We start from the raw sequence: 817,806 nt of genomic DNA on the forward strand, positions 1-817,806 counted from the left end.
ATGAAGGATATAATTTATTTGTAAACTCAGGATGGTCTTGTTTTATAGAGTTGCTTGTATTTTATAATTTATTTACACATCATGGTTGGAAATGCTTATCTAAGTGCTATGCATTGAAGTGTATATTTGCTGAATCCATTTCATTCTGTCTGTGGCTATGTTCTTTCTCATAGTGACAGTGTTATAAACCCAGGTTGCGGACAAGCTGATAGAAACTGAAACTATACTGGGCCTAAGAATAGAAATGTCCATAGGAAGATGGATCAGTAGCAGATATATATTTTATCAGCTAAATTTTATGAGAATGGAAAGATGAAACAGACAGCATGAGGACACGTTAAGAATCCAGAAAGTCGCAGCCATTTGCAAGCTGATCATATATGAATACATTGAGCCATTTGCCATTAAAAATGTAAAGTTTACTGTTTTGCTGGCTAAAAATCTCTTGCCTTTTGTGGTATATGAGGTGTGAAACATATTGTCAAAATAGAGTGGCATTAAATGTTTACTTTTATCTTATTGGTACTTGTGCTTCCCAGGCCAGGAAATCTTGCTTGGAATGAAAGGCTTCATTATGGAGTGGGGGGGAATGTTTGTTTTTTAACCCACAAGACGCTGTGATGTTATGGTGAGAGAGAGAGTGAAAGCACCTTTCTCAGCTCGTTCTACCACCTAGATGCTCTCTAAGAAACCGATCCCTCAAGGCTGGTGCTGGAGGAACTGAAAGAACAGAAAAATAACTACCTAGTACAGCACCATGAATAGCAGCAGAAGGAAAGTACAACCATGGGGCCTAACCCCATGAGCGTTGCTCACATTAGTCCCCTCCAAGTCAGTTGGATCACGCACAGAGATAAGACTCCTCACGTAATTAGGGGGCTATGGAATCAGGATCCACGAGGAGCAAAGGAGAACCTACAAGAAAAAAATAGCTTCATGGCTATACTCCTCCTCCTCTTTCTGTGTTGGTCATGTCAGTTTCCCTTAGGCCAAAGAGCAGATGCCTGCTGTACAGTATAAACGCAAGTGTGGGTTTAGCGGTCAAGAGCCCTACTCCTCTGAGCGATGGAGGTGCCAGGCGCAGCTGAATGTGCAGTGCTGACAATTAAACACTCTCCAAAATTGCCTTTGATAACTCAGTACCTTTCCCTCAATGTCCTTCAGGGAATGTCTCTCACACCCAGCAGGAACGTGCTTTAGTTTTCTGGAGCAGGTTTTGAAGCAGAGTCACTGGGTATTGTCTAACGAATGCACCCCAGGTTGTGTGGTCATGCACTTCGAAAATGGGAAGGGAAACAGCCTGAGACTTGCTTGGTGACATGTATACACTGCTGTTGTGAGCTGTTTAAATAGTCTATACTTAAGGCAGGACATTTTTTCATTTAAATTATTTTGCTAACGTCTTCCTCTTTCCTAAGGGCCTGATCAGTTTTCTGTGCTATACAGTAACTCCTCACTTAAAGTCGTCCCAGTTAACATTGTTACGTTGCTGATCAGTTGGGAACATGCTCATTTAAAGTTGCGCAATGCTCCCTTATAACACTGTTTGGCAGCCGCCTGCTTTGTCCACTGCTTGCAGGAAGAGCAGCCCGTTGGAGCTAGCTGCTGGGCGCTTGGAACCAGGGTGTGCCGGCAGCCCCGCTATCAGCTCCCTGCTCCCCTAAGTTCCCTGTGCAGCAGCCGCCCAGCAGGCTACCAATTGCCAGCAGTTCAGCTGTCTCTCCCTCCACTGCCATGTGCTGCTCCTACCCTCTGCCTTGGAGCTGCTCCCAGGAGCCTCCTGCTTGCTGTGCAGGGGAGGGGGGAAGAATGTCAGGGCATCCCCCTCCCCCCCACTTACCCCTTCTCCATATAGGGCAGCATGGGGACAGGACAGGGCTCAGGCCAGAGAGAGCTTGCTGGCCGCAGCTGCTGTTTCAACTTCCTGATCTTTTTAAAGGCAAGGTACTTAGAATGTGGTGTCAGCATACTTAAAGGGGCAATGCGCATCTCTCTCTCTCCCACACACAGTGTGTGTCTCTGCCTGCCATGCTGTCTCCCCTCCCTCCATTCGTGCTGCCTTGTAGAGTGTGAGGTTACATTAACAACAATGTGTTAACCCTTGAGGGCTCAGCCGAATGCTAGTTCATCATTTTGCAGTAAGGCATTCCCTGGGAAATATCCCACCCTCTTCTACTCTCTGACTTCACCACGTCAACCAAGCTTCACAATCATCATTGCTGTGTACAGTATTAAATTGTTTATACTGTATCTGTGTGTGTGTGTGTATATATATATTTTTGTCTGGTGAAAAAAATGTCCCTGGAACCTAACTCTGCCATTTACATTAATTCTTATGGGGAAATTGGATTAACTTAACATCATTTCGCTTCAACGTGACATTTTTCAGGAACATAACTACGATGTTAAGCGAGGAGTTACTGTACCATTGCATACAGGTTGGAGAGGCGGTGGGGGCTAGTTTACAGAATAACATTCAATTGTCAGGGATTGCAGTCACGTACCAGGACCACATATTCAAAGTGACAAGCCAGGGGTGGCCATATAGAGGCCAGATTTCAAAGATGCATGAGATGGTTTGGCAGTTAGAGAGGAGAAAATGTTTCTACTCCCACTTGTACTTTTTGGTGGACACAACCCACAGCTCTGACTCTCCAACGCTACCACTGCCCTGGGCCAGTGGATTTGAATGTTGATGCTTCTCCACTGTTATGGCAAATGATGATAAAGAGCCATTTATTTGTTCTTTTGGCTGTTCAAAATAGTTCTGATTTGCTCTAAATAGCTAAAAGGCTTTACTGCATTTTTTAAAAGGAACATGAGGTAATTTATCTTCATTATTGCTACCACACATCAGCATTGGTAGCAAAAGGCCTGAAGTGCCTAAAACAGAGGCAGAGGTTTTATCACAGGTATCTTCGGCTGAGCTCTGGGAACATAGTTGCTTGTCTAGCTAGACATTTGGGCTGAAAACAGGCCCCACATTTAGGAGAATTAGTTAACCATTTTCCCGTTCTAAGTCACCATAAGGCTAGGCTAACACTTAAGGGCTAGATCAAGGCTGCTGTGACAGTGGGTGGGAGAAGGGAGGGTACCTGTTCCTGGAGGCAGAGCCAGGCTGGGTGAATGCTCTCACCTCTGAGCTATAAGGCAGAGAGGCATAACCTCTCTCTCTTTTTTGTGTGAGAGAGGGTTGACATGGTTTAGGTGCCTAACTCTAGGGGAAGGTTCATGGCTGTGAATCCCAAGTGGAGAGAGGCACCTCCTGTTAGGCCCCAACTCCCTTTGAGGAGTAGGGTTTAGGTGGCATGTCCCACTGGCTAGCTCAGGTGATTATCATATTGATGGATGGGCTGCCAGATAGAATTTCAGTGACTGGTGTTGAGACCCCATTCAAATTTGGCCCAACCATCTCTCTGTCCAGATGGAGAGGCGGCTGGGCACCCTGGTACACGGGGTGTCGGTTTCTGTAAGGCAGAGAATGGGAGTCCACCGATAACTTGACTGCTGGCAGCACCAGAGAAAAGGGAGACCTGGGGTCCGGAGAGGAATGAGCAACCAGAACGGGGTCCCTACCGGCAGAGGTCAGGAATCAGAATTTGCCCTGCCAAGAAAGATCTCACTTGGTGCCACTGCCCCACTCAGCTATGGAGAGAGGAAGCCTGGCGCTCCCCACCTACAGGAATAGGGGCAGGGTCTTCTCGCACATAGTTCTTAGGTAAAGAAGAACTGGGGAGGTGGGAGTGCATTGGAGGTCAGGAAGGAGCTGGAGTCTATATAGAGCGGATGAGAAACAGAAGTGGTTACCTCAGCTCTCATGGCACACCATAGAACCTGAGAGCTGAGCACATACCACTGTAGAGTTTTAAAATGTTCAAGTCCCCCAAACAGCTGGCAGCATCAGAAACCTTGGAGCTACAGGAGGAGGAGACAATCCGCTCTACATGAAAATTAACTCCTTTACAAAAAGTTACGACAGTGTTTTGGTGCTGTTATTTCCCAGTGTGAAATGATTTCATTTACCAGGAGCCATTTCATGAGAAGGGTAAGTCTGACAGCCCTGGAGGATGACATCTACCATCTAGCCACGGAGCACTACAGCTTTGGCTGAAGTAGGGCACGTTTCATGACCTCTAAGAGAAAGGGGAGAGTTCCTGTCCATTCAGTCCTCAGCTATTCCAGCAATGAGCCCTTACCTGGGAACTGCCCTCAGGACAGCAAACCTGGTTCATAGAAGAATGGGTTGGCAAGGAGGCTTCACAGTATTACTCTCTGTCTCTCTCTCTCCCTTCTCACTGGAAGGTAATTTTATGGGTTTAGAAACCTCATCCAGTCATATGGCAGATTTCATGCCAGCCAACTGGCAAGAGAACACATGCAGCTGTATGTGTCTGGCACACACCAGTGTTTTCATTTTGGATCTCCTAGCTACCTTGGAGCAGCCAGACATGGGTGTGTCTGTGTCTAATTCCTAAATGTGCTGCAGAAAGACAGCAATAAGGCGGCCTCACTCCTGTGCCAGTGGAAGGTAACAAAGAGGTTTTCCATTAATTTTAATGGGGGCAGCCTCCTGCCTCTCTCTGTTCAGCTCTAGTCTCTACCTGTAAGACACAGGGAGCGTGGAGACAATGGGAGATGTCCTCTTTGTTCAGCGGTAAGAAAATGAGTTGCTCAGCAGTAGTTGCACTGAGCAGGCCATTCAGCACATATACCGGCCCATCCCAGAAGCACGGCTTTATGCTACCAGGGATTCTCCTGACCACTGTTGTCCCTCGCGCCCCCTTGAGGGGTTGGTGGGGAGCAACAATGCTCATGACCCTTCCATTCCACTTCATATATTTTGAGCCCCATCTCAGAGGGGTCCCTCCTGGGGCCAAGGTAGCAAAGGACAGAGCGGCGGAGGAGGCATACCCCATCCTTCAATTCCACATCCACCGTGGCCCAGTTTTATTAAAGCTTCAGCTGCTCCTACCTCATACTTGATGGAAAACCCAGTATCCTAAAATGGCATCATAGGAGCCCAGCATTGTTGCTGCAAACATTGTTAACACCATTTTTAGCCTAATTTTCCATGGACCATGGTGGGCATCTCAATTATATGAACAATGAAAAAGCTAACAGCCCCTGCACTGGCGTAGTGGTTAGTGACTCACAAGGCGGTTGGACAGGCATGGAGAGAAACACTTCGATACAATACCAGCCTGGTTTTCATGGGCAGGGAGCAGTGATGTTTGTGTTCTGAAGGTTCTCTGCAGAGCCGGTTACAATGTTGGCGCGTACAGTGAAATCCATGGCAAATCTGCAGGAAAGCTGCTAATCTCTGGAATCTGCATATCTTCTGAGTTCATTGATCTCTATTGTTTCTGTTTAGAAGCTGAAAAAAATGGTGACAACTGGCAGCAGCAAATCCTATTTTGTTGGCATTCAGGAATAGTTACACTTAATACTGAAGTGGCACAAAGTGATTTACAGGGAAGGTTGTCACAGAAGCAAACTATACTTAAAAGAAAAACCTAGCCCAGCAAGAAGGCACCCTGCTCACACTCCAGTTATAGTTAAAAAATTGGAACTATAAAAATATTTATTTCCCCAGTAAAAAAAAAAAAATGTCCTAGGTACCTTTTACTCCTCTCTGTGAAATTTCCTAGAGCTCCTTAACTTCTGAGGACAGGACAAGAAGCAATGGGCTTAAATTGAAGCAAGGGAGGTTTAGGATGGACATTAGGAAAAAGCTTCCTGTCAGGGTAATTAACTACTAGAATAAATTTCCCAGGGAGGCCATGGAATCTCCAACACTGGAGATTTTAAACAGCAGGTTAAACAAACACCTGTTAGGGATGGTCTAGATCAGGGTAGGCAAACTACGGACTGCGGGCTTCAGGCGTTTTAATCCGGCCCTCAAGCTCCCGCTGGGGAGCAGGGTCGGGGCTGCTCCCCACAGCTCCCAGAAGCAGCGGCCTGGCCCCCCTCTGGCTCCTACGCGTAAGGGCAGGCAGGGAGCTCTGCTCTGCTCTGCACACTGCCCCTGCCCCAAGTGCTGGCCCCACAGCTCCCATTGCTCAGGAAACGCAGCCAATGGGAGATGCAGGGGCGATGCCTGCGGACAGGGCAGTGTGCAGAGCTGCCTGGCCACGCCTCTGCGTAGGAGCCAGAGAAGGGACATGCCGCTGCTTCCGGGAGCCACTTGAGGTAAGTGCTGCCCAGAGCCTGCACCCCTGAGCCTCTTCCTGCACCCTAACCCCCTGCCCCAGCCCTGATCACCCTCCTGCACACTAAATGCCTCGTTTCTGGTCACCCCGGCACCCACACCCCCAACCGGAGCCCTCACCTCCTCCTGCATCCCAACCCCAATTTTGTGAGCATTCATGGCCTGACATGCAATTTCTATTCCCTGATGTGGCCATTGGGCCAAAAAGTTTGCCCACCCCGGTCTAGATAATATTTAGTCCTGCCATGAGTGCAGGGGACTGGACTAGATGACCTCTTGAGGTCCCTTCCAGTCCTACGATTCTATGATAGGTTAATCTCCTGTGGGCTGTAATACTTTTGGTGGGTTTAGCGTCCAGGTGCTGGTGGCCTCTGATATACAGGAGATCAGAGTAGCTGAGTGGGTGGTCCTTCTGGCCTTAAACTCTATGACCCCCGGAGATGGTTTGAATCCTTATTCTTTTCTAAAATCATAATCTATCCAGGACATATGCGGGTCCCCTGCCTTACGTCAACTGGCCACAGCAGCAACAACAATCAGAGAGTCAGGAAAGTAAGAGCTAGAAAATACCTGTTAGTGGGTCTGAAAGCCTGATGAGCTCGTAGCTCATTCATAGTAGCTGCATCTACTGGATTCTGAAGGATTCAGGCACAAAAGCTGGCAGTGGCTCAGCTCTTCCTGGTTTGCCTGGAATCAGAATCTGGTTTTATGGAACCAGAATTGCTCTGCCCTCTCCAGGCACCCATAGTTACACCACCCTCCGGGCTTTGAGACAGGATGCTTGAGGTGCCTTCTCAATGTGTTTTGGGGGCATTAAGTAGCCCCGCCCTCATTTTCCTTTAGGGTGGCACCAGAGAGGGGTTTGGGTGCAATCACAGGGTTTTCAGAGGAGCCAGGAAATGGCCTGTCCCCCCACAGGCAGTAGGAGAGAGAGGAAGTACTCCACCTTTGCTGCCATCAGCTATTCAACTTCCAGGACGCATCACACTGCAAAGTACGCACAGCAGCCAGCGGAAATGCATAGTCTCCTCCCCTCTTTCTCGGTCTGAGCAGGTTCCAGCAATTAAGCCATTTTCTCTCTCACATATCCCAAAAGAAACAGGGGATTGTGGGCCAACGACTCTACCCATTAGTCCCTCCAAGAAGAAAGATGGTAAAAGGGGCCACCTGGTGCATCTCAAAGACCCCAGGAAGGGGGCACCAGATGCTACCAGGGAGAGGGACATGGAGGGGCATTCGACAAACACAAGAAGAAATCAGTGGTAAGTGGGATGGGTGGAAGCTCTGCTGGTTGTAAGAAGGCATCCACTTAGTTCCACTCAATGTCCAAGTGTGTGGGCTGACGTTTTTAGGTTTGGCTGGAATTTGAACCTACTCAGATTTCAGGTGATTGCACAGTCTTGGCTAAATGTTTTACACAAGCCACCTGTTGTGCATCAGTATGGGATGGGATAGATGGCCAAACACTTGCACTGTCATGACAGGGAGGCACGTCTCATTAGTCTTTCTAATTTTTTTTTCCCGTGGGGAAGCAGCAGGAAACCAGCTGTGAAATAAAACCTCCCCAATCCAACAGCAAAGGTCAAAACTAGAGAGAAATATTTTTTTTTCCAAACAGGAAAGTTTGTGTAAAATTGACCCTTGGTCAAAGCAGTTTAGATTTCTTGGTAAGGTACCCCCATAAATCCTGGCGGCCGGCCGTTATGCTGCTTTATCTTGCTGGGCTTGTAAACCTTTGATCTTTAAATTACCACGATGACCCTAGAAATTCTTGCTCATGAAGGATTGAGTAAACATCTTTAGGGCCTAGGGATTTTTAAGCCATGTGCTGATTTGGATGATCACGGACCACTAAGGAATCAAAAGAGTTTCAGACGGTAAAGCTATAAAACACAGCACTTATCAAATCACACAACAGGCCAAATCCTAAAGACTTTCCTCAATTTTACTCAGTCCTTACTCAGGCAAAAGTCCTGCTTGAAGTCAATAAGGAGCTGCACCATTCATTTATTTTGGTCCACTGCATTGAGCATGTTCAGTTACAGATACAAGACAATCTATACCAGTGGTTTTCAACCAGGAGTACATGTACTTCTGGGGGTATGCACAGGTTTTCCAGCGGGTACATCAACTCACTAGATATCTGCCTAGTTTTACAACAGGCTACATAAAAAGCACTAGCGAAGTCAATACAAACTAAAATTTCATACAGACAGTAAGTTGTTTATACTGCTCTATATACTATACACTGAAATGTAAGGACAATATTTATATTCCAATTGATTTATTTTATAAGTATATGGTAAAAATGAGAGAGTAAGCAATTTTTTAGTAATAGTGTGCTGTGACACTTTTGTAATCTTATGTCTGATTTTGTAAGCAAGTAGTTTTTAAGTGAGGTGAAATTTGGGTGTATGCAAGACAAATCAGACTCCTGAAAAAGGTAGAGCCGTCTGGAAAGGTTGAGCGCCACTGAAAGACAGTGACAATGTACAATAGTGGTAAGAGAGTCAAACCATCAGTTGGCCTACCTGGGGCTGGGATAGCACCAGAGGTAGACATGCAGGAAGGAACAGATGTCAGTTCCTTTCCAAAGACTACACGACTAAGCCCAGAACGTTGAGCTAGGGAAAAGGGTCGTCTTGATCCAAAGTCGATTTATGAGTTTAAGATTTTATTCTGCCTAACTGCAGGTTAAAATTTCATTCTCTGACACTTGCCAAGAAGGGAGCAGCAAGCTAAACAATTTTGTGCCTCCACAGAAGCGATTATTTTCAGCACATATTTTAAGCGCTGAATTTTGTTTTTGTAGCCATCATTCTGTCCTTCGCCTCCTCTCCCACACACACACACACCAACATCTCATATTTTTACAAGGGCAGAAGCACCGACAGTTTCCAGCATGAAGGCCCTTGACTAGAGTTTGTTTAACTTTTGGGAACAACATCATCTTCTGGCAAAGCTGAAGAGTGCATTAAGCAAAGCTGTCATTCTTAGGTGTGGAACACTACAAATGGGAAGGAACCTGGCATTCACAGAACAGTCAATACAGCATGAAATTCAACGCTTTGGGCAGCTTTTTTGTTTACTGTGAAAGGTACAATATTCAGCATTTTGTTTTCCCCACAGATCAATGGGAGGTGTTAACTGAATCCGTCACGTTAAGCAGACTGAACAAAATTTCCCATTCCTTTGGCTGTCTCTGCACTGGCTTGTCAACTAGCTAACAGCGTTTAAACAGTCCCAGGTAAACTGCTTTCCAGCAGGGTTTGGCCACTCATTGTGGGTGAAACCAGACCAGGTTAGAGCTATGTTAAAAAGTCATGCCTGAGGCTCTGGGCCACATTCAAAAATGAGTCTGTCTAGAGCACAACTTCCAAACAGATGTCTTTTCTGCTCCCCAGCCCTGCAAACAAAGCCCAGGATCTGAAAGTCAAACAGAGTTCTTTCTGGCTCACACAACAGACAAAACTCCTCCATTGATTGAGCAGCATATCCCCCAGAGAGGGTATGTTGGCCTTTTGATGAGGTTTCTCACCAGAGAACAAAAAATTGGAGGTATCAACTGTGGCAAAGCATGAGACTCAAACCTCAAAGAGAACAACCTACATGACCTGAATGCTTCACCATGACACTACAGCGACTGCATGGAAATTGTTGAGACTGTGATGAGATTAACTTGGACAATGTCCATCTAACGTTAGGCATTTTTATTAACCAGCCTTATTGCCACTCATAAAGCAAAGATCTATCCCTCACTGATTATTAACAGCCCAACCTAATTCAGTCAGATCCTAAAACCAGGCAGCATTTCCCGCAATGTTCCATTGCATAGGGAGATCTTCCACTGGGGGCTTTAAGGAGTGTTTTCCGACCCTCTTAATCTCCATGTTGAGCTGCCACTCTACACAGTGGGTCAAAAAAATTTACAAATTCAGATCATGCCTATGTTTTTTCCAAAAATTCAATGAGAATCCCCACAGAAACACTTGGTAAGAGGCAAAAAATATTGCTTTGTATCTTCTCTTTACATTGACTTTATTATTATTATTTATTGCTGCCTTTGGCCACTGATTATTCAGAAACAAACAATACTGCTTTGCAACACAGAGAACAAAGAATTACTTGCAGTCTACAATATGTCCCGTTAGCGTTCAAGGGAAGATTACTACCCAGTAATGGCATTTCGATCATCGTTATAGGATTGAGACTGGTGAGAGGATCCTAATGCCACATGGGGATTTGCTTCCAATAGCAGGAAACCAAAGATAAAAACAGTGCCTCTCCCAGTAGCCTCAGTACCTCTCCTTTTCTAAAAGCCTGAAGCAATTTTGAGTCGGAAATTGAATGGGAGTAGGAGGTCAGATGGGCAAAGGGGAGAAACTAGATTAACAGAGAGGCATATAAAGAAAAGCATGACCAGTAAATGATTGCTCCTTTTAATAATACAGACCCTCTGCACCAGTGCAATTCCAGATCCCAAAGCGCCATCCTCTTCTAAGTTTTGTGCCATTACTAGGGACATCGGGGCTGATTGTCCACTGCATAGCACCTCATGAAGTCATTTCAGGCTAGATTCACAAGGGGAATTCAAAGGAAGTTAGGAGCCTAAATCATTTTGAGGATCTGGGAGTCAGAGTTTCTCCATCAGCTTCAAAGAGCTTTGGATCTGGCTCATGTTCCAGTACAAAATGGCTGTAAAACTCTGCCAGTGGAGTGAGGGACGGGCCAGGGGTGGGAGGGCCAGGGGTGCTGATTTAGCAGCATTACGTATGCACTTTGCTCAAATGGCTGCAAGGCAAAGAAGAATCAGGCTCATTGCCTCCTCTTGCTTCTATTCACCCCAGGAAGTGCAGCCTGTCTGCCATCCAGCACAACACCAACAAGTCTATGAGAGCAGCAGTACTGGGAAGGCTTTAAACTGTTCATTAAATGTAAACCAGCAAGGAGGGATGGCAGTAGAAGACAAAGGGCAGGGAAAAGAGAGCGGGAGAGGAGAGCCCTTGCTAATTTCCTCCTCCCATCCCCTCTCCGTTACGGACTGCCACACTCTGAAAGTCAAGTGGACTTGTGAAGAGGAACCACGTGCAATTTAAAGTGCAGCTTTCCCCTGAGAGGTATGTGAAAATGCCACCGTCATACTTGCTGCCTATGGGAATTGGGAGTCAGAGCCACTGGAAAAAAAGCAGATTCTGCTCCATTTTTACCACTGTCAACAATGAAGACCCAACAGTGCTTAAAAGAGATTGGAACAGGAAAGCAAGCGCTCCTTGCACTAGCCAAGGAGGAGGGGGAGAGCATGGCTTACCCAAGCCAAGTAGAGGTGGGGAAGCACCCCCTCTTCTTTTAGCAGAGGAAGTGAACTATGCTTTCCCCTTTGCCAGCCCTTTCTTTAACGTCCGGAAGAAACACAGCACTGGGAGAGTGAACTGGGTTCTTTTCTGAATCATGCCTCATCGGAGCTCAACAGCACTTCAGGCAGGTTGTTGGAGCCCTTTTGTTCTTCCCCATCAGAATCTGATTAACAGGGATAGGGAGGTTCTGTGACTTCTGAGAAAGTGTTGGTGTATGTTTATATAGATATACTTAAAAGAAGGTTAATTGGTCTCCTGGGAGCTATAAAGAACTTGTTAGGTTCCTCTATGTGAGCAGTGACTGTGTGGGGCATAATTACTAAGCCTAAATTATTCTCTCTCTTTGCGAGCGGAATCTCTAAGGTCCTTATTAAAACCTACAAACATTCTGAAGAATGCTAGCATTAGAATTTGACCATGTTGCTCACAAACTGGGCCAAGGTGTTGTACTCAGCCCCTGAAATACCAACGGGCGTCACCTAGGCTTGACTTAATTGCATAACACCCCGCTGTTACGAGGATAAATAGGAATCATTGTGTTGGATACCTACAGCTGGAAATATGATACACCAGATTCCTATCTTAAACATTGGTGTGGCTTTTGGAGAGAAAAATCTGCAGTATACTGGTAGTGGCCATTTCACAAAAAGCCCAGTTTAAATACACTATTCAAGATGATCAACTCTGTAAAATCAGACAAGAAAGAAACAAGGTGCTTCCTTCTTGGGCACTGTGGTATATCGAAAACTGTGTAAAAATTACAAGCTCTCACAGCAAGTTTTATGGGGTTTCCCGGTCCTGTTTGCAGGCTGGAGGGCTCTGTAGGGAAGCATGTGATCTTGTTTCTCAGTCAGTCTGCAAAGGGCCCGCCTAGAACAAGATGGGGTGTGCTGCACCCCTCTGCCATAGGCAGCAGTCTGCTTTCTCTCTCCGCTTTTGGCTCTTGTGTGCTAAGGTTCTGGACTGTAAGAAATAAAGTGGGGTTGTTACGTTACAACCTTTCTGAAAGAGTATTTTGTTTTTTATCTAATGTCTCTGCTTGAATGTGGTGAACGTAACAGGCAGGACTACCTATTTGGAAGGACAAAGAAACCTGAGCCATAACAAATGGATTTCAAACTTGATTAACCTGGGTTTGGCCTGAAATGATGTGGTGCCCAAGTGCACGTCTGAGACTCGATACTGGCAAAAGGCTTTTCTGCTAGGAAAGGAGTTCCTCTGGCTTAACCAACATCCCGTCAGTGGGGCATGGGGCCTGCTGAGTGGTGCTTTTTGCGGTGACAAGCTTAGTATCATTTTGTTTGACCAATATTCTTTTCTTAACTTCCTGTGTATTTGCTCTCACAAGACAGTCTGAACTGCAGGTATAGCCTATTAAACCAAGGTATTCCTCATTCAGGCACCTTAGCGAAGGAACCTGAATGTCAGAGGAGGATGAGTCAAGCGTGAGGCTTCAGCATCCCATCAAAGGCAAAGGAGTTGCAATTCTGCCTCCCGAATGAGACACAAAAGCGGAATGGCTTGGTCTAGTGTGGGCTCAGAGTGAGCCAAATGACCTGAGCACCGCTGGGCTTGGCTACAGCCTGAGTGTTGGGCGTTTAGTTGTGGGGTTTGTTGAAATGACATCCATAGAGAATGAAGCCCTCTATCCACAGAGCAAGCACAGCATAGGCCAGGGCAGCTCAGGAATCTATACAGTGCGCCATTAATGTGTCTCAACTCTGATCCACAGGAACCAGAATTCAGTGGTGCAGACAATTATTAAAAAAAAAAAAATCACATAATGCTTCTAATTAGAGCTGCAAAAACACCTATGAAGTGATCTCACTCATCCCACAGCCAGTGAATGTGTGTTGACTAGGATATAGCTTAGGCCCCTGTATATACTTACAGCTTTCAATTCATTTTGTAATCAGACTCTGTACATGGTTTACATCCATATGCAACATTTGGTACTTGGTAAATTACCATGGCAGCCAGCCACGGTTTTGCCCTTCCCAGAAGCCTTGTGCCTTCCTATGACCAGTTTCTAATAGTTATTTTGCTCAGTGACAAATCTTCCTAATCATGCTTGTGTAACTAATTCAGATGGTCTTAAATTCCCAGAGTGCATTGGCCAGCATGCTGCTGATGCCAGTCCAGATGCTCTGGGCCTTTTTGTGGTCCAATGAACAAGGCACTGGACTGGTAGTTCAGAGAGCTGGGTTCTAATCACAGTACGATACTGGGTGATCAGTTGAGTAAGCCAGTTCATCTCTTTGTGCCTCATTTTCATGATCTCTAAAGTCAGGGGTAATGATACTCTCCTTTGTAAAGCACTCTGAGGTCTAAGATCTCTACCTTACTGTCAGTGAAAATTCCTGAACTCCTGATGGTGGATTTTGTGGAATAGTAATGGGGAGTGAATTTCACATTTCTAATTGAAGGTTTTCACTAGAAGTCTGCTGTCTAAGCATTATGCTCACCCAGCCACAAAACACAAACATTCCATCTTTTATGTGTGTCCAGTCAAAGCACCCTGAATATCAAATTGTGACTACTGAGTTTTCAAAGCGATACACATTGCAATAAATGGACACAAATCAGACGTCAAGAATTATAACATTCAAAAACCAGTTGGAGAACACTTCAATCTCTCTCTGGTCACTCGATTACAGACCTAAAAGTGGCAATACTTCAACAAAAAAAACTTCAAAAACAGACTCCAACGAGAGACTGCTGCATTGAAATTAATTTGCAAACTGGATACAATTAACTTAGGCTTGAATAGAGACTGGGAGTGGATGGGTCATTACACAAAGTAAAACTATTTCCCCATGTTTATTCACCCCCCCGTCCCCCCACTGTTCCTCAGACGTTCCTGTCAAGGTGGAAATGGCCCACCTTGCTTATCGCTACAAAAGGCTTTCTTCCCCCGCCCCCAGCTCTCCTGCTGGTATTAGCTCATCTTAAGTGATCACTCTCCTTACAGTGTGTATGGTAACACCCATTGTTTCATGTTCTCTGTGTATATAAATCTCCACACTGTATTTTCCACTGACTGCATCCAATGAAGTGAGCTGTAGCTCATGAAAGCTTATGCTCAAATAAATTGGTTAGTCTCTAAGGTGCCACAAGTCCTCCTTTTCTTTTTGCAAATACAGACTAACACGGCTGCTACTCTGAAACCTGACATTGCAGTCTGTGTCTAGCCAATAGGATGCCATATGTTAGTACAAAGCATGCAAATGCAAACAATTAAAACATCTGTGGAAATTGTCATCTCTTCAGAGATGTTTTTCATTGGAAAAACAGGCTACATTCAATAGGTACATTAATTTCCTGCAAATAGTTCTCTGAGCTCTCAAGATCAATAAGTTTGTAGATTACATATAGGTTCTAAACATATCTAGAGCCACATCTTGTTCCTTTATTTTTTCCTTCTTTGGCAATGAAGGGAAGTGTTCCCAAGAGTCAGCAGTGACTAGAACTACCTTCTGGGCCCCGTTGTGCATGCATCGGGGGCCATTCACAACCTAACCCCAAGTGATTTGCCCCAGAATTCCACATTCTATGACTTAACCAGAAGGCCACCTCTTCCTTCCCATGTACAGGGGGAGAATTATTTCGGAATCCAGTTTAAATCCTCTTATTGGGCACAACTTCCATAAAAACTGGACTGTGCCACTGATGAGAAACTCATCCAAATAAATTGCAGAGGGAAATACCCTTTGTATTTTGTGAATGGCTTTATATGCTTTTTAAATGCTTTTTAAAAGTAATGTATAAAAGCATCAACATGTTTAAATGAAGTTGGCTTTTTTAAAAACATCCATCATAGAACAGAGAAGCTGCTGGAAGTAAACAATGGGCAGAACACTGGGAAAGGTTTTGGTAGCAAAAACCAATTCACAATCATTAAATACTGTACAAGTGCCCAAGCTGCAGACAACATCAGACATCACATTTAAATTCCAGTATCAATTGCTCAGAGTTGTGGTGCTCCATTTGGGTCTCTCAAGCTATTTTTTAAAATAAGAACAACACTGCTCCATCAGCAGAACTGACCCAACTGAGGACCCGGATCAAATGCACTGCACTGGACTTTAAAAAGCAACACATTTTAAAGTATAAAATTATCTTCTGACCGTTAGAAATTTCCCTCAATTGCAGTCAATCACTTTGGCAAAGCAGTAACACACCCATATTTTTTTCCTATGTGCTGGTGCTATGCAACCTTCCAAAAAATCAGTTCCAGTGACTTTGTACTCCCTTAACTGCTCTCTAATATCACTGCTCAAGCACTAACTTAAGGAATGCTGCCAAGTCAAAATTTAACCCTACATTTAGTTTTAAACCTTAAAGTGACTAGAAATATTTTCATGGTTTTTGAAAAGATTCGGAAGTACCTTAGGTATTAAAGTAAGGAAGCAGGCTTTCCACACTTCAATCTGCTTCCTTCATGAAGCCCTCTGTCCCCCAATAGCTTTGGCTTGGAAAATTGACTTAGCCAGAAAATTGCCACATTTACTCTGAAGTCAAAGAAGATGGTTTCTACAGAGATGTGTGATTATTACAGCTGCTCAGGCTGGCGTACACCAAAGGCCTAAGGTACCAGCTGTATCGCAACTCAGAGGCAAGGACTGTTGGTGCTTCAGCAGCTGGGCCTCATAGGCCTCACTAGCCTGGCTGAGTCCCAGTAACCACACACATAGCTACGAAAAAAGGTCTTTTACTAGGCCTGGCAGGAAACTAAATGGTTGCAAACAGCCTAGATACTGTGGCTTCAACGGCTAGAGTTCAAAGTGTGCAGTAGCGGTTCATGTTTGGGCCCCTGAGGCTGTTCAACTGAGTAAGGGCTCTTCAAGCCTAATCCCTAGAGCACCTTCTGCAGTCCAGTCTCTAGTCAGTCAAGGAGTTTCCAGGCCACGCTTAGCCAGTGTCTCTCATTGGGATCCCTCTGCACTGGCTCCCTGCCCCAGAAGCCCCAAAACAAACCTGCACCTAGGTGGGACGTCTGACAGTCACAGCCTGTGCCATGCAGGACTCTGCAGATAGTTCCTGGGGATTCCTCTCTGCTTCCAGCTTCCTGCAGCTCCTAGGTAGCCATTCACCTGCTCCTTCCCAAGACTGCCCAGTCACTTCCTGGGTTAAGGAGGGTCCTTCCTCCTACCTAACCTGGGGAAAGGGAAATACAGTGGGGAGGGGGCTGATGGGAGCTGTAGTCCCCCTGCTTAGCAGGTTCACCGCAGACTGAAGGAAATGCAAACTGTTTTTGAGTTACAAATGATTTTAAAAGTTATCTTGATTTGAAATTTCAATTGTTGGCCAGCATCTTTTTAGCTCACTTAAGTTACTGCACCTTCTAATTTTCCAAGCTCTCTGAAAACTCATATGCCAGAAAATATGTTTGAAGAAAATAGGTTGGAATTGAAACTGCGAAAGAAAAACAACAGCAACAACATGCCTTGCCGGTAACTAGTGCTGTGCATGTGAACTTCAAAGTGAAATTGCTCAGCAACTGACTATAAAACACATAAAACTGGGCTATTTTCATTGTCCAACCTGAGAGACATGTAAGCATTATACAAACAATAAGGAATGCAAAGCACTGACTACATTCCTGCACTAAGGAAGTGTGGCTGGAACAATGCATGGAGCATAGACTGTATAGGAGTACTGATGTCATCCTGATCCTAGGGCCTGATTCAAAACCTATTAAAGTCAATGGGCTCCTTCCCATTGCTTTCAGTGGGCTCTAGTTTAGGCCCACATGTGCTGGAGCGTATGCCTTCATGCCTGCTCCACGGTAAGCATAATACTTTTTTAGCCTATTCCTTAGCCATTTTGCTGTGAAAGATTCAGCCTAATGCGGTCTCTCCCCAGTCCATGCCACTCCACAATATCAAACGTGCCCACGTGCCTGGCTGTGGTCCCAGGGTGCATGGGAGCGGCTTGGAACACAGATGGGGAGCAATAGATGGGGAGTGTTGGTGCATATGCAGAATGCACATGAGTGTGAATGCATCACAGCTGGAATGCACTCACCCAGCACATACTATATAAGACATAGCCGGCTCACCCCTAAGATTCTCACAAGCCTTTCAGTTTTACACGTATAAAGTGTTAGCAACACAGATAAGGCTCATTTTTATATAACACCCTGTGCTTTTTAACATGGCAGTGTCCCTTTACAACCATGAAATAGGTCTTGAACTCCGGGTACGTCTGGACTTTTCTGATTGGCTGTCAGTGATGCCCTTGCTCTGTCACTAATCCCCATAAATGCCTGGGGCTGACCTTTCCCCCATATAATTTCCTGTTCATCATAGTAATAAAACCCCACGAAGCTATGAATTTCAGTGGGGATTATTGCACTTCTTGGGAGGCTGAAGCAACTTGGCCTGTGGCCTCATGTCCTGCTATGCACTCCAGAAATGCTCTGCATTTTGAATATTACTGCTGGGCAAGTGGATGCTTCATACTTTGGAACAAATTCAAACGTCTTGACAGGCGAACTTTCCCAACGTTGGCAGTCATGTGCCATGCCTATAAATTATGTCCAGGGTGTTCATGTTCGCTTTAAATGTGTTCTCATCTCATAGTAACTAATGGTGCCAGGTTACTGGTGTGAAAAACCTGACTTTACGACTATCGATTAATTAAATGACAGTCACATCTACAGTAGCCACAATAAATTATTAGTGAGGAATGACACACCTTAAGTGATGTTTTCAAAGCCTTGAAATTATTTCGATTTAAATGCTCCTCGTAAATATTTGGCTTTGTTAACATTTGTTTCTGTGTTAAAAATTAAAGTCAGCAGCACTGGCAATAACAGCCGACTTGCTGACGAGCTTGGGGAAAATGGAACGCATGCTCTCCAAGAAATGCTCTTCTCCCCCCAGTGAGCACTATGTGAAATGATCTCTTCATTCAGCACCATCCTTACGTCCTAAATGACTCTCTGCACACTGACGTGCAATCATACCAGCAGATAATTTTGGGTGGGTGGAGGGAAGAAGTGTAGTTGCTGCTTAAAGAAATGTGAAATAAGTGTATTGAAGTATGCTTACAATGAATGATTTGTAGGAAAAGCAAAATGTATAGGGCCAGACTCGCTGGTCCCTTTGTCCTGCCTGAGTTGTGCAAAGGGGACAGAATCTTGTTGCACATGCCAGGCTGTGAATTCTCAGCTGGTATAAAGCTGGTAGAGTTGCCAACCCCCAGCCTAGGAGGTATTGCAGGGAAGGAAATGATGTATTAAGGCAGGGCATAATACATCTCCACTCTGCCAGTTTACAGCTGGCATATGCTCCTTTAGGGACCATAGCCAGCTCTCGTAAGTTAGAGTAGCCCCCGTCTGCTCTAATTTACATCTGGGCAAGGACAGCCTGAGAATCAGCCTGAGAAACTGAGCAGATCTTTGAGATGCTGAGCAGATCTTTGCACGGGACAGATTTGACCCATAACATTAGATAGGACAGACTTACAGAAAAGACCTAAGGTAACATTTTCTAAAGCACCTTAATAACTTGGGCTCCTAAGTCCCATTTTCAAAAGTGACATGGGCATTTAGAAGCCTAAATGTCACTGAAAAACAATGGAATGTGGACCAAGTGCCTAAATCACTTTTGAAAATGGGACTTAGGTGCTTTTGAAAATGTTTACCCTTTGTCTGAAAGAAAAAAGAAGAGAGCTACTACGTACGCATTGGATGTATTTAATTACCTTGATGTTAAACGTCTCAGTTTATTCTAGAAATTAAATACATTGTTAACAGTTAACACAAGAGGTCCTCAAGTAGCTAATATATCTAACAGAAACACGGGCTGAAACCTATTAGCCTCTGCATCAAAAAGTTCAAATTCAGGCTTAGTGTAAGCAGGTGCAACTCCACTGAAATCCAGGAAGCTGTATCTGTTCTTAACCCCACCCACGGACAAGAACATACAACTGGTGAGAGAAAAATGGAGATAGTGGGTGAAGTTTCTCCATAATGTAACTGCATTGACCTCACACAAGGTCTGAATTGGAAGTTATGGTCTAAGGCAGTACAGCTCAACCTTTAAGAAAAGCCACTTCATCATAGAATGACTTTGTAAAGAGCCATCTGTGACAAAGTTCCTCCTCTGCCTTGGTGGGTCCTGCGTTTATTGGTGGATTTGCTCGCCTCAGAGGTCCACGGCAGCCCTCAGTTTGGCCACTTTCATGGCTCAAATCTGCCGATCACTCAGTTAGCCTCACCACTGGCCAGCATATGGAAAAGGAAGAAGAACAATCCCCACAGTCTCTGCTGATCCACCTAGTGGATCGGGGAACAAGCCAGAGACCTTCCCCTCTGGTGGAACCCACAGTCCAGGTCAACTCCTCCGGTATCAGGTAGGGAGTGGGAGGGATGGGGGGAACCCGGGCCCACCCTCTACTCCGGGTTCCAGCCCAGGGCACTGTGGATTGCAGCTGTCTGCAGTGGCTCCTGTAACAGCTGTGTGACAACTACAACTCCCTGGAATACTTCCCCATGGCCTCCTCCCAACACCTTCTTTATTCTTACCACAGGACCTTCCTCCTGATGTCCGATAATGCTTGTACTTCTCAGTCTTCCAGTCATATACCTTCTCGCTTTCAGCTTCTTGTGCCTCTTGCTCCCAGCTCCTCGCAGGCACACCACAAACTGAAGTGAGCTCCTTTTTAAAGCCAGGTGCCTGATTAGCCTGCCTGTCTTAATTGATTCTAGCAGCTTCTTGATTGGCTGCATGTGTTCTAATCAGCCTGTCTGCCTTAATTGTTTCCAGAAAGTTCCTGATTGTTCTGGAACCTTCCCTGTTATCTTACCCAGGGAAAAGGGACCTACTTAACCTGGGGCTAATATATCTGCCTTCTATCACTCTCCTGTAGCCATCTGGCCTGACCCTGTCACAACTGTTTTCTTTTTGAGTGCAGTTCTGTAAACAAATAATAATAATTCTACATTTGTAAGCTGCACTTTCACGATAAAGAGATTGCACTACAGAATTTGTATGAGGTGAATTGAAAAATACTCTTTATTTTATCTTTTTTACAGTTCCACTGTTTGTAATAAAAATGATAATGTAAAGTGTGTACTCTACACTTGGTATTCTGTGTTATAACTGAAATCAGTATATTTGAAAATATAGAAAACATCTAAAAATGTTTAGATAAATGGTATTCTATTGCTGTTTAACTGTGCAATTTAAAAAAAAACAAAAAAAAAAAAAAAACCTTCCCTGTTATCTTACCCAGGGAAAAGGGACCTACTTAACCTGGGGCTAATATATCTGCCTTCTATCACTCTCCTGTAGCCATCTGGCCTGATCCTGTCACACACCATACCAAAACATTGTGATGACCCGACAAAGTGTCTTATATTCAGAATCTGGGACCCTGTACGAGAATGCAGGGCTCGTCTGTTGGATCAATCTGATGTCTGGTGCTGGAACCCTGCATAGAGAGTCAGAGATTTTTGCAAAGTCACTCTCAGCTCAGATCAGGTGTGTCCAATTAATTCCAATCTAGGAGAATGAGGGGTTGCAGTAACTTTATAAGGCACAGAGAAGAGCGTCTCCTCAGCTCTTTTCCACCTCCCTCTCTTTTACATGGAAAGGAGGGAAAGGTTTTCCTTTGCTTGGTTCTCTAGTGGCAGGGAGTGGTCTCTTCTGTTTTCCTGACTCCCCTGACCCCAGCCACTACTGGCTGTTGAAAGGGAAAGGGCCCTTCTCCCCCTCACCTGCCTCCCTACTGGCTGCTGCTAGGAGTGGGATTACATTTGTCCTTTCCTTCCTTCCCTTCCCACATTGAAAATGCATGGCTCCTGCACTATCAGTGAGTTTGATCAGTGCTCCTCATTTTCCCTGGCCATATATAAATCAGCCTGGCAGCAAATTGATAATCTACAGTCTTCTTGCTCTGCCTTGGTCTGTAACTGACCATGTATCACAGCCACAGATCTTGAAGGAGTTTCATGCACAGCCCTTAAAAGCTGTGTATGTGGACCTAGAGCAGAAGGCAAAAGGATCACTGATCCGGAGAGGTCTCTGAGGTCATTTTTAAAGCAGTTGGAACTGAGGAACCCCACAATCATAATGATGTCCCTTAAAGAAAACAGAGATGGGGGCAAAATTCAGACCAGAATTTCAAACATTTTTAAATGTAGCCATGTTCTGATCCAGTGCTTCAGTTTAGTCCATTATAAAGACAGGAGACATTTGTAAAATATAGATATTGTTATATTATCGGGAAGTGCTATACATGTGCTGGACCCCCTTCAAGACACAAACTAAAGACAGGTACTGCCTTGAAGAGCTTACAATCTAGAGGGTAAACTCACTCCGCTCATCAGGAGTCTTTCTATTGACTTCCATGGGCTTTGAATCAGGCCTTCAGAGACAAGATATGCTGGGAAATCAAGAGGAGGGAATAATTTATGTTTTTTATATATCTATATGATTATGTATCTGGGGCCAGATTCTCAGCTGGTATAAACTTGCATAGTCAATTAGCCATTGATACATGGATTTACAACAGATGAGGATCTCTAACTACATATTTACTCTTTTATTATGAATTCACAAACTGTGGGCATGGCAGAAAAAAAACAGGCTTAAGGAGGGATTTGAATAAGCACGGAGGACGGTGGTGATTTGGCAAGCTGGGATTCAGAGGCCATTCTACACATAAAGAGCAGCCTGGAAAGAAGAACTCAGTTTAGAGTGTGAGAAGGAAACCAACAGAATGGTGAGACAAGTACTGGCTGGGTCTGACTTTAGATTTCAAACTCTTCCTATGTCCAGAGCCATTTGAAACTGGGCTTTTATTTCAAACCTATTTATTAAAAAATAAACATAGAGAGGGACCATTTAAACCCCTCATAAACAGCCAAAGAAGATGCTGATTTGTGCACAGCAGCATTCTGTATACAGGTATGATTTTTATTACCAACGTGTAACTTGAACATCAATTGCTAAGACTTATTTGCTTCCCAGAGAGTAGACTCTCTCTCAAAATGGCCTGTATTTCTCCACATTTGAATTCAGTGAGGAAAATTACACTGTAGAACAGCAAAGCTAATAAACATTTAACATTTTAGCAAAGGAAATAGGGCCTGATCCAAAGCCTACCAAACTCAATGGGAGTCATTCCATTGAATTCAGAGGGCTTTGGCTCAGGTCATAGAATGTCAATACAAAAAAGATTTGCTTTCCTTCTCCCCTGAATGTTAGTTTTCCAGTCTGAGATCATCCTCACTGTGCTCACATGCCAGCTTCACACTGTTCCTTAAGTTTCATAAGGTCTTGCACCAGGCTGTGATCTGCTCCATGTGTAACTTTCATAATGTTATAAGCCTTGAGAAGAGAGGAAAAGGGACAGGTTAGTTCACCATTTCTTACCTTCAAGTTCACATCTGCAGCTTTACTTTAGGGCAGTGATTTTCAACCTGGGGCATGCAGAGGTCTTCCAGGGAGTACATCAACTCATCTAGATATTGGCCTAGTTTTATGACAAGCTAGATAAAAAGCACTAGTGAAGTCAGTGCAAACTGAAATTTTATACAGACAATGACTTGTTTATATCACTCTATAAACTATACACTGAAATGTGAGTACAATATTCATATTCCAATTGATTTATAATTATATTGTAAAAATGAGAAAGTAAGCAATTTTTCATTAATAGCAAGCTGTGACACTTTTTTATTTTTATGTCTGATTTTGTAAGCAAATAGTTTTTAAGTGAGGTGAAACTTGGGGGTACGCAAGACAAATCAGGCTCCTGAAAGTGGTACAGTCGTCTGGAAAGGTTGAGAGTCACTGTTCTAAGGAACACAGTCTACATGTGGACTTGCCAATGCCACCTACTCTGCTGCTCCCTGTCTATTGTGCTGGTGATTCCCTGCCTTAGAAATTCCTGAAATACCCCCATCTTAAGTCACACCAAGGTCATTACATCTCATAAGACATTTCCCGATTCATTCATACTGCTTTTGACAGATTCCTGCTCTGGTTCTCAAGTCTGAGAGACCAGATTTCAATCATTCAGCTGTTGGGGAAGAATCTTTTCTTAAACAGTGTTTGGAAATTCACAGTATTCTTGCCAGCAACTTAGAGAAGTATGGGCTGGATGAATGAACTATAAGGTGGATAGAAAGCTGGCTAGATTGTCGGGCTCAACGGGTAGTGATCAATGGCTCCATGTCTAGTTGGCAGCTGGTATCAAGTGGAGTGCCCCAAGGGCCAGTCCTGGGGCCAGTTTTGTTCAATATCTTCATTAATGATCTGGAGGATGGCGTGGATTGCACTCTCAGTAAGTTTGCAGATGACACTAAACTGGGAGGAGAGGTAGATATGCTGGAGAGTAGGGATAGGATACAGAGGGACCTAGACAAATTAGAGGATTTGGCCAAAAGAAATCTGATGAGGTTCAACAAGGACAAGTGCAGAGTCCTGCACTTAGGATGGAAGAATCCCAGGCATCGCTACAGACTAGGGACCGAATGGCTAGGCAGCAGTCCTGCAGAAAAGGACCTACGGGTTACAGTGGACAAGAAGCTGGATATGAGTCAACAGTGTGCCCTTGCTGCCAAGAAGGCCACTGGCATTTTGGGATGTATAAGTAGGAGCATTGCCAGCAAATCGAGGGATGTGATCGTTCGCCTCTATTCAACATTGGTGAGGCCTCATCTGGAGTACTGTGTCCACTTTTGGGCCCCACACTACAAGAAGGATGTGGAAAAATTGGAAAACATCCAGCAGAGGGCAACAAAAATGAGTAGGGGACTGGAACACATGACTTACAAGGAGAGGCTGAGGGAACTGGGATTGTTTAGTCTGCGGAAGAGAAGAATGAGTGGGGATTTGATAGCTGCTTTCAACTACCTGAAAGGGGGTTCCAAAGAGGATGGCTCTAGACTGTTCTCAGTGGTAGCAGATGACAGAACAAGGAGTAATGGTCTCAAGTTGCAGTGGGGGAGGTTTAGGTTGGATATTAGGAAAAACTTTTTCATCAGGAGGGTGGTGAAGCACTGGAATGCGTTACCTAGGGAGGTGGTGGAATCTCCTTCCTTAGAGGTTTTTAAGGTCAGGCTTGACAAAGCCCTGGCTGGGACGATTTAGTTGGGGATTGGTCCTGCTTTGAGCAGGGGGTTGGACTAGATGACCTCCTGAGGGTCCTTTCAACTCTGATATTCTACGATTCTATGAACCTTATTTGGAACTGAAATAATATACATAATCTGGTGGGATGAAACGGCTCCTCTTTGTAGAACATACCAGAGCAGTCAATGGGAACAAGCACGATGGTCTCTAGAGTGAGGCGGTTAGGGTACCCACCTGGAAAGAGCGAAACCTAGGTTCCAATCCCTGCTCCAGCGTGGAGATTCAAACCTATATCTCCCATTCCCCTGCTGAGTTCCTAACGATGGGGCTAAACATTACAACATAGGCAGCGTCTCCTGACCATTTTATGAATTGAGCCCTTTAAAAATGCCCAGAAACAAAACATTTTGGGTCAAACGACCTGTTTCATTTAATCCAAAATGGACGTTTTCAATTTGCAACTTTTTGTTCGGCGTTTTGGTTCAACCCAAATCACCTTTCTTCCCCCTTGATTTGAAACTGCCAGCGAACTAAAAAAATCAGTGATTCGCCCAGCTCTGGTCACCACTAATGAACATAACACTTCTCTTCCCTCCCAGACACCTAACCGTTACAATGGCAAATATTGCATCTGGTCTCTCTCATTTTCTCTTTCCAGGGTGAACATCACCTTATTGCAGAGAGCTCCAATTAAACCCTGCATTAAGGGTCCTACCCTGGTTCCATTAAAATCAATGGCAAGTTTATCAATGACATCTTAAACCCTAATCCTGGAGCCACTGGAGGGCTTAAGTGGTGCTGAGGGCCTTATGCAGGCCTGCTATCCTGGCGTGATTTTCAGGCAGTGTAAAACACTTTCTACCAAGCTGAAGCTCAGAAAGGCAAATGCAGTTTTTGTTTTCGGAACACTAGCCTGTTCTCTTAAGCTTTTCAGACTTCCCACAGTAAGTAACAGAGATGAGGCTGGATCTTGTGGTCTCCCTCTCAGTTTAAGGAATAAATCTAATTATGAAGAACTACAGTAATCGTACCGCTGCAACACAGGGCATGGTGTCATCAGCCACACAGTTTCTCCCTCAAGAATATAAAAACCCATTAGATGATTGGTATGAATGTGCCTCTATGAATGCAAATGAAAGCACAGCACATTCATTTGTGTCTGATTTTCACTGGGATTGGACGAGGTGCTGAACATCAAAGATGCATGTATCCGTATGCAAATGTATTGACGCATCACTCCATCATGATGAAGGAAGAAAGCAAACTGCATTGCACTGATGTGGTACAATGTGAAGGCCAGTGTACTGGAGAAATTATTTTTGTTTCACCTGTGTCTCTTGATTAAAACAAATGCTTGTTACACAGGGTAAAGGAAGAACAAAAGCCTTTAGATTCAGCCTCATTCTACAATAACCACAGCTACTGTTGCTCACACAGAATGGAAGCAGGGTCTAGAACAAAAATCTGTTTATATAAAGGGGGATTTCTGAGGTGTTGCATGGCAACTGGGGTGAGAGGGTTTACCCCGCTTTCTCTTCCACCTACCAAAGGGTAATAATGGTGCTGGGTTATGCTAGGAAAGGACACAGCTCAGCATCTGGATAATGTGTCACCATAGTGTGTATAAAAAATTTCTTATTTGCATGTTTATAAACATCATGCCACTACCTCAGCTACTGGGATTATAGTGAAGAAATTGATCCCGCTCATTTATAGTGATGGGCACACTAGAGTGGAGGGACAGGTTAGTGCTGTAACAGGGGACTCGTGAGCAAAACATCCAGGCAGCGGGGACTCTGCATTGAATAGAATGGCATGGCTACGATGCCGGGGACAGGACCAGTTACACACTGAGCATCTGCTCACAGAGCTGCACCTCCTCAGGAAGAGATCCATGGTTCACAGGGAAGCGAACCACGTAGTGCCACCTGTTAGTGGGATGCTGTGTGCTCTGTCCTCCAGGGTAAGTGAGCTGGGTGAGAAACCTAGTCCTTCTTCCAGGCCTTTTAAGGGGTGATAACTGCCCCAACAGGTCCCAGAAGCAAGTAGTTCCTGTGCTCAGGTAAATGCAGGGACTGAACTTTGCCCAGCCATTCACTGCCCCAACCTGCCTTGTGCAGCCAGTTAAAGGCCACATGCCATCTGGCCTCAAGTGTCACAAAACCATGGAATGATGGAGCAGTGGCCATTACCCAAGCCCCAAGGATAGAGTAAAAGCCGAGAAGGAACGGTGCTGCAGCCCTACGGAACAGCCATGGGATGGAAGATGAATTCCAGCCCTCTGCTCCACTTAGTTCCCCAAAGTCCAGCTGTGCACAAGCTTTGAATGGTGAGGAATTACCTTTCTGAACTGTGATAGGTGATTACTATTTAAATCAGTTTTTAATGCTTTGGTCAACAAGTGCCCTAGAAGTCAATCATACCTCTTTCCTTGACAGAGGTTTCCCATGTGCTCTAGGCACACACTTCTGCCGTTGACCTAATATGACAGTGCTGCTCCTTCAGGTATCTTTTCTCCTGATAGCTCACTAGTGCACTTCCATTATTGCCAATTTATTAGAACCATTCCTGGCTCCTCAAAGCCAATCTGCAGCTCAGCTACAGCTATTTGCTGGCAAATGTTTCACTGAACTATAATCTTACTCTCCCGTGTTCATTTTTTTTCAAACTTTTTAGTAAGGCAGAGTTATAATAAAACATTAATATACTACATCATAGATCACCCGTTCAGGATCAGGTTAATATTCAAAGAACCTGGCTAAAGATTCTGGCTTGCCAGCTGGGCAGCCCTCCTCTTCTGAGTATGCTAAACAGTGTGACCAAATTTCTAAATACTTATCCTCCTTTTGGCAGTTCTCTTGTGCATATACTTTGTGTGAAAGCTTTTCCACTACAAGGACAGTCTATATTTTACTATACCACAGTTCCATAGTGGGGTCACATTTTTTCAAATCACGAGCAATACAGAGTCTAGCTATTAACAATAAAAAAAGAAATTAATTTGCCTTTGTTAAAATGAGCCAGTTTCAGATTGTATTCCAGAAGTACAGTATTGCCTCCCTGTAATGTGGCCATTTCCTACTGGAGGATCTAATGTATTCTTACAGCCAGAAATTCACTATGGTGGAGAGGGCCATTACAAGGTCCTTTGCATCATTTAACCCCCAATTTGGAGCTGCGGAGACAAGAGGTAAATGGTGCAGGCGGGCGTTGATAGTGGGCTGACATGGAATGCAGCAATAGGGGCAGCCAAGGGGAAGGGGCATGACATTTGTTTATTCGGGGGTCTTAATACACTGCACACATAATGCAGAGGGGGTTGTCAACCCACAAGCTGGAGTAGTGGCTGTGGAAATCAGATTACATGGGATTTACATGAGTGATGTGAATCTCACTCAGATCCCAATTCCTTCTGTCTATCCCAAATCCTTCTCCTTAACACTAACACTGCAATCAGTCTGGCTAACGTTCCAGGAAGGATGATATTCAGTGTTGGAATGCATTAAACAGAGGACTAGAGTATAGCAGTTCCGGAACACAGGGAGGGACTCTAACATATCTAATTGCAAAGGGCCAAATCCAGCCCCAGTATAACTCTATGACTTTATGTGAGTTACACCAGGGAAGGATTTAGCATAAGAAGCCACATTCTACTCTGATTTACAAGGTAGCACAAGGCAGCCCGTTAGTCCCCTTCACAGGCTACCTACATTACCGGTCTCCCCAGTTTCATGCAGGTGGATGAGGGGAGGGCGGGCCGCATGGGGAATGGGTGGACCCTCAGCTTTGGCTTCCTCAATACACCAACCAGTGCAGCTGAGCTGGCACAGATGGGGAAGTAATTAGCTAAGGTGAAGATCAATAGCAGATTACTGATCCATGAAAGAAAGAGGGGAGCAAGGCTGGAGATTGTGATTCTGTGATTCCCTGTTCCCTCCCTGGTCAGTTCCTGGAGAAACACTGCTATGTGCCACCCCTTACGGAAGGTTTCAGAGTAGCAGCCATGTTAGTCTGTATCTGCAAAAAGAACAGAAGTACTTGTGGCACCTTAGAGACTAACAAATTTATTTGAGCATAAGCTTTCGTGGGCTACACGAATTTGTTAGTCTCTAAGGTGCCACAAGTACTCCTGTTCCCCTTACTGAAAGCAGATCTTAAAGTGGCAAGCTGACCCCAAACTGGCAATATAGTTTAAAACAACCAAACACCCCTTTAGTTCATCCAAATCATACATTCAGCCAGTTCTATGGGGATTCTCCTGATGACCATTTCTATCTAGTTTCTTACAATAACATAAGAGAATCAGAAAAACTAATACCAGGCAAGATGCATGTACACCCACTAGAATGTTATAGTAACATCTATGAAAGCTGAACTCGGACTGAGGACTCATTCCATCTCCTGACCAGTGAACTGCGCATGTTCGCAAGCTATAAATGTCATAGGGGAAATGGCAACGCATATTAGCTGGCACCAGACAGCCATATGGCTCATTGCTGAATAATGAAAAGGAACCAGAATTTATTACTTTCTCATCAGCTTTTTTAATAACCACAATTGGACACAATTTAAATTAAACCTATCAAGTGAGGATTTAACTTACTAAGACTAGCTAGGACAGACATCACATTAAATACTAATTTATTATTAAAAACATGGAAGTTCTCAACTATTCAACATACATTCATAATCAATTGTTAAACCTCAATCAATCTGTAAACAATTTTGTAAGGAATATAAAATAGTAATTTACACATGTAGTATATGGATGTTAAGTAATGGGAATACAAATATACAGACAATGTCTGCATTGAAGGAGACAGCTCTTAAGTTCCTCAATTGTATCACTGCTAAACAAACATAGAAGATAAATGGAAAAGAAATAAAATAATATCAATCTATACTTTGGGTCAGAGCGTGCTCTCAGTTATTCTCATGGAACTGAGAAAAAAATCAAGCCCATTTACAAGGACCATCCAGGGAAAAGGAGGAGAAAGAGGCAAAATGATCTTATGGGTTTCAGAGTAGCAGCCGTGTTAGCAGCCGTGTCTGTATTCGCAAAAAGAAAAGGAGTACTAGTGGCACCTTAGAGACTAACCAATTGGTGCATCTTAGTGCATCTGCATCTTGAAATTCAGGGTGTACAGAATCCAACCGCATAACGTTAAGAAGAATGGGACAAACTCTGCTCTCCATTACATCAGTGCAGCTCCACTGTCCTCAGGGGCAATCAGCAGGTGACCATTAATACACTAAGCCTGATGTTGCTCATATTGCTGTCAGTGGCTGCCATCTTCACCTGTACCATGCTGTTGTTTAGTGCTTGTCTCTCACTCTATGTCTTACAAGTGGGGAACTGCGGCACGGAGGCAAAGTGACTTGCCCAAGACCACATAGGAAATCCGTGGCAGAGCAAGAAACAGACCCCTCGGAAAAGAAGGAGGGTTCAGTGTGTAGGGCACTGGATTGGGACTGTGGAGACCTGGATTCAATTCTTTGTTCTACCACAGCCTTCAAGTGTGATGTTGGGCAACTGACTTCACCTCTGTGTGCCTCATTTCCCTACCTGTAAAAATGGATAAAAGTGCTTCCCTATCTCACTGGCGTGTTGTGAGGATAAACACATTAAAGGTTGTGAGGTGCTCAGATACTAGGGTGATGAGGCCATAGAAGTACCGTAGATACAAAGAACCCACATCTCCTGAGTCAGAGGGTAACCGCAAGGCCATTCTCGCTCCCCAGCCCACCTCATTCAGTGTAGCTTGGGCTCCTTTGTTTCAGTAACAATCATCAGATGCTATGACATTTTCTATTGCTCCTTTCTACTGAGCTAAGAAGCTTTTAGGAATCATTTATCATTTAAGAGTACAACAAGTTCTGGAGGGAAAGGAGTCTGAGCTCAATGTAAATGATTATGCAGCACAGAAGGTGATGATTTGGGGGTAGACAGCTATGAGGATCACTTCTTTTAATTTGCTAACTTACACACATGGGGAAAATATAATGCCCAGATACCTGCATGGGACTCCCATTCACTTCAATGGGAGCTGTGCATATGCATCCAAAGCCATGACTCTGGCTGTGTATGCTAGGGATATGGAAATGGTGAATAGGCTTTGTTTCTTTGTGAGAATGAATGTCCTTGCCCCTGGTCTGATGGAGCCATAACCTTATTGATATATGGCTTAAGCTGATGAAAAGGCTTGACATTTCCCAGAATTCCACAGAGCCGTGGGGTGCAAATGTTCTCTACACCCAAGTTTCCTCCCACTTACACAATGTATCTCCACTGACTTCAGCAGAGTTACTCCAGATTTACACTAATGTAAGTGAGAGAAGACTCAGGCCCCCGTGTACAGCATCAGCTATTTCTGCTTGCTCGGCTACACGGTAGCAGCTTCTGGGTAGCGCCAAGTCTCACATGAACGTGAGTCCCACAAAGAACATGACAGGAGTGAGTGTAAAATGAAACTGCTGCTTCAGCCGGCCTTGTAGCAAAGCATACCAATTAGGTGCTGTGTAGCGCTTGTGTTTTGTGATACAGTTTCAACAGAAAGCCTTGCCTGGCGTCAGTGCTGAGCCCCATCCTAGCCCAGCAGCAAAAAGACAAAAGGATGGAGCAGATGGCTTTCTGAGGCAATGAGCAGAGGAAAAAAGGAGAGAGTGTCAGACACCGGAGATGGGGAGAGAGACTGGTATAGGACCTCACTGTGTGTAGCTCCTTCAGGCCTGACTCTGAAATGGGCAACATCAATATTACAAAGTAGTAGCCAGAAGGCATTGGGGCAGCAAGTCTTATTGGGAGCTTGGGATGGGAGAAGACTTATAACCTAATGTCCCAAAAGCTGCTGTGGAATAGAGATACAAACCGCCTGTGTGTGTGTTTTCTTCAATATTTTTTAAATGGTAATAATGGTAATATAATGGCAGAGCAGAGCCTGGAGTGGAAGGAAGTGAATATAAACTCAGTTCAGGCACAACAGGGACGGCTTAAACCTGGAATATAACTAGATAGGAAGCATCTGCCAAAACGGATCCCAGTGAGAGAAAGAATTGGAATGATAAAAAATAGCATGGATTAACAGAAGCTGCTCACTGATTTGAAGTGGGGCTTGTAAGAAAACACAAGTGTTAAAACAAATTGAGCTCCTCTCTCAACTCACAGAGCCCAGAACCTGTGGAAATGTGGGGCAGGGCTTCTGTTTGGGAGCAGGAGGGTGGGGAATGCAGCGCAACCATTGCTATCCTCCTTCCACAGTTCCCATTGGAATTACACCCACTTTTCCTCCCTCGTAGGAGAAGAAGAGCATCTGGCCATTTAACATTACCAGTTTCTCCTTCTTTTTTACCCTTCACACCCACTCCGACAAGGAACAACTCAGGGCATAGTCAGAAATAAGAAGAAGGGGGAAGAACTGCATAAGGCACTGAAATATTTTTACCCTTCTCCAATTTAATAGCTGTTTTCCATTCAAGGTTAGGGGGTGATTAATGGCACCTTTGTGCTACTGACTAGTAATTAAAAATGACTGATATTAAAGGAAGCCTGCACTTGAAACACTAAGCAACAATGACCCATCACCACGCTCTGCAGTTATTGCCTGGGGAGTTGGCACTGAGAGAAAGACTGGGGAATGGTATTCAGAAGCATAAGGTGCAATCAGAGCTGGAAGGGGAGGAAAATATGGAGGATTCATGGAGAATATGGGAGGGGAGGAACACAGTAGTCAACACTGACCTGCTTCAAGGTTTTCAGTGCTTGAGGAAACATGTCTTGAGTATGCTGCAATTTGCCCACTCTCATCAACTGGACAGCCCTCAAGGGATGAAAGCTGGAATAATACAGTCTGTGGAGAAGAGGAGGAAAAATATAGTGTCACTCTGTCAGCTCTCACCTTCACAGTCTCTGCCTCCGTGGAGAGCTATTAGGGTGGGACTGCAAAATCATTGTGAATTTTAATAAAGTACTCAGAGAAAATTAGCTGCACTACTAAGAAGCATGAAATACTGAGGGGAATTAACAAATTATTATTGTCTGTCTCTGTGGAATACCTTTTACATTATCCTGTTAGAAAGTGACAGGGGATGGGATTATCTCATACACTACTGTTGGATAGTACAGTCACATTTACTGTACTTGGTGTTCAAAAAAAGAGAGAGAGAGACATTCAGTCTCAATACCACCAAAGCGATTTCATTTTCAAAGGGAAGTTTCAGCATGGAGCCCAACCCTGGATTCCTCATTCAGGGTAAGCCCACAGGAGAGGAAATGCCTGGAAACCTTATGACAAAAACAGTGTGTGTGCTGATTTTGAGAGCTGCCTGTGGAGTTCCCTCCCATAAAACAGTTGGGAGAGAATATGTTCCAGGAAGCTTCTAGTCACAGGGCTGGGCATTGTCTGGACAAGGTATCAAGAGCAAGTAGGACGTATTTGATCTCTCACAAATGCTCTCAATTATCTCAGTTTTACACAAGGCCAACGCTCCATTTCACTCCTGACTTACATTAGTTTAGGCGGATGAAAGCAGAATCACGATTCACGCCCTCTTGTGTTTAGAGCAGGGAACACATGTAATGCTGTGGTACCACAGTACACTGTGGAAGTGTCAGCATTGTATGGCAACCTTTCCGCATTTCCAAAATTGCAGAGCATATCTTTATTAATCATGCACGTTGAAGATTAAGGACCAAAGCATATGATTCCGCAAGGATAAGCATCACCTCTGATCAATATAAATAATCCATTTTCTCCATTACACCAATAATGAACTCTTAAAGGTTCTTTCTGAGTATAATCATTGGAGAAGCGCTGACTATAAAATCCCTGGGAAGAGACATGTCCTCTTTTACAATTCAGTAGGAACATTTTCAAAATGGTGGATTAGATTCTCCTTTCACTTATCCTGTCCTTACCTACGGGATTCCACTAACTTCAGCAGATTTATTTCTGATTTACACCATTGTAGGTGAGAGGAGAATTAAGCCCATTGTCTGGAGAAATTAAAAATAAATAACCTGATAACAAATTAAATGATTTGAACAAGTCGGATGTGCAGGAAATGCGCAGAAAATCCATATGAAAGGGGGATAAATTACCTTCCCCTTTCACTCTATGCTGAAAATGCAACCCTGAGTAAATATAGGCATCTATTTCAATAGCAATGAAGTAGAAAGTTCCCTGATTACAAATTCCAAATGAAGTATGGAAATATAAACATCATGTAAAGTAAACACAAAGAAAGTTTCTGTTGATTCCAAAAAGCTGCCACGAAGATGTACAAAGATACATAGGTAACGTATTTCTGACACATGCACAATATGGATGAGACCCAGCAACAACAGCCTCTTCCCCCAGAAAGCCCCCCTTCAAGCAGCAAAAGCCAACTCATCCTTAAAATAGCCAAAAAAATTATCCCATGCCTTCAAAATCTCCATCCTTTGTAACCACAAAGCACTATGGGGATGCGTTAGATTGCAAGATGATTTGTTTGGCCTTTTCTCTGACCAAAAGGAATTGAGAACCACTAGACCAGAGTGAAGAAAAAGATCAGCAGTAGCAGTGTCAGTAGCTAGTGAATATGGCAGTCAAAGTTTTCAAGAATCCATGGCTCCGAACAGACAATTGGTTTGAACACTTGAAAATAACCAGTGAGTTTATTTTTAATTTTCAGTTTCGGTTGTTACATCTATTGGCTCGGGGACATCCATCCCCAGTTATACTGGAGGAAAAATGTAATAGAAGCTGAGTAGGTCAGATTCCAGTGTGATTACAGAGGAGTAATAGTAACTTCAATAACGATGACTTAGGGGGTAGACATGGTTAGCTGGCAATCAATTACAATACCTCAGTAAAACCTTCTAATATCCATATAAATGGTACATATCTGATTGTATGCCTCTATCCCCACCACCTGTATGTCAGTATGACTGCTACACTGGAGGACGGGCTAAAATGGGGCCCAGCTGGGGCCACCCCCTGCAGCACCCCACAGATCCAGAATTGTGTAGGGAAGACCACCACCCACAGCTCTGGGATCACTAGGACCCGATGGTGCCTCCCCCTTCCTCACCATGTGGCCTTGGGGGAAACTGCAGAGAGGAACCAGCCAGAGCTGCTGCAGAAGCAGCCAAAGACGGGACCTCCAGACATTCCGAGAACTTTCTACACTTTTGACTGCACTTCCTGTGCCCTATGCTGATTGCCTGTTTGTCCAAACCTCTCCCTCCCCTTTCCTCAGTTTCATCTTAGCTTCACTCCAGGCCTGCCCCTCCTATCCTCTTTCCCCCCTGCCCTGTCTCCTTCATCCCCCCTTCCTTCCCTTTTCTTTCAATTTATCTGATGCCCTCCTATTTAAACCTACCTAAAAGAAATCATGGCACTAACATGACATTTGCTACCATCACACGGTTCACTTTGCTAGTGTATTCTACTCCTCTGCTCATCCTGTATCCATCTGTAAACTCTCCAGCTCAGGGACTGTCTGCTACTCTGTGTTTGTACAGTGCCCTATTCTTGGTTGGTCTTTAGGCACGACTGTAATAAACATGAATATAACATAATAATAATAGGCTTCTGAGGCCCTGATCCTGCCATGTCTAGCATGCATGCAGGCTGCTGAGCCTGTGCAGAGCCCCTCTGCCTTCAGCGGGGCTGTGTGTGGGCATAGCAGTTTGCTCATGCGCTACTGTGGCTCTAGCTTGTAAGCTTCTCAAGGCCAGAGCTGTCTCTTCCATTGTGTCTGTGGAATGTCATGAACGGTGGGGCCCCAATCTTGAATAATAACAACTGATGTCAGTGGAGCTAGACCAGATTTCCTAAGGTTTATCTGAGATAGAATCTGTCCCTGTATCTCAATGGATATTTGTGTCCAGTTCTTAAGATAACTGGAATCCAGGAAGATTTAGGATTATGGTATATACGATACTAGACAAAGCAGAAGGCAATTCAACAACATGTCAGGCACACAACCAAGAACACTTCCAGCCATAAACGAATGCAAGTGGAAATTTCCGAGGAGGCGGTAGAGGAAGCAAGCGTGACACTGAGCGCGCTGAGTACATAAATATTTACAAAACTGTTTTACTGTGCTGATTTATGTGCTGATCTTATGCATGTGTTTAGTTACATTTCGCAAGCCTCAGTGCTAACATTTGAAATAGCTATTTAATCACCGTTCTCTGGAATAAATCTGTTGAACCATTGGAACGTCTTTTGTGTAGGCACGTCCATGGGGCCACCTTACAGGACGAATCTGAACAACATGCAGCTCTTCCGGGAGAAATGTGAAGAGGCAAAATACTGTTGGCTTCTTCCAGGCGTCCTCATTCCTGTGTACTGTCAAAAAAACTGGCGCATGGCAAGGACTAAGAAGATGCCTCAGGTATTTGTGAACCAATATGTTATCCCCAACAGTTGCTCTGATCAAAACAAGTGGTTAAAATTAAGACTCAGGAACGGATTCACCAGCCAGGGGATTGACATCTAAAGATCATCACTAAGAGGCTAAAGACCCTTACACAGAAACACATACTTTAAAAAGCACTAAGGCTCAAAGAATCTTACAGCCTCAATCTAGGAAGGATTTTCATGGATTTATCTGGGCCTAAGGTATAGTAAGAGCAGAGAAACTTACTGAGAACTGAAATAAAGGCCCAGAGTTCCATCGAGTCCACCTTTCCGGCCAAAGTCTGACAGTGTAAAGGAAAGTTAACCCCATACTACAACTAACAGGTAAGGCAACACTGTAAATGAAGAGGTTTGGGGGCACTGAGAGGATGTAAGGATCCATGGGACTAGAACCCTGGTCAGTGGAGCCTGATGGCTAGCATTGCCATGTTGTCACTGGGAGGGCAGGCAGAGACATATCCAGGGAACACTGTGGAGACTGGGCACTGCAGGAAGTACTACCTCAGTAGTCCTCAACCTATTTACCATTGTGGGCCGCATATGCAGCTCTCTATGTGCTATGTGGGCCGCAGCCACATGTTAGGATATAGATATTCAGGCCTGTCTGTAAAGGCCTATACTCTAAGAATTTAGATGTATTCTTATCACTTAGCTAGTTATAGAGGTATAAAAGAAAGAATCAAAATCACTGTCTGCCGGTGTAAGGGCTTTCTCTTATTGTGACAGTCTGAGGCCCTGTTCTTAGGCTAAGATCTCTGGCTAAGCAGCAGAGGCAGCCATAAGCTGGGAAGCGAACGGACACATCCTCACATTCCAAACTAGTCACATTGAAATAAGGTGCTATTGGGCTGTTAGGAATACAATCCTGTGCTGATAATGCCTATCACCTCCAGAGAAAGGGAAGTGCCTAGAAAATGTAAAAGGAAACTTAGTTTGATAGCATCCTGTCTGGCAAGAACTCACTTATCAATAGCTGGGATGTGAAATCCTAATTTCTGTGGTGTTCTATCACTGTAGTCCCCATTTCCCTACTGTTTGTCTGTATAATCTCTGTCTGGTTCTGTGATTGTTTCTGTCTGCTGTATAATTAATTTTGCTGGGTGTAAACTAATTAAGGTGGTGGGATATAATTGGTTACATAATCATGTTACAATATGTTAGGATTGGTTAGTTAAATTTCAGGAAAATGATTGGTTAAGGTATAGCTAAGCAGATCTCAAGTTTTACTATATAGTCTGCAGTCAGTCAGGAAGTAGGCAGGGAATGGGAACAGGGAATGGGGGTGGGGAAATTGAAATCATGTTTTGCTATGCGGGGGAATGGGAACAGGGACACAGATAATGCTCTGTGGTGTCAGAGCTGGGAAAGGGGACACTGTCAAGGTTCCTTCCCCACTCTGAACTCTAGGGTACAGATGTGGGGACCTGCATGAAAACCTCCTAAGCTTACTTTTACCAGCTTAGGTTAAAACTTCCCCAAGGTACAAACTATTTTACCCTTTGCCCTTGGACTTTTGCTGCCACCACCAACTGTTTAACCGGGTTACTGGGAAAGAGTTGTTTGGAAATGTCTTTCCCCCAAAATCCTCCCAACCCTTGCACCCCCCATTCCTGGGGAAGGTTTGGTAAAAATCCTCATCAATTTGCATAGGTGAACACAGACCCAAACCCTTGGATCTTAAGAACAATGAAAAAGCATTCAGTTTCTGAAAAGAAGAATTTTAATAGAAGTAAAAAGAATCACCTCTGTAAAATCAGGATGGTAAACACCTTACAGGGTAATTAGATTCAAAACATAGAGAATCCCTCTAGGCAAAACGTTAAGTTACAAAAAGACACAAAGACAGGAATATCCATTCCTTTCAGCACAGCTTAATTCCTCAGCCATTTAAAGAAATCATAATCTAACGCATATCTAGCTAGATTACTTACTAAATCCTAAGAGTCCATTCCTGTTCTGTCCCCAGCAAAAGCATCACACAGACAGACCCAGACCCTTTGTCCCCCCCCACCAGCTTTGAAAGTATCTTGTCTCCTCATTGGTCATTGTGGTCAGGTGCCAGCGAGGTTATCCTAGCTTCTTAACCCTTTACAGGTGAAAGGGTTTTTCCTCTGGCCAGGAGAGATTTTAAAGGTGTTTACCCTTCCCTTTATATTTATGACAGACACTAAGGAAGGAAACTGGAATTATTGGAACTGGAACTTGCTGAAAGTTCACCCCAATAAACATCGAATTGTTTGCACTTTTGGAGTTCAGGTATTGTTGCTCTCTGTTCATGCGAGAAGGACCAGGGAAGTAAGTGGGTGAAGGAATAAGCCCCCTAACACCACACACTATATATACTACCTGTATGGCCCTGAGGATGTCACATGGGCCACAGCTGTGTGCTGATTGGGCCAAAAGCAGCCGTTGGTTGAGAACCACTGAGTGATAGTACCCTGCAGGCCTCTGACTGGTCAAGTGCACTATTTAACCCTGGATGGGGCCCCAAGAAGTGGTCTGGGCAACTATACAGATTTCTGGCCTGCTGCAACTCCAGATATCACCTTGCTTTCTGATCTCTGATCTTCAGTCCTATCCTGACTCTTGCTTTCTGATTCCAGCCCGGTACTACCTCTGATCTCTGGTCTCTAAACCCGGCCTGACTGTGACCCTGACTCTTCCTTATTGCATCTGGCTCTAGCGATTCCTCAACTCCTGCTCATGGATTACCATCTTGTGGCCATCCTTGACATATGGACACCAGCCCAGCTGGGAGTTTTAGGCCAGATTGCCTATGTCCCAGTCCCTTACAGAGGAAGACTTTTCAGTTCTGTAGACTATCACGTTATGGGACTGCACTTGCAGCTGGTGAAAGCTTTCAATGGAACTATGCCAATTTACACCTGCTTAATATATGGCCCGTATTCTAAAAAATGAGATTTAATTATCTTTGCTTCCATAGCTACAAACTACTTTGAAATAATCAACTCCTTTTCCAGTTCAGCCATGATTTTTGCCTGGATGATCTCCTGCAACAGTAGCTGACTATATGCTTTGTGGAGAAGTATTTCCTTTGCTTTGTTCCAAATATATCTGCTGTTCATTTCTTTGAGGGACCTCTTGGTGTCCTCATATTACAGGACACCATAAAATAAAAAAGCAAGGACTGATTTGTTTTACTTATGCACTTCATTTTCTTTAATACTGTATCACAATCAAATCCATTCAATTTCTACCCTTTCCTGGCTAAATAATCAGAGATTTTGCATTCTCTTATGAGTTTAGCTAGCATTTGGTATTAAAAAAGAGAGCATCTATACCCACTATCATTTCTGATACTTTACAATTTAAAACAGATTAATAGATTTGCACTATTTTCTGTAATTCAATTTGCGGGGCTCACACTTACACCTCTGTCTTCAGTCTGATCTGATTTAAAACTCTCAGGATTTATAAACCCTGAAATGAGGGTTTATAATGGAAATGTTAAAAGACCTTTTAATTTGGTGACACTAAGGGCTGGTGCTACACATGGTTTTAATATGTTCTCTAACGTCTCTTGGTGTAAGTTAAGTAAATACAACAGCATAGAAGACCCGAAGTAGTTTAAGGATCTCTAGCAACAGAGAGAGAATTAAGAATGAGCTACCAGGCTACAGGAAATATGATGAGCAGAATGCAGAGGTGTCAGCATCAGCCTTCTGAAGGAAATGTATTATCTAAAGCTGGTGGAATTCATTGTAAATAAATTATCCAACAAGTTTGACCTAATTTTCTGTTTTGACTCAATCTTGATTTCTTTGACTATGCTCATTATTCATGATTTCAACAAAATACCAAATTTTACCAAATTTCAACCTGTCGGTTATTTGTAAACTGTTCTCAGCTATTTGCTCTTTGTTATACAATGTGTGATTGGTCACCTAATTCACATATTTTTTCTGCTCCTTGATTGAATGGCTGAAATTTTTTAAACAAAAGAATTATGGGAAACATATTTTCAGCATAAATTTAAGGAGAAATAATGATTTGTGCTAAAATACATGAAATGTGTGGTATCTATTATCATGTCCACAAATAAATCAGTGGTTGTGTGAATACTCAAACAACAAATTCTATGACCTCAACAATAAAAGTAGTCTGAACTATATTTAGTCATAGATTCGAAGGCCAGAAGGGACCATGATCATGCAATCCTCCTACACAACACAGGCCATAGAATTTCACCTGGTAATTCCTGCATCAAGACCAGTAACTTGAAGTTGAAGTAGAACATATGTGGAAATTCACTATTCAGAAGAAATAGTCTGAAATCACTTTTTTATATAATTCAACCAACCAGTTCTAGTGCTTTTAACATAATTTAACCAGCCCCATGCAAGAGCATTGCCCGGCAGCTAGTGTAGAAATGGCACTGGCATTTAGTGTAGAGACAGTCTCTCCACCAGTCTATTGACTGGAGAGCTCAACATATTCAAAGTTGAAAGAAAATATGAAGGGAAATATTTTTGAAACAGGACTAAAGCATTTTGCTTTGTACTTTAAATGGTAAGGGCAGAATATAATCCGCAAGGTTCCCCTATGGAAGCCTTTAAAAGCAGTACCGACTAACATGCTATTGTGTCTGTGTTTGGGAAGGTGGGCTCAGGATTATCTCCTTTTTTAAAGTCTTATTCTTTCTAGCTTTTTTTTATTTCATTTTGTTCTTAACAACCTCCCATTTATTACTGTGGATCAGATAAGATTAAACTCCTTCAGGACGTGACATTACCCTACCCCTCTATGTGGCAGGCCTGTCATTTTAGAACAGCAGACTGAATCCTTCACCTGGGGGAGAGGTGATATACTCCAGCTGCCCTGAAATGTTTATTGTCCGTTTTATTCCCCTGTCACAGTGTCTTGCTGAAACAATCAGAACAGCAGTGAACAATTTAATGCAGGCCTCACCCTTTTTTTAATCTTTCCCAAACTTGACCTCTGTAGATTAGGAGTGTGAAATTGGCTCCTTGGCACCAGGAGTCAGGATTTTCTAGTGCTAATTGCTAGTGTAATGTCTGAGTGACATGCTCAGCTCACCAGCACTCAGAAGGAATGAAAGGGAAAATATCCTAAGATTTTTGCCCTTTAAAACCTCTCACACAATGAAGCAGTGAATGGTGACTTGCTGCTATATTACTGTAACACCTAGATTCAGGCCCCACTATTCTAAGCACTATACAAGTACAGACTGAGAGAGTCCCCTGCCCTAAAGAAATGGGAAACTGAGGCACAAAGAAATTAAGTGATTTGTCTCAGGTCACAATAGGAAATCTCTGGCAGAGCCAAGACTTGAACCTAGATCTCCTGACTGAGCCCTGAGCCAGTGTTTCAACCACAAGACCATCCTTTCTGCATGCAGAAGGCCTGAATCTCATTTAGCCAAGGGCTGTTTTACACAATTCTGACAGTGCAAAAGGGCCTTAATGGGATTGTAAATGTAATTTATGTCTTCTTTACACTGCTATAGTGATGTAAAGCAGCCGTAGTGGAAATAAAAATCAGGCCCAGAGCATTCAGTTTAGAAACTCTTGTGCCAAATCCTGAACTTCTTTTTGTTCCTTCAATGGGACTTTTGCCTCAGTAGGAAGTTCAGGATTTGGCACTACTAAATTATGGATCAAAATTCCCCTTCATCATATACAGATCTAGCAATGTCCCACTACACCTTGTTTCAGTAATTTAACTAACACGACCACATAATCAAACGCACGCCTAAATCAACTGAAGTCACAAGAAACATTAGATACCCATTGAATAAATTATTTCCTCGGTCCTTTGGTCCTTTTGCTGTGTTCCACATGTGGATAATTTGTATCAGGTTAATCAAATGGATAGCATCTCAGGTGCTGGCTCTGCTAAAATGTGAATTATAACTTAACTAAATGGCAAATCAGACACAAGTAATATCTACTGCAATTTTCACTTTCATTCGCCATCCATCTCACTCACCAATTTAAAATCCTAACACAGCAGCTGAGCTGCCCTGCCCCCAAGCTGCCAGTCTAAAGTGTCCACTTTGAAAGCTCTGCCTTTTTCTGGCATCAAGCTATTGATTTCAGATATCAAGGAAAGAAGATGCTGATTCAGAGCTGGCAGTGGGGCACGGTTTTCCAGAGATGGTCATGCATGTCCTGCTTGATCCCTGAGGAGTCCTTACAGCACTCCCATATTCAAATTCCTGCCTTGTGGCTACCATCTTTCTGGCTGAGGTGGACAGGCTGGACCAGGTCAGTGTCTCTCACTTATTTTGAACAGTGCCGGGCATTCATTTCTTTCAGTTGATGAGCACATTGCTTCAGTCCCCTAATAGCCAAAAAAAAGCAAGAGACCAGGATGGCAAAGAGAATGCATCTCCCACAGGGCAGGGCATTACCACAGGGCCACTAAGTCAGCAATGTAGCAACCTATTTCATAATATGTGTACCAAAGAGGCGGGGAAAGGGTCAAAAGGAAAGTGAAGAGGAATGGGTGAAAACGGCAGGGAGGAGGGCAGTAGGTAAAAGGATCAAGAAAAAGAACGGTAATGCAAGAGTAAAAGATAATAAAGGAGAGCAGGGGGAGAGGGAGCTAAATTACAAGAGAACGATGTACACTGGAGACAGTGTAATTTTGTGACAGTGACCTTGGCATTCATTATCTTCTCCAACAGTAGATCAATGAGCAGACACCCATCTTCCACTCTAAGTATGTTACATCCCCTTGGAGTGCAATTAAAAGGCTGACCATAGGCACAAGTCATGCAAGCCTGGGCCTCTGCATTTTGTGAGCGGACCATTTTGTCGCTCTGACTTGGCAACACCCAGTGTGGCTTGATCTTTTCTTCCCAGCAACAGTATCAAGAGTGCCTGGAAAGAACTGAATCTCGCTGCTCAATCCCTTACACCCTGGGATCCAGGAGTGGAAAGGGAATTTCATCTACTCAATTTCTTCTGCCCTCTACTGCAGCTTGGGGTCCCATCAATTACAATGCCAGCCCAGCACACGCATAACTGCCACTAGTGTTAACAGAAGCTTCAGGCACATATTGAGGGGAGACCATATCCCCGGCTCTCAGAACAACCTGCAGCCAGGGCTCCACTCCATGGATCACCTGGTAGGACAGTACTGTCATCTTCAGCCCACAACCCTCAATGTCCTCTCTCCATATGCCATCGTCTCAGGTCACCTCAAAGTACAGATTTCCTGCAACACAGGAAACTAGTGGGGTAGAAAGTAGAGTACTGGTGATCCTGGTTAACTGCAGTGCAGAGAGATTCAGAATTCCTGTACTATGGCCCACATGGCGGTGAAGAAAGTATTTTTCCCCTTCATGATTACATCAAGCATAAGTGTCGTGGAAGAGCGACAGCTGCCTTGTCCTTGCTTTCGCTCTTAAGAGACAGGACCAGTTATTTTGTGCTGTGGGGAATTTTCTATTTACGTCACGGACAAGCCAGTTCAGAAATAGGCAGGCTGGGATGTGGTGATTGGTAAGTGTCAAGAAGGAATAAATGCAGCATCTTGTCTGGCTGGATTTCAGTCAGTCCCCACTGCTGGAGGCTATGGCATTATTATTTAATATTATTTCAGTATATAGAGCGTGGATGGTATGCTACCAATAAGCATTTCCCAGAGACAAATGAAGGCTAAGGCCTGGCCCAAAGCGTGTACGGAGTGAGGTTAAGATTGTAGCAGTCTTGGTAGAGCTGCTACTCTCCATCCTAGGTAGGTGAGTGGGACTTTGACTACACCTCTTCACTGCGCTATCCAGCACAGCTGAGCTGGCACAGAGGAGGAAGTAATCCTTGACTGGTATAAGGCTAGGCAAGATTATTTCCTCCTGGAAAGGGTGAGGAACCAAGGAGTGAATTATGACTCTGAATCATAGTTCAGTCCTTGATCTGCTACCGGGGCAACACAGCTACATGCTGTCCCTTTCTCAGCGTACATTGGATTCTTACAATCTAGCCCTAAATAAACAATATACAAACAAAGGATGGGGAATGAGCTAAACGAACTAAAGTGGCTGACAGTAAATTTGAGCACCAATATTGTTGGCTCCATGATTTTTGGTTTTTATTCTATGTATTGTAAATGCTGTTATACTTCCCTTGTAGTGAAATCCTATACAAGCGTAAAAGAAAATAATCTTTCCACAGATTTTTTTCAACCCACACGATCAATTTTCAGGATGGTTCAAAAATCCTATAGAACAGATCTCATTCTCTATTACTTTCTATAGGTTTTTAGGGAAACTTGTATAGAAGCCTATTCAAATTCTATGAAATCCTGTTGTTTTCACTGTGACACTGTATGGAATCTGGGGGACCCCTGAGGATATTATGAATATCAATATTGTAAAATTGCAATGAGTTGTGCCTGATATGCCATGTAAGGCATTTGCAAAAATGTTATAATTTGCCAGATATGATAATCTGGTCTATATGTTTGTATCACCTTCATATTATGGGTTATAGATATGTATGTAGGTATATATTTCAAAATTTGTGCTATGCTTCTGAGTGACACCCCCAGAGAGTTTGGCATCAGCACTGCCTAGCCTGTTTGATGGCCCATTAAGTACTCCTGAGGGCATTCTGTGCCAAAAAAATTAAAAATTCTGTGCACAATATTTTAAAATTCTGCAAATTTTATTTGTCAAAAAAATGTCAAGGCTCCAGCATGGCATTGGGGAGCACAGGCCACTGGCTGCACAGAGGTAGAAGATCACTGTGCAGCTCCCCACTGGGACATGGACTCAGCGGTGAGGCTGTACCCAACCCTGACACAGTGCAAAGACCCGGCCCGCCTCAGAAACAACTCAGGGTCCTGCCACTCTGTGTGGGCAGGCAAGCTCAGCAAGGCAGGATCCAAGTGTGGAGGGGCTTAATGTGGGGGGATCCAGGTCTGGGTTGAGGGGGTTCTGTATGGGGCAATCTGGGTGTGGGCAGCTCAGTGGGGGATCCGGGTGCGGAGGAGATCTGGATGCACAGGGGCTTGTGGGGGGTTCTGGGTGCAACAGAAATGGGACTCTGCAGGGGGGTCTAGGAGAAGGTGCTTGAGGCTCAGCGGGTGGGGGTCTGGGAGGGATAGAGCTCGGCAAGGGGGTCTGAGTGTCAGGGGTTCAGTGGGGGGTCTAGATACTGGGGGAGTGGGGTTCAGTGAGGTGGGGATCCAGGTGCAGCTGGTTGGGGCTTGGTGGGGTGGGGATCTAGATGTGGGTGGCTCATTGGGGTAATCCAGGAGCAGGGGGAGTAGGGCTCATCGGGGGAGGGGTTGTCAGTGCAATGGGGGTGAGGCTCAGTGGGAGAGTCTGGGTATGAGGGGGTCTGGATGCACAGGGGTTGGGTGGATGGGGGAGCAGCTCCCTGAACAGGGATCTCTCCCCCTGCAGCTGAGGAGCGATGGGTCCAGGAAGAGGGGGGGAGGGTTACATGACCATTCTTGTGGCTTCCCTTTGCTTCCCCATCAAAAAGTCATTTTTCTGCAGGGAAGCAAAGAAATCTGTGGGGAAAATAAATTCTGCACATGTGAGTGGCGCAGAATTCCTGCAGGAGTAGTTAAGGACCATTAACTATACAAGTGATCCATTGAGAGAAGGCAAAGGATACACCTTATGACTCAGCAAGGCATGCAGGGACATGCCTATGGACAGAACTCTAAGGCTTCCAAGCCATGTGCTGGGCAGCTTGTGTTTGGAACAAAGGAAGCACAAGCCGCATTGCAAAAGACTAAAAAAGACAGCTGCATCTTCTCCATTTTGTCTTAATTCCTGCTTCTTATCTCTGGAGTAACTTCGTTTCTACAAACAAAGCTCTGAACAAAGGACTGAATGACCTATCCAAGCTGTGGCTGTGTCTTCTTGTTCTTTTTTCTTTATAATAAATCTTTTAGTTTTAGATACTAAAGGATTGGCTGGCAGCATGTGTCATAAATATAAAGGGAAGGGTAAACCCCTTTGAAATCCCTCCTGGCCAGGGGAAACCTCCTCTCACCTGTAAAGGGTTAAGAAGCTAAAGGTAACCTCGCTGGCACCTGACCAAAATGACCAATGAGGAGACAAAATACTTTCAAAAGCTGGGAGGAGGGAGAGAAACAAAGGGTCTGTGTCTGTATGCTGGTTTCTGCCAGGGATAGACCAGGAATGGAGCCTTAGAACTTTTAGTAAGTAATCTAGCTAGGTATGTGTTAGATTATGATTTCTTTAAATGGCTGAGAAAAGAATTGTGCTGAATAGAATAACTATTTCTGTCTGTGTATCTTTTTTGTAACTTAAGGTTTTGCCTAGAGGGGTTCTCTATGTTTTTGAATCTAATTACCCTGTAAGATATCTACCATCCTGATTTTACAGGGGGGATTTCTTTATTTCTATTTACTTCTATTTTTTATTAAAAGTCTTCTTGTAAAAAACTGAATGCTTTTTCATTGTTCTCAGATCCAAGGGTTTGGGTCTGTGGTCACCTATGCAAATTGGTGAGGCTTTTTATCCAACATTTCCCAGGAAAGGGGGGGTGCAAGTGTTGGGAGAATTGTTCATTGTTCTTAAGATCCAAGGGTCTGGGTCTGTAGTCACCTAGGCAAATTGGTGAGGCTTTTTACCAAACCTTGTCCAGGAAGTGGGGTGCAAGGTTTTGGGAAGTATTTTGGGGGGAAGGACGCGTCCAAACAGCTCTTCCCCAGTAACCAGTATTAGTTTGGTGGTGGTAGCGGCCAGTCCAAGGATAACGGATGTAATATTTTGTACCTTGGGGAAGTTTTGACCTAAGCTGGTAAAGATAAGCTTAGGAGGTTTTTCATGCAGGTCCCCACATCTGTACCCTAGAGTTCAGAGTGGGGGAGGAACCTTGACAGCATGTATTTTGGGTAAGATCCAAAAGATCCAGAAGTAGTTTGTGACTAGTTGGGGAGTTTAACTTCAGTGTCACCCACCAGTCTTGGGAGTATCTGCTCTCCCTTTTGCAGCCTGCCCTGATCTTGGCATTTCCAGTGACTGTTACCCTAGGCATACCGGGTCACATTCACTGCCATTAAATTCAATAGGATTTTTCCATATAGTTTGTCTTAAAGTTCAGATATCTGGTTATTCAGCAGTCTTGGTTCTAGAGGCCTTTTCAGAAGAAATGCATTTTAGAGGAGAAACAGGAGGTGTGCAGAATGCACAGAAGTAGCTCTAGCATATGGAGTCATGTGGAAACAGGATGTGGAGACAGGGAGAAGGATGCAATAGAGACAAGGAGTGAGATGTATTGATTGGACAGGGCCCACGGTGGGTTGGAAATGAATTTGGTTTTCAGGATGCTCTGAGGCCATATTCAAGTTGCAGTGGGGGAGGTTTAGGTTGGATATTAGGAAAAACTTTTTCACTAGGAGGGTGGTGAAACACTGGAATGTGTTACCTAGGGAGGTGGTAGAATCTCCTTCCTTAGAAGTTTTTAAGGTCAGGCTTGACAAAGCCCTGGCTGGGATGATTTAATTGGGGATTGGTCCTGCTTTGAGCAGGGGGTTGGACTAGATGACCTCCTGAGGTCCCTTCCAACCCTGATATTCTATGATTCTCGGCTGATATAAATTGGCATTGTACAGCAGCTGGAGCTCTGGCTCCTAATATTGCATAAAATCATATGGAAATGACATTGACGGTGTACCTGTATCTTGAGTTTAGAAAGCACATTTTATAAATTATTAAATTAAAAACAACAGCATCAGCACTCACTTTCACTGGTCACTATTCTCAATACAACTGTGAAAAGAGCTGTCTCCTGAATGTGTGCAATAGACCAGCTGGATTAAAGATCTCCTCTAGCGAATGGTCAGCAACAGTGACAAATTTTGAGTTCAACAATTCTCATACAACGGGGTAATATTTCATGCTAACCATAACACAGCCAATATGCCTAATTTGTGTCATCATGTTAGAAGACCTAGGAAACCCTGACAACTGCAGTCAGGAACAGGGCCGGCTCTAGGATTTTTGCTGCCTCAAGCAAACAAATTTTGGGCTGCCCCTGCTTTTTTTCGTGCCGGCTCCGCCCCAACTCTGCCGCTTCCCAACCCCTTCCCCAAATCTCCAGCCCCGCCTCCTCCCCCGGTCGTGCCCATTCCCCACCCCATTGCTTCCTACGGCTCCCCCCCGCGCAACCCCCCACCCTAGCTCACCTCCACTCCGCCTGCTCCCCTGAACACGCCGCCGTTCCGTGTCTCCCCCCTCCCTCTCAGGTGAGGGAGAGGCAGTGCGTTCAGGGGAGCAGGCAGAGCAGAGGTGAGCAAGGGTGGGGGGGAGAGCACAGGAAGTAATGTGGGGGGTAGAGGAACCGCTCCCTGCCCCAGCTCACCTCCACTCCACCACTGCTGCCTTCCCCGAGCGCTCCGCCACTCGGCTTCTCCTCCCTCCCTCCCAGGCTTGCCGAGGTGATGACACAAATTAGACATACTGGCCGTCTAATTGACACATTGACCAGACTAGAAAGAGGAGAGGAGTGCAGGGGTTGGACAAAGACTGGATGGGCGAATTGGTGGGAGTCTACAGTGGGAGAGCTGAACCCTGTAGAGGAAGGGGGTGCTAGAGAGTGAACCGGGGGATGGATGGGAACAGCCAAGGGAAATGGAACAGGTAGGCAACTTTGTGTAGAAAGGGAACATGGAAAGAGAGAGGGAGAAGAGGGGGTAAGTTCCCAAAATCTAACACCAGGTTTGTGTTCAGTTTTGGGGCTGGGTGAAGGGGCCCTAACAGAAGCAGCCAGCCCTTTTTATCAGCACATTCTTATTTAGTCCAAATCGGTTTGCCCACCTTGCTTCAAATTGTCTGCTAAGCTCAGGCCTGCTGTGTTGAAGCCTGCTGTGCTGTCATTTGATATCAGAGTAGCTAAGGCTGTTTCTTTCAATTTTATTAAACAGTCATAGTCCTTGCAATGGGGTTTTTATATCCAAATAGACTATGAAACGAGTTCAGGGTGTAACCTGCATATCAAACACAGACCTGAATTGGATTATTTTTACTGACAGTCCAGCATTTCTACTGACACCAAAAAATGACTCTTAAGCCCTGTCCAATGATCACACTCCCCATCTCAATAAACGGAAGCTGTAACACACCACTCCCCTGAATAAAAACAAACAAACAAACAAAACCACGTGGGCCTGAATGCTCAGCTGTGCCGAGCTCACTCTCAGGGCAGCTGAGAGAGATAGGGCAGGCAACTGTAAGCTTCCCTGATCCTGGGACAGGCCAAAGGAATGCTCTAAATCATGCTGACAGCATCAGTCCTATGTTGGCTGAACATCAGCCGGAGTGTTCTGTCCTCCAGCCTCCTTCCCCCTCAAGCCAACGTGTTCTCATTGTGTAGTGGCGAGCAGATAGAGCTGGCTACATTTGCTTTACACTACCCACGGATTCCACCTATGTCATTATTAATAATTATTATTTGTGACAGGTTTCAGAGTAGCAGCCGTGTTAGTCTGTAGCCGCAAAAAGAAAAGGAGTACTTGTGGCACCTTAGAGACTGAGATGTTCAAATAAATTTGTTAGTCTCTCAGGTGCCACAAGTACTCCTTTTCTTTTATTTGTGACATGTTTCCATACACTTCATTGCCTACGTGCATGAACAGGAATGTCAAGGCCTAACTTCAGTCACCCACATTTGGGTATTTTGGTCTTAATTGTTCCATGCCTCAGTTTTCCCATCTTTATCTACCCTGCATGGCTGATATGAGACTTAATTAATTAAAGTTTGTACAGAGCTTTGAGTGCTTCCGGTGGAAGATGCTGTAGCAGTTCAAAATAGCAGCAGCAGTAGTAATCAGAAATTATACATTTTTTGTAAATTATGCAATTATAATGCAATGGCTGAACCAAGACCATCTGTCTTATTTGGAGAACTTTAACTTGCATGCAGTCATTTAGCTGGATAGAAAATTTCCTCCATTGCCCACATGGAATTTCTCTGCTAAACTGTTTGAAAGAATCTTAGGGAATTAAGAAAGCTGGGGAAAGAAGAGGGGCAGGGGAAATCACATTTCGACAGGAAGAAAGGGGACCTGTCAAGCACAGTAATAGTCTTCAGTAGTCCCTCTTGGGTTCTAAAGTGCTGTCTGAAATACTTATCAATGCAAAGGATAGATTTATCCAGATAACTCCATTGTGTTGCCACATGACAAACAGGAGCTGGGCAGTAAGTAGTTCAAGAGACTGAGGCACTCTTATGCTGTCTGTCTGTAATCAGGAGTCATATGTTCAGCTCCTAACTCCTAAGTATTTTTAGAGCAAGGGGCTGTCAGCTGGTACGCTGTACACCTTGGTTAATGAGTGCTTCTACCGCTTGGGAGGACAAAGTGGGGAGGGACTCTTAAAAGGACATTTGTTCAGTGGGAATTACATCCATGAAATGAAGATTTCAGTTCTTCCAGGGTAAAGCAGTTTTCAAGATTTCATGCTTGGCATGGTAATTCATATGAATAGCCAGCTACATCTGTGAGCTACTCTCCCTAATGGCTGAAATTATCAGATGGCAAAATACCTTGGGCAATATCCTCAGCTAACGTAAGTTGGCATAGCTCCATTGACTTCAATATTCAGTGTATACAATATTCAGTGTATTAAAGGGGGTTATGTCATTTTATAGCTGAGGGTCTGCCTTGTTGCATACAAGTTACACCTAATGTTAATAGGAAGATCGCATAATAACAGTGTAAATTTCCAGAACAATACAACTTAAAAAACGTTTTACAATATTTTGGGTTAAAAGATTGATCTTCCACTTTTTTGAAGGAGTGCTGCTTTCCTTGCAGCATGCATCTTTCTACAGCAAGTACATTGCTAAACATAATTTCATTTGCATGCTATGCATTCCAGATGGGTTCACAGCGGGCTTTCAAACACCCCAAATTTCAGAGAGGGGTCAGATCCCGGTTATGATTCAGGATCACTGTCTAACATCTAAGCTATTTAGAAAGAGAATACTGCTGTTCTAATGTATATCAAAATGTTCTATTAAACATCTGATGATGTCTGGTTGTTAGTGTCCCTGCCCAAGATGTAAATAACTTGTTTAGAGAAGCGTGAAACAGGAAGATGAAGGACACAACCCAAGTGTTCCACACAGAATTCCCACTGAAGCCAGCCGAGCTTTGTGTGAGCATCAGTTACAGAACTGGGCCCTTAGAGGGCTGAGTCTAACTAATGATGTATTTGCATAGGCAAGATAAGGGATGAATAATTCATTTGTATAAGCTACTGTGCTATGAATCTGGGGACCTACTGAATTTGCCTATTCGGTAAAATAGAAATGGAGGATTTGCAGAATAGCCACTCCAAACATCTTTAAAAGTGTGGGATACAGCATGTGAGGATATAGTTCATCAGGACTTGGATGGCCTTCCTTCTGTCTAATGGCTGCTATTGTAGCTCTCGGGATAGACATACACTGCAATGACAAGGTGTTTCATTTTAAGGGCCAACCGCTGGTTGACTTTTGGTTGTTGGAACTATAGGGCCTGGGATGGAGAAGAGAAGCTGCAGGTGCTCAGCACCTCTCAGAACCAGACTCATAGCTGAATTCTGGAAGTAGACATGCAATGAGCAATAGCATGACCATATCTAGCATGGGCCCACATGCTACCCTGCTCGGGAAAAAACAATGGGTGGCTCTAAACCCCAGAGGAAATCCTATGAAACCACATATTGGGCCTGATCCAGCACCCACTGAATTCAATGCAAGTCTTACCATTTACTTCATTGCATTGGATAGGCCCAACAACTTCCAGCCTGGCTTCTCTGTCCTGGAGTCAGTGGGATGGACAGCTTTGCAGGTCAGAAGCCTGCAAACTCTACTGCTTCCTAAGGTCTGTGGTGAGAGCCAGGAATAGTCCTGTGGATCCCAGGCCATACCTGCAGAGGGCTGTGCCTGTTGCTCATGAAAGCTTATGCTCAAATAAATGGGTTAGTCTCTAAGGTGCCACAAGTCCTCCTTTTCTTTTTGCGAATACAGACTAACACGGCTGCTACTCTGAAATCTGATTCCTTGACACTGGCAGCCCACTTCTCATAGCAGCCTTACTGCTATTGGTTAATGCCCTCTAACCATACACTCTTTCGAATGAGGACAAAAGGCATGAAGAGGGAGTTACTGACTGACTGAACTGAATTCACATTAGAACTCTGCTGTTCCTAAGGGGAGCACAACTACAGAGATCAGCTGCTCCCTGGCTCTGCCCAATTACAGCCTTGGTTTTGGGCTCCTGAAGCCACGCCGCCTTTGCCAGGGCTGCTAGAGCTTCCAGGGTGTCTATAGACAGGACAGATCAATGCAGTGATGCTACTGATCTCTTCTTTCTGCAGCCTTGGGGATTTTTCTGCAGCACACAGAGGTGGTAATGTGAGTTTCCTGTTCCAGCTATAGGAAACACAGCCTGTCCTCACTTAAACATTGTTTTAGTCTGTTAAATTTCCATTTTCCAAAGCTGAAAACAGTTTTATAAATTGAGATTTGAAAAAGGCATGATCAGATTCTGTGCTTCAGAAGCCGAGAGTAAGACACAGTGTCTCCTCTAACTCGAAGGCACTCGAATAGAAGAGTTGTCACATTCTCTGTAAAAATATACAACTTGAGGCTACCACATTTTCTCTATTAGAGGGTTGTAGGTAGACAATTCCTGCTCATTCCCACTCTCTCCCCTTGTGAGACTACCCATTTTATTTTAATCCATGTCTTCCTTCTCTCAGTTCTGCCCAAGGGACCTCTTTGGGTTCATCCTTCTTAGTCTTGCTAGCTGTGGTGCTCACAAACCACTGGTTCAATCCTCTTTAGAAGTCTGAGGACTGAGTGGAGAGCTGAGCACTGATCAGAAGAGCACTCCCATACAGAAAGTACATCAGGGTGTTCTCTTCCATATTCTGCCTTGCTATTGCACTCAAGAAAGAACAGAAGGTGTGGGAACAAGGTGGATCTCTGCATTGCTAGTGGCAGAAGAGTACTGAGTGGCAAGCGTGGGAAGACTCCTTCATTGGTGGCCCAGTGTACCAGAGAAAATTACGATAGATGGTGCTCTTCTGCTCTGGCCTTACTGCACCCTGTATTTAGTTATAGTTCAATGAACTGGTCCATCGTGGGGGTGGTGGTCATATTCTCCAACAGAAAAAAATATAGTTCTGGTTAAGATCTTAACTATTTACCCAACCCTGTTTTGCAGTTTCTGTTATATTAAATGCAATTCCCCTCACTTTTCATCTCCCCACCAAAAAACCAAAGAATACCAGAATCTAGTCAGTTTAACTGTGCTTTCAATTTTTAATGTCCTACTTGTTATTTTTAAAGAAAACAATTAAACGAAAAATAAAAGAAACTAAGAACGATTCAGTTTGTGGAGCTTGCAAGCTTTGTTTGCTCTCCAATGGAGTTTGTTAGTTCCTTAAACCAACCAATGCATGAGTAAGGTCCAAGCCTGCAAAGTTTTGAACATCTCCTAGGACATACATTTAACTCTCTCAATGAGAACTGAAGGCATTCAGTGTCTTCCAGGAAGCAATCAGCACTTTGTAGGTTACAACCCATAGCAAGCTGCAGATGAATGCCCAAAGAAGCTATCTTTACATTTGTCCCTATAAATTCTGCACTGACTCACACACATGCATATCCAGGACATTTACATCCCAGTTCAGGTGGACTGCACAGGATGTAATTAAGCTTGGAATCTGGACCAGGGAACTCTTCTATGGTGCATTCATATGGTACAGTTTTCAAAGGAACATACTTTTGGTAAATCAAATCCAATTATTTTCAAATCAAGAGAAAAGCACCTGTTCCTCAGAAAGGACTCTGTTCATGCCAAGTTCCACATACGACTCACTGTTGCTGTTGTTGTGTCTTTAGAAAGTGTTAAAGAAGTGTTAAAGCTTTTTTTTTTTTTAAACAGTGAAGTATAATTTACACTTTTCCATAACTCAAAAATAGATAAAGTGTGTTTGTCCAAACTTAACTCTCCCCACTCCCCCCCCCCCGAAACCTTTAAGGATGAAAAACCATAGAAACATTCATTCTAAAAGATTAATTCTTTGAAGACTTATAAGGGTTTGAAAACAAGCATTTGAATCTCATCTCATGCGCACTAGCGTAAATAAGCAGTAACCCCGTGAAGCAAATGAAGTTACGCCGGTATAAAACTGGTGCATCTGAGATCTGAATCCGGTGCAGGGGCTTAATAACAAAATATGTTTTACAACCTTAATTATAGTGGCTACCAACAGAGACTGCTAAAATAATAGCATTGCACTTTTTTCCTGCTAAAAATTGTTAGCTAATTTTGCTATACATATGTATTGAACTAAATAAGAGGGCTTGATTCTAATCTCACAAGAGTGTAAAATTGGTAGTAACTATGGAGATCAGAATAAGGCTCACTTCTCAACGGACACTTAATTAGTTGCAATAAAACAGAAGGGCTGAATAGTTTGTTTATGCAAATAATCATTTTTACATGTTGCAATAAAGCATAAATTATGTTAGCTGTGCCAGTAAATTTTGCAAAGTATTATTTTCTTGCAACTGCTGGTTTGAGGCATGATATAGTAGGCTGTTTAAATGGCATGGCATTAATTTCTCGGTGACATTTGTTTATGAATAGAGATGACCCAAAAGGGAAATGTTGCTGCACCTCTGAACATGGAAGTGCGCTGACGGCATACACACTATTCTACAGCATAGGTATTCCCACTATGGCTCACACAGTTGGATGGGCCAAACAGGAACATAAGCAGACATACCGACTGCATTAGCATTTACAACTAAGAACCCACGACAGATGAAATATGACAGTACTAGAAAATTTCCCCCATCCTTTCATTTATGATATAATTTATTTTAAACCAGTTCCAAGTGGACAAATATTCACATTAGGAAAACCACCACTATCACCACATCTGGCACTAAACTGACACCGTTCTTGTTACTCTCAACAGAGAGGCCAAAAATTGAAAGGCCTTAGAGGCGAAACTGCTCTCTCACTCCTAGACATGGTCCTTCCCGGTCACTCTGAACAAAGCTCACGGCTGAGGCCTGCTGGGCCTGTGCTACACAGAGGTCATTAGTCTCCAGGGCAAGTCAAGGAGGCACTTTTCTTGACTACTAAATTCACAAAATAAATATACATAATGTTTATATCATGTAAATACAGTTAATCTGGTTAAACTAAACACAAGAACTATCTCATTTCTAACCTGCAGCTCCAGTCTGCACGTGCAACAACGCATGAAATCACATGATGTGGTGCAACTAGTCACACTGTAGTAATGGGTCATGACAACAGCAACAACATACAAGTTATACACGTTCTGTTATAAAGAACACTTTAAGGATATCAATTTAGCTATATGTTTGGGACCTTGGCACCTTTCCTACTATGATTGTATTACAGTAGCACCCTGTGGAGACTGAGGCTCCATTGTGCTGGGTGCTATATAATCATTCAAATTTCAATTTCTAAACATTACCCTTTTTCCTTATTACTATTACTCAAACAGCTGGGAAGACAGCTGCTCCTTTAATTTTTTCCCCTACATTAATTAGCCTTAACAAATACCCATTATTTACATTTAATAACCTACCTTGTGTTCACTTAACAATGAAAAGCCTGTCAGAGGCATTCCAGCTATTTTCTTTTCTTTTCCAGAAATGTGAGTTTGAGCAGAATAAAATAAAAATCCTCAGCTATAAGTTATGGTTCTGATACCTATGTGACACCTAGCTTTTGGTTATCTGCATTCTTCAATCAGGCCACTGTTGTGGTCTATTGTCAGCTGACTGCTGGAATACACTGATCGCTTTCTGTCCCGCTGTCCAATTACTCTCCCCTTACGCTTGTACTTTTCTTTTTGGCGTCCTTTTCCCCCCTACTTCCACCACCACATCCTCTCTAAACTCCCCGCCATACAATCTGCCACACTCTCCGGCTCCCTGGTCTCTAATTTCATCACTCCCTTGTCCCCCTCACTACTCAACTTCTACTCCATGTCTGAGGTTTGGCAAAGAGAAACTGCCAAGATTTCCAGTCTCTGAAGTGATCAGAGATCTTGTCTATTTAGTCAGGAGTCTCACACATGGAGCACAGCAGCAAAGCAGGGAAAATGTGCTGGTACACTCTACTGAACCACTTCAACCCCTACTTCCCAAATGTCAACACTTTTGTAGTCTGACAGGTCCTAAACCATGTCTTTTAGTTAAAAGATTTGAATGGCCATATTACACATAAGCAGATTATGCATATCAGATTGCTGTACAGTATCTGGAAAACATTCAACCATCTGATTCATATGGTGTAAGCTAATCAGGATGTCCTTACCACCAGATAATCAATTCATAACTTTGATATTAATTACCGCACTGTCTGAATGTCACTATATCACAAAACACTTCAGAGTATAAACATTTTTAAAAATTTTACACTCCATGCCTCCCTGATTTACTGTTCTAAACAGATTTTACTGCTTTGGCTGTAATCGGCCATTTTTGCAGAAGAAGGAGAGGCTATCTAGTTTGCAGATATGCCAGGCTATTCAGACTGAAATACAGCACATGGTCACGGAAAATGGATATTCAAGCCAGAGGGCTTGATTTATAACTTTTTATTGTACAAGTGGCTATTCCAGTATGCACGCAGATTTAGCACACAACTCATCTGTTACATATTACTAATCTAAACCCAGTCTGAACATATGATCTAAATGTGAAAAAATGTCATCGTTTCAGCTTTTTAACATTTAAAATGTCTGGTCATGCACTGACTTTTAGGAGGAGTTATCATCAGTTATGAAATGTGGGTAAAAACCTACTATGTAATAAATGCCCAAAATTTAGTTTGGATTAGATGCTGTGAATAAACAGAATAATCTCTGCAAAATCATTTGTCCAAAACATGGATGGTACCCCTTGAAAATAACAAGGGTACTATATCTTGGAACGCAGATCCAAAATGTGTTTGAAATCTAAAATCCCATACTATTTCTGCAGGATGCTGTATACTGAATTTCTGTCGTTTCATTATTTTTGACAGAAAAACACATTTTATTATTCAATATTCAACTATGAACTCTTGTATTACATATAAAAATAATGCCCGCTGTCTGGTTGCTTAAACTATGACATTTGAATAGCTGTTTAAGTGCGACCAAGCCCACTACTACAACCAATTTTGTGAAAGGAACCTCTGTCCACTAGGAACTAGCTCAAAACCACTAGCCCATTCTTTGAAATCAATGAAAAGCCTTTAGAATGTGCATTTGATTACTACCAACTTGGGCTGGATTTGAACAGGCGACCTAGAAGTGAAAGGTTCGTATCCCATTGCCAATTTCCAGAACCATTCAATTACCAGATTGTGAAGAAAGCATGCTTAGCCCTTTAGGGCACAGGAGAGAATGTTATGCATCTCACAACCACCACTACCCAGCTGACTTAGGAGTGCAGAGGGGCTTTGAAAAGTTTCCTTTGTATTTTTCCTTAAAGGCAAGGAAGACTGCTGCTTTTAGGGTGCCTTCAGGATGGAAAATGACAAGTTAACATGGAAAACAATTATTGGGTCTCCAGAAAGTTCTACCACAGACATGGGGCTCTCTATCCGAGGGTAAATTGCAATATGCTCAAATTAGATGTAAGAATAACTTTTGCATGATTAGGTTGGTAAACTGGTGGTTTTCTATTTTTATCCAAAATAAACGCTACACTAAGTATGAATTATTAAGTATGAATTAAAAATAGCAGATTGTGCTTAATGTGCTAGCAAATATAGAGCTACCAGCAAACATCATCAGTTGCTATAGTAATATCATGTCTTAGTCAGTGCCTTAAAAATCAAGGACTAAGGTGAATTTAGTCCATTACAGAATTTGTGTTTTCCCATTACCTTATCAGTGTTAACGGATTTTCTGTCCAATCCCCTTGTAGATATTATATAGATTGCATAATGACTACAGAGCATGGGACAGTTCAAAATATATGATTTGAATTGTTATTGAATATGGACCTTTTCCAACACACATTTCATTTGTTTGGTATCTAATTTACATCACAGTACCGATATTTCCTTTATGCTTATGCAAGGCAGACAAATGACAGCATCACCATTAGGAAACTTGGAAGTAGATCCAAGCAATACAAGATATTTAAAGCAAAATACAATAGTTAATTATTTCAAGTCAGCAATCTGGATGAAATTCACCCCTGTGCGGAGGGGCAGCACAAGTCCTATGTATCAATTGGTCCCACTTAAACCCTATTTTAAGGACTTAGATAAAACTTAAGAGGTGCATAAACCTTGAGCTGCATGTCTTTATGTGGGTGAATTTTATCTACTGAGAATATACCTATCAATATGGCATTGAATTTTAAGATGTTAATTAGCAAATCAAAGTCCGAGTTCTCAGGCATTAGCACCCAAGATGCACTTGTTGACTCTTCCCCACCCAAGAAAACAGGGAGTTACATGCACAAAGTGAGCAGTTACAGTCAAATTCAGCTACATTCCTGGAATCTTAACATTTAACCTGCCCTGAAGGAAGATGGTGTGCTTTTTCAATTAGTCTTTTTCCCCTTTCCTTTTTAAGATTTCAGTTTTATTCAGTGGAACTCACCCTCCAGGTCAGGAAATCCACAGCAGAACAAGTGCTGGTTCAAGGCTCTGGGATGTTGTATGTGTGCACAATTACCTGTTTTGCTCACACAAATGCAAGCCTTTAAATGCATGACTGAAGCAGCAGTGACTGAAATTCTAGTCCCTTGTATATAAAAGTGAGCAAGTATTTGAGATTCATGAATCATTAGTAACCATAGAGATCTCTACCCCTGCATATATCTAATCTAGCTCGTCATTTCCAGGGATGACTGATTCAAGGATCTGGTTTGGATAAAATAAGAACAGAACCAACATCCCTAGACCTTCACCTATTCCTTGAATTGAATGTGAAATAAACTTTTTCTCTGAGAGTCAAAAAAAACTGATAAGCTTTTTCCATTTAAAAAAAAAATCATCCTTTGGGGTTCTTTGTTTTTCCTAGTTTTGGTCAGAAGAGGCAGCAGAAGTGTGAGAAAAGCATATCCATCCTAAATTGTGAAATACAGGAATTTGGACAGAAAACCTTTTCCTCACAATTTCCAGGAGTTTGGATATGCTTAACCTTCAAAATGAACATGAGTGTATGCATCACTGGGACTCGACCCTGCAAAGTGCTAACAAGCACTTTCCGTGGAAGTTGGGGGCACCAATCATCTTGAAGAAGGTGATCAGGGACCACAGGATAAGTCCTACAATGTTTAGCTAAAATACAAACTTGAAATATGGGGCTTGCATTCAAGGCCCTGAACAATTCATAGCATTTCTCCTATTGTGTTCTCCCCAACCAGACTCCTCCTGATTCACCAAGGATACCAATCTTGATGCCTCATTAATTTATTTCACCCAATCTTATCTCTGTGCAGTCTTCTGTGATGCCTCCCATGACCTCCTTATCCCAGTCTGACAATCCATGGCCCTTTCCTCATTCAAATCCCTTCCTAAAATCTCACTTCTTCTACAAAGCGAGATTATAAAAATTACAACAGGAAAAAAACCTCTACATTACTCCCACTTCTGGATTTTCCAGTAAGACTATCTTCTGTGCCTCTATCCATCAGGCTGTAAGCTCTTAAGGCACGTGCTCTCTTTATACTACTGTGTATTCTGTAGTGACAGGTAAGCACTTAAGCACAAATTCTATCCCTGTTCAGGAAAGCACTTAAACAGGTGTTTAATTTCAAGCAAACGTTTAGGTCCTATTGACTTCAGTGGGACTTAAGTACCCACTTACGCGCTTTCCCAAGTCTAGACTCACTGTTGGTGCTAAACAAACAATGAATCATACGTTCTGCTCTAAATTATATGTTAAGCCTCACTGACTTTTACTGGGCCAAGCACATGTCAGAGAGCAGAACTTGGCCCAGTATTAATAATTCAAGAACATCTTGTGGACTCAATTTTCAGCTAGGTTGAGTCACAACCTCCTGATGGTGGGTGTAATTTGCACCATACTTTGATCCTCCAAAATGAAGTGTGGGCACAAATCTGATTAGTAGGGCTTTTAATTAAATTATCTGTGCCACTCTCAAGTAGCTACAGGTACAAGTCATCATAGTGCACAACAGAACTCCCACCCCAATTCTGTGGAGATAAACTGCACCTAAAAAAGAGAGGCCACCTAGTTGAAAACATGCCCCTGTATGTGTTAAATTTTCAAACATTTTCAATGATTGCATTTAATAAAAGCTGTAGCAGTAAATGTCTATAGATTAAGAGCACAATTCTCAAAGGCTCATAGCTTCTAAGTTATTTGAAAAACAGACACAATCTACACCGTGAAAAATTTAATTGCACTTCAATTACCAGTTAGCGGAATAGCATGAGATATGTATGCCTTCAGTTTTTAATAGCTTCTGCCACTTCCAGCAAATCGTAGAGAGAAATAATGATGCTTTGAGTATTCTTTCCTTCTGCTCCTTCCAAAATTAAAAAGACTTTAGAATCAAAATGAAGATTCAAATTCTTCTGGATCATTTGTAATCCAGGAGGACCACTAGCAATAATGAATATGAACACACAAATGCAGCTGCAGTGCTCATGTTAGCAGCCATCTAATGCAAAAACTTGCCTCTTTGGTCGAGTTCTGCAACATTAAACTGATGAAAAGCTCTTGGCTGGACTGTTTATTTTAACACACTCAAGACTACTGCTTTGTTTTCTAACGTCCTGGCTTTAACTCTTAAAAAAATCACTCCGAATATTGTAATAGTTTGCATACTGTCTGCATTTGGGACACTTTAACTGTTCAGGAAGAGCACAAAGTATTGTAAATACAGACAAATCCTAAAATATTTAGATAAAAATATATCCATGTTCCTATGGCTTTTATCAAAAAGTCATTTAATATTTCAGACATGTAAGATTGGCTAGAGCGCTGATCCAGCACGGTTTTTACACTACACTCATCACATCATAGTACCTGTGTAGCAGCATACAAAACTATAATGATCCTCTGAGCAGTCTACGAATAGAACTGAATTTCCTCTCCCTCTTTCCAGAAAAAAGATGAATTTTCAGGAACTTCATTTCACTGGCCTTGTCCGTCACTGCTTTCTCTTTAATCCCTCCCATCCGAGAGCACATTAACTCTTTGTTCTTTACATGTGTTTCTCATATGGGAAGGCTAAGGCAAAGAGGTAGTCCTTGCGTTTTGGCTTGCAGTCTGGTGGAGGGGCGTTTCATAGCTGTGGGCCAGCTGACTGTCTTCGTAGTAAAAACATCATTCCACGGGTCACTTCACTTCATGCAGTACAAGACAACGGAGGAGAGAGTGGAGTGTGTGTGTGTGTGGGGGGGGAATGTTTGCCTACTCTTACCTTTAGGAAGGAAAGAGTAATAAAGAAGAAACATGGAGGAAAAGGATGTTTGAGAGGTTTTGCCTCATTGCCAGAAAAAAAGGGTCTGTTTTTACCATGGAACAATTAATGCTTGTTAGCTATGTCACTGCAGCCTCCTCCCCCCACCGTTTTTTCAGTGAAGATATAGCTTCAGAGTAGGTTTGGCTTTATTAGAAATCAATATACAAAGGTGCAGCATCCAACCTATTTTAACAGACACGTACATACCAGAGCTTTCCTTGGCCCTAGCCCAAATAAAGAAATATTCTTAGCTCTCACTAATACTCCCACACAGACTCTAAATAAAGTACCTGGACAGGCACAAAATAAGAGCCTTTAACTCACAGCATCTTTCAGCCAGCACACTTTCTCTAGGGTCAGTGCCACAGTTCTTCCTCAGTCTCTGGACCGGTTCCTGGGCATAGGATCCTCCTACTCGTGTCCTTTCCCAGAAAGGAGGAAGGGAGAGAGGTTGTTTCTCCCCCTGGGAACACACAGCCTAGCACTCCTTCCTGTATTTAGTGAGCCACCAGTTTTTGAGACCTTCCTACCTAGCAGGTTAAGCAGGCTCTGGCATGCTGTTAATCCCTTCCTGGACACAGTGTGGGGTATGTACACTGTGTCACAAAAAGGAAGTGAGAATAAGGCTATGGCTACACTACGAGGTTTTTAGCGACGCAGCCGTGCTGCTGCAGCCGTGTTGCTAAAAGCCGTGCAGTGTAGCTGCTGTTTGTTGGCAGGAGAGGGCTCCCCCTTCCATCCCCCACATGTTGCATCGGCTTTGTCGGCAGGAGAGCGCTCCTGCCGACAAAGCGCTGTTCACACCGGCGCTTTTCGTCGGTAAAACTTTTGTTGTTCGGGGTTGTGTGTTTTTTTAACACTCCTGAACGACAAATGTTTTGCCAACGAAGTGCCAGTGTAGACAAACCCTAAGACATACAGGAAGAAGAGAGGAGATAGGAGAGGGACATACCATACAAATCCTGTTAGCAGAGTTCTCTCTTAACTTAGGGAGACTCATCAGAGAGTGAAGTTGTTTTGACTATTTTCTTCTGGACTCAGCTACATGAGCTGTCCCAGCCAGGAGTGTTATTAAAACTCACTGCTTCACTGACGAGCTCTATGAGATACAGCATTTGAGTAGGAGGCTGCAGCAACATTTGTGGGTGTCCCTCCTGGAATCTGATCCGGTACGATGAGTCTATGTGCTCATATTTATGTGGGGCGGCGAGGGCCAAGATTGCTTCTCAAAACTATTTTTTCACAAAGGCAAAAACCCATCCAACGTAATTAGTTTGAGCTAAGCACAGTCTGGCTAATGTAAATTATTTGGAGGCTGAGAGAATGAGACTTCCTTGCTGTGATAAGCTCTCTTCTCTTCTTTGGTATGACGATATAAATAAGATCGGGAGAGGGTTGGCCCCAGTCCTGTAAAAGCGCCAGAGCGTGACATTAGAGGTTAGTTGAAGTAAAATGTTCCATTTTGTTACCATAAATTTAGGAATCAATACTATATTTAGAGAGCATCACTGAGCCAGAACCATACATTTTCATCTGAAATCATAGAGCACACTAGTGATTTTGAAAGAAGCACTTCTACTTGTCTCATTGTGTCATGCCACACTACTATGTGTGGCCTCTCCAATGCCCTGCTGAGATGAAAAGTAAGAATGAAAGGCAACTAAAAGAAGGACTAACATTTAAAAAGCACACACTAATTTGTGGATAAGATATCTTCTATCAATGCACTTGTTATCCAACTTGAAAGTTCAGCAGACGTTGGATGTCCCCTGGAAGCAAGTAATTTTTAAGATGCATTTCACACGTACAAATGTGTATAAAGCCCACATATGTATGCTGTAATTATCATCATACACACAGACTGCAAAATAAAAAATCTGTTATGCTTATACTGTCTGTTTTCCCTGACAGGTTTAAAATGTTGACAATCTTTAGTTTATTAATAGCACAATATTATTGTTTTCTTTAAAAATGAAGCACTGAGAAGCCATGACTCTCTAGTGTTTTGAAATCCATCTGATAGGTGGTTACAAGGAGGTTAATACTAGTATGGTCTATTTTATGATTCTACTCCTCAACTTACGTGGCTTTTTTATATACAATATAAATATGCTCCTTGTACTCACTAGCGAACAACAAAATTAGAACATCTATAGACTGAGGAATGCTGTTACAGAGGATGGAAACAATAGCCTATGGAGCTCAAATATTTGAGTATTTACATCAGAGAATAATACAAATATTTTTCCTGATCTAGCATTATTTCCAGTGTCCTGGATGACTAATCAAAGCAGCATTGGTATTAAATCAGTTAGAACAGTTGAAACCTAGCAAAATGTGTCAGTTGTAGATGAATTTAACCTTGCAGTATTCAAGGAATGGAAACGATACCCTGGGGCATATAAGAGAAGAAAATAGATAGTAATTATCTAAAAGGAGATAACCAGCATGGATTTAGAAGGGCAAGCGCCTGCCTAACTAATCTACTTGACCTTTATCATAAGGCTAAAGACAAGGTTGATAATGGCTCTGCATATAAAATAGTTTATTTGTATATACAGGAAATAGAGGGAAGGGAGAGAGATCTGAAAGTGGAAACATATCTGGTTTAAAAAAACCTCTGAAAACTCATACTCACAAGGGACCCTATGAAAGGCTATGTCATCCGATGTAATATAGATGTGTAGGGAGAACAGGTGCAATAAAATCACAGTAGTATAAAAACACTTCAGAGTTGCCTCAGAGCGAGGTGAATGCAAAGTAATGCAAGCAGCAGTCAGCGGGTGTGGTTTTAGTGAGAACGGAAAGTCTAAGAAAGTTTGTCTAAGGTAGGAAAAATTTTTATACCCATAGAGGATCCAACATGCTCTAACATATTAATCAGCTGTGGAATGGCAAATGCCTGTTATGATAACCAAAGAGATAATGCAAGGCAACAGATAACATTAATGCATGGATAGTGGGAGTACAAAAATGGGTGTTGAGGGTAAAATGTCATGTGCAACTCACCATCAAGGAAAAAAGGATAATGGAATCATTTTAGCTAGAGACAGAAAACTTCCATTACCGGTCCATCATCCTGGCAGAGCCAGATCATTCCTTACAGTATTTATTCTAGTCGTCTTTTTTTGCTACCCCTTTCAGAATCCCCTTTCTGCAGCGGAACTGCAGCTGTTTTCCTAGGTCAGGACAACCTGCAGTCACAGAGGATGGGGGACATCTTGGCCCACAGTGAAGCAGTACTCCTCTCATGGAGTCTGACCCATACCCACTGAAGTCAATGGGAGTCTTTTCATTGACTAGAATGTTTTCTTGGCTCAGGCCCCTAGTGAAGTTTCACTTAACCATAATTGAGTTCCACCGTACTAGGAGCATTCATCGCCAGGACCGGATCGTGCTGCATTGCTCTTCCCACTTCTGCTTTGCCTGAGGAGGAGGAGGGGGAGGAGATAAGAAGTTACTACCCCCAGGGGAGGTGGGGTAAAGAATATTCTCTGGCCTGGGCTACAGCAACAGCAATTTCTGAAAGGAGGATTAAGGTTGGCAGTAGTAACCTATCCTCAGAAATGAAGAGAGGAGAAGAGTCATTCGGGTCTTCTGTTCACTCCTGCCCCAAGGAGGCTGGCTGAAGGGGAAGGGCTCCCATGAAATAAGGCAGCCACTGGTGACAATTAGTTTTTGGGTTAGATTGTCAAGTCGTTAGTCAGAGCAATAGCTCATTATAACACCTTGGAAAATTACCCTACCTCAACTCTGCCACAAATTTAGCTCACCTGGCATCCTGATCACATCCTTACCCAGCTGAATGGGAAGAAAAGTGGAGGAAACAGGTTAGATAGCCATCAAGTGAGCTGAAGCTGGGAGGAACTGGAACCTGGGAGAAGAGGGAAGGGCATGAGCTGTTCCAGAGTTGCCCTGTATCAAGCCACCATGACAGAAAACAGAGACTACCATGGGAGAAGCTGGCAGACACTGCCTGGGAGAAGTGCTGGTAGAGGAAAGTGATCAGGAACAGTCAGCATGGATTCACCAAGGGCAAGTCATGCCTGACTAATCTAATTGCCTTCTATGAGGAGATAACTGGCTCTGTGGATGAAGGGAAAGCAGTGGACGTGTTGTTCCTTGACTTTAGCAAAGCTTTTGACACGGTCTCCCACAGTATTCTTGCCAGCAAGTTAAAGAAGTATGGGCTGGATGAATGAACTATAAGGTGGATAGAAAGCTGGCTAGATTGTCGGGCTCAACGGGTAGTGATCAATGGCTCCATGTCTAGTTGGCAGCCGGTATCAAGTGGAGTGCCCCAAGGGTCAGTCCTGGGGCCGGTTTTGTTCAATATCTTCATAAATGATCTGGAGGATGGTGTGGATTGCACTCTCAGCAAGTTTGCAGATGACACTAAACTGGGAGGAGAGGTAGATACGCTGGAGAGTAGGGATAAGATACAGAGGAACCTAGACAAATTGGAGGATTGGGCCAAAAGAAATCTGATGAGGTTCAGCAAGGACAAGTGCAGAGTACTGCACTTAGGATGGAAGAATCCCATGCACCGCTACAAACTAGGGACCGAATGGCTCGGCAGCAGTTCTGCAGAAAAGGACCTAGGGGTTACAGTGGACGAGAAGCTGGATATGAGTCAACAGTGTGCCCTTGCTGCCAACAAGGCCAATGGCATTTTGGGATGTATAAGTAGGGGCATTGCCAGCAGATCGAGGGACGTGATCGTTCCCCTCTATTCGACACTGGTGAGGCCTCATCTGGAGTACTGTGTCCAGTTTTGGGCCCCACACTACAAGAAGGATGTGGAAAAATTGGAAAGAGTCCAGCGGAGGGCAACAAAAATGAGTAGGGGACTGGAACACATGACTTACGAGGAGAGGCTGAGGGAACTGGGGATGTTTAGTCTTCAGAAGAGAAGAATGAGGGGGGATTTGATAGCTGGTTTCAGCTATCTGAAGGGGGGTTCCAAAGAGGATGGCTCTAGACTGTTCTCAGTGGTAGCTGATGACAGAACAAGGAGTAATGGTCTCAAGTTGCACTGGGGGAGGTTTAGGTTGCATATTAGCAAAAACTTTTTCACTTGGAGGGTGGGGAAACACTGGAATGTGTTACCTAGGGAGGTGGTGGAATCTCCTTCCTTAGAAGTTTTTAAGGTCAGGCTTGACAAAGCCCTGGCTGGGATGATTGGGGATCGGTCCTGCTTTGAGCAGGGAGTTGGACTAGATGGCATCCTGAGGTCCCTTCCAACCCTGATATTCTATGATTCTGTGATTTCATATGGCGTGATCTGACAGATCTTCTCTGTGGGCTTGTTTGCACATACCTAGTTCTTCCCTGAAGAGTCACTGTCACATAATAATATCTATAGCCAGCTCTGATCCACAGATTTGCAGTTCTCCTGCTCCACCCTCAGGGGCAGGTTGGCTACTGAAATATACCAGTGTCCAGCTCTTTGATCAGAGCAGACAAAAGGAAGAGATGGTGTGACATGCACACATGCAACCTGTGAACCGAAGCCACCACCGCTAGCTCAGTGTTAGATTTAGCTGCCTTGAGAGAGGGTCCCTTTATAGCAGTCATCTTGCTTACAAGTTTACAAAGGAATTATTAATGGTTGGACTTTGACTCTAATCACCGTTGTTAGCAATGGGTCCAGCACAAACACATCACATCACCATCCTTCCCATTTTTGTTTCAGAATTAATTCTACATATTGTGTGTTTTAAGGTTGCTAAGGGAAGCCAAGAATCATTCTGAAAGTACTGAAATATAGAGGTATCCACGGTAGGCACTCTGAAAAGAGGTAAAGTGAAATTTGTATTCATATGCAAATACATATCTTTTTCAATAACATTCATCCATAAGCATAAATGCTCTGTATGTAAGGAGAGTGATCACTTTAGATAAGCTATTACCAGCAGGAGAGTGGGGTGGGGGGAGAGAAAACCTTTTGTAGTGGTAAACACCCATTTTTCATGGTTTGTGTGTATAAAAAGATCTTCTGTATTTTCCACAGTATGCATCCGATGAAGTGAGCTGTAGCTCATGAAAGCTTATGCTCAAATAAATTGGTTAGTCTCTAAGGTGCCACAAGTACTCCTTTTCTTTTTGCGAATACAGACTAACACGGCTGTTACTCTGAAACCTGTGTATATATACCTGCCTACTGTATTTTCCCCTCCATGCATCTGATGAAGTGGGTTTTAGCCCATGAAAGCTTATGCCCAAATAAATTTGTTCATCTCTAAGGTGCCACAAGTACTCCTCGTTGTTTTTTCTTAAATTCGGTGTCTCTCTTCATTCCATTGTTGTATGTCACCAAGTATTAAGGGGCCATTAAGAAAAAACAGGATAAGACTGAGCACTGGTATCTTAGGCCCTGAGGTTTTGTAGTTTTGAAAGCCCTAGAGTCTCTAAATGTACAATACACATATGGTACATATCTGTGGCCAACTTTTGCATATGCTTGTGTGTTTTTGGATAGTGCTTCAGGGAACCCTGTGGCTTACAAAAGGCAACATTTTAAATGTAAAGAAGGAAAACAGATCTCTTGAGAGCTTGTTGCTTCCTGGCTGGCTTTTCAAGTGGGAAAAAGGCAAGACAAAGTTCTGCAGAGCATGTTTCTTTAATAACACTTTTCTGCAATAATGTATTTTTTTATTAGACAAACAATGCCAGATGCAGCCTGCAGGAAGAGGATGCATCTCCAAAAGAAATCTCTCAACCAAAATCACTGCTGACCTATATATATGTATATATCAGTATAAGTGACAGGTCAGCTGTAAATTGGTCAGAAGATAGGCATAAGTGGTTGCAAATGGCAAAGTAAGGTACCTTTTGCCAACTTGGTGATGTGCAAGTTGATGTGCAAAATTAGAACGATTTGCATGTTAAGGGAGGGACAAAGGAGGAAGCAATCAACATCAAGATAAGATAAAGCAGCCCTCCCTTCTTAAAACTATGCTGCACCATCTCCAACATCCCTGAGGCCAAATGCAACTCTGCTGTAAGCAGGCACATATCTGATATTCACCTGCTTATGCCAAAGGCTGAACTGTATTCCCACAGAACATCTAAGGGCACGTCTTCACTGGCAACGTTAAAGCGCTGCCGGGGCAGCCCTTTAACATGGCTTGTGTAGTTGCGGTATAGATTTCCCAGCGCTCTAAAAAACCCACCCCCATGAGGGGAGTAGCTACCAGCGCTGATCCACTGTTTACACTGCCATGTTACAGCGCAGAAACTTGCAGAACTCAGAGGGGTGTTTTTTCACACCCCTGAGCGAGAAAGTTGCAGCACTGTAAAGTGCAGCGCTGTAAAGTCCTAAAAGGTGTAGGTTACACTCATTCCGCACATCCACTATGTGCCAAATCAGTCCAAAACTGCTTTCTGACTGACCAACAAGCCAGGAGACTCTCACCCTCCACAGTGAATATCAGGAGTAACTTCTCTGAAGCCAGTGAAAGTCCATCGGTGTAAAACTGCTATGAGAAGAGGATCAGTCACCACGGTGTAAGTTAATTACACCACTATGTTATCACTGAATTCTGCATACAGTCTTTTGGTGGTTTTTGGCACTACCTGTTAATTTGTGCGTCTGATCTCGACAGAGTGCTGAGACAGAGTTTCTCAGAGAAAAAGGTTTGTGATGAGTTTTATACACGTACAGGAATATCAGCTTGCTAAGGACTGCCGTTTGGAAAAGGATCATAACTTCTGATAACCTCCTGTAGTGCACAGTGTGCCTTTGAAGCAGAGAAAAATAATATGTTTGGACAGCTTAAAGATAATTAATTAATTATAAGTTCTCTTTTCATTTCCGTGATCTCTCAGCTTAGTATCTTTCTCCTTGCTACGCCTAGCCTAGAGAGATAATGAGGAAAAAAGATTTGATGATGCTTTTTTTGCATTGTCCAGAATCCCTTTGCTTGTTCCAACTGCAAAGTACATTCTGATGCTGCCTAAGGAAATCTTAACTTTACATTTTGTATCATTGTTTCATATGGGTTACACAGTATAAAACTTTGTAATCTTCAGTAGGCTATAAAAAACAGATGTCTTCATCCATAATGAGTAAGATTCAATTGTAAAGTGTGGCTATGCTAATATTAAAGAGCAGATCATGCCTCATGGACCACATGGAGAATTGGAAATATCTGTCAATACATTACAAAAGAAGCTGCTGTAGAAACCAAAGGTGATGGGCTTGATGCTCATGTCACTCAGAGCAATGGAGTTTTACCTGTGTAAAATCAGTGTAAGGGAAGAAAATCAAGGCCTGATTCTATAAAACTGTCCTTAGCGATAAAGAACAAATGGATAAAGTACACCAGACACTTCAATATGACTTATCAGTGACAAGTGAAATCCTGGCCCTACTGAACTCAATAGAAGTTTTGCCTTTAACTACAATAGGGTCAGGATCTCACCTGATGTTTTCACTTAGATATTAAGAGGAAGATCTTGCTTAAACTGGCAATATAATATGATTTAGTCCGGCCTTGGTATCGCAAAAGGTCTCTGAAGACAGGCATACTATGTACAGCAATATTTTCACACACAGGGATCAGATAAAGATGAAGCTGCTGCTTTATCTCCAAATTTCCCTTGTTTTTAAAATCAGGCCCTCATGACCACTTTTATTACATGGATTTTAGTAAGAAGCAATTTGGTAGGATAAAAACCAGCAAGGAAAGCAAAATATCTCCACAGACACTGTAAATTCCATAAATCCAGTGCAATACAAACCAAACCATTACCTATCTTCCATTGAGAAATGCAATAACTGTGAGCAGTCATATCAATAAAAGTATAGAAGATGACCTTTGATAACATTGTTACAAAGAGGAATATGCACGGATCTGAGAATAAGTGAGAATTTGGGACCTATCACACTCAGAACTGGCTGCTCTTGCTTGCTCTCCTTCTCTACTCCCACTTCTTCCCTGTACTGTGGGGGAGTGGATGGAAACGGGGTTTCTTCTCCCCCTACAGAGGCGACAGTAAGGTGAGCAGTGGAACAATATAATAAAAACAAATCTTTAACTGAAATGTCAATAATTCATTTGAAGCTATTGCCATAGCAAGCACGTACTGGGTCTTCAGTGGCATACTATCTCTATACGCCTTAACATGTTATTCTGTTTGCCTGATTTGGGTAGTAAGATTATTATACATGATGCAGAATTCCAGGGCAAGAATTGTTTGAGCCACAGTGTTTTGTATTTAACAGCCCTACAATCTAAACTACACTTACGGCATATGCGTGTAGCCAATTTTCACATATGCTTGAAGAGGACCAACCTTTATAGTATCTTTTAACAATTACAGTCGTCCCAGGACATTATCCACAAACACACTAAAACATATGCAAAAGTTGGCTCAGTACAACTACATCAGGTAGTGTGCATAAAATGAATTGACTTAAGGGTTTTCAGAAAAATCAATACATCACTCTTTCCACAGTACACACAATTCAAACAAATACAATGATATATGCTGACATGCTATTCCATGCTATGACAATATGCAGTATTTCTAACACAAGCCCCCTGCAAATCTTTTGAAATCAAGTATATGCTGTACTACATGGAACGCAAGACATACTAAAAATCCACATCCTCTCGGTCTCCAAAATGGAACATTTTGACCTTTGTTGTCAGGTTACAAAACCAGTCTTCTCCGAATTTGATTTTTTTCTTCCATTAAATTACTGAACTAATTCAATTCAGTTTAAAAAAAAAAGCAGAGATGTAGTTGCACCTTCAATTAACAGCTTGAGGCCGCTAGGACCCTGCAAGTGATGAAGTTGTCATTGGAGCTCTGTTGTCATAGGGGTCTGTCTGAGTGCATCACATTGTTTACTGTGCATCACAAATTTGTAAATGGTAGAACACAGATCGTCTGCATTCAGGATGAAATGCCCAGGTCTCTCCTTTTCAGATACACCCCTTTGGAGAAGCCCTATCGATTCAACACATAATTAGATCCACTTTCTATAGAATTCTATAATATAGTTAGAAAAAAAGAAACCCTGTAGAATGGTCAGCCTTAAATTTAATTGGTGTGTTGAGTGATTTCTACAGAACCCCACCACATTGCTACAGAACCCTATTTGTTTAGGGTAGGATTTTAAAAGAGCTTAATGGAGTTAGGTGCCCAATTCCCTTTGAAACTCTACTGAGATCCGGGCACCAAATTCCATTTGGTTGCTTTGAAAAATCACATCCTGCACCGACATTCAATTCTTTAAGACATTTCCATAAAGATACTGTAGTTTCCCCCCAACTTTTAATTTCAGGACCAAGATGGATTTCTTTTAAAATACCCTCTCCCAATAAAGTCTTGTATATTATTAATGCTTTTTTTCCCAAAAGCAGAGCTTCTGATACTTTACTGAGGATCCCAAAATCTCTGTCCTTTGTTTATATAGGTTAAAACAAAGAGGCATCTAATGAAGCTGATACAGGCTATGCACTTTGATGAATCAGTCTATTTTACGGGTTCCATCTGCTCTTAAATGCTTCCCAGCGAACAAACAATGTGTCACTATATTGCATATTTCCATTGCACTATCCCAAACACACTTGAGCTGCTGACAGATTAATGCTTAGTTCACTTGTGGCATACATTCTTGGGTTCTTACACAAGTTCTTATAAGGAAATGGAACTCAATAAGCACTTAATCACAAGTTGGGATAATGTTATTGTACTGAATACAATGCTGTAACTTTGTTTCAGATACAGACTAAGGTATCTCTATATAAGCCATTGCTGTCACCAGTGCCGCCAAGGACCCTGGAAAGCAAATAGCTTTTGTAAACCTTGAGTAAACAAAGCCAAGTGAAAATTTGCCAAAGGGTAGCTACTGAAGCCAGGAATGTCAAGGTGAGGAACGTTCAGAAGTCACCACATGAACTGTCTGCTCTGTATACTGAAATGCAGTTTGTTTGGCAGCATCTACTTTGTTCTAAACAACCCAATATAATGGGACCTCAATTGAGTGTGTACTAATACAATGATTGGGTGAATTATTGGGAGACAGATAAAGCCATTGCCCTGAGCAATCTGCCCTGATGGGGATCACTTATTGAGTGGAAAGGCAACAACAACAGAAGCCTGCTGCATGTGGTTATTGTGTGCCGCATGAATACTTGAATTCATGCCCATTGAGACATGCTGTTCCACTGAAAATTTTTCAACTAGATCCTCATCTGATGTAAAAGGGCATTGCTCCATTGAAATCAATTTGCACCACCTGAGAAGCTGGCCTTTTTTATTAATTTGAAGTATTTATTTAACTAAAGCACACTCAGCTTGTGAAATATTATTTTAGAAAAAGTGAACTTGAGCAAGCAATAAATCATTTTCTGTGACATTTTCCTCTTATTTCACATCACTTTTAATGTGATGAAAACCTAGGAAAGTTATTAACCAATTTTTTTTTGTCCTTTGGCATATTTTTTTTGTCACCATAATCAACTGTCTTTCATGTGTGAAATGAACTACATTTATATGCCACTGTTCCTCTATATACTCCGCTTCACTTGCCATACAAATCTTCTAAAAAGTGAAGCAAATTCTAGCCCCAAAGAATCTGACCAGACACATCAGAAACAGTGCACTCTGCTCCAAAACCAGCCCTGACTACATACTGAGACATATTCACCAATGGTGAAGTCCTGACCCCACTGAAATCAATGAGAATTTTGTCACTGACTTCAGTGCACCAGGATTTCACCACAAAAGGACACTGACTTCAGTGGAGTTGCAACCATTGATTCTAACAGTGAAGTGGGGACATTACAAACTAACTGGTAGAAAATACCTTTTTCCCACTCAGTTAATACAGACCGTACACTTCATTTTAATACTGCCAAGAATTAGGCCATTCAATCCATCCAGAGATAAATGGAACAAACTGATACTGGATGGTGATAAGTATTAGGGTCAAATTGTGTTTTGGCCTCTTTTAAGGTATGTGAGGGATCAAAGGATGCAATCAGTGGTACCCTCTGCACCAGCTCATAGAGCCAAATGCGTGCAGTGTGAAGCATACACTGCTCAAGAAGATGCAACAGCTGCCCTCTCCTTTCCTCCTCAAAGTACCAGGAAATGTAACTCCACCATGAAACTGGAGCTGGCTGTTGGGCTGTGCATTGTCCCCAGTGTGGGGCAGGGATTTGAAGGCACTACTGAGTCCATAATATTTTGAAAATCTCCATTTGTCTAGGAAACAACATACTTCCATTTAGTTCATAATCTTGTCTATGCCTTACTCCACAAGGAAAGAAAAGCTGGTCTCTCTCTGTCGACACAGAAAGCAGCCTTGCACAACTTGCTAGCTAATGCGCACCTCTTGATAAATTCCAGCATTGGTAGTGCTCACCTGTGCTGCAAACATGCCAACAAGACAATACACAGATCAACAGTGTGCAGACAGACAGCAATAGATAAAGGTAAGGGGAAGTATGCAGGATGTTATCTCACCTCAAGTACGTCACGTGCTTTTCATCGGAAAATTCTGACATGCTAAATGAGGAGAAGTAACTTTACTCAACGTGGCTTTACATTTTGAAATCCTTTGAAACATGCAAGGCCTACTAGACAACTACTGTACAATGGTAAGACAAGTGATCTAAGATAACTTATCTGTAACTATTCCTGAAAGCTAGCAACTAACATGTCATACATTCCCGTGGTCACAAGCTTCACGACCTCTTATAAGATCTCCTGGGAAACTGCACCATATTTCATAGGGTACAAGGCATATGTGATGGGCCGTCTTGTACGCTGCAACGTACCGCAGTTAATGAGTAGGATCTGGCATGATTTAGAGCAAAATCTTACAAAAACATATCGTGCCATTACCTGAAAGGGAATGATCTAAAAAAATTTGTGGTAAATGTTGCAAATTCCCTTGGTAACTATAAAATTAATCTCCTAAATGGTTTTCCTTTTCATGAATGTGTGTGTTGAGCCTTTTGTTTCATAGTGGTCTAAGATATAATTCCACTTTTCAAAGTCTGCCAAGCATGCTTCTGCACTAAGAGATTTTCTTTTCTTTTCTTTTTTCTTTTTCTTTTTTAATTTGGTTGAGAACAGATTGAAAGGAAAGAACTGTCTATCATGCTCCTACTTGTTGGCTGTCACTTTCATCAGTTACCTAGAGACTTCTGAAATGCTGACCAGCCTTATACGTATATTAAGTTTTCAGAGTGCATCGTTCTTGGTAAAGTACTGGAATTAATATGGAAATGTATTCATGATGGGATTGTAATAAGTATTCTTTGATCCTACAACTTTATCTTCACTTTTGGCAGCTTGTCGACCATGTCTTCCAAGAGTGCATTAAACAGCTGGAGAAAGATGATTTTCCTCTTAGGCAAGTGTTGCAGTTGTGACAGTATTTTGTTTTCTTTCTTTTTTTTTTTTGCAGGGTCAGAGTGGAGAGGGGAGAAGGGGAGATGAAAAAATTTTTCTCTAGACCAGGAGTCTTTTTCTCTCCACTCCTTTTCTGATATTTTCATTTTGCTCGTCATTCCTGCTGCTCCATGACCCCCCACCTCCTTCCAATTCTGTCTCTCTTCCCAGCAACTTTACCTGCACTCCACTTAGCATCACTGGAGAAATTCTACTCCCCCAACCCACACAAGTTTGTTCTTTCCTGCCTCAACTTTATACTTTCTCTTGCTAAACTACTACAACTTCCCCCTCTCATCAGCTTCCACTCCTCCACTACCAGGAAGTCTTCATTACTTCTGACTGCCTTCTTGGAACTACTGCCAGCTCCCCATTCTTCATCTCCTCTATCCAAGATTTTGTCAACTTCTTCAAAGGAAAACTAGACACTGTCTGACCACAATTGTCCTCCCATTAACTCTCTGCCTACTGCACTTTCTCCCACCTTAATACTTGTCTATGGTAACTGCTTACTCCATAGTCTGACTTCTCCTTTGTCTCTCTCTCTCTCTTCAACCCACCAGAAATGGTGCTGCTAAATTCATCTTATTTTCTACAGCCTTGACAGTGTCCCCTCCATCTCTCCTTCTATCTCTTCAGTGGCTTCTTTCACACAAAGTTCAAAGTTCTCCTCATTTTCAAAGTAATCCACAAGTGCACCATTGCCTTAATCTCCTACATTCCTCCTGCTCCCTGCTCACCATTTCATCATCCTGACTGCTCCCTTCCTCCTACCTCTGAATCCTGTCTTTAGATCACCTTGTATCCCAACCCTTGTGCTTAGAAAGAACACTGCCTGCCATGAACTCTCTCATTCTCCTTAGCAAAACTCCTACAAACCCATCTATTCTGCAAACCATTCCCGCTGTAGGTTCAATAGCCACTCCGTATATGTTCTGAAGTGTACATTATATCTGCTCATGTCTTTCTAGATTGATTTATCAGACCAGAGAATCTGTTGGCTATCTATTGTGCACAGTTATAGTACTTTATCATCATTTACATTTTGGGCATTTTGTCTCCTTTTATGGGTGTCTGCATACAAGTAGGTTGATGCAAAGAGCTTCAATCAGTACCATTTGATTAACATTTCCAGTACAACACATGACGGCTCTAATTACAATACAGAGACCTCCAACTCATCCTTCTTAACTGCAACAAAAGAAAACACTGCAGCTCTTAAAAGGAAGAAGATAGATTGGGATTACGATCCCTATTCTGAAGAAGTCCTGAAGTCCTAAACGGCCTACCTGAAAGAGGTCCTACAATGCAATCAAAGGAAAGCATCTAAAGACATTTTGAAACTCTAAATGACATACAGCCCAAATTCTTCCCATAATTAGCGCCTGAAATCCTATGCAAGCATTGCACTGGAGGTGGAGAAAAGTGTACACCTGTGGTTGTGCCAGAGAAAGATGAGTCTCTGCAAGCCTCTGTGATCTAGTTAAGAAAAAGTTCCGTTCAAAAAATGAGTTATTTAGAACTGGACTACAAATTACTATCCACCAATAACAGAGTCAGGATTCATATAGTTCCTGATACATGTCTCACCTGAAATCGGGGAAGAATACGAAGAGTCTAATGTCTAAAGTGCTAGACAGAGACATACAGAAAGTAAACAATGAGCCAGAAAACCTGTTTCCTAGGAGGACATGTGGTTAGGACATAGAGAGTTAGGCCAGTGGTTCCCAAACTTGTTCTGCTGCTTCTGCAGGGAAAGCCCCTGGCAGGCCGGGCCAGTTTGTTTACCTGCCGCGTCCGCAGGTTTGGCCGATTGCAGCTCCCAGTGGCCACGGTTTGCTGCTCCAGGCCAATGGGAGCTGCTGGAAGTGGCGGCCGGTATGTCCCTCGGCCCGCACCGCTTCCAGCAGCTCCCATTGGCCTGGAGCAGCGAACCGCGGCCAGAGGGAGCCACAATCGGCCGAACCTGCAGACACGGCAGGTAAATAAACCGGCCCGGCCCGCCAGGGGCTTTCCCTGCACAAGCGGCGGAACAAGTTTGGGAACCACTGAGTTAGGCAGTGACTATCAACTTACTTCATATAAGCCACTAAAAAGGCATCAGATTGGTAACTTTTGGTCACCAGTAACCTGGGGTGAGTTTGTTCTGGTGCCTTACATCCTGAAAGCTCTGCACCGTTCTACCAGTTCTCAGCCATTCAGGCCCTCTCTTTTCTTACCTTTCAGCCTCACCTACTCTGCTTTATTGTGTTTATGGCAACTGCTCAAATGCTCTAATCAGGATCAGTACTCAGGGCGCTGCACATTCACGTAGGTAGATGCAGCCCCTGCCTGAAAAAGTTGTCCCTATTCCTTTTATACAGCCGTGTAACTTAATTGCTCTTTTATCTTTTATCAATCCAACGAAATCATTCCTGAGTCTCAGTTCAAGTTCCAGTCATGACTTCATTCACAAATACCCTTTACGGTGGATCTATTTTTACACATTTATTAACTCCAGCCCCAAAGTGATCAGTTACATCACGAAGGAATTTACCATATGCATGTCTCAATGATTGTGTTTTCTGAATTTTTTGATGGAATGAAAGCATACCCACCGTGCATGCCTTTTCTCACAGACTGTATTATTTTAGGCAGTTTTTCATTCATTACTTTTTTGTTGTAGTTATCAGTTTCTCTTCTTCCAATGAGCATTTGGCTCTAACTATCAAATATACACATATGCTGCCATGTTGTACAAACCATAAATAAGAGAGGAAAGCTGCATATCATTCTCCATTTCTTTGTCTCTTACAGTCTTTGTTTTTTACTTTCACAATTATTTGTTCTAATCTAGGGTGAACAGAGAGGTATGTTATGTTTACTCCAGAGGTTATAAGATCAAGACAATACCACTGAACTTTGTTCACTGAACTATCAATATGTTCACATATTCTCCAGTCAATCACAACTCTCTTTGGAACCTCCCACATTCATGAGATGCCCATTGGCTGCTAGACTTAAACCCTTAAACACCAGCATCCCCTAGTGGTGCTATGTATCACAACAGTTTGCTTCATTGCAGTATTCTTGGAGGATTGACTTTTAGTAGAAAGTACAGGCAGTGCACCTCTTAATGCCATGTTATACTGGGGAATCTTTGCCTCTCAGCTACAAATTTTGTAGAGTACATCAATAGAAACACAGTTTTATTTTAACTGTCTTTAGCCATCGCATCTATCAAACACTTATTACAAAAGACACACACATCAAAGTGCAGGGCTTATTTGTAAGACACATTAAATGAAGAGAAAAATCAATCAAATAAAAAAATGACATTTTTACCATAGAGCCTTCTTGGAGGCTTTAAAAGAAAAAATAAACTGAGTGACTATTTCTAGAACAGGATGTTCCACAGCTACTCACTTCTACTCAGCTTTTTACATCAAGATGGTTTGTGGAGAAGAAACTGTAGCAATCACAAATTAATTCATCTGTCTGCTGATTTAGTTGAGATATTTAAAGACCAGGATCTGGCAAACTTGCTAGATGAGAATTCTAAATGAGAAGTACCTGCTCTACATTTCATTAATACTTCATGAAAATTCAACAATCTGTTCAGAAAATATTCGGAGTCCTGCTGTGCTCTGCTCTATGCTCTCTTGTTTGTGTGTCTCTTGTTCATGTGCATAGACTCAGTGCCAGTTTAATGCAATATTCTCCAGTCCAGCTTTGAAGTAACAGCTCTCTTTAGACAGACTTGAAATCAAATTGAAATCCTCCCTCCTCATTCCCCACAAAGACTGAATCACTGGCCTTGGGACAAAAGGTATTTCCTCCCCTCAACCCTGAGACTGTACAGCCCTTAGTCTGCAATAACCCCTAATGTTGCTGCATAGGAGACCAAGATAGCAGCAGGTCCATCTGCAGGGAATGTGTCCTTAAAGTTAAGCACATGATTAAGTGCTGATTGTGACGAATAGGGATGAACATAAGTATGGGCATAAGTGCTTTGCTGAACCAGGGCCTCTGCAACAGAACATCACCAATTCCATTGCAGCTGCAGCCCTCTCCAGACTAAGAAGGGGAAACAAGATTTTACTCTGCGTATCTTACACCTTAAGTCCAATATGTCCATGACGTCACCAAATTTCCCCATTTAGCTATAGCCAATGTCGTGTAGCAGATTTTTATACCAGGTCCTTATAGGCACTGCTTATATTAGATGCATACTTCCAGTATTTGTCTGGAGTTAACGACTGGATGCTTGAGGTAGACAGAACTGAGCATATGTGATTTGATTGTAGTTATGGGCCAAATCCTATTTAATTTAGTACGAGTTTGCCTGAGTAAGTACCTCAGCTCAGGCTCTTTATGAGTAGGAGTGAAAACTGAGAGTGAATGTGTTAAGTGAGACATGACAAACCTGACTAGCACTTCTTGTTGATATTCTGTTATTTTTGTGGTTAGGCTCATGAGGATTTTTGTAAGGAAGTTTATTTTTGCAAGCTGTTGAGTGCTGACCATGATATGGGGTGGTTTTCATTTAAGTAAGTATCTGTTAACTTTTGTTAAGGTTCTTGGACAGACAAATTGTTACTCTGGAATTTACAAGAAAAGCTGTGTAAAATTGTTTGGTTTAGACTATTCAGTGAAAGTATATGTTGTCGGTTTCAACAAATTATGGACAATTATGGTTTAGGGCAAACGAATCAGTAGCTTTTCATTTTGACAGCTGTCAGCTCTCCTCTCTCTTTTCAAAGATCTAGAAATATTCAGCAGCACCCAGACACTATTTTTCATAAACTATTACAATTCCTTACAACTTGAAGGTAGCTCTTGAATATATAAGTTTGATAAATCGTTTTTTATGCAAGTTAGCCAACTGTCTGTGCCAGTAACATAAACTGGATGATTCTGAAAATTAAGTAACTATTGTAGTGAAAATATATATTAAAAACAGCATCGAGCATGCAGCAGCGAATATTAATCCTGCTAGTTAAATTATGGGGGACACACAATAAACACATTTCTTAAAATTAAAATTGTTTTTGACCAATTCTTTAGAGCCTTTCACCATTGTAGCAATCATTGCCCATATATACAGACTGCTTGAGTGTTTCAGTGATCCCTGTGGAGAATGGTATGAATATTTTTTCCAGAGCTGAAAAAGGAAAATAAATAGCTGTAATGGAACTGCAGGAGCAGCCAAGCAGTAGATTGATTCAACAGGAGAAAGTCAATGTATCCCAGAAGATTTCCTAGGATTTTCTCTCCTACTGCGTTGGGCGCAATTTGTTGTAATGAGAAACTGAGGATTTTTTGTCAGGTGTGTTAAAGCTTGTCGTGATGGCTGAAGGTAAAAAGAAATAAAGTAAAACTGAAAATGTCTCTCTTCAGAAAATGCTTTCAGATCTAGAAAGACTAAGGGCAACTTCCTTGAGGTACAAAAGAGGTCAAATTTCTCATGCATGTAACATTTCACAAAAGACACTTTAGCTGAATGTACAGGGTGGGGGAAAAAACAACCCTACCGTATTAAGTGGTTTGAATACAAGAGCATATCCCAGAAAACAAACAGGGGAAGATTTATGAAAAGACCCAATGAAATTGCAGTCTGTCTTACTGTAATCTTTATGCTGTGAAATACATGGAGAAACCCACTTAGTATGGCTGGCCTGACAGTCATTGTTAATAGGTTCAGGGGGAAAAGACAAGGGAGGATTTTTTAAGTGAACATTCAAATGGGCATTGCATTCAGTTGGGGTAAAATTTGCCTCTGCGCAGAGAGCTGATACAATGTCTATGCCTTACTGAAGTTCCACATAAGCCCTATTTTGAAAGGTGAAGTGGGACTTGTGTGGTCATGTGGTTTGTGCTGGCCTATTGAATAGGGATGATTTTCACCCTTAAGGAGTTTGGGTGTTTCAAAGCACACATGCCCTCTCGTTATAACAAGTCATGGCCATTACAGATGTATGGTTTCTGCCACTCTTGCCACCCACAACTTATGCAAACCTTTTGCTTCTTATAATATGGTGGAAGCGCTTTTTACAATATGGAGCTGTGATGCACCTCAAGTCCCTGTCTAAGGCTTTGTCTACACTGGAACGTCATCAGCAAAACTTTTGTCATTCAGGGGTGTTAGTCCCCCTCTCCCCCCAAATGACAAAAGTTTTGCTGACAAAGAGCACGGGTGTGAACAGCGCTTTGTTGGCAGGAGCGCTCTGCCGCCCGTAAAGCTGCTGCCACACAAGGGAGGTGGAAGTTTGTTTGTCGGCAGGAGAGGTCTCTCTTGCTGACAAACAGCAGTTATACTGTGGGCCTTTGAGCAGCACAGCTGCTGAGGCACAGCTGTGTCGCTAAAAGGTGCGTAGTGTAGACAAAGCCTCAGCTATTCAGAGGTAGTATGCTACTGGACAGGTTCCCAAGCACAATGCCGAACACTGTCAGCAGCCTACCAAAATCAAAGATGTGCTGGGTGTGAGATGTTCATGTTCACAGCAGTATGCATTGTTTTGCATTTCCATGCCCCCTGCATTTCACTGCAGTCGCGGAGCCTCTTTGTGTGCTGCAATATCACATGATGAGGCAGGACTAAGAGAAGAAATAGATACTGTAATGAAAAACTGCATTTTCAGTTTACACAGCTATCACGCATTACGCCACGCACAGGGCCAGCACAGACGGTGTCGTGTCTATCAGGCACTTCACTTACTTGTGAACTCTCCACACATTCAGAATCAAAAGACCTGGCATCAGCAGAGGAGCCACAGGCCAATGCCAGCCATGCTACCTCCTTCCCCATCTCTCCTCCACCAGATTGCCAAGAACTGTTTGACAGTGCTGGGACCCAGTGAATCCCAAACCCTACCCACAGAAAGCAGGATCATCCATAGCACCTTCCGTTGGCTTATGAGTGTATGTCTGCACTGCAGCTGGGAGTGAGCCTCCCAGACTGGGTAGACAGATGGTGTTGTGTCTGCACTAGTGGGGGTGGAGCTAGTGCACAAAAAACAGCTGGGTGGATATTGCAGCTGCAGCAGAGACTCAGGCTAGCCTCCTGAACTCAGACCCAGAGGGTCGGATAGGCGTGACAGCCAGAGCTGCTGCCAGAGTCGCAAGGTACCCATAACCTACAGGGCTAATGCCCTCAGAATCTCCCCCTGCATTTAGCACAAGAACCAGCACTGGCAACCAGGGAGGCACGTTCCTTCACCACCTCAGCCTCTTGATGTTAATTAAATAAACATCAATAAATAAATGATTAGGGGTTTGGAACGGGTCCCATATGAGGAGAGATTAAAGAGGCTAGGACTTTTCAGCTTGGAAAAGAGGAGACTAAGGGGGGATTTGATAGAGGTATATAAAACCATGAGTGGTGTGGAGAAAGTGAATAAGGAAAAGTTATTTACTTGTTCCCATAATATAAGAACTAGGAGCCACCAAATGAAATTAATGGGTAGCAGGTTTAAAACAAATAAAAGGAAGTTCTTCTTCACTCAGCGCACAGTCAACCTGTGAAACTCCTTGCCTGAGGAGGTTGTGAAGGCTAGGACTATAACAGGGTTTAAAAGAGAACTGGATAAATTCATGGGGGTTAAGTCCACTAATGGCTATTAACCAGGATGGGTAAGGAGTGGTGTCCCTAGCCTCTGTTTGTCAGAGGGTTGAGATGGATGGCAGGAGAGAGATGACTAGATCATTACCTGTTAGGTTCACTCCCTCTGGGGCACCTGGCATTGGCCACTGTCAGTAGACTGGATACTGGGCTGGATGGACCTTTGGTCTGACCCAGTATGGCCATTCTTATGTTCTTAAACATTGGGCTATTCATTACTATTTTCTTCACACTTCATACTAATTCATTTACATTAATTCTATCACGGTCTGTGAACTCTACACACTGTACCTGACTGCCCCACATACACACTCCCACCCTCAATTTCAAACACAGGAGCTCCCACAGTGATAGTCTCTACCAACAAGTGATTTTTTGGTGATGGAATGATGGGTGTGATGTGCTTATAAAAAGATCAGATGTTGACAACGGCTACTGTGGATAATCAGAGCTGCTATTGTGGTTTCCATTAATATTTCACATCCTGCTCTATTGACTATCCAAGCAGAATGGATATTTTATTTCATATGCTAATCCAGAAAGCACACTGGGAAATTGCGGTTGAAGGTGTGCACCAAAGCACTTTCAGGAATAACAGTGATAAGCCTTAATTGAATGGTCTCCAGGGGGGAAAAATTCTAACTTTAATAAACAGACCATCCCTGTAGGACACTTGAATAAACCACAGTCATCACAGCTCTTACCTGTATGGTTTTAGCGTCCTTTTGCCATAAAGCAAGGCTTCCCCCCACCGTCTGAGATTAATACAGGCATCCATGGCGCAGTCAAGCAGTTTCAGCAGATAGATGTTTGTGTCTGGAAGACTATCTGCATTGTTATTTAGAAGAGCCTGGCACATTGCCAGAACCTGCTCCCACTCTGTTATTAACCTCAGTTAAGGATTCATCTTCTTCATCAAACAAAAAATACAAGTTTCAATGTTGTTAGCAAGGAATAAGAGCCATGGGGCATAAGATAAAAGAGATCCCATTATTCCAGGCTCTGTTTCAACTCTTGAAAACATACTTAAAAAAACATAAGTGGTACCTCAGGTAACTAAATTTTGTTTACAGTAAACAAACCATCTTCTAACGAAGGCTGCATTTTGAGTGGTAAGGAGTAAAGGAAAGGTGACAAGATGAGAGGATATATTATTATTTTAATACATAGCTGAAGCAAAACCCAGCTACTATTATTCTTTGGCTTTTTGAAACATTATTATTTTCTTAAACACCTTTCCTAGTTTCAGTGATTTCTTCAGTGTTCTTGTGAAATTAAAACCAAGCCTGCAGATACCTAATTTTCATTTTATTTGAAACAGTTCTGGAGAGCAAGGTTTTGTCAGTGATCTAATTGGCTGTGTCAGAGAAGCAGCACTGCGGGTTTCATGGATAACAGAGAAAACATTGCAGTTCCACTGTCTGATTGTTGCTTAGGTTTAAGGATCTTGGTGAGAAAGAATATTTTAATCTCCAATACAAGCAGGTTCTTTTGTATGCTGGGGAGAGAAGAAAAGTGAATTGGGGTTCACATTCAAATGAATGAGGCATTCACTATTGCAAACCACTCTGATCTTCACCATGTATTAAAGTTACTTAACCTATTTTCCTTTCACTTACACTGGTGTAAATCACAAATAACTCCTTGAGAGTTAATGGACTTACACTAGCGTAAAGCCCATGTAAAAGCAAAAAGAGAATCAGACCTAGTTTTCAGCTTTCTCATCTGTAAAATGGATACTATGGCCTTGATCCAGTAAAGCACTTAGGCATATTCTTAGCTTTAGCATGTGAGCAATCCCACTGAGGTCATATATACTAATATATGCCCTGGCAAATGAAATAATAATACTGTGCACTTATATAGCACTTTCCATCCAAGAATCTCAAAGTGCTTCACAATTTATTTAACCTCATGTAGCCTTTGATTAATTCAGAGGGCAAATTGCACGTCACTAATGACAGGTTCTTTACTCAGGTGGAGACATAAAGCTTTTATAATAAGTGAGGTTGGTGAGTAACATAAATATAGACTTGAAGACTTAATTTAAAACCCAAATAAGCCAAAGTATTAATGCAGTTCCAGAAAAAGAAACATACAACATAAAGAGCTGTAGTGTTATCACATTCACAAACTCCTAGAGACCTCTGAAAACAAATACAGAAGAAAGTAGTCAGTGGAGTACATTATGAGGGGAGGTGACAGTCCAGCTTGCATCTTCTTGTCAACCCCCATGTGCTCAACTAGGGTCAAGCAAACACCATTTTTATACACCTTTTCCCTTACACCCATGCATATCTGGGACAATGTTTGATCAAGACTCAAGCCCTGTCCATGTGTGGGATTCCAGGGAACCATAATTAGGGTTCGAGCTGCTTACACAAAATACTTTAGTCAATACGCTTCCCATTGGTCTTGATACATCAGTGCACTTAGCTCCCTGATTACATATACTTATAATCCCCCAAATCTACTATTTTAAACTTCCTTTTGTTCTTCTGTTGGTTTACTTATCAAAAGCTATATATTTCTAAATCTTATGAATGTCAAGCATTCATGCTAACCTTCAGGTCTACAGGCCTCAAACCTATTGCATAAAGCCTACTTTAAATATTAATATGTATACATTTTATGTTTCCCTACTGTCGTAACAGCTTTAATGGCTTCCATTTTTACTATTTAAATCATTTTAGCATTGCTTAGCACATAATGTATAGTTTAATCTTGCAAAACAAACTCCCCTAAAATCAGGTCACGGGGGTCATAGGTCCACACTCATGCCAATGCTGAAAAGTAGCACAGGCCCCAATCCAGCAAAGCACTCAAGCATGCCATGAGTACTCCCAGGGTGAGGGAATGAGTTTTACCTGACCATGGGAACACTCATGTACTTAAATTTAACAACATGCCTAAGTGCTTTGCTGAATCAGGATCAATAATACTCACTATAAGGCACAGTTACTGTGAGGTTAAATTAATTGTTTGTTATGTGTTTTGAGACCCTTAGATGGAAAGCATTTTATTAGGGAAGAAATTTATCATTATTTTATTTGCCAACAATGATGTGGTTTATGAATATTGATTTCTCACACACAATTCAGGAACTATATTGAAATGTTAATTAAAAAGAGTAACTATAAAACAGGTATAGCAAACAGTAATTTGACAAGAATTCTTACACTACGCCTGTTGAGAAAAGATTAGTATAATAATAATAATGATATTAATTTAACATAGAATTATAGACTCCTTTATAAAAACTCTTTTAAAGGCCGTATACAGTCATTTCAGATATGTACCTTAGGCCTTGTCTACACTGCCACTTTACAGCGCAGCAACTTTCTCGCTCAGGGGGGTGAAAAAACACCCCCCTGAGCGCTGCAAGTTTCAGTGCTGTAACGTGGCAGTGTAGACAGTGCACCAGCACCGGGAGCTACTCCCCTCGTGGGGATGGTTTTTTACAGCGCCGGGAAAGCTCTCTCCCAGCGCTGGTGCCGCGACTACACAGCCACGTCAACGTGCTGCCGCAGGAGCGCTTTAACGTTGCTAGTGAAGACATACCCTGAATCTTTCTCTCTCAGGCTATTCTTTATGGCTGATTAAGGATCGATGAACAGGAGAAAGCAAGATTATTTTCACTTGATAAAATGTTTGTAGTAAGCATAAAGCATTGACACTCCAGAGAGTTCAACATCTTAGCTGATGTTCAGCATCACTCAAGATGTTTTCATGTCTCAAGATATTGTTTCATACATTCTGTAGCATCTAATATGAAAAGTGTAATATTCCAAACCTCTTGAGGCCAAATTCTGGCTGGTAAGGTACATAATCACAAGCTAGAAAACCTGCAGTCAGCAGTTCGAATGCTATGGAGAAATTAGCTGTTCCAGTTGTAACTTAGGCTCAAGTCATTGTAACTTAGGCTCAAGTCACAATGACTATGCGGTCTTCCATTTCCCTCAAGCCAAAGGAAGACTAAGAACCCACTCTAATTTACACTGATTTGTACCTTATTAGATAAGTAATCCCACTGAAATCAAGGTACTATGTGAGCAAACGTGCCAGAACTGTGCCCAGTGTTAGATCAAAAAACTTAGTGACCGTTCTTTGTGCTAATAAATTGGTTTCTCTGATTAGAAGAAAATCCTATGTTTTGGCAAATGGAGGTCAGCTTCTCTGGAAAAAAATGGTACAAAACTGATCTGCTCTTTTCCAGCCTAGGACATCTCTAAACAAACAACTTTTTTTGCAAGGCCAAAATGGAGCGCTCAGAGATTCTGACCTATGTAGCTCTAGAGCTGTACCAAGATGCCAGAAAACAGCAAGTCATCCTGCCACAGTTCATGAGCCAAATTCATGGCCGGTGTAACTCCACTGAAATAAACGGAGTAAGTGCAAGGAGGAATACAGACCAATATGCCTATCGTTAGCTACAAAAATCTTTGTTTCTCCTACGCAACGTTTCTTGGTCATTTTGATGGTCTTTAAATGCTTACAAGGCTGCCATTATGCCTTAGCATGATTTATTAGTACCAGGCAGTCTCATTAAGTTTTGGCTTAACAATTGTTTTGAGTATTATAATGACTCATGGATTATATTAGGGTAGTGCCTAGAGGCTCTGCTTAGGATCAAGGCCATGTAAGTGCTGTACCAAGAGGTAGACAGTCCCTGCCATGATGAGAGTATAGGCTAAGAACCCTAAAATGACATAATCATTGGTACAATTAAAATATTATTTGGTTTACAATTCAAATGAATGCAGAGTATGTTAAAAAAAAAAGAAAAAAGGGAAGATTAAATAAAAAATGTTTTCTACCCCAAACGGGGTGCAAAAACTTACAAGGTGGGCACTATGGATTGTTAGTAAAAGCAAGGAAGATTAATTTGCCATTGACTGTCACTGAAAGGATACCTTCTTGTGACCTTGGGTCTCCCACTTTAGTTACAGCATCTTTGATTTCTTTCCAGGCTTTCTCTTCACCTGCCAGCATGTCAACATCCTGTTTTGACAGAAACAAAAGCAAGAAACAAAAGCGCTTGATAAGAAAAACAGAGTTGACTCTGAATATGTAAGAACATGCCATAATGATGAACAAAGGGTTATAAAAGATTACACTGGCACAAAGAGTGTTGGGCCCGTGTATCAATACATTTTCTCCCAAATCATATCTGGAATGAATAATGGAATTCACTGTTGGCCTGTGTTTGTGTCTCCTCTGTATTTGGTTTCCATGAATTTTCTAATGAATGAGATTACTCACTGGAATGTTCAAGGATAATGAAAATGTTAAGGAATATTAGAACATATCAAGGAAGGTGAATTTTGAATTCATAAGCAGTGAGTTTGCAGACCAGAAAGCTGATTCTAAGAATTATGATCATCTGAGCAGGGAATAGAAGCAATAGCATGTCTCGTGTTTCCTATAAATACAAACCAAACAGTTCAGATATCAGCTACTCACAAAGAACTTCTCACTAACAGTCTACAGACACACAAAACTATGTGTAGAAATGACTCGGCTAATAATTTTGAATGACTTCAATAAAACTAAGCTGAGCACAGATAGTTTGCAAGCAGAAAGAGCCTAGCTTCATTCAATATTCAAATTATAAACACGAGTCCAGTGAATTAGTTTGCTGCTCAGAAAAGGTTACTGGGGGGGGGAGGGGCGTAAATCACAGTTATCCCCGTTCCTGCCAGTAAACCGTACCAACAGTCACATTTTCACATCACTCTTCCATAATGCGGTGTATGGAGGCACAATGCTTAATGGTGACAGTAAGGGACTGGACATGAGGAGACAACTCTGCCAGTGACTTACTGCATAACTTTAGGCAAGTCACTTAGAGCCAGATTTTTTAAAGATATTTAGGTGTCTCGAACACAGTTAGTGGCATTTCCAAAAGTGCTTTTAACCCAATTGTGCTTCAATTTCTCCACCTGTAAAATGGGGAGAATAATACCCATTTTTGCAAAAGGCTTGGGTACCCTCAGATGAAAGCTGTTACAGCAGTATAAATTGTACTTATTTCCTAATATTTCAAATAATCTCAAAAACAGCCCTCTGGGGAAAATGATTACATGAAAGAAATTGGGTATAAGGAGCGAGCGAAGCACTTTTGAGCCAATACACACGCCATAGGTACGACAAGAACACTGCTGTTGAGAAGTTTAAAATCTATGTCTCTCTTGCACTACATAAATGGAGAGAAATCGGAGAAGAAAATTAATGATTGTAAATTCAAAATAACAGAAAATATTTGCAGGGCACATGTGCTCACTTTCATGTTTAATTTTGCAGTTATGTCTTTCACTCTGTCCAACAAAACAGTTGGACTCTTGCATTGTCCACGAGATGGTTAAATCAGAATTGGTCTCAGCTGTCTTACAATTCTGTAACATTCTGGATCAGAAAGGTATGAAGAGGGCAGCATTACCTTATTGCAATCTGCAAATGCAAAAACCAGTTCTCCAATTAAAAAAAGCTCACATGGAAATAATTTTGTACATGGCTAAATCTGCCACCAGAAAGGAAAAGGGTCAAAGTTGGGACAGAAGAGCTCATGTTGCTGTAGCTATGTTAGCACAGCTAATAGTACAGACCTAACCGTGTTAAGTTTTGTACCAGACTTACACTGAATGACTCAAATTCAACCTTGATATAACGCCACTGACTTTTACGGCATTGCATTGCTTACAACAAGGCTGAACTTGGTCTGACAAACTGTCCTGAATATTGGGCCTGATGGTGCTCACTGAATGCCTCTGTAAATCCAGAGTTGGTCCACTGATTTTCACTGCTATAAATGAAAACAAAATTTGGCCCATAAAATTAAATAATACATGACCACAAAATTAAGGTGGGGGATGGGGATTACATGAACAAAAAGGAGGAAATTTCCACAGCCACTGTAACTCAGCCACTTGCCCAAACACAGTAGTCGCCTTGCTATATATGTATATGCATTGTGTTAAAATCCAGGCTGATACACCTACAACCAAGTGCTCAGAGACCACTGGAATAACAAGCACTGGGCCAGATTTAGAGGTGAGAGTAAAATGGTGTACAGGAAATTACAGGTCACTCCAAAGATACAAGGCAGTGTTAAGGGGGTTAATTTACATGTTGTGGGACTAATGGATGGTATAAGTTTAAAGCATATGTCAAGGTAGGATTTTAACTTGCACCTTCTTAGACCTATTGGGAGTTGCTTTTCTTGCCGCATGCCTCTGTTCCAGCATCTCAAGACGCAAGCTGCAGGGACATAGAATCAGATTTTCCCTAGCCCTTACACAGCAGCATGGGACACAAGGATACAAAGAGTCTCCCCGCCCTGTATGTCCCCTGCAAGACAATCACAGGCACTGTGTTTGGTGGAGCACAGAAACTGCACCCTGTGCACACATCACACTAGAGGGGGCTGGAGGCATGGCCTTGACCACCATCCCCAGGAGCCTGTGGTGCGGAGGGAGCTCTGGCCCTGATAAAGACTTCAAGATTTACATCACTACTTCAGTAGGAGATTTGCCTTTGTTCTCAGAATTACGCTGTTGGAGGACTTGCTTAGGTAAAGATTTAGCTCATTAAACATCCTTGATTCTTGGAAGAGGGTTCTTCCTATATTTTTGTTGCTAGTTCCAAACTTCAGACAGGACAGATTTTTTTCTGTCCTTTTCTGTAGGACTTTGCCCAGGGGATGCTGGCTACCCCTTCAATAAAGGCAGTCAATCGGAAGCAGCAAAATGACTGAGTGATCACTGTGAAAATACTTCTGCCTTACAGGCTAATAAGCTTTTCCCAGTAAGTTGTTTCTTTCACTGACTTAGACTTTGCTCTGAAAATCTTGGCCATATGATATGACTAAGACAGCTAAAAATACAAAGCTGCCTTGGAGTAGGAATTATAAAAATAATTGAAATGATTAATAGTTACACCAAACTGTTTAATTTCATCTAAGAGCATGGCAGTAACAAGATCTAAATGTCCATGAAATAATCCATTCAAAGTGACTCTTCAGAGCATGTTCCCAGCCAAACCTCCAGGTGTGCAGTTGCCAGCAGTAAAGAGGAACACGTCTTTTCATCTGTTGAAATGAAGAACCCAGCCTGTAGCAAAGTCAGCAGCCTTTGAACAACAATGAAAGTTTAGTGACACCGGTCTAATTATTTCCCCCACTGGCAATACTGGTGTTCAACACAAGGGTTTAGTCTTCAAAAGAACAAATTGATTTGATTATTTGGATCCAGTGTTGTTCTGAAAAAATAATTAACTGCATCACAGGGATACACGACGAACTTCCAGCGGATGAGGCCGGCACATTGACAGATTCATGTTTCACATGTGGAGGTGTGCTGATGAGGGAAGTGCAAGCAGATACGTTGAGTGGAAAGGTTCTGAGAGAAGGAGCGCACTGAGCAATGGCCCTTGCTGTTGCAGTACGTCCTGGTCCTACAGTATGCTTGTTGCCACATGCCAGCAGGAGAATAGGGTAACACAGACCTGGCAACACCGCCAGTATGACTGGCCACATTCCCTTGGAGTCATGAAGTGCCACTGGGCATGCTACTTGATCCAGTAGTCAAGGGAACCCAAGATCTGTGTTGTAGCTTACCCCAAATAGCTATCTTGAGAAAGAAGATCCCTGCACCTTCCTCACTTCCCCATGCATAGGGGATGCCCCCAAATTTAGCCCTTAGCTTGTCTCCTGGATGGTGACTAAGATCTTACAGTAAAACTTCTGTCCTGCTGAAGGCACAAGAAAGCTCTGCATTTTTCCCCTCCTTCATCCCTCCTTGTGGACAACTTTGGTAGCAGTGTGCAGCTTTCTAACCGCAGGGTGCCTGAGGATTCATGGTCTCCACCCAGAATATCTCTGGTACTTTGCGGGGACTGCCTACTCTTTCAATAGCTTTCCAGTTCAAAATATGTTCTTTCCCAGAGCCTAACTTGGCTTTTGTAGTAAAACGAGCCCCAACCTAAATCCCTCCCAAATGGTCTTGAGCAGTGGTAAATCCTGATACCCCAAAAGAGAAAATACTGTGCAATTTCAGACATTTTCCCCCCAACTCACTTTAGGAAATTAAAACTCAAAGATTCTTGTGTATAACTACAAAAGGGCAGGATTTTACCCTTCAAATTAATTTGGCAGTTCACACTGTTTACAGTGAGTAGTGTACAGAGGAATATGTAATACTATTATAAGCAGAATTTTCTTTTGGTAAAACTCTGGGGATTTTTCCTTCCCTAGCTAAGGCAGATGTACAGTTCCATAAAGGATTTGAGAACTCAGGACTAGCAAATCCCTTATGCACTTGCTTGAATATTATGAGTCCTACAGATTGTAAATCAGGACAGCATTGTTTGTTGTTTTTCCTTTAGAATACCCTGCTTGTAAATCCAGTTATCTTCCTGAGCAACTGTGAAGCTTGAGGTTGTAAGTGTGTAGATAGATATTCATCATCAATTTAAATGTAAGGAACTTGTAAGTGGTGTGCCCAGCTGTGTTCACTGAAAATGCTCATGAAAACAGTCTGCTGCACAACAGGCGTTATTAAAAGTCAACATTTGTCATAAGCCATCACAGTCTCTCCCCAGTGCAGGGTTCTTTTAGCCACAATTGTTGAAGTGGAGCTGAGACCACTGATAACAAGAACAAGGGGACAACATTGAAGAAAGAGGGGGAAACATTTGATGATGATGATTTCTTTGTATTGTGGTCATACCTAGAGGTCCTAGCCCCATGGTGTTACACACTATGCAAACATATAACGGAAAGTTGGTATTAGGTATCAATAGACACCATTCACCATAGGTACGGGACATGCTCCAATTTTTTCCACAGGTCACACGAGTCAACATCTGTCCTGTCATTTCTGCTACTTCTTGGTGCCTTAATAATTCCTGAAAGTGGTTTCTCTCAACTAGAGAGCAGTGTTGTCTCTGGGTACAGGATACATATTGTCTTCTATGCTCTGATTTTCTCTTCCTCCCCTGTTGTCTTTGACCTCCCTCTCTTGTCTTCTTTCTCTCATCTTACTCCCCATCTCCTTCTTTTCACTCTTCTTTGCCACTCACTTTCTCACCCTTTGTCAAAGCGCTCCCTAGCCTGTTCACTCCAAGCACTATCATTGTTATAGGTGATGTGTAATGCTGTTAGCACACCTACTGACTAAATCAATTACTGTTTCTACTAGAATCACATTTAAAATTTTGAGTGTTAAAACACAGCCCACATGGCCTGCTATGAGAAACACCAGTCACCTCTCCCCTGACCAAAGCAGCCTGATCTCAGTCAGTCAGGGACACTCAACCCCCTTGTCACATTCACAAACACACCAGTCTCTCACCACCATTCTGCCTACCCACCCAACACACCTGTCAAAATCTTCTCTCCCCAGAAATGAGGTTGCTGAGGATTTCTTCATGTAAAAAAAACACAGGAATGTAAAACTAGAGACAAAAACTCAGAAATTAAGATTGTATTTTTTCTTTTTTTCAAGATAAAAGAGATAGGTGGACAGATGCAGAGCAAGCAATATTCCATATCTCTGACCATTATTCAGGATATCTGAGTCAACAGTGTGCCCTTGTTGCCAAGAAGGCCAATGGCGTTTTGGGGTGTATAAGTAGGGGCATTGCCAGCAGATCGACGGACGTGATCGTTCCCCTCTATTCGACATTGGTGAGGCCTCATCTGGAGTACTGTGTCCAATTTTGGGCCCCACACTACAAGAAGGATGTGGAGAAATTGGAGAGAGTCCAGCGAAGGGCAACAAAAATGATTAGGGGACTGGAACACATGAGTTATGAGGAGAGGCTGAGGGAACTGGGATTGTTTAGTCTACGGAAGAGAAGAATGAGGGGGGATTTGATAGCTGCTTTTAACTACCTGAAAGGTGGATCCAAAGAGGATGGATCTAGACTATTCTCAGTGATAGCAGATGACAGGACAAGGAGTAATGGTCTCAAGTTGCAGTGGGGGAGGTTTAGGTTGGATATTAGGAAAAACTTTTTCACTAGGAGGGTGGTGAAACACTGGAATGCGTTACCTAGGGAAGTGGCGGAATCCCCTTCCTTAGAAGTTTTTAAGGTCAGGCTTGACAAGCCCTGGCTGGGATGATTTAGTTGGGATTGGTCCTGCTCTGGGCAGGGGGTTGGACTAGATGGCCTCCAGAGGTCCCTTCCAACTCTGTTATTCTATGATTCTATGATACTGTTAGAAAGGCTAAATTAATTTTCCCAGTTACAGCTACTAGGACATGGCATTCATACAGCACTTTCCATTTTCAGAGTGCTGACGCTAGTAAGCATTTGGAAGCACAGGCTAATGTTCTATATTGTGAGGCTATAAAAATATTTAACAGTGTCTGATGAGACATTTGGAATTGTGTTCTGCTTACTTAGAAGCCTAAAAGGAGGCAGCAATAACATTTCTGGGAGAAAAATTATTCAAAATTAGATTTGTATTTACAGAAAATATAGATCAACACGCAAATTTTCACAGGCCAATTTAATTCAACAGAATGCAAAGGGAGCAGGTTAACTGTGTTTCAGTAACACTATAATATTGCAGAGATCAGAAAACATCATGTTAGCACTGCACACAATTGATGATTATAGTGATTTTATGTTTAAACCTGTTGTTAAATCAATCTCCAGGGCACAGAGGTATAAATCTTTTTACAGAAAGCAAATACAAATGAGCTCCAAAAATTCTTTTCATTAGCCCTAAACCACAAAGTACAGTTGACTTTTGTTAATAGCATAAACACTCACAGATCAAGTATTAATATTAAAACCTTTCTTCTTTATGTGTGCACCGTGTAATTAAACACTAAAACAATTGTATTGTGGAAAGGCACCCCCCCCCCCCCGCAACCAAACAACAGCATTTAAGGGTATTATCAAAAAAAGAAAAGGAGTACTTGTGGCACCTTAGAGACTAACCAATTTATTAGAGCATAAGCTTTCGTGAGCTACAGCTCACTTCCTCAGAGGGTATTATGTTACCTGGCGAAGAAAGAAAGATAATATCTAAAGACATCTGTCAGCATTAAAGCAATATATAGTGCTGACACATGTAAACTTCACAATTGCATCCTAAGCAGATCTGGAGACTCTTCAAATGAAAGATTACAACTTAACACATTCTGCAGTAATTCCACCATGTCCACATGATCACAGAGTTTTTATCCCAATCATAGCCCTGGACTTGTCTCACAGCATTTCATGCAGTAGTTCAGTCATACAGAACTCATGTCAGTGGGAGCGGACTGTGCCCAGTACCTCTCAGGATCAGGCCCCGTAGGTCCAGTCCTGTTCCCATTGAAGTCAACATAAATTCTGCTTTAGACTCCACGAGGAGTAATTTTAGGCCTTAAGCCTGTGGCAGTATTCCCATTGTAAACTCCCTATTTCCAGGAGCTTAGATACTGTAAAATTCCAGTCCAAACTGTATATCAATACAGTGTTTACAAACTGAAATAAAAATAGCACTGAACCTATCTGAAGTGTAATAAATAAAGGTTAATTACTTATCAACGAATAAAATGAAAAATAAACGTCTCTACATCTTAGGAAAGGAGAAGTGGGGCTTTATGCCAGACCCACCCAAAAAGACTTTGTGGCTTTGGGCGTTCTAGCACAGCTTCCAACATCAGCCCAACAGGTCTATGGATACTTGGCCAACCTGGCATGATGCTGTTCAGACAAGTCACTCTAGCATGGGGGGTTGCCTAGCAACTATGTGCTAGGTATTAAGGGCTGTCTCAGATATTTAATGCCAGTTGTTCCTTATCAACCAAACTAGGGATTATGGGACAACTATTTCCTTGCATTTAAGGCAGTGTTGTTACTGTGATATTCTAGGCACCTAAAAGTTAGGTGATGCAACGCTTGGCATTGCAACACCTAAGTGCCCTTGTGGATCTGAGTTGAGGCCCCAAGTTGTCAAAGTACTTAAGCATTCACTTAACATTACGCACCTGAACAATCCCATCAGTATTCAGCAATGTGGTTACCTTTAAGGACATGCATAAGTTTCATTGAAGTCAACAGTATGCAAGTATCAGAGTAACAGCCGTGTTAGTCTGTATTCGCAAAAAGAAAAGGAGTACTTGTGGCACCTTAGAGACTAACCAATTTATTTGCGCATAAGCTTTCGTGAGCTACAGCTCACTTCATCGGATGCGTATGGAAGTACTTGATTAAGTACTCTGCTGAACAGGGGTGTGTTTATTCATGTGCTTATAGTTAAGCATATGCTTGAGTGCTTTGAAGAGTTGGGGACCTATGTACATTGTAGGGCTGGGTAGTTACTGAAAATATGCTGGCCTCAAAAGCTGAACCCCATCTATTTTAAACAACAATAATATCATAATGTGGTATGTGTGTGCTTCTCTGTCCTAAAAGCAGCATGATACAGTGGTTGCTATGGTATCTGTAGTATTTTTATCTGTAAGTGTTAAGTACAAGGTAAAGAGAAAAAACATTACACTGGTACATATTGTTTTCTGAATATATTGTGTTCACCAAATACAGTGACTTTTGGCTTTACAAAGCGCATATGACACAGTCCCATAATTTGTTAATCTATTCTGTATTCAAAAGTATTTGACAAATCTCACAAGTGAAGAAATGTCTGTTTCTGAAGTGTTCACAAAGTCTCCTACCTTGGTATTTGGCATTCATGATTTGAAACTGATCACCCAAGTCACCAGTGGGTTGAATACACATATTCAATGTCGAACATATGTATTTGCCTGAATTATGCAGACCAGTTTCAAAGTTTTGGAAATTCATGAACACAAAAGGGTTTCAATCCAGTTGGATCAAACCAAAGCCCTTGTATGTACAAAGTATGTGCAGCTTTTCCCCCCAGGAGTTGATCTGCTTCAGTGAGAACTTTGATATTTCACAGACTGAAAATTATTTGGGTGCAAACAAATAACAGGTCTAAGGTCTATGGTGTCTCAAATAGAGGCAGCACAGTGAATTACAATTAATTACAATGAAGCACTTTTGCTTCGGAGAATCATTACATACTATCCTCAGCAATTAATACCAACTACAGTTGGTAGGTGTTCTAATGTTTAAATGAAGCTGCCAGAAACAGTCTGTAAGCAAATGAGTACTTGAAACATCCTGTTTCCTGTACTTTCCAGTATACTATTATTCTGTCTCAATATTGATGACATTTTCGTCATTATTATGTAAAAGAGGAAAATGGCTGCGTCCTGGAGCGTGAAGAAGACATTCTCTAAAAATGTCATAATGCCATGGAAACCACAATAATGACCTTGAATATTTCTCAGCGTCTGTATTTAATGTTTCAATAGCTGCAGGCCGCTGGCTCCTGTTGACTGCCATTATTACAACATGCTGTGTGGCTTAGCAATCAATGGAGATAGGGCAGAGTGATGCAAAACGGCAGGGGAGATACAGCTCAAATTTTAAAACTTGAGTGTTTAAAGTTAGACACCTCAATTCACGTTTAAGCACCTAAGTATGTGGCCTGCTTTTCAGGGGGGCTGAGTACCCATAGCTACAAGAGGACTTTCTTAAGAGGTCCCTATGAAAATGAAGCCAAATTCAGCCTCAGTGTATGCACAAGCATATCCAGTGAAGTCACTGGAGTTGCCCCACCAGGGCAGAATTTGGCCCATAGGCTGTTTCTGTTCTAAAGCATGAAAAGCAGTTTGTGCCTGGGGCTGTGAAAACCCTACTGGATTCTAGGGATGGATTTACTTGGAGTTTGGTTTTAGGGGTTGGGAGAAAACCATAACTCGAAGATTAGGGATTGAAGCCCCTGCTACTGCCCCTCTATGCCCTTCCATCATAAAGATGGCAGAGCAGTCACAGGGAATTTCCCTAATGCAGGGGCAGCTCAGAGCTGGTATACAGAGCCCTATGCCTCCCACGCTGCAGCCTCAGGCATAGGGCCATGCTCGGAGTAGTAGGGTGAATAGTTGGAGTGCAGGCAATTCTCGGCTGCAGAATCCTTTCAGTACTGTTTTAACTTATACCAGGGGCCACACTGGCCCATAGAGCAGCCCAGAATTTGGGAAGGGAAAAGGTAGCTTAACGCTACCTTCACGCCCCTCTCCCCAGCCTCTAGGCTACACCTTCTATGCTCTGCCTCCTTAGAAAACCTGACCTTAGACTTTGATAAGCTTGAATCTATCAGGCCCTGCAATGGAGCATGCGGCACACGCACACCTAATGTGGAATGGACATGAGCAAGCTCTTGAAGAAGAACAGGCATTTGCCTGTACAACGGGCTTCATCCTGCCACCCACTGCTGGTCCAGTGTTTACCTGTTTCTGCCTTCTGATCCTGACCTCCCAGTATTCTGGCTTGACCTGACTCTTGATAACTGTCTCCTGGCTCCCGCCCTCCACTCCCTCAGTTCGCTCAGCCCCTGTCCCCAAGCCCAAGCAGAAAGCAGGCTGCCGCTGCCTCCCAGCCAGGCTCTCAGACAGAAGTGGCTCCCCGCTCCCTGCCAGCTGCCAGGGAGAGTGGCCAAACATGCCGGGGGGAGGTGCAGGAAGAGAAGGAAACAGGTCCCCACCCTGCAGGTATAGAATCATAGAATATCAGGGTTGGAAGGGACCTCAGGAGGTCATCTAGTCCAACCCCCTGCTCAAAGCAGGACCGATCCCCAATCATCCCAGCCAGGGCTTTGTCAAGCCTGACCTTAAAAACTTCTAAGGAAGGAGATTCTACCACCTCCCTATGTAACGCATTCCAGTGTTTCACCACCCTCCTAGTGAAAAAGTTTTTCCTAATATCCAACCTAAACCTCCCCCACTCCAACTTGAGACCATTACTCCTTGTCCTGTCCTTTTCTACCACTGAGAATAGTCTAGAACTATCCTCTCTGGAACCACCTCTCAGGTAGTTGAAAGCAGCTATCAAATCCCCCCTCATTCTTCTCTTCTGCAGACTAAACAATCCCAGTTCCCTCAGCCTCTCCTCATAAGTCATGTGTTCCAGACCCCTAATCATTTTTGTTGCCCCTCGCTGGACTCTCTCCAATTTCTCCACATCCTTCTTGTAGTGTGGGGCCCAAAACTGGACACAGTACTCCAGATGAGGCCTCACCAATGCCGAAGAGAGGGGAACGATCACGTCCATCGATCTGCTGGCTATGCCCCTACTTATACATCCCAAAAAGCCATTGGCCTTCTTGGCAACAAGGGCACACTGCTGACTCATATCCAGCTTCTCATCCACTGTCACCCCTAGGTCCTTTTCCGCAGAACTGCTGCCTAGCCATTCGGTCCCTAGTCTGTAGCGGTGCATTGGGTTCTTCCGTCCTAAGTGCAGGACCCTGCACTTATCCTTATTGAACCTCATCAGATTTCTTTTGGGCCAATCCTCCAATTTGTCTAGGTCCCTCTGTATCCTATCCCTGCCCTCCAGCGTATCTACCACTCCTCCCAGTTTAGTATCATCCGCAAATTTGCTGAGAGTGCAATCCACACCATCCTCCAGATCATTTATGAAGATATTGAATAAAACCGGCCCCAGGACTGACTCTTGGGGCACTCCACTTGACACCAGCTGCCAACTAGACATGGAGCCATTGATCACTACCCGTTGAGCCCGACAATCTAGCCAACTTTCTACCCACCTTATAGTGCATTCATCCAGCCCATACTTCTTTAACTTGCTGACAAGAATACTGTGGGAGACCATGTCAAAAGCTTTGCTAAAGTCAAGAAACAATACATCCACTGCTTTCCCTTCATCCACAGAACCAGTAATCTCATCATAGAAGGCGATTAGATTAGTCAGGCATGACCTTCCCTTGGTGAATCCATGCTGACTGTTCCTGATCACTTTCCTCTCCTCTAAGTGCTTCAGGATTGATTCTTTGAGGACCTGCTCCATGATTTTTCCGGGGACTGAGGTGAGGCTGACTGGCCTGTAGTTCCCAGGATCCTCCTTCTTCCCTTTTTTAAAGATTGGCACTACATTAGCCTTTTTCCAGTCATCTGGGACTTCCCCCGTTCGCCACGAGTTTTCAAAGATAATGGCCAATGGCTCTGCAATCACAGCCGCCAATTCCTTTAGCACTCTCGGATGCAACTCGTCCGGCCCCATGGACTTGTGCACGTCCAGCTTTTCTAAATAGTCCCTAACCACCTCTTTCTCCACAGGTAATGTGGGGTAGGGAGAGAGCAGCGGACCCAGGCTTGGCGCAGGGCAGGGGGTGTTTACTGGGCAGAGAAAACACATGGGTGATCTCGTTTCCTCCCCTTTAGATTGTGCCCCCCCCCAGCATGGGGAGGCATGAGTTGTTTTTGATCCTTACTTTTGGTCCCTGCCCTCCAGTTTGGCTCTCGATTCTGTTCTCCTGGCATTACAACCTGGCCTTATTGCTGGTAATTGGCTCCTGGACCCTCGGCCCATGCCCAACTCTAGCCCCTAAGCCAAGCCACCCATACTCTGGCCCTGACACAGCCACACACCTGAACCCTCTTTATTTCCCAACTCAACTGCAATTTAAATAAGCCCCAGGGCAGGGAGGATAGGGTAAACAAGGGAAGCCAGCTGGAAACAGAGAAGGTCAATGGCATTCCAAAGGGGTGAACAAACTTTGGCCATAAGATTTGCCAAACTTTATGTCCAAAAGGCTGAGGTCTGTGAAGGCATCAAACCTATCACCTAAGGCTCAGTTTGAAAGTGTGTCCATTTTGATGTGAAAGATCTCTATTTGTGACAAGGATGCAAGCACTTTTCCGTGATGACTGTTGGAGGGTCATGTTTTGAGTGTTTTATTCAGATTTAATCAACCAAATTCATATCTGGTACCTGAACTAATTACCAATGTTCACGGTCAAGACTACCACCTTGTAGGTAAAACCATCAGGTAAAATACAGTGGTACATGAAATGATACATTGTCAGCTAGAATACAACATAGATACTGTATGGTTCGCAATGGCCAATCATGAAATGTTTTCCATTTCTTTCACTTTAGCCTGGTATTTTATTGCCACAGTGATTAAGAAATGCTGTCAAAGCAAGAAATGAAGAAAAGAAAAAAAGAAATGAAGAAAAGAAGCCATTCACAGAAATTGGAGCAGAATATTTTGTTGTGATATCATTTAAATTGTGTTTCCAATTAATGCCCTAATTAATTGAGCAATGCACTAACAATGTATTTCTCTGTATTCTGATTACCTTTAAGTAACTGACACCTACCTTAAACAGTCTTCTGCGTCTATCAAAACATTTACATAGTTAGATGGATGTGTTTCATCCCTCTGAACACCACCGTAACTCTACCTTTGTTTTGTTTTTTCTTTAGATTAGAGCTTATCGTTTTCACTTTGCACTCTGCACATGGCTCCCCATCTTAATGAATTAACTACAATCTAATGTTCCAGTTCAGCAGCTCAGCCTATCAGTATTTTTTCTCTCTATCCTTTTAGTGACTATGCATTCCAGCTCTCACACTATTAGGCAGTAGATGGAACCACATCAACAGGTTGCACAGCTCAGAGGAGTTCCTCACTTGTCCTGGAATGCCACCTCCTTGGGTAATATTTTTCATCAGAAAAATGAGAAGAATGAAAGCTTAGTTCCTTGCTATGGATACAGAGGGCTGGGAAACTTGCATACTGCCCCTCACTTCTCAGCTCTGGTTAAAACAAAGCACCACTCCTGATGTCTTTCTAAGCAACATGACGTAGCAACAATTTTTTCTTAATGATTTTGTAAGATAAATCTTGGGCAGGGTGTTGTGAGACCCCCTTTTATGTTACCATTAACACACCCCAAACTCAAATCAATGCAGACACTGTTCTGAGTGAAAACAATAGCTTCGTAACCCAATCCATTCAGCAATCTTGTGGAAAATAATAGGAGATCCGGCAATGGGTCAGCAAATTACAACATTCCACCCATGTAACTCACATGGCTGGAGTTAATTTAGCCTCTGCGTGCCTGCTGCTCTTTAAAAAACAAAAAGTTCCTACTTATGGCAAAAAATAAATCTTGTAAGCGAATAATTTATAGCTATAGCTTTAGTTACTGCTTTGTTTTGATATTAATTAAGTTATTGGCAAGAAATGAATATCCCACAATGCTACCGTAACATTATTAAAGAGTCAGCATTTCATTCCAAAGCTGTCTGCCTGCAGCTTTAAAACCTCTGAAGTTATAGTCTCGCTATTCAAATAACATCACTCTTGCTTAGTAAGAACTTGGAGGATATTAGTTAAGGAATGGAATTGACTTGGGCAATAAATCCTCAATTTGTGGAACTTCTGACAAAATCCGTGAATTTTCTGTACCCCAGTTTCCAGATGGCAATGGGAGTTGCTTCTCCATGGGCACGGGGCATCACAAGTTGGTATACTGTCGCTGCAGCTTTGGGGTCACCTTTGCACAGATCTCAAAGAAGTTTGCCTTCTCCATCCTGAAATTCTCTCACCACTGCTGATCATCCCAAGTCTGTAAAACAATCCTCTCCCACCAATCCACTGTTTTCGCAGGCCCATAAATGACGCTTATGCTCAAATAAATTGGTTAGTCTCTAAGGTGCCACAAGTACTCCTTTTCTTTTTGCTGAATACTGTGTAACTGATCCAGGAATTTGCTAGAAATCTCCCGTCTCATGAGCACCGTGCACCTGAGATGGGAGATTTCTAGCTAGTAGTGTCTGTTGGTCCACACACTGTTGTTCTCCTCAGGCTCCAAACAGAGGGTATAAATGGAAATGTGGACTGATGCTCTCCAATTCCTCTTCTTACCCCAAATCCAGCCATGATCTGCACAGGGGATGGAGTACAGATAGGGTCCACATAGCTCAAAGAGCTGTAGCACACGAAAGCTTATGCTCAAATAAATTTGTTCGTCACTAAGGTGCCACAAGTACTCCTTTTCTTTTTGCAGTACAGGTAAGTAACTTCATTTCTTCTTCGAGTGCTGGTCCCTATGTGTATTCCACATGTGGGAGATTGGTAAGCAGTAGTCAAACAAGAGAAGGGGATGAGGATGAGGGTGTAGATGTCTGTAATACTACCGTTCCCACAGTTGCATCTGCAGAAGAGGTCTGGACTAATGCATAATGTTTTGTACTTGCCCTACATATTTTCAGTAGAGATGCCACAGAAGTAGCCTGTGCTCTAGTGGAGTGGGCTCTTATCCCATCTGGGGAGGAATAAGCACCAGTTGCTAACAAAGAATAATGCAGCCAAAGATCCACAAGAGTTTCTGAGCAGAAAACGCTTGTCCTTTTGACAGCTCTGCTAACGCGACAACAGTCTAGGTATTTTCCTAATTGGTTTTGTTCTCTGCAAATAGAACACCAAAGCCTGTCAGACATTGCAAAAGAGTGACGTTTTCTCTCCTCATCAGAAGTACGAGATTTTGGAAAGAATACCAGTGAGTGAATAGGTTGGTTCATGTGAAACTCAGAAATTATTTTAGGGATTAATTTTGGATAAAAGTGAAGGGAGACCCCCTTTCGTTATGAAATGTGGTATATGGTGCATCTGCCAGTTTGCTTACCCTTTTGGCTGATGTGATGGCGACTAAGCAAGAAACTTTCATGAAGAGATAGGTGTGACATTCTAAACCTTGGGGGAGTGCCCTGTAACCTCCATATTCCTCATCTGTATATAATTGTGATTTTGCATATAAAGCATGCCATGTGAGGTATCAGGGAAAAGATTATGATCAGCTGAAAGCTACTGTTCTACCTAAATATGTGTATCTTTCGTGCATATGAAGTTATGTGATTGTGTTTTATGGTTGTCAATAAAACATGCTATAAGTTGGGGAATCAGCCAGATATTAGCTCCCCAGAGACAACAGCAAGGAAAGTAACCAGTGCCTGGGCAGGGTGTCAAACACCACATCAACAAGGGATGATGTCCAGCAAGGGAGCTACAATTCAATGACTCACCTGCCTAAGGCCACACCAGGGGAACTGCTCAACCTTGCCTGGAGACTCAGCAATGCCCACCAGACATGCCTGGACTTGTGTTCTCCAAGCACATGGGTCTGAGGGTATAAAACAGAACACAGGAGACCTTTGCTCCTGCCACTACCTATGCTGCAAGCAACAAGGACACTCATAAAGGAATGAAGACTCCAGCAGAGCAGACTGGTCCAAATTTAAGGGACAAAACCTGTATATTAAGTTCTGCAATATCCAGTGGGGTGGGAAAAACTGCTTATCCTAGATGTTGCCTAGTTTAATAGGTTGAGAGCTTAGACTGCGTGCTATTTTATTTTGGTAACTAACTGACTTTTTGCCTATCACTTATAATCACTTAAAATCTATTTTTTGTAGTCAATAAATTCGTTTTACTGTTTATCTTTACTAGTGAGTATGTATGAAGTGTGTGGCAAAACTGCTCAGGTTTGCAAAGGCTGGTATATATCCACTTTCCATTGATGAAGTGGTGAACCAATTAATAAATCTTCACTGCCCATCTTGAGCAGTGCAAGACGGTATATTCCTGAGGTACAGTGCTTGAAACTGGGGGGATTTGGCTGGTGCCTTTCTCTGTGTGATTCACGAGTGGCTATGGGAGCATTCATGCCATCTAGCTGGGTGTGGGGCTCCACATGCTGTTGGGCTAAGTGGTAACAGGGCCTGGAGGGGTTTGCTGCTTGTCACTAGCAAAGCATTGTGAGAGACAGCCCAGGCTGGAGTGTTAAGGGGGGGCACAACAGTCCCAGGCTACACCCCAGGGACCCCATCATAGTAGGACATGGAGCTGGCAGTCAGTGATTCAAAGGAAGGTCTGGGAAGTATTGAAAGAACAAGATTAAGGTCGCACTGTGGTGCTGGTTTCGCCACCAATAGAAAGTTCTAATGAGCCTCTTCAGGAATCTGGTTATTGTTGGGTGAGTAAAAATAGTATAGCGGATGAAAGGCTCTGACTGCAGCAAGAAGCACCTGTAACAAGCTAACGGAAAGGCCCGACGTCTTGAGAGTGAGTAGGTAGTCTAACTAATAGGAGTTCCTGCAGATTCTGGGGATAATTGTTTCTGCTGCGTCCAGGTAGAGAAATATTTCCAGATAACCACATAGCATTTTCTTATGGAAATCTTTCTGCTTTGATTGCGAATAGACTGAACAGCCACTGAACATAAATGCACTAGATCTGACATCCATCTAAATACCAAACCATGAGATGAAGAGGGCCTGGGTTGCGGTGTCTTGTCACACCAGTTTCTTGAGTCAGCAGCTACAGAAAGGAATGGAAGTGAATAGGAGGATGGGCTGATATCCTCAGAAGATCAGAAAACAAAAATTACTGGGGCCAGCTGGGCATGATGAGAATGATTCAAGCTTTGTTATAGCAATTCTTTTGTGGTATCAGTGGGGCTGGAGGAAAGGCATACCTCAGGTGGTCTTTACAAGGTAGAAGAAGGGCAGCACCCTTAGAGTCCTGGTGCAGAGTTGCTCTGGAGCAGTACAGGGGAAATTTCTTATCTGTTTGGGAGGCGAATGGGTCCCAGAATGGCATTCCCCACTGGGTGAAGATCTCGTTCAGAATGGAATTGTGCATCTCCCACTGTTGGTCTGTGGAGAAGTGCCTGCTGACACTGTCTGCCAGGGAATTCTACACACTTGGTAGATATGCTGCCGAAAAAGTTATGTGGCTCCTGATGCACCAGTTCCATAAGTTGATTGCTTCTACACAGAGAGGAAGGGATTTTGCTCCCCCAACCCTGTTTGTTTATGTAGTCATCAGGTTGCCTGACACTATTTGGGTCTGACAGGATCAAATGAGTGGAAGGAATGCATTGCTTAGATATATCATTCTTAGCTCTGGTAGGTTGATATGCATCCTGGCCTCTCGAGGACGGGCTAACTAAGCTATACTAACTGTGCTAAATACTAAAAACTATCAACGCTAAAAACTATTTACAATACATTTAAAGGTTAAGTTGAAGAAGCACAGAGAGAGCTGACACTTTTTGCCAGACACAGCTAACTAGTGTTATTTGGCTTTGGTATTTAGTATTTAACCCTTAAGGTACCTCAATGCTTTATAAAGTTCAATATCTTTTTAAAGACCAAAGCCGTGTCTGCAGCAGGGCACTCAAACCCAGGAGAATGGGAAGAGATACTGGATTTGTTTTTTTGGTAACAAAATAGCAGATAAGAGCTGTAGTAAAAGAATAAGAAATTTAAAAAGAAAATAGTGCCCCTCCGGAACAACAGCAGGGGTAAGTGGCACAAAATAAAAAAAGCAACATTAGGAAAACTGAGCCATAAGGTTCTGAGTAATCAAAATGTCACTTTAATAAGCATACATGAAAATTCTGTGAGCACAAAAGAAACAGTTACACCTTATGTAAAAATGTATATGGCTAATGTTATAGAAGTTAAATTATTAAAGGAATGTGCATTTTCCCCCAGGACATGTGCAGTAAAAGGGGTAAAAAAAATGCAAACAAAACATGCTACTGTACTTAATTAAAATCCTATTAGGGCTCCTAAAAAGAGCCACCATAGGTTGTGTTTTCTTTTTCAAATCACTGTGTGTTTTGGAAGCAGGAGTTGAAAGTGGAAAGAAATCAAAACTCTGGTGAAAGATGATTGTGTCCCTTTTAAGACAGAGTCTCTGAGCTGCTGATGGCTTTGGATCCAAAAGCAAGTCAGAAAGCATCTGTATTGATGCAAATTACCTAACTAATAGAGGAAGGAGAGAACTGCCCATAAATGGCAGCACAAAAGAGCCACAGATAAAGGACATACCATAAAGCTCAGCAAACAAACTACCTGAAACCAAAAGACTCAAATTATGACCCTCCAGAGGAAGGTGGAAAAAGAAGTCAAACCTAAAAATAAGAGAGGGATAGGTTAATCCTAAGTAGAAAAAAATGTTTTGTGTGTGTATGCACAGTGCTAAAATCTATAAACAAATACAAAAGGGGTCTGGTTATATGCATGACACCCCTACCTTTTAATTCACCCAAATACCAAGAATATAATTAAATTGAAAAGCCTATGCAAAGATTTTAAGAGGATATTGAACATACTGGCCTCAAAAATAAATTGCCTACATAAAAAGCATGGTATAACAAGATACTTTCCGAGAAAGCTACACCCTAAGTTCGCCACAACCATGTGTTCACACAATGCAAACTGAAAACAGAACAGGCGTACTGTGGGCACACAATTGGTATGATTTGCATACTGCAAGTTACCTGACGTACATAAAAGGCTGTGGATTAAATCCCCCAGGTAGATACTCCCTAAGAAAGGCAAGGGGATAGATGCCATCTATGCTGTTTTCAGAGTAACAGCCGTGTTAGTCTGTATTCGCAAAAAGAAAAGGAGTACTTGTGGCACCTTAGAGACTAACAAATATATTTGAACATAAGCTTTCATGAGCTACAGCGCACTTCATCGGACACTCCCTCTAGAGTACACCACAATCATGGAATATAATCACAATGTGCACCTTTATAGTAGTTTTCATCCAAAGCAAACTCCAAACAATAATTAATGCTCTCAGCACCCTTGAGTGATAGGCATTGTTATACCTATTTTACAGAAGAGCAAACTGAATCACAGAGTGTATTTTATTTGTTCAAGATCACACAGCAAGGCAGTGACAGTCGGGTAAACAGACCCCAACCACAGGATCCCTTATGCTATTACTTATGGTATGTGCCACTCATTGAACGAGGGATAACATTTTTAGAACTATCATAGCGCCTGATCCATAGCCCAATGGGACTATAGTTCACATAATTCACCTTCCTCCCTCCCTAGCCTTCTAGATAGTTCTCTGTTCCATCTAGATTAAGAACATATTCCATTTCACCATGAAGAGTTGTTGCAATGAAAATGATCTATCTGGACCTAGACTGTATTGTTTTTCCTTGACAAACATAACAAAGAGATTGGATTGTTCATGGACTTGGTAACAGGCTAGAGTCTTGAGCTTTAGGTTGCTGGTTCACATCTGGCCCATTAATAAAAGATGTTACCAGCTGATGGCTTTTACTGTACTTGACCTATGCAAAATGAATCAGTGGTCTTACTTCAGATCGTAGTGAGCAGATGTCTGCATTCCAAAAACACTCCTCAAATTTGTAATTATTGGGAAAGAGACTCCATCCAAAGATTCCCAAGCACATTTACAAACAGTAATTAACCTCACAATACCTGTGGCAAGGACTGCAACTTTTAATATCCCAATTTTATAGGTGAGGAAACTGAGACACCGAAAGGTTAAGTCCCAGAATCTCAAAGGTATTTAGGTGCCTAAATGTCTTGCCCAAGATCACAAAGGAAGTGTGTGGCAGGGATGGGAACAGAACCTATGTCTTCTGGTACCCAGTGCTATAACCATAAGACCACTCTACTGTTTTGTTCATGGCATACACAGAGAGAAGTTATACAAAAACATAAAATATACTTTCTGGAAGACTGCAATATAACACTACTTTATTTCTTACAACCCAGAACCTGAACATACAAGAACCAAAAACAGAGACATAGCAGGCAGAGAGGTACAAGTCAACCCACCTTGCTAAAGACTGACCCTTTACAGGCTGACTACTGAAGACCCAGAATGCATGTTTCCCTGCAGAGCCTCCTAGACTATAAGCAGGACCAAGAAACCTCTTATACTTAGTGACAGTGTTTTTTCCCATAACAGATTTGATCAGTGGCTCAAACTTGCATGACCACTACTATGTGCTGTACCCCTTTTATGGAAAACAGACATCTTGAGTCTCAGCACTGCTGCAAATCCAGCACCTTTCACAAGCATTAGAAAGCCACTTCTGATGTTAAGAGAAGAAACAGACATTATGAAATGTGTGTTTTCATATAAATGTTGCAGTGTTTCATAAGAGAAAAACAAACAATAGTACACTGTATGGAAAAGGTGTGAGAAACAGCTATTTCCTAATGCAAACGTTGATTTGCAATTTTAAAAAAATCTGTAAACCTCCAAGTTTTGTTAATAGTAATGTTCTCAGTATTAGCACTCAGTATTGTAATTATTACTTGTAATTAACCCTACTTGTGCTGTAAAACTCTGCACATTTCTTTACTAGAAGCTATTACTTAGGTAAGGAGGGATTTTTCAATAGTGTCTAAGAGAGTTATGAGCACAAGTTGCATTGAATATCAGCAGAATTTGCCCTCTTGAATCACATACGTGTTTTTGAAAAATCCCACCTGTAGAGGATAAAGCAAGTTGACAGGAACTAGCACTGAGGAAAAGTGAATAAGAAATTAGTGTGAAAGTGATTTTATATGGTAGATAGAGAGTTTCTTGGAATTTTGTGGAGAGCGGAATGAAATGTCACCACTGATGCTTGAATTAATTAGTAGTGAGTTTGTGGCCAGAAAGATCTGATATTTGTAATTAGCTTGACTGCTCTTGCACTGTAACTTCACTAACCTAGTGAGCTTTTTTTTGTCACAATGAAATATGGAAGAGCCAGGAAGTTAGCCAAGAATATGAGCCTTATATCCATATTTCTTGTTAAAGATTATATTAAATGAAACCCTTCAGATCACATGAGTATACTATATTAAACTGTCCTCTTGTGAACACATATATACACTCTCTAGGTAAAGCTGAGTTAAAAAAAAGTTTGCATCACTAGAGGAAAAAAGAAACCATGCTTTGCCAGTTACTCGACAAAAAAAAAGACATTTTGCCTTCATATTTTCATTGCTTTCCACAAAAATGGAAAGTGATTTTTTCCTCAGGTAAAACCTAGGGGACAGATGTGGAAAATACTTTTTTTTTTAAGTGAATTTTCAACCAGAGCATATGTGAGAAATGTTGTGTTTTGTGATGGGATTACATTTTGATCATTTTCATCATTGAAAACTGGTCAGTAAGGAAATGTCATATATAACCACATTCTGTTGGTTAATTCCTCTGGAGTTTACAATTTGTTATCCTAATTTAAATACAGTCGCTATTTGTAACAATGGCTTCAAGACAAACTGCCCAAAGACTCCTGACTGGATCAATGGTTTAGACTCCACCTGCCATAAACACAAATGCTAGTTTCTAGTCTTGGACTGGAGCAAAAAAGCACGTGGCACTACATAAACTCTGCCTTCTCCTCAGACAAGAGGGAGACTCTGGAGGGAAGTGTGCAGGACCCGCAACAGCTAGGAGTCTACAAGCAACCACAGCTGAAGGTGGTGATATTTCTTGAAGGAAAAAGGTTCCTTGGGACAGCAGCTAAGGTTTTGGCACTGAAGTGAAGATGGCGGAAACAATGCAAACTGGTCTTTATAAGTAGAGACTTTACTATCTTCAGAAAGATGGGGGGAGGGAGGAATAGAGAGAGGTTTTCTTGTTTACTGCAACTACATCAACAAAAGCAAAGGAATTCCACAGTCATAGCCCTTTGTTTGGTTTGACCTACCAGAGCCACTCTCAATACCACTCCAAGAATTGGTCACAATTAAATGCTTCAAAAGCAGGGCAATCAGCTTTTCTCTCCCAGGCAAGAAATGCATCAATTCTGCAATGTCCCTATCTACAACTACTCCCTGGAGAAGGAGATCCTGAACCCAAGTGACCAGCTTAGCTGCATGAAGACTAATTGACCCTGCAATGTTTCTCAATGAGATTAAAATTGAATATTAATTAAAATTAATGTCATTGGTTTAGTATCTCTTTTCCTGTACCTCCTAGGAAAATACAGCGCACCAAAACATCCATTCTACTGCAGACTACCAGAGAATTAAACCCATGTTATTAGCTAAGATTCCTCTCACACGGTTTTTGGCACTCTGTGTACTGTATTTATTAGTAACATATGTATTACTATAGATTGTAAGCTGCTGGTTACATGGATAAAAGCAAATATACACTGCAAAACTTCTTCAAATATGATAGATCATAGCTACCATATTTTGCAGTCAGCTGAAAAATCATACTTCAGGATTTCTTCCTCTTAATGCTCAATCTCACCAGAAGTGAGTATTATTAATTATTTTGTATTATTGTAGCATCTAGGAGCCCTAGTCATGGACCAGCACCCCCTTGTTCTATGTGCCGTACAAACACAGAACAAAAAGTCCGTCTCTACCCAAAGCCACATGCCAGCTTGCTGTGGGCTCAAATAAAGTTCATTTTAATAGGTTTATATTAATCTTAATAAGAAAAATCTGGTTTATTTACATTTTACACTTACTAGTACTCAGAACTTTAATTTCTGGGCTACTAAAATACTTCTAAGCTTGATAAGAAATTAATTAAATATGGACTTCTGTGCTCAGTAATGTTCATTGAACCATAGCTGAGTTACAGTTTGGTCAACCATTATTTGACAATTACTATCTGGCTTTACTAAATAAATTCCTCCCCTTTAATTCCTCATGCATGCCGTGCTGTGATCTGCCAGTTTGGCATCACCCTTCTAAGTCTTCCTAACAAGTATTCTCTGAAGAAAATTAAGTACCTTTCCCTCAGCTGGAGACTTACACACCTCTCAAACAATCCCAGACTCCTCTGACCCAGGACCAGATATTCACAAAGTTGGCTTTGAAACTAGGCATCTCAATTGATAGGGTACTGCACTATCATTCCGCAAAGATGTGGGTCTTAAAGTATTGCTTTTAGAAAAGAACTGCTTCTTTATCATAATTACAGGAGCCTCAAACTAGATTTGCAACTCAAGTGCTCCGAGATTGTACTGGTGCATTCTGTAGATTAGTAAGTGGTTCCAGCCTCCAAAGAATTCCCTTATCCGTCAAATTCATGATGTCAGTAGATTTAAACGGCTAAAAATATCTTTGTTTTCTTTCAGCTCCACTTTTAGAATATCCTTCTACTTACAGAACTACAGAATCTTCAGTATGGCAACTAAATTCTGTTTCAACTTGGACTCCATCTCAGCTGTGTCATTTTTATTTATCTTCAATAATTTTCAGTTAGGCTAACTAAAATTCATGCTATCTCAGATTACTCACAAATTTGCTGGTAAGAAATGCTTTCCTATAATCCACACCGTCTCTCAGTGTGTGTTTGTAAACATTATTATTGCTATTATCTATACTGCAGTAGTTCCAAAACCCCAGTCAGAGCGGGGCTTCTAGTGTTTTAGACACTGTACAAACTCAGTGCAAAAGAAAGTCCTGAAGAGCTCACAGTCTAAAAGGAGAGAAGCCAGACAAAGTGTAAAGGGCAAAGGATACAACATGGTAGTAAGTGTTCAAGTGTTCTTCTGGTGCATGTATTGTTGGTGCTGTGGTTTTGAGTTTTAAATAAAAATTATCTCCAAGTGTTCATCCGCGTAGCCATTAATGTGTTTCTTAAACCAATAATTTGCATGGTCATTCAGTTACACAATACAGTGTATGCACTAATGGTGATTGGAGAGTTGAAGACATTTACTGAAAAGCATATCTGTTACTTATGGCAGGAAAGATGGCATTATATGCATGGACATTTAGGCCTATCTGCATTACAATCTGTATTCTGGCTAAACCAGGCTGGGTGCAATGTAGGCAGGATGTAAATGTCAACAGACCATCTTTTGACTGTAGTAGAGGCAGGGATTTACTATAGGTGTGCTACATTAACATTCTTGAAAAGAGAGCATAATATATTGTCGACTGACATCACAAATCGGTGTCACTTTGACTTTATAAATATATAGACTATAGGCTTGATAATTCAAAAATTATTTAGACAGTAAGTCCCAAAGAAACATATAGAACTACTCTAGACTTGCAATAGTACCTCAGAATTGATATATAGCATGACCATGACGACACTGGTTATTTATATCCATCTAGGTAAAAGTGTTTTATTTTGTAAATTGCAAGGATAAATTCAATTAACTGAATTCATTCATTTCTAAAAAGTAACTTATTTATACTATATATACCCTATCTCCACTAGTCTTACATAAGATAGTAATGCAGAGAAAATTAACTATTCTCTTACATCACAGTACTATACTCAAATCAGAATAATACTGAACGTGCAGCAAGACATACACATCAACAAAAGAGAACAAGTAGATCTGAAGTCCATCAGAGGGCAGAAGAATAGAACACCTCTGGTCGTATCAGATGAAGAGGCATTTACAGGGTAAAGGGAATTATTTTTGACTGGTCAATGCTGGCTGACTCTGAGTAGCGGTGTCCAAATAAAGTCAGAGAAAGATGAACTTAAGGAAAGCAAAACTGCTTGCAAAGTCCTGAGCCCAATGGTGGCATAAGCTGAAGCAAAGTAATTAATTCAGGAATGCTTTAAAAAAATTACAAATAGTGGACTAGACTACAGCCTTGCAGATTTCCTCCACTGAAGCATGATCTCGACTCTTTCATCCCATTAAGATAAAATGTCATGGCTCTCTTAACTTCCAGGGAGCTGAACTTTCTCTCAAGGGATTTAGAGGGATTTGGACATGAATGGGGAGCACACTATTACAGGAAAAACAGATGAGTTGCCCTTGGCAAGAAAGGATGGGGAACCACCTTAACTTTGTGAAAGAATGGGACTGAAATAAGATACTGCACAATTCTCCAGTTCTCATGGCAGAAATTATAGCTAGAAGAAGCAGAGCTTTAAGGCTTACTGGTTTCAGAGAAATGTGAGAAAGTGGTCCATAAGGGGGTTGGCATCAGGCATTATAAACCAAATATGAAGTTCAAAGAAGAGGAACATTCCTGATAGATTGACAGATATTAATAACCTTTCCTGAGGTGCCTTCACCGAGCAAGATTAAGTTCTCATGTCAAACCATCAAATCTATGAACTGGAGGTTCAGATGGAGTATTTGAGTTTGTGTTAGGCTCAGAATCCAGGAAAGCAGCCACAGGCTTCAATGCTTATTTGGAGGAGATACGTGAACCAAAATATCCTGGGGAACAGTGTCCAGAAGATTGTTTACTAGATCTAGTGTTGTCTTTCAAATAACAACTTCTGGTTTTCTCACTGCACCCTGTTCTCTACATGTTTGTTTTGGACTCTTGGCTCCCAGGGTGGGAGCCTGTCTTCATCTCTGTGTATTGTTCAGTGGAGAATGCATGGTTAACACTATACAAATAATAAATAAAAACAAATATAAATAATAATTAGTGCTGACTGCAGTGCCATGGGAACTGGACATTCAGAAAGGAACCAGACTACCAGGTGGGAGCTTACCTCCCAAAGCGTGAAACTCTGATAGAACTAGGCTCCATTCCCCTGGCAGGAAAGAGTTTCTGCTTAAAGCATCTGTCAGAAGATTTACATTTTTTTCTAGATGGCTGGTTCTGAAAGTAATGAGATTCTGTTCTTCCCAGATGAGTTAAAAGGGTTGGACTCCCAGGAGACAACTACCCTCCAACTCCTACTTTGGCAGTACAGAGACCCTATGACTGTGAAACTGTCAGACCAAATTGAAACTGGTTTGTGTCCCTGAATGTGAACAGATTCTGGCAGACTGCTCTGAAGTCCAGCCTATTTATATGAACTGTAGTACATTTTCTGTGTCCTCTGGCAACCCAAGCGAGCCTCCAGGATAGTCCAGCAGACCCATGCCCATTGTGACCAAAGCCCACGGAAACAATAGTCTTGAAACAACCAGGAGAGGTAGGCTTTTGTGATGAGAGGGATCAAAATCCATTTGTCAAGGTCTAACACAGTCTGCGGGCCCAGGCTTTTATCAGGAAAAACTGTAAATTCCAAATATGGATCAAGCCCAAGGAAACTTCACACCAGAGGACTCTGAAAGGCTGAAGAGATTAAGTGTTGGTTGAACCAACATCTGAGATTAGAAATGTTTGCCTTTGTTTTCAGTGTCGTTTCTGGCATTAAAAATACTCTGTCCGTGACTGCTTTGAAATGCATCCCAAGAGGATAAGATCCCCTCAAAGGAACGGAGCACTATTGGATTAGTTGTCAAGTTTCAGGAACATATTCAGGGTTCATGTCACCACCACATGGCTCTGCAGAAGGGAGTAACTGTGTTATCAGCTAGTCATCTAGATAAGGAACCAGTGATATGTTTCAGTAACTTGTGATTACTTCTGTTAACATCTTGAGGCTAATGTCAGACTGAAGAGATGGGTGGAATATTGAAGTGTTGATCCCCAGGACAAAATTTGGGATATTGTGTTTCAAATTCTGGGGTGATCTTTAGCTGATCTGAAGTGGCATCTTGAGATCAGCTAAATAAATGGCTCTCTTTTTCCCCTTGCAAAATTCATAGCTCCAGCAGACCTCTCTCCCTCCCAGACTTGTAAAAGGAAGAAGAGAAACAAACAGTTATCTGTTATATCTTCTGGAACTGGATAGTTTTGACTAGTCTTGTGTCTTTGACCATACCACTAGCAGCAACGCTCACAGAATCTTGCAAAGAGCCACAGATCTTCCTCCTTTGGGTCCCAGTTTGTTTCATGCGCCTGTCCCCCACCCCCAATATATTTTGGGATGATTTTGAGATTTCACCTTTAATATTGTGCCTGGAGAACATGCTAAGTCCAAATATATATAAATGCAAAATAAATAAGTAAACCTGAAAATATCGATCAGGATAGAACGTCTCCTGGAAAGTCTGGACACTGACTTCTGGAAGGCAGCAGCAACACAGTTAGCAATTCAAAAAGAAACCTCACGATACGTTATATCAGTGGTGGGCAACCTGCGGCCCGCACGTAGCCTACAGCTCCCATTGGCCAGGAATGGCAAACCATGGCCACCTGTAGCTGCAGGCGGCTGTACCTGTGGATGGTTGATGTAAACAAACTGTCACGCGGCCTGCCAGTAGATTACCCTGATTGGCTGCATGTGGCCTGCGGGCTGCAGGTTGACCACCACTGCATTATACTGTATCATTTGGGTTTATCTGGAATATATGCTTCATGAGGGAGGGATGGCATCTTTCCCTATATTTTGTAGAGTACCAGCAATCTAGTGTTGCTACTGCAAAGTCTTTGCATGACAATCCACCAGTGATGAACATTCAACAACAGCAATTATATAATAGGTGGAATATGCCTTTGTGTGTTTTAAATAATAGATGAAATCCTGGCCCCACTGAAGTCAATGTCAAAACGCCCATGGGCCCTGATTCCATGCAACGTCTCTATAGTAACAGGGAGAAAATGTATGGAAATACAATCCCAATTAAACATTTGCAAGGGATATTCTAGCTCAGATGCAGATGGATTGGCCATTGTGCAGGAGACCCAATTTTAAGAGTACCTGAGTGAAAGAGTACTAAAGGAAAACAATAAAATGAGTAAACAAATAAAACACTTATGCCATTACATTTTAATTAGCTCTGGCAACTTTCAAATGCTGGCCAAATGGAAAAATGACTGGGGATTCAAATTCAAGTTCATTGCTTCTGACCTTGACAGCACCTACTACTAAATAAAGGATTTCAAAAAACAAACTAGGCTAAAACATTAAATCTTGGCTCCCAATTAGAAGGACAACTCATAGCAAAGAGATTCAGTAAACACAAATCTCTCTGAAATCCTTGGCTGAAAATGTAGAACATTAACAATACCTTGGATTATGACAATGGAAAAAAACAGTCCCTCATTTAAAATGTTTGTCAACGCTGTAATCCCATCTTTAATTATAACTGATGTTAGGGACTTTCGTGTGCTGGAATGGTAAAACGCTGCCAAGAGTTCAGCTTCTAGGAAAGAACAGTTTCCGAATCATACTGAAGATTGATCTTTAAATGTCTGCAACAGATAATAATGTATAAACCTGTCAGAGGTACAATGAATTGAAGACATTACAATAGTAATACCTTAGCTACTGACAGTCAGCAAGCATCCTGTGAGCAAGTTTTCTGAATGTTTTCTTATTACATTTACTAACCTGCCCTTCAGTGTAGATCAAAATTGATTATTTTTATCAGTTAGAGTTGTGACCCATGCCATTAAATTTGGTGGTAACCCAACTTTCTAAAGAAGAATCTAAATTTTACTTTTGTTGATCTTACAATGAGACTATGTTAATTTTCCATTTTCAAACATCCAATGTCTAGGTAGTGAGCTAGGCTAACAGTCATTACCGAATGTGATAGGACAGTGGTGTGTGGTCTTTACATGCATATGTATTTATAGTTAGTTAGACAACTGTTAATACATACTGATGTGCAGCAGCCCCAGCTAGGATCAGGGCAGCATTACACTTGGTGCTGTATAAAAATATATGAAGAGACAGACTCTGACATGAATATCTTCCAGTCTAAGGCCTAGATAATGGAAGCCCTTTGTAGGTGAACAACAGAGCTCACCAACCATGGTTAGGGGACTGTTAAGGAGGATTATGCCATTGGAAAACTGGAAGCCTCCTCTTCTAAGCTGTATGAAGTTCCCTTATCTAGTCATGAAGAGCCATGAGACATTGGACAATGACACTGGTGGAATATTGCTGTTCTATGCAATTTTGGGGAAAATACCCCATTTGATGGAAAATAAACAAATATTCTGTGGTTTCCTGATTGATATATATATTAAAATAGCAGCTGTGTGAAGTTGTTCAGAGGCCTGGCACCTTAGAAATAGACCTGGCAGAGATGGATAGTTGAGGAAGTCAACGGTGCACTTCAATCACATGATTCTGTGGAGTCAGAATTAATCATATAGCCCTGCAATTTATCACATGGATACCACTACCTCATACATGTGTGTATGTATATTATGGACCAAATGCTGTCCTGACTTGCACCCTTATGACCCAACTGAATTCAGTGGAGTTCCCCAGATACAATGGAGGGGCAGGATCTGGCCCTGTGTGTATATAAATCTAGTATACACAGTGGTTAGATTCTGAGGTCTATTATACCAATGTATATCTGGAGTAATTCTGTTGTAGTCTAATGACTGCAGGCTAATCCATTTATTCATTTCAGATGGCTGTCCCTGAGAGAAAATATGTTTGTTTCAATTTTTATTAGAACTCTAAGATACCACACTACAATAGGCACTACGTAAAATACATAATTAAGTCATACAACTAATAAATAATAATAGCTGCAGATACTTTCCAAGGTACTGCTTCAAGACAGACTGGAATGGGGAAGAAGATCCAACCCCATATAGATGGGAAAAAGGATAGAAGAACTAATAAATAATAATGCCTTACAATGGAGTGGGTGCCATTAAAAAACCCAACATTTACAACACAGGGACCTCAGAAACTGCAGGATTTTCCCATATGTAGAACAGGAGAAAACACCATAAGTCATACATTTTGGAGCAGCATCCATATGCTGAGTTTGTAAGGGAATCATTATCTTATATGCATATAGTCTGTTTTCTCCTGCAGATGTCAGAGTGTTTTATATAGGTGATTAAGAATCACCATCTCCATTTCAGTAGTGAGGAAACTGAGGCAAAAAGAGGTTAAGGACAAAATCTGCAGAATTCTGGACGCCCAATTAAAGACACCTTGGGTTTGACTTTCAGAAGTACTGAGCACACAAAGCTTCTATCAACTTCGGCTGGAGTGGTGGCTCCTCAGCAATTATGGAAATCAGGCCCATGGTGTCAAGGAGAAACTGAGGCCACATTTGAACTAAGTAAATTGTCCAGGGTCACCTAGCAAGTCAGTACTGGAGTTGTAAACAGAATCCAGGTCACCTGACTACCAGTCCTCTGCCCAATCCACCGGTCTACTAAACCGACTAGAAATACAGCATCTTTTAACATACAAAAGAAACAACATGATTTTCCCCCATAAAGGACAGCTTTTGCCAAGTGTTGAGTACTCTCAATACACAAACTTCAATTTGAACCTCCCGAAAGGTTCTGAGCACCTCCTAGCATTAGCTTCTCTGAAAGTAAAGTGTCATAAAAAAGTACCAGGTAAAATCCTGGCCCCATTGAAAAGAATGGTAAAACTCCCATTGAGTTCAGTGGGGATTTCACCCATGGTTTTACAGTAAGTTGTTGGGTGCCTCCTGTGAGTGTATCCTCCACACCCACTGACTCAAACGCAAGCAGCGAGTGCTCAGCACCTCCCAGGAGTGCTCAGCGCCTTGCAATGCTGGGTCCCTAAAGTGCTAATGAACTAAAAATTCTATATAAAGGAGATGCTGTAGCTTTTTCAGGGTGATAATTACAATGGAAGAAACATTTAAGGACTTATCTCAAGACATAACAAAGCATTCCTCAGCTACTTGGGATTTGCATTTTTATTCATAATGAAATTTTACAAGCTAAAATGCAATAATACTGTCTTGGACTATGCCACTGTATTTACAGGGAAATCCTTCTGTTCGCCAGCAATATGGTAATTTACTGTTGGTATTTGTTATCACCATACAGGACTGTAAAGAGCTTGTCACCCTTGCTGTCCCAGAGGCACAGCAGTAGCATGTTTTCTTGCTGGAGATTTGGGCTTGTGAAGACTTTTGGGACAACCCCCACAAAAGCTGGGGGATAGCAGGGGCATTCTAGAGGTGACACTCTTGAGCTTCACAGGGAGAACGCACACTGTACTACAGATTGCAGCACTTTTCAGCACACGTATCCAACCATTCTAGAATTTGAAAATGACTGCCTCTAGAATAAAGAGGCCTGACACTTCCAGTTCCTTCATGGCTAACACTGGAGTGTTAGCATATCTCCTGGCTTACCAATAGCAAGAAATACAAGAGTAACACGGAGGACAGAGGCTTCCAAGTTTCCTACACAGACAAATATATTTATAAAATCTTTCTCTCACAAAGCATGTGTTCCTTCATGGTTATATTTAATAATCTTCAGAGATGTTACTAGTACTGTCTGTAATGTACCTTGCAGTTTTGATCGGTTAGTCACCCTGAATCCACAACTCATGATGGTGAGTTATGACTAAAGAATAACTACTGTGTTCAAGAAAACTATTTTCACCAGAAACTTTAGATAATGCTTACACGAGTGACACACCAAAAAGCAATGGAGCAACTGGCTAATGCAATCATTCTCTGAATTCATATATAATTAGAAAACAGAGGTGATGGAAAATTGGTTACCACTTGATTTTCTAAGAATCAGAAAATATATATCAATATATATCTATCTATCTAACTATAATGTATCCCAAAGGAGGAGAAGATGGCTAAAAGAACACAATAAAACTATTGTCATTGTAAGAAAGAGTTTGAATCTGACATGTAGTTCATGGATAAAAATGACTGGGGGCTGAAATCCAGGTTCTATTGAGTGGCAGTAATAGAAAAGTGAAATCACAATTACTAAGTCAGCACAATTTACCAACAGTGTTCAAAAGAGATACAGATATTAACCATGGGACTACAGCAGGACACATCGAAAGGTGTTAGACCTGATCCCAATAGGAAGATGTCTTCCTAATAGACAATGAATGGCATGCCCTCAATTCCCACAGAAGTCAATGGGAATTGAGACCACCCAGAAGTTGGCATGAGGCTCTTAGCATCTCTCAGGGCTGGGCCTTTGGTCTTTACATTGTAGTAATACAGAAACATTGGGGGATTTCAGAATGCTGCCAGAACAAGCCTTCCAAAATATTTTGCAATAACATTTCCCCTGGGAAATTTGCCATTACACAAAATTAATTTTCTCCTAGAAGTCTCACTCTAAAAAAGATTAAGGGAAAGAGAGAGACTTTATCACTGTCTGAAGGGCATTTACAGCACTTTATTATTTTCATCAAGGTGAGTACACGCAACTCCTCTTAAGATTTAGTGGGTGTGATACATGGGCTCTTGTGGTACAGCATATTCCACAGATCTTACTTCTTAACTCACTCACCATTTTTCAACATGCTGAGCACTCCTCACAATAATATCGCTACTGTGCTACTTCACAGCCTCTGTTAAAAGACCCCTATTTGATTTTTAGGTAGAATTTGGATGCTCAACTTTCTTAAATGTGGCTGTACCCATACTGAGATGAATGTGTTGGATGCAGCGCACCCAAACAATCCTCAGATGCTATGGGACTCAAGAAAACAGTTAAAAAAGCAGGCAGAAACCCAGCTGCTTCCCTTTATTCTCCTGTTTACAATATTAGACCAACATTACAGCTATACATTGACATCACTTCACATGCCAAACTCCCACTGATATCAAAGAGTTCTCCGCATGAACAGAAAGCAGTTTACGGCCCTTAGTGTGCAAATAATTCTGCTATGATCCCTTTTCTTTGAAATGCTGGCTGCAGTTCCATAGGATTTGTTAGACTTTTCAAGGACTTGGCATGCTTTTAGGGGCATTGTACTCACCAGCACCCCTACCCTCCCTCACACCGAGTATCCAGAGGCAGTACATAACTGAAATGGAAATTCTGAATTTCTCTCTCTGTTCTTTGGAGTAGAAATTACATCTTGGATCACACATTATATCATCTCGTTCCTTAGAAGCATGTTTGCATCACTTTATGTCATGCACCTCTGTGGTCTGTTGGCAAGGCACAGCTACATTAAGCGAGGGACCCAGAGCTGACATTATCAATTTTAAAAAAAAATTCTACATTTAGTTTGAGGAACAAATACACACTGCTACAGAGACAGACTAATTCTGTGTATTCCACAGGATCTCACAACGTGTTTTGAAAAGTAGCTAACCCAGTTTGTGTTCACACTGTACAGCTATTAAACCATGCTTGAACCAAACTACAGGGGCCTGTTTGTGCCCTGCTAGGGAGCAGTCTTGAACACAGTTCTAATGCTGTTACAGCTTAGTGACCCAATGCTCCACAAACAACTTCCTATCTTCTTAATGGAACTTTCATGCAGAGTGCAGAGGAGCGGAGTGAGCTGGGAATAGAGTTTCACAACACTGGAGCAAATTCTGCCTCCAGTGGGTGCAGCAGGTGATCAGTATATCTCAAGATTTTACTGTTGTATATATTTTTCAAAATTGGTTTAGTTTTAGAGCTAGTGTGGATGGACATAGTTTTTCCTAAAATCATACAACTGTTTTCAGTTAAGAGCAATGATTTTCCTTTTGAAATAATGGCTCAAAGTCACATTAACCCTCAAGTTCAGAAGTCCCTGAAACTCAAACTGGTCTGACCTACAATATTTAGGACTGAAAACAAATTCTGGTTCAATAGGCATTACACATTTTAGCAAGTAAGGCTGCTCATCAGGTAGATTATTTGGCCTGCTTTTCTTTCATTTACACTTGTCTTTCACAGGAGCATCAACAGCACTGAGGGCAAAGGCCATTTGGTTCTGGATTCTGGCAGTACAAGTAACAAAAGATAAGTTCCTACAAATCGAGAAGGCAATTGGTCACAGGCCTTGGGAAATTATATTTCAGTGGCCAGAGATTTTACTCAACTTACCTTTTCTTGTGTCTGGCACAGAAGACAGTTGCATTCAAAGCAATACTGGCGTTTCAGATGTTTTTGACGCTCACTGCTGGGCATCAGTGATTCAATATAGCTGATAGTGAGCTATGTGAAACAAACAGAAAAAACAGAACTCTTATACTTAAACATCAATTCAGTATATAAGTAGAGCTGGTTGAAAAAAAACATTACCAAAATACGTCCCAGTCACAAAATCTGATTTCATATAAATGGATACATCCCACTGAGAAAATCTAAATACTTTTTGCATGTTAACACTGCCATTTCAAAGCATTTTTCGAACTTTTAATTTTGAGAAAACTTTTAATTCTTCAACTTTTTGTCCTGATTTTGAGATGAAAGCAAATGTTGAAGTATCCAAATTTCCTATGGGATGGAAATTCCATTTTCTGACTAACTCTGACTGTAATCCTGGACTCCAGCACCATCCAAGTGTCTAAAAATATTTTGACTTAAGGATACCACTTTTATTTGAGAATATACATTCTATTCTATATATGTCAACCAGGTTAGTTTTATTTCAATCCTATCTCACTATTTTAAGTATGTCTATAATACCAATCATTGGAATATTTAAGTGCTGTTTTGTTGTGACTGAAAAAACATAAGACCCTCCTATCTAGACTTGCTAAAAATATTCCCAAGTACTTGCAAGAAGATACACAACAACCCCAATTGAAACTAAATAATAATACCTGCATTTCTAGCCCTTTAAAAACCCTAATGCCATTCAGGTAAATTCCAGTGAATAACAGCGAATTCCTTGTTAAAAAAACAACAGAAAACAAACAAACAAAAAAATTCCACATCAGCCAGAAGAAATTTTGAAGGGCCATAATCATGGCATTTATATAATGCTTTATATCAGGGGTGGCCAACCTGAGCCTGAGAAGGAGCCAGAATTTACCAATGTACATTGCCAAAGAGCCACAGTAATATGTCAGGATACCCAATGACCACTGAAGTACTCCAAAAAGGGCAGAACTAGACACCAGGTCACATTACTACATCTTGACCCTAGATACTTCAACTAACAGGGAGACGTTTTTGCATGGCTCCTAGTTAAATCATGAGACTGCATTCAAACAGAAATGACAGGGAAACCTTACCAATTTTCACTAATGACTGGGAGACCCAATTGTCAGTTACTGAGTTTTGCAAGTTACTGGGTAGTGTGAGTAAACAAACAAATAACAAGCAAGCATAATGCCTCTACTTTGTTCATTTGTTATTATGAATATAATTTCATATTTATTACACATATTAACATAGAATAACTATGTTAAATAACATTGTTAAGGTTGCAAAGTCAAGCATCCTAAATTTCCACAGGTTGGGGGGGCAGGAGAGGGGCAGGGGATAGTCTGTAGTTGTGTAATTAAAGAGTGTATCATAAGGCATACACATAAAGGGATCAAATTGAGGATGCCCAAGCAACTTTTACTCTGGCATTTCCAAAATTCTGAGTGCCTGACTGCAATCTTAACAGGGTGGAAATATGATGCACCAGGTGTAGACCTGGCACCAGGTATTAGCCCCTTAGAGCAAAGAGGAAACCAGAAAGCAGATTATGACTCTCAGCTCAGATCAGATCAAGTATACTTCACGAGCATGTTTCTCCACACTGAGCTACCCATAAGCCTCAGTCCTAACTGGGAAAAGGTGCGAATGTGTATCAGCCTCCATTAAATAAAGACCCAGAAGCTCAAATCTGAATCACCTTCCCCTAAATCTTGGTGGGAGTTGGATTTGAATCACTGGATCTGATCCCCTTCCTATGATTTTAGGTTTAGGTTATATCCAAAACCAGAAGAGACCTAATCTGGCTAAAACATGGTCCAAGATAGCAGAAATCTTGTGGGAACATTCATGTGTGATTCCTCCATTCAGGGCCAAAATATTGAGAGAAAAGGTCATAAGCTTTCAACACTGCTGAATCTAAGCATTAGAGGTGGTTGAGTCTCAAACCTGAATACAAACCACAGCCTAGATCTAACAGAGAGTGAACAAACCCCCACTTTGCCCATTTCCAGTCTCCAGACCTGTTCAATCCTTGTTTCCTTTCTGTCTGTGCTCCTGATAAGAGTACCAAGTATGATGCAGGAAACTTCATAAGAGGAACTAAACTGAAAGCTATTTCTTCTAGGCTACTAAACGGCTATCAGATGATAACAGTCACTAACAACCTGCTCTGAATTTGAACTTATGACCAAGAAGTGAAAGGCAACACATGATTAATAATCCCTACGATGTGGAAATTTACAACCCCTTGATTTTTTTTTTTTTTGCAGTTAAACGGTCTGATCCAGCTCCCATTGAAATCATTGGGCATGTTTCCATTCATTTCAGTGGGAGCTGCATTGAGCCCTAAGTGAGCGGAATATTTTGTTGTTGCCAGATTGAACGGGAAAATGTAAATGTAATGTTCAAAAACATGACCACCCTCCCAGTGACTAAGTGTGTACTAATCATTTAATCAGTTATACACAGAAGCTCTTTATTAAAGTCTGTCTCTTACACTTGTTTTAATTTTGGATCTGTTCATTAGATGCAAAGCTCGTTTAACTTGTACATAATTATGAAATATTTACACTCATCAAATATTCCTTTAATAGTATTTTGTGTGTAGGATGTACAGTATTAATTACACCATTAATTCAGTTGACCAAAGCTTTACTGCATCCAACTGCACCCAATGATCCCTTTGAGGATCTGGGCCCCAGGTCCCATAATTTAATTTCATTTAAAAACTGCACTGTAACAAATACCCGTTAACGGGTGTTAATACTATAAAGACATGTTTTAAACAACAGATATTCTGGTTGAAAATCTGTACATACTGTGGACCAGTTATAAGAATTTCTAAAGTATACTTAGCATAGACAAGCAACCAACCACCCAAATTGGTTGTGTACCAGAATTGTTCTCTAATAGTAGGTCAGACAAAATTACAATGGAAACCCTGCAGCTACTTTAAAGTTGTTACTTAAGACAGGGGCACATTGGACGCCATCTTCAGAGCAGGTTTCTCTGCGTGTTTGAAAAATGTTCCTGAATATATATGAATTTGATAGTCCAGCTTATCCCTGAAGGAGCCACTTTAATCTCCAAGGAAATGATTTCTATGTTCTAATCTCTTTTCCCCACACCCCATATTTAGCCTGTATTTTCTTTCTTTCAAAAATGAAATTAAAAAGAAAAAAAACTTTACATAATGCTTAGGGCCTGTCCTAAGGTAACAAAAACCAGGAAAATCAATGCTAAGACTGACATTATCTGAGCAGGAGAAGGAGGAAGGTCTTATAATTGGGTATGAGTGACTGGAAGCAAATTTGAGAGACTCCTGTATCCTAAGTTATCATTAGAGACACACAGACTGCAATTTCCACAGCTGACTTCCATCGTTTCCTTCTTCCTCTTATTAGACTCAATTATGCTCTGAAATCTGGCACAAATTAGGGTCAAGAGAGCAGTAGGAGATCCTCTCTCTCCTGCTTCAGCAGAGGGAGATCTGAAGTTGCTCCCAGCCCTCGTTTGTTTTCTCTTCACCTCTGCTTCTTTCACTCTGCTGCTCTGCTCTGCATATGCCAGATCCTGTTCTCAGAGGTGCTCATCTCCAGCATTTCAAACATCAGGATTTCAGTCAGTTTCACTGTGCTGCTAGTTACACCCCAGGTGAAGCTGTGTGCCCTTACAGCTCAGCCCAACACAGGGAAAGGAGATGAGGAAAACAATAGGGGAGAAAGGCCATAAGGGGAAGGTAAAAGAGTTCTACTAGGACCAAGATTCACAAGGGAATGAAATACAAACTCCAAGTTCCAAAACTGGAGGAGGTTCTTCCACATGGCTCCATTTCCGCCAAAGGGATTTTTTCTGTAAATGTCTTCAATACATTGGATGGGTACATAAGAGAGTAGAACTTGGGGCACAGGCCAGACACTGGTTTTTAATGTCATATCCAAAAGGACCTCACATACTGTATGCAACCCAATTGATCATCCTCATCAGAAAGGTTGTCAGCGATCCCTTGAGGAGGAGGAGAATCTCTTTCACGGGTTTTATTTTTCATGGGCCCTTTTGTGACTGAGGATTCTGATCCTTTAGCCACAGGTTTGTTGACAGACATTGCAGGTGGTGTTGGAAGACAGGGTTGGGCCATGATTGCTGCATGACAGTTGTCTTTCCTTTCTTTTCTGGCATTTTTCTGCGACCAGGGCAAGGCGATTTTCCACAAAAGTGGACGTTCCCTCTCTGACAAGTCTTCACCAGTCATCCCTATCCTGGGCTGCTGTCTCCCAGTGTGCAGTGTTGATGCCCCATCTCTTGATCTTTATCTTGAGGGTGTCTTTAAAGTGTTTCTTTTGGCCTCCTCGTTTCCTTTCTCCTTTGGTGAGTCGGGCCTACAGTAGTTTTTTTGGTAAGCGTACATCAGGCATGCACACACAGTGCCTGCCCCACCTCAGCTGGTGCTGGATAATCAGGGGCTCAACACTGAAGATGTTGGCCTCTGTGAGGACACTGACATTGAACTGACCCTGCTGGGATTCAAACCTATGTTTCCAAGGAGCCTAGGAATTCCATATCTGCCACTTAAAACTCTAAGGACTTGACTACACAAATATTTAGTTTGCAGCAAGCTGTGGTGTGAAGCTATGGCACAACTGTTCATGTACACCCTGCTGATACACATTAACTGTTTATCAATGCACTTTGATCTAGTCCTCTTTGAAAGGGGACCAGAACAAAGTGCATTAATGAACTGTTAATTAACGTCAGCAGGGTGCACATGGACAGTTGGTGCACGGCAAGCTAACATAGGGTAGATTCACACTCTAGCTTGCCACCAACTAAATATCTGTGTTGACAAGCCCAAAGTGTGAGGATTCTGGAATAAATGTTGTTGTAGAAATTGCTTTAAATTGCAAAATTCTATATTTGGTACTGATTTTTAATGTGTGTGTAAATATTTATCGTTCTATTCGTATTCTCTATATGAAGTGAGCTGTAGCTCATGAAAGCTTATGCTCAAATAAATTTGTTAGTTTCTAAGGTGCCACAAGTCCTCCTTTTCTTTTTGCTCTAGATTTCTGTTACTAGGGCCAGGTCTACACTACAGCGTTGCTCCTGCTGATGTAAGTGAGCTGTAGCTCACGAAAGCTCATGCTCAAATAAATTGGTTAGTCTCTAATGTGCCACAAGTCCTCCTTTTCTTTTTGCGAATACAGACTAACACGGCTGTTACTCTGAAACCTACTCCGTCTTAATAACTCAACCACCATGAGAGGCGTAGTGCTTAGGGAGATATACTTAGGGCAGGGGTGGGCAAACCTTTTGACTTGAGGGCCATATCAGGGTGCGAAACTGTATGGAGGGTCAGGAAGTCTGTGCCTCCCCAAACAGCCTGGCCCCTGCCCACTATCCGCCCCCGACTGCCCCCCTTAGAACTCCCCACCCATCCAACCCCCCCTCTCCTTGTCCCCTGACCACCCCCTCCCGGAACCCCCACCCCTAACCAACTCCTCCCCCTATCTAACTCCCCCCGCTCCCTGTCCCCTGACTGCCCCCCAGAACCTCCGCCCCATCCAACCATCCCCTGCTCCCTGTTACCTGACTGCCCCCAGGGACTCCCTGCCCCTTATCCAACCCCCCCGGCCCCCTTACCATGCTGCTCAGAGCAGCATGTCTGGCTGCTGTGCTGCCCAGCCAGAGCCAGACACGCTGCCGCGCTTCCCTGCATGAGCGTACAGCCCTGCCACCCAGAGCATTGCCCCCGGGGCGGCACAGCTGTGGGGGATGGGGGACAGCAGGAGAGGGGCTGGGAGCTAGCCTCCTGGGCCAAGATCTCAGGGGCCAGGCAGGATGGTCCCGCGGGCCATAGTTTGCCCACCTCTGACTTAGGGCAATGCAGTGTCTGTGTAGACACGGCATTACTTACATCACCCGTCAGCACCACACTGAGCTCCGAGCCCAGTTGCCTGGTGCTGAGTTGGGCTGTGCCACCAGTTGGAAGTTCCACGCTGAACTGAGAGCCCAGGCTCTCAGCCCCCCACACTGCTCCCCTTAAGTTGGTGCAAGTGCTCCTGGTGAGGATGCCAACACCAGCAGAAGGAGGGTAGTGTGGACATGAAATACCGCACTAATTACTGTGGCGGCAGTATGTCAGCTTAACACAGATTGTCTTAATTGTGTAGTGCAGACAAGGCCTAGGTGTACCAGTTATGTCAGTATAGAAATAGGAGCTGCCCCTCTGAGCACTTGATGGAGTGTGCACTGGCAGGAACCTGGGAGAGCAGAGGATGTTTGTGCACTGATTCCATAGAACTTCACAAGTGTAAAACTGACATAACTGAGATCAGAGCCCACTATGGAACGTTTGGTTTCCTAAACAAAACATAACAACCAAATAATTCTCCATGTTGCTAACTCTTGCAATTTTATTATTAGCCTTGTGAAATTTCATTTTTCCCTAATGCCCCAGGGCTTAGAAACAGGTGATTATATGAGAATCTCAGTTTCTAATCTAAAAAACAGTAAGATTTTAGCATATGTGGTTGTGGAGAAAAGCTTGTAAATGTGAATCCTTAATGGCACATACCCCAGAAGGCAAAGAAAAAGATCCCCATATTTATTATTATTTTTAAGTCTGATGATTTTAAACTAATCTCTTGAGTTGCTGGTGGCCTGATTTGTGATTTTTGAATTCTTGGGGTAATCTATATTAAATTCTTCATAAACAAGATGCATTTATTACCAGGATATTTTGTATGTGATGTTAAGAGTGATTACATTTTCATCAAATTCAGAGTCACCTCAGACTCAGCAGTTTCTCTCTACGGGGATTTGTGCAAACATTTTTTTCTGTTTTAACCTGCCCAGTTTCACAGCTCCTGAGATTCACCTTGGTTTTGAGGTTTGAAAGAACCCCAAAGTTCAACGCAAAATGAAATCAAAACTAGTGTCACATGGTTTCACATCAAAAACATGCAAACCAACAAATTCCCAGTGGATGAGAGAATAAAACCATCAAACCGCTCCAGTTTGCTCAAAACTGGCAGGGAAAAAGAAAGCTGCACCATTTTTAGATGGACCATATATGTTTATCACTGACCTGATCAATATCATCCAATTCAAATGATAAGCGCTTTAGAACCTAATCTAGGCCTGATTCTGATCTCAGTTATAGCTGCTCCACTAGAGCTACACTGGGCCTTCCACTTTATATGATACTGAGATGAGCACAACAGCAGTGTCTAAAACCAGTGACCAGTGACTTAACCTCTCTGGATACATTTACACAGCTGCAAAGAGTGAGTCTTGCAGCCTGGCCTGACTGACTTACACGAGCAGGGCTCGGGCTAGCATACTGAAAATAGCTGTGTACACATTGTTTTGACATTTGGGCTTGAGCTGCCACTTGGGCTCTGAAGCCCACCCCTATCAATAGGCTGCAGAGTTCTATCTTCAGACTGAGCTGGAAGGTCCACATTCCTATTTTTAGCATCCTAGCGTGAGTCCCACTAGCACAAGTCTGTCAACCCGGGCTGCAAGACTCACTCCCAGCAGGTGTGTTGACATACCCTATGTCTCCATTTCCTCACTGGTAAAATGGGGATCATAAATCACTGATGACTGTAAATTGCTTTGAGATCCTCAGTTGGAAGGTGCTATAGAAGTGCAACATTATTTTTATTTCTCACTGGTCTAATGAAAATATAAAATTCTAGTGCTTCGTATTGCCCTGGCAAGGGTCTGGAATTCCCATCGAGTTTGTTCCTGTATGGATAACTACACAAGAGTGCTCTTTTTATAGCCTGGCTTTGAGTCACTACTGTGATTCTTTTTCCCCAATAAGTGTAATTGATTACTCAGACTTTTATTTGCCATTACCTAAGGTGCCACATTCTGCCTATAAATGGCTTTCTAATCCTTAAAATTCTTTGAACTTTCTTGTTGCTACATGACTTGAAACAACACCTTATACTTAACCTTAAATCCATTTTGGAAGCACTGTTTTTATACTGATACAGGGCCAGATTCTGCCCTGACTTGCATGTTGTACTGCCCCATCGGATCAGATTCTGATCTCACTTATACCAGAGAGAAGGTCGAAAGAGGCAGAGATATAATAGGAAAACCAACTGACATGAGGACACAAAATAATGCAGAACCCCCTACCTTTCCTTACCCCCTTCTAATAGATTATTTTTCTTTTCCTTTTTCCCGCTCCAAGTGTAAATGATATGCATTTGATATATTCATACCAAATATCACTTTATCATTTATATCCATTTTTTCCACTAACATACATGAATGCATAATTAACTGGCATGTAACTCAATCCACTATTTTTGGGTTAAATGAAGGGTTACCTGTATTACCACAAACCCTCAATGTTAGTTGCTTTTTCTCTATCCCACAACATCTGCCCTCTTCAGGCCAGATTTTTAAAAGAACTCAGCTCCTATTTAGGCATCAAAACAAGCACAGAACATAAGAACGCCATCCTGGGTCAGACCGATGGCCCATCTAGCCCAGTATCCTGTCTTCCAATAGTGGCCAATGTCAGATGCGTCAAAGGGAATGAGCAAAACAGGACATTTATCAAGTGATCCATCCCCTGTTGTCCAGTCCCAGCATCTGGCAGTAAGAGGCTTCGGGGTGGGGTTGCATATCTGATCATCTTGGCTAATAGTCATTGATGGACCTATCCTGCATAAATTTATCCAATTATTTTTTGAACCAAGTTATAGTTTTGGCCTTTACAACATCCCTGGCAACAAGTTTCACAGGTTGACTGTGCGTTGTATGAAGAAATGCTTCCTTTTGTTTCAGACCTCATGACAATTAATTTCATTGGGTGACCCATAGTTCTAGTGTTATGTGACAGGTTCGATAACGCTTCCTTATTGACTTTCTCCACACCACTCATGATTTCATAGACCTCTATCAGATCCCCCCTTAGTCGTCTCTTTGCCATGCTGAACAGTCCCAAGGTTTTTATTCTCTCCTCATCTGGCAGCTGTTCCATACCCTAATCATTTGTGTTACTCTTCTCTGTACCTTTTCCATTTCTAAAGTATCTTTTTTGAGACGGGGTGACCAGAACTGCAGGCAGTAATCAAGCTGTGGGTATACCATGGATTTATATACTGGCATTATGATATTTGGGATTATATTTTCCAATATGCATTACTTTGCAATTATCAACATGGAATTTCATCTGCCATTTTGTTGCCCAGTCACCCAGTTTTGTGAGATTTCATTGTAACTTTTCGCACTCTGCTTTGAACTTAACTATCTTGAGCAATTTTATATCATCTGAAACTTTGACACCTCACTGTTTACCCATTTTTCCAGATCATTTATGAATATGTTGAACAGCACTGGTCCTAGTAAAGACCCCTGGGGAACACTACTATTTACCTCTCTCCATTCTGAAAAAACCTTTTTCCTATCTTTTAACCAGTTCCTGATCCATGAGAGGACTTTCCCTCTTATTCCATGACTGCTTAGTTTGCTTCAGAGACTTCAGTGAGGGACCTTGTCAAAGGTTTTCTGAAAGTCCAAGTACACTATATCCACTGGATCAGCCTCTAATTGCCAGGATTGCCTCTGGATCAAGAAACTGAAAATAGCTCAACATATTGAGCTGATCTATTTTGAAAATCTAGCCTTTATTTCAATGCCTAAATGGGAGCTGAGAGTTTTTGAATATTTGCTCCCACATGTGAAAGTTGCATTCATTTTTAAGGTCCTGCGGCTGCCAAAGTCACTGCAAATTACATCTGTTTTCTGAGCAGCTTACAACCAGTGACTAATAAACACCATACTTATCTCACCACTGATTTTCAGCCAGAGGCTTCCATAAGTGATGCATTCACTTCCAAATTTAGACTTGGTGTGTCACAGCTTCTTAGGTCAAAGTCATAGTAGCGTTAGTGCACTGGTCTTACAAATCAGGAAATCAGAATTCTATTCATGTTCTCGTATTAGGCCCATCATTGTGCTATACTGAGTGACGTTCATGTTTGGTGAAATTCAACTGGAAAAAAATCCAAGCATGGAGAAAAATGAAGTAGCTTCAGAGTTTAGGATCTGTTCTTGGATACTGTGGAGACCTCGTTAAAGTTTATTCCACTCTTTTTTGTAATAAATAACTCACTTCAGTAAATTGGTAAGAAGGGCATGTAGTTAAAAAAAAAAAAAAAGGAAGAAAAATAAGTATATACATTTCTGGCCTGAATAAGAATTTTAGGCAGAGTGAAGTTTGCAGTTGATAACTGCAGAAAAACACACTGAATCCTGAGAGAGTGTTCCTGGCAAAAAAAGTATGTACTGCAAAGATGTTTTCCTTGATTTTCCTAAAGAATCTTATTATTATGGCTATGAAGGATTTTCACCCTTTACTTATCTCCATTGCATCGTTGTTTAGAGGTAGATGATTTTAAAAAAACAAAAAAATAGCATTAAGACGATAGAACATCAGATATTGCAAAGTTGTAAATGTCGAATCTATATGCCCTTCAGATCCCCAAAGACTGAGACACATAAATGCATTGGATTGAAGATAGGCCCTAGTTCTACAAAGACTTACACTGGTAAGTATTGTGATCTTAGAGGGGCTACTCGTGTACTTAAAGTTATGCACATGTATCAGTCTTTGCAAGATAATGGCCCTACTCAGCAAATTCAACACCAAGTCGGTGTGATATTTGTTTACCTGGAAATATTTCAGCCATCACAACTGATTTTAAAAGTAGTACAAATGGCAACTAAAAAACAAGTTGAGAATTCCTCACATCAGAACACATAAATCACTTTGAACGGGATTTCTCCAAGTCATTTTTAATGAAACTGACAAGCAAACAAATCCTGTCTTGCTACTTTCACTGCCAACGAAAGGTTTACTGCTACAGTGTGGTGGCAGCCTGACAAACTCTTATTGTTGTGATGACTTAGTGAGCGTTGCAATCGTCCCAGAAATATCATGCATTTCCATCAGGGTAAAGGCGTTCAAATACAAACAAAATTAAGTGCCTAAAGGAGGAATGGAGGAACAAGAATTTATCAAGGCTGCCTGTGATTTATGAGATGTAATGATTATGGGGCCCAGCCAGTGTGAAGAGATGATTCTATTTATCATCTTCTCTTTGATAGCTATGTGATAGAAACTAGCATCAATATATCAACAAAATATTAAACTGGTGACCCTGCAGTCTGGCATTTATTTAGGGAGATGTCACTGCTGCAGGTGTCAGTGATGGAAGGGAGGACAAGTTAATTACCTCTTCACCAATCTGGATCTCCCGGACTGACCGAAGTAGAAGCTGGCGTCCCTCAAAAACGATCACACAGTTTGGGTCACAGCTGTGGTTCAGGAGAGACATGCTGGGGTGGGAGGGGGGAGAGAGAGAAAAACAGAGAACATTAGAAAGAAGGATCCTCCACTGCCAGTACCTCCTGAATTATTTAACATGAGCTCACTGAGTTACATCTAATGCACCAGGCAATCAGTTTATCAAACAAGGAAAATCCCTGGTAATCAAGTGTGGTCGGTTAGGTGAAGAAAATGAAGGTTTAGAAGATTTATATTCATTAATAACAGGAGCCCCGCCTTGATCATTCTCCTTGACCTGCACATTTGCTCATTCCTCCTTCTCACTGTTCTGCATGGAAAGGGCGGGGGGGGGGGGAGAAGGGGGCTGCTGCCTCCCTGTGAGGGCTCTGTGTGAGGGAGAGGGGTGGGCCAGGGCAGAGTATATAGGCTGGAGACAAGGGAATGTGCTTCATTCCCATTGGTCCCCCCACCAGAATTCAGGGTAGAAATGAAATACATCCTAGAACTGTATATTTCTGTAGGTGGTACTGAAGGCATCAGGGATCCAACATCTCCCTTCGGATACTCTGGCCTCCAGAGGATCCATAGGATTTGTGGGGCGGCACTGCAGCCTGCTCCATGGTATGTGGGAATGGGGAGTAGTACACACATGCACAAACACATATGCCCTTCCATAGAACAATTTGGGAGGAAACTCTGAGGGGAGCCTCACTGAAATCTTCTCTCCTTAGTCCCCTCTATCAGAGGAGATGGTTTACAGTAATTTGTCTCTCTATATGTTTCGTATTTCCATGTGACGATGTCTTAGCACTGAGTGTGACCCTACCAGGCAGCCCTCAATTGCATAGCACCCAGGACAGAAGCTTGCCCTGTCATGGTGATGAACCCTTCATAAAAGAATTCCAGTATCGTCAGGGTGGAATCGGATTTTGGCTCACATCCGTTGTCCCCGTACTAACAAGTAAATTTAACCCAGCACCTTTGTGTAACAAAATGTGGCTCTCTGCCCCCTTCTAGCAGTTAGACTGTGTACAGAGGTTTGTGCTACTGCCTTTGAGGTAATGGGTCCGGCCTGTTAGCTCAAGCAATATATGCTCATGATTTTAGATCCACAAAGGCTGTAGTTCAATCCCGGTAGAAAATTCTACTAGGATGGTTCTTATACTGAGTATCTCTCGGATAACTTGCTTTTTGATTGCTAACGGGGGATATCTACCACTTAGCCACAAACCACCACTCTGCCAGTGTCCACCTTTGACTAATAGCCTTCAGGCAGACATTACCCAGGGACCACGGAGGCCTGGATACTGAGAGAAGGTATGGGACCAGAGGAAATGGGATGTGATCTCTCCTGGAAAAAAGCTGACGCACTGAGTGCCAGATCCTGCACAGTCACTAGTTATTAAAAACACCTCTTTTCCCATTGTCTTAATATTCTGGAGGACATGAGAATGAGAGGGAGCGCATAAAATACATTCAGCAGATCTCCAATCCCGCTAACAAAGGAGGAGACACCAGGAGGGAGGAGCAGCTGTGTGACGTGGAACCCTTTAGAGACAGCCCCTCCAAAGCTGTACGTGAAAAGGAGCAAGGAGAGATTGGCCACCTGCAGGGCTCCTTTCTTCCTTTATCATACTCAGCTGATTCAGTGTTGATGAGAGTGACCTTTCTGTCACCCAAAATGGAAGCTGTTCTGGTAAACCAAGTGGAAGGCTTTGCCAAGGGCTGCACTGAACCATTTCTGGACCCAGTCCTGCACTGAACCATACAGAAGCCCCTATGAATCTTGAGGAGGTCAAAGAAACCTATCTATGCCCTGGGCAAGGGAGATTTCATCTGACCATCAGCCCCTGTGCACGAAGGAGATAGCTGGCAACAGGAGGACAGAACACCAGCATCTGAGATTTGTACCTTATCCATTTCTAACGTATCTTTTCTGAGATGAGCGATCAGAACCGCATGCAGTATCAAGGTGTGGGCATACCAAAGTGTCATTATAATATTTTCTTGATTATTCTTAATTTTCATATCTAAAATCCTATATTCTCTTTCAATGTGACAAAAAGGAAAGTGGTGGGCTGCAAAAACCCTATTCTTTCAAGGAACTATTTAACCAAGCTTCTTGGTACTTTCTTAAGAAGCCCGAGTCTCATGTTTTAGTGGCAGTATTTATCCTTACCACTGCCAGGAAGAGATTAGGGTCTCCATGAGAACAAGAATTCAGGTATAAAAAGCTGTCCTATCTAAATTATGTTAAAACTCTGCAATTAGGAGTTTAAAAATATTTTTAAACTCAATAATGTTTTTCATGTTCTTGTAATTTATTTGCATTTCCTAATTTCTTATTTAGCTATGGTACCTGCTACTTCAGTGACCCCTCTAACTAGCTAGAAATAAAAAACAATAAAATAAAAAATAAAAAGCCACACACAGAGTTTTTGCCTGTGAATGAAACAGTGTCCACAGTACCTGGGATACAGGCCAACACCAACATCCTGCATTTCTCCATTACTGATGGTGAAACAGTTACAGGTCACCTGTAAAAACAAGGGAAAAAATCCAGGATTACCAGTGTCATTTAGAAATGTCATAACTAAGTGAAAGAAACTTTCAAAATAAAATGTAAGGGCATTTTGGTAATTAGATTGCAGATATTCAAGCCCAACACTGATACTCTTTCATTTTAGAGCAATCACATCTGGGACACACTCCCCTGTAAAACTATAGTCAATTAAGACCAGAAATATTAGTATCCTGCAAAAATGTGAGGTTAAACACATGCAGAGGCCCTATTTTCCTGTCCGGGGGGCTGGGGGGGGCAGGAAATACATGAAGCCTGCAAAGCACAGCATATAGACAATATAGTGGGGAACAGTGGCTGTTGTGGCTATACAGAGTAGCTGTTTCAGATCAGATTTGCGCCAAACTGCCACAGTACAGTTTATGAAAAACAGTGGAGCCCCAAGAATGAACCAGAGCTTTGAGGTAAATAGCTACACTGACTGGGGAAATACGGCTTGTGCCTGTGTAAACACAGAGAGTGACTACCTGAAGGGTGATCTCTTGCATGGCATTTATTTTCATAATAAGTGGGGAAAGGAGGGATAACTCAAATGGTTACAAGCTACAAGACATCTTATATTAATTATTCTCACAGGAAAAGAGCAATATCTTCTTCCATTTTATATTGCATACCCAACTGTAGAGTGTGTTTTTCTCTTATACAGTTTTCAGGGCTGAAATGGATTTGGAACTGAGATGAGAAAAGAAATAATTGCTTGCAACTAGAGAAGGGCCCAAGCTAAAACCCTGGATCTGAACTTTGGTGGTGGTCAAAATCCAAACCGGGATCCAAATTTTGCAAATGGCCACTGTTATTACAATCTATTGACCCAAAAACTAGAATGCAAAAACGTGCTGCATTTTGAAGTATTCCAAACCAGGATCTGAATTCTGTGTTAGAGTCCATCTGACTTTATTTGGAATAAAGGAGGAGCAATACTTTGTAATTTTTGATTACATGTGGGGCATGTCATGTCATCAGTTACATACTAATAAATAGGGCCCTACCAAATTCACAGCTGAAAAACGTGTCATGGACCGTGAAATCTGGTCTCCTCCCATGAAATCTGGTCTGTTGCGTGCTTTTACCCTATATTATACATATCTCACAGGGGGGACCAGCGTTTCTCAAACTGGGGGTCCTGACCCAAAAGGGAGTTCAAGGTTATGTTAGGGCGGTCACGGTATTGCCACCCTTAGTTCTGCACTGCCTTCAGAGCTAGTCAGCCACAGAGAGGCAGCTGTTGGTCGGGCGCTTCGCTCTGAAGGCAGCGCCCCACCAGCAGCAGTGCAGAAGTCAGGGGTACCCTAATAATACCATACCCCGCCACCTTTACTTCCGTGCTGCTGCTGGAGGCGGTTCTGCCTTCAGAGCTGGGATCCTGGCCAGCAGCTGCCGCTCCCCAGCAGCAGCACAGAAGTAAGAGTAGCAGTACCGCAACCCCACCCCACCCAATTACCTTGCGACCCCCCCCCTCCCCACAACTCCTTTTGGGGTCAGGACCCCATCAATTACAACACTGGGAAATTTTAGATTTAGATAGCTGAAATCATGAAATTTATAACTTTAAAAATCCTATGACCGTGAACGGTTTCAGAGTAACAGCCGTGTTAGTCTGTATTCGCAAAAAGAAAAGGAGTACTTGTGGCACCTTAGAGACTAACCAATTTATTTGAGCATGAGCTTTCGTGAGCTACAGCTCACTTCATCGGATGCATGCCGTGGAAACTGTAGCAGACTTTATATATACACAGAGAATATGAAAAAATACCTCCTCCCACCCCACTGTCCAGCTGGTAATAGCTTATCTAAAGTGATCACCAGGTGGGCCATTTCCAGCACAAATCCAGGTTTTCTCACCCTCCACCCCCCCCACACAGATTCACTCTCCTGCTGGTGATAGCCCATCCAAAGTGACAACTCTTTACACAATGGGCATGATAATAAAGTTGGGCCATTTCCTGCACAAATCCAGGTTCTCTCACCCCCTCACCCCCCTCCCAAAAACCACACACACAAACTCACTATCCTGCTGGTAATAGCTCATCCAAAGTGACCATTCTCCCTACAATGTGCATAATTAAGGTGGGCCATTTCCAGCACAAATCCAGGTTTTCTCACATCCCCCCCACCCCCATACACACACAAACTCACTCTCCTGCTGGTAAAACCCCTTCAAAACTGACCACTCTCCAAGTTTAAATCCAAGTTAAACCAGAACATCTGGGGGGGGGGTAGGAAAAAACAAGAGGAAATGACCGTGAAGTTGACCAAAATGGACCGTGAATTTGGTCCCTTTTCTTTTCAAACATTTCTGTTTAACGGAACACGACTAGTTATAACAGACTATAAGGGTATGTCTACACACCAAAGAAAAACCCAAAGCTAGCCCCTGCCAGCAGATTCGGGCTCGCAGGGCTCAGGCTGCGGGGCTCTCTCATTGATGTGTAGACTGCCGGGCTTAGACTGATTCCCAGGCTTTAGGACCATGAGGGGGTGGGAGGGTCCCAGAACTTGGGCTGCAGCCCCAGCCCAGAATTCTAAACACCCCTGCAGCCCAAGCCGGGTTTTTTTTTTTTTTTTTGCTGTGTAGACATACCCTAACATAAACAAGAAAAATGTCTGAATCTTTTATTTTTAAGTTTGATTTTCCATTGGCATCATGAATTCTCTGCAGAGTGGTGAAAAGAGTTAGTGAGGAGATTTGGCAGGTGTGAGTTTTGAAAAATCACTGAGTTTTTTCATACAATATAATCGCCCTGTAATCATACCTAGTTTAAAGAAATACACTGAAACATAACATATTATATTTTACCTATGGAACTCACAAATTAATATTTGCCAGTGTGTTAACCATAAAGAGAAAAATAAAATTCTCCTTCAGAATTTTCTAATAAAATCTGATTTAAATGAACAAATATGCAGTAAGGTATGCATTTTAATGGTTTGATTAGTCTGTTATTTATGTAACCCATTCAAACATTCCTGATCACTTACAAAAACCATACATCTTAATTACTTCTCTCCTACTGATATTAGACATAGAATACCATACAACACTTCTGAATTAAGATTAGTGCTTGTTAAGTAGCAATTATATATCTTACAAAAATATTGTCTTGACTTCGGTATACAGTGAAAGAATAGATTGCCAAGTTTCTTCTCTGTACTGGATTATGCAATAAAATAAGTCATTCATAGTAGATCTAAATTCATCCCCTCTCTTCAGAAAATCTGCTATGGTATCTCACTCATTATTACCATGAAGTATTTACATTAACTATGTTGACTCCTGAACAGTGCAGATTTTGTCGAGAACTTTTACTGTTTCCCAATAAGTCTAGTTATTTTTGTAGTCTCGGGTGAAAAATGTTTACAGGAAAAATAACAAATTTTATTTTCCCCTCTTTTTGTAAACATGCACAAGTTGTGGATTTTCATTACAAAATGTGTTTTACCGAGGTGAAAAGAAGATATGCTCCTAGACTCAACCATTGTGAACATTGGGAAATTTAAGTCCTGATAAGAAACTTGGTAACTCCAAGACAATTGAAACACACTTTTTTCAGGGCAGTTAGTTATAAGAAGTAGTTACAAGAAGGAAGTTTAGCTATACTGTTCACTGAGAGGAAATATACTGTATATATTCATTCATAAGCCAAATATTTTTGGTAAAAAAGTGAGGCATCGAAGAGCGGGGGTCAGCTTATAAACAGGTCTACACCAAAATTTGATGATTTTAAACACTATTTTAAACACCCTGGCCAACACAGGATTAATGAGCAGGTGGCCCCACTCTGCCACATCAGTGAGAGAGATCTGATTTGGAGGGAGGAGCTTAAAAGAGAAAAGCACACCAGAGTTGGCAGCAGAGCTAAAGGTGCTGTAAGAAATGAAAGGATATAGACAGAAATTTCCTTGAGTGAACAAAAGGAGTACTAGTGGCACCTTAGAGACTAACCAATTTATTTGAGCATAAGCTTTCGTGAGCTACAGCTCACTTCATCGGGTACAGGCAATTCTCGGCTGCAGAATCCTTTCAGTGCTGTTTTAACCTATACCAGGGGCCACACTGGCCCATAGAGCAGCCCAGAATTTGGGAAGGGAAAAGGTAGCTTAACGCTACCTTCATGCCCCTCTCCTCAGCCTCTAGGCTACACCTTCTATGCTCTGCGATGAAGTGAGCTGTAGCTCACGAAAGCTTATGCTCAAATAAATTGGTTAGTCTCTAAGGTGCCACTAGTACTCCTTTTCTTTTTGCGAATACAGACTAACACGGCTGCTACTCTGAAACTTGAGTGAACAGGAATTCAAAAGCCTAGTACAGAACAATTTTAAAAAGAAATGACAAAAAATTTAGATCAACAAAAAAAGAGGAGGAGGATTTTTTTGAATTGTGTCCTAGAGTTGAGGATTATGATATACGTCACACTCCAGAAAGGAAAAATGAAGTGTTTTTGTTTCGAGTTCTTACAGAGTACGAGCCTGCACTGTTTCTCACAGCTCCCATTGGCCGGGAACGGTGAGCCACGGCCACTGGGACCTGCGGGCAGCCATGCAACTGTAAACAAACTGGCGGCCCGCCAGCAGATTACCCTGATGGGCTGTGTGTGGTCCGCGGGCCGTAGGTTGCCCACCGCTAATGAAGACCATCTAGTCAAGTCTGCTTCTCCATGAAACAGAAAAAAAGAAAAGTTGGTGGCAGATGGGAGAGAGGGCTGGCTAAAGGCAAGTGCCCCTCACCTAACTGTTCCCTGATGGCCCCTCCCTCAAGAAAGAGAGGACCCCGTCCTCATACATCTTTTGAGACTATTTCTCCATATCAGTCTGTGAGCTTAGTTAACTCAACAAAAGCCTCTTTGAAGGCAGAGGGATGAACCACATCCCTGGGAATATTCATTTGCTTTTCTTTTGTATTTGTTAGGAACCCTGGAAAGGGCAAGGCTCACTAGCTGTTCAGGGCTGAGGCTCTTACGATTGGATTGGTGTGTTGGAACATGCAGTGTTACAGGGTGGCTTGCCTCTTAAGGGCTGGAAGGCTGGAGCTAGTCAGTCCTGATTACAGAATAAGGCACACCTGGGTTGAATCAGGTAATTCCCTGTAAAGGGCAGCAGATGCCTCCAGTGAAGGGAGATGTTCAGGGAGATAAAATATTCCTAGGCATAAGCAGGCTCCAGCAGAGATTCCTGCAACTGAGACTCCAGGCAGGGAGGCGCTGGGAGTGGCCTGCTACAACAGGAAAGGTTCCAGGCAAGAAGGCCTGGGAGTAGCGTGATCAGAGACTGCTAGGAGTAAACAGGCTCCAGCAGAGAGTCCCGGGACATGGGACTGAGACAATAAGCAGGAAAGGCCTGGGAGTGACCTGACAAGAGGGTAAAAAATGGATTTTGATTTGGGACTTTGAGTTTTACTTTTGAGTTTGTTTTATCTGAATAAACTCAGACCCCAAGAAGGGATGTTGTGGATGGACAAAAGGAATGTGCGGAGTTTGTTTAAGCCCTTTGAGGGAGAAATTGTTAGCAGGGGACTGCAGGGACACTTCTGGCCACGACTGGGTGCACGGGAGGCAACTGACCCAGCTATGCCCAGACATCACCGACCAGAGGCTCAAGTGAGTGCCCTGAGGAAGGAACCCAGTGACAGTGGCCTTCAAGAGTTGCCCAATGTAGGGCAAGTTACAATTCTATCCTTTCCATCTCAGATAGTGATCTGGTCCCCATTACAATACGAGTGCCTCACCATATTTGATGTATTTACTGTCACAAAGCCCTGTCAGGTAGTGAAATACTATCCAAATACTAACTATCCCCATTTTACAGATGAGCAATTGAGGTCAGAGAGTAAATTACTTGCCCAAGCTTACATAGGAAGTCTATGGTAGAGCAGAGAATTGAACTCAGGTGTGCTGAGTCCTAGGCTAACACCTCAACCATTCGACCATCCTTCCTCTCTCTTTAAAAGGAGGAACAGAAAGCATAGACAACTGTGGAGAGATGCATGTATGAGTAGGCTACAGGTACAATTGTGACAATAAAAAGTTAACCTTTGCCAAGACATACCACTGTTATTTCCAGGTCTCAGTTTAGGGGGAAAAAACCTATGGTAATCTCACATGTGTGGTAACTGTTGGCAAATTCTCATTTAAGGATGATCAAGCATGTATTTTAATCTATAGTCTGCTGCTATTAATAGGTATCAAACAGGAAACCCAAATGACCCTCTTATGGTTGGTTGGTTGTTTTTGTCTTTTAGCCTGGTTACAAAGATTTTAAAAGTCTATGGAAAAACCTCTACATTAAAAACATTTAATATTAAACAAAACTTTAAGGGGATCCACAAATCAAAGGTAAATATCAGCACCTACCATTTAGAATTCTGCCTAAATATTCACTACAAGAGAAGATGGCAAAGACAAGGACTAGGCAAGTTTGTCATGCTTGTCTCTCTCAAGGAACAAAACCAAGAATGGATTTCATTACACAGCATTTGAAGAAAACCCCAGCTCACAAAAACTCCTCAGAATTTCCAGACTTTTGTAAAGCCTAGACAATAGCTCTACTTGGTAAATCTACATGCTGCTGCGGAAGCAGCACAGTTGAGCAGCCTGTTGAGAGAAGAAGCGAGGGAACAGTTACAGATCAACCCCTACCGTGGATAAAAACAACAAAGCAAACCCTCACTAATTACTACAGGAGACATGGTTTCTTGCGGCTTTCTTGATCACGCTGTTGAGAGTATGTGCGCACACACTAACGACTGTATTGGTTTTCAGCCTTTGTGGGGTTTTTTAGTTAGCCATGGTAATCCAAGGACAACACACATTACTCCATATGCAGTCCCTTTGAGTGAACATCAGGAGCTCTACCACTTCCAATTTAGACATTGTAAGCCACTCAGGGGTTCTGGCTAACAAATCTTACATTTAGAGAACGGGTATAAAGAAAGTATGCATCAAATATAGGAGAAACTCCAAACTGCAGACAAAGTGAGAAAGCTTTTTCATCACACCATGAGACAGTGAAGTCAACTTCATTAGGGAGAAATTCAAAAGACATTTCTTCAGAGCGAAGAAAGCTTTCTCCCCTTAATTTCTCAATCACCAGTTAACCACATTGATTTCCACATAATGGTTATATGGCCTACACGTAAGCAGAGCTCAGACAACATGAAAACTAAAATGCAAACAAGATAGGCATGTGATATATTAGATTGTAACCTCTGCAGAGCAGGGACAGTCTCTTACTATGTGTTTGTACCATGGCTGGCGCTAGACGTCCTGATCATGAGAGGGTGTCTAATTGGCTTTTGCAACACAAATACATAATAATTATAACAGTAACTGTACTTAATCTTTTAAGTTTTCCTCTCTGAAGCCATAGGAGACAAAGGGTTGACTTCTTCATATATCAATTTCTTGCCTCAAAAAGAATCTTCTACTAACAGTTTCAAAGATGCACCTTGCAGAATGCTCTATAAGAAATTTTGTTCCTGGAATATTAGAAATCTATTGAAGAGCCAGGAAAATTATACATGACTTGACAACATATGGGAAAGTCTCTGTTGGATGGATTCAGAGGCCTCATTCCAGCGATATACTGAGCCAGATTCTGCTCTCGATTATTCTTTTGTAAATCTGGAGATACTCCACTGACGAATAGAGATTGTGCCCCAATTCTGATCTCACTTTTTCCAGTTTATATTCCAGATTTGCAGTGGTGTTAGGGAAACCAGACCACCCAAACCCTGATAGCAGAATTTAGCCCATGGTATTTTGGATGTCAGCTGTAATGAGATGTTCAAGAGTAGAAGAAAAAAATAAGTAAATGAATTCTAATTTGTTCTGGAGATCAGTTTAGAAACACGAGCAGAACTAAGTTCTGGTTGTGTTTCTACATGCTTCTTATAGGATCACAATGATATAGTCCTTAGGATATAGCTCCTCAAGGCTGGCAGGTGGGATGAGGTTAGTCTCTTCCTCTGGTGTACCAACGTCCCAGAATAGAGGTGGTCCCAATAGAAGGCGTAAATATGGATAAGTAAGAAGACGTCCACCAGGAAGAAATAGGTCTCTGATCACCTTGGGGTACAAGGAGAGTCCATTGGTGGAGCTGGCAAAGCCAGAGCTTCCCTGGGCACCATGGTGGTTGGAAGAGAGCACCAGGAACTGCTTATTTGAGCACCATCGGAGCCAATGTCAGAACTGTCAGACCCATACCCTTGCGCATCTCCTTCTCCTGTCAAGAAGATTTACTCAGGCCTAAGCCCTTAGCATCCATGCATGTGGTCAGGGAGGGAGCCTTTCTCCTTGGAGCCATTTTACATGAAGACTTATGTCTATGAGAATGCCCTTTGCTCTCATGTGAAGCCTTCTCTTGAGGCTTAACAGTTTTAGCCTCCATTCCCAAGCTTGTGCTCGGAGGGGTACTACTCACTGGGAGAGACTGATTACGGGGCGGCCCCTGGCCTGGATCTGATTGGGGCTTCATCGCCTTCCCCATGAGACATTTTCTGAGTTTCAGTTCTCTACCCTCACAAGTTCTGGTGGGAAAAGAGCAGCAGATGTCGCACTTGGCAGAAATATGAGCCTGACCCAGGCAGTAAAGGCAATGTTGATATTCATTGCTCACCCAAAAGAAGCGAGGGCAGAAAACAGTTTTTGAACCCTGGGACCCTGGGCATAATCCCAGACTTCTCAGTGAGAAGGGGAAAGGAGTCCCTGGGTGGGGAAGAAAATGGGGAAAAACTCCTATCTAACTATACTGTGACAACTACTAAAATTAACTATATACAATATATTACAGCAATAATGTAGTCAATAAAGGAGCTGAGGACACTGAAGATTCTAACTCAGACCATGCGGCAGTAAGACGGAACTGGAGAGTCATCAGCCTGTACCACATTTTATGTCCTTGGTTTGGAGCTCAAGGAGAACTATGCCACATGTGCGGACGAATGGTCATGGCTTGCAAAAAATTCCAGACTCAGGCACATGGTATGCATGCATATCCACAGGTGGAACACACACAGGGACCATCACTCAAAGAAGACTATTTAGACAAGAACCCAAATTTCAAAGCCGTAATTACTAAAACAAATATTCTGTCTGCTATGGGCATTCTAGTAAAATATAAACTGTTTGCCTTTAGCATGTGCAAGATGTGGTTAAGAATCAGAGAAGTGCAAAATTAAGAAATACAGATGTGCAACAGTAGTACATATTGGAGATGGAATTAAGTTTTTTTTAAAGTTCTGCAGAACTTCCACAATAAGGAAATTTGGGGGAAAAAATGATGCAAGCTATTTTCCACAAAAATGCTCCCCCAGCTGCAACCCACAGGCCTCCTGCTAGCTTGGATGAAATTCTAGCTCTTGCCATCCCCCAGGAAAAGATTTTTCTTTTCAAATGAGAATTCAAAGTTAGTTCTCTCTCTGAAGGAGAGTGATCACTTTAGATAAGCTATTACCAACAGGAGAGTGGAGTGGGGTGGAGGGGAGAAAACCTGGATTTGTGCTGGAAATGGCCCACCTTGATTATCATACACATTGTAAGGAGAGTGATCACTTTAGATAAGCTAAAAGAAAAGGAGTACTTGTGGCACCTTAGAGACTAACCAATTTATTTGAGCATAAGCTTTCAGTGAGCTGTAGCTCACGAAAGGTTATGCTCAAATAAATTGGTTAGTCTCTAAGGTGCCACAAGTACTCCTTTTCTTTTTGCGAATACAGACTAACACGGCTGTTACTCTGAAATCTTTAGATAAGCTATTACCAGCAGGAGAGTGGGGTGGGGTGCGGGGGAGAAAACCTGGATTTGTGCTGGAAATGGCCCACCTTGATTATCATACACATTGTAAGGAGAGTGATCACTTTAGATAAGCTATTACCAGCAGGAGAGTGGGGTGGGGGGGAGAGAAAACCTTTTGTGGTGATAAACACCCATTTTTTTTATGGTCTGTGTATATAAAAACATCTTCTGTATTTTCCACAGTATGCATCCGATGAAGTGAGCTGTAGCACACGAAAGCTTATGCTCAAATAAATTGGTTAGTCTCTACGGTGCCACAAGTACTCCTTTTCTTTTTGCGAATACAGACTAACACGGCTGTTACTGTGAAATCTGATCTCTGAAATAGCTAAACTTGATTTAGGCAGCCACAAGGCACCCACCTAGCCAAAAATAAATTGATTGTGCAGTTGATCAGGTTAAATTTCACAGTCATTCAGTAATATTTAATTGCCTTTTTGCTTTTGTCTGTCTTTAGTTTTTTTTAAATAAAGACCAGCATCTATCTGTTCTGTATTGCAGTACAAAAAATTTTGAAGGAAAAGGGTTAATTGTGATAAACAATGCTTTTCTTTTGTCTGCATTATTTTTACAGTTTTGGTCATAGTTCTTCTTATTAAAGGCTCAGGTTAAGTAAAGGACTTAAGCACCTACTTAACTTTAAGCACCTGCTTAAACAATGTTGTTTCAGTTTTTGGAAAATAAAAAAACGTTTTCCATTTTTGATTTTGGGGATTTGTCCCTTCTCTCTCTTTCTTTTTTACTCTCTACCCTTCCACTCTCAGGCTCTTTCCACTGGAAAAAAGGAGGGAAAGTTGAGAAAGTTGGGGAGGGACACTTTTCACACTCTTTTACTGTTTTCCTATTGGAAAAAAAATGGAAAACAGTAAGTGGGAGGGGAGGGGAGTTCGCAAATCTAAAACCTCAAAATAGAAAAACAATATTTTTCAGTTTCTAAAAACTGAAATGAATATTATAAGTTGAAATTTTCATTTAGAAATGTGATTTGAAAATGAAATCAAACAACAATTTTCATTTTTATTTGTTTAGGAATTTCTTGTAAAAAACAAAAAAATTTCCACCAAAAAACTACAAATGGGGATTTTCCCCGCACAAAGTTTTCCACAAGAAAGAGCTTGGTTTTCCAACCAGCTCTTGTCTCAAGTTACTACTTAGTTATCCCCTAGCACATGGATGGCCAGAGAGTTTTAGAACTAAGCATGATATCACCTTCCTTCTTAATAAAGTGATAGAATGAATAGAGAGAACTGTAGGTGCCAGCATGTGATGTTCCATCTAGACTTGAGTATACTAGGACCCATGAAGACCACAGGCTGCATTAAAGGTGAGGCTAGCTGTAATTTGCTCCTTTCTATATAAATTAGGAATGCTATGACCACTGGAATACTGGCAGATTACAAATGCGGATCTTGTGTACAAAATTCAGGTACCTGAACCCTAAAATTATACTGAAACCATAGTTGTTTTTCATAAAGAAACACTGTGGCACAATCATTTCCCCTACATCCCTTTCCCCCAACCCATCTCCACATATAATTTGGCTATTGCCACTTTTTTTAAAAAAAGACAATCATTGTTCATTTTATTGGTTCTTTAAAGCAAAAAATAAACAAATGCTGTGCAACCTATTTGTACACTGCTTCCTTTTTTGCATGTTCCTTTATTACTTCCCCACAGTGCAAGTTACCTACCATTCAAATTGGACTATATCCTCTAATATATTGTGTATTAGTTCCTAACCTCAGTGGGTCTGATTCATCCCTGATTTAACTCTATCAACACCAGTGGAGTTAAACAGGGAATGAAATTGGTCCAATTTTTTTCCCCTAAGAATCCCTTATTGGAACCCTTTACAAAATAATAAATTGGTTATATATAGCTGGGAAAAAAATGGTGTACAAGTCTGCTAATTGGCACATCGGATACCAACCAGAAGCAGGTCATTTTAATTATGCACAAAACAATATATTTAAATTGTACAAGCTGCTCATAAAACAGTGATGAGGAATTTCATAAATAAAGCTGCTCTCATCCTAAACTGTTACACACTGATTTCCATATGCCTGCAAAATTCCTTTGAGCCCACCCCAATTCCTTTTTTCAGAGGGCTTAGAATAAGGTCAGCAAATATGAAGATTGACACTGTACCATATATTCCCAGACGTTTTGTTATAGAATTCTATAACCAGTGCAATAGATTGGCTTCTAAAGCCAGACAGTAGTCATCAAATCCATAAGAGCAGGTGGTAATTAGAAGTTTAATAGGAGGAGGGAAAGATGTGAAACAAGAGAGCCTGGTATGTACGTAATCACACAATACTCAAATATGCAAATGATTGATCTAAATAGGGATCTTTCAAAAAGTGTATTAGCGCACAAAATCCAGGCCAGAGATGGTTAAATCCAGACCACAGTTCTAGAACCTAGTTTCATTCACTCTGATAAAAAAAGGAAAATTGATAGAGGTCTGGCTCTGCCTTCTAGTATTGCTGGATAAACTTAGCCTTATTAGGAACTGGCAAGATCACTAATGCAAGAAACATTTGTCAAGTTCCTTTTCCTTATGAGGGTAGATTAGAGCAGATGTGTGCAAGGTAAGTAGCAAACACAAGGTAAACAACACATTAAAATCAATAGTAATGCTGAGGCCTGCTTTTCAGAGGCTTTCAACCCACAACACTCAGCGAAATTAACTGGAGCTGTGCACATCAACTCCCAAATATTTCCAGCCAGTAACTTTGGTATTTTTTCCACAACTCAGTACTTCTTGGGCTATCTCAAACTTTGGGCTGGTCAAGCAACAGTTTAAACAAAAGTCATTGCTGGAATTCCACAACACTGGACATGTTTAGTCTCAAAGCAATACATATCCAGTTAGTTGGTGTGAGGTACAGCTACAGCTTTCTTTCCTACTGGTGCCGCCAGTATTTTTATCCTTTCATAATCCAGTTCTGTCATTCTTGGACAATCTGATTTGATGATTAGATAGAGAGACAATCAATGGAGCCTCTCAGTGCCAAAAACATCACCCCCTTTCACTGAACAAAAATCCAAAATAACTTCTTCCCACTCTGCTATATTGGAGCCAGTTGTGTATTTGAGGGTAGTGCAGAGCCTTCCCACCCCATTTATAAATCTGGGAGGGATTTTGCCTCAGGGGGCTTTAGGATGGTGCAGCATGCTCCTTTGGGATTGCCTGGTTAACTCATCGAGCAGGTGCGAAGGGGTGCCATGGCCCAACTTCCTACACACCGTTTGGGGTAGTTTGTGCCCCCCAGAAGCACTAGGAGAAAGCAGCCCCTGTGCTCCCCTGATGGTATTGATTGTGAATGGCCCTTTTGTGGAATTAAAGGGGACAAAGGCTCCTTGCACCCTTCCCTTCTTCCTTCCATGAACTCATGGAAGAACAAAGTACAATCAGGCCTGGTGACTTACTGTTAAATGTGCCTCCTTCCCTGATGCAGGATGAATTCTAACATCCAATTACACTGTCCCTAATTTGTTTTCATATTTGTGTAGAAACTAGGGATGTAAACATTGTTTAAAAAGTTAACCATTTAAACTATTAAAATTATATCGTTTAACCAGTTAACCAATTAAAGGGATTGGGGGCTGGGGCTGGGGCCGCTCCGGCCGGCCAGCCTGGGGCTGGGGTCAGCCGGCTGGCGCTGCTCTGGCCGGCCCGGGGATGGGGGTTAACGGTTAGGATGGGTTAATGGTAAGACTAATGCTTACACTTTAACCATTTAATATTTTATACTCCTAATAGAAATGTTATTTTTAATTCTCCATTGCACCAGTATTTTGGTTTATTAATGTTTCAGATCACTAATATGCTAATAATAATATCGCTAATATCGGTTCATAATACAATATTGTGAAGACTGGTCTGTCTCGTAGCCATATTCTGTGTCATCAGTTAAGGAAAACCACTAGAAAGATAACTATGAGCCATATTTCCCCATAGGAATAGGGGCCACAGAGTGAAGAAAATGTATTGACTTACTACACAACCAGCCTCACATGCTAAAGCCTTCTACTTGGTATGATGCCAAATCATGGGACAACAATAAAAATACAAAATAGCTTCATGCCGGAGAGCCTCTACAGGCACAAATAGGGTTGTGGAATGTGGAAATGTGGGAGGACTCTGGGAAAATCCAAACTACTTTGTGCAATACACTGTTAACCAAACAAAGCCTATTACAGAATATGCACTGTAAGTTATTGCTGCACTGGGCAACGGTTATCCACTATTGGCAGAAATCTGCCTTTAGGGGTACAATTATATAATCATTTCACTGATTCCTAAGAATACAGGGAAATCTGAAAATGGCAGGCCAGATCCTCAAGTAGTGTAAACTGGTGTAGCGCCATTCCATTGACTTTAGCTAAGAAGAGAGCTTTTTCAGGCCCCAACCGCCTGACATGCATGCCACACAGACATGCATACATCCAGGCCTCATCAGCTGATACAAATTGATGTTGTAACATTAAAGTCAATGGAATAGTGCTACCCCAATTTACGCTACCTGAGGATCTGGCCCACCATTTCTAGATCGCCCTGTATGTGGTGGAGTATAGCTCTTCCCCAACAAGTTTTCTGATTTTGCCTCTCTTCAATGCCTGGTTTTTTGTTATGCCCATGGCTGATTGTTCCAATAACAACACTCAGAGAGGTGCTATTATTTAAATTGCACTGCCCATTTTTGCAGTAACATTTTCAAGCTCTATGCTTTATACATACTGTGACGGGGTGTACTCACCCCACACTGGACAGGAAGGGGTTAACACTTCCTTGGTAGCTGAGGAAACCATGCCCCCACAGCCCTACTGGGCATGCTCCAGGTGCAGTGGCTGTATAAAGGCAGGCTGCCCAGTTCAGTTGGTGCTGACTGCTGGAAGCCCAAAGTGCTGAGGCCCCAACCAACGCCCAGGCGCTCACTGATACCCAGGAGGCGTCGGAGACGCTGGGAACAGCCCCATCCGAGCAATTCAAAGATGCCCCAACTACTGCCACCAGAATCGCGGTAGGAAGTAGCCTGGGGGGGACTAGCCATAGTCCTGGACATAGGCAGCATGTTGTGGTTGGATCCCCGCTGACCTCAGTGGCGGAACCCTCTGACACTACTAGGGCCCTGGGCTGGGACCCCCTACCCTAGGCTGCCACCCTCCCCCTGGGGGTGGCCCACTACCCTGTGAATCAGGGATGCCTCATTGACTCTGGCCACTAGGCCTGCAGCTCAGGGACTCCTCATTGACTCTGGCCACCAGGCCTGGGTACCCAGCAAACCAGGGAACCACTGCTGACTGTGGCCACTAGGCCTCGAGACACTGCGAATCAGAGACCCCCTATAGACTCAAGCCGCTAGGCCTTGACCCCACGAACCAGAGATTTGCCACTGACTCTGACCAGTAGGCCTTATTGCCCTGTCATGTAGGATAATCTTATCAGTGTAAGTTCATCAGGCAACCTACCCCAAAGAAACAGGCGCTAGAGGGATGGGGTGTACTCACCCCTCACTGGACGGGGACCCCCCACCCCGTCACACACACATTTATTGAAAAGGGAAATGCATGGACCTTCATTAAAACGTTACTACCCCTAAGCTAGATTGCCACCTCCTGATGAAAAATCGGTGTGAGGGGGTCAGATGGAAGCTAGGTGTGTCTCCTTATGGAGTTACAGTGTTCTGAAAGTTTTATTTTATCAAGTGTCTACCTAATCATTCCATTTGGGGGTGGGTGGCAGAGGATCACCTGCCAATGTAAGGAGGTGGAGCAAGGGGTTAGGAAACCAAACATTCAAGGAGTCCACTAGAGGCCCAGGCTGTCCCCAAGACGGTGCTCAGCTGACAGGGCTTCCTCCGCTGGCTGTTGCTCCTGGAATCCCTCCCTAAAAAGGGGTCTATTTTATAGTGCTGAGGGATCCCCTGGAAAAAAACAGCCTGACATTTTTGAGAGGGTTCATTACTGGTATCCAGGGGGTGTTTGCACCTAGCACATCCACTTCCCCATAAACCGAGCAGGAGTGGATGTGCAGTGGAGAGAGCTCTCACTTGCCATATGGACAGGAAGGGGCATCAACACAGAAAAGAAGGCCTTCTATGTGTGTATCCAAGTGGGACAATCCAGCCTCCTGTACTTCCATTTAACAGAGACTGGTCCCCAATGTGGCTCAAATCCTGAAAACCCAATTTAGACAAAACTCTCACTGAAGTCACTGGGAAAATTCACTGAGTAAGGACTTAGGATCTGGCCATCTAGTTGTTCAGCTGAGAAAGCAAAAGAAGGAGTTGAGCAGAATGAAGTGGGTATACCTTTAGCTTTGGCCATATCCAGTCACAGTCATGTCCAAAGGAAATAGTGAAAAGGATCCTGTCTATAGAATTTTGAGAGGAGAGGAAAGAGAAAAGATGGGCCGATCAGATACAGTACAGGAATTTACTGGAGATAATAAGAAGTAAAAGTGGAGATGTGCAATAACTTTGAGTTAAACATAATATATTTTATAGTCAAAAGAAATAACAGAATTCTTACTCATCTGCCTAACCTTTTAGATTAACATCAGCTCATAAAGTTAAAAATGGATATTGCAAATAATAAATAATAAAAATAAAGAACTTCCACCACCCACATAACTACATTATTAGATCTTTCCCCCTCTAGGAAAGAAAGCATACTTCATTTGTGACGGGCGTCTACCAGATGTCTTGGAAACATTACCAAAAGAAGGCAGAGTTAGACAAACACTCTGTTAAGCTCACAATTCAAATGTTTGTGGGTAGCCGACCAAAGTTCAGAGACCTGTACATAATCACTGCCTACAGGAAACAGTCTAGTTAAAGAAAGAATTTCTCTCCCCATTTCCCCTACCCTTACCCTTGCAGAAAGAAATGTCCTCAGATGCAACATTTTGGAGTTGAACAGAACTACCCCTGCTTTATAAGAAAAATTAAACTCATTACCTCACCTCCATGAATACAGACTGCCAACTTTCAGAAATCTGATTTTAGCAACTGGTAAATGAGATCTTTTTAAATAAAAGACATAACCTTAAAAAATATGATCTATTTTCTTGTTAGTTCTTCCTGTTACGACTCCATAAATACTAAGTACCCTTGTCCATTAAGACATCTAGGGCTTGATTTTCCTCTTCCTTACACAGGTATTAATTAGCAGTAACTTCATTGAAGTCACATAAGTTACAATGGCATAACACAGATGTTAAGTGAGGAGATAGTAAGCTGATCATCAACAAAAGTACGGATGATATTTTTTCAAAATTCTGAAAGTGGAATACTTCAGCTCCCTGTATTTACCCCTGTGTCTGTTTCAGACAGAACAAAACCTTGCTTTTAAGTACCCCCACATTCGGGATGTTGGAAGTCTGGACCTGAATACTGCATCTCAAGCTCATGTCTAAGTGCTAGCAGTAAAAAACAAAATAAAACAATAACAACCCAACGTAAGTGGTATGAATGTCATTGGCTACAGTTTAGTAACCTGACAATCAACTTGGAATTTGGGCCAAGATTTTAAAAAGTGACAAGTGATTCTTATTGTTTCAATTTTTTGGTGCCCAACTTGAGAGACCTTAAAAAGGTCCGATTTGCAGAGGGTGAGTACTCAGCACTTTTTGAAAATCAGACCCTTTTAAGATGTTTGAAGTTGGAAACCCACAAACTAAGGCATTCAAAATCCCTAGTCCAATATTGCTAATTTATGGTTTTATCATGAGTCTCATTATTTTAAGGGTTCTCACTATACTCTGATTTTCTGCCTGAAAACTTACCAAGTTCTGCCTCTATCCACAATGGTCCCAATCTCCTTTTACTGTCAGTAGGACTGAATCCACAAGCTGCCATCAACAAGATGGTTGCCATACCCCTTTAACTGCTGCAGGGGAAAGTCAGGGTGCCCCAGAAAAGATGGCCACCACGTCTATTTGTTTCCAACTGGGCTGAAGTCCTACTGCTCTCAGGGAAGATGGTACTTCCTTAGTCACTACATGAAGGCCAGGCAAGAATGTGGAGGGGCCAAAATGAGACTGTGGGAGAAGGAAGGAGTGGGGCTGTGTTAGGAAATAGGATGCAAAACTATGAAAAATATGGGGAAGGTGAGGAGCAGGAGGCAGACTGAGGGGGATAAAAGAGGTTGTGTAATCACACACAAATTAGGGGCTGATGGCTTCCCTCTAAAGATGAAAAAAATCAGAAGACAGGCGAATACCAACGTGATTGATTATTTTTAATAACATCTCGTGATGCTTAAACCAATCATGTCTTTTTTTGCAGATCTGATTCATGATTTTTGGATAGCAGGGGTTGACAATACTGCTGTTTGCTTTTGAAAAACTTGGCTTTGGCCACACTTATGTAGAGATGATATTATTTACTTTAAACAGACAAGATGTCTGTGCTAGCTTTTCAAAATTAAAATGCCTTTTGATTCACTGCATTCCTCTTTCTCCCTGCGCACCAGTTTTCATTGATGTACAGAATACTTCATTTCACTGTCAGCAAATCTTTATCTACCATTCCCGACGACCTTGACTTAAGGCCTTATTTCATCCTGAACAAATCTGATCTTTGCAGATACCCTAGGCAAGCAATCCAGCCAGACTAATAGCATCAGGGAATAGAAAACACAAATGCTGCCTTAAGCAGCCTACATTTTTGTCTTTGTGAACAGGTAAGAGTCAATGAGGACAAGAAAGTACACACTACTGTTTGGTCACAACAGTAAAGATGTTGGCTCTAGCTCAAGGGAAGAAGACCATGCTCCTAGCAGGAGGAAGGAGTGTCAGCACCTGGAACAGAGCAGTGCTGCAAGCAGGGACTGGGGTAGCTAGAGAGACCTAGAGGTGAGACCCTGAGGTAAGGGCAGAAGAGGGTGCTGGAGCCACATGGGAAGCTGCCCCAGGGACAATTGACTGCAATTGCCACTGGGGGAGTGGCCGGACAGAGAATGCAGGTCCCCAGGAAGGGGGGGAATACAGAGTGTGACACAGATGGAGGGCAGTGTCAATGAAGAGGACTCCGCAGTCCTGAGAATGGCCTGGGTCCTGGAACAAAAGTGACGGCCGCAAGGCACCATCGGAAGAGGGCACCCTGGCGAGTAGAGCCAATTCTCATCACAGCCAGCAGGACGCACCAGGGTGGTAAGTCCCACCCCATCATAGTGTCCTTAAGCAGCCATCATCATCTAAACTAAACTATTGGATCTGACTCTGAGCTCTAGAGATTCAATTATACCACTGAGTAATTGAACCTGAGGTCCCTATTTCACTGCATAGGCTGCAGCTGTACTCTATATTCTTAAACTTTCCATTTATTTTTTTAACAGTGTATAGTCACAACGGTAGCAGAGCATCAAGGTGGTTTATGGAACTATTAGCACTTGTTTTATCATTTGAATCAATTATTTGATTGACATACGATTTTTTAAAGCAATAATCTTGCCCTCTTTTTAAACAGAAATTAATTGTTCAGGTCTCTCTCCCTGAATTTCATTGTCCATTCTCCAGTAGAAAACTCCTGTTTTTAAACATATGGTTACATAGAAAACTATAAGGTCAAGAGCAGTAGGGCATGAAAACTATAAAGTGAGTTAAATGCAGGTGAACAAATAAAAATACGAAGAGTAAAACTACAGAGGAGAACTTATTTTAAAAACAAATTCAAATAGGCACATTACTTTTTAATGGGCTTCTGATTTACAGGTTGTTTTGGGGAAGGGTTTGGTAGGAGAGGGTTTGGCTAATACAGCAAAACCCATAAACAAGTCAAACATTGTAAAATTCCCACATAATATTTTCCACAAGTGGTGCGATATGTGGATCACCCTAAAACACTCCTGTGAAAAACAAATAGAATTTGTTCTAAAACTAGTTATCAACATAACTTCTTAATATTGTAATTGGAGGTAAGGAGCAATCCTCCTCTACAAACTGCAAGTCACTCATAAAACGCTGTTAAAACAGAATGAAAGTCAGTGGAAGTTTTGCCTCAGTAAGGACTGCTGAACTGGACCCAATCCTGTGAAGTGTTGAGCAAATCACTATTGACTTCAGGGAGTGCTCAGTATCTATCAAAATCTGGGTCCTACTAGATAAAGTCTGCTTTATAGAGCCTGGGCTGTTGTGAAAATGTAAACCACGGAGGGAAAATAATTGACCTTACAATGAACTCTGCAGGAGTGGAGGGATGTATTTACACTGAGCTCACTGTAGGATCAGGGCCTGTCCAAATCAGGAGAATGTACTCTTAACTGTAGGATGCAAAGTATCAGTCAGTTGCATGAATGAATTCCTGAATAAATACCAACCCTTTTCTTCTGTTTTATAAAGATTACTTTAAAAACACCACAAGCTTTTTTTTGTCACACCACCAAGTCGTCCTTCTCTCAGCATCCTATTACCTATAGGAGAATTTACTACCTCTCCGAGTTGGCTATCTCTAAAAGGTAGTATTTTGATGTCATTTACCACAAAAGCTTTTAAGATTCTAAGCAAATGCCAAGGTTCCATAGGAACACTCAGTTGTACCAAAACTACTTTTCAGTCTACACAATCCATTAAAACCCTACAAAAACCCACCCAAGACATTAATAAAAAGAAACCATCCCTGTTCTAACAGAGCTATAATTTGTTTCTATATGAGGTGATACGTATTTAATCCCAGTTACTCAGAAAACTCCACCAGGGTGGCCTACAGATCATTCAAAGTTAAAAAGTAAGGTCTGTGCTCAACAGAAAAGCAGATTCTGTCTCAAAACTCTCCACAACCTAGGAGGTCCGAAATCTGAGTAACTTGGAAATAAAGCTTTCCTCCATGCTCTTGTAACAGTTTGAGACATGAGGCCGTGGTTCTGCAGACACTTACACACCTGTTTAGTTTTAAACATGAGTAATCCCATTGATTTGAACGGAGGGGGCAAGGACATGGTCCTGCCTTCTCCCCATCTACTTTGGGGGACTGTGCACCCCAAAGGGAGTGGGAAAGGAGAAGTTAATGCACTCTACTGAATTCTGAGACTCCTGTTGTGTCTGGCCCTTACAGAGGCCCCTGCAAGAGGGGGGGGGCAGGAAGAGTGTCCAAAAAGACTCTCGTACCCTCCTCTCCACTACAGAGGGATCATGGGTCATGCAAAAGCTGTCTCTTGCAAGGACTTCTCTACTACAGAAGCTCCTGATATCTCTACATGAGATGGAGCATGGGTGCCATAGCCACACATGGCTGCCTGTGCATATCCTGCATTCTCAGAAGACAGTCACTGAGTGGCACATGGCAATACACAATAGCTTATATGCAACAGTCTTTCTCCTTTGGACACTTGTGTTCAGTTGAGGAATTTCATGTGGTGGGCATGTCATACCATCTACAGGATGACTTGTTCGTAACACAAGACCTCCATGCAATTTGATAGGACTGAGCAGCTCTGACACAAGAGAATCAAGCAGCGAGGTCTGTTGCAAATCAGGAGTGAGATGCATTAGCAGTCATGTGAAGAAACTGAAGCAGGTATGACTTTGTTAAAACAGTGAGTTTATGAACTCTCACTATAAAAGCTGATATTAAACAAGCCCTATTTATGCAAATCAGGTCAGGAGACATACAAAGAGATATATGCAAACTAAAACTCAGGGGTACTTATGCAGGATGAATTCTGTGAGATGGAATATTTTTTGTACTGTCCTGTAAATTCATGCATTTTGGCAAAAACAACAAAAACCCATGAAAAACCTTGTTGTTTATCAATATGGCCTTTAGCAGAAATGTTAGTGAAGAAGACACACATCCTGAAATCCAAGTAGCCATAGTAACTGTCTATATAGTAATTGAACATTACTATTTATCAGTTTCAAAATTATTCACAAATGAAACTAACTGCTGCAGATTTGAATGAATAAACATCTGAGTCTGCTCGTTTCCTTGATATGTATGAATAAAAATGTTTATCCGAATTAGAGCTGAGCAAATAATTTGCACCAAAGAATTTACCTTACAAATTCCACTTCTTTTTCTGCCTGTGAAATGTCTGCAAACTGATTATAAATTCTTCAAATTTACTCAACACTGTTTTTGTGTGTTATTTTTTACTCTTTGATTATGAACTTGTTGTCTACTCAGATTCACTATTCAGTGTTTGAAATCTGAGTGGTGTAGAGCCCTTATCCTTCAAACATACTTAGTTTAGGGCATGAAGGTCTGATTTTTATTTATTATTTGTATTGTGGTAATGCCTTGGACCAGCACCCCATTGTGCAAAGCATTGTACAAACACAGAACACACACACAAAAAGCTACAGTTATGAATTGAAACCAGTGGAATTATTCATATACTGAAAGATAAGCATGGTTTTTTTTGTACATCTGGGGGCTCGGTTAGTAGTGATCGGCCATGACTGTTATGATGTTTGGATTTTGGGGCCAGTTGTTTTTAGTTTTTTCTTACCTCTTTGGATGAGCTTAGATCTTGTATTGAATGTATTTAATCAGGAGAAAGGTTTGAAGAAGACATTGGGGCTTTGGCTCTGTCAGGAAGAAGTATCAGTTTAAGTAGAGATATAGCAGGAATATGGAATTTTAGGAACTAATAATCCTTTCCCCTTTGGGCCCATGCAGTCATTAATTGAGGGAGAATTCCAGGAAACATGATTTTAACTAAGTTCTGTGGGATTTTTTTTTTATTTAGTCTCCCATTATACTCTCAATAAGTCAAAGGATTCCATATATGTTTCATAATAAAAATTCTGAATAAAAAAAAAATTACAGCAAGTAAATTAAGTAATATTACAGACTTCTTGATGGAATGGGGAAAAAACCCTGTTTTTTCACCATCTTTTATTATGACTGGTACATACCAAAGAATTTCTCATGACTATACTGTATTGACTTTACAGTTCTTGTAGCTACAAGTTTGAGACAATAGTTCATTACAGATAATAATATTTGCATAAGTCCTTTGCATTTTTATAGCTCTTTTCACCCAAGGACATCACATCCTTTACAGCCCTATGAAGTACAGAAGGGTAAAACCAAGTCATGATGATGTTGAATGTAATGCTACAGTCACAGAATGAGTCAGTGACAATCTAGAATACAACAGAATTTTGTTTAGTGTCTTGTACACACTGTACCCATTATGGTATCTAAAAAGCTGAACCTCACTAAACTGTACTTTGGTAAATAACAAAACCACAAAATCCATAGTCAAATTGGATTTTTAGCCTTGAATTTCACGGAAGCACAGACCAATGATATTCTGCTGCCGTACTAGAAAACGGCCAGTGTTGGTCATGGTATGACAAATAGGTGCATTCTGTGCTTTTTGTCCTGGCTAAGTAATGCCCTGACATAGGCTGATAGTTCTGGGGTTCTTCCTCATGCATCTGACCAATCCACTTCAGGACCCTCCCCCGACCATGAGTGCAGATTAGTGAGGATCTATTGTGCTACCATGCTGAATTCATATATACATAGGCATGAGCGAGAAACAGAGGGAACGGAGGTGGATTATATTGGGGGTGGGAGGGGTGAGGGGTGTAGAAATGTATGCAAAAACAGTGTGGCACGAAAGGAGCATTTTTTTTAAAGGAACCTAGTATAATTCCATGAAATCCATTGTAACAGCACTGGACAGGTGGAATTTTAATGCTACAGACTACTTTAATACAAATTCCTGTTATTTATTTGTCAGAAGCAGCAGTAATGGAGGGCTTGGGTGCATAGACCCTGGAACTCCTGCATCAGTGGTAGGAAATGGCTTCAAAACTCTTAGAACGCCTCAAATTGAAGGGAAAGAAGGACAGACTTGTGGGTAGGGTGACTAGACATCCTGATAAAATCGGGACCATCCCGATTTTTGGTTCTTTGTCCCGCGTCCTGACCGATAGCAGTGTCCTGATATTGCAGCCGGCGTTTTTTTTTTTTTTTGCTTCCCCCATGTGTCCCAATATTTTGTCCGTCTCATCTGGTCACCCTACTTGTGGGGCCGTGCTGTTTCCTTTCTAGGCCCTGGAATTCTAGTAGCTTTGGTAGGATGTGGTGTGAACCCTTCTGGAGCTCACAAGGGGGAGTCATGAGGAGCAGGGTAGCTGTAGCTGAGTTAACTTCAATCCCCAGTTCAGCAATGAATGTGCCATCTTTAAGCACATTAGCAGCAATACTGCTAAGGCCTGCTTTCAAAAATCACAATTCAGGCCCCTGAAATCATGAGAATCACTTAAAAATCATGTGATTTAAAAAATAACATTTGGGGTCTTTTTAATTTGCCATCTGGTTTATGAACGGTTAGCTTTTCTCTGCAACCATGAGGGCTGGAAACCTACTCTTTTTTTAAATAAAAGCTGAGACCCTCACATAACTACCTGAACTTCTGGAGCTGGAGCTTTATGAAAAACACTAAATACCAAGAGACTTGTGATAAAAATCACAAGAGTTGGGAACACTACCGGTCCTCCCACTGTAGTCAATAGGCATATTCATGTGCTTAAAAGTTAGGCATATCCTTAAATTCCTTGATGAATCAGATCATGTGTTTGTGTTGATGGCAAAGTGTTGCCAAGCAAACATCTATTATAACATTTAAGACATAATCATAACAAAAATTAAGCCGTGCCAGACTGACAGCATAGATTAAAGTGAACCTTTCAAAATCTCTTCCCTCTCTATACATTCACATCCGAAATATTTCAGGGGAATAAATGCTTGAAAGAAGCTTTAATTTAAGATTAGTTCGTAAACAGCTGAACCAAAAACAGCTGTCACAAGCAAACCACTTTAAGTACAAATGCTTAAGGTATCTGAACAAAATATATTTGCAGATCTGAAAGGCTAACACGCCCCCCTGCAGTGATTTAAAAAAAAAAACCCATCATCACAAAGTTGTTTTCTAGAATGATACTTTTCTGTTAATATTGAAAGCATATGCAACTTCTGGCTCCAATATAAGTTGCTTATGATTGAATTTAGAAAAAGAAAGGATTCTTTTGTTTGGAAAGCGATCACACAACTACTTATTGCATATGACAAGAATTATCCCTATTCATTTTTACCGGGTAAGTAATATGAGTTGATTTCTATGGACAGATTGATAATACACAAACCTGGATTCTGCTCCCAATGAAATCTGTGTTTTGCCACTAACTTCAGTGGGAGCAAGATTGGGCCTATGGTGTGGTTTACTTCTGTAGCTGTTTTTACACCATGCCCCAAGCGTTGGTTCTTATTCAAACCCACATGCATATCATTTTCTCTCATACATTCTCTCATGTTCAAGAGACTTGTGCTGAAGTTCATCAAGAGGTTATGGCCTAATTCTGATTTCATATCATACCTCTTTTCGCTATTTTACTTCACTTCATACCTTGAAAAAATACCTACAAGTACGAGGATTTAGTTCAAATGATGTGTTTAGTTTGTGCAATTCACCTGTTATCGCAGTACTGCACATAACATTTTGCTTAAAAGGCCAACCCACTCTGGCTCTTTCAGTAAACACACAAGGCCTCGTTCTCTATTTAGTCATGTTGGGATGAATGCTCAAAAGGACCATTTAAATCAATGGAAAGTAGGCGCCTAAAGAGAAGTTAGGAACCTAACTCCTTTTGGGGATTCAGCCCACGGTGCTGACATGGTGCTCACTTGGCATGTAGTCCCATTGAAACTAACAGAACTCCTTGCTCAGTAATGTATTTCTCAGTGCAAGTAAGAGATAAAATCAGGCCCATAGAAAGTAATGAAAATTGTTACAACACCAGGACACTACTTTTCACTGTTGTGGACGGTCTTTAGTGAGCCTTGATAGCTAGAGACCCCAGTAGGAGTACAAACCACCCATGTCAGGCATACACAATCCTAGGAGCACTGGCATCAAAGCCTCAGTCTGACCATCCATATTAGCTTTAGAACACAGTTAGCAACAACTTTGCTGGGACCGTGAGCTGAAGCAGCTGGAAAGAGTTTTCACTAGCAGGCTGGGAGCTTAACTTTGTAAAAAACACAAACACACTGTAAGTTAAATTTATAATGCCTTATTTGGACGGTAGGGGATGCATGTCCACACATCATACCCTGATGTAACTTGTTTGGATACTAGCGCCACTTGGAGCTGTTAGGAGACAGAGGCCATGATATGGCCAAGTCATAGCAGAACATGCTCTGAGGAGAAAAAAAAAAGAACAGAAAACCCAGCTTACCAGTGCTCAAGGATAGGAGCGTGCCTCACTAAGAAGGAAGTGCACTAGTACTGTAATGCTAATGCAGATATAGTATCATGATGATTGTGACTATAGATACAAGCAAAGGTATATTGTAAATAAATATTAGTCACAATGTTGCTGAAGAGAATGCGTACCATGTTATTGGACATATTTTAGAAATGAAAATGATGAGTTGAAGGAGGAGGACAAGAGTTGGTTAGAGTTGCTTGTTTCGTTTGAGCTGCTTAGATCCTTTCCCCAGACTCTTTCTGTCCTCTCTTTTGCTTCCCATCCCTACATTAGGAATGCACTGGAGTGTCTTCTTTACCTCCCTTCATCTAGCTACTTTTCCTTCTCTTCCAGAGCTGCATTTTCCTCTTGGATTCTCTTCTCCCTTCCACAGCTGCTACAAACTATTCTCTCTGTCAACTCGCCTCACTCAGATATTACCAAGTGGCCCTGAAGTTGTATTTCACTTGTTTAATTTCAACAAAGTTTATTTAATCCGTGACTGAAGTTAATTTAACAACATGGGGCCAAATTCTACTCTCAGTGTAAATCCACACTTCGGTGGAGTTTCAGTCTAGATTCACAGTCTAGATTCACGTATAACTGAGAGCAGATTCCTGAGATAATGCATGTAAAGTATGCCCCGTTCTACATCTGACAGCAAATGGAGGCTTGTGATGTTGGATCAGTTCCTTAGTTGATGTAAATCAGCATAGTTCTATGGACTTCAAATGGAGCTATGCCAATTTACACCAGCTGAGGATCTGGCCAGTAGTGCTCAGGGACTAACAAAGACAAAGTTTTTCTTTCTTTCTGTTGTTAAATATCTTATTGAGGCCATTGGCATTTGTGGAATTACTTTTGTCTGAGACTCACGTTAGTCTTGCTCTCCACCGGGAACTCTGTTAAAATGAGTATAAATTAAGCTTTAAGAAAAAAAGAAAACAAGGATAAAAAATTAATTGGCAATGACAATTAATCCATTATAGCACTTAAAAAAAAAAGCACAGTCGTTCATTTGCCAAAATACTGTTACTTATCTGAGAAACAGAGAACATTTAAATAAAAAACCAAAGTGGCTCTAACCCTAAATGCCCTACAGAGTAATACTGCTGAGCTGATCAAAGAGAAAGTACAGAAGATATATTTTAGAGGCCCATGACCTGATGTCCAAAGTGGCTTTTAAAATCAGTTTGCTTTTTTCTTGAAATATAAGAACCATTTTTCTTGCACTCATCTCAGACTTACTCTGCGGGTGTATCAATAAAATAAAACATCTGAAAATCTCTCACTAGTATAATGTCTCCACTCTCCGATACTTATATTATCTCTTAGTTTTTAAAGATTCCTCATAAATACTTGATGAATGTTGCCATTTCTACAATCATTTTAAATATTCAAATTAATATTCACTGTTGCTTTCTAAAATTATACTAGACACAGTCTCTGTCTAGGTTCTTAAACTGTCTCATTATCTAGCTAGGGCCTTATATTGGCACCCATCATTGCAGAATCTGAGTGCCTCCCAAAGCTCCGAGCACAACTGGAGATTTTGCAGCTGCATATTGTCCAAGAAGATTTTTGAACAACTAAAGGTGGTTATTCTTTAAGTCATGCAGTCTGATCCACGTGGGCAGACACCTGTGACCATGTTGTGCTTCACTGACTTCAGAGAGAACTCCACTTGGCTATAAGGGCTCTACTCACGAGACTTAAATTGCAAAATTAGGTTTTAAATGAGCCCTCTGTGTGGTGTCATGCCCCTTCTATTTGAAATGGGGGGGGGGGGGGAGAGAGAGAGAGCCATTTAATTCAAAAATGAGTTTATGAGGCAATTCCCGAGCAAGCTCTGAATCATGGAGTGGAAGGAGTACCATGACCTTGAATCAGTTGGCAGCTGACAGTTTACAGACAGAGGGATGAAAATGCAACTACTGCTGTTTAGTACAGCTTGGAATATTTCCCTAAAAGCCACACGTACACTGGGGAGATTGGGAAGCAGCAGCAGTGGGTGGAAGCATCATTTTGCATACAACAGACAAAAGAATAATGCCTAAAGGGCCACTGAAAGAAGCATCCTTACCAGTGGCCCTTGCTCCACCTTTAGAAAAGCTATAACATGCTCTGCTCCAGCCATTGGTTGGGGCGATAAGGACAGGACCATCACCATTCCCCCATCCCACCCTGGCACATTCCGTGGGGGGCTTTGACCACTGCTGATGAAACTAGTGCCCTCCCCCTCACTTTCAGGGCCTGCCGGAGGATCTGCCTCTCGTGGCGCAGCTGAGGGCAGTAGGTGAGGGAAGCACCCTGTTCCGGCATAAATGCACTAACTCTGGAAACCCATAATTTGGCTTTCTGTTGTTTCCCATACATTATTTACCTGTACCAAGTAACAAATACTAAAAGATACCAGCATCGGTAAGTTAACATAACTGGAAATATAAAATAAACATATGATTGGACGCCTGACTCTAGTCAGCCAGAAAAGTTCACAGGCACATACCAAATCCACCAGCTAAACTGTGATTTGTCACTGCAGCTGGCAGCATAGGGAGTGCAGAGCACAATGGCCCTCTGGCTCCATGAGAGTTTGGGACAAAGCAACTCTTGCAATACACTTTTACAGGGTGCAGCAGGTGTTGCACCTGTGCTGGCTCAATTACACAGACTAGTAGATGGCCATAGCCTTGCGTTTGCCCACCTATCCTCAACCCAGGAGTAGGATCTAGGGCCAACAGCAGTCATTTGACTCCAGTATGAATCCACATATGAGCTAGCCTCCAAGAATCACAGACTCACGTGTGACCTTCCACTGCAACTCATTTGAGACATATCTGAGTTAACTTGACCCTCTAAATGGTTTGTAAGGCAAGTTCAGACTTCATCATGGAAAAAAGCAACTGGGAATTTCTAAGGAAAGGTCTTAAACCTACACGACATTACTTAAATGAATAGATTATGGAAGTTGGTAATGATCTCCCGGGATATTAGTTATTAGTTAACATTTTAATAATGCAAATCAGGAAAGGCTCTTGGCTATATTCAGACTGTCACAGAGGATTATTCTAATGGAACTGATCACACAATATATACGTGGGCTATAGATGGTGTGGTACATCAGTAAGTCCACACCACATATCTCCTTCCTAAAATAAGCTTTGTAGCCTAAGAAAATAAAAAATTAACAAGTGGCAAATACAAAAGGAGAAGAGAAGTAAAGGCACAGCATGATTTAAATTAGTTGGAGTTAATATGGTTGTCACCTGCATTAGCAATCAATAACGATCATTGTGAGACTAGCTTCTAGCACGAATGATGTTCTCATCACGGTGAAAGAAAGGGACATTTCTGTGGTTAAGAAACAGCAAAAGGGAATTAGGAGACCCACATTCAAATCCTGACTCTGCCACATACTTCCTATGTGTCTTTGGGTATTTCATTTAACCTCCCTCTGACCCACTGAATTCAATGGGCTTCAGCTCAGGCCCTCTGTTTCCCTACTTGTCAAATGAGGATAATAGCTTTTTTACAGGGGTGTTGTGTGACAGTAAAAACTCAGACCCTTAGTGCCCACTGGAACACAAAAGTCAAAATAATAACCATATTACTAGGGCCCTACCAAATTCATGGCCATGAAAACATGTCACAGACCATGAAATCAGACTTCCCCTGTGAAATCTAGCTACTGGAAGGGAAGGGGGGGCAGGGTTGGGAGTGCCTCAGCCCAGGGATCCTGCCATGCCCCTGGCTCCAGCTGCTAGTCCCATCCAGTTTGGGGAGGTACGGAACTTACTCTTCCCCTGCACAACTGCTCTCAGGGGGCGATCAGAGCCATCTCTGGACTCCTACCCAGGCTGCAGGAAGTTCTAGGTTTGGGCAGCAACCCCAGAGCTTCCTGCAGTCTCAGGAGGTAGCCGGAGGTTGGCCTGATCTTCCCCCGAGAACAGCCAGGAAGAGCAAGCCCTGACCCTCTCCAACTTGGGCAGGACTAGCAGCTAGGAGCTCCTGTCTGGGGCACTCCCAGCAGCACAGGGGAGATCAGACCCGCCTCCAGCAACCTCCTGTACCTGCAGGAAGCTCCAGGGGCTGCTGCCTTCACAGCCCAGCTCTGAAGGCAGCGCAGAAGTGAGGGTGGCAATCCTGCAACACTCCTCCCTCCGTCCCTCCCCCATGACCACCAGTGTTACAACACCATGAAATTTCAGCAGTAAATATCTGAAAAGGTGAAACTGACTAATTTTCAAGTCCTATGGCCATGAAATTGACCAAAATGGACCCTGGATTTGGTAGGACCCTTCATATTATCATTCACAACATACATTATGAAATAAAGAGCTAATATCTCATTCACATGAAGAGAAAGTAAAAAATGCTAAATGATTAAACTATGTTCTTTTAGCAAAGAATGAGCAGTGGTTTAAATGAATCCAGTCTCATGATATTTGTCAGATTTCTAACCTCATCCCACCCGTGCCATAGTTACCTACAATGTGGTAATACCTTGTTGGCATACAGAGTTACTTTTAACCTATTAGCTATAAAATTCTGTTTCCGGCAGTAAATAAGCCCTGAGTCAGGCTAAAGTGAATCCTTTCTGAATGCGAAACCTGTTCATCAAACAGAAAACCAAGTGAGGGAAACATCAGTCTTTTCAGATGTCTGTGAACGGCTATTCAGCATTCCCTCGCAGGTGGACTTTCACAGGAGGGAGACTCTCGTTATCCTGTCTCCTATGTTTGATAAACAGACACCGGATTTCTCACACAATATAAAGATTTACTGCTATGTAAAAAAGTGCTGCCACTGTTTCTTAAACAAACTGTGGGCATCTTGCACTCCCTCCTCTGCATGACTCTTCCTAACAGCTATACCCTTTGTGATCCCACTTAACCAAATGTCATCTCCAATGAGACAGGAAAAGAGAAAAGCAGTGTTTACTGAATGTAGGTTTAGAAGGGAGCAGCCGGTTTACATGGTGACACTTTAAATGACAGAAAAAATGACTAGAGTGGCCCCTGTTTACTCCTATTGTAAACAAAGTATTCATGGGTGAAAGATTGCTTTAATTTAATTATACTTCTATATGGAAAAAACTCTACACATAAAACTTCACAGGATTTAAAAGATTCCCAGTTGTAAGATGAATTACTATGGTAAGGTAAAGGCTCATAAACTTCTAAATGCAAGGCCTGGTTTTGCTCTCACTTGTACCAGTGTAAATCAGAAGTAACTCCATCGACATCATAGAATTGCCCAGGTATAAAAGGGGTGTAAATGAGATCAGATTCAGGCACACGTGGTTTGAATTTTTTTGAGTGACTGCAAGCCAGTAAGAAGTGTTGGGCTGTGGATTCTAAATAACTAAACAACAACCTTGGCACATAGCGTGGGCTTCCTCATGCTACCGTTACAATTTGCCTCAAACATGACCCAGAAGAGCCAGCTCCATTGTAGAGAGGGTAGCTTGGTTTCCAGGGCCCATTTAGTTCTTGGTCTCTCTGATGAAACAGGCACAGTGCCTCCAGAGCATTCAGGAAGAGTACAGCATGCACAACCACAGACAAATGAAATGTCGAGCTTCCTCATGGCTCTGATCGCATCCTACCTTTAGTGCGGGGGCCATAATCCCCCAGACCTAATGTACCGAGGGTGCAAGGACCAACATTGTGCCTAGTCCCCACAGGGGCTCTGCCCATCCTTGCTCACCAACACAGGACCAGGCACAGTTGAACTACTCTGAAGTTTGGGACAATGAGATAAAGGCAAATGACACTTTTTTCTTCATTTTTTGTTTCAAATATTGCAAAACCGTGAAAATATCTTGGTGCAACAACGGCCTGATCCAAAGCTCACTGAACTCAATAGAAAAACTCCCACTGATTTCAAAGAGCTTTGGACCAGGCCCCAAATAAGTCTGAGATTTGATGATTGGCAGAGGATTGAGAAAAAAACAAAAGCTGTATATATTTTTATTTATTTGATAACATGGTATCTGCTAGGATTTCCTCCCTGAGAGGCTAATGTTCTTCCCCCAAGGATTTTTCCTGTTATCTTCTATGCTACTTCAATGTACCCCAGTATTTTAATACAAGGGACCCTTGTAAAATATAGTGATGGTGGATGGTCATTTATAAAAATGTTTGTTCCATTTCTAATCAGAATTCCCACCACTCATGCTCTAAGGAGCATTTTATTATTTTAAAAAAATACCCACACATAAAACCCCAAGAGAGTTCAACACTTGCTAGGTTAAAATCATTTTTAGCTCAATTTTTATGGCAGTTTCAAAATTCAAGTATCTTCTGATTATGTAAAAGTATATTCAATTACTTGCATACTCATCGTCGCTGTCTTGCTTATTCTAATGGATTGTCCATGCAAATGCATTGAACTTCAGCACAGAGCAGAACTGGAAAGGACTAGAAGCTGCGGCATGTACATGATCCTGGAAGGGGGACCTGAAAAGAGTTTAGTCTGCATGAAGTGTCGCCTGATAAGCTGATGGAAGAAAAGATCAGAGGATTGGAGATGCAGGTGGAAACTCTGGTTGAGTTTAGAAAAGGATTCGAGCGGATGATGGAGCAAAGACAGGAGGAAGCTGAAGAGAAAAACTCAGACTTACAGATGGAAGCAGGACCAAAGAACTCTGAGGGGATACTGCTGGGTGAGGAAAGTGGACAGTGGAAGCATGTGATTAAGAGAACCAGGCAGAGGAAAAGACGGGCTAGTGAAGGAGAAACAGAGCTCAGGAACAGGTTTGGGGAGTTGGAAAATGAAGAAGGGGCACAGCAGGTGGTCACTGAAGGTGAGAGGGCAAGGAAGAAGAGAAGAGCAGCTACTCCTATAGGAAGAGAGCAAGAGTCAATGGAGATAACAGCACCAAATTTGAGCCCCAGGAGGATACGGGATGGGTTGCAGAGGATTGCAAGGGACAATAGGAATCAAGAGGACTTGCAGCCAGAGGGAACAGGGGATAGACTGGAGAATCGCGCCATTGCCAGGAAAAGGCAGGTCTACATGATTGGGGTCTCCTTACTGAGAAAGAATAGACAGGCCTGTAACAAGAGCTGATCCAGAGAACAGAAGGGTGTGCTGTCTGCCGGGTGCTAAGATACGAGATGTGGAACTGAGGCTGAAGAGGATCCTAATGGGAGTGGGAAAGAATCCACTGATTGTCCTTCATGTGGGAACAAATGATACGGCTAGATTCTCGCTGGAATGTATCCAAGGAGACTATGCCAGACTGGGGAAGACGCTTAAGGAAATTGAGGCTCAGGTGATCTTCAGTGGGATTCTGCCTGTTGCTAGAGAAGGGCAACAAAGGTATGACAAGATTATGATGCTCAACAGATGGCTTAGGCACTGGTGCTATAAGGAGGGCTTTGAGATGTATGGCCACTGGGAAGGATTCATGGACAGAGGACTGTTCTCTTGGGATGGACTTCACCTGGGTAAGGAGGGAAATAGACTTCTAGGATGGAGGATGGCACAACTGATTAAGAGAGCTTTAAACTAGGAATCTGGGGGAGATGGTTGGGAGTTGTCCAGGTAATTTCCGTGCTGGATTTTAACATTGAGAAGGAAGAAAACGAAGTAAGAAAGGATACAGCCGTTGGTAGGAGAATGGACATAAGGAGGAAGGGTAGTGTACATACCAGTCTAATGCTGGTGATACTGGCGGTAGAATGTCTGTGCCTAATCGGGTAAAGAATGTGAGCGAGGCCAAACAGCAACAATTAAGATGTTTGTACACTAATGCGAGGAGCCCAGGTAACAAAATGGAGGAACTAGAGCTACTGGTGCAGGAAGTGAAACCAGATATTATAGGGATACAGAAACATGGTGGAATAGTCGTCATGACTGGACTACAGCTATTGAAGGGTATGTGCTGTTTAGGAAAGACCAAAATAAAGGCAAAGGTGGTGGAGTAGCATTGTATATCCATGATGAGGTAGACTGTAAAGAAATAAGAAGTGATGGAATGGATAAGACAGAGTCTGTCTGGGCAAAAATAACATTGGGGAAGAAAGCTACTAGAGCCCCCTCTGGGATAGTGCTTGGGGTGTGCTATAGACCCCCGGGATCCAATTTGGATAAGGACAGAGACCTCTTTAATGTTTTTAATAAAGTAAATACTAATGGGAATTGTGTGATCATGGGAGACTAACTTCCCAGATATAGACTGGAGGACGAGTGCTAGTAATAATAATAGGGCTCAGATTTTCCTGGATGCAATAGCTGATAGATTCCTTCACCAAGTCGTTGCTAAATCAACAAGAGGGAATGCCATTTTAGATTTGGTTTTGGTGAGTAGTGAGGACCTCATAGAAGAAATGGTTGTAGGGAACAACCTTGGTTCAAGAGATCATGAGCTAATTCAGTTCAAACTAAATGGAAGGATAAACAAAAATAGATCTGTGACTAGGGTTTTTAATTTCAAAAGAGCTAACTTAAAAAAATTAAGGAAATTAGTTAGGAAAGTGGATTGGACTAAAGAACTTGCGGATCTAAAGGCAGAGGAGACCTGGAATTACTTCAAGTCAAAGTTGCAGAAACTATCAGAAGCCTGCATCCCAAGAAAGGGGAAAAAATTCATAAGCAGGAGTTGTAGACCAAGCTGGATGAGCAAACACCTTAGAGAGGTGATTAAGAAAAAGCAGAAAGCCTAGAAGGAGTGGAAGATGGGAGGGATCAGCAAGGAAAGATACTTTATTGAGGTCAGAACATGTAGGAATAAAGTGAGAAAGGCCAAAAGCCATGTAGAGTTGGACCTTGCAAAGGGAATTAAAACCAATACTAAAAGGTTCTACAGCCATATAAATAAGAAGAAAACAAAGAAAGAAGAAGTGGGACCACTAAACACTGAGGATGGAGTGGAGGTTAAGGATAATCTAGGCATGGCCCAATATCTAAACAAATACTTTGCCTCAGTCTTTAATGAGGATCTTAGGGATAATGATAGGATGACAAATGGGAAGGAGGATATGGAGGTAGATATTACCACATCCGAGGTAGAAGCCAAACTTGAACAGCTTAATACGACTAAATCGGGGGGCCCAGATAATCTTGTTCCAAGAATATTAAAGGAACTGGCACGTGAAATTGCAAGCCCATTAGCAAATTTTTTTAATGCATCTGTAAACTCAGGGGTTGTACCATATGACTGGAGAATTGCTAACATAGTTCCTATTTTTAAGAAAGGGAAAAAAGGTGATCCGGGTAACTACAGGCTTGTTAGTTTGACACCTGTAGTATGCAAGGTCTTGGAAAAAAATTTGAATGAGAAAGTAGTTAAGGACATTGAGGTCAATGGTAATTGGGACAAAATACAACCTGGTTTTACAAAAGGTAGATCATGTCAAATCAACCTGATCTCCTTCTTTGAGAAGGTAACAGATTTTTTAGACAAAGGAAATGCAGTGGATCTAATTTACCTCAATTTCAGTAAGGCATTTGATATGGTTCCACATGGGGAATTATTAGCTAAATTGGAAGAGATGGGGATCAATATGAAAATTGAAAGGTGAATAAGGAACTGGTTAAAGGGGAGACTACAGCGGGTCACACTGAAAGGTGAACTGTCAGGCTGGAAGGAGGTTACTAGTGGAGTTCCTCAGGGATCGGTTTTGGGACCAATCTTATTTAATCTTTTTATTACTGACCCTGGCACAAAAAGTGAGAACGTACTAATAAAGTTTGCAGATGACACAAAACCAATACAAAGAAGGACCAGGCTATCATACAGGAAGATCTGGATGACCTTGTAAACTGGAGTAATAGTAATAGGATGAAATTTAATAGTGGCAAGTGCAAGGTCATGCATTTAGGGATTAATAACAAGAATTTTTGTTATAAACTGGGGACGCATCACTTGGAAGTAACAAAGGAGGAAAAGGACCTTGGAGTATTGGTTGATCACAGGAGGACTATGAGCTGCCAATGTGACATGGCCGTGGAAAAAGCTAATGCGGTCTTAGGATGCATCAGGCGAGGTATTTCCAGTAGAGATAAGGAGGTGTTAGTACCGTTATACAAGGCACTAGTGAGACTTCATCTGGAATATTGTGTGCTGTGCTGGTCTCCCATGTTTAAGAAGGATGAATTCAAACTGGAACAGGTACAGAGAAGGGCTACTAGGATGATCCAAGGAATGGAAAACCTGTCTTATGAAAGGAGACTCAAAGACTTGGCTTGTTTAGCCTAACCGAAAGAAGGCTGAAGGGAGATGTGATTGCTCTCTATAAATATGTCAGAGAGATAAATACCATGCAGGGAGAAGAATTATTTAAGCTCAGTACCAATGCAGACACAAGACCAAATGGATATAAACTGGCCATCAGGAAGTTTAGACTTGAAATTAGACAAAGGTTTCTAACCATCAGAGGAGTGAAGTTCTGGGACAGGCTTCCAAGGGAAGCAGTGGGAGCAAAAGACACATCTGGATTCAAGACTAAGCTTGATAAGTTTATGGAAGGGATGATATGACGGGATAGCCTAATTTTGGCAATTAATTGATCTTCAACTAGTGGTGGTACATATGCCCAATGGCCTGTGATGGGATGTTAGATGGGGTGGGATCTGAGTTACTACAGAGAATTCTTTCCTCGGTGGCTGGCTGGTGAGTCTTGCCCACATGCTCAGCGTTTAGCTGATTGCCATATTTGGGATCGGAAAGGAATTTTCCTCTAGAGCAGATTGGCAGAGGCCGTGGGGCACGGGTCACTTGCCGGAGGATTCTCTTCACCTCCAAGTCTTTAAACCACGATTTGAGGACTTCAGTAGCTCGGACATAGGTTAGAGGTTTGTTACAGGAGTGGGTGGGTGAGATTCTGTGGCCTGCGTTGTGCAGGAGGTCAGACTAGATGATCATAATGCATAATGCCCCTAGATGATAATGCCCCTAGATGATCATAATGCATAATGCCCCAGCAGACCAGGCAGCCCCTGGGCCAGCCCCACCAGCTGCTGCTGGTGGGGGAGCTGTTTGGGTGTGGGAGGGAGCTCAGGCCTGGGGCAGGGGGTTGGGGTACGGGGTGGCGCTTAGCTCAGGGGGTGCTCTCAGCAGCAGCTGGTGTGTCCCTACAGCTCCTATGCAGAAGGACCAAGGTGCTCTGCCTGCTGCCCCCCGCCCAAAGGTGCTGCCCCAGCAGCTCCCATTGGCTGCCATTCCCGGCCAATGGGAGCTGCAGAGCTGGAGCTTGTGACGGGGCAGCACACGGAGCCCCCCTGGCTTTCCCTTCCCCTAGGAGCTGCAGGGATACACGGAGCTGGATAGGGAGCCTACCAGCCCTGCCAACCCTCACCCCCAGCACCAGCGGGGGTCCCAAGCTGTGCGCCGCTGCCCGGCCCCCGTCCAGAGCACCCGCGGCACCCCTGTCCCACCCCTCCAGAGCACCCACGGTCCCCTGTCCCAAGTTTTAGTTAGGTGTATATAGTACAAGTCATGGACAGGTCATGGGCTGTGAATTTTTGTTTACTGCCCGTGACCTGTCCATGACTTTTACTAAAAATACCCGTGACTAAAACATAGCCTTACTCATAGACAATCATACCATGGTTCTAGCATACATTAAGTGCCTCTCTTTTACACAATCTCTTAATAACTGATATACTTGCCTCCTTCAGAGCAAGTATATTAACACGAACACCCAATCCACATACATATATATTTTAAATTTAAGTATTTCATTTATTCTCATGCAAGAATTTAAAAATCTTTTTTGAATAAAAAGTAAAAAACAGGTGCAAACCCACACCCACTCAAATCAATATAATTCCCATGCCTGTACCTTGGTGTCTGTCACCCCTAAATGTGGGATTCTACAATTAATCCAACTACAGAGAAAAAGATCTGTCTTGGTGTAAGCAGATATAACCTAATGGATGTTGATGGTGCGGTTCTGTTTACACTATTGAATTTGATGGAGATTTTTAGTGTAACCATGTCAGAAATAACATTTCTGTTCTTCCTGGGAGTTTGATATTTTCTTCACACGTGACCATAATAAATATATAGGAGGAACAACTCTACCACTGTTGTGACAAATTCTGTGGTAAGTACCCTGTTACGGTGCTTTGAAAATCTGTTGTTCCAATATCAAAATTTTCCCTACAGTCTTGTTCACTTTAAACAGATTTTTATCTTATAAATGTACAAGAAAGGTTGTTTTGTGTTTGATGGAAACTGTGCAAACCTTTTATGTTACTGACTTGTACTATACAGTGTGATATGGCTAATTAAATGACTAACACATTCTTTGTATAGTTTATGATATAACATTTAGAACTAACTTGCAAAAGTCCGAGTGAGGTACTGGATGCTTAAAAAGAAAAAGCATTTCACATCTTTCTTCCCTTCCATCTAATCACTTATATCAGGCAGAATGGATCAAATTCGTCAATGGAGTTACAATAGGGTTGGGGTTGGTCCAATATATCAAACTGAGGGTTACATCAAGTAAACAAATGACAATTACTTAATTCTATGTCACCTGCATGTCATTAAATATTATCTATCCCATCCTAAGCTTTCTTATACAACTTATTAGATACAATTGTTCATTCTCACTGTTGTGACTGCATCACCTCCTCTTCAAAGTCTTTACTGGCTCCACCTCTTTCTGTGACAAGGTCAGATTCTCCATCTTCACTTTCAAGAACCTATGCAATTCTACTTTGTTTATTTTTCTACTTTTATTTTTCTCCCTTTGGGCCTCCCAAACCTACCTCCTAGCATTTCTCTTTATCTCCCTCTCCCATGCCACTTCCTACCACGTAGAACTGCCTCATGCTTCTCTCTCATGGACTGTGTGACCTACATTTCTTTCTTCAAATTCCTCCCTAACACATCCTTCTTTCACAAAACTTTCCAATGATGATCTTTTATATTTTTCTACTTTTATTTTTCTCCCTTTGGGCCTCCCAAACCTACCTCCTAGCATTTCTCTTTATCTCCCTCTCCCACGCCACTTCCTACCACGTAGAACTGCCTCATGCTTCTCTCTCATGGACTGTGTGACCTACATTTCTTTCTTCAAATTCCTCCCTACAACATCCTTCTTTACAAAACTTTCCAATGGTGATCTTATTTAGCATTTTTGCATCTCTTTCCATTTGAACTATATTGTACTACACTGTATGAATCTAAGTTAGGTTGCAAGCTACTAGAGCCAGGAACAGTGTCTATAATGTGTCTGTAATATTTTACATATTTATGACACTTTTAAATAAATAATAATAAATAATAAGTTGGTACAATAAGCCAGATAAGTTTTAATTGAATAAAAGAGGGGCCTGGACTCAAAGCTCTGAGGATGGAACCAGGGAGCAGCAATGCTAACAGCATTCCACATAGTGATTTGGGCTTAGCCCTGCAGACACAGTATGTGCTAAATGCAGAAGTTCCAAACATTTCCAGGCAACTAGATCTATGGCCATGAAAAATGCATCATAGAACGTGAAATCTGGTCTCCCCCCATGACCTTTGTGTGCTTTTACCCTATACTATACAGATTTCATGGGGGAGACCAGCATTTCTCAAATTGGGGGTCCTGACCCAAAAAGGAGTTTCAGGGGGGTCACAAGCTTATTTTAGGGTAGGGGGGTTTCACAATATTGCCACCCTTACTTCTGCACTGCCTTCAGAGCTGATGGCTGGAGAGCAGCAGCTGTTGGCCGGGTGCCCAACTCTGAAGGTGGCACGCGGCCAACAGAAGGGCAGAAGTAAGGGTGGTAATACTATACCATGCCACCCTTACTTTTGCGCTGCTGCCTTCAGAGCTGGGTGGCCGGAGAGTGGCAGCTGCTGACTGAGGGCCGAGCTCTGCAGGAAGCAGCACAGAAGTGAGAGTGGCAATACCATACCACGCCATCCTTACTTCTGCTCTGCTGTGTGCGGCGGCTCTGCCTTCAGAGCTGGGCTCCCAGCCAGCAACCACCACTCTCCAGCTGCCCAGCTCCGAAGGCAGCACTGCCGCCAGCAGCAGCACAGAAGTAAGGGTAGCAGTACCGCAAGCCGCTCTACAATAACCTTGTGACCCTTTCACAATTCCTTTTTGGGTCAGGACCCCTACAATTACACCACAGTGAATTTTCAGATTTGAACAGTTGAAATCATGACATTTAATTTTTTTAAAATCCTATGATGGTGAAATTGACCAAAATGCACTGTGAATTTGGTAGGGCCCTAACTATATCTATTTAGTAACCAATGCCTCTGCTGTACAAGCCAGCACCCATCACCTCTCATTCAGTTGTCATACTCTTACTTGCAATGGGGCTTAGGCTGCTCCAAAGCATTTGCATGGTGAGACTAACAAACATTTGGAGCAACTAAGCCATGAAGATACAGTTTAGAGCCCCAGTTTCACATGTCTAAAGCATAAGTACAGAAACATATTCAAGTGATTGGGGATCACTGTGCTAATCTGTGGCAGAAATCCTATAGTCACATCGAGAACAGACGGTTAAGAGGCAACTTGATCACAGTCTATTACTACCTAAACAAGGAGAAAATATTTGATACTAGAGGGTTCTTCAGTCTAGCAGGCAAAGATGTAACAAGATCCAATGGCTGGAAATTCAAGTAATCGAAGTTCAACTTCTAACTATTAACCATTGGAACAGACTACTGAGGGATGTGGCAAATTCTCCATCACTTGGACAAGTTACATTAAGCATGGATGTTTTTCTAAAACTACAATAACTTGTGGTTCAACTACAAGTTATTGTGCTCAATGCAGGAATCACTGGGTGAAATTCTGTGGCCTATGTTATGTAAGAGGTCAGCTCAGATTATTACAATAGTCCAGTCTGACTTAAAAATCTATGAATCTGAAAAACAAAATCTCAAACTACTTTATCCTGCTTTGGCAATTGCCTCTAAAATAAATGTATTAATTGCAGTTAAACTTTTCTATCCTTAGCATATAGGTTCCTAACCATTACGTCAATAGCAATATCAGTGTGAGAGAAGTCTGTGTTTTAAACTGAGAAGCAATTTTTCTGGTTGAGAGGTGTGCTGTCAATTAAACTCACCTTGTGCACTGATTATCAAAACTCCTTTATTTCCTTTATTCTCGCTTCATACACTTTGCCTGGAGTGATCACCATTAAAAAGTCAACATTTGCCACAAAACCCACACCATTATCTGACAAACAACAGTATTTCCCTATATTTAGTATGATCAATAAATATAGTACCTCACATACCACTGTATGGTACTGCAGGCAAAAGTTGACATTTAAAATGGTGATTGTACATCTTCCCACATCAACTGTGTGGTTTCTAGAAAATGGGCCAAATTTTGCCATTAGAATGCATACACAGTTATTACTCAGATGTATCTTAGGATGGAATTTCATCCAATGTATTCAAACACATTCCCATATTTTATGCAAACACAAAATAAATTACCTCTTAGCTGTTACATTCCTTGAAATGTATACACCTTACACATCTGCTTCCCATAGCTACCTTCTTCCTTCCTGCAGTCTTAGAGTTGTTTTTCTTTCAAAAAGAATTTGGCATTCTGAGGCATGTAACTTATTTTTGTCATTGACTAACTAGTGGGTAGATAATGACTTTGAGACTTTCTTAGGATCTGTGCTTAGTCTTGATACATTTTTTATATAATAAATGCTTCTATCATTTGTACATCTTTTGTCCCAAGATATTTTAAAGATCACTGTACATCAGATACTCTAATATGTCTTTTGTCCAGTGCTGAAATTTGTTCCATGACAATTTATATAATGTTGAGCAGATTCATTTGTCTCAAAGAATTTAAAAATTCCATCCTTACAGCCCTGAGTTCTAGCCAAGTGGCCACAATAATCTCCACTGTAAAACATTCACCTCTTCCCTTGCACACAATCCTTCAATCATACTGCTATTTGCAGACTTTGATTAGATTATATAATACTTCTCCTTTCCTTCTTTCACATTCTGCCATCTATTCACCAGGCAAGTCTTGACAAGATAACTTTCATTTACGCTGATATGAACTTGCAGCTCTTTTCACCTATTTCTTGCTATCATTATCCCAGACATTTTCTTCCTTAGAAGTACATGTGGATCTGGAGTTCAAGGGCACGATCCAAAGCCCACTGATCTCAGGAGACTTTGAATGAGGCCCTAAAATTGTAGACCATAGAGAAAGATAGGCCCAAAGCAACGCACTGAATTTGAACACCCTGAAATTCTGGGTGGTTTGTATCAGAAACAGGTCTGTTAATTCCCCTGGTCCTAAACAGCAAGTGTTCCTTTTGACATGAAGGTCATTGGCCTTTCCTGAGAAGAGTGTGAGAATGATGACAAGTTAATCCAATATATCTCATGAGAAATAATATTAATAGTCAATATGGGCAGGGCTTGATTTAAGGTGGTCTTGAGCATTAACTGTGGTCTTAGAAAAGTTGTTAGAGGTTCTGGAACTGATCGAAGGGAAGGATCTAGAGATACACAAAAGCAGGAGTGTTTTAAAACAAAAACAAATCTTACTCAGCCTTTGGAAAACCCAAACCAGGGATAGTTCAGTGTTTGATCCCATTTTGTCCAAACCCCCAACATTCAAACCAAGGGAGCGGGTGGGGAAAGTTTCAGTAAATGATTCTGGTTTCAGACGATCTCTATCAGGTCAGTGTAGAACTCAAGAGACATTTCTTCAGCAAATGGAGTGAAAGAGCCAAAACAGCTATTCCAACAGTCCACTGTGACGCTTGTATTGTGATGTGACATCCGCATGGCACAAAGGACCAGATCTATGACATCAGCTTGTGTAAGTCAGGACAGCTCCACTGAAGTCAATGAAGCTACACTGATTTACACCAGAGCTTTGTAATAAAATATTTTACATTTTCCTCCCAATCATTATTTCTGTTGTGTTACTGGAAAAATAAGGATGCAAACCCTAATGAGTGCTTCCATGTGTGGCTTAAGGAACTCTCAGGGGAGCCAACTTAGTCAAAATTATGCCTTGTTTTGCTTGAATCTCTATACAGGGCAACAAAAATGATTAGGGGTCTGGAACACATGACTTATGAGGAGAGGCTGAGGGAGCTGGGATTGTTTAGTCTGCAGAAGAGAAGAATGAGGGGGGATTTGACAGCTGCTTTCAACTACCTGAAAGGGGGTTCCAAAGAGGATGGCTCTAGACTGTTCTCAGTGGTAGCAGATGACAGAACGAGGAGTAATGGTCTCAAGTTGCAGTGGGGGAGGTTTAGATTGGATATTAGGAAAAACTTTTTCACTATGAGGGTGGTGAAACACTGGAATGCGTTACCTAGGGAGGTGGTAGAATCTCCTTCCTTAGAGGTTTTTAAGGTCAGGCTTGACAAAGCCCTGGCTGGGATGATTTAACTGGGAATTGGTCCTGCTTCGAGCAGGGGGTTGGACTAGATGACCTTCTGGGGTCCCTTCCAACCCTGATATTCTATGATTCTACAGCTAATCCTTCTGGAGAGTGGTTGTTTCTATACATATAACACCTCTGGGTGGCTGAATGGTTCTTTGTGTCACTTGGCTTTTGTTTTTTTTCTTCACATGGGAAATGTTTTAATGAGATACAATCTTCCCTTAGTGCAGATTCCTCAACCTTGACAATTGCCAGTTGCATGTCTTGAGCAATAATGGAATCTTATTCACCCTGGTTTTGTAATGTATCTTTTTTGTCTGCAATAAATTTCCTACTATAAAGATTACAATCCTCTAAGTTATTGTTATCACTACTGACTTCATAAAAGAACATGACTAACTAGTAACTGTGATAGTCATAACATCTCAGTCTCTTAAAGGTGAACTGCAAAGCTGCTTCATAAATTAGGGAGGTTGGTGGGAGGAAGGTGTTTAAGGTGCCAGTTTCAGTAACACAAAGTATTGTGAGAAATGTGGGGATGTTCTTTAATAATGATTATTTCTGGATCTGTCATTAGCAAGATGTTCCTGTAAAATATTCTTGATTAAGTACTTCCCAATAGGGGACTGTCTGGAATACTCTAGCAGTAAAGAAGAGCCCCTTTATAAAAGTTGCTTAACAGCTTCCACTTAGGGGTTTTCAGAGACAATACCAGAGGCAGTAGCCTTAATGGCTCTAGCCTCTCTTAGGCAGCCTCCAAACGGATTTGAAGGAGAGGAGGTTAGGAGACTCCGGTACACTTGGTCAAGAACCCAGGAGTACAAAGGAAGGGGTATGTGATTGATATAAGGATGGGGGGTGGGGGTGGGTGGGAAGGGGAGCGTCAGAAAGAACCAGACAGATACCCACAGACACATAGGAAGATCTTTGACTTCTAAAAGAATGAGAGTTGGTTCCATTCTGTTCCTGTAACTGGCGAGGAAAGCCAATCTAACTTAGCTTGTAATGAAATACAAGATTAGAGCACAATTTAATCCTCCCCAGGCGCAGAAAAAATGAATTTCACATAAGATCAAACAAATGGTCCAAAACACTCCATCCAGGAACCAAGCAGCATGGATACTTGCATGGCTAATTTGCTGTTCTAACAGTAGGAAAGCATTAAAGTATATGGCCAGCCTTTCACAATTTATCCCCTCTTCAACATAATCTGGCAGCACTATGGGCTAAATCTTGCACTTCTAACTCTTTCAAAATTCCTATTTAAATTAACAGGGTAAGCAACTGAGTAAGTACTGAAGGGTTTGGCCTGCTACATATAGTGGGTGAAATCCTGGTTTCATTAGAGTCAATGGGAGCTTTGCTACTAACTTCAATGGAGTCAGAATTTCACCCAGTAGTTCTGTATGAAATCTGAAACCCAAAAGTGTTACTTTAATTCTGCAAACGATTCCTGTCATGGAATAGCTGTGGTTCAATGTCTGACACAAGAAGAAATCCACATACCAATGACTTAAAATCTATGAGTGACCACTGACAAATATGGTCAGCATTATTTTTATCATCTTTGTGATTGGAAGAGTGCCCATGTGGAGTTTATTGCACAGATTTGTTAACAGTAATTCACCAAACACACACACACAATTTGTTGTTTCTCCTATTGCTTATTGCCTGAGTTCTTCTCTTCATACCTAAATTTATTCCACAGTTGTCAGAATCAAAAATATATCTCCAATCTCTTCTTTTTTTACTCCATCCATCACCAGGGTCCTCCTCTCACTTCTACCCTCCCTTCAAAAGCCATTCTCTTTGGAGACTATCATCACCAATCTGTTTGTACCCACTCAGGGAAAGTGCAAAAGAGCAACTTGGAAGTTCTCCTTTCCCAGGGAATGAGTGGGTTGCTTCCACAGCACACCCAATGCCTGTAGACCCAAGATCAAGGGACTGGTCCTGGAACCTACAAGTACAAACAAAAATGGAGCTGGAATCTTTTTGTGGGGACCTTAAACCAAATCACTATTGGAATAGATACTGTAATACTTTTATTTCTTGTGCTACACAGAAACCTCTGATCACCTCAGGAAAGTCCATCTTTTTTAGGAGATTTGGACTTAGGGTAGAAAGAGGGGATTTGGATATTCTGTTCCTTGTTGAACTGCATGACCAACTTTATAGTGAAAATGAGCCCTGTTCTCAGAGTCAATTTTGTCAGCAGAAAACCACCACTGGTTCAGTGATGGCCACAAGACAATCACCTCGATAGTTCTCCAGTACAAGGAAACTGACTCCAACGCTGCAATTAAAAACAAATGTCTTAGGATGTCTTCTGGTTTTCTACTGAATTTCAACAGCCATTTACTCATTGCAAAAGAGGAAACAGATTAGCCCTTACATCATTCCTTCAGGTCTCTACCAACAATGAGCCAGACTGTCTGCTATCCCCAGAAAAAGATGAAACCAAAACACCACCACGTTTAAACATCTGTTTAATATCCAGTATATGTATGTGCTCCATTAGGGGATAAACATGGCATTTTGCAATCATGGCTGTGGTTCAGTTTCAGACAAACCTAGTAAAAAGAGCAAAGCACAAGTTTCTACATAAACTTTGCTATACATAGTGTAGGATCATCTGACTATTATTCTATTCTATTACAGAAATAATGCTAGATAATGTTACAGATCCAATATCAACCCACAAAAGCTTCTTGGTGAAATACTGGAGCACCGTTGTGTGGTATCAGTCAAGAGCAATTAGAGTGAAATTCACCTCTGTGCAGAGAGACAATACAAAGTTAGCGCACCACTTGAGTCCCACTTAAGCCTTAAGAATAAGCCATAAATAGGACCTTCTGCACAGGGGCAGTTTACAGATGTTCACTTGAAGGAGTGAGTGTATGAAGGATAAATATCCTTGTTTCTGTGGATGCAAGGCATTTAGGGTTACATTCTACTCTCAGATACACACACACAGGGTGAAATTAATCAATTCAAAGGAACAGCACAAGTCCTATGCCCCACTTAAGCCCCATTTTAGTCTTAATTCTGAGGTCTTAAATAAGACTTAAATGGTGTACAGACCTTGTGTGGACTCTGCACAGAAGCGAATGTCATCCATGCCGCTGAGCCCCTAACATTATAGAGCAAGTTCCTTCCTGGTTTGAAGCCAATGAAATTATACCAGTGATGAATATGGCCCTCTATCTATACCATGAATACTTTGAGCCAGATCCTCAGCTCATGTACACCAATTTAGACCAGTTGGGCATCTAGCCTATTTTGTTTTTTATCAACACAAAGTCTCTCTCACAGAACAGCGAAGGCCTCTTCTTAAGTCAACAACTGAGACTGAGGGATGCAAAAATCCAGAAGAGGGCGGGTTGTTTTTTCGGAGTGCTGCTTCATCCTTCTTGCCCACCTGGTTTTTAGGAAAGCAATCATCCTTAGTGGGCTTGCCCTTTAGGAAAAGAACAGCTTTCCTGCGCTGAGACCTTTTAATCAGGTTTCACTGCAGAGGAAAAATTATTTTCATATACCCCTGAAAACTGAAAATGATGAATGATTCCGAACTACAGAGGCACTAGAAGTAGATACATAACACTCCCTGTTTTACAATTTTACGCATTTCATTTACTGTTGGTGGACCCAGAGCAGTTCAGTGACTAAGTGATGTCTACTCCATATGCTGAATAGTCAAATATACCATGTTAAGAAATAGTTATCTGTCTGTTGTATTTATAATGCCCCATCAGTGTATTCTCTAGACTGCAGGGCACCTGTACGACCACTAACATTAGTACTTAGGTACAGTAACTAATAAGCTTATATAAAATCAATTTCTTGCTAAATAAAATTAGACATTACTCAGTACATCCAGGTGCTTATATTCAAGTGACACTCTGCACGTCAATACTTTTGGCATATTGCCAGTGCTTTTTCAAATATCATTCCTGGAAGGTTCATCTTCTTATAAAAGAAAACAGTATTACTTCCAGGAATGAAACAAAATACCCCATGGTGTCTCAAGTGGGCAGCTGAAGGAAGATACTAAATTGTTTTATCTCCCCTATATTAAAAAAAATCCTACATTATTCTACAGTAACGGTCCAAAACACTTCATCTTAAAATAGTGATTCTGCAGACGTCTCCGCTATGGCACATGAAGAGCTTTGGCTCTTGACGTGTGACTTAAAAGAAATGCAGTGTTTGGCAGGTCATTACATCTACACTATGACTAAAGCTGCAAGTCTGTCACGGAGGACACAGATTCCGTGACTTCTGCAGTGGCTGGTGCGGCTGGCCCAGTGGCCACCTAAGCATCTGGGGCAGCCCCTGGGCCAGCCACACCTGCTGGGGCAGTCTCAGGGTGCTGTGCCCCGCCACACCAGCACTAGCAGGGATCCTGGGCCATACGTTGCTGCCCACCCCCCCAGAGCTCCCTGCCTCAGAGCACCCAAGGTTTAGTCAGGGGTATAGACTATAAGTCATGGACAGATCACGGGCCATGATTTTTGTTTACTGCCCGTGACCTGTCCATGACTTTTACTAAAAATACCCGTAACTAAAATGTAGTCTTAAGTATGACATATTAGTGCTGAATGCAAGTTGGCAATTCAGTTTAATTTACTGGGATTTTTTTTAAAACTAGGTTTCAGAGTAACAGCCGTGTTAGTCTGTATTCGCAAAAAGAAAAGGAGTACTTGTGGCACCTTAGAGACTAACCAATTTATTTGTATCTAAAGTGATCATCAGGTGGGCCATTTCCAGCACAAATCCAGGTTTTCTCACCCTCCACCCCCGCACACAAATTCACTCTCCTGCTGGTGATAGCCCATCCAAAGTGACAACTCTTTACACAATGTGCATGATAATCAAGTTGGGCCATTTCCTGCACAAATCCAGGATTTGTGCTGGAAATGGCCCACCTTAATTATGCACATTGTAGGGAGAATGGTCACTTTGGATGAGCTATTACCAGCAGGATAGTGAGTTTGTGTGTGTGGTTTTTGGGAGGGGGGTGAGGGGGTGAGAGAACCTGGATTTGTGCAGGAAATGGCCCAACTTTATTATCATGCACATTGTGTAAAGAGTTGTCTCTTTGGATGGGCTATCACCAGCAGGAGAGTGAATTTGTGTGGGGGGGTGGAGGGTGAGAAAACCTGGATTTGTGCTGGAAATGGCCCACCCAATGATCACTTTAGATAAGCTATTACCAGCAGGAGAGTGGGGTGGGAGGAGGTATTGTTTCATATTCTCTGTGTGTATATAATGTCTGCTGCAGTTTCCACGGTATGCATCCGATGAAGTGAGCTGTAGCTCACGAAAGCTCATGCTCAAATAAATTGGTTAGTCTCTAAGGTGCCACAAGTACTCCTTTTTTTTTTAAAACTACTTCTCCTATAAATGTGCACATCTCCTTACTTTTCTTTTTTCCTTTGAATAAATATAATGCTTATGAAAGGTACCAGACTGACAGACATGGAGAATGAAGTCCACTCTTTATCAACAGACCATCTACGGCACACACAATGGATCTGGGGAAGGAACTGTGATCTAACCATTACTGCAGCAGACTGGGAGTCGTCCAGTCTGGTTTCAACACCTGACTCCCAAGTGAGTTACTGCATTACCTCAAGCAAATCATTTGTGTCTTTGCTGCTCTGAGCAATGCAGGCACTGGAAATTAATGCCAATAGAACCGTTATACTGCCTTTATGTACTCTCTCTCTCTCTCCCTCTCATATATTATCTCCTATACACACACAACAATATAATATATAGTTAATGTTGTGGCAGCAATTGCTATAACCCACATGCAAATTACATAAATAGAACATTACAACAGAAAAAAAAACTTAAGCACTTAACATAATGGCAAAGACCAGCTAAAGTAACATAAATAATCCATTACTCTTACAATTCATACATTCAGTCAACAATATTGTCATGTTAACACTCACCTTTCACGTTTCACAAACAACCTTCATTTTGACCTATAGCACATATTTACAAACCCTTTAAACGTACACATCGCAAACAGATATACACACATCAGTGCTTAGCTGGCTCGGCTCGAAGTTGGTTTCCTTCTAGTAACATATAACTTAAGGAGATTAATAGAGTCCAGTACCCTGGGCTACTTGCCCACATGGAGACCACTAGTTTATAGTTAAGTCAGTTAAATACTTATGTGCTTAAAATTTTAGCTCATAAAACACCACATAAACCTTTACAAGGTGGCTCTGCTGACAGTGAGCCAGTCAGGAATGATGAACAATACAAATAACTATTATTTCAAAAGCAGTTACCCAGTCTACTTTACTATGCAAATGTGTGTTTGGAGATTTATACCCGGGCAAATCTGTGTGTGTGTAGCAACTGTGAGGATCAGAGGGCTAAAAAATTGTGAGAGGTATGAGATCAGAATTTGTAGAGGAGTCAATTTTGGAGTTCCTGTCATTTCAAAACCATTAATTCTAGATTTTTGAAACTCTATACAAAATTCTCTCCCCCTTGGAATGACCTCATCAAAATTCACAGTAGTCAAAGCTTCTTTTGCTATTGAAAATGAGAGGGGCATGGAAAGAATAAAAATGATAATGGATCCCTTGTTGCAGCATGAACTATGGAGTCACACCAAGTACCTCTATAATAAATATAGAGATATTTTTATCAAGCTCATTCCAACTTGGCATATGGTACTCACCTGTATATAGAGAGGATATTCATGCATATCTTCAACAGAATAATGTAACAGTTACAATTTCATAAGAGTTATTTTTTATGTCTCAGTAGAGGTTTGGCTGGTAAGGAAAGTGGAGGGAAAGGCAGGAGGGAAAGTAGAGCTAAACTCATGGCACAACAGGTATCTTCATGCTACCACATGGCAGATCACACAAGCTGGGGAATGGCTAGGATTCCTGTTCTATGAGCAGGAAAAGACCAGAATCCTGACCAAGACTGTGACTCCTTCTGTCTTCAAGAGATGACATAATACCCTCTGTCAGTCTTCATGCACCTCCATGGGCAATAAGAGTGTACTGCAGGTGCAGGATGGAGTTATGCACAAATGGGAACCTGATTACTGTTTGTCTGCTCCCTCTGGCCACGCCACTCTTAACTATTCATTGTTTGTGGAGGATGTGAATGAAAACCCTGATGCCTCTGGCCTAATTTGTCAGAATAAAAGAAGAACAAAGCATTTTTGCTGAGTGGATTAACGAGGCAGCAAATCCCTGTTTGCTGATAATCTTTTACTGGGTTATTCAGGCAGGCTTCTTTGAAAATGTAATAAAACTGGATATTTCCAGTAAATAAAATCTCTCTTTTTCTTTTCAACAGACATTGTTCTTCAATATGGTTATTTGAATTGGCGTACGTGGTTTAGATCCAGGCCCCCTTTTATTAGAGCCACCAAAGCTCTGTGGGAAGGAGGTGGCAGTGTGGATGAAGGAGTTTCGGATTGGTCTGTCTCTAATTATTATAGTCCACAATGGTCAACAGGTTTTACAAATGCAAAAATAAAAAATAAAAACTACCTTACGGGCCTAATTGTGCATGATAGACACCCTCTAGCCCTCCAAATAAGGATTGATGAGGAGATGGAGCTTGGAAACACACAGGGGAGCATGCCTACTGCCAACAAGTCTATGTTTTCCTGTGGGGTATATTTATATATTTTTAAATCTTCACTCCTTTGATTTGCCTTATCGTCATGGAAGCTCTGCCTTCCACACTGCAGTAGCAGACGGGCAGCATTTATAGCCTGCAGTGGTGACACATAATATCCAGTTGGGGGCCTGTCCTGAATTCTATCCTGCCTTTTCTATTTTATTTATTTATTTATGTTGAGGGGTCAGCATTCCTCCAGTTTCCTGCAAAGGAGCTAAGACCGCAGACCGAAAATCCTGATGTGCATTTTAAAAATCTCTAAATGATATTGATTCACGTGTCCTTGACTGTTGAATGAAAGCTTCAGTGTTCTCTTCATCTGCAATTATGCAGATCACCTTCTGCTCTACCACAAATATTGATTTATATTCATATTTATATTCATCCTGGAAACTTCATGGCTTGCAGGCATGAAAGAAAACCAATTCAGAAATGTTTCTGTTGGTTTTCTGTTAGCCAGCACGTTTGTTTGGCAGAATAGGGCACACAATGAAGCCCTTAGGCAAGTCTGTAGGTACACAGATGAGAAATTTAAAAGTAGAAATGCTAGCAGTAATTGGGATATAGATTTTTTTTAAAACTCTAACACTGAACTGAATACTGATTTCATTCTTCTGTCTCAGAAGACCATATTTGGCATTCAGAATAAGAGAACAGCTCCAGGAATCACATTTCTACTAGGAATCCTCTAGGATTCAAGATTGTTATTCAGATGTTACAGAAGGATAAATTATATATTGTGCTTTTCACATGAAAACTCCCATGCTGAAGATTTCTCATTGGGTACCTACAGCATGCTGTTATTCATATGCACTGTGCAATTTCATTGTATGACAAATGGTACTACAGGACTTCCTCACTAATGTAACAATTTGCTTGAAATATTTCACTTCTTCAATCGGAATTTTTTTTTAAAAGTTGGTGTCTGTTTGAACAGAATCTCTGTACTCGATGAAAATTGGCAGTTCAACAGAATAACCTGATACACAACTGTGAAAGAAAAGTCCAGGTGCTTAATATATTGCACATGTGTTGTTGGAAGTGGTACACTTACATCTATTTATATGAAAGCTGAAGAGCGGATGATGATATCTAAAACGTAATACTGTTTTGCAATTAGATTTGGTTCTCACACCAACTGTGTTGTGATGTGCCAGCAACTTTGGCTGATTTGGGGTGCTGTTGGGAGTTCTTTCTGATCTAGTGGACTGTAGTTACAAAGTATCAGTAACAGGCAGGCACAATCCCACTGCAGTCAACGGGGTTACTCCCACTTATGCTTGCAGTGACAACCTTGGCTCTTGACAACTAAATCAGCATGCTTCTATATCACAATTACTACAACATTTGGCTGCTAGTGCCTAAAAATGCATTAACAAATACACTTTAATCAGAGGTAACATAATTCTGCAAACCTTTACCCAAGTCCATGTCCCTTTTGCAGAGAGGACAGTGTATGGAAGGGGGTTATGCGAAATCACTGAGCTGCCTCTATTCCATCTAGGAATTTGCCCTACATAGAGGAAGTGGAGAAGTAGAGTGGAGTGGTATACCAGAGTGATGTAACGCAGGAGGAATGCAGGTCAGAATTGTGGTCTGGGTCTTCGCATAAAAAATAAATCCACCACCACAATATAATATGGTTTTATTTGCAATCTTTTTCTTAACCTCAAGAAGAAGTTTGTGCCCCTCCCCTGTTCATTCAATCAAAGTCTTTTCACTCACTGCTATTGGTCTGATAGAATAGTTTATGATTCATCTCCAGCTGTTTAATTGTTAAAACCTAGGCATTTCACTAGCCTCTGCAGCTAAGGAAAATGATGTCTTACCTAGTCTTTACCCCTGATCCATCTAACCATGATTATATCTTGCTGACAGATCTGACACTTACTACCACTTGGACTCTAAAAAAGCTAAACTAAGACAGTTGAAAGTAACTAGGCTCAGGTATACGATATTTAATCTGCCCTCTTTATTATACAGTATACTAAAATAACCAGTCACTCCAGCAAACTTTATAAATTAGTAAATTATCTTATACAAAATCCATTAAACCAACATGTAATGCACTGCTCATGAATGTTGATCACCAAAGCCTCAGCCTTGCATCAAGACCTGCTAACAGGGGCCCCTGACCCCAGCAATGTCCTATTGACTTCTATGGGACTGCACCCTAGGGCACAGGGGCCTGCACTAACAGATCCCAGTGTAGGACCAGGGCATAAAGTACCAGAGTAGGATCTATTAAACACCACCCACTGTAGCTGCAGACCCACAAAATCTGCAGATATCTTGTGACAAACCATTAGGGAGGTTCCTCATTGTTTCCTTTCTTTAGTTGGACACGCCTACCCAACTGCCACAGGAATAGTGGCACAAGTATAATGAGGACTCAAAGGAATAATGTCTTGGGAAGGAATGAACAGGTCCAGTGAATCCCTCAATTTACTGCAAGGGATAGGTTCTTCCCTGACTGACTGATTTTAAGTGTTGTTAGAGCTGCGTCAGTCCCAGGATATTGGAGACAAGTTGGGTGAAGTAATTTCTTTTATTGGACCAATCTCTGTCGGTGACAGAGACAAGCTTTCAAGCTTACACAAGCTCTTCTTCAGATCTGGGAAATGTACTCAGAGTGTCACAGCTAAATACAAGGTGGAGCAGATGGTTTAGCATAAGTATATGTGTTAATGCCTTATGCCAAACAATCTGTTCCACTTTGTATTTAGCTGTGACACTCTGAGTACATTTCCCAGACCTGTGTAAGCTCAAAAGTTTGTCTCTCTCACTGGCAGAAGTTGGTCCAATAAAAGATATTTCCTCACCCACCTTGTCTGACTGATTTTAACTCAGCAAGGAAGGAATTATAAGGAGGCATTGTGGTCTAAGGACATGTCCTTGAATGACATTCCCACTGGGGATACTCTTTCTGAGGGCCTGATTCCAATTCCCATTGACTGAGCATTCAGCTAGGCTGAATAGACCAAACCTTGGATGAATGTAGTGGATTTTTTGTTGGTGAAATGTCCAAAGTAAGTTGTTTTAAAGATACAGGCAAAAAAGATATTTCCATGAAACATGTTAGGGCCAAATTCTGCTTCCAGTTATAACAGGAGAAACCTAAAGGAATTAGTATAGTTACTCCAGCTGTAGACCCTGTCTTGCAACCAATAGCATATGGGCAGAGTGCTACAATTGTATGGAGTTCTACGCAGGGCTAGGAGTCCACCCAGCCACTATCAATTGCAGTATCAGGACCTCACACTGAAGATAACTGAAAGCAGAATTTGGCCTTTGCTAACCAGAAATTATGAGAACAGAAAAGTTGTAAAAATGATAGTACACACTAATGGTGCTTTAATGACATTTTAAAGTTAGCCTATATGAAGGGCCCTACCAAATTCACAGCCATGAAAAATGTGTGATGGACCGTGAAATCTGGTCTCCCTCCCCGTGAAATCTGGTCTTTTGTGTGCTTTTACCCATTATTACACCAATTTCACGGGGGAGACCAGAACTTCTCAAATTGGGGGTCCTGACCCAAAAAGGAGTTGCAGGGAGGGTCACAAGCTTATTTTTGGGGGGGGTCACGATATTGCCACCCTTACTTCTACGCTGCCTTCAGAGCTGGGCGGCCGGAGAGCGGCCGCTGTTTGCCTGGCACCCAGATCTGAAGGCAGCGCCCCTGGTACTGGGTAGCAGTACCACACACACCCCCATAACCTTGCGACCCCGCCACAACTCCTTTTTTGTGTCAGGACCCCTACAATTATAACGCTGTGAAATTTCAGGTTTAACTAGCTGAAATCATGAAATTTACTGTTTTTAAAATCCTATGACTGTGAAATTGACCATGAATTTGGTAGGGCCCTATCTTTATGTAGCCAAAATCCTTTTACATTAATTTCCAATATCAGTGAGTAGAGATGAATTTCAGTCAGGATAATTTACTGTAGAAGCTAAATTTAATTTTAACATTGTGACCTAAATATAACATTAAAAAAGGAACAAGAATGTAGAGTCTTTAAACTGTTCAAACTATTTTTTGTTGTATAACCTTCCTTGTTGGAAAGGATTAATTTCTGAGGCGTTTCTGTGCTCGTTACAGTTTTAAGGATGTGCAGGGGAAAAGGCAAATACACCTGTCCCGTTTCTCTTTTAGTAATACAAGAATGAACTGTTCTAAAATTTGAACATTTTATCTGCCTAGAAAAAGTGAATGTAGGAAACACTGTTAGTATAACAGTAACTATGATTCTCAAGACAAAGCTGGCAGTGAGAAGGGTAAATGGCACACAATTCATTCATTCTGATGCCAGTCCTAGAGTGGTGGAAGTGCAAATTCTGGTTTTAAAAAAAACTGAACTTGCCACAAGGACGAATAATGCAAAATAAAGCCATTTTTGTAAGCATTTTAAAATACTGAGCCAAATGCAGACTGAGCATTAGTACATCTTACTGATTTCAATGGATGACAAGTGTACGTATGTAGAACTCATTTTTGTAACAACTAACTTATCTGGATTGTTTAGTTTCTCTACAAAACCCTAGGAAGAGAACAGAGGTCATAACTATAGTGCAGCTATTGAAACATCACAGACATTTAAACACAATAGGTTGAAGCTGTAGGTTAGCACTGAAGCTATAACACAGATCAATTTCTAACACCAAAGAACTAGTGAGAGAACAAGTGTGCAAAATGTAGTGATACCGACCTAGCAGGCACAGATTTTAGTAAGAGACCTGTGAACCTGCGCATCATGGGGAAGGGAGAGGAAAACATATATGTTACGACTGTGTCCACTACACAGAGGCATCATACGAAGAGAAATTACAAATTTTTACATTTTAGATTCCATTGTCTAAATCAAGGAAGGAAATAAGTTAAGGTCTATAAGTATGTGCCACAAGGAAAGTGATTGGTTTGTTTATAGACATTTTTGGCTGAATGAAAAATTCTGAAAATTCACTTTGGAAATGTCAATATGTCTTCTTTTGACATTTTCAATTAAAAAAAAAAAGTTCCAGCATTCCCGAATTGAAATATTTTGGATTGACACTGAACTGCGTCTGCCAGAGCTTCCATGGAGCCTTCTGAGAGTTGTTTTTCAAGTACTTATCACTCCCGTTCTCCTTTGTGGACCAGGCTTCCTGACGGGACTACATCTCTCATGATGCACGCGGTAGTTCAGCCAGAGGGGAGACTGTAAGGGAGATGTAGTCCAGGTAGAGAGCCTGGCATATAGTGGAGAACAGGGGCATGAGGCATTAGAACTACAGGTCCCATGAGTCACTGTGACGGTTCTAGCCAATACATTGGTCAAACATACCTGAAATGAAATTAAATGGATTCAGTTCAGTTTGACACACCAGAATGTTTCCATTTGGTTTGATTTGGCCCAAAATAGAATATTTTGTTTCTATTTCCTGACAGAAAATAAAAAAAATTCAGTGAAAACAAAATTTTCGCAGTGAAATGTCTGATTTTGTGGAAACCACATTATTTACTGAAAAAACATTGACAGAAATTTCCTGAACAGCTCTACTGACCTTTAGTGGGACTTAGGCTCCTGAAATGCCAAGACACTTTTGAAAATTTTACCCAGTAGCTACTAGTAAGAACTGTTGGAGTTCAAAAGGTTTCTGCTTTATTTTGTATTTTAAAGTCTATAAGCCTGATCCTTCAAGCTGCTGAGCCTCACCCAGAGGTGGTAAGTATCTCATAACCCAGATTCTTTGCTGATGAAAAATGGCACTGTGCCACTGAAGTCAATGAAGATGTACAAATTTATACCAGTAAAAAATGTGGCTCCAGTAGAACAGGCCTTTACTTCAGAAGAATGGGAGTTGGCACTAGTTTTAAGCGATCCTTAATCTTGATAAATAGTGAACACATCCATTTATCTTATTTGTTCCTATGTCAGAAATGTATTTATGAGAGTTCTACCTGAGATGTAAGAATTTCTTTCCCTGAAATGCTACATGGCACAGCATAGTAATTTAAGCATTTATTTCTTTTCAACAATTCAGATAATTACATTTAAGAACTTAGAACAAGCTTACATAAAGTAGCTCTACTCCATTTATTATGTGATAGAGACTGTATTATTGGTGAGTAACTGGAGCCTGTCACTTTGGAAAATTTCATGAAATAATATGTCCTATATTATGCATGCATGTGTAGTTCAGCATAGTCAAATGTAACCAAACAATTAATAAAACAAACCAAGAATGCATAATTGAAATGCTAAATCTAAGGGCTCAAAACTGAATTCTGACTAGGAGAGAATTATTCATTTCCTAGAAAAATACCCATTTTAAAGTAATCAAAATGCAGTCACTCAACCAACCTACAGCCTTTTAAAAAATTAAGTAGTGCTATTAGAAATTGATTATAGTTTTTAATAGCAATAAATCCCCCTAAAATTAGTTATTACTTACCATAGCTACAGCATTAACCTTTAGAGGCAAACAAACTAATGCTAATGACTGATTTCAAAGGAGATTATTGCTCAGTTAAATCATACCACATATACTGTACTCATAACACAGCATCATTTTCATTTTAGCTTCATTTTAAGGTGAGGCGTCTGTGTTGTGATGAACCCCATTAATTCAAAATCAGCATTTAGGCATATTAGGAGAAGCACGTATGCTACTTCCATGTCTTTCTTCTAAATGTCCAAAACTAAAGGTGTTTTTCCCGTAAATGCAGAGCAAATAAGCTCTCCAAAGTTGTTTTAATTCCTTCACAGCTTCCATAAAAGCCGGTGTCCTCTAGCAGCACCAGATTGGCTTTTCAATGTGACTCAAACATCAGGCCATCTGACAGACCATGGGAGGTGCCCGTTTGCAGAATGGACCCAGTTTGTCACTCAAGGCTTAAATTAGTCACCAAACATTAAAAAAAATAAAGAAATAAATCTCCTTTATAATCTATCCACTGTATGTATAAACATTATCCTACAGCAGCTACCGCTGTAGTCTCAAAGCAATGTTACAATGGAAATTTCAGCACATAATTTCAATGTATAAGATATTTGTTTCCAAAAGATTACCACCAGTCTTGTTAGTGCTTCAACTGAAAAAAAGTGGGTGGTGGGGGGTTGGATCCCAATTTCCGTGACCTCACCTCTTAATATTTTTAATGGTTTCTTCCTTTTTTAAAAACTAGTAGCAGTGAGAAGTGAGAGTATTGCATTATTATCCCCCAACCCCAGCAATCTGTGAACTTAACATTTCTCAGTAATAGCACACTACACAATTTGCAAACAAAGGTGTGAATCTTTTCTTATCAAACCCCAAATCATGAGAAACTAACGTGGTTTCAGTTTCAGACTGGCCTAAATGATAAAGACAAGGTTTGGGTCTGGATTTGAAACATCCTAAAATCTGGGAGTGTTTGGAGCTGGTTGGTTTCTTAGTTTGACTGGGTTTTTTTGTTTGGTTTTCACAGTCATTAATTAAAGATAAGTACCATGTAAAAAAATAGGATATAGAATCATAGAATATCAGGGTTGGAAGGGACCTCAGAAGGTCATCTAGTCCAACCCCCTGCTCAAAGCAGGACCGATCCCTGACTAAATCATCCCAGCCAGGGCTTTGTCAAGCCTGACCTTAAAAACTTCTAGGGAAGGAGATTCCACCACCTCCCTAGGTAACGCATTCCAGTGTTTCACCACCCTCATAGTGAAAAAGTTTTTCCTAATATCCAACCTAAATCTCCCCCAGTGCAACTTGAGACCATTACTCCTTGTTCTGTCATCTGCTACCACTGAGAACAGTCTAGAGCCATCCTCTTTGGAACCCCCTTTCAGGTAGTTAAAAGCAGCTATCAAATCCCCCCTCATTCTTCTCTTCTGAAGACTAAACATCCCCAGTTCCCTCAGCCTCTCCTCATAAGTCATGTGTTCCAGTCCCCTAATCATTTTTGTTGCCCTCCACCGGACTCTTTCCAATTTTTCCACATCCTTCTTGTAGTGTGGGGCCCAAAACTGGACTTCAAACGTCTGGAATTCAAACACCTCCTATGTTTGAAGAAGTTGTATTTGAGGTGTGGCCTTAGGTTTACCTCTAGGTTAGTTAAAACCCAAATGTCATCCTAGGTTCATTCAAAGGCTTGCAAACCTTTGGAGTAATCCTAGGCCAACTTTTAACCCAGCTCTTGCCAGATCATGCAATCTTGGCCAGTCTAGAGCATGTGAGATATACTGTATGGTTTCATTCAAAGCCATCTTGGCATGCTATTGACCCCAAATCAGGCAAAGCTGCATGGTGTTGGCTGTCTTCTGCTCTGGACTTTGTCTTGCTTCGAAGCTCAGCACAAACCTTGTACAGGGTGGGAAAGGACAAGCAAATCTACTCAAATTAAAACAAACAAACGAATTGTGTAATCTCCTTGTTAATGAAAATCACTAGGAGTTTTGCAGCACTCTATTTGTGAAGTCAGATATCTTCTTTGTTTAATTTTGTCTTTCATTTCTGTGCATATTTGAGATAAGTGCAAGCCATTCAGAGAACTGAATAGGGAAGTTTAGATCCGCATCTGAATTTTGTGGCTAGACTTATTTGTATAATGTACTGAATCAAAACCCCAGTTACCAAACAGCCCCAAACTTGATATAGATGAGAACTTATACTTTACTGTTGCTTTCATGCGCCCTGGAATTGTGACCATCCCCCTCCTCACAGAACCTTGGCTGCAAATCCGGATGAAGCCCAGTAGTGCAGAAATCCACCCCCACTCCTTTTTTTTCCTTCCATTTTTTCCTTTGCCGCCATTGGTTGACATATGTTGCAGAGGACCACCAACTAATTCCACAAAGTTGTAATCTGCGCTGTCACTTACAGCTATTAAATTAGGCAATGGAAGCAGAGTTGTATTTTTTTTTTAAATCCCACCTTCCTCTTCAGTTCTGTGTCTTGCTGCTGCTACTGTGGCTCTACAGTATTGTCCACACTAGAGCTGCACCCAAAGGAAAGCATGTAAAACTTATATGGCTAAGCTCCGATCCTATAAGGAGCTTCATGTGGATGGACCTCTGCAGATGTGAACAAGGCTACTGATTTCTATGGGGCTCCATGTGGGTGCAGGGGTCTGATGCCATGAAATTCCCTTCAGGGTTGGGGATCTTAGCCTCTGGCAAGAATGCTCTTCTATTACATGCATATACTTTGGCTAATACAATGGGGCTATGTCTCCTGATTGGGGCCTCAGCCTTAAATAAGTAATAGTAAATAATAATAGTAATAACAACAACAACAACAGTAAAGAAAAATTAGTGAATTTTGCCTTCTAATACAGGGGAAATTATGCGGTTATTCTTTGTGCTTATGCTACAATAGAATAGAAAGGCTGCTAAAAGTAACAGGAAAGTGTCAAAGGTGAATATACAAATTCCTTGCACTCACTATGGCCAAAAGCCCGAGGTGGCATCAAACACCTGCTAGCTGAGTTTTACAAGATTCATAAGTAAAAAGTAGCAATTTGGGGAGCAGAAAAGCACCATGATCTAAACCATATTCGATGAATAAACTCAGACCTTTCATTTTTCTTTCTTAAGCTTGAACTCTGAGCGAAACTGAACTGCTAAGTTTTGGGACACACAGTACCTATATTTTTATGATAGAATCCCATACTCCACCCTACAGGAGGGAACTGAAACCAATGCCTAAGAGTATAGCATTTTATGCCATTAATTCATAAAAGGTATATGGAAGACAAGGGATTTCAGAAGGCTTACACTAATAAATTACATCAAATACTGTGCTTCCGTCAAGAGACACTGCAGCCATCATAAATTTTAAATGATATATGCTTATGCAGATGTGTGGAGACTTACCCTCTGTGTGTAAATTCCTATGGAAGAGGATAAGGATACACCTCAAAAGGTGCATGCATTTGACAAAGGAGGAAAAGATTTATTTTTTTAATGAAACTTTCCCTACCCAAATTATATATTTTTCATATGTTTCCTTGAATATGTATATTGATAGGAACAGATCCTGCAGTCCTTGCTCAGACAAATCCCACTGACATCAGTGGGAATTTTGCCTGTATAAAGAGTGAAGGATCAGCCTGATAATTAGGTTCCAAGTGCCAAGTTGGCCCTCTGCTGAACAATGACATTTTTCCTTACATGCTGCTATAGAATCACATGTGGATGTTTAAAAATTTATAATTCTAAGCACTATTTAAAATTGCCCAGTCAGCAGCAACATATTGTTAACACTGAGGCTTGACTGATTCCCAAAGGATAATGAGTAGGAAATGTTTCTCCACCAAAATGTGAACACATTTATTCTTATTTGTTCCTCTAAGCTATGGCTGTACTTATGCAATAGCTGTACTACTGTCTTAATTGACAGGTTTCAGAGCAGCAGCCGTGTTAGTCTGTATTTGCAAAAAGAAAAGGAGTACTTGTGGCACCTTAGAGATTAACAAATGTATTTGAGCATAAGCTTTCGTGAGCTACAGCTCACTTCATCGGATGCATGCATGCAGTGGAAAATACAGTGGGGAGATTTATATACATAGAGAACATGAAACAACGGGTGTTACCATACACACTGTAACCAGAGTGATCACTTAAGGTGAGCTATTACCAGCAGGAGAGCGGGGGGGGGGGGGAAGGGGGAACTTTTATAGTAATAATCAAGGTGGGCCATTTCCAGCAGTTGACAAGAACGTCTGAGGAACAGTGGGGGGTAAGGGGACGGGGATAAACATGGGGAAATAGTTTTACTTTGTGTAATGACCCATCCATTCCCAATCTTTACTCAAGCCTAAATTAATGGTATCCAGTTTACCAATTAATTCCAATTCAGCAGTCTCTCGTTGGAGTCTGTTTTTGAAGTTTTTTTGTTGAAGTATTGTCACTTTTAGGTCTGAGTGGCCAGAGACATTGAAGTGTTCTCCGACTGGTTTTTGAATGTTATAATTCTTGACGTCTGATTTGTGTCCATTTATTCTTTTACGTAGGACTCGCCTTGCTTACAGACAGCCCCCCCAACCTGAAGCAAATACTCACCAACAACTACATACCACACAACAGAACCACTAACCCAGGAACCTATCCTTGCAACAAAGCCCGTTGCCAATTGTGTCCACATATCTATTCAGGGGACACCATCATAGGGCCTAATCACATCAGCCACAATATCAGAGGCTCGTTCACCTGCACATCTACCAATGTGATACATGCCATCATGTGCCAGCAATGCCCCTCTGCCATGTACATTGGTCAAACTGGACAGTCTCTACGTAAAAGAATAAATGGACACAAATCAGACGTCAAGACTTATAACATTCAAAAACCAGTTGGAGAACACTTCAATCTCTCTCGTCACACAATCACAGACATGAAGGTCGCTATCTTACAACAAAAAAACTTCAAATCCAGACTCCAGCGAGAAACTGCTGAATTGGAATTAATTTGCAAACTGGATACAATTAACTTAGGCTTGAATAGAGACTGGGAGTGGATGGGTCATTATACAAAGTAAAACTATTTCCCCATGTTTATCCCCCCCCCCCTTCCCACTCCCCACTGTTCCTCAGACGTTCTTGTCAACTGCCGGAAATAGCCCACCTTGATTATCACGACAAAAGGTTCCCCCCACACACACTCTCCTGCTGGTAATAGCTCACCTTAAGTGATCACTCTGGTTACAGTGTGTATGGTAACACACATTGTTTCATGTTCTCTATGTATATAAATCTCCCCACTGTATTTTCCACTGCATGCATACGTCCGATGAAGTGAGCTGTAGCTCACGAAAGCTTATGCTCAAATATATTTGTTAGTCTCTAAGGTGCCACAAGTACTCCTTTTCTTTATACTATTTTAATTGTTAGACTTAAATCAGATTTAGATTTTCTGGGAAGTAACAAGAAGAGACCGAGAGTAAATGATCTGCTTATTGGGATGCAAATGCAACCAGATCATTTTGCACATTTGTGTTTTTCTCATGTTGTTACGGTCTCTAGAATAAATGTTGTGCCCGAATTAAGCAGTCTTTTAAGGTGTTAGAGTGACAGGAATGGAGAATGAAGTCTTTTGTTTATCCACAGAGCAGGTGCAAACTTACCTCACACTGCTCCACTAAAGAGTCTCAGCCCTGATCAAGAGGAAATATTCAGGTTATCCTTTTCAGGACCTGCTGAGACTGCCAATGAGGGGATGCCAATTAACAGCAAATGTGGTTATGGCGTTTGTGATTCACACAAATATCCACTGGGAATGGACATACCACCTGGTTTGCTTTGGGAGAAGAAGCATGGTCTAGTTGTCAAAAGCATGATACTAGGCCTCTCTGGAGTTTATTCCTTCTCTGACCTTGCACAAGGCACTCACTGTATCTGGATTAAAAAACAGTGTCTCCTTGCTGGGTCCTTCTTGTGCTTCCCTGTCTGTTTTTATGTAAGCAACTATAGCCTCTTTTTTTCCCAACTATATCCAGATCTTGGATGAGTTTGTGTCATAAATGGAGAAATGAGAGTCTTGTTATTCTTACTTCCAATTAAGCCTTGACTATTTTATTTCTTTTGAGGACCACAGGTCTTCAGACATTGCCCCATGTGTGCTCAGAGTGTCCCACTGAAGCCCATGTACATCTTTCTGTCAAGTTTTTATAGTCCGATCTGAGCATTACCCTGACCAAAGGACATAGCTGGAGAAGTGTCTTAAAATCCTTCAATTCCTCTTCATTTGGGAGAGAAGAAAAGATGGAGTCAAGTGGAAGAGAGACAGTCAAAATACTATGGACCATTGCACTTGAAAGCAATCTGACACTGCGACTATTCAAGGATGTAGGAAGGCTTGTGCTGGATAATATAGCTTGTGACGGATAATATAGCTTGTGGCATTTGTGCAGGGTTAAGATTCTGCCTTCCTGTATGTCAAACCATGCTTCCAAGTACATCGGCTTTTTCAATAGTGTCAACAAGATCTTTTCTCCACTGACGTTCTAATCATGGTTTTCTAGGAATTTACTATTGTAGTAATACGTTGTTTTTTGCCAGTGGGTATCCTCATTTGTTTCAGAGCTAGTATAGAGTACTCCTGTGATAACTGGGCTTACACATTTATCCTAATTGTGAGTTCAACTGTAAAAAGTACATGCAAGTTCATGAGTGTCAAAATAACCTATAATAATAAATATTGGTAGTAAAAGACACTGCCTGAGAAACTAGGAAGGCAACGTTTACAGTCAGCTTTAGGATTTGGTAGCCTCCGGTGAAGCTATTCTTGGGAATCCTCAGTTCTTCAGCCTTTTCTTTCACCACAAAAATTACCTCAATCTTTCTGTGCCCATCCCTTACATCTCCTCTCAATCTCTACTCAACATTTTTCCTTCCCCAATAAGCAGTACCAGCTTTTAAGTACCGGGCTGAGACCTTCAGAATCAATCTTCTATTATGAGTTCCACATTATTTTAAAATTGATGCTTTTTTGTCAGAAAAATTATGAAAGAGAAAAGCAGGCACAATGAACAGAACTCTCAATTTTTATGTCTTACAAACATTAACTATTCAGCCTGGGGTTTTGTACCATACCCATTGCCATGGTATGCAAGTACCATTCTTTCAAAGTTAAAAAATATACAAGGTGAATTTCATTACTAAAGTTTTCTCTCCACAGCACCCAACTGGGGAAGTATGTTACACAATTATTATTATTAGTTTTATCTTTGTGCCTGGTTTTGTTGGTTTCAAAAGTGTCAATAGGTTATGAGTTGCTGTGTGGGACACAAGGTCGAAAAAGTGAGATTTGCATTGTACCTGAAGGTGGTTAGGTATGATAATTCTTAGTTCCTGCAGGAGCAAATTCCAAAGTGTGTCAGTCCTAGCATCTAAAAAGCCTGAATATTTTAGCCTTGCCTAGGTATACTGCTTGTTGTTCTTGATGAACAGAGCAGTGGCAGGTAGTCAAGATCCCACAGCGTGATGCTGTTTCTGAAGTATCATGAGTTCAGACCAACGACAGCCTTGCAAACAAAAAGAAAGACTTCACAGTTGATTTGATGTTCAATAAGGAGACAGTGGAGAGAGCAGGATTCAAGGCTGGCATGCACTTTGTGACCCCCTTTGCTGAATTTTACTTTTCAATGCAGATGCCTTAAAAACAAGTGTATTTCACTGCATTAATCTAATCAGGAGGTAAGGAAGGTACATATGGCAAAGCCAAGCGATTATCGGAGAAGATTAGATGATATACCCTGCCTAGTCATAGATAGTGCATTTTTATAGGTAACGTATGATTTAACACTTTTTACTGCAGATAAATGCATCCAAAATATTCTCCTGTAAGAAAGTACAATATTTTAATTCTTTAATAACCAAAATACTGACTGGGTACCTCAATAATCCTGAAAAATAAAGAATCTGAAATAAATAAATCTGCATATCCAATGACAAAACAATCCTGTATGTATTTTAATGAATATCTTCCAAAGAGACTAAATTATCATTTCCATTAGATTTATGAATTGTGTGTACATCTGTGAGGAAAATGTATCACAAATCTAGCTCCACATCTGTGCATCCAGAATGCTAAAAACCCCTCATGTTTGTTTACAGTCCTACTGCTCAACCCAGGCCTACTACACGTATATCCAGGGAGCACGATGTATTCAGGAATTTGCACTAAAGATGTTAAGTTGCCAATCTGTTTTTGACTGAACATATATTTCTAAAAGGTACTCCATGGTCATCTGGTTTTCCTATATCCTAACTACCTCTAATGGCTGCTCTGAACACATTTGTAGCATCAGATGCCTGCATCACTACACACACTGCAGCATGGGCAGCGGGTGAATGTGCCCTTGGGGGATGCTAGCCCCTGGCCCCTTCCTCTCTGCCCAAGGCCCCGCCCAGTCTGCTCCCCTGCTGGAGCCCGGAGCACACCACCCACCCCCCGTGTGCCCCTAGCCTCAGCGCTGGGCACGTGGGCGGCGTGGGCGGAGCGCCCCCAACCCCAGCATGGTCTCAGCGCGGGGCAGGCAGGCAGCACAGCCGGACCACCCCCAGCCCTAGTGTGGTGTCAGCACCGGGAGGACGGGTGGTGTGGCGTCGTCTCGTGCAGCATGATCCCCAGCCTGCCTGCCCCAGCCTCAGAAGGGAGCAGCAGGCAGCAGGGGGCCTGTGGAGCATGCGCGTGGCCACGCTAGGCTGTTTGGGGAGGCATGGCCTTCCCCTGCCTATGATACCTGCCACCCATGCACTGCCATATTGTTTTTGCTGAGCTACTTGCCTTCACTTACACTTGCTACAATTCCACTAGAACTGGCATCAAACTTGGTAGGGGAGGCAAAATAAAACAGCACAGAAGTCACAAGGTCATGGTAAGTATCAGGGTGACCGGATAACCTATGTTTTTGACCACTTTGCTATCCCTCCCGAGTGCACCACTCAGATGACAGGCTTGGCTTCCTTTACCTCTCTCAAGGGTGGAATCCTGCAGTTCAGTCTCTCCTATCCTACATCTCTGGATCACAGCTCACATTTCCCAACTGTGGTAACACAACAGCCCCAAATGTATTTGATACCTGCAAGAAATCTTCTCTCTGGGAGCTTGTAACATGCAGTTGATTAAAGTGACCCAAAAACTGCTTCCTCAAAACAAATGTATTGTCCATTCACCAAAGATACACAGCTTGCAGAGAAAAGCGATAAAACAACAAGTCCATATGCCTGGGTCTTACATAAACCTTCTCCTTTCCTTGCAAGTTCTGGGTAAGTTCTACTCAGCCCAGGCCTCTTTCTTCTGAGCTGGGAGAAACAGACGGTGCTGCTGCATTCTTTCAGCATCTCTCTGTCAGAGTCTCACCTCTAGCAGCTGCAGCCTGCTCCCCCGCTCCCTTTCTTCTTTAGACAAGGGTCTTTAATGCATTTGTGTCCCTCTGACCCTAGGCTCTGGCATTGGGACAATAAATGTGTTAGGCATTTCCCATTTACACCACCTCACCTCATTGTTCTCTTAGGGTATGTCTACATTGTAATTAAAAACCCATGGCTGGTAGGCAAGCCGGTAAACTGAGGTACATATATCATATCTGTAAACTATTATACAGATATTTCCTTTGTTCTTCACAATAAGTTTAGTACCTTCCATATTCATTTTAGAAATGGAAATCTATTCTCACCAGGACTGATAACACAATAGGGCCCTTTCTAGATCTCCCATTTCCTGTGAAGTTAAAGATTTCATCAGCGTAAGAATGATGAGAGAATGTTCAAAGCCAGCTAATGGTGACAGGAGAAATTTGGCTTTGTGTCACACAGATATAAAGCTGGAGTTAATTCCACTGATTTCAATGGAGAACTGAGTGTGGCCAACCTGGGGGTAGTCAATTATTTTTTTTTTCAAAGTCCAAATTTCTTGATCAAGATATAGCCAAAGTCCAGACTCCAGAGAAAATAATTTTAAAAATAATAACAATGATGATAATAATAAGCAAACAAAAATATTTCAGGATCCACTCAAAAGCATCTGGTGATCCGGATTCGGTCCACAGTCCGCGTGTTGATAACCCGTCATAGGCCATGGAATGAGGAGATGAGCAGCTGCGCACACTCCTAAGCACCTCACAATGGTAAAACAATATCTATCTGCATGCTACTGTATAATCACCCAGGACGGTATTTAGAGGATTTTTTATATTTATATAAATATGAACAACTTTCATTAGGAAAGAAATTTCAGGAAAACGCAAGCATTTTCCAAAGTTTAATAAAATTCAAAGGACTGTTATAACCTGAAAATCATGACTGTTGACAAATTGCAGTGACTGTCTAAGATTTCAGACATAAAAATTAGCATTCTTAGTTCAGAACCTGTCATACACCTGTGACACTCTGTATCTCAGGGGAACATCCTGCACTCCCATGTTCATCCTTATAATATGATTGTGTGGTATCCAATGCAAAGTTTGTCATGTTGGGTGTCTTCAGAAGGCTCATGATGCACTAAGCATTGTTGTTATAGTAATGTTATAGGTTGTAATTTCATGTATATAGTTATGAGGCTGAAATGTGTCCTCGTAGCTTAAAACAAGCCCAGGCAAATCTTTCCTGGAACAGAGGGGCAGTTCACATCTCCTTAGGGCATGTATGGGACAAACCCAGCCCAGCCTCACAGGAACAAAGGACACTGGCCTAGGCAGCAACAAAGGATCTGTTGGACTCTTGAAAGAGTCACCCCTTTCCCTTGGTCAGTCAGGGACTACGATGAGGTAATGCTCACCTGACCCTGAAGGGGGGAGCAAAGCCAAGAGGGAAAAAAGAACATGATAAAAGGGAGAGACGTTTGCCATGCACAATCCAAGCAGTTTACATGCCAGAGGCTGTGCGTGAACAGCCCAGGAGTGGAGGTTCTCACAGCAGAGCAGGGTAAGGCTGGCTCCCAGAGTCAAGGATTGGCGTGACCTAGCAGATCACCGGTCCGGATAACACCAGAGGGGAACGTCACAATGCCTCTTATAGATAACTATATAAATGCCATGAAATAGGAACTGACATTACTAGGACAACTAGGCTCGAAAACCATGCATGGGCATTTGAGGGCATAGTTTGGCATTTTGAATCTTGTGATCCCAACACCAATAATTTTGAATGGCACAGTAATCTATTAGTAAGGTGCATGAATAATCAGATTAGTTTTGTGAGTGTATCCTAGGGCAGAAAATGTTTAAATGTGCACAAAAACACTAAATTGTAGTACCGGAGAGGAAGGGAAGAAACACCAACCCTAGCCATTGTAAACTATTGATTCCATTTTTTAGCTTGGTTCTTTTGTTGTTGTTTAGAAAGAAATTCTATTTGACTTTCATGCAATGGACAATGAATAGATTACCATGAAGAGATAGAGTCAGAAGTTTTTATTTCCTTTAGCATGCAATTATTTGCACCCAGAAGCTCTGAACTTCACAGTTGACTTCAGAATTCAAACAGAACCTCCATTTCCATAACCACCCACTGAACTCAAGTGAAGTGACAGCACATCTTAAACACAGGGTTACATTATTTTACTTTCCCCTGGTTGATCTAAACATCTTCATATGAATCACATGTTTATGTCTGCATTTTGCCTCTTTTAGTTTACAGATTACACAGAATCCACAAATATTACTGTCCATGTAACGAGGATGTCTTTCCAAAACCCTGATATTGCTTTACTTATTTACAAGACTGCCTTTGATATGGCATGACCTTTGGTTCTTTGAAGTCCTCAGGATGTGCTTTCCAAAAAGCAAATGTGTTTTTTCAGTATAAAATTACAAAGTACTGTAGGAGTCGCAATGTTCAAAAGATGGAACTCCCAAGTGCTGATTTTGAAATTTGTAGTTTGCATGGTTTTTTCAAAGAAAAATACAATGTGGAAAAATTCACCTCTGGCGAAATGCCATTGGCCCATTCGCGGGCTTACACTCTTGTTGATTTTGGCCTAATGTTCTTCCATTTGGTTTTACCATAAAGATCCATAATTTTCCCTAGAATATATGTCAGAATGAAGAAAAAAAACAATGGGCCAAAATATAACTCTATAATATCTTTATAATTCAGCTGCAATAAAGCAAGGTCTATCAATCTGTAAATCCAGATTTTTTCAGACATAAATTTGCTCCAGGCTGAAATCTGACAGATAATATTTTTAAAACATTTTTAGGTATATATATATAAATATGAAAAAATAAAATATTCTCTTTGAACATTTCTTTTCACTTGCATAAATCATATATGACTTCGATTTATGAATTCACATTGGGGAAGTAATTAATCTATAATGTAGTCTAATCAATTTTGGTGTTTAAAAAGCCTCACAACAAAAATAACAAGGATATTTACATATTTAAATCTGAAACATTACGGAGAAGCATGCCTGTTTTGAAGGCTCCTGCAAGGACCTTACACAGAATGGATCTGAAACAATGATGGAAGTTAGGAAGATGCTCGCTGCTATTTTCATAGAATCATAGAATATCAGGGTTGGAAGGGACCTCAGGAGGTCATCTAGTCCAACCCCCTGCTCAAAGCAGGACCAATCCCCAATTAAATCATCCCAGCCGGGGCTTTGTCAAGCCTGACCTTAAAAACTTCTAAGGAAGGAGATTCTACCACCTCCCTAGGTAACGCATTCCAGTGTTTCACCACCCTCCTACTGAAAAAGTTTTTCCTAATATCCAACCTAAACCTCCCCCACTGCAACTTGAGACCATTACTCCTTGTCCTGTCCTCTTCTACCACTGAGAATAGTCTAGAACCATCCTCTCTGGAACCACCTCTCAGGTAGTTGAAAGCAGCTATCAAATCCCCCCTCATTCTTCTCTTCTGCAGACTAAACAATCCCAGTTCCCTCAGCCTCTCCTCATAAGTCATGTGTTCTAGACCCCTAATCATTTTTGTTGCCCTTCGCTGGACTCTCTCCAATTTATCCACATCCTTCTTGTAGTGTGGGGCCCAAAACTGGACACAGTACTCCAGATGAGGCCTCACCAATGTCGAATAGAGGGGAACGATCACGTCCCTCGATCTGCTCGCTATGCCCCTATTTATACGTCCCAAAATGCCATTGGCCTTCTTGGCAACAAGGGCACACTGCTGACTCATATCCAGCTTCTCATCCACTGTCACCCCTAGGTCCTTTCCGCAGAACTGCTGCCTAGCCATTCGGTCCCTAGTCTGTAGCAGTGCATTGGGTTCTTCCGTCCTAAGTGCAGGACCCTGCACTTATCCTTATTGAACCTCATCAGATTTCTTTTGGCCCAATCCTCCAATTTGTCTAGGTCCCTCTGTATCCTATCCCTGCCCTCCAGCATATCTACCACTCCTCCCAGTTTAGTATCATCTGCAAATTTGCTGAGAGTGCAATCTACACCATCCTCCAGATCATTTATGAAGATATTGAACAAAACTGGCCCCAGGACCGACCCTTGGGGCACTCCACTTGACACCGGCTGCCAACTAGACATGGAGCCATTGGTCACTACCCGTTGAGCCCGACAATCTAGCCAACTTTCTACCCACCTTATAGTGCACTCATCCAGCCCATACTTCTTTAACTTCCTGACAAGAATACTGTGGGAGACCGTGTCAAAAGCTTTGCTAAAGTCAAGGAACAACACGTCCACTGCTTTCCCTTCATCCACAGAACCAGTAATCTCATCATAGAAGGCGATTAGATTAGTCAGGCATGACCTTCCCTTGGTGAATCCATGCTGACTGTTCCTGATCACTTTCCTCTCCTCTAAGTGCTTCAGGATTGATTCTTTGAGGACCTGCTCCATGATTTTTCCAGGGACTGAGGTGAGGCTGACTGGCCTGTAGTTCCCAGGATCCTCCTCCTTCCCTTTTTTAAAGATTGGCACTACATTAGCCTTTTTCCAGTCATCTGGGACTTCCCCCGTTCGCCACGAGTTTTCAAAGATAATGGCCAATGGCTCTGCAATCACAGCCGCCAATTCCTTTAGCACTCTCGGATGCAACTCGTCCGGCCCCATGGACTTGTGCATGTCCAGCTTTTCTTAATAGTCCCTAACCACCTCTTTCTCCACAGAGGGCTGGCCATCTACTCCCCATGTTGTGATGCCCAGCACAGCAGTCTGGGAGTTGACCTTATTAGTGAAGACAGAGGCAAAAAAAGCATTGAGTACATTAGCTTTTTTCACATCCTCTGTCACTAGGTTGCCTCCCTCATTCAGTAAGGGGCCCACACTTTCCTTGGCTTTCTTCTTGTTGCCAACATACCTGAAGAAACCCTTCTTGTTATTCTTGACATCTCTTGCTAGCTGCAGCTCCAGGTGCGATTTGGCCCTCCTGATTTCATTCCTACATGCCCGAGCAATATTTTTATACGCTTCCCTGGTCATATGTCCAACCTTCCACTTCTTGTAAGCTTCTTTTTTATGTTTAAGATCCGCTAGGATTTCACCATTAAGCCAAGCTGGTCGCCTGCCATATTTACTATTCTTTCGACTCATCGGGATGGTTTATCCCTGTAACCTCAACAGGGATTCCTTGAAATACAGCCGGCTCTCCTGGACTCCTTTCCCCTTCATGTTAGTCCCCCGGGGATCCTAAGCATCCGTTCCCTGAGGGAGTCGAAGTCTGCTTTCCTGAAGTCCAGGGTCCGTATCCTGCTGCTTACCTTTCTTCCCTGTGTCAGGATCCTGAACTCAACCAACTCATGGCCAGTGCCTCCCAGATTCCCATCCACTTTTGCTTCCCCCACTAATTCTTCCCGGTTTGTGAGCAGCAGGTCAAGAAAAGCTCCCCCCTAGTTGGCTCCTCTAGCACTTGCACCAGGAAATTGTCCGCTACGCTTTCCAAAAACTTCCTGGATTGTCTATGCACCGCTGTATTGCTCTCCCAGGAGATATTAGGAAAACTGAAGTCACCCATGAGAACCAGGGCTAGTAGCTTCTGCGAGTTGCCAGAAGAAAGCCTCATCCCCCTGGTCCGCAGTTCTTATGATTTTAAATCATTGAGTTTTGTTACATAAGCTTTGCATGCAGCCATTCCTTCTGACAAGGAGTAGTATTTTCAAATTCACCTAAATGATCTAGAAACCTACCTCTCATATGCAAAAGTGACTTAGGTACTTAGACACTTAAGTGCCATTGACTTTCAATGACATTTAGATTCTTATGTTCCTAAATCAATTAAAAAGCTGGACTTAGGATAATATTTTGAAAAGTGCCTGAGTGACTTAGAAGCCTATGTTCAACCCTGATCTATACAAATTATGAAATTCTAAAAATCAGTGTTTCCCAAACTTGGGACGCCGCTTGTTCAGGGAAAGCCACTGGCGAGCCAGGCTGGTTTGTTTACCTGCCATGTCCGCAGGTTCGGCTCATTGCGGCTCCCACTGGCCGTGGTTTGCCGCTCCAGGCCAATGGGGGCTGCGGGAAGGGCGGCCAGCATGTCTCTTGGCCCACTCTGCTTCCTGCAGCCCCCATCGGCCTGGTGCGGTGAACCGCAGCCAGTGGGAGCCGCAATCAGCCAAACCTGCGGACACGGCAGGTAAACAAACCAGCCCGGCCCGCCAGGGGCTTTCCCTGAACAGGCGATGTCCCAAGTTTGGGAAACAATGTGAAAATGATAGCAATCCCTCAGCTCCTAACCACTCCCACCCCCAACCTCCCATACCCTGTATCCTTCAGCTCCTATTGAAACCAGCTTGGCCTCTCCCTCTGTTCCTTATCCCACTTTGAATTTGAATCCAGCTGCCTCCTCCTTCTCATGTGTTCTCTCCTGGGTACTAGGAAATGGGCTGGAGAGTTCAGGAGATATTCTCCCTGCTCTCAGTTCTGATTCTTGGCAGCCTGGAGGAGCAATTGCAGAAAAAGTTCTCCCCAGCCCCTGCAGGGGCGCACAGGCACTCTGTGAGGATAGCATATGCAGTCTGGTGGGCATGTAGAAACTGTGGAAGGAAAGATCATGCTCAGTCCAGATGGAATCTTCAGAGGATAAAGCTGCCAACCCCAACACACCTCTGTTGAGTACATAAGCCACAGAAAAATCGCAGTTCTTATAAACTGGCCAAGTTTGAGCAGACTTTCTCGGGGATGGAAAAGACACACCCTGACACTAGGGCAACCCCTGTGGCCACATTTCGTGTCCTACTCCAAAGCATGGAGCCACTAGAGTTTCTCAACAAAATGACCCTAAGAATTTGCTAACACAAGCAAAACAATGCATCTTTTCCCGAATCTCATTCTAAGAAATGGCTGGACTGCTTTCAAAGAGACAGAAAAAAAAAGAAAAAGAAGTCAGCCTCAGGCAGGCACTCGGCATTAAAAATTTCAATGTTGTAAGTAAGGCCCTTCATTTTTGTTATTTACAGATTTTTCTCTGAAAAATTCCAGTTTTGAAAAAGCCAGTATTCAGGTTATACCAATTTTCACCTGAATTCTGACTTTCTTAGGATGTGGGAATTTTTCACAGGGGAAGTGGACAGGGCTGTGCTTAAGCACAGGGGTCTCCAGGGGAGGGGAGGCTACAGTCCATGAGTACTGCCACCATCCCCACCAGCCCCCCATCACTGAAAAGAAGCCCCTGCTGATCTTGGCACCTCAGTGCAGCCTTAGCCACTTCCGGGGGACATGCTGAAGGGCTGGGGTCAGCAGGGGGCTCTGTCCAGCAGGGGAAGGGAATGGGGCTCTGTGCAGGGAGTATCGCCTGCCAGGACTAGGCTCCCTGCCAGTCTCACTCTTCTGCTATACAGCTGCAGCAGCCACCAACCAGCAGTTACCCTGCTCTGTACAGGTGCACTGAGGAAGCCAGCAGGGACTCTGCAAGTGGAGAGTGGAAGGCTGCAACCCATGAGGAAACTCCATCTGGCAAAGGGGGGAAGCAGACAGGACTCTGTGACCTGGAGAGTGAGATGGGCAGGGAGCCAGTTCCCAGCGACCGAGACCATCCAACTATTGCATCCTAAGTAACTTCTCTGGCTGTTGACCCCCATGAGTTACCGAGCATCCCTCCCCCAAATTTTTGAATACTTACAGATAAATTCCTAGGAAATCTTTTAAAAAATAAAAATAAAAAATGAAGGGCCTTAATTATAAGCCATTGATAACCACGTGTGGTTGGGCAACATTTACAATAGGTGACGCAATACACATTATAGATTAACTTGGCAGCTATGCCATTTTACCGCGGCCATTGGCAAGATCTCATTGTCGTGCCCTTCAACTACCGAAATGGAAGTTGTACTAGACGTGTTGGAGCACTGCAGGCTTTGCAAGCTTGCCATTAGTAGGTGTCAGAATATTAACCTACCAGTACAAATTACAAATACTCGCTCTCTCTCACACACAAACACACACATTACCATATCAATGATGAGACAAGAAAGAAAAAACAAATTATGTCCTCATTTTTCCCATCCGCGGCTAATGCCAAATAGAAACATCTTAATCTATTATCACTGACAATTTGCTTTTAATAGTAGATTTCAAACTCAACAAAAAAAGGTAACTGTAATAAGAGAACCACAGCCAATCAGGATGAGAGCTGAAGTTAGCTGCAGTAATTAGCAAAAGCATTGAGCTCCCATGACTGACCTTCAAAACAGCAATTTGCTAAGCATATGTGCTACCATAAAATAACAACAAACAAACATTTCAATGCTGCCACTGCTAAATTAACTCTGGGGCCACTCTATATTGCCTCACAGTACTGGTCAGAGCTTTCCACTACCAACCCAAACACAGGACGATGATCCTATACAGTTGCCTAACCCTTACTAGTGAAGGAGATTTCTTGTATCTGACTTATGCCTTTTGGATTTGCTCCTAGCAGATACATATGAAACATGAACCAGGCCACTTTGCTTACATTCTCTGAAATGAATAAGTTCCCAGCCAGCTGCTAAGCTGCAGGCTGTAGGAGAGCACGGTGATTGGTTTCTGTTACTGAGATCTTGTCTATCTCGTCTTGCAATATGCCCAGAAACCACAGTAATGGGCACCAGACCAATGCCGATAAAAGAAATAAACAGCCACCACCACCACCAGTTTTTTAGTTCCAAATACATGAACTTTCTAAAAACCTGATGACAGTAAGCACAAAAAGTCAAAATCCCAGATGACATGTTCTAGAAAGACAAAATTCTGCCAAATTAATTGCAGATTTAAACAGCCTTGGTTTTTTTAAGTCTATCTGACTTTTAGGGCTGCTGAGTTTAAATAATACCTGAAACCAAAACACTTCCATTTAAATATTGTTGAAAAATATAGTACATATTAGTTTACTTCACAGTAAACAAGTTCCTCAAAGTGTAAAATGCTATTTGTTTAATATCTCTGACCAAGTTTAGGTAAGTGAATTTATATACAGTACCTTATTATGCACCTCACATCTGCCATGACTACCAGCTGCCAGCACTAGTGATTTGCCTCGCTCTAGAATTAGGCTCCCCTTTGAGTTTTAGCCTATTTCTGTTCAACATTTTGCAATATGAGCAGCAAATTATGGTTGCTCTTGTGCGGAAGAGGTGGGAGTGGGAATGGGACCCCCTTCTAGCAGTGTGCCCATGCAGCAGGCAGCCAAAATGTAGCTTCTTGTGCTCCTTGAGTACAAAGGGGACCTGGCGGTACTGCATGTCCAAAAGGCTAAGTGGGTGAGGGCGTGGCTGCGGCCCTATTCCCCTTGCGCCTCACTGGCCACTGCGTGGAAACCAATGTCGTCAAGGGTACATATACTACACCTTTTTTATTGGTGTAGCAACTGCTGCTACTGAGGCCCACTCCCACCCCAGCAGTCTTGAAGGCAAAATATTTGCCTTCCACAGGCTTAAATACCTCTTTCCACCAGCGGTCAGGCATGACAGCTCCTTAGCCACTCTCCAGGGCTCTCTGGCTCAAAAAGAAACAACATTAGCTTTAAATAATCCAAACTGGTTCAGATAATCACATTTCAATTGCTAGATACCTGCACAGCTGAATGATCAGTTATATCAGAAAGGGATTTCCATATGCAACTGTTTGCAGGATTACAAGAAGGAAAGAAAGACCCTAATGATTTTACAAGAATATCTCTCACTGGTTCTTTACAAAGAGCCCAACCACAAACACAGCCATCAAATGCTGAATTAGATATCTGTAATTAGGTCATAAACTACCGCACAAAAACGGCTGTATTATAAACGTGCCCCTGAAAAACTGTCAGTAAAAAATATTTCCCAAACTGTCCATTTGTATTGCTTTTTAAGCAGAGACAGTAGTTGCTGCTTTAAAAGGTGTCCTACAATTCCCATACCAGACTCAACTAACAACTGAAACACAAGACTGCCATATTCTGGGAGGTCTTATGCATAGAATAAAATTATCGTATCAGTTGACTACACACATCAGTGGGATGGCACATGATTAGACAACAGTGGGGAATCCTAATGATCCCCGGTGAGGATTCTGATAGTGCATGTCTCTCATTTTCTGCTCCATGATGTGTAGATGAAAAGTACACCAGAATAAATGTAAGACTAATTACAATTCATTGCAGTGTAGATCCTAACATCATTTTCCTGATTACATGGGAACATAGGAAAGGGCTAGACCACAAATATCAGTTTGAGAAAAAGAAATATTCTTTTTTAAATGGCTCCCTTAAGATCATATTGACTTTTCCACTTTCTTGGCCCAATTTGATCTGGTGTTTTTAAAGCAACATACCACAAACTGTCAGAAACATATAATAATAATAAAAAAAATCTGTTCCTTATTCTGGTCATGCAAATTCTTTTCTTTTTTCTGAATAAGATGATTTTAAAATCCATTACAAACCACTTAGATGCATCCTACCAATTACAGCACAGGATATAACAACAGATCTCACTGTTACCTTGGGCTGCACCTTCGAGTACAAATTGGAAGAAAAAACTGTAAGGACACACACACAGGAAGAAAATATTTGTGGCATTTCAGTACAGCAGTAATGGTGCCAATGATGGGAAAGAGGTTGGGGTGATTAAAGTAACTTTTTTGTTTGGCCTATTCATAGCAATAAATGCACTTTCTGATGACTGTATCTTGTCCTTGTTTGATTTCTTTGGTATATTTTAAGAACTCCATGTCTTTCTCTTTCAAGAATTATAAGGTACTTTTCTTGCTAGTCTGACAGTTCCAAGAACCACTACCTTACCATTTGTGACATTTCATAACTTACAAACAGTGCTCTTCAGAACACTTCAGTTTTAGAAAGACAGGAAGGGGAGCCCTTCTTAATATATGCAACATGAAGCAAATTCAGTAATCACAGGAAAAGCTGGCAAACTTTTGTCAAATGCCTGTTACCTTTGTGAACACACACTACATGCTGAATATATTACATTTCAGTGAAGAACTACTGCATACACTCAGGTGATCAGGTATCTCCTGACCACTCGAGATATTTCATATCACACTCCAAAAGGAACCAAGATTGCTTCCCTCTTCTGCTCTGCACAGTTGATTCTGTGAGCTACATGCCACACTGTAAATAGGAATGGTCATACTGCATTAAACCAGTGGTCCACCTAGTCCAGTACCAAGTGATTTATATACTGGCATTATAACATTTTCAATATTATTCAATCTCTCTTAATATAACTTTACTTTTTGCTTGCTTTTTGATGACAAATGTGCATTCAGCAGGACGCTAGCAGCATAATGAGAGGTCGCTTTAAAGTTAGCTCAATTTTCTCTTTCTGTATGAAACATTAACACCTCACCCTCCACTTCTCCAAAGCTTCATTATCTATCTAATCACCACCTCACTGGTAACTTCTCTTTTTTCCTTAGTCCTCTAAATAGATATGATTCAGTCAATACCATCTGCTCACTCCTTATTGGTAGCAGGTTATCGAGTTAGCCTGAAACATTTTTCAAGCTGTCTAGCTTATGGCCAGATCTGAGGCAGCACTCTGGTGGTGCAAAGCATCCCTAAAGCTGACTAAATGGCCTAAAGTACATTGGACTTAAAGGGAAAAGGGGGTGTGGCTGGAGCATCCTTATGCCCTGCAAATTGTCGGCTGCTGGAATGGTCCCTTGCGTGCTATGGACAACTGAAGTCCAGAAACATGGCTTACAGCACTTTACTTCCCTCCCACTCCAGTCTTGGTTACACAAGAGGATCTGGTCTTATATCTACCTCTGTCCATCTAGTATTAATATCATACTCATTAACAGGGTACCTGAACACTTAACGAGAATGAGCACTGTGCAGAAAGAAATGCATTTTTCCAACCATCCCTGAGGACACTGATCAGGCGAGGTGAGGTCCATGACTCTTTTCTTTTTATTTTGGGGGTGTTTAATCAAACTTTTGGGGTGCAAAAGCAAAACTTTATTTATTTCATTTTTACAAACTGCATTGAATGAGAGCCCATCCAATGCTCTGGGGGCCCGGGACAGTTTTTTTTAAAAATACCCCCCGACCCAGTGCTGATATGATGTTGTTCTGAAGTAGCACAGAACAGAACGCTGCTTCCCCCTATGTTATTTTTAAGTACATTCAATTAAAAATAATTTCAAATGATTTTTGTTTCTCTTTGCCACTGGCTTGCAATGCCAAAACTATGTTTCTAGACAACAGGCATCATTAAACAAAACCCATTTATTGGGTAACTGAAGGCATTTCCAATACTAATATGTGAGTTAAAAATAGAAGACACTTCAGAGTGCTTAAACTGCAGACAAAAGCCTGTTTAATTTCAAAGGTGGCAGGGTTACTAATGCATCAGCTACTTCAAAAACAGCAAAATAAACTGTTTTTTTACACAACTGGCAGCTCTGTCCAACACTTATCGGAAATATATTAGGCTTACCAAATATAAAAGTTCATGAGGACAGTTTGTTTAAAAGTTCCCTTAATTTCCATGAGTGAGGAGAGCAGAAAGGCATAACTTAGCATCAACCATGGCTCAGCTATGAAAATTACTGTTCAGTCATGAAACTCAAATGATCAACCCATCAGGCCAACTTTTCCTGTTTTATGCCATATTAATAGCACTGGAAAAATAAAATGATTAGGGGTCTGGAACACATGACTTATGAGGAGAGGCTGAGGGAACTGGGATTGTTTAGTCTGCGGAAGAGAAGAATGAGGGGGGATTTGATAGCTGCTTTCAACTACCTGAGAGGTGGTTCCAGAGAGGATGGTTCTAGACTATTCTCAGTGGTGGAAGAGGACAGGACAAGGAGTAATGGTCTCAAGTTGCAGTGGGGGAGGTTTAGGTTGGATATTAGGAAAAACTTTTTCACTAGGAGGGTGGTGAAACACTGGAATGCGTTGCCTAGGGAGGTGGTGGAATCTCCTTCCTTAGAAGTTTTTAAGGTCAGGCTTGAGAAAGCCCTGGCTGGGATGATTTAATTGGGGATGGGTGCTGCTTTTGAGCACGGGGTTGGACTAGATGACCTACTGAGGTCCCTTCCAACCCTGATATTCTATGATTCTATAACTAAACAACAGTTGACATGCTGCATCCAAACTAGAACTTTTTTTTAAATCTTTCTATATGTATCAGCGATCTCTAGGTACATTTAAACTAGGGTTGCCAACTTTCTACTTGCACAAAACGGAACACCCTTGCCCTGCCCTCTGCCCCACCCCTCCCCCAAGGTCCCACCTCTTCTCCTAGGCACCACCCCCTGCTCACTCCATCCCCCTTCCCTCTGTCGCTTGCTCTACCCACCCTCACTCACTTTCACTGGGCTGGGACAGGGGGTTGGGGTGCGGGAGGGATGAGGGTTCCGGCTGGGGGTTCAGGCTCTGGGGTGGGGCCAGGGATGAGGGGTATGGGGTGTAGGATGGGGCTCCTACACCCCAGAACACCATGATTATTGATTTTTTGTGTGGACTCTATTTGAGAGGGGGGGTGAAAGTATTTTACAACGCCCTATTAGCATTTAAGAGCAAATAAATGTACGAAAGCATCCTTTTACCACATCCATGTTTATTGTATAATACCTGTGTCAGTTTCTCCACCTGTTATCAAATAAAAGATGTCACTGGAACAGAATGACTTTGTATGAATTAAAATACTCCATCTGAGGACCCTCCCAATTTGTAGGGATACTGAGCTTCCTCCCCTTCTCCTTTTACTTTCATGTTCTCATATTGATATCCTAATGAACAATAACTTTTCTGAAAAATCCTAAGCTCTTTACCCCGTGTGTCAAGATTTATAACGCTGCTTTTTAGGGGCCCAATCCTGAGAAGCACTGTGCTGAGGAGGCACTCAGCAACTCACAGGACCAGGTACAGAGATTTTAAATTGTATTCCAAACTTTCTAGCAAAGCTTCTCAATTCTATGAAGGATTAGGCAATATTGTTCTGCAGGGCCCTCTAAGCATCTGAACATGGACTATAGCCCAGATATGCTAAATGGAGGTGACAATGCTGCTAGTCATGAATGTAGTAGAGTAGATCATTTTAATTAACAAGACAATTATCTAAATTACTTGATTTAAATCAGCCCTTATTATTTTGTCTGAATTCAAAGCACATGTCCACAACAAACCTCTGGTGCAGGGCAAATGGGAAACAACTACGATTTTAAAAAGTGGTTTACTATATGCATAATGCTTCTATAAGTGGTCAGCTAAGTGAGTCATGTGATAGTAAGGCAAATATGCTACATATTCCGTCACTGGAACAGCTGGTACTTAGCAGAGCTTGGAAACATTCACTAGCAGAAAACAGAAACTGTGACGGGTAAGTGGCATTTCTGAACATCTACTGGTAGGTATTAGCTGGTTTTGCATGCACTGCCAGTCAATTTTTTATATTATAAATCGATCACATATGTGAAACACTGCATTAGGGCAGTCAAATTTAATAAGTTTCAGATGGGCTAATAAATGAAAAATAATCAAATTAATAAGCACTGTTTCTTCCATATGTTTGGTTAAATATAAGTTGGGAAAACATAAAACTATTGCACACAGCTTCTTGGATTGCTCATACAGTTGACATAAGGCCAAATTCTGCCTTCAGACATATTTGCCCAACTCCCATTGAAGTCAAGGGGTCCTACGCGGGCATATCTCTTAGAAGCCCAAACTGCCAAAGTTCAGAACCATATTTGGATTTGAACTTCCGCAAATTGTGGTGGTGTTCAGATCTGGGGTTTGAGTCTTTTGCTAAGAGAGTGAAGGTTCCTTTCTACTTGGCAGTCTTCTGAAGATTTCTTCCCAGCATGAGTCAGGATGGAAACACATTGCCAACGTAAATCCATGACTTTTGAACACTTTGGGTTGATAATACCATGCCTGCTTCTTCCTTCTAGTAGTGGGCTCGCAAGATATTGGTCCTGAGACAGAAACAACTGAAGCTTGATAGAGGGCGAGACAGCAATATGGTGTTCTCTATCTGGTTAGGAAAAACAGTTATACCAAAGCTAGAGTTAAAGATTGCAGAACTCCAGCCAGAATTGACTTCACCCAGAAATCATGCACATGGAGAGCTTGCAGTAGTAATTTGAATCCAAATGTTGCAGCAGACCAGAAAAAGCACACTCCAAAGTTGCAAACAGGCAATCATGACATTTGACAGTTTTTGCTATCTGGCCATATGTGTCTGTTTCTAATAACACTGACAGTTCATGCAGGCTGGCAGCTTTCCCCAGTCTTTGACAGCCCTTCATGACATTTCTTTTAATCTAAATATGTGGATCTTGACGTAGACTCTACAAAAGTGATCATGCAAAGGTGTTGCCATCTGTACTACCAGGAAAGTAATACCTGTAGCAATAGACTCTTTTCACATTTCTATCCATCTTTTTAGGCTAATAAGATTTGTGCATGTTGTTGCAAGCTAGGTTTATTTTTAAGCCAGGTCCACTGTTGCTTATGACAAATCCTTCATGCAGATCTAATAGTTTGATACGGTGATATTTACCACGTTGAGTTTATGTACGTTTTTTCCTCTGTGTTTTGGCTACTGTCATCAGGCAGCCCTGGCTGGAGCACCCACCAGTGGCAGGCCATGGCAGAACAGGTGCACTCCCTCAGTTCCCTCAGTAACTCCACGCCAGGTTCTCTTGCCTCAGTAATACCCACCCCCCGCCCCCTTCGGGTTTATTACCAAAAACATGCTGCAAAATAATCCACAACAAAAGACCAAAACATAGTCCATTTGTCACCCCACTGCATGTAGTTCTTAAAATCCCACACCATCTAGTCCGTCAGCATAGCACATGCCACATTCTGGCATCTTCTCCACTCCTGGAGAAGATCTTTGTCAGTCCTCTCCTGTCCTTCTGCCAGGAAAGCCACCCAGCCTTTCCAGTGGGAGTGCAGCCCAACTCTGCCCAGAGGGAACCCCCCCAGTCTCTTTACTGGGCATTCATTCTTACCAGGAGAGCATCCATCTCTCCCTACTGGCCTTCATCCTTCCTCAGCTTCAGCTCTCTGGCTTCAAATCTGCAGGCAACTCCCTCTGCTGCTCTCGGCCTTCTTCTCTCTCCAGCCCTCTGGCCCTGGCTCTCTGGTTTGGGGAGGTCATCAGGCACACCCTTCTGCTTCTCTCTTGCCTTCAGCTTTCCCCCAGGGACCACCTACAGCTTTCTTCAGGGATCTCCTGCAGTCTCCTGATGCCGGGCAGCTCTCACCTGCTGATCTCTTACCCCCAGGCAGCTCTCATCTGCCCTTTTCCTGACTGAGCCAGGCAGCTCTCACCAGGCCTCTCCCCAGTCATATGGCCCAGTGGTTTCCTTTAAGCCCAACTGGGGGTCAGCTGATGATGATGTCCAAAATTTGGGATTTTTTTTAAAACAAAAGTTTCTCAACTAATAATTCAGATGGCAAGAAACATCAGACTGTGAAACATCTGACCATCAGATGTTTCTGATTATGAAAGAAACATTTGACTAAATATAAATACTATGCTTAGACCATAAGATGTATTTGATGTCTTTTTAATTAAAATTACCCATTTTTGAACCTACTGCTAATGTTCTTGATGATATCATTTGTGTCTCCAATAATACAGAAGGCCAATATAAGAATGTAAAAGCGATTTCTAAATGAAGAACTTTACCATCATCACTTTTAGCAAAGGGGATGGCATCCCTGTCAGAACATACAACTACTAACACCTAGGAAATCTGTTTCTGACATGCAAGCCCTCTTTTTGTTGACCATGGGCAACTGATATCAACAATTGATATCAGCTGGAGATCGGCTGTGCTTCAAGAATGGATGTGTGACCCTAATTTTGTGGTCCCAGCCCATGGACCATAATATTTGAGACCAAAGGCTCAGACCATCCATTCCTGCAGTAAAATCCAGGCGAGGAGGACCTGGAAAAGAAAGTCCCCAGGAAGATCCTATCAGAGAGCAAGGTTTTCAACCCTGACAGAAAAAACATCGGGGCTTGTCCCTAATCCTAGAAAGATTCCCAGGATCTAGGAGATCTACAGGCAATCATTCACATGGAGGCCCCACCAGTTCTGGCCCTTGGCTGATCCCCTGCCTGCCTGACATGACTCAAGTGGAAGCTCTCTGCTCTGCCAAGGACTCCTCCGAGCTGCAGCTGACCTCAATGCATGTGGTTGGGAGAAAAAGGGAAGGGCTCCATGGAAAAAATAATACATCCTGGAGTTATATTATCTTCTCCTGTGGTTCTCAGTTGAGTTGGCAGGAGAGAGAACAATATGCATCCCTTGTTTCACGCATTACTCACCCCTGGCATATCTGGTCTATCCTTTTTGCCAATATGGAACCTAACTAGTGGAGAGGGTCTGGAAGGGAGTGGGGAATGGTGCCGCAGAGGCGGCTGAGCCCCCACTGTGACATTGCACTCCATATGTTTTATGGAAATATGTTTATAAGTGTGAATATGATGTAACTGGAATATGCTTCAAGCAAAAGGTCTCTTGTAAGGTATCATTACAAAGCTTATGATCTACTGAGTGTGTTCATCCTATTTGTTTGCATGTATTATTTCTATGTCTGGAGTTAGGAGAATAAGATATAAACTCATATTACTGATGTAAACATGTTAAGTGGAAGCCATTAACAGTGCTTCAGAATCAGTGAACGGGTTTGTTTACCTGCAAGCCTTCCTATGTACGTGTCTTCCAGCTAATAGGTAATGAAGGAGGTGGTCTTACAGTGACATGTGACCATGTCACCTGAACTGGAATCCATCTTACACCTGGTGCTTTTCCATTTAGAAGGGGGGTGGGGATCCAGAGAGACAAAAGTTTCCGGCCTTGTGTCAAAGCTCTAAAGAGGGTGGAACAGAACAAAGGGGGCTGCCAGTCATGAGAAATCCCGTAGTTACCACCTGAGCTGGAACTGTCAAGAACTGTACCAGGGGAACGGATTGGGCCCAGACTACGAAGGAGTCTAGTCTGTGAAAGAAGCTTATTGGAACATCTCTGAGGATGAGACTTACCTGTATTCAGTTTCTTAATGTATTACACTTAGACTTGCGTGTTTTGTTTTATTTTGCTTGATAACTTACTTTGTTCTCTCTGTTATTACTTGAAACCACTTAAATTCTACTTTTTATACTTAATAAAATCACTTTTGTTTATTAATTAACCCAGAGTAAGTGATTAATACCTGGGGGAGCAAACAGCTTTGCATATCTCTCTATTAGTGTTATAGAGGGCAGACAATTCATGAGTTTACCCTGTATAAGCTTTATACAGAGTAAAACGGATTTATTTGGGGTTTGAATCCCATTGGGAGGTGGGTGTCTGAGTACTGGAGACAGGAGTACTTGCTGAGCTGTTTTCAGTTTAGTCTGCAGCTTTGGGAGCATGGTTCAGACCCCGGAGCTGTGTTGCAGCAGGCTAGCGTGTCTGGCTCAACAAGACAGGGTTCTGGAGTCCTAAGCCATCAAAGAAAACAGGCTCAGAGGTAGTTTCAGCACATCAGGTGACAGTCCCAAGGGGGTCTGTGTGATTGAACCCGTCACACCACCTTCCACACAGAAATGGGGAAGACCAAGCAGCCTTTGTGCATGGATTTTGGGAGTGATTGGGATGCAATCTTTAGGCCATAATTCTGGTCTCTCCGCAAACTGAGTCTGACTTCAACCAGAGCCTTTATTGGAGTTGGGAGTGATCTCTGGTAAGCCTATTAGCATCATGTAGTTTCTTCTATTGGTTTTAATATGTTTTCTCTGTAATATTTTTATCTCTTATAAATGTGCTTGCTTACAGAGGGCTGTGTGGTAACTTATAACAGCTGATAATTATAGCTGTTCATAGCCTTCAGAGAGAAAGTAAAGCTCAGATCCTGGCCTGTGTAGGCAATCTGGGTCATTGGGGATATCACAGTGTAGACAGGGAAATGTGCAATCTGGAAAAGCCCGAGTCAGGAGCAAAAGCGATACGGGTCTCTACCCAAAAGAGGTGATGACTGAGGAGCCTAGAGTGGGTTTCCTCAAGGGACCGCAGAGGGGGAATACAGATGCAGTTGTCCCATACTGTGACAATGGGTAAAACTGATTAGCTATGTTTCAAATTATGATGAAAAGCTCCAGAAATGGGCTTGGGTAAATATAGTACTAGGCACTTGAAGACATTCTCATTGTTGATCCCTTAAAAAACAACCTTTTCTAGTACTGGAGGCCAAATTTAGGAGCCTTAAAGAAACTTGAGGAAAACTCAAATCCTACTCCTAGTCCAGGGGTCGGCAACCTTTGAGAAGTGGCATGCCAAGTCTTCATTAGTTTAAGGTTTCGTATGCCAGTAATAAATTTTATATTTACAAGGGCTCCCCAACGGAACCCCAGACTAACAGCGGGCTGAGCAGTGCCGGCGGCCAGGACCCCAGCTGGCAGGTGCTGGCAGAAAGAACCCCAGACCAGCAGCGCGGGCAGCAGACAGAACCCCAGACTGGCAGCGGGCTGAGCGGCTCAGCGCACTGCCAGTCTGGGGTTCCGTCCGCCGGCCTCTGCCAGCTGGGGTCCTGGCAGCCAGCCCCGCTCAGCCCGCTGCCAGCCCAGGGTTCTGTTCATCCAGGCCAGCAGTGAGCTGAGCGGGGCCAATGGCTGGGACCCTGGCTGGCAGCAGAGTGCCACTAAAAATCAGCTCGCATGCCGCCTTTGGCACGCATGCCGCAGGTTGCTGACCCGTCCTAGTCTATTGTTGGGGAAATGGCATTGTGCCAAATATAATAATGTATTCACAGAATAGATATGGGAGGAAAGACAAAGGAGGAATTATCATTGAATTCCATAACTACTTTATTATGAAGCTGATAAAATACTGTAAGGGAAGGTTCTATACAACGCTACTTGTCTGATAATAAAAACAGCTGGCTTTTGTTAATTGTTTAAATGACAAGTTTCACTAATACTGTATCTGATCCAGCATTTAAAGAAGTTAAAGATTTTCCAATTCTGTGCCTTGATTCTGCTGAGTGTTTTGATGAGAGAGAAGAGGAGCTACTTCAAAGTATTTATTCATTGTCCATTCACTTTTTTGACAAAAGGGAGATTTAAAGGCGTATCTGGCTGCCTGTTTCTGCACAGCAGTACTCAATTACTTGTCAGCTGGGATTAAACAAGCCAAATAGTGCTGAGTCCCTTCTACTTTTCATTCCTTTACAGGATTAAATTTGGAGAGTAGCCACACCATCTCTCCACTGCCTGCATACACCCATATATGAACAGCCATATCATGAGAAAACTCTGTTTTTCATGTAATTTTGTGCTCCTTTCTGAACAGTGATGCTATAGCAGCTGCAGATCTTGGATGCTGCAAGTACAGTAGCTGTCTGAGAGGCAGAGCCAGATCCTGCAAAGCCTTATGGATAGTCTTTATTCATTATCCATTTAGCCATTAACTGCAGGGAGGGGGGGGGAGGCGTGAGAAGCAGAGTCACACAGAGGTGTAGGTTGTTATTCTGAATGGTAATTATGACTTCTGGGTGTCACAAGCTGACAAAGTGTGACATGAGCTACAAAGCTGTGTTATAGAATAACTTTACTCACTTTCGTTCAAGTATCTTGAATTTGTAGGGAATGAAGAAATTTCAAACATTCAAACAACTGTCAAATACATTTTAAAATAATGTTTTAAATTAGTATTGGCCTCTGTGAGCCTACTGCTGTTTGGCAACCATCTTGTAACATGATTTGTGACATTGACAATATGGGAGTACAATGTATGAGAACTTTACGTCTCCAGCCTGCTTTAATAACCACTTGATAATCCACAGAGTTATTGGAATACTTTAAAATGTCTGTTTAATTTTTTAATAGTTGTGTTGTTTAAAGCAGGTATTATAGCAGCATGGAAATCACCAAAGTCACAGAAGACCAAATCCTGAAGTCCTTACTCAGCAAAACATCCAATGATTCAAATTCTGAACCCCCAATGCTTATTTGCAGACACACTCACAGATAGACAGAAAACTCTCACTGAAGTCAGTAGAAGTTTTGCCTGAGTAAGAATTAGAGCTGGATACACAGAGGACAAAATTAGCCATGAATATGCAATCAGATTTTTAGGTGAATTTGCTTTAGCTTTGTTCTCACCTCTCAAATGTTCATTTCTGCAAATATTCCATGAACCACACTCTCAAACAGGAGTTTTCACAGAAACAGGGATTTTAAATGAATATACCCTGTAGGCAAATTCTGAATTTATAATTTGCAAAAGAAACTTGATTCTACGAGCTACTTGCATCCACTCAGGGAACAGAAATATGTTACCTGCATGACCAATCAAATCAGCTTGAACATCAAGTTATAAATAGAGCTGGACCCAAAAAAATGGAATTTCCATCCCAGGGATATTCAGAGATTTAACATTTTGGCTTTGTCCTGAACGAGGACAAAAAGTCAAACTCTCAGAATTACCTCAATACAAAATATTACAAAATATTTCATTTCAACCATATCAAAATGTTTTGTTTTGAATTTATTGTTTCAACTATCTTATAAAAGTTGAACCACTGAAACTTTTATTTTAGAAATTATCATATAACACAAAAGTAAAAATAATTAAGTCAAAACATTTCAATCTTATTACAACAAAATGTTTTGATAATTTCCCACTGAAAATTTCTGTGACATTGAAATGTTCTGATTTGGTCCATTTTTCAACAGAAAATGTTCTAGCAAACATTTTTTGACCAGCTCTAATTATGCATTTAAAATACTTGAAGCAGCACATGCAAAAACTTTGCAGCCAACCCATGGGCTGAAGTATGTTCTCACAAAACATTATTCAAATAAGATCAAACCACAAGATGAGTAAAAACTTGGCTGTTGCAGATAATTTGCTAACAGAAAAAGAGGGCTAAGTATATTCAGTAAATTATTTATTACAATTTTATTCATGCAGCTCTGGTAAGGGCTGAGTAAAAACTGAAGATCAGGTCCTCTAAACATTTATGCATGTGCTTAACTTTGTTCTTTTGCACATGAGTAGTCTCATAGACTTCAAGCACTTACGTGTTTGCAGGATTGGAACCTGAGTAAGGACTTTCGGTTTTGGCCCACTGACCTCAGTGAGAATGTTTTCTATCCAAACATATGAGCAAATTTCAAAAATCTTAATGCCTACCATAAAAAAGGTATTCTAAGAAAGAAAAAAAGGAATGAAAAGTGTGATTACAGCTCTACAGGTTTTAGGAAATCTGGGGTCTATTCCCAACTTTACTGTTGACCTGCTATGTGACCTTGGGCAAGTCTACACTTCTCTGTGCCTGTTTCCCCTCCCACACTTTGTCTGTCTTGTCTATTCATATTGTGTCTTCAGGGCAGGGACCATCTCTATATATGTGTTTGTACAGTGTATGGCACAATGGGTCCCCAATGGGGTCCCCATGCTGAGTTAGGGCTCTCCAGGTACTACTGTAACGTACATAATAATGAGAAGGAATGTAGAGAACAAGATCTAAAATGTCTGTTCGATGTCATGATTTCTCTCCTGACATTTCCAGCCCATTACCTCACTATCCAATATGCCATATTGTCTCTAAGATGAAAATAATTTTAATTCTTTAATCAATTTATTTTTTCTATTTCTTCATAACAGCCATTTTACATTAATGTCATTCTTAGAGAAAACGAATGTTAACAACTCTAAATATCTGTTTGATGGATTACCGAATATAATCTCATGAACCATTCAAAGAAATTAATGATGTTGGTTGAAATATTGTACAATAAATAAAACCAAAGTCATGAGCTCTGCTTTCTTCTGTCTGTTTATTTAAAAATACCTCCATCAGCATCAGTGACTTTCTTTGAGGGCTTCCATATGCTTTGGTAAACCTGTTTACATAATTATTCTCCCCCATGACCAATCACTTGTCTTGGGATAATATTTTAAACGAGAATGTGTCTTTTTCTTAAACAAGAAACATTCACCTTGAAGCAAAGGAACTGAGATCATAGAATCATAGAATATCAGGGTTGGAAGGGACCCCAGAAGGTCATCTAGTCCAACCCCCTGCTCAAAGCAGGACCAATTCCCAGTTAAATCATCCCAGCCAGGGCTTTGTCAAGCCTGACCTTAAAAACCTCTAAGGAAGGAGATTCTACCACCTCCCTAGGTAACGCATTCCAGTGTTTCACCACCCTCTTAGTGAAAAAGTTTTTCCTAATATCCAATCTAAACCTCCCCCACTGCAACTTGAGACCATTACTCCTCGTTCTGTCATCTGTTACCATTGAGAACAGTCTAGAGCCATCCTCTTTGGAACCCCCTTTCAGGTAGTTGAAAGCAGCTATCAAATCCCCCCTCATTCTTCTCTTCTGCAGGCTAAACAATCCCAGCTCCCTCAGCCTCTCCTCATAACGCATGTGTTCCAGTCCCCTAATCATTTTTGTTGCCCTTCGCTGGACTCTCTCCAATTTATCCACATCCTTCTTGAAGTGTGGGGCCCAAAACTGGACAGAGTACTCCAGATGAGGCCTCACCAATGTCGAATAGAGGGGAACGATCACGTCCCTCGATCTGCTCGCTATGCCCCTACTTATACATCCCAAAATGCCATTGGCCTTCTTGGCAACAAGGGCACACTGCTGACTCAGATCCAGCTCTCTTGCCTCCTTTCTTGTCCTCCTGGTTTTTAATCAAAATACATTAAGTCGTCATTTTAAAAGGCCATTAAATCACTTCAAATACTTAAGAACTGAGAAACTAGAGAGAGTTTGAAGTAGGAGGGGAGGCCTTGACATTGACATCCTATTCACTTTACATGAGATGTGAAACTGAAATCAATGGGCAACCTCATGTGAAGAAGGTGAACAGGATTTGGGCCATTAACTCCAAATATCCATGAAAAAGTCTTGATCCTGCAAGGGTCTGAGTGCTCTGGACCTTATTCAGCAAAGCACCTAAGCACATGTTTAAAGGCATTACTGGATCCGGACCACAGTGCTCACTCAGCACCTTGAATGACTGAGTCCTGGCCACTGAATTACCAAAACTTTTATTTTCAAATATGAAAAAAGTAGTTTCCCTCTTTTTATTACAAAGATATAGACATCACAATGTAGCTAACAGGCTGCTGGCCTGGTAACGTAGCCTTGCTGAAAACTTGAGATGAGCAAAATGTGGAATTTTGGTCTTGCAGGAAATTCCAACATTTCAACATTTGTTTTCATCCCATATAGAGGCAAAATGTTGAAATGTTGGAACTATTCACAGAATGGCAATTCCAAAAACATTTTATTCAAAAATGTTGAAACATTTTGTTTAGATATTTTAGATCGACAACATATTTAGATAGTCCCAAAATCAAAAAGGTTTGGTTTGTTTCAAGTCATTTTCTCACAGTGGTGCATTGCCTTCTGGGAGTTGTAGTTCAAAAGCCTGATCTCTCCATTCTCCCCTATGAGCCAGGCTCACTGTTCAGAATACATCTCCCCCAGTGCACCTAGAGTCATCTGACTCCCTTGATGCAACACACATCTTGGTCAGAGGAAAGCCATGTTGCACTATGGAGGATGTAGTCCTCTAGGAAATACAGTTCAAAGGAGACAATGGGGGCCCAAAATACAACTCCGATAAGTGAATGTGCCACAAAAGAAAGGCAGTTTAATGGGGGCGGGGAGGTGGGGTGGGGTGGAGGCGCCTTAACTGATTTGAAACAAAATACTTGGGTCAGTTTAAACAACAACATATTCCAATTCAGGTTGAACCCACCTGAAATGAAATATTTCATTTCAGTTTTCCTGATGGAAAATGAAAAGTTTCCAACTGTATTTTCTATCAGAAAGTCATTCCAACAGAAAATTCCCAACCAGTTCTATTGAAAACAAACTAAGTGGGAAGTCACCTTTCTTCTCCCCTACTTATTTTGATTAAGTCTGTTCTATTCAAAGTCTCACTGTGACAATTTAAATACTGCACTGTTAAACACGGGCAATTTTTTTAAAAATAAAGACATTAAATGCACAGTGCTACCTTAAAGCAATGTCTAGATTGCAGTTAAACATCACAGTGTGTGAAATGCTGGTCCCACTGAAGTCAATGAGAAATTCCCATTAACATCAATGGGGCCAGAATTTCAGCCAGAAATTATAAAGGCTAGCTTCCAACAGCAATAGTAAAGCCCATACCTGCAAACCCTTATTCATGTGAACATTCCCATTGGAGTCAATGGAATAGCTCACATCAATAAAGAACAGGTGCATGAGTATAAATTTGCAAAATCCAGTCTTCAACTCAATTTCATTATGTATAACTTGTATTTTCCAGTCATATTTTGCAGGTTACATGTATTTGGATATGTAAAGGATATCCAGTTATTCAGTAAGCCTATCCTATGCTCTGGGCAGCCAGACAACAATTAAAATCACATCAATATCATCGTAGTAAACAATTAACTGTTCACCCTGCTATACAAAACATCAGACTCCTACAGTGCTCCAGTAACAAATAAATTCCAAAGCATCCCCTTCTTCAAATGATGAGAAGAAATACATAACCTAATACCACATTGCAGAAATACATTGTTTACTACATATTACCATTTATATGTTAAATTCTATACCATATAAAGCATAAGCAATAGGAATGAGTCCACACTGCATTTTGTGGTTTTGTGATTGTAACTTTGATGTTGCATTGCCTTAATTTTTTGTGCTTAATTCATGTTTCATATGTATTCAGCACCTTACGCCCTGCTTACTGGCTGCAGTGATTTCTTACAGCTCTGTTGTAATCCACAAAGACTTGCAAGGTCAATATTATCAGACATTGTGCAGCTGCTATCTGAAGCCTTTTGAAGGCGAGGTTTGTGTTAGTTTTCACAACATGAATGTGTCCTTCAGTTGTCCGAGCCCTGTGAGAGTCTCTCCCATCATTAACTCTAATATAGATAATTATAAGTGATATGAATATCTCCTTTCAACAAGATAAAAATCCAACTCCCTATATCAGAAATGCAAAGGTCTCAGTGAAGTCTGGAGTTCCTTCCTCCCTCTCTCTTCCATCTTAAAAGCTTTATCTAAACATTTTCCCCTTTAATTCTTATGTTTCTTTCACCTGGATTCATCAAATCGTCCTCTTTAATAATAGGGGATGAAGTCTGCTGAGAGAGATATAACCATAGTACAGCATAATTCAGCATTCTCTAGTTTCAGACTCCACTTTTATTTGTCCTTCCTTCCATGGGATAACTACTCCAAGATGCTGCTATTAGAGAAAGGCTCAGGCCACAAAGCCTTGTCTGGATATCAGCTTTCCAAAACTTCAGGTGTGATGAGATCCCAGTTTTTAGATTGATCCCTTACAGAGAGAGGAGTAAGTCATGAAGTTTGAATCTGATCCAGATCCAAATTAAGAGTGAAATTTTTCCAAAATGGAAGAGTGTTTGGATCCAGAATGGCAGCGGGATTTGTTTAGTTCAAAGTCTGGTTACTGTTTTGCCAATAAAGATCAAGATAGTTAATGTGTGTGTGAACTAGTTGGATATTAATAAATAACCTTAGACCAAAAACTGAACCTGACCCTTATTTGAAATTCGCTTATTTTCTGGCTGTTGATTTTGATTTTTGTGCACTTTGCAGCTCCTGCTCTTAGCTCGGACTGGGAAAGGGAAATCTGAAATACCATGAAATTATTCCCGAAGTATTTCCATCCTGAACTCCAGAACAAAGAGATCTTCAAGACATCTTCAGATAAGCATCCAAACTTTTTGTGGTTTGCCAGCTGCACACTTGTGTCTGAAATTCACACAATGGGAGAGCACTTGGATGTACACTCCAAAATCTCATTGCAGTTTAGCGAGCCAGGAAATTTAAAAACAAAAAAAAACAGTTTAATGGAAAAAAAAATAAGATTTATAAAGTAAACTAAAAGTGAACAGATGTAGAAGTTTCCTGCTCTGCAGGTGACAGAATTGCACCTCACTATATTTATTAAACATTTACAATGGTCCATGTACTACTGGATATTATGAGAAATTAATATAACTGGCTAGTAAAGTCTTGTAATTTTCCAGGTGTCTAGAAAACTAGGCCAGATAATTTAAGTGGGATAACTGATTCTACTGTAGTTGTGCTATAGACTGGGAGAGGCACGTACTGGGTGGCACTGAGCTGTGCCATTTGCTCTTGGGTCTTGGCCAGGCCTATGGGGAAGGGGTTCAGGAGACTGGCAGGGCATAGTGGAGTGGAAGGTGAAGTAGACAGAGCGAACTGTGGTGCATGGAAAGGGACAGGGAAAGACAGAGGTTCTCCTGCATGTTAATCTTCAAATATGCAGACATAACATTACAAGCACTTGAAGTTTTCAATGTGGACAAAAGGTCCACTTCTCCCCATCCACTACCATTAACCCCCATATCTCACCCTGCTACAGCTTCTCCTCCATCCCTACCATCCTGGGACCCAGGGACGCTTTGGTGCCAACTGGCAGAGGGCAGTGAGGGTGGATAGGGTTTTACAGGGATCCTCTGGGTGGGCCGTCTATATAATAGTTCACCAAAGGATGTGGCATGTGAGACCTGAGAGTCCATAGCCCTCTAGTCATCATAATCCTTGTGAAATTTCTATACCGATAATATTTAAGGAGTTATGTGTCTACAGTAAAATTACATTCTTAAGATCTTGGAGCTAGGAAGGTGACATACCTCAGACAACTCTCTTTCAGGCAGGAGATAACTAACACCTTTCACCGCCTCTCTGGCCATTGGGTATCATGTTTTGTATGCCTCACACTGTATGCCTGTTTGCATACTTAGCCATTTGTGAAATGAGAGCTTGTGAAATCTATAAGATAGGAAATCTACAGGATGAAATAAACAGCAGTGGGGGGCCTGTTTATGAATAAAGATATGGGATTGTTCTGGTATAGCATGGAGTGTAAGAAAATCATGGAATCCTCACCTAGGAGACAAACAGAGTGTGTTTCTCTCATGAAAGGAAGATCACAGCCAAGCCTGACTCTAAAGCACTGCAAGGATTTTGGTTGTGCATTACTTTACAAGACAAGAGAGTATTTTGTTATTTAAGCCCAGGCTCTAGAACAGAGGTGGGCAAACTACAGCTCACAAGACCCTCCTGCCCGGCCCCTGAGCTCCTGGTCCGGGAGGCTAGCCCCCGGCCTCTCCCCCACTGTCCCTCTCCCCCACAGCCTCCGCTCACTGCGCCGCACGCTCAATGCTCTGGGCAGCGGGGCTGCGAGCTCCTGGGGCAACACAGCTGCAGAGCCCAGCCTGACCCGGTGCTCTGTGCTGCGTGGCATGTGGCTGGCTCCAGCCAGACTGCATGGCTGCCTGTCCTGATGCAGCCGCGCCGCCAGCCAACGGTGCTCCAGGCAGCACAGTAAGGGGGCAGGGAGCGGGTGGTCAGGTTGGATAGAGGGCACGGGAGTTTGGGGGGTGATCAGGGGCTGGGGGTGTGGATAGGGGTTGGGGCGGTCAAAGGGTGGGGAGCAGGGAGGTTGAATGGGGGCAGGGGTCCCGGGGGGCAGTCAGGAAGGAGAGGGGGTTGGATGGGGCAGCAGGGGGCAGTCAGGGGCAGGGGTTCTGCAGGCGGTCAGGGGACAGGGAGAAGGGGTGGTTGCATGGGGCAGGGGTCCAGGGGGGGCAGTCAGGAAGGCAAGGGGTTGGATGGGGCGGCGGGGGACAGTTAGGGGTGGGAGGTCCAGGGGTGGTCAGGGAGAAGAGGTGGTTGGATGGTGTAGGGGTCCCAGGGGGGGCAGTCAGGAATGAGAGGAGGGATTGGATGTGGTGGTGGGGGATCCGGGAGCGGTGAGGGGACAGAGAGCGGTGGGGGGTGGATGGGGCAGGGGTCCCAGGGGGCCATCAGGAAACAGGGGGGGTTGGATGGGGCAGGAGTCCCGGGGGGGGCCGTCAGGGGGCGAGAAGCAGGAGGAGTCAGATAGGGGGTGGGGGCACAGCCTCCCCTAACCAGCCCTCCATACAATTTCGGAAATCCGATGCAGCCCTCAGGCCAAAAAGTTTGGCTGCCCCTGCTCCAGAATGCATGTTATGATTTTATTTTATAGGTAACCATTTGTTTCCAATACTTCTGCTTGCTACCACTTGAATCCCTATGCCTTGTTAAATCAAGTTATACTTGATTTCACTATGAACGTATCTAAGTGCTGTGAGTTAGGCAGAGCAGTGATCTGAGGGGGCACTGGTTCGCTGTGGTGTACTATTTCTTTGGAAGCAGCAAATCTGTGAATACTGCAAGTGTCCAGTAGACCAGGGGCTGGATACTCAAGGGAGACGCTCGGAGGGCTTGTGGGCTGGGTTTGCCAATCACTAACCTGTCGAGTGACAGTGGGGCCTGTAAGGACCAGAGGGGAACATTTGTGTTGCCCGTAGCCGTTGGAATTGGGGAGCTGACCCAAGCTCAGAAGGTTTCTTCACGCTAAAGGCAGGTGGTTGCATGATGGGGTATCCTCGGGAAGCGTCACACATCCCCACCCACAGACTTCATAAAGTCTGCAGAAAGGGAGCTGTGCTTTGATCTGTCTCATATAATGTCAGAGCAGAGTTTCCCTCTTTGACGCATCTACAGCAAGCCAACTTAAAATCCTGGGGCTCATTTTAAGACCTGGGAAATTTGCTGACAAAATGCTTTTTTAGAAAAGAGTTCCGGTTGAAAGTTTGTTTCAGTGGAGGCCAGCAAGACCCGAAACTAATATTATACAAAGTCTATAATGTTCTAAAAACAAAAATAAACATCAGAAATCTTTGGCAATGAACAATGACGGGATTCATCCGGTTCCCCATTGCCATATAAGTCAATCTCAGCCCACCTATCTTACAGTGCCTACTCAACCCCCAGAAAATCTATGGAATATATATTGCCAGTACAATACAGCATTCAACATGTGTAATTTGGAGTGGAGTGGAGTGAAGACCCTGTATAAGAGCAGAACAGCATCCTTCCCTTGGAACATTTCTAAAAAATACCTTCCTGCTCTTCCTAGTCAGTTACAGTGGTAAAAATAGGGTTCTTCACAAATACCCACAAGAGCCCAGGACTAAGTTATCTCTGGTGGGGATAGATTAGCAGTGTCCCCCGAGGAAGAGAAACAACTCTACTGGAGGCAGGGAAACCATCCCAACCCTCTTAAATTTGTGGATTGAAATTTTAAAAAGGGGGCTCCTAGTAACCGTATCCACTACTTCGCTGTCACTGTAGCATTTAAGCTGACAGTTACAGGGGTGGGGTATGGAGCTGCAGTTCCTTCAACAGCAGAGTAAGCACATGCAGGAGCAAATGACTACTACACTCTTTACAGAGATGCCTCCTGCTGTCTGACCCCAGGCGGCCCTCTAGTGTGGAAAGGAGTGGGGCAGTTGTCATGCTCCCATCCTGCCCTGCCACTAGCAATATGACTATCTTCACCTTGTGCACAGGGAGCACAAGCGTCTGGATTCTGGTTGCTCCCTGTGCTGGGGTGGGATGGTTCTGTTGTCTCCTAGACCCATGCATATCTTCCATGAGCAGCTACAACCAGCTTGAATTGTTTATGGTGTTGTGATTCTTCATGAGACTGTGGGATGGTCTGAATAGGGTGACCAAATGTCCTGATAGTAGGGGTTTTGTCTTCTTTGTCTACTACCCCCCCCCCCCCCGCACACACACACACACTTAATTCACACTGTTACTGGAAAACCTAACAGTCTGTAATGAGAATTAAGGAAAATAATCAAGCATGTAAGTAATGTGCTAGGGTATCTTTATGAACATAACTAAAGGTTAGCAAGGCAGCATAAGATCATTATAGACCCTCTGCATGGGCAAAAGAACTAACCATTTATTTAACCATAACATCTGCTAGTAACCTACAGTATTTCATTACTGTAGTATCTGAGTACATCACAATCTTTTCAATGTATTTATCCTCACAACTTATCTGTGGGCAAGGAAGTCTTACTCTACCCATTTTAGAGATGGAAAACTGAAGTATAAAGGGGAAGAAATGAGAAGGGGGTTACAGCAGAAATTTTCCAGGCAATTTCGATTAACACAATGCAACAAGAAACTCAGTGAACTGACTGACCCAAGTCTAGATCTCAGCCTCCAGAGTGTCTCCTCTAATTATTTCCTGGAAGAGCACATCAGAGGCTCACCAAATACATGGAACTAGGCCCAAATCCTCACACTGAGTTAAATTAATCCTTGCACGGAGATCTAACACAAGGCCTATGCACCACTTTAATCCCACTGAGTGGAATAGAATCCTCCAAAGGCCACATCGCACTAGCAGAGCCCTTCTATGGCTGTTAACTATACAGGTGGACTGTGCTATTTTCACAGCCCCTGCAGGTCTTCCATGATGTGCCACTCCATGTGCATAACTATACCACTTCTATGCCCATTGACATTGTATACAGCCACATGTGGCATGGGGAGGCGGCATCTGGACTATCTATGTCTCTTGGGAGGAGAGGCCATTTTTGCACATCACCAAAGAATGTAAAAAGGATGAGTGCTTTTTTTTAAGGAGTTGAATATCTTCAGTACAAACATAAATCAACAAACCAGCTTTCTGAGTGTCACTTGAAGAGAGGTTTCAGAGTAGCAGCCGTGTTAGTCTGTATTCGCAAAAAAGAAAAGGAGTACTTGTGGCACCTTAGAGAGTAACCAATTTATTTGAGCATAAGCTTTCATGAGCTACAGCTCACTTCATCGGATGCATTCAGTGGAATGCATCCGATGAAGTGAGCTGTAGCTCAGGAAAGCTTATGCTCAAATAAATTGGTTACTCTCTAAGGTGCCACATGAAGAGAGGAACTTCGTGACCTAGAAAATACACAAAATCTAATATCTTTTGTTTGCTCAGTATGGCATGGGCTGTAACCATGCACAGAAACAGCTGACAAGAAAATATACTGCACAGAAACAGCTCTTTTCAGAACCCGTGACAGGCCAAAGCAGCAACATTCCTGTCTCTGTGCATTTCTGTTTTACAACATTAAACAGCCTGTTTCTTCATGCACTGATGTCAACAGTCAGTCCAAGTTTAGTCTTAAGTGGGATCAGAATGAGGACTAGATTTGCAATGCAATAGCCAGCCTCTGTTCTATTATGTTCCAAATGAAAACATTTGTTTTTCTTGAAAGTTAAAAAAAACCCTGCACCACTCCTGGCAAATGGATGCAATTTGTTATAATCATTACATTGTAGCCAAGACTGACTAACAGTCTAATTTTTCAGTCAAATCTCAAATTCTGCTCTTGGATGTGTGTGGGGCTCCCAATGGAACAGCTCAGTTGGTTCTGAAGGTGGAATTTCGCCTTTAATGCAAGTCAGAGGATATAGCATTGACAAGTGTAGGATCGGTTTCAAGTTTTTCTTTTAATTCATCTCTCTCTTAGGACCCAGCTTTCTTTGGGCTCTATAAAAAATGCAGGTTATTTAATGTTTCAGTAAAGGTGACAAAATAAATCAATTGTATTATTAATTTTGCATCAGACCGATGATTGATCCATGTAGAGTTATTGTTGAATTTAAAAGCTTATTGGAAATGGCAAACTATCACTAATTCCAGTTATTTTTTGTAGCCTGTTCATCTACTCCTTGAGGGATTTGAAGTTACATTTAGGATTTCAAACCTCGAGCTTCACTTAGGTTGGAAAATATTTGAAAGGAAATAGATAAAAACAACTTGGTGGACTACATTTATCTGTGGAATTGGCGGTAAAGAAGTGCTCAGACATTTCACTAATTCTACAATTCAAATCTATGCCATTCAATTCTTGTGGATAAAAGAATACACTATTTACAGTAACTACATTTTAATTGGTTTTCAACAGAGCTGAACACCTATGATCTTGGCCAGATTTTCAAAAGAGCTCAGCATGTTGGGTGATGAGCCTGTTTGAAAATCTGTCCATAAGTGTCACAATGGAAACTGCTGAGGGATAAGCATTTGTGGAAATATGGCCTTGTTTAGGCACCTAAATGGGAGCTGAGCACTTTGGAAAATCCAGTCCTATCTGTGGGTGCTGAGAACTTGAAAATTTGGCTCTTAGGCCAAGCTTTTAAAAAGAATTCAGGCATCGCTCCACTCACCGCTGCAACATCTAACTGATTTAGGTGCTTTAAGTCTTACTTTTAAAAGGATTTAAGAGCCAAAATCCCATTTTCAGTCAAATCCCATAGACAATCCTAAATCCCTAATCTCCTTTTGAAAACGAGATTTAGAGTTTATCTACAAGATGGGGTTATGCACTCTACAGGGGTGTGATTTCTAAAGCACACTAACATGTTATGCATTAATTGGTCTCTGTAGACCCTGCCAGTGCGCGCTTTAACACAGTGCTGGTGTGCTTTAACATAGTGTTGGTTCTACATTAAAGTGCACTAGGGAACCATTAGTGCGCATCAGCGGGTCTACACAGACCAATTAACATACAGCACATTAGTGCGCATTAGAAATCACACCCCTGTAGCACACTGCTGCTCCACGTAGACAAACCCTTACACTCGTGAATCAGTCAGGTGTTGCAATGGTAAAAATGTAGGCCTTCATGCCTAATGCTCACTTCAATGGGGGTGGCACATACCACGTAACAGGATTCCTTATTTTGTATATCCCATTATGCTCTGTTGTAGCTCAATAAAACAAATGATCATACTTTTGTTAAAACTTTTTATAATGCCAAAGTTACAATGAAACACAAGCACACTGTATCACACATTACTTATTCAGAATCAGGTTTGTATTAAAAGGACTGGCTAAAGATTCTGACTTGCTGGCAGGGGAATCCCTCCTCCTCTGAGTATGTTAAAAAGGGTGAGCAGATTTCTAAATACCGATTCTCTTTTAGGCGTTTCTCTTCTATACATTGTGACACAGAAACTTCTTGGCAAAGGACCCCTTGTTGTTTGTAAATAGCTCTTACCCAAAACTTGATCAACTCACTACACCAAACACATGTATTACAGGATATTTATCCATACAGAGTAACAGGTATGATATCTACAGAAAGCTCACAACTTGTCAAGACTCATAACCATTGTGAGATGTATGGATGGATAATATTTAAGGAATAATGTATTTATATTAAAGGTATGCTTTACGGATCTGGAGTAGAAGTTAGTCACCACGTTATAAGGTGTGTTGATGACCCATTCAAGTTAGAGGGAGTTGTCACCACTCCCATGTCAGTCACCAAGCGAATACAAGGTTCTGTTGTCTACCCTTGCCACAGTTAGTGGAAAGCCATCAGAGACAATGACAAAAAACTGAAATCAATTACAGGTAGAAAAGGAACTCTACAATAAGGCTGGGGTTTGCCCTGCCTGTGCAAAGAAACAAATAACTGTTTTCAGTATAACAGAGTATAAGGAAAGGCACTCTGTATTCATTCACTGGGGAAAAGAGGGTGTGCTTTCATGAATATTAGGATCCTGGGTCTTGTGAAACCATCCAACTCTGCAACGGATGGAACTTTGGTGATAAATCTGCTTTATTAGATAGGAAAGGGAACTATTGATAAGCGGACGCCCAGGTTGGTGTTTTATGAGTTTGTTTTGTACTGTAAATACTTGTTTCCACCATGCTCTCTCTCGTTTCTAGTTAAAGCCGTATCCTTTCTTACATAAACCTCGTTTTGTTCTATCATAAGTGCTCACAAGTTCTGTGTGGTTTAAGGTAAAACTGGTAAGCTGGGATCCACTGCACCTTCAGGTGCAGAGAATCTGGAATTTCTGTGAGTAGCCAGCGTTAGGGGCTGGACATCACAGGGGAATGATTCAAAGGAATTGGGGTGCACCTACCGCTAACCTGCAAGGAGAAAGAAGGGCTGGCATAGCCCAGAGGAGAGTATTTTGAGTGGCTGAAGGGCTGGCAGTGTCGGGATGCTGACACCCAGCTACCACATGAAAGAGTTCCTCTCACTAGAGGCAGGGAGTAACAAGGTGACTCACAGTCTCAGGTACCCCCAAGAAATTTCACTGAAGTACTTGGTGTGAAAGCTTTTCTGTTATAAGGACAGTCCATATTTTATTATACCACAATTCCATAGGAGGAGGAGTCACATTTTTCCAGTAATGTGCAATACAAAATCTAGCTGTTAACAATGAAAAACCAATGAATTTGTCATTCTGTTTAAAGTGCAGAGCCTTGACTGGAGAGTTAAGTAAGCAGGTCAGAGGATCTCCAGGAAGCCAGCATTTTGCCTGAATAATTTCTTCCCAAAACTGACTAATCCTAGACACAACTATAACATGTCCAAGTATGTTCCCCCCTCCCCTCACTGCAACCCCTCTAACAGAGCATCTCCCTACTAGCAAAAATATGATGGCTCTTAACTGGAGTCAAATGTAATCTACATAATAATTGATAAAACTTTTCTTTCTGAGCTACACAAACTGAAGGTGTCTATCCCCCTTTCCTCACACAGAGACCGACTCACTTCAGATTAATTTCTTTGGCCATTCCCATCTTTTCATCCGGGTTGTTTTCTTATCAACTCTTCTTCAGTCAAAATTGTATACATCTTTGTGCTAGTCCGCCACTGGTTCAACTCCTCAAATGTGATCAAAGGTCTAGACAGAGCGGCCGCGTATCCAGATTTCACAATAAAATGCTTGACAACAGGATAGACATGGCCACACATTTTTAAAGGGCCTGGTATGATAAGGATTTAAACTGGCTGTAGATTCATGGGTGTGATTCACCACTGCCTGTAGGCACCGCCCCATGCAGCTCCCATTGGCTGGGAACAGGGAACCGCGGCCAATGGGAGCTTCGGGGGAGGTACACGCAGGCGAGGGCAGCGCATGGAGCCCTCTTCCTCCCCCTCTCTTAGAGGCCACAGGGATGTGGTGCCGGCCACTTCTGGGAGTGGCGCGGGGCCAGGGCACGTTGGGAGCCTGTCTCAGCCCCGCTGCGCGCTGCTGCCACCCCAGAGCCGCTCCAGGTAAGCGGTGCCGGGCCAGAGTCCGCACCCCTCTGCACCCCAAGGCTTGCTCTGATCCCCCAACCCCATGCCCTGAGCCCACACCCCTTTTGCACCCCAACCCCCTGCCCTGAGCCCCTTGCTGCACCCTGCACCCCTCCTGCACCCCAACCCCCTGCTCTGAGCCCCTGCTGCACCCCGCACCTCCTGTACCCCAAGCCCCTGCCCTGAGCCCCCTGCTGCACCCCAAACCCCTGCCCTGAGCCCACACCCCTCCTGCACCCCCACCCATCCTGTGCCCCACCCCCTTGCCCTGAGCCCCCTCCTGCACCCTGCACCCTCTCCCATACCCCACACTCCCTCCTTCACCCCAACCCCCTGCCCAAGCCCTACATTCATGGCCCTGCATGCAATTTCCCCACCCAGATGTAGCCCTCAAGCCAAAAAGTTTGCCCACTCCTGATCTAGCCCTATCTCAGCTGACAATGTTTGGTCATTTTTATTAACCTAGATCGTAGAGTTGGTTCTCTTATTCAGAAGCTGATGTGGTACAGATCCTTCACTTGCTTTATTTTCTCTTTTCCAAATAAATGCAATTATTCAGAAATGTGCATGAGAAACAGGATATTGCTGATATGATCGCTCATTGCCACGACAAGAACATAGTTTTTGTGCAAACCCAAGAAAAAATGACTTTTTGTTTAGTAATTTGCTAGTGTATTTTTCTGTCCATGCTTTCTACACAAAATAGGTAGTTTCCATAACCTTGTCTGTGTATTAAATCCCTGTTTATTCACTCATTTCCCAACTCTATATTTTGCTCTACATTATTTACAATCATGAGACTGTTCTATTTTTATACATTCACCACTTTGAATCCCATGTTTTGGTCAGCATGTTATTTCTTCTGAGAACAGGCACAAATGTGATTTGTGTGGCACAGAAGTAATGAAACTACAGAATCAGCAGCTTTGATCTGTCCCTGCCAGTATGCCATATACACTAGGCATAACAAATACAAATGGAGAGCTCCAGTACATCTATAGTTCATGAACTGTTCAGGCAATGTAAGCTTTGAGCATAACCCTTGCTGGGGCCCATGTTTACGTAAGCTAGGAAGAGAAATGAAAAACATGAAGAGCACAAATAGATCTATATGCAAGACACCTAATACTGCCTATGGGATAAACATTCATAACAATCAAGAGTCCACTGGAATCCAAACAAATCAAATACATATTCTGGAACTATAATAAATAGAAAATGTTTTGCAAACTAACAGCCCATCTTAATAAGGGCAGAGTATAATATCCTTAAGTTATATAAGCTATCAACACTACAGCATTATCTGTATATTCTCTGACTTCAATAGATGTGTTTTGCTTGCTTTGCCCTCACCCACACATATTATTCTACATGCATCATGAACGGAACACTACATTACTGGATGTGTATATTGCTTTTTTTCAAGCAGCTCCCACCGATTTTTGTCTGTTGTTGATTGATTTTTCACTAATGCACTGAAGCAGGTGGGGAAAAAAAAAAAAAGCTAGATTCCACCTCCACCGGGTATATGCTGGTTTCTGCTGATATACTATCCTCTTGGCAGAAAGTCTATTTCAGCAGCACAAAATGGCCACAACCCACAAAATGGCTCTAGGGGATTGGCACAGCCCAAGAACTTGGTGAAGTTACCTAGTCAGGAGGGGTGGTGAGAAAGGGAACCCCAAAAGAAGTCAACATAATCACCTGCCATCCTCCAAGCTTAATAGCTGTAGGACAGAAGGAGCCTCACTCACTCAGAGAATTTGAACCCATCATGCCAGCTTTAGCAGACTGATTCTACTCTTGCTTACAGCAGTATAAATCAGGAGTAACCTAGGTTATCTTTACACTACCCACCACTTTTGGCGGCATGTAGCGTACCTGTAGCTATATGCTGCAGTGAAAAGCCTACTGCAACTGCAATGCGGGGTGCAGCTCCATGTGCCCTGCTGCTGGAACCTTTCACTGAAGCGAGAAAAGGCTCTGGCTTTCCTCACTGCCGCCCGCTGACAAAGCCTTTTTCTGCTGCTGGATTTTTTCCCTGTGGCAGGGAAATGCTCCAGCACTGGAGAAAGATTCTGCCAGCCTTTCCCTGCTGCCGGACTCTTTCCCTGCAGTGGGGAAGCAGCCAGGGGCTGGCAGAACCTTTCCCCTGCTTGAGTCTTTCACTGTGGCAATGAAAATTGCTGGAGCCTTTCTCTGCTGCCTCCCTCTGCTGTTAAAGCTTTTCCAGGAAAAGCCTCCAGCAGCAGGACACTGCACTGCTAAAAATATCAGTGTAGAAAGGGAGGCACAGCTTGGGCAAGTAGAGACCTGTGTAGGGTGTTGTTATAAATATAAAGGGAAGGGTAACCACCTTTCTGTATACAGAACTGTAAAATCCCTCCTGGCCAGAGGCAAAACCCTTTCACCTGTAAAGGGTTAAGAAGCTAAGGTAACCTTGCTGGCACCTGACCAAAATGACCAATGAGAAGACAAGATACTTTCAAAGCTGGAGGGGGTGGGGAGAACAAAGTGTGTCTGTCTGTCTGTGGGATACTTTTGCCGAGAACAGATCAGGAATGCTCTTCATAACTCCTCAGAACTTCTGTTAAGTTAGTAAGTAATCTAGCTAGAAATGCATTAGATTTCCTTTTCCTCCTCAGCATGCTTCCATTCTTTTTCCTTTACCTCCATAGCTCTCCTGTGGGCAGCTTCCATTTCATTTTCCTTTGCCTCCATTTCTCTCCTGTGGGCAGCCTCTTTGGCTTTTTCTGCCTTGGGTTCTGTCATCTTAGCCTCTCTGTTTTTAACTAACTTTACACCCGAGAGTTAAAAAAAAAAAAAACTGGCTTGTAAAATTTAGTTGTGCTGTAACCTGATACCTATGTTCTGTGATAGCTATTCTCAGCCTCCAGAAAAATCCTCTAACTACTCTTAGCTAAAAAAAAAACTCTTCAGGTCTGTGAAAAACTGGTAAATTTCCCTGCAGGAGGTTAACTACCCTGCCTTTAGGTAGAGAAAACTCCAGCTCAAAAAGAACGATCCCTTTTGTTATGCCTGCTGCTTTGGCCCCCAGGCAGAGACAGAAAAACTCTAATTGCTTTCAGCTTAAAACCTGCTTCCAAGCAGCCCAAAGGAAAAAAAATGTCCTTTTAAAATCCTACTGTGCTTCTGCTTCAAAATGATCTAAAAAAAAAAAATCTCAAAATGATCTCACCACTCTGCCACCATGTCAAGGTTCCTTCCCCACTCTGAACTCTAGGGTACATGTGTGGGGACCTGCATGAAGGACCCCCTAAGCTTATTCTTAACAGCTTAGGTTAAAAACTTCCTCAAGGTACAAACTTTGCCTTGTCCTTGAACCCTATGCTGTCACCACCAAGTGTGTTAAACAAAGAACAGGGAAACAGCCCACTTGGAGACATCTTCCCCCCAAACCCTACACCTCCTTTCCTGGTGAAGGCTTGATAAAAATCCTCACCAATTTGCATAGGTGAACACAGACCCAAACCCTTGGATCTTAAGAACAATGAAAGAGCAATCAGGTTCTTAAAAGAAGAATTTTAATTAAAGAAAAGGTAAAAGAATCACCTCTATGAAATCAGGATGGGAAATACCTTACAGGATAATCAGATTCAAAACACAGAGAATCCCTCTAGGCAAAACCTTAAGTTACAAAAAGACACAAAAACAGGAATATACATTCCATTCAGCACAAACTATTTTACCAGCCATTTAACAAAAGGAAATCTAACGCATTTCTAGCTAGATTACTTACTAACTTAAAAGAAGTTCTGAGGAGTTATGAAGAGCATTCCTGATCTGTTCCTGGGAAAAGCATCCCACAGACAGACCCTTTGTTTTCCTCCCCCCTCCAGCTTTGAAAGTATCTTATCTCCTCATTGGTCATTTTGGTCAGGTGTCAGTGAGGTTATCCTAGCTTCTTAACCCTTTACAGGTGAAAGGGTTTTGCCTTTGGCCAGGAGGGATTTTATAGTTCTGTATACAAAAAGGTGGTTACCCTTCCCTTTATATTTATGACAGGTGTGTACTCAAGTAACACACCCACACCATACAGGCATGTCTTTGCTCTCCTAAAATATGTCTCATCACAGTCTACACTGCTATTTATTCCAGTGCTAGAGGAGCTACATGGGTATGTACATTAAATGCCACCCAATGAGGCACGCAATATAGATGCACCCTCACGTTGTTTCACAGATATAAGTGAGAGGAGAATTACACCCAGGGACTATTACCCCAAAAATGCAACTGCAGAGTAACCTTTCTCAAATGCAAAACTCTAACCATTTTTGCACTTGCAATACACACAGTGCTAATTACAGCAGGATAAACATTGTTTACCCAATAACAAAAGCAAATATAAAACTCTTTTTTTTTGAAACTCTCCTATTTTAAAGTAATAAACTAACTCTCTAATGTCTCTGAGATACCATCTTTCAAGTCTCGTGGCACTTGTTCCTTCACCCATATTTTGTTAGAGTTTTGTTAGCTGTTCAATCAGAATTTCACTTCTCACCTTTAGGACCTCTGCTTAAATTCTGTCAACCCTAGGAGCTTTCCCCTGTTTGAGGCCTTTGATGGCTATTTTAATTTCATTGGGTGTTACTGGCCCCTCTTCTGTTTCTAACTTAGCATTGCCATTTCTCTCAAACCTGTGCATGACCATCAGCTCTGGACAGTTTAATACGGAATGGCTTGTCCTTCACACGTTTTCAACATCTGTCCATGAGAGTCCCCGATGGCCATGACATGTGACAGTTTGGTTCTTCCTGAGAGGTCTTTCACTATTCTGTAAAGCTGCTTAAAGTCTCCCCTCTGTGCTGCTTCTTCCATCTCAACAGCCTCTTCTGAACCCAGGCATTTCTATTTTGCATGACTGGTAAAATGAGCAGATCCCCAAGAATCTGCTGGGAAGTTTATAGAGTATCATGTGGACATAGCCCTAACCCCATGGAGAGAAATACTTTTCTTGTGAGTCTTTTGGTCCATCCATTCATAGTAGCACAACTCCAGCACCCACACCTGTGCTCTACCCTGATTCTCCAAGAGAGGTTACCGACACAAAGGGAAATTACCGATGGCCTCAATAGCAGTAACTACGGTGCAGATTTCCACTGGGAAATCCATCCTCTGCAGAGGAAAGAATGCTATGGCCACTCCCTGAAGTTCCATCTCCTCCCTGGTTCCTTCTCACCCTGTCCCTGGATCATACCCCAGATGTAAAGGGGCTTCTGCAGAGTCTGGAGGTAGAAGCTGGACTAGCTCCTTAACTTCTGCAGATTTGAAGGCTTTCTACATGGCCTAGCAGAACGGAATATGTACCTTAAAAATGTCGCAAAGCACACACAGACGAGTTACCATCAGCCAAACACTGATGCACATACCACCTACTCCACAAGCAATCTCATTAATTTAAACAGGACTTCTCACAAAGTAAGTATCTACTTTGCTCAATCTATTCAGTTTATGCAAGCTGTTTAGTTTACCCAAAAGAAGATTAAGAGGTGACTCAATCATGGTCTACAAGTACCTACATGGGGAAGAGATTTCTGATAGCAGATGGCTCTTTAATCTAGCAGAAGAAAGGCATAACACGATTCAATGGTTGGAAGCTGAAGCTATACAAATTCAGACTAAAAACAAGATGCAAATTTTTTTTCTCCATCACTGGTTTTAAATCAAGACTGGATAACTTTTTTAAACATGTGCTACAACTCAAACAGAAGTTAAGGGCTTGACTCAGATATTATGGGGTGAGTTTCTTTGCCTGTGTTATGCAGAAGATCAGATTAGAATATTAGATGATGATAATGGTCTCTTCCAACCTTAAAAATAGATTAATTTAAAGTGCTCCTCAGTGTGAATGTGTCAGCATCTGTACTGAAATAATTAAAACAGTACCGTTAACTTGTAATCGCCATCTTAAACATATAAACTGAACTGAAGAAAGATCTCAAACTCTCTTCACTTTAACAGATTGGTTCCAGGGTTTTCTAGCATCATTGCTATATGCATGATGTGGGCTTTCTTTGGGGGGAGGGGCAGGGTGGGTGGTTTGGTTTTCTTTTTTGGAGGGGGTTTTTGTTTTTTTGATGAGAGTGACTCTAAATAATTGACACATCTATTTGTAATCAAATGCTTTCAACAGTAAAGTGGCTAGTGTGGTGTGGGTGGGCGTGTACACATACACCATACTTCAGGAAAAATCCTGCCTATTGAAAAACACCAAAAGGTTAGAAGATTGTTCAAGATGACAACTGGATAGCTGCAATCTTTCAGAATGATTCAAGCTTCTTGGAGTTGAGGCAATGTCATATCCAGGTTAGAAATACTTTATAATAAATAAATATGCAGAGATGACAATGTTCTTCCAATAACCTTCCCGATATGAACAAAGGCATATAACTAGAACTGATTTAAATGGTTTACTAAATTAGGCACGTTGTTGTGATGATGAACATCCCAGAAAGGTTTGGGGACTGAAATTAATGGTCAGCTGGCCACATACTATAATGTTTCTTACTTTGCAGTTGTTTTCTTCATAGATGTGGCTCATTGATGGCACCGATGCCCATTCTATGGAAAAAGACCGCTCAGAGTTTGAAAATGTAGCTTTTTTTTTAAAATTACAAGAAGATTCCAAAATATTTTTTCAAAAATTAGTTCAATTTTCATTTGCATAGGTGACTTGCAAATCGTATCTAACTTCCCCCCTTTGATAGCTTTTATTTTTAGAGCTAGATTGTGGCTGACCCCTGTATGAGCGTACAAGTAGGGAGGGGGGAATGACAGGAGCCATCAGCCTCCCCCAAGCCTTGCTCCTTTATGCAGGAGCCAGGAACAACTGCTGTTCCTGTTCTCTTGAATTAATATTTCTTTTAAGAAAGTTTGTGGATAGCAAGTCTCCCAAATCTCCTGTGTTTGTGCAAAAGTTCTGCTAAAAGTGATTTGTGGAAGGCGTTTGTAATTTCAGCCAGGCAGTGAGGGCCTGGAAACAACATCATGTACTAAGCTGACCAGTCACACAGCACCATTAGCAAATAACTAGTATAGCAAACAGCTTGTAAAAGTCCAGCTGGGGAGATGTTATTTGCATCATATATACGTTGTATAGTTTCAAATGGTGAAAAAACTTATAATACTCTGAAAAGAGTACACACAATAAAGTCCAAACTCCCTCTCTCTCTGGATTTGGCTTCATTAACCAGGTAAATAATAAAAAAACGTAAATTCCAGCTCAACAATTCTCTCCAAGACTGGCTGTTCCTAAGGGTCTTCCTGCAGGACATCTTAGGCCTTATCTGCATGGGGAAGTCAGTGAACAGTAAGCTAGGGTGTCAATTTAAAGCACAATAGCTATTCCATATTAACTCCCCAGGTGGACACTCTTACTGTGCCCGCATGCAGTTTAACTCAATGAATTTTCAAAGAGCAGTAAGCTGTGCACAGTACAAACGCCCGCACAGGGAGTTAGTACGAAGTGTTAGTGCACACTAACTTAGCCCCCCATTCTGGTTCCCTCTGCCCAGAGAGCCACTTCAACCGCCCTATACGCAGGGAAGCATTAATGGGCTGCACTTGCCACCGTCGGCCAGCAGGACTCAGCCAGCCACTTCATGCAGGGCTCGAGCACCTGCTAACACACTGGGTTACCAGAAGACACTGCCTGTTGTAATCACAGTTTCTGAGCAAACAACTCATGAAGTGAAGTGGAAAAAGTGGCCAAAATCATGAAGTAAATTAATTATTATCAATACTGCACCTGGCTCTAGCGGCAACAGGCATATCTACAGGTGTATATGTAGAAAAGGGGCCCATTCTCATTTCAGTCAAGAAACTGAAACCTGCTCCCACAGGAAGAATCTGCTTTGAATCTTGCTGAGTTTGTTTTCTATGTTGGTCAAAGAAAATATGTTATTGATTTAGCATTGGCATTTGCATCTTGCACTGATAGACCCCCTTGGCTACACATATGCTTTAGTGGGTTAGAGAAAACTACATGAAGATGCTAGTCATGCTAAACATATTTGTCAAAAGTATGAGCCCACTGCACTAAGGATCTGATCCAAAGCCCACTGAAGTCCATGTGGGAACTCCCACTGACTTCAACAGTTAATAGATCAGGTCCTCAGAGCTAGAATTAAGGATCTGATCATTCCACCTGGTTCAATGTACAGAGGAGACTCCTTCCTGTGTGGTTCACCCCCTTCCTTTGCAGAATGCAGGACTGCCATCTTCATCTCACTGCCCCACTGTCATCAGACCCTGCACAGGGCTTTAAATTGGGGTGAGGTTCCATAGCTGGGGAGGAAACTTGCTGAGGATCTGAGCAATCTGAACCATCATACTCATCACCCTCCATGCCAACCAGTGGTGAATCCTCTCAAAAGTTAACACTGCCTCAGGCTTAGAGCTGTATTGCCTAATTTTATTTATTCCAATTTATATTGCAATAACAGAAGAGCTGCCTCCCAAACTCTGGGTGCCATTGACAAACATTTTAAATGACATATAAAATAAACAGACTCCATTCATAACAGCAACCTGGAAGCATCATAGGTAAACAAAAACATTAATGCAGCCCCCTAACAAAAGCACCAGCTGAGTCTCCCTACTCTCCAGGGCCCAAGGAAAACAGACAAGATGGACCCCTACGAACAGGGATGTACATAAAGGCTGCCATGTTACACAACCGTCCTATCAAAGGCATAAACAATGTGTGACCCCAGACAAATCAAACACTGTAATAAAAGAAACTGCACTGAGATGTCTGCCCGATTTAGCCATAGTACACTTATACAGTACCTTAAGCTAACTGTGTGATTTTGTCACCTTTGAGACTGTCAGCTATCAGCTTTAATCCAGACCACACCACACAATCCATTGTCTACAGCCAAGCTCTGCGATACAACCACAGTTGCTCCAACCCCTCAGACAGAGACAAACACCAACAAGATCTCTATCAAGCGTTTTTACAACTACAATACCCACCTGCTGAAGTGAAGAAACAGATTGACAGAGCCAGAAGAGTACCCAGAAGTCACCAACTACAGGACAGGCTCAACAAAGAAAGTGACAGAACACCACTAGCCGTCACCTTCAGCCCCCAACTAAAACCTCTCCAGCACATTATCAGGGATCTACAACCTATCCTGAAGGATGATCCCTCACTCTCACAGATCTTGGGAGACAGGCCAGTCCTTGCTTACAGACAGCCCCCCAACCTGAAGCAAATACTCACCAGCAACCACACACCAAGCAACAAAAACACTAACCTAGGAACCTATTCATGCAACAAATCCCGTTGCCAACTCTGTCCACATATCTATTCAGGGGACACCATCGTAGGGCCTAATCACATCAGCCACACTATCAGAGGCTCGTTCACCTGTACATCTACCAATGTGATATATGCCATCATGTGCCAGCAATGCCCTTCTGCCATGTACATTGGCCAAACTGGACAGTCTCTATGTAAAAGAATAAATGGACACAAATCAGACGTCAAGAATTATAACATTCAAAAACCATTTGGAGAACACTTCAATCTCTTTGGTCACTCGATTACAGACCTAAAAGTTGCAATACTACAACAAAAAAACTTCAAAAATAGACTCCAATGAGAAACTGCTGAATTGGAATTAATTTGAAAACTGGACACAATTAAATTAGGCTTGAGTAAAGACTGGGAGTGGATGGGTCATTACACAAAGTAAAACCATTTCCCCATGCTTATTTTTCTCCCTACTGTTCCTCACGCCTTCTTGTCAGCTGTTGGAAATGGGCCATCCTGATTATCACTACAAAAGTTTTTTTTCTCCTGCTGATAATAGCTCATCTTAACTGATCACTCTTGTTATAGTGTGTATGACAACACCCATTTTTTCATGTTCTCTGTGTATATATCTATCTTCCTACTGTATTTTCCACTGCATGTATCCGATGAAGTGGGTTTTAGCCCACGAAATCTTATGCTCAAATAAATTTGTTAGTCTCTAAGGTGCCACAAGGACTCCTCGTTCAGATTGTTAAATTTATGGATTTGATATAGTGCTAGCTGCAATTATTTCCAAAATAAAGCATTAACGAGACATATCCTGCAGTTTGAGTTTGCTTAAATAGGATCTTTTGACTGCATTAGGACTTCACAATGGCTTCACCGTTCAGTCCAGAATTTCTTGTTTTTAAACACCCCAAAGAAAACAATGCATGCAATACTCACAAATTACGAGTCATATCCTGCCATCAACTTTTAAGCAGATTCCATCAACTATTTCAATTAGCATTTCTGCTTAAGATGAAACAAATAGCACAATACAGCCTCAGTCCTTTGGAAGCCACAAAAATCTATTTTTTTTTAATCTGAGGCTTCTAAGGAAGGACAGGCTGCCTCTGTCATCATCTTATCTATGATAATGAAAGTTGTATAGAACTGTACATATATACAAGTCCTGAAGACGTGGAATAAACTCATACAAAGTAATTAACAGTATAAATTAAGTTTTGTTATCACATTGAGAACCAAGTCATTATCAAAAGATGGTATTTAGCTGGCTAAGCATCTGGCAAGGGCACAAAAAAAGATTATAGACTCCAAGTACAAGGTTTTATTTACCATTGTCATCCAGTTTTTATTTGTTGTGTCCTCTGGCCTTTCTACTGAAGATGTCTAGAGTGGATTAGCTCTTAATGAGAGAGAGAGAGAGAACTAGGAATATATGAAGTGAGCTGTAGCTCACGAAAGCTTTTGCTCAAATAAATTTGTTAGTCTCTAAGGTGCCACAAGTCCTCCTGTTCTTTTTAGGAATATACTTGTAACTAAACAAATTTGTGAACTAAATTCAAGCCTAATGTAAGCAGCATAATTCTCATTTCAATGCAGTGATGGTGCACATCATAACAACTACATTTTCCCCACCAGCCTTTATCAGCACATTAGGGTGATCACCACTCTATATCAGGCTACCTTTATTTTTGCTCCCTAAATCACACTGTCTACAACACCTGCATTTTTCTTGAGCTTTCCAACAATGTTTCTAAAGAAGTATAACGTAAAATAATTCAGGCTGCTGGGAATGGTGCTACTGTACTACACAATAAGTATATATGCAATGGGGAGATCTAAAGGGGCCTGGGGAAGGGCAGGGAAAGGGCAACCTTCCTGCAGGCTGCAGAGCTTTGTGGCAACTGTTTTTCCACACAAGATTTGGCTTCCCCCATTTCCACTCCTCAAGATTCCCGCTTGCTTGGGTGCAAAGATTCCTTACATTGCTGCTCTTTGCAGCACACAAAGAGTGCAGACCCATTAGCTGGGCTATCCACATCCTGCTCTTCGATCACAGTCCAGCAGAATCACTGCACTGGTTCCAAGTGCACTTCCCTGAATTGGCCATATGAATTGGCCTTAAAGGAGTAGCTGGGTCAACGGGAAAAGTCTGAAGCCAATAACAGAAAGTGCTTTTCTTTGAATTTGTCAGTCATTCCCCCATTAAAAAGTATCTGGTCCGGATGTGTCTATCTACAGCTAGCTTTCTAAAGGGTTTATTTGAAAGAATTCGGCAATGGGGTGCAGTTGCTAAGTGGGAAGAGGAGATAGTGCTAGATGGGTTTCCTGGCCTCTTGTCTTCCAAAAATTTCCCACATCCCTAAAATCAATCAGTCTCTCTCAGGATACCACTGCAGCCAACACTACTAAGAGACAGAGGGAGCAGTGCTATCTTCTGGGCTTCAGAACCAAAACAAATGGCTAAATACCCCAAGGGAATAAAATTCCCAGGTGGCACAGGAAGCAAAGAAACATTTTGTGCTTTCTCCTTTCTTTTTGTGCTTAGAGATTTGTTCAGGACTAAGAGTGACGCAAGCTGTTCAGTTATTCCTTTTAAAAAATTATACAGTTCTGTTGCTTTTGTTGGAAATGGAAAGCAACATGAGTTACACAGAATGTGCCAAGGTGCTCAGAAATCTCTTTGAAATCAATCTTTTACTTCTCTGAAGGGGTATTTAGAAAACTTAGAATATTTATCAAATGTTTACCAATTGTTGGAGCAATGCTTAATAGCTATAATGTACACTATGGGTAAGACACTATGCACTTGTGTCTCTGCGTAGCTCTAAAAGATTTTAGAGGGACATCGACAACTTAAAAATCACCCTTCTGTCTGAAAATTTTATACATACCATTACTACACATAACATATAAGGTTATGTCTACACTACCACTTATGCCGATATAACTTATGTCGCTCAGGGGTGTGAATAAGCCACTCCCCTGAGCAACATAAGGTACAACAACCTAAATGTGGGCCGTGCTATGTTAGCAGGAGAGCTTCTTCTGCCAGCATAGCTGCCACTGCTCGTTGGGGCTGGATTAATTAAATTGATGGGAGAGCTCTCTCCCTTCATCTTAGAGTGGCTAGACTACAGAGTTTACAGCAATACAGCTGTGTGCTGCCGTAAGCTCTCTAGTGTAGCCATACCCTAGGATTACTGTAAGGGATAGAGATGAAAGAAGTAACAAGTGTTTTCCTCAATTTATATTTAATTTGTTTAATTTCTGCATTTAACAGCACTTCTTGCATAGTCAGTTTCACTGTTCTCCCTGCATAACTGCTCTTATATTTCTGTGAATCTTTCACCCAGCAACAGGAGAGAGAAAAACTATTGGAAAGGAAGTGTGGAGGAGGGGGACCCACAACTGGCAGGGGCATCTTTAATACTTCAAACTACTTTTAATTCTCTTCTATTTTTAAATTGACACCATGGTGTGTTGGTGGTGTCCCTTTAACAGTCCTCTTCCTTCACATGTATTGCATTTTGGGATATAAAATATTTATGCCTACTCACTTCTTTGTGATAATCGTTTTCATATTATTCCATAAATAATTATCATTTTGCACATGAACTGTGAGTAATATTTTTCTCTGAATCCCAGCATTAGAGTTTAAGGTGAAACCAAATAATTATTCTAGCATTCAACATTAGTATACTGTAAATCAATAGGAATTTGTTTTCACCTGGCTAGTATTCAGTTTGATATTTATTTTGGCACTAACGGTTATGGTAGGCCTCAGCTGAAATAAACTACTATACACAATCAATAAATGGACAACAAAATTCCTTCACAGCATCCATCCGCTTCTTACTGTTGATCTAGTGATTTATATTCTGCACTTGTAAAGAGCAAAGCATCCTGTTTAAAAATGGAAATAGCAATTATCACACAATATACATAATACAAGGATGCAATTACTGAGACTAAGCTAAATCTTCATTTGTCCTGTAGGCTGGGTAAATCAAAATAGTATAATCGTGTCACTCATACCTAAGTAATATTCTGAGTCCCATTTCCACATCTTGAGAGCAAGAAAACCACATCCACATAGAACATGCATAGCAGTATCTTGAATACAACCACAAGGATTTAAAATTATTCAGAGAATTATGGCATTATAATAATTTCTTCTTTCAGAAAGCTGATTAGAAAATCTTAATGGGAGGTCAACATTTCAACAACAAAAATTCTCTGCATAAGCTTAATGAGATCTTCAGAATGAAGAACCATCAATTACAGTTTTAGGAAGACCCGCTCAAGTCCCTTTAATTGCTCTTTCCTATTCCAATTAACCCCTCGAGTACCATGCCAGTCCTCTTTCAGTCATGTGCATAACCGAGTCTGATCCACTTAACCGGTGTAACTGCATGATGTACAGCACATGTCATTAGGACCTTACATGAGGCCCTGTAAAGGACATATTGTAAATAGGAACCTTCAGTGTATGTTTTAGAGTCTGATGAAATATCACACACATAAGGTACTCTATAGGTATTATATATTTTACTCTCACCTTTTGGCAAATGCTGTACAAAGTCATGCAATAACCGAAAGGTCTATTTTATTATTTAAATTCTTAGATTTCAAAGCCTTGTTACCAGTAGGAAAAGATCTACCCAGGAACTGTGCTTTTGAAAAAACTGACTTGAAATCCTCTTTGGTTGTTTGAATGCAGCTAAGTTCTGCAGTATCTTGTCACTAATCTGCTTGCTCTAGAGAAGACGTATTTGTTTCAAACTGCCTTTCATTGACCAGCCTTTATCTATGATTTCTGAGGAAGCAGGCAACTAATACTATACTTGTGGGTGAAAAATTTGTTTTAAAAACAATCCAGGAGTTTAGCTCTAGCATGCAGCTAGAAATGCTCAGACTGAGGAAGAGAAACCCAGCTCATTTACAGGGAAATGTCGAGTATAAATGTTCTTTGTATTCTTTTCTCTAAGACAGTTGATCAAGCTACTATTCCAGAACAGTGATAGCCACTGTATTGTAACAGAAAACTGTGAAACATAGCAATGGAATGTCAAGGAGGAGACGTCAACAAAGGTCCATACTATAAAGATTCTTCCAGAAGGCAGCAGGGGAGAAGTAGTTGAGAAAATGTAACCAGACCTAATACCCTTCATGTCAGGGGTTCTTCACATGCCTCTCCTACTTCTTTCCAGTATCCTTTGGCGATGTTTAGGAAGGAGGATCTCCACACACATACTTGCAACCTGTGACCCCTTGCACTTACCCACTTCTTATTCTAATTTCTTTGAGGTCAGAATTCATTTTCTCTCTGAGGAAACCTCCCTAACAGTATCTATCATCCAATGCCAGTTACCTTCATTAAAGACAGATTTCATTGCCAAATTGCAGAACTAGAGAAAGCAAAAAGGACAGCTGCAACACACACTGGCTTAATCAAATACTATAAAAAGCTCAGCAGTCCGTAAAACTAAGTTACCAGACACGGTTTAAGGAAAATCTTTGTATGAGTTGACCGAACAGCAGCAACACTGCATGACTCCCAGCCTTGTGTGTCACAGGTCCCTAGAAAAAATGTCTCTTTCTTCCTCCTTCTCCCCTCAACAGTGCAAAGCCATTCTCAGAGTATTGGTGAGGGGGAAGAGAAAGAGTCCAGCAACTCAGAGTGGCTCTTCCTCTTCCCCCCTCCTCTACTGTGAGCAACAGGGACAGCGCCTCTGCTCCCTACCACCACTTCCCTCTCTCTTTCTTCGCAACACCAGGCTTGGGAAGATACAGGAGATGACCATGCTGCTGCCCCCGCCCCCTTGGAGGCCTGGGGAGGGAGGGGAGAAGCTCCATGGGGAGCGGGGTGAGGCTGGGTGGGAGCCAGGGCCGGCTCCAGGCACCAGCTTTCCAAGCAGGTGCTTGGGGCGGCATTCAGAATGGGGCAGCAGTACGTGTTCTGCGGCGGCAATTCGGCAGCAGTTCCACCGCTGTTCTGGGGGCGGCGGCAATTCGGCAGCGGCTGCTTAGGGCGTCAAAATTGGTGGGAGCTATTCTGGTGGGGGGGCTGATATGATGGTGGGAGTGGGGGTGGGATAGCTATGGGGGGCTGGTTAGAACTGAGATGAGCTGGGAGGCAGTCCTAATGCAGGGACTGTGCAGGACAGATTTGGGGGGACAGGACTGATTTGGAAGTTGGGGGCAGAATACATCACTGGGCAGGGAATGTGCATATGTGGGGGTGAGAGCTCCTGCAGCAGGGGCCAAAATCACATTACCCAATAAATTTGGGAGAGTGGGCGACACTTATTGTAACTTACACACTGGGGATGGGCATGGGGAGCTCAAAAATCAAAAGACCACGAAACACAACATACTCTTTTTTTAATGGTGATTTTGGGGGAGCCAATCTCATGATTTCTTCTCTCTTCAGGGGGTCTGACTCATGATTTTTGATCTCTTGAGGTTGGCAATATTGTATCTTTCGTTCAAATAAGCAATGTTTGATCCACACCTCTGCCATTTAGCCTGGAAATGTTTTCCAAGCATAAATCCAAATCTAGCAGTCTGTCAAAGCAGCAGTGATGAGAACTGATCAGTGAGAGGCCAGGGCTCCAGAGACCAGTGGCAGCCATTTAGAGCCAAGCATAGTACTGGACTATCTGAGGGTGTGGCTAAGATAAGTACCAACCCCTATGTAAGGCCCGGGACAGTGCAGGGAGAAGCCTGGGCTTATCTGCACTAGCTGGACTGTAAATTCTAATGCGCACCAGTATGATGCACCTTAACTGGCTTGTGTGCACACTAAAATTTCCTTAGCATGCTTTAATGTAGTACTGTTTGAAACAAGACAACATTAACACGCACTAGAGAAACTGATTAATCAGGCCATCCACGTCTTGGAACAGTTCTGCTTTCCAGGATATCATGGTTACTATGGTGGAGGCCAGAAACAATTTTTACCTCTTGAGCAACCATCGCACAAGGCTTCAAAAACTCTCTATGTCACAATCAATCAGGCTCAGCCTAACTGCTGGAACTGGTATGTTAGCCATCTTCTCTCTACCTTCACTCAGGATGACAAGATATTTAGAGGTTAAGGTTTAGCTGCAGATCTCTTTGATGGTCTGCACTTTTCCGGGGTGGGAGCAGAAGAACAGCAGGCATGGCAGCATGTTTTAAACATCTGGAAAAGTAAATGGAAAAAAGACCAAGAGAGTATTTTTTGTTTGGGGAGAGAGGATGCTCTTGTGACTAAATCAGAGGACTGGGATTCAGGAGATCTGGGTTGGAGTCTCACTGTATTCTCAGACTTCTTGTCCTCCCCTCCCCCCCGGCCCCTAACTGCCGAACCATCAGAAGGCTCACTGCATTCCCCCAGAAAGACCGACACTCTCCCCCGCTGCCCCGGGTTGAGAACCTCTGTTCTAGAGAGTTGGAAGGGGTGACACACTGAAGTTTTGCCTAGGGCACTAGATTGTCTTGAGAGGCCTCTGGGAAGACATGACTCAATTCCTCTAAATGGAGATCCTCAGAGCTCTGTTGAAAGCCCAGGGAACACTGCATGCCTGATCCTCCCAACAACAAAAAACAACAAAGCAGAAATGTGGCAGGTACCAGTGCAACAATTTAGTCATCTCCAAGCATGCACTAGCTACAGACTTTTTGGGCAAAGTAGGTATTTTAGTAGAGTACCTGCCCGTTGGCATGTCCTCTGCAGCACAGACACCTTAGAAGCACAGCCTTGGCCCAGACTTGGCATTTCTGGAAATGACACTAGAGCTAAGTAAATGCTTATTCACTCAAATGGTTCTGATAGTACCACCTTCCAGAGGGTTTGCTTTGGCACATGGCTTTTCACTGTGGCATCCGCTGGTAATGCCAGGAGTAAACGGAAAGTGCACCTGCAGACAACTGTAGATGGTACTAGCAGGCATTTTGTTACCCATAAAATGACTGCAGTAATTCCAAGTACTGGATGCACCTTCTTCTTCAACACTACCTTTTATTTTTGCTCCACTGCCAACTCGTTTAAAAAACATCCACAGCTAATCAAACTTTTTTTGTTTTGTTTTGGCTGCTTCCTTATCAAAACTTTACAAAACTTTAATTTCAGCCTCATGAGCCCTGCAGCTGTAAATTAATTGAATAAAATTTACAAACATTATGCACTGATAAAGCACTTTAAAGGCTTTGCCCTATTCAGTTGACTTAGCTGCTTGGCATGACAGTTTTGCTTGACATGAGTTCAGAGCCTCTGGAAATCTTCCTAATCCCACTCTCCAGGCCTTGTGCCTATTCATGGAACCATGTTACCTAAATCCAGAAAATTAATAAACCTCAAATGGGCTTAAGCACTCAGAAACATCCCCTGACACTGCTTCCACATTCATTATATGGCAGGCATCTTTTTGCACTGGAAAATTCTAGCTCAGAAGACCTAAATAGAAACGGAGGAAGTCCCCAAAGTTATTAACATTCAATGAAATATCTAATTTAAGATTAATTGTGGGTTGAAACATAAGTGAGAAATATGTTTATTGCAGTCAGCCAGTCTGCTTATGTTTTAGTGCAATATTCCAATGTCGGTTTTCAACTTGAATGTTTTCAGTACAAGTGTGGGATAGAATTTTTACAATTAAAAGAAGAGCAAAAAAGAAAATATTTTCCCGATAACCACAAATAAAATTCCTGATCCTGCACATTTCTGATAACTGTTCAAATTAGGCCAGCAGAGCAGCACTTTTTCCACTTCGCTGCAGTACCTTGGCACTGATAGCGAACTAAACATGATCCTTTACCCTTCATGCTGAAACAGGAATGCAGTCCCAGCTATACCATTCGTTAATGATTCAACTGCATACCAAAGGGGATTTTTTATTTCTTTTATCTGTTTAGCTTTTTGAAAGCAATTGTCAAGCCCTTCCTTACGGACTATTCCTACACTGAAGTGCAAGGGATTTGGGGAGGCCCTACGCTACCAGGACTCCCAGCTATCTTCGAGACACCACTGACTTCCTGAGAAAACTACAATCCATCGGTGATCTTCCTGAAAACACCATCCTGGCCACTATGGATGTAGAAGCCCTCTGCACCAACATTCCACCAACATTCAACATGGACTACAAGCCGTCAGGAACAGTATCCCCGATAATGTCAATGCAAACCTGGTGGCTGAACTTTGTGACTTTGTCCTCACCCATAACTATTTTACATTTGGGGACAATGTATACCTTCAAATCAGCGGCACTGCTACGGGTACCCGCATGGCCCCACAGTATGCCAACATTTTTATGGCTGACTTAGAACAAAGCTTCCTCAGTTCTCGTCCCCTAATACCTCTACTCTACTTGTGCTACATTGATGACATCTTCATCATCTGGACCCACGGAAAAAAAACCCTTGAGGAATTCCACCATGATTTCAACAATTTCCATCCCACCATCAACCTCAGTCTGGTCCAGTCCACACAAGAGATCCACTTCCTGGACACTACAGTGCTAATAAGCGATGGTCACATAAACACCACACTATACCGGAAACCTGCTGACCGCTATTCCTACCTACATGCCTCCAGTTTTCATCCAGACCACACCACACAATCCATTGTCCACAGCCAAGCTCTACGATACAACCACGTTTGCTCGAACCCCTCAGACAGAGACAAACACCTACAAGATCTCCATCAAGCATTCTTACAATTACAATACCCATCTGCTGAAGTGAAGAAACAGATTGACAGAGCCAGAAGAGTTCCCAGAAGTCACCTACTACAGGACAGGCCCAACAAAGAAAATAACAGAACACCACTAGCCATCACCTTCAGCCCCCAACTAAAACCTCTCCAACGCATCATCAAGGATCTACAACCTATCCTGAAGAACAACCCATCACTCTCACAGATCTTGAGAGACAGGCCAGTCCTTGCCTACAGACAGCCCCCCAACCTGAAGCAAATACTCACCAGCAACCATACACCACACAACAGACCCACTAACCCAGGAACCTATCCTTGCAACAAAGCCCGTTGCCAACTGTGTCCACATATCTATTCAGGGGACACCATCATAGGGCCTAATCACATCAGCCACAATGTCAGAGGCTCGTTCACCTGCACATCTACAAATGTGATATATGCCATCATGTGCCAGCAATGCCCTTCTGCCATGTACATTGGTCAAACCGGACAGTCTCTACGTAAAAGAATAAATGGACACAAATCAGATGTCAAGAATTATAACATTCAAAAACCAGTTGGAGAACACTTCAATCTCTCTGGTCACTCGATTACAGACCTAAAAGTGGCAATATTTCAACAAAAAAACTTCAAAAACAGACTCCAACAAGAGACTGCTGAATTGGAATTAATTTGCAAACTGGATACAGTTAACTTAGGCTTGAATAGAGACTGGGAGTGGATGGGTCATTACACAAAGTAAAACTATTTCCCCATGTTTATCCCCCCTCTCCTACTCGCCACTGTTCCTCAGACGTTCTTGTCAACTGCTGGAAATGGCCCACCATGATTATCACTACAAAAGGCTTTCCCCCCACCCCGTACCGCTCTCCTGCTGGTAATAGCTCAACTTAAGTGATCACTCTCCTTACAGTATGTATGGTAACACCCATTGTTTCATGATCTCTATGTATATAAATCTCCCCACTGTATTTTCCACTGAATGCATCCGATGAAGTGAGCTGTAACTCTCGAAAGCTTATGCTCAAATAAATTGGTTAGTCTCTAAGGTGCCACAAGTACTCCTTTTCTTTTTGCGGATACAGACTAACACGGCTGCTACTCTAAAAACTGAAGAAAACTATAAACCCTGTATATGATGGAAATCACACCCCTGGTAGCCTTAGTTCCAGCACCCCTGGCTAGGTGTAAATTTGGCCCAGTAAGTCTATCCCATCATCAGCCTTCCTTCACACTGTCCCTGTGTTCTGTGAAAAATTAACTACACACTATACCAAATTAAAGTGACTGAAAACAACAGATAATATAATTCTTTTATATGAACAAAAAGATTTCGGAAAGTGTCAGGTGCTTAATGAAGCTATTTGTGATAGTATCATACCACAGGAAAACTGCATAAAATTTTTGGGCAAGTAGTAAAAATGTAATTCAAACAAAATCCATTACATAAATAAAATACTGGAATTTATTTAGCCAAAAGCAGATGGAGTGAATATAAAACGTTGATAATGTTTTGGCAGATTAATCATTCTTGAAAACAATATTTGTATCAGCCCACTAAATCTACAGCTAGACCATCCCACTCCAAAAGAAATTTTAAGTATATTTTTTAATCATACCAGAAATATGGAGGGCCAAAAACTAAATAAATGATATTAAAAGGCAGTGCATTCTTTTAGCCCATCACATATATAATTCAGTCATGGACAACATTCATATATTGTAAGCAATCAAAATCAAAACTGAAATAAACTTTCAGCCGTAAGAAGAAGGACTTTCAAAGGCACAAAAGACAGGTAGATGCCCTATTGCAATAGAAAGTCAATGGGAATTGGGCGTGTGACGGCCCTCTCAGCCTTTCAAAATGTCCCACAAAATCTTCTACATGAATCAACTGTACCCAAGGTAGCAACTTTTCAAATACCTAACAATACATTTCAGGAAAAATATCTGCATAACCTTTTGGCGTTTAATGCAGTAAGAGACAATCCTGATGGGACTCTGAATGTGGAACATGTATGTATTGTTGGAACAATGAATAGCAAAGTCAGCAGTTCCCTACAGGGAGTATTATAGTAATTCGACTCAGCCATATCTCTGGTAAAATAAAGAAGGCAGGGCCAAGCAAAGAGAAAGTAACAATTTAAAGATAATTGAATATGGTCAAGGTACAAAATCCAGCATTATTTAATACAGTCAATTTGCTGCATGAAAGCAAATAGGCCCTGGATGATCTCTCCAGTTGCTGTAAATCATCGCTTAGATTCCTGGCAAAACAATAACTAACAAGCCTAATATGCAATTCTTATGCATTTGATTATCTTTTAAGGTGGAGTCTATTAAAACTCCACCTTTGTCAACAGTTACCACTCTGGAAGCTGAGATACTACATTTATTTCCCATAGTAAATATAGGGGGAAACTGTTGGACTATGTTAAAAAATGCTGACCGTTTAGTGTGAACACTGTAATTGTATTTATATAAATATAGCCTTGATGGATCCTTGGCTTTTATATATAGCATCACTGAAACGCAGTCACCTCATTGGTGCAGGGCAGGTTAGCCTCATTTGCAGTACTTCTCATAAAATCTACCACCCTTTCTGTCTGAGGCACAATGAAGTGTCATGACATGGAAAATAAGATTAATATTGTTTAAAAACACCTAGTGTAACATTTATAGTTTTGACATTTATACATTTAACATTTATAGTTTAGCTCAACCGCAAACTGTTCTAAAAATGGAATCATGCTGCACCCAAGTGTATCCCCCTGTGTATCTCACTCCTTCATTTGAAATTCTAATCCCCTGTCCACCACTTCAACAGCAACATAAACCAAAAGAAAAGCTCTGTGTGGCCCGAAAGCTTGTCTCTTCCACCAACCGACGTTGGCCAAATAAACAGCGTGACTCACACACCTTGGCTCTATAATATTTTCAAGCAGGTACAATTTGCTTCATTATCTCTTTATTATAAGTTATATGCTTCAACATGCTGAGAAAACTTTCAAAGCATAACTGCTGTGTTTCTCAAATATATGGGACTCATCTAGGTTCTCTAATTGCTTAGAGAACCTAGATGCATCTATAACAATGTACTGTTGCATCTATAACAATGTACTGTTGCCCTTTTGCCAAGAGGTAGCAGATTTGGGGGATCTGTAATGGGCAAGTTTCCTTTTGGATATTTTCTCCTAATTTATTTTTATTCACAAAATGTACACAAGTCATGTGTACTTTGAAGAGAGATGGTGAAAATGGCAGCAAAGCCGCACAGAGACAATTCCATTTGCCAAGATCCCCTAGGTGATCCCACTGTGCCCATCGTTGTAGCCAGAAAACAGTTCTCTCTCTGGTCCTTGGTCCCTCCCCTCAGCACAGTGTCTGTGCCGCTGTATTTGTACCAAGTCACATGGCCCTCATCATCAATACTAAGCAAAAGCTAGCTCTAGTAAACCTAAGCATTAGCCTTTTGGGGCGGGGCGGGACAGGGCAGGTATTTTTCCTCCCATTCTCAAAAGTTCAGTTCTCTTGTTCAGAGCAAAGTATACACACCCCATTAAAGTATGACACAGGATATTTTCAGAAAACACTGCCTGGGAAAGTATGTTATGGTATAATCTTTCAGATGTACTGCTGTGACCTCTCTCTTCAAGCTCAAGCACAAACGTGATTTAAGTGTTAGTCTAAATTAGTTAGGATGATAATCACTGAACGTTGCTGCAAGGAGAAACTAAGAGGGGGGGAGAACCACGTGTTTGGCTTGCAGCCAGGGCTTGAGTCAAGAGCACATGTATAAATCTAGCCCCCGATACGTGATTAATGCTGGCTATTATATATGTTAGAAATATGCATGTGAAGGCTCCTTCCACAATCAAATCCACAAGCGGCAGGAGAAGAATGAGAATCATCCATTCAAAGAGTGAACCACCACACTGCTCATGTGCAGAGAAGGGCAGGAAAGAGGAGATTCGTCTAGTGATCTCTTGGAATGGATGATTTTGCTCTAACTTATCAGAGAAGGGGCCTGATCCAACGTTGGAGCCGTTCCATTTATTTCAGTGGTGCTAGATTGAGATATTTCCCAAATCAGTCACTACTTTCAGGCACGTGCCAGTCCACAAGGGTACTTGGGAAACCTTTCAAGATGGCAGCTTGCACCAGAACTTGAAGGAATCCGACCTCTAAGACTAGCAAAGAAAATGTAAAACTCACTTTATTTGCAAAAAGAAAAGGAGGACTTGTGGCACCTTAGAGACTAACCAATTTATTAGAGCATAAGCTTTCGTGAGCTACAGCTCACTTCTTCAGATGCATATCGTGGAAACTGCAGCAGGCTTTATATATACACAGAGAATATGAAACAATACCTATTCCCACCCCACTGTCCTGCTGGTAATAGCTCATCTAAAGTGATTTCCAGCACAAATCCAGGTTTTCTCACCCTCCACCCCCCCCCACAAATTCACTCTCCTGCTGGTGATAGCCCATCCAAAGTGATAACTCTTTACACAATGTGCATGACAATTAAGCTGGGCTATTTCCTGCATAAATCCAGGTTCTCACATCCCCCCCACCCCCATACACACACAAACTCACTCTCCTGCTGGTAATAGCTCATCCAAACTGACCACTCTTAGGTCAGTTTGGATGAGCTATTACCAGCAGGAGAGTGAGTTTGTGTGTGTATGGGGGTGGGGGGGATGTGAGAACCTGGATTTATGCAGGAAATAGCCCAGCTTAATTGTCATGCACATTGTGTAAAGAGTTATCACTTTGGATGGGCTATCACCAGCAGGAGAGTGAATTTGTGGGGGGGGGTGGAGGGTGAGAAAACCTGGATTTGTGCTGGAAATCACTTTAGATGAGCTATTACCAGCAGGACAGTGGGGTGGGAATAGGTATTGTTTCATATTCTCTGTGTATATATAAAGCCTGCTGCAGTTTCCACGATATGCATCTGAAGAAGTGAGCTGTAGCTCACGAAAGCTTATGCTCTAATAAATTGGTTAGTCTCTAAGGTGCCACAAGTCCTCCTTTTCTTTTTGCGAATACAGACTAACACGGCTGTTACTCTGAAACCTGTCACTTTATTTGGTCCGTCTACTTTCCTATTTGCCTGGAGCAAAGACTGGGAAAACAAAAAAATGGGCATATGTATTTAAGGCAACATTTTAAACCCTGAGTGCTTTCAATTAGGCACCTGCTTCCATAGTTAAGCAGCTAAATCAGTGGTTGGACTGTTGCAGGGTTTGAGCGCCAACTCCCTGACTTCAGAGCTGTACCTCTGAAAATCAAGTTGCTGATTTAGGTGCCTAATATGGATTTGAGTGCCTATCTTTAAGCACCCAAGGATAAAAAACAAAATTGGCCTTTATTCCTTGACGAACAATGCAATGTTCATTCCAGCTTCCACAACTGTTATTAATTTCAATTTAGGCACAGATGAGAGTTGAAGAACTACAATATAACCAAGGAATACTTTGTTCCTCCTTTGGAGGGGTGGGGCAGGAATCACTATTTTATAGTCAACAATTTTAAAGCGGGAGAGGGAACCCTCTGTCTTCTCCCTATCCACTTTGTGATAGTAATACCAGGAATAACTGCTAACACTTGGTTTAAAATAGGCTTAATTAAAAGAGGCAATGCTGTTATATAACTGTAAATGCTGCCGAAGGGAATACAAATTTAAGGATCACGGTCTGGTGCTGTTGACAGATCACCACCTATTTAATTACTGAGGACTGTACAAATTATGGAAAGGCACGCAAATTTAATTAGGAAGATCTTTTTAATCAACTAACAGGAAGTGCCATACTCTTGTAAGTTGGACTCTTACTCGTTGCTACCAGAAACACCAGAAGCTTAACTTGTTAAAAAAGTTACACTTTGTTGATACACTTGTTTTTCACAAAGTGGTGAAAAATGCCTGTAGGAACCCAAAATGACTTCAGTTACTGTTGTTGCTGATTGTTAAATCTCTCCTTCTCCCACAAAAATGGCAATTGCTGTTCTGCTTCATTACTCCTTAGAACATGGACCTAGAGTATAGAAGCCATGTCTCCCCAAGAACAGACAAAGCCAATGCAGTGCTAATCCAGTGAACTCTAGTATCCCTATTAAACGTCAAGGCAAGCTCCATTACAAAGAGTAAAAGCAGAACTGGAGACAAAGTGTGCCAGTAAGGAGCCCAAAACTAGATCTGAAGTAAAGCAGATGGTAAAATGTCATTTCCCACCCAGCTCAACCATGAATTGTAATATCCATGATGTTACAGTTCTCTCTCTTGAGCCAGAGTTGTTTGTAACATAACTCAGGCCCTGATCCTCCAAAGGCTTATGCATCTGCTTAACTTTATATACTCACAGAAGTCCCACTGACTTTGTTGCACAAGTCTTTGCAGGATCAGGGTTAAGAATGAGAACCCCTCATCTATTTTCTTTTGTGTCCCAAAACAAGACTTTTAACTAAGTCTCCAGAAGTGGAGGATGATTTTACCAATTAAATGTACCCCTTACTGGGCCAATTTCATTCCCAGTATAACTCCAGTGAGGCAAAGAAATTACATCAAGGATTAATTTGACACATCAGCTGCAGCTTCAGTAATAAAACAGGAATACAGAAAATTACTGGCAAAGCTAATTGCTTTGTGTACACAGTAAGCAAATTTAATGCGTTTCTAAAGCTGTTTCAGTATGAAAATCTCTTTTTAAAGTTATTCATGAATAGCACTGCTTCTTGATTAATGAGATGTAATTCTGTAAATCAGCTAATTTTAAAACTACCAGAATAGGAACCTACTTTCTCGACATTTTTTTGTTTCTCATCTAAATAAAATGATATTTTTTCACTGCTTTATAAATCATGAACTGGTTACCATTGTACTTTGTAAATTAAGTTGCAGGTAGACGTGTATGAAATATTCAGCATGAAATTAAAGATAATTAATCTGTCTGGTTTTGAGTTCATGGGACTTCCATGAACATGCAGAGTATCAAACAAAATGCAAAGACTTTAGCAGCATCTGTTTCCATGTCAATACATTTCTCTTTGGCTAGACCCTGTGCACTTGAAAGCTACCCCACAATTACTGTGTATTTCAAATGTACAGCTGTAATGCAACATTCATATCATCTTCCAGTAATGTCACCTGCATTTCAACACCTGGCAAATAATAACTTAGTCTTGATTTAGATTTGTGTATTCATATTATTTTAGCTTAAATAAGTAAACACACTATTTTAATTTTATTAAGCTATATTTGAAAATAGTTTCTCTTTTGTCTAAAATAAAAACATAAAATTGATCTGGAATTTTGCCATTTAACCCAATCTCCTTGCTTCCCCATCTGTTTAAACACAATATAGACCATGTGCAGACCTCTACATATACAACGATAATGTAAAAACCTGTGCAAATACTAGTGCATAACAACAGTATCAGGCACCTGTATTCTTACCTATGTACAATAATACCACATCAAAACTCTGCATACCTCCCCCTGTGTATTACAGATGTATCCCCATAAAACACAGTTTTTAAAAAAGTTCTTTGCACTAGTCTATTTTCTATTTGGCAGGCATCCACATCAGACACAACAATTGCCACAACAGATACTAATCAGCACAATTTCTAGGACATTTACCATAAAGTGAACTATCTAGTCCCTTCCTTTCAGGTTTGAAGTACACTGGCAGGGCAATGTGGAGAAACTTGCACAGCTGCTACCCTAGCCAATTGTACAATGCCTTACATGGAGAGGAAATACCTTTGTGACCTCTTACATCCCAGGCAATCATCTTACTTCCCAAGGCAAGAGGTTAAGTATTCATATTGTTCTTTGTTTGATTAGTGAATATACAATTATCAAACCCTGTTTAAAATCCAGTATTTGAATCTGTGGTAATAAGTGGGCCGACAAATTTACCTTAATAGTGAGCTCAACTGTAAAACGTATGTAAAAGTTCACAAGATGGGGGGAATCTTTTATCATTTTTACCCATTCTGAGCATACAGCCAAAAAAGTAATAAAAGCCAATTTGTTCTTAAACATCTTACAAACATAACAGCAGCAGTTTTAAGTTTTGTTTCAGCTACAAATAAAGTTGTAAGTACAAATAAGTTGTAAGTTTTTGTTATCAAAAAAGTGTAATTGTAATTTTTTAAATATTTAATTAAGTAAAATCTGTAAATCAAAATTTTGGAATAAAAAATTTACAAACCTTAAAATATAATCAAGTAACTTTTTCTTTTCCTTTTTCTAAATGCTTAAACTAAAATAAAGTTTTTTGTTAGGTAAAGTAGTTTTATAAATAAATGTCCAGTCTTAGGCGGATTTGGTCCATAAAAGAAAAGAATTATGTTTTAATTATGTCAACAAATTTACTCTATGTATAAGCTCTACTGTAAAAAATATGTAGAAGCTCATAAAATGTCACAGTAACCTATAGTAACAAATGTTAACAAGAAAGTACAGAAAAGCAAAAAAAATTTATTAGTCTAAACAAAAAGCCCCACTAATACAGTATAACTCAAAAATTGTTAAAATCATGCTTATTAAACAAAAAATGTAAAGTCCAAAAATCAGTATACCAAAATTGGTGTATCAAAAACGAAACCGATTCTACCCATCACTCCCTTTTAAAGTGCTTAAAGAAAAAAGACTTGGGGGAAAAAGACAGAAAAGCAGACGAAAGCTCCTGGAGCAAGTTTCATCACCATGGTTGCCACCCACACCATTCCCTGGAAACGCAGGCCTTCGTCACCCTGATCCTAAAAAGTGTCCTGAACAGACCAAGCTAAAAGGAGAGGGATCTAGATAACATAATCACCTCTACCAACTCCTGCTAAATCCAGACCACCACTTGAAATGAAATGGGAGCAGCAGTAGCAACAACAGCAGCTCCTGTTCATCTCAACGAACTGCTTCTCTTTACGCAAAGGAAGCATATTTACTACCATCTAAAAGACTGTCAGACAAAGGGATTTTTTCCTTCTAAAACTCTCTTCAGCTAAAGGGAGAAAGAACAAATATTGTTGTTAAAATAAAAGCCTATTTAATACTTTACATTTCAAATGCTGGAACTGTTTTTCTTTCTTTCCTGTATCTTTAATAAAAAGTTTAAAAAAAATTAATGGTGGGTTTTGCCAGAAGACTAAGCAACTTAAGGTCTCTGTACACTAAACCCCAAACTTTGTTTAACACTGTTTGATGTTGACCAGTAACTAAGTTATATGAACACATTTTGCCCATTTATTTCATCTAAATTAATACAGCCCCTCTTGCACTGAATTCCACAGGTTGCCTAAATGGAAAAGTTTCCAATGGCTTCACTGGGAGCAAGAGCAGGCTCTTGGGCACTAGGAAAATACTCCACCAAAACCGGCATGATGACGACTTTAAAAATCAAACAAAAGTTTTCTACGGTCAGCCTCCTTTTCTGCTTGGGAAGAGGAGATGAAAAGTCCTGGAAGTCCCCTAGGGACCTCAACATACAGATTTCATTTAACTGGGATGACTTTGCATACACAGAAATAGGTGGCACAAGAAATCTTAAAATAGATATGGTATGATAGACACCAAAGTGTTGAAATGCAGAAGTTGGAAGTTGTAGAACAAATAGAATCTTCTTTATATCTAGGAAGTTTAATCACTGCTGATGGTTCCATCAAGGATGAGGTCAAAAGGAGATTTGCCTTAGCCCCAAGTGCTGTGCAGAAACTGACAGAATTGTGGACTGATAGAACATTATGTATGGTACTAAAGTGAAAATGTATCAAATCACTGTATTACTTTATTGTCTGGAAGGAGCTGCATTAAATGGAGAAGGCTGGAGGCAGCAGAGCTGAGACTTCTTTAAAAGATGGCAGGTGTAAAATGGAATGATTTCAGAAAAATTAAGAGGCGAGAAGGAGAGTTGGATGTACAAAAAGCAGCAAAATCATGATGGAAAGACCATCCAGGGGGATTCTGCACCCATAAATTCACAGATTCCAAGACCAGGAGGGACCATTGTTGATATTCTAGTCTGACCTCCTGTCTACACAGGCCAGAGAACTTCCCCAAAATAATAATTAACAGTGTTCTATAGTGGCTCGAAGGTAGTCTTTTGGGGCCAGGCTGGAAGAATGGCTAGTGTGTGACTAAGTATATCCACTGACCAAACCTTTCTGTCCAGGTACAAGGAAGGTTTGCAGCAAGTGCATATGCTATTCCCATAGTCCACAGAATAGCAGCAGCTGAACTGATGCTCTGTACTTCACCTCTGCAGCAGGGCTGAAGTGGGAGGGGAAAGTTTCATCTTCTCAACCTATGTGCAAGTCCACTGTGCATACTTTGTTTACTTGGCTTTGTAATTGGGACTAGGATTTGGACAGAAATCTCCTAACACGTGTTTTTGTTACTCTTGACAATATATATTTTTGGAACTGATTTTTTTTTAAGTTTTGATAACATTTATATCATCCAACATCAACAACATTGAAGAAAAGCTGAGTTTCCTCATTATTACTCACCTCATTCATATTTTGAAAACAAAGAAAGCTGAATACCATGGTTAGCAGGTAATTAAGCTAAATGTACTTATCCATTCAGTATTCCTGCAGTAAGATTAGCACATACTGCTTTGGAATAGAAAGTGCTTTTCTGAATGAGATGTAATATATAACATTTTATTTATATTATGTTGACAATAGAGCCAGTTGAAAAATTTTCAGTGGAACATTTTTCCATCTGGAAATACACTTTCATCTAAATCAAAAAGATTTGTGGGAACATGCCAATTTTGATGAATTTTCAACAAAAAAAGTTGAAATGAATCATTTCTCATTTTGTTTTAATAATGTTGAAATATTTTGTTTCAATAAAGCAAAAAGGTTTTGTTTTGGCTTTACTGCTTTGATTCATTTTGTTTTGACTTTATATTATATTAAACATTATTTGTATTATATTATGTGCATATATATGTAATATTATATATTGTCATATTTTGACATTATCAAAACAAAATGTCTTTACCTTACCAAAATGTTTGGATGCTTCCAAACCAAAATATTTCATCATTTCCATTCTGTGAAAAATTCTGACTTCTCATTCTGATTCACAATACAAACAAATTTTGAAATGTTGAAATTTCCCTGTGACAGGGTCAGGCCAGATGGCTACAAAAGAGTGGTCGAATGTAGATACGTTAGTTCCAGGTTAAGCAGGTCCCTTTTCCCTGGGTAAAACAACAGGGACTATTCCAGAACACTCAGGAACTTTCTAAAACTAATTAAGGCAGGAAGGCTAATTAGGACACCTGTAGCCAATTGGGAAGCTGCTAGAATTAATAAAGGCTAATCAGGACACCTGGTTTAAAAAGGCTCTCACTCCAGTTAGTGAGGTGTGCTCAAGGAGCTGAGAATGAGAGGGTGTGCTGCTGGAGGACTGAGGAGTACAAACGCTATCTGGCATCAGGAGGAAGGTCCTGTGGTGAGGATACAGAAGGTGTTGGGAGGAGCCCAGGGAGTTGTAACTGTCACACAGGTGTTACACAAAACACTATAGACAGCTGTGATCCACAGGGCCCTGGGCTGGAACCCGGAGTACAGGGTGGGCCTGGCCCAGGTTCCCCCCCATCCCCCTATTGGATACAGGAGGAGTTGACTTGGACTGTGGGTCCCACCAGAGGGGAAGGTCCTTGGCCTGTCCCCTGACCCACTAGGTGGACCAGCAGAGACTGTGGGGATTGTTCTGCTTCCTTTTCCCCATGCCGGCCAGTGATGAGGTTATCTGAGTGAACGGCAGATTTGAGCCATGAAAGTGGTCAAACTGAGGGCTACTGTGAATCTCTGAGGCGAGCAAAATCCGCCAATAAGCGCAGGACCCACCAAGGTAGAGGAGGAACTTCGTCACACCCAAAGGAAGGAAACTCCATTTTCCAACCTGCTCTAGTGAACAGTTAGTTACATTATTGACAACCTGTTCAGGTCTCAGTACCTTCAACAGTAATTAATACCAAGCTCTTCTCACTTGAAGATCAACGCTTACAGTTCTGGCTGCCAACTTCAAAAGTGAACAGGTGCATGAGATAAAAGAAATATATTCTATAATGGATTTGATGGGATTATGATGGATTAATAAGCAATTGTTGATTTGGTTGCATGATATTGAGAACTTATCAGAGTTGCCAGTAACCCCATAAGGGATATGAGCATAAATGCTCATAATAAAAGTGGATCAACCAAAAGAGCCCTTGTTTCCAACCAAACTTTTTTTTTTCTCTTCTTTTCGATGCTGCAAATTTATGAAGTGAAATACCTCTAAAGAGCATTAACACTGTAGGGCTATGTGACAGAGTGCTAGGAGCCTAGAGTCAACCCAGCGCTCTGGTCACTAAGATACTAGCTAGTCCCCCAGAAGTGGACTTAAAATTGGGAGAGGAATGCTCAATGGCTTAATTAGGCAGAAGGCTGACGAGCTAATAAGAAACCAGTTGCATGGACAACTTCCAGTTCCAGTGCTTGGTTTAAATAGAAGCAGGGAAGCAATCAGGAACCCCAGAATTGCACCGATCAGATCCCAGGACCAGAGTCCTCTGTTGGAGTTGAGTTTTTAATTCTGGCACTTGTTAACAGGTCACTGGATGGCAGGTTTGAACTCACTGGCTCCAAATAGCCCTGTGGATTGTGGTTCCTGACAGGTATTTCTCTGGGGTTGTTTACCTGTCCCATGGTCTGCAGAATTACACTGTCCCCTCTCCCACCACTGATTTTAGTTCCTGGACAGAGCTCTGTTCCCCTTCCCAACGAACCTACAATCCCTGGCTAACAGAAATACAGATAACATTCAGAGAGTATACAATAATCTCAGATATGCCTGTGCTCATCATATCTTTCACAACAATAGGCCAGGTCACATTTGTGAGAAAAGCAATTATGGCCGTAATCATCATCAAGATTTTAATATAAAACAAAATAAAAGGGTTTTGCTGTTTTAAATTTTAGCTTTCGCAACAGTTTCAATATATTTTATTTTTCCTCTGTATTTTCTAGAGCTTAATATCATACAGCAATAATTGTGTATTAATGGTTTAGTTCATAAGCAACTCTGAGTAGCACTGATTTTCCGAGCTACCATTCCTTAAACATATTTTAGACAAATGTTTATACAAATAAGGACATTTCTGATATAAAAAATCTAATATTTTTTCAAGTACCCAATATCATATTTTGCAGATAACTATCAATTATCTCTACAATACACACATTACAGACAGCAGATGAAAAGTATTAAAAATCTATATTTTTAAATAGGTTAAAGCCATCAGAACTTGAAACTCTAAGTTGTAAAACTGGGAGTCATCTTATTTGCTGGTAACTGATAAATTATTATGGATCAACACATCTGCTATGGATTTCCATGAGTAGTTGCTAACCATTAATCCTGTTCAGTGCTAATGGAAAATCCCTAAGTGCCATGTAATTTTCCACAAATGTATAGAGTCACTATTAACTTATTCTGTATGACAGTTAAAATTGATGCATTATCTTAGCCAAAAATATATATGACATCTTGGCCACACTGAAATCAAAACTTCCATTGACTTCAACAGGGCCAAAGTTTCACCCTATATTTTTTTTTAATCCTAGCAAGGTTATATTTTGTAAGCAGTTTTTGTAGCATCCTGAGAATTATATAACCAACTCTAAGATAGTACAATGAGATATTTCATAGGCTAATTCAGCAGAGTCAACCAACAAAACAATTAAACAGAAGGCAGAAAACTACATATTCTTGGAATTTTTACAATTAAAACAACGGCATGCAGTGCAACAACCAGTATCATTAAAGGGGAGAGCAGCAAATAAAATATCTGCAGTATGAAAAGGGTAGGTCTGTGTGGTCGTCATAACAGAACTTGGTTGAGTTGCTTTGCTCCCCTAAATCATACTGATATTTGAAAATGTGTAAGGCAGGAGCCAAGTAGATGCAATACAATGAAATAACTGCATCAAATAAAATAAAGAAGAAACTGCAGTGAGTACTTGCTATAGCTCTCCAGAAATGTAAAAAAAATTAAAATTCCTTTGGCAGCAAAGGAGGTGTTTGAAACCATAGAATACTAGAGTACTTACAGGAGACTGATGTTGGAATTACAGTAATTAGTATTTGTAAAGCACTAAAAGAATTCTCAGTATTATTATTACACTATTCCCAGTATCTGGGACAAATACAGCCAAGCATAGACGGAGAGAAGAGATTCTTAAATTAAGTTGAAAACAATTTAGTGATCTAAATAGAGGTCTAATTATAACTCCAGTGTGGGGGGCAGGATTATAAACGACACCTACATATGGGTGTCTCAATTCTTTGTGAAAAGCAGCATCAGGACACTTTAAATCTAATTACATTTCCGTATAGGAAAGCACCATGTCTAACTTCTTGTCCATCTGCAATTGTTTTTGGCCATGTACATTGGCCAAACCGGACAGTCTCTACGTAAAAGAATAAGTTGACACAAATCAGACGTCAAGAATTATAACATTCAAAAACCAGTCGGAGAACACTTCAATCTCTCTGGTCACTCGATTACAGACCTAAAAGTGGCAATTCTTCAACAAAAAAACTTTCAAAAACAGACTCCAATGAGAGACTGCTGAATTGGAATTAATTTGCAAACTGGACACCATTACATTAGGTTTGAATAAAGACTGGGAGTGGATCTGTCATTACACAAAGTAAAACTATTTCCCCATGTTTATTTTCCCCCTACTGTTCCTAACATGTTCTTGTCAACTGCTGGAAATGGCCTACCATGATTATCACTACAAAAGGTTTTTTTTCCTCTCCTGCAGGTAATAGCTCACCTTACCTGATCACTCTCGTTACAGTGTGTATGGTAACACCCATTGTTATATGTTCTCTGTGTATATAAAATCCCCCTACTGTATTTTCCACTGCATGCATCTGATGAAGTGAGCTGTAGCTCACGAAATCGTATGCTCAAATAAATTTGTCAGTCTCTAAGGTGCCACAAGTACTCCTTTTCTTTTTGCGAATACAGACTAACATGGCTGCTACTCTGAAACCTGTTTTTGCAAAGTGTTCTGGAAGTTTTTCTTTGAACAGTTACTGACAGATGACCTGACAGTGAGTGATATTACTATTATTAGTGCTTCTACTACAGTCACTTTGGGCCAGATCTTCATGGCACTCAACAAAGATCAAGAGGGGAATGGGAGTTGCTGCGGTGCCAGGCCAATCTACGGGAGTAAGAGAGCAACTGCAATGATTGTACTGACCTGTGTTGGGTGCATTGAACCCAAATTAGGTACTGTGCAAGGAGGTAAGGTTCAAATACTAAACTCCCCATATAAAGAAGAACCAGAACAATTCTACTGGAACTGGAACTGCTGTCTTCACAGGGAAAAAAGAGTATTTGCCCTGCAATTATTATTGTAACACATAGTGGGTATTTTGCATCTTCTCCTCACATCCACATATTATACAATTCTCTTGAAAATCTATTTTCTGTTTCCCAGACAAGAAAAATACAAAACTACCTGAGAGATAGGTAATGCTATCTCAGGAACAATGGAAAGCCCGTTATCCTAGACAGACAAAAGGTGTGCTTAGGGCTATGGAACAAAATAACACCAGTAAATATCCTGCAGATTGATTTTTGTCATTCACTTTCAGACACTGAAAGTTGTGACAAAGCTACCCACCATGTAATTTGAGCTTAACAAGATTAATGCAAAAAATCGGAACTTATCTCATCATTATCTTCATTATCTTACACTTACACTTCAATAAGACTTTCTGTACATTAATGCCAATGGCCAGAGACCCACAGGATCAGCAACCCAAACCTCAGCAGGCTGTTGAAAGGTAATCTTTTCTTCAGAGTACCCCATGCTGTACATACTTTGTTTTGCTCTTAAGCAGATAAAGATGGGAGAAATAAATTTTCTCTTTCCTAATTTGAAGCTCTATATTACTACAATGCTTGTGAAAGGATGGGCAAGAAGAAAATACCTTCAAATCCATGGGGCTGATAGACCAACTTCTGAAACAGCAATAAAGTATCTAAAGCAAGTATCTCTTACGGACATTTAGTCTCAAGGTTAATAAAACCTGTCCTCAATAGCAAACCAAATGATTATCAATGACATTAGAAACAAATTGGCTTCTGCACTCAGCCATATTTTTAAAAGCTTTATTCGGGGGAAGTGAAGAGTGACAAGAAGTCATAACATTTCAGTATACCGTGAGATGCCTTTTTATAGTCTTTATAATCAGCTTTGTGCTGGCATGGAACAAAGCAGGTCATGTTGTGCGTCCAGTTTCAGATAAATGCATTCATAAATGTGGTCCTGCAAACCTTTGTCTGCCCCAGGTTATCAAGGCTTGAACAACGCAATAACTGGATTCAGGGTCAGCTCACACAATTGTGTGGTATTAGGAAGAATGTGAGATGTCCCTCGTTCCTTTAGCGAGACTGCCATTGCCCAAAGGAGACGTTCTGAATGGGGGAAGCAGGAAGGAGAAGAGGATCTGGTAGAAGTAAAAAGAAAAGGATAAAGATGTGCTTGTTGCACAATTTCACTGTCTGTGAAGGCAGTGTCGCAGTCTGCAACTAGGTTAGTTTTAGAGGCTGGGGGCCTGATTCTCCTCATCCTTAAACTGGTGTCATTCAGGAATAATCTAATTGAAGTCAATGGAGTTAAACTGGTGGAAGGAAGAGGGGAGTCAGTTCCTGAATGTGGGAGGTCAGGAACCAATTGTCTTTTATTCGCCAGTTTACGGCTGTATCACGGCTAGAGTTGGGGGGGTTGGTTCAACAGTATAAAAATATCACAAGCTGTTCCTGTGGCATTTCATCCCAAAACGACGACAATATCTTTAGAACAGAAGTCAGTGTGAGATTGTCCACTCTCATGAGCTGCATCAAAACTGGATCCAAAAAACAGGCCCCTTCTGCATTTGGATCTGACTCCCGAATAAAACTGTAGGATGGCAGAGAGGAAGTGGAGAGGCTGGCAGCTGTGGGGATTCCAGTCCAGCCTCTCTCCTTCCCCAAAACATAAAGGTGAAGAGATAGATTGATGGAGGTTGGATCTGAACCTCCCAGTTCTGCCAGCTTCCTTCCCCCACCCTACAGTTTTGTTTCAGGGTCAGATCTGAAATCCAAAAGGGGATCTCTCCAATAAGAGAGTATGTGCTTGTTTTTGGAGCATTCCAACCATTTCCAAATAATGAGTGACTAAGTAGAGGATGAACCAGGATTAAATGGGAAGAAGGAATTATAGTTGGCCTCTGGCATTATTCAGCTCCAAATTCCCATTGGGAGCTGATCAGCCAGGAGAGATCGAGGCTACATCTACACTACGAGCTAGGGGTGTGATTCCCCTGCCCACGTACGCATACTCGCAGGAGCTCAATGAGAACTAGCATGAGCAGAAATAGTAGTCTAGCGGCAGTAGCATGGACAGTAGCAGTGGAATCACGGCTGAGCTGTGCCGAGTACAAACCCGTGTGAAAACGTGGGATACGTGCTTGGGTCAGCCATGCCTCTGCTGTCACCGCCTGTGCTACTCTGGCTACACTACTATTCAGACTCACACTTGCTCTCGTCGAGTTACCACAAGTAGGTGTAGAGGAGGCGGGGAGTCACACCTCTATATCGTGTGTAGATCTCCCCTGAGACACAGTTACAAGCAGTGGCAGTAGGAGATTTGATCCCAAACTACACATGGCAGGTTGTTTTCCAAGAATATTGAGAAAGAATTCTGTTGCCAGGCACAGCCTGGTGAATCAGATGTCTCCTTCTTGAAAGACAGGAATATAGCGAGGCATACAGATTATCTGGTGATTTTAGTGTGTATAAAGAAGGCAATGCACACAGTAGGCAATGTGAGCCTGCTTTACCTCCAGACACACTCAAGGAGTTCAAAATCTAGTTCTTTGGCAGTTCTCCCTTCCGCATAGTATACAAGGAGGAAAAGGTCCTCTCTCTTTTCATGTGCATCTCTGCAGGAGAAACCACAATTAGCCTATACAGTGATGCCATATTTTTTCTAAACAGAATGGAACAAATTCTGCCCTAGATGTAACTGAAAGTAGAATATGGTCCATTTATTTCAATGAATGTTGGGCAAGCATATCCCAGGGCAAAATATGCTCCTTTGTGTTTAGAAATAATACTGACTGCACAGTACAAACTAGATTTTGGCTTCAATGGGGTTGGATGAGTGTCAGGGCAGAATCTGGCCACAGGGAAGAAGTTATATACATGTAGCTGCAGAAAGAATTTGGGCTGAATTTTAATGATCTCTTGCAATATTTGTTAACTCTTTTTGCTTAACAATCTGTTCCACCTTGTATTTAGCTGTGATACTTGGAGTACTTTTCCCAGACCTGAAGATGATGTCTGTGTAAACTTGAAAGCTTGTCTCTTTCATCAACAGAAGTTGGTCCAATAAAATATATTACCTCACCAACCTTGTCTCTCTAATAAAATGAACATGGTACATATTAAATGGATTAAAAACTGGCTAACTGATAATTGTAATTGTAAATGGAGAATCATCATCGAGCACGTGTGTTTCCAGGAGAGTCCCGCAGGGATTGGTTCTTGGCTACACACTATTTAACATTTTTATCAATGACCTGGAAGAAAATAGAAAATCATTACTGATAAAGATTACAGATGACACAAAAATTGGGCAAGTGGTAAATAATGAAGACAACAGGTCACTGATTCAGAGCGATCTGGAATGTTTGGTAAACTGGGCCCAAGCAAAAAATGTGCATTTTAATATGGCTAAATGTAAATGTATACATCCAGGAACAAAGAATGCAGACCACACTTACATAATGGGGGACTCTCTCCTGGGAAGCAGTGACTCTGAAAAAGATTTGGATAATCTTGTTGCGGTGGATAATCAGCTGAAGATGAGCTCCAAGAGTGACTCTGTGACCAAAAGAGCTAATGCGCTCCTAGGATGCATAAACAGGGGAATCTTGAGTAGGTGTAGATGAGTTATTTTACTGGTGTGACTGCTATTGGAATACTGGGTCCGGTTCTGGTGCCCACAATCAAGAAGGATCTTGATAAATTGGAGAGGGTTCATTGAAGAGCCAAGAAAATGATGAAAGGATTAGAAAACATGCCTTCTGGTGATAAACTCAAAGAGCTCAATCTATTTAGCTTAACAAAGAGAAAGTTAAGCAGTGACTTGATGAAAATCTATACGTATCTATGTGGGGAACAAATATTTACTAATGGGCTCTTTAATCTAGCAGAGAAAGGTATAATGTGATCTAATGACTGGAAGTTGAAGCTGGACAAATTCAGACTGAAAATAAGATATACATTTTTAACAGTGAGAGTAACTAACCATTAGAACAACTTACTAAGGGTCGCAGTAGTTTCTCCATCACTGAAAATTTTTAAATCAAGATTGGATACTTTTCTAAAAGACATGCTCTAGAATTTATTTTGGAGAAGTTCTATGGCCTGTGTTATACAGGACATCAGACGAAATGATCACAATGATTCCTTCTGGCGTTGGAATCTGTGAATCTATTTTCAAACTCCTAGCTGCACTCCTACTGATCAATGTTGACACTTCTCTGCTGCTAGAAACAATAGCTGCAAATTAATGTTCACTGTTTTTCAAAGCATTCTTCAGCCTAAATAATTACATACATAGTATCATTCTTTTCTAGCAGGTAAATAATAAGGCCTGTTCTCTGGCTACTGATGTGGATCCAAGGTTTCTGATTATTTCAATGAGAGTTATGCTTTGATCCAAGTCATTCTGCACCCACCATTCCTTATTTATAAGATCGATGATTACCTGTTCTGATCATTCCCTCTGAAGCATGTGGCATTGGCCAGTGTTCACAGACAGGATAATGGGCTAGATGGACCACTGGTCTGACCCAGTATGGCCGTTCTTATGCTTTGTTCTTATAAATATTTCTTATTTGTTGATGGATGATGTTAAAAAGACAACTGGTGGTCCTCAACGCAAACTACCTTTTTTCCCCTCCTTCTCTCTTAATGATTATTAGTTTCAGCTTTCTGTTAGCACAGTCAGTTGCGGGAAATATTTCAAAATAGATTTCTTTATTTCTCTTTTAACAGGCTGATATCTTATCAAGGACTATCTTCATCATAGGACTACATATTCTCACTGCAGACTCCTTCCCTACAATCTCACCCCCACAGAGGTCAGCTGGGATGCTGCTCCTTGTTGTCACCAGTGATACTAGACACAATGGAGGAGGCAGGTGGGGCCCTGGCCCTGCGCTCCTTGCTCCACACTGGTTGGTGGAGTGGAGTCAGCATAGGAGTACATCTCCATAAAGAAAACACTTCTGAGCATGGTCTTCCCATCACTGGAGAAGCATTTTGCCTGTCTGTGTATACCTCAGGTAGCCTGACTTCGGGGACTGGCACTCCCCAGCCCACCTCACAAGGCTGTACTAAAGACTGCAGAGTAGTATGAGCACTGAGATATAGTCTCTATCCATTGTCATGCAAGGGCCGGTCTTTTAGTGTTACCAGGGCTCTCTCTAGACTGTATTTGGTCTGAAGCCCGATTCTTCAGCATCTGATATGCTGGAAGGAGTCACATGTTGCTGGAGTTTGGTTGTCGATATTTTCCATCATGGACCAAACCAGTAGGACCAGCTGCCGGCCTGTTCCCTGACTAACTTTGCTGCTAAGCAACCATTGAGCCCAGCTGCACTGCCTTGGAACTCTCAAATGGCTGCAGCCCTGTTTATAAGCCTTCCCCAGAGCAGTTCGGTGGCTGCTCAATGCATACCACGCCCGCAGCTGCACTTGCCCTTGTTCCAGCCCCAGCTCTAGTCTACTTCCAGCCCCGCAACTCCATGCTTGCTCCAGCCTGTTCCAGCCCCTGTTCCCCTCTGGCTTCAGACTGGCTCTAACCACTGCTCAGTCTCTGGCTTATGATTCTGGTTGACGTCTCTCCTTTACTAATCCTGGTCTCCGCTCCTGTTTTATGACTGGTTTAACTCCCCTCTGGCATTTGGCTTCTGCTCTCCTGGTACTGACCCTCGTCTAGTTTCCTGGGATCCACCCACCCTGAAGCCAGCTTTAACCAGCAGGCCAAACTCTAGATTCACCACTAGGCCTGACTGCCGACACTTCTCTATGATTTTGCCTAGGTATAGGAAGTTGGAGATAGGAGAAGAGTTGGGAGAAGTCATCCGCACCAAGTATTGGCTTTTTGAGTACCAGGCAGATAATTACCCCCTCCCTTTTTTTTTTTTTCCTAGCAAGGCTGGTAGGTTGGGTTTTGTAGGCTTTCAGTAGCCAGGAGAGGCACAGATTTGTTTTTAAGGTGATAGTTTGGGTTTCCACATCTCCACTGTGTGTGATGAAGCCAGACTCTACTAGGGTGGTTACTGCTATATGGCCCAGCTTACAGTCTACCACCTCATGAAGTTCTCATAGTGGGCTGATACTTTCTGCAAAAAAATATTAAAGCTCTTCACAGCAGGCAGCATTTGAGTACAGTGTTTGGATTAGCCAGTTCACAATGTGGCACAACTTTACCAAATATGAATTTGCAGTTGTGACGGTGGAAGGGAAGACATTGCTTTGCTTCGTTTAGCACAGTCTTAGAGGAAGTCTTATGCTGTTGGTGAAAATATTGGGAGCAAGCAGGTCTTCTTCCTATGTGCTTCATGTGTCATGATTCATTGCTGAAGCATAGACATCTTGTGCTTGATGGAAGGGTTGAGGAGTGGAGTTGCGGGGGGAGGGGGAGGAGACCTGGGGCCAAGATGTCCATGATTGTGGACATCTAGCAATTACTCTGCTCTACCAACTCATCCACTCCTTGACCTTGTGGTTTGGTAGTTTATTTTTCTAAGCCATTCTGAGAGCGACATGGATTCAAGAGTTGTCAAGGATGAACCAGTTTTGTTGGCTCATTCTACTGGTGAGGGGGAGGGAAGGCCGTGATCTTCTCCTAAAATAATGTGGCTGTCAGAGAAGGAGAGTGTTACATCAGAAATGTCCAATCCTACCTGAAGCTCTGGTAAACATTTGTCCAGATAAATTTACGGACTTGTACAAAATCTGTATTTTTCCATGCAAGGCAAGAGATCCTTCATATTTTCTGTGTGGATGTTAAAGTCCTGGGGAATTCTAGCACCATGCTGGGCAGCAGGTCCATTAGCTCAAAATCCTCATTTGGAAGTCTGTGACCCTCCATTTGTATTTATTTATTCATTTTCTGCACTCCTGATACACAACAATCATTTTTCAGTCACAAGTACCAGTTTGGAGTTTCTGACTTTTAAAAATGACAGTGTTCTTCAGAATAATGGATACAGTACCACAGCATCCATCACCTAGCACACAAGCTGGGCTCTCGATCTGCTTGGTCATTTAGTTAATGGGTTGAAGTAATGAGAACTAAACAACAACAAAAAAGCACCATAATAAATACACTAGGTTAAAGCAGCTTTTCATATTTTACGAGGGTATTTTTTCTAATTTAAATAATTTGCATATAAGAAGGGTTTAACAAATGCATGTCTAGCTTGGGGCTACTGTGTACAATAAACACTGGCAGAGCTCTCTCTCTTACACACACACACACACGCTAAAAAAAATTTAAAAAAATCAAACATGCCATCCTTTGCCCCAGAACAAAATCTTCTCGCTTATTTGGATTTCACATTGTACTACTAAAATAGGCTCGATGCTGCAACTGGTGTTTTACCAAGTAAAAAGTGCTTGAGTATGTATGGCCCTATGCATTATGCAAGTGTTCTGGTTAGAAACAACAATTAAGAGATTTCTAATAGTGTTCTTTAAAATAGAAGTGTTGTATAAACTAACTAGAAATTTTGTCTAAATGTAATCATTACATGGGGAAAAAGAATTCTTCGTCAATTTAAGACGAATCCTGCAAACATCCACATAAACAAGTATATCTTACTCATGCAAGGAAGGACTGCTCAGGTGAGCAAGCAGTTTACAAGAGCACGCCCTTACTGCCCTGCTGTGTGAGCTTCAGAAAGACCTCAACTCCCACTGACTTCAGCCCCCTGCACGATCAGACTATGAGGTTGTAAGGAATTTGAGGCGGGAACCTTTCTTTCTGATCCACGCCTGTAGCATGGTGCTGCAGAAATATATGAATGAAGACTACAAAGATTCGATAATACGTTCTCCTTCTGAAACATAAACCCAGAATATCAGGTTTCAGAGTAGCAGCTGTGCTAGTCCGCAAAAAGAAAAGGAGTACTTGTGGCACCTTAGAGACTAACAAATTTATTTGAGCATAAGCTTTCGTGAGCTACAGCTCACTTCATCGGATGCATGCATGCAGTGGAAAATACAGTGGGGAGATTTTATATACACAGAGAACACGAAACAATGTGTGTTACCATACACACTGTAACCAGAGTGATCACATAAGGTGAGCTATTACCAGCAGGAGAGAAAAAAAACCTCTTGTAGTGATAATCAAGGTGGGCCATTTCCAGCAGTTGACAAGAATGTGTGTGTGTGTGTGTGTGTGTGTGTGTGTGGTGGGGGGGAATAAACATGGGGAAATAGTTTTACTTTACGTAATGACACATCCATGCCCAGTCTTTTTATTCAAGCCTAATGTAATGGTGTCCAGTTTGCAAATTAATTCCAATTCAGCTGTCTCTCATTGGAGTCTGTTTTTGAAGTTTTTTTGTTGAAGTATTGCCACTTTTAGGTCTGTAATCGAGTGACCAAAGAGATTGAAGTGTTCTCCGACTGGTTTTTGAATGTTATAATTCCTGACGTCTGATTTGTGTCCATTTATTCTTTTACGTAGAGACTGTCCGGTTTGGCCAATGTACATGGCAGAGGGGCATTGCTGGCACAGGATGGCATATATCACGTTGGTAGATGTGCAGGTGAACGAGCCTCTGATAGTGTGGCTGATGTGATTAGGCCCTATGATGGTGTCCTGAATAGATATGTGGACACAGTTGGCAATGGGCTTTGTTGCAAGGATAAATTCCTGGGTTAGTGTTTTTGTTGTGTAGTGTGCGGTTGCTGGTGAGTATTTGCTTCAGGTTGGGGGGCTGTCTGTAAGCAAGAACTGGTCTGTCTCCCAAGATCTGTGAGAGTGATGGGTCATCCTTCAGGATAGGTTGTAGATCTTTGATGATGCGCTGAAGAGGTTTTAGTTGAGGGCTGAAGGTGATGGCTAGTAGCGTTCTGTTATTTTCTTTGTTGGGCCTGTCCTGTAGTAGGTAACTTTTGGGTACTCTTCTGGCTCTGTCAATCTGTTTCTTCAACTTCAGCAGTTGGGTACTGTAGTTGTAAGAACACTTGATAGAGATTTTTCAGGTGTTTGTCTCTGTCTGAGGGGTTGGAGCAAATGCGGTTGTATCATAGAGCTTGGCTGTGATGGTCACATAAACACCACCCTATACCAGAAACCTACTGACCTGTATACTTACCTACATGCCTCCAGCTTTCATCCAGATCACATCACACGATCCATTATCTACAGTCAAGCTCTACGATACAACCGCATTTGCTCCAACCCCTCAGACAGAGACTAACACCTACAAGATCTCTGTCAAGCGTTCTTACAACTACAGTACCCACCTACTGAAGTGAAGAAACAGATTGACAGAGCCAGAAGAGTACCCAAAAGTTACCTACTACAGGACAGGCTCAACAAAGAAAATAACAGAATGCCACTAGCCATCACCTTCAGCCCCCAACTAAAACCTCATCAAGGATCTACAGCCTATCCTGAAGGACGACCCATCACTCTCACAGATCTTGGGAGACAGACCAGTTCTTGCTTACAGACAGCCCCCCAACCTGAAGCAAATACTCATCAGCAACCACACACACCAAACAACAAAAACACTAACCCAGGAACCTATCCTTGCAACAAAGCCCATTGTCAACTGTGTCAACGTATCTATGCAGGGGACACCATCATAGGGCCTAATCACATCAGCCACACTATCAGAGGCTCGTTCACCTGCACATCTACCAATGTGATATATGCCATCATGTGCCAGCAATGCCCCTCTGCCATGTACATTGGCCAAACCGGACAGTCTCTACGTAAAAGAATAAATGGACACAAATCAGACATCAGGAATTATAACATTCAAAAACCAGTCGGAGAACACTTCAAAATCACTTCAATCTCATGGTCACTCGATTACAGACCTAAATGTGGCAATTCTTCAACAAAAAAACTTCAGAAACAGACTCCAATGAGAGACTGCTGAATTGGAATTAATTTGAAAACTGGACACCATTACATTAGGCTTGAATAAAAAGACTGGGCATGGATGTGTCATTACGTAAAGTAAAACTATTTCCCCATGTTTATTCCCACCCCCCCCCACACACACACACACACTGTTCCTCAGACTTTCTTGTCAACTGCTGGAAATGGCCCACCTTGATTATCACTACAAAAGGTTTTTTTCCTCTCCTGCTGGTAATAGCTCACCTTACGTGATCACTCTCGTTACAGTGTGTATGGTAACACCCATTGTTTCATGTTCTCTGTGTTTATAAAATCTCCCCACTCTATTTTCCACTGAATGCATCCAACCAAGTGAGCTGTAGCTCACGAAAGCTTATGCTCAAATAAATTTTCGTCTCTAAGGTGCCACAAGTACTCCTTTTCTTTTTCCAGAATACCAGGCCTATCAAATAAAACAAATGCAGTAAACTAATCATTTTAAGGTTTTATTGATTTAATTTGTGATAATTTTCTAAACAATTGCATGAGAATTGTATCATTAAGAGTCATACCCTGCATTTACTACGCAACAGATAGTACAGTACGAGCCAATTAACAATTGGCTAACAAGGCAAGGGCATACAAAGCCTATTCACACCAAAGCAACTGTATAATATTGCACAGCAAATAATTCAAAACCCATCATCCCAATGTCCCTTAATATGGCTGAGATTGTGAGATAACATCAGGGGCAATTCTAGATTCACAGGTGGATAAACAAAAAAAAAAAAACTGGAGAGTAAATCTGGAAATAATTTCAGCATATTTTAAAAAGCATCCAATTGTATGTTTGTGTGTGTGTTATATACTTTTAAGAGATATACAAAGTGGCCAGCAAAATACCACCTAAACACATATCATGTTTATTTGCTGCAAACCAAATATTTATGTTAAAAGGAACCACAAGGAGATACGGCTAATATAAACCTAGAAGCAGCATGGGTCTATATTAGCCAATGAATACATGACAAAGGACATATTTTCAGTAGTGAGTGAAAAAACAGAAAAGTGTTAAAGTTTTAAATTTACCTATATAGATCCATACCATCTCTGCATGAGAAACTGTTAAAGCCCTAAACTTCTGCTTCTCTACCATATAGTCCTTTCTTATCTTTAAGAGGGTAGGAGTATAATATGAATGAAAATATTCTTAGTATCTTGGTAGATAATGGAGGTTTTGGTTCTAATAGCCTCAGAGGATTTTCAAGGATTTTTTTAAAACAGAAGTAGCAAAGACAACTTTTGTCAGCAGATTTTTATATGTTGACCATCACTCAGATATGAAGCTGATTGACTCTGAGAATAATTTAACCTTGAGAAGTTCTATAGTACTATTACTACAGTACTACATTGCCTGTTTCTACCCTCTTTCTTCACAGTGGTTTCCATCAGTTTGAATGTGTGAATTTTAGTTTTAATTTCAATTGCATTCTTCACATAAGTAGAACATTTGGGGACATATTTCCAGCTATGATTGCAACTGGGATAGCTGTAAATCTCCACATTTTCAAATGCTTCTTTGGGTATGAATATTGGGTAACTTTGTTCTTAAATACCTGTTTGTCGCAATTGCCTGATTTGTAAGGCACAGCACTGTTGCTGAAATGTTGACCTTGCTGTTCTTGTTTAATTGAGAGTGGCCTCCTAGCCACTGTACAAAGTTCTCCACTTCCTAAAATGGCCAGATTAATTAACAAGTACCTTGAGTTGAAGACTCAAACATGCTAAGTACAACTAGGTGAAATAATGGTTTCAAGGAAAACACCAACCTTAGTGATAGAATTGTGCCCTATATTGTAAAGATTAAATTAATCATAGTATTTGTATGACATTACATTTATTAATTCACAGAAATTTGTACATAATTTAGAAATATAACTCTCATTTAGAATTTAGACATATAACTCTCAATAGTGTCAATGGAAGTTTCATCCATAAATCTCTAACAAGAAGGGAATACATATTTCAGTAATCAAAAGATAGACAAGTGAGACATTAAACTGCAAAGTACAGTGTAATTTCGATAAGTGAGAACCCTTTTCCATCAGTTTGCACATAAATACTACAGTCATTAAAAAATTTTATTATAAATGTTCATCTTTTAGTCACTTTAATATCACCTTGCCACTATTAACTGTTAAAGACTCATCCAACTCACACGGAGTTCACTGGACATAGAATTGAGTCACTGATAAGATCAAAATAGATATTTCATTTTGTAAGCTAATCATGCCAAAAGTTGTCTTTTTTATGTCAAACACTCCTTCTGATTTGAACGTTTCTGGATATTTTCTCAAATTGGATACTGTAAAATAATTTACTAAAAAATTTAAATTATTCATAGCAAATTATGTAAATAAGTCATCAAAACTATGACTACTACAGTACTTTTAGGGTGTATTCTTTGTTCTTGGTGTTTTTAGATACAGAAGGGGAATAACTGTCAGAAATGATCATTCCCTGATACAAAAGTTCCAAGAAGAGTTGTGAGGGTTTTGTGATTTTGTTTTGTGTTAATAGGATATAAAACCACTTATAAAAGTTCAGAGTCAATCCAGTCCCTTCGATAATAATTAGAGTTTCTGCAAAGAGCATTCAAGAAATCAACATTGATTCTCTGGGATTAAAAGCTCTGAGAACATTAAAGTCAGGTGACAAAGTGAACAAAGGAAGACTAAAGTCGAGGAGAAACAGTTTCATACCTTTTAGTACTGTAAAAGACTCTGCCTTGAAAACATTAATCTTCATTACAGTGATCCTGTTTGTTAGCTTTGTTTTTAAAATGGCTGATTGACAGTAGTTGACTCTGAGTGAGCATCACAGTAGGTCAAAAGCTGAAGCCATGGCCAAATCAGGTGGGTGGCATGAATTATACAATTCCAAAATGCTGAGAGAGATGTACATGATATTTTGTAGGACTGAAATGGTTTTCTGTAGCTCTACTGTCATGAGACTAATGAATATTTGGTACTAGTATCAACAGTGACCCAATCAGGGAAAACGGAACTAAATATTTCAGGGCTAAATGGTCCTAGTTCAACATAGGAGAAGGTGCCATCAGCAGCAGCAGTGGGGTGCAGAAGAAGATCCCCATGGGGACAAAGTGGGTGGCTTAGCAAGACATAAGGGATTGCTCAGTGAAGCACAATGCCTCCATGGTCAAAGTGGGAGTATGGCAGGGGCAGAACCCAGCAACTGGCCTCCTTGTGCCCTGCACTTGTATGAGCAAATCACAATCTGGCCCTTAAATCAGAAAGGTCAGATTTCTGAAGATGAAGATCCAGAAAAGCATATCAAACTGTGTGGTGGCATGTGTATGTGATAGAAGGGGGGAAAGTCACAAATTAAATAGATGTTTCGTTAGGTCACTATCGTTTCTTTTCACAGCTGAATGTCTAGCTAAAGGATTTTTTAAGACTGTTTCCACAGTAAAGAAAGATTTACCTAGAGATGGAGCATCTCCATGGTCACATTTTAGATTAATCACTTTAATTTCTTCCTCCAATCATGTTCTCAAAGACTTTTCTATTTCCCTTCACCTTTAGGCTATGTCTATCCCTGGAGGCGGAGGGAGTGATTCCCAGCTTGAGTAGATATAATCATGCTACCTCTCCTTGAGCTAGTGTGCTAATTGTAGTAGGGTAGCCATGGTAGCATGGGCAGTATAGGTGCAGGAGTCTCACAGTGTAGAGGACTGAGGTCTGAGAAGAACAAGGTTTCTAAAAGTCTTACATAACAATCACACTGACTTCAAAATAATGGATACCTGTAAAATGGGATGCAATTTAGGAATGTAGAGGTGACTACACATTACAGTGGCTGCACTTACAATGTTTTCAAGACGAGGTGGGTGAGATAATATCTTTTGTTGGCCCGACTTCTGTTGATGAGAGAGACCAGCTTTTGAGTTTACACAGAGCTCTTCTTCAGGTCTGGGAAACTAACTCAAAGTTCAGTTTCAAAGATTCTACTGATTTGACAGCTATTCCCTTTTACTTAAAATGGAGAGCACTGTTGGAAATGGAAATCTTTCTCGAACCAGAACCAACTCTCTCTCTCTCTCAAACCAGAATAAACATTATAGGATTGTAGATTATTTCCACTTTTTTTTTTTGTGGTAAATTTACTATCTTAAGGATCATTTAGGCCCAGATCAAGGGTGGTGCTAGCCTCTTCCCGGGGGGAGGGAGGAAGAGGGGGGGCCTGTGGTGGGCCTTAGCTCCTGCTCGCCATGAACCCCCACCCCAAGGCCTTGCCCCGCTCCTCCTGTCCCCGCCCAAGGCGCCGTCCCCTGACCAAGTCAGAAGCCAGAGCCAGGCAGTGCACGGCACCAGCCGCTCTCAGGTAGTAAGAGTCACACAGGTGCGGGGATCAGGCTCCACAGCTGGCAGATCCCTTGCAGCAGATCCCTTTCAGGGAACAGTGACCATAGGGGGTGGGGCCAGCGCGGGTCAGTCCGGGCCACTGTGGGGAGCCCCCAACCCTCCATCTGCCCTGAGCAGCACACCCCGGTGGGTGGGGAAAATGGACTGGGGACTGCTCTCGAACACCCTGGCCCTTCCCGCTGCCTGGGCTTACTCCTGTACAGCTGCTGGAGCTAAGTGCCCAGACAGCAGCTGCCGCTCTCTCCGCTCTGCCTTCAGAGCTGAGAGGCCAGAGAATGGCAGCTGCTACGGCGGGGGGCTAAGGCAAATTTTGGAGTGGCTATAGACCCTGCTTGCTCCCCCAGCACTGTCCCTGGCCCAGATTCTTGCCATTAAACATGCAAACACCTAATGTGTGCACACAAATGTGTGCAGCCCTGTACATATGCAGATCATTTGCACACCTATATTATGGAATTGAACACATAAGCTAGCTATGCACAAATGTTTGTCTACAATTACACATACCTATCTTTGAATACCTGTCCTTAATGTCCCTTTAATATGCAAATACTTTCAGACAACACTATAACTGAAGTTAAAATAAAACTTGTCATAATTCCCCAACTGTAATAACCTCAGTTTGTTCCTTTTGGCCCTAAAGCTATACAGAAGTTGTTTTTCTGTTGTAGTCATGACTGATACTGATATGGTGCACAACAATCTCTGGCATCAGCAGTCAGAATCTAAGCTTTATGATTGATTTTTCTTTTGTGCTGGACTCGGTGAAACTGAAGAATAAATCTGAGCCATCCTTGCTAGAATAAGGTTCTATTTTGCTAATTTCAAAATGTGACAATGCTCCAAGCACAATGATGGGGGAGGGAATGTTGCCTTCATTAATTTTTTTATTCCAAGAGCAGCTGAGAATTTATAACTTTCAATAAAAAAAACTGCTGAGGTTTTATATTTGCACATTAATAGCATGTTTCAGTATAAAATAGGATTCTTAATTCTCTTCACAGAGCAGTAAATCATATTTAAGAAAAAAAATAAACCCTAGATCAGCTATCTGTAGTTTTTCTCCCAAAAATTCTATTTTTCTTACTTTAATTGTTACAGCCCCACGATGACAACCTATAATAGCAAAGACTGATTACAGAACATTTACTTAAACTTTAATACAAAATTAAAATAATAGGATCAGGCTACACAAGACATGTTCCCCATTCATTCCTTCACTCATTCATTCCAAGCACTGCCAGGACAGCTGAAGGGCCCTGTCCTCAGGTCAGTGGGACTGCTTGTGTGAGTAAGAATAATTCATGAGTAAAGGATACAAGACTGGCTGCAAATTCCTTTCAGCAACCAGAAAAAAACCTTTAATTTATTACTTATTTCATCCACAGTCTCTGCTATCTTTTAATCCCTTTCCTTCCTCTCCAAGCCTCAAAGATATGTTAAGCCTCTTCTGGAACCTGGGTATTTTTGTCTTTTAATTAGGGAACAGTCCCACTTCAAAAGATTGAGTTTTGAAGCACTGCTAAACTCTGAAAACAAATCAAAATAGAAATGCATTTCTTGGGCTTGAAATTAAGGACGGTCAATAATAGTCTTCTGTTAAAACTGTGAATGGATGGGAATAAGAAACTGTAGTGCAGTTCATGCAGTCCTCAAGGCCAGACATTTGGCTAAATTCTGGCCTTATTTACACCTCAGGTAAGATTTTGGGACTGCACATGGAGTAAGTCAGGTCAGAATTTGGCCACTGGATTTATCTCACTGTCTAATGGATCAGTAGAAATTAGTTACAAACACAGTATCTTCATATGATCATTTTGTTGACTCCCCTTCTTTCTCTCTTTTCTGCAGGTAGGATTTGGTTCTAGGTTGATAGAACAGTGCAGACGTTATAGTCCCAACTGAACGTAGCAGTAGCACAGAAAAGATCACCAATTAATGACAACTGGTGTGGTGTTGGTGTTTTTATGCTAATTAGACTCCTCTTCAATAGCAATGTAACTAAGACCAACAATCTATTTTGCACAAGCCAGTAAACAACTAAGACAGCAAAAACTTTTGGACACTACCAGCCTGAGCTGTGTTTGAACCAGTGACTTACAGGTGTCTTGGTAAAGCTGTAATCTAAATAACAACACTGACATCTAGCTGCTCATACAGCCAAATAAATTAATACAAACCCTACCACGTTTAGTTTCCAGTGTCCCACATTTGTGCTTCCAAAAGCAGGCAGTTCAGTAAACAAAGACTCCTTTGCTATGGAGAAGGAATGTAGCTTTTTTTCTGCTCTGATTTTGCAATTTCTAACCATCCTCCTTTTCTCTTTGCAGCCACCTCAGCACAACATGAAACTGCTGGTCAGAAAGGCAACTGTTACAGCTTCCCTGGTGAGCTAACCTTAGTGCTGCATCAAGCCTCGGCCAGAATACTGCTGAAGGTGCAATTTGTATGCCTCTCCGCCCCTCTTTGAAGATTGAATATATTACACTGCCACTGCAATCCACTCAGCCTCCTCCCCCTCCAATTCAGGGTCTTGGATCAGCATCTGTTCTCAAAACAAGGTTTCAGAAATGGCAGCAATACTAAATTACTAGGCTAGCAGCATCATTTCAATTCAAGTCAGATTATTGATGCAAAAAGCCAATGACTTTAAACAATGTGTGTTTAGCTTCTAAACGTCTTTTAGAGACAATGACAGTTTGATTGACCCATTATTATTGAACTAGTTTTTAATGAAATGCTACTACTGTACCGTTATGTCTATAACATATGCAGCTCCAAGTGATTAATTATATCCTGGAAGAACATAATAACAGACTTACCATAATGTACCTTAACAAGGTAACTATTAATTTATTCCTCCTAATTCTCAAAGTAGAGATGGTGTAATGTACTCTCCATCTCAGAGAGCGTTGCAACAATTTTCTTATTTTTTTTATTTTCCCTCCACCCCCCCCCCCCCGCCTTTCTCTGGCTCCACTAATGGTAAGAGCACATCATAACTTAATTAGCTGACACTGATTTGTAATCTACACACTTCTTCTTAACTGGCATTTTTTCACAGCACCAACACTAATCGTCTGTTTTGCATAACTAACAGCTTTTGAAAAAGAGAGACCTTTAGAAAAAGCTGTAGCTTTTAAAGAGATTCGGGGGGGGGGGAGAACGACGGACGACACACACCGTGCTCTTGCGTCACTGGCAGCCAAGTCGATAACTGCCCTCAGATCCATAGGGAATGCTTAATATTCTAGGCATTAGAATTAAACAGGAACGCTGGGCTGCCTCACTTTGTGTAAAAAGTAAAAACCCAGGAACTTTCTTTACACTTTTGATGCCATCCATTCACACTTGGTCCAGTCCTAAGGAGGAGGATGTTGGTGGACTGAGCAGTGTGAATTCATAATTCCCAGAAGATCACATCACAGGAGCTTATATTTTTACTACTTTGTCAAAATACCTGTTACAAAAATTTTAATTTTTACAACGGTCTCTTTAAGAAACAAGAAGGATGAGCCCGGATAGGGCCAAATGTCCAAAGATAGGAGAGCTGGTCGGAAAATTTTCCACCATCACGTATTTCTGTAGGAATATGCTGATTCATCAAAAGCAACCTGTTTTGCAGAAATTTAGTCATTTAGACAAAAAAAAATCATTTGGAAAGAAAACTGCTTCAAAATTGTTAGCATAGAGAGCAATTAGGACGCTTCCTGGGTAAGACCATTGTTGATGGCTTTCTCCAGCATTCTAACCAAGAAATACTGATCAAAAACAGAATTTCACCAGCTGCTTCTAACTGCTGAGGAAAGCTCGTGCATGGTTATGGAAACTTTCAAATCGATCAAACTTAACACAAACCCATTTAACCTTTCACTAATTTTAATACACTTGCATAAGACCTCAAGGCACATTACACATTATTACTACTGAGCAATGAAGATGTACTATAAAATGGAACTCAAGGTATCCATTCACTTAGCTGACATTTCTGAATACTAGCCACTTGGTTTATAGCATTGCTCAGTTAATGTTCCTATCTGAAACCAAAGTGGCTCTTTGCCCAGGGTCTGAAAGGCTAGGAGATGATAGTGGCCGGGGTAGAAGTAGGGAACTTTTAGGAGTGCAGTCACTAGGACATTAAATTTATTAACATACGTACCAAAGGAAGAGAGGAGCAAAAATGTGGTCCTTGAGGATATATAATTAATATCTAAACAATAACAATACAGTCTTAATGCATGAAGTTCATTATAAACATTTAATCTAAAATTATAGCCCTAACAAGATAATTAACTGGGACCATCATCTGGGATCTCAGATATTCATCAGAGCTGGTCAAAATTATTCCACTGAAATTGTTTTTAATTAAAAATGATTTTCCACTACATAGAAAATTTCATAAGAAAAAAATCATTATTGTTGAAAATTTTCAGGTTTTCCACTTCCATGGAAACCCCGCAATGTGATTTTTTTTAAAAAAAGGTTTAAACTAAAACTTCTGTTGCTGAAAACCAAAAATTGCTGTACAAAAATTTAAAAAATTAAATAAAACCTTTTAAAGAAATAATTTTAAAAATATCCCAAACAGTCCTATTAGATATCCCTACTTGTTTAGGAATGAGGTCTTTTCATGTGCTCCTCACTTTGTCAGTACTGCCAACCCCACGCATTCAAAAATCATGAATCATGTGTTCCAAAATCCTGAGATTGGCTTAAAAATCATGAGGTTTTAAAAATAAAACATGATGGGGGAGGTTGCCCTCTGGACATTTTTTAATACCACAGGCTCATTCCCACCACACTAGTGACATCTATTTGGGATGCTTTTACCATACATTTTTTTAAAATGGAGACTGTAAACTAAAGAGTCGGAAAATAGGTTGCAAAATGCCAGACCTACGTATTGCATTGTTACCAGTAAAAAAAAAAAATTTGCAATTATTTTAGGCAATCTTAAAATTATTTTCAAGTCAAGTTTCAGGTCTACAGAGCTCTGCTTTTAACTGCTGAAGCATAATAACGACAACTGGCTCAGCAGACGGTTGTGTGTCATTTGCAGAATTATATGCACCATGTTGTCTGGTTAATTTGCACATGAAGGTGTTGCTGGTTGGCACAGGACAATCTGTTCAGGAACAATTACTTCCTATTTTGCCACTTATGTTGGTGGTAGCTGCATCCAAGGTACTTAAAATATCAGGTATTTGGTTTCAGCTAAAGTCATATGTCAGGATGCTCAGGTTAAAACTAGATCTGCACAGAAGATTTCTATTGCAGATACATTTGCCTTTGCAAAGCCCAGGGATGTTTTTGGGGAAAATTAATAGGGTGAAATCAGCCATTTCCTCCCCCCAGAACATAACTCTCAGGTAAAATGCTGCATCTTCAGGAACGATGAGTGTAATGATGCTTCATTGTTTGAGAAACCCACATGCCCCCAGAGAATTTCTGTCAGAAGCCCACAAGACAGGCTAGTGGAGCAGTCTTTATTTAAGCTCTAATGAAAGAGGTGGAAAAGAGGAGCTGAAAAAACACCAAGACAAAAGATGCTTTTATTAGAGACTGAGATGAATCTGAATCAAAATGTGCTCACAGTTATATTTTCTTTTACAACTGGGAAAAACGCCAGCAAGAATAGCATGATTCCACCTTCCACTGCCAATATAATTCCTATTCTTATCAGACAAAGCTAAAAAAAATTGCCCAGTTATTTCATTAGGAGAAGCAGCTAATTTACAGGCACAGTAATTGTTCCCCCACAAAAGCGTATAATGAGCTTTAAACTCACAAAATTAGGGTCTGTTCTTCTAGTGATTATGCTTAATTTACAAAGGAATTACTGTCCGTCCGTCCCCCTTCAATTTACCTTTATAATAGCTACACTGACAAAATAAACTTCATCAGCTCTGAAGATGTCCTTACAGTCTGCCAGGTCAATAATACTTATTTTAAAAAGTCTATACATATACACGTCTGCATGAATATGTTTTATTAGATAAGATTATAACAGTTCCAGAGTAGGTATTATGGGTTAGCAAATCAATAATGCCAATCTAAAAATTCAATCTCATATGCAATTGCTTATTTAGATACTCTGGTGATAGGGTCTATAGAAAAACCTTAAGATAAGCACATTTTTAAATAGTCACTATTTAAACTGATAAACCATTAAACTGATATTTGCAGATTTGTGTGCTTAAAGACTGGGCACTTACTTAAATGAAAATTGGGCTACTTTTCTCGGTGCGTAAGAATTAATGGAAATGGGAATTGCAAGTGCCCACCTCCTCTAAAAATTATGTTGTTTATTTAGGTGCCTAAATACAGAACTAGGTGCCTTTATTGAAGTCATTCTGTGCCTTCAGTTCCACTAAAGTAATGGGAAATGGTGGCCATTTTGAATAGGGGAAAAATTGTAACACTGATGCCAACAATTTATCATGAGAAACTAATAAAACTCACCAAATATTGCAAGACTCATGATAAAAATCTTAAGAGTTGTCAAGTTCGAGGTAATGAATGCTGGGTTCATATATTTGAAATTTCTCTTTAGTTCAGGAGTTCTCAGAGTCATGGCAATTTTGCCTATTTTATTCTAGTGTTGGGACTTGGTCCTAGTGATTGTTTCAATATATAAGAAAATGGCAGTAGCTAGATTTTAAGCCCAAAAGGGACTTCTGTGATGATCACCCTAAACCTAGGAGCCGGACATGCTGGTGGCTTCCTGGGAGCCGCGTGGTATGGAGGTTAGCAGGGAGCCTGCCAGGTCCGCTATGCAGAGCTGCCAACCGGACAGTCAACAGCCCAGTCAGCATCGGGATCCCCTATCAACCAGGTGTTCTGGTCGAAAACTGGACCCTTTGTCACCCTACTGTGATCATTCAGCCTGACTTCCTGTAAAACACAGGCCAAACAATTATAGAGATAAAACACAGTTAAAAAGTTACATGTGTTAGAAATGCCAAAAAGTAGAGGAAAATGATGCAGTGAAGGGCACCAAGCCTGGCAGTCTACTGTAGTTATGTGTTTGGAATTGGAGCAGCAGTTCCTCCAGTCAAAAAACAGATTAAGCAGCATTTTTAATACATCATTGCCATCTACTGGACACTGTAGAGAACACAGTTCAAAAACCTGGAGCTTAAAAAATAAGGATAAACTGAACAGCAATCTGGTGTTCAGACCTACTGGAAAGAGTGGTTGTGCTTCCCCTCCATCCCTTCTAACCGCACCTGCCACTCTCACATTCTCGGACAGCCCTCTCAAAATCTGAAGAAAGCTCTGTAAAATACACTTTCAGGCTGAACCCAGCAGAAGTGAGTAAGAGCTGCCTGGAGCCGTCTTCCACATTATTCCAGAGTCATCAGCTGTCTAAATCTGAACCTGAACAGCGGAGTAGTGAAGCAAAGGCTGATGCATGGCTAGGAAACCATGTGAATCTTCAAGCAGCAAGAAGCTGGGTGAACCCTTTGACTTGTATTCCTGACTAAAAGCTATGTGAGCTTCCTTGAACTGTCTTATCACCTCTCCTCCAGCTTGGAGTCAGTGGTGCATTCCAGACACAAAAATAGAACCCCTAGTAGACAGAGGAACTTTGCCAAATGAAGGAAGTTGACAATGACAATGGTGTGATCTGATGTTAAAAAAATCCTACTTAGAAGTAACTACCTAATTTCCAACTAGGGTTCCAATATATACTGTTCATTTAGGCCCCAATCCTACAAAATTTACACATGTGAGCAACTTTATGCATAAGATTAGCCCCACTAATTCAAGAGGACTATCACCAGTGTGAAGAAACTCCACACCTGAGTGTTTGCAGGATCAGGGCCAACATTTATTGAGCAGACATGAATCATTAAAAATAAACTAGCTAGTAAACAGTGAACACAAAATGGGCTTACTAATACACAAACAATGATATTCAAGAAAATGTAGATGCTTTACACGCAGCAGCATTTGGACACTGTAAATTATTTAAAAAGAAAAGGAGTACTTGTGGCACCTTAGAGACTAACCAGTGCCACAAGTACTCCTTTTCTTTTTGCGAATACAGACTAACACGGCTGCTACTCTGAAACCTAAATTATTTAACTTGTTCAATACACAGGGTTGGCTAATGCGTGAACTTGCACGACTGCAAGAAACCTTTGCTAGCAATCCCCCTATAGCCACCCCAAGGAAGATGGGAAAGAGGTGGGGCCGTAGTTCTCTCCCCGCACCATACGAAGCCAACAGAGCATTTCGTACTGCAACCTCCTAAAGAGTGCAACAGCGGGTATGCTACCTCTGCATGCTGAAGAGCTCCAGGAGTCATTGTGAAGTTCAGTTCCTCCCAGTGAATGTCCTGAGTCATAGGAGCTCCTTGCTGCTTCTTACCCTACAGCGTGGACTAGTGGATAGAACACTGGAGTGGCACTAGGTTATGTTCCTGGCTCTGTTACTGGTCTGCTGTGGATAACCTTGGACAAGTCACTTCACTGCTCTGTTTCTCCATCTGTGAAATGGTGATAATGATACTGAGATCTACTGATGACAAGTGCTATTAAGCTTATGGAAAGGATGATATGATGGGATAATCTAATTTTGGCAATTAATTGATCTTCAACTATTAGCGATAGATATGCCCAATGGCCTGTGATGGAATCTTAGATGGGGTGGGATCTGAGTTACTATAGAGAATTCTTTCCTTGGTGGCTGGCTGGTGAGTCTTGCCCACGTGCTCAGGGTTTAGCTAATCACCATATTTGGGGTCGGGAAGGAATTTTTCTCCAAGGCAGATTGGCAAGGCCCTTGGGGGGGTTCGCCTTCCTCGGTGGCATGGGGCACAGGTCACTTGCTGGAGGATTCTCTTCACCTCAAAGTCTTTAAACCACGATTTGAGGACTTCAGTAGCTCAGACATAGGTTAGAGGTTTGTTACAGGAGTGGGTGGGGGAGATTCTGTGGCCTGGGTTGTGCAGGTCAGACTAGATGATCATAATGGTCCCTTCTGACGTTAAAGTCTACGATTCTATGATCCTATGTATTATTGTTATTAAGCTACAGAACCCTCACTACCAATCTGAATGACAATGTCCCAGAACTAGGTGTTTTAAACACATCTTTAATATGTTTCTTTGGGAATACAATCCTGCTCTGAACTATGAATGCCCTTCTTAAGTATGTTCATCTCTGGTAATTTTATTAATGTTTTTCCTGTCAATTTTCTTCTCTCATTTACTAACAGCCTCTCTAGTACTGCCATTCAGAGTTAGCGCTTGTAGTCCTAGCCACATCATGACACTCTCCTGTAGAATTCAATACTGGCCTTTTTCCAGAAATAATGTGCCAAATGGATAACACAATGTTACTCAAATATCCTCCATTCCTGTATGGAAAGGTCCTCAAACGCTGGATAATGTCTTGAGCGGAATGACTGAAATACGCACAGTAGACTTACTTCGTGTTCAAAAGTACAGAAAACTCTAAGACACTGAGCTACAATTAAACAACAGCACTAAGCTACACAGTCTTTCCTGGGGATTCATGCTCATCTGGGAGGAGATGATGGTACAAGGCTTACTCACCACTGGCCCTAACCAGCACTCTAATCAGGTCATTTTGGCTTTAGGGCTTGAATCCCTGGGTCTGCACGAGAGACTCTGCATGTGTGCACAGCACCTCCTGTGGTGCTCAGCACACTGCACCTGAAGAAAGAGATGTACATACCTCTTGCATTGGAGCATTACTAGGATACTGATTAATGACTGCAGGAACATCATTAACCAATTAGATTGGGGAAAAATCCTACCACAGGTTTATAGAGTTCCCAGTAGTGATTGTTCTTGGTTTATAAATCTGGGTATGAACACTCCCACTGTGTAATCCCCAGCAATGACCTATCCCCCCGCTGCAGGAAGATGCAAACATGTAACAGCATAGTACTCTCTGTCACTACAGAGTAGTAGTGTATGCATGCGACTCTACAGCTCCAGACACATAGGTCAGTCACTGTGTTCTGGACTGTGCTGACAGCCTGTTTTGACTCTGTCAAGTAATAGGTCACCAAAAGCCATACGGTCACAGCGAGTGTGTGGGCATTTTGAGGGCATTCAGGCTTAAGAAATGCCAGTTTCTCAGCATGAACCCCATGGCAATATGCCTGGAGGATCACTGCATGAATGTAATTTGCGTTTTGTTGCAGCCACACGAAATACAATTTTTAAAAGTAGAACATTTGATTTAAATTGTAAGTTGAATTTTTAGTTTCCTCTGCACTATATAAAGTCAGTTTCAGTTTAAAAATACCTTATGGTATTATTGTTAGAGTATGCATACAGGATTAAGGACCTGTCAGCATGATCACTGCAAACTATGTTCTGGAGTATATATATTCAAGGATGTTTACAAGAGGGACTTGAAAGCTTTCAGCATCGATCCTGCAAGCTGGGAAGATGCAGCCAGCAACTGGCCACACTGGAGGGCTGCGCTGCACCAAGGAGCGAAAGAGGGTTGAGAGTGAAGAAGAAAGAGCAGCAAGCCTTAAGAGCTAGTAGCGCCCTGGCTTCATCTTCTGGCCCAGGGCCTTACACCTGCACTATTTGTGGTAAGAATTGTCACTCAAGAATTGGACTTTTCAGCTACTTGCGATGCTTCAGCGTGACACACTGAGCTGCTTTGGCGCTTACACCACGGTCTTTTGAGACAGACAGTTGCCATGACATAGGTCATATATGTTGGTTGTAGGTTGTAACTTTTATGTAACAAGCATTTTCAGCTTGGAAGATATGTTTAAGTGGTTATTTTCAAAGACTTAGGAAGAATAGATAGCTCAGGGAAAGCATCATGGGAAATAGTAATTCACCCATAGGTTGCTGATTAGAATCCAGCCCGGTTTGGCAGTGATCGATAGGTATCGTTCTCATCCAGTTGCTGTTCTATATGCAATATTCTTGGTAGTCTCCACACTGTCCCAAGCAGACAAGTATCCAACATTGCACAAACCACCATCATAGTTGGCACTAACTGGAAACTTTGTTGCCAGTGTCTGCAGATAGGCCAAGGAATGAAAGTCACAGAGACCAAAACATCCTCTTACTTCTAGCTGTGGCCCTTCCAGGTCAGGGTTCTTGAAGCATATTGTTACAGCAATGGGGGACAGAGCCTTCACTGGCGTTGCCCATGGTGGTACCTGCTCTGCGGATAAACAGGGCATTTTACTATAGGCCTGTCTGCGTGCCTTTCACCAGCACCAAATTCATCCTCTTCCCTCTCTCCCTCAGAAATGTGGAGATTTTGTTTGTCGGGTAATATAAAAATGGAGGGAAAATTGCTGTTCTCTATTTGGGATGAGATTTCGTATTCATACAACTCAGAAACAATTTTAATGTTGGCAGGACACCAGATCATAAGGAAATATTCAAACCAATGCTAGACATGATTTCTAAAAGCCAAAAGCTTGTCAAATTTCCATAGTTTATACTTTCAAAAGGCTTTGATCACTTCCCTGAAGTTCTCACCAAAAAATAAAAAATAAAACAAAATAATCATCTGGTCTGAGACTTAGGAATTGAAATTTTCAGAACAAAAGTGTTTAGTTCCTGATCTTCTTCTTCTTCTTTAAGAAAGCTGAGTGAAACTGAGAGCTTAAAATGGAAGAATGGTTGGAACCTTAACTGTAGGGTCAAAACTGGGTGCATAATAGGACACCTTGGAAACCATCTATATAATACTGTAGCACTGAAAAAATTGATAAGGTATATATGTGTTTCATATACATACAGTATGCCAGTAGTGAATTTGGCCCTTAGAGACACCATCCAAATGTCAACTGGCAACAGAAAATGCTCTTGTGGGGGGACGGATTATAATTGAAATCCAGTTTATTTCACAGCTCTACTGTCAGAGTGGCTTTGTACAAATTTTGGGAAAATACCGTATAATTTTATACTCATGTCTGTGAAATATAATTAATTCATTTAAACTACAGTAGTTGGCAATGGGATTGAGGCCATATTTATTAAAGGTGAACTTCATTTTTAAAAAACCCATTAAATGTATTCCTGTAGGTTGAAAGACCCAAACAACAAAGAGAAGAGGGGGCAGTATTCTGTTTTTATTTATTTCAGCTTGCCTGAAGTAGCGAAGGGTAGACTTTGTTCTTCTATGACACTCTGGAATGCAGAATTCTTTGACATCACTGTTACTACCAGAAGGCCTCTGGAGCATGGAGCCCACCCACAGATGTGGAAATAAGTAGCTGAGAACACATTGTCTAAAGACCTTACCTCTTTCAATGCAGCCACAGCCATAAAACAGCAGCACTTGCTCTCCTAGAGCTGGCAACAGGGGGCGCCATCTACCACAAGAATTCTGTTTCAGGTCTCATTCTCCCAGCCCCTCCCTCAAACCACACCCACCTTCAACCCTGCCAGTGGGATCGGGGAAGCCAATTACATGATTATGAAACACATTGCAGAAAACCATGCTACATAACAGACAAAAAGCAGTGTACCTCAGCCCCTACGGGTGGGGTTCCACAATGCAGCAGCGCTCAATATTTTCTCTAGCACGGTCGTGAGCTATAGCTCTCTAATGAGAGCTTACGACATAAAGCTTCCTACTTAAGATATTTTTATTCACAGCAATTATTCAAGGGGGAGGGGGACAATCCTGTAAATAACAGCAGGTAAAAAAATCCATTTGGCTACAGTTAGGCAATCCAATATCCACAAAACATGAGTGCCATTTAAGAATACATAAGAACATACAGTTTGCCTAGGGCAGTGGCTCTCAACCTTTCCAGATGACTGTACCCCTTTCAGGAGTGTGATTTGTCTTGTGGACCCCCAAGTTTCACTTCACTTAAAAACTGCTCACTTACAAAATCAGACATAAAAATACAGAAGTGGCACAGCACACTATTACTGAAAAATTGTTTACTTTCTGTTTTTTACCATATAATTATAAATCAATTGGAATATAAATATTGTTCTTACATTTCAGTGTATAGTATATAGGACAAGATAAACAAGTCATTGGCTGTATGAAATTTTAGTTTATACTGACTTCGCTAGGGCTTTTTATGTAGCCTGTTGTAAAAGTAGGCAAATATCTAGATGAATTGATGTACCCCCTGGAAGACCTCTGTGTACCCCCAGGGGTACGTGTACCCGTGGTTAAGAACCACTGGCCTAGGGTACTTCTAAGAGAAGAGAATCACAGCGATATAACTGGGGAAACCATTTTTAAAAAAAATCACAGAATTCCTTCTTCAGCACAAGAAACTACAATTACCTTCAGCAGCAAAGGGGTTATTAGGTCCGGAATGTGACTGAAACATATTAAAATAATGAGGGAGACAAAGATGAGCAGCTTTTTTTATTATTATTTTAATAAGTTCATAATCTAGCTGCTTTACTGAGATGAGGCCTGAATGGGGATGCACTGATCCAGTGTAATGATTTTTATGGAAGCATCCTGCTTTGGGTTTTGCTGCTATATCAGAGTGAATCCTAGTGAATCCTAGTGAGCAGACAGGAGTTCAAAATTAAGGCCTGAATTTTGATTGCCCATGTCAGGGAGAAAATACACAGCTACTGGAAGGGAAAAAATATATAATTATTTCCACTGAAATTCAATATTTAATGTAACCAATTACGATGAAAACAATATTGACAGTGCACTTGGGAAAATGTAAAGCCATATTCCTGATCATGTTGCTTTTATGCCGTTTTGAGAATGAAGAGTACTGGGGCAGCAGGGCCTATTATTTATTATTGTTGTCATTATTTATTATTTGCATTACCATAGTGCCTAGGAGCCTAGTCATGGACCAGGACCCCACTATGCTAAGCGCTTCGCAAACATGGAACAAAAAGATGGTCCCAAATTAAGATCTCATACTGATCAAAGATAGAATAGCTAAGGTATATAGAGCATGAAGTTGTACCATTAAAGCAAAGATGGTCACAGCTTTCCATTGATTCCGGTAATGCCAAGTTGCCCTCAGGCAAGATGGTGATAACCCATACTGTCAAGAGACTAGGAAGCACTGTGAGGAGCAGTGGGTGGACGAACACAATTTACCATCTCTGCTAAGGGCATCCTAGTGCCTCAATCCAGAATAATGGGAAACAGTGGCCAATTTGAGGAGACCAGCTTAACTCATGAGTAAGGCTAAGTTTTTATCATGGATATTTTTAGTAAAAGTCATGGACAGGTTATGAGCCATAAACAAAAATTCACGGAAGCCCGTGACCTGACCCTGACTTTCACCAAAAATATCCCTGACAGAATGGGGAGGCAGGTTCAGCACCGACTGCTGCTGAGGCTCTGGGGTCCCCCACCACTGCGGTGAGTGGGAGTTCTGGGGTCCCCCCTGTGCAGTGGCTGAGCAGCTCTGAGAGAGCCCTGCCATGGACAGCAGCAGGGAGCTCTTGGGGGGTCTCCACCACCTGTGGCAAGTGGAAGCTCCGGGGTCCTCCCGCCTATGGGGGCTGAGCTGCTGTGGGGTTCCCCTTCCACAGCTGGGAGCTGCAGGGGCATTCCCCAACATGGCTGGGCAGCTGAAGAGGGTCCCCCTGCCATCTGTTGCAGCTGGGCAGCTGTGGAGTCCCCCCAACCAGGGCAGGGTTTGGGAGCTGCGGGGAGGCTGGCAGATTCCGTGACTTCCCTGACCTCTATGACATAATCGTAGCCTTATTTATGAATGTAAAAAAATTGCTTGAGCGTCTCTTTCATTACAAATTAAGCATTGGATTGGATTGGATTAGCTGCCAAGGATTTACTGTAATTTGAGCTACTGCGTCCCCATTGCATCACTAGTTCGAGCATTAGCATCACTTGAGCAGTCAAGTTTCAACTTGTCACAATATAGCTGCCCTGCCCAGTGGGTCCCCTGGGTAAACACCCGCCTCATATGTTGCTAACGCTTTTGTATGTATTGGAAAAAATTTCGGGAAGGGTTAAAGGTATGAATTTGGAACGAAAGGTTTGTTTATAGGCGGTGAAAGGCCGGAGGGGGAGGAAAGGAGAAAAGAACAGGTTAACTTGATGTTCCAGCTAAAAAAGAAGATAAGGAGCTGACTCCAGCCCAAGGCCATTGCACACACTATGCTACCTGCCAAGAAAGAAGGGGGGGAGTCCACCACCCTCCCCCCCCGACCAGCTGTGAGAAAAGAGAGTTGCTCAACAAAATTGCAAGGGCCGTGAAAAGGAGTCAAACAACAAGGTCAACGAGGGAAAAATAACCGTCTCACGGCCCTGAAGCCGATATGTTTTGGGAAAGCTGAGGAAGCTATGGAAGGCCGGTTTGAACTGTGATGTAAAGAGCATGGGGAACAAAGGTCCCTGGACGAAACGCCCCCAGAAGAACCCAGGACTTAAAACCCTCCCAAGAGCTGAAGCAAGTTGGAGATCAACAGCGGACCCTGGACGATCCATGCACGGGACAGAACTCCCGTCCAACCTTCCCCCTCTTCTTCTTACGTTACACCCAGGCTTGGCCAGCCTTGTGTAGTACGTGTGTGAATATGAAAGTGGGTTAAGGCTTGGGGCACTAACGCTTTCTTCCTTCCCCTGAGTGATGTGGGGAACCCCCAGCACTCTCCACTGTTATTTTAATATTTAATAAAGGTTTATAATTTAGTCACTTGGTGTGCTCTTTCATCTCCTCCCCTAACAATCCTGCGGACTCAGCCTAATCACCTGATGCTTCAGGCAGATTGGTAACAGAAATCTGTCACAAACTCACCCACCTGAGGGTACGTCTATACTCCCAGACCAGGTACACAGACATGTGCTAGCCGGGCTCAAGCTAGCAAACTAAAAATAGCCATATAGATGTTGCAGCTCAGGCTCTGAAGCTCACGTACCTCCCGAGGCTTGTGAGCCTGAACTGCAATGTTGACACTGCTAACTCGAGTTTAACCACTTTACATGAGCTAGAGATTTTTGCATGTGGATGGGAGACCAGTTAGGGGTAACACTCAAGTTAAAACTTGAGCTAACTGTGCTGTGAAGAGACACTTTCAGTCTCATACCATGGTATCACCTGAATAATACCTCAATGGAAGTTTTGTTGAACCTGTGTATGGCACCATAATTTTTTTACAGCTCCCCTGAAAATAATGCTTCTAAAACAAAATGCTCATAACTGAGCACAACATATTTCTGAGAAAGCAATAATACCAGCAATGTCTGCAAAAGAGTACTAGGGCTATCTTTGATATTTCTTTCTCCTGGAAGAAAGAAGTATAATGTACTGAAAATATATATCAGAACCTCATTCAGTTGTGAACAAAAGTCATTACTAAACTAATGTACGTTCAAGTCAATTAGCACAAGCTTTTTCTAGATTTTATGCAAGTAACCTATGCATACAAAAAGGCTGATGATGTTCTGAGATAGAAGAGCTATTTATGTACCTGCCAACCCTTCTCAATCTAGGTCAGGACTTGAGATCTTGAGTACTTAGTTTGGAAGCCAGACAGCCAAAGAGAACTAGTGTGTCCGGTGGCCTCAATAAAGAATTCCCTTTATTTTCATCTGTACTCTACCATACAGATCTCTATACCAACTATTCCCTCTCTATTACACAGACAGACAGACTCACTCCTCTATACAGGGCCAGCCCACAACACTTTGGCACCTCAGGTGTGGAGCTCAAATGATGCCCCCATGTCCTCTCGCTTGGGCCAAAACTTTGAAAGGTCTCAATTCTGCCTTCTTCCTGGTCTACTCCTCTCATGGTACTGCTCCGCTACCTACCCCAATAAAGGAGAACTAACAACTTAAAATGCCTTGTTCAAAAATTTTAAGTAACACTTAACTTTCAAAAGCCTGAACAGCAAATGTAACTTTTCTTCTCTGCATAGTAAACACTGGCATTTTTATCTGTTTGAATAATCAAAGTGGTGCTTTCCGTGCCTTCTTGGCTGCAAAATTTGAACTGCTTCCTGCTGAAGGTCCACAGTCTGGGCCAGCTCATGCTCTATTGAGATGGTTGCAAGACCAACCAGCCTCTCCTGTGTCACTGTGGAGCATAGATGTGTTTTTATTAACTTCAGCTTGGAGAAGCTGGTTCTCCACTGGCAACTGTTACAGGAAGTGTCAGAAGTATGCCCAGAGCAACAAAAGCATTTGGAAAGAGGTTGTCATCTTATTTGTGCATATATATTCCAGAACAGCCTTTGGAGTTGATCCTGCTGAAATGTATCCTGAAAGGGCTTTCAATTCATCAGCTAAATCACTTGCATCAATATTGCGCATGTCATCAAGTGTCAACACTGTCTCTAGTGCCCTGCATTGCTGGTATAGGTCTTCTTCAGATATAGTGAGGAGTTTTGGAATATCATACAATATCCCAAATATACTGCTGTGCTCCTTGAGGTGCCTGAAACATTCTTCAACTGACTGTACTGCACAATCTAGCACCTGGCTAAAGAATTCAACTTTGAATTGTTGTTTGGGTCTCTTATGGGATTATCCTGTGCCTCATAATCAAAATGTCTTCTTCTTCGGTGACTCTTGTATTCTTGAATGGGTGGGAAAATAGCTTCAGTGTGAAGTTCCTCTGCCAACTTCTGTGCACTCTTCAGAACATTTTGAAATCCCTCATCTGACCGGTAAGACTGTAGGTAGGACTTTGCTTTCTCCAGTTGTTCCATTGCTCCAGATATATCAAGGTCAACACCTTGGAGTCTCTTCCTTACAACATTTATTTCAAACAGTATACCATGCCACAACACTAAGCCACACAGAAATTTGAAGTTATGTATGTTTCTGTTGATTCCATTTCCCTCTGCCACTGTTCTCCCACGAACAGTTCCTGTCATAGCATTATCCTCCATAATGGCAACTATGGCATCATCTATCTTCCCAGTTTGGTGTTTGATAGGCTTTACCGCCTCCACTCGACTTTCCCATTGTGAGGCACTCAGTGGTTTCAGTGTCAGAGAGGATATTTCCAGATGTTGCTTCAAAATTTGCCATTGATGAGTTGATGCAGAGAAAAATGCTTTGAATTACATTAAAAAATTCAACAGCCTCACTAGAAGCTGATGCTGCATCACTGACCACCAAGTTCAATGAATGAGAACTGCATGGGACAAAAAAAGCTCAAGGGTTTAACTCTCGGATCCATGTCTGCACTCCTCTGTTCTTTCCTCTCAGGTTGGCACCATTATCATAGGCCTGACCTCTCATGTCAGCGATCGCAATTCCCGTATCTTCCAGCTTTTTAAGAAGCACATTTGTCATACCAGCTCCTGTAGTATCATCAATGTCAATAAATTCTAGAAAATGCTCTCTGACAGTCACCATTGCAGGGACATTTTCCCTAGGTTCTGTTGTTGTTACAAAACGCACCATTAAAGTAATTTGTTCCGTATGGCTGATGTCAAGTGTGCAGTCCAGAATAACATAAAAATAACATAATAATCTTGCTGACTTCAGATCTGCCACAATCTTCTGTTTGACTTTTGTTGCCAGGAACTGTATAATCTAATTTTGAATTGTTTTTCCAAGGTAGTGGTGTGTGTACGTTTCTTGGGTGATGACTCTTCTTAGATGCTCCTGGAGTACAGCATCAAATTCAGCCATCAGCTCCACAATTTTAAGGACTGTTTGGCACATACAGCTGATCTAAAGTGCCACGCAGTGCTGGGTTTTGGGTAGCAAGCATTCTCACAATGGCAATGAGCCTTTTTAGAACATTTTGCCAGTAAAGAGACTCTGATGCAATCTTCTCTTGATGCTGATCATCTATGGTGGCCTTTAACCTTCGTCTCATCTCAAGCTCTTTCCACCTATGGAAGGCTCTCTGGTGATTTGCTGCCTTCTCATGGCATGCCAGATTTCTAGCCCGATTTTTCCAGTCCTTTGTTCCTGTAGAACCCAATGTGGCTGGAACATTAGACTGGAAGAGTTTGCAACAAAAACAATATGCAGCATTCTGGGTTTTTGAGTACATAAGCCATGGCCTCTCCACTTTGTCACCATTGGGAATTTCACGCCAGTAATGCGTTGCATGGAAACTTCTATTTTCATTGTCTTTGGGGAACATGAAGTTTTTCCCTTGCTGTGGCCCATGCAGTACAAGGAAGTCCCTCAGGCTACTGCTCAAGTGGGTCCACAGTCCTGGATCTTCTTGACTTAAGGAATTAAATTCAGCAGCAGCTGTTTCTTGCGCCTCCACCACACTCTTCTCTGATCTACACTTTTCTTCAGGAATGTGCATGGTTACATCCATTTGAGATGGAGATATGGATGCTGCAGTAGCTGCCGGGTCACCTACACTCTGACTAACTGGAAGATCAGGCATCTCCTCACCACTCACATCCTCACTGGGGCCGGAAGGCTCACTGTGAACATGTGTGTCTATGTATCTCAGGAGAGCTCCTTCCTGCTTAGACAGAAAAGCTTCCTTTGCTTTCTTTCTTTTGCTGAATGCTGCCTTCTTTCACTCATGACTGCTGTTCTGTGCCAGCTATAGTGGCTCTCAACACTCAGCTGAAGGGGACAAATAAGCAGGCCGGTAGCAGGGCCTGCGTGAGGGAAGATATCAGCGTCTTAAGGGCCTAACTGGTTCCTACTACTTCAGTTGACTGCCTGTTCTCCTCAAGTGGGTTCAGGGAAGCAGCAGGAAACAGGAAGCTCCCTGAGAAGCTGGCGTTAATCAGTCCAGCCTCCTGGGGGTGCTAGAGAGGTACATAAGAGGCTCCTCCTCCTCTCTCTCCCTGCAGCTCCCACTGCTTTCTGTTATTCCCTTTCACCTTTTCGCCTGCCTGCCTGTTATGTCTCTTGTGCCCTCCTTCCTCCAGCACAGCACTGCACCATCTCTGTGCATCTAGAGCAGAGAGAATACATATGCACCAGCAACAGACACAATTTTCTATATTCTGGGTCCTAGTGGCGCCCCCCCACAGTCTGGCACCTGAGGCAGCCGTCTAAGTTCACCTCATGGTAAGGCCAGCCTTTCCTCTATACAGTAACTTGCTTTGAATGAAGGAAAGCATCAGCTTAGCTGGGGAAGAGCCCAGTCCTTGTGGGTGTCTCATCATACCGGCATGAGTTGTACCACATCACCCTCTCCTAACAATGCTCCTGAAAAGATCCACAAAAGGCCCTTTAATATGTAGTAAGGCGGTGGCTCTCACCCTGATCTGCAGCAAGACTCAATGTTATAACTGAAAAACATTCAGGATCCTCTCCCCGCCATCTAGACATACAAAAAGAAGACTATTCACAATCCCCAAGTTGAGAATGCATGCTAAAAGCAGAGCACAATTTCTCATTTGTTCCCTCTCTTTCTGCTAATCTTTAAGTCCCACTGCAAAACCTAAATCACTCTTGCACACACACACACAAAAATTATGAAAATCTTTGGGAAGAAACCCATAGCTGATCCAAGAGTCAAAACCAGGTGAAAATATGCAGAGGCAGACCACAAAAGATCACAAAGCACAGGCAGTGCTAGAGACAAACACCTCTGGAAGAGGTCACATTGCTACCACCTACCCATCAAAACAACAACAACAACACAACATCAAAAATTAAACTACTTAAATTACTGGTCTGGCACATACATTTGAGAGACTAGAACCAGAAATAGAGGAGATTATAAACTTACAGATGTTGTCCGAGCTACGGAAAAGATGGAAGAAAGGACCACCATGACTTGAGAAGGGGACTTGAGAAGGATTGAGTTGTCTAATCAGCTGAGTGGGAATCAGAAAAATCCAAAGAAAAATGCTCAAGGAGAAAACAGTGGACCTGAGAAAATAATAAAATAAAATGCAGTGAATTTTTTTAGGCATTCAAACATGCAAAATAGCATCCCTATAAAGCACTGAAAGGGCCCACCATGATGCTGGGACCACAAGAAACAGCATATTATGTGCAGTAATTAGAAAATTCCAAACCTTTGGGGAACAGGAAAAAGTGTTACATGTCTCTGGAGAGACTAGGGGTTGGGTGGTGGGGAAAAAGCTGATAATGGATGTTTCATTATCAAGATTGCTTGGCCAATATTCAAAAAAGACATGCAGAATCCACACAGGTGAGACAGCGCTACATATTGGACATCAGTTTTATTTTAGGATAGTCTACTATTATACAGGGTCATCTATCAAGTCAGAGCACAGCAGGAGCAGAGGAGATTCTGAGAAATTCCCCCCAGACTACAAGCAACAATACTTCTAAATGTTAGAGAGACACGGGTGAAAGTAAGTTAGAGGACTTACCGGTATGCCGGAGTCCTGAGCAGGGGGCATGGCCTCAACTAGAAGAGGCATGGCCTTAACCGGAAGACGCAGGGCCTTAAATCCCCAGGCCCTTTAAATCTTGATTTAAAGGGCCAGGGCTCCAGCTGCGGTAGTGGCAGCTGGGAGCCTGGGGCCCTTTAAATCACTCCCGAGCTACCAGCTGCAGAGGTGGCTGGGAACCCTGGGGCTCAGGGGTGATTTAAAGGGCCCAGAGCTCCAGCTGTCACTACCGCAAAGGAGCCCTGGGCCCTTTAAATCACTGAGGAGCCCTGGGGGATCCCGGCTGCCACCGCTACCCCGGGGCTCTGGCAGAGCTTTAAAGGACCTGGGGCTCTGCTGTGGTAGCGGGTGCCGGAGCCCCGAGCCCTTTAAATCCCCACCTGAGCCCTGCTGGCCGAGCCCTGGGGTAGCGGCGGCCAGGCTCTGTCGGGATTTAAAGGGCCCCGGGCTCCAGCCGCCGCTACCCCAGGGCTTCAGCAGCAGGGCTCCGGCGGGGATTTAAAGGCCCGGGGCGGTAGCGGCAGCTGGAGCTCCGGGGCCCTTTAAATCACCACCAGAGCCCCCCACCCCTACCCCAGGGCTCGGGCAGCAGGGCTCAGGCGGGGATTTAAAGGGCCCCGGGGGGGTAGCAGCAGCTGGAGCTCTGGGGTCCTTTAAATCACCACCTGAGCCCTGCTGCCCGAGCCCTGGGGTAGCGGCGATGGGGATTTAAAGGGCTGGGGCGGTAGCGGGGGCTGGAGCTCCGGGGCCCTTTAAATTCCCGCCAGAGCCCCGTCGCAGCTACCCCAGGGTTTCGGCAGCAGCACTCAGGTGGAGATTCAAAGGGCCAGGGCAATAGCAGCGGCTGGAGCTCCGGAGCCCTTTAAATCCTCGCTGCAGCCCGGCCGCCACTATCCCAGGGCTTTAAATTGCTGTCTGGGAAAGCTGGTCCCGGTAAGGCGCACTGGCTCTTACTGGTACACCGTACCGGGGCGTACCAGCTTACTTTTACCTCTGGAGAAACACCAGGAGATTACACATACCTGTCTGGCATCCTCATGTGCTACAGTTACAAGTAACCTCTAACATTACTATCGGTAGAGGAAACAGGAAGGATGGAAATCTCATTTGACGACTTTGTGAATAGTCAATTTCAGTGTTTCCTAGAGCTGGGTGAAAATTTTCTGCTACATAGTTAATTCACCAAAAATGTGTTTTGGGTTAAATTCAGAAAATAGTTTTGGCTGACTCAAAACTGAAAACAACAATTTCACAAACATCAAAATGGTCTGGCTTGACATTTTCAAAATGTAATGTTTTGACCTTTTGTTTCAAAACAACGTTTTGTTTTGAAATTTAGATTTGTTTTTTTTTTTAAAGATTTAAAAAACACCCAAAACCTGACAAAACAAAAACCTAAAACAATAAAACTGTTTCAGGTCAAATGAAACATTTACTTCCATCTGAAACATACATTTTTTTCTTTTTATGTTTCAGTGAGAAAAATCAAAACATTTCCATTTTGATTGGAAACAGATTTTTTTTTTTTTTTGGTTCAGCCACCAAACCGAAAAAAATTGTTTTTTCATCAGCTCTACTATTTTCTGTCTCCTTGGCTCATTCCTTTTATTTGTGTGGGCCTTTCACAAAGAACTAGGGGGAAACACTTTGAAAAGTAGGAAATGTGATTTTACAACAATTTAGAGACAGGTGGATCATCTGAAACCACTTTTTTAATGGCTAGATAGATGATGCCCTTTTAAAGACATAAAATAGCAGATCAATTTAATTTTATGTAATATACAGGATATACTTACCAGCAATGGACTGACAAAAAGGAGGAAAACAGCTACTTACCTACAAAGAAAGCAAAAAGTTAAACGCATGTTGCATTTCATAAAATACAGGAGTGAATGTAGTTTATGGCATTTGATTACACAGATCTACTTTTAAATCACATGCAGCATGAAAAGTAACACATGCTCAGAATGGGATGCAAGGATGGAGCAACCCGGTACTTAACACAAGAAGAACATGATCAATTACAAGGCGCTGGGTTGGGTACCATGATGGAATGTACAGAGTCTTCACTGTCCCATGGGAGACCCTGATTGACATGATTTATGTTGCCCCTAAAAGAAGGGCCCTCCAAACCAAACAGTAGGATGGAGAGTTTGGGATTAAACTCAGCGGTGGGTTCAAGACTGGGTTTCTCAACTCCCATCTCAAACATATCCTTGAGCTGAGGGTAACTGAGCAAACCTTAGGTTTCTTACCTGCACTCGAGGTAATGAAGCTGAATATTGGTACATTTAGAGCCTTAAAGAGCCTGCCCAGAAAGCCAGGACACCGCGTCCTGGAGACACAAGAAGAGCACCCTGTTCAGACTATACGCTTTGGCATGTAAAGACTGATCAGCTACATGAAGCGGATGGCCAAAGAATTTTATTTTGGCTGTACCAAGAAAACTTGTAAATAAACCCTGAGACCCCAGAGAGGGTTTCTTTGCTTAATTTTGCTTTCTTAGCCTGTGGCTCCGGCCGAGTCTGAGTCTAGCTTGGCAGACCCTGGTCCTGCCTTGGGCAACTTTATTTTTCCATGTGTAATAATAGAGGCATGGCTGTGTTCTGACTCTCACAAAATCCCCCACAAAAAAGGCACAAAAGCTAGAACTTGGTAGTAGCGCAAAATAATTTAAATGATTTGCCCCTGCTGCTTTCTAGTATATATAAGAACATAAGAATGGCCATAGTGGGTCAGACCAAAGGTCCATCCAGCCCAGTATCCTGTCTACCGACAGTGGCCAATGCCAGGTGTCCCAGAGGGAGTGAACCTAACAGATAATGATCTAGTGATCTCTCTCCTGCCATCCATCTCCATCCTCTGACAAACAGAGGCTAGGGACACCATTCCTTACCCATCCTGGCTAATAGCCATTAATGGACTTAACCTCCATGAATTTATCCAGTTCTCTTTTAAACCCTGTTATAGTCCTAGCCTTCACAACCTCCTCAGGCAAGGAGTTCCACAGGTTGACTGTGCGCTGAGTGAAGAACTACTTCCTTTTATTTGTTTTAAACTTGCTGCCCATTCATTTCATTTGGAGGCCCTAGTTCTTATATTATGGGAACAAGTAAATAACTTTTCCTTATTCACTTTCTCCACACCACTCATGATTTTATAGACCTCTATCATATCCCCCCTTAGTCTCCTCTTTTCCAAGCTGAAAAGTCCTAGCCTTTTTAATCTCTCCTCATATGGGACCCGTTCCAAACCCCTAATCATTTTAGTTGCCCTTTTCTGAACCTTTTCTAATGCCAGTATATTTTTTTTTGAGATGAGGGGACCACAGCTGTACACAGTATTCAAGATGTGGGCATGCCATGGATTTATATAAGGGCAATAAGATATTCTCAGTCTTATTCTCTATCCCTTTTTTAATGATTCCTAACATCCCATTTGCTTTTTTGACTGCCGCTGCACACTGCGTGGATGTCTTCAGAGAACTATCCACGATGACTCCAAGATCTTTCTCCTGATTAGTTGTACCTAAATTAGCCCCCATCATATTGTATGTATAATTGGGGTTATTTTTTTCCAATGTGCATTACTTTACATTTATCCACATTAAATTTCATTTGCCATTTTGTTGCCCAGTCACTTAGTTTTGTGAGATCTTTTTGAAGTTCTTCACAGATTGCTTTGGTCTTAACTATCTTGAGCAGTTTAGTATCATCTGCAAACTTTGCCACCTTGCTGTTTACCCCTTTCTCCAGATCATTTAGGAATAGGTTGAATAGGATTGGTCCTAGGACTGACCCTTGGGGAACACCACTAGTTACCCCTCTCCATTCAGAAAATTTACCATTTATTCATACCCTTTGTTCCCTGTCTTTTAACCAGTTCTCAGTCCATGAAAGGATCTTCCCTCTTATCCCATGACAACTTAATTTAAGTAAGTGCCTTTGGTGAGGGACCTTGTCAAAGGCTTTCTGGAAATCTAAGTACACTATGTCCACTGGATCCCCCTTGTCCACATGTTTGTTGACCCCCTCAAAGAACTCTAATAGATTAGTAAGACATGATCTCCCTTTACAGAAACCATGTTGACTTTTGCACAACAATTTATGTTCTTCTACGTGTCTGATAATTTTATTCTTTACTATTGTTTCAACTAAATTGCCCGGTACTGACGTTAGACTTGCCGGTCTGTAATTACCAGGATCACCTCTAGAGCCCTTCTTAAATACTGACGTTACATTAGCTATCTTCCAGTCACTGGGTACAGTAGCTGATTTAAAGGACAGGTTACAAACCATAGTTAATAGTTCCCCAATTTCACATTTGAGTTCTTTCAGAACTCTTGGGTGAATGCCATATGCAGAGAATTTTGGTAATAAAACTTTAACAAAAAAGAGGATCATTTCCTGATCTTGAGTCTATATTGGAAATTTCACCTTTCAGACAGTTCCCAGGGCCACCTCCTCCAAAGCAGAAAACATCCAACATCAAAGACTAGAGAACAAACTAAAATACTTAGCAACTTCACTGAGCAGGTATATGAGAAAGGGAGGATTTTCACACCAAGAGACCTCACTTCTCATTGACAGGCTTCAAGAACAGCTTACTTTTAAGTGTCCAGAAACTGGGTCAAGCAGATTTTATCCTCAAAACACAAGGCGTATTGTAAGGAGGGAGCAGGCATCTGTGTATTTAGTACTAGCCTCTCTAATAAAGAAATTTTAACTTTAGAGAGGTAGATACTAACGAATTACTTTACAGCACCCAAAAGTGTGCTCAAGGTTTCACAGAACAAACAAGACTTGATCCTTGCCTCAAGAGCTACAGACTGAGTTCAGACATGATGCAATGAAGGGGTACCAAAACATTAAGCAGGGGCCTGGGAGAGGAAGAACAAGAGTGACCAATACAGTTATGGGTGTGTGTGGTAAAAGCTAGGGCATGGCACACGAAAGCAAAAATAAATATTTTCTCATTAAAAATTAAACGCCTTTGTTGACTCATTTCTTCCAGGCACTGTAGTAGAAATGGCTCTCAAACAGAAATTTGAAAGAGCAGAGGCCTTACAAAGCAGAACCCTGATCCTGCAAAGTCATATGCACATGCTTCCTGTTATGCACTGTGAGTAGCAGTCTCTGTCATCATGTAAAGTGAAGCACATGCATAAGTTTTTGCAGGACTGGGGCCCAGTTGAGAAAGAGGGTTGCAGATTGTGTAGAAAAATAGCCCAGAGTCAGTTGTGGGAAAAGCAAACAATTCGGGGCATCAACGGTTCTCGGTGTTCTATCTTTTAAATGCATCACTATAAATAAAGCACAAGAATATTTAAGTCAAAACAAAGACAGTGTCTTGTCTTCCATATTATGGAAGGTAATTCTGAGAGAAGACAGCTATGTATTTTTCTCTTTATAAAACAAACATAATATGAAGAAACCACACAGACATGGTGGCATTCAATTAACCATGTTTACTGAATATATAGGACACACAAGGACTTGTTACCTATACACAGGTGCAGTTGGATACTGGCAGTTGCTAAAACAGAGTGTTAGGATATAGATATTCAGGTCTGTCTGTAAAGGCCTATACTCTAAGAATTTAGGTGTATTCTTATTGCTTGGCTAGTGATAGAGGTATAAAAGAAAGAATCAAAATCACTGTCTGCCGGTGTAAGGGCCTTCTCTTACTGTGACAGTTTGTGGCCCTGTGCTTAGGCTCAGGCCTTTGGCTAAGCAGCAGAGGCAGCCATAAGCTGGGAAGCGAACGGTCACATCCTCGCATTCCAAACTAGTCACATTGAAATAAGGTGCTATTGGGCTGTTAGGCACTATCAGGACAGGATTGTATTCCTATCACCTCCAGAGAAAGGGAAGTGCCTAGAAAATGTAAAAGGAAACTTAGTTTGATAGCATCCTGTCTGGCAAGAACTCACTTATTAATAGCTGGGATGTGGAATCCTCACTTCTGTATTGTTTTGTCATTATAGTTCCCACTTTGCTATTGTTTGTCTGTATAATCTCTGTCTGGTTCTGTGATTGTTCCTGTCTGCTGTATAATTAATTTTGCTGGGTGTAAACTAATTAAGGTGGTGGGATATAATTGGTTACATAATCATGTTACAATATGTTAGGATTGGTTAGTTAAATTTCAGGAAAATGATTGGTTAAGGTATAGCTAAGCAGAACTCAAGTTTTACTATATAATCTGTAGTCAATGAGGAAGTGGGGGTGGGCATGGGCACGTGTGTGGGGGGGAGATGGGAACAGGGAATGGGGGTAAGAAAATTGGAATCATGTTTTGCTAAAGGGGGAAATGGGAACAGGGAATGGGAGTAAGGAAGTTGGAATCATGTTTGGCTAAGGGTAGGAATGGGAACAGGGACACAGGCGTAAGGCTCTGTGGTGTCAGAGCTGGGAAGGAGGATAGTAAGGAAGGAAACTGGAATCATGCTTGCTGGAAGTTCACCCCAATAAACATCGAATTGTTTGCACCTTTGGACTTCGGGTATTGTTGCTCTCTGTTCATGTGAGAAGGACCAGGGAAGTAAGTGGGTGAAGGAATAAGCCCTCTAACACAGAGAACACACTGAGTGCCGCTAGAGAAGGATCCCAAACTATTTAAAGGGTACTACCCTACTGCTGCACACTATAGAGCCATAATCTCTTCCCCCCCCCCCTTAGGAAAAAGTAAAAATCAGACACCTAGAAATGTAGGGCTGGAAGGGACCTTGAGAAGTAATCAATTCCAGCCCCTTGCATTGAGGCAGGACCCAGTACACCAGAGGTGGGCAAACTATGGCCCACGGGACCGTCCTGCCTGGCCTTGAGCTCCTGGCCAGGGAGGCTAAACCCCAGCCCCTCCACCGCTGTTCCCCCTCCCCTGCAGCCTCAGCTCACTGTGCTGCCCGTGCTCTGGTGCGCCGCTCCTGCCGGGTAGCGCAGCGGTGTGGCTGCGAGCTCCTGCCACTCTGAGCAGCATGGTAAGGGGGCGGGGAGTTGTATAAAGGGCAGGGGGTCCTGGAGGCCAGTCAGGGGACAAGGAGCAGGGGGCGGTTGGATGGGGCAGAGGTTTGGGTGGGGGGCAGAAATGGTCAGGGGATGGGGAACAGGGCAGGGGGGTTGGATAGGGGTGGGAGTCCCAGGGGGCCTGTCAGGGGTGTGGATATGGGTCGGGGGGGGGCAATCAGGGGACAGGGAGCAGAGGGGGTTGGATAGGGGCTGGGGCCCTCAGGGGGCAGTTTGCAGCGTGGGGTCCCAGGAGGGGGCGGTCAGGGGACAAGGAGCAGGGGGGGTTGGATGGCTCAGGGGTTCTCAGAGCGGCAGTCAGGGGGTGGGAAGTGGGAGGGGGAGGATAGGGTGCGGGGGCCAGGCTGTTTGGGGAGGCACAGCCTTCCCTACCCGGCCCTCCATACAATTTCACACCCTGATGTGGTCCTCAGGCCAAAAAGTTTGCCCACCCCTGCAGTACACGTAGACTATCTTTGACAGGTGTTTGTCCAACCTGTGCTCCAAACTAAGAAAACACTGACAATCCTAATACAAAAATGTTAAAATTGCTTAGCCTTAAGAAAGCCTTAAGATGCAATAATGTTTCAGAAGCCAAGTTATAATGATTGTTTTGTGAAAGATAACTAGCATGAGCCTGATAAAAGGTCTGGGAGAATACTAAGTAGTAGAATATTGAATAGCTGAATAAACAACTGCAAAGATAGAGTACAAACTAATGTAAAAGGTACTTTTAAAAGATACTTGATTGTTTTCAGAAACACTGCAAAGCACCAAAGTTCATACTTCTCCTTTTTGGATAAACTAACCTTAGAACAAACTACACAGAAAAACCAACAATATCCTATTGGATTTAAATTACCTAAGCTTCAGTGAAGCTCGAGAGGAAACACTGAATGAAAATATTACCATAAAGGAGATTAAATCAGCACTACATTCTTTAAAAGCAGGAAAATCACTCAACCCTGTTGGCTTTACAACTGATTACTGCAAAACTTTCACTGATCAACTCAGCCTGACTCTTATTAGATAACATTTCACTACAGCTTAAAATCAGAAATAATCTCTGATGTGCAGCCCAAATAAAACTGGGAAAGGCTCCATATCTGTGTTCTTCAGAGAAGTCAATTTTGTTAGTCAGTTGTGGTGCAAAAGTAAGAGCCGAAAGTTTGGTCTAGGTTCTCTCTAGATTGATGGCTATAAACCAAATAGGCTTTATTACATACACAAAGCCTCTAGTGATGTAAGGAGATTATTTCATGTAATACATTATTCACATGATGACATACCATGCTGAAATTAAGTACTTGTGACACTTAGAGACTAACCAATTTATCTGAGCATAAGCTGTAGCTCACGAAAGCTTATGCTCAAATAAATGGGTTAGTCTCTAAGGTGCCACAAGTCCTCCTTTTCTTTTTGCGAATACAGACTAACACGGCTGTTACTCTGAAACCTGTCATGCTGAAATTATCTCCATGGATGCCAAAAAAAGGTTTTTGACTGCTGTTATGGCCTGGGAACTAAGCTGAACAATACTATTAAATCAATGGTGTGGGGATTTCAAAATATATGAGTATGGTTTGCTATCCTCCGACTGAAAGCATCCCTTTGTGGCTGTGGAGGCAGGATCAGGATTTCCCCTTCAGATTCTGGCGGTGCAAATGCACCATTCCATGGAACAGAGGCACCTCCTATGGGGCAACTACAAAACTGCACCTCAAGTGGCTCACTACAGCAACCTGATACCCCCAAGGAATTATTTAAATGACTCTTTTGACTCTTAAATTATAAATCCCTTTCCAGCAAACTGAAATACAATACACAGAATGATTTACACAGAGCTGAGGAAAAGCATTTCCCAGTCCCAAGAAATGAGCAAAAGTTACACTTTTACTAGGTTCAGAAAAAACACAGGCTTTTCACCTGGTTTTGAGGAAGGCACTAACTTGCTGCACGGCCAACCAGAGGAGCACCTGATGTATTCAGCTGAATGGGGTTGCCAGATGTAGGGTACTTACAGTTGCCAACTTTGTAATATTTAAAAACCGGACACTTCAGCAGGAGTGCCAGAACCCCCTGCCCTGCCTCTTCCCCCTGAGGCTCCATCTCCACCCCACCCCTGCCCCCAAAGCCCACCCCCATTCACACCTCTTCCCCTCTCCCCTCTTGACCCCAGGTCAGGAGGGACTTGCCTGCGGAGCCAGGGCTGGGAGCTGCAGCTGCCTGACTCAGGTAGGAGGCAGCCCTGGCTGAGCAGGGGCTGGTGATGGCCCAGCGCCTCCCCGGCACGCAGTAACCAGACTTTTGGTGTCTGCTGAATAGATCTGACTGGACACTGTCAGGTCCCCTTTTCAACCTGCACTTGCAGTCAGTATGCTAGAGCTCATTTGTCACCCACAAAAATCAGGATGTCTCCTTAAGTTTTTAATAGACACTGAAAGCTGACATCTTCAGTTGTTAACCTCACAGAAGTTGGCTTCCGGCTTTCCACACACACGAGTTAATGAAGTTAACACCGTCACTGCCTAACAATATGAAAAGAAAAGGATGCACTTCTACTTGCACTGCATTGCCTATTTAAAGAGATGCTTTCTCTGTGTGAGCACATGACCCTGAAAATCTCATGCAAAACTCCCATTGACTTCAATGGTTGTACTGACTAAGGTTCTGTAGATTTGGGCCTCTACTGAAAATCTCTGATTAAAAACTATCCCTTCTTTAAGCCTGTGTGGGACACAATAATCTGTACATTTAATGGAAGAATCTCTTAGGCAATAACTAGGAGCAGTACCTAAAAAAAAAAAAAAAAAAAAAAAAAAAGTTAAGGCTAAACAGTCCTATGGCCCAGTAGTATAAAGAAGCTCCAAGAAGATGTAGCTGGACAAATGAAGGAAGGGATCCCTGCACCTTGACCTCAATCTATGGACTATCAGTTGCAAAATCAGGACCTTAGATTGTAAACTCTTCCTGGCAGGAACATTGTCTTCATTCTTCCCTGTAAACCACTTACCATTCTTTAAGCACTATGGCTCCCATTCAGGAAGGTAATCAAGCACAGGCCTAACTTTAAGTATGGTAGTAAACTGTGAATTCAGTGGGAATCCTCATTCAGAGCCTGATCCAAAGCCTACTGACATGAATAATCCACTTTTAATTGGGCATTGGATCAAGCTTCCATTGCGTTAAGGTCAGGTCTGTGATTAAGTATCTTATTTAACTGGGATCTATACAAACAAATATTAATGCTAACAGTACAGTAAACACAGTAAAGGTTTGTTTCCCACAACATTTAAAAACTCCTATTAACGCTAGAAATATTTTTTTAACTTTCCTACCCTAATGTCTGACTTCATCTGCACAGCTCTCAGTTTTCTTGCGATATTTACATTACAATACTAATTTTAATACTGTACTTCAATGATTGCCTCATCTGATCTGCTATATGAAATCTGGCATCCCTTCTCCCTATTCACAGTGTTCTCCTTCACTGAAAAATGCCATCAGTGTCAGGATGAAAGCACTTACATGAAAGCAGCAACATCTCTGATCTCATTGTTTTCACCTGATCTCAGTCTCCCTGCAACAGCTCCATGTTTAATTTTCCTGATTTCCTGTTCTCCAAACATCTAATAGCTTAATCAACATTAAAAGTTAGCGTTGCCAAACAAATAAGAAACTGCTGGGATTACTCCTACAATTAAAGAAGGAAATATTTGTGATAGCTATGTGGCAAATACTCCCCCCCCCCCCCTTTTTTTTTTTTTTTTTTACTTCTAGGTCTACTACCCTGTTTTTAGAGTAGCAGCCGTGTTAGTCTGTATTCGCAAAAAGAAAAGGAGGACTTGTGGCACCTTAGAGACTAACAAATTTATTTGAGCATAAGCTTTTGTGAGCTACAGCTCACTTCATCGGATACATTCAGTGGAAAATACAGTAGGGGGATTTTATATACACAGAAAACATGAAACAATGGGTGTTACCATTCACACTGTAAGGACAAAGAAAAGGAGTACTTGTGGCACCTTAGAGACTAACCAATTTATTAGAGCATAAGCTTTCGTGAGCTACAGCTCACTTCCTCAGATGCATCTGAGGAAGTGAGCTGTAGCTCACGAAAGCTTATGCTCTAATAAATTGGTTAGTCTCTAAGGTGCCACAAGTACTCCTTTTCTTTTTGCGAATACAGACTAACACGGCTGTTACTCTGAAAACTGTAAGGACAGTAATCACTTAAGTTGAGCTATTACCAGCAGGAGAGCGGGGGTGTGTGTGTGTGTGTGTGTGTGGAACCTTTTGTAGTGATAATCAAGGTGGGCCATTTCCAGCAGTTGACAAGAAAGTCTGAGGAACAGTGTGGGGGTGGGGGTGGAATAAACAAGGGGAAATAGTTTTACTTTGTGTAATGACTGAGAGACTGGGAGTGGATGGGTCATTACACAAAGTAAAACTATTTCCCCTTGTTTATTCCACCCCCACCCCCACACTGTTCCTCAGACTTTCTTGTCAACTGCTGGAAATGGCCCACCTTGATTATCACTACAAAAGGTCGGTGTGTCGTTTCCCCCCCCCCCCCCCCGGGCTCTCCTGCTGGTAATAGCTCAACTTACCTGATCACTCTCCTTACAGTGTGTATGGTAAAACCCATTGTTTCATGTTCTCTGTGTATATAAATCTCCCCGCTGTATTTTCCACTGAATGCATCCAATGAAGTGAGCTGTAGCTCACGAAAGCTTATGCCCAAATAAATTGGTTCGTCTCTAAGGTGCCACAAGTCCTCCTTACCCTGTTTTCATCATGTTCTTGGATAATTTAATAGCGTTTCTCCATAAACTTGTTCAGAGTCTGAGCTCTGGCTGCCTCTTCATTTTTCTAATTATATCAGGTTGCTCAATATTTCCCAAGCTTTGTCTTGCTGATTGATAACGTGGGTTGGAGTAAGTCGCGCATCCCAATGAGTAGTTTCAGCAATTGATGATTTCGTCTGGCTGGCAGAGACTCCGAGCGTGCGCCTTTTCTAAAGAGTCAGCTTTGCCAGTACTACCTTTGGCACTGTAGATCAATCAGCAGGCTCCCCAACACTCCCAGAGTGAAAAGTGCAGGAATATTGAGATTCACTGAACAGACGAGGCGAAAGAGAGGAATAAATTCATCCAGCGTACAACTCCAGTAAATTCCTCAGGTACACCAACAATGAATTTGGTCCAGATATTTTAACTGAAAATATCCAGAAGCAGGTCTGCGCTACAAATTTACATCAGCACAGCTGCACCAATTCAGCTACACTGCTGTAGCATGACTGGTGGAGATGCTCTAAGCCAAAAGAAGAGAGCTCTCCCATCGGCTAACACCACCACTTTGTGAGAGGCAGAAGCTCTCCCACTGACATAGCGCTGTCTACATGGGGAGGTTAAGGTCGGTATAACGACGTCACTCACGGGTGTGAATTTTTCACATCCCTAAGCGACGTACTCATACCGAAGCAAGCATGCTGTGTAGACACACTTTTGATACACTTTAGTCACAGGTTGTGCTTGGCCCCTCCCAATGCAAACTTAAGTCTATTTCTCAAATCTGTCAGACATCCTCTTTTGTGAACAGTCAGCTTCTGTTTCTCTTTTAGCAGCATATACCTCTTCTGTCAAACCATTATGCATGCCATCTCTTATTTTCTACCCTCCTCTTTTGTTTTATATATATATATATATGAAAATGTTCTTTTGCAACCTCTTCTTCCATCTATTCATTCTCCATTTCTCCCTTCCCTCTTCAAAAAAAATATTTGAAACATCACTCTAATATTTCTTTTCTTCTTTTATGCTTGAAGTTTCATATGACATTCACTACCTTTGAATTATTTCTTCTGCTATTTCCATGTTCTTCTACATTGGCATTTTCTTTGTTGCTTCTAGTACATTTATTGCTACCTGGCAAACACAGAATAACCTTTTGGCATACATGAATACATGTTTACTCATCTTTTCATTTCACCCCATCCTCTTCTCCATTGCCATATCCCATTAATTTTCACAAACTATCTAACACAGTTTCAAAATTAACTACAAAAAACAGAGATGTCTACAACAATTGAGAGCTTCAAATCATGACTTATAAAATGCAAACACCAGAAGTGACTCTCTGACTAATCTCTCCACTCCTAGGAAGCCTTATCTTTTGTTCCTGCCATATTTTTAATCACAGTTTTGCACAAAATTCAATTTCATTCAGTTTACATAACAAGCGTGACTTCTAAACATAAATCTACAGCAGATTTACAAATGCAAACTCAATGTTCATGTTCATGAATACAATTTAAATAATTTTGGAAGGGAGTACAACACAGCACCATAAGACTTACAACCTTACAGAACTCCATTTGATGTTCTAAGACAAATGGCTCAGCCTCAGATTGGTCCCTACAGACAATCTACCTGTCAAGAGCTCAATCCTGCAGAGAGAGTGAAACTGGAGACTCACTAGAAGCTACTTAGCTTGGTGTTGTGCTACTTACATTCCAGGAAGATGAGCAGTGGAGCACAACTGATCTGACTGTACTTTTGCTTGTAGCAGGTTTACAATTGTCCTGGACAATGGCATCACTACCATACTGTTAAGCAGGGTTTAATTCAACGGCAATCCTGGTCCTGAGGGGCGTCTACAAATCAGAGCTGCAAATGCTCAGCACCCTTCCCCCACCCCCCGGATTAGATGGGAGGTGTGCCTCTCCCCTCTGCAACCTGCAGGATGGAAGCCTAAGACCCTTCCGCACAACTCCCCACATTTTAGCCTAATTGTGTGCCCAAGGAAGTGTGTGATAGGAAAGACACTGATTTACCTTGCATGCTCTGAGAAGCTGATAATGCCATATGAGAAAAGAGGGAGTTGTAAGTAAAGCAGTGCAGCCTTGTTATGGACTCAATAAACCCTCACAATGGCACAGGCAATGGCCAGTTTTCTGGCTCTACACCAGTAGGGGCTACTGTGCTGCAGGAGAAATTCACCACTGAGGGAGAACAGGTTTTATCTGTACAACCACCCTTCACTGGGGGCTCTGTCTGGAGAGGGTAACTTTAATGGATGTCCATGGGAGGCAGTGGAGGCTGTTGGGAGAATGCACTGAATCAGTCAATGCATCTCCCCAGGGTCATGCCTTTTCAGGGCTGGGCTGGGATCCTGTAGGTATCTTGTACCACCACAATTCTCTCTGGGTAGACTTTCCACAACTGGGAAACCTGCTCCGTAGGTTCTGAGGTTTGATGTAACCCACATCAGCTGAACTGATCCCTGCATTACTTTACCTGACCTATTTCTAGTCCACTAATTTAAGATTCATTTGCTTCTGGACTTTGTAACTTTTAGGAATGTATATATTATTTTAAGTTTGAATTTTTGAAACCCACTATTCTAAATCACTATGCCAAAGGAAACATCTGCCCAAGACACCGCAAGCAAAGGGCAAAACATGGCATAGCCTTTGCCTTTTATGAATGAAACAATTGCAATTGACAGTGTTTTAATGCTGCCTAGAACACTAGAGCACACAGGCACTTTAAAAATACATGTGCCCATTCATTTCTGGAACTCCAGGTTATAGCCACCAATGGTAGAAAGTCCATTCAGAGGAAAGGGATTTGCATTGGCACAACTAAACTCGTGCTCCACCAGAGGAGGCCGAGAAGAAGCTGCTGCAACCTAAAAAGTGAGCAGAACCAGCCTAATTGTGACATGGACTCTACAGAGCCCTGGCCAAAGTTAAAGCTGCCCTCACCTTTGGTGGAAGCTCCAGGGATGGGCGGTGGAGAACTGAGAGTGAATGACTACTGTTGCACAGACTGCAATGGCCTGAGCCCATGGAGGTGAATGAATCTCCACAATGCCTTATTATACTAAACCATTTTATGGAAATGAAGGCTTATGTTAATTCATTAGTTAATGTGTGTACAGGGCTTTGAACATGTAAAGTGCTAAGTATCAGCATGAGCATCAGTATATTGTATCAGCTTCAATGCATTCAAGAGGATGGTAGCAAAAAGATAATGCACATTAATCAGAAGTGATACTGCCCCCTATAATGTTCAGCATACTGGAACTTTGCATAAACTCTGAGCTCGAAAATCAGTCAGGAATGTACCTGACTCTCCAATATATCAGCAGATGCCATGACATTTTATAGTTTCCAAAAGGCCAAAACAAAACATGTGCCATTGTCACCACATTGGTGTGCTGAACATGGCAAACTGGCACATTTTGAAATTGTGCGGTCCACTGACTACATTGCAGTTTAAAAAAATGACTTTAGCCATATTCAATGTAATTACTTTGCGGAGTTATATTGTTGCTGTAATTTTAAACTTCTTTCTTAAATACAGTTTAGGGACCCAATCCTGCAAACCTTTACAGTTGTCGGGGCAGATTTAAGAATAAAGGCCCAGTGCTCAAGTAACTAGAGAGTGGGGCTCAATGATGGACCCTAATGAGTTACGAGACAGTCACATAGGAAATCAGGAGCTTGAACAAACAAAATTTGCTCTATTTCAGCATCCCATCTTCAACTTTATTTCTTTTTAACTGTCTGATTTTGGCGAGAGAATGAAGGTAGACCATTTCCTAGAAACATTCTTTTAGGTTTTGTTTTCTTTTTGTAGTGTATGTGAAAACATCAACAGTTTATTTGCCCTATCAATATAATGCTGGTTTGAGTCCCTCTTAAGTAACAATAGTAGCTGAATTGTCCAGTAGAACAAATTTGAGAGTAGGAGACATGAGTTTTAATCTTGGCTCAGCCAGTGATTTGCTATGTAGACATGGGCAAGACTCTATGTCAGCTCTCTGCCTCAGTGTCCCCATCTATACAGTGAGAATGGTAAACTGGTGAGCAGTTTTACTTGTACAGTATTTAGAATATGAAAAACACAGTATGTGTTATTATTGGACCAGGGCCCAATGTCCTTATTCTGTTGCTCCTGAGGCCAAACTCTCGTTGACTTGTTTTTTATTAGTATTTTTTGGACAGTACTGGCAAGTATTTTTCTTTTACCACCTTTTACCTACTACTTTTCAGGTAGTTATTCCTCGTTTTATACCAGTGGGGGAGCAGCATATACAACATACACCATGGTGTGTGGGTGACTGCTGAGTGGTGACCCTAACCAGCCCTGGTGTGCCCCATGCTAGCTTTCTCGGGCAGAGGACAGTAGGAAGGAGTTGCTGCACGGCTGTGCTTTAGTCCAGCAGCCTCCTCTCAGCTGATTGCCCCAGTATTTTTTCATTTTAAGTAATATTGCATATTCATTCATAACTTGGGCTGTCTGCCCCACTTTTCCTCTCCCGTAGCCTAGAGGGATACTTCTGAGCCAAGAGGTCGAACCAAGATGCTGAGCGCAGAGGGGTGTTCTGTTCCAAGGAGAAACTGCTGTGCTGCACAGAGCAGCCACCTGGAGCAGCCGGCTTCAGCCATGGAAGAAGTGGCTCCGTCCTGCTTCCCACCTGGGCCTGGCTGCCAGGGCAAGCAGCCGAATGTGCCCCGGGGGGGGGGGGGGCGGGGGGGCGGGGGGGAGGCGCAGCGGGAGGAGAACGAAGCACCCCACCCCCACATAGGTAATGTGGAATGGAGAGAGTGCAGTAGCCCCAGGCTGGATGCGGGAAGAGGGGAGGAGAAGTCTCTGGGCAGAAGAGACAAGTTGGGCAGTCCCTTGTCCTCCCCTTTAGATTGTCCCGCCCTCCCCCTCTACCAGTGTGGGGAGGCACGAGTCGTCTACGTGTGTGAGGGCTTACCGGTGCGGGCAGAGCGGCATGCTCTTCCTGATGGCATCCCCTGATACATCTGGTGTTGTCTCCTACCGTGGGGGACAAACCACCCAAGAAAAGAATTCTCCGGTTTGTAACTGGACAAATAGCCTCCCTATCACAGGCCCTACACAGTGAGTGCCTTGTCTGAAGTCCCTAAATATTAGAGCTGGTCAAAAAAATTTCAGTGAAACAGTTTGTCATTAAAGAATGCCGTTCCATTGAAAAACAAAACATGTTGTGGGAACGTGTCAATTTCAACAGAATTTTTCAACAAGAAAAAGTCAAAATGTTTTGTTAGTATCATTCTTGTTCATTTCAATTGGACTTTTATATTAAAATATTAATTTAAATATATTTTAAAATATGATGTTTAATTTTAACGAAATATTTCAATACTAGCTAAACACAACATTTCAATGGTCCTGAATCAATATATTTCAGAATTTTCATTTTGTGGGAAATTTTTAATTTCAGCTTTTCATTCTGAACTGGAAGTTTTGGGGGTTTTTTAAATGTCAGAATTTCCGGTACCTAAGCAACTCTCCCAGATATTCAAATCTAGGTATTGTTGAGAACAATGATCTTAACAGGCACACTGGTAGTTTGGTAGAGAATCAGGCTCTCATCTAGCCAAGACCAAAACCACAAAGAGCTTCACAGACCAGAGTCAACACCCTGAATTGCACCCCGAAGCCATGTGTTACACATTTCTACAGCAGACAGTAATAGAGAAGCACTGGTCCCACCTTCGTTTTATAACTGTAGTCGCAGTTATCAAACTCCCTACGATATCTTACAAGGATTGATTTATTTTGCAACCTACAATCCAATGGCCTCTCTTTAAGGACGAAATTTCACCTGTTCAGAGCTCTCTCCTGGAACTTTATCTATTAACTATTTACAAATATACACACATCACTCTTTCATGGAGCACTTCTCTAATCTTCGTATTGCACAACCATGCAGGGATACAATGGGGAGTAAAGTCCCTACACCTATCTTCCTGTGTAGCCATGTAGACTTGTATGAACCTTGGGTCTGGAGTGCAGCAAAGAATTTGAAATACAGGTACTCCTCCCAGCAAGCAGAGTCAGGGCAGACCCCAGCTCAATCTGAGCATGTGTTTGTGCACTCTCTCTCTCACACACACACACACACACACACACACACACACACACACACGATGAGCTGGGGTGGGCAGTGAGTAGGAACAATCTGTATCCTTTCAAATTACTTCCTCCCCCATCCTGCAGCAAGAGAAGAGGAGGGAAGGAATTGTAACTCTGATACACAGTTTCTCCCTGTGGTTCCTCCTAGGGCAGCAGAACTACGTGCTGTCCTTTACTCAGGGCTGGGCAAAAAGGCTCAATCTAATCTTAATTAATAGCAGAAACTTTACTCCAATTTTTCATGATTTCTTTGATAAAACTGCTAAGCTGGAGCACTTTTACTTGTTGTAGGGCAACCATTTCAATTCCAAAGGCTTTACAAATTTCACGTATAAGAACTACACTGCGAAGGGGAGAGACAAAACCTCCCCTTCTTCAAGGTTCCCCACCAAAAATCAACCTTTTACAATGACAGCCTATTAGAAAAATGAAATCATTGCCAATATTAACATTACACTTAGACCACAATATGAATTAATGAGCTTGCTTTCCACCTCCATCCCCACCAAATAAATGAGCCATGTTCCTAATAAAGTGTTTGAAAGGAAGGCTGAGAAATTTAATAATAAAATAATAATAAAAGGCTCTCTGAAATTAACTTCCTGGCAGTGCTTTTAAAAAAAGAAAATGTGATTACTTGGCCCTTTGCTTTTTCCCAAAGCAAATTTCAATCTTTTGAGGACAGCACTAATATAAAGCATATAATTTACAAACCTTTTATTCTGCAATTTGCCTGGTTCAAATAAGCAACTAAAATAGCAATTGCCAGTTGAGTATTTTAAAAGATTGCGGTTATAGAAGACAAACAGCATAATGCAAAAAAGAAAGTCTGTGTTGAAACTATCAAATATTAGCCTTCCAGTAAAGAGCAAAATGCAAAACATGCTAATTTACATAGGCAACAGAAGGGAGCATTAAGGAATGAAAACCCTAACGATAATTGCTGGAGTTTTATCAAACAAGTTTACTAATCTCAGCTCTTTTGCATTTACTGTTTTGAAGGAGACAAAGGGGGAAGAATGCCAGTGGGTTGTCTTAAACTACTCATTTTGCCAGCATCATACATGAGTATAATGTTGGTTAAATGAAGATAGTGGTTCATCAGTGCTGCTCCTTATCAAGGAGTCGTCATCAAAGTAGTCTTAACTACTTTAAAAATGGGGGAAAAATAAAAAGCAAAAATCCTACCAAACTAACAGAAAACAGCAGCAAGGCTGTTGTAATCTTTCCAGTTTTACCAAAGATGTGATATTTAATTTGGCTGCTTTTACACCTCACAGTCAAAGAATAATGGGTGAAATCCTGGCTCCATTAAAATCAATGGGAAGTTTGCCATTGATTTCAACAGCATCCTGATTTCACCCTTTGGCCTGGTGTACACTACTTGGTTAGTTTGTGCTGAGCCACCGACATGCCGCTTTTACAAAGAGCTGCAAGCCATCCTCAGTGGAGATCCCAGCACTACCCTCAGTAGCCCCGTGGATACTTTGAGGAGCCCGAGTCACAAGCCCCTGCAGTGAACAGTGAGGAGTAGGAGATGGATGAGGACGAGGAAGCAGCATATGGGAGACAGGTGATCAGGGGGACCCAGCTGTCAAGATGGCCTGCTTACGGCTTCATAAGCCATGGGAGTAAGGCACAGGCTGGGTCTCCCAGGATCAGTATTGGCATTTCAACATTCCCAATGGTAATTCACCAGTCGGGAAAGAAAGTTCCTGCTTGCAGCTTTCTGAACAGTCCTGTATCCTTAAAGATGCACCTGTCATGCACCCTCTCTGACCAGCCCACTTTGCTGTTGAAGTGTTCCTGGTGATTCACCAGCGCTTGCATAACCAAAAATAGCCCTTTCTGTTGATGTACTCTGTGGCAAGGTGGGCTGGTGCCAAAATAGGGACATGCGCGTCATTCTATTTCCCCACCGAAGTTGCTGCAAAGCCACCTACCATGTTCTGCACGTTGCCCAGTCACAGTCCTGCGTAGCACGAGGTAATGAATGGTCCTGAACATCTGTCTGACAATGGCCTCTCACTCCAAATTGATTCCCAACTGACTGGTAGCAATCTGGAGTTGCAAATTTCCACAGTGCAATTGCCACTTGCTTCTCAACTGTCAGTGTAGCTCTCGTTTTGGTGTCCCTGTGCCAGAGGGCCGGGGCGAGTTCGGCACACAGATTTAGCAATGTGACCTTGTGCGTCTGAAAGTTCTGCAGCTACTACTCATCAACCTACACCTGCATTACGTTGCGATCCCACCAGTCAGTGCTTGTTTCTCGGGCCCAGAACCGGCGCTCAACCATGTCCAGCTGCTCCGTGAATGCCACCAACAACCTTGAATTGTTTTTTTCCATGTCACAGCAATCTAGCCTCCAAGGAATCGTCGTGCTCTTCGCAGCTCCTCTTGTGGCTCTGCAAATACCGCAGGATCAGGTGACTCATGCTCACAATACTCACGACAGCAGTGCAAAGCTGTGCAGGATCCAAGCTTCTGTCGGAGATGGCGGACAGCGAGGAGGGACGTGCAAGTTTGTGTGGGTTTTGAAAAGAAGGTGCAAAATATTATAGGATACAGATGAAATTATGGGATGGAGAGCACAGCATTATGGGAAGTTGACCCCATGCTCCCAGTCACCCCTGCATGACTTGTTTTGGCCCCATCAGGGATTGCAAAAACTTCCCCAAAAGACCCTGCACTGGATGGTGGGATACCTACAGTGTGCACTTTCTGCATCGATAGAAGCCCTCCTAGTGGGGGCATGCATCGCAGACACAAAAAGCCAAGCATGCATGCACATAAGCAATGTACTAACTGCGGTAGTTGTATGCCGACGTAACTTAGGTCAACATAACTTTGCAGTGTAGACATGGCCTATATCTCTATACATTTTTGTGGAATCATTCAAAGAGTTGTGAGATAGAATGTGATAAACTTACTCATATTTAGCAGTACTTTAGGGCTTGACCCTGCAATGTGCTGAGCACTCAGGCCCTAATCCAACAAAGCACTTAACCATGTGTTTACTTTTAAGAATATGAGTAGTCTCATGGGACTACTCATTTGCTCAAAATAAAGCACACAGCACTTTGCTGGATCAAGGCCAAAGGGCGAGACCCACTGCAGAACTGAGACCTTACTCTCAGCCAAGTAGTCCCACTGACTACTTGGGACTATGTATGGAGTAAGATATAGATCTTTATAACAAAGGGTATCATGATCTATCCCTATATAATTAATATGGCTATGTCAAATGGTCAATTCCATCAGTGTGTTGGTATGTGTGTGTATTTCTATGTTCGATATTTTTTAAATGTATGTTTTTATAAATCTTATCTACAGCAGATCTATACAGGAAACGAGCTCTTCACTTTGGACTACATTAGTGCTCATGATTCACACATCAGCTTAATCATACAGTAGCCTACTTACTTTCTTAACACAGTATCATTTATAGAAATGTAATTCAGCAGGAGTCAGTGCTTCCACTATTCACCCTCTTAAGTATAGTAATTTGCTTTGCTCTAAAATGTGCCACCCAAGTGGTCAGAGAGGAAGCAAATTTAGGAAGTTTAGAAAAGCTAAACACGGGGCCCAAGGTGCAAGGGTTGTTGTGAGCTGGGGATGTGGTTTGGCGTTTTATGTAGGAAAAGGCAAGCCACATAGTTTGGATCCAGATAATCCTAGGGTATTTGGATGTGGGGTTTTCATTGAGGCCCACCTCTGAAAAAACACATTTAGTTTGGTTTGTTAAGTAATAAAGTGACATGGATTAAAAGGGCACCTCTTGCACATCAGTGGAGTGATCTTCTAGATCAGGGTTGAGGCACTGTGGTCCATGGAAGTTTGCATTGCACTTGCCCATTCCGCACCATTTCTGTGAGCATTAATCTGTAAGACTGTCAGCCCAGCACCTTCCACAAGCAATTCACTATAAAAATATGGCATGTGAATGGAAGTGCCAGCTCACCCATAATAATAATGAAAGCAGTTCATGAATAAGCACATTTGAACAAGATTAAACATAAAAACTGCAAAGCCCGGTGCAGAGCATCCAGAATACATCCAGGTAACCAAGTGAGTAAACATCAAACAAAGGATTATCTTTCTTTGTAAGAAATTCATTACAGCAAGATATTGAACTGGGGACCTCTATGTCAAAAGGTAATAGGGGCATCTGTTGAGCTGTAAACCCATCTGCTTTTTCTGTCAGTAGTAGTCCTACGTGAGACCTTTCACCAACAGCAAGATGTACAAAAGATAAGAAGAAATTACTTGGAACACTGACTAGCCTTTGCCAGGCTGCTATTCTCCTTAGGTCATGTCACAGCTCTGCAGCTACTGCCCATGAATTCACAAAAAGGGTGTTGAGCAGTGTTTACCCTGAGCAGACGTTCAATACCCTTCGAGGGTATATATTGTAAGTCTGATATATGATACCGAGAGGTTTCCTGACTTGTCAATCAGCATGACCTACATCCTCCCTGCCTCATTCCTTTCTGATTGATTGTTTCACCCACCAGTTGCATCCTGCCTTCAACTAGACTGTAAGCTTTGCAAGGCAGAAACTCTCTCTCTTACTGTGTGTTTGTACAATGCCTAGTACAACTGGGCCCTAAAAATAATGACAGTGATAATCACTCATGGTTATAAAAAAAAAAAGAGGAGTCCTTGTGGCACCTTAGAGACTAACAAATTTATTTGGGTATAAGCTTTCGTGGGCTAGAACTCACTTCATCAGATGTATGAAGTAAAAGATACAGGAGCAGGTATAAATACATGAAAGGATGTGGGTTGCTTTACCAAGTGTTAGGTCAGTCTAAAGAGATAAATCAATTAACAGCAGGATACCAAGGGAGGAGAAATAACTTTTGAAGTGTTAAGAGAGTGGCCCATTACAGACAGTTGACAAGACGGTGTGAACAACAGTAGGGAGAACTTACTATTGGGGAAATTAAGTTTAGGTTTTGTAATGACCCAACCTCTCCCAGTCTTTATTTAGGCCTAATCTGATGGTATCCAGTTTGCAAATTAATTCCAGTTCTGCAGCTTCACCTCAGAGTCTGTTTTTGAAGTTTTTTTGTTGAAGAATTGCCACTTTGAGGTCTGTTATTGAGTGACCAGAGAGATTGAAGTGTTCTCTGACTGGTTTTTGAATGTTATGATTCAGATTTATGTCCATTTATTCTTTTGCATAGAGACTGTCTGGTTTGGCCAATGTACATCGCAGAGGGGCATTGCTGGCACATGATGGCATATATCACATTGGTAGATGTGCAAATGAACGAGCCACGGATGGTGTGGCTGATGTGGTTAGGTCCTATGAGGGTGTCCCTTGAATAGATATGTGGACAAAGCTGGTACCGGGGTCTGTAGCAGGGTTTGGTCCTGGTGTTTGGGTTGGTGTTTTTGTTGTGTGGTGTGTAGTTGCTGGTGAGTATTTGCTTTATATCACCCAGTTCAACAAGGCACTTAAAACACATGCATGAAATAGATAATATATACGCCTGTGAACATGTGGGGACAAATCTTCGGCTGGAGTAAATTGGTATAACTTTATTGATGTCAAAGGGGATATATCAAACTATTGAGGATCTAGTTCACTATGTATTGCACTAGCCATAAATCAATAAGGAAGGCAATATGCTAAATATGATTTTCTTTTTTTCCAAAATAAAAATGGGCTGAAGGTATTGTATGTGGATGGCTCCAGTATAAGTTTAGGCTAGAATTCAAGCAGGAGAGCAGTTCAAGTTTGGATTTGGAGTGAATAGCATCAAAATCTTGAAATCTCAACTCATGGGACTTTGGTCCCAAATGGGGAGATTTCTCTCTTTTTGAATGGGAGGAATCTTGAAACATCAGCTGCATCCAAACCAGAAAGCAGAACCTGTCCATTTTGGGCTATAATTTGGGTGAGGGTGGAGAGGTGTTTCAGATCTGGGATCTGAATGCAGTTGAATAAAAGGGGTTCTGACCCAAGGTTCCTATTTTGACCCATCTCCAGTTCCTCATCCAAGATGGTTTTACAGCAGAACTGTTTTTTCAAATTACACAAGCATTAAATAGTAATGAACAATTTCCAAACATTTTTATTTTCAAGATCAGATAACTCAAAAATGGACGAATGGATTTTTTTCAAATATCACTTTAATTCTTTTTTCTAAATGAAGACCATACATGAAAAGTTTCAATCTACAGATTTTTTTTTGAAAGCCATACATGGCAGAAAATGGGAAATTTAAACTGAAGTGCCATCTAAACCTTCACCATGAAATCACTTCTATGAGGCTCTAAAGCAAAATAATCTCTCTCTTTTCCTCATATTCTTACTGTGAATATTATAATCACAACCTATACACAAAGCCCAGCAATGAAACGTGTATAACTGATGTTACTGAAACATCCTGCATCATCAATTTCCATCCTGGTGTTTTCTCTCACAATCTTTTATGTATGTTTTACACCACTCTGCATGTATCTGTGGAGCTGCCTCCAACAGAAATGCTAAATGAAGAGATCACTGAAATCTATCTGGAGGCTTATGGAAACCTCCCCCTCAGGGGAACGTCACCAATCTGCAAGATACCATTAAGAGCAAGATTTTTGCATATGAATTTCTGATTCAGCTGAAAGTGGATTGTAACCACATGTTGCCAAACAATTCCCTTTGGTCTAACAACTGGTGGAGACTAAATTAGAGCAAAACCCTGCCCTGTGCTGCAAAGTTGCACTAAGACAGAAGGAAGTATAGGGAACTTCTGCCTCATGCAGGCAGCAGGACAGGATCCTTCCATAATCGTGCTAGGGAACTCTATAAGAAGAAACCGGTTACTGTTGGCACCAACTGATGCACCTCATTTTCAAGGGGGAACTGTCTACAAGCTAGGAAGCGTCCAAGCTCCCAGATTGCTAAATGCAAGGATCAGCCATATGCACAAGCTGGAATCAGTGTTTGAGGGTTTTTTTGTTCGGGGGATTTTTCTTTTTGCTTATTTTTCCCCCCTACCGTTACTCACACCTTCTTGTCAACCGCTGGAAATGGGCCATCCTGATTATCACTACAAAAGGTTTTTTTTTCTCCTGCTGATAATAGCTCACCTTAACTGATCACTCTCATCACTCTCCTTATAGTGTGTATGGCAACACCCATTTTTTCATGTTCTCTGTGTATATATCTATCTTCCTACTGTATTTTCCACTGCATGCATCCGATGAAGTGGATTTTAGCCCACGAAAGCTTATGCTCAAATAAATTTTAGTCTATAATGTGCCACAAGGACTCCTCATTCTTTTTGAAGGGTTGTTGAGGGACTGAAAAGGGGTTCTCAGTCAGTAATCCTTTATCCCCAAATAGCTCCCCCAGAACTATCCTGTCCAGCAGTCAAACCACCAATGGGTCTTAAGCCAAGTACAAGGCAGACCCCACTCCTCTCCCTGCTTAATTTAAGCAGTTCCCTCTGATAAGGGGCAGGATTTTAAGCACTTTAAGCACTTCAATTATTCCATGTAATAGGATTATATTTTTCTCTGGACAAGTGCACCTAAAACTCCTTTTAACATGAATGGGAGTTACGCCATGTATGTACCAAGAGCAAGAGAGCTCAGTGGAAACTGACAAGGTGTGCATAATCCTGGGATGAATTAAGAAAGCCAACATGCATGGGCAATTGCGTGGAAAACAGATTCCCAAAGGAAGAATCTCATCTTGAATGCTCCTACTTTGGGGGGAGGAAATAGACAGATTATCCCCCTACATCTTTTGCATCTGTGATGTAAAATGACACAGCTTTTCCTTGATGTGCACCTGATGAATGCTGAGCTAAGCAGATCCATAAACTGTCACTGTAGGAAAAGAAAATCATCTTAACATGTAAAATAGCTCATTTAGCATTTTGATGCGGTCTGGGGGGAAGTTGGTTTTCTGCATCTGAGGAGGAATCATTCACAGCTTCTAGTGCCAGAATGGAATAAAAAGTCCATTACATTACCTTGAAACATTGTCCAGGACCTGGCAATTAACAGGAATCCTCAGATTTAGTAATCTTATTGTTTCCCTTTACTGTGACATAAAAATAATCCTATGTAGTTTGCTCTTTATTTAGAAAGGAAATAGCACCTATCCTAACTGAAGGGCCAATTCTTTTGTTAACATTGTGAGGAAAGCACAAATAAAAGGCCAAATCCTGCTCCTACTGAGGTCAAAGACAAGATTCGAATTCAAGAGAAGGAGGCCCTCATTCTGGTTTGGGACCCAACCCTGCATTCTTGACTCCTTACAGACTTCCTGGGGAGTTGTGCCTGAGTAAGGAGGGCATGATCACAGGCTTTGTTAACAAGGGCTGAATTTCACATGGACATGAAATGCAGCTTCATTTAAATCCTCTGCGATAATATTCACAGAGTTTGGAGCAAGTTGTAATATCTCAATTGATGTATCTGCAATACTGAAAACCTCTGCGACAGAAGGCAAGCACGTTAGCCCACTGACAGCCTTGGAAGCAGCTACCCACAGGTAGATTTGGCATTGGTTTGGATCTCTTTGTTGGAAAGGAGACCTTAGGGGATATTAGAAAGGTGATGGTGCATTTGGGTGCAAGAAGGGGACAGCTGCTTGTTGTGTGACCATACGTTTCAGTATTTCTGATGTGTCTCTATCAGGGCCATGCTACAGAAAAGCTCTTTAGTTATCACAATCCTTTCAATATTTTTCTATGCACTTCCTAGTAATATTCTCTTTAATTTGTCCAAGTACAATATGTAAAATTAAGATTAAAAAAACTAACCAAAAAATTAAATCCACCATAGGAGAGAAGAAGGGAGAAAACAGCAATGCTTTCAAGGCTCAATTCTCAGCCGATATAAACCGGTGCAGCTCCACTGATTTCAATGGAGTGGCACCAGTTTACATCAGTAGAGAATTGTGCCCTAAAAGTGTTACTGTTTTCTCTCTTCTTTAAGCATGTGTTTGAATTTCACAGCTAGCACGTCGTCTGTTTATTCACAGAACAGGTACAGCGCTATCCAGAGCGATGAAATCTTTCCTCACACTGCCATGCCAATCTGCCTCCACCTTCACCTGGAAGGACTCCTGTCTGGGTGGGATGGCAGAGTTGTTCAGCCTTCACATCCATCCACTCAGTGCTTGGCCTTTTGGTTGAGATTACCCACAAGGGTATGGGAACACAAAACCTGTTCCCTAAGAAGTAAACAAATGTTCCTGTTTTTAACACTGTGCGTGGTTTGGGAATGTTGCAAAGTGCTGATAACCTTTTCACAGGGTTTTATTTACACTGGGGTGGGCAAACTTTTTGGCCTGAGGGCCACATCAGAGTTCCAAAATTGTATGGAGGGCCGGGTAGGGAAGGCTGTGCCTCCCCAAACAGCCTGGCCCCCACCCGCTATCTGCCCCCGCCCACTTTCTGCCCCTTTACTGCCCTCCGACTGCCTCCCTCAGAACCCCCAACCCATCCAGCCTCTCCTGCTCCTTATCCCCTGACTGCCCCCTCCCAGGACCCCCCGCCCCTAACCACCCCCCAGGACCCCACCCCTTATCCAACCCCCACCCCCGCTCCCTGTCCCCTAACTGCTCTGACCCCTATCCACACACCCGCCCCCTGACAGGTGCCCCAGGACTCCCACGCCTATCCAACTGCCCCCTGCTCCTTGTCCCCTGACTGCCCCACAGAACCCTCTGCCCCTTATCCAACCCCCATGCTCCCCGCCCCCTTACCATGCCACTCAGAGCACCAGGACTGGCAGCCACGCCGCCCAGCAGGAGCTCGCAGCCCAGCTGCCCAGAGCGCTGGTGGCACGGCGAGCTGAGGCTGCAGGGGAGGGGAGACAGCAGGGGAGGGGCCAGGGACTAGGCTCCCCAGCTGGGAGCTCAAGGGCCAGGCAGGAGAGTCCCACGGGCTGGATGTGGCCCGCGGGCTGTAGTTTGCCCACCTCTGATTTACACATTAAAAAATTCCAATTGGAAATAAGAGATGAAGAGGAAAAATCAAACAGCTTTTAGGAATGTTGTTACAACAGCCTAGCAAAAAGGGGAAATCAACCAATCCCAGCGTGCGTGTCAGGAGCAGTCAGCTCATCCATCTGTATGATAAATGCTAGTGTACTTACTTGTATAGTTCATGTGACAGCTTTTGTGCAATTTATATTGGGGGTTTTGTAGCTTTTCTCTGACTCCTAGGAGGCTACCATCACTAGATGATTACATTTTCCTGCTAGTTCAGGTAATGATACTGAGTTTCTGAATAAGCAGCATTATCATCACCGAAGGGCACAGGATGGAGCTACAAACAATGGGTTCCTCCCTCACTAAGGAGGGACCACCAACAGTTGCTATCAGCAGGTTCTTACACTGTAAGCACTGGCACTTGTGTGAAGGGGGAACAATGTCTCCTATATAGCCTTTAAAGGAGAACTACAATGATTACATCTACTTAGAGATGAGTCTCAGCCACAAAATTCCATTTCAACTTTTGACCTGGATTTCATACATCCTCAGATTCCAGGGATGTTTGGGTTTGATTAGTTAGAGACACAAACCATAAGCCAAAATCTGGAGCGGGTTCAGGTCCAGAGTTTTATCCCGGCCAAAAATCAGAGGTGTTTTGGATTTGGGAATCAATGATAGTCTAGTTATATTATTTTAGATCTAGATAAATAGTCACTGGAAATTATGCTCCATTTATTAGGGCTGGTCTACACTGAAAAATTACATCGACATAGCTACCTCTCTCAAGGGTGTGAAAAATGCACACACCCCGAGAGACACAGTTAAGCCGATCTAACCTGCCATGTAGACAGCACTAGGTCAACAGAAGAATTCTTCCACCAACCTAGCTATTGCCACTTGGGGACGTGGGTTACCTAGGGTGATGGAAGAACCCCATCTCATTGCTGTGGTAAGCATCTACACTGAAGTGCTTCAGCAGTGCAGATGTCTACAGTCTACTGAAGTGTAGACAGAGCCCTAGATACATAATAATCTGCTGCACTCAACTTCCATCACTTGCATACCAATTCATACTCAACAGCTAGGTAATTTAAACCATTGAAACTTAAGGCCAGTGTTCCGTTTTGCATCCATGTTGTATACTAGCCAATACTCAAAAACTCTGCACTTTGATTATTCCCCTGCAGAACCTGCCTATTCGCCCACATCACTTCATGACTACAAATACTTGTGTATATTATTGTTCTGTAGACTTGATCCGTTGCTCTGTCTCTCTGTAAATAATCTTATGAAATACAAATAGACAGTATCTAAAAGAAAGAAGGAATTGGAGGAAGCAAAACCATTCCCATTGTAAAAGATACATCAATAGAACACTAATATGACTTTTCCAAACAGTTTTTAGAACTTACTTTCATTAGGGAATGGTGTTGAAGTGCCCCTCAGCAAATAGAAGATGACAATTAAGAGAGTGAGCCTCTGACGAATGAAAAGCAAGGAGTGTCTGAGATTTTTAGCAATATTTATAAGCTCTATTTTTAAACACAGTTTAACTATAAACACCAAATGCTTTAAACAGGATGTCACTTATAGCAATTTCGGGGGGAAAAAAATCAGATTTCCCATTCATTCCAATGGTGAGAGAGATTCTCCGTGTCCTAAGATACATTGTTGCACTGTCAAGATAGCAATTTTTTAGTTCATTCTTCTTTATTTATATTTAAGACCTGTTTTAAAACATTTTTAAAACATAAATCTCAACACTTTTGTTTTGCTGGTTTGCCTTTCTTCGCAATTAGCTGGCGTGATTAGAATATCTTTTATATTATGGGTGGAAGCTACATTGTAAAAGACTTTGTTCCCCTGCTATATTATTCATATTTATGCAAATAGCAGCCTGTCCTTTGTGAAGATCACTACAAGGATTATGAACATGCCTGCCAAAGAGAAGGGTGAGTTCACTAAAATATATGCCTTTGTAATTCTTGCATAGTTGTCAAGCCGACACTATAGCTCACTCAGGAAAAAAAAAGTCCCTTCCTTTCCTCTGATTTAACCCAAGATGACATTCTGTCAGACAGAGACAGCTGGTAGCAAGATTGTCTGTCAATGTTTTGCAGATATTTTGAGTTGCCAGCTATTTGGAACTATTCCCAATCTTGTCGTACAGCAACTCTAGTTGTGTACCTGTCTGGCATCCAGCCATCATGGCAAACTGTGAAAGATTCAAAAGGAGCAAGAGATTTTCACAAAGAGGCTGGATTTTGGTGTGAAGTATTTAAAAAGTACAAAGAGTGAAATCCTCTCTGGGAGAAACATCCACTTGTGAGTCACTCCAAATGAGACCAGCCGGTGTGCAATCTTCTGCTGCTTACCCTTTCAATTCAAATGGTACCAATGTGGTTGAGGGAGGGCTATGTAGTCCCATGCTCTGAGTGATTTTTAATATATTTATTCTTTATCTGAAAATGAGGTCGTCACCAGTTAAGTGGCAAAATTTGAAAATGACACCTTTTTTTAGGATACTGAAAACTAAAGAAAACTGTGAAGAACTCCACAGGGACCTAACGAAGTTCAGTATATGGGCAACACCATGGCAAATGAAATTGAGGGATGATAAATGCAAAGTAATGCGTGTTGGAGAGAATGATTTAAATTGATCTTACACATTGCTGTTAACTAGCTGACACCCTGTTAATATTCAGGGGAAAGATCCAGGTATTACACTGAACAGCTTAATAAAAACCTCAATGTGAAGTGATTGTGGAAAAAAATGTTAGGGTGTAAAAAAACAAGAGGGAAAATGACATTGAAAATATTATTTGTAACTGGGTTGGTCCCAAGATATGAAAGAGACCAGGTGGGTGAGGTAATATCTTTTATTGGATCAACTTCTGTTGATGGAAAGAACAAGCTTCACAGATCTCTTCTTCAAGTCACTGAAAATATTAGGCTTTTATATGTACCACCAGCATGCCCTCACCTGCAGTACTGGACTAGATCCTCAACTGGGATAAATCCACAGCCAATTTACACCAGTTGAGGTCCTTGTCGAATGTGTTCAGTTCTGGTTACCCCTTTTCAAAAAAGATATCGTAGAAGTCACAGGGGCTTTGTTTGCCTGAAACACCTGACCCCACTAGCAGGCGTAGATAGTGATAAGAAAGTATGAAATGGGTTCTGCCGACTCACTGAGGCAAGGAATGCAGCAGTGGCTCTATAGTGAGAGAGGATCTGGGGTGAAATCCTAGCTCCACTGAAGTCAGCAGGAAAATTCCCACTGACTTTATTGACTTCACCCATGGGTGTGGGCCAAGCAACCCTGAGGAAGATAAACTTATGAAAGAAACATTTCACTTTTTACACAGCACATGATTAAATTTGTGGAGTTCATTGAAGAAGATTATTAGCGAGGCTAAGAGCATAAGACAATTTCAAAAGGATTAGGCATGGTAATGGATAAGGAAGACATCCCCATTTACACTAGAAAGCACTAAAAAGTTTTGAGGCATAATTCAGCCACTAGCTGACAGACATTAAGAAGAAATTTCCTCCCTGGGCAGGGTTTTTCCTTAGTATTCTTTCCATAAGGTTTGTTGTATCTTCCTCAGAAGCACCTGGTACTAGCCACTGTCAGAGGCAGGATACAGTAGAAGACTAGCTGGACCGCGGGTCTGATCTACCAATTCCTACTTCCTCTGCACTGGTCAGTGCACCTGAAGCAGTGCTCAACAGGACAACGGAGTACACACTGAAAGAGACAGAGTTCTAAGAGAACCAAGAGGAACCCTGTCTCATTCTGGGCTTCACCCACGTCAAGTGAAGTCAATGACAGTCTTTCCACTGACTTCAAAGGACAATGAACCGGGGCCTCCCTGTGTACTGGCTTGTGCAGTTGAAAAAGCATGTTTGCACAAAAATAAATTACACACACACACACAGAGGGAAAGACTAAATTATTTTCTGCTGTGGGAGAAAGCATTTATCAGTATGAGAGTTTGGTATGACAGAGCCACAAATAATTTAAGCAGGTCATCCTAAATGAGTGCTTCAAAGCAGAGGCAGGAGTGAAGCAGCAGTGTCCCCATAAAGCACACACAACCATTCCAGCAGTAACAGGAAGTAAAGAGTAAGAGAACTGTGTGGTTTTCCACCTCTATAATAATGATGAAGTAAAAAATTTAAGAGTGAACAGAACTAAAAATATGGCCCCTAATGCTTATTCACGTGTCAAGCAGCGTCCTCTGAAGTTTAACTGGAACTCATAGAAAGTTATTTTTAAACAAGGAACTTGCAAGATGGTACAATTATTCCTGAGAGTTTCCACTACTTGCCAAGGTACTATATCGAAACCAATCGCCACTATGGAGGGTTGTGTTCAGGTGCTGTTAATTAACTGTCCCATATCTTTATTTACTTATTCTACCCACGCTGGCACCTGTCTGAAATTAAACTAATTTAAGAACTTCAGTTTAATATATAAAATGAAATAAAAATACAGAAGTATTGCTGTCCCCAGTAGCACGAGAACAAGGCAAAGACTCCAACTGCACATCCACCAATGTGATATATGCCATCATGTGCCAGCAATGCCCCTCTGCCATGTACATTGGTCAAACTGGACAGTCTCTACGTAAAAGAATAAATGGACACAAATCAGATGTCAAGAATTGTAACATTCATAAACCAGTCGGAGAACACTTCAATCTCTCTGGTCACGCAACCACAGACATGAAGGTCGCTATCTTAAAACAAAAAAACTTCAAATCCAGACTCCAGCGAGAAACTGCTGAATTGGAATTCATTTGCAAATTGGATACTATTAATTTAGGCTTAAATAGAGACTTGGAGTGGCTAAGTCATTATGCAAGGTAGCCTGTTTCCTCTTGTTTTTTCCTACCCCCCCCCCCAGATGTTCTGGTTTAACTTGGATTTAAACTTGAAGAGTGGTCAGTTTGGATGAGCTATTACCAGCAGGAGAGTGAGTTTGTGTGTGTATGGGGGTGGGGGGGATGTGAGAAAACCTGGATTTGTGCAGGAAATAGCCCAACTTGATTGTCATGCACATTGTGTAAAGAGTTGTCACTTTGGATGGGCTATCACCAGCAGGAGAGTGAATTTGTGTGGGGGGTGGAAGGTGAGAAAACCTGGATTTGTGCTGGAAATGGCCCACCTGATGATCACTTTAGATAAGCTATTACCAGCAGGACAGTGGGGTGGGAGGAGGTATTGGTTCATATTCTCTGTGTATATATAAAGTCTGCTGCAGTTTCCACGATATGCATCTGATGAAGTGAGCTGTAGCTCACGAAAGCTTATGCTCTAATAAATTGGTTAGTCTCTAAGGTGCCACAAGTACTCCTTTTCTCTTATTAGAGTCGCAGGAGGGCAGACATACTTTGAGTTGGGGCAGAGCCCCGTATCTGGACCTAGCTGTTTGAACAGCACTATGTTAAAGCATGTTAGGGAACCTTTGGTGTGCACCAGCAGGGTCTACACAAACCATTTAATGTGCAACATGTTAGTGTGCTTTAGAAATCACAGCCCTGTAGGGAACCATGTAGACAAGCCCTATGTATATAAATCTTTGACTTGAGCAATCCTAAAACTGTTTCTGGCTGTATAAAAGTGAAAGGATTAATCCATGCTTCTGTATTACTATATAGTCTAAACTGAAAGAGCCCAGACTTTCAAGTTTTCTGGCTGATCACAGCCAAGACAGACAATCACAGTTACAGAATGAGATAAAAAGGCACTTAATGAAAAATAGGAGCAGATTCTACAGTCCCAGGCTATTTGACATTCTCAGGCTTGGACTGATTTAAAAAAAAGAACCTTAAAGATAATGAAGCTCACAGAATTGTAAGGCTGGGGCTCAGTGAAGTATAACAACATGTTCATGTCTCCACAGCACTACTAAATAGTCACAGCAGAACAGAATCCCAGCAACCTTTGTGCCCAATTTACACTGAAACCATTTTATGGTTTTACGTTTATTCGTTATATAACCAGCCCATCTTCAGCAAATTCTCAGTTTAAAAATACACAGGAAAATTGGGACATTGAGCTATCACCAAGGTTTTCAGGGGCATAGAGGGGACAGGAAACTTATGCTGGAGTCCACTGAAAGGGTGTACTGCATGTACTCTGCCTGCTCCAGCTCAGCCAACGCTACTGGTATGTAGGAGGATGGGGAGTGCTTTTGGGCAATGACCTCTCCCTCAACCCAGGTCCCTCCATCCTCTTTTGAGGCCAGATTATAAATTACTGTAAATCAGTTTAGCTCACTGAAGTCAATGGAGATGCACCAATTTCAGCATGGCCAAAATGAAGCATTCAAAATTCATGAGTCAGCCCCCCGCCCACTCCAAAAGAGGAGGGGGGGAAATATTGGCTTTAAAAATCATGAGATTTTTATATACACCATGTCTTTGGGGTTCTTTTTGTTTGTCCTCTGGTTTTCAAGCCTTTACAGTTCACTTGGTTCAAGTTTTCAGGTTTTCCCTGCAATCACAAAGGCTAGAAATTTACTTTAAAAAAAGAAAGCAAGCTGGGATTGCCATGTAATTATGTGACTGCAGGAAGCTGGGATTTAAGAAAAATACCAAATATCGTAGCACTCCCAGTAAAACTCATCAGAGCTGGCAGCACTGCAATTTACACCATCTGGCCTTTGGGATAGCTAACTGCTGTTAGCACTGGAGCTGAGCAGTGCTCACACTCAAGAAATACGAGGAGGACTGTGTTCAGGGTTGATGCCTGCCAGGAGGGTATAATACTGGGGTGAAGGTCTCCTTATATTTGACCATTCCCCTTCCACATTTGGGCACAACATAGTCTACCATTTATTATGCAGACACCAAACAAGAGTTAGCAAGATACAATGGGTCTATATTGATTTTTTTTAGCTGATATTTATATAAAATGCTCTCAGTAGAGAATCAGATTAACTTTCTTTGTTCGCTATTTACTATTGTTCTACTTGTCTTAAAATAGAAACTGCAAACACTCTGATTGACAATAGATTGCCATGTCTGTGTGGGGGAACGAAAGAGACCCTGAATAAGTCTGGATAAGTAGTAAAGATATAGGGAAGTCATCACTATTTAAATGAAAACTGCACCTGTTTACTTCAGTCGAACAGTGTGACATTTCATAGGATAAAAAGTGGTTTTCACAAGGCAACAATCACCCCATTGGAGAAAGCTCAGGCAAGGTTCAAAATCCTATTTGAATGCCACTCAGGTTATGTCTACACTGCAATAAAACACCCACACCCAGCTGACTCAGGCTTAAGGGGATCAGGCTGTGGAACTATAAAATTGCAGTGTAGATGTCCGGGCTCAGGCTGGAGCCAGGGCTCTGGGACCCTGCACGGGGGACGGTCTCAGAGACCAGCTCCAACCCAAGCCCAAACATCTGCACTGCAATTTTACAGCCCTGCAGCCTGAGTCCTACCCGTCTGAGTGAGCTGACACAGGCCAGCCCTGGGTGTTTTATTGCAAGGTAGACATACCCTCAGGCCCTTAATGCAGGGCTTTAAATGTAGTTACACTCCAAAGAGTGGCTGTGAAAGTGGCACCTACTCAGATCTCTTCCCTGTGCGTATGCAATCAGATCTGCTGACTTAGGGACATAACTATGTTTTTAATTCCATTACCACTGCAGAGACAACACAGTGCAGAGCATGAGCTCAACTCTATTGCTTCTCAGGTATGAGGAAAATTGGTAACGTTCTAGTTGCAGGGCCTTCTTTTACACCGGCTGCAATCCCTACTGCAACCTCCCCTCTGCTGGGGGATGGGGCGAAACAGAGGAGGGGGCTACAAAGGCAGCCCAAAGTCAGTTTGATTGGCTTTAGACTGGTATGTGGCCAGGGTGGCTGGGGAATGTGCTGATTCAGCCTCTGCAATACTCACTCCTCTCTCCTACAGGCACTACACCTGTCTGAAGTCAAAAGACCTCTAAATGTAGTTACTGCTGGGGTGGGGCACCTCAGCCCAAGCTGTGCCTTAAAGATACAACTGAGCACTCCAAGTGCAGCAGCTCACTTTTAATCTGGATAGGTCACAATTTAAACACTCTGGTTAAGTACGGATATTTTGTACCAGACTTTTGGAGGTCCTGTAAAGCATCTAATGACAATTTTAAAGGTTTCATTACATGATCTAGGAAACAAAGTTTAACAGTAGTTTCAAGTGTTTTTAAAGCTTCCCCGAACTTCCAAAAATTGTTACAAAATCTTTTGTTCTGAGGTGTTTCAAATATTAACTTGGCATAAAACCTAAAATAGAGAGAGCAATTTACTGGCATAAGTAATTGCTTGGAAGTGTAAAGCCTATTTTATGTATGTCAATCAGATAATTAAAAATTGTTCTTATAAATATAGTGTAAATGAAAATTCATTATTTAGCTACACACTTCAAATGAGTTCTACAGAACGTATTAAAAAATAAATCGAGTTCAAACTATAGTCTCCTTTAAATCCATTTTATCCATCTATAAAAAGAGTGACAATCTAATTCAACATGAGTTACCGTTCATTCCGTGATAGCATATTTGCCCCCTAGCAACATACTCATTTAAGATGATGGCATTATCGCTAATTTGCCAAGACTATCCTTTTACAAATGGGGAGTTGGATGCTCGCAGTCTGCTCCTTGGTCTGCTCCCTGGGCAGCTCAACTGTTCACTGCCCGTACATGGGGCAGATGATCATTTTACAATCATATCAATACTTGGTAATTGTTATCATGAGCAGAACAGCCAGGGATAAAAACAGTGGAGACGAAAGGCATGTCTGCAGTGTAGACTACAGGAGTGCGAATTGCTGAGTGCACCAAAGCGTTGCAATCTAACTGCCATGTGTGGATGCTGCTGGTGCAAAATCCTGTTTGAAAAAGCACTATGTTAATGTAAACTAGGTACCTTTAGGTTTCAGAGTAACAGCCGTGTTAGTCTGTATTCGCAAAAAGAAAAGGAGTACTTGTGGCACCTTAGAGACTAACCAATTTATTTGAGCATAAGCTTTCATGAGCTACAGCTCACTTCATCGGATGCATACTGTGGAAAATACAGAAGATGTTTTTATACACATAAACCATGAAAAAATGGGTGTTTATCACTACAAAAGGTTTTCTCTCCCCCCACCCTACTCTCCTGCTGGTAATAGCTTATCTAAAGTGACCACTCTCCTTACAATGTGTATGATAATCAAGGTGGGCCATTTCCAGCACAAATCCAGGATTTAACAAGAACGTCTGAGGAACGGGGTGGGGGAGGAATAATAAACAAGGGGAAAGAGGTTACTTTTTATAATGATTCAGCCATTCCCAGTCTCTATTCAAGCCTAAGTTAATTGTATCCAATTTGCAAATTAATTCCAATTCAGCAGTCTCTCGTTGGAGTCTCTTTTCAAAGTTTTTTTGTTGAAGGATAGTCACTTTGAGATAAGAAATCGAGTGACCAGAGAGATTGAAGTGTTCTCCGACTGGTTTATGAATGTTATAATTCTTGACATCTGATTTGTGTCCATTTATTCTTTTACATAGAGACTGTCCAGTTTGACCAATGTACATGGCGGAGGGGCATTGCTGGCACATGATGGCATATATCGCATTGGTGGATGTGGAGGTGAACGAGCCTCTGATAGTGTGGCTGATGTTATTAGGCCCTGTGATGGTGTCCCCTGAATAGATACGTGGGCACAGTTGGCAACGGGCTTTGTTGCAAGGATAGGTTCCTGGGTTAGTGGTTCTGTTGTGTGGTATGTGGTTGCTGGTGAGTAAACCTTTTGTAGTGATAAACACCCATTTTTTCATGGTTTGTGTGTATAAAAACATCATCTGTATTTTCCACAGTATGCATCCGATGAAGTGAGCTGTAGCTCACGAAAGCTTATGCTCAAATAAATTGGTTAGTCTCTAAGGTGCCACAAGTACTCCTTTTCTTTTTAGGTACCTTTAATTCGCACCAGCAGCATCCACACATGGAAGTTCTATCACACAACACTTTGGTGTGCTCAGCAATTCGCACTCCTGTAGTCTGCATTGTGGTGCAGTGCAGATGTAGCCTTAGAGAAGCGGAGAAAGAAAATATGAGGATATTTTCTAAATAAATTAAGCTGATTTGGATTTACAAAGAAAAAAAAATAAATGTCACCACAAGCATAAAAGATGCAAGAATTAAAAATAAAGTATACTGTGTGTTAAAAGTTGAACCCAGAACAAAACCCCAGATCCGATGTCCTCTGAACTCTGAGAAAGTTCAGATCCATTGCTTTTAGTCTGCCTTTGAAGAAATAGAAGTAAGAAGAATCTGTTGGGTGTTTTACCCCCTTATCTATCAGGCACCTGCAAAGACTTAAAAGGGCACTTGTCAAACCATTAACAGCAGGACTCCAGTTTAACCTACTTCTGAAAGTTGTGTTATCTCATTGAGAATGTGCTTATTATTCCAATCTAGTATCTTCCCTAACAAATCTTTCCCAGACTGATTCTTTTAAAAATGCAGCACTGGGCATATGGCTTGTACATCCACAAAGCAATGCAAACATGCCATCATTAAGCATATATCAAATTGTTTATATTTAAGTACTATGATAATTACCATTTTTATTCTTTATTTATTCAGTTGTGAATCAATTACGTAAAATACACTAATAAACACAAAGAGAATGTTCCAAATTCTGCCTTGATTTACATCTCATGTAATCAAGCACACTGAATGGAATGGTGGAAATTATGACCTGTAATTGGCCTCACTTATACAACTATAACATACAGCTTTTATAATTTGACAGTGTGTTTAAAGAAACAGTAGTTAAATAAAATTCATATGTAATTTTAAAAAATTCTTACTGCATCTGTGTTACTAGGACAATTTTTGATGACATTTAAACAATTTTAGCAATCCACTTTACTACTTGTGATTCGTGCTCTTTATCTTTTGCCTTTCACTCAATTTGGACAATAAAACTAGACTGTCAATTTCATGTTCTGATTCTCACGCTAGTTTCAGTTCTGATCAGCTTCTCTTTTTGATTCTCTTCCACTGGCGCAATTGCTAGTTTTGGGGTTCATGGCACTATGGGACAATGTTTAAATAGAGAACCAAAAAAATCCTCTCTCTGAACTTGCCTTTCTTTCATGAAAACATACTTATTCACAGTGGGTGAAACATACCCTTCTGCAAAGAGTCCACACAAAGAGTAAGAGGGATTTAAGTGGTGCATGGGGCTTCTGCAGGACCTCTGTACACCAGTGAATTGCACTTAGCCTTACCACAGCCATGTCAAAGGACCATGTCAAAGTGCCAGAGTGGTGGAAAGGGGACCTAAAAGTCCTAGTTCAACCTGGGGGCAGCCTTACAGCTGTCTTCCAAAGACTTCTTCACAAGCTCTGGCATAGGTGTGGCCGGCCCTGCAGCGATTTTGGGTAGCCGTGCAGCCACTAGGGCCCCTTACACCACTCTGGCATGCATATATCACCTCTGAAAGACAGAGTGCTCCACACACTCCGAACATCCTTTTAACTGAAATATTCCTTATTTCTCAACTATCTTCTTCCAGATCCACAAACATGTAGACTGTGCATGTGCCAAGTCTGGAGACACTCAGCAGGATCTCAGGTCCAATCCCGCTTCCAACGCCTCCCAGAATGATCTACTCCATTTGGCCAGCCCTTATCCTGAAGTTACAGATTCCGACGGCTGACTTTGTCTGCTTTGTTGCTGCTCTGGCATGGCCAAGAGCTCTTCGCTTTGTGTCTTTTGAAAGTCCGTTGAGGAGATGAGCACAACCCAGCAGGAGATTTACACCAGCTACCCTTGATTTTCAGGGGGCAGTAAGAACTCACTGGACTGACTGCACTATATGAATGCACTATAACGTGGGTAGAAAGTTGGCTAGATTGTCGGGCTCAATGGGTAGTGATCAATGGCTCCATGTCTAGTTGGCAGCCGGTGTCAAGTGGAGTGCCCCAGGGGTCGGTCCTGGGGCCGGTTTTGTTCAATATCTTCATAAATGATCTGGAGGATGGTGTGGATTGCACTCTCAGAAAATTTTGCGGATGATACTAAACTGGGAGGAGTGCTAGATACGCTGGAGGGCAGGGATGGGATACAGAGGGACCTAGACAAATTGGAGGATTGGGCCAAAAGAAATCTGATGAGGTTCAATAAGGATAAGTGCAGGCTCCTGCACTTGGGATGGAAGAACCCAATGCACAGCTACAGACTAGGGACCGAATGGCTAGGCAGCAGTTCTGCGGAAAAGGACCTAAGAGCGACAGTGGATGAGAAACTGGATATGAGTCAGCAGTGTGCCCTTGTTGCCAAGAAGGCCAATGGCATTTTCGGATGTATAAGTAGGGGCATAGCGAGCAGATCGAGGGACGTGATCGTGCCCCTCTATTCGACATTGGTGAGGCTTCATCTGGAGTACTGTGTCCACTTTTGGGCCCCACACTACAAGAAGGATGTGGATAAATTGGAGAGAGTCCAGCGAAGGGCAACAAAAATGATTAGGGGTCTGGAACACATGACTTATGAGGAGAGGCTGAGGGAACTGGGATTGTTTAGTCTGCAGAAGAGAAGAATGAGGGGGGATTTGATAGCTGCTTTCAACTACCTGAGAGGTGGTTCCAGAGAGGATGGTTCTAGACTATTCTCAGTGGTAGAAGAGGACAGGACAAGGAGTAATGGTCTCAAGTTGCAGAGGGGGAGGTTTAGGTTGGATATTAGGAAAAACTTTTTCACTAGGAGGGTGGTGAAACACTGGAATGCGTTACCTAGGGAGGTGGTAGAATCTCCTTCCTTAGAAGTTTTTAAGGTCAGGCTTGACAAAGCCCTGGCTGGGATGATTTAGTTGGGGATTGGTCCCGCTTTGAGCAGTGGGTTGGACTAGATGACCTCCTGAGGTCCCTTCCAACCCTCATATTCTATGATTCTATGACATTCCTGGAGCAAAAATACTTTCCAAGGCTCAGATTCCTGTCCTGAGTTGAATCCATTTTAAATCCCAATGGTTTTTGAATTATCCAAGCACAAAAAGAAAAAAAACTGGGCTCCCCTGCACCTTTTTTTCAATGGGAAAGGCAGCATTTTCACACACACTGAGCTCGCTACATTCATCCACGTTTGGTGGCAGAGGGAGTGGGGGGGAAGACACACCTTTGGGCTGAAAGCCAGAAAAATGTCTGCTTAAGAAGAAAATTTTAGAAAATTATAAGCAATTTAGATGAGGTGTTTCGAATGGAATGACTCTGTCAGCCTTGACACGAGCATCTCTGCCACAGTGCTAGGATTTCAACACTTTCACTACAATCAACCACACAGCTGAATACTGACCTCAGTGCAATCGTTTTTTTTCTTTTTGTGCTTCAGCCGCCTCAGTTCCATAAACAGCCAAGCTCTACTGAAAATTTCACAAACCTGACCTGTATCTGGGGTTTGTAAAGAACCTTAGACACCAGCTGAAGCCACTTTGGCACAGTTCTAATGTATAAACATATTAATATTTTCAATAGCCTAATAGCTTTCTCAAACATTTTAAAAATGGAAAAATAAAAGACTTACTAGCAGAGGTGAAAGTAAGCCGGTACGTCCCGGTATGGCGTACCAGCAAGAGCCCGTGCACCATATCAGGGCAGATCGGCTTCCCCAGGCAGCAATTTAAAGGGCCTGGGACTCCCAGCAGCAGCTGGAGCCCCGGGCCCCTTAAATTGCTGCCAGAGCCCTGCTGCCAGAGCCCTGGGGAAGCGGTGGCGTTTGGGCGGCGATTTACAGGGCCCGGGGCTCCAGTAGCCTCGACCTGGATAGCCTTGACCAGTAGCCTGGGTCCTTTAAATCGTCCCCGGAGCCTGCCAGAGCCCTGGAGTAGCAGCTTCGGGACTCTGGCGGCTATTTCAAGGGCCCAGGGCGGTAATGGCGGCCGGAGCCCCGGGCCCTTTAAATAGCCGCCAGATCTCCGCTGTCGCTTCCCCAGGGCTCCAGGGACAATTTAAAGGACCCGGGGCGGTAGCGGCAACCAGAGCCCTGGACGCTTTAAATCACCGACCGAGCCCTGCTGCTGGAGCCCTGGGGGTCACGGCAGCAATTTAAAGGGCCCGGGGCTCCGCTGTGGTAGCAGCGACTGGGAGCCCCTGGCCTTTTAAATCACTGCCGGAGCCCCCAGCTGCCACTGCTATCCCGGGGCTCCAGCAGCGGGGCTCGGGTGGCGATTTAAAGGGCCCAGAGCACCCACTGCCGCTACCCTCCGGAGCCCTTTAAATCACCACCAGAGCCCTGCTGCTGGAGCCCTGGGGTAGCGGTAGCGGGGCTCTGGCAGTGATTTAAAGGGCCAGGGGCTCCCGGCTGCTGCTCTGCCAGAGCCCGGGGCAGCAGTGGAAGCCAGGAGCCCCCGGGACTCGGATGGTTATTTAAAGGGCCTGGGGCTCCGCTGCGGTAGCGGCAGCTGGAGCCCCGGGGCCCTTTAAATCACCGCCGAGCCCCGGGGCTCCCAGCCACCTCTGCAGCTGGTAGCTCCAGGGTGATTTAAAGGGCCCAGAGATGTAAAGGCCCTGCCTCTTCCAGTAGAGGCCACGCCTTTTCTGGTTGAGGCCCCGCCCCCCCGAAGGACTCTGGAGTACCGGTAAGTCCTTTAAGTTACTTTCACTGCTGCTTACTAGCATAATTAATGCAAGAAACAAGGATCCATGTGAGGTGTTTCCAACTGAAATATGCAACTGCAACTTCACACATTTTAACAATTGTTGTTGGGGCGGGGGATCACAACTTGATCTGACTTTGTAAATTTAAATGGCTGGCTCACAGAAAAATAAGGGACATATTCCTACCCACAACAGGAGCTCTTCAGTGGTAGAGGCTTATCTTTTTGGAGCAGCAAGGCAAAGGTTCTGATTCCTGCTCTGTGGGTGAGACATTTATCTAATAACTGTGTTTGTTGTCTGTAGGAAATTATATTGTTACACACCCCTCCCTAAAAATTCAGATAACATGTAATGGACCAAAGACACCAGTTGAGTAAATTGGCCTCTATCCCGCAATCCTTATATAAGCACAGCACCCAATGACATCAGTGGGAATTGTACTTGCATAAGGATTGCAGGACTGGGCCTATTATTGGCAGGTACTGCAGAATAAAAGCAAGGAAAGAATTTAATTAGGAAGGGCTGAGCTGCTTTGATACCACAGGATGCAGGTTAATGTGGCATTCAATAGCAAATACAATATTTCTGACTTGGTAAAGAAGATTAATTGTGAACTGGGATTACTGTACAGGTCTAGTGCATGTAAGGATAAAATAAGAAAGAACAGTTCAGCAAACAAACAATCTGCCAGAATAGATTACAGAGATGTATTGTGCATAGATTATCCTCGTCAAGGGCTCTGACAGCTGTAAGATCTCTTTGTAACAGAATATGCAGGTTAATAAATCCTCCTAAAACAGCTCATCGCTGTTGGCTGTACATCACATTAAAATAGCTCTCCCAGGGTAGGTTTGAAACATATTAGCTTTTATTTTTAAATATCACATTGATATAGTAGCCTCTTTGCAAATGTATGGTTTATTCTCCTCTGAAACAATTACAATAGTTTCCTAAGACTTGTTGAAGCCAGGAAATTAGCCTCGCTTAGCAAACACAGTGAAGAGTATCTAGAAAAGCTCTCCCTTTTTGTTGCTCCTAGGGTTAAAATGTGCTCTGAGAAGAGCTGCAACACAGTAATAAACTAGGTAATTTCAAAAATAAAGGAACACTCTCAGAGTGAACTGTACAACACGTATGCTGGCCTATTGTATTGCAACCTGGCCTGCAAAAGCAATTCCACAATCTCACACCTTTAAATTTGTGTACAAACCAAAGTTTGAAGTGGTGCGTGCAATGTAACCACAGACATCTTGATCATCACTAGGGAAGAACCGAGTGCCTCAAAAGCTAGAGCACGAGCCTCGGAAGTCTGTGCTAAAGGAATAAGTCCCCTAGCTGGAAGCTGTAGCGGACTATTATCTTCTGGGGATCAGGTACAAAAGGGGACAACACACACTGAACACAGCTTTCAGATATATGTATGCAAAAACTTGGTCATGAAAACCCGAAGCTCATTTTATAGTTGATTATCATCATAATTCTATTACACACAACTCACATCTTTCTCATACTTCTCAGCAGAATGTCCAATCTAATGGTTAGTATTTGATCCAGATAATGCACTTCCAATCTGAATATGACCAAAACTTTTAAAAAATAAAAATATAGTTTATGATACACCAACCCTGAAAATCTCCTGCCTTTTTATGCAGGCAATAGCAGTTGGATTTCCATTGTCCTCAGCTATGACACATTAAGATAATTAACAATCACACAAGTGTGACAAAGCTCTGTCCTTGCCTCCGTGGATCCCGCATTTCCTGGCGGATTTTGCTAGCCTCAGAGGCTCACTGTGACCCTCCATGTAATCCTTCTCTCTCTAGAGACAAGGGTCACAGTCTACTGAGCCATTTTAATCATAAGCCAGTGAGGGAGGTGAGGAGAAGTTATCCTTCCTTGCACAGTCTCTGTTGTCTCCCAGTCTCAGTGATTAATCAGGGGGCAAAGGTGGGCGGGAGGGAGAGCCCGGGCCCACTCTCTACCCCAGGCTCCAGCCCAGGGACCCTATTAGTATCAGCTATGGTAGCTGACTTTTTAGAAACACAACATGTACAATTCCCTGGGCTACTTCCCCCACACAGCAGCACTCACTTCCTCAAGCTCCACTTCACCCTTACCTCAGGGCCTCCTTCCTTGTGCCTGATAATGGTGTGTACTACTCAGCCTCTCCAACAGCGCAACTTCCTCCCACAGCTCCTGACATCCACACTCACCTGACTAATTGGGAGGCTTTTAACTAGTTTCAGCCAGCCCCTGATTGGCTTCAGGTGTCCCAATCAACCTAGCATTCTCCCTGCCTTCTGGGAAGTTCTTAATTGGCCCCAGGTGTCTTAATTGACCTGGAGCAGCTTCCATTTCACTTATCCTGGTACCAGGGATTTGTTTAGCCTGGAGCTAATATATCTATTTATCTCCCACTACTTTTCTATAGCCATCTGGCTTTGCCCCGTCACACAAGTTACTATTTTATTCAACTTTAGACACTTATGAGCTCCATTCTCTTTTTAATTAGAAAGGGTGATTAGAATATGTTCTATAGTATACAGCAGTGTTCTTTTAAATATTCCAAAGTTGCATTCTCTAATCAACATTAGATATTTTGCATCTCTCGCCCCCGCTTCCCCCCCACATATACACTTTTTCCTAACACAAATTACACTAGGGTCCCATTGAAAACGAAACATTGTGATCTGACCTATTCAAGTTCACAAATCTTAAACAGCAAATTCCACACTTCAGTAAAAATTATCACAGAAAAACTCTTTGTTGCATCTGATATCCCCTTGAGCACTGGGAATTCTAGTTTTTCTGTTTATGTAGATGTTTTTAGTCTGTTTTTCTATCCAAGAATGGCTGTACAGGGTAGCAATCAGCAGCCAGTTTCCTATTTGGGACGTGTTGCCTTAAATGCAGTCACCAATGAATTACACAACTAGATCTGACATAAATAGAGTCTGAGAAGTAAGGAGCCATAAACAAGATTTCATGGGCTCTAACTGCAGCCTAATACAACATGAAGAACACATTCTGTTTTAGAATGTACATTGCATGGGTTCTATTTACTCCCTGGTGATAAAGTGGTGACTTAAGCTGTGAAAATTACTATCATCCATCTCACCCCATGCATTCCCATGCTTGGGAAGAGGACATGAATGTGAGACTACGTGTTTTGCAAACAAAATGCTTCTGCTAAGTTGAAAAGAAAATGCTTTTATACGTTTCTCTAGGAATGATCAGACAGCATACCACTGAGTCCAGCCCATCCCAAATATAGTGCTACAGTGGTACATCCAGGACACTGCATCTTTTGGCATAATGGGCCAAATTCAGACCAGCTGTACACAGGTACAATTCCTTTGAAGTCTACAGAGTTACAACAGACCTGAATTTATTCCTGTAACTCAAAATGGCCTCATGTCTAACTTAGTAGACATGGCACATTCCCTTAGAGCTATTTTTAGTTGTATTGGGGTATTCACTGGGCTCCCCTTCTCTCCTCCATTGAGTTATACTGTGTAATAGAGAACCAGCTGCATGATGCACACTGAGCTATGCATCATACGATCATCACTGTGAGAGATTGGAGAAGCTCAATTGCATATGTTCAACAAAATACATTAAAGTCTTGACCTTAAACTAAGGAACATAGAAGTGGTATACTAGGTCAGACCAAAGGTCCACCTAAATCTAGCATTCTGCCTCACAATAGCCCGTACCAGATGCTTCCTAACAAGGTGCAAGAAACCCTGTAGTGGACAATTATGGAATATTCACCCATAAAGGAAATTTCTTCCTACCTCCACTCCCCTCAGTTACTTGTGTCACGACAGGTTTCGGAGTAGCAGCTGTGTTAGTCTGTATCCGCAAAAAGAACAGGAGTACTTGTGGTCTTTTTCCCCTCAGTTAGGGGTTGGCATACGCAATGAAGCATGAGTGTTTACATCTCATATTTTTAATTTTGTTTTTAGTCTTATCAAATATAACCAAGGATGTTCTCACTCCCCAATCCTTATTTGAATTTTGCTAAGCTCTTTGCCCCAATATCATGCGGCATTAAGTCCCACAGGACAATTATGTGCTATTTAAAAATGTTTTAAATCAGTGTTAAATTTGTTGCCTTTCAGTTTCATTGAATGCCATTTTGCTTTTGTATTAGGAGTTGCTAATTCTCCTTCTCTATACCACTGAATATTTTCTGTTCCTTTATCATGTCCCCACTTATCTGTCTCCTCCCTTAACTAAACAGTGCATATATATTTCAATCTCACTTTCACACAAAAGTGTTTTCATGCCCCTAATCATTTTCACTGTCTCCAGACTTCTAAAGCCCTTCTCTTTCTGATTTGCCACAGAATGCTTATTATATAATCCCAATAGGTCAATTATTTAATGGTAATGCTGCAGAATCAACTGCATAATTAATGTTACTTTTACAATGGGGAACTAAGACCAAATTTACAGCAGACGTAAGCAGGAACAAATCACTGACTTTTATGGAGCTGTGCCCACTTACTCCATCATCATATTTTGCCCCTAGTCTTTCTGTATTGTATTATTTCAGAAAAGCTTTTCAATTCCCATTTATATTTGGAGATGCAGCTTTTTAGTTAAAAAAAATTAATTCATAGGAAGAGTTTTATGAATCACATATGTAGAAATGTAGTTAGACCAAAAAATATTCAAGGTTAACTAAGAGGTCAAATGTGAGGTCCCAAATGTTACCTTCTTTAACGTAATTATGTTATTGGAAGGTCCAGTGACCCAAGATATCAGCAAGCTGAAATCAGTGCAGCTCCATCAGCTGGCGAACTAATTTTCCTCCCAGACTCCAAATTAAAATATCAACATGGCTCAACCTAGACTCCAAATTAAAATATCAACATGGCTCAACCTAGAGCCACTGACACGATGTTGGTAAAATGAAATAAAGAAATAAAAGAGCATACATCAAGTAATGCTTGTTGTCTCACTCTAATGGTTAGTCTGTGTCACGTCTCTCTGGGGACCAAAGAGATGACAGCCTTCTTCCAGACACCCTATAAGGAGAAAAGGAAGCAGTACAACCAATATTGCTAGGTATCCAAAAGACAGATTACCAATTGTCAAAACAATAATAATATTGCTATTTACATTTCTACAGCACCTTTCATGAGAGTATCTCAGTGTGTTTTACAAATACTAATTAAGCTTCACAACACTTGTGCAAGGTAGTTTAGTATTATTATCCCCATTTTGCACGTGAGGGAACTGAAAAGTTAAGTGATTTACCCAACATTACACAGTGAATCAATCGAAAACCTGGGAATAGAACCTAGATCTCATCTCAGGCCCCAATTCACCAACATACTAATGCACATGTGTATCCTAAAGAACATTCACTTCAATAGGGTTACTCACATGTTTAAAATTAGGCATGTGCTTAAGTACCTTGCTGAATCATGGCCTCAAAGCAATGCATTAACCAGGGGTGCTGGAACAATTTGTACAGTGGGAGTGCTGAGAGCCACCGAACCACGCTGTAAACCCTGTATATGTTGGAAACCACTTCAAGCCAGCGGGTGCGACAGCACCCCCAGCACTCCTAGTTCTAGCACCTATGGCCTTAACCATAAGACCACAATTCCAGCACACCTAGTAAGTCCAATACTAGCCATTGTGAATTCGATAAAAACATTTTTAGTGGTGAAAAATAAACTCTTTAACAATGAATAAACTGCAAAATGAAGTAGTAAGAATAGAGGACTGGAAGATAAATTCCATTTGCTAGAACTCCCAGAGGAAGAAGAAAATAATGTTATTCTTAATAAGTGGCTGGAAAAAATGGGGACAGTGTACTGGATTTTGAAAGAGTGAGAGCATGCAAGTTTGCAGTCCAAAGCATCATCATGAATTAGGTTGCAGGCAGCTAAAGTAACAAATTTTAAAAGCTTCAGAACCAAGACATATTACCACGTCTAGAAAGTGGAACAGAATCAAAGAAGTAAAAGGGAAACGACTTAATGCATTTTCCTGATGTAAGCACGGAGACTCAAAGCAAAGGGATCCACGTTAAAACGCAGCTGACGGATATATGTGATCTAAAATCAACCTTTGGTATCCTGCCAAGTGGAAACCCATATAAAGTACAACAGGCTACGTACAGTAAAGACCTCTGCAAAATTCTTCTTATGGTGGGGAATACCATGATTTTCTCAGAACTTATCCCTGGGTCCCAGAAATCCAGCATGAACAGTGGCAGGAACAAGCTGCCCCACGCAGGTAAGAGAAGGAACGATTTAGCACAGACTATCCTTTCAAGCTTTTTACACCGCGTTTATCATCACTGTATCTGACAAGGCAGAACAGATATATTTCAATTAAAAAGAAACTGATCTTTTGACTCAGAGTATGCTGTTTTTAAAAGAGCTCATTAAAAGTTTTTACAACTGAAAATTGGGGGGAGTGAATGGGATGTTAACCCTTACTGTGCCCATTAGAGCTTTTGTTTATAAAGTATGTACCACACAACCTTGATTATACCAAGATCTTTTGCCTGCCTGCTCTTCGGGGCAGGGATTGCAGCTTCCTTTGTGTTTGGAAAACACTTAGCACATGTTGAGCATCACCATAATCTAAGTCATTAATAGCAAAATTTATCTTGGAGGACACCAGAAGTCTTCAGATATGTTTAAATAACAGAAGGCTCCAACAAGCATTGATGTCTATGCTCAATGTCATCAGACTTAATTCAGATTTCAAAGCCTGCTGGCTGGCTCCCCTGATTATGGTCATACAGAGGATGTTCCAATGGTCTGGGACAGTGCCTGGTGGAAAGGAAAGGGAATTCCAAGAGGAAGACACCAACTGGAGGAGAACATCTCCCAGCATCACAGAATCAAAGCTCTGCTCCTGCAGTGCTTCTAAGCATCACAAGGGTGAAGCATCAAAGACACTCCTCTAGCTCACTGTGGTTCTCCTCCTTGATCTTATCTGAAGCACATCTCCAGCTAAAGTTGAGGGGCACATGACAAGAGTTATCCTTGTTGAGATAATAGGGGATTTCAAAGGAGTGAGGTTTGGATAATTGAGACTGCACTGTATAAGACATTTGGAGTCCTAGATTCAAGGCGAAGCTGTGAGAGAGCATGTCCCTGCATAGGGAGGAAAAAAGTAGGTATGTGAATGGAGGAGGAGGAGGGGAAGCCATCCACTGGCTGACAGTATATTTCATACAGAAAGATCTGAAAATATAAAGTTTTCTGAAGTCGGAACATGGACTTTGTTGAGAATTGTTAAGTTAAATAACCACAGGAGAGAAATAGGAGAGAGAAGAATGGCTTGTAGAAGGATTGCTACAAGTCACTAGGCCTGGCTGATGTGTGCTTTAAATTAACATACTGGAATATTAACAGGTTAAACAAACCTATGCAAAGACATCAGGGAAAGCAATTAGAGTTGTAACATGATTATACACCTTTGAAATGAAAGGTATTATTGGGAAGATTGACATTAATATGAAATTTATTGAACTGTTAACTTGGTTTAATAAAGAAGAAAAAAGGCATTAGACATGTGGATGGAACCAGAGGGCTCACTAGAAAAGTACAACTAGAGAAGAAATAGTTCTACATCAGAGGACTGCATGTGAGTCCAACACAAGATAATGTGCAAGTTTTATTACATCCCAAGCAGATCTCCAGCACTGAGACTAGTGACCAATAAAAAATGCTGCACATTGTGAAAATGAAGATTCAATGGAACATGGCACACATTGGATGGTTTTGTCCAATATTTCACTCTTTCTAGGCAACAAAACAATCCCAATGACAATTTCTGGGGGACCAGCAGCGAGACTGCAAAACTCCCAAAAGCCACATTGAGAAGACCAAAAGACAGAACGAAGTTAGAGGAGGAGGGACATTTCTTCCTCTTCACTCCCAGTGGTCGCACACCTGCTTCTGGACCAAAATCAGAAATACTCTTAAAATATATAATAAGAATCAGGATTTATGTGTAGACAAGGGCCTGAACCAAAAGCCCATGTCCAAAATCCTCAAATTTAAGGCACCTGGAATATAAATCTGGATTCAGATCTGAATTTTGTTAATGGCTCCAATCTTCATAATGGGCTTTGAACAAACTGGCAGTGCCTGAAACACTCCACCCACTCAGCAAGTGTTGTTCCTGCTGGGAAAGTGTTAACTGGGTTCTGCTGAGTCAAGTAAGTGAGTCAGTCCTCCCAGCTGAATAAAAGGTTATTTGAGTGGCTCTGTTAGGAGAGAGGATCCAGGGATGTGGGCGGAGAAGTCCTAAGGAAGGGACCCCAGGAACAGCCATGCTTTGAGAGTATTTTGGAGCTGATCTTTCTGTTATCTTCTTTTTGCTTTGTTCGTTAATAAAGTCAAACACCAGCAAGGGGATAAGCGCAGACTTTACATACCCTGTGGGCTGAATTAAGAGAAGTAGAGTGAGGAAAAAATGCTGCTTACAGGGCTGAACCAAAACTCCAGATCCAAAGAAGGTTTGGAGTATTCAAAATCAGGACTGGCATTTTGCAACTTGGGCACATCTCTTTTTATGTATTTGTGTCCCAAAAAAGAAGACATAAGCTCTGATCCTACAAACACTTATGCATATGTTTAACTTTCCTTATGTGAATAGTGTCATTGATTTCAAAGGCACTATTCCTCTGAGAAAAGGTAAATATGAGCGTAAGTATTTGCAAAATTGGGACCATAATCAGGATAAACTGAAGGGTTGGGGAGAAAGGATAACATTTTTCTGCTAGGAAAATAACCACATTCAGCTGAAGGTGAAAGAAGGTATTCCCGCTGAACTACTGATGTTTAATAAAACCAGCTCATTTCTAGTTTCTTCCACCACCTGCAGAAGTGAAATTTTGGAAAATTAATGGAGGAGAAAAAAATAATTCGTAAAATATTTGAGCACTCATCTGATACATTGAGAAAGATGCAGAAGGACATACTGCCTCAAGTTTCCTAAATATTTTAATGTATATTTTTGAACATTTTCCAGATTATATTGTTAAAAGATTCAGACTAGAACAAATTTACTATGTAGGTTTTATTTACTATACTTTTCCTGGAAAATGGCATCACTTTCCTATATATAAAAATCACTCTCCAAATGTATACTTTAGCAAACACTGATATTAAAAATCTTCACTTTTTGCGATTTTATAAGCTATAAAGATTTTTCTCTCACTAAAAGCTGCAAACGTAAGCACAGTTTACTAAATGCATTCTCTCTTCTGGTAATAAGTATCACTATATTAGACTCACTCAGGAGCTATTTATATCAGGTGCTTTTAAATAAAATAAAATATAACCCACTTTTCTCCTGAAACTACATAAACTCCCCAATATTTCTGTTGGAAGTGGAATAAATTGAACATAAAACCATAAAATAGCAAAAATGGTCTGTTTGAAGCAGCATGTAAGACATGTTCTATATAATAAAGAAATGAACAGAGAAGTATTATATCATTTTAACAGCAACCTAAATGTGTTAAATCTTCACAAGTGTGATCTATACAGAATTCTGGAATCCTAAATTAGGCAAAGAATTTTTATACAAAATAATGAATTTGAAATAATATAGGAACATAAAAAACTGGCAATCAAAGAAAATGCAGGAATCTGTATCTAGACAGCAAAAAGATATTATTAAATATGACTTTGAGAGGGGGGAAACAAGCAGCAATTTCAAAGCTAAGAACCATATTCTGACCCAAAATTCTATTCTCAGTTATACCGATATAAATCTGGAGTAACTCCACTGACCACAATACGTCACGCAATAGAGTTATTCCAGTTTTACTATACTGAAAGTACTTTCCTGAATCAGAGTTTTTAAGTACATGCCTACCTTTAAACACATCATAGGGTATGTCTACACTACGAAATTAGGTCGAATTTATAGAAGTCGGTTTTTTAGAAATCGGTTTTATATATTCGAGTATGTGTGTCCCCACAGAAAATGCTCTTAGTGCATTAATTCGGCAGAGCGCTTCCACAGTACTGAGGCTAGAGTCGACGTCCGGAGTGTTGCACTGTGGGTAGCTATCCCACAGTTCCCGCATCTCCGCTGCCCATTGGAATTCTGGGTTGAGATCCCAATGCCTGATGGGACTAAAACATTGTCGCGGGTGGTTCTGGGTACATATCGTCAGGCCCCCGTTCCCTCCCTCCCTCCGTGAAAGCAAGGGCAGACAATCGTTCTGCACCTTTTTTCCTGAGTTACCTGTGCAGACGCCATACCACGGCAAGCATGGAGCCCCCTCAGGTAACCGTCACCGTATGTCTCCTGTGTGCTGGCAGATGTGGTACTGCATTGCTACACAGTAGCAGCAACCCATTGCCTTGTGGCAGCAGACGGTGCAATAGGACTGGTAGCCGTCATCGTCATGTCCGAGGTGCTCCTGGCCACATCGGCCAGGATCGCCTGGGCAGACATGGGTGCAGGGACTAAATTTGGAGTGACTTGACCAGGTCATTCTCTTTAGTCCTGCAGTCAGTCCTATTGAACCATCTTATGGTGAGCAGGCAGGTGGTATGGATTGCTAGCAGTCGTATTGTACCATCTTCTGCCGAGTAGCCATGAGATGTGGATAGCATGCAGTCCTTCTGCACCATCTGCTGCCAGCCAAAGATATAAAAGATAGATGGAGTGGATCAAAACAAGAAATAGACCAGATTTGTTTTGTACTCATTTGCTTCCCCCTCTCCCCCCGTCTAGGGGACTCATTCCTCTAGGTCACACTGCAGTCACTCACAGGGAAGGTGCAGCGAGGTAAATCTAGCCATGTATCAATCAGAGGCCAGACTAACCTCCTTGTTCCAATAAGAACAATAACTTAGGTGCACCATTTCTTATTGGAACCCTCCGTGAAGTCCTGCCTGAAATACTCCTTGATGTAAAGCCACCCCCTTTGTTGATTTTAGCTCCCTGAAGCCAATCCTGTAAGCTGTGTCGTCAGTCGCCCCTCCCTCCGTCAGAGCAACGGCAGACAATCATTCCGCACCTTTTTTCTGAGCGGACGCCATACCAAGGCAAGCATGGAGGCCGCTCAGCTCACTTTGGCAATTAGGAGCACATTAAACACCACATGCATTATCCAGCAGTATACGCAGCACCAGAACCTGGCAGGGTGATACCGGGCGAGGAGGTGACGTCAGCGCGGTCGCGTGAGTGATCAGGACATGGACACAGATTTCTCTGAAAGCATGGCCCTGCCAATGCATACATCATGGTGCTAATGGGGCAGGTTCATGCTGTGGAACGCTGATTCTGGGCTCGGGAAACAAGCACAGACTGGTGGGACCGCATAGTGTTGCAGGTCTGGGACGATTCCCAGTGGCTGCAAAACTTTCACATGCGTAAGGGCACTTTCATGGAACTTTGTGACTTGCTTTCCCCTGCCCTGAAGCGCATGAATACCAAGATGAGAGCAGCCCTCACAGTTGAGAAGCGAGTGGCGATAGCCCTGTGGAAGCTTGCAACGCCAGACAGCTACCGGTCAGTTGGGAATCAATTTGGAGTGGGCAAATCTACTGTGGGGGCTGCTGTGATGCAAGTAGCCCACGCAATCAAAGATCTGCTGATATCAAGGATAATGACCCTGGGAAATGTGCAGGTCATAGTGGATGGCTTTGCTGCAATGGGATTCCTTAACCGTGGTGGGGCCATAGACGGAACCCATATCCCTATCTTGGCACCGGAACACCAAGCCGGCGAGTACATAAACCGCAAGGGGTACTTTTCAATAGTGCTGAAAGCTCTGGTGGATCACAAGGGACGTTTCACCAACATCAACGTGGGATGGCCGGGAAAGGTACATGAGGCTCGCATCTTCAGGAACTCTGGTCTGTTTCAAAGGCTGCAGGAAGGGACTTTATTCCCAGACCAGAAAATAACTGTTGGGGATGTTGAAATGCCTATATGTATCCTTGGGGACCCAGCCTACCCCTTAATGCCATGGCTCATCGAAGCCATACACAGACAGCCTGGACAGTAGTCAGGAGCTGTTCAACTACAGGCTGAGCAAGTGCAGAATGGTGGTAGAATGTGCATTTGGACGTTTAAAGGCGCGCTGGCGCACTTTACTGACTCGCTTAGACCTCAGCGAAACCAATATTCCCACTGTTATTACTGCTTGCTGTGCGCTCCACAATATCTGAGAGAGTAAGGGGGAGACGTTTATGGTGGGGTGGGAGGTTGAGGCAAATCGCCTGGCTGCTGGTTATGCGCAGCCAGACACCAGAGTGGTTAGAAGAGCACAGGAGGGCGCGGTACGCATCAGAGAAGCTTTGAAAACCAGTTTCATGACTGGCCAGGCTACGGTGTGAAAGTTCTCTTTGTTTCTCCTTGATGAACCCCTCCCACCCCTTTGTTCACTCTACTTCCCTGTAAGCTAACCACCCTCCCCTCCTCCCTTCGATCACCGCTTGCAGAGGCAATAAAGTCATTGTTGCTTCACATTCATGCATTTTCTATTCATTCATCACACAAATAAGGGGATGACTACCAAGGTAGCCCAGGAGGGGCGGTGGAGGAGGGAAGGAAAATGCCACACAGCACTTTAAGCACAGCACTTTAAAAGTTTACAACTTTAAAATTTATTGAATGCCAGCCTTCTTTTTTGGGGGCAATCCTCTGTGGTGGAGTGGCTGGTTGGCCAGTGGCCCCCCCACCGCGTTCTTGGGCGTCTGGGTGAGGAGGCTATGGAACTTGGGGAGGAGGGCGGTTGGTTACACAGGGGCTGTAGTGGCAGTCTGTGCTCCAGCTGCCTTTGCTGCAGCTCAACCATATACTGGAGCATACTGGTTTGATCTTCCAGCAGCCTCAGCATTGAATCCTGCCTCCTCTCATCACGCTGCCACCACATTTGAGCTTCAGCCCTGTCTTCAGCCTGCCACTTACTCTCTTCAAGCCCGCCACCTCTCCTCCCGGTCATTTTGTGCTTTCCTGCACTCTGACATTATTTGCCTCCACGCATTCGTCTGTGCTCTGTCAGTGTGGGAGGACAGCATGAGCTCAGAGAACATTTCATCACGAGTGCGTTTTTTTTTCTTTCTAAGCTTCACTAGCCTCTGGGAAGGAGAAGATCCTGTGATCATTGAAACACTTGCAGCTAGTGGAGAAAAAAAAAGGGACAGCGGTATTTAAAAAGACACATTTTATAAAACAGTGGCTACACTCTTTCAGGGTAAACCTTGCTGTTAACATTACATACATAGCACATGTGCTTTCGTTACAAGGTCGCATTTTGCCTCCCCCCACCGCGTGGCTAAACCCCTCAACCCTCCCCCCTCCCCGTGGCTAACAGTGGGGAACATTTCTGTTCAGCCACAGGCAAACAGCCCAGCAGGAATGGGCTCCTCTGAGTGTCCCCTGAAGAAAAGCATCCTATTTCAACCAGGTGACCATGAATGATATCTCACTCTTCTGAGGATAACACAGAGAGATAAAGAACGGATGTTGTTTGAGCGCCAGCAAACATACACTGCAATGCTTTGTTGTACAAAGATTCCCGAGTACGTGTAACTGGCCTGGAGTGGTAAAGTGTCCTACCATGAAGGACGCAATAAGGCTGCCCTCCCCAGAAACCTTTTGCAAAGGCTTTGGGAGTACATCCAGGAGAGCCGCGAATGCCAGGGCAAATTAATCCTTTCACATGCTTGCTTTTAAACCATGTATAGTATTTTAAAAGGTATACTCACCAGAGTCCCTTCTCCGCCTGCCAGGTCCAGGAGGTGGCTTTGGGTGGGTTCGGGGGGTACTGGCTCCAGGTCCAGGGTGAGAAACAGTTCCTGGCTGTCGGGAAAACCGGTTTCTCCGCTTGCTTGCTGTGAGCTATCATCTTCTTCATCCCCAAAACCTGCTTCCATGTTGCCTCCCTCTCCATTGAAGGAGTCAAACAACACGGCTGGGGTAGTGGTGGCTGAACCCCCTAAAATGGCATGCAGCTCATCATAGAAGCGGCATGTTTGGGGCTCTGACCCGGAGCGGCCGTTCGCCCCTCTGGTTTTCTGGTAGGCTTGCCTCAGCTCCTTAAGTTTCACGCGGCACTGCTTCGGGTCCCTGTTATGGCCTCTGTCCTTCATGCCCAGGGAGATTTTGACAAAGGTTTTGGCATTTCGAAAACTGGAACAGAGTTCTGATAGCATGGATTCCTCTCCCCATACAACGATCAGATCCCCTACCTCCCGTTCAGTCCATGCTGGAGCTCTTTTGCGATTCTGGGACTCCATCATGGTCACCTCTGCTGATGAGCTCTGCATGGTCACCTGTAGCTTGCCACGCTGGCCAAACAGGAAATGAGATTCAAAAGTTCGCAGTTCTTTTCCTGTCTACCTGGCCAGTGCATCTGAGTTGAGAGTGCTGTCCAGAGCGGTCACAATGGAGCACTCTGGGATAGCTCCCGGAGGCCAATACCGTCGAATTGTGTCCACAGTACCCCAAATTCGAGCCAGCAACGTCGATTTAAGCGCTAATCCACTTGTCAGGGGTGGAGTAAGGAAATCGATTTTAAGAGCCCTTTAAGTCGAAATAAAGGGCTTCATCGTGTGGACGGGTGCAGGTTTACATCGATTTAACGCTGCTAAATTCAACCTAAAGTCCTAGCGTAGACCAGGGCATAGTCCCATTAAAGTCAATGTGGGAGTAAGGTCTCCATAAGAATGTCAAGCTTTGGATGATAATTTGTGTTTGCCCTGCAGTCCTCAAACCTTGAGCTGAAAAGCCGGTGGATTATACAGTGTTGTTATAGTCGGATAGAAGAGGGACAAGGTGGGTGAGGTAATATCTTTTATTGGACCAAAATCCGTTGATGAAAGAAAGAGACAAGCTTTCAAGCTTACACAGAACAACCTATTCCACCTTGTATTTAGCTGTGACACTCTGAGTACATTTTCCAGACCTGAAGAAGAGCTCTGTGTAAGCTCAAAAGCGTGTGTCTCTCACAAACGGAAGTTGGTCTAATCAAAGATACTTCCCAAACCACCTTGCCTCTACCTGTTGGACTGTCATTCTGGACTACCAGGAACCATATACAATGGAAAGGCCAATATCAACACTAAGGGCCTGGGCTTGCTAGGGGCTAAACTCCTCGGCTCCCACTGAAATCCTAGAATTGAAGGTGCTGTGTACTTTTCAGCAGCAGACCCTCACTTAGACTGCCTGCATTGTATACTCTTATTGAGGTGCTCATTGGCGGAGTCAATACAGCTATGCTGATTCATGCCAGCTCAGGATCTGGCCCTAAGATGTTTTGTTAGGGGAACTTGTAACATGGTATTATTCTAGTAAATTGCCCTGTAGCCTAATCCATTAAAAATTAATCGACTCTGAGTAATATGAGAGCTCATTACAACACTTTGCTTTTACCCTTTTTCTAGGAAGTGCCATTTTTATAGTGTATGTTAATTAGCAAATAAGTCAGGACGTTTTGTTTTTCAAGTGTACGAGCACATTCTATTTGCTCTTTCACACCCACGAATGGACAAAACCACATCTGCTGTGCACGGGTTGCCCATTCTTCAGAACTTCTACAGCCACCACTGGACTGCATAAGTGGGAAATTGGATAGGCCTTGGTCACAGTAGGTCAGTGCACTGCATGGCTTGCTTTAGCCATAACCACTGTGTAGAGGAGTCGCTCATACTTGCGCTGCAATAGACACCATTACTCAGCACCATCATATTTTTGTGGAGTGAAAACCCGTTTTAGTCTTTTGCTCTGCAAAGCTGGGTTTGTCCCATAACGATTAGGCCACAAAACATTCCTTTCAAAAATGTAACACTTATGGCTTGCCCTTTCTTTTTATTTTTTGAATTAAGTTGCATGTTCTTTGAGAGCATGATTTTCTCTCTTTCCTTCTACCGACACTTGTTTTGCTCCTGGACCAATGCTATAGCAATAAGCAAGGTTTAAAACTTGAGAGAAAGAGAAGACAGACAAGCAGAGACAGACGGTCAGAAAGGTCTTGGACTGTTCTTTTTTTAATAGCTTGTGGAAATCAGTGTTTGTAATGGAAATGCTGAGACAACTATAACTACACTGGTACAGACTGTGTTGCTATGAATGTAAGGGCAATTAAAGAGTTGCTGTATTTCGTAAGATGCCAAGAGAGAAGAAAAACAGAAAAAAGAAGCAACCGCAGCATATGTCCTTTTCTTGATTTATTAGATGTTGGCATTGTGATGCCCTTTGCTGTTTTAAAAAATAACGTGCACCATCATTCCCTGCTGTTTCTAAAGCATGATGATAGAAAGCAAAGCTCACAATTATGGTAAGCTACAAAACCTGTCAGTCAAGGTGTTGAGTTGATAACACCAAACAAATCAGCAGGTTTACACCTGGAAAAAGAAACTATAACATACGAAATAGGTTTTCTTTGCTCTTGTTTATAAAGGGAGTGGGAGACTCGCTACAGGAGGTGTTTAGCATATTTACAGGATACCACAGGAGGAATTTAGCATATTGAAAAGCAACAATGGCAGTTTTATATGCAGAAGTTTAAACATTGTAAAATATATTCTTTCTTTGGCACTTCTGATTTCAAGCATCTGCATCTACACATGTCAAGATGAAATTTTCAGTCAAAGAATTTCTGCCATGAAAATTCCATGCCTTATTAACACTTCATGCTTACAGATGCTCTGGCATGAACTTTTTACTAGGAATCTCATGTTGGGGATTTTCTGCACAAAAAAACATGCATTAAGTAATGCTTCAGAATAATGGGTATGGCGGGGGGTAAAATGGTTTTGAATTCTGTATTGTGCTGTCACTTACACATTCATACATACCCACAAACTCAAAATTCCTTCTAGGTACCTGTTAAACGCTGTTGGAGTAATGGCATCCTAGGTTGCTGGAGCTATTGAAATCTTTGGCCCTTTTCTGGGGAAGACTAAAGAATCCATTTTTTCTGTTTCCCTCCTTCGGCCTGGGGAGGTTGGGAGGAACAGGCTGTGGAACAGGAATACTCTGGGCCAGTTGGGCAGCAAAAAGAGAGATGGATCTGACTCAAAGGAAGGAGACTCTGAGGCATGCGCTCGTATTCACTCACACTCCCCATGGGCCCAGAATAGGGAGAGCCCAGAGGGAACCTGGAGCCTGCAGGATTTAGTGAGGTTGTTGCTGCTTATCCCTCTATTCCTCTCAGTTCAGCTGCAGAGCCAGCTGTGCTGTAAGCAAGAGTTCTGACATCATCCAGCAACACTCTTCTAAAAATAAAAGCTGAGATTGTGGAGAATTTGATTATATTGATCATACTTCTCCAGAACAGCTTTCTACTTGATCCAAGAGGGAGGGATTTTTGCAAGATTGGTTTGTGTACTGGTATCCAGGATCAGAGGGGTAGCCGTCTTAGTCTGGATCTGTAAAAGCGGCAAAGAGTCCTGTGGCACCTTATAGACTAACAGACATATCGGAGCATAAGCTTTCGTGGATGAATATCCACTTCGTCAGATGGATGTAGTGGAAATTTCCAGAGGCAGGTATAAATATGCAAGCAAGAATCAGGCTAGGGATAACGAGGTTAGTTCAATCAGGGAGGATGAGGCCCTCTTCTAGCAGTTGAAGTGTGAACTACATGCATCTGACAAAGTGGGTATTCACTCACGTAAACTTATGCTCCAATACGTCTGTTAGTCTATAAGGTGCCACAGGACTCTTTGCCGCTTTTACAGATCCAGACTAACAAGGCTACCCCTCTGATGCTTGACACCATGCAAGGCACTGCATTTAGCCGTATGGAGTGGAAATCCATCAACCTCATGAAGAACTTGCACAAGAACAGACAGATATCATCTTCCTTTCCAAATGCAAACGGATGGACATCATACAAAACGGACTGAAGGTGAAAAATCCATTGCTATCTACATACTACACAGACCACAGTGAGAGATTACGCCATACACTATCAAAGAAACTGAGGAACCACATGATCAGCATCTTATACAGCAAACTGGAAAACATAAAAAAAAAGCACTCCAACCTGGAAACGGTCATAAATAACCAACCTTCCATACAAACGGGACTTTAATAAAATAAGACAGGAGATCTACATTACACACTTCACCTCTCTACGAAGGAAAAAGGACTGTAAGCTATCTAAAATCCTACCTGCCACATAGGGACACAACAGTGGTACCCCTAACTCACCCAGCAATATCGTCAATCTATCCAGCTACACACTCAGCCCGGCAGAAGAATCTGTCCTATCTCGGGGACTCTTTTTTTGCCCCACCACCCCCACAAACATGATACAGTTCTGCGGTGATCTGGAAGCCTACTTTCACCGTCTCCGACTCAAAGAAAACTTCCAACACTGAATAGTGCATTGATACACAGATACCTTCCCACCAACAACACAAGAAGAAGAACTCCACAAGGACTCCTCCTGAGGGTTGAAATGACAGTCTGGACCTATACATAGAATGCTTCCGCCGACGTGCACAGGCAGAAATTGTGGAAAAACAACATTGCTTGCCTCATAACCTAGGTCGTGCAGAACGCAATGCCATCCACAGCCTCAGAAACAACCCTGACATTATAATTAAAGAGGCTGATAAAGGAGGTGCTGTTGTCATCATGAACAGGTCTGACTACCAAAAGGAGGCTGCCAGACAACTCTCCAATACCAAATTCTAAAGGCCACTTTCCTCAGATCCCCCTGAGGAATACACTAAGAAACTGCACCACCTACTCAGGACACTCCCTACACTAACACAGGAACAAATCAACATACCCTTAGAGTCCTGACCAGGGCTATTCTATCTACTACCCAAGATCCACAAACCCGGAAATCCTGGATGCCCCATTATCTCGGGCACTGGCACTCTCACTGAAGGACTGTCCAGATACGTGGACTCTCCACTCAAACCCTGCGCCACCAGCACTCCCAGCTATCTCCGTGACACCACTGATTTCCTGAGAAAACTACAATGCATTGGTGATCTTCCAGAAAACACCATCCTAGCCACCATGGATATAGAGGCTCTCTACACAAACATCCCACACACGGATGGAATACAGGCGGTCAGGAACAGTATCCCTGAGGATGCCACAGCACAACTGGTTGCTGAGCTCTGTGACTTTATCTTCATGCACAATTATTTCAAATTTGGTGACAATATGTACCTCCAGACCAGTGGCACCGCTATGGGCACCCGCATGGCCCCACAATATGCCAACATTTTTATGGCTGACCTGGAACAACGCTTCCTTAGCTCTCGTCCGCTCACACCCCTTCTCTGCCTATGCTACATTGATGACATCATCATCTGGACCCATGGGAAGGAAACCCTGGAAGAATTCCACCACAATTTCAACAGCTTCCACCCCACCCTCAACCTCAGCCTGGACCAATCTACATGGGAGGTCCACTTCCTAGACACCACGGTGCAAATAAGTGACTGTTACTTTAACACCACACTATATCGAAAACCCACCGACCGCTATGCCTGCCTTCATGCCTCCAGATTCCATCTGGGACACACCACACGATCCATTGTCTACAGACAAGCACTGAGGTACAACTGCATTTGCTCCAACCCCTCAGACAGAGACCAACACCTACAAGATCTTCACCAAGCATTCTCAAAACTACGATACCCGCACGAGGAAATAAGGAAACAGATCAACAGACCCAGATGTGTACCCAGAAGCCTCCTGCTGCGAGACAAGCCCAAGAAAGAAACCAACAGAACTCTACTGGCCATCACATACAGTCCTCAGCTAAAAACTCTCCAATGCATCATCAGTGATCTACAACCCATCCTGGACAACAATCCCTCACTTTCACAGGCCTTGGGCGGCAGGCTGGTCCTCACCCACAGACAACCCGCCAACCTGAAGCATATTCTTACCAGCAACGACACACCGCACCATAGTAACTCTAACTCAGGAACCAATCCATGCAACAAACCTCGATGCCAACTCTGCCTACATATCTACACCAGCGACACCATCATAGGACCTAACCAGATCAGCCACACCATCACTGGTTCATTCACCTGCACACCCACGAATGTAATATACGCCATCACGTGCCAGCAATGCCCTTCTGCTATGTACATTTACATAGGGACCGTCCAGTTTGGCCAAAGGATAAATGGACACAAATCAGATATTAAGAATGGCAATATACAAAAACTGTAGGAGAACACTTCAATCTCCCTGGACACACAATAGCAGATTTAAAGGTAGCCATCCCGCAGCAAAAAAACTTCAGGACCAGACTTCAAAGAGAAACTGCTGAGCTTCAGTTCATTTGCAAATTTGACACCATCAGCTCAGGATTAAACAAACACTGCGAATGGCGAGCCAACTACAAAAGCAGTTTCTCCTCCCTTGGTGTTCACACCTCAACTGCTAGAAGAGGGCCTCATCCTCCCTGATTGAACTAACCTCGTTATCCCTCGTTATCTCACTTGCATATTTATACAAGCCTCTGGAAATTTCCACTACATGCATCTGACGAAGTGGGTATTCACCCACGAAAGCTTATGCTCCAATTCGTCTGTTAGTTTATAAGGTGCCACAGGACCCTTTGCCACTGGTATTCAGAAGGCACCCTTAAAGATATAGGGGCCAAATTCTGTTCCTCTTACTCATCTGAGAAGTACCTGTATCAAAAGCCACAGGAGTTAGTGGACTCTGATCCCTGCCATCTGACAACCTATTTATCATTGTGGGCCACATATGCAGCTCTCACTCAGTTATGGGGGCCACATCCACACAATATATAAATTAGCTGTATGGCCCCAAGGATGTCACAGGGGATGCACCTGTGTGCTGATTGGGCTGCAGGTTGTGAACCACTGTGATAGAGCTATAACCTTTTGTATCCCTAACTGATATCATGTGACAATAGCCCGCCAATAAAGAACAGTCTCTTAGCAGCTCTATGTCTCACGCTCTTATTTCAATGCCCAGTAATTTCAGTGGGACTATTCACATGAGCCAAGAAAGCAGGATCTGACCCATAGACATTAGTTGTCTTAATTCTAGATAATAATTAGGTTAGATTTTGAATGGAATTATTTTGTAAAAGTATTTTGCTGGTTTTTGACCAGCCTATGGGGTGGTTAAAATTGAAAAAAAAAAATTTTAATTTCAACAAAAATTATCTGCAAAAATTGTCCTACATTTTTCAGTTAGCTCTAGTAAGACTTCAGAAATATTTATACAATTTTCTGAGGGTTTCTAGTAATGTGGAATCTTAAATACAAATTTAATTTACATTACTTGTGAAATACTCTGTATCGGGAGACACCGATAAAAATTCCAAATTCATATTTTCTAGATTTAGGTCTCTTTCGCCAAGATAAGGATGTGCTCTCCTTTATGTAATAAAAAGCACTTCAGAAGATAAAACCAGAAGCAGCTTTGTTACTTCTAGCCAAATTATAACTCAAATTTGAAAGAAAACTTTGTTAATGAATCCCTGGAGTTATTCTGTGATGAAATGAATAAAAGAGGCTGACAGAAGTTCAAAGGCTGAGGCTGAGAATTCTGGAACTTAACACAGACTTGTTATTTCTGGTCTTTCTCAAAACAGAACTATTTAAACAAGTTAAAATTTATGAGGAAATTCTCAAACGTACAAATAGGATTTAAATGTCCAACTTCCATTGACTTTTAATGGGAATTGGGTACCCAGGTAACCTTTTCAGCCTTTGAAAGTCTCCCCCATTAACCAATAGGTTGAAGTGTTCTTAAAATGATGGGCCAAACTCAGTCTTGATTTACCTCTGCCCACTTAAAATTGATTGATGTTTACATAAAACTGTGGATACAAATGATGGTATCATATGCAGATGTCTAGCCACTTGAGTTGTATGTCCAAGCATGCAGGTAGATACCAGATCAAAATGTATTACTAAAAGTAATAGCGATTACAAAATGGGAGATTACTTTTAAAAATCAGGCCCTTAATAATTTGCTTTGCCTGATACAATACATTACTGGTTGTGTGACTATGAAAGAAACCATTTTCATGGCTTTTTCCTCTATCACCTGCTTTATTTCCCTTCCCCACACTGTGTGTGTGTGTGTTGTGGCAAAGTTACAAGACTGCCGATTATTATACCATTTATTTATTAGCTCAGTTTGAATGACTTAATACTCCCCTTTGACATAACAGTAACTGCAAATGGAGAAGTCAAAACCTGGCTCCGCCTATAACAGTTACTACAATACCACTGCTGTATTATTTGATCTATCAGGATATATGGCCCAAACTGTGCTAAATGAGTGTACCTGAACAGATAAACTCAACTGTCTGGATTATTTACTACTGTAATATTTAACACTTTGGTAAGGTTCATAGTACTTTGATTTCCAGAGTGTACATTTCATAATAAATAAAAACACATTTGAACAAATAATTATCTGTACATCTCCTTATACAGAACAATACTTTGATAGCAGATGGTTTGACATGTAATTGTTATATCTGTGATTTATTAATATGATCTGAAAATCTTTAGCAAACACTTATGAATTATGAACCATAGGAGTTTGTCACTATTATTGTTTTTATTCAGGAAATTAATGTTATATATGATCCTGTCTCAGCTGTGTTGTAGCCTTACATAAGAATGGCCCTACTGGGTCAGACCAAGGGTCCATCTAGCCCAGTTTCTTGTCTTTCGACAGTGGTCAGTGCCAGGTGTCCCAGAGAGAATGAACAGTACAGGTAATCATCAAGTGATCCATCCCCTGTCACTCATTCCCAGCTTCAGGCAAACAGAGGCTAGAGACACCATTCCTGCCCAGCCTGGCTAATAGCCATTGATGGACCTATCCTCCATGAATTTATCTAGTTCTTTTTTGAAACCTGTTATGGTCTTGGCCTTCACAACATCCTCTGGCAAGGAGTTCCACAGGTTGACTGTGCGTTATGTGAAGAAATACTTCCTTTTATTTCAGAGTAGCAGCCGTGTTAGTCTGTATCTGCAAGAAGAAAAGGAGTACTTGTGGCACCTTAGAGACTAACAAATCTGTTTGAGCACAAGCTTTTGTGAGCTACAGCTCACTTCATCGAATGCATGAGTAGAAAATACAGTGGGGAGATTTTATATACACAGAGAACATGAAACAATGGGTCTTACCATTCACACTGTAACAAGAGTGATCAGGTAAGGTGAGCTATTACCAGCAGGAGAGAAAAAAAACACCTTTTGTAGTCATAATCAAGGTGGGCCATTTCCAGCAGTTGACAAGAACATCTGAAGAACAGTGGGGGGGGGGGGGTGGGAGGGGATAAGCATGGGGAAAGTGTAATGACACATCCACTCCCAGTCTTTATTCAAGCCTAATGTAATGGTGTCCAGTTTGCAAATTAATTCCAATTCAGCAGTCTCTTGTTGGAGTCTGTTTTTGAAGTTTTTTTTTTGAAGAATTGCAACTTTTAGGCCTGTAATTGAGTGACCAGAGAGACTGAAGTGTTCTCTGACTGGTTTTTGAGTGTTATATTTCTTGACATCTGATTTGTGTCCATTTATTCTTTTACGTAGAAACTGTCCAGTTTGGTCAATGTACATGGCAGAGGGGCATTGCTGGCACATGATGGCATATATCACATTGGTAGATGTGCAGGTGAACGAGCCTCTGATAGTGTGGCTGATGTGATTAGGCGCTATGATGGTGTCCCCTGAACAGATATGTGGACACAGTTGGCAACAGGCTTCATTGCAAGGATAGGTTCCTGGGTTAGTGGTTCTGTTGTGTGGTGTGTGGTTGCTGGTGAGTATTTGCTTCAGGTTGGGGGGCTGTCTGTAAGCAAGGACTGGCCTGTCTTGCAAGATTTGTGAGAGTGTTGGGTCATCCTTCAGGATAGGTTGTAGATTCTTGATGATGCGTTGGAGGGGTTTTAGTTGGGGGCTGAAGGTGATGGCTAGTGGCGTTCCGTTATTTTCTTTGTTGGGCCTGTCCTGTAGTAGGTGACTTCTGGGTACTCTTCTGGCTCTGTCAATCTGTTTCTTCACTTCAGCAGGTGGGTACTGTAGTTGTAAGAATGCTTGATAGAGATCTTGTAGGTGTTTGTCTCTGTCTGAGGGGTTGGAGCAAATGCGGCTTTATTGTAGAGCTTGGCTGTAGACAATGGATCGTGTGGCTTGGTCTGGATGAAAGCTGGGGGCATGTAGGTAAGTATAGCGGTCAGTAGGTTTCCAGTATAGGGTGGTGTTTATGTGACCATTGCTTATTAGCACTGTAGTGTCCAGGAAGTGGATCCTGTCACACATTTTTACTCAAACATAGAGCCCCATTCGTTTTAGTGGGACAGGCTGCATAAGTCAGGATTACTTAGACAAATAAAATTTGCCAGATGAGGACATCTTCTTCTGGGGGCTCTATTTTGAAAACTCCAAGTAGTTCTGATACATGGCTTGAACTAGGAGAAAGAAAGGCTACTTACCAGGAACTGTAGCACTTTGAGATGATTGCCTGTATAGATCACATTTTTGGGGATGCACATGTATGCTTGCCATTGAGTCAGAACCCGCTTAAAAACAGTGTCTGCTGGGGAAGTATATAAGCTCCTTTGCAGATCTGAATGTTCAGAGCAAAGGGTACATAAAAAAAACACATCTTCAACCCCACCCTCATTTAAAGTATCACAGCAAAGCTTCTTTGAACACATGCCCTAGTGACTATGAGGGTCAATTAGTGTAATTGCCCCTTGCAGGATTTTCAGCGGAGTTCCTTTCACACTTTCAGCATAATGAAGCTGCAAACCACCTCCTAGGAAGAACAGCTGCGCTCATATTATATTCTCTATGTATTTCTTAATACTGGCTGCCTGTAAAGTGGCAGACTCACTGTCATTATTTAACTAACAGAATTGCATGCATGCTAGCTATATTTGAGACCTCCTGGTCCCAAAAGGTCTCTGTTCTCCCACAGCTCTTGTATTTTACAGGTTCCACCATCACCCCAAAGATTATATGATTCATAACGTCACAGATTTTATGGCCAGAAGGAGCCATTAGATTATCCAGTCCGACCTGCATAACACAGGCCATAGAATGTCCTCAATTACTCCTGTACTGAGTACAATGATCATGTTTTAGCTGTGCTGGGTCTGAAGGTGTGGCATACACAGTTCCAGGCTAATCTGATCCTCATCTCCCAAAAAAACTGAACACTCTTTTTTTCCAGATATATTTTCAAATTTTAATTGTTTTGGCCCTTTGTATTAAAATGGCCCCTTCCTTCCTTTTTTTAAAAATGATCATCATTTGGCTTGTACTTATTTTTATATTCATTATTTAGGATATATGTGATTTACTTTAAATTGTTAGTGAAATGTCTTGTACAGCATTGTGATGTGGCATTGTTATTCAGCAGTTACAAAGACAACTCAAAGAGTGACTTGCAGAAGCAATTTTATTATCTGTTGGATAATTAATATCACTAATGTTTTATCCATTGCAAATATAACTACCAATACCTCTGAGAAACCAATGCTGTCTTCTAGAATTAATTTTAAATACATTTTAGATTAGTTTCAAAATCCTCTAAGAAACTGAAGGTTGCATTTCACTAATAGTTTTACTGTGTTATAGGAACATGTCCAGAATCCTCTCCTCTTTACATCAGAAAGTGTGTACAAAGAAGAATATACTGTATAATAGCAGACATTATATGAATATTGAATGGGCTCACATAACCCATGGATTATTTGCAGAGAAAACTGTTCAACCATTATGCTGGGCATGTAGCTTACCTATTCTAGACACTTACACTTTTAGATATATTTCAAACAAGAAATCGAGTAACTACAGCAATAATCTTTTAAGACACTTTGATATCAAGATCTATTTGATAAAACACTATAGATCATGGTAAACTTACAAAAATAGTCCTTAATTAGAAAGCTATTGACCCTGATCCTGTATTTCCTCACTCATGTGAAAAATCCATTGAAGCCAATGGGACTTCTCACATGACTAAAGGTTTGCAGGATCAAGATCACTGTTTGTAAAGCCTGGGTGTTCTGTAACAAAACATTTAACAACAAAAAATGGTTGCAAGTTTGCTCTCTTTTGAGAATTCTTACTTAAACTATACAAAACACAAACAGAAGCAAAAAAAACTAAAAAAATAAATATCAGCATCAATGCAATAGCAGCTGAACTAGTCACATATCCTGAGCACAATATTCAAGACATTTAGAACCATGGGTGCCGATTTTGTAATGTGCCAAAGGGTGCGCCCCTGACCCCACCCCAGGCCCTGCCCCCAAGGCCCCACACCTTCCCACCCCGCTCCACCCTGTTCTGCCCCCTTCTCCCAAGTGTGCCCCACCCTCACTCCTCCACCTCCCCGCAACACCTCCTGCACACCATCAAATAGCTGATCACACCAGTGGGAGGCACTGGGCGGGGAAGGAAAGGCACTAATCAGCAGGGCTGCTGGGGAGCAGGAGGCACTGGAGGGGAGGGGAGGGGAGAGGCTGATGGGGGGCTGCTGGTGGGTGCTAAGCAGCCACCATTTTTTTTCCATAGGTCCTCCAGCCCTGGAGCACCCATGGAGTCGGCGCCTATGTTTAGAACCTTCACTAGATATAAGATAAACAAAGCTTCAGAAAAATGGGCTTGATTCACCATTCAACAGGGGGTTGCAGTTTACATTTTCCCAGTATAATCATTTAACCCCTATACAAGCCTACATTTTCAAAAGTGCCTCGATGTTTTCATTATCTATTCCTCTCATTGAAGTCAATTCAATGAGCAGATGCTCAGCTGCTCTGAAAATTAGGCTAAAGATGTCTCACATTCAGCAATCAAAAATTGAGGCACCCAATATTAGTGAACATTTCATAGAATCATAGAATCATAGAATATCAGGGTTGGAAGGGACCCCAGAAGGTCATCTAGTCCAACCCCCTGCTCGAAGCAGGACCAATTCCCAGTTAAATCATCCCAGCCAGGGCTTTGTCAAGCCTGACCTTAAAAACCTCTAAGGAAGGAGATTCTACCACCTCCCTAGGTAACGCATTCCAGTGTTTCACCACCCTCACAGTGAAAAAGTTTTTCCTAATATCCAATCTAAACCTCCCCCACTGCAACTTGAGACCATTACTCCTCGTTCTGTCATCTGCTACCATTGAGAACAGTCTAGAGCCATCCTCTTTGGAACCCCCTTTCAGGTAGTTGAAAGCAGCTATCAAATCCCCCCTCATTCTTCTCTTCTGCAGGCTAAACAATCCCAGCTCCCTCAGCCTCTCCTCATAACTCATGTGTTCCAGTCCCCTAATCATTTTTGTTGCCCTTCGCTGGACTCTCTCCAATTTATCCACATCCTTCTTGAAGTGTGGGGCCCAAAACTGGACTCAGTACTCCAGATGAGGCCTCACCAATGTCGAATAGAGGGGAACGATCACGTCCCTCGATCTGCTCGCTATGCCCCTACTTATACATCCCAAAATGCCGTTGGCCTTCTTGGCAACAAGGGCACACTGCTGACTCATATCCAGCTTCTCGTCCACTGTCACCCCTAGGTCCTTTTCTGCAGAACTGCTGCCTAGCCATTCGGTCCCTAGTCTGTAGCTGTGCATTGGGTTCTTCCGTCCTAAGTGCAGGACCCTGCACTTATCCTTATTGAACCTCATCCGATTCCTTTTGGCCCAATCTTCCAATTGGTCTAGGTCCTTCTGTATCCTATCCCTCCCCTCCAGCGTATCTACCACTCCTCCCAGTTTAGTATCATCCGCAAATTTGCTGAGAGTGCAATCCACACCATCCTCCAGATCATTTATGAAGATATTGAATAAAACCGGCCCCAGGACCGACCCTTGGGGCACTCCACTTGATACCGGCTGCCAACTAGACATGGAGCCATTGATCACTACCCGTTGAGCCCGACAATTTAGCCAGCTTTCTACCCACCTTATAGTGCATTCATCCAGCCCATACTTCCTTAACTTGCTGACAAGAATACTATGGGAGACCGTGTCAAAAGCTTTGCTAAAGTCAAGAAACAATACATCCACTGCTTTCCCTTCATCCACAGAACCAGTAATCTCATCATAAAAGGCGATTAGATTAGTCAGGCATGACCTTCCCTTGGTGAATCCATGCTGGCTGTTCCTGATCACTTTCCTCTCATGCAAGTGCTTCAGGATTGATTCTTTGAGGACCTGCTCCATGATTTTTCCAGGGACTGAGGTGAGGCTGACTGGCCTGTAGTTCCCAGGATCTTCCTTCTTCCCTTTTTTAAAGATTGGCACTACATTAGCCTTTTTCCAGTCATCCGGGACTTCCCCGGTTCGCCACGAGTTTTCAAAGATAATGGCCAGTGGCTCTGCAATCACAGCCGCCAATTCCTTCAGCACTCTCGGATGCAACTCGTCCGGCCCCATGGACTTGTGCACGTCCAGCTTTTCTAAATAGTCCCTAACCGCCTCTATCTCCACAGAGGGCTGGCCATCTCATTTCAAAACAACTAGTCCAAAATCTGCATTTCATATAGACAATGTGAAGACTTCTACTCTTATTTCTGTTGCAAAATTTCAAGTTTGGAATAATTAATTATTAGTCCTCTGGCTTGTTTATTTTGAACTAGGACTACTTTTCTAAAGGCAATGGAACAAACAGGACCACATTTGGCACAAATCATAATACACAATTAGAGAAGATAAGAGCATGAAAAGGCTGTGCTCAAGTAACCCACGTACCTCCTGGGTGAGAGAGAAATGAATTTGCTCTACAGCCTTAGCTAATAGCCAGTTGCCTTTTAGCTCATGCCATAGAGGCTCATGCACTAAGCTCCAGAGGTCCCTGGTTCGATCCTGCCCACCGACGACCAGGATCTGTCGGCGTTACACTCAGAGCACAGAACCACCAATGACACCATCTTCCCAAAGAAAACTCTTGTCAGGGCCCATATTGTGGGCTGTCTGACCTAGTGGTCAGAGCCAGGAGTAAAGTCAGGGTCATGGTCACACCAAGGGTCAAAGCCAGAGTCTGATACTGGGGTCGGGGCAAGGAAGCAGAAACCAGACAGGGACTTGGTCTCAGGGATCTGTGAAGCAACAGGCCTAGCAACTAGTTGCTCAGACAAGGGATGGGACATGAACAGAAAGCTTTATGCCTAGTGGTGACCACTCAGCAGTCTGCAGTTAGTCATCTGACCCCACTGAGTCAGGCCCGCAGGCTTGGGTTTGAGACCCGTAGTGCCTGACCGCTCTAGCCAACATCCTTCAACATAAAGAAGTTTGATCCAATATTAGTCAAACTATCATATACCATGTAGTTCTAGTTTCAAAAGAAAATTCTAATTTACTTACCACAGCACTCTGAAAATCCACATAACATGATAAGACCCTCTTCCAAATATAAGCTATAGGGGGCCAAATCCTACAGATCTTACTCAGAGCCTGATCATCCATGTTACTGCTTCAAACAAATGATAATCAGATTGGGTTGATATGGATTGGTATGTCCGGTTATTGCCCCATTTTCTCCCCTCCTCACCTGATCGCAGTGGGGATCAGGGGAAGATTGGCTGCAGCTGGAGAGGTGGATGCACTATGTGGTAATGCCCTCTTGGAAACCCATGTTTTACTCCAAGTAACATAATGCTGAGCCTATTCTCCCCTGATAGGTGAAACCTTGTGAGGGACAGTTGGCCAGACAGAAGGTATTGGGTAGCATTGCCCTGGAAGGAGCTAAGCTGCCATGAGGAGAATGGGGAAGCAGTGTTGAGGAACCGGCCTCTGGGTGTGTCCTGAGATCTGCAAGGGCAGAGAACAACTGCAACAAATGGGATTTGCAGTATGCCCTCAGTAAAGGACTCTGAAACACGTTCTCCAGGATGGAGTTCCACAAAAGACCTTCACCGGAACAAGTGCTGTCCACATCCTAGATGTGACTGAACATAAATAAAAGGTTCAGCGTAGGCAACTGTAAGCACCCACCTTCAGCTGAGGCACTCACTCAATTCTAAGGGCTTAAGTTATGAAGGGTTTTAGGTACTAAGACCTTGGATATAACAGATATACTAACTTCAGAAGAACTGGACTCTTAAATAGTAAGCATTTACTTTTTTAAATAAATAAAAATAACACAAACTAGTATTACAGCAGAAGAGAAATCGGCTAACAAATTGTTACATTAAGCTGCCATTCAGCTGAAGTCACAAATACAATTTTTCATCTGCTTGCCAATTCTCTTAAAAATACCATCCGCCTGCATCAATGGGTGGGGAAACTTGAATCATAGAATCATAGAATATCAGGGTTGGAAGGGACCTCAGGAGGTCATCTAGTCCAACCCCCTGCTCAAAAGCAGGACCAATCCCCAATTAAATCATCCCAGCCAGGGCTTTGTCAAGCCTGACCTTAAAAACTTCTAAGGAAGGAGATTCCACCACCTCCCTAGGCAACGCATTCCAGTGTTTCACCACCCTCCTAGTGAAAAAGTTTTTCCTAATATCCAACCTAAACCTCCCCCACTGCAACTTGAGACCATTACTCCTTGTCCTGTCCTCTTCTACCACTGAGAATAGTCTAGAACCATCCTCTCTGGAACCACCTCTCAGGTAGTTGAAAGCAGCTATCAAATCCCCCCTCATTCTTCTCTTCTGCAGACTAAACAATCCCAGTTCCCTCAGCCTCTCCTCATAAGTCATGTGTTCCAGACCCCTAATCATTTTTGTTGCCCTTCGCTGGACTCTCTCCAATTTATCCACATCCTTCTTGTAGTGTGGGGCCCAAAACTGGACACAGTACTCCAGATGAGGCCTCACCAATGTCGAATAGAGGGGGACGATCACGTCCCTCAATCTGCTCAGTATGCCCCTACTTATACATCCCAAAATGCCATTGGCCTTCTTGGCAACAAGGGCACACTGCTGACTCATATCCAGCTTCTCGTCCACTGTCACCCCTAGGTTCTTTTCCGCAGAACTGCTGCCTAGCCATTCGGTCCCTAGTCTGTAGCTGTGCATTGGGTTCTTCCGTCCTAAGTGCAGGACCCTGCACTTATCCTTATTGAACCTCATCAGATTTCTTTTGGCCCAATCCTCCAATTTGTCTAGGTCCCTCTGTATCCTATCCCTGCCCTCCAGCGTATCTACCACTCCTCCCAGTTTAGTATCATCCGCAAATTTGCTGAGAGTGCAATCCATACCATCCTCCAGATCATTTATGAAGATATTGAACAAAACCGGCCCCAGGACCGACTCCTGGGGCACTCCACTTGACACCAGCTGCCAACTAGACATGGAGCCATTGATCACTACCCGTTGAGCCCGACAATCAAGCCAACTTTCTACCCACCTTATAGTGCATTCATCTAGCCCGTACTTCTTTAACTTGCTGACAAGAATACTGTGGGAGACCATGTCAAAAGCTTTGCTAAAGTCAAGAAACAATACATCCACTGCTTTCCCTTCATCCACAGAACCAGTAATCTCATCATAGACGGCGATTAGATTAGTCAGGCATAACCTTCCCTTGGTGAATCCATGCTGACTGTTCCTGATCACTTTCCTCTCATGTAAGTGCTTCAGGATTGATTCTTTGAGGACCTGCTCCATGATTTTTATGGGGACTGAAGTGAGGCTGACTGGCCTGTAGTTCCCAGGATCCTCCTTCTTCCCTTTTTTAAAGATTGGCACTACATTAGCCTTTTTCCAGTCATCCGGGACTTCCCCCGTTCGCCACGAGTTTTCAAAGATAATGGCCAATGGCTCTGCAATCACAGCCGCCAGTTCCTTTAGCACTCTCGGATGCAACTCGTCTGGCCCCATGGACTTGTGCACGTCCAGCTTTTCCAAATAGTCCCTAACCACCTCTTTCTCCACAGAGGGCTGGCCATCTATTCCCCATGTTGTGATGCCCAGCGCAGCAGTCTGGGAGCTGACCTTGTTCGTGAAGACAGAGGCAAAAAAAGCATTGAGTACATTAACTTTTTCCACATCCTCTGTCACTAGGCTGCCTCCCTCATTCATTAAGGGGCCCACATTTTCCTTGGCTTTCTTCTTTCTTGATGGGGTCCAGAGGTGAAAGGGGGACAGTCCTAGTGGCAAGGGAGGGAGACACTTGCCAAGGGACAACAGGTAGCTCCTCCCTTTGGAGTCCCTGGTACCCATTGGCTAGCTAGGGGACAGGGGTGCTGATTGGCCAGCATTCCCCAGCTCCCAGGATTTAGCCCAATGCAAGGGCCCTGTGCAGCCCCTTTTGGCTCTGTTCCAGCAGCCCACCCTACTCACCCAAACTAGGAATGGGAAGCCAGCCTGACAGATACTACGGGTCTAGCCAATTACCTGTTTGGGGGTCAGGAAGGAATTTATTTTTTTCTCCCATGGGCCAGTTGGCAGAGGACCAGGGAGTTTTTTGCCTTCCTTACAGCACCTTCAAGCCACAGTGGATTGAGTAGGAAAGGTGCCTGAGGTACTGGCGTGGAGTCGTTTATTTGTCACAACTTGTGGTCAAGAGAATAAAATGAATGGTTCCCAGAAGTAAAAGGCCTGAAATTTTGGTGTTAGGCCTTGGGCACATGTGATGGGGTGAGACCTTGATGCCTTCATGGGCGAGGTCAGACTTGTGGCCTTTACAGGCCAAGATCCCCACCTTGCTGCACCCTTTATCCTCCTCATTGGGAGGGGGAGGATGCTAGGACTCAGAGAGAGCTGAGTCCTGGGGGGTAGGCTAAGGAGAGCCTACCCTGTGTTATGGGTTATAGGGTAAGGAGCCCTGTAACCCTGACGCTAGTTACAGGTATATGGTAAGGAGCTCTGTAACCCCACACTGGAACCAATTAAATTTGGTGTAACAGAGTATGGGTGATAAACGGGTAGCGCCCCTTTCCTGTGTTAAAATTTAATAAAAGTTGCAGCCTGCCATTTAATTACATGCATGTGTCTGTCCTCATTTTGCTGCTGCATCCATATCAAACCATTTTACAGTTTGTTTGGGGGGGGCGGAGACTATTTCTTACCATAAGAATTTTCAGATTTCTATGCTGAACAGAATGGGCACAGTTTTCTTTGAAAGAGTCGCTCTTCTACTGATTGAAGGAAAGACAGCACACCATGAAAAAATACCACACAGTAAACACAAACGGAATTATTGATTTTTTTGTGATGAATGGCCAAATATCAGTAGCTATGCAGAACGGACTTCTGTGCTTCATACACCCAGAGACTTTGTCATATGTTTTACATTGGAGTTACATAGGTCTGTGGACTGTAATATGTGAAAAGGGGCCACTTTCATTTAAGTATATACTTGACTGGATAGAAGTCCAATAGGAAAAATAGGGTACTTATATAACAACAGTGTATGTGTTACCTATGTTTTGTTCCATGTGGGAATCTACTCAGGAGAGATACTTTCTCCTCTCCTCTAGGCCCACATTATTAAAAAGATTTACTAATTAGTAAGTGAAATTAATAGCATGCCTTTGGTAATTTTTTTTCACACAGAATGGAAATCTTTCATTCCCTAGAGAGGAAAAAGTTAAATAGAAAACAAATGTATAATGTTTATATCCCATCAGTGTAAGAAGTTAAAATAATTGATATGCAAAGACAGTTGTCCTAACACCTATTATGCATTAGCAAACACCCACTTTTTTTCTAAGGATTTTATAACCCAAGCATTGCATTTGAAACTGATGGTAGAAGAATTTTTTTTAATCAAAATCTATTTTTTGAAAATGTATGTAAAATAAACAGCAATGGTTGGAGGAAATTTCCCTGGAGCAGGTTTAAAGAACTAGGGAAAATCCCTAGATCAAACCAGGATGATAAAAAAGATCACCACTAACTGCTGCATTTAGCTAACTATAAATTCTATTCTGTTTATTTGGTTCACGGATTAGTAGATATGGAAAAAATACACAATGCACAAGTGGCTGCTTAATACAATAATTTAAACCACTCAACAATACACAGCATTATAGATGGATGAGCTGGTTTGGATAAAACAAGAATACACAATAATCTTTGCCCAGTACTCCAAAAAGTTTGAGGTTAAAAAAAAATTCTTTTCACATTGTTTTGCACCTCCACATTGCTTGATCAGACAGAACAGAAAGCAGAAATGGCAAAATACAGAGACAGAGAATGTTCTCATTGTATTTCTGACAACACCAGAAGTGTCAGAAATTTCATAAGGCAGCCTGTTCTCAGGAGATCAAGTTTTGCAAACTGAAGAGGTCTGCAGAATTCTCAGAAAGTTTGGGTAAACATCTGCACTCAAAACAAAACAAACCTTCTGAAGTTTACCCATCAATTGTATACACAAGCATAATGCTCAACAGTTGGTGCTATGAAAGAGAGGGGGGGTGTGGTGTGTATCATATAAACAAAGTTTATATTACATATATACACACACACACACACACACAATCATTATTACTTCTGTATGTTTTGTCATCTACTTTTTCTACAAAATAATATTTTTGTATGTGTCCTTGTTGTGATTTTTCCCTGTCCCTGCTCCTTTGCTCCCCCTCGCGCCTTTTAGATTTGGCTTTACACTGTTTTTATCAGTGTCTGTTTCTGATAATTAATTTCTCTGTAATTATTTATGCTGGTTCAAATTTCCTGTGTTTCCTCCCATTCTACAAACCCAAAACTTTATTCTTCTCTCCAAGACATTTCTTCCCTCCTCTCTTTCTGTCTCTCCCTTTACCTTCTTATTTTCCCCTTCAGTTTTTCTTCTCTTATTTGGTGGTACTTTATGTCAATTCTTTCTGGTTTTCCTTTTTTTCCTCCCCTTACTGTCACCCTCTTCCTAATTCTCTGCTGCCTTATCTCAATCTTCTCCATTCCCAGTTATCCTTCTGTTTTACTTCCCTCTCCTCCTTCCTCCACATTCCATTCTCTTCCTTGCTCCTTTTCCCTTAATTCCATTTCCCTCCCTTCATTCCCCCTTAGTTCTATTCCCTTCTACTGTCTCACTCCATTCTATTTTATATTCCACACAGCACATTCCTGCCATCCTTAATGGAGATAAACAAAAATATCCAACTCTTCCCTCTTAAAAACTTGTTTTTGTTAGCATGTACTCTGAAGCCCAGTTTACTGGTCCCAATTAACATTACGATGACAGCGCTGCCCTTTCTCATAAAACCTGTTCTTGGAAAACCTGTTGGATTGAGAATGATACTGCAGAGCATAGTATAGCAGTGATTATTACAGTAGTTACTGGACATAGGTATATTTAACGTTGGCGGAGCTAGTTCTCATTTTTAAAAGTAGCCTGTTTTCATATAGAAAATTGCAAGCTGTGTTACAAAACTTGAAGATCTAGATTAACTGCCAAATCAGAATTCCTGTGTAGCGTAAAGGAAATTTTAAAGGAAAAGAATGTACTTCCCATGCTTTCAACATTTGGTTCACTGCTAATGAATGTATCCCTTAGTGGACTACCTTCTTCAGACTGCATTTCTCTTGAAAATTCTGCATTATGTAGCTAAATACAGGAGCAAAGTTGGGTATAATGAAGTTTACTGCATTATTATAATGCCCCTTCAACATAAGATGAAGGTTGGACTGCTTCACCTGAAGTCAGTGGGCAAGCACTGACTGCAACCTGCCCACACTGCACCTGGCTTGCAGAGCAACAAAAAGTTCTTTACGTGTGCAGTTGTTAGCCCTACTGACCTCTTCTGAATGTGCAGCACAACACAAAGTCAAAGAAAAAAATTACAAAGAACATGCTGATACTCCAGAGTTAATCAAACCATATGACTGTGTGTGTGCCCCAGCAAGCACTGACCTCAATAATACTATGGCTTTAAGGTTATTCATTGATTTCTGGGAATCAAAAATGCAATGAAAACAAGGCATTGCTAGTCAATTAATTTTTATCACAGACTAGCAGTCTGTGGTAATGGGATGACATGCTGTTCTGCATAGCAATTGAAAACAAGCCTTTTAGAGCCAGGTATCTGTCCTCAAAGACAAAACATGTCCCCTTTCCCAAGAACAGATGTAGCCTGCAACATGATTAATGCCTTTGCACATGGTACAGGACTGATTTTAGCAGCTGTCAGCAATTTCAGATGATATGGGCAGTACCTGTCCACTTATCATACACACATGATGCTAATGTGCTCTCAGTTTTAGTCTATAAGCAGAGGGAGGGCTTGTTTTTTTGTTGTTTTAAGAAAAATTATCATTGTCAGCTGAATGTAATGAAACTATTTGGAGCTTCTTTAAATAAAATGTCTACAGTTTACAGTATCTTAATTTAATTTTTAAGAGATAGGTTCACCCTTTCCATGATTTACTATTATTTGCCTACCAATGCATCTCATTACAATGAATATTCATACAACACTTCCAGTGGCTCTCACTGAATATCAAACCTACCCTAGTCATTAAAAGGCCCGTCATCATACCCCATCAGTGCTTCTGGCACTTCTAAATTATCAGGCCGTAATCTGTGGCTGTCAGCATACAACAGAAAAATAAATTACTGGTATCAATTATCAAAGGTCATAATTTTCATCAGTAAATTTGAATTTTATGGTATCATGTAGGGCAGTGCACACTTTCCTTTATTAAGTCATTAATAAGCTATTCTTGATCAATCTGAGTAAACCGAAAATCACATTAAAATAGTTTTATTTTTATCTCACTGATTCATGAAATCTCCACTGTCAGAAAACAGATATTCTTAATATACCAGAATGTATATTAGTTTAAAAGAGGGAGGGTGGAAAGGAAGCTAGCATGAACTAGTTTAATTATATTCCCTTTGCGTGAAAATCCCTGTGGCAAAAAGGCCAAGTAATCAAGCTGTGCAGGGGGTACTAAGTGGGGTGGGAATTCAGGGCCTGATCCAAAGGCCATTAAAGTCAATGCGAGCCTTTCCATTGACTTCACACAGGCCTATGCACACCAGCAGCAGGGCCCACCTCCACTGTCGCTACTCTAGCCCACAGATTGTTGTAGCAGCTTCTGCCACTCTACACCCACTATACACAGAGTGTTAGGGGCACTATAGTAATAAACCTCATCCTCAGTCCACCCCACACCTCCCTTACCCACTCTCCTGTTAAAGTCGAGCACGGAGCAGGCAAGATTTAAGCAGCGCAAAAGACCTTGTGCCAGCCCTCGACACCACAGACGAATGTCACCCTTTCTGAATAGTGCTTATGAATACAATCCTACAGAAAGAGATTTTGGACTGTCTCCGAGTATTTGTAGCATCTCTGTTATGCACACAAATCTATTCTGCACTCTACGGGTTACGGTGCCAGTAAACTGTCTTACTGAAGTATGACATCCTGAAGGACTCTGCTGAGCATGCTATCCAGCTTTCAATCTTCAGACAGTCCTGCCCTGTATTATTGTTTTTATTAACACTGTGAACCACATTTTACCACTGTAAATACTTGAATTAGATATGGTGCATGAACTTCTCTTAGTGAGACAAGCTGATCTATAAAAACAGGAGAAAAACAATAACCCTGTATAAAAGAGAATTCCTTTATCATGTTCTTAGCTGGACATTTTAATGCACCTTGTTCACACTGCTGTCTCCTTTTCAGTAACTGTCACAGATCCTCTGGAACAGTCCCTGGGAAGACCCCTTCAGTGGACCAGACCCCCTTAGGGTCTCACTCTCTCACTAGGGTAAGCCATTTGGCTTCACAGCCTCCTGGGACCGAATCTCTAAGCTTGCAGAACCCCTGATTCACACCCTGAGTTCCCTTCAGCAAGTTCACCTGAGATGGGGACCTCAGGGAGACTTGTACCCTCAAAGGGAGCAATACACCCTCACCTTTAGCAGCTGCAGCGACTCTCAGCCAGCGTCCTAAAAACAGTAGGATTGGAACACAGCACAGAAAGCCCTTGATGAACACAGAGAAAAAAAGTTACAGCATAGTCCACTTTGGTTAGCCCAGAGCCCCAGCCAAGCAGTGACATCCCCCCACAACTCCTAAATCCAGAAAGAGTATCTCCAGTATTTGTCTAGACAATTTGCCTAGGAAGCACAAGACCATCATCAGGGAATCTAGGCTTGCGTGCCACTGCACTGAAAATGCATTGGACCTTTGACTAATTCCTAGCAGATGGAAACCAAGATGTTGATCTCCTTTCCCCCTCCCTGCCCCACTTCCTTCCTTTCCTTTCCCTCCCTGTCCTTTTGTCCATTCTCCCCTTAATTTTACAAAAGAAAAGAAAAGAAAAGAAAAGAAAAGAAAAGAAAAGAAAAGAAAAGAAAAGAAAAGAAAAGAAAAGAAAAGAAAATAGCACTTGGTGCATAAAGTTGTTAACTGTGCCAGGTCCCCACCATCTCATGTAGAAAACCATAGGTTAAGGAGGACAGGGCTTCTGAAAAGCCTTTACCTTCTTTAGGCTATGCACACTTAACTGTGCAGCAGCGGTGCTGGAACAATTTGTAGAGTGGGAGTGCCAGGGGGTGCAGCAGCACCCCAAGCACCCCTAGTTCCAGCACTTATGCTGTGCAGTGCAGAAGGAAAGCATTCCTCCCTCATTCACTGCACAGTAAGGCCAGAATTCCCAGAAGTGCTCAGCACCCATCATCGAGAGCTAGATTTCATAAGAGCTCAGCTCCCTTTTAGGTACGAAAATTAGGGGCCAGATAATCATAAGTTGGTGCATGTTTGGAGCTGAGTTCTGAAAACCTGGCCCTGACTAGTGGGTGAGTGCAAAGACTCCCCATTCCCACAGGGCTCCTGATCTCCACAGTAAAGGACTATGAACCTGCTCTCTTGAAGAGTTCCTGAGCTTGCTTGTATATGAAGTTCCCTTGCACTGAATGAGGTAAGGTGCATTTTCACTTGACAAGTATGTGTGTGTACTTTACAAGTTCTGGTAAAACATTAAGATACATTACTGAAAAGCATTTGCATTGCTTTAGATCACCATGCATGCACCAACTAGGATTTTGAAATCGTGATAACTCAGCCAAATCAAACCCAATTTTTACCTGGCCAAAAAAGGGCAGCTTCTCTCTGTAAGATCCATTTCCATATCAACTCTCTACTTCTTAGTCCCCTCCATTTTGGAACAAAAGCTATTCAAGGAAAAGTTGCTAAAAAGAATACAGAATGTGGTTTTACTTCCCCCGGGGTCATCGTTCTCAAAACAGCTCAGGTGTTTTAAAAAAAAAGAAATTAAAGTTGGTCCAAACGCATCCTCGGGTAAGGATCATGCCTGGAAGAGTTCCGTGTCAAAGCAGAACATTTCCTAAATGCATAAGCAATTGAAAATGGAGATTTAGAATGGAAATGCTTAAACAACCTTAAGTACAGGTGTTGCTAATATAGGGGGATATTTACGACCAGCCCTATAATGGACCTTTAGGTCACCCCTGTTATTGACCTCTTTCCACACTGAACATTAACCATTAATCCCCAATCAAATTAAACACAGCAGGTTTGCGGAGGTGCTGCAGACTCAAAAGTGGGCACATGATGAGTGCTTTGAATTTTCAGCTGAATATTTTGCACAGCCCTGGCGTGAATCCCTTTGTTTCAGCCATTGTAATGGTAAACTAAGCAGATGGTATGGGAGCATTATGAGAAACATTACATTAGGCCAGCGACAGGTACGGTAGTATCAGCTGTTCTAGCCGCTAGCCTTCATGGAATCTCAATAACTGTGGAGGAGTGATGCATGTTATTGTTGTTTTTTTCTCATCTCTACAAAACAGTGGTGTTTGATTCAGCACAATGTTGTATGTAACATGCTGTAATTAAACACATACAGACACGAGTGAATATATTCCAGGCTATGTAGGTCACCCAAATGGTGTGTTTAACGTTTAAGGGTAACTATGCAATGCACTTTGGGGTGATTTAGCCTATCCCCACCCCATTAACTTTGATGGCAGTCACTTGCCTAAATCTGCACATTCTGTATTGACTATTCCCTCCTAAAAGGGGGTTGGACTAGATGACCTCCTGAGGTCCCTTCCAACCCTGATATTCTATGATTCTATGAAAAGTTCCATAAAAAATAGTTATGTTAAAGGTACCTATCCATAAACATTAAGGACCAGATTGTTGTCCCATCTTGTGTGGCCAAGTCCCCCCTCTCCATTTTTGGCCTGGTAGGCAAAAACTGCAGCCCCTGTGCTTGGGTGCAACATAGGGCCGCCTTCTGTGTTTCTCCCCCTAACAAGCAACTCACTGGAAAGAAGGCAGAGGAGAGGTAGGCAGAGCACTGGTCTCCCCCTCTCTCCCAGGTCAGATTTGCTAGCCAGATGCCCAGGACAGAGCATGCTGTGCCATTTAAAGGGATGTAGCAGATTGTTCTCCCCACCCAACCTGCACAAATGCAGTGTTGCCAACTCTGACAACGAGTCTTGCAATATTTCGTGTTTTTCTTGAAATCCCAACTCAGCTTTCATTTACCTATGTAATCTATCTAGCTACAGTTTCTAGTCCTCATGGCTGCAGAGAAAAACCTGGAAGTGGGAAATAATTTTAAAGCCAGTTTCATGATTTTTGGGACCCCAGGTCATGATTCTGGGGGTTGGCAATACTACAAATGATGTACTCTCAATTCTGAGCCTGGGGTGGAGCTGCACTACCCCCACTGCAGGGATATAGCTGGATGCCAACTAGTTCTTAGATTTTATTAGCAAACCTTTACAGAGCTTTAATGTAACATATACAGCTATTTGCAATGAGCCCAAACCGTGTCACAAACCCTAAACTGCTGCAAATAAGCGTACTGTAATGCTCTCAGTAAATGCAGGAAGAAAAATTCTGCATAAACCCACTCCCTTCACTAGGCCATCCTTTCAGTAATCCTTAAAAAATCTGTAATCCAACAAAAAACCCTCATTCTAGCATTCTTGTTAATCCAGACATTCTCGTTCTGAGCCACTACGTCTCCATTAAGTTGGGCTTTACTTGAGTTTATTTTTAAAATTATGCAAGCAGCACATGTTCTTGTGTATTAAAACAATAAGAGGCTTATGGCAATGACTCTCTTTAATAATTACAGTATTTCATATTTTTATTCTGCCTTTCATCTCACAGGATCCCAGAGAATTTGACTAACTATAGTCTCCTGCAAACAATCCCAAGCCATAGCGCCATTGACCCCCAGGTTTTTAGTGGAACATACAACTCCATTAAAATGGAAACAGTGGGAGACTAAATTTAGGCCAAGGAAACAGGAGTAAAATCCTGTTAATGAAATTGTTTGGGAACTAAAAATGTTTACACAGACCACACACTACCTTAGTTTTTAAGGTCTCACTCAAGAGAGCCCTACACAGTAAGCATGTCTCTTAATATATTCGTCTTGAGGAGGAAGGGTTGCATATAGCCATTTCAAACCTGATGCTTGGATGGATGAGCTAACCCCTTCAGCTACTGGGAAGAAGTTTCAGAAGTCCCTAATTTATTTAGGGCTCCTCTATACTTAAAAGTTTTATGGCATAGCTATGTCTGTTAGGGGTGTACACTATAAATGTACATTGGTATAATTACGTCGCTAAGTGGTGTGAAAAATCCTCACCCCAGAGTGACGCAGTTACACTCACCTAAGCCCCGGTGTACACAGCGCTATGTGGACAGGAGGGCTTCTTCCATCAACAGCTACCGCCTACCACAAAGGTGGATTAACTACACCAATGGGAGCGGCTCTCCTGTCGGCGTAATAGTATCTTCATTGAAACGCTACAGCGGCGCAGTTGCAGGGCTTCAGAGTGTTAAGTGTAGACCCACCCATAGTTACTCTACTAAAAGTCCTAATGTAGGTCTACTTTTAAGGAAAGATGCCTTATCCTGAAATCTAATCAGAGCACAAGGCAAACAACAAATTCTCCTGCTGATCACACAGCTCCCTCTCCCAAAGTTGCCTCTACACAAACTCTTGCATAACCCAAAACTAAGAACAACAACACAGTGTGTCTTCCAAGAAATTAAACTTGCTCCCATGTTTAATAAAATCTTGGAAGACTGTCTAACAACACCACCTGGTTACGTGCCTCACCAATCTACTAGAATTCTTTGAGGTGGTCAACTAGCATGTACACAAGGGGGATCCAGTGGACATAGCGTACTTAGATTTTCAGAAAGCCTTTGACAAGATCCCTCACCAAAGGCTCTTAAGCAAAGTAAGCTGTCATGGGATAAGAGGGAAGGTCCTCTCATGGGTGACTGGGTCTAACAAAACTGGATCTCACAAAACTGGGTGATGGGGTCTAAATTAGCTGTTACCACTCAAGAAAGAGATCTTGGAGTCATTGTGGATAGTTCTCTGAAAACATGCGTGCTGCAGCAGTCAAAAAAGCAAACAATGTTGGGAATCATTAAGAAACAGACAGATAATAATACAGAAAATATCATATTGCCTCTATTGAAATCCGTGGTACACCCACATCTTGAATATTGTGTGCAGATGTGGTCACCCCATCTCAAAAAAAGATATATTGGAATTGAAAAAGGTACAGAAAAGAGCAACAAAAATGGTTAGGGGTATGGAACGGCTTCCGTATGAGAAGAGATTGGTAATTTTCAGCTTGGAAAAGAGACGACTAAGGAGGGATATGATAGAGGTCTATAAAATCATGACTGGTGCGGATAAAGTAAATAAGAAAGTGTTATTTACTCTTTTTTATAATGCAAGAATTAGGAGTCTCCAAATGAAATTAATAGGCAGAAGGTTTAAAACAAACAATAGGAAGTATTTCCTCACACAATGCACAATCAACCTGTGAAACTCTTTGACAGAGGATGTTGTGAAGGCCAAGACTATAACAGGGTTCAAAAAAGAACTAGATAAATTCATGGAGGATAGGTACATCAATGTTTATTAGCCAGGACGGTCAGGGATAGTGTCCCCAGCCTCTGTTTGCCAGAAGCTGGGAATGGGTTACAGGTAATGGATCACTTGACGATTACCTGTTCTGTTCATTCCCTCTGGGGCACCTGGCATTGGTCACTGTCCAGAAGACAGGATACTGTGCTAGATGGACCTTTGGTCTGACCCAGTATGGCTGTTCTTATGTTCTTCCTTAAGGCACACCAATAATAGTAATTCTCAGCATGTGTCCATTTTCTTTCAGACTTTTTATTACACAGAAGGAATCACTATTTTGTTTTGTGCTAAAGACAAAAGTTCCATCTCCCTCAAAATACTCCAGTCCTTCAGACCCTGCTCCTTTCAGTTGATGCAGAATGACAAAATCGGTCAGGGAAAATTATGGTTTTCTATTATTCTGTTCTATTCCAACTAGGACTATAAGGGAGCGCTCATCAATATAATGCCGGATTAGTCCTTCTACCAGTCATTCTACTGTCTTGCACATTTGAAATAGAAGAAAAGGAAAAATGCCACCATCACTCTCTGTATATCGAGTGAGCCTCCCAGCCTTCGTCGACAAACTTGGGCTAGCAAGGTTCGCTCCAGTGCTCTAAAAATAGCTATGTAGACAGTGCTGTGAAGTTGGGCTTTGGAGCCCAAGTTGTAGCTCCAGCCATGACTGCAGAGCGCAGTCTACACAGCTATTTTTAGAGCGCTAGCACGAACGCCACTAGCCCAAGACTGTTGACCTGTATCCGGAGGCTCGCTTCCGCGAGCTGTATAGATGTACCCTTAGAAAGAGAAGAGACATCTGCACTGGGAACTTCCTCCTTTCTGGCTTTCCTGACTCCACCTTACTCCCCCCCAGGGTCCACATAAACAGACACTGGTGCATCATTCTCACCATGTGTGACAATGGGATACCGATCTTCACTGGGGCCTATAGGCTCTACCAAAATAAAAATAAAATATAATAAAGTCATAATCAGGATTTGGAACGGAACTTTCCTAAAGGCTGGAGTAATTCAGAACCATGGTTTGAGTTAAAGCCAATCTCTATCTATGATAGGAATAGAAAAATACATTAACCAAGTCATCACTGACACCCTCCCCCTCCCACCTCAAAAAAGTATTATCTTTCTAGCAACTCCACATTTATTTTGGAAAAGAAACAGTTGTTCCAAAATGGAGATAAGAGAGCCAACAAATATTAATTGCTGGTGCTTTATGGTGGGGGAATAAACTTTCTATTACTCTCTAGCACTGACAGCATGACATCGTGTACCAAAGTCGACACAACAACTCAAGAGTAAGGATCTCTGCAGTAATTCATAGCTCTGAAGAAAACAAACCACGCATGAAAATAAAAATTGAAGATTCAGTCCTTCCACGATCCAAAGGAAGTTCCTCCAAGTAAGGATTGAGTAAAACTGGGTAGGGACTTCAGGATTTGGTCATGGAAGAACAAAGAAATGTAACAGCTTTAACAGAGGATTAAATGATTTTGTGCTCTGAATTAAGTAAATATAATACCTAAATATAATATAATACCTAAATACCTGCAAAAGTGAGTTCTTTACAACTTGTAAAAAAATTTAGTATTAAGAGAGTAACCTATTTTTGAGGGAAGCAGAAGACAGATTTTTGATAGAAATACCAAAAAATTAGGAAAAAATCAATACTCAATTCTATTTCTAGATTTTCATCTACTGTAGTACACAAAGGCAATTTAGGTACTGACTGCATTGAATCCTTTCCTCTGGATTTTCCTAGACACGTAGATTTGTCATTGTCTCTGACAAACTATTAGTTATGTGGCAAATCAAGATCACTTTATATCTAGTGCATTACCAAAAAATGAGAAAAAAATGGACATACTGAAGAAATAACTTTACCAGAAAAAATATATTTATGTATTTTAACATTTGAAAGTCATGCACAACATGCAGGATGCTTAAAAGACAGTACTAGAAGCTAAAATAGCATAATCAATCATCAAATTATAGCTGGAGAAATCTGCACAAGAGAGTTCAGGGGCTTTCTAGAAACTTAAAGTAAAGGGCTTAGAAACTAGAAAGAAAGGTTGGCAACATGATTCAGAGTCTGAGACAACTTGACGTGCCCTCTACCTGTTCCATATCACTGCATCCAATATTGCTTCAACAGCAGTGAATCTCGGTAGTTCATGGAATGTTAATATTTTGGAGAAATTAGATGGTCAGTGGGTCAGTTCTCTTATGAGTAGAACGTGAGATATTGAGATGAGCTCCAAACACAAAATCTGGATCTAGATTTTTAACACTCCAAAGTGCAAGGGGGCTTGAATGTGGGAATTTGAGATGGCTCATTATAAACATAATGCAAAATTCAAATACGGATTTTGAAAGCAAACATACATACATCAAAATTTGAGAGGTGTCTGGGGTTGGCACTTCAATTTGTCCCTGTCTTTATTTAGATATGATTAATTCATGTAGTCCAGTGCATGGATATCACTTCTGCTACTACTAAGATGTTCACAACTTACTGAGTCCTTAAATAAAGTCTCAGGCCCCAGTCCTTCAGCCAGCTCCATATTGACACATTCCCACATCCATGTGGGGCCCCAAAGAAGTCAACGGAGTTCAATATGGGCTCCAGTGTCAGAGTTTATTGGAGAGCTGGGGTCACACCCAGCATCGGTGTGAAATGTTCAGCGGTCCCCTAGACAGTCTTTGAGGATTTCATTTTTTCTTAAAATGTTTTTAATCTTTATTTGCTCCCTTGTATACTTTTCTTTACTTTTTTCGGCAGCACCAAGCAGGCTGTTGGTATTCAGCAAATAATTCATAAATAACCACAGACTGTTCAGCCCTCCTTTTTGCCTTTGAGCTTGTATAATCTTTGTGAATTTTTTTCAATTATTGTGTTGGAGTAATGTGTTTCTTTGCTCCTTTATTCTGCGTGTTTAGCAGGGTACAAATGAGGTCCCCACATCACTGAAGAATATGTTTTAGGTCTAATTAAAATTTCAGCACAGTGGAAGGAAAATGAGCGAAGATTACAGGACTCAGCAAAAACAGAAAGAAAGCCATATCCAACTGCAAGAAAAGAACAATGCAATGATTGGGCTGACAGAGAGACATGGTGGGATGAAAGACATGGCTACAGTGTCAAGAGGGTAGTTTATAACCTGTACAAGAGGGATCAGGAGGGGAAGAAAGGAAGGTTTATTGCACTATGCATCAAGTATATCTGCATGCTTGGTAAGGTTCAGAAGGATGAGAGAAGGAGTAAAAGCAAAAAATCTACGGGGGGGGGGGTCATAGTAGAGTAGGGGTGAAAGAAGACACAGGAAACAGGGCCGGATTAACTCTCCTTTGGGCCCGGGGCTATTAGATTTTTGTGGGGCCCCAGGGGTTTGGAGTGTGGGAGTGGGCTCAGGGCTAGGGCAGGGCTTGGGGTGCAGCTCCAGCTGGGGGGGTGGGCTCTGGGATAGGGCCAGAGATGGGACAGGGGGTTGGGGAGCAGCAGGAGGTTCAGGGTGCAGGCTCTGGGTGGGAGTTTAGGTGCAGGAGGGGCCTCAGGGCTGGGACAGGAGGTTGGGGTGCAGGTAGGGGTGTGGGGTCTGGGAGGGAGCTGGGGTAAGGGATTGGGGTGCAGGAGGGAGTGCGGGGTGCAGGCTCCGGCCAGAAGGCGCGTATCCCAGGCAGCTCCTGGTCGGCAGTGCAGCAGGGCTAAGGCAGGATCCCTGCCTGTCCTGGCTCTGCGCTGCTCTGCTCCACGAGGTGGCTCCTAGGCAGAGGGGCCAGGCCACTCTGCACGGTGCACTCTGCCCATGCCCGCAGGTGCCGCCCCTGCAGCTCCCATTTGGCCAATGGGAACTGCAGAGCTGGCGCTGGGGCAGCACAGAGATTCCCTGAACGGGGATCTCTTTAGGGGCTGCAGGGGCACATCAGCAAGCTGGTGCTTGCGGCTCCAGCCCCGGGGTGGGAAGGGGGGAGGCTCAGGGACCGGTATCTGGCCCACGGCATAGAGACTTGCCGCAGGACGGATGAAAATAAACAGCAGGCCACATCTGGCCCGTGGGGCCCCCCCTTCGCCCAAGGCCCTGGTCTGCAGCCCCTAAAGCCCCTGCAGTAATCCAGCCCTGAGAGAAGAGTAGATGCTCAACACAGCAGTGGGGGAAAGTGGAAGTGGCTCTAAAACCATATTTCCATTCTCTTGATCCTGGGACGATTAAAGGCTACAGCAACCCTGTGGTAACTTAAAGCAGCCTAAGAACAGCTCTAAGTTATGTTGGCTGGAGCAACATAGGGATGACACCAATGACTGAGAACTGGCCACAGCTCAGTGCTTCAGCCCTGCCTCCTTACTCTTGTAGCTTCCCTCACTTCTACCTCCTCCACAACAAGAGGGAAATCTTCACTTGCCTTTTGAGGTAGTTTTAAGTCTGCTTTGTACCAAATAAGTGAAAAGGGAACTAAGGCAGGACCAAGGATCTGCCCCAGTGATTCTGGAGAATACATATCAAGAGTCCAAAGGACAAATCCCTGGCATAAATAGGTGCCCCTCTTACTTCAAATCCATGTGACTTGCAGCTGTCTATGCCTGCAATAAATGAATGCCTAAGCAAAACCAAAAAATTACAGAAACTAGTAATTATTGCAATTTTAATTTTAGTTATTAAGATATGTATTGGAAAATGAATACAGCAAAGCAGAGAGTATGACAGTTTCTTCTCTCAGAGACCAGAGAATTGAACAAGGAGAAAATTGTTGAGAATCTCAAAATGAATATAGGTTTCAGAGTAATAGCCGTGTTAGTCTGTATTCGCAAAAAGAACAGGAGTACTTGTGGCACCTTAGAGACTAACCAATTTATTTGAGCATAAGCTTTCGTGAGCTACTGGCATCCAATGAAGTGAGCTGTAGCTCACGAAAGCTTATGCTCAAATAAATTGGTTAGTCTCTAAGGTGCCACAAGTACTCATTTTCTTTTTTTAAAATGAATATAGGTAATTCTGGTGTAAACAATCACAGACTGGTAGGATATTCTGTATTAGGAATGGACCTAAGGGATCCTACAACCTGACACCAAATTATAAGATGCGATGATATCAGACAGTACATAATATTAGAGAGTAGTAAATTACTATAATCAAGGTACACTGGCACAATAGTGATTGTTCTAAGAGGGAAAATTCAGAAAATAATTAGATTACACAAAACTGCTTTAGAAGCCAAAGTTAAAAAAATTCATACAATAAGAAAACAGAAAAGCTGAAGTGCAAGTGCACAGCATGTAGTGCCCACTAAGGACTGTAAGGATAAAACTAGGGACGTACAGTGGAGAAATTAAGTACTATTAGACAATGGCTTAAAATTGAATTTTTCCAAGTTCAATAAAGAAATCGGAGGCAAAAGGAATGCACCATAAAAAAAATAACACATTTTCAGATGTAGTGATCACATTGCTTCATTGATCCCATGCCTAACAATGTACACTGGCAAGCTTTATTAATTCATAATACACTGCCTGCCATATCCCAATGTTTAAATATGAAAGGTCTTGAAAGCTCTTTACACAAGTGTAGCTTTATTTACACTAATTTGCTTTATTTTAAAGTGAATTTAGGATCAATGAAAGTTGGTAGATTGACATCTGTAGAAAATGGAGCTCTCTAGTTATGTATAGAACAAGCACAGCAGCATAGGGAGCGTCAGTTCCACGTTTCTTGCCTCACCCCATTGATGTGTTCAGACACATCAGATCTAGGGATAAGAATACATTTACCATAATTCACTCTCCATGCCCATACAAACTTGGACCTCTGCCCTCAGTACCAAGAAAAAGCTGCCAATTAATTCGTCATAGTGCTGTGTGGTGGGGGTGGTTGTTTTTGTTTTCTGTTTGTGATGTAGAGACATCTGTGCACTAGAAACTGGACTGAGACAACCAACACATTTCACATATGCCACTGAACAGCTGTTAAATGGTGATGACTTTTGGGGACTGGGAGAATTGCAACTGTGGGTTTTTCAATATAACAGCTGATTCATAATAGAAATAAGACATTGAAAACAGTCATTTTCTGAGTGACTCTTGCATTTCTCTGGTGTTCGAAGTCATTTGTGCCTTTCAACCCACTTGAGCGTTAAACAATAATCACCTCAAAATTCATTGCTTGTCATGTCTAAATATTTTACCCTTAATCCACATGTGTAACTCTCAGTAATGTTAAGGGAAGTTATATGTTTGCATCAGAGGAGAACATACATCTTGAGACCAAGTGCTGTACTGGTCCAAATCAATCATATCTTCCTCTCGCAGTAATTAAAACTCTATTGCCATTCATGCCTAACCACTGAAGTGTTATGTACATTTCCATTATATCACACCAGGATTACATTAAGAAACACTGTTCTAAGTTGTTTTTTGAGGGCATCATTCATGTTGATTTCATAAGGTTTAAACAGTTGGGGCGGTGGAAACTTACCACTGAAAGCCCCTTTTAAACTCTAACATTACTCATTTTGAGCTTCACTACTGAAGCATGTTAAAGGTCTATTTAAATGAAAAGATCATTTATTTCCATAAAAATATACCATATTATTTTAATTGTACAGTAATTTCTTTGCCCTATCTTGAAGGAAGTTAACTGAAAAAAAATGGAAGTGATTTGTAAAATATAAATGTAATATAAAACATCTCCATTACAGAGTACATAAATTAATTACTACAATTGATTAGTACAAACATTTAAACCCCTATTCTTGATATTGCTAGTGACTTTATGCGCTACCTAATTTCTGTTATATTACATAATATATATTCATTTAACGGACCTCTTATGAGGAATGAAGAATAAGGTCAGGAGTAATATAAGCAATAATAAATTACTGGGATCAATTAACAACATCTTTAGGATTTAAGTATATAAACCACCTGCACAGCCAATTCTATGAGTCTGATGAATGAATAATAATGATCCGTAGAGTGAATTAATAATCTGTTGTGCGTTGGCCATTATTTGGATCTTAAGAAAATTACATTACCTGTAAGCAAAGATGTAGCTGTGCTGAAACCTCATTTCTCATTACCATATTTAGTTCCATTTAAAGTACACAGACATTCTACAAACTAACATAAGAGGTTGAATCTATTGCCCTCAAGCTGCTTGAATTTTAGGGATACTATCATAGACTGGTTAGTAAAAGATATCAGGAAAGCCAACAAAATTCTTCTTTCAAAACACTCAGTACCCTAATTTTAAACTAGAGGTAGTCCCCAAACAAAATAAAAGATTACAACATCACAGAATACTGCGGGTATTCCAAACCTGAATTCTGATCCAGTCTCCATCTGGTGTATAGCCCCAGTCTTTATAATGGGCCAAACCAAAATCCCAGATCCAAACTCTCCATGACTGGAGTGTTGGAAACCTGGATCAGAAGTTTGCAACTTGAGCCTAGAGTTCAGTGTTTGTGGATTATCTTTTGCTAAATATATTGTAAGAAGCCATCGTGATCAGATACAATAAGTAAAGAAAGGAAAGGAAACTCAAATTTAATACACAAGTTTTATACTATGTAAGAACTGTGAGTGGGTGAGTATACAGACTTTTATTCCTAAAATTCCTAATGGTTGCCACATCAATGCAGCTCCATTTAGTGTAGAAAAATCACCATTTTGTGCTCTAAAAGCAAAGCACCTTTCTTTGACCTTGCCTTCTCTAGCAAATGCATAGCAACCTGTGTGTGTATATATCTATTTATAAAGATAGATTTAAAAAATCAAAACAAAACACTCCATTGCACACATTTCTTCTTCTCGGGAGAAGATGAGAGAACACACACATGACAGATGTTAGTCACATTGTTTAATGTGCTACCAGAAGTCATTCAGATACTACGGTGATGAGTGCAGCCTAAGAACGTGGACAGACTGGACTAAATTAGGATAGAAGGGGATATAGGAAAGATGGATGGGAGCACAAAGGATGTCATCCTACACCCTCCCCTCCCCCACCACCAGTTCCACATTATATGCATACACCCACTCACACACCTTAGTTTGACTAGCTATTGGCCTGCTTGAGGACAGGGACTCTTTTCATACTTTTATTACTTTGCCCCCATCTTTTTCTGAATGCCATGTCCCCTCACACGAGATGATGCAGGCAAAGAGGGCAGAAATCTGATTAAATTTACAGTGCATCATTCAGGATGGTGGAAACTTTTTGAGATCAGCTAATCTTGCAAGAATTTGTCGCTCTCAGTCTGAAATCTTGGGAGCACAGCTCACCAAATTTCAGCACCATCAAATGTGAACTTTTAACCTTCACCTAACCCTAATCCAGCCCCTAACACTGCTTTCTTGGTCCATCCAATATAAATTCAATTTAGTTTTTAATTTGAAACATTGTCAGAGTGCACAAAAATGTGCTGGGTGCCAAGTACAAGTGATGAAAAGAGGTTGGGGGTTTAAATAAATGCTTAACTTGCAGCTCTTCAAGGGTAAAACTCATCCCCGTGTATGGCAAGCCCCATGCAAGGCAGACAACATCTACATGGACACTTTAAGTCCTTCTTAAACTTTGAGCTGGCCCTCTGCACACAAGGGATATTTCACTCTAAAGCTATGGTTCTTAACCTTTACTGCAGCCTGCATCCCTTTGGTTCTCAAAATGTGTTCTCGCACCCCTTATCAAAAATTGTTGACGTAGGTCAGTTCTTTAAACCTAGATATATTTTTGTTTGTATAGTACAGTAATTGTTAAAAATGTATAATGTTAATAAATACATAGGTTTGATGAAACAAAGTAGTTGTACTTACATGCCTGTGCTTAATTTGTGTTTTTGATGATTTACCTTCTAAAAAAATCTGGCATGTCTTGCACCTCCAGAAAGGGCATCTCGCACCCCCAAGTGGTGCGTGCACCCCAGGTTAAGAACCATTGCTCTAAAGGAACTGCCACAATATTATGCTCAATAATATTAAACAATTCCCAAGTTCTAAGTAAAACTGTATGCTTGGGTTCCATTCCCAGCTCTGTCACTGATTTACTGTGCAGGTTTGGTGCAAGTCCCCTAACCTCTCAGTAAGTCAGTTTCCTCTGCAGAAAAATGGGGCAAATTGTACTTGTCCTCTTTGCAAAGTGTTTTGAGATCTATGGGTGAAAAGAGGTATGTAACTAACTATGTATTAATGTTATTACTAATTGCTACATTTTCTCATTGGAATCCACTTTATACTATTCATCCTTAGGAAGAAGTAAGGGGAAGGTACTATAGGATTTTAGTTCTTGAATTAGGTCTTGTTGCAACTTCCTTCTGCTGCTGTAACATATTTTGTTGACAGACTCCAGTACTGTTGGCGTTAAACAATCAGGAGCCCTATGTACATCTGCTATGAAAAGGTTGCCTAGCAACAGCAATCAAAGTGCATTTTGCCCTCACAATTCTCCTGTAGATTAAGAGAAATCTCTCCACAATATTCTAATACCTTATGTTTCAATAGCTGTATATATTTGAATTTTTAAAATTTTATTTATTTATTTTGTGACCTAAGACCGCTTCACATCCAGAGAAGGTCATTGTCTGAAGCACAAAAAGGTTCAGAGACTCGTTTGATGTAGAAATATTCTTTGACAGCTCATTGAGTTTATTTGCTATCCCCCGTTCTTCTGCCATTTCAGAATCTATTCCAGCTGCCCCATGGGAGCTGGAAGCCATTAGCCTGAATTATCATTCTGAATGCAAATTTCACAAGGTAACACAAAATTGTAGTGGTTTTCATATCCTGTAGTTATAGTGGTGCATCCTCCTTAGAAAGGTAATGAGTCCCTTATGTGCTTGGTTATTAATAGCAATGATTTTCAATATGCTTCCTCATTGACAATATATTGTAACAATTTGTTAAAAATATGAAAACCAATATTTCTAGAGACAAAGGTATAGTACATAACATTTAGCACAGAATAGCTGCTGTACTTTAAGCATGTACATACTTAATATATTCACATGAATAGGTCCATACCTATTCAACAAAATACATACACTTGTGCTTAACTTCAAGCACATGCTTATACCCCTATGACTTCCATGGACAAACACATGCCTCAATGCTTTGCTGAGTAGGGACAGACTTAAGCACAAGTTTATGTACTTAGATATATCATGGCTAAGACTGGACCCTTGGTTAGAGAGATCTGAGTGCCCAGACTATAATTATAAATAAGTGAGGCAGCGGGAATGCTTGTCCCTGCCTGTCTTTCTAAAACCCTACTCACTTTCCAGTCTCTCTCTCTCATATAGACTGCTATTTAGCCAAATGTGTACGTTCTCTTACCCCACCTCCCCCACACTAGCACGTAATGCGGACCTCTCTCTATGTTAATGAACTTTCCTCTGTGAAGTCCAATATCAAATATAGCCTTGATTAAAACAATCAATAGAGTTTTCAGCTCCACTGGTCTTTATTCAATGGATGAGCAAATTAAAATGAGAATACCATTTTATCCCAGGTCAGGAACTTACACAAAAGCAGCAGTGCACTGGATGCAAGACATAATTTTGTACACTCGGGGTATTACTACAGAAACATACCACGCAGTACATTCAACTTATCATCCTTGAGCTGTGTCTACACTACCACTTGTGCAGTTCCATTAGTGGTAGCAACAGGGGCGCAGTTTGAGAAAATAAAGTGTGACATTGGCATGGACTCTGGCAGCAAATATATCTTAGCGACAGTTAGCAAATCCAGATCATGTGAACCTGGGATAGTAAGATGCCTGTTTGTAGAAGCAGCATGAATACAGTAAACAGTTCTCGGGGAAATCGACTTTAAAGTCACACCAGGATTCTTTAAGAGAGTTAAACATAACGCACCACTTATATTTTTGATGTGGAAAAATTTCAATAGTAGTTTCCAGCAAAACAATATTTAGAAATATATTTTGTACTACTTCTTTGGTGTGGTAAATCCAGGACAAACAGCTACAAAAGGGGGGTAGTAATTAGTCCCAGGGGATTAAAAGGCCCCTCCCTATCCACTGAGGAGAGAGAACCACGGGGCAATAAGGTTCAGCTGGAAAAGGGGTTGCTAGGGAAACAATTAGGTTCAGCTGACTCCAACTACTTGGGACCTTTTTAAACCCTCCCCTGGGTGGTAGGAGGGGAAGAGTGAGGGAGTAAGAGGAGCAGGGAAGCTGCCAGTAGGCTGTTTGCAGCAAGACACCAGACCTTCCCAGTAAGGAGGCTGCACTCACTCCCCAGAAGGGAAGGAAAACAAGCACAAGGGACTGACTGAGGAGAGGAGTAGCAGGACCCTGTGCCACCTATAAGGATTCGCCTTGCCCCGAACTTGAGTCTCCAAGGCTAAAAAGGACTGAGCCTACTGAGGCGAACAAGGTATTTTGCCACACTTGGTGTGAGAGGTGGGATGTGGTGAGTGAGTAAGGCTCTGTGGCAAGCCATCTCAGGGCAGGAGATGTAGTGAAGGCGTTGGTACAGGCCACTGCGGCCCAACAAGAGGCTACCAGGGTGCAGGTGGCTGCCCAGCAAGAGTCAGTACGTGTCCAACAGGAGACGAACCAATTACTGATGAACCAGGCGGCCCAAGATCGAGCCACCCTGAATGAAATAGTGAACCAGCTAAAAGCCCTGACCATGCTGACACACGGGCCCCAGGGGATCCGGCCGCTGCAGACAAGCAACTATGTACAGAAGATGACTACAGTTGACGATATAGAGACATATCTCCTCGTCTTCGAGAGGACGGTACTGCGGGAGGCCTGGCCCCAAGACCAGTGGGCAGGTATCCTGGCTCCAGTTCTGTGTGGGGAGCCCCAGAAGGCCTATTTCGACATGACCACAGAGACAGCTATGGATTACCCCCAGCTGAAGGCGGAAATCCTGGCAAGGTCAGGTGTGACGTCAGCCATACGCGCCCAGCGCTTCCATGAGTGGAAATACCAGGACAGCAAACCGCCAAGGTCCCAGCTATTTGATTTAATCCACCTCGCCCGGAAGTGGCTCCGCCCCGAGAACCATGGGCCGGAGAAGATAGTGGAAATCCTCGTGTTGGACAGGTACATGAAGGGGTTGCCGCCGGACGTATGGGAGTGGGTCCGGCAAAACGATCCCTCCTCCTATGATGAACTAGTTGCCCTCGTAGAGAGACACCTAACAGCCCAAGAACTTTCGTGGACCACCAGGGAAGGAAGGCGCCAGAATCGGAGACAAGACTCTGTGCCGAGGCCCCGGTTTGCCCTACCACCAGGCCGGATTATGGAGGGGAAGAAGGAGGCCGAAGAGCAGCCAGAGGTCCCGGAGAGACTTGAGGACTGGGGAAGAAAGGCTCAGGGGATAAAGCCCAGTAGCCCAAAAAATCAGGGGCTGCCCCAAGCAGGGAACCAATGTTATGCATGTGGCAAACTGGGGCATATCGCTGCCCAATGCCCAAATCTAGAAGAGCCCATACAATGCAAACTGGGAGATATGGGGGACCATGTGATCTAATAAGTCTAGTAGGGGTTGCAATGGTCCCTCATAGATGCACTAGACCTGTTAAGATGAATGGTATAGAAACCACTGCGTTAGTAGACTCGGGAAGTGCAATCACGCTGGTCTTGGGGAAGCTGGTTGGGCAGGACCAACTATCCCGGGCCAAATGCTCAGGAATATCCTATGTGCATGGGGATGTCAGTTACTACCCAACCATCTCCGTAAAAACAGACGTTCTCAGAAACCCCACTAAGGTGATGGTGGGAGTAGTTCCGAAACTCCCCTACCCAGTCCTTACCAGACAAGACTTCCCTGGATTTGATAGCCTACTCCCTGGGGAGAAGGTGGAAGAAAATAATGAACCCGGGACCCAGGGGGTGGCCTAAATAGGTAACACCTCCCCAGCCTTCCACGAATTTGGCCAGGATTTGTTCTCCCCACCGGGAAAGCCTTGGAAGACTCAGAGGGAATGGAGGGCGGATAAAAGGAGGGGAATGAGGATCTTGACCCAGTACCAGAAATCTACGTTTGTAGGGGAAAGAGGTGGCTCAATGGACAGCGGGGCGGGGCAGGAGATCAACGACCCAATAGCCGAACCTTGTTCCCCAGGGGTTTTCCCCGAGGGGAAGGCAGAGGTAGATCCCCCTGGTTTTGGACAAATGGGGACCTCACTCGGGAATTTTGGTCAGGATCAGGCCAATGATCCAATATACAGCAATATTCGTAAAGAAGTAGTCGAGGTAAATGGGGTCCCCATGGAGGGGAGAGTCAAGGGCGCAGGGCCATATTATGTGATTAAGTGTGAACTGCTATACAGAGTAGTCCAGGTCCAAGAGCAAGTCGTAGAACAACTCTTGGTCCCACAGAAGCATCAGAGGGGTGTGATGGATCTGGCCCACAGCCATCTGTTTGGGGGCCATCTAAAGGTAGATAAGACCCTTGATCAGATTCTGCAGAGGTTTTTTTGGCCTGGCATTTATGCGGCTGTCCAGCGATATTGTACCTCCTGTCCAGAATGTCAGTTACATGCGCCCTGACCACACCTAAGGGCCCTTTTGGTACCTCCACCAATTATTGAAATCCCATTCAAGCGAATAGCTATGGATCTAGTAGGGCCACTGAAGAAGTCAGCCCGGGGTCATCAGCACATTCTGGTAGTACTAGATTATGCCACCCGATATCCCGAGGCCATACCCCTATGGAACATCATGTCCAAGACCATAGCCAAAGAATTAGTCTGGATTTTTTCCAGAGTAGGGATACCTAAAGAGATCCTGATGGACCAAGGGACCCCCTTTGTGTCCAAGTTAATGAAGGACCTATGTACAATGCTCCATAAACGGACCCTCCGGACGTCAGTCTATCATCCCCAGACTGCTGGTCTTGTCGAACGCTTCAATAGAACATTGAGGAACATGCTACGGAAAGTGGTTAGTCGCGACGGGAAAGACTGGGACGCCCTGCTGCCTTACTTCCTGTTTGCTGTACGGGAGGTTCCCAAAGCTTCCACTGGATTCTCCCCATTCGAGCTGTTATATGGTCGCCACCCCAGGGACATATTGGACATGGCCAAAGAGGGCTAGGAAGAACAGCCGAACACCGGGAGAAACATAGTTGAACATGTATTGCAAATGAAAGACAGGATAGCCCAAGTCACCCCCCTTGTGCGCTAACACTTGGAGAAGGCCCAAGGGGCCCAACGGGCATACTACAATCGCCAAGCAACAACCCGGAAGTTCCAGGTGGGAGACCGGGTAACGGTGCTCATACCCACGGCAGAGAGCAAGCTCCTGGCCAGGTGGCAGGGGCCATATGAGATAATAGAAGCCATAGGAAAAGTCGACTATAAGGTCCGACAGTTGGGTCACTGGAAGCTGGAGCAGATCTACCATATAAACCTGCTGAAACCATGGCAGTATAGAGAAGCGCATGTGGTTGCGCCAGGGGCACCATCCCCTAAAAGCAACCAGCCCGACCAAGTGGAAATATCCCCGGAGTTGACTCCGGAGCAACAATCTGAAGTGATCAGCCTGATTAAACGCAACCAGGATGTGTTCTCAGAAAAGCCAGGCAGGACTACTGAGGTTCACCATCACATCCTCACAGAGCCTGGAGTGAAGATGAATGTGAAGCCATACCGGATCCCGAAGGCCAAAAGAGAGGAGATCAGGACAGAGGTCAGGAAAATGCTGGCCTTAGGAGTCATTGAAAAATCTCATAGCCAGTGGTCAAGTCCAGTGGTTTTAGTGCCTAAGCCAGATAGCAGCGTGAGGTTCTGCAACGACTTCTGAAAGCTGAATGAGGTGTCCCAGTTTGATGCGTACCCTATACCCTGGATAGATGAGCTAATTGACAGATTGGGAAAAGCACGGTTTGTCTACCCTTGACCTGACCAAGGGCTATTGACAGATCCCCCTGGCCAAGGCCGATAAAGAGAAGACGGCCTTTGCAACTCCAGAGGGACTATATCAATACACCGTCCTCCCCTTTGGGTTGCATGGGGCGCCCACTACTTTCCAAAGGCTCATGGACAAACTGTTGCGACCACATGGCAAGTACATGGCAGCCTATCTTGACGACATTATCATATATAGCCCCGACTGGGAGACACACCTGGAGAAGGTGGAGGCAGTGCTGGATACCCTGAGGAAGGTGGGGCTGACAGCAAACCCCTCTAACTGCTCGCTCGGGCTAGCTGAAGCCAAATACCTCGGGTATATAGTGGGGAGGGGCGTGGCAAGGCCCCAACTCAACAAGTTAGAAGCTATACAGAAGTGGCCCTGACCACTCTGAAAAAAACAGGTCAGGGCATTCCTGGGACTAGTGGGGTACTATAGACGGTTCATTCCCCACTTTGCCACCAGGGCATGCCCATTAACAGACCTAACGAAAGCTCAGGGCCCAGACATAGTAAGATGGATGACCACGGCTGAAGATACTTTTTCAGATCTATGGACGCCTTCTGCACTGACCCCATACTCGTGGCCCCAGACTGGGGGAAGGAGTTTATCCTACAAACCGACGCCTCTGATGTAGGGTTGCGGTGGTACTTTCACAAATGGTCGGGGACGATGAACACCCCATCCTCTTCCTCAGTAGGAAGCTCCTGCCTAGGGAACGGAAATATGCTGGTGTCGAAAAAGAATGCCTGGTGATAAAATGGACCGTAGAAAGTCTCCGCTACTATCTACTGGGACGGAGGTTTACCCTTGTCACAGACCGTGCCCCTCTGCAGTGGATGCACCAAAATAAAGACAAAAATGCCAGAGTGACGAGATGGTTCCTGTTGCTTCAACCCTTCCACTTCAGAGTACAACATAGGTCTGGAATCCAACATGGCAATGCGGATGGCCTGTCGAGAGTGCACTGTTTGCCGACCCAAGTAGCCCAACCCCGTACTGTTGGGGGGGGGGGGGGATTTGGTAAACCCAGGACAAACAACTACAAAAGGGGAGTAGTAATTAGTCCCAGAGGATTAAAAGGCCCCTCCCTATCCACTGAGGAGAGAGAACCACGGGGCAATAAGGTTCAGCTGGAAAAGGGGTTGCTAGGGAAACAATTAGGTTCAGCTGACTCCAACTACTTGGGACCTTTTTAAACCCTCCCCTGGGTGGTAGGAGGGGAAGAGTGAGGGAGTGAGAGGAGCAGGGAAGCTGCCAGTAGGCTATTTGCAGCAAGACACCAGACCTTCCCAGTAGGGAGGCTGCACTCACTCCCCAGAAGGGAAGGAACACAAGCACAAGGGACTGACTGAGGAGAGGAGTAGCAGGACCCTGTGCCACCGATGAGGATTCACCTTGCCCCAAACCTGAGTCTCCAAGGCTAAAAAGGACTGAGCCTACTGAGGCGAACAAGGTATTTTGCCATATTGGGTTCAGTGTGGAATAAGGCTATTAGATGTGGTGTACTTAAAAGATGTGTTAAAATCTGTAGGCTGGCACTTTAAATGTCAGGGCTTATGGTAGTGGGCTTTGTAGGAAAATGTGCAAAGTGGCACAAGCTGCAATCAGTTTGCAGGTAGACAACCTAGAGTTAGGTGGGGTAAATTGCACCTTTCTGTCTTAGGGAGCAGCCTGCCTTGTCTCTCTCGCTCTTTCTCTGTTTGTGGGTTCTTATATGCTATTCTGAATTCTAAGAAATAAAGCAGTTTTATGTTGCAACCTTCCAGCAATAGTATTTATGTTTTTAGTTAACTCCAGTCTTTGTATCCCATGAAAACATAACACACCAATGCAAGGAGCAAAGCACATGCAATCCCTCTGGGACAACTCAGGCTGGGCTGCAGCTACGAGGGAAGAAGGGAATACATGCAAAACAGTTTAGGACAGGCCACTGTAGCCACTGGGACCTTGTGGGGACACTGTGGGAAAGATCCCATTGCTTCTGCACTCCAGCAAGGCCTGGGTGAAGAGATCACGTTGAGCAAAAGTGGGAGCTGCTGGATCAGGTCTTCTCATAGAGCAGAGGTGAGCAAACTACGGCCCGCGTGCCACATCCGGCCCCCAAGACCGTCCTGCCCAGCCCCTGAGCTTCTGGCCTCGGAGGCTAGCCCCCGGCCCCTCCCCTGCTGTCCCCCCCTCTCCTGCAGCCACGCCACTGCGCAGGCAGCAGGGCTGTGAGCTCCTGCCACTCTGAGCAGCACGGTAAGGGGGTGGGGGGGTGGCGGCGGTGGCAGCAGCAGTACACGTGCGGCGGTAACAGGATTGGGTAGGGGGTCCTGGGGGCAGTCAGGGGACAGAGAGCGGTTAGGGGCAGGGGGTCCCGGGGGGTAGTCAGGGGACAGGGAACAGTTGGATGGGGCGGAGGTTCTGGGGCGGTCAGGGAACAGAGTGGGTTGGATAGGGTGTGGGAGTCCTGGGGGGCCTGTCAGGGGGCGGGGGTGGGGACAGGTCGGGGCAGTCAGGGGACAGGGGGATTTGGATAGGGGGTGGGATCCCAGGGGGAGCGTTTTGGGGTGGGGGTTCCCAGGAGGTGGCAGTCAGGGGACAAGGAGCGAGGGGGTTGGATGGGTCAGGGGTTCTGAGAGGGACAGTCAGGGGGCGGGAAATGGGAGGGTGCGAATAGGGGATGGGGGTGGGGGCCAGGCTGTTTGGGGAGGCACAGCCTTCCCTGCCCTCCATATAGTTTTGCACCTCGATGTGGCCCTCGGGCCAAAAAGTTTGCCCACCCCTGTCATAGAGGAAGCTACCAAAGCCATCTGAGCAGCTATATCAAAGCTCCCTGCTAAGAATGGGAGCTGACCTGCTATCCGCTGCTGCTGGACAAGGAGGAAGAGGGAGTAGCAAAGAGGCAGGATGGAATCAAATAGTGGACAAAGATCAGAACTGAGACAGAACTGCAGCTCCTTGCTGCTAAAAGCAGAAGACTGGGGCAATGGGATCTAGTATGTTCTTGAAGGGCCACTGTTTGGGTGCCAAAAAAAATTTGCCTCCGGCTGCCTCTAGTGTTTGGAGTAGATATGGTTCAACCCAGTAATGCTGACCATTCATGGAGAATGAGTCATTTGACTGAGAAAAACTGGCAGGAGAACACTGATGAGAATGTCTTGGTTTGGCACTAGCATGTTGTGATTGACCTAAGCTACTACCAGAAACATCTTTAATTTTACGCAAACTTACTGCAGCAGAAGTAAAATTATATGTGCTGAAAAAGTATTTTGGGAAGGGTGCTTTACTTTCTGGCTAGTCCCACCAGATTTATGACTTCCTTATTAAGGCTAGATTGTGACTTGTAATATGCACCTGCATAAGAGTATAAAGCGGAATAAGAACAGGAGTAAGCAGGTGCTGTGCACCTGTTGCTTTGCCCCAGGATCATGAGGGTGGGAAGGGGTGGGGAGTTGGCAGAGCCTTGGCTCCATCTGTCCAAGTAACTAGCCAGCACAGCTGACCTGCAGTGGGGGCATCATAATCGTTACTGGTACCGGCTATCAACAAATTATCCCCCCCACACACAGAGCCAGAGGAAGTTGTGCCTCAGAGAGGTGGTGGTGGTTTGCCTGTGGGACAATGCTTCCTGGGGCTACTACTAGGCTGGTGCAGCTTGTGACTAAGAACTGTGCTAAAAGCACAATCTAGCCCTTCATTTTCAATGAAAAATGTTCCGAGACGTTAGATTCCACCTAATGATTACTAATTTGTTTATGAAGCTGACAGGATGAATTTCTTTCTATTTCAATCTACATTATGTGAGGCGTCACTTTGTCAGTTCAGGGGAAAGGCAAAGAAGTAGGAGCAATTCTCTATTTTAATTTTTTTTAAAGAAATAAAACCATTATAAGAATGAAATGAATGAAGGTTGTTCCTCATCGGTAATTTTGCTTCCCCCTAGGCTTGACAGTATTTACAAATGAAGTATTTTCCTTCAAATATAAAACGTGAGCTACCTAGAATTTTAGTTGTCCATTCTCTCCATCCCCACCCCCCTCAAAAATCTGCCAACTAATTTTCCTACTGTAATTAAATATTTACAGATGTTACCGTGCAGTATTTTATTTCTACTTTCTCACCTACGGCCCTGGAGGCATTTTTACATCTCCAAACTGTTTGCAATTGAAAAACTGTCACTAGCAACATCAATATCCTAAAAGTTTGTTTTTGGAGTGTGTGAGATGACTGAGCAAGCATCTTTTAAAAGTAAGTGAAATAGAGAATGCTTTCTACAGTATTTTGACAGCCAAGCACAATGGGGTCCTGGTTCATGACTAGGGCTCATAGGTACTGTAAAATAAATAAATAAATAACAGTAATAGAAAATGATAGGCCAAATCATTGTATCACTGGTGTAACTCCATTGACAGCAATGAAGTTATGCCGGACAAATGTGGCCAATTACAGTATTCATGCTTTGAATTTAGACTCTGACTAGTAGGGTTAAGTTTTGCATTCCAAGACTGAAGCAAAAGTCACAGCTGTTTAATAGGTGCATAATACTTCATTTTGTAAATTAAGTGTTAAAACAAGTTGTAGTTTTTCACCCAGGGCTGACTGAAGACAAACAGAGCCTGTAGAGAAGTGAAATTTGAAGTCCAACTAGTCAGAGTCCTGTATTTTAGATATTCAAATTCAAGTCTCTTGTCTCTGTGAATACTGGGCCACCTTCTGAGATGGTGTAATTCAGCAGAGCTGCATTGCAGAGTTATGCCAATTTACACCAGCTGAGGATTTGGACCTCTAAAATCCTATTAAAGAAAGTGATTTAGGGAGAGTCTGTTCTCCTGGACTGCTAACAGGACTGAGAGCCAGGATTTCCTCAATTCTAATATTAGTTTGGACACTGATATGTTGGACAGCCTTGGGACAATCAGTTAACCTTGGTGCACCTCATTCTGTGGCCTGTGTTATGCAGGACATAGCACTAAATGGGCTTAATAGTCCCTTCTGGCCTTAAAAATCTGTGGTTCTTTGCTAATTTTACAATGGAAATAATAGCAATTTCTATTTCACAGAGGTGTTGCAAGAACAACTTTGAACAGGGAAAGCACTACTGTATATAGTGTTAAGTGATATTATTCAGTGATTGAGACAATAAACAATGACCAAAGAGAGCATTAGGGGATGAATGAGAATCACCTAAGAGTTGTTACTCTTAATTTGCTTAATCTTTATGAATAGATATTTCTAGGGAAAAGAGGGTGAAAGAGCAAGCAATCCTTTTTCCACCCTATCACTGTGGAATCCCTCCACCTCAGACATCACTGTCTTTGTCATTCTCCACAGGCTCACTCCTCTTATTTTCTGTCAGTAAAGAACTTAAGTATGCGAATGGACCCATTGCTTTCAGCTAGACTCCTCACTTGCTTAAAGTTATACATGCGCTTAACTGCCTTGCAAGATTGGGGCTAAGCATGGCAAAAGGCATTATGCAGCTGCATTACATTTGCACTAATTTCAACACCATGAAATTGCATGTATGGATACAAAGTATATCTTTTGGGCCTCATATCTGATCTAGTGTAGCCCATTTTCAGTTAAACGAACAGTGAATTTGAAACAGATCTTCATTGCAGAGCCCCCATTTGTTATTCTGTTCTCATAAATAAAGTAACAAATATATTCAACAAAAGAAATAAATTAGCATAAGAATGGCCATACTGGGTCAGACCAAAGGTCCATCTAGCACAGTATCCCGTCTACTGACAGTGGCCAGTGCCAGGTGCCCCGGAGGGAATGAACAGAACAGGTAATCATCAAGTGATCCATACCCTGTCGCCCATTCCCAACTTCTGGCAAACAGAGGCTAGAGACAGTATCCCTGCCCATCCTGGCTATTAGCCATTGATGGACCTATCCTGCATGAATTTATCTAGTTCTTTTTTTAAAAAAATTAGCAACATCAAGAGAATGGGATTCTGCAACAAGTTAATGTATTTATATATCATACTAAACCACTAAAATTTTTTGCGCAATTTAAATTGTACATATTCCCAAATGGTATATATTAGGTTATAATTTCACACAATGAGTTTATTCTTGAAATATGTTTTCTTCTCAAAAATACTTTGCATAAATTCATATTCACTGTTTCCTCCCCCTTCAAACACATACACCACCAACTTTTTATGCACTATTATTTTCTCACTATTACATGACTAGTTCTATCTAGAAGATACGTTACTGAGTTATTTCCATGTGATTTGTGTTTTCCTATTGATTCACTGTAGCACTTATATTAATTGCACTATAAACTGACTTATTTGCATCAATAAAATACTTTTTACACATCTCAAATACAAGCATGTTTTCTTTACCCTTGCTAATTCCAACAAAATTCTGTTCTGGTTTATTTCCACACCACTGTTTCTTTTTTGCTCTTTTCAGAAGAGCCATTAGTACCCATAAGATCCTCCTATGTTAATGCCCAGGTGGTCCAAATATTTAGTCTCTCAATATAAGTTTGCATCCCAGGTTGTTCAATAAGGTCACTTACCTGTCCAAACACACCAATGGGGGAGAGGGGAGAGAAAAGAGCCTCCTACAAAAGGCCTGTGAAATACTTAAGTCCCAGGTAAGCTCTATTCTAAGAACTGCAGTTGGAATTAAGTGGCACATAGACCTTGTGCAGGCCCCCAGCATAGAGGTAAATTTCACTCAGAGAAAACACCAGAGTTTCATCAGTCACTCTTACAGAGTCATGCTACCAGAAGGGAGTGCCACTGGGGACCCTCAAAGCTGGTTCAGGAGCTGAAGTCCTCCACATGGATGGCCCTAGTCTCTCACTGGATCCACTGGATGTGAAGGAGGGGAATCCCATTCTCTTTGATGGGAGGAATCTCTGAGAAGGAGTTTCTATGAAGATCCTCTCCCAAAAAGTACCAGGCAGTAGCTTTTCAGGTGAAAGGGAATAAGCTGGCACTGAATTTTAGAATACTTACACAACAGAGATCATTTGGTTCCTGACTTCAGTAACACTCAATTCCAAATATCGATCAGTAAACAATTTTATACCTAAATAAGCAATTTAGTCAGAGCACAATAGAACATTATTTGGCTGCATTCCTTGTCAGCGGCATTGTTTAATCTGAGCATTTATATTATCATCCCTTTGTTCTAAAATTATTGATCTTATTTGTGTAAGTGGAAGGAAAACTTTTGGATACTCTTCTGCAGTGGATGTTACAACACTATCTAATTAGGTCATCATCTCCCAATACGTCTGAGCATTGCTTGTTTTAGTAAGACCTGATATTCTTTGAAGTTTTAGGGAGTTGAAAAATGCTAATGTTAAATTGAAAGTATGCACAAAGTTTATCTAAATTAAAAATGCAATGACGCAATTGCTAATGTAAGATCTGTTAAAATGTCCAAGGAAAACATATTTTTGTAATTTACACAGACAGTGAAAAGTAGGTAGCTTAGACAAACAGAATTTCAGAGAAGCATCAATCTTGTTCCCAATGGAAATGGGTAATGAAGTGAAAATAGCAGTACACTTTCAAACTAATTTTGCTAAGTGCATGGACACAAATGATACTCAGTTAAGGCTTCAAGTGATGTATATGTACTGCCTTTAACTATAAACATGGGAGTTGCTAATTCAAGACATCATTACAAGTTAACAACAAATCAAAACAAACAGATAAGTGTATTTAAAGACTAAAAATATATACATGATTCTGATGCCATAACCTAACTACTCATATGGTTTGATACTCACATGGGAAAGAAACAAAACAAAAAAATTCACAGCAGAACAAAAGCAAGCATATTGTCCTCTGCAGTCCATTGCACGCAATGGGTATACAGCGGAGACTAAAGGGTCACCTATGTCTCGTATCACTCAAGAAGTTTTTTGGGGTGCAAGGTCTTAAAAAATAGTCATTGTTTTCTGGTGTCCATGGAAGATCTGCATGGACAAAGGAAAGAAAAAGGAAGGTAAAACTGTTCAGCTTCTATAGACAATCACCATGCATTATTCTTTTAACATACTATATGTAGTCAAGAGAGCTGAATTGTCAATGAAACATTCTGATCCTTGCCTCCTAGAAGCTCTAATGGTTTAAGGAGCTACATTTTTTTCTTTCTTACTCTCTTATCAGAGCCCTTGTGACTTGTTTGTGGCATGTATTTTTTCTTCTCTTTCCATTTTCCATTATTTACTATTTTCAGCCTTTTACTCTGATTACTTAATACATCTATTTCCCTGCTGGCCTTTTCTGTCAATGGTGACTCTAAGCAGAAATAGCAGTAAGAAGCTGTTTGAAATCTAGGGACTTGGAACCGTTGGTGTGTAACTAGTAATAGCAAACAACATTCTTTGATGGCAGCCAATGCTTACTGAAGAGCTGACAGCACCATTTAGTTACAGTTTGCAAATGTGCAAGTCAAATTGTCTACAGACCAAAATCATCCTTAGAAACAATCAAAAATATCAGTCAGAGGCAGAAAATGTGTCTTAGATCTGTTTGTAAAGCACAATGTTGGCATTTTTAAAATGGATTTTGAGAAGAAGAAAATACAGTGAAAACCCCCCAAATCTATTTCCCTTTGATGCAATTATTTACATGTATGGATCAGCATTCAGAATTGTATCATACCCCCTGCATCACACAGACATAAATCATGCCCAGCTCTAACCTAAAGACAGTTGGGACAGATTCTGAATGTGAAACATTTGCACAGACATTGGCAGAGAGCTCTTGTGAAGATCCATTTGACCCTGACAAACATACATCCTGAGAGTATTTCAGCCAAAACACTTCCCAGATTGTTCTGCAGTAGTCTCAGTGGGTAAAATTCACCCCGGGGCAAAAGATCAAAGCCCTATGGCACTACTTAATTCCCACCTAAGGCCTATACTGACTTAAGAGGTGTGCAGGGGTGAATGTCAGCCAATATCACCAACGCACTGAAGAGACTGGGAGAATGTATTTAGAAGAGGGGTATGGATGGTATAAGCTAAACCAGGGGCTCTCAAACTGTGGGTCGGGACCCCAAAAGTGGGTCAGGACACTGTTATAATGGGGTCACCAGGGCTGGCTTAAGACTTGCTGGGGCCCAGTGCTGAAGCCCGAGCCTAGGGTGACCAAGTGTCTGGTTTTCGACTGGAACACCCGGTCGAAAAGGGACCCTCGCGGCTCCGGTCAGCAGTGCTGTGTAGCCAAGGCAGCCTAGTCCCTACCTTTCCTGGGGCACCGTGCTGTGCCCCGGAAGTGGCCAGCAGGTCCAGCTCCTAGGTGGAGGGGGAGGGGGGATGTGTGTCACAAGGCTCTGCGTGCTGCCCCACCCTGAGCACCAACTCCACACACTGGGAGCTGATGGGGGGGCGGTGCCCGTGGGCGAGACCAGCACATGCTGCGAATCCTCCTGCCACCCCCCCGCCTAGGACCCGGACCTGTTAGCCGCTTCCGGGGCACAGCACGGTGCCCCAGGATAGGCAGGCAGCCTGTCTTAGTGCCCCCGCTGTGCCGCTGATCACAAGCCACCCAGTAGTGCCCCAACCCTGAGCCCCAACCCCCCGCCCCAGCCCTGAGCCCCCCGCAACCCAGAGCCCGCTCCTGCACCCCAAACCCCTCATCTCTGGGTAAGACCAAGGTAAGCCCATACACCCAGCCCAGAGCCAGTACCCCCCGCTGCACCCCAACCCTGATCGTTAAGCCCCCTCCAAACCTGGAGTTTTCTCCTGCACCCCAGAGCCTTCACCCACCCTGCACCTCAAAACCCTGCCCCAAACCAGAGCCCCCTCCTGCACTCCGAATCCCTCATGCCTGGCCCCACCCCAGAGCCAGCACCCCCAGCCCAAAGAGCCCTTATCCCTCCCACACCCCAACTCCCTGCCTCAATCCACAGCCCTCTCCCACGTTCCGAATCCCTCGGCCCCACCCTCCCCAGCCTGGAACTCCCTCCTGTACCCCAAACCCCTCATCCCCAGCGCCTGCACCCCCAGCCAGAGCCCGCACCCCAACTCCCTGCCCCAAACTGGAGTCCCCTCCCACACCCTGTACCCCTCATTTCTGGCCCCACCCCAGAGCCTACACCCCCATTTAGAGCCCTCACCGTCTCCCATACCCCAACCCCATTCTAGCCCAGTAAAAGTGAGTGAGGGTGAGGGAGAGCAAGCCCCGAGGGAGGGGGAATGTAGTGGGAGGGGCGGGGCCTCGGGGACAAGGTGGGGCTAGGATGTTCAGTTTTGTGCCAGTAGAAAGTTGGCAACCCTACCCAAGCCCCACCACCCGGGGCCAAAGCCGAAGTCTGAGGGCTTCAGTCCTGGGTGGCAGGGCTCAGGTTACAGGCCCCCTGCCTGGCACTGAAGCCCTTGGACCTTAGCTTTGGCCCCCTGCCCAGGGTGCTGGGGCTCAAGCTTTGGTCCCGGCCCCCGAACCCAGGGCGGCAGGGCTCGGACAGGCTCAGATTCTGCCGCCCCTCCTAAATCAGTCAGTCATTTCTTGACCAGAAATTCAGCAGTTTTTTTCTATTCTCTCATGTTCCTGTGGCTGGTCCTGAGTTACAAACTCAAACCCTCCCTCTACCATTCCCACCCCCCAGCACTTGTATTTTTCCCCTGGTTCTTGCATTCCTCTTCTGATAGTGATTTTCTCCTACTAGGCAATATTGAATTGGATCAGTCTTTAACGTTCCTGCCTTTTACCTATTCACAATTTGGATTTTCTTGGGATTTTTTTCAGTCTTGAATTTGAAATTTCCAGAATCATAAATTTTAGGATCTGTGTGCATCCCTACTTAGTAGACTATACATTATGTTCTCTCTCTCTTTCTTTTATGTTATCTTGCACCTTGTCAAATCATGCATCATATTACATCACAGCCTGCTAATTTTGAATGGTTTAATGTTTTGGCTGAGATTTACACAGATGGACAGTTTTTGTTTAGCTTGAGTATTTGCCAACAATTTGAATGGTGTAAAACTGATCCCAAATGAAGCCCACACACAGCCAAAGACAAAACTGAAAGCAGAAGGAAGTATTTTATTTAGATTAGATCCATTCTTGTCGACATCAAAATTGGAAGGATGTCAAATTCCATAAGACATCTAGGTCTTCAATCAACATGAGTATACACTACCACACAAAAGAATGCATAAAATCCTCCATTCTAAATTACAAGGAGACAGGGGGAGAAAGCCAGAGTGTAACGTAAAGGAAAATGGTTTTTTTTTTCTTTTTAAATTGAACATAATGCTTGTGAAAGTTACCAGGTTGACAGCCTGCAGAGTGAAGTCCTGTAATTATCCATAAAAATAAATATAGCATTGGTAGCCAATCTTGACACAGAGGAACCACCTCAAGGGACCACTCTTCATGTCCATTCAATCCACTGCCACTCCGCTTTAATTGCCCATGAAGGTACCAATTGTGATGGTAATTTTAATTATGAGGAATCCTGTCTACTAGAATTTAAACTGGAAAGATCATCTATTTCTTATAGGGCACTGAAAAAAGCTGTTTCCTATTCCCAAACCAGGCTGATTTCGTATTCTACTGCCTCTGCCTTAAGGCTGTCATGCAGTCCTACCTACAAAACATCATCATCTTTTTTAAATTCAGAACTGACATTTATGGACAAAGAACAATGGACTTAAATTGCAGCAAGGGAGGTTTAGGTTGGACATTAGAAAAAACTTCCTAACTGTCAGGGTGATTAAGCCCTGGAATAAAATCCCTCATTGGAGGTTTTTAAGAGCGGGTTAGACAAACACCTGTCAAGGATGGTCTAAATAATACTGAGTCCTGCCATGAGTGCAGAGGGCTGAACTAGATGACCTCTCAAGGTCCCTTCCAGTCCTATGATTCTATAGGAATTGTTTCATTTTATACCAGTACAAAATGCAAGAGTTCAGTCACTTATACAAGTAACATTGCACACAGCCTACCTTTGTAGTAATGTTAAAAACCCATAAAGATCACATTAATTTTAATTAAGATTTTTAAATAAAAATTGACAGACTTTTAAAAATACATTCTGTCATTACATGTTCAATTATTTGAACAGGTTAAAATACTGGTAACAAGGGTAAAACCTGCCATGAGCTCAAGCCAGGCTCATACTGAGAGGTGGCACACAACACAAAGGGGTTCATACTCTAAGATCTGGATGGAAGGTTTTTGGCCTCCTGAAGATTATTTTATTCAGATGAAAACTGATTTAATTCAGAATTTTATTTTGTGCCTCTGGGATAAACACATATGTCTATCTCTTCTTGAAAAGAAACTTGAAAACGGTTGTAGGGAATTATTTGATGGCTTTACATTTCTCAGGCTTAGTGTACATTTCTTTCCTCTTTCTCCAAATAGGATAAGGTTAAACAAAACAGAGCAAGCAAAATTCCTCATGATGGCTGCCTAAGGTCAGGCTTTCAGCCTGAGACTCAGGCTCTTAAGGGAGAGTTCAAGACCTCAGGACTGTTTCCAAAAGCTCAGGACAGTCATGATATTTGTCTCCATAAATTACATGCTGAATAGAATAAAGGGAAAACAGAGTCCAGGCAAGCTACAAAGACAACCATTCTTATGAGAAAAGAAAAGGACTTGTCGCACCTTAGAGACTAGCAAATTTATTTGAGCATAAGCTTTCATGAGCAGTTCACTTCCTCGGATGCATTTAGTGGAAAATATAGTGGGGAGATTTATATACATAGAGAACATGAAACAGTGGGTGTTACCATACACACTGTAACAAGAGAAAAGAAAAGGAGGACTTGTGGCACCTTAGAGACTAACCAATTTATTAGAGCATGAGCTTTCGTGAGCTACAGCTCACTTCATCAGATGCATACCGTGGAAACTGCAGAAGACATTATATACACACAGAGACCATGAAACAATAACTCCTCCCACCCCACTGTCCTGCTGGTAATAAATCCGATAATGTCATGGCTAACCTGGTGGCTGAACTTTGTCCTTACCCATAAATATTTCACATTTGGGGACAATGTATACCTTCAGATCAGCGGCACTGCTATGGGTACCCGCATGGCCCCACAGTATGCCAACATTTTTATGGCTGATTTAGAACAACGCTTCCTCAGCTCTCGTCCCCTAAAGCCCCTACTCTACTTGTGCTATATTGATGACATCTTCATCATCTGGACCCATGGAAAAGAAGCCCTTGAGGAATTCCACCATGATCTCAACAATTTCCATCCCACCATCAACCTCAGCCTGGTCCAGTCCACACAAGAGATCCACTTCCTGGACACTACAGTGCTAATAAACAATGGTCACATAAACACCACCCTATACCAGAAACCTACTGACCGCTATTCCTACCTACATGCCTCCAGCTTTCACCCTGACCACACCACACGATCCATCGTCTACAGCCAAGCTCTGCGATACAACTGCATATGCTCCAACCCCTCAGACAGAGACAAACACCTACAAGATCTCTGTCAAGCTTTCTTACAACTACAATACCCACCTGCGGAAGTGAAGAAACAGATTGATAGAGCCAGAAGAGTTCCCAGAAGCCAACTACTACAGGACAGGCCTAACAAAGAAAATAACAAAACGCCACTTGCCGTCACCTTCAGCCCCCAACTAAAACCCCTCCAACGCATTATTAAGGATCTACAACCTATCCTAAAGGATGACCCAACACTCTCACAAATCTTGGGAGACAGGCCAGTCCTTGCCTACAGACAGCCCCGCAACCTGAAGCAAATACTCACCAACAACCACATACCACACAACAGAACCACTAACCCAGGAACCTATCCTTGCAACAAAGCCCGTTGCCAATTGTGCCCACAGATCTATTCAGGGGACACCATCACAGGGCCTAATAACATCAGCCACACTATCAGAGGCTCGTTCACCTGCACATCCACCAATGTGATATATGCCATCATGTGCCAGCAATGCCCCTCTGCCATGTACATAGGTCAAACTGGACAGTCTCTACGTAAAAGAATAAATGGACACAAATCAGATGTCAAGAATTATAACATTCATAAACCAGTCGGAGAACACTTCAATCTCTCTGGTCATGCAATCACAGACATGAAGGTCGCTATCTTAAAACAAAAAAACTTCAAATCCAGACTCCAGCGAGAAACTGCTGAATTGGAATTCATTTGCAAATTGGATACTATTAATTTAGGCTTAAATAGAGACTGGGAGTGGCTAAGTCATTATGCAAGGTAGCCTATTTCCCCTTGTTTTTTCCTACCCCCCCCCCCCCGACGTTCTGGTTAAACTTGGATTTAAACTTGGAGAGTGGTCAGTTTGGATGAGCTATTGCCAGCAGGAGAGTGAGTTTGTGTGTGTATGGGGGTGGCGGGGATGTGAGAAAACCTGGATTTGTGCAGGAAATAGCCCAACTTGATTGTCATGCACATTGTGTAAAGAGTTGTCACTTTGGATGGGCTATCACCAGCAGGAGAGTGAATTTGTGTGGGGGGGTGGAGGGTGAGAAAACCTGGATTTGTGCTGGAAATGGCCCACCTGATTATCACTTTAGATAAGCTATTACCAGCAGGACAGTGGGGTGGGAGGAGGTATTGTTTCAAAGTTCAGCCACCAGGTTAGCCGTGACATTATCGGGGATAGTGTTCTTGACGGCTTGTAGTCCATCTTTGTGTGGAATGTTGGTGTAGAGGGCTTCTACATCCATAGTGGCCAGGATGGTGTTATCAGGAAGATCACCGATGGATTGAAGTTTCCTCAGGAAGTCAGTGGTGTCTCGAAGGTAGCTGGGAGTGCTGGTAGCGTAGGGCCTGAGGAGGGAGTCTACATAGCCAGACAATCCTGCTGTCAGGGTGCCAATGCCTGAGATGATGGGGCGCCCAGGATTTCCAGGTTTATGGATCTTGGGTAGTAGATAGAATATCCCAGGTCGGGGTCACTTGCCCCATAACCTCAGCCATGCGGAACGCAATGCCATCCACAGCCTCAAAAACAACTCTGACATCATAATCAAAAAGGCTGACAAAGGAGGTGCTGTTGTCATCATGAATAGGTCGGAATATGAACAAGAGGCTGCTCGGCAGCTCTCCAACACGAGTTTCCACAAGCCATTACCCTCTGATCCCACTGAGAGTTACCAAAAGCAACTACAACATTTGCTCAAGAAACTTCCTGAAAAAGCACAAGATCAAATCCGCACAGACACACCCCTGGAACCCCGACCTGGGATATTCTATCTACTACCCAAGATCCATAAACCTGGAAATCCTGGGCGCCCCATCATCTCAGGCATTGGCACCCTGACAGCAGGATTGTCTGGCTATGTAGACTCCCTCCTCAGGCCCTACGCTACCAGCACTCCCAGCTACCTTCGAGACACCACTGACTTCCTGAGGAAACTTCAATCCATCGGTGATCTTCCTGATAACACCATCCTGGCCACTATGGATGTAGAAGCCCTCTACACCAACATTCCACACAAAGATGGACTACAAGCCATCAAGAACACTATCCCCGATAATGTCACGGCTAACCTGGTGGCTGAACTTTGTGACTTTGTCCTTACCCATAACTATTTCACATTTGGGGACAATGTATACCTTCAGATCAGCGGCACTGCTATGGGTACCCGCATGGCCCCACAGTATGCCAACATTTTTATGGCTGATTTAGAACAACGCTTCCTCAGCTCTCGTCCCCTAAAGCCCCTACTCTACTTGTGCTATACTGATGACATCTTCATCATCTGGACCCATGGAAAAGAAGCCCTTGAGGAATTCCACCATGATTTCAACAATTTCCATCCCACCACCAACCTCAGCCTGGTCCAGTCCACACAAGAGATCCACTTCCTGGACACTACAGTGCTAATAAACAATGGTCACATAAACACCACCCTATACCGGAAACCTACTGACCGCTATTCCTACCTACATGCCTCCAGCTTTCACCCTGACCACACCACACGATCCATCGTCTACAGCCAAGCTCTGCGATACAACCGCATTTGCTCCAACCCCTCAGACAGAGACAAACACCTACAAGATCTCTGTCAAGCTTTCTTATAACTACAATACCCACCTGCAGAAGTAAAGAAACAGATTGATAGAGCCAGAAGAGTTCCCAGAAGTTACCTACTACAGGACAGGCCTAACAAAGAAAATAACAGAACGCCACTAGCCGTCACCTTCAGCCCCCAACTAAAACCCCTCCAACGCATTATTAAGGATCTACAACCTATCCTAAAGGATGACCCAACACTCTCACAAATCTTGGGAGACAGGCCAGTCCTTGCCTACAGACAGCCCCGCAACCTGAAGTAAATACTCACCAACAACCACATACCACACAACAGAACCACTAACCCAGGAACTTATCCTTGCAACAAAGCCCGTTGCCAATTGTGCCCACAGATCTATTCAGGGGACACCATCACAGGGCCTAATAACATCAGCCACACTATCAGAGGCTCGTTCACCTGCACATCCACCAATGTGATATATGCCATCATGTGCCAGCAATGCCCCTCTGCCATGTACATAGGTCAAACTGGACAGTCTCTACGTAAAAGAATAAATGGACACAAATCAGATGTCAAGAATTATAACATTCATAAACCAGTCGGAGAACACTTCAATCTCTCTGGTCACGCAATCACAGACATGAAGGTCGCTATCTTAAAACAAAAAAACTTCAAATCCAGACTCCAGCGAGAAACTGCTGAATTGGAATTCATTTGCAAATTGGATACTATTAATTTAGGCTTAAATAGAGACTGGGAGTGGCTAAGTCATTATGCAAGGTAGCCTGTTTCCTCTTGTTTTTTCCTACCCCCCCCCCCCAGATGTTCTGGTTTAACTTGGATTTAAACTTGGAGAGTGGTCAGTTTGGATGAGCTATTACCAGCAGGAGAGTGAGTTTGTGTGTGTATGGGGGTGGGGGGGATGTGAGAAAACCTGGATTTGTGCAGGAAATAGCCCAACTTGATTACACAATATGCATGACAAAGAGTTGTCACTTTGGATGGGCTATCACCAGCAGGAGAGTGAATTTGTGTGGGGGGGTGGAGGGTGAGAAAACCTGGATTTGTGCTGGAAATGGCCCACCTGATGATCACTTTAGATAAGCTATTACCAGCAGGACAGTGGGGTGGGAGGAGGTATTGTTTCATATTCTCTGTGTATATATAAAGTCTGCTGCAGTTTCCACGATATGCATCTGATGAAGTGAGCTGTAGCTCACGAAAGCTTATGCTCTAATAAATTGGTTAGTCTCTAAGGTGCCACAAGTACTCCTTTTCTTTTTGTAACAAGAGAGTGATCATTTAAGGTGAGCTATTACCAGCAGGAGAGTGGGGGGGGACCTTTTGTAGTGATAATCAAGGTGGGCTATTTCCAGCAGTTGACAAGAAAGTCTGAGGAACTGTGGGGGGTGTTCTTGTCAACTACTGGAAATGGCCCACCTTGATTATCACTACAGAAGGTGTCCTTCCCCGCCCCCCCCCCCGGCCCGTCCTCCCCTTCCCCGCTCTCCTGCTGGAAATAGCTCACCTTAAGTGATCACTCTCTTGTTACACTGTGTATGCTAACACCCACTGTTTCATGTTCTCTATGTATATAAATCTCCTCACTGTATTTTCCACTGAATGCATCCGATGAAGTGAGCTGTAGCTCACAAAAGCTTATGCTCAAATAAATTTGTTAGTCTCTAAGGTGCCACAAGTACTCCTTTTCTTTTTGCAAATACAGACTAATACGGCTGCTACTCTGAAACCTCTCATTCTTGTGAGAATGAGCCCCATTATTGTCTGGCTTCAGATGAAATAGGGAATAAATTATGCACCTGATTTTAAATAAAATGTTTATTTTTTCCCCCAAATGGCAGAGAAGTCAAACAAAAAAAAAAAAGAACCTCAGGCTCTTCTATTGGCCAGCAGAACTTAGTATTTCTTCTGTTTCTGACCACTGATTACAGAACAAATTAGAAACATTACAGTGTGAAACTATAAACTAGTTTTCTGGTAAATTTCCCCAAAAAAAGGTTAATGTTATGTTTTCAGTGATTTTGCATCTCTCAAGGTTTGTCCTTCTGCAAGCTTCTGTAAAACAGCAATTTTCCTACTGAAAACATTCAAAATTCCATTTTTGGAAAACACCTTTCCCCAAGAACATGGTCATTTTCTCTCAAAGATGGGCTGATTTTCACTGGAGAAGGAGCCCATTTTTAAGTGAAAAAAAATTGTGAAACATGGCAATTTTTCAGTGAAAAAGCCCTATTTAAATACTTAAATTACTAGTACAGTACTTTCATCTTATATTGTGAATATTTCCTTCATCTATATTCAGAGTCTCATTTACGACATGTAATTTTTCTTTTAGGTATATGCTTTTCATAAATTATAGTAGCTCTCTGTGTTACATTAAGTATACAATTGCAACTCTACTATTCTGTTTTACCATTATCTGTATTTCTGAAACCATGCTCATCACCATAATATCTAAGTGCTTTCCAATAGCGTATTAAGCAACAAGATAAACATCTGTCGTTTGTTCCTTCATCCTCTCCCAGGGGACAGATGTGTGCAGTGGAGTGTTTGTTTAATAATAATATATAGCAACACTTTGCTATATGTTTATGTTAAAGAAGGCAAGATCAAAGAAAGGTGCCTTGTACATGTACTCTTTCTCTTCTGTTTCCCCACAACTATAATTCTGTTAAAGAATACTCAGCAATCCCCAAAATGTCCAAAATGGGCTATTAAAAACTATGGCAGAAAATATAATCATATGGAAAAGAATGCTCTGTGTGTGTGTGTATTTACCTTTAAATGCTGCCATTTGGATTAAATGGATGTGCCTGGAAGAAGATATGCTGTATTTCACTGTTTATTACTATGCAAGTATAGTGAGGATAGTGGTCAGTTGTTTTCTAGCTCCACCGAAGGTAGGACAGGAAGTAACCTACTTAGTCTGTAGTTGGGGGGATTTGGGTTGGATGTTGGGAAACACTTTCTAACTATAAGGATAGTTAAGTACTGGAATAGGTTACCAGGGGTGGCTGTGGAATTTCTGTCATTGGAGGTTTCTGAGAACAGGTTGGACAGATACCTGTCAGGGATGGTCTAGGTTTCCTTGGTCCTGCCTCAGCACAGCAGGCTGGACTTGATGACCTCTCAAGATCCCTTCCAGCCTTACACTTCTGTGATTCTAAGTCAGGTGTACAGAATGTCTATTCAGTAATGTCCAGGAAACTATAAGAAATTTACTTCCAGCTCCTGAAGTCTTGCACATAAGGACATATGACCAAAGAGTGGAGCTCTGTAAGGATACTTCCTTTCAAAGGAGGTTTGTAAAGAACCAATTAAGGTCTATAAGTATAGAAGAAAGCAATGAAAAATTGAACAAATATTTTGGAATGTTTAAATGACCCATTTATGATTACCAAGTTCAGTCACAGCTATGTGCTGGAAGTGCTAATTTTTACTATTTACTTTCAATGAACTAATTAACATCATAAGCTGCTGTAGCAGAGCTTACTTCAAAAAGTAGTTCTGATTTCGGAGCACGGAGAAATTAAAAATTCTCTTGGTACAGCTGCGGAGATCCCTTATCTGGGAAATGAATGGAATTAATAAACCCTTTTAATTCCAAAAATGTTAAAAACTAGAAACGGTCTCCTAGACTGTGGTGATTTAGCTACATGCTGAAAAATACTTCTACAGTGGCTTTATTATTATGTCAGCTCCCAAAAGTGCACTAGGTGCTTTATAGAGCAAATAAAAATGCATCAAACTGATTCTCCTCTCACTCACAGACTATCAACTAGTTTCATATTGATGTAGCTCCATAGACTTTAATGGAGTTATTCCTGATTTACTGTGGAGTAAGCAAGAGGTGAGTCACTGCCCCAAAGAGCTTAAAGAACAAACAGGATAATAAACAATGAGGGTAACAACCGTAGGGATGGAATGAGGCGAAAAAAGGCAAATGTTACACCAATAAGCTACACACACCCTTTGGGGGAAATCATACATATGACCACCCACCACAAAACTTTAACCCAAGGTTTATTACTAGTTATTTTCTACTAACAATCTAATTCTGCTCCCATTAAAGCCAATGACAAAACTCCCATTCAGTTGAATGGGATCAGGATCAGACTTGCTTTGTGACTAGATGTCTGCTAATTGCTACCAGAGATTCTTCATGATTTCAGCACTTAAAAGTGAACTGAATTAGCACCCCGGTATAATTAGGATATAGCTACACTACAGCAGTGAGTCTTAGAGCCCACATCACCTGACTTGGGTTTGGTACGGGGCTAAAAATATCAGCATAGAGATTCTCACTCAGGCTTGAGCCCAGATTCTAAAACCCAGAAAGGGGGGAGTGTCTCAGACACCGAGCTCCAGCCAGAGTACATCTATATCTACACTGTCATTTTAACCATGTAGCCTGAGCCCCATGAGCCTGAGTCAGTTTACCCAGGTTCTAAGACTCACTGCCATGTTTTGTTTGGTTTGGTTTTGTTATGTGCAGCGTTATATGTACCCACGGCTTCCTAAAGCAAGAGAGGGATTTCAGGCATAAGGAGGTCTAAAGGAGAGGAAGGGGAGGGCTTACTCGATTTTGTTGTTCATTTGATTGTTCCCTCCTCTCTCTGGTGATCTCCTGGATATTTCCTAAGCTATAAGGGATAAATGAGTGTCCATGACATTATGCATATAATTATGCACTAGAGCTGTCTTTCTTATATTATCCTATTGTATCCTTTTGACCACTCCCATTGTGTGAAAGACACTCACTGTACATATTAATGGCCACAAAGGACTCTATTACGGAGAGATTCTAGTGACTACCTTCAGATTGTTTGAATCTTGTTACAGGAAGAGTGGCTATTCTGAAAGAGAGGAGCGATGTGGGATTCAACATCCCTCTATCCACTCCTCCTAGCAGGATCCGTGATTCACTTAAGGCAACTCTTCTACTGAGGGTAGGGGACTATCAAGAGCCAGGCCTCATCTACACTGAAGATTTGCCCCAATTTCAATCATGAGTGGCCAGCCACTGGCCTTGCTGCACCAGAGCACGCCCTAGTGTAGAGCAGGAAAGCCACTATTTATGCTAGTGGAGCTTTCTCCTGATTGACTCTAGAGTAAGATGCATGGATGTGAAGAACGGTTTGCCTGTTCATACCGGTAGTTGTACTAAGGCAGCTACACCAGGGGCTGTAGTGGGGGCAAATCCATTATGCAGACAGGAATCTTATACAGTCAACTCTGGTGGAGCTTTTCTAATCCCCCTAATTGATGCTCGAACAGCTGAAGATTTAAAGCACAAAATGAACATATCTTTATTTTCCTGTTTGATATGCCCATTAGCAGCCTCTATAGGCAACCTAACGATAGAAATTAAAATACTAGCCTTACTAGTTGCATTTTTGGGTCAGTCAGTTACTCTGCTTTTCATAGTGACCATTTCAAACAGCCAACCCAGTCACAGTTTCTATGCTTCTCAGGGTGGAAAAAAATCTTTGGTTTGTTTTTCTAATTGTTACAAACCCTTGGCTCTCTTTGGTGAGGCTTAACCATTTACAGAGGTTACCCTGTGTTAGGTGGTGGTGGTGGTGGTGTCTACTTACTTATCAGCACATGGGACTAGATTGTAACAACACAACCGATCCTTAGGAGGTAGCTGCTCTGCCGCAAGTGCAGACCAGGAACCTGCGACTCTGAGGGGCCATGATTCAGTCCCTAGATCCCTCCTTGCTCCACGGGGAAAAACAAACTGTGTCAGCCTTTGCCAGGTGCAGGTTACTCTCCTCCCACCGCCACTCCACTGTGTCAGTTCAGGGGAGGAGAGGAATTCCAGGACTCCACCCTCTCATGCATGCCCTGTCCGTCTATGTGGGAGGCGGAGCAGCAGCCCCACAGAAGCCCCTTTGAGATGTGACCCACAATGCGGGTCGCCAAAGCACTTGAGGTTGGAAACAACTTACACCTTCAATAGGACAAATCTCAGTCAGTATCTCCAAGCTATGCCCTCTCCATTTTCAACAATCTTCAGCAGGCCATTTTTGCTAAGTGTCTAATGTCATGCAGAATGAACACCTAAATCTCTTCTCCAAACCATGGAATATTGGAGAGGTTGCTGGACAGCAGGGATGGTTTGGGGTAAATGGACACTCTCGTGGTTTGGAAGCAGTAGTTCATTACCTTTCATCAGCCTTATTGATCATCATAGTCTTTACCCTCATAAATAACTTCCAATATTTCAGAGCAGGAAACCATCTGACTGCTAATGCATCCCCAGAGAGAGTTAATACCATGCAATGGGAAAGCAGTGGAAAACAGAAATATTCATGGGGAAAACAAATGAGAATCTCCTCCCCATTTTGCTTAAACTGCCACACTCTGGTGCCCAACATAAAGGGAAAAGGTAATCAGAATTCAAACATCTTTCACATTAGAGATTGTCAAAAAGACAGGGAGGAAATTGTAAAAATTTCAAAAACAGTTTTGTTTTTAAGTTTTTGAAAAGCACCAATATGGAAAATGTTCACAATGTTTCCCACCTTTTATTACACAAGGAGGAAAAAGAGGAAGTCCAAAAATGAAGAATGTTTCAGGTTTTTTCACATTTTTTTTTAAAAAAAGAACATTTTTCATTAATGTTTGTTATTTTTAAAAGGCCATTTTTTGACCAAAAAATTTCATTAGAGAAATGTTGACCACCTTTACTCAGCATACACCTTAAAATCCAGCCTCCCATCATCATCTACACACTTGTCCATCTAGCTAGCTCACTAGCCATGAATGGCAATGCACCATCATAGTTGTATCTATGTGCCAGGTACAGCAGCTGTACTGTGGGTTTAAAAGTTTCTACTGGTTTGAGAGTTACCACCAATGGGCCAGTATTCCCTGTTGTGTGAATAGGGAATCTCTCCAGAGGTACAAACTTTCAAAGTAGTGGACACATTTTAAATACTACCACTGCACAAGAAAGAAAAGAGACTCTGAAATAGAGGGCACTGCCACCGTGCCAGAAATTACAGAAAAAAACCTCAGGTAACTGCAATGCCACATAGCCATGGAACCAGGACAAGAAATGCCAGTCAATCAGCACTATAGTAGCTTTTACATCCTCTTCCAACCACTCAAAATCACTTCTGCCATGTCCTTTAGCCCAGCTTGAGTGACTGCAGAAGATATTTTGCTTCCTTATGTTTAAGCTTAGAAGGATCAGATTTGTATTGGTAAATGCTGAAAAATGTCAATTTCACCACACATACATAAACAAATGAAAAAAATATTTCTATTGATAATAATCTAAATTTGCCAGATAAGAGCAGTAAGAAAAATGCTGCTTGAGAATTGATCACAGTTTAAGGCCATATCTTTTGCATACTTTGACATATGATGTTGACAATGTGTATTTTAATGGTTATAAAAACTTTAACTTTTTGAATCTCAACTTCTACTGTCACTAAATAATTGACTGATACCCCCCCCATAATTTAAATCAATAAAAATTGGAAGAAAAATTGTTAAAACCCATAATGTTGTGCAACTGTAAAAATGTAAGTCAATAAACATTTAAAAATGCTTAAAAGTCAACATCGATATTACCTGTCGAAATTATTAAAAAATAAAAACCTAATTCTATCAAGCCCACTTATGTTCTATGAACCAAATCCCAGTTCCCTTGAAATCAGTGGCAAAATTCCCAATTATTTATAATAGGATCAGAATCTTACCCTATATTTTGAAAGGGAGATACATGTAGCATTCATTTCCAGTCTCTTTGGCCACAGAGGGTTATAAGTATAATGTTTCCCCATCTGGGTGTTTGTGTTGGGTTTCCTCATAGGAATTTGGCGAGTCTTTCCTACATACCGTATATAGGATCTTCTGCCACATGAAGATTTAGAACTGATGGCATAACAGCATTTTATAAAGGAAACGAAATCCATCTCACCTTCCTCATTTGGGGCTCAAGAGAATTCTTATGTTTCTGGCACAAAGTTGGTTTTCTAAGTACTCCAGACAGGTTGTCTGCAACAAGCTTTTACATCAGTGCAGAGTGAGCTGTTATGCAGGTATCTCATGTTTTATCTTTATTGCTCAGAGTTTCCACTTGTGTATCTGGTTTTTCTCATCACTCCTCCAGTTTAGTTAATTTAGAAGAGATGCCCTTGATTTTTGTCTCAAGGGAAAATAAAGGTGGTTGTTGTTTCTTTATAGGTCATGTTCTTCTGCAATGCATGAAGCACAGGGTGTTGCAAGACCTGCAAAGCCAAAGGAAACATGCAGCTGGAAGAAACACAACTTCCCATTCTTACTTTTAGGCACAGACTGTATTAAAAATCTTCACCTACACACTGTCTAATCAAAGGTATGGCTTTTAGGTTCATTACATTTTAAATGAGAGCACATTTTCACAATAAAAAACTAGCCTATAAACAGCAGCTCTAGTTTATAGATATTCCTAGTTCCCTGGCACAAGTCCATTCCCACCTATAGCTTTTCAGCATCTCTCCCCCTGCACCCTGAGAACAAGCCCTAGATCTAAATAAAATTATCTTCAGGAGTGGCTAGTTAGCCCACTCCACCCCACCTCTCCAGTTTAGGCCATTTCTGGAAATGGCCTAAACATGGCTCACTACCTATCTCTGGAGGCAGGAGTTAGTCTGGTTCACCCACCCTTTCTTTAGCATACATAGCCAGGTGGCAGTACTCCTCTGTCTAGCTCTGTCCTGCTGTTCTCATCTAACCAAGGAGGCCTCTGGGACTGCCCTACTCTATATCACTCAGAATGCACCATTCACTTCAATAAATACAGAAGACAGGCTGTATCACTTAACGTTTCTGTGATGCGGCCACCAGGGAAAGGAGCATTCCCCTCACCCAACAACTTGACACTGAAGCAGAGTGGGCCACCTTACCGCTGACCTGCAAACGATAGAGGTAGCGTGATATCGAGGTGCCAGTGGGTTACCTCACCTTTCCTGAATGTCAAAAGCTCAGGCTCTCTTGAAGGAATAGGCCAAAAGTTGGTTTGGTTCTTACAAGTAAGAAGTCACCCATCAGTAACAAAGATGACATTAACCTTTACTATTAGCCTTACCCTTAAATCATGCAGTTTTCTGTTTTCTTTCCACAAAGCCAAATTCATCACTGGTATAGCACGACTGAAACCTGTAAGGTTTTGTTAGGGAAAAAATAAGACCCGAAGTTTTTCCCAGCTGATAGGATAGGAAGAAAAAGCCCACAACAGAATTACAGTATTGTTTCCTACTAGAACAGATTTTTTTTTAAATGAGTATATTTGGTATCTTTAAAATACAATCTGCATAATGAAGTTACATCAGACCCTTTGATAAAATGAACTTTTGCACATCATCACCACTCAAACTTGTAAAATTGAAAACATTTCCATGTACTTGGGGTCAGATTCTGATCTGGTGCCAGTCCAGAGTAACAATAATTGATGTTAATGGAACTACTCTGACTTTACACCTGCATCACCGAAATCAGAATCTGACATTTTGCCATTGACAAGGTACAAAATCCGACTCAGTTTCCTGAAAAGAAAAAACAAAACAAACAAGTTCACTTGAGTTTTTCTTTACTGGTAGTGAGGAAAGAACAGACTTCCTGCCTTTTTGAGCTGATGAAACTGGAAAGGTAGCCTCTACATGGCTGAGGTGCCACTCTACTAGAACTGAGCACACTAGTATGGTTGCAATGGTAAAAACAATGAGAAATAATGAATGAGCTCATTATAAATACAAAAGGGTTTATTTTACAAGTTATTGCCACAGAGTGCCATAAAGAAATGCTTTATACGCTCTAATCCATCGCTAACAGTCAATAGTCATCACGATATATGCTTGTTAATCAATACTATGACGTCATTTAAATTTAGCTGTCAGCCATTCCGTCACCAACTGTCTTGTAATCGCAAATTCACTAGCGTAGCCATTTTTGGCAAATGTTTTAAAAACTGTAGCTGTTAAGTGACTTGCAAGACAGCAATATGAGGGGATGGGGTGGTACTCTGCCACACCCTAGCATAGCCTAAGTAACTTTACACATTACATTCTAATAATGTATTGAAGTGGGAAATCAAGCCTGTTTTAATGATGGAGCATAAAATTACTGTCTTAGAAAATAAAGGCCCAAATACACTTCGGGCCTACAGTCGCAGTGAATTTGTCCTCTGAGAAAAAAATAGAGGGCATCTCTTCTAAATTATCCAAAACTGGAAGAGTGATGAGAAGAAACAGATATACATGTGGAAACTTTGGACCATAAGGATAAACACGAGATACTTACATCACAGATCACTGTACACTGATGTAAAAGCTCGAGAAAGGCAGCCTACTTGTAAACAACCATCTGGAGTACTTAGAAAACCAACACTTACATCCTAAATCTCATTTCACCCCATTAGTCCTGGTGCAAATCCTGAAGACCTTATTCAAAGTTAGTGAAAGTGACTTTTGCCTGCCGAAGGCCTCAGTAAGGACTTCAAGATTTGATTTAACATTCATCCCCTGGCTACAAAAACTTTGTGTTGTGATAGGATGTAGAGGTTGTGATAAATGAAGGAGGAGGGGGGAGCTCCCTTTGATGGACACCCAGCCAGCCAGTTAGCTGTAAAATCCCTCTTGGTAGCTGTTCTCTGCTTGCTTTACCTGTAAAGGGTTAACAAGCCCACAAGTAAAAGAAAAGGAGTGGGCACCTGACCAAAAGAGCCAATGGGAAGGTAGAACTTTTTTGAAATTGGGAAAGAAACTTTCCCTTTGTCTGTTGTTCTCTGGGCTGCAGGGACATGGAGCAGCAATGCTATATGCAGGAATGCTGTGTAAGGTTTGAACCAGGTATGAAAAAGTATCTTCCATACTTAGAAGAAATTATTTGGATAGGGAATGTTTCTTATTTTGGCTTGTGGATCTCCTCTGTGCTAACCCCAGATGCTTTTGTTTGCTCGCAACCTTTAAACTGAACCCCCAAGAAAGCAATTTTGGGTGATTAATTTGTGGAATTGCTCTTCTAAAATCCAGCAAAAGCCTAAGTTCCAGATGTATTTTTTCCTTTTTTTTTTTTAATAATATTTACCTTTTTTAACAACAGGATTGGATTTTTGTATCCCTAAGAGGTTCGTGCATATGTTGTTTAACTAGCTGGTGGTAACAGCTAATTTCCTTTGTTTTCTTTCTCAGCTCTTCCCTGAGGGGTGGGGGTGAAAGGGTTTGACGGTATCCCATAGGGAGGAATTCCCAAATGCGCCTTCCTGGATCCAAGGGTGTTTTTGCATTTGGGTGGTGGCAGTGTTTACCAAGCCAAGGTCAGAGAAAAGCTGTAACCTTGGGAGTTTAATACAAGCCTGGAGTGGCAAGTATTAATTTTTAGAATCCTTGCAGGCCCCCACCTTCTGCACTCAAACTAACAGAGTGGGGACTCAGCCTTGACAGAGGTCTTGCACCGTTTGTCAGCAAGAGGGTTAAAACTTTAACAGATGCCTTTGGTAACACAGCTCTGCCATTAGGAGAACGGGGCTGGGTGAAGTTGATTTCTCCATCAGAAATGAGAAGCGGAAATATTTACCAGTCATTTGCTGTAAATGAGTTGGAGTGAAATGGGAACAGATTCATTCCAAGAAAAAGTGTATGGAAAAGCTTTGCCTGCAGAAATCTTCCTTGCATGTGCAGACTTAGGTAGCAAGAGACCTTATTCTTTTGTTCTTTATGAACTCTGGCTCCAGAAACAAGACCTTTTCTCTGGCCTTGACAAAGGGAATCTCACCCTGCTCATATCCATTCCAAATGCTGCTGCAAAGATCATTCTTCTAGCCTGTCAGTCTGACTACATCACCCTTCTCTTTGAATCCCTCCACTGGTTCCCCTTCTCTGACAGACAACACAGAATGAGCTCGTCTTCACCGTCAAGGCCCTTCACGACCTAGCCCCACCCTACCTATCATCTTTCATTTATAATAGAAATATTGATTCCTGCCTTTGAATTGGCCCATGACACCAGCCTCCACCACCCATTTGTTAAATTTTCAAACAAGCACCGTCATGCTTTCTCCCATGCTGTCCCTCACACGTAGGGTATGTCCACCCAGTAAAAACGGTTCATGGGCTAGCCCACCCAAGCTCACTTGTTACCCACACTGGCTGGATTCAACAGCCGTGAAGATGATGCAGTATGAGCTTCAGCACAGATAATACAGGCCTGGCGTGGACCCTGGGTATATACTTGGCTGGCTTGCTAGCCTGTTCTGAAGCCCGCGCTACTCTGTCTTCACTAGTACCGTTACCCCAGCTCGCTGAGGAGGCTAACTCATGCACAGCTTTTGCTGTGTAGATGTTACACTCCCAGACCCGTTTTAAAATTGGAGTTTTATTAAACTTAGTATCCAAAACCAAACACACACAGCTTGCACACGCCCGTTGCTGCTGAGTCTTTTCAGAGCGCACCAAACTCTGCTGCTGCAGCCCAAGACATCCCTTTTGACCCACTCAGCAGACCCTCAATCCTTAATGGGACAGAGTTCAAGTAAATCTAACCCTCTCATTCCCTTATGAGTGCTATGCTGACATTCCCTTCGGAGGAGCTCCATGTGAATATCCAAATGGCGACTTCATTACCTTCCTTCAAATCCCTCCTGAAAACTCTCCTGGGTATCTTCAAAACATTCAACATAGTTAAGCCGCTAGTGCACAGTTCACCACTTAGAACACCAACCAATACTGCCTTATTGTTTCCTTATACTCCCACTTTTTGTCTCATGTCTTACATTATAAGCTCTTTGGGCCAGGGACCGTCTTTTTGTTCTGTGTGTATACAGCACCTAGCACAATGGGGTCCTTGTCCATGACTAGATCTCCTAGGTGCTATGGCAACATAAACAACAAAAAGTAATAGAGGGCTGATTTTGTATGCTACAGCTCATCAGAAAAGAAAGTCAATCAAAGATTTTCACTAGCAGGGTGGTAAAGCACTGGAATGCTAGGGAGGTGGTAGAATCTCCATCCTTTGAGGTTTTTAAGATCAGGCTTGACAAAGCCCTGGCTGGGATGATTTAGTTGGGGCTTGGTCCTGCTTTGAGCGGGGGGTTGGACTAGATGACCTCCTGAGGTCCCTTCCAACCCTGATATTGTATGATTCTATACCTCTCCGATGTCCCAGATTTCGCAGTATGTTCTGCATTTTGGGTGAATCAGCTGAGTCAAGGCAGGCAATGTTCTGCAGACATAAAGGGACAGATTCTCCTGAAGAATCCCCTTTCGCTTAGGTGCCCTGGACTGTGAACCAGGCAGCCAGGGATTCTAAACTCACCTCTTCCATGCTGAATGCTGTTGATATTTCTGTGCACTTCACAACCTTGCCTTGAGCATGGCCTCATATGCTTACACTAAGACACAGGCAAGTATCATCCCCGTTTTATAAATAAATGGCCTGAGAGGTTATATTTCTGCAAGAAATGACCATAGAACCCAAGTCTCATTCATTCAGCCAAACTGACTCTCAGGCAAAATGTGCCAAATCTAGGTACCTATAACCACGGTATCACATACCAGCCTTTTCCAGGGCAGGATTAGAACCCAAGAGTCCTAATTCAACAGTTATATAACCCATTGACAAAGCGAATGCCCCATTCTCCACTAGTGGCTGGCTGGTCCATCTGAAGGATAACACTTGCTTCTTCAGGTCAAATGGTAGAGGTCTGTGCTGGGGCACTGAAGTTCCAGAGCTCAATCATTGCTGCTCAGACATTTTTCTGTTTTCTCGGTTGTTGCTTTCCTAATAACTGGTTTATTGCTAGGGTTGGTTCTGCTTTCAGAAGGGGGTTGAACTAGATGACCTCCTGAGGTCTCTTCCAACCCTAATCTTCTATGGCTCTATGATTAACTCACACAATTAAAACAACATCCTTAAAAGCAGATTTATAGTTATTAACCTTTAGTGTCTGTCAACTATGGTGTGAGGTGCCACAAAACACAGGTGCTCCACATTTTGATTGTCACATATTTTGGTTGCTTCCATCACATAGTGGCAGATCTGACAATTGAGAGATATGCAGTCAAATCCCATTGCCAAATGACAACGTGCTGGCCTTACCCTTAGGAAAATAAATGTTCAGTACAACTGAAAATTACATATACTGTACTCTAATTAATAAATGAATTATTATTCTATAAGGTGTGTGTGCTATAGCTGCATATTATTCTAGAACATCAAAATAAAGCAAACACAGCCATCCAATCATGACTTTAAAGTAGTGGCGACATCCTGAGTTAAAGGCGTTGTCTACCCTAGAAAGGATTTGGCAGTACTGGCAAACCCTTCTTTTGACAGCACAGCTCATACCAGTTCCCTGACAAAATAAGGACATTTTGGCTGATATAACTATTTGTGCATCTACACTAGGAGTTTTGCTAGCCTAGTTATGTCGGTTAAGGATATGATATTTTTCATGCCTAACTAACATAGTAATGGTGACAAAACTTTTTAAGTGTAGACCAGGCCAAAGTCTCAGGCGTCTGGAAAGCCATCTTTCAAATTCAATTCCTGTCACAATTTAAATCAGTTCACTGGTCAAGTCTTTTAGAGAAGCCTTAAAACTTTTTATATAAAACACCTATTGTAAAAACATTGTTTTAAAGGCATTAGGTACATCTTTATCCTACTTTCTCCTTTTCTAGAATAAAAGCATGGAATGAATTCTAAAGGTGATTTGCAAAGGGGGGGGAGGTTATGTTTGTGCCCACTTTTGCTTCTTTAGGGTGTATAAAAAAGGCCTGACCCTTTAAAAAAAAAATAAAGGCCTCCAGGGAGACATGTTTCTTCTAGTAGAAACACTGGACTTGATTGCTTGGGCACACTGGAGAGGGCACATGGGAAATGAAAGAGGATGATCTTGTGGCTAAGACTCTGGAAGGAGACTCAGGAGTTCCCTGCTCTACCCCAGAATTCCTGTGAGACGCGGGCAAATCACTTAATCTCTCCACTCATTGCCTCAGTTTCCCATCTGTAAAATGGGGATAACAATACTTCCTTTTACTGCCCTTTGTAGACTGTAAGCTCTTCAGGGCATGGCCTGTCTCTTACTATGTGTTAGTAAACACCTAGCATAAAGCTGGGTCTCTGGGCCCTACAGTAATACAAATAATAAAAGAAGATAATTGGACACAACTTTTCCTTGACTGCTGGTACCACAGAGACAGATTCAACAGCAAGTTGAATCACAGATTTCAAGGCCAGAGGGGGCCATTATGATTATTTAGTCTGACTTCCTGCATAACATTAGCTATTGAATTTCACCCAGTAATTTCTGCATCAGGCCCATAACTTCTGGTTTTAGCTCTCCTTTTTTGGCAGAAACAGGCAGGGCAGAGCCCTCCTGGGAGCAGATACTGATTACACCTTTGTGGGGCCAATGGGACTGCCTGGAGCTGTAGGAAGATGTACTGCACAGAAACTGACCATACAGCCTGCAGTGTTTAAGATGGCATATGATCACTTGCAGAGCTATGGAGAGTTGGCGCCAGAGGTGTGATACATGAGTGGCAAAACAGACATCTCTTGAACAATCCCCAACCCTCATGTTGACCCCAGAGAATTTGCAGACCACCCACAGTTTGCCGATGCTTATTCATAGACCTGGAACTTCTGCCTCTGTTGTGGGAGAATAGGAACAAATGTATATTCCCACAATTGGTTTATTCAGCCCGTAGTTTAGGAATGCTCTTGGGTTACTCACTGATATTAAGCTCTCCTCACACAGTAGCATCTGTGAGTAGTGCTTTCTGCCATCTCTGGTTGGCTAGGAGATTCCATTCCCACCTGGCAGATGATAATCTAGTCTCAGTTACTCATGCCTGACTCACCTCTTGTCTGGAACTTGGGCATGAATCCATCAGTGCTAAAGAAACTCCTACAGAACACTGTTGTATACCCAATATGGGACACCACAAGCACATAAAACCTGCCCTCCAATCTCTACACTGACTTGACAAAGAAAATGCTCACCTGGAACCTTATATTCATAACTTTGCTAGACACTACAAATCATGGACTGAATAGAGACACTGGATTTATGGCTTATTACAACAGTCTATAATCCACTAATAATTCTCCCCCCCATTACTTTCAACCCCTTCCTTTCCCCTCTATGACTGGAGGAGTGTTAACAGGTCACTCCACCTCAAATAGTACCTTGAAATGTGTGTTGAACTGTTACACCTTGTATTTAGCTGTGACACTCTGAACACATTTCCCAGACCTGAGTAAGAGCTCTGTGTAAGCTTGAAAGCTTGTCTCTCTCACCAAAAGAAGTTGGTCCAATAAAAGATATTACCCATCTTGTCTTTATATAATATGGAGTCATGTTCAAGGTCTCAGTCCTTATCTTAAGGGTGCTTCATGGCCTGGACCTAGGATATCTAAAAGATCCCCTAAAGCTCCAACATGAGGACCAAGGTCAACAACTCTGTTCCTCTGGCACAATGGTACTCTTTATGGTAAGGGTAAAACTTGTCTGTGTAGGAGACTGATCTTTCATGGGAACCACTCTGAGACTGTGGAATGAACTGCAACAGAAACTAAAAACCATCGCAGACCTCACCACCTTCACTCCAAGTGTAAGGCGAACTTCTTCAACCTGCCTTTTCTAACACAAACACAGAGCAACAGGGATATACAAACTAAACCAGCAGTCCTACCAAAACAAAACACTCACAACATGTACAATTCTCCCTAGGGGGAGAGGATGAGAGCACAAACCACACAACAGATGTTAGGTGTGTCATGTAATGCAGTACTGGAAGTCGTTCAGATCCTGTATCGATGAGAACAGTATAAAAACCTACATAAAATAAAATATAGAAAGGGGCAATGTAATGAGCTTACCCTCCCCTATTACAGTGTTAGAAGGTGGGTATGTTTTCAGAGAGAGGTCTGGGGAAATGATAATGAAACTGAGGGCTTGTGAGGGCTGCACTGTAACTCCGCCACTTGGCTGGAACTACATTAATGCGAACTAGGAACCTTTTTGTTCACACCCACAGTGTCCACATGGCAGAGTTACAGTGCAGCACCTTGGTGCACACCGCTATTCATACCCCATAGTTTCAACTGTGAGGCAGTGTAGACGTAGCAAAAGTGTTCTTTTGGTGCTGTTACCAGCTTTCAGGGAGGCAGGCACTGCTTTGTGTGGGCTCTGGTAGCATTAAAGTTTGTTTAAAACAAACAAAAAACTCCTAACAATGTGGCAACACTTCATTAATTCAAATACCCCTGGTGCTACAATATGTTTTTAACAGAACCACTAAGAAGTGCAAATACCAAAACTGAGTAACTGCATCGTTTTATTACTATATCCCTGGTATTTCATTTACCACATCCTTCCTATTGTTTGTTATTCTCACTCAAGGTCATGTCTAAAATTAGACTGTAAACTCTTAGGGGCAGAGACCATAGCACGTGATTTTATTCACTCTCTCAAGCACCCTAATATACATATTTTGTATAATAATGTTATCCTTTAGCTGCATTTTAATATGCTAATGACTAATAATTTATTTCTGTAAAAAAGGCAGGCAAATATCCCTATTTGAATTTTGAAGGAATTTATTAACATCTAAGGACACCAATCATAATATTCTAGTGATAACATTCTTTGCATTTTAAAACTGCATCAGTTAACTGGGGACGTGATTGTCTATCACACACTTGACAAGTGAAGGTGTTTCATGAATGACTTTTTTTTAGTAGAACATATGAATTATTTCTGAGACAGATTATACTCCAAAAATATTCCCCTGACTTTCCACTGGTTCTAATTATATTTCAAAAAACACTAAGTCTCCCTAAATTTTATTTTATGTCAAGGAGGGAAATGTGATGGGAATCATTTTAAAATAATTTATCCTGCTGGTTTATTTTTTCTCAGTGGTGTTGACTGGAGTTCATTCAGTTTAATATAATTCTACTATGGCAACAGTTGCATCACTTCAGATCTCACACTCTAGGATGAAAGACAGCATCCTTGCCCTATCCCAGCACTTTGATCTTCTTGGAGTTGGACTTAAAAGCCCCAGTTTTCCAGATTTTCACGTCTGCAAGACGACGAATATAAAAGATTTCTAGTTGATTGCAAAGATTTTTCCCATTTATAATTAATCTAGTGAAAGCCTTTTCCTTTGAAAGCGCATTTGTGTTACACAGTGTACTCAGTGGGTAAGGGGTTAATGCATGAAATGGATCACTGGGCTGAAAATAAAAATCATGTTAAAAAAATGCTACACCAGGAGAATTAGGCACAACATAATATTGTAACCTGTGAGAATTCTCAACAGTAAAATAAAGCCTTGTACTCCCAGCATTTTCATTAGTTTTCCAGTAGTTCTGGATGTGGTGTGAATTACAATGAGCTGGAAAGCGGTGGCTGCTCCCTTTAAAGAACATGTACTGTATAGAGAGAAGTCATGTCTTCAAATCACACTGTTCAGGTTACTGGTTTGTATTTGCTGGTATGTATTTTAGCACCTAAAATTACATTTTCCCCGCTACTGAATGTTGCATATAGCCTGTAAAACAATAAATGTCTAGCAGATTACAAAATGAACCACCCTGTAATGTAAATTCTTGTTTAAAAGGCTACAGAGTGGTTTAAATCTGCTAAAGCAGAATTATGTCATAAATCTTTGACTGGGAGAGTGCTGTTAAGTCCAGACAGTAGGTACTGTGTACTCATTAGAGCAGCTGAATAAAAGAAGATGACTAAAAGCCAGAACAGGAAGAAAATGCAGGTTGGTATAAGGTCCTAAAGTATTAGTGGTGTCCTGGACAGAAGTAGTTATTGATCAGCAGAAAAAATAAACAACAGGGTTACAAAAGATACCACAGTACAACATATGTCACAGTAATGTAACACAGGACACCACATATAGGAGACCAACAAACGTACATGGACAGAACCACTATTCCCTCTGAAACCACTATTTCTAAAGCTATTTTAGAGCTAAGTATTCCATCTGCATTTCATAGAAGGGCTTGAGTCACTGAGTTCAGATCCAGGTCTCAGCCCCAGCTTCCCCAAACACTCATTTGGGGACTCTAGTTAAGGCCCATTATAGAAATAGACTGAACAAGCAAAGCTGAAATTTAGGTCTGTATCCAAACTTCACAGTTCAGGTCAGATCTGGTGTTCGGGTTAAGGACCTATTTTCTAATAAAAATATGAAATGCAAATAACAGTGGCAAGGAACCATACGATTCCTTGTGGGGTTCTGATCTCATAAAAAATTTTCCCTTGCTGCTCTGTATTCACTGACATTCATTCCTCCTTGACTGACAGATGATAACTGGCTGGAATAAGGACAGAAGGCGGCCCAAACAGGGGAAAACCTGAGCATACTGAGTAAAGTCCTTGGACCTCATTTCCAAGCCCAACTGGACTAGGCAAAGTCAGATACTCTGCTCTTAGGAGGAAATCAGCATGGATTTCCATAATTCTGCAGCTACGATTGCAGAGCAAAGTTATTACCATCTCAGAGCCATGATTTCATTCTATGACTTTGGATCCCAGAAAGTCCTTAGACCCACAGAGATTCTGTGGACCAACTGCCTGATATCTTAAGGATCAATTAGGTTGTATCATGGACACCCTCCATTTTCTTTCAATTTAATGTCTTCTAATTTTATTAAATTCCATACAGACTACAGAAATCCCCTGTTCCTGAAAAGGTGAAAGAGCAACTGTTTATATTAGCATGGTTTTGACACCAGATGACAACTTGTGTGGATAAAGAAAAACATTTTTTAAAGATTGTTAAAAAATCCTGAAACACAGTAGGTTGGGGCACTCTGCGTACATGTGAGACAAACAGCAGCAGTAATTTTTTGGTTTTTTCCCCCTTTTTGCATGGTACACTAATGTGCAGAAATGATCCACAGCTTCCACATTTAGATCTGGACCTGAATTTCCCCAAAATGCAAGGGTATTTGGATATGGAGTTTTCGTGCATGCCCATTGATGATCATGCATTTGCAAATCTATGAACTAATTTTTATAAACACGGGTATTCTGTAATGTACTCCAACAATCAGATGGTCTACATCAATCCTTAGCTCCCATAAATGAATTTGACAAATCATATTAAAACCATTTTTTGATACATGATGTCAAGTGTTCCTATTATTACAACAGTTCTGTGAAGTCCTCAGAGTTCTGTGGACATGGAACTTCTCTCTCCAGTACACTATTCACAAACGCTACATAAACTTAACAAAATTAAAAAAGAGGGGGCAAAATGTGCCCTGCACTACCCAGAAACAAGGCTTAGGGTACCATGGAAATCACAGTGAATGCCTTCCCACACATCTCTGAGCACAGCACTGAGTCAGATTGGGAAAAAGGAGGAAACTTTCGCTATGAGTTCACTCATAATTGCCTACCGCAGGGTTCTTGCACCTTCCTCTGAAACAAATGATGCTGACCGCCACAGGCACAGCCTTTGTGATTTCCCGGGGGGTGCCTGACCCCCACTTTGCCCCGCCCCTGCTACATCCCCTTCCCGCCCTCGCCCCACCCTGCCCCATCTCTTCCCACCCCATTCCACTTCCTTCCCAGAATGCGTCCCGCCCCTGCTCCTCCCACTTCTTCCCAGCACCTCCTGTACACCGCTGAACAGCTGATCACCGGTGGGCAGGAGGCGCTGGAGGGGGGAGGAGCTGATTGGGGCCCGCTGGCAGGTGGGAGGCAGGACTGCTAGTGGGTGCTGACCACCCACTTTTTTTTTTCCAGGAGCTGAAGACAGTACCTTATTGTGGTTCAAGAGCTCCCTTGAATTGACCCTGCCAGAATCAAGAAAGTTATGAATGTTTAAGGGAAGGTAGGTCCTGGCTGTAAACAAGTCCAAAGTTGTCCCTATAAACAGTATCTTCTGTACATGGGATAATGCGGATTTTTTTACATTCAGCTGGAGACCCAACTCCTGGAAAAGAGCAAGTGCCATATGAGTGGAAGATAGCATTGCTTCATAGGAACACCCTTGAGTAGTCAGTTGTCAAGATATGGGAAGACTAGGATTGTTCTTAGTCAGAGGTAAGCAGCCACTACTGCCAGGACCTTCTCATCTAGAGAAAAGGATGAAATAGGTGTTTGAGGGGTGGCTTTTTTATTTTCCCTGGCCTCCTGCTCCTCAGACATCTCCTCCTTTGGTGGGTGTCATAAATATAAAGGGAAGGGTAAACACCTTTAAATCCCTCCTGGCCAGAGGAAAAACCCTTTCACCTGTAAAGGGTTAAGAAACTAGGATAACCTCGCTGGCACCTGACCAAAATGACCAATGAGGAGACAAGATACTTTCGAAGCTGGAGGCAGGGAGAACCCGTTCTCCCTGTCTGTGTGATGCTTTTGCCGGGAACAGAAAAGGAATGGAGTCTTAGAACTTAGTAAGTAATCTAGCTAGATATGTGTTAGATTCTGTTTTGTTTAAATGGCTGATAAAATAAGCTGCGCTGAATGGAATGTATATTCCTGGTTTTGTGTCTTTTTGTAACTTAAGGTTTTGCCCAGAGGGATTCTCTATGTTTTGAATCTGATTACCCTGTAAGGTATTTACCATCCTGATTTTACAGAGGTGATTCTTTTACTTTTTCTTCAATTAAAATTCTTCTTTTAAGAACCTGATTGCTTTTTCACTGTTCTTAAGATCCAAGGGTTTGGGTCTGTGTTCACCTATGCAAATTGGTGAGGATTTTTATCAAGCATTCTCCAAGAAAGGGGGTGTAGGGTTTGGGAGGATTTTTGGGGGAAAGACATTTCCAAGTGGGCTCTTTCCCTGTTATATATTTGTTAGATGCTTGGTGGTGGCAGCAATAAAGTCCAAGGGCAAAAGGTAAAATAGTTTGTACCTTGGGGAAGTTTTAACCCAAGCTGGTAAAAATAAGCTTAGGGGGTTTTTCATGCAGGTCCCCACATCTGTACCCTAGAGTTCAGAGTGGGGAAGGAACCTTGACGGGGGACTGGTTGGGGAGGAGGGGACTTTGACTCTAGCCTTCTTATGGTACCAGTGATCTGGAAAGTGGCTGCTGATAAGCAGTCCAGGGGTCCCAGTATGGTAACTGGTATGGAGGCCACATCAGAGCAGAGGTGGCATGCAGGGTTGGTTCCACCACCCTTGTTAATGAGCATGATCTTTCCTGTGACTGTTGAAGAATGGGTTCCATAAACAATACGTTGGAGAAATCTGAACAGAAATAAAAGACACTGACTGGAAGTCTCCTTCATCCTTCACAATATCATCCAATGGAGGAGCTCCCACAGAAAAAGGTGGAGAATCCTGTGGTACCAGAGGACAGTGGTGGTCTGGAAATCGGGGTCTCTGTACCGAGAGATGCTCAGTATCCATGAGGAGTGGGGACTCTGGTTCATCCGTTACAGACAGGTCCTTTCTGTATCTGAATTCTTGAGGTACAGAGTAGAGGATTAGTACCAACCTCACAATTGAAGACATGGTAGCCGAAGCTGACAGTATCATCAATGGGGCACGTACCAATTCAGGTGCCAGTGATGTCTGGCATCATTGCTTGCTCAGTACAGAAGGTGCCAAATTGGTAGGTCCTGCTGGTAGGGCTGAGCCTGATGGGACCAGTCCGGAATGCTTGACCTCCTTGTCCCGCATTGTGGGTATCAAGGCCCTGTCAGAGCTGTCTCTTTCTTTTGAGCTCTGGGACTTTCTGGCCCCGCTGATACCAAAGAAAGAGCCCTTTGATTCAATAGTACAGAGTCAAGAGGTCAAGGCTTCAGAGACTGTAGATATCATAGGCCAGGGGATCTGGGCTTTTTCAGAGCTGGTTCCTTAACATGAGAGTCCTGCTTCTCTTTTTTGGCAATCTTCCCTGAAGCCTCTAAAGTAAGGGATCTTGCAAAGAGGCTGAAGGGGCGCTGGAACTATCCGGACCAGATGTTCGGGGAAGAGGGGGTGTCACCTGACCTGACTCAGAAGCTGGTTGAAGGGAATGTTCCATCATTAACAGTCTAAGTTTAATCTTCCTGTTCTTCCTTGTCCTGGACCTAGGGCCAGGCAGAAGTTGCACTTGTGGGAGATGTAGGACTCCCCCAAGCAAAAGACACACTTAGAGTAGCTGTCGCTAACAGATAAATCCTCTTGGCAGGAGAGGTAGCGTTTAACCTGGCAAGTCATGCCTGCCCTGTCAGGAGAATAAGGCTCCATGAGGGGAGGGAGAAGAACCAAACAGTCTTCTCACTACTTATTTCTAACTAACTAACTATAACCATCACTAACAACTGACTATACTAACTAATCCTAAACAAACGACTAAAGAAACACTGCTCAAAGAAGAACCTGAAGTGTTTCCATCTATCAGTACCAAGCAGAGCATTTCAGGACATGTTTTTCACAGAGTCCTGATCTGCAACCTGAAACTGTGAACTAGGGAACTTTAACACATTCTTTCATTCAATACTCTTTTTTTAAGAGCAGTGTAAACTAGTGGTGCTACAGTTTTTGCATATTATTTTCAAATTTTAACATTACCTCCACTCTCTTTCAGTTCCCCATTATCCTGTTCTCAGTAGAAGCATTTAGTAAGGAAAGGAGTGTAATATACATTTTTCTTCTGAGGCTTAAAGATGGACACTTGCTATTTAACAGTATGTGCTAATACTGGAAGACTCAAACACACAGTTAACATGCATTAAGGCTTTTTTCACTAACAATCATTTGATATTTCTCTTGTGGATTTTTTTTAAACACAAACAGCAAGCTATTTGCAAAGTAATTAAAATGGAGTATTTACTGCAAAGAAAGGAATACTAATAAACTAGACCAGTGTTATACTGTTACTTGCTGTTTTTTTGTTTTATTTGGTTTTCTGTTTTTCCTGTTTGTTTAGTATTTTGGTTTTTTTAATGTTAGGACTTGATCCTATAAAGCTTTACTATAAGAATAGTCCTGCTCTAGTGAATATTTCTACCAGCTTCAGTGGGACGACTTGTGGGCTTGATTATGACCTGCTTAGCACAGTGATGGAGGGGCATAAAGGGGTACAAGAAGATGCCCCCATCTGACCTCATGTCAGCTACCTGCACCACAGGTCACAGCACAAAAGTAGGTTTCAGAGTAACAGCCGTGTTAGTCTGTATTCGCAAAAAGAAAAGGAGTACTTGTGGCACCTTAGAAACTAACCAATTTATTTGAGCATGAGCTTTCGTGAGCTACAGCTCACTTCATCCGATGAAGTGAGCTGTAGCTCACGAAAGCTCATGCTCAAATAAATTGGTTAGTCTCTAAGGTGCCACAAGTACTCCTTTTCTTTTAGCACAAAAGTAGAGCAGCTACTTCCCCACACTCCAGAGCAGGTGGACAAGAGGGGATGGAACATGGCTGGGAATGGGCATCAGAGCAACACATGCTGTGTCAAGTATCTTTACCTCCACCTCAGAGTAGCAAAGGCACAGGTGCTGGAACCAGGGGTGCTGCCACACCCCTGGCTTAAAGTGATTTCCATCATATACAAGGTTTACATTATGGTTCAATGGCCCCTCTATACAAATTGTTCCAGCAGCCCTGAGCAGAAGAACTGTCACAATCTGCCTCCTGGTCTGCTCCAAGAGTAGTGGCTTACTCAGGACCAATCATTATGTCAGGATTTAGCCCTGTTTGAGTAAAGTCACTACTTACATAAGGGCTTAGCAGGACTGAACATTTGTGGTGCTCATGAACTGGTCCATAAAGCCATTACTCTCTCCTCCTTCAAAATCCTATGGGTATGTCAACCCTGCAATGTAAGCCCACGGTTCAAACTCAGGCTCAAGCCTAACCCCTCTTCCATCTACACACAAATGGTGCTAACTCAGTGCTCGGATCAAGGGTCCCAGAACCCCATGGGGTTGGAGGTTCCGAGCCTGAATCAAGCTGGGATCCAGAGTTCAAGACCTATTGTTTTGCAGTGTAGATGCAGCACCACTGGATTCGTGCTCTGGAAGTCCACCGAAAGTATCCCATAATTTTACTGCCAACTTTCTTTATCCTCTGGACAATCAAGTTTGGTGGACAGTCAAGTTTTCCCACACTGCACCATGAATAAAGGGCTAGAGCACCCACATTTTGGGAAGGCGCTAGGAAGTCTGGGATATAGGTGGTTGGACTCAAATCTGCATAATGGAATATAGACGCTGGAGCCCCAGGGTTCAACAATTACTAATCTCAGGTTACAAATAAGAGTAGATGCTCAGCCCTGGGTTAACAAACCCAGAGTCTGCTAACTCGAGTTATACTAACCTTGGGCTTACATTGCAGTGTAGACATACCCTTAGGGACACAGGGTCTCATAGCCTCGGCTCCAGCCCAAGCCCGAATGTTTACACTTCAGTTTTATAGCTCCACACTGTGAGCCCAAGTCAGCTGACCCAGGCCCGCCGTGGCTGCTTTCCTGCAGTAAAGACATACTCTAAATGACGTAGATAAATGTTCACTAGCCTGAGACCATCCTAATACCTCCCATCATTCATACAGCACCTTTCATCCCGAAGAATCCCAGTACATTTTACATAGCTAATAATAAGATCTCTTCAGCCACCCCGGAGGGTAACATGGCAGCTGTTTAGCAGTGCACAGTAATACTAAACAACCATTTAGGACAGGAAGTAGAGCATTGCATATACACATCTGAAATCACAGGGGAAATTTACACAGACAGAATGTAATTATCAGATCTGGAGTTTGGCCAGCACTCCAATGGTAGCACACGTCTCACTCTTAAAGCAATAGCACAGGACCTTTAGTGACTACCAAAAGCAGGAGTTGGACCTTGGTTTACATCTCATCTGAAAGATCCATCAGTTCAAAACCAAATTTGAGCCCAGAAATTATGACATGAAAACTAGGGAGGGATTCTTCTCTGACACTGTTGTTACTCCCAATTTAAGTGAAAGGAGAAGTAGACCTCAAATACATACACATATTGTGTCACAGCCTTTCAAAAGCTCGCTCCTGTCAGTTACAAAGGATAGAAAATGTATTAACTGCATAATATGTACATTATATTTCAATAAAACCCATTGCCTAGAACTTCACCTATTTTTACAAATGTTAGGAATAAAAAAATTACACGTTACGGTAAGCTGTTAAGAGCACTTATTATGTTTTGCCAGGTGTTTGGTGTGATTGGAGTGCTACAAATTTGCATAACTTTTGGATTACCTAGACATTGAGAAAGAAGCAAGCAGAAAGAGAAGCCTGTGATTTATCAAGTGGTTTTTCAGGAAGGAAGAGTAATTTTCCTACACAAGCCATCTGTACAGTTTACCATGTAAATAATTCTTCTGTTCAAGACTACAGATTCATATTTTATTTGTGGGTTTAACGTATACAGCACATTCCCACTTCAATTCTGTTCCACCACCAGAGGCCTCATTAAGAAAGAGCCATCAATTAACACAACAGCTACACTAACAGGCAGACAAATGAAAACACATTTATACCTAGCACATGATCTTTTTTTCTCCTTTAATGTTTAACTAACATTAGCCAAAAAAATAACCACCATAACAGATTTAAGGTCTTTGCTACAATTGGAACTCTAGTCACAACCAAACTCCTTAAAAGAAAATTATGGTCCGAAAACTAAGTAAAAATGGGTTTCAGAGTAGCAGCCGTGTTAATCTGTATTCGCAAAAAGAAAAGGAGTACTTGTGGCACCTTAGAGACTAACCAATTTATTTGAGCATAAGCTTTCATGAGCTACAGCTTCTTAATAAACCTCTCAAGGATTTATTTATTTGTATGGCCTCCATTACCACAGTGTCTGGGAACACAAAGAAAATAAATTTGCTCCCCATATATATTCAAAATCTTATCTTCTGACTTTACCAAAGAGAAAAAATGTGGTTGTACTGCTCTTCTTAGCCCTGCTAACCCTACAGAGCCAAAAGAGCTAAGAGACAGAGAGCTGGATTCTATTCCTTCTGGTACATAATCAACAGAATTATTTACTAAGTTCCAAACACAGAACTGGGTGATGATCGAGCTGGAAAGAATCCAGCTGGACTTTCAGATCTCTGGCTGGGTTTGTACAAGACTGGCAGTCAGAGAAACCATCTTCTTATCAAACTTGACATGAAATAATGGACAACTGACAGTGAATTCTATGATACCACTTTCACAGAGTCACTTCTTCAAGTAAAACTGTAACTTAAAACACTGCACTGTGAGTTTACAATAGATACACCTCTCTTCTGCAAAGTCAGCATCTGATTCAGGGCCATAAAATTCCATTTTGTCTTCCCCCTCTAATTAGGTTCTTGTAAGCATTAAATTTCCTTTTCATGACTTGTATTGCCATAGTTTGGTAACCTAGAGCAATACAGTTTAATACCGTCAGACACGTGTTCCTCAGATATGCAGAAGATGTAAAGCAATCCAAGAGATGATGAAGCCATAGAAGAAGATAGGAGAAGAGAAATCTTTCCATGGAATTCTAATGCCTAGTTTATTAATTAATACACAAATAAAATGGTGAGGTCATAGACCTATCTCTAACATTTCTCTATGAGAAGGAAATTCAGTGATGTGCCATCCCACTTACTGTACATTGCCTGTTACTGACATTTATTTTTCATAAAAGATACTCATTAAAAACCACAGCTATTTCAGCAAGCAAGTAATGAATTGCTAAATAATTAGGTAGTTCAGGTTATACTTTAGTAACTTAGGAGATTTAGGGCCTTCACCTTCCTCAAGAAGATGTCAACACCTATGTCATATAAGAATTACATAGTAGCTTAGTGTTCTCATTTGTGTTTAAAGATCAATATTGATGACAGTCTGCCTTGAAGCAGCCAAACATACACAAATGTAATTCCTGAATACAAATTTACAAATAGAATGCACCTTTAGTCATTTTTACTTATTTTTAGGATTTTCAGGATCTTGCTCCTGTCAGTGATCAGAAACGACGAAGCCTGGCTAAAGGCAGTAAAAGACACTTTGCAAGTAGAAATCAGTCACATGTAGCAGCTAAATTCATACTAAATTCATCCCTTTTTAGCATAGGAGGAAAAAATCCTCCTTGCCAGACTCATGTGAGCCGTACTTACAGAAGCAGCCCCATTTTACTAACAGTTGTGGAAGCATCCCAGTCGGTGTGGCTCCTCCCCCTAACCTCTTCTTTCAAATGGCCAATATGCCATACAGGCTGCTTACAGATGTTGAAACTGGTGGCCATATAGAGGAGATTAGCCTCCTGCAAGAATGCATTTCCTCTCTACCTGGCTCCATTGTGATTACTTCCATGGGAAACTCAGGACCCTACAGCTTGGCCTACACTAGGCATTTATGTCGGTGTAAATACACCGCTCAGAAGTGTGGAAAATCAACACCCCGGAGCAACGCAGTTATACCGACCTAACCCTCGGTGTAGACAGAGCTATGTTGACAGGAGGGCTTTCTCCTGTCGAGACAGCTACCACCTCTCTGGGGGATGGAGTACCTACCCTGGTGGGAGAAGCTCTCCCATCAGCGTAGGGCACAGGTGACATCTTCATTAAGCATTACACCAGTGCATCTGCACTGCTACAACACTATACAAGCCCTTACAGAAGTTTCTTTTTATACTATTTTGGTACTGCTGGGGATTTGCTATTCGCTTAACAGGAAAACACAAATATAAATACATTTTTGCTACCTAGGGAAAGGATATGGAATCCAACCTTAAAAATGGTCTCCCCTGACTGGCGCCCAGGAAGCTGTTGATGTTACAACCTAACATTCAGGAGACCTAACATTCTACCATCCTCAGAGGAATGTCTTTTTTGACAGAAATGCAGTATAATTTAATGGAATTTGCCCCTGCAAGCAGAAAATTCCCTGCAGGATAGACAGGATTTTAATGGGGCAGGAAATGCTACGTCAAATAGTCTTCCAACTGATGCATCTGATTGCTCAATTGGATGAAACACAGCACATGGTGAGAACTTTTCAAATAACATCTCTTCCATAGCAGTATTGGGGGAGGGTGTTAATTAAGAGGGCTATTAAACAGCAATTCTTCAATTATTTGACTAAAATGGACATATTACTCGTAGTACATTAGTAAAGAATGGAAATTAGTCTAATCTGTAGTAGAAATAACATTGTTCCAGTGAAAACACTGAACTACTACAGTGAATAGACGCTTACTACTGCTGCACAAGAATGTCCCGACGGCCTGCAGAACTGAGTGATACAGTCAGACGAGTACAGTCTTATTATTGGAAATAATTATGAATTTTACTTGTCAAAATGAGTTACATATTACACTGAATCATCCCCTGATCATGCTGATCTCATGAGAACAAGCTCTGAATTCTAGGGACTTCCTGCTTCAAATTGGGCTAGAAATAATGTGAGAACATCCTTTCAGCACTTCACTTCTGGTCTTATATGGAACGAAAAGAAGGGGTTTTTAAATGTGAAATAATGGGAGAGAGGGAGCATATACATTTTATTAACCCCCAAAACATTTGATGCGAGTTCAGTTCAAGTTTGGTGATGATGTAGGTTCTTCTTATTTTACATGAAATTGTCCACCCAAGCCTATCCAGGTATCTAGATACTTATATGACCCTTTCCATCACAGTATTATCTGAGCACCTCAGAAATTAATAGATTTATCCTTTTAACATCCCGATGCAGGGAACTGAGGCTCAGTAAGATTAAGAGACTTGCACAAGGTCCAATCAGGGCATCTGTGGCAGAGAAGAATATAAGAAAACCCAGGCACAGATAAGAACTTGAACCCCTTAAAAGCCCCGCTCACTTTGTGGCCATGTATGTCTTCCTTTCCATAGGCCACAGACGGAGAAGCATGTTGAGATCAGTCAGGACCCTGGGAAGAAGCCAGGAAAGAGGTTCAGCAATTGTCAGTTGAAGAGATCCAAGAAAAAGCAAGGAAAATAAGGATTCAGGTGTGTGTTTGAGGGGAGAGTGAGGGGGTAGGAGTACAGACAGTGAGAAGGGTTGAGGAACAGTCTGTGTCTGAAGGTTTAGGCGGGGGAACAACAGCAGAGTTGTAGAGCGGATCTGGACTAGGGAACTAGGAAGCCAGCAGGAGAGGTTTCTGGTATCAAGTCTGGAGGTTCAAGAGAGCAGCAGCAAATGAGATTAGGTCTCTCAATCCAATTCCGCTCTTCCAGAAGCTGAACAGGAATTATGTATTTCAGGAGCTGCCAAGACACTGAAAATTCCACATACCTCCTCCAATTCTGTGGTTGTCTGAGTGTACTTTGAAAGTGGATGGTCATTGTACCTGATAAGTAGGGCCTCAAAGTTAATATGCCATTAAGAAGAATGGAGAAAGTTCACAGATTTCTTGATGTTGTTATTACTATATTCAATCAAAGTGCAGAGCCAGCAAATCTATACTACATAGGCATACATTGTCACCGCTATCTTTGAACCCAGAAGGGCATGAGATGTTGGTTTTTATAAATGAAAGATGAGATTCTAGACAACACAGCAAAATTCATGCAAAAAGCTTAATTCCACAGCTCTGTTTGTGTTTCTGAGAACACAGAGCTCCACTATTCCTATTTCAAGTTGTTCCCTAACTGGGATTCTCTTCAGTGTCAGCATGTCGCCAAGTCACAAGGCTGCCTTGTTTCAGCTCTTTTTTATGCTCTGTAATGTCCAACAGCAGCAGCAAAGAATTTCATTAATTTGCCAAACCTGGCTCCGAAAACACCTCTCCTCCTATGTCGTTCAGAGCATTGGTCGTTTCACTGCCGAATGTGATTAAGACAGCCGGACTGAGGTAAAAAGCTAGCTAATCAGATACAGTAGACTGTTTATGGGCTACACTCAATTTTCCCTCACTGCATATGCTCACATAGGTAGAGAGTAGAAAGCACTGAATAAATTAGAAGACAAAGTAATTCTGTAAACAGCAACGTCACTGGCCCAAAGGTTACAGGAGATGGAAACTGATAGGGTACCTGATCTGAATTCAAGTTGCTGCACTACTATTGTAGCAGTACTGAATTGCTTTGCACTATGCCCCAGTGGAACTGCAATGAAAAATTAGCTGTTCCACATAACAAATTGCCTTGTGCTCAGCTACAGCGGGTAATGGCACTTCAAGGTGCATTTGCAGCCTGGAGGGGAGAAAAAAAAATAAAAAGATGCCCAGTCTATACGCCTCACAATCTTTTCCGTGTACTTCCTCCAAATTCCAAGTTAAAGTTTTAAAATAATTCAGACTAGTTTTCTCTTCAGCTTTCGTTTTTGTTTAATTATTTATTACTTTGAAGAATAACAAAATAGGTGAGAGAACAAGCAGATGAAAGGCATTTCCACTGTTTAATATTCTGTTTCCTTCTACATTTTGCAGCAAATCTGTTTGACTGAGGCTCACCTTATTATCCAATGATCCATTTTATCGTCCCAAAACACAAAATCTGCTAGCCAAACAGAACAGCAAAAGCAGACTTTCCTTCCAAAACATTAGCTAGATAATGCTATTTGTATGCTGCCCAGAGTAAGGGGTTTTGCATAAACATGCTGCACCCAGGGCAATATTGGGAAGCTATGTGCATTGGAGAGATACAATACCTCATGAGCTCCCCTGTTATGTTTGTGAGGTGAGGGGGAAATAGTCTGCAAGATCCATTTATGGAGTAGCATGCCCCCGTCCATCAATGGCTGGGCATCAATGGCTGGGTCAAAGCTCTGACTACTCCTCACCCTCTTGCTCCCATGGGAAGATGGGATACATTTGGCCAGAAGCCCCAGTGCTTTCCCCAAATGCTCACAGACATGATCCAGACAGCCTTGACCTGGACTGTGTAAGTGACAGAGAGGAATCCTTACTCCCTCCTGCCTGCCCACAGGATGAGTCGGCACAATCTAGCCCAAAATTCTTATGCAAGCCACAATTAAGAAACTTCCTTCAACATGGGCAGCAACCCTCCCTGGTACAACCCACATTGGATAAATTCCACTACCTATGTCAAACTTGACCTGGAACTATTGTTAATATCAGCATAAGTATTGTATCCTGGCCTGCAACCCATAATTAGCTCTAACTATGGGCCAGATACTGTAACCCCTCCTGATATGCGTCGTCCCGTTGGAGTCATTGGGATTACCCACATGGCTGGGTGCTACTCATCACGAACATGGGTTGCAGATTCAGGCCCTTGATCAGTGTCGTTCAATGTAAATAGCTTATTTCCTTCAGTAGTGTTTCTTTCATGTTGTGGCCAAACTGTGACCAGCCCCTGCAGGAGTGTACAAGATGGGGAGGGGTGCAAGGAAAGAACCTTTCCTCCCCTTGCATCCCACCCCCCATCTCCTCATCATGCAGAGGCTGGCCACAACTAGTTTTTCTGCCCCACCCACCCTCTCCCCAAAGGATGAGGCGGCGGCAAGGCCAAGGCCCTTTACCTCCTTCCCCACCCACATATACACAGGTCAAAGGAACTGACCAGCTGCAAAGAGATGTGCATGCTGAGGTCTCCCAAGAGTATGCACAGCAGCTATGTTTCTCAGGTGCTGCAGGAGACCCTATGCCTTACTGCACTACATATTGCCACCCCGAGCTCTTCCTGGGTCAATGTGGATGCACATCACCCCACCACCCTGAGATGTGCCTTAGAGGCACAATCTGTCTTTGTGTGATTAAATAACATTACTATAGCATCCCTTAGCTGCTTTTGCAAGCTAAATAAATGCAATCCCCTTAATGTTTGCTTTATAACCAAGTATTAATAATAAAATAAAACATAAATAACAAGTATTATTTGTTATATGTCATTTGTATTATATCCTCTGTTAACTGCACTCTTTTGTCAGCTCTGCTTTGAGCCTTTTTTATCTCGATATCTTTTTAAAGAGTGGAGGATCAAACTAGAGCACGTTATTCCAGATGTGCTCTTACCAGTGCATTGAAGAGAAGCAACATTACTCCCTTTGTCTTGGAAGAAAAACTACTGCACAGTCCTCTCAGAACTGTATGGTCTTTTTTTTTCCCCCCAGCTGCACTGTGCTGAACATTCATATTCAGTTTGTTATCCTCCATTACCACAATCCTTTTACTTCACAAATGTTTCCTAGATAAGATTTATCACTATATCAGTAAGTAATCATCCTTAGTTATGTTAATTTTGCACTTCTTTACATTAAATCTCATTGCATTAGCTGTGCTCATAACCAGTCTTTTTCTTATGGCTTCTGACAGTTTAAATTTCAATATTTATACTGAAATGTTTCACAGTACAAAGAAGCTTGTGAACTTTTTGGCCTTTGGGCCAGCCATGTGACAGCATCTAAACTGCCATAGCATATAAAGTCTTTGCTATACAACATATATTTGGTGAAAACATATGTGTGTTGTTTTTGGAAGGAAAACACATTTCCAGCCAATTTATTCAATAGAACAAAGATACTGGTCACTTGCACAAATGACAATTACAATCACAATCTACCTGAAAACTGTTGTAGCCCCTGTTTTAAAAGGAATAAAGAGATAAAACTAAGTAAAAATAGGTTGAGGTTTTTATGCAAGCCTATCTTAAATGCTATTTTTTTTCTATTTATTATCAATCTATACAAAATTACACCATAAAGACTAATAAATCCTGAATTCTCCTCTTGTTACGTCTGATCACAGTTCATAATTAACAATGTCATAAAAAGTCTAGTTTTTTTATTTACTTATTTATTTTTGCTGACGCCACTTAAATCTTATAACTAATACAAGTTTTTACAATATACAAGACTTTTTTACATCATGCCATATGGTTCCTTTCTGTGTGGAAACTCATGCTGAAAAAAAAGCTCCCTGTGTTACCATATGTTTGCATTCAATTTCTTTCATTAGCAAAATTTACAAGCGGAAAGCATTTGACCAGGTCAATAAGACAATTACAGAACAAAAGGAATACTTTTTACACAGAAAAATAGCCATGATAGTACCAGTCCTGAGTGACTAAACTGCAAGATGGCCCTCCTCTCATGTGTAGCATGCTCACACTACTGCCAAATCACTCATTATGACTAAGAGACATGTATAGTTGAGCACACTGGTCTCTCACACACTTGCCAAATATAGTAAGGCACATTTGCTGATGACATTCCAATGCCCCAGACGCTGCGCAGTGCTTACTCCCAAAACCACAGCTACTTTCTACCCCCTCTACACAGCACCAGTATATAGATCAGAACAGAGTTGGCAGTCTGGGAACACAATGAGGAAACACTCAGGCTGCTGGGGGAAAACTGAATGGTCAGGATAATCAGAATGATCAGGATTGTGTAATGAGGTTTAGGACCAGGCTCAGGCAGAGCCATGTGTAGTACAAAGTACAGGGAGGAACAGAATCACATAAGAGGAAATAATGGCAGGATCCAGGAGACATGATGGCAATAGAAGAGCAGGAACGAGCAGAACCACAGAAGGGAAAATTAAAGAGCCTTCAAGTGTTTGTATTGCATTTACATGTGAAGGGGAAAGTGGGAGGACATAGACAAGAGAATGGTTGCTGCTGGGGTGAAAAGTCAAGTCACAATGAGATGCAGAGGGGAATGGGGGGGTAGGGGGGGTGGAAGAGGTCGTTTCTTCATCCTCCTCCCCATACAGGACTGTGTGGCTAACATCTTTTGGTTATCACTGTGGCTAAGATGCCATGCCAATTAAAGATTTTACATCCCTAGTGAAAAATATGATAAGCTCCAATCACAAATGGTCAAGACCTTGGGTTTACAGTGTGTCTCATCCAAAACAGAACACCCCAACAGTGCAGCTTCCCTTACATTAGCTCATTAGGGACACAGAGGTAAGACTGCCAGATCAAAAAATCTGTTATCTCACATTACAGGGTTTCTCCTCATTAGGGAAGGGGCAGGGGATTAGAAAGAACAAGTTTGGATAAGTCTCAACAAATGTACAGTGGAGACAATACATCAAGACACCAACACACAAGAGGTGGTTGAGCTTCACTGTGAAGGGCCAAAATCTACTTGCTATAGATGTAAGATCTTAATTACAGTTTCTGCTAAGAATTTTTCATATAGGCCCAGATGAGGACTAGCTAACAGAGAACTATACATGGCTAAGAGAAAGCTGGGGTAAACAGATAGCCTTGTGTGTTTCAAGTCAGTGAGCAGAGTCAGCATAACTCTGAATGTAATTGGGTGTCCTTATCGCGAGTTATAGACACATGAACCACTGAGAAAGGCCTCACGGTTACTCCCTAATGCAGGGAGGAGATAGTGGTACAATACCCCTCAGATCCCAGACAAAGTTCGGGGGGAGGCCTAATATGATTGACATGAGTTATGACACCCTCCCCACACAGATGTATGCCAATCCTAGCCCACGGAAATGCAAAGGTAAATTTATAAACCATTGTTATTGTTAAATACTAATTACTGCTTTTTTGCTTTAAATCTCCAGGAATTGTTGGTCAACAGGGAGAGCTGCTACCTCATTCCCCTGGACCCCAAAATTAGGATTTAACCTATATACTTTAATAGACATAGTTTGGGGGTAAATTACCTGTGTGTCAGCAATATGTTAATTTGAGCCATGGGCAGAGCTATTATTTAATCTTTTAGACCATTGGCTTATTGTGCTTATCTTGTCTTGCTGCTAGAACCTACCCAGGGGCTTGAGAAAACCTATCCCTGTCACTTCTCTCTGCCCAGTGAGTACCCTATATAATCTATTGTAATCAATTGTTCGGCAGTGTCTCTGAGCCTAATAAGCAAAGTGACACTCCACCAGCGCTGTGCGTAATAAACTCCTGTGCTTGACTCTACACGGTGTGGATTACTGTTCCTTTGACTGTCTAACTGCCTTTGCATGGAACAGGACATCACAGACTTTTGGAGAACAGAGAAGTTGTCAGAGCCAAAGAATAGCTATGAACTGAAACAAAGCAGAATGTAAGAATCCCATTCCCTTAATCTTGGAAATATAGTTTCCTGACCCATAGCAAGAGCATCCTTTCATAGCTATACTACAGTATGTGGAAATAGAAAAAAATACATCTCTATTTTTTATCTGTTCTCTCCTCTTTTTCTTATACAACAGTACTTGATTTCAACGCTAAGTATAAACTAATTTGTCTCTTGATTTAGGGGTTCCAGCAGCTGCCAGTCCCTTGGAATGAAGGATCATCTAGATTTGGGAAAGAAGAAGAGACTAGGTGGGATTAGCCAATTCTGATCAGTTAGAATGAACCCAAAAGGAGCTGCAATCTACTCTCATATTTTGCAGCTGTCAGACAGGGATCTGCAGTAATGCAACACGAACGTTTTCAGTGGTGCCAGGGTACAGTGACCCCTATAATGGGCCTATATTCAGACCACAATATGAATGAAACCAAGATGGCAGAAATTTCATGAGGACAGCTTACCATCTTGCATGATTTCAGCCATGAGACAAATATTTCAAGAAACACAAAATTTGATGCCATCTGAACCCAGACTTTAGCTCGAATTCCACCTTGAATCTGAACTCATTTAAACCGAACCATTATTCAAACACAACTTCCTTGACCCCGCTCCAATTTTTATTTTACATTTTCTAGAATTAACCTCTAGTTTTCAAATCCCATAATTCTGCAAATTCCACACTTTCCATATTCTCCCCATCTCCAAAGTTATTTAATTTATTCAAACACAGCAAGAAATCCTGACCCTTCTGAAATCTCATTTTCATAGCTCAGTACTCCTCACTTCAACTGTTGCTTGACAAATCTCTGCTGTTACTGTATATCTATTTAAGAAAAAACAATAGAACATGAAAGGTTGTTTGCAATTACTGTAATTTTGTAAAACACAATGCAAACAATCATTCATGCAAGATAAATAAGTGCACATAATGTATACACTTCATAAGATACATAATTCATGTTTATATATATTTCATTAGAGAAAATAATCTATTGAAATGTGCTAGCAGAATTAATGCCAACATACAAAAAATTCTCTAAATTATGTTCCACAGATTTTGGAGCCAATAAGGTTAAAGGTGCATACCTTTGAACTGCAACACAAAATACTTTAAGATGACAATGCATTCTTTGGGGAAGGGATTCTAAGTGAAAGTAATGAAGGGAGGAGGGATTTAAAAACTGGCATAAAAATTAGCTGTAGGACACACTGCTACAATATTACATTTAACTATTGCTTACTACGCCAAATGTGACCATTTCAGTATTACCTTGTTCTTTCCCATATATGGTCTCTTGTCATGTGTCTAGACTCTAAGCACTGTGGGGCATGGACTATCTTTTTATTATGCGCCTAGTGCAAGATACAGGCCTTGAACCCTGGTGGGAGCTTTTACGTACTACCCTCAATACAAACAACAATAAAGATTCCCTCTTCATTCTCTACTTACTCTTTTAAATATGTTTAAAGTGAGAACAAATGTTCTGATTGTAACTATAACCTTTCTTCTGTTGAATACAAAAGTCAATAAAAAACTAAAAAGCATCTTGAAATTACAATTTTCACAGTAACAACACATTTTGCTAAAAACAACTGAGTTTTCCAAACTCAGGTTTGACAATAAACGTTGATTCAATTGTGGACATGCTGATCACGACTCTTTAATTAAGATTAACTTTCATTTTGCATTTAGAGCATGGATTCATGCTCTTTATTTTATATGAAAAATTCAATGTATAATCCCCAAATTTACGTCACTTACTCGGAGTACAGAATGAATTTTCTGAGAATTCATAAGTAAATCCATTGATTCATTTAGAAGTTAAAATAAAATAAAAACAGGCTCCTTTAAGAAATCCAGTATCTGTGTCTTCTTTGTCCTGAATGATCTTAAGAAAAGACTAACATAGACTCTTTGAACTTTCTGTATAGTTAAAATTAACTGAAAGCTTGCACATAAATTATATTTGAATAAATTAGATTACAGATAAGCTAAGGTATTAACAATTGTTGTATCGAATTATTATTATATAGACTACAGACAGGCAAAGGTCAACAGCTCCCGTAAATCTTAATGTCATTGAGATAGCTGAGTTAACTCAGTCACCATCCTCTACAGCATGAGAGTTAGCAGTTTTTACTTGGTTCAAACATCACTGCTATTTAAAGATTCTGTGACAGCACCTGAAATGCTCCCATGGCCCTGCTGCCTCAGTTCCAAGGCCATTGACATAGCACTGCAGGAGCACACGGGCAGCTTTTAAAGCTTGGAGACATTTGGACCCAAGAATCGAGCTCTCCCTGCCTTCCCTTGACATAGCGTCAGTCTCATTAGCACAGCCTTCTATACCACAAAGTCAATTTCAAATTAACGGCCAGAATCACCAGTATATTGTGGCTGCTTTGCACTGTTCTGGCAAAGCAAGACAGCTGTCAACCCAACTTAACTGGCTGATCAGCTGTGGCTGCTTTATGCTGCTTTGCTGCAATGGCGAATCTGCTGCCCTTAAAGGTAAACCGTTTTAAAAACAATTTAAGAGGATATTACAGATCTTCAAATAATTCAAAATTTTGCATGGTAGTAATCTCCTTGAGTTTCTTGTATGAAATTTTAAATAACTTTTTTAAACTGGGGAATTAGGTTGAGAGTAATTTAAAAATAAAATAAATTATAGGGTTGTTGTAATTATCACAAAATCAAGCATTAAAAATACAGGCAATTGAGAGTTGCTCTAAAAGAAACCCAAAGCATGTTAAGGTTAAGCAGATAAGGGACACAATAAAATCTGACCTGTAGTGATGCCATGACAGAACAAATAATATGAAAAAAAAATCTACTGTGTCTTTAAAAACTACTTTATTCTAATCTTGGATCACAAACACTGAAATGCGTGAATAATAATCTTCCATTACTGTATGCAGTGTTGTAGCCATGTTGGTCCTAGCATATTAGAGACACAAGCTGGTGAAAAAGAGCTCTGTGTAAGCTCAAAAGCTTGTCTCTCTCACCAATAAAAGATATTACCTAACCCACTTTGTCTCTTTAATCATAATCATATGTTTTCTGCATGACATTTTTGCAGGGATGAGTTAAGGTGAGAAAGCCAAACAACCTTAACATCTTTTGATTTCTTTAAAAGTGTAACCTTAATTCTGAATTTCCTGGGTCTGTAATACTTAGTTTTGGGATAATTATATTTTTTTAATTTTTAAATTCTGATAGATACCTAAACCTGAAAGTAATTTCTTTTCTGGGATATACAGTACATTTTCTTCATCCTGATTCCCCCCCACACAAAAAAACATTAAGATTATTTTGTTAAATGTAAAAAACATCTTCTAAGAAACAGGGAGAAGTTTTCAGATTTCTTAGACTTGAACAAACATATATCTGTAAAGTCTAGTTGAACGTGTTACATGGGAAATGCAGACATATTATTTAGCACTGATATTTATCACAAACCCCCATCAATTAACATTAATCTTGCTCAGCTACTGTACCAGCAGATCAATCCTTAAATTTCAGTTCAACATTACTTAGCAACATAAGGGCTCACAACAGAAGTACCTAGGATAACATCTCTTTGTTATCAATATACTAAGAACCACAAAATTCTCACAAAAGGTGATAAATGTCCTTTGGCCATCTTTGAGAACAATCAGCTTTGCTCACTTCTGACTTGTACTGCCCATCCATAACGAAGAATGTCTGTTAACAGATATATTAAGGCTTTGTTAAAACATATGGCAGCTCATGAATGCACAATAACAGCAGCAGCATGACAACTAAACTTAGACAGCCATCCACCTGATAAAGATTTTAGAAAAGAAAGGACAGAACATATTTGCAAAGGCAGCCTGATTTGAGTTTTACAGATTTTTTTATACTATCTATCTAGGATGTAAGAAATGCATTTCAGCTTGATGCTTTTAATAATAGCACACGTTCGATTAACTTTGATATTGGTCTTCCAGAGGTGACAGTCTCAAAAACAATCTTGAAAGAATGCTCTGTTTTTCTAAAAATGGCGGACATGTCGCTACTTGTGAATGCAGCAATGATGTTTTCCATTAGAACCAGAAAATACTCATCCAACCAAACCTCCAAGTAGTAAATTGAAAGACTTTACAGTGGAGACTTGTCACCCCCAATTTTTGTCCTAAACTCCTAACTCATGTTGGTACATTTACAAAAACAGTCCCAATGAGAGTAAGCACTCAGCAACATGACTACCCTCTAGCCCGCAATGCAGCATTTAATAAAGTTGCAGAAGCAAGGATTGGTTGGAGTGCACTGGGTTGGATGACTCACTGTGCTCTTCACCTGGTTTTCCTACAGGAAAGTTTTAGTGACATTCTTTTAAGTCACCTCCTCATTCCCTCTTAAAATCAGCCAGGAGGACCCCTATAATGTGAGGCAGCCCTCCATCTAGCGGTTAAGTACCCTATCTCCACAGTCCTGTAAGCAAAAGACAGGAATCCAATTTGGATTTCTCATCTCGCACGGCAGAGAGCAACCACTGAATTATCACACTGGTGCATAACCAGAGGCTTGATTTTTTTCAAAGGCAGCCCTAGCATAGAAAAGGTGTCAGCAGCCACCAGTGTTTCAACCACCTTACCAGGGTGGATGAAAGGGTATTTAAAATGCCAGTAGCCCCGGGCCTCTTGTACACACTAGCACTCCCATCGTAGCCACTAGCAATGGAGATGACAAGCAATGGTGGAGATTTTTCTAGCATAAAAGCCTAGAATAGTAAAAAAAAACGAGGAGTAGTAGTGGCACCTTGGAGAGTAACAAATTAAGTACTCCTCGGTTTTTTTGCTGATACAGACTAACACAGCTACCACTCTGAAACCTGTCACCATAGAATAGTCAAAGCTCTCATAGCACACCCACTGTGGTTGTCCAGTTGGAGTACTCTGCTGTGCAATCTAAGCAACCTGTGCCTTATTCTCTCTCATATTTTCTGGGGCTTGCTCTAATGCAGCCAAAAGTCTCATGAGAACAGCTTATTTCACGTTTTGGGCCAAAATCTCACATAAACTAAATCAAAGCCTTTATTCAGTTTCAAACCCAAACCTTAACCTGACGAGAATCTAAACCCAAATACCACCTGCTCAACCCACCTTCTATTCTTAATGAAGAGCAGAAATATAAAGTATTAATGCACAAGGAAATCTAGACATAAATTTAACCCTGACATTTGTTTAGGAATAATTTTGTGTTCATTTATGCGCAAGTTCTACAAGCACTGTACACAGCCAATATTCACTTTTCAACTGTCAAAACAAGCCACAAGCTCTTATAAATCATTTTGTTTACCACAAAGCTTCCAAGTTTTTATAGTGTGTTCATATTGTTAATAATAGGAAAATGTCTCCCCTCTTTTTTTTTTTTCTTTTTGTTTCTATAACTGGTCACTTGTAAGATCAATCAATTAATACCACAGGGGAGAAAACAGTATCCAAGGAATGTTTACTTTGTTACCATCAACCATATTTGGTGGTTCTTTTAAGACCAGTTTGCATTTTATAGCATGCTATGTACTGCACAGGGGTCTATTATGAAGTCTGAAGTCAAGTCACTGTACAGTATCTTAACAACTAGCTTTACAGCAACTAGCTTTGCACAAATAATACACTGTAGTTATGGGAAATCTATCACCACCTAGGGAATCTAAAAGTAAGTAATATTGATCATTGCCCAAATCAGTGGTCAACTCTTGAATGAACAATATCAATCAGGGAGGTCTTTATCGACACCAAGGCAGACAGCTTCCACACCCAAGATAAACCTTAGAATTTGACCTGGAGGTCTTGCAGCAACATGATTTTCTGTGAAATACTAAATTGGAGCTCAGCAGGACATTTTATGATATTCTTGAAAGCACAGCTCCTCATAACGTTTATAACTGTGATTCTGAATATTTAGTGTATTTGTAGAGAGACTGCTAATAAATGGTAAAATCAAGAGTAATTTTTGAGAGTAGATTTTGAGTGGTCATAAAAAGTACATGCCAGTTTCTTTATTATTATGCTCTACCACAAGCCATCTCCCTTTTAAACCAAGGGATTCTTCTGACTGCAGCAGTGGCAGCATCACACAGGGAGAAAGGTAATCTTTTCAGGGAAGTAGGTACCAGACCATTGAGGACTTAATTGGTCAACACAAACACTTTAAATCTCACTAAGAAATAACAGCCAACAAAGGCAGACTACAGACCATTTGTGCAATGTGCTTTTGGTGGGATGCACCACATCAGAAGCAGGCAGACACATTCTGTTCTAGTTTAAGTTACAAAAGAGTCTTAAAAATAGAGCTGGTTGTAAATTTGCTGATGGAAGTTTTCTGTCAGAAAATACCGATGGTAGAAATTGAAAGCTTTTATAAGAATGTATTGATTTCTCCAATTCTCACTGAAAAGTGCTTTGTTTTGACTATATTGCTTCATTTTTTATATTTTATTATGCAAGTCAAGACAATGAATCCGGAACAAAGCATTTTGACTTTACCAAAACAATGTTTCAATATTTCCAAATTTTGTTTTGTGGGAAATTTCCAAGTTCTGACTTTTCACTCTAGTTCAGAACAAAAGGAAATTTTAAAATGTCAGAATTTCCCATGGAACAGAAATTTCAAGTTTTGACTGGCTCTAAAGTGCAATCCCATGAACAGTGTATTACAATAATCTAATCCTGAAGTGGCAAACACACAGATAACAAAAGCAAGATCCACATCTGAAAGAAAATGCTGTACGCCTTTACTGCCATTATTTATAGGGGTTAAAAAACAATCAGCCTGACTACAGCTGCTACTTATTCGTCTAAAAGCAGCCCACGATTTTACTAAACTCCAAAGTTGCAAACCCAAGGGACAAAAGGCAGGTGTGTCAACCAAAGCGCCAGATGTAAACTCTGCTATTTCTTAAAACTTTTACCTTCAACCTATCAACATTACCCCCATCCTATCTGTATTGAGCACTAGCCAGATGATCCTCAACCCTGCATTAGTCTCAACTAGACACCAGGAAAGAAGGCTCAGCTGCACCACCTGGGAAAGATGTCATGAATATATAAAGCTGGGCATCATTAACACACTAGCCAATGTTGCCTCACTAACCCTAACAGCTTCAAGAGAGACAAAAAGAAACCTTGCGGAACATTGGAAGAGAGAGTTCTAAAGGGAAAAAAAAGTAATTACCCTGTTACATTTTTCACTAAACAATCAGTTTCACTAAACAATGGTTTGCAACAGAACCACCACCACCACTGGCATTCATAGGCACCCTTGTTGACACTCAGAAGGGCCATAGAATATCAGGGTTGGAAGGGACCTCAGGAGGTCATCTAGTTCAACTCCCTGCTCAAAGCAGGACCAATCCCCAATTTTTGCCCCAGATCCCAAATGGCCCTCTCAAGGACTGAACTCACAACCGTGGGTTTAGCAAGCCAATGCTCAAACCACTGAGCTATCCCTCCCCCCAATGGAATATATGACTGTGGAGCGTAAACTCTTTCACCACTAGGGCAGTGTTCAGAAGGTCTTACTCCTACCTCTCCACATGCTAAAGTGCAAATTTGAGCTGCAATGTATGACAAATATCCATGTTGGATCATATTAAAGAAGTTCTGTATTAAAATCACAAATGAGTTTGATTCCCCAGAGTTTAAATTCCAGGGTATTACTAATTAAGAGGTCTCTTGGTTTTTGGTACTGTTTCTCTCCCTCTATGTGTGAAACTTGCAAGCTGCTAATTGTGTTAGTACATTCTAAGACAGAGTCTGTTCTCAAAGCAATTCACACAGAGAGAAAGACTCAAAGCAATACTCTGTAACAACAGAAACAGCACCCAGAGACTCCCCGCCCTTTTGTTGTATTAACAATTGTGATTAAAATAGAGATAGAGGATGTATGTGGATGGATGCTTGGTGTAGATAATAACTGAATGATCAGGGAGGTGCCAGCCTAAGAATCCAGTGTCCATCGGCTGAAGAAGGCGTCAAGTGGAAATAACCAGAGGACCCCCCGGAGGGCAGACTGGAATCCACCCAACAGCCTCAAGAATGGGAGAACCAAAGAACAAGATAACATCTTGGAGCCGTCAGGAATGTGCTATCTGCTGATTGATTCAGCAACAGCATGATGAAGCAATTTCCATAGACTGGCATAGGAAGAAATTCCTATAAAAATAGACTCTAAAAAGTGAGAACTTTGGGGTCTGATTCTGCAAACCAACTTCCAGGAGCATCAGATGAGCATCTGACAAGGCCCTGCTCCCTCCTCATGTCCAGGCCACCTGGCCAGTGGCTTGGCATGAGCAACTCTAAGGCTGGTAACTATGATAACAACCTTGCAGAACCTGTGTGTGTGGGTGTGTATGTGTGTGTGTGTTTGTATGAATGAATGTGTGAATAAATATGAGATTGAATGGAATGTTATAACTAGAACTAACTGCTTACTATGATTCTTTCTGTATTCACAATAAATGTGGTATTTTGCCTTTTTCCCTTTAATAAGATCCTGCTGGTTTTTATTTTATTGGTACAACGTCCACAATGAGGGAGAGACAAAAATTATGAACGTAGGGAGCTTTAAATGCACGGGGATTGACTCTAAGTGGAAATAACTCTCCCTGAAATGTCAGTTTCATAATTCTGCATTTTTGAACTAAATAATTTAAGTGTGGTGTTGTAGCCATGTTGGTCCCAGGATATGAGAAGTAATTTTTTTTTTATCACTTCTGTTGGTGAATGAGACGAGCTTTTGCGCTACACAGAGCTTTGTGTAACGCAAAAGCTGGTCTCTTTCACCAACAGAAGTTGGTCCAATAAAAGATATTAACTCACCCATCTTGTAAGTAATTTAATACAATCATCATAAGGGGACACCAAATTGTTTGGAAGGCAGGCAGACTGGGACTAAAATGAGAAACACCCCTTAAATTGAAGAACATTTGAATAATATCCTGGCCCGGCTGTTGTCTATGATGCATCTGTTATGTAAATAAACCAAAGACGTTACTTTCAAGTGCCAAAAAACAGCACCTTTCACAAGCATTACAAAACATGCCATAAGTGCAGGGGACTGCACTAGATGACCTTTTGAGGTTCCTTCTAGTGCTACGATTCTACGAGTCGAAAAGGAATGCTTAAAAACTAAGACGTACCCATCTCAAACTTACATGTATTATACAGAGTTTAATATTAATCATGCTCTTCAGGGGAATAGTATTTCAGGGCTTCAGAACCAAAGTACAAGTTACTATAGGATGAATTCAAATGGGAAAAATATTAGAATTGGTATAATAGAAAATTTTCTGGAGACAAGAGACATACTGCAGAATTTTATATACCCGCTAACTGAATTTTAATGACAAACACTCTAGGATCATTCAAAATTCAATTAACCATGTAACAAGGAAACTGTATTAAAGCTCTACTGGATACCTGCCACTCTCCATCCGGTTCCATATCTCAGGCTCTCTTTCTGACCATTTGCAGTGGATGTCCGGGTGACAAATCTAGCTCAATATGGACCAAACTGAGCTTCCCTCTCAATCACTGTCAATAACACCATCATTCTCTTAGTTACTCAGCCCTGTAATCGGGGCATAATCATCTTTGCCATCATTCTTGACCCACACATCCGGACTACATCCAAGTCTTGCCTCCACTTATGTGACATTTCAAAGATTTGGGCTTTTTTCCCCTATCCAGACTGCCAACACTCTAGTTCCAAGATTCTCAACCCGTGGCCCGATCAGCACACAGCTGCGGCCCATGTGACATCCGCAGGGTCATACAGGTAGTATATATATTGTGTGGATGCGTCCCACATAACACAGAGAGCTGCATATGTACCCCACAATGATAAACAGTTTGATAACCGCTACTCTAGTTCAAGCCCTCATTACTTTTCCCCTTGACAACTGTAATTTCCTCCTCTCTAGCCAAGATTCTAGCCACATTACCCTCCTCAAATCCATACAAAATGCTGCTGCGAAGTCATCTTCTTGACTCATCTGCGTAGCCACATTATCTGCCTCTTTGCAGCTTTTCCTCCTCCACTACATTAAACAAACTATCTGTCTTTGCCCTTACAGCTCTTTATCATTTAGCCCACTCCTATATATCACATCTAGTTATCTAGTTGTTACTGACCCATGATGGCAGCCTTGATCACCACCTGTCCACTTTTCCAGAAGTCCCTCTGTGCCTTCTGCCTACTGAGCAGCATGCATGGAGAAAACTACCCATCCACATTTATAAAGCTGCTACTTCAACCTCCTTTAAATCCTCATTAAAAGTTACCTCTGCTGTATTGCTTACAAGCCACACTGATCTGGCATAGGTTAGGCAAGTATTCAGCTAAACTCTGTTTTATTTTTACCTCATCTTTCCAACCCACCAAGACACATCAGTGTGTTTTGTCTGTTGCATCCTGTCTGACACCTAGACTGTAATTTCCCTGGGCCAGTCTCTCTTGTTACTGGTCTTTCCAGTGCCTACCACAACATGGCCCCTATCCTTGTGTGAGATTTCTAGGTGTTACCATAGTACAACAATTTTAACAACAACAGCAGCGAAGTGCACAAAAGGGATGGGGAGTTGAACCCTTATGTGCTTCGGTAAGATTTCATTTTTTTAAAGAATTACGTAGTTGAAAGCATTATTTTAAAAGACACCTGTTAACGGAATTAATAATGGTCTAGTACCCTTAACATTATATGCTTGGTTTCCCCCACAACTAGGCTAAGAGGAATATCGCACAGAGCGTGTTCATCCCCCAACATAAGCAGCCTTCATAGGCTACAGTAAGTGCAATTTTTGCAAGAATTTTGTCATTGAAATCTTTATTCTTTTATTATTTTACACCTTTCAAAATACATACAAATTGTAAATGAAAATTTGTAAAAGCCAAATCTAATAGTAAAAAAATGCACTTATTTAACTCCACCCTCAAAGACTGGCTTAATGCTCCCACATGATTCTTTGTGGTAGACAGGATGTCACCAGAATGGTGTCTGATAGGGCATCATGGAAAAGTGAGACAGACAGTTGCAAGCATTAAATGAACCGTGTATTTATAGCTGGTAATGAGCCAAATCCCTCTCTCTTAGCCTGATTAGTGGGGACAGCCAACAAATTCTGCTGAAGATGAAATAATTTTGTCAGGTATGTTTTCAGTGTGACCTGGAAATGAAGTTCATAGGTGATTTACAAATTCGGTTTAAAACAGCTGTTCACGGAGAAGAGCCTGCCAACATGTGATAACTACCTTGATCTAAAACACAGTTACAGATTAGAAATGAGACACGTTTATCACTTATAGCATTTCAAAACACTGGAACATTGCAATAGTAGCAGTATAAAAACAATTATATTTTAATATTTAATACCATGGTGATTTTGGAAGCAAATTGATAATATTTTCATCTGCTATGTATTTTGGCATTACAGCTTTAATTTAAAAGTGATTCTAAAATCATTTTAAAATGTGTGGACTAGAGCATAAGCTCTAATACAATACATTTTTGAAAATCATATTTCGCCAAGAATTCATCACTTGATGCTGATAAGGCCAATAAGGCTACTTATTGAAACAGTTTTTCTATTTTCTCCCATCAAAGATATAATAATCTTCAAAGAAAAATATTTATTAAATCATACAAGGTCATCAATCTGCAAGTTTAACAAACCTGTACAAAATGATCTAGGAAGAGATGAAACAGATCAAGAAAAATGGAAAATGCTGGAAATAGCAAAAAATGCATTAGCAAGGCAGGACTTGACCCTAGGAAATGCAAACACAGGTCTCTCCTTTCCATATAGTACACACTTTATTTTTCTGTTAACTGCAACAGAGGTTAAACCCATGAAGCACCCTATTGAATGGTACCAAGAGCAGTATTATACTCCCACTGCTGTTACTTAAAATGAACACTTCATGCAGTTCATCATTATCTGCACTCTACATAAAAAATTAAAGGGACATTATGTAAAGACTTGTCAACCAAATGTGTGACCAAGCAGGTGTGCTCTGGATCACAGATGTCCACATACTCACAAAACTTTCTTCATAGTCTCTTCCTGTGTTGTTCTTGTATGTGGCAGAAATATGAAATTTACAGTAATCCTGTTTTGAGTGTGCTGCATATACCGGAAGAAAGAGAAGCAGGTAAAGAAGACATAAAATGTTTCCTGCTACATCCCAGAAAACTCTGAAAAAATCTCACTTACAATTGTCTGTATTTCTCTAACTTTATGTAAGTATTTGTTTTGCTACATTTCCATGAAAACAGAATCTTAATTGTTGCTTTGAAGCACTTCTGTCCCGCAGACTCATTCTTCACCTAAAGTTGCAATCCTAGTTTGACTGAGTAACAGCCGTGTTAGTCTGTATTCGCAAAAAGAAAAGGAGTACTTGTGGCACCTTAGAGACTAACCAATTTATTAGAGCATAAGCTTTCGTGAGCTACAGCTCACTTCATGCATCTGATGAAGTGAGCTGTAGCTCACGAAAGCTTATGCTCTAATAAATTGGTTAGTCTCTAAGGTGCCACACGTACTCCTTTTCTTTTTGCGAATCCTAGTTTGGGATATCACAATGAAGTGCTGCAGAGATTACGGAGATGTTATAAATAGAGGATTTTGACTTGAGGTGCGAAATTAGCCTCAGGAACAGATGAACTCCTAAGCCACAAAGATCCTGTTTTCTAGCTAAATGTCTTGGACCAAAACACCCTGAGCCTGTTAGCCAATACTGTTTGATGAAAACCTCATCTCTTTTGCTGGGTCTTTAGGATTGAAGAGGTACAACAAAGGCTGTTACTTGGGAGACATTTGGGAACAAAATTAAATACCCTGAACTAAATTAAAATAAGAAGCATCTCAAAAATGTGACATGTAAAATTACTGACTTTTTTTTAAAATGAGTTACAAGCACAATGCCAGACTTTTAGTAGAAAGTCCCCTGAAAAACCCAACATTTTTGTCTTCTTCAAAAATCACAACACCTTCCCCGTTCCAAAAAAAAAAAAAAAATTAGTTATGAGAATACATATATACTGAAATATGATACTGAAATATAAAGAAGAATTGCTAAATGGTAAAAATAAGGGTTTTTTTACTTTAACAGATTATAATTATGTATAGTGAATGAGTTTGGATGAAGTAACACTTGTGCCAAGGCCTTGGCCTAACTTTGCCTGGCAACTTTGCCTGCCTTGGCCTAACTTTGCCTGAGTGCTGTTTTGCCAATTTTTATAAGCTTGCATAAGTAATGCTCACAGCTGACAGGGCAATGATGATGTTTTGTTCATGGAATGTGTTGCTTTGGAAGATTTTGCAAAAAAAAAGAAAAGTTAATTAGTATAATAAATACACATACGTAATGCTAAAAGTCCCTTTACTGGGAAAAATTATAAGCGACAATAATACTGTCTGAAAGTGAATAAATAAAGGCAAAAACTGATTAAAACAAATGACTTTGCAGTTCATCAGGACTAATAATGCTAAAACATTATTTTCTCTAATTAACCACAGAATTCTATCATTTTTAGCAATCTACCAGGCTCGGTCCCAGTCTACAAAAGGTCACTCTGTCAGAGAATTGCAAATTATTATTATATTTATACTTATTTGTTATCCTACATCCTCACCAATGTGGTGCTACTTTCCCTCTCTCCCAAGCATTACACATTTATTGTGTGGTGGCATCACTGGCTAGACAAGCATGTAGCTTTTTTTCCCTATTAAATTATTCCATTACTGGAAATAACGGATTGGTATAATGTATGTAACAAAATTTCTTTAAGTCAGATATGTTTTTGCTTTGTTTAATTTGATATTACATGTATATTGATAAAATGTTGGAAAGCACAAGGTTATCCTAAGTACTGCCAGTAACTAAGTACTGTCCTATTGATTTTCTTCTGAATATTTCCCATAACACAACTTACAATATTCCACCATCTAACAGAAATTTGGTCTTTTTAAAAATATACTTGTGCCCAAAGAGACACCCTTTTTAAGCAGTGTCTGTAAATAATCAAGAATAGATTTGAAAAATATATTCTAGGAATAAACATTGCACTAATCATTTAACAGTATTCCTGGTAAAAGAAGAAATTAAAGCCTAGTAAAATGTATTTGGATTTACAGAATTCATATTAGAGCTTTACTGTGCAATCCATCTCCTTATCATTTAGAGAAACTCTCTCTTTACCTTCAAAGGGCAAGTCATAATTCAAAGATTTCCATAAAGGCTTTTACAAGTGTGTTGAGCAGAACAGGTACAGCATTTGTCAGCATTTCAATTGAAGACCCTTTACTGAATGGATTTGAAATCAACCACTTATAATTCACTAGCTAAATCTCATGCTAAAGGACATAGGTCTGGGTAGTAGTAATTCTCTTATTAAATGAGCATTTAATTTAAATCAATTTGGCTATTTCCTTGAAGAGGGATGAAAACAGAATGTTGACCATGTTCCTTTAAAACGCACTTTCCTAATGACAACAATGACAGATCTGAAACCACGAGGATCCAGTCCTTAAAGGAACTGAACTCCCTTTACCCATCCATGAGTTTCTCAGCATCACACAAGTTAGAGTCCTTACTACTTAATGTGATTTGATGTCTTAGCATTGGGGGGGGGGGTAATTTTAGAGCAAGAAAGCTATTGAGAATTAGCTACTATGATCCATCCTTACTTTATTTAAACTTTATTTAACCCTTTGCCATCAATCACTTCCAGTTAAAAATGTCTGTTGTTCCATAGCGCTTTGAAAAATGTGTGTTCTCAGGAGGCTCTCTTTTTGTACTAAAGCTGATCATGAGAAAAATCTGTCAAGGTATTAATGAAAGAGAAGAAGCAGAACTAACATTTAAACTTCGGCCTCTGATAAGAGGCATGCTGACTACCTTTTCAGATAGAGAAGGCCAGCAAAAGAAACTTATACTCCTTAAGAGTGGATTCTGATCCTGCCTTTATGAGAACCTACGTTTTAGCAACTAAACCATTAACATTGTTTAAAAGTAAGTCAGAAATCCTGAAAAAAGGCCATATCACATGGTCAGCTTTTAATCAGAACTCCCTGCTGAAATAAATGGGGAGTTCTGGTTACAAACTAAGAGCTCACTTTGGCTCAAAAGAAAGCATAATACTTTGACTAAATGCAGTTAAGTGAAGACCCCTGTGCTCATTAGAGCAGCCACAATTATTTTTTTTAATTTGGGTATGTTATACTTATGTGTGTCTGGGTCCTCAAGGAGACTGGCTCCATTGGTAGGGTTTCATAGGACATTAGTAGCATTCTTGCTAAGGATGAAATTGCTACTTTACTAAACTCGACTCTTATACCTAAAATTGGCCGCACTACTTTGGGAAGTGCTTTGTCAACCAACATAGAAAACACACAGTTATGCCACCAATACCTTCCCCTCCTAATTTATTTATTTATTTCTATTGACTCCAAGCTCCTCGTATGGCTTCATTTTTTAGACCATCAAGTCCACTAGAAAGCAATTTATTCTCAATGTATTAAGCATTTGTGCCTGTGTCCTGAAGGTTTCCTACCAGGAAATCGTGAACTTTGCTAGAAATCTGCTTAACCTTCTATTAATTAGCAGTTGAAATACTTTTATAGAATGCAGTGTCTAGGCTCTGATTAAGAGTATCTAGATTTCTAGTCAGCACATCTTTCATTTCTATGAATGCAGAATTTCATATTAGCACCCTGCATGGGAACAAGGACTGTGAAAGTCATTATGAATAAATGTTCGTGATGTTATAATGTTGCTTGACTTTTCCAGTTTGGACACAAGTAAAGGATTTTCAGGAACAAACTAAGGGCCCGATGCAGCAAACATACATGAGCAATTTTATTTACATGAACAGTTCTATTAATGTCAATGTGCTCACCTGAGTAAAGTTGTTGATACGTATAGGTGCTTATAAGAATAGGTCCTAACAGTCTACTGAAAATGTTAATTTTTTCTAACCATTGCTGACCCTATTTTCCTGCTCCCCACCACAGAGAATGGATACCTCACTAATAGCAAAACCTGATTAATTATTAGGCTACAGATTACTGATGAATTTTGGGGACTGTGCTTTTTAATGAGCCTAGAGTACCAAATTACCTTATTGGAGGCCTGAGGTACCACTGCTTCTCTGACCAATAGGAGTGGTCCAGATTCCACCATCAATTTCAGTGGGAGTTGGAATAGGCCTTTTGGGCTGTGAAGTGTATGGAGGGTATTGTGTGTGTCTGTGTAGGTAAATAGAGTTATCTTTCTATTGCTTTTGTACAACATATTTTTCCTCAGAGCAGTGCAGGTTTTTGTACATTTCAGCTCTTCTGTACACTCTGTTGTATAGAAAGACAAACATTGGGCTCCTGAGAATCCTCTGGCCTTCAAAGTCTCCAGCAAATCATTACTCAGACCACCTACCTTGTGACAATGTATTTCAGAACAAATAGTTCCCTACTATTGCCTCTCATTCTGTGGGCCATTTTATACACTGGGGACATATTTTAAATGAACATTTCCATCCCCACTTACAGTCATAGTGGTTCCTGCTCTGTCACTACATGTTATTAGCCTTAAAGTGTGTAATTATAATGTGATTGATAGAGAATACTCACTGATTACAGTAAATTACTTCCACTCTTTTGTAGTTTTACCACTTTTGTGATATATTTTTCATTTTCACCATCCCCCCCTCCATCCCCCATCTTACAGTTCAATGTCCCCACACCAGGTGTTTGGCAATCAGTGTCAAGTGCCATAGTGCCCATGTGCAGTAAGGAAAGAGGCACTGGAATAAACCATGGCTTGGAACACACTGAGCTATGCAACACCTGTGCAAAATATTACAATATAGACACAGTAGACATATGCCTAGGGCCCTGGCTCCCAGAGTTGTTTGATCAGGTCAAAATCAAAGCTTTAATTTTAAAACAAATTAGGTCTCCAAGTCTCACAGTTATGAAGTAACCCCAGAAATGTGAATGGAGCGTGATGCAGTGACATTTGTTTGAGTCTGCAGACGGTCGAACTCTGAAAGGTGTGAACTGCCCCATTCATCTTAAGAGGCTGTTAACTCTGAAACCATTTCTTGGGGTGAGCATCTTGCTGCCACCACCCCATCCTGGGCACAAAAAACACACAGGGCTCTCTGTTAGAGTAGGCTGGGGCAGAGAACCCTTCCTCAAGGGTGGACCCCTACCACCTGAAGTCATAGTGGTGGGCCAAGGTCAGGAGAGGCCTCAGCCTGTGCAGAAGAGCAATAAGTTGTCACAGAGCCAGAAGTTGCCTCTCAGGGAGCACCCCTGTTGCTAAAACTCACACAAGGGCACAGGTGGGTGAAATTTTTTGGACAGATAGTTTATTCCCCAAAAATGCCGTTTGGGTCAACCTGAAACTATCTGTGAATTTCACACTAATTTGCCAAATAGTATCAGCCCAACAAACAAAAGGTTCAGGCTAGATTCACAAGGGGTCACTGAGCTGCCATTCTGGCTGATGTGAAGCAGAGATTTGAAGTTCGGTCTCCCACCTCCGGAGAGAGTGCCCAAACGACTAGACCATGGGATATTCTGGGGCAGGTTTCTCTCAGTTTCTCCTATTGAAGCTGTTCCAGTTTGTAAAAATAATTAAGTATTCATTGGAGCAGGGACTTCAATTTGGGTCTCCTACTCCTAGGTAAATGCCTGAACCATTCGGCTGCAGAACCATTCTCACTCTGCCTCTTACCCAATGACTAGTCAAGTATTTTGTACCAAGCAGAACAGCTTCAACAAGAGAGACCAAGAGGCCTATCCCTGCATGCCCCATAGGGTATTCTCCTGGAAGAGGGGAGACGCAAGCTCAAATCCCTACTCCACATCAGGCAGAGGAGGAGAATTGAACCCAGGTCTCTCACATCCTGGGTAAGTGCCCTATCCTCCGGGCTAAAAGTTATAAATACAGCACTGATACCACCACCACCTTCACTTCCTCCTCCAGCTGTTTTGTCACTCTTTCCCTTTAAAAATGCCCAGAAACAAAAAGCACTAGAAACAAATACTGGGAAGAACTGACAAGATACTATTGGCAGGGAAGAAATCGTCTGTAAACTCTGTTCAGGGACTGGACTGGAAAGAATTATCAATGAGTTATGACTTCTTTCTGGACTTGTAGAACCATCACAGGAGAATTAGTCTTTACTCTGTGTATGTAGTAATATTCACTACACTATGACTAGCCACACTTCACACACATACTGCACTTCACTTTCCACTGTATGGACAGTTAGGAACTCTGAAATCTAGAATCTTAAAATATATATATATAATATACTTGGCCATGAAATAAAAACATTTAATTTACATTCAGTTGTAAACAAACTCACATGCAATTGTATCGAAGAATACTGTGCTCTAATCTGGAAATAGTTCCCTTTCGAATACTTGTTCCCAATATTTTATATGCCCTAAAATTGTCTCTCAGTTCATGGTCAACTTTGTAGAAAATTGGATAGGTCCTCAGCTATTTGCTGTATTAATTAGTGGTTATACAATGGTAGATATACAATGACTTGAGATATGAGTATTAATAAAAATGGAAAATATTTTGCCTGTTTGAAAATAAACTTTAGTCAAGACACATTTACGGAAAGAAATAAAAATAGAAAATTATGTGTAAATATGGTTTAGTATTATGTAACATAATTTAACTATATGCTTTTCTAATACATCAAGTCACATCAGCTTTAGTTACCTCATCTTAAAATTATAACATAACAGAAACAGAAGAGGTCTAGAGAATGGCAGTGAATTTGATTTAGCAGCCTGTAAGGATGGGAGTGTCTTCCACAAGAAGAGAGATTAAAATGTACAGATGGATCCAAGCTGCACTATTTGAACCTGGAGCCAGACAGGAATCTGAACCCTCCCAAAGCTTAGGGCTGTTTGGATCTGGGGTTTTGGTTTGGCCCACTATAGAGATAATTGCCAGGCAACAAATTTGGATCCGGGTCCACCTCTGAACATTCCCAGTATTCTGGGTGTCCAGATTCAGGTTTTGATTTGAGGCCAAAACATCTTTATTAAAAAAAGAGACCTGATTCTGATCTCATTAATACTAATGTGAATCAGAACAAACACTATTAAAGCCCATAGTGGTCCTTCAGTATGTTAGCTTGGCTCTAGCTACACTAAAGAAGATCCAAAAGAGAGACAACTAAATTGAAGGGGAAAAAAAAAAAAGAAAACAAAAAAGAATGACTAATATTTTTCAGAGCATTAAATTTCCTTAAATATCCTCTTTCTACAGCTTGATAATTAAGATCAATCATTAGCACCAAGCAACATAAAGCAATTAAAGTTCAACAGCCTTTTCTAGCTCCCACTTTTTATTTTATCTAATGCTCAATACCACTCAAACGTTTGTCATTAGTGTAGGAATAGCCTCCTACATCCTCCTCTGACTAGTTAATTTTAAAGGTGAGTCTAGAGTTACTTGCAGATCTCACCACTGACCAAATAAAAGTGGTTAAACTTTTGGGACTAAATGGCACTGTGTAAATTGGTCTAAAAATGAAGGTGTGTAAACATAGGGTGACCAGATGTCCCATTTTTAAAGGGACAGTCCTATTTTTGGGGACTTTTTCCTTATATAGGCACCTATTACCCTCCACCCCCTGTCCCGTTTTTTCACAGTTGCTACCTGGTCAACCTATGTAAACATAATTGTTCAAGCAATGTAACTTGAACCAAACTGGTAATCAACTGTACAAAAACTGTAATGCTTACGGTGAGACGAGGCACGGGCTAAAGAAAATGCAACTAAAAGGAAGATATGAGATAGGGTAGTAGGAACATGCTTTGTCTTAAACCCTCTTATTCGTTTTCCTGCTTCATTCTCCTTCTGCCGCCTCAGTGTGTACGTTACACTGATTTTGCATACCCTCTCAATGTCAAAGGCCATATTCTGATCTCAGGCAAACCAGTGTCAATTCAGAAAAACTCCAGTGGATCTAATAGAGTTACTTCACATTTACAAGGTGCAACAACATCTGATCTGAAATTGGTGCAAGCTACAATACTTATACCAGACTTTGTCACCCCAGAATTTGACCTAGAGACTTCCATCCACTTGCATCAGGTCCAGACTTTCTGATGGATGTCAAGTGACAGTTATCACAGAAATTGTGTCTTGTTCTTATCTTGTATTTAGTATCACTATTTAGCCAACAACAAACTATGACCGTTTTAATTCACATTCATTTCATTTACGAAATCTGTACATCTCTTTTTACTATTTCACTGAAATAGTGGCTTTAGCCACTATCTAGGACACTACAGTATGTCCTATAAAGAGAGGACCTGCATTCAAAAAACCTTGATGGAAATTGCAGTGGTAATTTTACCAGCTGTCTACCAAATTTTATTATATACATAGTTCATTTCTAGTCTCTAAAATACAAGCTTCACATTTATTCTAACTACCGAAGTGTATAAATACTAAAACTGCAACTTCCACTGGTATTAAACTGACCCCTGCTGGCATGATTTCTAGTTCATGAAAATATCTGAATTTTTAAAAAGCTCTGAGAGGATGGTAACATTTTAATTAGCTATAATTGTAATGGCACCCAAAAGTGTGCTAGATAGCTCCCAGTACAACAATCCCTGCCCAAAGGAACTCTCAGCTAGTTTCAGATATGACTCAGAGGGGAGTAACCAAATGGTAGGGAAGAAAGACAAGGAAAATATCCACAAGAGGATATGGCTACCCAGCAAGGCTAGTGCCAGGAGTGATAGAACACATTGTTCAACTGTATGAGCTCTTCTGACCAAATCCAAACTTTATTTTTAAAAGAAGCAGGGTATGCATAGTCACAGGTTACATGAAGGGCTTGGCTACACTTGCGAGTTATAGTGCATTAAAGGAGCCCCTGGCGTACTAGCTCACTACCCATCCACACTGGCAAGGCACATAGAGCGCTCTGACTCCACGGCTGGTCTGCTTCTGGTACTCCACCTTGGCAAGTGGAATAACGTTTTCTGCACCCCCGCTGGAGCACCACGGCACCAGTGTGGAAACCCTGGTCTGTTAGTGCGCTCTGATCGGCCTCCAGAAGTGTCCCACAAGGCCCGGTCTAGCCACTCTGGTCATCACTTTGAACTCTACTGCCCTGCCCTCAGGTGACCAACCGTCAGACCTGCCCTTTAAATTCTCTGGGAATTTTGAAAATCCCCTTCCTGTTTGCTCAGCCAGGTGTGGAGTGCTCTCAACAAATCCTTCCAGGTGACCATGCCTCCATGCGCCAAGCGATCCCCAGTATGAAGCAATGGCGAGGTGCTGGACCTCATCAGTGTTTGAGGGGAGGAAGCTGTCCAGTCCCAGCTGAGCTCCAGCCATAGGAATGATGATACCTTCAGGCAGATATCAAAAGACCTGATGGAAAGGGGCCATGACCAGGATGTACTGCAGTGCAGGATTAAAGTGAAGGAGCTGTGGAATGTCTACCACAAAGCCCATGAGGCAAACAGCCTCTCCGGTGCTGCCCCTGCAACCTGCTGTTTCTACAAAGAGCTGGATGCTATGCTTGGGGCCGATCCCACCTCCACTCCGAGTACCACCATGGACACTTCAGAGCCCAGTTCAACAAGGTGGGAGGAGGAGCACCAAAGCAGGAGCAAGGGTGCTGAGGCGGAGGAAGACACCCCGGAATCCCTAGATGCATGCAGCCAGGAGCTGTTCTCAAGACAGGAGAAAGGTAGCCAGTCACAGCGGTCGGTGCTTGGGTAAGGACAAACACCAGAGGAGGTTCCCAGTAAGTGGCTTTTATTTTGGGAAGGAAGTTATTCGGTGCGGGCTCATGGGGTGAGGAGGGTTAGGGCTGCATGCGTGCCTAGATGCAGAATAGGGCGTTGATGTGCTCTCTCATGTCATGGTAATCGGCCTCAGTGATCTCTTCAAAGGTCTCATCCAGAACTCAGCAATGCGCTTGAGCAGGTTTCTCGGGAGAGCCACTGTGGTCCTTGTCCCAGTAAGGCTAACCTGTCCGCGCCACTGTGCCTTGAGGGACCGGGGGGGGGACCATTGCTGCACACAGGCAAGCTACATATGGGTCAGGGTGGAATCCGCATTGCAGTAGAAGACCCTGCCTTGCTTCCCAGGTCATCCTCAGCAGCGAGATATCTTCCAGGATGAACTCCTGTGGAAAATGTGGGGACAGTGTTCAGTATAGGGGCCCCTTGCCACTCTTGGCTCTCCCCAAGGCACAGTACAGCCGTAAAACAATCAGTCACGCTTGACCCTGTCCTTACTCACCATTTTGGGGCTCCCGTGGGTTATGTGCGCTCACTTTGGGACGGGCAAATTATGCTATTGTGTAGACTGTGCTTGCCCTTAAGTACGGGGGAATCATTGCTCTGTCTGGTGTGAATAATGCTGCTTCTTATAAGTGTTGCATTTTGCCTTAACAGATGCAACCTTGAGATCTCAGCAGTCTGTGTTATCACGGGCCGAAAGACTCCAAAGAATCAGAAAGAGGCAATGAAGACATGTTGCATGAAGTAATGCAGCATTCAAGTAATGAAAATCAAAAAGTGCAGGAGTGGCGGGACAGCGAAAGGAGGATTCGCCAGCAGAATGAGGCGTGCCGGCAAAAAAGTGCGGTGCTGCAGCAGCAAAGCACGGATCGCCTGATAAGCATAATGGAGCGCCAAGCGGACTCGATCCAGGCACTTGTAGCCATGCAGGCAGAGCACTACCGTGCCCGACCCCCACTGCAGCCCTTGTCCCAAAACTCTTTCCCTTGTGCCCCCATGTCACCTCCAACCCACTTTCCCCAACATTCGGGTTCTTACTGCCACCGGCTGCCTCCAACACCTGTAGCTTCACCACCCAGCCCTGAAAACTACAATCCACACCCACTCCACTCAACCCCCCTCACCACGAAGTACAGCCATCCTGAAGTGCCGCACTCATTGCACAGCACTCCAGACAGGAAGGCTGAGTATGATAACAGGACATACGCAAATCTGTGATTGTACCGTTCTCCACCCCGCCCCCTTGCCCTTTCTGTTTCCCAAGCAGTTGGGTTTCTTTTCAATACATGAATTTTCTTTTCAATTCATGGATTTTTTGGCTTTGAAAACATTCTTTATTATTGCATAAAGTAAAAGATACCTTAGCCCAAGAAACAAACAGGCACTGCAAGTCAGCATAGCAAACACAGATTCCTACTAACATTGGAACCACTGCTCTTCACTCCCATGCAGAGCACCAGACATTACTGTTGGCTTTCAGCCTCAAATTGCTTCCTCAAGGCATCTCTAATCCTTGCAGCCCCAGGCTGGGCCCCTCTAATAGCCCTGCTCTCTAGCTGTTCAAATTCAGCCTCCAGGTGTTTAACTTCCGAGTTCCATGCCTGAGTGAATCGTTCACCCTTCCCTTCACAAATGCTATGGAGGGTACAGCAGGCGAATATCACTATGGGGATGCTGTCATCGGCCAGGTCCAGCTTCTGATACAGAGAGCGCCAGCGGCCCTTTAAAAGGCCAAAAGCACACTCCACAGGTCATTCTGCATCGGCTCAGCCTGTTGTTGAACTGCTCCTTAGTGCTGTCAAGGCTCCCTGTTCAGGGTTTCATGAGCCACAGCATTAAAGGGTAAGCGGGGTCTCCAAGGATCACAATGGGCATTTTGACTTCCCCTATGGTGATCTTCTGGTCGGGGAAAAAAGTCCCTGCTTGTAGCTTCCTGAACAGGCCAGTGTTCCGAAAGATGCATGCACCATTCACCTTTCTAAGCCAGCCTACATTAATGTCAATTAAATGCCCACGGTGATCCACAAGCGCTTGGAGAACCACAGAGAAATACCCCTTCCGATTAACGTACTCTGAGGCTAGGTGCGCTGGTGCCAGAATTGGAATATATGTGCCATCTATCGCCCCTCCACAGTTAGGGAAACCCATATGTGCAAAGCCATCCACAATGTCATGCACGTTACTCAGAGTCACGGTTCTTCTGAGCAGGATGCGATTAATGGCCCTGCAAACTTGCATCAACACGATTCCAACAGTTGACTTTCCTACTCCAAACTAGTTCGCAACCAATAGGTAGCTGTCTGGAGTTGCCAGCTTCCAGATTGCAATAGCCACCCACTTCTCCACCATCAGGGCAGCTCTCAATCTCGTGTCCTTGTGCCGCTGGGTGGGGGTGAGCTCCTCACACAGTCCCATGAAAGTGGCTTTTCTCATCCGAACAGTCACTGCTTGTCATCCCAGACTTCCATGATGATGTGATCCCACCATTCAGTGCGGTTTCCTGAGCCCAAAAGCAGCGTTCCATGGTGGTGAGCATGTCCATGAATGCCACAAGCAAACTCGTGTCATATGCGTTACTTGAGTTGATATCGTCGTCAGAGCCCTCACTGTCACTTTGGATCACAAGGAATAACTTGACTGCCAAACGTGACTTGCTGGCGAGACTCGTCAGCATACTCCTCAGCAGTTCGGGCTCCATTCCCGCAGACCAAAAGGGAAGACAGAGCATGCAGTACAAAAAATGTTCAAAGATGGCGCCAAATGTGGACGGAAGCACAGGGATTGCTGCGATGCGAACCGATGTATCACGGGGCTATTAGGATGACTCTGGCTTTGTGAGTCCTTATTTTCCATATTACTCTGGGTAGTTATGGTATTGGTGGGAACACAAAGGAAGTGCTTTGTTCCAACTGGTCAGGAACACATCCCCCATCGATCGTTTCCCCAATCCTGCTCTCGAGCAGAATTTCAGACACTTGGTGTTGTGGGAAGTCGTGAATAGATCTATTTGTGGGTGGCCCCACTTTCAGAATATGCATTCCAGTATTGCATAGTTTAATTCCCATTCATGCTCATGGGGAAAACATCTGCTGAGTTTATCTGCTGTGATGTTCTGTCATGCAGGTAGGTAGGAAGCTGAGATATGGATATTGTGTTGGATGCACCAATTCCAGAGTCTCATAGCCTTGGTAGATAGTGAATCATAAAACATACAAGCAATGCATTGGTCATTACTCTGATGTTTTGGTTTCTTATGAACGGTAGGAAGTGGAGGTAGGCATTACAGATGGCACAAAGTTCTAGGAGATTTATGTGTAGCCTTATCTCGATTGTGGACCATAATCCCTGAACTGTGCAATGTTACATGTGTGCTCCCCACCTAATGAGGGACGCATCCATTGTGATAATCTGTGATGGACGATCTTGTGTGAATGGGGTCCCCGAGCACAAGTTGTGCGGTTGAGTCCACCAGGTTAGTGAGTCCTTGACCTTGAGAGGCATTGTTAATCATGTTTAACCTGTGTTTGTTTGGCCTGTAAACAGTTGTTAGCCATCCTTGTAGCAGTGCATGTGCGTGTTTAACCACAAACATTCATGCAGCCATGTGGCCCAACAGTTGTAGACATTCGTGGATTGTGACCTGTGGATTGTTCCGTACTGTGGATACGAGTGTCTATCGTATAGAACCTGTTTGGTTACAGATTTATAGCATCCAAAGACAGTCTACAAAGAAAAACTAAATGCAACAACACAATTCAGTTGAGAAGCCTTAAATGGACTCTGTCTAGTCAGACCTTACACTTTTATTTTGGCATATTTTCTGCATTGACTATCCTGCTTGTGTTCAGCTCTTCTTGAATAGTCTCTGCTTTCATTTAATGTTTATGCATGGACAACATTATCTTTGCATTATCTTTGCAAAGGGATGACCTACCACCAAGCACCTTAATTCTACATCAACGTAGTTTTTTTCCATTGACTAATATTATTCACATGCAACCTTTATTTATCTCTTTTGATGACTATGTTAATATCACAAAATAAGCTTGTGTACCAGTAGGAATGCAGGAAATAAGAACCACCAATACTTGCTAGGCAAAAGAGTTGGCCTTTCAGGCTATATCTATACAGCATTTTGGAGCGAGCCTCTCAGCCTGGTCAACAGACTCAGACTAGTAGGGCCCATCCCCATCCCTAGACTTCAGAGCCAAAGTTGCAAATTTAAAGCACTATCTATATAGACATTTCCAGAGCATTAGCATGAGCCCCGTTAGCCCAAGTCTGTTGCTCACTCCCACGCACTCCAAAATGCAGTGCAAATATACCCTAAGAATGGAGAGACCTTCATTCTTGGTTATAGATAGGGCCTTACCAAATTCGTGGCCATGAAAAACATGTCATGGACCATGAAATCTGCTCTTTTGTGTGCTTTTACCCTATACTATATAGATTTAATGGGGAAGACCAGTGTGTCTCAAATTAGGGGTTGTGACCTAAAAGAGTTCCCAGGGGGTTGCAAAAGTTATTTAGGGGGGTTGCGGTATTGCCACGGTAGCCCTTACTTCTGCGTTGCCTTCAGAGCTGGGCAGCCAGAGAGAGGTGGCTGTTGGCTGGGCACCCAGCATTGAAGGCAACGCCCCACCAGCAGCAGCACAGAAGGAATGGTGGCAATACCATACCATGCCATGCTTACTTCTCCATTGCTGCTGGCAGCGGCTCTGTCTTCAGAACTGGCCTTGCTCTCCGGCTGCCCAACTATGAAGGCAGCACTGCTGGAAGCAGCAGTGCAGAAGTAAGGGTGGCAGAACCGCAACATACACACCCACAATAACCTTGTGACACCCCACCCAACTCCTTTTTGGGTCAGGACCCCTATAATTACAGCATTGTGAAATTTCAGATTTAAATATCTGAAATAATGAAATTTACCATTTTAAAAATCCTATGACCGTGAAACTGACCAAAATGGACCCTGAATTTGGTAGGGCCCTAGTTATAGAGCTGGTTGGACCCCACGCTGGCATTGTCTTTATTTGTTTTCTGCTTACATAAAAGCATTCACACACATACACAGTAATAAATACAATAAAACTAGGGCTGTCGATTAATCGCAGTTAACTCACGCGATTAACTCAAAATTAATTGCACTGTTAAACAACAGAATACCAATTGAAATTTATTAAATATTTTGGAAGTTCTTCTACATTTTCAAATATACTGATTTCTATTACAACACAGAATACAGTGTACAGTGCTCACTTTATATTATTGTTGATTACAAATATTTGCACTGTAAAAATTATAAAAGAAATAGTATTTTTCAATTCACCTTATACAAGTACTGTAATACAATCTCTTTATCATGAACATGTAACTTACAAACTTAGATTTTTTTTTTGCATAACTGCACTCAAAAACAAAACAATGTAAAACTTTTAAGCCTACAAGTCCACTCAGCCAATCGCTAAGAGAAACAAGTTTGTTTACATTTAAGGGAGATACTCCTGCCTGCTTCTTATTTACAATATCACCTGAAATCAAGTTTGCATAGCACTTTTGCAGCCAGCGTTGCAAGGTATTTACGTGCCAGATATGTTAAACATTCATATGCCCCTTCATGCTTTGGCCACCATTCCAGAGGACATGCTTCCATGCTGATGATGCTCTTTAAAAAATAATGTGTTAATTAAATTCGTGACTGAACTCCTTGGGGAGAACTGTATGTCTCCTGTTCTGTTTTACCCACATTCTGCCGTATATCTCATGCTATAACAGTCTTGGATGATGACCCAGCACATGTTCATTTTAAGAACACTTTCACAGCAGATCTGACAAAATGCAAAGAAGGTACCAATGTGAGATGTCTAAAGATAGCTACAGCACTCCACTCAGGGTTTAAGAATCTGAAGAGGGATAAAGTGTGGAGCATGCTTTCAGAAGTCTTAAAAGAGCAACAATCTGCTGCTGAAACTACAGAAGCCGAACCACCAAAAAAGAAAATCAACCTTCTGCTGGTGGCATCTGACTCAGATTATGAAAATGAACATGGATCAATCCACTCTCCTTTGGATCATTATCTAGCAGAACCCATCATCAGCATGGACGCATGTTATATGGAATGGTGGTTGAAGCATGAAGGAACATATGAATTCTTAGAGCATCTGGCACATAAATATCTTGCGATGCTGGCTACAACAGTGCCATGAGAATGCCTGTTCTCACTTTCAGGCGACATTGTAAACAAGAAGCAGGCAGCATTATCTCCTGCAAATTGTTTGTCTGAGCGATTGGCTGAAGTAGAACTGACTGGATTTGTAGGTTCTAAAGTTTTACATTGTTTTATTTTTGAATGAAGTTACTTTTTGTACATAATTCTACATTTTTAAGTTCAACTTTCATGATAAAGAGATTGCACTCCATTACTTGTATGAGGTGAATTGAAAAATACTATTTCTTTTGTTTTTTACTGTACAAATATTTGTAAACAAAAATAAATATAAAGTGAGCACTTACACTTTGTATTCTGTGTTGTAATTTAACTCAATATATTTGAAAGTGTAGAAAACATGCAAAAATATTAAACAATAATAGAATACCATTTATTTAAACAGCCCAATTTTTTAATTGTTTGACTGCCCTAAATAAAACCTCAACCACAGAATTTTGAGTAGAAAAACTTGCTGACTGAAAGAGTGTCCTTTTGTTACTGAACAAGCTGTTCCACTCTGCCATCTTGCAATTTTTTATGGTGTAGCCATTCTTTTAATAACTGCAAATATTTCTCAGGCCTGTTGGCTGTTAAAAGTTGCAGTACATTGCTCCAGCCATATATGCTTTCATATCAAAGGAAACAGCCTATTAAATTGTTGTGTCATATATATTTACTTTGGAATGCACAATCTTTGACAATCATTTGTGTTAAGATACAGAGCCTGGTTTGCCTCTCAGTTACACTAGTGCAAATCAGGAATAACTCCATTGAAGACAATTCAGTTACATCTTATGTAAAGCTGGTGTAAATTGGTGGAAAAAAATCAAGCCCTTAATCTGAAAATATGATGCTGACAGACTGTCTGATTAACAGAAGTTTATATCAGATTTTAATGGCAAAACATATTTCTACCCAGCAGTCCAATAATTGTTAACAGATTAATTCAGCTTTATTTTTGGACTACATATTTTAAAATAACGTGTGATGAGACTATTAACCACTCAGCAGTAAAATTAAACACATTTAATCATTCATGAAAAGCATTCATAAGAACTCAACATCACTGCGTGAAAGCTTACTCTCCAGCACATGGGTATGTCCTTCAAAGCAAACTCCTCATGAAGTCATACAGCATACCTTTCCCAGAGCACCAAACACACTTGAACCTGTCCAGGTAAAACAAATATCTAGTCTTCTCTGAGAATCATATGTCAGTAGATGGGGGGACTTCACAACAAGTCATTCAAAGAATTGGTCAGTTATCCACAGGAAAAATAAGTATTAAACTACATTCATCACTATGTGCACAAATTAGTGCTACTTGCAGATTGAACTCACTAATAAATATAGTTACCTGACAAATACGGGAAATAATCCCCTTTGGCTCTTTTTTTGACCACTTGCAAAATAATGCTGCCACACAGATTCACAATTCAAATTTGATGTCTTGTAAGTACGTTTAACAGATAATGTTCAGAGCAGTGAGATGCCATGCTAGAAGTTGCATTGAAAGCCTAATTTGTTGCTGGAATTTAGCCAGAAGCACTAGACCACATGTTTGGAGACCATTAGGAGGCTAAGAGGCCCACTGCATCTGGTTCTCTTTATGATATAGTTCTCACTGCTCATGTATATGTGAACTTCGGCTCAATTTCAGATAAGGTAATTTCCTAAATGAAAATGAATAAATAATGATTCTTTAAAAATGTAGCAATTTTCTTTACACACGGTGAGAAAGGCAGAGGAATGCTGAGAAACTTGGAATGCTACCACGGTAAAAATATGTAACCATTTTGCTGACAGAGTTGATAAGATCTGTACTAGCTTAGTCAACACAAATGTCCATATGTCTAGACCACTCAGTACAACCATAATTTGCTCATACAGAATGAGTAATTTATCTTACTTCCAAACTGAGCAGACATGGAAAACATTTTTGTTCAAATCCAGTTCACTTTTTTCACACAAGCAGCCCCACTAGGGTCAATGAGACTACCCAAGTGAGTAAGGCAAGAACGTCTTTTAAGGTCTTTTAAGGTTGTCAATGGATTCTATTATACGAACAATTTTTAGCTTTCTTAGAACCCTAGCTTATAAAAGTGACTTGGTGTGCAAAATGGCCAGATATACTCTAAAGGCTAAGGAGAAATTTTTCTGAAAACTTTGAAAAAATATTATATTAAAAAAAAAATCAAACTGAAGAAGTTACTCTGATTTGAAATTCTCCCTTATTTTTTCTGTCTCCCTCTAGTTCTACCCCTCAAGTCATTAAACACAGTTAAACAGCCGCAAGAGGTTTATAGTCAGTATTTGATATGAGCAATTAAATCCACTTAGATTGGATACATCAGTCAAATGGTATATCCCTGACCCTTGATGGGAGGAGTATAATTCTTATGTTTTTCCTAGAATTCCCACTACAAATTCAAAATTTGCTGTCTGAAAAGATTCTGCAACATCTGCTTAAAATGTCCTGGTTCATCATTCATGAGAGTATTAACAGAAATTGAATACAAAAGGGATATGAACACAGACAAAGTGAATTAATCTGTACATTCAATCACATATCTGAGGAAGACCTTTAGCAATATTCACCCAACTCTAGAATTTATAATTTTAATATGAACTTTACACAAGATGTAATCAATGGATAGCTCATTTCTTTCCAATTAACTTTTAACAGCAGATAAGCTGGAAGAGTAATATATAATTAGTGAGCTGAGTAAAGTGTAAGAAAGTGTATCTAAAAAAGAAAAAGGGATACATACAGGAAATGGAAGGAGGGGCATATCACCAATGAAGTATACATGGGAATAGCATAAGTGTGTAGGGACAAAATCATGAAAGCCAAGGCAAAGAATGAGTTACAGCTGCCAAGAAATGTTAAGAGACCACAAGAAGGGATTCTTCAAATATATCAGACAAAAAAAAGAAAGATCAAGGACGGTGTGGGTCCGCTGCTCATTGCAGAAGGTGAGCTGGTAACGAAAGATGAGAAGAAGACAGAGATACTCAATGCCTACTTTGCTTCAGTCTTCTCACAAAAAATAACATGTCCGGACAACTAGCGAAGCCACCATAGACAATAAATGGAAGGGAATGCAGATTGGGATAAGTGAAGAACACGTCAGAGATCTTCTGACCAATTTGAATGGATTCAAATCAGCAGGTGGGATGCTATTCACCGAGGGTACTGTAGGAATTAGCTGAAAAAACGTCAGAGCCACTGGCAATAATATTTACAACTCATGGATGACAGGAGAGGCCCCGGAAGACTGAAGAAGGGCTAAAGTTGTGCCCATCTTTAAAAGGGGGTGAAAGGAGAAGCCGAGGAACTATAAGCCAGTCAGCCTGACTTTGATACCTGGGAAGCTACTAGATAAAACATTCCATTTGTGAATACCTGTAGGATGAAGGGGTAATCATTAGCAGCCAGCATGGATTTACCAAGAACAAATCATGTCAAATCAGCTTGATTTCCTTTTCTGACAGGATAACTGACTTGGTGGACAGGGAGAATGCAGTGGACATAAAAGTCTTGCTTTATATAATTCCAGGTATATTGACACAGTCCCACATGATATTCTGTTAAATAAGCTGGAGAATAAGCTTGACAGAGCTACTGTTAAGTGGATACATAATTGGTTAAAAAACCACAAAGAGTAACTATTAATGGAATTATGTTGAATTGGAGGGAGGTCTTAAGTGCGGTTACACAGGGATCTGTTCTGGACCCAGTGTTGTTAAAATCTTTACTAATGACCTGGATGTAGGTAGAGAGAGCATAGTGATCAAGTTTGCAGATGACACAAGGCTGGAGAGGGTTGCCAATACTTTGGAGGATAGAGCTAAAATTCAGAAGGATCTTGATAAATTGGAGAACTGGGCTAGAGATAACAAAATGAAATTCAACAAAGACAAATGTAAGGTGCTACACTTAGGGACGAAAAACCAAGTGCATGAATACAGAATGGGGGGAAACTGGCTTGGCAGCAGCACTGCTGAGAAAAATCTGGGACTTGTGGTGGATCACATCTTCAACATGAGTCAGCAATGCAATGCTGTTGCAAAAAAAGCAAATGCAATCTTATGCATAGCATAACAGAGGCATAGCATGCCAGTAACAGTAGGTGATAGTACCACTCTACTCGGTGCTGGTTAGGCATCAGCTGAGTACTGTGCCCAATTTCAGTCACCAGTGTACAGAAAGGATGTAGAGAACCTGGAAAGGATCCAGAGGCAAGAGACAAAGATGATCAAAGGGATGGAATGCAAGCCATATGTGCAAAGGCTGAAGGAACTGGGTATGTTTTGTTTGCAAAAGAGGAGATTAAGGGTGGATGATAGTGGTCTTCAAATACTTGAAAGGCTGCCATAGAATAGACAGAGAAAAGTTGTTCTCTTTTGCCACAGACAGCAGGACAAGAGGCAATGGGTTCAAACTACAACCTAGCATATTTAGATTAAATCTCAGGAAAAACTTTCTAACGGTAAGAACAGTAGCGCTACAGAACAGACTGCCTATGGAGGTTATAGAAGCTTCTTCATTGGAGGTTTTCAAAAGGAGGCTGGACAGCCATCTGTCTTAGATAGTTTAGACACAACAAATCCTGCATCTTGGCAGGGGGTTAGACTAGATGACCCTTGTGGTCCCTTCTAACCCTATGATTCTATGAAATCTGTGCTTCGTATTGTAGGACAATGCAGTATAGGGAATACAAATCAGGGTCACCTTTCCCAAAATATTAGGTTCTACCACTAGCCTACAGGATAATTATCTTCAAAACAGACACTGCCAAGAAATACGACGAGCTCTTGTGCACATCTGAGGACAGTGGAGATACAAGCCCTGGCCAATACGGTACTTTACAATAAGTTTGAACTCCTCCTCACCTATCAGATCAAAATCATAGATTAAGGAAGCTCTCACATTCAACCTAATAGCCTGTCTTGGAAAGGTAATTGGATGCTTTAAGTTTTCACCTGTTACTTAGGGTTATTTGAACACAAAGCTATGGTAACTAATTTCTGTTTTCCAGATAGCGTTAGACAATAAATCAGTGGGGGACACAGCATCTTTGTCTGATAAATTATTGATACACACAAGAGTGCTTTCACTTAAAAATCACTGGAACACAAGCCAGAATAAGGAAAGAAAATTTAGAGAAGTTACATGTATACAAGTTGGCAGGGCATGACATAAATCACTTTATGATACTTAAAGAACTACCTGAAGCAATCTTGGAACCATTAGTGAGTATCTTTGAGAACTTACGGATGATGGGTAAGGTCCCAGAGGACTGGAGATGGACAAATAAGTTACCTATTTTTAAAACAGGGGACAATGACAGCCCAGGGAACTATAGATTGGTAAGCCTAACCAATTCCTGAAAAGATACTGTAACAAATTAACAAACAATCAATTTGTAAGCACCTAATGATAACAGGGTGAAAAGCAAGAGCCAATATGGATTTGTCAAGAACAAATCATCTCAAACCAACCTGATTTCATTCTTTGACAGGGTGCCGGCCTAGTAGACAGTGGGGAAGCAGTAGAGAGGATATATCTTCATTTTAGGAAATCTTTCGACTGTCCCACATGACATTCTCATAAACAAACTAGGGAAATTATGTCTATGTGAAATTATAATAAGGTGGGTGCACAACTGGCTAAAAAACTGTAGTCAGGGTAGTTACCAATGATTTGCTGTCAAACGTATTTAGTGGGATCTGATAGGGTCTATCCTTCGGCCAGTTCCAGTGTTCCCTCTAATTTTTCCCACCCATGTGCTGAATGAATTTTGTTATGTGCACCAATATGAAGATGTGTCATCATAAACTTCATGTCTTGGGGGTGGGGCCGAGGGATTCGCAGTGTGGGAGGGGGCTCAGGGCCGGGGCAGACGGTTGGATGCAGGGTGTGAGGGCTCTGGGCTGGGGGTGCAGGCTCTGGTTTGGGGCCAAGGATGAGGTGTTTGGGGTGCAGGAGGGTGCTCTGGGTCTACGGCGGGAAGAGAGGACTCCCACCAGCTCTCTCTCCCCACATCAGCACCTGTGTTGGGGAGGGAGAAGCGCCTCTCCCCGCCGTGGCAGCTCCAGGGCTGGGGCTATAGGATAGGCACCCCTTCCCCAGCCCCAGCAGGACCGGGCTGGGGCTGGGTTCAGGCCGGGGGAGGGGCACTCCAGCCACACCTGGGACCAGGTCGCTCCACTCCAGCCAAGCCTCGGGCTAGGCTGGGCCGCTCCAGCCACACCTGGGTCTGGGCCGCCCCGGCAGCGACTGGGCCCAGGCTGGCCAGGCCGCCCAGCCACGGCAAGCCCATGCCACAGCAGAGTTGGGGCTGGCGGAAGGGAGCCCCAGCCGGGGCAGGTCTGAGCCGTCCCAGCCATGGTAGGTTGGGAGCCGGGATAGGCTGAGGATGGGGGAGGTGCACCCCTCCCCCAGCCGGTCCCTGGCTGTGGCAGGTCCCCTGGGCGGGTTCCCTGAGCACCTGCACTGTGCTAAATAGGCTGCTGCGCGGCCATGCAGCTTACAGGGAACTTAGCGAGAGATGTTAAGAGTAACAAGAAGGGTTTCTTCAGGTATGTTGGCAACAAGAAGAAAGCCAAGGAAAGTGTGGGCCCCTTAATGAATGAGGGAGGCAACCTAGTGACAGAGGATGTGGAAAAAGCTAATGTACTCAATGCTTTTTTTGCCTCTGTCTTCACGAACAAGGTCAGCTCCCAGACTGCTGCGCTGGGCATCACAACATGGGGAATAGATGGCCAGCCCTCTGTGGAGAAAGAGGTGGTTAGGGACTATTTAGAAAAGCTGGACGTGCACAAGTCCATGGGGCCGGACGAGTTGCATCCGAGAGTGCTAAAGGAACTGGCAGCTGTGATTGCAGAGCCATTGGCCTTTATCTTTGAAAACTCGTGGCGAACGGGGGAAGTCCCGGATGACTGGAAAAAGGCTAATGTAGTGCCAATCTTTAAAAAAGGGAAGGAGGATGATCCTGGGAACTACAGGCCAGTCAGCCTCACTTCAGTCCCCGGAAAAATCATGGAGCAGGTCCTCAAAGAATCAATCTGGGAGGAGTGGTAGATACGCTGGAGGGGAGGGATAGGATACAGAAGGACCTAGACAAATTGGAGGATTGGGCCAAAAGAAATCTGATGAGGTTCAATAAGGATAAGTGCAGGGTCCTGCACTTCGGACGGAAGAACCCAATGCACAGCTACAGACTAGGGACCGAATGGCTAGGCAGCAGTTCTGCGGAAAAGGACCTAGGGGTGACAGTGGACGAGAAGCTGGATATGAGTCAGCAGTGTGCCCTTGTTGCCAAGAAGGCCAATGGCATTTTGGGATGTATAAGTAGGGGCATAGCGAGCAGATCGAGGGACGTGATCGTTCCCCTCTATTCGACATTGGTGAGGCCTCATCTGCAGTACTGTGTCCAGTTTTGGGCCCCACACTACAAGAAGGACGTGGATAAATTGGAGAGAGTCCAGCGAAGGGCAACAAAAATGATTAGGGGTCTGGAACACATGACTTATAAGGAGAAGCTGAGGGAGCTGGGATTGTTTAGCCTGCAGAAGAGAAGAATGAGGGGGGATTTGATAGCTGCTTTCAACTACCTGAAAGGGGGTTCCAAAGAGGATGGCTCTAGACTGTTCTCAATGGTAGCAGATGACAGAACGAGGAGTAATGGTCTCAAGTTGCAGTGGGGGAGGTTTAGATTGGATATTAGGAAAAACTTTTTCACTAAGAGGGTGGTGAAACACTGGAATGCGTTACCTAGGGAGGTGGTAGAATCTCCTTCCTTAGAGGTTTTTAAGGTCAGGCTTGACAAAGCCCTGGCTGGGATGATTTAACTGGGAATTGGTCCTGCTTCGAACAGGGGGTGGGACTAGATGACCTTCTGGGGTCCCTTCCAACCCTGATATTCTATGATTCTAATCCTGAAGCACTTACATGAGAGGAAAGTGATCAGGAACAGTCAGTATGGATTCACCAAGGGAAGGTCATGCCTGACTAATCTAATCGCCTTCTATGATGAGATTACTGGTTCTGTGGATGAAGGGAAAGCAGTGGATGTATTGTTTCTTGACTTTAGCAAAGCTTTTGACATGGTCTCCCACAGTATTCTTGTCAGCAAGTTAAAGAAGTACGGGCTGGATGAATGCACTATAAGGTGGGTAGAAAGTTGGCTAGATTGTCGGGCTCAACGGGTAGTGATCAATGGCTCCATGTCTAGTTGGCAGCCGGTGTCAAGTGGAGTGCCCCAGGGGTCGGTCCTGGGGCCGGTTTTGTTCAATATCTTCATAAATGATCTGGAGGATGGTGTGGATTGCACTCTCAGCAAATTTGCGGATGATACTAAACTGGGAGGAGTGGTAGACAAGCTGGAGGGCAGGGATAGGATACAGAGGGACCTAGACAAATTGGAGGATTGGGCCAAAAGAAATCTGATGAGGTTCAACAAGGATAAGTGCAGGGTCCTGCACTTAGGACAGAAGAACCCAATGCACAGCTACAGACTAGGGACCGAATGGCTAGGCAGCAGTTCTGTGGAAAAGGACCTAGGGGTGACAGTGGACGAGAAGCTGGATATGAGTCAGCAGTGTGCCCTTGTTGCCAAGAAGGCCAATGGCATTTTGGGATGTATAAGTAGGGGCATAGCGAGCAGATTGAGGGACGTGATCGTCCCCCTCTATTCGACATTGGTGAGGCCTCATCTGGAGTACTGTGTCCAGTTTTGGGCCCCACACTTCAAGAAGGATGTGGATAAATTGGAAAGAGTCCAGCGAAGGGCAACAAAAATGATTAGGGGTCTGGAACACATGACTTATGAGGAGAGGCTGAGGGAACTGGGATTGTTTAGTCTGCGGAAGAGAAGAATGAGGGGGGATTTGATAGCTGCTTTTAACTACCTGAGAGGTGGTTCCAGAGAGGATGGTTCTAGACTATTCTCAGTGGTAGAAGAGGACAGGACAAGGAGTAATGGTCTCAAGTTGCAGTGCGGGAGGTTTAGGTTGGATATTAGGAAAAACTTTTTCACTAGGAGGGTGGTGAAACACTGGAATGCGTTGCCTAGGGAGGTGGTAGAATCTCCTTCCTTAGAAGTTTTTAAGGTCAGGCTTGACAAAGCCCGGGCTGGGATGATTTAATTGGGGATGGGTCCTGCTTTTGAGCAGGGGGTTGGACTAGATGACCTCCTGAGGTCCCTTCCAACCCTGATATTCTATGATTCTATGGGCCAGTATTATTCAATAATTGCATTAATGACTTATGAATTATAGAGCGGAAAAATTCACAAAATTTGCAGATGACACTGAGCTGGGAGGGGATGCAGGCACTTCAGAATTCAAAAGGACCTTGATAAAATGAAGAACTAGTCTGAAGACAAGTGCAAAGTACTACACTTAGGAAGGAAAAATCAAATGCACAACTACTACATAGGGGACAACTGGCTAGGTGATAATACTGCTTAAAAGGATCTAAGTGTTATAGTAGATCACAAGTGAATGAGTCAAGAATGTGATGCACTTCTGAAAAAGGCCAATACCATTCTGGGATGTATTAACAGGAGTGTCATATCTAAGACATAGGAAGCAATTGTTCTGCTCTACTTGGCACTGGTGAGGACTCAGCTTGAATACTGTTACTAGTTTTGCTTGCCACACTTTAGGGAATATGTGGAGAAACTGGAGAGAATCCAGAGGAGAGCAATAAAAACGATAAACGGTTTAGACCAGCGGCTCTCAGCCTTTCCAGACTACCCCTTTCAGGAGTCTGATTTGTTTTGCGTATCCCCAGGTTTCACCTCACTTAAACTACTTTACAAAATCAGTCATAAAAATACAAAAGTGTCACTGCACAGTTACTGAAAAATTGCTTACTTTCTCATTTTTACCATATAATTATAAAATAAGTCAATTGCAATATAAATATTATACTTACATTTCAGTGGATAGTACCTAGAGCAGTATAAACAAATCATTGTCTGTATGCAATTTTAGTTCGTACTGACTTTGCTAGTGCTTTTTATATAGCCTGTTGTAAAATTAGGCAAGTATCTAGATGAATTGATGTACCCCCTGGAAGACCACTGCATACCCCTGGTTGAGAACCACTGGTTTAGACAATCTGGGTTATGAGGAAAGGTTAAAAAACTGGACATGTGTAGTCTTGAGAAAAGAAGACTATAGGGGGACCTAGTAACAGCCTTTACTGTCCTCTTTGTAACAGCCCTTAATGTCTTTGATCAATTGTTCTCTATGCCCACCACACGTTGGACAAGAAGTAATCAGCTTAATCTGCAGTAAGGGGGACTTAAGTTAGATATTAGAAAAAAACTTTCTATAAGGATAGCTAAATATTGGAACAGGTTACCAAAGGAGGTAGTGGAATCCCCAAAACTGAAGGTCTTTAAGAACAGGTTAGACAAACATCTGCCAGGAGTGGTCTAGGTATATTTGGTCCTGCCTCAGCATAGAGCATGGACAAAATGACCTCTTGAGGTCATTTCCAGCCCTACATTTCTATGATTCTATGATTAAAAATGTGTCAAACAAAGTGACTGCTATATTTCACATTCTTATACAACATGTTAAAAGCTCCATTCACTATTCAAAAATAGCCAAATAGGGTGAACCCCTCTCCATCTACATAAAGCCCAAGTATTCAGGCTCTATGCAGTGGAAAATGGAGAGGCTGAGAAGGTAAAATCCAGGACCATAGCTAAAATCCATAACAGACCCCTATGTAAGCACATAAATACTTACAGAGGTATGAAGGGAAAGATCATCACTATGATTATCACAAGGAACTCTCCTATAATGGAGTTACACCAAAACTAACTTTTCATACATTGGTAAAAAGGTGTAAGGCAGCACAAGAACTTGTGGAAAATGAATCATCAACTTTCAGGAGCAAATTACCTGTGTTCCAGTATCTTTCTAGGTGATTAAATTGCCTCTTGTCTCTTGCTAAGAAGTATATAGTTTATGTCTACAGACATACTATTCAATTTAAAGCCTGTAATAAGAACCATGTTTAACTCTTCATACTCAGTGGAAAGTCTTTAATGTCATAATCGTTTTATTTTAACAAGAAAAGTCGAATATAAAATCTGTAAGGTTGCCACAGTGACAACCGATTTGAAATCATGATGTTTATAGCCTTCTAATGTTATATTTCTGCCAAGGAAACCGACAAAATATAGCCAACTAATTCAATAAAGAAACTGACAGACATAAATGTAAGACACTGTCATTCTGAGAAAACTAACAGGTTTTAAATGTACAGCAGCAGATGCTAGGGTTATGGTACCAACTCTACCTATAAAATTAAAGATTTTGACCTTGACACCAACAGTGGATGAAGCCACAAGACCTAGACAGTTAAATTCTCTGAGCAGCAAAGATAAATCATGAAACTATTGAGATTGAGGGAGGGACAGAGGGAAGTCTGAATTCACAAAGACAGAACAAAGACAGTGCTCAAAGGAAGCGCAGAGGTTTTAAACACAACTCCTACATAAAATTCAAACCATAAAGTTTATTTCTGCCATCCAGGATGTGCTTTCAGCTTTAAATCTTCCCCAGCTTTCAGGTACATTTTTAAAGATTCAGAAGGGCACTTCTAAATGCACTGAGGTATTTAAACTGCAAGTAAAGAGAGGGCAATTAAATTACATTTACAAAATATGCCATTCAAAAGCAAATTGAGCGAGTGAACAAGCACAACTCTATGTATTTTCAAAAGGTCTACAAAGAAATCTGCTAGGTATTCTCACAGCTTCCACGTGAATACAGCAAGGAGCTGCTCCCCAATTTATCTGCACTGCAGCTGCTAAAACTAAATCATATTCCTCTCTGACCACATCATCTTCCCTCTCTGCCAGAGTGACTTTCTGCCCCTTTACAGATCATCTTCAAGGGTTTACATAAAGCTCTTCCTCTATATAGAATCATAGAATATCAGGGTTGGAAGGGACCTCAAGAGATCATCTAGTCCAACCCCCTCCTCAAAGCAGGACCAATCCCCAATTTTTGCCCCAGATCCCAAAATGGCCCACTCAAGGATTGAACTCACAACCCTGGGTTTAGCAGGCCAATGCTCAAACCACTGAGCTATCCCTCCCCCACATATCTCAGCTCTCTCCTTTTTACTTCCCACTTCTTGCACCTTGTGCTCTGCATCTGTTTTTCCTTTCGCTCCATCGCCAACTTTGTGCTTTCCCCCCCCTACATCACCAGCTAAGACCTCAACCAGTCCCTACATTCTTTTGCACCAAGCAACCTCCCCTCCTTCCAACACCTCCTCAATCCCACTCCATTTGGCTAGCGCTCCATCACTTTTCTCCACTCCACTGCAATCTGCTCTTACTGTGCTGCCTGACCTTAAACAAAATGTTGGTAACTAGGATGAAATGTACGACAAGTAGCACACCTCATGCAACCTGCTCATCCAGGATTGAACCGGGTTGCAGCAGCTCAGCAAACAACTATATCCCCCTTCCAGCTGCATCTTTTTGCCCCACGATTTAAGCTTTCATTTAAAAATAAACGGGCCTTTCTCCATTGCTTTCCAGCCCCTTTATACCATTCTTGCACATAAAGACACACAGCCTCTGGGGAATGTCTTTAGTTGTTAGGGTTCCATGCTCAATCCCCTTGCAACCCCAGCACAGGGGGGTGCAGGAAGCAGGAAAGGAGAAGAGAAAGAGTTGGAAGGGATATGGCTGGAGCACACTGTGCTCCAGCTATTCTGGCGTGATGGGCACCCCACTGAGAACCGCTGCCACCAATACCAAATTCAGCCTTAAGGCATGAACTCCAATTTATGTTAAGGGAAGGGCAGGCTCGCAGGCTGCCTTAGAATATGGAGAAAGCCATGCTGGCTAAAAGCCATCTTCGCCTCTTGCTACGCTGTAGAAGGGCTGTACTAACTTATTCAACAGGTGATGGCTCCCAAGTGGAAGCCCACAAGCAGGGTGTAGACAGAGTGTATGCTATCCCCCATGTCTGACGCACCCCATATGAAAGGGGCTCTGGGGGAGGGCGGAACTTCTGCACTTTTAAATCACAAGTGTTGTGATATTTAGAGGTGGTTGCTTTTCCCAAAAACTTTTATTTAGTCTTCCTAATAGTGATTCCTGCTTCCTGTTCATGAATTTTCCACTATGTGAATTGACTGCCATTTCCCCTTATTCTCAATGGGGTTGAAGCCACGAAAGACAACTATCAAATCCCATTTTTTTTCATATGGTATGGAAACAAGGCTTCCCACAGTAAAAAATGGCTGCTGCTCTATGCATAAGGAGCTTGAGAGAACTTTGAGGAGACAAGAGAATGTGACGATCAGAAGGAAGCTAAAGAGGCACAGGGGGTTAGGAGGAGCAGGAGAAGAATTGGAGTGAAGGGCAGAAAAAAAGAGGGGTTCAGGGGAGAAAGAGGGCTTGGAATGTGATGTGCAGGAGGGAGCCTGAGGGGGTTTGCAGGAACGTGTGGAGTAAGAGTGGACACTAAGGGGAAAGGAGGAATAGGATGAGCAGAAGCAAGACTGAAGAGGTGCAGTGGATAGTGAAATAAAGATGATGACTGAGAGGGATAGAATGACAGCTCCCTCAGACCACAGGTTAAGCAATGGTAAGTGAAGTCCCGCTCTGGGCAGCTAACGTCAAGGCCTGTATTTTTTCCCATGTGTATTTAACATTGCTTTTTGAACGTGAAACAATCACACACACTGTGTAGGTATGTAGAGTCTCTCTAAAAGCTCAAAGGCAAGAAAGCAAATTAAACCCCAAATACTGCATGCAGGTGTGGTCACCCCATCTCAAAAAAGATATATTGGAATTGGAAAAGGTTCAGTAAAGGGCAACAAAAATGATAAGGGGTATGGAAAGGCTGCTGCATGAGGAGAGATTAATAAGACTGGGACTTTTCAGCTTGGAAAAGAGATGACTAAGGGGGGATATGATAAAGGTCTATAAAATCATGATTGGTGTGGAGAAAGTAAATACGGAAGTGTTATTTACTTCTCATAATACAAGAATTAGGGGTCACCAAATGAAATTAATAGGCAGCAGGTTTAAAACAAACAAACGGAAGTATATTTTCACACAACGCACAGTCAACCTCTGGAACTCCTTGCCAGAGGATGTTGTGAAGGCCAAGATTGTAACAGGGTCCAAAAAAGAACTAGATAAGTTCATGGAGGATAGATCCATCAATGGCTATTATGCAGGATGGGCAAGGATGGTGTCCCTAGCCTCTGTTTGCCAGACGCTGGGATTGGGCAACAAGGAATGGATCATTTGATGATTACCTGTTCTGCTCATTCCCTCTAGGGCACCTGCCATTTGCTACTGTCGGAAGACAGGATAATGGACCTTTGGTCTGAACCAGTATGGCAGTTAAAAAAAAAAAGGAATGGGGAGTGCGCAGCCGGTGCTCGGGGCGGGGGCAGCGTGCGGAGCCCCATGGCCCACCCACCTAGGAGCCAGATCTGCTGGCCACTTCCAGGTAGGGACTAGCCTGCCTTAGCCCTGCGGCACTGCCGACCGGACTTTTAATGGCCCAATTGGCGGTGCTGACTGGAGCCACCAGAGTCTCTTCTCGACCAAGTATTCTGGTCGAAAACTGGACACCTGGCAACCCTACTCTTCACCAGCTGGCTTAAGGAGGTCTCACCAAGTGGGAGAATACAAACAGGAGTAGCAGGAGTCACTGTGTTGTCTGAATATATGAGGCCACAACCTTTTTTCCAGTAGAGGGAGCAGCAGCACCACCAACTGTAGGGATTATAAAAGTGCCTACACTGATTAGGTGCATCTTTAGGCATCTTTTAAAACAGGGGAGGGCAAATCACGGCCCTTCAGACATTTTAATACAGCCCTCAAGCTCTTGCCAGCAAGTGGGGTCCAGGGCTTGCCCCACTCCAGCAGGGGAGCGGGATCGGGGGCTTGCCCCACTCCACATGTGCCATGGCTCTGCACAGCTCCTTGAAGCAACAGCATGGCCGGGAACCAAGGCCAATGGGAGCTGCAGGGGCAGGGCAGCACGCAGAACCACCTGGCCGTGCCTCCATGTACGAGCCAGATTGGGGACATGCCACTGCTTCTGGGAGCTGCTTGAGATAAGCGCTGCCCGGAGCCCGCACCCCTGCCCCCATTCCGTGCCCCAAACCCCTGTCCCAGCCCTGATCCACCTCCCACTCTCCAAACCCCTCGGTCCCAGCCTGGAGCACCCCCTAGCCCCATCTCATCCTCATCCTCAGCCCCACTCCACAGCCTACACCCCCAGCCAGAGCCCTCAGCCTATCCTGAACCCCAACCCCCAATTTTGTGAGCATTCATGGGCCGCCATACAATTTCCATACCCAGATGTGGCCCTTGGGCCAAAAAGTTTGCCCACCCTGTTTTGAAATCTGGCCTTTTGTTCAAAAAAATGTGACCAACCCTAGTTGGGAGCTCACAAACATCCCCCTACACAGCTGCCTGCACTGTCTGTATGTGCATGTGACTGGAGTCTATTAGGCCTTCTCTGCCCCCTGACACTCCACCGTTCAAGGAAAACCCACTCAGACTGGGCTACCAGTAAGATTTAGTCCTCCAGAGGCCTAGAAGGGCCAGCAGGAGACACTGACCAATGTGGAGCCACCAGATGGGTTAAAAAGGCTTTCCTGCATCTTCTCAGGGGCAGTGCAGGGTGAGACTGGAACAGAGGAGGAGCTCCTCAGTGCTAGCCCAGAACCCCTAGCCAGGCCAGGGGCTTGCCTTCAAGCACTAATGCTTGCTTTTTAGTTTTGATTGATTGTTTAAAGGTGCCAAACAACAAATTCTGAGTTTCATTATCATTAGTTAACTATTCAGAGACTGATGCTGAGTTAATGGCACAGGTCTCTTGGCTCCAAGCAAACAGCACAAGTTATGGACTAAGACAGGGAGTGGCTGCAGCACCATGCTTGGCCTCGCTGGGGCACTACAGAGCAGCCCCAGCTGTGACAGTGCACACATACAACTTTTCTTAGCCCTGGTCTACACAAGGAGTTGAGGTCGAATTTAGCAGCATTAAATCGATTTAACCCTGCACCTGTCCACACGACAAAGCCCTTTTTTCCGACTTAAAGGGCTCTTAAAATCGATTTCTGTACTCCACCCCAGACAATGGGATTATCGCTGAAATTGGCCTTGCCGGGTGGAATTTGGGGTAGCGTGGATGCAATTCGACAGTATTGGCCTCCGGGAGCTATCCCAGAGTGCTCCATTGTGACCGCTCTGGACAGCACTCTCAACTCAGATGCACTGGCCAGGTAGACAGGAAAAGGCCCGCGAACTTTTGAATCTCATTTCCTGTTTTGCCAGTGTGGCAAGCTGCAGGTGAGTGCAGAGCTCAGCAGTAGAGGTGACCATGCCGAGCTCATCAGCAGAGGTGACCATGATGGAGTCCCAGAATCACAAAAGAGCTCCAGCATGGACCAAACAGGAGGTACGGGATCTGATCGCTGTATGGGGAGAGTAATATGTGCTATCAGAACTACGTTCCAGTTTTCGAAATGCCAAAACATTTGTCAAAATCTCTGCATGAAGGACAGAGGCCGTAACAGGGACCTGGAGCAGTGCCATGTGAAACTTAAGGAGCTGAGGCAAGCCTACCAGAAAACCAGAAAGGAGAACGGCCGCTCCGGGTCAGAGCCCAAAATATGCCACTTCTATGATGAGCTGCATGCCATTTTAGGGGGTTCAGCCACCACTACCCCAACTGTGTGCTTTGACTCCATCAATGGAGAGGGAGGCAACACGGAAGCAGGTTTTGGGGATGAGGAAGATGATGAGGAGGAGGTTGTAGATAGCTCAGGCAAGCAAGTGAAGAAACTGGTTTTCCCGACAGCCAGGAACTGTTTCTCACCCTGGAACTGGAGCCAGTACCCCCCGAACCCACCCAAGACTGCCTCCCAGACCCGCCAGGTGAAGAAGGGACCTCTGGTGAGTGTACCTTTTTAAACAGTATACTTGGTTTAAAAGCAAGCGTGTTTAATGATTAATTTACCCTGGTGTTCACGGCCAGTACAGCTACTGGAAAAGTCTGTTAACGTGTCTGGGGATGGAGCGGAAATCCTCCAGGGACATCTCCATAAAGCTCACCTGAATGTACTCCCAGAGCCTTTGCAAAAGGTTTCTGGGGAGGGCACCTTATTCCAACTACCATGGTAGGACACTTTACCACACCAGGCCAGTAGCACATAGTCGGGAATCATTGCAGAACAAAGCATTGTAGCATATGTTTGCTGGCGTTCAAACAACATCCGTTCTTTATCTCTCTGTGTTATCCTCAGGAGAGTGATATCATGCATGGTCACCTGATTGAAATAGGGTGCTTTTCTTAAGGGGACATTCAGAGGTGCCCGTTCCTGCTGGGCTGTTTGCCTGTGGCTGAACAGAAATGTTCCCCCCTATTAGCCACGCGGTGGAGGGAGGGGTTAGCTACACAGTGGTGGGAGGCAAAATGCAACCTGGTAACGAAAGCACATGTGCTATGTATGTAATGTTAACAGCAAGGTTTACCATGGAAGAGTATACCCATTGTTCTATTGTTCTGTGTCTTTTTAAATACCACTGTCCCTTTTTTTTTTCCTCCATCAGCTGCATGTGTTTCAAGGATCACAAGATCTTCTCCTTCCCAGAAGCTAGCGAAAATTAGAAGGCGAAAAAAAGGCACTCACGATTAAATGTTCTCTGACCTCATGCTGTCCTCCCATTGACAGAGCACAGACGAATGCATAGAGGCAGACAATGTCAGAGTGCAGGAAAGCACAAAATGAACGCAAGGAGAGCTGGCAGGCTGAAGAGAGTAAGTGGCGGGCTGAAGATGATAGGTGGCAGCAGCGTGATGAAAGGAGGCAGGATTCAATGCTGAGGCTGCTGGAGGATCAAACTAATATGCTCCAGGGTATGGTTGAACTGCAGGAAACGGAGCAGAAGCACAGATCGCCGCTACAGCCCCTGAGTAACCAACTGCCCTCCTCCCCAAGTTCCATAGCCTCCTCACCCAGACGCCAAGAACTCAGTGTGGGGGCCTCCGGCCACCCAGCCACTCCACCCCAGAAGATTGCCCAAGCAACAGAAGGCTGGCATTCAATAAGTTTTAAAGTGGTATGTGGCCTTGTCCTTCCCTCCTCCACCACCCCACCCGGGCAACCTTGGCAGTTATCCCCCTATTTGTGTGATGAATTAATAAAGAATGCATGAATGTGAAGCAACAATGACTTTATTGCCTCTGCAAGCGGTGATCGAAGGGGGGAGGTCGGTTGGCTTACAGGGGAGTAGAGTGAACCAAGGGGGTGGGTTTTCATCAAGGAGAAACAAACAGAATGGTCACACCGTAGCCTGGCCAGTCATGAAACTGGTTTTCAAAGCTTCTCTGATGCGCACCCCACATCCTCCTGTGCTCTTCTAACCGCACTGGTGTCTGGCTGCACGTAACTGGCGGCCAGGCAATTTGCCTCAACCCCCCCCCCCATAAATGTCTCCCCCTTACTGTCACAGATATTGTGGAGCACACAGCAAGCAGCAATAACAATGGGAATATTGGTTTCGCTGAAGTCTAACCGAGTCAGTAAACTGCACCAGTGTGCTTTTAAACGTCCAAATGCACATTCTACCACCATTCTGCACTTGCTCAGCCTGTAGTTCAACAGCTCCTGACTACTGTCCAGGCTGCCTGTGTATGGCTTCATGAGCCATGGCATTTAGGGGTAGGCTAGGTCACCAAGGATAACAATAGGCATTTCAACATCCCCAGTGCTTATTTTCTGGTCTGGGAATAAAGTCCCTTCCTGCAGCTTTTGAAACATACCAGAGTTCCTGAAGATGCGAGTGTCATGTATCTTTCCCAGCCATCCCACGTTGATGTTGGTGAAATATCCATTGTGATCCACCAGTGCTTGCAGCACTATTGAAAAGTACCCCTTGCAGTTTATGTACTCACCGGCTTGGTGCTCCGGTGCCAAGATAGGGATATGGGTTCTGTCTATCGCCCCACCACAGTTAGGGAATCCTATTGCAGCTAAGCCATCCACTATGACCTGCACATTGCCTGGACTCACTACCCTTGATATCAGCAGATCTTTGATTGCTTGGGCTACTTGGATCACAGCAGCCCCCCCCACCCCCTCCAGTAGATTTGCCCACTCCAAATTGATTCCCGACTGACCGGTAGCTGTCTGGCATTGCAAGCTTCCACAGGGCTATTGCCACTCGCTTCTCAACTGTGAGGGCTGCTCTCATCTTGGTATTCATGCGCTTCAGGGCAGGGGAAAGCAAGTCACAAAGTTCTATGAAAGTGCCCTTACGCATGCAAAAGTTTCGCAGCCACCAGGAATCGTCCCAGACCTGCAACACTATGCGGTCCCACCAGTCTGTGCTGGTTTCCCGGGCACAGAATCGGCGTTCCACAGCATGAACCTGCCCCATTAGTACCATGATGCCCACATGGCCAGGGCCTGTGCTTTGAGAGAAGTCTGTGTCCATGTCCTCATCACTCTCGTCGCCACACTGACATCGCCTACTTGCCCAGTTTCACTTTGGCAGGTTCTGGTGCTGCCTATACTGCTGGATAATGCGCGTGGTGTTTAATGTGCTCCTAATTGCCAAAGTGATCTGAGCAGGCTCCATGCTTGCTGTGGTATAGTGTCTGCACAGGTAACCCAGGAAAAAAGGTGCAAAACGATTGTCTGCCGTTGCTTTCACGGAGGGAGGGAGGGACTGACAACATGTACTCAGAACCACCTGCAACAATGTTTTTGTCCCATTAGGTATTGGGATCTCAACCCAGAATTCCAATGGGTGACAGAGACTGCGGGAACTGTGGGATAGCTACCCACAGTGCAATGCTCCGGAAGTCAACGCTAGCCTTGGTACTGTGGAAGCACTCCTCCGAGTTAATACACTTAGAGCATTTTGTGTGAGGACACACACAATCGACTATGTAAAAACGATTTCTAAAAAAACACTTCTATAAATTCAACCTAATTTCGTAGTGTAGACATAGCTTTAGGCTAGCCATGTGCCTGCTTGGCTCCATGGATTCCTTTCACATACACTTGTTCAGTTGTATTAATTCTTTCCTTCCTCCGTGGCACATCCCTACACTCATGACAATGAAATATCATTTCAACACGTGACATCAAATACAATACTTTACAATCAGTAGAACTGGTGAGATCCCAGTCTTAATTTGATTAATTAACTATTGGTGCTGTGTCAGCAACATCACAGTAAGGTACTTTCATCTTAATTCAGCAGCTTAAAAGCATAGAGTCAATGAATTAACAAGAGACCTGTGGCTTGTGTAACCTATGCTAACAACGAGGCTCTGTGTTCTCCTCTAGTGGCTATATCATCTTCCGAGCTAACAATGGACTTTGTCCTTCAGTTCAATGGTAGTAAAGGCTCATGCTTTCACATCCAGAGGTCTCCAGTTCACCTCTGCAGATAAGGGGCATCCTCACATGTGAGGGCACATAATGGGATTTTTAAAACTGCTGTAGACCTCTGAAGCTTTGGAAAAGCTTCCCCAATTAGGGGGAAGTGCGTATCCTAACAGTGTGGCTCTTTGTCTACCTCAACTGGCTAAACCACGTACAGAGGTTTTTGAGTCTGCTACTACATCTAAGGGTATGTCTACACTGGCAGAGTTACAGCACCGCTCAGAAAGCGCTGAAGGGAAACTGCTGTTGTATGTTCACACTGTCAGCTGCCTGCGCAATAGTATGTTCATACTATATGTTCATACATGTTCGGCATTTGCAGAGCTATTCAGAGAGGTGCACTCTGGGCAGCTATCCCACAGAGCATCTCTTCCTCTTCTTCCGCTAAGAGTTGTGGGAAGGAGGAGGGGGTCACGGGGCATCCTGGGTCCTGTCCCAATGCCCCGTGATGCACTGCTTCGCATCCCTCTGCCTGCATTTGGTGCCATCTTTCCACAGTTTGTGTACTGCGCGCCCTGCCTCTTCAGTCTGCAGGAATGGATCCCACACTGTTGACCAATATGCTACTCACTCTCACTAACACGACACAAGTGGCAATGAAGTTATTCCCTAAACTACAAAGGCAAGAGCAATTTGCCGTTGATCTCGCCACGCGTAGTAGCTACAACACGAGATTGCTTTTGGCATTCACGGAGGTGCTGACCACAGTGGAATGCTGCTTTTGGGCTAGGGAAACAATCACTGAATGGTGGGATCACATCGTGATGTACATCTGGGATGACGAGCAGTGGCTGCAGAACTTTTGAATGAGGAAAGCCACATTCCAAGCTCGCCCCAGCCCTGCAGCACAAGGACACGAGAATGAGAGCTGCCCTGTTGTTGGAAAAACACGTGGCGATTGCACTGTGGAAGTTGGCTACTTCACACTGCTACCGATCGGTCACTAACCAGTTCGGAATGGGAAAGCTGACTGTTGGACTCGTGTTGACAGAAGTGTGGAGGGCCATTAATCGCATCCTGCTCCGGAAGACCGTGACTCTGGGCAAGGTGCGTGACATTGTGGATGGCTTTGCACAAATGGGCTTCCCTAACTGCGGAGGGGTGATAGATGGCGTGCAATTCTGGCACCAGACCACCTAGCCACCGAGTACATTAATTGGAAGGGATATTTCTCAATGGTTCTCCAGGCGCTTGTGGATCACTGTGGGCATTTCACTGACATTAACGCAGGCTGGTCCAGAAAGGGGCATGATGGACGCATCTTTCGAAACACTGGCCTGTTCAGAAAGCTGCAAGCCGGGACTTTCTTCCGAGACCAGATGATCACCGTAGGGGAAGTCAAAATGCCCATTGTGATCCTGGGAGACCCTGCCTACCCCTTAATGCAGTGGCTTATGAAGCCATACATGGGGCACCTTGACAGAAGCAACGAGCGGTTCAACAACAGGCTGAGAAACTGCAGAATGGCTGAGCGTGCTTTTGGCTGTTTAATGGCCCGCTGGTGCTGCCTATATAGGAGGCTGGACCTGGCCGATGACAATATTGCTGTGCTTATAGACGCATGCTGTACGCTCCATAATATTTGTGAAGGGAAGGATGAAAGCTTCACTCAGGGCTGGACCGCTGAGGCTCAGTGCCCGGAGGCTGAATTTGAAGAGCCAGAGACCAGGGCTATTAGAGGGGTGCAGCACGGGGCCATAAGGATCAGGATGCCTTGAGGCAGCAATTTGAAGCTGAAAGCCACTAATATTTGTTGCTGTGCTTGTAATGCTAGGAAGTGATTGTGATTGGTGCAGACAATGCACTATGAAGGTTTAAGAAAATTGCCTGTTGCTTTGCAGGGCTCTGTTTGTTTTCAAGAATAAAGATTGCTTTCAAACCAAAACAATTTGGTTTGAAAATTGGTTTGAAAACCAAAACAATTTGATTTGATTTAGTTAGGGATTGGTCCTGTTTTGAGCAGGAGGTTGGACTAGATGACCTCCTGAGGTCCCTTCCAACCCTGATATTCTATGATTCTATGATTCTAATTCTTTTATTAAAAAACAACAACCGGAAGACCAAGACAAACAAAAAAACACATCAGCACTGGGGGGAATGGGGGAAGGGTAGGTCCCAGGAGGATGTGGGGTCCTGAAACAGTTGAAGGTTTGTGTATGTCCAGGTATCATATCCAACCTTCTCCTTTGGAATACAGTGCAGTGGGTACTGTACTTTAGCAGGGCTAAACTGAAGAGGGACAGGTGTTGAGTGCAGTGGGTACTGGGGAGTCGGCGGGCTGGACTTTGACAGGGGAGGGGTGGAATGCATGGGGAGGGGTATAGACTGGAGCCAGGACATTGATAAGAGTGTGTTGGAGGTGTCTATGGGGCGCATGGGAAAGAGTTTCGCAACAGCGGCTAAAGGGGAGGGCAGGCGCAGAGCTGCTCAGTTTGCAGTGCTAGTAGCACCTGGAGCATGTCTGTATGAATGGCCATACTGTCAGATCAATGGTCCATCTAGCCCAGTATCCAGTCTTCTGACAGTGGCCAGTGCCAGGTGCTTCAGAGGGAATGAACAGAACAGGCAATCATCAAGTGATCCATCCTCTCTTGTCCACTCCCAGCTTCTGGCAATCAGAAGCTAGGGACGCCCAGAGTGTGGCGTTGCATCCCTGATCATCTTGGCTAAGAACCACTGATGGACCTATTCTCCATGAACTTATCTAATCCTTTTTTCAACCCTGTTATAGTTTTGGCCTTCACAACATCCCCTGGCAACGAGTTCCACAGGTTGACAATGCATCCTGGGAAGAAGTACTTCCTTTTATATGTTTTAAACCTCCTGCCTATTAATTTCATGAGGTGACCTCCAGTTCTTGTGTTATGTGAAGGAGGAAATAACACACACTTATTCACTTTCTCCACACCATTCACAATTTTAGACCTCTATCATATCCCCTCTTAAGTCATCTATTTTCCAAACTAAGAAGTCCCAGTCTTTTTAATCTCTCTTCATATGGAAGATATTCCATACCCCTAATCATTTTTGTTTGCCCTTCTCTATACCTTTTCCAATTCCAACACATCGTTTTTGAGAGGGGGCGTCCAGAACTGTATGCAGTATTCCAGGTCTAGCGTACCACTGATTTATATAGTGGCATTATGACAGTTCCTATCCTGTCTATCCCTTTCTTAATGGTTCCTAACATTGTGAGCTTTTTTGATTGTTGCTGCACACTGAGTAGATGTTTTCAGAGAATTATACATGACTCCGAAATCTCTTTGAGTGACAACAGCTAATTTAGTTCCCATTATTTTGTATACATACAGTTGGGATTATGTTTTCCAATGTGCATTACTTTGCATTTATCAACATTGAATTTCATCTGCCATTTTGTTGCCCAGTCACCCAGCTTCGTGAGATCCCTTTGTAACCCTTTGCAGTCTGCTTTGGTCTTAACTTTCTTGACTAATTTTGTATCGTCTACAAATTTTGCCACCTCACCAGTTCTGGGGTAGTGTAACTCGTGGGCAGTGTTCACTGTTATTAGTCTCTGAAGAGGAAGCAAGCAGGTCTGCTTAGGTAGTCTATCTTTTGCTGGGAATAACACAGCGAAGGCAGAGAACTTTCCAGCCTGGAAATGCCCCAGTCAAGAAAGTGAGAAAGAGAGAGAGGCAGGTCTCCAAGTAAGAAATGCAGTAATATTTAGGAAGCCCGAAGCCTGAGAATGAGTGACCTCACTGAACCACTAAGGGGAGGTACAGTTGCCCTGAAACCATGGTGGAGGTCTCTTGACATCAGCCCAGATGCTAGAGGTACTGAACCAATGACATCATAAAAGCCTGTGTCTTGGCATCATCTCAGCAAGAAAGAGGTGCCGAACCAGTGTAAAGTAAGGAGTGCAGCTCCTCCTCTGCTGAAGCCCTGTCCCTCTCCCTTTCCTGGGTTGGGAGCTGGTGAAATGAGGATTTGTCAATCAAGAAAATCTTCAGTGTAAGACACTTTATTTAATATTCTCTGTTAAAGCCCTGTGGCAGTTACCTTATTTTATTAATTAGGATTAATATTTGTCCAGGACTTCGAAAATGTAGAGCAATATTAAGTGCTAAGCATTACCTTACTACTATTCTAGTTCTATTTTAGCTAGTGTTTGTGAATTTGCTTTTTAAAATGCCCAGTGAAAGCACTGGCTGTGATGGAATATTATGTAACTAATTGAACACAGTGTCACCATTTATGGTTTTCTCTTTACACTATAATATACAACATTTTACTATGGGAAATCCAAAAAGTCTATCAGAATGCAAGCCTGTCTGGGAAAAGTTTTATATCACTAACTTTTCATTATTAAAGGCAAGGTTTTGAAATGCCTATTTTATTCTTGCCAACAGAGTGACATTTAATCTCTTTCTAATTCTTTCTCCATCAGATAAATTTCTTGGCAAAAAAGATTTTTTTCATCTTTTAAACGTTAAAATTTCATTTACTTTTTGGCCTGTAAACAGTGCAGGTCCATTATAGCTAACTGTAACAGGTTACGAAATCTCTCTAGCATTAATTACACTTTTAATTAAATTAAAAGATTTCTCCTGATGTGACCTCCATATCAGTCCCAAATGCATGTTATCTCCACTCAGACTTGTCTCATAGGACAGCAGTCTCCATATTACAGAATTAGACAGCTTTGCTTTTCTTGTGCCTGCCAAGAGACTCTTTGGAATTTAATTGCTAGTGTTATTTATGAATTATAACTGCAGAAACAGTTTGTGTGATTAATATTACATGATCTTTAATCTTTACTAGGGTGGTTATTATGGAAAAAATGGTAAAGAAATACTGTATGATTTTTAAAAGAACAAATAAGGTTGGCTTTGTTCTTCCTTTTTTACCTAATAATATTGCATGTCCAGAGATGGCTCTTGCGTTTGAAGGCCAAAAAATGTAACAGAACTTTCTGAGAAGCTAAATGTTCATGGTAGGTAACAACAAATTTATCTAGATAAAAATAATTGGCAGTTATGCCACTGGTCACGAAAATAAGAAACAAACGACAGCAGCATTGTAATATTCAGCACTGCAAACAGAGCAAGTGGGAAAAAAAAATTTGTGTATTAATCTTCTACTCTGGTGGAGGCTGAATACAAAAAAATAAAGCTCCAAAACTAAATCTGACATGGTCTGCTTAAAATGCAAAGCACATGGTAGAAAATGAAAACTGAACAACATAATGGGTTCCTTCCATGAAAGCATTTTTGCTATATAATTCTAGATAATGTCACTTTTTCCACTTTCTGAGCAGTCATAGCAGCAGCATTGGTTTTTCTTATGAATCTGTCATGAAACACTAGGGAACAGAAATGGAAGAGTTGCATACTGATGAAATGAAAGATAGGTTCCTGCCAAGAAGCTTGTTTTCAGACCTCAGCACTGCTTTTCAAGGGCTGGGGGCGGGGGGGGGGGGAGAGGGATGAGTCAACTCCTTTGTTTTCCTGAGCTTGGTCCACGTTTCTCTACTTCAGTTCTGGGCTAGTATACTCTGCCCGATTTATTTTAGGAGAATGAATAACAGATAAGTTTATGAAGGTGAGCAATGGCATCTGAAATGCAGGCATCCACCTTCCAGTATCGCTCCAAAGAAGTTACAGAACATGTTCAATGATATAAATAACAATACTAAGACACTATTACTTTTCCATAAAGAAAAGGAGTACTTGTGGCACCTTAGAGACTAACCAATTTATTTGAGCATGAGCTTGCGTGAGCTACAGCTCACTTCATCAGATGTTTACCGTGGAAACTGCAGCAGACTTTATAAACACACAGAAATCATGAAACAATACCTCCTCCCACCCCACTGTCCTGCTCGTAATAGCTTATCTAAAGTGATCAACAGGTGGGCTGGAAATGGCCCACCTGTTGATCACTTTAGATAAGCTATTACGAGCAGGACAGTGGGGTGGGAGGAGGTATTGTTTCATGATTTCTGTGTGTTTATAAAGTCTGCTGCAGTTTCCACGGTAAACATCTGATGAAGTGAGCTGTAGCTCACGAAAGCTCATGCTCAAATAAATTGGTTAGTCTCTAAGGTGCCACAAGTACTCCTTTTCTTTTTGCGAATACAGACTAACACGGCTGTTCCTCTGAAACCTGTCATTACTTTTCCATGGGGAAGTCCTGCTGGAAACATGGGGGGATGATGCCTGTTCCCCTGCTCTAATCACTGTGTGCTCCTTCCCCCATGCAGACAATCCAGTTCATAGACTGCCTTCCACGGGGTCCAGCACCATGGAAGCAGCTAATGCCACTTTCTATACAAAAGAAGCAAAACCTGGATACTTAGGTCCTTTCCATATGCAGGTTAAGGTGTCATATGATATGGCCCCAAATTAAACCATCAGATAATTTGAAAGTATGACAAGTATGGGAGCTGAGGGATCATAAATTCATACATACTGATGCCTCTTGTGATACAAATGTTTTCAGTGAGGTGGCATGGATGTCTAGACAATTTAGATTCATTTATTATAAATAAAGTCTCTTTGTAGATTTACTGGTCTGAATATCTCTTTAAAGTGAAAATGCCCTTGATGGGATTATTAGTGGAACGTCCATCTAGGAGAACAACTAATGTAAGAGAATCCCCGCTATTCTGAGAACTGCACGATGCACCAGCCTGAACAAAATGAGAGCACTTCAAATGAATGAGGAAGCATGTCCTGAGTGCTGAGAAGATAGTGACTAGACTGAAAATTAGTTTAAAGGAGTGTCAATGGAATTCAAATCCTCACAGAATAATAGTTCCTCACTGAAAATCAAACAACAAGGCATTTGTGGGAAAATTGATGAGGTGAAGATGATCCATTTAATTCTTAAAAGAAAGAGACAATTAGAAACCTTCCAAATCTCACTCTTTTGGGGGGCCATTCCCTCATTTGGACAATTAATTTCAAGGCAGTTTTAAAGCATCTCCCACTGATGAGGAAAGGTTTTGCAATGTGTTCAGTGAACCTAATTTTATATCTTACTCATAACTTTTTGCAGTCTTCCTCATTCAAACTGTCAAAGCTTGACAGCCCTGCACTGATCCTGTGACAGTGTTCCATTACACTAACTTTATTTCTGTTATACCAAATGATTGATGTTTTAATTTAATCTGATGAATACTGGTGCAATGGAGTGACAGTTGCTCTTTATACCACTAATTTCTGACTCAATTTTGATTGAATTAGGGCCATATCCGATCTATGTGTTTCTACTACTATTTTTACCATTGTAGCAAGTAGGCACCTGCTACACAAGTGAGAATCACACCGATGCTGCCTCAAGAGGCCAAAATTCTCCTCCTTTCCCTTAATTTCCCTGCTCTATTGTGTGAGATCATTCCTTGCTGGTCATTTTCCGGGAGGAAGTTGCCAGTCATTCTGAAGTTCAGTTGCTGGGGAAAGGCCTGCACTAAGAGGTGACTCTTGCATTGTGCCGTAAAGGTATCAGGATTCCAGGTCATCCTGATCTTCCATAGTAGTGAGTTCTAAATCCTAGGGCCCTCTGCTGAAAATACTCAACCCCCAAGGTATTTGTATTGAGGACCATCAGTCACTATGTGTATATTTACCCACCTGATTCAGCGGGGCACAGAGAGAAAAAGACAATCACAGGAAAGGGTGATTCCAGCTTTCTACAGGGTTTGAAGTTAAGGACCAGAGGATCCCTAAGTGGATAGGGAACCAATGCAAAGTAGCAGTGTGGTGATGGACTTACCGCCCAAAGCCACTGTACTCCTTGGTGGCTCCTACAAGTTTCCTGGCATCAGCTACACCTAGTCTGGCTGTCAAAGTCTTTCAAAATCAAAATTATTTTTAAATCAAACCTTGATAACAAAAGTTCTTCCTCTCACTGTCCCCTCTGGGTGAAGTGGCTTCCTGCTCCTCTTCCACGTTCTCCTTTCCGGGCCACAGATCACCCCTTTCCCTTCCAGGGAGCTGAAGTTTTTCTGACGGAGCAGTCTCTCCCTTTGGTCACCCCATGAGAACAGGGAGCCTTGTGTCCTGCTCTTCCCCAGGGATTTATTTTAATTGGTTGGGGGACTCACTGATTGATTGGAAAAGGAGGTAGGGAGTTCTTAACTATAAGGCTCCTGACCCTGGGCCTTTCAGAGACAGTTGTCTCTTCTCACTGACACTCAGTGTTATCCCAGGACCACTTCCTCTCCCGCTATGTCTGTCCCTGCTGCCCCCAAGGCTTTTTCTACAGTTGGGGCTACTTGAAACATGGTAGCTTGGACCCGTTCCCTGCTCTGCCCACCCCATTCCTCTTTCCTTAAGGGCCAGTATACCCTATTACAACATGTCTCTGTTTTGTCCCACTCTAGTGGTAAGCCACAGCATGATGGACACGTTTCCGCTTCCATACAGTCCCTGGGGGTCAATCTTGGATTACAGTAGCATAGCCTGGAAGTGACAATCATGAATCACTACAGTCAGGTCTTGAGCAAAGTGGGTGGGGGTGCGACTTGTTGGCTAGCAGAAGATGGAAGCCACCATTTCTAACCACAAGGGCTATCTGGGTGCCTAGGAATAGCAATGAAACCAGCAGTACACCAACACTGCTCACTGTCTTGACAGAGGGCAGATGCCTTCAGGGGAAGGAGAAGATTCAACTCCCTAACAGTTACTCAAAACACCTTGCCATCCCAATTATCACCCCCTCCATCATTTAAGGATTTTGTTTGACCCAATTGCTTATATACAGGCTCCATCTTCCCACAGATGTTAGTATAGCGGGGAAAGCTATACAAACACACATTAAGGAAATTTAGGGCTGACTGTCATCAGCATATTGATGGTGCAGTAAACTGTAGGGGTCACACGGTCTCCCTCAGTTATTTTAAATTGATGCCTTATATATTCTCCCTCCACAGAAGAAAAAACAAACATGGGAGGAGAAAAACTGTATGAGGAACTCTACAGATGTTAAGTCACAGGAGGCCAGCCGGATTCTCCTCAATGAAGGGCTTGAGGGGTGGTGAGCATATCCTCTAAAGTCCACAGAACCTGAGAATCTGCAAGGAGATCCCATGACCCTAGGAGCCTCCTCATGGTTTCCCGGCCAATCCATGACTGTACAACCTCTCTCTCAGACTTGGCAACACAGCTCTCGCATGACCATTTGGTCTAATACATATTCAGTTTAGTATAACGATACAGACACATCACCATTATTCTAAGCTTACCATGACGCATTGTTAAAATATAGGAAAACTTAAGAACACATTTTTAAAATAAAAAGCATAAAACCCAGTTGTCAAGAAGGAATTTCAGCACAAAATAGAGCTGCTGTTTTATCAGCAATAAAAGAGGAAGCACGTTTTTCACTTTGTTGTAGTAGAGGCTATAGCACCTTAAATGTGATGCGATTATGAACAAAAAGAAAAGGAGTACTTGTGGCACCTTAGAGACTAACCAATTTATTTGAGCATAAGCTTTCGTGAGCTACAGCTCACTTCATCTAATGCAATAGATGCAAATACAGACTAACACGGCTGCTACTCTGAAACCTGTCATTATAAACAAAGGAGATCAAGCTACTGTCTAGGTGAGCTACTTTTTAAAGTAAACGAAGTAGTAGTGAACAAACAAAAGAGAAGGCCAGAAGAGATAGAGAAATGGAAAAAAAATTAAAACATCTGTATTCTACTTAAAGTGCATTGATAGACCATAGCCTGCAACAATAAATTTCAAGGATCTAATTTTTCTACACACTCTACTGGAAAATCTCTGAAAACGAAAAGTTTTTTAAAAGAATTGAATGGAACAAATGTCTACAGAACAGTTCACGTACTTGTTTTCACATGTGTGTAGAAATACAGTATGCCTGTTTCCAAAGCAAGCAAGTCCTATTTTTAGGGCTACTATTACTATAAAACAAAAAAAAATTACGCAGTTCTGTCTCCTAAGATATAAGAGGTTGAAAAAGCCAATTCTCACTTTTAATGTACTCATGAAATTTCACCCAGAAGCAGCATTCAACCGTAACAAAGCCAAATTACTGAAGCTCTCATTACACTCAAGCTGGTGCAAAGTCACAATTGATATATGAGTCAGTCACTCTCAGCATTGATTTGCAGAGGCCTCTGAATGTCTCTCAACAGTACTGTACCTTAAAAAGCATTTTTCCCCTCACTGCCATTCATCACAACTCAAATTGTCAAGTTTTATTTACATCTCTTTGTTAGGTTAAAAATATTCAACAATACAATTCATTAAATTTTAGTTATCTATCCTATTTTTCTCCCCCCCCCCCCAGTATTAAACAGAAAGTAAATGAAGAGCAGCAAAATAGCTGATGTAGTTTCACTAATCCCTCACCACAGTCATAACAAGACTTTAAAAAAAAAATTGCAGATCTCTTTTTGAGTCATGCCAGTTTATATCTACTCAAAGAGCCTGTTCTGATCTCAATATTGCAATACACAATGGATTTCCAGCAGTTATGCAGCATATATTTTTAGCAGCAAGACAGCAACACACACAAACTACAATGGCTTACGCCATTTTTCAGACAATAACCGTTAGGTGGGCAATTCATGAGAATAAAAAATGGCAAGCAGGAAAAAATCTACATCAATCAACTTTTAAATACTCAGTTTAGAGCACAGCTAATAAGGAAAACAAGTCATGTACACTAATCTGGTATAGGAATTCACTGGGGACTTTGAAGGGAACTGAATATTTAGGGACAACAAGAGGGAATACAAAATGTAAGTGTAATGTTGCTACAGAGCTGGTCACCATGCTTTAGAGGAAGATCATCCCCCCACCATCTTCCATAGGGAGCTGGGTGGGTGGCAGGGTGATGCAAATGGCAGGAAGAAAGGATTCCTAGGGAGAGAATGGCTGGCGGGGCAGGCTAGGGAAGAATTGGATGCAAAATGGCAGGCAGCAGACAGGGATCTAGTGTGGCTGGCTGCTCCACAGAACAAGTGCAGGCGAGAGGGGTATGCAGGAGTCAACATCATTCCTCCAGGGGCCTCAGAGAAATTAAGAACTATGATGACAGACCCCAAAATTGGTAAACCCTCCCTCCAATTCTGAACTACTACACAGAAGATGCATTCCTTGTGACCCAATATGGACAGGATGGGGGATGAGATCAGTGCATATTTGACTAAATAGATCCAACAGACTTCCCCCGACAATCACCACAGACACAGACATGGATGCTGCAGCAGCCACAAGTAACACGTATGAAAGCTATATAATCCCACAGCTTCTATCCCCCAAAACAAGTTACAGTATTCCAAATGTTCTCTTTTTCCTTCCAATATTAATATTTTTATGGGGGCAAGGGGGATGAAGTATTCAATACAAAGACCAACAGAAAAGACAACATACTTCTAATATCTACGAAATACTGTAACATGACAGATACTAGAAATAAAATATATACTCTATTTTCAAAAGAACATGAATTTGAGCATGAGAACACTTAAGAAAACTTTACATAATAAAATACAGCATCTTCTAGAAATGGTTGCCCTCTTGCGTAAACAAGTAAGCACAACTATGTTACCAATAAAATCATTTATTTCAAAACTACAGCAAGTAAATTCAGACATACAATGAATCAGTTGGTAAAAATTCCCTATTGACAGAAATCACATCACTTGTATTCTGTCTAAAGTCAGTTGTAAAGAGGCATGGTCCTCATGGAAAGTAATGGAGATGCCTATTCAGCACGTTTACCAAACCTGTGTGTGCCCACACTGAGTTTTGAATGGGTAATCAGATTTAACAGGCCATGTCAAAAGGCCTGACGTGCAGCTGAGCAATTGTTGGAAGACAACTAAGGAAGGAAAAGCTGGTGTTATTCTTTTCATTGGCATGTACAGCATCTTGATAAAAGAATCAACTTATGTCAATAGGTGTTCTTGCCAAACTTCATAACCAAAGTTTATCAGAGGGGTCCTACAACAACAAAAATCCTAGACAACTAGGTAAAATATATTGTCATGTCTCCAGTATATTATTGTTTATAATCTTCCTCACAATGAACTTTGGACACAAAGATTTTTTTTTCCTTTAGAGTCAAATATCCTTAAACTTTGGTATAATTATGTGACACTTCATGGGTAAAAGAGGACAGGGCTGGAAGATAGATTTCTACTTGCAGCCAATGCTGTACACCTATTGTGCAACAACAACATCAAAAACAAAGCTAAGACAGAAACTTGAAAGACTTTATCTGTATAACTATTGCTTCCTTACATATTAGTTTGAACTAATCTTAATTTCCATCTGTAGCTCACGAAAGCTTATGCTCAAATAAATTTGTTAGTCTCTAAGGTGCCACAAGTACTCCTTTTCTTTTTAATAATTTCAGTATCTTTAAATTTATTCAAATCCTTCCTAAAAATTAACTTCCCACAAAACAAACATACAATCCAGACTCAAAATGTGCACATACCTAACATGATTTATCTTATACTAGAGTCATTATTCTATCTCATTTCTGACACACATCCCCCCCCCCTTTTTTTTTACCTCCATTTGCTTCAATGCAGACCCTGAGTCTCCACTGACTTGCATCTTATATAGCCACCTGTGCAGAGTGGGTGTGAAACACTGCCATTTTGATTTAATAACGTTCTACTTCTGCTCTGCACAGGTGTTAATGACAGTACAATATGGACGGCAGTGAAGAATGAGGCCCTCAGATTGTAAATTCTTTGGTGCATGGACCTGTTTATTAGATTAAGGTCCTAACAAACTTTGGGGAACTGTAAAAACACTAATGAAAGCAAAAACACCAACAACGTGAACAAAAGCCTCTTTCCACACAAGTGTTTTAATCTCTTTTAATTTCCTTTACATATTAATAAAACGTTCATTAGGCAGCCTGACAGGGTCCCTTTTTTCATTTAATTAAATCTTGAGCCTCTGTATTTGTAGTAAAAAAACAGTCACTGGATGAGGAGGATTCTTTGAGTAAAAAGTTGAGATTCAAAAAGTCCTTTAGAGCTTTGTCTAACCCTTCTCTAAATAAGTAACTCCCTGAAAAGAAAGGCGAGAAGTTTCTGACTGGGTGGCTAAACAGTTTGAATGAGACCACAGGATTCTCCAAGCTATAGGGTGGAATCTAAGTTTTTTGAGAGAAGTAAAAGAGATAGTGTTTAATTTTATTAGCGGAGTATTTGTTTTAAGATATTTGAGAGGGAGTAGTTGGGTTGTGTTTGTTTTTGGGAGAAAACAGCATTTCTTAAAGCTCTTAAAAACACTGTGATAATAAAAGACAGAGGTGCTCCTAAGCCAAGGGTGGAGATTTCAAATTCTGTCCTATTTTATTTTTCTAGCATTTCTTTTAAAAGTATGAGAATTTCACAAGGGTTGGAAAGTTAGCCACTCAACTGCCATTAAGTTTAATAAAGGTGAAATGAATCTGAATTGAAAACTAAAGTCAACAGCTTCCATTTCCCTTTTAAATTTTTTCACTGGAAAAGGGGAAAAGGTGAGAAAATGGCATAAGCATAAAGTCTAAGGGCAAACTTTTCAAAAATGACTAAATGACTTAAGATCCTAAATTTCATTTTTAAAAGTGACCTTGGCATTTAGGGGCCTAAGTCTCATTGAAAGTCAATGGGACTTAGGCTCATAAATCACTTTTTAAAAATTTACCCTATTGCTAAATCTACCACTGTGCAAAGCAGATAGAGCATTGCCAAATGGGAAAAAGAGCCATTGTCTCTCAGTGTTTTACTTTCCCCTCCCTTCTTCCAGTGAAAAATGTTGAGACACAGTAAGGGGTGCGAGCGCGCCAAAAACCAAGAACCTTAAAAAAATTCCAAAATGAAAATTGTTTAGAAATTATTGGGTCAAAACACTGAAAAATATCTACTAAAATTATTTTTCCCCCCACAAAAAGTTTTGTTCTGGTCAAAACGTCATTTTTTGTTGGAAAAACTACCCAAAAAATGTTGACCAGCTTTTCTTGTAACTACTGTTATAGTGGCCTCACCTCCTGGAAACAATGCAACCATCCCAAATTTAACACAGATAAAATCTGTATATCATACCACATCTCTATATCTCCCATTGATAGACAGACAGACAGACAGACAGAGGTGTATGATGCGTAAACACACACACACACACCCCGCCTGCCAGTGTTTCTGCAAGAGAGCACAGGAGCAAAAAGATATCACCTAAGGTATCAAGACACCTAAAGCTAGTCCTGCTTTTGACCGATACACACCCATCATTATTTCCACATTTGATTTACCACGCCTCCCAACACTTCGGTGACCATTTCTTTTCTCTTTCAGAAAAAAATATGACTGTAATACTATGACTCAAAAGTTCACAATATAACAGAATCTCAGACTTAGCACACCACACTGCCAGTAAACTACCACAATGCTACCTCAAGCACCACACCAGATGCCCAGTTTGTGTAGCATGAATGCAGCAACATGAAACAAATGTATCTGTTATGATGCTTAACAGTCAGAATGCCTCAGATACAAAATTTATTAACAGAGAAATGTTATTAGCTCTATATGTATTCTGAATTTTTATTTTAAATCTATTGAATACAAAGTATATGCTAGCAGCATGCAAATTAAATGTTGGTGTGACATTTAATCCATCTTTCAGGGCTTTGGGATTTTACGGTCATTGGAGGAAAAAATGTGGCCTCAAATAGGAAGTCACAACTGTGATGCCATTGCTAGACTTCAACAAACACTCACATGGAGGAGGCATACACTGTTTAATTAATCCCCGGTGATCAAAGTTATTTTATCCCTATAACAAGTTAATTGAACACTGTCAATTCAGCTCTGATATAATTAAACATTAGATCTTTACCCAAAAATAATATGCATTTGATAGTTGATTGGCATTTTTTGTAATATGTGCCGCCATTAAAACCTCTCGGGATTTCTCCATTATATTGGATGCATTAGAAGTCTAATAGGAAATTGTATTTTTCAACAGGCTTACACTTCATTTGTGATTTAGAAAGAAATCAGGTTTCAAGTGGAGAACATACTTTGATGTGTCTACTATATTCAAAGTCATTGATCATGTTTACTTGGAATATGATATCCGTACAGCATGTCCATAATTTACAACAGGCAAGAAATTTCTAAGAATAGTTATTTATGAACCACAGGAAATAAAGCCAATATAGACAGCTCAAAGTGGCACAGTTTGTTGATTTGGTTTGTTTGTTTGTGCGTGCACAGACAATATACTAACAAAAACAAAAAGATTGTCATTTATCTCCCAAGACCTGATTTCAATCATCTGTTTTTTCCCCATAAATCTATCTGCTCTGGTATTACATATTCCCAGTGCATTGCATACCCCTGGGTACCCAAAGTTTGGATTAATCACAACAACGACCCATCTAATATGCACCCAAAAGTGTTAGCCACCAAAACATCTTCAATAAAAAGTATGAGGATGGTGGAAGTCACAGGGAATGGGTTGGCGGTAGGGATCACAGGGTGGCCAGCAAGGTCCCAACGCACAGTCAAATGGAAATAGCAGCAGCAAGTGCAACTGAAGGGAGGGCCGAAGGAACAGCCAGAGGGAAGAGGGATCCTCTCCGTCTCTTTCTATCTCTTTAGGGAGTAGAAGAGAGATGTGGAAGGGTAGGGGGCAACTGAAAACAGAGAAAGGAATTTTTACAACCAATATTTTCAGACCTTTCAGTTAGATCAAAGTGATATACTCCAGCGTATGGTTGAGCTGCAGGAAAGAGAGCAGGAGCACAGACCACTGCTGCAGCCCCTGTATAACCGCCTGCCCTCCTCCCCAAGTTCCATAGCCTCCTCACCCAGATGCCCAAGAGCAGGGGGGGGGGGGCACTCCGGGCACCCAACCACTCCACCCTATGGGACTGCCCAAGCAACAGAAGGGTGGCATTCAATAAGTTTTAAAGTGCTGTGTGGCCTTGTCCTTCCCTCCTCCACCACCCCTCCTGGGCTACCTTGGCAGTTATCCCCCTATTTGTGTAATGAATTAATACAGATGCACGATTTTGAAACAACAATGACTTTATTGCCTCTGCAAGCGGTGATCGAAGGGGGGAGATCGGTTGGCTTACAGGGGAGTAGAGTGAACCAAGGGGGCAGGTTTTCATCAAGGAGAAACAAACAGAACGGTCACATCGTAGCCTGGCCAGTCATGAAACTGGTTTTCAAAGCTTCTCTGATGCGCACCCCACACCCTCCTGTGCTCCTCTAACCGCCTTGATGTCTGGCTGCGCATAATCAGCGGCCAGGTGATTTACCTCAACCTCCCACCCCACCATAAATGTCTCCCCCTTACTCTCACAGATATTGTGGAGCACACAGCAAGCAGAAATAACAATGGGAATATTGGTTTCGCTGAGGTCTAACCGAGTCAGTAAACTGCGCCATCGCACTTTTAAACATCCAAATGCACATTCTACCACCATTCTGCACTTGCTCAGCCTATAGTTGAACTGCTCCTTACTACTGTCCAGGGTGCCTATGCATGGCTTCATGAGCCATGGCATTAAGGGGTAGGCTGAGTCACCAAGGGTAACTATAGGCATTTCAACATCCCCAACGGTTATTTTCTGGTCTGGGAAGAAAATCCCTTCCTGCAGCTGTTGAAACAGACCAGAGTTCCTGAAGATGCGAGTGTCATGTACCTTTCCCGGCCATCCCACATGGATGTCAGTGAAATATCCATTGTGATCCACCAATGCTTGCAGCACCATTGAAAAGTACCCCTTGCGGTTTATGTACTGGCTGCCAAGGTGGTCCAGTCCCAAGATAGGGATATGCATTCCGTCTATCACCCCACCACAATTTGGGACACATCGCAGCTAAGCCATCCACTATGACCTGCACATTTCCCAGAGTCACTACCCTTGATAGCAGCAGCTCAGTGATTGTGTTGGCTACTTGGATCACAGCAGCCTTCACAGTAGACTTGCCCACTCCAAATTGATTCCCGACTGATCGGTAGCTGTCTGGCGTTGCAAGCTTCCACAGGGCTATCGCCACTCACTTGTGAGCTGTGAGGGCTGCTCTCATCTTGGTATTCTTGCGCTTCAGGGCAGGGGAAAGCAAGTCACAAAGTTCCATGGAAGTGCCCTTACGCATGCGGAAGTTTCACAGCCATCCAAGACCTGCAACACTATGAGGTTCCACCAGTCCTCGCTTGTTTCCCGGGCCCAGAATCGGCGTTCCACGGCATGAGCCTGCCCCATTGCCACCAGAATGTTCAAACTGCCAGGGACCGTGCTTTGTGAGAAGTTTGTGTCCATCATCACTCTCGTCACCACACTGACGTCGCCTTCTCGCCTGCTTTTGCAGGTTCTGGTTCTGCACATACTGCAGGACAATGCGCAAGGTGTTTACAATGCTGATAACTGCTGTGGTGATCTGAGCGGACTCCACACTTGCCATGGTATGGCATCTTCAGGAGAGCAGAGTTGCAGCGGAAGCGGTGGATGACTATGGTTAGCACGTCTACTGCACCGTCTGCTGAAAGCAGTATGGAGTCCGCATGGAATAAAGGTGCAAAATGATTGTCTGCCATTGCTTTCATGGAGGGAGGGAGGGCCTGATGACATGTACCCAAAGCCACCTGCGACAATGTTTTTGCCCCATCAGGCATTGGGAGCTTAACCCAGAATTCCAATGGGCGGCAGAGACTGCGGAAACTATGGGATAGCTAGCCACAGTGCAACGCTCCGAAAGTCGACGCTAGCCTCGGTACTGTGGACGCACTCCACCGACTTAATGAGCTTAGTGGGAACTCACACAATTGACTGTATAAAATCGCTTCTATAAAAATCAACTTCTATAAATTCGATCTAATTTCATAGTGTAGACATACCCCAAGAGCCCTCACTTCACCCCTTGTGAATCTTGTAAAGTGTGCAGTGAATGAGGCAAAAACTCTCTTTGGAGACATGCCTCATTCCTTGCACATCTTCTAAGTGTACAGGGACTGATGCAAGGGCTTTCCAAGGCTCTGCTCTTGCCACTGTCTGTGTATCTTGAAGAACAGAAGTGTGTGGCAGACAAAGTGCTCTGGTAAGCGGTTTCTTCCTAAGCAACTGGTAAAGCATATGGTAAAGCATATGACTGCTCAGAGCTCCGGTACGAAACTGCAGAAAAACCTGAGTGTCTCTGGATTAAGTTTAGAAGTGTGTGCAACAAGAGTGATGTAGTGGTGGGAGTCTGCTATCGACCACCGGACCAGGGGGATGAGGTGGATGAGGCTTTCTTCCGGCAGCTCACGGAAGCTACTAGATCGCATGCCCTGATTCTCATGGGTGACTTTAATTTTCCTGATATCTGCTGGGAGAGCAATACAGCGGTGCATAGACAATCCAGGAAGTTTTTGGAAAGCGTAGGGGACAATTTCCTGGCGCAAGTGCTAGAGGAGCCAACTAGGGGGGGTGCTTTTCTTGACCTGCTGCTCACAAACCGGGTAGAATTAGTGGGGGAAGCAAAAGTGGATGGGAATCTGGGAGGCAGTGACCATGAGTTGGTTGAGTTCAGGATCCTGACGCAGGGAACAAAGGTAAGCAGCAGGATACGGACCCTGGACTTCAGGAAAGCAGACTTCGACTCCCTCAGGGAACGGATGCTTAGGATCCCCGGGGGACTAACATGAAGGGGAAAGGAGTCCAGGAGAGCCGGCTGTATTTCAAGGAATCCCTGTTGAGGTTACAGGGACAAACCATCCCGATGAGTCGAAAGAATAGTAAATATGGCAGGCGACCAACTTGGCTTAATGGTGAAATCCTAGCGGATCTTAAACATAAAAAAGAAGCTTACAAGAAGTGGAAGGTTGGACATATGACCAGGGAAGAGTATAAAAATATTGCTCGGGCATGTAGGAATGTTATCAGGAGGGCCAAATCGCACCTGGAGCTGCAGCTAGCCAGAGATGTCAAGAGTAACAAGAAGGGTTTCTTCAGGTATGTTGGCAACAAGAAGAAAGCCAAGGAATGTGTGGGCCCCTTACTGAATGAGGGAGGCAACCTAGTGACAGAGGATGTGGAAAAAGCTAATGTACTCAATGCTTTTTTTGCCTCTGTTTTCACTAACAAGGTCAGCTCCCAGACTGCTGCGCTGGGCATCACAAAATGCGGAAGAGATGGCCAGCCCTCTGTGGAGATAGAGGCGGTTAGGGACTATTTAGAAAAGCTGGACGTGCACAAGTCCATGGGGCCGGACGAGTTGCATCCGAGAGTGCTGAAGGAATTGGCGGCTGTGATTGCAGAGCCACTGGCCATTATCTTTGAAAACTCGTGGCGAACCGGGGAAGTCCCGGATGACTGGAAAAAGGCTAATGTAGTGCCAATCTTTAAAAAAGGGAAGAAGGAAGATCCTGGGAACTACAGGCCAGTCAGCCTCACCTCAGTCCCTGGAAAAATCATGGAGCAGGTCCTCAAAGAATCAATCCTGAAGCACTTGCATGAGAGGAAAGTGATCAGGAACAGCCAGCATGGATTCACCAAGGGAAGGTCATGCCTGACTAATCTAATCGCCTTTTATGATGAGATTACTGGTTCTGTGGATGAAGGGAAAGCAGTGGATGTATTGTTTCTTGACTTTAGCAAAGCTTTTGACACGGTCTCCCATAGTATTCTTGTCAGCAAGTTAAGGAAGTATGGGCTGGATGAATGCACTATAAGGTGGGTAGAAAGCTGGCTAAATTGTCGGGCTCAACGGGTAGTGATCAATGGCTCCATGTCTAGTTGGCAGCCGGTATCAAGTGGAGTGCCCCAAGGGTCGGTCCTGGGGCCGGTTTTATTCAATATCTTCATAAATGATCTGGAGGATGGTGTGGATTGCACTCTCAGCAAATTTGCGGATGATACTAAACTGGGAGGAGTGGTAGATACGCTGGAGGGGAGGGATAGGATACAGAAGGACCTAGACCAATTGGAAGATTGGGCCAAAAGGAATCTGATGAGGTTCAATAAGGATAAGTGCAGGGTCCTGCACTTAGGACGGAAGAACCCAATGCACAGCTACAGACTAGGGACCGAATGGCTAGGCAGCAGTTCTGCAGAAAAGGACCTAGGGGTGACAGTGGACGAGAAGCTGGATATGAGTCAGCAGTGTGCCCTTGTTGCCAAGAAGGCCAATGGCATTTTGGGATGTATAAGTAGGGGCATAGCGAGCAGATCGAGGGACGTGATCGTTCCCCTCTATTCGACATTGGTGAGGCCTCATCTGGAGTACTGTGTGCAGTTTTGGGCCCCACACTTCAAGAAGGATGTGGATAAATTGGAGAGAGTCCAGCGAAGGGCAACAAAAATGATTAGGGGTCTGGAACACATGAGTTATGAGGAGAGGCTGAGGGAGCTGGGATTGTTTAGCCTGCAGAAGAGAAGAATGAGGGGGGATTTGATAGCTGCTTTCAACTACCTGAAAGGGGGTTCCAAAGAGGATGGCTCTAGACTGTTCTCAATGGTAGCAGATGACAGAACGAGGAGTAATGGTCTCAAGTTGCAGTGGGGGAGGTTTAGATTGGATATTAGGAAAAACTTTTTCACTAAGAGGGTGGTGAAACACTGGAATGCGTTACCTAGGGAGGTGGTAGAATCTCCTTCCTTAGAGGTTTTTAAGGTCAGGCTTGACAAAGCCCTGGCTGGGATGATTTAACTGGGAATTGGTCCTGCTTCGAGCAGGGGGTTGGACTAGATGACCTTCTGGGGTCCCTTCCAACCCTGATATTCTATGATTCTATGGGACAGGACATCCCAGTGGTGTGTAGCTTATTTTCTTTCATTTTTAAAGCTAAAAAATTCCACCCAAGAAATAAGTTAGAGAAACATTAAGGCTGCATGGTTAAGCACTCAAACATCAGGAAATACCAAGTTAAGATTGTTATGCAACTTTAATTCTGCCCGCTTGCGCATATGCATTGCAACAGTCTTTAATTACATGATCACATACTGTTTCTCAGATATAACACATTATACCATTTTTCCTACATACATCCTTGTAAAATGCCCTTACATCAATCACTGTGCATCTTGTATATAAATGACTTTCATGAATTCTGTTTGCCTGGTACTATATGTACTAGAGGTACAGGATGCTGCACTTACTCATGTAATGTTATTTAAAAGTATATATTCAGCCAATAGTAAGTGATATCTGAAACTGCTAAATATTATTGAATACTGCTAGTATTCATGCACAGGGTGGAGAGGGCAGAGGTTTTGCTGCAAATACTTAACTGTGCTACACTTAGTGGAAGAGCTAGGGACAGTCACTCCTTGAAAAGACTTTTGTTAGAATTGACTGGTATGATCTACAATCATCTGGAATCCCCCTCTACTACACTTCTCCCTAGTGGTTTCAAAACAGGAATTGGGCTATTTTCCCTGTTTAGGAGAGTGATGGAATATCTGAAGTATTGAAGGTATTAGAAATTTTTTAAAAAAGATTTAAAGAATTCACTTCTAAAGCAATCCCAGCTCTGGAAATTTACCACATAGAAGATCTCTTACAGAATTTTGAACTTCATCTACTGCTTCAAGCTACATTTTTTGTTCTTCAGTAATCTGGAAGATTTTCAAATTCTCAAAAAATACTAATTGTATTATAGAGTTCCTGAAGGTAAATATATTCTTTACAGAATTTGAAATGTGTCAGATATTCCTTGGGTTTTTTAAACCAGTTATTGCATTCTGTTGTTACAATTGTGGGTTCTACATTTGGGGCATTAGTGGAATGGCATATTTTTAAAAATATACAAGTTTCATATTCACATACCACTTTTTTCACAGGAACTCTGCCTAATTTAACATGCACAAGGGGGCAAAATTAAGGATGTGAGGACAACCATAAATCTGGCATTTCCCAGCTATATGGTGCTTGACTTTGCAATCTATATAGCATTCTTTCAACTTAGTTTTTTTGTATGTAATTATATTTAGATTTGTAGAACAAATACTAACATGGGGGTGGATTCCTTTTATAAAGAAACGGTACCTACAAAATGTCATAGCGATTCCTAAAGCTCGCACACAAGCAACAAGGAATCTGACATGAGGGGGAAAAGAATGCCTCAGTTCACTGACATTACCCAAAATAAACGTAAAAGGATTAAAGAACTAGCAGGAATTAAGAAAACGTCTGCAAGGAACAGCATGGAGACAGGCAGCCTGTATCTTGCTAAACTGCAATTTTGGTATAAGTAAAAGCAACAGTCGAAGGCATATATCTTTTAGGAGGAAGGAAATACTTTTTGGACAAAATGTAACCTGAAACACATGGAGCTGAGACAGAGAGTGATGAAAAAGATTAATTTTCTCTTGTGGCTGGGTTCACAGTTATGGAAATAGAAAAGGAGTACTTGTGGCACCTTAGAGACTAACCAATTTATTTGAGCATGAGCTTTCGTGAGCTACAGCTCACTTCATCAGATGTTTACCGTGGAAACTGCAGCAGACTTTATATACACACAGAAATCATGAAACAATACCTCCTCCCACCCCACTGTCCTGCTGGTAATAGCTTATCTAAAGTGATCAACAGGTGGGCCATTTCCAGCACAAATCCAGGTTTTCTCACCCTCCACCCCCCCACACAAATTCACTCTCCTGCTGGTGCTAGCCCATCCAAAGTGACAACTCTTTACATAATCAAGTCGGGCTATTTCCTGCATAGATCAAGGTTTTCTCACATCCCCCCCACCCCCATACACACACAAACTCACTCTCCTGCTGGTAATAGCTCATCTAAACTGACCATTCTCCAGGTTTAAATCCAAGTTAAACCAGAACATCTGGGGGGGGGGGGGGTAGGAAAAAACAAGAGGAAACAGGCTACCTTGCATAATGACTTAGCCACTCCCAGTCTCTATTTAAGCCTAAATTAATAGTATCCAATTTGCAAATGAATTCCAATTCAGCAGTTTCTCGCTGGAGTCTGGATTTGAAGTTTTTTTGTTTTAAGATAGCGACCTTCATGTCTGTGATTGCGTGACCAGAGAGATTGAAGTGTTCTCCGACTGGTTTATGAATGTTATAATTCTTGACATCTGATTTGTGTCCATTTATTCTTTTACGTAGAGACTGTCCAGTTTGACCAATGTACATGGCAGAGGGGCATTTCTGGCACATGATGGCATAGATCACATTGGTGGACACCTGCACATCCACCAATGTGATCTATGCCATCATGTGCCAGCAATGCCCCTCTGCCATGTACATTGGTCAAACTGGACAGTCTCTACGTAAAAGAATAAATGGACACAAATCAGATGTCAAGAATTATAACATTCATAAACCAGTCGGAGAACACTTCAATCTCTCTGGTCACGCAATCACAGACATGAAGGTCGCTATCTTAAAACAAAAAAACTTCAAATCCAGACTCCAGCGAGAAACTGCTGAATTGGAATTCATTTGCAAATTGGATACTATTAATTTAGGCTTAAATAGAGACTGGGAGTGGCTAAGTCATTATGCAAGGTAGCCTGTTTCCTCTTGTTTTTTCCTACCCCCCCCCCCCCCCAGATGTTCTGGTTTAACTTGGATTTAAACCTGGAGAATGGTCAGTTTAGATGAGCTATTACCAGCAGGAGAGTGAGTTTGTGTGTGTATGGGGGTGGGGGGGATGTGAGAAAACCTTGATCTATGCAGGAAATAGCCCGACTTGATTATGTAAAGAGTTGTCACTTTGGATGGGCTAGCACCAGCAGGAGAGTGAATTTGTGTGGGGGGGTGGAGGGTGAGAAAACCTGGATTTGTGCTGGAAATGGCCCACCTGTTGATCACTTTAGATAAGCTATTACCAGCAGGACAGTGGGGTGGGAGGAGGTATTGTTTCATGATTTCTGTGTGTATATAAAGTCTGCTGCAGTTTCCACGGTAAACATCTGATGAAGTGAGCTGTAGCTCACGAAAGCTCATGCTCAAATAAATTGGTTAGTCTCTAAGGTGCCACAAGTACTCCTTTTCTTTTTGCGAATACAGACTAACACGGCTGTTCCTCTGAAACCTGTAGTTATGGAAATGTGGCCTTTAAGGAGAGAGATAAATCTACAGAGGTGTTAAGACTTTACGTGTCCGAGAAGTCAAGTGAAGTGATCTATATTTAATTTAGATCACTTAAGGAAATATCCCATTGTTGTTTCATAGGAAAAGTTCATGTTGTGACGTTTCCAAATATATGGCAATAGCTGACCCTCCGGCTTTCTTCCCACTCACCACAAATTTAGTGGATGAAAAGGTAACAAAGTAGAATGTACCTGGAATCAATCTTTAAAAAAAAAAAAAAAAAAAAAAAGTTGTCTTGAAAGTCTTGTATATCCCTCTGTGAGGGGTCTGCAGAACATAAGACAAAAGATTAATGTTTTACTCAAGAACTTGAATAAAAGAACAAATGGAGCCAATTCAGATCCATATAGAAGAAATATCTTAAAGGAAATGTTAAGTCAAGTATGTAATCGAGAATGCATTATTGTTGACATGTCTACAGTCCCTAGAAGAGGGTGAACAGATTTGCTCTTGAGAGACCCTGCTCCTTTCTTTGTGAGAAGTCCCAGAGGGTAATTGTGGGTAATTGTTCATCTTCCCTGAAGGACTCTTTCAGATAGCATACTGCCTGGTTGTGACACTCCTTCTGTTCAACAAGCATGGAAAACTAGTAGGAGGGTTTGAAAGGAGACACAGGCAGCTCTTCGCTTCCAGCTCTTCACTTCCAACCCATCAGACTGTTATGCAGGAGGGCAGATGAGATGATAATTACAGTCCCTTCCGGCATTAAAAATCTATAAATCAGACCTGGTTGATTCATTAAAATTGGTGACTCAGTATACGAATGTGATTGGAAGCTGGACAAGATCCATCTGGCTGCGGACTGATTCAGACATAACAGGCAAAGCTAGTAAATTGAGGGAAGCAACCAGAACAGTTGTTGATGATTATATCAGCAGTGCTGGTTATCAGTAAATCCATGATTCGTTACACAACGTAACAAGCCATTACAAGTGTTGGCATCTCTTTCTGAAGCAGAGGAATCTAGATGCAAGGCCAGACAGGCCCTGTGGGGAAAAACCCTCACAAAAGCCAACCTCAGGAGAAAGCTGAGGCTGAGGGTTTCAGTAGCATCCTTGGTATTTAGCCATTGGAACAAATGACCATGGGCTGTGGTAAATTCTCCATCACTTGGAGTGTTTAAATCAAGACTAGTTGTTTTGGTAAAAGTTTTATTAGAGCTGAGGTGCTCTTACATGTTCAGCAAGCAACTATGGCCAAGAGCACCTTTTTCTGATCAGCACCTGGCGAGAAGAGTAAAACCTGTTTTATTATGGATATGATCCTCAGAAATATTATCCATGCCTTTGTCACATCAGGACTAGACAATTGTAACATACTCCAACCACAGCTAAAACTACAGACCGGGTGGAATTTGAAGTTAAGCAGGCAGCAGTATTCTTAACTATTAAGCATTGCTGAACACTGACAGCACAATAAACCTATCATCTGTATGACATTTCTAGCTGTGTACTACTTTCCAGATGGTGTTTAAGGTGTTCATTTTAACTTTTAAAACTTTAAATGGCTGAAGAGCTAGCTATCTAAGAGATGGCATCCCAGCTAGAAGCCTTCTGGTTTAAAGCCAGGGCACCACTGGAAGGACGCTTTCCATCAGGAGTCCTTGATTCTGGAACACACTCCTTCCCTTGACCCAGCAGAGGTCAGACACACTAACCTTCAGGCACACTGTAAAGTTAGGCCTCGATCCTGTCAACAACCGCGCCCACGCAGGGGTCTGCATGCAGAGTCAGCTGCAATTGTGTATTTGGCAATCGGGCCATTAATCTTTTGTCTAGACTGGTCCAGATGGACCATTGGTCTGACCCAGTATCGCCGTTCTTATATTCTTATGTCTCAAGTTTTTGGATCTGGGGTGGGGTGAAGGACAAAGTGGTCATATTGGGATTATTATGGTTTATTATTATTATGGGGAAATTATTAATTAATTACTATTACTGTGGTAATGTGCAAGCCCTTCATTGTGTATTTTGTGGATTTTCCTTAGGGTATTTTTTTAAAAGCACTTCGAGCTTTCCCTTGCTGGATCCTTAAAAGAAATATTCTTAAGATTTGTATATTACTAGTTGGGAATCCCTTCCTGAAACCCAAGAAATGACTGTTTTAATTATCTGCATATTACATTTTCTGTTTCACCAAAATGACTCTACAAACATAGATTTATGATAATACAGGAAACGCCCAGAAAGTTTGACTATCAGGAAAAATATCAAAATTTGATTTGTGTTATCTTGCATATATGACCGAAGCATAAATGTAGTCTATCAGTCATCATCAAGAGATAGTGTTAAAGGGGTGGGAGATTAAAAGCGAAGGGGGGAGAATAGGACACAGGCCAGAAAAAGTCTGAGATTATTAAGAAGCTGTGAGATAATATACTTATCCATGTTATCTTTCCTATGCAGCCAAGATTTCCAAGTGCATTCCAAACAGGTATCTAATTAGTTTTGTATCACAATTACGGTACTAACCTTTCTTAACTATGTCTGTGTTTTCCTGGCATAATTTTTATCCTTACACAGCTTTTGATAAAAAAAAACTATTTCAGTAGAATTGGGGAACATAAGAATGGCCAAAGGTCCATCTAGCCCAGTATCCTGTCTTCCGACAGAGGCCAATACCAGGTGCTTCACAGGGAATGAACATAACAGAAAGTGACTGAAATATTTTGGCGAATCCTCTGTTTGCTAGAGATGCATTTTGTTGGACCTTACTCCAAAGCAGGGATGTAAAAAATATTTTTGTTATAAATTTTTTTTTGTTATAAATGTTATAAAATTGTGGGTTTTTTGTATGAATAGCAAATAACAGACAGCAGTATTCAATGACTAACAAACACAAATTATTCAGGGAGGAGGCAGAGTAACCACATTGTGGAATGTCACTGTAGAAGCAGTGTCATGACAAAATGATCATTTATAGTATATATGTTATTACAACTACAACTTATCCACATCGGAATCTATTTAAAACATACGCACCAAGAATAATCAGAATGATATTTCAAATGCACAAAAATGTGCAATTACTACATGATTCAAATTCTTGTTAAGTTTAAATACACCAAACCTGCTGTGAGACACTATATATATGCTTAATTTATCATATGGTGTATGTAACTAAAACCAAAAGAGGCCCCACCTTCCTGTAAGAGATGCATCTAGGTGATTTGTTCCACCCTACGCCCAACACCATCATGGAAGCACCTTCACAGAGCTCCCTAGGGTTGAGGCTCAGAGGACATGGAGAGAAGGCGTGGTTCCTCTACATTCTCTCTCCACTCGACTGTTGCAGCAGTTCCACTTTATATAAATAAATATTCATTGGAAGAGAGAGAGAGAGAGAGACTGACTCGACAGCCCAGTGGTCAGGGCACTCACCTGGGATGCAGGAAACCAAAGTCCAAATCCCTGCTCCAAATCAGGCAGATAAGGTACTTGAATCTCAACTATTGGATATCCTGAGGTTGGTGTGCGTGTCTGTCTCTCTCGCTGAAAATTTTCACGACAGGTACATCTACACTGTAAAAAAAGAACCTGCAGCAGCAAGTCGCAGAGCCCAGGTCAACTGACTCGGACTCACACTAAGGGGCTAAAAATATCAGTGTAGGCATTCCCACTGGGGTTGGAGCCCGGACTCTGAGATCCAGAGACCCCCGCAAGCCTGAGTCAGTTGACTCAGGTTTTGAGACTCACTGCTGCAGGTTGGTTGGGTTTTGTTGGCAGTGTAGACATACCTACTTTGTCCCTATGTGGGAAAGTGTTCTGAAATCTTGAAAGTTTTCACAGGACTGGAAAACCATTTTGACTGACTTCGGGTGCTCATTCTATTCTTGTCATGATACTCTGAGCTCTGACTCCTTGCCACAAACTCTTCAGTTATCCAAAACTAGCAGCATACATGCCCTCCTCTGCAGTCTGTAAGAGCCCTCCAAAGCAGTGTCGTGCTCTGGATTATCCTCCCTTTCCTAGTGAGTGAGTCAGTAATCTGAGTTTACTATGGGTGCTGATAAAAGATCCATGGTATCGTATCAGGCCACACTTTTATGCAGTCTACTCGCAACCGGGAAGCTCATTTCTTTGCTTCGGAGGCAAAGTAAAAGGAAGCTGGCATGGTTTAACGGCATTTGGAATGTCTGATGAATGCCAGAATCCTAAAATGGTTATTCTGATAAGCAAGTCTACTATAGACCACAGGACTATATTATAGTCTACTATAGACCACCGGACCAGGTGGTCTATATAGACCACCTGGTATAGTATAGTCTACTATAGTATAGTCTACTATAGACCACCAGAGTCTATAGTATAGTATAGTCTACTATAGACCACAGGACCAGGGGGATGAGGTGGACGAGGCTTTCTTCCGGCAACTCGCAGAAGTTACTAGATCACACGCCCTGGTTCTCATGGGAGACTTCAATCACCCTGATATCTGTTGGGAGAGCAATACAGCGGTGCACAGACAATCCAGGAAGTTTTTGGAAAGTGTAGGGGACAATTTCCTGGTGCAAGTGCTGGAGGAACCCACTAGGGGCAGAGCTCTTCTTAACCTGCTGCTCACAAACCAGGAAGAAATAGTCGTGGAAGCTAAAGTGGATGGGAACCTGGGAGGCAGTGACCATGAGATGGTCGAGTTCAGGATCCTGACACAAGGAAGAAAGGAAAGCAGCAGAATACAGACCCTGGACTTCAGAAAAGCAGACTTTGACTCCCTCAGGGAACTGATGGGCAAGATCCCCTGGGAGAATAACATGAGGGGGAAAGGAGTCCAGGAGAGCTGGCTGTAATTTAAAGAATCCTTATTGAGGTTACAGGGACAAACCATCCCGATGTGTAGAAAGAATAGTAAATATGGCAGGCAACCAGCTTGGCTTAACAGTGAAATCCTTGATGATCTTAAATACAAAAAAGAAGCTTACAAGATGTGGAAGACTGGACAAATGACCAGGGATGAGTATAAAAAGATTGCTCGGGCATGCAGGAGTGAAATCAGGAAGGCCAAATCACACCTGGAGTTGCAGCTAGCAAGAGATGTTAAGAGTAACAAGAAGGGTTTCTTCAGGTATGTTAGCAACAAGAAGAAAGTCAAGGAAAGTGTGGACCCCTTACTGAATGAGGGAGGCAACCTAGTGACAGAGGATGTGGAAAAAGCTAATGTACTCAATGCTTTTTTTGCCTCTGTCTTCACGAACAAGGTCAGCTCCCAGACTACTGCACTGGGCAGCACAGCATGGGGAGGAGGTGACCAGCCCTCTGTGGAGAAAGAAGTGGTTCGGGACTATTTAGAAAAGCTGGACGAGCACAAGTCCATGGGCCCGGTTGTGCTGCATCTGAGAGTGCTAAAGGAGTTGGGGGATGTGATTGCAGAGCCATTGGCCATTATCTTTGACAACTCATGGCGATCGGGGGAAGTCCCGGACGACTGGAAAAAGGCTAATATAGTGCCCATCTTTAAAAAAGGGAAGAAGAAGGATCCTGGGAACTACAGGCCAGTCAGCCTCACCTCAGTCCCTGGAAAAATCATGGAGCAGGTCCTCAAGGAATCAATTCTGAAGCACTTAGAGGAGAGGAAAGTGATCAGGAACAGTCAGCATGGATTCACCAAGGGCAAGTCATGCCTGACTAATCTAATTGCCTTCTGTGACGAGATAACTGGTTCTGTGGATGAAGGGAAAGCAGTGGACGTGTTGTTCCTTGACTTTAGCAAAGCTTTTGACACTGTCTCCCACGGTATTCTTGCCAGCAAGTTAAAGAAGTATGGGCTGGATGAATGGACTATAAGGTGGATAGAAAGCTGGCTAGATTGTCGGGCTCAATGGGTAGTAATCAATGGCTCCATGTCTAGTGGCAGCAGGTATCAAGTGGAGTGCCCCAAGGGTGGGTCCTGGGGCCAGTTTTGTTCAATATCTTCATAAATGATCTGGAGGATGGTGTGGATTGCACCCTCAGCAAGTTTGCAGATGACACTAAACTGGGAGGAGAGATAGATATGCTGGAGGGTAGGGATAGGAAACAGGGGGACCTAGACAAATTAGAGGATTGGGCCAAAACAAATCTGATGAGGTTCAACAAGGACAAGTGCAGAGTCCTGCACTTAGGACAGAAGAATCCAATGCACCGCTACAGAATAGGGACTGAATGGCTAGGCAGCAGTTCTGCAGAAAAGGACCTAGGGGTTACAGTGGACGAGAAGCTGGATATGAGTCAACAGTGTGCCCTTGTTGCCAAGAAGGCCAATGGCATTTCGGGATGTATAAGTAGGGGCATTGCCAGCAGATCGAGGGACGTGATCGTTCCCCTCTATTCGACATTGGTGAGGCCTCATCTGGAGTACTGTGTCCACTTTTGGGCCCCATACTACAAGAAGGATGTGGAGAAATTGGAAAGAGTCCAGCGGAGGGCAACAAAAATGAGTAGGGGACTGGAACACATGAGTTATGAGGAGAGGCTGAGAGAACAGGGGATGTTTAGTCTACGGAAGAGAAGAATGAGGGGGGATTTGATAGCTGCTTTCAACTACCTGAAAGGGGGTTCCAAAGAGGATGGCTCTCGACTGTTCTCAGTGGTAGCAGATGACAGAACAAGGAGTAATGGTCTCAAGTTGCAGTGGGGGAGATTTAGGTTGGATATTAGGAAAAACTTTTTCACTAGGAGAGTGGGGAAACACTGGAATGCGTTACCTAGGGAGGTGGTAGAATCTCCTTTAGAAGTTTTTAAGGTCAGGCTTGACAAAGCCCTGGCTGGGATGATTTAATTGGGGATCGGTCCTACTTTGAGCAGGGGGTTGGACTAGATGACCTCCTGAGGTCCCTTTCAACCCTGATATTCTATGATTCTATGATTCTAAGTGACTGTTATAGTCTGGTCTGCCTTGGAATCAGCAATCAGCCTAAGAAAACTCTTATGTGTTTCTCTAATAATGCATGTTCTGCTCAGAATTTAACAGCTCTTCCATGTCAGTTACTAGGCATTCATATATGGGCAGAAGAAGGGTCATATCTGTGGGCATAACAGGAATCTGAGAATATAGTCAAAGTTGGGTGATGGAAAGCAAGATGGGAGGTTTTCATCCCCTTGAATCTAGATTAGGCTGCTGAACTACACCAACGGAAACAGAATTTCTACTGAAATGGGGCTAAAGAACCTGGGGGGGGGGGGGGGAGAACAGTAATGCTCCGCATTCTTTGTAAAGAAGCCATTAAAGGAAACTTCAACTTTAAAAGTCACTAATATAAAGCTTCTGACCTTCATGTCCTTTTTATAAAGAAAAGTAACAATAGTGTTGTCAGACTGGTATAAAACCAGCTACATTGTAGCATGGAAGATATTCCAAGGCTACAGAAAGCAAGAACAGACATAAGGTAAAACAGTCTTAAATTTGTTCTTATTTTGGTGGGGCGGGGGGGAGGGGGCGGGAAATGTCCTCCTTCCTATTAGTTTTCAACACTGGAAGAACTGATGTATTATCATATTGTTATCTTGTTTAAATACTAATTCATTCTTTTAATAAACCCTTCGGCTACCTATAAGTTTTCCATTAATGAAAAACAAGAACAAAGTGAACATGCCTAAGCTTTGAGAGATGAAAGAACGATAGGGCTGTTCAGAAGAACGATAGGGCTATTCAGAAACAGTAAGGACACGCTTGGGAACAAGGCTGCACCCACGCAGGCTTCACTCCTCAGCGCCATCTCATCAGAGGAGTGGAGCAATGAAGATTTAGGCCCTGATTCGGCAAGTATTTATGTTCACTCTTAACTTTGCACCCATGAGTAGTCCCACGGAAATGAAAGGACTACCTTCATGTGTAAATTTGGACATGTGTGTTTGCAGAATCGGTGCCTTAAATACTTGGTTCTCCATCCTACACTTGGATGTACATGAGAATAAGGGTCTTCCCTCATGGATCTGATTGCAGGACTAGGGGCCTAGGTATGCGTGTTCCTCTGTCTCAGACCAGCTAACAGGAGTATAGATTCAAAAATGTATTAAGAGCAACTTTTTTCCTTAAGAAAACCACAAAAATACAGCATTTTGTAGATTTAGGGCTCGTCCACAGTGGTCATCCGTAAAAAATTACCATTTGCTTTAGACAACTAATTTACTGCAGCATCTGAAGTATTTCCAGCTATAAGCATAGGATAGTGTGAGGGAATATTATGGGTACCGAGGTGTACTTATCTATTTATCCAACAATATATTTACGTTTACTAGAAACTGCTATAAAAAAAGAAAATATCTTTAAAATAAAGCAAATACCAAGAGGGAGCCACATTTTCAAGATTGCATTTGCAAAAATGTGCACTTTGATTTGTGCATGCTAGTTCCTTGATTACACAAACAACAGTAAGTGCTGATAATACTTTAACAAGGGCTTGTACATTTCTTGCTCTCAGCCAGTGTGCCAGATGTGTACATGCTTACCTACAGGAACAGCAAACTGAGGAATGTATTAATTCATTTTCCCATTTAAACGGAACCAAAAATATTTCACCTCCATAACTAAAGAGTGAGGCATCATCACTATAAAATCCAAACTTATATTAAGGAGCTGCAGTGTTGCTGGAAGTGTTTATACTTTGTTCCTGAAAAATATAATGGGATAGAACCTCAGCTGGGGTAAATTAGCATAGCTCCACTCTAGTCAATGGAGATATGATCATATACACCAGCGGGAGTATATATAGTACATTATATTCCAACCAAAGTCCAGCTAGTGCAATATGACAAGAAAGCTGGGTGAAGATTCTGTAGAGCAGTGGTTCTCAACCAGGGGTACGCATACCCCTAGGGGTACACAGAAGTCTTCCAGGGGGTACATCAACTCATCTAGATATCTGCCAAGTTTTACAACAGGCTACATAAAAAGCACTAGCAAAGTAAGTACAAACTAAAATTTCATACAATGACTTTTTTACACTGCTCTATATACTATACACCTAAATGTAAGGATAATATTTATATTCCAATCTGTTTATTTTATAATTATTAGGTAAAAGCAATTTAAAAGAAAGAAACTAAGCAATTTTTCAGTAATAGTATGCTGTGACACTTTTGTATTTTATGTCTGATTTTGTAAGCAACTAGTTTTTAAGTGAGGTGAAACTTTGGGGGTATGCAAGACAAATCAGTCTCCGGAAAGAGGTACAGCCGTCTGGAAAGGTTGAGAACCATTGCTGTAGAGGGCTCCAATTATCTACACTCAGAATGTTTTTAAAATAGCCATCATTGTGTATAATATGACCCATTTCAAAGGATACAAATTTACTTTTCAGACCATTTATGAGTCACAGAAAGATGAAGTTCCCTAGTGCAGGGAAGATTTATCAGTAACCAGACAAATGGTGAATCCAAGAGAGGCAGAGAAAATGATCCCAGACTTCCCTTCGGTTTGGTGGAAAAAAATATACCATGTGGCTTCCAAGAACCCAATTCCAGCACATGAACAAAATGCAGGTACAGTAGTTATATGCACAACTGATCAGCTAGGCACCAAGATCCCAACAGAACAAGGAGAACTGCTGACCATTTTATTTGGGTGCCTAACTGGGATACAAGTGCTTTTGAAAATCTGGTTGTAATAGCCTGATTTTCATAGGTGCTGAACCCCCATAACTCCCACCAGAACACAGACAACTGTAGAATTTAGAAGCCTAGTTCACTTGCCTTTTATTCTCCTCTTACAAACACATACTATGTGACTATCAAGGCAGAGAAAAGCATTTGAGCCCAATTATGTCGGAATTTATTTTTGCCATGTCGAAAATGAACAAACAAAACATTCTCTTACACAATAACAGTGGGGGAAAAGAAAAGAAATTGCTACATTTGTACAAACTATTAATACGATTACATCACACAATGCTGATCCAGCTCAACTTAGTTTATATCATTTTAACAGACCAATAGAGGTGCCAGAGCTTTGATGTGAAGTAATTAGTCCCACCCCATTCAAAGAGGCTGATTGTTTAGAAACAGAACAAGAACAAACAAAGCCTTCTTTAACAAAGCAGTTTCTGGAGTATTTAAATACTGGTTATATTATTTAGAACAACCCAAATTGAGCTGTCAGAAGTAAATACTGTCCTCTATAATAAAGGCAAATGAGCTTGAAAACTAATCTTTGGAATGGACTGTTTTCATTAAAAAAAAGTCAGTGTGGTTATTATCATCCCTTTGAAGAAATCCAAAAAGTCTGCCAACTTTTAACATTCACACGTGGTAATCTGCTACATCCAGATTTTCAAATTTAATCACATCCCTGTAATTATCCAATAGTCAGAACTAGCTTTGCTGACAATGCTCAATGTGCACTAAAATACCAATTACAATTATTTTGTATTGAGACTCTTATTCACTCTGTTTCTAGTGGTATCATGGGGAAATCTTTCAGGGAAGGGGTTGGAAGAGATGGGGCAGAGGCAAGGCCTCACGGAAGGGGTGGAGTGCGGGCGGGGCCGGGGCAGCGGTGTGGGGGTGGTCAGTGGTGCGGACCTTGGGCCAATGTACTAGTCTTCATGTGGCCTCATGGTCATTTGAGTTTGAGACCCCTGCCATAGGGCATAATCCAGCTTCCACTGAAGTCAACAGAAAGATAATAGCACTGATATTAAAAAAGGAGAAGGAACAGACCCATACATTTTGTCCTTCCAGGTCCAAAGTTAAAAGGTCATTTACCCATTCATTAGGACATCATCGCCTTTTATCCTTGTTGACCTTCAGCTAAGTACTCAAGTTGTGCTGTGGGCTTGGCTAGTTAGTAGGAGGTAGTTTAAGATAGAAAAAATTATACCTGCGAATACCCTTTTCATCATGTTGTCAGCTTGGAGTACCCAACTCATCTACATATCTGCCAAGTTTTACAAGTTAAGCTACCACTAAAGATAAGTGTTATATTTCACTTGGGTTATTGCAGGCAAAAAACAAGCATGGCTGGTATTATTTTAAATTAACATCAGAGACCAAAAAATATTAATAGGTCTTCCTGCTGCTGGGTCCTCTTTACATCACAGACCAGTTTACAGAGGACATGAAGGACTATAACATGACTGTAAAATCCATGAAGGCCCCTGCTGACAATTTAACCTCAAAAATTGTTCTTTCAGAATTTATTCACAAGGCAATGGGTAAGCATTCCTGAATAAACCTTGTAGTAGAGAATGACTGAATGAAAAGAGAAGAAAGTTGGGACTTCGTAACTGAATATTTACTGTATATGTTTCAACTTGGCATAAATGCTTCTCGGCTTTTGTTTCGCTGCTTTCACAAACCTACCGGAAACAGTAATAGGAAAATACCTGAATTCACTTTTCCATGGTGTCATAAATATAAAGGGAAGGATAAACCCCTTTGAAATCCCTCCTGGCCAGAGGAAAAATCCTCTCACCTCTAAAGGGTTAAGAAGCTAAAGGTAACCTCACTGGCACCTGACCAAAATGACCAAAGAGGAGACAAGATACTTTCAAAAGCTGGGAGGAGGGAGAAAAACAAAGGGTCTGTGTCTGTCTGTGTGATGCTTTTGCCGGAGACAGAACAGACACGGAGTCTTAGAACTTAGTAAGTAATCTAGCTAGGTATGTGTTAGATTATGATTTCTTGAAACGGCTGAGAAAATAGCTGTGCTGAATAGAATGAATATTCCTGTCTGTGTGTCTTTTTTGTAACTTAAGGTTCTGCCTAGAGGGATTCTCTATGTTTTGAATCTAATTACCCTGTAAGGTATTCACCATCCTGATTTTACAGAGGTGATTCTTTTCTTTTTACTTCTATTAAAAGTCTTCTTGTAAGGAAACAATTTTTTTTCATTGTTCTATGATCCAAGGGTTTGGGTCTATGGTCACCTATGCAAATTGGTGAGGATTTTTACCAAACCTTCCTCAGGAAGTGGGGTGCAAGGGTTGGGAGGATTTTGGGGGGAAAGACATGTCCAAACTCCGTTTTTTCAGGAACCCAGATAAAGTTTGGTGGTGACAGTGGAAATCCAAGGGCAAAGGGTAAAATTAATTTGTACCTTGGGGAAGTTTTAACCTAAACTGGTGAAAGTAAGCTTAGGGGGTTTTCATGCAGGTCCCCACATCTGTACCCTAGAGTTCAGAGTGGGGAAGGAACCTTGACACATGGAAAAGCTCAACTGTGCAAAGAACTGTAAAACTAAATCCTATTTACAAGGTGTCTTCCAGTCCACCTGACCATTGTATGTGGATGCATGATTGATCCAAAAACAGTGAACTCGCTGAACTTTATGTTTCCTTGTAAGAGTCTTAGGACTTACTCTAAATATTTAGAAGTCAGAACTGCAAACCACTTAGAATACTAAATGCATCAGTGTCAATTTCAGAACAAATTTGGGCAATGTTCCAACATCAGAATGAAGCTGTAGATTAGTAACATCTCTTGCTTTGCTATTCCTCTCTCAGAAAGTGCCTTCAGGGAAAGCATGCTTGGTAAGAGGACACACGGCTGCAGAGATTTTAACAGTTAATCAAAAGACAGATCTTACAAGAGAGTGCTAGAACTGCCTTTTAAATCTCACTGGAATTCCAAGCATATCTTACCCTCTTACAAATAAAAATACTCAAACAACTAAAAAATCTGACATATGTTGGAAGCTGAAATACAGTTTGTTATACAGAGAATCTTTTTGTACCCTACTTATAGATTCCCCAGGATTATAAGAAAGCATAGGGTGATCGTCAAAAACCACAAGGAAACATCAAGAAAGCAACAAAGGTTTAACTTTTATTTAAATATAGCTCTCACCCTAATTTCCAAAATACAGGACCAACCCTGCAAGGGGCTGAAGGCTCTCAACTCCTATGGAGAGCTTTGCATATCCTCAGAATGAATCAAGGGCATCTAAAACTTCATAACATCAACCCTTACATTAGGTCGAAGACCTTTAAGAATTCAGAGTACAGAGTTCAGAGATGGGAAGATGGGAGGGATTAGCAAGGAAAGCTACCTTATTGAGGTCAGAGCATGTAGGGATAAAGTGAGAAAGGCCAAAAGCCATGTAGAGTTGGACCTTGCAAAGGAAATTAAATCCCATAGTAAAAGGTTCTATAGCCATATAAATAAGAAGAAAACAAAGAAAGAAGACGTGGGACCGCTAAACACTGAGGATGGAGTGGAGGTTAAGGATAATCTAGGCATGGCCCAAGATCTAAACAAATATTTTGCCTCAGTCTTTAATGAGGCTCATGAGGAGTTTAGGAATAATGGTAGGATGACAAATGGGAATGAGGATATGGAGGTAGATATTACCACATCCGAGTAGAAGCCAAACTCGAACTACTTAATGGGACTAAATCAGGAGGCCCAGATATTTTAAAGAAAGAAAAAAAAATGTACAAATGCCAATTAAAGCCACGTTTAAAGTTTATATGTAAATTTAGAACAATCAGAAGATAATACAGCAAAATATTCCCAATCCCAAGCCTGGAGGTATCAGTTCTGGAGCTTTAACGCAGATATCAGAAACGCATGTTTGATACTTTGTGCACTATCTTCAGTAGAGATAAATAAAAATAATTAAATTTTGAAGGAGAAAGTAGTTAAGGACATTGAGGTCAATGGTAATTGGGACAAAATACCACATGGTTTTACAAAAGTTAGATCGTGCCAAATCAACCTGATCTCCTTCTTTGAGAAGGTAATAGATTTTTTTAGACATAGGAAATGAAGTGGATCTAATTTACCTCGATTTCAGAAACGCATTTGATATGCTTCCACGTGGGGAATTATTAGCTAAATTGGAAAAGATGTGGATCAATATAAAAATTGAAAGGTGGATAAGGAACTGGTTAAAGGGGAGATTACAATGGGTCACACTGAAAGGTGAACTGTCAGATTGGAAGGAGGTTACTAGTGGAGTTCCTCAGGGATTGGTTTTGGGACCAATCTTATTTAATCTTTTTATTACTGACCCTGGCACAAAAAGTGGGAATGTGCGAATAAAGTTTGCGGATGACACGAAGCTGGGAGGTATTGCCAATACAGAGAAAGACCGGGCTATCATACAGGAAGATCTGGATGACCTTGTAAACTGCAGTAGTAGTAGTAATAGGATGAAATTTAACAGTGAAAAGTACAAGATCATGCATTTATGGATTAATAACAAGAATTTCTGTTATAAACTGGGGACGCAACACTTGGAAGTAACAGAGAAGGAGAAGGACCTCGGAGTATTGGTTGATCACAGGATGACTATGAGCCGCCAATGTGATATGGCCGTGAAAAAAGCTAAAGCAGTCCTGGGATGCATCAGGCGAGGTATTTCCAGTAGAGATAAGGAGGTGTTAGTACCATTATGCAAAGCACTGGTGAGACCTCATCTGGAATACTGTGTGCAGTTCTGGTCTCCCATGTTTAAGAAGGATGAATTCAAACTGGAACAGGTACAGAGAAGGGCTACTAGGATGATCCGAGGAATGGAAAACCTGTCTTATGAAAGAAGACTCAAAGACTTGGTTTGTTTAGCCTAACCAAAAGAAGGCTGAGGTTTGAGATATGATTGCTCTCTATAAATATATCAGAGGGATAAATACCAGGGAGGGAGAAGAATTATTTAAGCTCAGTACCAATGTGGACACAAGAACAAATGGATATAAACTGGCCATCAGGAAGTTTAGACTTGAAATTAGATGAAGACTTGAAATTAAATGAAAGTTTCTAACCATCAGAGGAGTGAAGTTCTGGAACAGCCTTCCAAGGGAAGCAGTGGGGGCCAAAGACATATCTGGCTTCAAGACTAAGCTTGATAAATTTATGGAGGGGATGGTATGATGGGATAGCCTAATTTTGGCAATTAATTTATCTTCAACTAGTGGTGGTAGATATACCTATTGGCTTAGGATGGGATGCTAGATGGGGTGGGATCCAAGTTACTAAAGAGAATTCTTTCCTCGGTGGCTGGCTGGTGAGTCTTGCCCACATGCTCAGGGTTTAGCTGATCACCATATTTGGGTCAGGAAGGAATTTTCCCCAGGGCAGATTGGTAGAGGCCCTGGGGGTTTTTCGCCTTCCTCTGCAGCGTGGGGCACGGGTCACTTGCTGGAGGATTCTCTGCACCTTGAAGTCTTTAAACCACGATGTGAGGACTTCAATAGCTCAGACATAGGTTAGGGGTTTGTTACAAGAGTGGGTGAGTGAGATTCTGTGGCCTGCGTTGTGCAGGAGGTCAGACTAGATGATCATAATGGTCCCTTGTGACCTTAAAGTCTATGATTCTATGATTTTTGTGTGCTGTTCTAAATACTCCAGAGTTGGAAGCGCAGCTACATATATCATGTGGAGTTTAGAAAGATCCAGTTTAATTGAGTTACTAAATGTATCCTACGTGATTCCCAAGCTAGAGCTACAACCCCAAGCAATTCTGACTTAATTTACCTTTCTTTTGCACAATGACACATTCCAGGATCCATTCAACTGTTACGCAAAACAATGACTGAGAGCTTATTATAATGTAAAATTACTGCAAAAAATTAGTTATACTATAATAGTAATGCTAATTATTTCATCCTAAACCTAGCCTATAGCAATACCAGATGAAAAATGCTATTTGTATTAAATATGGTGTATGTTTCCTATTCTAGGTGTTCTCTTGTGATTCTTGTACTAGTTAAAATATGATCTTTTCCAGAATGCACAGACCAGTCAAAAGTAAACACACTTTGTCTTTGTATCAGTAACAGTTGCAAACCTGTAAAACAGGTGGGGGCAAGCTGCCAGTCTACTAGCAATGTAAATCAGGATGGGGTTCAAGTGTTGGTTCCTCACTTGTCCTAACCTCAGAAGCAGTGCACTTCGGTCTTGGCTCCTGCATTAAGTCAATGGAAAAACTTCAATAGCGCAGGAACCTGATCTTCACAAGTGTGGAGCACCTGCAAACGCCACTGCAGTCAGTGGGAGCTAAGGGTGATCAATATTTCTTAAGATCAAGCTGTTAGCCTCTGGGTAGGAGAAAGTACTTTAGCTGCATTTTAGGGAGACAGAACATTCAGCTAATCAGATCTCCAGCTGTATAAAGAAACCTTTGAAGATGTGGGTGAAAAAGGGAAATCACAGAGATCACTCTGACCTCCCAAAACTCAGGGGAGCAAATTCTGACCTGACTTACATTCTGTGCGGTTGCACAGAGCGCAAGTCAGCGCAGGATCTGGCCCGGAATGTTAGGTAAACATAGCTATCTGGTTAATGTTATAACCAGCTACCCTTGATTTCTACAAACTTTAAGCATTTTGGATGTAAAAATAAATTTATTTTCTTTGTTTCCATTCAAGTTAAATGAGAGTAAAGGGACTGATGGCTGAAGAGGCAATTTTGTAATTTATATGGTGGTTAGGGGTGGGATGGAGGAGCAATAGAAGCTATTAAAGTAAGGCTAATCACACTTTAAAAGGGCAAAATGAACGTTTTAGCCCTGAGGGACCCCATGCTTAGATCTTTTACTAGATTTCTTCAAACTCAGCTTTCTTTGAAACAATAAACCAAAAGCCACTGTGTACCCCAGTATTGTAAAGCCCACTATTTATCATTGCATGGATTTAATAAGCACCATTTGTTTACATGAGTTAGAACAGCCATCTTGTCCTTTCTCTTGAACTCTTCTGATAGCTCTGTGCAATTTTAATCCTGAAGAGCAGAGAGACTATTCATTGAAACATACTCACTGCTTCTGACTTGTTGACTGATGAAATTATATACAGAAGCACTGTAACTAGCCTACCTGGGAAAATTTTATAGGTCAATAGTAGCACTGGGTGCAAATCCACTGGCTTTAATCAAGGTTCTGGAAAAAAGCAGCTCAAGCTGTTGCAGTGCATTAATGTTTTACAAACAAAGCAAAAAGGGCAGACAAGTTAGGACCAGGAGACGATCCTCTGGCCCAATGTGTGTCACATCCTTTCAATCAAAAAAATGAGCTACTTTAAATTTTGGACATATCTGAAAACTAAGCCAATTGGTAAAACAAGGTTTTCAGTGTATCATGCAATGAAAGATTCAATGAAACACTGCCATTGCCGGTCACCTGCTAGAACTATTCTCTCGACTGCTGCTGGCTGCTTGCTGCCACTATTCTCTCTCCTGCCACTCAGCTCTGCAGCTGCTATCACTGCTGCTGCTTGCCACTCATTGCCACGTCTGCAATGCCATGTTCTGAGGTTCCACCAGTTAGCCCAACCTTTCCATGATTTCGCTGGAGAGTGGGGAACCCCTCAGCTGCTGCCTTTTCATTGCAACACTGTCCCCGCACCAGGTCTAAGGATTAGCCACTAGACCTGCTCATCAGCTCTTGTAGTCACTGAACAGAAACAAGGACTGTCAGTTGAATCCGATGGGCTCTGTCTTGAAACACTGAAAGGCAAGAGACAAATGGTGTCTACGACCCTTTAAGCAGAGTCCAAACCATCAAGTAGGAACCTATCCCTACACCCTCTAACTTTCGCTGGGATTTGGCATCTGTGCCCCTGGCTTGGTGAATCAGGTTCAGTTTAGGGTGACAACCTCAGTCAGGGCATGCTGGATATAGTTCTGCTGCCCTTTACAGATTCAATACGGATAACAACATTTCATTACCCCTGCATTCCATACTGAAGTGAATTTTAACTCAAAATAGCCAAAACGGATCACTTTGGCAAAGTAGCTCTGTCTGCTGAATACGTACGAAGAGTAGTGTCCCCATTCAAATGTGGTCTGCACCTGAAGTCTTTCCCTGCCAGTTCATCACTAGATGCCAGGGAGAACTCATTCAGACCCAGATTACATCAACATAAGGAGAACCTAAATGCATAGGTGTGGGAACTGCTGGGGGAAAGTGGCTTTTTAAGCATGACCACGTCAAATCTCTCTTACTTTTTTTAAATGTACAGTATTACAACTTGTTTGTCTGCAAATTCAAGCCAAATGGAGCAAAGAAATCATGTACTAGATATTGATATTATGAATAGGCCACTGTGTGGTCTAACTACTATTTTAAGCAAAACAAACACTTGTTCTTCCAACATCAAGAGTTAAGACAATCAATATATTTTCCTACTGAAGCAATGGATGCCATATAGCAGATGAGCATGGAAAAGATTGGAAAGTCTGGAGAAAACTTGTCAAATTCAGCTACATATTCTATGTGTAAATATATCACAACAAATCATTAAATGAGACCCAAGCAAAGTCCTAATTATTCAGGACAGCTGACACAAGTTAGTTGCAGAGTTATTAAACATAACCCACATAATCCTTGACATTGCAATGCTTAGTAACTAACTATATACTTAGTAACTTAGTATTTGACAACTATATACTGTGGTGGTGGGTGCCATATAGGTACCTAACAGATATGCCTCCGTCCCCACCTGATTTAGTAAAAAAGTGTTTCCAGGAATGCTAAATGGAAAATAAAGGAAGATGGCAAAGGGCATACAAATTTGTGGCTATTTAAAAAAGACAGCATTTTTTTAATTTGGGAATATACAAGAGAATATAGATGGTTAACCATGGTGATTTTTGCTACCAGGCACATGGTGGTGTTGATTGTCACATTAGGACTGGGAAAGAATTGACCTGGACTGCACATTGGCATTGATGTGGAGGGTGAGTTTGCGTTCCTCTTTGGATAAGACAGAGCATATTGACAGACTCATCATTTTGCAAAGCTTTACTCTGGGCACTATTAGCTCTTCTGTCTCATTTAAGTACAGCAAGGAAACTGAGAGCAAGACTTGGCCAACTATATCATCTTGGACAAACAACCAAACGTTGGTTAAATGATAGTGGGCCTGCCACACAGTGGGAAATAGAAGGATGAAGAATAACCTTGTATCACTAAGCCAGCAAAAACTGCTGGATCCATATTTGTCACTGATACAAAGTTACTAAAGAAAAGCAAGCTACATCATTATATTATCAGTAGATGTTCCAGTACAAATATAATTTAATTTTTGTAAACATAGGCATATCTCTTTCTTAAGATATATGGGAAATAATACATTCATCACCAGGAGCATTAAAAGTGAAATACAGAGGAAGCAGAAACAACTTTGGACTCTTGACTGATTTCAGATATTTTCAAAATTACATTACTTAAAGACCTGGATGTCACTTTGGAGGGGGAAATGAGGGGAAAGCTGAGAGATGAAGGAGAAAGGTGTACAGCATTATACAAAGGAAAATTATTGCAGTCACAAATGCACAACAGGAGTTTTCCAGGATCACTCTCTTTATGGATTCTTGAAGTACAAATGCATGCACAATGAATGATCTTGTTTTAAAACAAGGATCTTTCATTTGCAGCCATACTGAGCAAATGGATGCAAAAAATCAGACACAGATCAACATGATTTTACTCTGTACAATCCTCTGCATTGTTGAGAAAATTGCTGCCATGGCCAGGAGCCATTCCCCCTACTGCCATCACTACCCACCCTGGAGAACCCAAACTTGCTAAGCGTCTTTCTCAGGGTCAAAATAAAGGATGATGATGCCACGGAACTGACCCTTGCAGTTTGATTTTGTGATATGTAGAAATATCCACAATGATTTTGTGATGTGTAGAAATATCCACTACTGAGCAGATGCCCAATCCTGCTCCCTTTTAAAGTCAGGGAAAAGCTTTGCTGTGGACTTCAATGGAGCAGGGGGAAAAAATAAAAAGGTCATCATTTGTGACGAGAGATAAAATGCAAAGTTCATCCCAGATTAAAAATTAAACAATAAAACACAAAACACCACTCCCCACGCACACACATTTTCTATTAGAAAACTAGAAAAGAATATTTCCATTGGTATCCAAATACACAAAAATATATAAATAAAATAAATAATGCATTCAAGTGAAAACCAGAAGTGAGTCACAAATGTCAATGCAAAAAATATCATGTTTATCCTCATTAATTAAGTCTTTTTAAATTGCTGCCAAATGAAGCCACATTGCATCTTTTGATGCTCTTTACAAGGGTCCACCGGGCCTGACTGATCTCTTTTATACCAGCTTCATGTTGAAAATATGCGGTGTCCACACTGGAGTTTTTGCCCCATATTTCCAGTTGGTCCCGCCACTAGTTTGGATGCACCATTGGTAGCAGCAGTGGGAGTGCAGACAGGATCGAGATGGCCAATGACTTCTTAAGCACTATGTCACCTAAACCCTGCTCAGAGCAGGTCTATGCAATACAGTGCATAAAAAAGATGGTGGTCACTGACACCTTGCCTACATTAACACGCCTATCACTGCTATCACCAGAGGAGCTAAGCCAATGGTAACAATGGTAAGAAGTTTGGGGCAAAAAAAGCCGTTTGTACACAACAAGGCCACAGCCTTCTACAGTATTACTTCTGATTAACAACAATATGAGAGGAGAAACAGCCCCACTGCAGACAGTGAGAAATACTTTATACTTATGGCCCTGCCATTCAAGACATTAACTTTCATAAGGTTTATGGTTTTCAAACAAAACTGATTTTACTTCCCTTAGAAAAATACTTGCCAATATTTTTTCAGGTCTCAAATGCATAGTTTCTACTAACAAAATGACCAATTTGGCCCACTCCTAACTCCCCTGGTCTTGTTGCTGTTTCATTTTTTGTAACACTTCTATTCTCGCATCACACTGCTCTCTATTGAGAAGACAGTGTGTACAATGGATAGCGCAGAGCACTGGGAGCAAGAAGACCTAGGTTCTACTCCCAGGTCTGTCGCTGACCTGCTGCGTGACCTTGTGCAAATCACAACCTCTCTGGGCCACAATCAGCTCTCACAGTTACACCAGTGTAAATCTAGATTTAATCGCATTGGAATAAATGAAATTAATCCAGATTTAAATGTGAGCTTCTGTGCCTCATTTTCCTCACATGAAAACCAAGGATTACAATACCTTTGAGATAAAAGATGCTATATAAAAAGCAGAGTGGATAAAAATCAATTATTTTAAAAAAATCAGATTTTTTTTTTTATAAAATACTTTTGGGAAAAAACCTATCTAAAGATAGCTTTAATAAGATACATTACAGCTCAAAGATATCTCATCATGGAATATGGATTATAAATTCTAATTCTATAATATGAGACAATATATTCATGCAATGTTTATGAAAAGTTTTGTAAATGAGTTCCAATAGTTCATGGATTAGGGACCCAATCTTATGGGGATCCAGGGGCTTCTGTATAGATTATTTAAATTAATCTTTCTATCTACCCAATGAGACTCAGTGCTCTGTCTAGAAGATACCATCAGAGGTGCTTAGTTTTGCAGTTCTCAAACCAGGGATTTGTCTCTCCAGAGATAACATGCTTGTTATCAGCAAAAATGTTTTAAAATAAATAATACATATAGGTGAGCAATAACAGACCTCAACCCTACTGTCCCTCAGCAGATTTGTGTACAGAGAGTCAATCCCTTACATCTCTCTAAAAGTGCAAAGTTTCAACAAATTCAATGAACAGAAGATTGTTGGGGGCAGAATAGATCTGGACAAGGAGAAGAAATCTGGAGATGAATGTGAGAAGAGAGGGACAGGAAGTAGAAACAAAAGTGAAACTGTTTGAGCAGCATATTCCAGAAGTCTTGAGGTCTTTCTGAGTGTCGCCTTCATTGATTTGAAATCTACCATACCATTCTCTCACTAGAAGGGAAAACCTATAATGACAGCAGGCCATAAAAGAGACCCAGTTTGGGAATATTTTAATGAAGTTCCTCTACCTGTGGGTAAGACAGGCATGCGTGCAAAATGCAAACAGTGCAACAAAGAAATGCAAGGCTTGGTTGCCTCAATGAAACAACATCATAAGAAGTGTTACTTCTCAAGAGGAAGCTGTGTTGAAGATGATGAAAGGAACATGTCTGAACATGCAGGATCTTCAGGTTGGTCAACTTTTTTATTTCTTACTTCTTTCTTAAGGACTGCCTGTCTTCCTTCTGGACTATACTTGAATTCTCATGTTTGAGCAAAAAATATAGTTGTTACTCTATGGTACTATCATTTTAGATGCAGTTGTGATTAAAAATAAATAGCTGAAATAGGCAGATCTTCCTTTTACAATTTCACCTTTAAACTAGTACTGAGTGTCACTGAATGCAATGAGTAATACTAAATGAGCAGTATGGTAATAATAATTAAATAAATGTATTGACTTATTTTGTTTAGGAGAATCCACCCTCAACATACAGGATTCTGAAGACTATCCACCTTCAAGATCACCACCTCATTTTCTATAGTTTCAGAGTTCTCTGACAATGATAGTGATTCACTCACATAATGTATGTCATGTAGCCACAGTATATCAGCTGTAGCAAAAAGAAAAAAAAATCTCCATCATCCAGAAACGTCCATAGATAAGTTTGTAATAAGAACCAGCAGAATACAAAAATTGCCCAGTTTGTTTATTCAACAAACTCTCCTTTCAATACGATTGAGAACCCACACTTTATTAACATGGTTCAAGACCAGGATACAGTCCACCCAACAGAGCAAATGTGGCAGGCAAATTGCTGGTTAAAGTGTATGAAAGAGAAATTGAGCAGTGTGCAAAAGGTCTAGAGCGTGAAATTGTTAAGCTGAGTCTTGATGAGTGGAGCAATGTCCACAATGATCCTGTTGTATGTGCTTGTGTGACAACAGAAGAAGGGAATGTCTTCCTTAGAGAAACAATTGCTACATCAGGAAATGCACACACAGCAGAATACTTACAAGAAGTAGCAGTAAAAGCTATAACAAACTGTGAAAAAAAATTCAAATGTCTAGTACACAGCTTGGTCACAGACAATGCTGCAAATGTATCCAAGATGAGAAGAAATTTAGAAGAGAGTCCCAAGCTAACAACATACGGTTGCAGTGCTCATTTGATGCATCTCCTAGCCAAAGACTTCCGTGTTCCAGAAATAAAGGCTAATGTTGCTGAAATTGCAAAATTATTCCGTAACCAGCACTTTGCAGCAGCTGCTCTGAAAAAATTGGGAGGAACCGAGCTAACTTTCCCACAAGATGTGCGATGGAACTCAGTAGCGGACTGTTTTGAGCACTATATCAAGACCCTAATGTGATGACAGTTTGTGAATAAAATTGTGAAAAAATAGATGGCACTGTCACAGCCAAAGTTCTCAACATTGGGCATAAGAGAAATGTTGAACACATGTTGAGTACCCTGAAGCCTATTTTTGTAGCCTTGAACAAAATGCAGGGAAATAGCTGTTTTATTGCTGATGCTGTTGAAATCTGGAAAGAACTGACTGAGATCTTAAAAAGAGAAATATGCAGTTACAGAGTTAAATTACAAGCATTAAAAAACAGATGGGACAAGCACTATCTCCAGCTCATTTTCTTGCAAATATTCTCAATACTCGGTACCAAGGTCAAACCTTAACTGAAAAAGAGGAGTAGGCTAGGACATGGACTTCCAGCAGTCATCCCTCCATAATGCCAACTATAATAAACTTCAGCGCTAAGGGTGAACCATTCAAGAAATACATGTTTGCTAATGATGTTTTAAAGAAAGTCACACCAGTGAACTGGTGGAAGTCACTTAAGCACTTGGATTCAGAGACTGTTGAAGCGATAAAAGTGAGATTAACAGCAGTAGCTTCTTCTGTTAGCGCAGAAAGAATATTTTCTTCCTTTGACTAATTCATTCCAAATTGAGAAATTGTTTGGGGCCTGAAAAAGCAGGAAAGCTTGTGGTTTTTTTCCCCCCCAGATTATGAACAAACAGGAAAACGAAGGTAAAGACGACTGAGTTAGCTGCAGAAGCCAGTATTTTAAGTTTCTCATGTTGACCTGGCTGACATAGTCTATTTACTTTTTGGTTGTTTTTTTTTTTAAATATTTCATTTAACTATTTTAGTTAAAAACAATTTTAACAAAAACAAACCTAATTTTAAAAAACTTGAATGTTTAACTAAATTCAAAAATGTATATGCTTGTTTTTTAAAATATTATATGTTTGCTGTTGAAGAAAAAAATCCAGAATACATAATGTTGCTGTTTTAGTTAAATAAAACAATTTAAATGTCTGTCTGGTGATGTTCTCTTCCTAATACAGCATGGCAAGAAAATCCTCCAAATATTAATGATTAACCTGTTGACCTCCCAATGACTTCATAAATATCTGTTTCAATTAACTTTGGTAAATGAAGTAACCGAACAATCATTCATTTTCTGATATAGCTGTAAAACTAATCTGAAAAGTTTTTAAGATAAATCACTTTAAAAATGTATAGTCCTTACCTTCTAAAAATGAAACCTACATCTATCTCTGAGTTGCGAAGAATATATGTATTAAGGTTATAAAAACCAACAAGAATGCACTTTTATGTAGAAATCCAAGATTAAATAGAGTCTTCCTGATTAGTGATTTACATCAAATCCATCCTGATAAAAAGCATTCATCTTCATGAGAGCATCAATAAAAAACACAAACATACTAAGAGCTGAGCTGTGCAAAAATATAAGTGAAATAGGAAAAGTCATTTTTAAGCTAACCTGCTAGCCCTACTGCTTTCCCAAAAACAAACACACTGCTATTAACTCCATTTTCCTGCTACGCAGATTCTGAAACCCAAGGCTCCGACAGAAAGCTATTCTGTTCACAGAAGCCTGCCTACCTTATGATTTCTTTTATTGCTTAATTTTTAATTGAAGTCAGCAGTGCAAGTAGGGTGGAACGGTCTAGTCCACCGTACCAGCAAGGTATTTATAGCAGGTATGACGCACCGGAAAGAGGAGCAGCAGAATGTGGGGCCGCTGGTTGGCCCCACAGCAGCAGGTCCTCTGCCCCCCAGCCCTTCCACACAGTGTGTCCTCTGGCTCCCAGCAGCAGCCCCGCCAGAGGACAGGGCTGGGGGCGGTACAGCCGCTGCCGGAGAAGCTGTCAGCATTCTGCTCCTCTCCCTGCTGTGAGTCCCGGGAGAGGCCTGAGCTGCAAGGCTCTCCCGGGAACCACAGCGCGGAAAGGAGAAGAATTTAGGGCCACTGGCTGGCTCCATGCCAGCAGCTCCTCTGGTGTGGCTGCTGTACCGCCCCCAGCTCTGCCCCCCACCCCCAGCCCTGTCCTCCGACGGGGCTGGCTACTGTACAGATGGAAGAGACCCAGCTGGAAGGGCTGGAGCGGTAAAGCCACGCCGGAGGAGCTGCAGGCATGGGGCCGAGCAGCGGCCCCACATTCTGCTCCTTTCGCCGCTGCAGTGCCAAAGGCGCAGCGGGAGGAGGACAGAGCCCCCATGCCCAGGTACGGGGGGTGGGTCATGGGGAGGGGACAGAGGGAACGTGGGGTCCTGGGCTGGGGGTAGGGCGGGGAGGAGTCACTCCCCTGTCATCATCCCCTGTAAGGGTAAGAAATGGATTCCACTTGCACCACTGATTAAAGTTGAGGAAACAAGTTCCCCCACTGGATTACTAGCAGCAAATACTTTTTCATGTAGGAAGCCATGGCTGACTGATTCTGAAGCAGACAGTGCTTTGGCATGCCACCAATATTACCCATCAACAGTACGCTGCTGTCATGATGTTCTATTGCAGCATTTTACCAATTGCCTGGCATGAGAATAACTGCTAATCCTCCATGAAATCAACTGCTTCCCAAAGCCACCACTCTACTTGATGGTTTTCCTTCTACTGTGAGGTCTACATTTCTGGGGGTTTGCATTCTCCATTCTCTGTGCAATAGCCTCCCGTATGCCGTCTATACAAGTGTCTGCTCAATTTGAAACACAGGATTCTTCTAGGCTTGTCTTTGCCACATCAGGCTTTAATGTGTCTCACAGACTCCAGAGCAAACATGGATACAATTAAAATCACATTTTATTTTGAGAGAGCGGTTAAGATTTGCTTCTATTATTTTCTGGTACAACATGCCATGGTTCCTAAGAATAGCTATTGTGGCTAAAAGGTTAAGAGCAATGGTATGGAAAATTCTGTCTCCCCTGCTGTAAATCATTGGGATAATACGTGGAAATAAATAATATGAAAAAGTCACATACAAGATTAAACAAACTACAGCTATATGAAAATATATGGCTTCCATTCAGTAAAGTACATGCAGCGTACTCCTAAGGGAGTACTTACTATAGTTTTAGATTATTGATACCATATTTCTTCCAGTCTTAGTTAGCATTTTTACTATTTTATCAACATCTATTTAGATCTTTGCTTCTATGGCTGATGCATAGGGTGGCTTTGCCGCCCTTGGGAATCTCAATTTAAATAAAAAAACTCAGCACATAATGTAAGTAAATATTGCATGAATCACAGCAGCACTATGGAGTAATTCTTGAAAAATTAAGAAGTTACATACTGTAATAGCTAATATATAGGCTGTTACTCAAGCTACTCCTATACCAATTGTTTCTATGCTTGCTTAAGGCCACATTATCCATGGTAAAAAGGGTAGCATTGCCTTGTGATTAGAGTGCAGAGCTGGGAGTCAGGAGAATCGGGTTCTATTCCTGGCTCTGCCACTGACCTGCTAGGTGACGTCACCTCACATCTCTCCGAGACTTAAGTTTGCCTATCTGTCAAATGAGAGAAACAATATTTCTCTCTCCCCCTGGGGTTTTAGTCATTAATCTATAAGGTGCGCCAGAATCCTCAAATGGAATGCACCACACAAGTGTAAAACATTACCTTATCTTCAAAACCCATTTGTAAGAACAAAAGGCCCAGGAAATGCTGCAATTTCAATCTCAGACTTTTTACTTAATGCCTCTTGCCCAAGGGTGGCAGAGCTGGGGAGGGAGGATGCCAAGGGGGCAGGTGTATAGCTATTCAGAGCCAGAGAAATGAATCTTTACACACAGTGTAGTCCAGCTTCCCCAATCTCCTTTGCAGCATGACTCCCCTTAAAGCTGCCATTGGCTCTTCTTTCTGCACCTACTCAGTAACACCTCTCCCCAGTAAGGTATAAAATGCAAAATGGGATTTATGCCAAAACAGCATCTGGACCATTGACTTATGTTTACTGTCATCCTGGGCTTTTTTCAAATCAATGGCTCAGGGTTGAATAGTTCCACATTGTTATCCAACCCTGAACCATCCAGCCCCTAGCCACTGCATCTAACAAACCCAACTAAACGTATTCAGCAACTATTCTGTGCAGAAGTGATTAAAAATGTTCAGAGTTTCTGTAAGTGTCTACACAAAATAAGGTTCAAGTATTGAAGTCAGAAAATGTATAAGCAGAATATTCAAGTACATCATGGATATTATAGAGCAGAAATAACTAACTATATTTCATTTCCTCTTGCTGCAGTTACTATCACTCATTTGTTTTTAGTTTTATTTACAGCCAGTAGATTTGGCTCTACCTGTAATCTCAGTGTCAAGACAGCACGTCTCAGAAGCGAAGGTAAATGTTAAAGAATTGATAATTCATAAAGACTCATCTCATCTGTAAACAAACCTGAAGGTCAATGGTGGAAGTCAAATTCCAGTTGGATTACAGACAAAGTCCATTAGGTAGTAACTGAGCAAGATATTTCAGAGGATCAAAAAGGAAGCTAATGAGTTTAGCGTTGGGTCTGGTCCTGACACTGCTGTCAATATGGAACTCTCATTGACTTCACACGCACACACACACAAGGCATTATGTTCGCATTCTGACCAACCAAAATCAGATTTTTCCAGATAAGCCAACCGTGCATCTGTAGATGAAAGCTAACTACAAATCATTAAAAAAATCTCACACGCTGGACAGGAAGATGACACAAACTGGCTTTTTATTATTTGGGGGTTTTTCCTGCCAAATTGAGTGAAATGAATGGGTAGGAATATGACATTACTTTAAATTCCTAAAATCCTTCTGATGCTAGAAATGTAGGGATGGTAGAAGAGGTGTAGAAAGATGTACCTAAATGAGTTAATTTGGATGTAATTTTCTGTTGAATTTTTAGCCCAACTTAATGTTTTGTCAACTGTAATGATCTTTTCAAGTTACATGCTATTATATTTGCATAGCATTATAAAAACCAACAGTGAAGGAGGCATTATTTTTAAAATACCTTAATATACAAATAAAAACGAAGTAGCTGGCATCAGCCTAGTCCCTAACAGCCATTTATCAACACCATAAATCCAATACATAATTCTGCACGAGTCTCAGCAGTGTGGCAGATTAGGCCTGAGTTACACTTACAGAGCTATTTCATAAATATACAGCTGCTTATACCACTATGGTACCAGAACTATTCAGACTTCTGTGACCACTCGAATTATGGGGAGGCTGAAGAGAGATCTGTAGAGTTAGTGCTGGAAACTTCATAACAGCAGACGACACTCCACACTGCCACTTCCCTTTTAAAAACAAAATAAAATTGTAACCTTACATTATTTCCCCACATCTCATATCCTATTAGTCCTCCTGACTTTGTTGGTGTAAATGGGTGTTCCTTCTCCACTAATATGATTACCAAATCTAGGAGCTTTTTCCTCAGCACAATGAAGAGGGCTGTATCTATGTTGGTGTTAAAAGGAACATCCTGAAGTGAAGGTTTGTTTGCAATGACCCCCTGTCAGAACCAATGTCCACAATCTGGGGCAGGGAGGACTGAGAGGTAGCATGAAGATCAAACCCGTTTTTTCCGCTCACTCTGCCCTTAAATAGATTATCACAATTTAAGACTCCCCATTCCTGTTCACTTCCCCTGTCATCAACAACCCCCTGTGAGGGTCAAGCGAAGCCTCTGCCATCTCCCCTGCGTAGGCAAAAGTAGTATCAAAATTCCTTCAGATAAACAGGATCTGACCAGTGATTTTTTGGAAATTGTTTGTTTTAATGAAAACAGAACTGTACAAATTTAAAAATCTTAAAATTGGCAATGACTCGATTTATGTTGAAAAGAATTCCTTTCAAGAAGCCAAACAAAAAGAAGTCAAAGACTAAAGGTACTACTGAAGTGTATTTAAACTTTCAGACTTGAAGAATGAAAAAAAGGATCCTGAGGACAGCACATCAGGAGGGAGCGGTCCTCCTTTACAATTCACAATATATTTTTTGCCTCCTTAATGTATAGGTTGAAGGATACACTTTAAGCAAGCATTGCTAAAGACTACCACCTCAGGCAGCCATTTTAGTTCTTTCCAAGATAATCAACTACTCAGACTCTACCTAAGGAGCCAGAACATCTTTCAGTTAAAAGTGAATGCTCTTTGCATGAGGAATCCCATATAACAAAAACCTACATATTTTACTCTATTTCACCTCATGGTCCAGAATAAACCTCGAAAATTTAAAGTGGACAAAAAACTTAGCTTGATGCACTTCAAAGATGTCTATGAAATTCTAATTTATATGGACTTTTCTCCTCTTTGCTGTTCTTTTTTTTTTTCCCCCTTACATGGTTGCAAAAAGAACTTATAATATTCCAGGTTTATTCTTATTATCAGTCTAGACTGAAATATAGAGGAAAATGTAAGGCAACGTTTGATAGGAGACTGGTTGTTAGTAACCTATTATCAGATAAAGAGGAATGCATAGCTCCAATGCTCATAGATGTGTATGTCTCCTATTGAAATCAACAGAAGCAGAGCATCTGCTTCCAAAGGCAGAATTTGCCTATGAGTAAGAATTACAGGATTTAGCCCATTATGAGAATAATAGTTCTCTCTCCTCTCCACGCCATCCCACATTTAGAATGAAAGCACCAGAAATAATGGGCCAAATTCTGCACTCATTTCAATTGATATAAATCCCGGGAATTTTTGGAGTATAACAAAGAGCAGAATCTGGCCCCACATTTTATAAATGTAAGGATTTGAGAATAGGGAGGGGACCATTTAAAAGGTCACGGTTTTGTTCAGTTTACTCCAATATTAGTTATTTCTATTTCCTCACCACCTAAAAACACTTTGAAATAAACACTGGTACTTCAGACGAAAGGCGCACAATCTCAGAATACCTTGCAAACATTAAGAGCCAAATTCAGACCTGGTGTGAGCAGGAAACTTACTGAAGCTCCAGGTCTGAATTTGGTCTAATATGGACTCTTCTGAGGGCCAGTTTTATTTGTGGTGTAATTCTTCAGTGGAGTTACACCAGGTTTGAATCTGGCCCATGTTTTACAGATTTCGATAAATGATGTATGCAGTTGCTTTCACTACTACCAATACCTCAAAACTGTATACAATAAAGGCTTGACCCTCCAGCCCTCACTCACTTCACAGAAATCCAACTGACTACTTAGTGGGACTATCCACGTTAGCTAGGAAGGGTTGAAGACTTAGATCCTAGGACTAGTTCCAGCTCAAGGTCATGGAGACACCGGTAAACCATAAAACTCGGTTTCAAGATTTATCTTGACATTCAAATTTCTCAATGGAATTAGAGCCGCATCATGTAATTAATTGTACACAAATCTGTGGTTAATATTGAGGATCAGAAATTAAACAAAATCACTATCCAAGTGTACATCAGACAAGCTCTATTTTAAGTATACTGGAGTTCGCACAGGGTGATCTAATAACCAAACTGCAAAACTGTGACACCTGCTCTGAGGATGGTGCCCATGAGAAGGGTTTGGCAGCTTCAGGAAGAAAGAAAACTGCATATACATGATAAGAGCAAGTTTTGAAACATATCATTAAGCCCATCTGCTATTTTCCAAAGCGAGCAGTTAAACTTTAGAACTGATCCCACAGAAACAGACAGAGTAAAATTCTTCTTCCACTGAAGTCAGTGGCTTAACTTCCATTGACTTCAACGGGGCCAGGATTTCACACTTAGTGTAATTGCTGTTTTTAAGTTGTCACGAGTATTTAACTGAAGGTATGTCTGTACTGCAATTAAACACTCCCGGCCGGCCTATGTCAATTGGAATTCGTGTCAGCTGACTCAAGCTTGCAGGGCTGTAAAATTGTAGAGTCCCAGAGCTGGGGCCCCAGCCTGAGCCCGAACATCTACACCACAATTCCCAGCCCCGCAAGCCCAAGTCAGCTTACTTGGACTAGCCAAGGGTGTTTAATTTAGTCAGACCTTGAGTTAGCAACAAATTTTCGCACACAGCAAAGATCAGAAAAGGAAGAGGACTGTTTAAAGCTAGCTTCTTGAGAGTTCTTTTGACCTGCAGAAGCTGTCTGGAATTCAGTCATCTCAGTGCAGGACTGTTTTTCTCTTTTGTTTTGCTGTCTGCTTATTTTCCTTCTTGAAGTTCTAGCATCTATCAGAATGAAAGTGACCTTTGACTGTATTCTTTTGCAGCATGCCGTTAAAGGATTGGTTCCCCCCAAAAAAAAGAGTTTAAAAAAAAAAAGAAAAGAAAAAAAGAAGGGGAGTTCAATTTAAGAAGGAGCACTTAGTGAACTTTAAAGAAATGTGGGGAAAACAACCAGGTGGGGAAAACAATATTAGGACCTGAGACTACATAGATGTAGTATTTCTTTATTCTGTGACCATGCATATAAGCCATGACAGCCAGTCTCTTTCAAAGTCACTCTTGTAGAGAAGAGGCCACATAACCTTCTCATCACAGGATATACAGTGCTAAAGCCTTAAAATTTCACCTGAAAGAAAGGAGTATCCTCTTGTTAGATTTTAAGAAGAATTCAATGTTTTTCCACTGGCATTCAGCCTGTATGGCAGGAAATCCCCTGTAGCACAGGTAGAGTTTTGAGAACATTGGCTGCCTTCTCATATATGAGACAAAGATTGATATATTAAATATTAAACATTTAAATTTAACTGGAAAGGACAATATGTGCAGGTATATCACATGCTGTTAAAAACTGGGTACACTGTAAATTTATGTAAGGGAAATTAATTACAGTTAATTACACTACCTTCCAAAAAGATTGGTATATACAGTATTATAACTACACCTGAGAGGTGATATTGTTCTTAATGCAATGTGTATGGTTGGTTTTAGCTAGTGAGTCCCCAGTCAGTACAATTAGTCATTCAGATTCCTTCTTTCTGTAATTGCCGTTTTTATAATAAATGATAGAAAGTAACCATAGCTGTGGTAGGTCTGTGCCAGCTACTTTCCATGCTTCTAGAACCATCACGTGTGTTTCAGTAATGAGTCCACATAACCAGCACTACAGCTGATGGCATGGTCAGCCCATGCTCCCTATATTCCTCTTTCCCCTCACAATAAGACCCCATGAGTGGGGAGAGTTTCGACCTAGCACTGTCTTGCCAGTGACTAGATTATTCCAGAGTGGTCTCTGGATTCAGTTCCTATTTCTCTTTTTTATTCTTCTTCTTCTTCTTTTTAAAACTATACATATATATATATTTCCATACTCCTTTACAGAACCCAGCTGGGGAACGGAACCTTAAAATAAAATTGGAGGAACAGCAGCAAAGGAACAAGGGAACAGAAACAAATTAAAATGGACTGAGGGCCTCCTGATGTGCAGAGGAAAGACTGGAGAGGCAAGAGGTCCACAGCTCCAGCCACCAGATGCCACTAGTGGCAGAAATCGGGCAATTTGACAGTAAAAGCATGTTCATTGTCCCTACTGCAGTAATAACTACAACTTAAATAACAGAAGTAGCTTAGATACATTCAGCACAATGGTAACAAAATCATTCTTAAGACAGGGACATATTGCATTAAAAATATCTACATTTCTCATAGCATATCAAAACTTGCTATGATACACTTCAAGAACGATTGGCTATTTCACGTCCTCTAATAAACATAATATTGAGCTGGCAACCCCTGCCTTCGCTCTACCACTGATGTGAATCTCCATCACCCAACTGGGAAATTTTCAAACAAGCACTTTTGTGCTTTCTCCCACACTGCCTCAACTCGTGGAAGGAGATCCCTGTTAACTTCCATACAGCCACCACATTGTCCACCTTCAAATTCCTCCTTAAAACTCTCCTCTGCTACTTTGCCTATAAAAAAAACTCAACAGTGATTAGGCAGCTCATGTGCTATGACTGTTGCTTGCCAAGTAGTTCATAAGCATCTCATTGTTACCTTGCAATTCCCTCCCACCTACTGTTTGTTGTACCCATGTGTTGTATCCATCTGTTTAACGGAATGTAAAGCTCTTCAGGGCAGGGACCACTTTTCTGTCATGGGTTTGTACAGCACCTGCTTCAATGGGGCCTCACTCACAATTGGGGCCTTTGGGTGCTACTGAAACAAATAATTTGCTCCTTCTCTAGGCAATGCCACAAATACAAATAAATAAATATATTAATAAATAATACAGGTTTATCAAGCCACATAGTTGCAGGCCTTTAGTACCAGTTTCATAAATGTTAGTAAAGCTTTTTTCTAATCTATTTGTTTTCATATGAACTATAAGACACTAATATACAAGAACTAAAAGCAAACTCAAAGAGCCTTCATTTTCAAAACCAGAATTTTAAAAATCCCAGAAAATATATTGTAAATTCACTCCAATTATATGAAGTCTCAGTCCAGGCTGGAAGCAAAAAAAGAAATATTGTAAAAATTCTCATTTGGAACACAGGAAAGTAAGAATGTAGGAACTGTCATACTAGATCAGACCATTGATACAATTAGGCCAGTATCCAACAGCGGCCAGCAACTGGCAGTTGAGAAGAAGATACAATTAAACCTATAGGGGAAAATTGATGAATAATCTGCCTACAGATAAAATCTCTTAGCTTATTCAGTTAAACCATGAAGCATGAGGGTTTATATTCTCTTCTGAAAAAAAACCCTGCTTCCTATTTAACGTACATCTGAACTTTTCCATCATCCAGCTAATCCTTCTTTGAATTGGATTAGGCACTAAGTTTAAAAATATACAAATACAACACTAAGTCACCCAGGAGTTTCTGCTAAGAAATCCATGCTCTGCACAGGGGTGCATGCCAGCTCCAGTGGCTACTCCCCTCTATACACCCATACAAGGAATTCCATAGTGTTAGAAGGCAGGGGAGGACAGGCAGTGGAGGAGCAGTTCTGTCCTTAGATAGGAGCAGGGTCATTTCTGCCTTACTTGTATGATATATATACTTCTATACGCTCACCATTATATCTGCATTTTGTTTCTTTCTGTACCACACAGCAAAGAGGAACAGGTGTCATAATATTTGCCAATTACTAGAAAATATAATAGAAATTACAATTTTTTCCATAGTGGTTTGCTCATTCTCCAAACTATGAACATCAAGTATCTACACAGTTTTGCCAAGCATGGAATAAATACATATATTTTAAAAGTCCTAAATAAACAATTAAGAATCCTCCTAATATCTTACAAAGACTTAATTTATTTCAGCCACCTTATATTTTATAAAGAATTTGGTGGTCACTGTGATGGGGTGTATAGATCCCAACATGGCAGCAGACACTAAAGAGTTAATAATGAGAGCAATCTCTTCTCCAGCTGCAACTAAATGGCTGGTTAGCAACTGCTGGAATAACAAGCTGCAACCCAGATGGAGCAGGGCAGCTACAGGAGGGGCTAGGAGCCATCACTGAAGAGCTCCACAGCATCAGACAGGGGAAAGCTGCCCAGAGAGACCAGTTTCCTGGCAGAAGCATCCAGGGGAAGATTACCATGCAGAAGATGCCTGCAAGAGATAGCAAGCAGCCCAGGGAGGCAGCAGGAGACATAAGTAAACCGTCCTTGACTGGCCAACTCAGAGATCCCAGGCTGGGACTCAGAGGAGAGGGCAGACTTGCATCCCCCTACCACTCTTCCCAGGGAAGGGAATAAAGACTGCTGAAGCTTCAGGGTGGTGGTCATAACATAAGACTATTTAACTTGATTTTTGTTCCTGCTTCAATTTCCTCTGTCCTTCCCCTGACAAGGGAGGGAAAGGGACATATCGGGCCTGAGACTACCAACTGGAGGCCCATTACAGGACATTTCAGCACTCACCTCTTACTACCCCAAAAGTGGAGGGAGGGCTGAAGCCACAGAGAGAGGCTGAGCACCACAGGCCACATTTCTAAACTGATATAGATGGAAACCGAGGCAAATGCCCAGCCACGAGAGGATGCATTAAAGGGGAGAAGCCAGATGACAGTCCGAGGGCATTACCCAAGGGACAGAAAGTGGGAACTATGAAAGGTATGTGCGTCTTTTAAAGGCTGTATTTTCCAGCTACTTCATAGGAATCTCTCTCTTTTGTATTCTATCACTACTTATGAAAACCTAAAAAAATTTTTAGAAGATTTACAATAACTATTTTTCATTTGTAGGCAATAGGTCCAATACTGCTCTGAAAGAAGTCCATGGGAAGAATAGAGACAGGCCCAGTATCATTACAGCCTCTATTTCATGGATTACTATTATGTACAAGGCCACACAGCACGGCAACCTATGACTTGATTGATTCCACTACCCAAGGCTCATCTTCTAAGCCTCAGATTTATTTGCCGTGATGCCAATTCTCTTCACAGGGTTAATACATATGTATATTTCAAGTAACAGCCACCTGGTAAAATTCATACCAGAATAGAGGGCTTGCACAAAACAACAAAAGCCTCTTAGTGGAACTTAAACACACTACATAGAGGGTTTGAGTGACTCATTGGGCTTTCTGTGAGCTTTCTTCACTGCCATAAATTTCACCTTTTGTAATAATCATGGTTTGCCAGAGAAAGTTGCAATTGACATTAGTCACCAAATTCAGAAATCTGTAAAAATTCAATCTAGACAATATATTTGATAATGAGGCTCATATTCCCTTTCAATTTTTCTTCCATTTCAAAAACATTCAACCCATCGTGCAAACAGACAAAAAAACCTATATACTGCAACTATTAAGAGACTCTCCCTTTTACAGGACTAAAAAAGTCTAAGGGTTATTTGGGTAACATCATAATGTAAAAACAGTTGACCACAACGTGTGTGTGAAGGTGAGAATGAGAAAGATCAGTCATGCTGGAGTATATGTAAATGTGCTAGCAACCAATCAGAAAAAAAAAACCACCATCTAAAATTCTTAAGTAGAAATGTAAGTATTCTCCATGTACAATACCTCTAAAGAAATTGTTTAATGAAACTTCCTAGAACAAAGGCAACAAAATACGTACTGGAAAAGTCAATGGTATATAGCACATAATGTATTGAACATTTAGTAGATGTGGAAATGAAACTCCAGTACTTCTACCAGATCATTTATGTCTACCGTCTCGTTACAGATGGCCTCCGACACCTGAAATTACCATTTGAGGAATGTAATAGTGTTATGGAACACGTTAACACTTGTTATTAAAAGGACAAAACAGGAACATGAATATATCTCCAACTACAGGATGTTATGTTTTGCAGAAATATTCCGAAGTATGAAACAGAGTATGGTGTACTCTTTAACATCTTTTTCAAAGGACAAGATAGTTGGAAAATAAATAACTTATTAATCATTCCAAGTCATTTTTCAATCTTTGTCCCTTATTAAATTACACCAAAAATGTCGTGTTCATTTTAAAATTCCCTTTTCATGCAATTCCTTATTTTAATTTAAGTAACAATCATATCAAAAGAAAAACTGCTGTTCAAGGGATGGGAATTTGCTTAAATAATTACTGAAGTGGAATAGACTTTTCTGGTCATTCTGACATTATGTCATATATCACTGCACTTTCTGAAAGCTTTCTGGATGGATGTGTTGTACACCCAAAAACTAAATCAAGAAGAGAAGTAGATAATTTATAGAGTTGTCAGGAATCAGTTTAAACACTTACTTTTGCGAAGATCTGAAAAATGTCTATTGCAGGTAGCAGCTGAAAAGCATCCTGGATCTCCACTCTCAAATAAAGCTGCAATGTCTGTGCCAAGTGCCTGAGACCCTCTTTCATTTCTTCACTTAACTCTTCAATATCTTAGGGAAAAAATACAGCAAAGCATGAATAAAACCTTCTGTCAACATCTTTAAGAAGCCCAATGGCAGCAGTTCAATCTAGACACCTCCAATCCCAAATTTTATTTTGACAGAAAGTAATTATATACCACTATTTTTGACAGCTACGTATCACCACTAAGCAGAGTTTATCAAGTGCTACTTCCAAATCACAAACATTATGGTGAATGAACAATCAAAAGCCTAAAGATAAAACAGATGTGTAAGCAGATACAATATGTTAAATACTAAATTAGTCAATTCAGTTTGTTACAATTAAAATGTGTTGCATATTATCCTACAGTTTCATCCTCCTTACAACCAGATGCATTTCTATATCACATTCTTCTTATGAAGTGTCAAAAATTGCTTTATGCTGACAAATGGAATAAGCAGAGTACAAGGACTATGGTACACACAGAAAGGGAAAAATACCACAAAGATTGAGTTAAAGAAAGCTGAAATTTAAAACCAGTACTAATGCAAGTAAATATTATTCTGATATTAAATAATAAAATCACAATTTCAAAGGAGGACAACAGGAGCTGCATGTGCTCTGCATCTCTGCAAATCAGGCTAGGTGAATTGCCAAACAAACAAACAAAGAGCAAATCAATGTCAGAGCTGGGAAAAGAACCCAAAATCTCCTCTCAGTTCACTGGGCCACACTTCCTCCCTGTCTCCTCCTTCCTTTGAGTGTAGTTACAACGAAGGGAACAAGGAGTAATGAAAGAAAGGTAACGTGGATGAGTTTAAATGTCAATCATAGAGTAAAACTAAGAGGAAAGTTTCAAAGTGAGTTTATTATTATATGTTACTGATTAAATTCATCACTGGCAGAACAAGCAAAACTCCAGTGAAATTGCACCCATCTGCACCAAGGGTCAACTTGGTTCTGTTATTTTTAATGTTGAGCTGCACTAGGGAATAGAAATGACTTTCATAAGAGGTGGTCAAATCAAAATCCACTGAAATCACAACCATAATTCAGCAGGCATTTATTGGAGAAAATTAACAATATTAGACACCTGTAGAATAGATAGGGAGTTGGAGTAAAATAAATTAGTAGAGATTCCATCACCAAAAACACTAAATTAATCATCCAAAAGAGGTAGTGCTTTGGCATTCTACTCACTCAATTATACCTCCATAAACAGACTCTTCCACCTCATATGATCAAAGACGTACAGTAGGGCCAACAAATTGCCACTATCAGAGCACTGCCTCAACACACACAGTTGTGCTAAACCCTTCCAAATGTGACCCGCTTTATCCATATGCTGTGTGGCCTCAATAGACCATTAGATTGCTTATAGCTTCAAGCTTTATAAAAGATCATAATACTTTGCATTTATAAAAAAACATCAGTTCCAAATAGTCCAAATGCACATTACAGAATATTATTATTTATTATGAAGACGGACAGACTGGAATCACTTCACCCCCCACCACTGAAAGGAAACCAACTCTGTGACAGAATGCAGCAGTAATTTAACAGCCCCCTGCAGAGCGACACTACAGTTAGGACAGATGTGAACAAGAATATTGCATCAGCTGAAACTTCAGGGAGTATTTAGAGAGGCTGAAGCAGAATGTAATTACTCAAATTGGAATTTATCCAGGACACCAGCAATTCTTGCAAAAAAGTCCCATGAGATATTTAATGGCAAATGATCAGGACCTTGTTTTTCCCCAACTCATCATGAGACCAAAAGCAAAAATCAAAGTGAAACAGAACCTGTAAATACCTTAATTCTGTGTGCTTAGAAATATGCTCAATTGTGTCAGACCCTAGTCTTGGAGAGACAATGCTATATAAGGTTTGTGACAACTTTACTACATTATGCACAGGGATTTAGATATGCAGCTCCTGCTGATACTAGCAGGAGGCAGACAGCAAAGTATTTGCAAACAATGTTGTAAATATACTCCTTTCTGCATGCATTACAACCTTTAAAGAATAATATAGGATTTGAGTCTTGATAAATTTAAACACAGTAGAGCTATAGCCTGTAGAACCTTCACCGATTTTAGACCTTTAAGTACTAATGCATAAAGAGTAATGCAGAAGTAGCAAATGCAGTAGAAGATCAAGGTGACATTCCAGACCATTAATCTCAGATTTAGCATGTGCAACAGATTCTGGGTGATTATGAAATTGGCAGAGTAGATCTTGAAAAGAGGAGGGGGAGGAATATATTGCTCCTCCCAAAGGAGAATGCATATATACAGAGAGAGAGAGGGAGAGGGAGAGAGAAGCAAATGGGTGAAGTGATATTGGGGGTGTATAAACCACACACACAGTAAATCAAAGAAAATAATTCTCATTCCAAAGAAGTAGTACATAATAGTATTGAAAAGTAATGATCTGATGGACAGCAAATTAAGGTAGCGGTACTATCAGTCCATTATACAGATCCCTTGCAACTCCTAGTGGCAAACAAAAATGGCAGCAAAAATATTAACTTCTGTAAAAGTATTCACTTGCAGTTGTGACGTAGATGTCTAGACTAGATGCCTCTGTGATGTACTGAAGATTCCTGAAAATGGAGTGGTCTCCGGTAACAAAGATGGAAGCCAGCTTGTGTTGTGCAATGCCTGGATTTTCTTAAAAATGAGAATTTTATTGCAAGTTTTCTGGCAGCGGTTCGCAGGCTCTTTATCATTTTATTCACACTCAGCCTGATCCTTCAGCTACTTCAGCTCCTAATACTCCTGATTCCCACTGACTTTGATGAAGGCAAGGTAAGTTCAGGACTCTCAGCATCTCAGGAGATTTGTTTTCTATACCTTACCAGACTGTGCCCTCAGTTAATATGCAAGAAATTAAGACCATAAAGTAAGACTGTACCATAGCAGCAGCAGATACCCAATGCTTCAAAGGAAAGTCACTGCCCACTGTGCACCTGGTCAGACGTATACTATATTACGAAGGGAAATTTCTTACTGATTCCAGCAATGTCCTGAAGCATGAGGATCAATCGTTTTTAACTCTGTAATCTAACTAGAGTAATTGTAAATGCTGTTTTTATTCACGTGTCTAATCCCTTTTTAAATATTCCTAAACCATTTCATTTAAGAATATCCAGCACTGCATTCTACTAGCTGATAAAAGGAATCATTTTAATTTTGAGTTATCACTTTTAAATTGGTTGCCTTACTAATGTTCCTTTGCCCTTGTATTATGCAAAAAGGTGAATACAATGGCAAGCACTACAGCAGAAAAAGAAAAATAGCATAAGTAGTAGTTGCGGCTTCGGGTTTTTTAATGTTTCAGTGAAGCTACATATATGAAGTTACTTAAAATCCAGACCATGTTTCCTTGTCAAATTAGAACAGTTTTAAAAGGCAAGCAAAATGTTTACATTAATCTACACAATGTCCCTTTTACTATTAATTTTCTCTTGTGCTGCAATAAATTGAATTAAGTGTACTCTTTGCCATTTAAGTCAGACTGACAGAGACTCTGAGCTATTAAAGACTTGAAAGGATCAGTATTGTCTATTTTAGAAGTAGCCTAACTTTGAAAGACTAGAAGGCAGAACCATTCCACGAGTACCTGAAACTTATGGAAACACAATCTGATCTTTTTGTCCACACTGAATTTTCAGAAAAACATACATTTAATAAGAGCTTCAAACAGTCGCATTTTTCTCTTATTAGAAGTTCCGTTGAATCTTTATGCACAAAGGCAATATTAACAACAAACTAAAATAGATAAAAAGAGTTTATGACCAAAAAGTGTGTGGATTTGTTTTTTTAAACTAGATTCACTCAGAAATTTCTACCTAATCTAGCAGATATGATGTCATCTTAAAGAAACAAACCTAACAAAGAAGGTGCATACTCTAAATCAGGCAAAAGTCCAACTGAAGTCAATGAAAATTTTGGTTGTGCAAGACGTGAAGAATTGGCCCCACACTAGCAGTAGAAAACTGTAACTAATTTCCCACTGCAATTTCAGCAGTTCAAAGAGGACCTTTCATTCCATTCTACAGTTCGATTTTTTTCATTTACAATTTATTCCACAGAACAGAATTTCAGAAGGGCGAGCCAGAAGGAAACAAACCAATCATACTATGCATTTACAGCCATGTGGATGGTGATTACTTACTTGACTGAAGATCAGAAAAAGAGTAGAGTTTCTCAGAAGGACATGCTGCTGATTGTCCAAGCTGAAGAGAAAAAACAAAAATAATGAATGCATGATAATGAGCATTTATAGAGCACATTTTATCTCCAAAGCACTTTACAAACCTGAATTACTCATTACCATGAAGTAAGTAACAGCAGTGACATAAATCGCTTGTGTTGTTCATGTCACATATTCTATAAACTATCATAAAAATACTAAATGATTTTTTTTTGTAATGAGACTTCCCCACTAATTTATTTTCTTGGCTTTGGCAGTTTATCTTTAGTAATTTACTTCAGCCCTGCGTCCCTTAATAAGGAACAATTTATAAGACTAGAAGGCTTCTTTTACTTCATGTAATTAATATAAAGGGAATGGTATGTGTTTATATATATATATTCTCTTTAAAAGCATTGCCAAACATATATCCATAACAGTGTACAAAAGAATATAACAAATCATCTTTTAAGTCCTCAAACTATTCCAAATACATATATTTTGGTCTGGGAATAAGGGCATTAGGACTAGGGCCAGCAAAAAAGGCAAAATTCTTTGCTGATTTACAACCTCTTAGTCATAGGGTAGTTGAAGTAAGCATAGCATTTAGTCCATGAAGATTAATATGAGAACCACCATTGCTGAAAGATTGTAAACCCAGAAATTTCAGGTGAGTTCAAAAAAAATCTAACAGAGCCTAAGCTAACAAGTCTGCAGAGCACAGCATCGTACACCCCAAAAGAAAATATCCATCAGCATTCAATCCTTATGCAAAATCTTGTATATTCACCTCTACTCAAAAGGGGCTTGATCCTGCTCCCATGAAAGTCCATGCCAAAACGTGCATCAACTTCAATGGTGCAGGATCAAGCCCAAAGTGATATTCTTCCCTTTCCATTTCTGAGGGAATGAGTTTTGGGACTCAATTACATAGTCACTGCATAAGAAACTTCCATTGACTTCAACAGACATTGCTCTTCTGCAACAGTTTCATGAGCAGGCCCCTGCAGCTTAATTACGTCCATTTTCATATTTCCTGATGTTTCCAGTGTTGCTGGGAATTAATCAGCGATTTTGTAATGCAAAATGCATGTTCCATTTTGTTCATCCACCCAGCCACTGCTGCTTTTTAGTCTTTAATTACATTAAAAATTTACAGTGCAATCCTGTTTCTGTGTAACTCTAGAATGGGATATGTTTAACAGAATGTCACTTACTAGTTTAAAAACAATCCTGCCAACAAGTCTCACCGAGTCAGGAGGAAAGTTAGGCTCAATACTCTTAAGACACTTGCATTCTTGCTTGTGCTCCTGCCAGGCTTCTTTCTGTTACATTAAAAAAAACAAGATCATACACTTTATTTCAGACCAACACATACACTAATGATATAGATTACAGAGGGAGCTGGGGTGCATGTATCAGTGTTCATGTCGTGCTCCCCATCAGTACCTGGCCTGGAGCAAGAATTAAAACAAGGGAGCAGAATTAAAACTGCACAGGAACCTTATATTCAACATTTCAAACTTTTGAGTGCATGACAATGCAGTGTAAACAACCTTCTTTTAACTTCGAATTTTTTTTTTTAACACTATAACATGTTATAAATGCCATCATTGCTACTTGAGCTTTCAGTGACTGGGAAAAGTGAAGTTATTTAAAATATTTAATTATATGATAAATAAATGGAGCCTGATTTTCTTCTCATTTACCTCGTGCTTTTGGGTTTTTTTCCCCCCAGTACAATTTCATTGAGTCAGTGGCGTTACTCCTGATTTACAGCAATATGAAAGAAGAATCAGGCCCAGGACATTCAGTAGTGTTAATGACCTATATATGCACATCAGTATTCACCAGTTATGTTAGGGCATTAAATAACTTTGCTTCAATTTAACTACTTAATTCTTCTCTTCAGTTATTATCTGGCTGATGAAATCTTTGCAAGGTGTCATTAGAACTCAGTTATAAATCTTTTTAAGATCTCAATTTAAAAATTGGGGTTTCTCATTTATTAATTGTCATTAGTAGGCAAGTAAAGGGATTTTAAAAGCAGGGACGCTAACTGCTCACAGTTTTAAAAAATGTGAAAATTAAAAGCAGCAGGAATGATAAATCAGAAAATCAAGAACCTGAATGATTTATATTTGATCCTTTATAGGAACAAATCAATAAATTAGAAGCACTGGGATAGGAAACAATCAAAAGAAACCGAAAATAAAGTTCCGTTTCAGATCTTGAGATTGCAAACATTTATATATGGAGTTACTTTACACATGAGCAGTCCTATTGAAATCAATGTGGCTACTCATGAGAGTAAAGTTGCTTGTGTCTAAGTATATGCAAGACTGGGTCCTTAATGAACAACTGATAAAAATAAGTCTAGTAGAAAGCTATTTACCGAATGAACAGATTTAACGGGATAGAGGAATACCGGGGGGGGGGGGGGGGGGGGAGATATAGGGAGGATGTGCACATACGCAGAACTGTGGCACTTCGTCCTTAAAATCACTGGGGAGCAGGAGCAGCAATGAGTCTTTAAAAGAAAAGGAGTACTTGTGGCACCTTAGAGACTAACCAATTTATTTGAGCATGAGCTTTCGTGAGCTACAGCTCACTTCATCGGATGCATACTGTGGAAACTGCAGAAGACATTATATACACAGAGACCATGAAACAATACCTCCTCCCACCCCACTCTCCTGCTGGTAATAGCTTATCTAAAGTGATCATCAAGTTGGGCCATTTCCAGCACAAATCCAGGTTTTCTCACCCTCCGCCCCCCCCCCCCCCAAACTCACTCTCCTGCTGGTAATAGCCCATCCAAAGTGACCACTCTCCCTACAATAAGTTTGTGTGTGTATGGGGGTGGGGGGGGGGTGAGAAAACCTGGATTTGTGCCGGAAATGGCCCACCTTGATGATCATGCACATTGTAGGGAGAGTGGTCGCTTTGGATAAGCTATTACCAGCAGGAGAGTGAGTTACTGTGTGTGTGTTTTTTTGAAAAAAGGGGGTGGGGGGTGAGAAAACCTGTATTTGTGCTGGAAATGGCCCACCTTGATTTTCATACACATTTTAAAGAGAGTGGTCACTTTGGATGGGCTATTACCAGCAGGAGAGTGAGTTTGGGGGGGGGGGGGGGGCGGAGGGTGAGAAAACCTGGATTTGTGCTGGAAATGGCCCAACTTGATGATCACTTTAGATAAGCTATTACCAGCAGGAGAGTGGGGTGGGAGGAGGTATTGTTTCATGGTCTCTGTGTATATAATGTCTTCTGCAGTTTCCACAGTATGCATCCGATGAAGTGAGCTGTAGCTCACGAAAGCTCATGCTCAAATAAATTGGTTAGTCTCTAAGGTGCCACAAGTACTCCTTTTCTTTTTGCGAATACAGACTAACACGGCTGTTACTCTGAAATGAGTCTTTAAGCGCATCTCTCGTTATGCTGGAAGGTTGGGCTGTTTTTGTATTCCTTCAGTTTGCTTTTGTTACTTTAGTCAATCCAGATTTTTTTTAATGTTTCATATAAAGTCTGTGTGATGGAATTTGAGATTTTTAAGCCTGTACACATCTAATTTTGGCATTCAGAGCAAAGTCTGAAGCTACTGGGCTGCTTTACAGATGTCCATATAAAAGTGAAAAGGAGAAAAAGAAACAATTAACAAAAAGATACGATAACAGTTAAAACAAACATAGGACTCCACAAGGCAATTTAGTTTCTGACAGAAAGGCTGTAGGAGAAACGAAACAACCAACTGTGTAAAACCATTTCTGTCACGTATCAGCTATCAGTATCAGACTGCATGATGTCTGACACAGAAATAGCTCTTCTACAATCAGCAGTAAAATAGGAAATGATGGGTAGGAGAAGTAGGGATGCTATAATGCTTGAACAGGGGCAGGTGCACACTGCCCTCTGGTGAGGTGATTTAATAGTTTTAAAATTCTAACGCTGGAAGAATCCCCATCCCTCAGATGATAGGAACAAAGACCCCAGCAGTAGGAATTTATCATAGAAGACTATGAAACTCTTACAAGAGACCACCATCCCAGACAACTTCTGGCTGTAAGAGACATCCCAGAACACAAAACACAATGGTCCTGAGTCTCAGCTGGTGTAAAGTGACTCACGTCTGGCCTACTGAGTTCAGTACTATTCCACCACTATTAGACCTATATTAAGCAACCAGTTGTGGTCAGTCCCTTAAGACAGATGTCACTGTATTTTTTGTTTGCAGAATTCCAATTGCTTGGCTATATGAATGGCCCCAGAAGGAAGGAGAGAGTGTATCAAAAATTGGAAGTGGCAGTTCATGGGAATCTGTGAGCTGATGGGTTGAAAATAAATATCTAATTTCGCGTTCTGTGTGAGTAATCAGATGATTATAAACCAGTGGTTCCCAAATTTGTTCCGCTGCTTGTGCCGGGAAAGCCCCTGGCGGGCCGGGCCAGTTTGTTTACCTGCCGCGTCCGCAGGTTCAGCTGATCGCTCCCATCGCTTCTAGCAGATCCCATTGACCTGGAGCAGCGAACCACGGCCACTGGGAGCCGCAATCTGCCGAACCTGCGGACGCAGCAGGTAAACAAACCAGCCCAGCCAGCCAGGGGCTTTTCCTGCACAGGCAGCAGAACAAGTTTGGGAACCACTGTTATAAACAATATAACACTATGAATAGCATCAGATGGATGATTTTTACTTTAAATAACAAGGTGTCAGTATCAGGTAGCAGTTATTTTACTTTGGACTATCTTTCTTGTACCTACAAGTAATAAATTAGTCAATATTTTTTTCTTCCACATGGGAAACTTGTTCTTATATTTCTTTATTTGTAACTCTACAAGTGAACAAAATGACCCCAACTAGACATTATAATACAGTTAGTGTCACTAAGTATCAGACAAATACAAGTTAAGTATCTACTACTAAGCAGAATTACTTTTGTCCCAAAGAAACAAAGGTATGCTTGTAAGTGTCCAGACATCGTTCTGTGTAATATAATTATACTGGCATTTTTATCTTGCTTCAGCTAAAATTGCTCTTTGGAGTCAGCCTTTATGTGTCAAAAAATTTCCGAACATAAATCCTGCATAGGATTTTAAATATGCTAACAGTGACATCAAAATGATTAATAGCTTACCCAACCAATAAAGCGCTAATGAGACGAAATATGAAGTATCACATAGCATCATATGTCACAGTCTCCTAAACTTAGAGATATGTTTTCACACTAGAATGATGTTAAGATTGCATCTTTTCCCTATCATTGCAGTCAAACCAAAACTGATCACAGAGTGGTTGCGTTTATTTATTTATTTTGCTGAGGGAATGCTGGAATGAGGAAAACCATTCAGACCTCAGAGACTGGCAAGAAAAGGTTGCAACTGCATTAACATAACATGATCAAACAACATTAATAGCACCCTGCCACAAAAAGGAAAGAATGGCGGGGGCTGCTGTCTCCCCCTCAACCATTCACTACCCCCCACCAGTGATGCAAGTTATATAACCAAGCAAAACCACCAAGATTTATATCATAAAACAGAACCTACCCATAGATCAATGTCCAACAAATAAAGTAGTGCTACTTTACAACCAGTAAGAGTATTTTATGTTTTTATCTAATTTTATCTAATTTCTCTGCATGTATGCCAGGAAACACAACAAGCAGGTTTTTCTGAGCAGGTAAATCCTAACCATCAATTTCAACTTCATTTTGTTTGTTAGTTTATTTTATTGACTGTAAAAGGAGGTGGGGGGTAAAACCAGGTAAGAAAGTTAGCCTTAGATCTATATCCATAATTTAAAAAAAAAAAAAAAAAAAACCCACACAACCCAACATGAAAGAAAGTGGCATTCAAATTCAAGAACCTTAAAGTCAATGAGAGTTGTAAGTATTCAAAAGTCAGGCCTCTTATTCAAATAACTAGCTTTGGGCATCCAGTTTTGAAAGTGTTAGCCTTAGTAAATGAGAGGAAGAGGCAAGCTGTGAAAAAGTTATATATCAACATTGTCTGCATTAGTTATATTAGTTAGGTAAATTAATAAGCATTAAGCAAAAGCTGCAATGAGAGGGTGATTTATTTATTTTTTTTGCTCATTGTTAATGACTTGTTGACTTAATGGATTCCATAGATGTCCAGAGACCATTAATGAGTAATGGCAACACAACATACTGAAAACCCCACAGCTAAACGGTTATTTTTTTTCTTTAGTAGCTTGTCATTATTTTTAAAAATGATCATTACCTGACAACGTGTATCACAGTATCTGGCAATTTTGCACTGAGAGCATCTAAGCAGCCGTTCATTCCTGTAAGAAACATCCTGTATTAGTTATATAGGAAAAATAAAAATATTTCCAAATATCTGAAGGAAAAAAGGAGCCACAAAAAGGACAAATTGTATTTATTTTTACATTCAAAGTCAAGGCAAGAACCTAAGGGCTAGAGATTCTGATTTCCTTACTCATATTAAACAGTATCTTACCCTATGAATAGTTTATTTATTTACTAGTGTCAATGGGGCTGCTTGTGTGTTAACAGTAAGATTATCGGTGTCTAGACTTAAGAGGAGTCTCCCTACTCTCCAGTGAGATAAAACAGGAATCATTTGTTTTTCTTGCTTTGCTACCATACTGTCAAGGAATTAGATTTTGTGGTTAATGCAATAGAGTCTCAGACTATGGTGCAGCACAGCTGGATGTTGTCGTCTTTGGAGCCCAGCAACGTGATAATATGTTGCAAGGCAGAATTCAGGACCCTACTACCTGTCTTAAGCAAGATTCTTGCTGTTAATCTGCAGTTGTGACACTGAGTTATTTGCAATGTGAAGATGACCTGGTAATGGAAATGTATGCCTTAAAAAAAGGTTGCTTGTGATTGGTAAACAATGTGACTAAAGCAAAAACTCCATCTGAAAAAGACTACTGGTGGCGCACGGGGAGAGATGAGAAGTTTGAACCAGAGATACATTTGAACATTTTAATTATGATTCTACAAAGCACCTCTTGGCTTGAGTGAGATTCCCGATTGCTGGCTTAATTTAAGTCATATGACAAGCTGAGAACTTGACTTGGGGAGAAAATATAATTTACTAATAAAAGTTTTGTAAATTATTAGATGGTGAGGAAATATTTAGCATGAAATTATGCAGAAAATTAATCAAATTTACATGTCATAAATCAAATTCTGTTCTCAGCTGCACTGGCATTCGAATATGCTTTGTAGTAACATTCTTGCCAATTTCTTAGCTGTCACAGCACCAGCAAAAAGCCCAGAGGTTTTAGCTTTATATTTTAAAACAAAGTTAACCATATGCTTTCCTAGCATATATTGACACTGAGAATATGGTGTTATAAACAGAAGACTCAAGAGAAAAGAGACTAAATTAAGGACATACTAGCTAGCCAGACGGTAGGATTGTCCTTCCTACATTGTGGAAATACTCCTACTAATAGGCAGCTGGACACATTTCTTACACTAATAAACTACAGACTTATGCATAAAGACACATAGCCAGTCTGACAGATGCTTATGTTTGACAACCACTATACACAACATTAATTATTATATTAATACCTTTTTGCACTCCTAAAGCACCTTCCATTTGAAGAGCTGAAAATGGATTGCAAACATCAAGAGTATGTCTACACTGCAAGTTAAGGGGTGATCATAGCATTGGTGGGTATACCATACTAGCTTTAATCTGCCTGGCACAGGTAAGAATGGCAGTGTAGAGGTAGTGGCACGGGCTTCAGCACAGGCTAGCATTCAGAGTACTCCAGACTCCCTGTAGGGCTTGTACTCTGGATAGTTAACCTGTACTGCCACACCTACAGTGCTATTGTTACCCAGGCTAGCTATATGAAAGCTAGCATGAGTATACCTACCCGTGCTGCAATCACCCCTTTGCTTGCAGTGCAGTCATACCCTAAATGACCTTTGCAAGACACATGAGGCAAATAACTGTCCCAATTTTACAGATGACGAAAAGAAGGCAGAGGGAGAGAATAAAATGATTTGCTCCTGTTTATACCTTAAGGACCTGACCCTGTAAGATTCCTATTGTCTTTACAGGCATTCTATGGGGGCATAAGGGTCTGCCATGTGGATCACTTTGCTGGCTCAGACTTTAAATCAATAGCACAGCTCTCAATAAAACTAGACGTGATATGCTGGGCCCACTGAACTCAAAGAATTTAGTCATTGACCTCAATAGGGTCAGAATTTTACAGTAGGTCTTCTGCTATCCAATCTAGTACTTCTGATTTTCAATCTGGTACTTTAACCACGGAACCATTCTTCTTTCCTTTATTTAAATCAATATACACTCAGTTACCCCCAACTTTTACTCCCTATGTTCACTCTAAATTCACAGCAAATGCCTCGAAGAGTCATATGTCCAAATAAAGTGAGATGGCACCAACTTGGTCACAAACCTTAACCAATAACTTCTGAGCAATGAATTTGGTCCATTGATTCCATTAATTTAATTTATGACTAAGAATCTATAGCTATCCAAAACAACATAATAAATACAGAATGCCAAATAAAATAGATCCCTCTTGAGCACAGACTAAGTCCTTTGTGCAGAATTTACACCAGTGAGAATTCCACATGTGGAACAAAGTTATTGTATCAATGTGCACTAAATGTGCACTAAAATGCACCAGTATTTGCATATTAAACTCATTGCTGATTTAACTTTGCCTTTTTTAGAATTCTTATAAGAGATGGAGGAGAAAACAGGGAATCTCAAACATACACTAAATATAAGAGGAATTAAAATATAGCCATGTACTTATGTGGAAATAAAGAAATACAAGTTAAGTTATGTAATATACAGAAATATTTAGAGAGAATTCATTATGGTGAACTGTGGTATAAAAGTATGAATTTGGGTTTCCATTATTATTTAAATGTAGTGAAGCCAATGATTTCAATATACAGTGTATAAAACTACATATGATGGTGTGAAGCAGCTTAAAAATTTTATCTACATCAGGTCCAATAACTGCATTGGTTACAAGTTGTGAGGCCACGAATGAATCAGATGGATCATTCCAAATGAGTGCCAATCTTTGCGCATTCGCTTTCTTATTCTCCAACCCCTTTATAATTGAACTCATGATACCAAGGCCCTTACAGAATATGTTGTGTGATGTGCTGAATACCATACAACTAGCAGAAAGAAAATATTTTAGAAATGTCTGAGATTAAAATCCTGTTATTGCTCCTGTCTTTCACCCTACCTACAAAAAGTAAGGGCCTTGATATCATGAGTACAACTAGAAAGGGCTTGGAGAGTAAAAAAACTAATAATTTTAAAAATCTTCTAAATAGTACCTAAAATATCTTTCCCATACAAAACAGTGTTGTGATTTTAGAATCCAATGTCTGGGGACAATCCAAAGCTAGAATCAAGTGCTGGAAATCTCGCCTCTCCAATTGTATAAAGTTCTCATTTCTAGGGCCCAAAAATATCAGAACTCTAACAAAGCTACTGGTGAAGAACTGAATATTTCTCATTCTGGATTTGGATCTCAGATCAGTATAATGTAGGAGGAAAGAATTAAACATTTTTGTGGTAGGTTTATTTAGTATGAAAATTAAAGGACAAAATTATTGCTCTTTGGAGCTGCTCAGATATCTGAATGTCAGAAATAGTCTAGGTGGAGACCATTAACGGATGTGCATACGCACACACAAAATTATCTCCATCTGGACTACGTCTGAGACATACATTTTGTAATACTGATCAACATGTTCTGTCAAGGATACAGGATAATCTTCAGGAAATCTACCCTTTCTTTCTAAAAATGGGGCAAATCCTCCATATTTATTTTAATTACATACATTAATGAGATCTTTTCTCCAGATCTTTCAAATCACAGGCAGCACACGCTACAAAAAGTTCTATTTCCTGGGTCATCAACACGTTATTGTGGAAGTCAGCCATACACAACAGATTCATCATGCTCAATGCTACCTCCTGCAAATGTGTATGGTAACATGGAATGATATAGAAAAGTAGAGATCTACGAAGATCGTTTTCTATGTCATCATATAAAATTCTTGAGATTGTCACTTTCTGGAGTTTCCCCAAGTTGTTCTGCATAGTTGCATCATTACACAGTTTTGCAGGAACAGAAGCAGATCACAGGGCCTTTAGGTCTTCTTTATTTTGGATTATGGAAATGAGGAACTCTGTATACAACGTGTTCTACATCAATGGGTAAGAGCCTCTGTTGAACTTCTCTCTTTAGTCATTCAAATAATATTGTTTGACAGAGTGTGATCAGGCAAGCATTTTGTAAACACTCAGATTTAATTCTATCCATGCAAGTTCTACCAGGAGCTACTTAACTAAAATATCTGTGCATCATTTGAAAGTTAACCCCTAATTCAGCCAGGTGCAGAAGGACTGAGCAAAAGAAGTTTTTGTGCAGACCTTCTGTGCTAGGGTAAATTTCACTCTAACGGAATGATGATGAACTAGTATTTACATTCGGCAACATATCCATAGTTACAGTAACTGAAATGAAACAAGATCTTAAAGTACCAAAAAGTAATACTCAAATCCATTATCCACCACAAATATGACCCTTCAAGAGCCATGATTTATATGAATCCATCCCTTAGCAATTTAAGAACTTTCTAATACAGATCCAAAATTTAGGTCTTGCATCTATACTGTTTAACTCACAGCACTGTATTGTACGACCTTGACAGACCGTTGCAATATCTTCTCTCAGTATTTTATTTTCTTCCTAAAAGATGCAAAGACTTGCTGAAATAACTGAAGTTAAGTACAGCAAATATTTTATTCTGCCATCTGAAAACCGCACATAGCTTGGACCTGATTGCAAGGTGCTAAGCTCCTTCAACTCCCACTGAAACCAATGGGAGATGACAGTGATCAGCACCTGGCTGCATTGGGTCCTTTTTTACCAACATTTAACAATGAAGTGGTAACAAAGATACAGAACATTACTTCAAGTTTATTTCCAACATCTGACACTAGCAGCCAAAGTATTTGAAGAATCTGACTCCCTGCTGGCACTGTATAATGAATGAAGTATCCATTCATCATCTTCCTCCCCACTCTCATCCCCCAAATGATGAGCAGATTTAGGATATTTGGTGCAGCTGCATGTATTGACAAAACTGTTGCATTTTGCTTTTCTCCCAACTCCCTCCCAAACCTCCATCTGTAGGATTTATGGCATCAATTAATATTCTGACATGGAATTTTACAAAAGTAAACAGTATGATTTAAAATACTTAATCTGAAATTGAAGAATTCAGGAATAAGACTTCTTACAGGATTTATATATTTTGAGGTATTTAAAAACACAAATTGATGACAATTTGCATAGCTTCTACCCATCAGTATCAACACTATATTAACTTAATAGAAGCCGTTAAATATTTATAAAATTGTTATCAAATAAACTTTTGTTAGTTTTGATATGAGCAGAAACAGTTACACTCACTGGGTCAAATACTGCTTCCCTTACACATATGACTAGTCTCACTGGTGTCAACTCATTTGTAATGTGTATAGCATTTGGCTCAGTGTATTCAGAAATAATATTTTCTATCATCACTCAAAGGGTTTCCTATTTTCTCAATCCAAAGAACAGGGAAAGGAAATATAGTAATTTCACAAATATTACTGGAAGGGTTCGTATTTAAACAAACAAAATACATAGCCCCAGGTTTCTGGAAGTATTTGTTTTGATTTACTTTAAAAAAATCCTCAAAGCACTGAAATGAAATATTCTAGACACATCCAAAAGATGGAAAAGAAAATTGCATTAGAATGTCCTTTCTCCAAGAGAATGGACTATTAATAAAAGCATTCAGTACAGTCAGGTCTTGATTGTGCTGTACAAATGCAGGAGAGTAGGGGGCAGTGCGGCCTACCAGAGGCCCCTAGATACAGTGTATCCCGGTAAAGCAGCCCTTCAGAGTATGCTGGAGCTGGCAGCAGCTCCTCTTAGAGGTGGTAAAGCATGTGCTTATCTCCATGGCTAGCCAGCAAAGGTGGGGAGTGGGCCCATTTCCCTGCCTGCTACAAATTTGGAGGGGTTGGGGGGAGAGGAGAGATATTTGTGTCCTAGGAGCTGCAAGCAGGAAGGAGTCATCATGCTGAGACGAACAAGAGAACTGCAGCTGTTGCTGGTCTCTGCAAATTTTTCAGTACCTCTGATGAGCCCGTCCATCTCTAGACCCCTTATCAGAGAGATGAAGCCTAAATCACAATTTTAAAATAGCCCGTACTTACAAAAATGAACAGTACACTAATAGAGAATTGCCAGTCAGCACTGAAGTGTATTGATACAGCTTGTGCAAAGAAACTTACCCCGTGCTTGCCCGCACTGTCTGGCTCCTGCCAGTGTCCCTCCCTCACTATCACAATGTACAAAAATCACCCTTAAAAAAAAAAAAAATCAAACTAACAATTTATTGAACAGCTGTGATTATAACATGGGCACGATGAAAAAAACGGTGACTAACCTTTCATAACTGTTGTTCTTTGAGATGTGTTGCTCATGTCCATTGCATACTAAGTGTGTGTGCACCACGCACACTGTTGCCGGAGATCTTTGCCTTAGTGGTATCCATTGGGCTGGCTCTGGCGCCCTTTGGAGCTGGGCACGTATGTGCCAGTAAAAGGCATGTACACACCTAGCATAGAATGGACATGAGCAAGCTCGCAAAGAAAGAGGATGGCTTTCTTTAATGAACGCTCTGACAGTGTGATATCCAGTACACATGAAAGGGTCAGGACACAATTTTAAAACATTAAATAAAAGCAACTATACCATTCCATTGATAACGGATAATGCACCTGCACTTCTCAGTGACTGCACGAACTTGACTTTCAGCCTTGTACCTCACAAGGTAGCTGAGACACCCAGGTGTGACGCTCGTAAGCCAAGTGCCAGCTCTGGCCAAAGCTGTGAACTGACAACCAGGCCCATTCACTTGTGTATTAGTATAAATCAAAGTGATTGTTAAATATATAAGAATGTATTTCATGTCTAAACTTCATGAAAAGCAATGGAATGCTACATAAATTGTTTTCACTTATTTGAATTCTGTTAGAATGTAATAATGAACATTTACATTGTATATAACTCTGTAACTAAATTACCCATCAAACGAGAAAGAAGGCTTGTGTAGGCTTGTGTAATACAAATGAAGAAATAAAGGAAGAAAGTACCAACTCTTGCACATTTGAAGGCAAGTGGTCATTGCGTTGATGTTCAAAGATTCTATATGCATTCCTCTCAATAGAATCGGCTACCAGCGTTGTCTGGTGTGAGATCTAGGATGCAAATTGACCTGGGTGAGTGACTAGTCTCTTGTGACTCAATGTAACCTGATGTTTTGTGATTTTTGGTGTAAGTGACCATTTGTCACATAGTCCAACTTGCCTGGGCGGCAAGACAGACTGGAGTGTCTAAGGGGACTCTTCGTTGCTCCATGATATACTCCTGGGGGAATTCTGCACCACTGTGCATGCACAGAATTTATGTCCCCCACAAATATCTTTGCTTCCCCACCGAAAAATGACTTCCTGATGGAGAAGCAAAGGGAAGCCACAAGAGCAGTCATCCGACCCTCCTCAGCAGTATGTGTTGGGTGCCCAGGGCAGCTGGCAGAGAAGTACCTCATGGTGGGGCAGGAGGTGGGAATGGGGAAGACCCAGCTGGTGGCTCCTACCCTGTGGAGCTGGGCTGGGGAGGACAGGACTTCCTCTTCCCCTGCATGGGATCCAGGGTTAGGTCAGAACCACCCCAGATTTCTCCCCCAGCTGCAGGAAGCTCTGCAAACTCCCCCCTCACCTGCACCCATTGCTCCTCAGCTGCAGGGGAAGGGATCCCTTTACAGGGAGCTGCTCCCCCATCTGCCTACCTCCCATGTATCCAGACCCCTCATACCCAGACCCTCCTGCCAAGCCTCACCCTGCCCCGATGAGCTCCACTCCCCTTGCTCCTGGATCACCCCAACAAGCCACCTGCACGCAGATCCCCACCCCACCGAGCCCAAACCAGCTGCATCTGGATCCCCACCCCACTGAGCCCCACTCCCCCAGCATCTGGACCCAGCACTGAGCCACCCAGACCCCCCTGCCAAGCACTATTGCCCCCAACACCCAGACTTGCCCTGCTGAGCCCCAACCACCTTCCCCTGGACCCCCCCCACAGTCCCATTACCATTGCACTCAGAATCCCCCCAAAAAGCCCCTGTGGATCCAGACCCTCCCCCACACCCAGATCGCCCACTAAGCCGCCCAAACCCAAATTGCCCCACACAGAACCCACTCAACCCACACATGGATTGCCCCACATTAATCCCCTCCACACTTGGATCCTGCCTTGCTGAGCCTACCTGCCCACACAGAGGGGCAGGGCCCTGGGGTGTTTCTGGGGCAGGCTGGGTCCTTGCGCTGTGTCAGGGCTGGGTGCAGCCTCACTGCTGAGTTTGTGTCCTGGGGGGAGCGGGAGAGGGGGAAGCTGCACAGTGATGTCCCATCTCTGTAGCCAGTGGCCTGTGCTCCACAATACCATGCTGGATCCTCCACATTTATCCGACATATAAAATCTGCAAAATTTTGCAGAATTTTACAATGTTGTGTGCAGAATTTTTTGACGCAGAATGCCCTCAGGAGTAATTATCAGACTGTTGTACTTTGGGAGTTCATATTTGGTACTGGGTTGATGAAATCTAATTATAGAATATACTACCAATTGGGGGTGTATGCCCTGCTTTTCAAAGTCTACCTTCAGGTAGACACTCACAGTAGTGAGCCACTCCAGGCAGCATGACACCAGGTGTCAGATAAACACTACCCACAACACTGTGTGCAGTTATATCAAACATATTGGTGCTTTTCCTGTGATTCAACCTATTAACACTTTTCCCTTCCTATAAATCAGAGCTCACCCCCCCCCCTTTTTTTTTTTTAAGTGTGATCTCATTTTAAAACCATGCAGGATCTTTTTACTTGCTGTTTTTCATTTCAGAATCTAGGTTTGCTCCTTCAACTGCATGCCACATTGCACCAATTTTCCCAGCATTTTTTTAGCTGTTGCTGTAAATTGGTACTTCAGTCTGATACATGAACTGTGCAAAACCTACTCGGGTTTTGTTTTGTTTTTAATTTAAAGCCCTGATGCAACTGTGAACAAGCAACAACTGTTTTCACTAAACTTCAGTCTTTCATAGTGTTACCAACCCATTTCTGTCCTTAAATAATAATAAAACTTACAATAATAAATTATTAGACAGACAAGGTGGGTGAGGTGATGTGTTTTATTGGACGAATTTCTGCTGGAAAGAGAAACAAGCTTTCAAGCCTCACAAAGCTGGTCTCTTATTGGACCAACTCCTGTTGGTGAGAAAGCTGTTGCCTTACCCACCTTGTCTCTAATATCCTGGGACCGACACACCTACAGCTACACAGCATACTATAATAAATCATTAACATTTATGGTCCGGTTTGTCCAAAGACAGCTGAATACTTCGTTAAAATGCATTTTTTTAAAATTCATCACGCCACCAGAGCCAGTCCGAAGACAATACACATCCCCAAATATACAGTAAGGGGTAGATTATGACTTGATTCTGTGCAGCAACATGGTGCCGAGTGGAAAGGATGCAGGAAATTTTCCACTTCCTCTGGAGCTCCTGCACAGTGACAATTCCCAGTCTTTGCATTACCAGATGGGCTAATCCCCACAAGTAGGGTTCAGAGGGGAGGGGAAATGATCAGACATTGGCCAAAGCAGGGAAAGAGGAGCACATGCTTCATTCTTTCAACAGATATAACAGGGTCCTTTCTTGTCTGCAGTCATGAAAACACTCTGCCCACATTCCTCATTCTAGCTCACTCAGTATCTAACGCCCACCCAGATCAAACTCCTTTTCAGTACTGACGCATTCATGCCGAACCGTCTCACCTCAAGATATTTTTAAGTCCTGAATAGTTCTTCTAACACCTATGACTCTGTTCTTTTTCCAATGCACCTGAGTAAGCCACAGGACCATGAAAAGGAGGTTAGACACGAATCAAGGAGAAAAACAGCTCCTTATAATTACCTTCCAAGACCAATCTGCCCTCTGCTAGGCTCAACATAATAGACAAAGATGTACTGATGTTCTTGCGATAACAGATATCAGAGTAGTGAGACAGCTAATAGAACAACTACAAAAATACTGTCTAACACATATTCAAGTTTATAAATTGTACACTGAAGCCCTAACTAAGAAAAATCAGCACTTGAAAGTCCCTGATAAACCTCCCAAAATCTAGAGTAGCCACTCTGGATTAAAATTCTCTTTATTTACTATCACAGAGTATGCTATGCCTTGTATCCCTCTACAGTCTCTTGTGAGTGCACCTTTCCTAGGGATACGCCCTGAGCCTCCAGTTCATTTAAGAGGCAGTACAGTGAATTTACCACTCTTAGAATGAGTCCGCAGGCTTCAGCACCCGTTATTCACAACGGTGCCTTTAGCAGAGCCAATTTGGCTTGGTTCCCTGCAAGCATCTTCTCTCTTGGGAACTTTGTAACCAGAAAATGTAGGCAAATACACAGTTCAGCCCTTTCAAAACAAAAAAAAATATTTATTAGTGAACAGGAATACAACTGTTTGAGAAATGGGGTTAAACTAACAGAAGAGTCATATACACATAAACCCTACCTAACCTTTTAGGTTCTCCTTGCTTAGATAAATAGCTCTGACCACACCAAGCTGGGTGGGAAGAGAGCCCACACACCCGCAAGCCCTACCTCTATTTTCCAATCAGCATCTCCCAGAGTAGTCCTTCTCCATGTGGGACAGGGGCTGACCTTTAATCCAATTAAAAGGTCTTTGTTCCAGAATTCCAAAGCCTTCCCCGTCCAAGTCTCTTTGTCTGTCTTTGGTCTGGCCAGAATTGGGTTATGCTTCTCTCTAGGGGTCTTATTCCTTCCCTGGGTGTTGCCAGCTAGACTGTGGTTACAGAAGAGGCTTCAAAGGAATTCACACATATATTATCTTTGGAAGATAGCCATTGGGCTTATCTAAAGTGATTGTCTGCATCTCCTGCATACTACCAAACAACAGGTATGACTTAACCTTTAGAGTCCAATTAGGCAGCAGTACAAAACTGAGCAAGCAAACTTGATTGTCTCAATTACTCCATATCAAATATGCTCATTTTACAAATAAAACAATATTTCCCACTCTCCTTCACCTCTGCAAATTGCAAACTCAGCCTGGGCTCAGAAAGTCAATCAGCATTCTTTCCTTTTTACACATCAAGAATAATGAAGGTTCTACAGTCCAAATTAAGCCCTCATTTTCACCTGTGCATCCCTACGGTCTGCAGATTATGCCCTGTATTATACCTATGCCCACCCCTTTGCCTTCAGTCGACTTGCACAAATGTAATTTATTGGGATTTGATAAACAATTCTGCTGCTGATGCACAAGAAATAGAATTCAGTTCAATCATCTCTCTGCACACCCAACACAGTTGGGAAGCAGGAATGAAATGCAGAAAATCTTCTCTCACAGTCATCCGACATGACTGATGACACATAAAAGTGCCAGCACAAACTGGCTGCACTGACTCAGGGGCAGCTTGTTCCTCCTGTACTCAGGTTTGGTCTCATTTTGTTAGGTCTTGGAAGATGTCATCCAGAGAGTGCTGGGAGCCAGCTTGATACTCAAAACTGTCTTCTCATGACTTTTACATTAACAGGATGACATGTAGAATTATAGAATTTATAGATTAAGAACTACATTAGGGTGATGGACTAATTAAACTTATTGGTGCAGGAGTGTCCCCTACTGTACATTTACCAGTGTCTGGTTAAGTTTTAAATGCCCCAACACTTTCTTTGGAAGATAAATCTATGTTGCCTAATAGATCTGTGTTGGAAGTTTTTTCTTGATAGTCTAAATGTTCCCTTTCTTAAATTTATTCCAGGACTCCTAATTATATCCCTGTTTACACTTATAAATAATAATTCTCCATCCATAAGCACTTAAATACTTTGGTAATATGTCCCATGGAAAACTCTAAGACAGATAAGATGTAAAGCCTTCAAATACCTATAGATTTGTCTCACTGTAGTCATTGCTTAGCCAAACTAAAGTAAAATCCTTTAAAACTTTTATCATAAACCAATCACTCGAGTCCTCCAAACATTTTTGGTTTATCTTTTCTGAATTCCCTATAACTTGTCTATATTAGAGTAGGGTGGGAAACAGTTTCTCAGTTTTCCCATTTAACATCAGGATGATCCCGAGACCTTTTGAAGTTTTTTTTGCAAAAAATCAGAGACCCCCCCCACACAACTCCAAATAACCTATAATCTGGTAGTTAGGACCCTCACCTGGGATGCAGGAGACTGAAGTTCAAGTCCCTGCTATGAATCATGCCCTAAACACTGGGTTAGAGTGTCAGTCGCTCTCTCAAACACTCCTACTGGAGCTGTTCCATTTTGTATAAATAATGACATGTTCACTGTGTGTGTGCAAGAGAGGTTTTATAGTCCAGTGGTTATGGCACTCTGCTAGGATGTGGGAGACTCAGATAAAGTCCCTACTCCAAATCAGGCAGAACAGGGACATTAACCTGGGTCTCCCATATCCCAGGGGAATGTCCTAACCACCAAGCTATCAGCTCTTTTGGAGTCCCTGCCCCTGACTCTACCTCCACACATACCCCCTTTCTCTTCCAGAAATTCCATCCTGGACGTGAAAACCTTTCCCAACAAAAGCTTCATCAAAACGGACCAGGCATTGACAAATCATCATTTTCCTCACAAAAAACGCTTTGCCAAAAAACCCCCCCTCAGCTTGTCACTCTCTGATAACAGGGTGTTGTGTTTTTATTCTCTCTACATTCATCTGTATTATGGTTCTGTTCTAGTTACTGTTCACAACTTCTCCCAATTGACTGCCATCTGCATATTTCATCAATATGCTGATTTCTTCCCTTTCCTGCTCAGGAAGGGCTTGATTGTGCCATTTAGGCACAGCCTTGCCTTGGTGGTGACAAGGCTCCCTTCTGCATCACCCAGGGACAATAGCGGGCTGTCCATGCAGAGGTCTCATATTCACTATAACACCCCTCCATAGGGTGTAGCTTACTCCCACACCCAGCATGGCCGGACAGAACAATGACCCAATATCCTCTCTCTCACCGTCTTTGGGGCGCCATGCACACACTGCAACGTCTGGGAGAGAGCAGCAGTTTGGCCTGGCCTTTGCATGGCCTGCACGATGTGGGAAGGAAAACTCCTAGTGCCTGGCGCCCTGCAAACACTACCCCTGCACAAGAACCAGGCAAAAATCAGCCTCTAATATATTTAATAAAAATGGACTCAACACAAAAACAAATGTCTATGATACAATGCCACACACTTCCGCACAAACTCACAACTCTGCTGTTTATCAGTACCCTTAAATTACAGTCCTACAGACAGTTTAATTTCACATTACAATGTTAATATCCAAACAATCTAAACTGATCTGAGAATGAAGTTTTATGAGACCCCATATCAAATACTTTAAAAAAATCAAACTCGTTAGGTCTATTGCTTGCCTTTCTTCCATGGATTCTGTATGTAAATATACTCACAGCCATCCATTTGTCTACCTTCTCTGTATCTTAGAAGGTTGATGAATATTAGTTATTCCATCTAAGAGAGGAGTTAATTGGTTCTGCTATTGATACTCACGGTTAAGTGTGCTACCAGATTAGGATGAGCCTTTTTTATTGTAAGGATAAGGTAAAACTTTAACCATGGGATATAGTAGGTGGTTTTCAAAGGCTTTGAGATGGTACACCCTGAATTTACTAGACAATTTTAAAAGAATCAAGCCTTAGGCATGCTTAGTGCAAAGACAACTGGTAGCCTAGGATTACTAGAAGACAACACTATAATCTCCCTAGTTCATTTGTTGAATCAAAGGAGAAAAAAGGAATATGAGTGTTTTTTTCATCCATGCTCTCTCCCTCTGAGAAGTCTATTTTATATTCTTTTTACCTTTTGTCTACACAAAGTCTTTTCTTTCTACCCAGATTGCATCCTGATCTCTGGAGGATTTCGTTTTTATCTGTAAAGGTATTTTGATTACACTTATAATAAGCAATAGATCGGCCCATTCAAGATACTCATTATTTGTATAAAGAAGAGGAGTACTTGTGGCACCTTAGAGACTAACAAATTTATCTGAGCGTAAGCTTTCGTGAGCTACAGCTCACTTCATCGGATGCATTCAGTGGAAAATACAGCGGGGAAATTTATATACACAGAGAACATGAAACAATGGATGTTACCATACACACTGTAACGAGAGTGATCAGGTAAGGTGAGCTATTACCAGCAGTAGAGTGGGGGGGGGAGAGGAACCTTTTGTAGTGATAATATTTTGGGGGGGAGATGTTTCCAAGTGGGCACTTCCCCTGTTCTTTGTGTAACACTTTGGTGGTGGCAGCGTTTAACCCAAACTGATAAGAATAAGCTTAGGGGATCTTTCATGCAGGTCCCCACATCTGTACCCTAGAGTTCAGAGTGGGGAAGGAACCTTCTACTATAGGACAGGCCCAACAAAGAAAACAACAGAACGCCACTAGCTATCACCTTCAGTCCCCAACTAAAACCTCTCCAACGCATCATCAAGGATCTACAACCTATCCTGAAGGACGACCCATCATTCTCACAGATCTTGGGAGACAGGCCAGTCCTTGCGTACAGACAGCCCCCCAACCTGAAACGAATACTCACCAGCAACCACACACCACACAACAAAAACACTAACCCAGGAACCTATCCTTGCAACAAAGCCCGTTGCCAACTGTGTCCACATATCTATGCAGGGGACACCATCAGAGGGCCTAATCACATCAGCCACACTATCAGAGGCTCGTTCACCTGCACATCTACCAACGTGATATAAGCCATCATGTGCCAGCAATGCCCCTCTGCCATGTACATTGGTCAAACTGGACAGTCTCTACGTAAAAGAATAAATGAACACAAATCAGACGTCAAGAATTATCACATTCAAAAACCAGTCGGAGAACACTTCAATCTCTTTGGTCACTCAATTACAGACCTAAAAGTGGCAATTCTTCAACAAAAAAAACTTCAAAAACAGACTCCAACGAGAGACTGCTCAATTGGAATTAATTTGCAAACTGGATACAATTAACTTAGGCTTGAATAAAGACTAGAAGTGGATGGGTCATTACACAAAGTAAAACTATTTCCCCATGTTTATACCCCCACACCCCCCGCTGCTCCTCAGACGTTCTTGTCAACTGCTAGAAATGGCCCACCTTGATTATCACTACAAAAGTCGTGTGTCCCCCCCCGCCAATAGCTCACATTACCTGATCACTCTTGTTACACTGTGTATGCTAACACCCATTGTTTCATGTTCTCAGTGTATATAAATCTCCCCACTGTATTTCGTGTAGCTCACGAAAGCTTATGCTCAAATAAATTTGTTAGTCTCTAAGGTGCCACAAGTCCTCCTTTTCTTTTTGCGGATACAGACTAACACGGCTGCTACTCTGAAACCTGTCATTATTTGTATGACTCATATCAGCATAAACACAAAATAAATCTACAGAATACACTCAGATTGTCTTAAGATTTATTAAATTCCCTTTATATTTCTTTTTTTTTTTTTTAATTTAGAGCTAGGTTGCTGGGCTTTAGTTGGTTTGTGGGCTTCGTTTGTTTGTTTTTTGACATTATGGAAAAGCGACCTACTGTTCTTACAGGGGAGTTTTCAACAAATTCTTTGCATGTTTTGAATGGTACAAGGTTGTCAGATGCTTTGCTTATTCCCAAGGAACTCACTGAGAAACTCACTTGGGCAGTAAAAGCACAAAGCCTTGCTTGTTCAGCCATGACTTCTCAAATGCTAGGTATCACCTTTTGTGTTGAGGCAGTTGGTTAACTAGATCTCTATAAAGGTTTATAGAGCAATGGAGAGGGCATACTGGATCCTGAATGCCAAAATGGGATGACTGACACACCATCAGTATTTGCTTTTAGGAAAGTAGTGGAAAATCTGGACAAAAACGGACTGTCGAAGGCTGAGTACCAATTACTCTAGTTAGGGCTGTGTTTATACTTTCTTTTGAGGGATTTAGGATGAGTAAATTGATTGTGGGTAGCAGGGGAAAGTAGTTGCCAGGAATGCTTCACCTCTCAGACCTGGAGCTAGACCCAAACCATTTGGAGCTCCATCAACAGTTCTCCAACATAAACTTGGAGAGAAACATATATAGTTGAAACAGAAGCCTCAGCATATTGTAACTGAAGTGACACCACATTTAGGACAAACACACACAAAGACAGTGATAAGAATGAAAACGGAAATAACATAATGTAGGCCATGTAAACAACCACATAACCTTGTTTTGTGTATTCTTCCTGCTCACTTCCCTAATGTCACGTGTAGTCTCTCATTAATACACAGAAAAATATGAGATCTAGAGCTCCACAAACAGAAACCATCATTGTAAATATCCCACGCACCGAGACCAAGCTCCATAAATACAATGTAGTAAGTAAATAAAATGCAAGTAGTAAGCTCTTAAAGACACACCATGCTGAAGCTCTCACTATTTGCCTTCTCCCAGCCACGCCCACTAATGTGTCTGCATACTAAAGAAAGACAATAGTGGACCAATTTAGAAGTAAAGATCAGTCTGACAGATGAAATTGATTTGTCAGTGAAATAGCGACCTGGGAAAACTTCTTATGTATAAATAATATAGCATCTTTCCCTTTCGGGGTGAGGTGTTTTATGATTAAATGTTTCATCACAGTTGTTACACTAAGCCTGGCCAACTCATCTACTTATTAGAATGATGGGGTTTTTTTTGCAACACATACACATCAAAGGCTTTTCTTTTTAAAATTTCAGTTTAGATTTAGGGGTGCCTGGGACAAATTGTGTTCTGACTAACGCCAGCACCAATCTGGAACAACTCTATTGCCTTCACCGGAGTTACTCTGCATTTACACTGACATGACTGAGAGCAGAATTTGGCCCCTCTGTTCATAACATTTTTGGGAAGCTAAGTAAATACTTAATAAAAATGCCCAATAAATTAAATAATGTGTTTAAATTTCTATTATAAAGGTTTATAAGATATATAGGTCTGATTCTCTTTTACACTGGTCTAGCAATGTAAAGAGACCCTAGAGTGGGTGTAAATGTAACTGGTAGTGTAAAGGGACCTCAAAGTAGGCATAAATATTAAACCTGCTTTTAGACCCATACACACTGCCAGATTCCTTTAAAGGAGCCTTAGTTAAATTAATCTGGCCCTTAAACTTTCCATTTCTAGGGCTATAACATAGTATGTATAAGACACTTGTTTGCAACTTCCTCCTGCCTTGGAAGGTCTCCAGGTACAGCAGGAACTGACCACGTCAGTCTTGTGGTTAGTATCCCATTGCAGACAGACTACACAAATGCCACCATTGCATGTTATGGTGACATTTCCTTCGCTGTTGCTCTTTCTCAATTCAGTGGCAACACCTCCCAGAGCATAAGGCAAGCAACCTTACAAGCATAACCTGTTCAATGCTCTCAAATCCCTTTGGCTTCTATCAGAGTTGAGAGAGTTCAGCACCTATTGTAGAATTGTTCAACCCCCTAGTCAACGGCGAGGTGTTTCATACACAGGTGATCGCTGGGGAGAAAGTGTACAGCATAAAAAGAGGAAATCATGAATAAGGATAATGGAGATTGCATGATTTAACTAAGACTTACCTATGCCCTTTCTTAGAGAAAGGCATGGAATAGGATAGTGAACTCCCAAGTTTTACTACCTATCCTATGGTACTTATTAGATACATATGAACATTTTTAAAATGTGGAAGGAGGCATTTATTTGTCAGGCCATTAAATAGCTTCCATCACTAGAATATGTCCATATGGTTTATTGAAATGTTTAACTTATTTCTGTATTGTGTATATTGAAATCGATGGGACTACTCACGTTAGTACAAGTTTGCAAGATCAGATTCTAAGATCCCAGACTAAACAGCAAGAGACAAATCACAAATGACTTTCACATTTCTGAACTCTGACTCTGTTCTCTGGTGACATCCTATGGATAAAAATGTAACTTCATAGGTTTTCTTCAATTTCACACAGATATTCTTCTCAGGTTCTCTTTGCCAAGTTCCATTTAACAAAAAATGTAATAAACCAAGTCCAAAATAAAAGAAACATCTGTAACTACCACTACTTTTGTAATTTTTTTAACTACAACTTTCACATCTGAGAACACAAGGGATTACTTGTTTTCACATGCCTTTCACCACCACGACCACCAAATATTCAAGCCTATCTGTCAAGTAAGCTTTAACTACATCCTCTGTTGTTTCCATCTCACTGGTTTCCAACTCTACTTAGGTCTTTAAAAACAAATATGCCAAATTCTAAGGAGTGACTCTCAGTACTAAATCAGCAACATCTTAATAGTGAGTTTTCTTCTTTAGGAAGAAATAGGAAATAAAAGCCTGATTCAGTAAGGCATTGATTGCAATGGGACTACTCCTTAGGCACATGCTTAGGTACCTTAGTGAAACAGGGCCCTATGTTATGAACTAGTTTATAATCATTACTGTTTCTATGGCTTCAACTTTACCGTCTATCCATGTACAGAATTTGTTTTAACACTTATTCCTAAGAAGGAAATTGTAACCATAGTAACATTCATATTATAAGATTATTTTATCCTTAATTTCTCCCATGCCCGACCTCTTGCTTTGGATTTTGTGTATAATGGAAGCTAACTGTAAGAAGCTTTTGACTAATTTTGTTTGAAAATAAGTAGGCTTGGCAGAATTCAATTTCTTTTAAATAATTTCTACAGATAATACCGATATTTTAAAGCTTTTTTTAGATTTTTATAAATTAAATGTTTACAGCTATGGGAAATTATGAAGGGACGGTCAGACAATTGCTAAATGATAAGATTCAAAGAAGTAAAGCAAACACCAACTATCAACATCACATGCCAAAATATGCAAAGTAAACATCCTTACATCAACACATCATTCCTGTTTTTACTGTTCATTCACTATTCCATTTGTAACAAGCCTAATTCAAGTCTAAATCTGGATTTTGACTCAGTTCTCAAGCAGCATTTTTTTTTTAACTTTGCCTAACTGTAGATTTCAATGATAATCGATAGGAAAGATTTTTTCATCAGTATGGGGAAGTTGACATTTACTGACATTTGTCAATAAAATTCTAATCCTTCCAAGCTTAAATATAAGGTAAACACTGTCTAAGCTACCCAATAGTTCAGAACCACATGTTCGACCCCAATATATTTTTACATTTGTGGGAAATTATTCTCATTTGTCTTTTTTTAACATTTGCTCTCTTACACAGTTTACTAAAATAATGTATTGCTTTCATATGGGAATCAGAAATAATGAAATTTGGAAATCTGACTTATTTTTATTTAATGGAATAAAATTATCCTATGAAAAAAGCCACTGAATTCCAATACAGCATTTTTTCTTGTATCCAACCACGATTTTCAGTCTCTCTTACAACAGTGTCAACACATAGTAGGTGAGTCTCTGAAAATAGATGGTTAAAAAGAAGAGGAGCTGCACAGTCACAATATCTGCCATAAGACAAAGGATTGTCATTTACTTTCCTGCTCAGTTCGTCCAATCACATCACATCAGTGAACACATTTCCATTTCAAAAATTGTTACTGGTATTGAAGAGGCTTCAAAAGAGGCATAGATAGTACAGTGAGGTCTGAAGTAATATGAGCAGTGACAAATTGATATGGATTGTTGGTGTTTTTTTAAATGGATTTTGCATGATTATTCAGTTAAAATTGTATTTTATGTTCCAGAAAATACTATATTTACATCACTATAATTCTTCAGTTAAATCTTATTTTGTCTAAGGCCAAGATATGTGAGCCTTTAATCATCCTACTGCAGCTTCTGCGATGGGTCATGAGTGAAACAGGATTATTTGTTTCAGTTCAACAACCATGGAACGAGACTTTGTAGAGCACAGCAAAGGAAAATGAAAAATATGTTGTTATTCTCTATTAGCAAAGGATGAGGCTGAAGGTTTAGTGATGGAGAAGTATCGGCAGTGAGCTGGAGTTTTAGCTCACCTGTGTCAATGTTGATATGGTTAACAAATATCAGCAGACCTAGAAGTGAAATAAAAATGTTAGACTCGACAACCATGCCATCCTTCACGGAATATATGAAATACCAGCACTTCCTGGTTTGAAGGAAATGGGTTCCTTTTAATTTCAAGAGTCAACCATGTCCAATGCTGATGAGCCAAACTGGGGATGGAAGGAGTGGCTCACTGCCATTGAAAAAGCCTCACATTTATTACAACTTTGAAATAACACCAATAAATTATCTATATAAAATGAACATCCTTCTGTTTCTCTTTTTTCTCTAAATTGTTCATCTGATCTCAGAGGTGACAAAAAAAGTCTTGCTATTTATAGCCACATTCTGCATATGTCACATGAAAATAGTTATATTCTAATTCTCCACCTTCTAAAAAATCTTTTTTTCCAGAAGTAGCACGTGGCTGGAAGTCTGGAACTCCAAATGGTTCCTATCCCAGCTCTACCACCTGCTTCCTCATAAGAGATCTTCATGTGTACATTTCTATAGTGTTCTGAATCCATGGTGATGTGTAGAACATAAGAAACTAGATAAATACTAGCTGTGTGGCCTTGGTCAAGCCAATTCACCTATTTACCTCTCCTCTCCTCTGCAAAAGGGAAATCATACTTGTTGGCCCTTTTTTAGTAGGGTACTAGGAGGATGAGAGCACATCACACCATTAAGGAGGAGGATCCTGGGAACTACAGGCCAGTCAGCCTCACCTCAGTCCCTGGAAAAATCATGGAGCAGGTCCTCAAGGAATCAATTCTGAAGCTCTTAGAAGAGAGGAAAGTGATCAGGAACAGTCAGCATGGATCACCAAGGGCAAGTCATGCTTGATTAATCTAATTGCCTATGACGAGATAACTGGCTTTGTGGATGAGGGGAAAGCAGTGGACGTGTTGTTCCTTGACTTTAGCAAAGCTTTTGACACAGTCTCCCACATTATTCTTGCCAGCAAGTTAAAGAAGTATGAGCTGGATAAATGGACTATAAGGTGGATAGAAAGCTGGCTAGATTGTCGGGCTCAACAGATAGCGATCAATGGCTCCATGTCTAGTTGGCAGCAGGTATCAAGTGGAGTGCCGCAAGGGTTGATCCTCGGGCCGGTTTTGTTCAATATCTTCATTAATGATCTGGAGGATGGCATGGATTGCACCCTCAGCAAGTTTGCAGATGACACTAAACTGGGAGGAGAGGTAGATACGCTGGAGGGTAGGGATAGGATACAGAGGGACCTAGACAAATTAGAGGATTGGGCCAAAAGAAATCTGATGAGGTTCAACAAGGACAAGTGCAGAGTCCAGCACTTAGGACAGAAGAATCCCACGCACCGCTACAGAATAGGGACTGAATGGCTAGGCAGCAGTCCTGACGAAAAGGACCTTGGAGTTACAGTGGACAAGAAGCTGGATATGAGTCAACAGTGTGCCCTTGTTGCCAAGAAGGTCAATGGCATTTCGGGATGTATAAGTAGGGGCATAGCGAGCAGATTGAGGGATGTGATCGTTCCCCTCTATTCGACATTGGTGAGGCCTCATCTGGAGTACTGTGTCCAGTTTTGGGCCCCACACTACAAGAAGGATGTGGAAAAATTTGAAAACATCCAGCGGAGGGCAACAAAAATTATTAAGGGACTGGAACACATGAGTTATGAGGAGAGGCGAAGGGACTGCTTAGTCTGCGGAAGAGAAGAATGAGGGGGGATTTGATAGCTGCTTTCAACTACCTGAAAGGGGGTTCCAAAGGAGACAGATCTAGACCATTCTCAGTGGTAGCAGATGACAGAACAAGGAGTAATGGTCTCAAGTTGCAGTGGGGGAGGTTTAGGTTGGATATTAGGAAAAACTTTTTCACTAGGAGGGTGGTGAAACACTGGAATGCGTTACCTAGGGAGGTGGTGGAATCCCCTTCCTTAGAAGTTTTTAAGGTCAGGCTTGACAAAGCCCTGGCTGGGATGATTTAGTTGGGGATTGGTCCTGCTTTGAGCAGGGGGTTGGACTAGATGACCTCCTGAGGTCCCTTCCAACCCTGATATTCTATGATTATTTTATACTCTGTATTGGTTTTCAATCCAGTTCCACGACAGCTTCAAGGTTGTTATCCTAACCTGTAAATCTTTAAATGGCCTAGGATATGGCTACCTCTGAGACCACCCAACACCTCAGTGGCAGCTTTCACTCAAGGCAGATGTTATGGTGTGGCAGACTCAGATGTTGAGAACTTTTCATGAAAGACTATCGTACAACTTCTTGGATTTATATATAAATATCTCATTACAGAGTGGAGGAAAAAGAGAGCCCCACTTTAGAAAGGAAGGATGGTCCAGTGGTCAGAGTCTTAGACTAGAACTTAGAAGATCCAGGTTCAATTCCCCGCTCTGCTACAGATTTCCTGTGTCATTGGGCAAGTCACTTCATCTCTCTGACTCTCAGTTTCCATCTGTAAAATAGGGATAATAGCACTTCTCTATTTCACAGGGCTGTTGTTAGGATACAATACATAAAAGATTGTGAGAAACTCAGCTACTTCAGTAATAGAAGCCAAATAAGTACTTACAATAAAATAGAATTTTAGTCAAGAAGGGGATATTTATTAAGTGCTTGGCAGAACTGTGACATTAAAACTATGAGTAACATATACACATGTACCTCTCTTTATGATAGAGGGCTTCAATCTGCAGCATTGTTTGCCAATAGAAGAGGTATCACAAACGTAGCAGCTGTGCAAGCCTCTTCACACTAGTCTCCAGTGTACCTGAAGCAAGACTTGTGGGTAGGGTGAAGATATCAGCTGTATAGTTGACAGGATAGTGAAACTGCAGTACCCATTCAGGTTTTGACTGTTTTGCAGACACCTTAATGCTAATTATATTGCTTGTTTTACGATGGGGGCGGCTGTCCATTAATAATTGTACTGAAGCCATTGACTAATTTCACACAGACCACTAAAGAGCCTGAAGGATCCATTTCAGGAACTATCAGCATGGGCAGGATGCAACAATCAATAACTCAGTCGTGAAAGATTCCCTTCCAGTAGCCTGAGCCATCTGCGCTTCTAAATCAGGAAATTCTAGAGTGAATGTAGGAGAATCTGATTGTTTAAGTGTTCACAGCCCAGCTATCCAGAGAAGGAGGAGTTCTACTGTTAAAAATATTCACTTGCAAAGAAAAATATTAATTCAGCAAAGTTGAAAGTGCTGTGTTGTGGAAATCTTTCGTGTTTTGCGAAGGATAAACTGTGTGAAAACGCTTAAAAAACCCAACTGCAAGGCTAAAAAGTGAAAGAAAACTTCGCTCCTCTGGCACAATGGAACTCTCTGTAATAAAGGTAAAGCTCATCTGTGCAGGAGATGGAGCCTTCTCAGGGCCCAGTCCGAGACTGTGGAATGGACTCCCCTCCACCCCAGGAACTAAGGAGCATCACAAAACCTCACCACCTCCACTCCAAATACAAGGAGCATTTTTCTTTGACATTGCTATCTCTACCATAAAAAAACAGCCTCTCTCCCTCTCTCTGTATACACACACACACACACACACACACACACACACACACACACACACACACAGCAAAACAAGACACTCCAATGCACACACTTCTCCCCCAAAGGAGAGAATGAGAGAACAGACACGTAACAGATATTAGTCACCGCACTTAATGCACTCCTGGAAGGTGTTTACTTATTACAGTAATGGGAGTGGCACACAAACCTATATATAATGGAATTCTGAATCAGAAAGTGACCTTCCAGAGGATCCCTATAGCTTTCTTTCAGTTATTTTAGTGTTACATTAAAGGGAAATTATACTCAAAAAAATGACACTGAAAAATGGTATCCTGAGGTTCACCATTTGTCTTGATGGCTTCCACTTTAAACTGAAGATATCTAAAAGGTAAAAAAATGAGATTTTGCCTAACGGCCGGCCCTGTACACTCATCCTGTCAAGCTGTGTTCTTTCAGGCTCATGTATCATCACCATTAAAAAGGATTCAACAGGCCAAATTCTGCCCTTCATTACACCTGGGTGTGCTCATTCAGAAACAAATGAGGGGGCTGAATCAATGGGAGAGGAAGCCAGAAGGTTTTGAAAAGTATACACTCAATGCCCAAGGCCTGGAGTATAGAATTAGAATTCCAGCAGATCTACACTCAAGCTGGGATGGCCCCTTCAGACTGGCCAGGCTGGCATTTCGTCACTGTGCTCTGGAGGCACGATACTTCGACATCTGGCTCTTTGAAGAGAGGTGAAGTTCATCGCTAGAATATAACGTAGAATCAAACACGGATTTACTGCATCACAGTAAAACAGGATTTTGGTGGGAAAACTTCACACTCGAATTGAAAGGCCTGCAGCCATGCTGTTTTGTGTGGTGATCTTCTCAGAGCTCACAAACTAAGCAGAAGTTTGGGATGGGTCAGTGTTAGATGAGACACTGCCATGGAGTAACTTGGTGATCAAAGAACTGGTGTGGGCAATTCAGTAGATGCCACTCTTTCTCTCAAACTTAACGCCACCAAGACCAAATCTACAGCATGGTGTTAAGTGGCATTGTGTTGGGGGAGACAGTCTTTCACAGGAGATAGAAAACAGAGGCCTAGACCACTTATGGTCACTGAAAATTTACAAAATTTTACAGTAAGTATTGTGAGAGTCATTGCAAGTGTTACTGGACTAATTCCAGCTAGAACTTTCCTGCTCTTATTGGATACTACATTTTCCTTCACTTCCTGTCCTAAAGTACTGCCTGGTATGGCTGTGCATTGTTAAAACAGCATCTGTGTTCCACCCCAGGGGTGGCTGCAGAGATTACTTAACCCACCTGACTGGGATGTTGCAAGGTTTATATTTGTAAAGGACTTTAAGATGAAAGACAGAATTATCAAGTGCTAGTTATTAACCATTCTTGCAAAACTAATTAACTTTGAAAAATGTATGTGAACATTTAAACTGAATTATAAACTAAGATGTAAGACAGTAATTTATGTTGGCAATGCTCACGACAGAAAGGGAATTACAAACACATGTTCTGAGACTGCCTGAAAAACAAAAGGATTCTGAGATAAGATCTTACGAACAATTAATAATATTGCCAAGAGAAATAAATGTGCCTTCATCTGCTAAACTATGTATACTAACAGATGACCCAAAACTCATACGTATATTCTATGAAAATATCAAAGGGATTCACTTATGCTTGTTAGTGGCAAAGGTTATTATTTTAGGACACTGGAAGGAAATGTCAGGACAATTAATTTAGAAGAAATGGATGACAATCTTAACTGATATTGTCATATATAAAAAGATAACATATGGAAAAGAAAGCAAGAACAGTTTGGAATCTATTTGTGAAATATATCCAAGGAGTCAAAACTTCCAAGATCCGAATCAGGGTTAAGGATAAATATAGATGTAACTGACTGATGTATAGTCACATTTAGCTGGCCAGAGGATATACAGTCTCTCAGGGCACTGACTTCTTCATTTCTTAAAATCAAAAAGGGAGTATGACTATTTTATGACGTTGACAAAAAAAATTCTAACAGATCATACAGAATACTGCATTATTTAATCTGCAAAAATATTACCATATAAACACAAATAAATCTAATAGCAAACAGGCACAGTGGCCAGAATAAAGTATCCTAAGGTTATATAATGTTAAAGGATCTTCATTGAAAGAACATAAGCTAAGAAGAGGCTGAACTACATATCTATGCCTTGTTTGATTGGATTCTGTTCATAAGGTACGTGGTCTCTTTCACATTACTCATTCCATGTACATGAACAGTAAAACAGGTCACTTTTAAGTAAACCTTTTACAAGTGGACCAATTTTTACATTATTACAATGTTTACAATTACTATCTATGAATGACAAGAAATGCTTTCAGTCAGTTTCATCATAATTTATTGATCGTACACAAATACACTGTAAAAAATAAAATAAAGGTTTGACTGGCCCAGGAAAATCAAAAAGGGATCATTAGTTTAAATTACATACATTTAAAAACAATTAGCAGATTTTCTTGAAAATTCCCTGGAAATTACTTTAATGCTCAAAGAGTACATGCTGTTAATTTGGGGAGGGGGGGGGGGGAATTCACTAAATTATTCAACATAAGTACGTTTTGAAAGTGCAAATGTCAATGCAACCTTATTGGTCAGCAAAATACACCAGTCTCATTAATTGGATGTTTCTGCTAAAATGGGCCCAAATTGTAAATTCTTTACTCACACCGTTAAGCAGTGACCAATACGAGTAGCCCCACTGACTAGTTTAATGGCTCATGGTCAACAGTGAAAAAGTAATCAGTTTCAATATTAAAATTGCAATCTTTAGGTTTCGGGATCAACAACTCATTGAGAAGAATGGGTCAGATCATGCTTGTCAGAGCCATAGAGCCAGATTTTCACTTGGTGTAAGTCAGCATAACTGCAGTGCTCTCATTGGAGCCAATGCCAAACCACATCAGCTGAGGTTCTGGTCCATTGTTTCAAGTGGTCTGGAGATTCAAGAAGGCAATGGTTTATCAATTTATTTGCTGTTCATGTTTTCAGAGTTCTTTTCTACACAACCATGAAGGCTAGAAAATTTTTTAAACGAAAACTGAGCTCCTAGAGTATCCATTCAATAACAAATATATTCAACGATAACATTTGTCAGTGAAAACAGTCATTGATAACCAATGCAATATAGATAGAAAAGGGTATAACAAATAGCGTTAATAGGGGATGTATTAATAAAATGATAAAAAAGCAATACAAATATCTTAAATATAGCAAAAATCTAGAAGGGAGTCAATTTTCAAATCTTAGAAATTAGGAATTTATTGACTAAAAGAATAGAAAGAAGTTCAGACTTTCCAAAAAAATTTCCTAAAGTCCTCATTAAAACAGATTTACTTGAAAATTAATTCTGTACTTCAGTGTTGTAAGTTTGGAAAGGATACAATAAAGTGTTCATAACAAAGAAGTTTAATACCTGCTTTGGATGCAAAACTGAATACATACTTAATAGAGCCACTATAGCACCTTTAAGGTAAAAAAACTAAAGTCTTCATCTGCTAGAGTGATTTAGCAACTCCATCTGAAAGAGGATCAAACATCTATACATATGATACCCTTGTGAGTTCATGAGACAGATCACTCTATCCATCATACCAAAAGGAAAGGAAAGGTTATAGAGGTTAATAGAGACAGAATATCTGTAATTGATTTCTGTAATTCATTCCACACTCAATATACTCCAATGATCATTGAGCTATTTTTAATGTTCTTATGAATCAATGCGTCCTTCATGTTCAAAATACAGTATAAAACTATGAAGCCATAAAGTCTACCTACACAAATCCTCATTAAGGTCTATAAATAAGACCTGTATCGGTTTATATTAATAACTGAAATGCAAATACAAACTTAATTACAGCAGTTTGAATGGCGGTGATGAAATAGTTCAGATAAGATGCAATCTCAATATCTACTCTTTAAGCCACCTGGAAAATAAAGACATTTTTCTCGGGTGATATCTGCAATCATGCAAAACAGGCAGGCTGCCCACTTCAGGTGAGAGACTTGCACACACATTCAAATCTTTGATAAGTCAGCGCTGCCCTGCACCAAGCAAAGGAATCACTAAACAAATAAGGTGCATGGAATCCTTCCTTGTTTTCCTTTGAATTCTGTATTATTTGGTAAACCTAGAAATCAGTCTATATAAATAAAATAAGAGGAGCTGAATTTTTCCAGTATTTCTGGTTATTGCTAAATTCAGTATGAAGTCCTATTTTCAGGAGGTTAGCAATTTAACCAGAAAATGATTAGTGACTAAGATTAAGTATATATGACAAGTACTTTGGTAAATTCTGTTAACACTTCAGAGTGTGTCGTTACACTGCAATACATGGACGTCTTAGTTCTTTTTATCCATTATATTTGTAAAGGTAATGTGATGACCCGTTCCTGGCCTTCATTCCTGGACTTCACACTGAATTTAGCAATAACCAGAAATACTGGAAAAATTCAACTCCTCTTACTTTTATTTATATAGACCAATTTCTAGGTTTACCAAATAATACAGAATACATAAGATACTGCGTGCTAAAGGTAACATTTTAGTTGGCCAATATACACCAGGAAACCTGTAGGAAAAATTTTCACTCCATCCTAATCACCACCACCCCCCAAAAAAAACAAAAAAAATCATCTCCATGACAGAAACCAGGGAAGGATGCTCCAACAACCAGAAAACATGGTCCAGCGATTGTGTTTGTATGCTCCCTGAGCAAAGAGTAGCAAATTCATATTCATATTCAAATTCATATTCAACCCCCACCTCCGTTCCCTGTGCAAGTTATTCCTGCTCTGACCTCAAAACATATCATTCCACCTCATACATATACAGCCCTATTTAAACTGGTCCAAATCGTTCCACATATTTGCTGCTGGATCCTTTCCAAGCAAAGGGCCAAATTCTGGAACTGAACCTTTTGAACAAAAAAAATGTAGGAGGAAGAGGGGACCCCCCCACCACTAGCGATCCAAAGGCAGGGCATGTTCATGCCCATAACAGCCCCACACACAGCCCCTCCTTGTACTAGGGTGACCAGATGTCCCGATTTTATAGGGACAGTCCCGATTTTTGGGTCTTTTTCTTTCGGCTCCTATTACCCCACATCCCCGTCCCGATTTTTCACATTTGCTGTCTGGTCACCCTACCTTGTACGTTCCAATCCAGAGTAGGTACATATGTGTTACTACCACTTGAGAAGACCTCCATTCACAAATATGCAGTACTGAACTGGCCTCTTCAATTTACCTTGACAGAGTGAATAAGGAAAGCATCAGCACATGTATAATTTTGTGTAAATTTCCTTGCAAGAATTTCCAGTTTTCAGAACTGAGCAAGTCTTGCTAAGCCTTTCCAAAAATATGTTCTAAACATACGAGGAAGAGAAACTATAATGTGGACTCATATTCCTTTACTGGAAGCAGCCATCAGTAAAATGTTGCAATATGTACTGCCCCCTCGCATGTGTAGGCAGATACATCAGGCTTTCAGAATTGGTCCACCTAGGTGGATGGACCAACTGAATAATTTTTCCAGTAGAACTCCTAGCATTAATCTTGTTATATCAAGAATACACACACTGTAAATCTATTTAAAAAAAAAAAAAAAAGGACTCTCTCTAATGAAGTCTCCATACCAAGTTTAATCTTCATTTATTGCAAAAAGTTTAAACTTTAAGTTTTGCCACTCTCTATTGTGAAGCTATTGTACATGTTGTTCAACAGCTGCTGTTCAGGTCAGCAGTTCAGCTCTTTATGTCAAGCGGGAAGTTTCACGATCTGAACCATGCTGCTATTCGATGGAAGGGAATAAATCTGAAAGCAGAAACATATGCCACAATAACTAGAGGTTTTTCCAAGCAACTTCACCAGCAGTAGAGAAGCCTGTAACTGATTAACTTTGCTCTCATAAATGGGCTTCAAAGTTAGAGAAACCACAAGAGTTAAAGTATAGTTTTAATCTGAGAAATTATTATGTAAAAATGGCATCTTCCTACTCAACAGATCTGCTGGCTCTGAGCATTCAGTCATATCTGCTTTAAGTATCAAAAATAAGTTTTCATTGCTATTTTCTCTTGTTAATCCTGCAAAGACAATACAATTGAGAGAGAAAGTAATATTGTATTCCTTTTTTTACATCATCATAAGAATTTATTACTGAATTCTGATCAGTTATAGGCCAGGTCTACACTACAAACTTAGATCAGTTAGTATAGTTATGCTGCTCAGGGGTGTAAAAAATCCACTGAGCGATGCAGTTATACCGACTTAACCCCCAATGCAGACAGCACCGTGTCAACGGGAGGGCATAGCTACCACCTCTCGAGGAGGTGGATTAACTATGCCGACGGGAAAAGGTCTCCCATCACCATAGTAGTGTCTTTACTAAAGTGGTACAGTGGTGTAATTGCACCACTTCAGCATCTGAAGTGTAGACTTGCCCGTGGGTGAACAACTCCACAGAAAGCTGCTCAGGTGTCACTGAGTTTGATCTTCAAAACTCTATTAATGTGGTGATGCACAAGATGGAAAGAACCCAGCAGGATTCCAGTCTGTATTTACAGAGTGGGTGGGGGAAGAGGGGAATCGTACTCGTAAACTGAGCACATTTGATACGGAAATCTTTGAGTCATTAACATTAAACTCCACAAAGCCATCTTTATAGGGTCACAATGCAAAGGAGAACTGCACTTTAAATATTTATATAGCATCATAACATTGTAAATTGCTTTAGTGAGATTTTAAACTGTAAATAAAACAGATATAATCCCTGCCGCAAAGAGTTTGTAATCCCATTGAGACAAACATACAAAATGAAGATAATAGACAAGGGAAGGAGTTGAGAAAGGAGAGACAAGGTTTAAAATAAAAAGATAAAAGAAAAGGAGTACTTGTGGCACCTTAGAGACTAACCGATTTATTTGAGCATAAGCTTTCGTGAGCTACAGCTCACTTCATCGGATGCATACTGTGAAAAATACAGAAGATGTTTGTTTTTATACACACAAATCATGAAAAAATGGGTGTTTATCACTACAAAAGGTTTTCTCTCCCCCCCACCCCACTCTCCTGCTGGTAATAGCTTATGTAAAGTGATCACTCTCCTTACAATTTGTATGATAATCAAGGTGGGCCATTTCCAGCACAAATCCAGGTTTGCTCCCCCACCCCCCCCACCCCCAAAGAAACCCACTCTCCTGCTAGTAATAGCTTATGGAAAGTGATCACTCTCCTTACAATGTGTATGATAATCAAGGTGGGCCATTTCCAGCACAAATCTAAGTTCTCTCCCCCCCACCTCCACCCCCCAACACACACACACACACACACACACACACAAACCCACTCTCCTGTTGGTAATAGTTGGTAACATTGTAAGGAGAGTGATCACTTTAGATAAGCTATTACCAACAGGAGAGTGGGTTTGTTGGGGGGTGGGGGGAGAAAACCTGGATTTGTGCTGGAAATGGCCCACCTTGATTATCATACACATTGTAAGGAGAGTGATCACTTTACATAAGCTATTACCAGCAGGAGAGTGGGGTGTGGGAGAGAGAAAACCTTTTGTAGTGATAAACACCCATTTTTTCATAATTTGTGTGTATAAAAACAAACATCTTCTGTATTTTCCACAGTATGCATCCGATGAAGTGAGCTGTAGCTCACGAAAGCTTATGTTCAAATAAATTGGTTAGTCTCTAAGGTGCCACAAGTACTCCTTTTCTTTTTGCGAATACAGACTAACACGGCTGTTACTCTGAAATCTAAAAAGATAAAGTGACTCCTTATATACTGAGCAAGCCTTCCAAGTACGAATAATTTGCAATAAAGTCTAAGGCAGGGAAAGAGAAGGAGGAGATAACAGGACAGAAGGCCAACAGGAAAAAGCAAGGTGAAAGAAGCAGGTTTTGAGGAGGGATTTGAAGGGGGAGTGAGGAGGTTTGGCGCACAGGAAGAGGGATTTTATAGCAAGTGGTAGGAGCAATGTGGAAAGAGGACACTGAATCAGTGTCACCAACTCTTACACTTTTATTTTGATTTTTCTTAAAGCTCCTTGACTCATGAATATGGAAGAATCTCAACTTTCCTTTTTTTAAAGTAGGACTGGGGGGGTGTGGAGAGACAAGGGTTATTAATGATTTTTGATGGCTTCAGACTGGCACTACTGTAGAAATGAGAGCAGGAGCAGACAAAAATGGACCAAGGTGAGAAGAGCAGACAGAGCGCAAGAGAACGACCTGTGCAGGGGTCAGCCAGAACTCTGCTGCAAGCACAGAAGGAGCCACCGCAGAATGAATTTGGCCTGAGACCCTTCACCTGTCCTGCACCAACTGTCAGACTGGGCAGAGGTTACAAGAAGTATAGGCTGTACCAAGAGAGCAGCAGTAGTTCCACATTTTCATGTGGCCCACAGGGTCCTGGGAGGCATTCATTCTGTCTTCGACTTCTGTAGGCAAAAGCCCTTCAGCCATGGCTGTTTGTGCACCTCCACAAGCCCTCCCCATTACTAACTCAGTAAAGCTATCATCCGGCTCTAAGTGCACATGTGTACCCTTTATTTTCTTCTACACATACACACCAGGGCTTGAAACGCCCAAACACCCACTTGCCACCTGACCTGCAATGTCCATTTGAAAGGATGGCGGAGCTGCTGCTGCAATCCCTGCTCCCCAGGGAACTTCAGAGGGGGTTCCGGCTGACTCAGCCAAAACACTTTTCATGGAGTTTCTGCTGGAGCACAATCCACGGCTGAAAAGCTAGTGTCTGCCCAGAACATGCCCACCCTACTGAGAGCATGGACATTGCTCCCTATCAGACTCTGAGATTCAGACATATTTAAAAAATGATTTTATTGAACAGGAGGCAGCTAACGTACCTATTTATCGCAAGACTTGGAAATCATTTTAAAATGAAGATAAACCTATGTTAACTATTTAATAACATAGCCAACAGGGTTTGAAATTTAATAGGGGGCTAGTCCAAAAATTATATACAAACTCAGATTAGTAAATCGAAAAATAACTGTGTAAATGGGCTTTTTGAGCATTTTGTTTTAACTCATTTGTGCATTAGACTGAAATACACTCAAATAAATTTTGGCATAGCAAACACTCAAGTTACGTTCATGTACACCCAGGGATCATGCTGGGATCAATACCTTCACTAATGTATATAAAATGACTGCCAGCCTGCCTGAAGATTGCCCAGATGCTCCATTGTACATCTGCACTGATGATGTGGTCATTCTGAATAGCTCTCTTTCCCAATCTGTTACAGAATACCTGTTTCTAGTTTCCACACTTGGGAAATAAGCTACAAAACCAAGTGGCTTGATGTTAATTGCCTCATATGCAGTCTGTGATGAACATGTCTGATACCATCTTGTCTTAAGAAACAGTCACGCATAAGCCATTTGGAGAACTGACTTTAGCATTTATGTAGATGATATACATGGCAGATTAATACATTTTGGAGCTTGCACTCAAGAGTCTTCTATGCAACAGTCCTGTGGCTCTTAACAGCAAATATGTTTTTGCCTTCAACATGGCTCAACTACACTGCCTCAGCGCACTAATAAGAGCAATCAAATGTTAGCCAACAGTCCTTTTTTATATTTATTACAATAAATGAATAGCAAAAGGCTGCCTCAAACAGAAAACATCACATTCATATCACAGATTCTGATGTCTGCGTACATACAGGATCGTGGATAGTGACAAATTCATTTGTGGTGCAACTCCACTGCCCTTTCAAGAGCTACACTGGCAATGAACTGGCCCCCTAGCATCTGAGTATGCAAACATAGATAGTTACGGATGACCTAAATCCACTGGACATGAAGACAGACAATTTTGGTGTGACCAAAGACTCAATGCTGGTTGTAGATAAACACTATTTTCACATCTGTTCCATTTACAGTCACGCATGCCATAGTAGACACTACCAGCCAACATTGGTAAACACAGAATACCCACATCCTTGGGGGGCAGAGCAAGAGGTTTTAGCTATTCATATGCAGACAAATGTTGTAAGTTTCTGTGACACCTTTTTGTTTGGTCTTATATCATTACATCTATTAAGAATATATCATATGCTGCACCTTTATCTGATTGTACCATGGGAAGATGGAAAGTTCCATATAAAAATCAATGAATAATATTTTAAAATATTTGAGGAAACTAAAAAGATATTTTATAGCAATTTTCAGTACTGGAAAAGGTATTTTTGGCAGTAATACAGTAAGATCTTTATTACATTCTAAGCTATGTTGCATGTATTTTGTTATTTGTAGTCTTACCACTAATTTCTCTATTATGCTTTTTTCCATTGTTCTGTCAAAATAGTTCTTCCAAAAAAAGTTACCTGACAATAAATACAGTATATTCTAGCTTTCATGTTGCATGAGACTAGGGCTTTCAATTATAACCCCCCATATTCTTATGTTCTTGAGTTTCTGAAAAAAATTCCATCCAGCCTTTCAGTCCCACACAGTGAACTTTAGTGGGGAAGGTTTTTGCCATTTTTCAATTACTGGAGAGTGGAGTGAAAAAAAATAAACGTTTTAACATTTTAAGACTGGCTTCCTCACTCGTACCTCAAAGATGACTTGCAAAATGTGGGGTTTGTCCATGCATGTCATCCTTTTTGAGAGAAGGAAAAGGAAATTAAAAATCAAAAGACATCCCAAGGAATGGAAAAGTCACTTAAGAGCATGGTCAGCTAGCACCTGCTCAGCTTTTAGCAAATCCTAAAACTGATAAGGCCTCTGAGTGCTACTTCATATTATGCAAATCGAGGCCCATATCCTACTCTCAGTATCCCTGTTGAAGTAAATGAAAATATTTGTGTAACCTACACTAACACAGTGTGACTTTGCCCCCCCAGGGATCACACAAAGGTTCACAAATCTGGGCAGACTGAGCTAACAGGGGTGGGGCACTCCATCTTCAGCAGCAGGATCTAAATGCATAAGCCTCTGAGGTCCCAGGTTCAATCTGTACTGCTAATGACCATCCTTTGCTACCACCTTTATAATGCAACACCCCTGGATGGGTCATTTGCAGCAAGACTGAATCTCTAGATCTAAAAGCATGAGCTTCTTCTGCCTCTTATCTAAAAGACCTTGTTAGCATGAGGGAAGTAGCAGATTTCTAAACCTCAATAGGTCCAACACTAGAGGGGAACTGAAAGCAACACTGTAAAGATCTAGGTTACACATACATGAGAGAAGCAAGAAGAATTACACCTTGCTATTAATTCTATCTTTCTGTTCTTGCTAAAGCCTTAGATAAACCAAAGAACAAGGAAACCCAACTCCCTTTGTGTAATTTTCAAAAGGAGTTTGAAGCTCAACAGGCTGAGGACCCTCTTTAGGGCACAGAGTTCAGAATAGTTAATCTATTGATTAATCCGCTCCTATTTATGGCAAGTGTAAGTGGGAGAATTCAGCTGGCTGATCCCTGAAACTGGACATTTTTATTCTGCAGAAGTCAGGTTTCAGAATGTGCCTCTTTAGTGGCTTTATAATGGAGAAAGAATCCTACTGAGACAAGCCAGAGCAATATCAAATTGTAGCACAAGTATATGCAAAAATACATCTAGTGTTTTGTGGTTAAATGCAGTCATTTCACGGACATTCAACAACTGGTTCCTTTACTTTCTGCAGAGGTTTGAGCTTCATAAAGGTTGATGATAAAAGTCACCATCTGCAGGTGATAAAGCACATTCCCCTGTCAGAAGCAGCTTTTGGGGGGAAAAGATGGCTGGCAAGATGATTATCTTTTACAGCAAGGGAGTGATCACAAGTAAATAAGCTTTATATTATTAAAAACCCCAGATGCTCTGTGAAAACCTTTCCTACTATTAAAAGAATGGGCAGTACAGTTCCAAGAAGTTACATTGTTTCCCAAATACATAATCATGTGGATCTGGAAATATCTACAACCCCTTTTTAGTACTGTGTTGTTTTCTGAATATTTATGTATCTATTCCCATTAGAACAGGGGTGTGCAAACTTTTTGGCCCGAGGACCACATCTGGGTATGGAAATTGTATGGCAGGCCATGAATGCTCACAAAATTGGGGGTTGGGGTGCGGGAGGGGGTGAAGGCTCCAGCTGATGGTGGGGGCTCTGGGGTGGTGCTGGGAAATGAGGGGTAGGGGGTGCAGGAGAATGCTCTAGGCTGGAACCAAGGGGTTCAGAGGGCAGAATGAGGATCAGGGCTGGCACGCGGAAGGGAGTCAGGGGTGCAGGCTCCAGGTGGGGCTTGCCTCAAGCAGCTCCCAGAAGCAGCAGCATGTCCCCTCCCCCTCTGGCTCCTATGTGGAGGTGCGGCCAGGCAGCTCTGCGCCCTGACCCGTCTGCAGGTGCTGCCTCTGAAGCTCCCACTGGTTGTGGTTCCCTGGCCAATGGGAGCTGCGAGGGCAGCACTCGGGGCAGGGGCAGCATGTGGAGCCCCTTGGCTGCCCCTACACATAGGAGCCAGAGGGGGAACATGCTGCTGCTTCTGGGAGCCACGGCACATGCAGAGCGGGGCAAGCTCCCGACCTCACTCCCCGGCAAGAGCTCGACGGCCAGAAACGTCTGAAGGACCTGATGCAGCCCCTGGGCCGTAGTTTGCCCACCCTTGCATTAGAAAGTGCTTATCACCAGAATATATTTCAGCCAAGAGCACCCTACATATATAGCAGGGGCAAATTATAAAACAGGGATAAAAGTGCAATAAAAAAAGCCAATAAAAGATGGTCAGGTTTCTTTAAATATTTCAAAGAATGATCCAAAACACTACTGAACCATGTTTTTCCTGCCTCCTGTACTTGTTCATCTTGATTTCACCATGTTTAGACAGTATTCAAAACTCAGAACATTCAACAATACACATTACCATCATACCTATATATTTAGAGGAAATATATTACACATGAGTTAGTGTGCTTAAAACTATAATCTATGTATTATATTCCTTTAATGCTAAAAGGATTATTATATTTCTGTTCCAGTTATAAATGTATTAGTCATCCATCTAAACAGTATCTCCACAAGTAGTTATTTGAGAACAGTTCCCCAAAAAGTAAGCTAATAAACAACTTCATACTTTAAAATATTTCACAAGTGACATCAGTCAAAGTAGTGGATGTTGATTGTTCATGTGAATTATTTTGTTCCCTGTTTATTGAAAATGTGTCAGTTAATAAGGAAATTTGTTATCGAAACTGACATGTATATATATTTGTTATTTATTGACAGAGATGTTATTTTCTCCTGCCTGTGGTAGTGAACTCGGCAGAACTCCAGCAAGCCAATTAGACTGAAAGATTTGAAATGCCTTTTCAGGAAATAAATACCTTCCCCTACATCGAAATAAATGATGATAGCATTGAGAATAAATTTAGTCACTGTCCACAAATATCTTACGCACCAAAGGAAAGAAGCATAGCTATTTTCGTGATCAATACTGCAGTAGTTATGAATAATTATTTGTGAACTTAAAATCACCTTGGATATTACAGATGACTTGTAAGATTGTTTGCACCATCATATTTATCTAACAGGGCAAAGTGCATGGTGACCACTGTCAAATTAATCATCCAGTGAAAAATCAATAAGCAAAAGGTGTTAGTTCTGTTATGCTCTGTTGGACATAGTCATGTCTTTGATAACTGCCCCTTGGAGTTTATGGATCCTACATGACCTCTGTCCAAACTCAATCAACTTTGTCTCTGCAAATTTTATTAGAACTGGTCCCTGCATCACTGCCTACAGTCAGGAACAGAGCATTTGATTTATATGTTAGTTTCATGTTTCAGTCCAACTCAGAAAGAACTAGATTTTATTTTTCATCTCTTTTTGAAATTTTGTAAGCAATTGCATCCCATTCTTCTCTACACCCCAAACTATAAAACTAAGAGTAAAACACAAAAGAGCTTCAGGGAACAAATGTACATTTTGTTTAAATATTAACAATTCAATAAAAATATTAACAATTTAATTTCCATAACTGATAGATCAGAAATCACTACAGTGCACACCATTCATTAGAATCATTGACCTAAAAATGAACCACACATAGTGATTGTATAAGTAGGGGCATAGCGAGCAGATCGAGGGACGTGATCGTTCCCCTCTATTCGACATTGGTGAGGCCTCATCTGGAGTACTGTGTCCAGTTTTGGGCCCCACACTACAAGAAGGATGTGGATAAATTGGAGAGAGTCCAGCGAAGGGCAACAAAAATGATTAGGGGTCTAGAACACATGACTTATGAGGAGAGGCTGAGGGAGCTGGGATTGTTTAGCCTGCAGAAGAGAAGAATGAGGGGGGATTTGATAGCTGCTTTCAACTACCTGAAAGGTGGTTCCAAAGAGGATGGCTCTAGACTGTTCTCAATGGTAGCAGATGACAGAACGAGGAGTAATGGTCTCAAGTCGCAGTGGGGGAGGTTTAGATTGGATATTAGGAAAAACTTTTTCACTAAGAGGGTGGTGAAACACTGGAATGAGTTACCTAGGGAGGTGGTAGAATCTCCTTCCTTAGAGGTTTTTAAGGTCAGGCTTGACAAAGCCCTGGCTGGGATGATTTAACTGGGAATTGGTCCTGCTTCGAGCAGGGGGTTGGACTAGATGACCTTCAGGGGTCCCTTCCAACCCTGATATTCTATGATTCTATGATCCAAACCACTGGGACAAAACATTCCTATACTAACTAAAATACTCAGCTTGTAAGAATCAATCACTTATAAGAATCAAATCATCCAGGACGGATGTGATTCTTATAAAAGGAGTGCACTGCATTTCAATTGCAATTTTACTCTTTTAACATATTTTGCAGTTTATGCAAGACGTTTTTCTTTTATGAATTCCAAAATTGTCAGGATAAAGCAAACTGTGTCAACGTTTCCTTTAAAAAAAGTCCTCTCTATTTATCAGTAACTTGAGAGCTCCTTTGGAGTCAATTCCTCCCCAGATCCCCAGTTCCTAAGAGTGCTAAGAGGCTGCCTTGAGGTTTTATAATGGTGGTTGTATTTTCAAGTAAGTAAATGCATGTACTGCTACATGCCCATAGTGTTGCTGCACTCTTCATTGTTACCAGCATAGCTCACCATGCTAAGTCTACTTGAAGCTGCTTGAGAACATATGAAATTCCTCACCAGAAGAGTGGCAATAGAGGACATCACTCAACAAGAGAGAATCAGATACAGGTAAGAAGTTAGTTAAACTTTAGGCCTCCATTTTTTTTAAAATACCAGATGTAAATTTCTCTAACTTTGGATCTCTTCCAAGGGGCCTTACTCTTTAGAGCAGGGGTCGGCAACCTGCGGCACACATGCCAAAGGCGGCACGCAAGCTGATTTTTAGTGGCACTCTGCTGCCAGCTGGGGTCCCAGCCGCCAGCCCCACTCATCCCGCTGCCAGCCTGGATGGACAGAACCCCGGGCCAGCAGCGGGCTGAGAGGGGCCAGGGGCCCCACTCAGCCTGCTGCCAGTCTGGGGTTCCATCAGGGGGCCCCTGTAAATGTAAAATTTATTACTGGCATGCGAAACCTTAAATTAATGAAGACTTGGCACGCCACTTCTCAAAGATTGCGGACCCCTGCTGTAGAGAGATCATGGATGGGCGCTATCTATACAGGCAGAGAATGGCAAAACTGGTCGAGAACTGTGAGTGTAATGATGAACATTTTACAAAATTGTTCAGCCAAAACAATATTAACATTAACAGAGCACGAGCAGGAATGCTTACAAAAAAATAAACAGCTATGAAGCTATGGAGCCAAATGTCATTCGTTGGTAACTGTGACAAAGGATAAAAACTGCAGGAACCACCTTGGCCCTCATAGAGTTGGACCACAAAAAAACTGTCATCATTTCCAGAGAGGTAAAGACGCAACAACAAAACCCCCCACTCATCTACACAGACTAGATGTGGACACAAATGCACCTTTCACTTTAGTTCAGAATTCCGTAGACAACTACAATGACCAACATAAAAAGCATTTACACGATAACTGACTGTGCTTTTGAGGTCAAGTGGTGTAATATGGGCTATCCCTGAGATATATGTATAGTAACAAGATTAAAACATATACAGCATTTTGTATGTTCGAAGTTTGATAACCTTAAAACTTACGAAATATGCACTAGAAGTTCAAAGGACTATGATGAAATTCAGAGGCCACATTAGGAAAGGAAAAAAAACAAGGAGTACTTGTGGCACCTTAGAGACTAACAAATTTATTTGGGCATAAGCTTTCGTGGGCTAAAACCCACTTCATCGGATGCATCCAATGGAAAATACAGTAGGAAGACATATACATACACAGAGAACATGAAAAAAGAAAGGGTGTTGCCATACCAACTGTAAAGAGGCCAATTAATTAAGGTAGGCTATTATCAGCAGGAGGGAAAAAAACCTTTTGTAGTGATAATCAGGATGGCCCATTTCAAACAAACAGTTGACAAGAAGGTGTGAGAAACTGTAGGGGAAAAAAAATTAGCATGGGGAAATAGTTTTTACTTTGTGTAATGACCCATCCACTCCCAGTCTTTATTCAAGCCTAATGTAATGGTGTCCAGTTTGCAAATTAATTCCAATTCTGCAGTTTCTCATTGGAATCTGTTTTTGAAGTTTTTTTTGTTGGAGAATTGCAACTTTTAGGTCTGAAATTGAGTGCCCAGGGACGTTGAAGTGTTCTCCGACTGGTTTTTGAATGTTATAATTCTTGATGTCTGATTTGTGTCCATTTATTCTTTTGCATAGAGATTGTCTGGTTTGGCCAATGTACATGGCAGAGGGGCATTGTTGGCACATGATAGCATATATCACATTGGTAGATGTGCAGGTGAACAAGCCTCTTATGGTGTGGCTGATGTGATTAGGTCCCATGATGGTGTCCCCTGAATAGATATGTGAACAGAGTTGGCAACGGGGTTTGTTGCAAGGATAGGTTCCTGGGTTAGTGTTTTTGTTGTGTGGTTGCTGGAGAGTGTTTGCTTCAGGCTGGGGGGCTGCCTGTAAGCGAGGAGTGGCCTGTCTCCCGAGATCTGTGAGACTGAGGGATCATCCTTCAGGACAGGTTGTAGATCCTTGATGATGCGCTGGAGAGGTTTAAGTTGAGGACTGAAGGTGATGGCTAGTGGCGTTCTGTTACTTGCTTTGTTGGGCCTGTCCTGTAGTAGGTGACTTCTGGGTATTCTTCTGGCTCTGTCAATCTGTTTCTTCACTTCAGCAGGTGGGTATTGTCATTTTAAGAACACTTGATAGAGATCTTTGTAGGTTTTTGTCTCTGTCTGAGGGACTGGAGCAAATGCGGTTGTATCTTAGAGCTTGGCTGTAGACAATGGATCATGTGATGTGGTCTGGATGAAAGCTGGAGGCATGTAGATAAGTATAGCGGTCAGTAGGTTTCCAGTATAGGGTGGTGTTTATGTAGCCATTGCTTATTACCACTGTAGTGTCCAGGAAGTGGATCACTTGTGTGGACTGGTCCAGGCTCAGGTTGACGGTGGGATGGAAATTGTTGAAATCATGGCGAAATTCTTCAAGGGCTTCTTTTCCATGGGTCCAGATGATGAAGATGTCATCCATGTAGCATAAGTAGGGTAGGGGCGTTCGGGGACGAGAGCTGAGGAAGCGTTGTTCTAAGTCAGCCATAAAAATGTTGGCATACAGTGGGGCCATTCGGGAACCCGTAGCAGTGCCACTGACTTGAAGGTATACATTGTCCCCAAATGTAAAACAGTTGTGGGTGAGGACAAAGTCACAAAGTTCAGCCACCAGGTTTGCCATGACATTATCAGGGATACTGTTCCTCATGGCTTGTAGTCCATCTTTGTGTGGAATATTGGTGTAGAAGGCTTCTACATTCATAGAGGCCAGGATGGTGTCTTCTGGAAGATCACCAATGGATTGTAGTTTCCTCAGGAAGTCATGATGTCTCGAAGATAGCTAGGAGTGCTGGTAGCATAGGGCCTGAGGAAAGGAGTATAGGTTCTTCCTATTGAATACTTAAAATAGAGTAAGAGTAAGAAGTTGGAGGACAGGGCCTGCAGCTCTCAAAGAATGCAACCCAGTACGGTTAAATGTTAAATTTTAAATATATACTAGAAGCCTCAGAATCAGGTTTCGCAGCTCAAGATACTTTAAGAAGACACATAAAAGAGACCTTGGAGAAGAGATTAAGTGCAGGATTAAGAGGGGATTTTTTCAAAAGCCCTGACATCAGGAATGATATAGTTGCAAAGTAAGTCTTAAGGGAGCAGACTTGCAAACATAGGTCTAATATTGGGGAGCAAATTCTGATCACATTGACCTCAGTTTGATGATGATTTAGCCCTCGCAGAGGAAACAATTTTGTTCTGGAGCCCTAGAATAATCCTTGTATAAACTGAAATCCAAAAGTTATCAGGTTGTGGAAGGAAAATATTCATCTGTGTTGCCTTTAATTGAGGTGGCCAATTGTAACTGGGAAAGATTTGTAGAAAACCACTGAGAGATTTAGATAGCTATTGAACAGAAGAACCAATTCTTACTATTTTGTTGCTAGTCCCACAATTTTAAGCACTTGTTTTTTATTTTTTGACTGCAATCACTTAAGCAACTGTAAAAACAACAAGGAGTCCTTGTGGCACCTTAGAGACTAACCAATGTATTTGGGCACATGCTTTTGTGGGATATAACTTGATGAAGTGGGTTATATCCCTCGAAAGCTTATGCCCAAATAAATCTGTTAGTCTCTAAGGTGCCACAAAGACTCCTCGTTGCTTTTACTGACACAGACTAACACGGCTACCCCTCTGAAACCTGTCACTAAGCAACTGTAACTATCTGAGAGACAGAGAAAGAGAGATCCCACTCCTATCAGATGGAGAAATGGGGAGGATCCCCAAGTATGTATATTTTAGGTTTAAATTTTCAATCTGAAATGATCACTCAACATTATTTTGGGGGAGAAAGGGATATAGCCCTACAAGTTTCAAATACCAGAAACCAGACAAAAAACAACGATTCATAGAGTTTAAAGCCAAAAGGTACCCTTAAAGCAGTGGCTCTCAACCTTCCCAGACTACTGTACCCCTTTCAGAAGTCTGATTTGTCTTGTGTACCCCCAAGTTAAGTGAGGTGCAAAAACTGCTTGCTTACAAAATCAGACATAAAAATACAAAAGTGTCACAGCACACTGTTACTGAAAAATTGCTTACTTTCTCATTTTTTACCATGTAGTTATAAAATAAACCAATTGGAATATAAATATTGTACTTACATTTCAGTGTATAGTCTATAGAGCAGTATAAACAAGTTATTGTCTGTATGAAATTTTAGTTCATACTGACTTTTCTAATGCTTTTTATGTAGCCTGTTGTAAAACTAAGCAAATATCTAGAGGAGTTAATGTACCCCGAGGGGTACGCGTACCTCTGGTTGAGAGCCACTATCTTAGATCATCTAGTCTGACCTCCTATATATCAAAGACCATTAAATTTCATCCAGTCATCCCTGAACTGAGCCCAATAACTTTGATTAAAACATAACTCTCAGAAAGGCATCCAGTCTTGATTTGAAAATGTCAAGAGAAGGAGAATCCATCACTGCACTTGGTAATTTGTTACCATGGTTAATCACTCTCACTGTTAAACATTTGTGCCTTATTTCTAATTTGACTTTTCCTGTCCTCAGCTTCCAGCTTTCTTGTTCTGCTTTTCTCTGCTAGATTAAAGAGTCATTTAGTACCTGGTATTTTATCCCTGTGAAAGTATTTATACACTGTAATCAAGATATCTGTCAATCTCTTTTTCATAAACTAAATAGACTGAACGTTTTAAGTCTCTCACTTTAAGGCACTGTCTCCAGCTCCCCAATCATTTTTGTAGCTCTTTTCTGATATCAGGCTAAGTGGCCTAGAGAGTTACCAAGATCATCCAGCTTGCCCTTTTTTAATATTAGGACTTGCTGTGTAGACAAAACCAGACAGTTCGTGTGTGGCAAGCCAGAGTGTGAATCTACAGCACAGCAATTTGCTGCACACTAACTTACTGCATTGTAACAATGGCCACATGGTAAAAGTCCCCAAGTGCAGTCTATCATATTGCAGGGAGTTAGTATGTCATGTAGACAAGACCTTCCAATCTTCTGGAATTTCCCTGACATTCCAAGATTTATTAAAAATTAACAACAGCAGGTCAGAGATCTCCTCAGCCAACTCTTGTAGGACTCTTGGGTGCAAGTTGTCTGGTACTGCAGATTTTTAAATGTTTAACCTTAGTAGATGTTATTTAACATCCTCCTCCATAACTACTGTTTAGTTACTTCACTGTTTGTTTTTAAAGCTCATTAATAATTTATCATTTATTATTATTATTATGGGTTGTCTCATGATTTTTGAACTCTTGGAGTGGGTTAAGTAGTGATAAGTGCCCGGGAAAAGCTAAGTCTTTCTGAAGTAAACAGAACATTTACCAGATTAAGTTTACAAACCTCTCTTAGAACTAGAGGGAATAAGAGGAAGAGGTAAAAGATACTCCTGAAACCATCTTCTGATGTTCCTGAATCTGTTTGACAAATTTGCTTTGGTTAGAGTCATCATGAGGCATCCAAATCCTGCACTCCCCTACGAAGGTGCATTAGCCAAGTCATATGCTGACCCAGAGAGATTAAACAACTTTCCCAAGGTCACAGAGGAAATCGATGGCAGAGCTGGGAATTGAACACAGATTTCCTGAGAGTCTGTTCAGTACCTAAGACTTCCTTCAAGAACCATGATCTCAGAGGAAGGTCAAAAGATATTCACTGAACCAGGTTTGACTCAGAGTCTTATTAATTAAGATCTTGTGCTAAGTACAGAGATACTCTAACTATACTCAGCAAAGCTGTGGTGATGAAACTCTCTTGATTTACTCAAAGGTCAGATTAAGAGATGCAGAAAATGAATAAGACACAAACACATTGTGGCTGGAGGCACTGTTCCAGTCCTAAAACATCCCTGGCAACCTTCTTGCCTGGGACAGAAAAGCCATCAGAAGTCTGCCACCACCTGGAAAGTAACTACTGGAATTTGTGTAGATAGAAAAACCTAGCAAATGGATTAAAAGCTGGAGTAAATTTTATCCATGGAACAGAAGCAGGACTGAGCCTTTTAAAGGCATTGAAAAAAGTCAAAATTACTTGTGTGTGCTTAATGTTAAAGAGGGACTGTCAAGGTTGAGAAGCTGGAATTCTGACCTTCTCCCTCTCTAAACAAATTCTAAATAGCACCCTAAAAACATATCCCTCTGAAACAAGGGCTTAAATAGGTCTTTAAACTGTCAGGTCTGATTTTCAGGCATGCTGAGCACCCACAGCTCCCACTGACTTCAGCTAAATTGTGGATGCTACGTGTTTCAACAAAATCAGGCCTTTAATCATCTGGGGTTAGCAAGCCAAACAAACCTACTAGGACTGTTTCTGTGCTTGTATATGAATGATGCAAGTTCACCTCTCTCTCCATTCCTCCTCCCAACCCACTTTTCCTATCCACTCTCTACTCCACTAAAGCAGTATTTCTAGTTACCTTAGTTGTGTAATCCTAATACATTAATTAAGAGGCATTTATATTCCAAATACAAGCCATTATAGAACATCACAGTGTCATTTTTAAAGCCTAAATTATTTTAAAGTCTAAATTAAATTGTGTGTTGAGAGTTTAAGTGGTACTGAGAGCATTATTCTGGCCCCTACACTGGGGGGTGAAATCCACTACATTCATGGTACTCCATTGACTCAGAGTCCCAGTGACTGTAGCATTAGGCCCTAAAACCGGAACACTTTACAACTGAACATCTCTTGCTTTAAACATGTCTTATTCTTAAAAAACAATATCCTTGATTGACACTGAGTATATGTAGTTAACTTTGGATGAGAGTACATTTTTAGAATCCTGGCTTCTGCCATTTACTAGAACTGGTTTCCTATACAAGAAAATATTATTCTTGAAATTCCAAATTTCTAACTGTGTCCTAAGAAAAAAAAGTGAAGTTATGAATTTTATTTGTAAAATGCACTGTTACCAAGTCTCATGGCACATGTATAATATTTAATAAAATGCATATTTGATTACGTCTTTAACCAAAATAAAAATAGAACACATTCACTAAAAATAAAATCAACTCCAACCCACGACCAAAAGGATGTGGCAGACATAAGGCTACTCAAGTGTATGCTTGTTACCTTCAATATAATTTGTTAAAGGATTCAAAAATAATCCAGAATATCTGTCAAGGCTGGAATTAGATCCATTCATTTTGAACATCTCATACAATGGTGGCAGCAGTTATGAGATGCCCAATGAAGAGCCCATTATAATTTCTAATTTATAATCATTCATTTAAAATACTCCAAAAAGTGATTACATGTTTAACTCTGATCATTTTAAAATGGTGCTTTAATGAAAGAATTTTAGATAGTTGTCTCACATGGATTAGAAAGTTAATCATTCTGTTTGTTCTCCCAAAAAGAGTTTGTTTTATTTAAGGAAATTAAAATGGATATTGCATACAATTGAATTTATTACCCAGGAAATTACTGGTCTTTTCAAAACCTGAAATATGTGATCTGTGAAGTTGTTTTTCCTTAATGAATTCTACAAATGTACACTTGAAAGAAAATTTTCATTTGTGGTGACAGCTGGCTTTTCATTAGCAACTATACAAAAAACTAGCCCTAAACATGAAAAAATGTACAATTATATTTTAAATGACAGCTCCAAGATAAATCAAATCCATCTATAGCTAGCAAAACTCAGAATTGTCTCTTGCAAGTTGCGAACTCTACTCATACTCAGAGAAAAAGCATACTTAAAGGAATTCAGATCATCACCAGACATCATTAATCCATGTTGTGGATGCAGTTTCTCAGCCCACTGTGATTGGCATAGTAGACAGACAAAGCCATTATTTTTCAGTGTCCATCCATAAGGAGCAGCAGCATTTTCACCCTCTCAGTAATGAAGCATAACTACTCAGATTGCAGAATCCTGTGTTTCAGCAAAGATCAGTCATGCATTTAGTAGCAAATGCCAGCAAAAAATTTAAATTTAACTCTCAGCTTGAAATTCAGATCATCTTTGCACTTCTTTGGCAGTTCTAACTCTATTTCAGCTTCACAATGAACACTATTTTTAATGCACAATCAATGTCATACAGCTCAGAATGGCCAGCGGAGCAGTTTCTTATCACAGCTATTCCATCAACATTTCTGAACCATTTCAGGATCTTGCCTCTTCCCCCAGACCAATCGAATCAAACCTCTCAGCATTCCCATGTATGCTACTCTGATATTCAATCAGTCCTCTCATACCACCCTCTAATCCTTTTCTCTCCCACACATGCCCTAAGATCCTCTCCCAGCGTCCCTCTGTTACGCCATTGCTTCCCAAATTCTATACATGCCTCTCAGAAGCCTTATCTCTGACAATTAGTTTTATTCCCACCTATTACTGTTCACTCTCAGTTCCCCATGACTTTGCTCTCACAGACAGTTCAGAATAGTCTGTGTACCATTAAGATATCAGTACAAATTTCAATAACAGTTACTGTACATGCTCAGTAACATGCTCAATAGCAAACTTCCAAAGTGATTATCCAGCCAATATTTGTAAACTAACAGATTTTAAAACTTATTTTTTAATCTGACAACTATTAAATCATTTATGTGAAAAGATAGCTGGGACTCTCAGAACTTGTCTACACTACAGAGTTTTGTCGACAAAAGGCAGCTACTGTCGACAAAACAGTGAATGCTTTCACACTGCGATGAGACTTTTGGCAGCAAAACTGCCTTGCTTTGGCAACAAAATAAAACCACCCCAGGAAGAGACATAAGGCTTTTGTGCAAAATTTTTGTCAACAAAGTGTCAGTGTAGATACCACACTTGATTTTATCACTTTAATTGGCCTCCAGGACGTCTCCCACTATGCCCATCCTGACCGCCCTGGTCGGCAGTTTGAACTCCACTGCCCTTCATCCAGGTAAACAACCATCCGCCCCTCCCCATTAAAAGCCCCGGAAAATTTTGAAATTCCATTTTCTGTTTGCTCAGGGTGGAGAGGTCTCATCGCATGGTGGTCTCAGGTGGAGAGGTCTCAGGTGACCATGGCGGCTTATCACAGCAAACACTCTCCCGCTCGAACCACTGCAGAACTGCTAGATCTGCTCAGTACATGGGAAGAGAAGGCTGTGCCGTCCCACCTGCACTTCAGCCATAGGAATTTTGATACCTCTGGGCAGATTTTTCAAGGCTTGTGCAAAAAGAGGTAGGACTGGGACACGGTGCAGTGCAGAGCAAAGATAAAGGAGCTGAGGCAGGTGTACCACAAGGCGAGGGAGGAAACCATCACTCCAGCGCTGCACCTAAGACCTGTCGGTTCTATAAGGAGCTGGACGCTATCTTCAGTGGCGACCCCACCTCCACCGCCAAAAGCCCCGTGGATACGTCAGCGGGCCTGGAGGTGGCAGAAAGAGGACCTAATCCAGAAGCCGAAGTAATTGATGAAGAGGTGGAAATACACAACAATGTGGAGCCCCCAGTGGGGCCACCCAGTGGGGCAGGCAGTCAGGAACTGTTCATGCTGGAGGCATCTAGCCAGCCTCAGCAACTGCTCTCCAGCAAGCAAGAAGCAGGAGACGAGACGCCTGGTAAGTGGCTGTGTTTATGTAGTGCAGAAGTGGGTTCAGAGTATAGAAATGTATGAGACTGGCTGTGTTTCTGCGTGCTAGACATTCCCCTGTGCAGCTAATCAGTATGTTGGGTGTTGATGCACACCAAATCTCATGGGAATCCTCTAGATAGAGCTCTAGGAAACTTTCCTGGAGGTACTCAGCAATCCTCTGCAGAAGGTTCCTTAGCAGAGCTGCTTTGTTCCTTCCCCCATGGTAGGAAACTTTCCCAAGCCATTCGGCCATCACTTGTGCAGGGACCAAAGCAGCACACCGGGAGCAGCATAGGTACCAGGGCAGAAGCCACAACTGTGTAGCAGATGTACCCTCGCTTCGCTGCTTACCATCAGGAGTGAGATATCTGCTACAATGACCCCTGCCTGTGGAAAAATGTGGGAGAATTTCAAATTTTTTCCCTAGTCGGCTGCACTGCAACCCTTGCAGTATGCTCTTTTCCCCATGTAGAGCGCTTCCCTTTCCCCCAGCCAACACTCACCATGCTTTGGTTGTTCGCAGAGATTTGGGCTTGCTAAGGGTCAGTGAGAAAGTGATTGTTATGTTACCAGGGGCGTATTTCACTGAAACGTTTCAATGCTGCACATGAACTTAATCATGCTTCTGTGCATTGTTCCTTGTGCTTCACCCGATGTGTCCTTTAGGGACAGCCCACACACACCAGCAGAGTGTCTCCGCCATATAAGAAAACACCCACGACGGAGCAAAGAAGACATGTTCCGGAAGGTACTGCACTTCTCCAATGCAGAGAAAAGGGAATGCAAGGAGTGGAGGGAAGGCAAAACGTAGGACAGAAAAGAAAATCAGGAGTTCGTTAAAGATGCTACTGTGTGGATGATTAAAGTCATGGAGGAGCAAACGCAGATGCTGAAGTCCTTAATAATGCTTCAGACTGAGCATATGTGCGCCCGCCCTCCACTGCAGCACATTCAGAACTCTTTTCCGTGCCCTCCCCCCAAAAAAAACTCCACCCGCACATTCCTTTCTGCTTTTCGGGACTTCTCAGTTTCCCCTTCACTCCCCCCCGCCCCCCGGACAACTTTCAAAATGAAAGCTGGGCCTACACACAGCTCTGAAAGTCTGCCCTTCCTTGGTACCTCCTCTCCCAGTAACCATCTTTATATGTGTGTGTGTGTGCGCGCGCGCGTGCGGTTTCTTGTGCAATAAATGCCAAATTTTTGAACAATAACTCATCTTTATTTGTGTCCTAAAAAATTGAGATAAGAGATAATTTTGAGATATACACAGGCAGCTTAATCATTTGCTTACTGGAATGTAAGGCACCAAATTTCATCATTGCTTCCTTGGAAAACTACATGTAATGTAACATTGCAGCACCAATCACAGAGATATAAATTACTGGTTCTCATTTTCAAAGTGTTGCTCAAAGTCTCCCTGATTCAAATTGCCCCCCTCTGATAGCCTTGGTATCTGGCTGCTCAAAATCAGCAGCCAGGCAGTCTGCCTCAACACTCCACCCCTGAGCAAACCTTTCACCCTCAGCTTCACAAAGATTATGCAACGTACAACACTTGGCTATGACCATGGGAATATTATCCTCACTGAGGTCTAACCTTCCATAAAGGCATCACCAGCATGCCTTTAATCTGCCAAAGGCACCTTCCAGGGTCCTCCAGCACCTACACAGCCTGTTGTTGAACCGCTCCTTGCTGCTGTCCAGGTTTCCTGTGTAAGGTTTCATGAGTCATGGCTGTAGGTGATGCTGACCCACCTGCAAGATCTGATAATGGAGATCATTGATAAGGCAAGAAAAATATCAAGATTTAGCGCAATCAGCTACGACCATATCTTCAGCATGTTAGGAATCAGCAACTATCATCTGCCCTGAGAGTGAGAACCAGAACTTAGAAACCAACACTTTACTACAGTGATCTGTTTCAGAGGATGATGTTGAGCAGTTGCTCACTTACTGTAAGGGTCACACAAGGTTGCTTTTTGTTGCTTTTCCTGTTTAAGGAGTATGAGAGTCTGGCAGGGAAGATAAATCATTTAGAGCTAAAGTGTCATCAGCATGCTGATGAAGCTCTGCTTTATATCATTTTATCAGACACAGGCCTGTAGAGTTTCTTTGCTTTCCTAACACCTGCTAAGGCAGGAACCTGGATCAGAATATGCTTGCTGATCTTCAGTCCAGATAACAGGGAAGTGATGCTTGTTGGCAGTGGAAAGCAACTAGCAAAACAGATGAAGATTCTGACAATTTCATCAATTGGTGGAGTACGCATACCACTTGCCAAAGAGGTCTGCAATCTCTGCATGCTTTTGGACCACAGACTGCTGCTGAACTGTAAAGTAGCAACAATGGCTCATACCAGCTTTTCACCTGCATTTTGTACAGAATTATCAGCAAAGCAAGGCTGCACAAACTCGCTATAGTCATTTAATTCTTTCTTACCCCTATGTTAGACTACTCCAAAGGTGTGCAAACTACGGCCCGCGGGACTGTTCTGCCCGGCCCCTGAACTCCTGGCCCGGGAGGCTAGCCCCGAGTCCCTCCCCCACCGTCCTCCCTCCCCCACAGCCTCAGCTCACTGTGCCACGGGCGTAATGCTCTGGGCAACGGGGCTGCGAGCTCCTGGGGCAGCGCAGCTGCAGAGCCTGGCCTGACCCAGTGCTCTGTGCTCTGCGGTGCGTGGCTGGCTCCAGCCGGGCGGCGCGGCTGCCTGTCCTCGTGCAACCACGCTGCCAGCCACCAGTGCGCCAGGCAGCACAGTAAGGAGGCAGGGAACAGGGAAGGGTGGTTGGATAGAGGGCAGGGCAGTTTGGGGGGTGGTAAGGGGCCGGTGGTATGGATAGGGGTCTGGGCAGTCAGAGGGCAGGGAACAGGGGGGTTGAATGGAGGCAGGAGTTCTGGGGGCCATCAGAGAGAAGGGGTGGTTGGATGGGGCAGGGGTCCTGGGGGTGGGAGGGAGCAGTCAGGAAGGAGAAGAGGGGTTGGATGGGGCGGTGGGTGGCAGTCAGTGGAAGGGGTTCCGGGGGGCAGTCAGGGAACAGGGAGGGTGGATGGGGTGGTGGGGGGCAGTGGTGGGAGGTCTGGGGGTGGTCAGGGAGAAGAGGTGGTTGGATGGGGCAGGGGTCCCGGGGGGGGCAGTCAGGAAGGAGACAGGGGGTTGGATAGGGCAGTAGGGGGCAGTTAGGGGCGGAGAGGTCCGGGGGTGGTCAGATAACAGAGAGCAGGGGGATGGATGGGGCAGGGGTCCGTCAGGGGGCGATAAGCAGGGGGGGGTCGGATAGGGGGCAGGGGCTGGGCCACACCTGGCTGTTTGAGGAGGCACAGCCTCCCCTAACCAGCCCTCCATACAATTTCTGAAAGCCAATGTGGCCCTCAGGCCAAAAAGTTTGCTCGCCCCTGGACTACGCCAATATATTTTTGTGTGTGTGTGTTACTCCTCAAGGCCAACTGGAAGTTTTAGCTACTGAAGAATACAGCAAGTGGAGCAAGTCAGTGTGGACACCTGCATTTCCCTCACCACACTGGTTTCCCATATGCTTCTGGATGCAATTTCAGATTAGGGGGAACTCGTTCAGTGAGCAAAACAGGTGCAATGTGCTCATGCTGCTCCACTGAGCAGTCAGACCACCATATTAGTCTCTCTCTGTCACTCCCAGCCTCCCTTAACAATGCACCATGATACATCATGCAAGTAATAATGCATGCCACAACTTGTTCTACTAGCAATGGGATTTGTGCTACAGCATGAGCCCTAGGAGCTACTCTGATTTACTCAGTCAGATTTCAACCTGAGGTTGCACAGGACAGGCAGCATGTGGCAGTGGGAGCTCTGACAGCTCCAAAAGGGTGAGATGTGAGCTCCCTACTAAAACCAGTCAGCTGTGTTGGCTGGTGGAGGAGGAGGAGGACAGAAATCCCTCCTCCCCCCTTTAAAGGATACAAAAGTGGACAATAAAAGCAAAAAACAACAAGGAGTACTAGTGGCACCTTAGAGACTAACAAATTTACTTGGGCATAAGCTTTTGTGGGCTAAAACCCACTTCATTTTAGCCCATGAAAGCTTACGCCCAAATAAATTTGTTAGTCTCTAAAGCGCCACGAGTACTCCTCATAGTTTTTATTTTTGCTGATACAGACTAACACGGCTACCACTCTGTAAAATGGACATTGGCACTAGTCTCACATAGTGCCTTAGCTCTCCAGCCCTTTGAGTAAGGAGAGGTGGAGAAACGTTTTTTAAACCCTTGTGATGGGGGTGGATAAACCCCACACTGGAGAATTAAGGGGGCAGGAAGAACTCTGGGCCTGGGAAGCCCTGCCCCACCATGCCTGGCTGGGCATGCTGCAGTTGGAGAAGGGACTTAAAAGGAAGTCTCTTCAACACAGCAGGGGGGTTGGCAGAGAGAGGCCGATCTGTGCTCACTGCTGCAGAGGGACTGTGCTGGAAAGCGTTCCCAAGGAGAGGTCTACTGAGCAGAGCCGGAACTCCCTACCCTGTTGAGACTCGTAGACCAGATTGCCAGGGATAACTGCCAGCCATGATGTGCCCCAAGGGGGGTGGGGGAGAGAATGACAAGAAGAGACCCTGGGGAGGGCGCTAGCTGGATTGTACATAGCAGACTCCTGCCTTATGCCGTTCAAGAGGGCCCCTGGGTTAGAATCCAATGGAGTGGGGGGGGGTCCGGGTTTCCCTACCCCCATACTGGGGAGTTGCTGCCACAGACCAGGGCCGGCCTTTGGGGTGGATGGCCTGGGTGGTTGCCCAGGGCAGCGCGCCAAACAAGGTGGCGTGTGCTGGCCCGGCCTGGCGCTCCACTTACGCACTGCGGCCAAGCGGCAGTGGCGTTAGTTCCTCTGCACCCGGCCCAGCCCCTCCCCCACCACCACGCTCCTGGGAGCCGGCGGGCCCACTGCTGCCTTCTCCCTCTCCCCCCCGCCCCGCTCCCTCCCTCTTCCTCTCCCTCTCAGCCAGTCGGCCACCAGCTGAGGGCTCCTGCAGTGACGGGTGTGGAGAGGCGCCCTCAGCCACTGCGGCTCCACTCCAGCCCCACCTCCCCCACCCCGGAGGCTCCTACCACTTGGTGGAGCGAGAGGGGTGGGGAAGGGGGAAGCTTGGTGGGACGGTTCCCTTTTAGTGGGAGCAGCACGTGTTGATGTTTCGGCCAGCTTTGGCTTTTGTTAGCTGTTTTTACCCACACACACAGTCTCCTCCAACACACATACCAGGGCTCCCTGCATCCAGGCAACTTTCTCCACCTGGGCTGTGCTGTGAGGCATCAGCAGCTGCTGCTCTCGTGCCCTCCCGTTACGCAGCCTAGGCAGGGAAAGTGACCTGGATGCAGGGAGCCCAAGTGTTGCTCCTCACTCTCCCTCTCACAGCCCCCTACGAGTGTGCGGGGCAGAGGAGCAGCAGTCCCGGGGGGAGCGAGCAGCAATGCCAGCTGCTTCATGCATCCAGGTTAGTTTCCTCACATGAGTGCAGGAGGGGGATGCAGGGGTTAGGAGTGAAGGGGGTGCAGGGATAAGGGGCACAGGAGGGGGAGCAGGCCTTTGGGGCGAAGGGAGGATGTGGAGCCTGGGGAGCCCATGGGGGCCAGGAGCAATGGGGGGCACAACACCTGAGGGAGCCAGGGGCACCAAAATGCAAAAACAGCTAGGAGTCTGGTGGCACCTTAAAGACTAACAGATTTATTTGGGCATAAGCTTTCGTGGGTAAAAAACCCACTTCTTCAGACGCATGGAGTCATGAAGAAATGTGTTTTTTACCCACCAAAGCTTATGCCCAAATAAATCTGTTCGTCTTTAAGGTGCCACTGGACTCCTCATTGTTTTTGTGGATACAGACTAACACAGCTACCCCTCTGGTACTTGGTACCAAAATGCAAGTTTGCCCAGGGTGCTATTTTCCCTAAGGCTGGCCCTGCCACAGACTAACCACTGGGCAGGCAGGCCCACCCCACTCACAGCCATCTCCACTAGCCTCCCTTAGTCTACCCACATAACTTCACCTGAAAGTCATCATACATATTGCATTTTAAAAACACAGGGTTGACTTTGCACACGCTCAACACCTTAAATGGCATTTGCATTATTTCACCCAAGTTTCAACCAGATTCTCTCACACACAATACTACCACTGCCTGTGAAATGCTCTCTCTTCTAATATTCCACCATTTAATAAAATTTAAAAGGACCACTTGAACTTATTAGTTTCTTAATAGGATTAGTTTCTTGTTTGACAGAATGGCTAGAGAATATGTGATGTTCACAATACCCTCTTATTTTGGTAGGCAAAATAGTTGGAAGGAAAATAATACTACAGAATTAAAGACAGCCTTGAGATCCAAAATTAAAGTAAAAAAAAAAAAGTGTCATTCTCTATAGTATAATAGTGATTTTTCCCATCTGGTATGCAAAAAGGATATGACCATAAACCATGAAGACAGAACATCTTTTAACTGGAAATGACAGTGAACTGACTTTGGCAGAAGTTAAGAGAGAATTCTTCTATAACAAGTTCGACTCCCTTAAAGTACATACACATACAAAAGATATCTGTCAACAGAAAGAAAAACAGCTGGCAAAGTCCTTTTTTACTAAATAAATCTTTCTTCCTGCAAGTATGTCACATGATCAGATTACTGTTATAGCACAGTGTGTGTGCTTTAAATTAATTCTGAACCATCAGAACCATTTCACAAAGCATTCTGTGATCTCACAAACGAGTGATCAGCTACAGATGTATGATGTAAAGTGTATTCAGTTATTCACAGAAACCGCAATGATATACACAGACATTTGTGCAGAACCTCCTAAAATGTAATACAGAAGATAAAAAATTGTGATACTGCCTAAAGTTTGGGGTTTGGTTTTGCATTTTTATAATCCACCATTGTTACAATCTCTCCGGACACAGGCACATTTGTTTTTGCACAAAATTATCTATTACATACTTTAATGTTACCACACAGATTTTTGACATTTCATCAAAAGACCTGTCTACTTCCAAACAGGGCCTGCGCTGTCTGAGGTTGGTACACAGGCAGTTTATGGACCCTCTTTCCAGTGCATGATTATCTCTGTGTTTTCTTCTCTTCATAGCCATTTGGTTCTTCATAAGCAATCTGTCCTCCGTCACTACAAAAATTAATTTTCCCCTGCTGATACTCACACCTTCTTGTCAATTGTTTGAAATGGGCCACCTTGTTTGCATTGGCCTCATTAGCACTACAAAAGAGATTTCCACTCCTTGTCAACTGTTGAGAATAGCCCACTTCCACCTTAACTGAATTGGCTTGTTAGCACTGACACCCCCTCAACTTGGTAAAGCAACTCTCATCTTTTCATATGCTGTGTATTTATATCTCCCTAGTGTATGTTCCACTCCATTCATCTGATGAAGTGGGTTTTAGCCCACGAAAGTTTATGTCCAGATAAATTTGTTAGTCTCTAAGGTGCCACAAGGACTCCTCGTTTTTTTTGCTGATACAGAGTAACAGGGCTACCACTCTGAAACCTGTCAGAATATAGCAAGTTTCTATGGGGCTAGGACTTTCAACACTTCCATTCACACTGCCATTTCACAATCTATCTGTGGAGTCTAAAAGAGACCATCCCCGCTTAATATAGATGTATTGTACAGCTAATTTTCCAGCATAAGATGAAAAAGAATTTAGCTGGAAAATATAATTTGAAGACCCCTTTGCCTTTCACTGTAAATTACATTTCCTGTTATACCAGAGAGATAGCAAAGATTGCCAAAATATTTATTGGTATTTGGTGGGAACGTGAAGATCAGGTCCAGTGAGTCTGAACGTGACCAAAAATGGTTTGTGTGAGCCCCATGATTTGCCTCCCTTTCAACTTCCTTTTTGTACTTTTCTGGGATTCTTCTCAGTTTGTGTTGTACTGGGCAGCTGGTGGGGACTAGCTGGGCTATAACAAAGTTGGAGATGGCTTGAAACAAGGTCTCAATCATGGAGGAAGCATCTGCTGTGTTGTCTGAAATCAGATCATGCAAGATACTGGTTTTGTTGATGACTGATCTTGCAATCACCAGCATCGTCTTGAGGCAGCTGTCATCTCCTCCCATGGTGGTTGATGTTATGCGAGAGGGTGCCAATTAAGGGACTGACTTCAAATGCCTGGTTTTAGGACTATTTCTGTGATGTGGATCAGTTCCAATGACACCTGGGATTTGGATAAGGCTAAGGGATATTTAGGAACATGGAAAGGGCCAGGATTCCATTTCTCCAACTTCCTTGGTCTGGCAATGTCATGTTGTCCTTTCATCCATGGAATTTGTATGATGGCCCTTGTGAGGGTAAAGTTGGCATAAACACATGCTAGAATGCTGGAATGGGCACATGTTTGGGCGTGTGCTTAGTCAGTCAACTGGGAAGATGAAGGGATGATAGCAGGATGGCTTGATTGTTTTCTAGCTGTTGCTTTTGGTTACCAGTGCTGCTCTCCAGTAGTGTCATGGAGCACTGTGAAGAAGTTGGTGGTGTGAGCAGATGGACTTTGCACCAGGATTAGCTTCTGGATGATCTCAATATGTAACTGAATGCATTACAATAACCTAATCTTGATGGCACAAAGCTGTAGCAAAGTCCAAGCAAGCAAGGAAAGGATTAGCTTCTCATCAGCTACAGCTGTGGGGAGGAGAAGCAGTCTTGGTCAAAGCTGCTATCTGCAAATCCAGGAACTGTTTGTATGTAGCAAATCAGGATCTAAATTGTGAACCTGAACAACAAACTTCAGGTACGCTCCTTCTAACCAAAAGAGCTGATACAACCTCTACTATCTCTTCTGGTTAATTCCCCCAACCTGCTTGTCCAGACTAAGCCTTAACCAGGTAGTGTTCATTTAAGCATAAATCTCAGCCAGTTTCAAACCAGGCCAAATCAGCTGCTTCAACCAACATCAGAAGAGACAGAGACACAGCTGTCTCATCAGCATATGGAAAGCAATGCAAGCCACATCTCCTCATTAATCTTGTGATGAGATGTTCACTCCATGCTAGCCTGGAAAGGGTTAATATGGCCCAGGAGGGGTTAAGTATCCCAATAGGCCACACCTGAGGGAGAGTTAGACTTGGTGTATGTCTGTCTACACAGCAACTAGAGACCTGCAGCTGGCCCGTGGCTCAGGCTGCAGGGCTGTTTCATTGCAGCGTAGACTTCCAAGCTCAGGCAGAAGTCCAGACTCTAGGACCATGCAAGGTGAGATGGCCCCAGACTTCAGGCTCCAGTCCAAGCTCGGAAGTCTGAAATGAAACAGGAAGTGAGAGCAGAAGGAAGCTGCAGTGTGGAAGCCTGTAGTCACTCTTTGGGCTTTGACAGGGAAAGGAGGAAACCCAGGAGAAGAATAGAAGCCCTGAGGCTTGGCTCTGAAGGAAGTGTTTAACCAGAAGGGTGGTGGAGTAGAAGCGTGATACCAGTGGAGCGGGAAAAGGCTCAGGGAAGAGGCAGCAAGATTTGGGTAGGTGTAGACCTTGGCTGCTGATTCAATGGTTCCCGAGCTGGAACCCAGAGTAGTGGGCAGGCCCAGGTTCCCCTGCCAGGCACTGGGTAAATGGCACAGTCTGGGCAGAAGAACAGAAGACTGTCCAAAACAGATCGTCCAGTGAGACTTTGTTTCCCCAGAAGGGAAAATCCACATAGAGAGCCAAGCCACGAAAAGGGAGCACCCTGAGAAAGGTCGCTCACAAACGAGGGATGGAAAGGGGCATCAGGCTGGGCGGAGCTGTTCCCCAGATGCAGCCACAAGGAGGTGCTCCAGCGGTGAATATAGAACCCTGTGACAAACCCTCCTAAGTGTCTCAGATCTAAAAAAGTGACTACATCAAGATAGAATCACTACAAGGGAACAGATAAGCAATCACCCAATGCTATGCTCTGGGATCTCTCAGAAGGAAAGACACTCAAAAGCAACTTTCTGCTAGGAACCACCATGTTACCAAAACCTCAGACTTAATAGTAACAAAGGCAGGTGGCAGATCTAAAAGAGTCAGTAAGTAAGAACCTCATCTTTCATTAGGAGATCCCTGACCACAGATGGGCTCAAGATACCTCCACTGTTGCTACATCACTATTTTCTCAATTAAATTTCCCCAAAACACGAGTGATAAAGTTCAGAGGCTGACAAGATTTCAACATTCACAGATAGTTTATTGAGCAGAAGCCAGGCACTCCTTAAGACAGCCTGGGAATCTGCCTTCCCAAAGGGAGGTGTCAATTTCCTCCCGCAACGTACCTAGTGTTTCACCATTTGCTTTAACAGACCAGGAAAGACATGGTTCCAAGTCAAAGTTTACAGCCTTAAACTCCCTTACTACCTCCAAAACCTCAGGGAGCAAGACCAGCCAAAATTCAAGCAGATTCAAGCCATCTAGATCCAAGCAATTTTATCCACAAGTGGCATAAAAATTCCTCACAGTGAGAAGATTCTGTAGCCAAATGGACAGCACCTTAGATTTACTAGCCTGTCCATCACCCAGAATTGTTCTGCTGTTTGAGGTCTTGCAGATGCTGTGGTGGAAATGAAGACACCTTTCTTCACCTCCTGCACAACCACTGAATAAGATTTAAAATGCTCTGTCACAATGTCCTCGATACATGCTTCCAGAGCTTTGAGAACACCCATGTTCTCTATGCCTTACTGTGATTAAAACATCTCCACCAAGCCCAGTATTGTGAAGATCTATTGTTGGTCATGGGCAGCTTTATAGGACACTTTCACAGCTCACCACCAGTGGGACGACATTGACCAAAGGAGTCTCTACAAAGAGATGCAAATCACACACCCCCTGCAGAAGCTAAGCACCTTTTCTCAGCCACATGCCCAGGAACAGATTCAAATCTCAGGAGATACACCTGTATAAAACCAGCGTCAGGATTAGAATCATGCCTCAAGTCTCTGCTGGCCATCAAAGTGAGAGACTGAATGTGAGACCTGAGTCAGAGTGGGTGGGAGTGTGCAGGATTAACTACAGGGCCATGTGAGTACCTGGAATGCAATGATTTTTCATAATCAGAATTAGCAAATTGTTTGCAAGTGTTTTAATATCAGACCAAATACTGATTTTTTAAAATAATATTCTAATCATTCCTGCTGCTTCTTGTGACCTAAATGTGAAATGTGACTAGCAGAAATTCACCAAAAGCTTTTGGTATTTATAAGTATGAAAGTCTAATTCATATCTGAAAGACTGTCAAAAAGCTGCATGTGAATCATTATTCAGCACACTAAATGTTCAGAGGCACACTGCAATGACTTACAGTAAGTGTGCCTTTTTCAGCCATACCAGAAGTCTCATCGGCACCAGATGTCATCCATATGTCTTTGAGACACAGACATGCCACCAGAGCAGACCACAGTAAGTGGACAAAAAATATTGCAGACCCTCCTTGCCGTGCCTTTTTATTGCATAGAAATAAACGATTTTTTAAAATGAAACTCATAATTTTACTAAGCATAAAAGGACAAAGTTGGAGTCAGCCTTTCTAACAAAAGAAAATGGACTAACTTTGGCAAAATAATTGCCTAATAACTTTGTGATGCCAGAAAAACACTATAGACTCATATTGTCCCTTTTTTACTGAAAATAATGAAGCTACGCTAAATGACAGAGGCAGGATCCGTGAGGAAAGAGGAGAGGGACAGCCTGTTTAAGGAGTTAAACCAAACTAAACATTTGCAATGGCACAAAGTAAATAGTTTTAAAGTAATATATTCTACTTGTGCTGAATACATGTAATTCACAATAACCTTAACCAATACTTTAATGGGTGCTCTATAGTCTCATAACCACACACGCTAGAGGGCATTATTCCACTTAAAATGTGATTTTTATTTTTATTTTTTTAAATAGAGGTGAAGCAGTGAGTTGACGGCAAGCATTTGTTTTCGGGCACTTGGATTCAAATCCTGCTTAGGTCACAGATGAAATAACAACCTAACTCTACCAGGATGCACATCTCCTACATGACATTGATCAAGCCCAACTCCCATTTACTTCATTGGGAGTTCAAATGGCTCAGTACCTTACCAGATCAGGCCCTACATCTGGTGGTCATCATCCTAGCACCAAATGAAAATGTGTTTTCAAACACCCAAAAATATGGTACAGCTGGAAACTGCAGCTCAGTTGAGGTGCAGAGGAGATGCCAGTCAAGATAGAGCTTGTACAGCACCAGCCAGCATTGTCTTGGAAAGTGTTTGTGCTTTGATCACTGATGTTCTGATCACATTAATTTTTAGTAGAGAAGATCTCACCCAGGCCAGTGACGAATTTATTTCAGATTCACTTTCAGGGGTGGTTGGATCTCATTCACTTATTTGCTTGACTTTTTATCTCTTTTCAAAATGTTTATTTCCTTTAAGTTATTATTTGAAATATATACATTCAGCAGCTGTCAGAAACAGAGTGCTGTCAAAGTCAGGGCTGATATGGGAGTTGATCAGAGTTGAGCTGCGAAAAGCAAATTATTTAAATAAGGTATTTTATTTCCTATCTGGAGAAACTGTACCTGAGACAATGGGTTAAAAATTAGCCCAAATCACAACTCCTCCGCCTCAGGGCCTCAATCTTGCATCATGGGCTGTGCTACCATAATTGGGACAGCTTCTGCCTAAGCCACACCAGTGTCTAAAGATCTGCCTGATAACTGAAAGGCCAGTTTACTGTATATACACTAGCACATAAATGGTCATTTAACATATAATTTTAGCATTTGCCTACATTTTCATGGGATTTCTGATGAGTAAGCCCAGTTAAAAGGTACCTGTGCAGTTCAAACCTACCACTGATCAATCCACATATGCCATATAATTATTTTATAAGTACTGATATTTCTAAAATTGGTTTACAAGTTCTACCAATAATATGTATTAAAATGACCCTCTTAACAAACCAATTAAGAAAAGCAAGCCAGTCAAACTAGTCCTCTGCCTCTCACCCACTTAAAGCCAAAATATCTGTTCTACCTTCCTCTCTCTCTCTTTCTGACCCACCTCCTTCCAATATATACCCCATTAGTACAGTGGTTCTCAGCCAGAGGTACACTACCCCTGCGGATATGTGGTCTTCCAGGGATATACCAACTCATCTAGATATTTGCCTAGTTTTACAACCAACTATATAAAAAGCACTAGCAAAGTCAGGACAAAATTAAAATTTCATATAGACAGTGACTTGTTTATGCTGCTCAATATACTATACACTGAAATGTAAGTACAATATTTATATTTCAATTGATTTATTTTATAATTATATGGCAAAAATGAGAAAGTAAGCAATTTTTCAGAAATAGTGTATTGTGGCACTTGTGTTTTTATGTCTGATTTTGTAAGCAAGTAGTTTTTAAGTGAGGTGAAATCTGGGGTACATAAGAAATCAAACTCCTGAAAGAGGTACAGTAGTCTGGAAAGGTTGAGAACCACTTCATTAGTGAATGCAATTGCTGAGAAATTAGCTGTAATGCATCCTACTTCTAGAAACTCAAAAAAAGAAACGAATTTCCAACTTCTATTTGATTAAATTCTACTGACTGGAAGCTTCATATCATTTTTTTCCCAGATGGAAGTAAGTAATACCACAAATTATTGAAATTAAATTTAGTCACTTCAGTGCTGGATCATTAGAATAATATCAACTCTATATGAAAAATCTTCTTGTTAAACTGATTTGCCATTCATAGCTTTGAGAGCTAGTAGTTCCTAGCTTATTATATTGTGGGGGAGGAGTGGAGAAGAGAGAGAAATTTATGTTCACAATATGCCATTAATGTCCCGTCTGTTTGAAATCAGATATTGTTTTTGTCTGGCATTGGCACAGCATCTTTCCAGTGAAATTTGGCATGCAATTAAATAACTTATTAAGAGTGTATCATTATGCTTTTTCAGTCCCATTAACTTTCTTACTGTTAAGTATCAAAAGACAGCCTGGGGGAAAACTTGTAAAATAAAACTAGCTACAAACTACTCACAGAGAGGGGAAAAAATCCAGTATATTTCTGTTTCTATGAAATGTAAAAGATCTTGATTTTAGCTGGATAATCAGTGTGGCACGTTAACTCTGGAAACAGAAATAAGTTTTAAATGACCTCTTTTGAAGAGACAACATCATCTTAAAAACCATACTAAAGCAGCTATTTCCTTGTCTATTGTAGAAAGAATACCTTTGATTATTAAGGAATCATTTCCGTTTAATTTTCCATTATGAAGTTAGTTTACTTTCTACATTTCCTTCAGCTTGGTCTACACCAACGAAAAACTCCATAAAAGTATTTCCAGATTAAAAATTAACATTTTGAAGTGTTGGTAAATAGTCATACAACAAACAAAATTACACTTTTTAAAAAAATAATGTGTGTTACTATCACAAAGACAGCTTGTCACTCAACAGTGATACCAGTATATTTCATGGTGTGCAAGATTATTTTCCCAGTAATTTAGGATTCCAAACGAGTTTACCATGAAACACTGAGCAAGTGTCATTAACATTCACTCTGGCATTTCTTTTCACTCCAAACACTGTTCATCAAGCTGAATAGTCATTTCACTGGACTGATTGTTCCTAATAAACACAGCAATTTCTACTTAGTACAATAGGTCTTGAACAAATATTTTATAGTTATAAAAAATATATTTGGGTGACCCCAAAATAGTTCTTAGGATGCTAGGCATCATACAAAAAACTGGAACAGTCCCAGTATAACCAGGAAGTTTAGTCACTAGTTGACTTCATTTTTGTTTTTAGTCAGTTTCACTTTCAAGCTCTCATTGGGTTAAGCCCAATGCTGCAATGGCAATGTTTGGCTCTCAAACACTGCAAGGGAATACAAATTATTAAAATGTTTAGGGCAGGGATACTCAGACTGAGGCTCCTGAACTGCAAGTAGCTCTTTAATAGCACATGATATTAAAACACTGAGTAACTTAATTATTAACCAAGCTAAGTTATCAATCAATCAAGATGATTTTACTTAACCAATTGTAATTGATAAAATAATACTTGGTCAGTCATTTTGCGGTGAGAATAATATATTTTGTAACTGGGTTTCTTCTCCGCCTCGGCGGGTCCCGTGCTTTCTTCTAGCGGTGGGTCAGGATAGTGTCTCGTCTCTCAGAATTTCCCCCCTCTGTTTATAGTGGAGACAGAATTTCCCCACCCAAGAAGCCTTCCCAGTTCTGAGGCTGCTAGGCCCTCACTGCTTCACTGGGGCTTCTGGCCTCCTCGGTGGACATCCAGTGAGAGGAAAAGGGGATGGGGGGGCCAGGTCTCGCCCTCTACTCCAGACCCCAACCCAGGGACCCTGCAAATAGCAGCCTCAAGCTGCTAGCTTCCTTGGGTTATTTCCCCAAACCCATTGGCTTACTGTGCCCACTTCGCTTGGGCAGGGTTCCTTCCGACCATCCTGCTGGGGGTGGGAGAGCCTTAAGTCTCTGGTAGCCCTTCTAGGAGTGGTAGCACCACAAACAAACACATGGCTCAGTCTCTCCCCTCTGGCAGGGTCCTTTTCTTCAGGTCTTTGGACCTGGAAGGGTCCTACGCTCCTGTTTAAGGTAGGGTTTCTCCCTAATCTCTATACCTGAGGGGTTCTCCCCTGGTCCTTGTCAGCTTCCTCAACACTTAGCTCACCTCCACTCTCACAATGCCTATCACCCCCACTGACTGGCTGGGGAGAAGGCTTTTAACACATTCTGGCAAGTTCTTAATTGGCTCCAGATGTCCTGATTAACCCCTGCTCAGTTACTAGGGGAAGAGGGACCTGCTTATCCTGAGGCTAATGTACCTTCCTTCCTGCACTCTCCTGTAGCCATCTGGCCTGACCCTGTCACTATATATATATTATGTATATAATAAAAAACCCACCACACACACAAATTATACACACACACACACAATATTTCCCATCATATTGTTTAAATATGAATATACAGCACTATAGTAAATGAAACAATTAATTCACACTACTGTGGCTCTTTTTGGTAATGCTGATTGCTAATTTGGCTCCTACTGTGCTAATAGCAAAAAGCCCAGAGCTGCACCTTCCCAAGGACTGCCCCAGACGATACACTGCCATAGAGAATGATTTTATTCATTCATTCATTCAGAGTAGCTGTAAACCCCCCCAATTTCCTCTTCAGTTACACTGTGGCAAGATTAAGACGTGTACATTCTTCCTTGCGCCTGAAGTTTGGGTTTTTGTTGGTATTGTTTTTAAATAAATGAAAACACTGTTGAAGCAGGCAATGGAATTTGACTGCACAATTCTGAATCCTCACCCCTCTCAAAAAAATAGTTTAGAAACCTTGAGCACATTTACTACAGAATAGGTACTAACCCACACATCATTTACAGTTACTGTGAATATAAAACAAGAGTACATATCCTTCTGTAGATTTGAGCCTTTGTCAGCCACATAAATTATGCAAAACACAGTAACATCCATACGGAAAGTAGAAGGAAAAAATCTGAACACACAGTAATGCTGTTCCAATAACTGTTATGTTATATTTTATATGAAGGTTTCTCCCATGAGCCTGAGATTAAAAGTGATTACTGTACCAAGATCACTGGCAAAACTCATCAAGCTGCAAATTGATTTGAGGGTCTGTTTCCAACATTAGATATTATTTCTCTCGTAGCACATAGTATTATTAGTTTCCATTCTGCTACAACAGAACTCACTTCACCAGTAGCAAATTACTTTTTTAAAAAAGTCCAGAGTAACTGTACAACAAATAGAGTCTTCAGTTATGCATTTTGGGGCATCTATCTATAAATAGATAATATACATAATAGATAATACAAAAATATATGCATTTTGAAAAATATAGCACTAATTGTATCAGACTTAGGAATTAAAGGAGGACAAAATAACTAGCTCTTAAAATTGACTTCAACAGGAATTTTGTCTGAGTGGGGACTGTAGGATTGTGTCTGCAACAGTTTAGCTTCCCCACAGTAGGAGCTCACAACTCCATCAACATTAACAATAGACGCGAATGTATCAAGGACACACTAGACCACTCAGGTCTCCAGCCTATCAGGAGCTGTGTGCCCTCGGTGCCATTGACTTCAATGAGAGTTGAGGTGTTCATTACCTCACAGGATAAGGCCAAAATACATTCTGTGCTAAAAAAGTGCTATGATAAAAGCTGAAAGCACTTCTATAACAGGTATCCACCTTGGCTGCTACTAGGAAGAGGCAGAAAAATAAAGTGAACACTATTTTGTTTCTCTTTTGAGGTGACGGGAGGGGGGAAATCACAAGTTCTATTACAGTGTATTACTAAATCTGCTACAGTTGGCAAGACATTTTCTTAAGGCAAAAATTCTAGGGAGCGATATGATGCATTCATTACAATTTGTAGCTAGGTTATTACCCATGATAAATTGATAACCATTCATTAACTTCTGAGTGCAACAGACAACTGGCAGGCTATTTCATGCCTCAGAGAATTTATAGCAAAAGGGAGAGATGGAGATACAAAGTCACCTGTGCTGTGTATCTGAAAAATAAGATGGATTTTTAAAAATTCTGTCACCTTCAGGACATAAAATGGATCAGTGTTTAAATGGCCTTCTATATGAAGCTTTAAGAATTCATGCCAAATCATTGTCTGTTGTGATTCGGGGGGGGGGGGGGGGGGAGGGGAAACAGCACTTAGTCTTCAGTTAAAAACAAACATTTCTTACCCTTTGTTATGAAAGAATTTGAAATGAATTTTATAATTAACACCTAAATGAACATAGACAAGAGTGATCATTAAAATCATCACCAGCAGCTACAAGAGTCATAAAATAACATATATAGATAGGTACAATTTATCAGTCTCTAGAGGGGAGAGCATGATAGTTTCTTAGGTTGCCCAGGACTGAGTCACCTTGATAGCTTCCTCCCTCATCAAGAGAGAGACATGCTTGTGCTTAGCTGGATGTCTGCTCCCAGTGTTTTAGCTACATAAACCATCTCCTCACAGCTCTGCCAGCTCTTACTGCAGGTAACAATAGTATACCCCAGCCACCGAGCCCCACTCAAAGCATACCCCTGTAGTATCCAGCCCCTGTCATCAGACACTCAAATTACCAGGTTAGCTGTCCCCATGGGAACAGTATACACACAGCTTGATTGGTAGAACTCAGGATCAGGTCCTTTATGACATCAATGCCCTGAGATATAGTGAAAATCATACGTTTATTATCAAAGAAAGATAGATTTAGGAAATACTGAGTAAGGATAATAGAAATAGAAATGGGTACATATAAAATAAGAAGTATAATATGCTTCTTAAAGTTAAATTTAAACTCTAGCTGGCTAAAATTCCTGTCTATAGTTTCTGATCTAAAGCAAAATCTCCCCACGTTACCAACCAACATGGTTGGGATCTACTGTTCCTGAATTCAAAAAGAACCGTCTTCTTTGCTCTCTCAATAATGGAAAACAAGACTGAGCTGACTAATAGAATCAGAAAAGCAGCTCAGAATTTCGGGCTATTACATGGAATAACAACAAACTATCGACTATGCTGAAGATGCAAACCTGAGACTTGTGTGTGGTCATCCCCGCTTTATGGCTCAGAAACATAGACTACAAATAATAGGAACATCAGAAAACTGAACAGCTTTCACATGAGATGCCAGCATAAGATCCTGAAAATAAAAAGTGGTGCTTGAGCGTTCAGGACTGGCACACTTAGAAACCACAGTCAAGAGGAGAAGGTTGCTATGGCTCGATCATGTCAGGAGAATGGGAAGACACCATATCCCCAAGAATATTTTGTACAGAGAGATTCAGAACGGCTCAAGAAGCTGGGGTCATCTTTTGTAACAGTACCATGATGTGTGCAAAAGTTATATGAAGTCATCCAACATCATTGTAGAAAGCTGGGTGGAGCGTGCAGAATCCCGTCCAATTTGGAGGGAATATCTGGCACTGGATGCAGCTCACACAAGAAGCGGCTTTGATCCAGAGGATAGAAGCAAAGCGAGAAAGAAGAAAGTAATGTGCTAGAACCTTGGACTCTAATTCAGACACCACATGGACCTGTGAAGTTTGTAATAAGCTGTGTCACTCTCCAATTGGGCTTGTCAGCTATAAGCGGATTCATCAGGCACCTGACTAGACCTCTTAAGCATATACCATGATCCAGTTTGGATTGACGGTTGCCAATGATATGTCCCAAACCTCATTGTTTTGTCCCCAGAGTCAGGGGACTTCACATAGTTGTGGTAACTCCATATACAAAATTGGCTTCCATTATGTTGGCTTCATCTACATATTTACCTAGGCTGACAGGTAAATATATATCCCTTTGTTTGGCAAAACCTGCTTGTCAACCCTGCCTGGGGGACAGACTCTGAAATATATTTTCTGTACCTATACACAACTCCTTAAATATCATCCATATATACATCTCACAATGATTACAAGGATCAATATGACAGAAGCATTTATTAGACACCTCATGCAACCCTTTTTGGATAAATACTATGAAAGCAGTGTGATAGGAATTGCTGTTACAGACAGTGAACCCTTTTCCAGTTGGTACTGAGGGGTTCTTAGGGTCACAGAGGGTTAAAAAGAATAGGTGAAAATGAATAAATAATAAACCTACAGTACTGCTGTTCTGAAAGGGAAACCTCCAAATTCCTCCTTACTCCATCATAACTCCCACGGTTAATCACTGAATGAATGAACTGAATAAGGACACAGGACAGTCACACACAGTTTACTTTCTAAAGAACTGCAAAATTGGTAAATTTTGTAAATGTATTTTGACTGGTCCAAGACAGAATCATAGTCAGCATTCATGGAGAGAAGAAAATGACTTGTACTCACTAGAAGTCTTAGAGCAGCCTCTTTACAAAAAACAAAACCAAATTCCACCATGCATTATGAACATGAAACCTTGATATTACTGTGAGTTGTATGTTCACAGCCAAGGACAGAATTTGGCCTTTAATTATTTAGTTCTTCCAGTTCCTCGGGAATGAGATAATAAACCTATTTCAAGGCTGAAGTCTGTAGTGTGCCACAGGGGACTGACTCCTGTGAATGAAGTAGGTCTGGAGCCCCTGGGCCAGCACAGTTGTTCCCTATTTGGCCATTTGAGAGGGTGGGGCAGTACCCAGGGCTATAAAAGGTCAGGGAAAGAGACAAAGATCTGGTGAACCAGAGCTGCCTGAGTGGGAGTCAGGGACAGGTGGAAGGTCTCAGAAGGAAGCAGAAGGTGTTTCCCAGGGAAAGGCTGAAGGCAAGAAGAGCAGCAGCAGAGGTGTGCTAGCTGACTTCCTCTAGCCAGAGAGCCAGGGCCAGCGGGCTTGAGAGGGCTGAAGACAAGAGGAGAAGCAGATGGAGCTGCTGGTTGGCTCCAAACCAGAGAACTGGAGCCAAGGGACAGAGAGGGCAGGAGAGCAGCATAGGGGCTTATCTGCTGGTGTCTTCAAACTGGAGAGCTAGACTTAGAGAAACCTTGAGAGGGCCGGGGGGGTGAGGAATGCTCCCCTGGTAAAGATGACCTCCCAGTATAGAGGCTGTGGGGTTTCTTCTGGGAAGAGCAAGGTGCACTCCAGCGGGAGAAGACTGATCGAGAGCTGGGGCTGTGCTGGAGAGCCGGGGTGTGATGAGGGATGCTGGGTCTGTATTTGATGGTATTTGTCTGGACTATGGTTGCTGGACTTAGTATTGGACCTTGTTTTCTTAGGGTTTGTGCATAGAGGACTTTTGTAATAACCTAACCCTAGAAGGGCTACTGGCACTAAGAAAGACTGTTTAGACTATTTTGGGGCACTATGATAGGGGAAACTGAAGCAGGTGCACTTGTCATGGTACAGCCTGCTGAGAGGTGGGCTGTCCTGTGACAAGGTTATTCAGGGTCTCCATTTTTCACCCCTCTCTACTTTAAGATTTTATGTAGCATTTATCTTCACAATATCTATGCAGTCTTCCATCAAACGCCAACACAGCCACCACCAAGATTCATAGATATTAAGGTCAGAAGGGACCATTATGATCATCTAGTCTGAACTCCTGCACAATGCAGGCCACAGAATCTCACCCACCCACTCCTGCGAAAAACCTCTCACCTATGTCTGAGTTATTGGAGTCCTCAAATTGTGGTTTAAAGACTTCAAGGAGCAGAGAATCCTCCAGCAAGTGACCCGTGCCCCATGCTAGAGGAAGGCGAAAAACTTCCAGGGCCTCTTCCAATCTGCCCTGGAGGAAAATTCCTTCCCAACCCCAAGTATGGTGATCAGCGAAACCCTGAGCATATGGGCAAGATTCACCAGCCAGATACCCAGGAAAGAATTCTCCGTAGTGACTCAGATCCCAGCCCATCTAACATCCCATCACAGGCCATTGGGCCTATTTACCATGACTGTTTAAAGATCAATTAATTGCCAAAATCATGTTATCCCATCATACCATCTCCTCCATAAACTTATTGAGTTTAATCTTAAAGCCAGATAGGCCTTATGCCCCCACTGCTTCCCTTGGAAGGCCATTCCAAAACTTCACTCCTCTGATGGTTAGAAACCTTCGCCTAATTTCAAGTCTAAACTTCCCAATGACCACCTCTAGACACCTGAGCTGCCAGAGCCACACCACCTCTTGTCAGTGTGATTTCTATTTTGGATATATTTTTCACAGCAATTTTAATAGCCTCTGTCACGGTTCCGTCCCCACTCTGAACTCTAGGGTACAGATGTGGGGACCTGCATGAAAACCCCGTAAGTTTATTTTTACTAGCTTAAGTTAAAACTTCCCCAAGATACGAACTATTTTACCTTTTGCCCTTGGACTTTATTGCTGCCACCACCAAGCATCTAACAAATATGTAACAGGGAAAGAGCCCGCTTGGAAACGTCTTTCCGCCCAAAATCCTCCGCAAACCCTACACCCCCTTTCCTGGGGAAGGCTTGATAAAGATCCTCACCAATTTGCATAGGTGAACACAGACCCAAACCCTTGGATCTTAAGAACAATGAGAAAGCAATCAGGTTCTTAAAAGAAGAATTTTAATTGAAGAAAAAAAGTAAAAGAATCACCTCTGTAAAATCAGGATGGTAAATACCTTACAGGGTAATCAGATTCAAAACACAGAGAATCCCTCTAGGCAAAACCTTAAGTTACAAAAATACACAAAAACAGGAATATACATTCCATTCAGCACAGCTTATTTTATCAGCCATTTAAACAAAACAAAAGGAGTACTAGTGGCACCTTAGAGACTAACCAATTTATTTGAGCATAAGCTTTCGTGAGCTATAGCTCACTTCATCGGACGCAGAATCTAATGCATATCTAGCTAGATTACTTACTAAGTTCTAAGACTCCATTCCTTTTCTGTTCCTGGCAAAAGCATCACAGAGAGAGAGAGAACCTTTGTTTCTCCCCCGCCCCCTCCAGCTTTAAAAGTACTTGTCTCCTCATCGGTCATTTTGGTCAGGTGTCAGTGAGGTTATCCTAGCTTCTTAACCCTTTACAGGTGAAAGGGTTTTTCCTCTGGCCAGGAGGGATTTAAAAGGTGTTTATCCTTCCCTTTATATTTATGACAGCCTCTCTGCTTTGAACAATTGTCTAGATCACTTATCCATTCTGCTGGGCCTATTTGTGCACTAAGTTTTCCAGACTGATGTTCTTCAGGATGTTATACAAAAGCCTCCACCTTCTGCTCTGTATTCCTTTATGGCTTCAGCTCAGGTTTTTTTCCTCCATATTTGTCCTAATTTTTTCTTAGCTAATGGCTAATGTTTCATTGGTTTTAAATAGGGTTACCAACTTTCTAAGCACAAAACCGAAGACCCCCGCCCCGCCTCTTCCCTGAGGCCCTGCCCTGCCCCTTCTCCGAGGCCCTGCCTCTGCTCGCTCCATCCCCCCTTCCTCCGTCACTCACGTTCACCAGGCTGGGGTAGGGGGCTGGGGTGTGGGAGAGAGGTGAGGGCTCCAGTTGGGGGTGCGGACGCTGAGGTAGGGCGGGGAAGGGGGATTTGGGGTGCGGGAGAGGGCTCCGGTCTGGGGCAGGGGTACAGAGGGGGTATGGGCTCTGGACTGAGGGTGCGGGCTCTGGGGGGGGCCAGATATGAGGGGTTCAAGGTGCAGGACAGGACTCTGGGCTGTGGCAAGGGGTTGGGGAGGTGAGGGCTCCAGCTGGGGGTGTGGGCTCTGGATGAGGGATTTGGGGTGTGAGCTCCAGGAGGGAGTTTGGGTTTGGGAGGGGACTTTGGGCTGGGGCTCGGGGTCCAGGAGGAGGTTCGGGGTGCAGGGTCCCAGCAGCGCTTACCATGGCTCACACAAGTGGCTGCCTGGTCCCTGCAGCCCCTAGGCACATGGGCAGCAAGGAGGCTCTGTGCGCTGCCCTCGCACCTGCAGGCACCACCCCCGCAGCTCCCATTGGTCGTGGTTCCTGGCCATTGGGAGCTGAGGAGTCAGCACTAGGACTGGGGAAAGCATGCAGAGCCTCCCTGGCCGCCCATGTGCCTAGGGAGCACAAGGACCTGGCAGTCACTTCCAGGAGCTGCACAGAGCTAAGGCAGGCAGGGAGCCTGTCTTAGCCCTGGGCCCGTGCTGCGCCACCGACTGGACTTTTAATGGCCCAGTCAGCAGTGCCAACCAGAGCCACCAGGGCCCCTTTTCGACTGGGTGTTCCAGTTGAAAACTGGTCACCTGGCAACCCTAGTTTTAAAGCCAGAACGTCTAAAGATCTCTCGGTGTTAAAAACAAATAATGAATTAATCTTACAACATCCCTGAGAGGAAGATAAGCACTGCAAGAGTCTTACTTAAACTCATACAAGAAGCCTTTGGCAGACTTAGGAGCTGGTCTACACTACCATGGTAAGTCGACCTAAATTACGCTACTTCAGTTAAGTGAATAACGTAACTGAAGTCGACATAGCTTAGGTTGACTTACTACAGTGTCTACACTGTGCTGTGTTGATGGGACATGCTCTCCTGCCGACTTCCCTTATTCTTCTCAGGAAGCTGGAGTAACAGAGTCGATGGGAGAGCACTCTGTCATCAACTTAGCGGGTCCTGACCAGACCCATTAAATAGACACCACTGTATCGATCGCAGCAGTGCCGATCAATCGGTAAGTATAGATATGGCCTTAGAAACTGAACTCCCAATCCTGTGCCCTAACCACATGTTTCTGGCAAGCTCATTAAAGCATATCCCATAAAGAGTGTCTTCAGTTATACATATCAGCAAGTCATATCTGTTTAAATATGAAAGACGTAAGCATCTCCACTTTCACCTGGACAGTTCTCCTACCTTAAGTTCTAGTCTGCAAGACTAGCCCCAAAAACCTTGCAACTCTGCATTCAAAAGGGAGCTCCCTCATTCTGAGGAGAAAGTAGGAGGAATTTTCATGATATTTGGAAGAGGGTCAGGATGTTTGCAAGGGGGTCTCAGTCTCAAGCCTGCCATGTGGCATTTACAGTTTCCTTTGGAACATACTCTTTATAGAGAAATACAGGGGAAGTGAAAGATGAATGCTTGTTCAGATGCATCTTGAGTCAAATACCATAAAATGAAACTTTTGAGCTCTTAGTAGTCCTGTAGCTTTCTAATAGATGAACAAATACTGGTGGATCGACTTGGATATAAAAATGTTTCATAATTGGTTATTTAAAAAAAAAAGTTTCATTATTCCAAGTCCCTACTTTGGGGTTTTCATTGCTGGAAATGAAATCAGCATATGCTGTATTTTAGTATTGTATCGTTAAACTTTTATTTGAAAATCTAAGAATGAAAAAACAGTTCCACCTGAATCCTTCATAAGGTCTTTAAAGCAAGAGGTTTTATATACATTATTCAACATATCAGCACTCTTTTGAATGTTTCATTAAAAATCTAATTGGGTTTGTTAGTATTGGGTTATTAGGATATGAAATAAGGATTTTCCATAGAACATACTTAGCTCAATTCAACAAAAATAACTGCCAAAGTAGTAAAGACTTCTAAGGGAGATCACAAGCCACTATTATATGAGCAATATACAAACTGTTGTAAGACTAATAAACGAAATGCTAAAATATATATTAGCCAGAAAGTGTCAAAATTAACTCTTTGCAATAAGAGGGGCTGTCAGCTAAGAGCCCCTACAACTGACTTGCCATTACTGAAACAGCATTTGTGCCAGGCATATATTGCTCCTCTTAGAGCTAATCAATGTAATTCAGCTGTAATTCAACCAAGGAAAGTAACATTCTTAGAGTAACAGATACTGTACTGTACTCACTTTTTGGCAATCAGACATAAGTAATAGTTTTAGCAGAAAACCCACAACACATTAGTGGTTCTATGCTGGATAAACCTGAGCAATAAAATATACTTTATTGGTGTATTTGTTTCATGGCTGATGTCATGTACATTTTAACCAGTGCGCTTCTCATTCTCTCCTCCTGGCCAGGAAATTCAAATTAATTTATCATCTTGTGTTGAGTTTCATTCCATATTACAAGAAAAATAATTCCCACTGCTTTTCCATCTGTTGCACATCAATCTCAACCAACAAGACAGCTTTAGGATAAAGAGAAAGTAAAAATTTTCTCAAGTGACTGAGGAGCCTAAATCCCATCTTCCAAAATGAAAAGCACTTAGGGCCCCAAGTCGCATTCAAGTCAAGGGGATTTAGGCTTCTTAGTCACTTTTGAAATTTTTATCCCATTCTCTCTCTAGACATCCTCACACAGTTTCAGGTTTGGGGTCAACCCATCATGGAGACTGTGGCAAGCTGCACAGTGCAGATCCATACTTAGGACTCATCTACATGAACATTTAGTTTGCAGCAAGCTGGGATGTAAATCTACCCTGTACTAGCCTGCTGCACCCTTGCGATCTGTAGTCTTTGGGAATGGGTTTCCAACCGTAGTTATCAGTGGTTCACAGTCAAGCTGGAAGGGTATATCAAGTGGGGTACCGCAGGGATCAGTTCTGGGTCCGATTCTATTCAATATCTTCATCAATGATTTAGATAATGGCATAAAGAGCACACTTATAAAGTTTGCGGACAATACCAAGCTGGGACGGGTTACAAGTGCTTTGGAGGGCAGGATTAAAATTCAAAATGATCTGGACAAACTGGACAAATGGTCTGAAGTAAACAGGATGAAATTCAATAAGGAAAAATGCAAAGTATTCCACTTAGGAAGAAACAATCAGCTGCACATACACAAAATGGGAAATAGGAAGGAATACTGCAGAAAGATCTGGGGGTCACAGTGGATATCACAAGCTAAATATGAGTCAACAGTGTAACACTGCTGGAAAAAAAAGCAAATATCATCCTGGGATGTATTAGCAGGAACTGATTAGGCTTCAAATGGAGTATTGTGTCCAGTTCCAGGCGCCACATTTCAGGAAAGATGTGGACGAATTGGAGAAAGTTCAGAGAAGAGTAACAAAAATTATTCAAAAAAAGTCTAGAAAACATGACCTATGAGGGAAGACTGAAAAGACTGGGTTTGTTTAGCCTGGAGAAGAGAAAACTAATGGGGGACACAATAGCTTTCAAGTACATAAAAGATTGTTACAAGGAGGCGGGACAAAAATTGTTCTCCTGAACCTCTTAGGATAGGCCAAGAAGCAATAGACTTAAATTGCAGCAAGGGCGGTTTACACTGGACATTAGGGAAAACTTCCTGTCAGCGTAGTTAAGCACTGGAATAAATTGCCTAGGGAGGTTGTGGAATCTCCATCATTGACAATTTAAGAGCAGGTTAGACAAACAGCTGTTAGGGATGTTCTAGATCAGTGGTTCTCAAAGCCACTCTGCCGCTTGTTCAGGGAAAGCTCCTGGCGTGCCGGACCGGTTTGTTTACCTGCCGCGTCCACAGGTTCGGCCGATCGCAGCTCCCACTGGCCAATGAGGGCTGTGGGAAGGGAGGCCAGCACGTCTCTTGGCCCGCGCTGCTTCCTGCAGCCCCCATTGGCCTGGAGCGGTGAACTGCTGCCAGTGGGAGCCGCGATCGGCCGAACCTGCGAACGCAGCAGATAAACAAACTGGTCCGGTGCACCAGGGGCTTTCCCTGAACAAGCGGCGGACCGGCTTTGAGAACCACTGGTCTAGATAATACTTAGCTCTGCCACGAGTGCAGGGGACTTGTCTAGATGACCTCCTGAGATCCCTTACAGTACTATGATTCTACGGATGCTGCTGGTGCACACTAACAGCTAGTGTATTCTGATCTACCTCATTTTGAGACGGGAGATCAAAGTGCACTAGGGAACTGTTAGTGTACAGGAGGGAGTGGAGAGAAGCGAGCGGAGAGGGCCTCGGGGGAGAAGAGGAGTGAGCAGAGGGCAGACAGAAGGGCTGCGCGAGAGGGGGCAAAGAGCAGCAAGTGTGCAGGGGGGCCTCGTTGGTGGGGGGCAGAACCTTGGGGGAAGAGGCCGAGTGGGAGTGGGGCCTCGGGGAGGAGCAGGGTAGAGCGCAGGCAGGGCCTCACGGAGAGGAGGCTGAGCGGGGCGAATCGGGAGGTGGGGGCCACAGTCTGGGCATCAGTGCCTCCCCACCACTTCCAGGGAGCTTCAGGTGCTCGTGCCCAGCCTCCCCAAATGCAAGAGTCACGTGCCTATAGTTGCCACTTCATATTTACAGCTTTGTCTTCCCGGAGCATTCATAAATCACAATTCAGACCACACAAAAAATCATGACATTTAAGAATAGTAATTTTTTGGTTTTTTTCCCATTTGCCTTGTGGTTTCCGAGCCCTTAGGGTTCACTTGGATCACATTTTCAAGCTTTTGTCCACCGCCACAAGGACTAGAATCTTAGCTTTCATTGATAAATAAAAGTAAGTTTCTCATTAAATCATCTGACTCCAGGATCCAGGGCTTAAGAAAAAAACACCATCACAAAATTTGCAATGAACTTGCACGAGTTGGCAACACTGTATTTAGCTGTAGCTGAGAGCCTAAAAAAATTCAAGTAAGAGGAATTCTAATTCTGGGGAACAGCCACAGTAACTTTGGTGTTTGAGGAAATATTTGTCAGCTAAGCTAAGAAATACTAAACAGTGTATGCGTTTCTAAAATGTTAGTGCATGCTGAAAAACCAAAACATGACTGAATTTTTCAGGCCGTGCTACTTATACAGTATATAATTTATAAAGATGGAAGAAAGCACACAACTCCACTCATTTTCTATTACTGGTTGGGTTAAAAAGATATGCCAACCTTACATGGAAGTCTTTGGAAAACATGTTATTTAAACTAATTTTTGTACCTGTAGTCTGCATATTCTTTCCTTATTTTTTATGCTACTAGAAAAAATTTATGGAATAAAAGACCGAGGTTCTGTGACAAGCTCATGTGGAAGGAAAAAATCCAGTTAGCCGGCGTGAAAGAAATTTTGCTGCCACAGACATGAAATTTGCAAAAAGAAAAGGAGTACTTGTGGCACGTTAGAGACTAACCAATTTATTTGAGCATACGCTTTCGTGAGCTACAGCTCACTTCAATGCATCCGATGAAGTGAGCTGTAGCTGACGAAAGCTTATGCTCAAATAAATTCATTAGTCTCTAACGTGCCACAAGTACTCCTTTTCTTTTTGCGAATACAGACTAACACGGCTGCTACTCTGAAACCAGACATGAAATTATAACTTAGGGTAGGGAATAAGCAAGAAGAACAAACTCTTCAAAACAAAGACCCTGTATCATGAAAATGTGTCTAGTAAAAACATTTTAGAAAGTAAAAACAATGAGAGAAGAAAAAGTAATAGATAGGTATAAGATATAAGCACCATTGTCCCCAAATGGAAAGTTTAAAGCTCTTCATGTAGTTGTTCCTGACCCTACAGAATACTGTTAGGTCGCTGTACTACAGAATAATAATCAAGAACTTACTATGTAAATTATAAAAAGTATAAAAGAAATGTATTTGATATAACGTATTAGATGACACTGGTTGGAGAAATATAGAGTTTTATTCTTTATGTTTCCAACAGTGATCATCTTGAAGATGTTGTCTTCTTGCATAATATAAACAAAAGAATTTACAACACAGTTCAAATCCCTATACCAAATGAGAAGCTATATATTAGTGGAACTGAACTTTTACTGTGCTTAAAAACAAAAAAAACCACACAACCCAGATATTTACTTTATAGCTCTTTTAAAATACATGCACTAAATGGGTCCTTATAAAACAAAAAATTCTTTCACCCCTTGTCCTTCAGTCTTCACACTACTTTATTACTTAGGGTGTGAGGGGTTTTTTCTTTTGGGGAGGTGAGAGAGTCATATTTTGATTAAAAACAGAATAGGACACTTACGTCTGGAAGTGGTTCAGCTTCTGGAGATCATCCCGACACTGTTACCTTCCCGGTCCAATATGAATTTTATCTGCCATCTAAAATCTTGGGACTCAATCCTGCAGCCTTAACCTTTCTCCAGGCTCTGAAGTGGCATACCATTTATCAAGCATATCTGACTAGCAGTGTGAAATAGAAATGCTGTTGAATTCAGCTTCAAATAGAAATGCCGTTGAATTCTTAACTATGATGGTGATTAACTATCATCCCGTAACAAACCATAGGCCACAGTGCCATTTGCCTAGTTGTGTTGATTGAGCCACACATTTTTCCCATGCCTGGCTCTAGGCTTCCAGTTGTTCACACTCCATATTTACATAGTAAACTTAAGTTCTGTGTGTATAATGTGTAACTTATGCATAGACACAAAAAGTATATACATAACACATGCCCAACAATCATAAATATGAGGGCAAATTAATAATAAAAGTGAAACAAGTTACATTTCCCATATCACAAGGAATTTCTTGTCTCAGGCATACAAATTACATGGTCAGTTCATCTCAACTGGTGCAGCTCAAATGAGCCTCGAGCTGACCAAACCAGATTTCACCAGGACTTCTGTGTTGGAAACCCAGTGCTGTGGTACCCAACAATCACCATAGCTGTTGCAAATGGAAACAGTCAAGAATTTTAATGTGCTTCTGAGAATAGGTGTATACTTTGTACCTGGAGAGCAACATCGTGAGGACAACAGCATTATGAACTTTGCTTTTTATCTGTAGACTGACTCCTTCTTGCTCTAGATTTGGTGATAGAGAGACTGTGTGTGGAGCTGGCTCTCTCTCTCTTTCATGGTTGTTTGTCGCTTCATTGTTCATCACACTACTGAGATAAGTAAACTGTTTGACAGCTTGGAGTGTGGTACCTTCCAAGTTTATTGATAGGTCATGGTAAGGTTGTTGAGGAGCTGGCTGATACATAAGCTCAGTTTTCTTTCGGCTGATGGTTAGGCCAAACTGATGAGCCACAACAGCAAAGCTGTTTGTAAGATCTTTTAGTGCTGCTTGAGAGTGCGCCATCAAGCACAATCATCAGCATAGAGCAGTTCCTGGATCAACATCTCTATCACCTTGGTGTTTGCATGCAGACGGGAAAGACTGTAGAGCTTACCACTGTGGAAGGGTTTAAAGACTCCATTTGAAAACCCACAAAAGGGCTTCCTCCAGCATTGCAGCGAAGAATAGACCAAAAAGGCTAAGAGAGAGCACACGTCCTTGCTTCACCCCATTCATGATTGGAAATGGGTCTCCTAGAGTGCCATCAATGCTCACTATTCCAGCCATTTGTTCATGGAATTGCTGAATGATGTTAATAAATTCGTCTGGACAGCCAAATGCAATGAGTAGGTCTATATGTAAATATATACTCCATCATACATCCACCACCTCCAACCCAAAATATAAATAAATAATCCACCACATTTTCAAAAACTAATATGAAGAATGATTTATAGTCCACATAAATTATAACTCAATATAAAGCAAGATGGAGACGAGGTCTGAGATGTAGGCAGAAGCTGAGAAATTCAGAGTTTCAAAAGGAAGGACAAGAAGTTGCTAGGGTCATCTGGGTATATCTCATTTAATCAATTCCCTCTAATTGCCAAGGCTTTGGGCATTCATAGAATCATAGAATATCAGGGTTGGAAGGGACCTCAGGAGGTCATCTAGTCCAACCCCCTGCTCAAAGCAGGACCAATCCCCAATTTTTGCCCCAGATCCCAAATGGCCCCCTCAAGGATTGAACTCACAACCCTGGGTTTAGCAGGCCAATGCTCAAACCACTGAGCTATCCCCCACCTCAGTCCCTCCTGTTCTCTACCTGTGACACACAACAATTTAGCCTCCTGAGGATTACAATACTTCAATTTAACTCTGGTTGCTGGAGTCTGTGTAGAGATGGCTGGGTGGTTGTTGGTGGCCTGGGACATACAAGAGGCCAGACTGGATGATCTGGTGGTCCCTTCTGGTGTTGAACTCTCTAACATTAAAACTTGATGCACAGCACAATGAAGCGCAACTGAAGTGACTCCAAGAAGTAGAGAGAGAAGGCCAGAATTACTTGAGAGAAATATTATCAGAGCAGCAGTTCTTTTGGATGGACTAGAGAGTGTGAGCTTTGTGCCATAAAGACCTGGGTGCAAGGGTATTCCAGTAGTTGAAGCAGCAGGAGATTAAAGTGTGGAGAACTGATCTGGGAGAGAAGGAAAGGGGTATATTTCATAGTTACAGTATGGAGGAAAAACTTGATCAAAGCCTGGATGTGTGTGGAAAAGGAGGAATTTAAGATGAACCCTAGATTTCAAGGAGGAGGATGGTGCTATCTATCATAATAGAAATATGAAGTAGGGTTTGGGAAGAAACATTTTAGACTCATTTTTGGCCACGCTGAGCTTGAAAATGCCAAAGTAGTTTGAGATGCTGGACAGATGGGGGGGGGGGAGACACGGACACCACCCTAGTCCAGCCCAGGGTCAAAAGTCTGACGTATTTCTAAATTATCGGGGAGAACAGAAATCCTCTCTACTGAATGCTGGACATGCAGGGGCCTAGAAAATCCCTGCTCTTTTACATTCATAGAACTAATATCCTGCCCATCCATCTGGAATAATCATTCTGTGCCAAATTAATTATGACTCTTCAAAGCCCACCTCAAGATCCTTCTCTTCCTTCTGACTTATTCCTCCTAACCCTCCATCTAAAACAAATCAAACCCTAGTCCCTGAGCCTCCCAATTTCCACTACTATATCATTCTCCCTGAAAACCTCTCTTTCACTCTTCATTTCTCCCTAAGGCCTAGGCTATCTACAGCCACTACCTGTGTAGTAGTGTAGCACAAATATTAGGTACACGTAATTAAACTAATACGAAGGACTTTTTGGTTACAACTGATGGGGAATTCATATTTCATTTTCTGTATATCCTCAGCACCACTGCACAGAATATGCATCTTTTTCTTTCTCAAGGACCATACTTTACCAAAAAAACAACAAGGAGTCTGGTGGCACCTTAAAGACGAACAGATTTATTCATGGATTTATTCCATGGATCTGAAGAAGTGGGGTGTTTTACCCACAAAAGCTTAAGCCCAAATAAATCTGTTCGTCTTTAAGGTGCCACCAGACTCGTCGTTGTTTTTGTGGATACAGACTAACATGGCTACCCCCTGATGCTTGACATACTTTACCAAGACCTTCTCAAAGTGACCCCCTCCTACATTCACAAGACTTGCCTCTTCAGCAAAGAGCTTTCTCACTTTGTCACACAGAGGATCTTTTCAGAGCACATGTGCACATTCATATTAGTATTTGAGCTAGACAGTATTCCCCTGAACTTAAAAAGGGGTTGCAGTTAGAAGGAAGTATGGTGCCTTTCCATCCATCCTCCCACCCAGTATCATTGTTTAGCTCTTTTCCTTCTTCAGGTCTTACACCCCTAGATCATGCCCTGTCCTGGTTACATGCCATTCCTATTTTCATCTTCTCCAACTTTATCCTTGAATGCTGGCAACAAGACTATGCGTTTGGTTAGCGTATAAAGGTCCCAAATCCTGCATGTTCCTTCCTGTAGCCCCATGCTCAATAATAGCGTTTCCTCTGTACAGACTACAGGATCGGATGTTCTGAAATATAAAGGCCACATTGATTACTTACTTTAAAAAATTATCTATCCTTTAGCTTCATCCAAACACCAACTATCAAACTAATAACAGAATGAACTCTGAGTTGGATGAGGATACTAATTAAGATGATAAATATGAGAGCTAAATATTCTATGAACAGAGGATTATAGTTTTAGTCAGTATAGGAATTATGCACTGGTGCTCAACTGATTGTTCCATTTGGCTTTCATTTTACGTTCATCAGGAAACCCCTGAGTTTAAAAAATTTATCTCAAGTCTATAAATAGAATGGTCTGTTAGCTGCAGAGAAGCACAATGCAAAGTATGATTACAGGCATTAAGCACAGCCCTTGAAATCAGATCAATTAGTAACAAAATTTGGTTTGTCTACATTTCCTAAAACTTCTTGAACAGAAAAAACTAAGTTAGAATAACACTCAGAGTCTAATTTAAAATCATCATAAGTAAGGAACATTCAGAGCACATCTTTTGAAACAAGAAATTATGTGAATATGAAACATTTCTCTGTATCTTATTGCAGAATCTGAGAACGTTTCTGTACAGTATTCCACCGAGCGTGAAGCTAGTGGTACTAAATCCACTGGGGATAGAAAACAACCTAAATAGATAGAAACTGGACTGGAGTCATGTAGGGCTAAATCCTGTCTCCCTGCATGAAGCTCAGATAGCCAGGAATGACACAGGCTGGAGAAGAGAAGGAATTCTACTGCAAGCCTCGTATCAAGAGCAGAGCAGCTCTGCACCTTTGGCTGCCGCCTTGCTGCTACAGCAGTCCTACCTCTCTTGCAACCTCCACTCCAAAGGGACAACAGCCTGGCTGAATCTATCTGCCTACCTAATCTTCTCTAAATTAGTGGTTTTTACCTCCTATTACGTCTCCTTGTACTCTTTCTTTTTTCAAAACTAAATAATCCTGGACTGTTTAATCTCATATTTTCTCTTCATAGAATCATAGAATATCAGGGACCTCAGGAGGTCATCTAGTCCAACCCCCTGCTCAAAGCAGGGCCAATCCCCAATTTTTGCCCCAGATCCCAAATAGCCCCCTCAAGGATTGAACTCACAACCCTGGGTTTAGCAGGCCAATGCTCAAACCACTGAGCTATCCCTCCCACAGCTTCTGTGTCTTCTTTGAGCCGTCAAAAACAAGTGGGAAGTCAGTCCAGATCTTGATGCTCTTGCACTATTTCAAGTAACAGAACCTCTTCTCAAAAGATGGATCCCAACAAACAAGAGTCTTTCTGCTCAACATGGATTAATTTACTGAAGCCATTCACTGAACATTGATATCCGTAAAAAGAGATCTAACTGTCCTGGCAGATATTATTGTCACAATGAACATTGCCAAAACAGTACTTAAAAGTTTGAAACCTTGCATTTGTAGGATTAAAGTTGCTGCTTCAACTGGCTTTGAAACAACTCTTCTGAGTGAAAATACCAGGTGATTTCACAATTAAAACTCTCCTACCTTGACTGTTGCAACTTCTTCGTCTTGGGACACCCATATCCTCCTCCAGTCCATGTAAAGTGTTTATCTTCCTCCCCTGTCATCCTCACTATGTCACCCACTCCTTGAATCCCTCCATTATCTCCCACTTTTTCTCTTCATTAAATTCAGTTTTCTAGCCCTGCCCTTTAAGGCCCTTCACAATTCTGTCCCTTCCAACGACCTGCTCGTCTGTCTTATTGAGTCATCCTTCTGCTTTGCCAGTGACGCCACAATCAACGTACTATTTGTGTGGTTTCTCCCATAAATGTCTCCACATTTTCTTTCAGGTTTCCCTGACACATGAAGTGCACTCTGTGAACTGGTTTGTAAAACCACTACTCTCTCCTCTCCTTTGAATCCCTCCTCAAGACCTACTCCAAAACGGTACATGGCTGGTGGAGCGCTAGGGGAGATTTAAGAGTTTTTTTGATTAGATAAATATCAACAATGATTAAGAACAATTGTAACATCCTGCTTTAAACTTGATGACAAACATTTCAGGTTAGGAATTACCTGTTCAATCGTACAGCACATAACACAAAGGGGTCCTAGACTGATTAAGGCCTTTGGGTGTAATCGCAATACAAATAATAAATAATGACAAATTAGAATAATTTCCCATGTCAAGAGAGCAAACATCATTATTGCCCCATTTTAAAAGGATTTATGAATTTTCTAATACAGTATAAAACTTCCAGTGACTGGTATAAAATAAAACTCTCCTGCTTTCTCAGGAGAAAACTAAAGCTAATTTTGTCCTTGCAAATTACATTGATTAAAATTTGGACAAATGCTAAGTACTTGCTTATCCCTCATAGCACTGATTTTAAATTTTGCATTTGCAAAATAATTTACCCATGAAGAAAAATGAAGACTGAAAATCATAGATTCCCAATCTTATTTTGGAGGTGGTATTTTTACTACATGCAGAGAATTATCTTTTGGTGCTGTGATCAGGTGGGAATTTTCTGTAATATTTTTATGAATCCTAAGTGTGCCTTAGTTTCCCCTATATCTTGCATGACTAACCAGTGGAGAAAAAGAACTAAGTTTGCCCTCAGGGCAGGCTAAGAGACTTGGGGCAGGGGGTGGGTGTCTCTCTCACGTAATTATTTGAGTCTGACTGGGTCATTAAAAAAGGACTGGCCCCAGGATCCGGGGGCCACAAGTAGCTCCCTTGCAACTCCCCTTCTCAGGTGCACATAGCTTCCGACCTACCATATTTTGCTATCTGGTCATAATTTAATTATTTATTTGATGAGGATCCGGGGGCCACAAGTAGCTCCCTTGCAACTCCCCTTCTCAGGTGCACATAGCTTCCGACCTACCATATTTTGCTATCTGGTCATAATTTAATTATTTATTTGATGATAAACAATGCTATTAACCCAACCAGCCTGTACTCAATTCACGTTGTTGGATTTTTTTAGAATCCACAATGCAGTGTTCATTTGACTAATTGTCTACAAATTCGTAATAGCCGCGAACTTGTTATTTTTGTCCCTTTTATTTGATTTCCGTATACTCAATGTTCTCAAACATACATTTTAAACAATTTAAATTCAGTACATGTTTTAATTATTTTATAAATATTGTATATGCACATTGTTTATACAGCCATTATAATATACTCCAAAATGTTCATGATCCTTAATTATCCTCCCCGTTTTGGGAGATAGATGGTATATAATTTGGAAATAGGTTTAAGTTACCTTTTTTGTTACTATCATGTCTTAGGCCTAGATTCAGGGATGCAGATGCTTAAGTCCTATTGAAGTCATGTGCTTAAGTGCTTTCTTAAATTGTGTCATTATTGAACAGTAAAGCATGTCATAATATACTGTGTCAACAGAAAAATACTGTATAAATGCCACAGCTGTGTTCCATCTCTCTCTGTTGCTCCATCATAGATTTGCTCAGTTCACAAGTAAAGACATATTTCCTCTCCCCTCCCACCCATTGCCAGCTCTGCAAGCTCGACTTAAGATCTGAAAATCAAATTGTGCTCCTGTATGCTCATGCACCAAGAGTAAGGCGTCTACAAGACATATTCAGCCCGATCTTATACCCATGCAACCCCACAGTATAAAGGAATGCAGTATCAGGCCCTGAATTTGGAACTTCACTTACCACTTTCATCAGAGGAGGACCTTGACCAGTGCCTCCCTCAGCCTTGTGGTCCATGTCAGCTCACCACATTTACACAGAGTAGGGGCAGAGGTTTCACAACTGTGCTGAATCCCTTGGGCAGCCAGAGTCTCAATCCCAAATTATTGCTGTATTAGTGTGATTAGAGCCCTGTAACCCACATGGAAACCTGTTAAATCCTTGTTATGCAAGAGTGGGGGGTGGGTACTCATAGAATATCAAGGTTGGAAGGGACCTCAGGAGGTCATCTAGTCCAACCCCCTGCTCAAAGTAGGACCAATCCCCAATTTCTGCCCCAGATCCCTAAATGGCCCGCTCAAGGATTGAACTCACAACCCTGGGTTTAGCAGGCCAATGCTGAAACCACTGAGCTATCAAAATGTGTTTCTTATGAGAAATATCAGTTACCTCACCTGCTAAGCCACCATAATAAATCAATTAAAGCACACAATATTGCCCAGGCTTACAGGAAAACCAGTTCACAATTACCAGTCAGAAGAAAGTCAGGAATAGCTCAAAAGTGATACTTCACTACAGAGAGAGAGGAAGTCAGGTTACCAGCATTTGCGGCCTGATCTGCATACTTTCAGTAACCTCTTCAGGCAGGGATCATCTAGTACTCTGTGTTTGTAGAGTGCCCAGCATAATGAGGTTATTATCTTGGTTGGACCTTAGGTCCGACTATAATGACTGAATAATAATACCACCCTGCCATTATACCTCAAACCTGTCCTGGAAGGACTTGTCCAAGGTCACACAACAAGTCAGCAGCAAAGCCAAGATTAGAATTTAACAGTTTGGGACTCCCACCCCTGTACTCATTCCTGTACACCATAATGCCTCTCACTGTGGGATCTAGAAGCGAAAGGTTCTTTACTCCACAATCAATCCTCTGAACCCACAAGTGCCTTCTACACAAATCAAAGGCCCAATCCTACTAGATTTACACAAGTAGTAATATGGAAGTCAGCAGAACCATTTGCAGGACTAAGGGTTGCAGGATTAGGCCTCAAATTCTGATTTTTACATCTAACAGTCCTGGATTTCTAATCAGTTTCTCAAAATGCTTCAAAAATTTCAAAAGCATGCAAGTATTTTTAATTTGTGTTCCTGTACTGCCACCTAATGTATTAAAGGTGCAAGAAGGCAAACTAAGCTACTGAATTTGTCTATTTATAACCCTAGAGAAAAGCAATAGTTTATTTTATAAATGCCTTGCCTTACGCAAACACTATACTGGATATTTTGTACTTGTTTATAAATATAACCCCAAATCCACAAAACACATTTCTATTCTATATACCTCAGTAGTTATATCTGTTTTTAAACTATGTATACAACCTTTATTTCTACAACCTTGAAACAAAGAACTAAAACATTGTACTTATATAATATACATATGCACACAGTGTTATAATATATTAAGTACTGAAGTTATCCTAAAACTAAGTTAATAATATTTAGCAACTCAAAAAAGGTCTGGAAGACTATTTTAATGAATAATCTCACTCAGGGTGGGGGAAGAAAATAGAATTACTAGGCAGGGCCTAATTTCTGCAAAATTTCTGAATTTTAGGGAAAAAAAGAACATTTGGTTTCATTATCGGCCAAATCAGTAATAACTCAATCATATAACAGCATTATGTCTCCATTATGCCTTCAATTGCTTTAACTGGATGAAAACTATAAGAAAACAAGAACAATTTTTTAAAATAAACTAGTTGGCAAAATGAGAGGGTCTTATAGTTTATAAACTATATCTAATCCTACTTCATTCTTAAATTCATTCTCAAACCAAAAGATTTCCCAATTGAAGCAAGAACTAAATACTATCAATCCTGAATGTTCCAAAGCTTAGAGGTGCAGTAACCCATAATTGCCAACCCAAAGCGTTCAAAAATTTTGAGCTAGGTTTCAAAGATGATGAGGTTAGCTAAAAATCACGAGATCTGCTAAATGAAATAAATAAAATAATAATACTAATGAACCCGGTCACATTTTCAAATCTTTCCTCTTCAACCATGAAGGCTAGAAATATTTTTTAAATGAAACATGAGATTCCCAGGTAACCGCATCAATATAAGAACTGGCACTATAAGAAAAACACCAAATATTGGAAGATTTGTGATAAAAGATCATAACAGTTGGCAACACTGAGTTATAAGGAAGGCAGTAGAGCTTAGCAGGTAGAGAACTGGTCTAGGGCTCCAGAGACATTCGTTCTATTCCTGGCTCTGCCATTGGCCCCCTTGGTGACCTTGGGCAAGTCACTCCCCAGCCCCCATGTCTCAGTTTCTCCATCTGTAAAATCGAGGTAACAATACTTTCTTCTTTCTGACTACTAGAAGCTGGGACTGGACAACCAGATCACACAATAAATTGCCCTGTTCTGTTCATTCCCTCTGAAGCACATGGCACCAACTACAGTCAGAAGACAGGATACTGAGCTAGATGGACCATTGGTCCTATGTTCTTATCACAATTCTTAAAGCCAAAACATCACACATGCTTTTTTGTTTCCTAACCACAACCATTTCAGGAACTAAAATTGACAAAAAGATAATGATTGGCCTGGAAATAACAGAAGATCAGATAGTTCCCCAGTTTATATGGCTAAGGCTGGAAAAATCATACAGCAATGGCCTTTTTAGAAACATACAGGTAGCTTTTGGGTTTGCTAGTTTTTGTTGGGGGTGGGGAGGTGGAAGAGAAAGAGAATAGAAGGGGCTATTTGTGTCAGACCTCAGCAAATAAAACCGGGGTTCAATCCCTGACTCAGGATAAATACAGACAGGAGGCAGAAAATTCCACCAATTCACACTCATGAAATTTACTACATGTTTTGTCAAGCAGAAGGGTTGCCCATCCTGTCAGGGTGACTGCCCTTTAAATCCACAAATCACACCCTAAGGTGTGTGTGTGACCTTGCACTCTATATGATTTTACGAAAATATGCTAATGAGTTTGAATATAATTAACTGAAATATGCTTCAAGCAAAAGGTCTCTTGTAAGGTATCATTACAAAGCTTATAGTCTACTGAGTGTGGTCATCCTATTTGTATAAATGTATCACTCTTGTATCTGAAACTAGAAATATGAAATATAACTCTGAGGGCCTACTGTAATTATGCAAAGTGTGGGCCATTAATGGTGGTTTGGAATCTTGATGGCTCCCATTAACCAGAACAATTGACTGTAGATGGCTCTGTTTTACTTGTAAGTCTTCCTGTATACCTGTGTGCTGGGAAGTGAGTAATGAAGTCTTACAGTGACATGTGATCATGTCACTGAACTGGAATCCATCTTTAACCTGGTGCTTTTCCACTGAGAAGGAGGGGTGGGAACCCAGAGGGACAAAGGATTCCTGCCTTGTGCAAAAGATATATAAGAGAGTAGAACGGAACAAAGAGAGGCAGCCATCATGAGGAATCCCCTAGCTACCACCTGAGCTATAACAAGGGCTGTACCAGGGGAAAGGATTGTGCCCAGACTAGAAAGGTGTCCGGTCTATGAAAGAAACTTATTGAAACATCTCTAAGGGTGAGATTTTATCTATATTCAGTTTTTATTACTGTACTAGACTTAGACTTGCGTGTTTTGTTTTATTTTGCTTGGTAATTCACTTTGTTCTGTCTGTTACTACTTGGAATCACTTAAATCTTACTTTCTGTATTTAATAAAATCACTTTACTTATTAATTAACCCAGAGTATGTATTAACAGCTGTGCATCTCTCTCTATCAGTGTTATAGAGGGCGAACAATTCATGAGTTTTACTCTGTATAAGCTTTATACAGAGTAAAACGGATTTAATTAGGGTTTGGATCCCATTGGGAGTTGGGCACCTGAGTGTTAAAGACAGGAACACTTCTGTAAGCTGCTTTCAGTTAAGCCCACAGCTGTTAGGGGAGGTGGTTCAGATCTAGGTCTGGGTTTGCAGCAAGCTAGCGGGTCTGGCTCCAACCAGGCAGGGCACTGAAGTCCTAAGCTGACAGGGCAGGAAAGCAGGAGCAGAAGTAATCTTGGCACATCAGGTGGCAACTCCCAGGGGGTTTCTGTGATCCAACCCGTCACAGTGTGTACCTCAGATCTGCGGAGGCCAGTACCAACTGTGCAGAGGCCCTGTGACTCAGCACTACTTCATGACCTCAGCCCTGGATTCCATAGTGGCACAGCCCCTCTGGGAGAAATGCTGCTGCTAGTGCCTCCCCAGCTGACACCACCTCTATGCCTCCTCAGGAGAGAGTTCACTGTGCAGTAGGGCATAGAGCTTGTGTTCTTCCCCTTCTCCCGTGCACACCCAGATCCCATTTACTAAATCTGGGTCTCCTCTCCTCGCAGAAGCAAAGGGGGCGATTTTTCCCATAGGATTTTCCAGCTTCTGCCCCATCGGATTTACAAGCTTCTGTGTAGTATGCTTCTCTCCACTGAGTGTGACCAAAATTCAGTCTACCTCCAATGCTATTACATTTGTTTATGGCCCACACAAAAAATGAGATATAGAAGACCTCAAGCAGAAACAATATGTATAAGATCTTTTACGGTTGTTGCTTTAGGGTTTTTTCCCCTTCTGCCCTTATTCCACCAGATCAGGGGTCAGAGTTATATGCCTTCTGCAAATTACACATATTTTCAGAAGTGAGCATTATTGTACTACAATCCATCCTCTTCACTCATTGTACCCATAACTGCCATGTTTACCTTCATACATAAACATGTCTGCCTACATTGGGAAATTATGTCATGTTAGTTAGAACATAAACATAAGAACAGCCATATTCTATCAGAACAATGGTCCATCTAAACCAGTATCCTTTCTTCAGACAGTGGCCAGTGCCAGATCCTTCAGAGGGAATAAACAGAACAGGGCAATTTATCAAGCAATCCATCCCCTTTTGTCCAGTCTCACTGTCTGGCAGTCAGAGGTTTAGGAACACACAGGGCATTGGGTTGCATCCCTGATCATTTTGGCTAATAGCTATTGATGGACACATCTTCCACCGACTTATTTAATTTTTTTTTAACCCAGTTATACTGTTGACCTTTGCAACATCCCCTGGCAACAAGTTTCACAGGTCAACTGTGTGTTGTGTGAAGAAGTACTTGCTTATGCTTAGAGATTAACCAATTTATTTGAGCTTAAGCTTTCGTGAGCTACAGCTCACTTCATAGGGTTAGGGTACCTTGATCATCTAGTGGCCCCACTGATTTGTTTGGCAGACTTCCTGCTTCTGATGTATGTAAAAAATATTTTGCTGTTTTTTTTTTGTATCTTTAGCTAGTTCTTTTTTGGCCTGCCTAACTATACTTTTACACTTGACTTGCCAGAGTTTTATGTTCCTTTCTATTTTCCTCAGTAGGATTTGACTTCCAGTTTTTAAAGGATGCCTTTTTGTCTCTGCCTCTTTTACTCTGTTGTTTAGCCATGGTGGCATTCTTTTAGTCCTCTTACTATTTCTTTCCTATATTTGGGATATACATATAGTTTGAACCTCTATTATGGTATTTTTAAAAAAGTTTCCATGCAGCTTTCAGGCATTTCACTCGTGACCATTCCTTTTAATTAGCCCACTAATTTTTGTATAGTTCCCCCTTTTCTAATTAAATGCTACTGTGGTGGGTTTCTTCAGGTTTTTTCCTCTGCAAGCATGTTAAATGTAATTATATATTGATCACTATTACCAAGAGGTTCAGCTACATTCACCCCTTGGACCAGATTGCGTGTGCCACTTAGGACTAAATCAAGAATTGCCCCTCCCCTTTTGGGTTCCAGGAGTAGCTGCTCCAAGCAGCAGTTGTTAATGATGTTTTATACTTTGAAATCTCAAGCAGTTTCACTGGATTTTCTCAAGCACATACCACACAACAGCCTGTAATTACAGAAGCCAAGAGAGACAAACCAACCACATTATCGTTTCTTGTTCTGCTTGGCAGAATGGTGTAAACAGGCATAATCAGTGTAAAAAAGGCAGGTGGCAGAAAGATGGTATTGCTGTTACAAACAAAGGACTTCCTATCAGGGTCAGTTCAAGCAAATCTCGGGCCAAACAACTGGGAGAACGTCTCTGGTCTGTAAAGTCCAAGATTCACTATGTGTGCAACCTCCTCCTCCCACCCCCAAACTGCTTTGGAACTTTCCTATCAAGCAGAATGTTGACCATTGAGCCTGACCTGATCTTGGAAGGTTTATATTTTGAGTAACATAATTTCTCCTCTAAGTTTAACAGTGAGAAGAACATATAACTGGGTTATTATGCTTATTATAATTATGGGCCTGTTGTATTGGTATGAGGCCTTGTGGGAATAGTTATGCTAAAGGCTGGGATTTAGCTGAAATCTTGTAGGTGTACTGAGATAATCCTAGGTCATAAATTCTGCACACTCCTTCTGAGAAGACAAATTGAAAGGTGGATAAGGAATTGGTTAACAGGGAGACTACAGCAGGTCCTACTGAAAGGTGAACTGTCAGGCTGGAGGGAGGTTACCCGTGAAGTTCCTCAGGGATCAGTTTGGGGACCAATCTTATTTAATCTTTTTATTACTGACCTCGGCACAAAAAGTGGGAATGTGCGAATAAAGTTTGCGGATGATACAAAGCTGGGACGTATTGCCAATTTAGAGAGAGACCGGGATACCATACAGGAAGATTTTGGATGACCTTGTAAACTGGAGTAATAGTAATAGGATGAAATTTAATAGCGAGAAGTGCAAGGTCATGCATTTAGGGATTAATAACAAGAATTTTAGTTATAAGCTGGGGACTCATCAACTGGAAGTAACGGAGGAGGAGAAGGACCTCGGAGTATTGGTTGATCATAGGATGACTATGAGCTGCCAATGGGATATCGCCATGAAAAAAACTAATGCGGTCCTGGGATGCATCAGGCGAGGTATTTCCAGTAGAGATAAGGAGGTGTTAGTACCGTTATACAAGGCACTGGTGAGACCTCACCTGGAATACTGTGTGCAGTTCTGGTCTCCCATGTTTAAGAAGGATGAATTCAAACTGGAACAGGTACAGAGAAGGGCTACTAGGATGATCCGAGGAATGAAAAATCTGTCTTATGAAAGGAGATTCAAGGAGCTTGGCTTGTTTAGCCTAACCAAAAGAACGTTGAGGGGAGATATGATTGCTCTCTATAAATATATCAGAGGGATAAATACCGGAGAGGGAGAGGAATTATTTAAGCTCAGTACCAATGTGGACACAAGAACAAATGGATATAAACTGGTCATCGGGAAGTTTAGACTTGAAATTAGACGATGGTTTCTAACCATCAGAGGAGTGAAGCTTTGGAACAGCCTTCCAAGGGAAGCAGTGGGGGCAAAAGACCTATCTGGCTTTAAGATTAAACACAATAAGTTTATGGAGGAGATGGTATGATGGGATAACATGATTTTGGCAATTAATTGATCTTTAAATAGTCATGGTAAATAGGCCCAATGGCCTGTGATAGGATGTTAGATGGGGTGGGATCTGAGTTATTACAGAAAATTCTTTCCTGGGTATCTGGCTGGTGAATCTTGTCCATATGCTCAGGGTTTAGCTGATTGCCATATTTGGCGTAGGGAAGGAATTTTCCCCCAGGGCAGATTGGAAGAGGCCCTGGAGGTTTTTTGCCTTCCTCTGTAGCATGGGGCACGGGTCACTTTCTGGAGGATTCTCTGCTCCTTGAAGTCTTTAAACCACGATTTGAGGACTTCAATAGTTCAGACATAGGTGAGAGGCTTTTCGCAGGAGTGGGTGGGTGAGATTCTGTGGCCTGCGTTGTGCAGGAGGTCGGACTAGATGACCTTAATGGACACTTCTGACCTTAATATCTATGAATCTAAGTGACCACAAAAAAAGTACAGTACACGGCAGAATTCCACAAAAAGCGAGTTCAGGGAGCGGGGGCTTTAGCAATCTGGTTATTAGGTGGTTAGCCTACTATAAAATACAGGAATTATTAAGAAATGTATCGTGTACTTTATCAATATTCATAATTAAAGTTGTAGCTATGGAAAGCTGAAATGCCAAATGTGAATAATGGACAGGTTTTAATCTTGTTACAGACATGGAACTCGATCAGATATGGCTATATATCCGGAAGGTTACATAAAGTTGGGGTATAACATATTCAATTTAATTCCCTATTCTCGGGTTTGTCAGGTCCCTGAGATGGTTTAAACTTAATCAGGACCACCCTTCTGATGAATTCCCTTTACTTTTCCTTATCTCTCTGTTTTCAATGGTCTCTGTAAAGTTCTAAGTATAAACAATGAAGGAAACCACTTTACTGTACTTATCTTATAGACTAATTTTCCTATGATTTCAATTATATTTGTCTGTATTAATTAAAACCCACCAAATGTACCTTCTTAACTAACTCTAAGTAGCTCCCTGTTATCTGTAAAAAGTGCATATTGCATCTCAACAAATAACTGATTAGGCTACAAGAAGGGTTGGAAGAAAATGCAATATGTGCGCCAGTCATGGCACAGTTAAAGTATCATAAGAGTTCAAAGGAATTTTAGTTTTGTTGAATTTTAACAACAAGGAATTTTCCAAAGAAGGGGATGACTCAATATCAAGCCCACTTCCAAAGTCCTTCTCATAAACAACATGAGACTCTCTTCTGTCCAGAAGAGAAAAGCTCTTATTGAGGAGGTGTGGTTATTTATTTCATACAACCATTAAAGATCCTCAGCTCCCCAGGTTGCTTATTCAGCTAAGAAGTAACAGCAAAATTATGCATCAGATCCAAGACTAAAAGAGAGGTGTATTCAGCTCTACAGGAAATGTCTAACTCACTAGGCAGCAGTGCCTTCCAGCCAAGTCATTCAACTTCCCTGAGCCTCACTTACCCAATCCGAAAAATGCAGCTAATAAAGATTTTTGCATTTACCTTGTGCTTTTTCATGTGCAGATCTCACAGTGTTTTACAAAGGCAGCCATGCATTCTGGCATAAATTTTCAATGATTTTTTGAATCTGAGACACCTTAAAGGGACTTGATTTTCAAAGGGCAGGTGCTCAATACATTTTGAAAATCAGGCCAATTTAATGTGTGTCTACTTGGGCACCCAAAATCACTAGGTACTTTTGAAAATTTGGACCTATTAGCCCAAATTCTATAATTTCCCTAGGTACAGAGACTTGAAACAATCTACATAAAAGGTGCCAGCCGTCTAGTGCAGGGGTCCCCAAACTGGTATTTGAGCTTGATACTCCACCAATTCACGTCACAATTTTTTAAAATTATTTTCAAGTTTAATAACTGTTAGTCTAGTGAATAAGACATACACCAGCTACCTCAGAGAGTAGAGCTCAGTTTCGATCTTTGCCACATACTTTCTTTGTACCTTTGTGAGATACAAAGTTTCTGTACCTCAAATACCCCATCTAGAAAACGGAGGCAAGGATACTGGTTCTCCTAATAATGGTGGTGCAGTCCCACTAAAACAGCATTGTGAAGTGCACATAATTATTCAGGCTCTGCAGTGAAAGAACAAGTTCTAGAATTCCGACGCCAAGGAGGCATTTTGGTGGGCTCTCCACAGTAACTTGGAATCTGATCCCGTAGTAAGTTCCATGTGGGCAGACCTATGCACCCAAAGCAGAGCTCATCCCTGGGCTGGGCCTGGATTTACAATCTTTTGATAGATTAATGGAAATTAAGGAAACATCCAGTCTATCCAAGAGTAGTTTGATACCTACATCTTTTAAAATAGCTCATTTACTGATAACCTGTTTCTCAAGCCATCAACTCCAGCTAGAAAATCCTTCACTTTGGAGCAGTTTATGAACCAGGCTTTTCACTTGTCATTGAATCCAGCAACACTAATCTTGTCCATTAGTCTCCCAGACTCTCCAGACTAAAACTGACGAGGAACAGATGGAAACATGAGAACAGAATTAAATCAATTCATAAAAATGAGGGGAAGGCTTACTCTTAAAATAACCAGTATAAATAAATTACCAGGTTGTTTGTTTGCTTTCCTAACTGATTACTATAATCAAAATGCAGAAAGTTGGAGGGGGTTTAAAGCATTATGAGTGCACCCAAGTGCATATGGACGACAAAAACCTCATAATTAAAAGAAAAAAGGAACTGACAAGATGTGTATGTTAGAAACATATCATAACTGATTACTACTGTAATCATTCTTCTCAGTTCTCAACCTATCAAGGTCCAAATTTGGGCCAGAAGTTATGACATATACTCAAAATAATAGGTGCCAACTTTTCCCGGCGCCGGTGCATGCTCAACCCCCACTGCCCCGACTCCACCCTTGCCCTGCCCCCTCCAGCTCTGCCCCCATTCCAACCCCTTCCCCAAAGTGCTTGCCACCACAAAACAGCTGTTTCACAGCGGGAAGCGCTGGGAGCTAGGGGGAGAAGAGGGGAAGGTGCACTCAGGGGAGGAGCCAGAGTGGAGGCAAGCTGCGGTGGGGAGCTGCCAGTGGGTGCAGAGCACCCACCAATTTTTCCCCGTGGGTGCTCCAGCCCCGGAGCACCCACGGAGTCGGCGCCTATGCTCAAAATCAGACACACAAAATAATACATTAATGTATGAAAAGTTGTACCTCAGTGTGTACAACTCTTTCTATAATCTCATTTTCATGACTCTACTTTTGATGTAAATAATTTCACTATAAAAGTGAGGGGACATGTAATCTGTATGGATCGTAGATACTTTGAGGTTGAAATGAGGGACATTTGAGAGATATGGTTATAAATTGGCTTGGCAGTATTAAATTTTTGTTAGTAAACATCAATAAACATTGATTTCAACATAATATTTTTTTTTCTAAAAGTACTGAACATCAAAAGCAGGAAGCCTGCTGAACAACCAGTGGGCCACTGGACAAGGACGATAAGGCCATTGCAGAGAAACTAAAGGAATTCTTTGCATCGGTCTTCACCACTGAGGATGTGAGGGAGATTCCCAAACCTGAGCCATTCTTTTTAGGTGACAGATCTGAGGAACTGTCCCAGATTGAGGTATCATTAGAGGTGATTTTGGAACAAATTGTTAAACTAAACAGCAATAAGTCACCAGGACCAGATGGTATTCACCCAAGAGTTCTGAAGGAACTCAAACGTGAAATTGCAGAACTACAAACTGTAGTCTGTAAGCTATCATTTAAATCAGCTTCTGTACCAGATGACTGGAGGATAGCTAATGTGATGCCAATTTTTAAAAAGGGCTCCAGAGGTGATCCCGGCAATTACAGGCCTGTAAGCCTGACTTTAGTACCAGGCAAAATGGTTGAAACTATAATAAAGAACAATATTGTCAAACATATAGATGAACATAATTTGTTGAGGAAGAGTCAACATAGTCTTAGTAAAGGGAAATCATGCCTCACCAATCTACTAGAATTCTTTGAGGGGTCAACATACATGTGGACCAAGGGGATCCAGTGGATTTAGTGTACTTAGATTTTCAGAAAGCCTTTGACAAGGTCCCTCACCAAAGGCTCTTACACAAAGTAAGCTGCCGTGGAATAAGAGGGAAGGTGTTCTCATGGATTGGTAACTGGTTAAAAGATAGGAAACAAAGGGTTGGTATAAATGGTCAGTTTTCAGAGTGGAGAGAGGTAAATAGTGGTGTCCTCCAGCGGTCTGTTCTTGGACCAGTCCTATCCAACATATCCATAAATTATCTGGAAAAAGGAGTAAACAGTGAGGTGGCAAAATTAGCGGATGAAACAAAATTACTACAGTTAAGAACCAGGCAGATTGCGAAGAGCTACAAAAGGATCTCTCAAAACTGGATGACTGGGTGACAAACTGGAAAATGAAATTTAATGTTGATACATGCAAAGTAATGCACATTGGAAAGCATAATCCCAACGATGCATATTAAATAATTATTGTCAGACACGCCCTACTGTTTGCCCCCTCCCTAATTTCCCATATCTATGAACATTTGAATTGGTAAAAAATCAGGGGGAACTGCTTAATTTTTATGGGAGATCGATGTTTATTTTTATCTTAAAAAAACAATCCAATTCTGCCAAGCCTAGACATAAATCTCATCCTCCCCTTACCCCTGCTCTTCCCCTCACCCTGTGTCACTGCCGTCCCCTCCCTTCTGGCGTTATGACTGGCCAATAGCACAACTCAGCACGGCAGTGCCCGTCCCTGCCCGCCCGGCGCTAGATACAGACTCCGAATGACCAAAAACCCGGGCTGCGGGCGCGCAGCGGCGGGGAGCCGGGCTCGGGGGTGGTCTATGGGTCTGTAACGCGCGGCGCGGGGCGCCCCCGGGTGGCCCCGCGCAGGGCAGGCCCCGCCGCACGCGGCTCCAGCAGGGGCAGGAGCGGGTGGGTGGGTTTGCGGGGAAGCCCTCCCAGAGCGGGGAGGGGCAGCGGGCGGGGACGCGGGCGGGCGGGAAGGGCGGCTGGGGGCTGCCGGAGGAGCGGGCCCGGCTCGGTACCTGCGCAGGCAGCGCTCGCACACGCCGCCCAGGCGCTGCTTGGTGACGGTGCAGGCGAAGGGTTCGGCCCGAGATAGCAGCTCGCCGGGCCGCGCCCGCTTCAGAGCGCGGAGGCCGCTGCCCCTGCCCGGGCTCGGGAACTTCTCCAGTCGCCCCGGCTCCATGTCCCGCGCCGCAACCCGCTTCGGCCCCCACGTGGTCCGGCCCCGGTAGCCGCCGGAGCCATCTTTAGTGAGGGCAGAGACCCGCTCCCCCGCCCCGCATGCCCTCACCTGCCTCCCGCCTGGGGCCTCGCAACCGGAAAAGCCCCGCCCCTGCGGCAGGCTGCCGCTGGGGGCAGAGGGCGAGGAGAGCCCCAGCCCGCCGCAGGGACGGGGGACTTGCTGTGCTGCCTCTGGCTGAGGCGGGGGCTGGACTCTTCCCTTCCCCAAGGATGATGGGGAGGGTCTGGGCTCCCTGCCCCCCAGACAGCTAGCAGGGGCCTGGTGTCCCTGCCTATCTCCCCCACGGTCCTGATGGGAGATGTAATGTATTTGGGGATAGTCTCGATACAGATTTATATTAAAAATAATATTAATTATCAGGACATGGCCAACCACCATGTGATCACTTTGCTCCTATGTTGTACTCCTTCCCCCGAGCCTGACTATTGGCTTTTTAGAGTGTAAGATCAGGGCCAGGAGCCTACTATTTGTTTTGGCACACTGGAGGTTGCTAACAGAAATTAACGAAAATAAACAATAATAAAATGGAACATTTACTTCTTGAGTGAATAAATGTAAGGGAGGAATGGAGCTTTGCAGTGCCATTATCAAGAACTACAATACAGAAAAAAGTGAATAGAAACAGCAGAAAATGTACACACTGAATAAATAATACAACTGCAGAGTACCGGATAAAGTTTGAAAAACATAAGTCATGGGAATAAAGCTTTGTTGTTTCATACTTCCCAGAATTCACAAGAAGAATGCACAGCTTTAAGGAACTAATCTCCACTTAAATTATGTAAAATTCTCAAGTGTGACAATATTCAGTTTTTGTTTTGTTTTGTTTTGTAGCTCGTGACATTGAATTTGCATTCAGTAATCAAACACTCCTATTTGGTATTTGATCACATAATTAATACCCAAAAAAAGTATGGCTGTACTAAATAAACCATGAAATTGGTCAGCATGATAGGACTTTCTTTAGCACTTTCTCTCAGGATAAGAATGAGATGGAAACAAAATTACCTGTCAAGTCACCTAGCCCTTCTCTCTTGGCAGATGCAGGATTATGCTCTACAGTATATATATTTATTTAATAGTCTTTGTCTTTAAATGACTGAAGCAATGTGACTTAGCCATAGTTACAAATACTATTTCAAATATATATTTAGATAATTCAAACAAGATATTGTGTAGGACTCAATGAGAAAGGACTAAAGCAGGGGTCTCAAACTCAACTTACCTTAGGGCCAGTGCCAGTCTTCAAATCCTCCCAAGCGGGCAAATAATGTCACTCATGCTGCCCAAAACTACACACACACATCCACACCCCCGCCTAAGGCTCTGGAAGGGAGTTTGCGTGGAGGAGGGGATCTGAGGTGCAGGCTCCAGGATGGAGTTTGGGGGCAGGAGTGGGTGTGTGGGAACGGGAAGGGGGTGCAGGCTCTGGGCTGGGGGTGGGAGGGTGCAGTGCTTACCTGCAGCTCCAAGGTGGGGCGGGCCAGGGGGTCTTCGCGCGCTGCTACCCCGAGGCACCACCCCCACAGCGTCCCATTGGCCATAGGGGTGCTCGGGGTGGGTGCAACACACAGAGGCACAGCCCCGCCCTGCCCCTGGGCTGCAGGGGTGGCAAGTGGGGCCAAGGGAGAGACCTGGCCCCAAAACTGCTAGAGCCCCATGGGCCACACTGGGGAGGCTTGCAGGCTGCAGATGATCCACAGGCTGTGAGTTTGAGACCCCTGGACTAAAGAATCATCCATTAGTCCACATCCAGCCATTGGTAGTTTTGAACAAAATAATTACCATCATAAAAACATAAAAGACTGGCCGTATTGGGTCAGACCAATAGTCCATCCAGCCAAGTATCCAGTCTTCTGATAGTGGCCAGTGCCAGATGCATCAGAAGGAATGAACAGAACAGGGCAATTTGGAGTGATCTGTCCCAGTCATACCTTCTGGCAATCAGAGGTTTAGGGACACCCAGAGCATGGGATTGTGTCCCTAAACATCTTGGTTAATAGCCATTGATGCACATATTCTCCCTGATATTATCTAATTCTTTTTGAAAACAGTTATACTTTTGGCCTTCACGACATCCACAGGCAATGAGTTCCATAGGTTGACTGTGCATTGTGTGAAGTACTTCCTTTTGTTGGTTTTAAACTTGATGCCTATTAAGTTCATAGGGTGGCCCTAGTTCTTATGTTATTTGAAGGGATACATAAGAATTTCCTATTCCCTTTCTCCACACCATTCATGATTTTATAGACCTCTATCATATTCCCCCAATTTTAGAGAAGAGATTGCTATGGAACAATCCCAATCTTTTTAATTTTTCCTTGTATGGAAGCTGTTTCATACCCCTAACCATTTTTGGTTTTCCTATTCTGTACCATTTGTTAATTATATTATTTTTGATATGGGGCAACCATAACTGGATGCAGTACTCAAGGTGAGGGAGTACCATGGGTTTATATAGTGTCATATTTTCAGTCTTACCTATCCCTTTCCTAAGATTGGGAACTTTTTTGACTGCTGCTACACACTGAGCAGATATTTTCAGAGAACTGTCCACAAAAACACTCCAAAAATCTCATTCTTGAATGGTAACAGCTAATGTATAGTTAGGATTTTTTTTTTCCTCAATGTGTTTTACTTTGCACTTAGCAACATTGAATTTCATCTGATATTTTGTTACCCAGTTTTAGGAGATCCCTTTGTAACTCTTCAGGGTCAGCTTTGGGCTTAACTATGTTGAGTAATTTTGTATTGTTTGCAAACTTTGCCACCTTACTATTCACCCCCTTTTCCAGGTCATTTATAAATATGTTGACAAGCACAGGTAGCGGGGGACTTTGCTATTTACATCTTTTTCCATTCTGAAAAATTACCATTTATTCCTATCCTTTGTTTCCTATTGTTTAACTAGTTACTGATCCTTGAGAGGATCTTCTACCTTATCTCATGAGTGCTTACTTTGCTTAAGGGCCTTTGGTGAGGGACCTTGCCAAAGGCTTTCTGACAGTCCAAGTACAATATATGAACTGGATCACCTTTGTCACCACCAAAAACAAGATTCAAGGCACCCCCACAATGGCCTGCCTAGATTATTAACTCAATCCTCAGTTTGTCTGGTTGGTAAAAGGGGGAGGGGGGACAGCCCTAGAGGAATTGCTAGGGTTTTTCTTCTGGCCTTTGGGAAAACTCCCCAGAACAAACTAACTATTAGCCCTTGAGAGAAAATGGCTACAGCTTTCTGCTCAAAAGGATTCACACTTAGGTAGCAATCTTTGAAAAACAAAAGTAACGTTTATTTGACACAATAGGTCTTAATACAGTACATCTAAATCATCATATAGTCTTTCAAAAGGCATACATTAAAAAGGCAAAATAAGTTTCCTTAGCACATACACATATTAAAGTACCCCAACATTGCAATTTTATACAATAGGAAATAGCTTTAAGTAGTTATATTCCACATGTGATGGTCAGTCACATGCAGGATGCTGACAGCAAGTTCTTATTTAGACTATATATAACAATCAAATGTACATACACAAACATCCAACTTTATTATCCCAGACATATGCATTCATACACTCTAATTATTCCTTATGCGGGAGTCATCATGTTTACTTCTCTGTAGTCTTCTGTCCCTCTTGTCAACAGTTCCTTCTACTCTGTCTACTACTGCACTAAGTACTTTGTCTTTCTTTAGTGATTTCAGCTCTTGATTTTCTCAAAGTTGATTTGTTTTCATACTATCATCTATCATACTATCATCATGACAGCAATAACTGTTTCCCACAGCCTGTCAGCTCCTGCCTGATATACAGATTTGTAGCCTATTCTGATTGGTTCTGTCTTCCATCTTTATCATTAACATACCCATCCACCAATCATCTTTAAGCCTTCCCTGATTGGTCTGTTCTTATGGACCAATCACAGATTCTAAACTCATCTGTCAATCAAAGCAAAACCTGTTTGGAAAGCTGAGCCATACTCAACTGACCCCTCCCTTCAGTTTTTGGAGTGATCTTTATCTCACCTCAGCCTGCTTGTTTGGTATTGGCCAAATTGCTCCAAGACTACCATTTTAGTTTCTCTGGCTGTAATTCCCTGTATCCACCATCTTGTTATCCCTGGCTGAAATTGCTCAAGACTATCTTTATTAATTAGTAAACCCTTATAACTATAAACAATTACATACTTATGTGCATCTTAACATTATGGTTCACTGTCACCACTCCATTTTTACTCATTTAAAGAAGTTAAATTTCAATCTTTCGCTTGCTTCAGCTAGTGGTGACAGGGCAATGTTCTTAATGCTGTATTCCTGACACAGAATAGAGCAGCTGGAAAATCACTTGTATCTTGTTGACACTTTTAAAGAATTCTGATAGAGTGGTGAAGTATGATTTCCCTTTACAAAAGCCATGTTGACTCTTCCCCAACATACCCATGTTAATCTCTGTGTCTGATAATTGTTCTCTATAGGGTTGCCAAGCCTCCAGGATTGTCCTGGAGTCTCCAGGAAGTAAAGATTAATTTTTAATTCATGATCATGTCATGTGATGAAACCTCCAGGAATATATGCAACTGAAATTGGCAACCCTAGTTCTCTACCATAGTTTCAATCAGTTTGCCTGGTACTGAGGTTAGGTATACCAACCTGTAATTGCCAGGATTCCCTCTGGAGCAATTTTTAAAAAGCAGAATTACATTAGCTATCCTCCAGACATCTTCTAGAGAGGATAATTTAAGCAATAGGCTAAAAACACAGTTAATAGTTCTGCAATTTCATATTTGAGTTCCTTCAGAACTCTTGGCTGAATACCATATGCACCTGGTGACTTACTACTGTTTAATTTATTAATTTTTTCCAGAACTTCTTCTAATGACACCTCAATCTGGGACAGTTCCTCAGGATTTATCACCTAAAAACAATGGTTCTGGTGCGGGAATCTTCCTCACAACCTCAGCCGTGAAGACCGATGCAAAGAATTCATTTAGCTTTTCTGCAACAGCCTTGTCTTCCTTAGGTGCTTTCTTGAGCACCTCAATTATTCAGTGGCCCCACTGATTGTTTCACAGGCTTCCTGCTTCTGTTGTACTTTAAAAAAAATTGCTCTTAATTTTTATGTCAGCTGTTCTGTGGCGTATGTGAAATGAGTTGACAGTCTCAGTCAAATTCCTAATAGACTAATATACATGACAAAACCTAATACACCTACAGGCAGTCTTAATTCATTAGCAAGGCAAAGGAATAGTAAACTTCCATCTCGCTCCTAGAGATATCCCTCCAGAAAAAGTCTGAAGCACAATACAGGGAAACTTGCGTTGCTACTGGCTGTGGTGTACCCAGAGCAGACCTTAGCATTCTTGGCATTGCAAAAAGAATTTCTTCCCTTTTCCAGAATATAACATATCCTGTCTACTATGATCACATCATTGCTTACAGGGCAGAGGTCAGAGAGGAAGAAAAGTGGCATTACCATTTCAAGCTTTGTCCATGTGAGAAAGGAAGTTAGTGGTGTCCTGTGCTAGCAGCAACTTGGGAGACACCTTCCCCACAGCCACAAATTGGTCTTGGGTTTCCTCAGAAACAGAGAGACTCATGGCTGTAGGTCTCAATGGCCAATGCCAGACAACTCTAGGGGGTCCATGAATAACCTTTGATATTCAGGAATATGACAAACATTTTGCCCTCACAATTGGTTTAATTTCTCAAGAAAGGAGTAGCAACTCTTCCTACCCTGATGCCCTCCCCCACCCCCCATGAGACTATCCTGGACATTTCTAGGTCTTCAAAATCTGGGAGGAAAGCCTCTAAAGTTGGCTTTGGCTCTATCGGTCCTGTGGCTCGGGGACTTCTGTGTCCAGAGCTATCCAATACATCCAGCACCTTAAACAAGCATTAAGGTGTTAGATTTTCAAAGGAGCCTAAGGAAGTTAAGCACCTATCTTCCTTAGGCTCCTTTGAAAATCTCAGCCTGAATTCACTTTTTAAAAAAGCAGCATGTACATATACCAATGTCGCTGCATATTTGTATGTTTATTCATGTTAGCATTTGTCTTTTTATAGTATGGTTGATTAGTCTCTGTAGCTATTTTGATGTGATTGAGTCATCAGCTTGCCTGACCATAAAAGACAGCTGCATGTTGATTGCTTTATTTACTTGGCAGTTTGTTAGACAATTTGCTCTTTATGATATAAACCTTGCAAACTATGGCACTGTAATGTACAGAAGGAATATTCCTTATTACCGTTGGGCTGAATTTGGGATCTTTAAGGGTCCGTTATTAAATCAGTCATACCTATCTGATCTATGTGCCTTCCTCAACAGAGTACATTATTCTAGATCAGTGGTTCTCAACCTAATTACCCTTGTGGGCCAGATCCAATACTATCTGTATGGCCCTAAGGATGTCACATGGGCCGCAGTTGTGTGCTGATTGGGCCGCAGGTTGAGAACCAGTATTCCATATGAATGCCAAAAGTAAAGTATACTAGTGCACCAGCAGACATAGCCTTCACAGCTTACAAAAAAAGATAATGTGCCAAATTCTGCTGTCAGCTAGACATGTGCAACTCCCATTGTAGCCAGTAGGATTTACATGTGCATAACCTAAGGGCAGAATTTGGGCAAATGCATTATGGATTAGTACATACATTTATTGCTGAAGACTTGGGGCAGGTCACAAATAAATTAGTTTGGTAGTTTCATGCTAGTCCTCCATTGCCAACCTCACAAAACAATAGCATAATTTGGAGTGATTCTGCAATACTAGCAGCCTGCTCAGGTGAGATGGAGATTGCAATAGGCCAGTAATTCCAATCCAACATGAAAAACATTTGGAGACATGCAGCTAGCATATCCCAGCTCCTGCCTGCACTGTCAGACTCACTCAATGCTTGTTAGTCTTCCACTGTTTTGCAATGTACAAAAAGATGTTTATAGTTAATCCAACTGAGCCAATCAAATATCACTCACTTCAGAAACCCCCCCAGAAACAATGAAAAATACCAAAAATACTATTTTTCTATCAGTTCATATGCCTCAGGATTCCTACTTCTGCCCATAGCACACACAAAACTTTTCTAAACTACTGAAATCTTCCTTTAAAGGTCACAAATACACCTGTTCCTTGTGATCCTTAAAATACTTTTTTGAAATATTAGAAAAAAATTTGCTTTTTAAAAAAATATTTTTACTGCAGTCATTCCCATTTTATAAAAGCAGTAAAATGTTCCAAGACGTGGTACATCTTGTTTCTTTCAAAGCAAAATAGACTTAGAAGATGAACTTTCTGTTGCGGTGCTGAACCCAGTATTGTCCCATTCCTACTAGTGAGTAAATCATTTTCAGTATCAATACACTAAGATCTGTTGCTCACAACCACTTCCTGCAATAGGGTTAGGCTCTGCTCCTATAAATACTTATGCATGTTACTGTGCTTTATTTTAAACATGCAAGCAATTCCATTCACTTCAGTTAAATATACGTGCATAAATGTTTGCAAAATCAGGGACTTAACTTCCAAGCATAGATGGAGTTTTTGTGAATGGATGCACTGTCATCAATTACTGTATACCTGTCTCTTTCTGCAGTTGATGTTGGTCCACTAGTTTGACGTGAATGATTCCTATGTGAATAACTTTGTACTGTATATTTGAAAAAAGCAGCCAGAGGACGTTGAAGCCTAGCACTGATTTATAATAATCTCTCATACAGATTACTTTAGACAGACATTACATGCTGACCTTTTTTACATGATTAGTTTTATAATTGACTTTTGTTCTTCTGTCCCATTCCTCCTTGTCTCAGAACCATGTGGTATAACTTTCTTTGGAAGGCAGAAATAAACATAGCCAATATTAATATAATTTCTTAGCTAGCAGCCAAGAGCTGTAACTAGTTTATTGCTGACTCATTTCCTAGAGATAATTAGGAGGTGAAAATCATCTCCCATCATTGCAGGCATGAGTCAAGTATGCTACAGGGCATTATTTTTTTATTTCTTCCAGACAATATTCCTGAAAGGAAGTTTGAGTTTTAGTAACACTGATTGTGTGAGTGTAAGCCTTTTTAAAAAGTCTGATTTTCCTATTTTGGGGAGTAATGTTAAATATTTAGAAATTTACCCACAAGTAAAGTGTGGAGATGCTAGGTTTCTCCATTGATCCACTCTAGAGATCAGGTGCTAGAACTCTGCTTCGTAAGATGATCAGTAACTACTGCTGACTCATGCTAGCTGCTGGCCCCTATTAGCTCCAAGCAGAATGTCTCCATGGCAGATTTCAGAGTAGCAGCCGTGTTAGTCTATACACGCAAAAAGAAAAGGAGTCCTTGTGGCACCTTAGAAACTAACAAATTTATTTGATCATAAGCTTTCATGAGCTACAGCTCACTTCATCGGATGCATGCTTATGCTCAAATAAATTTGTTAGTCTCTAAGGTGCCACATTTACTCCTTTTCTTTTTCCATGGCAGAGGAACAAGAACGGGAGTTCTCAACTTTTTTCCTATGGTTAGACCTTTAATCACAATGGAAAAAAATTCAGGACTCCCATTCAGCCATAAAGAAAGTGAGGCTGATCACACTTCCCTTGGACCTGTTTGCAACCATGCTGAGGGTTGTGACTCATGAACAAGAGACTGAGACAATGGCAATTCTAGGGACACCCTTAGGAATAGCCAATTTAGGCTGAGATTTGTATTGTTGCAATGTATCAAGAATAAAGCCAAACTTTTTACATGTGTAGACTCCATCCAACAAGTGGAAACTTTACTTGTTTGTACCACATTTTTACATTTATGGGAGGCCACCAACTTAGCCTGTAGCTCTAACATCTAGTCAGACCATTACAGGGTCTAGCAGAAGGAAGTGGTATGGGTGATTCAAAAGGGGGTACTGCTAGTCAGTACTGAACTTAACACTCTAGCTTGATTACGGACTTTCAAAGGGCTTGTAAAATACAGGTGCTGACTACTTCTATTGAAACATACCTCCCATGGTATATTCTACAATAGTATGGGGATTGGTGCTGTTTCAAATTCTGTTGTTCTTACCTAAGCTACCTCTAGTTTCAGTTGGACATGGTATTTCAGGTGTACTGGCAAACAACTGTTTTTTCACCAGTTGAGTGGAAAGCATGGAATGGCATGTTTACCTTGAGCAATTATAGGTAAGCAACACAGGCAGATGGGTTGCTGAATAAGCACAAGATGTCAGCTGATCACTTCTGAGACTTAATTCCTGATCTGCCACTGACTTGCTCTCCATCCTTGAGGAAGCCATTTAGGCCCAGATCCTCAAAGGGATTAAAATTTAAGGAACTAAGTCTTAACAACTGTTTTTATTTTCTCCATTTTCTGACACGGGAAAACTACTCTGCCCATAGTGATATTATGTTAATTAAGTTCTGTAAAGCCCTTTCGATTTAGAGGAAGCACAGCTAAAAATCATCTATTATGTGTAAACATTTCATAATAAAAAAAATACAGGAACTCAAGTCATATGTGTATACACACACACACCAGAAAATGAAAAATTACAAGATGCATAGATTAAAAATAGATTAATCCTGTACCACTGAAATTAATGGCTACAAAAAAGTGAAATACTTCTTCATACATTTTATAGCCTGTACGAATTCACAAGAAAGCAGGTATGCCCTTAGCTAGTGTGGCTAAGTAATTTTATGACCAATAACACCAAGTTACATATACCAGGATATAAGTATTCCAAACTCATAACTGAAGATAGGAGCACATCACCACAGCAATTCAAGAAGTTTTCCCTGAGATGTAGGTTATTATAAAAGAGGTTAGGGGCATGAGAGAGATTTTCACCACCATGAACGACAGGCAAGATACAAAACACGATGGATTGCTGCTCTGATTTGGTATAGCAAGTCTGTCTGCCTAAACAGTGCTCCAAATAAACAATATATGAAACATAGTAGTGATTATTTAACTAATAAGGCTGAACCTGCATGAAACTATACACATGATAACGTATCAGTGAATTCAAAATAGACATTCTTCAAAAGATTTATTTACATTCATTCATGTTATTCTGTGGAATTTAAACTGCCACATCAATCTTTTATTATTTGTATCACACAGTAGCACCCCGAGGTCCAGATGCTGTTCCAACATATAAAAGATAAGACTCTGCTTCAAGGAGCTTCCAACTTAATTAGTATCCCAGGTAATTTTAAAATCGTGCAGTTTTATATGACAATACCATATAAATTAAGTGCTGTAAGAAGAAAATATGTAAAATGCAAAGGAGACATCCCACAATTTTAAATATTTTAGTATGATAATCCGTGGATCTGGTGTGAACTTGAGATGTATTCAGTGCAACTGGCAGAAACAGGGGAATTCATTATGCTGCTCTTAGAGGACTGCTGCTAAAACCTTGAAACATAGAATTGCAACTGAAGTCAATGGAAATATCCTGGCCAAAGGAATGTTTTGAGTTTACTATGCTATCTGATTTTCTATAGGCTCTGCTGAATTATCTTTCTCTGTAGTATTTTGGTGACTTATTCTCTTGATATGAAATGACACCAATCTATGTACAGTAGTTCTGTTTTTGCTTTATGTAATTTCTAGCTTTGCTTTTATAAAATCTGAAAACTGAAAGTGATTGTAGGCTTGATTATACATGGATGCATGATGGGGCATGGGGATTAAAGCTTTAAGAAGTCAGACACTTTTCAGAAAACAAAAAACTTCCAACATCCCATTTTCAGGCCTCTTTTATACATAATAAGGCAGTAAATAAAGGCTTAACCCCTTTTCTTTCTCCTTTTCAGGTCACCTTTAGATGCATCTTACAGCTAGAATTGCTAAAAGCATTAAAACTACTGACAGTGTAGTAGTATGTAGCTGTAATCCAGAGAGAATCATCTTTAGAGATGGGAACATGTCTCAGTGCAAATTTAAGGCACTATATGAATGCGTAATCATAAGTAAAACCAACACGTGTGTACCAAAATTGATTATTTTAAGTTTACATGCTTATAAGATTTAAGAATGAAAATATATTTTGCAGTTATAAAATTAAGTGTTCTTTTTTCATTGTGAGGTAAAAAGATGGTCCATCTAACTTTGCCAATTTATACTTTTGAATTACATAATTTGATGCTCCTCTCCCTTGCAACATCTCTACTTTCCTCTAAGAAAAATTACAAGAAGAAACTGAATTGAAGTATATAGTGCACTACACTTCCAAGAAGAAGCTATTTTTTATCCTCTAAAATTCCCAAATATGTCCTCCAAGAATTAAAAAAGTTATACTATCTAATCCATAGCACAAAAAGTCATTGTATACTGGATATGAATCTGTATGCAGTCCTGAACCAGCATCTCAATAGCCTTTCTGTTCTAAGCAACTAGCAAAAGGCTTATCGTCATATTTCCAAAGCTACCAGGGCTAGCATTTGTTTCTAGCCCAGGTACATGCCCTTCCAATTACTATATTGCTCCCATGTTCTAATTCAGACATATCAAAGTAGCTAATATCACAAATAGTGCAACTGGAATCCAAGGCTTTACCATCTAAAAAAACTCGGATTCCAGCTTTCAAATGGCATTAAACTAGCTGTTGTAGTTTGAGATACTGATTGCTAAAAATCACATCAGAATTTTGGGAGTGAGGAGGCAACATATTAAAGCACGGGAATCAGCTAGAATAATTTTTCCAATAACTTTAAACCTCTCAATAGTTCAAAAATGTTTCAATCCAAAGCATTTACCATGGCTCAACAAAATTAAGAGGAGAAATGTCTGAATAATGAAGTATTGATATTTTTCTTCAATTTATTTCACATTGGAATTTAGTTCCTTTCTCTGGGTTCAACTTGAGCTGCTGTTTATGACTAGGCCTCAAATGACTTCTCACATTTTATTGGAAGAGAGAACAGCAGCAGTGGGATTACCTTTCTTTAAGACATTTTAACAGTTAAAGCAAGTTAATGCCATAACTATAATGAATTATGTTACTTTAAGGTCAAGGAACACTTTGGCAGAACAAGCAGAAATGTTTTAAGCATTGGTTGTGGACCAGTGATCAAAGAGATATTTAAGCTTATGGCATCAGTTTGTACAGACCTTCATTAGGAATCTCCTCCACAAATCAAAGTGCGATTTCAAACTTTTCCCTCCCTTTATGTGCTTCTTGACACATCAGCGTCTAGATAGATACATCTTCTCTTTACCTTATCCTGCCATGATCCTTTGTGATGTGTATGGCTATCGTGGCACTAAAGTACAAGATCATTTTGTTAAGATAATAGGTTCTACTCTTTCATGTAACATGATTCCCTGCTATTAGAGCAAAGCCCTGAACCATATGAAGAATAGAACAGCTTGACACCGAATCTTTTCAAACAATTTAGGCATGTGAAATTCTGAGAATTATGGTTAGAATTATTTGAAACAAACTAGAAAAAACAATCGATATAATATAGAGGTACATTTCATATTTTCCGAAATTTTGATTTTTTTTCAGAATAAACCCCACAGTGATATACAAGAGATGCAAAGCATTCTCATTCACAATTCCTCTTCCCACCCCGTCCCACTGCTCAGAGCAGTTCTGTGCATCCCCTGAAATTTTGAAATGACCCCCATGAAATAACCCCCATTTTGATCTACTTTACTTCTCCCACAGCACAACTATCTAAGTACATGGGTCTTCTTTCGAAGCCCCATCGATATTGCTCCTTAAGTCATCTGCAGAGGACACTACTGAAAATCCAGATACATTTTCTCCCCAATAACTGAGCATGCTGAACTCAGTCTGGTCAGGAACAAAGACAGACTTCCACATGAAACTGGTTCTCCTCCATGGCAAAGAATCAGAACTAGGTAACTGGGTCAGCATTCAACTTTCATCCCAAAAGAAGACTTGTTTTGCAAGACAATGTTATAGTTCAAGCCCTTTGAGTAGAAATATTGTTGGACTTGCCAATAGAATGCCTATCAATCATCTCATTACATCTTAAAGGGCATACGCAAGAGATGACCGATCATTTTTAGTTGCTGTTTGGATTAAGTAACTTTTGCAAACTGAAGATTTGGGATATGACTGTCCCATGACTACAGCCCTCTCTCATCTTTGCCACACAATTACAATCAGCTTTCTGTTGGATGCATCTCCTGTTTCTGTCCTTGTTAACTCAATTACATCATCACCAACTGTATTCTCGAGTATCATGTTGTGGAACAGCTGCTAGTAAGGCCCACGTATGCCAGAATATATACAAAAGCACCAACTACTGTGCTGCCTTTAAGAGTGCTGGAAGGACACTACAGTGGTATGGAACAAGGACTTCTTTATAAATATACAATCCTTCCACATGTACTCTGGGTAAAAAACAAACGTTAGAAAAGAACACTTACTTGTTGCATTTACTCTAATATTGATGTTAAACAGACCAATATAATCATTATACCATTGCTCTATGGCAGTCATCAATAGATGCCTTAAGGCAGTGTCTCACGAACAATGTTGTGGGAAGGTTGTATGTGAGTTGCAGGCCAGGTCTTGAGAGGAGGCCTGGGGGTGAAGGTGGTGGAAAATGAGCCCGCCTTGCTTTCACCCTGCAGCAGCAGCTTCTGTTCCCCAGGGCTTGGCCTGGCTTTCCACTGTGGGCACCGTGACTTGGCATATGAGGTCACAGCACCATGTAGGTTTGAGAAGTGGCCAGGCAAAAACTGAGTGGCACTGTGACCTCATGTGAGTTGCAAACAGATCATTGCAACAGTGGGCTAGCGCATGAGATTAAAGAAGTGAAGCTATAGACACTTTAGTTTTGATGTCCAAGTTGACTGATATAAAGCCAGTATTTTACACTTATTGCACCTTTTGGGATCTCAATTTACAAAGGCAGGCATCATTCTCCCCATTTTACAAAAGGGGACAAAGACGTGCCCAAGGTCAGAGTTAGTGGCAGAGCCATGAACAGAACTCAAATCTCCTAATTCCCAATCCCCTGCTCCAACCACTATACCATGTACTGACTCCTGGAGTGTGTGCATTGCCTTATTGTTTTGTAAACAAATGGCATTTAGAGTGACAGTAAATTATTTTTTCAAATTCAATGCTCACATATTCTAGCATTATCAGTAACGCAGGTAAGTCAGTTACTTTATAATGACCATCTCCCTTCTATTCTGTAGCATCTTGATTTAGTGCAGGTATCTTGCTGCAACAAGAACCCGGCATTTGATGCCAGAGAAAAAACGCACAGGAGGAGTTACAATATTATCTCTTGCTGGCTGGCTGCGTCAGCAAGAACATTCAGTTATCACCTATTACTGCTACAGCAGAAATTAAATTGCTCCTGTTATATGCTAACTCGGCAATGGTGATCCCCCTGTAAATACAGATGCTTATAATATCCAAGAGTCAGGAAACGTGTGAATGGGAATATAATCTCAATATGCAAGAATTACTCCGGGACATAGTTAATTCTGTAGGGTGGAATGGAGATTACATGAAACAGTCCTTCTGGCAGTTTCAGCACTTAAGAATTGCAAAAGATTGTCCACAGACAGTCTCCAGTAGAAGGGACTGCAGTAGTAGGGCAGGGATAATGGCCCAGCCAGTGCTTCCCACCATCCCTCCTGGAGAATCAAGACACACTTCTCTATTAGCAGAGACTGAAGCAGCACAACTTCCCAGTATCTGAGCTATCCAAGCCTATACTTAACAGATATACTGTTGTCTTGTACCTGGACACCCCTACAGGAACATTTCTTGACACTTCCTAGCCCCAACACCAAATGTACAGGGGAAACAGGAAAGAGTTGATTAATGAGGGAATATAGTGGCTGAGGCGAGGTTGTGTAAACAAGTACTCTGGCTAGGAATACAATTTTAGTGGGTTGTATTTATATACATATAATATACACACATTGTAACAAATATATAAAGGGCATAGGTTGTGGGGAGGAGACAATTTTCATGGTTCATACAACGTTCAAAGGTCTGGTGGAAAAATTTTAGATTCAAACAAGATAGCAAAGACTATATGCATGTGGATGGGTGGCAGGGTATGTAGAAGAGACTGATCAACATCTTCTGAATTTTGAAATTTCAATTTTTCAAAACTACTATAAATATTCCTCTCTCCCCAGCACACCAGCTCTAGTAGACAGATATAATGCAGAGCATATGTTAAAACAAGAAACACATAACTAACCTGAGTAGCCATATTAGTCTACTGTTTTCCGCTCTCCCATTTTTCCTCATCCCTTTGTTCATAACTATTATTGTATCATGTCAATTTTGGACTGTGTTCCTTAGGCTAGGGAGAAGGAAAATAGGTCTTATATTTATAAAGGGTCTAAACATTTTGGGGCACTGTGAAAAAGTTAATCATAATTAAGTATTCTGACACGCAAATCCAAATTGCACAAGTATTTGGTCTCATACTCTTTAAAATATAACAAATATACAGCAGAGTAGCAAAAAGGCAGTTCCTTTTATGCCATATTTCCAAGAGCAACAACAGTTGCCATTATGCTGCTGGAGAAGATGCAAAGTTTGACTTCAATCCCATGCACACAGAACAACCTGTTAACTGCCATGCCTATACATGGTTTAAACAGTTTTTTGCCCATATAGACAGGCTGTTGCACCTCAAGCGACTTTATCTTCTGATTTGTGCAGGTGACAACACAATCTTTACTGATGGAATTCTAAGATTTTGAGCCCATTTCTTATTATTTGCATCACAATATAGTCACTGAAACAAATAATTTGTTTCAAAACCAGCAGGTTTAGATTTAGAAATTTATGTTCCTGGTATTTTCGAAGACTTCATCATAGAGCCAGCTTTGACTAAATTCTTTAGAGCGTTCCATAGCTTCAAAAAGGCGTCTGTACTCTTCTGGGTACAAATTGCCTGTTACAATGTTTTCCGGTATTTCTAGCTCCCTTAACAGTTTACTCCCACTGTCTGGACTCCATGAGCTGAAACACAAGACATTACAAAAAAAAAGTCATGTTTTAGCATTTCTTTCAGTTACAAAGAAAACAGTAGTAAGGTGCAACACTGGGCACAATTAATTCTCTCAACTTCAGGCTGTCAAGAATTCCCTCGGGTGACACCAATTATTCTCTATGAATGCTGACAATAGGGGCCTCTGTCCATTAGATTCATGAGTTTAATCACAAACTTCTCAGATGGTGCATTTTCCCCTCCATTCATTGTACAACTGAAATAACAGAGAACCTAGGGCATGAATGGGTTTAGATTCCAATGCCTGGGGACAATGAAAGCCATGTTTGTTATGAGGGTGAGACAGTCTGAAGGGTTTAATTACCCTTTTCCTTTTTTAATAATCCCTTTTCCCCCATTATATGAGGTGGTCTGTTTTACTGTACCCACTATCTCTCCCACTCATATTATGTCACTGCTATCAAATTTAGGAACTGTACAGTTCCTACAGATATCTTGACTGCATTTATTTTCAAGGCAAGGAAAAAGTATGTTTATTAATACACAGCAGCTGCAAATTAAGAGACACAAGGTCAGCTACAGATTCTGGCATAAGCAACTAGTGGAAAGTAAGCACCCTGTCAATTTGACAGTCTACAAGGAAGGAACCTGTGATACCCCTTTATACCAGTCTTCCTGACTGAGTTATAAAACGTCATTAGCATATTGCCAGGGGGATTATCCACCCACCGGAAGATTGACTACAAACCACCGGCAACACATGAAAGAAAAAACAGTTTGTTTATTGGAATAGTTAACCAGAGGCTGGTTCTTCTCAGGGAGCATTCATTTCCCATGAATGGAAAGAGAACACTAATAACCACACCACAGGGAGTAAATGGAGTAACAGTGGATAAGGAAGCCTGAATGTCTTGGAGTGAGGGGCTAAAAAATATTGGTAGGCAAAACTGACGGAAATAATTTAAAAGCTTAATTTATAAATTAGATAGTAGAAAACCACTTTAGGGCATCCAGTCTGACCCACTGCACTCTGCAATCTATTTTCAACAGTCTTATTTAATCTACTTTAGATTTTGGTATTTTGTACATATTAAACTCAATTTCTACTCAGCTTTATGCTGCACATATACATAAATCAAATGAAATAGCAAGAGCAGCTATTCAAAGGAAGTTTCCTCTCAGCTAAACCACACATGCGTGTGACATGCCAATGTAATGCTGGCAGATCTTTTAAAAACAGTGTACACACGTGAATTACTTTTTTAAAAATCATAACTTACTCAGATCAAAATCAATTTTCACCTAAACATTGAAAGGCATATCTATGACCTAGGGACTATGTCCTTACCAAACTTCAAGTTTCCATCGCCTCCTACTAGGGCTTACAGTTGTTACAACAACAACAAAAGCTACCAAATTTTGTTCAGAAAAACATCTTATTCTATTCTGCCTGTGCTTTATAAACAGCCATGTTTGATGAAACATTTTTGGTGAAACAAAAAGTTTATTCCCTGAGTGAGAACATATGAACTAAATTTCACCCAAAAAGAGTTATAAGGTTGAGCAACTCTAATACAGTTGTTGCTGTGTGATCTGCTTAAAACTGGTGGTTATTTTGCTTGTCGTAACTCAACAGTCTAACTTCTCTAGTTTGCACTGGGAGTTTGATTGTTCTGGGTTTTTTAGCTTTCTGTGCTTCAGTTTACGCGAGGTTCCCACTAACAGAAACGCTATTAGAATTGGCATCTCTACAGCACTCTGCATAATGTAACTTGACATATTTTCCCATTAGGACACTATACCATTTAATGATTACTAGGGCTGTTGATTGTGATTAATCGCAGTTTTAATCGCACTGTAAACACTAGAATACCAATTGAAATTTATTAAATATTTTGAATGTTTTTCTACATTTTCATACATACTGTATTCTGTGTTGTAATTGAAATCAAAGTGTACATTATTTATGATAAATATTTGCACTGTAAAAATGATAAAAGCAATAGTATTTTTCAATTCACTTCAAACAAGTACTGTAATGCAATGTCTTTGTGCAACTTACAAATGTAGATTTTTGTTACATAACTGCCCACAAAAACAAAAAGCAGAACTTCAGAGCCTACAAGTCCACTCAATCCTACTTCTTGTTCAGCCAATTACTAAGACAAACAAGTTTGTTTACATTTACAGGAGACAATTCTGCCCTCTTCTTATTTACGACGTCACCAGAAAGTGAGAACAGGTATTTGCACGGCATTGCAAGGTATTTACATGCCAGATATGCTAAATATTTATATGCCCCTTTATGCTTTGGCCACTGTTCCAGAGGACACGCTTCCCTGCTGATGACACTCATTAAAAAAAAAAATGCATTAATTAAATTTGTGACTGAACTCCTTGGGGGAGAATTGTATGTCTCCTGCTCTGTGTTTTACCCACAATCTGCCATATATTTCATGTTATAGTAGTCTCGGATGATGACTCAGCAAATGTTCATTTTAAGAACACTTTTGCTGCAGATTTGACAAAACACAAAGAAGGAACCAATGTGAGATTTCTAAAGATAGCTACAGCACTCAACCTAAGGTTTAAGAATCTGAAGTCCCTTCCAAAATCTGAGAGGGACGAGGTGTGCAACATGCTTTCAGAAGTCTTAAAAGAGCAACACTCCGATGCAGAAACTACAGAACCCAATCACCAAAAGAGAAAAATCAACCTCCTGCTGGTGGCATCTGACTCAGATAATGAAAATGAACATGCATCGTTCTGCACTGCTTTGGATTGTTATAGAGCAGAACTGTCATGAGCCTAGACGCATGTCCCCTGGAATGGTGGCTGAAGCAAGGAACATACGAATCTTTAGCGCATCTGGCACGTAAATATCTTGCGACGCCGGCTACAACAGTGCCATGCGAATGCCTGTTCTTGCTTTCAGGTGACATTGTAAATAAGAAGCGGGCAGCGTTATCTCCTGCAAATGTAAACAAACTTGTCTGTCTGAGTGACTGGCTGAACAAGAAGTAGGACTGAGTGGACTTGCAGGCTCTAAAATTTTACACTGTTTTGTTTTTGAATGCAGGTTTTTTGTACATAATTCTATATTTGTAAGTTCACCTTTCATGATAATGAGATTGCACTACAGTACTTGTATTAGCTGAATTGAAAAATACTATTTCTTTTGTTTTTTTACAGTGCAAATATTTGTAATAAAAATAAATATGAAGTGAGCACTGTACACTTTGTATTCTGTATTGTAATTGAAATCAATATATTTGAAAATGTAGTAAACATTCCAAAATATTTAAATAAATGGTATTCTCTTATTGTTTAACAGTGCGATTAATTGCGATTATTTGTTTAATTGCTTGACAGCCCTAATGATTATTCTCTTTAACCATTATCAGCAATACAGTTTTTAATCTACATGTAAAGGTGGGGCTGCCCCTGTGTGCCCCCTTACAGCCCAGTGTTGCACTGTGGGAGTGCCCAGCTTAATTCACTTGACCGCAACAGCTTCACTTTAACAGCCAGGGGCACAGAGAAGCCAGCACACATTACAGAAGAGCATATCCTCTTTTAATAAGGCTCAGGACAGGAGCAATTAAAACAAACAGTTCATAAGGCCCTCACCTCTGAATCCTGCATCTGTTCCCACACAGACTCTAATTAGACAAGTCTCCTAGAGCCTGAGAGGAAAGAACCCATGACCCACCGCAGTCTGCATGGCTTCCACTCCCATCTCTCTGAGCTCTCTCTTCCTGTTTATATAGCCCAACCCTAGGGCAGGACAGGGACCCCTCACTTTTACCCCAGCTGTTGGCTCCAGCCTGTCATTCAGACAGTAGTGCATGCCTGCACACCACAGTACAATATTTTTTGCTAATTACTTTTCTAAAATATTTTAATGCAGCATTATGTTGAATGTCTTGTTGAAATTCAGATTTATATACAAACCCAAAAATATAATGGGAAACCCTAATATTTTAAATGAGCATTTACAGAAACAAACCCATGTAAAGAAACTTGTTAATAAATTGACAGAGAAGAAAATCTTTTAACATGCAAGAAGCTAGCACAGTTTATAAAATTTAAAAATTTCCAGATTACGTTATCTGTCGATCTCTTTTAGAACGAACGCACGAACCCCTCTTCTAAACTAGCTCCATTATATAGTTTCATTTGTTTAAAAATATCCAGGTACAGAGTTGTGGGTTGGCAATGCTGATTTTGACATGCAACTTAATATTCTTATGCATGTTTGCAAACTGCAATTGAGAATACATTTATGCAAGAAAAAGAAATACTAGCAAGCATGTCTGCATTTAAAAAATAAATATTTACAGTATGCAATTACTCAGCCCCACAAATGGCAGAGTAATTTTTAATTTGTTGCTAAAATCTTCATTTCCAATCACATAGTATTTTGAGCAACTGTAAGTTTATTCTGCATGTAGTTGTATAGAATTAAAGGAACACTAAACTGTATCTGGACTAAAACAATGAGGAGTCCTTGTGGCACCTTTGAGACTAACAAATTTATTTGGGCAAAAGCTTTCGTGGGCTAGACTGGGAATGGTTGGGTCATGACAAAACCTAATTTCCCCAATACTAATTTCTACCTACCGTTACTCACACATTCTTGTCAACTGTCTGTAATGGGCCACTCTCTTACCACGTCAAAAGTTATTTTTCATCCCTTGGTATCCTGATGTTAATTGATTTATCTCGTTAGACTGACCTCACACTTGGTAAAGCAACCCCCATCCTTTCATGTATGTATACCTGCTCCTATATTTTCACTCCATACATCTGATTAAGAGGGTTCTAGCCCACGAAAGCATATTCCCAAATAAGTTTGTTAGTCTTAAAGGTGCCACAAGGACTCCTTGTTGTTTTTGCTGATACAGACTAACACAGCTACCACTCTGAAACCTGTATCTGAACTGTAAAGAATAATCATTTAAGAACAAAACACTACTAAATTGTCCTGAACCCTTCAGTCATTTGTCTGGTGAAAAATTGTAATATAACTTTTCCATATACTTACTTAAGTCTATCAATTAGTTTAGACTTGCGTTTAGCAAGACACTGTTTTATCATAAGAATAAAGGTAGATGAATTTGTGGTTGTCATGCCACCTGTAAATAAATTCCTCCGTGGTGTCATTCGTACTAAACATAAGTGGTTGTTTGGCAGCAGCTGCAACAACAAAAAGAGTTAATGAAAATAGGTCATAGTTAAGATTGCATTTCCTTGATACAAATAGTGTATTTCTTTAAGTCACAGGAAAAGACTTCTCAAAGTAAACCATTCTTTTAGTTAGCAGAAAAAGGCATGAGATCCAATGGTTGGCAGCTGAAGCTAGATAAATACAGACTAAACATAATGTGCAATTCTTTTTTAAAACAGTGAAGGTAATTAACCACTGATGGTGGATTTTACATCACTTTGAGTCTCTAAATCAAGAAAGGTTATCTTTCTAAAAGATATGCTATAGCTCAAACAGAAGTTATAGGCTTGATGAAGAAATTTTCAGATGAGGTTATTTTGGCCTGTTATGCAAGAGGTTGCATTAAATAATCATAATGGTCTGGCCTTAAAAAATCTGAATCTAACTCATTTTAATTATCTGTCTTTTGGACAAATATGGAATACTGTGGTGTAACATTTGTTAAGACTGTCCTCCCATCTGAGAAGTGTATGAATAACTTATTTTTATCCTTAAAGATAAAGGTAGTTTTGTACTGGCAGAAAGAGATATACGACCCAATAGATCATTTCCATCTCTAATTCCCCTGACTCTATGAAGTGATCTGAACGTATCAAACAATCCATTTGGTGTGTAGCCATCAGCTAAAGTGTCACCTCATATGACCTATGCTGTAATTATGGGGACATTTGATGTGTCTACAAAGCTGTCAGATATGATATAATCAAAACATGCAAAGTAACATTCAGTATTACCAAAAAAAAAAAAAGAAAAAGAAAAGTCCTTTATGGGTTTTATTGCTAAAAAGAGCAATCATTGGGTAATGTAATATACTGATGAGTTTTAACACCAAAGTTCAATAAAAATGGATACAAATGTCTTCATTTTTTTTTTAAACTTCAGGATTTTGTTTCAATTTAAACATTGTCCCTGGCAATTTAAACTATTATATCTATAGCCCAAATAATTTTTGCATCATTGTGCTAGCATGAGAACATGAATTTGCAACTGAACAGTGAAGTACAAGTATTACGCAAAACATTAGAAGTAAAAGTGGATTTTGATTTTTTTTCAATTCTGTTTTACTAATCTAAAGTGTTATCAGTAGCAGCTAACACAATATATTTTTTAAAGAGATGATCCTGAACCCAAGTGTCCCTTCAAAAAGTCTCATTTTCTTCTTTTCCCATTTATTCTGTCTGCTGCATTTCTGTCACCTTGGTTAATAAAAAGATACTAGTTGGGTTCAGTTTCACTTTTGTTTATAAATCACAAATCCACTGCCTACATTTTATGCACAGAGCACATTGTGTCTGAATTTCCTATAATGAAAGGGAGTATTTCAATAAAAAACATCTCAATTAAATAAAGTGAATTCATGAATTTTCTTATAAAAATTTGTAATGCAATTAACCCTCCCAAAATCTAAATTTTGGGCCTAAATTGTTCGACAGCATCTCTAAAGAAAGAGACCATATATGTGGGTCTTACCATGCTCTTTGGTATTGCAAGTCCCCTGGTTTTTGAATTAGTCAAAAATGAAGACCAAGGTTCCTGGAAGGAAAAAAAAAAAGTTAAAGTTTAGAATATTTTGTCATGCCTTCGTAATTTTTTTTTAAGTCTTTTGCCAAATATTACACTAATATTGTTTCTAAAACTTGATCTAAAATTGGCGGAATATATTGAAAATAAAAACATGAACTGAAGAGTACAATGGCCCAGATTCAGGAAGTTACTTAAGCATGTACCTAACCTTAAGCATGTGAGTATCCCTATTTACTTCTGTTGAACTATTTGGGTGCTTAAAGTTAAACACCTATTTAAGTAACCTTCCTGAATTGGGCCAAAAGCTGCAAAACTGTGGAGAAAGGAATTATTTCTCGGGAAAATACCTCCAGCTTTCCAAGTTCTTCCCACCTTTTGAAATATGGTCCTTTACAGCCAAAATTATACATGAACATTTGTATTGGCTTAATTTCTAAAAGAAACCCTAGCACGAATCCCTTTTATGTCCAGCAACTGCCAATTCATATATGCTATAGTTCTGTCTACAGCTGCCTACTGCTTGTTCATCCTGGACTGGATCCTTCCTGCCCACTCATCTTACTCTTTCTTGTGCACCTGATGCACCTCTCTGCCCATGGGTTCTGTGTAAGTACTTATCTGGCCCCCATCACTGTTGTATCTGAGCATCTCCCATACATTTATGACTGTATGGTCACAGCCCCTGTGAGGTAGGTCAGAAATAATTCCATTTTCCAGACGGACTTCCTGCTATCAAAGGCAAATGGGTTAGCTGGTGCCAGCCTTTTAGGGGTGAGGAGAGTGGAACAGGACAGGAAGAATCAGTGTGGGTCAGGAGCGTTATTTCTATTCTCTTAATGCCAACCCAAACCTTTCAATACATACTGAAAAAAGCATGCAGCCAATCTCTAAAAGCCTGAAACACAAAATTGCTTCTGCCAAGAAAACTAAAGTGCCCTAGGGACTTTAAAAAGTGCTACTAGGCTTATTTATTTAAATACCCCATTTTAAAGCTGCATGTGTCGGAGGTTTTTTTTGTTTCTTTTTAGAGCAACCTGTCCATAGTTTAACACTGCTGAGTTTCTTGTTTTTAATTTAGAAAAGATGTTCCAACTTTAAAAACGCTAGTTTTAGATCTAAACTAAAAATAATTGTTTACATTTCAATCAGATTTGACTTAAAAAAAAAGTAAATATCTGGGGTAACAAAGTGAATAAGTACATTTTATGTCACAAATTCTGAAGACAGGAAGTTCTAAAGAAAATGTTCACAGATCATTAACTATAATGGTACCCTTATAAAAGCATTTTCAACACAGAAAACTAAAAATATGTAGCGTTTTAGAAAATTTCATTGTTTACTATAAAAAGCTTTTAGCTCAGTAGACATCATCATAGACAGTACAAAATACTCACCATGTGCAGAAGCTTAATTTCACAGGCTGTTTGCCATAGCACACTTAATGCTTGATAACTCCTTAGTTCACCAGGTTTTGCAGTCAATACCTGACAGAAAGACAAAGTTGGGAAAAAAAAGAAGATTATTTCTGTATCTATTCACTCCAAAATCCTTATAAATGTGACTTAAGTTCTCAAGAGACAGCAAATTCAAAGTTAAGTCTAAAATTTCAAGCTCCACTCACTTAAGCTCCACTCTAAGCTCAACCTTAGACCTCACACAACATGCATCACACATTATTTTAGGCCTCCCTGTCAGATGAACACATTAGAAAAACAGACTCCACCATAAAACCACTTCATTTCATACAATATTTTAATATTTAAAATTACCTACTTAGACTGCATAAGAACGTCTATATTAACCTCTTTACTAGGAGAGTGAAAGAAGTCTTATGAAAGAACAAGAAAATACTCACCCATTCACTCTACCTCTACAAGAGTCAAAGGATTACCCAAGTTTGGGATATGTTATTGTTATTGCATAGATTTCATTTTACATTAAAGCTAGTACTATTCCTAAGAAAGAGGATCATGCAGCCAATTTGTTAAAATATCTCCAGATGATGGATTGTGTGAATGCCAAAAAGGTTTTCTAAGGCACCTTCATAAGAAGCCTGGCAATTCAACTCAATACTATATGTCAAACAACTTCCAGAAAGGAAAAAACCCAACATTTCAGTTAATCCTGAACTGAGCAAAGACAGAAGTGCGTGCATCTATTGTGGAGTGATTTCATTTTTAACTATAGATTTGACACAATGATCAACTGAAAAATGGAGCCAGATGTACCCTTACCTAGGGAAGTGGATTCCAACAGTATTTATCCAAGACAGGCATTCAGCTCATATCAGGGTGAGGGGGGCGCTTTTGCGGGAGGGGTTACAGAAATTGCATGAAGAGAGTGGTAAATTAGTGTAAGGAAGTAACACCATAGTGGTGACACTAAAAGAAATGGACTGCCCTTTTTGCCAATCATTTTATCATTAAAGAAAATCACTGCTGAACTGCAAATGTAGTGGTATTTAAACCCCTTATTTTAAAAGGGAATACAAATTTAGAAATTATTTAGTATTTAGTATTTATAGTATTTAGAAACATATGGGATAAACTGGATTACATAGGTACATCTAGAAATCCTAATATTTACAAGATATACCTGATATTTATATCAAGATTTAGTAGGATTTGTTTGTAAAAAAAAAAGATATGAAAATCACAGGTGTAGGTCTCCCAGTGGAACGTGGTCCCCACTGAAAGAATATATATTACTTTCAGCCAGATCCTCCCTGGAAGAGCACGAGCAGTGGCGCCAATTCAGATGTTTCTTGGAGGGAAGGCAGATTCTGGTGTTCCCCACCCTGCCAGGGAGGCGTTCCAGCCCATGCTTGTGTCACCCCCGTGTCAAGGATGCTGAGTCTCTCTCAGCCAGGGACTCCTCTCTCGTACTTACAAAGCGCATGAGCTGGTGCCACCAGTAGTTGAATTCTTGGTGGACTCCCCTGTTGTACAGGAACAGACTCCCTGTGTGCCAGGGGTTGCAACACCATTTGGCTGGGCCACACCTGTTTGTATGGAGGAGCAGCTGGTCAAATTTCAGTGGCAATGTGACCATGCAGCCAGAGCAATGCTCCAGGCCACTCTGGCAGCAGCCATACTGATTTAATACAGAATCACTGCTTAAACAGTGTTGGGCCACGCTCCCCAGTTCCTGCCCGGTGACCTCTAGAACTTTGGGCAATTGCGAAGACTTTGGCAGGAGGGGGCTTCACTGGATCCCTCTCTTCCAGCATGCAGGGTGGCAGGCCAAATAAAATGATGCCAGGCTGGATGTGGCCTCTGGGCTACCAGTTGCCCATCCCTTTCTTTTGGTCTGGTGGTAAACCCCCATGATAGTTTTCAAAGTAGACCGTTAAGATGGAGTGTTCATTTATGAAAAGCCAATCTGAATACCAAGCACCAGGGGAGGGGGCTGCATCAACAGAGGTGATCCCAAAGGGAGTCACAGCATAAAAAAGTCTGGGAACTACTGTTACTGCATTAAAAAAATATACAATAGAAGTGTTGGTTTTCCATCAGGCACCAGCATGTCTTCAATATATCTGGCTTCTACTGACTGTCCCTCACATGAAGAGCACTCTAATTTGTGACACTCACTTCCTTTAACACACACTGTGTTTTCACAGACAAACATTCCTTCAGGAGGAGCAAGCAGCAGAGAGACAGTCCCTCCCACTTTTGTTAGAAAAATATCCTTAATAAAAAGGAAGAACATTTTTTAAGCAAACACATGGACAAAATGCCTCTACACAGAATGTTCTACAGTTTTCAATGAAGCATCAGCTTCTCTTTATTAATCAGTGAAATCTCTTGTACTTAAACATACCTTGTACTCTTTTTCACTAACAAACATGTTCAGTTCTATTCTTCCATATCTGTATATGGAACTGCGTTCATACATGACAAAGATAAGCTTCCAAAGAGTGTTTCTTTCCTTTTTTTGGGGAAGGAATCCAATAATTTTTACAGGAACATCTGTTTTGAAAATGAGCAAAGGTATCTTTGAATTTTCAAATATGTACTGCACAACCTCAACAACACTAAAGTGTAAGTTACAACCATGAGAGCAAGCATTATTTTAACCTGAATGTATTTACAGATTTTGTTGTTGCTCAGGTATGGCTTACGGTATGACCCACCACTGAATGCAGTTTGTGTCTGTCTGAATCTCCATTAAAGAGGTGCAAACAATTGACACTACATATTCCACCATACACTGTTTTACCTCTTACTAAAATGCCAGACTACTGGGCATGTAGTATCTATGAGTCATATCTCTGTATTAAAGAAGATGATAGATGTACTCCACTCCATTTTATACAAAATTAAGCAAGGCCCTCAAGCACCTGCCAAACTGCCTCTGAGGCCTCAATTACGTACCCACAACATTAGGTTGATTTTCAATTTACCTGCTGTCCAAGGAACTGCCAAGATGCCCAAATTTTCAAAAAGTTTCTCAGAGTACATAGCAGGTGGTTTCATAGATCCACAGCCCAAAGGGTCCAATCTGAAGAAGTCACAATAAACAACTTCTAATTGTCCATGTAGGCTGTTCTCCAGAGACTGAAAGCAATGGTGAAGTTAAATTTTAAGTTTTCAACACCAATAATTTAGACACATCCTAGGCATTTTTCCATCTGAAAACAAAAACTCAATGAATTATCTTTAAAATAAAAAGCTTCTGTAACTACTAGTTAAAAATAACAAACATTGCTCACAGACCTAGCTATTGAAATGTTGCATATAGGCCAGCTACTTTTATGATGCAAGGCAGATGTATTTTTTATATATTTAGCATTTGCTCAACTGGAACTTTACAATGCACTATTAAACTTGTGTAACCTTTGGTAATTTTTAACAAACATTTGATTAGCATAACAACTAAAAATGAATATACACGAAGAAGTTGAGCGAGTTGCTCATGCTTATGCCAAGTCAATAGCAGAGCTGGAAACAAGCAGGAATCTTGGCTCCCAAATCTCAGTCTCTCCGAAACAGCAAAAAAAGCTCCAAATCTGCAGACCTCCAGGCCCATGCAAAGCCCCACTAAAATCATGGACCCAACAGTCTACATGCCTGGAGTCAACTGCAGGATCCAGGACAAAAGTTTGATCAGGTAAAATAATCATTGAAAGTAGATAAGAATATTTGTAGAAGCTTCTGAAGACCACATGAAAACTATCTTGCTTAAAAACACAGTCAGGATTATTTAGGTGACTATTAGCCACAAATCTAAGTATGTCCCTATTTAACGAGACCTCAACTCGAAATCCTGCACAAACAGGAGAAACTGACTGGCTATATATGAGAAACAGTGAAAGGCAAAGTGCTGTCAAATGTGCAAAGTAAACAAATTAAAAAAAGAAAAATATTTTTTCCTGCCATCTTTAACTTGTATCTATCTTAGATGTTACTTGTAACAGGTAAAAAAATTCAAACAGATGTGTGATTTTAAATTAATTTCTCATTTTCCTACCTCACTGCAAATTTCAGATCCCTTAGAAAAAAACATACCTGTAAATCTGGAAGGAAAGCTTTGTCACTCTCCAGAGCTACCACTCGGGCACCTGCATTGAGTAGCGTCCGGGTCAAGACTCCAGGACCTGGAAAAATCATCATTGTTTAGCTCTATCCTTTAACATGGACTCCCAAAGGACATAACTAGTGCACACGCCTTTCAAGAAGGAGAAAAATAAGTTTACCTAAATATTGGAGGGGGAGCAGGAGGGAGGTGGAGGGGGACAGAGATTAGATAAAGAATTATGCCCTAAGTCTGCAACATGTGAGTAAAATTAAGCATGTGTGCAAATTTTTGCGGCATAAGAGCTTTAGACAGTAGTCAGACACGCTCTCTCAAATTTCTGGAGATCTCTACAGTTGTTCTACAATTTTCTCTTCAAGCTCTGACAGTCTAAATGGACCTTCAGCCTTGATCTGCATTGCTACTGTTTAGCAGCTGAGCGTCTCCTGTGCAGTGACTGAGAAATGTGTGGTTGTACCGTAAAGAAAAAGGCAGTGTGGATATACTGAGACCACATTTACTGGACTTGTGATAAGAAGTTTTTGAAATAAAAGGTGTGTATGTAGTTCAGTCAAAAATGTTTCTATGCTGAAATGTAGGCTTACAGGTAACATAATATACAATACCAAAATAATAATTTAATTAAAATTAATTGTATTTAACTGTTCATGCATATTCAAAATTACTTTTTCCTTTATTAAATGAACTGGTGAGGGAAAATAACTAATGAGGCAACAGCAATCCCTAGCTTTTCAATGTTTCTCCCCATGTGGTAATGCCATGAGCCCTACACTTTAGACACTCTGTTCTGAGTTCTGTTTGAAATATTTAGACAATGTGCAGAACAGGGAAAGGTAATGCCAGCAAAGCCAATGGTAAAGCTTCCTTTCACATCAGTGGGGCAGCATCAGGCACTTTTCCATAAGAGCTCCAGACACAGAGATCAGGCAGGACCTAATTTTAATATCACATGCAAAGAACAACCAGTAGGACACAACACCCCACTATTGCACTGCAGTGTCAGCACTTAATATGAACCAGTATCAAGGTGTACAGATTGAAGCTGTGATCATAACCTTCCCGCAAAGATGCAAGACCTTATCGTGTTACTGAAACAGAACTTTCTAGCATTAAAACTACTCCTAATGAAGTCTGATAATTTCTTTATAAACACCATCCCTCTTCAAATACTAAAGCCTAAAGTCAGTTTTGCAGAGACCTGCAATCAGATTTAAGTTCAATGCACTAACTTTTCAGGCTGTGCGGATTGCCAACCTAGCCCCAGAATATCAGACCAATTCTGAAGACACTGGACAAGACCCACCACTTCACTCTTTTTTTCCCCCAGCATTATGTTTTACGTCGTTTTGCTTAGGTCTTTCCAAAAATATTAAGTTCATATTTCCGTGTGAACATTTACAAGGTTTCCCTTCATCCCATCCCCAATGACCATTAGCCACCAAGCCCAACTGTCCCGCTAACACAGAGGCTCCTACCCAGCACCAGATGCGGTCAGGGCCCTAACGATAAAAGAGCTGGGGCGCAGTTGCCCCGTTCCCAGAATAACCCATTGGCTTTCCCCGCCAGCCTGGGGCCCTGCCTCGAAGTGGCTCCCCCAGAGCTGACGAGGCCCAGCCGACACGTTTGAAAGATTTAAACTCAGACACTGACAGGTTTTTAAGCAGCTCTTAGTCTCCCACCTCCCTCCTCCGCGAGCCCAGCCCCGGCGCATGAGGGCGAGGTCTGCCGCGGCCCAGCGGGTCCGTGCTCGGCGCTGCAGGAAGCGACACGGGCAGGGCCGCGGGGGGCGCTTACCCGGCTGGCACTCCAGGACGACGGGCTCGGGGCCATGGGCCGAGCCACACTCCAGGCTGGCGCGCACGGCGCGGGCCAGGTCGGGGCAGGCGATGAACCTGCGCAGCGGGGGGGAGGGCCGCGCCCTCTCCAGGACCAGCCGCGCCGCCTCGGCCGCCTCCGGGAGCCGCAGCTGGAGCCGGCAGTGCGGGTGCTGCCGCGACTCCTGCCCCAGGCCGCGCCGCGGAGCCCGGCAGCCGGGGAGGCCGCACAGCAAGGGCCTGAGCGCGGCGGCCGCGGCCCCCAGAGCCGCCAGCACCGAGCGCCGCCCGCTGAGCCCCGGGGACGGCAACGCGGCCAACATCTCCGAGCCCGAGCTGCACCCCCACGTGGGTGACCTTCCCGGCCAGTAAACACAGGGCAGGGCGCAAGCGCCCGGGCTACGTCACTTCCGCTTCCGCCAGCAGGCGGCCGTACACGGTCCCAGGCGCTCTAGCTTCTCCGCTCTATGATTTTGGGCCGTCAAGTTTCCTCTTCTCTATGGTGCCAGCCCTGCGTCGCCGGGAGTCCGCCGCAGAGCCCGCTAGAGACCTCCGCACCCAGCGTCGGCCATGGCCGCCCGCAGCCCTGCCGGGGCAGCCGGGCACCTAGGTAGGAGATGGAGGCTCCTCTGCCTACCCGCCTTCCCCTGCCCGCGCGGAGCCGGGGGCGGGACCCCGGGCGGGGGTCACCCGGGAAGGGGCAGAGGCGAAGGAAGCGGGGTGGCGGCTGCGGGGCTCGGAGCCCGGCTGGCCGCGGCTCTGTGGCGGGCAGAGCGCGGTGCCGGGTCATGGGGGGCGGGGGTGTCGATGCGGGGCGGGGGGCGCGACGTGGAGCCGGGCGGAGGCTCTCACATCAGCCCGCGGGAGGGCGAGGAGCCTGGGGCCGAGAGGCCGCCTCTCCCGGCGCGCAGCCCGCTGCCAGTGCCGCCCTTGGGGACGGGTAGACACCCCGCGGGGCGGCGGGCCGGGGGCTGGGTCTTGCTCTGAGGGAGGACCCCGGCGGGTGGCTGGTCGGAGGGGAGCCTGCGAGGTCGCTGCGCTGCTCTGGGCAGGAGCGCCCGGCGCACTGGGGAGTCCAAAGGCTGGTGAACAGTCGGCGCTAGACATTCACCTCATGTCTGATTTTCATGTGTTTGTTTATTTGGTGTTTGAATGGGTCTGAAGCCATGTAACTTCTAGAGCAATGGAAGAGACAGTCATACATATTAATATGATCTGACTGCAGCACGGTGTGAGTAATGAAAATGTCACCAATGGTTGCTCAACCTTATAAACCAAGTTTCAGAGTAGCAGCCGAGTTAGTCTGTATCCGCAAAAAGAAAAGGAGGACTTGTGGCACCTTAGAGACTAACAAATTTATTTGAGCATAAGTTTTCGTGAGCTACAGCTCACTTCATCGGATGCATGCCGTGGAAAATACAGTGGGGAGATTTATATACATAGAGATCATGAAACAATGGGTGTTACCATACACACTGTAACCAGAGTGATCACTTAAGGTGAGCTATTACCAGCAGGAGAGGGCTGGGGGGAGGGAGTGACCTTTTGTAGTGATCTTATAAACCAAGATATTAATTACATATTGCTTTCCTTATAATTTAGGAGTTCTGCTGGAGGTCAGCAGATGAAGCTGAAGATTAAATAGGAAGGCTTATTTTAGAAGGTATTTGATTAATTTGAAGTCACCCACTCTACCTCCAAGCCTCTGGAGTCATAGGTGAATGGGCTTCTCGTACTTGTGAATAGGTTCAGTGCCTGCCTCTGCTTCTGGGCCTATCAGAGTGCACTTGACATGATACTTGTCACTTACACTATTGCCCTGTCCACCAGGCTTTGACTAGCAGCTGTGAAACTTCATATAATGGTCATTTTTGCTGTTGCTGTGGTAAAGCTCTAAGGTGCAACATAGGCAATGGAGATGGCTATCTGCATACTCAGGACTGAATTGGTTTAAATGTCCTTTATAATTGGAAGGTATCTTCACAACTGTAAAGTCTAGCAAGTATTTTTTTAAATGAGCTTACATTCTGGAGAAACTGATAGCGTAAACTTTTCCCCACCACCCCGTAGCCAGGGAAAGTATCTTGTTGGTCACTCTTTGTAAATTTTTCAAGTCCCGGAAACAAAATACGACATTTTGGGGTTTGTGCCAGTGCTTTTGACACTTGGAATTCCTTGACCCTTTGGCATCTCCAATCAAATAGTTGATTTAGACCCTGATTCTGCAACTGCATTTGAGTACCATGTTTCAGAGTAACAGCCATGTTAGTCTGTATTCGCAAAAAGAAAAGGAGTACTTGTGGCACCTTAGAGACTAACCAGTTTATTTGAGCATAAGCTGATGCATCAGATGAAGTGAGCTGTAGCTCACGAAAGCTCATGCTCAAATAAATTGGTTAGTCTCTAAGGTGCCACAAGTACTCCTTTTCTTTCTGAGTACCATGTTAATCTTCACTGAATCTTAGGGGGAAAAAATCTGTTCAGCTGAGTGCTGTGTAAATTCTCAATCTATTTTTGAATGAGGTTTTTGTTTTTAATTGAGAAATTAGTAACAGAGAGCCCAACAATTTACTGATCATAAAGCGTTCTGTTTTCTTAGAGAAACTGTTTGCTGCTGTCCCCAAATATAGTTTTACTGTGCAATTTTGTATCCTTTGTTTTTAAATGATACTGAGGTGTTCTGCAAACACTTCTTGCCAAATGTAGTGCTTAATACAGAAATAATAGTCCAACTGATGTCAATAGGGTTGCTCAGAGTAGTTGGGACTTATTCCAGGGACTATTTGTACGATCAAGCCCTAAGCTTATTCTGCTGTCCTTCATAGAGAAGACACTACTGTTTTCTTCATATCAGAATTTATTTGAGTACAGGCCTTTCCTTCACTAAGGATTGTGGTTGACTTTAAGGTAAATTGTGCTTCCTTTTAACAGGGGAATTCTGTTATTCTGTTCTCTTTTTATGGTGTAGAAATAAGAACTCTTTTACATCAAGAATTTTATAGCCTTCTGTGTTCTGACATTATGATATAATAGCATTGGTTTTATGATAAGATTTCTCATACTTCTCATCTTTCCATTCTTTTGTGTATTTTGAGAACTGGGAATAGACTCCTATATACCACAGCTACAGTCAAAGAGATTTTTCCTCTATTAACCCTTGTTGTTACTGGGAACATATACATTTTTGGATGAAATAGATAGAATAAACAATATTTGTTTATGGTTAGAACTTACTGTCATGAAGTACCCAAATGTATCTTGTTTTAAATACTTTATATTTACTGAATTGTGTTGCAGAATGAGAGCCTGCCAGATAACTGCATATTGACTCTTTCAGGGCTAAAGAAATCTTGCTGTCCTTACAATATCTTTGAGAAACTATTGAAGTTTTAGGAAAATGGTAAGTGCTGTAATTTTCTTATTTAGAAAATGACTTGAAAAGGTGTATAGTATAGAAAAATAACATGACTGATTGTACGATATACACTTTCTAATTTGTGAAGACTTATACCTTCACCGGGTAAAAAGATTCACATATCTGTGTAGAGTGGTAATCAGTTCATTGTTTTAACAAACTAAGCAGCCTAATGTACTCAGCAGGGGTGCTTCTTGTCAGCCACTCTGAAATTCTTGGTTTCCTTTCATGACTGAGGATTATAAAAACTCGGGGAAGCAAGAGTCCGAGGCTGCTTGGAAACCTGTCTGTGCCATATGACAATGTAAAAAGCTTTCAGGCTAGCATCTTAACCCCTTCTTTATCAGGTTTTTCCCCTTTAAATAGGTTGAGTCAATCTTGCATATTAGTGGGGAGCACTTCTGTGCAGTCTGTGGCTAGAAATGCCAAGTTAGTTGCATTTTGAGGTCTTTTCTGAGCACTAGATTCATGCTGAATGCACCTCATTAATGCAAGCTGATGTGAAGTAAAATAATATCAGGATTACTCCACCTATAATATATTTTGTTTTATGGTGTTTGACATTCTGGCTTTACAAACCCTGCATTGGTCTTGACAACTTGACAATAAAGGAATTAGCTAGCAAAGAAATGAATAAAACTTAATAAACTGGTGGTCTCTGTTCAGTCCCTAATGAACAGATCTGTGTCCAGTGATGCTAGTGGTAGTGTCCGTATCACCATACCATTGGCACTAAGTGGCCAGTCTTTTTGACAGTCTCAGTAGAGAGGACAAGGATTGTGTTGGCATGGAGATTGTCACTTCAGGTATGGGTTGAAGCGCTTTGGCAGTGGAGCAACCTTTTCCATTCCATGTGTTGTATCTGTTCTCTGAATAGAGGGGACTTCAGTCTTCAGAGCTATTAGAGCTGGGACCTTTCACCAGCACTAAATTAACAGTAAATATTCCTTTTGGCTGGGGGGAGGGTGAAGAAAGCATATTTTTGTAACATGCTCCTTTTGACTTGCTGCAGGTTAGAAGCATTCTGAATATGGGCGTGCAAATGAGTGCACTTTCCTTTCCACCCCATTGTGTCTCAGAATTCCTGTTTAGAATTACTACTGAGATGCTTCAACTCACCCTAGTCATCCCCAAAACCTGTTTGCAAACCATCTTAGTAGCTTAACTCTTTGCAGTCCCTTCTGTGCTCATCCCACATATCTTCTTTGCTCTGATGCTGTTCTCTATTTTATCTTCAAGCTAAACCCCTAAAATCTCACCTGACCATGTGTGCACTAGATTTGCCTGTGTCATCCTATTTGATAGAATTTTCTTGTTTAATTTTCTTTGGCAAGTTGTCTTTTTTTTTTTTACTGTAATTTCGTGATGAACTCCATTGAAAATCTGTTCAGCTTTCATAGAAGATATAATCAGGATACATTTTATTAGAAAATCCCTTTATATGCACTTTATACAGTAATTGTCTAGGTTTTTACCTCTAATCATCTTGTACTTCTGTAAACCCCACCAACCAGAGTATTTGCTGCCTCTTGATAAAATGGGCAGCCAGTTGATTTCATTGTAGAACCTGGAATATCACTGTTATTGAATTTTGTTAGTTAATGTTTTGCAACTTGGAGTATACATCTTAAAGAATTCTTTCCTAATGGTTAAATCTTTGAATTGTGTGTACATTTTACCTTGCAATTAGAAAGCAATGCTGTGATGCTTTAGACCAGGGGTTCTCAAACTTCATTCCACTGCGACCCCCTTCTGACAAAAATTATGACACCAGGAGAGGGGGACCGAAACCTGAGGCTGCCCAAGCCCTGCTGTCCTAGGTGTGGGGGCAAAGCCTAAGCTCCAACATTCCGGGCAGGGGGCCAAATCTGAAGCTCAAAGACTTCAGCCCCCAGGTAGGGAGTCTGTAGCCTGAGCCCTGCTGCCCAAGGCTGATAATCTTGGGCTTTGGCTTCAGCCCTTGGGCCTAGCAAGTCTAATCCAGCCCTGGCATCCCCATTAAAATGGAGTTGTGAACTACTTTGGGGTCCCAACTCACAGTTTAAGAACTGCTGCTTTAGATCAGTCTCTCATTGCTAAATGCATGGAACAGGAGTGTATCTGTTCTGCAGCTTTTGAATTACATTTGCATATTGTGATCAACCCATAAACTGGATAGCCTCTGTCTAGAAAGCTGTAGAGAAGGCTTGTAAATTATTCAGTAATACAGTGGCAACTTCTGATATACATGTCCTTGTGCCCTTGCAGAGGTATTTGAAGTTCACAGTATGGAGTTTTCACATTTGGCCATAGGAACATTTTAGGTCCTTGACTAGTTAAATGCATTTACCCTGATTTCTTTAGAGGCTGCTTAATTTATCTTCTAATTTTATATCTTTCCATGGGATATTATTCAAATCTCTTACTTTGGTTCCTAGAGGCAGCATTGTCTAGTGGTTAGAGCAGCATGGTACTGGGAATCTAGTTGTGTGTAATTTTATCCTAGCTCTGCTGCTGTCTCATTGTCACCTAATCTCACTGTGCTTCATATTTCCATCTGTAAAATGGAAGTGATTCTTGTCAAACCTCCCTTGCAGTGGTGTTGTGAAACTTTTTATTAATGTTTGTGAGGTGCTTTGAGATCCTTGTATGGAAGGCTGTGTATATTATTAGTTCCACAGGAAGCCTTTTCTGTGGAAGTAATTTTTCATGCAGATAACATCACACCCATTTTAGTTGATCTTTAGCTATCTGGACATAGGGGTGTTTATTTTTAATTATAACTTCTGTTCAACAAAGGAGACCTTTACTAAACAAGCCATGTACTTGACTTTTAATAGAATAAAAATTAAATCTTAAAAACTTGTCCATGAAACCTTTCCAAAAACTTCTTGCCAAAATTATTAGAAAGACAGTAGCCTGCAACATCTTAGACAGTTAGGACCAAAATCATATGGTTTAGTCACTGCTCACAGGAAGAGAGATAATCTAGACATCAATCAATTCGGGCCAAATTCATAACTGGCATAAGTGGCCACAACTCTATTAATGTCAACCTTTTATGCCAATAATGGAATTTGATTTGTTTTTAAGATGTAGTTGGCTCACATGCTTGCTTCTCTCAGGTTACACATGATTGAGATGTCCTTTCTGAGTGTGATCAGTGTGAATATGGTATAGTCAAATTTTTCAAATTCTGGTACCTAAAACAAGGGCAACTAAATCCATATCTGTCTATCATACTTACGTGGACTTCATTACCATAGCATCTGAGTGCCTCAGAAACTTTAATGTATTTATCCTTACAACACCCCTGTGAAGTAGGGCAGTACTATTATCCCCATTTTACAGTTGGGGAACTGAGGCATAGAGAGGCTAAATGATTTGCTCAAGGTCACACAAGAAGTTTGCATTAGAACAGCGCTCCCTAGTCCTAGACTAGTGCTCTAATCACTGGACTATCCTTCCTTTCCAAATAAAATAAATGACAGTTTTTCAGAGACGTTGAATAGCCACTACTCCCACTGAAGTCAGTTAGTGATGCTCCATAACAGTAAGTAGTAATTTTGAAAATTCCTCGGGTTGGGCCTGCAGATTTAGTAATAGAGAGACTGTACCCTGGTAAACTCTGTAGATAATGCCTGCAGGCCATAACTGTTTCATAAGGTGTTACATTCAGATGTCCTCCGTCCCTGTCCTTATGTTTGCAGCCTGTGGTATGGTATAGAGACTAGAAGTTGTGTTGTCCATGTTGATTGTTTGTTTGAATTAGTCAGAAGCTTTTAATACCACTGATCATGAGGTTTTGTTTCCTTAACTATGAAACCAGGCATGAGTGAATGGAAATAGTCTTGAAAAGTTCTGTTCTTATTTCAGACAGGTATTTCTGGGTAACTTCTCATCTTCCCTTCGAGATCTCTTTTGAAAGATGGTATTCTGTCACTTCTAACTTTCAACGTACATGTGATATTGGTGGCAAGGATAGTGAGGCATTTTGGACCATGGAATCAGCAGTTTGCCAAAGGCATTCAACTCCTACTTTCCTCCTAATCTAATCCAGATGGTACAGTATATCAGCTTTCTCAGTGCCTGGCTGAGCTAAGGATTTAGCTGAGAGTGAGCTAGCTAATGCTCAATTCAGATAAGACAGGTAGTACTTGTTAATTGGAGTTTACTGAGGGTGGTTTTCTTGCCTTTGTCAAGGAAGGTTTCTCAATCTTGGAAGACCTTTAGATCTTGATTTGCAGGTGTTCAAAACAGCATTTTTTTCTCAAGGATTAAAATAATTTATCTCAATGTGGAGCTTTCTACAGTTATCCATGCTTGTATCTCCTTCAGATGGTATTATGTTGATCTATCCTTAAAGATATTTTCAATACATAAATTATTTTTCACACATGGATGAGGTATTTATGTACTTAGGTTTGTTGGATAGAAAGTTCTTAAATTTTATACTCTATGAAAACTGCTGCTGTCGTACGCATGTAATTTGTAAAGTGTAAAAAAAGCTGAAAAGGGCTGAGAACTTGAACACTGGATGATAACAGACTGCAAATCACAGTGATGACTGAACTTGCTGATAGTCTGAACAAATAAGAGTTCTCAATTATGCTTGTAGCTATTTCCAGCATTTCACGCTAACTCAGACATTCTAGGCTTCAAAGTGACACACAAAAAAATGAGTGACAATCCTGGAATCTCAATTTTTTTATATTACATTTTGTATTTGTACATGTATTCAGAGACATAACAATGGACACCTTTTTAAAAACTGAAAATATAATGCAAACTTGGCTTAAAGAAAAACTTCTTGTGGGCTTGCCCAATAGATGTTAAATTCTTGGTTCCTTTAGCTGTAAGTCTTGGGATCTAAGAACACAAACAAAATGTGGAAAATCAGCAATGGGTCTAACTGCCAGTCTTTAGCAATTGCACTTCAAAATAGTGTTTTACTATGGACAATAACAAGGAATAAAACCATTAGTACACATTTAAAAAACAAAAACCAAGGGTCAAATTCTGTTCTGCTATATCAGTTTAATTCACAATGTAGCTGAATGCAGAATTTGCCCCAATGAAACTTGAAAAGGGAAAATGTCAAGTATTTTTATAAAACACAAAAGTAAAAACTAGCTATACATAAGTGTCTGAAAATACTTTGCACATTTGAAAAGATTAAAACAATAATGTACTCTGTTTGTTCATTTTTAAAAACAGTTGGTAGGAATTATCTTCTCTCACTGAGGGCTGGTCTACACACTTTAAGCACTAACGTAACTTGGGAAGTTGCACTGATTTCCTTAACACAGGTTTTGAACTGTTTTAGTTAAATCTGTGCTCTAACTGTGTCTATCAGACCTAATACAGTTCGACAAAATGGCAGGCATCAAGAACATTACTGTGTCATTTCACACCTGCTTTTCCTTCTCCACTTCTATTATTTAAAACACTACTGATATTTGAGTGTAGGTTATTTTTAAAGAGGTGTGGTTTTTGTCCATTTGATGATGTAGCCTTACAGTATTTTACAGCAAAAACATCATCATCGTAAGGATAGGAGAGTAGATTTTGTCTGGTGTATTTTCAGGACTGCTTCTCAGAGCTGTGTAATTAGTAGAACTCGGAAAATTAGACCTTGAAAACAGCATATGCAGGCTTCTTCTCAGAAGACTCCTAGTGATTTACTATTCCTGATATATAGATATTATAAATATAAAGATTAAGTGCCAGTAAATGTCACTTGACAGATATCACTATCACACTAGAAAGTGACAAACCACTAAACTGTGTGTATGCCCGGACATGTTGTTTGAAAATAAACTGGAATTAGACAAACCACTGTTGTTTATGTATGCTTTGTGAGGAATGCTCAGATTTCACATGTTCTGAGAGAGAACTACTAAACAGAATATCTGACAAAGGAAGCAAGAGACTCCTCAGGGGTTATTTGAATCTGCACTGCATTCTTTCATAGAGGGAAATATAGCCAGCTGACATACATACTCAAAAGGCTATTAGAAATTGTCCAGTAGTGAGGATATCCATTAATGAGATTGCACATGACAAGATTATCCTGTGATGAGATAAATCACGATTGAGTTCGTGCTGCGAGGCAACAGTCCAGAGTGGTAATTATCTCTGTAGGAATGGAAGGTTGGGTGGTGAAACTGTAGCCTTAAAATAATTTTTGGTCCTTCAAAAAAAAAAAAAAACTTAACCATTCTGAGAGGATTTTCACCCTTGAGTCTTGTGCTTCTAGCACAAGCTAGAACAGAACTTCCCCAGCTGGAAGTTTTTTAGCTTTCTGAGGCAATGATAGTTAAATGAGACACTACCATCTCTTCTTCTTCCGTGTGCTGTCTTTCACAAGCACACAGCAATGAGTTGTGCATGATCAGCTAGCACTATCATAGCATCTAATACTTTCCTTCTTGAGCAGGGGTCTCAAACTCAAATGACCAGGAGGGCCACATGAGGACTAGCACATTGGCCTGAGGGCTACCGCACTGTCTCCCCCATCCCCGCCCGCTGCCATGCCCCCACTCCACCCCTTCCATAAGGCCCCAACCCTGCCCCACTTCTTCCCACCCCAACCCTGCCCCACTTCTTCCCACCCCTTCCCTGCCCCCATTCCAACCCCTTCCCCAAAATCCCCACCTCAACTCCGCCCCCTCCCTGCCCCCAGGGGGTGCGGCAGGGGTTCGGGGTGCAGGAGAGGTGTGGGGTGTGGCAGGGGGTTGGGCTGCAGGAGGGGTTCGGGGAGTGGGCTCCAGCCTGGCATGCTCCCTGCCTGCCTGCCCTGCCTCCGTGCCACTCCAGGAAGCGGCTGGAAAGTGTTGTGGGGGGAGGGGGCAACAGGGATCTGTGTGTTGCCCTGACTGCACCTCCAGGCACTGCCCCGTGCAGCTCCCATTGGCTGGGAACGGGGAACATTAGTTGTGGAAAAACTACACCTAAACCAAATGATTGAGCATACTTTTTTTTAAAAGCAGACCTTTCCCTTTATAAGGGTATATGAAGTTTCCTTGCCATTTAGCTCTTGTAACAATATGTTAGTTAAGAATTGTCATTTTTAAATGAACGCAGTAAACCAGAGATGGTGTATTTCATGTAGTTTGACTTTTTCATATTGTCATGAAGCCGCACTTTAGGTGATGCTTTATAGGCTTATACCTGTGCTCACTATATATGCTTTATACGCTTATACCTGTGCTTTCCCATTCACTTGTACTCTGTAACCACGTTAGCTCTGGCTAATATTCTTTGTGTGGGTAAAATGAATATTCATGTTATATAATAGGCTCAACTGTGTCTAACCATATAGTACCATCTTGTCTGGTGCAGACGAGTTACACTGAGTTTTCATTTTGAACTAATGAAAACCATTTGAAATAGACTGTGTTCTCCTGCAAAACTTACTATGATAGTCATTTAAAATTGAGAAAGGAGTAAGGGGAACCACTGAAAACTTAGGTCCTTGAAGGTTTTGGTTATCAATAATTGGCTTCATGCGAACACTGAAGTTTTGTATGAGAGAAGCAAACTGATTTTAAAAAAAATCCAAGTTCACAGCCAAGCTTACTTGGCCGTTATATCACTAACCTTTAAATAAAAGGTCTCTTAAAAACACTAATGTAACCCTCCCCCACAGACACCTCAAAAAAACCCACCAGAGTTTCATTTTTGCTGACTCAACCCAGCCATAATTTTCGCCCACTTTTTATTAAATGGTCAGAGACTACTATTACTTGACTTATTATGCTCTGGTTTAAGACTAACTGGTGCTGCTTTTGAAAACATTTTGGTAAACTTTGCACTGTTTGACTTGATAATGTCCACTTGAATGTTGAGTCTTAATTCTACTAGTGCAGTCACTAGTTTTACAACAGTGAAAAAGGATAACTCTCAAATAGCTAAACTTCCTGGAATGGTAGGCTTAAATCTTGGTAGGGTCAGCCGAGTCTTTCATTCTTCTGAGGTAGACAATTCCCAGCAACAACAAAACAAATTGTTAATAAAAAGTTAACGGTATTGCAGTACTGTAACTTCAAAAAATTAAACGCAAATTGTGACAGAAGCAGTCAATATGATTGCTGAAAGTTTTGAGATTTAAAAAAGTTAATGGAAATAGAAGCAGAGGTAAATAAACAAAAAATAGTCAGTTAAGGTTTGCAGCGAAAAGATATGGGCAGTCAATGAGCTGATGAAAGTCAAACAAGTTAAGCGGAATAAGAAGGCTGACGTAATATAAGGTGGGGGTTGGGAGTGGTAAAAAGGAGAAAATGAAAAAATGAGATGGGGAACTAAATTAGTGATTTTTAAAATGGCTAAGATATTAAACTTCTTCTTTAAAACATCCTTTGAAAAGAAAAAAGCTTGAAGGGAGAGCCTATAAAAATAACTATAGGGAAAGAGACGGTAAGGGAATATTCTTAGGCTCTCCAGGCCAGTTCCTGCACCGTAAGTCAATGGGAGGTTTGCATTGACTTCAATAAGTGCAGGAGCAAAGTCCTCAGATGGTATGGTGATGGCTTGGATAAAAAACTTGGATACCTGGAAGATTTGAACATATGCATGCCTGGATGATATGCATTCTTAAGGGAATTAATGAACAGATTTAGTCTACCGTGGAGTATTTTTCTTGAAACACAGACAACTGGGGAGGTACCAAAGAAAACCCGCGACCATGCCAATGTTCCAAAACACTGATCTGTAAATAGAGCTTCTGTTTTCAGTAAAATAATGGAATAAATATGTTTTTAAAAAGTAAATGTCAGATATCAGAACTGTGTGTAAGAAGTAACATAAGTTGATAAAGAATCAATCTTGCCAAAAAACTTATGCTATTTTTGATAGTTAAATAAAAATGGATGATGATAACACAGTAGATTGAAACATTTGAATTTTAGTTAGGATTTCACAGCAGTATGAAATGTTTATTTAACAAGTCAATGCAAACTGGCTTGGGTGCAGTCGCTTGTGAACTGAAAACTCAGGCATGTAATCAAAGGGTAATGTTAAACAGCAACATCTGGGGAAAGCGTGGATGGTTGACTAGCCAATCATACGGATCAGTATTAGATCCAGTATTATTCAACATCTTTGTTAATGATAACGTAACTGAAAATAAACAACATTTTAATGATATTTGCAGATGATGCTTGTCATAGATACTCTTGCTGGAAGGCTGCAACATAATATTATTGTATTTCCTAGAATTCAGAATAACACGCACAAACCCAAAACACAGAGAGAAAATGGCACGCCTCCTAAAGCGGAAAGGCACAACTCACCCCCACCTTGCTTTAAGATGGCTTTTTCTGTACTGACTCTGATCACGCACTTTGTGACACAGTCCCTAGCCTGCAAGCATGACCAGGACAACACTCCACCGCATACTCTTAGGGCAGAGGTTTTCAACTTTTTTCTCTCTGAGTCTTCCCCCATCCGGAACATGCTATAAAAACTTAACAACCTACCTGTGCCACAACGACTGGCTTTTTTGGCACATCCAATAGATTAAAAGGCAGGGCCGGTGTTCAGGGATAGCAAGCAGGGCAATTGTCCCATGAAGCTAATTTGCTCAGGCTTCGGCTTCAGTCCTGGGCCCCAGTGAGTCTAACACCAGCCCTGCCGGTGTTTTAATTGTGTCTTATTGCTTTGGAAATTAAGTTTAAAATTTTGTTTAGGACATGCTACTTCCAACAAGCTGCATAAAATAGCTCACAGGTGAAACTAATTGTGCTGCTGGATAATTTGTAACTAAAAAGGCACTGCCTCTCATACTGTGGGTGTCTCTAGTTAGTGTGTTGTTTGGAGCTTAAATTGTAGGCATCTCTTAATGGCTAGTCATGAAAATCCTATGTTTAACTACATTCCATTGTAGTATTATTGAGCAACAACCATCACATTTTATAATCAACTGATCTTACAGATGTCATATGGTGATCATGACTTGAAAAAATCATCTGTGCAATTGAATGACTGGATTACTTATATTTTATATGCCTTAACTTCTCTCTGAAGGCAGGGCTAATTGAATTTTGGGTTGAATGGACAGTAATAGCTAAGAGAGGATTTCCTTCCTACTTTCATTGCTGCTAGTGCCTTGGATAAGGCAGAGGAGGATAAACCTAGTACTGAAACCTCATTCATTATTTAATTATTAGCTTGCTATGTATCTTGTACTTCATTATTATTTTATGTGGCACAGAAAGCATGAGACATACAATTGAGTTATGAATTACAGTACAATTTTCAGTTCACTGTCAAATATATGTTTTATGTGTGTGGCTCATTTAGAAATACCCCAGAACTGTGATTCCTTTAATTTACACTATATTCGGCAAAGCAGGTTAGTTATTTGAGTGGGAAAGCTTCCTGGGTCTTAGCAATAATAATTTTCTGTACATGCATGCACACGCAATACTCCCCTCTCCTCCTCGCTATTCCTCTTTCCTTTGGGTAACTCCAGTCAGTGTCTAACCTTGGATTTCTTAATTTGGAGTGAAGCCCAGAGAAGTAATAAAATTTGCGCTTCTGGGGATAGGGAAAGAGGCACTGAAGCTTTCTGGAGAAAACTTAAGTGTGAAGATTTAAGAGGAAGGAAAAAGTATTCAGAATATAACAAAGAATTTCAGAAATGCAGATCAAATGCAGGTCTTGGAAACATCTGATTTTATTCTTTAGTTTAAAATTCAGTTATTTCCAATAAATATATAGTGACTAATACAATATTAATGGTATTGAAAAGATCAGAAGACAAGCATGTGAAGTCTGTAAATATATTTTGTAGTATAAGATGAGTGAACTCCTAAATGTTAAGGTTTTGATCATCAACCAGATGTTCCATGTGTGACGGGGCTAACTGCACTGTTGACCCCTCTTGGTTTCTCTGAGTGTACCTCCTCAGGTGTTTGACCTCATGCTTTTACCTCTCTCAGGGCAGAATCACATGATTCTCCCAATCTCAAACTGGGTACTGACTTGCAGTCCCCTTTACATCAACCATGATCACTGCAGCAGGTTTTGCTTCGGCTCAGACCCTGCAGTTCTGTTCCCTTCAGGGGCATGATAGTGATATCTAGTAACCAAACAGCTTTCTTAAAGCAAAGTATAATATATTTAGAACAAAAGCATTTAAGGGAAGAAAATGTAATGCTTGCTTTTCTCTAACACTTACCATGCCCTGCGTATGAGAAGGCACACTTCCTTTCAACTCCTCTCTACCGCCTGCCTCTTTCTGTGTCAGCCTGTCCCCTGAACTGCTGCTGACAACTGCCTCCCTCCCATCACCACCACACCCTGGAATCAAAGCACTAACTGTTTATAGCCCTTTCATCTGGTAGGTTCCAGCACTGTGAAACAAGGTTTACAACATTATTGAAGGGAGATAATTTCCCAAATCCTGTATCTACAGCTGGGCCCCTTTGTCTTTCTGGTGGACTCTTAGCTGTTCTTATCTGGGAACCCATTCTGTTTCCTTGTTCTTCTCAGAGCCCCAATATAAGTTAGAACAATGGATTCACACCGGAAAGTCTTATAACCAAATATAGAATAATTTCGTCTCACTGACCTGGTCACATAGTGTTCATACCATTATTGCATATCAATATACACAGAATAATATACAGCGATTCCTGCACTATTCATAATATTATTGCATGTCATATGCATTTCGGTCACACTACGTACTTATTTCTCTCAGGTGCTGGATGAAAAACAGCTGGCTCATGTTCACCCTTGGTAAAATGGTGATACTAGTTGGGAGAGGACAATACTTCAAGGAAATGCCTCAAACTGTTATCCTCTACTGTGGGCATTCTCTCTGATTAGCCACGTAATGTAGAGTTTGTCTTATTGGACTCTGCTGCTCTTAGACGCTCAAATAGTGATAGGGACCAAAAATGCCCTTTTCTATCTTCAGGTAGCTTAAAAAATGCCGTCATTCTTCTCTGAAGAGACTATCAAAATGATCTATGCTTCAGGTTATATTACTGCAATACACTATCTGTTGCACAGAAGGCCCCACACAAGCTTCAGGATGCAGCATGGTCCAGTGGATAGGGCATCAGACTAGGAATAAAAAAACATGGTTTCTGTTACCTGACCTTCCGGAGATCGGTTTTGTCCTTTGGCAAGTCACTTAACCTTGTCTAAGTTTCACCCTCTGTAATATGGGGATAGTATGCTTAACCACATTGTGTGAAACTCTCTAGGCCTAATGGAGGATGTTCTTGGTGGCAGATATTTGGCTATAGAAGTGCCATGAATATTCCCTGAGCCTTTCCTATTTAAAGAGTCGTATGCAAGAACCATCTTATAGGTACAGTAACTCCTCACTTAACGTCATTCCAGTTAATGTTGTTTTGTTGCTGATCAATTAGAGAACATGCTAGTTTAAAGTTGCACAGTACTCCCATATAATGTTGTTTGGCAGCTGCCTGCTTTGTCCACTGCTTGCAGAAAGAGCAGCCCGTTGGAACTAGCTGGTGAGGGCTTGGAACCAAGGTGTGCCGGCAGCCCCCCTATCAGTTTCCTGCTCCTCTAAGTTCCCTGTGCGGCAGCTGCTCAGCAGGCTACCAATTGCTGGGCAGTTGAGGTGTCACTTCCCCCACTACCATGTGCTGTTCCTGTCCTCTGTCTCAGAGCTGCTCTTGGGAGCCTCCTGTTTGCTGTGTGGGGCTGGTCGGGGGGAAAGAAGGGTGCTAATGTCAGGGTGTCCCCCTTCCCCTGCTCCTTTACCCCATCTCCACAGAACAGGAGGGATGGACATTACAGGGCTCAGGATGGAGGGAGCTTGCTGGCAGCAGCTGCTGTCTCAACTTGCTGATCAGCTTAAAAAGGCACTGTACTTAGAGTGGGGTCAGCATACTTAAAGGGGCAATGCTGTCTCCCCTCCCTCCATTCGTGCTGCCTTGTAGAGTGCCAGGCTACATTAACAACAATGTGTTAACCCTTGAGGGCTCCACCGAGTGCCAGTTCATCATTTAGCAGTAAGGCATTCCCTGGGAAATATCCCACCCTCTTCCACCCTGACTTCACCACCTCAGCCAAGCTTCACACTTATCATTGCTATATACAGTATTAAATTATTTGTTTAAAACTTATACTGTATGTATGTATGTATACGTCTCTTTTCTGGCGAAAAAAATTTCCCTGGAACCTAACCCCCCACCTCCCATTTACATTAATTCTTTTGGGGTAATTGGATTCACTTAACATCGTTTCACTTAAAGTAGCATTTTTCAGGAACAACTACCATGTTAAGCGAGGAGCTACTATAATAATTATTCAGTAAGAATTAAAAAAAGAAAAGCACAGTAATACGACACAAAAACAAGCAATTTTAAAAAATCAGTTGAAGTAAAGTATCCTAAAACAAGGGACAGTGAAGAGTATGGTCCTTTGTGAATTGAAATGAATCAATTTTAAATATAGTGCCAAGATACCCCAGTGAAGAGTGGTTTAGAAATGCATAACCATTGTTTGCTTCTTTGTTTTTTTAACTTGAAAATATATCTAATTTCCTCCTTTCTAATTTTGTCCTTTTGTCATTACTCCTTGGATTGGACTGGAACTGTAATTACCATGTCTGGTTTTTATTTTTAACAAAGGCATTAGTCTGTGTGACAACTTGAATCAAAGCACTTTTGTTTTCAGCTCCACTTGATGTCAGCACAGTTCTGTTCAGTGCTGGCTTTTTCTCAGTTCAATAAAGCCAGCAAACTTTGTGCAGGAAGAAGGTCTACAATATGTTGTCTATTTATTGTTTATATGCTGCTATTGTTTTCAGTGACAAACTGTGAAATACTTATTCTCTGGTAACAGTTAATTACTGTGTTTCATTGCACCAGTGAATTAATTTCATTTTTCTTTATTGGGGAAATATTTCTGCAACATGAATTCAAACTGGATAATTAAATGTTTTAGACAGATCTAGACTCCATTCCTGCAGTTCAGAGAACCTAGGTGTACTGCTGCACCTGCACCAAGCCTTATTAAAGTCGGTGGAGCTCCACATGAGTGCAGAGAATAGCAGGACTGGAGCCATAGCTGGGTTGGTAGCGTAAAATAAATAAAAATAAAAAAATCCGTAAGTTTCTATTTGAAAATTAACATCCCAGCACTGCCCTAAAAGAAATTGTTGCTGCAGGAATTCTTTCCTGGATTTTTGTTCACTCATTCTGTGAGCAGTGTGAAGGCCTGTGGGAAGGCATATACTTTTAAAGACCAGTTTTACTGTGACAAGTAACAAATTTAAAATCATGAAGCAACAGAGTAGTTGGTCCATGTTGGATGCAGACATTCATCGGTACCTCTTTATAAAGAAAGTATAGTTTTTCTGTTGTAGCTAGACATTAAAATAATAGAAGGTGATTTAATTTTTCTTCCTGAAAATTTGCTCCTTCCATGTGGAATGTTTTTTGAAAGAAAGGTGTAGTCTAGTGGTATAAACAAAGGAGTGGAGCCCAGGTACCTCCTAAATTTTAATCATAGCTTTTACAGTGATTCCTTTTTGATGCTGGACAAGTCACTTTTAGTGTCCTCGTGTGAAAAGGGGGTATTAGTACTTTATATGCTGTTGTGAGAATTATTTAATATTTGTAAAGCCCTTTGAAATGGAAGAAGCAAAGTATTAAAACATTAGTGGAATAATTCTGTGACTTTTCTTTGTTCTTAATGATTACAGTGTGCACTGGCTTTCTTTGGTTAGTTTTTTTAAAAACAGTTTTTCATTTAATAGGAAGGATAGAACTAATTGAGATAATCTCTGATTTGAACTGTGTACTTGATATTTCTAAATAGACCTGGATGATGGCTGAGATTGTAATTAGCATTGCGTAGGTAATTCTATGTCCAGGTGTTACATAAATAATAAAATACTATACCTTCATTTAATCAAATTACCACCTGCCCAAGAAAACTGCAAACATAAAATGCATAATTATAAACAATTTACAGACCTGTAAATCCCAGTCTCAAGACAGAGGTTGAGTTTGAAGAGAAATCTTTTATTATTTTGAATAGAGACATGATTATCATTTATAAATCAACATAACTTTAGTATCCCTAAAGATTATTGTAACGGAGGACACTCGCCTCTCTGTGAATGCCTCTTGTCGTCTGCGTGTGGTGCTGCTACAATCTTTTTTTTTTTTCTCCTGGCACCCCCTGTAGGTTGTCGACCTCATTAGGCGGGTCTTCAATGGCTGAGCCCTCCGGTCAAGTCACACAGTCAATATTAATCCTTTCTGGGTATTCAAATTCAAAACAAATACAAACAAAAGTCTTCCAATCCCTGGCTCAAGATGGGCTCAGCCCCTCCTTCCTGAAAGTGTCTTTTCTCTTCAGTCCCTCTTGGGCTCCTTTAAATCTAGCCCTCTGTTTGGGCTTCTAAAGGAAACATATCCCCATCTTAGTACTTAGTAGGGTGACAAGACAGCAATTGTGAAAAATTGGGATGGGGGTAGGGGGATAATAGGAGCCTATATAAGAAAAAGACCCAAAAATCGGGACTGTCCCTATAAAATCAGGACATCTGGTCACCCTAGTACTTAGTGAAGAGTCCCACCAGAACTGCCAGTTTACTGTCACCAGGGCCTTCAGGCCTGTTTTGGGGGCCCTTTTTTGGGGCTTTTAAACTAGCTGTGTCTCCTTTCTAGGGCTTAGGCCACTCCAGCACTGGCTGGTGGGAGAACCCGGGCCTGCCCACTCCTCTAGGTCCCAACCTAGAGATTCTATAGATAGTGGCCACATGCTGCTTCCTTTACTTGGTTTTTGCTGGGCCTCTTCCCACCTGGCCTTTTCACCTCTGTCCATTACCTTCGGGCTAGAGCTCTCAGGTCCTTTCGCTCCCAGGTTTAGCAAATGCAGCACACTGAGCTCCTTTTGTCCAGAGCAAAGCACCCTTCTGCCCCTCTGGCCCCAGCTAGGAACTGACCTGCTCAGACCTGCAGCTCCTTTTATCTGAGACTGCTGCGCTCTGATTGACTGCATTTGTGCAGCCTTTCTAGGCAGGCCTGGGGGACCCACCTTCACTGCTCCTTTCTTGAGGAGGGATGTAGTAGGACCTTAAGGCTTCTAGCAGGGCGCCTGGAAGGGCCAGGTACACCCAGTCACAATTATACTCTAGTGTTTTTTAGTAACTTTTCCTATTCTTTCTGGTCTGATTTATTTCTTGTTCTTCCCTTTTAACTCCTCATTTCAGCATTATTTCTCTTTAAGGTCTAAATGTATTTGAACAAGGTGCTTCCCACTAGATGTACAGAATCATTTTCTTGACAGTGATACTCTCTGAGCTGCCTCCTTCACCTTAAGATCTTTCCTTTCCTTTTGAAATGCAAAAAATGACATTTTTATAAGTTTAGATGGCAAAAAAAGTACATAGATCTGCTTTCCACCCAAGTGGGCCTGCCTGACAACTCATTAACCTTCCAGCATTGACAGATACACAACACTTTTCAAAGATGACCAATTTTTGACCAAGACTAAGAATAGCAAAATTCTTCTTTTCAAAGCAAAGGAGTAACTTGCACTGACCAAACTGACGGTGTGTCCCCAGCCCTATGTGCACCTTCTCAATAAAACTTCTAGAATGTGTATCTTATGAGTTTCCTTGGCAACTGGCCACCATAACATTCCTGGCATGTGCCCAGCTTCACAAACCCTATGAATGCTGTGGGAGGTTTTTATATGGGTAAGTCTGTGCTGCCCAAGCCTTGAAAGCTATTGAAAAACTTGTAGGAAAGCAATTAATGAAGTGGCCCAGGAATACCTAAGAAGTGCAGCGAAATAACCACTCTCTAAGGAGACCTAGGCTACAAGAAGTGACCATAGCACACTGCATGGTAATTGTTCAACAAAACTTGCGTTGCAAAAGAAGGGTGAGGTGTTTAAAATAAGTTAATCAAAATGGCTAGTCAGAAGTGCAAGCAAGCTTTTTTTAAAAGAAAAATAGGGAAAATGTGGGTTTTTTTTTTCTTTAGAAAATTATGAAGGTAGAGAATAAACTATTGAAAAGTCTCATTCTCTGGTAGTCACAAATACAGTCTCCAAATTATTAGCTTTTTTGAGAATCAAGCCACTTCCAAGAATGGGTTCTTTCAAGTTTTCTTAATCTTATGTTTATTTTGCTCTGTAACAAATCTTTCTAACAGCATGAACAAATCTCCTAATGTTCATTTATTTATATGCAATATGGTTGACTGTATATTCTATTTTTATTTCAAATTTCCTATTCTGTATGGTTTTGACTTTGTAAATAATGTTTAATAGAGCTAGATGCATCCAGTAGTTTTTTTGACAACAATGTATTTAAGGATGTTCCCTGTCAGGAGATTTCTGGAGGCCTTGTCTCCAAAAGAAAACCAGATGGCTATAGACAGAGTTATTTTGACGTGCTGGACAGAATGGAAAATGCTTGAACCAAAAGTGAGCAATACTGCCTAGAACAGAGGTTCTCAAACTGTGGTCCATGGATCACTGGTGGTCCACAAATTCCATTCAGGTGGTCCATAGATAGTTCCCTCTAAGGTGCACACCTGGGTGGCCACACACGAGAGAATGAAGGGCCACCCACTGAATTAGTGGAGCCCCGCAGGCATGGCTCCACTAATTATGTGCCTGGACCCTGGAGAAGAGGCACATGTAAGGTGAGGTGGTGGCCTTGTGGGGAATAGGTGGGATGGGGCAGTGGGGTGGGAAGAAGGGATGGGGGGGAATCTGGGATGTGCAGGGCTGCGGTGGCCAGAGAAAGAGGGGACTTTCCCCAGCTCCAGGGTTGTGGCTGCCAGGGAGAGATGGCCTTCCTTCCCAGCCACAGCCAGGGGGAGAAGTGGCAGGGAGAGACGCCCCCTCCTTCCCAGCCCCAGCTCAGGGTCTGCCGCGGCGCAGGGGGGAGGGAGTACATCGGTCGCATTAGAAAGGTAAAACTACTGATATGAAAATATGAGTTATGTGCTTTTATTCGTAGAACAAAAAATGTTAATTATTAAGGGGTTTTTTTGTACGGTGCTTTTATCCAAAGTGCTTTACAATAGTTAGATAATGGTACAAACAGCATATGGAAATATTATTAAGTGGTTCACCAAGACCCTCAGCAATTTTCAAGTGGTCCGTGGAAAAAAAAAGTTTGAGAACCACTGGCCTAGAAGATGTAATTAGAGTAGCCTCAATGCTAAATTTATGTCAGAGCTTGCCAGGGCTGAGCTCCTGCACCTCTAGATTTGGAAGTTCATAGTGCTGGCATCTCTGGGCTTGCTGCATCAGTTACGATTGTAAAAAAAATTGCTTGAGCCCCAACACCTCTTTCATTACAAATTAAGAATTGGTAGCCTGGTGTATATGGTGCTTCAACATAATCCCGTTGGTAGCCTCTACTGCCTGTGGTGATCCGCTTTTTTCCCTTGCCCCTCTTCCCCCGCCTACAATTGAGAGTGCCTAAAGGGCAGGTGACGGTGAGAAAACTACCTCCTTTCCCTGAGGTTCAGTACTCACTGGTGTGCATGAGGTCTTGGTGGCACACGATGGCAGTATTTATAATTCCTTGTGTCAGGCTAGTGAATTTGACCCTACCAATGTTCATATTAAATCTAGCGTTCCTTAGGCGCCACTCAATCTTTTGTTCAACTGAAAAGTACTTAAAAGTAAGGCAAAACAAAATCACAGGCACACTTTATTAATTGTGTATTTCATCTGAAATGTTGATTTCTTAAGGGGCATTATGTAAATCTGGATAAAGTATTCTGCTTATAGCTTGTTCTGTAGAATGTCGTCTTTTGGGGGGGAGGTCCTTAAAATGTTTGGAAGTTTTTCTAAACTTTGCTTTAATACAAGTATGCAGTGCATTTTTAGGGTTATTATTTAAACACTTCAGATTATTTTTATCTAGTGTGTGTATTGGAGTGATGGATCATTATGATGGCTTGATAACTTAGGTCATCAGCACTGCGATGCTTGTAAAAGCCAAAGAAGTAAGCAGTCAATACAAATGTAGAATTACCTCAGTAAGAACGGTACGACTTTCTCTTGTTGGGGTCTACTTTTGCCTTTTGTACATATCAGTTTAATTTCAGCATTCATTGGAACTATGTATGCACAAAAGGGCAAAATTGACCTCAGTTATGTGGGAGGGGTTTGTTTCTTAAAGCTCTATCTGCTGCTTTGTGTGCTTAAAATATGTTTAATGTTTTCATGAAAACAATGTGATAATTTAATTCAGTAAACAATTTTCTTGTATATTTAACTGTTGTAACAGTGCTCTTTTGCACATCTGAAGTGATATTGTGTCTGGCAGAAATAGGAGTTCTCTTGTTTGTCTCCCACCTCTTTATTCCTTACTGGCCTTTTTTTACCTCAGCTGAACCACATCTCTTTATGCAACAAAAATGGTTTCATTTTATTGGTTTAAAAATGTAGATAAGGAGTTTATTTCCTGGTTACTGATAATATAGTGAATACTACTGTGGAGAACACATACGTACATATATACATACAAATATATAATTGATTCCAGTAAAAAGGTCCACAATGTAGCCTCCTGTCTTCTAGAGCAGTATTGATAATCTACATAAAATATGGTTTTAACCATGTAGAGATATCTTTTTATATGTGTTGTGATGTGGCAGTAGTGCTGCTGTATTTAAGGGCCTCTTAACATTTTTGAGGAATACTTGCCTTGGCTAGCTTAATTCCATATTGCCTGAAATTAGACATAAAGACCCTCTCTTTCGTATTTGTTAATATTTCCTGATTTTATATTTTAGACCTAAGAACTGTTTTGACAGCGTTTAAGCTGTTCAACAAGAGACGCTCTAATGGATGACGGAGAATTTCCTACAAATGATTTACTGATAGACGCAAAGGACAGACTTCATGCTGGTGACAGTGTGGGAAATGTGGGAACTCGTTTGGCTTCTTCATCTGATGAAAATGAAAATCAACTTGATGGTGACAGGAGTGAGGTTCTGACCAGCAGTGACAGTGCAATGGGAATGCATGAGAAGGTTGAGCAGGACAATATCAATAACAATGAAAATCTGGACAGTGGAGACTGTACACCAAGCTGCAAAGAAGATGAGACTGAGAAGATCTCTGAAAGTTTCTGTATGGACATTCATCGAGAGGAAAAGCCTGTTCTAGAAAAATGGACAGATGGAAAAAGAAGACCAACTTGCAAAAAAGACTCTTTTAGAAAATCTACAGGTATTTTCAAAAATTATATATTCTTGTTTGTTTTGTTTTGAATAATGAAGCTCTAGTTCTATTCCATGAGTCAGTCACATTTACAACTAATGTATACGCTTGTTTTTAGTTACAACAACTTTCAGTAAAATGGTATTACACCTCTACCCCAATGTGAATTAGGATACAATGTGGTAAAGCAGCGCTCCGGGGAGCGGGGCTACTTTACCTCGTTATATCCAAATTCGTGTTACCGCAAGTGGTTCCTCTACGTGCCCCCCCACCCCTTACTTGCTGCGGCCCCCCGCCCCAGCTCACCTCTGCCTCCTCCCACGAGTGCACCGCCGCTCTGCTTCTCCCCCCTCCCCACCCTCCCAGGCTTGCCGCGCCCAGCAGCTGATTCGCAGCAAGCCTTGGAGGGAGAGAGGGAGGTTAGAGAAGGGAGTGGCGGCGGCACGCTCACGGGAGGAGGCGGAGTGGAGGTGAGCTGGGGAGGGCCGCAGCTGGTAACCAGGGTGGGGAGGGCGCAGAGGAACCGCTCCCCGCCCCAACTCAACTCCGCTCTGCCTCCGTCTCCTCCCCTGAACGTGCCGCCCTGTTCCGCTTCCCCCATCCCCCCCACCCCACTTCCTTCCTTCCAGGCTTCCTGCGCCAAACAGCTGATTGGTGCAGCAAGCCTGGAAGGGACGGGGGGAGAAGCAGAGCGGCGGTGGCGTGCTCAGGGGAGGAGGCTGAGGCAGAGCGGAGGTGAGCTGGGGTGGGGAGTGGTTCCTCTCCCTACCCCGATATAATGTAGTCTCACCTATAATACAGTAAGATTTTTTTGGTTCCCAAAGATCGCATTATATCGGGGTAGAGGTGTGTTTATTGACATGCTGACAATAGTAAACCAGATACAAAATACAGACTGTCCCTACGTTTAGACCTCAAAATCTAAACCAGTGAGAGACAGTAAACAGTACACACTGGTGAAATAAATGAATGGATAAATTACGAAGTGAATTTCTGCCTGAAGTCCAAATACAGAGAACATGTTTCTTGATTATTTGAGTATTCAAAAGCAAGATTTTGGTGTCCTATTAAGGCATCAACGTTTGAAAACTTGGCTTCTATCACAAAATATCTTGATCTTGGACTGCTATTACCAGAATTTACTTAAGTTTACCAAGCTTAATAAATACTTCTACTATGTACATCTTGAGTAACACACTGTCCATAAAATATGTGTAAAGCTGCTGCCAAGTTTTTAGATTGTATAATTCACTCTTCCAAATCTAACTTTAGATCTTTAAACTAAGTGGCTAAGGATAAATTTTAAAATAATTTTCTATTACATATTCTGCTTTTTTTAAATGTTCCTTCCCTTTGCGAAAATGTTTCTGTTGATATTGATTTTACCATGTCCGGTTTTATACTTTTTGTAGTGTTGCAAAATATACTGATGAATACAGTGCAATTTGTTTTAACCTCATTGGTATCTTGGAGGATTGTTTAAAGGTCATTAGGTAGGATTCAGCGATGCCCAGGCTGGTTTTTTTCTACAATTTTTTTTCTCTTTGTTGTTGAAATTTTTGGGCTCTCGGCTGAGAATTAACAGCTAAACTGACTAGCCGTGTACAGTAGCAGGCATTTTCAATGTCACTTTTTTCATCTTGCACTACCAAAGCTATCCACTAAATAATCATTTTGTTTTTCCCTAGAAATACATGTTTTCAAACCAAGGTTTTACAAACACATTCTGGTGGGTGGTTTTATAACACTTGATTTGCTGTGCCCGAGAATTGTTTCCAGTGTTTTGTAACGTTTTCCTTGAATGATTTTTCAAATAAACCAGATACGGTGGAGGAGAAAGGAAGCTGTGGTCAGCCTGTGAGATTGGGTGTGCATTTTGTTGAATTTTGGGTTGTTTTCATATTGGTATCCTAATTCAAGGCCTAAGGAGATTTATGGTTTGGATAAATATCTAGAAGTTTGGATATTTATCTGAACTTATGGAAACTGCCCTATATGAAAGTCTGTGTTCCTCTCTCACTCCTGTCCTCCCTCCCTATCCAAAGAAACACTCCAACAATAGCCTCTCACTACTTACAGTTGTTTCTTGGAGAAAAAGTCCGCCTCCATAGTGTTTGTGCCAGTTCATCTTCAGGAGGCTTCTCCAAGCATTTCTTAGTGGCAATGGGGCATCTCCCTTTCTTTTCTCTTGGGAGAGACATACCAAAGCTTGGATTTGAGATATTTTGGTTCAATAATACATCTGAAGACAAATGAGCACTAAATGCAAGCAGAAAAGAATATAATTTAAAACATGCATGCATTCAAAAGACTTGTGTCAGAGATAAGATTTTAAATCCATACAAGTGTAAACAAACCAGAAGCTGATGATTTTAGAATTAAGGTAACTTGAGTGTAGAGCAGGGATCGGCAACCTTTGGCACGGGCCAAGGGATGCACTGGCCTCTCCTTCCCACAGCCCCCATTGGTCTGGAACGGCGAACTGCGGCCAGGGGGAGCTGTGGTTGGCCGAACCTGTGGATGCGGCAGGTAAAAAAAAAATGGCCCTGCCTGCCAGGGGTTTTCTCTGATGAACCGCGTACCAAAGGTTACCTATCCCTGGTATAGAGTGTGTTTTGACAGATGGACTCTAGTGTTAACATTTTGATTTCATCCATATTTCTTTACAGAGATGTGGGCATTAATGATTCTGCCATGTATGACCCTAAGCAGATCAGTAGAGACTATAGGTCTCTGGGAGTGAGGGTGAAGGAGTCAGGGTCATAGGTGGTGGTCTTTTGCACCCTGCCAGCTGAGGGAAAGGGCCCAGGCAGGGACAGATGCATCGTGGAGATGAATGCATGGCTACACAGATGATGCCAACAAGAGTCCTGTGGCTTTCTTGATCATGGAATGCTGTTCTCTGAAGAAGGACTTCTGGGAAGAGATGGGGTCCATCTGATGAAGGGGAAGAGCATTTTGAGACACCAACTCACCAATCTAGTGCAGTGGGCTTTAAACTAGGTTCAAAGGGGACAGGTGACAAAAGCCCACAGGTAAGTATTTTTTTTTTAAAAAAAAAGTTGACCTTCACAGGGGGCTGAAAGTTGGGGATGAAATGGAAGATTAGAGTAGGGTGAATAGGAGCAACAAGAGGGAAAACATTGGGGGCATCTGCTCAACATTTTAGATGTTAGTACACAAATGTAAGGAATATGAGGTGTAGATGGAAGAACTGGAATTCTAAATTCACAAGCCAAATTATGACTTAATTGGCATCAGAGATTTGGTGCGATAAATCTCATGGCGGGAATATTGGCATAGAGGGGGATAGCTTGTTCAGGAAGGACTGGCAGGGAAAAAAGGAGCAGTTATTACATTATACATCAACAATATATACACTTGTTCTGAGGTCCAGGAGGAGGTGGGATGCAGCCCAGTTGAAAGTCTCTGGATGAAGACAGAAGGGGGAAAAAAACAAGGGTGATGTCATGGTCGGGGTCTATTGTAGACCACCAAATCAGGAAGAGGAGGTGATGACACATTTCTAGAACAAACAACAGAAGTATCCAAAACACAAGACGTGATGGTAATGCAGGATTTCAAATACCCAGATATCTGTTGGAAAAGTAACATGGGAAAACACAGTAAGTTCTTGGAATGTGTTGGGAACAACTTCTTGTTTCAGAAGGTGGGGGAAGTAAATGGGGAGGCAGCCATTTAAGACTTGATTCTGGCCAGCAAGGAGGAGTTGGTTACAAATCTAAAGATGGACAGCAGCTTTGGTGAAAGTGATTCTGAAATGAGAGATTTCATGATCTAAGAAAAGGAAGGAGTAAGAGGAGCAGAATGCAGACAGTGGACTTAAAAGCAGAGTTTAACAAACTGAGAGAACTAGTAGATGCCATGGGAAGAAAACCTAAGAGGGGAAAAGGAATTCAGAAGAGTTGGCAGTTGTTGAAAACCAATATTTAGGGTACAACAGCAGACTATCCTGATGTGAAGAAACTAGTATGAGGCCAATGTGGCTGTAAAGAGCCCTTTAACTATTTGTTTATTTAGGAAATTTTAACAAGTTTACAAATCTTGGCTATCTAAATATCAGAGACAATACAACAATCATTACAACAGTGAGCTTTTGTTTAGAGAAACATTATACAGTAATATAATCATTAGACCCTCTCTTTCAGAGTAGCAGCCTGTTAGTCTGTATCCGCAAAAAGAAAAGGAGTACTTGTGGCACCTTAGAGACTAGCAAAATTATTTCAGCATAAGCTTTCATGAGCTACAGTTCACTTCATCAGGTGCATGTAGTGGAAAATACAGTGGGGAGATTTTATATACGCAGAGAACATGAAACAATGGGTGTTACCATACACACTGTAACAAGAGTGATCAGGAAAGGTGAGCTATTACGGGGAGGGGGCGGGAACCTTTTGTAGTGATAATCAAGGTTGGCCATTTCCAGCAGTTGACAAGAACGTGTGAGGAATGGGGGGGGAGGAAATAAACATGGGGAAATAGTTTTACTTTGTGTAATGATACATCCACTCCCAGGGAGTTACCAAGATGCAGAGTGAGCATCTTTACATTATGCTGACATGTTGTTTATAGTGATTCTACTAAATTGAGGAAAGTCTCTGATTGTATACATTTAACAGATCAGGCACGGCTATCAAATGTTAATATTGAAAAAACATTAGAACGTTAGATGGTTTTGCTTGGATTTTTTTTGCAGGTGAATATACTTTTCTGAGTATTGAGTAAAAGGTAACCCGATATCTCAACATCTATTTGTGCTCTTGACTGTTTTGCTGGGTACATCATTGTGGTGGTAACTTTTCCATAACAACCACCTCCCATATTTTTTTTGAACCATTCCTCTAGAGTTGGATTATTTTTCTTTCCAGTAGGAGGCTATCAGTACCCTAGCAACTACTAGCAGGTGTGAGATTAATTCTTCTTTTCCTTCTGTGTGACTGTTTCCCCAAGGAAGCTCCAAGAGGATTACCAAAGGATCATTTGGTAATAAATGTCCAATAATTTGTGATATTTAGTTACAAATTGCATCCCAATACACTCTAGTGACAGGACACATCCAACATATATGCATAAAATCTGCTGTTTCACCACAATTTTCCCACCATTTATCCCATTCAATCTCTATCTGTTTTAAACCTAATTGGTGTAAGGTACCATTGAAACGGTAACTGAAAGACATTTTCTTTTATTGTGCTACAGACTCTGGTTGCTGGTCCCCTTTTCCAGATCAAACCCCATTCCTGTGTGGTAATTTGTCTATCCAGATTCTTTTCCCAGTGTTTCATCTATGGACTTTTTTTTTTCCATTACAAAATTTGTCTGCAAAGATTGATGTAAATGAGTTATAATTTTTTGTTTCCAGACACCACCATCACTTCTGTGCATTAGCTTTCTTTCTAAAACAGCTTTTCTAGACAGTTGAGAAACATGCCCAACTTGAAAGTTTAAGTACTATCGGAGAGTGGGCCAGTAAAAGTTAGTTTTGATCTCTAAATAGGTTTGAAAAGTTTCTTTACAGAATAGTTGGTCAACCATTTGTATTCAATGGCTCTCTCAATCTTTAAAGCTATCTGCTTTGTGACTTGGAATATGATCCAGATTATTTGCAATGTGTGTTACTGGCAAGGAAAAATAACCTACTTTATCTCCAGTTCTATACCAAACCCATGAAGTAGCTTTTGCTAAAGGATGTGTATAAATTTCCAGAGGGTGGGTTTTGTTTTGTTTTTTTAATTATTTATTTATTAATCCTTGGGAGTCTAGTTGAGTAGAGACTCAGTGTTTGGTTGGGTTAGAGTACACACAATCCACTACTGCTTTAAACTCGTTGTCTTGTAGTACCATAAAATATTTGGAACAGTTAGTCCATAGTTCACTCTGGTAAATGGTTTCAGAGTAGCAGGCGTGTTAGTCTGTATCCACAAAAAGAAAAGGAGTACTTGTGGCACTTTAGAGACTAACAAATTTATTTGAGCATAAGCTTTCGTGAGCTACAGCTCACTTCATCAGATGCATGCAGTGGAAAATACAGTGGGGAGATTTTATATGCACAGAGAACATGAAACAATGAGTGTTACCATACACACTGTAACAAGAGTGATCAGGTAAGGTGAGCTATTACCAGCAGGAGAGTGGAGGGGAACCTTTTGTAGTGATAAGCCTTTTGCTCTGTCAGTCTGTTTCTTCCCTTCAGCAGGTGGGTACTGTAGTTGTAAGTGATAGAGATCTTGTAGGTGTTTGTCTCTGTCTGAGGGGTTGGAGCAAATGCAGTTGTATTGTAGAGCTCGGCTGTAGACAATGGATTGTGTGGTGTGGTCTGGATGAAAGCTGGAGGCATGTAGGTAAGCAGAGCGGTCAGTAGGTTTCTGGTATAGGGTGGTGGTTATGTGACCATCGCTTATTAGCACCATAGTGTCCAGGAAGTGGATCTCTTGTGTGGACTGGTCCAGGCTGAGGTTAATGGTGGGATGGAAATTGTTGAAATCATGGTGGAATTCCTCAAGGGCTTCTTTTCCATGGGTCCAGATGATGAAGATGTCATCAATGTAGCGCAAGTAGAGTAGGTGCATTAGGGGACGAGAGCTGAGGAAGCGTTCTAAGTCAGCCATAAAAATGCTGAAGTGAAGAAACAGATTGACAGAGCCAGAAGAGTACCCAGAAGTTACCTACTACCGGACAGGCCCAACAAAGAAAATAACAGAACGCCACTAGCCATCACCTTCAGCCCCCAACTAAAACCTCTTCAGCACATCATCAAGGATCTACAACCTGTCCTGAAGGATGACTCATCACTCTCACAGATCTTGGGAGACAGGCCAGTTCTTGCTTACAGACATCCCCCCAACCTGAAGCAAATACTCACCAGCAACCACACGCCACGCGAGAAAAACGCTAACTCAGGAACCTATCGTTGCAACAAAGCCCATTGCCAACTGTGTCCACATATCTATTCAGGGGACATCATCATAGGGCCCCTAATCACATCAGCCATACTATCAGAGGCCCATTCACCTGCACATCTACCAGTGTGATATATGCCATCATGTGCCAGCAATGCCCCTCTGCCATGTACACTGGCCAAACTGGACAGTCTCTACGTAAAAGAATAAATGGACACAAATCAGATGTCAAGAATTATAACATTCAGAAACCAGTTGGAGAACGCTTCAATCTCTTTGGTCACTCAGTTACAGACCTAAAAGTGGCAATTCTTCAACAAAAAAACTTCAAAAACAGACTCCAACGAGAGACTGCTGAATTGGAATTAATTTGCAAACTGGATACAATTAACTTAGGCTTGAGTAAAGACTGGGAGTGGATGTGTCATTACACAAAGTAAAAATATTTCCCCATGTTCTCTCCCCCCCCCCCCCCGTTCCTCGCACGTTCTTGTCAATTGCTGGAAATGGCCTACCATGATTATCATGACAAAATGTCCCCGTCCCCCCCCCCCAAATCTCCTGCTGGTAATAGCTAACCTTACCTGATCACTCTTGTTACAGTGTGTATGGTAACACCCATTTTTTCATGTTCTCTGTGTACATAAAATCTCCCCACTGTATTTTCCACTGCATGCATCGGATGAAGTGAGCTGTAGCTCATGAAAGCTTATGCTCTAATAAATTTGTTAGTCTCTAAGGTGCCACAAGTACTCCTTTTCTTTCTGTTAAATGGGTCTGTTCAAAGTATCTGCATTTACTCTTGGTCTTTCCTTATTCTGTATAGTTTTCCACATCAGGAACATTTTTATGACCTGAAAATACAACAGAAATCCTACCAAAAATGGAAACATAGAAAAATTGCTAAGAATGAGTACCAAAGAATAGCACAAGCATATAGAGATAAAATCAGAAAGTCTAAGGCATAACATGAGTTACAGCTAGCCATGGATATAAAAGGCAATAAGAAGAGGTTTTATAAATACGTTAGGAGCAAGACTCAGATGAAGGAAAGTGTAGGTCGCTACTTATCAGGGAAGGAGAGCTAATAATGGAGATGTTTAATACTTAATAAAAGAGCTGAGATGTTTAATGCCTCTTTTGCCTCAGTCTTCACTAAAAAATTGTGACCTAGTGCTTAACACAGGAGTGGGCAAATTGTGGCCCGCAGGCCTCTTCCGGCTCTCTTAATCCGGCCCTCGAGCTCCCACCATGGAGCGGGTTTGGGGGCTTGCCTTGCTCCGGCGTTCCAGCCAGGGGGCTTTCTGCGCAGCTCCTGGAAACAATGGCATGTCTCCATTCCGGCTCCTATGTGTAGGGGCAGCCCGCCAAGGGGGCTCCACATGCACACTGCCCATGCCCCAAGTGCCACCCACTGCAGCTCCCATTAGCTGGCGCCTGCCAGAGGGGGGAATGTTGCTGCTTCGGGGAGCTGCTTGAGGTAAGCGCCACCCAGAGCCTGCACCCCGACCCTCCCCCACCACCACACACGCCTCAACCCCCTGCCCCAGCCCTGATTCCCCTCCCGCCCTCTGAACCCTTCAATCCCAGCCCAGAGCACCCTCCTGCACCCCAAACCCCTCACCCCCAGCTCCACCCCAGAGCCCACACCCCCAGCCGGAGCCCTAACCCCCCCCCGCACCTCAACCCCCTGCCACAGCCCGGAGCCCCCTCCCATACCCTGAACTCCTCATTTCTCGCCCCACCCCAGATCCCACACCCCCAGTTGGAGCCTGCACCCCAACCCCCAATTTTGTGAGCGTTCATGACTTGCCATACAATTGCCATACCCAGATGTGGCCCTCAGGCCAAAAAGTTTGCCCACCTCTGGCTTAACACAATCTTAACAACAAGGGGAAAGAAACACAAATAAGAATAGGGAAAGAACAGGTTAAATAATATTTATAAAGTTAGATGTATTTTAGTCAGCAGGGCCTGACCCAATGTATCCTAAGAGTACTTAAGGAACTAGCTGAAGCAATCTCAGAAACATTAGTGATTATCTTCGATACCTCATGGAGGACAGGTGAAATCATAGAGAACTGAAGAAGAGCAAATATAGTATCTGTATTTAGAAGGAGACGAAAAAGGACCCAGGGAATTATAGACCAGTGAGCCTAACTGTGATACCTGGAAAGATACTAAAACAAATTATAAAACAATCCATTTGTATACACCTAAAGGATAATAGAGTGATAAGTAATAGCCATCATGGATTTGTCAAGAAGAAACCATAGAATCATAGAAATGTAAGGCTGGAAGGGACCTAGAAAAGTCATCAAGTCCAACTTCTTGCACTGAGGAAGGACCAAGTAAATCTAGACTACCTCTGCCAGATATTTGTCTAACCTGTTCTTAAAAACCTCAGATGATAGGGATTCCATAACCTCCCTTGGAAGCCTTATTTCAGTGCTTTAACTAACCTCATGTTTAAAAGTTTTTCCTTTTTAACCTAAATTTCTCTTGCTGCAGATTAAGCCTATTAGGTCTTGTCCTACCTCCAGTAGACATGGAGAACAATTGATCACCATTCTCTTATAACAGCCCTTAACATAGTTGAAGACTGTGAACAAGTCCCCCTCCTCAGTCGTCTTTTCTCAAGGCTAAACATGCCCACTTTTTTAAACCTTTCCTCATAGGTCAGGTTTTCTAAACCATTTATCATCTTTGTAGCTCTACTCTGGACTCTCTCCAGTTTGTTTAGATCTTTCCTTAAGTGTGGTGCCCAGAACTGGACACAGCACTCCAGCTGAGGCCTCACATGTGCTGAATAGTAGGACGATTTTCTCCTGTGACTTGCATATGACACTCCTGTTAATACACCACAGAATGATATTTAACATGGGAGCATAATGCAGTAAAATTTTATTCCATGAGCAAATTAGTGATGGAAAGGTAAGGGAGCTGTCATTTGATTTGTAAAGATCTACAGAATCATAATTTCAATGGTATCACCCACTGCACTGTGGCAGTGAGAACTGGTTATCTCCTGGCTCCCAGCTCCAGGTCCTCTGGTTGCTGGAAATTTTGATAATACGTCGTCAGAAATGGGTCATGTTGAGTATCATTCAAAAGCCCTTTCTCCCATGAATACAATGGTACCAAATATGACAAACCTAGAACAGTTATATAGATATATTCTGGAGAACATGTTTACAAATTAATGTTTTTTAAATGATACTTTAACACAGGGATGCATTGCTTTGGTAATCCTAGGGAAGTTAGCCTGGACATCTCTGAGTGAAAACATTTATATAAGTCATCAGCAGTGTCATCTCTGCTTAGGGCACTGCTGCTAGACATGTCACACTGATCCTCATCCACACTGCACTCGCACATCCCCATACAAGACAGACTGCTGGCCAAACATTTGCAGGGTGGTGAGCATCTGGTGTTTGCATATAAGCATTTGATTAAATGAAGGATGGATTCAGGAGTGCATGTTACTTCAGATGTAAGTAGTGTGCTCTGTTCATCCTCCAAGACCCTTTGTGCTCAATAGGGGAGGGTAGTTTTGGATATGCTCATTCTTCCAGGAGCCATTCCATTGCTGGATAATAGCAGGTATAAATGCACCCCTTGTTGGTGGCAGTTTGTCTCCATTTTCTGCTTGAAAAACATCCACCAGTGTAGCTCTGCAAGTGTTATAATGTTGGTCTTCAAATGGTAAACTCAGAGTGTGAATGCCTCTAGTGAATTTATGACCTTATCAGTGACTGTCTCAGCCATTCTGAGCACCTACAGAGTGAGGAAAAAGTCTTCGGAGACTGAACCAAATGAGTTCCAGTCAGATAGTTTGGTCGTTCCAGCCAAAGTTTCAGTAGTGTCACATCCTGAAAGGACATGGAAACCTAGCAGTGCGGCAGATTTTAATAGACCAAGTGATCGGTACAAGTCTCTGACCCCTGTGGAGAACCACTGGATACCTCCATCCAGTTTGACAGTGAACCATTGATAATTACTCTTTGGGTATGATTAGGGCCCTACCCACAGTGCATTTTGGTGAATTTCACAGTCATAGGATTTTAAAAATCATAAATTTCATTATTTCAGATATTTAAATCTGAAAATTCATGGTGTTGTAACTCTAGGGGTCCTGACCCAAAAGGGGGTGGGTCACAAGGTTATTGTAGGGGTTTGCAGTTTTGTTGCCCTTACTTTGGCGCTGCTCATGGCGGTTTTGCTGCCTTCAGAGCTGGGCAGCTGGAGACCAGCAGCTGGTGGCTGGGAGCCCAGCTCGGAAGGCAGCACCATTGGTAACAGCAGTGCAGAAGTAAAGATGGCATGGTATGGTATTGCCACCTTTACTTGTGTGCTTCTGCCTTCAGAGCTGCGTCCTTGGCCAGCATCTGCCACTCTCCAGCCACCCAGCTCTGAAGGCACTGCAGAAGGAAGGGTGGCAATACCATTAATCCTCCTAAAATAACCTTGAGACCCTCCTCCCCGCAACTCCCTTTTGGGTCAGGGCCCCCAGTTTGAGAAATGCTGGTCTCCTCCGAAATCTGTATAGTTTCGGATAAAAGTACACAAAAGACCAGATTTCACGGTGGAGACCAGATTTCATGGTCCGGGACGTGTTTTTCACGGCGTGAATTTGGTAGGGCCCCAAGTATGATCTTTCAACCAGTTGTGCATCCACCTTATAGTAATTTAATCTAGACCATATTTCCCTAGTTTGCTAATGAGGACATCTTATGGGACTGTGTCATGGGGTTTCTACTCACTGCAGCTGTTCTGGGAATTAGCTCTCTTCCGGGCCCAATGCCTTCATTTGTAGTCTCCCTCAGGAGCTGCAACTTCCTCTTCATGACTTGGCCCTCTGGCCAGGTCACTGGATGGTTTCCCCTTCTAGGGTATAGGGTCTCACTGTACTTGCTGTCCAGGCTATGCCACTTTACAAACCCATGTCTAAATTTATTATCTGCTATCTTCTCCATATACTTTTTGGAATTGCTGTTGTCTGGATTTATTCCCGCTACTTCATGACTTACCACGTTCACAGAGTAAAATCCTGACCCTATTGATGTCAATGTGAGCTTTGACATTGACTTCAATGGGGAAAGGATTTCACCCAAAGACTATGAAAACAAAAGGTCCTGTGAAAATCCATATTGACATTTCAAGTAGTGTATCATTAGAGAGACATAGGAAGAATTACAAGGGGAATGTTACAGCATGCTCTGATTTGCTTCTGTTTCAGTACTATGGCATGTTATAAAAACTTGGGAATTTCTCAGAAAAGCAAATAAATGAATGCTTAGGAAACTGGCTCTGTGACCGTCAAGATTTGGAAGATTGGATATTGGGTGATAACTGCAAAGAAAATATGATTTCTTTAGTTCTCTTCAAAGTTTGCTCAGTGCAGAGTTCCAGAGATTTCACATGAGAAGTGTATCTGTACGTGGAAACTCTAGGTTATATTTGAAATAGGGCTGTTGATTAATCGCAGTTAACTCACACGATTAACTCAAAATTAATCACAATTAATCGCAGTTATAATCGCACTGTTAAACAATAGAATACCAATTGAAATTTATTAAATATTTTCGATGTTTTTCTGCATTTTCATATATACTGGCTTCTGTGTTATAATTGAAATCAAAGTGGATATTTTTGATTATAAATATTTGCACTGTAAAAATGATAAAAGAAATATTTTTCAATTTATCTCATGCAAGCACTGTAGTGCAATGTTTGTCATGAAAGTTCAACTTACAATTGTAGATTTTTTTGTTACATAACTGCACTTAAAAACAAAACAATGTAAAACTTCAGAGTCTACTAGTCCACTCAGTCCTACTTCTTGTTCAGCCAATCGCTAAGACAAATAAATTTGTTTACATTTACAGGAGATAATGCTGCCTGCTTCTTATTTACAATGTCACCTGAAAGTGAGAACAGGTGTTTGCATGGCACTTTGGTAGCTGATGTTGCAAGGTATTTACATGCCAGCAGGGGTAAAAGTGAGCCGGTACAGGCTGGTACGGCGTACCTGTAAGGAGGCAGTACTGGCCTGCGGCAGCACTTTAACATCCCTTCCCCTTTTGCCTCCCCCATCAGCGGCCCAGGGCAAAAGGGCAGCTGCCCTGGGGGTGGTGATTTAAAAGGGCTTGGGGTTCCCAGCTGCTGCCACTGCTACTGCAGCAGTGGCCAGAGTCTCGGGCCCTTTTAAATTGCTGCTGGAGCCCCTGGCGGCAGGGCCCAGGCACCACGGAGGGGCTGGTGGGGGGGCTGACCCCACCCCTGCCCCTTCCATCCGAGGCACTGGCCCTCGTACCGGTAAGAATCTATTATTACTTTCACTGCTGCATGCCAAATATGCTAAACATTCATATGCCCCTTCAAGCTTCAGCCACCATTCCATGCTTCCCTGCTGATGATGCTCGTTAAAAAAATAATGCATTAATTAATTTTGTGATTGAGCTCCTTGTGAGAGAATTGTATGTCTCCTGTTCTGTTTTACCTGCATTCTGCCATGTATTTCATGTTATAGCAGTCTCGGATGATGACCCAGCACATGTTTATTTTAAGAACACTTTCACAGCAGATTTGACAAAACACAAAGAAGGTACCAATGTGCGATTTCTAAAAATAGCTACAGCACTCAACCCAAGGTTTAAGAATCTGAAATGCCATTCAAAATCTGAGGGACGAGATGTGGAGCATGCTTTCAGAAGTCTTAAAAGAGCAACACTCAGATACGGAAACTACAGAACCCGAACCACCAAAAAAGAAAATGAACCTTCTGCTGGTGGCATCTGATTCAGATGATGAAAATGAACATGCGTTGGTCTACTCTGGTTTCGATTGCTTTCGAGCAGAACCCATCTTCAGCATGGGGCTGTGTCATGTCCTCTGGAATGGTGGTTGAGGTATGAAGGGACATGAATCTTTAGCGGATCTGGCACACAAATATCTTGTGACGCCGGCTACAACAGTGCCACGCGAACGCTTATCTTACTGTAGACAAGAAACGGGCAGCATTATCTCCTGCAAATTGCAACCAAACTTGTTTGTCTGAGCAATTGGCTGAAGTAGGACTGAGTGAACTTTTAGCCTCTAAAGTTTTACATTGTTTTATTTTGGAATGCAGTTAATTTTGTACATAATTCTACATTTATAAGTTCAACTTTCATGATAAAGAGAGTGCACTACAGTACTTGTATTAGGTGAATTGAAAAATACTATTTCTTTTGTTTTTTACAGTGCAAATATTTGTAATAAAAATATAAAGTGAGCACTGTACACTGCATTCTGTGTTGTAATTGAAATCAATATATTTGAAAATGTAGAAAACATCCAAAAATATTTAAATAAATAGTATTCTATTATTGTTTAACAGCACGATTAATTGCGATTAATTTTTTTAATTGCTTGACCGCCCTAAAACAAATACAAGCCCTGAATGACTGAAAGTGTTCAGATGGTCAATTAAGATCACCCAAATAACTAATTCTGTCCCCTGACACCATTCTGAGAACAACCAGAAAATCTGAGGTAGCTTTATCCTTCTATCACACAAGTTAATGAAAAGTAAAAGGGAAGTATTAACACTTTTTGTGGTCGCTAATGAACTTAATTTGTGTATGGATGGATAAAATAGTTCGTGTTTTGGGTGGTCGTTCGATTACATGGTTGTGTGTATGTGTGCTTGCAAAATGGATCCTTTATACCTGGAAATTTCATGATTTTTAAATTTTTGTGTTTAAGAAAATGGTAATGTTCATTTAAGGCAGGGGTTCTCAACCTTTTTCTTTGAGTCCCTCCCCCGCCCCTTCCCCATGCTATGAAAACTCCATGGCCCACCTGTGCCAAAACAACTGTTTTTCTGCATATAAAAGCCAGGGCTGGCATTAGGGGGTAGCAAGCAGGGCAATTACCTGGGGCCTCATGCCATAGGGGGATGTGCAAAGCTAAGTTGCTCAGGCTTCGGTGTCAGCCCCATGCGGTGGGGTTTGGGGCCCCAGGCTTCAACCCCATGCGGTGGGGCTTCATCTTTCTTTCCTGGGCCTCAGCATGTTGAATGCTGGCCCTGCTTGGCGGACCCCCTGAACCAGTTCACAGCCCTCCTAGTGGGCCCCAGACCCCTAGTTGAGAACCACTGATTTAAGGGACCTTCGGCTGAAATAACTGATAGATTCTTTCAGCCTTCATTCTTAATTAACAAAGTTTACTTTGTCTGGGATTTTCCCTACGTTTATAAAAATATTTAAGAATTTTGTAGTAACAGAATTCCTTGCAGATACTTGCATAATGACAGGTTTCAGAGTAGCAGCCGTGTTAGTCTGTATTCGCAAAAAGAAAAGGAGTACTTGTGGCACCTTAGAGACTAACAAATTTTTTGAGCATAAGCTTTCGTGAGCTACAGCTCAATGCATCCAATGAAGTGAGCTGTAGCTCACGAAAGCTTATGCTCACATAAATTTGTTAGTCTCTAAGGTGCCACAAGTACTCCTTTTCTTCTTGCAGATGCTGTGAGCTGTTCAGGTACTGAGACATTGTCAGCTGCAGAGCATGCTGTTCCTTCCCAAACAGCCTTCTGTCCTCATATCTAGAGAGAGAATATTTAGGCAATTCTCTCATAAATTTTTTAAAATAAATTCATTTACCCCATGTGTTGTACCAATAAAATAAAAACCAGCAGGATCTTATTAAAGGGAAAAAGGCAAAATACCACATTTATTGTGAATACAGAAAGAATCATAGTAAGCAGTTAGTTATAGCTATAACATTCCATTCAATCTCATATTTATCCACACATTCATTCATACAAACACACACACACATATACACACCCACACACACAGGTTCTGCAAGGTTGTTATCATAGTTACCAGCCTTAGAGTTGCTCATGCCAAGCCACTGGCCAGGTGGCCTGGACATGAGGAGGGAGCAGGGCCTTGTCAGATGCTCATCTGATGCTCCTGGAAGTTGGTTTGCAGAATCAGACCCCAAAGTTCTCACTTTTTAGAGTCTATTTTTATAGGAATTTCTTCCTATGCCAGTCTATGGGAATTGCTTCATCATGCTGTTGCTGAATCAATCAGCAGATAGCACATTCCTGATGGCTCCAAGATGTTATCTTGTTCTTTGGTTCTCCCATCCTTGAGGCTGTTGGGTGGATTCCAGTCTGCCCTCCGGGGGGGTCGTCTGGTTATTTCCACTTGACGCCTTCTTCAGCCCACGGACACTGGATTCTTAGGCTGGCACCTCCCTGATCATTCAGTTATTATCCACACCAAGCATCCATCCACATACATCCTCTATCTCTATTTTAATCACAATTGTTAATACAACAAAAGGGTGGGGAGTCTCTGGGTGCTGTTTCTGTTGTTAGAGTATTGCTTTGAGTCTCTCTCTCTGTGAATTGCTTTGAGAATAGACTCTGTCTTAGAATGTACTAACACAATTAGCAGCTTGCAAGTTTCACACACAGAGGGAGAGAAACAGTACCAAAAACCAAGAGACCTCTTAATTAGTAATACCCTGGAATTTAAACTCTGGGGAATCAAACTCATTTGTGATTTTAATACAGAACTTCTTTAATATGATCCAACACATGTTCCTTTCTTTTAAGTCTGTTGACAGGGTAAACACATTGAGCAGTAATCTAGGATATGTTACCAACAGGTTTATTATTTACTATTATTAATCATTTGTTTATGCTGTGATGTACTTCAAGCATTCCAACATTCCAGAAAGAATGATTTGTGGGGGGGACCTTGTCCCAGGGAGCATGCAGTCCAAGGATAAACAGAGCTTACCTTACCATTTTAGACAGAGGTTAAATTTTGGTAGCTTACCTCTAAAGTTGAATCAGATGAAATTCTCAGTGCAAAAAATGTGGAATACTAATATTAGAATCATCAAGGTTGTTTCTGCTTGTCTTCCTCTTTCCCTGGGATTGTCCACCTAAGCTTCTCTCTGTTTTTCTTCCCATCATCTTATGGTTCGTTTCCTCACCTTTCTGTATTTTTCTCTCTCTTTTTCTGGCTTTGTTTTTTCCAGTTTCTGGGTTTTTCTGATTTTTCTTTTTGAGGCCAATGGCAGATAATAAAGGTGTACTCAAGCACAGCAGTGATTTACATTTGGATCCAGACCAGGTTTGGAAAAATCTTATTGCAGAAAAGTTGGAAAAAGTAGAAGTGCTATGTGGGCAAGTGTCTGTATAAAGGCAACAGGGGAGGTTGGTGTGGGGTGAGTGACATGAGAGGCAGCAATGAGCTGCCAATCAAATAAGAGGTTGGGAGGGACTTGGTAAAAGTGAAATAAGGTTAGCTGAACTGCATCAGGCTAAGGGGATGAGTAGGAGTTGAGCAGAGCAGCAGAATTGAATTGCTGTGAGAGGAGAGGACAGGGGAATGGGAGGAGGAGGAGGACAGGCTTAACACAGCAGTAGAACTAATCTGCCTGTCAGGGTAAGCAATGGACTGATGTCAGTAACGCAAGTAGTGCCTTGTGAGAAGCTAGTGGGACCATGGAGAAATGCACTGCATAGCATGCTTAAGGTTAAATCATACTTTGAATGTGGTATCTCTTTATGCTTTGGTCAAAGGTATTTGATGGCTGGGGACTGAGCTTTTTGACTACCTCAAGTACTTCAGAAGAAATTATTTTTTTTGGTCAGAAAACGAAGAAACAGCTTGATTTTCCAGCCAAGCTAGAGTAGGTTGTGTAGTTAAACTAAAATGTGATGTGCAGCTGCTGCAAAGCAGTTTGATTTGATTTTGGGAGGGAAATGGCTTCTCTTTAATACTTTGTCTACCACCTTTTCCAGCTGCAAATTTAGCTGCTACTTCAGTGGGCAAGCAGTTGTGTTTGCAATTCATTCCATGACATAAACTATTTTAGATCCTTTTGTATAAAATCTACATACTCACAAACTTGACTGATGTAAAATAAGTATTTGAACAATGTATGGAATACATGAAAGCATCCTATTGGAGGTTGTGGGGCGGTAAAAAATATCCAGCAGCCTGAATCAGCAGAGGTAATACTGCCTCTGTGCCAAGTAAGCATAACAAACAAGGCACAGAACAAAATAATTAAAAAGTGAAATAATGTTTGATCCTCACAGAATGAGAGCCCAGTATAAGCCAGCCATACTACAGAAACAATGTAGGGTGACCAGATAACAAAGGTGAAAAATCAGGACAGGGGTTGGGGGGGTAATTGGCACCTATATAAGACAAAGCCCCAAATACTGGGACTATGCCTATAAAATTGGGACATCTGATCACCCTAAAACAATCTGAAGAAAACATATTCTTAAGTATTTAAATAAAATGCTTTAAAATAATGTTTAAACGGTCGTGGAAAAGACAAATATTGAGTCAGGATGGAAACTAGTTTAAAATCTCAGACACTGGGCTATGGAATCCCATAGAAATTGCAATATGTCTACAGCAGATAACGTAGAACACATAATCTTAATTAAAACTTCCATTTCAAACAGTTTTCTTGTGAAAAGTGGCTCTTACTTGATTAGTACTCTGGATCTTGCACCAAGCTAAAAGGTGCAGGTTTTGAGGTTTTTTCACTGAATGATAACGATAGTAAATTTGAACGAGAGCAAAAATATTAAAAGGATTATATTTACTGAAGGCAAAATGATGCCTTGTGTTGTATGAGGAATAAGGTGGGAGGTAGAGGAGGAGTGAAGGAGCACCTCCCATAGCATCTCTGTACAGTCACGCTTACTGTTTGTGAGCGCTTGGAAAAGGGGCCTAGCTAACATGACTGCCACTGCTCCACCAAAGTAGCAACATCTCTAAAAGGTCCCACGGCCCAGTTCATTTATTCCAGTGTGTAAAGCACATGCTAGCTAGGGATGCATATTGTTCCCAGAAAGTAAGGGGAAATTAAATAATAAAGAGAGAACTGCAGAGCTTCAAGACAAACTTGTGGTGTACAGAATACTGCAGGACCTGAGAGATCTTGTTTCTCATCTTTTTTCTCCTCACCTTTTTTCTCTTCAGAGGGGCAAATTCCTGTGACTCCTCCTAAAGTATTATAATGCTTACTATTTATAGTTAGTGTTCAAAGTGTCATCACTGTGGTGTAAATATAAAAGAGCAAGCCTGTAGAGCAGGCGTGGCCAACCTGTGGCTCTGAAGCCACATGCGGCTGTTCAGAAGTTAATATGCGACTCCTTGTATAGGCACCGGCTCCAACTTTCCAATATGCTGGGGGGGTCTCCCTGGTTCTGCCACAGGCCTTGCCCCCATTCCACCCCTTCCCATCCCCTCCCCTGAGCCTGCCCTGCCCTCACTCCTTCCCCCTCCCCTCCAGAGCCTCCTGCACGCCACAAAACAGCTAATCAAAACAGCTGATTGGGAGGTGCAGGCAGGGAGAGGTAAGGAGCTGATCGGTGGGGCTACTGGTGGGTGGGAGGCCCTGGGAGTGCGGGGGAGGGGGGAGCTGATGGGGGGCTGCCGATGTATTACTGTGACTCTTTGGCACTGTACGTTGGTAAATTCTGCCTCCTTTGCACCTTGTCCACCCCTGCTGTAGCGTATGGTTGATTTCACAGGTTCTGGTGCACAAGGTGTGCAAGTCTGCTACATTTTAAAAATGCAGTTCTACTCTGAAAAGTAGCAATATAAGTATTCAGAGTCATAGCTGCTTATTTTATTTAATATATTTTTAAAACTTGCTATTTCTGCTAGCTCTGAAGAACCATCACAGTTACAGTTGTGTGAGCTGGATTCTGTTGCTTCCTGTATATCAACAGAATTGTTTACTAAGGGTTCTACAAACTCAGTGACAACTACAGGTTGCTCATGTGTCACTAAGGTTAGAATTTGGCTTGCAGAACCTATATGGCTGATAACAATGCATGCAGGGTTGTCAGTTAGAAAAAGAAGCATCTTTTTTCATTTAATTCAAGCACATTTGATCTGAAAATCACTGAGGCATAAACATGGAACTCCTTGATGTCACTCGTGCGGTCCCTTTTTAGTAAAGAACAACTCATTGAAAATGACAATGAAATAAAAGGAATTCTTTAAACTTAAGGATTTTACAATAATTCATCTACCTGTATCTGTGTTCAGTATTGCGGTTATAGTAATCACTATGCTCTGGCATATCAGTTCAAGGGCTGACACTTTGTTTTCAACCACTAGTTCATGATAATATCAAGTCCTGGACCTTAGACTGGTGTAATTTTCATTCCCTGTATTGAAATTAATCCTCTTATATGTGAAGATATTTATTGTATTTTAAAGTATTATTAAATTTTCACTGTAATTTGTCAAATTCTCATTTAATATTCATGGCATCACCTTGTAAGGTGAAAAATCAAGTTTATGGATAGTGAAATTGAGATCTATGCAATTTTTAATCAATTTCCATTTCTGTTTCTTCTCAAACATGAAAGGGAAACTGCCCTGAGGCTGATTCCAGAGTGTTATTAACAGTGATGAAATTGGGAGGACAATGATGTCTGACATTGAAGTGTGTTGCGGCAAATTTATCATTATCTGTATCTAAAGTGGCATCAGATATACAGAATATATATTCTGGACCTCATAATCTGTCAGAGGGATGTACAGTGTTCATTTTGTTTATCAGGAAAAGCTTTAACTCAATTATTTTATGTCACATGATTCTATAAGTACTGTATGTTCTCTCCTCATACCAGGGACCCCCAAGCTTTTCTGGGAGTCTCCCCTCATCTCTCCCATTCACCCCAACCACTGTGTTCCCAAATGTCATGATTTGTTCCTCTTGCTTGGAAGAGCTAGATAGCTGAGCGTATGTCTACACTGCAATTAGACACCCACAGCTGGTCCATGCCAGCTGACTCAGGCTCGTGGGGCTCAGGCTAAGGGGCTGTTTAACTGCGGTGTAGACATTCAGGCTCGGGCTGCAGCACACGATCTGGGACCCTCCTATCTCTGTGATCTCCATAACAAAATTGCATCCTTGGTCATGGCAAATCTCATCACTTTTCACTTACAAGAAAATGGTGATATCCTGAGCATCAGGTTGCTGCTTTCCCCAATCTGATAGTGGGGAAACACCTTTCTGGATGGTGGTGGGGAGGAAGAAATGAAAACCCTACAATATATGTAACTAACAAATCTGTTCCCATTCTTCCACACATTCACTTGTTTGGGTGGGGTATCCATGTTTCCCTACCCTTTATATGTTTGTGACTTTAGAGTGTAAACTCTTCAGCAATTGTCTCTCTTCTGTGTTTGTACAGCACCCAGCACAATGGGGCCCCAATCCTTTAGGTGCCTGCATATATAAATACTTACCTCTACTAATACTAAATTCACACATCAATGTTTGATCATCACTAAGAACTGTAGTGTTGATAATCAGCTTTCATGTTTTACAACAGTTAGAATGAGAAACAGCCCCGTAGTGAATACAATAGTGAAAAATTAAAAGTATTATGAGCTAGCTATCATTACACAGAATCATGACATTGGATTATATCTTCTCACTTTCCAGAAGCTTCTTGATTCTGTCAAACCAAGTCTTCCCTAACAGTTCACAGCTCCATGTACTTTGCCCCTCTTGTTAATATCCAGTGAGAGTCGGTTCCACCCACTAATCTTTCCAGTAGGTAGAATATTAATGTAAATACTTCAAAGCGACAGTTTTTTAAAAATGAACAAAAAATTCACAAGAAATACAAAACAAACAAAATCCTGTTTGTTTTTTTCACAACCCTCCTTAGGGTGGGGAGACAGGATTTTGAGGAGAAAAAGTCAAAGGTGCAGAAGAAGTGGTGAGGGAAAGAGCAAGACTTAATCAAATAAGCAAAGTGGAGTTGTTTAGCGAGGAAGACTACAGAGCATGAGAAGAAATGTGTAGCGAGAAATTTGATGTGGTCCCTGGACTTCCTTTAGATGCATTCAGTGGTAGAGTGGGAATAATACAAGTGAATGCAAGGAGTGAGCTAGGACTGGGAGGTTGAGAGTAGAGGCCCTGAAGTTGATTAAGGTGAAGATTGCAAGTGCAGATGTAGGAGTTCGGGACATTTGAGAGGCTGATGGCTTAGAGGTCATAAAAAGATCATGAGAGGGTGGAGGACAACTGAGGGAAATGCAGTGCTGAAGGAAATGAGATGGTTTTCTGAAAGGGAATTAGGCAAGCAAGAGCACAAATTTGGGTCAAGATCAGACCAAGACTGACTATAATGGTGGATGGGGGAGTCAAATCACAGCTGCAGGTGATGAGATGGTAATGATTCCTAGTGTTTTCTAACTTGGACCAGATTTAAATTGATCCTTAAAGACTCAGGTCATGACATGCAATCTTCTAGGCAATCCACTTATAAAGCAAAATATTCCTCTTAAACTAAATCCTCTAGATGAGTTTCATCTCAGTTTTTAATGTCATAAAAATAAGATCTGGCTGTAGCAACAGCCATAATTGTTATTTCACAAGATAGGAATTCTTCATTGTATTATGTTAGCTATTTATTTACACTGGAAATGTATACTGATAAAGGCAGCTGTAAAATATTTTATCAACTATAGTGTGAACAACTAAATCTAACAAGTAGATACTGTATTAAGACAACACTTATAATAATCTGTTTGCAAATAATACAGATGATTTTTATTGATATTAAATCAGTAAGTACATCAGTAAGTTCCAGAGTTAACTTGGATAATGTAGGTAGTCCTCATAGCCTGAAACAATTTTTGAAAGAAGCTGTAAGGATAGAGGAACCTATTGAATATGTAACATGGCAGCAGCAGTACACACCAAAAACTGAGCGTAAAAGATGATGTATTTGTGGAGAGCAGATGTGTCAAGTGAAACTTAGTGTTTTTAAAATAGTAGAAAGATATATTGAAACTAAATAATTTGGAACAGTCATGTGACCATTTGAATCCTCTGCACCAGACCTCTAGAGAAATCTCAGTCAATTTAATTAGTAAGTCATTATTCCTCTAGAAGTCTGTCATAAAAATAAAGGGAAGGGTAAAACCCCTTTAAAATCCCTCCTGGCCAGAGGAAAAATCCTCTCACCTGTAAAGGGTTAAGAAGCTAAAGGTAACCTCGCTGGCACCTGACCAAAATGACCAATGAGGAGACAAGATACTTTCAAAAGCTGGGAGGAGGGAGAAAAACAAAGGGTCTGTGTCTGTCTGTGTGATGCTTTTGCCAGAGACAGAACAGGAATGGAGTCTTAGAACTTAGTAAGTAATCTAGCTAGGTATGTGTTAGATTATGATTTCTTGAAATGGCTGAGAAAATAGCTGTGCTGAATAGAATGAATATTCCTGTCTGTGTGTCTTTTTTGTAACTTAAGGTTTTGCCTAGAGGGATTCTCTATGTTTTGAATCTAATTACCCTGAAAGGTATTCACCATCCTGATTTTACAGAGGTGATTCTTTTTTTTACTTCTACTAAAAGTCTTCTTGTAAGGAAACTGAATGCTTTTTCATTGTTCTATGATCCAAGGGTTTGGGTCTGTGGTCACCTATGCAAATTGGTGAGGATTTTTACCAAACCTTCCCCAGGAAGTGGGGTGCAAGGGTTGGGAGGATTTTTGGGGGAAAGATGTGTCCAAACTCCGTTTTTTCAGGAACCCAGTTAGAGTTTGGTGGTGGCAGTGGTTATTCCAAGGACAAAGGATAAAATTAATTTGTACCTTGGGGAAGTTTTAACCTAAGCTGGTAAAAGTAAGCTTCGGGGGTTTTCATGCAGGTCCGCACATCTGTACCCTAGAGTTCAGAGTGGAGAAGGAACCTTGACAAAGTCGTACAAGATCGAGAATAGTACTAGAGCCCTGCTGTTTGGTTTGTCTGAATGTGCAGGATCCTGAAGAGTTTTTTTATGAGAGTTCCAAGCCATGTCATAGACATATCCGGGGGTGTTTTTGGGAGCCCATGACACAAAGTCCTACAATTGGTACAAGTTCACCACATTTGTTTCAATAATCAGCAATGTACATATGATTATAATAGGTCTGTTGTGCTGGGGTGTTCCATGAGATCTTTCTAGGGAGAAGCCAGATCTGAGTATGTTTCTTTGGCATGATTGCACTGGGTCATGGAGTCTGTCGCTAAACCGAGGAGCACTTGCTTCTTTATCTAAATGGCTCTAGCTCTGCATATAACAACTACTTTTTACAGTACATTAATCTGACTATTTTTTTTCACTTTTGGTCAGATAAAGTGAAATACATGTGGGTTTCATTTTCCTGTGAGGTTTTTCGGCTCTGCATTTGCTCTGATTCCAGAGAGCAGAATGAGTGCAGTTCATTTAATTTCAGTCAGCAGCCTAGATTTGAACTGGAAAGAACAGATATTAATTTTTCCCCAGTTGCCTGTTAGTCCCCTTGCTTTGAGATTGTTGTATAAACATACCTCACACAGCTCTAGTGTTTGGCCAAGAAGTAAAACATCAGAATGTAGGTTAAAAGTCAGGACAACGTTTGAACAATGTAAATAAATAAGTAATGGGTTGAATTAGGGGAAACAGTTATAAGTGAGCCTCTTGTACTGGAGAAAAAGGGAAATGGTATTCACTTATGGCCTGATCTGGCTCCCCTTGAATTCTGCCTGTTTAGTCTACCTAGCTCAGTAGTTCTATGCTGTGGCCTCCTATTATATCAGAAAATAATTCCCTTACCCCTATTGTTCAGGGCCGCCCCTTCCATTTTGCCATAAAGGAAGGCCTCCCGGTAAAAAAAAGCTATGATCCTAGGCTTTTCTCCCAGACTCATTGCCGTAGTACTGAGTGCCTTACAAAATTATATTATTCCAGCAGGTAAACTAAATATAGTCTCACTCTTCAGTGCTCTCCTCCTTTCTCTGCATTGAAAGAGGGTTTTATTTTTATATTTCTCTATTGATAATATTTATTGTAGTAAAATCGTTATGAGAAAACAGTGGTGAAGCTTACAGCTTTTTTCTTTTGTCCAGAAGGCAGTTAAGGTTTACAGCCATTCTCAATTCTTATTAGGAATAGTGTGTAGGCATGGGCCAGTCCCCAGGAAGACTGTTTTCTGCTTTGACAAGTCTCACACTTGCTCTTGATAGACCCACAGAGTGCAGAACATCCACTGACTACAATGGAGCAAAATTGGCCCTTTCATTCATATTCTCTTTAAAGGCTGTATGCAGTCAGCTAATACAAAATGACTCCAAAACGCAGGATATGCGTAATAAATAGCAGTAAAACAGGATATTCATAATAAAATAGCAATGTTATCAGGCAAAAACAGAGAATGCTTTGTAGAGAAAGCATAAATGTACTAAATTCGCTGAAAGAAGTATAGAGGCATAGAATGCCACTATAGGGATGAATGAGCTGTCTAGCTGCAAAAATGGCAAAACTCCACAAAGGATTAGAAACATAGTCAGGTTTAAAAATCAGAAGCTTGAAAACAAAATCCTTATTTTACTGATAACACCTAAGATTATGAAAAATGAAAACCCAAAATTGAAATTTTAATTTACTTTTCACCCCAATTATGCCCCTTGTTTTAGTCAGTTTCACGCTCTGGTTCTCATGCCCTGTCACAATGCAGCAGTATTTCTGTTGCAAAAAAAAATAGAGGGAAATGCTTGAATAAAATGGAATTTCTTCTTCTTTTTTTATCACACTGAAAACAATCCAATTAGCTTTTTTGTATTTTTATCCTCATTGTTTCTACTACCTGGGTGTCCCTCTACATGTAAGAGCAGTGGAAACAGAATAGGAAACCAAGCTACCAAGTGGAAACACAGCATGTAGAGAGGAAGAGAAGGCTCTATAAAAATTGAAAGGGGAGTTGTCAAGGGGAAAAGACATAGGAAGCAAGTTATAAATATTTTTTCTCCTGTTAAGAAATCATGGGCAAGTTGGTCTTGACTCATACGTATGGAATAGATTTTCAAGCCTGGGGGGAGGGAGAGGAAGCTTTTAAAGAAGTCACCTCTTCTGAAGCACTGATGTTCAGGTCTGAGTCAATCTCCTTTTCTTATTTCCCTAAAAACAAAGGTGACAAGTCAAATGGGTATGTTATTTTTAAACATTGCTATTATGTTGTCCTAGAAAACTGAAATTTGACTTCCACCACCACAGTATCCATCTCCTTGGTCTGGTGCTTAGAGCAATGCAGTGGGAGTAAGAAGCCTGTGTTTTCATTGGGACTCTACCATTGATGTGCTGCATGACTTTAGGGAAGTTCATCTTCCATTGTGTGACTGAGTTTTCCCAGTTGTAAAATGGAGATCATATCTGCCTTTGGTATAGTGCTTTAAGAGTCTGTGAACATTGCTTCTAGAAGCACAAAGTATTATAAATGTTTCTGTATATGTTCACAGTAAACTATCCCTAGAATTAGGCTCTTAGAATGGCAAACAAGTGACCACTAGGATTGCTACATTAGAGACTTTTGTGTGAATTATCCAATGCAGATCTTCAAACTCAGACATCTGCTTTGCATCCGGAATCTCTTGTAGGTTCTTTTCCTATTCCATTGGCAGAATATTGTCACACAGCAATACTAAGTTTAATATTAGCTGTAATATTAATATATTCAAAATTGGTTGAGCAGGATATACTGATTAAGGAGATGATGCAGCTTATAAGTGAGGGAACTGAAATCCTGATGGGTATTTATAGTCAGATTGCATTTGATGAGCCTCCATAATTTCAGTGCAATAGCAATGATGATTCATGAGTGTCAGCTGCTTAAAAGTAAGGTCTATGGAACATAAATTTACAAAGGAAGAACTCTAGAATTATTCCTATTCCTTATGGAGTTATTTTGTTGCATTTCCAAAAGATCAGTCCTGGCACAATTGTAACCAAATGCTGTAAAATGCCATTGTATGGTACACTTGAGATAATACACAGCTTGGTGCAATTCATATTAGCTTTCCTACTCATGGCAGTCTTTGATAAATTATACACTAAATACATCCTCTTGTTCATATTTTTTCCAAACTAAGTTCTATACATACACTGTAAAAACTGATCAAGCTATTTCTCCTTCAGGCTGGGGAAAAAAAAAATCAAATCTATTTGGCCTGAATTTAGATGGTGCAGCAGTGAATAGGAGCTATTCATATAGACTCATAGACATTAAGGTTAGAAGGGACCATTATGATCATCTAGTCTGACCTCCTGCACAATGCAGGCCACAGAATCTCACCCACCCACTCCTGCAATAAACCTCTCACCTATGTCTGAGCTATTGAAGTCCTCAAATTATGGTTTAAAGACTTCAAGGTTCAGAGAATCATCCAGCAAGTGATCTGTGCCCCATGCTGCAGAGGAAGGCGAAAACCCCCCAGGGCCTCTTGCAATCTGCCCTGGAGGAAAATTCCTTCCCGACCCCAAATATGGCGATTAGCTAAACCCTGAACATGTGGGCAAGATTCACCAGCCAGATACCCAGGAAAGAATTCTCTGTAGTAACTCAGATCCCACCCCATCTAACATCCCATCACAGGCCATTGGGAGTAACTACCACTAATAGTTGAAGATCAATTAATTGCCAAATTCATGTTATCCCATCATACCATCTCCTCCTTAAACTTATCAAGCTTAATCTTGAAGCCAGATAGGTCTTTTGTCCCCATTGTTTCCCTTGGAAGGCTGTTCCAGAACTTCACTCCTCTGATGGTTAGAAACCTTCATCTAATTTCAAGTCTAAACTTCCTGACGGCCAGTTTATCTCCATTTGTTCTTGTGTCCACATTGGTACTAAGCTTAAATAATTCGTCTCCCTCTCCGGTATTTATCGCTCTGGTATATTTATAGAGAGCAATCATATCTCCCCTCAGCCTTCTTTTGGTTAGGCTAAACAAGCCAAGCTCCTTGAGTCTTCTTTCATAAGACAGGTTTTCCATTCCTCGGATCATTCTAGTAGCCCTTCTCTGTACCTGTTCCAGTTTGAATTCATCCTCCTTAAACATGGGAGACCAGAACTGCACACAATATTCCAGATGAGGTCTCACCAGTGCCTTGTATAACGGTACTAACACCTCCTTATCTCTACTGGAAATACCTCGCCTGATGCGTCCCAAGACCACATGAGTTTTTTTCATGGCGATATCACATTGGCGGCTCATAGTCATCCTGTGGTCAACCAATACTCCGAGGTCCTTCTCCTCCTCCATTACTTCCAGTTGATGTGTCCACAGCTTATAACATAAATTCTTGTTATTAATCCCTAAATGTATGACCTTATTCTTCTCACTATTAAATTTCATCCTATTACTATTACTCCAGTTTACAAGATCATCCAGATCTTCCTGTGTGATATCCCGGTGTTGCCTTCTCTGAATATTGCCTTCTCTGAATTGGCAATACTTCCCAGCTTCGTGTCATCTGCAAACTTTATTAGCACATTCCCACTTTTTGTGCCGAGGTCAGTAATAAAAAGATTAAATAAGATTGGTCCCAAAACCGATCCCTGAGGAACTCCACTGGTAACCTCCCTCTAGCCTGACAGTTCACCTTTCAGTATGACCTGCTGTAGTCTCCCCTTTAACCAGTTCCTTATCCACCTTTCAATTTTCATATTGATCCCCATCTTTTCCAATTTATTAATTCCCCATGTGGCATCAGATCAAATGCCTTACTGAAATCGAGGTAAATTAGATCCACTGCATTTCCTTTGACTAAAAAATCTGTTACCTTCTCAAAGAAGGAGATCAGGTTGGTTTGGCATGATCTACCTTTTGTAAAACCATGTTGTATTTTGTCCCATTTGCCATTGACCTCAATGTCCTTAACTACTTGCGCCTTCAAAATTTTTTCCAAGACCTTGCATTCTACAGATGTCAAACTAACAGGCCTGTAGTTACCCGGATCACTTTTTTTTCCCTTTCTTAAAAATAGGAACTACGTAAGCAATTCTCCAGTCATACAGTACAACCCCTGAGTTTACAGATTCCTTAAAAATTCTTGCTAATGGACTTGCAATTTCATGTGCCAATTCCTTTAATATTCTTGGATGAAGATTATCTGGGCCCCCCGATTTAGTCCCATTAAGCTGTTTGAGTTTCGCTTCTACCTCGGATATGGTAATATCTACCTCTGTATCCTCATTCCCATTTGTCATGCTACCATCGTCCCTAAGGTCCTCATTAGCCTTATTAAAGACTGAGACAAAGTATTTGTTTAGATATTGGGTCATACCTAGATTATCCTTAACCTCCACTCCATCCTCAGTGTTTAGCGATCCCACTTCTTCTTTCTTTGTTTTCTTCTTATTTATATTGCCCTGGAGATTTTTTGCTTTCCTCTGTAGCATGGGCACAGGTCACTTGCTGGAGGATTCTCTGCTCCTTGAAGTCTTTAAACCACGATTTGAGGACTTCAATAGCTCAGACATAGGTGAGAGGTTTTTCGCAGGAGTGGGTGGGTGAGATTCTGTGGCCTGCATTGTGCAGGAGGTCAGACTAGATGATCATAATTGTCCCTTCTGACCTTAATATCTATGAATCTATATGGCTACAGAACCTTTTACTATTGGTTTTAATTCCCTCTGCAAGGTCCAACTCTACTTGACTTTTAGCCATTCTCACTTTATCCCTACATGTTCTGACCTCAGTAAGGTAGCTTTCCTTGCTGATCCTTCCCATCTTCCACTCCCTGTATGCTTTCTGCTTTTTCTTAATCACCTCTCTGCGATGCTTGCTCATCCAGCTTGGTCTACAACTCCTGCTTATGAATTTTTCCCCCTTTCTTGGGATGTAGGCTTCCGATAGCTTCTGCAACTTTGACTTGAATTAATCCCAGGCCTCCTCTGCATTTAGATCCATAAGTTCTTCAGTCCAATTCACTTCCCTAACTAATTTCCTTAATTTTTGAAAGTCACCCCTTTTGAAAGATTTATTTTTGTTTATCCTTCCATTCAGTTCAAACTGAATGAGCTCATGATCACTTCAACCAAGGTTGTCCCCTACAACCATTTCTTCTATGAGATCCTCACTACTCCCCCAAACCAAATCTAAAATGGCATCCCCTCTTGTTGGTTAAGCAACTACTTGATGAAGGAATCCATCAGCTATTGCACCTAGGAAAGTCTGAGCCCTATTATTATTACTAGCACTTGTCCTCCAGTCTATATCTGGGAAGTTAGTCTCCCATGATCACACAATTCCCATTAGTATTTACTTCACTAAAAACGTTAGAGGTTTCTGTCCTTATCCAGATTGGATCCCAGCAGTCTATAGCACACCCCAAGCACTATCACAGGGGAGGCTCTAGCAGTTTTCTTCCCCAATGTGATTTTTTGCCCAGACGGACTCTGTCTGATCCGTTCCATTGCTTCTTATTTCTTTACATTCTACCTCATCATGGATATACAATGCTACACCACCACCTTTACCTTTATTTCTGTCTTTCCTAAACAGCACGTACCCTTCAATAGCTGTAGTCCAGTCATGACGACTATTCCACCATGTTTCTGTATCCCTAGAATATCTGGCTTCACTTCCTGCACCAGTAGCTCTAGTTCCTCCATTTTGTTACCTAGGCTCCTCGCATTGGTGTACAAACATCTTAATTGTTGCTGTTTGGCCTCGCTCACATTCTTTACCCGATTAGGCACAGACATTCTACCGCCAGTATCACCAGCATTAGACTGGTATGTACACTACCCTTCCTCCTTATGTCCATTCTCCTACCCACGGCTGTATCCTCTCTTACTTTGTTTTCTTCCATCTCAATGTTAAAATCCGGTGTGGTGCGCAGGCCAAGTTTAGACAAGACACTTTTCCTGTTAGTGTGGTGTGCTTAGCCAACTACAACTTTGAACTTGCCATCATGGACCTCAGAAAATATCCCTATCTTTAACAAGTTTGAATTTATTTTGAAGTACATTTTCACTATATACCAGTGAAGTCCCAAAAGATGACAGCTACTGCAAGTTGTTTCCTGTAACTGAACTATTTGGGAGGTATCCATCATGAATGCTGAGTTCTAATCAAACCAGAGCACTGAAGGCACTGGTCATCATTTGAATATAACCTAGTTGAAATATATGGCAGAAACTGAGTCAGGGACTGATGCAGCTGAAGTTAAAGGCATTCTTGGGGAGATGAAGATGAGCACATTTTGTGTCTTGATGAACTTGATCACCACTGCAGTGAAAGATAAACTTGGTCCTTATGTGTGAAAACTTATCTTTTGTGTTGGCAAATTGATGGAGTAAAGACTTCTGGGTCTCTAAAAGTAAAGCTGCAGAGAAATCAGATCTATCTAGATATGTCTGAAGATGCCGTTGAAAATATGGATGCCAGAATCACCAGGCTAAAACCACCACTATTTATGTGGTTTGACTACTTTGAATCTAAACAAAGGCCTTCTGATTTAAAAAAAAAAAAAAAAAAGCATCAGCCCATTATAGCACTAAACAAATTGACCATTTTCTAGACTATTTTACCCAGGTATTGCACGAGGACCAGGAAACATAACATGGACAGAGTCACGGTGTGCTCCTAACACCAGCAACTGGAAGCACTAGTGGAGGAGTAGACTAGTGCTGTTCAATATAATCAAATCTATATTAAAACAGATGGACATTATCCATAATATTATTTAGGTAGCCAAAATAAAATATTTCATAGTGGCAGCTCTGACTTGCATTCTCAGACAGGTGGTGGTAGGGGCATTTTATGTTGTATACTAAAGCAAGGACAAAACAAAACTTATTACCAAATGGGTGTCAGGCACACTGAAAAGAAGAGAATACAAATAAGACCTAGGCACAGTACCCTAAAGGGAGAAAGCAGAATTTAGAAAAATGCTTCCAGACAATCTCAGCAGCAACAATATTTTATTTAAATTTAGTTAAGAGCATGAAACCACAGCTTCAGGATTGGGACAGCCATATTTTCATCTTGGACTACCACATTTGAAGTTTTAGCTGGTTAGGGACCAGTGATCAGAATGTATATTCTCATTGAGTCTGAGACCCATTAATTTCATCAGGCTTATTCAATATAAATTGGTTGTAGAATCAACACCTTATTGTCTGTCCATTCGGCGATTGGATCGCTGTTAATTTTTACATTTAATTTAAAAATGTAACAAATTTTTTAAAAGTACATTTCACTTAGTTATAATGAATTTGTTTTTGCACTGAAAGGCCTGTAATGTGGGCCATTGCTACCATCCACTAGTGATGTGTTGCAGTTTTGCAAATGGAAATACAATTTAGAATTAAGCTCTGTTCCTTGCACTAGAAGTAACAATAGTTTAGAACTCTGGAAAGTTCAGCCTCAGAGAATAAGGAGAACTTGTGAATGAACTCTTTGAATATTAGGAAGTTACATTTGGTCTTCCTAGGTTGGGGGCAGGAGAGCAAGGGGAACACTTCTAAAATGGGGAGAAAAAAATGAAAAGGGGAACCCAAGCAGCCTCCCTACACCACATACACAAATGACTGAAATGCTTCAGCCACAGATAAAGGCTCTGGCTTATACTGCTAAAAAAGGCACTGATTCTGCCTTCAGTTACACTGGTGTAAATCAGAACTCCACTGACTTTAGTTGAATTACTTCAGAATTACAGTGGAGCAACTTGGAGGGTAGAATTTGGCCAAAAGTGAGTCACAGTATGGCTGCTTGCGGATCTGAAACATACTTTCTAAATGAATTTAATAACAAGGATGCCACAGTGGTTTCATTAAAATGTCATTTTTCCATGACAGCAATTGCAGAGTATGGTTTACTCAGAGCTCATGTTGTGCTTTATAGATCACCTTTAACTCGAGAATATGTAGTTAAGAAGTGTAGTCTGAAGTATGACATTTCTTTGGGAGTAAAGGTTTGCTGAAGTTGAAAGCAATATTCAGAAACAGGAGAAAACATAGTTAATGATTACATGACAAAGTTCTGAACAGAAAACTATTCTTTTGAAACAGTGTTGGTTCCATCTCTAATGTATCCCTCAGTAAAAATGTTTGGACCAAATCTGGCTGAAAACAGGCATGAATTAATAGTTGAAAAGCACAGGCACAAATTTATACAGGAGAGGCAGTATTAAGTTACACTCATATTTTGGAGGGCAGTAAGCCCCATGTATGTATCCACCTATAGAGATTATTAGTATTCCTGTCTTGAGTAACTTAGGCAGGGAAGAAGGTTTAGCAACTGTACGTGGAAAAGAGGGATCCTTGTGGGAACACAGACAGCACTTCTTGAGCTTTACACTCTATCCCTGAACCACCATTATGTGGTTCCACAGGCAGAGAACACAAGGAGGGCCTGCAAACTGCCAGCTTCCAAAGTTTAGAAGGAACCAGGGTCAAAGCACAGCAATTACAGAACTGGTGACAGCTTGGAGCACAGCCACCAAATGTGCTGGTACTCAGTCTTGCAGTTTTAAAATAGAGAAGGTTCATAAACTCGCACAAACTGGCTTTCAGACAGTTTTAGGGGTTTCTGAAAGTTAAACAACCATGACCAAAGTTTACGAAGCACATTCCAGCCATGAATCAATATATTCAAGTTTATATCGTAGATGAGGTATACTTCTTGAGTTGTTGCCTAAAAATTTTTGAAAACACCTCAGGGATGTTTTTGGGGTTTTTTTTAAATGCCAGTACTAAAAATAGTCTATACGTCATTACTGTGTACCTCATTTATTCAGGACTCTGATTACTCATCTGTTTTGCTTTAAATTACATCAGTCATGTTGTGTACATGGCTGAGACTTTATTTAATTCCAGTATCAAAGAGCCTTTCTGCTTGTTTTATTATAAGCATGTATTTTAAGAAAGTTATGGTAGTCAATATGTAGAGTACAACTTTTAGTCATTGTAAAGCAACAGACTTGCCATATTTCTCAAATTATTTTAAGTGTGACTTTTTAAACATTAATGAAAAACGTGAGTGATTGGCAGCAATGGAAGCCAAAGCCTTCTGTGTGCTCGTGAATTTAAGAGGTGAATGGTAGCTTAGTCTCCAAGCCTAATCAGCCCTTTACCTCTTTGTTAGGATTTAAAAACAAACAAACATGCAAATCATAATTTTCTCTCTTTATATTTGGACATTTGTCCACTTGGAACTGTGCTTCAAAGGTTTCATTTGTGGCACTAGCTGTGCATTTTTAAGTAACTGCTGTGGTACCATCTGTAATCCCTTTTTATTTTGAATCATCCCGTAGAGGGGTGATTCAAAAACCAAAGTGGATCTCCTTTCTGAGAAAAATTGTGTAAATTTCCATTTCTGCTGCCATCCTTCCCCAAAGGCAGGATATGCAAGCAAAGAGTGTCTTCCTTATTGGATGAGCCATTGTTCTGTATTCGCCAAAAGAAAAAATAGGCATAGTACAGTGACTGAATTTTTTTCTCTTTTAGGCTGAGTCTTGGTCTCATGGTTGTTTTGTTAATTTGGAAAGTTTGAGAAAAATCTCTTTAGCTGTTTGAGTTATTGATGAAGGAAAAAACTAATCTTTCCATTTATAAAGAGAGACTTAATAGCTCAAAAATTGCAGACTTCAAACTTAGAATGTGGCTAGGATAGCTGAGGAATTGGTTGCCTTGCTAAGGCTTAATCTACATTCAAATTTGCACCTGGTTTATTTATTTATATAATTTATTTCAGCGAGTGGGCCATAAAACAAAGTTTTTAGCTATTATAAATGTACAATTGAGCTTGCTAAATACCAAATTCCTAAAGATTTTTGTGGAACTTAAAGGCACCCAGCTCCAGTGAATGATGAGGTGAGATATTAACGTAGGGAACTAGGAGATCTCTGCTCGGTTTCCTTCCTAGTTTAGCAGGGAATTGAACATAAGTGAGATGCAGTGCTGATGGAATTTGTGTGAGGGAACTGTATCTCTCTCTCCTACAAGTCCTGCCATCTGCAGAGTTCATAAATGCTGTTTATGCACTGTGAATAACTTCTTAATGCTTAAATAATCATAGCTATTTATCAAACTGAATTTACAAGCTCTGCAATTATATATTGCTCTTAACTTCCCCAGAACCTCTCAGGGAAGTTGCATCTGCAGAGTCCTTCATGTTGCTCCCAAAGTGTCAGAAGGGGCCCTTTAATAGTGAGAGGAGGGGGGAAATGCCATCAGCCATAGTAAATGCCATCAGCCTGTTGTTTATGAAGGCTAATGTTCAAAACAACTTTGAAATTTTTAAACTAAGCCATTTTTGAGTTACGAGCCCACCAAAAAGTTAGAAGTCTTTTAAGTGCCAGGTCTCCGAAATTAATCAATCTCAAACTTCCAACAACAAAAATGCCTCTTTGGACCAAGGCCACACCTGATACTTTTCAAAAGGAAGTTTTAGAAAATGTTCAAAGGGGTCAAAATCAGGATTACTATAGAAAGTGTCATAGCCTTCGCTATATGAAGTCATTCAGGCCACTAATCTCTTTCTGAATTATGTAGAACAGTTTTAACTGGTTCAATATTTTTCCAAATTGGACCACAGCACCCCTTTAGTTATAACTATGAAAAAATGCATGAAGTGTGTTAGTGTTTCTTAAATAGAGTCCTGCATCAGTGTCAGTCCATCTGTTACACCTGACTTTAACAAGACCGGCAGCTTTGTTTTCAGTTTCCTAGTAATACTTGCATCCTAACCTAGATATTTGTTTCCATTTAAAGGAGTTCCTTCAGTGGACACCACAGCACTCAAGAAAGAGAATGCTCTCCTTAAAGCTACAGACTCAGTTCATTATGACGATGCTGATGAGACAAATGTGAACTATCAGCAAAAGCAACAAAAACAGACTTTGCAGTCCCTTTTTTCCATGCTTCGAGAAGAGTTTGAACGGATGGACTCGAGGATACTCCCTCTGTGTCTCCATCAGGTATCCCGTGTATCAGCATGTTGTTACATGTGATTATATTTTTATACTATTTTTTGTCCTAGAACGTGTCGTCGCTGGAAATAAAAAATACTTTAACACGTTTTAGGTAACACATGCGAAAGTCCTACTGTAGACAAGTGAATTTGTAGTTTTTAAGATATGTTATGTGGTTCAGGAAAACCCTAAGGGGGAGGTTTTCCTTAACTATCTAGTACATGTTAAAACTGCAAATTACCTTGTGTTAAAATCTTAGTATAGACATGTTAAACCACACCTTTTTTTATGGATATGGTCCCAGAGTAGTTGCCAGACACCCAGTTTTCGACCAGAGCACTGTTGAAAAGGGACCCTGGTGGCTCCAGTCAGCACTGCTGACCAGGCCACTAAAAGTCCGGTTGACAGCGCAGCGGGGAAAAGCAGGCTCCCTGCCTGTCCTGGCTCCGCACAGCTCCCGTAAGTGGCTGGCATGGCTGGCTCCTAGGTGCATGGGCGGCCACAGGGGCTCTGCATGCTGCCCCCATCCTGAGCGCTGGCTCTGCAGCTGCTGTTGGCTGGGAGTTGTGGGATGGCACCTGTGGGCATGGGTAGTACATGGAGCTCACTGGCACCTCTGCCTAGGAGCTGGACATTCCAGCTGTTTCCGGGAGCCATGCGGAGCCAGGGCAGGCAAGGAGCCTGTCTTAGCCCCACTGTGCCTCTGACCAGCGGTGCCTGGCTAGAGCCCGCACCCAGACCCCTTGCTCTAGGTTGGAACCCCCTCCCGCACCCTAACTCCCTCCCAGACTCCACACCCCCTCCTGCATCCCAACCCTTTGCCCCAGGTTGGAACCCTCTCTCGCACCCTAACTCCCTTCCAGAGCCTGCACCCTTCACCCCCGCCCTCACCCTCCCAGCACCCCTACCTCAACCCTGAGTCCCCTCCTGGAGCCTGCACCTCACACCTCCTCCTGCACCCCAACCCCTTGTCCCACTCCTGAGCTCCCTCCCCCACCCGAACTCCCTCCCTCATCCCCATCCCCAGCCCCACCCCAGAGCCCACACCCCCAGCCAGAGACCACCCCTCTGCCCCAGCCCTGAGCCTGCTCCTGAACCCCTCATTTCTAGCCCCACCCCGGAGCCCGCACTCCCAGCTGCACCCCAATCTGCTGTCCCAGCCCAGTGAAAGTGAGTGAGGGTTGGGCAGAGAGAAGGGGGCATAGAGGGAATGGGGCCTTGGAGAAGGGGTGGGATCGAGGGCAGGGCAAAGGTTTTGGTTTTGTGCAATTAGAAAGTTGGCAGCCCTATCCCAGAGTTGGTTACACACAGTTTAGGGGGGACACATTCCTTTAAAATCATGAAAAGATTAGACATTGGTATAAGTAATTGGTTCTCTAAATAGCATTTTAATCTGGAAATACTCTTATTGCAGACCTAGCTTAATGTATGTATCATAAGGATCACTCTTACTCAGTTGAAGGTAGTTTTTATTCCATTAATATGTGCTGCTGATTCTTCTTCCATGTAACCTGACATAGTGCAGTCACTATCTTAGCTCTACATTAGGCCAAGAGAATAGGCAGTGTTGTAAGATGTATAGCTGTGGATTTGAAAAATAAGTGAGAATTGATGTACAGCTGTTTATTTCTACCAACAGGCTAGTGGCTTTGCTCCCCTGCAAAGGGTGACTGGAAGTGTGACTTTAATGTAGCATAGATATGTGGCTAGGATCTTTTGAACTACAATACACAGTTCAACAGTGTTGGTTTGCTGAATGTTGGCTCTACATCAGGAATCGGCAACCTTCGGCATGTGGCCCTCCCACGGTAAGCACATCCTTTGGCCCGTGCCACTTCTCGCAGCCCCCATTGGCCTGGAATGGCAAACTACGGTCAGTGGGAGCCGCGATCAGCTGAACCTGCGGACGCAGCAGATAAACAAACTGGCCCGGCCCGCCAGGGGGCTTACCCTGGTGGGCCGTGTGCTGAAGGTTGCCGATCCCCTGCTCTACATATTGACCAGAAGGATGTATTTTGAGGGGATCACTTTAGCTTCCTTTTTCTTATAGTGTCTGACAGTGCTACTTGATGGACTTATTCTTTTGCCACCGTTGTTGAAAACAGTGTTCTCATTTGAAACTGCTCTTCAGCTGATTTCTGCGGAATAGTGGTTCCTTTGCTGCTGCATTGCCTCTTGTTGTCAGTCATATAAATTATCAAAATGAGTAATAAATAAAATAGGTGTCAGGTTCCATAAATATATTTTACATTAAAAAATAAATATTTTACTGGCAGTTTACATTAGCAGTGGAATTTTTCAATTTTTAAAAAATGGTGCTTTAGTGAAAAGTTTCTATTTCCTTGCATTAATTATGTATGTGAAACTTTGTTAGCACTAATTTAGTCTCTTGCCTGAAACAGTCTCTAAGTTTTGTGCTGGCTCGTGAATATCAACACCATATAAAGAAGGCAGTGTAAATAGTGCAGAGATCTCAAAGTGCTTTACATATATTAATTAATTTATCCTCACAACACCTCTGTGAGTATGGAAGCAGGTAAATTCTAGTTGTTGTTCTCCCCAATTGAGGTACAAAGAGGCAGATTCTTTCAAAGTCATGCAGGAAGCCTCTGGCAGAACTGAGAATAGAATCTGTTTCCTGACTCCCAGCCATGTGTCCTAACCACAAGACCAACCGTCCTTCCTGAGACAAGTGAAACAAACCCTAATAAAATGGTTGAAAGAAAGTCAATAAGTACTTGACATGTTGGCCATAGTATATTTTTATTAAGCTGGAAAAAATCAAATGGTTGGAGAACAAAGCTTGTTCTTTTCTTGTGAAATGAGCAGTAATTAGAGCATCATCTTCTTTGGAATGGATTAATCTGTCATGAAGGGCCTGATTTACTAATACAGCCTGCCAATAACTTGTATATGTAATGTGTTTCTATCATTTTCTAATATGATGAGCCGTAACGTCTCACAACTGTTCACCCAGTATAGAATTAATTTTAATCACCTTTTTATTTCATATGAACAAGTGCAATTTAAAACCAACTGCTGTATTACAGAATCACTAAAGCATTAAAATTCAGAATGGTATAATAAAAAGCTTACAATAATTTTTTTCCAGGCATCAGTATTCTAGAGGGTGTAATAAGGATTAAGTTTAATTAAGCAGAAAATTATCCTTTGATGTTTAACCCCAGAACATGCTTTTCAGATTTCTAGGAGTGTGCACATAATTTGTTTCTGCCATTAGAAGACAAAAAATATAAATGGTCCTTGAGTTGTTCCAGGAATTTCTGGGACTACCATTCCAGGCAGCAGCCAGAATATACAAAAATATGAGTCTTAGAATTCATCTGTCAATTCCCCTTTGGAGATGTTGGCTCAGAATAGACGAGTAGGACTGCGTGCCAGGAACACCCAATTTGTAACCCAAGTTCTGCCACTGACTTGCTTTGTACCTTGGGCAAGCAAAAATACTTGCTATATTCTACACCTATCCTACTATGGCATTCAGGCTATTTGTCTGGGAGTTCGGCTGCTGCTAAATACTTGCAGTTCTGGCTTTCCAGTACCAATTGAAAGTCCATTGCTACATAATCAGTAACATACCCATTCTAGTAAACTCGGCATTTAAAAAATTAGTTTTGTGAAGACTACACTGATACTATATCTTGGTTTTATTTCCATGTCCATGTTTTGATATGGAAAGTTTCTCATGGTAACTCACTGGTGAATATTGTTGGTCCCCTTCTGTGCCAAACTACAGAAGATAAGAGTTATTTGTGCCCCAAGCTGGGAAGTCTTAGCTCTTTAGCTGCAGCTGTAGCACCTCATGCTTTTAGCTCTGGAGATCTCCACTTTAGTCCTCAGTGCATTGGCTGAGATGATGGCCATCACTCTGGTATTTAGCTTCAGGTTATAGGCTGGTTGAGTTTCAAAGATTAGAGGTGAATCTAACCTCTTCTTTTTTTTCTTTCTTGCATTAATCCCATCAAATGGGGTCTGCTCTATGAGTCCTCTCCCTCCAAAGTACTCGTTCAATGCCGTATCCTCTATCATATTACGTACTGACCTGTCTTCCTTTATGACATCCCCCCACTTCTTCTTGGGTTGACTGGTCTGTCTTTTTTTTCTTGGTGGAGTTTCTCAGTACTGTGCTTTACATGACCAAACCATCTCAGCCTGCACTTCCTAATTTTTTGTTTATGGGTGTTAATTTGAGTATATCTCTAACATACACATTCCTTGTGTGGTCTTTCTTACTTATACCATTCATCTACCTCAACCGTTGCATTTCTGTGGAACAGATTATTTGCTCATGTTTCTTCTTTGTTGCCTAACACTTAGCACCAGACATTAAAACCAAACGGACCATGGTTTTATAGACTTTCCCTTTTAATCTTCCTGTCACATGCTAAACCAATTATCTCTCCCCATTTGAGCCACGCTTTTATTGAAGCTCTCATTTCATCATCCATTTCCACATTTTCCTGGATTCTGGAAACCAGATACTTGAAACTTTGCATTTTCAGTATTGTCTGTCCCTTTAGTTTCAAGAAATTAAATACTATATACTCTGTTTTTCCTCTGCTTATTTTGAGCCCATGTCTCTCCAATAGACTAATCTAACCTTTCTTAAACATTTTTACATGATCTTCTGAAATATTACTTCAAATAATCAGTCTTCCCTCCTTACTTAATTTTTACCGGTACCTGTCCTTGGCAATGTTTTGATTTCCAAATTAAACCTGAAATGGTACTGTGGATTGTATATGGAACAGGCAAAGTTCACTAGCCTTCTGTATCTATCTGCCAGATAGCTTTTTGTTTGTTCTGACACGCATGGGTTAGGTCAGCCTAGATCTGGTAGAACAGTCTTTAAATGCTGTGTCTCTATGTTTCTCATTGTTTTCCTTTGGCAGAACTGTCACTTAAAGGTCATGTTTAACCCCTTCTGTTACAGCAATGTCATTAAAAGGGGAAAAGACGTAAGTTGGTTCTACCTCATAAAATCTATAATGCAGGTCATAGAGCTGCCATCTGGCTTCATTTTGTGCCTGCTGTCATGTTGAAGTTTTTTTGGATCTCAAGACCCCGGGCTTAGTGAATTGAGGAAAGATGGGTAGATGCTCTTCCACATGGGTCCTGTAGTTGGTCCTTTCTGTTTCCTGCAGAAAAATTTTTTATCAGAAGTCTGGCAATAATTGATACTTTTCTTAAAGCCCCAGGTCCTGAAATCCTGAGCTTTTCATGAGGATTTCAGCTTTCATTTAAAAAAAAAAAAAAAAAAAAAGTTTCTGGCCTGTGTAGTTGCAGAAAAAAGCTTGACTGTCATCTATAAACTCAAAAACTAGAAGACAAATAAAAAAGACCTGTTTTTTTTTAATTTTTAATCTTGCAATTTTTTTTGAGGCCCAACTCATGATTTTCAAATGTTTGGAGTTCACAGTGCTGTGAAAGGGACCTAAAGAGGAGAGTAGTTATATCTGTGGTCTGTGACAGGCTGCATTTCCACCCCCCCACCCCCCCCCAACACCACACCTTTAAAGTTCTCTATCCAAAAATTGCTCTTGCATGATAAGTCAGGACACTGGCCCTTCAGAAAGAGTGTTCCCCATTTCACCTTTTAGCAGATTGTGCTGTAGCATTACTCAAGAATTCCCTCTCTGCAATGATCTTACTTCCTGCAGTCCTGAGGGAGTAATATCTGATAAGAGAATTCATACTCTCATCCCTTGCATGTAAGTAGAAATGTGCACCATCTAGAATGCCTTAATATAAAGCTCTTTGTTGTATAATCACTTAAGCATAAAAACCTATCAGTTTAAAAGATCTAGAACCCAACTAACGTTTGGGCTTATCGGTTTCCGTGAATATAAGAACAAGGAGTTATATTTGCTACTTGTATGGTCTTGTCAGTATTTATTGTTTCCTACTCACTTGGTTAATCTCAAAGACCAAATATTCGTCTGCAAAGTATAACTTTTTTGAAATATATCTGTTTGTCTTAAAATGAATATAGTGGATGGGGTTTTTGTGTTTTTTGTTTGTAAAATGATTTGATTTTCCTTTTAAAAAACCTTTCCTGGAATAACAACTTTTATGTCTAGTTTTAACATAGAGCAAATGTATACAAATAAAATATGAACTCTTAAAAATTAAGATAATATTATACATGCATGACTATAATAAAGAATCAAAGAATCGTGATGTTAAACATTATTTTCTTTTTCCTTTACAGATAGCTGAGGCCTATTTTCAGGAGGAGGAATGTATCCTTTCATTGATCAAAATTAACAGTGCTCCATTTTGTAAAAAAAAGTAAAGTGGCATCATAATAAAAATTTGAAAGGAAAACTGACTTTGATGGTTCACAGGCTGTGGATGAGGGTTAGGAAAAGGTGAACATGCCATGTTTTATACATGAGTAAGCCTACAATATGTGCTTTCTGCTGTGTTTTCTGAGCCAGCTAGCTGGAGTACAAGTAAAGAAATAAATCCCCTTTCCCAAAGCTGTACTGATATAATTGGTAATGCCTGCCAGAAACAAAGACATAAGCAAAACAGTTATATGCTTCAAAGAAATCAACTGTTTTACATGAGAAATCCTCTTCTGAGTATTAGGCATTAAGAATATGCCTTATCCAAATAGGATATATATCCTAATTTATAAAAATACTACTGTAGTGATGGTGGGCCTTGTGTGTGTGTGTGTGTTCTACTGACCTCTGCATCAGGATAATGATAACTAGTGCACAGTGTTGAAGGAGAACTTGCGGGTAACAAAAGCAAAACAATTACGTATGATTTTATGTTACATAGGCATACAGTTTAGTTTAATAGTTTCTCAAACCACAGACAGTTGCTTCTCGGAACAGCTAGTTCTGGGGCACACATGGGGAGAGGTTACTCTTGACCTGTTCCTAAATAATACACAGGACTTGATTCCAGAAGTTGAGCCAGTCATGGTGACTATAACATAATCTAAGTTAATTTCATCCTAGGAGGATTGATCATACTAAAACCTAATGCTGTGATGTTATACTTTAGGAAGTATGGTTTTTCAAAAAACTTGGAAACTCTTTAGAACCTAAAGATGAAAGCTAAGAAATATATATCCTTAGTATGGGTGTGGAGGCTACTTAAGTGTATCACATTACTCATGGAACTTATGCATATCCTTAAACAAAAAATAAAGCAGGCAATTTAAAAATCATTATGATTAAATAGCAAAATACAAGATTTTACAAGTTTCAGAAAGTATTCTTCCAAATATGGAAATCTAGCCCAAGTGATATTAAACTGTATTTAGAAAGGGATAAAGAATAATTCTGAAAATACTGTAAAGCTAGTATTTAAAATAGAATGTATGTCACCACCTTGAGCATTACTTTTGGTCATCCCATCTGAAAAAGGGATAAGAAAGAAAGAAAATAAATGAAAATGTAGAGGCATGGGAAATATTTGTCAGTGAGATTAAAAGATTAGGACTATTTAGTTTAGAGCAAACTTGACAGAAGTACAGTATAGCGAAAACCACATGGGTGCTCACATTTCATACTAGAAGAACGTTGCTTTAATTGAAAAGCAATACATTGCTAGAAGAACGTTGCTTTAATTGAAAAGCAATACATTGAAAGCTAGTCAAAGGAAATATGTTTTTAACACTATGCTTAGTGAAGCTGTCTAACTCAATGCCACGAGACAGTGGGGCAAAGAATTTAGAATGGATTAGACATTTATATCAATAGTAAGGGTAGGTAAAATTGTGCTAACTATAATAAATATTTGTAAGGGATAACAGCTCTTGCAACCATTAACTCTGTGGAATTAGGAAAGAATTTACCCCTAACTGTACTCTTGCATAATTATTCATGATAGGGATTTTAAACCTTCTTCTGAAGAATCTGATATTAACAATCAGTGGAGACAGGATACCGGATTAAATGTGCCATTGGTCTGATCCAATAAGGCAATTGCTGTGTTCTGTGTTTTATTTTCTACTAAGTTTATACAAGGCAAGGAATATGAACTCCTTTAGTGCTGTTTGTTTGTCATTTGTATCCCATAGTTAGTAAAAAGAGCAAGTACTTCTTGTATCTTTATGGTGGTTACTATAGTATTTTATTTGGTATAAATAATGCAAATATTGTGTCTATATACTCAGAACCTGATTCACTCTGTTTTCATCTCCAGTATATTGCCAAATGGAATTTGAAATAGCTGAATGTGTAAACACCTGGCAAGAGGTGGTTTAAAATGGAATGAGTGTTAGCTAACTTCATACTGCTTGGCAGGAGAAGAATTAGTAGGAAAGTATACAGCTTTTAGAACGCATTTGCAGACACAGTGAAGGCCCTGCAGAGGGGGGGAAAGAGATGGTTGGTAAAGGAGGAATGCAGGGCCGGCTCTAGGATTTTTGCTGCCCCAAGCAAAAACATTTTTGGCCACCCCCACTTTTTTTGGTGTACACCCCGGCTCCGCCCCTTCTCAACCCCTTCCCCAAATCCCCAGCCCCACCTCCTCCCCCGGGCATACCACATTTCCCCCCCCCCCGGCTTCTTGCGGCTCCCCCCCACAACTCCCCACCCTTGCTCACCTCCGCTCCGCCTGCTCCCCTGAACACGCCGCTGCTCTGCTTCTCCCCCGTCCCTCTCAGGCGAGGGAGAGGCAGTGTGTTCAGGGGAGCAGGCAGAGCAGAGGTGAGTGGTGGGAGGGGAGCGCAGGAAGTAACGGGGGGGGTAGAGGAACCGCTCCCCGCCCCAGCTCACATCTGCTCCACCACCGCCTCCCTCCCCGAGCGTGCCGCCGCTTGGCTTCTCCTCCCTCCCTCCCAGGCTTGCCGCTCCAAACAGCTGTTTTCTGCGCTGCAAGCCTGGGAGGGAGGGGGGAGAAGCGGGGTGGCGATGGCGGCGTAGTCAGGGGAGCAGGTGGAGGCGGAGTGGAGGCGAGTTAGGGCGGTGGGGGCATATTCCTAGGGGCGGCATGGCCGGCACCGGAATGCCGCCCCTAGAACTGTGCCACCCCAAGCACCTGCTCTGGAGGAATGGTCAGCATAATCTCAAAATATTTCACAAAAAATGAGACCCCTTCATACTTCAAAAATAGATTGTCTGAGGAGTAACTTTTGCTGGTGGCTGTTCACACCTTACTGCAAACAAATGTGCAAACAAAGTATTGTATTAGAAGTCCTTGTCCTAAGAAGGGGAAATCAAAATGCTTGCAGTCCTTTAAAGTTATGCCCTGTGTTTTGTCTAACAGGTTTTTGGTGAAGATGTGTTCTTTGGGAAGAGATAAATTGCCTCCAAGTGCTACTTTATTATTATTGGTTAAGCTTCTACAGCAGGGGTCGGCAATCTTTGGGAAGTTGTGTGCCACGTCTTCATTAATTTAAGGTTTCGCTTGCCAGTAATAAATTTTACATTTGCAGGGGCCCCCCGACAGAACCCCCAACTGGCAGCCGGATGAGCAGGGTCGGCGGCCGGGACCCCGGCTGGCAGGGTCCAGCGGATGGAACCCCAGACCGGCAGCGAGCTGAGCAGCTCAGCACGCTGCCGGTCTGGGGTTCCGTCCGCCAGCCCCTTCCAGCTGGGGTTCCGGCCTCCAGCCCTGCTCAGCCCACTGCAGGCCTAGATGGACAGAACCCCAGTCCGGCAGCGGGCTGAGTGGGGCCGGCAGACAGAACCCCAGACCAGCAGCATGGGTGGCAGATGGAACCCCAGACTGGCAGCGCGCTGAGCTGCTCAACCCACGGCCAGCCCGGGGTTTCGTCCATCCAGGCCAGCAGTGGGCTGAGCAGGGCTGGCGGCTAGGATCCCGGCAGGCAGCAGAGTGCCACTAAAAATCAGCTCTCATGCTGCCGGTTACCGACCCCTGTTCTACAGTATGCTTAGTGCTGTTCAAAACACAGAGGAAATGCACTTGATGTCTTTGGATGTGAGTGGTTCTGTCTTTGAGTGTAGTAATGCTTGTCTTTGCTTTTGGGGTGATTTTTTTTTTTCAATAAGTAAGTTAACACAAAAATGTATAATGTACCTGCACTTAGACTCATTGTTGATCAAATATGCTTTCTCGGGGTCAAACTTTGTGGAAAGAGATGATAATGTAATAAAAGAATCTTACATGCTGCTTTTAGGAAGATATATTTTCAACTCTTTTTCAGTTTTTGTTTAGTTTAATAATTTATTCAAGTCTATTAGAGTGCTGACCATATAACCACTCACACAAGTACAAAAATGGATGTATCAGGTTTCAGTCATAGAACTAGACTATGTCCTTTTGAATGTGGTATCAGATATAAGTATATCCCAATATGTCTGTCTGTATCTGTATTTCTCTTTAACCTTCCATTCAGATGAGAAGGCAATGAAGTTCATTCAGCTTGAACGACTATATCATGAGCAGCTACTTGCAAATCTTTCTTCCATTCAGGAGCAGTGGGGTAAGTACAGTCTGTTCTAATGTGGTGGAGAGGAGAGTTATCTTTTAGATAAGCTTATGGAACTTGTTCTTTCTAAATAATAAAACAAATATTTTTCTAGTCAATACTGTGTTGCAAAAACAAAAGTAGCTTTTTCACCAGAACCTTTAAGAGCCTGTCATGAGAAAATTATTCTTTCCTTGGATTTTTCTCTTGTCGTCTTTGTGAAGAAAAGGCATGCTTAAGGGATCATTCTTTGTCTTGGTCAGTTTCTATACTTTGAATTCGCTACCATGGTCGATTCTTATATTCTCTGGTGAAACTAGCATGACATTTGTTTCATTTCTTGAAAACACAATTTATTGTGTCATGATGATATGCTTTTTATCTAGAGTCTTCTTCATAATTGTACAGCATACACAGAACAGATTTGTTTTACTGATAAAAAACAAAATTGGACTTGAACATATTTTGCCATAGACTAGTCTCTTTGGCTTCCACATTTTTATGGCTAAATACATGCTAATTTGTAGCAGCATGGCTAAAACTATTTGTGGTTTAATTTAGAAACAAAGTGGAAAACAGCAGTGCCCAGTACAGTTACAACTCTGAGTAATTCAGCTAAAGGACTTAACAATGAAGAGTTAGAAAATCTTGCTAAACTTTGTACATCACATCAAGAGTAAGTATAGCAAACTTTATTACTTTAGCAAGTGAAAGTGTACTTCCTTGTTATCTGTATGGCAGATGTTTGAAATGGATTCAACTACATCCCCCAAAATAAAAATTGTAGCAGTTGATTTAAAATGGGTCAAAATCAATTCACAACTGCAAGGCAGATGCTGTTCTTGATAGGAAATGTTTGGTTTTAATCTGTAGTAAGAATACTTTGTTCTACAGTAACTTCTCAAACTGGATTAATATTGTTAAAAATATTTCTACAGAGTCCAGGTATTACTTTGATAGTCTGGGGAGTTGAAGAGTTTATACTTGGATCACATTACTGCCTTCTTTTGCTGAACTGGTGAGGATTCAGTTGGACAAAATTGTCGTTTAGTCCCCAAATATACAGTTATGATCAGTCATATTGGGGTGGCAATCCTCAAATAAAGTGTGATATGATGTAGTGTTTGCTAATAAAGTTACTATTCAAGATGAAACAAAACAGCAGATGAAAACTGTGTACTATAGAGATACCGGATTCTACCGTCTGATGTAGTTATCTGATCATGTTCTGGCAAGACACAAACACAAATAATTCAAACATAAAAATCATCAATGAGGAGCTTTTAAAAGTTTAAAGTTCAAAGTCTGGTGCCTGCAGTACTAGAAGGTTGATGAAGCATGCTAGTGACTTGCACTTTAACCATAGCATAATTCTTGCCACGGCTTGCATTTAGCAAGTCATTCAGAAAAGATTACAGTAATATCAATCAGTGGCTAACAGTTGGGTCCCTTAAAACCAAGGTGTTTAGGCGTAAGAGTTAAGTAGTTTCTTTCTATACAGCAGAGGAGCTGCTCTCATATTTTTGAGTTTCTCTAGTGCCATTGGGAAGGAATGCACTACAGGGACTCTCTTTACCTGAAGCAATTATATTAATAATAAATAATAGTGCTTAGCTCCTTTATTTGTTTGTTTGTTTTTTTATCGTAGTGTCATAGAAATGTAGGGCTCAAAGGGACATTGAGAAGCCATCAAGTCCAGCCCTCTGACTATACTTAACAAGTGTTTGTCCAACCTGTTTATAAAAACCTCCAGTGAGGATTCCACAACCTCCCTTTGAAGCCTTATTCCAGTTTTTCACCACTCTTATAGTTAGAAAGTTTTTCCTAGTATCCAATCTAAATCTCCCTTGCTGCAGATTAACGCCGTTACTTCTTGTCCTACCTTCAGTGGACGTGGAGAACAATTGATCACAGTCCTCGTTGTAGTTTGATTACAGTTTTGAGTATGGTCTTTCAACCAGTTATGCACCTACATTATAGTAATTTCAGGTGGACTACATTTCCCTAGTTTGCTTATGTGAGAATGTCATGCAGGACTGTGTCAGAAGCCTTACTAATATATTTATATAACATTATAAGATAACAAGAGGCACCATGGCCTGAAGGTCAACAGACTTGGGACTGTTCTGGACTGGAGGGAGCCCTTTCTGAAGGAAAGAGGCTCTCACAGTATACCTGGACAAAAAGTCCCCTTTCTATTATGTTGAGGCTATGTCTACACTACCGCGGGATCGATGCGGCTGTGATCAGTGCACTGGGGGTCGATTTAGTGGGTCTAGTGAAGATCCTCTAAATCAACGGCAGATCGCTCTCCATGGTCTCCAGTACTCCACCGGGAGTGAGAGGAGTAAGGTAAGTCAATGGGAGAGCGTCTCCTGTCGACCCAGAGTGGTGTAGACACCGCAGTAACTCAATCTAAGCTACGTCTACTCCAACTACATTATTCATGTAGCTCAGATTGACTTAGAATATCAAGGTTGGAAGGGACCTCAGGAGGTCATCTAGTCCAACCCCCTGCTCAAAGCAGGACCAATCCCCAGTTTTTGCCCCCGACCCCTAAGTGGCCCTCTCAAGGATTGAACTCACAACCCTGGGTTTAGCAGGCCAATGCTCGAGCCACTGAGCTATCCCTCCCCCACACTACACCACAGTAGGGTAGACATAGCCTGAGAGTGCTACAACGCAGGCAGCTGCCTGGATCTCAACTGTGATAGTGTGGCACAGAGAGAGAGAAATAAACTCTCAAGCAGGTCCAAGGCCATTAAAGTGTTGGTATTAACCAACAAAGCACTGAAACTCCACCCAGAAACCCACAGGCAGCCAGTGCAAATCTGGAAGGCGGCTGTTATATGTCTGAAGCAGGATCCTCCGCTTAACAAGCAGCATTCTGCACTTGTCAGATGGACTTAAGGTAGAGCCCCAAATGGAGCATATTGCAGTAGTCTAGCCTTGAGGTGACAGTCATGAATCACTGCATTGAGATTTGCTTTGGTAGGAAAAGACTACAGTGTCCTGGGCAGTTGCAAAAGGAGAGAGCCATCTTCGCTATCACTGAATGGTGATCATCCAGTAGTAACTGAAAACTAACCAGATTCCTAGGTTGTAAAAATGACTGCACATGGCAAAGAGATGTGCTTAATCAGAGGGACAGATACAGTTTTTGCCATATTTTCCATTTGCTTTCTCCAGCCTTCTATCATCCCTTCCATTCTTGCCTGGCAAATAACTTCAGCCAGCTTGCTCTCATCCATGTGTCACTGAGGGAATAATTTGGCTTGCAGAACCTTTATCACAGGTGGTGATGCATAAGAAGAAAACAGCTTGACTGTCAAAGCCTAGATTAGGTTGTCTGGCTGGCAGTCAGAAAAAAATAATTTCTTTACTTATCATCTGAGCACATTTGATATGGAGCCATTGGAAAGCAGAAACCTGAAACCCTGCTAGGGCAACTGAGGCAACTTTTAGCCCTGTGGCTGCAGTAGCAGCTTGCTACTGGTCTCTGACTGATAATGAAGGATTCCTTTGCCCAAGTGTCTGTCAGGTTCCCTAATATACAGCCTCATTACATGTAGTCTTGGGATAGGAGATTTGGCCCATATAGTTTGGATTTCGGCCAAACTATAGGCTTGGAATAGGAGATTTGGCCCGTATACGCAGCATCTAGCAGCATCTCTGTAGGCACAGAATAGCAGTCTTATTGTAAATAACTGTTTTCTCCTTTCAGAGTAGCAGCGGTGTTAGTCTGTATCTGCAAAAAGAAAAGGAGTACTTGTGGCACCTTAGAGACCAACAAATTTATTTGAGCATAAGCAAAAGCAGCAGAAGTACTGTTTTCTCCTTGAAATTTGTTCAATGTGTCCTCACTTTACTGACTAAAATTCAGATACATTACATCTACTATATTCCCCTCCTCCACTAATTATGTAACTTAATCAAAATTAGTGACCATGTTTTTTTGGAATAACTTGTTCTTTAAATATCCATGTTATCATTCCTGTTGTCAGTATTCTGTAGATGTTTATAGATTCTTTTAATAGTTGTTCCATGTTTTTTCTAGGGATTGAAGTTAGATTTACCTGGTGACAAAAATCAAAATCACTTTTCTGTTTTGTTTTTAAGATGGAGCTCTTTGAATATTTGAGTTATGTGTTTTTCTAACTGAGAGCATAGATGTGTGATTTTTTCCCAGTAATTTATTTTATAATCCAAATGCTCATACTGGACACTTTTTTTTTTTTTAAGAGACTATTTTGGGCTGTTTCTGCTTTGCCTTTGCAAAAAGAAGCTTGTATACCTTAAGGCATATTGTCAAGTTACAATCTAAACACTTTAAAAAAAAATGTGTTAAACATTGTTTCTGTTTGCCCTGAAACCTCTTGCCAAGTGTTATGGTTTTATAATAATTTTTAAAACAAATTCTCTCTCCCTTATTGCTGTGTTTGTTTATATTGCTTATTGACAGGACTGACTATACAGGATAAATCATGGAGCTAATTGTGTATCTAAAGCTGTAGAATACATAGCTTGATTTTCAGTGGTGTTGATCCAGCTGTGGGTCCCACTGATTTCAGAGGGAGTGATGGGTGCACAATTCTTCCAAAAATCTGAACTAGAATAAACTGGGAGAGAGGGGGAGTAATATTTTCTCCAAATCTCTTTCAGTTACAGCAGATGTTACTTTTAATGCTAGTTGGTAAAACATTTGCAGACAGAAGTATGATTTTTGAAGTTGTGTCCCTTTCAAAACACATTTACAAGAAGTTTAGAACATTTCTGATGTGTTTTTATCCTTTTAACTGCCTTCTCAATTACGTGCAGCAACGTCCATAATAATTGGCTTTCTAATGATGTTAACATATGGTACAGCTCTATACTTTAAACTATGCTAGTGCACTGATAGTGTTTCAGTGTTGGAAAAGTTCTGTGCTAATATTAGAGCACGGAAGGGACTAGTATGATTTGTGCAGTAGTTATTGTGACATTGGTTGTGAAGAATATTGTTACTGAAAGTGGTCATTTCTTCTTCTTTTCTTTATTGCTGCAGGCCACTTGTATCCAAACACAAGGTAAGAATTTGTTTTCCTTGATGCTGCTTTACCAATTGAAAATATAAGTAAGGGTATTCTTTAGTGTGCTTTGACATACTTTTTATGGAGTTGGTTTGGACATTTTGTACAGAGTAGACTTCTCAAATAATTGCAGTGTTTGAATTTAAAATCAACAGTTACAGTAAGTGCTGTCCTGTTTTACAGCTAGTAACTACTGAAAAGTCCTTGGGAGGCAATCGGTTTGGACAATTAATGGGATCAGAAGATTTAAAAGAAAGAGAGGCCACTGCTTGTGATTCAGGTACATCTTGTATAGATTGTGTACATATTTTTAAATGTACTCCTGTTGATATTGTGCAGCTGTTGCATTTGGAGTTGCAGCATATAACAGGAGCAGAAAAGAGAGTGCACATCATTTTTGCAAACTTTAATTTTTCACAGAATATTATAAAGTATTTGCACAGCATAAATAATGAATAGTTAGGGAATGGTCTTCATAATAATAATTACTTTAAATAGCATTTTAAAATATTTTAATTTTTTTGTGTTGTATCAGTTCATATAACATACAAAAGGCTATTCTTAATAGGTACAAATGTCATACTAGTGCCAACCCAATGATCCTTCAATATATAAAATGCCTGGCTAGCAAGAGATCTTGTTATAAATATTCTAAGTTGTGGCCATTAAATATAATTAATTATTTTAAAGATCCATATTTTGGTCTGACATGTAATGTACCAATCCTGTATAAAGCTTCATTTTCCATACCAGCAAAGAAAAAATTAAGAAATGCATATTTGGGGGTCTGAAAGAAAGAAAATGCATCATTAATATTTGTTCAGGATGATAACTGGAAGTGTCTCTCATCTTTACTTCCCTTTTCTGCAGTGACACAGTAGTGCTCTGTTTGAGGATAGCCCATACAGTACAATTACATGGGAATGGAGAAGGAAGATAATTTCTAAGCTATTTAACCCTAGTACATCTTTTCTCGCTATGAACAAAGATTTTTGCATGTTCCTGAGGTAGATGGTGAGAGTTAAAGTGGTCTAAAATTCAGTGCTTTTCTCTCTCCAGTGGCAACTGCCATCATCCAGGAGATTTGGCGGGGGGTCAGAAGCTAGGAGGTGATGGTGGCAGGGAACCACTGCTTCTCTACACACTACACTTCTCCTTCCATTCCACAACTCTATCATTGCCACCATCCCCACCCACACATACAGTTATCTTTCTGTCTGGATTCTTATAGCACATCCACTACCGTGGCATCTAAGCTCATTCACAAGTTTGAAGAAAGTGCTGTCAGCTATCGTAATTTTATCATGAGTCTTGTAATGGTTGGTATATTTCTTACAACACCAGTTCCTGGAATCAGGAGATTGCATGAGAATGTCCGATTGCCTTCTGTTTTTTAAGTAAGTTTGTGACTCTTATGGTTGCAGAGAAAAGCTTAAAATCATGAAGCGGCTGCAGCCTGAAGGTTCAGAAACCCAAAAGAAACCAAAATTTATTACTTTTATTGCTGGTTGGAAAACAGAATTTCTGTTCCACAGGAAATTCTGACATTTCTAAATTTACTTTTTTTTTTTCAGAATCAGAACGAAAGGCAAAATTTCCTGCAGAACAGAAATTCTGAAAAATTTAATTTCAGACCCATCAAAATGTTTTCTTTTGATGTCAAAACTTTATAATGTACAATATAAAATATTTGTATATAAAAATTATAATATTATAAAATTCAAAACAAATGACATAATTGTCGAAACAATTTATTTAGACTTTCTTACCTCTGAAATTTTGTGAAAATTGACATGTTCCCTCAAGATATTTACATTTTGACAAAACTGTGTTTCCACTGGAAAACTGTACCATCAAAAAAATTCCAGACAAGCTCTAATAGTTGTTTAAAAATCTCATGATTTTGGAGTGCCTGACTAATGATTTTTGAATGCTGAGGTGGCAATACTGTGAAGAGTGTTTATGTAACTTCCTCCCCACCTCCCATGCTGGCACATGTCTTTGGGAAGCAGTGGATATGTGTCCTTGGCTCTCACACTAGCAGATCTCTTTTAGGAGGAGAGTGGCTTTTAATAAAAGTCTATCTTAATCAGCTATTATTGCCTCGCACAATCCAGGCATGTCAGCAGCAGGGGGCAGCATGTTCTTCTGCAGCCACAAAGAAGAGAATTATGGGTGGGTGAGGGAGGAAAGATAAAATTAGTCTTTATTCTGGAAAATGTATTTATATTATCACATTTTTTAAATAGCATGGAGAGACCTGGGAAACTAAAAAGCCAGTTTTGTCTCATCTATTAGTTGGCTGTCTCCGGTCACTTGGCTTTTAGAGGCAAGATGTGATTATAGTAGTAAGAAAGGAGAGGGAAACTTCCAAGGAATTTGAAGAGGGCCTTAGTGAGAGTATAAATAGCCAAATTAAGAGGCTATCTAAAAGGGGAAATAGCCCGGAATAGCTATTGTAGAATGATGCCCCATGAGGACATTCGAGATTAAGTGGATTAAGCTATATTGTATGGAATTAGCATGTGCATCCGATGAAGTGAGCTGTAGCTCACGAAAGCTTATGCTCAAATAAATTGGTTAGTCTCTAAGGTGCCACAAGTACTCCTTTTCTTCATGTCCACATGGGAATCTATTGTGGAATAGCAATTCTATAATAGCTATTCTGAGCCATTTCCCAAGTAGACAAGCCATTAATTTGGTCATTTATAAACTCATTGAGGCTCTTTTCTAAAGTGGATTCAGCTAAACAGCCTAGGAGTGCCTTTATACTATTTGTACACTTACAGTAGCATGTAGAGTACATATACTGCATGGCTCCTCCCCCTCTCCCCTGCAGCATGGGCGTAAATAGCACTGTAGAGGGCGAGGCATGGATTAGGCAAGTAGAGTACACGCACCAGAACCTCAAGGGTGTGTACTCTACAGTTTTCTATATGCCCAAGCAGTGCCTCCCCCATCTACACTGCTATTGTTAGCAGTGTATTGTCCGACTGCTGCAGCCTTTTCCCACCATGGGAAAAGCTCTGGCACGGGAGAGGCAGCAGGGAAAGGCTCTAGCAGCAGGAAGTTGTTTAAGCCTTTCCCCACTGCCACCCCACCTGCTGGAGCCTTTCACTGCCACATGTAGCTACCCACCATACCGTGAGTTTAGCCTGCTTGTCACTGCAGCTTGTAGCTATGTGTACCCTACGTGCCACTGCCTGTGTTCACAAGGCTTTAGTGTGGAATAAGTGTATCCACATGGGGAGAGAGTGCAGAATAGCTATTGTGCTTGATTTTCAGACCCTAGCTTATTTTGCAATAGCTTTTCTTTCTAGACAAGCCCAAAGACTCCGCTTATCTACCATGTATAGAGTGGGGGTTGGGGGGCATGTGTGTGGTGTCTGTGTAGATATATAAAACTGTAGGTATGTAATTTAGGTAAAATATATATAGTGTGATAGCATCCTTGAAAGAAAATGCCGCTTCTTCATTAATCTAAGTCACACTTGGCTGGATTCATCTAGTGCATGTGCAAAGGACTGCAATTTGTGCCTTTTGAAGACAGCTGGCTCCAAAGGGGATTCGCCATTGTTCCCCCCTTGAGATTCTTCCTAGGAAAGCAGCTTTAAACTCCACCCAGGCCTCCATCAGAACCCAGCTGGCCGAGGATGGTGGGGAATGCGTAGACTCCCCTATTTTACAGCTTGTGCTGCTGTAACCCCTCCCTCTCATACAGTTTCGGCTGCCAGGGTCCTGGCGCTTGATTTCTGCCTGCTGAATGAATCAGGGCCTCTAAACCTGTGTATTGCTCTTAAAATAGTAGAGTTGGAGCACATACTGTATGTATTCATTTTTTCAGCACCGGTCTGAAAGTCTTAATACTTTCCTGTTGTAACTCAAGATGGCCAAAACCCTACATATTTGTCTTGTGTGAAAACTCTCTTGAATGAAATAATGAATAATGAATTTAGTAAAATATTTTACTAAAATATTTTAAAATATTTTACAAACTGTAAACTGCCCTAACTCTAATCCTAACTCTATGGGCAGGTGGCGTATGTGTGCATTCGGTGCAAGGAGCTCTTGGTCCTCAGAGACTGTGTACAGGCTTTGGAGGCCAGGGTAGCTGAGCTGGAGGAGCTAAGGGAGACAGAGAGGTACACAGATGAGACTTTCTGGGATACAGTAGAACGGTCCCACTCCTGGTCTGACAGTTTCTGTGCTGTTGAGGAGGATGAAAGTCTCAGGGAAGAAGAACATCCAACTGGAACGGAGGGAAACGATCCCATCGTTGGGACCCTCCTTCCAGATGATGATGTGGTATCCTCTTGCACTGAGGATACCTCTCCAGCAGGAGGGAACTCCAGTTATTAGGAAAAGACAGGTATTAGTAATGGGCAATTCGATCATGAGGACATAGATAGCTGGGTTTGCAATGACCAGGAGAACCACATGGTGACTTGCCTGTCTGGTGCAAAGATTGCGGATCTCTCGAGCCATCTAGATAGACTTATGTGTATTGCTGGGAAGGAACCGGTGGTTGTGGTACATGTACATACCAATGACATAGGGAAGGATAGGAGAGAGGTCCCTGGAGGCCAAATTTAGGCGGCTAGGTAAGAGATTGAAGTCCAGGACCTCCATGGTAGCATTCTCTGAAATGCTTCCAGTTCCACATGCAGGGCCAGTTACACAGGCTGAACTGCAGGGTCTCAATGTGTGGATGAGACGATGGTGTAGGGAGGAGGGGTTTAGATTTATTAGGAACTGGAGAAACTTTTGGGAAAGGGGGAGCCTATATAGGAAGGACGGGCTCCACCTAAATCAAAATGGAACCAGATTGCTGGCACTTAATATTAAAAAGGTCGTAGAGCAGTTTTTAAACTAAGAGCTGGGGGAAAGCTGACAGATGCAGAGGAGCACATGGTTCGGACATCCCTTAGGAGAGGATCTATAAATGGAGATTCCCTATGTCCTAATAAGGAGGAGAGGATGGAAGATGATAAAATACAGGTAGGATCTGATGAGAAACAGTCAAATGAAAAAAAGTCCCATTCAATTACATCATGTAATGGCAGGTAGCTAAAAAGTGACAAGTTTTTAAAGTGCTTATATACCAATGCTAGAAGTCTAAATAATAAGGTGGGTGAATTAGAGTGCCTCATATTAAATGAGGATATTGGTATAATAGGCATCACAGAAACTTGGTGGAATGAGGATAATCAATGGGACACAGTAATACCAGGGTACAAAATATATTGGAAGGACAGAACACGTCGTACTGGTGGGAGAGTGGCACTATATGTGAAAGAAAGCGTAGAATCAAATGAAGTAAAAATCTTAAATGAACCAAACTGTAACATAAAAACATCTGAAGAAGTGGGTTTTTTACCCATGAAAGCTTATGCTCAAATAAATCTGTTAGTCTTTAAGGTGCCACCGGACTCCTTGTTGTTTTTGTGGATACAGACTAACACGGCTACCCCCGATACTTGAAACTGTACCGTAGAATCTCTATGGATAGTAATTTCATGCTTGAATAATAAGAATATAGCAGTAGGGATATATTACAGACCACCTGACCAGAATGGTAATAGTGACTGAGAAATTCTCAGGGAGATTAGAGAGGCTATTAAAATAAAAAAACTCAGTAATAATGGGGGATTTCAGCTATCCCCATATTGACTGGGTACATGTCACCTCAGGATGGGATGCAGAGATAAAGTTTCTTGACACCTTAAATGACTGCTTCTTGGAGCAGCTAGTCCTGGAACCTACAAGAGGAGAGGCAATTCTTGATTTAGTACTAAGTGAAGCACAGGTTCAGGTCCAAGAGGTGAATATAGTTGGACCGCTTGGTAATAGTGACCATAATATAATTAAATTTAACATCCCTGTGGTGAGGAAAACACCACAGTGGCCCAACACTGTAGCATTTAATTTCAGAAAGGGGAACTACACAAAAATGAGGAGGTTAGGTTAGTGAAACAGAAATTAAAAGATACAGCACCAAAAGTAAAATCCCTGCAAGCTGCATGGAAACTTTTTAAAGACACCAGAATAGAGGCTCAACTTAAATGTAGACCCCCCCAATTAAAAAAAATAACAAGAGAACCAAAAGAGAGCCACTGTCACTAAACAACAAAGTAAAAGAAGAAATGAGAGGCAAAAAGGCATCCTTTAAAAAGTGGAAGTTAAATCCTAGTGAGGAAAATAGAAAGGAGCATAAACTCTGGCAAATGAAGTGTGTAAATATAATTAGGAAGGCCAAAAAAGAATTTGAAGAATAGCTAGCAAAAGACTCAAAAAGTGATAGCAAAAAAAAATTTAAGTACATCAGAAGCAGGAAGCCTGCTAAACAACCAATGGGGCACTGGATGATCAGGATGATAAAGGAGCACTCAAGGACAATAAGGCCCTTGAGGAGAAACTTGATGAATTTTTTGCATCAGTCTTCACGGTTGACGATGAGAGGGAGATTCTTTTTAGGTGACAAAGCTGAGGAACTGTCCCGCATCCGGCCCTCCAGACATTTTAATCCAGCCCTCAAGTTCCCTCCGGGGAGTGGGGTCAAGGGCTTGTCACTGCTTCCAGAAGCCTCATGGAGCAGGGCATGCCCCCCTCCGGCTCCTATGCATAGGGGCAGCCAGAGGGTTCCACACACTGCCCCTGCCCCAAGTGCCCCCGCAGTTCCAGTTGGCTGGGAACTGCAGCCAATGGGAGCTGCAGGGGTGGCGCCTGCGGAAAGGGCAGCATGCAGAGCTGCCTGGCTGTGCCTCTGCGTAGGAGCCAGAGGGGGGACATGCCACTGCTTCTGGGAACTGCTTGAGGTAAGCACCGCACAGAGCCTGCACCCCTGTCCCAACCCCCTGCCCCAACCCTGATTCCCCCCCCACCCGCCCTCCGAACCCCTCGGTCCCAGCCCGGAGCACCCTCCTGCACCCCAAACTCCTCATCCCCAGCCCTACCCCAGAGCCCACACTCCGAATTTCATGAGCATTCATGGCCCACCATACAATTTCCATACCCAGATGTGGCCTTCGGGCCAACAAGTTTGCCCACCCCTGATATAGGGGCTTGTCTGCATGGCCCCACAGTTTGGGCTATAGGGGTGTAAACGGCAGCATGCACTAGCTGAAACAGGACACATTAATGTAAACAAGGTACCTTATAGTTTTCCCTTGCAGAGCCTACATGGAGCAGTCACAGAGCAACACGCTAGTATGTGCTGTAATTTACACACCCGTAATCTGAACTGCAGGGCCGGGTCAACATGCTCTAGTTTCATCAAGGTTTTACAAGGATCAGTGTGATGGGCTATATAGGCCCCACAGGGCTGCGGTCACTAAAGAGTTAATGAAGAGAGCAATGCCTCACTGCAGCTAAATGGCTGGTTTCTGACAGCTGGGATAAAAAGCTGCATCCCAGACAGAGCAGAGTGGGCACTGGAGAGGCTGAGAGCCACTGTGGAGGAGCTCCACAGCACTGGATAGGAAAAAGCCAGCCAGCAAGACCACTTTCCTGGTGGAAGGATTCAGGGAGGGTTGCAAGACAGCAGATATCTGCAGAACACTGTAGGTAGGAAGCAGCCCTGGGGGGCAGCAGGAGACCTAAGCACACACTCCTTGATTGTCTATCAAGCCCTAGGGCTGGGATTCTGAGGAGACGGAGGGCCTCCATCCCTGACACTGAAGGAGGGCAAAGACTGCTGACGCCCCAGATTGCAGCTGTCTGTCCCAACTCAGACTATTGAACTTTATTCACAGCTCTGTTTTGACTTTTTTTCGTCCCTTCTCTGACGAAGAAGGAAGAGGGAGAATTCAGACACTGGGAGCAGCGAATGGAGGCCCCTCACAGGGCCACGAGGACCTTGGGTGAGACCCCTTACTGCCTCAAAAGGGGTGACTCAAACACCGTAAAGAGAGGCCAAGCTCTATAGGCCACATGATCCTAAATAAAGGGAAACTGGGGCAAGACTATCGCTATCAAACACTCAACCACAAGGAGGTGCATTGAAGTCACTACAGTCACCCATCATTGTGGTATCCAAGTACTCTGCTCTCTGGAAAACAAATTAAGGGCCAGGTTCTCAGCTGATATAAATCGGTGTCGCTCAGTTGAAGTCAATGAAGCGATGACGATTTACAGCATCAAGGAGTCTGACCCTGACAGCGTCCACAGTAATAATGGACGGATGAGATGCAAACTCAATGTTTCTCATCTGATTTCAAGCACATCACATTGTGTGGTCCTCCTTGGGTACCACTGGGTGGGGGGAGAGGTTTCCCCTCTCTTCCCCTCCCCCACCCAACCCCAGGTGGAGCAGTTTTTGCTGCTGCTCCTCCAGCCTCCACCAAACACCAAATTGCCCTGTTCTGTTCATTTCCTCTGAAGCACCTGGCATTGGCTACTGTTGGAAGACAGGATACTGGGCTAGATGGACCATTGGTCTGACCCAGTATGGCCGTTCTTATGTCTAGTTTGTACCCTCGGCCCTTCCTCAAAATGCAGGAGAAACTACTCAACTCCCAGATTCTTGTAGGCCTTATTAGGTTCAATCCCAAATGGAAAAAATCTGTGCAAGCCTCCAGCTGGCAGGTGGCCACAGGATATCACTCTAGCAGACTGTCTTGGACAAACAAAAGGAACAGGTTAAGACTGTGGCTTCCCAGGACCCACAAGAGAGTTTAATTTTCTCAGTGTGACTCACATCTGGAAAGGCACTTTTAAGTTCCATAATGTGCTTTTGGTAGTGGAAAATTTTCAGGTGACATTTTTTGCATCTCTCTAGCAGCAATATTATAAATTATTGCTCTCCTCATTAAATTACTGAAAAGCAGCCTTAATGGATTTTTGCGAATATCTTGAGTTGCCTTATGTTTACTGTTGGTGTGAGCCACATCAGCTAAAAGGTATGTGAGTTGGCCAAACAAACATTTTTAAATGTTCCCAGGGAAGCTACAAAAAACTCCCCAAAATTTTACATGAACTTTGAAGGCGATCATAAGATCTCACTTTCCTGGATCTCTGTTAATGCCTCATAATGCTAGAAGCATTTATTACTTTCTTATGAACAGAATACTATTTTTCTAGACTGAGTTTTTGCTTCCATACTTGAATTTAGTTCTAATTTTTGTTTATTTTGGATGCCTCTGGTTTTGGGCATCCGACATGACACCTTAAAGGAGCCTGATTTTTAGAGAGCAGGTTCTCATCACTTCTGAAAATCAGCTGCCTTTAAAGTAACTTGAATTGGACGCTCTCTCTCTCTCACTCTCTCCAAAAAATGAGCCACTCAAAATCACTAGTCACTCTTGAAAATATAGGCCTTAATATTCATAAAAAGACTGACAGCACTGGACATTGAAGTCCTCCATCTCTAGTACAGTTACAGCATTGACATACAGTGTAAGCTTCCCCACACAGACATGTCTGTCTGTTACAACCCAGACCGCAAGGGGCCATCTCGCATGGTAAAAAGGTTGATTTAATTTCCATGTCCATTTAATCTTTGGTGTTCCTACTTGCCAACAAAGGTGCCTGTTGTAACATGGTCATATCAACTGGGAAAAATTGACAGATGGTAATGAAATCCTGCTCCTGACAATCTGGGCTGTATTTGAACTTGTGACCTATACATGTATCCCATTACAAACCCCTCAGCTGTCTTGTCCTCTGTGCCTAATTTTCAAAACTAACTCTCTCTCTCTCATACCCATTTCTTCTTTCATTATCCTATATAAGTTAGCTTCTGTGCATCCCTTCCATCTATTAACGTTCGGATTTTTATTCATCCTCAAGTAGGCTGCGTGGTCTTTCATATAATTTCTAACCTTACTTTTCATGTTCAGCTACTATTTCATTAAGTTTTAAAATATGAGGATTATCAGCAAATATAATCTTTCCTTTAAGACACAAAAATTCAGCCCTGTTTCAAATATATTTGAGAGCTGAGCAGAGGAGGCGGTGCTCTGTTCCTGTGCAGGTTTACGTTAGGGTTCAGGTTTGATGCAAAATCCATAGCTAGCATGGATTCAGATTGAATGGCATAAGAATCTTGACAGGTTTCAGAGTAGCAGCTGTGTTAGTCTGTATTCGCAAAAAGAAAAGGATTACTTGTGGCACCTTAGAGACTAACAAATTTATTTGAGCATAAGCTTCATCAGATGAAGTGAGCTTTATAAGAATCTTGTGACACTTCAGCAGAAAATGGTGGAAATTTCTGGGGCTGCTTGAGATTTCTTCATCAACCTGATCCATAGATGCTTCTGGTTTTGAGACTGAACCGAAAAATCAATTAAGTAGATTTTGAGTTAGGAATTTGTTGTGTATTATTTAAAAAATGTCTGTTGAATAGAGATTGCTTTGTCATTTGAATCTCAGACACTCCCTTTTTCTCTTCCCAAAACTGATGGGGTGGGGGGAAGAAGATTGGATTTGAGGTTCCAGTTAAGGCCCATATCTAATAAGTTTAGTCACAACTCAGATTAGCTTTTTGGTCTTCTGCTACATGACCATATTGTATTGATGCTGAATGTACTATTTCTTAAATTCGTACTTTGTTAGAAATAAATAATTATTAAATTATAAGTTCTTTAACCTACCGATAAATAATTTACCAACATTTCCTAACCAGAAATGAATGTAACTCTAAACTTTTTTGAATTCACAGTATTTGTGTATTATTATTCTCACTTCTCTCTAAAATAAACTTCCATAACAGCTCAGTAAACAGAGATCACTCTCCCCTGGTAATTTTATATTGAAAGTATCTGAAACCAAACATAAGCTAAATCCAAATTGTATTTGTGTTTTTTAATATATAACCCATACTGGTTACCCACACAGAAGTCCATAAAAGAAATTTTAGCTGTGTAATTTATCTATGACTATTGTAATCAAATATTTTATTTTACTTTGCATTAACTTAAGGAAAGAGTTAAATATTAAAGACAAAGGACCACATGGAAAATACATTCAATTCTTGTGATGTTAGGCTTTTTTAAAAATGCACCTACATACCTCAATGAAGTGTGTGAATTATATAGATAACAATAATACTAATATGTCTGCGCTACCCATTGCAGTGGAATCAGGAAAAAAATTTCTTCTGTAGTTATGACATCGTATCCCTCTTACCTTCCCACCCCTCCTTCTAGAAATCTTGGAATAATCTACATGTAGTTCCTTGCATGAAATATGTTTGAGGGGGAAATTAAGCCCTTATTCCTTGAGACACTTAAGAACATTCTTTACTTTAAGCATGTGAGTAATCCCATCCCTTTTCAGCAAATCAGTTAAGGCATGTTCTTAACCTTAAACATTCACTTAAGTGCTTTGCTGAATTGGGGTCTTTTTTATGATTTATTCTCGGTATTTTGTGTTTTCTACTAACTGGAGCAGCGTTATCTGCACTGGAGGGGAATTTATTCTGAAACATTTGTGTGCAGTGTTATCAAGTCATAGTGTGCTCTTTCTACACACTACTGATGTTTTGAATCATTTTAAAATGCTGGAACTGTCTTCCTGTTGCATTTAGATACTGAAACTTGGCCTGGCATTGGACCAAGAAAAGAAAACCAGCGCAGAGAGAGACAGATGAGTGAGAGCTCCCTGTGTGATAGTAAAACTGATAGGCTTATAGAAGCAGCAAGTCTTCAAACAGCTGCAGGGAAGGACCACATGGAGGAGCAGTACTGCAATGCTGAATCAACACTGGAGCCTCACACCCAGTCTATAGGGACAGTGGGCAGGCCTTGTTCTGACTGTTTATCATCTGGGGATGCTGGTAAAGATAACAGTTTGCAGCCGAGAGAGAAGCAGTTCTCTAAGGATGTGGCAAAAATAGAAGACGTGGCTAAGGAGCCTGGAGTGGAACTCTCTGGTGAGTCAATGGTAGACACCTTAGTTTTAACGGACGCTGATTATATCCCTCCTGATTTGATTTCTAAAGATGAAAATGTACAAGCTGAAAGAAATGTTCTCAGGTCAAAACATAGTGCAGGCTCTACTGAGACTGCCAGAAGCCAGCTAGGAAACAGTGCATTAGACCAGCAGCAGCAGAAGTCTGGTTTAGGATATGAGGATGGAAAATCCCCACAGGACAGAACGGCATCAAACATTTGTGAAAACATGTGTTATGGAAGTAACAAAGCACCTGAACATATCAGTCGTGCACATCCAAAAATATACAAGGGACTGCAGGAGATGGCAAAGCAGCAGGAGGAGGAGGAGGTAAATCATGAAGAACCGGAAGATTTTTTTGGCAGATTCTTAAATGGTAGCATAAAAGACACTGAAGAATCCCTTGCAAATTTAGAAAACCAAGAGGACTCTGAAACTCTTCCAGATATTCCACTGGAGCAAGCATCATACAGTTCAACAGAAGCTTTATTATTAGATGACAGCTTTTCTTCGCTCGATGAACTTGCAAAAAGGATAGAGATTGCAGAGGTAAACACTGGGAAAACTATAAAAACTTTTAAAAATAATTGAATTTATTATAATCTTAGAAATTGATGCCGTCTTTAAAATGTGTGTTAAATATATATTCCTACACATCACTTCCTTATTTTTAATATGAAAAGAAAACAAAATTATTTGTTTTTATTCTTCCTCTGAATTGATTTACAGCCTGATTGTTTTTTCCAGAGATACTGAGCATCCACAGCTCCCACAGAAGTCCACGGGAGTTGTTGGGGGCTCAGCACCTCTGAATATCAGACTTTCACTCATCTCAACATGAAATATTCTTACCATTATTATTTTATACACAGAGACTGGTATTAGGAGAGCTGAGAAATCATAATAATTTCTTCCCTTGTAATTTTATACAAAGAAGTTGCACAGTAAATGGCAGGTGCTGTAAATTATCTTCTTAATTGAGTGTTAATCATTCTTATTCATTGATAAAGTAACACTTGTTTTTCCACTGCCCATTCCCATAGGTGAGTAACAGAAGAGAGGGGAATTACCTATATAATATACTCTGTAACACTTTTTTTTATACATCTCTTTATGTGTTTTTAAATAGGAACAGGAAAGCCTAGACAGGAAGAAACCTTCCCTGACCCATTTTATTTATGTACTTATAATTTTCCTAACCTCTGTCAATTCTGTTGTTCAAACAAAAGTAATTAGGAGCCTCAGGGCTTGGTCAATGGAACCATTAGTGCTGTATTAGTATGGCCCATAATGAGGATCAACAATTAATTCTAAAGATCAAAAGCTCTTCTAAAATATTTAAAAATAGAAGGCAAAATTCTGCCCTTATTCCTTTGAGCCCCATTACAAGAATGTAGGATGTTAGGGATTAAGCAGAGGTTTCCTCAGCCACTATGCTTATGCATGTGGCAGGTGAAAGGCCTGGGATAGCGTGTAGTATTGGCATCCCTAAGCATTCAAAAATCACAAGTCAGGCCTCCAGAATCATGAGATGTTTAAAAATAATACTTAGGATTCTTTTTTTGTTTGTCTTCTGTTTTTTCAGCCTTTAGGGTATACTTAGTTCATGTTTTCAGGCTTTTGTTTACAACTACGAAGGCTAGAAACATTTTTTTTTTTTTAAATGAAAGCTGATATTCTCACATAATCATGCGATTCCAGCAACTGGGGTTTCAAGGAAGGCCTGCATTGCTGTAGTATCTGAGTGTCTCACAATCTTTAAAGTGTAGGAAAGTGCTATAAACTCCATTTTACAGATGGGGAATTTAAACTAAGAGTCCAAGGCCACACAGGAAGCTTGTGGCAGACTATAGAATTGAATGCTGGACTCCCAAGTCCAGGCTAGTGCTCTAACCACTGGATCATCCATCCTCTCTGTTGTGAGATGCATGACAAAATCACAAGAGTTGTCAGTACAGAGTTTGCCCCAAAGGTCTCCTTACTGCTGCTCCAAGATTGAGCACACTGCATTCCTCCAGTGCCTCTTGCATGAGATCAGGAGCCTCACTGGGTACCACGTTCATATAGTTGGCTGACCTCAGCTCTTTGGATTCATTAGCTTAACATTATGTATGTGGGTCAAATGTCTGCCGAATCAGGGCCTGAATTTGCACGTGTAAACACCATAATTTGCATGCATCATTGAATTAATTAGTCTGCTGATTTGCATGTGCAAAACTCTGTGCATAAACTGAGACTGCTTTGGAAAATTTGTAAATTATACCTTACAGATAGTCCAGTCCAACCCCTGTGGAAATATAGAAGAAGAGCCCCTTAAACATCCTCCTTCCATGTTGGGTACCTTCTGGAAATTCAATATATTGAGCTACACAGCTAAAGCATTTATTTTACTATAGAAAGGAATTCTAAATAAATTCTATAAAAGTTAGCAGTTTAAACATACCTGGTCTAACAATTTAATTTTTTTATCCAGTTTCTTCACCAAAGTTAGACCTGTGCTGGCTCACTGAACTGATGATATTGCTTTCTTATGGGAAATCTTGTTTGATTCCTGGTTTCGTTGTGCTCCCAGGGCTTTAAGTGCTGTGGCAGCACTATTCAGTCAGAGGGAAGAGAGTACTTGCATAACTCAATAACAAATTCTCTCTTGCCAAATAAGGAGCAATGTTGGTTCGCTCCAAAGAGAGTCTTTTTCCAGTCATCCTTAGCAGGAGACCTGAGTTTGTGAGGTATAAATCAGGGGAAAAGGAGGAGGGGAGTTAATCTCAAAAAAGTTATAATGTGTAGTATGCAGGACCTTACACTGTTCTGCGATGCCTGCAATTGTTAGACTAAGCAGGGTGAGTTAAAGACAGTATAGCCCATCTGTATTCTGTTTCCTTGTGTGGTTTTTTTTTCCAGTTAATCTTGCCACTTAATGTTATTTTAGGACTTAATTTTCAGAAGTGCTAAGAGCCCACAACTTCAGTGGAAGAGAACAGAATCTCCAAGTGCTCAGCACTTCTGAGAAATCAGCCCCTTAATTTGTTTCTATTGTTAATTTCTTTTAATACAAATAATAAATAATAACATTTTGATTTTTTTTGTTAGCAGTACTGTTAAAAATAATTTAAATTAAGATAACATTTTGACAAGTCAACTGATCTTTGCACTCAATATGTAATTTCTCCCACTGTTGTCATGAAACCTTTGAAGTTGGTTTTGGCAAAAAGTATGAATAGTATGTATTGACACAATATTCTGTGAAGGAAATACTTGATATTATCATTTCAATGTGTAATATTTAGAAAGCAGAAATCCATGCATAAATTTTACAGTGGTAATGGAAAAACAAAACCGTTTAATTAATCCTATAGTTAAGGCCCTACCAAATTCGCGGCCATGAAAAACAAATCACGGGCCGTGAAATCTGGCCTTCCCCCATGAAATCAAGTTGCAGTGGGGGAGGTTTAGGTTGGATATTAGGAAAAACTTTTTCACTAGGAGGGTGGTGAATCACTGGAATGCGTTACCTAGGGAGGTGGTAGAATCTCCTTCCTTAGAAGTTTTTAAGGTCAGGCTTGACAAAGCCCTGGCTGGGATGATTTAATTGGGGATTGGTCCTGCTTTGAGCAGGGGGTTGAACTAGATAACCTCCTGAGGTCCCTTCCAACCCTGATATTCTATGATTCTATGAAATCTGGCCTTTTGTGTGCTTTTATCCTATACTATCCTAATTTCACAGGGGAGACCATTTCTCAAATTGGGGGTCTTGGCCCAAAAGGGATTTGCAGGGGGATCACAAGGTTATTTTAGGGGAGATTGTGGTATTGCTACCCTTACTTCTGTGCTGCCTTCAGAGCTGGGCACACAGAGAGCAGCGTCCCACCAGCAGCAGCACAGAAGTAAGGGTGGCAATGCCATAGCACGCCATCCTCACTTCTGTGCCGCTCCTGGTAGCAGCTCTGTCTTCAGAGCTGAGCTCACAGCCAGCAGCCACCGCTCTCCAGCTGCCCAGCTCTGAAGGCAGCGCCACCAGCAGCAGCAGCACAGAAGTAAGGGTAGCAGTACCGCAACACCCCCTACAATAACCTTGCGACCCCCTCCCCCACAACTCCTTTTTGGGTCAGAACCCCTACAGTTACAACACCATGAAATTTCAGATTTAAATAGCTGAAATCATGAAATTTACAAAAATCCTATGACCATGAAATTGACCAAAATGGACATTGAATTTGGTAGGGCCCTACCTATAGTGGACTACAAAGTACTGGATGGGTCAATCTGATCAGAGTAAAATTTATCATGGAGCAAGTCTCAGCAGGAGTAAAACAGAACACAGATGACTTGGAAAGGAAATGGGAAATAATTATTATTTCAAAATAAGTTGCATAGACTTAGCCTACCATATGGTTTGTATCTATTTGGTATGATTTGTCTGGGTCTAATGACACTGTAACTTAGATTTCAATAAGTTATTGAACATAAAAAAATCATTATATATACATAAAAAGCATACATGCATATTCTTGTAATATTTATCGTAAAGAGAGGTTTTTTATTAGCCCTATATTTGGATCAGAGAATTATTTCACACAGTATCCCCATTACATTCTAAGTCTGAATTCAAATACTAATTATACAAATAGAATGGAGAGTTCCTACTTTTATTTCAGGCATTTATACATGGTGGCCTTTTTCTCAGGACTTGGGAACCTCACAATAAATGTAAAATATTGCTAAATGTTGGTCTTTCCAAGCAAAAACCCAATAAATCATAAAAAACACCCTACCAGGCAGACGAAAGTTGGAACAAACATATAGCCTAACAAAGGGCCTTGAAGCTCACTGAACTTGGGCTCTGGAAGACTATCAGCTGGAAGAGATTTCAGAGATGGAAGCCGTCTTCTCAGGTCAGCTTGCTACTGTTTCTGAAAGGATCAAGAATTGACAGCAAGAGCAGTTGAATAGATTGTATGCACAATGGAACAGAATTAAAGGTACCACTCAGGCATCATTTTACCTATCATTAAAGGGTCAGACTCTCACAGATGTAACAGATGCAACTTGACCTATAAGGTCTATGTTTACATTATACAGTTTCTGTTTGAGTGGCCAGATTCTTTGGATGATATTAGGGCCGTTACACAGAAATCAAGTGTGTCCCTATCTCTACCAACAAGGTCCAGAGACGACACCATGTTGAGATTCCTAATTGTTGTATATAGCCCTTATCCTGTAGATTGGAGTTCAATGGAACTATTCCTGTACCTAAAACTGTTCACATGTGTAAACATTGGTAGGATCAGGACCTCTACTGCTATGTACTGAAGCCCAGGTAACCGTTTGTGAGTTTCTTAAAAAAGAATGGTTAGATGGCATCTAAATATAATATGAACAGCAGCTAGTGAACCTACCCAATAGCCCCTTTTCGAAGTTTAATAATTCATATGTATTATCTATTTTTTGCTAATATAGCAAAAGAGATTTGGTCCACTTCAGAATGAAACTGCTAATAGCTTAACTATGTAGTCTTGCCTTTGGCAGTTTCTCACACTTGTTAGGTCAGAGGGTTAACACATCCCAGTGACCATAACTTCAAAGGTGAAGACATTGGCAGTTCTACTGCTGCAAGATTGAAAGGCCTCACTCACTTTCCTTAATGGGGAAGATGGTGTATAGGGTGTTGAAAGTCTAAGATGCCTGGGATTCAGTCTGTTTTAGTCCTTTATGTATTAGAACTAAAACATGAAACTCAGTCTGTATAACAATCGGCAGGCAGGGCAATGAGTGAAACTCAGAGTAGCAAGACTTCCTTCACACAGTTACAGCCTGAACCAGTTAACAACACACTGCTAGTGATAACTAGCCTGCTCCTTATGCAGTTCAACAGGAGCCATCGATCCTCTTTATCACAAGCAATACAGTTATAGCAACACATTCAGGTGTCAAACATTCTAGTTTCCTAAAGCATTTCCCCTCCCTCCCTTCCCCCCCCCCCCCGCCCCCAACAGATGAGTAAACTATCATTCTCTGCTCACCCTTCATTTTATCATGGTAAGGAAGTGTGAGTAGTGTTTTTGCCTGGGCTGGTAAATTTTTATTAGCATTTTGCAAGGCTAATTTAACAACACTACCAATGACAGCTTTGCCCAAGTGTCTTTTTCTATTATGATGAGCTGATTGTAGACAATTACTTCTAGTTCATCTGGGTCAAATAACATTCATCTCATATATAACCAATTTAGACACTCTCTTTCTCGCTGTGTTTGCTGGGTTTTAATGTGCTTTTTTGATTCTTCCTGTTGTTTCATTAAGAATAATAGCTTAAGCCCCTAAGTGACAATCAGGGTATGGGGTTTACTTTGAGTATCAAAAGGAAATGTGCATCAGAGTTTAACTTTATCCTTTCAACTATATTTGAATGTGGTTTTAAAACTGTATGCTTCTGAAGTGTGTACAAATGCACCTTTTTTGTACTTACACTTTGTCTCAATGCAACAGTTGTTTGACTAGCTAACGGTTATAAAATATCGCCAGTAGCTGCGAGAGCCAAGCTTAATCATTATCTTTTACCAGTTAAGTCGCTGAAAATACGAAATGACATTATTGGTGCAGTGCCTACTGGATTATGCCATCAACCTCTGCTTTTAAACACAGCTCTGTGGAGTGTCTTGACCTTTCTCTGTCTCTGATCTGTCTGATTAGAATATGCATTTATGCAATATGTAGCTCCTCATTGTGGGGTTATTTAGGAAGCAGAAATTGTGAAACAGACCGCTTGTTTTCTGTGTTTGTGCTATTCGTATCATTTCTGTAGAGTGCCAGCATGTTGTCATATCCTCTGCTAATTTGATTAGATTACAATGGGTATTACAGCAGGCCAAAACCATAAAAGTAGCCTGGAATATTGAGTTTTGAATCCACATATTCTGTGAAATTGAGACTGACGATTATAAATATGTTGGGTCTTGTCCCTCATTAGTAGATGAAAGGTATATTTGGTTCAGTGGCAAATCATATATATATCTAATGCACCCTCCTCATCTGTAACATAAATGTATGCAGCCAATTCCTGCTAATTTTCAGAGTAACAAATCTGTTTTTACTAACTCCTTCTAATACAGAGTAGGTATAAAAGTACTAGTAAAATTTCCCTCAAACTTAATGCGGGGGATAGATGTTTCTCTTCTTAAGTAAAGATGATGTCAGGACAGAAATGGGCATGTCTAAATACATTTTCTGTATTTAAGTCCCGTTAATTTCCAGCATGGACATAACTGCCAACCTATGAAAGCTATAAATAGGAATATCTGGGGAGGAAAAATTGAGGCACACCTTCTAACTCAACTGAAATTCAATGGCCAAAGGGCAGCATGGAAAACTTAGAATATTTTACTAAAATATAGTAACTATCCGTTCTGCAACAAGGGACAGTTGTTATCCACACTTCTGTTTTATGTATAATGTATACTTACAACTTCAGTTTTATTTATAGATTTTTTTGTACTGCTCGTCATTGTAGTATCTGCACCAATTTTAAATAGTTGGTGTTCTTGCCAGAAAGGATTATGTAATAATTGGAAAATACAGTAGGTGTTTTAAAGAGAGGCTTTGTGAACAGACACTAGCACTTAAATCTTATTTTAGTTTGATTCAGTGTGAATAGTCTCACACGGTTTTGTTGTCTATTGCTTCTGTGTTTTAATTTGTGAGAGATGTTATGTTCTTTATGTATCCTAGAAGTTTGCTGAAGCATAGTCTGTCAGTAAACTAGTAGCCTCTCACATTTGCCATATGATCCTGAAAACTCAGTTGCAGTGTTTAAACAGTTGACTGTTCCTATCAGCACCTGGATCACAGGGAATCCGTGCTACTGCCCTTACCATTTTGGTGTTGGATTTATAGAGATATCTCAAATGTGCAAGTCTTACATCCAGCAAATGTGAACACTTATAGTTGCATCCTCTTACAATGTTATAAACTAACTTTTTAAAAGCTCTTGTCTAAAAGTCAGTTGAATACCATTTTCTGGAGAACCTTTTCTTTTTGTGCAGTTGTGACCATGTTTATCAGATAGTGATGACACTAACACAGTAAGCAAATTTTTATATATGCATTTACATTACTACTCAGACAACAGTTCCCTGCGCCATCTAGCTACTCTCTTACTTTGAAACGTTTCCTTTTTTCTTTTCCTAGTTCATGCAAGAACCCAAAAACAGAGAGAGAATATAGGCTTCTCCCTAAGGCAGCAAGGCACAGGTCACTCCACCTTGCTTTAAGCTGTCTTTTTAGGACTGTCTCCCATGCTTTGCTACAGAACACCATAGTCTGCAAGCAGGACCAAGAAACAGCCGCCCTCCCACCCCCTACTCTCACACTCTAAAAAGTGAGAACTTGCAATTCCAACACAGTCCTCAATATACCACACTGTACTCTTACTAAAGAACATCTCTAGTTGTAGTAATACTAAAATTAAGAAGCCAGTTAAAGCCAGCATTGTTTGGTGCTTCTGTTTGAAAAATAGTAATTTGGAAGGTGGAGGTAGGTTTCTACCTCTAACTGCCCAGAGTAGGTAACCTTTTACCCTCTTAATATGTTACAGTTTAACCAGAAGTAGTCAGAGTTGTTACTGCAATTTATATATATATAAAAATTATTTTTATTGTAAATACAATTGTCTACTTTGGTTGTAAATGGTCATGTTACTTTAGTATTGAAACAGCTTATTATTTAGAGCTTAATATTTGGTCTCTACCAAAATATGAGTAGAACTACAGATAAACACATTTTGTCAATAGATTGTAATTTTTCTAAAAAGCCATGGTCCTAAATAGCTTCCCTATATTTAGATCACTTAGCCTCTTGTGTACTAATGGGAATCTCTGTATATACTCAACTCCATTGGAAGTTGAATAGATCCAGGTGAAGCCAGTAGAAGTTAACAACTCCACATCACCACTTGAGCATCACTGATATGCTGGTTTCAGAGTAACAGCCGTGTTAGTCTGTATTCGCAAAAAGAAAAGGAGTACTTGTGGCACCTTAGAGACTAACCAATTTATTTGAGCATGAGCTTTCGTGAGCTACAGCTCACTTCATCGGATGCATGCCGTGGAAACTGCAGCAGGCTTTATTTATACACAGAGAATATGAAAAAATACCTCCTCCCACCCCACTGTCCTGCTGGTAATAGCTTATCTAAAGTGATCATCAGGTGGGCCATTTCCAGCACAAATCCAGGTTTTCTCACCTTCAACCCCCCCACACAAATTCACTCTCCTGCTGGTGATAGCCCATCCAAAGTGACAACTCTTTACACAATGTGCATGATAATAAAGTTGGGCCATTTCCTGCACAAATCCAGGTTCTCTCACCCCCCTCCCAAAAACCACACACACAAACTCACTCTCCTGCTGGTAATAGCTCATCCAAAGTGACCATTCTCCCTACAATGTGCATAATTATAATTAAGGTGGGCCATTTCCAGCACAAATCCAGGTTTTCTCACATCCCCCCCCCCCCACCCCCATACACACACAAACTCACTCTCCTGCTGGTAATACCTCATCCAAACTGACCACTCTCCAAGTTTAAATCCAAGTTAAACCAGAACATCTGGGGGGGGGGGGTAGGAAAAAACAAGAGGAAATAGGCTACCTTGCATAATGACTTAGCCACTCCCAGTCTCTATTTAAGCCTAAATTAATAGTATCCAATTTGCAAATGAATTCCAATTCAGCAGTTTCTCGCTGGAGTCTGGATTTGAAGTTTTTTTGTTTTAAGATAGCGACCTTCATGTCTTACCTAATCTTGCCAAACAAAAATTGCTTGGTTACTGCGACAACCAGTGAATGCATATTTGGTATCTTTATTCTGCAAAATTATTGTTTTGAGCTGAGAAGTCCAACTTTTTCCTACTTTTGTTCTGTTGGAATTTCTCTGCCTAGTCTCTTCTGCTCCTAAGTATGCACAAATAATTTCGTTTGTTTGGTATATTAAAAAAAATTTGCTTGCTTTTTGTATTTTGAAGGAACAGTATTTTCAGTTATTTTCTATTAAGCTGTCTTAGATTCTTTCTCAGACAGTTTGATACCATGTCTCTTTAACGCTCACCAGGTGCTACAGCCTGAACATCCCAATGCTGAATGACAGTGGTACCATTTATTAGAATTAGATCTATTAGAATAAGATAGTAGTTTTCCTGTGCTCCAGGGTGTGCTTTTGAAATGTTCTTCTGTGTGCCCATCTAATGAGATCAGCACCAACATTTGGGGAAATGTGAGGTCCTACATCTTGGAACAAAGACAGTGGTCGTACCGGATGGCAGATTCTATCTTGGGAAGCAGTGACTCTGAAAGAAGGCTTAGGATTACAGTGGATAGTCAGCTGAACATGAACTCACCATGTTCCGCTGTAGCTAAAAGGACTAATGTGATCCTTGGATGTATAAACAGGGGAATCTCCAGTAAGAGTAGAGCAATTACATAATCTGTGTTTGGCTCTGGTGCCACTGTTACTGGGATATTGTATCCAGTTCTTTTGTCCACAGTTCAAGAAAGACATTGATAAATTGGAGAGGGGTCAGAGAAGAGCCCCAAGAGTGATTAAAAGATTGGAAAAAATATTTTTAATGATAAACTCAAGGCGCTTCATCTATTCAGTTTAACAAAAAGAAGGTAAAGGGGTGACTTGATCACAGTCTATAAGTACATATATATTGGTAATAAAAAAATTATAATGGGCTCCTCAGTCTGGTATAACAAGGTCCAATGGCTGGAAGTTGAAACTAGACAAATTCAGATTGGAAATAAGGTGCTAATTTTTAACAGTGAGCATAATTAACTATCAGAACAATTCACTAAGGGTTATGGTGGTTTCACCATCACTGACACTTTTAAAATTAAGATTGGATGTTTTTCTAAAAGATATGCTCTCATTCAACCACAGCTATTGGACTTACAGCAAGAATTAATTCAGGGAAGTTCTATGGATGTGTTATGCAGGAGGTCAGACTAGATGACCATAGAGATCCCTGTCCCTTCTGGCCTTTTAATCTATGAATAAATAATACACATTCCCTGTTGTATTTTTAATTGGGAGGACATATCCTAAAATATGTTGCAGTCAGACAGAAATCTGATTACAGCATTTACTAACTTATTTACAAGGGCAATTGTACAGCATAGAAAACAACATAAAAATGGAATTTCTATGGAACTCCACTGTTAAAAACTACATACCAGATCTATTCTTGCTATTGGGAAGCTTTTGTTGTTGAGATGTCAGAAAGCTAAAACTTTGAAAAGTTTACAAACACCCCTGTTTAGAGATGCTAGCCAGTCTCCTTTTACCTCAGTAGAACTCAGATGACACACCAGTGATTAATATAATTGTGAAATGTATGTACTAACACTAGATCAGGAGTTATGGATGCCCATTGATATTAGGCTGTACAGTTTGCCCAGACAGGAGGGGATGTCATAGCTAACTACCTGTCTCCGAAAATTAAGCCTGATGTAATCAGAAACTATGGAAGCCTAATTTACATAGAAATCGTACAAGGAGATGGGAAGCCCACAGGAAGGGAAGGAAAGCATCCTGCCTTTTGAAAGAAGTTTATTGAATTTTGGGAGCCATCTTTACATCCATCACTAGAGAGACACTCGGGAACAGAGCTCTTGAAAGCTGAGAAAAATGGGTCCTTCAACCAAGGGCCGGGGGGAGGGGGGGGAGGTAAAGTCTTAGGAACTAAATATAGGCGATAAGAAATAGGTTCCCAACCTTTTTGGATAGAGACCTTCCATGCCCACCACTCCATGTCAGTTGCTGGGTGGTCCAGCACCTCTCTGTGTCTTATCGTGCCATCTTCTAATTCATTTGCCTCTGTCTCTCCTTTTAGCTTTGTTTTCTCTATGTAATCGTCTTTATACTGTTTTTAACTCTCCAAGTATATTTTAATTTCAGTCTTCCCCCTCCCACATTCTCTTGGCTTTTGCTTCTCCCTCCCTACCTGCTTGCCCTCTCCGTTTCTGCTCTCACCAAAAAGTTACATGCTAGTTGGAGTAGGGGCGGCATCCTTTGTTGGCTGTGTGGGGGTAGACAACGTGTTCTTGCAGCTGACCTGATTGCTGCAGGAAGAGAATGGAAAAACTGGATAGTGACCTGCTGTCCAGAGCACTGTTTATGTGAGTGTTCCCATGGCCAGCTGCATTATGGGGATGCCAATAGAGCAAAGACCTTTGAGTTGCTGCCTGCTGTTTTACCCAGAGAGCTTATTACAGTGAGAAACTAGAAGTGGCTGTCAGGCAGCTTTCCCTCCCCCTGCTGTTCTTCTATTGTACATTGTGTCCCCAGACTAGTCTGTTGCCTCCCAGGGGAGCCAGGTGTGCTGCCTTAGAGTCACAACGTTGGGCAATGAATCAAGCAATGTAATTTCCAAGAGTGGTTTGTGAGGGTCTGTGCAGGGTTACTGACCTTTAGAAAAAGAAAGTAAATTTATTGTCCTTTTATTGTTCGCTGAAGGTATTGAAGACCCATATTCATCACTACCTCTATCCCTCATGAATATAAGGCCTTAAGCTACATAGAAACTAATAGAGACTACAACATAATACATGATCCAAGAGAATAGATCTCTGGATACTTAACTTAGAGAACAATTAAAGAGAAGTTTTCTCCTCTTACACAGCAGGAAAAGGAACGATACTGCAATTTGGCACTGCAGTTGTCCTATCTATTTGGAGATCTACTCATGAAGAAATAATTTCACAAGTGCAGCAGCATTACAAGAAAATAAACAAGGGGAAACTGTTTCTTTGCTGGTTCTCATTCCCTTCTCCCCTTACAGCCATTACTGAGTGGCTTTCATGTCTGGATTTCTAACACAGTCTGTTTGTCACTCTGTGCCAAATGATTCTTAAAAACTTTCATAGGTTGCCCCAGCAGAGGGACTGGTGTCCATTCTAAAGAAGAGAGATGACAGTGAAAGAAAGACACTTGCTCAAATCCAGCAGAGAAATCCAAAGAGAAGAGTGAGATTCCAAGAAATGGAAGACACCTTGGATCAAGGTAGCTTGCCTATGTTAATTTATGTGTTTTCATAGTATACAATTACAAACCATATCTGTGCTTTCATTTATTAAATAGGAAAAAAAGCAGGAAATAGTCTGATTTAAACCAATTATTGCTATTGTCTGCCCTGTATTGGCTTGCTAGCTATTCTCCATGCAGTGAAAGTAGCAATGGACTGTACTAAAAGTTATTCTAGAAATGGATAGGGATGTGCAAAGGTTTTTGTGCAACAAGTTAGTTAACCAGAACAAAGGGGCTGAAGGAGGGATGCTCCTCTCTCTCATATGCTTGACAGCTTTCTGCTATCTGGATTTCCCTTCATTTAATTTCTAATCCTTAGAAGTGGAAGAAGTAGGTTTTTGTTCATTAATCTTACCAACATGTAAAAAAAGCAATGCAAAAAACTTGCATGTTTGTTTCCCCTTACATAACTCGCCCTCCAAGATGACCAGGCCTGCTGAGAAACCATATTTGTAGAACTACAGGATTGGAAGCCTTGAGGCTTTAATCTTGTTTTATAATTACTAACACAGGTGTCAATATGTTTGCAGTTGAAATATGGTTTAAATTATGTTTAATGTATCCCTGTCTACTGATGGGGTAACTAACTGCAGGGGAAATCCTTACTTCGCTGTCATTACTGGAATGAGTTTTACTTCAGTCCATCACTATCATCACAGCACCTTTATCACAATCGTGGCAGCAATAAGAGTCACTCCACACTTGAGCAGGGTGGGGGCCCAAAAAGATCGTTCGCTGTTACTGTATCTAGCCAAAACTTACTTTTCTTCTTTTGAGGCCATTGCTCCTCCTTGTCTTATTGTCATCTGAAACTAGGCCTAATTCATACTTGCCAAAATCATCTAACCAAAAACCAGTAGAATTTATATTTGTATTTAAAATATTTACTGATGGGGCAGGAATTCATGGTTTCTCTTCTTCTGGGCTGAAGGACAGATTGTGTTGTGGTTGTTCCGAGAGAGAACTAATCCTGGCTCCTCTCCCTCTGAGAGGGGCAGGGCACAGAGATTTTGGGGATTCAGGGAATTTGTGTCTGCTCTTTTTCCTGTGTGGGGTGGAGGTGTCAGGTGTCCTGGCTCCTCCTCCCAAGTATTGCAGGTGTCCTGGCTCCTCCCCACAAGTGAGAGTGATTGTCCTTGGTGGTTTGGAAGGAGGGAGTTTGCAGCCCCTTTCTGAGTTAGTGAGGGTGAGGTTTGGTCTTGGGAGGTCCCATTTCTCAGCCTCTTTAAGGCTCCTGATTCAGTGTACGTCATGGTTGGGGCTGTTTCTCTTCTTTGCAGAGGCTTCTTCATGGCCCTGTGGTCAGGTTGAAGGATATGGGGATGCAGGGGTTGGATCCAGTAGTGGAAGGATCCATCTCCCAGTTCTTCAGGACTGTTTGGGAACATGGTCAGGAATGAGTGCAGGGAGTGGCTCCTCTTCCCTTAGGAGCTCTCAATGCTTGAAGCTTCGAGGAAGTTAGATGCTGGCCACTACATGTGTGAAAAGATGCCTTTCTACACACACACAAGCTTTGATTGTATGTAGGTATAATGTGAAAAGGAGCTGAGAAGAACTCAGGTTTACTTGTCAATTTATTTTATTTTCACCATAAACCATAGGAGGGACCAAAAACCAATAGACAATGGAAGGCCAGGACCTATAGAATAGCAGGCATACTAATTACCTTTGTTTGTTCCTGTTGTTCCCCTGAAGATATATCATCTCTTAATTCTTCTCTTAACTAGACTATTTGAATTCTGCTCCCCTTAGTATCTCCTCTTGTGTAGATTGGGAGTGGGGAGAGAAGAAGAAAACCCACTCCATTGGGAGTAGAGGTATGACACTAGGTTTTAAATTGGTACAAGTGATTATGAGAATATCAGGGATATTCTCTTGGTGGAATTGCCACATAGTGTTGAATATTTTATTAGCAAAGGAAATTAGCCAGGTAGTGACTTCAACAGATTTTGGAGCAAGGCAGTGTTTTGTAACCTACCAGACAAATAATTAGAAATATTTAAAAAGGGTCACTTTCAGCATATTAGATCTTGTGGCTCCCACTGTTGCACGAACATTAAAATTTTCCATCTACCAAGAAAGTGCCGGGATAAAGTTTCTCCCACAATGTATTTTTAACTTGTCGTGGGAATTTCAGTACATTATCCTGTTACAATTTTGGCATCCAGGGATTTTTAAACACATAGGTAAAGTGAGTTGAAGCATGGATTAAAATGTAACATTCATTGGGCCAAGTTCATCTCTGCTGTAAACAATTGCAAACAATAGAATAACCATTGGAGCAATTTACTTAGGGATGTGGTGGATTCTCTGTCACCTGACATTTTTAAATCAAAATTAGACGTCTCTCTTAAAAATGTGCTCCAGCTCAACCAGAAGTTATGGGCTTGATGCAGGAACTGCTTTGTGCAATTCTATGGCCAGTGTTACACAGTTTAGATGATGTGATCATAACGATCCCATGTGGCCTTCAAATCTATGAGCACTGACAATGATTGTGGCCCCTTTTTCTCCAGGTGGTACTTATGTTGTGTTTTAGTTGTACTGCATGTAAGGTTGTAACTTCTGGTTTGCTGACAAATTCTAAATCCTCCAAAAACAGAGCGTTTCTTTCTCCTTGTAAAGTCACCTTTTATTAGAACTGGTTTGGAATTTTGTGATGAAACATTTTTTTCATCATAAAATGCCAGTTCATTGAATCTGAAGCTTTTCATGGGAATATACCAGTTTCAACAAAAGATGATTCGGAAATGGTTTCTCAGGTACAGGATGGAATTTCTGGCTCAAACAAGAGAGATTCCCACCCCAAAACAGACAATAACCCACTGGTTTAACCCCAGGCTCAAGTCTCTGATACATCTGATTTAAAGCAGGGAATTGATCCTGGGTCCCCACGTCCCAGGTGAGTGCCCTAACTGCTGGGCTGCTCTCTCTTTCTGACCCAATAACTATTTATGTACACAAACTGGAGTAACTCTAACAGGATAGATTGAGAGAGACCCATCCCAGAATAGCCAGTAGCCAGGTGGGTAGGGCACTCATCTGGGATGTGAAAGATGCAGCTCGCGCATGCTCGCTTGCTCTCTCTCTCTCTCACTCACTCATCAAACAACTTTGATAGATTTTAATTTTGTCCTGATGTGAAATGGGAAAATTTTAAAAATCTCAAATGCTTACGGGATGGGAAAACCCATTTCCTGCCCAGCTCTACCTTTATTGCTGGGAGTTATGTTCCCAGTGCCCAGTGGAATCCCTTAGTCAGTAAATATTATCTTATAGTTGCGATCCATTTTTATGGTGATATACTGAAAACACTAATTTTTTTTTAAAAAGCTAATACTATTCACTAAATCAGCAGTCTCATGATCTTACATTATAACTTTTCTTTTCTCTTCGCTCTAATCTTCACCTTCTCACTGTGTTCTAAGATAGACTGTAAACTTTGGGGGACAGAGACTGTCTTAAATATCTGAAAAGTGCCATGTACCCTTATGGTGCTGTATAAATAATTAATAATAATTTTCAAGGTATCCTTTGCATACTCCCACTTGTAGGGATGTTTGTCCCCCACAGCTGCAGAAACTTCTGGAAAGCAGATCTCTTTGAGGGCACACAAATGCCCTCTTGCAACACCAAAAGTTCAGAGCTTAGGTTATAACAGGTCCTAAGCTACCTCGATTCCTTCCTTCCAGGGCTGGGGTAGGAACTTTTTCTGTGCCCAAAGTTGTTGTTTTTTGGTTTTTGTCAGACTTGTAGTTTTCACTAAATAATTCTTATTGTAAATATTTTTGAATAGTTGTTAGTTTTAGATAGTTTGTATGTATCTTTTAGGTAATTCTGTACTATTGTACAGTTACATTTGTGAATCAGTACTACCTGAGTTCTAGAGATCAAATTCTGCTCTGTGATTCTGGGGCAACTCCAGACATCGATACGGAACACTAGAGTTACTAAGTAGAATTTGTCTTTATATTAGAAACTGTTTAGAGTGTATTTACAGCAAATGATAAGCTTTGTCTTCTGATACTGCATAAAATAGCTGTAGCTAAGTCAGTTCACTCTTGTTGCTTTGGTTAGCCAAAACAGAGTACAAGTAGCATCCATAAGAATAATATTGTAAATAAGATCTTGCATGGCAGTGGAACTATTCTAGGCTTGTAAAATATATATTTTAAGATACAAGCATAATCCTTCCTCTCCAAGTGTCAAATTTTCCTGGCCCAATATCCACAGTTGACATGGGATCCACTGCAACATTTTGCTTCAAGTAATGTGCCTTTAATCTAGAGAAATCACTGAGCAAATTTCTGTAACTCCTCCTCATGTTTATATTGTACCCAACATCTCAAACCTTAAAAACAGTCTGGTAGGTTACAATATGTATCCGATAAAACAGCAAGGAGAAATATGTCTATAGCTCCATTTATTCTTATGTGATTGTTTTTCCCTTCTCTCTATAGCCATAACAATCTAAGGACCTAATAGTGAGTGAGAGAGAGAGGTATTGAGCCTCTGCAACTCCACTTAAGTCAGTGGGAGTTGCATGGCTGTGCCATTTCATAATATTTTAAAATGCTTCCTAGCCATGTTTCAGCCTTCACATTTATAATATAATCGGTTTCTATTGCTGTTAGATAAAAACCAACTATCAAAATTTAGATCTTAGCTAGAAAACAGCTAGAGAGAGGAGGAAATGTATAACACTTATTTTAGATCTGTTTCTACTGTCTATCCAAGGGAGTTTTTATTACAGTAGCACCTAGGCCAGGATTAGTGCACCATTTTACTAGGCACTGTGGAAACTTATAGTAAGACATAGTCCCTGCCCAGAAGAGTTTACAATCCAAATAACAAAAGGGCTAGTTTATATTGCCAAATGGAGTAAAGGGGTTAAAAATGGAAACAGACTTTGGTTATTTTCATTATTTTTATGTAGGAGGGGCAGTGAGAGATTTTTTAAAAAGTGAAGCATTTTTGTAAAAAAATAATAATTTACCATTGAACAAGCAATTCAAATGTCTGAAATTCTTGATTTTACAATTTACAGCATAAATATCCAAAAATAGAGGTTTTTCTCTGAGAGTCTAGCAAAGTATTATTTTATAGTTATTAGTTGCAGAGCTTATAGCATTCCTGGGGTACAGGGTAATTGAAGGGGGAAAGGAAAGACTGCAGTTAAAGGTTCTTGATTTATATTTCTGTTGTCATCACTAAGAGCATCTTTACACAGGATAATTAATCCTGTCTAAAATAATGTGTGATTTTAAACCAATATAGTTATACTATTGTAACACTGGTGTGGAGACACTTATTCCAGTATAAGAGGGCCCTTTTTGGTTTAGCTTATGTCACTTGGGAAGGGATTTAAGCTAAACCAAAAAAAAAAAGTCATATCAGTTTAACTACACCAATATAAACTGGTAAAACTTTCCTGTGTAGACAAGCCCCAAGTGGCAAACTTTTCAGACTAGAGTTAAAAGATCTCTACTGCTTGAACTGAAGGGGAATTCTTGTAGCTACCAATACTGGGATATCCTTTATTCTCTGAATGTGCCAGCTGCTCGAGAGCAGTGTTGTTGTTAAGCACCTGAAAGGGTTCAGGTTTGTTGCATACAAATGAAAAGACACATTCTCTCCCCCAAAGAGCTTATTATCTAGAGCTGGCCCTTTTTCTCCCTGTGAAAATTTTGGAACAGAAACTTTTTTTTTTTAATTTTTCATTTGAAATGTGTCAGATTATTTTTGTAGGAAAAAGGCAGTAAAATTGTGTGGTAGTAGAACTAACCAGGTGTGTGAGTGTTTGCAGGGTGATGGTCTAAATCTGAAAAGACTCAAGAAGAGGACAGGAAAAGGAGAACAGGTGTTACAGAATTAAGGTCATATGACTAATGATGGGTTGTCATATTGGTACAGAAACACATACATGCACTGTTTGTTTGTTTTTGAATGTACTATAATTTGTAGTAATTTTTGTCACTTTGACATGCACAGCCCCGGTACCTGCCATACTCCCCAATCCTCCAGTTAGACAAACCTCAAATTTCTCTCTAGATTTCATATGGCTAATCTCAATAAGTACAAAGCTTTTGTGTAGTCTCTTATTTTATCCACTCTATATCATGTGTTTTATATTTACAGATGAAGGTGGCGGCTCCTGTGTTTTGCTGATTCTGTTGTGCATAGCAACTGTTTTCCTTAGTGTTGGAGGAACTGCACTGTACTGCACCTTTGGTGACGTGGAATCGCCTGTATGTACTGACTTTGCAGCCAACATGGACTTTTACTATACCCAGATATTGCAGGGTGTGGAGGAACTTAAACACCGGATAACCTTCACATAGTTGAAATGAGCAGGGACAACACACTGACAGGCTTACCAAGGATTACCAGAGAGGTTAAAAAAAACTGTGATGACGAGTTTTCTGTAATATGTGCCACCTTCAGGTGAGGTACAGCTGATGACATAAACCTAACCCTTTAAATACCAGTTGAGAAGAACTATCTAATCTAGTAATCAGGTGGGGAGAAATCAAGTGTGGAACGGGAGAATAATAAGCAAAATGTTATTGCCTTCACCTTCTGAAACCAAGCAAGTAGCCATTCAACATCTTTGGGAAGTGAAGAAGATAGAAAACTGATTAGCCTCTACACAGTCTCCAATTGCCACACATTGTAAGCAATCTTAATGAAAGGACAATTTTGATTTACAGCTGTTTGCACAAAAGTGTTGCCTCCAGCTATCATGCAATAAGTCTGTGTTTTATGAAAACGTTTCCTTATTTTTCTTTTAAGTCTTAATGTATTTTTTCATTTTAAATGTCCTGGTGAGCTGTTTAATTATGGGTGGAGTGAGGAGAATGCATTGGCATTTTCAGTGCCCTCATACTATGTTAGTTAAATGGATTGGCCTTATGTCTTTAAGTGCGTGGCAGTTATCATGAGTGGGTTAAATCTGAAGGCAGCTTTGCCAAATTCTCTGGAATTTTATTCCCCAAATTGGGTGGACAGTGTTGGAAAATTGTGGGATTTTTTTAAAAGAAAATTCATTCCCAGCACACAATACTAAGTGTAGGAAATTATTCTTACTAATAATAGTAAAGCAGCTTGGGCCAATGAAAGGGGAATGGGACTAGGAGTCAGGATACATGGGTTCTCTTTCCAGCTTTATTACTCACTTGCAGTGACTTCTTTGCCTCAGTTTCCCCCTCTGTAAAATGGAGATAGTGATTTTTGTCCTCCTCTGTAAAATGCTTTAAGATCTACAGATGGAGCGTGGTATAGAACTGTCTGGTGTTATTATTTATAAGTGCAAAATGTCCAGAGGTTTTGTACAACCTGGCATATAGCCAAGACCAGCTGCAAAGTTCAGAGGCAAACTTCTCCAGATTTCCACCTCTGAGCTTTACTGAGTCATTTTGAATAAAATTGACTCTATTACACCAACTCTTGTTCTCTCGGGGAAAATCCTCTCCATCTCTCTGACATTTTATTTCACCCTGAGATCTTTCAACTCCCTCATATATTCCTATCATCCTTTTTTCATGGAGATCTACTCTCCCTAGATTTTTCTCTTCTTTTCCTGTCCAGATCCCATGTTGAGGGGAAAAAACAAATAACCAAAAAATATTTTGAGAATATATAGATATTTTCATTTTTAAAACTTGCATTATTATTTATATGGGAGATCCCTTCATATTTATTCATCACCCAAACCACAATATATTAATATGTGAGCTGAAAGTTTCCACTAAAACCCTCACCAGATAAATAGTTTAAAATTGTGATATTTTAGTCCATTAGGGTTCATTCTGAACACACGACAGAGATGAACAGAGCAATTCATACGTCTCCATATTAATTTTTAGTTTCCTTCTGTCTGCAGACTTGGAAAGGCAGAATTGTGATAATTTATATTCGAAAAGGTAACTCTGCAATGAGGGCTTGCAACATAATTTAAAAAAAACAATAAAATTTTAAATTCCCATGTTTTAGATGTTTCCAATGTGTTCTATGGAAGAGCCCTTAGCGTTGCACTGTATCCCATGTACCAGTCAGGAGAAAATATCTGAACTCAGGATCAAATCCTTAGGTGCTTTACACCCCTTCAGAAGGGCCAAAAGGAGATACTGTTCAGAGATACAAGAGTCTTGGAGAACCCATTCAGTAGGATTCCACAGGTAACCTTGTCAAAAATACCTAAATCCCATTTTCAAATATGATTTAGGCACTTGGGATTTGATCCTGTGCTCATCAAAGTCAATGATAAATTTCCCATTGACTTCAATGGAGAGGAGCAGGCCTTTGGACCCTAGGTCTCACTGAAAGTCAATGAGACTTAGGGTCCAGGTGCCTAAGTCACTTTTGAAAATGGGACTTGGGCATCTCAGATACTTGATGCGGTTAGAAAATTTTACTCTAAATGCCATTATGCAATACAGGGATCACCACAACGGGATGGCTTAAATCCTGGCTCCACTTAAGTCAATGACAGGATTTCACCCTCAGTATTAACTCCCCATGGGATGGGGATATGTAGGGGGCATGGTCTGAAGACCTGTGTTGTTATAACATGGCGTAAGTGGAGAGCAGCTATCTGTAGCTGCTAATGCTATCTTTATTTGACAGTAACTGGAAGTGACTCAGCTGTGCAGGTGCTCCAGGTCACATGGGTTGCAGTCACAGATGAGGAATTCCCTCATAGTTCCTTCAGGCAAAGCACTTTTTACTCTGGCTTTGCTCCCAGGACTGAGGTGTGAGTCACTAAGTACGCCCTGTTGTTTTTCAATATGTGCAGAAACAAGTTTACTTTTAAATTGTAATAATTAATTATTTTAAATGAACTGCTGTTTTTAGCTGGTGCATGATCCTTCATATATGTAGGGGAGAGAACCACTGACAAGATAGCAAAAGGCAAAGTTGGACCATAGAGCCCTTTGCCCTAGCCATGGCCAGAATATGGTAGCTGCTTCTGCTAATGGCATAATGGACTAGCCAGTGGAGGAGTCCTGACGTGAGTGTTAGTATGAAATGATACATATCCGTCTCAGGATACAGTATGCTTGGGGGCTCCAATTCATACTCCAATTCATACTCCAATTCATAGCAAAAGTACCTATACTTGGAGGTCAAAACAGTTTGTGGGTAAGGCCAATATTGTAAATGCTTACTAGGGTTGTATGATGGAGTATGTCCAGGTTTAGTCATTTACTGTATAAAATAACATGAAGTGAAATCATCAAAATATCACTCAGAATGAGAACATAGTCATGCTTTCTTGCATTTGCAGGTGGATTGTTCCTCTAGTATGTTTGACTATTCCTAATGCACTCTCATGCTTAAGTGTTTTTTTTTAAGTGAAAGTTGAAATCACTATTTTCCAGAAAAAATTGCATGTGTTGGTTTTTGTTTTTAAGTACCCCATCTCGGAAGCTCAGTTGAGTTACACCTTAGGAAGCCTCATTTGCAGCTTTATATTATAACTAGCCATTTAAAATTCTAGATTAATACAAAACTTTTGCTTTCTAAATGAAATATGAGAACAATAATTTCTTTTTTCCCCAGGAAGGGCCTTGTGTTTTACAGTATTGTAATGCTGGGTTAATCTAAAAAGAGAAAGGAAAAGTCACTTTTATATCCTGAAGTGTTACTGGCTGGATCAGTACATCACTTTAAGTCTGGGTTTATTTATTTAATTCCAATTGATTTTAAAGAAATTCTCTTATTTTCCTGGATTTTGTTTTTGTTTTTTTGTAAACTGCTGATGGAGTGTTGATAAGCATGCATTCAGTTGTTACAGTGCTGCATTTATAATTACTGTGCAGTTAGTGTGTTTTTGAGTTAGTGTAACTTTGCATTCAGTGTTTCAGCATATTAAGTTTATGTTTAAAGCACCAACTGTTAATTTCAACTCTTAAAAAACCCAATAACCTGGTTTAAATGTCTGTGCACCCAGTCACCAAAAACTTCAAGAGTTATAGCTAAAAGTATTTATTTATTTAAAAGTATATCAGATACAGAGATCAAAGATCCTTATACTTTAGGTTCATATCATTACAAAACTATTTTAAAGCTGTTCTACTGTAAATTTTAAAGAGATAAAAGACA

At 41.7% G+C, this 817,806-nt stretch overlaps 3 protein-coding genes and 1 long non-coding RNA gene across 21 annotated transcripts; 1 reads left to right on the forward strand and 3 right to left on the reverse strand.

Annotated features, from left to right (window-relative positions):
- Positions 1-19,217: 19,217 nt before the first annotated feature.
- Positions 19,218-678,044, reverse strand: SMYD3 (SET and MYND domain containing 3). 9 transcript variants are annotated; one of them, XM_073338294.2, is made up of 14 exons: positions 677,653-677,730; positions 676,580-676,876; positions 580,389-580,452; positions 575,364-575,471; positions 574,129-574,189; positions 572,499-572,621; positions 569,860-569,996; positions 135,618-135,685; positions 133,096-133,198; positions 121,784-121,894; positions 87,448-87,535; positions 83,239-83,413; positions 32,392-32,500; positions 19,218-22,904 (listed from the first exon to the last, which is right to left on the reverse strand). In XM_073338294.2, the coding sequence occupies exons 2-14, from the start codon at positions 676,609-676,611 to the stop codon at positions 22,812-22,814; spliced, it is 1,272 nt and encodes a 423-aa protein (XP_073194395.1). In that variant the 5' UTR covers positions 676,612-676,876; positions 677,653-677,730; the 3' UTR covers positions 19,218-22,811. The 9 variants fall into 9 exon arrangements, with proteins under 9 accessions (XP_073194395.1, XP_073194393.1, XP_073194392.1 ...); XM_073338292.2 differs by lacking the exon at positions 676,580-676,876 and having other exon boundaries at positions 19,219-22,904; positions 575,397-575,471; positions 677,653-678,029; XM_073338291.2 differs by lacking the exon at positions 676,580-676,876 and having other exon boundaries at positions 19,219-22,904; positions 677,653-678,028.
- A 14,708-nt stretch (positions 678,045-692,752) lies between these two features.
- On the reverse strand, positions 692,753-708,737 carry TFB2M (transcription factor B2, mitochondrial). 2 transcript variants are annotated; one of them, XM_073338311.2, is made up of 8 exons: positions 707,933-708,737; positions 706,111-706,199; positions 705,006-705,159; positions 704,423-704,571; positions 701,995-702,084; positions 700,547-700,609; positions 698,894-699,045; positions 692,753-693,189 (listed from the first exon to the last, which is right to left on the reverse strand). In XM_073338311.2, exons 1-8 carry the CDS (start codon positions 708,273-708,275, stop codon positions 693,165-693,167), a joined length of 1,065 nt encoding a protein of 354 aa, XP_073194412.1. In that variant the 5' UTR covers positions 708,276-708,737; the 3' UTR covers positions 692,753-693,164. The 2 variants fall into 2 exon arrangements, with proteins under 2 accessions (XP_073194412.1, XP_073194410.1); XM_073338309.2 differs by having other exon boundaries at positions 692,753-693,857; positions 707,933-708,607.
- Positions 708,387-815,684, forward strand: CNST (consortin, connexin sorting protein). 8 transcript variants are annotated; one of them, XM_073338306.2, is made up of 14 exons: positions 708,387-708,562; positions 709,555-709,615; positions 711,290-711,352; positions 723,565-723,671; positions 731,113-731,551; positions 767,051-767,256; positions 773,483-773,513; positions 777,596-777,682; positions 778,229-778,343; positions 782,712-782,733; positions 782,920-783,016; positions 794,261-795,174; positions 807,543-807,678; positions 813,841-815,684. In XM_073338306.2, exons 5-14 carry the CDS (start codon positions 731,164-731,166, stop codon positions 814,041-814,043), a joined length of 2,199 nt encoding a protein of 732 aa, XP_073194407.1. In that variant the 5' UTR covers positions 708,387-708,562; positions 709,555-709,615; positions 711,290-711,352; positions 723,565-723,671; positions 731,113-731,163; the 3' UTR covers positions 814,044-815,684. The 8 variants fall into 8 exon arrangements, with proteins under 8 accessions (XP_073194407.1, XP_073194403.1, XP_073194404.1 ...); XM_073338302.2 differs by lacking the exon at positions 723,565-723,671 and having other exon boundaries at positions 709,555-709,669; XM_073338303.2 differs by lacking the exon at positions 723,565-723,671 and having other exon boundaries at positions 711,250-711,352.
- Positions 716,082-747,677, reverse strand: LOC140909307 (uncharacterized). 2 transcript variants are annotated; one of them, XR_012158170.2, is made up of 3 exons: positions 747,336-747,677; positions 733,620-733,801; positions 716,082-716,215 (listed from the first exon to the last, which is right to left on the reverse strand). It is a non-coding gene; the product is annotated as an uncharacterized LOC140909307 (long non-coding RNA). The 2 variants fall into 2 exon arrangements; XR_012158171.2 differs by lacking the exon at positions 716,082-716,215 and adding an exon at positions 726,350-726,600.
- Positions 815,685-817,806: the final 2,122 nt, after the last annotated feature.

The sequence above is a fragment of the Lepidochelys kempii genome, chromosome 3, assembly GCF_965140285.1.
Source record: "Lepidochelys kempii isolate rLepKem1 chromosome 3, rLepKem1.hap1, whole genome shotgun sequence".
Classification (NCBI taxonomy): Eukaryota; Metazoa; Chordata; order Testudines; family Cheloniidae; genus Lepidochelys; species Lepidochelys kempii.

Excerpts from the sequence above, each read along its gene's own strand:
- SMYD3 (XM_073338291.2), bottom strand. The coding sequence starts at position 677,816 with ATGGAGCCGGGGCGACTGGAGAAGTTCCCGAGCCCGGGCAGGGGCAGC. Across the intron at positions 135,686-569,859 it reads TTTTTCAGATCTTCGCAAAA|GTGACCTGTAACTGTTTCAC; the intron begins GTAAGTGTTTAA and ends TTGTTTTTACAG. Across the intron at positions 32,501-83,238 it reads AGGACGCTAAAACCATACAG|ACTGTATTATTCCAGCTTTC; the intron begins GTAAGAGCTGTG and ends TCTTCTCCACAG.
- CNST (XM_073338302.2), top strand. The coding sequence starts at position 731,164 with ATGGATGACGGAGAATTTCCTACAAATGATTTACTGATAGACGCAAAG. Across the intron at positions 782,734-782,919 it reads CACTTGTATCCAAACACAAG|CTAGTAACTACTGAAAAGTC; the intron begins GTAAGAATTTGT and ends CCTGTTTTACAG. Across the intron at positions 795,175-807,542 it reads AAAGGATAGAGATTGCAGAG|GTTGCCCCAGCAGAGGGACT; the intron begins GTAAACACTGGG and ends AAACTTTCATAG.
- TFB2M (XM_073338309.2), bottom strand. The coding sequence starts at position 708,275 with ATGTTGGCCGCGTTGCCGTCCCCGGGGCTCAGCGGGCGGCGCTCGGTG. Across the intron at positions 704,572-705,005 it reads GGCAGTTCCTTGGACAGCAG|ATGTTCCTGTAAAAATTATT; the intron begins GTAAATTGAAAA and ends TTTTCAAAACAG. Across the intron at positions 693,858-698,893 it reads AAACTAATTGATAGACTTAA|CTCATGGAGTCCAGACAGTG; the intron begins GTAAGTATATGG and ends CTTGTGTTTCAG.